This window comes from Pristiophorus japonicus, chromosome 1, assembly GCF_044704955.1.
Source record: "Pristiophorus japonicus isolate sPriJap1 chromosome 1, sPriJap1.hap1, whole genome shotgun sequence".
Taxonomy (NCBI): Eukaryota; Metazoa; Chordata; class Chondrichthyes; family Pristiophoridae; genus Pristiophorus; species Pristiophorus japonicus.
The window spans coordinates 337,939,514-338,958,579 of record NC_091977.1 but is presented as its reverse complement, the minus strand read 5'-3'; the positions used below and the strand labels follow the sequence as shown (position 1 = coordinate 338,958,579).

At 45.8% G+C, this 1,019,066-nt stretch overlaps 2 protein-coding genes, 1 long non-coding RNA gene and 1 other non-coding gene across 14 annotated transcripts in view; 3 read left to right on the top strand and 1 right to left on the bottom strand.

Annotated features, from left to right (window-relative positions):
- Positions 1 to 2,329, top strand: part of golga4 (golgin A4) — a 550,135-nt gene extending 547,806 nt beyond the window's left edge. For all 9 annotated transcript variants that reach the window (XM_070889514.1, XM_070889499.1, XM_070889470.1 and 6 more), the window contains one exon: positions 1,795 to 2,329. Coding sequence is in view for 1 of the 9 variants with exons in the window: in XM_070889452.1 (XP_070745553.1) it covers positions 1,795 to 1,809 (15 nt within the window). In the remaining 8 variants the exon portion in view is untranslated. The remainder of the gene's footprint in view (positions 1 to 1,794) is intronic.
- A 42,101-nt stretch (positions 2,330 to 44,430) lies between these two features.
- On the top strand, positions 44,431 to 544,408 carry itga9 (integrin, alpha 9). 2 transcript variants are annotated; one of them, XM_070889419.1, is made up of 29 exons: positions 44,431 to 44,868; positions 45,351 to 45,478; positions 57,402 to 57,508; positions 90,052 to 90,175; positions 102,888 to 102,955; positions 130,701 to 130,830; positions 133,857 to 133,942; positions 141,871 to 141,933; positions 149,986 to 150,123; positions 152,561 to 152,666; positions 159,090 to 159,184; positions 169,765 to 169,855; positions 191,600 to 191,645; positions 212,770 to 212,924; positions 229,510 to 229,667; positions 325,837 to 325,989; positions 355,056 to 355,132; positions 370,249 to 370,399; positions 393,988 to 394,074; positions 403,253 to 403,588; positions 407,723 to 407,802; positions 457,884 to 457,973; positions 466,283 to 466,391; positions 469,578 to 469,685; positions 499,788 to 499,913; positions 509,127 to 509,246; positions 510,037 to 510,138; positions 523,428 to 523,547; positions 539,569 to 544,408. In XM_070889419.1, the coding sequence occupies exons 1-29, from the start codon at positions 44,693 to 44,695 to the stop codon at positions 539,665 to 539,667; spliced, it is 3,429 nt and encodes a 1,142-aa protein (XP_070745520.1). In that variant the 5' UTR covers positions 44,431 to 44,692; the 3' UTR covers positions 539,668 to 544,408. The 2 variants fall into 2 exon arrangements, with proteins under 2 accessions (XP_070745520.1, XP_070745530.1); XM_070889429.1 differs by lacking the exon at positions 403,253 to 403,588.
- Positions 544,409 to 551,609: 7,201 nt separating this feature from the next.
- trnae-cuc (transfer RNA glutamic acid (anticodon CUC)) lies at positions 551,610 to 551,681 on the top strand. Its single transcript has one exon. It is a non-coding gene; the product is annotated as a tRNA-Glu (tRNA).
- A 231,031-nt stretch (positions 551,682 to 782,712) lies between these two features.
- On the bottom strand, positions 782,713 to 787,997 carry LOC139258279 (uncharacterized). Of its 2 annotated transcripts, none has more exons than XR_011592368.1 (3): positions 787,881 to 787,997; positions 783,281 to 783,396; positions 782,713 to 782,907 (listed from the first exon to the last, which is right to left on the bottom strand). It is a non-coding gene; the product is annotated as an uncharacterized lncRNA (long non-coding RNA). The 2 variants fall into 2 exon arrangements; XR_011592367.1 differs by lacking the exon at positions 787,881 to 787,997 and adding an exon at positions 783,483 to 783,519.
- Between the last annotated feature and the right edge of the window lie 231,069 nt (positions 787,998 to 1,019,066).

Genomic DNA, 1,019,066 nt, shown 5'->3' with positions numbered 1-1,019,066 from the left:
CCCCTCAACCCCTCCCCGTCAGCCCCCCCCCCTCATCCCTCCAGCCCCCCCCCTCATCCCCACCCCCCCCGCCTCCCCTCCTGACCCCCCCCTCTCCTCCCCCCTCTCCCCTCCCCCTCCCCTCCCCTCCTCCCTCCCCCCCCCTCCTCTCCTCCCTCCCCCTCCCCTCCTCTCCTCCTCCCCTCCTCTCCTCCTCCCCTCTCCTCCTCCCCTCTCCTCCCACCCTCCTCCTCCCTCCCCCCCTCCTCCTCCCTCCTCCCCTCCCCCCCTCCTTTCCTCCCTCCCCCCTCCCCCCTCCTCCTCCCCCCTCCTCCCTCCCTCCCTCCCTCCCTCCGCACTATATATCCTTCGAGGTGCAGAGCCCAGAACTCACCACTAAATGGGGTCTTAACCAGAGCTTTATGCAACTATAGCATAACTTCCACTCCTTGTATTCCAGCCCCCTTTAGATAAAGAAGTAATTCCATTACTTCTTGCAATTTAGTATACTGTATTCGCTGCTCACGATGTGGTAAATGCAGATTGGATGACGGCTTTGCGGAACACCTCCGTTCAGTCTGCATACGTGAGCCCAAGCTCCAGATGCCTGTCACTTTAATTCTATGCTCCACTCCCACTCTGAACCCTCAGCATTTTGCACTGTTCCAACGAAGCTCAACATAAGCTCGAGGAACAGTACCGCATCTTTCTATTGGGCTCTTTACAATTTCAGACCATAACCTCTGCCCCTATATTTTCAGACAGCAGCTGTTGATGTTTCTGCTATACCTATTTACACCTCTTCTCGACCCATCTTTTGTTTCTTTACTTGTCCCATTACCATCTCCTTTTGCTTTGCACAATCATACCTTTTGTCATTTAATCACTCCTACCTTCCACCCTATCACAGACTTTCCCTTTTACTCTTTCCTCCCCTTTCTCGGCCCCTGCACTTGCTTAAAATCTGTTAACTATTTCCAGTTCAGACAAAAGCTCATCGACCTGAAACATCAGTTCTGTTTGTCTCTCCACAGATGCTGCCTGACCTGCATATTTCTGGCATTTTCTGCTTTTATTTCAGATTTCCAGCATCTACAGTATTTGGCTTTTGTAACCATTTGCACTACTCTCTGTCTCCTACCTCCTAACCAGTTCTCTACCCATATCAATAGGTTATCTCCAATTCCATGCACTCTCATTTTTGTTAACAGTCTCACGTGGAACCTTATTGAATGCCTTCTTGACATACACCAGTAGGGAAATGTTGGCCAGAACGATCTTCATGAGACTACAAAATCCAATATATTTAATGACAAGTCATATATATCTCTGGCTGTGTTCTCTTAAATCTGGGATGTTAAGGTGGGAAGGGAAGTGCAATAAGCAGGAAATAGTCCAGCTAACTTTCCTCCTTGTTTAAGTGAAATAGATTATACAATGCAATGCTCTGCAATGAGATTAGAATTGATATTCATGTGTGGATTCTGCAAAAAAAAACTACACTGCTAAAATCTTTTGTGAGGGCACTTTTACTCTCTTTTAGGGCTAGCCACTCGAGTGATCAGAAAATTGTGCTTTTATTTATGGACTTTAAAATGTAATTGAGTTACTTGAAATCGCATTTTATATTGCAGAAACATGGGTGGTATATTCATGAATCTATGTCTTTTGTGGGTGACCAAAACTTTAATCATTAGAGACATGACTAAAGTGATTTGGTTGCATTGCTAAGTAAATGCATATTATGATCTGAGAATGTAACAGGAAAATATTTGCAATATACTTTACAAAATAATCCCTTGTTTCCTTTTCCAGACTTGGCTACACTAACTGGGAAGTCTCCAAGGGTGACACGGAGCTGTTCCATGATCATGCTGCTGGGATGTTATTTATCTGGTTGCGCGTGGGGAGAAGGGAAATGTGGTACTGTTATCAAGATGATGTTTCTATGGCCTTTTACTGTGATTTGTACAAAATCTAAAATTTTAAAAAGACACAAAAACATTATTCTGATGTTCAATCTAGCAGATTCTTGTTAAATGGCACTAGGATAAATTGTGCAATAAATTTCTAATGGGATATAAGCCGTTAATGGACACTGTTAATGTTTGACTGGAATGCTTCTTTCTGTACAGCTTGATTTTTTTTTGCTTGGTCATATCCTTGGAGCTTCAGCCTATAAAAAGATACTGAATCGCAGTACCTCGTTTGTTTACTATAGCTTTTGTACTTGTATTTTGGAAAGAGACACTACTGTAAATTGTAAATACATGATTCATATCTATGCTAAGCAGAAGGGTAACTTGTAACATTCACTTGGAGAAGTGAAATAAAGTTTTATTTACTGTAATGTCTTTGTTTTTTGTTAGCCCAACCACTTGTTTGTAAATGTTTCGAGAAATGCTTTTCTGAGATCGATTTACATGCTAACCATTTTAGAGTCCGTTCACTACCTCTGTCACAGCTGTGCTACATAAAACGGCTTCCATTTAATCACAATATTTTCTTTAGTTTTGCAGTGAGACATGTACCAAACTGAAGGCCTTTATTTCAAAGAACTGCCAGTGATCTCCACTGATCTATTTTAAGTCGTCACAACAGCCAACCATGAATTTTATAAATGGAAACTACTTGTGTCAATTTAATTTAATTTATTTTAAGTTAGTAGTCAATGGCATTGCTGATAGTGGCTGAGACAGGCCAAACAATAAATCTATGATAAAAATCTCCTTTGAGCTGATCCCATTTCACCACAGTAACCATGCTGAACGTGTGACGGAAACTGTAGTTATAGGCATAAACAAAGTTTCTATAGCATGTGTGCCAAAGTTATGGAGGCTGACCCAAGAAAATGTTTTGACTGAAAAACATGACAAAAGGCTAATTTCGCTAAATGGGGAACCCCTTTTACAGCACCACCTACAGGCACCACGGACAATCACGATTATAACAGGTGTGGATGCAACTGAAAGAAATAAAAGACTTGGATTTATGTAGCGCCTTGCACGACCACTGGACGTCTCAAAGCGCTTTACAGCCAATGAAGTACTTTAGGAGTGTAGTCACTGTTGTAATGTGGGAAATGCTGCAGCCAATTTTGCGCACAGCATGGAAATCTCTATAAGGACTGTTTACTGGTGACAGGGAATATCTTTTGGAATAATGTGCTAGTGGATGTTCTGTGGCATTGTGCACAGGGAGTTGAAGATAAGTGTAATCAAGTGAAGTTGGGTTAGAGGCAAGGGAATATTTGGTCAAGATTGTATGATGAAATTTAGGTTTTAAACTTATATATCTTTTATTTTTATATGACATTTAAAGTTCTTATGTAGGGGGGTGGTGGGCGGACTGTAATTACGGCATAAATTTCTATTATAAATATGGACATAGAAATTTACAGTGGAAAAATGTAACTTGATGGCTGTGATCCCAGAAGAGGCAGGCATTCTAGTCCAAATATTCCCCAGCCTCTCTCCCAACTTCACTTGAATACACGTATCCTTGACGTGGCGCAGGACCGTGCTGTCTTCACGGACTGAGAACCTCAGCCAATATCTGAGTTACTTTCCATCGATTATACAGATAAATGTAAACTTGCACTGCTTTGCAACATCAATAAAAAACAATCCTGGCAAGTGCTGTTACTTTCAAGTATGTTTTATCCTAATTTAACATTTTTCTAAAAGAAAATATATACTTTATGCTTGTTTGTAATTTAATCGTCCCAAAAACAAGGCAGTTTATCGATAATAATAGTGTACTATACAATTCTAAAGGGAGGTTTAATTTATATGGCAAAGCCTAATCATTTAAATACAGGCAAATGGCAAAATCACTGTCTTGAAGAAATCACTTACAGTAGTTCAACTTCTGATGTTTAGTATTTGAATTTTATAACCATGTCGAATTAATTGTAAATAGTGAGTAAAAACCACAGTTTCTGACTGAAATAATCAGCACTTCAGATGCTATAACTGTCAACTTTGAAATTAGCATTAATGTAAATGGAAAATGGTTATCGCTTTTTGGGCAATATAAGCAACTGCCCATTTTAAGCATGGGGATGACTATATACTAGTAGATATTCAGCTATTGTGTAATAGTCTTTTATACAATTATATAAAAAAGTTTTTCACAAACGTTTCGCTTTACTCCTTAGACTGCCGACCACAGCTGAGCTTGGAAACTGAAGCCGAGGCTTAGCTGCATTAACCCATAACCCCAGAGGACATTTTCTAGCTTGGAGGTTCCATGCAAACAGGCTAACCCCATTGACTTGTACAAAAAAAGACTCCGCAAACTTATGCTATTTTGACCAGATAACTAAAATATAGTCAAATTATAAGCTCTATAATGCTTTAAGGCAAAATAAAAATGTTAATGAGTTTGTCCAGCGAGTAACTGGATCGTAATAACCAGGAAGATCTCCCGTTTGATCCCTGGTCTATGCTAAGCTCGCTTATATCATCCTGGAAAACCTTCTCTAGCCTCTCCAAGGCCTTGACTTCCTTCCTAAAGTGTGGTGCCCAGAATTTGTATACAATACTCCAGCTGAGGCCTAACCAATGTTTTGTAAAGGTTTAATATGACTTCCTTGTTTTTGTATTCAATACCCCTATGTACAAACCCAAATATCCCATAGGCTACCTTAACTGCCTTATCAACTTGCCCTGCCACCTTCAAACAGCTACACACCGAAGCTAAACTTGGTGTGTGAAAGGCCTAAACTGACTCATGGAAAGAGAGTGAGACTACTTCCTCCATTGACTCTCACTCCGCTTTCTTCCAGTATCAGGTCAGGCCCTGACCCTAGATTCAGGCTGCATTTAGACTGTAACTGCAGCTCCAGTATGAAGCTAACTGCTTTGCATGACATTATAGTAAAATGTGAATCCCTGAAGACTGAATCTCTCTTTTAGTCCAATGGATTGTTATATTTAAGAAATATAATTTGGGCTGTAAATGTCATTCAAGCAAGCAATCACTGGTCAGATCAGATGGCAATGCAAAGTAGCCGCACTCTCTCAGAACTGATTGAGAAGGTTGACTCACCAAGCAGCTCTTCCCAAAGTTTCCATTCTGGACCTTTACAGAACTGCTTGTGCTGAAGTGCTTCAGTCGTTCAGTACATTGGACATATTTAGCTCTTGAAAGCCAGAGAAGTATTTGATGATGTTAGGAGAAAATTAATGAAAATGCAGTAGCAAGCTCACTTTAAGATAATTAAATCTCGTTTTTTTATCTACACAGCACAGTTCTCTGGTCATTTATTGAACAGAACCTTTAGCTAGCTTTAAAATGAATGAATTATTGGTCCCTTTCATTGACTTTTTTTTATATAGATTTAGCAGAAAGCTCCAGAAGGTATGTTTTAAGATGAGGTGATATTTAGCACACCATGGTACCACCACAACTTTGAAACAGCTATCATTGCAGAAGTCTATTTGTCATTTGTCATGAAGTTTCCTCTCAAATCAGCTTCAAGTCCTTGATGATTTAATCAAACCTCACACAAAGCTTCTTCGAAGATGTATTTCTTGTTTCCTATCAATCTTTACCTTTCTCTGCTCCATAACAGCCAGAAAGGAAACCATAAATGTGTATAAACAGAGAAGGCTATAGGGCAGGTACATATTTTAAGCTTTTTGGATACTGTCAGATAGAAATGCTCTGTATTTGTTATTATAAAAGATATTGTTCGCATGTAAGGAACATTTTACAATTTTGCACTGGTTTTTGGAGCTTCGTGAGCAAGCATGAGTTGGGAATCCAGACATACAGCTCACTGAGCTCTGCAGGATTTTCATTTTGAGATTTCACTCTTTCAGGTAATGGGGCCATGGATAAACCTTCTACTTTCAATGGCTCCATCCTTACTTTTTCTTTGTTAGCTTTACTATCTTCTCTGATTTTAAATCGGACTCCTCCCCAAGTCCTCAATTGCTAAACCTGCCTCTAAGATGCTCTGTTTCCGCTTTCATGCTGAAATCTTCTTTTCACCTCAATAACTCTTAACTCTCTAAAATGTCCAAGTACAACCAAGGCTTGGATTCTTCTCTCATATCTGAAGAGAATCTTCTAGCACCTCTTTTATGCTCCTGGGTAGGATACAAGAAGAAATATATTGTCTGATTGGTGATCTCTTTTTCAGCTCTATCCTCCAACCTCTATCACGTTGCTTTTGTCAACACATCACAGCCCTTTTGTCTCTTAATTTTCTCAAAGCAACCAGCATTAGTGCTCCTCTGAAGTTTCTTCTCTTAAATCCATACAATGTCCTTCCTATTCTCTGCATCGTCGCGGGTTGAAATCCACTTATTGCACCATCTTCTACTCTAACTCATTCTTCCCCTTGACTTCAGATTGTGCCATGTCTTCTCACTTACACTTTTTACCACGAGCATTGACTTTAATAAAAAAAATCTAACAACTGACCAAAATGGGCAGCACAAATGTATATCGATATTAATCATTTGAAAGGGCCCCTGATAAGTCATTAAACATGGAAATTCCATCTATAAATATATGTAAATGCAGAAAAAATAAGATACCTTTGACTGAGGTAGAAATAAAAGTACAGGTTTTGAGGCAGTCAGACATTTTCCAGACTATTGGCAAATTAACCCTGAATCTGTCAGCAGTCTGATGTCTGATTTGTTGGTGTTGAACCCATTTAATGCTGCCAATATGAAGACTACATTATGATTAAACATGGATGAAATATAGCTTATAACATTCTTTGTCATCCATGAAAAATGTGAGGTTAAATCCAAACCAAGGTTACGTAATTGAGGACTTACTTAATGTTTGCTGCCAGAGTGAATGCAATGAGGCTTTATTTTATTACTTTTATTAAATGTGGGCCTTAATCCATAACATAAATCTGTCTTTACTGAGCAGCCTGTGCCGTTAGAAGCATGGGATGATTATAATGGTTGACTTCACAAAGCATTTCTTTGAGGTTTCAATTGTGCATTCTGGCACTAGAATCCCAAAATGATTGGATTGCCTGATCAGAATTAATATTTAGACTGATTAAGAAAAATTAATTTAACATGCCCTTGGTAGATTTTTCAGTTTTAGCTGTTCATCAAAATCTCTTTTGTTTGTTATACATTCGTATGGAATTCTGTAAATAGTACCTGTGACCTGCAGACAGATTATTGCTTAACAATGGGTAAATCCTAAATCAGTATACTGTTGGTGCTGCAGCTTGAAAAAAAAGTAAATTAATGGGAACATGATTTCAACTTTATGAGCTAGATTTTATGCCCCTTCCTGCCAGTTTCACATTGCATCTGGGGTGATCACATCCCTCAACTTAACCCCCTCTTCCCAGTGGGATGTAAAATGCTTCCACCCATATTTGGGTGGCCGCACACAAATGAGATTCAAACTACGGTAATCTCTCCTCTAACCTATTTTCTGACACTTGCATAAGTAGAATGCTAGACCCAAGGACTGTCTGTAGGCTCAAGCATTCAACACAATCTAAACTGTTACTGCATTATTGAAGATAAAAAGTTAAACCGAGACCCTGTCTCCTATTCAGGTGGACATTTAAGATCATTAGTTGAAGAAAAGCAGGAGCTACTCCCAGTGTCTGATGAATAATCCTGTCTTAACCAAAACAAAAAAGTTGATTAGGTAGTTTATCATCACATTGCTGTTTGTGGTATCTTGCTGTGAGCAAAATTGTTTGGTTTGTCTTCACAACTGCACACACTGCACTCCCAGTTAATCCACCCTGCGGTAGAAAAAAGAAAGCCTTGCATTTATATAGTGCCTTTCATGACCTCAGGACGCCTCAAAGTGCTTTACAGCCAATGAAGTACTTTTGAAGTGTAATCACTGTTGTAATGTAGGAAATGCGGCAGCCAATTGCGCACAGCAAGCTCCCACAAACAACAATGTGATAATGACCAGAACATCTGATTTTGTTACATTGATTGAGGGATAAATATTGGCCTGGACACCAGGGATAACTCTCCTGCTTTTCTACGAAATAGTGCCATGGGATCTTTTCCGTCTATCTGAGAGAGCAGACAGGGCCTCAGTTTAACATTTCATCCAAAAGACAGCACCTCCGACTGAGCAGCACTCCCTCAGATGCACTGGGGTGTCAGCCTAGATTTTTGTGCTCAAGTCTCTGGAGTGGGACTTGGACCCACAACCTTCTGACTCAGAAGTAATGGAGCCACTGCTCATGGGCTTTATGAATTTACCTGCAAACTCATAAATCCTGAATTTCCTCAGACTTTCATCTACTGCACCTCTGTAACTTCACCCGAAGTGCAGCAGACACCCCGGTGTTTCTGATGCACTTTTAGCGAAGTTACGACAGTGCAGTGGCAGAAAGTTCAAGAGAATTTAGGGACAGAGGTTCATATGACAGGAGTGCATGTTGGGAATTTGGACATGGAGCTGAACATGCTCCATATGATTTGCTGTTCATTAAAATTAATGGATGGAAAAATGTGCGGAGCTCGGAGAATCCCGATATGCACTCTTACATAAAATTCTGTTACGGTATGTTAAAAAGTAAAGTTAAATATGGGAAGTACTTTGAGACATTTTTGAGAAATATGACAATGTGCTGTCTTTGTTTACTTCTTTCATGTACCTCTTAGCCAGTTAGAGAGTAACATGGAGAACACCATGGGAGCACATCATTTACCTGCAGTCTCAGCAGGGGGTGATGGTACATGGAGAATGAACATCAGAGAGGAGGAGAAAAACACACAACCAAGTAGCAGAACAGTATCTCTTGGAGCTGTACTGAGGAACGGTCTGGAAAACTGTAAGGAACCCTCAAATCTCCACCAAATGTGTCAAAGTGCTATATGTGAATGCCAGTCCAGTGAGGGGGAGGCATTTATTCCCAAAAAGCATGCTGTAAAAGTTTGTTAAATTATATTTTCTTTCAAAAAGCAGATGTTTCCGATATTACAGGTCTAAGAGCCAAACCCTGGTGAATGGCTATATCAATTCTTCAGACCTGAAAATTATCCAGCAGTTGCCCTTCTGGCCAGCTGCCATTGAGGAGAGCCTGGGTCAACATCCTTCCTTCCTAGCTGGTAACAATGGTGTTGAAATATGTAGGGTCTTCCACCTGGTATTGAGCCAGTAATGAGCTTGGTAGTGCTGGGATCAGAATCCAGGAATGGGAGAATACAAACCCTGTCTCCCTCCTCAATAGAACAGGAGGCAGCAATGGCATGGTCGTCAATGTAGCTTAAAAATAGGTCAGGGAGGGGACCTGAATAGGGCTGGAACAAAGAGTGTTCAACAGATCTTATAAAATACAGCCGTAACTAGGATCCATGTGGGTTCCCATACACCTTTTGTTAGGAGGAAGTTAAAGGAAATGTTCAATCGGAGAACAAATTCAGCCAGGCAGAGGAGGGTGATGGTGGATGTGGACAAGTTGGGCCGTTCTCCGAGGAAGAAGCTTTCCTGGTGAGGGAGATGTAGAGGGATTGTACGTCATAGAATCATAGGGCCCAAGCTTACCCCCAGGGTTAGAACGACGTACCTCCGCTTTTGAAACAGAAACGGCACCTATTATTTACCTTGGTATTCTCCCCTCCGTCCGGTCGATCTAAGCCCTTGGCGCAGTGCAGCAGAATGCGTGGAGGGCGGAACTAAGTCCCGGTGCTGAAAACCATGCCAGTACCTCTGCACATGCGCGCTAGAGTGTGCACGCATGTGCAGTAGCTCCTCGAAGCCCGAATCTGTGCAGGCTGCGTGGGAGGGGCCCGAAGAACGCCTCCCCTAGCCCTGGTCAAATGGGCTCACCGGGCATTGAAGATCAGGACGTGGGCTTCCCTCCTGTTCAACTCCCCCCCCCCCCCCCACCCCCCACCCTCCCGTTCAGCTCCCCCTCCTTCCACCCTCCTGTTCAGCCCTTACCCCTCATCCCCACTCCTCTCCCATCCCTCCCCCACTCCCTCCTCTCCCCCACGTCGTCATTGGGGCCCACCCGCCCGGCATCTCGCTGGGGGTGGGCCCCGCCTGAAGTGTCTTCGTCGTCGGCGGGGCCTGTTCAGCTTCCTCCCGCTCAGCCCTTCGCCCCTCCTCTCTCTCCCCCCACCCACCCTCTCCTCTCCCTTGCCCCCTTCCCCACCTCCCCTCCCCCTCCTCTCCCTGCTCCCTCCCTTCCCCCTCTCCTTCCCCTCCTCTCCACCCCCTCTCACTCCCTCCCCCCTCCCCCTCCTCTTCTCCCTCCTTCCCCCCTCCTCTCCCCTCTTCCTCCCTCCTCGTCTCCTTGCTCCCTCCCTCTCTCCTCACTCCCTCCTCCTCTCCCCCCCCACACTCCTCCCCTCTCCCCCTCCCCCCTCTTTCTCCCCCTCCCCTCCCTCCCCTCTCCTCCTCCCTCCCTCTCTCCCCCCTCCCCCTCCTCTCCCCCCCCTACCCCCTCTCTCCCTCTCCCTCCTCCACCCCTTCCCCCACCCCTCGCTCAGAAACACAGAGACAGAGACAGAGAGACACTGACAGAGACAGAGAGAGACATTGGGGGTAAGTGGGGGCATCCCAGCATGCTGTTGGAGGGCTCCCGGTGGTGCAGTAGGTGCGAAGAAACTTAATTTTTTATTTATTGATTAATTTTTTTTTTAAATGTTTTTTTTTGATTGATTTATTGATCATTTATTATTGATGATGGCTCTTTATTTGTAAAAGTGTAGTGTTTAATGTTTGTAAACTTCCCTCCCGACCCCCCCCCCCACATCTCTCGTTCCCTACGCCTGATTTATAAGTGTAGGCAAGGTTTTTCTGAGCGTACAAAAATCTACACTTACTCCATTCTAAGTTAATTTGGAGTAAGTTTTTGCTGCCTAAACTTGCAAAACAGGTGTAAGTGGCTGGACACGCCCCCTTTTGGGGAAAAAAAACCTGTTCTAAAATGAAACTATTCTAACTCACTAGAACTGGAGAAAACTGAATGCCGAGAATTGCAATTTCTAAGATGCTCCATTCTAAACTAGTTGCTCCAAAAAAATAGGAGCAACTCAGGCCGAAACTTGAGCCCATAGACTTTTATAGCATGGAAGGAGGCCATTTCGGCCCATGGTGTCCGCGCCGGCCGACCAAGAGCTATCAAACCTGACCCCACTTTCCAACTCTTTGTTCGTAGCCCTGTAGGTTACGGCACTTTGTGCACATCCCAAGTATTTTTTAAATGTGAGGGTTTCTGCCTCTACCACCCTTTCAGGCAGTGTTCCAGACCCCCACTACCCTCTGGGTGAAGAAATTTCCCTTCATAACTTCTCTAAACATCCCCCCAATTACTTTAAATCTATGTCCCTTGACATCCAGGGGGCTGTAGATTTGTTAGCCCCACACTTTTTTTCTCTGTACCCTCAGGATCTCCTCTTTGAATGCCTCCCACTGCTCTGACACTGATTTACCATCAAGTAGCCGTTTCCAGTCCACTTTAGCCAAATCCCATCTCAGCTCAGCAAAATTGGCTTTACCCCAATTGAAAATGTTTTTTCCTGGTCCACCTTTGTCCTTTTCCATAACTACCTTAAATCTTACTGAATTATGATGACTAGCACCAAAATGCTCTCCCGCCTGCCCCTCTTCATTCACCAAAACCAAGTCCAGAATCGCCCCCTCCCTTGTTGGGCTTGTTATATACTGGCTAAAGAAGTTCTCCTGAATGCATTTTAAGAATTCCGCACCCTCTGTACCATTCACACTGCTTTTTTCCCAGTTACTATTAGGGTAGTTGTCTATTGCAGCTCTAAGGTTTTTGCACTTAGAGCAATTTGCCCACATATTTGTTCTTCTATCTCCCTCTGGCTGTTTGGGGGTCTATAGTACACTCCCAGTATTCTGATCACCCTTTTTTTGTTCTTCAGTTCAACACATATGGCCTCATTTGATGACCCCTCTAACATATCATCCCTTCTCACAGCTGTAATTGTTTCTTTAAGTCCATAGTAAAAATTAGACAGTCATGGCCAGAAAATCAGAATTTGTTACAGTGGCAAAGGGCGTCAGAAGAGTCGAAGATGTAGGTTATTTTTGACACAGATTCTGCACCAGAAGCATTAACTTGGTCGCATTCTCCACAGCTGCTGCCTGACCTGCTGAGTGTATCCACCATGTTCTACTTTTGTTTCAGATTTCCAGCATCTTCAGGATTTTGCTTTTTGACCCTCTAGCTGGCTGCAGGAGGATCCATCAGGCATGTCCTCCGAGCCAATCTCTTCTGTTCTTAACAGCGCACTGTTAGACCTGTAGCATTAGAAATATCTGCTTTTGGTCATCAGTCACCATTCTGGTAAAATAAATAAGGTGACACTGATGCCTCTGATGGTGCCAAGACCTGCCCAAAGAGGTGACTGTGATACCAAATATAAATGCGTTCAATATGTAAACATCTTTTTTCCTTGCCATGCAATGGTGTAATTCTTCGGTGCTTACATTACAAAGGGTTTGCATATCCTATTCCTGATTCATTTCCACATAGATAAACACCATTAAGAATTAAGACAGTCTTGTTTCTGCAAAATGAAACATTTATTACGTTTAATGAAAACAGAGAATAAACCCTCTGCATTCCTGAGTGGTTTCATTATATTTTGATTTAAAGGTTAACATCACCCAAGTTCTTTGATGCATTTTGCATTGAGTTAGTACAGTAATGGACATTTCTCATTAATAACACATCTATCTCCAGTTTAACCAATATTGTTAACAGCATGTTTAAAGTTTTTGATGGGTGGGTAAAAGAACTTGAACATAGGAACAGGAGTACCATTATAAATTACTATATAATGGAAAGCACCCATGTTAATTTGTCACACTGTAATTACAGTCTACCATCAGTGGAGACACTGCAGCACCATCACTGGGAGGAGGGTGTCGGAACATCGGAACAGGAGCAGGCTATTCAGTCCCTCCAGCCTGTTCAGCCATTCAATTAGATCATGGCTATCTGTTTCTTAACTCAATTTACCCACCCTGGTTTCTGTAATTAATAAATACCCCTGCTGAACAAAAATCTATCAATCTCTAAATGTAAATTTTCAATTGACCGAACCCCAACAACTTTTTGGGGAGAGAGTTCCAGATTTCCACTGCCCTTTGTGTGAAGAAGTGCTTCCTGACATCACCCCTGAATGGCCTAGCTCTAACTTGATGGTAATTCCCCCTTGTTGTGGACTCACTCACCAGAGGAAATAATTTCTCTCTATCTATCCTATCAACTCCTTTAATCAACTTAAACATCTATCACCTTTAATCTTCTATATACAAGCCTAGTCTGCAGCCTGTCCTCATAATTTAACCCTTTGAGACCTAGTATCATTCTGGTGAATTTGTGCTGCCGCCACTCCCCCCCGCTCTTTCCCCCCACCCCCCACCCAAGGCCAATATATTCTTCCTGAGAAATTGCATTTATATATCGTTCACGATTTTAAGACATCTCAAAGCATTTCACTGCCAATAAATTACACTTTTTGGAATGTAATCAGTGTTATGATGTAGGGATACATGACAATTTGTGCACAGCAAGGCCCCTCAAATAATAGTGTGACATCTGAACAAAGAATCTATTTTTTAAGTGATGTTAGTAGATTAGTTAGGCTCCTGTCTTGACTGGCAATATTTACCCTATTGCAGAGAGGTTTAGTGGTCCAAGAACAGAAATAACTAACAGCTAGTCGGTAGGTACAAAAAAAAATAATCGACCAAGCCAGGCAATTCATGGGTGATGTCAGGAAGCACTTCTTCACATAAAGGGCAGTGGAAATCTGGAACTCTCTCCCCAAAAACCTGCTGAGGCTCGATCAATGGAAAATGTCAAAACAGATTGATAGATTTTTGCTAGGCAAGTGTTACAGAACCAAGGCAGGTGGGTGGTGTTAAGATACAGATAGCCATGATCTAATTGAATTGTGGAACAGGCTCCGGGGCTGCATAGCCTACTCCTGTCCTATTCCAACACCTTCCAAAGAGTCTTGCTTTTTAACAGTCTTAGAATAGTCCCAAGTCTGTTGTGCGCTTCTGCCATGCAGTCGCACCTGCCTGCTGGAATACTTTGTCTTCATCCTCCATCTCCTGAAGGATAAGGGGAATACCTATGTTATGGTCAGAGTGAAGATGCCTTTGTCAAATAAAGTGGCTTGAATTGTAGGGGTGTTGAAGTAGAAGAACAAGGTCTGAAATTGGAGCTCCATTGCAAACCAAACTAAGGAGAACAAATGAAAGATGCAATTCAAAAAACACTAAAAAGCAATGATGAAACAGAAAAAAACAATTACTCTGTACTCTCACCAGAAGTCAAGGGGTACACCTTTAAGACCACTTCTAGTAGCTGGGCAACACATTATAATTTGTTGGATAGTAATAAAATGTGAATGCATGGGATAATGAGGCTTGCATTTATATCTGAGATCCTTGATAAAATGCATCCTTTAGCTTCCCTAAGGAAGTGAGTGGCTATGCCTTACAGACCCCAGTTGGTTCTGAGTTAACTGATCCCAGGCAGGGTAAAAGGTAGGTGTACTGCAATTAGCTTCAGCATCTTTGGGTTAGGGAGGAGAAAATCAGATGTGATGTTCCCCAGTGTCAAAGAGCTTACTCACATGACAGGAAGCCACTTGGGCAACAACAACAACACTAACTTTCATTTATATGCTGCCTTTAACATATCACAATGCCCAAGGAACTTCATAGGATCGCAATCAGACAAAACTTGACATCAAATAGTCGAAACTGGAAGTAACAAAGGCATGGATAAGGGTTTCAGCAGCGAATGGGCTGAGGCAGGGGCAGAGACGGGCAATGTTATGGAGATGGAAGTAGGCGATCTTGTTAATGGGAGGGAATGTGGGGTTGGAAGCTTAACTTAGTATCAAATATGACACCGAGATTGTAAACAGTCTGGTTCAGCCCGAGACAGGTGCGAGGAAGGAAATTGGAATCAGTGGCTAAGGAACAGAATTTATGGTGGGGCCAAAGACAATAGCTTTGGTCTTCCCAATGAGGGACAAGCAACGTGACAGCATGGAGGCCATGAAGGGGGCCTTGGGGGACTCCCGAGGTAATGGAGCAGAAGTGGGAAGAGAAGCCATTGTAGGAGATTCTATGGATAGATAAGGATGGAACCAGGCGTGGGCAGTCCCACCCAGCTAGACAACGGAGGAGAGGCTTTGGAGGAGGATGGTGTGGTCAATCTTGTCAAAGGCTGCAGACAGGTCGAGAAGGATGAGAAGGGATAGTGAACAACGGTCACAGTTACATTGAATGTAATTTTTAACTTTGATTACGGTCGTTTCAGTGCTGTGGCAGGGGCGGAAACCTGATTGGAGAAGTTCAAACATGGAGTTGCAATAAAGATTTGAAAGGTGACAACACATACCTTGAGACATTATGGACCAAGATGATCATTATTTTATGTAGGGGTTTCTTTTATAATTCTACAATCGACCAACCTACTTAAGATTTAATGTTACTTCGTGTTTTTCATGTCTCATAATTCAAGAACTTTGGAGAGGAGAGCGAGTTGGAGATGGGGTGGTAGTTTGTAAAAATAGAAGGGTCAAGGGTGGATTTTTTGAGGAGGGCGATCATGACAGCAGATTTGAAAGGCACAGTACTAAAGGAAAAATAATATCAGCTGGCATGTGGAGCAGGAAGGGACATTGGGTGGTTAGCAGTTTAGTGGGAATAGGGTCAAGAGAGCAGAAGGTGAATCTCGTAGAGAAAGTGAGCTCTCAGAGGCAAAGTAACATAGTTATGGTGAGAATCGGTATCCCAAAAGTACTCAAGCACCTACTGTAGAGGAGGGAGATGCTTGATGGAGTGAAAATGACGGAAAGAAACATCTCATCTGAAAACCTGGAATGAGAAAACAAACCATACAAAGAGAACATAAGTTGGATATTAAAGGCAGTAATCACTGGAAAATTGAGAGCAACAAATACATACGTGAGGGAGAAACGAATAGAAGAATACATTGAAAGAGTGCGATGAAATAAAATTGAAGGAGGCTCATGTGGAGCTACCATTTTTATGCCAAAAATACAAGGAGAAACTGAATGACGAGAGTGGCTTTTAGTTAGGAGATCTTATGCAAATTATTTGTTGCTACCTATTAACCAGACAATGAGGTTGCTTCTGTTAATGGCCAGCCTGTGCAACAAAAATGAACCAAGAACACAAACTTGACCAATGCTGGGGTGTCCGAGATCTCTAAGGCATTTCCGGTAGTGTGAAGCTATTGAAAAGACCTCTCTATAGATATCCGGCCAGTCTGATCTCTGGTTGTTCTGAGCAACACTCACTTTGAATCTGTCTCAATTAAGTAGGAATAATGACCTCGTGATTAAAGCAGGACTATTGAAATAGTCTCCGTGAGATAAGAGGAACTTGTTCAAAGCTCAGCGTTCCGCATGGCGGCAGAAACGTTTCAGGGGTATTAGGTTTAAAAGCAGTATTATCATTCATGGTTATAAGCTGCTACATTTTAAAATTTAAATTATATTCAATAAAAACATTATTCTACATATAAAGGCTACATCCTGGCAGCAAGGAGCATCTGATTATATATTTTCAATAATTCTGGAATAATTTAAAGAAAAACTCTTTTTAAGGCATGATAATTCTGTTTGTTTTTAAAAGAATGTTCCTGGGCCTGTGTGGAGTAATAGCAGCAATAGCAAATTGTAATACAAAAATAAGACCCCCTTAAAGTAAAGGATATGAGGTGAGTCACTCCTGTAATCCCACATTGGAACAGTAAGTGGAGCTGATCACCTAACACATGAGCAGTAAAGTCCATGAGTGTGATTCAATCCAAAAGTTGTTTAAGTATGTTATAACATCGGGGCTATGTGATAGGCTGGATAAATAATGACTCTATTTAAGTTTCTGAATACTTCGAATCATACAACGCACAAGGAGGCCTTTCAGCCCATTGTGCCTGTGCCGGCTCTTTGAAAGAGCCATCCAGTTCGTCCCACTCTTTCCCCATTCGCCTGCAATGTTTCCTTTTCAAGTATATATTCAATTCCTTTTTGAAAGTTACTATTGAACAGGCTTCCAACACCCTTTCAGTTAATGCATTCCAGATCATAACCACTCGCTGCGTAAAAAACGTTTCTCCTAATCTCCCCTGGAAATTTGTTTCGATTAAGTAGGCAGGATTTTTTCCTCAAGTCACATTGGTGACTCGGGCGGGTGGTGTGGAACTTGGATGGGAACTGTCCCACCCATGTACGATGGCAGCAACCATCTTTGTCCCCAGCCCTGGTAGGCTCCGTGGCGCAGAGCAGAATCCTGCCAGGATTCAGTGGCGGGGCAAACAGGCAGTGGAAATTCCACCCTGCTGCACTTATAATGTAGATTGGACTGGAGTGTGTGGAGGGAGGACAAAATCTCACCTAGTTTATCAAGTCATCAGAAGGAGTACAACAGTGGCGGGTAGTGTTAATGCAGATTGTGACGTTGAGGGTTATAAGATACAGCACCTCGCTGAATAGGAGCACAGGTCTTGGAATTGAGCACACAGGGCAGCACGCCCAATGTACATGCTTGCGACTTTCCTGGGTTGAAATGGGGCTCACAAACTGTTATTTTTTCAGGGGTTTTGATAATATATATTTTAGAATATTTCAGTATTGATGCCCTTTCCAAAAATGTATTGGCTTTTCCTGGAGCCATCACAACAACGTTTTGTCATGTAGCACACCTCACAGCAATAATCCCATATTAACACATTATCACACTGACATTATCAGCCTGGTCCTGAGGCTACTTCCGTTAAAGTACTGACCAACTTCATTCAAAACAACATAATTCCAAGTTTTGCCCCCATGAGGTTGTGACATAAACTTGGAATTTAGGATAACTCTATCAACATCTGTAACATAGTTCCACTGAAAGAAAAAAAGAAATACTTGCATTTAAATAGCGCCTTTCACAACCTCAGGATCTCCCAAGGCCTTTTACAGCCTATTGAAGCATAGTCACATTTGTAATCTATGTAAGTGGTTTCTCTTAGGTGCTTTCAAAGTACCCCCACTTTACAATAGTTCTAACGCTGGGAATTATTACTGTACGGAACAGATGAACGAGTCACGGACAGATACTTTATTAAAGTTAAAACACACACCGGCACCCAGTAAAACCACATACACCCTGCTGTGCAAAACAAAAAAATGCAGTACAATACACAGTGTGGCCTGTCTAAACAGGTCCCTAATGTGAAGTACCCATGTCTAAAACACCTCCCCTGAAAACCCCTAAGACTTGGTTGGGACACACAACATCCTTTCACACTATGCGGTGGTCTTAAAGATCCGTGGGCTGGGATAAATGCTCATCAATTACCCCTCTGGCTTACTCGCTGTTGTTTCTTCTGGGTCGATACAAAACTGTGATATTCAAGTCCAGTCTCAAGATCAGCCTCCCAGTCGAAGTAGCAAGGCTCTCTTGGCTCGTAGATGGTGGTTTCTTCTCTCTGTTCCAGATGGCGTGCTCAGTCCTTGTGCGTTGCAAGCAGGCGTACAAGAGGGGAGAGAGAGAGAGATGGCTTCCAACTGTCTTCTCTTATACCTGCAAGACTGCTTAAAATCCAACTGTCCTTCCTGCCTGAAGCTGTCCAACTGAAAAGCAAAAATCAAGTCTTTGCCTGCCCCTTTATCAACTGGGCTGTCCCTCGATGGGTGGCTCCAATGAGTCTGTGGTCAATATAGCTTTCGTTTGTCTTTCGATGGCCTGAAACACTGGCCACCTTACTTTATGTCTCACTGATGGGTTCCCATTCCATGACAAAAGGTGCTCATCAACCATGATGTTACTGCATTCAGCCATTCTCATTCTCGCCCAGTTGATGTGTATTCAACTTAAACATGTTTGGACCTGCTCCAGGTCAGCTTTTCTGCTGTACAGTGAATACGTCCCAGCAAAGGTCAAAACATTTAAGTCCAAAATTCACACTGATGTTTTCGCCGAATCTTACATCGAGAAAACCCGCCAGCCAATTTACACACAGCAAGGTCCCATAAACAGCAATGAGATAATGACCAGATCATCTATTTTTAGTGAATGTTGGTTGAGGGATAAATATTGGCCAGGACACCAGGGAGATCTCCCCTGCCCTTCCTCGAATAGTGTTCGACTAGGGTTGTCAAATCTGGTTGGACATAGTCCTGGAAGTTTAATCATATAATCTCCTGCCATGGCCCCACATTCCTGCCATTGGTTGCCTTCTATCCACCCTCACTGTGCACTGCCTTCTTAAGTCAATTGGAAAGCGTACAGACTCTTCATCATCCGATTGGGTGATGCATGAAAGTCAGCCAAACACTAAAAAATCAAAGTGCAAGTTATTTAAAAGAAGAAAAATTGCAAAGTACAGAGGGACCTGGGGGTCCTGGTGCATGAAACACAAAAGGTTAGTATGCAGGTACAGCAAATTCCATTGGCCTTTATTGCAAAGGGGATGCAGTATAAAAGTAGAGAAGTCCTGCTACAGTTAAACAGGGTATTGGTGAGGCCACACCTGGAGTACAGCGTACAGTTTTGGTTTCGATATTTACAAAAGGATATACTTGCTTTGGAGGCAGTTCAGAGAAAGTTCACTAGGTTGATTCCGGAGGTGAGGGGTTTGACTTATGAGGAAAGGTTGAGTAGGTTGGGCCTCTACTCATTGGCATTCAGAAGAATGAGAGGTGATCTTATCAAAACGTATAAGATTATGAGTGGGCTTGACAAGGTGGATGCAGAGAGGATATTTCCGTGGATAGGGGAGACTAGATCTAGGGGGCATAATCTTCAAATAAGGGGCCGCCCATTTAAAACTGAGATGAGGAGGAATTTCTTCTCACAGAGGGTTGTAAATCTGTGGAATTCGCTCAGAGAGCTGTGGAAGCTGGGTCATTGAATAAATTTAAGACAGAAATAGACAGTTTCTTAACTGATAAGGGAATAAGGGGTTATGGGGAGCGGGCAGGGAAGTGGAGCTGAGTCCATGATCGGATCAGCCATGATCGTATTAAATGGTGGAGCAGGCTCAAGGGGCTGTAGGGCCTACTCCTGCTCCTATTTCTTATGTTCTTATGTTATCGTCATCCCCAATACTTTTATAATTAATAACTAAAAGTGTTCAAAGAAAGTGAAAAAAACACAATTATTTTAATGCCCTAATCTATGTCCCAGGTTTCTCGCATCAGGGCCTAGATTAATCTTTAATTCCTGGAGCCTCCAGGACAATCCTGGAGGGTCGGCATTCTTCATGGGTGGGTGGAAGCCTCATTTAGTACCTGCTCCTGCCAGAGCTGCTACAATGGGAATGTTGCAAGCTGCAGCATGTTCCCGAATATTTGTAAACTGTAAAGGTAACTTAAGACCATAAACATAAAGCAACTGTCATAGTCTGAGGCCATTTCCCACATCAGTCAACATGGACAACTTGAGTCCCCTCCCTCCCTCCCTTCACTATGTTCCAAACTCTGAAGGTCGATTTTCGTTTCCAGTATACATCAAACTCGCTCCATCCACCCTATGAGGTTGGTGGGAGACCCATTCACTTTTCACAGTCGGACCTCATCTGCATTGAATCGGCAAGCTGTCAACATTAATTACATTCCTGCTAGGGTGCTCGCCAATTAGGATGCTGGGATATCCAGAGAGGCAGCCAATCATCACGAGACTGCTGCAGTACCTTGAAGGAGAGGAGTGAAATGGAGCAACAGTTTTCAACAGCAGGAGAATCTACAATGAAATAATGGAAATCTCTTGGGCTCAAAGCACAAATTGACTTCCGCTACAAAATTGGAACAGGTGGACACATCCCTGTTTACACCTAAAAATGAGGCAGTACCAGATGAAAACTGGGCCTGTGGAGTTAGGATCGGGAATTTTGGGACCTGCGTCCACAAGATCAGAAGCTGATTACAGAGAAGGGAGGTCCTTTGGCCCATCTAAATTCATCCATACAGAAAAACTCATAAGTCTCCTCATTGCAAAATCCAATTACTTCTTACATACCTCCATGGTTTTCACCTCCACTACTGTATGTGGAAGTTTCTCACTCTCTGGCCAGAATCTTGCCAGCCCTGCAAGTATGGTTTTTTGAGCCCTACCCTTGTGTCTTAGCTGGTATGATTGGACAAGAATGAGGGTGAATGTGAGGTGTGGCTCGTGAGATGGGGATGTGATAATGTAGATAGAGAGGGATAGGTGCAAGGTAAGTTGGTGTGAGTAAGGATGTGCAGGAGTAGGGTAGGGAATACAGAGTGATGGGGATGTGATGAGTGGCACAACAGGATGAGGTTGAGTGTGGCTTTGCAGTAACATTTCGTGATCTACTGAGAACATTGCAAGTTTTGTGTCACTGCAGCCAGCTCCTCCTGATGACATCCCTGCTTGTGCCCTGCTGTGCAATGTGCAATCAGGCTGCATTGGTGTCCTGGGGAAGTCTCTATTATAATATTTGCTTATTTAAAAAAAATATATATATATAATGTGGGAAAGGTTTATGTGCCATATGTGCAGTTTTGGTTTCCATAATTATGAAAGGATATACTTGCTTTGGAGGCAGTTCAGAGAAGGTTCACTAGGTTGATTCCTGGGATGAGGGGGTTGACTTATGAGGAAAGGTTGAGTAGGTTGGGCCTCTACTCATTGGAATTCAAAAGAATGAGAGGTGATCTTATCGAAACGTATAAGATTATGAGGGGGCTTGACAAGGTGGATGCAGAAAGGATGTTTCCACTGATGGGGGAGACTAGAACTAGCGGGCATGATCTTAGAATAAGGAGTCGCCCATTTAAAACAAATGAGGAGAAATTTCTTCTCTCAGAGGGTTGTAAATCTTTGGAATTCACTGCCTCAGAGAGCTGTGGAAGCTGGGACATTGAATAAATTTAAGACAGAAATAGACAGTTTCTTAAACGATAAGGGGTTATGGGAAGCGGGCGGGGAAGTGGAGCTGAGTCCATGATCAGATCAGCCATGATTTTATTGAATGGCGGAGCAGGCTCGAGGTGCCGTATAGCCTACTCCTGTTCCTATTTCTTATGTTCTTATGTTTTGCGAAACTCTATTCAAGATCAGAAGCCTCCACTAAGGGCTAGGTGCATCGAAGAATTGGGTACAGAGGTCAACGTGCTGAACTTGTGGCATTCCCAAATTTTCAGTGAGTGGAATTGCAACTGATCCTGAAAAAAATTATGGGCTCTCAATTTAAAGTAATATTAAAGGTTTATCTTTTACATTCCATTAACTATTTTTATTCTCGGGATATTAGCATACATTTCTTTTTTGATTGAGATTTCTCCTGAATGTTCATACTGCACTTGAAATTGGCTGCCTCTTCTTCCCCTTCCAGCTACTTTAATACCTTAATAGGCTCTAAGTAACTTGGCTCAGTAAAATAGAATTTTTGTCATTGTTACACTAATCTTTGCAGGTGATGTCATTTACAGTGATATCTTTGTATAATAGTCTGCTATTTTAAGACCTCGTGTTGATAGTTTGTCTAGATTCTAATTTACAACATTTAAAAGTTTTTTTTACAGTTGATATATGACTAGCATTTAACTATAAAACCAAGACAAAGGTTCATACAACTTTTGTATTAACATCTGGATGTTCTGTTAATAAATGATGAGTGTTACATAAGAACATAAGAAATAGGAACAGGAGTTGACCATGCGTCCCCTTGAGCCTGCAATAATATCATGGTTGAATGTTATCAAGAACATATCAGGCAAAGTTACTGCATCATTTTATGGGCTGTATTTGCTCATACTGGGGAAATTGATCGGTACTCCCACTGATGTTTGTACTGCACATGAAGAGTTATCCCACAATTCAGTGCTTGCAGAGACCAAAGGTGGGGAAATCACCAGAATCATCTTTCTTATACTGCATGGAACTTAATGTTTATATTGTAATCATTGAGGAAGTACTTTAATGACCCCTACAAGTAATTATTCTCTTGCTGTAAGTCTTTTATGCTGCAGGGTATATTTTATGTATAGGCTGTTAGTGAAACGCCTCACTCGACGGATGCACAGAACAGAGAGCCGGGAATAGAACAGAGGAACAGGAGTAGGCCATGCAGCTCCTCGAGCCTGTTCCGCCATTCAATTAGATCATTACTGACCTGTCTCTTAACACCATCTATCCGTCTTATTTCCGTAACCCTTAATATCCTTGCCTAACAAACATCTAGCGATCACAGTTTTGAAATTTTGAATTGACCGAGCCGCAACAGTGTTTTGAAGTTCAGCATGCCTGATGTGTGATGCAACCAATCTTCCAGAGATTCGTTGTAATTTTACTCACTGGAAAATTAGGAGCAGCCGATTCTCTGATTCATGCTCCAGTTGATGGAAGCTTCAGACCAGGAGCCTCGCCTCGCAACATTTACCCACAAGTGGCACACGAACCTTTGCCTCATTACATGTCCTTAACACAATGGCAACGAAGTTCCTCCAGTGGGCAAATTGTATTTTCACACTTACCTTCCATAAAAAAAATCTACATTTTCTCTACGTGAACTAATGTTAGATTGTAAAAAAGTATTTACTTGGCTGGGGCGAGAGCTTATGCATTCCTTTATATAAATTAAATAGATTTTTAAGGCTTTCTGTTAAGTTAATTTACTAGGTCTGAGCTGGTGTTGTTTTCAACAAGTTCATTTGTTTGGGTTGTACAGGCCAAAGAAAAATCAAGAGTCCCAGCTGCAGAGTGTCCCTGCTACTGCTCCTCTCCCTCCCAAATCAGCTCCTCCTTTGCATCACTCAAAAACTGTCAGGGACGAGAGGCCCAGCTTCATCTGCTTCGGTGCCAACACTGAAAATATGTCCAGGGTCTTTAGGAACAGTGCCAAGTGGTGCGTTTTACTGAAAGTGCTGCAAAACTAGGAATTAAGATTTGGCGCTCCAAAAATACAGTTGGAAACCTTTTTTTCTATCTTAACAACACCTGACTAAAACAAACTCTTTAGGTTTTCACGGAAATAGACAAAAATCCACAGGTCACGAAAGCCTGCCTGAAGGTATGATTTGTGCACAAGGTTGCACCACAGATGTTATTGGGAAAATGTGGAAAACTGGAAGTAATTTTGTAGACTGACATTGTTCAGCAAGTAAGAGGAGGTGTTCTATGTTACCAGGTGCCTATTCCATTTAACAAAATGGTGGATGTGCACTGCATTAGAAAGAGGAAAGACCGGTTAGCATTTTGGATGGGACCCTTAATTAGAACTGACATGATCAAAGTTCAGGACCCCCTTTATACCTCTGATATTTCAAATCTCCATCACTGGCTTGTTCCTTTGTCGCTACGCAATTTAGCTTATTTTATAGATTGTTTACTGGACAAGTTTCAATAATTTGGGAATTTTGCAGATAGTAGGCATGATATGTTAAATACACACTTTAATGAATCATAGGGATTACAGGACAGAGGGAGGCCATTCAGCACATCACACCTGTGCCAGTATCAGTGCTTCGACTGGAGCTGCCTAATTTCATTCCCTGGGGGTAACTTTCACCTTATCTTGACCTTGAAGTGTTCACTGTGGCTCAGTGGTAGCACACCCATCTCTGAGTCAGAAGGTTGTGTGCTCACAATCCACTCCAAAGACTTAAGTACAAAATCTAGGTTGACACTCCAATGCAGTACTGAGGGTGTGCTACATTGTCAGAGGTGCCGTCTTTCAGATGTGATGTTAAACCAAGGCCCCGTCTGCCCTCTGAGGTGGGTGTAAGAGATCCCACAGCACTATTTTGAAGACGAGCAGGGGAGTTATCCCCGGTGTCCTAGCCAATATTTATTCCTCATCCAATATAACAAAACAGATTATCTGGTCATTATCTCATTGATATTTGTGGGACCTTACTGTGTACAGATTGTCTGCTGCGTTTCCTACATTACAACAGTGACTGCACTTCAAAAGTACTTAATTAGCTGCAAATCGCTTTGGGATATCCTCAGGTTGTGAAAGGCGCTATAGAAATGCAAGTCTTTTTCCATTCTTCACCACTTGGGTGGTAATCTGGCAGAACCTGCCAGATATTAATTTCCATATTTGTTTCCATGAAGCTGTTGAAATGACAGTTCAAAAATGATCTTAAGTTCTTCAAAAATGAACAAAGCTCCTGTTAGGTGGATATTTTACGGAAAAAAAACTAAACTGCTCCCAGCCTAATGGTTCAGGAAATAAAAAATGTTCTGGTGATGGATTTGTGGGGGTAAGGACTGCAAGGAGTGACCCATCAGGATAATTGAAACACCAATACTTGAGATAGCACAACAGTGTTGGAACATTTTTATTAACATTATTTGCATTCAAGTACCCTCACTAGCACAGCTTCTTCAACATGTAACTGATCTCCATAATGCTCCATTACCCAGTGCAACCCTGTGGAAACTAAAAGAACAAAATTCACATTAATATAGATTTGGGGGAGCTAGCCTCCTAAAGTTTACATTTTCCAAAACCAATTAAAAAATAATATACACAGAGCTGGCTGAGAAAGAACTTCCCTTGACTAAAGCAGGAAGACTTAGGGACACCCCTCCCTGACCATCAGGAAGGAACATGCATATATCTGACAGGAAGGCAGATGGATACTGCCCAACCAACAGGAAATTCAGCCAATTTAATGTTGCAGAAGTCAGCATCCTCCAAGAATGCCCTGCCACACAATCTGTTCCATTACACATGTATCAAGAGAGAATATATCTAAACCAGCAAGACGGTCAAACTGTCTCCATGATAATCATTCTGTCCCGCCTGGTTCTGAATCCAGAACAATCACCGGGCACAGCACTGCACAAAATGCATGCATGCTGCTACAGGTGGCCATTGCATTAGAGAAAGAACTTGCATTAATATAGTGCAGCGTAGTTACTGTTGTTATGTAGGTGAACACAGCAGCTAATTGGTGTTGGATGAAGAATAAACATTGGCCAGGATAACTCCCTGCTCTTGTTCAAATAGTACCATAGAATCTTTTAAATCCAATCAAACAGAGTCTTTGTTTAACATTTCATCTGAAAGAAGGCACCTCCGGTAATGCAACTGTTGTGTCCTTAGATGCTCTAATAATGACTCCACGAGGCAATGTGTTGTACTTGAACTGTAGTGACCTTAGTCATTTATTTGTTAACTCCAGAGTGAGGATCACACCTGGCGGCCTGCTTTTTATACTAGGCCAGGCACACCTGTACAGGTAACCTACAAGTCTCCCACTGCGGTGCCTTCTGGTGGCACACCTTGTGATAGTGCCAACAGTAGCTATGTAGGATACATGACATCACTCTCCCCTGAGCCTTTAGTGCAAATCGCCTCTGCATTGACTGTGCTCTGGGCTTAGCTCTATGTGGGCTCTATCTGGTTGACCCTTGGCAGGTCATTTCAATCTTGGGTGAGTGGATGGTGCAGTAGAGTGCTGGTGGTTGCTGTTTGTGTTTGTCCTTGACCACTCCATTCTCTGCCCCTCCCCCCCCCCCCACAAAGAGATTATGCCAAAGACTCATTGCATTCATATACATTCAAGTTCAGGAAAACAGGCTTGCATTACATTTGTGGTTCCATTGTGAGACAAGTACGTTAGACTGGTGAGATACATTATCGATGCGGTGACCGGTGCGTAAGGACAAACTAGTTCCAGATCTGCTGGGTTGTGTCCCTGCAGTCTGGTGGCGGCGCGGTGCCCAGTGCTGGCAGTGGGAACCCGATTGGCTCAAGTTGCCTGTTCTTGGGGCTGTTGTCGTGGTTCCTAGCGTCGGGCCGGTTCACAGATGCCTGTGACCTCCCTGTCCTTTCTTTGCACCCTGGGTTGCTGCTGCTCCCTGAGGGGCTGTCGCCTCGCAGTGCACAGGGAACTGCTGACTCGCTGGCCTGGGCTTTGTTTGGTTTGGGATCCTGGCTGGTCCCGGTCCCCTTTGGGGGAACTGTGGCAGGTGACCCTTCGTTTACGGGTATGGCCTTGGTGGCGATGGGATCTGGGGGCTGCACCTTAGCACAGTCTGCTCTTTCACGCTCGTTGCGGTTGGTGCTATCAGGTGCCTGAGAGGTGGAGCCGATCAGGGGCAGGGTATCGATACCAGTGCCGTTGCCCTCCTGAGATCGCTTGCTCTGCAGCTCATGTGTGTTGGCTGCTTGTGGCCACACTCCATGGTGCATGACCCTGGTCCTCAGATGCAGGCTACAGCATTGGGTAGCTCTCTGGACCTGTGTGCTCACGATGGATGTCTGCCCGCTGCATTGGCTGCGTGCAGTTGAAATCCTACATCGCACAACTTTTCATTACTTATGATGGACACCCTGTGGGTCCTCTCCCGATTGTGCGACTTTTTCTCGCTGGTTGCATGTGCACAATTCAGATCATCAATGACACATTTTACATAATCACGCAACTTTTCCTTGCTCATTGCATATACACAACTCTGATTATTACTTACACATTTTACATGATCAATTATACATTCTGTCTCTGACTTACAGTTACTATTACATTGCTTGAGTGTGTGGAACTGTCCCTTTAATTGTAGTGGGTTGCCGGCCTCCTTTAAGAGAGCCTTGCTTGCTTTACCCCAATCCGCTTCTCTGTTTGGTGCCACGTGTTGCTTCATCAGCGCTGCATCTCGTGGTCTGGCCACGGCCATCTTTTTCTTCAGCGCCTCATCTCGTGGTTTGGGCGCCATCTTTCTTCCATCCCCGATGTCGACTGCAGTGATCCTCTTCTCCCCGGGTTCTGCCACTGATGCTGGGAAGTCGCCTTTGGATCTGATTTTCTTCCTCCGGAGCCCTGCCACTGGAGCCTGGAAGGTGCGTTCGGGTTGTCTCAGCTGGATCATCTCCACGCAGCCGTGCTGAGCGGTCTGTGCCTCGGGCGCTGTGCTGGTCTGCTCTCTAGTGCTGGGTCCACCCTCAGGTGAGGGCTTGCTTTGCCTCTGAGCATGGGATGTCGATCGCTGGAGAGGTGAAGTCTTCTCACTTCCAATGAATCTTCTCCATCCACCTTCTGCCGAGCAGCGTTGGTCCATCACCTGCAACAATCCACAGAGGTAACTTGTGCAACACGCCATCATGGAGTACCTTTACATTCCAACGACTTAGATAAGTTCCTTGGTGTAGGTGCGCAGCTTTGCCTGAACCGGGATCACCTTGGGTCATTCAGCTTGATTGCCTCATAGCCTCTCAAAGACTTCTTGATTCATCACTGACTGGCTCGCTCCCGTGTCCACTTCCATGAAGCATGGAACACCATCTAGCTCAACTTCCATCTTCAGGGGGAAACACTCGGTGGTGCAGGTAAACATGCTATGTACCTCATCGTGGGGCTAGACTACCTTTCTGCCTATCGTTTCATAGTCCACGCTGGATTCATGGCCATCTGCAGACTCTTCATCGACATAGTCAGTCATATTTCTCTTACACATTCGCTGGAGGTAGCCCTTTGTGCTGCAGCCTTTGCATACATAGTCTTTAAAGCGGCACTGGTGAGCCCTGTGATTCCCTCCACAATGCCAGCATGGAGCTACCCGAGTAGACCCCCTCGGCGGACTCTGAGTTAAGGGACTCTTGGGCCTGTTCTCTCTTCCTTGAGAAGGTTCGTGCTCCACAGTCCAACCTCTAAATGGCACCACTCAGTGCTCAGTACTTCCTGGGTTTGAGTCCTGAGGATGAGTCATCTGCCTAGAGCCGCAGGTCAAGGTCATGAATGCCTGGCTCACAGAGATGGCCTTCTGCAGTGTGACTGTGGTATCCGCCGACAGTAGCTTATGAAGAAGGCCCTCATGGCCAATTCCAATGACAAAACTGTGCTGCAACGCCTCATTAAGGTGGTCTCCGAACTCGCGTGGTGCCGCCAGCCTCCTGAGGTCTGCGGCGTATTTCGCGATTTCCTAGTCTTCGGGCTTCGGTGAGTATAGAACCAGTGTCTGGCAGTGAGGATGCTCTCCTTGCTCATGGATCAGGGTTACGAGCTCCTTGTACATCTTGGTCGTTGTCTTCGCTGGTGCCAGCAAGACCCTGACAAGGCCATAAACGGTGGGCCCCCAACTGGTTAGCAAGATAGCTCTGCTCTTATCAGCCAGGTCGTTTGCTGTGAAAAAATGTTCGAGCCTCTCCACAAAGATGTCCCAATCATCACCACCGGTGAACTGCTGCAACGAACCAAGGGTAGCCATTTTCACGTGAAAGTTCGTAATCTCGTCACCAATAGTTGTGTCCTTAGATGCTCTAGTAATGACTCCACAAAGCAATGTGCTGTACTTGAACTGTAGTGACATTAGTCCTTTATTTGTTAACTCCAGAGTGAGAATTGTTATGTATGCAACCCTATGTAATCAGCATTCCACTGCCACCAGAGGGCATATCTGTTGGAGTCCCAAGGGATCCCAGCATCCCTTGGGAGCACTGTATATAAGCAGGCCTCCCATGCTGTACCAACACTCTGGAGTTAGAATAAAGAGACTATGGTCACACTTGCTCACGTCTATAGTACTCAATCACGTTACTTTATTCTGGACATAACAACTGGCGACGAGATAATGAACCATCACGTGAAAATGCAGAGAACTGTTGGTATCCTGGAGAAATTCTCAGAAGGGGACAACTGGGAGGCCTTCGTGGAGCGACTCGACCAATACTTCGTGGCCAATGAGCTGGAAGGGAGTTTGAACGCTGCCAAACGATGGGCAATCCTCCTCACCATCTGCGGGGCAACAACCTATGGCCTCATGAAGAATCTTCTTGCTCCAGTGAAACCAACAACCAAATCGTATGAAGAACTGGGTACGCTGGTCCGGGAGCACCTAAATCCGAAGGAGAGCAAGGTATTGATTTTACATATGTCAACGGTCTGAAGGCCAGGAAGTGGTGAGCTACGTTGCTGAACTAAGGCACCTTCGAGGACATTGCAAATTTGATGGATTCCTGGAACAAATGCCAAGAGACTTTTTTGTGCTTGGCATTGGCCATGAGGTTATCCTTCGCAAACTATTGACTGTTGAAACACCGAACCTGAGCAAAGCCATAACAATAGCCCAGGCATTTATGTACACCAGCGATAACACCAAACAAATTTTGCAGCATAAAGATGTCTCGGCAAGTACTGTACACAAAGTAACATCATTTTCAGACAGGAATGCATATGGCAGAATGTACACGTCTGCGCGACCTCAGATGACTCAGAGTCTGCCATCAAGCGTTACTGCGAGGCAGTTAACACCTTGTTGGCACTGCGGAGGTGATCATCGAGCCCATCAATGCCGCTTCAAACACTATGCGTGCAAAGGCTGTGGAACAATGGGACACCTCCAGCAAATGTGCAGATGAGCTGCAAAGCCTGCAAACCACCACGTTGCAGAGGAAGACCGATCCACGGCGGATCAAACTGAACTAGAGACTCAAACCGAGGAGGCAGAAGTGTACGGGGTACACACCTTCACCACGAAATGTCCACCGATCATGTTAAAAGTTGAACTGAACGGAATTCCAGTATCCATGGAATTGGACACGGGTGTGAGTCAGTCCATCATGAGCAAAAGGCTTTCGACAGGCTGTGGTGCAACAAGGCACACAGGCCCAAGCTGACCCCCATTCACACAAAGCTGAGAACTTACACTAAAGAGCTGATCCCTGTAATTGGCAGCGCAGCAGTAAAAGTCTCCTATGATGGCGCAGTGCATGAACTACCACGATGGATAGTACCAGGAGACGGCCCCACACTGTTCGGCAGAAGCTGGCTGGGAAAAATCCGCTGGAACTGGGACAACATCCAAGCGCTTTCGGCCATCGATAATGCCTCATGTGCCCAGGTTCTGAGCAAGTTCCCGTCATTGTTTGAGCCAGGCATTGGAAGTTTCTCTGGGGCGAAGGTGCAGATCCACTTGATTCTCGGTACACAACCCATCCACCACAAGGCACGGGCGGTGCCATACATGATGCGAGAGAAAGTGGAGATCACGCTAGACAGGCTGCAACGAGAGGGCATCATCATGCTGGTGGAGTTCAACGAGTGGGCCAGTCCGATTGTTCCAGTTCTCAAGGGCGATGGCACGGTCAGAATTTGCGGGGACTATAAAATAACGATTAACCGTTTTTCGCTGCAGGACCAGTACCCACAACCCAAGGCAGATGACCTATTTGCGACGCTGGCAGGAGGAAAGACGTTCACCAAGTTGGACCTGACCTCGGCCTACATGATGGAGGAGCTGGCGGAATCTTCGAAAGGCTTCACGTGCATCAACACGCACAAAGGTCTGTTCATCTACAATAGATGCCCGTTTGGGATTTAATCGGCTGCGGCTATTTTTCAAAGGAACATGGAGAGTCTGCTAAAGTCGGTTCCGCGCGCCATGGTTTTCCAGGACGACATACGGATCACAGGTCGGGACACCATCGAACACTTACAGAACCTGGAAGAGGTTCTAAGTCGGCTAGATCTCATGGGACTCAGGTTGAAACGCTCGAAGTGTGTTTTCCTGGCACCAGAGGTCGAGTTCTTAGGAAGAAGAATCGCGGCAGACGTCATCAGACCCACCGACGCCAAGACGGAGGCCATCAAGAACACGCCGAGACCACAGAACGTGATGGAGCTGCGGTCGTTCCTGGGACTCCTCAATTATTTTGGTAATTTCCTACCCGGGTTAAGCACCTTGCTAGAACCCCTACATGTGTTGCTACTCAAGGGAGATGACTGGGTGTGGGGGAAATCACAAGAGACTGCTTTTGAGAAAGCCCGAAATCTGTTATGTTCCAACAAACTGCTTGTCCTGTATAATCCTTGTAAACGTTTAGTGATAGCTTGCGATGTGTCTTCGTACGGGGTCGGGTGTGTGTTACAACAAGCAAACGAATCGGGGACATTGCAACTGATCGCTTATGAGTCCAGGAGCTTGTCCAAGGCCGAAAGGGCCTACAGCATGATTGAAAAAGAAGCTCTGGCATGCATTTACGGGATTAAAAAAATGCATCAATATCTGTTTGGTTTTAAGTTCAAGTTAGAAACTGACCATAAGCCGTTCATATTGCTATTCTCAGAGAGCAAAGGTATCAATACCAATGCCTCTGCTTGCATCCAAAGATGGGTGCTCACGCTGTCTGCATATAACTATGTAATTTGCCACAGACAAGGCACAGAGAACTGCACTGATGTTCTCAGTCGGCTATCATTGCCCACCACCGGGGTGGAAATGGCACAGCATGCAGACTTGTTCTTGGTGATGGATGCATTTGAAAACGAAAAGTCACCCGTTACGGCCCGCCAGATCAGGACCTGGAACAGCCAAGATCCTTTACTGTCCCTTGTAAAAAAACTGTGTCCTCCATGGGAGCTGGTCCAGTGTCCCAGCGGAGATGCATGAAGAGATCAAGCTGTTCCAGCAGTGTAAAGTCGAAATGTCCATACAGACGGACTGTCTTTTGTGGGGTAATCACGCGGTTTTTCCCAAGAAAGGCAGGTAAACGTTCATACGCGACCAACACAGTAGCCACCCAGGCATAGTAATGATGAAAGCTATAGCCAGATCCCATGTGTGGTGGCCCGGCATCGACTCAGATTTGGAGTCTTGCATGCGCCAGTGCAACACTTGCTCTCAACTGAGCAATGCACCCAGGGAGGCACCGCTAAGTTTGTGCCCATGACCCTCCAAACTGTGGTCTAGGATCCACGTTGACTTCATTGGCCCATTTCTAAGCAAAATGTTCTTGGTTATTGTGGATGCTTATTCAATATGGATTGAGTGTGTAATAATGTCTGTAAGCACATCCACTGCCACCATCGAAAACCTACGAGCCATGTTTGCCACGCACGGCCTGCCTGATGTCCTTGTCAGCGACAATGGGCCGTGCTTCACCAGCGCTGAATTCAAGGAATTCATGACCCGCAATGGGATCAAGCACGTCACATCTGCCCCGTTCAAGCCTGCATCCAAATCCCAGGCAGAACGGGCAGTCCAAACCATCAAGCAAAGCTTGAAACGCGTGTCGGAAAGCTCCCTGCAGACTCGACTGTCCGAAGCCCTGCTCAGCAACCGCACCAGATCCTACTCGTTCACCGGGGTTCCCCCAGCCGAGCTGATCATGAAAAGGGCGCTCAAAACAAGGCCCTCTCTCATCCACCCGATCTCCATGATCACGTCGAGGGCAGGTGGCATCAACAAAGCATGTACCATGATTGTGCAAATTTGTCACGTGATATTGAAGTCAATGACCCTGTATTTGTACTCAATTATGGACATAGTCCCAAATGGCTTGTTGGCACTGTCATAGCCAAAGAAGGGAGCAGGGTGTTTCAGGTCAAACTCGCAAATGGACTAACTTGCAGAAAGCATTTTGGACCAAACCAAACTGCGATTCACAAACAGCCACGAGCAACCTGAAGAGGACACAACCAACTTCGACCCTCCAACACACACACAAGTGGCATCCGACATCACGGTTGACCACGAAGCTGAACTCATCATCCTCAGCAGCCATCAAGACCAGCTGCGCAGCAGCCCAGTGAAGAACCAACCCACTCACTTGCACCTGCATTTGTACCGAGACAATCGACTAGGGAGCGAAAAGCCCCAGATCGTCTTACCCTGTAAATAAGGACTATTGACTTTAGGAGGTTGTGGTGTTATGTATGCAACCCTCTGTAACCAGCATTCCACCACCACCAGAGGGCATATTTGTTGGAGTCCCAAGGGATCCCAGCATCCTTTGGGAGCACTATATATAAGCAGGCCTCCCATGCTGTACCAACACTCTGGAGTTAGAATAAAGAGACTAAGGTCACACTTACTCACGTTTACAGTACTCAATCACATTACTTTATTCTGGACATAACAAGAATCACACCTGGTAGCCTACCTTTTATACTAGGCCAGGTACACCTGTACAGGTAACCTACAAGTCTCCTACTGCTGTGCCTTCTGGTGGCACACCTTGTGACAATACTAACAGTAGCCATGTCGGATACATGACAGCTACACTCCCTTAGTACTGCACTGAAGTGTCAGCATAGAGTGTGTGCTCATGTTTTTGACTGCGGCTTAAACCCACAAGCTTCTGATTCAGAGGAGAGAATGCTATCACTGAGCCAAGCTGACAGCTCTGTAAAGTAGAAAGCTATTTGATAGAATATTACAAATCAATCATAAATTAATCTGAATTAGACTGTTTCAGATTTTTTAAATCATCTGGAGTTGACCCCAACCAGATGCAAATGTATATGGTTCAAAATTGGCCCTTTTAACCACACAGCGATAGGCAAGCTGTACCTGTGTCATCTTAAATGCCTCCATACAAGAACACCAGCAGTATAACGCAGATACAAGAGTTCAAACAATCCCTGGAAGTTTGTTCTGTAGCCCTGTGCCTCCTAGGAACTGGATTCAGACTGCTCAAATTTACTGCGCTTCGGACTCTTAGGCCTAGGAATTCTGGGTTTAGCACTGGCCGTTAAGGCCCATTTTGAAGGAAAAATGGCGGCTGCCTCGCTTCCGGTGGTTCCGGCAATGACCGGCATTTTGGGCAGTTTGCAGTGCTGCCGATGCCTGCTCTTGCTGTAGATATTTCGATTAGGCAGATCGTAATGTCAGTGAATGTGCAATGCTCACTTGATTCCCAATCTGCCATTTTCATAATCAGCATTCCACTTACCACCCTCTCTTAATCATATCCATCTGGCCAATCATTCAGTAGCAGGAAGGAAACTCCAGCAGTGATATTTAAAGGGATCATCATTAAGACTTGCAGCTGACATGGTTTCTCAATTTGACTGGCTCTGTGTAACTTTCTGCAACTCTTGCAGCTTTCTAAACTTGTTTCAAGTTCCTGAGGTGACAGGGAGTTTCACTGCCGGTGGAGAACACCTTCATTCTCATTTAAAGGCTCCCGTTCACAACACTTGCTCACAGTCATGGGGGCTCTACAAGTTTACCATCTATCACTGCATCCGCGAGGTCACAGTGGCTCTCCACACCAGAAGAAGGGACTAAGTTGTCTTCTCTCTGAACAGAGAAAAGCAGGACGAGTGTGCATGTGGCTTTGCCAAGATAGCGGGCTTTCCCGTGGTGCAGGGCACCATCGACTGCACCCACATGGCTTTGCAGGCACCACATACGAATTCTGAGATATTCCGCAACCACAAAGGCTACCATTCACTTAATGTGCAGTTGGTGTGCAACCACGCCCAGTGTCTTCATAGGCGGTCCCTCAAACGAAGATGACTTGCTTCCAGATGAATTCACAGATGTTTCAATGAAGGACCCGATGTTCCAGTCCTGAACTCCAATTCAGGGGTTGGAAGATGCATGTGTGTGAATTTTTTTAACGTGTAGTGACCATTGCACACCAGCCACCACACGGGCTTGACAGAGCTAGGCCTTTATCCAGTAGCAAGGGTTAACCAGGACAACTGGAGACCTGCTCTACTGCATGGACCTAGTGTGCACACGTGTCACAGAGTGGGCAGGCCCGTGCTGCCCCTGAACCCTTGGCTCTTCTGGGCCCCGTAACCTCATTCACCGCACTTCCACCACGATCTCTCGCTGCTCCTCCGCCAGTGGATCATTATAGTGAATGCCTGCTATCCTGTCCATAGTCAAGATGCATTCCTCCTGTGTCAGTCCAGTTTGCCAGCAATCTTCCAGCCACCACGTCAAACCCAAGGGTGGCTGCTCGGAGACAAGGGCTATCTGTCTATGCTGGCTAATGACTCCCCTCCACAACCCTATCACTCGTGGTCAGCACTCATATAATGACAGCCATGCTGCCACCAAGAACATCATCGAGCAGATCTTTGGGCTGCTAAAGCAACGGCTATGCTGCCTTGACCACTTGGGAAGACCCCTCCAGTTCTTGAAAGCAGGTGTTCCGTTTCGCAGTGGTCTGCTGCATGCTTCACAACTTAACCATCTTGAGGACACAGCCCTTGCCACCAGGGATTGCTGGACCACCTAAGGAGGAAGAAGAGGATAAGCAAGAGGCAAAAAGCAGATCCCTCTTCTGGACAGGCTGTCCTTGAAGGCCTCAGCAGACTCTGATTCCAGTAAATGAAACCCCAGATCCCCATTGCTCCCCATATCCCTATCATACCATCCCTCTGTCACGAATCTTGTTGTGCGAGGCTCCTTGGGGAAGAGTGACCATAATATGGTAGAATTCTTTATTAAGATGGAGAATGACACAGTTAATTCAGAAACTAGGGCCCTGAACTTAAGGAAAGGGTATTTCGATGGTATGAGATGTGAATTGGTTAGAATAGAGTGGCGAATGATACTTAAAGGGTTGATGGTGGATAGGCAATGGCAAACATTTAAAGATCACATAGATGAACTCCAACAATTGTACATCCCTGTCTGGAGTAAAAATAAAACGGGGAAGGTGGCTCAACCGTGGCTCACAAGGGAAATTAGGGATAGTGTAAAATCCAAGGAAGAGGCATATAAATTGGCCAGAAAAAGCAGTAAATCTGAGGACTGGGAGACATTTAGAATTCAGCAGAGGAGGATAAAGCGTTTAATTAGGAGGGGGAAACTAGAGTATGAGAGGAAGCTTGCTGGAAACATAAAAACTGACTGCAAAAGCTTCTATAGATATATGAAGAGAAAAAGATTAGTGAAGACAAACGTAGGTCCCTTGCAGTCAGATTCAGGTGAATTTATAATGGAGAACAAAGAAATGGCAGACCAGTTGAACAAATACTTTGGTTCCGTCTTCACGAAAGAAAATACAAATAACGTTCTGGAAATACTAGGGGACCGAGGGTCTAGTGAGAAGGAGGAACTGAAGGAAATCCTTATTAGGTGGGAAATTGTGTTAGGGAAATTGATGGGATTGAAGGCCAATAAATCCCAGGGCCTGATAGTCTGCATCCCAGAGTACTTAAGGAAGTGGCCCCAGAAATAGTGGCTGCATTGGTGATCATTTTCCAACAATCTATTGCCTCTGGATCAGTTCCTATGGACTGGAGGGTAGCTAATGTAACACCACTTTTTAAAAAAGGAGGGAGAGAGAAAATGTGAAATTATAGACCAGTTAGCCTGACATCAGTAGTGGTGAAAATGTTGGAATCAATTATTAAAGATGATTAGCAGCGCATTTGGAAAGCAGTGACAGGATCGGTCCAAGTCAGCATGGATTTATGAAAGGGAAATCATGCTTGACAAATCTTCTAGAATTTTTTGAGGATGTAACTAGTAGAGTGGACAAGGGAGAACAAGTGGATGTGGTGTATTTGGACTTTCAAAAGGCTTTTGACAAGGTCCCACACAAGAGATTGGTGTGCAAAATTAAAGCACATGGTATTGGGGGTAATGTATTTGACATGGATAGAGAACTGTTTGGCAGATTCGGGATAAACGGGTCCTTTTCAGAATGGCAGGCAGTGACTAGTGGGGTGCCGCAGGGCTCAGTGCTGGGACCACAGCTATTTACAATATACATCAATGATTTAGATGAAGGAATTGAGAGTAATATCTCCAAGTTTGCAGATGACACTAAGCTGGGTAGGGGTGTGAGCTGTGAGGAGGATGTTAAGAGGCTGCAGGGTGACTTGGACAGGTTAGGTGAGTGGGCAAATGCATGGCAGATGCAGTATAATGTGGATAAATGTGAGGTTATCCACTTTGGTGGCAAAAACATGAAGACAGAATATTATCTGGATGGCGGCAGATTAGGAAAAGAGGAGGTGCAATGATTCTTGGGTGTCATGGTACATCAGTCATGAAAGTTGGCATGCAGGTGCAGCAAGCGGTGAAGAAGGCAAATGGCATGTTGGCCTTCATAGCTAGCTGGATTTGAGTATAGGAGCAGGGAGGTCTTGCTGCAGCTGTACAAGCTCTTGGTGAGGCCTCACCTGGAATATTGTGTTCAGTTTTGGTCTCCTAATCTGAGGAAGGACGTTCTTGCTATTGAGGGTGTGCAGCGAAGGTTCACCAGACTGATTCCCTGGATGGCAGGACTGACGTATGAGGAGAGACTGGATTGACTGGGCTTGTATTCACTGGAGTTTAGAAGAATGAGAGGGGATCTCATAGAAACATATAAAATTCTGACGGGACTGGTCAGGTTAGATGCAGGAAGAATGTTCCCGATTTTGGGGGAGTCCAGAACCAGGGGTTACAGTCTAAGGGTAAGGGGTAAGCCATTTAGGACCGAGATGAGGAGAAACTTCTTCACTCAGAGAGTTGTTAACCTGTGGAATTCTCTTCCGCAGAGAGCTGTTGATGCTAGTTCGTTAGATATATTCAAGAGGGAGTTGGAGATGGCCCTTACAGCTAAAGGGATGAAGGGGTTATGGAGAGAAAGCAGGAAAGGGGCACTGAGGTGAATGTTCAGCCATAATCTTATTGAATGGTGGTGCAGGCTCGAAGGACTGAATCCCCTACTCCTACCCCTATCTTCTTTGTTTCTATGTTTAAAACATCGCAGCATGGGCACAAATCTTTTATGAGAGCCACCACAAAACAAACTGTGATATATTCTTTATGATATCATAAACTCACACATACACAAGATGGCTTTATAGGAACTTGTCACATGAACTTGTCACATGATCCTTTTATTTTTTTTTAACCACACAAGTAGTTGCATTACCACAGTCGTCCACTAGGTGGAGCAGTAGTCCACTAGGGGGAGCTCTATATTACACTTCACCCTCCTTAATGAAGAAGTAATCATAACAAAATAATCATCATTGCATGGTTATACACAACCAAAGATATGGACTTATTTTGCCATATTTACAAATCAAATGTAACCACTGATTTTCTGTTTCAAAAAGGATACCTTCACTCTTGAACAGAACCTTCCAAACTTGTTATAAAACTTAGATTCATTCTAGGCTGATCCTGAGGAAAGATTTTCTTCAAGGGCAACCCTTGATCTACATTTTGACTCTCTACAACTTCAGGTTGTTTGTCTACCTGACTCGGGCTCAGACTTAATTTCTGACATTCTCTTGGACTTGTGTCAAGTATATCTGATGTAGGATTTGCGACTTGTATTCTACTTGTAAAAAGACTATCTGACTCATCAGAAATAATCGAATCATTCCAACTTTCAACTCCTTCCACATCTGTAGGTAAAATGTGATCAAGGTGAACAAACCAAAACTTTCCATGATCAAATATCTTGACCAAATATGTGGGAGGACCACATATCTTCACTACTCTCCCTGGTAATCACTTTAACCATTTATGGTGATGGTTCTTCACTCTAACCTTCTGATTCAATTTCACACTTCTCTCTCTTACTCTACCTCTATCATGATTATCTTTCTGTCTTAATTGTTTCTCTTCTGTGGACTGTGCCAAGTTCGGCTTTAACAATGAGAACCTGATTCGTGGCTGTTGTTTGAGAAAAAACTCTGCTGGTATTCTACCAGTAGTTGTATAAGGAGTATTACAATAAGTAATTAAAAATTTGCCAATTTGTGGTCCAACGACAACTGCCGTTTCCTTGGATTTGGATCTAACATTTGCTTGATGAAGGCAAGTTTTACAATTTGTACTGTGTGCTCTGCTACACCATTTGAAGCAGGGTGGTACAGTGGAACTTTGGTATGTTTCACATCATTTCTGTTCATGCACTGTACAAATGCTTCTGAACAAAATTGCAACCCATTATCAGACACAATTTCTTCTGTGAGGCCATATGAAAGAAAACAATTTTCGCAAATTGTTTAGTGTTTTACTTGTTGTTATTTTCTGCAGAAAATAACCTCTACCCACTTTGAATGGCTATCAATCACAATGAACCATTGTTGTCCTTCTAGCTCAGCAAAATCTACATGTAACCTTTGCCACACCCTGGGAGGCCATTTCCATGGCTGCAATGGTACTGATGGTGGTTTCTTGCTTACCAATTGACATGTTGTACACTGACTAATGATGTACTCTATTTCTTTATCGTGACCTGGCCACCATAAGTAACTGTGTGCAAAACTCTTGGTGGTCAAGCACATTCCCAGGTGCTGGTTATGAAGATATCCTAAGAATTTGGATCTGAACTTATTCGTAATAACTACTCTTGCACCCCACATGATACAATCTTTATCCACTGACAATTCATTCCTATGAACAAAGTACGGATGAATATCTTTCTCTGATACCTGGTTTGGCCAGCCATTTGTTATATAATCATATACCTTTGACATAACTGGGTCACGTTTGGTTGCTGTATCAACCTCTTCAGCTGTGATTGATAGTTCATTAATGTATGAAAAATAGATAATTTCTTCTACCACAGAGATAATGTTCTCAGCTCTTTTGAGTTCTTGCTCAACTTTCTCCATGAGTGTGTATGGTACAGGACATGGCTTGCAGTAAACTGGTCTAGCATCCTTCTGTACCCTGACACTTGCCTTGAAACCTTGGATTGGACTGCCTGTTTCACATAATACTTTCAGATACTGCTTGATGACATCATTCTTCGATGCAAATCTCGTTTCAACACGAAAAATCTCATTCCAATCCAGCTTCAGTGATCCCAACCAATTTGTACCTATTAAGACAGGCTTGTGCCTTGATACTACTAAGCGAGGCAAGCTCTGAAACTGATTGTTGTATTTCACTGGTACGGTGATACATCCTACAACAGGAATTTGCTCTCCTAAGTCGCCTTGCAGCTCTATTTTCGATTTCTCCATCGGAAAATTACTCAACTTGTCGAGATATAGCGATTCCGGTACTACCCTCATGGATGCACCAGTGTCGATCTCCATGGGTATCCTGGTTCCTGCAACATCTACTTGGATGACAATACTTCACGAGTCGCAGTTAGATACCCCTGTGCTCCTGATGACGTGCATCTCCAAATCCTCCTTGTCATGTTGCTTCTCTTCAATGCTATGTAGTATCTGACAATTTCTACTTATAGCATTGAAAATTGGTTTACTCTTCAGTCTTTGCAAGATGCCCAGTTTTCTTGCAGAAGAAACACTCTGCCTTTACATATGGACAGCTTTGAGCAATGTGTTGTCCCAGGCACAGATAGCATGACTTCAATGCACTGTTACTTTGGCTAGTTGCTGAGGCCTTGGGGCTCAACTGTCTTTTATTTTTAACCTGCAGGCAATTCACCTCAGTTGTCTGACAACTGGAAATGGAGCAACATTCTTGGGAGTATTGGTTAGCCATATCCATCAACAAAGCTGTCTGACAAACTGAATCAAAAGTCAACTTAGAGGTTGTCAACAACTTTCTTCTGATTGCTTCATTTTTCATCCCACAAACAAAGCAGTCACACAATGCTCAGTCCTGAAAGTTTCTGAAATGACAGAAAATGGATAGCTTTTTTAAAGCTACAATGTACTCATTGTTATGCTTGTCATGTAATTGATCTCGTATTCCAAAATTCTAACTTTCAGCAATTTCCAGGAGCTTCAGGATTGTCGTGCTGAATCTCCATCAGTGGCGTGCCCTTTGACTTGACGGGAACAAGCACATTTTTCAGGGTTTCATACACTTCGAGGCCTGCTTCAGTCAGGAAAATAGCCCGTTTTCTTTCTAACACCACCCGGTTACGGTTTACATCATCGTTAATTTCGATTACACTATTTGTGGTGAAAAACATTTCTAGCTGCTCCACATACGCACCGAAAGGCTATCAGTCATGAGAGATCTCACCCAAGCGCCCTATTATTCCCATAGATGCGGCCATCTGGACTCTTCAGTTTAGCGAAGTGTGTTTGTAATTTACCATGGATTTTTAGCTGTGTTGCAAAACAAATAACCTCTCAAAGTCTCTCTGTTATTTGGCTGGATGATCCACGTACAAAAATTTCAGCTAGGGAATTCAGAGATCCTAACCTTGTTTGCCAATGTGATATTTTCCTTATATCACAAACACACAGACTACAACATGACTCAACGTGCACTTGTCATGTGAACTTGTCACATGATCGTTTTATTGTATTTATATGAATAACTAACTGCATTACCACAGTAGTTCACGAGGGGAGCTCTATATTACATGAACAAAATTAATAATTTTTTCACAATCCAATCAACATTACAATATGTGCAATCCCTTAGTGCCTATCATTCGGGTGCCTTTTCCTACACTAGTGTACCTATGCAGTGTACCCCCATGAGGGAGACTACAAACCAAGATAACCTTGACCAGCTGTGGACCTAAAAGGCCCAGCTGTAGACTGCACCACCTTGGCATGTAAAATCATGGAGTAATTGAATGGTTAGAGCACAGAAGGAGGCCATTTGGCCCATCGAGCCCATGCCGACTCTCTGTAAGACCAATTTTGCTAGTCCCATTCCCCTGTCCTTTCCCCGTTGCCCTGCAATTTTTGTTGTTGAGGTATTTTTCCAATTCCTTTTTTGAAAGCCATGATTAAGTTTGCCTCCACCACCTTTTCAGGCAGTGCATTCCATATCCTAGCCACTGGCTGCGTAAAAAAGCTTTTCCTCATGTTGCCTTTGGTTCTTCTGCCAATTACCTTAAATCTATGTCCTCTGGTTCTCGATCCTTCCACCAATGGGAACAGTTTCTCTCTATCTACACTGCCTAGACCCATCATGATTTTGATGTGCAGCAGCAGTCTAAGCTGGTAAAGGAAATGGCGGAGTGGCAGTATTAGGAGTAGGAATGTTGTCATCCTGAGCAAGGACAGCAGGTTCCTGCTCCATAGACCCACTGCCACTCCCCCGGGGCAGCGCCTTAGTATTCCTAGCAATCTGTTGGAGGACAAATTGCGGCTGGCCTGCTGCGACAGCCTGCAAGCCCCTTTCGACACTTGTAAACCTAGCCATGATGGCAGCAGTCTGAGCTTGGGTGGCAGCAAGCTGAGACATTGGATTGCTGCAATGGAAGCTGTGACATCACCCATCAAACCCAGCATGATGGCTGGATCAACAAGTTCTCTTCCAGAGTTGTCCATCATTTCCATGCTGGAAACCCTGGGCTCCAAGCTCTGCGCAAAGCCCCGTGCAATGTTGGAGCCAGACGTGGCCATCACCTTCCTTCTGAAGGCCACACCATCGACGTCATCATCTGAGCCGTGTGCAATAGAACTCATGCAGGTACACGCCCTCTGGGGAGCTGGCCCCTGAGCTATCCTTTCCCCCTGGCCTTGCTGCAGCCACTCATGCCTGATGCCTCACCATGTGCTGATCCTGCCTCTATACTACCCTCGAAATTCCACACAGTGCCAGTTTGTGAGCTGGTACAGATACAGTGACAGCATGTCTTCTTCTTCATTTCCATTCTCCTCCACCACATGAGGGACAAGCTGGCCTGCCAGCAGTTCTTGGGTATCTGAAAGCAGAAAGGCACATTCGATGGGTTTTGGTTAGGGATGGGGAGATATCAAGATATCCATTTGCACACCAACAGCAACTTGTAATTGCCACAACCAAGGCCTTCATGCTCTCTCATTAGGTTGCTGAGCCATGTCTTTAGGCTGACTGACAATGCTGCAAAAATGCAACTCCCCTTTAAGTAGTGCAGCCTAGGTCAAACAGTACTGGCATTAGATTGCAAATAGTGCTGGCCCATGACAAGCCCAATTTTTGGCCTTATCCAATTTCTAGGCCTAAGTCACAAGATAGAAGAGACTGAGATCAATTTAGGCTGTATTTGAAACCGAGTCCCAGTGAGTATTATCCAAAACTCCTAAAGGTCAGTGATTCATCACGTGTGTTCTGTTTTTACATTCAGAGTGCTAATAGGTTACTTATTCAGAGATGAAAAAAACAATAGAAATGCTCGAAGATAAGCAAAAGAAACGGCTTCTCAATTGCACATTAAATAAATCTGATTCAGGAACAGCCAGCCCTCTCGCTCCTTGTGGGATTCACTCTTTCTCCAATATTTTTAATATTCTGTTTTAATTATTGTGAAAAGACATTCAAGGTTAATGTGAATAAAATTGGTAGCAACATGTTAACAGTAGTACACGTTTTAATCATTACCTTAAAGGAAAGTTTAGATATGAATGAATCTTCTCATGCAGTACTGAGGGAGTGCTGCATTGTTGGAAGTGCTGTCTTCAGTTGAGACATTGAACTGAAGCCCCATCTCTCTGTTTAGATGGATAGTAAAGATCCCATGATACTATTAGAAGAGCAGGTGAGTTCTCCTGGTGTCCTGGCCAACATTCCTCCCTCAACCGAAACCACTGAAAGCAGACGATCTCATGTGCTTTCTGTGGGATCTTGCTTATGCTGTTTATCTACGATGACAACAATGACTCTAATTGAAAAGCCATTCATTGGCCCTGAAGTGTTTTTGGACGAAATAACTGAAAGTTCTTTCTATTTCGTTGTGCTTTAAACAAATGACATCCAGCTTTTATGAAGTCTGGGTGGGAATCTTAGAGCGTGTGTATCTTCAACAACTGTTCAAAAAAAAATCATTTGTTGCAGTTTGAATCCGGATTGTGAAGGCAAGGGTTTAAATGCTCCAATGTCGTGTTAGCTGGGCTGGGGAAACAGAAAACTTCTCCGCAGTAGCCGGTGTGTGGCGTCTTTGCTCTCTGGTTGGAGTCTCCGCTTCTCAGTCCACTCCCAGCCAGTCAGTTGATCAGAGGGGAGCACCCCTGTTCCTCTCAGCAGCTCTCAGTGTGGGAGAGTTGATCACAGCTTCTGATCAGAGACCAGCCACACTGCCAACTAACCCAATTCTTTGGTTCACCTTCAGGATTTATTTTGTGTGGCGTCTGTTCGCTGTGGAGACCCCTGAAGGAACTTCTTTTTCTTGGATCTGGCGAAGCGGGGAATGGATGGGCTGCTTGGCGAGGATATGAAGTTGCTGAAACTCTGCGTGGCTTTAATCTGGTTTGCTTTGGCGCATTCGTACAACATTGACCTGGATCACCCAGTCGTGTTTCGGGGAACCAGCGGCACTTTCTTTGGATATTCCGTGCTGGAGCATTTCCACGACAACACACGGTGGTGAGTGGAACAAGAAGTGTCAGCGAGTTAGGAAACGCCGTTGCATTTTCTGCGCCTCAAGCCCTCGGTTGGGTAGCCCCCCCTCACTCTCTCACTCGGCGACAATGTTAATTGGAGGAAATTCCAGTCGGTGTAAATGTAATTCCCCTGCTTTTTAATAAATCTCTGTAGTCGAGATGTTTGTCTGATAATGCCATTCTGAAGATAAAACGGCTCGGGACGAGTGCGAGTATTGGATAAGGAGATAGACTAGGCTGGCTGCTCCATGTACCGAGCAATTTCACTCATTTCAACCCCCGGAATCGCTCAAACCTCAACACTTTAAGGTGTTTCCTCTAGTTCATTTAAGAAGTGTAAATTTACCCTGTTGACAGTAGCTAGCAGGGACTGCCGAACTCTTCGACCTGTGTTTTGCTATATTTGGATGTGCAGATGCTTGAGACAGATTTTCTCTCTGGTGTAATGTGCTGTAATTTCTGCAGGGTGCTGGTTGGGGCCCCCCAGGCTAACTCCACCTATAGCTCGTCTGTGCTATCCCCGGGAGCTGTGTATAAATGTCGAATTCACAGTAACCCTGAGAAGAGATGTACAGAGTTGGATCTGGGTCGAGGTTAGTCTCTTTTTACTTTAAAAAAAAAACTTGTTATCCTTCCTGAATTCTAACTGTGCAGAAGCTAACAGTGCAAGTGACGCAGTGTCTCTTCATTCAGACAGCTGGAGTGCACAAGGGATACTGCAACAATTTTGCTGCCTGTCAATATTGTTCGTGGACGGTTCTTGGTGTAAATCCGGATAAAGCTGCATGTATCTTTAATGCAACCACCCTGCTAATTACTTGTGGACCCATAGCCAACTATCTCCCCCTGTGTTTGGGGGTGCTTGGGGGATTAAATTTAACTTAAAATATTTTCAGGCAAGGGAAGGCACCCCCCCCCCCTCCCCCGAATTCTGGTCCATTTGTGATGGAGTTAATTGAATGGTAAGACCAATTCTCTAAGAATATACTATTGCTTGTATGGCTGTATCAGTCATTGCGGAAGATTCTGTTTGTATCTCCCAGCCTTTAGCACCTTTTATAAAATGTTTAAAAGCTGGTTATATATATATATATATATCTCACACACACTCATTCCAGAGCACTGTATTATCATTGGACAATCACACGGGATTGCTTCAAAAAAAGATATGACATTGAACAATCTCCTGAGATGATTTTGGATGCAGTGTTAGGGTCATGTAAAATCTACAGTTACAGGAGACCAGCAAACTTATAGAATTGAACACAAAGAATGCAGTAAATTAAAGGATGATGTTGAAGTATAAATTGATATGGGAGGGTGAGCTTAATACACAACCTCACACATAGGAGGCCTAATGATCCCATCATCAGCTCTGTAATTTTTAGTATCAAAGATTTTTTCAATTACATGTCAAAGGTTATTCCATGCAGAAATATAAGAGACAACAGATAATAAGTATGTTTGTTAATCACCCGCATTTCTAAAAGGACCTTGATAAATTAATATAATGAATGGCTAAAGTTTCTTATTTCAACCGTTAATGTAAAGGTTTGGTGCTGGATCCTAACACTCTCTTCAGGGCAGAGGGTGTAAAGCCAGACTCCACCATCAACACCTTTTACATGCGAGGCCCTAATTTATACTCAGTTGCGTGCACTTGGCTTAACCTCCTATGAAAGGGACATCATCACCTTTCAGGGTGTTTATGAGCAGGCTGAGTTCCTGGAACGGCTTGGACTATTGTATTGCAAGAACTCTGCCTTGGAGCTGGTAACTGGGGAAATACACCCTTTAACAGTTGTGATAGTTCCTGCAGAACAAGGCATCACTTATTGCCCATCCCTCGATGTCCTGAGGGCATTAAGAGTCAATCTGCTGTTGGGACTGCTGTTACATGTAGACCAGACCAGGTAGGGGTGACGGGTTCCCTTCCCTGAAGGACATCAGTGAACTACTTGGGTTTCAGTCGCTTTTATGGTCATTTTCTCTGGTGACAATCCACAAATTCCCAGATTTATTGTATTCAAATGATCAGTTTGCTATGGTGGAATATGAACTCCTGACTTCTGAGCTGTGAGTCCAGTACCATAACCACCAGGGTAAATTGCTCAAGACAGCTCTTTCATTCTGGCCCTAGTTTGGTACAGGAAATGGAGCAACCTGATGGCCCAATGTGTTAGATGACAGGATAACACTATTATATTTAAAATTGGGAATTTTCTCTGCACATTTTGTTTAGACTGTGTTTGTGACATTACAATCAGTAGTTGATTCTGTTTAGCACTAAGGTCACTCATTGAAAGCAATTCCCACCGATATCACTTCGCAGGGAATGACAAAAACTCCTTTGCACATTTGACAACCCCTTGGACAATCATATATTAGGGTTTTAGTTATCGTCCAAGTATCTGAAAACCTTGGTTGTCATACCTGATTACTTAGAATAGAGGATCTGTCTCCTGCTCCTTTGTGCTCTGAAGAGAGTTGTAGGTTTGCGAATCCCGATGGCCTTAAGTTAGCAGAAGCAAATCAATTTGTATATTGTGACCCCCAGCTGAGAGAAAACCTTCATCTTTGCAGATGTGGTGGCTGGGATTTGGTTAAAGAACTCCAGGACCAGAGTAACTTTATATGCAACATGCTGCCAGGATGCAGGTTCATTCCAGTGGTCCCCCATGCCACCAGTTTCACAGTTGCTGCCATTCTAGGGATGTCACCTGAGTCAGCTTGGCTCAGTTAGTAGCACTTTTATCTCTGCATCAGACGGACAAGGATTCAAGCCCCACTCCAGGACTTGAGCGTGTAATCTAGGCTGACACATCATTATAATAGTGAGTGAGTTAGAGGTTAAGCCTTTTGGGTCAGATGTTAAACTGCCTATTCAGGTGGATGCAAAAGATGCCATAGCACTCTTTGAAGAAGAATAGGAGAGCCCTCCTGGTGTCCTGGCCAACATTTATCCCTCAGTCAGCACCACAGAAACAGATTATCTGGTCATGTATCTCACTGCTCTTTGTGGGACCTTGCTGTCCACAAGTTGGCTGCTGCATTTGTCTACATTACAACAGTGATTACATTTCAAAAATATTTCCTTGGCTTTGAAGATCTTTGGGACACCCTGAGGATGTGATAGGTGCTGCAAGTGCTTCCTTGTAGTGGCTGGTAGAGCCGTATTACACAACACCTTAAAATGGAAGAACTTAAAATAAACACCTTGAAGAGCCAAATAAATGTAGTTAAAGTCGATTTATGATGGGGTTCAGCAATCAGGTTGTGCTAGACAGCTTAAGATTACAATAATTAGTTTTAAGTACAGACATAACACTCAGGGTCAATTCCACTTTTAAGTTGAGGCAAAGCTATAGGTTGGATTTTAATGAGCAGAAGTATGTGGATTTTGGAGTGACTGAGGGGGTTAAAACCGATAAAACTGACATCACGTCGGGAAACCGGCTCCAACCCGCTGATTTCCGCATTTCACTCAAGCGCATTAGGCTGCATGCGAGAAACGCTCATGGGAGAGGCAGGTTGCCACTTAACATATATTAATCACTCAATTAGAGCGATACTGACATGGGTTTTCAAATTTATCTTTGGGTCCACGGGTTTTCCGTACTTCCTCGAACTCGCCAATGAAAACCAGGCGAGATCACAGCGGCAATTGAGGGGGCTGAAGCCATATGAGGGGAATATGCCAATAAGTACTCTGTACTGATAGCCACTTTCTGACTTGCTTGTGGGAAAGGATTTGTTAACAGTACTTGTGATGAGAGGGTTCTACAACACTTTGGAGGTATCATCTACACTTGAAGTTTGAAGGTCTGATCTGCACTTTGGAGCTCTGATCTGTCAGATTAGCATGGATGCCGTTCCACTGCCTTATATTGGACGACAGATGACCAGCCCCAGCACCAGCTCCAGTAACAGCAGCCAACTGGTCACAGACCTGTAGCTCCACAGGAGAGAGGGGAGTAGCAGAGAGGTGCAGTTCGCAGGAGGATATACCTGGCACACGGTCTACAGGCAGAAGATAAGCTTCCTCGACATGTCGTAACACAAGTGTCTTAGGAGGCGCAGGGTGTCACGTCAGGTGGTGGCAGACAGTTGCAGCCTGCTGGAACAAGACCTGCTGCCAACTGGACCTGGTGGCCGTGCTTTACGAGTGGCTGTCAAAGTGACCACCGCGCTCAACTTTTTTGCCTTTTGATTCTTCCAGGGATCTGCCGGAGACACTTGCAGGATCTCTCAGATGGCGGCACACAAATGCGTAAGACAGGTGACTGATGGGTTTTCCAGGGCCGCCAATTATGTCAACTTTGCCAGCGATGATGCCAGTCAGAATGAGCGGGCGCTCGGGTTTGTGGCTCTGACTGGCTTCCCACAGGTGCATGGCGTCATCGACTGCACACACGTGGCATTTAAGGCACCCCCAAATCACCCAGGAGTGTTCATCAACCGCAAGGGCTTCCACTCCATCAATGTGCAGCTGGTGTGAAACCACAAAAAGATCTTTATGCATGTGTGTGCAAGGTTCCTGGCAGCTGCCAGGAAGTTTTTGTCCTACGGTAGTCCACCCTCCAGACGTCTTCGCAACTGGAAGGAGAGTTACCAGCTGGCTACTGGATACCCACTTAAAATGTGATTGATGACACCTGTCAGAAACCTGAGGAATGAGGCCCAAGAGCACTACAATAAATGCCATATGACCACTAGACGTGTAATTAAACAAGCCATCGGCATGCTGAAGATGTGCTTCAGGTGCCTGGACAGATCTGGAGGCATCCTTCAGTATGCACCAGCCAGGGTCTCCAGAATGGTCGTGGTGTGCTGCGCTGTGCACAACATTGCCCAGCGGCGAGGTTTGGACCTGCAGGAGGACCAATGCAGAGTGCAGGGCATCTTCAGAGGACTAGGAAGAGGAGCAAGACCAGGAGAAGGAGGAAGATGAGGAGATGGATGGTGATGAGGGTAATGCACCCCCAGTGGCATACATTGCTGACCAGGATGCCCTCATTATTGCGAAGCTTAATTGGGTTCCACCGGTGCACCTATCTAACAACCTCATGCAAAATACATTTTTGCCCTGTCCCCAACACAACACAACGTTTAACACAAAGCAGTCCACCAAACAACCCAGCATCCCTTTGACATTCCTTGTATTTGTCAACATCAATTCAGATCTTCCCCATTCATCATCATAGAACTGAAAAGGCCACTTGCCAACCAGTAACCAAGAGTGGGAAACATGGGAAATGGTGCAAAATAATTAATATTTATGGGCATCAAACATTACAAGTAACATTACAAAATGTGCAACATATCCTTGTGCAACTACAAATCTTTACTCTTCCTTTTCCTATTACTTCTACATGGTGCAACTCCTGTAGCTTCGGTAGAGGCAGGCTGCTCAGATCCCTGCTCTGACTGCTGGGTTGCTCTTGGTCGACATCCTCCGTGTTTTTGGAGCCTGTGAGGGCCCCCACCAAAGACTGCTCCATCTGCACCTGTGCAGGGGCTGACTTGGCCATTGGGACACGAGGCAGCATGTCCGGTACTGATAAGGCGGGGCGGGGGGCAGGGGGTGCGGTTGGCAACAATGTGTGCAAAGTTGAAGCATTTTGAGTGGAGTCCCCACTTCCATGTCCCCTTTAGCCATCATCCCTCTCATAGGCCAGCTGTAATTTAACTGCTACCACTGTGCTGGAGAAAACTTTGGTGCAGATCAGAGGGGGGCTGAAAGACCAAGGCGAGGGTATCATTCATCCGATTTAAGATGGCATCCAGACTGTCCAAGCCATTGGTGAATACCTGCATGCACTCATTCAATTGCCCATTTGATGCTCCATGCAGTTGGCCACTCTATCCATAGAAGGAGACATCATCGCAATGGCCTGCGACGGCATGGTTGAGACAGACTGCTCCAACCTCTCTGCAATCGAGCACTGTGCGCTTGGAACGCCTGACAGTCCATCGGACATTCTCTGCTGCTGCTCAATAAGTAGCCTCCTCATCAACGGCCCCCGAGGTACAGCATCTGCATTTAGCTGAGCAGAGCTTGGAGAGTCCGGCGCCGTCTGACATGGACTCTCCACTGCTGTCCCTGACTCCCCCATCTGCTCTTGCTCACGAGTGAAGCATATGAGCCACCATGTGAAAACCCAATTATCTCTCTAACTTGTCCCATGGAAGTGCGAGTATCTAAGCTGGTGCATGGTCTGCATAGGTCCTGTGACAGTGCACCCTCAGAGGGAGTGAGCTCATCTGAGGAGTCGACATCGACGGCGATGACCTGGACCACCTCTGCTGGGCGCATGATGGCCCTGTGGGAGATAAAAGACATGAATGAGTTAAGAATGTTTGAAGATACATGGACATATTTCACTCACTGTTGACTACAAATCAACATGACTGAGTGTTGTATGCCATGTGGCTGTCTGGTATTTAATTCTGTCACCAGGGGAGGTCCCCATCTCCGATGGCCAGGCATGCCGAGACTCCGCTGATCTCCAGCGCTGCTTCCTCTGCAGTTGTTAGTTGTGATATCTGTGACGGGCCCCCTCTGGTTCTCTGCCTCGTTCTCGTGTTCTGTGCTCTTTTCTGCAAGGGGGGAAAGAAGAGACCCATGAGTGGGAATAATGGGATGTGTTCACCCGATGGATGGAGAGCATTTATTGAGAGTGACTATGAAGGAGAGGCATGACATTGCACAATGATGAGGAGGAATATCAGTGGTGGATGGACAGATGGGGATGTGAGCAAGTGTATAGAGATAGCGGGATGGGTGTACCTGAAGGTAAATTGGTGGAGGAGTGATTTGCTGGAATAGGCTTGAGAAGGCTGAGTGAGGGGGTTGGGGTGATGCACACATCAGGATGTAGGTGAATGGGCCATTGTTCACACTTTCCCTGCCCTGCCTAAGTCATTGAACGGCTTCCTGCACTGGATTCAGGAGCGTAGCACTGCACCCCTGCTGCTGACCTCGTGCCACCTCCAACCATGCCTTCTTGGTGTTCCCAGCCGGCTTCTTCATCTTTTTCGAGGGAACCATATCTCCCTCCGGGTCCTCACAGGCCCCAGCAGCACATCCATGGAGGCAGCGGTGAAACAGGGCACAGCCTTTGCCCATCCACTTTCCATTGCAAGAAATGTTTCTCCTTCGCAACTCCAAGTGCATCAACTTGCATGCATGGAGTGTCCCTTTGAATATTGAAGTTGAGATAGTTTAATACGATCGTCAGCATGCCTGCTGATGCTAATTTGATGGGAACCTGGAAATTATATCATGAAGTAGCTGCATTTTAAATGTCACTGACAGATGTGTTGCACAAATTTCCGGGTTTCCCACACGCTATCCTGCCCAAGCCCTATGCTCCCAGCACGTCTGCGCATTAAAATCCAAGCCATTGATTCTATTACCTCAATTACTCTGATTTTAATTATTGGTGAATCAAGAGTAACTTTACCAATTATCTAAAATTAAAAATGTCACCCAGCCATTTACAATCCATGTAATGTCATTTTACTGGGAGTGATGGCAGCTGCAGGCTCAACCATGCTCCTAAATGTACTCATTCTGACACGGCTTTGCAATTCGATAAGACAGAGAGGCTAAACATTCAGTCTTGTAAAGAACTTGCATTTATATCACATCTTTTCACATTATGTCCCTAAGCGCTTCACAGCCAATGGTAGTCACTGTTGCTATGTAGGCAAACATGGCAGCCAATTTGCATACAGAAAATTCATAGTTCACATGCTTTGGTCCAGTAAGGAATGTTGTCCAGGACAGCAGGAGAACACCCTGCTCTATGAAAAGTCCCATGAGATCTTCTATAATCCACCTGAACAGGTAGACAAAACCTCGATTTAATATCTCATCTGAAAGATGGCATCTCTGACAATGCAGCACTCCTGCAGTACTGCATTGAAGTCTCTATTATGTGCTTGAACCCAGAATCTTCTGGTTTATAGGCAAGAGTGCAATACTTTTGACACATTTATTTTCTACTACTCGGAAGTAAACTACTTTCAGACATACCATGCTGTAGCCCATGCAACAATTGATCTTAACTGTCAGACAAACATGTTCACCTGCACCAGTTTTACAGACTGGTACAACCTGTGAAATTGTACCAGTCTCTGAATTGGAATTCTGTGTGAAAGCCATCCCTGACATTTAAATCTGGTTTCCAGAAGCCTGTAACAGTCTGGTAGATAGGCTAAATCCAGGCCTGTGAGTCTGCTACCGGTGCACCATTGCCCAAAATAAGTAAATATTTTAATCACTACAAACTACCTATCTCGGAGGATACAGTGGTGTATCATTATTTATTTTATGCTGCTACTGCACAGCAACTTAAAATAAATGTAAATGTTCGAAGGAGCAGTACAAGGCCACTCGTACCGATCTTTTTAAAAATTTGGATTCTGGGAGTCAGTACCTTACTTTTATGCTGTTAAATTGGTTTTGTGCACCGGTAGCAGACTCAGGCTTGGATTTAGCCTATCTACCAGACTGTTACAGACTGCTGGAAACCAGATTTAAATGTCAGGGATGGCTTTCACACAGAATTCTAATTCAGAGACTGGTACAATTTCACAGGTTGTACCAGTCTGTACAACTGGTACAGGTGAACATGTTTGTCTGACAGTTAGGATCAATTGTTGCATAGGCTACAGCATGGTATGTCTGAAAGTAGTTTACTTCGGAGTAGTAGAAAATAAATGTGTCAAAAGTAGTGCACTCTTGCCTATAAACCAGAAGATTGTGAGTTCAATGCAGTACTGCAGGAATGCTGCATTGTCAGAGATGCCATCTTTCAGATGAGACATTAAATTTATGTCCCCTAGTTTTGGATTCTCCCATAAGTGGAAACATCGCCTCTACTTCTACCTTATCAAACCCCTTCATAATTTTAAAGAGCTCTATTAGGTCATCCCTCAGCTTTCTCTTAGCCCCAGCCTGTTTCCTGATAGTTATAACCTCTCAATTCTGCTTTCCTTCTTGTAAATCTTTTTTGCACCTTCTCCAGTGCCTCTATATCCTTTTCCTAATACAGAAATCAGAACTGTGCCCAGTACTCTTAAGTTTGGTCAACCTAAGGTTCTATACAAGTTTAACATAACCTCTCTGCTATTCAATTCTATTCAACTAGAAATGAATCCTGGTGCTTTGTTTGCATTTTTTTCATAGCTTTGTTAATTTGCATTGCAACATTTAATGGTTTGTGAATCTGTACCCCTAGATCCCTTTGCATTTTTACCCCATTTTGACACTTATTTGCCAAGGAGTGTGTGGCTTCCCTATTCTTCCTACCAAAATGCACCACCTCACAATTATCTATCTTGAAATTCATTTGTCATTTACTTGCACATTCTTCTGTAAGGTTATTAATGTCTTCTTGTATTTTGTCGCAGTCCTCTTCAGTATTCACTATACCCCCCCATACTGATTGATCCACCTGCACTTGGCTAAGATAAAAGCTTGAGAGTTCAAGCCCTACTCCAGAACTTGAACACAAAATCTTGGCCGAAACTTCAGTGTAGTGCTGAGGGACTACATATTTGAAGATGCTGTCTATCAGATGAGACATTAAATCAATATCTGCCTTTTCAGGTAGACATAAACAATCCCGTGGCACTACTTGAAGAAGAGCAGGGGAGTTCTCCTGGTGTCCTGCCCAGCAATTATCCCTCTATCAACACCACTAAAGCAGATCAACTGGTCAATTATCTCATTGCTGCGCAAAGGTTGTCAACTCTGGTTGGACGTATTTCAGGAGGTTTCATCATATGACCTCCCTCTTCGCCCCCATACACCCACCATTAGATGTCTGGTATGCCCTTCCACTTCTTCGGCAGCACCTACCACCACCTCCCAAGTTCCCCTCCAAGTCACACACCATCCTGACTTGGAAATATATTGCCATTCCTTCATCGTTACTGGGTCAAAATTCTGGAACTCCCGAACAGCACTGTGGGAGTGCCGTCACCTCACGGACTGCAGCGGTTTAAGGCGGCGGCTCACCATCACCTTCTCAAAGACAATTAGGAATGGGCAATAAATGCTGGCTTTGCCAGCGAGGCCCAGTCCCACGATTGGGATAAGAAAAAATGCCCATACTACCCACAACAATTGGAAAGCGACCAGACTCTTCGTTACACGATTGGTAGAGCTTGACTGTCAGGGATAGCCTTTAATCACATCTCTAAAATATTAATAACTAATAAACATATATGTGTTCCAAGAAAATGAAAATACACAGAATATTTTTAATTCCCCTATGATTTTTCGTCTGAGTTGTTTTCACAGTGTCTGGGAAATTAATGTTTAATTTCTGGCAACTTCAGAACTATTCTGGAAGATTGGCAGCCCTATGCTATGCACACATTGGCTGCCATGTTTGCCTACATAATAATAGTGACAACACTTCAGAAGTAACTCATTGGCTCTGAGGTGCTTAAGGACATTTCGAAGATATGAAAGATACTATACAATACGCAAGGTACTATATCATACACAAATCTTTGTAGGTGGGGGTGACAGGACAAGTTGATTGGTCTGTTAAAAAGGCATATGAAATGGTGTTATAATTAAAGGCTAAGTGTACACAATCAAAGAAGCTATGATAACCCTTTATAAAGTACTGGTTAGGCCTCAGCTGGATTATTGTGCTCAATTCTGGAGACTGCACTTAAGAAAGATGTCAAGGCGTTGAAGCGGGGGGCAGAGGAGATTTACTAGAATGAAAGAAACACTTGCATTTATAGAGCGCCTTTCACGACCAGAAATCTCAAAGCGTTTTACAGCCAACGAAGTACTTTTTGAAGTGTAGTTACTGTTGTAATATGGGAAACACAGCAGCCAATTTGCGCACAGCAGGCTCCCACAAACAGCAATGTGATAATGACCAGATAATCTGTTTTGTTATGTTGATTGAGGGATAAATATTGGCCAGGACATCAGGGATAACTCCCCTGCCTTTCTTCGAAATAGTGCCATTGGCTCTTTTACGTCCACCTGAGAGAGTAGACGGGGCCTCGGTTTAATGTCTCATCCAAAAGATGGCACCTCCGACAGTGCAGCACTCCCTCAGCACTGCACTGGAGTGTCAGCCTAGATTTATGTGCTCAAATCCCCGGAGTGGGACTTGAACCCACAACTTTCTGACTCATAGGTGAGTGTGCTACCCACCGAGCCACGGATTAGAAACATCAATTACATGGATAGACTGGTGAAGCTGCGATTGTTCGTCTTAGAGCAGAGAATGTTAAGGGAAGATTTGGTAGAGGTGTCTTAAATCATGAACTGCTTTAATAGAGCAAATAAGGAGAAACTGTTTCCACTGGCAGAAGAGTACACAGATTTAGGATAATTGGCAAAAGAACCAGGGGTTGAGGAGAGACTAATTGCATAGCTATTCCAAAGAGCTGGCTCAGGCATGATGGGACTATGTACTGTGATTCTATATAAATGCATTCTTTCACATACTACAGCTCTGTAGAATTTTTAAATAGAAGCTACAAACACTGCTAAATATTCAATTCCTTTTGCCATAACACTATGAATTTGCTTTGCTTTAATTTTTTTCTCTCTTTGCTTCACTCAAGTTGTCTATTCCTTCCATCACCTCATTCTATTTGAAAAGTCCTCCCATGCTTCTGCTTTGTAAGCTGTTGGCTCGACAATGGCCCTGAGTTGATTTAAGTTCTGATATTCTTCATTATCATCATCATCATCATGATTCCCTCTGGGAATGAGCTAGTGCACATTGGTCCCTTAACAGCATAACTGAGATTGAGAACTTACTGTGCAGGGACAGGTGAAAATTCTTATTGTATTGTCATGAATTCCATATATATTCTGATACAGCCCACTCTGAGTACAAAGTTGCTTAATTTCAATTATCTAGTCATTTGTTTTCTTACCACTAATTCTCAACTTTTTTGTGTTGCTCAATTCAAATGATTGGAAAGTTCAATTTTTTTTAACACAAACACAACTTTAAATTATTGAGAGTAGATTGTAATTGCATCCATTGCCACCCAAAGAGTTGTGAACCTGTGGAATTCTCTGCCACAGAAAGTTGTTGAGGCCAGTTCGTTGGACATATTGAAAAGGGAGTTAGATGTGGCCCTTACAGCTAAAGGGAATTAGGGGGTACGGAGAGAAGGCAGGGGTGGGGTACTGAGGGAATGATCAGCCATGATCATATTGAATGGCGGTGCAGGCTCGAAGGGCCGAATGGCCTGCTCCTGCACCTATTTTCTATATTTCTACATTCATGTGTAGGACTAGAAATATTTATATAATTGTCGAAACGTCTCAAAGTCGCAATCTGTTCGGAATAAACTGGAATGTGTTATGGTTACTTCACTTTGAGTTTAAGAATTCTTTAGTGCTCAGGAGTTTTTGTCCAAGTGTCATTCATTTGCTTCAAAATTCTTCATTGACAGAAACTTGTCATCATTAGGACTAACATGGAGCGTAACAATTGTTCTTGGAATTCTCAGGTAATCAACGGGGAAAGACCTGTGGTAAAACCTGCAAAGAGAACAGGGACAACGAGTGGATGGGAGTGAGTCTGTCCCGACAGGAAGGAGGCAACGGCAGTGTTCTGGTGAGACAATGGCTTTTCTTCGCATGTGGCACGATTCAATGCCCTTCCTCTTTATATCTGTCTGATATACTATGGTCTCTGATGCAACATGATTTGTTGATCGCTCTTTCTCCATTGGAGACGTCATCGCTTTAAAACGCTCTTCAATAAGTAAGATATGGTGCCCCAAACTGCTCCGATACCAATCTGACTGTGCAATGGGGAGTAGCCAAACAGGAGAAAGGGGGTTATTAGATGGTGAAGACCTGCCCAGTTAACTAGACCTCCTAGCAATTCATTAAAGAGGCCAGTGGTAAAAGATTTGAGTACATGATGTCTACGTTTTTAAATGCAGAAGTGAGACCCGTGTGCACCGGAGTAAAGTGGGGAACTTAGATGGAACAGTTACAGGATGATTAAGGGCCAGTATGTCAGCCACAGGTGGATAAGGGCTCTGGTCTCTGAGTAAGCATATGGCCCCTTTAAGAACATTCCCTTTAAAGATAAATGCACCTGGAGTGTGCGGAGACTGTCTCCAGCCAGGTGAGCATAAAAGGGGAGATTCAGGGGAAGTAAAGGTTAAGAGGGGCTGGGAGTTGAAGAATTAAAGAATGTATTGTGTGAGTGTGCTTTGTGTTACGTACATTAAAAGATGTTTGGAACTTGGATTGCTCAAGGATTACTGTTGGTAAAAGAAAGAAGGCTCCAAGATGGTAGGACCCTGTAATAATATGTAAAAGAACAGTTCCTGGGACAGCTGATTTGGGATATATCCAGTGATATGACAACAATGCTAAGCTCCAGGTCAATAAAATTCAAACAGAACAAATTAACAAGTAGAAAATATAAGGGCAAAAAGGACAGTGTTGCCTAGGCTGCAAGGGTCAGATTGCCACATGTAGGCCCCCAAGCTGTAGTTTGGACACTCTTTGTCTAGTGTAATGGTCAGCGTTCATCCCTCAACCCACATCACTAAAACACATTCATTGCTCATTCATTTTGTTACTATTTGTAACATGGTTGCTCTGCTCAACAACATAAACCTCACTGTGACTGCGTGAAAACCAATTCTGATCTTCCTGTAAAGTGATTTAAAGTGCTGATCATTAAATCTTTAATTGAGAACATTATAACTTAGCTTACTATGTTATGTTTCTGGGTCATATTACAAGTCAAAACAGATTCTATGTTTTAATGTTATTTATGAGATTTTATGCCTTAATTGTAGCCATTTTAAGATTGGTTGAACTAAGCACAGTCTGGTGAAGTGCAATGTGTAAAATTACCTGTGACCCAATGTGGAAAAGAAAGAACGAACTTGCATTTATATCGTGCCTTTCACAAACTCAGGATGTCCCAAAGTGCTTTACAGCCAACAAAGTACTTTGAAGTATAATCACTATTGTAATGTATGAATCGAGGCAGCCAATTTGCACACCACAAGCTCCCACAAACAGCAATGAAATAACTGACCAGATCATCTGTTTTAGTGATATTGGTTCAGGGACTAAACACTTGCCAGGACACTGGGGAAAACTGCTCTTATTCAAATAATGCCATGGGATCTATCATGTCCACCTGAAAGGATAATCAGGGCCTTGGATTAACGTCTCATCTGAAAGATGGCACCTCCAACAGTGTAGCACTCCCTCAATGCTGTCCTGAAGGGCCAGCCTAAATTATGAAGCATTTACACTCAGTGTGAAGCTGCATGCAAGCATAAAAACCGTTCAATATTGAGTATTGGGATATTGATCAATGACATATTCTAATCAGGATAGTGCAGACATGAGCAGCACTAATTAAACACCACAGGTGCCCGTCAGCATTATTTTGTGTATATATTATGGAGTTCAATGTCCACTGTTTGAACAACATGCCTCTGTCTCATCGATTGACTTCTCAGTGAATTGCATTCTAAAGGGTTTTATGGATAGAACAACCTGACAGTTCAGATGTAACGGCTGGTTCTGTTTTTGACCTTGTTATAACAGACACTATGGCAATATGCAGCTGCCTAGTTAGAACACCTTTGCAATTCAAAGACAATAATCAGTAAGGATCAGATAGCCACTCCAATTCCAACAACTGTTTGTCTATAAAAACCTGCAAAGAAAGCTGCCCAAAGAAAATAAACTGTCTGGCTTATCTGTTAAACCTTTTCCTGAACTGGGTCAAAGGTTAAGCAACACCTCGATTTCAAAATTCTCATCCTTGTTTTCAAATCCCTCCATGGCCTTGCCCTTCCCTATCTCTCTAACCTCCTCCAGCTCCACAACCTCCCCGCGCCCACCCCCCGAGATGTCTGCGCTCCTCTAATTCTACCCACTTGAGCATCCCTGATTATAATCGCTCTATCATTGGAGGCCATGCCTTCTGTTGCCTAGGCCCCAAGCTCTGGAATTCCCTCCCTAAACCTCTTCGCCTCTCTACCTCTCTTTCCTCCTTCAAGAGGCTCCTTAAAACCTACCTCTTTGACCAACCTTTTGGGCACCATCCTTAATTTCTCCTAATGTGGCTCGCTGTCAAATTTTTTGTCTCATAATACTCCTGTGAAGTGCCTTGGGACATTTCACTACGTTAAAGGTGCTATATAAATACAAGTTGTTATTATTTAACTTTCAGACTAACTTCAAAAACTGGCTGTGATTGCCTGATTCTGTCAATAACTCTATTTTTGAATAAATCATTTTGGTAGTTTTGTCTGTTACAAAAGTGCCGAGGATGACTGATAATCATTTTCAGTGGTGACGTTGGTGTGTAGTGGAAATCTAGAGATGATAAGTCTATTGTTGGGTGCAAGATATTTGCATTACTTTCTGCACAGAGTCTTGTTTCAGTTAGTAGGAAGCATGGGTTTGCTTGTGAGAGGAGAATTTTGTATTGGGCAGCAGAAAAAATACCCAGCAAAGACCAAATCATAACATGCACCTTACTGTAATTTGAGTTGGAGTAATAGAATCAACAGTATGTCTATTCATTCATGGGATGTGGGCGTCACTGACAAGGCCAGCATCTATTGCCCATCCCTAATTGCCCTTGAGAAGGTGGGGGTGAGCCACCTCCTTGAACCGCTGAGTCCATGAAGTGAAGGTACTCCCACAGTGCTGTTGGGGAGTTCTAGGATTTTGACCCAGCGACGATGAAGGAATGACAATATATTTCCAAGTTAGGATGATGTGTGAGTTGCAGAGGGTCTTGCAGATGGTGGTGTTCCCGTGCACCTGCTGCCCTTGTCCTTCTAGGTGGTAGAGGTCATGGGTTTGGGAGGTGCAGTCGAAAAAGGCCTGGCGAGTTGCTGCAGTGCATCTTGTAGCTGGTACACACTGCAGCCATGGTATTGGAGGGAGTGAATGTTTAAGGTGGTGGATGGGGTGCCAATCAAGCAAGCTGCTTTGCCCTGGATGGTGCTGAGCTTCTTGAGTGTTGTTGGAGCTGCACTCATCCAGGCAAGTGGAGAATATTCCATCACTCTCCAGACCTGTGCTTTGTAGATGGTGGAAAGGTTTTGGGGAGTTGGGAGGTGAGACATTTGTCGCAGAATACCCAGCCTCTGACCTGCTCTTGTAGCCACAGTATTTATGTGATTGGTACATTTAAGTTTCTGAGCAATGGTGACCCCCAAGATGTTCATGGTGGTGTATTCGACGGTGGTAATCTTGCTGAATGTCAAGGGGAGGTGGCTAGACTCTCTTGTTGGCGATAGTCATTGCCTGGCTCTTGTATCGTGCAAATGTTACTTGCCACTTATCAGCCCAAGCCTGAATATCATCCAGGTCTTGCTGCATGTGAGCGCAGACTGCTTCATTATCTGAGGTGTTGCAAATGGAACTGAACACAGTGCAGTCATCAGCGAATATCCCCACTTCTGACCTTATGGGGGAAGGTCATTGATGAAGCAGCTGAAGATGGTTGGGCCGAGGACACTGCCCTGAGAAACTCCTGCAGTGATGTCCTGGGGCTGTGATGATTGACCTCCATCACCACAACCATCTTTCTTTGTGCTAGGTATGACTCCAGCCAGTGGAGCATTTTCCCCCTGATTGCCATTGACTTCCGTTTTACTAGGGCTCCTTGATGTCACACTCTGTCAAATGCTGCCTTGATGTCGATGGCAGTTACTCTCACCTCACTTCTGAAATTTAATTCTTTTGTTCATATTTGAACCAAGGCTGTAATGAGGTTTGGAGCCGAGTGGTCCTGGGAGAACCAAAACTGGGCATCGTCAAACAGGTTATTGGTGAGTAAGTGCCGCTTGATAGCACTGTCGACAACACCTTCCATCACTTTACTGATGATTAAGACTAGACTGATGGGGCAGTAATTGGCTGGATTGGATTTGTCCTGCTTTTTGTGGACAGGACATACCTGGGCAATTTTCCACTTTGTCAGGTAGATGTCAGTATTGTAGCTGTACTGGAACAGCTTGGCTAAAGGCGCGGCTAGTTCTGGAGCATATAAGTCTTCATCAATACAGCCGGGATGTTGTTGGGGCCCATAACCTTTGCTGTATCCAGTGCACTCAGCCACTTCTTGATATCACGTGGAGTGAATTGAATTGGCTGAAGACTGACTTCTCTGATGGTGGGGAGCTCAGGAGGAGGCTGAGATGGATCATCCACTTCTGGCCAAATATGGTTGCATTTGCTTCAGCCTTGTCTTTTGCACTCATGTGCCTGGTTCCGCCATCATTGAAGATGGGGATGTTCATGGATGTGTGCGGTCAGTACTGGGTCCGTACAGAATTGTATTCGCATTGTAATGATATGCACTGTTGTTTGTAATCTTGAATTCACTTTTTTGAATAAAGATTGGTTTGTTGATGTTTCTGCATGTTTTTTTACTGGTAACATGACAAACACAGATAAGCAGTGACAAGAAAACTAAACCATGTTCCCTGTACCGTAATTCATGAAATCTGTTGTAACTTCTACTTGCGGCTTCTTCAGTAACAGAAGAACATTAAAAACTCTTTTTAACACACCTTTTTATGGGTAGCAGAAGCAGTGTTATAGAGAGTATGGAGACTGTACGGCACACAGATGTGAGTAATACTCAAATAACTATTCGGAGAAGGTTTGCGGTAGTGTATGTCAAATACTAGTGCTTTCAATGGTTCATTTTATTGTACCCGAGACACTCGAGAATGAGGAGACTACTGTGTGCAATAAGCAGCAATGAGGAGGAGACGAGAACGGGCTTCTGTTTTTTTTAGGGTAAATTTTCTGACTCCACTAGGCGTTTCATTGAAAGGGATTGCGGACCAGGTACAGAGATCAGCATGCTGGAGGACTGATTCACCGTGGGCCAGCGACCCTATATTTTCTGTACATTCATTTACATTCAGTACAATATATTTTTGTAAAAATGTATTCTGTACATTCATGTAAAGTCAGGGACTGCAAACTCTTGGGTTGCTGAGTAGCACTCGCTCTGATCGCCACTTCTCACCAGGAGTGCCTTCAGATTGGCTGCGCTGTTGAATTTCTGGGAATGATTCTCCAATCGGCTGCCATCAAGCAAGACTCCAATCCCGGAGTGAATTCTCGATACCCTAACTCTTCTACTGTTATTTTAATACAGTCCCCACTGCTAATAGTTGGTGCTAACACGATTTTCCCGTTATACGTTTTCGACGGTTTATATACAGTCCAGTAACTACCTTGGAATGCTTGTCAGGATGAGTCGCGGATATCTAATCCTTTTTCCATTGATATTGCTACCTGCCCCGCTCTCTGTGTCATACTGTGAAATTCTTGATCTAGTCTTGCCATCATTCCTCTCGAGTACAAGTGTGGGAAATATTTAACCTTCTTTCATCTTGCTTCTTGGATGGTTTATATGATTTTGATCTCAGCCAAGGGAGCAAGCGAGCTTGATTGCTTCAATAAATCCCCTTCTTCATTATACGTTTTTTATTGAACACATGTTTCTGCCCGAAATAGTCAGCATGCTGTAAACATGTAATTGACTTTGTAATTGAAAATAATGTTAAGGGAAATTTGTTTGCGCTTTTTGCCCGATTTAAGCGTGGGCAATTTAAGTAGTACAGACTGAACTAAAAGAAGGATTGGTTAACGAGTGTGTTTACACTGTGCAGTGTGGTGAGCAGCTAAAGGGAAGTGTCAATATTTTGAGGTTTTATGGTTTTGTACACACTTCAAATAGTTTCCATAAGTCTGGTATAGAAAGTAACCTCTCAAACTGATTTATGTGGCATCCAGAAACTGGATGTTTGTTCTGTGATATAAATGTAGACGTATGTGTTGCTGAATCCATTAACAATGAGTTATGACTATTTTTGGTTGATCTTCCCTGGCATTGCACACAGGCAGTCTAAGTGTAGCCTTCAGGTGAAGTGGGGTCAGAGGGCGGGGGATAATTGGATTAGGGTGCACAGATGTAATGTAGTCTCTCTTTTAAAGCCATACATTCTATCCTTACTTTTATATTTCCATAGTAATTTTCTACATTTATTATGAAAGCTGCGAATCGAAACTTGTCGCGCTGTAATCACTCAAAGCTAATGGACAGGTAGAAGAAATAACTTTCAATGTTAATGGAACGTTGGCCTTTATCTCGAGGCGGCTGAAATACAAAGGGGAGGAAGTTATTTATGTTACAGTTATATCAAGCTCTGATTCGATCCCATCTGGAATACTGCATTGCATTTTGGGCACCTCACCTCATGAAGGATATATTGACCAAGATCTCTTCCAGGGATATTTCCCAGGGACACAATCTCTCAGCCGGGTACTGTCACCGGTAAAAGGGGACATATGGTCACCCGAACCTAGTCTATGCAACCTGACCTAATAATTTAAGCATTTTAGCGCAAATATCATTCTGACAAATATCAGTCTGGGATAGAAAGTAACCTCTCAGCGCAGAATTACCAGAATGATATTTGCTCCAGTGGCAGGACTCCGGAGGAAGAAAATCAGATCCAAAGGCGACTTCCCAGCATCGGTGGCAGAACCCGGGGAGTAGAGGATCACCACAGTCGACATCGGGGATGGAGAAAGATGGCGCCCAAATTTGGTGAGGCGCTGAAGACAAAGCTGGTCGCGGCCAGATCACGAGGTGCAGCGCTGATGGAGCAACATGTGGCACCAAACGGAGAAGAGGATTGGGGTAAAGATAGCAAGGCTCTCTTAAAGGAGGCCTGCAACCCACTACAATTAAAGGGACAGTTCCATGCACTCAAGCAATGTAATAGAAACTGTAAGTTAGAGAGAAAATGTGTAACTGACGATCAGAGTTGTGTACATGCAATAAGCAAGGAAAACTTGCACGATCATGTAAAATGTGTAATTGATGATCAGAATTGTGTGCATGCAACCAGCGAGGAAAAGTCACGCGATCGCGATCGGAACTACAGAGTATTCACAATAAGTAATGGAAAGTTGTGTATTACATTTGTGGTTCCGTTGTGAGACAAGTACGTTAGACTAGTGAGATATATTATCGATGCGGTGACCGGTGCGTAAGGACAAACTAGTTCCAGAACTGCTGGATGGTGTCCCTGCAGTCTGGTGGCGACATGGTGCCAAGTGCTGGCGGAGCTACAGAGTATCCACAACATGTAATGAAAAGTTGTGTGATGTAGGATTTCAACCGCACGCAGCCAATGCAGCGGGCAGACATCCATCGGGAGCACACAGGTCCAGCGAGCTACCCAATGCTGTAGCCTGCGTTCCTGGGACCAGAGTTATGCACCATGGAGTGTGGCCACATGCAGCCAATACACACGAGCTGCAGAGCAAGCGATCTCAGGAGGGCAACGGCACTGGTATCGATACCCTGCCCCTGATCGGCTCCACCTCTCAGACACTCGATGGTACCAACCACCATGAGCCTGAAAGAGCAAACTGTGCTAAGGTGCAGCCCCCAGACCCCATCGCCACCAAGGTCATACCCGGAAATGAAGGGTCACCCGCTACAGGATCCCAAACCAAACAACACCCAGGCTAGAGAGTCAGCAGTTCCCTGTGCACTGCTAGATGACAGCCCCTCAGGGAGCAGCAGCAACCCAGGGCGCAAAGAAAGGACAGGGAGGTCACCTGCCCGACGCTAGGAACCACGGCAACAGCCCCTAGAGCAGGCAACTTGAGCCAACCGGGTTCCCACTGCCAGCACTGGGCACCACGCCACCACCAGACTGCAGGGACACCATCCAGCAGTTCTGGAACTAGTTTGACTTACGCATCGGTCACCGCATCGATAATGTATCTCACCAGTCTAACGTACTTGTCTCACAACGGAACCACAAATGTAATACACACTTGTTTTTCTGACATGTGTTTCTGAACTTGAATGTATATGAATGCAATGAGCCTCCGGCATAATCTATATGTGGGGGTAGGGGGGTAGAATGGAGTGGTCAGACACACACACAAACAGCAACCACCAGCAATCTACTGCACCAACCATTAACGCAAAATTGAAACGACCTGCCAAGGGTCAACCAGATAGAGCCCACCTAGAGCTAAGCCCAGAGCACAATCAATGCAGAGGCAATTTGCACTAAAGGCTCAGGGGAGAGTGATGTCATGTATCCTACATAGCTACTGTTGGTACTATCACAAGGTGTGCCACCAGAGGGCACAGCAGTGGGAGACTTGTAGGTTACCTGTACAGGTGTGCCTGGCCTAGTATAAAAGGCAGGCCACCAGGTGTGATCCACACTCTGGAGTTAACTAATAAATGACTAAGGTCACTACAGTTCAAGTACAACACATTGCCTCGTGGAGTCATTATTAGAGCATCTAAGGACACAACAGTGTGGGTGAGTGTCAGGCAGTGAGGAGGGGGAGGAGCTGGGTCAGGACGTGCTCGGTGGCCTGGGATGGTGTGGGTGAATGTTGGGCAGTGAGGAGGGGGAGGAGCTGGGTCAGGGCGTGCTCGGTGGCCTGGGATGGTGTGGGTGAATGTTGGGCAGTGAGGAGGGGGAAGAGCTGGGTCAGGACGTGCTCGATGGCCTGGGATGGTGTGGGTGAATGTTGGGCTGTGAGGAGGGGGAGGAGCTGGGTCAGGACGTGCTCGGTGGCCTGGGATGGTGTGGGTGAGTGTCAGGCAGTGAGGAGGGGGAGGAGCTGGGTCAGGACGTGCTCGATGGCCTGGGATGGTGTGGGTGAATGTTGGGCTGTGAGGAGGGGGAGGAGCCAGTGAATGTGCCCGGCAGATGCTGTGAACAGCGGCCACATTATTCAGATGCAAAGTTCTGGTGTTGCTTTTCTGGTGCAGATTCAGTTTGCATCAAAATAACAATTTTTGCCTCGCTATGCTGCACATCCTACATTTTCTGTCCTGGCTACTTTGCTGTGCTACCACCTTGTGTGTCCCCGGATTGGATTTCGAAAATATGATCACCCTAGACTAGGCTTGTATTCCCTTGAGTATAGAAAACTATGGGCTGATCGAATTGAGGTGTTTAAGATGTTTAAAGGAGTTGATTGGATAGTTCGAGTGAAACTATTTCCTCTGGCAGCAAAGTCCGGAACAAGGGGCCACATCCTGAAAATTCGAGCTAGCCCATTCAGAGGAGTTGTCAGAAAGCACTTCTTCACACAAAGGGTCATGGAAATCTGGAACTCTCTCCCCCAAAAAGCTGTTGAGGCTCAGTCAATTGAAAATTTTAAAACAGAGAATGATAGATTTTTGTTGGCCAAGGATATTAAGGGTTTTAGAACCAAGACGGGCATGAGTTTCAAATCTAACACGATCACAGTAAACAAATGTTTAAAAAAAAATCCAACGAACACTTTCTTGAAGATATTGCCCCTTTAACATTATTTTGTGACCAACTCCAACTCCAGTGGGATTCTAGAATGAGGAGACATAGCAGATTGAAGGATGTAAAAAAAAAACTGGTGTACACCCATGCAAGAACCCATGCACCTTTTGAGCTCCGCTCATTGAATTCCTGGCCTTCCTGCCGTGTCACAATGTCAACCTGTTCTTCTGAGCATTTGCACGGGATTCCCGCAGGAAGGCAGCCAAGATCTTCTTTAAATACAGGTGCAGCATTGAGAATCTGGAGTTCCGGAATCCAGAATGTTCCGGACTCCGAACCGATCGGTGACACGGTCGTCCAGAATCCGGATCCGCCGATGCTGCCGACCTTGGGGCCCCACCACTGCCCGACCTCGGGCCTCACTCACCAACGCTGCCCTTACCTCTGGGCCTCCTCACCGGCCCGCCTGAACACCTCTTCCGCGACGGGGCCGGCCAGCCCAAAAAGCTCCTTGGCAGACCCCGCCCCCCCCCCAATTTCTGATGTTCCGAAATCTGGAAATATCCAAACCTGGACTCCGGTGTTTCTGGAGTTGTGACGTTAGAAAGATGATCGAAAACCCGGAATCCGGAACGGCCTTGGTCCCAAAGGTTCCAGATTCTCGACTCTGCACTTGTATGCAGATCGGGTCCTGATAATGTTATCGGGACATGACTGCAATATTGGCCTGAGGTCTGAGCGGGGGAACGTGGACCAGAAGAAGCCCAGCAGTTAAGTTTTTTAAAATGTAACTTTGTTTTCTTGTGGGCCAGGAGTGCTCCTCTGGGTCTCATAAGGAAGCCTTGGGCCTCCCTTGCAGTGGCACTCTGAGGCTCCCCCCTCCACCTGATTGTGTCCAGAGTCCAGAGGACTTACCAGGCTCCGACATCCCGCCGCCGAATTCCTACTCCTGCCCACTGGCCAGGCAGTGGATCTGGCCGGGTTTGAGAGGGTCAGTGAGAATATTTATGGTGATGAGGCCTCTATGTCCCTGGACTCCATGGATTCATCGCCTGCTTTGGGGCGTGCATTCATTAAAACCAATGCCTCCCGTTATTTAGTACAACTTTTTGTTTAGTTCAAATTCTTTGGGGCCGAAATGCAGGGTCCGGATAAGGCCCGTTACTACCGTTTTGCGGCGGCCATGCGGTGGAATTCAATGGCCGCTGATTTCTGGTCGAATGGCCGCTGCAAGCTAAATTAGGCAGGGTTTTTTTTCTGGCGTCCCCACTTCCACCCCATCGCTGCCAAGCGGCCGTAAGTGCGTGCACCGCCGTGACCCTCTACCTCCGTCCATATTCAGCCCGAACAATCAAATCCCCTCCGAACCGTGTCCCCAACCGCTATCTCTGTCTGTGTACACTTTCTATTCTGACTACGAGCCCTGGCTGTGTGGCGGCCATTAAAGGCAAGGGCACACTGCCGCGGCTGCCATTTCATTTCTTTTGCCAGCCGATTTCCACGTCGGGTGCACTATTGTGCCCCTGCGTTCAGCTGGGCTGCCAACAGGCAGCCTGGGCACCCCCTGGTGGTCCAGTGGCTGATCCTAAATTTTGGGCAATTTATCTCCCTTTGAAAGGAGGGGAGAGACGTGGTGACGCAGACGCACAATGATGTCACCACCTCTCCGCGCTGAGTGACAGCGGTGGAGAATCCGCCCCGCCCCCATTTCCACCCCTCACCAGTACTTACCTCCACCCCCCATTATGACCGGCTTCCGGTGCGCTCCGAAAAAAATGATAAACAGCTGAAAATCGATCGAGAGCCCGCCTCATCGGACCCGACGGTAAAAACTTTAAAAAAAGGAATGTGCTTTCTGGCGAGCATGAATTTTGGCCCCTTTGAGTTTATTTTTAATCTGCCTGTTTATTTATTACACGTTGTCTCTTCATTTATTTCATAGAAACTCTATACTTTTATACAGTACATGTTTTCTATGTAGACTCTTTCACAAGTCCATTTTTTTTAACCCGCTTCATTTAAAGGAACAGTAACAGTCCTGTGATGCTGTTCGGAGTCCTTTTTTTCATCTTTGCATAATCACAGAATTAATTGGCATAATTTTAATTGCCGGCACCTTTGTGTTGTGGGAATATCACAGCATCACGAAACATCAGAGTACCACTTGCAAATGGTGTCTTCATGATGTGCCGATGATAAAAATCTGCTGGGCTCTTTCCGCCATTGAATAGTGACCACTCCCCCTTTTAAGCAGTTGTTTGTGCACAACAACAACTTGTCTTTATATAGCACCTTTAACGTAGTAAAACGTCCCAAGGTGCTTCACCGGAGTATTACACAGAAATATAGAAACATAGAAAATAGGTGCAGGAGTAGGCCATTCGGCCCTTCGAGCCTGCACCACCATTCAATATGATCATGGCTGATCGTGCAACTTCAGTATCCCATTTCTGCTTTCTCTCCATACCCCTTGATCCCTTTAGCCGTAAGGGCCACATCTAACTTCCTTTTGAATATATCCAATGAACTGGCCTCAACAACTTTCTGTGGTAGAGAATTCCATAAGTTCACAATTCTCTGAGTGAAGAAGTTTCTCCTCATCTCAGTTCTAAATGGCTTACCCCTTATCCTTCGACTGTGACCCCTGGTTCTGGACTTCCCCAACATCGGGACCATTCTTCCTGCATCGAACCTGTCCAATCCTATCAGAATTTTATATGTTTCTATGAGATCGTCTCTCATTCTTATAAATTCCAGTGAATATAAGCCTAGTTGATCCAGTCTTTCTTCATGTGTCAGTCCTGCCATTCCGGGAATCAGTCTGGTGAACCTTTGCTGCACTCTCTCAATAGCAAGAATGTCCTTCCTCAGATTAGGAGACCAAAACTGAACACAATTGTCATGTATTCAACCAGCATTGTAACCCATGTATAATCTGACCTAAGTTGTACACCGTGAGAACACTGACCACTCGGTGGGAGACACTCCTAACCTGGACCTTCAGGTATAAAAGGGGAAGCTCCACCCACCTTCATCACTTGAGTGCTAAGGAATAAAGGACAGGTCACAGACTGACCTTCTCTCAAGCATGGGCCTCGTGTGCATTTATACTGTGTAGTAAGGACGTATCAATGGCGACAAGAAACTGGGATTTAAACCACGCGAGCATGGCCACTAGCAGAACAGACGAGAGGTACTGTGTTAAGGAATGGTTGGGACAGAGATTCAACATTGTTAAAGCAGCACATAGTTCTCCAGGCAGACAAGGGCAGTAAGGCATGCCCCAACATGTAGTCGAACCCAGAGGGGGAGTTCGACAGAGACAATGGCAAGCTGAACAGCGATTCACGCCATTGCAAGGGACAATGCGGCCAGTAATGGGGCCATCAACACCTGTTAATGGTGCACTCAAGGACAATAACAGGGGCAGTCAGGGACGATCGACTGGCAAGGGACCTTTTGTTTCAAACCACAACTCATGCTGGAGGCGTGGAGGCATACATTCAGCCGGAGTTTGCAGAGATGAGCAAAATACCTGCAGAAATTGCAGAAATGGACACTGGGGGAAATCGCTGGAAGCTGAAGTTCAGCGAGTTCATGTGGAGCACGTATACAGATCATACACCAGGACGCCACCGATAATGATGAAAGTGCTCCTCAATGGCATCCCAGTATCAATGGAGTTAGACACGGGTGCCAGCCAGTCCCTGATGGGTATCAAACAGTTCGAAAAGTTGTGGGCATCCAAGGCCAGGAGGCCAAAATTATCGCCGATTGACGCACAGCTACGGACTTACACAAAGCAGATCATTCCGGTGTTAGGCAGCGCCACGGTAGTCGTGACCCACAAAGATTCGGAGAACAGGTTGCCACTCTGGATTGTCCCAGGGGACGGTCCCGCACTACTGGGGAGGAGTTGGCTTGCTGTCATGAACTGGAAATGGGGCGATGTCAATGCAATTTCCTCTGTGGAGCGAGTATCATGCTCACAGGTCCTGGACAAATTTGACTCATTATTTCAACCCAGCATTGGCACTTTCATGGGGGCCAAGGTAGTGATTCACATAAACCCGGACGCCAGACCAGTACACCACAAGGCCAGAGCGGTGCCGTACGTGATGCGGGAAAAGATAGAAGGTGAATTGGATCGCCTGTTGAGGGAAGGCATCATCTCGCCAGTCGAATTCAGTGACTGGGCGAGCCCGATTGTACTGGTGCTCAAGGCGGATGGGTCGGTCAGGATATGTGGCGATTACAAGGCCACCATCAATCGGGTGTCACTCCAAGACCAGTACCCGCTACCGAGAGCGGAGGACCTCTTTGCGACGCTATCCGGTGGCAAACTTTTTTCAAAATTGGACCTGACCTCAGCTTACATGGCCCAGGAGCTGGCGAGTGAGTCGAAGAAGCTGACCACCATCACGACACACAAGGGGTTGTTTGAGTACAACAGATGTCCGTTCGGGATTCGCTTGGCCGCCGTGATTTTCCAACGAAATATGGAAAGCCTCCTCAAGTCGATTCCAGGGACGGTGGTTTTTCAGGACGACATCCTCATTACGGGTTACGATACTGAAGAACACCTCCACAACCTGGAGGAGGTGCTACGCAGACTGGACCGGGTAGGTCTGCGACTGAAAAAGGCGAAGTGCGTCTTCCTAGCTCCAGAGGTAGAATTCCTGGGGATGAGAGTAGCAGCAGACGGGATCAGCCCTACTGCATCCAAGACGGAAGCGATCCAGAGAGCACCCAGACCCCGTAAAACGACGGAGCTGCGTTCGTTCCTGGGCTCCTGAACTATTTTGGTAACTTTATTCCCAAATTGAGCACACTGCTAGAGCTGCTACACGTGCTCCTACGTAAAGGTCGTGAATGGGTCTGGGGGGACAGCCAGGAAAGGGCTTTTAATAGAGCACGCAATTTGTTATGTTCCAACAATCTGTTAACGCTATATGACCCATGTAAGAAACTTGTGTTAACGTGCGATGCGTCGTCCTATGGTGTCGGGTGTGTGTTGCAGCATGTCAATGCCAAGGGTCAGTTACAGCCGGTAGCTTATGCCTCCAGGAGTCTGTCCCAGGCAGAAAGGGGCTACGGGATGGTAGAAAAGGAGGCGCTCGCATGTGTATATGCGGTAAAGAAAATGCACCAGTACCTGTTTGGCAGGAAATTTGAGCTGGAGACAGATCACAAACCCCTAACGTCCCTTTTAGCCGACAACAAGGCCATAAATGCAAACGCATCGGCCCGCATACAGAGGTGGGCACTCACGTTAGCTGCCTATGACTACACAATTCGGCACAGACCGGGCACTGAAAACTGCGCCGATGCACTCAGCAGGCTCCCACTAGCCACCACTGAGGGGGCTACCAAGCATGGTGCTGAGATGGCCATGGCTGTTGAAGCTTTCGGAAGCGAAGGCTCACCCGTGACAGCCCGTCAGATTAAAGTCTGGACAAATAGAGACCCGCTATTGTCTCTAGTCAAGAAATGTGTCCTGAATGGGGACTGGGCAGCCACGTACAGGGCATGCCCTGAGAAATTTAAACCATTTCACAGGCACAAGGATGAACTCTCGATTCAGGCCGATTGCCTACTGTGGGGAAACCGCGTAGTCATGCCCCAGATGGGCAGAGAGGTGTTCATCAGAGAACTCCACAATGGGCACCCGGGCATTGTCACGATGAAGGCAATTGCCAGGTCACACGTTTGGTGGCCAGGGATAGACGCAGATCTGGAACTTTGTGTTCGCAGGTGCAACACGTGTGCCCAGCTGGGCCATGCGCCCAGGGAAGCCCCCCTTAGCCCCTGGCCATGGCCCGCCAAGCCTTGGTCACGCATCCATGTGGACTACGCAGGTCCTTTCATGGGGAAAATGTTTTTGGTTGTAGTAGATGCCTACTCCAAATGGATCGAGTGTGACATTTTAAATTCAAGCACATCCTCTGCCACGATAGAAAGTCTACGGGCAATGTTCGCCGCCCACGGTCTACCGGACATCTTGGTCAGCGACAATGGCCTGTGCTTCACAAGCACTGAATTCCAGGACTTCATGGTAGGCAATGGAATTAACCATGTCAGAACGGCACCGTTCAAGCCGGCCTCAAATGGCCAGGCAGAACGAGCAGTGCAGATAATCAAACAGGGGATGCTCAGATTCCAAGGGGGTTCCCTACAAACCCGCTTATCACGCCTCCTGTTGGCCTATAGATCCCGACCACACTCGCTCACAGGGGTTCCACCCGCAGAGCTACTAATGAAAAGGACGCTCAAAACCCGATTATCCCTTATACACCCCACCATGAAAGAAATTGACGAGAGCAGGCGCCAGTCACAATATCACTACCATGACAAGAATGCGAGGGCGCGATGTATTGATGTAAATGATCCTGTTTTTGTCCTCAACTACGCTGCAGGGCCCAAATGGCTCGCAGGCACTGTGGTTGCCAAAGAGGGAAATAGGATTCTGGTAGTTAAACTTACCAATGGACAAATCTGCTGCAAACATGTGGATCAAACAAAAAGGAGGTTCAGCAACCCCATAGAAGAAGCAGAGGAAGAACACGATATAGAGTTCACTCCACCACAGGTGACCGAACACCGGAAGAAAAGGGAGGAGAGCCCAGTCACTGTGGGCAGTCCGGACAGGCCTGAGGCACTGCAAACAGCAGACACTCAGGCCAGCGCCCAACAACCAGAGCCCCAACTCAGGCGCTCTACAAGGGAGCGTAAACCACCAGAGAGACTCAACCTGTGATCCCAATAAGACTTTGGGGGGGGAGGTGATGTCATGTATTCAACCAGCATTGTAACCCATGTATAATCTGACCTAAGTTGTGCACCGTGAGAACACTGACCACTCGGTGGGAGACACTCCTAACCTGGATCTTCAGGTATAAAAGGGGAAGCTCCACCCACCTTCATCACTTGAGTGCTAAGGAATAAAGGACAGGTCACAGACTGACCTTCTCTCAAGCATGGGCCTCGTGTGCATTTATACTGTAGTAAGGATGTATCAACAATACTCTAGGTGTGGTCTCACCAAGGCCCTGTACAACTGCAGTAAGACCTCCCTATTCCTCTACTCAAATCCCCTCACTATGTAGGCCAGCATGCCATTTGCCTTTTTTACTGCCTGCATGCCTACCTTCAATGACTGATGTACCATGACACCCAGGTCTCGTTGCCCCTCCCCTTTTACTAATCTGTCAACTTCTTGTTTTTGCCACCAAAGTGGATAAACTCACATTTATCTACATTATACTGCATCTGCCATGCATTTGGCCACTCACCTAACCTCTCCAAGTCACCCTGCAGCCTCTTAGCATCCTCCTCACAGCTCACACCGCCACCCAGCTTAGTGTCATCTGCAAACTTGGAGATGTTACTCTCAATTCCTTCATCTAAATCATTAATGTATATTGTAAATAGCTGGGGTTCTAGCACTGAGCCCTGCAGCATCCCACTAGTCACTGCCTGCCATTCTGAAAAGGACCCGGTTATTCCTACTCTTTGCTTCCTGTCTGCCAACCAGTTCTCTATCCACGTCAATACATAACCCCCAATACCATGTGCCTTAATTTTGCACACCAATCTCTTGTATGGGACCTTGTCAAAAGCCTTTTTGAAAGTCCAAATACACCACATCCACTGGTTCTCCCTTATCCACCCTACTAGTTACATCCTCAAAAAATTCTAGAAGATTTGTCAAGCATGATTTCCCTTTCATAAATCCATGCTGACTTGGACCGATCCTGTCACTGCTTTCCAAATGCGCTGCTATTACATCTTTAATAATTGATTCCAACATTTTCCCCACTATTGATGTCAGGCTAACCGGTCTATAATTCCCTGTTTTCTCTCTCCCTCCTTTTTTAAGGTATAAGACAAAAACATTTGAAACCGAGACACAAAAGGAGAAATTAAGGCAGATGAGGTAGGTTTTAAGGAGCGTTTTAAAGGAGGAAAGAGAAGTGGAGAGGTTTAGGCAGAGAATTCCAGAGCTTAGGGCCTGGGCAGCTGAAGGCACAGCCACCAATAGTGGAGCGATTAAAATCAGAGATGCTCAAGAAGACAGATTTAGAGGAACGCAGATTTCTTGGGGGTTATGTGGCTGCAACACAAGGCCACAATGCCCTCTATCACCATTTTTAGCTTGGTCCCTTCTATGTAGAGACGGTAAAATGTAACGTTTGTCGAATTCCGAACAATACTTGGGTTGCACTGGGATATCTGAAATTCTTCAAATTACATTTCGGTCAGATCCAGGTGATCGTGTGACCGAATAGCTTGCTGGTTTCTGTTGTTCTGGAAACAGATGGAAGCTGAGCAGCTGCTGCAGAAAAATATGCTGAAAATCTGCTCCTGGACAGGCGGGTGCGGATTAACAGACAGGCCTATGCGGCCTGCATCCAGGGGACCCAGCCACCCAACACTGGAAAACTGCATCCAACTGTTGGATTAAAATAACTTAGCATTTAAAAATACTGTCAGAAGGGGGAGAGACAGAGTTGGCAGATTCATTACAATCTAAATACTAACACATGCCGTTATAATTTACGTTTGTGCTTTGATGGATCGGAGGCGTGGGAGGAGACCCTCCAAGGTTGTCTTAAAGTCTCCAGGAAATAAGGATTAGTCTCCTGGACACTGCTGTGAGCAACCCAGGAGAAAACTCAAAGGGGCATTAGAAAAATTGTAGGTTTTTTTTTCATTTTCTTTTGTTCATTAGTTATAAAAATAATGAAGATGGGTGAAAATGGCTGTTCAACTGGGCGGGCCAGTTGGAAGCAAGAGGTCATATGATGAAATTTCCAAGTGGGAACCCTAAAAGGGGGTGGGGGGAAGCACAGAAGGCCCAAGGCCTAAGAATTCTTAATCCGGCCATGTGGACAGGGGATATGTGCATGAAATTTGCCAGACTGAGCTGTACATTCGGGGGAGCTCCTTTGACACGGAGTTTGGCTTCCAACCAATTGGTGTGTTTGGATGATTAAAGATATATTTAGGCAACTCACAGATTCCTTCCATCAATATCTTAGCCCAAATTATCTGTAAATTATAGGTTTTCATGAAATGAATGAGTGGTTCAAGTGAATGAATGCTGTCCATATATACAAGGGTCTTTTCAACTGAATTGGTGGCAACTTAAAATTGTTGTGTGACAGAAGACAAATGGAAATTCCACGACGACAAACATATCACAGCCAGAAATGTGGCACTAATTATTCTTTTGATGTTCCGAAGCGCAAAAAGTTGATGACTGGAGGTATTGTATATCACAGCGACCTGCTATACACTATGCATGGTTTATTTAAATTATTACCGTAAAATTGTAGCTGCTTGATTGATGATAGCCCAGTAATCTGTAGTGAAGGTTACTAATATCTAGGCTTCAAAAGAAATGACAGTGAACTAGAGAGGTAAGAGGTAAGATTAAGCTCCCGTTTCTCAGTGACCTTCTGCGTGCAGCCTTGTAAGTAGACACATGGGGATCTGAAGGCAGGAATCAGGTTTGGGGAGCGGGTCTCTTGTGCACAGCTTTCACCAGTGAATCGATCCTTTAATGTTCAGTTTTGTTTTGGTAAGGCCACCCATTAATTTAGTGCAGGAATAACATTTGCACAGAGTGTTTGCAAATAGGCTGGGCTGTCAACAGGTTGAAGGAAGCTCTGGGTTGGTGAGATCCTTTACAGTCGCTCAGTGACTTGTCAGACTGTGAACAGGTGGAAATGCATTTGTGTCAGAAGTTTTTCCAAACCCGCAGTTCAGTGTATATCTGAAGAAGTTTGATTGCTTTAAGCACTGCAAATCCCTTCACGAATTGTCAGCATTGTTTGTCAGGGATTATTTTTTACCCAGTGATTTGTGTGATACTGCAAGAGCACAGATCACCTTGGGGATATGAGCATCACCTAATATTTTTATTCTAACTTTAAAACCACATCAGTAGGATTTATCAATTTTAGGAAATTAGATTTCTGTTGCTCCTTTCTGTCCTCTTGTACATCATCCACAGCGCTGAACACTGAGTCACGAGGAATATAAGGATAAAGTCTTAGACGTATAAGAAACCAGGAATGAGAAAAGGACATTTTACTTACTTGCTTGTCCTGTCAATTAGATGGATGTTCAAGACTCGTCCAGTTGATTTTTCTTTTCCTGCAATAATTGGGTCTTCCTTGGTGATGCACCTACTTATCAAGATGGTGAGACGATTCCATATTCCTGCTCTGAATCCAGTTTATAGGAAATCCTGAGAGTGACTCAGTGGTAACACTCTCACCTCTGGGCCAGGGACTTGAGCATGGAATCTAGGCTGACTCTGCAGTGCAGTATTGAGGGAGTGCTGCACTGTTGGAGGTGCTGTCTTTTGGATGAGCTTAAAGAAAGGTAACTTCGATGGTATGAGACGTGAATAAGTGAGAATAGACTGGTGAATGATACTTAAAGAGTTGACGAAGAATAGGCAATGGCAGACATTTAAAGATCACATGGATGAACTTCAACAATTGTACATCCCTGTCTGGTATAAAAATAAAACGGGGAAGGTGGCTCAACCGTGGCTCACCTCTGGGTGTCATGGTACATCAGTCATTGAAAGTTGGCATGCAGGTACAGCTGGCGGTGAAGAAGGTTAATGGTATGTTGGCCTTCATAGCGAGAGGATTTCAGTGTGGGAGCAGGGAGATCTTACTGCAGTTGTACAGGGCCTTGATGAGGCCACACCTTGAATACTGTGTACAGTTTTGGTCTCCTAATCTGAGGAAGGACATTCTTGCTATTGAGGGAGTGCAGCGAAGGTTCCCCAGACTGATTCCCGGGATGGCAGGACTGACATATGAAGAAAGACTGGATCAACTAGGCTTATATTCACTGGAATTTAGAAGAATGAGAGAGGATCTCATAGAAACATATAAAATTCTGACGGGATTGGATAGGTTAGATGCAGGAAGAATGTTCCCGATGTTGGGGAAGTCCAGAACCAGGGGTCACAGTCGAAGGATAAGGGGTAAGCCATTTAGGACCGAGATGAGGAGGAACTTCTTCACTCAGAGAATTGTGAACCTGTGGAATTCTCTACCACAGAAAGTTGTTGAGGCCAGTTCGTTAGATATATTCAAAAGGGAGTTAGATGTGGCCCTTACGGCTAAAGGGATCAAGCGGTATGGAGAGAACGCAGGAATGGGGTATTGAAGTTGCATGATCAGCCATAATCATATTGAATGATGGTGCAGGCTCTGAGGGCCAAATGGCCTACTCCTGCACCAATTTTCTATGTTTCTATGTTAAACCGAGGCTCCGTCTGCCCCCTCATGTGGATGTAAAAGATCGCATGGCATTATTTCGAAAAAGAGAAGAGAAATTCTCCCCAGTGTTCTGGACAATATTTATCCCTTAACCAACACCTAAAGACAGATTATCTGATCATTGTCACATTGTTGTTTGTGGGAGCTTGCTGTGTGCAAATTGGCTGCCATGTTTCCTACATTGCAACAGTGTGTCTTGAGGTCATAAAGGCATTATATAAATACAAGTCATCTTTTTTGAATGTGAACTTGTCCTTTTGTTTGTCCTCTTTCTCCACGTGAGGAAACACCTTGGCTTCTCCACACAGCCTACCTCAGACCAGGACTTCACTGTGCGACTAACAAGAAGCCATATCATTGTCCAACATTAATGTTGATTTTCTACTGAATGAGAAGCTCTTTGCCCAGCTATAACCCAGTGAATTAGCAGATCCAAGTGCCATAGCTGAAGCTTGAAGTTGCTACTGCAGCCGTTTGAAGGAGTGTATTAACCGTTACACTGTCTTCATATACATAGTCAGCAAGCTGCCAGAAGATGGTAGTTGGTTTTGAGGTTTGTGCTGTTAATTGCCCGCTGACTGCTTTTCAATCACCGTGATGCTACTTTTAAATTTAGAAACGATGTGCTAAATTTAAAAGAAGGAAATCTGAAAATTCAAAAGGAACCTAAACGTGTTTATCAGGGGCCCATGTTCTTAATTCCGAGAAAGTTCTGGATTTGTCTTGTGGGTTTAAAAATGCATTTGGTTTAATACTCAAGTAGAACATTGGTTTTGGTTTGTTAGGCTTGTTTGTGGTTAATCGGAATGCTTTTACTTTGTGAGAAGCTGTTGGAAAATGCTGAAGTTCCACATTTGGGCTTTTTGTGTAAACCAGAGGAACCACAATTAAAGGGGCACTGTGTGCTTAAAGTATTTATTGTATCTTGTTTGGGAAGGGTGGGGAGCCATGCATCATTTTGTTGCAATGGAACTGCATGCTATGGCTGTTTACTCTTTTCATATCAGGAAAGGGTAAATGAGAGATAGTAAGCCATCAGCGAGGTGAGCGGATGGCATGATCGTGTAATATCAGCCATGTCAAGAGTGCTTTATTGAAAATAATTGACTGGCATCCCAAGATGTAATTTATTTACACACTTGATGTTTCCAGTTGTGGCAATTTGCAGTGATTTTTTTTAAAGTATGGAGTTTGATAGTTTATCACCACTGTGGGTGCCTGCTGTAATTGGAATGTCAACGCTTTGGTTTGTATTCCGCTGCCCATTGTTTACAATAGACGCCGCCCTAAGACAGGCAGCAGCAGTGGGTGGGTGGGGGAGGAGGGGGAGAGGAGAAAGAGCTAGAACACCAGGACAAAGCAGTAAGATTGAGAGAGAATGAGGAGAAAGACAAGGGAGCATTGAGGAAAAGTGAAAGAAGCTTTCTGTGGTTGGGAAAAAGGGACTTGGGACATGCGCACTAATGCAACAGTTCCACTTGTGCAACAATCTCTCAAACCTGAGGTAAATCACAGTTATTAAATGCACCGCTTGGATACAGCAGGCACCAAAGATATACATGTGCCACAGACCCTTGATGATCAGGGATTTCTCAACTTTTGATTGGTTGGTTTCAAAGTCTTGTCTTTGGCGGAAGATCTGTTGTGAATTGTTTTGGCCTTTGCATGCATCCTGGTCTAGTCTACATTGAACTTTTAATCAGAGTGAATGCAATACTCATCAATTTAAATCAATTTGTATTGTAAGAACCAAGCCAAGTTAGTCTTGTGTGCTTTCAGAATGCTTGGGTAATGCTCTCTCGCTCTGTTGCTCTCTCTTCCCTCCACCTCTCCCCATGTAATGTAATTGCTACCAAGCATATTTAGTATTTTGGTTTTGGGACGTTTTTCTACATTGACGACACTATGGCCTGAAATTTGCAGTTGTTATGACAGCGAAACTTAACAACTGTTTTGGCCTTGATAAATTAATTTTATATTTGTGGAATGTAAAATATTTCCATTATGATAAAAATTCCATTGATTTTAATATAATCAATATCTTTTTAAAGTTTGTTTGATATGTCGGCTTCTACCTTAATCCTTTGTGTATATCCCAATCTTTATTTTACTCTCTGTAAAATGATGAAAAAGTGAAGGAAAATTAGTGCATTTTACTTCCTGGTTTGCTGTCTGAGGGAATTTTTCAGTGTGATTTGCTGCTTAGCCAGCTTGATGAAAACACTGTTGCTGATTCAAATTAACGCCGGGAGAGGTGAAATCAATGCCACAGAGAACAAGCAGCTTTGTTTGAGATCAGCCGCGAGCGCTGTCACTTTGCCGCTAACCGCAAAACCCGGGACAATATAAATGGTGGTGGTTGTTGTTGTAGTTAAACTGGTAGCTGTAATGTGAGTAGTACTTGTAGTAATATTGTAGTTGTGGTATTGATAGTAATAATTGTAATCGTAACAGTAGTGATGATGTGTGTTATTGGAAAACATGTAAATTCAACACTGCCAGATGAATACTGCTGTGTTACTGCATTATCAAGATATCAGAACTTATCACCGCATGCAGAACTACGTTAGATATTTCAGATTCATTGAGTAAAATATGAAGAGAGCCTTTTTGATTTCTGATACTTTGCATTAATGACATGGGTAATTTTGTGAGACAAGACTCCAGGGGGCTGAAATTGCTCCCCTGACCGAAACAGGACGCACCTACAGATATAAATGAATTGGGGCCAATGGATTGGGGCGGAGAGTTGAGCGAAATTGAAGTCTCAAAATTTTTTTTCTCTGGGCGGCTGAGGGGCAGAAGTCGTTCGGGAGCGGGACGGAAGGTGGGCGGTCAGCGCGCCGACACTTGTGACACTGTTAAAGGGGAGGGCCGCTGCGAGCTCTGCACAAAGCTTGATTGGGCCCACTGGGCCACCAGGGAGGGTTTCGGCTGGGCCAGCAGCCCTGGACCCAAGAGAGATTGTCAGGCTGCCTGTTAGCGGCCAGGCCGAACCCATGGCCGCCATTGTCGGGCCGGGCGACTATTAAAATAAAATGGCGGCTGCGGCAGCACACCCTACTCTTTAAGGTTGGATGCGCCGCCCAGCCACTAGCAGCTTCCCGCCGGAGAAAGCTGTTGGGGGGCACTGAGCGGCTGTTGATCAGCTCCCGCAGGACAACTTCCCACGGGGCAATTTCCCATGAGGGGCGGAAAGGGGGTGGCTGCCGCTCGGTAAGGGGCGGCGCATGCCCGTCGGGGCGGTAACCCGAGCAGGGGTGGTAACGGCTCTTTTTTTTAAAAAAGGGGGCAATTTCGGCCCCCAGGTGTGGAGCCTCGCTGCATCGGCTCTTTTGGGGTCACTGTCCTATCTTCAACCCACGCTCCCGTCTCATGCAGCTTCATATTGGGAGCAGAGCCTTGCAAAATTGCCCCTATTTGTGAGCAATATGAACTGAATTTCTACAGAGAACTTGTCTGCACTGCACTTCTTAATATCAGTGTGGCCGAAAGGAGGAGATTGCCCCTAATTAAAGGTTGAACGTACAAACACTTTTGTAGCAGCGGGGATACCATTAAGCTGTCTTCCCTTAGTTTGCTATAAACAATTATTGAACAGGAAATAAGTTAATTATCTTTAAAACCCATTTCAATCATTTATTTGTAAGCAAATATGTAACCAGGAGAAAGCAGCACCATCCGAATAAAGCTCGATTGAAGGCCTTTGCTGCTCTTTTCAATAAACAAAATGGCAGGCAGGCTTTTGATCTCTTAATGCTATCTATGTGTAAGTTTTCATTATTTCATTTCACATTTCACTCTCCCTATTGGCAGCCATAATGTTCCTGTTCTCTGGAATTCTCTACACCGTTCCCTCCACCTACTTCCTTGTACCTTCCTGTTCCCCACTTTTTTTTGAGTTATTCAAAAACTCTGTTAAAGAACAGTGTGTACAGGAAACTGTTTGAAGATGGTAACTCAGGAATGAAATAATCTACTCAGCTGTTAGAGTTGCACTTGTGGTTTCTGACTCTTCCTGAGTTGGTATCTCAGTACATCATAACTATATTTAGCCATTTAGAATTTATCTTATTCCTAAGCGAAGCTGAGATGAGTGCAGTTATGCTCAGCCGTGTTCTCACTGTGTGAGCATTTTGACAACCCATGTGTGTGCGCGCTCTGTCTTTATTTGTCTCTCCATTGCTATCTCTCTATCTTCACAAAAGGGCTGCCTTTACTCTCTCAGCACCTCGCATTTAGGATAAGGAGATCTATTGAGCGATCACATGTCTGATGACAGGCCAGATTACTGGCAGCAAGCCCCAGTGGAATGAAAGGCAGATGATCAAAGTATGCAGGGATAGCAACCGGCTGCAGCTTTCCAGCTGGGAGTTGGAGCCATTTCCAGTGCTGGAGACAGTTCAAAAAGAGAGCCAAGAGGCTGATCCGCAGTGTCAGAGGTCTGAAGCATGAGAAATCCTGAAGGAACCTGGGCTATTTAGCCTCGAAACTAGGAGGTGACCTTGTAGAAATATAAGCTAGTAAATTATGTGAAAAAGGTAAATCTGGAATATTACTTTAAATGAAATTGTGAGAGTAGGACAAGGAAATACAGGTTAAGGCTGCTATAAGGCACATTTTACATAAGACCATAAGAAATAGGAGCAGGAGTAGGCCATACGGCCCCTCGAGCCTGCTCCGCCATTTAATACTATCATGGCTGATCCGATCATGGACTCAGGTCCACTTCCCTGCCCACTCTCCAGAACCCCTTATCCCCTTATTGTTCAAGAAACTGTCTATTTCTGTCTTAAATTTATTCAATGTCCCAGCTTCCACAGCTCTCTGAGGCAGCGAATTCCACAGATCCACAAACCTCTGAGAGAAGAAATTTCTCCTCATCTCAGTTTTAAATGGGCGGCCCCTTATTCTAAGATTATGCCCTCTAGTTCTAGTCTTCCTTATCAGCGGAAACATCCTCTCTGCATCCACCTTGTCAAGCCCCCTCATAATCTTATACGTTTCGATAAGATCACCTCTCATTCTTCTGAATTCCAATGAGTAGAGGCCCAACCTACTCAACCTTTCCTCATAAATCAACCCCCTCATCTCTGGAATCAACCGAGTGAACCTTCCCTCAACTCCCTCCAAAGCAAGTATATTCTTTCGTAACTATGGAAACCAAAACTGTACGCAGTATTCCAGGTGTGGCCTCACCAATACCCTGTACAACTGTAGCAAGACTTCCCTACTTTTTATACTCCATCCCCTTTGCAATAAAGGCCAAGATTCCATTGGCCTTCCTGATCACTTGCTGTACCTGCATACTAACCTTTTGTGTTTCATGCACAAGTACCCCCAGGTCCCACTGTACTGCAGCACTTTGCAATCTTTCTCTATTTAAATAATAACTTGCTCTTTGACTTTTATCTGCCAAAGTGCATGATCTCACACTTTCCAACATTATACTCCATCTGCCAAATTTTTGCCCACTCACTTAGCCTGTCTATGTCCTTTTGCAGATTTTGTGTGTCCTCCTCGCACATTGCTTTTCCTCCCATCTTTGTATCGTCTGCAAACTTGGCTGTGTTACACTCAGTCCCTTCCTCCAAGTCGTTAATATAGATTGTAAATAGTTGGGGTCCCAGCACTGATCCCTGTGGCACCCCACTGGTTACTGATTGCCAATCCAAGAATGAACCATTTATCCCTACTCTCTTTTCTGTTTGTTAGCCAATCCTCTATCCATGCTAATATATTACCCCCAACCCCGTGAACTTTTATCTTGTGCAGTAACCTTTTATGCGGCACCTTGTCAAATGCCTTTTGGAAGTCCAAATACACTACATCCACTGGTTCCCCTTTATCCACCCTGTTCGTTACATCCTCAAAGAATTCTAGCAAATTTGTCAAACATGACTTCCCCTTCATAAATCCATGCTGACTCTGCCTGACCGAATTTTGCTTTTCCAAATGTGCTGCTACTGCTTCTTTAATAATGTCTCCAACATCTTCCAACCACAGACGTTAGGCTAACTGGTCTATAATGTCTTGCTTTTTGTCTGCCTCCTTTTTTAAATAGGGGCGTTACATTTGCAGTTTTGTGGGACCTCTCCAGAAGCCAAGGAATTTTGGTAAATTACAATTTAGGATTGATATTATAGCTCCTCACACAACGTCCCAATTTATCTCAAATTACGCTGTGCCCATCAGAATTTAGAGTGCCCAAATTGGTGGTCTGGGTCATTTGCATGACCTAGGTGCACCCTTGGACCAGCACCACCCCTGGGCAAGGCCTTGCAGTGGAAAACAGAAGCAGGCATATAGGTGCCACTGCAGACATATGGGGTTACATAAGAACATAAGAAATAGGAGCTGGAGTAGGCTATAAGGCCCCTCGAGCCTGCTCCGCCATTCAATAAGATCATGGCTGATCTGATCATGGACTCAGCTCCACTTCCCTGCCCACTCCCCATAATCCTTCATTCCCCCCCCCCCCCCCTGCATTGCTCAAGAAACTGTCTATTTTAGTCTTAAATGTATTTAATGTCCCAGCTTCCACAGCTCTCTGAGGCAGCGAATTCTACAGATTCACACCCCTCTGAGAGAAGAAATTTCTCTTCATCTCAGTTCTAAATGGGTGGCCCCTTATTCTAAGATCATGTCCTCTAGTTCTAGTCTCCCCCGCCAGTGGAAACATCCTCTCTGCATCCACCTTGTCAAGCCCCCTCATAATTTTATATGTTGGACTGGCTGCTGTCCACGAGGTCTTCTGGTTATTGTTTGAGATCCGTGGAGAGCAGCAACAAAAGGCCTTCTCCAGCCTCCCTTAACTTGTCACCGAGCCCCTCAGACATCGGGCCCAATACCAGCTTCCTGAAAATGGGTCTCCTTCCATCGCTCTCTAAGGTAACTGAGACTGGAGAATGGGAATGTCCCATGGCTACCCTGACCCTGCACCTGTGGTATGTCTAGGTCCGCCTATCTGGGAAAGACCTGGAAATCCTCGAGCAATATAAAACCTGATGTAATGGATCCCTTTTCTTCTCTGGTGCCTGGGAACTGAGAGGAATGTTGGGGCCAAAGCCTAATCAACATGCGGAATTATGGGAATAGTAGCATAGTGGTATATTACTGGACTAATGATCCTGAGACACAAGTTCAAATCCCACCACAAAAAGCTGAGGAATTTAAATTCAGTTAATGAAATAAATCTGGAATAAAAAGCTAGTGTCAGTAATGTTGACCAATAAACTACTGGATTGTCGTAAAAACCCATCTGGTTCACTAATATCCTTTTATAGAAGGAAATCTGCCATCCTTACCCGGTCTGGCCTATATGTGACTCCAGACCCACAGCAAGGTGGTTGACTCTTAACTGTCCTCTGAAATGGCTTAGCAAGCTACTCAGTTGTAACAAAATGCGACAAGAAACAATATTCAGAATAAATTGCAGACTGCAGCAATTCAAGAAGGCGACTCACCGCCAACTCCTCAAGGGCAATCAGGGATGGGCAATAAATGCTGGCCTTTTCAGCGACGCCCACATCCCAGAAACGAATAAAAAAAAAAATGGACTTCTAATAGAGGGAAAAGCATTTCCTCGCCCATAATTATCTTGTGATCTGGTGACAGCCTTTCTGCAAGAGTATGGCCCTGAAATTCCGGTCGGTGGCTTCTTTCTGACGAACGCCTCCGACTGGAGAGTTTTTACGAAATTACCTGGTGGTCCCAGAAAGCGTGGGATTCCATTGGCGAGGCCTTCTCTTCCCGCGCTGCGAAGCACGCTCCTGTCCTCCAGGTTCCCACGCAGAAGGTGCAGTCACGTGTGACTGCTCAACCAATCAGGTACAGTATTCCACAGCTTTCTCATTAATAGCAATGAGAACTCCGCATCTACGAGTTCTCATTGCTATTAATGAGAAAATAAACAAACACACTAAACACCATAATAAAAAATAAAAAACACAACTCACAAAAATAAAATTAATTGAAATTGAAGTTAATAAATGGCTTAGAAAAAAATTTTATTTTGATTTTTTTTTAAGTTTTGTAATTAGGGTTAAAAGTAAACTTACCTCTGTGGACAAGGTTTTTAAACAAAATGTGTTTTTTAGAATTTAATTTAATATTTTTGTATGTTTTAAAACTCTTACGCCCGTAAAAGTAGGCTATGCGCCTGCTTTTATCAGGCGAAAGAGTTTTGAGGACATTTGCTCCAGCTTGACAGATCGGAAAAGCCGGTTTTCAGCGCATGCGCATTGTGCACAGAAAACTGGCTTTTGCAATGCCTTCCCGGGTCCATACACACCCCGTACGGACCTGGGGAGGCTGGGATTTCCAGGCCAATGTGTCATATTTCAGGTTGTTTGCTCAAACAATGCCATTGACAAGTATTCGCGATTCACAACATTTCTGGTGTGAGAGATTTTCTTTTATTTCATAGAATTATAGAATCTTGCTGCACAGAAGGAGACCATTTGGTCCATTGTGCCTCTGCTGGCTCTTTGAAAGAGCTATTCAATTAGTCCTATTATCCGATCTTTCCCCATATCCCTGTTTTAAAACAAATTCAAGTACTTGTCCAATTCTCTTTTGATTGCATTCAAATTGTGCCATCTCACTCAGTTGAATGGCAGGCCCTGTATTCATACCCATGTCAAAAAGGTTCAAGTGCTAATATGCTTTTATGTGTCAACAGTGTGGTGTGGAAGGATCTATACAGGACACTTGAACCCCACTTTGAAGAGATGCTTGATTTAGATCATTTTCTCGCTGTGTTGTAAATCATGCGTTACACTGTTGTGAAGAAATCTGCTTTCTGACATTGCATCTTATTTGCAGCTGGAGGCACTTTCCCCTCTTGTAATACTTTTATCAGGAAAATCATATCAGGCCAATAGACAGGAGGCAAATGGAAACAGGCTGAATGAAGTTGGATTCCTGATGCAATACTATTTTAAAAAGTCGCTATTAGGGCAAAATATCTCAAAACAATCATAGTGAATTACTTCTGAAGTACAATAATTGTTCTTATACAGGCACATGCACCAGTTGTTCTTTGCCAGCAACATCTCACAAACAGCAATAAGATAACTGACTAAAAATTCTGTTTTTTAGTGATGGTTGAGTATTAGGCAGGACCTCATCTTCAAATAGTACTACAGGATCTTTTCCATCCACCTGAAAGAGCAGATAGGACCAAATAATCTGTATTTTAGTGGTGTTTTTTGAGGTATAAGTGTTAGGCAGAACAGTGAGAACTCCCCTGCTCTTCAAATAGTACTACAGGATCTTTTACATCCACCTGAGAGGGCAGATGGGACCTTAGTTTAACATCTCATCCCAATGATAGCATTGCTGACAGTTCAATACCCGCTCAGTTGTGCACTTTTTTTATTTTCTTCATTCACGGAATGTGGGCGTCACTGGCTAGGCCAGCATTTATTGCCCATCCCTAATTGCCCTTAAGGTGGTGGTGAGCTGCCGCCTTGAATTGCTGCAGTCCTTGTAGTGAAGGTACTCCCACAGTGCTGTTGGGTTGATAGTTCCAGGATTTTGACCCCGCGACAATGAAGGACCGACAATATATTTCCATGACAGAATGATATGTAATGTGGAGGGGAACTTGCACTTGATGGTGTTCCAATGTTCTTCTAGGTGGTAGAGGTCACGGGTTTGGGAGGTGCTGCTGAAGAAGCCGTGGCGAGTTGCTGCAATGCATCTTGTCAATGGTACACACGACAGCCATGCTGCACCGCTGGTGGAGGGATTGAATGTTTAAGGTGGTGAATGGAGTGCCAATCCAGCAGGCTGCTTAGTCCTGGATGGTGTTGAGCTTCTTGAATGTTGTTGGAGCTGCACTCATCCAGGCAAGTGGAGGGTATTTCATCACACTCCTGACTTGTGCCTTGTAGATGGTGGAAAGGCTTTGGGGAGTCAGGAGGTGAGGCACTCATCACAGAATACCCAGCCTCTAACCTGCTCTTGTTGACACAGTATTTATGTGGCTGGTCCAGTTAAGTTTCTGGTCAATATTGACCCTTAGGATGTTGATGGTGTGGGATCTGGCGCTGCTAATGCTGTTGATGTCAAGAGGTTAGACTCTCTCTTGTTGTAGATGATCATTGCCCGGCATTTGTGTGGCTTGATTGTTACTTGCCACCCATCAGCCTAAGCCTGAATGTTGTCCAGGTCTTGCCGCTTCTGGACACGGACTGCTTCACTATCTAAGGAGTTGCAAACGGAACTGAACACTCTGCAATCATCAGTGAACACCCCCACTTCTGACTAATGATGGAGGGAGGGTCATTGATGAAGCAGCTGAAGATGGTTGGGCCTGGGACATTGCCCTGAGGAACTGGGGCTGAGATGACTGGCCTCAAACAACCACATCCATCTTCCTTTGTGCTCGGTATGACCAGCCAGGGGAGAGTTTTCTGCTTGATTCCATTGACTTTAATTTTACAAGGGCTCGGTCAAATGCTGCCTTGATGTCAAAGGCAGTCAATTCCCATTGTGATTGATTTTCAGTGGAAAATGTTGACATCAAAATTGTGACCAAAGCATGTGACAACAGGAAATGTAGTTTGTGGGCAGAGAATTTCACAGGGATTACACAAGATTTTTAATATAATATGCAATTTTTTGTTTTTAATTACTGATCATTTTATCTTTTTGCTAGCATTCATATTGATTTGCATTGTATAAGGCCTTGAACTTTTGGTTAAACAGAAAGCTGCCAGTACCAACAGAACTGGAGGTGACTGCTGACAGGAGTGTGGTTTGAGCAAACCTCAGGATAAGTGTAGCTGCATGTGTCGGAGATTTTCGGACAAAATTATAAATATTGGAACAGAAACACTTCATGCACAAAGATTGTTGATCTCTCTATCCTGTTTACATTCTACAGTTACCGACAGAGAGCTTCACTGGGAATTTCCACGGGAACACTCCTGATCTGCCAGCGTAAATCTCAGCAGATTATCGGCAGAAACCCCGGATAGATACGTAAACAGTGTTTCTGCCAATCCTCTGCCGAAATTACAGCTGCTGATCTGGAGAACATGCAAGGATGTTCTTGGTGTTTCAGTACGCGCTGGGAGCACATACTGGGAATCTGGGCATGAAAGTCAGCAAGTTGCATATGAATGCAAAATTCTGTGCTGGGAGCTCTAATTCGTAAAATCAATCCTATTTTTGCCCCTGAAACTATTAAATTGCTCGTGTCATTGCCCATGGACATTGATTTAAAAAAAAATATGGATAGCTATAAAAGACGGCAATGAAATGTGGAGAAGCTCTCAATTCATAGCACAGCGACACCTAGTGACTGGAGTGTCCAATACACTGTGACATTTGACATAGCAAAATTGAATGCAAAATGTTGACATAGCAAGTTACAATGGTAATTGTTGACAGTAAAGAGTGACCAGAAATTGTGACAACAGGTTTTTACACAGGAAGTGCGCATACGACGCAAGATTTTTATAACAATATATAGATGACAGTTATTTTTGAATGTCATTTTATTTTAGGCATGTGCACATCGTTGGAAGAATATACACTATGAGACAGAACACATCCTGCCCCATGGAGCCTGCTACATCATCCCACCTAATTTATCCCGAAAAACTAAAGAACTGCTCCCCTGCTACCAAGGTAATTATCGGTAAAGGAGAGACTAACTAATCTAGCCCTAGGGTTTAGAAAAATTGGCATGTTGTGCAGCAATTTCCACATATGCTTTGGCGGAGAGGCCTGGGAGCAGATATCTTGTCTGGCTTTTTAGCTGGGTGTGGGCTGTGGGGAGGGAATGGTGACCATTGGTTTTTAACTGGCCAATCCAGGTTTCAAAATATGGACAGTTAAGTTCCAGTGTTTTGGGTCTGTAAACTCCGTGTGCCTGTGTCTGAATGTACCTTTTCATATCTATGGGATTAAAACCAATTTGTCTCCGTGCATGCACTTGAGCAGTGTTTCACTCTAAAAGTTGAATTGTATTGCACTGAAAATTCCCCATAATCATAGCTGTTATAAGAGTGATATCCATATCTGTTGGTGTTTCTCAATTATCTTTTGCTATATTTAAAAAATGCTGGGTTGAGGCAGTCTAGGCACAGACATTTTGCGTGGAAGTTTCCCTTCAGTGACAAGCTAGAGCCCCCTGGATCTCAACGGACATACAGGGTAAGATAAAGAAAAAAAGGGATGCTTATGACCGATTCCGAGAACTCAATATGCAGAGACTCTAGAGGAGTATAAGAAGTGCAGGGGTGCAATTAAAAAAGAAATCAGGAAAGCAAAGAGAGAGCATGAAAGAATGTTGGCAAGTAAAATCAGGGGTTTTATAAATACATTAAGAGCAAGAATATAACTTGAGAAAGAGTGGGGCCTATTAGAGACCACAAAGGAAATGTCTGTGGAGGCAGAAGATGTGGAAATGATTCTTAATGAATAATTTACATCTGTTTTCACAAAAGAGAAGGGTGATGCAGACTTTGCAATGAGGGAGGAGGAGTGTGAAATATTAGATGAGATAAACATAGTGACAGAGGAAGTATTAAGGGGCTTGGCAACTTTAAAAGTGGATAAATCCCCAGGCCCGGATTAAATGTATCCCAGCTTGTTAAGGGAAGCAAAAGAGGAAATAGCAGGGGCTCTGACCATCATTTTCCAATCCTCTCTGGCTACAGATGTGGTGCCAGAGGACTGGAGGACTGCTAATGTTGTCCCTTTGTTTAAAAAGGGAGAAAGAGATAGACTGAGTAATTATTGGAAAAAATCCTGAGGGACAGGATAAATCTTCATTTGGAAAGACAGTCAAGGACAGTCAGCATGGATTTGTTAAGGGAAGATCGTGTCTTACTAACTTGATTGATTTTTTCGAGGATGTAACCAGGAGGATCGATGAGGGCAGTGTGTTTGATGTGTATATGAATTTTAGCAAAACTTTTGATAAGGCCCCACACGGCAAGCTGGTCACGAAAGTAAAAGCGCATGGGATCCAGAGTAAAGTGGTAAGTTTGATCCAAAATTGGCTCCAAGCAGGAAGCAAAGGGTAATGGTTGATGGGTGTTTTTGTGACTGGAAGGCTGTATCCAGTGGGGTTCCGTAGGGCTCAGCACTGGGTCCATTGCTTTTTGTGGTATGTATCAATGACTTGGACTTGAATGTTGGGGGTATGATTAAGACGTTTGCAGATGACACTAAAATAGGCTGTGTGGTTGATAATGAAGAAGAAAGCTGTGGACTGCAGGAAGATATCAATGTACTGGTCAGGTGGGCAGAACAGTGGCAAATGGAATTCAATCTGGATAAGTATGAGGTAATGCATTTGGAGATGTCTAACAAGGCAAGGGAATGCACATTAAATGGTATGACATGGAAAAGTGTAGAGGAACAAAGGGACCTTGGAGTGCAGGTCCACAGATCCCTGAAGATAGGCCAGGTAGATAAGGTGGTTAAGAAGGCATATGGAATACTTGCCTTTATTAGTCGAGGCACAGAATACAAGAGCAAGGAGATTATGCTTGAACTGTATCAAACACTAGTTAGGCCACAGCTGGAGTACTATGTGCAGTTCTAATCACCACATTACAGGAAAGATGTGATTGCACTAGAAAGGGTGAAGAGGAGATTTACAAGAATGTTGCCTGGACTGGAGAATATTGGCTATGAGGAAAGATTGGAGATGCTGGGTCTGTTTTCTTTGGAACAGAGGAGGCTGAGGGGAGACCTGATTGAGGTGTATAAAATTATGAGGGGCCTGGATAGAATGTGTAGGAAGGACCTGTCTCCCTTGGCAGAGGGGTAAACAACTAGGGGACATAGATTTAAAGTAATTGGGGGGCAGTTTAGAGGAGATATGAGGGGAAATTTCTTCACCTAGAGGGTAGTGGGGGTCTGGAACTCACTGCCTGAAAGGGTATAGAGGCAGAAACCCTCACCACATTTTAAAACTACTGGTTAGGTGAGTGGGAAAATGCATGGCAGATGCAGTATAATGTGGATAAGTGTGAGGTTATCCACTTTGGTGGCAAAAACAGGAAGGCAGATTATTATCTGAATGGTGACAGATTAGTAAAAGGGGAGGTGCAACGAGACCTGGGTGTCATGGTACATCAGTCATTGAAGGTAGGCATGCAGGTACAGCTGGCAGTAAAGAAGGCAAATGGCATGTTGGCCTTCATAGCTAGGGGATTTGAGTATAGGAGCAAGGAGGTCTTACTGCAGTTGTACAGGGCCTTAGCGAGACCACACCTTGAGTATTGTGTGCAGTTTTGGTCTCCTAATCTGAGGAAGGACATTCTTGCTATTGAGGGAGTGCAGCGAAGGTTCACCAGACTGATTCCCGGGATGGCAGGACTGACATATGAAGAAAGATTGGATCGACTAGGCTTATATTCACTGGAATTTAGAAGAATGAGAGGGGATCTCATAGAAACATATAACATTCTGACTGGATTGGACAGTTTAAATGCAGGATGAATGTTCCCAATGTTGGGGAAGTCCAGAACCAGGGGTCACAGTCTAGGGATAAGGGGTAAGACAAAAGGGATGATAAGAACATAAGAAATAGGAACAGGAGTAGGCCATATGGCCCCTCGAGCCTGCTCCGCCATTCAATAAGATCATGGCTGATCTGATCATGGGCTCAGCTCCGCTTCCCCACCCGCTCCCCATAACCCCTTATCCCCTTATTGCTCAAGAAACTGTCTATTTCTGTCTTAAATTTATTCAATGTCCCAGCTTCCACAGCTCTCCAAGGCAGCAAATTCCACAGATTCACAACCCTCTGAGAGAAGAAATTCCTCCTCATCTCTATTTTAAATGGGTGACCACTTATTCTAAGATCATGCCCTCTAGTTCTAGTCTCCCCCATCAGTGGAAATATCCTCTCTGCATCCACCTTGTCAAGCCCCCTCATAATCTTATACGTTTCGATAAGATCACCTCTCATTCTTCTGGCGCAACTTTCCTTTTCTTTCCTCCCCTCCCCCTTTCCCGGCCCCTGTACTTCCTTAAAACCTGTTACATCTCTAACATTTTCCAGTTCTAATGAAAAGTCACCGACCTGAAACGTTAACTTTGTTTTTTTCTCCACAGATGCCGCCTGACCTGCTGAGTATTTCCAGCATTTTCTGTTTTAATTTCCGATTTCCAGCATCCGCAGTATTTTGCTTTTGTATTAGTGACATTGAAGGCTTGGCAAGGAGGGAATTGCTGAGTCTGATGGCATGAGGGAACTGTTGGATTAAAGTAGTTATTGACATAACAGCTAAACTGTTTTCCCCTGACTTCCCAGGGTGACTGTCTGGGTGGTTTTGGACCCGACACTCTGGTTTTTGGGCTTGGTTGACTGACCGGTATGTTGATTGAAAACCAGACCGGAAAGGCTACCAGTATTAGAAATAAAATTATACCACAAGTGCATTCCCAGACTGGGAAGATTTGAATTGGTTTGTTCTGGTCAGCAATAATGACTTAATGATTGATGGCTGTCAAGCAGAGAGTACTCCAGGATTTTCTGACCAATGATAGGATGGGAATGCTGATTCTGTTCCAGATAGATTGTTTGCCGAAGTTTGAGTACAGGCAAAGGGAAATGAGAACTTTAATGCCCAATGGATTGAGATGTGCAGGAAATTGGACGCCATAGTTCTTATCCAGATCCTGCTTAAACTGGCCAGTTGTGGTGTTCCATTGGGGTTTTGTGTCCTATTAATCTGTTTCACTTGAATTAAGGGGTCGGCTCACTATGCATTCATACAGAATATTAATGAAACTGATTATGTCACCGGCCGAATCCTCTAATGTCGGGCCGGAAGTACCCTTGGGTATCGGCCCATTGAATGGGTATTTAAAAGTTAATTGGATTCACAAGCTTTTTTTTAGCATTTAAATAAATTTTTCCTTTTTTTAAGGTATTTGCAGAGATTTCCTCCCCCCCCCCCCCCCGCCAACATATTAAATAATTGATTGACATAATATCATTTTAAAGCAGGACAATATTGATCAGCATTTTCTCTTTGTTTACATGACATAATTATCAAAATGCATCTCGTCACTTTGCATGTCGGTAGTGAAAATGACACACAGCTTGTTTGACTAATTTTTCTTTGTTAAAGGAAGATGATCTTATTTTAAAACAAGAACTTCCTTTCTGCCTTCATTTTGTTTACATACTAATCAATCTTCTGCGACATTACATGTGGGGAGTCAGCACCAATTGGATTCCTCAGGGAGTTAGAGGGCAGTGGATAATAACCAGGGATTGCAGATGTAGTTCAGTCATGCATGCTGTCCTTATTTTTATATTTTCATTCTAAATTCCTATGTCCATATTTATAATGAAAACTGCCTATGTAAACTTGACACAGTGCCGTTATACCCTTCCATCAGTGATAGCACTACAGCGCCTCTATAGGTGGAAGATATCATTGCAGCATGATCCGTTCAGATAGACGTTTTCCATTATAAAAATGGACATGGAAATTTATAGTGGAAAAAGTTGACAAGAAATACATACAGATATTAAATGTTTAATACATATGTAGAATTACTTTCTATTTTGGACCCCTCTTCATAATACACCATTTTTCATGTATGAGTATGGGCCGATAGATGAGTTTTGCCAGGGTTACTACCTTTGTGGCCCAGTGATAGAGTACTGGGAGTTGATTTCCCATATTCCCTGCCAAGTAGTGGCTGGCCTCTGCTCAGTAGAAAATTTAACAATGGCCCAGAAATCCCGGCCTCCCTGGGTCCGTACGGAGTGGGTACGGACCCGGGAAGGCATCGGAAAAAATGGTTTTCAGCACACAATGCGCATCCTCTGCATCTCGGGAGTGAGGACATTCGCATGGGCAAGATTGCGGTTGTTACCCATATCTTGCCCAGCAAATGTCCTGAAACTCTTGTGCTTGATAAAAGCAGGTGCATAGCCTACTTTTATAGATGTAAGAGTTTTAAAACACACAAATATAATAAAATAAAATAAAAAAAACACATTTTATTGTTAAAAAACCCTGCCCACTATGTTTACTTTAAACCTTAATTTAAAAAAATATATTTTTTTTAAATTGGAAATATATTTTCCGAAGACATTTATTAACTTTAATTTCAATTAATTTTAATTATGTGAGGTGTGTTTTTTATTTTTTATTATGGTGTTTAGTGTGTTTGTTTTTTTGTCTCATAGCAATGAGAACTCGTAGATGCGGAGTTCTCATTGCTATTAATGAGAAAGCTGTGGAATACTGCACCTGATTGGGTGAGCAGTCACACGTGACTGCACTTTCTGCGTCCGAACCTGGAGGACGGCAGGGCGCTTCGCAGCGCGGGAAGAGAAGGCCTCCCCACTGGAATCCCATGCTCCTCCGGGACCACCAGGTAAATTCGTAAAAATTCTCCGGTCGGAGGCGTTCGTCCGAAAGAAGCCTCCGGCTGGAATTTCAGGGCCAATATGGGTAGACACTTAGCTGAAAGGAGACTCCTTTCTCAAACAAACTACTACTCCTCGATGGACATATAATGGGGATGACTTTGCGGTCGGGGGCCTGCGTAGAGATCCAAGTATCCCAGGAGCGCATGCGGTTCGCAAGCGCTTCGTAAGCGCTCCTAGGATCACATGGGCTTGCCCAACCAATCAAAGAAGGGAATCCTCATTCATACTTATGGGGATTCCATATATACAGAACTCCCATAATGGGGATTACATAATAAATACCTCTACACATCAAATTAATTAAAAAACCGTACATGTTTAAAATTAATTAAAATGGCATTGAATTAAATATTTAAAACAAATTAAATTTACATGTTTAACGGGGCTAAAAATAAATTTGCTTTATTGCACTGGGTTTTTAATGTATAAATGATTGATAAGACTTTTAATAAACCGAAAAATAAAATGTTAAGAATTCCACAGGCAAATAGCCCAACTCTCTGCCCGCGGAGGCCCTTCTCCTGGGGATACGTGCGATCTGTCAAGAGAATTCTTGACAGATTGCAAGTTCTGGGTTTTAGCACATGCGTGCACATGCCTAAACCCGGAACTTGCACGGCCCCTAGGGGCATGTATGTGCCCGTAGGGACCGCAAATTACGGCCCAACGTGTGTTATTTCCTTCAATCGTGTGCAAGAATATCTTTATGGCAGGCACCAAATAAAAGCACAATTCCATAAGTCAGCACCGATGACCTCAAACAGCCTAAATTGTCTGTACAATACCCTTCTCTTATTTATAAGTGAGAAAAGCAAGCGACTCCCCCACTGGCCTCCCTTTGCACCCTCCACCCCCTCCCACCGCACCCCAACCGTGTCAAATGAGGAGAAAAGGTTCGGCGGTGATGATTGCCAGCTCGACCACACTAACTGTTTAAGTTCCCATACAATGACTGATCACCTCAGTGAAGGCAGCTGCTGCCTCTGGAACCGGTACCCCAGTAGGATCAGTATTGCCTGCAGAGAAAGGGGGAAAGATTTACATTCGATTGTTGAGAATCAAACTGTATCACCATGTGATCCATAGTCTACTGAACAACTTAACAAGTAGCCAAATATAAGAATGAGAATCGAGTTAAGTTTCCCACAGAGTAAAATTAGGCCAGGGATTTCCAACTTCTGGCCTGGATGCCACATACGCAACCCACCTCCCCCAATCTCTGACCAGCAATCCTTGACGCCCAGGAAAATCCTATTTGCACTTCTATTTCCTATTCACTAATTTGTCCTGTTTGAATTTTGTGGGCCTGGAGATTTAGAAGAGCTGTTCTTCGTGCTGTTGCACCATTGGAGGACATATCCTAAATCAGAACACTAAAAACTGTTCACATCAGCAACTTGAAATGTATACGGACTGGATTTAAACTTAATGGGGCGAAATGGAGCCGGTAATTTTCTGGGGCCGGAACATTTATCGGCTGGCCAGGAAGTTATGCCTCCCAGCGCGGAATTCGACCCTTCCATCCCTCAACGGAGGTGACATGCTATCCGAGGCGCTCTCTGTCCATGGAAGGCTGCTCCAGAGCCCAGTGCCCCACTAGCATCGTCAGCACTACATGGATGCTCCGCATAGCGCTGATGTGGCACAATGCCGCCCCGACCTCCCCCTTCGTAATAACACGAGTCCTGTTATTATCAACTGCCAGCGGGTGTGCGCCCAATCTCTTTTATTCCCCTTTCAGATAGGTACAAGATCTGACTTCATGTATTGCCTGCATGACATCTGACAGTGGCTCCCTCTGGTGTCTGGTGACCACAAGCATAAATATATTACAATATCCCCCTTTTAAGATCTTAGTATCAGTCACTTTACAATACAAGACGATCTGGGACTTTCCGCTCACGAGTTGATCGTCTCAGTTCAGCATTTGTTCGAGGTGAACGTTCTAAGTCAGTTGTGACTGGAGCTTGAGTAACAGTTCTGGTGGGAGTGGGAATAACAACATCAGAGACTGAAGGTCCGGGTTCAGGAATGACAACAGAGGTCTCTGGTGAATGAACGATAGTTGGTGGGTCACTGACTGGATCTTCCTCAAATGGTTCCAATTGATCTGTGTGCCGCAGTTTTATCTGGTCAACATGTTTTCTGCATGTTTGGTCATGACAATGAACACTCTGTTACCCTCCAGTACCAGCGATCCATTTTGGACCTTGACCATAGTTCAGTATAAACACTGGATCATTGACAGAGATATCTCGTGACACAGCAGTACGATCATGATACAATTGCTGACTTTGACGTCTGTTTTCAACACGATCATTCAAATCAGGATGAAAAAGTGAAAGCTTGGTCTTGAGATTTCTCTTCATCAGTAGTTCAGCAGGGGAAACACCAGTAACAGTATGAGGTCTCGTCCTATAACTGAGCAATATACATGACAAATGAGTTTGAAGTGAACCCTGAGTTACACGTTTCATACTTTGATAGTTTGAACAGCACGCTCTGCTTGACCATTAGAAGCAGGTTTGATTGGAGCTGACCTCACCTATCTAATATCATTGAGTTTCATGAACTCCTGAAACTCAAAACTTGTGAAACAAGGTTCGTTGTCGCTCACAACAATGTCAGGTAAACCATGAGCAGCAAACATGACACTTAGGCTCTCAATAGTGGCTGTAGATGTACTGGATGACATAATAATACACTCTATCCACTTTGAATATGCATCTTTCCAAGGAATGGACTCGCAAAATCGATGTGGATCCTCGACTATGGTTTAGATGGCCATGACCAAAGACTCAACGGAGATTCTGCTGGTACTTTACTTAGCTGCATGCAAGTATTACACTGATGGACACATGATTCCAGATCAGAGTCAATTCCAGGCCACCATATATGAGACCTAGCAATGGCTTTCATCATATCAACACCGGGATGAGTGCTATATAGCTCACGTACAAATCTTTCTCTACCTTTCTTAGGCATGATGACACGATTACCCCACAGTAAACAATCTGACTGAATGGAAAGGTCATCCTTACGACGGGCGTAAGGTTTGGTCTCTTCACACATCTCCGTAGGTATATCAGACAATCACCACTGAGGATACAATGTTTCACAACCGACAAAATAGGGTCATGGCTGGTCCAGATCCTAACTTGTTGAGCAGTGACAGGAGTTTCATCACTCAAAAGCATCCATTGCCAACATTAGATCTGCAGGTTGAGGCGTTTTCACATCAGGTATGGGCAAAGGCAAACGACTCAGTACATCGGCACAATTCTCAGTACTGGGTCTATGACGAAAAGCCAGACAATGTCAACAGCCACCTCTGAATACGGGATGATGCATTGGTATTAATACCTTTGTTTTCAAAAAACAATTAAATGAGTGGCTTGTGATCCATTTTGAGTTCAAAACAGAGACCAAACAGGTACTGATGCATCTTTGTTACACCAGACACACTGGTCAAAGCTTCTTTGTCTACCATGCTGTAAGCTCTTTCCGTTTTTGATAAACTTCTCGAAACAGATTGTAATTTACCTGACTCATTGGCTTGTTGGAGTATACAACCAACTCCATATGATGAAGAATCACAGGCTAATACAAGATGCTTACACGGATCATAATGAACAAGCAACTTGTTTGAACAGAGCAGACTCTTAGCTTTCTCAAAGGTTCGATCTTGAGACATACCCCAGACCCAGTTGTTATCTTTTCTGAGTAGCAAATGCAGTGGCTCCAATAAAGTGCTCAATCTGGGTAAGAAATTACCAAAGTAGTTGAGTAACCCAAGGAACGAACGCAGCTCTGTCACATTCTGAGGCTTGGGTGCATTTTTGATGGCCTTGGTTTTTGAATCAGTAGGCCCGATTCCATCAGCAGAAATCTTCCTACCAAGGAATTCAACTTCAGGTGCCATGAAGGCACACGTCAAACATTTCAACCCGAGTCCCACTTTGTCCAGACGATGTAGAACTTCCTCAAGATTCTTCAGATGTTCAGCAGTGTCACGACCTGTGACCAGAATGTCATCTTGGAACATGACAGTTCTAGGAACGGACTTTAGTAGACTCTCCATATTCCTCTGGAATACGGCTGCAGCCGAACGAATTCCAAAAAGACACCTGTTGTAGACAAAAAATCAATTGTGTGTGTTGATGCAGGTCAGTTTCTTCAAATTATCGACGAGCTCCTGCGTCAGGTAGGTCGACGTCAGATCTAGCTTAGTGAAAGACTTTCCACCAGCTAGCATGGAGAATAGGTCATCAGCCTTCGGTAACGGGTACTGAACCTGGTTCGAGAATCGATTTAATCGTAACCTTGTAGTCTCTGCAAATCCTGACAGTGCCATCACTCTTCAACACAGGAACAATAGGGCTGGCCCACTCATTGAACTCGACAGGTGATATGACCCCTTCACATTGCAGTCTGTCAAGCTCAATCTCAATCTTCTTCCTCATCATATAAGGGACAGACTGAGCTTTGTGATAGACAGGCCTTGCATCAGAATCCAGGTGAATCTGCACCTTGGTTCCAGTAAAATTACCAATGCCAGGCTCAAATAAAGAAGGAAACTTCTTCAACACTTGAGCACAAGTAGTGTCATCCACCGGGGACAACGCTTTGACATCACTCCAGTTCAGCTTGATGTCCTCGAGCCAATTCCGACCGAACAGCATTGGACCATTACCTGGGACGATCCATAATGGTAGATTTTGGATCACACCATCATACGACACATTGACTACTGCACTGCCAATCACAGGTATGAGTTCCTTCGTATAAGTATGCCATCTGGCCTTGACTGGACTCAGCTTAGGCTTCACAACCTCAGTGTCCCACAGCTTGTCAAATGTCACTTGGCTCATGATTGACTGACTTGCACTGTGTCCAGCTCTATTGATACAGGCACGGTATTCATCTTCACATTAATAGTTATCGGCTGGCTCTTTGACGAGAACGAATACAAACTTTACACTTCCTCCTCAGGTTGTGTATCAAAGTCAGCACTGGACTGGTCATCATCAACAATATGATGAGCAGCAGCAGCACACTTGCTCAGTTGTGGGCACATTTTCTGGAGATGTCCCACTTTCGAAGTATTGTTTAAACCGACACTGATGAGGCCGATGATTGCCCCCACAACATCAACAGGGTGAACTCAGTTTTGTACTAGTTGTCGGGCTCTGAGCAGCTACAGGATTCATGTAAATAGTTGACTTGGCCCTGCCATGAGCAGCTTTGCCAGAAGATGACACAATCTTGTTTGCAGTACCTGACAAGCCTGCCGTGGAGCTCCGACCTTTGGATAATCTGCCTCAAGTTCTCATCAGTCGCCATGCATGCCTGGGCAATCGCGATGGCCTTTTTCAAATCCAGTTTCTTTTTGGCCATTAACTTCCGAAGAATCACATCATAGTTGATGCCCATCACGAAAAAGTCTCTCAACATGTCTTCCAGCGTGTTCCCGAACTTAACACGGCTCAGCAAGACGTCGTAGGTCAGTGGCTGAATCCTGACACGTCCTGGCCCTCAGCAGGGACATGCGTGTAGAAGCGATAGTGTGAGATGATGATCCCTTCCTTCGGCTTTAGATGGTCACACACCAAATCACACAATTCCTCATAAGACTTGGCAGTTGGACGTAAAGGCGAGAGAAGGTTCTTCATGATGCCGTAAACCTTCTGACCACAGACGGTGAGGAGAACTGCCCTGTAACAGACTACATCAGCTTCCCCCTCCATTTTGTTGGCAACAAAATATTGATCTAGGTGGTCAACAAAATCCGTCCAATCCTCGCCATCCACGAATTCGTGCAGAATTCCAATAAGTTCTTAGTTTACCTCGCTGCCAATGTAATAACACAAGAGTCCTGTTACTATCTACTGCGGTCGGGTGTGTACTCAATCGCTTTTATTCTCACTTCGGATAAGTACAAGATTCGACTTCCTGTTTTGTCTGCATGACATCCGACAGTGGCGCCCTCTGGTGTCTGGTGACCCCAAGCATAAATATATTACACCCTTCAATTAAAGAGGAGGGCTGCTTCACGCTCTACAGTCCCTTTGGCAGCCACCAGGAACACCCTCGACCAGGCCAAGAGCCCGGCACGCATAACGGAGTGCTGGGCTGCAGCATGGCGGCCCGGTTGAGGCGAAGAGTTGGTTGACAGAAAAATATGGTGGCACACGACGCAAACGGCCTCCCCGCGACCCGTGAAGCTGGTGGTGACATCAGCCAGCGCCATCCTCGCCCCCCCCACAGGGTGCAAAGGCATAGGCAAGGGGCGGTGAGGGTGATGACATCACCGCTGTGCATGCGCCAACCCGGGGTGAAAATCGGCGGGTGCAGCGCTAACGACACAACAGCTCCCCAAACCTCCAGGGCAATTTCCCCGGTGGTGCTATCGACCCCTTCCCCCGAACGACAACTTTGTTGCACCCCATTCGCGCCGCCGGAGGCATTAATGGGGCTATAAAAAGGGCAATTTCACCTTTAATGTGTAGGCCTGATGCTCTCCGTGGTATGTACTATATGACCCTTGAAGAAAAAGCTGGGACACTCCTGTGTTAAGTGCAAGTTACTTCCAAGTAAATTAGATTGCTTCCTGTTTCTATGAAACAGTGGTTTTCCCAGCCAAAATTCCAAAGGTTGATATTTTGTTCTGGTGTGTTTCACAACTGATGCGGGCGCACAATACTGCCGATTGCCATATTTCCCCGAACAAGAACTTGTGGGGGGTGGTGGGGGGGGGCAATGTGGTGTTGACATTTGCTGAATCTACCTGCATTTCACCTCAATGTGTGAGACCTCCGAGGTTTCGGAAGGCTGTGAGGTGCAGAACAGGAGTTTCGAAAATCAATGGCTCTAGTTTCCGCAAAGACTTTTAGTAACGGCGCGTGATTTTTGTTGTTGTTGCAGAGTATAAGAAGAAATATGGTGAGGAACATGGCTCATGCCAGGCTGGGATAGCAGGCCACTTCACCGAGGTAAGTAATCAGTCTTTCTGCCCTGCTGAGATCTGTGAAGTGAATTACCTTTATCGACTATTATATTAGGCTAGCTGTTACGTCTTCATAGCTCGGGCTTGGGGTTTAAGTGCAGTCCAGATTGATGGCATAAAACTCTTGTTAAATGTGAGGGCCACAAAATGAGTTTGGACACTTAGCCCAGGTTTGATGAGAAGGGCAAGACCACAGCACAAAACTCATGGATTGGTAGTGGCTGGTGTGAAAAATGGCAATGTCATTCTGGTGCAATAACTGGAGCTGCTTTGAGGTTGGGATTAAGGATTGGTGCAGAGCAGGAGAACTTTAAAACCTTGAAATTGCAGAATCTCACTCGATTGAGAGAGACAGATGGAGAATGAGGCACAGAGCTCATCATGCTTCATCCCCACTAACTGGAAAGTCGTGAGCAATGCAATTGCGGTGCCCTAACCTCTGCAACTCAATCTCAACTCTGCTCCAGTCGAGCGAGTGAAACGCTGCACCAGGAACGGAGTCTGGCAATTATACGACTTATATCTGGCCCATTCCTGACATTGGAATTGGAATGTTGAAAAGGTGACTATACCCCTATCTAGTTTCCAGTGCACTCTATTTCATCAACTTACTACACTTGCCCTAAATTTTTAAATGACTCTTACAGTTGGTCATGCAGCACTGTAATAAACACTTTCTGGGGTAATATAGCCTCTGATTTAGTGCACATTGCCTGGCTTGTACTAGAAATTTCCAGATTTGTGGAAAATTGTCAAGATCTTAAAATCTGTAGTACTTGTGCTGAACCAATCTGATGTGAGCCAGGATTTCACCCAGTGTGTCATTAAATGCTGAGTGACTCTCTCATCTGGTGTCGATAATACTGGTATTTGATTGAATTATGATTTGGAAATAAGAATGCTAAATTAACCTGTTTTTAATTACATAAATCTCCTGGCTAGAAACTTGGTTTTCATTAAATTAGCTTAAAATCCTGATTGTTGGGGAGAATTTCAAAATAGTACTGTGCTATATTGACAGCTTGATCAGAATCTTTTCACTAAATTTACAGCCAAATGCATGGAACAAAATCGACAGGAAAAGGACTTGAGCAAAACATGGTTCCTTGGGCTGCTCCCTCCATTTAAAAGACCTCCTCCTCATGGGGTTTTATTTGTGTTAACTATTTGGAGCACTGAAAGTCTTCTGGTGCTTTCAAAGTGCACACATGCTTTGCATAAAATAACAGCTGCAGAGAGTGACACTCTGGAACTTTCCGATAGTCTGAGAGATGTAAGGATTAAGAAGTTCTCAATTCTTGATACCTGTATTCTTACATTAAACCTATGTGTATTGCTGTAAAGTTTTATTTCTGTCAGTGCTGAATTCTTACAGGAGCTCTGTGATTTGTCTTTTGTTTCCTTACAAATGAGCTTTTCACCACATTCTCACTTACCATCTGGGACGTAATGGCCACACGACCACATACTTGCACACAAAACATCTGTATGGCAGAACCATCCCTTGTGCAGCAGCTCTTCAAGCCCCGGCAACTCCAACCTATACCTCAACTTACATTTTCTATGGATTCCTGATTAATAAAGGAGCTATTTTTTTTAAAGCCTCATCCAGTAAGACACTGGCCAATCAGACCTGCTTTTGTAATGTATTCAAATCAGATGTTCTGATGAATGATTATTATATAAACGAAGGGGCAAAGGGAACGTCTAGGGGAATCCTTTTTGTCCAAGGTATCTTCTCAATTTAAAGAAGACAATAGTAGCAGAACTCTGACTTTTTAGTGAAAAGGTCAGTTTAATTCCTGGCATGTTGTTATGTATATAATGACTCAAAAGTTGCTGTAAACTCACTTAGGTGTAAACCTGGTCCATTTTATTCGTGCCCAAAGTGACTACAAGACACGGTACCAGCACTTATATACCAGGGCCCGCGCACACGCGCGTACAGCCTGATGACCTCCGACAATGTCTAGTGACCCCAAGCATCAATACATGTCAACATCCCCCTTCAAGATCTTAGTATCAGTCTCTTTACAAATTAAGATGGTCCGGGGCTTTCCGCTCACGAGTTGATCGTCTCAGTTCAACTCCAGTTCTGGGCGAGCGTTCTGAATCAGTTATGACTGGAGGCTGAGTAGCTGATCTGATGGGAATGGTAATGACCATGTCAGAGATTGAAAGTCCAGGTTCGGTAATGACAACAAAGTCCTCTGATGAATGACCATTGGTTGGTTGGTCACTGACGGCATCTTCTTCAAGCGGTTCCAGTTCATCCGTGTGCTGCAGTTTCACTTGATCAACATGCTTCCTGCATGTTTGCCCATTCTTGAGCACGCCAATAAACACTCTGTTACCCTCCTTGGCTGTGACAGTACCGGCGATCCACTTTGGACCTTGACCATAGTTCAATACATAAACAGGATCATTGACAGAAATATCACGTGACACAGCAGCACGATCATGATACAATTGTTGACTTTGACGACTGTTTTCAACACCATCATTCAAATCGGGATGAAGAGAGAGCTTGGTCTTGAGACTTCTTTTCTTCAGTAGTTCAGCAGGGGAGACCCCGGTAAGCGTGTGAGGTCTTGTCCTGTTACTAAGCAATATGTGTGACAAACGAGTCTGCAGTGAATCCTGAGTTACACGTTTCATGCTCTGCTTGATCGTTTGAACAGCACGCTCTGCTTGACCAATAGGTTTGAATGGGGCTGACCTTACATGTTTAATACCATTGAGTTTCATGAACTCTTGAAACTCCAGACTTGTGAAGCAAGATCCGTTGTCGCTCACAGCAATGTCAGGCAAACTGTGAGTAGCAAACATGACCCAAAGGCTCTCAATGGTAGCTGTGGACGTACTGGATGACATAATAATACACTCTATCCACTTTGAATATGCATCCACAACAAAAAACATCTTCTCAGGAAAGGGCCCGCAAAATTGATGTGTATCCTTAGCCATGGTTTAGATGGCCACGACCAAATACTCAGTGGCGATTCCACTGGTACTTTACTTAGCTGCATGCAAGCATTGCACTGATGCACACACGATTCCAGATCAGAGTCAATTCCAGGCCACCAAACACGAGCCCTGGCAATGGCTGTCATCATGACAATGCCAGGATGAGTGCTATGTAGTTCACGTACAAATTTTTCTCTGCCTTTCTTGGGCATAACAACATGATTGCCCCACAGTAAACAATCTGACTGAATGGACAGTTCATCTTTGCGACAGTTGTAAGGTTTGGTCTCATCACACATCTCCATGGGTATTGCAGACCAATCACCACTGAGGACACAATGTTTCACAACTGATAAAATAGGGTCATGGCTAGAACGGATCCTAACTTGTTGAGAAGTGACAGGGGTACCTTCACTCTCAAAAGCTTCCTTTACTAACAGTAAATCTGCAGGTTGAGGCATCTTCATATCTGGTGTGGGTAAAGGCAGACGACTCAGTGCATCGGCACAATTCTCAGTACCTGGTCTGTGAAGAATAACATAATCATTGGCAGACAGAGTCAACGCCCACCTCTGAATGCGGGACGATGCATTGGTATTGACACCTTTGATTTCCGAAAACAATGAAATGAGTGGCTTATGATTCGTTTCAAATTCAAAGCAAAGACCAAACAGGTACTGATCATTTTTAAAATCCCATACACACAGGCCAAAGCTTCTTTTTCTACCATGCTGTAGGCTCTTTCCGCTTTTGACAAACTTCACGAAGCATACGCAACAGGTTGTAGTTTACCCGACTCATTTGCTTGTTGGAGTACACAGCCAACCCCATATGATGAAGCATCACAGGCCAATACAAGACGCTTACACGGATCATAGTGAACCAGCAAGTTGTTTGAACATAGCAGATTCTCGGCTTTCTCAAAGGCTCTATCTTGAGACAAACCCCAGATCCAGTTGTCACCTTTTTTTTGTAACCCATGCAGTGGCTCGAGTAAAGTGCTCAATCTGGGTAAGAAATTACCAAAGTAGTTGAGTAGCCCAAGGAACGAATACAGCTCTGTCCATTCTGAGGCCTGGGTGCATTTTTGATGGCATCAGGCCTACGGATTCGAAAACCAAGGTCATCAGCAGCAATCTTCCTCCCCAGGAATTCAACTTCAGATGCCATGAAGACACACTTTGAACGTTTCAGCCTGAGTCCCACTTTGTCCAGTTGATGTAGAACTTCCTCAAGTTGTTCAGATTTTCAGCCGTGTCGCGACCTGTGACCAGAATGTTATCAGTTCTAGGGACGGACTTCAGTAGACTTTCCATATTCCTCTGAAATATGGCTGCAGCCGAACGAATTCCAAAAGGACACCTGTTGTAGATGAAGAGTCCTTTATGGGCGTTGATGCAGGTAAGTTTCTTTGAAGTGTCGACAAGCTCCTGTGTCATATAGGCTGATGTCAGATCCAGTTTCGTGAACGACTTTCCATCAGCTAACATGGCGAACAGGTCATCAGCTGTCGGTAACGGATACCGATTCTGTTTTGAAAATTGGTTAATCATAACCTTGTAGTCTCCACAAATCCTGACAATGCCATCACTCTTCAACACAGGAAAAATAGGACTGGCCCACTCGTTAAATTCGACCGGTGATATGACCCCTTCATGTTGGAGTCTGTCAAGCTCCATTTCAACCTTCTCCCTCATTAGGATTCTACATTAGGATGGAGAATGAAACAGTTAATTCAGAGACCATGGTTCAGAACTTAAAGAAGGGTAACTTTGAAGGTATGAGGCGTGAATTGGCTAGGATAGATTGGCGAATGATACTTAAGGGGTTGACAGTGGATGGGCAATGGCAGACATTTAGAGACCGCATGGATGAACTACAACAATTGTACATCCCTGTCTGGCGAAAAAATAAAAAAGGGAAGGTGGCTCAACCGTGGCTATCAAGGGAAATCAGGGATAGTATTAAAGCCAAGGAAGTGGCATACAAATTGGCCAGAAATAGCAGTGAACCTGGGGACTGGGAGAAATGTAGAACTCAGCAGAGGAGGACAAAGGGTTTGATTAGGGCAGGGAAAATAGAGTACGAGAGGAAGCTTGCAGGGGAACATTAAAACGGACTGCAAAAACTTCTATAGATATGTAAAGAGAAAAAGGTTAGTAAAGACAAATGTAGGTCCCCTGCAGTCAGAATCAGGGGAAGTCATAACTGGGAACAAAGAAATGGCAGACCAATTGAACAAGTACTTTGGTTTGGTATTCACTAAGGAGGACACAAACAACCTTCCGGATATAAAAGGGGTCAGAGGGTCTAGTAAGAAGGATGAACTGAGGGAAATCCTTATTAGTTGGGAAATTGTGTTGGGGAAATTGATGGGATTGAAGGCTGATAAATCCCCAGGGCCTGATGGTCTGTATCCCAGAGTACTGAAGGAGGTGGCCTTGGAAATAGTGGATGCATTGACAGTCATTTTCCAACATTCCATAGACTCTGGATCAGTTCCTATGGAGTGGAGGGTAGCCAATGTAACCCCATTTTTTAAAAAAGGAGGGAGAGAGAAAACAGGTAATTATAGACTGGTCAGCCTGATGTCGGTAGTGAGGTAAATGATGGAATCAATTATTAAGGATTTCATAGCAGCGCATTTGGAAAGAGGTGACATGATAGGTCCAAGTCAGCATGGATTTGTGAAAGGGAAATCATGCTTGACAAATCTTCTGGAATTTTTTGAGGATATTTCCAGTAGAGCGGCCAAGGGGAAACCAGTTGATGTGGTGTATTTGGACTTTCAGAAGGCTTTCGACAAGGTCCCACACAAGAGATTAATGTACAAAGTTAAAGCACATGGGATTGAGGGTAGTGTGCTGACGTGGATTGAGAACTGGTTGACAGACAGGAAGCAAAGAGTAGGAGTAAATGGGTACTTTTCAGAATGACAGGCAGTGACTAGTGGGGTACCGCAAGGTTCTGTGCTGGGGCCCCAGCTGTTTACATTGTATATTAATGATTTAGACGAGGGGATTCAATGTAGTATCTCCAAATTTGCAGATGACACGAAGTTGGGTGGCAGTGTGAGCTGCGAGGAGGATGCTATGAGGCTGCAGAGTGACTTGGATAGGTTAGGTGAGTGGGCAAATGCATGGCAGATGAAGTATAATGTGGATAAATGTGAGGTTATCCACTTTAGTGGTAAAAACAGAGAGACAGACTATTATCTGAATGGTGACAGATTAGGAAAAGGGGAGGTTCAACGAGACCTGGGTGTCATGGTACATCAGTCATTGAAGGTTGGCATGCAGGTACAGCAGGCGGTTAAGAAATCAAATGGCATGTTGGCCTTCATAGCGAGGGGATTTGAGTACAAGGGCAGAGAGGTGTTACTACAGTTGTACAGGGCCTTGGTGAGGCCACATTTGGAGTATTGTGTACAGTTTTGGTCTTCTAACTTGAGGAAGGACATTCTTCCTATTGAGGGAGTGCAGCGAAGATTCACCAGACAGATTCCCAGGATGGCGGGACTGACATATCAAGAAAGACTGGATAAACTGGGCTTGTATTCACTGGAGTTCAGAAGAATGAGAGGGGATCTCATCGAAACGTTTAAAATTCTGACGGGTTTAGACAGGGTAGATGCAGGAAGAATGTTCCCAATGTTGGGGAAGTCCAGAACCAGGGGTCACAGTCTAAGGATAAGGGGTAAGCCATTTAGGACCGAGATGAGGAGAAACTTTTTCACCCAGAGAGTGGTGAACCTGTGGAATTCTCCACCACAGAAAGTTGTTGAGGCCAATTCACTAAATATATTCAAAAAGGAGTTAGATGTAGTCCTTACTACTAGGGGGATCAAGGGGTTTGGCGAGAAAGCATAAATGGGGTACTGAAGTTGCATGTTTAATGTATATTGTAAATAGCTGGGGTCCCAGCACTGAGCCCTGCGGCACCCCACTAGTCACTGCCTGACATTCTGAAAAGGACCCATTTATCCCGACTCTCTGCTTCCTGTCTGCCAACCAGTTTTCTATCCACATCAATACATTACCCCCAATACCATGTGCTTTAATTTTGCACACGAATCTCTTGTGTGGGACTTTGTCAAAAGCCTTTTGAAAGTCCAAATACAGCACATCCACTGGTTCTCCCTTATCCACTCTACTAGTTACATCCTCAAAAAATTCCAGAAGACTTGTCAAGCATGATTTCCCTTTTCATAAATCCATGCTAACTTGGACCGATCCTGTCACTGCTTTCCAAATGCGCTGCTATTTCATCCTTAATAATTGATTCCAACATTTTCCCCACTACTGATGTCAGGATAACCAGTCGATAATTCCCTGTTTTCTCTCCCTCCTTTTTTAAAAAGTGGTGTTACATTAGCTACTCTCCAGTCCATAGGAACTGATCCAGAGTGGAGAGACTGTTGGAAAATGACTGTCAATGCATCCACTATTTCTAAGGCCACTTCCTTAAGTACTCTGGGATGCAGACTATCAGGCTCGGGGGATTTATCGGCCTTCTATCCCATCAGTTTCCCTAACACAATTTCCCGCCTAATAAGGATTTCCTTCAGTTCCTCCTTCTCACTAGACCCTCGGTTTCCAAGTATTTCCAGAAGGTTATTTGTGTCTTCCTTCGTGAAGACCGAACCAAAGTATTTGTTCAACTGTGATATGTCCTTACTATACAGTATAAATGCACACGAGGCCCATACTTGAGAGAAGGTCACTCTGTGACCAGTTACCTTTATTACCAAGACCTCAAGTGATGAAGGTGGGTGGAGCTTCCCCTTTTATACCTGAAAGTCCAGGTTAGGAGTGTCTCTCACAAGTTCACCCTCTTGTGGTCAATGTTCTCTAGGTGTACAACTTAGGTCAGCTTATACATGGGTTACAATGACAGTTGAATACATGACATCACCTCCCCCCCCAAAGTCTTATTGGGATCACAAGTTAAGTTCCTCTGGTTGTTACGCTCCCTTGCAGAGTGCCTGAGTTGGGGCTCCGGTTGTTGGTCGCTGGCCTGAGTGTCTGCTTTTGCGGTGCCTCAGGCCTGTCCGGACTGCCCACAGTGACTGGGCTCTCCTCCACTTGGTTCCGGTGTTCGGTCACCTGTGGTGGAGTGGACTCTACATCGTGTTCTTCCTCTGCTTCTTCTATGGGGTTGCTGAACCTCCTTTTAGTTTGATCCATGAGTTTGCGGCAGATTTGTCCATTGGTAAGTTTAACTACCAATACCCTATTCCCGTCTTTGGCAATCACAGTGCCTGAAAGCCATTTGGGCCCTGCAGCGTAACTAAGGACAAAAACAGGGTAATTGACATCAATAAATCGCACCCTCGCATTCCTGTCATGGTAGTCACATTGTGACTGACGCCCGCTCTCAATAATTTCTTTCATAGTAGGGTGTATAAGGGATAACCTGGTTTTGAGCGTCCTTTTCATTAGCAGCTCTGCGGGTGGAACCCCTGTGAGTGAGTGTGGTCGGGATCTATTGGCCAACAGGAGGCGTGATAAGCGGCTTTGTAGGGAACCCCCTTGGATTCTGAGCATCCCCTGTTTGATTATCTGCACTGCTCGTTCTGCCTGGCCGTTTGAGGCCGGCTTGAACGGTGCCGTTCTGACATGGTTGATTCGATTGCCTGCCATGAAGTCCTGGAATTCAGTGCTTGTGAAGCACGGGCCATTGTCGCTGACCAAGACATCCGGTAGACCATGGGCGGTGAACATTGCCCGTAGACTTTCTACTGTGGCAGAGGATGTGCTTGAATTTAAAATGGCACACTCAATCCATTTGGAGTAGGCGTCTACTACAACCAAAAACATTTTTCCCATGAAAGGACCTGCGTAGTCCACATGGATGCGTGACCATGGCTTTGCGGGCCAGGACCAGGGGCTAAGGGGGGCTTCCCTGGGTGCGTTGCCCAGCTGAGCACACGTGTTGCACCTGCGAACACAAAGTTCCAGGTCTGCATCTATCGCTGGCCCCCAAACGTGTGACCTGGCAATTGCCTTCATCATGACAATGTCCAGGTGCTCATTGTGAAGTTCTCTGATAAACACCTCTCTGCCCATCTGGGGCATGACTATTCGGTTTCCCCACAGTAGGCAATCGACCTGAATCGAGAGTTCATCCTTGCGCTTATGAAATGGTTTAAATTCCTCAGGGCATGCCCCATACGTCCCCATTCAGGACACATTTCTGAACTAAAGACAGTAGCGGGTCTTTATTTGTCCAGACTTTAATCTGATGGGCTGTTTCAGGTGAGCCTTTGCTTTCGAAAGCTTCAACAGCCATGGCCATCTCAGCATCATGCTCAGTTGCCCCCTCAGTGGTGGCCAGTGGGAGCCTGCTGAGTGCATCAGCGCAGTTTTCAGTGCCCGGTCTATGTCGAATTGTGTAGTCATTGGCGGCTAACGTGAGTGCCCACCTCTGTATGCGGGCCGATGCATTCGCATTTATGGCCTTATTGTCGACCAAAAGCGACGTTAGGGGTTTGTGATCTGTCTCCAGCTCAAATTTCCTGCCAAACAGGTACTGGTGCATTTTTTTTACTGCATATACACATGCTAGCACTTCCTTTTCTACCATCCCGTAGCCCCTTTCTGCCTGGGACAGACTTCTGGAGGCATAAGCTACCGGCTGTAACTGACCATTGGCATTCACATACTGAAACACACACCCGACCCCATAGGACGACGTATCGCACGTTAAAACAAGTTTCTTACACGGGTCATATAACGTTAACAGTTTGTTGGAGCATAACAAATTGCGTGCTCTATCAAAAGCCCTTTCCTGGCTATCCCCCCAGACCCAATTGCGACTTTTGCGTAGGAGCACGTGTAGCGGCTCGAACAGCGTGCTCAATTTGGAAAGAAAGTTACCAAAACAGTTCAGGAGCCCCAGGAACGAACGCAGCTCCGTCGTGTTACAGGGTCTGGGTACTCTCTGGATCGCTTTCGTTTTGGACGTAGTGGGTCTGATCCTGTCTGCTGCTACCCTCCTCCCCAGGAATTCTACCTCTGGAGCTAAGAAAACGCACTTCAACTTTTTCAGTCACAGCCCTACCTGGTCCAGTCTGCGTAGCACCTCCTCCAGGTTGCGGAGGTGTTCTTCAGTATCGTGACCCATGATGAGGATGTCGTCTTGAAAAACCACCGTCCTTGGAATCGACTTGAGGAGGCGTTTCCATATTTCGCTGAAAGATCACGGCGGCCGAACGAATCCCGAACGAACATCTGTTATACTCAAACAACCCCTTGTGTGTCGTGATGGTGGTCAGCTTCTTCAACTCACTCACCAGTTTCTGGGTCATGTAAGCTGAGGTCAGGTCCAATTTTGAAAAAAGTTTGCCACCGGATAGCATCGCAAAGAGGTCCTCTGCTCTCGGTAGCGGGTACTGGTCGTGGAGTGATACACAATTGATGGTGGCCTTGTAATCGCCACATATCCAGACCGACCCATCCGCCTTGAGCACCAGCACGATCGGGCTCGCCCAGTCACTAAATTCGACTGGCGAGATGATGCCTTCCCTCAGTAGGCGGTCCAATTCGCATTCTATCTTTTCCTGCATCACGTATGGCACCGCTCTGACCTTGTGGTGTACTGGCCTGGCATCCAGGTTTATGTGAATCACTACCTTGGCCCCCATGAAAGTGCCGATGCCGGGTTGAAATAATGAGTCAAATTTTTCCAGGACCTGTGAGCATGATACTCGCTCCACAGAAGAAATTGCATTGACATCGCCCCATTTCCAGTTCATGACAGCAAGCCAACTCCTCCCCAGTAGTGTGGGACCATCCCTCGGGACAATCCAGAGTGGCAACCTGTTCTCCGATTCTTTGTGGGTCACGACTACCGTGGCGCTGCCTAGCACCGGAATGATCTCCTTTGTATATGTCCGTAGCTGTGCGTCAATCGGCAATAATTTTGGCCTCCTGGCCTTGGACACCCACAACCTTTCGAACTGTTTGATACTCATCAGGGACTGGCTGGCCTCTGTGTCTAGCTCCATTAATACTGGGATGCCATTGAGGAGCACTTTCATCATTATCGGTGGTGTTCTGGTATATGAACTGTATATGTGCTCCACATGAACTCACTGAACTTCAGCTTTCAGCGATTTCCCCCAGTATTCATTTGGCCTCGTAGGGCTTACATCGGGCCCGTCCTCCTCGAAAATCAACCTGGCTGCAGGCTTCCTGCACATACGTGCCAAGTGACTGCTGATGTTGCAGTTTCTGCAGGTATATTGCTGACACCTGCAAGCTCTGGCTGGGTGTTTGCCTCGACACCTCCAACATGAGCTGGAGGCCCCATTGTTGGAAACAAAAGGTCCATTACCAGTCGATCGTCTCTGACTGTCTCTGTATCTGTCCTTAAGCGCACCATTAACAGGTGTTGATGGCCCCATTACTGGCCGCATTGTCCATTGCGATGGCATGAATCGCCGTTCAGCTGGCCATTGTCTTTGTTGAATTCCCCCTTTGGGTTTGACTACATGCTGGGGCATGTCCGGTTGCCCTTGTCTGCCTAGAGAACTGTGTGCCGTGTTAACAATGTTGACTCTCTGGTCGTTTGCCGCATTTGAGCCAAGATTTTTGTCATACATCATTCTGGTCTCTTCCTCCCCTGAGATAAATGTCTGGGCTATCAGAGCCGCCGCTTCCAAGGTCAAGTCTTCGGTCTCAATCAGTTTCCTAGAAACCCCAGTGTGCCCGATGCCCTCAATAAAAAATCTTGCAGCATCTCCGCTCTGCATGCATCTGGGAACTTACATAGGCTCGTCAGTCGCTGGAGATCTGCCACGAAGTCAGGAACAATTTGCCCTTCTCGCCGCCGGTGCGTGTAAAACCGGTGTCTCACCATGTGCTTGCTGCTCGCTGGTTTAAGGTGTTCCCCGATCAACTTACTGAGCTCTTCGAACGTCTTGTCCGCCGGCTTCTCTGGCGCTAGAAGGTCCTTCATCAGGGAGTACATTCTGGATCCACAAACCGTCAAGAGATGAGCTCTGTGTTTGTCGGCCGAATCCTGTCCCAACCATTCCTTAGTGACAAAACTTTGCTGTAGTCTCTCAATAAAGTCATCCCAATCATCACCAACACAGTACCTCTCTTCTGTGCTGCTAGTGGCCATGCTCGCGTGGTTTAAATCCCAGTTTCTCGTCACCAATGATATGTCCTTCCTATACAGTATAAATGCAGACGAGGCCCATACTTGAGAGAAGGTCACTCTGTGACCAGTTACCTTTATTACCAAGACCTCAAGTGATGAAGGTGGGTGGAGCTTCCCCTTTTATACCTGAAAGTCCAGGTTAGGAGTGTCTCCCACAAGTTCACCCCCTTGTGGTCAATGTTCTCAAGTTGTACAACTTAGTTCAGCTTATATATGGGTTGCAATGATGGTTGAATACATGACAAACTGGCCTGCCATTTCTTTGTTCCCCATTATAAATTCACCTGAATCTGACTGCAAGGGACCTACGTTTGTCTTCATTAATCTTTTTCTCTTCACATATCTATAGAAGCTTTTGCAGTCAGTTTTAATGTTCCCAGCAAGCTTCCTCTGATCCTCTATTTTCCCCCTCCTAATTAAACCCTTTGTCCTCCTCTGCTGAATTCTAAATTTCTCCCTGTCCTCAGGTTTGCTGCTTTTTCTCGCCAATTTATATGCCTTTTCCTTGGATTTAACACTAGCCTTAATTTCCCTTGTTAGCCACGGTTGAGTCACCTTCACCATTTTATTTTTACTCAGCAGAGAGTCTGGATAAATGGGTCCTTTTCGGGTTGGAAATCGGTGGTTAGTGGTGTGCCACAAGGATCGGTGCTGGGACCACAACTGTTTACAATATACATAGATGACCTGGAAGAGGGGATAGAGTGTAGTGTAACAAAATTTGCAGATGACACTAAGATTAGTGGGAAAGCGGGTTGTGTAGAGGATACAGAGAGGCTGCAAAGAGATTTAGATAGGTTAAGCGAATGGGCTAAGGTTTGGCAGATGGAATACAATGTCGGAGAGTGTGAGGTCATCCACCTTGTGGAAAAAAAACAGTAAAAGGGAATATTATTTGAATGGGGAGAAATTACAACATGCTGCGGTGCAGAGGGACCTGGGGGTCCTTGTGCATGAATCCCAAAAAGTTAGTTTGCAGGTGCAGCAGGTAATCAGGAAGGCGAATGGAATGTTGGCCTTCATTGCGAGAGGGATGGAGTACAAAAGCAGGGAGGTCCTGCTGCAACTGTATAGGGTATTGGTAAGGCCGCACCTGGAGTACTGCATGCAGTTTTGGTCACCTTACTTAAGGAAGGATATACTGGCTTTGGAGGGGTACAGAGACGATTCACTAGGCTGATTCCGGCGATGAGCGGGTTACCTTATGATGATAGATTGAGTAGACTGGGTCTTTACTCGTTGGAGTTCAGAAGGATGAGGGGTGATCTTATAGAAACATTTAAAATAATGAAAGGGATAGACAAGATAGAGGCGGAGAGGTTGTTTCCACTGGTTGGGGAGACTAGAACTAGGGGGCACAGCCTCAAAATACGGGGGAGCCAATTTAAAACCGAGTTGAAAAGGAATTTCTTCTCCCAGAGGGTTGTGAATCTGTGGAATTCTCTGCCCAAGGAAACAGTTGAGGCTAGCTCATTGAATGTATTCAAGTCACAGAGAGATAGATTTTTAACCAATAAGGGAATTAAGAGTTACGGGGAGCGGGCGGGTAAGTGGAGCTGAGTCCAGATCAGCCATGATCTTATTGAATGGCGGAGCAAGCTCGAGGGGCTAGATGGCCTACTCCTGTTCCTAATTCTTATGTTCTTATGTACTCCAGACAGGAATGTACAATTGTTGAAGTTCATCCATGTGATCTTTAAATGTTTGCCATTGCCTATCCACCATCAACCCTTTAAGTATCAATTTCCAATCCATTCTAGCCAATTCATGTCTCATACCATCGAAGTTACCTTTCCTTAAGTTCAGGACCCTAGTCTCTGAATTAACTGTTGTCACTCTCCATCTTAATAAAGAATTCTACCATATTATGGTTACTCTTTCCCAAGGGGCCTCACACAACAAGATTGCTAATTAGTCCTTTCTCATTACACATCACCCAGTCTAGGATGGCCAGCCCTCTAGTTGGTTCCTCGACATATTGGTCAAGAAAACCATCCCTAATACACTTCAGGAAATCCATTTGGTTAGCCTAATCTACATGTCGATTAAAGTCGCCCATGATAACTGCTGTACCTCTATTGTACGCATCCCTAATTTCTTGTTTGATGCTGTCTCCAACCTCACTACTACTGTTTGGTGGTCTGTAAACAACTCCCACTAGCGTTTTCTGCCCTTTGGTATTCTGCAGCTCTACCCATACAGATTCCACATCAACCAAGCTATTGTCCTTCCTTACTATTGCGTTAATTTCCTCTTTAACCAGCAACGATACCCCACCTCCTTTCCCTTTCTGTCTATCTTTCCTGAATGTTGAATGTTGAATACCCCTGGATGTTGAGTTCCCAGCCTTGGTCACCCTGGAGCCATGTCTCCGTGATGCCAATTGTATCATATTCATTAATTGCTGCCTTTGCAGTTAATTCATCCACCTTATTATGAATACTCCTCGCAATGAGGCACAGAACCTTCAGGCTTGTCTTTTTCACATACTTTGCCCCTTTAGAATTTTGCTGTAATGTGGCCCTTTTTGATTTTTGTTTTGGGTTTCTCTGTCCTCCACTTTTACTTTTCTTCTTTCTATCTTTTGATTCTGTCCCCATTCTACTTCCCTCTGTCTCCCTGCATAGGTTTCCATCCCCCTGCCATTTAAGTTTAACCCCTCCCCAAGAATACTAGCAAACACTCCGCCGAGGAAATTTGTTCCGGTCCTGCCCAGGTGCAGACCATCCAGTTTGTACTGGTCCCACCTCCCCCCAGAACTGGTTCCAGTTCCCCAGGAATTTGAATCCTTCCCTTCTGCACCGCTCCTCAAGTCTGTTATCTGATCATTATCACATTGTTGTTTATGAGAGCTTGCTGTGTGCAAATTAGCTGCTGTTTTTCCTTTATTACAACACGAGTGCGATGTATCCAAGTTTGCAGACAATACAAAGCTAGGTGGGAGCGTAAGCTGTGGAGAGGACAAGGTCTGCAAAAAGATATAGATAGACTAAGTGAGTGGGCAAGAAGGTGGCAGATGGAGTATAATGTGGGGAAATGTGAGTTGATTCACATTGGTAGGTATAAGGAAAAGCAGAATATTTTTAAAATGGTGAGCAACTAATAAATGTTTTTGTTCAGAGGGATTTGGGTATACACGAAACACAGAAAGTTAACAAGTATTGCAATTCTCAATGCAAATGGCATTTTGGCCTTTATTGCAAGGGGGTTGGAGTACAAGTCTTGCTGCAATGGTACAGGGTTTAGTGAGACCACACCTGGAGTATTGTGTACAGTTTTGGGCTCCAAACCCAAGAAAGAATATACTTGCCTTAGAGGCGGTACAACAAAGATTGATTCCTGGGGTGAGAGGATTGTCCTGTGATGAAAAGATTGAGTAGAATGGGCCTATACTCTCTGCAGTTTAGAAGAAAAAGAGGTGATCCATTGAAACAAAAGTTTCTGAGAGGGGTTGATAGATGCTGTGAGGCTGTTACCCCTGGCTGGAGAGTCTTGAACTTGGAGGCATAGACTCAGGATAAGGAATCGGCTGTTTAGGACTGAGATGAGGAGCAATTTCTTTATTCGGGGGGTTGTGAATCTTTGGCATTCTCTACCCCAGAGGGCTCTGGATACACAGTCGTTGGGTATAGTCAAGGCAGAGAGCAATAGATTTTTGGACTCGAGGAGAATCAAGCGATTTTGGGGATCAGGCAGGAAAATGGAGTTGAGGTTGAAGATCATGATCTTATTGAATGGTGGAGCAGGTGCCAAGGGCCGTAGGCCTACTCCTGTTCCTTATGTTCTTATGGGCTCAAAATTGCCCAGGAGTTGTTCCATTTTTTTTTGGAGCAACTTGATTTTTTGAAGTATCTTAAAAATCCCCATTTTGCACATTCAATTTGCACCAGTGTAAGTGAGTTAGTTAGGATTTTTTTAGTCTTTTTTTCCAAAAGGGGGCATTACCAACCACCTACGCCCATTTTGGCCATTTAGGCCACTTTGGACAGCTAATAGTTGCTCCACGCTAACTTAGGCCAGTTCGCTGGGGTGGGCCCCGCCCGATGAGTTGGCGGTGGCGGTAGCCCGGCATCGGCTGCGTGCGGAGCTTCTTCGTCATCGTCTTCTCTCTCCCCCCCCCCAATCTTCTCTTTCCCCCCCCCCCCACAATCTTCTTCTCTTTCCCCCCCCCCCCCTTCTCCCTGGTGCAGCAGCAGGTGAGTAGAAATAATTTTTCATTTATTGAGTGATTTTTAATTTTTTTTAAATGTTTTATTTTTTAATTTATTTGGATTGATTTATTGGTTTATTTATTGATTTATTTATCATTTATTATTGATGATGGCTCTTTATTTGTAAAAGTGAAGTGTTTAATATTTGTAAACCCCCCTCCCCCCGCCCCTCCATCTTTTGTTACATACGCCTGATTTCCAAGTGTAGACAAGGTTTTTTTGAACATACAAAAAATCTTCACTTACTCCATTCTAAGTTAGTTTGGAGTAAGTTTTTGCTGCCTAAACTTGCAAAACAGGCATAAATGGTCGGACACGCCCCCTTTTGGAAAAAAAAATCTGTTCTAAAATGAAACTGTTCTAACTCACTAGAACTGGAGCAAACTAAAGGCCGAGAATTGCAATTTCTAAGATACTCCATTCTAAGCTAGTTGCTCCAAAAAAATAGGAGCAACTCAGGCTGAAACTTGACCCCTATGTAACTACACTTCAGAAGTACTTCATTGGCTGTAAAGCGCTTTGGCATAGGTGCTTTATCAATGTAAGACTTTTCTTTTTTCTCAACCTCACTGTAGCTTTTGACAGTCAATCACACCATCCTTTTCCACGGCCTCTCTTCCGTTATCGTGCTCAGTGGGATAGCCATCACTTGGTTTCGCTCTTACCTATCCGATTGTAGTTAGAGCATTTCCAGAAATGGCTTCCCTTCCTTCTCCTGCACCGTTGCTTCTGGAGTCCTTCAAGGAATGATCTATGGGCCCCTCTTCCTCGTCTACATGCAGCCCCTTGTCATCCGCAGAGATAGGGTCAGATTCCATATGTAGACTGATGATACTCAGCTGTACCTCTCCACCATTCCACTTCCTCATTGTTGTCAGACTGTTTGTCTGACACCCAATCTTGCATGAGCCACAGTTGCCTCCAGCTAAACATTGGGTCCTTGCCACAAGCCCCATACCCTTGCCACGGATTCCAGTTCCATTTCCGGCCACTGTCTCGGGTTGAAACAAACTGTTTCACCCTGGGCAGAGCTTCCAACCCTGTATTCTCTCCATCACAAAGACTGCCTACTTCCACCTTTGTAATATCACCTGCCTCTGCTCCCACCCCAGCTGATCCGCCACTGAAATCCTCGCCCTTGTCTTTGTCACCTCCAGCCTCAACAATTGCTGTGGTTTTCCGGCCAGCCTCACATCCTCCTCGTCTGTAAACTTCAGCTCATCCAAAACTCTGATGCCTGTAAACTAACCCACACCAAGTTCTGCTCATCCATTCTGCTCGCTGACCTACATTGACTTCCGGTGCCCCATCTTCTCAAATTTACAATTCTCATTCTGATGTTCAAATTCTTTGATTGTGCTGTCCCTCCCTCTCTTTGTATCCCCTCCATCAGCCCTGCAACCCCCTCTCCATTCGTCTGATGCTGGCCTCTTGTCTATCCCCTTTCCTTTAGCCCCACTATTGGCGGCCATGCCTTTAGCCACCTAGGCCCCACACTCTGGAATTCCCTTTCTAAAGCTCTCTGCTTCTCCACCTCCCTCTCTTCCTTTACGACACTCTTTAAAACCCACCAAGTTTTTGCTCCCCCTACTAATATCTCCTTCACTAAAGGCATCATAAAAATTTGACTGGTTTAAAAAAAGAATTGTTGGGGCATCAATCTGTTCGAGCATGAGTGTCAGTTCAGAACCAGCTGCTATCAGAAAATACTGCACACCCTGAACAATGAAACATCTGCTTCCTGTTTAAGTTTACATTGGAAGCTGCTCTTTGCTACGGCACTGTTCACCTGTAGCAGAAGTAACAATAAACCGGACCAATCTAACTGAGAAACCTCACACACCACGCGTGCTAGCATGCTCTAACACTTGTTAATGATTTGGAGCATGGCGTAAGGATTTATACAACTTTACAGAAAAGTCTGGTTGACAGGAAATCTGTTTACTGTATGATAGCAACAAAGGGCAAGGTACAATCATGGCTTGGTGATTTTCTTTCAAACTGCTGTTTTAAATTTATCTCTCGTTTTCCTCTCACTTTCCATTTATTTTTACTGTTGTTTTACGAGTTAGCTACATTCTTCCCACAACGCCCGGTGCTCCAGACTGCAAGTTCAGCCAGTCGACCCCACGCCCAGTTCCTTTTCAAGGCAGCTTCATCACTGGTTGCCAGCTGGAGTGTGAACCCACCTCAGTTAATTGCTTCCAATTTTTCCCGAGCTGCCCTGACACCCTGGCCAAGAGTGGGAGCTCACCACATTGGCCAACTGCGGCAAACGTTATGAATCAATGTACTGTACCACTGGATCACGTGAACTAAATATACTTAACACAGGCCAATGCATCCTCATGCAGCTATACTATATATTGAAGTTATATATTTAGAGCAAAGCACTTCAGCATAAAAGTGGTTGGGGTTCTGTTAAGAATGATTTTTTTAAATAAAATTCGAGTGGCTTTTTAACAGATGACTTTTAGCTCACAAACCTACTGCAGTGTCCATGGCAACAGTAACATAACAAACGCCCTAGTGGATCGCTGTTTATCTGAGGCAGTGCGTCAACTGCTTGGCAGAACTGGTGTGGGCTGTCTAGAAAGCTGCAAGGATTCCCCCCAACAACTGCATTGTGAATTTTGGCATTGGAGGTGAATTGCTCGGCTGAAGCAACAAAAATGTTGACTCCAAATGCAGAGCCATCTAGAGTATAAGCTGAGCAATGGCCTGTGCATCTGTTTAGTACATGGCAGCAGTCATTGTAGGAGCTGAAAAATAGTGAGTAAATTTGCCATCCTCTCGGATTGCCCTGGAGTGTCCAGGAATTAAAGATTAATCCAAAAGTAAAATACTGCCGGTGCTGGAAATCTGAAATAAAAACAGAAAATGCGTGAGTGTGGGGTGTTGGAGGCGGAAGGCCATGAGATGAAACCTCCAACAATGCCAGAGTTAGAAACCCTAGCAGTGACTGGAGCAGCGGGCTCTGAGATGAAGATGTTTGTTTGAAATAAAGCTTGACTTCTCCTTAATGACTTAAAGAAGCAAAGGAGTAAAACAAATAAACCTCCTGAATTTAAAACCAGCTTACCAGTGCTCTCTGCCTGCAGCTTCTGGAATGGACTCTTGGGAAGCAGATTCTGTAGTAAGATTTGGACAAGTTTCACAAGAAAAGCAGCTGGGAGGAAATCTATTTGCCATTAATGTGCTTTGAACACTATTATAGGTGTTAATGGAGACCACCGACAAAGCAGAGGCACAATATTAGATTGTATTCTATGTGAGAAAGGCTGGCTACAGAAAAATAACTGAAAGCTTCCAAGATTATCAACTGGTTCACTAATTTCCTTTGGGGAAACGAGCTTGTCACCCCATACTCAGTCTGGTTTACATGTGACTCTAGTTCTATATGTGGTTAACTCTTAATGCCCTCTTAAGTGGCTTAGCAAGCAACTCAGTTGCTACAAAGTTCAAGAATGAAGAACATCTCGGACATATATTGCAACTTTCAACAACAACAACTTACATTTATATAGTACCTTTAACATAGCAATAGTCTCAAGGCACTTCACAAGAGCATTATAAAACATAGAAACATAGAAAATAGGTGCAGGAATAGACCATTCAGCCCTTCGACACTGCACCACCATTCAATATGATCATAGTTGATCATGCAACTTTAGTGTCCCATTCCTGCTTTCTCTCCAGCTTGGTCAAAGAGAGATATTTTAAGGAGTGTCTTAAAGGAGGAAAGAGAAATGGAGAAGTTTAGGCAGAAAATTCCAGAGCTTAGAGATCTGGGTGTCTTCGTACATGAAACACAAAGTTAGTATGCAGCTACAGCAAGTAATTAGGAAGGCAAATGGAATGTTGGCCTTTATTGCAAGGGGGATGGAGCATAAACGTAGGGAAGTCCTGCTACAACTGTACAGGGCATTGGTGAAACCACACCTAGAGTACTGCGTACAGTTTTGGTCTCCTTACTTAAGGAGGGATATACTTACATTGGAGGCAGTTCCGAGAAGGTTCACTAGATTGATTCCTAGGATGAAGGGGTTGTCTTATGAGGAAAGGTTGAGCAAGTTGGGCTTGTACTCATTGGAATTTAGAAGAATGAGAGTTGATCTTATTGAAACGTATAAGATTCTGAGGGGGTTTGACAGGGTAGCTGTTGAGAGGATGTTTCCCCTCATGTGGGAATCTAAAACTAGGGCGCATCGTTTCAGAATAAAGGGTCGTCCATTTAGAACGGAGATGAGGAGGAATTTCTTCTCTCTCAGGGTCGTGAATATTAGGAATTCTCTACCCCAGAGAGCTGTGGAGGCTGGGTCATTGAATATATTCAAGGCCACGATAGACAGATTGTTGAACTATAGGGGAGTCAAGGTTTATGGGGAACACGCAGGAAAGTGGAGTTGAGGCCAAGATCAGATCAACCATGATTTTATTGAACAGCTCGAGGGGCCATGTGACCTACTCCTGCTCCTATTATGTTCTTATGTATTCTGGGCGGGGTGTTTGATGCCCATCACTATGGATGGATAGTTCCACCACAGACTCAGCTGGCTGCATCCTGGAGTACACAGCTTCCTGACTGGGCCTGTATCAGGTAGTGAGGGCAACAACATGAAGTAACTGATCGCACCCTTAGTACCCTACCTGTCACACACATCTGTTCATGCTAGCATTAGCAGAAGTGACCACTGCACAGTTTTCATTTTTGCAAAGTCTCATCTCCACCGTGAGGACATCCTTCATCGTGTAGTGTGTCATTACCACTACTACATGGAACAGACTAATCTAGCAGTCGAAAATTGGACATCCATGAAGCGCTGTTATACAGTTTTAATGCATAAAATGGCTACCATCAATCTGTAACCTCGTGGTTTAGCATATCCCTCAATTATCATCAAGCTGGGAGATTAACTTTACTTCAATGGAGATTATAGACGAACGGGCCAGGAGCTACCACAGAGGGCAACCTGGAAGATAACTACTAAAAATAGCAGACTAAGGACAGAGCTAAGCAGTCCTATAGCCAGAGGATCAGAGTAAAGCTCTGTCGCCCTACCACATCCACTGGTGCTGGTGACTCTAATAACTAACAGGAGAAGTTGGTTCCAGAACATCCCCATCTGCAACCATTGTGGAGCCCAGCACAAAGCCGAAGTATTTGCTCGCATCTTCAAGCAAAAATGCTAATTGGATGATCTTACTTGGCCTCCTCTTAAGGTCTCCACCATCATGGATGCTAATTTCCAGCCGAGTATGGCATCAAGGAGTTCAAAGCTGAGGTCAATAAGGGGTCAAAGGGAAAACGCTCAATGGCTGGAATCATACCTGACTCAAAGGAAGATGGTTGTGGTTGTCCTCAAGCAGGAATTCCTCAGGGCAATGTTCTAGACCCAACCATCTTCAGCTGCTTCGTTGATGATCTTCCCTCTGTCATAAGGTCAGGAGTGGGACTGTTTACTGACAATTCCACAATGTTCAGCTCCATTTACAATTCTCCAATAACAAAGCAGCCCATGCCAACCTACTGCATGATCTGGACAACATTCCGGCTTGGGCTGACAAGTTGCAGGTAACACTCACACCACAGAAGTACCAGGTATTAACCACCTTGAAGAAGAAAAGGCGCAAAAAATCCTTCCTGCCCTTCCATGGCATTACCATCGTCGATTTCCCCCTCTCCCCCTCCACCCCCCCTCCCTCCATCAACAGCTTGGAAATCACAACTGACCAGAACCAGAACTGGACCAGCCATTGTTGCTGCAAGAGCAGGGCAGAGGCTGGGTACTGTGTAATGAGTGGCTCATCTCCTGACCATCTCAAAGCTTCTCTACATCTACAAGGTTCAAGCCCAAAATATAATAGAATACTCACCACTCGCCTGCATGGGTGAGTTCCATTCTAATTTATAAATCTTCACCACTCAGGAAGACACTCTTTAAATGAACAGTTTCATGTCAGCTCAAGTTAAAGAGCATTTGCTTTCGAGTCGATTGCTGAGCACATTTTAAAGGGAAAACAGTCAATATGAAAATTTAGTGCAGACATCATTAACAATGATCTTAAAAAAAAACAAATGGCCAATTTATAAACTAATCACCAGTAGTCAGAGTTACTTGCCCCCATACTAAGAATATTTTCTCTGACAAAAGAAAATTAACACCCTCCAGGACAGGTCACTTTGCTTGATCAGTGTTTCCGTCACTGAACTTAATAACCACCTCTCCATCACTGGTGTACTGTGACTGTAGTATGAAAGTTGTACAGGATGCACTGCAGCAACCTGTTTCACTTCACTTCCCTGCAACCTTCAACACCGAGAAGGATATCACCACTGGTTCAGTATCCTGGAATTCCCTATCTAAAACCATTGTGGGAGTACCATCATCATAAGGACTGCAGTGATTCAAGGTGAATAACCACCTTCTCAAGGCAATACATATGACCCGCCACATCCTGAGAACAAATTTTTAAAAACCCTACGCTTTCATATAATGATGCATACTTGCAGGTTTACCTGACCCAGCAGGTTTAATGGGCCCAAGTTTCCCCAGGAGTTGCTCCATTTTTTTTGGAGCAACTAGATTTTTTTGGAGTAACTTAAAAATCGCAATTCTCCCCATTTAATTTGCTCCAGTGTAAGTGAGTTAGTTAGGTTTTTTTTTAGTTTCGTTTTTTTTCTCAAAAGGGGGCGTTACCAGCCACTTACGTCTGCTTTGGCCATTTAAGCAAGTTTAGCCAGCTAAAAGTTACTCCAAACTAACTTAGGCCAGCGTATGTGGCCACTTGTGTCCGTTCAGAAAAACCTTGCAGTGAATTAAGAAATCAGTGCAGGTAGCCAGAGATGGTGTGGGTGGGGGGGGGGGCGGGGAAGGGAAGTGAGAGGATTTTGCAAAGTACTGAACACTTTCACAACAATATTAAAGAAGCATAAAACCATCATCAATAATAAATGAAAAATAAATCAATTACTAGAAAATAAAAAGTCCTACCTCACCGACTGCAGCATGTACCGTGAAGCCCTTCGACCAGGGCTAGGAGTGGGAGGCTCGCAACAAGCAGCAGGAGAGTCCTCCGGGGCATGTCAATGGAACTGTTTGAAAGGTGCAAACATTGGACTCGAGCCGCGCCCCCCCGTGGCTCCTCCAGCTCCAGCTCCTGCTTCCCCGGCAAGCTTCCCTCAGCACATACCGCGCACACACTGAACTGGAGTCTAAGTGAGCGTGGGAAAACAGCGGCCAGCCTGTGTGGCAAGCCACTCGGCCCCGGATAGGGGCGGCGAACATTGGGTCATCCCTTCGGCCAGGGATAGGGGCGACGAGCTTCGGGATGCGCTGGGAGGGCGAGGAGCTACTGCGCATGCGCACAGCTGCTGGCACTGTTTTTGGCGCAGGGCTGTAGCTCCCCCCCCCCCCCCCCCCCCAACTGTGACTGCCACACTGCGCCAGACCCTAGGACGGTCCACGGAGTGAGGAGAATCAGCAGCTATGTTTTCGGCGCCGTTTTTGGAGTAGAAAGTCAGCGCACCACGGGTAAGTGCGCTGGAAAAAGGGGTTGGGGAAACTTGGGGCCATTGTCTGTGCCAATGTATCACCTCCTCAGTTCTACACTGAAGTGCCAGCCTAAATTATTTGGTCAAGACCTAGAGTGAAGCTTGAACTCATGATCTTCTGATTAAGAGGCACCAAAACTGCTACCATTGGGCCAAGCTGACATATATATGACAATGTACATGGGTTGTATATTTTTAATGTATATATTGAGGTGTCAAGGCAGATAGACACTCTGGAATTTAGCATCATAACACTGAAGACCAGGTGGAAATTTTGTAGAATTTTCCCTCAGGAGGTTAAATAGTTGGGGTAAAGTTTTTGACAGAGGGATGGAACATGGTTTGTGGAAGGAGGGCTTGCTGGCTAAAATGGTCTCCTTTTAGCATTCCATGCTTTCTTACGTTCTTTAAGGAGAGGAATCAAAATATAAGGGTGCAATAGGGGTCCAAAGGGGTCAAATTTCACTCCAGTACTCAAAGGCCATGTTGTATTTTATGGTAATATGTCACAGGTCTTTGTTTTTTGTCAAATATTTTAAGCCTAAAACCATACAGGATAAGTAAAAGATAAGAAAAACGAAGTTATGAAAGCAAAATTCCATTGCCTATCTGTCTTTACATCTCAATATGCAACTTATGTACCTCGTGACAGCCAATGGCAATACCAAGTGCCTCTTCGTCCAGTAATTTGAGATATTTAAACAACTATTCAAACAATTCAGTGCTGCTCAAAAAGGCCGACTGGAGATTAAGAAAAGATGGAAAGAAAAGAATCAAAAATTTTCAGGAGTAGAGTTTCCACTTTGGGTGCAATCAGGAAACTAGGCACAAATTGCACTGGTTTTCCAAAGTGAAGCTATGGTTCAAGTTTCTGCCCAAACTCATTTGCATAATCACAAACATAAAATCTTCCATGAATCAGCACACTCGGTCAGTGTAACAGAATGGAATTGTTTATATTTTCTTTTTGCATTAAAAAATATTCATTGATATATTTAAGAATGGTAACCTGGCACAGGTAAAGCTTTATTAATACAGCTGAAAATAGATCTGTCACAAAAAATAATCATTTTTACATAGAAACATAGAAACATAGAAAATAGGTGCAGGAGTAGGCCATTCAGCCCTTCGAGCCTGCACCACCATTCAATATGATCATGGCTAATCATGCAACTTCAGTACCCCATTGATGGGATTAAAGGCCGATAAATCCCCAGGGCCTGATGGACTGCATCCCAGAGTACTTAAGGAGGTGGCCTTGGAAATAGCGGATGCATTGACAGTCATTTTCCAACATTCTATTGACTCTGGATCAGTTCCTATCGAGTGGAGGGTAGCCAATGTAACCCCACTTTTTAAAAAAGGAGGGAGAGAGAAAACAAGGAATTATAGACCGGTCAGCCTGACCTCAGTAGTGGGTAAAATGATGGAATCAATTATTGAGGATGTCATAGCAGCGCATTTGGAAAGAGGTGACATGATAGGTCCAAGTCAGCATGGATTTGTGAAAGGGAAATCATGCTTGACAAATCTTCTGGAATTTTTTGAGGATGTTTCCAGTAGAGTGGACAAGGGAGAACCAGTTGATGTGGTATTTTTGGACTTTCAGAAGGCTTTCGACAAGGTCCCACACATGAGATTAATGTGCAAAGTTAAAGCACAGGGGATTGGGGGTAGTGTGCTGACATGGATTGAGAACTGGTTGTCAGGCAGGAAGCAAAGAGTAGGAATAAATGGGTACTTTTCAGAATGGCAGGCAGTGACTAGTGGGGTACCGCAAGGTTCTGTGCTGAGGCCCCAGCTGTTTACACTGTACATTAATGATTCAGACGAGGGGATTAAATGTAGTATCTCCAAATTTGTGGATGACACTAAGTTGGGTGGCAGTGTGAGCTGCGAGGAGGATGCTATGAGGCTGCAGAGTGACTTGGATAGGTTAGGTGAGTGGGCAAATGCATGGCAGATGAAGAATAATGTGGATAAGTGTGAGGTTATCCACTTTGGTGGTAAAAACAGAGAGACAGATTATTATCTGAATGGCGACAGATTAGGAAAAGGGGAGGTGCAACGAGACCTGGGTGTCATGGTACATCAGTCACTGAAGGTTGGCATGCAGGTACAGCAGGCGGTTAAGAAAGCAAATGGCATGTTGGCCTTCATAGCGAGGGGATTTGAGTACAGGGGCAGCGAGGTGTTGCTACAGTTGTACAGGGCATTGGTGAGGCCACACCTGAAGTATTGTGTACAGTTTTAGTCTCCTAACCTGAGGAAAGACATTCTTGCTATTGAGCGAGTGCAGCAAAAGTTCACCAGACTGATTCCCGCGATGGCGGGACTGACCTATCAAGAAAGACTGATCAACTGGGCTTGTATTCACTGGAGTTCAGAAGAATGAGAGGGGACCTCATAGAAACGTTTAAAATTCTGATGGGTTCAGACAGGTTGGATGCAGGAAGAATTTTCTCAATGTTAGGGAAGTCCAGAACCAGGGGTCACAGTCTAAGGATAAGGGGTAAGCCATTTAGGACCGAGATGAGGAGAAATTTCTTCACCCAGAGAGTGGTGAACCTGTGGAATTCTCTACCACAGAAAGTTGTTGAGGCCAATTCACTAAATATATTCAAAAAGGAGTTAGATGAAGTCCTTACTACTAGGGGGATCAAGGGGTATGGCGAGAAAGCAGGAATGGGGTACTGAAGTTGCATGTTCAGCCATGAACTCATTGAATGGCGGTGCATGCTAGAAGGGCTGAATGGCCTACTCCTGCACCTATTTTCTATGTCTATGTTTCCTGCTTTCTCTCCATACCCCTTAATCCCTTTAGCCGTAAGGGCCACATCTAACTCCCTTTTGAATATATCTAACAAACGCCTCAACAACTTTCTGTGGTAGAGAATTTCACAGATTCACAACTCCCTGAGTGAAGAAGTTTCTCCTCATCTCGGTTGTAAATGGCTTACCCCTTACCCTCAGACTGTGACCCCTGGTTCTGGAGTTCCCCAACATCGGGAACATTCTTCCTGCATCTAACCTGTCCAATCCCGTCAGAATTGTATATGTTTCTATGAGATCCCCTCTCATTCTTCTAAATTCCAGTGAATATAAGCCTAGTCGATCCAATCTTTCTTCATATGTCAGTCCTGCCAGCCCAGGAATTCGTCTGGTGAACCTTCGCTGTACTCCCTCAATAGCAAGAATGTCCTTCCTCAGATTAGATTAATCAATTACCTGATTTTAAATCACTGAACATGACTAGAAAATCTATAGTGAACCATTTACTAGTTTAATTGGTGTAAACTAGTCAGTTTCTCCATAAACTAAATATTTTTTAACATGTAAAAACTTTTGAAACGTGCCTACTTAATGCCTTTGCGCCCAAGAAAACCAGCTCAATTAGAGGACCCTCCTCAAACAGCCACACATGGGCGCAATCAGTGAAAATTCGCCATGCTCATTATTTCAATCTGGGGTGTTGCCAGTTTTGTGGGTGGGGCTGGTTTTGGGTGAAATGTATTTTTAAACCAGCATTAAAGATCGCGGGAACTTGATTTACCCTTAACACAATTTTTGTTTAAAATTCTGCAATATTTTGCACTGGTTTGGCTGATTTCAGCCAGATTGCGGAAACTCTAGGCCCCAGGCTTCGATCACAACAGTAACATTTCTTGCTGTTGTGCCAAAGATCCTTAATCCTGTACTGACAATAATACAGCATGTACAGTGGCTGCAAAATAAGTAATGTAGATTCCAAGATGAGTGAGTGTCAGTTGTATACAATACTGCACTGTTATCATTGCTTCAGTGGGCTTAATATCTGCCTTATTTTGTAGGACCTGGTTGTAATGGGGGCACCTGGGTCATACTACTGGACTGGCACAGTCAAAGTATACAGTCTGAAAGATGGCAAGTATTATCACTTTGAGGATTCAACTATTGGGACCAGCCACTACCGTTACCTTGGTAAGTAATGGCAACCTTCCAGCATCTTGTATTGCACAAGTATAAGATACTTGACTTCTCAATGATAACCCTGCAACATTTTGTGAAAGCTGATTTTGTCTCTATTCTCTTCAGGTGCATTTGCACCATAATTGCTGCAAAGCAGTTTTGGCTTTAGAGCAATGTTAAAACTGTGAAGTGTAAATCAGGTGTTAAAGGATGAATTAAATCCAAAGAGAAGTACAGTGAAAGTCAGGCCCTGACTCTGGATTCAGGCTGTATTTACAATGGCCAGTAATTTGCGGTCAGCTGCGGAGCAAAGGCATTAGCTAGCTGCTGGCCTAAAAGTAAGCTACCCACAAAGATCTCGCAATCTCTGTGGCGAGAAGTTTGGCTTTTTCGATGTTAAGTTGAGATCAGTGTAAATTAATGGGGATCCCCTAGTGCGAGCTGCTGTGATGTCAACAAACTGTCTAAGCAACTAATCGCAGTACAGAATTCTCACAACGAGGAAGTGAATAAGCTCCTTTTATTCTGACTTTTAAAAAATGTTACAGAGAGCAAAACAAAGATTGGGGCTCTCACATGGGTAAAAAATACTGCTGTTAGAATCCTGTAACACTTAATCCAAAAGGGACTAACTTTTGATGGGGTATTTAACAGTGAAATTACTGGGGAAAAGACAATGTTTTCATCAGGTTCACTGATTTCTGTGATTACACTGATTGTCGTCTATGGCGGAGTGTTAGGAGTGGGGCGTGGGGGGGGGGGGGCGGTGGGGAGGGGTGGGGTGGTGGGAGTGGGGCCATTGTCGGAGCAGTGAATGACTGACCGCAACTTCAGCGTGAGCAACATCCTGAAGTTGCGGGGGTAACAGCAGAGAACGTTCTGGCCCATTATTATTACAGTGTCGGTGTGAAGTAAAATTACTTTTTGCCAACATTACAGTTGTGTAAATGCAGCATTAGAGTCCGTGGGATATCAACAGCTTCTGGGTGCTGACTGTAAAATTGACAGTGGACTCTGCAAGCTGAGATATATATTGATTGATTAAGTAGAATGGGCGTACAGTGGGAGCACTCAACGACATTCTGGTGAAGTCCAGTGACTGTCAGTGTGAAATGTTGACACGGCCCCCAAAACTCACCATTGGTGTGAAACACTGACACATCCCTAAACACTGACCATTAGTCTTTGAGCGGTGCACTGGAAAGGTCTGACTAGCTTTCATTGTGGTGCTTGAACCAACAGCCTAACGACTCAGAAGTGGGAACGCTACCAACTGGACCAATGAGACACGTAGGCTAAGCAATGTGTTGGAAGCCCCTAGCCATTCCACATTGCAACTATGTTTATGGTCATGCTTTGTGTAAAACATATCCATGTTAGGAATTGACCACATTTCCTGAGGCCTGAGGTTATGGATAATAAATAGGCCACAGAGTAAACATCATGAATGAAATCAATTCCACCACAGACTTGTATCTGTCAGATGCTACTGAATCTGAAAGGAGAAACGGTAGATCGGCATCTATGAGCCATGACTCCTATTCATGCAACCGGCTGTACACTGGGAGGTAGATTTTTCATTTTGCGTCAGGGTAATAATCTGGCGGGTTGAACGCAATGAATATAAGGCGGTTTTGCATCTTAATTTCTCTGCAATGTCCTCAATAATTTAGAGATTTCAAAAAATAATTATAAAACAAATTATAGCGAGAGACGTTGTACCATTTGTTCTTCTCAAATTGAGAATATTGAGTTTTGATAGGTTGTTGTGAGATTTGCTTTATGGTTGGGAGTGGGGGTGCTGAATCCTTTTCAGCCCATTCTTTTATGAAATATCTTAAGTTTATAAGTGTATATTAGCTTATTCAGGGACCACAGGCTAGGAAATTTGCTCTTCTGCAGTCCAGCCATGAGAAGCATCAAACGATATTTTAAGTGGAGGAAGATCCGCTTCACATTTGCATACTGGGAGAGGATCCACTTCACACACACATTGATGGGATCCACTTCACACACACATTAGTGGGGAATCCACTTCACACACACATTGGAGGATCCACTTCACACACACATTGGTGGGGGATCCACTTCACACACACATTGGGGGATCCACTTCACACACTCATTAGTGGGGAATCCACTTCACACACACATTGGAGGATCCACTTCACACACACATTGGTGGGGGATCCACTTCACACACACATTGGGGGATCCACTTCACACACACATTGATGGGATCCACTTCACACACACATTGGGGATCCACTTCACACACACATTGGGAGGGGGGTCCACTTCACACACACATCGGGGGATCCACTTCACACACACATTAGGGGATCCACTTCATACACACATTGGGGGGTCCACTTCACACACACATTGGGGGATCCACTTCACACACACATTGGGGGGATCCACTTCGCACGCACATTGGGGGGATCCTCTTCGCACACACATTGGGGGATCCACTTCACACACACATTGGGAGTTGGATCCATTTCACACATACATCGGGAGGGGGGTCCACTTCACACAAACTGGGAGGGGGATCCACTTCACACACACTGAAAGGAGATCCACTTCACACACACATTGGGAGGGGATCCACTTCACATTTGCGCATTCACGATGTGACGCATTTTACAGTTGCACTCAGCATTCCTTCGTAGTCTCATATAAAATATCTATAGCAATATTTGTCACCAGCCTCACTATGTCACATAGGAAATTGATTAACTGGAGCACTTGTATTCAGTTAAAGTGCCAAAATCTTGTATTTTTCTAAAATGTATGGGAGAATAACCAAAATAAGATCACAGACTACTTTAATCCCATTTCCTTTTATGCAGTTAAGTATTTGCATTGGATTTCCTGAGAGTTGCTGTTCACACTGAAGAATGTAATTGCGAGGAGGTTGCTGAACCTATTTATTTACATTGAGTTAGGAGTAACGGAGGCCGTTGAAACAGGTCTTACTGCTAATTTGAACCAGCTGGACCACACGTTCCTTATGCTCTTCCTTTTCCATCTAGGATATGCAGTGGCTACAGGCCATTTCACACAACCCGGTTCTTTGGAGATTGTAGGAGGAGCTCCACAGGATGGAGGCATTGGAAAGGTACAGGTCTAAGGAAGTGTAACCAATTCAATAGTCCACTTTTGCCACAACCAACCACAAAGGCCTACATAACATGTCATGTAGAGCCGCACTTCCAAATTCATTCATTTTTCAAAAGCAGCTGGGAAATTGTGTAATAAAGGGAGCATTTTGCCGCTGTTTATTTGTATAATTTTGTTGGTGGTGTTAAGAGTTTTACTTGAACTAGTGGGCTCAGAACATCTGGACCCAATTCTTGAAAAGCAGCCACAATTAAAAGCTTTCTAGTTGTGTTCAGTTAATGTATATTATTACTGGCGTATGGTTCAGGTCAAAGGAGACTTCTTATTGTACAAAGCATTTGTTTCTACCCCAGCTCTGCTTAACCTAGCCATAATTCAAAGCCAGAAATTAGCTGGAACCCATTCCATTTCAAGAGATTGATAACAACACACTACTTGTTAATGGACTCTCCAGTCTTGATTTAGAAGACCAGTCGCATTCTGCTGCCCCTTCTGGGAAGATGTCTGAAATTAACTCACTGGCGTCAATAGGCCCAGCTGCATCAATCCCATCTCAAGTGCATGAAAGCTGAAAGAATCAGGTCAGCCCGTGTGGGTAAATGTCACAATGCATGCTCCAGGTGAAGAGGTTTGACCATCAGGAGCACATGCTGGGAATATACGCTTCCCATGATTTTCCATGCGTTAAAATTAATGGACAGGAGATCTGGATGGCTTGCGGTTTCATGATTTCCTTACGTGTGTTCCCAGTGGGCCAGGTTCCGCGCCTGAATTGTGCATTTCTAAACCTTACCGTTTAATCTGAACATCATCTCACTGCATTACTTACTATTCCCCTGCAAACTGAAGGCACAGAATACATAAGGATGCATTTTTGTTTTATTTCCTCTCATGTCACCTAGACATAAATTAAAGGCTAATTGTGCCAAGCTCCAAATTGGCTTGTTTTGTAGTGAAGAAATGTGGGCACTTGCCAGAGGTTGCACTGCTGCTGAGCCAAGCCTATCCTCATTGGAGGCCTGAATAGTTCCCTTGCCACATATTACCACTTTCTGTCCATCTGTTCCCCTAAAACAGAGGTTACCTACACAAAATGAGAGCTCTGACCTGCTGAAATTCAATTCCTAAAAGCAGGTTACTAGAACAAAGAGCAATTGAAAACTTCTAGGTTTTTTTCACTTAACATTGTTATTGTTTTGTTTTAGTTGTTGTGGAGAGTGCCATTTTTGTATTTTTGTATTTTTGTGCTACTTTCCAACAGTATTATAGCTTGCTGCTACAGTTCAGCTTGCAGCCAAACAAAGCGGTGAGGATGGAAATTCCTTTTGGCATTCTGATTATGGTGCACAATCTAGATGAGGAAGGCAAGTTCATGAGGGGACAAGAAATGCAGGTGCAACAATCCCAAATGAGTTATGTATGTACCCGTCCTTATCCTAGGAGCTGCATTTACTGGCTCAGGCAATCCAACCTAGGCTTGGCAGAGGAGATGTTTTTTCAACACCTCTGATTCACAAAGGGGGTTGTCACATTGCTATGCCATTTCTTGGAGGCCAACCTGAAGTCAACTTGTACCATAGGACAACTCTTCCTGCAGGAATGCATTAAACATTTATGTCACCGGATCCTTCCAAGGCACTACTGGTGACATATGTCAAATCGGTCAATTAGTTTTACAGAAATGCATCAAGCAAGTGACAGAAGCCTTGTGGAAAGGAGGCTTTAGTTTGACATGGCACAGGATGCTTCCCAGGGTTCCCAATAGTACAGGGAGGAGTAGATGGTACAGATGTACTGTACCAGCCGTTGAACCTGGTTGGCACGTCCTGATGGGCAAGGTGCATTGCTGTCCTTTGGGGTACGCTTAACTGCCAACAGGGCAACTGTACTCAATTTCACCTCATGCAGCAATATTTCTGCTTTGCCGGTCATCAAATAAGGCACTGCTTCATCAATTGCCTGTAGACCCACATTGGATCTTCTATTTTCCCCTCTACCTCCTCCTCAGTAAAGCCTGACACATGCTTTTTTTGTTTGAAGCTTTATATAAGCTGAAAATATACTTGCCCTTGTATGCAGCCACTTACCTTTAAGCGTGCTCATCCCGTTACATTTCTGCTGCTGATTACATTGTGCACACCCTCCATTAGGAAAACTACCGGTCCAAAGCTGTGCTGGGAGCTTCTGCTAATTGTTCAATTGGGCACAGTCCCTTCTGTGTTGTGGGCTGGTTTGGACCAGGCTGCCAGCCATTCCTGTCACAAATTTCTCCTGTCTCTTAAAATGGAGGCTTTAATAATCCTGCAAGGGCAGAAGGACAGTATGTTTCCACATTTAATGCATTTTGCACTGTAGTGGTGGGATGTGAGTTTATCCTCATAATGGGGTCAAGTTTCGGCCTGAGTTGCTCCTATTTTTTTGGAGCAACTGGTTTAAAATGGAGTATCTTAGAAATTGCAATTCTCGGCATTTAGTTTGCTCCAGTTCTAGTCAGTTAGAACAGTTTCACTTTGGAACAGATTTATTTTTTCAAAAGGGGGCGTGTCCGGCCACTTACGCCTGTTTTGAAAGTTTAGGCAGTAAAAACTTACTCCAAACTAACTTAGAATGGAGTAAGTTTAGATTTTTGTACGCTCAGAAAAACCTTGCCTACACTTTACAAATCAGGCGTAGGTTACAAATCAGGCGTAGGGAACGAGGGGAGGGTGGGGGCGGAAGGGAAGTAATTAAATTCTACAAGCATTCAACAGTCTTACTTATACAAATAAAGAGCCATCCTGACTAAAAAATTATAAACAAAGCAAAGACAAAATATTGAATATTCCTACCTGTGTGAAGCAGCAGCAGCCTTCGAGCTGTGGTGCTTCAGGCAGGCTTTCCTTCCATGTTGGAGACAGGGGCGGCATCAGTGACTCGACGGCAGCCGAAGACACAGCAAGCAGCTTTCGAGTTGCGAGGGAAGCTGAGGCCATTCGGCCACGGGATAGGGGCAGCGGCAGTGGCTGACGGCGGCCGAAGACACAGGAAGCAGCCTTCAAGCTGTGAGGGTAACTGAGGCCATTCGGCCAGGGGACAGGGAGAGGCAGCCAGATAGCCAGTTTGAAACTTAAATTTGTAATTGCAGAATGGGTGCTGCATTGTCAACACCACGGATCATGCAATGGTTCGCCAGCAATTCACTGCATAGGAGAGAATTGATTAGAGCTTACCGCACCAGGAACGTCATAGCCAGTAGGCTGATGGACAGGAGACCTTACCCACGTCGGCAATATCGAGCCAGGCGTTTGTACCTGGACATGAGCGAGGCTGATTGTGTCAAAAGGCTGCGTTTCCGCAGAGAAGTTGTCGCTGAGATCTGTGATACACTGAGAGCAGATTTGCAGCCCAGAAGCAGAATGCCAACTGCCTTGTCTGTTGAAGTGAAGGTAACTGCTGCACTTGCCTTCTATGCCTCGGGATCGTTTCAGGCTACAACTGGAGATGTGTGTGCCATCTCTCAACATGCCTGCGTTTACCAGGTCACGGCTGCACTGTATGTGCGGAGGAATGACTTCATCAATTTCCCAATGACCGCACAAGCGATCCATGTGAGGGCTGTGGGCTTCTTCAGGATTGCTGGCTTCTTAAAGGTACAGGGCTGCATTGATTGTACCCACATCGCCTCCACCTGTGGAGGATTCCGAACAGTACAGGAATAGAAAAGGTTTCCACTCCATCAATGTGCAGCTCGTGTGTGACGACAAGCAGCGCATCATGTCAGTCGATGCGAGATACCCTGGCAGCACTCATGATGCGTTAATCCTATGCAACAGCGTTATATCTGACATGTTTGAGCAGCAGCCAGAAGGGCAGAGCTGGCCTGACCACCTGGCTCATGACGCCCATACGCGTGATACGGACAGAAGCTGACCGTCAATACAACATGGCGCACATTGTGACGCGCAGCATCATTGAAAGGACTATTGGCATATTGAAACAGCGTTTCCGATGCCTGGACCATTCCGGAGGCCACTTGCAATACTCTCCTAAGATTGTCGGTCACTTCACTGTTGTGTGCTGCATGCTCCATAACTTAGCCATCATGAGGCAGCAGGAGCTGGTAGTGGAACCAGAAGACCCACATGATGGTCCAGTGCATGATGATAGTATTACGAAAGAGCAGGATGTGGATGATGACGACGACCAGGAAAGCATGCAAGTGCCTGATGCCGGAGCACGAGGTTGGAGGAGGGCCATTCATCATGCTCCTTTAATGATTGCTCGAGCCCTGTGTCAGCAGCTCATCCGTGAACGCTTCACTTACTGATGCCTGAGGGCTCTGTGACAACTGTTGCGCATGGACATGTTTATTCTTTGCAGTTGTTCCTATGTTGTGTTGTGTTAATGGAAGATGAATCAGTTTTAATGTAAAAATATTTTCTTGAAACGTTAACGTCACTGTAATAAAATATTTGTTGTATCAAACTTTACTTTTTAATATGACTCTTGAAGATCATTTAAAAACTTTAAGATCACTTATAAGCTTGTAAAGTTACAAAATTTACAAAACAATTTCAATTTGAAAAACGCTACTACAGCTACATCAAAAATAAGAACAAAAGCAGCAAAGAAAGGCTGCAACCATGTCTCATCCACATCTCAGTGAATGTTCACTTCTTCATGGGGGTGTCATTTGATTGACGGGGCTGTGTGCCCTTATTGCAGCAGCTATCTCCATGAGGGCCTGTCGCTTGCATGCCCTCCCTGACGACGTGTGCCATCGATTGCACTCCCTCGGACATTCCCTCCCTAGGTTCCCGTGTCATTACTGCTATTTCTCCCGTCAGGACCGTCAACTCTTCACCCACTGCACTGACGCTACCGATGAGTGATCGGGTAAGCTCATTGGTCTCCACACCCAATGCCACAACCTGAGCCGCATCTGTGGCATGCTGCATCTCAGGAGAGCGTGTCTCCAATCTCCTTCTCCTCTGCCTGGGTCTGCCTCGTGGCACCACTACACTGGGAGGCGCGGGGCTGGGACGGTGGGACGCTCAGTGTTCCAGATGACAGCACTCGAGTGCGAGCCATGGGCTGGGATGTGGGTGAATGGGTGTAAACTGCTCCATTATATCACCAGCACCACTGGGACCCGCAACGTCGGAATCAAAACCATGGAAGGTGGAACCAGAACCTATGCGAGTGGGAGGTGCAGGCTCGGATGGTGGGGCACTGGCTTGTAAACTGCTGGATTACACCAGAAACACCACTGGGACCCGCAACATCGGAATCAAAATCATGGAAGGTGGAACCAGTAACCTATGCAAGGGGTTGAAACTCTGATGCCCCTTGATGGGGGCTCATAAACATTAATTTGGAAGCTCTCCCCTGTAGACATTTCAGTCATCGCCGCCAGCATCCAGTCTAGATCGTCCGCATCTGGTTGTACTGGTTCTTGTTCTGTATCTTCAGGGTCCTCAGGGTTGGCAGCACCATCATCATCATCATCATGTTCTGCAAAATACATCAGAACAGTCAAATGTTTAACAGCAAGGGAGGGGGCAGGATGGATGGCATGAGTACTCTCACACATAGCAGGCCAGGCAGCAGGTTGATTTGAAGGGCCACGATGCATTTTCAGGACTTACCCTCTTCCTCGCGTGCGGGCCTAGCTTGTGCTGTACTGATTGCTTTTCTCCATGTACGACTCATCCTAGCAGCTACCCTTTGTTCCAAGGGTGTCAGTGGATGCAGATTGGGCATGCCTCCTCCTGTTCGAGTTGCTTCCCTTTTGTTGTGGGCCAATTTCTTCTGCAAAGAGTAAAATATAACTTTTTACAGAGCGTGTCTTTCTGCAGGGTGGGACATACATTACAATTACGATTACATTAAAAATGGAAAATATTACTTACACTAACTACTTGACCAAGGTCGTGCCATTTCTTTTTACACTGGCTTCCAGATCTCATGGTATGCACCACTGCGCAGTAATCTTCTGCAACTTGGTTCCAGCGTTTCTTCATTTCTTTTGGTGGCACTTTTATGCGACCTCTGTTGCTGGTATCCAGCTCCTGTCATCTCTGCTCAATGACGTTGACTAATATCTCCACTTCCTCATGCAAGAAATTCTTTGTTCTTGGTGGATGTTGTTCCATTGCTGTATTGAATTGACAGTCTTATTTTTCAAAACACACAGTGCTTAATTTGCATGCACCAATGCAGCACCTGTTCTGGAAGTTTAGCAGTGAAAAGCAGCACTCACTGATTTCAGCAGGTGACTTATTCAACAGTGCTGCTAAAAGCACTCCTTCAGACACAAAAAAAATCACCAAAATTTAATCCAAAGCCTTTCCAGGGTTTCAAGAGAAAAATCAGCACTTTTCTTTAAGTTCCTTTAAAAATGGCCGAGTGCCAATGTTTCTGGGCTATTGTACATGCGCACGCGCTCAAACGCGCACACGCAGGGCTGCCGGCACGACGTTGCCTCATTTAACTTAGCCCCGCCCCACTCCACTTGCAGAATCGGCGCGACTCTGTGGCTCCGCCCCCCCGTTGCTGTATGCACGCCGCACCGAGCTCCCAGGGACCAGCAAGGAGCCGGAGAATTAAGAGGTATTTTTCTGTCGTGCTTTTAGGAGCGAAAAATGGGCATCCAGGTCGGGGCTACGCCGTTCTAGGCCTGGCCCGAAACTTGACCCCAATATGTGGACAGTTTCCAGTTCCTGTTGTGTTATTAATGAGATGCATTAAATGGAGGTGGTGAAACCTCTTTGGAGAACGGAAGGCAAATCAAATTGCGATGCTCTCGTGTTGTCCTTCCCCTTCCTCGCTGCCCATATTAGAGACCAGCACAGGCAAACACCTGAGCACAGCTCACCTGCTCATCCTCATAGGTGAGGAAAAGTAAGAGACAAGCACACAAAAATAACGGCCCAGTTAACAAAATAGCAATTAATTATACTCTGTGAAAGATAAATATTGAAACACTACTTAAACCTTCATTATTTAATATTTGATAGTAAACATCTATATTTCTCCAAGCCCAGGGCTGTGAGCAGCTTAGTGTCTCTCTCAGTGGTTACTGTTAAGTTGCCCTTTGCCCTTCCAGGGTGGTTTACCAACAGGTTTCTCGTCAATGACAGGATGGCTATCATAGTCCTCCAATAGACATAGTAAATACTTAGACTCACCATTGATTTTCTTATTCAAAGATCACTGCCTTAAAGCCGTACAAACGGCATTAATTATGTGCCAGAGTCCATAGCATGCACAGTGCTAGTGTGTAATAGAGATTGATTATTAAACCATTTTTGGACTAGCTTTTGAAATATATTTGCTTAAATTATTTGGAAAGCATTTTCCCTTGGGCATACTGAGGCTTGATGCAATGACATTACTTTCCTCATTAGTATTTGATGTGTCATTACAAAAGTGCCATCAAGGACTGCTTCCCACTCCCATCCCTGAAAAGAAGTTTGCCAAGAACTTTTTTTATGAAGAAAGTGCCCTTTAAATCTACATGCCTCTGCTGTTTAAGACCAATCTCCCATTGTATACGATTGCACAAACCAACTCTATCGCCCACAATGCTATCTTTCAACATACTTACATAAGTCTAGATTTTCTATATTGAGCCCCCAGTGGGCAGGACTCTGTACTGGGAGTGCGACTATTAACAATTACCCCTACAATCATACATTATGGTGAAATTAAAGCCACATACATATCTAATCCATAAGTATTACCCACTCATTGAAGTGAATAAAGTATATTTTGTGTCAAAATGTATATTGAAGACTGTCAAGAAACAGTATACCTTTGAAGAATTATCATGCGATGACATTTAATAACGCAGTTGTTTATCTTTCAACTCAGGTGTAGCGTTTATAATCTGACCTGCCTAGTTAAGGTTGATGCAATCTAATGCCTTCTAATTTCCTTTTCTAGGTTTACATATTTAAGATTGACATAGACAAGCTCACAGCGATTTTCACAATTCCAGGAAAAGAGGTCAGTTCTGTAGACAATTGATGGTTCGTTAAGTTCCTGCCTCTTGCTGGGAACCAATTTATAGGCTCGGTACATTTTAAAGGCAACAGAAGATCTGGCTGTGTTTTAGTTGTGCAAATCGTCTCTAACTTTCTGGTGAGGCAAGGCTTACTTCTGTCTAAAAGAAGGAAAGGCTTGCAGTTTTGCAGAGACTTTCATGTCTGGAACATTTCGATGCACCTTGGAGCTGGTGTAGTTATGGTTTTGTCGACAAATATGGCAGCCAGTTTGTGGAATACAGCAGTGACTTGTCCTGTAGATATTTATTCAGGTGAATTATAAAGTTGAAGTCCTCTGTTGGTCTTTAGCTCCTCTGCCAACATATCCCTCCTCATCGCCATCTTTTTTTTCTCCAATGAAGACAGAGTCATCCTCTGGGATTCCACAATTGCTCCCTCGTCAAATGCCTGGGTAGACTTCCTGGTGAGATAAGGCTGACTTCCTATCCCAAAAGGGTTGTGGCCATGGATGAGATTCCTTCTCCATATTAGATCAACATCATGTGGATAATCTTTTTGGAACACTATATGGGAATAGGTCGATAAAGTGGAGTTGAGGTAGAAGATCAGCCATGATTTTATTGAATGGCAGAGCAGGCTTGAGGGGCCGTATGGCTTACTTCTGTTCCTATTTCTTATGTTCTTATAATTAATGTTGTCACGCAATACACCTACGTCAAACAGTTTGCTTCAGTTTTCAGTATGAGAGAGCCATGTGAAAAATGGAACATTTTTCTACCCAGACACTGAATCAGCATTCTCTGGTCCATTGTTTCACAGGCAAGGTCCAGAGTAAAGTTCATTTTACTTTAATCCAACAGCTTTCACTTCAACCTCAGAAATAAAACTCCTGTTGTAACAGTGTAAATTTCTTCCACTGACCATTTTTGTATTCTGTTAGTGTCAAGTTATGGGTCCTTTTGAGTTGTTTGACCAACATTACTGCAGAGACGGTTTAAAATGATTATCGTGAAGACCTTATCAAATGGCAGAGAGAAGACTTCCCTCCCAATTGCTCACTTTTGTTAATATTAAAGCACCAGAGTGAAGGACTAAGGCCTGTCGTGCAGGATGCCAGGGAGTTGAAAAGAAGAATTGGGTAAATCAGGAAGTGCTGATCAGATGACATCATGCATAGATTCTAAAAGCAGCACCATTGCTGATCTGTATCTTAATTTAATTTACCCACCATGGTTTCATATCCCTTAATAGCCTCATCCAACAAAAAGGTCCACAACAAAAATCAGTCATTCTCAGTTTTGAAATTTTCAATTGACCCTCAGCCTCAACAGCTTTTTGGTGGAGAGAGTTCCAGATTTCCACTACCCTTTTGTGAGAAGTAGTGATTCCTGGCATCATCCCTGAATGCCTAGCTCTAATTTTAAGGTTATGCCCCCTTATTCTGGATTCCCACCACCAGAGGAAATAGATTTTCGCTTTTTACCCTTTAATCATCTTAAACAACTCAATTAGATAATCCCTTAATCTTCAATACTCAAGGGTTGGGAACGAGAGGACACAGATTTAAGGTGAGTGGCAAAAGAACCAAAGGCGATAATGAAGAAAAAAATTTTTACGCAGTGAGTCATTAGGATCTGGAATGCATTGCCTGAAAAGGTGGTGGATGCAGACTCAATCATGACTTTCAAAAGGGAATTGAATAAGTACCTGAAGGAAAATTCTTTTCAGGGCTACGGGGAAAAGGCGGGGGAGTATGACTAGCTGAACTGCTCTTGCAGAGAGCCGGCACAGGCTCGACGGGCCAAATGGCCTGCTTCTGTGATGTAACCATTCTATGAGTCTATGAATACAAGCCTAGTTTATGCAACTAGCGGCTGTCTGTCCCACCTGTGACGGGGACTGTGGTTCACGTATTGGACTGTTCAGTCACCTGAGAACTCACTTTTGGAGTGGAAGCAGATCTTCCTCGATTCCGAGGGACTGCCTATGATGATGATGTTTGCTGAGTAAATATCATCAGGGAATAAGGGGTTATGGGGAGCGGGCAGGGAAGTGGACCTGGGTCCATGATCGGATCAGCCATGACTGAAATTCTATAGATTATGGAACAGTTCCTGCAGATTGGAGGGTGGCAAATGTAACCCCACTATTTAAAAAAAGAGGGAGAGAGAAAACAGGGAACTACAGACCGGTTAGCCTCACATCAGTAGTAGGGAAAATGCTAGAGTCTGTTATAAAGGATGTGATAACAGCAAACTTAGATAATATCAACGGGATTAGACAAAGTCAACATGGATTTATGAAAGGAAAATCATGTTTGACAAACCTACTGGAGTTTTTTGAGGATGTAACGGTTAGATAAGGGAGAACCAGTGGATGTAGTGTATTTAGATTTTCAGAAGGCCTTTGATAAAGTCCCACATAAGAGGTTGGTGTGCAAAATTAAACCACATAGGATTGGGGGTAATGTACTGGCATGGATTGAAAATTGGTTAACTGACAGGAAACAGAGTAGGAATAAACGGATCTTTTTCAGGGTGGCGGACAGTGACTATTGTGGTACCACAGGGATCAGTGCTTGGGCCCCAGCTATTCACAATTATTGTGTTCCTAACACAGATGAGACTGCACACAGGGAGGTTAAAGTAACAGTGACCTCAGTCTTTATTAAGACACTCCAGAGTGAGGAACAGGCCTTAGGGGCTGGCTTATATACAGTGCTCCCAAGGGATGCTGGGATCCCTTGGGACTTCAGGGGATGCGCTCCCTGGTGGCGGAACATGGGAGTGCATGCTTTACAGATACACAACAACAATATATATAAATGATTTGGATGACGGAACCAAATGTAATATTTCCAAGTTTGCTGATGACACAAAACTAAGTGGGATTGTGAGTTGTGAGGAGGATGCAAAGACGCTGCAATGCGATTTAGATAGGTTGAGTGAATGGGCAAACACATGGCAGATGCAGTATAACATGGATAAATGTGAAATTATCCACTTTGGTAGGAAAAACATAAAGACAAAGTATTATTTAAATGGTGATAGCTTGGGAAATGTTGATGTACCGAAGGACCTGGGTGTCCTTGTACACCAGTCATTGAAAGCAAACATGCAAGTGCAGCAAGCAGTCAGGAAGGCAAATGGTATGTTGGCCTTCATTGCAAGAGGATTTGAGTACAGGAGAAAGGATGTCTTACTACAGATATACAGAGCCTTGGTGAGACCATACCTGGAGTATTTTGTGCAGTTTTGGTCTCCTTACCTAAGAAAGGATATACTTGCCATAGAGGGAGTGCAGCGAAGGTTCACCAGATTGATTCCTGGGATGGCAGGACTGTTGTATGAGGAGAGATTGGGTCGACTAGGCCTGTATTCACTAGAGTTTAGAAGAATGAGAGGGGATCTCATTGAAACGTACAAAATTCTGACGGGGTTAGACAGACTGGATGCGGGGAGGATAGACTGGCTGGGAAGTCTAGAACAAGGGGTCACAGTCTCAGGATACGGGTAGGAAATTTAGGACCGAGATGTGGAGAAATGTTTTCACTCAGAGGGTGGTGAACCTGTGGAATTCTCTACCACAGAAGACTGTGGAGGCCAAGTCACTAAATATATTTAAGAGGGAGATAGATAGATTTCTAGACACGGAAGGTATCAAGGGGTATGGGGAGAAAGCGGGAATATGATGTTGAGATAGAAGATCAGCCATGATCATATTGAATGGCAGTGCAGGCTCGAAGGGCCGAATGACCTACTACTGCTTCTATTTTCTATGTTTTTATGTAACCTGTCCTCATAATTTAACCCTTTTAGCCAAGTTAAAAGTGTTAGAGATGAGAAAAGCCTATCAGATGACCAATCTCTTCTCATATCCTATTCAAAAGTGTGACTGAGATGCCAGAAGACTTTTCCCAAGTAGGGGAGTGGTACCTAAGGCTTAGAAAGGGCGGAGATTTTGTGCAGAGTTAAGAGCTTTTGAGGTGGACTAGGTTTGATCATAGTTCCAAAGGACAATATTTTTAACCCATTGTACCTCCCGGTCTTTCACTTAAGTTATCCATGTGTTTAATCTTCAATATACATTCTAATATACAACTGCCAGTAATTTTCAAAAGGTATTTTAATGCTGTTTACAGTCTTCATTGGCTTTATAATGAAGATTTTAAGAATTTTCACTCTTGAACTGCATTCCGACCCCACCACTAAAAACACCTATGTTTAGCTTAGCTTATATTGGGCAAAAATGGATAACCATTGTCTGTTTACATTAATGTCAAATTCAAAGTTGTTGGTTATAGCATTGTAAGTGCTCCGTTTATTTCGGCTGTGCTCACTCATTGATCTATATATCTTTTCTAAAATCAAATTCAAATTACTCCAGCAGTGTTTCACAAGCTAGTGAAAGAAAAATTTTAAATATTGATATGGTGGGGATATTACAGCAGTAATCCAGCAGTTGTCATTTTATTTACATCAGAGACAAAAATACATTTAATGCCTTTTCTTTTCAAACAACCATCTAAATAGAAACGTTGTTATGACAGAAATAGCAACATCTGCAAAGTCTTAAAACTGGTCAGAGAGTAAGGCAGATTGCTAACCCATTTAATTAATGACATAAAAGAACAACTGCATTGACATAGCTGAAGTTGCACTGTCTCTTGCTCTTTCAAGCACCAGCACAGAAATCAGCATTAGCATGGTATAGATAGCTAGAGGGATGGACTCTGGATGATTCACCAAGCACAAGTGAGCAGGAGTAGGTGCAGGTTGAACGGACACCAGGACATACTCATGGAGGGCAAGCTCACATCTTAGCCTGGCTGAAGAGGGCAGAGATGCAGATTTTAGGGGCTGTCTGTGCACCAACATTTGCTCTGTGAATTGGACTGCTTGGTGGGGAGCGTCTGCAGCATGTCGGTCAGCGTAAAGGAGACAACTACAAACTTGTCTGGGGCTCAGGCATATGGCGTTGAAACTCTGCAGTCAACCATGGTGCTACAGCTGGGCTCTCCTTGCAGGAATCTGTGGCACCAACTGTAGTATCTCTCAGGGATTCTCATATTAAAGCCAAGCAGTCTCTGCGCTCCACCATCTCCTCCACCTTGGGCAGGGAGACTGAATGGATAGAGGCTTTAGTTGCAGTCTGCTCTCCTGCAGATCAGTGAGAGTGCTGAGCTGCAGCTCTACAACAGGGGCAGTTGTGCAATGACTGCCTCCCAACCTGTAGCACCCATGGTTTGAGGGCGAGTTGAAGGATTATCAATAGTTATGCAGGCAGAGATGAAGATGGCATTGGGCTCTCAACTCCATAATTTGACCCTGATATGCTCTGGCCGCCTAGATCTAGATCTGTCTGAAAATTGGAACGGACAGACCTCCAGCCATAGTGGGTGGCTCACTTTCTTTTGCAATTTTGTTCCCACTGCTTTAGTTTTAGATGTAAATGGGTTAGTAATGAGCCCGCATATTACTAGTTAGAAGCACACTATTACATGGATGGATACACTGGATTTATAGTTGTTGACTCACTTCAGACATACACGGGCTTACAGCTGAATGAAGTCTTTGTGCCATACAGAACTTAATTAATCATATTTATATCCCTTGAATTTATCCATCATTTTCAACAAAACTCTCATGAATGTTTTTGAAGCATTGTTGCCACCAAAATAAGTTATTTTTCTTTGTAAACACTGATCTATTTGCAGGAAAAGTCCTTGGTTGTTACAAGTGATACAAGCACCACGTAATCTTTGTTCCTAGTTCCCCCTCGAGAGTCCGGATGAACACACTATACAATCATTGACTGTAACTGCGTCTAACAGTGAAAGACATTAACTGCATTGATGGCTGACCTCCCTGACAATCTCTCCCTTGCTGGCTAGAATCACTTCCTGCTACCCCAACGTTTACTATGATAATGGAGATAGATCTTTGGGAACAATGATGTCAGCTTGGGGTGGGAGAGGGGATGGAAGGACAGGACTGCGCCTAGTTTCCTTCATGAGATTTTGTCTGGCAGTAAGGTACACATTCGCAAACATTATTGAGCTGCACTTGACTGACAATCCCAGTTTTTGATCTGCGAGGTGACTTTTGAAGCAAACCCTTCCCAGGTCTTTTTCCTTATTATCGGGTGGGATCCCTTGTGTACTTCCAAAGATGCACTACATTGTTATCTTGCCAGAAAGGAAGTTGCTGCCTGCTTGAGCCTGTGCACCAACAACAGGTCAGGCACAGGTCACAGGGCACAGACATGGAAAATTTGACTGTGGTACAGTTGCATTAACTGTTTTTGCTTGCCTGGGTTTAAAACTCACTGCAGTTTTCCCCTGTGTATTGTGAAGCACCACTCCTTAAAGAGTGCTGAATATGTTAAAAAGTATAATGATCAGTCATCGCTAAGTAGTGTATGTTCCAACAGAGTGGAAAATACCAATCTATTGGTTGGACTCAAAGTACTTTATCAAGGGTTTTGTGTGCATAATTTGAGCAAACATTCAAACATGGTTGTGGTTTTGGAGGTTAATCATCTCAGCCCCAGGACATCACTGCAGGAGTTCCTCAGGGCAGTGTCCTAGGCCCAACTATCTTTAGTTGCTTCATCAATAACCTTCTCTCCATCATATGGTCAGAAAGGGGGATGTTCGCTGATGACTGCACAGTGTTCAATTCCATTCGCAACTCCTCAGATAGTGAAGCAATCCGTGCCCGCATGCAGCAAGACCTGGACGACATTCAGGCTTGGGGTAAGTGGCAAGTAACATTCATGCCAAACAAATGCCAGACAATGACTATCTCCAACCAGAGAGAGTCTAACCACTTCCCCTTGACATTCAATGGCATAACCATCGTCGAATCCCCCACCATCAACATCTTGGGGATCACTATCGAAAAAAATTAACTGAACCAGGCAAATAAATAATGTGCATAAATAACAAGAGCAGGTTAGAGGCTGGGTATTCTATGGTGAGTGACTCACCTCCTGACTCCCCAAAGCCTTTCCACCATCTACAAGGCACAAGTCAGGAGTGTGATGGAATACTCTCCACTTACCTGGATGAGTGCAGCTCTAACAACACTCAAGAAGCTCGTCACCATCCAGGACAAAGCAGCTCGCTGGATTGACACCCCATCCACCATCTTAAACATTCGCTCCTTCCACCACTGGTGTACTGTGACTGCAGTGTGTACCATCTATAAGATGCACTGCAGTAACTCCCTAAGGCTTCTTCGACAGCACCTCCTAAACCCAAAACCTCTACCACCTAGAAGGACAAGGGCAGCAGGTACATGGGAACACCATCACCTCCATGTTCCCCTCCAAGTTACACACCATCCAGACTTAGAAATATATCATCATTCCTTCATCGTTCCTGAGTCAAAATCCTGGAATTCCCTCCCTAATAGCACTGTGAGAGTACCTTCACCACGTGGACTGCAGCGGTTCAAGAAGGCGGCTCACCACCACCTTCTCAAGGGCAATTATTGATGAGCAATAAATGCTGGCCTTGCCAGTGATGCCCACATCCCATGAACAAATAACAAAAACATTCTATCCAATGACTGACACCTTCATAAATATGATAATGGCGCAGTATTTTAAACTAAAGGCATTATTTTCTGACTTCCTGCCGCTGTTAGGGAGCCTGAATCACCACCAGCACAGATCGGAAATTCAGGCGTGTGCCCCACACAATTTACTGACCATTCATTTTAAATGTTTGGAAAATCTTGCTCAATGCAAGTCCAATATATGTTTTCAATGGGAAAGGCTTCTCGCTCAGAACACTTTTAAATTGAAATTAAACAAAATATTACTGAGGTACGTGGGATAAAGCATATCGCCTGCTTCATTCAGCAACTGATTTTCATACAACCGAGCTTGTCATTTTCTTGTATTAAACCATTAAGCACAGAAATGCTCTCTAGGATTACAATATTATATTGAATTGTGAAGTCACTGCTCTTATACTGAAGCTTTTATTGAGTGGTGGAATAATTTACCCTAGATATATGTATGATTTTGACTCTCTTCATTCTAGATGGGCTCCTACTTTGGCTCGTCACTATGCGCAGTTGATTTGAACTCTGATGGTTACTCAGATCTTCTGGTTGGAGCCCCCATGTTCACGGAAATAAGAGATGAAGGCCAAGTAACTGTGTTCATCAACAGGGGCAATGTAAGTTCACAGAGATAAGAGATGAAGGCCAAGAAACCGGGTTCATCAGCGGGGCAATGGTTCACTTTTGCACTGCTTGAAGGCTTATTTTAATAGACTGAATGGGATAAACCCCTTGTGATCTGTGTAGAGTTAATAAAAGACTTGCTCAACAGGCAGTGTGGATTGGAGAATCTGGCATGGAGATTAATCATTGGAAAATTGACTACCATATCATACACATCTGCATCAGGCAACACTCCATATCTGGTTCAGAGCCCCGTGAATTGAATAGTTCTTTGGGCTTTTCTGAGATGGCAGGATCAAAATAACATGTCGTAATGTAATCAACACATTTATTTGGTGGCAAAATATTTTTTTTTAGCCCTTTGGATTAAAATGTCGGGCCTAGAAATTGGGCAACACTGGAAATCTACCAGCATTTTGGTACTGCCTGCTCATTATCATGGTGGCAATGATTTTCTAGTGCAACGCGCTTTTTGCAGCACTACTGTCAGAAGGAGACCAAAGGTCGCCTCTGCCTTCCACTCACATTGTAGGGGAACAGGGAGAAAGTTGCCGTACATGCCCCAAAAGTATTAGCTGCCACCCCATGTTTATGACATGAATGCAGATGAAAGAGATTTTATCACAGATCATCTTTAATCATTGCAATAGAGTTCACACATTGATTTACTGACATACAAACACTGTAGGCCTCCCGGAAAGCTGCCAGAGAATGCAACTCCACCCCCCCCGCCCATCCTCCGCCCCCGCCCCCCACATCCACCCACCACTGATGGGCACAAAATGAAAGTTTAACAGAAGAACCTTGGCAAAGGAGGCTTTTGAAGTTCCGCTGTCCATCCTCAAGTCCTGACAGACTCCTCATGGCCGTTAACATTGCTGAAAGACCTGCATACACACTGCGTCAATTAGCGTGGGCAGCAATGCGAGCGGAGAACTCCAAAGTGGATGAGCTGGTGTCAATTCGGCATTGCACGCTGATTGACGTCACGCTCCAACTCATTAAAATACTTTTGCTGATAGCAGGCAAAGGCAGCGCTGCTGTCCTGCCGAAAATGGCGGTCTCCATGGAACTTGCCACCAGCTGACAGAAGAGGCCATGCTTTTTCACCATTTCATGGCACTAACAGGTGGTGCAAACCATCCGAATTCTAGGCGTTGGAGTCTTGTGACATTTTGCCATTAGATCATTAACTCAAAAGTGATTTTGAACGTTCATATGGGTTATTGCAAAGGATTTGCTTTAGTTTTGTAAAATAAACTGAAGTTCATCCCATTGTCGCGCTTATGAACAGACAGTGAGGTTTAGTGAATTGGTCTGTGTTTGGTCTCCGCAGTGTGGAGAAGATCACATTATTAGCAGCAAGTACTAGTTTGGAAAAAATACAAGTAAATTGCTATCTCACATGGGGGTAAGGGGACAGGTGTTGCAATACAGGTGTTTCATTGCCTTCCCCTCTAGATTGCTCTCCAAATAATCATATAGAGTTTAAAAAGGTACTGATAAATATTCTTATTTGATAAAAGATCTAAAACAGAGCTGTTTTTTTCTGTTTGAGGACATTTGAACTTTATGCTATGCGTTCACTCCAATTATCCTTTTCTTCTTCCCATCTTCCCATCCTTCCTGCAAAGACTCTGCTATTGATTGCCAGTGCCCCATTTCCCACATCTCCCTAGTTGAGGGGTCAAGAACGAGGGCCCTGATACAAGAATGTAAGAGATTTAAGACAAATGTGATGGCATGGGAATGAGCAGCAGTAGTGGGGCTGACAGAAGAGTGAATGAAGATGTTGCAGAGGAAATAGACCCTTTGGAAAGCCTGGAGTGGATGGAAAGGCGTGCTTGGTACTTGGATCACTGGCTGGAATGGGGAAGATGATACGCCGGGTGTGGATGGAAGTGGGATGGAAAGTGAGGGCAAACACGATTGTGTCATCACTGTGAGAAGAGGGAGAAGGGTCAGAGTGAGGATTTGGGAAATGAGGCACTGGCGAACATCAAAGGTGCCTTTGCAGGAAGGATGGGAAGAAAATAAATATAATTGAATTAGGAAAGTTCCATTGCCATCTTCTTTACAAGTACATCATGCCGTTGCCTGACTTTACTGCAAAATGACTGCAAGCAGATGATTCCTTATTGACTGAACTAGAAGTAACATTTAGTTTGTTCATCTTGGCACAGTAAAGAAAAGGTTTCAAAGAAATGTTTCACAGAAATGGAACTATATCAGGATCAAACAAAGCTCCACAAGTAATGGGATGTTTTTAAGAACAATGATAAAATGCTCTTACCTTTTTCGTGAAATTCAGTCTGGAGTCTTCCAGAGCACAGAGCAGATGTTTCCTGAAGGGAGCAGAATGCCACCTGGTCTTGGACAAGCAGGTCAGAGAACACGTTTTTCTCACCACGCCTTATTTCCTGTTTATAGGCAGCACTGGAGGAACAGCCGCCTTTGAGGGGAGACGGCATGTACAATGCTCACTTTGGAGAGAGCATTGGATCTCTGGGCGACATTGATGATGATGGGTTTCCAGGTCAGTACTTCCTAATATGTTCATCAATCAAAATTAGTAAAGCTTATCAAAATATATTAATTTTCTTCCCATTTTGCCAAATTAAGTTTGCCAGCTCTTTGCCTATTCCCTTTATTCACCATCTTCATGGTGTTCCAATTTTAAAATATTAAACCACAATTCACTAGGCTGCAGGATTCACCACTGAGTTTATTCAGTACCAGTAATATCTTTTGTTTCAGGTGTGATTTTTGCATCAATATTTGACCATGTCAGTCTTTAATAAGTAAGATTCTGATTGGCTGGAGAACTAGTCTTTTAGAACTTTGTTAGCCAATTTAACAACAGTTGTAGAAGAAAGCTGCTCTCACTTACAAAAAGGGAGACAAAAGGCCTCAGTTCATAGAATCATGCAACATAGGAGGAGGCCATTCTGTCTATAGTGCCTGTGCCAGCTCTTTGAAAGAGCTATACAATTAGTCCCATTCTTTCTCGTGGCCTTGCAATTTTTTCCTTTTCAAGTATATATCCAAGAGAATGCCCTTCAGGGATCAATGACAAAATCTATTTGGTTGGAGTTGAGACACAATAAAGGAGTTATTACGTTACTTGTATTTTATAGGCCACCAAATAGTGGGATGGATATAGAGGAACGTATTTGCAAAGAAATGACTGAGAGGTTCATGAACCATAGAGTAGTGATCGTGGTAGACTTTAACTACCCAATATTGAATGGAGCAGTGATTGTGTTAAGGGGTAGAGAAGGGGAGGAATTTCTGAAGTGTGTTCAGGAGAATTTTCTTGATCGGTATGTTTCCTGCCCAACGAGGAAGGAGGCATTGCTTGATCTTTTCCTGGGGAATGAAGTGGGTCAAGTGGAGAATGTCACAGTTGGAGAACATCTCGGGAATATTGATCATAATATTGTAAGATTTGGATTAGTTATGGAGAAGGACAAGGAGAAATCTAGAACAAAATTACTGGCCACAATCTTCGAATCCTCCTTAGTTACGGGAGTGGTACCAAAGGATGGGGGATTGAAAATGTTATACCCTTGTTCAATAAATGGAAGAAGGATAAACCTGGCAATTACAGGTCAGTCAGTTTAACATCAGTGGTAGGGAAGTTTTTAAAAACAATAATCTGGGAGAAAATTAACAGCCATTTGGACAAGCATGGACTAATAAAGGAGAGCCAGCACGGATTTTTTGAGGACAAATTGTGTTTGACTAAATGGATTGAATTTTTTGATGAGGTAACAGAGAGGGTGGATGAGGGCAGTGCAGCTGATGTTGTGTATATGGACTTTCAAAAGACTTTGATAAAGCATCACATTCTAGGCTGGTTAGCATCAGGTCAATCTTACAAATTTGAGCCGCAGGCATGGTATTTCCCTGATCGGGAATAATTTTGGAAAATCCTTTGGGACTCGCTGATCCATGTGCCTGAATTTCTGTTTATATGAGTGAAGTTTCACACCGGGAACACAAATTTATAATAGTCTATCCTATAATATTATAAAGGCAAATTCAAAGGACTGAAGGATGAGCTAAATAAGAAGCAGGAAAGCTTTTTAATGCATTTATGTGTGTGGGTGACAGTGACAAGTTAGCAATATTTATTGCCCATCCCTCATTGGCCATGGGGCATTAAGAGTCAACCACATAGTGTGGGACTAAAGTCGCACATAGACCAGATCAGGTAGACTGGCAGGTCCCAGCTTTGAAGGACATTAGTAAGCAGTTTTGTTCTTACAACAATCTAATGGCTTTCATGGTCACTTTTCGGGTGCCAGCCTACACATTACCAGATGTATTGAATTTGAATTCATAACTCGCCATGGTGCAATTAGAATCCATGACCTCTGGATTGATAGTCCAATACCATAACCACTAGGCCCCAGTCCAGTACCATAAATGTTATGTATTTAACCCCTTGTAACCTGTGTAACACCTGACCACGGTATATAAGCAGGCCGCCCACGAGGTACCTGCACTCTGGAGTCTTATTGAAGGAGCTAAGGTCACACTTGCTCATTGTACACAGTACTCCGTTTCATCCTTTATTATGAGTGTACCAATTTGCAACGAGGTAATGAACAACTGTGCTAAAATGCAACGAGCAGTCAGTATCCTGGAGAAGTTCTCAGAAAGGGATGATTGGGAAGCCTCCGTGGAGAGACTCGACCAATACTTCGTGGCCAATGAGCTGGAAGGGGACGAGAATGCTACCAAACGAAGGGCGATCCTCCTAACTGTCTGTGGGGCCTCATGAAGAATCTCCTAGCTCCGGCAAAACCAAGAGAGAAACCCTATGAAGAATTGTGTAAGCTGGTCCAGGAGCACCTAAATCCTATGGAAAGCATTTTGATGGCAAGATATCGGTTCTACACGTGTCAACTATCGGAGGGTCAGGAAGTGGCGAGCTATATTGCCGAACTAAGGCGCCTCGCAGGACATTGTGAGTTTGAGGGAGTCCTAGAACAAATGCTTAGAGACCTTTTTGTACTGGGCATTGGCCATGAGACAATCCTTCGCAAACTGTTGACTGTAGAAATTCCGACTGTAAGTAAAACCATAACGATAGCCCAGGCATTTATGTCCTCCAGTGACAACACCAAACAAATTTCGCAGAGTAAAGAAGTCCCGGCCAGTACTGTGCATAAAGTAACGTCGGTTTCGAGCAGAAATATACATGGCAGAACATACATGCCGGCTGCTGCTGCCTGACCTCAGATGACCCAGAGTCCGCCATCAATCGTTAATGCGAGGCAGTTAACATTGACGTTGTGGAGGTGATCATCAGCCTCATTAATGCCGCTTCAAGCACTATGCGTGCAACGGTTGCAGAACAATGGGACAACTCCTGCGAATGTGCAGGCGAGCTGCAAACCCTGCAAACCCTGCAAACCACCACGTTGCAGAGGAAGGTCGATCCACTGTGGATCAGGCTGAATTGGAGGCTCGTACTGAAGAGGCAGAAGTGTACGGAGCACACACATTCACTATGAAATGTCCACCAATAATGTTGAAAGTTGAACTGAATGGTATTCCAGTATCTATGGAACTGGACATGGGTGCAAGTCAGTCCATAATGAGTAAAAAGGTCTTCGACAGGCTGTGGGGCAAAAAGAAGCTCAGCCCCATTCACACCAAACTAAGGACTTACAGCAAGGAACTAATCCCTGTAATTGGCAGTGCAGAAGTCAAAGTCTCCTATGACAGAGCAGTACACGAACTCCCACTGTGGATTGTGCCAGGAGATGGCCCCATGTTGTTTGGCAGAAGCTGGCTGTGAAAATCTGCTGGAACTGGGACAACATCCGAGCGCTTTCGTCCGTCGACGATGCCTCATATGCCCAGGTTCTGAGCAAGTTCCCATCGCTGCTCGAGCCAGGCATTGGAAACTTCTCGGGGGCGAGAGTGCAGATCCATTTGGTTCCCGGTATACGATCCATCCACCATAAGGCATGTGCGGTACCGTATATGATGCGTCAAAAAGTGGAAATTGAGCTGGACAGGCTGCAGCGAGAAGGCATAATCGCCCCGTGGAATTCAATGACTGGGCTAGTCCGATTGTCCCGGTACTTAAAGAGGACGGCACGGTTAGAATTTGTGGGGACTATAAAGTAACGATCAACTGTTTTTCGCTGCAGGACCAGTACCCGCTACCCAAGGCAGACGACCTATTTGCGACCCTGGCTGGAGAGAAGATGTTCACCAAGCTGGACCTGACCTCGGCCTACATGACGCAGGAGCTGAAGGGGTCCTCGAAAGGCCTCACCTGCATCAACGCGCACAAAGGTCTGTTCATCTATAACCGGTGCCCCTTTGGGATTCGCTAGGCCGCGGCTATCTTCCAGTGGAATATGGAGAGCCTGCTAAAGTCGGTTCCTCGCACCGAGGTTTTCCAGGACGACATACTGGTTACAGGTCGGGACACCATTGAGCACTTGAAGAATCTGGAAGAGGTTCTTAGTCGGATCGCATGGGGCTCAGGTTGAAACGCTCGGAAGTGTGTTTTCCTGGCGCGGGAGATCGAGTTCTTGGGAAGAAGAATCGCGGCAGACGGCATCAGACCCACCGACGCCAAGACGGAAGACATCAACAACGCACCGAAACCACAGAACGTGATGGAGCTACGATCGTTCCTGGGACTCATTAACTATTTCGGTAATTTCCTACCTGGGGTAAGCACCCTGCTAGAACCCCTACATGTGCTACTGCGCAAGGGAGACAACTGGGTATGGGAGAATTCACAAGAGGCTGCCTTTAAGAAAGCCAGAAATCTGTTGTGTTCTAACAAACTGCTTGTCCTGTATAACCCTTGTAAACGATTAGTGCTAACTTGCGATGCATCGTCATACGGGGTCAGGTGTGTGTTACAACAGGCTAACGAAGTGGGGATTTTGCAAACGGTCGCTTATGCGTCCAGGAGTTTGTCCAAGGCCGAAAGGGCCTACAGCATGGTTGAAAAAGAGGCTCTGGCATGCATTTACGGGGTAAAAAAAATGCACCAGTACTTATTTGGCCTCATGTTTGAGCTTGAAACTGACTACAAGCCACTCATATCGCTGTTCTCTGAGAGCAAAGAGATTGATACCAATGCCTCTGCCTGCATCCAAAGATGGGCACTCACGCTGTCAGCATACAACTATGTAATCCGCCACAGACTGGGCACAGGGAACTGCACAGATGCTCTGTCGGCTGCCATTCCCCTCCACTAGGGTGGAAATGGCATAGCCAGCGGACCTGCTCATGGTCATGGAGGCATTTGAGAAAGCAAAGTCCCCCGTTACGGCTCACCAGATCAGATCTGGACCAGCCAGGATCCTTTACTGTCCTTGGTAAAAAAACTGTGTCCTCTATGGGAGCAGGTCCGGTGTCCCAGCGGAGATGCAGGAGGCAATTAAGCCGTTCCACAGACGTAAAGACGAGTTGTTCCTGCAGGCGGACTGTCTGTTGTGGGGCAATCGCGTGGTCTTGCCCAAGAAAGGCAGAGATACATTCATATGTGAACTGCACAGTACCCACCCAGGCATTGTAATGATGAAAGCCATAGCCAGATCCCATGTGTGTTGGCCTGGATCGACTCAGATTTAGAGTCATGCGTGCGCCAGTGCAACACTTGCTCTCAGTTGAGTAATGCACCCAGAGAGGCACCGCTAAGTTTGTGGTCGTGGCCCTCCAAACCGTGGTCGAGGATTCACGTGGACTTTGTGGGCCTATTTCTAGGCAAAATGTTTTTGGTTGTCGTGGACACCTACTCAATATGGATTGAATGTGCAATAATGTCTGTAAGCACGTTCACGTCCACTATTGAAAGCCTATGAGCCATGTTTGCCAAGCACAGCTTAATTGATGTCCTAGTCAGCGAAAATGGGCCGTGCTTCACCAGTGCTGAATTCAAGAAATTCATGACCTGCAACAGGATCAAACACGTCACATCTTCCCCATTCAAATCCGCATCCAACAGCCAGGCAGAACGGGCAGGTCAGACAATCAAGCAAAGCTTGAAACTAATGTCGGAAGGGTCCCTGCAGACCCGGCTGTCCTGAGTGCTGCTCAGCTACCGCACCAGACCCCACTCACTCACTGGGGTTCCCCCAGTCAAGCTGCTCATGAAAAGGGTGCTAAAAACAAGGCTCTCTCTTGTCCACCCTGATCTCCATGACTACGTGGAGGGCAAGCGGCATCAACAAAGTGTGTACCATGACCGCGCAAATTTGTCACGCGATATTTGAGATCAATGATCCTGTGTTTGTGCTCAATTATGGACATGGTCCCAAATGGCTCGCTGGCACGGTCACAGCCAAAGAGGGGAGTAGGGTGTTCCAGGTCAAATTGGCCAATTGACAAATGTACAGAAAACATTTGGACCAAATCAAATTGCGATTCACCAACAGCTACGAACAACCCGAAGAAGACACCATCAACTTTGACCCTCCAACACACACACAAGTGGCAACTGACATCATGGCTGACCACGAAGCCAAACTCACCATCCCCAGCAGCCTGGCAAGGCCGGCTGCCCAACAGCCCAGTGAAGAACTGACCAACTCACCCACACCCGCATTTGTACCAAGACGATTGACAAGGGAGTGAAAAGCCCTAGTTCGTCTCACCTTGTAAATAAGTATATTGTTGACTTCACGGGGGAATGATGATATGTATTTAACCCCTTGTAACCTGGGTAACACCTGACCACCAGAGGGCCCACCTGTTGGAGTCCCAAGGGATCCCAGCATCCCTTGGGAGCACGGTATATAAGCAGGTCACCCACGAGGTACCTGCACTCTGGAGTCTTATTAAAGGAGCTAAGGTCACACTTGCTCATTGTACACAGTACTCAGTTTCATCTTTTATTATGGGTGTACCAATAACCACTAGGCTCTAGTTCAGTACCATAATCACCTGCTGTTACTGTAAAACATTTTCTTTTCAGATGTTGCGATTGGAGCGCCCAATGAAAATGATTATGGAGGAGCTGTCTACATTTACCACGGAGATGCCAATGGAATAGTCTCCAAATATTCAATGGTAACTGCTCATTGATTTCACTAACTATATCAGGGCTACATCCTTTTGCACTGAGTATGAAGTATATTATAGGTAGATTTTCCTCTCCTGTTCTGTCCTAGTTGGGGCAGATCTGAGGTGGCTCATCATCACCAGCCATCACTTCCCAAATTTCTGATGGCAGTGCCAGTGTCTGTCAATGTTCCACTCACTTTCTAGTGGAGAGGAAAGACCCTTGCTGTATGTTTTAGTAGGGAGTGCAAATGCCTGATTTGGTTTCATTTTGAAGGAAGATCAAACAGTATATTATGATTTAAACATCTGTGGATAAAGAATGTGATCAGTGAACACCACTAGCTACAGATTGTGATAAACCTTTGCATGTAATAGATACTATAAAATTCACTGTACAGGTTGTGTTTTCTTGACCCATGTGAACATTTTATACAAGGGTCCAATTGTGAATTGACAGCCAATGTTAAAGTACCGAGTGTGAGTTTTACACCACAGAGATTTTCAGGAATTTGCTGCTGTAGCTTTCAAGTAACTCACTACAAAACACATGAATTACAGTTGTATCCTGATCAATGCACAGATAGTGCACTGAGATTAAGATTTCTAAAACTTCGGAGCAAAACAGTCATCTGTAAATCTATTTAACTCTACTCCATTTATCACTGAGTTTCTCTAAATAGAAAACAACAGAAAATACTCAACAGATTTAAGACGAGTGCTAAGCTTTGAAAACACGTTATTGTTTTTGGGTGACATTTGACCGTGGATTGACTATTTAATGTGTCTAACAAGGACTCATCAACTCAATATTGTCACTAAGCTAGTGAGGGGTGTGATTAGGAGATATTGCTTTGCACAGAAGGCTATTGGAACAAGGAACAGTTTGAGGCAGAGACCATTGCATCCTTTAAGGGAGAGGTTGTGGTACTGGATCAATATATTTTGGAGCAGAGGAAGATAGAGGGCTATGAGAAGAGAGCAGGACAGTGATAGTATTTTTGGATTGCTCCAGCAAGGAGCCGGCATGGGCATGATGGGCCGAAAGGCCACCATCTATGCTATAAACCTCAGAATCTGGCTGGCTGCAGCTGGGAAATGGAGACAAAAAATGTTAATCGGGTCCTACCGTTAAATTCTGCAGGGTCTGAGACAATCCCGTTCTTCTGGGTTTCCTGATCGCAAAACAGACCCTTCCACTCCCTACCGTATTCAAATTAATATCGGGGCCATAGTCTGTGGAGGAATTATCGGGGTCATAGTCCGTGGAGGAAATATCGGGGCCATAGTCTGTGGAGGAAATATCGGGGCCATAGTCTGTGGAGGAATTATCGGGGTCATAGTCTGTGGAGGAAATATCGGGGCCATAGTCTGTGGGGGAATTATCGGGGTCATAGTCTGTGGAGGAATTATCGGGGTCATAGTCCGTGGAGGAAATATCGGGGCCATAGTCTGTGGAGGAAATATCGGGGCCATAGTCTGTGGAGGAATTATCGGGGTCATAGTCTGTGGAGGAAATATCGGGGCCATAGTCTGTGGGGGAATTATCGGGGTCATAGTCTGTGGAGGAAATATCGGGGCTATAGTCTGTGGAGGAATTATCAGGACCATAGTCCGTGGAGGAAATATCGGGGTCATAGTCTGTGGAGGAAATATCGGGGTCATAGTCTGTGGAGGAATTATCAGGACCATAGTCCGTGGAGGAAATATCGGGGTCATAGTCTGTGGAGGAAATATTAGGGTCATAGTCTGTGGAGGAAATATTGGGGTCATAGTCTGTGGAGGAAATATCGGGGTCATAGTTTGTGGAGGAATTATCGGGGTCATAGTCTGTGGAGGAATTATCGGGGTCATAGTCTGTGGAGGAATTATCAGGACCATAGTCCGTGGAGGAAATATCGGGGTCATAGTCCGTGAAGGAATTATCAGGACCATAGCCCGTGGAGGAAATATCGGGGCCTTAGTCTGTGGAGGAAATATCGGGGTCATAGTCTGTGGAGGAATTATTGGGGTCATAGTCTGTGGAGGAATTATCGGGGTCATAGTCTGTGGAGGAAATATCGGGGTCATAGTCTGTGGAGGAATTATTGGGGTCATAGTCCGTGGAGGAAATATCAGGACCATAGTCCGTGGAGGAAATATCGGGGTCATAGTCTGTGGAGGAATTATTGGGGTCATAGTCTGTGGAGGAAATATCAGGACCATAGTCCGTGGAGGAAATATCGGGGTCATAGTCTGTGGAGGAATTATCGGGGTCATAGTCTGTGGAGGAATTATCGGGGTCATAGTCTGTGGAGGAATTATCGGGGTCATAGTCTGTGGAGGAATTATCGGGGTCATAGTCTGTGGAGGAATTATCGGGGTCATAGTCTGTGGAGGAATTATCGGGGTCATAGTCTGTGGAGGAATTATCGGGGTCATAGTCCGTGGAGGAAATATCGGGGTCATAGTCTGTGGAGGAATTATCGGGGTCATAGTCTGTGGAGGAAATATCGGGGCCATAGTCTGTGGAGGAATTATTGGGGTCATAGTCTGTGGAGGAATTATCGGGGTCATAGTCTGTGGAGGAAATATCGGGGTCATAGTCTGTGGAGGAATTATCGGGGCCATAGTCTGTGGGGGAATTATCGGGGTCATAGTCTGTGGAGGAATTATCGGGGTCATAGTCTGTGGAGGAAATATCGGGGCCATAGTCTGTGGAGGAATTATTGGGGTCATAGTCTGTGGAGGAATTATCGGGGTCATAGTCTGTGGAGGAAATATCGGGGTCATAGTCTGTGGAGGAATTATCGGGGCCATAGTCTGTGGAGGAATTATCGGGGTCATAGTCTGTGGAGGAATTATCGGGGTCATAGTCTGTGGAGGAAATATCGGGGGCATAGTCTGTGGAGGAATTATCGGGGCCATAGTCTGTGGATGAAATATCGGGGGCATAGTCTGTGGGGGAATTATCGGGGCCATAGTCTGTGGAGGAAATATCGGGGCCATAGTCTGTGGAGGAAATATCGGGGCCATAGTCTGTGGAGGAAATATCGGGGCCATAGTCTGTGGAGGAAATATCGGGGTCATAGTCTGTGGAGGAAATATCGGGGCCATAGTCTGTGGAGGAAATATCGGGGGCATAGTCTGTGGAGGAAATATCGGGGGCATAGTCTGTGGAGGAAATTAAGTTGAAGAGCTAAGCATGTTTGACTTGTTCTGTGATTTCTTGTGTGATTTAAAAAAATTAGAATGCTGTAAAAGCAATTACAAAAGTACATAATGTCCTAGTGGTTCCTTTAGTTTAAATCATAAATCTTTAAGTTTAAGTGAACGCAATAGCTGGTAACTTGCAACGGGTGCTTTTAAATTCATTGCCTATTCCTTGCTCATAAACACTTGTAAGTGATCAAAACCATGTGTTTGTGGAAGCAATGGAGAGGCCAGCTACTGACATGAGGTCAGCTCTGTACAGCGTGTGCTTAAAGGATTGATGACCTACAAGGTGTGTGTGTGAGTGTACAACAACAGAAAAAACATGTTAGTATGTCAACAGGTACAGAATAATACAGAACGTTTATGGTCCTGGGGCACCCTAAACAAGGTGCTTGTTGGGATCCTGGATGAGATAAAAATAGTTAAATAGGAGGTACTAGACAGGCTGGTAGTACTTAAAGTAGATAAGTTACCTGGTCCGGATGGGATGCATCCTAGGTTACTGAGGAAAGCAAGGGTAGAAATTGCAGAGGCGCTGGTCACAATTTTCCAATCCTCCAATATAGTGGTGGTGCCAAAAGACTGGAAGATTGCAAATCTTACACCCTTGTTCAAAAAAAGGGGAGAAGGGTAAACTTGGATTTTACAGGCCCATCAGTTTAACGTCGGTGGTGGGGAAGCTTTTAGAAACAATAATCCGGGAGAAAATTAACAGCCACTTAGACAAGCATGGACTAATAAAGGAGAGTCAGCAGGGATTTGTTAAGGGCAAAACATGTTGGACTAACTTGATTAAGTTTTCTGATGAGGTAACAGAGAGGGTGGATGAGGGCAGGGCAGTTGATGATGTGTATATGGACTTTCAAAAGGCGTTTGATAAAGTACCAATACAAGCCAGGAAGTTACGCTAAATCTATGTAAACACTAGATCGGCCTCAGCTGGAGTATTGTATCCAATTTTGGGCACCACACTTTAGGAAGGACATGAAGGTTTTAGAGAGGGTACAGAAGAGATTCACTGGAATGGTTCCAGGGATGAAGGATCGGAAAAGACAATAATGGCCTGATAGGATGGTCGAAACAGATTCAGTAGTAGCTTTCAAAAGGGAATTGGATAAATACTTGAAGGAGAAAAAATTGCAGTGATCTGGGGATAGAGTCGGGGGGTGGGACTAACTGGATTGCTCTTCGAAAGAGCTGGTGCAGACTCGATGGGCAAATGGCCTCCTGTACTATTCTATGATTCTATGATTAGGCTCACATTTTGGTCTAAAGAGTGAGTTCTGATTGAACGTGACAGAGTCCAAAGAAGAGAATTTGTTCTGATTTTCTGAATAGAGCGACAGCATGCTGCGGGGGTGAATTTCACTTTTATTACTGGGTGAAAAATGGGTGATAGAGACTTAATCAGCCAGTTTTACACCTCGCCCACTTGATGTCAGTGACCAAGAAAATCGTTTGAGGTGTAAAACGGGTTGCTGTATCGCTATCACTCGCTTTTCGGCCAGCAATAAAAATGATACTTACCACCGGCCTTTACCAAAACTACCTCAACCTTGCTTCTTTCATTTCATCAATGACATTGAAAACAAATCCTGACTGCTGCTCAGGACGTGAGAGCTATGGCGAGGTTGACACGTCAATGAAGTCGGTACTGTTTTATGGCTTTCAGTACTGATGTAGTCCAGAGAGAAATGAAATGTCACTGCGGTCAAACAGACAACATTTCTGATTTGTACTGTGTGTGGAATTGTCTCCTTGACCAACTTAGAGCTCATAGTGACACAATGATGGCCAGTGCCCGTGCATCACTGGGCAATACTTAACATTATAGCACTTGGGACCATTGATGCCAGGAGGTGAGTTAGTAATGGAGCTGTTTTATGCCTTACTCTGAGGTGTGGTATCTGGAATCCCTGCCTGGGGTCACGTGGCGACTCAAATGTCAGCGGTTGGATTTTACGGTCCTTTGCGCTCCATTTATTGCCCCAGAACGGCGGCAATGTGGTGGTGAGGTCTGGGCGGTCAGCCTCCAGCGCCCCACAGGGGTTTTCGGGGCTGGTTTTACACGCCTGGAAGAGCTGCGCTGGTGTGCAACGCCCCTGATTGTGACACCGGCACGCTTTAGGACTCCCACCCGACCCGTACACCTCAAAGTGCGGCCCGCTGTGACCGTCTGGGAAATCGGGCAGTCCAACCTGTAAAGTCCTTACTCTACAGCATGAAACCACACGAGGCACATTCCATGGACAAGGCCACTCCATGACCTTAACTCTTTATTACAGCACTCCAGAAGTGATAACCCTGCGTGGGACCTGCCTTTATATACCTGAGTGATCAGGTAAGGAGTGTCTCCCACAAGTTCAGCCCTTGTGGTCAAGGTGTGCATCTGAGTTGAGTATATACAGTAATACAGTGGTGTTTCATTGTAGTTACAAACATGACATCACCTTCCCCCCCAAAGTCTTATTGGGATCATAGGTTTAGTCTTTCAAGTGGGGCTCTGGTTGTTGGACACTGATGTGAGTGTCTGTCACTTGTGGTGAATCCAGCCTGTCTGGGCTGACCTCAGGAACTGTGCATTCCTCTGATTGCTTTTGTTGCTCGTTCACTGATAGTAGTGTGAACTCCAGCTCATGGTCTTCTTCAGGTTCCTCCGTGTCATTGCTGAACCTTTTTTTTACTTGGTCCAGATGCTTACGGCATATCTGGCCATTGTTGAGTTTTACCACAATGACCCTATTCCCTTCTTTGTCAATTACGGTACCCTCGAGCCATTTGGGCCCCATGGCGCGATTGAGGATGAATACAGGATCATTTATTTCTATACATCTCCCCCTCGAATTATGGTACTCGTTTTGTGACTTACGCTTGCCCTCAACTATGTCGGTCAGGACTGGGTGGATGAGGGACAACCGAGTTTTGAGTGTCCGTTTCATGAGTAGTTCTGCAGGCAGGACCCCCGTGAGCGAGTGTGGGCGGGACCTATAGGCCAGCAGGAGGCGTGATAGGCGGCATTGTAGGGAGGGTCCTTGAATCCTGAGCAACCCTTGCTTAACGATTTGGACTGCACATTCTGCCTGGCCATTGGAGGCTGGCTTGAACTGCACAGTCCTGACGTGGTTGGTGCCATTGCCCGACATAAATTCCCGGAATTCATAGCTCGTGAAACACGGGCCATTATCACTAACCAGGATGTCCAGCAAGCCATGGAAGATCGCACGTAGGCTTTCCACGGTGGTAGATGACGTGCATGAATTCAGAATGATGCACTCGATCCATTTCGAGTATGCATCTACAACGATAAGGAACATCTTCCCCATGAACGGGCCCACGTAGTCAACGTGAATGCGTGACCATGGCTTGGTGGGCCAGGACCACATGGTGAGCGGGGCCTCCCTGGGGGCATTGCACAGCTGGGCACATGTCGTGCACCTGTGAACACAGTGTTCCAGGTCTGAGTCAATTCCGGGCCACCAAACGTGTGACCGGGCAATGGCCTTCATCATCATAATGCCTGGGTGCTCACTGTGGAGTTCCCTGATGAACACCTCCCTGCCCTTCTGGGGCATGACTATCCGGCTGCCCCATAGTAGGCAGTCAGCTTGGATGGAGAGCTCATCCATCGGTCTGTGGAATGGTCTGACCTCCTCAGGGCATGCTCCGTATGTGGGCACCCAATCACCAGTCAGGACACATTTCTTAATCAGGGATAGGAGGGGATCCCTGTTTGTCCAGATTTTGATCTGGCGGGCTGTGATAGGGGAGCCTGCACTGTTGAAGACATCGACAGCCATGACCATCTCAATGCTTTGCTCAGCTGCTCGGTGGTGGCCAGTGGGAGCCTGCTGAGCACATCAGCGCAATTTTCAGTGCCGGGCCGGTGCCAAATGGAGTAGTCATAGGCCGCTAGCGTGAGAGCCCATCGGTGTATGCGAGCTGATGCGTTGGCATTGACAGCCTTGCTGTCTGACAACAGGGATGTGAGTGGCTTATGGTCCGTCTCTAATTCAAACTTCCTACCAAAGAGGTACTGATGCATTTTCTTTACACCATAGACACATGCAAGCGTATCCTTCTCAACCATCCCATATCCCCGTTCTGCTCGAGAGAGAGCGACCTGGAGGCATAAGCCACAGGTTGTAGCTGACCCTCAACATTACCCTGCTGCAACACGCATCCAACCCCATAACCCCATAGGATGCATCACATGTCAGAACTAAACTTTTGCAAGGGTTGTACAGGGTCAACAGCTTGTTTGAACATAGTAGGTTTCGCGCCCGATCAAAAGTCCGTTCCTGACAGTCCCCCCAAAACCAATCGCAACCCTTACGCAGGAACACATGTAGCGGCTCCAACAACGTGCTCAAGTTTGGCAGAAAGTTCCCGAAATAGTTCAACAGTCCCAGGAATGAACGCAGCTCCGATGTGTTGCAGGGCCTGGGTGCTCGATGAATCGCCTCTGTTTTGGATTCGGTGGGCCGAATCCCATCTGCAGCAACCCTCCTGCCCAGAAACTCAACCTCGGGAGCTAAGAACATGCATTTAGACTTCTTGAGTCACAGGCCTACCCGGTCCAGTCGGCGTAGCACCTCCTCCAGGTTGTGGAGAAGTTCCTCGGTGTCTCGACCCGTGATGAGGATGTCATCCTGGAATACGATCATTCCAGGGATGGATTTAAGCAGGCTTTCCATATTGCGTTGAAAAATTGCGGCCGCTGATCGAATGCCAAACGGGCACCTGTTATATGCAAACAGTCCCTTGTGCGTGGTGATGGTGGTCAGCAGTTTAGATTCATCGGCCAGTTCCTGGGTCATATAGGCTGAAGTGAGGTCCAACTTGGTGAACAGCTTGCTGCTTGCCAGCGTGGCGAAGAGGTCCTCCGCTCTTGGGAGCGGGTATTGGTCTTGTAAGGACACCTGATTGATGGTGGCCTTGTAGTCGTCACAGATCCTGACAGAGCCATCCGCTTTAAGAACGGGGACGATGGGGATCACTCAGTCGCTGAATTCAACAGGCGAGATGATGCCCTCTCGCAATAGCCGGTCCAATTCGCTCTCGAATTTCTCCCGCATCACATACTGCACTGCTCTGGCTTTGTGGTGCACTGGCTTAGCGTCCGGGGTGATGTGTATCACTACTTTAGTGCCTTTGAAAGTCCCGACGCCCAGTTGGAAAAGTGACTCGAATTGTTATAGGACTTGTGAGCACGAACTTCGCTCCACCGAGGACATTGCATGAACATCCCCCCATTTCCAGTTCATCTCGGCTAACCAGCTCCTCCCCAACAGTGCGAGACCATTGCCCGGGACAATCCAGAGCGGCAGCCGGTTCACTAAGCCATCATGCGTGACAGCCAACATTGCACTGCCTAACACCGGATTGATTTCTTTGGTGTAAGTCTTTAATTGTGTCTCGATATGTTCTAATTTGGGTCTACTGGCTTTGAATGGCCATAGCTTCTCGAATTGTTGAACACCCATGAGTTACTGGCTGGCCCCCGTGTCCAGCTCCATGCGTACTGGGATACCGTTCAATAAAACCCTCATCATCATTGGTGGCGTTTTGGTGTATGAACTGTGAATATTCGCCGCATGGACCAACTGAATCTCGGCGTCCATCGATTTGCCCCAAAAGTCATCCTGTCTCACAGAACCCTCTTCTGGTCCATCTACCTCATATATCAGTCTGGTTGCAGGTTTTCTGCACATTCGAGCTAAATGGCCACTGAGGTTGCAGTTTCTGCAGACATACTGTTGGAATCTGGAAGATCTAGCTGAGTGTTTTCCCCCACACCTCCAGCACGAGTTAAAGTTTCCATTGTTGGGGACAAAAGGGCTGTGGCCAGGAATTCTGCGCCGACTGTCCCTCTGACTGCTCTTAAGTACCCTATTAGTAGTTGTCAATGGCCCCATCCCAGGCCGCATTGTCTACTGTGATGGCATGAATGTCCATTCAGCCTGCCATTGTCTCTGTTGAGGTCCTACTCTGGAGTCAATTACTGCCTGATGAATGTCGGGCTGCCCCTGCCTGCCCGTGGGGCTCTGAGTAGCATTGAGGACGTTGACTCCCTGATCCATCGCCGCATTGGAGGCAGAATTGCGCGCGTAAATCATTTTCATCTCTTCCTCCCCCGCCGTGAAAGTCTGAGCCAACAACACCGCTGCTTCCAAGCTCAAGTCCTTGGTCTCAATTAACTTGCGAAAAATTCCCGCATGACTGATACCCTCGATAAAGAAGTCCCTTAGCATCTCCCCCCTGCAGGCGTCTGTGAACTTACAGAGGCTGGCCAAGCGTCTGAGGTCCGTTACAAAGTCCGGTATGCTCTGTCCTTCACGACATCGGTGGGTGTAGAATCTGTGTCGAGCCATGTGTATGCTGCTCGCCAGCTTGAGGTGCTCCCCAATCAACTTGCTAAGCTCTTCAAAGGTTTTTTCCGACGGCTTTTCGGGTGCCAGTAAGTCCTTCATGAGCGCATAAGTCTTTGGTCCGCAGCTGGTCAGGAGATGAGCCTGTCGCTTGTCGGCCGCTGCATCCCCCAGCCAGTCTTTCGTGACAAAGCTTTGCTGAAGCCTCTCAACAAAATCGTTCCAGTCTTCCCCAACACAGTACCGTTCATCTGTGCTACCGGTGGCCATTCTCGTCGGTCGTGAATTCCCGTTTCTCGTCTCCAGTGTAAAGTCCTTACAGCATGAAACCACACGAGGCACATTCCAGGTACAAGGCCACTCCGTGACCTTAACTCTTTATTACAGCACTCAAGAAGTGATGACCCTGTGTGGGACCTCCCTTTATCTACCTGCGTGATCAGGTAAGGAGTGTCTCCCACAAGTTCACCCCCTGTGGTCAAGGTGTGCATCTAAGTTGAGTGTATACAGTAATACAGTGGTGTTACATTGTGGTTACAAACATGACACAACCTATACCGACTGCAGAGAGGTAAGTAATGCCGTCCTAAGGTAAGTGTGATTGTTTTTTCTTGAATTTTTTTTGCGATTTATGTTGTTGTGGCATAGGCTATGTATTGGGCATGTTTTTTTCAGGGTTTTTTTCTCCCCAGGTGTCTCTCGGAGTGCTACTGGGCCTGCTCCTTAGCTTGGGATTTTCCTATGCTAACACCCAAGAGAGGTGTACAACACCTCCCTTAATGCTGCGCCTCAGACTCAGGGCCCAACTGCCCAATTTTGATGACTGAGGTGCAAACTGTTCCCGGGCGCAAACTTTAGTGCCCTGCCACCATCAAAGCCGAAAATACAGATGCATAAATGATATTAGCTAATGTCTCGTCTGAAGCAAGAACTTTGTCCCCACCCCACAATCACATGCGCAGTCTCTTCAGAGTAAAGATTTATCTTTTTGTTTGTCTAATGCCTGTTGCACCTTCACTCCTCTAGAGGCTTTCCGGGCAGACGATCAATCCGCTGTTGCGCATGTTTGGCCAGTCTATATCGGGAGGACTGGACATGGATGGAAATGCTTATCCAGGTATGTGAGCTGAAAGCTATGTTCAAAAATGTTTGTTTTGTTGTGTCTTGTCTCCTGGCCAAAATCTTTGAAGGTTATACTGAGCTGTTTGGTTTCAGTATGTCAGCTTGCTTATCCTTTTGGCTTCATTTTCTGCAGTCGATTGGAACTTGGATGTAGTTTGTTTCCATTATAAGACATGTTTTATGTGCATTCTTTACTGCTGAAGCAGTTTGCAATATATTCTGCCTGTTTTGAGTACAAATGGATATTTAGTACTCTACAGTCGGTGTCGAGGAATAGCAAGGAAGAGAATCCTGGTTTATATTGCAATCTGGACCAGATCAGAATACCTCTCAACCCTTTCTCAACTCGATCATACATAGAAACATAGAAACATAGAAAATAGGTGCAGGAGCAGGCCATTCAGCCCTTCTAGCCTGCACCGCCATTCAATGAGTTCATGGCTGAACATGAAACTTCAGTACCCCCTTCCTGCTTTCTTGCCATAACCCTTGATCCCCCGAGTAGTAAGGACTTCATCTAACTCCCTTTTGAATATATTTAGTGAATTGGCCTCAACTACTTTCTGTGGTAGAGAATTCCACAGGTTCACCACTCTCTGGGTGAAGAAGTTTCTCCTCATCTCGGTCCTAAATGGCTTACCCCTTATCCTCAGACTGTGACCCCTGGTTCTGGACTTCCCCAACATTGGGAACATTCTTCCTGCATCTAACCTATCCAATCCCGTCAGAATTTTAAACGTTTCTATGAGGTCCCCTCTCATTCTTCTGAACTCCAGTGAAGACAAGCCCAGTTGATCCAGTCTTTCTTGATAGGTCAGTCCCGCCATCCCGGGAATCAGTCTGGTGAATCTTCGCTGCACTCCCTCAATAGCAAGAATGTCCTTCCTCAAGTTAGGAGACCAAAACTGTACACAATACTCCAGGTGTGGCCTCACCAAGGCCCTGTCCAACTGTAGCAACACCTCCCTGCCCCTGTATTCAAATCCCCTCACTATGAAGGCCAACATGCCATTTGCTTTCTTAACCGCCTGCTGTACCTGCATGCTAACCTTCAATGACTGATGTACCATGACACCCAGGTCTCGTTGCACCTTCCCTTTTCCTAATCTGTCACCATTCAGATAATAGTCTGTCTCTCTGTTTTTACCACCAAAGTGGATAACCTCACATTTATCCACATTATACTTCATCTGCCATACATTTGCCCACTCATCTAACCTATCCAAGTCACTCTGCAGCCTAATAGCATCCTCCTCGCAGCTCACACTGCCACCCAACTTAGTGTCATCCGCAAATTTGGAGATACTGCATTTAATCCCCTCGTCTAAATCATTAATGTACAATGTAAACAGCTGGGGCCCCAGCACAGAACCTTGCGGCACCCCACTAGTCACTGCCTGCCATTCTGAAAAGTACCCGTTTACTCCTACTCTTTGCTTCCTGTCTGACAACCAGTTCTCAATCCACGTCAGCACACTACCCCCAATCCCATGTGCTTTAACTTTGCACATTAATCTCTTGTGTGGGACCTTGTCGAAAGCCTTCTGAAAGTCCAAATATACCACATCAACTGGTTCTCCCTTGTCCACTTTACTGGAAACATCCTCAAAAAATTCCAGAAGATTTGTCAAGCATGATTTCCCTTTCACAAATCCATGCTGACTTGGACCTATCATGCCACCATTTTCCAGATGCACTGCTATGACATCCTTAATAATTGATTCCATCATTTTACCCACTACTGAGGTCAGGCTGACCGGTCTATAATTCCCTGTTTTCTCTCTCCCTCCTTTTTTAAAAAGTGGGGTTACATTGGCTACCCTCCACTCCATAGGAACTGATCCAGAGTCAATGGAATGTTGGAAAATGACTGTCAATGCATCCGCTATTTCCTTAAGTACTCTGGGATGCAGTCCATCAGGCCCTGGGGATTTATCGGCCTTCAATCCCATCAATTTCCCCAACACAATTTCCCGACTAATAAAGATTTCCCTCAGTTCCCCCTCCTTACTAGACCCTCTGACCCCTTTTATATCCGGAAGGTTGTTTGTATCCTCCTTAGTGAATACCGAACCAAAGTACTTGTTCAATTGGTCTGCCATTTCTTTGTTCCCCTTTATGACTTCCCCTGATTCTGACTGCAGGGGACCTACGTTTGTCTTTACTAACCTTTTTCTCTTTACATACCTATAGAAACTTTTGCAATCCACCTTAATGTTCCCTGCAAGCTTCTTCTCGTACTCCATTTTCCCTGCCCTAATCAAACCCTTTGTCCTCCTCTGCTGAGTTCTAAGTACCTTTTATTCTGAATCGCCATTCATAAATATTTGCTGTGTATTGCGCTGGAACAGGAGTGGGTCATCCAGCTCCTTGAGCCTGTTCTGGCATTCAGTTAGATATGGCTGATCTGTATCTTAATTCCATTTACTCATTTTTGTTCCGTAACCCTCAACACCCTTACCTAACAAAAAATCTATCAATCTCAGATACGACATTTTCAATTTTCTATCACTTGTTATTCGCCCGATGATAAAAGTGATACTTAGCCTCAACTTTTTTAAGAGGGGGAGAGTTCCAGATTTCCACAACCCTTTTTTTAAAGAAGTGCTTCCTGATGTCATTCCTGAGCTGCCTAGCTCTAACGTGCTGAATTCCCCCAGCAGAAGAAATAGTTTATCTTTATCTACTCCATCAAATCCTTTAATCATCTTAAACACATCAATTATTCTGGTACTCACTGTAGTGATATTCTAAAATGTTTGGACATAGTTGTAGATATGAATTACCACTTCTGGCACAGAGCTTTGCACAAAGGGAACACATATCTAAGCAATTCGACAGTGGAGATCGGAGTGTGCCCCATGTGATTTTCCGCCCTTAATTGTTGGAAAATGACCTGGGCTGTGCTGACCTCCATGGCCCTATTCCCAACATGCACTTCTGCCTGGATCGGGAGTGCGAATGCATAAAACTTACCTCATAGTATTCATGGTGTTCATAGTGAGCATTCTCATTGTACACGGAGGCTGTATCATTATTGTTGTGTATGGAGAAAGAGTCAGACTGAACACTGTGAGCTCAAAGTTAAGTGTGACCTTAGTCTTTTATTGCAGGTCTCCAGATTGTCTCTCCAACCTGTGAGGTCTCCTTAAATACCTGTGCTCCCAAGGGATTATGGGATCCATTGGGACTCCAGGGGAAGAGCCCTCTGGTGGCTGTACAGAGTAAATACAAATGTACATATATAATGACACTCCCCCCAAAGTCAATAGTGTAACTATTTACAATGTGAGTCAATCTGGGGCCCTTCTTGCCCTGGTTGAGCATCTCGGTGTGAAAGCTGGTGTTGTTGGATCATTTATTGGGCCCTCGCTGGGCTGCTGTGCAGCTGGCCTTGCTGGGCTGCCTGGTGTGTTGGGCCCTGCTGGGCTGCTGTGGATGATGGGTTCTGCTTCGTGGTCAACTGTGGTGCTGGTTGCCACTGGTGTGTATGTTGGGGGATCAAAAAAGGTAGGGTCCAAGGTGGGTTGCTCAGGATAGTCCATGAATCTGAGTTTGATTTGGTCCAAGTGTTTCTGGTGAATGAGTCCATTTGAAAATTTGACCTGAAACACCCTGCTCCCCTCTTTGACCACGACAGTGCCGGGAAGCCACTTTGGACCTTGTCCATAATTTAATACAAATGCAGGATCATTGATTTCAATCTCATGTGACACATTTGCGCTATCATGGTATGCACTTTGTTGAAGCTGCCTGCTCTTTACCTGTTCATGTAGATCAGGGTGAACTAACGAGAGCCTTGTCTTAATTGCTCTTTTCATGAGCAGTACAGCAGGTGGGATCCCAGTGAGTGAGTGGGGTCTTGTGTGGTAGCTAAGCAGGACTCGGGATAGGCAAGTCTGGAGTGAGCCTTCAGTTACCCTCTTCAAGCCTTGCTTGATGGTTTGCACTGCTCTCTCTGCCTGACCATTGGACACTGGTTTAAACGGGGCAGATGTGACATGTTTGATCCCATTATGGTCATGAATTCTTTGAACTCAGCACTGGTAAAACATGGCCCGTTGTCACTCACCAGGACATCGGGTAGGCTGTGTGTGGCAAACATGGCCCGCAGGCTTTCAGTAGTGGCAGCGGACGTGCTAACCGACATTATCTCACATTCAATCCACTTGGAGTACGTGTCTACAACCACAAGGAACATTTTACCCAAGAACGGGCCTGCATAGTCGACATGTACCCTGGACCACGGTTTAGAGGGCCGAGACCATAAACTTAGCGGCGCCTCCCTGAGTACATTGCTTAACTGCGAGCATGTATTACATCTGTGAACGCAGGACTCTAAGTCCGCATCGATACTGGGCCACCACACGTGGGATCTGGCTATCGCTTTCATCATTACGATGCCTGGGTGGGTATGTGGAGGTCATTGATGAAGGTGTCTCGACCCTTCTTGGGGACCACTACTCGATTGCTCCACAGAAGGCAGTCTGCCTATATAGACATTTCATCTTTGCGCCCCTAGAACGGCTTTATCTCTTCCTGCATTTCCACTGGGACACTGGACCAGCTCCCATGAAGCACACAGCTTTTGACTAGAGATAATAAGGGGTCCTGGCTTGTCCAGGTTTTGATCTGCCAGGAAGTGACGGGTGATTGCTCACTCTCAAATGCTTCCATAACCATGGCTAGATCTGCGGGCTACGCCATTTCCTCCCCCATGGTGGGCAATGGCAGCCTACTGAGAGCATCAGCGCAGTTATCTGTGCCTGGCCTGTGGCGGATGGCATAGTTGTATGCGGACAATGTGAGCGCCCATCTCTGGATGTGGGCCGATGCGTTGGTATTTATCCCTTTACTCTTGGAGAACAGGGATATAAGTAGCTTATGGTCAATTTCCAATTCGAATTTTAGCCCAAACAGGTATTGATGCATTTTTTTTACCCCATAGACACACGCTAACGCTTCTTTCTCAATCATGCTGTAGGCTCTCAGCCTTAGACAGATTCCTGGATGCAAAAGCAACCAGTTTCAGTTCCCTGAAATCAATAGCTTGTTGCAATACACACCGGACACCATATGACGACGCATCACATGCTAGTACCAAACGCTTACATGGATCACACAACACAAGCAATTTGTTTGAGCATAACAATTTTCTCGCTTTTACAAAGGCATTTCCTTGGCTTTTGCCCTAAACCCATTTGTCCCCTTTTTGTAATAAGACATGCAGTGGTTCTAACAGTGTGCTGAAACCTGATAAGAAGTTACCAAAGTAGTTCAGGAGTCCCAGAAACGACCGCAACTCTGTCACGTTCTGTGGCCTCAGTGCATTCTCGATTGCCTCCGTCTTCGCGTTGGTAGGCCTGATGCCGTCCGCCGCAATCCTCCTTCCCAGGAACTCCACTTCAGGTGCCAGGAAAATGCACTGCGAGCGTTTTAACCTGAGCCCCATGCGGTTGAGTTGACTAAGAACTTCCTCCAAGTTCTGCAGAAGCTCGACTGTGTTCTGACTTGTGACCAAGATGTCGTCCTGTAAGACCACGGTGTGCGGGACCGACTTCAGTAAGCTTTCCATGTTTCTCTGGAATATCGCCGCCGCCGATCGGATTCCAAACGGGCATCTGTTATAAACAAAAAGACCTTTGTGCGTATTGATGCAGGTGAGGCCCTTCGATGATTCCTCCACTTCCTGCGTCATGTAGGCTGAAGTCAGATCCAGCTTCGTGAACGCCTTTTCTCCCACCAGCGTTGCAAAGAGATCGTTGGTCTTACGTAGTGGGTATTGGTCCTGCAGGGATAAACGATTGATAGTTACTTTGTAATTGCCACAGATTCTGACGGTGCCGTCTCCCTTGAGGACGTGGACGATAGGACTGGCCCACTCGTTGAACTCAATCGGTGAAATGATGCCCTCTCTTTGCAGCCGGTCTAGCTCGATCTCTACCCTTTATGTACAGTACTGCTCTCGCCTTGTGATAGATGGGTCATGCCCCTGGAATTAGGTGGATCTGCACTTTTGCTCCTTGGAATTTCCCGATGCCTGGTTCGAACAGCGAAGGAAATTTGTTTAAGATCTGGGCACACGAAATGTCGTCAGTGGGCGTAATGCTCGGATGTCGTCCCAGTTCCAACGTATCTTTCCCAGCCAGTACCTGCCGAGCAGCGTGGGACCATCGCCCGGTACCACCCAGAGTGGTAGCTTGTGCATCGCTCCATCGTAGGGGACCTTTACAGTAGCACTGCCGATTACAGGAATCAGTTCTTTCGTGTAAGTTCTTAGTTTCGTGCGAACTAGAGTTAAGACTGGTCTTGAGGCCTTGTTGCACCATAACCTTTCGAAAGTCTTTTTGCCCATGGTGGAATGGCTTGCGCCCGTGTCCAGCTCCATTGACACCGGAACTCCATTTAGTTCAACATTCAGCATTATCGGGGGACAATTCATGGTGAATGTGTGCACCCCATGTACCTCTGTCTCCTCGATCTGTGGCTCTGATTCATTATGATCTTCCGTGGATCTGTCCTCCTCTGCAACTTGGTGGTTTAACAGGTTTTGCAGCTCGCCTGCACACTCGTTGGAGGTGTCCCATTGTTCCACAGCCCTTGTAAACATACTCTTTGAATCAGCATGAATGGAAACGATGATCATCCCCACAGCACCAACAAGATGTTAATGGCCTTGCATTCATCACCCTTGATGGTGAACTCTGAAACATCTGTGGACGTGTAGCTGCAGGTATGCGTGATCTGTACATTGCGATTTGAAAACAACATCACTTTGTTCACAGTACTTGTAGCAGCACTTGTGTGCTGAGAGATTTGCTTTGTGTTGTCACTGGTGGCAATGAACGCCTGGGCTATCGCTATGGCCTTACTCAAGGTTGGCGTCTCTACAGTCAAAAGTTTGTGAAGTATGTTTTCTTGGCCAATGCCAAGTACGAAAAAGTCTCTGAGCATGTGCTCCAAATGTTCTTCAAATTCGCAATGTCCTGCAAGACGTCTTAGCTCGGCGTCATAACTCACCACTTCCTGGCCTTCAGATCTTTTGTAGGTATAGAACCGGTACCTCGCCATCAGAACGCTTTCCTTCGGGTTCAAATGCTCCCGGACCAGTGTGCACAAATCGTTGTACGATTTCTCCGTGGGTTTCGCTGGAATGAGCAGATTCTTCATGAGGTCATACGTTGGTGCCCCACAGACGGTGAGGAGGATCGCCCTTCATTTGGCAGTGTTCTCTTCCCCATCTAGCTTGTTGGCCATGAAGTATTGGTTGAGTCGCTCCACAAAAGTTTCCCAATCATCTCCCTCCGAGAATTTCTCCAGACTGCCCACTGTTCTCTGCATCTTGGGTTCGCTATCTGTATCTCATCGCCAGTTGTTGTGTATGGAGAAAGAGTCAGACTGAACACTATGAGCTTAAAGTAAAGTGTGACCTTAGTCTTTTATTGCAGGTCTCCAGAGTGCCTCTCTAATCTGTGAAGCCTCCTTAAATACCTGTGCTCCCAAGCGATTATGGGATCCCTTGATACTCCAGGGGATGAGCCCTCTGGTGGCTGTACAGAGTAAATACAAGTGTACATATATAACAATTATCAGCAGTCCTTGTGTTTGAACAGAATTTAGAATACAATATGTCATATTTAATAAACTCTTGGCAGTAGAGGCACATTAGGCAGTTGTATTAAAAAATACTTTTTAACAGGAAATGGACAGAATAGTTGCATCAGGGCGATTCTGCGGGCAGTTTTCAGGAGAGCGCGTCAGGAGTCTATTCTGGGTTCCTTCTTGTGCGTGCTGTTCATAAATGATTCACACAATCAGCTGATGATATCAACCTGTATGGCTCGGTGACCAGCATAAAGGAGACATGCATTGGAGTCCCTGGCCCCCCCCCCTCCACATCACTTTTACAAAAACCATTCTGCCAGACTCCTGTCAGAATTATGGTGGGACTCCAGCAGAATAGCTAAGTAAATTTAGCCCTCTATATGGTGATATAGAGAGATATAGACAGCTACGATCAAATAGTACAAGGAATATGATTGTTCTTTTACTGCTAGGATCATGAAATTATCATGTGAGGAAAGAAACTGGTGAAGTTAAACAGCTGACTTGTAAACAGAGATAGTCATGGGGAGCTTTAGTTTGTGGACCTTCTTTTTATCCATAACTTTCCTTTAGGCAATTAAAAGTAGAGATGTAGTGGAGTACACATATTTGGAAGGGGAGAGTATGATTGAACATGTGAAATGAAGGATTGGAAAAGACCATCAGGCCCATCGAGATATGGTACAAAAATGTAAACCATTTACCCCTTAACTGTGCCATTTACTGGGAGAGGCACAAAAAGAACCTGAGGCCAATTTAGGAAATTCCCTTGGAAATTCCTCTCCATCCTCCGAAGGTCCAGGACACTTGACAGACCATTACTTATCATCATCCCAGCTAAGGTTGTTCTCCTTGGAGCAGAGAAGCCTAAGAGGAGATTTGATAGGGGTGTTTAAAATCATGAAGGGTTTAGATAGAGAAAATAAAGAGAAACTATTTCCACTGGCAGGACCGTCGATAACCAGAGGGCACAGATTTAAGGTGATTGGCAAACGAACCAGAGATGACATGAGGAAAAACCTGTTTACACAACGAGTGGTTAGGATTTGGAATGCACGGCCTGATATGGTGGTGGATACTGACTCAATAGTTACCATCAAAAGAGAATTGGATAAATACTTGAAGGACAAAAAATTGCAGGGATATGGGGAAAGAACGCGGGAGTGGAACCAATGTTCCCTTTAAGCTGTGTGGCCGTGCAGTGCTCTACAGCTCCCGGACAGCCGGCTCACTGGCTTTTAAATAGGAAAACCACACATGCACAGTATTTTGAATGGACTGCGCACCCCCTTATAGGGGCCATACACAACAGACAAAAATTAATGGGAACAGTGAGTGTGATTAACTGAATTGTGATTAACTGAATTGCTCTTCAAAAGAGCTGGCACAGATATGATGGGTCGAAAGTCCTCCGTCTGCGCTATACTATTCTATGATTCCGTAACTTCTGCACTGGAAATGTCCTCTTCACTCAGGAACTTGTCAAGTTCCTCTTTAGAAGACTGCAAGTTCTGGTAGCCTGTCCCAGAGGGTGATGACTCTCTGGCATCTAATCTGACTCTTTGTTTAAAGGTATTAAATGCAGTCCTCTCGTCTTACCAAGTTGATCCAGCTAAAAATAACCTTTTCAATTGGACTGAATCCAGTTTTTTCATCATTTGAAAAACCTCAATCACGTCCCTTGAATCCTGTTTTTTTTTTAAAGTAAACAGCCCTAACTCTCATACAAAAGCAAAATACTGCGGATGCTGGAATCTGAAATAAAAACAGAGAATGCTGGAAATCTCAGCGGGTCAGGCAGCATCTGTGGAGAGAAAAACAAAGTTAACGTTTCAGAACTGCCGAATGTTCGAAAAGAGCACATTCTTAAGCACTGAAAGGGGGAGGGGAAGAAAGAACAAAAGGGAAGGTCTGTGATAGGGTGGAAGGCAGGAGAGATTAGAGAGACCAAAGGGATGATGGCTGAATTGAAATGGTGATGATGGAAGTTAGAAAAAGGTTAATCTGGATAGAGTGTGAATGGTTTGGTAATGACCAGCTGACCACTGGCACAGCACCTTTTAATGTAGTAAAACGTCCCAAGGCACCTCACAGGAGTGTTGTCAAACAAAATTTGACATCGAGCCACATAAGGACAGATGACCAGAAGCTTGGTCAAACTGGTAGGTTTTAAGGAGCATCTTATAGGGGGAGAAAGAGGTTTAGGGAGGGAATTCTAGAGCTTTGGGCCTAGGCAGTTGAAGGCATGACCACCAAAGGTGGAGCAATTTTTAAAATAGTTCCTGGGATATTGGCATCACTGGCAAGGCCAGCATTTATTGCCCATCCCCCAAGAGAGAGGTGGAGTCGTTAGCTAGGGAAGGGAGTTTGTGATGGGGACCGGAGACAATGGCCTGAATTTTAATAGTTTGGCAGGTTGGGAGTGGGCGGGGTGCGGGGGGGAATCGTAAACTGTTGGGAAACCCTGGAGAACAGGTTTCCTGCAGACCTTGCCGAATTTAACGGCAGGACCTGATTTGCATTGGAAACCTGTTTTCCAACCACAGCCAGATGGATGCAGAGCCTGGCTGGCTGCGGGCGGGTAGGCCTGTGTCACTAGGCCGCAGAAAGGAGGGTTCAAGTGGGGGCCAGGTACTGGTCGGGGGTGCGGCCGGAGGGGCATGTTCGGGGGACCGGGTGAGCATGGTCGGGGGCTGGGGGGGTGGGGGGGTGGTGGTGGGCAGAAGATGATTGTGTGGAGGTTGGAGCAGCATGGGGCAAGGAAGCAAAGGCCATCGTGGGTGGGCTGGAGGAGCATTGCAGGGGAAGCAGAAGATAGCAGGGGGCCATAGGAGTATGGAGGGGGCAGGGTGGGGTGGGGGCAGGGGGCAAGGGGGGGGAGGCCGGGAAGGTAATTGGAGGCCTGTGAGGGGGAAATCGATGGCCTTGGGGGATCAGAAGCCTCGGGGTGGGGGTCTCTGATCACGGAGAGTGGGTCAGGTAGAGATGTTGGGGGAGGGGAATTGCCCCCTTCTTTAAGGCCCGTTACTGCCTCTAATGGAGTGGTAAGGCCTTTTCGCCCGGAGGCAGGTGGCGGGATTGCCTCCGGGTCAGGGGCGGTGAGAACGGGTTTCCGCTGCGCCCCGTGTTACTGTCCCTCCCGGCGCGCCAACCCCTTACCACCCCGCGGGGGAAATTGCCCCACGGGAGCACAGTTGCCTCCGGTCGGTGCTCTAAACAGCTTCACAAGGCAGGAAGCTGCCAGTGGCTGAGCGGTTGTGGCCGCCATTTTGTTTTAATTGTCGGCCCACTCCTGAGTCAGCCCGGCGATGGCAGCCGCTGATTTGGCCGGGCCGCCAACTGGCAGCTCGGCACCCCCTCTCAGGTGGTGGACCGCTGGCCCGGCCGCAGCCCTCTGGGGTGGCCCAGTGTGCTCCACGTCAGCCTCGCAGTGTCCCTCCCGTTTAAGAAAAAAGGAGGGACATTACGACATGTCAACGCGATGGTGATTTCGGTCTTCACAGTGGAAGACACAGAAACCATGCCAAAAATTGCTGGTCACGGGAATGTGGGAAGGGAGGATCTTGAGACAATCACTATCACTCGGGAGGTAGTGCTGGACAGGCTAATGGGACTCAAGGTAGACAAGTCCCCTGGTCCTGATGAAATGCATCCCAGGGTATTAAAAGAGATGGCAGAAGTTATAGCAGATGCATTCGTTATAATCTACCAAAATTCTCTGGACTCTGGGGAGGTACCAGCGGATTGGAAAGCAGCTAATGTAATGCCTCTGTTTAAAAAAGGGGGGCAGACAAAAGGCAGGTAACTATAGGCCGGTTAGTTTAACATCTGTAGTGGGGAAAATGCTTGAAACTATCATTAAGGAAGAAATAGCGGGACATCTAGATAGGAATAGTACAATCAAGCAGACGCAGCATGGATTCATGAAGGGGAAATCATGTTTAACTAATTTACTGGAATTCTTTGAGGATATAACGAGCATGGTGGATAGAGGTGTACCGATGGATGTGGTGTATTTAGATTTCCAAAAGGCATTCGATAAGGTGCCACACAAAAGGTTACTGCAGAAGATAGAGGTACACGGAGTCAGAGGAAATATATTAGCATGGATAGAGAATTGGCTGGCGAACAGAAAGCAGAGAGTTGGGATAAATGGGTCCTTTTCGGATTGGAAATCGGTGGTTAGTGGTGTGCCACAGGGATCGGTGCTGGGACCACAACTGTTTACAATATACATAGATGACCTGGAAGAGGGGACAGAGTGTAGAGTAACAAAATTTGCAGATGACACAAAGATTAGTGGGAAAGTGGGTTGTGTAGAGGACAGAGAGAGGCTGCAAAGAGATTTAGATAGGTTAAGTGAATGGGCTAAGGTTTGGCAGATAGAATACAATGTCGGAAAGTGTGAGGTCATCCACCTTGGGAAAAAAAACAGTAAAAGGGAATATTATTTGAATGGGGAGAAATTACAACATGCTGCGGTGCAGAGGGACCTGGGGGTCCTTGTGCATGAAACTCTTTTTGGAGTTCACCTGCAAAACATAAAACATTAAACGGTGCCACCCGACCTGGGTGACACTCCAGACATTTACAAGGCCCTTTTTTTCCCCCCCCTTTTTTTTTGTGTTTTTCTTTTTTTTCTTTTTTTTTTTGGGCACTAAAATCACAATTTTTCCCCAGTGCCCCCTATAAAAGGGAAGGGGACACTAAAAGCACCGGCAATTAAAACAAATTAACTTTAAAACGTAAAATCAAATTAAAATTTGGTTGCCGGGCGTGATGATGCACTCCAGTCCCTCCGGTGCCCACCTCTCACGGAAGGCCGCGAGCGTACCGGTGGACACCGCGTGCTCCATCTCCAAGGACACCCTGGACCGGATGTAAGAGCGGAAGAGAGGCAGGCAGTCAGGTTGAACGACCCCCTCGACCGCCCGCTGCCTGGACCGGCTGATGGCACCCTTGGCCGTGCCCAGGAGCAGTCCTACGAGGAGGCCTTCGGACCTACCCGCTCCCCTCCGCACAGGGTGCCCAAAGATCAGGAGAGTGGGACTGAAGTGCAGCCAGAATTTCAGGAGCAGCCCCTTCAAATAGTGGAACAGGGGCTGCAACCTTGTGCATTCAATAAAAACATGGAACACGGACTCCTCCAGACCGCAGAAATTGCAGGCGGCCTGGGAGTCCGTGAACCGGCTTAAAAATTTGTTGCACGGCACTGCTCCGTGCACCACCCTCCAGGCCAAGTCCCCGATGAATAGTGGGAGGACCCCTGCGTAGAGTGCCCTCCATCGGGGACCCCCGCCTCCTCCGGACGGCAAGATGGTACGCCATGGCGTGTCCGGACGGCCGGCGAGGATGGCAAAGTTGAGGGTGTGCAGGAGCAGCCCGTACAGGAAACCCCTCCGCGCGGAACTGAAAGGCACGGAGGGGATTTCCCCGAGGCGGCTCAAGTTGTGAGGCGTCCTTGTGCATGAATCCCAAAAAGTTAGTTTGCAGGTGCAGCAAGTAATCAGGAAGGCGAATGGAATGTTGGCCTTCATTGCAAGAGGGATGGAGTACAAAAGCAGGGAGGTCCTGCTGCAACTGTACAGGGTATTGGTGAGGCCGCACCTGGAGTACTGCGTGCAGTTTTGATCACGTTACTTAAGGAAGGATATACTGGCTTTGGAGAGGGTACAGAGATGATTCACTAGGCTGATTCCAGAGATGAGGGGGTTACCTTATGATGATAGATTGAGTAGACTGGGTCTTTACTCATTGGAGTTCAGAAGGATGAGGGGTGATCTTATAGAAACATTTAAAATAATGAAAGGGATAGATAAGATAGAGGCAGAGAGGTTGTTTCCACTGGTCGGGGAGACTAGAACTAGGGGGCACAGCCTCAAAATAAGGGGGAGCCTATTTAAAACCGAGTTGAGAAGGAATTTCTTCTCCCAGAGGGTTGTGAATCTGTGGAATTCTCTGCCCAAGGAAGCAGTTGAAGCTAGCTCATTGAATGTATTCAAGTCACAGATAGATAGATTTTTAACCAATAAGGGAATTAAGGGTTACGGGGAGCGGGCGGGTAAGTGGAGCTGAGTCCACGGCCAGATCAGCCATGATCTTGTTGAATGGCGGAGCAGGCTCGAGGGGCTAGATGGCCTACTCCTGTTCCCAATTCTTATGTTCTTATGTTCTTATGAACACCGCTCCGCTCCCTCGTAAACTTGTGCCAACAGCGCCCAAAGCGCTGGGAGGCGGTGTCAGAGTTAAAGAGCCCAATTTTCCGACTCTTCCCTCTGACTCTCGCCGGGTGATAAATTTCCGGTTAATTCAAAGTGCCCTCCCCAATTTCCTGCTGAGGGCAATTTCAGCCCCTTATATTCAGGAGGTAAGTTTAGATACTTACCTCCTGGATCCAGTAGTCCTCGCCTTCATTAGCTGGTTGGTTTCACGAGGCCTGCAAAACAGGACCAGCTGTTGCACTTAAATTTGAAATGCTGGTTAAATCTGAGGCATGCCTGCCTCATTATAAAATTGGAGCAGGTTGGCTGCCCGCCTCTCCCATCCTGCCTTCGTTAAAACCAGATGTGGGCAGGTTCTGGTCAGGATTCAGGTTTTTAAACACTTTACTTTCCCACCCAACCTCAACCCGCCTGTTTTTGTGGGTTAAAATTCCCCAGTTGCTTCTGTCTTCCCAATTTTTAGTTGGAGGAAATTTCTGCTGATCCTGTTGTACAGCCTCGTCCCTTCCTGCCCCTAGCCAACTGGGACAAATGTCCTCGAAGTTTCCCCCTGCCCCAGCCCTTTCTCTAGTTTCTCTCCTATATCCCCTCATGCCCTCTACAAGCTCATCTTGTCCATGAGACTCACCTACTACTTCCTCAATCCTATTCCTACTAAACTGCTGACCACCCAACTTCCCTTCCTGGCTCCTATGTTAACTGATATTGTTAACGGTTCTCTTTCCTCAGATGTTGTCCCCTTCTCCCTCAAATCTCCCGTCATCAGCTCTCTCCTGAATAAAACAACTCTTGATTCCGCCGACCTTGCAAACTACCACCCCATCTTCCTTTCTTCTCCAAAGTCTTTGAACGTGTTGTCACCTCCCAAATCTGTGCCCATCTTTCCTGGAACTCCATGTTTGAATCCCTCCAATCAGGTTTTTGCCCCTGCCAAAGTACCAAAATGACTCTTATCAAGGTCACAAATGACATCCTTTGTGACTGTGACAAAGGTAAACTATCCCTCCTCTTCCTTCTCGACCTGTCTGCAGCCCTTGACACGGTTGACCATTCCATCCTTCTCCATCGTTGTCCGGCTGAGTGGGACTGCATTCACCTGGTTCCGTTCTTATCTATCCAGTCGTAGCCAGAGAATCATCTGCAATGACTTCTCTTCCCACTTCCGACCATTATCTCTGGTTTCCCCAAAGGATCTATCCCTGGCCCCCTCCTATTTCTCATCTACATGTTGCTCATCTACATGTTTCACCTTGGCGACATCATCCGAAAACACGTCAGTTTCCACATGTACACTGATGATACCCAGCTCTACCTCACTGCCATCTCTCTTGACTCCTCCACTGTCTCTAAATTGTCAGACTGCTTGTCTAACATCCAGTACTGGATGAGCAGAAATTTCTTCCAACTAAATATAGGGAAGACCAAAGCCATTGTTTTCGGTCCACGTCACAAACTCCATTTCCTAGCCACTGACACCATCCCTCTCCCTGGCAACTGCCTGAGGCTGAACCAGACTGTTTGCAATCTTGATCATGGATTGAGCTTCCGACTGCATTTCTGTGCCATAACTAAGATTGTCTATTTCCACCTCTATAACATCGCCTGACTCCGCCCTGTCTCAGCTCATCTACTGCTGAATCCCTCATCCATGTCTTTGTTACGTCTACACTTGACTATTCTAATGCACGCCTGGCTGGCCTCCCACGTTCCACCCTCCGTAAACTTCATGTGATCCAAAACTCGGCTGCTTGTGTCCTAATTCACACCAGGCCCCATTCGCCCATCACCCCTGTGCTCACTGGCCTACATTGGCTCCCAGTTAAGCAGTGCCTTGATTTCAAAATATTCATCCTTTTCAAATCCCTCCATGGCCTCGCCCCTCCCTATCTCTGTAATTTCCTTCAGCCTCACAACTCTGAGATATCTGCGTTCACCAAATTCTGCCCTCTTGAGCATTCCGAATTTTAATTGCTCCAAGGTCCTAAGCTTTGGAATTCCCTCCCTAGACCTTTCCACCTCTCTACCTCCATTTCCTCCTTGAAAACTTACCTCTTTGACCTCATCTGCTTTAATATCTCCTTATGTGGCTCTGTGCCACATTTTGCTTGATAATGCTCCTGTGAAGTGCCTTAGGATGGTTCACTATGGTAAAGACGCTATATAAATGCAAGTAGTTTTTGTTGTTGGATGTCAGATAAGTAGTGTGACAAATCAGAGACATTGGAGGAGCTGAGAGAATTGGTGGTGAGGTAAAGCTGGGTGTCGTCATCGTAAATGTGGAGCCTGATGTGTTTTTGGATGATGTCACCGAGGGGCAGCATATAGATTAGAAATAGGAGTGGTCAAGGATAGATCTTTTGGGGACTCTGGAGGCAAATGTCGGGAGCAAGAAGAGAGCCACTGCAGGTGATTCTCCGGCTACGACTATATAAATAAGAATGGGACCAGATGAGGAGTCTCACCCAGCTGGATGACGGAGGAGAAGCATTGGAGGAGGATGGTGTGGTGAACCATGTCAAAGGCTGCAGACACGTCGAGCAGGATGAGGAGAGAGAGTTTACCACTGCCACAGTCACATAAGATGACATTTGTGGCTTTGTTAAGGGCCGCTTCAGTACTGTAGCAGGGGTAGAAGCCTGATTGGAGGGTTCAAACAATGAGTTGCAGGAATGATGGGCAGCGATTTAGGAGGCAACAACATGTTCAAGGATTTTGGAGACGAAAGGGAGTTTGGCGATTGGACCATAGTATGTTAATAGTCCTATAATCCCTTGCAATCTAATCTTTCCGAATAATGTTCCACATGGCACTTTGTCAAAGGCTTTTTAGGAAATCTAGGTATACAATATCAACAGATTTCATGCTGGGAATCCTTAAAAAAAAACACTGACCTCTAAGTGATCCGAAATCACGTCCTTACACTGTCAATCTGTCGGGCCAATAATTCACTTGGCCCGATTTATTTATCTTCTTAAATAATAGAATCCATTGGAACAGGTCCCGATCTCGATAAGTTATTGAATATATGAGGCACTGGCTCATATACAGCTTCCTCCATTTCCTTTAGCACTCTTGAATAAATGGAATCGGGTCCAGCAGCACGATCAGCTTTAAGTGACATCTTAGCGAGACAATCTCTGTCGTTACTTCTGTCAAAGCATCTCTAACTGAGCACCTATCCTGAACTGCAATCACCATAGTATCATCTTTGGAAGTGAAAGGCTATGCAAAGGTGGAATGATTGTTATACATTCCACATTTTTTTCTCATTTCTTAATACTATTGCCTGAATTTGGTAAAAACGTTTGCATTTTGTTTAACTTCTAAAGGCACAATTATGTTAATGTCTGGGTAACATTCGCCCATCACCCTTGCTGACCTACATTGGCTCCTAGTCAGCCAAACTTGAACTTCAAAAGTATTTTCATCATGTTCAGAGCCTTCCATGGCCTCGCCCCTCCCTACCTCTGTAACCTCCTCCAGCTCTACAGCCCTCCCATTCTCTGTAACTCCTCCAGCTCTACAGGCCTCCCTACCTCTGTAACCTCTTTCAGCTTTACAGACCTCCCTATCTCTGTAACCCCCTCCAGCTTTACAGACCTCCCTATCTCTGTAACCTCCTCCAGCCCTACAACCCTCCCCACCTCTGTAACCTCCTCCAGCCCTACAACCCTCCCTATCTCTGTAACCTCCTCCAGCCCTACAACCCTCCCTATCTCTAACCTCCTCCAGCCCTACAACCCTCCCTATCTCTGTAACCTCCTCCAGCCCTACAACCCTCCCTATCTCTGTAACCTCCTCCAGCCCTACAACCCTCCCTATCTCTGTAACCTCCTCCAGCCCTGCAACCCTCCCTATCTCTGTAACCTCCTCCAGCCCTGCAACTCTCCCTATCTCTGTAATCTCCTCCAGCCTTACAGCCCTCCCTATCTCTGTAACCTCCTCCAGCCCTACAATCCTCCCTATCCCTGTAACCTCCTCCAGCTCTACAGCGCTCCCTATCTCTGTAACCTCCTCCAGCTCTACTGCGCTCCCTATCTCTGTAACCTCCTCCAGCTCTACAACCCTTCCTTTGTAACCTCCTCCAACCTCTCAGAATTCTCCGTTCCTCCAACTCTGGCCCCTTGTGCATCCCCCATTTTCTTTACCCTACAATTGCTGGCCGTGCCTTCAGTTGTAGAGGGCCTAAGCTATGGAATTTGTTCCCTAAACCTCTCCGCCTCTCTACCACTGCTCCTTTAAGAAGCTCCTTAAATCCTGTCTTAATATTTCCTTATGTGGCTTGGTGTGAAATTTTGTCTGAAAATGCTCCTATAAAGTGCCTTATGACCTTTTACTGTGTTTACTGCGCTATGTAAATGCAAGTTGTTGTTGCTTTAATGTTGCACATGGATGGAATAGAAAGTGACAAAATGTCAGACTTTAACAAAGGATAACTCTGAAGCTAGCTTATTACTTTATTGAAAGAAGGAAATACCGATGAGATGATTGAAAAATAACATCGTGAAATCACGACCAGGGCAGTAACACACATGGGCACTGATGTCAAACAGAAATGTACAGCTAGAACAGTATGAAAGGCATAACATTAGATGGATACTTTTATGAGCGCACTCACTCATTTCTTGTGAATGAGTCATTACCAGCAGAATTAAAATTGCCTTTGCCTTTTTCTGCTGTGTCCAAAGGTGTTGGATTTTAGAAGTTGTGAGGATTAGTCCATTCGGTTGGTGGAAGGGGGTGGTGTAAAATCGATGACTACACTATATTGAGTGGGGTGGCGAATCGATGACTGCACTATATTGAGAGAGGAATCTGGGGGAAGAACAGCCTGGAGAAGCTAGGCAGTGGTGTTGTGTACGTAAATAAACAGACTAACTGAAACAGGAGTAATGTAACTTAACTGTCCTTTATAGAAACTCTGAAAATGGTGTCCAAAAACCAGCATGAACCAGCATGTTTACAGCAGTGTGTGAATAGCTCCTGCAGGGTCCTAATGCCGGTCTAGTGAGGGTTCATGTAACAAACAAATAGAGTAAGAACAAGTGGAAGTGGGTGATAATAAGAACCACAACCTCCAACTCAGCACAAACAGCCTTAGAGAAGAGACACTCCTCATAGATGAGGCATTCATAATGAGTGCGAGCGATATATTTCTTGATTTATTTAAATTGTTTACTTTTTAGTTTTGTTGGTTTTAAAAACATAGCAATATTTGATGGCTTTTTTTTAAACCATTTTTAAAATAAAAGTTCCAGTTTTCTCAAATGGCCTATCTGCCATGCTGCGTTTAGTCTATTTGTAGTGCATGTTTTATGCAAGTGCATAATTAACTTCTTGTGGTGAACTATCGTATATTTTACATACATATCCCCCCTCGCCTACTGATGAGCACAACCTGAAATATAAGAATCTCACAGGTTATAGCATATTAAGGACACTCTCTTGTTGCATGTTGCTGATTATTTTGGGCCCTTGCTTTCCAATTGGTATATTAGCTTTTTTGCTGTCATAGCTAAGAGTGTGCTTGTTGGTTGCTCGTAATACACACTCAACTGTCCAGCATTTTGTGTGTCATGAATGCTCTCACTTTTAGAGTTAATATTTTACTAATATGAGTATAGTACTCTCTTTGTATTTGAAGCTGGTTCCCCCTTCATTTTACAGCCGTACAGTCAGATGTACAAGCAATGTACAAGCATTTTGAGTAGACGTTTTGGTAAATCCTTGTGCATTAGACTGGTTTTGCGAATTGTACCTCTGTAATTAAAAGCCATCAAAACATGCATGTGAATGAAAATACTACGCATTTGTTACTCTAGTAGTATATGCACATAAATAACAAGCTTGGTTGGCCAGACTATATTGGCTCTTTGAAATCTCAGTCATACTAATCTGTATGGGGAAAGCCACGAACTACACGGGTTCTGAACTCATTCTAATTACCTTGTTTAATGAGGAAATGTTGAGAATAAGCTGTAAAGAATAAGTTGTATAGAATTCTGACAGGTTTAGACAGGTTAGATGCAGGAAGAATGTTCCCAATGTTGGGGAAGTCCAGAACCAGGGGTGACAGTCTAAGGATAAGGGGTAAGCCATTTAGGACCGAGATGAGGAGAAACTTCTTCACCCAGAGAGTGGTGAACCTGTGGAATTCTCTACCACAGAAAGTTGTTGAGGCCAATTCACTAAATATATTCAAAAAGGAGTTAGATGTAGTCCTTACTACTCGGGGGATCAAGGGGTATGGCGAGAAAGCAAGGATGGGGTACTGAAGTTGCATGTTCAGCCATGAACTCATTGAATGGCGGTGCAGGCTCGAAGGGCCGAATGGCCTACTCCTGCACCTATTTTCTATGTTTCTATGTTTCTATATTGAAGTACAATGAACATTGAGGTCAGACAGAAATAAATACCACAACATTATGCAACTTGATGGTCTAATTCTGCAATTATACACAATTGTAGAGGTAACAATTCCACTGCCCCCATTCCTGGCACATGCCTGGATTGCTGATTGGGAAACTGTGCACTCCCAGACTGTGATTTTGTATGCATTAACTTTAATGGCTGCAAAATCATGGGCTGATGGGTACAGTGTCTCAGGCTTGAGGTGTGTAGCTCACTTGATTTGTGCCCCAGCGTATGCCAGGAGAAGGTGAACCAAAACTTTTGGCTTTAAATCATTGGACCTCCTCGATTATATTGTAGCCTAAGAACGTACTCATTATTTGAGTCATTTGTTTGCCTAGGGAGGAAATATGATGAAGTCGCGCTTTCGGTGTCGAGCTTCCCGAAGCCCATCAGGTTGTGAGGCTCTGTCAGGGAGTGTGATACCCTTTATGTGTATACTTTATTATCACTCCCTTGTATAATGATCCACTGAATTTTCAGTGGTGTTTTGCTAAGACATTTACCATTTTTGCATCATTTACTCAGTCTGCCTGAAATGCTCAGTACTTCAACATTAGTATGTCTTTCACATTTGATCCCTTCCTCTCTTTCAGGCATCTCTGAATTGCACACAATTCCCTGATCAGGTGGATGTCATCATCACTAGCCACTAGTATGTAGACAAAAACAATGTGGATTGGCCTGGCCCTTGATTGTCATCTACCTCACCCATGAGTAATGCCCCGCTGCTCATCACCACCCACTTATGTCAGGATCAAACCAGGACACCTCTCTATGGAGAATCCTAGACACAAACTCCCATCTTACCATTGAACAATGCAGCGTGTTCGTGTATCAATATCATAGGAACACGAGTAGGCTTTTCAGACCCTCGAGCCTGTTCTGTCAATCAATTCGATCATGGCTGCTTTGTACCTCAATTCCATCTTTGCTCCCTATCCCTTGATACCCTAACCTAACAAAAATATATCAATCTTAGTCTTGAAAAGTTAAATTATCGCAGCATCCACAGCCTTTTGAGGAAGAGAGTTCCAGATTTCTATTGCCCTTTGTGTGAAAAAGTGCTTCCTGATTTCACTCATAAATGAGCTAGCTTATTCTGGATTCTTCCACCAGATAAAATAGCTTCTCTATATCTAGCCTATCAAAACCTTTTGTCATTTTAAAGACACCAGTTAGATCACCCGTCAATACAAGCCAGCATTTTGCAACCTGTCCTTATAATGTAATCCTTTACACACAGTATCATTCTGGTGAGTCTGCATTGTAACACTTCTAAAGCTAATATACATTGCCTGGGACCTGGTGTCCAAAACTGAACACAATAGTCCAGATGGAGTCTGATCAAGGTATCCTTTAAGAAAAATGCATAAAAAATTCTCCAAGTGTTTATAGTTCCATAGTGGTTCAGTGAAAAATACTGCGTAACTGGCAAAATGGAAAACATTTTCACGAGGTAAAACAATACTGGGTTGGTAAATTATCTCTTTTCCCTCCAGATGTAACCATTGGCGCCTTCATGTCCGACAGTGTGGTCCTACTGAGGTAAGAACTGTTTGTTTCTTACTGTTGTCTGATGTCTCTTTGAATCAGTATTGTATAGACATGTGTGCATAAACTCTGTCAGATTGGACTTTGGTTGTCAAGTTATGTTTTAAAATTAGCTTCTTACAAGAAGAAAAAACATTGAAAATGTTGAAAATCTGAAACAAAAATGGACAATGCTGGAAATATGCAGCAGGTCTATCAGCCTCCGTAAAGGAAAAAGACAATTTATTGTTTCAGGTGTAGACTCTTCATCAGAATAGTTCCCATGAAAGAGTACAGCCAAAACTTTCTTTTTTCCTTACAGACCTGCTGTGTATTTCAAGCATTTTCTCTCATTAGACACTTTCTTCTTGGTGGGATTTTCTGTGCATAAAATGCTGCATTTACCCCTATTCAAACAGTAACTGCACAATGTAGTTCATTGTATGTGCAACAGGATGTTTCTGAGAGACATGTGAAGGAGCCATAAAAGTATATGTTCTCTCCTATCTATCTACCTCTCTTTCTGAATCTCTGTCTTGTGTATGTGTGTCTCTCTTTCTGCCACTCTTTCTTTCTATCTGCCTGCGTCTATCTGTCTTTCTCGCTGATTCTCTGATGTCTCTCACTCTCTCTCTCTTTATTGCTGCCTGTCTCTCTCTCCCATTCTATATTTCTGGACCATACCAATGCAGCATGTGACCCTTACGCCTAAAGGGATCAAGGTGTATGGAGAGAAAGCGGGAATGGGGTACTGAAGTTGCATGATCAGCCATGATCATATTGAATGGTGATGCAGGCTCGAAGGGCTGAATGGCCTACTCCTGCACCTATTTTCTATGGGCCCAGGTTTGCCCCCAGGGTTAGAACGGCACATCTCCGTGTGGTGCGCCGACTTTTTAGAACAGAAACGGTGCCTATCATTTACCTTGGTATTCTCCCCTCGTCCGGTCGATGCAGGCCCTTGGTGCAGCGCAGCAGAATGCGTGGAGGGCGGAGCCAGGTCCCAGCGCCGGGACCTCTGCACTAGCGCGCATGAGCAGTAGCTCCTCACCCCCGAGGCTGGGTGGGAGGGGCCCGAAGCACGCCGCCCCTAGCCCTGGCCAAATGGGCTCACCGGGGCGGCGAAGATCGACTCGAAGGAGAAGCGAAATGGAATAAAAGAGAAAGAAAAGAAATGGAGAAGGGTCCCCTCTCCCTCCCCCTTCCGCCCCATCCCCCTCCCCTCCCTCCCTCCCTCCCCCCTCCCCCTCCCCCTCCCCCTCCCCTCCCCCTCCCCTCCCCCTCTCCCTCCTCCCCCTCCCCCTCCCCTACCCCCTACCCTTCCCCCTCCCCTCCCTCCCTCTCTCCTCTCCCTCCTCCTCTCCCTTCTCCTCTCCCTTCTCCTCTCCCCTCTCCCCCTCCTCTCCCCTCCCCCTCTCCCTCCTCCCCCTCCCCTTCCCCCTCCCTCTCCTCTCCCTTCTCCTCTCCCCCTCCTCTCACCTCCCCCCCTCCCCCTCCCCCTCCCCTTCTCCCTCCTCCTCTCCCTCATCCTCTCCCTTCTCCTCTCCCCCTCCTCTCCCCTCCCCTCTCCCCCCCTCCTTTCCCCTCCCCCCCTCCTTTTCCCTCCCCCCTCCTCTCCATCCCCCTCCCTCCCCCCTCCTCTCCATCCCCCTCACCTCTCCCTTCCTCTCCCCCTCCTCTCCCTTCCTCCCTCCCCCTCCCTTCACATCCTCGGTGGGGCCCACCTGCCCGGCATCTTGCTGGGGGCGGGCCTCGCCCGAAGTCTTCGGCCCGGCTTCCTCTCGTCGGCGGGACCCCTTCAGCCTCCCCCCCCCTCTCCTTTCCCCCCCCCCTCTCTCCTTGAACTATTTTTCTTTTTGTGTCAGCATTCTCCATAGAATGTAGAGTTATTATGACATAAAAAGAAATGGTTAATTTATAAGGAACAAGCATGAGCAGTTTTGTGAGTTTTCAAGAAAAGCCTATTGAAATTTCCATTCTGAATCCATCAAAATAGATGCAGTTGCCACATCCATGCAACTGTAGAACAGTACAGCTAAAACAGAAATCAATATCAGTTATTTATACTGAGGTCAGGAATCTTTGTGAATCCTCACCCTGATGTCCTTTTAGAAAACCCACATCTTTTTTTAATACAGCCTATCTAAATAAGGTTCATCCTTTGATGATTGTATCATTCAATGCTGATCCTGAAGGTAAGAGTGTATACTCTCCTTTGTGTAAAGTTAAATAAAAATTATTTAGGTGTACACCTTGGCTCAATTGATAGCAGTCCTGCTGAGCCAGAGAGTTGTGGGTTCAAGCCCTGTTCCAGGGCTTGAGCACATAATCCAGGCTGACACTAGTGTAGTACTGAGGGAGTTGGTACTGTCTTTCAGATGAGATGTTAAACCAAGGCCCTGTCTGCCCTCTCAGGTGGATATAAAATATCCCAAGTCACAATTGAAAGAAGAGCAAGAGAGTACACCTGGTGTGCTGACTAATGTTTATCTCTCAAACAGCATCACGAAAACAGGCCATTCACCTTACTGGTGTTTTAAGGACCTTATTGTGTGCAGATTAGCTGCTTTGTTTAAATTATGAAAAGGACTGCATTTCAAAAGGAATTAATTGGCTGGGGGTGCTGTGAGGACATAAAGGTTCATTATAAATGCAAATTCTTTCTTTTCTTTCATCGAAGATTTGTTATAAACCAATGAGGAGAATATACACTCAGGTCAAAATTGTAATTTTCAACAATTCATTAAGTCACTGTTGAGGGCAGCCAGGTCCCCAGTTTTTCCAGAAGTACATTGTGTGCCATTGTTACCCCAAAGGGATTTGTCCATTTGAATTTTGGGGCTATATTCAGGCTGCCTTTAGAAAACTAACCATGTTGCGATAGAATACTGTATGGGGACAGTCATTGGGTTGGGTGTAATATATTAGAATGGAGAGCGGATTGATTAAAGGACAGAAAACTGAGAGTAGAAATAAATGGGTCATTTTCAGGTGGACAGGCAGTTACTAGTGGGGTACCACAAGGATCAGTGCTTGGGCCTCAGCTATTTACAATCTATATAATGACTCAGATGAAGGGACTGAGTGTAATGTATCCAAATTTGTTGACGATACAAAGCCAGGTGGAAAAGTAAGCTGTGAGGAGGACACTAGGGCCGTGAAATTCGACACAACGCCGGCTGTTATGGCCGGTTTGAAGCAAGAAATGGCGGCTGTCTCGTTTCTGCCTACTTCCGGCGCGACGACTGCTGGTCGCGATCTTGCGGGCACCGGCACTATTCAGAGTAGGCAGATTGTGACATCAGTCAGGGTGTAATGCTGATTTGACACACGACCTCCCATTTTGGAATTCGCCATTCCAATCAAGGGCCTCTCCTAAACATGAACATGGGTTCAGCTGCACGAGGCCCCCACCTGTGCTATTTAAAGGGATACATCCAATTTGCAGGTAAGTTGATTTTTTTCTCTCGTACTGGCTCTTGTAGAGTTTATATTGACACTGGTTTGCTGGATTCATTTATAAACTTGTTGAAGTGAGTGCTGCTGGACATTAGGAAGGCATTGGTTCCAATTGAAAGACCTTTGAGTACACCACTTGCTCCCAGTCATGGGGGTTCTAGTTGCCATTACACAGGTTGATTGAAGGTTTAATAAATAGATTAAGAGTTGATTAAAAGTTGATTTAAAAAAAAAGTCTAAAATGTAAATCAAGTTTACATCAATCCTGGCCAAGAATGGGGAAACACTCATCAAGGACACCGAGGCTTTCAGGACCTGCTGGAAGGAGCACTTTGAAGATCTCCTCAATCGAGACTCTGCCTTTGAGTCAAGTGTTCTCAACTCCATCCCGCAGCATGCTACCCGCCATCACCTCAGTGAAACCCCAACGTTGCATGAAGTAGGCAAAGCCATAAAACAGCTCAAGAATAACAAGTCTACGGGTGCGGATGGAATTCTTGCTGAGGTGCTGAAGTATGGCGGAGAGGCGCTGTTGGCGCGGATACATGACCTCCTCTCTCTTATTTGGAGGGAGGAGAGCGTGTCGGGAGATCTCAGAGATGCAGTGATCGTGACCATCTTTAAAAAGGGGGCCAAATCCGACTGCGGCAACTACAGGGGAATCTCCCTGCTATCAGCCACTGAGAAGGTTGTCGCTACAGTTCTCTTCAACTGTCTTCTCCCTGTGGCCAAGGAGCTCCTCCCGGAATCACAGTGCGGATTTTGTCCCCCACAGGGCACAGCGGACATGATATTTTCAGCGTGACAGCTGCAGGAAAAATGCAGGGAGCAGCGCTAGCCCTTATACATGGCCTTTTTCGATCTTACAAAGGCCTTTGCCACTGTCAACCGTGAGGGCTTATGGAGCGTCCTCCTCCTTTTGGATGCCCCGAAAAGTTTGTCAACATCCTTCGCCTGCTTCACGATGACATGCAGGCCGTGATCCTTACCAGTGGATCCATTACGGACCCAATCCACGTCTGGGGTCAAACAGGGCTGTGTCATCGCCCCATCCCTCTTCTCAATCTACCTCGCTGCCATGCTCCACCTCACAGTCAACAAACTCCCTGCTGGAGTGGAACTAGACTACAGAACTAGTGGGAAGCTGTTTAACCTATGTCGCCTCCAGGCCAGGTCCAAGATCCGCCCAACCTCTGTCGTTGAGCTACAGTAAGCGGACGACGCCTGTGTCTGCGCACATTCTGAGGCTGAACTCCAGGATATAGTCGATGTATTCACTGAGGCATATGAAAGCATGGGTCTTATGCTTAACATCCATAAGACAAAGGTCCTCCATCATAAGAACATAAGAATTAGGAACAGGAGTAGGCCATCTAGCCCCTCGAGCCTGCTCCGCCATTCAACAAGATCATGGCTGATCTGGCCGTGGACTCAGCTCCACTTACCCGCCCGTTCCCCATAACCCTTAATTCCCTTATTGGTTAAAAATCTATCTATCTGTGATTTGAATACATTCAATGAGCTAGCCTCAACACTACCTGTCCTCGTCGCACAGCACTGCCCCCCAGTCATCAAGATTCACTGCGCGGCCCTCGACAACGTGGACCACTTCCCATACCTCGGGAGCCTCTTATCAACAAAGGCAGACATTGATGCGGAGATTCAACATTGCCTCCAGTGCAGCCTTCGGCCTCCTGAGAAAAAGAGTGTGCGAAGACCAGACCTCAAATCTACCACCAAGCTCATGGTCACGCCCTCCTATATGGATCAGAGGCATGGACGATGTACAGAAGACACCTCAAGCCGCTGGAGATATATCACCAATGATGTCTCCGCAAGATCCTGCAAATCCCCTGGGAGGACAGGCGCACCAACATCAGTGCCCTTGCCCAGGCTAATATCCCCAGCACTGAAGCACTCGATCAGCTTCGCTGGGCAGACCACATAGTTCACATGCCAGACACGAGACTCCCTAAGCAATTGCTCTATGTGGAACTCCTTCACGACAAATGAGCCAAAGGTGGGCAGCGGAAACGTTACAAGGACACCCTCAAAGCCTCCCTGGTAAAGTGCGACATCACCACTGACACCTGGGAGTCCCTGGCTGAAGACTGCCCTAGGTGGAGAAAGTGCATCCGGGAGGGCGTTGAGCTCTTCGAATCTCAACGCCACGAGCGTGAAGAGGTCAAGCGCAGGCAGCGGAAGGAGCGTGCGGCAAATCAGTCCCACCCCCCTTCCCCCGACGAATGTCTGTCCTACCTGTGACAGGGTCTGTGGCTCTCGCATTGGACTGTTCAGCCACCAAAGGACTCACTTTAGAAGTGGAAGCAAGTCTTCCTCGATTCCGAGGCACTGCCTATGATGAGTTGCCATCCCCCTCGTGCTACAGCATGACAGGGAGATGGAGTCGAGGCAGCAAAGAAGACACGCTGCTCACAGAGGGAGGAGGAGGAGGAGTGGGAGGAGGACGGCTCTCAGCAGGAGGCGATACCTGTGGTGTATGTAGCACACAAATCACTGACTCCACACGGTCTGGTGTAAATCTAACTGCTGTGACCTTCGTCCTTTATTGTTAAGCTCCAGAGTGCATCTCAGGTGTGGTGGTCAGCCTTATATAGCCCTTGTTGCAGGTACTACCAGGTTTCCCACCACAGCGTCCTCTGTGGTGTGGCATAGTGCTTACATTACATTTACGGTACTGGGACGATACACACATCATTACATAACATCACCTTCCCCCCCCCCACCACCAGGACGCAGGACAACGATACACACATCATTACAAAACATCACACTTGTCCAACGAAAGGCAAGTAGGCATAGACAGTGCGTTAGTATGGTACATATTATCTGGTACATTAACTAGTTATTGACTGGTAACGGATCCTTGATTTCCTTGTTAGCCGTTATCATTAATTGTACTTCATCCATTATTTTACACAAATACAGTGGCCATTCAGCATTAAAAAATTAATTATTATTATAAATTCGCCATCTCACATTAACATAGCTCATTTTGGACTCGCTCTGCCTTACAGAAGTCCTTTGTGGGGACCACCTCTTGGTAAGGCCCTTTTAAGACTCCCGGGTGCATTTCCTTTTTAAGGCGCCATCTTTGATGCAGGAGGATTCCACGAGGCTTCTCCTTGGGCGCCGCCATCTTTGATGCTCTGCTGCTCCGACACGATGCTGCCGCCATCTTCTTCTCCGCCGCTCTGGATGCCCTCCACCGTCGCAGCCTCCGCTCCCCTCTGCTGCCACCTGACTTGCCGCCTCTCCTGCGGCCGTCGTGGTCTCTCCAGCGGCCGCACTTGCCGCGTCCCCCGCGGCCTCCGACCTCCAGCTGCTGCCGCCGCCCGACGCTAACGGCTCCTCGGCGGGGCTCTTCCGAACCGCCGGCCATCCTGGATCTCTCGCACCCCACCGGCTCACTCCCCCCCCACTAGGCCCCTCTGTGCAGGGCTGCTTGCCTGTGGGGGCTGAGGCTGCAGGGTCTCTGTGTGAGGTCCAGGCCTGGGACTTGCCTGTGGGTGGATTGAGGCTGCAGCTCCAGCTCGGTCAGCGCTGCTCTCTGGGGACCCGGGGCACGGCAGCACCCCGGGGAGCAGCAGCCTGTGGAGTGATGAAGTCTTCCCAGCTCCCACGGACCGTCCCCATCCACCTCCGGCCGAGGAGTGTCGGCCCATCGCCTGCAACGACCCAGAGACGTAAAGCGTGCGTCTCGTCCCCGTGGGATACCTGCACCATCGCTCTGCCGAGAACAGGTATTAGTTCCCTGGTGTAGGTACGCAGCTTCGCCGTGACCGGGACCAGCTTGGGTCGTGCAGCTGGGTTAATCCACAGTTTATCAAAGGTTCTCCGATTCATCAACGACGGACCCGAGCCCGTGTCCACTTCCATACTCACTGGGACTCCGTTGATTTTTACTTCCCTTATCACTGGGGGCGAATCGTCGGTACACGTGTGCAGTCCAAACACCTCATCATCTTCTGCCTGCTCCTCGCTGGATGGTGGATCATCCCCCATCTCCTCAGCCACATGGTGAGTCTGATTTCTTTTACACATACGCTGAAGGTGGCCTTTCGTGTGGCAGGTATTGCATGTGTACTCCGCAAACCTGCACCGGTGAGCCCCATGGCTTCCTCCACAGCGCCAGCATGGTGCTACTTGATTGGCCCCCCTCAGCGGACTCTGAGTTCCAGGACCCCGAGGTCCATGCTCTCTGCCCTGGGCAGAGCCACGTTCTGCAGTTTTGTCCATGGTGGGCGCTATCCTGTGGACAGTGCCTGCCGGGTTCGAGACTGTGGATCATTTGCTTGGTGCTGCAAGTCGAGGTCATATATGCCCGGCTGATGGTGATGGCCTTTGTCAGAGTGACTGTGGGTTCCGCGGCCAGCAGCTTGTGAAGGAGGCCCTCGTGGCCAATCCCCATAACGAAAACGTCCCGCAAAGCCTCGTCAAGGTGTGCGCCAAAATCACACGGCGCCGTGAGTCTCCTGAGGTCCGCAGCATATTTGGTGACATCCTGGCCCTCGGGTCTGCAGTGATGGTAAAATTTGTATCTGGCCGTGAGGATGCTCTCCTTCGGTTTCAGCTGGTCACGAATGAGTTCAGTCAGCTCCTCGTATGACTTGTCCCTGGCGCTCCCAGGTGCCAGCAAATCCCTGACGAGACAGTAAACCTCATCTCCACAACTGGAGAGCAATATCGCCTTACGCTTCTCTCTCATTGCGAATGTGTTCTCCGTCAGGTCGTTTGCTGTGAAGTAGTACTCGAGCCTTTCCGTAAAGGCCTCCCAATCATTGCCCACGGTAAAATCCTTTAGCGAGCCCAGAGTAGCCATGGTTGCATGGAGTTCGTCCGCTTCCTCGTCGCCAATGTGGTGTATGTAGCACACAAATCACTGACTCCACACGGTCCGGTGTAAGTCTAACTGCTGTGACCCTCGTCCTTTATTGTTCAGCTCCAGAGTGCCTCCCAGGTGTGGTGGTCAGCCTTATATAGCCCTTGTTGCAGGTACTACCAGGTTTCCCACCACAGCGCCCTCTGTGGTGTGGCACAGTGCTTACATTACATTTATGGTACTGGGACGATACACACATCATTACATAACAGTATCCACCTAGGGTTTTCAGGGAGCACTTGGAATCATAGAATGGTTACAGCATGGAAGAAGGCCATTCGGCCTGTCGAGCCTGTGCCGGCTCTTGGCTAGTCCCATTGCCCTGTCCTTTCCCCGTAGCCCTGCAACATTTTTTCCTTAAGATACTTAGCCACTTTCCTTTTGAAAGATAAGATTGAGTCTGCCTCCACCACCTTTTCAGACTGCACTCCAGATCGTAACCACTCGCTGCGTAAAAATTATTTTTCTTGCGTCACTTTTGTTTCTTTTGCCAATCACCTTAAATCTGTGTCCTCTGGTTCTCGACCTTTCTGCCAATGGGAACAGTTTCTCTCTACTCTGTCCAGATCCCTCATAATTTTGAACACCTCTATCAAGTCTCCTCTCAATCTTCTCTGCTCTAGGGAGAACAATCCTAGCTTCTCCAGTCTATCCATGTAACTGAAGTCCCTCATCCCTGGAATCATTCTTGTAAACTTTTTCTGCACCTTCTCTGAAGCCTTCAAATCCTTCCTAAAGTGCAGTGCCCAGAATTCGACACAATACTCAGTTGAGGCCAAACCAGTGTTTTATACAGGCTCATCATAATTTCCACGCCACATAACAGAAGTCCCTCATCGTTGGTATCATTCTGGTAAATCTCCTCTGCACCCTCTCCAAGGCCTTTTAATTCTCATTTTATTTATGAGCCACATTCCAGACTATCCCATTGTTTCAGGTATTCAAAGGACAGGACAATATTTTTATAAAGATTATATATATATATTATTTCTGCCGACTTTCATTTATTTTAATTTAAGAAGTTCTTAATGATTATAAACAAGGCTCTTGATGAATCAGCAGATTTGGATAAGTCAAATTAAAAAGAATAGGAATAAAAAACTGCAAATGCTGGAAATCTGACAGAAAACAGAAAATGGTGGAAAGAGTCAGTCCATCAGCATTTGTGAAATAAAAAGCCAGGTTATTGACAGTATGAGATATGGTCCCTTCATGAGAACTGTCCTTTTAGTTTTCAATTCTCATGAAGGCTTCGCACCTCAACTGATAACTTGTGACCTGCTGGCATAGTTCTGCATTTTCTGTTTTTTTATCTCCAGTTTGGATAAGTGTTATTCCTCATGCTTAGGAAATGGGTCTCCTCTTCCCATTATTCTCTGGTGGAGGCTCTATTCAGCCAATGTGACTGTCTGTAGCCAATGTTCCCTTTAATTGAATTTTTGGGTGTCCAGCCCATTCAAAATACCGCGTCGGCGCGGATCTTCCTATTTAAAGACGGTGAGGCAGCTGCCCGGGAGCTGCCGAGTGCTGTGCGGCCACGCAGCTTAAAGGAAACATTGTCTGCAGCTACCCTGGACACCACTTGAGTGTTTAAGGTGCAACTACTTTAAAAGGACCTTCAACTTAAAGGCTAAGTGAAATCATTTTGGTTCAGTAGGTCAACTTCATTTCCTCCACTTCCTTCCCAGAGGATTTCCAGCAATAATCTAACCTGTTCAGGGGTATCCTGATCCCCCAGAGAAATAATTTTAATAGTTTGCAAATCTTTGAAAATGTACAATTTGATTTGGCAGTTGACCATGATTGAAGAATAATTTTTAGAGAGTCATTTCTTCTATATAAAATAACTGGAGAATACTCCATCTTGGAAGGACAAATCTATAATATTTATCATATGTTAAGAACTGAGAGGATCAAGTCTATCTAGATCCAGAGTTAAATTGATGTCCAAATATTGTGTCTGATTCCTTGGTCACTGAAATGGGTTTGCAGAGATTCTTTCTTCGATTCCTTTGCATTGTATCCATTAGGGAATCTTCCATCCTCATCTAAAGTGCGCCTTATCAGAACGATGAGTGGTCACATGCCATCTGTGCCCACAGGGCATCATGACAGTGCAGCATCTTGTGCATTTTTCACAGGGGGACCTCCAAATCCCCCTGGAAGAATTGCAAGAGAGGAGTGACCGGTGTGCCAGGCAGCAAGCCACACAGCAGTGCCAGCCTTGCTGCCTGGAGAGAGATGGCCCTGACACTCACTGCCTACATTCTCCATCTAAGGACAGCACAACACGCCGGAAGAATTTCAGTGCCTTGACCAATGCAGGCAAGATCATTTCCAAAGCACTGTGTGCCTTTTATAGAAACTGTTGTGTATGCATGCCTGTAACACTGTTATGCCACATTGAATGTATCCTTATAATGTACACACCTCACCGGTACACCAGAGGGTGATGCTGCTGGAGACCTAGGGGTTGCCTGCACACGGCAGGTAACCCGATATAAAAGGGAACTCACAGCATGTTGTCGTCACTCAGGAGCTGCAAATAAAGGACTACAAGTCTACACAGTTTAAGTATCATACCCTGCCTCATGGAGTCATTACTAAAAGTGCCTACATATGCTACAACTGGCGACGAGGATGGGATCATACAGGAACAATTAAAACCAAAAGAAAGCATCCTCACAGCCAGGCATAGGTTCTACACTTACCGGCGACCTGAGGGCCAAGAAATTGCTAAGTATGCTGCACACTTAAGAAGACTAGCTGCACCGTGTGATTTTGGCGACCACCTTAATGAAGCACTAAGGGACATATTTGACATCGGAATCGGCCACGAAGGCCTCCTACACAAATTGCTCTTGGCTGACATCACGGTCACCCTGCAGAAAGCAATTCAAGTGAGCCAGGCCTACATGGTTTCGGCCAGCGACTCCAGGCAAATACTGACCCAGGACTCTAAACCAGCGAGCGCAGTGCACCGCATGGATACTTCTCAAGGCAGAAATGTTGACCCGAGTCCCACAACCCTGAGTCCGCCACATGAGGCAAACCGGATGGCCCCGTGCTGGAGCTGTGGAGGAAACCACAGGGTCCACCAGTGCCGCTACAAAGACTATGCATGCAAAGGCTGCAAAGAGAAAGGGCACCTTCAGAGAATGTGCAGAAAAGGCTGTACTCACTGTGTCTCTGATGAGTTGGCTAATCACCAGGTCTCCGACACAGATGAAGATGCAGCTGCTCAAACCCTGGAAGAAGAGTATGGAATCTTTACCTGCTCCACCGGAAGTTCTCCGTGGATGATGGAAGTGGACATCGATGGGGTCCCAGTCTCCATGGAGATCGACACGGGGCGAGCCAGTCTGTGATGAGCCAAGAGACCTTTGAAAAAATTTGGATGAATCCTGCCACTCGACCAAAACTGTTTCCTGTCCAGGCAAAGCTTCTCACCTATACCAAAGGTAAAATCCAAATTGTTGGCAGTGTAGACGTCCAGGTCTCCCAGGGCGGCATGTTGAACAAACTCCCCCTGTGGATTGTAGCCGGTGAGCGTCCCACGCTGCTGGGCAGGAATTGGATGAACTGGGTCCACATCAGGCGTAGTGGCGCTATGGAAGAAAAGACCACCATAGCCTGCCTGCAGGAAGACCACAAAATGGCTGCAGCACCACAAGCAGCAGAACCTGTAATCAAAATGGCCTCCGCCATGCCACGAGTGAACATGGAGGAGCATCATGTGACATCGAGCGGCCAATCGGATTTGAAGGCTCCCTTAAAGGAGACCGGTAACCAAAAAAATTTAAAGGGGAAGTTTCAACTATTTGAGTACATGGACTTTAAAGCTAAAGATGCAATTAAAGGGTGCAAGTATGAAAATGTATTCAATGTAACCATGAATTGTGATGCTGGTTTAACTAATGCGACTAATGAGATGAATACAGGTGTCAGTAAGGTTAAGAACAAGTTTATTATGCTTAACAGTAATGCTAGAGATTGTGAAATGCCTAATGTAGCCATGTCTGTTGAAACCAGGACAGCCAAAGTGATGCAAATGCTAGAATATATAATGCATGCTCGATTATGTGTGATCAGAGCCAAAGTGTCATATATACCGGTAGGACACTGCCAAAGGACATTGGGTCCTACAGGGACCATGCTGATGCCAACGCAATACCCCTGTGGGAGACCCCCAGGTCCAGCAGGCTACCTGACCATGTAGCCTGGACCTTTCGAACGAATGTGATGCGCCTTGCAGGACACACACACAGGCAGTGGGAGCAGACCCACTACAGGGACAGTGGTCAATGGGCAGCCCAGCCACCACCAATGGCAACCTGCACCAGACCAGCCCTACAGCCCCTGGCCACCAGGGCCAACACCAGGAGCATGAGACCATTACTCTCTAGCTTCCCTGGCAAACCCTGGGATGACCTGACCCTCATCCCAATTGGTGGACAAGGAGCCCACCCAGTCTTGTGGCCCTGCCCACCACCCCACAACTACCCACATCACAGTGTATACACACCACCCACTGCTGCCGTGGCTACCTCCCCAAGGGATCCCACAACAGTGACACCCACTTGGTTTGTGTGTGAGGGAGGGGAAACGTACGAGGCCAGCCTCAAGCACAGGGGTCACACCTGGCAACCACACAACCCTCACCACAACCTCCCATAGCCCACCACTGATCACCTCCCCTGGGCATGACAACTTGGATATGAAAAATGCTCAGGGGGGAGTATTGTTGTGTATGCATGCCTGTTTACTGTGTGATGTCTGTAACACTGGCATGCCACATTGAATGTATCCTTATACTGTACACACCTCACCGGTACAGCAGAGGGTGCTGCTGCTGGAGACCTAGGGGTTGCCTGCACACGGCAGTTAACCCAGTATAAAAGTGAACTCACAGCTTGTTGTCATCGCTCAGGAGCTACAAATAAAGGACTGCAGGTCTACACAGTTTAAGTATCATACCCTGCCTCGTGGAGTCATTACTAAAGGTGCCTACATACACTAAAGAAACATCACCCTGACTACTCCCTGGCTGATGTTGCATGGATCCCCTATGGCATCATAAAAGGAACAAGTGCTTTTTAAAAAAAAAATCAGGGCAATGATCACTTTTAAAGTGACACAGAGCATTTCTGGAGTGGAGCGAGGTTGAAAATGTTTTGCAAAGAATGGCACATAGATTTTCAGAGGTATCCTTGGACAATCACACCCTTTGAAGAGCTCCTCTGAGAGGGCCTTGAGAGACCTCTGTTTACCCATAGACATGGTTTGAAGGGCCTCACCTCAACACCCTACTCTTACTTCTCCCTCTCCATGAGGTAGGCCCATGGAGAATGCCATACCTTTACCAGAGCTGTTCTGAGTATAAGGGAGGGCCGTAGTGGTGGGGATAAGGGCGGGTGGGGGTCGGGGGTGGTGTATTTGGACTTCCAGAAGGCATTTGACAAGGTGCCACATAAAAGTTCTCTGGGTTGGGGGTAATATATTAGTATGGATAGAGGATTGGCTAACTTATATTTTTATACAGAATGTTGGGCTAGGTTGAAACTATATAGCACTTTTGCGGGGGAAGGGAGATCGACTGCAAGTATCAATGTGCAAAGCTGAATCTGGTTTGAAAAATGTCGATGAAGCCAGAAATCAGCAAGCACAGTTTGGGGCCATTTCAAAACTCTGAGGGGCCGAAATTGCCCCCTACCCCAAATGGGTGCACTTACTGTTTTGTAATACATGGGGCAGATAATCCGGCGAAATTCAGCACTTTATTTTTTTTTCCGATCGGAGCGGCGCGGCGGAAATGAGGGTGGGTCGGAACGGCCATCGTTCGAAGTGATTAGAGCCATGCTTACCTGACACAACGTCCCCCCCCCCCCTTCAGTTAAAGGGGAGGCTGCTGCGAACTCTGCAGCCACTTTAGTGGCAAACACTGGGCCACCAGGGAGGGTTTCGGCCGGGCCAGCGGCCTAGCACCCGGGGACATAACTGTCGGCCCGACCTGGCAGTCGGCCAACAATAAAAAAAACATGGAGTCGCTGGCAGCACGACCTCCCCTTTAAGGGTGGACCCGCTGGTGAAAACTGTCAGTGGCTCCGACCGACGGTGACGCCGCTCCCGCAGGGCAATTCTATGCAGGGGTCAGAAAGGAGGTCGCTGTCGGTTGGTAAGGGGTCGACGGGAAAACAGGTGGTGCTCCTGGCCCGGGGGCAATTTAGCATGGGTCGGCCAATCTGTCTGCCATCGGTCAGTAAGGCCTCTCCGCTCAATTCCCGCTTCTTAGAGGCGGTAATGGAGCTTATGGAGGGGGGTAATTTTGGCCCCTGAAGCTCTTCATTTTCACCCAAATCAGATGGGAAGCAGCTGTGCCTGATTTCTGTCAGTGTAACTTGCCCAGAGAGCAGTAGTGGGGTAAAAGCAAGACTTTCCCAGGCACAGCGCTAGCAGATGAGTGTTGCTCCTCTGCCAATGAATCCCTCCTTCACTTTTATTGTAATAATTGGCTGTAAAGCGCTTTGGGACATTCTGAGGTCGTGAAAGGCACAATATAAATGCATTTTTCTTTTTAGTAATGGTGTAAGTGCTAAAGATAGGAAGGAAATTCAGGGTCAGTGTTGGATTTGCTTCATTTACTGTCTTCCAATTGATTCCTCAAATTACTTCATTAGGAGAGAACAAACTTGCATTTATATGGCACCTTTTACAGCCTACGAACATCTTAACATCCTAATGGATTAAAGTGCAGCCACTGTTATATAGACAAACACAGCTGACAGTTTGGATGCAGCAAGGTCTCATAAACAACAAATGAATGGATGGCCAGATAATTTATTTTTTGGTGATGTTCGTTGAGCCAGGATATCTGAAGAATCCCCTGCTCTTCTTCCTAACAGTGCCGTGGGATCTGTTACGTCCACCCAACACCTTATCCAAAAGACAGCTCCACCAACAATGCAGCACTCCCTTAGTATCAGTCTAGATTATGTACTCACGCCTTTAAGTGGGACTTGTACCTATGACCTTTGACTCAGTGGTGAGAGTACTACCACTGAGCGAAACTAAAACTTGTGGAAGCTAACTAGTAAGTAACCAGGACTAAAAGTTGTCAAATCAATAATATTAACTGGTTGATTTTGAGTTTATGAAACTGACCTGACATTAACATGCAGGTAAATGTAAAAAGCAAAGAAGCTAAATATGTAATGTTCTTGAAAATACACGCACACGTATAATCAGCCAGGTGTGATTGACACACAATCCTTTCTCCATCCCTGTCTCTTTTTGATAAAGCCACATTTTTTAAATTAAGCATTGGGAAAAAAGTTTATAATCATAAGAACCAGTTAAAGTGAACCAATACGTAATATAAATAAAACTCAAATCCTGGACAGTAGTTCAACAACGAGGGCTGCCAAGAATAATAGACAGGTTGCCAAGTGTTATTGATACATTGCTAAGATTCTCTAAAGCTTTAGCCCACTCTGTTAGTGCTGCTCTCCTTGTTCTTGTGATGCTGCTCCGCCAAGATCCACAGACATGGCATAACAGGCGTGGGTCTGTTGTAGGGAAGCTTCAAGGGTGCCAGCTATTCTCAAACTGAGAAACTGGTGCTAGAGCAGTAAACACGATGAAAGAAAGATAAACAGCCCAGTTCCGATCAGGAGTGTGTATTGCTGTTGGCAGGGAGAAAATCACATGTAAAAGTGTAAGCACACAACTTGCTGAAGGAAAGGACTGCCTGCTAATGACCCAGCAGATGACTGTTGCTGTTATTACTTCCTCTTTGTGGCTGTATAAATTCTGCCACCGAAACTTGCTCAGTTTGTTGGTGTTGACAGCCAATTTTGCTCCCTTTGCAAGTTGCTCATTCCTACTCAGCCATTGGGGGTGAGCGTGGGACAGATATCTGGGTGACCACTGCCTTTGCCACGCTATGATCAGGAGGTCTTAAGCAAGCAATCCATATGGTAACTGACACAACTAAATTTCAATTCCACAGGATAGGCATGTGTGAGAATCAAGTTCGCAATACTTGAGCAGCTAGGGAAAGCCTATAACCTTACATGTAGGCTTAGCTCAGTTGGTGGCGCACAAATAGGCCATTCGGCCCAACCAATCCATGTTCTTGCTCCTGAGTAAAAAGGTTGTGGGTTCAAACCCTACCCCCAGTGCAGTACTGAGGGCAGTGATACTTTATGAATGAGATGTTAAATTGAGGCCTATTGAAGTGGATGGAATAGACCTTTAGCACTATTTGAAGAGCAGGGAGTTTTCCAAGGGTCTTGGCCAACGTTCACCCCTTAATTACCACCGATAAAGACAGATCAGCTGGTCATTTATCTCAATTAGTGTACAGGAATTGTCAAGATTGCAGTTCAAAAATTGGATGTGAAATGCTTTGGAACGTTCTGAAGAGGTGATAAGATGCTATATAAATGTAAAATTCAATATCATTGATGACAGGAGAACCAAATTATTTAGCATCAGTACTTTTACAACATCCATCAATGTTAATTATAAAGTGAAGACTTCTAGGTGACTCAATGGGGCAAGATATTGGTACAGTAAAGCACTGTGCCCTAAGGCAGTAAATGGCCGTCTGTTCCCAAACTCCCCCAAAATATAAAAGCTCCTGATCATGACTAGGGGTCTGGGAAAGGTGCTTAGTTGAAGCCGAGCACTTTTCAACAAGAGTGGATTGAAACATTGAAGCAAATCGGCTCAGGCTGTTTTGGCAAAGGGATAGTAGTAGGTTGCCTGCTCTCTTGGCTGAAGCTGAAACCTAAAGAGGAGAATTAAAAATAACAAAAAAATGGCGAGCAGTAGAAATTTGAGAAATTACTGTTGTAGTATTTGACTGGAATTTTCTAACATACCTTAAGCATTATAAAAGCATTGAAACACACGAGAATTCTTTTTATGTTGATTTTTCATCTTTCTTGAAATCTTGCTCGAGTAAGTCAGCAAAAGAGAACCATGTTGCATTTCTTAGCATTGCTTCGAAACCCTTCCTTACAATAGATCCTTTTGAAGGGAAAGGGAACTGCTGACCATAAAAGTCTAGAAAAAAGATTAGTTCTCCCATAAAATCTGTAAAGTCCTTACTCTATAGTATGAAACCACACGAGGCACATTCTGGGGACAAGGTCACTCTGTGATCTTAACTCTTTATTCGCAGGACTCCAAAGATGATGACCCTGCGTGGGACCTCCCTTTTTATACCTGTGAGATCAGGTAAGGAGTGTCTCCCACAAGTTCACCCCTTGTGGTCAAGGTGTGCATCTAGGTTGAGTGTATACAGTAATACATTGGTGTTACATTGTGGTTACATACATGACATCACCTCCCCCCCCCCCCCCCAAAGTCTTATTGGGATTATAGGTTTAGTCTTTCAGGTGGTCTACACTCCCTCGTGGAGCGCTGCAGTTGGGGGTCTGGTTGTTGGACACTGACATGAGTGTCTGTCACCTGTGGTGATTCCGGCCTGTCCGGGCTGACCTCAGGGACTGTGCATTCTTCTCATTGCTTTTGTTGCTCGTTCACTGGCGGTGTTGTGAGCTCCATCTCATGGTCTTCTTCAGGTTCCTCCGTGTCGATGCTGAACCTTTTTTTTTACTTGGTCCAAATGCTTATGGCATATCTGACCATTGTTGTGTTTTACCACGATGACCCTATTCCCCCCTTTGGCAATTACAGTGCCCTCAAGCCATTTGGGCCCCATGGCATGATTGAGGATGAATACAGGATCATTTATTTCTATACATCTCTCCCTCGAATTACGGTCATGGTACTCGTTTTGTGACTTGCGCTTGCCCTCAACTATGTCGGTCAGGACTGGGTGAATGAGGGACAACCGAGTTTTGAGTGTTCGTTTCATTAGTAGCTCTGCGGGCGGGACCTCTGTGAGCGAGTGCGGTCAGGATCTATAGGCCAGCAGGAGACGCGATTGGCAGCATTGTAGGGAGGGTCCTTGAATCCTGAACATACCTTGCTTAATGATTTGGACCGCACGTTCCACCTGGCCATTGGAGGCTGGCTTGAACGACGCAGTCAAATGGTGTTTGATGCCATTGCCCGAAATAAACTCTCGGAATTCGTAGCTTGTGAAACATGGGCCATTATCACTAACCAGGATATCCGGCAAGCCATGGGTTGCAAAGATCGCACATAGGCTTTCCTAGGTGGTGGATGACGTGCATGAATTCACCATCTACCACAATAAGTAACATCTTACCCATGAATGGACCCGCATAGTCAACATGAATGCGTGACCATGGCCTGGTGGGCCAGGGCCACGGGCTGAACGGGGTCTCCCTGGGGGCATTACCCAGTTGGGCACACGTCGTGCACCTGCGAACACAGTATTCCGGGCCTGAATCAATTCCAGGCCACCAAACGTGTGACCAGGCAATAGCCTTCATCATCACAATGCCTGGGTACTCGCTGTGGAGTTCCCTGATGAATGCCTCCCTGCCCTTCTGGGGCATAACTACCCGGCTGCCCCATAGTAGGCAGTCGGCTTGGATGGAGAGCTCATCCATCCGTCTGTGGAACGGTCTGACCTCCTCAGGACATGCTCCATGTGCGGGCGCCCAATCCCCAGTCAGGACACATTTCTTAATCAGGGATACGAGAGGATCTCTGTCCAGATTTTGATCTGGCGGGCTGTGATGGGGGAGCCTGCGCTGTCACAGGCATTGACAGCCATGGCCATCTTGGTGTTTTGCTCCGCTGCCCCCTTAGTTGTGGCCAGTGGAAGCCTGCTGAGCCCGTCAGCGCAATTTTCAGTGCCGGGCCGGTGCCGGATGGAGTAGTCATAAGCAGCCAGTGTGAGAGCCCATCGCTGTATGCGAGCTGATGCGTTGGCATTGACAGCCTTGCTGTCTGACAACAGGGATGTTAATGGCTTGTGGTCCGTCTCTAATTCAAACTTCCTACCAAAGAGGTACTGATGCATTTTTTTTTACACCATAGACACATGCGAGCACTTCTTTCTCGACCATCCCATATCCCTGCTCTGCTTGAGAGAGCGACCTGGAGGCATAAGCCACAGGTTGTAGTTGACCCTCAGCATTGCCCTGCTGCAACACCTCTACCCAACCCCATAGGACGATGCATCACATGTCAGAACCAATTTTTTACAGGGGTCGTACAGGGTCAACAACTTGTTTGAACAAAGTAGGTTTTGCGCCCAATCAAAAGCCCGTTCCTGACAGTCCCCCAAAACCAATCGAACCCTTACGCAGGAGCACGTGTAGTGGCTCCAACAACGTGCTCAAGTTTGGCAGAAAGTTCCCGAAATAGTTCAACAGTCCCAGGACTGAACGCAACTCCGATGTGTTGCAGGGCCTGGGTGCTCATCGAATCGCCTCTGTTTTAGATTCAGTGGGCCGAATCCCATCTGCAGCAACCCTCCTGCCCAGAAACTCAACCTCAGGAGCTAAAAACACACATTTAGACTTCTTGAGTCGCAGGCCTACCCGGTCCAGTCGGCGTAGCACCTCCTCCAGGTTGTGGAGGTGTTCCTCGGTGTCTCGATCCGTGATGAGGATGTCGTCCTGGAATACGATCGTTCCAGGAATGGATTTAAGCAGGCTTTCCATGTTTCTTTGAAAAATCGCGGCCGCTGATTGAATGCCAAATGGGCACCTGTTATATACGAACAGTCCCTTGTGCATGGTGATGGTGGTCAGTAGTTTAGATTCGTCGGCCAGTTCCTGGGTCATATAGGCTGAAGTGAGGTCCAACTTGGTGAACAGCTTGCCGCCTGCCAGCGTGGCGAAGAGGTCCTCCGCCCTCGGGAGCAGGTATTGATTTTATCGGGATACCCGATTGACGGTGGCCTTGTAGTCGACACAGATCCTGACAGAGCCATCCACTTTTAGGACGGGAACAATGGGGCTCGCTCAATCGCTGAATTCAACGGGCGAGATGATGCCCTCTCTCAACAGCCGGTCCAATTTGCTCGCAATCTTTTCCCGCATCACACATAGCACCGTTCTGGCTTTGTGGTGCACTGGCCTGGCGTCCGAGGTGATGTGTATCACTACTTTAGTGCTTTTGAAAGTCCCGACGTCAGGTTGGAATAGTGAATCGAATTGTTGTAGGACTTGTGAGCACGAACTTCGCTCCACAGATGAAATTGCGTGAACATCCCCCCCCCATTTCCAGTTCATCTCGGCTAACCAGCTCCTCCCCAACAGTGCGGGACCATTGCCCGGGACAATCCAGTGCGGCAGCCGATTCACTAACCCATTGTGTGTGACAGCCAACGTTGCACTGCCTAGCACCGGAATGATTTCTTTAGTGTAAGTCCGTAATTGTGTCTCAATACGTGCTAATTTAGGTCTACTGGCTTTAAGTGGCCATAGCTTCTCAAATTGCTGAACGCCCATGAGTGACTGGCTGGCCCCAGTGTCCAGCTCCATGCGTACTGGGATACCGTTTAATAAAACCCTCATCATCACTGGTGGCGTTTTGGTGTATGAACTGCGAATATTGCATACATGACAAAATCTATTTCTGGAGGGTGGAAAAATGAAAGAGGTTTTCATCTATGGACATCCACTGGATACCCGAAAGGCACAGGGCACCCAAGAGAAAATGAGGGTAGTGCATTGGGGGTGGAACCCTGATCTATTGGGCCTCTGCACCTATTTAATTTTGCGGTGCATTGGGAAATGCTAATTACCCAAGGCACATGGAAGAGGGAAGTTGATTTATTGATCTAATGTTGAACGTGTTTTTCATATTTTTCCTCCTTTCCAGAGCTCGTCCAGTTATTACTGTGGAGATCACCATCCTTCTTCCGGGCTCTATTAACATCACAGCTCCGCAGTGCCACGATGGCATACAGCCAGTCAACTGTCTAAACGTCACAACTTGTTTCCGCTTTCATGGCAAGCAGGTCCCGGGTAAAATAGGTAACAGACTGATGATTACTTTCTCTGTGATGTTCATTTTCTTTTTGGTTCTCACAAACATTTTCCAGGTTGGCTACGCAGCTAGTTGATGGACTCATGGTGTTTTCTGGATGACTGACTTAAGATTGAACCACTCAGTATCACTTTTTCTCTAACCCATCTCCCAACACTTCCAGAACTGTGGGAATAAAATACTAAGCTGCTCTTTCCTGGCCACCCTGACAGGAGCAAATATCTGGTTTCGAATAACCATCACCTAGATGGTTAGAAGTTACAGTTCAATAAAAATTAAAACTGTTGAGCTGAATTTTACTAATTGTAAAGTTTAATTGAGTTAGAGAGTCCTCTTGGGTCTCTCCCTTTTAATGTTTAAATAATTTTTGAAAAAGTTGGACATACTTTCCAATTGGCAAATGTCAGGAATGAATGCTTAGCACTATTTTAAGGCTGATTAACTCCTTCATTTTAAATGGATTAATATCTTCCAAAAATAACACACAATAATATAGTATAAGTGCACTAAGTATTTGTACCTAAAGTTCACCGATCATAAAATATACTCCAGTGAATACTGATTATCCAATCAGAAGCACTGGCTGGGAGAAGTTTCTTAGCTTTATGGTGTGAAAAAACTGAATCAGAGTTGAAATAAGGATCTGATTTTCCGTTCTCCTACGAACGCCATCGTAAGCCTTGTAAAAGGCCCCGCAGGTTCCAGGTTTCCACATGCTCTGCGCATGCATGAAAACCCGGAACTTGCAATCTGTCAAGGAGGATGGATTTGGGTTTGGGTGCAGGTGGGCTTTTAAATCTGGCAAAACTGCGAGTATGTCAGGAAGCCGATTCCAACCGCCAATGTCTGTATTTAACTTGAGCACGTTCGGCTGATTGTGCACAACCCCCTCTGGAGAGGTGGTGTTAGAAATACGGCAGTTTAAGGCTATCTCTATTCACTTTAATAATCAGGATCGACTGTAAACCAATCTAGTGGATATATTGTGTTTAGTCAGAGTTTAAGACAGAATATAACACATTAGTTAAATAGGTTGAACCTCTCTTATTCGGGCCTCTCTTATCCGGCACCACCCCTCGTCCGGGACCAGTCCAGGCCGCTGGGTGGCGCATGCGCAGAACGCGACCGTCAAAGTCCTACTCACCAATATAATCTTTCTCCTCAATCGGCTGCCTCCTTCTCATCGCCCGGCTGGAACTCCTGCAGCCACGGTCCTTAGGCCAGCCACTACTCCCCACAGCGCTCCCTCCAGGGGGTCGGGTCGACTCTTCGCGGCCTACTGACTCTTCAGGGCCCGCTGGGGCCCGCCGACTCTTCTGGGCCCGCTGCCTCTTCGGGCCCCTTCGGCTCTTCGGGGCCCGCGAGCTCTTTGAGGCCTCCTGCACACTGATTGGCTGGCTGACTGATTGACTGACAGTCAGTCCATCCAATCAGCGCACACACATACTTATTCCAGCAATAGAACTTAAAGGCGCAGTCCACCCAAACACGTGACCACCCTTCATCCGGCAAAATCCCTCGTTCGGGACAGGCCAGGTCCCGAGGGTGCTGGATAAGGGAGGTTCAACCTGTATAGCAAAAACATACAACTGTAACAGATAGTTAACATCCATCCCGATCGGATAAACAGCTGGCGCACATGAGCAGTTCTCTGGCTTGTAGTCTCTCTTCCTTTTGTCCAGCGCCGCCTTTGGTAAAGAATGGGATCACTCTCGAAGAGTGTCCGACCAGCCCAACTTCTACCTTTCCTCTACCTAAACAGATCTCTAAGTGTTACTTTTCTTTTCTTTTAAGGGGTGGACCTGACCCTGGCTATAGGCGAGACCTTTTGATCTATCAAGGTTTCCCTAAAAACTTAATATCCAATGAGACTTCTAGTTCGTTGTCTCGATTCTTGTTTCAAGAACCTGCCTTAAAGCTGTCTTACGATTTTGGTCACATGTCACACTGTTTACACTAACCCAGGGTTTCTTCCTATAGAAATCTCTCTCCTCTCTCTCTTCCTGATCCTCTCTTTGATCCCATGAGGCCAAAGCAGAAAACTGTCACCTTAACCAGTCTTTAAGACCATAGCAAACTGCCTTTGTTTACATTAATTCCTACAACTTCCATTCATTATCTTCACCAGCAGTTTTGCTAAGGTAATTTCAAACTCTACCCTTCGCATTATACATAAAATACATAAACAAGATTCAAGTCTTAACTTAAAAACAACAGATCATCATCATCATCATAGGCAGTCCCTCGGAATCGAGGAAGACTTGCTTCCACTCTTAAAATGAGTCCTTAGGTGGCTGAACAGCCCAATACAAGAACCACAGTCTCTGACACAGGTGGGGCAGACAGTCATTGTGGGAAAGGGTGGTGGGACAGGTTTGCCACACACACTTACCACTGTTTGCGCTTGATTTCTGCATGGTCTCGGTGGTAAGACTCAAGGTGTTCAGCGCCCTCCCAGATGCACTTCCTCCACTTAGGGTGGTCTTTGGCCAGGGATTCCCAGGTGTCAATGGAGATGTTGCACTTTATCAGGGAAGCTTTGAGGGTATCCTTGTAACGTTTTCTCTGCCCACCTTCGGTTTGCTGTGAAGGAGTTCCGAGTAGAGTGCTTTCTTTCGGAGTCTCATGTCTGACATGCGAACAATGTGGCCTGCCCAGCGGAGCTGATCAAGTGTGGTCAGTCCTTCAATGCTGGGGATGTTGACCTGGTCGAGGACGATAATGTTGGTGTGTCTGTCCTCCCTGGGGATTTGTAGGATCTTGCGGAGACATCGTTGGTGGTATTTCTCCAGTGACTTGAGGTGTCTACTGTACATGGTCCATGTCTTTGAGCCATATAGGAGGGTGGGTATTACTACAGCCCTGTAGACCATGAGCTTGGTGACAGTTTTGAGGGCCTGGTCTTCAAACACTTTTTTTCCTCAGGCGGTTGTAGGCTGTACTGGCGCACTGGAGGCGGTGTTGAATCTTGTCATCAATGTCTGCTCTTGTTGATAAGAGGCTCCCGAGGTATGGGAAATGGTCCACCTTGCCCAGGGCCGTGACGTGGATCTTGATGACTAGGGGACAGTACTTTGCGGTGAGGACAGGCTGGTGGAGGACCTTTGTCTTTCGGATGTTTAGCTTAAGGCCCATGTTTTCGTAGGCTTCAGTAAATACGTCGACTATGTCCTGGAGTTCATCTGCGTACTGTAGCTCGACGACAGAGGTTAGGGTGGTCTTGGACCTGGCCTGGAGACGACGAAGGTTGAACAGGTTCCCACTGGTTATATAGTTTAGTTCCACTCTAGCGGGGAGCTTGTTGACTGTGAGGTGGATTGAGAAGAGAATTGGGGCGATGATGCAGCCCTGTTTGACCCCGGTCCGGACATGGATTGAGTCTGTAATGGATCCGTCAGTAAGGATCACGGCCTGCATGTCGCAGATTAGACATCCCTGATAATCGCTTAGCAACAGGGAGACTGTATATAGTACAAAGAGCTATACCCTCCATTTCTAAGCATTTCTTTGATTCGTATAGACATTCCGTCTTCAGTTCAACACAATGATTTAAACACAGCATTTGTATCAGTTTTATACATTCGTAACAGTTTTCTACATTTTTAGGCATCCCTGATTTCTAACAGTGGGTTGTCTATTAACATATGGTAATCACTCAGTTGGAGTGATACTTCAACACAGTTTAAAGATCGCACCCATGGGTTTCCCGGGCTTCCTAAACTTGCAAAAGAAAGCAAGGCGGGAACACAATGGCAATTGAGGAAGCCGATTAAAACTCATGGAAATACTGCAATAAATGCTCTGTACTCACAGCTGCTTTCTTACCTACCAGTGGGAAAGGGTCTGTTCACCGTACTTTTCTACACTTTGGAGGTTTTCTGAATCACAGCAGGACGGGTGGTGCCTTGGCTGCCTTCGATTGGACAAGCACCACCAGAATTGGGAGAGCTGCAGCTGGACAGCAGAGAGGGGAACAGCTCGCAGGGTGAGTTCCCTGGACATGTCGGAGCAGTAGTGCTTCACGAGGCTCGCGTTATTACATCAGGTGGTGGTAGACATCTGCAGACTCCAAGAAGTAGACCTGCTCCCTGCTGGACCTGTTGGCCACGGGTTACCAGTAGCTGTTAAAGTGACCACTGCCTTCAAATATTTTGCCTCTCGATTCTTCCAGGATCTCCCAGTTGGCGATCCAGGAATGCATAAGACGTGTGACTGATGGGATGTTTGCCAGGGCCGGAAATTATGTGAACTGCACCAGCAGTTGGAATGAGTGTGCTCACAGGTTTGCAGCTCTGGCTGGATTTCTACAGGTGCAGGGGGGTCATCGATTGCACACACATGGCAATCCGTGCACCCCCAGATCAACGAGGAGTATTCGTGAACTGCAAGGGCTTCCTCTCCATCAATGTGCAGCTGGTGTGCAATCACAAGACAATATTTCGGCAGGTGTGCACCAGATTCCCGGGGAGCAGCCATGATGCTTTCGGCTTACGGCAGTCCCAGCTCCCTGACCTCTTTGGATCTGCACGCACACTTAAGGGGTGGCTGCTAGGAGCAAGGCCTACGCACTTCAAACTTGACCGATGATACCCGTCTGAAACCCGACCAGTGAAGCGCTACAGTGAATGCCTTGCGACTGCCCGGTGTGTGAAGATGCGCTTCAGGTGCCGAGACAAATCTGGAGGTGCCTTTCAGGATGCACCAGCCAGGGTATCCAGAATGGTCGTGGTGCGCTGCGCTCTGCACAACATTGCACAGCAGCAAGGTTTGGACCTGCAGGAGGAACAAGGCGCAGAGCACAGATCATCTATGGACGATTCTGATGAGGAGGAGGAAGGTGTTGAAGGCAATGCAGCACCAGCTGCTCAAATTGCTGCCTGGGATGCCATGGATACCCTTATCAATGCAAGGTTCACTTAGGTTGCACAAGTGGACCGATGTCAGAACCACATGCCACAACCACTCTTCCCACCCCCCCAATGCCACTGACACAAAACAGTCCTTCAAACAACCAACTACCCTTTGCACATTCCCCAATTGGTCCCCATCAGTTCATGTCTTCCACTTCATCATCACGTAAGTTAGAAGGTGACTTACCACCCAGCAACCAAGAATGGACAAGACGGGAAAGTGGTGCAAACTAATAAAATTTATGTGATTCCAATAAAGAATGGAAACTTCACAACATAACATTTTCTCATACACCCTTGTGCAACTACAAAGCATTACTCTTCCTTTTCCTACCCCTGTGGCTTAACAGAGGTAGAGGCAGGCTGCTCACACCCCTGCACTGACTGCTGAGATGCACTTGGGCGATGACCACTGGGTTTTGGAGTCCAGGAGGGCCCCACCAAGGACTGCTCTACTGAACCTGTGCAGGGTCACACTCAGCCATCTGGATACGAGGCAACTTGGCAGGTACTGACTGAGGGGGTGGGTGGGGGCGTGGCAATGGCTAACAACTGGAAGCACTTGGAGTGGAGTCTCCACTTCCATGTCCCCTCTTGCCATCATCCCTCTCGCCATCAGCCCTCTCATGGGCCAGCCATACTTCATTGCTGCTACTCTGCTGGAGAACATTGGTGCTGATCAGTGTGGCACTGTAAGGCCAAGGCTAAGGTATCTGTCATACTATTTCAGGTGGAAAACATGTTGGCATCCAGAGTGTGTATGGCCGTGTTCAAGGCATACATAGACTCATTTCATTGCCGTGTTTGAAGTTCCACGGAATTGGCCACTCTATCCATGCAAGAAGACATTATGGCAATGGGTGCACTTGCAAGGTAAGTGGGTGTGAGGATTGGTGTGATAGAGTAGGCTTGACCAGACAGAGTGATGGGCGGGGGGTGATGCATACAGCAGTATGTAGGTGAATGTGCAACTGTACACACCTTTCCTGATCTGGTTAGGTCATTAGAGTGCTTTCAGCACTGAATCCAAGAACATGGCACAAAGCTCCTGCTGCTGACCTGGGCCACCTCAAGCCGTACCTCCTTTGTTGCTGCAGCAGATTTCTTCCATTGCTGAGAAAGAGTGTCTATCTCTGGCTCCTCACAGCCACCTGCAGTACATCAAGGGAGGTGTCATTAAACTGGGATGCAGCCTTTGAGCATCCTGAATCCATTATCACACTTTATTTTCTCTTGCTTCCAACTCCAAACTCCTCCAAATTCCATCTTTGGATCAGCCCTTTCAATACTGGAGTTGAGATCGCATCATGCAGGTCCTCATCATGCCTGCTGCCGCACAATCGACACTAAACCCAGTAGTAAAATGATAATGAGTTGGCTGTATTAAAATGCCACTGACAGACGCGCTGAACATATTCCCTTGTTCCCACTGCTCCCAGCACATCTCCGAATTAATATGGGGGCCATTGTTTCAGCAAACTATCTTGAGTATACTCAAGAAATTCACTGCCTTTGGGAATCTAGCTGTTCTGCGTCTCGCAGTCAACATGAAGATTAAAGTATCCCATTATAACCACACTGCTTTAGCAAATAGCTTCTCTGATCTCTGTACACATGCATCCCGCTACTTCATCACTGCTATCAGGAGTCTTTTTCTATTCCTTAATTCTACCCAGACAGTTTCTACTGTCTGCTCACTCTGTGATATCCCCTCTTTCTAATGTTGTATTAGTGTATTTTATCAATATTGTTACTCCTCTTCCTTTTCCAATTTCCTGGTTCTGTTTACAAACCGTACAACCTGGAATATTTATCTCCCTGTCCTCCCCAGCTTGTAGTCAGGTCTCAGTGATGGACACTACATCATACCCGTTAAATTGGATTTGCGCTTCTAATTCACTTGTTTTATTCCTTATGCTGTGTGCATTTTTGTGTAGAACTCTTATTTGGGCAACAGACTTTACCCTACAATTTTGCGCTGCTGCTGTTTTTCTCTCATTTTAACTTATCGCACTGCTTGTTTTACGTTTCTCATGTATTTTTATTTTGTTATTTCCTGATTTTTTGGGGGAACCTGAAATATACATGTATCTAATGTACTTGGGCCTAGAAATTGGTCTCCTTACCGCCTCCCATTATCGCCTCCGGGGTGGGCGATAACAACCGGGTGCGGTGATATCATCGACTCCCGCTATATTCGGCGAGAGATTTGTGGCGGCGGTACGGCGTTGCTGCCAAATCTCCCTTGCCAGGACATTGTGACGTCATCGCCGTGCACATCACCCCGATAGCGCCCTGGACCCGAACTTGCGTTCCGTCCCCTGCAGCATCGCCGGACGATGCAGGAGTTGTTCATCGGGAGGCCGGGAACTTCGGGGCTGTTGCTTAAAAGCGAGGTGGTTGAGGTAAGTGGGGAAAAAAATGTAAATCCTCTCTTTCAGGTTTTGTTGCTGGTTCCTGTCCCGCCCGCGATCGATTAACCCGGCATTCTGCTGCAGTGCATCGGGCTGATCGGGCCGGATCACGGCTGTCGTCGGGGTCCAGGTAAGTTTATTTATTTTGCAGAGCCTGCAGCGATGGCTCTTTCCTTTAATGGAGGGAAACAGCCTTTCAACGCGGCAGCACTGCACGGCCCAGTGTGCTGCACTGCACACCTACTGTTCCGCCTGCTGCCTCTTACGCTCCAGGAAGGAAGTGGAGTGTTTGATTTAGAGCTCCACTTCCTTCCTGGAGCGCTAATCCCAAATTTATTAAAGGTAGAAAAAGATTGGTGCCTGGCGCTAGTTATTTTTACTTTTAAAAGTGAGCGCCCCAAACGGGTTGCTGCTGAATTTCTCTCCCTGTGGACTTTCAAACGGCCTTTGCTGAGGTTCTGTACAGTAACCTCATGATTAAAGTCAGATCATCTGGAATCAGGGGACAAGTAGCAGAATGGTTGACAAACTGGCTACACAATAGTATAGAAAGTAAACTCGCTACAAAAATAAAAACAGATAGCAAGAGTTTCTATAGGTATATAAAAAGGAAAAGAGTGGCTCGAGTAAATGTTGATCTCTTAGAGGACAAGACCGGGGAATTAGTAATGGGGAACATGGAGATGGCTGAAACTCGGAACAAATATTTTGTATCAGTCTTTACGGTAAAGAACACTAACAATATTCCAAGAGTGGAGAGTCAAGGGACTATAGGGTAAGAGGAACTTAACACCATCACAATCACTAAGGAGGTGGTACTCAGTAAGATAATGGGACTGAAGGCCGATAAAGCCCCTGGACCTGATGGCTTGCATCCTGGGGTCTCAAGAGAAGTACCGGCAGGGATTGTGGATGCATTGGTTGTAATTTACCAAAATTCCCTGGATTCTGGGGAGGTCCCAGCAGATTGGAAAACTGCAAATGTAACGCCCTTATTTCAAAAAGGAGGCAGACAAAAAGCAGGAAACTATAGACCAGTTAGCCTAACATCTGTGGTTGGGAAAATGTTGGAGTCCACTATTAAAGAAGCAGTAGCAGGCCATTTGGAAAAGCAAAATTTGTTTAGGCAGAGTCAGCATGGATTTATGAAGGGGAAGTCATGTTTGACAAATTTGCTGGAATTCTTTGAGGATGTAATGAACAGCATGGATAAAGGGGAACCAGTGGATGTGGTGTATTTGACAAGGTGCACAAGATAAAAGTTCGCAGGGTTGGGGGTAATATATTAGCATGGATAGAGGATTGGCTAACGAACAGAAAACAGAGAGTTGGGATAAATGGTTCATTCTCGGGTTGGAAATCAGTAACCATTGGGGTGCCGCAGGGATCAGTGCTGGGAACCCAACTATTTACAATCTATATTAATGACTTGGAAGAAGGGACCGAGTGTAACATAGCCAAGTTTGCTGACGATACAAAGATGGGAGGAAAAGCAATATGTGAGGAGGACACAAAAAACCTGAAAAAGGACATAGGCTAAGTGAGTGGGCAAAAATTTGGCAGATGGAGTATAATGTTGGAAAGTCTGAGGTCATGCACTTTGGCAGAAAAAAAATCAAAGAGCAAGTTATTATTCAAATGGAGAAAGATTGCAAAGTGCTGCAGTACAGCGGGACCTGGAGGTACTTGTGCATGAAATACAAAAGTTTAGTATGCAAATACAGCAAGTGATCAGGAAGGCCAATGGAATCTTGGCCTTTATTGCAAAGAGGATGGAATATAAAAACAGGGAAGTCTTGCTACAGTTGTACAGGGTTTTGGTGAGGCCACACCTGGAATACAGCATGCAGTTTTGGTTTCCATATTTACGAAAGGATATGCTTGCTTTGGAGGTGGTTCAGAGAAGGTTCACGAGATTGATTCCGGAGATGAGGGGGTTGAGTTATAAGGAAAGGTTGAGTAGGTTGGGCCTCTACTCAGTGGAATTCAGAAGAATGAGAAATGATCTTATCAAAACGTATAAGATTATGAGGGGGCTTGACAGGGTGGATGCAAAGAGGATGTTTCCACTGATAGGAGAGACTCGAACTAGAGGGCATAATCTTAGAATAAGGGGCCTCCCATTTAGAACTGAGATGAGGAGAAATTTCTTCTCTCACAGGGTTGTGGACCTGTGGAATTCGCTGCCTCGGAGAGCTGTGGTAGCTGGGACATTGAATAAATTTAAGACAAAAATACAGTTTCTTAAACGTTAAGGGAATAAGGGGTTATGGGGAGCGAGCGGGGAAGTGGACCTGAGTCCATGATCGGATCAGCTATGCTTGTGTTGAATGGCAGAGCAGGCTCGAGGGGCCGTATGGCCTACTCCTGCTCCTAGTTCTTATGTTCTTATGTAAGCACTGGAGAAAGTGCCAAAAAGATTTACAAGGAAGATACCCGAAAGGAGAGGATATATCTATCAGAGAATTGGGGTTAAAGGTAGTTACTCAGACTCATAGAAGGTGGGAAGTGGTGTTTCACAGGGACCGATGTTGAAGCCACTGTTGTTCCATGATTTGGACTCAGGGATCAGAAGAACCATAGCAACATTTGTGGATGACATGAAATAGGGGGGTATAGTTAATACTGACGAAGGTTGAGACAAAATACAAAAAGACATTAACAAACTTGCAGCATGTGCATGTAAATGGCAAATGAATTTCAATATAGTTAAGTGTGAGGTGGTGCATTTTGGTAGGATGAATAAGGAGGCCACCTACACCTTAGAAAATAAGTCTAAATGGGGTAGAGGTGCAAAGGGATCTAGCAATACAGGTTCATAAACCATTAAAAGTAGCAATGCAGGTTAACAAAGCCATAAAAAGTGCAAACATAGCACTGGGGATCATTTCATAGAATAGAATCACACAACACAAAGGGCCCAAGTTTCCACATGATTTGCGCCTGATTTTTAGGAGCAACTGGTGGAGAACGGACTATCTTAGAAATCACAATTCTCCACATTTTTTTTTCTGCAGTTCTAGTCAGGTAGAACAGTTCTACTTTGGAACAGAATTTTTTCTTCAAAAGGGGGCGTGTCCGGCCACTGACGCCTGATTTGAAAGTTTCCACAGTGAAAACGTACTCCAAACTAAAGTAGAATGGAGCAAGTGAAGATTTTTGTAGAACTGAAAAAACCTGTTCTACACATTAAAAAATCAGGCGCAGTTTACAAATTAGGCGTCCAGAACGAGGTGGGGGGGAAGGGAAGTCATTAAATTCTATAATAAATCCTTATTTATACTTCTACAAATATTATACAAATAAATCCAACCTGAATAAACATTTATAAGCAAAGAAAAGATTAAATAAACCATCTTCCTACCTGTGTGAAAGTGCTTCAGGCACGGAGAATTCTGCAGTCAGCCTGAGGCGCCCGTTCTGCCCGCGGGGGGGGGGGGGGAGGGGAGAGGAGGCGCCCATTCTTTCCCGCAGGTGGGGGGAGGCGCCTGTTCTGCCCGCGGGGGGGGGGGGGAGGGGAGAGGAGGCGCCCGTTCTTTCCCGCGGGGGGGGGTAGGCGCCCGTTCTTCCCGTGGTGGGGGGTAGGAGGCGCTCGTTCTTTCCCGCGGGGGTGGGTAGGAGGCGCCCGTTCTTCCCGCGGGGGGGAGAGGAGGCGCCCGTTCTTCCCGCGGGGGGGGAGAGGAGGCGCCCGTTCTTCCCGCCGGGGGGGGGGGGAGGAGACAGTGAGAAGGCTGCAGTGAGATGTGCTGATGGCAATGTGCTTTTATTAAAAAAAATTTCAAAAATTAAACAGCTACAAAGAACTACAAAAATGGCCGAGTGCCAATGTTTTTTTCACACTGAGCATGCGCGAATGCTCCAACGCGCACGCGCAGCGTTGCCGGCAGGAAAAAAACTAATTTAAATAGTACCCGCCCCCTCCCACTTACAAAATCGGCGCGAGTGTAGGCTCCGCCCCCCTGGGCGCCACGCCAGGCAGACAAGGAGCTGCAGGGCGCTCCAGAATCGCGATTTAGTTTTTAGGCGCCGTTTTAGGCGCGAAAAACGGGCGCCCAGCTTGGAGGGGCGCCCGTTTTTTATCGTGTGGAAACTTGGGCCCAAAAGGAGGACATTTGGTCCATCATGGCTGTGCTGGATCTCTGAAAAAGCTACCAATTAGTCCCACTCCACTGCTTTTTCCCCATCACCTTGTATATTTTTCAGTAGAGATCCAATTCCCTTTTAAAAGTTTCTAGAGGAATAGAATTCAAAAGCAGGGAAGTTATGTTAAACCTCTATAGAACCTTGGTTAGACCACAGTTAGAGTACTGTGCATAGTTCTGGTCTTCATATTACAAAAAGTATATAGAAGCACGGGAAAATGTACAAAATAGATTTACAAGGGTGATACCAGAAAAGAGAGTATTCAACGATCAGTAAAGACTGAACAGGCTGGGGCTCTATGCTCTAGAAAAGAGAAGACTTAGAGGTGACGAGAGAGAAGTATTTACAATTTTGAAGGGGTTTGATAGGGTTTCCACTTGTGGGGGTGTCAGGCCCAAGAGGTTTATTCAATAACAAGTCTCAACTTCCCCCCTTCCACTGACACTCGCCCTCCTACTAATGTGTCTGGAACTAAGTAATGAGCTAAGTTTGAAACTATATTAATAAAATATTCTAACATCACCCTTAGGCTATTTTCACTTTTATTTTTATTTCTGCCTGAGCCCTCCCCATCCAGAATGGGTAACTGCAGCTGGTACAGCCACTGACACGACAGGCCAAATGGCCTCACTCTGTACTGGAATTTCTATGCACCTGATTTCTTTGAAGTAGGAGTAGGTGGATCATCAAACGCTGAGGCTTGGAAGTGTAGCAAAACTGATCCCAAATTGCTGTCTGCAAACAGACTTCAGAATACATGTGTGCCGTGACTGCTTTTTAGGAAAATTACATGAAAAAAACCCAGAAGCAAACCCTTGGTTTCCTTGCCACAGGAATTCAAACAGTGAGTGTGGCTACTTGAAATTACTAGCAAGAATGAAGAATCCTCTGTTAGAGGAAGAATAGAGCTTTATGCTGGCAGGAATGTGGGGGAGGGGTGATACACAGCCAGTGCTCCTGTGGGAGTCGAAGAACAGTCTAAAAAGGCCTTATCTACCCTTCCTCCAAGCCCCCTCCCCCCGCCCCCACCACTACTCTTCCCAATTTATAATAATTACCTTTATTTTAATATCCATTAAATTATACTTGTACACAAATTAGGAACATCTATTGTTCTGCTTCTGTCTGGAGAGGTGGCCTTTATCTTAATGTACGTACCTGCGTAGCTCTGTTAGTTCTGAATGTCCCTCATCTTATCAAAAACATGTTGCAGGATACAGCTGGAAAGTATAAAGGTAGCTGGAAGCAAAACTAAACACAATCCTGTTAAATTACAGGAATTCTGATTAAAACAAAAAACATGGAACATTGCAACCTTTGATTTTATGAAAACAGTGTCACGTTACCATTCTCCCTTGTGAGACACCATTGTGCTCATCTCAGAGCCATCAGTGGGAGGAAATTACATATACATTACAGCATGGAAACAGCCATTTAGCCTAATCATTTGGTGTTCATCTTCTACATGAGAATTAGTCCTAATCCCATGTGTCCCCCCTGTTCCCATATAGGAACATAGGAACAGGAGAAGGCCATTTAGCCCTGTTCCACCATTCAGTGAGAGCATGGCTGATCTGTGACATACCTCCATATATTCATCTTTGCCCCATATCTCCTAATAGCTATGGCTAACATGAAATCTATCAATCTCACGTTTAAAATTAACAATTGATCTCGTATCAACTGCTGTTTGTGGAAGAGTTTCAAACTTCTACCATCCTTTGCGAGTACGAATGTTTCCTAACTTCACTCCTGAAGGCGTGGCTGTAATGTTTAGGCTGTGTCCCCTAGTCCTAGATTCTCCAACCAGCGGAAATAGTTTCTATCCGAATATCTTGAAAGCTTCAATCAAATCACCCCTTAATCTTCTAAATTCCAGGGAATACAACCCTAGTTTGTGTAATCTCCCCATGTAATTTAACCCTTGGAGTTCAGGTATCATTCTGGTAAACTCCCTCCAAGGCCAATATATCCTTCCTAAGATTTTGTGCCCAGAACTGCTCACAGCACTCCAGGTGTGGTCTAACCAGGGCTTAGCATAGCTGTAGCATAACTAGTAACCCCTTGTATTCTAGTCCTCTAGATATAAAGACCAGCATTCCATTAGCCTTTTTAATTATTTTCTGTACCTGTCCATGACATTTTAATGATCTATGTACCTGGACCTTAAGTCCCTTTGGACCTCCACTGCTTCTAGCTTTTTACCATTTAAAAAGTACCTTGATCTATTCTTTATAGGTCCAAAATGGATGACCTCACACTTGCCTATATTGAAATCTATTTGCCATAGTTTTGCCCATTCACTTAATCTGTCAATAGCTCTTTGTAATTTTATGCTTCCATCTACACTGCTTACAATGCAACCTATCTTTGTGTCATTGGCAAACTTCGATATGTGGTTCTCTATCCTATCATTTAAGTCATTAATAAATACTGTGAGAAGTTGAGGGCCCAACACTAATCTTTGCCATACACGATTAGTCATACCTTGCCAATTAGAGTACCTGTCCATTATCCCTACTCTCGGTCTCCTGCCGCTCAGCCAATCTCCTAACCAGGTCAATAATTTGCCTTCAATTCCATGAGCTTGAACTATAGCTAACAGTCTCTTATGAGGTACTTTATCAAATGCCCTCTGGAAGTCCATATAAATAACATCCATAGATATTTCCCTGTCCACTATTTTAGTCACCTCTTCAAAAAAATTCAGTCAGGTTTGCCAGACATGACCTACCCTTTACATATCCATGCTGGCTCTCTCTGATCAGTGGAAAATTTTCAAGATGTTCTTGATATCTCTTTAACAACTTATCTAACCTATTCTTAAATGTACGGATGGCTTTTGCTTCAATCACTAATTCTGGTAGTGCATTCCACAGCCTCGCACAACTGAGCTTTAGTAAAATTACACACAATCTGTTTCTCAGCAGTATAGAAGTAAAGCTGCTTCATGTTGATACAGCACAAATCTGGATGGCAATCTCCATGAGGAGGCTTCACATATGATTACAATTGTCACACCAAGATAACCACCCAGATATAGGCAAGATATCCATCAGTGCTCTGTGAACAAACTCCGCCTTATCAGGTCTTTTCATAACAGTCCTAATGCAGCTTTCTGTAATGGCAAATAATATTTAAAAGGAAAGAAACATCTGAGAGAGTTTTTGTTCAAGGTATTCAATGAATATCTATTCCTGTTTTTACTGGGTGTTTGCATATGTGGCCAGTTTAGATCGGGGTTAATGTGCAAGACCTTTATGTTGGGAACCGTAGGCACAAGCAATCTTGTAAGGTAAAGGTACAAGCAGTTTTAAGCTCGCTCAATTAACTCTGGCAAGGCTGGAGAGTTTCAAGGAGAAACCGCTGGGAGGATTGATTCAATAGTAATAACCCGAGGAGGAAAAGGAAGCAGGTTTCGATAGATCTTAATGTTGAAAATGCATTGCTGCATTGGACAAAACAGGCACTGTCTCATGATGTGCTGATCAGTTAGTTGCCCACTGCTCGGGTACCAACATACCTTTTTGGTGCAGCCACTGGATAATGACATTATACGGTGTATTATTTTCACTCACTTCATGCCGCACTGATTTCTGACATTGATTCAGATGGCAGTATGTCTGCCCTGCAATTTGTTAAGAGAGTTAAACTGCTGAAGGCAGGCCCTGTCATTATGGCAGCTCAGGGAGCAGTTTCACCCACATGCCTGGAACCCGACCTGTAATCACCCAATCCAAGAAGACATTCCACTGGCAGGGTGCGCTCTGCATTCATTCCTGGTGCAGTAAGTTCTTCTAGAGTTAACAACTATTGGATTGGCTGGTCTGAAGTTGTGGCTTCTCTTAAAATAAATGAAGCTGCTCTGGGATACAGGTGACTCATTCCCTTTAGTGCTATTACCAGAGCTTCTCGGAACAATGGAAATCCAACAATCTTTGTGGTAGGAAATGCGACATTTTGTTTAAAAATGAATATTTTAATTTTTTTTTAACATAGATGTTGGGGGAATAATTTTGAACACAAAACAATCTCCGCCTAAATGTACTTCCCTTTAAGCAGTAATAGATGACTGCATACTTATGCTTGACCTCTGGGATGATGATCGCAATCTCCCTCTGTCGCTCTCCCTTTCTTCCAACTTCCCTCCCTTTCTCTCTCTCTCTCTCTCTCTTTGCCAGTTCATCCGTTTGCCTTTCTTTTTTGTCTCTCCTCTTGCTCCCTTTCTTTCACTCTCTCTGTCTTTTCCCACCTCTCTGTCAGTCTTTTGTCTATCCCTTTCTTTCCCTGTATCTCTGTCCATCTGTTTGTCTCTTTTTCTCGTGTCTCCCACCCAGTTCTTTCTTCAGCGACCACTAATGTGTCCTGCTAGATGCGTGGGAACTTTGAATCTGCACCAATATTTGATGACACTGGGTCTGAAACCCATGTGCTACCTAAATTCTGTCTCCAACATGCCCTTGCCCCTCATCCCAGCTTCATCCAGACCCCTGACCATGGATTGACCTTGGAAATAAAAGATGATGAGTGATATTTTCCACTATGTGTGGTGATTGAAGTTTTCAGGATATTAAAAGGAACTGAAAGGGTAGATACAGATAAACTATTTCTGCTGTTTGGAGAGTGTAGGACAAGGGGGCATTCATTACAACAGTGACTACACTTCAAAAATACTTCATTGGCTGTAAAGCGCTTTGCGATAACCGGTGGTCGTAGTTTAAAAATTAGAGTCAGGCCTTTCAGGAGGGGTCAGGTCACAGACCAGCCATGATCTCATTGAACGGCAAAACAGTCTCGAGGAGCTAAATGGCCTACTCCTGTTCCTAGAAAAAGATGTGATTGAAATACAAGCTGCTTCTGTGTGTTATCAGATGTATGTCAAAATATACTGCTAACATGGAATCTTCTGTGTGACTTATCTTAAACCGGTATTTTTACTAACCGGTGCTGATTCCATTGAGGCTAATGGTCAGTAAAATCTCATTACCTTTGAAGTGCCTCCATAACTAGATTGTCCTTGTTCAGTGTCCCTGAATGCGGGACAATTGCTCAGACACATGTGCTTTATTAACCTCACTGACTAATACTTCAATGCTTCATTGCAGAATTGATTTACAATCTGACAGCAGATACAGTGAAGAAAGAGAAAGGTCTGCAGGCCAGGGTTTACATCTATGCCAGTGAGCCAATGAGCCAGGTCATGGAGAAAATTGAGCTATCCTCCAGGAAGGAGAGTTGCAAGCACTACTTCGTTATTGTCAAGGTCAGTCCATTGCACTTCATTTTATCTCGCAGTGAGGTTACTTCTCTCTTTTGCAAATCTCTTGTCGGTTTATTTTTTTACTGGTGAAAATAAGGATCAAGTTTTGTGAAACACGATGTCAGAACATAAAAAGCTAGGCTGCTGGCTTTTAAATAGAAAAATTGTACATGCATGTCAACTGTGGCTCAGTGGGTAGCACCCCCATCTCTGAGTCACAAAATTGTGGGTTCAAGTGCCATTCCAGAGACTGGAGCACAAAAATCTAGGCTGACACTCCAGTGCAGTACTGAGAGAGTGCTGCACCATCGGAGGTGCAGTTTTTCAGATGAAATGTTAAACTGAGGTCTTGTCTGCCCTCTCAGGTGGACTTAAATATTCCATGGCACTATTTGAAGAGCAGGGGAGTCTTGACCAACATTTATTCTTCAACAACAGCACTAAAACATTATCTGGCCAGTTATCTCATTGCTGTTTGTGGGACTTTGTTGAACACAAATTGGGTGGCAAGTTTCCCTATATTGCAACGTGACTACACTTCAAATAGTATTTAACTGGCTGTGACACACTTTGGGATGTCCCAAGTTTCTGAAAGGTGCTATATAAATGCAAGAATCAGCTTGCCATTAACTTATTGATTAATGCAACCTATCTTACGCCAACTCTCTGCTGAATCAGGAAATTTGTATATTTCCTTTTTGAAGCCCGAAGACTAGTGTTCACTATCCATGGCGATAGTCTATCCCATAACTTAAACACTCCGAGCGTGAAGTTAAGTTTTTCTCAGTTCCTTTATCATCCAGTCATGTCCTAGAATTGCCTTTCCTACATTAAAACAGTGACTACAATTCAAAAGTACTTTATTGGTTGAAAAGCGCTTTGGGATGTCCTGAGATCTTGAAAGGCGTTATATAAATGCAAGTCTGTCTTTCTTTTTTTCTTGGTTCTATACAAAATACATAGTCATCTTTTTAAATTCCTTTTGTGGTTTTAAAACCTTGAACTATGTTCCACCTCCTTAGGTCTTTCCCCCAATGAGAACAGATCAAGCTCCTAAGTCTCTCTAGATCACTGTTGCTTTGAATAATTCCATTGCATCTGTATCAAGTCTGCCAACTATAGCTGAACACAGTGCCAGAAGTGAACAGTGGGTGGTCTCAGGAATTCTTTCCAGATTGTCATTTAACATCCTTGGATGTGTTTCCAGAGCCCGACATCCTTGTAAAGACTATTACTGATTTCCAGCATTGGTCACGTTTTAGTTTTGCCTACTGCTTATCTTTAATGTGTATATAAAATGATAATTAAATTGTAGCAGTAAACTCAATGAGAGATATTTGTTTGAACTTTGGCCAATGTGAATATTGTTGCACCTCACGTCTGTACCATTACTGAGAACAGTTGCAGACAGGCACACCTGAGTTGCTTTTGACCTAATGCCCATTCTTCCTGTAGTGTTGACACAACACTGATCGCACTGGTGAATCACTGTTACTGAGGAAGCAATGCGCATACAAAACACTGCAGGTACTTGGTGCTCAGTTATTTTATATTGTAGTCATGTCCCATAGTTCTCATTCCTAGTTCTTTCAAATATGTTGTCATTAGCCCCCTCCTCAAAGACTCGCCCTTGACCCTTCTGTCCTTGCAATCTACCACGCCATCTCCAAACTCTCCTCTCCAAAGTCCTTGAATTATTGACGTCTTCCAAATCCATGGCCATCTTTCCTGAAACTCTGTGTTTGAACACTTCAAATCAGGCCCCCCCCCGCCTGTCACAGCACTGAAATGGTCCTAATCAAAGTCACAAATGATATATGTGACTGAGACCATAGTGCACTATATCTCTCCTCAACCTTCTCGACCTATTTTCAGCCTTTGATACAGTTGAACACACCATCCACTCTTATCTATCCAGTTGTGGCCAGAGAATCTCTTGCAAAGGCTTCTCGGCCCACTCCTGCACCGTTGCCTCTAGAGAAAGAATCTCCGAAGCCATTGATTTTGGACCTCACCATGAACTTCATTCCCTCGCCATCGATTCCATCCTGCTTCCTGGCACTGTGTGGCTGAACAAGACTGATTGCAACCTTGCCATCCCCTTCGACTCTGAGCTGAGCTTCTAACCTCATATCCTCTCCATCACTAAGACTGCCTACTTCCATCTCTGTAATATCTGTCTCTGCACTGCCTTAGCTCATCTGCTGCTGAAACTCTCATTCTTGCTTTTGTTACCTCTAGACTCAACTATTTCAATGATATCCTGGCCAGCCTCCCATCTTCTCCTGTCTATAAACTTGAACTCATTCAAAGTTCTGCTGCCCATATCCTAACTCTGCAATTTCTGTTCATCCTGTGCTCTCTCCTGGTCCAACAATGCCTTGATTTTAAAATTTTCATCCTTGTGTTCAAATCTCGTCCCTCCTTATCTCTATAACCTCCTGTATCTCTCTCAGATCTCCGTGTTTTGTCAATTCTGGCTTATTGTGCACCCTCACTTCCTTCGCCTCACCATTGGTATCCATACCTTCAGCCGTCTGAGCCCTAATCTCTAGGATTCCCTCCCTAAACCTCTCCGCGTCTCCCACCTCTTCATCCTACTTTATGAAACTCTTCAAAATCTACCTTTTTGACCAAGCATTTAATCACCTGTTCAAATGTCTCAGTTGTTGTCTGATTATGCTTATGCAGCGTGTTGGGACACTTTCTTGCGATAAAGGTGCTATATAAGTGCAAGTTGCTGTTGTTGTACAAAATACACAACTTTCTTTGTGAGCTTTCTCTCACAGAAATTCTGTGCTTTCTCTCCACAGATGTTGCCCTACCTGCTGAGATTTCCAGCATTTTCTGTTTTATTCCATCCTTTTTTAATTCTTTTTAATCATATTCTGAAACTCTACTTGAGTTTTATATTGCATCTCACAATTGTGTGTGAGTTTTGTTAGAAATGAGTTATTGTTATGAAAGTGTGCAACCATACTGAATAGCACAGCCTTGTTTATATTCTCATCTGTTCTAAGCATGGTTTATGGGTTTCAACAATTTTTATTGATAGAAAGCACTTATATAGCACTTTTCAGAAATGTAGAGCATCCCAGAGTGCTTTACAGCCAGTGAAGTACTTTTTGAAGAGTAGCCACTGTTGTAATGCAGGGAAACATGACAGACAAATTGCCACAAACAGCAACAATAATTGGCCAGATATTTTGTTTCAGTGATTTTCGTTTAAGGATAATTGTTGGTCAGGACATTGGGTGAATTCCCCTGCTCTTTTTTGAATAGTACCATGGGATATTTATGTCTACCTGAGGGGGTGAATGGGGACTCGGCTTAACTACTCATGCAAAAAGGGAACCTCCGACAGTGCAGCATTCCCTCAGTACTGCATTGAAGTGTCATAGAAAATAGTTAACATAGAAAATAGATACAGGAGTAGGCCATTCGGCCCTTTGAGCCTGCAGCCGAGATATGTGCTCAAGTCTTTGGGCACTGGAAGGTACAACCTTCTGACTTCGAGGCAAGAACACTGCCTCTGAGCCAAGGCTGACACAATTCTTGGATTATTTTTAAGAAGCATTTGAACTCACTACTGTATGATCTGGTGAATAAATGCAGTTGATAATACCGTGTCCATGATACTTTGGTTAATATAATTATAAAGTGGTAACATTCCAGTCAAGGGGCCAGCTAGCAATGCTACTGCAGACAGCCCAACAGGCGGCCCTGATGAAACCAGCACTTGGCGGTGAATTCATTTTGCAAGCAATTTGGTTCAATTGGGGACTGGATTTAGACAGATGTTGGTGTGGTTTTAGTCTCAAAACTGCACTATAGGAGGGATTTTAGTTGCTTATCAATCTTTTCGCTCTTATTGGTCGGCAGGCTGAGTGCCAGCCAACACTGCCAATTGGTCATGTAAGTTCACTGATCTAAAGAGAGTAGTATGCCCAGTGCTACATCACTCCAGCTATTACATGTAGTGATAGTTTGTATGATGCGCACATGCCGCGCACACACACTGCGCACACACAACACGCACCACACACATGTACCACGCACCACACACATGCACCACACACCACACACATGCACCACGCACGCACCCACACACCTCACACACACACACGTACACACACGTACACACACACACACACAACCATGCTCGATGAGAGTATGGGTTGGACATAGAGCTATAACCCAGCAGTAACAATACTCCAGCATATATACCCTCCGAGCTCCGAGCATGGCTGCTGGCTGGGGATGCAGGATCCATGAATTTACCCCATGGAGTACCTTTATTTTGAATACTGAGCCAGCTCAAAAAAAAATCCTTTTTTGAAAAAAATCGAGTGAGTTTCAGTTTCAATAAATGGCGTGACAGGTCTGATAATTTAATGGGACAAATCGATATGAGTTCATTGGATAATAATCCATTTTCCTTTTGTAACTTTTACTCTTATATGGAGTCAGAAGGTCATGTATTCTGAATTGAGTCTACCTGACAATATAACAGAGTATACCAGTTTAATGATCCAATAACATGTCAACCTGGGTATGAAAGGTTGTCCAAGTTCTGAGCAATCAGACCTGCTACTGATACTACTTTTAAAGGGGTATCATTTGCGTGTTGATGTAAATGTTGCTGAAACTCATTATCACACTATTTGATTGCGACATCATTGTGATAATATGGACTTTTTGGGTCTGAAATTGCCCCATGCTGAAAACGCGGCGCACCTACCGTGTTTTGACTGTTTTTAGCCCATGTTTGTAGATGTGGCGGCCTTTGCACGAAATTTCGCTCTTTGGCTTTTTTTTTCGAGCGGCCTGAAATTGGTCATAATGGGGGCCGAAGTGCGGCGGTAAGCGGAAGTTTGGTAAGTAGAGAGGCGGAAGTGGGGGATGGGTGGAGTGTCTGCTGCTCATCAACGTAGCGCTGATGATATCGTCACACTGGCACATCACCACGTCTCTCCCCTTCACGTAAAGAGGAGAGCTGCTGCAAGCTTTGTGAATCTTTAAGTTAGGTCCACTGGGCAACAGGGAAGGTTTCGGCCAGACCAACGGCCTGACACCCAAGATGGGGTGCCAGGCTGCCTGTTGGCGGCCCGGCTGAACCCGGGGGCATAATTGTCGGCCCGACATGGCAGTTGGCCGACCAAAAAAAATAAGGTAGTGGCCGCGGCTGTAGGTCCTCCCCTTTAATGGCAGCCGTACCGCCATTTTACAAGCACTGAAAGCACAGTACACCAACAGAAAAAGCTTTCGGTGGCGCCGAGCGGTGGAAGCAAGATTTTTCAGCGCAGAATTTCACGGGGGGGCAACATCGGCGGTGTGCACTCTGATGATGCACTTAGGCCGGATCGGCAACAGTGGAGCGGTTGTGAGGAGAATGGGTCACCGCTGGGATACCGCAGGAGGGCAATTTTCAAAATGGCGGCCATTCGACAAAAAATCGGCAGACATTTCACTCCGCAGTGTGGCCGATGATTTCCGGCGGTAACAGGCCCTAAGTGAAGTGGCAATTTCGGCCCCTTTGGCTCTTTTCCACCTTAAGTGCAAAACAAAAATTGCCAAATACTTTTGATAAAGGCCACACTCTTTAAATACTTTGTCACTGAAACTGCTGGGGTGTAGACTGTCAACAAGGCATGCTTTAGAGACAGTGGTTTCTTGCGTCCCTCACTTGTGCCACCAGCTGTGATGACTCAACTGTTGTGGGTTACATCTGCTAAACCCCTAGCCACTCTGCTTTACTTATTTTTTTTAAACCAATTATCTTTCATTTATGAATATTCAAACAGAAGTCACCGGATCGGGTTCATGAATAGGAAACCTGTTTGCCTTTGTCTCTCCCCCTCCCAATCACAGTCACTGAGGCTAATTGCATTGCTCCCATCACTGATCCAGACCGCTCAGCTGAGACCAAAATGCTACCAGCACATTCACTGTGGCCGAGTTCACGGGCTGTATAATAAACCCCCTCCACCCCCAACCATATGTTGGGTGAGAGAGGATTGGCGGCAGGGGGGAGGGTGGTGTTAAATATGAGCAAAACAGAGAATGCAATACCAGCATGCTGTGTACGTGCCCGTTGGCATTTGTACAGCGATGGGTTTCGGGACGACCAATTCCATGGTGGGACACTTCATTAACATATTTAAATCTAGCTCCCACAGTGCATTGGGAGCCCGATTTAAATTTTACAGTTACGCCGTGGGTTTTCCAGGGGTTGGGAAACCCGGCGGTGAAAGGGGAGGTAGGAGCTGCCAGCTTCCCAAGTTAAGTGCCTATTCCAGCATCCTTGTGGATCAGGAAAAGCAGGAGTGCTCTCCGCACCCCCGCCCCCCGCCCCCCCCCGGACCATCAAGTAGCCTTTGGCCTCCACTCTGCCAGTTCTCTGGCACCACCTCCATATCTAAGGAGGATTGGAAGATTGTGGCCAGAGTCTCTGCAATTTCCACACTTACTTCCCTCAGTAACCTGTGATACATCCCATCTGGAACGGTGACTTTTCTACTTTGAAGACTTCCAACCTTTTAATTACCTCTAATTTGGTCTACATTGCATCTGATCAAATCCCCTGCCCGAAAGCTCCGATCATTCAGCTCATCCCCAGTCCCCCAATGGCATCTCTCCCTCCAGCTCCGAGCCCTGATCGTTGACCTTCTCCCCGGCACCCCGCGATGCCTTCACCACACCCCCCCCCCCCTCCTGCTAGCAAGCTCCAATCGCTGATCTCTCCATACGACGATCACTGTTTCAATTTGACAGATCCATTGTATCCCGGGAAATGGACATTCACTGGCGGAGAGTTGGGCTATTTGCCCAACTACTGCCCAGCAAATGCCTGTGAAACTCTTATGTCTGGTAAAAGCAGGCATAAGGCTTTCTTTAACCAGCGTAAGAATTTAAATAAATATTATAATTTTTTTTTTAGTTATTTAAATCTAAAAAACTGTAACATTAGTTAGAGTTTAGCTTTAGCCCCTGTAAAACATTTACATTTATTTTTCAAAAAATGTAATTTTTGTTTTAAATGTTTAATTTAATTGTATTTTAATTAATTTTGAACTTGTAATTTATTTTTATTTAACTGGTGTGTAAATGTGTTTTTTGGGGGATTCCTATTCATGCCCGAAGGGGAAGGACATTGAAACGCGCCAGTGCTATGCAGAGCAGCCGCGTAGCGCTGACCAACATGCCCCAGTAGCGTCCCGGAGTCTGCCCCAAAGGGAAGTGGAGCGCAACTTCCTGTGAGGGGCGATAAACGCAATTTTGCGGCCGGGGCAGAAATTCCGTGCTGGGGGAAGGAAGTCCCTTCCCGAGTCAATTACTGCCCCCAATTCTCCCTCAGTGTGTTGGGAGATAGGGAGCCTGTTGAGCTGATCAAGATTTAATAGGTGAGCTGGACGTAAATCAGGAACAGGATATTGGCGGTAGAGTTTTGGATGGTGTGTTTTGATAGAGTAAATAAGGAGAAACGGTTTCCACTGGCAAAAGGATTAGTAACGAGAGGACACATATAAGGCAATAGGTAAAGGAACCAGATGGAAGATGAGATTTTTTTTATGCAGAGCTGTTGTGATCTGGAATGAATGCCTGAAAGGATGATGCATACAGATTTAATAAGAACTTTCAAAAGGGATAAATCACAGAATCATGGAATAGTAGATCACTAAAAGAGGCCGTTCGGCCCACCATGCCCGTGCCGACTCTTTCGAAGAGCAATCCAGTTAGTCCCACCTCCCCTGCTCTTTCCCCAAATCCCTGCAACTTTTTTCTCCTTTTCCTTTTGAAGTCTACTATTGAATCCGTATCCACCACCATATCAGGCAGTGCATTCCAAATCCTAACCACTGGTTGCATAAAAAGGGTTTTCCTCATGTCGCCTCAGGATCTTTTTCCAATCACCTTAAATCTGGGCCCTCTGGCTATTGACCCTTTAACCATTGGAAACAGTTTATTTTTATTTCTATTTAAACCCTTCATGATTTTAAACTCTTCTTAACACCATGGCTGTTCCAGGAAACTGCTCCAGGAGGCAGATGGCAACATGACTGCCCACATGGTGAGGAGGAGCTTGCGAGTTTAGTGTGGAGAACACTGCAAAAATAGGGCCTTGAGTTGACAAAAGCATAGATGTGGATAGTGTAGAATACTATTATGTGTTGTTATATGTGGGATTCAATAATAAAAAGTAATATAAACAAAATAGCGAATGGTGTACTTTTTTTATGGGAGTAATTTCACATCCCATCCTGTCAATTCAGTGATATGAAAGATTAACTGGTCTCCAATGGATTGGATAGAGGGGAGCATGGGTTGGAGACACAACTACAATGCAGTTGGGCCAATTCTGTGACCTGTGCTTGCTTCTAGCTTGGCTCCCCACTGGGACTATGTGATTGGTGAATTCATCCTATAAAGTTCTGGCCAACCTTGTTTGCAGCAATTTGATTGGAAATTTGTTACATCATAATTTATAATGGACAATATACAGTGTTTGATTGTCTAATACTTTTATCCCTTTAAAGCAGAGCTCGGGACTTATATCAGTCTTGGTCCAGTGGAACAGGTACCACCACTGCTGCTAATTTAGATGGTTGTGGATGGGTTCAAACCTAATTTCAGGACTTGAGAGCACCTAACCTATGCTGATACTTTAGTGCCGCGCTGATTAAGTGCTGTCTTTTGGATGTGATATTAGAACAAGGTCCCATCTGACTGTTCCGGTAAATGTAAAAGATTCCATTGCAATATTCAAAGAATAGCAGGAGAGTTCTCCTTGTTGTCCTTTTGAGTACAAAATAAGAAAAAAAGTAATAAAATTATGACATCACAAGGATTGGTTCTTCCCGATTAATTGAATCACTGGACAGGGAATGAATCTTAAAGACAGCTAACAACTGATTTAATTTGCTTCAATTGCTGATTTTCTAATTTTAACTTAATTTATAATTATGGTATATATTATTTAATTTTGTTTAATTATAATTAATCTTTATTATACTGATTTTACTATTGTAGACACCTTATTGTATTATTTACAATCTAATTTGATTTGTTGAGACTTTTTTCACCTGTGTCTATCTGCGTGCACATTTTGGCTGCTGCTTCAGACTCGAGCCGTTAACCTCTTTTTACATTTCCTTCTTATGCTTTTTCTCTCTTTCCCTCAATGGTCAATATCTAACGTGTTGCAAAATTGTTGTGAAGTGCCTTGGGACATTTTACTACATTAAAGGCGCTATATAAAGAAAAATTATTATTATTATTGTCCTAGCCAATACTTATCCCTCAACCAACACCATCAAAACAGATTAGCTGGTTATTTATCTCATCTTGTTTATCTCATCTTGTGGGATCTTGCTGCCTACGAATTGGTTGCTGCATTTATCTTTCAAAACAACAGTGACTACACTTCAAAAGTAATCTATTGGCTGTAAAGCATATTTAGGATGTCCTGAAGATGTGACATTGCTATAATAATGTAAGATCTTTTAGTCTTTTATCAGTACCAGAAGTAAACAATTTACTGCAGTGTTTGAAAATGGGCTTGCAGACCCAGCTGGAACTGCAGGAAGTTTTGTCTGGGCTTGTGCTCTCAGCTGTTGTACATCGCTCTTCAGACTTGCCCATATTTTTGGCAAAGAAATCCTCACTTGGCTGTGTAAGGCAGTTCTAAACTTTGTTGACGAGTGCACAGAAAGCAAGGTTTGCTGAAGGGACAGTATGATGAGTTCTCTCATGGAATTGTCCACTGCCTCACAATGGATGCATTCACTTTTACAGGCTTCAATGATACTGCTACCAATTATAATGTCTCATACACACAAGATGTGCATTGTGCAATTTGGTAGGGCACTAATGAGCAGTACTTATTATCAGAACCCTGTTGGATTGTGAGCTGTACATTTTTGCACCTCAAGTGTTGCTGTTTCGATATCGCCTCTGGCATTGAAAATCTGGAGGTTTTATTGTTTTGGAAATCCTATTACAAAGAACACAAATATAAATCTTCTTTAAAGATGTTTCTCTAAAAATAATTATGAAAATACGTTTTATGAGCATTCTTTGTGCCAATTTATATTCAGTGAACTTTGCGTTCCAAAAAATGGCCTCCAGCTAGGTTTGGTAGGAGCATGTGGTAATTTTGAATCAGTTTCACTGACGACACTAAAAGTCCTTGGTCCATGGTTCCAGAAGGAGCCAATTATACTGTTTACTAGTGGTTTTGAGAGGAGAGTCCAGGGTTTGTATATTTTGTTTAGGAGAGTTCATGCATAAAATATTCTAGAGGGATTGAGAATATATAGTGGAATGTTGACAGATTATGGAAATAACCACCACACAACTTTCTAAAAAGCATATAAATATCTATTACTGTTTATTGCCTGGACTGAGCAGACCTAAATGCTCCCTCTTTCCCATAGGACTCTTCATCCAGCAGTCCTTAGATTTTATGTCAATGAGGTTCATACACAATGAATTTTCATTTGACCCGAGTACCTTCACGACATTCTGAAAGGCAAAAAACAAACAATGTGCTATGAGCACATTGAAGGCAAAGTCAGGAACAACATTTCTGGTTGTGCTTAAAAAAAATATTTCAAAGCTTAATGCTTGAGAAAATTGTATTGGATTGTGAGCTTTATTAACTCCCAGATTTTTGTTTTCTGTTATTTGGTAGTGATAGAGTAGCAATCTGGTGTCTTGTATTTAGGAGAAGCTAGACAAGCCAATAAAGGGTCTGATAATAAGTACTGCTCACTAGTGCATTCCCCAAGTTGTATGATAAAGAACAAAATAGATGCTGCAGCACGACAATTTTGCCTGATCAGTGGGCATTGGCATTCTTCCAGGTCTGAGCATAGATAAAGCCAACCTGAAACTGGTTATTTTGAAAATGATTCCTACACCAACTCACCACCAACTCACCAATCAAGGCAGAAATCCAGTTGGTGAGCAGAGTTACAATCCAACCAAAAATAAAACAATCCTAAACTCGGAGGAATAAGATCTCACCATGCTGGAGCTGCTCACCTCCTAAATGTAATGTGCACATGTACCTTCAATTTATTACCATAGTATTAAAATATTCCCCTTCTTAGAATCCAATAATACTGATAATATAAATAATACTGGGGTTGATTTTAACTGGAGATGCTTTCGGGGTGGGCTGTGGTGTGGGAGGGAAAACCCGTGGGGAGCTCAGCTCGGTGCTGGGGCTATTTTAACTCCCGGTCTTCATTTGGATAAAGTGGGACAGTCCGGCCCAAACCTGGTGCGAGTGGCGTCAGGGCTGGTGGGCGGCAAAATAAATTGTGTCAGGATTCAGAGGATGATGGGGATCGAAGGGAACGGCATAAAGTTAGTGCTGGGGAGGGTATTGGGCAGCCGATGCTGGCTGGCAGCTGGGGAGGGTATTGGGCAGCCGATGCTGGCTGGCAGCTGGGGAGGAGAAAGGACTCTCTGCGGGGCCTGAGGGGAGCTTTCCTGGTCCACAAGGATTCCACAGAAGTTTCATTTTTCGACTTGTGTTGGCCTCTTCTGGTCAATCCACTTCTCGTGCTGTGGAGTCAGCTGACCGTGTTGGGTTCGTGTGGGTCTCCTAAACACGGAAGTTAAAATGATGTTACAGAGCCGATGATGTTATCTGGTGTTACGAGGTGAGTTAAGATGGGACGGGGGACGGGAATGATTGGGAACGCTTCAGGCTGGCTGCGTTTAAATTTACTCGTGTGTTTCAGATCTGGGACTACGTTTGACCAACGTCGCAGGAAATCGACTTGTGTGGTAAATAGTAAAGTAAGAAGAGGAGTAGAATATTGGCATGATCTTTGATGTGACGGTGTGTGACGCTGATGTGTTGAGTTGCTACCAAACTCAATAAATGACTCTAGTTGGTGATATGCAGCCTGCATTCCAGCCTAAATGTTATTCATACAATGCCCTGTGCGCGTGAAATGGAAACACTAGTGCTGCCAATAACAACCTTTCCAATTGATTTCAGGAACCCTGCTACATTATTTGCCTGCAATTTAAGTAACGTAGCCTAAAGATTTGAAGCCACTAAATTTGGCATTTGTGGGCACACCTGCAGACCACCTGTGTATGGCACTCCGCTGCAGCCTAAATCAAAGCCTTGCAGTGTATGCTCAATAGGTCGTCTGTGATCCACACTACTTAAAGGAAGTGGAGCAACGTCTGTATAAACAGCAGCTATACTGAAAAACTCTTCATATTTGCACACCACCCATAATGTGCCAACACTGTTGGATTTCCCTGATGGCTCCAGAATATTTGAGGCTATATTTGGCCTCTACATTTGTCGTTCAAAGCTCTTGGTCTAATTGGATCATGTTTGCACTAACTAGCCCTTACCCTAATGGGGAATGCTTGTGCAATCAGGCAGTCAAAGGCAGCAGGAGACAGACAGACAGACTGAGACATTTTGCATGGAGAGTTATAATCGGTATGTACAGGTGAAGAAGAACACAGATAGAAAGAAGCACAAAGGCAAATAAAGTAATGGAAAATTTGAAAGAATTGTGAATTATTTAATAGACTGGATTTCTTTGAGCATGTAATTAATTAGAGGGAATGAACAATTCATTTGACATAACTTTGATTTCCAGAGGACATTTAATAAAGTTCTCCTTATGAGGTTTTCCAAAATTAAGGCAATTAGAAATTAAAATGAAAAATTTGCCAGCTGTATTCAAAAGAGATTTAACACCAGAAAGCAGAGGGTAATGATAAATGGAAAAGCCTCTGTCTGGGAGGCAGTGGTTAATGGAGTTCAGCATGGGCCTGGTCTGCATCTCCAGCTATTAAGAATAACGAGGAAGATATAAATAGTAATGCTATGATGACACCAAGCTTAGTGTCCAAATCATTGGAATAAGGGATACATTAAAGGGATCATTTTCTGACTTCATGCTCCCGAAGAGCTTGGCTCCCTGTGTGGAGCATTAAAGTGGAAAATTACCCTTTAAATGGACGAGCTAAGGAATGGCAGATGAATTGTAGGCCTGGAAATTCGTGGCCGCAATAAAAGCTGCCGGAGCCACCACAGCCGGGTGTTAACGGCTGCTGAAAATGGTGACGCTGGTAGGAATGAAAAATTGGTGCTGGGGACCAATTATCGCATGTCCAGCACTAAACTCAGTGTAAGGCTTAATATTAATAATAATGGGATATATTTTTAGAGCATCCTATTATAAGTTCAAGCAGCTCAATTTAACTCATGGTCAGACTATATTTGGAGTTTGCTTCCTCCACTCCTCTATGGTTAGAGAATCACCCTTGACTTTGGCCGACAGTACTTTTATATAACAAATCCTCCAGTGCTGTTCCTGACTGATTCACTCAGTGGTTGATTTATTGCAAAGACGAAGCACATGAGCTTCAGTTGTTGTGGGCACTCTTGCCTTGAGTCCGAAGGTTGTAGGTCAGAGCTCCACAGTGGGGGAGGTTTAACTTCATCATTTCGGTTGACACTCCAGTGTAAGAAAGAAAGAAAGACTTGCATGTATATAGCGCCTTTGACGACCACCGAACATCTCGAAGCGCTTTACAGCCAATGAAGTACTTTTGGCGTGCAGTCACTGTTGTAATGTGGGAAACGCGGCAGCCAATTTGCAGACAGCAGCCTCCCACAAACAGCAATGTGATAATAACCAGATAAGGAATGGCAGATGAATTGTAGGCCCTAAAATTCGTGGTCGCAGCATAAGCTGCCAGAGCCACCGTAGCCGGGTGTTTTTGTTTTTGGTATGTTGAATGAGGGATAAATATTGGCCAGGACACTGGGGATAACTCCCCTGCTCTTCTTCAAAATAGTGCCATGGGATCTATTACGTCCACCTGAGAGAGCAGACAACACCTCGGTTTAACGTCTCATGTTGCATTGTCAGAGTTTCTGTCTTTCAGATGAGATATTTTCCTCTTCTGATGGTTTAGTCAGATGTTTAACATCCCATGCCATTTTCAAAGTGAAAGGAGTTTTACAAGGGTTTTATAAGAACATAAGAACATAAGAAATAGGAGCAGGAGTAGGCCATACAGCCCCTTGAGCCTGCTCCGTCATTCAATAAGATCATGGCTGATCTGATCATGGACTCAATTCCACTTCCCCGCCTGCTCCCCATAACCCCTTATCCCCTTGTCATTTCAGAAATAGTCTATTTCTGTCTTAAATTTATTTAATGTCCCAGCTTCCACAGCTCTCTGAGGCAGCGAATTCCACAGATTTACAACCCTCTGAGAGAAAAAATTTCTCCTCATCTCTGTTTTAAATGGGCGGCTCCTTATTCTAAGATCATACCCTCTAGTTCTAGTCTCCCCCATCAGTGGAAACATCCTCTCTGCATCCACCTTGTCATGGCCCCTCATAATCTTATACGTGTCGATAAGATCACCTCTCATTCTTCTGAATTTCAATGAGTAGAGGCCCAACCTACTTAACCTTTCCTCATAAGTCAATCCCCTCGTCCCCGGAATCAACCTAGTGAACCTTCTCTGAACTGCCTCCAAAGCAAGTATATCCTTTCGTAAACATGGAAACCAAAACTGCACGCAGTGTTCCAGGTGTGGCCTCACCAAAACCTTGTATAGCTGTAGCAAGACTTCCCTGCTTTTATACTCCATCCCCTTTGCAATAAAGACCAAGATATCATTGGCCTTCCTGATCACTTGCTGTACCTGCATACTATCCTTTTGTATTTCATGCACAAGTTACCCCCAGGTCCCTCTGTACTGCAGCACTTTGCAATCTTTCTCCATTTAAATTATAACTTGCTCTTTGATTTTTTTCTGCCAAAGTGCATGACCTCACACTTTCCAACATTATACTCCATCTGCCAATTTTTTGCCCATTTACTTAGCCTGTCTATGTCCTTTTGCAGATTTTGTGTGTCCTCCTCACACATTGCATTTCCTCCCATCTTTGTATTGTCAGCAAACTTGGCTGTGTTACACTCAGTCCCTTCTTCCAAGTCGTTAATATAGATTGTAAATAGTTGGAGTCCCAGCACTGATCCCTTGCGACACCCCAGTAGTTACTGGTTGCCAACCAGAGAATGAATCATTTATCCCAACTCTATTGTCTGTTAGTTAGCCAATCCTCTATCCATGCTAATATATTACCCCCAACCCCGTGAACTTTTATCTTGTGCAGTAACTTTCATGTGGCACCTTGTCAACTGCCTTCTGGATGTCCAAATACACCACATCCACTGGTTCTCCTTTATCCACTCTGTTCATGACATCCTCAAAGAACTCCAGTAAATTTGTCAAACATGACTTCCCCTTCATAAATCCATGCTGACTCTGCCTGACCAAATTTTGCTGAGGGTTTTGGTCTTGCCATCATTATTAACCATCAACCAATACTACTAATTGAAAACAGATCAACTGATCATTTATCTTATGATTGGTTGTGGGATGTTGCTGTTGTAAAATGCATAGGAACGATCACCACTCTCCTAAAGTAATTAGATGTGAATGGTGCTATGATGCGCTTCAGTGTCATAAGATACTATTTAAATGAAGTTACTATTGTTACCCTACCTTTGAAAGGGCAAGGTCAATTGGAGAGGGTTCAGATAAGAAAGCCAGGGTGAGTTTGCAATTTTTGTCTCTTAAGTTATGAAGAGAGACTCTGAGTTGAACTGTTGCTTTAATCAGCGGGAAGATGGCCCTGGCCTCTAGCATGCTGGAGGTTTGGATAATGTCGATGCAATCATGCTATTTAACTTAGACAATGATCACAGGATATGGGGAAGTGAGTAATGAATAAACTCAAGCAAGGCTAGGGATCAGAAGACATTTTCCCTCAGGTAATGAGCATATGGAATAGGTTACCAGAGAAAGCAATTAATACTGTGCAGGTTTATTTATTAGATTGGTTCAGATGAAAAAGGAACTTCGGTCCATTTGATCTCAACCTTCCAAATACAGAATGCAGTATTTAGCTGTTTCATAAATGACTTCAGTGTCAATCATCTCCCCTGGCAACCTGCCTCAGCTGTCAATCAACATCTGTGTAAAGGAATACTTCCTGACGTCTGTCCTAAATCTGCTCTTTACCCCTTTGATCCTGTGCCCTCGCATGTCTGAAAGTACTGTTTGGAATTAATTCCTACTCCTGTTAAATATCTTTTATATCTATCTCTGTAAGGTTCCTGTTGATGCATCTCTTTTCAAGGGTGGCGAGCCTTCACTTATCAAATCTCATAGGTCTTCTAATATTGGCGAACAGTCTCGTTGCTCTCTTCTGCACTGCTTGAGGACTGGGTGGCCCCTGGTTTCTCAGTAACCTGAACTGTATGTAGGCCTCTGGGTGCAGCCTGACTGACCAGGACATTGTACAGCATAACCCCTGAGGATTTCAACTCAACTGATATAACACTCTAACCCAACACACTATTTCCTTTGTTTATCGGCAGCTCTCTTTGTATAGACAAGGTGAGCAATGAGTCAACTAACGTCTCTCCATCTCTTTCAACCTCCAGCATGGCAAGTTCTAACCCACCAGTGGAATTCTCGTTTTATTTCCAATGTACAGAGAAATACATAGAAGTTGCAACACAGAAATAGGCCTTTCGGTCGAACTAGCTCATGCTCGTGTTTACCCTCCACACAAGCAAATAGTCTACTTCTATGGGAGTGCGTGTAGCATTGTGTTTTGGCAGTGATGCCTCCACCCAACATCTGGCCTCGTACCTCATGCTGGATCCCTGGTTTTGTGACTTTGAAATATTGGCAAGAGGATGCCCCTGTAGCCTCTGACAGATTAGTAACAAACTATTTTCTGGCCTGGCACATTTGAGTTTTGGAATTTCTAAAGGTCACAGAACATCGAGTTAGAAGTAATCTATTCCTTTGCCTTATTGCCAACTCAATCAGAGTTGGAAGTAATTTTAAACCAAAGTGAAATGCTGGACTGAATTCATCAAGGCCAAGTTCCTGGCATGGTGCCTTGGCAATGATGGTGCAGATCAGAGAATTGGGTATGCAGATCAGTGGGACCTGATTCATGATGCTCCAGAATTTCTAGTGATTAAAAACTATCACCAAAAATCTAGGAACGTCACGTTGTCCAGGGCCGCGCCGTGGATCTTGATGACTGGAGGGCAGTGCTGTGTGGTGAGGACAGGCTGGTGGAGGACCTTTGTCTTATGGATGTTTAGCATATGGCCCATGCTTTCGTATGCCTCAGTAAATACGTCGACTCTGTCCTGGAGTTCAGCCTCTGTATGTGTGCAGGCGCAGGCGTCGTCCGCGAACTGTAGCTCGACTACCGTCGTCCGCGTACTGTAGCTCGACTACCGTCGTCCGCGTACTGTAGCTCGACTACCGTCGTCCGCGTACTGTAGCTCGACTACCGTCGTCCGCGTACTGTAGCTCGACGACAAAGGTTGGGGTGGTCTTGGACCTGGCCTGGAGACGAAGAAGGTTGAACAGGTTCCCACTGGTTCTGTAGTTTAGTTCCACTCCAGCGGGGAGCTTGTTGACTGTGAGGTGGAGCATGGCAGCGAGGAAGATCAGCTCCACTGGGCAGGCCACTTTGTTCGCATGCCAGACATGAGATTCCCAAAGCAAGCGCTCTACTCGGAACTCCTTCACGGCAAATGAGACAAAGGGGGGCAGAGGAAACGTTACAAGGACACCCTCAAAGCCTCCCTGATAAAGTGCAACATCCCCACTGACACCTGGCCAAAGACCGCCCTAAGTGGAGGAAGTACATCTGGGAGGGTGCTGAGCACCTCGAGTCTCATTGTCAAGGGCATGCAGAAATCAAGTGCAGGCAGCGGAAAGAGCGTGCGGCAAACCTGTCCCACCCACCCTTTCCCTCAACGACTATCTGTCCCACCTGTGACAGGGACTGTGGTTCTCGTATTGGACTGTTCAGCCACCTAAGGACTCATTTTAAGAGTGGAAGCAAGTCTTCCTCGATTCCGAGGGACTGCCTATGATGAAGATAATGCTGAGGAATGTCACCAATTAGGCTCTCTGAACTGTGCCCAATTCTTTGATCCGCAACCTGAGGTTTTGTGCCCGGAGCATAGCCTTGTCTAAACTTATCCCAAAGTTAATGTATGGAACTCACAATGGTAAATCCTGCTGATGTCATAAGCAGGTGACAACAAGTAATTGGCATCCATTTTGAAAATGAGCAAAATGGTCATGGATTTTCCAGATCTGACCTCCCGTCCCGACCTTGGTGTGACCTGGGCCAAGTTTCCTAGGTCGACATACATTAGTTATGCAGGGCACTTTCCTGGCAGGATCTCAGTCATCAAGAGCAAGCTTGCCACTGTGAGTCCTGCCGCTGCAATGGTAGTGTAGTGAAGAAGTCTTCAGTGGGTATGTTTTGGGGCATAACGGAGGGAGTGGAGGCAACTACTAGGCACCCTGCCTCCATCCTGCAACTTGGGGAACTTATTGCAGCTCCCAGGGAGTAGTCCCATCCATCTCCTGGTGGCCCCTGGGATTGATGGAGACAGTGGCAAAAACAAGGTAAATCAGGTGGCAACTTGGGCCCTGCCTCTCCGCCAGCATTTAACAGCAGCTAGAATGGACGGGGTGGCTAGTAGACCTCCTAGCAGTGGCAGGCGTAGGGAAATTAAGGTCTGAGCGGAGGTGAAGATAGGCTTTGCTGCCCCATTTTCCCATTGTTTCTGCCGTTATCCTGCCCTATTTGAGGTGGGATAGTGGAGGAAAATCAAGATCAGCTTTGCAATCTGAATTTCAAAATGTGGCAAGGTATTTTTCATGTTATTCTGCTCATGTAATTTATAGTTATTTCAGTTTGCAATTTTAAAAAAAGGATAGCGTAATTTATTTGCAATATTTTCATGATAAATATATTATAGATCACTAACATTTGTAGCAGAGCTTGTAATGACTGAGATGAAATATGAAAGGCCATGTTTGGTCTGCCATTGGATAAGGAAAAGTAAAATTAAAGAAAACGGTAAATTATTCATTTAAGAAGATTTAATTGCAAAAGTCTCCATAATTCTTACACAGAAATTTCAAGCTCCTTTCTTTCAACATGCAATCAAAATATCTCTCTGAAATACTACCGAGTCAGTAATTGTAGAGAGTTGTCCTATCTTCTGCTGTCAGTTTTATGTTTCCATTCATTTCGATGGGATGAACTCCAATTGAACTGAAGAAGTTTTTGAACCAAGCAGCTTAAATTCAAAGTGAATTAATGCTTCAATTTACTCAATAATAAATACATTTTGATGCCATCAAGGTTATAGCTCAGATGCAGTGCTTGAATGTTTGCCCTTGCTTTATTGGCACAGGTCGTGTACCCTGGACAGACACTGCTCTGCCATTCACATTATTCTAAATTCATGGTTCTGTCAAAACCAGATTTCTTTTATCTGTTCTGTACTTTTGATGGCCTGGAGATCCCAGGTACTGCTTTGCCAGTGTAAGAGCAAAACCCCCACCCACCCTTGCTCAAGACCGAAGAATCCATTCCAAATCCCAGAGTATATCTGGAGTAGGCTGTCAATACCTACAAGGGCATATCAGCATCCTGATCCACCCCTTCTAAAGCAGAGTAGTTCAAATGGCCTGAAGGAAAAAGGTCAATGGATAAGAAAATCGGGCACGGTATAAAACGAGCAACCAATTCACTGTGAGCCTATTTCGTGCTTCTGGTGAAGATCAATTCTACACCCGATGTTTCTTGTCTGTCAACTGACTTGCTATCCATGCTGCTACATTTCCTTACCCCTGAACTTTTCTGATGAGCCTCTTTTGAGACACCTTATCAAATGCCTTCTGAAAATCTGTGGGATTGAATTTCATGTGTCTGTTGAGGGTAAATACCCACAAGTATTTTGATTTTCAATTCATATTGACTAATAAGTTCTACCTGGCTCTGTAACCTCCTATTTAATCAAGTTGTATTTGGGGCTCAGAAGCTCCCTGTGAATTAAATGTTTAATCCCTGTTCAAGATGATAGGCAGCCACTTGATAGTGATATAACAGGAAATATTAAAGCTCAGTTATCCCCATTACAATCAAGTAAAATGCTATTTTTTTTTACAATTATATTTCAAATGTTTGACAAAGTTAAATTGCAACGACAGGCAGTGAGACGTGTTGAATATATCATTGGGAACTATGTGCTTATGGAGATATTGGGGCTGAAATTGCAGTCGGAAGCTTCCCGCGGGCAATTGCCTCCGACTCGAAATATTTCTATGAATTTACCTGGTGGTCCGGGGAGCGTGGGATTCCATTGGCGAGGCCTTCTCTTCCCGCGCTGTGAAGCGCGTTCCCGTCCTCCAGGTTCCCACGCAGAAGGTGCAGTCACATGTGACTGCTCAGCCAATCAGGTACAGTATTCCACAGCTTCCTCATTAATAGCAATGAGAACTCTGTATCTACGAGTTCTCATTGCTATCAATGAGAAAAAAAAACAAACACACCAAACACATATAATAAAAAAAACACACCTCACATAATTGAAATTAAAGTTAATAAATATCTTCGAGGAAAATTTTTTTTCGAGTCTTTAAAAAGTTTTTTTAATTATGGTTAAAAATAAATGTAACGTAATGTGCAGGGTTTTTTAAAATAATGTGCTTTTAAAATTTAATTTTATTATATTTTTGTATGGTGTAAACTCTTACACCTGTAAAAGTAGGCTATGTCCGTGCTTTTATCAGGCACAAGAATTTTGAGGATATTTGCTGGGCAAGATATGGGTAAATACCACAATCTTGCCCTTGCAAATGTCCTTGCACCCGATATGCGTTGGATCTGTCCGATTTTCAGCGCGTGCGCATTGTGCGCTGAAAACCGGCTTTTGTAATGACTTCCCAGGTCCGTAGACACTCAGTACGGACCCGGGAAAGCCGGGATTTCCAGGCCATTGATCATTATCCTCTGGTTTGCAGTCCATTTCTCACAGCATTCTCCAACTGCGGAAATGACTGCGGGAGAAGCTCGTTCATGTCAAATCCAGTATCCAACAGCAGGTATTTGAATCATTTTGAATGGGGCTATGGCTCGGGCATCAGGAAAGTATAAAGTCCTGACATTACATTGGAAAAATGATTGCAGGATGTGCTGAGAGAGGGAGTTTTGCACACTTGTTCATGTGTGGAGAAAGTTTTATGCCATGTTAATGCTGTCTTCACTTACCTGATGGTGCCAAAATGATTTGCTATTACTATAGGTTGAATGATCGTACAGCTGAACCTAGTTATATCACTTACCTTGTACAGTTTGATTCGGGGTACAGTATAAGAAAAAACTAACTTGCATTTATATAGTACCTTTTATGGTATCAGGACATCCCAAAGTGCTTCACAGCCAAATGAAGTCCAGTCACTGATGTAATACAGGGAGGGAGAGAGAAAGCAAGGAATTATAGACCGGTTAGCCTGACATCAGTAGTGGGGAAAATGCTGGAATCAATTATTAAAGATGAAATAGCAGCGCATTTGGAAAGCAGTGACAGGATTGGTCCAAGTCAGCATGGATTTATGAAAGGGAAATCATGCTTGACAAATCTTCTAGAATTTTTTGAAGATGAAACTAGTAGAGTGGACAAGGGAGAACCAGTGGATGTGGTGTATTTGGACTTTCGAAAGGCTTTTGACAAGGTCCCACACAAGAGATTAGTATGCAAAATTAAAGCACATGGTATTGGGGGTAATATATTGACGTGGATAGAGAACTGGTTGGCAGACAGGAAGCAGAGAGTCGGAATAAACGGGTCCTTTTCAGAATGGCAGGCATTGACCAGTGGGGTGCCGCAGGGTTCAGTGCTGGGACCCCTGCTATTTACAATATACATCAATGATTTAGATGAAGGAATTGAATGTAATATCTCTAAGTTTGCAGATGACACTAAGCTGGGTGGCGGTGTGAGCTGTGAGGAGGATGCTAAGAGGCTGCAGGGTGACTTGGACAGGTTAGGTGAGTGGGCAAATGCATGGCAGATGCAGTATAATGTGGATAAATGCGAGGTTATCCACTTTGGTGGCAAAAACAGGAAGACAGAATATTTTCTGAATGGTGACAGATTAGGAAAAGGGGAGGTGCAACGAGACCTGGGTGTCATGGTACATCAGTCATTGAAGTTTGGCATGCAGGTACAGCAGGCGGTAAAGGTGGCAAATGACATGTTGGCCTTCATAGCTAGGGGATTTGAGTATAGGAGCAGGGAGGTCTTACTGTAGTTGTATAGAGCCTTGGTGAGGCCACACCTGGAATATTGTGTTCAGTTTTGGTCTCTTAATCTGAGGAAGGACGTTCTTGCTATTGAGGGAGTGCAGCGAAGGTTCACTAGATTAATTCCCGGGATGGCAGAACTGATATATGAGGAGAGACTGGATCCACTGGAGTTTAGAAGAATGAGAGGAGATCTCATAGAAACATAGAAAATTCTGATGGGATTCGACAGGTTGGAGGCAGGAAGAATGTTCCCATTGCTGGGGAGTTCTAGAACCAGAAGTCACAGTCTAAGAATAAGGGGTAAGCCATTTAGGACTGAGATGAGGAGAAACTTCTTCACTCAGAGAGTGGTTAACCTGTGGAATTCTCTACCGCAGAAAGTTGTTGAGATCATACATTCAAAAGGGAGTTAGATATGGCCCTTATGGCCAAAGGGATCAAGGTGTATGGAGAGAAAGCAGGAAAGGGGTACTGAGGTTGAATGATCAGCCATGATCTTATTGAATGGCGGTACAGGCTTGTAGGGCCGAATGGCCTTCTGCACCTAATTTCTATGTTTCTATGAAATGTGGCCGTTACATCCCAAAGACGCTGGTGAATAATGCTGTGTTAAGTGTGTCAGAATGAGAGATTTTATCAATTTCTTGGAGCTCCAAACAGGGTCATCCACTTCCAATAAATAAATGTCGCTGATGAAATGGAGTTGAATTCTCTTAGTAAATGGTAAAGATAGCAGACAGGCTGCAGCTTGAGGAAATCACTTCAGTGCTTTAATCTGTGCGACTGGAAAGGACATTCCAAGCTTTACTAACAGGCTCAGCTACTCGTTAGGTCAGGCATTAATGTGTATATTGACTGCCTCCCAGTGTACAGTTTAGTACTCTTCAATAGCACATTGTGTTGTACCATAGATTTATTTATAGCTCTCTCTTTATTACATACCACCATCCCACATCCTTACTCTTCACATATAACTCTCAAAGACACAATTACACAGAGTCTGTTGTGGAAATTAAGCAGATTCAGTCTGATCAGACTCAGCTGCAAATCCTTTGATTTATGTCCAACTATTTTGCAGTTACTTTTAAAAGGTTTATGCCTCATGATACTACAAAATTTGGCATTTGCAATTAAAAATATTCACACAATATCTCAGTAGCCCCGTAAAGTAAGTGTTGGGGTGGTTACATTTAAGATGCTAATATTTACTTTAATTTCCTGTGAGCAAAGTATTCCCAGAGTGCAAGTCTGTAGGATTTGCCGCAGACAACGCCAACGTGAGACTTTCTCTTAGGATTTTGCCCTGCCCTCTAAGTATCTGTGCCACTTTACCGACCTCAGGGCCTTACCGACTCCCCAGGACAACACAGGAAACTATATCCAGCTGCTTTCGCCTCCGCAGATTGGGCCGCCGGGACTCCGGGGTCACTGTCGAGCCAAAGGGACTCTGTGGCAGGGGAGTACCCTACTACTGACTTACATTTTAGACTTTTAATCAACTTTTAATCAACTTTTAAACTTTTAATTAACCTGAGTAACTTTTTAAATAATTTGGGAAAACTTTGAAACTTTTAAACAACTTGGAGAATTTTTCCTTTGAAACCTCTGGAGAAACTCTTAAATAACTTTGGAAAACTTTGGAAGAAACCTTTAAAACACCCTCGGAACTCCAGCGGATAGCTGACCTTCCTAATGCCTGCCCACCTACCATCAAGGGCGCTACTCAGCGCTGAGCTTGTGGCCAACATCTCGCCGTAGGCAATTAGGCTCATACAGCAGTGCCTGGTCTCCAGTTGTCTTGGACCCGCTTGCCACTGGACCAAGACCTTGCTCAGCTAAGCCCGTGTGGTTGCCAGTGTGCAGTGGCCAACCCACGTTAAAAGAACTCACGCACAGGCATCTTCCACTTCGTTAACATGAAGTTTGGGACTTGGAACGTCAGGACCCTCATGGACAACTCCAAAGCGACAGGCCGGAACGCTGCACCGCTATAGTTGCCCGGGAACTTAGACGCTTTGACATCGACATCGCCACCCTAAGCAAGACCCGGCGGGCAGGGGAAGGCCAGCTCAAGGAACAAGGTGTAGGTTACACTTTCTTCTGAACATCGCCTTCACGGAGTTGGCTCCGCAATCAAAAACGAGCTGGTCGACCGCCTCAAAGACTCCCCCTGCGGGTTAACGAACATCTCATGACTCTTCGTCTCACCCTTTCCTGGAACCAATGCGCCACAGTCATCAGTGCATTTGCCCTAATACTTGATGCAACGGATGAGGCTAAAGAGGGTTTTTATTCCAACCTCGAGACATCACTGTTCCACGTCCCCACGGGCGACAAATTGATCCTCCTAGGTGACTTCAACGCCAGGGTCGACAAAGACACAGCCCTCTGGGGAGCGAGGGGGTAGGGAAAGCCAACTCCAGCGGTACCCTACTCCTGACAAAATGTCTAGAACATGAACTCCTCAGCCAGAGGGACAAATACAAGGCATCGTGGTAACACCCTCGCTCCAAACACTGGCACCTACCCTACTATGTCATCATCCGAGTCAGGGATCGCAAGGATGTGCGCATCACCCGCGCCATGACAGGAGCTGATGACTGCCTAATCCGATCCATCATCGACATTAACATAGCCCAAAGCAGAGGGGACAGCAGAAGCAGTGCCGCAAAAAAGTCAATGCTGGGGCACTTAAAGACCCAGCTAAGAGAGCACTATATAGCCAGTGCCTCACAGCTAACCTGGCGTGCCTTGATGACCCTGAGATGCTGAATGCCCACAGCGCTTGGTCTGCCCTCCAGGCCTCCATAACCAGTGCCTGTGAAGAGACACTTGGTCACTCAACCAGAAAACACCACAATTAGTTTGATGAAAATGATCAGGAGATCCAAGGACTAATAGATCGCAAGCGCAGAGCATTTCTGAGCCTCAAGCAACAACCCAACTCTGGAGCAGCAAAGCAACATTACAGATGGCTCAAGGTTGAGGTCCAACAAAAAAAACGGGACTTAAAGAACAGTGGTGGATGGAGAAAGCACAGGAGATACAATAACTGGCCGGCAGGCACACTATGCGGGGATACTTCATTGCAGTCAAGGCCCCTACGGTCCAAACTCCCAAGGCCCCACCCCACTGCTGGCCAAGAACGGGGAAATACTCATCAAGGACACTGAGGCTGTCAGGGCCTGCTGGAAGGAGCACTTCAAAGATCCCCTCAACCGAGACTCTACCTTTGACTTGAGTGTTCTCGACTCCATCCCGCAGCATGCGACCCGCCACCATCTCAGTGAAACCCCATCACTGCACGAGGTAGGCAAAGCCATAAAACAGCTCAAGAATAACAAGGCTACGGGAGCGGATGGAATCGCTGCAGAGGCGCTAAAGTATGGCGGAGAGGCGCTATTGGCGCGGATACAAGACCTCATCTCTCTCATTTGGAGGGGGGAGAGCGTGTCGGGAGATCTCAGAGATGCAGTGATCGTGACCATCTTTAAAAAAAAAAGGGGACAAGTCCGACTGCGGCAACTACAGAGGAATCTCCCTGCTTTCAGCCACTGGGAAAGTTGTCGCTCGAGTCCTCAACCGTCTTCTCCCTGTGGCCGAGGAACTCCTCCCAGAGTCACAGAGCGGATTTCGTCCCCTATGGGGCACAACGGACATGATCTTTGCAGCGCGATAGCTGCAGGAAAAATGAAGGGAGCAGCACCAGCCCTTATACATGGCCTTTTTCGACCTTACAAAGGCCTTTGACACGTTGAACCGCAAGGGTCTATGGAGCGTCCTCCTCCGTTTCGGATGCCCCCAAAAGTTTGTCAACATCCTTCGCCTGCTCCATGACATGCAGGCCATGATCCTTATCAACAGCTCCATTACAGACCCAATCCATGTCCGGACCGGGGACCAACAGGGTTGCGGCATCGCCCCAACCCTCTTCTCAATCTTCCTCGCTGCCATGCTCCACCTCACAATCAACGAGCTCTCCCTGGAGTGGAATTAAACTACAGAACTAGTGGAAAGCTGTTCAACCTACGCCGCCTCCAGGCCAGGTCCAAGATCAACCCAACGTCTGTCGTTGAGCTACAGTACGCGGACGATGCCTGTGTCTGCGCACATTCTGAGGCTGAACTTCAGGATATAGTCGATGTATTTACTGAGGCATATGAAAGCGTGGGCCTTACACTAAACATCCGTATGACAAAGGTCCTCCACCAGCATGTCCTCGTCGCACAGCACTGCCCCGCAGTCATCAAGATCCACGGCGCGGCCCTCGACAACGTGGACCATTTCCCATTCCTTGGGAGCCTCTTATCAACAAAAACAGACATTGATGACGAGATTCAACACCGTCTCCAGTGCGCCAGTGCAGCCTTCGGCCACCTGAGGAAAAGAGTGTTCGAAGACCAGGCCCTTAAATCTACCACCAAGCTCATGGTCTACAGGGCTGTAGTAATACCCCCCCTCCTGTATGGATCAGAGGAATGGATCATGTACAGAAGACACCTCAAGTCTCTGGAGATATATCACTAACAATGTCTCCGCAAAATCCTGCAAATCGCCTGGGAGGACAGGCACACCAACATCAGTGTCCTCGTCCAGGCTAATATCCCCAGCATTGAAGCACTGACCACACTCGATCAGTTTCGCTGGGCAGGCCACATAGTTCGCATGTCAGACACGAGATTCGCAAAGCAAGTGCTCTATGCGGAGCTCCTTCATGGCAAAGAGCCAAAGGTGGGCAGCGGAAACGTTACAAGGACACCCTGAAAGCCTCCCTGATAAAGTGCGACATCACCACTGACACCTGGAAGTCCCTGGCCAAAGACCGCCCTAAGTGGAGAAAGTGCATCCGGGAGGGCGTTGTGCACCTCAAGTCTCAACGCCGAGAGCGTGAAGAGGTCAGGCGCAGGCAGCGGAAGGAGCGTGCGGCAAACCAGTCCCACCCACCCCTTTCCCTCGGCAACTGTCTGTCCCACCTGTGACAGAGTCTGTGGCTCTCGTATTGGACTGCTCAGCCACCAAAGAATTCACTTCAGGAGTGGAAGCAAGTCTTCCTCGATTCAGAGGCACTGCCTATGATGATAATGATGATGACGATGATCTGTGCCACTTTACGCCCAATTCTGTAAGTGGAGCTGCTCTACTTGAACCAGTGTGCTGAAGTCCTAGTGCTCTGCAATCCAGTCAATTTACAATGAGCACCAATGGCAGTGGTAAAACAGTAGCTCATCCACAGTTTTTTACCAGGTGCAAGTGCTATTTACATTTTTCTGCTACAGACTATCCCTATTGACGGTGGAGGTCCATGATAACCAGAAATGTAAAGAAATGAATGGAAAGGACATCTGCCAGCCTTAAGCATCCAGTGCCGTGTCTCATTACATTTGTTGGTGGTGGTGGTATTCTGGCTCCACCCTCAGTGATTGGGCCAATTGGTCAATCTTGTGTCACTTTGTTTCTTTGGACTGCAGGATACATAATTTGCAGACAAATATAGCAGTGTGAATCTTGAAATCATCTGGTATATTGTGAAGATGGTAACATCCCTGAGACAGTCGGTGTGTGGATTAAATGATGAGTCTGTCAAATATTGGGAGGGATGCCAAGAAACAAAAGTACTCAATGTGATTGCAGAGACTGTTTCCTATAACCTGTAGCTTGATATTATTGTCCTCCTTCATGGTTATTGGCCAGCTGAAGCATTATTTCTGTCCTCGTTATCACATGGGTAATCTGGGTTATTGCTGCCTCAGGGTTCTCATTAAATTTCCTGCAGTGCCCTGGCCTCTTCGAGGGGACCTGCTGAGTTACTGGCAGGTGATGGAACAAATCATAACCATGCATTTTCTCTTCAGGGGAGGGGCAGCAAAATCAAGACTGAGCAAATGATACTCTAAGTGCATACTTGATCAGTGTTTAGCTTTTGGAGACAGGTGAAGTCCTCACATGTTTAGAAACCACTGTCAGATGCTTTTCCCAAGATACATGACTTTGATATTAGAAATAAAGGTTAAAAGCCACAAGTCAGTAGATAGTGATAAAGTAAGCTACATTTACGGAGATCTTCAATAAGGTTGTTCCTTTGTACTTTCACCCAATCAGTTCCGGATAGTTGATGTCTTTGCCCCTGTGAAGGTTGCTGCATCCTATAAACTTTAGCCTATCAAGCTCTGAAAGTTCAACACGCTGAAGAATGGGTCATAAATTAAATAGACAACAAATTTATTCTTATAGGACAGCTTCCAGTAGTAGAACAAGTGGTGCTCTGGTCATTTAGAAAGATACAGGAATGGCAAAACCCACTAAACCTTCTGCTACCAACTTAAAAATCAATCTGTGAAATGCCCTGCATGAACTTGATAACTCCCAATTCTTTATCAACAAATTAGGATAGTAATATCAGTCATTAAACTGTTGCGTCTGCATGAACTGGCAGTAATAACTTTCAACAAGCTTTGAATCAGTAAAAGTGCTGGTGACAAAACTCACATGCATTATTAAATCTTTAATTTCTTGGTTTGTGGTGAATAATAGAGCCAGAAAAGTTATTAGTAAACATCAACCTGTACATTTCGTGATAACAAAGTTTCTCAACACTAAGTGCAAGCAGTCATTGTTCGGTGATGGATTTATTTTTACATTGATTTTACTTGCAATGTCGGAAAATGTGTTAGTAGTTTTTCTTGTAAATAAAATAACAACTAAACTCGTCTCTGCAATCGCACGGAGTACTTTTGTCAAGTAACACGTAAACTTACCAATAAACCAGTTAATAGCAAATTTGCCTTTACACAAATGCTTAGTGAAAATATCTTGTATGGGAAGTTATGTTTATATTGGATCCTTTATTTATTTTTCATGTTTCTTTAGTTATTTCCTCCCCTCATTCTTTTGAGGTTCTTCTGGACAAGTGTCAGCTGTGTCTCAGTAGCAGCACTCTCGCCTCCGAATCAGAAGGTCGCGGGTTCTAACTTACAAGTTCTACGTCCAGAGACTTGAGAACGTAATGTTTGAGGTACTGTTTTCGGATGAGACATTAAAATTGAAGCCCCGTTTCAGGTGAAGTAAAAGATCCTATGGCACTATTTTTAAGAAGAGCAGGGGAGTTCTCCCCGGTGTCCTGGCCAATACTTAACCCTCAATCAACATCAATGAAATCAGATTATCTAGTTGTTATCGCATTGCTGTTTGTGGGACCTTGTTGGCTGCCATGTTTCCTACATTTCAATAGTGACTACACTTTAGAAGTACTTCATTGGCTGTAAAGCATTTTGAGATGTCCTGCGGTTGTGAAAGGCGCTATATAAATGCAAGGCTAAAAACTTGCAGTTGACCTTCTCCATGGCTTCTATCAATCTTCATATGATTGTTAGGAGTTGCATGAGAATGGCTTGTTAGCTTGTAAACTTCTGAGATTCTGAGGGAGCCAGAACGACGCCGGGGGGAGGAAGGCCCGAAAGTCGCCAGGGGGAGGAAGGCCCAAATGTCGCTGAAAGAAGGAAGGCCCGAACATGAGGGTGAAGAGAGAAGGTAGGGCCCAAACCTGTGGTTGGAGCTGGTCGGAGGCTCACTGGACGCTGTCGGGGATCGGGTGAAGCAGCTGAGTTGGCCACGTCCAGTGGGGAGCGAAAGGCTTGGTAGCAGGAAGGTCGATCTGGAAGGTGAGGAGCAGGCATGGTTGGCACAAGACTGGTTTGACGAGAATGACCAGGAGATCCAGGAGCTAATAAACCGCAAGCGCAGGGCATTTCTGAACTTAAAGTAGCAACCAATTCGGGAGCAACAGAGCAACTCTACAGGCAGCTGAAAGCCAAGGTCCAACAAAAAACCCACGATCTAAAGAATAGATGGTGGGTGGAGAAAGCACAGGAGATCCAGCAGCTGGCCGACAGCCATGATGTGCGAGGATTCTTCACCGCAGTTAAGTCCACCTACAGCCCAAGGCCCCACCCCACTGCTGGCCAAGAACAGGGAGACACTCATCAAGGACACCGAGGCAGTCAGGGCCCACTGGAAGAAGCACTTCGAAGATCTCCTTAACTGAGACTCTGCCTTTGACACGAGTGTCCTCAACTCCATCCCGCAGCATGCAACCCGCCACCATCTCAGCAAAACCCCATGGGGTTGTTCTCCATAGAGCAGAGAAAGTTAAGGCGATGCTCAAAACTACGGTGGGCTTTGATAGAGTAAATAAGAACAAACTGTTTCCACTGGCAGGAGGGTCAGTAGCCAGAGGACACAGATTTAATATAATTGGCAAAAGAAATGGGAGGGGGATGAGAAGTATTTTTTACGCAGTGAGTTATGATTTGGAAAGTTTGCAGGGCTATGCGGAGAGAATGGGGGAGTGGGACGAATTGGACCGCTCTTTCAAAGAGCCGGCACAAGCACCATGTGACGAATGGCTTCCTTCGATGCTGTAAGGTTCTGTGATTCGATGAAATGGATTAGGCCTCTGCTAAAGTATGAGCGAATAGAATTTCAGATGAACGAATTAGGTGCTGATACACGAGATTATTTTTTTTATCATTTTTTGAGGTTGTGGTTGTCGCTAGCCAGGCCCAACTTTAGGTGCCTTAAGAGGATGGTGATAGGTAGCCTTCTCGAACAGCTGCTGTCCACATGTTGAGGGTACTCCCACAATGCTGTGCTGCAGGTAATTCCAGGATTTTGACTCAGTGACAATGAAGGAATGGCGATACATGTCCAAGTCAAGATGGTGTGCACTATGGAGGGAAACTTGGAGGCGGTGCACCTCCATAGTCACGGATTTGGGAGACGCTGTTGAATGAGCCTTAGCAACTTGTTACAATGCATCTTTTAAGTAGTACAGACTGCAGCCAGTGGTGGAGGGAGTAGATGTTTGAGATGGCAGATGGGCTGTCGATCAAGTGGGCTGCTTTGTCGTGGATGGTGTTGAGCTTGTTGACTGTTGTTGCAGCTGTACCCATCTTTTAAGCCTGTGGGAGTAAAGCTAATTTGTAGCAGTCCATAGAAATCCCTTTGTAAAAGTGGATACAATAGACTCGGGGGGTAATTTTAACCTAACCCACCCGGGGAGAAACGGACAGGATTGGATAGACTGCTTGTTTTACATCCCATCTGAAAATGCAAAGTAAGATCGAGCATGGTGGGAGATCCAATCCCATCAGTTTCCTGCTGGGCAGGATAGGTTAAAATTTAAACCTGTTTCCTTGGTGCAACAGACTGTGAATTGAAAATAATTTTATAGCGCAGATTAATAATCTCATTACAGAGCTTTGCGTGTTGGAAAACAAACATGATATGAGGCATGGGGGTAGTGAACCTCACAGTATTTTCTGTCCTTTTATGGGTAGAAAATCGCCATTTCCCATTGACACATGGGAGTTCCTGGCCAAAGACCATCCTAAGTGGAGGAAGAGCATGCAGGAGGGCGCTGAGCACCTTGAGTCTCATCGCCGAGAGCATGCAGAAAGCAAGCGCAGGCAGCGGAAAGAGCGTGCGGCAAACCAGACTCCCCACGCACCCTTTCCTTCAATGACTGTCTGCCCCACCTGTGACAGAGATTGTAATTCCCATATTGGATTGTTCAGTTACCTAAGAACTCACTTTTAGAATGTAAGCAAGTCTTCCTCGATTTCGAGGGACTGCCTATGATGATGATGATGATAATGATGTACATTTGTAAAATTGGTCATGAAAATCATCTTGTTAAGGGTGTCCTGCTAACTCTATCCCAGCAGCAAAAAATGACAATTCTGTTTTATAATTTTTCCCTCAAACAAACCAAAAGCTGTCACACATGTTTTGCATAAATCCTTAAAATCTAATCCAGTCCCAGCCCTATCAGGATTAAGTAATGACGCAGATGGAAATACATTATCTGTTTCTTAGTAACACTCAATGAGACCTCCTCCCAACCTCCCAGGTTTTGTGGCTGTTAAACAAAACTGCTACTACTAAAGTAATAAGCATTTCCTGAGAAAAAGGACTGCCGACCCTTCCCAGGAAACAAGCCACTGATATTCTGTCCTTAAAAGGATATTGCGTGGTATCTGCCAGGTTACGCATCATCTTTAACAGATTACAGTTCAAACTGTCTGCTGGGAACTTCAGAGAGTTTGGCAATGTTGTCATGAACAGAGCACTAAGATACCAGACACTGCATTTGAAAGGAGGTTTAATGTGCCTTCAGTGTGCATGCCTTGCAAAAATCTCAGTTCCGTGATGTTTTGAACTGTATACTTCTGAAAGTATTTTGACACCCAGCCTGTATTATTTTTTAAACAATATTCCTCCACTTAGCTGCCTTTTTTTGTAGTGTTAGTTTCTCTTGCCATTCGAGTCTAACCTGTGCCAGTCCATTCTCTAACCTAGCCATTGGACCTTTGGCTATTGCTCCAGAACTGTCTTTTAGGAGGTGTGTAAGAACGAAATGCCCTCCCCCAAATCCCCATCAACCCCCAAGAGAAACGCCCTCCCTCCTTTTGGGTCTTTCCTCAAGAAATGCAGCTGAGACGAGCGAGTTACATTGTGGCGAAGTACAAGAGTACCATCACAGTGAGCGAACCTCTTGCCAGGTGCAATGATTCATTGAAATGAAACCAGAATATAAGAAAAAAAATCTGTGATTAGGAGAGAGTTTTGAAGTTTCACTTGGAGACAGTAACTGTCCTTCAGAGCTTCAGTGGGATAACAATTCCGAGTGTGTTACTCGTAGACACCTCTGATACAGTTTTGCTCTGCAATCACACAGGATGTCTCAGTCTGCAGGCATCTAGGAGTGAGTTTCGGGTTTTTTTCATGGGCAGAAAATATTATAAAACATCCAATGAATGAGGGGAAATGGAATATGGAGAAATGAGGGAGATTAAATGAGGCAATGCTGATTGAGAAGGAGTGAATTTGGCATTGGCTTCAGTGAAACCAAGGATTGTTGCAACAAGATGTGAGATCCAGCCTGCCTTACCACATCCCAGATAAAAAGTCACCTTTAGTGTGCACTTAAATGAAAGAGTTGGATGAGGAAAGTTCACTATTGCTATCAGATTGAGGTGTCAAATAATGTTTTACAATTATTGAATGTCATTTCAATTGTTATCTCCAATTCATTGAGTTTAGGCCTACAGCATCAAGAGGGAGTTACACGGATCTCAAACAATTGGAATTTTGCTTATCCTTACCCATAATCTCAGTTGAACCTTTGTCCTAACCCTTTTAAGAATGTATGCAGTTCCTCTAAAATATCACAGCTAAGAAAACTAGGACCACCAACAGGCTTGTTTTGATAAATTACATTTGAATTGTAAATAGTAACTTCTGGTTTTGCATGCCTGAATATTTTTGCCAGTGGTCTTTAGTCCCTAATCTCTGGTTTATTCTCTTCCTGCATTTCATTGCTCTATTAACTCAGAGGCTGTTTATACTGCTATAGTCATTTATGTATCAAGTTGAAATGGTTTCCTTTCTCTCTCGTTCCAGCTCTCAGAGAGGAGCCAAGTGTTGTTGGGCTCCTAAAATCAGGCATGAATTTCAGAAACTTAAAAAATATATATTGTTCTCTGAGAACTGTGTTGCCTTTCACCTCTCAAATCTGGATTCAGATCCAGCCCAGGCTGACTGATGAAAGTCTCCTCCATCTGCTGGCTGGAATTTGGGAAGTTCCTATTGGACATGAGCCTTCATCATAAAACAGTCCCTAATTTGTCATTGGTTGGCACTGTTACTCAGACAGGCTTTAGGATAATTACTGTAGGAAATGTAAAAGGTTCATTTTGATTGGGGCTGAGCCACATGGCTGGGACAGAATAGAGGGAGCTTTACTCTGTCTCGATCTGTACTATACCTGATTTGGGTGTGCTTGATGCTGGTACTAAGTCGTCATCATCCTTGAAATCGAGGAAGGCTTGCTCCCACTCTACAAGTGAGTTCTCAGGTGACTGATCAGTCCAATACGGGAATTACAGTCTCTGTCACAGGTGGGACAGACCGTCGTTGAGGGAAAGGGTGGGTGAGGAGTCTGATTTGCCGCACGCTCCTTCTGCTGCCTGTGCTTGTTTTCTGCATGCTCTTGGCGACGAGACTCGAGGTGCGCAGTGCCCTCCCGGATGCTCTTCCTCCACTTAGGGCGCTCTTTGGCCAGGGATTCCCAGGTGTCGGTGGGGATGTTGCACTTTATCAAGGAGGCTTTGAGGGTGTCCTTGAAACATTTCCTCTGTCCACCTGGGGATCGCTTGCTGTGTAGGAATTCCGAGTAGAGCGCTTACTTTGGGAGTCTTGAGTCTTGTGTACTAAGTATGCTTGATAAGATATTGGGTGCCTAAAATGCCATATGTTTCATTGCCCAGTGCTAACAAACTTCATCTTGATGATTGCAAAAAACTTGCTCTCCACTATTTTGAATCCCAGTGTTATAGTTTGTACTTCAAAAACACCATTTTCTGCCTCAAACGACCTGACATTCTTTAATCAAACTGCCCTGTGCAGTACAAATTCTGCATCTTTTGTTTTCTGTGTAACTGAGGCTTCACAACGATTCCTGATTGCAGTAACTTGTTTCCTGGGAATTGAGCTTGATTCCAACAAGAGCCTTGCCTCTCATAAAAAGAAAATGATCACATGCTAGACAAATTACATATAGGCTAAGCTAATTAATCAAATTTATTTACACTTGCAAAATTTACAGAAGCAAAATATAATGGGCAAATGCTACCAAGTATAAGGCCACATTGCCATACATACTGTATAAAGTTCACTAAAGTGTTAGTCTGCTTTGATGGCTACTGTCACCATGCAACCTTTCATGTACATTTCAAAAACCCTGGTGTAGAGATTTGTTGACACTGCATCCATCAGGCATCATATGGACGTCTAAGTGATTAATGTACCAGATGGCAAGTCATTCGGCATTGAACCTGCCATATTGGTAAAGGCTGAAGCATAGGCATCCATGCACGAAACAGGTGTGAGGCACTTTGAATATGCCAAAATGTGTTGTCTGTGCATTGTTGGTTTTGTGCCTGAAATTGGGCCATAAACAATTTTACTTTCAAAACGAATTAACTAACAGTTGCCTGACATGAGCTGTTGTTAATGTGCTTCACTGTTGGGCAAAGATGCTGCACAGAACAAAAACAGAATGGGAGCACTATATTCTGCAGTCCAGGCTTTTTGAAATGATGAGTACAAGATTACAGATGGTAAAATGTTGACTGGGATTGGCTTTGTGGTAATGGATGTAATATGAGCTTTTATGACAGTTCTGCTGTAGATAACCAGATAGTTTTTATATTGTATGTACATGGTGAATATTTGGATATAAATAATGGTTTTAGTAATGTTTAGTATTCAGTAGTAGCATTCCGAACACAAAGTTTCACTTGATGGCAGCATTAATTGGGCATGCTGATGTTTTCATTAGGATGTGGGTGAAGCTGGTAAGATCACATTTATTACCCATCGCTAGTTGCCCTGAGAAGGTAATGGTGGGCCTGCTCCTTGAACCCCTGCAGTGCTCGGTGGTGATGGTGCTCCCAGAATGGTGTTAGATAGGGTATTCTGTGATTTTGACTCAGCAATAATGAAGAACTTAGTGATACATGTCCAGTTCAGGATGGTATGTGATTTGGAGGGGAATTTATAGGTGATGGCATTTCCAATGACATTATCCTTATTAATGGTGGAGGTCACAGGAGTGGCAGTAAGTGTTGTGAGGTGGGTGAGTGTTGAGTCCAGTTGGCACCGATAAAGTGCATGGCTCTGTCCTGGTGGTGAGAGCTGTTACAACTACACCTGTCGAGGACAGGTATTGAGCATTCCTTCACACTCCTGATTTCCATGCTTACAACTTGGTGCAGCTAATGGGAATGTAACATTTACCCCGGAATACAATAGGTGGATGCTGTTTATGACTGGTTGAGACAAATTATAAAATTGAAACAGAGGCTTCTTTTGATTCAGATTCTGAGAGCCAGGCGTCCATGTGCCGGCTCTAGTCATTTCCTCCAACTCAGCTGCAGACTTGTAGATCCGTTCTCCCCTGGATAAGATTAACTTTCTTGGCCAATGTCAGGGAGCTGTTCTAATATTTGACTGCAACAGGAAGAATTACAAAGGATGCAAGTATTTATAGACTGAAGCACGTGTGCAATTTAGTTTCACACAGGGATCCAACCAGATCAGATTGTAAACTCTGGATATAACCATGACCTTGAGGTATCCCATTAAATCAGGAACAAAGTGACCTCATAGGTGTCTGTGATTCCCTTGTGGGTTCATAGGTTCAGATGGGCACAATAAGGATGAGAACAAGCTCCATTCAAAGTTATCTCAACCAAATGTTAGTAAAGAAAAAATATTGGAGAAACTGGAGAAACTAATGGGACTAAAACCCGATAAATCCCCTGGACCTGATGGCTTACATCCTAGAGTTTTGAAAGAGGTCGATGCATTGGTTTTGATCTTCCAGAATTCTCTAGATTCTAGAACAGTCCCAGTGGATTGAAAGGAAGCAAATGTAATCCTGCTATTCAAGAAAGGAAGGAGAGAGAAAATGGGGAATTACAGGCCAGTTAGCCGGACATCAGTTCCACGAAAAATGTTAGAATCTATTATTAGGGATGTGGTAACAGGACGCTTAGAAAATCATAATGCTGAGTCTCTGAATATATTCAAGGTTGTGATAGTTAGACTTTTGGACCCTAGGGGAATTAAAGGATATGGAGATCAGGCGGGAAAGTGGAGTTGAGGCCGATGATCAGCCATGATCTTATTGAATGGCGGAACAGGCTCGAAGTGTCATAGGGCCTACTCCTGTTCCTATTTCTTATGTTCTTATAATGTGATTAGACAGTCAACATGGTTTTTTGAAATTTATTAGAAATTTTTGAGGATATAACTAGCAGGGTAGATAAAGCGGAACCAGTAGATGGAGTATATTTGGATTTTCAAAATGCATTTGATAAGGTGCCAAATAAAAGGTTGTTATGCAAGATAAGGGATCATGGGGTTGGGCATAATATATTAGCATGGATAGAGGATAGGTTAATAGACAGAGAGTAGTAATGAACGGGTAATTTTCAGGTAAGCAGACTAGTGGGGTATCGTAAGGATCAAAGCTTGGGCTTCAGCTATTTACAATCTATATTAATGATTTCAATGAAGGGACCAAGTGTAATGTATTGAAGTTTGCTGACATTACAAGGCTAAGTGGGGAAAGTAAACCGTGAGGATACAAATAACCTGCAAAGCGATATGGAGAGTCTAACTGAGTGGGTAATAAGGTGGAAGATGGAGTATAATATGGGGAAATGTGAGATTATTCACTTTGGTAGGAAGAATAGCAAAACAGAATATTTTTTAAATGGTGAGAAGCTATTAAATGTTGGTGTTTAGAGAGATGTAGGTGTCCTCTTGCAGGAAACACAGAGTTAGCGTGCAGGTACAACAAACAATTAGGAAGGCAAATGGCATGTTGGCCTTTATTGCAAGGGGATTGGAGTACAAGAATAAGGAAGTCTTGCTACAATTGTACAGGGCTTTTGTGAGACTACAGTTGGAATACTATGCACAGTTTTGATCTCCTTACTTGCCTTAGAGGCGATGCAGTGAAGGTTCACTAGATTGATTCCTGGGATGAGAGGGTTGTCCTATGAGGAGAGATTGAGTAGATTGGACCTATACTCGCTGGAGTTTAGAAGAATGAGAGGTGATCTCATTGAAACATATAAGATTCTGAATGAGATTGACAGGGTAAATTGAGAGGTTGTTTCCCCTGGCTGGAGAGTCTGGAACTAGGGGGCACAGTCTCAGGATAATGGGTTGGCCATTTAAGACTGAGATGAGGAGGAATTTCTTCACTTAAAGGGTTGTGAATTTTTGAAATTCTTTACACCAGAGGGCTGTGGTTATGCTCAGAAGTTGATTATATTCAAGACTGAGCTCGATAGATTTTTGTACTCTAGGGGAATCAAGGGATATCGGGATCGGGTGGGAAAGTGGTGTTGAGGTCGAAGATCGGTCACGATCTTACTGAATGGCAGATCAGGCTTGAGGGGTCGTATGACCTACTGCTGCTGCTATTTCTTACATTCTTATTTTCATCTTCCCCAACCCTAGCAGTGCTCACCTGATTCTCTTTCAATTGATTACATTCAATCAGCCCCTTTATCTGGCTACCATCAAGCAGACTTCATTAATTGCGTACCCCTTCCTCATGCCAATTTTCCTGTCAAGAGGTTCTTGTCAAAACATAAAAGTTCAGGAAGATTAATTTCTTCTAACAACATCTGTGGCACTACAGGGGCTGATGTGGAGGGAGCCTTGTCAGTAGGCAACGCATCCAGGTAATTATAAGGCAGCGTACCCACAATTTCCCAAAATCTGCAGCTGGCGAGTGAGGTTCTGTGCTTTTAGTGCACATTCATAAGGCCTGCCTTTATAAGTTTATGCTTTCCTGGTTAGTATTAAGGACAAGTTTTGAGAAGCAAAGTTCCCAGCCCAGCGCCTCGCTGGACAGAGTGTGCATTGGCAATTGGGCGCAGAAGTTAGCCTGTCCGAATTATGCCATTCCCAATTTTCCTGGCATTGCTTTGACTGGCCCAGAAGTCTATTGCAAAACTTATCCATATATCTCACGAGCAAATGCACCTGTTCTATTAAAAAAGGAGTGGCGCGAACAGAGGCTGGAACTTGTGCAACAGAAACTAATAGAAAAGACTGTGGTATCTGCGTTCCAGTGACATTTCCATAGGTAAATAAAAGGTTAATTATTTTCTAACTGCTGAGAATTAACTGCGGCCCTTATTATCTACAGGCATCTGGACATGAACACCATTTTTTGCTTTGACTGGACACATTGATCAAAGATTAGTATTAAGCTAGTTAGGCCCATGAATGTTAAGGGATAAGTTTGGTCTTGGGATGGGGGAGTCTGGGTGGAGGGGTAGTGCAAAATGGATGATAGCGAAGTGGTACTGACTTCAATGGAAAATTGGGCAGTGTGCGGAACGGACTGCTGATTCACTGTTGGCCCATTTTGCACTATTGTCCAAGAACTATTTCACTCTCTTTGGTGTTTTTGAGGCAGTGCTGATTGGGAGGGCTGTCAGATGGACAGGGATATTAATAATCGGAACTGTACTGCAATGTTTGTAGATCAGATTATCCAACAGAACCTTTAGCACTTTGAAATAATGCGGCCAAAAGTAATTAATGGTGGATTGGGGGTGATGCGATTCAGAAAATATGGCTTCTGGTTCAATGGGCTTTACTTAATTCATACACATTGTAACACCAGATTTCCTGTGAAGTCATAGCTCTTTTATTAGCTATAAATATTTATTTTCTGTTCAAGGTCGGAAGCAAGAAAGGACCCTCTGCACTTGAAATACTGGCCCGGGTTTTTTGCTCTGTGCTTGTCTGCCCAGAATTTTCTTGTTCATTGAAAATGAAAACCATGAGCTGGTGAGTGTGCGAGCAGAAAACCCCGGCCAGCAGTTGTATAAAAAACACTAAATCAGCTCTCACTGTCGCACTTTACTTTTATCCTTGGAATGTGGGCGACACTGTAAAGCTGCATTTCTCGCCCATGCCCAATTGTCCTGTGAAGGTGGTCGTGAGCTTTCGGGAACCTCTGCAGTCCTTGTAGTGATAGTGCTGCAATGATATTGTTAGGTAAGGAATTCCATCCCAGTGACAGTGTAGGAATGGCGATACATGTCCGGGACAGGATTCTGTGCTGAGGTGATGATGTTTCCCTGATATTGCTGCTCTTGTCCTTCTTGGTGGTGGAGGTTGTGGGACTGGGGAGATGCTGTTGAAGTACTCTTGCTGTATTATTCAGATGACAGCATATGGAGCGGATGAAAGGGCTCTGAGTTGGAAACTTAAACTAAATCTTCTTGTAATTAAATATTAAAAGAATACTCAGTGCTTTAGTAAGTTTGCAAGCCACACAGTTGACAAGAAGCAGAATACCTTAAAGACTATAATTGTAATGAATTGCACTGCAGAAAAATATAAGGAAGTTCTGTTGTCAAAGTGTCATTAATTTGGCTCTGCTGTGAAATTTGGCAATGCTGCTGCCTGTGAATATAAGAGAACAAATGTCAAGGGCATTTTTGTCTAATCAATTTGATTTAGATGAATGCTTTTTGTGAATTGAATAGTTTGATTGGCAGGTTCATCCTCCTCCATTAGGCATGTATGAATAAAAATGCTAAACAAGGCCAGGGCTATAACATTACTTATAATTAACCTTGGAATTATAGTAATGTCACAAGAGAATCTAATCATAATGTGGGAGGGAAGAGAATGAAATTGACCGCCAACATCGGAATTAAAACCACAGTATAGGAGAGATATTAAAAAAGAAAGACTTGGATTTATAGAGCGCCTTTCATGATCACCGGACATCTCAAAGAGCTTCACAGCTAATTAAGTACTTTTGGAGTGTAGTCACGGTTATAATGTAGGAAACGCGGCAGCCAATTTGCGCACAAGCAAGCTCCCATAAAGAGCAAATTGATAATGACCAGATAATCTGTTTTAGTGATGTGGGTTGAGAGATAAATATTGGCCAGAATATGTTGATTGAGGGATAAATAAACACATAAGCAACTGGTTAACTTTGACTGGAAAGATACCTACAAAAGATTGACTCATCTTCATTGACATGAATATCTCCCACTTTTTACTGCAGTCAGCACTGTATTTCCAAATGTTTTACTGGCCTTGGTAGCACAGCTGGAGGTGTAGAGTATGGGCTGCACCAACCTCATGATATGTCCTCAGCCTACTGTCAGGTATGTTAGGGTAGAGCTTCCGCTTTGGGCACAAATTGCACTAGAAATTGGGCTGGTTTTCCAAAGTGAAGTTATGTTTCAAGTTTCTGATCAAACTCATTTGCATATTCACAAATGTAAAATCTTTCATGAACCAGTGCAATCAGTCAGCATAATAGAAGGTAAAAGTTTTTTTTTTCATTTGCATTATAAAATATACATTGATGTATTTAAAATTGGTAACCTGGTGGGGTTTTATTAATACAGCTGAAAATGGGTTTATCACATAAAATAAATATTTTTAATAAAAGTGTCTAGGTCACCACCTGTGAGTAATCTTATTTTAAATCACTGAAAATGAATTCAATAAAGATTCCATACTGAACCATTTATTGGTTTTATTGTGTACCCTAGTCAGTTTCTTAGTAAATTAAATATTTTTTACATCATAGAATAGTACAGCACAGACCCATTCGGCCCAGTGAGTCTGTGAAGAGCAATCTAATTACTCCCACTCCTCCGCTCTTTCCCCATATCCCTGAAACTTTTTCTCCTTCAAGTATTTATCCAATTCCCTTTTGCAGGCTACTATTTAATCTGTATCCACCACCTATCAGGTAGTGCATTCCAAATCCTAACCACTCATTGCATAAAAAAGTTTTTCCTTATGTCGCCTCTGGTTCTTTGTTAATCACCTTAAATCTGTGCTCTCTGGTTATCGACCCTTCAGCCATTGGAAACAGTTTTTCTTTATTTACTTTATCTAAGCCCCTCCTGATTTTAAACACCTCCATCAAATCTTCTCTTAGCCTTCTCTGCTCTAGGGACAATCCCAACTTCTCCACTCTATCCACATAACTGTAATCCCTCATCCCTGGAACCATTCCAGTAAATCTCTACTGTACCCTCTCCAAAACCTTAACATCCTTCCTAAAATGTGGTGCCCAGAATTGCACTTAAAATTACTCAATTCTTTATGCTGGTTTGGCCAATTTCAGGCGAATTGCATTGGAACTCTTCGCCAGAATAACATCACCATTTTTGGGGCACATTTGGGAATGACTTGCTCCCAACTTTGAGAATGGAATCCTGGAATCCGCTTCCTGAAAACTCTTGAGTGTCTATCTCATTTTAATTGAGTGGCTGAAGGGCCTACTGTTTTAAATAGTTTGTTGCCGCCTCCTGTCTGGGTACTTTGCTGTAACCAGCTCCTGACACTGGAGTTCACCGACACTAGTTTCAGAATGAGGAACTTTACCGAGGAGCAGCCAATTTTGGAACTTCTCTTCCTCCTTCTCAGTCCTATTCAACCTGTCCCCAACCAGGGTTGGCCTACAGACTGACCCTGAGTCTCCCACATGCCACCTTTACAAATATGTCCTTGCTTGCACCTGCAAAACAGCCATTTTGACCGACCTCCAGGGTTTCCACACGTCAGGTAGTTAAGGTCCACCATAATCAAGCCTCAAGCTTCATCCAAGCCAGAAGATCTCAGCCGGGAAGGAAAGGACAGGAAACTATTTGGAGCAGGAGGGAGCGAGCAGGAAAACAAACTGACTCCCATAGACCAAATAGCATTTATGTAAAAGATAATGTGGGAATCAGGGAGAAGTAAGTTTCTGTTATATTCCTTGAGTTAGCTTAATTATTTTACCTGTAAAAACAATAGCCCTGAAATTATATCATGGGATACTCACTTACTAACCCTTAACCCATTTACCTGAAATTATTCTGTGTCCACTATTACAGTGGAAGTATGAAATCTCTGCTTAAGTAACGGAGAGGATTTTCAGAGCAATGTGTTAATGTTCAAATGTTGCCATCCCAATGCAGATTATCAATTAAACCCTTAAACTGCTGCAATCTAAAAATTAATAACAGCCCTGTACCTACCAGTGATGCACCTTATCACATCTTCAGGATGTCCCAAAGCACGATCAGTGGATTATCTCTGAAGAGTAGTGGCTGTTGCTATGTGGGCAAATGCGGCAACCAACCGCTGTACAGCAAGGTCCCACACACAGCAAATGAGATGAGTGGCCAGTTAATTGTTTTGCTTATTTTGATTAAGGGAGCAATGTTGTCAGGACACTATTTGCTTATTGATGACAAATAGCTTATTGAGGACCTCTACTGTCCCTGACCTATGCTCTTGACCTCGGTTTCCAGTGCTACCAGGTTGCCGGTCTTGTGCGGGGCTGAGAGGGATGAAGGTTGCAGTGTCTGCTACAGTATGGTGCAAAACTTTTCAATATTATTTTCTGAATATCCTGCCTGTGATTAATTGCTCACTTTGAAAAAATTTATATTTTTTAATTTATTTTTTAAGTCCACGAGTAACCAGTGTTGCTAAGGCGCAAATAATAGGAAATAAGTCTCATCATGTATTCTCCTCATTTGCATCTGATTGAAATACACCAGCCATATTCAGGCAGTTATGTTGTATTTCTTAAAGCATGGAAGTAGCGTTGGTGGAATGGTTCCTTGCTCCTTGCCTGGTTTTCTTCTCTCACCCATCCTAGTTACACCCATTTATCCAGTGGAATCCAGTCCTCAGGAATTCTCCATGCTCGTTTCCAAATACTGTAGTTTAATGTCTCATCCAAAAGAGGCCAAAGCCAGCAATCCAACACTCCTTCGGTACTGCACTGAAACATAGAAAATAGATGCAGGAGCAGGCTATACGGCCCTTGGAGCTTGCACCACCATTCAATATGATCATGGCTGATTATCCAACTTCAGTACCCCACTCCTGCCTTCTCTCCATACCCCCTTGATCCCTTTAGCCGTAAGGGCCACATCTAACTCCCTTTTGAATATATCCAACGAACTGGACAACAACTTTCTGTGGTAGAGAATTCCATAGGTTCACCACTCTCTGGGTGAAAACATTTCTCCTCATCTCGGTCCTATATGGCTTACCCCTTATCCTTGGACTGTGACCCCTGGTTCTGGACTTCCCCAACATGGGGAACATTCTATGCTGAAGTGCCAGCATAGATTCTGTGCTGCAGTACATAGTGGGGTTTGCACCCACGACCTTCTGACTCAGAGAAGTATACTACCATTGAGCCAAGCTAACACTTGGCTTTTATAACCAGTCTGAGGTTCGGCTGGCAGCTAGTTCTACTGGAGGCAGTGAATCACACTCCTGCTATTTATTATGCTTTTGTTTGTGATTGTGGTTGGAAGTAACCACAAAGCACTTGATACTTTGTATCTGCAATAGTTTTGGCCATTTTTGTTTAGTTTGTGTTTTTTTTGCCTGGGACTTCTCAGGTTCTCATGAACTTTTGTGCCAATTGTTCATATTTTTTCCCCAGCACCATTTTCCCCACCAATTGGTTTCCCAATATGACCTCCATCCCACACCCACCCATCTGTCATCAGACTTCAAATGTACACTGATAATACGGCATTCCACTTTTCCATTATTTCTCTCCATCCCTGATGTCAGACGGCTTGTCTGACATCGAGTCCTAGATGAGTTTCACCAATTTCCAATTCAACATTGGTAGGCTGAAACGATCCTTTTTAGCCTCTACAAACTCCTTCCCTTACTATTGGCTCTGTTTCCTTCCTGGGCCACAATTGCAAGTTAAATGAGAATGTTTCCAATCTTGGTGTCCTGTTTGACCCTGAGCTGAGTTTTAAACCCTACATCTTATCCATCACCTAGACTGCTTACTTCTGCTTCTGTAACATTTTCTGCCTCTGCCCATACTTCAGCCCTTGCACTGCTGAAACCCTTATACATGTCTTCATCAACTCCAGACTCAAATAAGCTAATACTCTCTTTGTTGGCTTGTCGCTCTCCGTGGACTCCACTTTTCCAAAATTCTGCCGCACATTTTGTGTCCTGTAATATATCCTCCTCACTCATTTTTAATGTATTATATAAAAATGTAGTTGTTGGGAATATATAGTATGGTGTGTCAGTGAGCAACGTGGCCATCAGAATGACTTTAACTTTCTTTTCAGTAATTTGATTGGTTGTTTTGTGGTGATTGCTGTTTACTGATTGGTGCTTTTTTCCACCGATCTATTGAATAGAAGTTGTCTTTGATTGCTTCACATTTTGTTAGTAGGATATTTGGACCAATCAGCAGGGATAATTTAATGGATAGCTGTTGTTTAAGCCAATCATGATGATCCTAGGGGTACATACTGTACATACACACTTAATAAGAACATAAGATATAGGAGCAGGAGTAGGCCATATGACCCCTCGAGCCAGCTCCGCCATTCAATAAGATCATGGCTGATCTGATCATCGACTCAGCTCCACTTCCCCGCCCGCTCCCCATAACCCCTTATCCCCTTATCGTTTAAGAAACTGTCTATTTCTGTCTTAACTTTATTCAATGTCCCAGCTTCCACAGGTCTCTGAGGCAGTGAATTCCACAGATTTACAACCCTCAGTGAAGAAATTTCTCCTCATCTCTGTTTTAAATAGGCGGCCCCTTATTCTAAGATCATGCCCTCTAGTTCTAACCTCCCCCTCAAACTTCCTCTCTGCATCCACCTTGTCAAGCCCCCTCATAATCTTATACATTTCGATAAGACCGCCTCTCATTCTTCTGAATTCCAATGAGTAGAGGCCCAACCTACTCAACCTTTCCTCATAAGTCAATCACCTCATCCCCGGAATCAACCTAGTGAAGGGCCGAATGGCCTACTCCTGCACCTATTTTCTATGTTTCTCTGAACTGCCTCCAAAGCAAATATATCCTTTCGTAAGTATGGAAACCAAAACTGCACGCAGTATTCCAAGTGTGACCTCACCAAAACCTTGTATAGTTGTATCAAGACTTCCCTGCTTTTATACTTCATCGCCTTTGCAATAAAGGTCAAGATACCATTGGCCTTCCTGATCACTTGCTGTACCTGCATACTATCCTTTTGTGTTTCATACACAAGTTACTCCCAGGTCCCGCTGTACTGCGGCACTTTGCAATCTTTCTCCATATAAATAATAACTCGCTCTTTGATTTTTTTTTCTGCCAAAGTGCATGACCTCACACTTTCCAACATTATACTCCATCTGCCAAATTTTTGCCCACTCACTTAGCCTGTCTTTGTCCTTTTGCAGATTTTTTGTGTTCTCCTTACACATTGCTTTTCCTCCCATCTTTGTATCGTCAGAAAATTTGGCTACCTTACACTCAGTCCCTTCTTCCAAGTCGTTAAGATATAATGGCCTTTAATGCATGACATTCTACAGCGGTGTGCTAGATGCAATACTTTTAGATATAGCAGCCTAGAAATTTGTCCCGGGCAGTGGCGCAAAACGGGTGGTATCATTTTTCACCCCTGCCTGAGACGAATTTCTAGGCCAGGATATTTAGAGGGAACACTGGCACATCCGTCTCCCAGCCCTGAGTTCTTAATTTAGGAGTCGTTATCTTTTTTTTCAGAAATGCAACTTCAGATTGTTCTTCACATGCATCTCAACAGGGAATGATGTATGAGGAAAGATCGACTACCCATGATCTTTTCTCTCTTGAAAAGAGAAGACTGAGGGGATTTGGTAGAAATGTTTCAAACGATGAAAGATTTGGACGAATTAGGTCCAAGTAAACATTTCTGCCGTGTCGAGAATTTAAGGACAAGGGCTTGTAGTTAGAAATTAAGGTCAACAAAAGAAAATAGGAAATACAGGTAGAACATTTTAGTAAAAGGGTGGTAAGTTTGTGGAACAGATGGGTGGCGGAACAACAAAACGCAAGAAAGAACTAGGCAGCTTCTTGTCAAGAAATGAGATTCAGGGTTATTACAAAGGGAATACTGTGGGCAGGTGGGTTAGATTGTCTGCAGGTCTTCTGCCTGAAACTGCGACTGTGTAACAGCTGGTTTATGCTGTATTAGGATTAAATTAATTTTACCAGTTGTTCATTTCTTTCTCGCATAACTGTGACCACACATGTAGCGGCCATTGCTGCAGATTGGAAGCTGGACAGTGGTTACAATAAATAAACAAATACTCTCTGAGCCCTTTTTACCCTGTTTGTAGTCGCACCATTTCATGTTGGTATTCTATTTGGGTCAGGACAACCCGACTGCTGTTGCCAGAGGGTTTATACTGAGGACTGCACATGACTGAATTCGTCCACCAGGATGGTTTATTCTATCTCACTGTAGAGTATACCAACAATAGGGTATGCTTTCCAATCACGCACTCCCAGTGCTGAGCCTTGCCTACTTTGAGTGCACATTGGGAAATCACAGATGTTCAGCAATTAGCAATCCTTGCATCTCTCTATCATTCATTAGAAACATAGAAATCTACAGCGCAGGAGGAGGCCATTTCGACCCATCGTGTTCCCGCCGACCGACAAAAAGCCACACGGCCCTCGGTCAGCAGCCCTGAAGGTTACATATAAACCTATGAACAATGGCGGACAGGTAAAGAGCATCCGGCCCAACCAGTCCACCCCACACAACTGCGATACCCCATATACTGCACCATTTTACACTCCTGGGCGATCTCCTGGGAGAGGCAAAAAAACAAATAAAAACCCAGTGGCCGATGGGGAAAGAAATCTGGAAAAATTCCTCTCTGACCCATCCAGGCGATCGAAAGTAGTCCAGGAGACCACTCTGGCCACATTAGATTCCCTGAAGTACTTACCATCGTATCTGCACCAGCCAACAAGAGATTATCCAGTCTAATCCCACTTACCAGCTCTAAATCCGTAACCCTGCAGATTATGGCACTTTAAGGTCCCATTCAAGCACCTTTTAAATGTGGTGAGGGTTTCTGCCTCTACCACCTTTCCAGGCAGTGAGTTCCAGACCCCCACAACCTTCTACGTGAAGAAGCCTCCCCTCAAATCCCCTCTAAACCTTCCACCTAAAACCAATGCTCCCTCGTAATTGACCTCTCCACCAAGGGAAATAGGCCCTTTCTATCCACTCTATCCAGGCCCCTCAAAATTTTATACACCTCACTGAAGTCTCCCCTCAGCCTCCTCTGTTCCAATGAGAACAAACCCAGCCTATCCAATCTGTCCTCATAGCTAAGATTCTCCATTCCAGGCAGCATTCTTGTAAATCTCCTCTGCACCCTCTTCAGTGCAATCACGTCCTTCCTATAATACGGCAACCAAAACTGCAAGCAGTATTCCAGCTGTGGCCTAACCAGTGTATTATACAATTTAAGCATAACCTCCCTGCTCTTGTATTCTATGCCTCGGCCAATAAAGCCAAGCATTCCGTATGCCTTCTTAACCACCTTATCCACCTGGCCTGCTACTTTCAGGGATCTGTGGACAAGCACTCCAAGGTCCCTTTGTTCATCTACACTTCTAAGTGGCCTACCATTTAATGTGTACACCCTTTCCTTATTAGCCCTCCCCAAGTGCATTACCTCACACGTCTCTTAATTAAATTCCATTTGCCACTATTCTGCCCACCTGACCAGTAGATTGATATCCTCCTACAGCCCATGATTTTCCTCTTCATTATCAACCACACAGCCAATTTTAGTGTCATCTGCAAACTTTTTAATCATACCCCCTATGTTAAAATCTAGATTATTGATGAATACCACAAAAAGCAAGGGACCCAGTACTGAACCCTGCGGAACCCCACTGGAAACATCCTTCCAGTCACGGAAACATCCTTCCAGTCACAAAAACATCCATCAACCATTACCCTTTGCTTCCTAGCTCTAAGCCAATTTTGGATCCAACTTGCCACTTTCCATGGGCTTTTACCTGCATGACCAGTCTGCCATGTGTGACCTTATCAAAAGCTTTGTAAAAGTCCATATACACTACATCGTACGCACTACCCTCATCGACTCTCCTGGTTACCTCCTCGAAAAATTCAATCAGTTTAGTCAAACATGATCTTCCCTTAACAAATTCATGCTGACTGTCCCTAATTAATCCTTGCCTTTCTAAATGTAAATTGATCCTGTCCTTCAGGATTTTTTCCAATAATTAGTCAGCTTATCCCTTTCTCCCTTCTTAAACAAGGATACCACATTAGCAGTCCTCCAGTGCTCCGGCACCATGCCTGAATCCTAAGAGGACTGGAAAATTATGGTCAAGGCCTCTGCTATTTCCTCTTTTGCTTCACTCAACAGGCTGGGATGCATTTCATCCGGGCCTGGGGACTTATGCACTTTCAAAGCTGCTAAACAATACCTCCTCTCTCACTATGTTTATTTCATCCAGAATGTCACACTCCTCCTCAATAGCAGTATCTGCATTTCCCCCTTCCTTTGTGAAAACATTAAGAACCATACCCACATCTTCCGCCTCCACACGCAGATTACCCTCTTGTTTTCTAATAGGTCCTACCTTTTCTTTAATTATCCTCTTGCTCTTAATATATTTATAGAGCATCTTTGGGTTTTCCTTGATTTTACTTGCCAAGAATTTTTCATGCTCTTTCTTAGTATTCCTAATATCCTTTTTAATTTCATCTCTGAACTTTCTATATTTCACCAGAGATTCTACAGTATTTAGCCATCGATATATGACATAAACTTCCCTTTTTTTCTTTATCCTCCCCTGTAAGTCCCTAGATATCCAGGGGGCTCAAGACTTGTTATTCCCACCCTTTTTCTTTAAGGGCACATGTTTGACCTGAGCCCTCCGGATCTCCTCCTTGAATGCTGTTCCAACACTGATTTAAACACAAGTAGCTGTTTCCAGTTCACTGTGGCCAAATCACTTCCCAACTTAGCAAAGTTAGCTTTTCCCCAATTTGGGACTTTTATTCCTGGTCTATCCTTGTCCTTATCCATAATTACCTTGAATCTGACTGAATTATAGTCACTGGCACCCAAGTGTTCTCCCATTAATACCCCTTCAACCTGCCCAGCTTCATTCCCCAAAACTAAATCCAAAACCGCCCCCTCTCGTGTTGGGCTTGTTACATACTGACTAAAAAAGTTCTCTTGAATGCATTTTAGGAATTCCGCACCTTCTATACCCTTCACACTATATTTGTCCCAATCAATATTCATCATCATCATCATTATCATAGGCAGTCTCTCGATGCGAGGATGATGTGCTTCCATGCCAAAAAGGGATGAGTTCACAAGTGTTTCAATGAAGGACCTAATATTCCAGATCCCGAACTACATCATAAAGGGTGGAAGATGCCTGTGCTTGGATTTTTTTAATGTGTGGTGGCCGTTGAACAACAGCCATCACAAGGGCTTGACAGACCTAGGTCTAGGTCCAGTGGCAAGGATTACCCAAGACGAACTGGAGACCAGCTCTGCTGCACAAACCGAGCGCACACACATATCGCAGTGTGGGCTGGCTCGTGCTGCCCCTGGGCCCTCGTCTCTTCTGGGCCCCAGATTCACGCCTCTCCTGGACCCCAATCACTTCCCTCTACGGACTCTTGCCGCTCCTTTGCCCCTCCTGCTGTGCCTGCCCGCATTGCAATCAGTGACCTGGCTTCATAACCGTCGCCCTCCTGCAGCAGCAAGCGCTGCTCCCTGCAGTGGTATGCCGCTACACGCTGCTCCCTCCAATGGCTCTGGCCTGCTGATGGTCTTGCAGGCCGGGACTGCACTGATTTCCGGGCCGGGCCGGGCCGCTGCACGCTGCTCCCTCCAATGGCCCCGGCCTGTTGATGGTCTTGCAGGATTGTTGAAATCCCCTACTATTACTGCCCTATGGTTTTTGGACTTCACAGAAATTTGCCTACATATTTGCTCTTCTATCTTCCTCCCACTGTTTGGGGGTCTATAATACATGGCCAGCAGTGTGATCGCCCCATTTTTATTTTTCAGTTCGACCCATATGGCCTCATTTGATGATCCCTCTAACATATCATCCCTCCTCATAGCTGTAATACTTTCTTTAATCAATACCGCGACCCCCCTCCCTCCCCTTTTATTCCCCTCTCTGTACTGTCTAAAAATCCTGTAACCAGGAATATTGAGCTGCCAAACCTGCCCCTCTTTCAGCCATGTCTATGTAATGGCTATAATGTCATACTCCCAAGTGTCTACCTCTTAGCTCATCCGCCTTGTTCGCTATACTCCTTGCATTGAAGTATTTACCATTTAGCATAGGAAAACCTAATTGATCTCTACTTATGAGCCCTTGTGTCCTCTTTCTTACAGATTCATTTTCTATATTCTTGCTTTTCAATTTCAGCTTTATTTCCTTCATTCTCCTCATTCATTTGTCAGTCCATCATTGCTTTGACTGTAGTTGCAAAGGTCAGAGTTGTGGTGCATTTGGAGCTGTTACACTCTCAAGATTGTGTTTCTGTTGGGCGAGACTCTGCATCGGGAGCATGCATTCAGAAACTCTTCCCTAGCATGCTTAGATTAAACACTATTAAATAGCCCATTGTAAATTTCCAACCTCTGGAGATAGTTGTGATAGAGAGATGCGCAGATTGCGAATTGATTGCTCTGTAAATGAGTCAATCTCCGCACTACCATTTGGTGTGAAGGAAGCTTGTTATCTTTGCCTTTGTTGGGCTGGAGTTATTGCATGTGGATGAATTCTAGCTAAGTATTGGGTTGGCGGTAGGGGATCAAAGGATCAACCGTTTAGATGAATTTGATAGTGGGACAGATTTGATGTTGACATGGCAATGGATAAATGTGCAGGCCTGCATTCCTGGCATACTTCACAGAACCCCTGTGAATCAGTGGTAAACTCCAGAAAGAGCTCTGTGCAGCCATTGTTAAGTAACTGCTCACAAAATATATTTCAGCAGAACACCATGACATCATTTTGCCCTGGATTCTCAAACAATATATTTTAGTCAAGCAGGGAGGCACTTTCAAGGCAATATTCACAGTCCAGGCCACAGCGTAAAGCTTCATAAAGTTGTCAGCGTCGCTCAATTCAGTCAGTGTGACACTGGAACCTTTACACTTTGTGGTGGTTTGGAAGTCCCTTGGAATAGACCAGATATCACCCAACATTCCAAATGCCCACAAAAACACTGTTTGAAAAGGACAAGGTCAATCTTTGAATCTCATTCATCTCATCTAATGACATTACAAAAACAAATTAGCTTCAATGCCGAGGTCACACTCACCTTCGAAGTATACTACAGGAATTTTATGATCTCAAACTCAGTAATCTTCCTCTCAAATATAATTTATTAAAAAATACCATTTTGTAAATTCTGAATGATACTCAACATCTACAACAACAAGAACCTGTATTTATATAGCGCCTTTAACATAGTAAAATGCCCCAAGGCACTTCACAGGAGCGTTATCAAATAAAATGTGACTCTGAGCCACGTCATGAGATATAAGGACAGGTTGGTCAAAGAAGTAGTTTTTAAGGAGTGTCTTAAAGGAGGGGAGAGTTTCAATGAGAGTTGGAGAGTTTTAGGGAGGGAATTCTAGAGCTTAGGGCTCAGGCAACCAAAAGCGCGGCCGCCAATGGTGAAGCACTGAAAATCGGAGATGTGCAAAAGGCCAGAATTGGAGGAGTACAGAGATCTCCGAGGGTTGGTAGGGCTGGAGTTGGTTACAGAGGTAGGCAAGGGCAAGACCATGGAGCAATTTAAAAACAAGGATGAGAATTTTAAGTTGGAGGCATTGCCAATGTGGTCAGAGAGTACAGGGGTGATGGGTGAATGTACCTTGGTGCAAACTAGGATACGGGCAGCAGACTTTTGGATGAACTCAAGTTTGCACAGGGTGCAAGAAGGGAGGCCAGCCAGGAGAGTATTAGAATAGTCAAGTCTGGAGGTAACAAGGCATGGATGAAATTTTCGCCAGCAGATGAGCTGAGGCCACTACAAGACGGACAGTGTTACGGAGGTGGAGGTAGGCGCTCTTGGTGATGAAGAAGATTATGGGGTCAAAACCTCAGCCAAGGTCATGTAGGATGCTGAAGCTGTGAACAGTCTGGTTCAGCCTCAGATAGTGGCCAGGGAGAGTGATGGAGTCAGTGGCTGGGGAACAGAGATTGTGGCCGAGACCGAAGTGCTCAGTGGAATTAGATTATGTAGATTTAAAAGACTTAACCCTTAGGCTGTTGGAAGTTCAGTGGATTTTCATTCTCCCAGAGATGGCCATTTAAAAAAAGTTTTCAGTACCAAGCAATTCTCTCAAGATTTCCACTAATCATCTACCAAACAACAATAGAAGCTTGTATTTATATAGCACCTTTAACATAGTGAAATGTCCCAAGGTGCTTCACAGGAGTATCATGAGATAAAACATTTGACACTGAGCCGCATAAGTAGAAATTAGGGTAGGTGACCAAAAGTTAGTCAAAAAGGTAGGTTTTAAGGAGCGTCTTGCAGGATGAAAGAGAATTAGAGAGGCGGAAAGGTTTGGGGAGGGAGTTCCAGAGCTTGGGGCCTAGGCAACAGAAGACATGGCCACCAATTGTTGAGTGATTATAATCAGGGATGCTCGAGGGAAGAATTAGAGGAGCGCAGACATCTCGGGGGGTTGTGGGGTTGTGGGGTTGGAGGAGATTACAGAGATAGAGAGGGACGAGGCCATGGAGGGATTTGAAAATAAGGATGAGAATTTTGAAATCGAAGTGTTGCTTAACCGGGAGCCAATGCAGGTCAGCGAGCACACAGGGGTGATGGGTGAGCGGGACTTGGTGCGAGTTAGGACACGGGCAGCTGAGTTTTGGATGACCTCAAATTTACGTAGGGTAGAATGTGAGTCCAGCCAGGAGTGCATTTGAATAGTCAAGTCTAGAGTAACAAAGGCATGGATGAGAGCTTCAGCAGCAAATGAGCTGAGGCAAGGGCGAAGACGGGCGATGTTATGGAGGCGGAAATAAGCGATCTTAGTTATGCTATGGATATGTGGTCAAAACCTCATTTCAGGGTCAACTATGACACCAAGGTTGTGAACAATCTGGTTCAGCCTCAGACAGAAGTTGGGGAGAGGGATGGAGTCAGTGGCCATGGTTATGGCGAATGATCAGGAGATGCCCTGCAGATATTCAGCCCCCCCCCCCCCCCCCATGTGTCTGCACCTCTGATGCTTTATATTCATTCACTTTGTTAGGAATCTCACCATTTAGGGCATACTTTTTTCCCAAGATGTACTGTACTACATTTCTCTGTGTTGGAATGCATCTCCCCATTCCACTAACCTGTCTCTGGCCTCCTGCAATCTCCCTCCTGCTCCCTAATTTGGTAGCATGAGCAAACTTCAGTATGATTCTTCTCCTGCCTTTGTCCAAATCATTTACATAAATAGAAAATAAAAGAGATCCCAGCATAGATCCCTGGTATACATCACTATCCACATTGCTGAACCTAAAACAAATCCATGAATCCCTACTCTCTGCTCAGTCCCCTTTTCCTTTTTCTCTATCCAACAGCAACAGACACTTTTATAAGTGGCACCCCATTAAACGTCCTCTAGAAATGTATATATACATCAACTGAATTCTCTTTATCTAGGTGCTCTTGTAAGTTCCTCACAAACTTCAGTTAAATTAGTCAAATACCCATGCTCTCTGCGTTTGATTAGGCTTTACCTTTCTCAGTATTGACATTTTCAGCCCAAATTATGGACCCTATAGAATGGTTTTAATGAAGTTGCACTCCTAGCTTTCTGGAACATTAGGGATGCCATCAATTTAGGTGAGTGAAAATTTAAAAAGTCAAAGAATAAGGAGAAGGCAATAGAGCAGGGTAGCACTGGGGGAAATGAAAACCAGAGCATGCCAGCAAGGGACAGAATGTATAAACATAAAGGTGAATCAGAAAGAGGGGTCAAAGCGGGAAAAAATGGTAAAATAACAAATTTAAAAGCTCTTTATCTGAATGCACGTAGCATTCGTAACAAAATAGATGAGTTGATGGAACAAATAGACACAAATGGGTATGATCTGATACCCATTACAGAGACGTGGTTGCAAGGTGACCAGGACTGGGAACTAAATATTCAGGGGTATTTGACAATTCGGAAGGACAGACAGAAAGGAAAAGGAGGTGGGGTAGCACTGTTTATAAAGGATGAGATCAGTGCATTAGTGAGAAATGATATTGTCTCAGAAGATCAAGATGTTGAATCCGTTTGGGTGGAGATAAGGAATAATAAGGGGAAAACATCACTGGTGGGTGTAGTCTATAGGCCCCCTAACAGTAGCGACACTGTTGGACAGAATATAAATCAAGAAATAATGGAGGCTTGTTTAAAAAAAAGGAACGGCAATAATCATGAGCTTTTTTAACGTTCATATTGATTGGACAAAGTAAATTGGACAAAGTAAATTGGCCAAGGTAGCCTTGAGGAAAAGTTCATAGAGTGCATCTTCTAAAGATAAGAACATAAGAAATAAGAGCAGGAGTAGGCCATAAGGCCCCTCGAACCTGCTGCACCATTCAATAAGATCATGGCTGATCTGATCATGGACTCAGCTCCACGTCCCTGCCCGCTCCCCATAACCCCTTATACCTTTATCGGTTAAGAAACTGTCTATTTCTGTCTTAAATGTATTTAATGTCCCAGCTTCCACAGCTCTCTGAGGCAGCAAATTCCACAGATTCACAACCCTCTGAGAGAAGAAATTTCTCCTCCTCAGTTTTAAATGGGTGGCCCCTTATTCTAAGATCATGCCCTTTAGTTCAAGTCTCTCCTATCAATGGAAACATCCTCTCTGTGTCCACCTTGTCAAGCCCTCTCATAATCTTTAACATTTCTATAAGATCATCTCTCATTCTTCTGAATTCCAGTGAGTAGAGGCCCAACCTACTCAACCTTTCCTCATAAGCCAAACCACTCATCCACAGAATCATCCTAGTGAACCTTCTCTGAACTGCCTCCACAGCAAGTATATCCTTTCATAAATATGGAAACCAAAACTGCACGCAGTATTCCAGGTGTGGCCTCACCAGTACCCTCTAAGCTGTAACAAGACTTCCCTGCTTTTATACTCCATCCCCTTTGCAATAAAGGCCAAGATTCCACTGGCCTTCCTGATCACTTGCTGTACCTGCAAACTATCCTTATGTGTTTCATGCAAAAGTATCCTCAGGTCCCGCTGTACTGCAGCACTTTGGAATCTTTCTCCATTTTAAATAAAAACTTGCTCTCCGAATATTTCTGCCAAAGTGCATGACCTCACACTTTCCAACATTATACTCCATCTGCCAAATTCTTGCCCACTCACTTAGCCTTTCTATGTCCTCCTGCAGCCTCTTTATGTCCTCCTCACACATTACCCTTTGTCCCACCTTGTATCATCAGCAAACATGGCTACGTTACACTCAGTCCCCTCTTCCAAGTCGTTAATATAGATTGTAAATAATTGGGGTCCCAGCACTGATCCCTGAGGCACCCCACTAGTTACTGGTTGCCAACCAGAGAATGAACCATTTATCCAGACTCTCTCTTTTCTATTTGTCAGCCAATCTTCTATCCATGCTAATATATTACTCCCAACCCCGTGAACTTTTATCTTGTACCGTAACCTTTTGTGTGGCACCTTGTCAAATGCCTTCTGGAAATCCAAATGCACCACATCCACTGGTTTCCCTTTATCCACCCTGTTCGTGACATCCTCAAAGAATTCTAGCAAATTTGTCAAACATGACTTCCCATTCATAAATCCATGTTGACTGTGCCTGACCAAATTTTGCTTTTCTAAATGTCCTGATACTGCTTCTTTAATAATGGACTCTTAACATTTTCCCAACCACAAATGTTAGTCTAACTGGTCTATAGTTTCCTGCTTTTTGTCTGCCTCCTTTTTTGAATAGGGCGTTACATTTGCAGTTTTCCAATCTGCTGGGACCTCCCCAGAATGCAGGGAATTTTAATACAACCAATGCATCCACAATCCCTGCCGCTACTTCTCTTAAGACCCTAGGATTCAAGCCATCAGGTCCAGGGGATTTATCTGCCTTTTATCCCATTATCTTACTGAGTACTATCTCCTTAGTGTGTTCCTCCCCAGTGGCAGACATTTAAGGAGATATTTCATAACTTGCAACAAAAATATATTCCAATGAGAAGGAAAAACTGCAAGAGAAGGGATAACCATCCGTGGCTAACTAAGGAAATAAGAGATGGTATCAAATTGAAAACAAGGGCATACAATGTGGCCAAGACTAGTGGGAGGCCAGAGAATTGGGCACCTTTTGAAAGCCAGCAAAGAATGAATAAAACAATTATTGAGAGGGAAGATAGATTATGAAAGTAAACTTGCATGAAATATAAAAACAGATAGTAAGAGTTTCTACAGGTACATAAAAAGGAAAAGAGTGGCTAAAGTAAATGTTGGTCCCCTTGAGGATGAGACTGGAGAATTAATAATGGAGAACAGGGAACAGGCAGAGACGTTGAACAAATATTTTGTATTGGTCTTCACGGTAGAATACACTAAAAACATCCCAACAGTGGATAATCAAGGGGCTACAGCGGATAATCAAGGGGCTATAGGGCGGGAGAAATTTAACATAATCACTATCACTAATGAAGTAATACTCGGTAAAATAATGGGACTAAAGGCGTACAAGTCCCGTGGACCTGATGGCTTACATTCTTAAAAGAAGTGGCTGCAGAGATAGTTGATGCATTGGTTGTAATCTGCCAAAATTCCCTGGATTTGGGGCGTTTCCAGCAGATTGGAAAGCCGCAAATGTAATGCCCCTATATAAAAAAGGAGGCAGACAAAAAGCAGGAAACTATAGACCAGTTAGCCTAACATTTGTCGTTGGGAAAATGCTGGAGTGTATTATTAAAGAAGCAGAAGCAGGACATTTGGAAAAGCATAATTCAATCAAGCAGAGTCAGCATGGTTTTATGAAAGGAAATTCATGTTTGACAAATTTGCTGGATTTCTTTGAGGATTTAACGAGCAGGGTTGATAAGGGGGAATCAATGGATCTAGTGTATTTGGCGTTTCAGAAGGCATTTGATAAGGTACCACATAAAAGGTTACTGCAGAAGATAAAAGTTCATGGGGTTTTGGATGTAAAATATTAGCATGGATAGAGGATTGGCTAACGAACAGAAAACAGAGAGTCGGGATAAATGGGTCATTTTACGGTTGGCAAACAGTAACTAGTGGGGTGCCGCAGAGATCGGTGCTGGGGCCTTAACTATTTACAATCTATATTAGTGATTTGGATGAAGGGACCGAGTGTAATGTAGCCAAGTTTGCTGATGATACAAAGTTGGTTGGGAAGCAAGTTGTGAGGAGGACACAAAAAATCTGCAAAGGGATATAGACAGGCTAAGTGAATGGGTAAAAATTTAACAGATGGACTATAATGTGAGAAAACGTGAGGTTATCCACTTTGGCAGAACAAATAGAAAAGCAAATTATAATTTAAATGGTGAAAAATTGCAAAGTGTTGCAGTACAGAGGAACCTGGGGGTCCTTGTGCATGAAACACAAAAAGTTAGTATGCAGGTACAGCAAGTAATCAGGAAGGCAAATAGAATATTGGCCTTTATTGCAAGGGGGATAGAGTATAAAAGCAGAGAAGTCCTGCTACAACTGTACAGGGTATTGGTGAGGACACACCTGGAGTACTGCGTACAGTTTTGGTCTCCCTATTTAAGGAAGGATATACTTGCATTGGAGGCTGTTCAGAGAAGGTTCACTAGGATGATTCCGGAAAAGAGGGGGTTGATTATGAAGATAGGTTGAGTAGGTTGGGCCTATACTCATTGGAGTTGATCTTAGAATTCCACAGATTTACAACCCTCAGAGAAGAAATTCCTCCTCATCTCAGTTTTAAATGGACGGCCCCTTATTCTGAGACGATGTCCCCTAGTTTTAGCTTCCCATATGAGTGGAAATATTCTCTCTACGTCCACCTTGTCAAGCCCTCTCATTATCTTACACGTTTCGATAAGATCATCTCTCATCCTTCAGGTGGTCTACTCCTGCTCCTATTTCTTATAAGAAATAGGAACTGGAGTAGGCCATACGGCCCCTCGAGCCTGCTCTGCCATTCAATAAGACCATGGCTGATCTGATCATGGACTCAGCTCCACTTCCCTGCCCACTTCCCATAACCCCTTATCCCCTTATCGTTTAAGAAACTGTCTATTTCTGTCTTAAATTTATTCAATGTCCCAGCTTCCACAGCTCTCTGAGGCAGCGAATTCCACAGATTTACAACCCTCTGAGAGAAGAAATTTCTCCTCATCTCTGTTCTAAATGGGCGACCCCTTATTCTAAGATCATGCCCTCTAGTTCTAGTCTCTCCCATCAGTGGAAACATCCTCTCTGCATCCACCTTGTCAAGCCCCCTCATAATCTTATACGTTTTGATAAGATCGCTTCTCATTCTTCTGAACTCCAATGAGTAGAGGCCCAACCTACTCAACCTTTCCTCATAAGTCAACTCACTCATCCCCGGAATAAACCTAGTGAGCCTTCTCTGAACTGCCTCCAAAACAAGTATATCCTTTCGTAAATATGGAAACCAAAACTGCACGCAGTATTTCAGGTGTGGCTTCACCAAAACCTTGTATAGCTGTAGCAAGACTTCCCTGCTTTTATACTCCATACCCTTTGCAATAAAGACCAAGATACCATTGGCCTTCCTGATCACGTGTTGTACCTGCATACTATCCTTTTGTGTTTCATGCACAAGTACCCCCAGGTCCCGCTGTATTGTGGCACTTTGCAATCTTTCTCCATTTAAATAATAACTTTCTCTTTGATTTTTTTCTGCCAAAATGCATGACCTCACACTTTCCAACATTATACTCCATCTGCTAAATGTTGTGCTCACTCACTTAGCCTGTCCATGTCCTTTTACAGATTTTTTGTGTCCTCCTCACACATTGCTTTTCCTCCCATCTTTGTATCGTCAGCAATCTTATGTTCTTATTAAGTGTGCTACTGTCGTGCCCAACTCTTTGATTGACACTCCTGTTGAATGTGGCTCAACAGCAGGAACCTCACCTCATCAATTGTCCTATACTTACTAAGGCGAGCAATATATGTCAACTGAAATATGCAAAAGGTCTGAGAGGGGGAAATGCCGGGACTGATTGCATTCAACTGCTGCCCAGGCAGGGAGGCTCATTCACTAATAACATGTATTGGCAATTCATGGTTGTGCTCCCCACAGTTTTCCAAATGTTCATATCAGAACATCGTGGAGAGTGTGCCTGTGATTTCATGATCAGCCGCGGAACTAGAGTCCGTCTGGGTAGAGGTGAGGGGTTCTCATCTCTGAAGGACATTAGTGAACCGGTTGAGTTTTTGCAACAATCTGGCAACTTTCATAGTCGTTTTTCCAGCCTACAAATTACCAGATTTATTGAATTCCACTTCCCCACATGCTATGGTGGGATTTGAATTCATAGTTCAGGACTATACTGCAGGATAAAAAGTGCAATAGTAACATGTCAGACACACATTATTCATTCTGGCAATCTGAAGCATACAATGATACGTCTTCCCAGTCACCTTCTCCTTGTACTTTTTCCTTAAAATTCTTGTCTGAATTACACAGATAAAGGAATGCGGTAGACAGATGCTACTTACATCTTTTGATCACTTTTAGAGAACGCATGGATGAATTACAACAATTGTACATTCCTGTCTGGCGTAAAAATAAAAAAGGGAAGGTGGCTCAACCGTGGCTATCTAGGGAAATCAGGGATAGTATTAAAGCCAAGGAAGTGGCATACAAATTGGCCAGAAATAGCAGCGAACCTGGGGACTGGGAGAAATTTAGAACTCAGCAGAGGAGGACAAAGGGTTTGATTAGGGTAGGGAAAATGGAGTACGAGAAGAAGCTTGCAGGGAACATTAAGGTGGATTGCAAAAGTTTCTATAGGTATGTAAAGAGAAAGAGGTTAGTAAAAACAAACGTAGGTCCCCTGCAGTCAGAATCAGGGGAAGTCATAATGGGGAACAAAGAAATGGCAGACCAATTGAACAAGTACTTTGGTTCAGTATTCACTAAGGAGGACACAAACAACCTTCCGGATATAAAAGTGGTCAGAGGGTCTATTAAGGAGGAGGAACTGAGGGAAATCTTTATTAGTCGGGAAATTGTGTTGGGGAAATTGATGGGATTGAAGGCCGATAAATCCCCAGGGCCTGATGGACTGCATCCCAGAGTACTTAAGGAGGTGGCCTTGGAAATAGCGGATGCATTGACAGTCATTTTCCAACATTCCATTGACTCTGGATCAGTTCCTATCGAGTGGAGGGTAGCCAATGTAACCCCACTTTTTAAAAAAGGAGGGAGAGAGAAAGCAGGGAATTATAGACCGGTCAGCCTGACCTCAGTAGTGGGTAAAATGATGGAATCAATTATTAAGGATGTCATAGCAGCGCATTTGGAAAATGGTGACATGATAGGTCCAAGTCAGCATGGATTTGTAAAAGGGAGATCATGCTTGACAAATCTTCTGGAATTTTTTGAGGATGTTTCCAATAAAGTGGACAAAGGAGTACCAGTTGATGTGGTATATTTGGACTTTCAGAAGGCTTTCGACAAGGTCCCACACAGGAGATTAATGTGCAAAGTTAAAGCACATGGGATTGGGGGTAGTGTGCTGACGTGGATTGAGAACTGGTTGTCAGACAGGAAGCAAAGAGTAGGAGTAAATGGGTACTTTTCGGAATGGCGGGCAGTGACTAGTGGGGTACCGCAGGGTTCTGTGCTGGGGCCCCAGCTGTTTACATTGTACATTAATGATTTAGACGAGGGGATTAAATGTAGTATCTCCAAATTTGCGGATGACACTAAGTTGGGTGGCAGTGTGAGCTGCGAGGAGGATGCTATGAGGCTACAGAGTGACTTGGATAGGTTAGGTGAGTGGGCAAATGCGTGGCAGATGAAGTATAATGTGGATAAATGTGAGGTTATCCACTTTGGTGGTAAAAACAGAGAGACAGACTATTATCTGAATGGTGACAGATTAGGAAAAGGGAAGGTGCAACGAGACCTGGGTGTCATGGTACATCAGTCATTGAAGGTTGGCATGCAGGTACAGCAGGCGGTTAAGAAAGCAAATGGCATGTTGGCCTTCATAGCGAGGGGATTTGAGTACAGGGGCAGGGAGGTGTTGCTACAGTTGTACAGGGCCTTGGTGAGGCCACACCTGGAGTATTGTGTACAGTTTTGGTCTCCTAACTTGAGGAAGGACATACTTGCTGTTGAGGGAGTGCAGCGAAGATTCACCAGACTGATTCCCGGGATGGTGGGACTGACCTATCAAGAAAGACTGAATCAACTGGGCTTGTATTCACTGGAGTTCAGAAGAGTGAGAGTGGACCTCATAGAAACGTTTAAAATTCTGACGGGTTTGGACAGGTTGGATGCAGGAAGAATGTTCCCAATGTTGGGAAAGTCCAGAACCAGGGGTCACAGTCTAAGGATAAGGGGTAAGCCATTTAGGACCGAGATAAGGAGAAACTTCTTCACCCAGAGAGTGGTGAACCTGTGGAATTCTCTACCACAGGAAGTAGTTGAGGCCAATTCACTAAATATATTCAAAAGGGAGTTAGATGAAGTCCTTACTACTCGGGGGATCAAGGGGTATGGCGTGAAAGCAGGAAGTGGATACTGAAGTTTCATGTTCAGCCATGAACTCGTTGAATGGCGGTGCAGGCTAGAAGGGCTGAATGGCCTGCTCCTGCACCTATTTTCTATGTTTCTATGTTTCTATTTTCCCTCAGATCTATGTGGAATTTTTAGGGCCGATTTTACCTTTTGGAGGTGGTGGCAAATGGGTGTTAACTGATCAGCTGCTCATTATACTAACCTTTTCCATTGATTTGGTATGATCATGATCAGCCTACGTAAATTAGAGGTGATCCAAAACTCGGCTGCCTGTGTCCTAACTCACACCAAGTCCCATTCATCCATCACCCCTGTGCTCGCTGACCTACATTGGCTTCCGGTTAAGCAACGCCTCGATTTCAAAATTCTCATCCTTATTTTCAAATCCCTCCATGGCCTCGCCCCTCCCTATCTCTATAATTTCCTCCACCCCAACAAGCCCCCCCCGAGATGTCTGCACTCCTCTAATTCTTCGCTCTTGAGTATCCCTGATTATAACCACTCAACCATTGGTGGCCGTGCCTTCTGTTGCCTAGGCCCTAAGCTCTGGAATTCCCTGCCTAAAGCTCTCTACCTCTCTACCTCTCTTTCCTCCTTCCATACGCTCCTTAAAACATATCTCTTTGACCAAGCTTTTGGTCACCTGCATTAATTTCTACTTAAGTGGCTTGGTGTCAACTTTTTTAACACTCAATACTCCTGTGAAGCCCTGTGGGATGTTTCGCTAGTTAAAGACGCTATATAGATGCAAGTTGTTGTTGTTGTATGAGTAGCGAATCCGCAACAGCCAGTTTCTGCCACTGCTGAATGTGAAAATCCAAATTCTCTACAGTTCAGTTCTACAATTCTCTGTTCCACATTGTTTAATTGTGTCCAGTTAACTGCAGAAAATCACCAGTTGGTGACTTATTTTAGAGTTTTGAATTCTGAGCAGGCACACCGGGACAATTTATAAATCAAAAGCACATGTGCGTACTGTGAAAGATGTAATTTTTAAATGCAAGCAAGAACTCAGTACAGTGCACTCTCCCAGTCCTGTTTGCTGCAGGCAGTGAAATACGGCAGTATAACACTTGTCAGTTGAACAGTTTGTCCTTGTTCCAATTTTGGAACGGCCTTGTCCTCCTTTACAGTATCCAGTTCTTAAATGATCATCATTATCCCTTTCTCACCCAGGCGTATGAAAGCTTCCCATTAGTTCAGTGGAATTTTGGACCGATTGCTAATCCCATACAGTGTAAGACTAAAAGTCACTTTTATGCAACACGTATCTTGCCCCAGTTTTTTTTTTAGATTAGTTCTCTTCTGAAAGTGAAGACATGCTGGAGAACAGTTCCACATGCACTGGTGGCCTTTGATACCTTGGACCAATGGACCCCTGGATAATGGGTTCTGCTGCCTGTATTCTCTCCTATACTGCTCCCCCTTTGCTCATCACCCTCATCCTTTGACTTTCTGAAATTACCCCTCCTTTTGCAACAATTGGTGACAGAGCTTGCAACCAGGATGTCACTGCAGGAGTTCCTCGGTGTCCTAGGCCCAAACATCTTCAGCTGCATCATCAATGACTTTCCCTCCATCATAAGTTCAGAAGTGGGGATGTTCGCTGATGGTTGCATAATGTTCTGTTCCATTCACTTCTCCTCATATAATGAAGCAGTCATGCTCACATGCAGCAAGCCCTGAATGACATTCAGGCTTGGGCTGATAAGTGGCAAGTAACATTCGTGCCACACAAGTGCCAGGCAATGACTATCTCCAACAAGCGACATCCCTTTGACATTCAATGGCATTACCATCGTCAAATCCTCACTATCAACATCCTGGGAGTCACCATTGACCAGAAACTTAACTAGACCAGCCACATAAATACTGTGGCTAAAAGAGCAAGTCAGAGGCTGGGTATTCTGCGGCGAGTGTCTCCTATCCTGACTCCCCAAAGCCTTTCCATCATCTGCAAAGCACAAGTCAGGAGTGCGATCGAATATCTCTACTTGTCTGGATGAGTGCAGCTCCAAGAAGCTATACACCATACAGGACAAAGCAGCCCGCTTGTTTCGGGTAATATATTAGCATGGATAGAGGATTGGCTAACTAACAGAGAACAGAGAGTCGGGATAAATGGTTCATTCTCTGGTTGGCAACCAGTAACTAGTGGGGTGCCACAGGGATCAGTGCTGGGTCGCCAACTATTTACAATCTATATTAACGACTTGGAAGAAGGGACTGAGTGTAAGTTTGTTGACGATACAAAGATGTGAGGAAAAGCAATGTGTGAAGAGGTCACAAAAAATCTGCAAAAGGACATAGGCTAAGTGAGTGGGCACAAAATTTGGCAGATGGAGTATAATGTTGGAAGGTGTGAGGTTATGCATTTTGGCAGAAAAAAATCAAAGAGCAAGTTATTATTTAAATGGAGAAAGATTGCAAAGTGCTGCAGTACAGCGGGACCTGGGGGTACTTGTGCATGAAACATATAAAGATAGTATGCAGGTACAGCAAGTGATCAGGAAGGCCAATGGTATCTTGGTCTTTATTGCAAATGGGATGGAGTATAAAAGCAGCTAAATCTTGCTACAGCTATACAAGGTTTTGGTGAGGCCACACCTGGAATACTACGTGCAGTTTTGGTTTCCATATTTATGAAAGGATATACTTGCTTTGGAGACAGTTCAGAGAAACATAGAAACATAGAAAATAGGTGCAGGAGTAGGCAATTCGGCCCTTCGAATGGCCTAGGTTCACCAGGTTGATTCCAGGGATGAGTGGGTTGACTTATGAGGAAAGTTTGAGTAGGTTGGGCCTCTACTCATTGGAATTCAGAAGAATGAGAGGCGATCTAATCGAAATGTATAAGATTATGAGGGGGCTTGACAAGGTGGATGCAGAGAGGATGTTTCCACTGATGGGGGGAGACTAGAACTCGAGGGCATGATCTTAGAATAAGGGGTCGCCCATTTAGAACAGAGATGAGGAGAAACTTCTTCTCTCAGAGAGTTGTAAATCTGTGGAATTCACTGCCTCCGTGAGCTGTGGCAGCTGGGACATTGAATAAATGTATGACAGAAATAGACAGTTTCTTAAACACTAAGTGGATAAGGGGTTATGGGGAGTGGGCGGGGAAGTGGAACTGAGTCCATGATCAGATCAGCCATGATCTTATTGAATGGCGGAGCAGGCTTGAGGGGCTGTATGGCCTACTCCTGTTCCTATTTCTTATGTTCTTATACCTCGTTCAGACGTAACCTCACTGCGAGAGCAACTGTGAATGTCGAGCCTAACCTTATCGGCCTGTGGAGCCTGTCGTACTGCCAGCAATTAACATTTGTTTTCAAATTAAAGGCATTCCTTCATCTCAGGTTGACATCAGTCTGAAGGGAGCTCCATTCTACATGCAAGCTCTCTGCATGGAAACAAATAATTTAGACATGACTTAATCCATGCCTGAAGTCTGTGCAAATGCAAATTAAAATTTATGAAAAGAGGTCTGAATCGAACAGTAACCACACGAGAACCCCGATAGTGCACTTTCAACGAGATGTAATGAGCAGTAACTGTATAGGCAAGATAATCCATACAGTGTACTTCCAGCAAGGTTTGAATAAACAATAACTTGAATATCAGTTTGGATATAACTTAGTAGCATTCTCACCTCAGAAACTTATAGTTTCAAGCTCCACTCCAGAATTTAACAGGGCATCTAGGTTGATGCCTCAGTGAGGCACAAAGGGAGTGCTACACTGTTGGAGGTGCCATATTTTGGATGAGACGTTCCATCAAGGGCTTGTCAGTCTGTTGAGGTGGATGTAAAACACCACTTGGCACCATTTAAACAGCAGGAAATTCCCTAGATTTTCTTCCCTCCATTCATTTCTCAACCAACAGCAACTAAGAGAGAGTTTCTGGTTATTTATCTCATTGCTGTCTGTGGGACATTGCTGTGTGCTTATTAGCTACAGCTTTTGTCTACATCATAATAGTGATTTCAAAAGTAATTAATTTGCCATAATAATGGGGAACCAAGGGTCTAGTGAGAATGAGGAACTTAAAGAGATTAGTATTAATAAAGAAATAGCACTGGAGAAATTAATGGGACTAAAAGCTGACAAATCTCCGACCTGATAGACGGCACCATAGGGTTTTAAAAGAAGTGGCTACAGAGATAGTGGATGCATTGGTTTTGATGTTTCAGAATTCCCTAGATCCTAGAATGGTCCCCGTGGATTGGAATGCAGCAAATGTAACCCCGCTATTCAAGAAAGGAGGGAGAGCGAAAACAGGGAACTATAGGCAAGTTAACCTGACATCAGTAGTAAGGAAAATGCTAGAATCTGTTATTAGGGACGTGGTAACTGGACACTTAGAAAATCAAAATATGATTGGGCAGAGATAGCACGGATTTAAGAAAGGGAAATTGTGTATGTCAAATCTGTTGGAGTTTTTTGAGGTTGTAACAAGTAGGGTAGAAAAGGAGGAACCAGTGGATATAGGTATTTGGATTTTAAAAAAGTATTCGATGTGCCATACGAGAGGTTATTACATAAAATTAGGGCTCATGGTATTGGGGGTAATATATTAGCATGGATTGAGGATGGGTTAATGGACAGAAATAGAGAGTAGGAATAAATGGGGCATTTTTGGGTGGGCAGGCTGTAACTAACGGGGTACCGCACAGATCAGTGCTTGGGCCTCAGCTATTTGCCGTCTATCAGTGACTTAGATGAGGGGACCGAGTGTAATGTATCCAAGCTTGCTGACGCTACAAAGTTAGGTGGGAAAGAAAGCTGTGGACACAATGAAGATGCAAATGTATATAAACAGGTTAATTTAGTGGGCAAGAAGATGGCAAACGGAATATAATGTGGAGAAGTGTGAAGTTATCCAATTTGGTAGGAAAAATAGAAAAGTAGAATATTTTTTAAATGGTGAGAGATTGGGAAATGTTGGTGTTCAGAGGGACCTGGTGTCCTTGTATGCAAATCACAGAAAGTTAACGTGCAGGTACAGCAAGCAATTAGGAAAGCATTTGGTATGTTAGCCGTTATTACAAAGGGATTGAAGTATAAGAGTAAAGGGGGCCGAAATTGCCCCTTTCAATAAGAGCGTGGCCGCTGCTTTCAGGCACCATGGGTCGGGAAGCACTCAGCGCTTGGTTGACGTAGAGGGGCTGCCATTTTGAAAATTGCCCTTGTGGATTTTCCCGATAGAGAACATCTCTACTCTGCCCGTGTTGCCGCCACATCAACCCCTTACCGACCGGTGGCGACCCCGTTTCTGCCCCACGTGGGAAATTGCTCCATGGGAAATTGTCCCACGGGAGCGGATCGGTTGCCGGTCGGTGCCACTGACAGCTTTTCCCAGCAGGAACCTTCTTATGGCTGGGTGGCGCGTTCACGCTTAAAGGAGAGGTCGCACTGCTGGGCCGTCATTTTATTTTAATTGTCAGCCGACTGCCAGGTCGGCCTGATGATGGTGGCCATGGGTTCGGCCTCTTCGGTACCAGGCCACTGGTCCAGCCGAAACCCTCCTTAGTGGCCCAGTGTTTGCTACTAAAGTGGCTGCAGTTTGCAGTGGCTCTCGCCTTTAACTGAAGGGGAGGGACGTTGTGACGCGTCAGCACGATGTGGCACGCCCATGTCGCGCTGACATCATCAGCGACGCGCTGATTACTTGGAGCGATGGCCGCTCCGACCCGCCTGCACTTCCGCCCCTCTCCCAACACCAGCACCGCTCCGACCGGAAGCAAGCAACAAAGTGCTGAAAATCGCTGGATTTTCCGCCAATGACCGTGGCGGACGGAACAATTTAAAATCGGTAGGTGCACCCTGTTTCGGGTGGTGGGTAATTTTGGCCCCAAGTAGTCTTACTACAATTATATAGGACTTTGGTGAGACCACACCTGGAGTACTGTGTACAGTTTTGGTCTCCTTATCTAAGGAAGGATATACTTCCCTTACAGGGAGAGCACCGAAGGCTCACTAGACTGATTCCTGAGATGAGGGATTGTCCTATGAGGAAAGATTGACTAGACTAGGCCTATATTCCCTATGGTTTAGCAGAATGAGAGGTGATCTCATTGGAACATATAAAATTCTTACAGCCCTTGATAGGGTAGATGTTGAGAGGATATTTCCCCTGGCTGGGGAGTCTAGAACCACGGGTCACAGTTTCAGAATAAGTAGTTAGCCATTTACAACTGAGATGAGAAATTTCTTCATTCAAAGGGTTGCGAATCTTTGGAATTCTCTGCCCCAGAGAGCTGTGGATGCTCATTCGTTGAGCACATTGAAGATCGATAGAATTTTGGATACTAAGGGAATCAAGCGATATGGGGAATAGTGCGGGATCGTGGAATTGAGGTCGAAGATCAGCCATGATCTTATCGCATGGTGGAATAAGCTCGAGGGGCAGATTCTCCTGCTCCTATTTCTTTCTCATGTTCTTAAGAGAATGTGAAAGCCGTGAGATGAATACAAGTTCATTCTTGCATTTTTTCTTCCTTTTTTCGCTCGTTCTGTACAGATGTGCACCGCCAATAAATTCTGAATTCCTGCTAATCTGTTGTTACCTTTTCTTTCATAAATGGAGGTGTAAGAATCCCCACCCATTCAGTGTTTCCTCTTTCTGCAAGGAATAAAACTATATAAAGTGTGCAGTAATAAAATGGGAGCAATCCTTTGCACAGTGTATAATGTGGAAGATCTGTTCATGTTGTAACCTCCTGTTTTACAAGTGAATGTTTCTGCAAGTAAACAATCTGCAGCACTTGTGAGAAAACTCAATTTGTGAAGAAAGAATGAAGCAAACTCTCCTCTCCCTTGATTAAGCTTTTGAATTTTTCCATAAGTGAATTTCCATAAATTTCAAACTGATGGATGTTCTGACTCTCAAGCACTTATAATCAAGAGCTTTCACCAACACCTTATTTACATAATAGCCCATAATTTACTGACATTATGTGTTTAATCTTGATATAATATTTTTAGTCGTGGGTAGCATTGCTGGTTAAAGAGGAGATTAATGCAATAGTTAGAAAGGACATTAGTTTGGATGATGTGGAATCTATATGGGTAGAGCTGCAGAACACCAAAGGGCAAAAATCGTTAGTGGGAGTTGTGGACAGACCTCCAAACAGTAGTAGTGATGTTTGGGAGGGCATCAAACAGGAAATTGGGGTGCATGCAATAAAGGTGCAGCAGTTATCATGGGTGACTTTAATATACATATAGATTGGGCTAACCAAACTGGAAGCAATACGGTAGAGGAGGATTTCCTGGAGTGCATAAGGGATGGTTTTCTCGATCAATATGTGGAGGAATCAACTAGGGGGAGGCCATCTTAGACTGGGTGTTGTGTAATGAGAGAGGATTAATTAGCAATCTCGTTGTGCGAGGCCCCTTGCGGAAGAGTGACCATAATATGGTGGAATTCTACATTAGGATGGAGAATGAAACAGTTAATTCAGAGACCATGGTCCAGAACTTAAAGAAGGGTAACTTTGAAGGTATGAGGCGTGAATTGGCTAGGATAGATTGGCGAATGATACTTAGGGGGTTGACAGTGGATGGGCAATGGCAGACATTTAGAGACCGCATGAATGTGTGGTCACATGTGTAGCTCACACACAGCCTTGTGTTCTGTTGAGATCAGTCAACATCCATTAGGTTTATCTTGTGGTGCAATTGATACTGGGAGTGAGGTGATTTGCTGGTTCTTAGTTTATAGCTTTGTTTTAGTCAACTCCATGCAATGGTAAAATCTCTTAGATACTGCACTAGACAACACATTGCACAGAGAACATTTGTTCCTTGCCAAGACATAACTTGGGTATTCTTTACATTTACCCTGAAGTTTCTGAATATATTTCCAAATCTAACTGTGATTTGGAGTCATTTACCAGTTAGCATTTGATGTTGAACATAGGTTGAATAGCATTAATATAAATTGAACTTACTATGTAGACTCTGATAAAGCTTGACAATCCAAATTTTTGAATCTAATATTTTGATACTGTTTGAACAAAGATTTCAATCTCTTTTCTGGATTTAACATTTGAATAAATTAAACTTTGGCTGCATGACAGTAAAAATATTTTATTTGGGAGAATGGAAATTGGCCACCGTCTAATATGAGAGTCTAATTATTTGGTTTTGATTACTGTATTTAAAAGCCAAGTTGTCAAAGTATTTAGCACTGATTCTTTTCATGTGGTAATTGGTATTATCTCAGATTTCTGAATTTCAAAATGAATTTTAGAAAAATACTGCGGGGAGGCTGATAGTTTATTCTCCGTCTCAGTTCCATCCTGTTCAGCTCCTTCACAGGGTTCCTAAAATACTGTAGCAATAACATTAAAAAAAGAACTTTGTACAAATATACCATGTCTCTATAAAGCAGATTCAAAAATCTGCAATGAAAATCAGAACCTCAGAAGGTTACTTTCCAAATGAAAACGCTCCATACACAATCTAAAAGTCCAACTTTATTTTTGTGGCCTTTTTAGTTTTGGTGCACTATTCACACTGCAGTAAAAAGGAAGATTTTTTCTTTTGCCCATCACAAATTGGATTATCGGTAGAGTGATTTTGCATAGTTCTAAGTGACAGCGCAGGACCTGCGAAGAATGGAAATGTTGAGGGTAATTGAAACCTGTTGGAATCCGAATCTATTTTTGAACGATTAATCTTTACTTTGTGTAATTACAACCTTTGGTGCTCTTTTGTACTGGTCGAGCTGCATGTTTAACCGGTACAGTTTCATTCTGCCAAACCTTTGTAAATCATGGCCTTGGCTGGAGTATTGTGTCCATTCTGGGCACCACACTTTCAGAAGGATGACAAGGTCCTGGAGGGATGAGGGACTTCAATTATGCGGAGAGACCGGAGAAGTTGGAATTGTTCTCCTTCGAGCAGAGAAGGTTAAGGGGAGATTTAATTGAGGTGTTCAAAATGTTGATACAATAGATAGGGAGAAACAGTTTCCAATGGTGGTAGGGTTGGTAACCAGAGGACACATTTTTAAGAGAGTTGGTAAAAGAACCAGAGAATTATTTTTACTCAGCGAGTTGTTATGATCTGGAATGCACTGCCTGAAAGGATGGTGGAAGCACATTCAATAGTAACTTTCAAAAGGGTATTGGATATATCCTTGAAAAGGAAAGATTTTCAGGACTTTGGGGAAAGAGCAGGGGAGTGGGACTAAATGGATTGCTGTGCCAAAGAGGCAGCACAGGCACAGTGGGACGAATGGCCTCCTTCTGTATGATTCTATGATTTATCCTTGGGATGTGGGAAGATGCCACATTTATTGCCCATCCCTAGTTGCTCTGAGAAGGTAGTGATGGGCTTTATTCTTGAATCAAGTGATTGTTTTCACAATCAAGTGACTTGCTAGACCTCTCCAGGATGGAGGGCATTAAGAGTCAACCATGCAGTGTGGCACTGGAGTAAGATGTAGTCCACACCCTGTTGGGGTGGGAGGTTCCCTTCTCTCAGGACATGTGATCAATTTGCATCGCAGAAATATCTGTAAAGCCTTGAAGTCATTGTGTATGCAGATGTTACATGGTGTTTTGGGGCTGATTGTTATTAACCTTCGGGATTGGTCTTCCAATTCCGTTTCTGTGTGTCTTGACTCTGTGCGGAGCTCCCACCTTTAATACTGTTGCATCATTTTTTCCCTAGTGTGGCAGCAAATTAACCCATGTTTCCAGCGTTTGATTTTAAAGAGCAACAGTATTTGTAGCATGCTGGCTGTTGCACAAATCTACAAAGGTGCACTCCGCTACTGAAAATAATACACTATAAACAGATGGTATAAAATAATACAGTGAAAGACTCAAAATATCAGCAGTTGGATTTTCCTCCGAGTGGTAGTGTTCTAATGGTATGGGATATCCCGCTCTTCCCCCACCCACCCAGTCTTGCCCCTGGCCCCCTCTCACATACCTCCAACCCCGATTTATTATCCTGGGTTGGGATTCATTCTCCATGCACGGTGGCTCCCAATGAGATTCCCACCACAAAGAGGGAGCCAGCCAGTGCTACTGAGGAAACTTTGGTGATGCCCCTGCAGCAGCATAAGAGATGATGAGGGGCAGAAAGACCCCAAAGATTGAAGGAGCTACTGTCTTATAAATTATAGTACAGTCCGAGAGTAAGTGAGTGGAGCTTAAATTCGAAGGAGGCAAGGCCCTCTCACTCTCATTGCACTCTAAGTTTATTACTGTCACTACCCTGGGCTTACATCAGAGCATTTCTGGGAGCAGTGGTAATAGAGGCAGACAGGAGGGAAATAGGATGAGAGGCAGAGGCTGTGCCCTCTCCTCGTGACATTTACAAGTGGTAGGTTCCGACAGGATAGCAGAGCAAAATTCAGTCTCGGGAGTTATTCATTAATGCAAAGTTAACCTTAAGCTACTAAGATAAATGCTGTGACACAAAGTTAAATAGAAATGTAACTTTAATTTTACCATGATATAACCTTAATATGTCACTTGGTGATCAACCATGGCATTGTACACAGGAGACCGGAGTGCAGCTAAGTTGCGATAGTTAGTGTGAGCCCATTATAAGCTGGGAATGGGTGCCAGCTGAGTTAGTGGTGTCAATGGAACAGAGCACAGTGAAGGAAGAATGGAAACTGGCCATGGGAGGAACAGGGATTTAACTGCCGTGATGCAGCAAGCATCTAATTTCGAATTGGAAATCTGTGTAAGGGCAAAAAATATGTTCATCCAGTCAGAAAACTGGGATATGTCTTTAAACTCCCTGAATATTTTTTATCATTGGATTCACACACTGAAAAGATTTGTACCTCACGGTCACTGTGATCTCCCGTTTTGATCCGAGGAGATCACATGACTACTAGTGAGCGGGAACACAGAGTCCTGGTGCATTATTGCATCGTGACTGTTTGGGACAGCTTCCATGGACCAGCTGGCCCTGTCCCACTTTTCGTATATTCACATTTCCTATTTGTAAGCCCTGCCATCACCGCACAAAACTGCATTTGATGGAGCGGAGAGTGGCAGATTTTGGGTCTATTTTGAGTGCAGTAATCTCTTGCATGATGTGTGCATAGTGAAACTGGTGCTTGCTGGGAATATACTGCCCAGTTGAGTCTCTTCATTTAAGGTAAACCAAAGGTGCACAATGAAATTGAGAAAATGCAGAAGCACTTGAGCCCCAAGTTGCAGAGAGGGAGGACAGGTCTCGGCAGGGGAACTTCCTAGTTTCTCACATGTAACGGCTGATTATATAAGGTCTTTATATTTTCATTATGTTATAAATATGATTTATACTGTTATATATTTAGTTGGGACAAAAGTCAGGAATGCCAGTTGAAATCAGTTTGAAAAATCCACTGAATGGTGGTTGCTATTATTCAGATAGGTAACTTTAGAAAATCTATGAACGTTTGAATTGGTTGGTTTTATGCGGGCTCCTGGTTGGCAGCATTCCTAATCTATATTTCAACGCATCAGTATGGTTAGATTAACAGATAGTGGTTAGGTGGCCAAACAGGAAAATGTGACACTTGATTTTTTTCTTTGTGCTTTGAACAGATGTAATGTGCCATCCTACGCATTCACTGTGTGAGCTGCTGTGTGTAGGACTTTTATTTATTCTTCTTATCTTCCCCCAGATTTATAGGTTTAAAATCATCAACTTACTTTTTCTCTTCAGCCTCGCCCTGTCCATTAGAGAACCTTGGAAATAATTGGTCCGCCAATCAAATGGTAAAGAAGTGAAGTAAATATGGTTGCAAACTTTGGCCTTGAAATTGCAGTGGGCATGGTAACTGAGGAGTACGCTGCCAACCTCCGAAATAAATACACATTTTCCTGGTGCGAGGCCTTCTTCGAAAACTTGCGGTGTTTCGCTGTGGAGTTATGCACAGCGTAGTGGCCCACGGATCCCAGGGATGCACCGTGTACCTTCGATCATGTGGAGTGGTGCGCCAATCAGGAAACAGAAATCTCCGATGCCCGACATCAATCAAATTTTAAATTAAATCTTGTGAATATTGATTTGAATTGATAAGTTATTACTTCCACTGTAAATAATAATGAACACACAAGCTAAACTGGCAAGAAGTATGGACAACTAACCCCTTTATGCTGTGCAAACATGCTCCTGCGCCTGCTTGCACCAACCGTAACATTTTCCTGCGTAATTGCTGGGCAGTTGGTGGGCAATTAGCCCAACTCGGTGCCAGCAATGAGGATTTCACAGTCGCAGTGAATGATCTGTCAAGTTGGAACTTCACAAGCGCATGTGGAAATCCTGAACTTGTGGTCAATTTCAAAGGTTGTATGCAGCCTACTCTGAGAGTACGCCGTCATACCGACTGCAAATTCAGCCCCCATGTGTTTTTCCATGTCAAATGTGAAGGGGTGACTGATGGGTATATAAACTTGTTTGCAGCCTCCCTCCACACCCCAGGATAGCTCTTCTGAATTGAGAAACTTATTTGCCAGCATGCTAACAATTAAAGCAATGCAGTTTTGAAACCCACACAGAAGCCCAACACAGGCTCATTGCAGGCCACAGACAATGCTGTGCTGGCCATGGCTGATCCAGCGAGAGTGTTTCCAAAGGAAAATGCTGATGGCCACAACTTCCGTCTTGGAGTATTTGAGAGAATGAGAAGGTCAGTAGGGCTTTGGTCAAAATTAGTGTTTTACATGGAGACCTTTTTTATTCTCTAATAATTGCACCATTGGTCCATAATTTATAGCACTATAGGGAAATATTTGGCTGCAACACAGGCAAGTCAGCACCATCGGATCGCCGACTCCTGTGTTTATAATCGGACTGTTGGCACAAATTTCACATCCTCGGGATTTTTAGTTCAGTACTGAACAACTGGAGGAAGGATTGAAATACCATGGAGACTCAGGTAAAACATTGGAAGGCTGGGAAGTTTGCAATAAAGCTTTAATTCTGACAGAACCGTGACAACCTCAAACCTGTGGGAGGGTCATTATCCAGTTTTAAGCATTGTTATGTATCTAGCAAATGAAAATAAAGATAATTAAACTTGCCCTGCAGGTGCCCATGTCATCTTCCCCACCCACTATCACAATATGAACTCTCAGCCATCAATCTCTCCAAATCAGTCATTAGTATAATACCACAATCAAACGACAGGAAGTGTGCTTCTTTGTGGCATGACTGGTCCTGAGATTAAATGCCTTTTCTTTGTAATGGATATCCCACTACACCCTGCCTGAGAACTCGTCACACAGTAAAGGCAGATATTCTGAGTCCTGATTTTTGGAATCGAATGTTGCACCATTAAAGCTACCTGGTTACCAAAGTACACAGCACCTTTTACAATGGGCTGCTTCAGTTCAGTTCAAGGTCTGTTAATTTGAATAGACTAGCAGAATCTGCACAGTGAGATATATTGAAGGCTGAGCTAGTGACTAAGGGATTCCTGTTGTGAGCTATCCATCTTAAAATCCAGCAAATTATTTCTGATCGGTGACTAATCTTTCCTTTAAGGTGTGAAACACCCTCTGTCTCAGAAGGTTTGAGAAACCTCTTTCCAGTGGGAGAATTTAGAGCTTGCCTTATTCATTAAAAAAAATGATGCACCATACTGATCTAAGGTAAAGTAAATCCACCAACCCACCAACTCTCACCGTGCCCTCGACTTCTCCCACGCATTTTAAAGATTCTGCCTCCGGCCAGTCACTATTGGCTGAAACACTGGGTCAGGTGACTCAATTTCCCCAGAGTGCAGTGCGGCCTAAACTATCGATGAGGCCTTTTCTCTGTTGCAGTGCATTGTAGGAAGGCGGGGCCGCCATCGTTGCCTCCATTGAACCGGCTCCTGGAATTTATTCCTGAGCTCAGACCGGGTTCGAATGGGACGAGTAGCTCTCCCTGGGGGGGGGGTTTCTGTACATTTGTGTTTAAAATAAAACAAAGATTGAATTTTTCCAGTTTATCCAAAACTAAAGTTAAAATCCAATTCCTGCCAATCAGCGGACCAATGAATGTGGCTCTATTCAGAGACGAGTTTCCTGAACTGGGGACTCTGCTGGGGACATTGTTTCCCGCAGGCACAGTACTGTCCTGTGAAAACGAGGATGTATGGTCAGCCTAGTTTATGGCCCGTGCCGGAAAGCCCGTGTGCTCAGCCTCTGCTATCTCCAGCAGTGAAGAGAGCCAATGCTTTGTTTCCACTGCAGGGTTTCTCCTGGAGTAGGGTACTGTTTCTGGAAACAAACAGGTGCAATGTAAACACAGCAAATGTTTGGTCCTGTTCCAGTAGGGGTTAAGATGAAAAGGAAATAGGGATTGTTAGACTCTCCATCAGTTATTTCTTTAAATGGAGTTAACTATAGGAAAAGGCAGTTAAATGGCAGTAGATTTTGAACTTGCCACCTGGGCAAAAAACTGCCCCTCCCTTATTAAAATAATTGGAAATGAAAATGGTGAGGGTTCTATAATGGCCGGCCAATCTGCATCGTCAGTTTATGCTCAGGTGCAAGTTTAAAAACTTCGCCATGATGTCTGGGGCAGATCCCTCTCCAGGAACAGCGAGGGGTAGCCTGCTTTAAAGGTCCCACTTCCAAACTGCTGCATTGGTCCTCAGGCAGACACACTACCTCCGCTGTTATTGTGAAATTGGTTTCACATCATGATATTAACTTTTATATATTTCAACTGACCAGCTTGAAATAAATTAATGGCAGACATGACCAGTGAGATGGTCAGTATCGTCTGTCGCACTATTGTGCACAAATTTGGTAACATCACACAGAAGCATGACCATAGATGTTTACAGCACAGGTAGAGGCCATTTGGCCCCTCGTGTCTGTGCTGGGGCAACGCAAAACCAATTCCATGCTCCTACTCTTTACAGCCCTGTAGCTTCAAATGTTTATCAACTCTTCCCTTAAAAGAAGCAATGGTCTCTGCATCGATTACTCCATGCCCAAATAACTCTCTGTCTAAAGAAATGTCACCTTTCCTCATCCCATTAGTGAAAATTTTAAATTGATGGCTCCTCAGCAATGACTCCTCAACCAAGGGAATGTCTTTCCCTGTACACCCTGTCAAAACTCCACAACAATTTTCAAAATCTATTACATAAGCTATTCTGAGAGTTAATGCTTTAAGGCAGAGGAAGCAGAGGCCTTTCAGTGACATGGAGGGTGCAACACTTCCTCCAGTAGCTGTTAGCTAATGCCTCCTGTGTGTTATTGACTTGGCCAGGACGTCATGTAGTTGATTTGTCCAGGTGTTTCTGTGGAAATACAGATTGTTGTCACAGATTGATCATTAGCCATAAATCATCACTGGGAGTTTCCTGAGGCCTCAATGGTTTCCTTCCTTCCTATAGTTTGTAGATCAGCAGGGCATGGTTCCATTAAAACATTAGCCTCCTGCTTATAGAAAGTTGATTCATTGCACAGTTTATATTTGAAAATAGAAAAAATTATTCCACAGTATAAAAATGCTGCACTTCATGTTCTGAAAGTGCCTGTATATGGGGTGTTAGAGCTGTGAGTGCAATGATATATCATCATCCCAGCTCCATGGACACTGGCAAAGAAAATTAATTACCACGGCCATTAGTTTCATCAAGTCTAGACAGCAGGGACCAACAAATGGTGCAGCAGATCAACTCAATTCGATAAGACCATTGATCTGTGGCCTGGCCTGGCTCCACGAATGTCCTGTTCTCTTCTGCAGTTCAGCAGCACAGTGAAAACCTGGACTAATAATTTACCATAAAACTTAGTGAATATGTCACCCCCACATTTTATATGCAAGGAATCTTTGTACCGATATATGTCACTTCCATTTATTTGGATTATCGAGTAAATTACGCTGCTTCTGGTAAAAGTGTTGCTTGATGGGAGCGTGGAATGGAATATTGCGTCCAGAAGTCAGCAGCCTCAATTTGAAGGAGCTTACATTTTTTTGAGAATGGATCTACAGTGTGGTAACCCTTTCTCTAATCTCTGCCACCTCCGAGAACTGCTGTTGCTTGGAGTTTGGGATTGGAGGATTTTTACTCTCAAGCTCTTTTTCTCTCTTCCATACCTGACTAGACGTGATTTTTTTTTCTTCATGGAGAATAAGAGAAAGGAAGGAGTTTCTATGGAGTTGGTATTATTGTAGAGTTCATGAGCCTAGTGAAACAACTCTAGTAAAAATATGGGGTATAATTTTAACTGAGCTGTCACTATGATTATCACTATGAATATCGGTGTTACTAGTGTTATTACTACTATTATACTATTGCTATCTTTGGGCTCAAAATTGGGCATGATTTGCTCCAATTTTTTGAGGGTAAGTTGGTTTTTCTGGCATAAGTTAAAAAACTCCACTTTTCCCAATCAACCTGCTCCAGAGTAACTCAGTTAGGTAGGTTTTTTTTTAGTTGAGTTTTTTTTCCAAAAGGGGGCGTTCCCAGCCACTTACGTCAGTTTTGGCCATTTATGCCACTTTGGCCAGCTAAAACTTACTCCAAATCAACTTAGGTCAGCATATATGGCCAGCTCTGAAAAACATTGCGGGCAGTTACAAAATCGGCGCACATTGTACATCGGCGGACATTAGGCCTGGAATATGGGCGGGAAGGGAAACGGAGAGCAACTGGAACTAAACAACCAAGCACCAAACATTGCAAGGAAAAGCTCAAACAAATAAAATACTAATAGAAAGCCAGTAAATCCTACCTTAATCTTTAAAGTCAGCCCGGGAAGGCAGCGGGCCGGCCTGTGCGTGAGGCCATTCGGCCTGGAATAGGGGCGGCAAGATGTGCACCGGGAGTCCAGTCGGCCAGGTCTAGGGGCGGCTGCAAATGAACGGGGGGGTGCGGAAGCAGAGCGACCGAATGCGGCATCGGTGGGCGGGGGGGAGAGAGAGCGAGAGATGCTAGCCTCAATATCAATGGTAGCGGGGGGGCGGGCAAAGCAGAGCGACCAAATGCGGCATCGGTGGGGGGAGGGAGAGAGATTACCTTTAAAAATGGCCGAATGCCAAGTTTCGACGCTACTGAGCATGCACACACATCGGACCCGACACCAATGCACATGCGGAGAGCTGCCGGCAGAGTTTCTGGCACAGGGCCTTAGCTCCGCCCCCCCAATCGACTGGCCAGGCTGCGCCAAGCCACGGGACACGCAGCAGAGCGGCCAGGATGGGGCACATTTTTTTGGCGCCGTTTTCAACGCACAAAGTCGATGCATCTCAGGTGAGTGCGCCGAAAAAAGGGGTTGGGGAAAATTGAGCCCTTTTCCACTGTCATTATTTCTATCACTTTTGCTATAGTTATCACTATTGCTATCACTATCATGATTGCGATCATTATAAAAGATCACTGATTTTGTTACCAATGAAGGAAACGGTCGGGGGAGTTGGTGGTTTGTTCCTATGTGTAATTACATCTGTTAGTACGCAGTCATATTTTTGTAAACTAATGATGTGTGTCTTGAAAAATTATGACATTTTGCAATCACTTTTGTAAACACTTTTTCCCTAAATGGCAACAGTGCCCCTTTAAACTCAACTATTAAGATCATAGAAAAACAACAACAACAACTTGTATTTATATAGTACCTTTAACCGTAGTGAAATATCCCAAGGTGCTTCACAGAAGTATTGTGAGATAAACAATTTGACACTGAGCCACATAAGGAGAAATTAGGATAGGTGACCAAAAGCTTAGTCAAAGAGGTAGGTTTTAAGGAGCGTCTTGAAGGAGGAAAGAGAGGTGGAGAGGTTTAGACAGGGAGTTCGAGTTTAGAGCCGAGGCAACAGAAGGCACGGCCACAAATAGTTGAGCGATTATAATCAAGGATGCTCAAGTGGGCATAATTAGAGGCGAGCAGACATCTCGGGGGAGTGTGGGGCTGAAGGAGATTACAGAGAAAGGGAACAGTTTGGGATCAGTTAAGACAATTATGTTTGCCTAGATTGATGGATTTTTACCGCAATCAGAAGTGGATTTACACAGCCATTCTCACTAATGTATTAAGGTGAGGGTAAATGCTCAGAATGTACACTCCCATTGTGGAGTGTTACGCCTTGGGAATGCATATTAGTAGATTACAGGTGAACTTGCCATGATTTCCTGAGGTGTGCTTTCCTGAGGTGAGGCTCTGTCCTAGGAACTTACATTCAGACAATTTACCCTCTATGTAATATTTTATATGATGTAAGTACCACAAGAATCAACTGGCACTTTTAAGGGGCATTTGAACCGATTTTAATTTATGAATAATCCCCCTCCCCATTTTCTCCCACCCTCTCCTGACTGGTTGAAGTTGTTCTGCAGTGCTGCCAGCCCTTCAGCACCTCATCAGTTTGGCCATTCTTCTTGTCTGTGGGGAAGTCAGTGAACTATTGGCAGCTATTCAACTGTGGAGGTATCTCAGCCATCCCCTGTCGAGTCCTTCACTGACGTGCAGGCATGCACTCCTTCCACCTGACTCCATGGGACAGAGTTCAGAAACTTTGGATCATTTTCTTTTATCCTTCCTATGTTGGGGACATCAAGGATGATTGAGGGCGCCCATCAACACCCATTCTACCAACTCCTCACCGACCAGTTACTATTTTCCCTGGGGATGTGGGCAATGCCTGAGTGACTGTGTCATATTCCGCATCTCTAATTGCCCTGAGGTGATTGATGGTGGATTTTCTCTTTTGAATGCAGCTGTCCTTGTGATTATGTCATTCGGACCCAGATGTGATTTTTTTTTTTATTCAGGACGTCGCAATTTGTCCACAGTGCAGGACCTGCCAGTGAAATAGGGTCAGGGCCAAGGTAAATTTGAATTATTTGAAAGTTTTTTGATGGGCCTTCTCCAGCTTGATCGAGAATGCCTCTGGACAATGTCCCCCACCACCCTGTCACTGTTTATTTTATACTGTGGACTGTTCCCATGGGTCCCTGGTGATGGACTCCTGCCACCTGAAATCCTGTTGCTGCCCAGATAATGAGTTCCAGCAGGAATCCATCCTCCTACATGGTAATAAGGCCTGGCAGTTCAACTGTCCCTGGCTTCATGCCACAGGGTTCCAACCCCTGAGTTAATCTGATAATGATAAAAGATGCATTAGCAATAGCTAGTTAGGTATCACACCAACGTGCCAATTACTTGTGGATATAATTCAGTTGTAAAAGTGCATGAGAGCATTTTATTATATGGTTTAAGGCTGCTTTGTTGGAAAAGGAGTTAAACGCTCTTTTTTATCGTCATCAATTTGAGGGATGTCAGTGTCAGCATCAAGCACTCTCAGAGTAAAGCTCATTCAACTTTGCATAAAAATACAACTATTACATCTGCATTTGCTGGCCACTGTCTCTGTGAACATGCTTGGAAATATAATCAGCTACAGATAAATGCAATCCCAATCCAAGCATCATTCTAATCCAGTCCTGGAATTCTTACTCACCAAACCAATTACCCTTCACTGTGTAGAGCTGATCCAAACAGTTCGAAATTCTGACAGAACTATAAAATATTCCCTCTTAATGCTCAGTGCACCAAATATAGCCAGAGACCGAACCAGCTAAGTGTCTTGGATCTAGAGACTATAGGTAAAGAATAGGTTCTTGGCGAATGTTTCCTTTTGCTTGTGTTCAGCATCCATTGTTGACTAAATGATAAAATAGTCTGTGTTATCGGTGCTGCCAATTGTCTCTTTTATATCTTCAGTTTACAGAACTTCTGATCCAATCAGAAGAGTTCCTGGCAAAACAGTTAAATGTTTATCAAGATTCAGACATAATCAATACCACCTGCCTTTAATGTACTTACACATTTAAATTGGGTTTTAACTTTGCAGATGATAGGATACTCTGACTGTAACTACTGCAGCTGCAAGTCACTGTCTTTTAACGTGACCTATAAAAATTCAGGCAGAGTTGTAATTTATTCCTTGTAAGCTATAAAATGTACAATGTCTGGGGCATATTACTAGGGTCGTTAAGTAGAACATATTTCGCAGTTCTCTCTATGGGATAGAATTGGGACACCTTGGCCCGAACATTCTTTGGATATCGATCCCAGCACTTACACCAAGATTGAGCCTGATGGTGCCCAACAATGCTGACTCCATGGAATTTGCGGAGTCAGTGGGAGGGCATCTCGTTAGCATCGGTTGAATGGATGCAAGTACCAATTTGGCTGCATTTCTGCTTGCCCATGCCTGCCGGATATTCCAGCACCCACCCATAGCAAGGCTGTTCAAGCTCCTTGACCCAGCAATTGCCCTATCAGCCTCCTGAGCTAGGGTACAATCTGTGAACTTTTTACCTCCTTGGTCTTTCAGTCCACATGCCTGGTCTGAGTCCGACTGGTGGAACCCACACATGAGGGTAATTGTTAGGAAGGCACACTCCCAGGGTGGAGCAATGCCCACTGGGAGCGGGTGTTGTCAAATCGTGGGCACATTGTTGATGGTTTTCTAATGGATGGAAAATCACGGGGAGTGGACCTGCAGTTTCCCAATACATGCTCCAGTTGGAGAAGGCTCTAACCCGGGTGTGTGTGTTGGCTACACTTAACTTCCGATATATTGGAACATTGTTTTGTGAGGTTTCCCAATGCTATTCTTACAGGCAAGTGTGTCAGGGAAGGAAAGAATAGCTCTTGTGCTAAACATGGTTAAAATTAATTACTAAATGACGCCGAGGTGATTTGAACTTTTATTGAGACAATGAATACGGCAAAAAGCTGGCTCAGGAAGTCAGATAAACATTAAGAACAATAACTTGGGAACATGTATTAAACTTAGTAAGGAAACGAGAGCTCTCCAGAAGTATTTTTGTCTTTACAGGGGCTTGGGCAGTCTACTTCTGATGTACTGATGTTTCTCATTAGAGATAAATAGTTTGTAAAGAAGACCATGTTCCTAATGTTGACTTTCTGTCTACTAAGCATACTTTAGCAATAACTAGTGCCATATCATGCCATTGTGCCAATTACTTGTGTATATAATTCAGAGTAGGAATCGCAGGATAGCTCAGATGAATACATGGCTTGAGGAATGGTGCAAAAGGGAAGGATTCAAATTCCTGGGACATTGGAACCAGTTCTGGGGGAGGTGGGACCAGTACAAACCGGACGGTCTGCACCTGGGCAGGACTGGAACCAATGTCCTAGGGGGAGTGTTTGCTACTGCTGTTGGGGAGCAAATTAATATGGCAGGGGGATGGGAACCTATGCAGAGAGACAGAGGGAAATAAAATGGAGGCAGAAGCAAAAGATAGAAAGGAGAATAGTAAAAGTGGAGGGCAGAGAAACCCAAGGCAAAAAACAAAATGGGCCACATTACAGCAAAATTCTAAAAAGACAAGCCTGAAGGCTCTGTGCCTCAATGCGAGGTGTATTCGGAATAAGGTGGACGAATTAACTGCGCAAACAGCAGTCAATGGGTATGACGTAATTGGCATCACGGAGACATGGCTCCAGGGTGACCAAGGCTGGGAACTCAACATCCAGGGGTATTCAACATTTAGAAAGGATAGGCAGAGAGGAAAAGGAGGCGGGATGGCGTTGCTGGTTAAAGAGAAAATTAATGCAATAGTAAGGAGGGACATTAGCCTGGACGATGTAGAATCGGTATGGGTGGAGCTGCAGAATACCAAAGGGCAGAAAACGCTAGTGGTAGTTGTGTACAGACCACCAAACAGTAGTAGTGAGATTGGGGACAGCATCAAACAAGAAATAAGGAATGCGTGCAATAAAGGTACAGCAGTTATCATGGGCGACTTTAATCTACATATTGATTGGGCTAACCAAACTGGTAGCAATGCGGTGGAGGAGGATTTCCTGGAGTGTATTAGGGATGGTTTTCTAGACCAATATGTCGAGGAACCAACGAGAGAGCTGGCCATCCTAGACTGGGTGATGTGTAATGAGAAGGGACTAATTAGCAATCTTGTTGTGCAAGGCCCCTTGGGGAAGAGTGACCATAATATGGTAGAATTCTTTATTAAGATGGAGAGTGACACAGTTAATTCGGGTCCTGAACGTAAGGAAAGGTAACTTCGACGGTATGAGATGTGAATTAGCTAGAATAGACTGGCAAAGGATACTTAAAGGGTTGACGGTGGATAAGCAATGGCAAACATTTAAAGATCACATGGATGAACTTCAGCAATTGTACATCCCTGTCTGGAGTAAAAATAAAACAGGGAAGGTGGCTCAACCATGGCTAACAAGGGAAATTAAGGATAGTGTTAAAAGCAAGGAAGAGGCATATAAATAGGCTAGAAAAAGCAACACACCTGAGGACTGGGAGAAATTTAGAATTCAACAGAGGAGGACTAAGAGTTTAATTAAGAGGGGGAAAATAGAGTACGAGAGGAAGCTTGCAGGGAACATAAAAACTGACTGCAAAAATTTCTATAAATATGTGAAGAGAAAAAGATTAGTGAAGACAAACTTAGGTCCCTTGCAGTCGGATTCAGATGAATTTATAATGGGGAACAAAGAAATGGCAGACCAATTAAACAAATACTTCGGTTCTGTCTTCACGAAGGAAAACACAAATAACCTTCCGAATGTACCTGGGGACAGTGGGTCTAGTGAGAAGGAGGAACTGAAGGATATCCTTATTAGGCGGGAAATTGTGGGGATTGAAGGCTGATAAATCCCCGGGGCCTGATAGTCTGCATCCCAGAGTGCTTAAGGAAGTGGCCCTAGAAATAGTGGATGCATTGGTGATCATTTTCCAACAATCTGTCGACTCTGGATCAGTTCCTATGGACTGGAGGATAGATAATGTAACACCACTTTTTAAAAAAGGAGGGAGAGAGAAAACGGATAATTATTGACCGGTTAACCTGACATCAATAGTGGGGAAAATATTGGAATCAATCATTAAGGATGAAATAGCAGCAGTGACAAGATCGGTCCAAGTCAGCATGGATTTATGAAAGGGAAATCATGCTTGACCAATCTTCTGGAATTTTTTGAGGATGTAACTAGCAGAGTGGACAAGGGAGAACCAGTGGATGTGGTGTATTTGGACTTTCAAAAGGTCCCGCACAAGAGATTGGTGTGCAAAATCAAAGCGCATGGTCTTGGGGGTAATGTACTGTGGTGGATAGAGAACTGGTTGGCAGACAGGAAGCAGAGAGTCGGGATAAACGAGTCCTTTTCAGAATGGCAGGTAGTGACTAGCGGAGTGCCACGGGGATCAGTGCTGGGACCCCAGCTATTTACAATATACATTAACGATTTAGATGAAGGAATTGAGTGTAATATCTCCAAGTTTGCAGATGCCACTAAACTGGGTGGCAGTGTGAGCTGTGAGGAGGACGCTAAGAGGCTGCAGGGTGACTTGGACAAGTTAGGTGAGTGGGCAAATGCATGGCAGATGCAGTATAATGTGGATAAATGTGAGCTTATCCATTTTGGGGGCAAAAACACAAAGGCAGAATATTATCTGAATGGCGGCAGATTAGGAAAAGGGGAGGTGCAACGAGACCTGGGTGTCTTGGTTCATCAGTCATTGAAAGTTGGCATGCAGGTACAGCAGGCGGTGAAGAAAGCAAATGGTATGTTGGCCTTCATAGCTAGGGGACTTGAGTCTAGGAGCAGGGAGGTCTTACTGCAGTTGTACAGGGCCTTAGTGAGGCCTCACGTGGAATATTGTGTTCAGTTTTGGTCTCCTAATCTGAGGAAGGACGTTCTTGCTATTGAGGGAGTGCAGCGAAGGTTCACCAGACTGATTCCAGGGATGGGTGGACTGTCATGAGGAGAGACTGGATCGACTGGGCCTTTATTCACTGGAGTTTAAAAGGATGAGAGGGGATCTCATAGAAACGTATAAGATTTTGACGGGACTGGACAGGTTCGATGCCGGAAGAATGTTCCCAAATGTTGGGGAAATCCAGAACTAGGGGACATTGTCTTAGGATAAGAGGTAGGCCATTTAGGACTGAGATGAGGAGAAAGAGAGAGTTGTTAACCTGTGGAATCCCCTGCCGCAGAGAGTTGTTGATGCCAGTTCATTGGACATATTCAAGAGGGAGTTAGATATGGCCCTTACAGCTAAGGGGATCAAGGGGTATGGAGAGAAAGCAGGAAAGGGGTACTGAGGTGAATGATCAGCCATGATCTTATTGAATGACGGTGCAGGCTTGAAGGGCCAAATGGCCTACTCCTGCACCTATTTTCTATGTTTCTATGTTTTTATGTTTTCAATATTCAGAATGTACAAGAGGATTTTACTTGTATATGACTGTTTATGACGGTTCTGTTGGAAAAGGAGTGAAACGCTCTTTTTTATAGACATCAAGTTGATGGATTTTAATGCTGGGAATGGGAAACTTCCCATTTCAGGCACCCAGTATCAGCATCAGGCACTCTCAGAGTAACGCTCCTTTAACTTTGCCCTGTTCCAATAGCCTGAAGTTTGTAGGAGATACCCTGAATTGTATCACAGCATACAGAGACGCCTGGATAGGAGGCTCTTGCCACTCATACAGGTACATCAGGATGAACCTTAAGCAGAGGTAGCGAGCTTTCTATATTCCATTCAGCTCACCAGTTGGTGATGTAGTCACCCATCTCTGCTGTTTCTTCCACAGAGTGGTAAAACACATCAGCGGCTAAAGTGCAGAAGGGTCACACCTCACAAGGGGAAAGGGCATTAAACACATACCCCAAACACACTGAAACACTCAAGAAAATGTATTCACTTCTACCATATCTTACAGGCTTTGTTTCTATCACTGAGTAGTAATAAAAGTGACCGTTGTCTAAAAGGCAAACAAAATGGCTGTTGCCCATTATTGTCTGGAAGGACCATTTGCCATTGAACTTCAGGAAAGCAGTAACTTTCACAGCAATTGCTGGTGCTTTACAGGTGCCTGCCTGTTACGCACCACCAGTGGCAGTGAAAGTCATCGCTTCCCTGAATTTCAATCGCAAATGGTCTTTCCAGACAGCCATAAACATCAACAGCCATTCTAGGTCTTCATGGAGCACGTAACCTGGCTGAGTCACAAGATAGTGATGCCACTGACTGTGTTTGATATTGTGTCTATTACATTCTGTCTGTGCACTAATTCCAGCTTGTATTGAAGCAGATATGGGTAAAAGTATATATGTTCATGTCCTGGCACAGAGACTGATTGATGGGACAAGTGGGCGGGTTGATCAGTGTGCTTGATTTGTGGCTCTCACTAATTTCTGGCTATTATTTTTAATGACTGTGACATTGGGGTTGCTGCCCTACATGCTCAGTTGTCCAATCGGACCTCCTCCGAGGATCCACACTGAGAGCATTAGCTTGTAAACTTTATCCTACATCACTGGATCTACCAATTATAACGTAGATGTTAGATGCACTTTACCCATAGAAGCCTTAATTTTAGCTGGAATCAAACTAAATGACAAGGGAATGCAGACACGTAGGGATATGGTGACAGAGAAAGATTGGAATATAGAGAGATGGGGATGCAGGATATTGGGATTTGTAGACGAGAAATTCAGAGTCAAAACTTGATGAGGCTGAAATTCAGGGTCCGGATAGGCCCGTTACCGCCGTTTTACGGCGGCCATGCGGTGGAATCCAATGGCCGCCGATTTCTGGTCGAAATGCCACTGCAAACTGAATTAGGCAGCGTTTCTTTTCTGGTGGTCCCCACTCCCACCTCGCTGCTGCTGAGCAGCTGTAAGTGCGTCATCAGTGCGCGCACCGCCGTGACCCCCTACCTCCGTCCATATTCAGCCCGAAAAATCGAATGCCCGCTGAGCTCTGCCCCGACCGCTTTCTGTCGGTGTACCTTCTCTTCTCAATGCGAGCCCTGGCTGCGCGGTGGCCATTAAAGGCAAGGGCCCACTGCCGCGGCCGCCATTTTCTTTGCCGGCCGACTTCCATGGCGGCTGTACTATTGTGCCTCTGCATTCGGCTGGGCTGCCAACAGGCAGCCTGGTAACTCCTCTTGGGTGGCAGGCCACTGGCCCCACCGAAACCCTCCCTGGTGGCCCAGTGGCTGTACCTAAATATTCGCTGATTATCTCCCCTTTAAAGCAGGGGAGATACGTGGTGACACAGACGCACAATGACGTCACCACTCAGCAGCGGAGAATCCGTCCCGCCTCCACTCCCGCCCCTCACCAGCACTTACCGCCGCATTTCCGCCCCCATTATGACCGGCTTCCGGTCCGCTCCGGAAAAAAGGACAAACAGATGAAAGTCGATTGAAAGCCCGCCTCATCGGACCCGGCGGTAAAAACTTTAAAAAAATGGAATGTGTGCCAGCTTTCTGGCAGGCCTGAATTTCGGCCCTGATGTCTCCTGGTTGTTAATGCAATTTAGCACAATGCTTTATTATTTTGTTAAACAGTATGATTAGAGCCCAGTCCATCCTTAAAGTTAAATCGGTCTGTCATAGAAAGCTGCAGTTAATTAGGCATTGACATGAGATTTTGAACTTTACTCCCCTAATTTAATTAGTGTCAGATCTAGTGAGCTAATAACTTTTGATATAATTTAATTTAAAATAACTATGCAGAACTACCCATTGAATGAGTGAAGGTGACAGGAGCCATTAAAGGTGTCTATCTGATCATGAAGCTCTGGGGAGGGACTCCAGTGAAGCTGCAATCTGGTAAAACACTTTTTTTCACACTCATTTGGAATACAGCCTGTTCATCAGTTTAATTATCATTGCAACTCAACACATGGACAGGTTCTGGTGCAGAGATACAGGGAGATGGAAATACCGGAGTGTGGAGATAGAGGAATGAAGGATACTGGGATGAGATGTATAAGGATCCAAGGACGAGAGCTTAAGAGATAACAACACTTGTATTTATATAGCGCCTTTAATGTAGTAAAATGTCCCAAGCAACGCAAGCCTGGAGCAGCTGAGGGAGATTTATAAATAAGCTAATAAAAGGGTAAATATATAATAAGAGGATTTGGAACAGGTCTGAACTCTGTCCTCCCTCTCCCGATCCGGTGGCATCCTTCGGAGTTCCTTCGGCCAGCTCAGAGCTGGCCTCGGCGGTGGCCTCGTAGACCTCTCGGCGGCGGCTCCAAACTGCGGAGACAAAAGCAGCTGGAGGAGCAGCGGCAGAGCCACTGTCGGGCACGTGGTGCGGGTAATGGCGGCGGCCACTCTGATTTCTCCCACGACTCTTCGAGAAGCTAAAATGGAGCCGGGCCTCAGCGTCTCTCACTCGCTCCCCCCATTACACCTCCGATCTCCCACCACCTTTCCTGAAGACGCTGCTCAGTGCCGAGCTTATGGCTCACACCCCACCGCAGGCAACTAGGCCCATACAGTAGAGCCTGGTCTCCAGTCGTCTCAGACCACATTGCCACTGGACCAAGACCTTGTTCTGCTAAGCCCGTGTGGTAGCTGGTGTGCAACGGCCACCCCACGTTAAAAGAACTCGCGCACAGGCATCTTCCACCCTTCAAAATGAAGTTCGGGACCTGGAACGTCAGGACCCTCATAGACAACCCCAACAGTGAAAGACCGGAACGCCACACCGCCGTCGTTGCCCGGTAATTTAGATGCTTCGATCTTGACATCACCGCCCCAAGCGAGACCTGGCAAGCAGGGGAAGGCCAGCTCAAAGGCGGAGATTACACCTTCTGGAAAGGCAAACCAGAAGAAGAGTGCCGCCTCCATGGAGATGGTTTCGCCATCAAGAACGAGCTGGTCAATCACCTCAGAGACTCCCCCTGCGGGATTAGCGAACACCTCATGACTCTCCGGTTCACCCTATCCCGGAACCAGTGCACCACAGTTATCAGTGCATACGTCCCAACACACGACACAACAGATGAGGCCAAAGAGGCATTCTACTCCAGCCTCGAACAATCCCTGTCCCGCATCCCTACGGACAACAAACTGATCCTCCTTGGCAACTTCAACACCAGAATCGGTAAGGACACGGACCTCTGGGGAGGCGGGATCGCCAAAGAGGGAGTAGGGAAACCGAACTCCAGCGGTACCCTGCTCCTGACAAAATGCCTAGAACACGACCTTGTCATCACCAACACCTTGTTCCACCAGAGAGACAAGTACAAGGCATCGTGGTAACACCCTCGCTCCAAACACTAGCACCTGCTTGACTATAAGAGATTGCAAGTACGTGCGCATCACCCGTGTCATGACAGGAGCCGACGACTGCTGGACGAACCACCACCTAATCTGTTCCGTAATCAACATTAATATAGTCCCAAAGCGACGACGGCAACAGAAGCAATGCCGCAGAACAATCAACGCCGAGACACTCAACGACCCATCTAAGAGAGCCCTAGACAGCCAGCGCCTCACTGCCAACCTGGCGACTCTCGATGACCCTGAGACGGAGAGTGCCCACAGCGCTTGGTCTGCCTTCCAGGCCTCCATAACTAGTGCCTGCGAAGAGACGCTCAGTCACTCAACCAGGAAATACTAGGACTGGTTTGATGAGAATGACCAGGAGGTCCAGAAGCTAATAAACCGCAAGCGCATGGCATTTCTGAACTTAAAGAAGCAACCCAACTCAGGAGCAGCATAGCAGCTCTACAGACGGCTGAAGGCCGAGGTCCAACAAAAAACCTGCGACCTAAAGAATAGATGGTGGTGGAGAAAGCACAGGAGATTCAGCAGTTGGCCGACAGCCATGACATGTGAAGATTCTTCACCGCAGTCAAGTCCACCTACGGCCCAAGCACCCAAGGCCCCACCACACTGCTGGCCAAGAACGGGGAGACATTCATCAAGGACACTGAGGCAGTCAGGGCCCAATGGAAGGAGCACTTCGAAGATCTCCTCAACCGAGACTCTGCTTTTGAGTTGAGTACCCTCGACTCCATCCCGCAGCATGCTACCCAGCGTCATCTCAGCAAAACCCCAGCCCTGCATGAGATAGAAAAGTCCATCTGTCAGCTCAAGAACAACAAGGCATCAGGAGCAGATGGAATCCCCTCTGAGGCACTAAAGTATGGCGGAGAGGCACTATTGGCTCGAATGCATGACTCATCTCTCATCTGAAAGGAGGAGTGCATGCCTGGAGATCTCAGAGATGCCGTAATCGTGACCATCTTTAAAAAAGGGGACAAGTACGTCTGCGGCAACTACAGAGGAATCTCCCTGCTGTCGGCCACTGGGAAACTCATCATAAGAATCCTCCTCAACCGTCTTCTCCCTGTGGCTGAGGAGCTCCTCCCGAAGTCACAGTGCAGATTTCGTCCCCTACCGGGAAAAACGGACATGATCTTCACGGCGTAACAACTGCAAGAGAAATGCAGGGAACTGCACCAACCCTTGTACATGGCCTTCTTTGACCTCACATTGTTAACCGCGAGGGACTACGGAGCGTCCTCCTCCGTTGCGGCTCCCGCTAAAAGTTTGTCACCATTCTCCGCCTGCTCCACGACAACATGCAAGCTGTGATCCTGACCAACAGATCCACCACAGACCCAATCCACATCGGACTGGGGTCAAGCAGGATTGCGTCATCGCGCTAGCCCTCTTCTCGATCTTCCTTGCTGCAATGCTCCATCTCACGCTCAACAAGCTCCCTGCTGGAGTGGAACTAAACTGTAGAACCAGTGGGAACCTGTTCAACCTTCATCGCCTCCAGGCTAGATCCAAGACCGTCCCATCCTCTGTCATCGAACTACAGTACGCGGACCACGCTTGCGTCTGGGCACATTCAGAGGCTGAACTCCAAGCCATTATCAACATCTTCACCAAGGCGTATGAAAACATGGGCCTTACACTAAACATCCGTAAGACAAAAGTCCTCCACCAACTTGACCCTGCCACACAGCACTGCCCCCCGGTCATCAAAATCCATGGTGGGCCTTGGACAACGTGGACCACTTTCCATACCTGGGAGCCTACTATCAGCAAGGGCAGACATCGATGACAAGATTCAACACTGCCTCCAGTGCGCCAGCGCAGCCTTCGGCCGCTTGACGAAGAGAGTGTTCGAGGATCAGGCCCTCAAATCCGGCACCAAGCTCGTGGTCTACAGTTCTGTAGAGATACCCACCCTCCTGTATGGCTCAGAGACGTGGACCATATACAGTAGACACCTCAAATCGCTGGAGAAATACCACCAACGATGTCTCCGCAAGATCCTGCAAATCCTCTGGGAGGATAGACGCACCAACGTTAGCGTCCTCGACCAGGCCAACATCCCCAGCATTGGAGCACTGACCACACTTGACCAGCTCCGTAGGGCGTCCACATTGTCTGCATGCCATCCCAAAGCAAGCGCTCTACTCGGAACTCCTACACGGCAAGCGAGCCCCAGGTGGGCAGAGGAAACGTGTCAAGGACACCCTCAAAGCCTCTTTGATAAAGCGCAACATCCCCACTGACACCTGGGAATCCCTGGCCAAAGACCGCCCGAAGTGGAGGAAGAGCATCTGGGAGGGTGCTAAGCACCTCGAGTCTCGTCGTTGAGAGCATGCAGAAAACAAGCGCAGGCAGCGGACGGAGCGTGCGGCAAACCAGACTCCCCACCCACCCTTTCCTCCAACGACTGCCTGTCTCACCTGTGACAGAGACTGTAATTCCTGTATTGGACTGTACAATCACCTGAGAACTCAGATTTAGAATGGAAGCAAGTCTTTCTCGATTTTGAGGGACTGCCTATGATAATGATGATTAAAAATATCCCAAGGCGCTTCACAGGAGTGTTAGAAAACTAAATTTGATGCCAAGCCACATAAGGAGAAATTAGGACAGATGACCAAAAGATTGGTCAAAGTGTTAGGTTTTAGGAAGGACAGAGAGGTAGAGAGGCAGAGAGGTTTAGGGAGGGAATTCCAAAGTTAAGGGTCTTGACAGCTGAAGGCACGGCCACCAATGGTTGAGTGATTATAATCAGGGATGCACAAGAGGCCAGAATTTGAGGAGCGCGATATCTCGGGGGGTTATAAGGCTGGAGGAGATTAGAGACAGGGAGGGGTGAGGCCATGAAAGTATTTAAAAACAAGGATAAGAATTTTAAAATTGAGACGTTGCTTTACCAGGAGCCAATGTAGGTCAATGAGCACAGGGGTGATGGATGAACGGGACTTGGTGCAAATTAGGACATGAGCGGCCGGGTTTTGAATGACCTCAAGTAGGGTAGAACATGGGAGGTCAGCCAGGAGTGTTTTGGAGTAGTCAAGTCTAGAGGTAACAAATGCATGGATGAGGGAATCAGCAGCAGATGAGCTGAGGTGATGTTATGGAGGTGGAAATAGGCGGTGTTAGTGATGGCGTGGATATATGGTTGAAAGCTCATTTCAGGGTCAAATGTGACACCAAGGTTGCGAACAGTCTGCATCAGCCTCAGACAGATGCTGGGACGAAGGGATGGTTTAAGTCCCAAGTACAGTTCAGAGATTAAGCACATAATCCAGGCTGTGCTGAAGGAGTGCTGCACTGTCAGAGGTGTTGTCTTTTGGATGCGACGTTAAACCGACGGCATGTCTTCCCTCTCGGGTGGAAGCAAAAGACCCCGTGGCACTATTTCACAGAAAACAATATTTATTTTTCAACCAACATCAGTAAAACAGATTATCTGGGAGCTTGCTGTGTGCAAATTGACTGCAGCATTTCCTACATTTCAACAGTGACTACATTTCAAAAGTACTTCACTGGCTGTAAATGCTTTGGGATGATCTGAGGTTGTAAATGGCGCTATATCCCTGGTACAACACTGTATTAAACAATGACAACGCCATTGCCCGTTTCTAAAAGCTTTGTAACGTACTTTCCATGTGATTTCTTTTTTCAGTAGCTATACCTTGCAACAGTTTCATTCACTGTGCCAGAACTAACAAAAGAGCCCCCATTTAATGTATTGGAGGAGCAAAGCCACTATATTATGGGCCATGTCAGGTTGAACATGATTTATATTCCCGGTTAAAGGCACTCCCTTGCACTGAAGTGCACCAGACAACCTGAGGTTAAATGGAAATCCATTTACATGAGCCAACTGTGGCCTAATAGGAAGAGCAAGGCTATTTTGTTTGGTGGATGGCAGATTTGAACTCACTCCCCGTTGAGAAGGAGATAAATAGGTTGGTGGCCATGTTAGTTCACCATCAGAGTTTTGAGTATGGAGCTCACCAATGCCTATATTGATGGGAACTTTTTTGTGGATTTAAAACATTTAGAATAAATTAAACTCACCAAAAGGGTGGATTTTGTTTATTCATTACTCAATTTATCAATTGCTGCATGGAACACAAAAGCTCCGTGTGCTCTGTGGAACTTGACTAGTGTAAAATGTTGGCTGTAATGTAAAATTGATATCCTTAAGCTTTGCTTTTAGAGGGTTGGGGAGAAATTTTGCAGAACTTCATCCTCAAAGTGTTTACTCATCCCTCAGCAAACAGCTAAACGAGGTAGAACCAATGATCTGGCACACTATATTAGATCTGCATAAAAGAAGGGCCTATTCTTTATTTATTCCATGGTGCCTCTGTTCTGATGTATGTAACTGTGACAAAGGTGGGTGTGGGGTGGGAATACCTAATACTGATTATAAGCAGATAAGTTCTATACTGCAACACTCTGATAATGCGAAAAAATGGTGGGTCTGATTTACCTGTTCCTGCACCTGGTTGTATTGGATCACCTGGACATAAAGCATAGCAGGCAAGTGTCTGATCCTCCCCAGCTGGTCTTTCTCCACATGCTGCATTCCAGGTGGGTTTTTTACATCCAGGTGCAGGAAAAGAAAGAGTCGAACCAAACACTGGTGCCAAGGGTTTACTTCTGTCACTATTGATAAATACAGATGGACATTCAGTTTTGTCACTTTACAGTTTATTGTGATATGAATTGAAATACAGTGAGATGTTATTTAAAATAAATCTGAAGCATTTCCTGCACAGCATTTGGTAAAGTATTTGTCTTGCCTTTCTGCAGCTGAGGATTTTTGCTCAAGTTGTGAGCCTTCGGCCCTGTTCATATTGACATTTGTTTCACTGCATAATCAAGGATACACTGCTGATTTCTGATCTTTTAAATTCACTTCAGTGCAGCATTGCAGTGGGGAGGCCGAATGCTGAAGTTGTACACGCGTTGTTTGCAAAGTGACCATGCAGCTGGGTGACCGTCAAATCTGTACATTCTGCCTTGGCCATCTCGGTCTGTTGTTATCAAGCTTTCCGTTGACATAGCAGCAAAGGTAGCTGTTGTGGAGAACTCTGCTGCTGCCAAAGGAGCTTGTGCATGTGGTAGGGAAGGAAGAAGGGACAATGATGTACCAAAGTAAAGAGACAAAACCTTTTGTTCTCGCGCCACAGCATGCTGCCGTTTGGGCCGTGTGTTTTAATTGTTTAGAACTTCAGATCTGAGCTCTCCCCCTGTTGCTGTTTATTCACCTTCCTTGTGTCATCTTGCTGGTCACTAACCATCACATTTAGATACAGAGTAGGGCGCAGAGGTACGAAGAGGGATGAGCGTTTGTATTCTTGACCTCAGTGATGTAGAGAGGTCCTTTGGGAGTTTTCAATCCATTAAAGCTGTGGCTATCATCAGCTGGTGTAAACAGATCAATTGCATTGTTGAAGACCATCCAGCTGAAAAATACACAGGCAAGGTGGATGAAAGAGGGCTAAGTGCTGTTTAGTTACACAATAACAACATCTTCGTAGTTGTTGATCTGCAAGTTTTCACCAATTGTCTCAGACCTTGTCGGAGTTTCCTGTCATGCTTTGTTGCGCAGTTTCTTAAGACAACCATTTGCTTCTTTCTACAGCGGGAAGTGATGGACGTGATAACACCAATTGTTTTTGAAGTGACATACAACTTGGGCAAGCACATAATCGGTGGCAAGTCTGAAAAGGAGCTTCCAGCTTTAAAACCAATCCTGCGCTGGAGAAAGGGACATAAGCTGGCTCAGCGAAACCAGGTGAAACTTAGATCAGAATATTTAAGTACAACAAATGCTACAATTCATGTTCTTGCTTACACTTATTACTTTAATTTTCCTAAATGAAAAGCAAGTTCTAAGCAGTTCTAAGCACACACCATGGTCAGCAACAGGTAAATCCATCCACTGTACCCCTCTTGAGGGCAGCGATTGCTTGCCTATGTCTAAACCAAACCAAACCGACCCAAGTTCAGTGTTTGACTTCATTGCACAGACACTGGAATTTGATGGTTCTTTATCTGAAGCATCACTTTCAGACAGTGACATTCTGATATTAATAATTCACAGATATTATTTCAGGGGATGTTGTGTAAGAATAGAAAGCTGGCAAAGTATTTGATAGATCAAAGGGTTAGTGAAGATCTCATTATAATAACCAGTCACAAAGTGATCCTTTACAGTGCTATCAAATTGAAATTACTGTGCAATTGATTGAAAAATGTGCCAAACCGTTTAAGTACTGAAAATAATCTAAGGACAATTTGAATAATGGGCTAATTTCAGCAGTGATGGATAGATTGTGACTGAAGTGCAGAATTTTGTTGAGTAATTATCCTTTGATCTGATTGTGAAGGGGAAGTGCATTATGCTTCATTTCAATGCTCATGTGATTTTCTTACAGAATTTTCTGAAGTGATATTGGGTATGTTAAAAGTAATAACAAATGTTATCATGTTTGGTGGTTTAACTTAACATTTGAAGAGTGCAATGTATTTAGGATGAGAAAAGGCCATCAGACCCATATGCACTTGCCCCACTTTTTTTTTTGCTAGACTCATCCCAATGTACTTACCCTACCCCCTCTCCCCCACTTCTTGAAAGAGGCAAAAAAACTCAAACACCCGAAGGCAATTTAAGAATCTGCCACAAATTTCTCTCCCATCTCTCCCATCTCTCACAGGTAAGCCTCAGGATGCCCCAAACTCTCTGAGAAAACTAAGACCCACACATCCAACCTCACTCTTTAATTTCTTAGTTTACTGGGTGATCCCCTAGTTCTAGATGGCCCTGTCTATCTACTTGTGTGTTATAGATGCCCTTAATACCTTTGAAGTCTTGAATCAATTCACCTCCAAGTCTCCACCTCTCCAGCACATCCAAGTCCAAGGCTTGAAGCCTATCGCTATAATTCAATGCACGCAAGCTGGAGATCATGCTTGGTGCCCTTCCCTATACCATCTCAGAGCCTAAATGTCCTCTTGAGATACCATGCTATCCAAATCCAGCTGCTATCTATTCCCTTCTTACATAAGAACATAAGAAATAGGAGCAGGAGTAGACTATACGGCCCCTCGAGCCTGCCCCACCATTCAATAAGATCATGGCTGATCTGATCATGGAGCCAACTCCACTTCCCTGCCCGCTCCCCATAACTCCTTATTCCTTTATCGTTTAAGAAATGGTCTATTTCTGTCTTAAATTTATTCAATGTCCCAGCATCCACAGCTCTCTGAGGCAGCGAATTCCACAGATTTACAACCCTCTGAGAGAAGAAATTTCTCATCTCAGTTTTAAATGGGCAGACACATGGCAGATGAACTTTAATGCAGAGAAGTGTGAAGTGATACATTTTGGTAGGAACAATGAAGAGAGGCAATATAACTAAATGGTACAATTTTAAAGGGGGCACAGGAACAAGGAGACTTAAGGTTGTACGCACACAAATCTTTGAAGGTGACAGGACAAATTGAGAAGGCTGTTAAAAAAGCATATGGGATCCTTGGCTTTATTAATAGAGGCATAGAGTACAAAAGCAAGGATGCTAAGCTAAACTGGTTAGGCCTTAGCTGACCTCGGCTACAGAAGAGATTTGCTGGAATCGTATAAGAGATGAGGGACTTCAGTTATGTGGAGAGGCTGGAGAAGCTGGGCTTGTTCTCCTTCGAGTAGAGAAGGTAAAGGGGAGATTTGATAGAGGTGTTCAAAATCATGAGTGGTTTTGATAAAGTAAATAACGAGAAACTGTTTCCAGTGGCAGAAGGGTCGGTCAGAGGACACAGATTTAAGGTGATTGTCAAAAGAACAAGAGGTAACATGAGGAATTTTTTTAGGCGAGTTGTTGTGATCTGGAACGCACTGCCTAAAGGGTGGGGGAAGCAGATTTAATTTTCAAAAGAGAAATGGATAAATATTCTAAGGTGGATAAAAATTACAGGGCTATAGGGAAAGAGCAGGGGAGTGGGATTAATTGGTACAAGAAATAGGAGCAAGAGTAAGCAAGAGCCAGCAAAGCTATGATGGGCCAAATGGCTTCCTTTGTGCTGTATCATTTTCTGGCTTAAATTTTAATACTTTGGCGGGTTGGGAGTGGGGTGACTTGGAAGTGGTTGGGAAATCTAGAAGAATGAGTTTCCCGCTGGCCCTGGCGAATTTAACGACAGTGCCTGATTAGCATTGGAAAACTCTGTTTTCCACCTGTAGCCAGCAAGATTGAGAGGCTGGCTGGCTGCAGTGGGGAGGCCGATGATACTAGGCCGCAGAGTGGAGGGAGGGAAGGATCCCGTCGGGTGGGGGGGCGGGGGTGCTGGTTGGAAGACCATGGGGATCCAGAGGAGCATGAGGGTGGGGGAGTGGGGGGGTGGGGGGAGATCATCGGAGGGCCTGAGGAGTGGTGGGAGGTGGGGAGCTGGGAGGATGCTGGGTGATTGTCAGAGGGCCGGAGAAGCAAGGGGTAGGTGTGCTGGGAGATCATTGGAGTGGGGGGGGGAGGGACTGGGAATGGAAAAGTGAAGTGTTATTTTAGTGGCATCGATTGCTTACTCTGCTTGCAGTTAAAGGTTAAGATAATAGTGAGTTGTGACTAAGGCTGGCCAACACAGATCAGACGGGTATCCCCAAAGCAGGCATGAAAATCCTGGATACAACTAAAGACGTTTGTCCTCAGTAGCACTACCTGTTACTGCACCATCGTTTCCATCGAGGCTGGGCTTAGAGAGTTAATCAGCAGCAAGCACTCTAGTGTGGCAGAACCCTGATAGCAGGTAGTTGACATTCCTGACTGGGGGTCTGGGAGCAACACGAGGAGCTGGAGGAGGGTGGGGATGAGGGGTCTGGAGCACATGAGGGGGGGCCATAGGAGTACGGGGAGAGGGAGGCAGATGACATTAGGAAGTCGAATGAGTGGAGGGGGGAGGGGTGGGGGAGAGGGGGGAGGCCTCATGGGGTTATCGGGCGGGCGGGGGGGGGGGGCGTTGGGAAGGGGTATGAAGGACTCGCAGGTGGTCTCTGATTGCGGGAGTGTCAAGGCATTTACCTGCTCGATCCAGCAGTCCTTGCCTTCCATTAGCTGGCGGGCTTCACGAGGCCGGCAAAATCCAAGCAGCTGAAATTAAATTGGGAGCGGGTTGGCTGGCACCCGCTCCGCCCCCCCAACTCATCCTTCCCCCATCCCTCCTCTGTTAAAACCGAAAGTGGGAAGTTTGGAGGCGGGTTCTGGTCAGGAGTCAGATTCTTAACACTTTAACTCCCACATGACCCCAACCCACCCATTCTTTGGGTTAACCCCCCCCCCCCCGGCTAATGATTTGAACTTCCGATCCATCTCACCATGGGACTTAATTTTAGTACAGAATCCCTTTTTGAAAACCTGTATCAACTGATTTTTTGAAATCCAAATAGATAATGTCCACCATATCTCTCCGATACATTGTTCTAAAAGCTAGATCACACACATATTCTCATGCTGTGTTGAGTATCAAAAATCACACCCGAATATTCTAGATGATCGTTAGTAGCATTCCTAACTATGCTTTTTGTTAACTTCCTCGCCAGAGAGGTTAAATTCACTATTTCTATGGTTACCAGGTTGTAATTTTTATCCTTTTTAAAATAAGGACACCTCTTGCACCTTTCTCCAATTATCTTGCCCTTTATTGACAATATTGACCAGGCAATCAAGTATGATCTTTTCCATTTCTATCAGTACCTTAGGATAAATTAAATCTGTGTCTCATGCTTTTTTCACCTTGAACCCTTTAAATTTAGATTGCACCATATCCCTTGCAAGTAACCCATTTGAGCTTCAGTGTTATCTGCTACACAAGGGCCTGATTCAACTTTCAGAGAGCTAAAAACTGATACAAAGTACCTGTTTCAACTCTTCTGCCAGGCCCTTATCAGTTAGAATGCTGCATGAGTCACTGAAATGGTTCAATTTATTCTCTAACTGATCTTACTCCTGACAAAAGCAAAAAATGATTTACCATTGTTTTGATTGTTTTCTACCACCCTACTTTCCAAACTCAATTTTAGTTTTCTAATTGTTAGAAGTAACTGCTTTTTATACCTTCCCCTGTCTGAAAGATTATTACTCATTTTATACAGATTAAAATACCTCTTAATTGGGCTCAAGTTTCAGCTCGAGTTGCTCCTATTTTTTTGGAGCAACTAATTTAGTATGGAGTATCTTAGAAATTGTAATTCTCGGCCTTTGTTTTGCTCTAATTCTAGTTAGTTAGAATAGTTTCATTTTAGAAAATTTTTTTTTCAAAAGGGGGCGTTACCAGCCACTTACACACCTGTTTTGCAAGTTTAGGCAGCGAAAACTTACTCCAAACTAACTTAGAATGGAGTAAGTGTAGATTTTTGTACGTTCATAAAAACCTTGCCTACACTTATAAATCAGGCGTAGGGAACGAGAGATGGGGGGAAGGGAAATTAGGGGATTTTACAAAGCATTAAACACTTCACTTTTAACCATAAAGATGCATAGAAACCATCATAATTTTTAAATAACAATAAATTAACAAGTAATAAAAATTAAAAGTCCTACCTTGCCGACTGGAGCATGCACTGGAATTGGCGTATTTTGTACCTAGACGCTTATTAATTTAGGTGTTTATTAATTTAGGTGCTTCCAGGCTGCAAGATTCCACTTTTAGAATTCCAACCAGTCCGGAATAAAAGCAGGGCGTTTCTCCCCCAGTCGAGGCATGCTCCCCGCGGATGCGGTCTTGAAGTGTCATCTCCTTACTTTGCCGAAATCTGTGGTTGTCAGAGAATGTTCAAAGACATGGATCCTGAGTCCAGCTCAGAGTCGTCCGTGGCCTGAGTGCCCATCTTCTGAACAGAGCATAGCCTGACTCCGAACATGAGCTTGTGTAACTCCCAACCACAGCAAGTGAGTGGGCTCTCCCTCCAACTTAATTCCCATTGAATGATTTGTCAGTCGGTCTGTCAATGAAACCAATGATTTCCCTCCCAGACATCTCAGGCAGAAGTTGCTTTCTGGGCTCCCAGTTAATCGGATCATTCCAGCGATAATGAAACACTAGCACAAAGTTCAAATGTATGTACTTGAATATATGCTCTCCATAAATTGAAAATTTTGAGCTGATGTTATTTCTAGATAGAGCGTTAAAATGCTGGGTGTGTGTGTTTCTAGGAAGCCCGAGTCGGGATAACTCAGCACATCTTCAATGCCCGGGGAGCCCATTCGGCCAGGGCTAGGGACGACGTGCTTCGGGCCCCACCCACGCAGCGTCGCAGAGATTCCAGCTGCGAGGAACGCATGTGCAGAGGTCACGGCACTGTAGCACACACTTGCAGAGGTCCCGGCGCTGTTTTCAGCTCCGGGACCTGGCTCCGCCCCCCACCCCTTGTGCTGCGCTACGCCTCGGCCGAAGACGTCCTGAGGAGCTCAGACAATTAGAAATAACTTTTCGCCGCCTTGAGGTGCGCCATTTTTGCCCAGGAGTTGCTCCGTTATTTTGGAGCAACTTGATTTTTCTGGAGTACCTTAAAAATCCCCATTCTGCACATTTAATTTGCGCCAGTGTAAGTGAGTTAGTTATGATTTTTTTTAGTTTAGTTTTTTTTTCAGAAGGTGGCGTTACCAGCCACCTACGCCTGTTTTGGCCATTTAAGCCAGTTTGGACAGCTAATAGTTGCTCCAAACTAACTTAGGCCAGTGGATGTGGCCACTTGTGGCCGCACAGAAAATCCTTGCGGAGAGTTAAGAAATCAGCGCAGGTAGCCAGAGCTGGATGGATGGGACGGGGGGGAAGCACAGAGGACCTTGCAAAGCACTAAACACCTTCACAACAACATTCAAGAAGCATAAAACTATCAATAATAAATTTTTTAAAAATAAATAAAAAATAAAACTTAAGTCTGACCTTCATGTCAAAACACTCTGCCCCCCACCGCCCCCCTGCTCCCCCACATCAAAACAAAGCACAACCATCAATAAATAAAAAATAAAACTCCAGTCCTACCTGGCCAGGGAAGTCAGCGGCCAGGGCCGGGCCGGTGCGGGAGGCCACTCGACCGGGGATAGGGTCGGGAGAACACACCAACTCGAGAACGCACTGACAAACCCTTCGGCCAGGGCTAGGGGCGGGAGAAAGCACTGACACACTCTCTGAGGGACCTCTCCGAGGACTGGACTGTACTTCTCCGAGGTACTTCTCCGAGGGACTTCTCCAGGGACTTCTTCGAGGACATCTCTGAGGGACCTCCGGCTGGGGGCAGGAGCTACTGTGCACGCGTGAAACCTCCAGTGCGCATGCGTTGAGCTGCCGGCACTGTTTATCGTGCAGGACCCTAGCTCCGCCCCCTAATGGACAGACCATGCTGCGCCAAGCCATGGGAGAGGCCACAGAGCGGGGAGAATACGGAGCTACATTTTCGGCGCCGTTTTGGGAGCAGAAAGTCGGCGCACCTCAGGTAAGTGTGCCAAAAAAAACGGTGGGCTAAATTTGGGCCCATTGAGTGCAGTTTGGCGCATTGATTCTCCATGCAACCATGGCTTTCTTTCATCATAAACTCATTTCTCCCTCTTGGGGAAATATAAGTCCTCATAACCTTCAGAATTTTTATTTTCGAGGTATCCCATTTTCTTTGTGTGTTGCAATCATCCTCATTCATAGAAACATAGAAACATAGAAAATAGGTGCAGGAGTGGGTTATTCTAGCCTTCGAGCCTGCACCGCTATTCAATGAGTTCATGGCTGAACATGCAACTTCAGTACCCCATTCCTGCTTTCTCGCCATACCCCTTGATCACCCTAGTAGTAAGGACTACATCTAACTCCTCCTTGAATATATTTAGTGAATTGGCCTCAACAACTTTCTGTGGCAGAGAATTCCACAGGTTCACCACTCTCTGGGTGAAGAAGTTTCTCCTCATCTCGGTCCTAAATGGCTTACCCCTTATCCTTAGACTGTGACCCCTGGTTCTGGACTTCCCCAACATTGGGAACATTCCTCCTGCATCTACCCTGTCTAAACCCGTCAGAATTTTAAACGTTTCTATGAGATCCCCTCTCATTCTTCTGAACTCCAGTGAATACAAGCCTAGTTGATCCAGTCTTTCTTGATAGGTCAGTCCCACCATCCCGGGAATCAGTCTGGTGAATCTTCGCTGCACTCCCTCAATAGCAAGAATGTTCTTCCTCAAGTTAGGAGACCAAAACTGTACACAATACTCCAGGTGTGGCCTCACCAAGGCCCTGTACAACTGTAAGAACACCTCCCTGTCCCTGTACTCAAATCCCCTCGCTATGAAGGCCAACATGCCATTTGCTTTCTTAACCGCCTGCTGTACCTGTATGCCAACCTTCAATGGCTGATGTACCATGACACCCAGGTCTCGTTGCACCTCCCCTTTTCCTAATCTGTCACCATTCAGATAATAGTCTGTCTCTCTGTTTTTACCATCAAAGTGGATAACCTCACATTTATCCACATTATACTTCATCTGCCATGCATTTGCCCACACACAAGTCACTCTGCAGCCTCATAGCATCCTCCTCGCAGCTCACACTGCCACCCAACTTAGTGTCATCCGCAAATTTGGAGATACTACATTTAATCCCCTCGTCGAAATCATTAATGTACAATGTAAACAGCTGGGGCCCCAGCACAGAACCTTGCGGTACCCCACTAGTCACTGCCTGCCATTCTGAAAAGTACCCATTTACTCCTACTCTTTCCTTCCTGTCTGCCAACCAGTTCTCAATCACGTCAGCACATTACCCCCAATCCCATGTGCTTTAACTTTGCACATTAATCTCTTGTGTGGGACCTTGTCAAAAGCCTTCTGAAAGTCCAAATACACCACATCAACTGGTTCTCCCTTGTCCACTCTACTGGAAATATCCTCAAAAAATTCCAGAAGATTTGTCAAGCATGATTTCCCTTTCACAAATCCATGCTGACTTGGACCTATCATGTTACCTCTTTCCAAATGCGTTGCTATGACATCCTTAATAATTGATTCCATCATTTTACCCACTACCGATGTCAGGATGACCGGTCTATAATTCCCTGTTTTCTTTCTCCCTCCTTTTTTTAAAAGTGGGGTTACATTGGCTACCCTCCACTCCATAGGAACTGATCCAGAGTCTATGGAATGTTGGAAAATGACTGTCAATGCATCCGCTATTTCCAAGGCCACCTCCTTAAGTACTCTGGGATGCAGACCATCAGGCCCTGGGGATTTATCGGCCTTCAGTCCCATCAATTTCCCCAACACAATTTCCCAACTAATAAGGATTTCCCTCAGTTCCTACTTCTTACTAGACACTCTGAGCCCATTTATATCCGAAAGGTTGTTTGTGTCCTCCTTAGTGAATACCGAACCAAAGTACTTGTTCAATTGGTCTGCCATTTCTTTGTTCCCAGTTATGACTTCCCCTGATTCTGACTGCAGGGGACCTACGTTTGTCTTTACTAACCTTTTTCTCTTTACATATCTATAGAAGCTTTTGCAGTCCATTTTAATGTTCCCTGCAAGCTTCCTCTCATACTCTATTTTCCCTGCCCTAATCAAACCCTTTGTCCTCCTCTGCTGAGTTCTAAATTTCTCCCGGTCCCTGGGTTCGCTGCTATTTCTGGCCAATTTGTATGCCACTTCCTTGGCTTTAATACTATCCCTGATTTCCCTTGATAGCCACCTTCCCTTTTTTATTTTTACGCCAGACAGGGATGTACAATTGTTGTAGTTCATCCATGCGGTCTCTAAATGTCTGCCATTGCCCATCCACTATCAACCTCTTAAGCATCATACGCCAATCTATCCTAGCCAATTCACGCCTCATACCTTCAAAGTTACCCTCATTTAAGTTCTGGACCATGGTCTCTGAATTAACTGTTTCATTCTCCATCCTAATGTAGAATTCCACCATATTATGGTCATTCTTCCCCAAGGGGCCTCGCACAACGAGATTGCTAATTGATTCTCTCTCATTACACAACACGCAGTCTAAGATGGCCTCCCCCCTAGTTGGTTCCTCGACATATTGGTCTAAAAAACCATCTCTTATGCACTCCAGGAAATCCTCCTCCACCGTATTGTTTCCAGTTTGGTTAGCCCAATCTATATGCATATTAAAGTTACTCATGATAACTGCTGCATCTTTATTGCATGCACCCCTAATTTCCTGTTTGATGCCCTCCCTAACATCACTACTACTGTTTTGAGGTCTGTACACAACTCCCACTAGCGTGTTCTGCCCCTTGGTATACCGATTCCACATCATCCAAGCTAATGTCTTTCCTTACAATTGCCTTAATCTCCTCTTTAACCAGCAACGCCACCCCGCCTCCTTTTCCTTTCTGTCTATCCTTCCTAAATGTTGAGTATCCTTGGATGTTGAGTTCCCAACCTTGGTCACCCTAGAGCCATGTCTCCGTGATGCCAACCACATCGTATCCATTAACTGCTATCTGCACAGTTAATTCGTCCACCTTATTCCGAATACTTCTCGCATTGAGGCACAGAGCCTTCAGGCTTGCCTTTTTAACACACTTAGATCCTTTAGAATTTTGCTGCAAAGCGGCCCTTTTTGTTTTTTGCCTTGGGTTTCTCTGCCCTCCACTTTTACTCATCTCCTTTCTGTCTTTTGCTTCTGTCTCCAATTCGTAGTTACAAAACTTCTTTAAGCCAGAGGGTACATTATCAGTGAAATCTGTGTCTGCAAAGTCTGTTACAGGTAGAAATTGACATAGGCAATGGTGAAATATAAGCAGCATCATCAAATTATGGCTCGTGGACCCATTTCACAGCGCTGCTGTGAGAAATTGTTGAGTGGAGGACAGAAGCTTCCCCACAGTGCATAGGGGAGATTGGAAGAACATGTGTTGCTGGACTGTCTTTACAGCTGAATTAAGGATCGCCTTGGCTGATTTCTTTCAGCAGAACACACGGCAACTGCCTTGGCTGTAGTTTTCTGCCTGGACCAAAAAGGTTAGCGAAATGACAAAATAAAAAAAAATAGAGGTTTGCATAGCATCATCTCTCCATCCTGCACAGGTCTGTCTGTATCTCAAATGTGAGATACTCATTCAACAGGGGTGGCATTTAAGGCCCTGGTTATCCACAGGGGTTTCTTGGTCTCCCACTTTAATTTGAGCAGGAGACTAGAGGAGCCCCCAGAGATATTGGTGTAAATAACTATATTCAGCCATTTACATAATTTCCTTGCGGGTTATGGTGGTCTTCCACCGAAGATGCGGCAGAACCAGCAGAACTCTTGTGAAATTTCAGGGCCCATGTTCATCTTTGATGCCTGGAATGTGTCCATATTTGTGAAGGTTAAAATCCATCTTCATTTGCCTGCATTTTTACAGACCCTGGAGACTGTACCCTAGATATTGATTTGGTGAGCTATTTAAGGATTAACTGAGCGTTACAGAATATTTCTGGGAGAATTTATTCCCACTGGTTTGCACCCAATGGGTCAGAATTTACTCTCAAAATAATGGTGAGGCTAATGGCGCTAACCATTATTTATGTGCAAATCACGCAGCAACTTGAGGCGAGGGCAGATGCGTGGTTAAACACAAAATCTGGAAGTTGCTGTCCAAGATGCTCCGCTCCACCATTAGCTTCCTGAAAACAGCACCTTGCTGTCTGACTCATCATTCAAGTGCATTGCACTTGTGTGATAGATAAACTAAACTCACCACAGAAAGTTAGATTTATCTATTTTAGTCTAAATACCCTTTTTAATGGTGTGGTAAGTCTTAAGTACGTCCAAACAATTTCTCTGGCACTGAAAATGAACTTTTACAAGTGACGAGTCTCATTCCGTCAACTTTTAATTGAGACTTTTTTTAAAGTAATAATTTTTAAAACCTTTTCTTTCTGTCTTTTTTCTCTCACTCTCTCTTAATCCAATCTTTCTTACCCTCTCTTTATTTTGCTTTCAGTGCCTGCTTTGAAATTTAATTCACAATGCCAATTGATACTTCCTGGGTCATACTCTGCGCTGCTCATTAACTTTGCTTCAATCTGATTGGTTAAGGAGATACACAGTTGTTTGCCCTATTTGCGCAGATTACAGCAAATTGCTGCGCAAAAGCTCATGGAAATTAAACAGGCAAGGACATGTAAACAAAGTTTTTGCTGTAGCTCCAGTGAAATAACTTTGGAGAAGTGGGAGCAGCTCCAAAGAAATTTCCCAGCCAATCTTTTACAATTTGGCCTCTCAAAACCTGTATGGGAGCCCTCCCTTAACTTTTTCTGTTCAAGTGGAAAAATATATATTTTTAAAACCTTTTTCATAACTATAGTCTCTCATTCCTAGTATTATTCTAGTGAATCTTCACCCTTTCCATGCCTTACATTCCTCCCTCTAAGTTACGACTAAGCAAAAAGTTAGTTATCACCATTTGAATCTTCAGCCATCATACCAATGTATCGTGTCCAATAGATGTTCTCCCTAGGAGGAAGAAGTTGAATGTGAAGTGATGCTCATTGGCAGAGCAAAACTCAGAAGAGAATTAGGGGACTAAGGCTGCAACTAAAAATCTGACACCAACTGCGATGCGCAGATAGTGGCCTGTAATACTATGCGTTGACCCAAGTCTGATTGGCAGCCAAATGTAGTGACAATGGAGCGCTGCACCTGCATCTCCGACACACAGGTAGACAAAAACTGCGACACAGCCAAAGTTGCTGATGATACAAGGTAGGTGGGAAAGCAAGTTTTGAGGAGGATGCTATGAATCTGCTAAGTGAGTGGCCAAAAATTTGGCAGATGCAGTATAATTTGTGAAAATGTGAGGTTATCCACTTTGGTAGAAAAATAAAAAAGCAAATTATTATTTAATTGGAGAGCGATTACAAAATGCTGTGGTACAGAGGGATCTGGGGCTCCTTGTACATGAAATACTAAAAGTTAGCATGCAGGTACAGCAAGTACTTAGGAAGGCAAATGGAAGTTGGCCTTTATTGCAAGAGGGATGGAGTATAAAAGTAGGGAAATCCTTCTACAACTGTATTGGTGAGACCATACCTGGAGTACTGCATACAGTTTTGGTCTCTTTATATAAGGAGGAATATACTTGCATTGGAGGTAGTTCTGAGAGGTTCATGAGGTTGATTCCTGAGATGAAGGGGTTGTCTTATAAGGAAAGGTTGAGCAGGTTGGGCCTATGCTCATTGGAGTTTAGAAGAATGAGGTGTGATCCTATTGAAACGTATAAGGTTATGAGAGGGCTTGACAGGGTAGATGCAGAGAGGATGTTTCCCCTCAAGGGGGAATCTAGAATTTTGGGGCATAGTAGTTTCAGAATAAGGGGTCGCCCATTTAAAACGGAGATGAGAAGGAATTTATTCTCTGTGGGTCGTGAATCATTGGAATTCTCTGCCCCAGAGAGCTGTGGAGGCTGGGTCATTGAATATATTTCAGGTGGAGATGGACAGATTTTTGAATGATAAGGGAGTCGAGGGTTATGGGGAGCGGGCGGGGAAGTGGAGTCCAACATCAGATCAGCCACGACCTTATTGAATGTCAGAGCAGGCTCGAGGGACCAAATGGCCTACTCATGCTCCTACTTGCAATGTTCTTATGTTCTTATACGCTCCTGTGAAGCACCTTGGGACGTTTTACTATGTTAAGGGAGCGAGATAAAGGCAAGTTGTTGTTGAGATCTGCTATTCCCAGCAACAAGCCTTTAAGGCTCAAGAGTGTGGGGGTGTCTGCATTTTCTTAACATTACAACAATTCCATTCAAGGCCTTAAAATGTCTCTGAAAGCCCTGCAATCACGTGGGCATTTCTGAAATAGTGTGACACCTGATTTGAGTTACATAATACTACAGTATAACTCTGGTCTATTGAGAAATCATAATGGAGAGGATCTGACACCACTGACTTTATTGCATGAGGGTGTCAGGTTGGGATCACTTCACATCAGTGCCTCAGTGACAGTATAGTATAGTGACACCTTATTAGGAGGACTGCGCTCTGCTGGAAGGGAATGAAGTACAGACCCGGTTATTCACGTTTGACCACAGAGGCCAAATAAAATACTGATGCTTTAAACATTCTTGTTTAAATTCTTCTGTCTCAGCTATGACAGAATCTTGAACAAAAATTCTTTGCGTTAGGACAGTGTTGCTTGGACAGAGCTTTTAACAACATACAGATGTAATTTCCAGTTTCTGAAAGTGAACAGTGCATAGCTAACTCTGAAAGCTGCCCACCTAACATTTGAGAACTTAATCCAGTGCAGGGAATTGAAGATATCAGTTGATTTCTTTGATTGCTGTGTTATTCTAGAATTTGCTTAGCTATAGCTGAAGTATTTTCGGCATTGATCTTTTGTCCTTTTGTTTAAAAATGCAAATCAAAGAACTTTCAATTTTTAAAAGTCAATTAGTGCTTCCATATGTTCTCCAGATGCTCTTACACCCTTAGGATATTTGCATTTGAAACCTAGCATGACAGTGGAACTTTGTCCGGCATTGCGTCCATCACATGATTTCTGCGAGATATCGCACTTTACAAATGACAAGTGCAATCAATGTAAAGAGGAATCGGCTCCTATCAATAATTCAGAATCAACTTCAGATAGATGGGTTTTTTATTAGAAAAAGGTTCAAAATAGTTCTGAACACTTCTTGTGCTGGAGATAACCAACCAATGGCACCATTGCCTCCAACAAGGCATTCCAATTCACAACGCCATTACATTAATGGGAAAATGTGAAGTTTATTTATCTGGACTTGTTTCCTACCATCTTTCAATCAAAGATGACTCTTGATCCAAGCTGAGCCACCTTCCCCACAACTTCCCCTTTATTTCATTACTGGGACTGAAAGGCTCAATCCCTACAATGTTTAGGAGCCAATTTATTCAGAGTCATTCATTTCTTAAATTCCAGTTGGCCTGACTTTAGAAGCTTATCAAAACCAAAACCTTCTAAAATGGGTGGGTTTGTGTCTGGTGGGATGTTAAAATGTTAAAAATCTCAAACTTGCCTCAAACCCACCCACTTCTGGTTTTAATGAACGTGGGGCAGGGGGCAAGTTGTGTGCCTCAGATTTAATCTCCATTTAAAATTTAACCCGGCAGCTAAAGGAAGGCGAGGACTGCTGGATCTAGTAGGTAAATAAAAATATCTTTCCACTTACTTGCTGGTTCCAGCTTTCCCCTTCCCACCGCATCAGATACATCCCCCCAGAGTCACATTCTCCCCCCTCCCCTCTGGATGTTCCGGTCTTTCTTCCCCCATAGACTCTGATCTCCCCTCCAGCCTTCGATCATCCCCTCCCCATCCCTGTAACCCCAAGGCTGGAGGGGATTGTTTTACATTTACAGGCTATTCCTGTTGCGTATGAATAAAGAGTGTGACCAGATACTGTGAGCTCAAAGTAAAGTGTGACCTCAGTCTTTTATTGCAGGTCTCCAGAGTGCCTCTCCAGCCAGTGAGGCCTCGTTAAGTACTGGTGCTCCCAAGGGATTGTGGGATCCCTTGAGACTCCAGGAGATGAGCCCTCTGGTGGTTGCACAAGGTATTTACAGGTTTTCATATATAACAACACTCCCCTCCCCCCTTCCCCCCCACCCCCCACCACCAAAGTCAACTATTTACAAGGTGAGTCGATCTGGGGCCTTTCTTTCCCTGGTTGATCGTCTCGGAGCAACTGCTAGTTTTGGTGAATCGTTTGTTGGGCCCTCGCTGGGCTGCTGTGCAGCTGGCCTTGCTGGGCTGCCTGGTATGGTGAGTCCTGCTGGGCTGCTGCGGGTGATGGGTTCTGCTTTGTGGTCAACCACTGTGTCGGTTGCCACTGGTGTGTGTGTTGGGGGGTCAAAAAAGGTAGGGTCTAATGTTGGTTGCTCTGGATAGTCTGTGAATCTGAGTTTGGTTTGGTCCAAGTGTTTCCTGTAGATGAGTCCATTTGAAAGTTTGACCCGAAACACCCTACTCACCTCTTTGGCCACAAAAGTGCTGGGAAGCCACTTGGAACCTTGTCCACAGTTCAACACAAATACAGGATCATGAATTTCGATTTCGCGTGACACATTTGTTCTATCATGATATGTACTTTTTGAAGCCACCTGCTCTCTACCTGTTCATGTAGATCAGGGTGGACTAACGAGAGCCTTGTCTTAAGTGCCATTTTCATGAGCAGTTCAGCGGGCGGAATCCCAGTGAGCGAGTGGGGTCACGTGCGGTAACTAAGCAGGACTCGGGATAGGCGAGTCTGCAGTGAGCCTTCAGTTACCCTCTTCAAGCTCTGCTTGATTGTTTGCACTGCTCTCTCTGCCTGACCGTTGGATGCTGGTTTGAACGGGGCAGATGTAACATGTTTGATCCCATTGCGGGTCATGAACGCTTTGAACTCAGCACTGGTGAAACACGCCCTGTTGTCGCTCACAAGGACATCAGGCAGGCCGTGCGTGGCAAACATGGCCCGCAGGCTTTCAGTGGTGGCAGCGGATGTGCTTGCCGACATTATCTCACATTCAATCCATTTGGAGTATGCATCTATAACCACTAGGAACATTTTACCCAAGAATGGGCCTGCATAGTCGACATGGACCCTATAACCACGGTTTGGAGGGCCAAGATCATAAACTTAGTGGCGTCTCCCTGGGTGCATTGCCTAACTATGAACATGTGTTACATTTGTGCATGCAGGACTCTAAGTCCACATCGATATTGGGCCACCACACGTGGGATCTGGCTATCGCTTTCATCATTACAATGCCTGGGTGAGTACTGTGGAGATCATTGATGAAAGTGTCCCTGTCCTTTTTGGGTACCATTACCCGATATCCCACAGAAGACAGTATGCCTCTAGAGATATTTCATCTTTGCGCCGCTGGTACGGCTTTATCTCTTCGTGCATTTCTAATGGGACACTGGACCAGCTCCCATGAAGCACACAGTTTTTTACCAAGGACAGTATGGGGTCCTGGCTCGTCCAGGTTCTAATCTGTCGGGCGGTAACGGGTGACTGCTCACTCTCGAATTCTTCCATTACCATGACTAAATCTGTGGGTTGTGCCATTTCCACCCCTATGGTGGGCAATGGCAGCCTACTGAGAGCATCGGCACAGTTTTCTCTGTCTGGCCTGTGGCGGATGGTGTAGCTGTGTGCGGACAACGTGAGCGCCCATCTCTGGATGCGGGCCGATGCATTCGTATTTATCCCCTTACTTTCAGAAAAGAGGGATATAATTGGCTTATGGTCAGTTTCCAATTCAAATTTGAGCCCAAACAGATATTGATGCATTTTCTTTACCCCATAAACACACGCTAACGCTTCTTTTTCAGTCATGCTGTAGATCCTCTCGGCCTTAGACAGACTTCTGGATGCATAAGCAACCGGTTGCAATTTCCCAGATTCATTAACTTGTTGCAATACACACCCGACACCATATGACAACGCATCACATGCTAGTACCAAACTTGGATCATAGAACTCAAGCAGTTCGTTTGAGCATAAGTTTTCTAGCTTTTACAAAGGCATTTTCTTGGCTTTTACCCCATACCCATTCATCTCCTTTACGCAGTGCAATGGTTCTAACAGTGTGCTGAGACCCGGTAAGAAGTTACCAAAGTAGTTCAGGAGTTCTAGAAACGACCGCAGCTCCGTCACGCTCCGTGGCCTCGGTGCGTTCTCGATTGCCTCCGTCTTCGAATCGGTGGCCTGATGCCGTCCGCCGCGATTCTTCTCCCCAGGAACTCCACTTCAGGCGCCAAGAAAATGCACTTCGATCATTTTAACCTGAGCCCCACACGGTTGAGCCGATTGAGAACCTCCTCCAGGTTCTGCAGATGCTTGACTGTGTCCCGACCTGTAACCAAGATGTCGTTCTGAAAGACCACTATGCGCGGGACCGACTTCAGTAAGCTTTCCATGTTTCTCTGGAATATCGCCGTGGTTGATCAAATCCCAAACGGGCATCTGTTGTAAATGGAGAGACCTTTGTGCGTGTTGCCGCAGGTGAGGCCCTTCGATGATTCCTCCTGCTCCTGCGTCATGTAGGCGAGGTCAAGTCCAGCTTTGTGAACGTCTTTCCTCCCGCCAGTGTCGCAAATAGGTCGTCTGCCTTTGGTAGTGGGTATTGATCCTGCAGGGAGAAACGATTGACAGTTACTTCGTAATCACCACAGATTCTGATGGTGCCATCTCCCTTGAGGACTGGAACAATCGGACTGGCCCACTTACTGAACGCGATCGGTGAAAAGATGCCCTCTTGTTACAGCCGGTCTAGCTCAATCTCTCGATCTCTACCCTTTCTCTCATCATGTACGGTACTGCTCTCACCTTGTGATGGATGGGTCGCACCCCTGGAATTAGGTGGATCTGCACTTTTGTTCCTTGGAACTTCCCGATGCCTGGTTCGTACAGTGATGGGAACTTGTTTAAGACCTGGGCACACAAAGTGTCATCGAGAGCGCTCGGACATTGTCCCAATTCCAGCGTATCTTTCCCAGCCAGCTCCTGCCGAGCAGCATGGGACCATTGCCCGGTACCACCAAGAGTGGTAACTTGTGCACCGTTCCATCGTCGGAGACCTTTACAGTAGCACTGCCGATTACAGGAATAATTTCCTTTCTGTAAGTTCTCAGTTTAGTGCGAATGGGAGTCAGGACTGGCCTTGAGGCCTTGCTGCACCACAATTTATCGAAAGTCTTTTTGCTCATAATGGACTGGCTCATGCCCCGTGTCCAGCTCTATTGACACCGGCAGTCCATTTAATTCAACCTTCACCATTATCGGGGGACACTTTGTGGTAAATGTGTGCACCCCATATACCTCTGCCACTTCAGTCTGAGGCTCTGGTTCATCGTGATCTGCCGTGGATCTGTCCTCCTCTGCAACATGGTGGTTTGCAGGATTAGCAGGATTTACAGCTCACCTGCGCATACGTTGGAGATGTCCCATTGTTCCACAGCCCTTGCAAACGTATCCTTTGAAGCGGCATGAATGGAAATGATGATCACCCCCGCAGCGTCAACAAGGTGTTAATGGCCTAGCATTCATCACCCTTGATGGTGAACTCTGAGACATCTGCGGAAGTGCAGCTGCAGGCATGTGAGGCCTTCCTGTAGGTTGCGATTTGAAAACATTACTTCGTTCACAGTACTTGTAGCAGCACTCGTGTGCTGAGAGATTTGCTTGGTATTGTCACTGGTGGCAATGAACGCCTGGGCTATCGCTATGGCTTTACTCAAGGTTGGAGTCTCTACAGTCAAAAGTTTGTGAAGTATCACTCCATGGCCAATGCCAAGTACAAAGAATATGCTCCAAATGTCTTTTAAATTCGCAATGTCCTGCAAGGCGTCTTAGCTCAGTGACATAGCTCACCACTTCCTGGCCTTGTACGTGTAGAACTGGTACCTCGCCATCAGAACGCTTTCCTTCGGCTTCAGATGCTCCCGGACCAGTGTGCACAAATCATCATACGATTTCTCTGTGGGTTTCGCTGGAGCAAGCAGATTTTTCATGAAGCCATACGTTGGTGCCCTGCAAACAGTGAGGAGAATCGGCCTTCGTTTGGCAGTGTTCGCTTTTCCTTCCAGCTTGTTGGCCACGAAGTATTGGTCGAGTCGCTCCACGAAAGTTTCCCAATCATCTCCCTCCGAAAATTTCTCCAGGATGCCCACTGTTCTCTGCATCGTTGGGTTCGTCATCTGTATCTCGTCGGCAGTTGTTATGTATGAATAAAAGGTCTGACCAGATACTGTGAGCTCAAAGTAAAGTGTGACCTTAGTCTTTTATTGCAGGTCTCCAAAGTGCCTCTACAGCCTGTGAGGCCTCCATAAGTACCGGTGCTCCCAAGGGATTGTGGGATCCCTTGGGACTCCAGGGGATGAGCCCTCTGGTGGTTACACAAGGTATTTACAGGTTTACATATATACCAATTCCGATATTCCTTTTAGCTTTTATTCACAAAGTATTTGGCTAACAGTTACTCTATCAATTGGATAGTTCGTCTACCCACTATTATTTTTCAGTGTGGGATTATATTTCTCTACGGGAAGTTTTTTGACCAGTTAAATGTCAGTTGGCACCAATAGCAGTACTACATTTTTGAAAGGTTGGCTCCAATTGAGTTAGAGTTGTGGATGAGTGAAAGGTCACTTTCAATCCAGCTATTTGTTCTTTGTAAATAAACATAGGAATCTGCTGGCATGTTTTGGAATTCTAGAGTTTTAATGTGGAAATAACTTTACTCTGTATCTAACCTATGCTGTACCTGATCTAGGAGCATTTGATGGTACATTCTAGAGGGAGCATTACTCTGTATTTAACCTGAGCTGTACCTCACCCAGGAGCATTTGATGATACTGTGTGGAGGGAGCTATACTCAGTATATAATGTTGTTGTGCTATTCTTCTCCAGGCAAAATAGAATGATTAGCTTTGGTATTTACTTAGTATCAATCAAAAAACATAAAATCGTGTTGCAAGGTTATCCTGCAGAGTGTACAAAAGAACATAAGATCATAAGAAATAGGAGTAGATGTAGGCAATATGGCCCTTCGAGCCTGCTCCGCCATTTAATATGATCATGGCTGATCCGATCATGGATTCAGGTCCACTTCCCTGCCCGCTCCCCATAATCCCTTATTCCCGTATCAGTTAAGAAACCGTCTATCTCTGTCTTAAATTTATTCAATGACCCAGCTTCCACAGCTTGCTGAGACAACGAATTCCACAGATTTACAACCCTCTGAGAGAAGAAATTCCTCCTCATCTCAGTTTTAAATGGGTGGCCCCCTATTCTAAGATTATGCCCCCTATTTCTAGTCTCCACTATCAGTGGAAATATCTCTCTATCCACCTTGTCAAGCCCCCTCATAATCTTATACGTTTCAATAAGATTACCTCTCATTCTTCTGAATTCCAATGAGAGGCCCAACCTACTCAACCTTTCCTCATAAGTCATCCCTCTCATCTCCAGAGTCAACCTAATGAACCTCTATGAACTGCCTCCAATGCAAGTATATCCTTTCTTAAATATAGAAACCAATACTATATGCAGTATTCCAGGTGTGGCCTCGCCAATACTCTGCATAACTGTAGCAAGACTTCCCTGCTTTTATACTCCATCCCCTTTGCAATAAAGGTCAAGATTCCATTGGCCTTCCTGATCACTTGCTGTACCTGCATACAAACCTTTTGTGTTTCATGCACAAGTACCCCCAGGACCCGCTGTACTGCAGCACTTTGCAATCTTTCTTCATTTAAATAATAACTTGCTCTTTGATTTTTTTCTGCCAAACTTTCCATCATTATACTCCATCTGCCAAATTTTAGTCCACTCACTTAGCCTGTCCATGTCCTTTTGCAGGTTTTTGGTGTCCTCCTCACACACTGATTTTCCTCCCATCTTTGTATCGTCAGCAAACTTGGCTACGTAACACTCGGTCCCTTCATCCAAGTCGTTTATATAGATTGTAAATAGTTGGGGTCCCAGCACTGATCCCTATGGCACCCCACTAGTTACTGGTTGCCAACCAGAGAATGAACCATTTATCCTGACTCGTTGTTTTCTGTTAGTTAGCCAATCCTCTATCCATGCGAATATATTACCCCCAACCCCGTGAACTTTTATCTTGTGCAGTAACCTTTTATGTGGCACCTTGTCAAATCCCTTTTGGAAGTCCAAATACACCACATCCACTGGTTCCCCTTTATCCACCCTGTTCGTTACATCTTCAAAGAATTCCAGCAAATTTGTCAAACATGACTTTCCCTTCATAAATCCATGCTGACTCTGCCTGACTGTGTTATGCTTTTTCAAATGTCCTGCCACTGCTTCTTTAATAATGGACACCAACATTTTCCCAACCACAGATGTTAGGCTAACTGATCTATAGTTTCCTCTTTTTGTCTGCCTCCTTTTTAAAATAGAGGCGTTACATTTGCAGTTTTCCAATCTGCTGGGACCTCCCCAGAATCCAGGAAATGTTGGTAAATTACAACCAATGCATCCACTATCCCTGCCGGTACTTCTCTTAAGACCCTAGATGCAAGCCATCAGGTCCAGGGGACTTATCTGCCTTTAGTCCCATTATCTTACTGAGTACCACCTCCTTAGTGATTGTGATTGTGTTAAGTTCCTTCCTCCCCTATAGCCCCTTGACTATCCACTGTTGGGATACTTTTAGTATCCTCTACCATAAAGACTGAGACAAAATATTTGTTCAGAGTTTCTGCCATCTCCATGTTCCCCATCACTAATTCCGCGGTCTCGTCCTCTAAGGGACCAACATTTACTTTAGCCACCCTTTTCCTTTTTATATACCTGTAGAAACTCTTGCTATCTGTTTTTATATTTCGTGCTAGTTTACTTTCATAGTCTATCTTCCCTTTCTTAATCGTTTCTTTAGTCATTCTTTGCTGGCTTTTAAAAGCTTCCCAATCTTCTGTCCTCCCAATAATTTTGGCCACTTTGTATGCCCCTGTTTTTAATTGGATACTATCCTTTATTTCTTTAGTTAGCCACAGATGGCTATCTTTTCTTTTACACCCTTTCCTCCTCACTGGAATATATTTTTCTTGAGAGTTATGAAATATCTCCTTAAATGTACGCCACTGTTCATCAACCGTCCTACACTTTAATCTATTTTACCAGTCCACATTAGCCAACTCTGCCCTCATACCGTCATAGTCTCCCTTATTTAAGCTTAGTACGCTGTTTTGAGATCCAACTTTCTCACCTTCCATCTGAATTTGAAATTCAACCATGCTATGATCACTTATTGCAAGGGGATCCTTTACTAGGAGATTGTTTATTAATCCTGTCTCATTACACAGGACCAGATCCAAGATAGCGTGCTCCCTGGTTGGTTCCATTACATATTGCTCAAGGAACCCGTCCCTTATGCACTCTATGAACTGTTCCTCAAGGCTATCCTGACCAATTTGATTTGTCCAATCAATATGGAGGTTAAAATCACCCATGATTATAGCTGTTCCCTTTTTACAAGCCCCCACTATTTCCTGGTTTATGCTCCGACCAACAGAGTTGCTACTGTTAAGGGGCCTATAGATTATGCCCACCATTGATTTTTGCCCCTTATTATTTCTTATCTCCACTCAAACTGTTTCAACATCCTGTTCATTTGAGCCAATATCGTTTCTCACTATTGCAGTAATTCCAACCTTTATCAACAGAGCTACCCCACCTCCTTTTCCTTTCTGTCTGTCCTTCCAAATTGTCAAATATCCCTGAATATTTAATTCCCAGTCCTGGTCACCTTGCAACCACGTCTCTGTTATGTTTACCAGATCAGACCCATTTGTAACTATTTGTACCGACAGCTCATCTAATTTGTTATGAATGCTGCGTGCATTCAGATAAAGAGCTTTTAAATGTGTTTTCTTACCATTTTCTTCTGTTATGGCCCCAGTTTCTGATACACTCTTATGTTTATAGATTCTGTCCCTTACTGTCACGCTCTGATTTTCGTTTCCCCCAATGCTACCCTGCTCTATTGCCTTCACCTTGTTCTTTGAGCTTTTAGGTTTCTGCTCACCTGAACCATTCCCCCCTCCCCCTCCGCCACTAATTAATTTAAAGCTCTCTGCAGCCTTGGTTATTCGGTTCACTGCAGAGCACATTTACAATGGCAGCAATTGAGCTGAGTTTTCGGGAGAGATGTCCAAATATTCCTGCAATATGGTCATGATGCCTGTTTCAAATGATACTTATATATGCAGTTAGTTATGAATAGAATAAGCAAATTATTAACACCTGTGTAATGGACACTACAGGAAGTGATGCAATCAGATTTCCAAGGCCTCGGTCAATGTAAATTAAGTAAACATAGTTAATTAAGGATTTATTTCATTAGTATTTCGATAGAAAAATCGAAATACTGTGCAATTACTTTCAAATCGAAGACAGAAAGCTTTTGGGCAAGTTTTAGACACTTGCAGATGGGCAAAAATATCGTTTTGCCATTTTCTTGTAGCAGCAATACAAATATATACCAGTGGAGAATTAAGACTTACAATTATATGAGTTAAGCATCTGAATGAGTTAGAAATTATTCTTTGATGTCTGGGTGAAAAATTACGTAGAGAATGATAAAAAATGTAAGGGAACGAAGGGCTGCAAAGACAGATTTGGCTGTTTGGTGCGGCTGGTTTGGAGCCGGCTAGTTGGGTGCCGGCTGCTTTGGAGCCGGCTGGTTTGGAGCCGGCTGGTTGGGTGCCGGCTGGTTTGGAGCCGGCTGGTTTGGAGCCGGCTGGTTTGGAGCCGGCTGGTTGGGAGCCGGCTGGTTGGGACCTGGCTGGTTGGGAGCCGGCTGGTTAGGAGCCGGCTGGTTGGGAGCCGGCTGGTTGGGAGCCGGCTGGTTGGGACCTGGCTGGTTGGGAGCCGGCTGTTTGGGACCTGGCTGGTTGGGAGCCGGCTGGTTGGGTGCAGGCTAGTTGGGTGCCGTCTGGTTGGGAGCCGGCTGGTTGGTGCTGGCTGGTTGGGAGCCGGCTGGTTGGGACCTGGCTGGTTGGGACCTGGCTGGTTGGGACCTGGCTGGTTGGGACCTGGCTGGTGTGCTGCCAGCTGCTTGGGACCTGGCTGCTTGGGACCTGGCTGGTTGAGAGCAAGAAGTGGTTTCCAATTGCCAGCAACTTGCTTTATGACCAAACAACCAATATCAAGTCAAGGAGTGGAGCATTGTAGGCATTTGTTTGTGTTTTGAACATTACAGACTGGATTGTTTTTAAAATTAAATATACAATTTGGACACACATGTTTTGGAATCATATTAGAACCCCAGTATGTCTCAATGCTTTTTCATAGGAGGGTTAGGAGAGAAATCAAGAATAGGAGGAAAATAATGATCCAAGAGCCTGTCTGGTGATATTTGGGGCTTTAATGTGCTCCATCACTCAATGATGGGAGGCTGATTTGCAACTGTGATTTCCCACACACTGAATTTTCAAATCAAAATTGTGTTGTTGGGCACTGACAAGTCATGAGTCGAGGTCTGGCACTGACAGCTGATGAATGGAGGTCTGGCACTTTCTTAGGAGGTGAGGGAATTTCATGGAGAGTCCCCTGGCCCACTCTCAGCTGCACCCCAATAGTTAACTATGGGTAGGCGTTGTCAAATCTCTGTCTATCCTGTATGGCATAACAAGGCTTCAGACAAGAAAAAGTAGAAAAAAATAGTAACAACTTACAGCAAAAAATTGTTCTTTTTAAAACCACAAATTGGACTCAATTCAGATGTGTGAGAACTCCCACAATAGTTTATGGCAAGCATGGAGTTGTGGAAATTGTTATTCACCAATTACTGTAAATACACTTCAAGAAATAAACTAATGACGATGTTGGCTGACTAAATTTCTAGTATGCCTACTTGACTTTACTGCAGACTGGACAGAGCTAGCTGGCCCTGATCCACACCATAACTTGAACAGAAGTACGAAGTCACAGGGTGGGACTAGCTACGTAGAAATTGCAGACTACTTTTGGGAGGTAGGGACTGGCTGAGACAGTCAGACAGGCTCCTCAAACACCACCAGGTAAGTGCGGGCAGGAATTGCAAGAGACAACAGAGACGCCTTAAGTTCTGCGAACCCCAAATACAAAGTACTTTTCTCCCAAGTTGCTAACAAGAGGAGAGCAATCCTCAATTGCAGGAGACTTCCGGACAATCCATGATGGTTGGCAACCCTAACTAAGATACCAGGAAACTCCCCTGCTCTTCTCTAAGTAGCGCCATAAAATATCTTATGTCCACCTGCACAGACAGCTAAAGCCTCAGTTTAATGTTTCATCTAAATTAGAACTTGGCTGCTCAGGGATGATGTCAGGAAGCACTTTGTGACACAAAGAGTAGTGGAAATCTGGAATTCTCTCCACCATAAAGCTGTTGAGGCTAGGTCAATTGAAAATTTCTAAACAGAGATTGATAGATTTTTGTTCGGATATGGAACCAAAGCAGGTAGATGGAGTTACAAATGCCAACTGAATGACTTACTCATGTTCCTATGTTCACTTGTCAGTGCAGCACTCCCTAGATAATGTACTCAAGTCCTGGGATGGGATTTGAAACCACAATGCCTGACTCGAGTGCTACCAGCTGCTATGTGGCAGGCCAAAGTTAGAAGATGAAATAGCCAGAGGAAAGAAGAAGTACCAAAGGGGAGATCATGTGATGAAATCTTAGATATCTATGATATAATCAGCCTGATTATAATCACTGACTAACAGATTTGAGTACAGTGAACTGGACAGACATGTTGGAGCTCATGAGCACCAGAAATATTAGTGCATAAGACAGATAATGTGGATAAAGATGTTGATGAATTAATCTTCAAGGCAAGAATAATAATGAATTAGGAGTGCACATATATTTATGTGGGTCAAAGACTAGAGAGCTTTGGGCTTCAGAATGGTTGCATTATGTGGGATAATTAAAATATCACAGCGAGTGCTGCACATTATGTTGTGACCCATGGATTGAATTACATGTGATCAAATGAGGGAAGATCTTGCGGGTCTTACAAAGGGAATTCCAGCCAACATTCAAGCAGGAGTTGCGAGACTGCCAGTCACCATGGAACACAAATTGTCACCTCATAGGCAGACCACAGCACTTGTCTTTGGTGATCCCTTACTTGAATATTACAATGGAAGATTGCATCATTTAAATTTGGTTTGATTCCATTACATATTAGTTAAACTGGTAGTTTTCAACACTATGCAGAAAACAAACAAATAAACAGAAAAGATGGTGGAAAACTTGTCAAAACAAAATTCCAACCAAAATCCAATTTTCGACCTAATAGAAACCAAAGAACTTAACTGACATTTTGAAGATGGCTTTGGTTTATTCTCTTTGTTTAACTTACAGTTCTTATATTATCAGTGTTCGAAATAGGCATTAAATTATTTTTTGTAGTTACAATTTAATAGTAATGATGCACTTTTTTTTGAAAGCTGAAAAGCTCATTCCAGTCCTCAGTGAGTTAAGTCAGGGTCTGTCAACCTTGGCTCCTGATAAGGATCTTATGACGTTCATCGCAAGATGAAGGCGATTACTCCAGTATCCTTGTAAATGTCCCACAAGAAATCTTCCCATGCTATTTCCTCTGAATGTTGGATGACCCATTGTAGATGTGCTGTCTCATTGGGTTACTAAAGTTAAAAATCTTGAATTAGAGAAAAAAGAATCCATGTGAAAAAAGGCAATAAGGTTTGGCTCAATGGAACATGAACAAATAAAGTCTATATGAAAGAAGTCCCAGATGAGGTTTCTTCACTAACATGCTTGACATTTATTGGGTGTTTTGTGTTTTTACCCACTCTTTTGCTGACCAGCCACATTATGTCGAATTGAAGTGATTAATAAGTTATTTTGTGTGGCACATTTAGCCAGAATGTGAAACGTATTACTTTCTCTCTGAGAATGTTTTTGAAGCAGTTTGGAAATAACATTCTTTGCCTGAAGTAGTGTATGATCTCATTGTTGAGCTTTTCCACAGTTGGCTCCTTGCTTTTCCAGTCTTCTTCAGGGCAGGGCAAACTGTGGACTTTTCCACCGCTTCCTTCAGGATTGGCCCAGCCATCAGCTTTTCCATGGCTTCCTTTGGTGCTCACTAAGCCACGGATTTTTCGCAGCTTTCTTCAAGGCTGGCCCTTCCATTAAGCTTCCTGTAGCCTCATTCAGCTAGCTTTTTTGACGGTAGTTGCCAGGGTGTACTGCTCCACCTAATGGCCTCATCAAGAACTGGGAAAATCCATTGTGAATGAGAATAACTAACAGTGGACAATGACGGGCCTTGGAGTAAATAAGATGAGGTTTAAATGTATAATTTTAGAATACCTGATATGAAAGCTCCACCTTGTTCAGTCATGTCGGAGTTATGTTTCCATATGATCTGAAACAAGCAAAAATGCCAACTTCAACATTTTGCTAAGAGTGAACCAACATATTCAAATTGCATGGGCCATTTAGTTCTTTCATGCATAATTACGAGTGCTGGCAGTCCTTAACTGAAAGAAATGCTGATTTTAGGATTGTTTATTTTGCTCAGTAAGACAGCTGAGATACTGCAAAATTACTGGGAACATACTAGTTATGTGGATTATACTCCTCATCAAATGCCCTGTGGGATTATATTTAGTCTAAGAAATTAAATTTGTCCCATAGGTTATTACAGGCCTCCAACTCTGCAAGTACAGTCATTCTAAAGGAGCCTATTGAATGTTTGACTGCAATGTCTTGTATATTCTTAACTGCCAATTCCACTAGTCTGACATGTTATGTTAGATATTTAGCTTCTTCTGGAAGATTGAATAGGGTCATGACCAGGGAGCAGGGAAAAGTAGTCTGGGTGAGATTGCAACGAGGATGAGAGTGGATGGGAGGAAGAGGATGAGCGAATGAAGAGATTGGATTAGTGCTGAAGGAGGATGATTGGTTGATAGGCCAGTGGGTTTGAGGTTGTTGATTGCAGACGGCAAGCCTTTTTTTAAACAAAACACTTTTATATTTTTGCAACACTGAAATTTGAGACAGAATGAAAGAAAGAAAGACTTGCATTTATATGACATCTATTACGATCACTGGATGTCCCAAAGTGCTTTACAGCCAATGAAATACTTGTTGACATGTAGTCACTGTTGCAATGTAGGAAACGCCGCAGCCACTTCGTGCACAGCAAGCTCCCTCAAACAGCAAAATCTGTTTTAGTGATGTTGGCTGAGGGATAAATATTAGCCAGAACACCAGCGATTCGAAATAGTGCCATGGGATCTTTTACACCCACCTGAGAGAGCAGACAGGGCCTCAGTTTAACGTCTCATCCAAAAGACAGCACCTCTGACAGTGCAGCACTCCCTCAGTACTGCACTAGAATGTCAGCTTAGATTTTTCTGCTCAAGTCTCTGGACTCAGACTTGAACCCACAACCTTCTGACTCAGAGGCGAGAGTGCTGCCCACTGAGTCATAGCTGACACTCGCAGACAGAGGGGGAGGGGAAATTGGGGCACAGAGGTGCAAATTAGGACTGCCTCAAAAACACAAACCACAATGGGGCTGAAATTGCAGTCGGAGGCTTCCCACAGGCAATTGCCTCCAACCTGAAACATTTCTACGAATTTACCTGGTGGTCCGGGGGGAGCGTGAGATTCCATTGGCGAGGCCTTCTCTTCCCGCGCTGCGAAGTGTGCTCCCGTCCTCCAGGTTCCCACGCAGAAGGTGCAGTCACGTGTGACTGCTCAGCCAATCAGGTACAGTATTCCACAGCTTTCTCATTAATAGCAATGAGAACTCTGTATCTACGAGTTCTCATTGCTATCAATGAGGGGGGAAAAAAACACACTAAACACATATAATAAAAAATAAAAAGCACATCTCACATAATTAAAATTAATTGAAATTAAAGTTTAGGGAACATTTATTTTTCCGAGTCTAAAAAGTTTTTTAAATTATGGGTAAAAATAAATGTAACGTAGTGGGCAGGGTTTTTAAAAACAATGTGTTTTTAAAATTTAATTTATTGTATTTTTATATGTTTTTAAACTCTTACCCCTGTAAAAGTAAGCTATGCGCCTGCTTTTATCAGATGCAGAATTTTGAGGATATTTGCTGGGCAAGATATGGGTAAATACCACAATCATGCCCATGCAAATGTCCTCGGACCTGATATGCGGGAGATCTGTCAAGCTCCAGCTTGACAGATCGGAAAAGTCGGTTATACTCAATACGGACCCGGGGAGGCCGGGATTTCCAGCCCAATAAATTGATGCATTTCACCTTTCAGCACAACTCCTATACTGCTCTGAATATGTGGCCTGACTGACCCTTCATTTCTTCTTCATTTTACAGACTGTTTTTGAAAGAAACTGCTTATCAGATGACTGTGCCGCTGATCTGCAACTTCGTGGCAAGCTGCTGCTGTCCAGGTATGTGAAAGAGTGCAAATCATGTCTAAAGCTGCCATATGCCACAGTGAACAACAAGTCAGATGAACAATAACTGCCCAAAATAGCTTTTCATTTAATTGAGTTGTATGTTGTTTATTAGATCAGGCTTTGCCAAGACAGTTCTAGATCACAGTGGGTCAACCGTGATGTCTTTTGCCACTTGTGTGTGTGTTGGAGGGTCGAAGTTGGTGGTGTCCTCGTCGGGTTGCTCGTGGCTGTTTGTGAACCGCAATTTGGTTTGGAACAAATGCTTTCTGCACGTTAGTCCATTGGCCAATTTGACCTGAAACACCCTACTCCCTTCTTTGGCTATGACTGTGCCAGCAAGCCATTTGGGACCATGTCCATAGATGAGTACAAATACAGGGTCATTGACTTCAATATCACGTGACAAGTTTGCGCGATCGTGGTACATGCTTTGTTGATGCTGCCTGTCCTCGACATGATCATGGAGATCAAGGTGGACAAGAGAGAGCCTTGTTTTAAGTGCCCTTTTCATGAGCAGCTCGGCTGGAGGAACCCCGGTGAGCGAGTGGGGTCTGGTGCGGTAGCTGAGTAGGACTCGAGACAGTTGGGTCTGCAGGGAGCCTTCCAACACGCGTTTTAAGCTTTGCTTGATGGTTTGAACTGCCCGTTCTGCCTGGCCGTTGGATGCGGGCTTGAACAGGGCAGATGTGACGTGCTTGATCCCATTGCGGGTCATGAATTCCTTGAATTCAGCGCTGGTGAAACACCGGCCCATTGTCGCTGACAAAGACATCCGGCAGGCCGTGCGTGGCAAACATTGCTCGGGGGCTTTCGATGGTGGCGGTGGACGTTCTTACAGACATTATTACACATTCAATCATTTTGAATAAGCATCCACAACAACAAGAACATTTTGCCTAGAAATTGGCCCGCAAAGTCAACGTGGATCCTAGATCACGGTTTGGAGGGCCACGACCACAAACTTAGCAGTGCCTTTCTGGGTGTATTGCTCAGTTGAGAGCAAGTGTTGCATTGGTGCACGCATGTCTCTAAGTCTGAGTCGATGCAGGGCCACCACGCATGGGATCTGGCTATGGCTTTCATCATTACTATGCCTGGGTGGATACTGTGTAGGTCACGTATGAACATTTCCCTGCCTGTCTTGGGCAAAACCATGCGATTACCCCACAAAAGACAAGTCTGGCTGTATGGACATTTCGTCTTTGCGCCTCTAGAATGGCTTGATCTCTTCCTGCATCTCTGCTGGGATGCTGGACCAGCTCCAATGGAGGAGACAGTTTTTTTACCAGGGACAATAAAGGATCCTGGCTGGTCCAGGTCCTGATCTGGCGGGCCATAACAGGTGACATTTCATTTTCGAATGCATCCATCACCAAGAGCAAGTCTGCAGGCTGTGCCATTTCCACCCCGGTGGTGGGTAATGGTAGCCAACTGAGAGCATCAGCGCAGTTCTCTGTGCCTGGTCTGTGGCAGATTACATAGTTGTATGCCGACAGCGTGAACGCCCATTTTGGATGCGGGCAGAGGCATTGGTGTTAATCCCTTTGCTCTCTGAGAATAGCGATATGAGCGGCTTATGGTCAGTTTCTAGCTCAAACTTGAGACCAAACAGATACTGGTGCATTTTTTTCACCTCGTAAACGCATGCCAGAGCTTTTTTTTCAATCATGCTGTAGGCCCTTTCGACCTTGGACAAACTCCTGGACGCATAGGCGACCGGTTGCAATCTTCCCGATTCGTTAGCCTGTTTGACGTCGCTTTGCAAGCTAACACTAATCGTTTACATGGGCTTAACAGAACAAGCAGTTTGTTGGAACATAACAGATTTCTGGCTTTCTCAAAAGCAGCCTCTTGTGATTTCCCCCATACCCAGTCATCTCCCTTGCGCAGTAGCACATGCAGTGGTTCTAGCAAGGTGCTTAACCCGGATAGGAAATTACCGAAATAGTTGAGGAGTCCCAGGAACGACCGCAGCTCTGTCACGTTCTGTGGTCTCGGCGCGTTCTTGATGGCCTCCGTCTTGGTTGGTGGGTCTGATGACGTCTGCTGCAATTCTTCTTCCTAAGAACTCGACCTCTGGTGCCAGGAAAACACACTTCGAGCGTTTCAACCTGAGTCCCACACGATCTAGCCTATTTAGAACCTCTTCCAGATTCTTCAAGTGTTCGATGGTGTCCCGACCTGTGACCAGTATGTCGTCCTGGTAAACCACGGTGCGTGAAACCGACTTTAGCAGGCTCTCCATGTTCCGTTGGAAAACTGCTACGGCCGAACGAATCCCAAACAGGCATCTGTTATAGATGAACAGATCTTTGTGCGTGTTGATGCAGGTGAAGCCTTTCGAAGATTCCGCCAGCTCCTGCGTCATGTAGGTCAGGTCCAACTTGGTGAACGTCTTTCCTCCAGCCAGGGTCACAAATAGATCATCTACCTTGGGTAGCGGGTACTGGTCCTGTAGTGAAAAACGGTTAATCGTTACTTTATAGTCCCCACAAATTCTGACCGTGCCATTGTCTTTGAGAACTAGAACAATCGGATTGGCCCACTCGTTGAACTCCACTGGCGTGATGATGTCTTCTCACTGCAGCCTGTCCAGCTCAATTTCCACTCTCTCTTGCATCATATATGGTATCGCCCGTACCTTGTGGTGGATGGGTCGTGTACCGGGAACCAAGTGGATCTGCACCTTCGCCCCTGAGAAACTTGGCTCAAACAACGATGGGAATCTGCTCAGAACCTGGACAGATGAGGCGTCGTCGACAGACGAAAGCGGATTTTTCCCAGCCAGCTTCTGCCGAACAGTGTGGGGCCATCCCCTGGCACAATCCATAGTGGGAGTTCGTGCACCGCTCCATCATAGGAGACTTTTACTTCTGCGTTGCCAATAACAGGGATCAGCTCTTTGGTATAACTTCTTAGCTCGGTTTGAATGGGGCTAAGCTTGGGCCTGTGTGCCTTTTTGCTCCACAGCCTGTCGCAAGACCTTTTTGCTCATTACAGACTGACTCACACCCGTGTCCAGTTCTATGGATACTGGAATTCCGTTCAGTTCGACTTTTAGCATGATCGGTGGACATTTCGTGGTGAAGGTGTGTACCCCGTACACTTCTGCCTCCTCAGTTCGAGTCTCTAGTTCAGTCTGATCCACCATGGATCGATCTTCCTCTGCAACGTGGTGGTTTGCAGGGTTTGCAGCTCGTCTGCATATTCGCTGGAGGTGTCCCATTGTTCTACAGCCTTTGCACACATAGTGTTTGAAGCGGCATTGATGGGCTCGATGATCACCTCCACAGCGCCAACAAGGTGTTAACTGCCTCGCATTAACGTTTGATGGCGGACTCTGGGTCACCTGAGGTCGTGCAGGTGCCGGCGTGTATGTTCTGCCATATTCATTCCTGCTTGAAAACGACGTTACTTTGTGTACAGTATTAGCCGAAACCTCTTTATGCTGCGAAATTTGTTTGGTGTTATCGCTGGTGGACATAAATGCCTGGGCTATCGTTATGGCTTTGCTCAGATTCGGTGTTTCAACAGTCAATGGTTTGCGAAGGATAATCTCATGGCCAATGCCAAGCACAAAAATGTCTCTGAGCATTTGTTCAAGGAATCCATTGAATTCGCAATGTCCAGCAAGGCGCCTTAGTTCGGCGACATAACTAGCCACTTCCTGGCCTTCCGACCGTTGACACGTGTAGAACCGATACCTCGCCATCAAAACGCTTTCCTTCGGATTTAGGTGCTCCCAGACCAGCGTACACAATTCTTCATAGGATTTGGTTGTCAGTTTCACCGGAGCTAGAAGATTCTTCATGAGGCCATAGGTTGTTGCCCCACAGACAGTTAGGAGGATCACCCTTCGTTTGGCAGTGTTCTCATCCCCTTCCAGCTTGCTGGCTACGAAGTATTGGTCGAGTCGCTCCACGAAGGCCTCCCAATCATCCCCTTCTGAGAATTTCTCCAGGATACCAACAGGTCTTTGCATTTTCACGTGGTTGTTCGTGATCCCGTCGCCAAATGTTACACTCATAATAAAGTGATACAACTGCGTCCTGTATGCAATGAGTAAGTGTGATCTTAGCTCCTTTAATTAAACTCCAGAGTGTTGGTACAGCGTGGGAGGCCTGCTTATATACAGTGCTCCCAAGGGATGCTGGGATCCCTTGGGACTCCAACAGATAGGCCCTCTGGTGGTGATGTGATACAGGTGGCCAAGGGTTACATACATAACAGAACTGAACACTGTGCAATCATCAGCGAACATCCCCACTTCTGACCTGATGGAGGGAAGGTCATTGATGAAACAGCTGAAGAGGGTTGGGCCTCGGACACTGCCCTAAGGAACTCCTGCAGGGATGTCCTGGGACTGAGATGATTGGCCTCCAACAACCACAACCAGCTTCCTTTTTGCTAGGTTTGACTCCAGCCATTGGATAGTTTTCACCCTGATTCCCATTGACTTCAATTTTACTAGGGCTCCTCGGTTCCACACTTGTTCAAATGCTGCTTTGGTGTCACTCTCACCTCACCTCTGGAATTTATTTTTTATTCATGTTTGGACCAAGGTTGTAATGAGTTCTAGAGCCGAGTGGTCTTGGCGGAATCAAAACTGAGCAGTAGGTTATTGGTTAGTAAGTGCTGCTTGATAGCACTGTCGACAACACCTTGCATCACTTTGCTGATGGTTGAGAGTAGGCTGATAGAGTGGTAATTGGCTGGATTTTATTTGTTTTGCTTTTTGAGGACAGGACATAACTGGGCAATTTTCCACTTTGTTGGGTAAATGCCAGTGTTCACTCCTACTAATACTGTCATGGACAGATGCATCTGCGACAGTTAGGATGAGGTCAAGTAGCTTTTTCCCTCGGGTTGGTTCTCTCAGCACCCAGTCTGGCAGCTATGTCCTTCAGAATTGAGCCAGCTCGGTCAGTAGTGGTGCTTCCGAACCACTCTTGGTGATTGACATTGAAGTCCCCCACCCAGAGTACTGTGCCATTGCTACTCTCAGTGCTTCTTCCAAGTGGTGTTCAACATGGAGGAGTACTGATTCATCAGTTGTGGGAGGGCGGTAGGTGGTAATCAACAGGAGGTTTCCTTTCCGATGTTTGACTTCAGGTAATCTGGAGTCAATGTTGAAGACTCCCAAGGTCACTCCCTGCTGACTACATACCACTGTGCCACCATCTCTAGTTGTCTCTCCTGTCTGGGGATGGTGATGGAGGAGTCTGGGACATTGGCTGAAAGGTATGATTCTGTGTGTATGACTATGTCAGGCTGGACTAGTCTGTGGGACAGCTCTCCAAATTTTGGCACAAGTCCCCAGGTGTTAGTGAGGAGGACTTTGCAGGGTCGACTGGGCTGGGTGTGCCTTTGTTTTGTGCAAATCCGATGCCTAGGCCGATGCTGTGTGGTCTGTCCTTTTTTTATTAATGGGTAATTTTTTTTAGCCGTTTGATACAAGTTGGCTTACTCGGCAGTTTCAGAGGGCAGTTAAGAGTCAACCACATTGCTGTGGGTCTGGAGTTACAAATATGCCAGACCAGGTAAAGTTGGTAGGATTCCTTTCCTAAAGGAAATCATGGAACCAGTTGTGTTTTTACAATAATCCGATAAGTTCATGGTCACCAGTACTACTGATAGTAGCTTTTTATTCCAGATTTATTTAATTGAATTCAAATTCATAAACTGCCATGGTGCGATTTTAACTCACTTCTATGGATAATTAGTCCAAGCCTCTGGTACCTGGTTTCCAACTTCATGGGTGTAAAATTCAATTTTGGTGGTAGCAGAAAAGAGATGGTAATGGATAGTCCACGAACTATACACCGGCGATTTATGGTCACCATTACTGATCCACAACCACCCGATTTCTGCCACCAGCAAAAGTTCATATCATTCTTCATAAGTCTACAGTAGAACATAGTGAGCTCCATTCACAAGAGCCAACTGGTTCTGGGTATCATTAGTCCATCGAAATATTACCGATACCTGGAAAATCGCCCTCCCCACAATTATTTTATTTGATAAGTGTGATGGGTCTCAGATTGAATAGAATGACCCTGTCCCACTGTCATACCGGATGTGAATGTAACTGTTCCTGGTTATGTAAATGCTTGTTTCATTACCAATATGTAACTCACTTCATTATCATGGCAATTAAGAATATGTCACTCTCCATTAAGGACTTTCCTTTTGAACTGTAATTCAGTACTTGAAAGGTTAATAGCACTTATTTGAAGTCCATTATTAAGGAAGCAGTAGCAAGACATTTAGAAAAGCATAATTCAATCAAGCAGAGTCAGCATGATTTTATGAAAGGGAAATCATGTTTGACAAATTTGCTGGAGTTCTTTGAGAATGTAATGAGCAGGGTATGGGGGAACCAGTGGATGTGATGTATTTGGATTTCCAGAGGGCATTTGACAAGGTGCCACATAAAAGGTTACTGCACAAGATAAAAGTTCATGAGGTTGGGGGTAATATATTAGCATGGATAGATGATTGGCTAGCTAAAAGAACACAGAGACTTGGGATAACTGGGTAATTTTCAAGTTGGCAAACAGTAACTAGTTGGGTACCACAGGCTGGGCCTCAACTATTTACAATCTATATTAATGACTTGGATGAAGGGACTGAGTGTAAGTGAGTGGGCAAAAAATTGGCAGATGGAGTATAATGTGGAAAACTGTGAGGTTATCCACTTTAGCAGAAAAAATAGAAAAGCAACTTAAAAATTAAATGGAGAAAAATTGCAAAGTGCTGCAGTACAGAGAGTCCTTGTGCTTGAAACACAAAAAGTTAGTATGCAGGTAGAGCAAGTAATCAGGAAGGCAAATGGACTGCTGACCTTTATTGAAAGGGGGATAGATTATAAAAGCAGAGAGGTCCAGCTACAACTGTACAGGGTATTGGTAAGGCCACACCTGGAGTACTGCGTACAGTTTTGGTCTCCGTATTTAAGGAAAGATATACTTGCATTGGAGGCTGTTCAGAGAAGGTTCACTTGGTTGATTCCAGAGGTGAGGGGGTTGACTTACGAAGATAGGTTGAGTAGGTTGGGCCTATACACATTGGAGTTCAGAAGAATGAGAGGTGATCTTATAGATACATATAAGATAATGAAGGGGCTCGACAAGGTGGATGCAGAGAGGATATTTCCACTCGTAGGGGAAACTAAAACTAGGGGATATAGTTTCAGAATAAGGGGCCGCCCATTTAAAACTGAGATGAGGAGGAATTTCTTCTCAGAGGGTTGTAAATCTATGGAATTCTCTGCCTCAGAGAGCTTTGGAGGCTGGGTCATTGAATATATTTAAGGCAGAAATAGACAGATTTTTGAACGATAAGGGAATAAAGGGTTCTGGGGAGCAGGCAGGGAAGTGGAGCTGAGTTCATGGTCAGATCAGCCATGATCTTATTGAATGGCGGAGCAGGCTCGGGGGGTTAAATGACCTACTCCTGCTCCCATTTCTTATGTTCTTATTTGAAAAAAGTTACTGGGGCAGACAGAATGCTTAAAGGACTGAGACTCTACGGCTTATCTGTAATGTTTAGATAATATGGTTGTGTTTTTTTGCTTCTTTGCCCAACAGCCCTCGATTCTCCACCCGTTAAAGTGAATGGGGAGAAGATCAGAGGCTGGCGTATGCTGAAGCAGAAAACCCCATACTCTGATTAGTCAGTCTTGACTGTGCCAACAGAGGGGGGAAGTGCTGTTTAATTTTTTGGTGATTGCTATCTTCTTGCTGCTATTTTAAAATTGTGCCACGGGAAGTTTTTAGTCCTTTTAAACAAGGCCTCAGTTTACCATCTCACCAGAACATAGTATCTCTTACAGTGCAGCAATCCATTAGTAATATTGCCTGGAATTCCAAGCCTATGACATCCTGGAGTAGGGAATTGAACCTGAGCCCATCTGACTCAGTAGGAGGCATTTTACCAACCAAGCAAAGCACTTAACACGTGGAAAATCAGGTACCAAATCTCGGTCTGGTACTGCTTGATCTGCTTATGCCACCAGATGACATTTGACTATCCTATTACACTAGCGGGGTGAATTGCCTCAGGACTTCTCCCACTCTGCTGCTGTAAGTTCGTAGGAAATCCCATTTCCACGTGCACATAAGAACATAAGAAGCAAGAGTAGGCCATTTGGCCCCTCGAGCCTGCTCCGCCATTCAATAAGATCATGACTGATATGATCATGGACTCAGCTCCACTTACCTGCCCGCTCCCCATAACCCTTTAGTACCTTATCCCACAAAGCTGTGTCTATCTCCGCCTTAAATATATTAAATGACCCAGCCTCCACGGCTCTCTGGGGCAGAGAATTCCATAGATTTACAACCCTCTGAGAGAAGAAATTACTTATCATCTCAGTTTTAAATGGGCGGCCCCTTATTCTGAAACTATGTGGTTAAGAAGGCATATGGAATGCTTGCCTTTATTGGCCGAGGCATAGAATATGAGCAGGGAGGTTATGCTTAAATTGTATAATACTTTGGTTAGGCCACAGCTGGAGTACTGCGTGCAGTTCTGGTCGCCATATTATAGGAAGGACTTGATTGCACTAGAGAGGGTGCAGAAGAGAGTTACTAGGATGCTGCCTGGAATGGAGAATCTTAGTTATGAGGACAGATTAGATAGGCTGGGTTTGTTCTCATTGGAACAGAGGAGGTTGAGAGGAGACCTCATTGAGGTGTACAAAATATTAAGGGGCCTGAACATAGTGGATAGTAAGGACCTATTTCCATTGGTGGAGGAGTCTATTACGAGGGGGCATAGTTTTAAGGTGGGTTGTGGAAGTTTTAGAGTGGATTTGAGGGGGGGCTTCTTTACGCAGAGGGTTGTGGGGATCTGGAATTCGCTGCCTGGAAGAGTGGTGGATGCAGAAACCCTCACCATTTTTAAGAGATGGTTGGAAGGGCACTTAAAGTGCAATAACCTGCAGGGTTATGGACCTAGAGCTGGTAATTGGGATTAGATTGGATAACCTCTTGTTGGACGGTGCAGATACGATGGTAAGTACTGCAGGGAATCGAATACAGCCAGGGTGATCTCCTGGACTAGTTTCGATCGCCTGGATGGGTCAGAGAGGAATTTTCCCAGATTTTTTCTCCCTAACTTGGCCTGGGTTTTTATCTGGTTTTTGCCTCTCCCGGAAGATCACATGGCTCTGGTTAGGGTGGAGTGTAGAATGTTTCAGTTTAAGAGGTGTCGCAGTTGTGTGAGGCGGACTGGTTGGGCTGGGTGCGCTTTGCCTTTCTGTCATTGTTCATAGGTTTATATGTAACCCTTAGGGCTGCTGACCGAGGGCCGTGCGGCTCTTTGTTGGCTGGTGCGGGCATGATGGGCCGAAATGTCCTCCTTCTGCGCTGTAAATTTCTATGTTTCTATGTCCCCTAGTTTTAATTCCCCTTTGAGTGGAAATATCCTCTCTGCATCCAACTTGTCGAGCCCCCTCATTATCTTATATGTTTCGATAAGATCAACTCTCATTCTTCTGAACTCCAATGAGTATAGGTCCAACCTACTCAACCTATCTTCGTAAGTCAACCTCCCCATCTCCAGACTCAACCTCCTGAACCTTCTCTGAACAGCCTCCAATGCAAGGCATCTGCTGAAGTCACAGCGATGGAGGGGGCAAAATCGTGAGGTAATTTGCCCCATAGATTTTCTGATGCAGTTTTGCTGCTTCCATAGCAGCCATAGTTCTTGAGGAGGGCTCCGCCGAGACCGACGCATGCTGTTGGAGTAAATCCATTGTAATACCGGAGTAGAAAGAATGTTGCAGGATCATGATGTAAATTGGACCTGCTGCATGCACCTGCAGACTAGCACAAGCCTCTGATCAGTGGGCGATGACCAATGGGTTTGTATAACCTGTGTGAGACCAAGTTATGCTGAACACAATGGGAGCTCTGTAAAACTTGGAATGTCACTGCTGATGCCTGCGGTGCGTAAATGTCTGCTCGTGCACAGTGACGCTTAGAGTTTGGGAGGAACACAAATATACGGGCAGTAGACACCAGCTAGGGCAGTAACCAGTGTGTGTTCTCCCAGCCGCAGGTTAGGTATAAGAAGGACTTGAGCAACTTTCTCTTAAATTGAAGGTGAGGTAAATTCCTCCTCTTCCTAAATGCAGTGAAGAAAATTATAAAACAGGATTTCCTAAAACAAGGTTTCCAAAATAGTTATCGACATGAGGAATTCCACCGCTAAGATTTTTTTGAGAAATTATTAGGCTGGAAAATGTTCAATTGAACAATTGTACATGAAGTCCAATTTTCACTTCAAACCATTTCTTTATACTGAGCCTCTCATTTGAAACTGGATGTATATGTTTGTTTGTTTACGGCATATATAAAAGCTGTAACCTTCCTCTTCCTTCTAATGTCATAACTTCATGTGACACAATTCATGCATTGTAATCCCATGGTCATCTGTAGAGTGTGTTCGTCTAGAGACCTATCCCTCTGTTCGTATTGGCTCATCATTACATTATATGGTCTAAAGTGAAAGATTTCCTTTTGAGGTATTTGTGAAGGAGTATTTGTTGCATTTCCATTTGCGTATAATGCCTCCTACCCCATTAGTAACATGGCAGTAGGGGATATGTAATTGTTTATCATGACGATGAAGAATACTTCCCTGTTAGGTTTTGTTTTGAACTGAAATTCATCACTTGAGAGGTTAATACGATGCAGCACTTCCAGAAAAAAAATCAGGACAAACAGAATGTTTGAGAGACTGGGACACCACAGTTTGGATATGTGTTTGGATATTCCATTTGGACAGTACTTGGCACTTCAACCAGCTGGAGGAAATGCTGTTTAATTTTCTGTGGTTAAATCACATCTCGTGTCACAAAGCAATTTATAAAATGCTGACCCCCCCGCCCCCCCCACCAACTGTTCAGCTATTAAATTCTTCAGTCTTCATACTTTCCAGTTAGCTGTTCTGCCATTTTCCTTCAATAAAAGACATTGGGGGATAAATTCGGTAGCACCCCATTTGGGACGTTATCTTTTAAAAGTAGGAAACATTAGCGGCAGGCGTTAATCTTTTTCTACTTTAAAAAAATTTGGGGGTGGCGCTCCACAAAGGAAGTAGAGCGCTAAATCAAGCAATCCACTTCCTTCCTGGAGTGCAAGAGGCAGTAGGTGGGGTGGTAAGTTGAGCAGTGCTGCACACTGGGCTGTGCTGCAGGTTCTGCATAATCAAAGCTTAGCTTGTCCCCAACAACAGCCATGATCCGGCCCGATTAACCCCGTGCACTGAAGCAGAGTGCCGGGCTGGTCGATCGTGGGAAAAGAAGAGCGGTAACAAACCTGAAAGAGAGCAGGTACATTTTTTTGACCTACCTCGGCCACCTGGCCTTTAATCATCGCCCCCAAAAGTGCCCGGCCTCCCGATGGATGCTCCTGCAACTGCCCGTGTTTTCACCCGGCAATGTTGCAAGGGGTGGATCCCAAGTTCGGGTCCAAGGCGATGCGCACGGCGATGACGTCACGATCCCTGGGCGAAGGAGATCGGGGTGCAACGCCATACCCCTGCCGTAAACCTCCTGCCGAATATAGTGGGAGTCGATCTTCTCGTTGCGCCCGGTCGGTAAATCGTTAGCGCCCTGTTATCGCCCTCCCGAGGCGATAACAGGAGGTGCTAAGGAGGCCAATTTCTAGGCCATTCCGTCTCAGGGTTTGCATTAACACTAATTATTTGTGTTTTCTTTTTGTTGCCATTGTGGTTTTGATTTCAACATGAAATGTTTTCTTTGAATACCAATGTTTTTGCAGTGACATAACAAACCTCTATTTCATAGCAAGCATGGTTCAAATATTCTTTATAACCCAACAGAAAAACTGGCTGATTTATGTTGGCTTGTATTTTTTATTCAACTTTTTTGTAATTTTAGGCAATCTTCTGTCTATATGCTAAATGGTGACTTCTCATGCCACTTTTCACCAAATGTATACTGCTGCCACCCCATACCCTACTTTCTTTTAGAGCTGGGGATCGAGGGGAATTGGGGAAGGAGGACAGTGGCTGGGACTGCAGGCTGCTCCAAGGCCACTGTGGGTACAGATCTGTGGTTGGGTAATAGCACTTGCTTGTATGGGCAGGACTAATCCTGGTGTTTTTATCCTCCTGTACTGTGAGGGGCTCCATTTGAAGCTTTAGAATTACTGAAACTTGTCTACTGAGAGAAAGAAAGCAGGCTTTACATTTATATAGCGCCTTTCACGACCACTGGGTGTTTCAAGGCGCTTTACAGCCAATGAAGTACTTTTGCAGTGTTGTCACTGTTGTAATGTGGGAATTAATGAGAGAGATCAAGTTCAAGTCTAAGATTTGAATTCTCCTGTTGTTAATTGGAATCCTGTTCACTATGGACTGTCCAAGATACCAGGCCTCCCACATTCACCATTTTGTACTTGTGTATATTTATGATCACAATGATTAATTCAGTTTTGATATAATGACTCTGGCTGTAGTGAAGTATAAACAATTAAATCAGTGTGATACCATTTCCTGACTCTTGGGTGACATCCATTTTCCCATTTCCTGTTTCTCTTGCCACTTTGCTTGTTCTGAACACCAACCATTTTGTTCCTTTTGTAAAAGCTTCAGGATAAAGAAAGCTAACTGAAGCTGTTCTGGTAGTTTGCTGTGTCCGGTACTTCTCACCACTTTGGCCACATATATGTCACATTCATATGATATTTATGTTATCTTGAGTCTCATAGTAAAACTTTCCAACCTAACTTATTACAAATAATGTGGAGAATTATATTTATTCTGGAGTACATGTGTATTTATGAGGTGGTTATCTGAATTCAAATGACATCAGAAAGCATAAGAGTAAACCTTGTTCAGTTTAGGACCATCTTGAACATTAGACGACAGCTTTTAAATCCCTTCATGAAAGCATTTCCACTTTATGTGGGGCTCACACTGTGTTTAGTCAGCCTTGAAGCTGGTAGCCTGTTGGCATGGGCACAATTGACTATGCTCAGTGTCCAAAATATGTTCGTACACGATTAACAAAAATAGCGGTCATTTTACGAGTAAGTGCTCTTGGTGCACTCCTGACAGTAGAGCAGATCGAACAATCGGTCAGTTCACCCAATTTGCACTCCTCCCAATTTTTTGTTCATTAGATCCCTATTCCTACCACCACACTATCTGACTTCCCTCTTCAGTGGGGAGTGTGGGTAATGAAAGAGGTCTGCATGGCAGTCACTGGATAATGGGAGGGCCACAAATTGGGTGTGTGCCTGTGATTGTGCAGCAAGTTTCTGGACTAGGAATGGTAACTAATTAAACTGATCCCATGATGCATATTCAGAAATAATCTGCAGTACATTCTATGATCCATGTATACTATATATTGGAAAGATTTGGATAGAGCTGTATCTGTATTGGTATATTAGATATAAATTAGATATTGGTTTTAAATATTGTATAATCACATCTGCAGGTTAGGACATAAAAATCTTTCTGAGGGTATGACTTTATATCCTGTCAGTAGTATCCATTCAAATGAATGGAAAACTCTACTCTGATCTCCAGGAAATAACCTATTTCACATTTAATGGGCTATGAGCCTTTCCCTGACCATGATAAGTACTTTCTCTGGAAGCGGCCAGCTTCTGGCCTTGTACTTTACTATAAAATAAATTTTAAAAATGAGATTTAGAAAGCTAGCTGTAATTCACAATTAGAGGCACTGGCTGTGTTGGGCATTAGTCATAGATGGAAACAGTATAAAACTGCTCGGAAAACCTTCACCACATGGATCAGAATCACCGTCTCGAGGGCAATACGGGATGTGCAATAAATGCTGGCCTTGCCAGCAATGCCCACATCGCAGGAACGAACAAAAAAAACTTTAGCAAAGGCTCAGATGTTGCTAACTGGATATTGCTGAACGTTCAGCTTTCGCTACTCAAACTTAAATTATGGAGGTACTTGGGGCCCAAGTTTCCACATGATTTGCGCCTGATTTTTAGGAGCAACTGGTGGAGAACGGACTATCTTAGAAATCGCAATTCTCCACATTTTTTTTTCTGCAGTTCTAGTCAGGTAGAACAGTTCTACTTTGGAACAGAATTTTTTCTTCAAAAAGGGGCGTGTCCGGCCACTGACGCCTGATTTGAAAGTTTCCACAGTGAAAACATACTCCAAACTAAGTTAGAATGGAGCAAGTGAAGATTTTTGTAGAACTGAATAAACCTGTTCTACACAGTAAAAAATCAGGCGCAGATTACAAATTAGGCATCCAGAACGAGGTGGGAGGGGGGGGAAGGAAAGTCATTAAATTCTACAATAAATCCTTATTTATATTTCTACAAATATTATACAAATAAATCCAACCTGAATAAACATTTATAAGCAAAGAAAAGATTAAATAAACCATCTTCCTACCTGTGTGAAAGTGCTTCAGGCATGGAGAATGCTGCAGTCAGCCTGAGGTGCCCGTTCTTTCCCGGGCAGGGGGGGGGGGAGAGGAGGCGCCCGTTCTTCCCACGGGGGGGTGGGGGGGAGAGGAGGCGCCCGTTTTTTCCTGCGGGGGGTGGGAGGAGGCGCCCGTTCTTCCCGCGGGGAGGGGGGGAGGCGGGAAGGAGACAGTGAGAAGGCTGCAAGTGCTGATGTGCTGATGGCAATGTGCTTTTATTAAAAAAATGTTCAAAAATTAAACAGCTACAAAGAACTCCAAAAATGGCCGAGTGCCAATGTTTTTTTCACACTGAGCATGCGCGAACGCTCCAATGCGCACGCGCAGCGTTGCCGGCAGGAAAAAAACTAATTTAAATAGTACCCTCCCCCTCCCACTTACAAAATCGGCGCGAGTGTAGGCTCCGCCCCCCTGGGCGCCACGCCAGGCAGACAAGGAGCTGCATAACGCTCCAGAATCGCGCGGTTTTTTTTAGGCGCCGTTTTAGGCGCGAAAAACGGGCGCCCAGCTCGGAGGGACGCCTGTTTTTTATCGTGTGGAAACTTGGGCCCTTGATGTTTACTCTTTACCCCAACTACAGCAGGGCTACATGATGATCCTGAACAGTACAAAATGCTCATTTATTTCTATTTTCTGTTTATTTTCTTTCCAGCATTGATGAGCACAAGGCTTTCCTAGCATTGGGGGCAGTGAAGAACATCTCTGTGAATGTGACTATTCGAAATGCAGGAGATGATGCATACGACACCAACGTTTATTTTAACTTCTCTCAGGAGCTCTTCTTCATCAAAATGTGGCAGAAGGTTTGTAAACAGTAGATGCATCTTGAACTCATAAGGCTGGAAATCTTTGATCTGTCTTTTTGGAACTGAAACCCAGACTGTGCCTGACTTGTGAGTCTTTAAAACCCTGGCTGCTTTAGCAGGTTTTTGAAGCCGAGCTATTCATGGCAGAGTGTAATGGTATCTCCTGTGGCTCCAAGTTTATTTTGGTTGTAAAATACAAAGTCTGTCAAAGAAAGGATTCATAATAGCGGTTTGGTGATTCGTTTTCCTTGGTGTCTTCCTCTATTTCATCAAGTAGGAAGGGAAATTGCATCTGGCTGTTGAGTTTCAGCCTTATCTAATAAGGAAGCCTGTATCTCTGACTGGAATACAGTGATAAAATAAAAATGATTCCATTGAATTAGCAGTGATCTCACTGACTTGAACTATATAGTTCAGTCGTGCAGCTGTGTCAAATGTTTTGTCAGATCCCCTGATGTTGATGCCCTGATCCCATGTTCTTTTTGAATTTTTCAACTTCTAATCCCTGGCTTTGCTTTGTAGCAAGTTAATTTAGGACACATTTCCTCTAGTTCTGTAGTTATAGTTTTGGTTAAATGACCTGCTCACATCAATTATTATCCATGTCTCTCATTTAAAATAAAACCAAATGACAATCCCTCTAATAAAAGCAAGTTCAGGTCCCTGAGCCTCTTTTCATAAATTAGAGCCTTAATGATTGGAATAATCCAGGTTGTCGTTTATTGATCTTCCTCCATTGCATCGTTGCCACTTTGAGGAGCATGTACCCACAGTATTCTCTTTTGTTAGCGAGTTATGCAGGGTTACTTGCTAGTTGTTTTTGGTAACAGGAAAGACTGGAGTGTCTCAGGTCCTTCATCCATGAAGGGTGGCTTCTGAGAGTTGATCTTATAGACGCGTATCAATTGTAAGTGGTATGGAAAAGGTAAATCCCCAAAATTACTCTGAAATAAATTGCGAGTGTAGAACACGAGGACACAGTTATAGGGCTCAATTTTCCCCAGTTATCTGCACCGTTTTTTTGATGTAAATTAAAATATCCAAGTTTCCCCAAAGTTTGTGCGCCAGCGTAACTCAGTTAGTTACGATTTTTTTTAGGTTAGGATTTTTTAGGATTCATGGGGGCATAACCTGATGTCTGCGCCAGTTTTCATATTTATACAAGTTTGGTCAGGTTATATTTTTCCTAGGTCGGCGTATGTGACCACTTCCAAAAAGATTTCTGGGCATTTCAGAAAAAACAGCGGACATTAAAAAACCACGCAGAAAGACGGCATTGTTTTTATGCAAAGTTTTGGAGGGAGTCAAGAAGACATTAACTATGCATCATGAAGCTTAATTTTTCTCAAACTTACAATGGAGGAGATGGAAGTTTAATGCAATTCTTTAATTTTTGATTTGTTTCAAAGTGCCACACCACCACCGAATGTCTCCTCACTGGGCTCAAGGGCCGGAGCATCAGCCGGCAGAATCGCTCCCTCGCCTGCACACAGGGGCTCGGGGCTCAGCTTCAAAGGAAGCCTGGGATGGGTTGGGGCGGGTGGAAGCCGAACTGAAGGGATGAGAAGCCTTGCATTATGCAGCAGCTTCAAAAGAAGCCCGAGGGGGATAGGGTGTTTGCCTGCACCTGAGTGATGCAGACTGTGTGAGAAGGCTGTGTTTCCGCAAAGAAGGTGTAACCGAGACCTGTGAGTTATTAAAAGCAGCCCTGCAACCTAGAAGCATCCCGGAGGACTGCTTTGTCAGTTGAAGTGAAGGTTATAACTGCAATTGCATCTGGATCATTCCAGCCCACAACTGGGGATGTGTGTGCCATTTCTCAACGTGCAACACATATCTGCATTCGGCAGGTGACTGCTGCATTATATGTCCGGAGGAATGATGTCATAAAGTTCCCCATGACTCCCCAGGCAATGCGTGAAAGGGCTGTGGGCTTCTCCAGGATTGCTGGCTTCCCCAAGGTACAGGGCTGCATTGATTGTACCCACATCACCTTGTGAGCACCTTTGAAGGATTCCAAGATGTACAGGAGCAGAAAAGGCTTCCACTGCATGAATGTGCAGCTCGTGTGTGACGACATGCATTGCATCATGTCAGTTGATGCGAGATACCCTGAAAGCACAAATGATGCATTCATCCTACGTGAGAGCGCTATATCTGCCATGTTTCAGCAGCAACCAAAAGGTCAGAGCTGGCTGCTGGAAGACAAAGGGTGTGGTCTCGCCACTTGGCTCATGACGCCCCTAAAGTTTTCAGTTAAGATCACTTACAAGCTTTAAGATCACTTACAAATTTTTAAACTTGTAAATTTACATAACTTACAAAAAACTTTTCATTTGAGAACTGTTACAACAATAATAACGACAATACAGCAGCAAAGAAAGGCTGCACCCATCTCTCCTCCACCTTATTCTAAGACTGCCCGCTGCGCTTGGTCTTGTTGACTCCACCCCTGCCCACAGACGGTGGCGCAGCGTTTCTCGGATTGGTACCAAGTTTATTCTTTCGAGCATCTCGGGTAATGCGTACTTCCTAATGGGGTGTGTGGGAAGGCAGTAAAGTGGAGGGCCCAGCTTGGGCCTCTTCAGAGGCTGGTCTGGGGATTGGAGTGGGAGTGGCAGTTGATTCTGTCAATGGCCGCAGGGTCTGGGCGTGTTCCCTTATTGCAGTAACTAACTCTGACATTCCCTCCCTCGTGCCCTGACAGTGTCTCAACTACCTGCAACATTCCCTCCCTCATGTTCGCTGACAGTGTTTCCATTTCTCGTGAGAGTGTTATTACTTCTCCCGACAGTCCAGATACCTCATCACCCACCCCACTGATGGTGTCCAGGAGTGATCGCATAAGGTCAATGTTCTCCGCACTCATTGCCTTCATCTGAACCACATCTGTTAGATCCTGCACCGCATAAGAGCGCTTTCGAGCTCTCCTTCCCCTCCTCACCTTGGATGTGGCTCGTTGCATCCCATTGGAACCCATAGCCTCGGATGGTGGGGCCCTGGGTGTTCCTCGGTGCACCCCACTTGAATCCCCAGCCTCGGACTGTGGAAAACCATGGAATGTCCCAACACTCATACCACTCAGGAAAGGGCCTGGCACCTCAATGGGCGGCATCTGCACCTCCTCCAGAGTGAGTACAACAGTGGGGGCTTCATCCTCCCCCTCCCTATCACCCCTTTTGGTCTGGAAGATGGGATTGGAAGACGTTTTCATCTTCAGACTCGTCCTCATCTGAATCTTCTTCTGCATCAGCTTCAGCCTCGTCAGGGTTGGCCTCAAGTTCTGCAAAATATAACAGAACAGCCAAATGGTTAGCAACAGAGGAAGGGGCAGGGTGGCATGAGTAGGCTCACACAGTGCAGGCAGTAGGCTCATTTGAAGGACCACGATGAATGATAGCACATTGCATCAGCCAAAGCGTAGCTGACAAAGACATCCCCATGAACTGAAGCAGTATTTAACATTTATCAAAGCCAGACTGTGGAATTTGCAGGACTTACCCTCTCCCTTGAGGCCCAGCTTATACAGTGGTGGTTGCTTTTCTCCAGGCAGGACCCATCAAAGCAGCAACCCTGTCTTCCAAGGGTGTCAGTGGGTGCTGATTTGCCAGGCCTCCTCCTGTTCGAGTTCTTTCCCTTTTGTTATGTGCCACCTTCCTCTGCAAAGATGAAAATATAACTTTTTAGAGAGGGTGTCTTTCTGCTGGGTGGGACATAAACAGTTGGTCACATTTACAATTGCAATTCCAGTGAATAAATGAAAATATTACTTACACTAACTACTTGAACAAGATCCTGCCATTTCTTTTTGCACTGGCCTCCAGACCTCTGGGTGGACACAGTAATCTTCTGCAACTTGGTTCCAGCGTTTCTTTATTTCTTTTGGTGAAACTTTTATGTGACCTCTGCTGGTGTCCAGCTCATGCCATCTGTCCTCAATTACAGTAACTAGTACCTCCACTTCATCCTGAGAGAAATTCTTGGTCCTTGAGCCGCTTTGCATATTATATTGCAGCTCTGATTTTTCTACTGAGAATTAAAGTTCTCACACACAACTAGCTCTTTAAAATGGCCGAATGCAGACCGGGAGGTGTACTGGGCATGCATGCCCATGGTAATCATGTCAAAAACGTCATTTTCTTTTTCGTGCATGCACAGAAGGGGGGGGGGGGGGCATTGTTTTTTCGGAGCAGACATTAGTCTCCACACCCCGAAACTAAAGGACAGGCTGCGCTGTGCTAATTTCAAAAAATATAATGGGGAAACTTGCTAGTTATTTTTTTGGAGTAACTCTTGCAATACACCAAAAAACGGCATTGGGGAAAATTGAGCCATAATCTAGTAAATGGTAAATTTATCAGAATGTGTTTCTTCACATTAAGGGGGCTCGCAGGTAGAGTAGTAGAAGTTAAAATTTTGGAATCATTTAAGAACCAATTGGATGCTGCAGTGACGGGTTTTTGGGTCATTCTGGATGGATCAGCTGAGAAGGGCTGAAGGGCATTCCTCAACTGTAATTAGATGGCTTCTCAGGAGCTATGAATATCTTATTTTGCCATGGCTCCCTTGAAACAGCCATGAACAAGAGCAGAAATCAATATAAAAAAGCACATACAGCCACCAGAATTGTGGTACTGGACATCATCAGATTGATAAAACAAAGGTTCAGATGCCTGGATAGAATGCTGCTCGCCAAGGTCTCAAAGATCATAGAAGCCTCTTGTCGATTGCACAACACCACCACCCAAAGCGACAAGGATACTTGCCCATGATTTTGGGAAGGTCTCTACTTCCCGACACCCACACCTTCTATGACATCTGGTTCTAGAATTTGGAAGGAGGACTCCTTGTGCTCGCCAATTTACGCAAGTTCGGAGGACCCTGTACGGTCTGCTGTTCCTGCCTCCTGTTAAGTGCAACCTTTTTCTGTAGGCAGGTGCAAAACATACATACATTGGAATTTGGAAGAGCAGAAACAGTGACACCCAAGTGACAGCCTGCATGCCACCTTGCTGTGAGTTCATAAACACGCAGCATGCTTTTGTTGGCAGCACGCTTAGTGATCCTAATTTTATAAGATTTGTGTGTGACATTAGAAGTATATTTCTGAGCCAGCAACAAATTCTGCCATGCAGCAATACTGGCATTGATGGGCACATGTCGAAGAGCTCAAGGTTCCCTCAGTGCTTTGTATGATGCGTCAGTAAAGCTACAGCAATGTGAGACTGAACTTTTGTTAGCATTCAGCAGAAGACCATACATGAAAAGTGGGCAAAGTGTGGCTACTTTACCTTGGCAATCTTTCTGAGTCCCGGAGATTTATTTTTCAGTCAGCTGCCGCTCAGTAGGTAGCACTCTCACCTCTGAGTCAGAAGTTTGTAGGTTCAAGTCCTACTCCAGGGACTTGAACACAAAAATTTAGGCTGACACTCCAGTGCAGTGCTGAGAGAGCACTAAGCAGTTGGAGGTGATGTCTTTCAGATGAGATATTAAACTGAGGTCCCGTCTGCTCTCTCAAGTGGACCTAAAAATCCCATGGCACTATTTCAAAGAAAAACAGGGCAGTTACCCCCGGTGTCTTGGCCAATATTTATCCCTCAATCAACATCACAAAAAAAGAGACTGTCTGGTCATTATCACATTGCTGTTTGTGGGAGCTTGCTTGTGTGCAAATTGGCTGCCGCGTTTCCTACATTGCAACAGTGACTACATTCCAAAAGTACTTCATTGGCTGTAAAGTGCTTTAAGACGTCCGGTGGTCGTGAAAGATGCTATAGAAATCTAAGTCTTTCTTTTCTTTTAATTCCCATAACCAATGAACATGGGAGATAGCATGGCAGCCAAACTGGATGTGGCTGAGCGAGTCAATGCAATCTTTTTTTTTATTCGTTCATGGGATACGGGCGTCACTGGCAAGGCCAGCATTTATTGTCCATACCTAATTGCCCTTGAGAAGGTGGTGGTGAGCCATCTTCTTGAACCACTACAGTCTGTATTTTTTTAAATTTCAAAATATACTTTATTCATATAAAAATTTGCATAATACATTCGAAAGCAGTTCAGTACATTTGGATGCGGACAGCAATTCCATACAATACATTTGGGTGCTGACCACAGTTCCGTTCAATACATTACTTTATATTTCAAGGTACAATTCATACAATCCAGGATACATTGTGGTACGTTCATCAAGTTACATTACATGTGTCACCATACGGTACACAGTGAGGGTTGCAGTTACATTTCTTTCCAACACGCATTACACAACAGAACTTGCATTATACATGGCACTACATAGGTGTTTGCAGATCATGGTGCTCTATATATACAAAAGGTTTACCATTGCTACTGATTCCAGCCCCTGGGTTTACCGTTGCGGAAGGGGTTTAAACTGTGGCTCTTCCCCACCGTGCCTTTGCGGTGACTGCACCAATTTTTAGTGCGTCCCTCAGCACTTACTCCTGGATCTTGGATTGCGCCAGTCTGCAACACGCAGACGTGGACATCTCCTTGCTCTGGAAAATCAGCAAGTTTCGGCAAGACCAAAGTGCGTCTTTCACCGAGTTGATGGCCCTCCAGCAGCAGGTGATGTCTGTCTCGGTGTGTGTCCCTGGGAACGGCCCATAGAGCACGGAGTCCTGTGTTACGGAGCTGCTCGGGATGAACCTCGACAGCAACCACTGCATCTCTTTCCAAACCTGTCTTGCAAAGGCGCAATCCTGAAGGAGGTGGGTGACAGTCTCGTCCACCCCGCAGCCGACTCGGGGGCACCGTGCCGTGTTGCTGGGACGTCGGCTGTGCATGAACGCTTTTTGTGAAAAACTTTTCCACGAAGGACAGGTGGACAGGCATGGTCCAGCTGGTGGGGGCATTTCGTGGCAGCGTGGCCAGGCCCATCCTTTGCAACACCGGGGACAGGTAGAACCTCAGCACGTAGTGACACTTGGTGTTTGCGTACGGGGGCACAGCTTGATGCAGCCACACACAAAGGTGGCCATCAGGATGAGGGCCACGCTCGGAACATCCTTTCCTCCACTGTCCAGAAATTTGTACATTGTGTCTCTGCGGACACGTTCCATTTTGGACCTCCAGACAAAGTGGAAGACGGCCTGGGTAACTGCCGTGGCACAGGAGCGTGAGATGGGCTAGACCTGTGCCACATACAACAACACCGAGAGCACCTCACTCCTGATGACCAGGTTCTTTCCTGCCACGGAAAGGAAGCGCAGCTTCCACCATCCCAGTTTTTGCTTCACTTTGGCGATACGCTCTTCCCAGTTTTTGGCGCACGCCCCGTCCGCTCCGAACCATATTCCCAACACCTTCAGGTAATCTGGCTTAACAGTGAAGGGAATAAAGGCCCAGTTGCCAAAGAACATGGCCTCGCTTTTGCTGCGATTGACCTTCGCTCCCGAGGCCAGTTCAAACTGGTCGCAGATTGTGAGCAATCTGCGAACTGACTGCGGATCCGAGCAAAAGATGGCGACGTCGTCCATGTATAAGGGAGGTCTTGACTCGAGCGGCTCCGCTGCCTGGGATCGTCACCCCTCTAATGCCCGCATCCTTCCTGATGGACCAGGAAAAGGGCTCGATACAACACACAAACAAGACAGAGGAGAGAGGACAGCCTTGCCTGACTCCAGATCTGATCGGAAAGCTTTCAGTTTCCCACCCGTTAATTAGAACTGCGCGACTGATGTCTGTGTAGAGCAGTTGGATCCAATTGCGGATATCCTCCCCAAACCCCATTTTGGAGAGCACGTCCATCAGGTATGTGTGCGGTATCCTGTCAAAGGCCTTCTCCTGGTCTAAGCTGATTAAGCAGGTGTCCACCCTCCTGTCCCGCATGTAGGCGGTCGTATCCCTGAGTAGCGCGAGGCTATCAGAGATCTTCCTGCCCGGGACAGCGCAGGTCTGGTCCAGGTGAATCACCAGCTCAAGAGCATACTTGACCCTGTTGGCGATGACCTTTGACAGGATCTTGTAGTCCACATTGAGCAGCGAAATGGGCCGCCAGTTTTTGATTTCCTCCCTCTCCCCCTTCTGCTTGTAGATTAGGGTGATGATGCCTTTCCTCATCGATTCTGACATGCTGCCGTCCAGAAGCATACCCCCGTACACCCAGCAGGTCGGGGCCCATCCAGTCCCACAAAGCTGAATATAACTCAACCGGTAAGCCATCGCTTCCAGGGGCTTTTATTCGTCTCGAAGGATTGGACGGCCTTTGTCAGCTCGTCCAGAGTTAATGGGTGGTCCAGACTCTCCCGTTCGCTGTCGTCTAAGACCTCCGTGATAGACGACAGGAATGACTGGGAGGCCGCGCGGTCTGTGGGCTTGACGTCATACAGCCTAGCATAGAAGGATTTACTGATCCTCAGCATGTCAGGCTGCGAAGACGTCACAGAACCGTCTTCTTCCTTTAGGCTGGTGATCACAGAGCTCTCCCTGTGTACCTTTTGGAAGAAGAAACGCGAACATGTCTCATCCTGCTCGACGGAGCGGACTCTGGAGCGGAAAATGATTTTGGAGGACTCTGAGGCAAAGAGCGAGGCTTGCTGGCCCTTCACCTCTTCGAGTTCCTCCGCGACATTGACCCCCATCGACTGCAACAGGAGCAGGTTTTGCATGCTCTTCTGGAGTTGGGACAATCCCTCTCGCTTCCTGAACACCTTTGAGGATGAAGAACCTCTTGATGTTTGTCTTGATTGTTTCCCACCAGTGCATCGGGGAATCGCAGAGGGGTTTTACGGTTCTTCAACCTTTGTAATCCCTCTTGAGTTCCTCCACATTTTCCAGAGTCAACAGTTTCACGTTCAGCTTCCATATCCCTCTGCCAACTTTCTGGTTTTCCTGTGGGCGACAGTCGGCCAGTAGGAGGCAGTGGTCAGAGAAGAACACCGGCGTGACGTCGGTGGATCTGACCTTTAGCATGTGGGACACAAACAGGAAGTCTATTCTCGAACGGACGGACCCGTCTGGTCTTGACCAGGTGTATCTGCGCGGTGCTCCGTCTGCAGGGTTGCTGAAGACGTCGCACAGCTTGGCGTCTTTTACCGCGTCCATCAGGAGTCTGGACGTGGCGTCCAGCTTGCTGTCAGCTCTGCTGGATCGTCCAGTCGCATCAATGATGCAGTTGAAGTCACCGCCCAGAATGACCGGCCTGGACGTTGCCAGCAGCAGTGGGAGCTTCTGGAAGAGGGCCAGCATACACGTTAATTAACCTGAGAGGGGAGTTTTTGTACATTACATCTGCTACGAGGAGGCGGCCGCCTACCACCTCCTTAACTTCGGTGATGGTGAAGTGGCCTCCCCGCAGCAGAATGCCCAGGCCTGAGGACCGGCAATCGTTGCCTCCTGACCAATCAACACTTGATCTTAGCCAAAAGGCCGAGAGCCAGCAGGGAGTGCCTTTTGAGCAGCATCACTTCAAAGCACTCCACTGCAGTCTGTATAGTGAAGATACTCCTACGGTGCTGTTACGGAGGTAGTTCCAGGATTTTGACCTAGCGACGATGAAAGAATGGCGACATACTTCTAAGTCAGAATGGTGTGTAACTTGGATGGAAATTTGCAGGTAATGGTGTTCCCATGCATCTGCTGCCCTTGTCTCTTTAGGTGGTAGATGTCGCAAGTTTGGAAGGTGTTGCTGAAGAAGCCTTGGTGAGTTGCTGCAGTGCATCTTGTAGATGGTACACACTGCAGACATGATGCGCTGGCGGTGGAGGGAGTGAACGTTTAAGGTGATGGATGGGATGCCAATAAAGCAGGCTGCTTTGTCCTGAATAGTGTCAAGCTTCTTGAGTGTTGTTGGAGCTGAACTCATCCAGGCATGTGGAGAGTATTCCATCACACTCCTGACTAGTGCCTTGTAGATGGCGGAAAAGCTTTGAGGAGTCAGGAGGTGAGACACCCGCCACAATATACCCAGCATCTGATCGGTTCTTGTTGCCACCGTATTTATGTGGCTGGTCCTATTAAGTTTCTGGTCAATGGTGACCCCCAGGATGTTTATGGTGGGGAATTTTGGCAATGTTAATTCCGTTGAATGTCAAAAGGTGGTGGTTAGACTCTCGTTGGAGATAGTCATTGCCTGGCACTTGTGTGCCGTGAATGTTCCTTGCCACTTATCAGCCAAAGTCTGAATGTCATCCAGGTCTTGCTGCATGCGGGCATGGACTGTTTCATTATCTGAGGAGTTGCAGATGGAACTGAACACTGTGCAGTCATCAGCGAACATCCCCAATTCTGACCTTATGATGGAGTGAAGGTCATTGATGAAGCTGCTGAAGATGGTTGGGTCGAGGACACTGCCCTGAGAAACTCCTGCAGTGATGTCCTGGGGCTGGGATGATTGACCTCCAACCACCACAACCATCTTACTTTGTGCTAGATATGACTCCAGCCAGTGGAGAGATTTCCCCCTGATTCCCATTGACTTCAATTTTACTAAGGCTCCTTGATGCCACACTCTGTCAACTGCTGGCTTGATGTCAAGGGCAGTCACTCTCACCTCAGCTCTGGAACTCAGCTCTTTTGTCCCTGTTTGGACCAAGACTGCAGCGAGGTCTGGAGCTGAGTGGTCCTGGCAGAACCCTAGTGGAATCTTCTGTAGCCATCGGTAATAACAACTAGAAATATATTATCTGTACTCTGATAGTATTGCATCAAACATAGCAACCCTGCTTTGCAACACTTCCTGGAGTAAGACCTGTCGATCTACATTCTCAAAGGAGCATTCTTGCTCCTATCTATCCTTGCTTCCCCACTCAATTACTAGCAACATGACTTTTCATTTTGGAATTTGCAGCTATACTTTAATTCTGAGCAGCATCCCTTTACGAGCTGCTGATTCATTGGTTATCCTGCCCTACGGACCCAGCATGCTCCCTGCACATTAATTAATCTTAAGGTGCACAGTTTTACTGATGAGCAGGAAGTAGGATCTCTGCCTGTTGATCACTGAGGTTGGGGCTTAAACCAGTGATTTAGTTTACTGGGCCTTTGTTGACAAATGATGTGATTGCCCGAAAGAGGAGACTGCATTCCATGTGGATGTCACAGTTCATTTCCGACTGTCTGTTGGTATTGCATACAGAAGCTTACCAGATATAAACGGAATAGGACAGGGTTCAGAACAGTGGTTTAGCATTCAGCAGTGGCAGAATAACCAGTAACAATTGAGTTATGAGTACGACTGTAGTGGCAGGGGGTGAGCTTGTCACTTTGTCAGATTGACTCATTTGGTGGCACTCTCGTCTCTGAGCCAGCAGGTTGTTGGTTCAGGCTCTACTGGAGGACTTGAGTGTCAGCCTAGATTGCGTGTCCCAGTGCAATACTAAGAGAGCTGAGATGTTAAATCAAGGCTCTGTCTGCTTGCTCTGGTGGACATAAACAACCACACAGTACTGTTCAAGGAAGAGCAGGGTGTTCTCCTGGTATCCTGATCAACATTCCGTCTTCATCCAACATAACCAAAAAAAAACAGATTAAGTGGACTAAAAACAGAAAATGCTGGTCAAACTCTGCAGGTCAGGCAGCATCTGTGGAGAGAGAAACAGAGTTAACGTTTCCGATCGATGACCTTTTGTCAGATTAACTGAACATTCATCTCATTTGCTGTTTGTGGGATCTTGCTGTACAAAACTTGCTGACACACCAGTGACTGCACTTCAAAAGTAAATAATTGGATGTGAAACGCTTTGGGATGAACTGAGGATAACATCATGATGAATCTAACGTCTCGTGCAGTAAAGTAAGTTCCAGTGTGACATTGTTATGGTGACATTGCACACGTGATGATGTCATGAAGTGATGTCAGCAGAGGTGTTCCAAGAATGTATACATCACCCTTCTGTCAATGTAGTGCTTTTGGGAACTAGCATTAAATGTACTAGAAAATGGGTGTTCCTGACTGCCAGTCTAACAAAATCTTCATCTCACCATTAGTTTTGGAAGACCTGGACTGAGAGAGTTACAACATAAGATTGACATAAAATAAGCTTTTGATGAATATTGGTTTAAACCGTTGTCATTATTCTGTGCATAAATGCAGTATTTTGCTCCATTTTTACTACAAGTACTTTCAGAGACGTGCAGAGTCTACTTCACTGCCTGACTTGCAATCAGGGAAGAGCAGAGCTTTGCTCATTGACTGGTGGCATTTTTAATGTGACCAAAAAGTCATGAGAACAATCAGCAGGTTTCTAACATTAAGGGTGATCCAGCAAGCCACCTGGGTCTTCTCAAACTTTAATTTGCTCTGTACCAAACTGTCACCATAAAGGAAATGTTAGGAATGAGATTTATGATCAAAAGAAGCCTGATTGATCGCAAGCTATTTAAACATATTGGGCCCAAGTTTCCACAAGAAAAAAAACGGGCGCCCCTCCGAGCTGGGCGCCCGTTTTTCGCGCCTAAAACGGCGCCTAAAAAAATCCTCGGTAGTCTCCACCGACTTATAGGTCCTGTGGCACTCGGCGCAGCCGGCACGAGCTGTGGGGGGGGCGGAGCCAGGTCCCTGCGCTGAAAACAGTGCCGGGACCTCTGCACATGCGCGCTACAGTCGGCACGCAAGTGCAGTAGCTCCAGGCGCCGAACTGTGTGGGAGGGGCCCGAAGCACGCAGCCCCTAGCCCTGGCCCAATGGCCTCACTGGGGCTCCTCCCACGGCCAGCTCCTGCTCCCTGCCCGACCAGACCCGACACTCGCTCCCCCCCCCCCCCGCCCCGACCGAGACCCGACACCCGCTCCCCCCTCCCCCCCGACCCGAGACCCGCTCCCCCCCCCCGCCCCGACCTGACACCCGCTCTCCCCCCCCCCCCGCCCCGACCCGACACTCGAGACCCGCTCCCCCCCGCCCCGACAGAGACCCGAGACCCACTCTCCCCCTACCCCCCCCCCCGCCCCGACCCGAGGCCCGCTCCCCCCCCCCCGACCCGACACCCGCTCCCTCCCTCCCTCCCTCCCTCCCTCTCTCTCTCTCTATCTCTCTCTCCCTCCCTCCCCCCTCCCCTCTCTCTCTCTCCCTCCCTCCCTCCCTCCCCTCTCTCTCTCTCTCCCTCCCTCTCTCGCTCAGCGGCACGAACAGTTGCAGAATTCTCCCTGGCTGAAGCACTTTCACACAGGTAGGAAGATGGTTTATTTAATCTTTTCTTGGCTTATAAATGTTTATTCAGGTTGGATTTATTTGTATAATATTTGTAGAAGTATAAATAAGGATTTATTGTCAAATTTAATGAGTTCCCTTCCCCCCCACCTCATTCTGGGCGCCTAATTTGTAACCTGCGCCTGATTTTTTAATGTGTAGAACAGGTTTTTTCAGTTCTACAAAAATCTTCATTGGCGCCATTCTACTTTAGTTTGGAGTACATTTTCACTGTGGAAACTTTCAAATCAGGCGTCAGTGGCCGGACACGCCCCCTTTTGAAGAAAAAATTCTGTTCTAAACTAGAACTGTTCTACCTGACTAGAACTGCAGAAAAAAAAATGTGGAGAATTGCGATTTCTAAAATAGTCCGTTCTCCACCAGTTGCTCCTAAAAATCAGGCGCGAATCATGTGGAAACTTGGGCCCATAGAGTTGTGTTTGCTTTTAAGAGGGAGATAGATTAAAGTGGGTGACATTAAACCAATATGAATGAGTCTCAATACCATTTAATGGGATTTGATGGGTCTTGGCTTTGCATCAGATGCAGGTTACTTCAGCCTGCATGAAACTCAAGTAGTGGGAGACTGCCTCTTGTGGTTGGACTCACACCCCACACCAAATCCTGAACTCCGATTCTCGTGTGGCAGTGCAGTCGAAGTATCACTAAAGTGATGAGCAAAGCCCAGTGTATGTATTTAGACACTGCTTGAGACCCATGCTGGTGGGGCCAGGTGCTAAAGTGCAGGTCTCACGTAGCTGGCCAAAGGCCAAGGATAAAACCACCAGGACTTGCAAAGACTGGCTGCCAGCAAGGTTGATTTTAGCAGATTATTTTTGGCTGCCGGCTTTAGTGATGCTGGCGGTTTTACAGTTCGCCTCTGGATGGTTGCACATGATCTACTACTTCGGGAATCAGGCACTGCCATCGCAATGTAAAAGTGCTTTATAATTGGCTTATGATAGTAACATTTACCCGTTAAACATCAGGGACCTCCATGATGTTTCAGCGAATCTACTGCTGTAACTTTGGCGGAACCTTCCGAAAAATGGCACAAATGGCTTTTCACATTTCCACAAGTTATGGCGGAAGATCGAGAAAACCCTGTAGAAATTCTCAACCGATATCTTTATAATGCACAAGATAAAGTTGCACACTGTATGAATAGGGGCTGAATTAACCTCGGTGGAAATTCTGACTGAGACATTTAATTGGGAAATGCGGTTCTGTTTACCTGTGATTAATTCTCTTTGATTAAACATTACAATTATATAAACTATTTCAGGGTTAACTACCTGAACCTACTTTCTGTATATTCTCAGGTAGAATCGCTGCAAAGGTTTCCTGATATCTCACTGTAACGGCGCAAACCCCAGGGGAAATGGAGCAAGTGGCCTTTTATGCCATTTCTCCCAGGTTTCCGCCGATCCTCTGCTGAAGTTACGGCAGGAGATCAGAAGAACCCATAGAAATTCCAGGTGCCTATGCTTACTGCTCTTGTAACTAGGAGGGCAAAAGAAAAGAAGGAAAGAAAGAACTTGCATTGATACATTGGGGCTAAAATTCCCATCATAGGCTTCCTTCGGACGAATGTCTCTGACCCAAAATATTTTTGTGAAAGTACCTGGTAGTCCCGGGGATGCCTTCGATTCCAGTCGGAGGCCTTCATTCCATGTGTGGTGTACGGGGAGTGGACTTCCCCGTACGTACGAAAAAGCTTGGAGTCATATGGGCCTGGACCACCAATCACTTTTCAGTATTCTCATTGATAATAATGGAAACTCCGTTTCTCCGAGTTCTCATTACTGTCAATGAGAATAAAACCCCTAAAACAAGAAACACAACATAAAAAATAAATACTACACCTCACATATTTAAAATGAATTGAAATTAAAGTTAATTAAATATTTTACAAAAAATATTTTTTTTTACATTTTTTTTTATGTGTTTTAATAGGGTTTAAAATAAACTTACCTTAATGGACAGGGTTTTTAACGTAAAAATGTGTTTTTAAATTTAATTTTTATATGTTTTAAAATTCTTATGCTGGTAAAAGTAAGTTATGCACCTGCTTTTACCAGGCGTAAGAGATTGAAGGATATTCGCTGGGCATGAGTTGGGCAAATAGCTCAATCTCTCCCGCACGAATTCTTGACAGATCGGAAAAGTCGGTTTTCGGCATATCGTGCCCCGAAAACTGGCTTTTGCGAAGCCTCGCTGGGTCCGTGCGCACTCCGTACGCACTTGGTCAGGCTGGAATTTTAGCCTCAGTGTGTTTTGTAATCTTAGCACATCCAAAAGCTACTGAAGTATTTTTATGTCTATTCGCTGTTATGTAGGAAACACGGCTGCGAATTTGTGCACAGCAAGTTTCCACAAACAACAATTAGATAAATAATCTGTTTTTATAGATGTTGGTTGACGGACAAATATTGTTCAGTACACTAGAAGAACTCCCTTGTTCTTCTTCAAATAGCCCTATGAGATCGTTTACATCCACCTGTAAGAACCTCGGTTTAACATCTCATCCAAAAGATGGCACCTCTGACATGGCAGCACTTCCTCGGTATGGCCCTGAAGCATCAGCCTAGATTATGGACTGAAAGCTTTGGAGTGGGGATTGAACACATGACCTGACTCCGAGGCAAGAATGCTACTCCTGAGCTAAGGCTGACATGCCAAAAGGAAGATTAAAGCATTTAAACGTGCTTCATAGAAATTCATTAGGCTAAGCTTTGGATCTGTTATTGCTGATAGCAAGCCTTGTCAATCAGGCCAATCGGAAAATCACGGCCAGTGTGCAAGGCTCCGTCTCAGGGAAATCCGCTCTCACAGCAGAACATGAGGCTGTGCAGAGTAAGGCGACAGTCTGCTCAGAGAAGCATCCTCTTTTTATTTCAAGACCCTCTTCTGATATAAAATCCTGGAATAGACAGATTGGTTATCAATGTATAAATCTGTTCATTATGGTTTGTAAGTTGCTCACTATTCAGCATTACATGTGGCACTTTTGTCTCTAGGACTGTTTATCTGTGTGGAGGTTGAGCGGAAGTGAGATAGTATTAATAGTATTTGAATCGACTATGGAAAGAGACATTTCAGTGCCCGACAGATTACACCAGCTCGTTGCTCCTCTATAGGCAGCAATGGTCACAGCTTTCTGTTTTCAAACATTGGGGTAAGGCCCATTTGGAACAACTTCCAGTAACAGTAATCCAACTTTTAGAAAAACATTTGGAAAGAGCCAAGAAGAAATGTCTTCTAATGTTGCCTTATTTTTAGTCAAACTAATTTTATAAAACATGCCAAATTCCTTATGGATATTTAATTGACATTTTTTTTTAAAGCAATTGCAACATGGTTAACTTTCTACCATATAAGCAATGATGTTTCTTCCCAAAATACCCAAAGTGTTTTGTTTCAAGTAAAGCAAGAGGCCAGGGTTGGAGCAGTGACATTTCCTGTGTAAGAGCAGCCAGTAATACAAGTTTTTAAATGATTTAAAAAAAAAATCCAGCTGTTCCATATAATGTTTTGAGTTTAATCTTTACACATCATACGCTGAAAAAAGTTATCTTTAGGACTGGCCATTCATAGTCTTCTAGAAGGAAGTGCTGATAGCATAGGAGAAGGGAGGGGAGGCAGACAGCATTCACTACTGAGATCATGGAATATGCAAGAAAATGTACAGGCAGTGCCAAATACAGAGGTCATGTATTAAAGGATGTTGCAAGCTGAATTTAAATGGAATTGTGTTTACATGTGGTGAATACAGTATGGAAGAGACAGAATTTTAAAAGTTTTAGTCTTCGAGATATGATCTTATTGATCCTGGTTTGCTTTTATTTTCTGCTAGCCGAGTTACTACACTAAATTTTGTTGAGCCTTAACCGCTGAGAATAATGGTGCAAGATCCATTTTCTCGCCTAGCGATTATTTTTAACTTAAAAGTGAAAATTTTCACCAGCATTACGTACAAAACGTTAGTGGTTTTTCTGGGTGGGCAATCGGGCGTTGAGGGGCTCTCGGGACAGTCTAGCCCATGGACTTAGCACCAGGGAAAAATGTTTATTAAGGCTGCTGCATTGCTATAAAAACCCAATTGATTGATTAATGCCCTTCAGGCATTGGAACCTGCCACCATTACCTGCTCTGGCCTACACACAACTCCAGTCCCAACTATGCGGTTGACCTTTGATGTTCTCAGACCAATCAGGGATGGGCAAGAAATACCTCCCAACAACAAATAAAGAAAAGCCTTCCCATCTCAATTTCACTCGTCCTGCAGGAAAACAGCTGGTGACCAACTAAGTTTGGAAGCTTGCCAAATCATTTGAGTAGGCGAGCAGGACACCTGCAGAATAGAAGTAGGGTCCTTCTTTACATATGTAGATCGGGTCCGATGACGTCATTGGGACCTGATCTGCAATTGTAGTTGGAGGCCTCAGCAGTGGAGCAATGACAGCTTCCCCGGCAGGCCAGACCTGCCGGGAGATGGATCATGAGCCAGGTAAATTTTATAATTTTATTTTAGGTTTCCTTGTGGGTCAGGAAAAGCAGGAGTGCTCCTCTGGGCCTCATGAGAAAACCTTGGGCCTCCCTTGCCCTGGGCTCCGCACAACCCTCACCCCCAATCCGATCGCCGCTAGAGACCCCTCCCTCACACTGCCGCTGCCCCTTTAATAAATTCTGATAAGTGTCACCACCTCAGAGCAACTAGACACAGGCAGTCTGGAGTGGTTCAGTGAGACAACGGGGTGGAAAGTGAGCAATTGTGAATCGGCCGTCCATTTTAGTTGGCGTCAATGGAAAGGAAATCAGGAGGGGTGTATACTGAGCAGCCGATCCGCAAGCTCTCGTTCCCACTCCCGACGATTAGTTAAGTCAGCCCTCAAATTGCTGGAGCTGTACAGCGTGGATGCTCTGTGCTCCCACCGCGGTGTGAGTGCATTACTCTCCTGTGAAAAAAGTTACAACAGAAACCAGCTTGCTGGCTACTTTATCGAGCCAATGGTTACTCTAACTGGCTACAGGAAAACTGTGTTTCCTTTTGTTACACAATAGCAGTGCAGAGTATTTGTAAAACAGTCTTGCTTTGAGAATAAAAGCTTGTGCTGTTATGGTTAGTTCCACTTTAAATGCTGTTTAAAAATTCCCATGCAGAGGGGTCACATCAGCAGACAGCAGCTGGTCATTGTCATCAATCTATTTGTAAACTGTTTACATTTCAGACCAGTCAAATCCTTTCCAAACCATGTCCAAGGCATAGAAAGTTTTGGTTGAGTTTGCAAGTGGCAGTATCACTGCCTGCTAACCCTATAAAGTATACAGAACCAACTTGCATATACATAGCACCTTTCACATCCACGGGATGTAGCAAAGCAGTTCACAGTCACTGAATTCCTTTCTGAAGAGTGGTCACTGTTGTTATGGAGGCAAACACAGCAACCAATTTGTACAGAGCAAGGTCTCACAAACCACAGATGAGATGAACAACCAGTTAATCCGTTACTCCTGCTGTGGGTTGAGGCATAAATGTTGGTCAGGATAGCAAAAGACTCTCCTGTTCTTCTTTGAATAGTGTCATGGAATCTGTTACATCCACCTGAGCAGGGAAATCGGACCTCGACTTAACAGCTTGTCCAAGAGACAATGCAGTACTCTGCCAGTATTGCACTGAATTGTCTGTCTAGATTATCTGCTCGAGTCCTGGAGTGGGCCTTGAACCCACAACCTTCTGACTCGAGGTGAGATGCTCCCAACTAAATCAAGCTGACACTTATCAAGTCTTCTCTCTGCGTGAGGAAATAAGCTCATCGACCTGAAATGTTAACTCTGTTTCTCTCTCCACAGATGCTGCCTCACCTGCTGAGTGTTTCCAGCATTTTCTGTTTTTATTTTAATTTTACACATCACAGCCTATCTGCCCCATGTGATTCAGCTCTGTGATTGTTTGGCTTTTGATTTTAACTTGACTTGAACAGCTGTCTTGGTACCGCCACCAGGGAGCGCATTCCGTGAAGTCCCAAGGAATCCCAGCATCCCTTGGGAGCACTATATAAGCCGGCCCCTAAGGCCTTATCCTCACTCTGGAGTGTCTTAATAAAGACTGAGGTCACTGTTACTTCAACTTCCCTGTGTGCAGTCTCATCTGTGTTAGGGGCACAATAACTGGCGACGAGTATACAAATCCAACCCAAAGATGCAGCAAACTGTGGGCATCCTGGAGAAGTTCTCGGAGGGTGAGGACTAGGAAGCCTATGTCGAATGGCTAGATCAGTACTTTGTAGCCAACGAGCTGGATGGAGAAGGAAGCGCTGTAAAAAGGAGAGTGGTCCTCCTCACGGTCTGCGGGGCACTGACCGACAGCCTCATGAAGAATCTTCTGGCTCCGGTGAAACCCACAGATAAGTCGTATGAGGAGCTGTGTACACTGGTTCTGGAGCATCTTAACCCAAGGGAGAGCATGCTGATGGCGAGGTATCAGTTCCACACCTGCCAGCGATCTAAAGGTCAGGAAGTGGCGAGATACGTCGTCGAGCTAAGGTGACTTGCAAGACAATGTGAGTTTGATGGCTACCTGGAGCAGATGCTTGGAGACTTTTTTGTACTGGGCATTGGCCATGAGACCATCCTACGAAAACTTTTGACTGTAGAGACACTGACCCTTAGCAAGGCCATTGCGATAGCATAGGCGTTTATGTCCACCAGTGATAACACCAAACAAATCTCTCAGCACACATGTGCGAGCAATGTTCACAAATTAACTGGAACTGTGTTTGTGAGCAGAAATGTACAGGGCAGAAACCACGAGTCTGCAACTGCCAGCAGGCCTCAGGTAACCCAGATGACTCAGAGTCTGCAACAAAGGATGAATGCAAGGCAATTCATACTTGTTGGTGTTGTGGAGGCTTCCATTCAGCCTATTCATGCCGCTTCAAAGGGTATGTTTGCAAGAGCTGTGGATCAATGGTCCCAGAGGCACAACCCATTCACCACAAGGCGCGAGCGGTACCTCACATGATGAGGGAGAGAGTGGAAATCGAGCTGGACAAGCTGCAACGCAAGGGCATCATCTCCCCAGTGGAATTCAGCGAGTGGGCCAGCCCAATTGTTCCAGTACTCAAAAGTGATGGCACAGTCAGGATTTGTGGCGATTATAAAGTAACTATTAATCGTTTCTCGCTACAGGACCAATACCCGCTACCTAAGACAGACGACCTATTTGCGACACTGGCAGGAGGCAAGACGTTCACCAAGGTTGACATGACTTCGGCCTGCATGACGCAGGAGCTGGAGGAGTCTTCGAAGGACCTCACCTGCATCAACACACATAAGGAACTGTTCATCTACAACAGATGCCCATTTAGAATTCGGTTGGCTGCAACGATCTTCCAGAGAAACATGGAGTGCCTACTCAAGTCGGTACCACACACGGTGGTTTTTCAGGACGACATATTGGTCATGGGTCGGGACACCGTCGAGCACCTACAAAACCTGGAGGAGGTCCTCCAGCGACTGGATCACGTAGGGCTGCGGCTGAAGAGGTCGAAATGCACCTTCATGGCAACAGAAGTGGAGTTTTTGAGGAGAAAGATCGCGGTGGATGGCATTCGGCCCACAGACGCCAAAACAGAGGCTATCCGGAATGCACCCAGGCCACAGAACGTCATGGAGCTGCGGTCGTTCCTGGGACTCCTCAACTATTTTGGTAACTTCCTACCGTGGTTAAGCACCCTTTTAGAGCCCCTACATGTGTTATTGCGTAAAGGTGAGAACTGGGTATGGGGAAAAATCAAGCAATAGCTTTTGAGAAAGCCAGAAACATTTTATGCTCCAACAAGCTGCTTGTATTGTATAACCCGTGTAAAAGACTTGTGCTAGCATGTGATGCGTCGTCGTACAGAATCGGGTGTGTATTACAACAAGCTAACGTTGCGGGGAAATTGCAACCTGTTGCCTATGCCTCCAGGAGCTTATCTAAGGCCGAGAGGACATACATCATGATTGAGAAAGAGGCATTAGCGTGTGTGTTCAGGGTAAAGAAAATGCATCAGTATCTGTTTGGCCTCAAATTTGAGCTGGAAACCGATCACAAGCCCCTCATATCCCTGTTCGCTGAAAACAAGGGGATAAATACTAATGCCTCAGCCTACATACAAAGGTGGGCACTCACGCTATCAGTGTATAGCTATACCATCCGCCACAGGCCAGGCACCAAGAACTGTGCGGATGCGCTCAGTCGGCTACCATTGCCCACCACGGGGGTGGAAATGGCGTAGCCTGCAAACTTGTTGATGGGGGCGCAGCCCGCAGTCTTGTTGATGGTCATGGAAGCGTTTGAAAATGATAAATCACCTGTCACGACCTGCCAGATTATGACTTGGACCAGCCAAGATCCTCTGCTGTCCCTAGTAAAAAACTGTGTACTGCATGGGAGCTGGGCCAGCATCCCCGTTGAAATGCAAGAGCCAATCAAGCCGTTCCTGTGGCGAAAGGACGAGCTGTCCATTCAGGCAGACTGCCGGTTGTGGGGTAACCGCGTAGTGCTACCCAAAAAGGGCAGGGAGACGTTCATCTCGGATCTCCACAGCACACACCTGGGTATAGTAATGATGAAAGTGATAGCCAGATCCCACGTGGCCCGGTATCGACTCTGACTTAGAGTCCTGTGTACGGCAATGCTGCGTGTGTGCTCAGTTGAGCAACGCGCCCAGAGAGGCACCACTAAGTTTGTGGTCCTGGCCCTCCAGATCATGGTCGAGGATCCATGTCGACTATGCAGGCCCGTTTCTCGGTAAAATGTTCCTGGTGGTGGTGGATGCTTTTTCAAAATGGATTGAATGTGAAATAATGTCGGAAAGCACGGCCACCGCCACCATTGAAAGCCTGAGGGCCATGTTTGCCACCCACGGCCTGCCTGACATACTGGTCAGTGACAACGGGCCATGTTTCACCAGTGTGAATTTAAAGAATTCGTGACCTGCAATGGGATCAAACATATCACCTCGGCACCGTCTAAACCAGCCTCCAATGGGCAGGCAGAGCGGGCAGTACAAACAATCAAAGAGAGTCTTAAACGAGTCACAGAAGGCTCACTCCAAACCTGCCTGTCCCGAGTACTGCTCAGCTACCGCACGAGACCCCACTCACTCACAGCGGTGCCCCCGGCTGAGCTACTCATGAAAAGGACACTTAAAATCAGACTCTCGCAGGTTCACCCCAACCTGCATGATCAGGTAGAGAGCAGGCGGCAGCAACAAAATGTAAACGATGGTCGCGCCACTGTGTCACGGGAAATTGATCTGAATGACCCTGTGTATGTGCTAAACTATGGACATGGTCCCAAGTGGATCGCGGGCACGGTGATAGCTAAAGAAGGGAGTAGGGTGTTTGTAATTAAACTAGACAATGGACAAATTTGCAGAAAGCACCTGGACCAAACGAGGCTGTGGTTCACAGACTGCCCTGAACAACCCACAGCAGACACCACCTTTTTTGAGCCCACAACACACACCCATAGGATCAACGACACCATCCCGGACCAGGAAATTAAACCCATCACGCCCAACAGCCCAGCAAGGCCAGGCTCACCCAGCAGACCTGCAGGGCCAACAACATGCCAACCCAGCGAGGGCACAGCCAACACACCAGAACAGACATTTGTACCGAGGTGGTCCACCAGGGAAAGAAAGGCTCCCGACCGCCTCACCTTGTAAATCGTTTTCACTTTGACTTTGGAGAGGAGTGATGTGTATCTGTGAGGCATGCACTCCCATGTTCCGCCACCAGGGAGCGCATCCCCTGAAGTCCCAAGTGATCCCGGCATCCCCTGCGAGCACTGTATATAAGCCGATCCCTAAGGCCTGTTCTTCTGGAGTGTCTTAATAAAGACTGAGGTCACTGTTACTTTAACCTCCCTGTGTGTAGTCTCACCTGTGTTAGGAACATAATAGTAACTCCAGTGAAATTTCTGTCAGCATTAGCACCCAATCTGTTTACCAAAAATTGCACCCAGAGCTGAACCAAACAACCGTCTGATTGAACTGGGCTGGTTTGGATCTTTGTTCCCGATCTGCTCAATAACTAGGTGTAAAGCAGAGAGGAGTTCACTTTCTCAGTGATTTCAGCTCTACGGGAGTGTATGTATAAAAAATGTTCACTGATGAGATGGCAGGATTAACAGCTTTCCTGAGAACTGGACTGAAGTGTTCTTTAGAATGTTTTCACAAGCCTTAATGGCAAAGATTTATTTTTAAAGCTCGAATGTAATGAGTTCATATATTTCCTTATAGTCTTTTAATTACTGCTGAATTTATCCAGGATTAAAGTGATCTGCTGAAGAGAGAGAGCTGATATCCTGTTACTTTTATTGACTATTGTTCAGAACCAGTTTTCCAGTTGTGATTGGTAATTTCTCACCCTGTCCGTCATCATTTCAGGAAGAAAAAGGCACTTACTGTGAACTGATGGAGTCGGACTTCCTGAAATGCAGCGTGGGATTTCCTTTCATGAGATCGCAGTCCAAGGTAGAGTGCTGAATCCATTATGTTTACACCAGATGGTACAGTAACAGCCTGTTTTGATTAATGTCTCTGAAGCTTTGGCTGGTTAGTCATTGTCCTTGTGCATGGATTTCCTTTGCCTTTACAATGCTGACAGCACAGCTTCACTTACAATGGTTAACCCTGTGCTGGACTCCTTTTTAGTCTGTTCTTCTTGTGTTTGGCTGCCCCCAATTCCATTTGCCCTCTGGGACCCCCTTGGACATCATGACAGGAGCCACCAGTATCATGGGGCACTATTTTCACCATCATTGAGTGCTGTTTTTTTGGTGTCTGCTGATTTTTTTTGAGTAATCGTGAATTTGCAACTTTCCTCAAAGTTCGTATGCCAGCGGCGACTGTCAGTGCCAGATTTTTTGGCGCAGGTCTGGTTGAAAACTGGATTCCGCGCCGTTTTTGGCCCTTTTTGGCCATTTAAGCGATTTTCCCAACACAGATTTTTTTTTAAGGACGGCGCAGAGTGGCCTTAATACCGTTCAGAAAAACCCAACGTTAACTAAGAAAATCATCGCTCGGGTCTGTATCGGAGCTGTTTAGTCTTGTTCATAAAGAGAGTTTATGATGATTATGTTAAAGTACCTTCCTTTTTCATCTGTTTACGTTAAAAATTACTTGTTTCGGTGTTGGCCCCCCCGCTCCTGGTTCTACTGCAACCTCGGACCGAATGGTCCCCACTCCCCCCGCCCCCCCGCCCCCCTCCCCTCCTGCTCCCGGTACCACTGCAATCCTGGGCCGAATGGTTTCCCCCTGCCCTGCCCCCCCCCCCCCCCACCACTCCCGGTCCCACTGCAGTCTAGGGCCGAATGGTACCCCCCCCCTCCCGGTCCCACTGCAGTCTAGGGCCGAATGGTACCCCCCCCCGCCCCCCTCCCGGTCCCACTGCAGTCTAGGGCCGAATGGTTCCCCCTCGCCCCCTCCCCGCTCTCCCGGTCCCACTGCAGTCTAGGGCCGAATGGTTTCCCCCGCTCTCCCGGTACCACTGCAATCCTGGGCCGAATAGTTTCCCCCTGCCCCCCCACCGCCCCCCACCACTCCCGGTCCCACTGCAGTCTAGGGCCGAATGGTACCCCCCCCCCCCACTCTCCCGGTCCCACTGCAGTCTAGGGCCGAATGGCACCCCCCCACCCCCCACCACTCCCGGTCCCACTGCAATCTAGGGCCGAATGGTTCCCCCCGCTCTCCCGGTCCCACTGCAATCTCGGGCCGAATGGTTCCCCCCCGCTCTCCCGGTACCACTGCAATCCTGGGCCGAATAGTTTCCCCCTGCCCCCCCCCACCACCACTCCCGGTCCCACTGCAGTCTAGGGCCGAATGGTACCCCCCCCCCCCCCGCCTGCTCTCCCGGTCCCATTGCAGTCTAGGGCCGAATGGTTCCCCCCCCATCACCCCCGGTACCACTGAAATCTCGGGCCGAATGGTTCCCCCCGCTCTCCCGGTCCCACTGCAATCACGGGCCGAATGGTACCCCCCCCCATCACCCCCGGTACCACTGAAATCTCGGGCCGAATGGTTCCCCCCGCTCTCCTGGTCCCACTGCAATCTTGGGCCGAATGGTTCCCCCCCCCACCCTCCCCGCTCTCCCGGTCCCACTGCAGTCTAGAGCCGAATGATTTCCCCCCCCACCCCCCACTCCCGGTCCCATGCAATCTTGGGCCGAAAGGGCCCCGCTCCCGGTCCTGCTGCCACCCCGGGCCAAATGACACCACCCCCCACTCCCCTGCCACTGCAAGCCCTGGCCGTGGAGCTTCAATTCGCAGGTGGAGCTTCAGCCCTCAGTGTGCCTCTCATTACCCTGGCAACCTCGCTCAGTGTGCCTCTCGTTACCCAGGCAACCTCAGTTTTTGGCGCAGACTTGAAGCCCCACCCCTAGATTTAACTTCGGGTGCCACAGCGCCAAAAAGAAATTTAACTTTGCTGAAAGTTGCAACTTTTTTTCGCCGCAATCGGGCAGAAAAGAAATTGGTCATTAATCCTCATGGGCGTCAAAAATCGGCAAAGAGGAAAATTGAGCCTATGGTCTGTCTTTCCGCAGGAGGTATGCTTTGTTGGGAAAGAGAGGCCCATCAGCTTACTGTCTGCAGCTTTTGACACAGTTGACTATACTGTCCTCCTCCAACGCCTCTCCATCGTCCAGCTGGGTGGGACTGCACTCGCCTGCTTCCATTCTTATTTATCCATCTGTAGCCAGGGAATCACCTGCAATGGCTTCTATTTTCGCTCCTGCATTGTTACCTCTGGAGTCCCTCAAGAATCTATCCTTGGCCCCCCTCCTATTTCTCATCTACATGCTGCCCCTCAGTGACATCATCCGAACACACAGCATCAGTTTTCACATTTTATGCTGACGACAACCAGCTCTACCTCACCACCACCTCTCTTAACCCCTCCACTGTCTCTAAATTGTTAGACTGCTTGTCCGACATCCAGCACTGGATGAGCAGAAATTTCCTCCAATTAAATATTGGGACGACCGAAGACATTGAGCCCGAAATTCAGTACCGCCAGAAAGCAGAAGCTCCTCCCACCTTTTTGTGGTCATTAGCGCCAAAATTGTTTCGTGGCTGGGCCACCCCATATTCAGCTTCAAAAGTGAAAAAATGGGTTCCAGCACTAATGAACCCTTCCAAAGTGGATTTTTCAGCAGTGTGGCTGTCTTAATTTGAGCGTTATCACCGCTGAGAAATTCAGCATGTAGGTAAGGGTTTCTAATGAGCCAACTGGGGTTTACAGCAAGGCCCTGAGGGGGAAGGAGTTTGGAAGGATGGCTGGTGTAAGAGGTGCAAGGAGAGCCAACAGGTTAGAAACATAGAAACATAGAAAATAGGTGCAGGAGTAGGCCATTCAGCCCTTCTAGCTTGCACCGCCATTCAATGAGTTCATGGCTGAACATGCAACTTCAGTACCCCATTCCTGCTTTCTCACCATACCCCTTGATCCCCTTAGTAGTAAGGACTACATCTAACTCCTTTTTGAATATATTTAGTGAATTGGCCTCAACAACTTTCTGTGGTAGAGAATTCCACAGGTTCACCATTCTCTGGGTGAAGAAGTTCCTCCTCATCTCGGTCCTAAATGGCTTACCCCTTATCCTTAGACTGTGACCCCTGGTTCTGGACTTCCCCAACATTGGGAACATTCTTCCTGCATCTAACCTGTCTAACCCCGTCAGAATTTTAAACGTTTCTATGAGGTCCCCTCTCATTCTTCTGAACTCCAGTGAATACAAGCCCAGTTGATCCAGTCTTTCTTGATAGGTCAGTCCCACCATCCCGGGAATCAGTCTGGTGAATCTTCGCTGCACTCCCTCAATAGCAAGAATGTCCTTCCTCAAGTTAGGAGACCAAAACTGTACACAATACTCCAGGTGTGGCCTCACCAAGGCCCTGTACAACTGTAGCAACACCTCCCTGCCCCTGTACTCAAATCCCCTCGCTATGAAGGCCAACATGCCATTTGCTTTCTTAACCGCCTGCTGTACCTGCATGCCAACCTTCAATGACTGATGTACCATGACAGCCAGGTCTCGTTGAACCTCCCCTTTTCCTAATCTGTCACCATTCAGATATGGAGCTGGAGACACTGATGGACGGTGTGGAGGACAGGAGAAGAATACTGTTTCCTGACGTGGGGAGACCTGACAGACCGCCAGTACATAATGCATGGAGGGAGATTGCAGGGGAGGTGTCAGGCACCTCCTAATATGTGAGGTTGCACCCTCCCAGGAGAGTGCTGACCAATCTGCACCCGGCCCTTCTAGGCCCAGAGGTGTTCCAGGGCATCCTAGAAGGACAGCTGTAGGTTCCCGACAAAAACCACTGCAGCCTTTCCGGACCCATGATGCAGCCACAGGGATGACAGTTAGGCGTAGTGTTAGGGTAGTCATGCATTACAGGTGTTATAGTGAGATGCACAGGGGTAAAATATGATTAGAGTACTGGCCCTGAAATTCTGGTCGGAGGCTTCTTTTGGACGAACGCCTCCGACCGGAGAATTTTTATGTAAGTATCTGGTAGTCCCGAGGAACCTGCGTTTCCGGTGGCGAGGCCTTCTCTTCCCGCGCATCTACGAGTTCGCATTGCTATTAATGAGAGATAAAAAACAAACACACTAAACACCATAATAAAAAATTAAAAACACACCTCACATAATTAAAATTAATTGAAATTAAAGTTAATAAATGTCTTAGAAAAAAAAAATTCCGATTAAAAAAAAATGTTAATAATGATTTAAAATAAACTTACTGTAGTGGGCAGGGTTTTTAACAATAAAATGTGTTTTTGAAATTTTATTTTAATGTTTTTGTGTGTTTTACAACTCTTATGCCTGTAAAAGTAGGAAATACTGCAATCTTGCCCATGCAAATGTCCTCGCTCCCGAGATGCGGAGGATCTGAAAAGCCGGTTTTCAGCGCATGTGCAGTGTGTGCTGAAAACCGGCTTTTGCGATGCCTTCCCGGATCCAGAGACACTCGGAATGGATCTGGGGAGGCCGGGATTTCTAGGCCATTATAATATTCTTTATGTTCTGTTTTTGCACTAATTTGGATAATTTGATAAATCTTTATTTTTGGCACATATACCTGGCCAGGTATTTCATTTGGGAGTGGGCAATTCAGCGTTAAGGCACTCATTGCGATGGCCATTGAAAGTGGGACCTGAAGGGTCATGTGTGGGTGGGATTATCTGAAACGAGCAGCTGTGAGACGCAGCTGCACCTCCCTTCCAGGGTTACGATGGGGACGACGCCTCCTAGCTCTGGGGCGGCGGGGATCCTCCTCCTCCTCCTCTTCCTCTTCCTTAGGTGATACTGCTGGCTCGACCTGTCCCCTCATGATGGCCAGGTTGTGCAGCGTGTAGCAGACCACGACGATTATGGAGACCCGTTGAGAAGAGTACTGCAAGGTGCCATCTAGTGGTCCAGGCACTGGAACTTCTGCTTAAGGATTCCTATGCACTGCTCGATGATGCACCTGGTGGCACAATGAACATCATTGTATGCATGCTCTGGCGCTGTCCTGGGTTCCGCAGAGGAGTGAGCAGCCAAGTGGACAGGGGATATCCCTTGTCCCCAAGCAACCAACCTCAATCCTGATTTGGGCCGGTGAAGACGATGGGCACACTGGTCTGGCGCAGAATGAACGAATCATGGCTGCTGCCTGGGTACCTCACATCAACTGCCAGGATCAACGCTGGTGGTCACACACGAGCTGCGCATTCAGCGAGTGCAATCCCTTGCAGTGCACAAAGATCTCGGGGTAACGATGTGATGCCCTCAGCCCAACGTGTGTGCAGTCTATCGCACCCTGTACCCTCGGGAAGCTTGCTATTTGGGCAAATCCGGCCTGCTGCTCCACCTGCTTGTCCCTTGTTACGGGGAAGGAGATGTACTGGACCCTTTTCCTGTACACTGCATCTGCCAGATGCACCGATGTGCCGAGAATTGCGAGATGTTGCCAATGTCTGCAATGGCAGAGTGGAAAGACCCTGTGGCGTAAAAATTCATGGCGATGGTGACCTTGGTTTCCACAGTGAGGGCGGTCCTGAGCCTTGTTTCAGGCTGCAGATCATCTCGCAGGACAATGCAGGGCTCCCTGAATACTTCCGTCCAAAATTGGAGCCTTCGCAGGCATTGTTCCTCACTGAACTGGAGGAAGGAGAACTGAGGTCTGTAGATCCTTTGAGGGTATGGCCTCCTTCCCCCACATCTGTGTTGGCCACCTCCCCTGGCAGCTGCCTGCTGGCCATCTCCCTGGTCCTCCTCATTCTCAGGCTCCTCTGGAGGCTCTTGCTAGAAAGGCTCCTCTCCCAGTATTTGGAGTGGGTGGGGGGGTGGGGGTCAGCATCTCTCTCCCTCACCTCCTGATGCCATCTCCCTCCTGGCCACCCTCTCCAGTTGCAGGCCCTTCTCTCTCTTGTGCAACCTTAGCTGCTGCCTCCCTTGCCCGCTGCCTCGCTGCACAGTGCTGATGGCAACGCCTTCTCCTGCGTGCCGTCCTGCTTCTGACCAGGTGTACCAGGTGTCACCCTCCCAACACTCCTCCCATCCTCAGGGTGAAGCTGCCAAGCAGGTCTCTGCAGCCCACAATGAGGCCTACAGGCCTCCTCTAAACAGTCAGACCTGAAAGTTGTACAAAAGTCTGTGAAAACCTCTGAACAGCACTCGGCAGGTTTAATGGAGCCAAAATAATTACTAAAACTACTTACCTACCAAAGGGACCTGATCGCGGCAGAACTCCAGCGATGTCGCGTTCGTGCACCAACTCGCGGGGGCACTGCCTGCAGAAGTCCTCGGTTGTTGTTGCTGAATATCGTGAGCGTGGCCGCATTGCAGTGGCCCGCCCGCTGATGACTTCACCGTGCCACTAGCTCCTTTAGCGCAGCTTCACCCCGCCGATTCCGGCAGAAGTGTGCACCGCTCAAATCCCTCCCGAGCTAAATGTGGCTCGGGGAGGGAAAAACACCCGACCGTGTCGGCCGATTGATTTTTTTCAATCAGCTGCCGAAACCCTGCATTAGCGATCCCTTCAAGGACGGTGAATTTCGGCCCCATTGTCTTTGGTTCCCGCCACAAACTCCATTCCCTAGCCATCGACTTCATCCCCCTCTCTGGCAACTGTCTGAGGCTGAACCAGAGTGTCAGCAACCTTAGTGCCATATTTGACCCTGAGATGAGCTGCCAACCACATACCCGCAGCATAACTAAGACCGCCTATTTCCACCTCTGGAACATTGCCTGTCTCAGTCCCTGCCTCAGTTCATCTACTGCCTTGGGCTTGCCAAGGCCTTGAATTGCCTTGGGATGTTGTACTACATTGAAGGCGCTATATAAATACAAGTTGTTCATTTCTTCTATGCCTCTTTCCCCTTCCCTACCTGATACTCCTTTAGGAACGAAGACATTTGGTAGTCTGGCTTGCTTAAGATATGGGAGAAGCACACTCATTAAAACCGTATATAAGCATGGAATGAGTATAGGTGATTCGATCCATCAAACCCGCAGATTTACTCATCTTCTGAGGGAAAGCTCTGCAAAACATTTCTCTGATTCTCAAAACTTCACAATATATGTTTACACATTCCTGCTTTCCACTAATATTTTCCTGGACCCAGCAGCATTTGCCTTCTGTTAGGGTAGCTAACTCTGGATGTTGGTCAAGGGTAGGATTTGAATTCACATCTCAAACACAAGTATCCACTACTGTCTATGCTGTGACAATGATGCTTCTTGTGATGTATTTGCAGCCATACTCTGTACCATACATTGTACCATGTAATTACATGTAATAGCCAACAGATGGGGAAAGCCCAGGAGGCACACATTACTACACCTCGTGCTGCCTCCCTATATAAAGCAGGATCCCCCTGCAGTGCTCACTTTTGGAGTTTACATTAAACCGAAAGGTCACAAGGTGATCAGCTCCAGCATGGGCCATGTGTGATTTATTATAGTGATAAGCCTATGCTTCAACTGGCGATGAGAATAGGATACTAACACACAGCTATGGCCACCATTGACTACATCGAGCGATATTGCATCGGGGAAGACTGGGATGACTTCATTGACGGGCTGGATCAATGCTTTGTCGCGAAAGACTTAGAGGGAGCTGCGAATGGCAGCAAACGCAGGGCCGTCCTCCTCATGGTCTGTGGATCACGGACATACGCATTGATCAAGGACCTACTGGCCCCGACGAAACCCGCTGAGGAAAGTTACGAAGAACTGTGCGAGCTAGTTCGAAATCACCTAAAGCCGAAATGCAGTGCGCTCATGGCAGGGTACCGTTTCTACACCCACCGGCGAGGAGTAGGCCAGGACGTGGCAGCGTTCATCGCTGAGCTAAGGCGTCTTGCTGGGCCAAGCAAATTCGAGACAGTTCTTGAAGTAATTTCAAGAAACTTCTTTGTTTTGGGAATCGGGTACAAAGGGATTTTCTGCAAATTGCTAGCGGAGGAAGACTTGGACCTAGCCAAAGCCACTCTAATTGCTCAGGCATACATGGCCAGAAAGGAAGAAACAAAGCCATTCTACTCACAACTTCGGAAACACCCAGGGCCAAACACTATGAATAAGCTAAATTCGTCGGCAGAGAGGAGAAGTGCCCCCAGCTGGGCTAATGCAACCTCTGCTCGACCTGAGCTGACTCACTCACCACAACAATGGACTAATGCGAAGAGATCAGTACCTGTGAATGCAAGTCCATCAGCAAGCTGTTGGCACTGTAGAGGGGCTCATCATGCAAACCAGTGCAGGTTCAAACAATATGTCTGCAAGAGTTGCTCAATGATGGGGCACCTCCAATGAATGTGTAAACGTGCTACAACTCGATATGTAGCGGAGGATGGGAGGTCAAGCGTAGATCCTGAGGATCGCGCAGAGATGACCGAGGAGGATGACCATGGGGTGCACGTGCATGAAGTGCACATCTTTACCAACAAGAGTCCCCCGATAATGATGAACATTAAACTGAACGGCATACTAGTACCGATGGAACTGGACACGAGTGCGAGCCAATCGATCATGAGCCAGAAGGCCTTCGAGAAGTTATGGGCAAACAAGACGCACAGGCCCAGGCTGAGCCCGATCGACGCGAAGCTGCGCACCTACACTAAAGAGATTATCCCGGTCCTCGGAAGTGCAATGGTTCAGGTGCTGTATGATGGTTCTGTGCATAAATTACCACTATGGATTGTTCCCGGTAATGGGCCCATGCTGCTTGGCAGAAGCTGGCTACGGAATTTTAACTGTAAATGGGGCGATGTAAAAGCATTATTGTCGGTGGAGAAAGCCACGTTTGCGCAGGTCTTAGACAAGTTTCCGTCACTCTTCCAGCCTGGCATCGGCAGCTTCACAGGGGCCAAGGTGACAATTCACCTCAGCCCAGACGTGAGACCCGTTCACCACAAAGCCAGAGCGCTCCCTTACATGATGCGGGAGAAAGTAGAAGTCGAGCTAGATCGGCTTCAGCACAAAGGCATCATATCGCCAGTGGAATTTAATGACTGGGCCAGTCCCATTGTCCTCGTTCTTAAAAGTGATGGGACAATTAGAATTTGTGGAAATTATAAAGTAACCACAAACCGAGTATTGTTTTATTTATTTATTTATTTTTTTATTTTTTTTATTTAACCGAGTATTGTTACAGGACCAGTACCCACTAACCAAGGCGGAGGATTTGTTCGTGACCCTGTCGGGCAGAAAGCTGTTTTCGAAATTGGACCTCATCTTGGCGTACATGACCCAGGAGCTGGCGGAATCGTCCAAGAAGCTGACGTGCATAAACACACACAAGGGGCTGTTCATATACAACCGGTGCCCCTTCGGGATCCGTTCAGCAGCTGCGATCTTCCAACGAAACATGGAGAGCCTGCTGAAATCTGTCCCGGGAACGGTCGTTTTCCAAGACGACATCTTGATCACCGGACACGACACCGATGAACACCTCCATAACGTGGAAGAGGTGCTACGCCGACTAAATCGAGTAGGTCTAAGGGTGAAGCGGAGCAGCCTGTGGAACTGGTCATGGCCATGGAAGCCATGTAATTACATGTAATAGCCAACAGATGGGGAAAGCCCGTGAAGCACACATTACTGCACCTCGTGCTGCCTCCCTATATAAAGCAGGCTCCCCCTGCAGTGTTCACTTTTGGAGTTTACATTAAACCTAAAGGTCACAAGGTGATCAGCTCCAGCATGGGCCACGTGTGATTTGTTATAGAGATAAGCATATGCTTCACTTTTGAATCAATTTTTAAATGGTTTGGCCCAAGTTTGTGTGCTGTTGTTTAATACATTGGATCCAACTTACAATCAGAAGCCTCTATTTAATAACAATGGTGACTTATAATACAAGTCAGCCTTGCATTCAACAAAATGTAGCAATCTCGCATGGGAATGAAACGTCTAAATGACATTTGATTAATAAGGCTGCGTTGTTGATTATTACTTATTAAATAGTTAAATGCTACATTTGATTAATAAGGCTGCCCTCTAATATTACATATTTTGTTTTGCATTAAATTTCTCAAAAAAATTTAATCCAGATGAAATCTGGAAAAAAGAAACAAGTGATGTCACTTTTTCTGGGTGAAAATCAGGAGCAAAAAACAGTGCTACAAAAAACTCAGCAGAAAATCCTTTACCCCACTCAAAAACACTTTGGCCATGATTTTCACTGGGAAAGGGTTTCCGAATGTGAGGAGGAGTTATGGTTGGGAAACCCAGAAGTCTAGGTGACCCCCAACTCTGTATGTATGTGTGGCTTTTTAACAGATTTCCCGCTCTAGAAAGGCTGCAGCCCAGAAGCAGGCTGTTGGGAGTAGAGATTAGTGAGACAGAGGAAAGGCTGGTTTTAATGGTAGGGTTGCCATCAATAAAATATGATGAGGCAAGTGTTACAGGAAGTAAGTGTGACACTTGCAGAAAATGCATGCTATCCATAAGGCTTTGAATACATTCTATAGATATTGTTGAGCTTCTGTGACGTTGCATACACAGAGTGAAGCCCAAGTATGTTACTGAGGTGAAATGAGGTTAGAGAGCGCAGAGCAGAATTTGATCAGGGCATGCAAATATAATTCAGTCCCCATTTTACAGTAATACATTCTGTCATTAATTTTATATATTATACTTCATTATTATTTAATGCTAAATTGTACAACTTACATTAATTTGGGAAGCGGAAAAACTAGTTGATTGATGCATAGGAGTTTCTCTGTAGTTCAGGTTGAGCTGTTGACACAGAAATGAGATGTTGGAACACCGTTGCTGGTGGGAAGGTGTAACTACAACATAAGAAATTTACATAGGTAGTTTCCAGTGTGGACACAGGAATTTATAATAGAAGAGTTGACAGGAAGTGCACGCAGACAATCAATTTTTTAATAAATAGGTATAAAAAACACAAAGTATAGAATGAGATAAGGCCTTTCAGTCCATCAACTCAAATTTCTCCACAGAGCCAGCATGGACTTCGCTCTGCCCATTTAATCTCCCAATGGAGGCAAACGATGACAACCAAACCCCCCAAAGCATCATGCTATGTGAATCATAGAGCACATTTTTATCTGAATCCCACAAAACGTCAAGATATCCAAACAAGATTACGACACTCACTTACAGCTCTGACCAGTGCCATTCCACAGCAACAGCTGGAGCACCTTGTTCCACACGCTGTTTGACCATCTCGCTCTCTCTGACTTATAGGCTTCACTAACATTTTTAACCAGACACTGATCCATTCTTTTTCCAGCAGTTAACCAGTACATAATCACTTTTTTTGCTGACAGTCCATCTCACTTCTACAACCCTATAGGATTAAAAAAACCTTCTTGGGGTCAATTTGTGTAATTTAGTGCTCCCAGAGCTTTGCGTGATGGGAATGTACATCAAGAATTAATGGATGGAAAATTTCCTGGGTTGCAATTGAGGTGTGATAAACTCCATTCCCAAATTTCCTCAGTGAACTATTACTGAGCAAGGCTTTGCACCAGGAGTGCTAAATTGCAAAGTTTGTTCCCTCATCTCCATTGCGGTCTATCCAGTTGTTTCTTGCAAGTCAAATACAGGACCTACCTGCAGCTGCATTATTAATTCTTTCCAGGGCCCAAATCATGTCTCCTCTCAGCCTTCTGTTCTTCAATGAAACAACTTTATTTCTATGATGTTTCATAATCGGGAACCCTAAGTTGTTACTGAACTCACTCTAAAGTGTCCTTTTTAAGTAAGTTATTTATTTGCTGTTGGGATGTGGGCAGCACCGGCGAGTGAGTATTTATTGCCCATCCCTTGTTGCCCTGAGGATATTAAGAGTTAACCGCATAGTGTGGGATTGCAGTTAGATGTAGGCCAGACCAGGTAATGGTGGTAGATTCCTTTCCCTGAAAGATACTAGTGAACCAGTTGGGTTTGTATAACAGTCCAGCAGCTTCCATGGTCATTTTTTCTGGTGTCTGCCCACTAATTACCTGATTTTATTGAATTCAATTTTAGAACCTGTCATGGTGGGATTTGAACTCAGAAGCCTGTGGGTCGTTAGTCCAGTAATGTCGTCACTAGACTACTGTACTGAAGGTAGTTTACCCAAAACTGCACACAAAAGGGCAGATTTTATGGATATGGCTACTGGCTGGAAGCCTTGCCTGCCAGCTATGTATATCGGGAAGTCAGGTGGACACATATTTGTAAAAATCATCCCGAATATTCCACATCTAGCAATTTCTATATTAAAAACATATCCCTAATCACGTCAATGACGGTAATTGAGTTCCTTGTAGATCACATTCATAAAGGGTCAAAGGTTATGCAGCTGGTCCTATAATTAATGGAGCTGTGATTACATTTCTTCCTTGGAAGCAGCTGCTGCGAAGTGTGAAGCTACGAAGAGAGGAAAAGAAATGCAATTTTGTTTACAGTTTTAAAAAAGAAAGTGCTGAACTATTTTTGCCTGAGATCTGCTGAGGAGGAAGGGCCTAGCTCAATTAAAGGTTTGGCTGACTGCTACGTATTGTTTATGTGCTGTGTGAACTGATAGGCTGAGGTTTTCTTCTTCTCTGATGGTCGACGCACAATTTTTCGTCCATTAAAATCAACGGGTGGAAAATGGCGAGAGGAGAAGCAGAAAACCCAGCCTAAGTTTCGATTGTATCCCTGAAATCGAAAAACTCTGCTCCCAGCGGGGAGTTTCGCTCGACAGGAGAGAAAATTGGAGAATCAGCTGCAAGGGTCAGTGTATCAAATCATGATGCTCCTGACTTTTAATGGCCGGCAAATTGGGAGTGCAAAGAATTGGGCGGGCTGACTTCTGTACCACTTCTCCTATTTATGCTGCTGTGAATTCAAAATTACACATTTAGTATCCAAGAAAATAAATGTTTTCTGAATTGTGTGAAACTCGGAACTGTGGAGAAGCAAACAGATTTGGATGTCCCTGTACACAGATCAATAGGAAACTCAGTTACACTTATGGTGAAATGTGGGTGCTACTGTCTGTCCACGTGGTGGGCATAACAAACGCACACAATGTTAACGCATTATTTGGTCAACATTCTTTGATTTAATTTTTTATTTATTTAGAATGTTATTCCTGTTTGGCTTGGCACGTTTCAAATTATTTTATCCAACACGTTTTTGAAATAAAATTGCTGTGAAGTCACATTTCTTTTATTTCATGCAGAATTCTTTTATTAGTATTGCACTGATTTTAAAAAATCCTTTCTGTTTACTCTTGTGCTTTGAACTCACAGGCCTCCTTATAATTGAGCCACTACTATGAGATGTATCCCAGTGAAGGCATGGCACATGTTGTTTATACTTTCTGTTGATTTGGGGCCCAGGAATCCATTAGATTATATTAGATCAGATAAAGACACAGGTTGTTTGACAGAGCTGGCTTGGACCTAGGATAAAGGTTAACAATGACAGCTCATTAAAGTGCCTGGGGTAACTGGATAGTGGATGTATCTCAGTGCCTGTCTTGTGTTGCAATACATCAGCAGAGATGAGTGAGTGGAGCACTCGGCACCTCCAGTCATCTTAACACTCTGGAAGATCGATAAGATAGCTGCTGGTTTCATGGGTACATCTGATCATCTCCAAACCTTTTTTTACCCTGCAGTATGAATTCAGCATCATTTTTGACACGAGTCACCTGTCTGGGGAGCAGGAGAATTTGGAGTTCACAGCCACAACACAAAGGTAAGGCTCAGTGCGGAATGTAAAAATTACTGTGACCTGACTTTAATTCTTTTGTACCATCAGCATTTAAGATTGTATGGTTAAAATGATGTCGACTGAGCAACACAAAATATATGTTTTGTGTGAAATACTGTTAAATGTGAAAGTGGTTGTAATTCTATGGATAATAATGACAGTACACCCTGCCTTCATTACAAGGCATAGTTATTACATTATCTCTGCTATAAAGTTACAGTGCTTTCCCCTTGGCAGTATTCCCTGTTACATTCTGTTCAGCTGAATATTAATATATGGTCAGCCAAATAAGAAGGAATAAACAAACTATCAGAACGATGAATTCTGCTATACATATGCTGGGTGTTATGGCAACTTTGCAGCTTACTTCTTGATGAACTTGCAGAGTCATTAACACTTTTGTTGAAATGTGTGCAGCACACTTTCAGAATGATCTTTCAGTGTCGCACTAACACCAGCATGAAACTGAACATGTGAAATTGAACCTAAAAACAGATAACTCGGCATGATTGGCAGGCTGTGATTCAGAGGCTCAGTTTACAAGCCCGTTCACCAGATGAGGAGCATCATCTGCTGGGAAAACGTATTAGATATATGGGCATGCACTGCCCATGATTTTCTGACCATTGAAATTAAATGATCGGAAAATTGTGAGCACCCAAACTTCTGATATGCATTTCCAATTGGCAGGCTTACTGTCGGGAGCACAGGTTCAAAGATTACCTCAATAATTTCAGGGTTTAGCTGATGGCCAGAAAGGCTTTGTGCTTCATTAACTTATGTCATATGGATGTGGTGATTAGATTTCTGTTCTTCCAGGTATTCACTATCATTATCTAACACATACTTGCACTACTTAGGAGGATTAAAATAGCAACTTATTATAAAATCTCAGTAATATTTATTTCTCCACTCGACACTCATTATTTACACCTAAGTTTACACCTACCATTATTTGGCAGCTTACAGCTGACTAGTTTGTTGTATGTTACCTATCCCCTGTTCACCCAATCGGCCAAAGTCTGACATAAAGGGCTTAATTTTGGCCCTTGCCATTTTTCGGTGCACTCACCCGAGTTGCGCCGTTTTTCTCCGTTGCCAAGTGCAGCAAAAAAATCTCGCCCCCACTTTGGCCGCAGCCCGGCCTCTCCCCGGTCGTCGCGCAGCGTGGCCAGTCGAGTCGGGTGGAGCCAGCGTCCTGCGCTGAAAACAACAGTGCCGGGAAGTCTGCACATGTGCATTGGAGTCGGTTGCGATGTCCGCGCGTGTGCAGTAGCGCCGAAATTTGGCAATCGGCCCAGCCTCTCTCTCTCCCCACAGATACCGCGTTCACTCGCTCTCCTCCTGCCTCCCCCCCCCCCCCCATTCATTTGCAACCCAGCCTCTCTCCCACTCCCCGTGGAATTCAGATGCCACATTGAATCCCGATGCCGATCGCTCCCGCCCCTAGCCCAGGCCGAGTGGCCTCCCGGTGCACGTTGTCGTTCCGCCCCTAGCCCAGGCCGAGTGGCCTCCCGGTGCACGTTGTCGTTCCGCCCCTAGCCCAGGCCGAGTGGCCTCCCGGTGCACGTTGTCGTGCTGCCCCTAGCCCAGGCCGAGTGGCCTCCCGGTGCACGTTGTCGTGCTGCCCCTAGCCCAGGCCGAGTGGCCTCCCACACAGGCTGGCCTGCTGCCTTCCCGGGCCAAGTTTTAAGATGAAGGTAGGACTTACTTCAATTTTTTATTTGTTATTTAATTCTTAGAACTTTTTGTTTGCAAGGTTTGGTGGTTTGTAAGGCTTGGTGCTTTAGGTGCAGATCCTCTCCACTTCCCTTCCCACCCCTATCCCAGGCCGAATGTACCCACCTGCGCCGATTTCTTAACTCTTCGCAAGGGTTTTCTGAAGTGGCCACATACGCTGGCCTGAGTAGATTTGGAGTAACTATTAGCTGGCCAAAGTTTTTTAAAAGGGCAGAACTGGCGTTGGTGGCTGGTAACGCCCCTTTTTGAGAAAAGAAACAAAACTAAAAAAATCTAACTCAGTTACTCTGGTGCAAATTGATTGGGAAAAGTGGAGATTTTTAAGTTACGCCAAAAAAAACGGAGCAACTCCTGGCCAAAATTGAGCCTAATGTAACCACCTATAATCCCTACTCTCTGCTTTCTGATTTGCATCCAATTTGCTATCCATTCTGCCACTTGTTCCCTGACTCCATATGCTCTGAGTGAATGATTGATTATGCAAGATTGTTCTTGAATCTGAAAACCAATCTGTATCTGTCTAACTTTGAAAAGGAGGAAAGATCTGTAAGCTAATAAAGCTGAGGTGTGAACACTGCATGAACTTGATTTACATGAGGTGAATACACAAATTGGTGCTCTCAGAAGAGACCAGTGCTTAAAGCAAGCACCTCTGAGGAAAACACAGGTGTGTAGCCTGCGACTTTCTGTCTACTACTATTACTTTTGTAAGATGGGAAAAGCAGCTTAGAATGGGATGTCTAGTTTGGCTTTCCATTCAATGGCCTCCTGAGATGCCGAGTAGAGAAATTAGGGTCTTCCTGCAACTGATCTTAGTAGACTGGTTGATGTAATGTGTTCCATGGTCTTGGACTCATGGCCACAGTTGCACTTCAGGTCGTCCCTCATCTGTCAGTTGTGGAGCAGGAGGCCACATCGTCCATGCCCTGTGTGGATTCAGTCGAGCACTGTCCACTGTCTTCGAGGGTCAGCGATGAAATATTGGTTCTTCATGTTTCATGTGTCCCACAATTCCGTCTATCTGGATAGTGGGTCGATAACAGCTGCATAAATATTGGCTGCTGTTTCCCAGAATGGCCAGTGTTAGGTATTTATGCTTGGGGTCAGCAGACACCAGGGGGCACCATTGTCGGAGGTCATCAGGCTGTACGCGCGCGCGGTCACTGGTATATAAGCGCGGGTACCATGTCACACGGGTTACTTTGGGCGCGAATAAAGTTGGATCAGGTTTACACCTGAGGCAGTTTACAGTAACAAGTCTTTTGAGTCATTATACTCATTACATTTGGTGACGAGGTAACTTAAGAACCTTCGCGTGTACAATGGGCACTATTGGAATTCTGGAGAGATTCGCGGATGGCGAGGATTGGGCGGATTTTATCGACCGCCTGGATCAGTATTTTGTAGCCAACAAAATGGAGGGAAAGGCTGATGCAGTTCGGCGCAGGATGGTTTCCTCACCGTTTGTGGTCCAAAAATTTATGGCCTCATGAAGAATCTTCTCTCGTCTTTGTCCAACGGACAAAGAATACGGAGATTTGTGTGCTTTGGTACGTGACCATCTTAAGCCAAAAGAGGGGTTCATCATCTCACGTTATCACTTCTACACGCATGTTCGTGCTGAGGGCCAGAATGTGTCGGGATTCGTTGCCGACTTGCGACGTCTTGCTGAGCCGTTTAAGTTCGGGAACGTGTTGGAAGACATGCTGCGAGATTTCTTCGTGATAGGCATCAACCATGATGTGATTCTTCGGAAGTTATTGGCCGAAGAAAAGCTGGATTTGAGCAAGGCCATCGCGACTGCCCAGGCATGCATGACGACTGATGATAATTTGAGGCAGATATCATCAAAGAGTCGGAGCTCCACGGCAAGTACTGTAAACAAGGTTGTGTCGTCGTTTGGCAGAACTGCTTATGGCAGGGCCTACTCAACTGCTTACATGAAACCTGTAGCTGCTCAAAGTCCGCCAACTGGTACGAATCTGATTTTACCCTGTTGGCGTTGTGGGGCAATCATCAGCCTCATCAGTGGGGCATCTGCAGAGAATGTGCCCACAACTGAGCAAGCGTGCTGCCGCTCATCACATTGCTGATGATGACCAGTCCAGTGCTGGCCCGGATACACAACCCGAGAAGGAAGTGTATGGTCTGTGTTCATTCTTGGGAAGGAGCCAGCCGATAATCATTAATGTGAAGCTGAATGGCGTGCCTGTATCAATGGAGCTGGACATGGGTGCGAGTCAGTCAATAATGAGCCAAAGGACATTCGGCAAACTGTGGGACACTGAGACTGTGTAGCCTAAGCTGAGACCAGTCAATGCCAAGTTGCGTACTTACACTAAGGAACCCATACCAGTGAGTGGCAGTGCAGTAGTCAAGGTGTCATATGATGGTGTGGTTCATGATCTACCATTATTGATCGTCCCAGGTAATGGTCCAATGCTGTTCGGCAGGAATTGGCTCGAGAAAATCAAGTGGAATTGGAATGATATTAAAGCGTTGTCATCGGTGGATGACACTTCATGTGCTCAAGTGTTGAAGACGTTTCCTTCTTTGTTTGAACCGGGCGTTGGTAATTTTACTGAAGCCAAGGTGCAGATTCACCTGGATTCTGATGCAAGGCCTGTCTATCATAAAGCTCGGTCTGTTCCGTACATGATGAGGGAGAAGGTTGAAATTGAGCTTGACAGATTCCAACATGAAGGGGTCAAATCACCGGTCGAGTTTAACGAGTGGGCCAGTCCTATTGTTCCTGTGTTAAAGAGTGATGGCACTGTCAGGATTTGTGGAGACTACAAGATTACGATTAACCGATTTTCGAAACAGGATCAGTACCCATTACCGAAGGCTGATATCCTATTCGCCATGCTAGCTGGTGGAAAGTCGTTCACTAAACTGGATCTGATGTCGGCCTATATGACATAGGAGCTTGTCAACACTTCGAAGAAACTTACCTGCATCAACGCCCATAAAGGACTGTTTGTCTACAACAGGTGTCCTTTTGGAATTAATTTGGCTGCAGCCATATTTCAGAGGAATATGGAGAGTCTACTGAAGTCCGTTCCTAGAACTGTCATGTTTCCAGATGACATTCTGATCAAAGGTCGCGACACCATTGAACATCTGAACAATCTTGAAGAAGTCCTACATTGTCTGGACAAAGTGGGACTCAGCCTGAAACGTTCGAAGTGTGTCTTTATGGCATCTGAAGTTGAATTCCTGGGGAGGAAGTTTTCTGCTGATGGCATCAGGCCTACTGATTCGAAAATCAAGGCCTGAAAATCAAAAATGCACCCAGGCCTCAGAATGTGATGGAGCTACATTCATTCCTTGGGCTACTCAACTACTTTGGTAATTTCTTACCCAGATTGAGCACATTTTTAGAGCCACTGCACGTGCTACTCAGAAAAGGCGACAACTGGGTCTGGGGCGTGTCTCAAGATAGAGCCTTTGAGAAAGCTAAGAATCGGCACTGTTCAAACAAGTTGCTTGTTCATTATGATCCGTGTAAGGGTCTTGTATTGGCCTGTGATGCTTCATCATATGGGGATGGCTGTGTACTCCAACAAGCAAATGAGCCGGGTAAGCTACAACCTGTTGCGTATGCTTCGAGAAGTTTGTCAAAGGCGGAAAGAGCTTACAGCATGGTAGAAAAAGCAGCTTTGACCTGTGTGTATGGGGTCAAAAAGGTGCATCAGTACCTGTTCGGTCTTCGTTTTGAACTCAAAACGGATCACAAGCCATTCATTTCATTGTTTTCAGAAAACAAAGGTATTAATACCAATGCACCGTCCCATATCCAGAGGTGGATGTTGACATTGTCTGCCTATGATTATGTTACTCATCATAGACCTGGCACTGAGAATTGTGCCGATGCACTGAGCCGTCTGCCTTTGCCCACACCTGATATGAAGACGCCTCAACCTGCAGATCTACTGTTAGTAATGGATGCTTTTGAGAGTGAAGGAACTCCTGTCACTGCTCAACAAGTTAGGATCTGGACCAGCCATGACCCTATTTTATCGGTTGTGAAACGTTGTGTCCTCAGTGGTGATTGGTCAGCAATACCCATGGACATGTGTGATGAGACCAAACCTTACAACTGTCACAAAGATGAACTGTCCATTCAGTCAGATTGTTTACTGTGGGGTAAACGTGTTGTTATGCCTAAGAAAGGTAGAGAAAAATTTGTATGTGAACTACATAGCACTCATCCTGGTATTGTCATGATGAAAGCCATTGCTAGGGCTCATGTATGGTGGCCTGGAATTGACTCTGATCTGGAATCATGTGTACATCAATGCAATACTTGCATGCAGCTAAGTAAAGTACCAACGGAATCTCCGCTGAGTCTTTGGTCATGGTCATCTAAACCATGGTCGAGGATCCACATCGATATTGCAGGCCTTTTCCTGGGAAAGATGTTTTTTGTTGTGGTGGATGCATATTCTAAGTGGATAGAGTGTATTATATCATCCAGTAGGTCTACAGCTACTATTGAGAGCCTTCGTACCATGTTTGCTACTCATGGTTTGCCTGACATTGTTGTGAGCGACAACGGATCTTGCTTCACAAGTCTGGAGTTTCAAGAGTTCTTGAAACTCAATGGTATTAAACATGTGAGATTAGCCCCATTCAAACCTGCTTCTAATGGTCAAGCAGAGCGTGCTGTTTAAACGATCAAGCAGAGTATGAAACGTGTAACTCAGGGTGCACTGCAGACTCGCTTGTCCTGTATACTGCTCAGTTACAGGACCAGAGCTCATACGCTTACTGGGGTCTTCCCTGCTGAACTACTGATGAAGAGAAATCTCAAGACCAAGCTCTCTCTTGTTCATCCTGATTTGAATGAATGAAAACAGACATCAAAGTTAGCAAGGGTATCATGATCATGCTGCTGTGTCATGTGACATCTCTGTCAACGATCCGGTTTATGTACTGAACTATGGTCAAGGTCCAAAGTGGATCGCCAGTACTTTTACAGCCAAGGAGGGTAACAGAGTGATTATTGTCATGCTCAAGAATGGGCAAACATGCGGGAAACATGTTGGCCTTCATAGCTAGAGGATTTGAGTATAGGAGCAGGGAGGTCTTACTGCAGTTGTACAGAGCCTTGGTGAGGCCACACCTGGAATATTGTGTTCAGTTTTGGTCCCCTAATCTGAGGAAGGACATTCTTGCTATTGAGGGAGCACAGCGAAGGTTCACCAGATTGATTCCTGGGATGGTAGGACTGACATATAAGGAGAGACTGGATCAACTGGGCTTGTATCCACTGGAGTTTAGAAGAATGAGAGGGGATCTCATAGAAACATATAAAATTCTGACGGGATTGGACAGGTTATAGGCAGGAAGAATGTTCCTGTTGCTGGGGAGTTCCAGAACCAGGGGTCACAGTCTAAGAATAAGGGGTAAGCCATTTAGGACCAAGATGAGGAGAAACTTCTTCACTCAGAGAGTGGTTAACCTGTGGAATTCTCTACCGCAGAAAGTTGTTGAGGCCAGTTCGTTAGATATATTCAAAAGTGAGTTAGATATGGCCCTTACGGCCAAAGGGATCAAGGGGTATGGAGAGAAAGCAGGAAAGCGGTACTGAGGTTGAATGATCAACCATGATCTTATTTAATGGCGGTGCAGGCTCGAAGGGCCGAATGGCCTCCTCCTGCACCTAATTTCTATGTTTCCATGAGCAGATAAAACTGCGGCACACGGATGAACTGGAACCAATTGAGGAAGATGCAGTCAGTGACCAACCAACCAATGTTCATTCATCAGAGGACTTTGCTCTCATTATTGAAACTGGGCCTCCAGTCCCTGATGTGGTCATTACCACTCCCATCAGATCTGTTACTCAGCCTTCAGTCACAACTGACTCAGAATGCTCGCCTAGAACTGAAGTTGAACTGAGACGATCAACTCGTGAGCGGAAAGTCCCAGACCGTCTTAATTACTAAAAAAACTGATATTAAGATCTTGTAAGGGGATGTTGTTATGTATTTATGCTTGGGGTCACCAGACACCAGGGGGCGCCATTGTCGGAGGTCACTGGGCTGTACGCGCGCGTGCGCGGTCACTGGTATATAAACGCGAGTACCATGTCACGCGGGTTACTTTAGGCGCGAATAAAGTTGGATCAGGTTTACACCTGAGGCAGTTTACAGTAACAAGTCTTTTGAGTCATTATATTCATTACAGCCAGCACGATTTTAAGCACTTTCGTGGTGGATTTTTCAAATCTTCATGAATGGAAAGGTCGATGTTGCTCATGATTTTTTCCATCTCACGGAGTACAGTGGCATAGAAGCGGAAGTAAAGCAGGCTAATGTGGGACCGCACAGAGAGCCTTCAGTTGGAGGGAACCTGGGCATCCCTGACACCCTCCTTCAGGGTTAGTACCGTTAGTACTGAGGAAAATTGCGACAAAATAGAAGACGTTAACAAACTTGCAGAATGAGTGTGTAAATGGTAAATACATCTCAATATAAATAAGTGTGAGGTGTTGCATATTAGTAGGAGGAATACGGAGGCCAACTGCTTCTTTGGAAACGAAGAGTCTAAATGAGGTAGAGGCGCAAAGGGATCTAGGGGTACAGATTAACAAATCATTAAAAGTAACAATGCAGGTGAACATATCATAAAATGTGGAAACAAAGCACTGGAATACAAAAGCAGAGAAGTTATGTTAAACTTATTTAGAACCTTGGTGAGCCCACACTTAATGTACTGTGCACAGTTCTAGTCTCCATATTAGAAAAAAGATATAGTATTCCTGGAGAAAGTGCAAAAAGATTGAAGAGGATGGAGCTTTTTTCTTTAGAAAAGAGGCCGAGAGGTGACCTGACAGAGGTCTTTAAAATGATGAAGGGGTTTGATAGGGTAGATGTAGAGAGGATGTTCCACTTGTGGTGGAGTCCAAAACTAAGGGCCACAAGTACAAGTTAGTAAATAATAAATCCAATAAGGAATTCAGGAGAAACTTCTTTTCACCACATTTTTAAAATAATTAGTATAAAACCAATTACTAACCTTTTTCTTGAAGAGCTACTCGCCTACTGCCCAGCTCCGCTGATCCTCGTGGGCGTTTTTTTAAAACTTACCTACGGGTCACCGCTCAGCCAAATATCGCGTCAGAGCAATCTCAGGATGGTGCATGCCAGCGGTCTGCTCCCCAGCAGTACCTCAAAACCGCCGGCGTAACTCAGGTAAGGAAATTTTCGCTCACCTGATTACCACCCACAATGGTCAATACCGCCCAGAAACCGGGCGGTAAGCCATTGGAAATTCCAGCCCAGAGAGCTAACATGCAGGTACAGCAAGCAATTAAGAAGACAAATGGCATGAAGGCCTTTATTGAAAGGGGGTTTGAAAACAAGAGTAAGGAAATCTTGCTACAATTGCACAGGGTTTTGGTGAGGCCACACCTGGAGTACTGTGCACAGTTTTGGTCTCCTTATCTGAGGAAGGATATACTTGCCTTAGAGGCGGTGCAACAAAGGTTCACTAGATTAATTCCTGGGATAAGAGGGTTGACCTATGAGGAGAGATTGAGTAGAAAGAGCCTATATTCTCTGGAGTTTAGAAGAATGTGAGATGATTTCATTGAAACATATAAGATTCTGAGGAGGATTGACAAGATAGATGCTGAGAGATTGTTTCCCCTGGCTAGAGAGTCTAGAACTAGGGGATATAGTCTTAGCCTTTTAAGACTGAGATGAGAAGGAATTTCTTCATTCAGAGGGTTGTGAATCTTTAGAATTCTCTGCCCCAGAGAGCTGTGGCTGCTCAGTCTTTGAGTATATTCAAGGCTGAGATAGATAGACTTTTGGACTTTGGGGAATCAAGGGATATGGAGATCGGGTGGGAAAGTGGAGTTGAGGTCGAAGATCAGCCCTGATCTTATTAAATGGCGGAGCAGGCTCGAGGGGCAATATTGCCTACTCCTGCTCCTAATTATTATGTACTTCAGGTTCAATATTAACTAATTGATTAGGGCCATGGGATAAAAGATAGTAATTTGAATTAATAATTATTTTGATGGTGCTGCATATGATGTCAGATAGCTTTCACAATCACGGCCTAAGTACAATAGACCCATTACCAATACTGGAAACCGCAAACTCTGGCAGTCTTCTAAACTGTGTCCATATTTATCCAGTTTGATAATAGAAAACCACTGACTTATTATCTAGCCACCAGAAAATGATGTTTAGACTTTCCTCATAGAAAGTGAACTTTATTCTGTCTAAGAGCATTGGATAGGTGGAAACTGATTAATCTGCCCAGAAATTTAAATAAATTACAATCTTAAGATCAGTCCCATGGTATCTGATGTTATGTAATGTGTAATTCACGAGAGTGATTTTGTTTTGTGTTGGGTCAGTATTTGGTCAATTGTCGTGATTAAGGTGGACTGGATTGTTTGTTTTATTGATGTATAATGGCGACTGTACAGAGGGATTAGCAATTACTTTGTAATCACTGCAGGTTTTATTGAGTAGTAATAAAGTTAGTTAGCAGGAAATAACGGACCTGAAATCCCGGTTTCTTCTTCCTGCGGGCTTTCGACTAAAAATAGGAGAAAAGATGCTCACTTACCTTTTGGTCGAACGCTCACCAGAAATCCCGGACTCGAGGCCTCCTCTTCTTGCGCAACAGAGCACGTTCACGTTGGGACGTCCGTAAGAGTCACATGGGCCTGGACACCCAATCACGGGTAAGTATTTTCTGATTCATAGTAATAGGAGTTTCGTAAGTCCGAATTCGAAACTCCTATTACTATGAATGAGAAACACACCCAAACATTACGTTAAACAAAAACACCTCACATAAATACATTGTCGAAATTAAAGTTGAGAAATGTTTTTGAAAAAAAAAATTTGCCGATTTAAAAAAAATAATTAATTATGGTTTAAAATAAAATTACCTGAGTGGCAGGGTTTTTAAACATAAATATGTATTTTAAAATTTTATTTTAATATATTTTTGATATGTTTTAAAACTCTTACACTGGTAAAAGTAGGCTATGCGCCTGCTTTTGCCAGGCGCAAGAGTTTTAAGGACATTCGCAGGGCATGAGATGGGCAAATACCGCAATCTTGTGAATGTCCTTCTCCTTGAGATAGGTTCTGGCTTGACAGATCCAACGTGACATGCCGGAAAAGCCGGTTTTCGGCACATGCGCACTGTGCGTCGGAAACCGGCTTTTGCGATGCCTTTCCGAGTCCATACACACTCCGTACGGACCCGGGGAGGCTGGAATTTCAGGACCAATATATACTGTGTACATTAAGTGAAACCTAACCTTCGCAATTGGAATCAGGTCAGGTGTTAAAACCTGCAACCTAATGACAGTAGATGGCACCACCTGTGATTGGTCAGCATCGAATGCCGGGTGGCGGTTAACCTGGCCACATCCAGAAAGTGCCAATGACTTTGAGTGAATGAGCAGCTGGAGGAAAGTAGTGGGGTCCTTGTTGGAGGAAATGCTATCAAACAGCGAATGAGCTAATCCTTGAAGAAGCCAACGCCATCCACAACCTGCAACCCATGATGCCGAACAAGTGAATGAAAGAGCAACCATGGACAGTTTGAAAGACAACACCAGAGTTCAAGTCCATGCCTTATCAAAAAGTATGGAGCACCAACAACAGTCGACTGATGATGATGAATCCTTCTGATATTACGTCAGGCTATACGGGTCTACTGCTCTGGATCTGCTGATTAATATTTATCAACTCATGATTGTTCCCATATTATACTAGAACAATTTATGCTACACTGTTATTAAATAATTGGTAGGCCTCAGCTGGAGTATTGTGCCTAATTCTGGGCGTCACACTTTAGGAAGGATGTCAAGGCCTTGGAGAAGGTGCAGAGGAAATTTACGAGAGCTATACCAGGGATGAGGGACTACACTTATGTGGAGAGACCAGAGAAGCTGGGATTATTTTCCTGAGTGCAATGAAGGTTAAGGGAGGGATTTAATAGATGAACCCTTCAAAATTATGAGGGATTTTGATAGAGTAAATAAGGAGAAACTGTTTCCACTGGCAGGAAGGTCGGTAACCAGAGGACAAGATTTAAGATAGTTGGCAAAAGAACCCGAGGGGAGATGAGTTTTTTTTTAACGTAACGAGGTGTTATGATCTGGAATACGCTGAAAGATAAAGAAAGGGCCTGAGTTTGGTCAAACCTACGTTCTGCCCATGTACCATCGAAAGGACCGCTAAGATCCTGATGGTACTTTGGACGGAAGTTTGGTGAAAAAATGGGGAAAAAAATGCCCGACGGAAATAGTTGGGTGTTACACGCTGATTCTGGGCGGCAATTGCAATCCTTGGCAAAGTAACTCCGAAGCTCGAGTCGGGCCCAGGGAGAGGGGAATGCAAAAAGAAAACTTCAATAAATGAAAAACAAAACATGACAAATCCTTCAGAGGACCCTATCAAACAAAATCACTGCAAAAGAAATAAAGCAAACCACATCACTAACCTTTTCTTGCAGGTCTTCATACGTACCATTCAGGTAAGACCTGCTTCCACGCGGCGGTCCTTTCTCCTGCCGGAGCAGAGGACCGCTCGGACCAATCTCGGGCAGGAGGACTTTTTTCGGCGTTGTACGCGGGCGCATGCTAGCAGACGCTCCACAGCGGTCTTTTCACACCACCGGCGTGAGGGCCTCACCAAACTCGCACGGAGGGGAGAGCGCCGAAAAACAGTGAGACAGCCAAGAAAACTTGGCGGCAGCCGGCGGCAGGTTGACCAAATTCTGGCCCATGGACTTGCATTTATATGGCACCTTTCACGACCACCAGACATCTCAAAGCGCTTTATGCCCAATTAAGTACTTTTGGAGTGTAGTCACTGTTGTAATGACACTGCCTGAAAGGGTGGTCGAAACGGATTTAATTGTAAGCTTCAAAAGGGAATTAGATATATAGCCGGAGATGTCCTCTGCTCCGCCTTGAAAAGTGTCATGGAATGTTTTATGTTCATCTGAGAGGGCAGATAGGGCCTTGGTTTAACATTTCATCTGAAAGATGGCACCCTAACAGTACAGCACTCCCTCAGCAGTGTACTTAAGTGTCAGTCTAGATTATCTGCTCAAGTCCTGGAATGGGACTAGAAAGCACAATCTTAGTACTCTCACCCAGTGTAAAATCAATGAGCCAATTTCAGCACTTCATTTGTGTTATGTTTGTAATGTACTTATGAATGACTCCATGAGGCAATGTGTTGTACTCAAACTGTAGTGACCTTGGTCCTTTATTCCAAACTCCAGAGTGAGGCAGCCGCATGGTGGCTCCCCTTTTATGCAGCCCTTGCCACCAGGGCAGGAAACCCCGGTCTCCACCAGTTGCACCCTCTAGTGGTGCCAGCATGTATATACACAGTGTAAACCTTATTGTTAGTACATCAGGTAAACAAGTCTCCATCTTATGCAACTATACAGTGACTACACAGAGAGTATATATATAGTCTGCATATATAACATCACTCTTCCCCCAAGTCCTCTGTGCCAATTACCTTTGCACTATGTGCTCTGGCTTAGCTCTCCCTAGACTTAAGTGCCAATAGCCCTTGCACCTTGGCTGCGCTTTGGCTTGGCTCTCTCCCCGTTAACCCCCAAGTCCTTTTGTCACAACATTGAGTAGTGGTGACCAGTTTGGATGGTTCGATGATACAGTGGAAGTTCCAGAGGGTTCTGGGTGTGATCCATGGCTACATAGATCCATTCCCCCCCACTGCCCCCCCCCCCCACCCCCCCACCAATGAGATCATGCAGCTGGCCCGTTACATAAACATACAGGATCAGACACAGTGCAAGTACAAAGAAAGGAAGAGAAAAAAAATGTTTTTTTTTTTACAGTTTGTATCATGACACCTTCCTTCAGTGACTTACATTCGTTATGTTTTACGGTTGTGCGTCAGGATTGAGTAGATTGCTTAATTAGTTGAGTCATGGTCAGTACTGAGGTAGCAGTACAGGTATGCGAGGACGCTAGTTCCAGAGCAACCGGACGGGGTCCTAGTCGTCTGATGGCGGCGCTGCACCCCCTGCTTGGTTCGCTCACCTTGCCAGGACTCAGGGCCTTTGCCATTGCCTAGTGGTGGGCAGAGCAACAGATGTGTTTGGCCTCCCTGCCCTCCTTTGAGGGCTGCAGAATCTTCTGCCTGCTCTCTAACAGTGTTGGGAACCTGGCTGTTCCAGGTCCCATTTGGGGAACTCGTTGGTTCTGACCTTTTGCTCCCGGACATGGCCGAGGTAGAGACTGGGTCTGGGGGCTGCACCGTCTCCACCGGATGGTGGGCAACGGCGGCCGTCTGCGCGTATTGGCACCATTTCCGTTTCCAGGTCCATGGCGAATAGTGCCATCGGGTGCCTGCAGCGTGGGATAGACCTGGGGCAGGGTATCTGGATCAGTGCCTTCACCCTCCTGAGGTCGCTGGCCTATAACCTGTGGGGACACCTGGGGCAGGGCATCAGGATCAGCGCCTTTACCCTCCAGAATTCACTCGCTTGCTACTTTTGGGGACACTCTATTCCCGACATCTCGCAACATTTTGTTCTTTACATTCTTAATCAGTTCGTTACACTGATTGCCATCTCTAAGTTCAGTTGGTTGCAGGTCTCCTTTAAGAGAACCCTGCCACGCCACGCTGCACCTCGCTGCAGCAGGGACTCCACCTTGTCTCTGTCCTCGAGGTCGACTGCCTTGGTCCTTCTCTTCCACGATTCTGCCACAAAAGCTGGAAGAGTGCCTGTGAATTCGATCTTCCTCCCCAGGAGTCCTGCAACTGGAGCCGGGAAGGTACTTTTAGGTTGTTCCGGTTGGATCATTGCCACGCAGTCATGATGGACGGTCTGTGCCTCAGGTGCTGCACTGGTCTGTTCTCTGGTGCCTGGCCCAAGCGAAGGTGAGGTTTTGCTCTGCCTCTGAGCACGGGGCACATCGATGGCTGGAGTGAAGAAGTCTTCCCATTTCTACTGGATCTTCCCCATCCACCTTCTTCCGAGTAGCGTTGGACCATCACCTGCAACAATCCACAGAGATAACTTGTGCACCACACCATTATGGATTACACTTACATCCGCACTACCAAGGACTGGGATCAGCTCCTTGGTGTAGGTGCGCAACTTTTCCTGTACTGGAACCAGCTCGGGTCGATTTTTGTTCCATAGCCTCTCGAAGACATCCTGGCTCATCACTGACTGGCTCGCTCCCATGTCCACTTCCATGAAGACTGGAACACCGTTTATCTCGACTTCCATCTTCACTGTAGGACAATCGGCGGTGCATGTATACACTCCATACACTTCTTCTTGGGGCTGAACTGCCCCTCTGGCCAAATCATCATACTCCCTGCTGGATTCAAAGTAATTTACCGACTCCTCTGCTAGACGGCGAGTTGTATTTCTTTTACCCATACGTTGGAGGTGGCCCTTCGTGTTACAGGCTTTGCATACGTACTCAGCAAACCGACACTGGTGAGCCCTATGGTTTCCTCCACAACGCCAGCATGGTGCTACTCGATTAACACCCCCCGGCGGACTCTTGAGTTCTGGAACCCTGAGGTTTGTGCTCTCTGCCCTGGGCAGAGCCACATTCTACAGTCTTGCCTGTGAAAGGCACCATTCTGTGTACAGTACTTGCTGGGTTTGAGTCACAGGATGAATAATTTGCTTGGTGCTGCAGGTCGTAGTCATGAATCCCTGACTGATGCTGATGGCCTTCTGCAGGTTGACTGTGGTATCGGCAGATAATAGCTTGTGAAGGAGGCCCTCGTGGCCAATTCCTATAACAAAGGTGTCTCGCAATGCTTCGTTGAGGTGCGTGCCAAAATCACATGGTGCCGCAAGTCTCCTGAGGTCGGCTGCATATTGTGCAATCTCCTGGCCCTCAGGTCTGTGGTGAGTATAGAATCTGTGCCTGGCCATGAGGACAATCTCTTTTGGTTTAAGTTGGTCGCAAATTAGTTCAGTCAGCTCATCGTATGTCTTATCTTTGGCCTTCGTGGGTGCCAGCAAGTCCCTGACGAGGCGATAGACCTCGGGCCCACAACTGGTCAGCAGTATAGCCTTGCGCTTCTTCACCAATGTGTCTGTCTCCCCTGCCAGGTCGCTTTCCACGAAATATAGCTCGAGCCTTTCCATGAAGGCATCCCAATCATCACCCTCTGCAAAATCTTTTAGTGTGCCAAAGGTAGCCATAATATCGTGTGAAAATCCCATCCTCGTCGCCAGTTATTATGTTTGTACTGAATGACTCCACGAGGCAATGTGTTGCACTCAAACTGTAGTGATCTTGGTCCTTTATTCCAAACTCCAAAGTGAGGCATGGTGGCTCCCCTTTTATACAGCCCCTGCCACCAGGGCAGGACAGGAAACCCCAGTCTCCACCAGTTGCACCCTCTAGTAGTGCCAGCATGTATATACACAGTGTAAACCTTATTGCTAGTACATCAGGTAAACAAATCTCCATCTTATGCAACTATACAGTGACTACACAGAGCGTATATCTATAGTCTGCATATATAACAATTTGCACTAGCAATCTCATTTTAAAATCATAGGGGTCAAGTTTCGGGCCGCACCTAGAACGGTGCAGCCCTGCAAGCTACGCCTGATTTCCGCGCTCAAAACCACGCCAAATATTTACCTCGGTATTCTCCCCTCCCTCAGGTCGATCCCTCGGCGCAGCGCAGCACAAGCTGTGGGGGGCGGAGCCAGGTCCCGGTGCTGAAAACAGTGCCGGGATCTCTGCACATGGACGCTACAGTGTGTGCGCATGTGCAGTGGCTCCAGGCGCCCGAAACTGTGTGGGAGGGCCTGAAGCACGCTGCCCCTAGCCTTGGTCGACTGGGCTCACTGGGGCTGCGAAGGTAGGACTCGACCTATCTCCTCGAGCTCCTGCTCAGGCTCCGGCCCCGGCACCTCCCCCCCCCCCCCCCCCCGTTCAGCTCCCGCTCTCTCCGGCTCTCTCCCGCCGCCCCCCCCCCAGCTCAGCTCTCTCCCGCACACCACCCCCCGCCCCAGCTCTCAGTCCGGTTCCCAGTCCCGGCTCTCTCCCTCACACCACCCCCCACCCCAGCTCCCGCTCCCGGTCCGGCTCTCCCCCCCGCCCCCATCACCCCCGCCCCTCCAGCTCCCACTCCCGGTCCGGCTCTCCCGCAGGTCCCCCACCCCCCTGTTTAGCTCCCGCTCCGCTGTCTGCCGCGCCCCGCCCCGCCCCTGCTCCCGCTTCGCTCTGGCTCTCCCTGCACCACCCCACCCTTCAGATCCGGCCCGGTCCGCTCCCCCCCCCCACCCGCCACCCCCCACGTCATCGGCGGGGCCTGCCCGCCCGGCATCTTGCTGGGGGCGGGCCCCACCCGAAGTCTTCGGCCCAGCTTCTTCTGGTTGGCTGGGCCCGTTCAGCCTCCCCTCCCTCCCTCCCTCTCCTCTCCCCCCTTCCCTCCCTCTCCTTTCCCCCCTCCCCGCTCCTCCTGCACCCCCCCCTCCCCCCACCCCTCGCTATCAGAAACACGGAGACACTGACAGAGACAGAGAAAGAGACACTGAGGGGGCCCCGTCCCAGCATGCTGTTGGAGGGCTCCCAGTGCTGCAGTTGGTGAGTAGAAACTTAATTTTTTATTTAGTGATTTTTAATTTAAAAAAAAAATTTTTTTTTGATTGATTGGATGATTTATTGATTTATCTATCATTTATTATTAATGATGACTCTTTATTTGTAAAAGTGAGTGTTTCATGTTTGTAAACTTCCCTTCCCCCCCCCCCCCATCTCTCTTCCTTGCGCCTGATTTCTAAGTGTAGGCAAGGTTTTTCTGAGCGTACAAAAATCTACACTTACTCCATTCTAAGTTAGTTTGGAGTAAGTTTTCGCTGCCTAAACTTGCAAAACAGACGTAAGTGGCCGGACACACCCCCTTTTGAAAAAAAAAATCTGTTCTAAAATGAAACTTCTAACTCACTAGAACTGGAGCAAACTAAATGCCGAGAATTACAATTTCTAAGATACTCCATTCTAAACTAGTTGCTCCAAAAAAATAGGAGCAACTCAGGCCGAAACTTGACTCCATAGAATGGTTCATCATCATAAGCAGTCACTCGAAATCGAGGAAGACTTGCTTCCATTCTAAAAGTGAGTTTTCAGGTGACTGTACAGTCCAATACAGGAATTACAGTCTCTGTCACAGTGGGGCGGACAGTGGTTGAAGGGAAGGGTGAGTGGGGAGCCTGGTTTGCCGCACGCTCCTTCCACTGTCTGTGCTTGATTTTGCATGGTCTCGGTGACAAGACCTGAGGTGCTTAGTGCCCTGACGGATGCCCTTCCTCCATTTTGGATGGTCTTGGGCTAGGGATTCCCAGGTGTCGGTGGGGATGTTGCATTTTATCAAGGAGGCTTTGAGGGTGTCCTTGAAATGTTTCCTTTGCCCACCTGGGGCTTGCTTGCCGTGTAGGAGTTCCAAGTAGAGCCCTTGCTTAGGGAGGCTTGTGTTGGGCATGCAGACAATGTGGCCCGCCCAACGGTGCTGGTCGAGCGTGGTCAGTGCTTCGATGCTGGGAATGTTGGCCTGAGCGAGAACACTTGACGTTAGTGCGTCTATCCTCCCAGTGGATTTGCAGGATCTTACGGAGGTGGTATTTCTCCAGCGCTTTGAGATGTCTGCTGTACATAGTCCACATCTCTGAGCCAGATAGGAGGGCAGGTATCACTACTGCCCTGTACTCCATAAGCTTGGTGCCGGATTTGAGGGCCTGGTCTTCAAACACTCTCTTCCTCAGACGACGGAAGGCTGCACTGGCGCACTGGAGGCGGTGTTGGACCTCGTCATCAATGAGGTGACTCTAGAATGGTTACAGCACAGAAGGAGGCCATTTGGCCCGGTGAGTCACTACAAGAGCACTTTAGCTAGTCCCACTACCCCGTCCTTTCCCCATTGCCCTGCAAATTCCTTTCCTTCAGGTAGTTATCCAATTCCCTTTTGAAAGTCATGATTAAATCTGCCTCCACCACCCTTTCAGGCAGTGCATTCCAGATCCTAACCACTCGCTGAGCAAAAAGTTATTTCCTCCCGGTGCTTTTTTTGCTCACCAAGGCTGCCTGTCCCTTTAAGCTGCCGCGGGTGTCTGATGCCCAGCACGTGCGGAAATTCCACTTTAAAAATGTAAGTAATGTCAACCCCAGAGTGTTTGCTCGGCATCTGCGACAGATCACGTGTGCGGATCTCCTACTGAAACAATGGCGACATTACTGCCAGAGCAGGATGCCTTGGCGAGGGTGGGGTTGGAATCTCTGTTCACAGTGCAGTCGGCAACTCTGGTTGAATGTATTCCTGGAGGTTTCATCACGTGACCTCATGCCTGCAACTGCCCCGTCCTCACTCTCCTGCCATTGGTCGCCCAGCACATCCATCTTCACGGTGTACCGCCTTCCCACACCAATCAGAAAACGAAAAGACTCTCATTATCAATGGGATGACTCTTGACTGTCAGACAAACAGTCTTTATTACAGCATCGAAGCACTGACCACACTCGACCAGCTCCGTTGGGCGGGCCACATTGTCCGCATGCCGGACACAAGACTCTCAAAGCAAGCAACTCGGAACTCCTACATGGCAAGCGAGCCCCAGGTGGGCAGAGGAAACGTTTCAAGGACACCCTGAAAGCCTCCTTGATAAAGTGCAAGCTCCCCACGGACACCTGGGAGTCCCTGGCCAAAGACCACCCTAAGTGGTGGAAGCAGATCCGGGAGGGTGTCTCGTCGCCGAGAGCATGCAGAAATCAAGTGCAGGCAGCGGAAAGAGCGTGCGGCAAACCAGACTCCCCACCCACCCTTTCCCTCAACGACTGTCTGTCCCACCTGTGACAGAGACTGTAATTCTCGTATTGGACTGTTCAGTCACCTGAGAACTCACTTTTGGAATGGAAGCAAGTCTTCCTCGATTTCGAGGGAATGCCTATGATTCCCCATCTCCAATACCTTTATAACTAAAAAACAGAATTGTTCAAAGAAATGAAAAAAACACAATTTCTTTTGATGCTGCTATGATTTTTCGGCATGTCCTGGAGATCACTCTTCAATTCCTGGAGACTCCAGGCCAATCTTAATTTAAGTGATAAATATTTGGAATAATTTATCAAGGAAAATACTAGAGGAGGCTACATTGGGGTTGTTCAGAATAGAGGACATGATGGCAAAAAAGATTTAGTAGAGAAATGAGCTTCAGTGGATCAATTAGCGTATTTGCATCAGTGACTTTGCACATTCTTACGTCCCTCAGTATGCGAGCTGCCATATTATATTGAAGGGGTCAGGATTAGGCTAAATTTGGATATTTGTATTTCAACCTAAAATGTCCCAGTTCAGGTCATTTGGGGTCATTTCAGGCATTTAGTTCGGCCTGGCTGACCTTTCCCGTACATGTTAGAGTCAAGAGGTCACACCCTGCTGATTAAAAGCAGGATTGGAAACAATTTTCAGTTTCAGTTTAGGATTCCATAGATATTGAATAAACATATAAATATAGACATGGAGAAAAAATACCACCAGCTCACCAGCTAGTTACTGACGTTTCTGTTAGACGTCTTCAAGTATATATGTATTTGAAACAGATTTTGCAGCACTCAGTAATGTTAACAGAACATATTTAAAACGACAGAGAGTCGGGGGGGGGGGGGGGGGAAGTTCAAACTAGTGTCATCACCGAGGAAACTGGGTCAAAAATCAACTATAGTTAAAACTGACATTCTTGTGATAATAATTTGGGTTTATTCTAACACCCAATGGAAATAGGCTGAATGTTTCTATACATAGATTATGTCCTTACAATCTGAAACTGGTCTCTCTCACTTCCCTCATGCTGCGTTAGTGGAGCCCAGGGATTACGCAATTTAGCAGGAATACTTCAGCCTCAACCTCATGTTAGGGCTCACACGTCTAGTTCGAGGCATTCCTGGAGTGTTGAGCAGGTGACATTCTGACTACATGACATCTGATCACATGACATCTAATCATGTGACATCTGCAAATGTTACTGCATTTACATAACAAGAGTTGGGTGCCCTATAGTTGAGTGACTTTGCTCGTGGTTTCGTGCCAGCAACTGTTGGGCAAGAAGTTGTGAGAATCAGGCGGCCACTCCTGTGGAGGGGAAGAAGGGAATCCAAGGATAGGAACGAGGGGAACCAAAGGTGAGGGAGCAATTTACAGAGGAGAAGCCAGAGGTGGGAGGAATTTTGATTCCACCATTAACTAATAGTAACTTGGAGGATGAGACTGGGGAATTAATAATGGAGATCAGGGAAATGGCAGAGACATTGAACAAATATTTTGTATCATGGTAGAAGACACTTAAAAACTTCCCAATAGTGGATAATCAAAGGGCTATAGGTAAGGAGGAACGTAATACAATCACTGTCACTAACGAAGTAGTACTAAGCAAAATAATGGGACTAAAGGCGGACAAGTCCCCTGGACCTGATGGCTTACATCCTAGGGTCTTACGAGAAGTGGCTGCAGAAATAGTCGATGCATTGGTTGTAATCTACCAAAATTCCCTGGATTCTGGAGCGGTCCCAGCAGATTGGAAAACTGCAAATGTAACGTCCCTATTTTTTTTTTAAAAAGAGGCAGACAAAAAGCAGGAAACTATAGACCAGTTAGCCTAACATCTGTCCATGGGAAAATGCTGGAGTCCATTATTAAGGGCATTTGGAAAAGCATGATTTAATCAAGCCGAGTCAGCATGGTTTTATGAAAGGGAAATTATGTTTGACAAATTTGCTGGAGTTCTTTGAGGATGTAGCGAACAGGGTGGGATAAGGGGGCACCAGTGGATGTGGTGTATTTGGATTTGCAGAAGGCATTTGATAAGATGCCACATAAAAGGTTACTGCACAAGATAAAAGCTCACGGGGTTGGGGGTAATATATTAGCATGGATAGAGGATTGGCTAACTAACAGAAAACAGAGAGTTGGGATAAATGGGTCATTTTCCGCTTGGCAGTGACTAGTGGGGTGCCGCAGGGATCGGTGCTGGGTCCTGAACTATTTACAATCTATATTAATGACTTGGATGAAGGGACCGAGTGTAATGTAGCCAAGTTTGCTGATGTTACAAAGATGGGTGGGAAAGCAAATTGTGAGGAGGACACAAAACATCTGCAAAGGGAAATCGACCGGCTAAGTGAATGGGAAAAAATTTGGCAGATTGAGTATAATGTGGGAAAATGTGAGTATAATGTGGGAAAATGTGAGGTTATCCACTTTGGCAGAAATTATAGAAAAGCAAGTTATAATTCAAATGGACAAAAATTGCAAAGTGCTGCAGCACAGTGAGACCTGGGGTTCCTTGTGCATGAAACACAAAAGGTTAGTATGTAGGTACAACAATAATCAGGGAGGCAAATGGAATGTTGGCCTTTATCGCAAGGGATATAGAGTATAAAAGCAGAGAAGCCCTGCTACAAGTTTACAGGGTATTAGTAAGGCCACACCTGGAGTACTGCATGCAGTTTTGGTCTCCGTATTTAAGTAAGGATATACTTGCATTGGAGGCTGTTCAGAGAAGGTTCACTAGGTTGATTCCGGAGATGAGGGGGTTGAGTTACGAAGACAGGTTGAGTAGGTTGGGCCTATACTCATTAGAGTTCATAAAAATGAGAGGTGACCTGATTGAAACTTGTAAGATAATGAGGGGGCTCGACAAGGTGGATGCAGAGAGGATATTTCCACTCATAGGGGAAACTAAAACTAGGGGATATAGTCTTAGAGTAAGGGGCCGCCCATTTAAAACTGAGATGAGGAGGAATTTCTTCTCTGAGGGTTGTAAATCCATGGAATTCTCTGCCCCAGAGAGCTGTGGAGGCTGGGCCATTGAATATATTTAAGACGGAGATAGACAGATTTTTGAGTGATAAAGGAGTAAAGGGTTATGGGGAGCGGGCAGGGAAGTGGAGCTGAGTCCATGATCAGATTAGCCATGATCTTATTAAATGGCGGAGCAAGCTCGAGGGGCCAAATGGCCTACTCCTGCTCCTATTAAGTTCTAATGAAATTACACCAATAATGGATAGTAATACTGGTAACACTCCGATTCCCCTCATAACCAAAAGTAATTCAACCGATAGTCCATATTTAACTGGTAGTTAAAGGTATAATGCCCTGACATCCTACCTTTAACAGTAGTAATCTTATCACCCATTAAAATACAAGCAGAATCCCCCTGCAACGGCATAAGGTTTGGTCAGGCTCCCCGGTAAATGCCACTTTCAACGGACCCCATCTCTCTCTCGCCCTATCTCCTCAGACACTAGTTTGAACTCAGCTTCTGTACAAAGGTGACAACTCCAAACTGGGAGCCTCAGTCAGAACCGACCTGTACTTGAACATCACATGTCAAAACCTGCCCACCTAGAAACCTGAACCAATCTGAGAGATTGCACACAGGGCAGTGGCCTCGGTATTTGGGACACTTCTCACATATCACATCATCCTTAACTCAGCTCAGCACCAACATTTCTAAACCACTCCTGGGCTCGGACTCCATAAAGGAAAGTTTTGATAGAATGCTAGAAATTATAACACAGGAGGTGGTCATTACTGTAACTCCATTCCCCACAGATCCTTTTATAGTCCTTTTCAAACATTTATCCTATTTCCTTTTAAATTATGTTCTAATCTCTACTTCAATAGCTACTTGTAATGAAGCATTCCATGGTTTAATAGTCCTCAGTTCAAGTATCTTCCTTCTCCCTTCCTCCATTGTTCTTCCAGTGAGAATCCTTGGTCTCCATCCCCTTGTCCCCATTCAGCCACCAGTGGAAACAATCTTTCACTGTTTACCCACAGTAACGTCCCAGGTTGCACTCACCCCATTACTGGCAGCACTACTCTCTCCACTGCTCCCGGTGCTGCTCCCAGCTATGCAGAAAATGCTGGTCCCTACACCCACCCTCTTCCCCCACTCCCTTCCGTTTGAGACCTCAATCCCCCCTCTCTCCCCCTCTTCCCCCATTCCCCAGTCTTGTCTCTACGCTCTGCTCGAGCCTCAATCCCCCCATTCTCCAGTCTCGCTCTCTCCTCCATCTCCACTTTCTCCCTCTTCCCTCTGCTCCAGCCCCAATCCCCCTAACTCCCATTCTCTCTCTCTCCGCCTGAGACCCCAACCCCAACCCCAGTCTCCTCCCGATCCCTGAGCACTGGCTGATTGCGAATCCGGCACACAAGCGGGTCTTGGCTTTGTGTGGTGGTGGGGGTTGGTGACATCACTGAGCCAAAGGTTTCTGATGATGTCACGGAGCGGGGTGGGGAATGTAAAGCATGAAGATCTCCTGGGCTCCTAGCTGCTCTGCCCAGAAGATCCATGCCCTATACTGGGAGACTCCCAGGTAATCCGGGAGGGTTGGCACCCCTGGTTCACATAGGATTTGTGCTACATTGCCTGTTAAAATGGAAGGCTTTGTTCCTGAAGGTTAAGGGGCCGAAATTTACCCCCTCCGGAAACGGGTTGCACCTACCGTTTTTCTTGTGTTTTGGCTGCTGCGATGGATGTGGCGGCCTATCTTGCAAAATTCAACTCTGTCATTTTTTTTCGAGCAGGCGGAAGTCGGTCGTAAGGGGGGTGGGACGGACTCTCCGCCGCTGTCAGTCATCAACGCCGGGATAGAGACATCATCGCGCTGACGCGTCAATGCACCTCTCCCTTTCAGTTAAAGGGGAGGGCCGCTGCAAACTCTGCAGCTTTTTAAGTTTGGTCCACCAGGGAGGGTTTCGGCCGGGCCAGTGGCCTGGCACCCAAGAGGGGGTGCCAGGCTGCCTGTTGGCGGCCTGGCCAAAGCCGGGGGCATGATTATCGGGCCGAACTGGCATTCAGTCGACAAAAAAAATAAGATGGCGGCCGCGGCAGTGCGCCCTCTCTTTTAATGGAGGCCGCACCGCCATTTTACACACACTGCAAACACAGTGCACCAACATAAAAAACTGTTGGGGGCACCGAGCCGGGTGGGGGTGGATGGGGGGTGGGGGTGGATGGGGGGTGGGGTGGGGGGGGGGGTGCGGGTGGAAGGGGCGGGCGTTCTGTTCCCCAATCATTTTTTTTTATGCTTTCTCAGAATGTGGGCAACATTGGCAAGGCCTCACTTACTGCCCATCCTGTATCCTGTAAATGCACAGAACAATTTATTCTTATGAAGAATTCAAACAAAGGTTTTGAAAAAGTAATTCAAATACCGGGTACTGATTTTTTTTAATTGGAAATTTCTGCCTAAACTTAGTGCTTTGTAATGTGATCTGAACTGTTAATTACTGTTCCTAAACCTAAAGAATGAAAGAACATTTTATATAGCGCCTTTCATGTCTCCAGGATGTCCCAAGCTGCTTCGCGCCCAATGAAGTCGCTTTGAAGTGTAGTCACTGTTATTATGTCGATAAATGCGGCAGCCAGTAAGATCACACAAATAGCAAATTAAATAAGTGACCAGTTAACTGGTTTTATTGAGATTGCCTTAAGCATAGATACTAGGAGAACTCCCAGCTCATCTTTTAATATCCATTTAAGGAGACAGAATTGGTTTAATGTCTCATTTGAAAGATGACACCTCCTGTAGTGCAGCACTCACTCATATTGCATTGAAGTGTCTGCCTATATTATATGCTCAAATCCTGGAGTGGGGCTTGAACCCATGACCTTCTACAGAGGCAAGTATGTCAGCACTGCCGAGTTATGGTCAAGGATTTTTATTCCTGTGTATCCTGTATCTGCTTGACGAGCAGAGCTTGCATTCATTGTAATATCTGCCATAATAGTGCGTGAGTATGGTGCTGCTCTCTGACATTGATCCAGTAATACTGCAGCAGAGGTAGTACTGCTTCGTGCACTTTTTGTGAATCTCAAGGTATCAGGCCAATGGATCTAATCAGTAGGATAAAGAAGGATGCCACCTTAAAGCAAAGCATATAGAACTGGAAGGTGGAACAGACAATTAAAGCACATCTTTACTTTTCTGACTTTTAGAGTGTTATCAAAGATGGTAGTGTGATTGTGCCGTGCTTTGAAGCTCCATATTATGGCGCTACAGCATGCTGGGACTCTGGCTCCGTCTCCTACTCTGGTGAGCACCTGATCTCAGCTGTGCTGATGTATGGAGCTACTGTGTGGAGGGAGGCAAAACTTCTTCCCAGAATGTGAAGGGGAAATTTGAGAATGATCCCTTGGCTGCTCGTGGTCTCTCCAGTGGCCGCAGTGTGGGATCATGCTGCTCTTACAGTTTTAAATACCAGGTGATTTAGAAACATAGAAACATAGAAAATAGGTGCAGGAGTAGGCCATTCGGCCCTTCGAGCCTGCACCGCCATTCAATGAGTTCATGGCTGAACATGGAACTTCAGTACCCCATTCCTGCTTTCTCGCCATACCCCTTGATCCCCCTAGTAGTAAGGACTACATCTAACTCCTTTTTGAATATATTTAGTGAATTGGCCTCAACAACCTTCTGTGGTAGAGAATTCCACAGGTTCACCACTCTCTGGGTGAAGAAGTTTCTCCTCATCTCGGTCCTAAATGGCTTACCCCTTATCCTTAGACTGTGAGGGAGGCTGAGGGAGAACGGATGCCAGTAGTGGGAATCTCAAAAAATCATGACTATGTTATGACCATGAAAATGTGAAAGTGTGAGGTTATCCACTTTGGCAGAAAAAAATAGAAAAGCAAATTATAATTTAAATGGAGAAAAATTGCAAAGTGCTGCAGTACAGAGGGACCTGGGGGTCCTTATGCATGAAACACAAAAAGTGAGTATGCAGGTACAGCAAGTAATCAGGAAGGCAAATGGAATGTTGGCCTTTATTGCAAAGGGATAGAGTATTAAAGCAGAGAAGTCCTGCTACAACTGTACAGGGTATTGGTAAGGCCACACCTGGAGTACTGCATGCAATTTTGGTCTCTGTGTTTAAGTAAGGATATACTTGCATTGGAGGCTGTTCAGAGAAGGTTCACTAGGTTGATTCCAGAGATGAGGGGGTTGACTTAAGAAGATAGGTTTAGGTTGGGCCTATACTCATTGGAGTTCAAAAGAATGAGAAGTGACCTTATTGAAACTTGTAAGATAATGAGGGGGCTTGACAAGTTGGATGCAGAGAGGATATTTCCACTCATAGGGGAAACTAAAACTCGGGGATATAGTCTTAGAATAACGGGCCGCCCATTTAGAACTGAGATGAGGAGAAATTTCTTCTCTCAGAGGGTTGTAAATCTATGGAATTCTCTGCCTCAGAGAGCTGTGGAGGCTGGGTCATTGAATATATTTAAGGTGGAGATAGACAGATTTTTGAACGATAAGGGAATAAAGGGTTATGGGGAGCGGGCAGGGAAGTGGAGCTGAGTCCATGATCAAATCAGCCATGATCTTATTAAATGGTGGAGCAGGCTCGAGGGGCCAAATGGCCTACTCCTGCTCCTATTTCTTGTGTTCTTAATATTGATACAATAAACAGCCAGACGCTTCAGAAGAAGTCCAGTGGCTGTCTATGTATATATAGGGAGTGGGTAAGGTTCCTTTACTGTGGTTTTATTCACACAGCCAGTTTCACATAACCGCTCAACATATCCTTCGTGACCCCGCGCCCCCCCCTTTGGCACAGCTAAGCTGCAGATTGCATTGACACTCTGGCACCATTATATGGCATAGCTATCCTGAATGTAAAATTCCCGTTTACAGTGTCAGCTTAGCTCAGTGGGTAGCACTCTTATCTCTGACTCAGAAGGATGTGGGTCAAGCTGCTCGCCAAGGACTCAAGCATTGTATCCAGGCTGACACTTCAGTGCAGTATTGAGGGAGTGCTGGGTTGTCAGAGGCGCTGTCTTTTGGTTGAGACATCTGTCTGTTTGGGTGGGATGAAAATATCCCATGGCACTATTCGAAGAAGAGTGAAAGGTTGCCCTGGCCAACATTTAGCCCTCAATCAACATCATCAAAAGCAGATTACTTGCCGTGCTGTGCTGCCGTGCTGACTCTTCAGAAATAAATTTTTAACAGTGAAGTGTTTTGGGATATCCCGAGGAATATAAGAATTAGGAGTAGGAGTCGGCTATTTGGCCCCTCCAGCCTGCTCTGCCATTCAATAAGGTCATGGCTGGTCTACTACCTCAATGCCACCTTCCTGCTCTATCCCCATATCCCTTGATTCCCTTAATATTCAAAAATAAATTGATCTTTGTCTTGAATATACTCAATGACTGAGCGTCAGGGATAGAGAATTCGAAAAATTCACAGCCCTCTGAGTGAAGACATTTCTCCTCATCTCAGTCCTAAATGGCTGACCCCTTATTCTGAGACTGTGACTCCTGGTTCTAGACTCCCCAGCCAGAGGAAACATCCTCCCTGCATCTACCCTGTCAAACGCTGTAAGAATTTTGTATGCTTCAATGAGATCTCCTCTCATTCTTATAAACTAGAGAGTATAGGCCTAGTCTACTTAATCTCTCCTCATAGGACAATCCCCCCATCCCAGGAATCAGTCTGGTGAACCTTCGTTGTACTCCCTATATGGCAAGAGGACATGAAAGAAGCTATATAAATGCAAGTTCTTTCTTTACTGACTTCACTTGGCATGCTACAGTGGACAAAACATAGTTTTCATCTCCCATTGTCGACTCAGATTGTGAGTGCTGTTGTTAAGGGAATTGAATAAAAAACTAAACAACACGTCATGATACAAAAATCTTTCTCAAAACAATTCTCTTTAAAAATTCCTAGATTGATTTTCTGTTATGCTGTTTGAATGGGTCATAGAACTTCACACTGATGGGGCAAGAGGCCCTTCTTGTTCAAAGTACTCGACTATGATCTATGTAAATAAAGACACCTGGGGGGGTGAATTTCCTTGTGGGTTATCCCACTTGTCCATCGTAACTTTGATGAAGAGCAGAGTAAAATCCGGAAAAAACAATGCAAATGGAGATTATATCATTCTTCCAGGATTTCTACAGCTCTTCTGCCAAAGTTTCAGTGGACAAGCGGGAGAACTCCCTCGGGAAGTTGCCCCCTTTGATTCTAAGTATATTTCCTTTTAATAATGAATATTAGGTTTGCTCGAGCAGTGGATACCAGTTACTTCAGGCATCCCTCCTTCTATTAATGTGACTACTAAAGGGAGGGGACCCATCAGCATTCTGACATTTAAACATGAACCTTCCCTTTGGCATTGTCTGGGTGCTGATCCAGAGCCCAGGAAAACACACACTGACCAAATCTGCTCTGTACCCTGAACATAACGGCGATTCTGTGATCCTGCACTCCCAGCGAAGAAGTGTGCTTGCAAAGAATGTCGGTCAGAGATGAGGCTATAACGTTTAAAGTACAGCTTCCCAATGGTATCACCTTTATAAAGTACTCCCCATGACTTTCCTTCCTTAAAGGGTGTTGAGGCCATTTGTAGCGCCCCCTACTGCCAACCTGACTCAGATCATCTAACTTGGCACAGAGGAGAATTGAACCTGGAATCCTGATGGTATGTCTTAACCCACTAGAAGAGCCAGCCCCTGTTTGAATAACCAAGATGGCCGTCTAGCCCAAGAGCTTTGCCAATGTCACTCGTTAGTTGTATCTGTGTAACAACCATCGAGATGGTGTGAACGCGCCTGAACTAACTTGGGAGGAAATGGAGTGAGACACTCTCTTCCAAGGTGTCTCACTTTGCCTTGCCCCAGAATCAGGTCGGAGGACATGACTCTGGATTTATACCATGGGAAAACATTTTGCGCAACCCCATCGTCACTAGGTGGGGGGGCCTTACACAATGGTTGAGGATTACAAAATGACAGTTGTGTTGCTCGCAATGTTTTTTGTTGCAATCCTTTCAAAGCTCTGGAGGTAATGCCAGGTCCCACCTTGTTGACCCCAGTAACTTTAGCTTAGCACCAATGCTCCACTAGTAGTCACATTCCAGCTGTAATCAGCCACTGGGAGATGCACAAGAGCAGACCAGTTGATGGCTTTTGAGTTGCCTTTATTTGGTGCTTTCCCTGGTGGTTGAGTTTTGGGGCCGAAAATAGCCCCGCCGGGAGGCAATAAGGACCTTTCGCCCACGGGCAGGTGGTGGAAGTGACCTGCCCGGAATTGCCCCTGGGATGGCGGTGGCGAAAACCAGTTTGCGCTATGCCCCTTACTTTTTTCCCTGGGCAGCGGCGCACCCCTTATCGCCCCGTGCTGACCCCTTTACATCCCGCGGGAGCGAGGTTGGCATGGGGCGATGCCACTGATAGCTTTGCAGGCAAAGCTATACTGGTTGGGCGCCCCATTTGCCTTTAAAGGGGAGGGCCTTGCACCACAGTCGCCATCTTTGTTATTTGTTGGCCGACTTTGCAGTCGGCACGACAATGGCGGACGCTGGTTCGGCCGGGCTGCCTGTTGGTGGCTCGACTGAATCCCTCCCTGGTGGCCCAGTGAGTGCCACGGAAGTGGCTGCAGAGATCGCAGTGGCCCTCCCCTTTAAGAGAAGGGGAGGGATGTTGCAACGTATCAGTGCAGTGTTGACTCACAGCACCCCGCTCGTGCCCCGAGAGCGCTCGGATGATTTTTTTTAAGCTAAAGTGTCCAATTTCGGGGCTCTTGCATTCGCCTTCTGCTGGGCGAAAAACAATCACTTTGTTCAAATTAAGCGCTCCAAACTGAGCGCGGGGTTATTTCGCACCCTTAGAATTTACCACTTGGGGAACCAACCTCCAACTGTTGCTATGGTAACAACATGGAGTTGTAAGTGACAACACAATCTCACAATTAATCGTCATGGAAATTAATTCCGCAATTTGACTGCGTGTCACATCCACTCGAAGAACCATTGCACAGTTTTACTGTTGTACATTGTCCAGAGACATTCGATGTGGGGGATTAGAACTTTGTAAATCTTACCAGTTTTATCTTATATCCCTAGTCATAGCCCTGTTCAGACTGGAAGTTGCCTCCTCCAAGTAAGTAGATCTTATAGCTACAAGTATATCATCACCTCTTAGGTCATATTGCACTGTGTAATACGTGAAGAGATCAGCACACTTACATAGTTTGTTGAAATCAAAGTTTATATTTGGAAGATATTTGTAAAAAATATATATAAATCACAGTAAAGCTTTAGAACAAAGTGTTTACTCAGAATGGTTTACAAGATATAGTAACATGAAAAATGAACTGGGTGAATCATAACTCAAAGATTTTGGCCTGGATATCTTTCTACATTATGCCTTGTATGGAGTCTGGTTCACAAATAAATTGCATAATACGTTCAGATGCAGCATTCTTCTAGTTCCTGTGATAATCGTAATTGGAACCAGCTGCTTGTTGAGTTCGAGTGAGGATGGGGGGTGGATTTGGTTGTTTCGAGTCAGTCTCCTGAAAGACGTACGGTACTTATTAAATGCTCTTCTGTTCCCATCCGATAAAGGGACTATGACTTCATTGATTGAGGTCAAGACAGGGTTTTTGTTTATTTTTTTCTTCAACAATCAACATTGTAGCAAACTAACTCAAAAGAAATGCAACCAACACTTCGAAGTTTGATTAAAATCAGGACACTGTTTTAAAACTATCTTTCTAATATATGTGAAAACTATTAAATAAACCATTCAGTTCTTTTCAGAGTTGTGTATAGTGGCTTTGTCCGCCATGTCACCTCCTCCAGGAATTTTCACCAGCTTTTGGGCTGCTCAGCAACATTTGGTCTGCAGTCCTTGCCTGTTCCCATCAACTCTCCGATCGACTTCAGCAGCTGCTTGCCACCCGTGCCCATCCCCCACAGAGCTAAGCAGGAGAGAGGGGTTAGAGAAAGGGATGGGAGAGAGAGAGAAAGAGGAGAGAAAAAAAAATAAACAATAATTTTGCTCCAGAATTTCACATTTTATCTCCAGCAAAATATGGTGTGGTCACCCTGAGTGATTCGGGCGGCTGTAATAGACCTCAGGGCAGTATTCAAATATGAGCAGGGAGTTCTGCTGGGGTCCTGGGCAACATTCCTCCCTCAACCAACACCATCAAATAACAGATTCATTGGTCATTCATCCTCATTGCTGTTGTGGGATCTTGCTGTGCACAAATTTGCTGCTGTGATTTGTCTGACTACTAACAGTGACGACAATTGGAAATCAATTTGTGTGAAGTGATTTGCGATATGATAAAGGCTACATGTCTCAGCCTTGGCTCAATTGGCTGCCATATTTTCCCTACATTACAACAGGGACTACATTTCATTGGCTGTGATGTGCTTTGGGGTGAGGCGGCATATAAATACAAGTTCTTTGTCCAGAAACATACTTCCTAAACCCAAGTATTTACACTCAAACTGCTGTTCCATTGATCTTCCTAGTGTGGGCTTTGTGTAGTCAGTGGTCACATCAAAGTAAAGTGATGCGGAGTTTTTCAGAACCTTTTTTTTGCTGACTGCCGCTGGTCTTCCTGGATAAGTCCTCTGCTCCAGTGGCGGCAGCACACCTTGGTGGTGACATTGTGATATCACTCGGGGGCCGCTGACCACTCAGTCATTGGGGCCGAAATTCAGGGCCCAGATAAGGCCCGTTTCTGCAATTTTGCGGCGGCCATGCAGCTGAATTGAGTGACTGCCGTGTTGCAGTCCAACGGCCGCCCCGACCCAAATTCAGGTCGGGGATTTTTCGGCCTGTCCCCACTTCCGCCCTGCTGCTGCCGACTGCCGCAATCGCGTCATCAAAGCACGCACCGCTGCTATCCCGCACCTCCATTTTAATCTGCCCCAAATTTAGTTGAAGAAATCCACAAGCCGCTGGACGGTGCTCCCAACAGCTTTTTCTGTTGGTGCACCTTGTCTGCTCTCTCTCTCTGCCCTGGCGGTGCGGCGGCCATTAAAGGCGAGGGCCGAGTGCCGCGGCCGCCATCTTTTTTTTTTGCCGCCGACTTCCATGTCGGCTGGAGTATTGCTCCCTCAGGTTTGGCCGGGCCGCCAACAGGCAGCCTGGCACCCCCTCTTGGGTGCCAGGCTGTTGGCCCGGCCAAAATCATCCCTGGTGCCCAGTGGCCGAAGCTATAGAATCCCGATTCTCTCACTTTTAACGGAAGGGAGAGAGTGTGGTGACGCACAAGCGCTGTGACATCACCACCATTCAGCAGCGGAGACTCGATCCCGCCCCATCTTCCGCCCCTCAGCCTGACTTGCCGCCGCATTTCCGCCCCCACTGTGACTGACTTCCGGTCCAATGTTAAAAATTTTTCTAAGTGCTTAAAATGGATTGGACGGCGGCCTCATCATTCCCGGTGGAAAAATGAGGTAAAAAAATCATAGGTGCGCCAGCCTTTGGCGTGCCTGAATTTCGGCCCCGTGATGTCTTGACACAACATCCTGATGTCACTACACCATACACTGGGAAAAATGACAGGACCAGTCAGCATATACACAAAATGACAAGCCCCAGAAAGACCAGCAGCACCATTTAATGCTGGAGAATGGCTCAGTTGACTCACTCTCCTGAGACTTGGACTGCGATGCAGAAGCAGCTTCAGATCCAGCCCAATGTTTTATCAGCAGAAACCATGAATATTTTAGACATCAGGAAAACTGAGCCTCAATAAGGGGACATTTTACGATTTGCACACCTTTAAATGGCTCACAGGAGGCGAGAGCTGGATCTGAGGGAGAGGAGGCAATGCTCCCTGTCAAGGTTAATGCCTTTTAGTCAGAATCCCAAGCATTGGCTCTATTAAACGAAAGCAGGTCTTTGCGGTAAATCTAGTCTAAGCCCCTGGTTCCATGGGATCTGCGTGTTAGAAGCACAAGAACCCATAGCAAGCCACAAAAGCCCATTTGGCCTTGGTGCTTCAGAGCAGGATGCAGCGTACACTCTTTAATCTGTTCACTTTGTAATCCAATCCTTGGTCTATTGAGGTCAGCTATCAGTTGCTCAATTCATCATAGTTGCAATGTATTGGTTAGTCTAGCTTCCCTGGCTGTAGCAGTGCTCAAGTGTTGTCCTTTGATAATAATAAAGAATGCTCAAAGATGTCCCTATGGAGCTATCAACTGATTGCAGTTGCACTAAAGTACAAGAGTTCAAATATAAGTAGAATTTCTCGAATGAAAAATAACAGTGAGAAAATTGTATTGATTTAATAAGAGGAAATCTTAATAAGCTAAGATCAGTAGTTTTTGAAGTCTGGCTGACTGCTCACAAGAATTCAGAGTTTGATTCCATACATGGCAGAATTGCAAACAGTTATTAGCAAAACCAACAACTACCCACGGACCTGGTTAATAGTTTTAAGATGTAATTACATATTAGCACTTACAAACTCTCAGTCAGCAGACTTTTGAACATACTGACATTCTGACATTTCTGGGCCTGATACAAACCAGGTACATTCAGATTATTTACACTATTTCTCCAAAGCTATTTCCTGATGAACTCAATAGCCAAGTTCCATGCTTTTTGTGGAATCAGGCCCATGTCTCCTTGGGATAGAAGAGCCATCCCACAATAAACCTGGCACTGCCAAAAGGGGCCAAGTGTTTTTCCCTGGAGCTGGTCCAGTCCAGCTCACTGGAAAGAAACGATCTAATGGAACAATTCCAAAATTACCCTTTTCTTTATTAAATCAAATGTTACTTAATTATAATTTTTAAGTTATGCAAACAAAAAAGAAAATATTACAGTAGTCAAGTTAACATCATTCACTAAGTAGAAACAAGAGATTCAGGGGCTAAAATTGAGCCCCGCCCCAAACGGGGCTCACCTACCATTTGTAAAAGATTTTCTCCACCCCCAGTCCATGGGGCGAAGAATCCGGAGATATTCACCTCTTTGGGTTTTTTTTGGTCGGGGCAGATGTCGTGGCGGCTACAGGGTCGAAGTGCCCTTGCAGGGGGTCGGCTGCCCCGACCAATCATCAGCGCCATGCTGATGACATCAGTGTGATGTGGACGTGACGCGTCACACTGACGCTTCACAACATCCCTCCCCTTCAGTTAAAGGGGAGGGCCGCTGCGAGCTCTGCAAAGTTTTCAGTTAGGTCCACTGGGCCACCAAGGAAGGTTTCGGCCAGGCCAGTGGCCTGGCATCCAAGAGGAGCTGCCAGCCTGCCTGTTGGCAGCCCAGCCAAACCCTGACCTGGCAGTCAGCTGACAAAATAAAATAAGCAGCAGTGCGACCTCCCCTTTAAGGGCTGACATGCCGCTCAGCCACAGACAGCTCCCCGCTGGAGAAATTTGTCTGTGGCACTGACCGGCGGCAGCACCGCTCTCGCCGGGCAATTCCACATGGGGTAATTTCCCGCGGGGGTCGGAAAGGGGGTCGCTGCTGGTTGGTAAGAGGTTGACGCGTGCCCAATGCAACGGGAGAGCAGGCGGAGCAGAAACCCGTTCCTGCCGCTTCTGGCCCGGGGGCAATTCTGGTTAGGTCGGTCCATCCATCCACCCCGGTCGGTAAGGTCTCTCCGCTCCATTTCCACCTCTTAGAGGCGGTAATGGAGGGGAGCAATTTTAGCCCCTCAATCTTGATAAGAATCCAAAATAAGATTCACCTCTCAAATATTTGCCCTGCAATCTTGTTTCCAATAATTTTATGTGCTCTAACAACTTGCGCTCACTTGACAAAATTTAGTGGACCATTTTCAGCCAGCCTACCTTTTGTGACCATTTCCTGCATTACAACAGTGACTAAATTTCCAAAGTACTTCATTGGCTATAAAGCACTTTGGGACGTCATGAGGTTGTGAAAACATAGAAACATAGAAAATAGCTGCAGGAGTCGGCCATTTGGCCCTTCGAGCCCGCACCACCATTCAATAAGATCATGACTGATCTTTCACCTCAGTACCCCTTTCCTGCTTTCTCTCCATACCCCTTGATCCCTTTAGCTCTAACTCCCTCTTGAATATATCCAATGAACTGGCATCAACAACTCTCTGCGGTAAGGAATTCCACAGGTTAACCACTCTCTGAATGAAGAAATTTCTCCTCATCTCGGTCCTAAATGGCTTACCCCTTATCCTTCGACTGTGTCCCCTAGTTCTGGACTTCCCCACCATCGGGAACATTCTTCCTGCAACCTTATTCTTTCCAGTCCCGTCAGAATTTTATATGTTTCTCTGAGATCCCCTCTCATCCTTCTAAACTCCAGTGAATAAAGGCCCAGTCGATCCAGTCTCTCCTCATATGCCCGTCCAGCCATCCCGGGAATCAATCTGGTGAACCTTCGCTGCACTCCCTCAATAGCAAGAATGTCCTTCCTCAGATTAGGAGACCAAAACTGAACATAATCATCATAGGCAGTCCCTCGGAATCAAGGAGGACTTGCTTCCACTCCCAAAGTGAGTTCTTTGATGGCTGAACAGTCCGATACGAGAACCGCAGACCCTGTTACAGGTGGGAGAGACATTCGTCGGGGGAAGGGGTCGATGGGGCTGGTTTGCCGCGCGCTCCTTCCACTGCCTGTGCCTGGCCTCTTCATGCTCCTTGCGTCGAGACTCACAGAACTCAATGCCCTCCCGGATGGACTTTCTCCACCTCGGGCGGTCTGCGGCCAGGGTCTCCCAGGTATCAGTGGTGATGTCGTACTTTACCAGGGAGGTTTTGAGGGTGTCCTTATGACGTTTCCGCTGTCCTCCTTTGGCTCGTTTACCATGAAGGAGCTCCACATAAAGCATTTGCTTCGGGAGTCTCGCCTCTGTCATGCCTACTATGTGGCCTGCCCAGCGAAGCTGATCGAGTGTGGTCAGTGCTTCAATACTGGGGATGTTAGTCTGGTCGAGGACACTGATGTTGATGCGCCTGTCCTCCCAAGAGATTTGCAGAATCTTGCGGAGACATCGTTGGTGATATATCTCCTGCAACTTGAGGTGCCTTCTATCATCGTCCATACCTCAGACCCATACAGGAGGGCGGGTATTACTACAGCCATGTAGACCATGAGTTTGGTGGTAAATTTGAGGGCCTGGTCTTCAAACACTCTTTGCCGCAGGCAGCCAAAGGCTGCGCTGGCGCACTGGAGGCGATGCTGAATCTCCGTATCAATGTCTGCCTTTGTTGATGAGAGGCTCCCGAGGTATGGGAAATAGTCCACATTGTCCAGGGCCGCACCGTGGATCTTGATAATTGGAGGGCAGTGTTGTGCGGCAATGACAGGCTGGTGAAGGACCTTTGTCTTACGGATGTTAAGCGTAAGGCCCATGCTTTCATATGCCTCAGTGAATACATTGATTTTATCCTGGAGCTCAGCCTCTGAATGTGCACAGATGCAGGCATCGTCTGCATACTGCAGCTCAATGACAGAGGTTGGGTGATCTTGGGCCTGGCCTGGAGGCAGCGTAGGTTAAACAGCTCCCCACTGGTTCTGTAGTTTAATTCCACTCCAGCGGGGAGCTTGTTGATTGTGAGGTGGAGCATGGCAGCGAGGAAGATTGAGAAGAGGGTTGGAGCGATAACGCAGCCCTGTTTGACCCCGGTTCGGACGTGGATTGGGTCTGTAATGGATCCGTTGGTAAGGATCACGGCCTGCATGTCATCGTGAAGCGGGCGAAGGATGTTGACAAACTTTTGGGGGCATCCGAAACGGAGGATGACGCTCCATTGACCCTCACGGTTGACAGTGTCAAAGGCCTTTGTAAGATCGAAAAAGGCCATGTACAAGGGCTGGCACTGCTCCCTAAATTTTTCCTGCAACTGTCGCACTGCAAAGATCATATCTGTTGTGCCCCGTAGGGGACGAAATCTGCATTGTGATTCCAGGAGGAGCTCCTTGGCCACAGGGAGAAGACGATTGAGGATAACTCGAGCGACAACTTTCCCAGTGGCTGAAGTAGGGAGATTCCCCTGTAGTTGCCACAGACGGACTTGTCCCCCTTTTAAAAAATGGTCACAATCACTGCATCTCTGAGATCTCCCAGCATGCTCTCCTCCCTCCAGATGAGAGAGATGATGTCATGTATCCGCGCCAACAGCACCTCTCCGCCATATTTTAGCGCCTCAGCAGGGATTCTATCCACACACGTAGCCTTGTTATTCTTAAGCTGTTTTATAGCTTTACCAACCTCGTGTAACGTTGGAGTTTCACTGAGTTGGTGGCGGGTGGCATGCTGCGGGATGGAATCGAGAACATTTGAGTCAAAGACAGAGTCTCGATTGAGGAGATCTTCAAAGTGCTCCTTCCATCGGGCCCTGACATCCTCGGTGTCCTTGATCAGTGTTTCCCCATTCTTGGCCAGGAGTGGGGTGGGGCCTTGGGAGTTTGGACCGTAGGTGGCCTTGATTGCAGTAAAGAATCCTCGCATATTGTGGCTGTTGGCCAATTGTTGTATCTCCTGTGCTTTCTCCATCCACCACATGTTCTTTAGGTCCAAAGTTTTTTGTTGGACCTGAGCCTTGAGCCGTCTGTAATGTTGTTTTGCAGCTCCAGAGTTGGGCTGTTGCTTGAGGCTCAGAAATGCTTTGCGCTTGCGATCGATTAGTTTTTCGATCTCCTGATCATTTTCATCAAACCAGTCCTGATGTTTTCTGGTTGGATGACCAAGTGTCTCTTCACAGGCACTGGTTATAGAGGCCTGGAGTGCAGACCAAGCACTATGGGGATTCAGCATCTCAGGGTCATCAAGGCACGCCAGATTAGCTGTGAGGCACTGGCTGTATAGGGCTCCTTTAGCTGGGTCTCTAATTGCCCCGGAATTAACCTGCTTCTGCTGTCCCCTCTGCTTTGGGGCAATGTTAATGTTGATGATGGATCGGATTAGGCGGTGGTCCGTCCAGTAGTCGTCAGCTCCTGTCATAGCACGGGTGATGCGCATCCTTCTAAACTCCAGTGAATAAAGGCCCAGTCGATCCAGTCTCTCCTCATCTGTCAGTCCAGCCATCCCGGGAATCAGTCTGGTGAACCTTCTCTGCACTCCCTCAATAGCAAGAACGTCCTTCCTCAGATTAGAAGACCAAAACTGAGCAATATATAAATGCAATGCTTGCCCTTCAATTTGACAGGGCCAGTTTATAGTATTTGCCAGATTTCCTAATTTAGGCCGATATACATGGCCGATATCACTGACTGAACAGCTACTTCAGCAACACGAGCTGTCCTTGGCCAGACATCCCCTGCAGCTTCTCTTCTCACTGGTGCTCGTTAGGCATCTTATTGCATTGGAACTCCAATTCTCTGAGAAGTTTGGTTTGGGGATTATGAGTACTTATTCAGACAATGAATTGCATGTCAAAGATGCATCTCAGCTGCTTTTGGCACTTGCCCAAAACAAACCCTACCACAGTGGTTCGCCTCTCCATTATCTTTCACTGTTTGAATTGAATTCGAAAAAGTCAGTATATGGTCTGCACCACTGTATATATCGGCTACTTTATTGTACATGGGAAGCTGGGTGGGTGAGAAGGTCTACTCAAGCTGCAGTGCTGTTCCTCAAACAGTTTTGCCACTATTTTCCATGAGAATTAAAAAAACATTACAATGCATTTATCACAATAATGCCAGCTTTGATGTACCCAAAATATATTGCTAGGCTCTGTCTACCCAGAACACATTGCCATCCTTAATTAATCCAAAAAACATTTTGTTCCATGTTTACCTAGAACAAATGACCAACCCCTAGCCACACGTCATACACTGTGATCTTCTGTGTACATATAATGCATTGCCAGCCTGTGTATGTTCAGAACAAATTATCAAGCTCTGTCGACGAAAACACATTGCTATCCTCTGGGCACTTGCAAGACATGGCGCCCTCTGCAAACTCAAAACTTATTGCAATCTTCTGCATACCCAGAACATAGTGTTCTTTCATGTGCACTCAAAACACATTGTTACCCTGTATGCCCAAAACACTTTGTCACCCAGTGTGCCCAAAACATGGATGAATTACAACTATTGTATATCCCAGTCTGGAGTAAAAATAAAACAGGAAAGGTGGCTCAACCATGGCTAACAAGAGAAATTAGGGATAGTGTTAAATCCAAGGAAGAGGCATATAAATTGGCCAGAAAAAGCAGCAAACCTGAGGACTGGGAGAAATTTAGAATTCAGCAGAGGAGGACTAAGGGTTTAATTAGGAGGGGGAAAATAGAATATGAGAGGAAGCTTGCAGGGAACATAAAAACTGACTGCAAAACCTTCTATAGATATGTGAAGAGAAAAAGATTAGTGAAGACTAATGTAGGTCCCTTGCAGTCAGAATCAGGTGAATTCATAATGGGGAACAAGGAAATGGCAGACCAATTGAACAAATACTTTGGTTCTGTCTTCACTAAGGAAGACACGAATAACCTCCCGAAAATACTAGGGGACCGAGGTTTAGCGAGAAGGGAGAACTGAGGGAAATCCTTATTAGTCAGGAAATTGTGTTAGGGAAACTGATGGGACTGAAGGCCGATAAATCCCCAGGGCCTGATGAAATAGCAGTGCATTTGGAAAGCGGTGACAGGATCGGTCCAAGTCGGCATGGATTTATGAAAGGGAAATCATGCTTGACAAATCTTCTAGAATTTTTTGAGGATGTAATTAGTAGAGTTGACAAGGGAGAACCAGTGGATGTGGTGTATTTGGACTTTCAAAAGGCTTTTGACAAGGTCCCACATAAGAGATTGGTGTACAAGATCAAGGCACATGGTATTGCGGTAATGTACTATCGTGGATAGAGAATTGGTTGGCAGGTAGGAAGCAGAGAGTTGGGATAAATGGGTCCTTTTCGGAATGGGAGGCAGTGACGAGTGGAGTACTGCATGGGCTCAGTGCTGGGACCCCAGCTCTTCACAATATACATTAATGATTTGGATGAAGGAATTGAGTGTAATATCTCCAGGTTTGCAGATGACACTAAACTGGGTGGCGGTGTGAGCTGTGAGGAGGATGCTAAGAGGCTGCAGGGTGATTTGGACAGGTTAGTTGAGTGGGCAAATGCATGGCAGATGCATTATAATGTGGATAAATGTGAGGTTATCCACTTTGGTGGCAAAAACACGAAGGCAGAATATTATCTGAATGGCTGCAGATTAGGGAAAGGGAGGTGCAACGAGATCTGGGTGTCATAGTTCATCAGTCATTGAAAGTTGGCATGCAGGTACAGCAGGCGGTGAAGAAGGTAAATGGCATGTTGGCCTTCATAGCTAGGGGATTTGAGTATAGGAACAGGGAGGTCTTACTGTAATTGTACAGGGCCTTGGTGAGGCCTCACCTGGAATATTGTGTTCAGTTTTGGTCTCCTAATCTGAGGAAGGACATTCTTGCTATTGAGGGAGTGCAGCGAAGGTTCACCAGACTGATTCCCGGGATGGCTGGACGGGCATATGAGGAGAGACTGGATCAACTGGGCCTTTAAACACTGGAGTTTAGAAGGATGAGAGGGGATCTCATAGAAATGTATAAGATCCTGACGGGACGGGACAGGTTAGATGCGGGAAGAATGTTCCCGATGTTGGGGAAGTCCAGAACCAGGGGACATAGTCTTAGGATAAGGGGTAGGCCATTTAGGACTGAGATGAGGAGAAACTTCTTCACTCAGAGAGTTGTTAACCTGTGGAATTCTCTGCCGCAGAGAGTTGTTGATGCCAGTTCATTGGATATATTCAAGAGGGAGTTAGATGTGGCCCTTACGGCTAAAGGGACCAAGGGGTATGGAGAGAAAGTGGGAAAAGGGTACTGAGGGATTGATCAGCCATGATCATATTGAATGGTGGTGCAGGCTCGAAGGGCCGAATGGCCTACTCTTGCACTTATTTTCTATGTTTCTATGTTTCTATGATAGTTTGCATCCCAGAGTACTTAAGGAAGTGGCCCTAGAAATAGTAGATGCATTGGTTTTCATTTTCCAACATTTCTTGGACCCTGGATCAGTACCTATGGATTGGAGGGTAGCTAATGTAACCCTACTTTTTAAAAAAGGAGGGAGAGAGTAAACAGGGAATTATAGACCAGTTAGCCTGACATCGGTGGTGGGGAAAATGCTGGAATCAATTATTAAAGATGTAATAGCAGTGCATTTGGAAAGCAGTGACAGGATCGGTCCAAGTCAGCATGGATTTATGAAAGGGAAATCATGCTTGACAAATCTTCTGGAGATTTTTAAGGATGTAACTAGTAGAATGGATAAGGGAGAACCAGTGGATGTGGTGTATTTGGACTTTCAAAAGGCTTTTGACAAGGTCTCACACAAGAGATTAGTGTGCAAAATTAAGGCACATGGTATTGGGGGTAATGTATTGATGTGGATAGAGAACTGGTTGGCAGACAGGAAGCAAAGAGTGGGAATAAACTGGTCCTTTTCAGAATGGCAGGCAGTGACTAGTGGGGTGCCGCAAGGATCAGTGCTGGGACCCCAGCTATTTACAATATACATTAATGATTTAGACGAAGGAATTGAATGTAATATCTCCAAGTTTTCAGATGATACTAAGCTGGGTGGCAGTGTGAGCTGTGAGGAGGATGCTTAAGAGGCTGCAGGGTGATTTGGACAGGTTAGGTGAATGGGCAAATGCATGGCAGATGCAGTATAATATAGATAAATGTGAGGTTATACACTTTGGTGGCAAAAACAGGAAGGCAGATTATTATCTGAATGGTGACAGATTAGTAAAAGGGGAGGTGCAACGAGACCTGGGTGTCATGGTACATCAGTCACTGAAGGTAGGCATGCAGGTACAGCAGGCAGTAAAGAAAGAAAATGGCATGCTGGCCTTCATAGCGAGGGGATTTGAGTATAGGAGCAGGGAGATCTTACTGCCGTTGTACAGGGCCTTGGTGAGACCACACCTTGAGTATTGTGAGCAATTTTGGTCTCCAATCTGAGGAAGGACGTGCTTGCTATTGAGGGAGTTCAGCGACGGTTCACCAGACTAATTCCTGGGATGGCAGGACTGACATATGAAGAAAGACTGAATCGGCTAGGCTTATACTCACTGGAATTTAGAAGAATGAGAGGGGATCTCATAGAAACATATAAAATTATGACAGGACTGGACAGGACAGGTTAGATGCTGGAAGAATGTTCCCGATGTTGGGGAAGTCCAGAACCAGGGGTAACAGTCTAAGGGTAAGGGGTAAGCCATATAGAACTGAGATGAGGAGAAACGATTTCACCCAGAGAGTGGTGAACCTGTGGAATTCTCGACCGCAGAAAGTTGTTGAGTCCAATTCGTTGGATATACTCAAGAGGGAGTTAGATGTGGCCCTTACGGCTAAGGGGATGAGGGGTTTACGGAGAGCAGGTGGGAGTGCGGTACTGAAGTTGCATGATCAGCCATGATCATATTGAATGGTGGTGCAGGCTCGAAGGGCCGAATGGCCTGCTCCTGCACCTATTTTCTATGTTTCTAAACACTTTGTCACCCTGTGTGCCCAGAACACATTGTCATTCTGTGTGTTCAGTGGTTCTCTCTCAGGCCAACTTCACCAGCATCGAGGCATTGACCGCACTCGATCGGCTCCGATGGACGGGCCACATTGTCCACATTCCCGATACTAGATTCCTGAAACAAGCACTCTACTCCAAGCTACGTCATGGCAAGCAAGTCCCAGGAGGGCAGAGAAAACGCTTCAAGGACACCTTCAAAGCCTCCTTGAAAAAAAGTAACATCCCCACCGACTCTTGGGAATCCCTGGCCCAAGACCGCTCAAAGTGGAGGAGAAGCATCCGAGAAGGCGCCGAACACTTTGCGACTCTTTGCCGGAAGCACGCGGAAGCCAAGTACAAACAGCAGAAGGAGCGTAGGACAAATCAAGCACCCCAGCCACCCATCCCTCCAACCACCATCTGCCCCACCTGTGACAGAGACTGTAGATCCCGCATTGGTCTCATCAGTCACCTTAGAACTCATTTTAATGTGGAAGCAAGTCAGCCTTGACTCCAAAGGATTGCCTAAGAAGTAGAAGACGACGACTCAGAACACATTGTCATCTTCTGCTTATCTGAACGCATTGCCACTCTATGTTTACTCAGAACACAATGGGGGTAACATTCAACTTCACTGTGGGTGGTAAACTGGCAGTATTGGATCTGCCATCCATTACCCACCCTGCCCGATGTTCCTTTCCGTTGACTGCCAATCCGATACTGCCAATTTTCTGCCCCACCAAAGTTGAAAGTTATCATCTTTATTAACAGAGCACATGGTCACCCTGTATATATTCCAAACACATTGGGGGCAGTTGTTAACTGTGGTGTAAATCAGGCTGGCAGCAGGTGGGGCATCTGCTACACCTGCCCGATGGTACCCAAACTATTTTCATGGTCTGGCCTCAGTTGGAGGGACTTAATGAGCTCTAACAGGCAGCACGCCAATCAGGTTCAGTCTGGACCTGCACAGCCTCTGTCTGTCTGACGAGAAAGTGAGATATGTCTGACTGCTTCAGACTCGGATGTCTCTATACTGACTTCTCCAGGAAGGGAGAGAGAGACAAAGGCTGACCACTGACCCCCCCCCTCCTCAGCTCTGTATATCAAAAATGGACTCTTTGAGCCTTTTATCAAAGGTACCAGCATGAATGAGAAACCCCTCCCTGCAGTTGGTTCATACATCCTCCACAAGTTTTCACTTCTTTCCAATAAAACCTTCCAACCCATTACCTCTCCTTCTCTCCCTCATTTCATTATTCAGTTCCACTAAATAGCTTGCTTATCTTCCAGTTTCCAGTTCTAAGGAAGGGTCCGCACCTAAAAACTTAACCTGTGTTTTTTCTTTCTGAATACTGACTGACCTGCTGTATATTTATAGCATTTTCTGTTTTTATTTCAGATTTCCGGCAACTTTTTATTACTTAAAATGTCCTAACACGTGCGATTCCTAAACTAAAATTGAATGAAGTTTTGTTCCTGTTATCTTTAACTTTGGCTCTGATACGTGAAGTAGACACTCCTCATGCTTCCTACAGTGGGATGCATGTCTCTTGGGCAAAGCAGCACTTTCATTTTTGGTCCATTCACCTTGAACTTGAGGGGATTCGAGCCAACAGAGTGTTTCCAATCCATTCGTGACCTTTGAGGTTAACGTTCAGTTAACATTACATTTAAGTCTGGAATTTCCCAGCTGCCTTAAGTTTCCTTTCTAATCCAATGGGACATCATTACTTCTCTACAAAAATATCAAATAGTCGCAATATTCGAACATACTCTTCAGAAATGTTGAATGATGCAGCTGTTATGGTGTTATGGTTGTGATGTCTAACACTCAAACGTGAAGCAGTTTAAAAAGGTATAAGGGCCTTTTTTCAGAGTTTGTACCAACAGTGGTAACTCAGGAAATATCTCCCCTCATTGTAAACATAGAAACATAGAAAATAGGTGCAGGAGTAGGCCATTCGGCCCTTCGAGCCTGCACCACCATTCAATAAGATCATGGCTGATCATTCCCTCAGTACCCCTTTCCTGCTTTCCCTCCATACCCCTTGATCCCCTTAGTCGTAAGAACCATATCTAACTCCCTCTTTAATATATCCAATGAACTGGCATCAACAACTCTCTGCGGCAGGGAATTCTACAAGTTAACAACTCTCTGAGTGAAGAAGTTTCTCCTCATCTCAGTCCTAAATGGCCTACCCCTTATCCTAAGACTGTGTCCCCTGGTTCTGGACCTCCTCAGCATCGGGAACATTCTTCCCGCATCTAACCTGTCCAGTCCCGTCAGAATCTTATACATTTCTATGAGATCCCCTCTCATCCTTGTAAACTCCAGTGAATAAAGGCTCAGTTGATCCAGTCTCTCCTCATATGACAGTCCAGCCATCTCTGGAATTAGTCTGGTGAACCTTTGCTGCACTCCCTCAATAGCAAGAACGTCCTTCCTCAGATTAGGAGACCAAAACTGAACACAATATTCCAGGTGAGGCCTCACCAAGGCCCTGTTGTACCTGCATGCCAGCCTTCAATGACTGATGAAGCATGACACCCAGGTCTCATTGCACCTCCCCTTTTCCTAATCTGCCGTGATTCAGATAATATTTTGCCTTCGTGTTTTTGCCCCCAAAATAGATAACCTCACATTTATCCACATTATACTGCATCTGCCATGCATTTGCCCACTCACCTAACCTGCCCAAGTCACCCTGCAACCTCTTAGCTTCCCCCTCACAGCTCACACCGCCACCCAGTTTAGTGTCATCTGCAAACTTGGAGATATTACACTCAATTCCTTCATCCAAATCGTTAATGTATATTGTAAAGAGCTGGGGTCCCAGCACTGAGCCCTGCCTGCCATTCTGAATAGGATCCGTTTATCCCGATTCTCTGCTTCCTGTCTGCCAACCAGTTCTCTATCCACGTCAGTACATTACCCCAAATACCATCCACTTTGAATTTGCACACCAATCTCTTGTGCGGGACCTTGTCAAAAGACTTTTGAAAGTCTAAACACACCACATCCACTGGTTCTCCACTGTCCACTCTGCTAGTTACATCCTCAAAAAATTCCAGAAGATTGGTCAAGCATGATTTCCCTTTCATAAATCCATGCTGACTTGGACCGATCCTGTCACTGCTTTCCAAATGCGCTGCTATTTCATTCTTAATGATTGATTCCAGTATTTTCCCCACTACTGATATCAGGCTAACCGGTTTATAATTACCCGCTTTCTCTCTCCCTCCTTTTTTAAAAAGAGGTGTTACATTAGCTACCTTCCAGTCCATAGGAACTGATCCAGAGTCGATAGACTGTTGATCATCAATGCATCCACTATTTCTAGGGCCACTTCCTTAAGTACTCTGGGATGCAGACTATCAGGCCCCAGGGATTTATCAGCCTTCAATCCCATCAATTTCCCTAACACACTTTCCCGCCTAATAAGGATATCCCTCAGTTCCTCCTTCTCACCAGACCCACTGTCCCCTAGTACATTCGGAAGGTTATTTGTGTCTTCCTTCGTGAAGCCAGAACCGAAGGATTTGTTCAATTGGTCTGCCATTTCTTTGTTCCCCATTATAAATTCACCTGAATCCGACTGCAACGGACCTACATTTGTGTTCACTAATCTTTTTCACATATTTATGGAAGCTTTTGCAGTCAGTTTTTATGTTCCCTGCAAGCTTCCTCTCATACTCTATTTTCCCCCTCTTAATTAAACCCTCAGTACTCCTCTGTTGAATTCTAAATTTCTCCCAGTCCTCAGGTTTGTTACTTTTTCTAGCCAATTTATATGCCTCTTCCTTGGTTTTAACACTGTCCTTAATTTCTCTTGTTAGCCACGGTTGAGCCACCTTCCCCATTTTATTTTTACTCCAGACAAGGATGTACAATTGCTGAAGTTCATCCATGTGATCTTTAAATGTTTGCCATTGCCTATCCACCCTTTAAGTATCCTTTGCCAGTCTATTCTAGCCAATTCATGCGTCATACCATCGAAGTTACATAGAAACATAGAAACATAGAAAATAGGTGCAGGAGCAGGCCATTCAGCCCTTCTAGCCTGCACCGCCATTCAATGAGTTCATGGCTGAACATGAAACTTCAGTACCCCCTTCCTGCTTTCTCGCCATACCTCTTGATCCCCTGAGTAGTAAGGACTTCATCTAACTCCCTTTTGAATATATTTAGTGAATTGGCCTCAACGACTTTCTGTGGTAGAGAATTCCATAGGTTCACCACTCTCTGGGTGAAGAAGTTTCTCCTCATCTCGGTCCTAAATGGCTTACCCCTTATCCTTAGACTGTGACCCCTGGTTCTGGACTTCCCCAACATTGGGAACATTCTTCCTGCATCTAACCTGTCTAAACCCGTCAGAATTTTAAACGTTTCTATGAGGTCCCCTCTCATTCTTCTGAACTCCAGTGAATACAAGCCCAGTTGATCCAGTCTTTCTTGATAGGTCAGTCCCGCCATCCCGGGAATCAGTCTGGTGAATCTTCGCTGCACTCCCTCAATAGCAAGAATGTCCTTCCTCAAGTTAGGAGACCAAAACTGTCCACAATACTCCAGGTGTGGCCTCACCAAGGCCCTGTACAACTGTAGCAACACCTCCCTGCCCCTGTACTCAAATCCCCTCGCTATGAAGGCCAACATGCCAATTGCTTTCTTAACCGCCTGCTGTACCTGCATGCCAACCTTCAATGACTGATGTACCTTGACACCCAGGTCTCGTTGCACCTTCCCTTTTCCTAATCTGTCACCATTCAGATAATAGTCTGTCTCTCTGTTTTTACCACCAAAGTGGATAACCTCACATTTATCCACATTATACTTCATCTGCCATTCATTTGCCCACTCACCTAACCTATCCAAGTCACTCTGCAGCCTCATAGCATCCTCCTCGCAGCTCACACTGCCACCCTACCTTTCCTTAAGTTCAGGACCCTAGATTCTGAATTAACTGTGTAACTCTCCATCTTAAAAAAGAATTCTACCATATTATGATCACTCTTCCCCAAGTGGCCTTGCACAACAAGATTGCTAATTAGTCCCTTCTAATTACACATCACCCAGTCTAGGATGGCCAGCTCTCCAGTTGGTTCCTCGACATATTGGTCGAGAAAACCATCCCTAATACACTCCAGGAAATCTTCCTCCACCGCATTACTACCAGTTTGGTTAGCCCAATCAATATGTAGATTAAAGTCGCCTGTGATAACTGCTGTACCTTTATTGCACGCATCCCTTATTTCTTGTTTGATGCTGTCCACAACCTCACTACTACTGTTTGGTGGTCTGTACACAACTCCCACTCGAGTTTTCTGCCCTTTGGTATTCCGCAGCTCCACCCATACCGATTCCACAATCAGGCTAATGTCCCTCCTTACTATTGCATTAATTTCCTCTTTAACCAGCAACGCCACCCCGCCTCCTTTTTCTCTCTGCCTATCCTTCCTAAATGTTAAATACCCCTGGATCTTGAGTTCCCAGCCTTGGTCACCCAGGAGCCATGTCTCCGTGATGCCAGTTACATCATAACTGCTGTCTGCGCAGTTAATTCGTCCACCTTATTCTGAATACTCCTCGCATTGAGACATAGAGCCTTAAGGCTTGTTTTTTTCACACACTTTGCCCCTTTAGAATTTTGCTGTAATGTGGCCCTTTTTGTTTATTTGCCTTGGGTTTCTCTGCCCTCCACTTTTACTATTCTCCTTTCTATCTTTTGCTTCTGCCTCCATTTTATTTCCCTCTGTCTCCCTGCATAGGTTCCCATCCCCCTGCCATGTTAGTTTAACTCCTCCCCAACAGCACTAGCAAACACTCCCCCTAGGACATTGGTTCCGGTCCTGCCCAGGTGCAGACCGTCCAGTTTGTACTGGTCCCACCTCCCCCAGAACCGTTTCCAATGTCCCAGGAATTTGAATCCCTCCATTTTGCACCACTCCTCAAGCCACGTATTCATCTGAGCTATCCTGCAATTCCTATTCTGACTAGCACGTGGCACTGGAAGCAATCCTGAGATTACTACTTTTGAGGTCCTACTTTTTAATTTAGCTCCTAGCTCCCTAAATTCGTCTCGTAGGATCTCATCCCGTTTTTTACCTATATCGTTGGTACCTATGTGCACCACGACAACTGGCTGTTCACCCTGCCTTTTCAGAATGTCCTGCACCCATTCCGAGACATCCTTGACCCTTGCACCAGGGAGGCAACATACCATCCTGGAGTCTCGGTTGCAGCCGCAGAAACGCCTATCTATTCCCCTTACAATCGAATCCCCTATCACTATAGCTCTCCCACTCTTTTTCCTGCCCTCCTGTGCAGCAGAGTCACCCACGATGCCATGAACTGCTGCCCTCCCCTGATGAGTCATCCCCCTCAACAGTACCTAAAGCGGTGTATCTGTTTTGCAGGGGGATGACTGCAGGGGACCCCTGCACGACCTTCCTTCCACTGTTCTTCCTGTTGGTCACCCATTTACTATCTGACTGTGTACCCTTTACCTGTGGTGAGACCAACTCGCTAAATGTGCTATTCACGTCATTCTCAGCATCGTGGATGCTCCAGAGTGAATCCACCTGCAGCTCCAGTGTCGCAATGCGGTCCGTCAGGAGCTGGGGGCGGATATACTTCCCGCACACGTAGTCGTCAGGGACACCGGCAGCATCCCTGACTTCCCACATAGTGCAGGCGGAGCATAACACATGTCCGAGCTCTCCTGCCATGTCTTAACCCTTAGATTAACTTAAATTGGTAACAACAATGCTAAAGGTTACTTACTGATATAGAAAAGAAAAAGAAAAACTACTCACCAATCACTTACCCCCTTGGCTGTGACGTCACCTTTCGATTTCTTTAATTGTCATCAAACCACAGCATTTTATTTATTTTGATCCATATTGTTTCTGACAGGATAGTTTGAAATGTCTAACTTGTTTTTCTATTTATGTGGTTGATGCAGTCTTTAAGATAGTTTGTGTTTCTTTTCTGCAGTGGGAATGTGGAGCGCAATGAATCTCTACACGACAACACACTCATCCTCACAATGCCTCTGAAACATGAAGTGGACACGGCTATCACAGGGTAAATTCGTTCAATGTACTGGCAAGATTTGTAGTGAATTTTGCTTGAACACAGTTTGCCAATTGGGCGGCGACGGGGAAGTAGAGGCTGAGGTCAGAATATAAGAGGGAGTGGAGGGGGATCAGAGACCTGGAAGGGAAATTGGAGGCTGTGTTGGGTTGGGAGATCCGAGGCAGCTTAGCGGGGGTTTGAAGACTGTGTCCGGTCGGGATATAGGAGGTCGGGGGCTGGTGGGGGGCAGGGGAGGGTGCAGGCATAGGAGGAATGAGGAGGAGGAATCCTGCAGAAGGATTTGTATTCCTCTCCTTACATGGTGAGTGCTGTACTTCCAACCGGAATTGCGCATGCATTTTGCCCGCCATATTGGGGCTGAATTTATAGGCCTAAATACAGTTTAGCTGTTCAATATGTGGTCAGTAAAAGAGGAATAGAATGAAAGAAGGAGAGGATGAAAGTTATTGTAGTATACAACTCGGAAAATACCAGAGGGGGGATGTAATCGTAATGGGTTATAGAGTAATACGAGAGTAGGGAGAACTGAGTACTGGTTTATTGAGTAATAGGAATGGAGGGAGACCTGTTAATACTAGGCTATAAAGAAATAGGGGAGAAGGGATAACTGATCATACTGGGCTATAGAGTGACAGGAGACAGGGAGAACTGATCATATTGGGCTACAGAGTGATCGGAGAAGTGGAAAGATGTTTTGAGTTACAAAGTAATGAGAAAGGCAGATCTTCCGATAATACTCGATACAGGAAGGACTGGAAGGAGGCACCAGGGGAGTGTACTTTGTCGCCGTGTGGAGTTTCCAAAGGATATTGCAAGCCTTCTGTGTTGTCAGATGACTTCCTCTCTGGTGCTTTTTGTGCTGAGGAGAGCCCACTGCAGTGTCAGAGTTAATGATTTATTATTAATGGGTTCACTGACTCCTGAGTCATTCCTCCAGTATTGTTTAGAAGTTTACAGCTTTGATCTTTCTGCAGCTTTGTGGAAGAGAAACATCCCGTTGAGTTAATTAACCCTTTGGGTGCTGCAAGTCCTGTGCTGCTTTGAAGCTATGAGTCATAGATGGTTGTCTGTGTATGAGTGTACGGCTCATCACACTTAATGGGCTTGTATGGCAGGGCGGGACTTCCACTTGCCCTTTGACCCCACCAAAACCCTGACCTATTTTCCTGGCTTGTAGTTCATTGGCCATGCATGGCAGTTCTCCTGGTAAGATTCCTACTGCCAAGTGGAAGTCTGCCAAGGTTGAAGAGGAAACCAATGAGGAGGCTTCTGCAGCGCCACAAAAGGCGATGAAGGACCTTAAATGGGCACACGAACCCTGAAAATGGAGAGAGCTGCACCTTTGTAGGCCTCAGAGGCGACCGAGACTTACACAAATAGTGCATGGGGGCCACATTGGAGGGAGAGGAGGCTGATACTTGGGCATTGGTGTCACTGACTCCACCCACCACTAGTTGGCTGTGACTAGGGGCAGATGAAAGGGAAATGGGATGAGAAGCTGGGCCCTGCCTCCGCAATGGCACTTAAATGTGGTGGGAGGGGAATCAATGTGTGGCAGTGGTGCTGGTGAGGTTAGGGTGGTTCGGCTGCAGTAGCCCTATGAGTTAGAGAGTCGATATTCATGAGTCCAACAACATTAGTGCTTACCCTCTATTTACCCTGTGGACATTAATGGTTTAGAAAAGATGAAAAAGCATTGCAGGAGTAATTCCGTCATTTGGCATTCCCAGCAAGGAAGTTGTACTTGAAATGAGTAGACTTTGAAGACAGAGCTACAGCATTGAATCCCTGATCCGCCAACCTGCGCTCCTTGTGAGTGCAGGAGCACAGAATTAACCCTTGTCAATATCAATGTTTTTTTAAATGTTAAAATTTAAATTTACATTTTGCAATGAGACACATACTGGAGATTGCTGTGGGCGATTGACGGGAACCTCTACATGCACATTGCTTAGCAGTTGTTCTTGTAAAGCATTCTCTGCACTGTGTATGATAGTTATATTGACATGTGTGCACTGGCTCTTTTATTTGATGCTCAAATCCGTCTTGGGTGATGGCACGAAATGGGCGATAGCGAATCAGTGGGGAATTTTACAACCCTCCCCCCCCATAATACGTGGTGGACTGTGTTGTGTATGCAATAACTCAATAGACTGAATACTGTAAACTCCGAACAGGTACAAACCTGATTCTACTTTATTAGGGCCCAAATTGATTACATTACAAGATGACTAACCTTTTATACCTGGGCCGCGCACATGTCCGCACAGCCCAATGACCTCCGATGGTGGCGCCACCTGGTGGCTAGGAAACCCAAGCATACATACATGACAATATCCCCCTTTAAGATATTAGTAATGGTCTTTTTACAAATTGAGATGGTCCGGGGCTTTCTGCTCCCGAGTTGAACATCTCAGTTCAACTCCAGCCTTGGGCGAGCGTTCTGAGTCTGTTATGACTGGGGGCTGGGTAGCCGATCTGATGGGAGTGACAACGACCACGTCAGGAATTGAAAGTTCAGATTCATTGATGACAGTGGAGTCCTCTGATGACTGAGGGAAGGTTGGTTGATCACTGATTGTGTCTTCCTCAGACTGTTCCGGTTCATCTGTGTGCCGCAGCTTTATCTGATCGACATGTTTCCTGCATGTTTGCTCATTCTTGAGCTTAACGATAAACACTCTGTTACCCTCCTTGGCCGTAACAGTACCAGCGACCTATTTGGGACCTTGACCATAATTCAGTACATACGCAAGATCATTGATAGAAATGTCGCGTGACACAGTAGCGCGCTCATGATACCCTTGATGACTTTGACGTCTGTATTCGACACGATTACTTAAGTCAGGGTGGACAAGAGAGAGCCTGGTCTTGAGACCTCTCCATCAATAATTCAGCAGGGGAGACCCTGGTAAGCATATCAGGTCTTGTCCTGTAACTAAGCAATATGTGTGACAAGTGAGTTTGCAGTGAACCTTGAGTTACACGTTTCATACTCTGCTTGATGGTTTGGACTGTACATTCTGCTTGTCCATTTGATGCGGGTTTGAATGGTGCTGACCTCACATAAGAACATAAGAACATAAGAATTAGGAACAGGAGTAGGCCATCTAGCCCCTCGAGCCTGCTCCGCCATTCAATAAGATCATGGCTGATCTGGTCGTGGACTCAGCTCCACTTACCCGTCCTCTCCCCGTAACCCTTAATTCCCTTATTGGTTAAAAATCTATCTATCTTTGACTTGAAAACATTCAATGAGCCAACCTCAACTGCTTCCCTGGGCAGAGAATTCCACAGATTCACAACCGTCTGGGAGAAGAAATTCTTTCTCAACTCGGTTTTAAATTGGCTCCTCCGTATTTTGAGGCTGTGCCCCCTAGTTCTAGTCTCCCCCACCAATGGAAACAACCTCTCTGCCTCTATCTTGTCTATCCCTTTCATGATTTTAAATGTTTCTATAAGATCACCCCTCATCCTTCTGAACTCCAAGGAGTAAAGACCCAGTCTACTCAATCTATCATCATAAGGTAACCCCCTCATTTCTCGAATCAGCCTAGTGAATCGTCTCTGTACCCCTTCCAAAGCTAGTATATCCTTCCCTAAGTAAGGTGACCAAAACTGTACGCAGTACTCCAGGTGCGGCCTTACCAATACCTTATACAGTTGCAGCAACACCTCCCTGCTTTTGTACTCCATCCCTTTCGCAATGAAGGCCAACATTCCATTTGCCTTCCTGATTACCTGCTGCACCTGCAAACTAACCTTTTGGGATTCATGCACAAGGACCCCCAGGTCCCTCTGCACCGCAGCATGTTGTAATTTCTCCCCATCATGTTTGATACCATTGAGTTTCATGAACTTTTGAAACTCCATACTGGTGAAGCAAGATCCGTTGTCGCTTACAACGATGTCAGGCAGACCATGCGTAGTAAACATGACACGAGAGCTCTCAATGGTAGCTGTGGATGTGCTGGATGACATTATTGTCCACTCTATCCACTTGGAATAAGCATCCACCACAACTAAAAGGGGTATGGCGAGAAAGCAGGAATGGGGTACTAAAGTTGCATGTTCAGCCATGAACTCATCGAAGGGCCGAATGACTTACTCCTGCACCAATTTTCTATGTTTCTATGTTTCTATAAAACATCTTTCTCAGGAAGGGACCTGCAAAGCCGATGTGGATCCTGGACCATAGTTTAGATGGCCACGACCACAGACTCAGCAGCGATTCCGCTGGTACTTTACTTAGCTGCATGCACGTGCTGCACTGATGCACACATGATTCCAGATCAGAGTCAATTCCAGGCCACCATACATGAGAACTGGCAATGGCTTTCATCATGACAATACCGGGATGCGTGCTATGTAGATCATGCACAAATTTCTCTCTGCCTTTCTTGGGCGTAACAACACGATTACCCCACAGTATACAATCTGATTGAATGGATAGTTTGGCTTTGTTACGGATGTAAAGTTTGGTCTCTTCACACATTTGCTTGGGTATGACAGACCAATCACCACTAAGGATACAACGTTTCACAACTGATAATATCGGGTCCTGGCTGATCCAGGTCTTAACTTGTTGAGCCGTGACAGGGGTTCCTTCACTTTCAAAAGCATCCATGACTAACAGTAGGTCTGCCGGTTGTGGGCAACGGCAGACGGCTCAATGCATCGGCACAATTCTCAGTGCCAGGTCTATGGCGAATAACATAATCATAGGCAGATAATGTCAGCGCCCACCTCTGGATGCGGGACGATGCATTGGTATTGATAGCTTTGTTTTCCGAAAACAATGAAATGAGTGTCATGTGATCTGTTTCCAGTTCATTCCGAAGACCAAACAGGTACTAATGCATCTTTTTAACCCCATACATACAGGCTACTGCTTCTTTCTCTACCATGCTGTAGGTTCTTTCTGCCTTTGACAAACTTTTTGAAGCATATGCAACAGGTTGTAATTTGCCCGACTCATTAGCTTGTTGGAGCACGCAACCAACTCCATATAACAAAGCATCACAGGCCAATACTAGACGCTTACACAGATCATAATGTACCAGCAGCTTGTTAGAGCAAAGCAGAGTAGTAGATTTCTCAAAAGCTCTATCTTGAGACACACCCCAAAGCCAGTTGTCGCCTTTTCTTAGCAGCATGTGCAGTGGCTCTAATAAGGTGCTCAATCCAAGTAGGAAATTACCGAAGTAGTTGAGTAGACCAAGGAACGAATGCAGCTCTGTCACATTCTGAGACCATTTTTGATGGCCTTGGTTTTCGAATCCGTAGGCCTGATGCCGTCAGCAGCAATTTTCCTCCCCAAGAATTTGACTTCCGGTGCCATGAAGACGCACTTCGAACGTTTCAGTCTGAGTCCCACTTTGTCCAGACGATGTAGAATCTCTTCCAGGTTGTTCAGATGTTCAGCGGAGTCATGACCTGTGACCAGTATGTCATCTTGGAACACAACGGTTCTGGGGACTGACTTCAGTAGACTCTCCATGTTCCTCTGAAATATGGCTGCAGCCGAGCGAACTCCAAAAGGTCACCTGTTGTAGATAAACAGTCCTTTATGAGTGTTGCTGCACGTAAGTTTCTTCGACGTGTCAACAAGCTCCTGTGTCATGTAGGCTGACGTCAGATCCAGTTTTGTGAACAACTTCCCCCCAGCTAGCATTGCAAACAGGTCATCAGCCTTCGGTAATGGGTATTGAAAACACCCTCTTGGAAATGAAAATTAGGTGGTTTTTATAGTGGGCGATGATCTGCCCTGCCAGTTTACTGCCCAGGTGCTGAAAATAAAAATCACCCCCTCTGTCTCTAGCCTCCTGTGCTTCCCACCCTCTCTCTGTCCCCTCCCGCCCCCCCATCGGTGGCTGAACCGTCAGCACCTAGGCGCCGCTCTCTGGAACTCACCCTGATTCTCTCTCCCAAGACTTTAATCATCCCTTCGAAACACTCTCTCCTGGTTCAGTGTTTTGTTGCTCTCACTGCTACTATGCAAAGTATCTTGGAACATTTTGTAAATTATAGGTACTATGTGTTATATATGTAAACTTATATTTACTCTGTACAGCCACCAGAGGGCTCATCCACTGGAGTCCCAAGGGATCCCATAATCCTTTGGGAGCACAGGTATTTAAGGAGGTCTCACAGGTTGGAGAGACACTCTGGAGACCTACAATAAAAGACTAAGGTCTTACTTTACTTTGAGCTCACAGTGTTCAGTCTGACTCTTTCTCCATACATAACACTATGTAAATGTTGTGACAAAGAAACATAGAAAATAGGTGCAGGATTAGGCCATTCGGCCCTTCGAGCCTGCACCGCCATTCAATGAGTTCATGGCTGAACATGCAACTTCAGTACTCCATTCCTGCTTTCTCGCCATACCCCTTGATCCCCCTAGTAGTAAGGACTACATCTAACTCCTTTTTGAATATATTTAGTGAATTGGCCTCAACAACTTTCTGTGGTAGAGAATTCCACAGGTTCACCACTCTCTGGGTGAAGAAGTTTCTCCTCATCTCGGTCCTAAATGGCTTACCCCTTATCCTTAGACTGTGACCCCTGGTTCTGGACTTCCCCAACATCGGGAACATTCTTCCTGCATCTAACCTGTCTAAACCTATCAGAATTTTAAACGTTTCTATGAGATCCTCTCTCATTCTTCTGAACTCCAGTGAATACAAGCCCAGTTGATCCAATCTTTCTTGATAGATCAGTCCCGCCATCCTGGGAATCAGTCTGGTGAACCTTCGCTGCACTCCCTCAATTGCAAGAATGTCCTTCCTCAAGTTAGGAGACCAAAACTATACACAATACTCCAGGTGTTGCCTCACCAAGGCCCTGTACAACTGTAGTAACACCTCCCTACCCCTGTACTCAAATTCCCTCGCTATGAAGGCCAACATGCCATTTACTTTCTTAACCGCCTGCTGTACCTGCATGCCAACCTTCAATGACTGATGTACCATGACGCACACGTCTCATTGCACCTCCCCTTTTCCTAATCTGACACCATTCAGATATAGTCTGTCTCTCTGTTTTTACCACCAAAGTGGATAATCTCACATTTATCCACATTATACTTCATCTGCCATGCATTTTCCCACTCACCTAACCTATCCAAGTCACTCTGCAGCCTCATAGCATCCTCCTCGCAGCTCACACGGCCACCCAACTTAGTGTCATCCGCAAATTTGGAGATACTACATTTAATCCCCTTGTCTAAATCATTAATGTACAATGTAAACAGCTGGGGCCCCAGCACAGAACCTTGCGGTACCCCACTAGTCACTGCCTGCCATTCTGAAAAGTACCCATTTGCTTCCTGTCTGCCAACCAGTTCTCAATCCACGTCAGCACACTACCCCCAATCCCATGTGCTTTAACTTTTCACATTAATCTCTTGTGTGGGACCTTGTCGAAAGCCTTATGAAAGTCCAAATACACCACATCAACTGGTTCCCCCTTGTCCACTCTACTGGAAACATCCTCAAAAAATTCCAGAAGATTTGTCAAGCATGATTTCCCTTTCACAAATCCATGCTGACTTGGACCTATCATGTCACCTCTTTCCAAATGCGCTGCTATGACATCCTTAATAATTGATTCCATCATTTTACCCATTACTGATGTCAGGCTGACCGGTCTATAATTCCCTGTTTTCTCTCCCTCCTTTTTTAAAAAGTGGGGTTACATTGGCTACCCTCCACTCCATAGGAACTGATCCAGAGTCAATGGAATGTTGGAAAATGACTGTCAATGCATCCACTATTTCCAAGGCCACTTCCTTAAGTACCCTGGAATGCAGACCATCAGGCCCTGGGGATTTATCGGCCTTTAATCCCATCAATTTCCCCAACACAATTTCCTGACTAATAAGGATTTCCCTCAGTTCCTCCTTCTTACTAGACCCTCTGACCCCTTTTATATCCGTCTTAATTCACTACATATATAAAATATATATATTAAATATACACACTTTTACATTTGTTCTATCATCTACATAAATAAAGGTAAAAATGACAATCTGATATTATTTATTAATAAATTCTTTCAGTTAAACTGAAGTCCAAAACATTGCTTCTGAGAGAGTTGCAAATTTAAGTTTCAATTGTTTTGAGATCCAATCTAGCATTTATTCAGTTCTGCAGAAAGGTAAGAGTAATTCTCTCCGCCAGTAAAACAATTAAATGCTGATACTGTGTATATTCATGATGCTCAGCACTGCTGGGTTTCGGTGCTGCCTCTTCTCCCTGTCCATGCTGTTAACTCTTAATTTCTCTTTAAAATAGGTCGATTTCTCCAGCCTCCTTTATTTATGGTGATTCAGTGGATGCATCAAAGTTTATTCAACTCGAAGACATGGCCTGCCTCTTTCAACCTTTCAACTTGACATTTCAGGTGCCATTTTTGAGCCAGTATTCATTTGTTAGTAATTTGGTTAAAGGCGCCTGCCTCTCAGTTGTGCACTAGTTCCATCAAAATATCCTTTCAGTCTATGCAACCTTAACCAGTTACAAAAATTGTGTGGGGCACTGTGGCTTCCGTGCTTGAATTCTGGATATTTGGTCCCATTGCGCCAGGAGTGTGAATTTGTAAAATCTATCCTTACGGGGATGATCTCGTGCTTCCGATAGTGAGCTGCACTCACAGGCATCCCCAGCATCCCCTACTCATGTTAGAATATACCCAAGAAAACAAAGAGGAGAACAACATCTACTAACTGCTTTCACTAACTACAGCATCCTTCTGTGCTGTATACTTCTATGATTCTAACTTATAAGGTTTCGAAATAGCAGCTCTAAAACCATGACCTGTACACGCTTGCCACCTACTTAATGTGTACCATGTACTGGTCTGTAACAATCTGGATAATCTATTTATAGAACAGTTCCAGACTGTGAACCCAATATACTCAGTACACTGAGGACTAAGGGTAATATTATTTCAATTATAGCACACAATGTATAATGTATCTTTGATCCATAAACAAACACAGGGTTGTGTGGTCCTGACTTAGGTGCATTCGCTGCAGTTTGTTCTGATTGACTAACAAGGACTCAGTTTTCTCTGAGCCTTGCCAAGCCTTGAACATTCAGAGATTTCAGCATTATTTTAACTAAACTCAGTCCCTTTCTGTAGCCCTGGGATGGTGTAAATTCTTGGCAGGGGACATATTGCTTTATTCTACAAGCATTCCTTCCGACATAAACAGCCCCTTTGGGAAAATGCATTTCGTGCTTGAGAACATATCCCAACCGAACTCTCGCCTGCTCGGCCCCCGTGATAGCTTTTATTTCTCTCATTCTGATCATGCTCCTTCCCATAATGGGGAAGGTATGACAGCAGGGAAGGAGTCAGAGCCCCGCATCATCCTGGACCTGGAATTTGTACAAGTCTCTGTATCCCCGCAAATGACATGAACATTTTCCTGAGGTTTTACTTCGCACTGGTGCTATTTTTAAAATCTGCCATTGTAGAATACTTGAAGCCGCACGCTTGTGCGCTTAATTGTTTAATGGCAACAATATAAAGTTGTCAAGTTTTGCCTTGTGAACTGAGGCATATTCGAAGCTCAACACGTGAGCGGATGGCACCTATTTTCCTCTGTGTCTACTTTTAGTTTTGCTAAAGTGTTCAGGGTTCCACCCCACTGGATTCATGTGGCGTGAACAATTTATGAGGCCAAGTCAAGGGAGCATAACAAACCATTTTAAATGTGTTTGTCCTAACGAGACCATTAAAGGCCTTTCAATAACCAGCAGTTTAAAAGTTTATTTCGATGAACTTCCAGCCGGGATTTTCAGTTGACATTATGGGCCAGAAATCCCGGCCTCCTGGGTCCGTGCGGACCCATGTCTACGGACCCGGGAAGGCATCACAAAAGCCGGTTTTCAGTGCACAATGCGCATGCGCTGAAAACCGACTTTTCCGATCTGTCAAACTGGACAAATCTTCCATATCTCGGGAGCGAGGACATTTGCAGGGGCAAGATTGCGGTATTTACCCATATCTTGCCCAGCAAATGACCTCAAAACTCTTGCGCCTGATAAAAGCAGGAGCATAGTCTACTTTTACAGGCGTAAGAGTTTTAAAATACACAAAAACATTTTAAAATAAAATTATAAAAACACATTTTATTGTTAAAAACCCTCTCCACTATGGTAAGTTTATTTTAAACCATAATTAAAAAAACTTTTTAAAAAATCAGAAAAACATGTATTTTTAAATACATAAATAACTTTAATTTAAATTAATAAAAATATGTTGTATATTTTTTCTATTTTTTATTACTGGTTTTGTGTGTTTTGGGGGCTGTTTCTCATTCATAATAATGGAAACTCCAACTTACGGAGTTCTCACTATTATGAATGAGAATATACGTTACCTGATTGGCTGCCCAGAGCCATGTGACTCCAGCTCCAAGCGCTGCGATGCACAGTCAGAAGAGGCCTCAGGACCGGGAACCCGCGTGAGTGCCGCAGGATAAGGTAAGTGTGCATTTTAAAAAAATTTTTTACCCGATCGGCGGGAAGCAGCTGACCGGGATTTCTGAACCAATATTAAGAACACAAGAAATAGGAGCAGGAGTAGGCCATATGGCCCCTCGACTCTGCTCCACCATTCAATACAATCATGGCTGATCTGATCATGGACTCAGCTCCACTTCCCCACCCGCTCCCCATAATCCCTTACCCCTTATTGGTTAAGAAACTGTCTATCTGTGTCTTAAATTTATTCAACGTCCCAGCTTCCACAGCTCTCTGAGGCAGCGAATTCCACAGATTTACAACCCTCTGAGAGAAGAAGTTCCTCCTCATCTCAATTTTAAATGGGCAGCCCCTTATTCTAAGATTATGCCCCCTAGTTCTAGTCTCCCCTATCAGTGGAAACATCCTCTCTGCATCCACCTTGTCAAGCCCCCTCATAATCTTATACATTTATTAAAATGCTTCGGCTAATACTGGTCAGAAAGCTTAACCTGCCTTTGTCAGGACTCTTTCTAAAGTGGGACTAAGGTGGACATGTGCTACAACTTGTGACATGAGCAGCATTACTCAGCAACAAATCAATCAAATTGTGATTAAGTGTTTATTTAGCTTATCCATAATTAGAATTGAGGGGAAGTTGCCATTAAGTCTGACTTCGCCACTGCTTTACACTGTCTTTGTTCCTCTTTTAGAGTTTTCAACTTGTTGACTATATAGAGGGTAAACAATTACATCTTAAAACATAAACCATCTGTTTAAAGGCTATTCTGGGAGCCATGCAGAAGGATGTCACAGTGAGATAAATAAGGGCACATAATCATGCTGGTGCTCCCAGCAGTAAGCAATGTTTATGGGGCACATCTCCGGAAATTATGCCTGCACAGCATGTGATTTCCATTCATTAAGAAGGAGCTTGGGATTGCAGAATCATCCCATGTTCTTTTATAGAGTTCTGTATTAAAAAGAGAGCCATAAACGATGCATGTTGTGTCACTAGACCAGAGAGTGTTATAGTGAGGAGTGGAGCTATTGCTAATGCTTGAACCAAACAGGGTTAACAACAGCTTTTTTTTTTCTGTTTATTTTTGAATTAAAGGTTATAAACATGGGCCCAAGCAGTGCACCAGAACTTGCTGTGCAAATTATGATTCCTAGCAGGCTTTTTACGAATGGAGCTGACCTCTTTCTTGTCCAGGAGACCGTGGTAAGTACACAGGGCTGTCGATAATTACTGCAGTCTCCTGCTACCTTTGAGAAAATTGCTTGTATCAGTTTTGAAACTTGGTTGTTAGGTGTAGACAGTACCATGTCCTAAACTATGCAGTGATTGCAGAGAGTTAATGTCGCACTTTATAGATCACTTGGGTGAAGTTAATTTTTTCTACATATGCAGATTTCCTAGGCCTGAATTATGCTCAGTTTTCTTTCCTGCCCATTTGCGTTTGTAAGTGATTGGTGCTGAATACAATGAGGCATTACATCAGGACTAAGGATTCTTTGGCAATAATAGAATAAAGAACTAGTTAACGGACTATTTTGTGACTGTACTCTTTGACTCGATCCAATGTGATTTCTGAAAACTGTACAGCGTCCCTTTCACAATACTTGTATAAACAAGTGTGGAAAAGCTGTTTTGCCTGTTAAAATCTGCTGCTTCCAACAAGCCTTGTGCCATTCATGCTATTAATGGGGATACAATTTGTCTTCAATACTCCTAGCGCACAGCTTTGTGCACGGGGAACACATACTGGGAATTCAGGAACCTGCTTAGTACAGGGGACCACGATTGACTGGGTTGCGAGCAATGTTCCCTGTAATCATTTTTGAAGCAATAAAGGGGCCATGAGGGCCATTCAAAATACTGCACATGCGCGTTTTTTGCATTGAAAGACCGGCTGCTCGGCGTCCCTGGAGAATCGCGCGGCCACACAGCTTAGAAGGGAGATTGGTAGCGAGTCAGACATACGCCTGAATTCCCAGTCAGCACTGCTGGTATGTGAAGCTCTGTGCCAAGAGAAATAAAGACAGCAATTTACCGGACATTCTCTAACCACCTGACACTGGTGAATAACCAGAGCGAAAAGGTCCAGGACGGTAAAACTAAGCTAGTTCTCCCTATTGCCAAAGGTAATCGAGTAAAAGTTCAGAGCAAGCCTGATGAATTGTATTCCACAGATGATGCTTGCTCCTATGGTCCCAACAGGATGAGAGTCTAATTGAACTATGATGTTTTGTTCATCTCAATCTGTAGTTATCTTTAAAACCATTAATTGCATTCTTAATCAGATATATGTCCTGTTTTGAGGAGTTCTTTCACATAGCATTAGCTACTTTGATTGAAGTGTGTTACCTGTATCCAGTTTTCTGTGAAAAGAACTTCAGTGTCTTAGTTCGCCTTCCCAATCTTGTACTTGTGTCCTCTAGTTCTGAGCTCATGGCCCAGCTGAAGTAATTTGCTTGTATCCACATTATCCACCATGGCTTTCAGTATTTTGAAAAACTGGATCATAGCTCTTCTCAGTCTTTTGCCCAATGAACGCAATAAAGAATCTTTCACACTCTGCGACTACTACATTACTTTTGAATTGTAGTCGCTGTTGTTATGAAGGGAAATATGGCATCCAGTTAAAAACGAGCAGATTTCTGTCGGCTTCTTCTCCTAACTTAGAATTTTATATCCCAGATGCATGCTTGTTGCTGTTCTCTGAACTCTCTCCAATGCATCAATATAACTTTGATGGTAAGATGATCATTGCCTTATGTTTTATGATGTGCTTTGCGCTCTTTGATAGCTATCTCTCGCTACCTACCAAAGTGCTTTAATTAATGTGAAGTTTATTATTGTAAAGTTCTCAGTGGTGAATTTCAGCATGGATCCTCCTGCTCATCTGCAGCTGCAAACTCCCTGGAAAAATGGCGTAAACACTGATCACAGTATTTTACTGGGGTGTCTGTGGCTCTTTTGTCAAAGTTATGGTGGACGAGCGGAAGAATCTCGGCGGAGATTAAACCCCTGATCTTACTCTCTGGTTAAGGGAAGGTGGCTGACTCAATCATGCAAATTTGTATAAAATGAGTTGTGTGAAGTACACATCTAAAACCCTTTTCACAGTTGGTATATACAATCTAATCATGATCACAGCTCCTGGTCACATACCAAAACGGAGGCAGAGTGAAGGGAACTACAGTTAATGGTCAACCACTTGAGTTGTGCAAGGTCATTGTGGACATGCTCCTTAATTCCCTGTCAAACAAAATATTTATTATTTAATGACAGTTTCAGCTCTTGTTTCTAACATTAATGGTTTAATGGATACTTTCTTTATAAAGACATCAGAAAGACAATGATGAAGCGAAGAAATCAGCTTAATTTCGATGGCAAGTGAACTAATCAGTCATTCAGTCCCAAACATATCTACTTTCCTCTGATATGTACAATGTTTATTTATTCTACTCTTCCCTCGCCCTCACGTATTCCTTCTCCAACAAGACTGCAATCGGATAGGGCACAGATGTTCCCCAGTGGCTAACACCAGTGATATTGTTTAATACTTTTCTAATAGCAAGGAAGCTTTCTGTGCGTCAATAGCAGGTCGCTCCTACGTGGAAAAAATTAAATTTTTATTGTCTCTTGAGAATATTGAGTGGAACCATTGGTGTACATGCTGCATCAGTGTTTTGTGCCATTCCAAATAGTGCAGCAGCATTAGAGTATTTCAGCTCATTAACAGTAGTGCTGTACTTCAGTGTGTGCATTTTATTTGCTCAGGTTCTACATTGCTGGAATTAGTTACATGCCAGAAGATCACTGGACCTGCTTTACACATTTGACAGTCCTTTCCCTTTTTATAGATACTATATTATATTCCCAAATTATTCATTTTTAAATCTGTTTTATTTAGCGTGTTATCATTTAAGTAAAAGATAAGGGAACAAAAGTGGGTAGTGAGCTGTAACAATAGTAATGTATAGCAGGGTAAAGTCAAGCCCACTAGGCATACTTAATTCTTTCCTGCCCAAGTATTCCACAGCTCTTACATAGGAACAGGAGTACAGCACACAGCCCCTCGAACTTGTTCCGCCATTCAGTTAGATCATTGCTGATCTGTACCTCAACTACATTAACCACTTTTGTTCCATATCCCTTAATATCCTTACCTACTAAAAATCTGTTGATCACAGTTAAAAGCTTCAAGTGGCCCAGCATTTGGGGGAGAGAATTCCAGATTTATTTCCACTTCAACACAGTAATACCACCTTCAGCTACCTTGGACTTTGCAATAGAAAAAAACATTTTGCATTTATATAACACAAGGAAGATCTTATTGAGTAGCTAAGCCTGAGTGAGGGCTGGGTGGGCAGATTGAAGAGAAGAGATGGGATTGGCAGCCATGGTGAAGGAAGGTCACAGGACAGAGTAGAGGACATGGGAGGAGGAAGAGGCAGCAGAAGCAGCAGCGTGGATAGCCCCAATCTTTGAGATAAAAAAGTTCATAAGCACTTGGGATTGAAGGGGGGGATTGGAGCGTGGGTCAGAGAGACAGTCCAGGATGGTGCTGGAGTAGTAGGGGGTGTCACAGATAGATGGTGTCACAGATAGAAGTATTGCTTCAGATGGTCAACTCGGTCTGATGAAGGATACCCATGCTAGTTCTGTACCAGGTATCCTCCAATCTGCAACTTGAGGGTTTAGAGGTAGGAAATGTACTAGAAAACTGTAAGTGTGGGAGACTGTGAATTACTTATATGGTCAAAGGCAGTACCAAGGGAGTTGTTGAGCAGGTTGACAAAGGCAGCTATATCCTGACCAGTAAAGAGCCAGAGGAGAAAATATGGGAGTTTGAAAGTGTCCTTGTGAGGGAACCAGAGGGAAGATTGTTTTTCCCTGGGACAGGGGTTAAGGTGGGCAGGAAGATATAGATGGTGACGGAGATAAGAAAGTGTTTGTAGACAGCTTTGTCAGTGATTAAAACCTTGGAGGTGGCAAGGCTTCACGTGATGGCAAGGTCCAGGCATGGCTATGCATCCAAAAGTTGGTATCGTACTGGCCTAAGAAAGATTGCCTTTGCTACTTTTGAGATTATTCCACCCCAACTTAAAACAATTAAAAGGCAAGATGTGACCTTTAATACCATATTATATCATACATCATATCACCAAACACATCATAATGCCATGTACAGTCCCTGTAAGACACTTTATCAACTGAATTATAATGTACAGATTACTGTTTAAATGTTGAGCTGCCTGTTACTCAAAGTGGCCGCACGGTACAGCTGCACTTCGTTTGGGTGAGTCATGGCCTCATATTGAACCATAGAAATTACAGCACAGGAGGAGGCCCTGCAGACTATTGAGTAGAGTTGGTGCTTTCTGTCTAACCAGCACTATCTACGCTCTTCCCATTTCCCTGCCTTTCCCCCTACTATTTACTTTTATTCCCTTTCAAATACTCATTGTTATGGTAATTTGATAAGCCCTATCATTGAGAGAAAGAGAGAGACAGTACTTCTCTCAGGAGCAGGGAAGGCTGCACAAACTTGCCGGGCCTTCAAAAGCACTGGAAGCTGGTGACTGGGTTTAGCAGCACACCTGTGATCCAGGTATGCTCTTGATTAAATCAACTCTTAATTAAGCCAAACACAGAGCTCCTTTGCTTCAGTTTGTTTCTTGGCACTTACCAACAACTCTTTTAGGGAGTACAAACAAACATTAGATCAAGTGCCTCCCGATCTGGGGGACACTCCAGACACTTATACCTGCCCTCTTTTTTTGGGGGCACTTACCAACAGACAAGCCACTGAGCATCCAGCTGACATGAGCTCTGCACTTCATTAACCACTTAACTCGCGTTTTACTGAACAAAAGGAAGTTCCGTGCAATTAGCAGAGTAAAATCTGTAACAAGTGATTTAAGCGTTAAGTGCTTTCATGTTTTATTCTAAGTAGAAGAGGTGCAGTTGACATATCAACATTATTCTGCCACACAGGATGATAAGGACATGAATTCACTCCCACCATTCCCCATAAGACAAATTTCCAGTCTCAGCCAGCACATAAAGTTTTGATGCAGGTTGGATGCCAAATACTTTCCAGCTCGGAGAGAGAGAAGCAAACCACTGGCCCACTTCTGACGACCTCCTGGTGGCTGGCTGTAGAACAGCATTGAAAGAGAGCTGGGAACTCAGACAGGAGAGTGACACTGAGCGGGAGGGGACCCAAGGAGAGGAGAAAAATACATTTAACATGGAGTCTCAAACAAAGAAATCATTCTTATGGTGCAATTTGTGTTCTGTTTGACAGGCTAAAAGTAGAGCATGTCCTTTGGGTGCTCTCGGTTTGATGAGTTGATTCAGTCAGTTTCATTGAAAGGTTTTGTTTGCTGACTAATCAGGCAAGAGGTTTGCGTGAAAGAGAATTAAATGCAAACATGTTATTTACAGTTGGTTCCAATTAATCTACATAATTTTGCCATGAATAATTCTGTCTGGCACTAAAGTTACAAGATGATGGAAAAAAACTGATAAATAAAATATATCTGGATAAATAAACCAAACTTGGAGCTGTGACAGGGGTTGGCTGAGCCCAGCACTCCGTATTGTCTCCCAAGAGGCTCATTTCACAGTACAGCAAGAGAAGGTGAAGCACAATACAGGCACACACATCTGCCTGTCAGAGGGGCTGAAGTAGGCTCGCAGTGTGATAACCTACTCATTATTAATCAGTTGGCCTGTCGAGGATGTCTTGTAAATCTGTGCTGAGGAAGTCGCAGCAAACCATTGTAAGCTTGCCAGATGTTGGCTGTGAAGGCCAGTAACACTGGCCCCCATAGGGGTCTGCATGTCGGAAGCTGCACCTACAGGAAGCCATTCCATGGAACTCCCAGAGCGGTAAACTAGTATATTTATTGTGTAAAATGTTCAGATGGTGGTTGAGGCCTCCTGTACCAGTGACATTTTAAAGCTTGAGATATGAAAATACATTTAATTTAGTACTACAGAGAAAATTGTTCACCCCCTCCTTTTCTTCCATTTCCCTATCATCTCCTGTAGGGGTGACTCAGGCTCGGCTATGGTTCCATGTTTGTCAGCACCCTCTGGTAATTTTCTCAGTGGCCATTCTTTGTGTATGGGCCCCGAGCCCAATCCTATCCTCACCCAATATCCACACATGCAGCTTCCAATGAGGTGGGGGCAAATGATAAATGGAGGAAAAGAAACCCTGGCTGAATTTTATTCCCCTCCTTAGTGTTATGTATGTAACTATGTAATACTTGCCACCAGAGGGCGTGACTGTTGGAATCCTAATGGTCACTTGCACACACATGCAGGGCCAGTATAAAAGGTTGGCTGCCATGTTGTTTAGGCACTCTGGAGTAATAAAGAAGACTATGGTCATACTAAGTTTAGCTCACAGTACTCAGCCTCGTGGAGTTCTTCTATACATAACAACTGGTGACGAGTAACAGAATACAAGCCTTCACGCAACCATGGCTGCCGTTCGAATATTAGAGAGATTCATAGAGGGTGATGATTGGGAAGCCTTTGTCGAGCGTCTAGACCAGTACTTCATGGCCAACGAGCTGGAAGGAGTCACTAATGTGGTCAAGCACAGGGCGGTTCTCCTCACCGTCTGCGGGCCGAAAATATATGGCCTCATCAAGAATCTGCTCGCACCGACAAAACCAACAGAGAAGACATATGAAGAGTTGTGAACGCTGGTTCAGGACCACCTCAAGCCGAAGGAGAGTATCCTCATGGCCAGGTATCGTTTCTACACGCACCATCGCTCCGGGGGCCAGGACGTGGCGGATTATGTCGCCGACCTGAGACACCTCGCGGGACCTTGCGATTTTGGAGCTACATTGGGGAAAATGCCGCAGGACTTTTTCATGCTGGGCATCAGCCATGAAAAGCTGCTGGCTGCCGAAATCCTAGACCTATCGCCCAGGCTGCATGGCCACGGACGATAACACCAAACAGATATCTTCTCAACATCGAAGCTCACCGGCAAGTACTGTGCATAAAATGACGTCGCTGGCAGGCCGACCTGCATATGGCAGGGCCTATACGTCTGCAAGACCTGTGATGACTCAAAGTCCGCCATCGAGGGTGAATGTGAATCCATTGGCACCATGTTGGCGCTGCGGGGATAATCATCGGGCCCATCAATGTCGATTCAAGCACTATGTGTGCAAAGGCTGCGCAACAATGGGGCACCTCCAGCGAATGTGCAAACGTACTGCGGCACACCACGTAGCAGAGGATGATCGATCCGACGCGGATCACGCAGCACAGGCAACTCAACCCGAGGAAGAAGTGTATGGGGTACATACCTTCACCACCAAGAGCCCTCCTATAATGCTGAAAGTCAAATTAAACGGAGTTCCAGTATCCATGGAGTTGGACACGGGTGCGAGTCAGTCAATAGTGAGCCAGAAGGCTTTCGCGAAACTGTTGGGCAATAAGGCACAAAGGCCCAAACTGAGCCCGATTAATGCAAAGCTGCGTACCTACACCAAAGAGCTCATACCAGTCATTGGAAGTGTGACAGTGAAGGCATCGTATGATGGAACTGTGCATGACCTATCATTATGGATTGTTCCAGGCAATGGCCCAATGCTGTTCGGCAGAAGCTGGCTAGAAAAGATTAGATGGAATTGGAACGACATCAAAGCACTATCTTCAGTGGATGACGCCTCGTGTGCTCAAGTGCTGAGCAAGTCTCCCTCGCTATTCGAACCAGGCACCGGCAACTTCACAGGCACCAAGGTACAGATCCATCTGGGCCCCAATGCACGGCCTGTCCATCACAAGGCTCGGGCGGTTCCGTACATGATGAGGGAGAAAGTCGAGATCGAACTGGACAGACTCCAACGTGAAGGGATCATATCGCCAGTCGAGTTCAACGAGTGGGCCAGTCCAATTGTTCCGGTGTTGAAAAGCGATGGCACAGTCAGAATCTGCGGAGACTACAAGGTAACGATTAACCGAGTCTCACTACAGGACCAGTACCCGCTGCCCAAGGTGGATGACCTGTTCGCAACATTAGCGGGGGAAAGTCGTTCACCAAGTTGGACCTGACCTCCGCCTCCATGACACAGGAGCTGGCTGAATCTTCAAAAAGACTGACGTGCATCAACACACACAAAGGGCTATTTATATACCATAGGTGCCCTTTCGGGATTCGCTCGGCTGCAGCCATTTTCCAGCGAAACATGGAGAGTTTGCTGAAATCTATTCCGCGCACCGGTGTGTTTCAAGACAACATCCTGATCACCGGTCGTGACACCATCGAACACCTACACAACCTGGAAGAGGTTCTAAGTCGCCTAGACAGAGTGGGAGTCAGGCTGAAACGCTCCAAGTGTGTTTTCCTGGCGCCAGAAGTCAAATTTTGGGGGAGAAAGATTGTGGCAGACGGCATCAGACCCACGGACTCAAAGACAGAGACCATCAAGAATGCACCCAGACCACAGAATGTGACGGAGCTGCGTTCATTCCTGGGACTCTTCAACTATTTCGGTAACTTTCCACCTAGTTGAGCACGTTGTTAGAACCTTTGCACATGTTGCTACGTAAGGGTGACGATTGGGTTTGGGGCAAACCTCAAGACACAGCCTTTGAGAAGGCCAGGAACCTGCTATGTTCAAATAAGTTACTTGAACACTATGACCCATGTAAATGTTTGGTGCTAGCTTGTGACGCCTCATCGTACGGGGTCGACTGTGTGTTACAGCAAGCCAATGTATCGGGCAACCTCCAATCGGTTGCATACCCGTCTAGAAGTCTGTCCAAGGCTGAGAGAGCCTATAGTGTGGTCGAAAAAGAGGCATTAGCATGTGTATATGGGGTTAAGAAACTGCACCAATACCTATTTGGACTTCGGTTTGAGCTTGAAACTGGCCACAAGCCGCTCATTTCGCTGTTTTCAGAGAGCAATGCTTCGTCCCGTATCCAAAGATGGGCACGAACATTATCCGCTTATGACTATGTTATCCGCCATAGACCAGGCACTGAAAACTGTTCCGATGCTCTCAGCCGGCTACCATTACCCACCACCGGGGTTGAAATGGCGCAGCCCACAGACTTACGACTAGTCATGGATGCTTTTGAGAGCGAGGGGTCACCCGTCAGGGCTCACCAGATCAGGACCTGGACCAGCCAGGATCCTATGCTATCATTAGTAAAGAGTTGCGTCCTAATTGGGAACTGGTCAGCCGTTCCCAGGGAAATGCACGATGACATTAAGCCGTTTCAGCGACGCAAAGATGAAATGTCCATCCAGTCGGATTGTCTCTTATGGGGTAATCGCGTGGTTTTGCCAAAAAAAGGCAGGGAAACGTTTATACACGACCTACACAGTGCCCACCCAGGCATTGTCATGATGAAGGCAATTGCCAGGTTGCATGTTTGGTGGCTCGGCATTGACTCGGGCTTGGAGTCATGCGTGCATCAGTGCAACACTTGCTCGCAACTGAGCAATGCACCAAGGGAGGCTCCACTGCGTCTGTGGTGATGGCCCTCCAAACCGTGGTCCAGGATCCACGTAGATTTTGTCGGCCCCTTTCTGGGAAAGATGTTTTTGCTAGTAGTGGACACTTACTCCAAATGGATTGAATGCGTAATCATGTCATCCAGCACGTCCACAGCCACTATTGAAAGCCTCCGGGCCATTATCGCCACCCATGGCTTTCCCGACGTCCTTGCCGGCGACAATGGACCGTGTTTCACCAGGAATTCAACAAGTTTATGACCCGCAATGGCATAGAAACATAGAAACACAGAAAATAAGTGCAGGATTAGGCCATTCGGCCCTTCTAGCCTGCACCGCCATTCAATGAGTTCATGGCTGAACATGCGACTTCAGTACCCCATTCCTGCTTTCTTGCCATACCCCTTGATCCCCCTAGTAGTAAGGACTACATCTAATACCTTTGTGAATATATTTAGTGAATTGGCCTCAACAACTTTCTGTGGTAGAGAATTTCACAGGTTCACCACTCTCTGGGTGAAGAAGTTTCTCCTCATCTCGGTCCTAAATGGCTTACCCCTTATCCTTAGACTGTGACCCCTGGTTCTGGACTTCCCCAACATTGGAAACATTCTTCCTGCATCTAACCTGTCTAACCCCGTCAGAATTTTAAACGTTTCTATGAGATCCCCTCTCATTGTTCTGAACTCCAGTGAATACAAGCCCAGTTGATCCAGTCTTTCTTGATATGTCAGTCCCACCATCCCGGGAATCAGTCTGGTGAACCTTCGCTGCACTCCCTCAATAGCAAGAATGTCCTTCCTCAAGTTAGGAGACCAAAACTGTACACAATACTCCAGGTGTGGCCTCACCAAGGCCCTGTACAACTGTAGTAACACCTCCCAGCCCCTGTACTCAAATCCCCTCGCTATGAAGGCCAACATGCCATTTGCTTTCTTAACCGCCTGCTGTACCTGCATGCCAACCTTCAATGACTGATGTACCATGACACCCAGGTCTCGTTGCACCTCCCCTTTTCCTAATCTGTCACCATTCAGATAATAGTCTGTCTCTCTGTTTTTACCACCAAAGTGGATAACCTCACATTTATCCACATTATACTTCATCTGCCATGCATTTGCCCACTCACCTAACCTATCCAAGTCACTCTGCAGCCTCATAGCATCCTCCTCACAGCTCACACTGCCACCCAACTTAGTGTCATCCGCAAATTTGGAGATACTACATTTAATCCCCTCGTCGAAATCATTAATGTACAATGTAAACAGTTGGGGCCCCAGAACAGAACCTTGCGGTACCCCACTAGTCACTGCCTGCCATTCTGAAAGGTACCCATTTACTCCTACTCTTTGCTTCCTGTCTGCCAACCAGTTCTCAATCCACGTCAGCACACTACCCCCAATCCCATGTGCTTTAACTTTGCACATTAATCTCTTGTGTGGGACCTTGTCGAAAGCCTTCTGAAAGTCCAAATACACCAATCAACTGGTTCGCCCTTGTCCACTCGACTGGAAACATCCTCAAAAAATTCCAGAAGATTTGTCAAGCATGATTTCCCTTTCACAAATCCATGCTGACTTGGACCTATCATGTCACCTCTTTCCAAATGCGCTGTTATGACATCCTTAATAATTGATTCCATCATTTTACCCACTACCGATGTCAGGCTGACCCAGTCTATAATTCCCTGTTTTCTCTCTCCTTTTTTAAAAAGTGGGGTTACATTGGCTACCCTCCACTCCATAGGAACTGTTCCAGAGTCTATGGACTGTTGGAAAATGACTGTCAATGCATCCGCTATTTCCAAGGCCACCTCCTTAATACTCTGGGATGCAGTCCATCAGGCCCTGGGGATTTATCGGCCTTCAATCCCATCAATTTCCCCAACACAATTTCCCGACGAATAAGAATTTCCCTCAGTTCCTCTTTCTTACTAGACATAGAAACATAGAAACATAGAAAATAAGTGTAGGAGTAGGCCATTCGGCCCTTCGAGCCTGCACCGCCATTCAATGAGTTCATGGCTGAACATACAACTTCAGTACCCCATTCCTGCTTTCTCACCATACCCCTTGATCCCCTTAGTAGTAAGGACTACATCTAACTCTTTTTTGAATATATTTAGTGAATTGGCCTCAACAACTTTCTGTGGTAGAGAATTTCACAGGTTCATCACTCTCTGGGTGAAGAAGTTCCTCCTCATCTCGGTCTTAAATGGCTTACCCCTTATCCTTAGACTGGGACCCCTGGTTCTGGACTTCCACAATATTGGGAACATTCTTCCTGCATCTAACCTGTCTTAAACCCATCAGAATTTTAAACGTTTCTATGAGGTCCCCTCTCATTCTTCTGAACTCCAGTGAATACAAGCCCAGTTGATCCAGTCTTTCTTGATAGGTCAGTCCCGCCATAGAAACATAGAAACATAGAAAATAGGTGCAGGAGTAGGCCATTCGGCCCTTCTAGCCTGCACCGCCATTCAATGAGTTAATGGCTGAACATTCAACTTCAGTACCCCATTCCTGCTTTCTCGCCATACCCCTTGATCCCTCTAGTAGTAAGGACCTCATCTAACTCCTTTTTGAATATATTTATTGAATTGGCCTCAACAACTTTCTGTGGTAGAGAATTCCACAGGTTCACCACTCTCTGGGTGAAGAAGTTCCTCCGCATCTCGGTCCTAAATGGCTTACCCCTTATCCTTAGACTGTGACCTCTGGTTCTGGACTTCCCCAACATTGGGAACATTCTTCCTGCATCTAACCTGTCTAACCCCGTCAGAATTTTAAATGTTTCTATGAGGTCCCCTCTCATTCTTCTGAACTCCAGTGAATACAAGCCCAGTTGATCCAGTCTTTCTTGATAGGTCAGTCCCGCCATCCCGGGAATCAGTCTGGTGAACCTTCGCTGCACTCCCTCAATAGCAAGAATGTCCTTCCTCAGGTTAGGAGACCAAAACTGTACACAATACTCCACGTGTGGCCTCACCAATGCCCTGTACAACTGTAGCAACACCTCCCTGCCCCTGTACTCAAATCCCCTTGCTATGAAGGCCAACATGCCATTTGCTTTCTTAACCGCCTGCTGCACCTGCATGCCAACCTTCAATGACTGATGTACCATGACACCCAGGTCTCTTTGCACCTCCCCTTTTCCTAATCTGTCACCATTCAGATAATAGTCTGTCTCTCTGTTTTTACCACCAAAGTGGATAACCTCACATTTATCCACATTATACTTCATCTGCCATGCATTTGCCCACTCACCTAACCTATCCAAGTCACTCTGCAGCCTCACAGCATCCTCCTCGCAGCTCACACTGCCACCCAACTTAGTGTCATCCGCAAATTTGGAGATACTACATTTAATCCCCTCATCTAAATCATTAATGTACAGTGTAAACAGCTGGGGCCCCAGCACAGAACCTTGCGGTACCCCACTAGTCACTGCCTGCCATTCTGAAAAGTACCCATTTACTCATACTCTTTGCTTCCCCCCTGACCCCTTTTATATCCGGAAGGTTGCTTGTGTCCTCCTTAGTGAATACCGAACCAAAGTACTTGTTCAATTGGTCTGCCATTTCTTTGTTCCCCGTTATGACTTCCCCTGATTCTGACTGCAGAGGACCTACGTTTGTCTTTACTAACCTTTTGTCTTTCTAACCTTTTTCTCTTTACATATCTATAGATATCAAGCATGTCAGGTCTGCTCCGTTTAAGCCCGCGTCTAATGGTCAAGCGGAGCGGGCAGTCCAAACAATCAAACAGAGCATGAAACGCATGGCGGACAGCTCCCTGCAGACCCGCTTGTCTCACATTCTGCTCAGTTATTGGACGCGACCCCACTCACTCACCGGGGTTCCCCCAGCAGAATTGTTAATGAAGAGAGCCCTCAGAACCAGGCTCTCCCTAGTCCACCCGGATCTCAATGATCACGTGGAAACCTGGCGACACCGGCAGAACATGTACCACAATCGCACGGCTGTTTCACGTGACATTGATGTTAACGACCCTGTGTTTGTCCTGAATTACGGTCATCGTCCCAAGTGGGTTGCTGGCACTGTTTTGGCCAAGGAAGGAAATAGGGTGTTTATAATCAAACTGTTAAATGGCCAAATGTGTAGAAAGCATTTGGATCAGACCAAATTGCGATTTACTGACAACCAGGAACGACTTGAAGAGGACATCACCATCGACGATCCATCAACACATACCCAACCAGCAATCGACCTCGCTGTCAATCACGAGGATGAACCCAACGTTCCTGACAGTCCAGTCAGACCAGCCATGGTGCAGTGCAGCAATTGACCAGCCAACTCACACACGCCAGGGTTTGAACTTAGATGATCAACCAGGGAGCGAAGGACTAGGGATCGTCTAACTTGTAAATAACTTGTACCAAAGACTTGTGGGGGGGGGGGGCGGTGGCGCAGTGGCGCAGTGATGTTATGTATCTAACTATGTAATACTTGTTACCAGAGGGCACGACTGTTGGAGTCCTCATGGTCACCTGTACACACATGCAGGGCCAGTATAAAACGTTGGCTGCCATGTTGTTTAGGCACTCTGGAGTTGTAATAAAGAAGACTAAGGTCACACTAAGTTTAGCTCACAGTACTCAGCCTCGTAGAGTTCTTCTATACATAACACTTCGGACAATAGGTAACCATGGGTCTTGGTTGAGGTCATAACTTTGAGCAGAGAGCTGGGTTGAAACTGGAACATACCTTGTGTATCACAACATATACACTCCACCTCACGCGAAACCATGTGATCTCCTGGGAGAGGCGAAAAACCAGCAAAAATCCCAGGCCAACTTGGGGGGAAAAACATCTGGGAAATACCTTGTTTAAAGATGGGGACTACGTTAGCGTCCTTCCTGTCTATGGGAATGATTCCAGGATGCAGTGAGCTATTAAAATACAGCACATGTCCCATCTTCCTCGGGTGGATATCATCCGGCACGGAAGCTCTATTGTTAAGCTTTTAATGCTTTCTAAAACAATATGTTCATCTATGTTAATATTAATAGTTTTATTAGTAACATTATTAAATTCTAATAGTCAAGCATCATCTTCAAGAGTGAAGACCGATGCAAAGTACTCAATTAATATTTCCACCATACCCAGTGAGTCCCTTATAACCTTTCCTGCCCCATTTACAGACCAAAATGTATCCTATTTAAAATATCAATATGTATTTGTTTGATTTGTAAGCACAACAGGAATGGCAACTAAGATGGAATATTTTAAAATGAGATGAGGTTTGTTTCATTGGCCAGCAGTCAATCTTCATTAAGATCCATGTGATGTCATCCAATTGTGTTATTTGTGATATTTTCCTTGTGTCTCTGTGGCCAGAACTGAATGCAGCATTCAAGGTGTGACTGGACAGGAGCATTATACAGCTTCAGCGCAGCAGGCTCAGACTTATAAAGGGGTGATTTTCGGTGTGGGTGCCAGATCGGCACAATATTGGCAATGCGCTTGTGGTGCCCGCGACAGTCTCAGACTTATAAAGGGGCACCTTACGCAGCAGTTGGGTGGTCCTATTGACTTTGAGGTTCAAGCCCTATTAACATTTTGTTGGCGAGCTGTGGACACCAAATGGGCACCCCACTGCAGCTCGCTGGTTTCCCATGGCAGAACATTGGCCAGCTGTACTGTGCAGTCCAGTCCGCACTGTGACCCCGAGCCTCCGTTCACTTTAATTCGCCACTCTGACCTCTCTGTCCTTGGCCTCCTACACTGTTCCAATAAAGCTCAACGTAAATTCGAGGAACAGCACCTCATCTTTCGATTAGGTACTTTACAGTCTTCTGGATTCAACATTGAGTTCAACAATTTCAGACCATAACCTCTGTATTTAGGGTTAGGGTTAGGGTTTGTTCCCAGACTGCAGCTGTTGATGATTCTGCTATTCCCATGTACACCTCTTCTAGACCCATCTTTTGTTTCTTTACTAGTCCCATTACCATCTCCTTTTGCCTTGTACAATCTGTCATTTGTCATTTAATCTCTCCTGCCTTCCATCCTATCACAGACCTTCCCTTTTGCTCTTTCCTCCCATCCCCCTTTTCCCTGCCCCTACACTTGTTTAATGCCTGTTACATCTCTAACTTTTTCCAGTTCTGATAGGTCATCAACTGAAACATTAATTCTGTTTCTCTCTCCTGACCTGCTGAGTATTTCCGGCATTTTTTTTTTAAATTTCAGGTTTCCAGAATATTAGTTTTGCTTTAGCAGTCTTAATCTGTTGAATCTGGACAATTTGGATTAGCACCTTGGATTCAGCACCTAACCCAACTACCTCTTCTGTTACATAGATTTCATATCTGCTTATCAGATGATAATCAGCAGGTGCAAACAAATTCTCTCCCTGTACTGGGTGCTGGTTTCATTGAATTCTAGTTTTGCATTTTCTTTGCACAGAATGAATCGACGAGAATGGTTTCTGTAATTGGACCTTGTGCCCAATAATCAAAGCTTGTACGTGTTTTATTTTCTGACCTCACCCGAGGAATAAAGGATAAGCCAAAGTGAAAACACAAAATGCTGGAGGTAATGAAAACAGATCATTAGAGGTGCACCCAACTTGCAGTGATCTGTTTATTGGATTTAATTAAGTCATGCTACTTACCAAGCTCCACATATTGCACACAGACCAAGGTTTATAGGCTGAAATGGTAATATATTTATTTATAATATTAAATAGTAATATGAAGCATAAATGTTCAATAGGGTAAATCTTGAGGAACAGAGCCTCACTCACTGGGAACACAGATTGGAGATTCAGATGCTAGAGCTCAGTGCATCTGATTTGTGGCACTCCTGATTTTTAGGTCATTCAAATTATTAATCAGAAAATTGGAACGGCCAGAGGTCAGACACACTGATCTCTGCTTCTGATTTCCTAATCTGTACTCCAGATAAGTGAAACTCTCAGCAAGGCGCACATCTTGAAAAATCTACGTATAGGCTTGTGTATAAATGTACATATAAATTATTTACAAGTTTGCAATGGGTTAATTATCCTTGGCAATAATCATTTGAATATACTATACATTTTTTTTTTGGCTTTGATAGGTAAATACTGGTATGTCAAATTCAGTTGGTTTTCTCTTATAGAATCATACAGCACGGAAGGAGGCCATTTGGCCCATGGTGTTGGCTCTCTGAAAGAGCTACTAATTAGTTCCACTCCCCTGCTCTTTCCCCATTGCCCTGCAAATGTTTCCTTTTTAAGTATATATCTAGTTCCCTTTTGAAAGTTACTATTGAATCTGCTTCCACCACATTTTCAAGCAGTATATTCCAGCAGTGAACCTTTCAATTGTCACAAGCCGCCTTCTTCTGGCTCATATTAACTGCTATATATTTTTAGTAATTCGGGGAGCTCTGGCTTTGGATGTCCTTCCTTTCCCCCTGATAGGAATGTGTCCACTCTGTATCCAAACTATCATCTTTGACAGCCTTCCATTGTTCAATTACTGTTTTGACAATCAATTTTTGATTCCAATCCACCTGGACCAGATCCCTTTTCAACTCACTGAAGTTAGCCCCCCACCAGTTATATTTTGCACTTTACTGCTATTTGCCTCTGCCAGTCCTCCATGCACCTTATTTCGCCTTTCTAATGTTTTGATTCCCATCCCACTGCCAAATTAGTTTAAACCCTCCCTCATTGTATTAGTTAACCTTCTCATGAGGGCAATGGTTGCAGTCTGTTGAGGTGCAACATGTCCACCATGAACAGGTCCCTCCTTCCCCAGAATTGGTCCCAGTGCCCCAGGAATCTGAAGCGCTCCCTTCTGCTTCATTACTCTAGCGACACATTATCCTGTTTTATTCTACTATTCCTATACACACTAGCTGAGGGCACTGGGAGTATTCCAGAGATTACGGGGTCGAAATTGCTCTCAGCGAGAAATTGGGGAGGGCACTTCGAATTACCTGGCGAGACGGGCTGCTAAATCACCGGCAATTCAGCAATTAAAAGAGTAAAAAAAATAGTGGGGGTGGTAACCTGGGCGTTCACTGGGTGGGACACTCAGCGCCGTGCTCCGCACATCAGCGACTCGCTGGTGACATCAGCGCATCACTGATGTTAGCACGTCGCAGCGCCAGGCCGCCACACGCGATGTCCCTCCCCTTCTCTAAAAAGGGAGGGCCGCGGGGCTGTGGCATCCACTTCAGTGGCGCCCACTGAGCCACCAGGGAGAGTTTCGGCCAAACCAAAGGACACAAATAAGAGGGCGATCACCGCTGTGCCACCTTCCCATTAAGGGCGGCTGGGGCACCATAGCCACTATAGCTTTTCGCACTGAGAACCTCTTGGTGGCATTGCCCCACGCCAACCTCATGTCCTGTGGGGCAATTTCCCCCGTGGGCACAAAGGGGTCAGCGTAGGGCAATAAGGGGCCGGTGCTCACAGCGATGATGTCATCACTGTGGCGCAGCACAAACCCCTTTTCGCCGGGGGCAATTCTGGGGAGAGGCGCTCTAGCTGCCACGCCCGGGCGAAAACCCTTTAGCACCCCGTTAGCACCTTCCGGAGGCTAACGGACCTTTTTCAGAAGGGGAATTTCCCCCCCCACTACTACTTTTTGAGATCCTGCTTTTTAACATTCTGCCGAGCTCCTGAAACTCGTGACAACGGGACCTCAACCCTTTTTCTTCCTATGTCATTGGTTCCCACATGGACCACCGCTTATGGCTGTTCCCTTTCCCCTCTCAAAATGTTCGGCACCCTCTCAGAGTTGTCCTTTATCCTGGCACCAGGAGGGAACACGCCATGTGTGACTCACGTCGGCAGTTGCACAAACAAGAACAATCCCAGCTTCTTTAGTCTCTCCACATAACTGAATTCCCTCATCATCTGTATCAGCATAGTGCATCTTAAACTTCCACTCAAGTTGCAATATTTGTCTTGAATGCCAGTATTTTGGCAGAACTGTTATCCTGCTACAAGCTCCAGCTTTTTAACTTAGGAGGTGACCAAATCCCACTCTTCTGTCCAACTATAGTGTTATGTTCAGAATAACTCCACAAGACTGTATATTGTAAGCTCAAACTGTTGTGACCTTGGTCTCTTTAATGTAACTCCAGAGTGAGGAAGCAGCATGTTAGACTGCCTTTTATACCTGCTTGCCCAGAGTGTGCAGGTGACCCTTGGGTCTTCCACAGGTGCGCCCCTGGTGGCAAGTCTTACACATTGGTAGTGTTTACATACATAAAATCATTTCCCCCCCTAAAGTCTTAGATACAAGTTATTTACAAGTTGAGGCGATCCGGGGCTCTACGTTCCCGGGTTGACCGCCTGAGTTGAAGTCCTGGCATGGGTGAGTCGGTCGGATCATTGCTGCACTGCGGGGTGGCTGGTCTGATCAGACTGTCAGGCAAGGTGGGTTCATCCTCGTGATTGACCGCAAGGTTGATTTCTGGTTGGGTGTGTGTGGGTGGATCATTGATGGTAATGTCCTCTTCAAACTGTTCTTGATTGTCAGTGAATCACACTTTGGTCTGATCCAAGTGCTTTCTGCACGTTTGTCCATTCAAAAGTTTGACAACAAACACTCTATTCCCCTCCTTGGCTAACACAGTGCCAGAAACCCATTTGGAACCATGACTGTAATTAAGAACAAACACAGGATCATTAACCTCAATGTCATGCAATACAGCCGCGCGATCGTGGTACATGTTATGCCGGTGACGCCAGGTTTCTACATGATCATTGAGATCGGGGTGGACTAAGGAGACCCTGGTTTTGAATGCTCTCTTCATTAGCAATTCTGCAGGGGGAACCCCGGTAAACGATTGGGGTTGCGTGCGGTAGCTGAGCAGAATCCGAGATAACCAGGTGTACAGGGAACCGTCCGTCACGTGTTTCAAGCTCTGCTTGATGGTTTGGACTGCCTGTTCTGCTTGACCATTGGATGCGGGCTTAAACGGCGCAGACCTGATATGCTTGATGCCATTGCGGGTCATGAACTCGTTGAATTCCGAGCTGGTGAAACATGGTCCATTGTCACTAACAAGGACGTCGGGCAAACCATGGGTGACGAACATGGCCCGGAGGCTTTCAATGGTGGCAGTGGACGTACCTGATGACATTATTATACATTAAATTCATTTAGAGTAAGTGTCCACTGCTACTAGGAACATCTTTCCTAGAAAGGGGCCAGCGACATCTACGTGGACCCTGGACCACTGTTTGGCGGGCCATGACCACAGACTCAGTGGGGCCTCCCTTGGTACATTGCTCAACTGTGAGCAAGTGTTACATTGATGTACGCATGACTCCAATACCGAGTCAACGCCAGGCCACCAAACATGCGACCTGGCGATAGCATTCATCATGACTATGCCTGGGTGGGTACTGTGAAGGTCGTGTATAAACTTTTCCCTGCCTTTTTTTGGCAAAACTACACGATTCCCCCATAGGAGACAGTCCAGATGGATGAACATTTCATTCTTGCGTCGGTGGAACGGCTTAATTTCGTCTTGCATTTCCCCAGGAACAGCCGACCAGCTCCCATTGAGGACACAGCTTTTTACTACTGATAGCACCGGGTCCTGGCTAGTCCAGGTCCTGATCTGGCGAGCCGTGATGGGTTACCCCTTACTCTCAAAAGTATCCATTACAAGAAGCAAGTCTGCGGGTTACGCCATTTCCACCCTGGTGGTGGGCAATGGTAGCCGACTGAGGGCATCAGCACAGTTCTCAGTGCCTGGTCTGTGGCGGATTACATAGTCATACACAGATAACGTTAGTGCCCATCTTTGGATGCAGGACGAAGCATTGGTGTTAATACCTTTGCTTTCTGAGAACAGCGAAATGAGCGGCTTGTGGTCGGTTTCAAGCTCGAACCGGAGTCCAAATAGGTATTGGTGCATTTTCTTAACCCCGTATATGCATGCTAATGCTTCTTTCTCAACCATACTGTAGGCTCTTTCAGCCTTAAATAAGCTTCTGGACGCATATGCAACTGGTTGCAGTTTACCTGACATATTGGCTTGCTGTAACACACAACCGACCCCGTACGAAGATGCACACAAGCTAGTACTAAACGTTTACACGGGTCATACAATGCAAGTAACTTGTTAGAACATAGCAGGTTTCTGGCCTTATTAAAGTCATCACCCTTGTGTAGCAATAAATGCAAGGGTTCCAGCAAAGTGCTCAACCTGGATAGAACGTTACCAAAATAGTTGAGGAGTCCGAGGAACGAACGCAGCTCCGTCACATTCTGTGGTCTGGGTGCATTCTTGATGGCCTCCGTCTTGGAGTCCGTGGGTCTGATGCCGTCCACCGCAATCTTTCTCTCCAGAAATTCGACCTCTGGCATCAGGAAAACACACTGGGAGCGTTTCAGCCTGAGTCCCACTCCATCCAGTCGCTTTAGAACCTCTTCCAGGTTGTGCAAGTGTTCGGTGGTGTTGCGACCAGTGATCAGGATGTCGTCTTGAAACACCACAGTGCGCATAACCGATTTCAGCAGACTCTCCATGTTCCTCTGGAAGATGGCTGCAGCCAAGTGAATCCCAAAGGCATCTGTGGTATATGAACAGTCCTTTGTGTGTGTTGATGCATGTCAATTTTTTCAAAGGTTCAGCCAGCTCCTGTGTCATGTAAGCAGAGGTTAGATCCAGCTTGGTGAACGACTTCCCCCCTGCTCGCGTTGCAAACAGGTCATCCGCTTTGGGTAGTGGGTACTGGTCCTGTATCGAGACTCGGTTGATCGTAACCTTGTAGTTCCGCAGATTCTGACCGTTCCATCGCTTTTCAACACCGGAACAATTGGACTGGCCCACTCGTTGAACTTGACTAGCGATATGATCCCCTCTCGTTGAAGTCTGTCCAGCTCGATCTCGACTTTCTCTTGCATCATGTATGGAACCGCTCGGGCCTTGTGATGAACGGGTCGTGCATCAGGGACTAGATGGATCTGCACTTTGGCGCCTGTGAAGTTGTCGATACCTGGCTTGAATAACGATGGGAATTTTTTAACACTTGGGTGCATGAGGCATCATCCACCAAAGACAGTGCTTTGATGTCGTCCCAGTTCCATCGGATCTTTCCTAGCCAGCTTCTGCCGAACAGCGTTGGGCCATCGCCTGGTACAATCCATCGTGGTAAATCATGCACAGCTCCATCGTACGATACCTTCACTGCCGCACTGCCAATGATTGGTATGAGCTCTTTGGTGTAAGTGCGCAGCTTGGTGTGGATCGGGCTTAGTTTTGGCCTTTGTGCCTTGTTGCCCCATAGTTTCTCAAAAGCCTCCTGGCTCATAATTGTCTGACTCGCCCCTGTGTCCACATCCATGGAAACTGGAATGCTGTTTAATTTGACTTTTAACATTATCGGAGGGCTTTTGGTGGTGAAGGTGTACACTCCATACACTTCCTCTTCAGCCTTGGGTTGAGTTGCCTTTCTTATTCGTTTAGCGTGATCCACGCCGGATCGGTCATCTTCTGCCGACTCTGCCATGTGGTGAGTCGCAGCACGTTTGCACATTCGCTGAAGGTGCCCCATAGTTCCACAGCCCTTGCACACGTAGTGCTTGAATCAACATTGGTGGGCTCGATGATTATCCCCACAGCGCCAACATGGTGTTAACGGATTCGCATTCACGTCCCACGGCGGGCTCTGAGTCATCCTAGGTCAGGCCTCTGCAGGTGTGTTGGCCCTGCCATGTACAGTTCTGCCTGCTGAAGGCGTTATTTTATGCACGGTACTTGCTAGTGAGCTTTGATGCTGCAATGATATCTGTTTAGTGTTATCGTTCGTGGACATGAAAGCCTGGGCTATCGTGATGGCCTTGCTCAGATCTAGGATTCGACAATCAGCAGTTTGCGAAGAATGACCTCGTGGCCAATTCCAAGCACGAAAATGTCCCGCAACACTTCCCCTAAAAATCCAGCAAATACGCACGGTCCTGCAAGGTGTCTTAGGTCAGCGACATAGCTCGCCACGTCTTGGCCCTCGGAGCGATGCTGCGTATAAAAGCGATACCTGGCCATCAAGTTGCTCTCCTTTGGCTTGAGGTGTTCCCGAACCAGCATGCACAGCTCTTCATATGTCTTCTCCGTTGGTTTCGTTGGTGCTAGCAGATTTTTGATGAGGCCATATATCGTGGACCCACAAACGGTGAGGAGAATCGCCCTGCGCTTGACCGCGGTTTCTTCCTTTTCCAGCTCGTTGGCCACGAAGTACTGGTCAAGACGCTCAATGAAGGCATCCCAATCATCACCCTCAATAAATCTCTCAAGAATACCAACGGCAGCCATAACCTCATGTAAGTTTGTGATCTGTTACTCGTCACTAATTGTTATGTTCAGAATAACTCCACAGGACTGTATATTGTAAGCTCAAACTGTTGTGACCTTGGTCTCTTTAATGTAACCCCAGAGTGAGGAAACAGCATGGTGAACTGCCTTTTCTAACTGCTTGCCCAGGGTGTGCAGGTGACCCTTGGGTCTCCCACAGGTGCCCCCCTGGTGGCAAGTCTTACACATTGTTTAGATACATTGGTAATGTTTACATACATAACATATCGTTGTCAGACATTTTCACTATCCTTCAAACGTACCAAAAGTTGACAATTGGGAAACCATTGAAAGTACATATCAAAATATAGGCATGTTCTGTGCATGTTTTCTGTCCATTTGAATTAATAGTGAGAAAATCATGAACAGTACACGGCCAAATTTCTAATACATGTTTGCAGTGGATGAGGTTACCTGCCAGAAGCACAAACGTGGAAAATTATTCCTGCGTCTGAGACTGACAATTTATTCTGGCTCTGGCTGTTAGACTGCCACATGGTTATTGGAGAAAAATCATGGACTGCATTTACAGTCTTTTCCAAGGTTCACTCCTCACTAAGTGCACTGGTAACCTTAACCAACCCCCACCCCCTCCGCCTTCAATTCATGCAATGATGCATATGCCAACAGCTATTATCAATTTGCATACAAAATCTATACAAAGAAAAAACTGTTCTTCACATCAAATGTACCCTGCTGTTAATTACATATAGGAAACAGACCAATTTGATCTTTTGATCAAAATGCATAGTCTGTTTTTTAAGGTTGGTTACAATTCAACCTTGGTTACAATATCTTGGTGTTTGGCAGTTTTTTTGTTGAGGGAGAACACCTGAACACCTTACTCTTACTTGAGAAAGGGGAGGAGACCAGAGGGTACCAGGTAGGCAGCCCACACCTGGGAGGAACGCTTGACGACATCTAAATAAAGAACGCTTTTAAGAGACATCCTCCACCATCAGACTGTTATCGCGTGCTTTACCTTCCACGACTGAGGATCCATCAAGAAGTCCACCATTTGCACTCAATCCTATCAACTCCTTCCTCATAAAGAACACAATCAAAGAGACTAACAATTCCAGAACTACCCAATTATCTTAATCTTTATCTGTACCAAAAACAAACAATGAAAACAGGACACAACCAACAGCACAAATTTTAAACTTACCCTTGGTGGAGAAAGAAATAAAGACTTATCCTGTCCTGGCCAATATTTATCCCTCAATCAACATAACAAAAACAGATTATCTGGTCATTATCACATTGCTGTTATGGGAGCTTGCTGTGCGCAAATTGGTTGCCGTGTTTCCTACATTACAACAGTGACTACAGCCAATGAAGTACTTCTGAAGTGTAAAGTGCTTTGGGACATCTGGTGGTCATGAAAGACACAATTTAAATGCAAGTCTTTTTCTCCTTCACCAGGACCTCCAATGCCGCCTCTGAGAACCTGTGATCCCTTTCCTTCAGCCCCAGAGCTATCCTGATATGTACTGTCGTGTGTTAGCCAGCGCGCTCCAGGCCTACAGTGGAAGTGGGTGCATGGAGCTCCATGAAAATTGCTCCTAATCAGCGCTTGAGTGTTAAACGTGCAATTCTCCATTTTAGCATATTTAAATCATGGTAGTCCGCAATTAGCCCCAAAATTCTGGGGTAAAACCAGAATTTTAAAAGACGTCTTATTTGCACAGCACCCACTAACACCTGTTTTCACCCTATCCACAAAATCCCCCCATCCCCCGCCTTTTAAACAGCAGGAATCTGATCCCCATGAATTATTTAAAAGTAGATTGAAGGGGTGATGACTTGAGCCATTGGGCCTAGTGGGGAGTGCACCTTGGTAATTTGTGTGCACACAGCCCATGATTTTCCTCCAATAGACATGTGGTATTCTAATGCCCAGAGCCTAAATAAATTGTCAGTCCAGACGCTGGAATAATTTTCCAAATTTGCACTGTTGTCATCTGCTGCAAATGCGTATCGGAAATTTGGCCATGGATTGTTCATGATTTTCTGACCATTAATTCAAATGCACAGAAAATCATGGAGGGTTTCCCTACAATTTGTTATGTGCTTCAATTGGCTGTGGTTCCCCGCCGGTACCATGATGTCCAAAAATTACTCCTCCTGCCTCCAGCACCATTCCGTGTTAAAACTTCAGTACTGTACTAACGTCCATCACAGCACAACAGAGTAATTTTACCTGAAGTGTGTCTGTCTGCAGAGAAAGGCTGCCAATTCATTGAGCACTTAACTTGGTGCTGTGTGAGCATTGATCAACCCAAGCTGCTCCAGCTTTTCAAACACATGGTGAATGCTTCATTTCAGTGATGCATTAAAAAGCAATGAAAAAACATTGTGCTGATTATTCTCATCTTACGTGGAAAGTTGCATCAAAAAAATGTATCATCAGAGTTCTTTTTCTGATCTTTCTCCAAGGTATGATAACTTCATACTTTACATGTGGTGTCATGCCCATATTACAGGTTTGAGTTATAGTTTAAAATTTACTTCTTCATAAATAGTAAATCTGCAGCCAGCACTGTGTGGAACCTTTCAAGAGATCCTCCAATACATGCGGCTAAAAATTTGATTGCACAGTGCCCGTTGTTTGGGCGCTACGGGTGCCATTTTGGGTCGGAAATGGCGTCCGAGACACGTGCACACAACTATCTTGGATAGGGCGGTAGTGTCGGTGCTTGGAGCATGCACCAGAAGTATGTAGAGTAGGCAGATCGTAACGTCTGTTAGCGTGCAATGCTGATTTGGCACCATTGCTGCTGTTTTCATCCTCAACGCTGGAAATAATGCCCTGTGTTAACCTCGCACAGCTGAACATGCATTCAGCAGCTGCAAGGACCCCTCACCAGTGATATTTAAAGGGATCATCACCTACATACAGGTTTGTTGCTTATTAATTTTTACTGACTCTGTAAGTTTGTGGAATTGTTCGCAGCTGTTCAGAGTTGTTTAAAGTTAGTGAGGTAACAGTGAGTGGTGCTGCAAATGGAGTAAGCCTTGCTTCTGACTTCAAGGGTTCTGCTCAGACCACTTGCTCCCAGTCGTGCTCTAGTTGTCATCCCCCTTGGTCTACAGCATGGAAGGGAGCTGGAGCAGAAGCAGCAAAGAAGAGGAGGACAAGCTGCTCGCAGAGGGAGGAGGGGGAGATAGGCTTCTCAGCAGGAGGCCTTATGCACCTAGGGTTTTTCCAAAAGCAATTCTCGACCTCAGCCTGAGTCAGGGACAGTGTGTGAGGCAACTGCGCTTTATGAAGGAGGTGCTCACAGAACTCTGCCACCTCTTGCAACCAGACCTGCAGCCTCACACCACGGCAAGGACAGCACTGCCAGTGGCTCTGAAGGTGACCATGGCCCTGAAATTCTTTCCATCGTGATCCTGCAGGCCTGTAACATCTCCCAGTTTGCTGTCCACTGCTGCATAAGAAAGGTGACAGGTGCTCTTCTATGCTTTTATTGTCTCCTCTCTGACCAGAGAGAAGCAGGCGGAGCATGCACGTGGCTTTGCCACGATAGTGGGCTTCCCCATGGTGCAGGTGCCATCAAATGCACGTGCTTGGCTTTGTGGCAACTGCTTCTAAATGCTGAGATGTACCGCAACAGCAAAGTTTTCCAGTCGCTGAATGTGCAGTTAGTGTGTGACCATTTCCAGCATATCATGATGGTGAATACCTGATATCCTGGCAACAGTCATGATGCTTTCATTCTGCACCAGTCCACTGTTCCCTCAGTCCTTGAGCCACCATGATAAACCAGTGGGTGGGTACTGGGCGACAAGGACTATCCCTTGACTCCCTGCTAATTACTCTGCTCCGCAATCCAACCACACATTGTGGGATAGCATGTGGATAATGAGAGCCATGCTGCCACATGGAATCTGATAGAGAGAACATTGGCATCCTTAAACAACGCTTCCATCGCCTGGACCACTCTGGAGGAGCCCTGCAGCAATCACCAGAATGTGACTCAAGATTCATGGTGGTCTGCTGCATGCTCCACAACCTTGCCATCATAAGGGCACAGCCCTTGCCACCAGGCATATGACAACCAGTTGAGGAGGAGGAGGAAGTGGAAGGGAGGAGGAGGAAGTGAAAGAGAAGGAAGTGGAAGAAGAGGAAGTGGAAGGAAGGAAGCAATTCAGTCAGCACTTGTCTGTCCGGTATGTCCGTGTTAGACTCATCTGACAGCGGTACGAGCGAACAAAACTTCAATTCCCTTTTCCACAACAGTCCCACACCTTACCTTCCCACTGTTACTGACCATCACAGCATCCTCTTAGCTATGATGCTGAAATAAAATCCACCAAGAAGGAAACATTCCTATACACTTTGTCCATTATAACCTAACAAAGTCAACCAATCTCCCTTGTGCATTCGTTAGTCCCTGTCTTCAGTGTGCCTTTCCTTGTCCTAGTTTTCCTTCAAAGTGCTCCCCCCACTGGCTGCAGCATGGCTGGTGGAAGGCTGCTGACTTTCAGTGGGGGAGTGGCAGTGGTGAGAGTACGAACGCTGTTATTCTGAGAGCAGGTTTGTCCGCCGCTGAACCACTGCCACTCCTCTGGGGGCGGTGCCTTAACAATCCTAACCACCTGTTGGAGGACAGATTGCCGGAATATTATGGCACCTTGAAAGCCCCTTTCCACATGATGGCAGAAGTCTGAGCTTGCATGGCAGCAAGTCGAGCCTGCAGGAAAGTGGTCTGAGCTTCCACTGCAACACTCAAGACATAGGATGGTTTGTGCTTGTGCTGCAATGGAAGCTGAGACATCAGCCATTATGGTTGGGTCCATAAGTGCGCTAATGGATCTGCCCACCCCTTCCATGCTGGAAAGGATGGGCTCCAAGCTGTGCGCAAAGCCCAAATGTAAAGTTGGTGCTGGACTCCTCCATGTTCCTTGACATTGCAGTCAGGCTTTCTGACACGCCTGCCAATGCACCGAGCATTTAGTTGTGCATACCCATCAGTGTTGTTCTGTGGGCCGCCATTGAAGTCTTCATCTGAGTCCTCTGCAGAAGAACTCATGTGCGACCTTGCCCTCCGGTGAGCGAGCACCTGTACTACCCTTTCCCCCTGCCCTGGCTGGGTAGCCCACTCTTGCCCGATGACTCATCACATGCAAATCCTGCCTTTAATCTACCCTCTAAACTCTGAGCTGGTGGCTGCGAGTGCCAGATTGAGTGACGATATTTTTTCTTCATCCCTCTTTCTCTCCGTCTTCTTGTACAACCACTGGCTGGTCATCATGGGTAGAGCTCCTAGGTTAATGTATGTGATCTTAACAAGCTTCTTAAAGCAATATCACAGGGTGTAGAGTGACAAGATCTTAGTCTGTGGCCATTGTTCAGATAGAGTTTAATAGAAAAATAGGCCCATGGGGTTCACTCACTGGCATTAAAAATTAATCTTGTTAATTTCGCTGACATTTATTGTCCTGCTGGGAGCAGTAAATGTAACATTTAATTGCAGCAATATAATAATTAGACGATAAAAAGGATCCCAGTCAGCTGTACCAGCAGTGTTCGAGGCAGGTGCTTTTAAAGGCAAGAAAGACAGGGTCAGTTCCCAGGATGGTACAAAGCTATGTCTTATTGTTGTTCAGTAACAGCTGAGCACAAACAGTTGAAGGAAAAACATCATAGCCCCGATTTGAAATCCTTGCACTTGACGAGAAGGGGTTGGGCGGGGGTTTAAGATTGCAGACAGCGTCCAGCTAAGGACATTCGCACCACGCACCTGCCTGCCACTATCTTATCTCCCGGGTTTCGGGAAGCATCGGAGGCGATTGCCACAAGCAGACGAGGACTTTATAAATAATTTAAAGTTGGTGACCGATGACGTCATTCAGACCGCAATGCGATTTTAACCGTGTCATGCCAGTCATGTACAGTGCTAGAGCAGCCAGTGAAACCTGGAGGCAGACAGGATTGGGTCCAGAAGAGGACTAGACAAGTGCAATTTTAAATTTTTTTATGGTTTCCTTGTGGGCCAGGAGGAACAGGAGTGCCCTGGGCTTCCCTCCTCCTCGCTCGACTGCCAATGTCTCTGGCCCCCTACCCCCCACCCCTCTTTCTTATGGCGGGTCCATTCCTTCAGATCTCAGCGCCGGTCTCCTGCTATGTGAAATGCCACTCCTGCCCACTGGCCACTTAGCGATAGCCAGTTGGTTTGGCTTTGAGTCTATCCTTCAAGATGGTAAGGAGGGCCAGAAGTTAAAATGGCCTGTGCCTTATGCTGGTACTGTCATGGGCACTTACTGCCCACCCCGAGTCCTGCACACCACACTCGCAACAGTAGCTAAAATTGATTATTATATCTGTGTCGGTTAACCTGTTGAGCTGTGTAATTGGAGCTGGTTTCCAGCGATATTAGTGCCAATTTTAACCCTGCCTGCCTGATAGGCACTAGAGTGTGTGGTGCAAAGAGAGCAAAGGAAGAGGTGAGTGTGTTTGGATTATGAAAGAGAGGTGTTGCAATGTGCTCTTGAAATTATATGTTGAAGGATATGATGGAGGCTAGGGAATGTCTGAGAATGGTGGGGGAGGGGTGAAAGGAGTGTTGTCTTCTTTAGGTGCTGTTGAGACATGTGGAGAGATGAAGAGCTGTACTCGCCCTTGCTGCTCTTGTGACGTAATTAAACCTCTTCCTTGGGGTGATGATGTTGGTGCTGACCCTGTCAGTCACATTTGTCCAGGGCTGTTGAATTCTGTCTATGAGGATGCCCCTGTGGGTGATGGGGAACGATATTTCCCTCCTTGCCCTGCCCCCCTGCACCAGGACTTCCAGGTAGACATCAGAAAACCTGAGACAGCCCTCTGATTCATTACACCAGTACAATTGTGTGGATAGTTTGGAACGGCAATCTTTCTTCAGGAAATGCAATCTTGCTTTAAGAGGTGCATCACTGCTTTAATTCCTGACATAATTGGATGGGCAGCCTGTGAATCATATTGAAATGAGGCCCAGGAGTTAAAAGCACCCAGGCCTCTTGCTGGTGATGTCATGGAGGCTTATTATTCTCCCCTCCCTGCTCGCCCACGAACCACTTCCCCCACCCAATTCATGCTCCGAGTTAAAATCAGGGCTATTAAGACAGGCTCAGGGTGGCATATCAGCTTAAAAATAAGGCGCGATAGATTGAGGTCTATGTCATTTATATTAGTCTGTTTCTTTTAACAGTAATATAAATATTTCTGCGAATTGGCTGCCGTTTTAACCACAGTCAGTGTCAGGGTTTAACTTTCTAACACATGGGCTGTGGAAACACGAGAACCTCTTACTGCTGCTGATGACAAGCCAAAGATTCTGATTGATATCTTGACACCTTGTGAAGATGTCTGCATCAACTGTGCTGGTGTTTTATAGAGTTCAGAAGTGCAGTACTTAGCCAATTAATGGCTCTTCAGCTAACCAACTTGTGATTGAATATAGTCTAATGCTCACTGATCCTGTCTTTGTTCTTTGTTAAGGTTGGACACGATGGAGGTAACTGTACCTACCACCGGAACCTCCAACCCTGCTTCATTCCTCAGGACAAGGAGAACATCTTCCATACCATCTTTGCTTTCTTCACCAAGTCTGGCCGGAAAGTATTGGTAAGTTAGACCTTTCTGCATTCACTACTAAAGTGGAACATGGGCTGTCATTTAAGGGAATGCAGTGCAGGATAAGATAGAGTTTGCCAGTGAAGGTGAGATTGTAGAGGGATGGGCCACAATGCGAGTTATAAACTAGCGGGGAAATCGAGCTTGAGTTTCTACATGAATTGTCAGTTAGGTGGATGCACTGACAGATGGGCATGAGGTATTGGGGCATACATTGGGACATGTGCAATGTGACATGAACTATGATGGAGCATAAGATGGGAATGAAGTGTCAATTGTGAAACACAGCACAAGGTGGACATGGACAATGTTCTCGTTCAGCATCGCGGCTGCACAGCTGCCTGAAGTTCCCACACAGGCTGCTTGCTGGTTTCTCAATGGAAAAACCACACGTGGACGGAAGTTTGAGTGGGCTGTGCAGCCCCTTAAAGCTCCGCCCCCCAAAAAATGAGAGGGAGCATTGGACATGAGGTGTCAGAAGGACATAGTAACTTTTGATTTTCCTTTCCCCCTCCCTCCCTCCTCCGATTATACCCAACGTGAACTGACCATATCTGAATTTGATCGGTCAGGTAATCTTGAAAGTCCAGTTGCACTCTCAGTGCAGGCCTGCTCCAGATAGAACCTTGTAGCTAGAAAACAGGAGCCAGAAGGCCTCAAGGTCCCAAGGCCTAAAGATCTAAGGGAAGGCTGTAAGTCAAAGGTAGATCTTATCTTAAAGGGGCCGCGCACCCAAAAAAATAATTAAAGCGAACATTTTCCCGCTCTTTCCCCACAGGCCTGTAAATCTTTTTCTTCTTAAGTAGCGATCTAATTCCCTTTTGAAAGTTACTATTGAGACTGCTTCCATCACCCTTTCAGGCAGTGCATTCCAGATTATAACAATTTGCTGAGTAAAATAAAATCTCATTTGCCTTCTGGCTTTTTTACTGTTTATTTAAAATCTGTGTGCTCTGGTTCATTCATTCATTCATAGGTGGTCCCTTGAACAAAAATGACTTGCTTCCACAAGAGTCACAGATGTTTCACTGAAGGACCCGACGTTCCAGTCCTGAACTCCAATTGAGGGGGTGGAAGATGCCTGTGCGTGGATTTTTTTTTTTAACATGTGGTGACCGTTGCACATCAGCCACCACATGGGCTCGACAGAGCTAGGCCTTTATCCAGTGGCAAGGGTTGAACCAGGACCACGGGAGACCTGCTCTGTTGCATGGACCTAGTGCGCACACATATCGCAGTGTGGGCAGGCCCGTGCTGCTTCTGGACCCTCGGCTCTTCTGGGCCCCGTACCCTCATTCATCGCACCTTTGCCCACGATGTTCCAGGGCCCGGCACTCCAGCTCTATTTATAGCCTCGACCTGCGATGGTGTTCTCACACAGGTCGGGGCGGCCCACAATGATCCAGGGCCCGGCGCTCCAGCTCTATAGCCCCAACCAGCTGTGGTGTTCTCACACAGGTCGGGGCTGTCATGTATCCTACATGGCTACTGTTTGTACTATCACAAGATGTGCCACCAGAGGGCACAGCAGTGGGAGACTTGCAGGTTACCTGTACAGGTGTGCCTGGCGTAGAATAAAAGGCAGGCCACCAGGTGTGATCCTCACTCGAGTTATCAATAAAGGACTAAGGTCACTACAGTTCAAGTACAACACATTACCTCGTGGAGTCATTATCAGAGCATCCAAGGACATAACAATTGGCGATGAGATTACGGACTTTCATGCGAAAATGGCTACCCTTGGTATGTTACAGCAGTTGGCCGATGGTGATGATTGGGACGCCTTTGTGGAGCGGTGCGACCATTTCTTCACAGCAAACGACCTGGCAGGAGACAACGCGGCCACACTGACTGACAAGCTCAGAGCTATCCTGCCAACCAGTTATGGGTCCATCGTCTATGGCCTCATCAGGGACTTGCTGGCACCAATGAAGACAACGACCAAGACATACGAGGGGCTCGTAACACTGATCCATGATCAACTCAAGCCCAAGGAGAGCATCCTCACAGCCAGACACCGATTCTACACCCACCGACGGCCCGAAGGCCAGGAAATCGCGAAATACGCTGCAGACCTCAGGAGGCTGGCGGCACCGTGTGATTTCGGCGACCACCTCACCGAAGCGCTGCATGACATTTTTGTCATTGGAATTGGCCATGAGGGCCTTCTTCATAAGCTACTGTCGGCGGATATCACAGTCACACCGCAGAAGGCCATCTCTGTGAATCAGGCATTCATGACCTCAACCTGCAGCTCTAGGCAGATGACTCACCCTCAGGACTCAAACCCGGCAAGTACTGTGCACAGAGTGGTGCCTTTTAGAGGCTGGACTGTAGAACGTGAACCTTCTCAGGGAAGAGAGAACAGGCCCCCGAGTCCCTTAACTCAGTCCACCAAGGGGGGCTAATCGAGTAGCTCCATGCTGGCGTTGTGGAGGGAATCACAGGGCTCACCAGTGCCATTTTAAAGACTATGTGTGTGAAGGCTGCAGCACAAAGGGCCACCTCCAGCGAATGTGTAAGAGAAATATGACTCACTATGTCGATGAAGAGTCTGCAGATGCCATGAATCCAGCACGGATTATGAAATGATAGGCAGAGAGGCAGCTCAGCCCCACGATGAGGTATATAACATGTTTACCTGCACCACCGAATGTTCCCCGTTGGAAGTCGAGATCGATGGCGTTCCAGTCTTCATGGAAGTGGACACGGGGGCGAGCCAGTCAGTAATAAATCAAGAAATCTTTGAGAGGCTATGGGACAATCAAGCTGAACGACCCAAGTTGGTCCCAGTTCAGGCAAAGCTGCTCACCTATACTGATGAACTTATCCCCAGTCGTTGGTAGTGCGGATGTAAAGGTACTCCATGATGCCGTGGTGCACAAGTTACCCCTGTGGATTGTTGCAGGTGATGGACCAACGCTGCTTGGTAGAAGGTGGATGGAGGAGATCCATTGGAAGTGGGAAGACTTCACCCCTCCAGCGATCGATTTCCCCCACGCTCAGTTGGACAGGGCCTTGGTGAGACTACACCTTGAGTATTGTGTGCAGTTTTGGTCTCCTAATCTGAGGAAGCACATTCTTGCTATTGAGGGAGTGCAGCGAAGGTTCATCAGACTGATTCCCGGGATGGCAGGACTGACATATGAAGAAAGACTGGATCGACTAGGCTTATATTCACTGGAATTTCGAAGAATGAGAGGGGATCTCATAGAAACATATAAAATTCTGGCGGGATTGGACAGGTTAGATGCAGGAAGAATGTTCCCGATGTTGGGGAAGTCCAGAACCAGGGGTCACAGTCTAAGGATAAGGGGTAAGCCATTTAGGACCGAAATGAGGAGAAACTTCTTCACTCAGAGAACTGTGAACCTGTGGAATTCTCTACCACAGAAAGTTTTTTGAGGCCAGTTCGTTAGATATATTCAAAACGGAGTTAGATGTGACCCTTACGTCTAAAGGAATCAAGGGATATGGAGAAAAAGCAGGAATGGGGCACTGAAGTTGCATGATCATCCATGATCATATTGAATGGTAGTGCAGGCTCGAAGGGCCGAATGGCCTACTTCTGCACCTATTTTCTATGTTTCTGTATACAAATGGCTGGCCTTTTATACTTGGGCTGCAGACACGTGCATGCAGTCCAATTGCCTCCAACAGTGACGCCATCTAGTGGCTAGTGATCCCAAAAGTACATCCATGACAGTCTCAATGCTCTTTCTCAGATATTTCCTATTTCTGCGATACTCACGGCCATCTTCTATAATGCCCCGATATGAACGAATGCCGACTTGTTTCTGAACCTGAGCTTTTTGCCACAATTTGCTTTCTCGCGTTTGTTTCAGTCTCACTTTTTCTCCTTCCTGCATTGTAGGATTGCTGTAGACCTCTGTTGTAGTAGTGTGCTTGTTTGGCATGGTTCCTTTGTTGATGATGACGTTATGAGTAGTTCATTTGCGATTAGGATGCTTGTCTTTGTGCAGTGACCGAATGAGCGTTGTGCTGGCGAACTATCAAGGCCTTCGGTTGGTGTGTTTCGCCAGATGAGAAGGTTCATGTAGAAGTCACCACAGTCTTACTTTGTCGTCTTGATTAACCACTTTGCGAGCTTAACCATGTTCTCAACCTTTCCATTGCTTTGTGGATATTTTGGTGAGCTTGTTGCGTGATCGAATCCATATTCTGTGGCAATGTTTGTGAACTGTTGTGAGTTGAAGAGAGGTACATTGTCGGATTGAACCTTGTATGAGGTTTTTGATGATGACAGTGGCATCCTTCTTCCCATGCAGATTGTCTATCTCGCAATAGTCTGAATAGTAGTCCACTGTGCATAAGTGGTCTTTGCCATCGAATGTGAATATGTCACAACCAATCTTTTCCCACAGTCTCTGAGGGAGGTTGTGACTTATCAATGGTTCTTTTGGTTGGCTCGATTAATAGGTGTTTCATATTTCACAATTTGAAACATAGTCTTTTAAGTCACTGTTCAGTCCTGGCCAGTATACAGATTCTCTGGCACGTCGAAGAATGCACTCAATGCCAGTGTGAGCAGCATGAAATCGTTGACAAATGTCGGATCTCGGGGATTTTAATATGACACAGCGATAGCGTTTGAAGACTATGCCATCCTGTGTTGTGAGTTCGTCACGAACTTTGAAGTATACATGCATTTCAGGCGGGCATTCATGTGTCGTCTCTGGCCATCCCGTTGTGATTTGTTGTAAGACCAGTTGTAGTGTGGAATCGCTTGCAGTTGCACATTGTATGATAGTCAGTGTTTGTTTGGAGAGTGGGAGAAAGTCCACCAGGTAGATGCATTCCACTGCAATTTCTGTCGGTGATCTCGCTACGTTTTCGAGGTATGCGCGCGAAAGGGTGTCTGCTAGGTACATTTCTTTTCCTGCTTGATACTTTATTTCAACGTCATATTGGTTGAGCCGAATAAGCAGATTTTGTAGTCGCTTGTGTGCTGCAGATAACAGCTTGCATCGTATAGCAACCAAAGGCTTATGTCTGTCCATATCGTAAGCTTGCGACCGTATACATATTGATGGTTTTGTTCCATTCTGAAGACTTGAGCAAGCAGCTCCTTTTCGATTTGAGAATATCACGTTTCTGCTGGAATGAGCGCTCGGCTCGCGTATGCAATTGGTGTCCCTGTTGCAGAAGGACTAACCCAAGACCCTCGCTCGAAACATCTCCTTGACCTTCGGTTGCAAGTTTGTGATCAAAGTACCTAAGCACCGGAGAATCTGTCATGTGTTGTTTGATAGCTTCAAACACTTTGTCTTCTTCTTCAGTCCATTTCCAGACCATGTCTTTATGAGTAAGCCATCGCAGAGGCTCGCTGAGGTCTGAAAGATCTGGCAAGAATTTTGCGAGGTACTTTGTCATGCCAACAAATCGTTGTACACCTGCGACATCTCGCAGTTTCTGCATTTCGTTGATTCCGACCACTTTGCTTGGGTCGGCTTTGAGTCCATCACTAAATAGTATGTGTCCCATGTATTTCATTTGGGAGCTCTTGTATTCAAACTTATCGAAATTTAGTTTGATGTTTTGCTCTCTGCATCTCTGCATGAATTTGCGTAAGTTTACGTCATGATCATGATTGGCCTCTTTAAGTGTCTCACCCTGTCCAGTGATCGTGATATCATCTGCAATCTTATAGACCCCATCTAGACCCTTGAGATTCGAGTCTAGCTTCTGCTGGAAGATTTCTGGCACAGGACTGATGCCAAATGGCATTCTATTATATCGATATTGTCCCCATGGAGTCTGGAAGGTTGTGAGGTAGGAGGACTCTGTGTCTAGTTCACATTGCAAGAAACCCTCCTTGCAATCTGCATTAGAGAAGACCTTTACATTTGACATCTGTGGCAAGATGTCATCGATCACAGGAAGTGGATAGTGTCCACGTTTCAGGGCATCGTTCAGGTGTTGAGGGTCAATACATACTCGTATCTTTCCATTTGGTTTTTGTACAGTTACTAGACTGGATACCCAGTCCGTCGGTTCAACAACTTTTGTGATGATTTGTCGATTTTCCAAATGATCGAGTTCTTCTTTTAGCGTTTGTTTGATCACTATTGGCACCTGTCTGGGTGGCATTACAGCTGGTGTCGCTGATTCATTAAGTTCAAGGTGAACTGTCCCTGGCATGTGTCCAAGTCCCTTAAACACATCCGGATACATATTGTTGATATCAGTTTTTGACGCTAGCGAGATGTTTGCCTTGTTCGTAGTTTGCGATTCGCGTGGTTCATTTACCACTGCGATATGCTGATGCTTCAGCAGAGCAGGTCTCCAGTTGTCCTGGTTCAACCCTTGCCACTGGATAAAGGCCTAGTTCTGTCGAGCCCGTGTGGTGGCTGATATGCAATGGTCACCACATGTTAAAAAAATCCAAGCACAGGCATCTTCCACCTCCTCAATTGCAGTTCATGACTGGAAGATCGGGCCCTTCATTGAAATGTCTGTGAACTCTTGTGGAAGCAAGTCATCCTCATTCGAGGGACCGCCTATGATTCTGATGCTACACTTTTATCAATTGTAGCAGTGTGTGAACCAATCAGTGGTGCACTTTGGCCCTCAATGCTCTTTGTACTTTCCAGTGGCACATTAGAAGTCCCTACCACTGGAATGGTTGCATGGTTGTCATATAGTGACAGTATTGTCTTAGATTCTTTTATCTTTAAGCCTTTTGGTAAATATCTAAGAGGTAGCACTTTGCATGTGGCCCCACAATCTATTTGCATTTTTACCATTTGACCTTTAATGGAGAAGGTAGCCATATTGAAACGTATAAGATTATGAGGGGGTTTGACAAGGTAGATGCAGAGAGGATGTTTCCACTGATGGGGGAGACTAGAACTAGAGGGCATGATCTTAGAATAAGGGGCCGCCCATTTAAAACCGAGATGAGGAGAAATTTCTTCTCTCAGGGTTGTAAATCTGTGGAATTCGCTGCCTCAGAGAGCTGTGGAAGCTGGCACATTGAATAAATTTAAGACAGAAATAGGCAGTTTCTTAAACGATAAGGGGATAAGAGGTTATGAGGAGCGGGCGGGGAAATGGAGCTGAGTCCATGATCAGATCAGCCATGATCTTATTGAATGGCGGAGCAGGCTCGAGGGGCCGTATGGCCTACTCCTGTTCCTATTTCTTATGTTCTTAGTATCCGACCAAGATTATTTCTGTCAGGTTTGACCTTGATTGTGCGATCAACTTTACCAAGCATCTTTACAGTCATGACTTCAAAATCAGAATCATAACTCTCTTCATATAGTGCATGAACTTTTGGGTGCCCTTATATTTGACTGACAGCTTTGACATCTTCAGAGTCTATTTTAGTGAGCTTCATGGATTTCATTTGCGCAACTATGGCCACTGTAGCTTTACAGAGCATCACACATTTATCGAGTGTTAGGCTTGATTCTTGCAACAGCCTCTTACATAGAGTGTTTTCAGATATTCCACATACTATGCAGTCTCTGATGAAATCATCCCTCAAATTGCCAAAATTACATGACGATGTTAGCTCTCTCACTTTCACAAGATATCTGTCAGGCCGCTCGTCCCCTTGTACACAGTTGTTAAACTGGTACCGTTCATAGATGATGGTTTTACCTTTATAGTGTCCTTCCCAGAGCTTCAAAATAATCTCAATTTCCTGCTTGTCTTCCTCTGATTTGTAGGGAAGATTATTGTGGATATCTAGGGCATCGCTGCCAGTAGCAGTGATATAAGTTGCAACCCTAACTCTATCTGGTTGTTCCACAATATTCGTGATAACTTCTAGCTGCCCCACAGCTGTTTGTATTTTTTCCAGTTGGCTTTCAAATCGCCAGTCACCTGCAATGGAGATGGGAGAGGAATGTGCGCAGGAGTTGGCACCGTGGTGGTCATGAAAGCTCGCTACAGTTTAGGACTTTGAGTTTGTCACACACATGTATACAGTTCAAATACCCAGAGGACTAGAACAAGTCTAATAGTAAAATATTGTGGACATGTAATTGTAGAAATACTTTTTCAATCGAGGCTCTACAATAACTTATGCCACTTTAAGTTTACTTTATTAATGCTTCTAGATTATCCTTCATGATCCACGCGCGATGTGTCAGAAGCATGCTCTGCACTGCACTGCTTAACATCAATTTCGATTGGCTTGAAAAAGTCTTACAGTTCCAATATTTCGGTCGTCATTGCGTTTGATGAAAGATCGGATGTTTCCGCTTCTGACACCATGTATTTTTATAATCTCTTGAACACTCCTAGTTCAACATAACTCTATTTATTTGGGAGATCCTTCACCAGCCCTCTCAATACAGCTCGCTATATCTCCTCGCTAGAGGGCGCTATACAGTATATCGATACCCCCTAGCTAGAGGGCGCTATACATTATCTCGTTATATTCCCCATCTACTCTATCGAAACTCCTCTGTCAAATCTCTCCAGACCCTTCTCTGCTTTAAGTCGAACAATCCCAGCTTCTCTAATCTCTCCAGATAACTGAAACACCTCACCCTTGGTAGCGTTCTAGTAAATCTCCTCTGCATCCTCTCCAAGGCCTTGACATCCTTGCTAAAGTTTGGTGCCCAGAATTGGACACAATACTCCAGCTGAAGTCAAACCAGTGTTTTGTAAAGGTTTAGCTCCATGCTTGGGAGCTTTATGACATTGGAAGGGTGAATTCAAGGGAAGTAGTGCTTGCAAGGTAGCACATCACAGGAAATGTAGGGTTTCAGCCTGTGATTTTTTTTGGTCTATCTATTTTATCACAAAATGATGCATCTTGTATATAGTATTATGATACTTTACAGCTGTACTGTAACTTAACTCGTAGATATGATTTTGAAAATTGTTTAGTCTTCAGAAGGTTCAAGCCAAATGCTTATCTGTAAAATATAAGACCGATAACTGGAATCCTATGGCACACCTGCATTTGTGAACCTAATTTCATCTAAGCCCTGGAGTTGCCAGACTCTGCTCCTCACATGGAGTCTTGCTGACCTGTAGCGTGGATTGGAGAGTCAGGTGTGGAATTTTGATTTGCAGTGCCCTTGGTTTTCTTGCCGCAATGCTCCAAGCAAGTGGGCAAGGCTCTCGCATAGATTCTGGGCATTAATGTGTCGGCTAATTAGTTAAAACAAGTATCTAATTGAATAACCTAAGTTTGTTTTCTTGGCTTGCCAAATCTTTTAGGATTGTGATAGGCCTGGCCGACCCTGTTCGATCATCAATTGTAAACTAAACTCCATAGCAAAGGAAGAAAGCAGAAACATTGATGTACACTTGCTGCTCAATACTGAAATATTGAAAAAGGTGAGACAACTCACAGCATGCTAATGTTTTCCCCCCACATACGCTGATTAGGAAATCACTAACTCCTTTCAGAACCAAGATTTTTGATGTGGATTGTGCTTTATCTTTTATCTGTTTGAAAAAAACCCGAATAGTCCTGCACTGTCGTGTGCTGGTCAGACAGTGATGGGGAATACAGCATCTTTCCACTTCGGCAGTCACTGCCATTATCGAGCTCTCCTCATTACAACATTGGATTTGTGCTGAGTAAAGTTCCCTCTGTTCTGCTCCAACAATGAACCTTAACCCGACCCTCAGACATAAATCACAGATGTACCACTGCAACATTTCTATTTCCTACACCACTTGTTCTTATGGCCTCTTTGAGTCAGACTCTAAGTTTGTGCCAAGTTGTGCAAAATGATGTACTGATTTAGGGTAAAAATATGCTTCCACTGACACACTTGCTTCCAAATCCATATCACTTCAGACTTTTATGAAAACTTTCATCCTATCTGGCTGGGCTGGATTCAGAGTGAGGCCCTGAAGCCCAAGGATAGAGTGCTAACTAATGGTGCCACCCTGAAGGTACTACACTTTTCTGATTAATAGCAGGCCAACACATTTGAACGGGACCAGTGACCTTATCCACCAGTAATAAGCATGTTATGGAGCCTATGGCCATGATTTGCCACTTGCCTGGGCTTATACAGTGTCTGGAATACAGTTTGGTGCTAATATGCACACCAACCATGAGGGAAGAAGTTGTCATGATTATCACATTCTTAGCATTTCTCTTTGTGCTCTGCAGGACAGCGCCTCAGTTATCCAGTTTGTTACCAGGGCAAAAGGAATGGTAGCGTCAGACGCTAGGATAGTGGAGGTGGCAGGTGGACTTCCTGAAGATGCAACAGTGAGTATTACTTCACAATGCAAGCGTTACTTCACAATGCAAGCGTTACTTCACAATGCAAGTGTTATTTGGACTAGAGGTATGTCAACAAGACAAAAAAGAAACAAAACTCGACAGGAGTGAATTAAATTAGCACTGAGGCTGAAAATGATTGGGACTTCTAAAGGAAGGTGCAAATGACCCCAATTTCTCTCCCTTGGCCTATTAATATCAACAGTGGTTGATCCTAAGCTTTACAACAGTAGCACTAAATTTATGGTCCGCTTCATGCAATTAAGGTAATAAATACAGATTGTATTTCTATATAGGAGCGCTCAGTGACTTTCAGCAAGTCCTCTGTTGCTTGTTTATGTTGAGACACTATGTTAATAGGGTCCTTGTGGAAAAAATATTTGGCAAGGCACCTTTTGCATTTGTTTGCATACTGCAGTGAATTGACATCAAGCTTGATATCTTGTTATTTCATCACTTGCACAGGCATTATCACCATGATTAAAATGATGTCTGGTTCCTCTAACACCTTTCCCTTCCCAGGTAGAGGGAGGGTTGCTAAATATTTGACTTCATGAGTTCAGTTGCCCTTTTAAAAAAGAATCAGCTGAGCTGCAGGGGACTGAGAATGTTACATCTGTTATAACTGGCAGCAATCTGGGGGTGGGGGGGGGGAGAGGGGTTGGGTGGGAATGCAAACGATTTGTGGGGACTGAGGGAATAGTAAAAAGGAGACTGGTCCCCACAGCAGAATAACTTTAACCACAGATATGTGGAAATATGAAAAATATTTGCAGGATTTCCAAACCGCATATATGGTATGAAAACTAATGCTGAACTGACTCCAGATGCTTAAATGTCTCTTAGCTACCTATTTACAGACTTTAAAGCAAACTTTTACTACAATTGCTCAACATAAATAAGGACGTTGAGAAGCATTTTACAAGGGTGATTCCACAATCCCATAACCCCCACCCCAGCTGACGTCATACTAACAGGGAGCACAGGTCAGAAATAGAGCTACAGGAGGTGCTGTTGCATGGTGAGAGCGAGACATTGCAGATTGGCCCCTTATGAAATAGCTTTATTAATAGAGGCATTGGGGTGGATTTTCGGGTCTTCTGTGCTCCATTTTTCACCCCGGAGCGGCGGCAATGGCGGCGGTAAGGTCTTCTGGACGTGCGATCAGCCTCCAGTGCCACGCAGGGATCCTCGGGTCTGGTTTTGCGGCGGTGTGAAGCAGCACCACCTGGAAGAGCTGCGCCGGTGTGCAACGACCCTGGTTGCGAGACCGGCGCGAGTTTTGTCTCCAGCCTGACCTGTACACTCCCTGCAGTGAACGCCTGGGAAATCAGGTGGTCCAACGATATCGACGGCAGAGAGGTAAGTAATGGACTCCTTTGGTAAGTGTGATTGCTTTTTCTTTAAATTTTTTTGGTGATTTATATTGTGGTGGCATGGGCAATGTTTTGGGAATGTTTCTGTGGGGTTTTTTTTTTGTCTTTTTTTCTCCCCAGACGTCTGGTGCGTTCCCGGCTCGGCCCGGCCCGGCTCAGATGGAGCGATCCCAGCCTGGCTCGTTAGCTTGGGAGTTTCCCATGCAAGCGCCCAAGAGAGTTGTGCAACGCCTCCCTTAGCGCTGCGCCCCCTGATTCAGAGCCCAGCTGCCCAATTTTACTTACTGAGGCGCAAACTGTTCCAGGGCGTAAACATTACCGCCCCAAAATCATCAAAGCTGAAAATCCAGGCCGAGAGTTCAAAAGCAAGGAAATTATGTTAAACCTTTATAAAACACTGGTTGGGCCTCAGTTGGAGTATTGTGTTCATTCTGGGCATCGCACTTTAGGAAGGATGTCAAGGCCTTAGAGAGGGTACAGAGGAGATTTACTAGAATGGTAGCAGGAATTCACAATGTCAGTTATGTGGAGAGACTGAAGAAGCTGGGGTTGTTCTCCTTAGAGCAGAGGTTAAGAGGAGATTTGATAGAAATGTTCAAAATCATGAACGTCTTTGAAAGAGAAACTGTTTGTAGTGGCAGAAGGGTCAATAACCAGAGGACACAGATTTAAGGTGATTGGCAAAAAGAACCCGAGGCAACATGAAGGAACAGTTTTTACTCAGTGAGCTGTTGTGATCTGGACTGCACTGTCTGAAAGCAGATACAATAGTTAGTTTCAAAAGGGAATTGGATAAATACTTAAAGGGAAAAAAATTACAAGGCTATGGGGAAAGAGCAGGTGAGTGGGATTAATTGGATAGCTCTACCAAAGAGCCGGCACAGGCACAATGTGCCAAATTGATTCATTTTGTGCTGTGTCATTCTATGATTCCAGTTGTGCTTGTTTGTGTGCCTGTCCTTGGTTACAGTAGTCGAATAAAGACTTGTGCTGTGCATGTTGTTGGTCACAAGTAGTAGAGTTGGGATTAATGGTGTGACTGTCTTCAGTCACAGTAGTGGGAAGGATATTAGTGGCATACTTATTCTAAGTCACAGGAGTGGAGTGAAGCTTTAGGAGGTTTATTCTTGTACCAGGCCTCTCTGGGGCCTTGTTATGGCATAGGCAAGGTGATACCACCAAGCCAAGCCAACATTTAAGGAGCAGTCTGTGTTACCTAGCGGGAGAATATTCACACATTGGCAGTAATTTTAATCCGGAGGTGGATTGGGAGCAGGGGGGCTAGGAAACGGTCGGGAGAACGGGCTTCCCGCAGGCCCTGCTGAATTTAACGGAGGCTTTTGGGGGGGGGGGTGAATCGTAGGCCTCGTGGGGGTGGGAGGGACGAAATCGGAGGCCTCGGGAGCGTGTCTCCAGGTTGCTTGGAGGTGGGTTGTGATCAGGATTCAGTTTTTTAACACTTTAACCTCCTACTGCAACCCACCATTTTTGGGGGATTAATATTTACCCCCCTCATCTTTGCTGCACTGATGCCACATATAAACATTTTAGTTAGTGTGTTTCACAAATGAAGAAAATGGTTATTAAGATTGAGCAGCTGCCTCTGCTGCCACCCCTGCAACTTTCTCTAGCTTCTTTCCCATCTCCCCATCTGTCCTATCCAAGCTCAACTTGTCGATGTGTCCCATCTCCTGGCCACTTGACCCCATTCTCAGTAAACTGCTGACCACCCAACGTCCCCTCTTGGCTCCCAATGCTAGCTGACATTGTAAATGATTCCGTCTCCTCAAGTAATGTCCCTTTCCCTTTCAAAACTGCCATCATTATTCCCTCCTCAAAAACCTAAACTCTTTTGTCATTGCAAACCACTGCCCTTCTCCAAACTTCCTTTTCTCTATAAAGTCTTGAATGTGTTGTCACCTTCCATTTGTTTGAATCTTTCCAATCATGTATCTGCCTGCCACAGCACTAAAATGGCCCTAATCAAAGTCACATCATCCGAAAACATAGGGTCAGGTTCCACATGTACACTGACGACACCAAGCTCTACCTATTTCTCTTGTTCTCTCCATCCGCTTCTGCTGTTGTCAGACTGCTTCTCCAAGTACTGATGTGACTTAATTTCCTCCAGTTAAATATTGGGTAGGCTGAAACCATAGTGTTCACCCCTCAACAGAAACTCCATATTCTTGCCACAGATTCCATCTTCCTCCCCGGTCATTGTCTCTGGTTGAACCAGACCTTCACAACCTAGGTGTCCTTTTTGATCTTGGGTTGAGCTTCTGATCCTTTATCATTTCCATCAAAAAGACTGTCTGTTTCCAGCTCTATAACATCACATGCCTCTGACCCTGTCTCAATCCATCTTCTGCTGAAATGCTCGTCCATGCCTTTGTCACCTCCAGACTTGACTATTCCAATGCTCTCCTGTCTGGCCTCACATTTTCCACCCTCCATAAACTTCAGCGTATCCAAAACTTTGCTGCCCATATCCTATTTCACACCAAGTCCCATCCATCCAACAGTGCTCTTTGATCTATATTGGCTTCGAGTCCCCCATTACATCAAATTTAAAATTCCCAATCCTCATGTTCAAATCCCTTCATGGCTTTGCTGCTCACTATCTCTGTAAGCACCTCCAACCCTGCAGCCCTGCGACAACTTTATCTTCCTCCAACTCTGGTTTATTGTGCATCCCCCACTCCCTTTGCCCCACCATTGGCGGCCGTCCCTTAAACATTCGCTCGCTAATCTTCTCCCTCTCTCGTCCTCCCTCTCTTACTTTTAAGACCTTCCTTAAAATCCATCTCTTTGACCAAGCTTAAATCATACCTCCTAATAACTTTTTCTATGGGTGCCATCATTTTTGTTTGATTACAAGTGCAACTGTGAAGACTTGGCCTTGAATCCCCCTGGGTAATGGATTCAATATACACATATATACATATATGGAACACATTGGCAATCAGGTTATACACCGACAGCCACTTCAGGCATAAAACAGATCTGAACCAAATCAAACTACCGAATAATATTAGCAGGCCGATTTTAACCTTTCGTGGTGGCAAAAGATGGGTGTTAGTGGATCAGTGAGAAAATGAAAGGGATGGTGCACAACGGGCAGCCAGTTTTCTTCTGCCCATTTTCCATCACTATTGAAAGCTAAAATCAGCCCTAGTATCTCTGGCTAACATATTTCGGGAGTGATTATAAGGTAGTAATCAAATGGAGTGCTTTAGGCAAGGGTCATAATTTACTTCTCTTCACTCCAGTCATTTGATCTCATTTGATTACTGTTTTGGAATCACTCCGAACAGTCTACTATATCCTACTTCCTACTAACTCAGTCTTTTGGTGTTATGCTAAATTAATTTAGCAAGGACTGCAGAAAAAGTGCGCGAAAATGTGCTTTTCATGCTTTAACAATTTGATTACTCTCTCAATCCCTCTTCTACGCTGATTAAGTTGAGAGGTGGATTTGGTGTAAGAAGTCCGGTCTGTTTCAGAGCTGCTGGTTATACAATCCTTTTCTGGTAATTTTTGCTGAGCTAGCAAAGTTTGTCAGCAGCAAAGCTGGCGAGCACCAATCCCTTTGATGTTTTATATGTATCCGAATTAGCACATATGCTGGATCAGCATGCCGGCTAAAGGGCTCAGCTGCTGTTGTTCCATGTATTAATACACTAGTAAAATGCAGTACAGGTGTTGTGATCGTAGGAGGTTGCACCCTCCCTTCCTGAATGTTTTGTTGCAGGTCTAGTTTGAGCACAGTCACTCTTGCACTGACTACAATTTCTGCCCAATCCCAGTGCATTCACATTGTTCTCCCTGTAAGTATCGGCAGCTGGTCCAAGAAGGGGTTTAACAAGTTCCTGGTTGGGCAGTTCCCTCTATATCTCCAGCTATTAGCCTTCCCAAGACCAGCCTACTCTTCTTAAATGCTGTTCTTTATTATACGTTAAAAAATATGCAACATCTGAATAACTTAAAGCCACAGCTGGCCATCAGAAACACTATATACACAAGCTTAGTGCCTGCGTACAATCTTCATGTAAATATCTTTCCAAACGGCAGAAACTGCGAGGCAGTGAGGCTGCTACTGGACCCAGCCAGGTGCAGGATTGGAGCTGTGATGTTGTGGGATATCTCTGATATGGAAGCCTTGCACTATCTACCCTTTTCTATTTTTGTTCCATCCATCTGGATTGCTTTAATCCTGTTGGGAATAATTCCCTTTAAGACCATCACCTGGTCCCATTCCCCCATTTTCTCCTCTCTGCTCCCCTTGTCATTGACTCATACATTCCACAGTTAATACCACCTCTCCAGTACCTTGACCAAGTTGTCATTTTTCATGTGTGAGCCCAGATAGTGGGTGTCACACCAGAGACATCATAGCCAGTCCCAGTCATGTCCTCAGCACACATTCTCTTCAGCATGGGTCTCTCGATACTGTAGGTTCTTTCCCACTCTCTAGCTTAAGGATATTGTGGCTGATTGTAGCCACCTCTCCAACCGCCAACATTAGTCTTAGAGACATGTCTAGCTCAACAGTACTGTGAATCAAGCCTGGGTCACTCTGGTGTGTATACTTCACTTGTGAGAGGTGGGGCAATTACACAATTTGACGCTTCCAGTGGGGAGCTGTACTTGTAGGGAGTTTCCTGATTGCTGCTCCCTGCTGGAACCACCTTTGTAATGCGTATTTTATATTGGCCCGGATTTTGTGGTCAGTGGCGAAGTGATGGTGCTCGCCGCTGACCTCAAAGAACGTTGCCCACAAAGATATAGCGATCTCTGTGGCATCAGTTTCACCTCTTCCAGCGTTAATTAGAATCTGGTGCCAAGTCTAGGGTTCTGCAGCATCCAGAAACAGTGATGTCATCAAGCAGGCTAAGCAATCATTCACGTTGAAGAATTCCTACAGACAGCAAACCAGTAAGTAAAATGCACTGAGTTTCCTTTTGCAGAGAGTGAAATAAAGATCGGGACATACAATGGGATTAAGATTGAAGCTGAAATATCATTAAAAAACTTTTTTTTTTAATTATTAAAAATCATGGAACTTTTCTCATAATGGAAAAGTTTGACATTCCACAAATATAAAATTAGTTTTTCAGGGGAAGAACGGTTGTTCAGCAGTAATTGTGACTGAGTACGCCATTATAAATCCCAGTTACACCTCATTCAACAAGGCTTAACTTTTTTTAGGGGTTTTTAGAGTGATACTCCAATGTAAAAGTTTTCGTCAGTTCAGTGATTTCAATTGATTGCTGGCTTCCGGGAGTTGAACAGCAGCCCTGTGGAGGAGTAGGGAATGACTGACAGTAACTTCTGGATTTCTACATTTAACTGTGCATGTGCGTACTCTCGCAGTTGCTGTCAGATTCACAGAGTAATGACGGCAAACATTGACAGTTTTGCTATCACTACAACCTCAAATTCCGGGCCTCTATTTTTTTCATGGAATGTGGATGACTCTGGGAAGGCTGCATTAGATGCCCTGAAAAGGTGATAGTGGGCCTTCTACATGAACCACTGTAGACTTTATGGTGATGGTGCTACCACAAGGTGTTAGATAGGGAATTCCAGAATTTCACATGCCATGCTGCAAATTTTCAAATGTGTTGCAGAAGCATGAAGTAGGGGTCTGATAAACTGCTGGTTATGGTACTGTAATAGCAACCCAGCGATCATGAGTATAAAATCCCACTATAGCAAGTTGTGAAATTGAATTCAGTTAATTAAGTAATTTGTAGACTATTACCAGAAACAATTACCAGATCATTGTGAAAACCCAACTGATTTGCTAATGTCCTTCAGGGCTGACCTAGACATCATTTTATTCCCACACTGCGTGGCTGACTCTTAATAACTTTTGAAGTTGCCTAGCAAACCAGTCAGTGATAAGAGCAATCGCCGTTAAGAAAGTGGCCCACCATCAACTGCTCAAGGCAAGCCACCCACATCCTGAGAACAAATTTTAAAAAGTACTTTTTGAAGTGTAGCCACTGTTGTCATGCAGGGAAAAGTGGCAGCCAATGCACATAGGAAGATCCTACAAATATCCATGAGAGAATTGCCTACCTAATTTGTTTTAATAATGTTGATTGAGGGATAATTGATGGCCAGGACACCAGGAGAACTCCTCTGCTCTTCTTTGAATAGTGCCATGTTTTTTTTTACATTCACCTGAGGGAGTACAAGACCTCAGTTTAACATATGAAAGACAACATCTCCCTGTCAACCTAAATTATTTGCTCAAATCTGTGGAGTGCAGCATAAACCCACAACACTCTGACTCAGAGGCAAGAGTGCTACCACTGAGCTACGATGCCACGTAATTTAAATGAATGGCAATTAGATACAGGTCACAAGAACTATGCATCTCTTTATAAGCACAAAGTGCTGCCACTTAATAATGCATTTGTGAAGGACTCAAATCATGTTCCTTAACTCAATGCCTTGATTTAAAAATTCGCACCCTTGTGTTCAAATCCCTCCATAACCTTGCCCCTTCCTATCTCTGTAGCACCCTTCAACCCATAACCGTCCAAGATCTCTGCGCTCCTCCAATTCTGACCTCTTGCGCATCCCCAATTTTCATTGTTCCACCATTGACGGCTGTGCTTTAAGTTGCTTAGGCCTTAAGCTCTAGAATTCCCTCCCTAAACTTTTTCGCCTCTCTACCTTGCTCTCTTCCTTTAAGTTTCTCCTTAAAACTTACTTCTTTGACCAAGCTTTTGGTCACCTATCCTAATACTTCTTTATGTGGTTTGGTATCAAATTTTGTCTGATAACGCTCCTGTGAAGCGCCATGGGATGTTTTCACTATGTTAAAGGCGCTATATAAATACAAGTTGTTGTTGCCGTTAAGTTCAGCATAGGCAGGAAAAATGTGCGAGTGAACTTGACAGATCTACCACATGTCCTTTATTAGGAGTGTGTTCAGACATTGGGTTGAAAAATGTATGTTCAAATGGAATTACAATCTGTGTCATACTTGCTGGTCATAAATGTGACTCCCAACAGATCCCCAATGTTGAGAGCTCTGGAATAAGTAAGACGTGACCTTTGCATGTGCAAAAAACCTGCCCAAGTCCTGTGCAGAGGTTAGATGTCAGAGATCAACAGTTTCCAGCACATATCCGCTCACTGAGAAAGGAGCAGTCAAAATGGAATTTTAAAGTGTGTTGTTAAACAGCTTTAAATTAGTGGAAGTAATTGTATCTGTAAAGTTTCTGAGATAGCAGCGACTATTTTTAAGTCTGTCCAGCAATTTGCACCTCTATTTCGAAAGTTGATTTTTTTTTAGAGGAGAAGTCACTAAGGTATCTCCAGAGTTGAGAATATTTAGTTATGAGGGGAGACAAGAGAAATTGGGGCTCCTTTAATAGAACAAAGTTTGAAAGGAGCTGTGACAGAGAAGTTCAAAATTTCAAATTATAAAAGACTATTTCCATTGGTTGGTGAGTCGGTAACTAGAGGCTAAGGGGCTGAAATTGCCCACTGCCTGAAACTGGGCGCACCTACCTATTTTTAAGGGTCCTGCCCACCCCAACGCATGGAGCGGACAATCCGGAGAAATTCAGCTCTTTTAATTTTTCTTTGTATCGGAGCGGAAGTGGTGTCATCAGCGGGGCGGAAGTGCGGGTGGGTCGGAGTGGCCGTCGCTCCGATTCATCAGCGCGTTGCTGACGCGTCACAACTTCCTTCCCCTTCAGTTAAAGGGGAGGGCCGCTGCGAACAGTACAGCCACTTTATAGTCAGCCACTAAAACACTGGGCCACCAGGGAGGGTTTCGGCTGGGCCAGTGGCACGGTACCCAAGAGGTTGTGCCGGGCTGCCTGTTGGTGGCCCAGCCGAGCCCGTGAACACCATTGTCAGGCCGACCTGGCAGTTGACCGACAATTAAAATAAAATGGCAGCCGTGACAGTGCACCCTTCCCTTTAAGGGTGGACGCGTGCCCAGCCACAAGAAGGTTCCCACCGAGAAAAACTGTCGGGGGGCACTGACAGGAGGCGGCGCCGCTCTCGCGGGGCAATTTCCAAAAGGGGTTTGCGCCGGCTGGTAGGGGGTCGGCGCGTGCACGACGCGGCGGGAAAACAGATGGGGTGCTCCCGTACACTGCTTCAAAAATAAAGGAGGGCAATTTACAAATTGGCGGCCCCTCTGCGCCAACCGAGTGGTGATTCCTTACCAACACGTGGCCATCTCTTTGAGCAATTTCGGCCCCTATATGTTTAAGATCACTACCAAAGAATGAAGGGCAATGTTAGGAGAAATGTATTTATGCAGAGCACTGGTTAATTAAATTTCTTTAGGGGAGGAAACATGCTGTCTGGTCTTTTTGTGACTCCAGTCCCACACCAATGTGGTTGACACTTAACTGCCCACTAAAGTGGCCAAACAAGCTACTCAATCACGGCAATTACATAGGCTATACAGCACAGAATCAGGGCAATCAGGCAATAAATGCCAGACTTGCCAATGATGTCCACATCCTTAGAATAATTAAAGCATTTTGGGGCCGAAATTGCCCCCTTCTTTAAGGCTTGTTACCTCTAAGAGACGGTAACGGGGTGGTAAGGCCTTTCTGACCGGAAGCAGGCGGATGGTGCGACCCATGCAGTCGGTCCGACAATGGCGGCCACAGGTTCGGCCGGGCCGCCAACAGGAAGCCCGGCACCCTCTCTTGGGTGCCAGACTGCTGGCCTAGTGGCCCAGTGGGCGCCAAGAAGGCCTTGCTAAGCCTCGCAGCACCCCACCCCTTTAAGTGAAGGGGAGTGACATTGCTACGTGTCGGTGTGACGCGGCACGTTGAAATCATCAGCGTCGCGCTGAAGTGCTCAGTGCGGCGCTGATATCACCGCCCGCCTTCTGCCCTGCTCCCGACTCACTTCTGCCTCTCTGCCGCCCCCAAAACTGCCCCGATGATTTCTTAAAAGTAAAGAGGGTAATTTGCCTCTATTCCCGCCCCATCGATTCGGGCGGGAATTTAACAGATAATTTGAATTATCCGCCCCAAACGGGGCCGAGGGCAATTTCGCCCCCTTTGATTTGAAACATGGCTGTCCTACCAGAATCAGTGGTGGAAGTAGAATCCATAATAGGTTTTGAAAAGGGAAGTGGAAAAATAAAAGTTTAAAGAGGGCTGGGGAATGGGACAATATGGCTAACTTTTTCAGAGCTGGTATAGATAGATATGATGGGCCAAATGGCCTCCTCCTGTACTGTAAATGATTCTGTTCTGCAACTTACTATCAAAACGATGCTAACATGGCGCCTCTGGGAATTGTATTCCAGAGTGCCGCTATCACTGTATTCAAGGGATATTATTGATGTTTTAGGAAGTTTCCCTGAATTAGTGCCTGGACCAGCTTATGTGAAAACTCTGCCACTGCATTGGCTGTAGCAGTAAGTTGCCTCTGCAGCAGACAGTGGGCTAAATGACTGCTTTTGTCCTTCCCAATGCAGTACTAACACTGCCTAACGTGAGTTCTGGTACAGCCATGATGATTTTCTATTGGTTAAAATGAAACAATAGAAAACTGTGGGGGGACCACATGTTGGAATTCCGGCACATAAAGTTCTGCAACATTTTCATTAAGCTTCAAATTTAACAATCTGTGCCGCACTGACACCCAACCTAACCCCTGGCCGTAGACATATCTCAAATCCTGGGAGCGGGGCTCACTGGCGTGAGCAGGTGGACTATTGACCCCTGCAAGGAAGCATCTGCTGTACTTGCCCCGATCTGCCCGATTAAGGTGAAACAACCCACAACCTCTCCACCTGAGGCCCCCCACCCAAAGGAAAAACGGAACTTTTTGGAACCTTTGGCTGTAAAAGAAGCCACATGGCCTTCAGACAAGTTAATCAATCCCTTCCCCCTGGGATTGATTACCTTGGTCTAGATAAGGCTTCATACCTTTAAGATGGCCTCAAACCAACTTAAACCAACTCTCAACTGGCAGAATGCCATCATAATCAGACTCTGACCCAAATTCAGCCAGCCGGTACAGAAATCAGGCGTTGTGTTGTCTCCAGGCGCAAAATTTTAAAGTGAATGAATTTTCAGCTGCAAGTATGATCGTTTACATGAGTCATGTAGCTGAACCTTTTTACTAACCCAATCATTTGTTTTACAAGAGACCTAGGGCCCAAAATTCATCGACATATCACCCGCTTACCACCGAAAAATACAAGTTTCGTCAAAAAACAGGTACATACCGCCGACATACCGCTCAACGGAAGATTCATGAGTGACATAACGCCGAGTGGTTTGCACACCGCCTGGCCATGTAGAACCGCCCACATACCACCCAAAAGTGCAAGTTTCATGACACACCGCCGACATACCGCCGGACCTGCATACCGTCCTGCGGAAACATAGAAACATAGGAAATAGGAGCAGTAGTAGGTCATTCGGCCCTTCGAGTCTGCACTGCCATTCAATATGATCATGGCTGATCCTCTATCTCAACACCATATACCCCTTGATGCCTTTTGTTTCTAGAAATCTATCTATCTCCCTCTTAAATATATTCAGTGACTTGGCCTCCACAGCCTTCTGTGGTAGAGAATTCCACTGGTTTACCACCCTCTGAGTGAAAACATTTCTCCTCATCTCACTCCTAAATTTCCTACCCCATAGCCTGAGACTGTGACCCCTTGTTCTAGACTTCCCAGCCAGGGAAAACATCCTCCCCACATCCAGTCTATCCCACCCAGTCAGAATTTTATACGTTTCAATGAGATCCCCTCCCATTCTAAACTCTAGTGAATACAGGCCTAGTCGACCCAATCTCTCCACATACGACAGTCCTGCCATCCCAGGAATAAGTCTGGTGAACCTTCGCTGCACTCCCTCTATGGCAAGTATATCCTTTCTTAGGTAAGGAGACCATAACTGCACACAATACTCCTGGTGCGGTCTCACCAAGGCTCTGTATAACTGTAGTATGACATCCTTGCTCCTGTACTCAAATCCTCTTGCAGTGAAGGCCAACATACCATTTGCCTTCCTGACTGCTTGCTACATCTGCATGTTTGCTTTCAATGACTGGTGTACAAGGACATCCAGTTCCCTCTGTACATCGACACTTCCCAAGCCATCACCATTTAAATAATACTTTGTACTTATGTTTTTCCTACCAAAGTGGATAACTTCACATTTAACCACATTATACTGCACCTGCCATGTGTTTGCCCACTCACTCAACCTATCTAAATCGCCTTGCAGCGTCTTTGCATCCTCCTCACAACTCACAATCCCACCTAGTTTTGTGTCGTCAGCAAACTTGGAAATATTACATTTGGTTCCCTCATCCAAATCATTTCTATATATTTTGAATAGCTGTGGCCCAAGCACTGATCCCGGTTGTACCCCACTAGTCACTGCCCGCCACCCTGAAAAAGACCCGTTTATTCCTACTCACTGTTTCCTGCTGTTAACCAATTTTCAATCCATGCCAATACATTATCCTAATCCTATGTGCTTTAATTTTGCACACTAACCTCTTATGTGGGACTTTATCAAAGGCCTTCTGAAAATCCAAATACACTACATCCACTGGTTCTCCCTTATCTAATCTATTAGTTACATCCTCCGGGTACTGCTGAAAAATAGGAGGAACTTGCCTTTGATCAACTTCGGGCCCCTTATCATTATTACTATTAGAATGGGAAAATTAAAGGAAGAGAAATGATTTGAGCTCCTGAGAAAATCTGAGGAAGTGGCTTGTTGGGTGTCAGATGAGAAGTACTTTTCTGAAAGCCGCACTGTCAGAATGAAGTGTCCTGAGGAGCTATTGGCACCGTATGTAATGTCATCCTTAATGCTGGTCAGTTGGTGCCTCTGAACCCCCGTGTGTAACGCAGCTTTTCTTTTTGTCTAGGTGGTGTTTGAAGCTTTGCACAATCTGGAGCCTCGTGGTTACGTTGTGGGATGGATCATCGCCATCAGCCTTTTTGTGGGAATCCTCATTTTCCTGTTACTTGCTGTGTTGCTTTGGAAGGTAAACTGGCCTGTGATCTCTCAGAGCAGTCTTATATTTTCCCATGGCAGCAGAAATTTACCCTTGTTTTCCCTTCCGGTGCGATCAAACTATATGATGGATTATTCATTCAGTCGTTTAAATGCTTCCTACAATATTAACACACACAGGCTGATTCCACGACCTGCGCTCATAATGGGTAATAGCATGTGTGGGCAGTGAGGCTTGCGATTTCCAGAGATGCATTCCGTGCAAGTGTTGCTCCATCCCACGAGCACTAGATTATATAATTATTCCTGAATTTGCACAGAATTTTAAATGATGGGTTTGATTCTTGAATCAAGTGCTCCTCGTGCTTTGTTGCTGCAGCCCGACTTTCTATCCATTTATTTAAATGGATCCAAATGAATTACTAAGCTGTGGTGCAAGCAAAAGAAGAAATACATTTTCATTTTTACAGTGCTTGTCACATCCTCAGATCTTCCCAAAGTGCTTTACAATCAATGAATTGTTTTTTGCATTGTAGTCACTTTTACGTAGGAAAAAGACCAATTTGTGCAAAGACAGGTTCCACAGTCAGCAACTGAAATAAGTGACTAGTTAACCTACATTTGGTGGTGTTAGCTGAGGGATTAATGTTGGCCAGGACACTGGAATAATTCTCTGTTCTTCTAATCATGCCATGGGACCTTTTACATCCAAACAGCAGACAGTTGCTGCCTCACTTTAACATCCCCAAAGCTCCATGAGAGGAGAGCGAACCAGTAAATTGTTTTGGTTCTCGGGATTTGGGCGATGCTGGCAATGCCATATTTAATGTCCATCCCGAGTTAGCCTGAGAAGCTGGTGGTGGGCTTTCTCCTTGACCTGCTGCAGCCCTTGTGATGATGCTAGGTTGGGAATTCCCATATTTTGACCCAGAAACAGTGAAGCCTAACCCAAAATATGTCCAAGAGTGTGACTTGGAGGAGAACATAGAGGTGGTGGTGTACCCATGACATTACTGCTCTTGTTCTTCTCGGTGATAGACGTCGCAGGGCTGGGAGTTGCTGTTGAAGTAACCTTGGTGAGTTGTTGCTGTGCATCCTGTAGGTCGCGCATACTGCAGTTACAGTATGCCAGTGGTGGAGGAGGTGAGTATTGATTCCAGTGGTAGGAGCGCCAATGACACAGACTACTGTATCCTGGATGGTGTCGAACTTCTTGAGTGTTGTTATGATATGGCCAGTCCAGTTAATCTTCTGGTTAATGGTGACCCCCAAAATGTTAGTGCTGAGCCGTAATACCATTGAAGGTCACGGGAAGGTGGTTGGGCTGCTTCTTGTTGAAGCTGGCCACTGCCTGGCACTAAGGTTATCTGCGACTTGTCAGCCTAGCTTGGATGCTATCTGGGTCCTGGTGTAGACTGGCATGGGCTGCTTCATTATCGGAGTGATGAAAAGGGGCAGACCAGAGCATGGCGGCCGGTGTAGTAATTCCAAAAGCTAAAGAAGTACACGCGTGAGGACAGGTATATCATGAGTGAAACATAACTTCACAAGTTATATGTGAAATGGGTTGTGCATTAGAAATAGAGCTTGAGGAGGACAATAACACTAAACTTACAGTGCACATCACAGAATCTCAGCTACCACATACCTTATCGCAACTCCCACCTTCTTGCAATCTTATGTAAAACTCTGTGGGGATCTTTGATGCCTCTTGTGCATCATTGCACTATCCTCTTCGCTCAGGGTTTATATAAAACATATGAGAGTTGAAAATACTACACTACTGTTTAGAGTATAATTCATTTTGAGCTGAAACCTTTCATTCTTTACGTTATTGTGGCTTGGTTTCTTTGTTTCTGCCACTAACTGTACTTCCTAGAGTGTTTATAGGAGATGTACAAATATTTAAGGAGTTTGTGGAGTGGATTTAGAGAGCGGTGGCCATTTTAGTTTTGATCAGTTGTAATTTGTATAAGCTTCAAGTTGGCTTTCATAAATATCAAAACACAGAAGGTGCAAACTATACGATGCCTGAATTCATGCTCTTAAGTCATACATATCTTTACGCTTTCAAACTGGAGCTGCCAAATATCCCAGCTCTGTGTATCAGGCACACGCATATCAAAGCTAGAGGGTCTCCGTTTCCTTTTCCCCACCCAATACTGCATCAGTCAACAACAACAGCAACAACTTGCAATTCTATAGCACCTTTAACATAGAAAAGCATCCCAAGGTGCTTCACAGAAGTATAATCAGGCTAAAATGGACGCTGAGCCAAAGAAGGAGATATTACGAGAGATGACCAAAAATGTGGGTTTCAAGGAGGGTCTGAATGGAAGAGAAGAAGGTGGTGGAATTTAGGGAGGGAATTCCAGAATGTGAGACCTAGACAGCTCAAACCCTTCCTCCACTCCAGGGAAAATTACATTTGTGTCCAGCAAAACTGGCTTTGTGCCAAGCAACTTTCTTCTTCCCATTTAGAGCAGTAAGAAGGTAGTTGGTGGGACTTGGGTAAGGGTTAACTAGCCTAATTTAAAGGATGTGATCACTGCAAGTTTCCTTCGCTGTACAACTGCATCTTATGAAGCAGAAGATCGGTGCGCTGAAAATGTACACAGATAAGAAAGACTAATGCTAATACTTAACTGTGTGCAAATCATATGTTGTCTTCCTGGAAAACAGCGCAGCCTCAATGACAATACCAAGAAGTCATCAGTCCATCAGTCCCCCAATCTTTGACAAATGCCACTAAACACCTTGGTCACTCACACGCTGTATAAAATGCTCCCCGAACTTGCTTCCAAACCTCCACAGCCCCACACCCGGCTGTACATATACCTCTGTCCAGCTGTGACTGTCATATCTGATACGTAATAAAAAATAAAGAAAATTGCGAGGGCCTAGATTTTCTGATTCAGTCGGTGGCAGAGTAGGCAGCCCCTGAGCATTGTTGAGCAGGCTATTGGTGAGTAAGTGCCACTGGTATATCTTGTGGGGGGAGGGGCGGTGCCAGGCCCATTTTAACTTTTCTGGAATGTTCTTGTGGCATTCCCACTGCTGCTGGATAGTTTTCCTCAGGCATGTAGGAAGGAGATGGTGTTGGGTGCCTGCTGCAGTGTATAGCATAGTCAGTGGGCATCAGGGCTCTACAAAAAAGTCTTCAAAACTCCTACATTTGACCAATACAGCCATCGATTGTACTGTAGATATAAATAACTATACAGGGGAAAAACGCAGTATTTTTGCAAGTACAGGGGTAGAGTTTCTGCTTTAAGCACAATCAGCAATCTCGGCACAAATTGAAGCGTTCGCAACTATCTTCAGCCAGAAGTGCTGAGTGGATGATTCATCTTGACCTCCTTATGGAGTCCCCACCATCACAGAAGCCAGTCTTCAGCCAATTCCATTCACTCCATGTGATATCAAGAAACGGCTGAACATACTGGATACAGCCAAGACTATGGGCCCCGACATCATCCCGGCTGTAGTGCTGAAGATTTGTGCTCCAGACCTAGCCGTGCCTCTAGCCAAGCTGTTCCAATACAGCCATAACACTGGCATCTACCCAACAATGTGGAAAACTGCCCAGGTATGTTCTGTCCACAAAAAACAGGACAAAGCCAATCCGGCCAGATACCGTCCCATCAGTCTACTCACGACCATCAGCAAAGTGATGGAAGGTGCCATCAACAGTGCTACACACCAATAACCTACTCACTAATGCTCAGTTTGGGTTCTGTTAGGATCACTCTCGGCTCCAGACCTCATTACAACCTTGGTCCAAACATGGACAAAAGAGCTGAATTCCAGAGGTGAGGTGAGAGTCACTGCCCTTGACATCAAGGCAATATTTGAGTGTTGCACCAAGGAGCCCTAGTGAAATTGAAGTCAATGGGGATCAGAAGGAAAGGTCCCCACTGGCTCGAGTCATACCTAACACAAAGGGAGATGGTTGTGGTTGTTGTACGCTAAGCATCACAGCCCCAGGACTTCACTGCAAGACTTCCTCAGGGCAGTGTCTGAGGCCTAACCATCTTCAACTGCTTCATCAATTACCTTTCCTCCATCAAAAGTGGGGATGTTTGGTGATGATTGCAGTGTTCAGTTCCATTCGCAACTCCTCAGAAAATGAAGCAGTCCATACCCACATGCAGCAAGACCTGGACAACATCGAGGCTTGGGCTGATAAGTGGCAAGTCACATTCGCGCCACACAAGTGCTAGGGCCAGGCAATGACCATCTCCAACAAGCGAGAGTCTAACCACCGGCCATTGACATTCAATGGCATTACCATCATTGAATGATCCACCATTAACATCCTGGGGGTCACCATTGATCAGAAACTGGACCAGCCACATAAATAATGTGGCTACAAGAGCAGATTAGAGGCTGGGTAGTCCATGGCGAATGACTCAACCCCTGATTCCCCAAAGCCTTTCCACCATTTACAAGGCACAAGTCAGGAGTGTGATGAAATACTCTCCCCTTGTCTGGATGAGTGCAGCTCCACCAACACTCAAGAAGTTCAACACCATCCAGGACAAAGCAGTCTGCTTGATCGGCATCCCATCCACTACCTTAAACATTCACTCCCTCCACCACCACCGCACCAGGGCTGCAGTGTGTACCATCTACAAGCTGCACTGCAGCAACTCGCCAAGGCTTCTTCAACACACCTCACAAACCCCTGAGCTCTACCACCTAGAAAGACTAGGACAGCAGGCGCATGGGAACACCATCGCCAAGTACCCCTCCAAGTAACACACCATCCTGACTTCAAAATATATCACCGTTCCTTCACCCTCGCTGGGTCAAAATTCTGGAACTCCCTACCTAACAGCATTGTGGGAGTACCTTCACCACATCTTCTGCAGCGGTTCAAGAAGGCAGCTCACCACCACCTTCTCAAAAGCAATTAGGGATGGGTCATGAATGCTGGCCTTGCCAGCGATGCCTGCATCCCATGAATAGAAAGAAAAGCTTAATTTTAAGAGTTGCTTCAAAGGCCTGCAAATGGGCACAATGAGCGGAAACTCACCATGATTAATTTGATTTGGGAGCGGAGGCTTGGTCGCTTCCAGTAGATGTGTTTTAAACCAGCCTAAAAAATCACGGAAGCTCGATTTGTGCTGAACGTAATTTGTGCTGGCTTATAAAAACATTGCGCTGGAATTCCTCGACCTTTTTGCACGGATTGATAGATTTTGGGCAAAATGTCCCCCAGTGGAAGCTTCAGGACATTATGTTGCCTACAGTGAAATGTTTTCAATTAGTCTTACATAGCTCTTAGGACATATCCGAATCAGATGAAATTGGTCAGTATCAGCCACCATTGAAACTTCAATACCAGAGAGCAGAGTCAGGGTTCTGTCCATTGGGCTGATGAAGCAATACAACATATGTGTAAAATGATTTGATGTTTTTACTCTGCTGCTTGTGGTACTTGTAGTTTATAACATTTTTCTCCCTCGGGGGGAATGAATGCAAGATGTTTTTTTGTGTTTTGCTTGTTTCCTTTTTTTGTACAGAAATTGCCTGCACTCTGATGCAGGGTGGGGAGCTTGGAATCAACAGTTGCAGGGGCCGAAATTCAGTAGCACAAGAAAGCTGGTGCATCTATGATTTTTTTCCTTTGTACTTACTGTACGGATCTTTGATGCGGTCGGAAGAGCCATTTATCAGGACTTTGACATTTTTTCAAAGTCCCAGAGGAAATGTGTCATAATGGAGGTGGGCCATAGACTGAAAGGCAGGCTGAGGGGCTGAATATGGGTTGGACCGGGACTTCACCGCTGTCATCCAGTGGTGGAGTAGTGGTGACATCACAGTGCATGTGCGTCACCACGCTTTCTCCCCTCCGTTAAAGGGGAGAGATTCTGTCATTTTTTATCTTTGGTCACTGGGCCACCAGGGAGAGTTTCGGCCAGGCCAGCTGCCTGGCACCCAAGAGGGTGTGCCAGGCTGCCTGTTGGCAGCCCAGCCGAACCCAGGGACACTATTTTGTCAGCCGATCGGGAAGTCGGCCGGCAAAAATAAATACATGGTGGCCGCGGCAGTGGCCCTCTCCTTGAAGGGCTGCCACGCTGCCAGCCACACACAGTCTTCAGAAGGTGCACCGACAAAAAAAACCTGTTGGGGGCACCGCGCGGTGGGGGATCGATTGATGCCGCTGAATTTCGGGTGGAATATTTTTAATGTGAGGGAGAGCGGCGGTGTGCATTCTGATGACGCGCTTGCGGCGGTCATCAGAATCAGGCGGTATCGGGTCCAGGCGGAAAAATCCACGACCTGAATTTGGATCGGGTCGGCCAGTTGACCCCAAAGTGGCGGCCACAGGATTCCCACGTATGGCCGCCGCTAACAGACAGTAATGGGTCTTTCTGAGACCCTGAATTTTGTCCCGCAAACTCATCAGTTTTCCCTCTTTGATTTATTGATTGCACTTTTAATTTCAAGTGGTTTGTGTTGCTGTTCCCATGGCTAAGGAATGCTTTGCCATGCAACACTGAAACTACTACTCTCAGGTGATTAGCATCAATGTAGATCTCAACTGTTATACAGCGCTGTGTTTCTTTAGTTCTGTTAGCTGTGGCTTTGGTCCATGATTGTATCAATGGGAACATTTCCACTGTAATAGTTCAGTAATAGTCAACAAGTTTACTCTTGATGCTGCCAAAACTGTTGGCCTACAGCTGATGGGAAAATAAACTTCTTATTGCTTATCAGTTAAAATTCCAAAGAATGCAGCTGGAATGTTTGTACTGCTGGACAAAGGTAAATTTAAACCTGTCGATTAAATTTAAAGGGTCTTGGCTCTGTGCTTAATGATTCTCAGTGTTATTTAAGAAGTTATGTGTATGTGCAGCTTGCCGTAGATTGATTTTCCTGTTCTCCTTATATAGACAGTGATCTGAGCTTTGTTTAAAATAATTGACTGCATGGTAAGAATGTGCAGGTTTACGAGGGAGATTTGATACTAATCAAGGTCATTAATCCTTACAACACTAACATAAAAAGGCTCTTTCACGTTACAATGGAATAAGTTATGGAAAAGGACAAAGATGGATCAGGAATAAAAGTTCTCAATTGGTGAAAGGCCAATTCTACTAAGCTGAGATGTAATTTAGCAAAAGTGGACTGGATCAGCTACTTGAAGGTAGGTCAGTGTCAGAGCAGTGGGAGGCATTCAAGGAGGAGATAGTGAGGGTTCAGAGCAAATATGTTCCCACGAAGAAAAAGGGTGGGTCTCCCAAATCTAGAGCCCCTGGATGTCAAGGGACATACAGTATAGGATAAGGCAAAAAAGGGAAGCTTATGTCAGATACCAAGAGCTAAATACTGAAGAAAGCCTGGAGGAGTATAGAAAATGCAGGAGTGAAATGAAAAAAGAATTTAGGAAAGCAAAGAGAGAGCATGAAAAAATATTGGCAAGTAAAATCAAGGAAAATCCCAGGATGTTTTATAAGTACATAAAGAGCAAGATGATAACTAAGGAGAGTAGGACGTATTGGAGACCAAAAAGGAAGCTTGTGTGTGGAGGCGGAAGACGTGGGTATGGTTCTTATTGAATACTTTGCGTCTGTCTTCACAAAAGCGAAGGACGATGCAGACATTATAGTTAAGGAGGAGGAGTGTGAAATATTAGATGGGATAAACACAGTGAGCAAGGAAGTATTAAGGGATTTAGCATCTTTGAAAGTAAATAAATCTCCAGGCCCGAATGAAATGTATCCCAGGCTGTTAAGAGAAGCAAGGGAGGAAACAGCGGAAGCTCTGACTTTCATTTTCCAATCTTCCCTGGCTACAGGTGTACACTTCAGGATGACTCCTTCAGAAATAATCCAATTGCTGTGAACTCAGTTCAGTGTATCAACAGGCCACCTGGACAGGAATCCTGACTGAATTAATTCAAAACATCATCCAAACTTTAAACCAACCAGTGACAGACTGTCACTGAGGTTAGATCCTTTTCTTATTGAACAGAAGGGATTGCCTCGGGTAGACTGGATGAGTAACTACTCTTTATTTAACACTAAGAAATGTTTAAACCTAACATACTTAGGTTAACTTACAAATGTGGCGGCTCACCTGATGAGAGCACATATTGGGAAATTGCAGGGCACACTGGCCATCATTCCCCGTCCATTACGGAGCAGAGAATCATGGGGATTGCACCCGTGATTTCCCAATGGGAGCAATTTTATCAATCCGCACTGCCAGCGATCAGCCTCGATAATGCCAATTGAAAATTGTGGTCGGAAATAATAGTCACAAAATTGTGGGCAATTTGTACCCGAGTTTCTGATTTGTGCTGCCCACAGATGAGGGTCGATGCTGGGAGCAGTGATTCATACATGATGATGATGATGATGATTCATACAATACCCGCTCACCATGTACCACCAGTGCGTGAGAGTCTGTGCTGGAAGCAGAAATTGGTGTAATAACTGCTCACTATGTACCACCAGTGGGCGAGTCTGGAGGAGAGGAGAGGACTGGCCCATCAAAGAATCAATGTCTTCATCGGAGGAAAGGAGTGCTCCAACAAATAATCAATTCCTTCAAGAAAGGATTAGAGGGTAAAGCACTGGTAATAAGGAACAAAATACTAAATGTGTATTCTCGTAAGTTATTGCTTGATGAATAGATGTTGCTTTAAAACGAGGTTTAGCAGCTTGAGTCAGACACAGCCTCCATGACAGGATAGAGGTGATAAACAATTGCACAGCATGAGATGACTCACTCAGTCAAATCTCAGTCAGACCTACTGCTCTAGGTAGGCATGTTCAGCTACTAAATGCAGTATGGGTTCAGAAAACTAAGCCTCTATTCCCTGACAGATATCCTCAGCTTATGTAAAGATGACTGTCCTCAACAGAAACTCTATATAAACATATCAGACATCAGGTAAATATTAGAATGGGATGATATCTGATAACACTGAGGTTATACAATATTTGACATTGATTATTGCATCTGGCATTTCACACAGAGCTCTGGAAATGTCAAGGGCTGTCCATCAATATGGGAGGTCTTAATATACACTGAGACACATGCTGTCAACAGAGGGAAAACTTAGAGGGGGCAAAGTTCGGGAACGCCAGGTTTGGGGGCGGTAATCTTCGCGAGGCGCGACTTCCTGTGCCCAGTGCAGAGGTCCCGCCCCATGACCTAAATTGGGATCACCTCCCCTGACAGGAAGTGGAGCGCAATGTCGGGTGCTCCACATCCTGTCAGGGCCGGCTCAGGGTCACGACCCGGGCAAAAGACGGAGTGCTACACGGCCTCACTGCGTAGCGCTGACGCGATCCCAGGGCCCTTCCCTTCCGTTAAAGGAGAGAGCACACTGCGAGCTCTGCAGGGTTTTCAGGGGCCTACACTAGACTATCGGGGATGCAGGGTGCCGTGGCCGCAGCCTGGCACCGAAGCGGAGTGCCAGGCTGCACGGTCGCGGCACAGACCCCGCGAGAATCGACACGGCGCCGAACCGGTAAGTAGGAGGGCAGCGTAAAATAGCGTCACGCACCTCCCCTTTAAATTTCACCTGGCGAGCGGAGTGCGGCCCGGTTCGTGATCCATCAGAAACATAAGAAATAGGAGCAGGAGTAGGCCATTTGGCCCCTCGAGCCTGCTCCGCCATTCAATTAGATCATGGTTGATCTGATCCTGGCCTCAACTCCACTTCCCCGCCCGCTCCCCTTGACTCCCTTATTGTTCAAAAATCTGTCTCTCTCTGCCTTAAATACATTCAATGACCCAGCTTGTACAGCTCTCTGGAGTAGAGAATTCCAAAGATTCACGACCCTCTGAGAGAAGAAATTCTTCCTCATTTCCGTTTTAAATGGGCGACCCCTTATTATGAAACTATGCCCCCTAGTTGTAGATTCCCCCATGTGGGGAAATATCTTCTCTGCATCTACCCTCTCAAACCCCCTCAGAATCTTATACATTTCAGTAAGATCACCTCTCAGTCTTCTAAACTCCAATGAGTAAAGGTTCAACCTGCTCAACCTTTCTTCATAAGTCAACCCCTTCATCTCAGGAATCAGCCTCGTGAATCTTTTCTGAACTGCTTCCAATGCAAGTATATCCCTCCTTAAATAAGGAGACCAAAACTCTATGCAGTAGTCGAGGTGTGGTCTCACCAACGCCCTGTACAGTTGTAGCAGGACTTCCCTGCTTTTATACTCTATCCCCGTTGCAATAAAGGCCAACATTCCATTTGCCTTCCTAATTACTTGCTGTACCTGCATGCTAACTTTTTGTGTTTCATGTACAAGATCCCTCTGTACCACCGCATTTTGTGATCTCTCCCCATTTAAATAATAATTTTTTATTTTTTATTTTTCTTACCAAAGTGGGTAACCTCACATTTTCCCACTGACATTGCCTGCGGCAGCCTCATGGGATGCTGCCCAATTTCTGCCGCGGGGCGAAAACGGGTTGCCGCACACGGCGATGATGTCATTGGCTGAAGCGCAGTTGCTCAGGGCACTACCAGCAGGGACGCGACACTACTGTTTTCATGCCTCCGCTAACTCCCGCGCAATTTCGCGGAAGCCAGTAGCCCCTCCCCGCCCCCGGGTGAAAACATGGGAGGTGCACAGCAGGAGAATTTCGCCCCCATTGTTTCCACAATTCACAAAATAGTTAAAGAGCCCACCAGCTATAAGGGAGAGGTGTTGTCGGCATGCAAGGGAGTTTTGGACCATCCATGTCCAATCTGTACCTCGCGTGAGCACTCATATTGGTGACCCTGGAGCAAGCATGAAGAAATCAGAGAATCAGAGACGTTGTTGCTGATTTCTCTGCTATAAAAGTGAATGATTCACTAGGCATTCTTGTCCCCATCACATGGACATGGATCTCATGAATCAAGGCCTCCCAGAATTATCAAACTGGAAAAAACATAATTAGTCATTTAAAGGTTTCTCCATATTAAGATGCAGGGATAGTGTTGCTGCTTTAGGCGCAATTGCCGCTTCCAGCCCAAATAGCACCCAAAATCCACTCGTTTTGGAAAGAATATTTTTTCCATATGTTTCCACTCAAACTCATTTTCATATTGCTGAAAATCTGCCATGAACCAGCGCAATCGGGGAGCGTTTTCAAATGCAATTTTTCCTTTTTAATGGTGATTAATTCATCCTGGCACACAGCCAGTTTTGTGGGCAGAGCTTGCTTCCAGCCAAATATTTTTAAAACTAGCGCAAAAGATCTTGGAAGCACAAATTGCACTGAACGCAAATTGCGCTTAATATTCAGTGATCTTTTGCGCTGATTATGCCGATTTTGGCTGAATTGTGCCAAAGCAGAAACTTGAGGTTGCCGCCTCTGAGAAAATGAATTACAGTGGGACTGTATATGGCTAGTTTTTTTAAGATATTATAAAATAATATTTTTGTTTAATTGATACAAAGCAACATCAAGTATTGTGTAATAAGTTCGATCTGTGACATAATCTCTGGTCTTTTTAAATGACTTTGCAGCTTGCTGTGGAATGTAGAAGACGGTATGGGAATTCCAACTCCAACTAACTTGATTATAATTTGCAGGTCAAATTACTGGTGCACATGTTCATTGTGCACAATGTTAAAATGTAACTGTAGTGTATGGGGTGTTTCATTACAAAGCATTATACCACGTGAATGTGATTCGTTTATAAAGAAGTGAACACATTTATGAATTAATTTAACCCTTGCTGCGCAGATATTGCTTGTTCTGTTTGCCTATTTAACAACTGCAATTCAAAAGTAATAGATTGGATCTGGAGCGCTTTGGAGCCTTCGAAGGACATTTTTAAGTATTGGAGTACCTCTTAAAATATGCATTAACTTTGTTATTAGGATCTATAGAAATAAGTTATAATGTGCAAATTAGACTTGATATTTTAATCTGGAAATAAAGGTAGTTATGGAGTCACACAACATAGGAACAAAAGAATTGCTAGACGAGAAAAGACCAAGGTGCATTGAGTTCGCCTTCTACCATCCTGGTAGTCACTTGATACAACATTTCTGATTGAACGCTAATGTGAATTAACTTAAGAGACTGACTATGATTGTCACAACTAGAGTCCTTGGATTGTTAAAAGTTAATCATTTTAAATGCAACTAGAATTTCCAGGGTAGCAGTATTAAAAGGATGTTGTTGCTTTGATCGGAAGCTTTTGGCCAGGTTTGGCACTGGACCAACCAGTTACAGAAATGTCAACATGTGTACCAACTGCACGTGATGCTGGTTCTGCCATGGCTCAGATTCTTCTATCCTTTTGTACTGATTACAAACAGAGCCCCCATTGCTCCACAATTCCATTGCCTTGTAATTTGTCATCCAGCACGGGATTGTCCCACCACAGAGTCGGAAGCAGTCTGTATCCAGGTCTGAGCCGGTGTTTCTCCAGTTTCTACCCTGCTGGTGCTGCTGTTTCATGGTTTATTATTGACGTTTTAGAATCATAAAAATTTATGGCATAGAAGGAGACCATTTTCACTGCCTCTTCCACCCTTTCCTCCAACAAGTGCGAGGAGCTCATGAACTTCTTTGTCACTAAGATGGCGATCATCTGTTCAGTTGGCTCTGCTGCTTCTGCCTTTCCCATTCCCACTGAGCCAAACCTATTCCTGAACTATCACCTTTTTCTAATTTCTCTCCACTCTCCCCTCATGCCCTTTCCGAGCTCAACTTGCTCATGGAAACCTTCTGCTCTCTTGATCGTATTGCCACTAAACTGCTGACTACCCAACTTCCCTTCCTGGCCCTCATGCTAGCTGACATTGAAAGTGATTCCCTCTACTAATGTACTGTTCTCCTTCCTTTCAGAACTGCCTTCATCACACTACTCTTCAAAAAAATCACCCTCGAACCCTCTGTCCTTACAATCTACCAACCCATATCCTATTTTGAAAAGATTTAAATCTTTTTCATTTTAGAAGGCAGTGCCCCTTTAAGGGATCGACACTGCTTTCTAAAATGACATCATAGCTTTAAGAGAATGCTGCCTCACTCCAGGGACCCTACGGCCTTGCTACCTTGGGCTTCCTGCTGAGTCTACCACCCAAAACAGCGCGTTACACGATAGGTTTTGCACTGCGCTAATTTAAGTCAGCAGGCAATACCAAGATACTGGTGCTGCCTGCGCTCGTTTTGCGGGTGTCCATTAACTATGACCCATGGTGGCACCAGCCATTTCCTGGTCTAATCGAATTTCTAGGCCTTCATTTGTTTCAAATCTATAACAATAATTAAAATCTGAAGGAATGAGACACCACACTTATAAAAGTATGTTTTCAGTGCCAGAGAGGTTGTTTGGCAGTAATAAGACTTATCACACCATTAAACATTCACTTACACTTGAATGGACAAGGGCTAACTTTTCTGAAGTGTTAGTGGGTAAGTACTGCTAATTCACACCCTTGCATGTGTTTCAATGGTGAGTCTATCAACGAGATAGTACAGCTTGTGGAGGAGCAGGACAAATTGGACAGGAATTTTCTGATTTCCGACTTTTACTGCGCATATGCAGACGGCAGTGGTTACTGTCCAATGTACTCCATAATAATGGTGAGCGCTGATAGCCTCACTGTTACTCCTGTTGCAAAATCCGAGCCATTGTCTGCTCTAGTGTACTTACTGCTCTCTGTTTACCCTCCTCCTCATTAGGTACTGTAAGTTCATAGTTTGAGCGACATTCTCCAAACCTCCTATATTTAAAAGAATCTAATAGTTGCTGCTGTTACACTTTTGTCAAGACATATTTAGGCCACTCGGTAACATATTGCAAAATCCACATATGCTTGCCACAGAAACTGCAGTGCAAAATTCTAAAGACTGAAAAAACACAGAACAAATACTGTTTATAAGAAATTTGTAACTGATTGACTAGATAGTGACATGATTTCACTGCCTGTCCCATTCTTATTTTATAAAACTGTCTTTAAATAAAAACAGAAACTGCTGGAAATATACAATGCAAACCAGTCAGCAACTGAAATGAAAATTGACAGATCAATCCTTGAGTTGCAAAGTTTCATTAACAGAACATCAATCTATCTTTAGAGGACTTCTGTTCTGACCAACATTTATCTCTCAGCCAACACCTCCAAAATCAGGTTATCTGGTGACCTAGCAAATGGCTGTTTGAGACCTTGCTGTATGCAGTTTGGCTACAGTGCTTCCCCACACTACAACAATGACTATATTTTAAAAGTACTTCTTTGGCTATTAAGCCCTTTGGGATGTCTTGAGGATGTGCCACTTTGTTCTTTCTGTTTCAAATGCTGACTGCCCTGCTGTGTGTTTTCCAGCAATTCCTGTTGTTTATTTTAGATTTCCAGCTTTTATAGATTTTTTTCTGACACAAGGGCTATTTTTCTGAATTAAGTACAAAGTCAGAAAGTTACCCCAATAAACGATTTAAAGAAAGGAAAAGTTATCAGAAAACATCACGGAAGCTTGAAGTCTTTCAGCATCAAGAAGTAAGCTTCAATTCTCACAACTAATCAGTAAACAGTTAATGGTTTCTCCTTCCAACAATATCTGTGGCCCTGCACTTTGATTCATTTTATGGTTGTAATAATATTTATGGTAGAAAACATTTATGATCAAACAGGCATTTGCGGAAATAGCAAAAATTGTTTAGACCGTGAAAATTGTTGTGCTTCCAGACTTTTCTTTAAGTCGAGATCACATTTCCCCATATAAGTTGAGAGTGAGGCCAGATGTCGGAGAGGCTTAGCTGCTCAGGTCCGATTTCATTTGAATCTGCTCCTGGGCAAAGGGGCTCCGGAGGTTGTCTCCTGTCCTCTGTTCCCCATGGATGCCGCCAAAGATTTGAAGTTTTGCTAAAAAGATTAAAATAATGTAACATCAGACCCATAAAACAAAATGGTGGAAATGGAGACACTGCATGCATGTGAAAGGCTCCTCATGCTGCTTTTCAACATGACTACTGAAGGATCGCTGTTAATCAATGCCATATTGAGCTCTCAATGATCCTCAATGCACAAGTACAAAGCCCAGACTAAAAAAAATAAGGAAAATTGAACACTCGTAGTGGGGAGCTATTCTTGAATTGGAGAGTGGATCAGCAAATAGATTCTCTCACCTATGTACCTGTCGGTATAACTCCCTCCTGGGAACATGGGATCACTGAATTTACTCTGCTCAAATTTACCACCAAAATCACAACAAGAAAATGGGTGCCCAATGGCTGTGTGAGAGGCTTTTGTAGACGTAGATTTATTTCATTGACAATGATGGTCATTCATTTTTTCCTCAATTTATATTTTCCGGTGCTACTGACATTTTCCATTTTCAGTACTTTATGTCAGCATCAAGTATTTTCCCGAGGTCAGATATGGGATCAGCCAATTACAGTAAATCTCTCTGAGCTGCATTTCAACAAAATGCCTTAACTCTAAAAGTCCCTGCTACCCATTACTATCAAGTGAATGTTTCCATTTCATGTAACAGCCCTTGTTTTTACCTCTCTGAGTATTATTGCCAATTTTTACTGAATTGTCAGCAGTTTTATACTTTGGACATCATGGCTGCTGGGTTCTGAGTTGAAACTGCCCAAACACATATCATGTAGGACCATTCTAACTGTTAGATCCTACTGATCTGAATTAAATTTGAATTAATCGGACAGAAGAATATGCAAAAACACTGCATCACACAGTTCCTTTTACAAGCCTTTCAAGCTCAATGTTTCTGGCAACACATTCACTTGCTGATTCTGAGGGTTACCTCAATTTGTCTTGTGATAATTCCTTCTAGTGATGTCACCAGGGTTCGCTGGGGTGGGAGAGGAACATATGCCAACACCAATATACCGATCAACCTGCCCACTCAATGTGATTGGGCTAGTGCTGCTGAGTTACAACATAATCTCCAAGAATGGGTAACCACCAAAAAACAACAGAATGCGAGGGCGAAAGACCTTTATTGATTGCAATTAAATTTGTCACAACTAAACTGTTGTAAGTCATTCCAATACTGTGTATAATCATCTTGAGTACTTATCCATTCCACTTTGCTTTTTTGTCTAGATGGGCTTCTTTCGTCGAAGGTACAAAGAAATCATTGAAGCTGAGAAGAACAGGAAGGACAGTGAAGAAAGTTGGGACTGGGTTCAAAAAGACCAGTGAGCTGCTAGATAATTGGGTCATGTGACATGCATCAGACAGCCGATTGATCCTGCTCCTGAGTCTTCCATATGTGGAAGAGGGAATCTTTCTCCAGATTTTTCGGAGACCTGATAATTGTATATTCGTGTAATTCAACTGCTGGAAGCATTCCTGAGGCAGGCACTGCAGACAGAAGACCTGTTGTGTGGTGCTTAGACTTACTTTAAAACACATCAATGAACTTCAGAAAGCAAAGTGCTGTGGAGAACACAGACTCGAGATGGAGGAGAATGGGATTTACAACAATACGATCCTCAGGGGATTGAATTCTCTTTGTGTGTTCAGTAAAGAGAAACAAATATTTTTATAAGAGAAGAACATGTTTGTCCAAAATGTTTATTCCTTTATATTTTTTATCTAAATATAATTTACTCTTATCCAGTTCTATAACACACTCTCTGCACTGATGTCTTGCTCAGAGCCTGAGTGATGACAAGTTGATGAAGAAGCTATTTTATCTGAAGGTCTTTGCAGTAAGGTCAATCTTGATGATGAAAATACACGACCACATGCAGAGTTATCTAACCCTTTCAGTACTGTATATTCTTTGCACTTTGCAGCAAGCTATTTTCCATCATCTACTGTCTGAAACAATGATCTTGCAATGTTGTAAACTATACAAACAACATTTTCAGCCTGGTGGGAAGAGTGGGGTTACTATTCCTGGGTTAGGTCAGAGAAAATGGGCCAAGATTTCTGAACCAGGTCACTATCTAGCGACCCCCTGATGAAAGCGTACCATGTGTGGATGTTGGATGCGGACAGTATCATGCCTGGCTGTAATGCTCTCCAGCAGTTGAATAGCCTACTGACACTGAACTGTCAAGGCTTAGATAGGAATAATGACCATTTGCCTGAGTTGCCAGAGGACAAGCAGTGCCCATGGAAACGTATGCAGGCAAGGATAGGAGAAAATTGATGAGAAAAGGAGGGGAAAAAACCCATTCATGCAGGTATAACAGCAGCTTTCATTTCTAAAACACTCCTTACACACAAAAAGATGTTGCAGCTTCTTCGCTGAGTGAGGGGAGAAAGGAAGGAGAAAACAAAGAAGGAGCTAACGACTGGAGCTGAAAGCTCAGCCGAAAAGGAGGACTTGTAAAAGGCTTCTGAAAGCAGAGGGGGAAAGAGGAGGAGGCAAGGTGGAAGGGTTTAGGAGGGAGTTGAAGAGGGCAGGGCCCAAGTACTTGCCAGTAGCAAAGTTGAGGGGTAAAAATCATTTTCAAGCTGTGGAAAGTAATGGGGAAAGCATTTGCAGGTGATAACACAATCGAGAGGGGCACTCCTATGGATTATGCATTTTACATGACTTGTTATTGTCCATGAGCCCCTCCTTAATACAGCAGTTGAAAGTGATCTTTGGTTGGATTTACTAAATCTTGACCTTTCTGGTGACCTATTGGTATAAAAAGCTTCCTTGGGTCTGTGTGCGTACCGAAAACATGACACCAGTGAGAGCAGAACTCAAGCATTGTGACTTAAATGTGTGGAAGCTTACTGTGTTGCTATGTCACAAGCATATTACATAAGGTTCCGTTGCAAGTGATTTAGTGGGTTAATCATTGCCCTTTTTCACACTGTATTATGCAGGACTGTACTACAGATGAGGGTAATTTCAGTGTCTCACTTAAAGGGAGCTCAGGTCAGGACATATAATGTTAAAGGGACCTACCTGCGCTCTGCTCTCCAGTTGAATGAGGCTGCAACATCTCTGAATTTACTCTATAAAGTAATGAGACCAAAAAATATATCCAAACTTGTTAAGAGCTGAATACTCAGGGGAGTTCATTTCCCTGCAATATTTTAAAAAATTAAATTGATTAGGCTTGAAAGTTTCAACAGACATGGGTTGTGGGCCGCTCTGATTGTTCATTAGGTGCATCAGATTAGTTCTGGAATAAAATTGGTGATGATGGTTTGACTGAATTTAAAACTGCAGATGATAACAATAATGTATTTGCTTCATGGATTCTTTGCTTAAGAATTCATAGCAACACATTGCTATTAAGGACGAGTTGGTTTATTAACAAAGGTTTAACAATGGCACTACACATTACCAGTTCATCCACTAGGCTCACAACTGCATACCTCATTGTGGATGACCTAGACCCAACTGACTGGGGTTGTAATTGAGTCTTGTGAACATCACGTGACTGGCTAAGCCACTCATAATGCAACAGCTCCACAAACCTGTGAGCATATCTTGCAATAACATTTTTGCCTGTTCATGTGCCCCAGTAATATTACACAAACAATAAGGAGAGATGCACCTACAACAACAATGTGAGGGCTCAGCTGCAGTTACGCCATTTTCCCGAGGTACCACTAAGAGAAAGGAGACAGAGTCCATGAATGTATATTCAAATATTACTACTCACTGGTCTCCGATTGGTGCAGACATTTTTAATGATAGTAAAGAGCTGAAGACAGTGTGAAATTGAAAAGGGTTTTAGGAATACCACAGCTGAGGTGCAGCAATAGGTGACCAAGGTGACCTTTCTTAAGTGGAGTCAGAACTGATTCAATTTGCGTATTTGCAATGTTTTTTGCTTTTGCCGAGAGTTATGGGGAAAGGGAGGGTTGGTTAAATGAGAATGATATGGGTGAGCAGGTATGGGTCTGATGGCCTTTTCCTGTTCTGATTACGTAAATGGGAAATGTTGATGTTGATGTGGTTCACGAGATCATAGTACGCTGGTTAATGGAACCTTCAATCTGTGGTCTAAGTTGACCATTCTCAGCCCTGTCTTGAATGTGATATGAAAATACTGTTGTTTTTGTCCTGAAAAGTCAGTTTCTTTCTCTTTTATAGAATGTCACTAAGGGTCGAAGGTTCCTTAATGCTGCTAGATGATTGGCTAGAATAAGTGCTGCTTCTATAAAATGGAGTTGCTGCTGCCATTTTTATAATAATGAAATAAACTAGTTAATGCCTGCGCAAAAAATAGTGCACACTGGAAGTATGAGCTAATTCCATCATCCCATGCTCACAACAAGGACAGGTCAGAGAATCAGGAATAAGGTGTTGATGCCCTAATTGCCAAAGAGAGTGCGGGCTCACAGGATTAGTCCCGTACGACAAGCATATTATGAGAACTTCATCAAGTGGAAATTCTACCCTGTGGTTTTGGGGCTGAAGTTTGTGTCTTAATTATCAGTCAAGGGAGGGAGTTGGATTCCAAGCTTTATCTTGGATGGTGGGGCCAGTACTATTTGGGATATTGACTCACCCAGTACTATTTGGATTTTTAACATAAATAACTCATCTCCCACTTTAAAAGAGTGAAAAAAGTAATCTCATGATATCCTGAAGTGACTGTAAGTGATTCCAGTTATCTAATTGATTTTATTTTAGTATTTATAACCCATTAAATGCAAATGTTGGGGTTGCATCATTGTAAAGTGTAGCTTTGCTGCTTGTTTTTAAAATTATGACATAATTTGGGAGGTACCATTTTCCTGTTATTGTTGGCTCAGCATCCACCTAGAGCTCGATCCATGCTGTGCCAGCACAGGAGGCACAGTTAATTTTGATTGAGGGGGTTCGAAAATGATGGGGAAGATTTTCCACACTGGAGGTGTGCGAGTTTTCAATCCTGGGAGCACTGACATGAAAAATCTCCCCTTAGTTTCCTCACAGACTCTATCCTAGGTTCTGACTGCTGCCCAGTTGTTAGTTTAAATAAAATTATGTTTTTGCTATTTTGGCCTCATGTACTTTAGTATTGAGCCTTGGCTCAGTGGTAGAACTCTCGCCATTGAGTCAGATGGTTGTGGGCTCAAGTCCCACTCCAGTGACTTGAGCACATAAATCTAGGCTGACATTCTCGTACAATACTGAGGGAGTGCTGCACTTTTGGAGGTGCCGTCTTTCAGATGAGACATTAAACCGAGGCCCTGTCCTCTCAGGTGAGCACAAAAGATTCCATCGCACTATTTTTAAGAAGAGCAGGGAAGTTCTCCCTGGTAGCGTGGCCAATATTTATCCCTCAATCAACATCACTAAAACCGATTATCTGATCATTCTCACAATGCTGTTTGTAGGAACATGGATGTGCATAAATTGGTTGCTGCGTTTCCTGTATTACAACAGTGACTACATTTCAAAAGTGTTTTGTGACATCCTGAGATCCTAAAAGGCACTATGTAAATGCAAGTCTTTCTTCTTTAGCACCCACCACAAAAATACAAAATAAATGATCAGATTGTCAAAGTGATGCATGTTTCTGCAACCAACCACCTGCATGAGAAAATGGTAGCTGGGCCTCGCAGCTTGGTATAGATCTGAAATAACCTGACTCCAGTGACAATGGAGATCCAGTATTAATGATGGTCAACACCACTATCAAGTCTCACGTTAAGCCTTTGGGAAGAAGAATTAAAAGTAGTGCCAGCTTGGCTAAGACTGTGGCTATTTGCATACCTTTAGTAGATAATCTGCTCACCTGTTCAGGAAATAAAACCCAATTGCTACAGCAAACTCTGGAGATTTCTTGTTGGAGTCAATGAAGGCTCCCTCCTTCATGGTCATCATTATACAAGAGTCCACAGAAGACAATTTAGCTTCTCCTTTGTAAGAATGGATAAGAACATAGGAATTGCTAGATGGAAAAAGACCAAATGTCCATCCAGTTTGCCTTCTACCATCCTGTAGTCACATGATACAACATTATGGAGTTGTTAACTAATCGTGGCAATCAAACACTTGGGGGCAGAAATTTGGGTCATTTGCGCCTCCTGTTGGTGCCCCCAGAGGTGCTAACGTCGCATGCGACTGGGTGCAGCGTTGCTAACGACTTCTGCTAAATTTGGCGGGAGTTTAGCTGTACCGGCAATGCTGATGTCATCACTGTGCACAGCATCCTGGATCCCAAATTGGATATTTCCCCCTGAAGCTGCGCTGGGCGATGACAGCAACAGCTTCAGGGGATATTAGTGGGGAGAAAGTTAAAGGGGAGGTGGGCTGCTTTTTGTAAAAAAAGGCCAGTTTTCTTGTACACCCCATTGCCGCTTTGGACACGGGGTCCATGCCGCGAGGTCAGCCGGGCACTCTGCTTCAGTGCTGGGCTGATCGCGCGGCACCCCCATTCCCTGGTGGTCCAGGTAGGACCCTTTCATGAATGCAGAGTATGCAGCTTGGGACCTTCCCTTTAATTCAGGGAAGAGCCCCTCCTACGTGACAGTGCTACGTGGCCCAGTGCATTGAGGCATCCCGCTACTGCCCCAGAAAGCAAGTGCATGCTTGATTTAGCGCTCCACTTCCTTTCAGGGGCAGTAACCCCAATTTCTCATGAGTGGTGAGACTTCTGCACCTGGCGCAAAGTCTCACGCCTCGCGTGTGTTACTGTCCCCAAATGGGGTGGTACCAAATTTTTAGCCCTTAGTCTACAACAAACCCAGACGAGGTGAGGAAAACCTTTGGGAAGCATCGGTCCAAAGTCGCCTGTTCCTCCCAAGTATGCTGCACTTACCATATGTCATGAAACCTGATCATAATTTTATCCATAAAGTTATATTCTCACCTCTATATAAGTTCAGGTCACTTCTGTAGTATTATGGCAGAGATAAGAACATAAGAAAGAGGAGCAGGAGTTGGCCATATGGCCCCTCGAGCCTGCTCCGCCATTCAATGCCGGAATCGAGGTGCCCATCATGTCACACTTCTCCGGTGTGTTGTACATGGATCAAAACATTTGCATTATAATTTATGCAACATTGTCCTTGAACACAGCAGCCACTGATCTGCTGCTGATAGCTCCTACAGTCCAAGGGAACCAGGCTGAATGTAACACAATTTCTGTGTCCGGGTGTCCAAGCTTTTATCTTCATAACTGTGAACCATGGAGCCTTGGGGGTCATGTTTAAATCCATGTTTCCATTCATTTGCATATATCTTGCATTGCTGATACTAATAAGTGTTCTGATTTAGGATTGATCCACCAATGAGACAATCCACACAATTCAAACAGGACAAATAAGAACTATAAGTGCAATAGGATTGAGATGCTTGAGCTCTAAGGGCTGATTGCCAGGGCTCAGGGGGTCAGTGGTTGGACACCCTGACTCTCTGTATGCCATGTGATACAAGGGCATGATTTCAGTTTAATGAGAGGAACACTTCTGCATCAGCTGCTTGGCGAATCATTCCTTAGTTATTCTTTGTTCATTTATGTGGGATGAGTTTGTTTTGAAAAATGTTATTGCACACCACAAAGAAAGCTCTGTATAATATTCAATTATGGTATGTTAACTAGCAGTCCAGTTTGGTAAGATGTAATATTGTTGCATATTTCTTTAGGTAGTAATAAAACTCAGAATATATACATTTATAAAACATAACCTTTCCAGTCAAAGGACAAAGTGACCACCGGCCCCCTCCTAATAATGTTCCAGGCTAATATGTCACAATGAGATATCAGATATTCAAACAGCATTAATGCTGGTGATCAACACTGGCTACTTTGTACTTCCATCACTAACTAATTGGTTTCAAGTTGCTTTTTTTAAGGATCTAGTTTTGTGTCTTGTACTCATGCAGTTGAGTTTGTTGTCTGTAATATAAAGGATTCTCTTCCACCGAGAGGCTAAACATGGTTTCAGCAACATTTTCACACATTCCCAGAAAGAGTCCCTAAGCTAAAGTATATGGCCCATCCCCAGCAACAGCGTTCAGGCTCCGTCTGATTAACAACTAATAGGCTTCAGCCGAGCTGATAAAGTGATTTACATTTTTAAATTAATTTCATGCATCAAATCATCTTGACAGTGCTGCTGAGGTTACGTATAATGTGTGAAATAATGAAAATCTGAGTCCCCTTAAGCTTTAAAAAAGAAGACACCTGATTAACATGCTCCAGACAAGCAAAGTTACGTGTGAGTGTTCATTCCCATGGTCTTTCTGTAACTCAGAACATGAGTAAATACAGCGACCCTGTGCTCCCAGTGAGCAGCCAAACTCGAAGGCAGTGTGGGTCAGAGAAAGGGCTACTACTAGTGTAACCCCGACTGACCTGTGCTCCCTCCACATGCGGCTCCTCACTGGATAAGACAGAGTGGGGATGAAATTGGCCTTTGCCAGTCGTAGCTAATGGGCAGCTCGTTTGACATTGTGCCCGATTATCTTTTCCATTGCTCTCAATGAAAATGGGACGTGGTGTAGAACAGATAGCTCATTCACTGTGAACCTGCTTCATGCCACTGGCAAAACACAATGTCATTCCCTTTGTATTCTGGAGAGAAGCAAAACTGTTATTTCTTCACAGAAAACAATGAAAGCTTTTTATGGTTAATGAAGAAACATTTATTGGTTGCAGTTATTAATCACATTTTAATAACTTACAGCTGCCCCCTTCCCTCTAATAGATTATTTAGAGTGTATGATTTTTTTGTGTGGGCTGTGCAGTTTTGGGCATGGGAAATGCTAACTAAAGAAATCATTTGCGTAGTAATTGTTATTTATGAGTGTGATTACAGAGAATGTGGCCGTGTATGTGGCAAAGAAGAAGACAATTGATAGTCTCAGAGGACAAAGTCTTTAAACTACTGCCCTGTGGACATGAGCTCAGGGAAATAGTGCAACTTTATCATATGGCAGTGGTTAGTGAGCTGCATTTCACAATATGGCCCAAAGCATCTCTGCACAGGTTACTTCAAGGGATCGAGTTGAATCTGTAAAAAGGCATGCAAGTTTATGGATGGTCCGATTAGCAGATGCTGATTTAGGACTGGATTCTGATACTTGTAACATACCTTGAACATACTCTTTTTTTACTGTTCCTCGGTGGATTTGGGATAGATAATATTGTTTGGTTGGGTCTATTTCATCTTCAGCCATCTGCCTGCTTGGTTAAGTTAAGGGAAGAGTTTTCAGAATTTCTCTTCCTCTCTCCAGAAGGTGGTGACTCATGTAGGGTGCAGTTCCCTGGGGCTGGCAGGCTTCTGGCACTTACTTCTCCTGAGTGAGCATTTTCAATTTCTGTGCCAGGGAGGCTTTCAACCATGACCGATGGCCATGCAACTTCCAGCAAGCATCACTGGATTTAGGTGCAGGAACCTTGGCTGGTTTAGCTTCCCTCGCGAGCTTAGAATGTCTGCTGTCATCTCCTAACTGCCACCCAGGTAAGATCAGCTAGTTCAGCACAGACCGGAAATTGAAGCTGGAACTCTCTGGTCTGAATCACTTTGTACAACCCTGGATATTGGCTTTATCACTCGCCCATCAGGGGAGCTTTCACAATGTTTACATGTTGCTGGCCATGTTGAGCTACCATATAGTCACACACAGCACTGCATACAAATTGCCCGTCAAGTATTCCACATTTTATTTCTGATTAGAAAATACTACTACTGTTTGTTTATTATACTTGGGATTTGATTTTCTGTGTTGTTACATGTATAAAAGCAAGCTCATTCCAAAGTATATTTATAATTATTTCCATCAATTTTATAATAAAAATGGATCCACACTGTTACTCTGTTGGGTTTTCTACATTGTTGATACTCTCGGCTTGCTGTAGATTGCAACAGTCATTGGCTCTAAGGTTGTTTGGGAATGTTGTTGTTGGGTTCTATACCTTGCCCTGAGGGAGGGGGTTTGTGTGTATAAGATAGCAGATAAACAGGGATTGCATTCTGGGAAATTCACAGGGAGCGCACTTTATGATGTGCTTCGTACTGACATGATGGAATCACCTCCTATAATTTGTTGTATTATGACTGGAACACCTATTTCATGATGCTCTTCTTACCTGAGCCCTCTGAAATTACGAGACTTTCTGCTCCCATCACCGTGCCTCGCTGGGTGGGTGCACAGGCAGAAGAACTAGACGTGGGCGTAGACGTCCCCGATTCACGGTGCACCTGATTTTTCTGGCTATTCATTTCAATGACCAGAAAATAGAGTGTGTTGCGAATTGGAGAGCACTGCTCACACCGGCTCCACAGCCCATTGAGTGAGGCTCCGTGCTGGGAGCAGAGTCTCCCTGTTTCAGGGCTCTGATAACCAGCTTTTTAAGGGTAATTTCTACTAGTTCAAATCACATTATCGAGGTAGATCTAACCTCAATGACTTAATCACAGCTGGGTTAGATCGATAGCGATGAGACTCATCGCCGAGAGCATGCAGAAAACAAGCGCAGGCAGTGAAAAGAGCATGCGGCAAACCAGTCCCACTCACCCCTTCCCTCAACAACTATCTGCCCCACCTGTGACAGTCTTTGGCTCTCGTATTGGACTGTTCAGCTACCTAAGAACTCATTTTAAGAGTGGAAGCAGGTCCTCCTCAATTCCGAGGGACTGCCTATGATGATGATGATGATGATGAGATCGATATCAATTCTGATTGATTTTTGTCTCAATGAAAAATACGTAAATCATTGTAACATTTTTAATGTCCCCCGCCCCACTCCCTTCCAAATTTTCTCTTCTGACTTGCCAGTCCACAGATGTCAGCTGCCTTCTAGTAGCTCGCTCAATAGGCCATCATTCATATATCAGCTTGGAGAATGGGCGTCAGCTGCCTGTTTGACCATGGAGGGCATCGACTGCCAAGCCTAATCCAGTTCTCAGCTGGCGTGCACATATAGCATGTTCAGCTGGTGATATTAGGCAGGAGTGGTGATTCTAGTTAATTCTTTTTTTAATTTTTTTTATTTCAAAATATATACTTTATTCATATAAAAATTTGCACAATACATTGGAAAGCAGTTCAGTATATTTGGATGCGGTCAGCAATTCCATACAATACATTTGGATGCTGAAGGCAGTTCTGTTCAATTCATTTGCTTGCTTTACATTTCAGGGTACAATTTAGTACAATCCAGGATACATTGTAATACAGTCATCAAATTATGTTACATGTGGCACTATACAGTACACGGAACGGGTGAGGGCACAGTTACATTTCTTTACAACATACATTACTAAACAGTTGCAGAACTTGCATTATACATGGCACTACATAGGTGTTTGCAGGTCATGGTGCTCTATGTATACAAAAAGTTTACAAGTACAGCCCGAGGGGAGTTTTATACTGATTCCAGCCCCTGGGTTTACCGTTGCGGAAGGGCTTTAAACTGTGGCTCTTCCCCACCGTGCCTTTGTGGTGACTGCACCAATTTTTAGTGCGTCCCTCAGCACTTACTCCTGGATCTTGGATTGCGCCAGTCTGCAACACGCAGACGTGAACATCTCCTTGCTCTGGAAGACCAGCAAGTTTCGGCAAGACCAAAGTGCGTCTTTCACTGAGTTGATGGCCCTCCAGCAGCAGATGATGTCTGTCTCGGTGTGTGTCCCTGGGAACAGCCCGTAGAGCACAGAGTCCTGTATTACGGAGCTGCTTGGGATGAACCTCGACAGCAACCACTGCATCTCCTTCCAGACCTGCCGTGCAAAGGGGCAGTCCCAAAGGAGATGGATGACAGTCTCGTCTGCACCACAGCCAACTCGGGGTCAGAGTGCTGTGTCTCTGAAATCCCAGCTGTGCATGAAGGATCTGATGGGTAGGGCCCTCCTCACCGCCAACCAAGCTACGTCTTGGTGCTTGTGTGAAAGCTCTGGCGATGAGACATTCTGCCAAATGAGTTCGACAGTCTGCTCGGGGAACCGTCCGACAGGATCCATCATCGTTGCCTTTTCTAGAGCATCCAGGACCTTGCGTGCTGACCACTTTATGGCCTTGTGGTCAAAAGTGTTTTTCTTGAAAAACTTTTCCACGAAGGACAGGTGCTGAGGCATGATCCAACTACTCGGAGCATTCCGCGGCAGCCTGGCCAGACCCATCGTTCGCAACACTGGGGACAGATAGAATCTCTGCACATACTGACACTTGGCGTTTGCGTACGAAGGGTCTATGCACAGCTTGATGCAGCCGCACACAAAGGTGGCCATCAGGATGAGGGCCACGCTCGGGACATCCTTTCCCCTCTTGTCCAGAGATTTGTACATCGTATCTCTGCGGACACGGTCCATTTTTGATCTCCAGACGAAATGGAAGACGGCCCAGGTGACTACCATGGCACTGGAGTGGGGCATGGGACAGACCTGCGCCACGTACAACACCGAGAGCGCCTCACTCCTGATGACCAGGTTCTTTCCTGCAATGGAGAGTGAGCGCAGCTTCCACCATCCCAGTTTATGTTTCACTTTAGCGATACGCTCCTTCCAGTTTTTGACGCACGCCCCGTCCGCTCCGAACCATATTCCCAAAACCTTCAGGGAATCTGACTTCACGGTGAAGGGAATAAAGGATCGGTCGGACCAGCTTGCAATGAACATGGCCTCGCTTTTGCTGCGATTTACCTTCGCTCCCGAGGCCAGTTCAAACTGGTCGCAGATTGTGAGCAATCCGCGGACCGACTGCGGATCTGAGCAAAAGACGGCGACATCGTCCATGTACAGGGAGGGCTTGACCTGTGCGCCTCTGCTGCCTGGGATTGTCACCCCCCTAATGCTCGCATCCTTCCTGATGGACTCGGCAAAGGACTCGATACAGCACACAAACAAGACAGAGGAGAGAGGACAGCCTTGCCTGACTCCAGACCTGATCGGAAAGCTTTCAGTTTCCCACCCGTTGATTAGAACTGTGCTACTGATGTCTGTGTAGAGCAGTTGGATCCAATTGCGGATAGCCTCCCCAAACCCCATCTTGGAGAGCAGGTCCATCAGGTACATGTGCGATATCCTGTCAAAGACCTTCTCCTGGTCCAAGCTGATTAAACAGGTGTCCACCCTTTTGTTTTGCATGTAGGCAATCGTGTTGGTTCAATGATGTAATGGTGAGCACTTTGGACTTTGAATTCAACGATCCATGTTCAAATCTGGTCGGAATGAAATAGTTCCGTTGGGAGAACGTTAGACTGAACATCTAAAGGTTCCTGGTTCAATCCTGTTTTTTTTTGGCAGCTTCCTTGGTGGTCTAGTGGTTAGGATTTGGCGCTCTCACCGCCATGGCCAGGGTTTGATTCCCGGTCAGGGAACATTGTATTTTCGGTGGTTCAAATTGCAATGCTGTTTAGTGTCCCCCCAGTCAGGGGGCACTTGTATAATTTGCCTCTCTGTTCCCTAAAAAAAACCCCACAAAAATAAAACAAAAAAGGACACTTGAAAAGTATTTGCAGTGTCCCCTTCCTTTAATCAGGGGGCACTTGAGTTAATGTTTATTTTTGTTCTCAACAAAAGAGTTGTAGAGCTGTTGCAAAAAAAACCCCCCAAAAAACCCCAAAAAAACTCCCCAAAAAACCAAATAAAGGGCACTTGAAAAATGTTTGGAGTGTCCCCCCCTTTAATCAGAGGGCACTTGATTTAATTGGTTAATTTGATTACAACCAAAAGAGTTGTAAAGATGGTGAGGGGGCACTTGTGTTACTGTTTCAATTTTAAAAATAGTTGTAGAGTTGTTGACATTATTTGAAGGAGCTGCTCCGCGATTTTGGCTGCACTTCAGTCCCACACTCCTGATCTTTGGGCACCCTGTGCGGAGGGGAGCGGATAGGTCCGAGGGCCTCCTCGTAGGACTGCTACTGGGCACGGCCAAGGGTGCCATCAGCCGATCCAGGAAGCGGTCGGTCGAGGGGGTCATTCAACCCGACTGCCTGCCTCTCTTCTGCGCTTACATCCAGGCCAGGGTGTCCCTAGAGATGGAGCACGCGGTGTCCACCGGTACGCTCGCGGCCTTCCGCGAGAGGTGGGCGCCGGAGGGACTGGAGTGCATCATCAACCCCGGCAACCAAATTTTAATTTGATTTTATATGTTTTGAAGTCTAATTTGTTTTATTGTGCCGTGTTTTAGTGTCCCCTCCCTTTTAGCCAGGGGGCACATGTATAATTTGTGGTTTTAGTGCCCCCCAAAAAACACAAAAAAAACGCAAAAAAGGGCACTTGTAAACTGTTTGGAGTGTCTCCCCCCCTTTTTAATCAGGGGGCACTTGATTCAATGTTTATTTTGTCTTCAACTAAAAGAATTGTAGAGATGGTGAGGGGGCACTTGTGTTACTGTTTCAACGTTAAAAATAGTTGCAGAGCTGTTGACATTATTTGAAGGGGCTGTTCCTCGATTTTTGGCTGCACTTCAGTCCCATGCTCCTGATCTTTGAGCACCCTGTGTGGAGGGGAGCAGGCAGGTCGGAAGGCCTCCTCGTAGGACTGCTCCTGGGCATGGCCAAGGGTGCCATCATCCGGTCCAGGCAGCGGGCGGTCGAGGGAGTCATTCAGCCCGACTGCCTGCCTCTCTTTCGCGGTTACATCCGAGCCAGGGTGTCCTTGGAGATGGAGCACGCGGTGTCCACCGGTACGCTCGCGGCCTTCCGTGGGAGGTGGGCGCCGGAGGGACTGGAGTGCATCATCAACCCCGGCAACCAAAGTTTAATTTGTTTATTGTGACGGTTTTAGCCAGGGGGCACTTGTATAATTTGTGTTTTAGTGCCCTCAAAAAAAACAAGGGGGCACTTACAAAGTTTTTGGAGTGTCCCTCTCCCTTTAATCAGGGGGCACTTGATTACTGATCGCAACTTTAAAATAGTTGTAGGCAATCATATCCCTGAGTAGCGCGAGGCTAACAGAGATCTTCCTGCCGGGGACAGCGCAGGTCTGGTCTGGGTGGATCACCAGCTCCAGAGCAGACTTGACCCTGTTTGCGATGACCTTTGACAGGATCTTATAGTCCACATTGAGCAGCGAAATGGGCCACCAGTTTTTGATTTCCTTCCTCTCCCCCTTCTGCTTGTAGATGAGGGTGATGATGGCTTTCCTTATTGATTCTGACATGCTGCCGGCCAGAAGCATACCCCCGTACACTTCCAGGAGGTCTGGGCCTATCCAGTCCCACAGAGCTGAATACAACTCGACCGGTAAGCCGTCGCTTCCGGGAGTTTTACTCGTCGCGAGGGACCGGACGGCCTTTGTCATCTCGTCCAGAATTAGCGGGTGGTCCAGACTCTCCTGCTCGCTGTCATCTAAGACCTCTGAGATAGATGACAGGAAAGACAGGGAGGCCACACGGTCTGTGGGCTTGACATCGTACAGCCCGGCATAGAAGGATTTGCTGATCCTCAGCATGTCGGGCTGCGAAGATGTCACAGAACCATCTTCTTCCTTTAGGCTGCTGATCACAGAGCTCCCCCTGTGTACCTTTTGGAAGAAGAAACGCGAACACGTCTCATCCTGCTTGACGGAGCGGACTCTGGAGCGGAAAATGATTTTGGAGGACTCTGAGGCAGAGAGCGAGGCTTGCTGGCCCTTCACCTCTTCGAGTTCCTCCGCGACATTGACCCCTATCGACTGCAACAGGAGCAGGTTTTGCATACTCTTCTGGAGTTGGGACAATTCCCTCTCGCCTCCTGAACACCTTTGAGGATGAAGAACCTCTTGATGTTTGTCTTGATTATTTCCCACCAGTGCATCGGGGAATCACAGATGGGTTTTACGGTTCTCCAACTTTTGTAATCCCTCTTGAGTTCCTCTATGTTTTCCGGGGTCAACAGTTTCACGTTGAGCTTCCATATCCCCCTGCCAACTTTCTGATCTTACTGTGGGAGGCAGTCAGCCAGTAGGAGGCAGTGGTCAGAGAAGAACATCGGCGTGACGTTGGTGGATCTGACCTCGAGCATGTGGGACACAAATAGGAAGTCTATTCTGGAACGGATGGACCCGTCTGGTCTCGACCAGGTGTATCTGCGCGGTGCTCCATCTGCAGGGTTGCTGAAAACGTCACACAGCTTGGCGTCCAGTTTGCTGTCGGCTCTGCTGGATCGTCCAGCCGCATCTACGATGCAGTTCAAATCACCACCCAGAACGACCGGTCTGGATGTCGCCAGCAGCAGTGGGAGCTGCTGGAGGAGGGCCAGTCACTCGTTTCTGAGAGGCGAGGCATACACGTTAATTAGCCTTAGAGGAACATTTTTATACAATACATCTGCTACGAGGAGGCGGCCACCCACCACCTCCTTAACTTCGGTGATGGTGAAGTGGCCTCCCCGCAGCAGAATGCCCAGGCCGGGGGAACGGCAATCATTGCCTCCTGACCAGACGGATGGTCCGTGGGACCACCATTGCGACCAGTGCAGGTAACTGCTGAAGTGCGGCAGGTCGCACTCCTGCAAGAATAGCAGGTCTGCCTTGACCTTGGCGAGGTACCCCAAGGTGGAAATGTTATGTATTGTCCAGGTACATTAAATGTATAAGTACAATGGTGTGCCACAGAGGGCGCTGTGGTGGGAGACCTGCAAGACAGAGTACAAAAGGCTGCCCACCACACCTGAGAGGCACTCTGGAATTACACAATAAAGGATTAAGGTCACAGCAGTTACTACAGCACCAGACCGTGTGGAGTCAATGATTTGAGTGCTACATACATCACATTGGCGACAAGGACACGGACGAACTTCACACAACCATGGTCTGGGTTCGTTAAAGGATTTTACGGTGGGCAATGATTGGGAGGCCTTTACGGAAAGGCTTGAGTACTACTTCACAGCAAACGACTTGACGGCGGACACGAATGCAATGAGAGAGAAGCGTAAGACGATATTGCTCTCCAGTTGTGGCGATGAGGTTTACTGTCTCGTCAGGGATTTGCTGGCACCCGCGAGTGCCAGGGACAAGTCATATGAGGAGCTGATCACACTAATTCGTGACCAGTTGAAACCAAATGAGAGTATCCTCACGGCCAGACACAAATTCTACCATCACTGCAGACCTGACGGCCAGGATTTCTCCAAATATGCTGCGGACCTCAGGAGACTCGCGGCGCCGTGTGATTTTGGCGCACACCTTGACGAGGCGTTGCGGGACGTTTTTATTATGGGGATTGGCCATGAGGGCCTCCTTCACAAGCTGCTGGCCGCGGAACCCACAGTCACCCTGACAAAAGCCATCACCATCAGCCGGGCATATATGACCTCGACTTGCAGCACCAAGCAAATAATCCACACAGTCTCGAACCCAGCAGGCACTGTCCACAGGATAGCGCCCACCACAGACAAAACTGCAGAATGTGGCTCTGCCCAGGGCAGAGAGCACGGACCTCGGGGTCCTGTAATTCAGAGTCCACTGAGGGGGGCCAATCAAGCAGCACCATGCTGGCGCTGTGGAGGAAGCCATGGGGCTCACCGGTGCAGGTTTGCGGAGTATATGTGCAATACCTGCCACGTTAAAGGCCACCTTCAGCATATGTGTAAAAGAAATCTGACTCACCGCGTGGCTGAGGAGATGGGGGATGATCCACTGTTCAGCGAGGAGCAGGCAGAAGAAGATGAGGGGTTGGGACTGTATACGTGCACCGACGGTTCGCCCCCAGTGATAATGGAAGTAAAAATTAACGGAGTCCCGGTGAGTATGGAAATGGACCACGGGATCACGTCCATCGTTGATGAGTCGGAGAACTTTTGATAAACTGTGGGTCAACCCAGCTGCACAACCCAAGCTGGTCCCGGTCACGGCAAAGCCGCGTACCTACACCAAGGAACTAATACCTGTTCTTGGCAGGACGGATATGCAGGTATCTCACGAGGGCGAGACACACGGTTTACCTTTGTGGGTCATTGCAGGCGATGGGCCGACGCTTCTCGGCAGGAGGTGGATGGGGAAAGTCTGTGGGAGCTGGGAAGACTTCATCACTCCTTCACAGACTGCTGCTCCCCAGGTTCCCAAAGAGCAGCGCCGACCGAGCTGGAGCTGCAGCCTAAATCCGCACACAGGCGACAGCAGCCCAGAACTCCTGACCTCAAGCAATCCTGCAGCCTCAGCCTTCACAGACGAGCAGACCCTGGAAGAGCAGTTTTGCAGGTGTGGGACGATTGCTGGGAGGTGGGCCGGCGGGGCGCTGCGGGCGATGAGCGGGAGGTCCATCGATGCCCGACGGATTCGGGGATCCCACGCAGAGGAAAAGTCGGGCGGCGGTAGCGGCTGCGATGCTGGCAGCCATGGCGACCGCAGGAGAGGCGGCTACGGCAGCCGCAGGAGGGGCAGCAAGTGCGGAGACAGCGGTGGGAGCGGAGGATGCGGCGGTGGCTGGCGTGACTTGGGAGAACGCGAGCCAGAGCGGCGGTTGCGGCAGAAAGTACGGAGGCCGCTCTCACAGGGACTGTGACTGATCGAGTCCAGGGAGCCACTTCTGCCAGAGTCAAGATGGGTTGCTCTGGGCCGTTTTTCCCCTTTCTTTCTTCTTTGTTCCCTCTGTCCTTTCTTCGCCAGCGAGCTCAAGATGGTGGTGCGTCTCGTGGCAACAGAGCTCTGCAGACAAAGGCCAGCAGAGCAACTAAAATGGCGGCACCCAAGGGAAGCCTCGTGGGAACCACAAGATGGCGTCTTAAAAGGGAAATGCACCCGGGAGTCTTAAAAGGGCCTTACACCATTGGCGGTCCCCACAATGAAACTTTTGTAAGGCAAGAGCGAGTCTAAATGAGCTATGTGAATGTCGAATTATGACTTATGATGAGTTAATATTTTAATGCTGAATGGTTACTGTGTTTAAAATTATGGATATGAATTATGAAAAGAGTTAATACCACAAGGTACAAGTAAAAGGGATATGGATCCATGACTAATGACTAATGGGCTAATGCGATTTTCGATTTAGGTGATTCATGCAATGGTTCAGCCGCTGCAGATGAGCCACCAAAGTGACTGCTTTCTGAGAACAGAGGAAACGCACCAGTTGTGATACCCTGTCTCAGCCCAGCCCATTACCTCGGGCAAAAAAGGGGCAGTGTACCAGCACCGTACCTCATCCAGAGGAGCTGGGATTAAATAACTGTTCAGTGTACCTGCAACCTTTTAACATAACATCTGTATCACATATTATATGTACCATACAAATGTACCGTCTATGTATACCTGCTTTCTGTTGGAGGTTATGCTCGTGTACTTCATCACCAATGTAAGGACTGCAAACACCACATGCTGGCACCGGATCGCAAGCATAATCTCCACATGAGGGAGAAGAGGGAAGTGGATGGTCATGGACTCACACACACAAATCAACCAGGATGAACAAGGCCGAGGTCACCGGCAACGGCTTTTGGAACTGGGGGGGGGGAGTGAGATGTTATGTATTGTCCAGGTACATTAAATGTATAAGTACAATGGTGCGCCACAGAGGGCGTTGTGGTGGGAGACCTGAAAGTACCTTTGGCCCTGTGGCCTGTTCCCGTATACATAGGTTAACTTTAAACTTTTCGACTGCACCTTGGTTGAGATATGGGTTGTCCTCTGCCTTGGGGATGGTTCGACCAGGGGACGCCAGCAGTGTGGACGGGGGGGTCCTCCATGTCAACTGGGCTGCCCTCGTCTGGTGTTGGTTGTTCCTTGTGTGCATCCCCTGTGGTGTCGATGCTCACAATGTTCTGGAGCTGGGGTGCATCTGTCGCTTCGTCGCTCCTAGAGATCCGAAGCGGGGGTGCATTGGTGGCTTCGTCGCTCCCGGACATCCGGAGCGGGGGTGCATCGATTGCTTCTTCACTCCCGGAACTCCGGAGCTGGGGTTCATCGGTTGCTTCGTTGCCCCCGGAAATCCAGAGCAGGGGTGCATCGGTCACTTCACTGCTCCCGGGGTCCCGGAGCTGGACTGCGCTGGTCACATTGGCGTTTTGCCTCTTCTTCTGCTGGTGGTAGCGGGGGCTTTTGCCTCGCCCTTCATCATCGGATGAGCTGCAGCCACTGCTGTCTGTCGTGGATGGTAGCCATCTTTTGCCTCTCGTTTCTGCAGGAGGCCTCTTTTCCTTTGACTTGCGGGCCACCTTCTTCCTCTTGACGAGCTGCGATTCCTGTTTTCCTTCTGCTTCTGTTCCCTCCTCTTCCATGGGGGTGTCTCGGGGGGGCGTTTCACTGCTGGGTGCTAGTGTCTGGAGGCTTAGAAACATAGAAACATAGAAAATAGGTGCAGGAGTAGGACATTCGGCCCTTCGAGCCTGCACCACCATTCAATGAGTTCATGGCTGAACATGCAACTTCAGTACCCCATTCCTGCTTTCTCGCCATACCCCTTGATCCCCCTAGTAGTAAGGACTACATCTAACTCCTTTTTGAATATATTTAGTGAATTGTCCTCAACAACTTTCTGTGGTAGAGAATTCCACAGGTTCACCACTCTCTGGGTGAAGAAGTTTCTCCTCATCTCGGTCCTAAATGGCTTACCCCTTATCCTTAGACTGTGACCTCTGGTTCTGGACTTCCCCAACATTGGGAACATTCTTCCTACAGGTAACATGTCTAAACCCATCAGAATTTTAAACATTTCTATGAGATGCCCTCTCATTCTTCTGAACTCCAGTGGCAGACTTTCCTTCCTCCTCTCGGTCAGTGTCGACTAGGGCAGTGGTTTGTTCACACGGTGTCTTTGGCCTACATGATGCAGGAGCTGAAGGGCCTCGCCTGCATCAACACGCACAAGGGACTGTTCATCTACAACAGATGCCCGTTTGGAATTCGGTCGGCTGCAGCGCTCTTCCAGAGAAACGTGGAGAGACTACTCAAGTCAGTACCACGCACGGTAGTTTTTCAGGACGACATATTGGTCATGGGTCAGGACACCATCGAGCACCTACAAAACCTGGAGGAGGTCCTCCAGTGACTGGATCGCGTAGGGCTGCGGCTGAAGAGGTTGAAATGCGTCTTCATGGCAACAGAAGTGGAGTTTTTGGGGAGAAAGATCGCGGTGGACGGCATTCGGCCCACAGACGCCAAGACAGAGGCTATCAGGAATGCACCCAGGCCACAGAATGTCACGGAGCTGCGGTCGTTCCTGGGACTCCTCAACTATTTTGGTAACTTCCTACCGGGGTTAAGCACCCTCTTAGAGCCCCTACATGTGTTATTGCGTAAAGGTGAGAACTGTGTATGGGGAAAAAAACAAGTAATTGCTTTTGAGAAAGCCAGAAACAATTTATGCTCCAACAAGCTACTTGTATTGTATGACCTGTGTAAAAGACTTGTGCTAGCATGTGATGCGTCGTCGTACGGAGTCGGGTGTGTATTACAACAAGTTAACGTTGCGTGGAAGTTGCAACCTGTCGCCTATGCTTCCAGGAGCTTGTCTAAGGCCAAGAGGGCCTACAGCATGATTGAGAAAGAGGCATTAGTGTGTGTGTTCGAGGTAAAGAAAATGCATCAGTACCTGTTTGGCCTTAAATTTGAGCTGGAAACCGATCACAAGCCACTCATATCCCTGTTCGCTGAAAACAAGGGGATAAATATTAATGCCTCAGCCCGCATACAAAATGGGCACTCACGCTATCAGCGTATAACTATACCATCCGCCACAGGCCAGGCACCGAGAACTGTACGGATATTCTCAGTCGGCTACCATTGCCCACCATGAGGGTGGAAATGGTGCAGCCTGCAAACTTGTTGATAGTGGCGCAGCCCGCAGACTTGTTGATGGTCATGGAAGCATTTGAAAATGATAAATCACCTGTCATGGCCCACCAGATTAGGACTTGGACCAGCCAAGATCCTCTGCTGTTCCTAGTAAAAAACTGTGTACTGCATGGGAGCTGGGCCAGCATCCCCGTTGAAATGCAAGAGCGAATCAAGCCGTTCCAACAGCAAAAGGATGAGCTGTCCATTCAGACAGATTGCCTGTTGTGGGGTAACCGCGTAGTGCTACCCAAAAAGGGCAGAGAGACGTTCATCTCGGATCTCCACAGCACACACCCAGATATAGTAATGATGAAAGCAATAGCCAGGTCCCACGTATGGTGACGCGGTATCAACTCTGTACAGCAATGCAGCGTGTGTGCTCAGTTGAGCAACGTGCCCAGAGAGGCGCCACTAAGTTTGTGGTCCTGGCCCTCCAGACCATGGTCGAGGATCCATGTTGACTATGCGGGCCTGTTTCTCGGTAAAATGTTCCTGGTGGTGATGGATGCTTTTTCAAAATGGATTGAATGTGAAATAATGTCGGGAAGCACCGCCACCATTGACAGCCTGAGGGCCATGTTTGCCGCCCACAGCCTGCCTGACATACTGATCAGTGACAACGGGCCATGTTTCACCAGTACCAAATTTAAAGAATTCATGACTCGCAATGGAATCAAGCATGTCACCTCGGTCCCGTTTAAACCAGCCTCCAATGGGCAGGCAGAGCGGGCAGTACAAACAAACAAACAGAATCTCAAACGAGTCACAGAAGGCTCACTCCAAACCCACCTGTCCCGAGTACTGCTCAGCTACCGCACGAGACCCCACTCACTCACAGGGGTGCCCCTGCCTGAGCTACTCATGAAAAGGACACTTAAAACCAGACTCCCGCTGGTTCACCCCAACCTGCATGATCAGGTAGAGAGCAGGCGGCAGCAACAAAATGTAAACGATGGTCGCGCCACTGTGTCACGGGAAATTGATCTGAATGACCCTGTGTATGTGCTAAACTATGGACATGGTCCCAAGTGGATCGCGGGCACAGTGATAGCTAAAGAAGGGAGTAGGGTGTTTGTAGTAAAACTAGACAATGGACAAATTTGCAGAAAGCACCTGGACCAAACGAGGCTGCGGTTCACAGACTGCCCTGAACAACCCACAGCAGACACCACCTTTTTCGAGCCCACAACACACACACAAAGGATCAACGACACCATGCCGGACCAGGAAATCGATACCATCACGCCCAACAGCCCAGCAAGGCCAGGCTCACCCAGCAGCCCTGCAGGGCCAAGAACACGCCAGTCCAGCGAGTGTCTTAATAAAGACTGAGGTCACTGTTACTTTAACCTCCCTGTGTGCATTCTCATTTGTGTTAGGAACACAGCAGTCTGGCTGCTGCTTTTGGACAGCAACCAGAAGGTCGATCCAGCTGGTGGCCATCGCCACTGCTGCAGGCCTCTTCAGGCCTAGGAAAATGATATGAACCAGCAAGTATGGGTGGGATGAAGTTTGGTTAAATTTGAGGGTATTGACGGCTGAACTGATCGACTAGAAGACTATAATAGAACATGAAATAAAGCCGTCCATGGGTCGCTGGTTTGATTGGGGCTCGAAGGAGCATGAGTGTTGGTAATGCTTAATGTAGAGACCACTGCATCTTTTAAGGGAAAATTGGATAAATATTTGAAGTATGACTACAGGGAGTGAGCAGGGCAGTGGGATTAGTTTTGGGTTGGTCTAGTAAAGAGCTGACATAGCCATAATAGGATGAATGGCTGCCTTCTGTCTTGTAAAAATCTAAGGTTCTATAGTTCAGGGGAGAAATCAAAGAATTAAAGACATATACGAGACACAGAGGGGTGAAAATTACAGGAATTTAAAGATCCTGATTTCTGCAATTCTGTGGAGATTCTCACAATATCCTGCTGCAACTTTGGTGAATGATCAATGGAACCCCCAGTGAAATGGCGTAAATGGCTGTGAACAAATTTACAGTAGGTGACTGCGAGAACTCCCACGGAATTCCTAGGCTCCTAAGAACCTTCCCCCTTCTGCCTCTTGCATGTCGGTATTTTTTACGATCGATGGGTTATAAGTAGAACCATCAGAAAATCCAATGGTTGACATCAGTGCAGCATTTAAATGTAGTTTCCAAATGGCCACCATTATCTGGGTGAGCACTAACCCCACTTACAATGGAACATCTTCATGTACGTCGCTAGGACCATGGATGTGATGTCACACGTCACCCACGTCCCCTCCCCCCGACCATTTTCCTTGTCCAGCTGCCCCAAAACTGCCTAAAAATGGATGGTCAAAATGAGAACAATCCAATCTACATTTTTCATATTGTCCTGTTTCTTCTCTCTGTGTTTATATTCTGAGAGTTTCTGATTTAGTCCATTCTTTGATCTCAAATCTTGATTAAATTATCTTTATAAACATATATGTTGATTCTGTTTTGGCCATGTCTTGTTTTGGCAGATGTAAAGCAGCACAGACATAGCTCACCTTGTGGCCAGAGATACTAAATTATAAAACCACTTTCACCATCCCTAATTTGTTCAAAGGGACGTTTAAACCACATCAGTTGTGAACACCTTTGAAACCTTTCTACATAACTAAGCACTGTACCTTAAAAAGCACTGACACAGTTGCTGTTTAAAAAACAGCTGGCCTCTTGCTCATTTAGAGCCTGCAACTGCAATTTTCTTATCAAGGAGCTGCCTCAGTCAGCTGGTGCTCAAGAGAAAATCAAATTAAACCAAAACTTAATATCCAGAATTTAAAAATCCATTGGTAATATTCAATTAAAGAAGCTCCATAACTCTGGGTTATTAAAAAGTCTTCACTAAAAAAGAGAAAAAACTCTGCAAACCTGAAATAAAACCAATATGTTAACCTGACTTTTCTTTATAGTAGCTTAGTGGGCAAAATTCAATAGCCCCTGAAAACGGGCATGGGTTAATTGTGGTTCGTGCCTGTTGCTTCTGATACAGGCACCACGCCAACTTTGTGCTGCGTGCTAATTAATGTGATTGCAGCGTGCAGGCAACGCTAACCGCATTGCTGATTGGCCGCACACATCAGCAGGGGACCAAACTTGTACCTTGCTAGCAGTACTTAAAGCTAGCCTGCACTGCTTAAAGCTAGCCTACCTCTCTTAAAGGGAGTTACATTGTGGCTGGAGCAGGAGCTGGAAGTCATTCTGCAAATGATTCTGATCTGGGAAGCACTCAATAATCATTCAGCATGGGAGAGAGCAGGCTCCAAGATTACCAATGCTGCATGTTTGGAAAGGAGGAGGTGGAAAGGAGGAGAGATGTGTTGTATCCACAGGGGACCATGAAGCTCTCCAGACTGATGTTCAGAGGGCATTGGGAGCAGATAGCCATGGCGTTCAATGCAGGAGTTAAGCCCCGAGGACCTAGATGCAGTTCCGTAAGAAGTTGAATGACCGCACACGATAGGTCAAGATCAGTGAATGCATCTTTAAATACCATATCCTACCAACTGCACTACAATAGATCGGCAAAATGGAAAAGGAGCAGGGGTAGCCCTGATAATAAAGGATGGGATAAAGAATGTAGAGAGAAAGGAACTTAGCTTGGAAAATCAAGAAGTAAAATCAGTTTGGGTGGAGCTAAGAAACTGCAAGGGGCAGAAAACATTGGCGGGAGTTGTTTACAGGCCCCCAAACAGTAGTGGTACTGTAGGGCACAGGATAAACGAGGAAATTAGAAGTGCATGTAACAAGGGTAATACAGTAATCATGAAGGACTTTAATCTACATATAGACTGGGTAAATCAAATATGCAGTAATAGTGTAGAGGACAAATTCATCGAATGTATACAAGATGGTTTTCTACATCAGTATGTTTAGGAACCAACTAGGGAACAGGCTATTTTAGATCTAGTACTGTGCAATGAGAAAGGGTTAATTAACAACCTTGCAGTAAAGGGACCTTTAGGGAAGAGTGACCATAATATGATAGAATTTTATATTGAGTTTGAAAGTGATTTCGTTAAATCCGAAACTAAGGTCTTAAATCTAAACAAGGGAAACTACGTAGGTATGAGGGGCAAGTTGGCTAAGGTAGATTGGGAAACTATAATAAAAGGTATAATGGTAGAAAAGCATTTAAAGAATTAATACATAATTTAAAACAAACTTACATTTCTTTAAAGGACAAAAAACCCCACAGGAAAAGTGGTCCAACCATGGCTAACAAGAGAAGTTAAAAATAGTATTAGATCAAAGAAAGAGGCTTATAATGTTACCAAAAGGAGCAGAAAGCCTGAGTATTGGGAGGATTTTTGAATATAGCAAAGGAGGACCAAGAAATTGATAAAGAAAGGGAAAATGAGAGTAAACTAGCAAGATACATAAAAACAGATGGTAAAAGCTTCTATAGCTATGTAAAAGGGAAAAGATTAGCGAAAGTAAATGTGAGTCCTTTATAGTCTGAGACAGGAGAAATTATAATGGGGAATAAGGAAATGACAGAGAAAATAAACAAGTAGTTTGTGTCTGTCTTCATGGAAGAAGACACAAAAAATCTCCCAGAAATAGTGGAGAACCAAGGGTCTAGCGAGAATGAGGAACTGAGAGAAATTAGTATTCGTAAAAAAATAGTACTGGAGAAATTAATGGTACCGAAAGCCAATAAATCCCCCGGACTACATTCTAGGGTTTTGAAAGAGGTGGCTATAGAGATAGTGGATTCATTGGTTGTCATCTTCAAAAATTCCATAGATTCTAGAACGGTTCTGCAGATTGGAAGATAGTTAAGAAAGGAGGGAGAGAGAAAATGGGGAACTACAGACCAATTAGCCTGATATCAATCGTAGGGAAAATGCTGGAATTTATTATGAAGGATGTGGTAACAGGGCACTTAGAGAATACTAATCGGTTTGGGCAGAGTGAACATGGATTTATGAAATCACGTGTGACAAATCTGTTAGAGTTTTTTGAGGTTGTAACTAGTAGAATAGATAAGGGGGGAGCCAGTGGATGTGGTGTATTTGAATTTTCAGAAGGCATTTGATAAGGTGCCACATAAGAGACTATTAAACAAAATTAGGGCTCATAGATTGGGGGTAATATACTAGCATGGATTAAGGATTGGTTAACGGACCGAAAACAAAATAGGAAATAAACGGGTCATTTTTTGGGTTGGCAGGCTGTAACTAGTGGGTTATCGCAAGGATTGATGCTTGGGCCCCAGCTATTCACAATCTATATCAATGATTTAGGTGAGGGGACCAAATGTAACATATCCAAGTTTGCTGATGATACAAAGCTAGGTCGGAATGTAAGTTGTGAAGATGGTGCAAAGAGACTGCATCATCATCATAGGCAGTCCCTCGAAATCGAGGAGGACTTGCTTCCATTGTAAAAGTGAGTTCTCAGGTGACTGTAAAGTCCAATACGGGAATTACAGTTTCTGACACAGGTGGGACAGACAGTCATTGAAGGAAAGGGTGGGTGGGGAGTCTGGTTTGCCCCACGCTCCTTCCACTGCCTGCGCTTGCTTTCTGCTTGCTGTCGATGATGAGACTCGAGGTGCTTAGCGCCCTCCCAGATGCTCTTCCTCCACTTAGGGCAGTCTTTGGCCAGGGACTCCCAGGTGTCGGTGGGGATGTTGCACTTTATCAAGGAGGCTTTGAGGGTGTCCTTGAAACATTTCCTCTGCCCACCTGGGGATCGCCTGCTGTGTAGGAGTTCAGAGTAGAGTGCTTGCTTTGGGAGTCTTGTGTCGGGCATGCGGAAAATGTGGCCCGCCCATTGGAGCTGGTCGAGTGTGGTCAGTGCTTCGATGCTGGGGATGTTAGCCTGGTCGAGAACACTGATGTTGGTGTGTCTATCCTCCTAGGGGATTTGCAGGATCTTGTGGAGACATCGCTGGTGGTAATTCTCCAGCGATTTGAAGTATATGGTCCACATCTCTGAGCCATACAGGAGGGCGGGTATCACTGCAAGAGCATATAGACAGGCTAAGTGAATGGGTAAGAACATGGCAAATATAATATAATGTGGAGAAATGTGAAGTTATCTACTTTTAAAAATAGAAAAGCATAGTATTTTTTAAATGGTGAGAGATTAGGAAATGTTGGTGTTCAGAGGGACCTGGGTGTCCTTGTACATGAATCACTGAAAGTTAACATGAAGGTACAGCAAGCAATTAAGAAAGTAAATGGTAGTTGGCCTTTATTACAAGAGAATTTGAGTATAAGAGTAAAGACATCTTATTGCAATTATATAGGGCACTGTTGAGACCACGCCTGGAGTATTGTGTACAGTTTTGGTCTCCTTACCTAAGGAAGGATATACTTGCCATAGAGGGAGTTCAACGAAGGTTCACCAGACTGATTCCTGGGATGGGGGGATTGTCCTATTGTCCTATGAGGAGAGATTGAGTAGACTAGGCCTATGTTCTCTAGAGTTTAGAAGAATGAGAGGTGATCTCATTGAAACATACAAAATTCTTAGAGGGCTAGACAGGGTAGATGCAGGGAGGATGCTTCCTCTGGGGAGTCTAGAACCAAGGGTCACAGTCTCAGAATAAGGGGTCGGCCATTTAGGACAGAGATGAGGAGAAACTTCTTCACTGAGAGAGTGGTGAATCTTTGGAATTCTCTACCCCAAAGGGCTGTGGTGGATCAGTCTTTGAGTATATTCAAGACAGAGATCAATAGATTTTTGAATATTAAGGGAATCAAGGGATATGGGAATAGTACAGGAAAGTGGAGTTGAGGTAGAAGATCAGCCATGATCTTATTGAATGGCAGAGCAGGCTCGAGGGGCTGAATGGTCTATTCCTGCTCCTAATTCTTATGTTCTTATCTGTCAACAGAATTTTTGACAGATCGCAAGTGCCGGGTTTAGACGTATGCGGGGAACCCATGGGCGTGTGCGCACCTTGCATGTGCCTGTGGGGAGTGCAATTTCAGGCCCATTATATTTATACAGCAATGGAAAGCACTCAGTTTAATTGCAGGATGAGAAGCATGTTGCTTGCCTCAAATGTCTAATCAGTAGAAACTTAACAATCAAAATGACTAATTGCAAAAATAAAATCAATATTTTCATAAATTTCATAAACATTTTACTGTAAGTATTTTCCATTAATTAAAAAGGAACTAATGAATAACCAGGAACTACCATAAAAGCAGCCAACCGAATCCCAGAAGGTTTTCCCACAAGTCCTTTGAGAAGCCTTGTTAGGTTTCCACTTATCTGACTAAAACCACCCGAAAATAAAATTTATAATCTAATAAACACAACAAAAAATTAATAATATTCAAAAAAAAATCAGAACTATCTGTAAAGTTACCCATCCCATCTGGAACACATTCCTCTGCATTTCCTCGCCGATCTCAAGCTTGCCTTCTGCTCCCAGTGTTAACCTGGGCCTTCAATGGCAATCCTTTCTGGGGTGTGTGTGTCTCGCTTTTCAAGGCCTCCACAAGCTGTGATCTCCGTCTACCTCACTGCTGCTTATATACATTACTGTTCCTTGATAACCTGGTAAAGTTTTTTTTTCAAATCCTTGGCCCACGCCTCTCACCTTTCCACGGGATTTAATTACTTCCTGATTCTTTTGTTGGACGTTTTTTTTTGCAATTTTTTGGTTCATATTTAATATTTATTCCCAGCCAATCCAATGAGGGCCGCTGCCATTTTGCATTCAACATTTTGTAACTTATTCCAGTGTGATCAAAATTACGTTTGTTTTAGCTTACTTTGATTCAAGAAGAACTGAAAAATAGAACATATTGTAAATCAGTGCTAAAGATTACATGATGGTCAATGCTTAGTAAGATGCACAGAAAGAAATGACTTGTGGGGCCAAAATTGCCCCTTTTTATAAGTCCCGCCGAGTCTCCACGGAGGGGCGCCATTTTATAAATTGCCCTTCCTCAGTTTGTAGGGTACTGCTTCGCCCATTTTCCCGCAGTGGTGTGCATGTGCCGGCCCCTTACCGACCAGCGGTGACCCATTCCCGAAATTGCCCCTTTTGAAAATTGCCCAATGGGAGCGGTACCGCCACTGGTCGGTGCCCCCAACAGTTTTTGCTGTCGGTACACTCTCTGTGGTTTGGCGGCATGGCCCCCCTTAAAGGAGAGGTGGCGCTGCCGGCGACTCCATGTTTTTTTTTGTCAGCCGACTGCCAAGTCAGGCCGACAATTATGGCCGTAAGTTCGGCCGGGCCGCCAACAGCCTGCCTGATACCCCCTGGCCAAAACCCTCCTTGGTGGTCCAGTGTTTGCCACTAAAGTGGCTGCAGAACTGAAGGGGAGGGATGTTGTGACGTGCCAGCGCAATGAGGTCATCAGCATGGCGTTGATTACTTGTAGCGTCGGACACTCCGACCCGCCCCCACTTCTGCCCCGCTAGTGATGGCCACTCCGCCACCCCCCACAAAGGCAGCCCGCACCACACCACGGAGCCTCAAGATAGGCTGAACGATGAGTTGGCCAAAACAAGTGCATGGCAACAAGCGATCCTCTTCTTTAACTACCGCCTCGCGAGCGAATGTCGTCCCGGATCACGACCTGCGAAAGGAGTTGCCGCTCATGGCAATGACAATGGCACGGTGGCCTTTGCCGCCATTAGCCAGACACTGCGCTACCGTGTCAGCGCCTCTACCAACTCCTGCGCAATTTTGCGGGAGCCGGTAGCCCCCCCTCTCCCCCCACTTCCCGGGCAAAAACAAGTTTGCGCCCGGTTAGCGCCACGGGAGTCGCACAACAGGGGAATTTCGCCCCCAAAAAATCTATGTTTAACCAAATGGAAGTATGATGTTTTCCATCTGCGGTTCTCTCAAATTTATTTTATTGTTGCAGCCGTAAGTTACTTGTTCCAACTTTACAAAATGAAAATGAGAAGAAAAAATGATGACAAAATGTTCCAGTAAATTAGCTATAAATTCTATGTTAAAGGTGCTTAATGAATCAGACCCCAGCTCCCAGAACCAGCCATACTCCAGTACTTTGGGTCTGGAGTGCTCCTTGCCTCCAGATCCCTGAGTGATTAAACCTCCTCACCTGACCTCTGACCTCATAATTGCTGCCTCGTCAATGAGTGTCCTGGCCACTTCACCTACTTTGTTCCAAGACCGCGCCCTAGTTCTGCCAGATTGCAGCTTCCCTTACGCACAGACTCCATTTTTATTCCTCTCCCCAGAAGAATCCCCAAGCCTAACTCACCAGTACCATACCCCATTTATGAGTGGTCCCAAGGATAAGATTCCAGCAGCTCCCACATCTCTTCCAGACCCCCATAACCCCTGAGTAGGCAGGGCCGCCTCTCCAATACCTCAATGAACGTGTGGGCCTGTAACATGATGTTGACATGTTATTCAACCGTGAGGATCAGCAGGGATAGCTGAGTAGCAATTAAATATGAGTAAATGTCTTGGACTAATTTTCCCTTCCATATCCAGGGGACACCGAGATTAGGTCAACAACTCCACGCCCACTGTAGCTGATTTTGACTAAGTTACCACAGAGCAGGAATTAAGTCTGATGCCAAATACCTTAGTCTGCTCTTTCGTGACAAACATTATGCCTCAACCCACCCTCGCAACAGCTCTTAACTCTCTATGAAGTCCAAGTCCATCCGAGATTTGAATATTGCGCCTAAATCTGGGAAGGCACCTCGAACACCTTTCATCTGCCCTCAGCCAGAAGATAAGAAAATATTTGCCACTGTATTCATCAATCCCCCTCTCACCTCTAGCCTCCAACCTCTCTGTGTCTGGCACAACTTTTTCCATCTACCTCGATTTTACCAGTTCTGTTGTGGTCAGTGGTTCTCAGAACTTTCCTCTTGTCTACCTTCCCAGTAAATAATATATAAAGTTCAATGTATAGTGCAGGTTGAGCGTTCGAAATCCGGAGTTCCGAAATTCAGAATGTTCCGGAATCCGGACACCGGGCCGATCCGTGGCAGGGTCATCCGGAATCCGGAAAATGTTCCAGAATCCGGACCCGCCGCTGCCACCCCTCCGCTCCACAGCTGGACTCCCTCGCCTCGGGCCACTCCGACCTCTCCCCCGCCGACCTCGCCCCAGCCTCGGGCCGACCTCGCCCCCGCCTCGGGCCGACCTCGCCTCGGGCCGCTGCCTACCTCTCCCCAGCCGACCTCGCCCCAGCCTCGGACCTCTGCCTCGGGCCGACCTCGCCCCCGCCTCGGGCTGACGCCAACCTCTCTCCTGGTGACCTCGCCCCCGCCTTGGACCTCTGCTTCGTGCCGACCTCGCTCCCGATGCCGACCTCTCCCCCGCCAACCTTGCCCCCGCCTCGGGCCTCTGCCTTGGGCCGACCTCGTACCCCCCCTGCTCAGCTGCCCGACCCCCCCCTCCCCTCCCTCCCCTCCCTTACCTACCTACCTTGGCCCAGGCGTTTCCAGACTCGGACATTGGAAAGACGTTCCAAAGTCTGGAAATACTCAGAATCCGGAGCCACCACGGTCCCGAGGCTTCCGGATTTCCGGCATTGTACCTGTATGTACAATTTTTATATCAAGTATATTGTATTTTCTGTCTTTTAGATATGTTTTGCTGTGCCATTCTATTCAAATGAGAAGATTTCCGATTGACTAACTTTGATTATGTGACTCTACTTTTAATGATAACGCTGTATAGATCCTGAAATTTTGATTGTTTGGATCCCAAGATGATATATTAATATGTTAAGACATGGGATTTGTTTCAAGTCATTAAATTTATTAATGAAAGCCAGTGTTTAAAAAAAAAATTAAGCAATAGCTAAAATGTTGAAAAACATCAGCTGGTCAGTGCAGAGTGTATTCTACCCTACGCCACTTCCTTCCCTGTATTAATTGCTGACTCACATTCCATCTCATGTTGTATGACCTCACTCCTGACTGCACTATAAGTTACTGACCTGCATTTCACTGATTACCATTGGCACCATTGAGGCACTATGAAGGAGAAGGGTGATTGCTGGGGTCAAAATTAATATTTGGGAGAGCATGGTTACTGCTGAGGACTGGTAATGGCTAATTTACCCAAAAGTATTCAATACAGATATGATATCTTGGACACAATTGTCAAAAAATCAGGGCTCCCTAAACAATTCCATGTAGTTACTCTATCTCAGGAAACTAATTCCATCATAAAAGCCTTTTCTTGTTTGCTGTTACTATTTGGTCTTTTCGCCCATTCTCTCCTGAAGGTGCTGACCCTCCTCCGAATTTCGCATCACCCTGAGGATGGGGGGAGTGTTGGGAGGGCACCACCTGGTACACCTGGTCAGAAGCAGGGCACTACACAGGAGAAGGAGAACATCTGCCATGCATTTGCCCACTCACCTAACCTGTCCAAGTCACCCTGCAGCCTCTTGTCATCCTCCTCACAGCTCACACTGCCACCCAGCTTAGTGTCATCTGCAAACTTGGAGATATTACACTCAATTCCTTCGTCTAAATCACTAATGTATATTGTAAATAGCTGGGGTCCCAGCACTGAACCTTGCGGTACCCCACTAGTCACTGCCTGCCATTCTGAAAAGGACCCGTTTATTCCCACTCTTTGCTTCCTGTCTGCCAACCAGTCAATACATTACCCCCAATACCATGTGCCTTAACTTTGTACAATAATCTCTTGTGTGGGACCTTGTCAAAAGCCTTTTGAAAGTCTAAATGCACCGCATCCACTGGTTCTCCCTTGTCCTCTCGACTAGCTACATCCTCAAAAAACTCTAGAAGATTTGTTATTCATAAATCCATGCTGACTTGGACTGATCCTGTCACTGCTTTCCAAATGCGCTGCTATTACATCTTTAATAAGTGATTCCAGCATTTTCCTCACTACCGATGTCAGGCTAACCGGTCGATAATTCCCTGTTTTCTCTCTCCCTCCTTTTTTAAAAAGTGGGGTTACATTAGCTACCCTCCAATCCATAGGAACTGATTCAGAGTCCATGGAACTTTGGAAAATGACCACCAATGCATCTACTATTTCTAGGGCCACTTCCTTAAGTACTCTGAGATGCAGACTATCAGGCCCTGGGGATTTATCGGCCTTCAGTCCCTTCAATTTCCCTAACACCATTTCCTGACTAATAAGGATTACCCTCAGTTCCTCCTTCCCGCTAGACCCTCGGTCCCCTAGTATTTTCAGGAGGTTATTCGTGTCTTCCTTAGTGAAGACAGAACCAAAGTATTTGTTCAATTGGTCTGCCATTTCCTTGTTCCCCATTATGCATTCACCTGATTCTGACTGCAAGGGACCTACATTAGTCTTCACTAATCTTTTTCTCTTCACATATCTATAGAAGCTTTTGTGGCATGAAAGGCAGTGGTGAGGTCTCTTGTGCCCCGTCACGATCCTCCGATCGGGTTTCGCGGCAGAGGTGAGCAACACTGCCGGGAAGAGCTGCACCCGGTGTGCAACGCACCTGGTTGCAACACCGGCACGAGTTTGGGCTCCTGCCTGATCCGTCTGCCCGGAAGTGCACCCGCAATGACCGTCGATGAAATCAGAGCGGTCGAGCCATGGTGGTGGCAGAGAGGAAGGTCAAGTAAGTGCGAGTGTTGTTTTATTTAATTTTTTGCGCGATTTGTGTTGCAGTGGCGTGGGCAATGTTTTAGGAATATTTTTGTGGGTTTTGTATAGGTATCCCCGCCCCTAGGCCTCTCATGGAGCGCTCACGGCCCAGCTCTTTAGTTCGGGAGTTTCCCATCCTTGCACCGAGAGGTGTACAACGCCTCCCTTAGTGCTGTGCCCTCTGACGCAGGGCCCAGATGCACAAACTTAAATACTAAAACGCAAACTATTCCCGGCCGCTAACTTTCCCACCCCGCCGCCAGTATCACCCCGAAAACCGAAAAACAGAAAATCCAGCCCATGGACTTTCAAATGGCATTTGATATAAAGTACCACATAAAAGACTTATTCGGAATATAGAAGCACATGGGATTAAAGGGATGGTGGTAACTTGGATACGTAACTGGCTAAGAGATAGGAGGCAGAGAGTAGTGGTGAATGGACTTTTTTTCTGACTGGAGAGAAGTATTGAGCCAGGCCCCAGGGGTCAGTACTTTTTGTTTTTATATAAATAAGCTAGACTTGGGTATAGGGAGGACATTGACAGATTGGTAAAATATTCAGTGGGGCCCCCCAGGGGTCAGTATATTCAGTGGGCCCCCCAGGGGTCAGTATATTCAGTGGGCCCCCCAGGGGTCAGTATGGTTTGTTTATATATAAATGACCTACATCGGATATAGGGAGGACATTTGACAGATTGGTGAAACGGGAAGACACAAGATGGATGCAACATAATGCAGATAAGTGCGAAGTGATGCATTTTGGGAGAAAGAACTTGGAGAAACAAAATGGTACTATTTTGAGGGGGCGCAAGAGCAGATGGACCTGGGGGTGCATATTCATAAATATTTGAAGGTGACATGGAAAAGGCGATTAAGAAAGCATATGGGATACTTGGCTTTGTAAACAGGGGCATTGAATACAAAAGCTAAGAAGTCATGCTAAATCTTTATAAATCACTGGTTAGGCCTCAGCTGCAGTACTGTGGACAATTCTGGGCACCTCACTTCAGGAAGAACATCATGGACTTGGAGAGAATACAGAGGAAGTTTACCAGGATAATGCCAGGGATGAGAGACTTCAGTTATGTGGAGAGATTGGAGAAGCTAGGGTTGTTCTCCTTAAAGCAGAGAAGGTTAAGCAGAGACCTAATAGAGGCATTCAAAATTATGAAGGGTTTTGATAGTCAAGTAGGGAGAAACTATTTCCTCTGGGAAGGGACCGGTAAACAGTAGTCAGAGATTTAAAATAATTGGCAAAAGAACAAGAGGGGAAATGAGGAGAAATGTTTCCACACACACAGTTGTTATGATCTGGAACTCATTATCTGAAACATTGGTGGAATCAGTTTTCATAGCAACCTTTAAAAGGCAATTGGACATATGCTTGAAGAGGACTAATTTGCAGTGTTATTGGGAGAAACTGTACCATGGGACTAAATTGGATTCTCTTTCAAAAAGCCAGCAAAAGCACAATAAACCGAATGGCCTAATTCTGTCATATATGGTCCTATGATTCTATGGTTCGCTGGTTAGTCATTTTAGACTGCTTGTGGACTTTTTGTGGCTATGTTGGCTGCTCTAACTGAATTCAAAAATAGTATTTTTTGGAGTTACAGGACAATCTCTGTGCAGGGGCCTGTGCACAAGGTTGTGCTGCTCGGTCTGTCATTCATGCTGTAGAAGTAGGAAGAGCAGAAAGTCAGAGTGCAGAGACCAGCAGCTTCTGGGAGAACTTCTCCGAGCCGCCATCTTCACTTTACAGCATTTGCTGAGAGCTATGGTTCAAAATTGCCAAAGTGCACCTCCCATTAAGAAGTGCATGCTGCCTTTATGTGGCATTTCTGATGCTCATTTTCCCGCCTCCCCTCAATTGGAGAGCTGGCACTAAACAGCACGAGTAATGCTGCTAGCTAGCACATCACAATCAAATGAGGCACGGGCACAAATTTATTGAACGTGCGTTTTAGCCATTATGCCCATTTTGCATCCATTTTCGGCACAAGATTAATTTCTACTCCCCCCCGCCCCCTTACCCCCACCCACTTTAGAGCAGGGGCCACTGAACAGCAGTTAGAAAGAGGATATTTTTCCTCTTCCCTGAGGGCTCTTAGGCCAATTGTGTTGTCCGATGCGTGAGTCCCACACATTTCCAGTGGAAATTCAGAAAATGGAGCCTTCAGTTAATGGTACTTCATGCACAGAAGATTTGCACCATCAGTGACATTCTTGCACATTTTCATTGAATCATAGACTAATTCAACACAAAAGGAGGCATTGGGCCCATCGTGCCTGTGCTGGCTCTTTGAAAGAGCTATCCCATTATATTATATTCAAAAAGGAGTTAGGTGTAGTCCTTACTACTAGGGGGATCAAGGGGTATGGTGAGAAAGCAGGAATGGGGTACTGAAGTTGCATGTTCAGCCATGAACTCATTGAATGGCGGTGCAGGCTCGAAGGGCCGAATGGCCTACTCCTGCAACTATTTTCTATGTTTCTATGTTTCTATGTCCCATTCAACTTCCACTGCCCTTTCCCCATAGCTCTGCATACTTTTCCCCTTCAAAGATGCCATTTAAAGGCCAAGGTGAATATCTGCACCGGACTCCGCCCCAACCCCTCTTGCGCATGCGCAGACTCCTTGAACCCGAATCTGGAGGGAGACCTATAAAGGCCCAGCGGCATCGTCGAGAGGCAGTCAGAGGAGGAGGGAGTCGGGGAGAGTTGGCAGGAGACCTATAAAGGCCCAGTGGCAGCATCGACAGGCAGTGGGAGGAGGAGGAAGTCGGGGAGAGTCGTCAGGGGACTTATAAAGGCCCAGCGGCAGCGTCGAGAGGCAGTTGGAGGAGGATGGAGTCGGAAAGAGTCGTCGGGAGGCCAGCTGGTGCAGCTACAAGGGCAGAAGGTAAACAAAGAAGTAGAAAGAAATCGAAAGGTGACGTCACAGCCAAGGGGTAAGTGATTGGCTGGTGTTTGGTAAGTAGCATTTCTTTTTCTTTTCTTTATCAGTAAATAACCTTTCGCATTATTGTTGCCAAATTAAGTTAATCGAAGGGTTAAGTCATGGCAGGAGAGCTCAGACACGTGTTATGCTCCTCCTGTGCTATGTGTGAAATCAAGGACTCTTCCAGTGTCCCTGATGACTACATAAACGGGAAGTGCATCCGCCTGCAGCACCTGAAAGACCGCATTGCGGCACTGGAGCTGCGAGTGGATTTACTCTGGAGCATCCACGATGCTGAGGATGACGTGAATAGTACGTTTAATGAGTTGGTCTTACCACAGGTAAAGGTTACACAGCCAGATAGGGGATGGTGACCAACAGGAAGAGCAGTGGAAGGAAGGTAGTGCAGGGTTCCCCTGCGGTCATCCCCCTGCAAAACAGATACACCGCTTTGGGTACTGTTGAGGGGGATGACTCATCAGGGGAGAGCAGCAGCAGCCAAGTTCATGGCACTGTGGGTGGCTCTGCTGCACAGGAGGGCAGGAAAAAGAGTGGGAGAGCTATAGTGATAGGGGATTCAATTGCAAGGGGAATAGATAGACATTTCTGCATCCACAACCGAGACTCCTCCCTGATGCAAGTGTCAAGGATGTCTCGGAGTGGGTGCAGGACATTTTGAAGGGGAAGGGTAAACAGCCAGTTGTCGTGGTGCATATAGGTGCCAATGATATAGGTAAAAAACGGGATGAGGTCCTACAAGACAAATTTAGGGAGCTAGGAGCTAAATTAAAAAGTAGGACCTCAAAAGTAGTAATCTCAGGATTGCTACCAGTGCCATGTGCCAGTCAGAGTAGGAATCGCAGGATAGCTAAGATGAATACGTGGCTTGAGGAGTGGTGCAGAAGGGAGGGATTCAAATTCCTGGGACATTGGAAACGATTCTGGGGGAGATGGGACGGTCTACACCTGGGCAGGACTGGAACCAATGTCCTAGGGGGAGTGTTTGCTAGTGCTGTTGGGGAGGGGTTAAACTAATATGGCAGGGGGATGGGAACCTATGCACAGAGACAGAGGAAAGTAGAATGGGGGCAGAAGCAAAAGATAGAAAGAGGAAAAGTAAAAGTGGAGGGCAGAGAAACCCAAGGCAAAAAGCAAAAAGGGCCACATTACAGCAAAATTCTAAAGAGGCAAAGGGTATTAAAAAGACAAGCTTGAAGGCTCTATGCCTCAATGTGAGGAATATTTGGAATAAGGTGGACAAATTAACTACGCAGATAGCAGTTAATGGATATGATGTAATTGGCATCACGGAGACATGGCTCCAGGGTGACCAAGGCTGTGAACTCAACATCCAGGGGTATTCAACATTTAGGAAGGATAGACAGAAAGGAAAAGGAGATGGGGTGGCATTGCTGGTTAAATAGGAAATTAATGCAATAGTAAGGAAGGACCTTAGCTTGGATGATGTGGAATAGGTATGGGTGGAGCTATGGAATACCAAAGGGCAGAAAATGCAAGTGGGAGTTGTGTACAGGCCACCAAACAGTAGTAGTGAGGTTGGAGACAGCATCAAACAAGAAATTAGGGATGCGTGCAATAAAGGTACAGCAGTTATCATGGGCGACTTTAATCTACATATTGACTGGGCTAACCAAACTGGCAGCAATGCGGTGGAGGAGGATGTCTTGGAGTCTATTAGGGCTGATTTTCTAGAGCAATATGTCGAGGAGCCAACTAGACAGCTGGCCATCCTAGACTGGGTGATGTGTAATGAGAAAGGACTATTTAGCAATCTTGTTGTGCGAGGCCCCTTGGGGAAGAGTGACCATAATATTGTAGAATTCTTTATTATGATGGAGAGTGACACAGTTAATTCAGAGACTAGGGTCCTGAACTTAATGAAAGGTAACTTTGATGGTATGAGACGTGAATTGGCTAGAATAGACTGGCGAATGATACTTAAAGGGTTGACAGTGGATAGGCAATGGCAAACATTTAAAGATCATATGGATGAACTTCAACAATTGTACATCCCTGTCTGGAGTAAAAATAAAATGGGGAAGGTGACTCAACCGTGGCTAACAAATGAAAAATTAAGGCTAGTGTTAAATCCAAGGAAGAGGCATATAAATTGGCCAGAAAAAGCAGCAAACCTGAGGACTGGGAGAATTTTATAATACAGCAGAGGATGCCAAAGGGTTTAATTAGGAGGGGGAAAATAGAGTATGAGAGTGAGCTTGCTGGGCCATAAAAACTGACTGCAAAGCTTCTATAGATATGTGAAGAGAAAAGGATTAGTGAAGACAAACGTAGGTCCCTTGCAGTCAGATTCAGGTGAATTTATAATGAGGAACAAAGAAATGGCAGAACAGTTAAACAAATACTTTGGTTCTGTCTTCACGAAAGAAGACAGAAATAACCTTCTGGAAATACTAAGGGACCGAGGGTCTAGTGAGAAGGAGGAACTGAAGGAAATTCTTTTTAGGCGGGAAATTGAGTTAGGGAAATTGATGGGATTGAGGGCTGATAAATCCCCGGTGCCTGATAGTCTGCATCCCAGAGTACTTAAGGAAGTAGCCCTAGAAATATTGGATTAATTGATGATCATTTTCCAACAGTCTATCGACTCTGGATCGGTTCCTATGGACTGGAGGGTAGCAACTGTAACACCACTTTTTGAGAAGGGAGGGAGAGAGAAGGCGGGTAATTATAGACCAGTTAGCCTGACATCAGTAGTGGGGAAAATGTTGGAATCAATTATTAAAGATGAAATATCAGCACATTTGGAAAGCAGTGATGGGATTGTTCCAAGCCAGCATGGATTTATGAAAGGGAAATCCTGCTTGACAAATCTTCTAGAATCTTTTGTGGATGTAACTGATTGAGTGGACAAGGGAGAACCAGTGGATGTGGTGTATTTGGACTTTCAAAAGGCTTTTGACAAGGTCCCACACAAGAGATTGGTGTGCAAAATTAAAGCACCTGGTATTGGGGGTAATGTACTGACGTGGATAGAGAACTGGTTGGCAGACAGGAAGCAGAGAGTCGGGATAAACGGGTCCTTTTCAGAATGGCAGACAGTGACTAGTGGAGTGCCGCAGGGCTCAGGGCTGGGACCCCAACTATTTACAATATACATTAATGATTTGGATGAGGGAATTGAGAGTAATATCTCCAAGTTTGCAGATGACACTAAGCTGGGTGGCGGTGTAAGCTGTGAGGAGGACGCTAAAAGGCTGCAGGGTGACTTGGACAGATTAGCTGAGTGGGCAAACGAGAGGCAGATGCAGTATAATGTGGGTAAATGTGAGGTTATCCACTTTGGTGGCAAAAACACGAAGGTAGAATATTATCTCAATGGCGGCAGATTAGGAAAAGGGGAGGTACAACGAGACCTGGGTGTCATGGTACATCAGTCATTGAAAGTTGGCATGCAGGTACGGCAGACGGTGAAGAAGGCAAATGGTATGTTGGCCTTCATAGCTCGGGGATTTGAGTATAGGAGCAGGGAGATCTTACTGCAGTTGTACAGGGCCTTAGTGAGGCCTCACCTGGAATATTGTGTTCAATTTTTTTCTCATAATCTGAGGAAGGACGTTCTTGCTATTGAGGGAGTGCAACGAAGGTTCACCAGACTGATTCCTGGGATGGCAGGACTGACATATGAGGAGAGACTGGATCGACTGGGCCTGTATTCACTGGAGTTTAGAAGAATAAGAGGGGATCTCATAGAAACATATAAAATTCTGATGGGACTGGACAGGTTAGATGCAGGAAGAATGTTCCCGATGTTGGGTAAGTCCAGAACCAGGGGACATAGTCTAAGAATAAGGGGTAAGCCATTTAGGACTGAGATGAGAAGAAACTTCTTCACTCAGAGAGTTGTTAACCTGTGGAATTCCCTGCCGCAGAGAGTTGTTGATGCCAGTTCATTGGGTATATTCAAGAGGGAGTTAGATATGGCCCTTATGGCTAAAGGGATCAAGGGGTATGGAGAGAAAGCAGGAAATGGGTACTGAGGTGAATGATCAGCCATGATCTCATTGAATGGTGGTGCAGGCTCGATGGGCCGAATGGCCTACTCCTGCACCTATTGTCTGTGTTTCTCTGTTTCTATGGAACCGGGATCGGGTTGTTCTGACTGCGTTGACCAAACTGGGAGCTGTGCTGCTGATCTTCCGACCCTTCTGACCGTGTTGTTCCAACAGTGTTTATCCGTCCCATATGACCGTGTTAGGGGTCCCCTTTAAAGGCAGCATGCAACTCTTAATGGGGAGGTACACTTTGGCAGTTATACGCTGATTGAATTCACCATGTCGCTATATTTTTTCAACATGTCGTTGCCAGTTACTGCTACGGAATGGCGCTATGGGCACGAATTTCTAGCCCTAGGACTAGGGGGCATAGTCCAAAAGTTAGAGCCAGACCTTACAGGAGTGAAATTAGGAAACACTTTTATACACAAAGGGGCCGAAATTGGAGGACTTACCGTCTGCTGCTGCCGAGTTTTCTGGGCGGTCTCCCCTCCGAGCGAGTTTGGTGGAGGCCTCCCGCCGGAGGGAAGACCACTGGGGACCGCCCGCTGACGTCTGCTGGCGCGCAATGCATGTAAGTGTCCTCCCACCCGCCGAGCTGCCAGTTTGGTCCGGGCGGGAGTCAGCTGCAGCAGGGGAAAGGACCGCCACGTGGAGGTAGGTCTAACCGCAACGGTAAGTAAGAAGACCTGCAAAAAATGGTTAGTAAACTTCTTTTCTTTATTTTTTTTTGCAGTGATTCAGGTGGATGGGGTCCCCTGAAGGTTTTCGAGTATTTTGGGGTTTTTTTTTTGTTGAAATTTTAAATTTTATCTGCTTCCCCCCCTCCCAGGGCCCGACTCAATCCTCTGCGGTACTTTGCCGAGGATCGCATTTGCCACCGAGAATGGAAGTTCCTATCTGCTGCCATCCAGATTTGAGGCGTAAGTCTTTTTTTTGCCACCAGGTGGCCTTTCCAGTACTTTTTCAAGAAACTTCTGCTCAAAGTACCGTTAGGATCTCAGCAGTCCTTTGGGTGGCACTTGGGAGGAACTTAGCTTCCACCAAGTTCGGGGCCAAAGAGTGGTAAAGGTTTGAAACTCTCTTCCACAAATGGCAATTGAAGCGAGATCAATTGTTAAATTTAAATCTGAGATTGATAGCTTTTTGTTGACCAAAGGTATTAAGGGATATGGGCCAAAGGAGGATATATGGAGTTAGGTCGCAGATCAGCCATGATCTCATTGAATGGCGGAACAGGTTCGAGGGGCTGATGACCTACTCCTGTTCCTATGTTCCTAAATGTAGGATAATGTATTTGGGGAGGGCTATAATAAGGCAAGGGAATTGACAATAAATGGTAGGATACTGAGAAGAGGAACAAAGGGACCCTGGAGTGCACTTCTACAGATCCCTGAAAGTAGCAGGACAGGTAGATAAGATTGTTAAGAGGAGATACTTTCATTTATGGAACGAGATATAGAATATAAGAACAGGGAGGTTATGCTTGAACTGTATAAAACACTAGTTCAGCCACAGCTTAGAGTACTGCGTACATTTCTGGTCACTACATTACAGGAAAGATCTGGTTGCACTAGAGAGGGTACAGAGGAGATTTACAAGGATGTTGCCAGGACTGGAGAATTTTAGCTATGAGGAAAGATTGGATTGGGTTTGTTTTCTTTGGAACAGAGGAGGTTGAGGGGAGATTTGATTGAGTTGTATAAAATTATGAGGGGCCTAGATAGAGTGGATAGGAAGGACCTTATTCCCTTAGCAGAGGGGTCAGTAACCAGGGGGCATAGATTTAAAGTAGTTGGCAGAAGGATTATAGTGGAGTTGAGGAGAACTTTTTTCACCCTGAGTGTGAACTCACTGCCTGAAAGGGTGATAGAGGCAGAAACCCTCATTGCATTTAAAAAGTACTTGGAAGTGCGCTTGAAGTTCTGTAACCCACAAAGCTGCAGACCAAGAGCTGGATGGTGAGATTATGCTGGATAGCTCTTTGCTGGCCAGCACATACACAATGGGCCGAATGGGCTCCTTCTGTGCCATAAATTTCTATGATTTCTAAGATTAAAATGAGACAGAAAAAGGAGGCTTATGACAATTGTATGTTTCATAATGCAGTCGAGAACCAAGCTGAATATAGAAAGTACAGAGGAGATCTAAAAAAGGGAATAAAAGGCAAAGAGAGAATATGAGAATATATTAGCAGCTAACATAATAGGGAACCCAAAAGTCTTTTAAAAACATAGAAATAGTAATAGGTTAGTCAAAGGAAGGGTGGGTGACCAAAAAGGAGATCTTCTTGTGGAGGCAGAGGCCATGGCTGTGGTATTAAATGAATACTTTGCCTCTATCTTCAGTCGAGATGAAGATGCTGCCAAAATAACAGTAAAGGAGGAGGCAGTAGTGGTATTGAATTGGATGAAAATTGATAAAGATGAGGTACTGAAATGGTTTCTAGGTTACTGAGGAAAGTAAGGATGGAAATTGCGGAGGTTCATACCACAATCTTTCAATCCTCCTTGCATATAGGGGCGGTGGGACTGGAGGATTGCAAATGTTATACCCTTGTTTAAAAAAGAGGAGAGGGATAAACCCAGCAACTACAGGCTAATCAGTTTAACATTGTTGGTGGGGAAAGTTTCAGAGAAAATAATCTGGGACAAAATCAATTGCCATTTAGAAAAGAATGGGCTAATGAATGAAAGTCAGCATGGATTTGTTAAAGCAAATTGTATTTGACTAACTTGATTAATATCTTTGATGCAGTAACGGAGAGAGTTGATGAGGTTAGTGCAGATGATGCTATGTAGATGGACTTCCAAAGGTCGGTTGATAAAATACCACATGATAGACTTGTTAGCAAAAATAAAAGCCATGGGATTAAAGGGAGAGTGTTAGTATGGATACAAAATTGGTTAAGGGACAGATTGCAGAGAGTAGTGTTGAAAATGTGTTTTTCAGAATAAAGGGAAGTATACAGTGGTGTTCCTCAGAGGTCATATTATGCTCTTTTTGATATATGTTAATGACCTGTACTTGGGCATATAGGGTATAATATCAAAGTTTGCAGAGGATATGAAACTCAGAAATGTAGTAAACAATGAGGAGGATAGTAACAGACTTCAGGAGGACATAAACAGACTGGTGAAATGGGCAGACACATAAACAGAGCTAACCAATGTCACAATCAAAGGATCTGATCAAATCTCTGCAGTCCTGCCACATCCAGTTGTGAATGGTGGTGGACATAAATACTGTAGCAACAAGAGCAGGTCAGAGGCTGGGTATTCTGCAGTGGCTGTCTCATTGCCTGACTCCTCAAAGCCTTTCCACCGTCTCCAAGGCACAAGTCAGGAGTGTGGTGGAATACTCTCCACTTGCCTGGATGAGTGGAGCTCCAACAACACTCAAGGACAAAACAGCAAGCTTGATTGGCAGCCTATCCACCACCTTAAATATTCACTCCCTCCATGATCGCGCACCTTGCCTGCAGTATGTACCATCTATAAGATGCACTGCAGCAACTCACCAAGGCTTCTTCGGCAGCACCTTCTAAACCCGCGACCTCGACCACCTAGATGGACAAGGGCAGCAGGCACATGAGAGCACTATCACCTGCAGGTTTCCCTCCAAGTCACGCACCATTCTGACTTGGAAATATATCGCCGTTCCTTCATCGTCGCTCGGTCAAAATCCTGGAACTTCCTAACAGCACTGTGGGAATACCTTCATCACAAGGACTGCAGCGGTTCAAGAAGACGGCTGACCACCACCTTCTCAAACAATTAGGGATGGGCAATAAATGCTGGCCTTGCCAGCGATGCCCACCTCCCAGAACAAATTAAAAATACCATGTGACGGATGAAATTTAATGCAGAGAATTGTAAAGTAATACATTTTTGTAGGGAGACTGAGGATAGGAAATATAAAATAAATTATATATTTTTGAAGGGGTGCATGAACAGAGAGACCTAGGGTCTATGTACACAAATCCTTGAAGTTGGTAGGACAAGTTCAGAAGGCTGTTAGAAAACCATATGGGATCCTTGGCTTTATTACTAGAGGAATAGAGTGCAAAAGCAAGGAAGTTATGCTAAATTTTTATAAAGCACTGGTTATGCTGGAGTATTGGGCCCAAGTTTCCACAAGAAAAAAAACGGGCGCCCCTCCGAGCTGGGCGCCCGTTTTTTGCGCCTAAAACGGCGCCTAAAAAAATCCTCGGTATTCTCCACCGATTTACAGGTCCTGTGGCACTCGGCGCAGCCGGCACGAGCTGTGGGGGGGCGGAGCCAGGTCCCTGCGCTGAAAACAGTGCCGGGACCTCTGCACATGCGCGCTACAGTCGGCACGCAAGTGCAGTAGCTCCAGGCGCTGAACTGTGTGGGAGGGGCCCGAAGCACGCAGCCCCTAGCCCTGGCTGAATGGCCTCACTGGGGCTGCGTGAATGAGGCTCCTCCCACGGCCAGCTCCTGCTCCCTGCCCGACCAGACCCGACACTCGCTCCCCCCCCCCGCCCCGACCCGACACCCGAGACCCGCTCCTCCCCGCCCTGACCGAGACCCGAGACCCGCTCTCCCCCCTCCCTCCCCGCCCCAACACCCGCTCCCCGCCCCGACCCGAGGCCCGCTCCCCCCCCCCCAACCCGACACCCGCTCCTGTTCCCCGACGCCCCCCCCTCTCTTCCCTCCCCCCTCTCCCCTCCCCTCCCTCCCTCTCTCTCTCCCCTCCCTCTCTCTCTCTCTCCCCTCCCTCCCTCTCTCCCCTCCCTCCCTCTCTCCCTCTCTCTCTCTCTCTCTCTCTCTCTCCCCCCCTCCCTCCCTCCCTCTCTCTCTCCCCTCCCTCTCTCCTCTCTCCCTCTCCCTCTCCTCTCTCCCTCCCTCTCTCCCTCCCCTCTCTCCCTCCCTCTCTTGCTCAGCGGCACGAACAGCTGCAGAATTCTCCCTGGCTGAAGCACTTTCACACAGGTAGGAAGATGGTTTATTTAATCTTTTCCTGGCTTATAAATGTTTATTCAGGTTGGATTTATTTGTATAATATTTGTAGAAGTATAAATAAGGATTTATTGTCGAATTTAATGAGTTCCCTTCCCCCCCACCTCGTTCTGGACGCCTAATTTGTAACCTGCGCCTGATTTTTTAATGTGTAGAACAGGTTTTTTCAGTTCTCCAAAAATCTTCACTGGCGCCATTCTACTTTAGTTTGGAGTACATTTTCACTGTGGAAACTTTCAAATCAGACGTCAGTGGCCGGACACGCCCCCTTTTGAAGAAAAAATTCTGTTCTAAACTAGAACTGTTCTACCTGACTAGAACTGCAGAAAAAAAAATGTGGAGAGTTGCGATTTCTAAAATAGTCCGTTCTCCACCAGTTGCTCCTAAAAATCAGGCGCGAATCATGTGGAAACTTGGGCCCATTGTGTCTAATTCTGGGCACCACACTTTAGGAAGGACGTCAAGGCCTTAGAGAGGGTGCAGAAGAGATTTACTAAAATGTTACTAGTGATGAGGAACTTCAATTATGTGGAGAAGCTGGGGTTGTTCTCATTAGAGCAGAGAAGGTGAAGAGGCAATTTGATGGAGGTGTTCAAAATCATAAAGCGTTTTGATAGAGTACTTAAGGAAAAATAGTTTCCAGTGGCACAATGCATCACTTCACAATTCTCTGTGCTAAATTGCATTTTTTGTCGGAAAACTTTCAGTTGTCCTGAAATTCTGTCTGGTTTCAGTCTGGTGGGGTCCCGCCAAAAGGATTCCCTGCCTAATTCCCAGTGAGTTGGCAGAACTAGTTGTGCAGGCTGGAAAATCTACCATTAAGGGGGGAGAATCTTCCAAGCTACTGCAATTATGACTCTGGTTCCCAGCATCAAAGATAAACCTGGATGGCTGGCAGCATGATTTTGATATTTCACCTCATCAATATCAACTGCTTTTATAAGTGTACTGTATTTGCTCCATGGGTTCTTTGCTTAAAAATTCATAGCAACACATTGCTATTAAGAATGAGTTGGTTTATTAACGAAGTTTTACCAATCAAACTGCATACTATCAGTTCATCCACTAGGCTCACAACTGCATACCTCACTGTGTATGACCTAGACTCAACTGACTGGGGTTTTATTGAGTCTTGTGAACATCACATGACTGGCTAAGCCACTCACAATGCAACAGCTCTACAAACCTGTGAGCATACTCACAGGTGCATACATTACAATAAGAATATAACAATATGCAACTTAAAATAGTTGTAACAATATGCAGCATTTTTAATTTAGGTGCACACCATATTTTCCATCTCTGAGTCCAAAAAGTGCTGTAGGTTGAAGCCTTACTCCAGAGATTTGAGCACATAATCTAGGCTGACACTCCAGTGTGCGCTGTACTGTCAGAGGTGCCATTGTGTAGATGAATCATTAAACTGAGGCCCCATCTGCCTGTTCAGGTGCATGTAAAAGATCCCATGGCAATATTCGAAGAAGAGCAAGGGAGCTCTCCCGGCCTCCTGTCCAATAATTAGCACAACGTGAAAAAAAGATTAACTGGTCATTTTCTGTGAGTGGGATCTTGCTGAATGTGAACTGACAGCTGCGTTTGCCTACATAATGACAGTGGCCGCACTTCAAAAGTAATCCATTGGTTGTAAAGTGCTTTGAGATGTCCTGGAGGCACTCCATAAATACAAGTTCTTTTATTCTGCAGTTTCATTAATATTTTATTATTACATTTTGATGCAGTATTTTATTTCCCAATTTCTGAACTCTAATTGTTGACATGCAGAAGATTATAGGATTTATATGTAGGATTTCACAGCAGTCTGACGAGAATCAGAACTGTACTGGTGGCAAACCTGAGCTGCTAATCTTCATCACTTAAAGTTGTAATGTAATTGTCCACTTCTCTTAAAATGCAATACTCAGCCAATCCTGCCCTCTAGAGGTGAAATTAATTATATAGTAAATTTATCATGTCACAATGTTGAAGAATGGACAGCGGTGAACAGATTTCTACGTATTTACTCCTCTCTGTTTTTAAGTAATATCAGGAAATACGTTAAAAACCCAAAGGACATTTGCGTCCATTGCATTCATGCGTGATCAGCACCTTATGTGTAAATTCTGGTTCAATGTTTAAGGTGCTGCATTTCATTTGACCAGAACAAGGAGCAGGTATCTCAGGGTGTAGGTGTTAAAAAGGAGGCTTCTCTCCTTCAAGATGGACTAACTGATATAGTTAATCGACACCTCACCCTTCTTCCACTGTATAACAACCACGGAAGTGTACACACGAAATCCCAGGTTCAACCGGCTTTTACTACGAGCAATTGCAAGGGAATGTTCAGTTGTGGAACCTCCGAAATACAAGAGTCTTCAAGCATAATTTATACAGGTTTTGGAGAGGAGCTATCCTCCTCCAAAATCATCGATAGGTCTATTGTTATCAGCGAAGTTACATTAATTTGTCCACTCTTATCAGGTGGGCTCTGAGTGGTACATGCAACTGTCCATCTCTCATCATTGTTTTGTTCCATTTTGTCCTCTATCCCAGTCTATCCAACGCCTAGGGTGGTTTGTACTGGTTTCTTTATCTCTTCCTCAGTGACTTTTAAACAAGCTGCTGACTTTGGCTGTTTAAGTGTTACTAAGGTTAAGCTATAGTTTAATGCGTATAAGTGTGCTATACCTATATAAGCAAGTGTTACATACATAGGCAATTTATAAGTTCACTACCTCCAGCATAATTCTGACCCCCTATTTGCAACCTTACAATTTATCCCTTACATAGGGCAACTTGGGATGGGCAATAAATACGGCCTTGCCACGATGCTCACATTCCAAGAACAAATAAGAAATAATGTCCTCCGTGAGCATTTTTTCTATATTGGTAAACAAGTGAAAGTGAAATTTGTGTCACTTTATTATGGGCTGGATTTTCAGCTTTTTGCGATTTCTCCCGTTTTCGGGCGCAAATCGTGGCGAAATCAAAATTTTAGTGCTGGGTTGGCGTTAGCGCTAGAGCACGCAACTTCGGCCAAATGAAAGTTAACGATGGGCGTAAGCGCTAACTCCGGTGTTGCACAATAGAATTTGTGCGTTTTGCCGCGCTTCTGGTCTGCTGTCCGATCGCAAACGCTAATGCAGGGCGCAGCCACCGCACACATGCACAGTACACCCGGGGCTGAATCAGCCATTTTATCATTCGATTTTCATGATGGAGGAGGAGGACAGCAGGCAGTGTGCCAGAAGATTCACACAGGAGGCTAACGAAGCTCTTGTAAGGGCTGTGGAGAGGAGATGGCAGGAACTCCACAGGAGGGGTGGATCAAGACCCCTTTCAGTGATTTTTAACAGGATCTGGAGGGAAATAGCTGAGGAGGTCTCTGCCTCAGTAATAAGGACTGCAACACAGTGTCAAAAAAAGTTCAACGCTCTTTCGAGGGTTGTTAGAGTGAGTACAATTTTTTATTCATGCACTCCTTTATTACTTAAATTATAAATCTGAAACACTATTCATTCTCATGCTGTTGTTCTCTCTGAGCACTCTGTGGGTTGCCTCCTAAAATGCATGACACACAAGTAGGCTTAGTGTGGCACCCTATTTGCTATGAATGATCTTTACACATTATTAAGATTGTTTTCTGAGACCTCATAAGATGTTTCCACAATTCGATGTCCTCTTGATGAACCACGTGCAACTTCCAAGGTCATTAAACAGAGGACTGTATTACTTTCACAAGTGCTTTGGTGGCTATCTGTATGTGTGACACAAGAGCAGATGGACCCTCTGGTAACCATTCTCATTTAAATCTTTGCGGGCAAAGAAGTCACACAACCACCGCAAACAGGTGCAGACAGGCAGCGGTCCACCTCAGACCCTGCCACTTACAGACCTGGAGGAGCGAGTGGCAGGCCTCATCGACATCTCAGGTCGGGCAACTGTTACTGGTGGTGCTGACCTTCGCTTGCGTCCTGAGGGCAAGTCCTGCACACTCCCTGGGCTGGGTTGGGCCAATGTGAGGCGGTGTCTGTGGATTAGGGTGGGGCAATGTCAGGCAGTGTCTGTGGACTAGATATAATTGAGTAGCAGCAGTCCTTCAAATGAACCTGTGCTATGTGACCTTCCTCATGTCGCCCTGCCCCTCACGTCAGCCCAACATGTGGAGGAGGAGAAGGAATTTGAGGAAGAGGAGTTGACGGAGCAGCTGACTCTAGTGGGGGGGGGGGGGCGGCGGGGGGTCGGGAGGCGGTGGCAGATGCAGTCTGCACCTCTTTTACCACAGGCAAACGCCTCGTCCAACGATGAAGCTACATTCCCGGGTTTTGAGATCTCTGAGGCTCCTGGGACTAGTAGTGTGCATCAATGCAGTTCTGGGGTCGAATCCCTTACGCCATCTCTCCAGAGGATGAGTCAGCAAAGCCGGTCTACTGACAGACAAGCAAACGCGGAACTGGGCATGGTAGGACTGTCCAGGGAGAGCATCAGGCTCGCCCGTCAGCTCCTTGATATTCCCGTGAGCATTGACAGTCTGAAAGCGACCATAATGGATGTAAGGTCGCAGATTGTTGGTGCAAGCCACGAAACCTGCAAGGCCTTCGCTGCCCACATGAGACTGGTGGCCTCCACCAGTCACACTGGAGTCCCGGAAAGTGTGGCGAGCAGTCTTTCCGAATTCCCCAGTGTGACACCCAGACACACCCCCACACCACCTGAGACTGGCGACACCGATGAAGAGGCTCGCTACTCACAAGCCGGGCCTTCCACATCACGAGCTGGTCCAGTGTCTCCCCAGGAGGCGTCTCCAATGTCTCTCCCCCCAACACAGCAGCGCTCTGACAATGTTGCTGCATGCTATCGTAGTGCCACTTTGGGTACGAGGAGCAGGCGAGGGAGGGAGGTTAAGGGTAAGGGGGAGGGGGGGCGAAAAGCCGGTGGTAAAAGACCATGGGGCAGGGGTGTTGGTTATCATGTTGTTGTAGTAGTATAATCACAGTTTAATCACAAGTTATGTTATTTTATTAAAGTTTCAACATTTTCAAATTATGTTTACAAAGTTATCAAATTTTATATTGTTTGATAAATTCTTTTGTTCATCTTAACCATTCCTGTGAAGTGTCTCATTTGCAGAATAAGAGGGGGAATAGTCAACATGGTGGGATAGAGTGGCCAGGCAATGGTTCACTCTTCAAGCAAAGCTTTTAATTATGAGCTGCTGACGTAAGGCTTTTGCAGCAGTGAAATTTCTACGAGGCCTCCGCTGTGGATGTGGTGGGAGTGGTGGTGGTATGGGTTCCTCGCCAGGCTCCTCTTCTTTGTCCTCGTCCTCGTCCTCATCCTCCTCCTCCTCCTCCTCCTCCTCCCCCCTCTCCTGAGGTTCTCCTGCAATCCCTATTGGCAAATCCTACCCTTCATGATGGCTAAGTTGAGTAGCATGCAACACACCACAATGAACTCAGAGGGGAGTATTGCAGGCAGTCTCCAGAGTTGTCCAGGCATCGGAAGCACTGCTTGAGCACTCCAATTGTCTGTTCAACGATGTTACGTGTGGCTATATGGCTCTCATTATAGCTATGCTCGGCTTCTGCCTGAGGGGTCCAGTGGGGGGTCATCAACCAGGTGGCGAGGCCGTAACCTTTGTCCCCGAGCATCCAGCTCTGGCCTTGTGGTTGACATTGCAACAGGCCTGAGATACTGCTCTCATGTAAGATGAAAGCATCATGGATGCTCCTTGGATATTGGGCATTGACTGCCATGATGCGCTGCGTATGGGTGCAGACGATCTATATGTTCTTGGTGGAATTCCTTTTGGTTTCAGTAATCCTCTGAATGATGTAAAGGTGTTTGCAGGGCGATGTGCGTACAGTCAAACGTACCCTAAACCTTGGGGAAGCTGGCAAATCACCCAAAGCCTACAGACCTCTCACTTTGGACCTCCTTGGTCATTGGGAAGTTTATGTAGTCACCTGGCGAATGCAGCAATGTGTAATGTGCTGCGAGATGGAGCATATATCCCCCGCTGATCTTTGAAAGGAACCGGCTGCATAGAAGGCAAGTGCCGCAGTCACCTTCACCTTGACGGGCAGTGCAGTCCTGATGCCACTGGTAGGCTGTAGATCTGCCTCTACGAGCTGGCATATCTCTGTCAGCACTTCTTTTCGGAAGCAAAACTTTCTAATGCGCTGCGCCTCAGAGAGTTGCAGGTCTGAGTGATGTTCCCTGTAAAGTCGTTGGGGGGGATGGCCTTCTCCCCATATGACCGCAACTTCTTCGATTACGTTCAAAATGATCATCAATAAGCCTTTTTGCAGCTCGATACCATATAAATATATCAGCCAGAAATAATGGCTGACATAGTATAGCCCCCATCTTTTAAAATGTCCTTAAATGTCCTTTAAAACGAACTATTAACTCACATAAAACTTCACTATGAAAAACGCAGCCTTCTTCTCCCAATCCTTTTATGCTTTCAACTTCTGCTCCGTTTTCAAGATGGCGGCGTTCGCGCCGGGTGCGCCCTGGGTGCGACTGCTTTTTGATGGCGGCTTCCTGGGCGGACGGTAAATCGAGTGATAAGCTAGTAAGTTGCACGCCGATTGACGTCATCCAAATGGTGAAAACATTGGGCGGACGCTAAGTTTTAGTGCCGCCGTAAAACCCCCACTGAAAGTTCCGCTCGGGCACAAAATGTTGTGTGAATTAGCTGCAAATCCAGCCCTTTGTTTCCTTATTTCTTGATTAAATTCTATCCAAACTCTGGAGTAGTTACTGAGGAATATTGAATGAAGGGTGCCTTTGGGATCCTGCTGATGAGGCGGGGTTGGTTTTGGCTTCCTTCCTGTGGCCCTGCTCCATCAATGATTTGATTTGGGTGTGTTCTTTTGTCCATGCCTTGAAGGAGAAGGCACGCATCAGCTCTGATTTCCAGCTGCGTTTCTACTCTTGGCTCGTCTTCAACCTCAGTTAGGGGAACTAAAGTAGGCACATATGGCGCTGCTCTTCCATCAGGCACCGTGGTGTGATATTGTGGTTTTTTTCACAAATATTGCATTACTATGCCCATGTTAAAAAATCTAATTATGCTCTGGTTGCATGCTTACCAGTATTTTGTGAGTGTGTAGTGTTCATTGTGCTTGCACTGGTTTAGTTAAATAAATTGTAGGGTAAATTCAGAATTTCTAGCTTGGAGGGTGTTATGTCTTGAATAAAGAACCTGACCAGATACTGTAATCTCAAAGTAATGTGTGACCGTAGTCCTTTATTACAGGTCTCCAGAATGCCTCTCCAGCCTGTGAGGCCTCCTTATGTACAATAGTGTAACAATTTACAATGTGAGTCGATCTGGGGCCTTCCTTTCTCTGGTTGATCGTCTTGGTGCAAATGCTGGTTTTGGTGAGTCGTTTGCTGGCCTTGCCGGGCTGCTGGGTGTGGTGAGTCCTGCTGGGTTCTGCTTCGTGGTCAACCGTTGGGTCGGTTGCCACTTGTGTGTGTGTTGGAGGGTTGAAAAAGGTAGCGTCTATTGTGGGTTGTTCTGCAGAGTCCGTAAATCTGAGTTTGGTTTGGTCCAAGTGTTTCCTGCAGGTGAGTCCATTTGAGAGTTTGACCTGAAACACCCTACTCCACTCTTTGGCCATGACAGTGCCGGGAAGCCACTTGGGACCTTGTCCATAGTTTAACACAAATATAGTATCATTAATCTCGATTTTGCGTGACACATTTGCGCGATCATGATATTTATTCTGTTGAAGCCGCCTGCTCTCTACCTGTTCGTGTAGATCAGGGTGGACTAACGAGAGTCTTGTCTTAAGTGCCCTTTTCATGAGCAGTTCAGCGGGGGGGACCCCAGTGAGCGAGTGGGGTCTTGTTCGGTAACTAAGCAGGACTCGGGATAGACGAGTCTGCAGTGAGCCGTCAGTTACCCTCTTCAAGCTCTGCTTGATTGTTTGCACTGCTCGCTCTGCCTGACCATTGAACACTGGTTTGAACGGGGCAGATGTGACATGTTTGATCCCATTGTGGGTCATGAACTCCTTGAACTCGGCACTGGTAAAGCATGGCCCATTGTCACTCACAAGGACATCAGGCAGGCCGTGCGTGGCAAACATTGCCCGCAGGCTTTCAGTGGTGGCAGCGGACGTGCTTGCCGACATTATCTCACATTCAATCCATTTGGAGTACGCATCTACAACCACAAGGAACATTTTTACCAAGAATGGGCCTGCATAGTTGACATGGACCCTGGACCACGGTTTGGAGGGCCAGGACCATAAACCTAGTGGCGCCTTCCTGGGTGCATTGCTTAACTGTGAATATGTGTTACATTTGTGCATGCAGCACTCTAAGTCTGCATCGATACCGGGCCACCACACGTGGGATCTGGCTATAACTTTCATCATTACAATACCTGGGTGGGTGCTGTGGAGATCACTAATGAAAGTGTCCCTGCCCTTTTTTGGCACCACTACCCGATTACCCCTGAGGAGACAGTCTGCCTGTATGGACATTTCATCTTTGCGCCGCTGGTATGGCTTTATTTCTTCCTGCATTTCTAACGGGACACTAGACCAACTCTCGTGGAGCACACAGATTTTTACTAAGGACAGTAAGGGGTTCTGGCTCGTCCAGGTTCTAATCTGTTGGCCGATAACAGGTGATTGCTCACTCTCGAATGCTTCCATTACCATAACTAAATCTGCGGGCTGTGCCATCTCCACCCCTGTGGCAGCCTATTGAGAGCATCAGCACAGTTTTCTGTGGTGGATGGCGTAGTTGTATGCGGACAACGTGAGCACCCATCTCTGGATGCAGGCCGATGCATTCGTATTTATCCCCTTACTTTCAGAAAAGAGGGTTATATGGCTTATGGTCGGTGTACAATTCGAAGTTTTCTCAAAATTCAAAGATTCCCTCTCTGTGTGAAGAAACCCTAAGGAAGGATCATTTTGGATTTGCTTACGATGAACTTTGGTATTTTAAAAGATGCATGGGTCTGCAAAGGAAAAGGGCTGCAAAACCAGGGGACTACGAACATCTGAAAAAGCCAGTCTTTGGGTATTGGCGCTGTCTGGGATATTAGAACTAAACAAATTGTCTGGGGGACTGTGTAAACTCAAAAACTCTGCTCCCTAGGAGACAGTAACATTTCAACAATTGACCCAGAGATGGCCAGCTATCGCTCTAAGCATGAAACCCACCCAGCACATGCATAATGTTATTCATTTTTCCGGTCTGCATGGAAAACCCAGGCCTAGGCAGACAACGTAAACACCAAAACTAATTTTTACAATCGCAACTCGAATCCAACAGGAGTCAGAAACAGATGGTAGAAAGGTAAAAAGCAATAGTGGAAGGCCGAGTAAACAAAGACAAGAAACAAAAAGGGCCAACTATATCATAATTCTAAAAGGACAAAGGGTGTTAAAAAAACAAGTCTGAAGGCTTTGTGTCTTAATGCAAGGAGTATCCGTAATAAGGTGGGTGAATTAACTGTGCAAATAGATGTTAACAGATATGATGTGATTGGGATTACGGAGACGTGGCTCCAGAATGATCAGGGCTGGGAACTCAACATCCAAGGGTATTCAACATTCAGGAAGGACAGAATAAAAGGAAAAGGAGGTGGGGTAGCATTGCTGGTTAAAGAGGAGATTAATGCAATAGTTAGGAAGGACATTAGCTTGGATGATGTGGAATCTATATGGGTAGAGCTGCAGAACACCAAAGGGCAAAAAACATTAGTTGGAGTTGTGTACAGACCTCCAAATAGTAGTAGTGATGTTGGGGAGGGCATCAAACAGGAAATTAGGGGTGCATGCAATAAAGGTGCAGCAGTTATCATGGGTGACTTTAATATGCATATAGATTGGGCTAACCAAACTGGAAGCAATACGGTGGAGGAGGATTTCCTGGAGTACAAAAGGGATGGTTTTCTAGACCAATATGTCGAGGAGCCAACTAGGGGGGAGGCCATCTTAGACTGGGTGTTGTGTAATGAGAGAGGATTAATTAGCAATCTCATTGTGCGACACCCCTTGGGGAAGAGTGACCAGAATATGGTGGAATTCTACATTAGGATGGAGAATGAAACAGTTAATTCAGAGACCATGGTCCAGAACTTAAAGAAGGGTAACTTTGAAGGTATGAGGCGTGAATTGGCTAGGATTGATTGGCGAATGATACTTAAGGGGTTGACAGTGGATGGGCAATGGCAGACATTTAGAGACTGCATGGATGAACTACAACAATTGTACATTCCTGTCTGTCGTAAAAATAAAAAAGGGAAGGTGGCTCAACCGTGGCTATCAAGGGAAATCAGGGATAGTATTAAAGCTAAGGAAGTGGCATACAAATTGGCCAGAAATAGCAATGAACCCGGGGACTGGGAGAAATTTAGAACTCAGCAGAAGAGGACAAAGGGTTTGATTAGGGCAGGGAAAATAGAGTACAAGAGGAAGCTTGCAGGGAACATTAAAACAGACTGCAAAAGCTTCCATAGATATGTAAAGAGAAAAAAGTTAGGAAAGACAAACGTAGGTCCCCTGCAGTCAGAATCAGGGGAAGTCATAATGGGGAACAAAGAAATGGCAGACCAATTGAACAAGTACTTTGGTTCGGTATTCACTAAGGAGGACACAAACAACCGTCCGGATATAAAAGGGGTCAGAGGGTCTAGTAAGAAGGAGGAACTGAGGGAAATCCTTATTAGTCGGGAAATTGTGTTGGGGAAATTAATGGGAGGATGCTATGAGGCTGCAGAGCGACTTGGATAGGTTAGGTGAGTGGGCAAATGCATGGCAGATGAAGTATAATGTGGATAAATGTGAGGTTATCCACTTTGGTGGTAAAAACAGAGAGACAGACTATTATCTGAATGGTGACAGATTAGGAAAAGGGGAGGTGCACTGAGACCTGGGTGTCATGGTACATCAGTCATTGAAGGTTGGCATGCAGGTACAGCAGGCGGTTAAGAAAGCAAATGACATGTTGGCCTTCATAGCGAGGCATTTTGAGTACAGGGACAGGAAGGTGTTACTACAGTTGTACAGGGCCTTGGTGAGGCCACACCTGGAGTATTGTATACAGTTTTGGTCTCCTAACTTGAGGGAAGGACATTTTTGCTATTGAGGGAGTGCAACAAAGATTCACCAGAATGATTCCCAGGATGGCGGGACTGACATATCAAGAAAGATTGGATCAACTGGGCTTGTATTCACTGGAGTTCAGAAGAATGAGAGGGGATCTCATAGAAATGTTTAAAATTCTGACAGGTTTAGACAGGTTAGATGCAGGAAGAATGTTCCCAATGTTGGGGAAGTCCAGAACCAGGTGACACAGTCTAAGGATAAAGGGTAAGCCATTTAGGACCGAGATGAGGAGAAACTTCTTCACCCAGAGAGTGGTGAACCTGTGGAATTCTCTACCACAGAAAGTTGTTGAGGCCAATTCAGTAAATATATTCAAGAAGGAGTTAGATGTTGTCCTTACTACTAGGAGAATCAAGGGGTATGGTGAGAAAGCAGGAATGGGGTACTGAAGTTGCATGTTCAGCCATGAACTCATTGAAGGGCCGAATGGCCTATTCCTGCACCTATTTTCTATGTTTCTATGTTTCTATGACACATCCTAAACAAGTTATCATTAACGAGCCCGCCAAAATTTAACAAAGAATTATCAAGCCAGCTAAAACTAAGGCAAAGAATTGGGTTTGATTTGGCGTGCAGATTAGAAAGGCTCTCAAAGTATAATTGAGGCCCTGTTTTACGGGCTAATCAGTCTTCTGACCAACTAAGAATCTCCACTGCACTATCGGGCTCTTGAGCGACCACCGCTCCATCAACGTATTCGGCCTCGACGGCATTCCCGGGTTACACTGCTCTGCTACCGAAGAAGAAGGAAGAATATCACCAAGGCAGAGAAAAGCAGTTCCCAGTGACTTCGGACATCATCATCGCGGCCACAACTGACCACAGCCAACGTGGTAACATCGAACCACCGTGATCGACAAATTCTAAGAACGAAACTCCTCAAGAAGAAACCGAAGATTCGAAAGTTTCCACTCTACAATCTGTTGCTAGCTACCAACAGGTGAAACATTACCTAAAAGAACTTTGAAACCTACTGCTGACGGAAGAAAGTGGGTACTCACCCCATAAATCCAATACACGCCCTATCGCTTCAGTGGACACCACCCAACTAAAGACTACACAGTAAGACGTCTTCCACGACGTTCGGGGTACGGCAAGCAGAACCTACAGAGTCCAGCGAACCCCGAAACCGCGATCCACCGCTAACTGACAATAAAAGGATTGGTGAGCATAATCCCTGTTTGCCCTGGAGTTCAACCGAGTCAGAGTTAGGCATTGGGAGGTGGGAGGTGTATTATTTTCTGTAACCTCTTTTGTCGTGTAATAAAGTGTCCTTAGTCTAGAGATTGTAAGTTTTGACATTGTACTTTTCTTTCTTGAATAAAATCAAAGATTCTTGCACTAAAACCAGTTGTCTGCTGCACTTTGTCACATCCCCAAATAAATCCAAAGTCTAGAACCCAGGGAGTGGAAGTGATTTGAACTGCTCAGAAAGTCAGAAGTGAACCTGACCGCCCCCCACCCCCCCCAGACCACCCCCTACAGAATGGCAGGACTTTGGTACAAAGGATGTGATGCAGAGAATACTGTTTTGGAGGAAAAAACTAAGATGGAAGAAAGGATTTCCTCTTATGTGTATAAGAAAGTAAATATCACTAAGAAATGGGTGCTTGGTCTGTTGCGTGCTGAGCGTCCGGGAGACACTGCAGCCCAGTGGACTGCAAGCAACGAATTAAGGAATCAATAGAGAAAGCAATCTGGTTGATCTGCTTGTAGCGACAGGTCCAGCTCCTAGATAGAAGCATTGAGGCACTGCAGCCAGAACTGTGGGAATGTGCGGAAACATCACATGCAAGGGCTATGGCAGGAGAAAGGTTATGGGGAGAACTACGCCAGCTGAAACAAGGAAAGACAGCAACTAATGGAGAGGTACAGGAACAGCCAGGATTACTTTCAGTGTCAGGTCACTGAGGCTAAGAATAATGAACTGGTACTGTGGGAAGAGAATGCTCGCCTTACCCTTCAAGAAAAAGAGCAGGAGAAGCGGTTAAGAGACGTACAGGCAGCTTACAAAGTCGCCAGCACTGGTGGGTTTGAGTCAGGAGACCATGGTCCCTACCAGCAACAAATCAAAAGTTTAACCCTTGCTCTGTCCAAGGCCAAAGGCATGGTATGTCTAATAAGCCCGGGTGCGGCTCGGGTGGACCTGGAAGAGAAGGGGGAAACTGTTCAACCTCCACCTGTGGCGCCGTAGTTGATACCGGTTCGGCAGCAGGAGGGGCGAACGAGTTGTGAACAAGGATTGCGGACCACCAACACCTGAGGCGCTGAGTTTCAGCTCGGTTTGGCAGCAGGGAGAGGTGGGCGAGCCAGAGCCAGAAGGGCCAGAGCCGGGGCTGATGTGCCCGGTCCGGGAACAAAATTTTGGCCTCACCGGCGGTGGTGGGGGTCAGGGGCCCCTAGCATGTCATTTCGTAGTTCCCCACACTACCCAGCAGCTTAGGGCTATGATAAGTCACCTGGGTAAGCTCACTCAGAAGGGAGACCCCACGGTCCACTTTACGGAAGTGGAACAGGCAGAGTATATTAACGGATGCGATGATGCCGAGATAGCAAAGATGCTCCTCCTCTCACTGGATGGCAAGCTGTATCAGTCCCTCTCTGCCGAGAGCAAAAGGGGGCAGAGTACATATGCATTTTGGAAGCCATGAGTTGTAATGACGGGTGTCCCTTCTCCTGAGTGGAGAAGACAGTGCAGCTCACGGGAAACCCCCAAGGCTTTCGCATACAGACTGTGGCCTGTGTACCAGACCGCCTGCGGTGGGGCTCTCAACCGGGATCACCTGACCCGGGACGAGAGAGCCCGCTGGCTCCAAAGTCTGGTGGCAAACAGCTCACCATGGATCAAAGCAAAGGCCGAGGCCTGGTTTGACCCGAGAGATCCCCGTGCTCCCGAGGATCACCGGAATGGCAGAGGAACGGAAGAGCACCCACCCAAAGGAAAGGGCCACGAAATCAGCCCTAGTCAGGATAAGAAGGAATGGCACCAGGAAGGGGGCAACCCCTCCGATACAAAGCATAACTGCTTCGGGTGCGGGAAGAGTGGGCACTGAAGAAAGGATTGTCGGAATCCATGGAAGAGTAGTGCAGGGAAGAATTCTCCAGCCCCTGCCCAAAAGACCGAGATTGAAAAACCAGTCGCTCCCCACACGTTCAACACATTTGTGACTGCGCTCCGTACTGTACTAGATGGCCCTGGGAGGGTAGCCATCACCACTGGTACTGTAATCCCATCTGCCCCATCCCATCCTGGACAGTGACTAGAACAGGCGCAGCCTGTTCACCTGTGTTCCCTCGAGTACGATACATGGATGATGTCATGTATGTAACCTTCATGTAACTGTAACCTTCATGTAACAACGCTGCATACTATATAACCTAAGAAATGCATACCTTGACCACAGGGGGTGAATTTGTGGGAGACACTCCTCGCCTGCTCTTTCGGGTATAAAAGGGAAAGCTCCACCCACCTTCATCACTTCTTGGTCCGGTGATTAGAGGTCAGGTCACAGAGTGACTTTGTCTGCAGAATGTGCCTCATGTGAATTTATAGTAGTGTGTAAGGACACAACAGAGGAGACCGTGCGTTCAGATGGAGGTGGAGAAGGTGAAGGGGACTTATCTGCTGGTTACCGGTGCATCAAGCAACCTCGTTTATGTTTGGAGAGCCGCAGCGGATTCACGGCTTCATTTTATTTCTTCCTCTGAGCCCCTCAACTTAATCTGGCAGCGTAATGTTGGCCAGTGGTGATTGATTGTCCTGGGAACCAACAGGAAGAAAGCTCGGTGTCTGGTGAGCTCGGGGATCAGCATGTTCTGAAACCAATCGTGGTGCTAGAGCATTGGATCCTGAGTCGGCCTGTCCGAATTTTGCTTCCCTGGAGTTTCTATTTTGAGTCCGGGGTCGGAGGCCTATAAAAGGCCTAGCGGCAGCGAGAGGCGGCGGCAGTTTGTGAGGCGCGAGTCCGGGGTCGGAGGCCAGGGCCCAGCGTCGAGGAGGTGCGTGGAGAGGCGTACTTGTGCAGCTACAGGGAGAAGGCAAAAAAGAAGTAGAAAGAAACAGAAAGGTGATGTCACAGCCAAGAGGGTAAGTGATTGGCTGGTGATTGGTGAGTAGTTTTTCTTTCTTCTCTTCTATAACAGTGAATAAACTTTAGCATTTTTGTTGCCTATCTAAGGGTTAAGTCATGACAGGGCAGCTCGGTCGCGTGTTATGCTCCTCCTGTACCATGTGGGAACTCAGGGGCGACTCCAGTATTCCTGACAACTACGTGTGCAGGAAGCGTGTCCACCTCCAGCTCCTGACGGACCGCGTTGCGGAGTTGGAGCTGAGGGTGGATTCACTCTGGAGCATCCACGATGCTGAGAATGACGTGAGTAGCACGTGTAGCGAGTTGGTCTTACCACAGGTGAAGGGTCCATAGTCAGATAGGGAATGGAAGACCAGCAGGAAGAACAGTGCAAGGAAGGTAGTGCAGGGGTCCCCTGTGGTCATCCCCCTGCAAAACAGATACACTGCTTTGAGTACTGTTGAGGGGGATGACTCATCAGGGGAGGGCAGCAGCAGCCAAGTTCATGGCACCGTGGCTGGCTCTGTTGAACAGGAGGGGAGGAAAAAGAGTGGGAGAGCGATAGTGATAGGGGATTCATTTGTGGGAATTATCATGCTTGACAAATCTTCTGGAATTTTTTGAGGATGTTTCCAGTAAAGTGGACAAAGGAGAACCAGTTGATGTGGTATATTTGGACTTTCAGAAGGCTTTCGACAAGGTCCCACACAAGAGATTAATGTGCAAAGTTAAAGCACATGGGATTGGGGGTAGTGTGCTGACGTGGATTGAGAACTGGTTGTCAGACAGGAAGCAAAGAGTAGGAGTAAACGGGTACTTTTCAGAATGGCAGGCAGTGACTAGTGGAGTGCCGCAAGGTTCTGTGCTGGGGCCCCAGCTGTTTACATTGTACATTAATGGTTTAGACGAGGGGATTAAATGCAGTATCTCCAAATTTGCGGATGATACTAAGTTGGGTGGCAGTGTGAGCTGCGAGGAGGATGCTATGAGGCTGCAGAGTGACTTGGATAGGTTAGGTGAGTGGGCAAATGCATGGCAGATGAAGTATAATGTGGATAAATGTGAGGTTATCCATTTTGGTGGTAAAAACAGAGAGACAGACTATTATCTGAATGGTGACAGATTAGGAAAAGGGAAGGTGCAACGAGACCTGGGTGTCATGGTACATCAGTCATTGAAGGTGAGCATGCAGGTACAGCAGGCGGTTAAGAAAGCAAATGGCATGTTGGCCTTCATAGCGAGGGGATTTGAATACAGGGGCAGGGAGGTGTTGCTACAGTTGTACAGGGCCTTGGTGAGGCCACACCTGGAGTATTGTGTACAGTTTTGGTCTCCTAACTTGAGGAAGGACATTCTTGCTATTGAGAGAGTGCAGCGAAGGTTCACCAGACTGATTCCCGGGATGGCGGGACTGACATATCAAGAAAGATTGGATCAACTGGGCTTGTATTCACTGGAGTTCAGAAGAATGAGAGGGGACCTCATAGAAACGTTTAAAATTCTGACGGGTTTAGACAGGTTAGATGCAGAAAGAATGTTCCCAATGTTGGGGAAGTCCAGAACCAGGGGTCACAGTCTGAGGATAAGGGGTAAGCCATTTAGGACCGAGATGAGGAGAAACTTCTTCACCCAGAGAGTGGTGAACCTGTTGAATTCTCTACCACAGAAAGTAGTTGAGGCCAATTCACTAAATATATTCAAAAGGGAGTTAGATGAAGTCCTTACTACTCGGGGGATCAAGGGTTATGGCGAGAAAGCAGGAAGGGGGTACTGAAGTTTCATGTTCAGCCATCAACTCATTGAATGGCGGTGCAGGCTAGAAGGGCTGAATGGCCTGCTCCTGCACCTATTTTCTATGTTTCTATGTTTCTATGTTTCTATGTAAGGGGAATAGATAGGCGTTTCTGCGGCTGCAACCGAGACTCCAGCATGGTATGTTGCGGCCGCAGAAACGCCTATCTATTTCCCTTACAATTGAATCCCCTATCACTATCGCAAGGGTCAAGGATGTCTCTGAGCAGGTGCAGGACATTCTAAAAAAGGAGGGAGAACAGCCAATTGTCGTGGTGCACATTGGTACCAACGACATAGGTAAAAAAAGGGATGAGGTCCTACAAAACGAATTTAAGGAGCTAGGAGCTAAATTAAAAAGTAGGACCTCAAAAGTAGTAATCTCGGGATTGCTACCAGTGCCATGTGCTAGTCAGAGTAGGAATCGCAGGATAGCGCAGATGAATACATGGCTTGAGCAGTGGTGCAGCAGGGAGGGATTCAAATTCCTGGGGCATTGGAACCGGTTCTGGGGGAGGTGGGACCAGTACAAAGCGGACAGTCTGCACCTGGGCATGACCGGAACCAATGTCCTAGGGGGAGTTTTTGCTAGTGCTGTTGGGGAGGAGTTAAACTAATATGGCAGGGGGATGGGAATCAATGCAGGGAGACAGAGGGAAACAAAAAGGAGACAAAAGCAAAAGACAGAAAGGAGATGAGGAAAAGTGGAGGACAGAGAAACCCAAGACAAAAAACAAAAAGGGCCACTGTACAGCAAAATTCTAAAAGGACAAAGGGTGTTAAAAAAACAAGCCTTAATGCTTTGTGTCTTAATGCAAGGAGTATCCGTAATAAGGTGGATGAATTAACTGTGCAAATAGATGTTAACAAATATGATGTGATTGGGATTACGGCGACGTGGCTCCAGGATGATCAGGGCTGGGAACTCAACATCCAGGGGTATTCAACATTCAGGAAGGATAGAATAAAAGGAAAAGGAGGTGGGGTAGCATTGCTGGTTAAAGAAGAGATTAATACAATAGTTAGAATGGACATTAGCTTAGATGATGTGGAATCTATATGGGTAGAACTGCAGAACACCAAAGGGCAAAAAACGTTAGTGGGAGTTGTGTACAGACCTCCAAACAGTAGTAGTAATGTTGGGGAGGGCATCAAACAGGAAATTAGGGGTGCATGCATTAAGGGTGCAGCAGTTATAATGGGTGACTTTAATATGCACATAGATTGGGCTAACCAAACTGGAAGCAATACGGTGGAGGAGGATTTCCTGGAATGCATAAGGGAAGATTTTCTAGACCAATATGTCGAGGAACCAACTAGAGGGGAGGCCATCTTAGACTGGGTGTTGTGTAATGAGAGAGGATTAATTAGCAATACCGTTGTGTGAGGCCCCTTGGGGAAGAGTGACCATAATATGGTGGAATTCTGCATTAGGATGGAGAATGAAACAGTTAATTCAGAGACCATGGTCCAGAACTTAAAGAAAGGTAACTTTGAAGGTGTGAGGCGTGAATTAGCTAGGATTGATTGGCGAATGATACTTAAGGGGTTGACTGTGGATGGGCAATGACAGACATTTAGAGATCGGATGAATGAACTACAACAATTGTACATTCCTGTCTGGCGTAAAAATAAAAAAGGGAAGGTGGATCAACCGTGGCTATCAAGGAAAATCAGAGATAGTATTAAAGCCAAGGAAGTGGCATACAAATTGGCCAGAAATAGCAGTGAACCCGGAGACTGGGAGAAATTTTAATACCTCAGCAGAGGAGGACAAAGGGTTTGATTAGGGCAGGGAAAATGGAGTACGAGAAGAAGCTTGCAGGGAACATTAAGATGGATTGCAAAAGTTTCTATAGATATGTAAAGAGAAAAAGGTTAGTAAAGACAAACGTAGGTCCCCTGCAGTCAGAATCAGGGGAAGTCATAACGGGGAACAAAGAAATGGTGGACCAATTGAACAAGTACTTTGGTTCGGTATTCACTAAGGAGGACACTAACAACCTTCTGGATATAAGAGGGGTCAAAGGGTCTAGTAAGGAGGAGGAACCTAGGGAAATCCTTATTAGTCGGGAAATTGTGTTGGGGAAATTAATGGGATTGAAGGCCGATAAATCCCCAGGACCTGATGGACTGCATCCCAGAGTACTGAAGGAGGTGGCCTTGGAAATAACAGATGCATTGACAGTCATTTTCCAACATTCCATTGACTCTGGATCAGTTCCCATCGAGTGGAGGGTAGCCAATGTAACCCCACTTTTTAAAAAAGGAGGGAGAGAGAAAACAGGGAATTATAGACCGGTAAGCCTGACATCGGTAGGGGTAAGATGGTGGAATCAATTATTAAGGATGTCATAGCAGCGCATTTGGAAAGAGGTGACATGATAGGTCCAAGTCAACATGGATTTATGAAAGGGAAATCATGCTTGACAAATCTTCTAGAATTTTTTGAGGATGTTTCCAGTAGAGTGGACAAGGGAGAACCAGTTGATGTTTGGACTTTCAGAAGGCTTTCGACAAGGTCCCACACAAAAGACTAATGTGCAAAGTTAAAGCAAATGGGATTGGGGGTAGTGTGCTGACATGGATTGAGAACTGGTTGTCAGACAGGAAGCAAAGAGTAGGAGTAAATGGGTACTTTTCAGAATGGCAGTCCGTGACTAGTGGGTACCGCAATGTTCTGTGCTGGGGCCCCAGCTGTTTACACTGTACATTAATGATTTAGACGAGGGGATTAAATGTAGTATCTCCAAATTTGCAGATGACACTAAGTTGGGTGGCAGTGTGAGCTGCGAGGAGGATGCTATGAGGCTGCAGAGCGACTTGGATAGGTTAGGTGAGTGGGCAAATGCATGGCAGATGAAGTATAATGTGGATAAATGTGAGGTTATCCACTTTGGTGGTAAAAACAGAGAGACAGACTATTATCTGAATGGTGACAGATTAGGAAAAGGGGAGGTGCAACGAGACCTAGGTGTCATGGTACATCAGTCATTGAAGGTTGGCATGCAGGTACAGCAGGCGGTTAAGAAAGCAAATGGCATGTTGGCCTTCATAGCGAGGGGAATTGAGTACAGGGGCAGGGAGGTGTTGCTACAGTTGTACAGGGCCTTGGTGAGGCCACACCTGGAGTATTGTGTACAGTTTTGGTCTCCTAACCTGAGGAAGGACATTCTTGCTATTGAGCGAGTGCAGCGAAGGTTCACCAGACTGATTCCTGGGATGGCGGGACTGACCTATCAAGAAAGACTGTATCAACTGGGTTTGTATTCGCTGGAGTTCAGAAGAATGAGAGGGGACCACATAGAAACGTTTAAAATTCTGATGGGTTTAGACAGGTTCGATGCAGGAAGAATGTTCCCGATGTTGGGGAAGTCCAGAACCAGGGGTCACAGTCTAAGGATAAGGGGTAAGCCATTTAGGACCGAGATGAGGAGGAACCTCTTCACCCAGAGAGTGGTGAACCTGTGGAATTCTCTACCACAGAAAGTTGTTGAGGCCAATTCACTAAATATATTCAAAAAAGAGTTAGATGTAGTCCTTACTACTAAGGGGATCAAGGGGTATGGTGAGAAAGCAGGAATGGGGTACTGAAGTTGCATGTTCAGCCATGAACTCATTGAATGGTGGTGCAGGCTAGAAGGGCCGAATGACCTACTCCTGCACCTATTTTCTATGTTTCTATGTTTCTATGATAACCCCACCGCCTCACCTCTGTCTAATGGGGTCCCATACAGCTTAGTGGGTTTCACAGGCACCAAGCAGGCTGGCTCATTCTCCGTTCCGCTCTCTATTCATTTGGGAACACTCCACACCAAGTGGACTTGTGTCTTAATGAAGTGGGAGCAGGAAAGGAAGGTGATCCTGGGGGCCGATTTTATAATAGGCCACGGGATTCTAGTGGATTTAATGAACCACTGTCTTTGAGGGTTGTATGTATGGGACAGGAGAGTGAGGTGATGGTTATCTCAGGAAAACAGGGTAAAGAGACGGTGTGTACCATGAAGCCAAAGGAGGGTTACGACCTCGAATTGCTGGTCATTAACACTCCGATGGAATACCAAGTGTATGTGAGGGCAAACCTTGCAGCTTTCACCACTCACAAACACGACTGTGGAAGGGTAAACGGGGTTGAGGTTAGCATAGATGGGGACCCCATGACCTGACCACAAAAGCAGTACAATTTCCCCAGGGAGGCGGAGGCAGACATGGAAACAGCCTTGGGTTCTTTGGTTAAGCAGAGGGTATTGAGACCAATAGCCACCCATGTGAACTCTCCATTGTGGCCGGTTAAGAAACCGGACAACTCCTGGAGAGCCACAGTGGACTATCGAGTACTCAACCGTAACATCCCCGCCTGTGCACCCACGGCTGCTGCCGTCGCCGACCTTATTGGAAGTATTCCAGCCGCCGCGACCACCTTCACGATGCTGGATATTTCCAACGGGTTTTGGTCCATCCCTGTACGAAGAGAAGACCAGTACAAGTTTGCTTTTACCTTTAAAGGCCAGCAATACACTTGGAACTGTCTCCCCCAGGGCTTCCACAACAGCCCTAGCATTTTTCACCAATGTATGGCCAACTGTTTGAAGAGCTTTAGCAGACCCCAGCAGCTGGTACAGTATGTGGACGAGCTGCTCCTATTCACCGATGAGGGGGAGGAGCATGGCCCACTGCTGGCTGAGCTGCTGAAGCTGCTGAAGGAGGAAGGGTTTAAAGTTAATCCCAAGAAGGCACAGATCGGCCAGAAGGAAGTAAAATTCCTGGGACTGGTTGTGCGCGCTGGGGAAAGAGCCATTGACAAAGCTAGAAGGGAAGCAGTGCAGAAGTTACCCGCCCCCAGCACAGTAACAGGAGTAAGATCTTTTCTAGGGCTGACCGGGTACTGCAGAGATTTCATTGAGGATTATCCAGCCACAGCAGCTGCTCTGCTCCGACTCCTACACAAGGGAGTGGAGTGGGATTGGGACGAAGGTTGCAAGGCAGCATTTATCCAACACAAGAAAGACTTGCAGACCTGCAGGGGCTATTGATGGAGTAAAGAGTTTTTCCTGGAGGTAGCAGCCAGCGGGGACAGTCTGAGCGCAGTACTGCTCCAGGAGTGGCACGGCCGGCTGAGACCAGTGCTTTACTCCTCCAGGATACTCATTGTGGAGAAGGGGTACTTCAACTGTGAGAGGCACCTCCTAGCCACTCAGTGGGCAGTGAAAAGATCATTGATCTTCACAGGGGGGGTCCCCTATCACACTCCTTACCCATCACATCACACGCCCTGGATGGGAGAATCAAGGACGGGACAGTGAACAGTGCCTGCATTGCTCGCTGGACCCTACTCCTCTCCCAGATGGACCTAAGGGTAAAAGGTCTCTGCGAGCCAATATGATCTATCCAGGGACAGCCCACCAGTGTTCCGTAGAAGGGGTATGGGAAATTAACATAGGCTTTCGAGCCGGGTTACACCCCACAGGCCGAGACATCTATGTAGATGGTTCAAGCACTGTATCTGAGGGTGAACGACTCACAGGCTGCGGAGTTTATGACCCAGAGGCAGGCATTGTCCTGGCGATTAAACTCCCTCCCTCCCAGTACCATGAGTGCCCAGCATGCTGAACTGTCGACGGTGGTGTACGTGGTCACACACCCCGAGGAATTCCCTACCCCGTACACGATTTGCTCGGATAGTATGTTCGCATGCAATTCGTGTACGGAATACCTGGCTATCTGGTCCCGTCGCGGATACACATCTGCAGACGGGAGACCCCTGGCAATTAAGCCTTTACTGGAGAAGATCATGTCAGCCATAGGGGAGGAAGGGAAGGTCTATATACACAAAGTGAAGGCACATTCAACCACTGAAACCCGTAGCGAGGGAAACCAGCAAGGTGCTCGGGCAAGCTCTGGGACCCGTACAACCCAAGCCCCATTGCAGCGGTTAAGGGCGGGATTGGGACGACAGGGAGGGCAGAGGTAGCATTGAAAATGGTTCAGACCCAAGGCCCCGTCCTCAAAACTGTCCTGAACACGCTAGCTAAAGGGGAAAAGGTAGCCGGCCCGTACGGCACCACAGATACTGACATTAAAGAAGGCATGTTGTTCAGGGGGGAGCAATGGGTAGTACCGCAACAATACTGGAGAGAGTTCCTCCAGCTGGCACACAAGGGTCCAGGAGCAGGACACCCCAGACTTGAAACCACCTGGCAACGGGTGGAACAGGCAGGGTGGTGTCTGGGACTCAGGGAAGATGTCTGCGAGTTCTGCGCCAGCTGTCTGGTGTGTGCTGCCAACAACCCTGACCCCCAGAAAAGGAAGGTGTCTATGGGACATATCAGGAGGGTAGAGGCAACCTGGCAATCGATCCAGGTCGATTACATCGGGCCCCTACCCACTACCCAGGGAGGCTACAAGTACTGCCAATTGTTGATGGATGTGTTCACTAAGTGGGTGGAAACCTTCCCATGCCGTACAGCTACTGCATTGGGAACAGCTAGGATCCTGGTCAGGAAAGTGTTCTCCTGATGGGGACTAACCCAGCAAGTGGAGTCTGACCAAGGGAGTCACTTCACCGGGCAGGTGATGCAGGAAACCCTTAAGGTGCTCGGCATCGAGGGGAAAGGGCATGTCGCCCACAACCGGCAGTCATCCGGGCCTGTGGAGCGTTTAAACTGCACTATCAAAGAAAGGTTATGAAAAGAGATGGGGGACTCACCCAAGAAATGGGTGGAGGTCTTGGCACTGGTCCTCATGGGGATCATGGCCAGCCAGTCAAAGAGCATGGGGTACGCTCCATACGAGCTCATGACCGGCAAAGCCTTGCGTACCCCCACCCATGTGCTAGCCCCGGGGCTCACGGAAGGTCAGCTCTGGGAAGCGAGCCAGGACAGCTTTGTCAGGAATCTGAACACCTTAAACAGATTCACTGGCAGGCTGCTAGCAACATTGGAAAACAGCACTGGATCAACCGCAAACACCACGAATGGGAGATAGGGGATCAGGTTAAAGTACGGAACTACGCTCGAGTCGGGGCTTTTGAGGCACTGAACATGGGGCCATACCACATGGTCTATGCCGTAAAGATGCCCCGCTGTACCAAGTGTTTCCACATAAACCAGTGTAAACTGCTTCACCCTGGGATAGCTGCTAAGCGCAAGGAGCAGCCAGGAACAGTGAACTGTTCTAGGGACAGGGATCCTCAGCCAGCAGCCTCCGACTGTGGAAAGCCCACAGGGGACGTTGCAGAGTCACAGATTGTACCGATAGGGGCAGTAAACTGTATTACTGGAGGAGCTATCCCCCCAATCATTTGGGACTCGGACGCACCCCCAGTAGCCAGAGCCTTAAGGACTCCCCGCACACCACGGCCTAAGACACCATGGTCACCAACACCCCAGTTTCAGTGGTTCAGCCCCGGGAGGTTTGCCATCTGTAAAAGAATACCCAAGATCAGGGATCAGTCTATGGACAGAGACCCTCAGCCAGCAGCCTTCGGCGGTGAGGGACTTACGGGAGAGGTAATGGTGGACCAGCCACCAATTGAGAGTCTCCTGCCTGCAGCCTCTGGCTGCGCAGAACCCACAGAAAACAAAATGAACTCAGCAACTACACCTAAAGGGGCAGTGTGCTGTAGTATCGGAGGGGCCTTTCCCCCGATAATGTGGGACTCAGACATACCTCCGGTTAGAACACTTCGGGTCCTGCGGTACAGACCGCCTTACCGCCAGCCATTCAGGCAGCCCAGAGGCTGCAAAGAGAAGGAGAAGAACAAGGATTAACCTGGCCACCCGTCTCCGGGTGGCAGATGTATACAATGGTACAATATGAGTTTAAGAATGTTTCAAGTTTGTTTATCTTTAAGAGTTTTCGATTAAGTTAAGATTTTAGGAATTTCAGGTCACCACGACCTCAAGAAGAAACCATGTGTAAAGAAGTAGTGAGACGAATAAAAATCGGTTATGAAGGAGTTTTGGCCGGCAGCTGATGTTCAACTAGTGACATACACCTGGTAGTATTTGGGGTATGAAAGAACCCATCTTTGCAGCCAGTAGAGGAGGCACTACGAAGACGAAAAATTGCTATGCCATACTCTATTAAAATTCTGGACAAAGCTACAGTGCCGATTATGAAGCTAACTGACCAAGAGACAGAAGTTAAAACAGACATCAGTTCCAATGTAGAAACTGGGATGAAGACAGCTCAGTTTATTAAAGACTTTATTAAGTTTCCATGAAGAAATCATGGGCCTTTTATGAAATAAGCTTAAGTTGGAACTCAATCACCTTGCGTTAAGCCGGAGAGCTTTTCTCAGGGCTGGGCTATCTGTTTTATGTGTCCCTACAGGAAGAAGATCGACAAGAAAGGGGTCCTGCTCCTGCTCGCCATGATGGGGATGAGCATCGGTGACCGAGGAGACATGGAAGAATCCCTCATTTATGGGTGCTCGGGAGAGAGAGCACCGATCGTAACTGCAGGGGGTGGCACACCGGGTGTGGAAGACCTCGCCATTTATTTCCACAAAGGAAAGGTGGCCAGGGTGGCTGGGGTCTAACTCCACTCGATACTCCAGCTAGGCGAGGTTTGCCTACAGAGAAGCTTCCATCCCAAGCCCCAGGATGCGGATCGTTGCTGCGCGGGTCAGTGTTACGGAAGGAAAATGTGTGTGTTTGACTTGTAAAGGACAGATTCCCCTGGATAGATGGTGGTGGCTCAGGAAGCTGAGCAAGGACACGGGGGACCAGGGAACTGACTGGGAATGACTCGGTAACGATACTTACTGGACCATCACGGGAACACAGGGAGGAGGGAGTGTGTGTTGGAACAAGTGGTGGGAGTCTGAACAGGGGATTTACGTATGCATCAGGGAGGGTCTGTCCCGCAGGCATTTCGATCGCCTTCGCCAGGCAATGGCAAGATGTCGGGAAGGGGATGGGGTGGGATTCCAGCCTACACGTGTCCAGTCCCACATTCCCCATTCCTAGTCAACGCCACTGAACTTGTAGCATGCATTAAGAAACCCCTGCCCACGACCCTGACAGTACGGACAGTAATAGAGAGGTGTCCTACCACCACCAAGGGACCAGGGAATGGATTAGTATTGATACCGACCGAAAAGGTGTTATACCGGGGTACACTATGCAGTAGCTTCGGTTATTTTAAACCTTACCGAGGTGCACTTACCTGACTGGTGCCCGAAGGAAACAGAGCAGCTATACCAGGCCCTACTCAGAAAATTTTCAAGAAATTTTACGAGTTAGATTTCGGCAACGCAGACAAAGCAGATTTATACACCCGATACGCTGGGAACACTATGGGCACAGGAAGACAAAGAAGGGGAACCTGGAACGACATTTTTATTGCATATAATACAAGATCCTCTGTGATAAACAGTATGGACGATATAGAACTGCAAATGCAAATAAATGGACTAAAGAACCAACTACGAAAGATCCTAAAAGAGGAAAACACAGTGGTGGGCTCAGAGCTACACGAGGACCAGGCTATGACGGTCCATTTAAAAGAGATTGTTGCTGAGCTGGAAAGGCACGTACAAACAGTGAATGCACTCATACGGGAGGATAGGAATGCTTCAGACCAGGCTGCACAGAATGAGGTGTGTGTGCCGTACAGGGCATGGTTGTTGGGCGAGAGCTGCAACAACCTGGAGGATGTAAAACAAGGTTTAGTCCCCTCCTGGATCAGCAACAAGCACCTCGCAGCCCTCCACCTGTACAGTAATTCACTAAGCCCGTGTCAGCTCCGTCTAGCTCCGTGTCTGTCCCACTGGATTGCGGGCGTTCTAATCACACAATCATGGGGATAGTACTAAGGATGCCGGTCATGGGTGAGACAGCCCGACCCGCACCGGTATACAGGGTGGAGAACATTGGAGTCATTCAAGGAGGTGCACATGTTCGTTTCACAGTGGTCCCACCGTATGTCATAAAGTGGGAGCACGCTGTGACGGGTACTGACCTCTCCGGGTGCCGGAGCCGGGGTGCATACATAATACTGTGTCCCCAGCACTTGAACACCTATTCTATACCACAGTGCGGGTTTAAAGCTGCTGGCACACAGCCTATTAACTGTACCATGGAGGTAAATGCACAAGACCATGTTCATCCACAGGTAGTATACATAGGGGGTGGGACATATTGTATCACCACCAGTGCGCCCCTGGTGTCCGGTGAGTGACAGCAGTTTCTGTTTTAAACCCGAGGCAGAAGTTCAAGTGGCCCAGGAACGGATTGTCCCCATTCCTGAACCCTCCACTGTTCACCTCACTGTAAGTGAAAACATCACAAACCTGCAGGATTATGTTGCACATTTTGGCTACGAAATCTCCCCTCTACCCGAACATCTTACTTTTCTACTGGACGCTGTAGTAATCTCACAGAAACATTTCTATACTCTAGAACAGAAAACAATTGAGATAGGGAGGAAAATTCTGGAGATCACAATTCCACCTTGGTGGGACATTTTCAGAAACACAGAAGTCCCAGCTGCGGTTAGAATAGCGTCCCATGTTTTAGTTTTCTGTCAACTCGTGATTATTCTTTACTTGTGGTGTATCACTTGCCGAGTGGAGGAGAGGTCGTCAATCCCGGCACCAAAGGGTGCTGAACGCTCCCTAGCTAAACTTGGGGATCGTATTAGGAAAGGAAACACCATATTGTAATGTCTGTTTTTTTTTGTGATTTTACCTGCTGTAAAAACACAGAGGTCAAGTGTTGTAAAAGTTTTTACTTGTGTGTTTGACTGTGTATTTTATTTTCTGTAAAACCGGAGTAATGGAGGGTTGTCGGACCCCCTCTATGCTGTAATGTAATCGGAATGACTGTATTTGCCTGTAAACTGCATTACATTTCAAAAAGGGTATGTAGGTTTAAGCTTTAGTTAGGTAAATACATGGGAAGGTTGGCTCTCGGGAATCAAGAATTTTGCTCACTTGGCATAGCACTCTAACATGTAGAGTATCAAAGGGGAGGACTGTAAAACTCAAAGTTTTTTCAAAATTCAAAGATTCCCCCTCTGTGTGAAGAAACCCTAAGGAAGGGTCATTTTGGACTCGCTTACGCTGAACTTTGGGATTTTAAAAGGTGCATGGGTCTGCAAGGGAAAAGGGCTGCAAAACCAGGAGACAACTAACCTCTGAAAAAGCCAGTCTTTGGGTATTGGCGCTGTCTGGGATATTAGAGCTAAACAAATTGTCTGGGGGACTGTGTAAACTCAAAAACTCTGCTCGCTAGGAGACATTAGCATTTCAACAATTGACCCAGAGATAGCCAGCCATAGCTCTAAGCATGAAACCCATCCAGCACATGCATAATGTTGATCACTTTTCCGGCCTGCATAGAAAACCCAGGCCTAGGCAGACAACGTAAACACCGAAACTAATTTTTACAATCGCAACTCGAATCCAACAGATCGACACATCCTAAACAAGTTGTCGTTAACGAGCCCACCAAAATTTAACAAAGAATTATCAAGCCCGCTAAAACTAAGGCAAAGATTTGGGTTTGATTTAGTGCGCAGATTAGAAAGGCTCTCAAAGTATAATTGAGGCCCTGTTTTATGGACTAATCAGCCTTCTGAGCAACTAAGAACCTTCACTGCACTATCGGACTTTTGAGCGACGACCGCTCCATTATTGACTTCGGCCTCGATGGCATTCCTGGGTTACATTGCTCTGCTACCAAAGAAGAAGGAAGAACATCATCAAAAAGGCAGAGGAAAGCAGTTCCCAGTTACTTTGGTCATCACCAACTCATCGCAGCAACAACTGACCACAGCCAACGTGGTAACATCGAACCACCGCGATCGACGAATCCTAAGAAAGAAACTACTCGAGAAGAAACCGAAAATTCAAAAGTTTTCCACTCTACGATCTATTCCTGGCTTACAATGGGTGAAACATTACCTAAAGTAACACAAAGCCCTACTCCTACAAGAAGAAAGTGGGTACTCACCCCATAAATCCACCCGCGCCTTACCGCATCAGCGGACTCAACCTAACTGAAGACTATGCAGCAAGAAGTCTCCCACGATGTTCGGGGTACGGCAAGCAGAACCAGCGAATCCCGAAACCGCGAACCGCCGCTAAATGGCAATAGGAGGATTGGTGAGCATTATCCCTGTTGCCCTAGAGTTTAACCTAGTCAGATTTAGGCATTGGGAGGTGGGAGGTGTATTATTTTCTGTAACCCCTTTTGTATGTGTAATAAAGTGTTCCTTATTCGAGAGATTGTAAGTTTTTACATTGTACTTTCTTTCCTGAATAAAATCAAAGTATCTTGCACTAAAACCAGTTGTCTGCTGCACTTTGTCACATCCCCAAATAAATCCAAAGTCTAGAACCCAAGGAGTGGGAGCGATTTGAACTGCTCAGAAAGTCAGAAGTGAACCTGACCCCCAAGACCACCCCCTACATCGGTTTCCAATTCAAATTTGAGTCCAAACAGATATTGATGCATTTTCTTTACCCCATAAACACACGCTAACACTGCTTTTTCGATCATGCTGTAGGCCCTCTCAGCTTTTGACAGACTTCAGGATTCATAACCAACCGGTTGCAATTTCCCAGATTCATTAGCTTGTTGCAATACACACCCAACCCCGTATGATGACGCATCACATGCTGGTACCAAACACTTACATGGATCATACAACACAAGCAATTTGTTTGAGCGTAACAGCTTCCTAGCTTTCTCAAAGGCATTTTCTCGGCTTCTACCTCATACCCATTCATCTCCTTTACGCAGTAAGACGTGCAGTGGTTCTAACAGTGTGCTAAGACCTGGTAAGAAGTTACCAAAGTGGTTCAGGAGTCCTAGGAACGACCGCAGCTCCATCACGTTCTGTGGTCTCGGTGCGTTTTTGATTGCCTTCGTCTTCGAATCGGTGAGCCTGATGCCATCCGCCGCGATTCTTCTCCCCAGGAACTCCACTTCAGGCACCAGGAAAACGCACTTCGAGCATTTTAACCTGAGCCCCACGCGATTAATTCGACTACAAACCTCCTCCACGTTCTGCAGGTGCTCGACGGGGTCCCGACCTGTAACCAAGATGTCGTCCTGGAAGAGCATGGTGTGGGGGACCCGACTTCAGCAAGCTTTCCATGTTCCTCTGGAATATCACCGTGGTTGATCGAATCCTAAACGGGCATCTGTTGTAAATGAAGAGACCTTTGTGCGTGTTGATGCAGGTGAGGCCTTTCGATGATTCCTCCAGCTCCTGCGTCATGTAGACCGAGGTCAAGTCCAGCTTCATGAACGTTTTTCCTCCCACCAGCATCGCAAATAGGTCGTCTGCTTTTGGTAGTGGGTATTGATCCTGCAAGGAGAAGTGATTGATAGTTACTTTGTAATCACCACAGATTCTGACGGTGCCTCTTCCTTGAGGATTGGAACAATCGGACTGGCCCACTCGTTGAATTCGATCGGTGAAATGATGCCCTCTCGTTGCAACCAGTCCAGCTCGATCTCCACCCTCTCACCATGTACGGTACCTCTCTCGCCTTGTGATGGATGGATCGTGCCCCCGGAATCAGGTGGATCTGCATTTTTGCTCCTTGGAACTTCACGATGCCTGGTTCAAACAGCGAGGGGAACACGTTTAGGACCTGGGCACATGAAGTGTCGTCGACGGACGAGAGCACTTGGACGTCATCCCAGTTCCAGCGTATCTTTCCCAGCCAGCTCCTGCCATACAGCGTGGGGCCATCACCCGGTACCACCCAGAGTGGGAACTCGTGCACCACTCCATTGTAGAAGACCTTGCCGATTTCGGGAATCAGTTCCTTTGTGTAAGTTCTCAGTTTAGTACGAATGGGGGTCAGGACTGGCCTTGAGGCCTTGCTGCACCACAATTTATCGAAAGTGTTTTTTCTCATTATGGACTGGCTCACGCCCGTGTCCAGCTCCATTGACACCGGGAGTCCATTTGATTCAACCTTCAGCATTATCGGGGGACACTTTGTGGTAAATGTGTGCGCCCCATATACCTCTGCCTCCTCAGTCTGAGGCTGTGGTACATTGTGATCCACCATGGATCTGTCCTCTGCAACATGGTGGTTTGCAGGATTAGTAGGGTTTGCAGCTCGCCTGCACATACGTTGGAGGTCTCCCATTGTTCCACAGTCCTTGCAAACGTAACCTTTGAAGTGGCATGAATGGAAGCGATGATTACCTCCGCAGCGCCAACAAGGTGTTAATAGCTTTGCATTCACCACCCTTGATGGTGGACTCTGAGACATCTGCGGATGTACAGCTGCAGGCATGTGAGTCCTGCCCTGTATGTTACAATTCGAAAACAACATTACTTTGTTCACAGTGCTTGCAGCAGCACTCGTGTGCTGAGAGATTTGTTTGGTATTGTCACTGGTGGCGATGAACGCCTGGGCTATCACTATGGCTTTACTCAAGGGTGGGGTCTCTACAATCAAAAGTTTGCGAAGTATTACTACATGGCCAATGTGCTCCAAGTGTCCTTCAAATTCACAATGTCCTGCAAGGCGCCTTAGCTCGGTGACATAGCTCACCACTTCCTGGCCTTCAAACCTCTTGTACATGTAGAACCAATACTTCACCATCAGAACACTTTCCTTCGGGTTTAGGTGCTCCCGGACCAGTGTGCACAAATCATCATACGACTTCTCTGTGGGTTTCACTGGAGCCATGCTGAGGCCATGCGTTGGTGCCCTGCAAACGATGAGGAAGATCGCCCTTCATTTGGCAGCGTTAGCTTCTCCTTCCAGCTTGTTGGCCATGAAGTATTGGTCGAGTTGCTCCACGAAGGTTTCCCAATCACCTCCATCCGAAAATTTCTCCAGGAGGCCCACAGTTCTCTGCATTGCTACAGTGGGATTCATCATCTGTATCTCGTCGCCAGTTGTTATGTCTTGAATAAAGAATCTGACCAGATACTGTAAGCTCAAAGTAATGTACCTTTGTCCTTTATTACAGGTCTCCAGAGTGCCTCTCCAGCCTCTGAGGCCTCCTTATGTACAGGTGCTCCCAAGGCATTGTGGGATCCCTTGGGACTCCAGGGTATGAGCCCTCTGGTGGTCAAACAAGGTATTTATAGGTTTACATATGTGACAGAGGGAGTGAAGCTCATCGATGGAGCTGATTCTCTGACTCAGTGCTCCCTTGTATTGTGTCTCCCAGCTGGAAGCACTGATTTTATCCTTATTTTCCTTCTTGGCATTTTGATGGAAGTTTCATTACAGACTGTCAGCCATTCCATTGGGAAAGGTCTCCATTAACTTGTGTGATGTATACTCTGCACACGAAGAACCTACTTGGGACCTGGACCACCAGGGAGCAGAGTGCCGGGCTGAGCGATCCTGCACCGACCCCACGGCCAAAGCTCCACCTGTGTGGGAAGTGAAAGGAGAGGTTGTTGTCATCAGCAGTTGGACACTTCCCCTTTAAATTTTGCCCTGCTCGCTGTCACTGTCAGCTTCAGGGGGCGAAACCCAATTTAAGTGCCGGGGCGCTAACAGGGCGATGGCACGACAATGACGTCACGATCTGCAGGCACCGCGCTCACTCACAGTCAATTGCGCTCCATTAGCGCCCCCCCAGGGGACTCTAACTGGAGGCTCAAATGTACCCAATTTCTCCCCCTCTATTTAAGTGCACTCCATTTAATGCTGCTCTGTGTAGACCACCACAGTCTTAGAGTAAAAAAAGGCACATGAAAGACAGACATTAAGGGAATGCATAAGGGTGATTGTGGCTCAGATGGCAGCACTCTCGCCTGAGTCAGAAGGTTTTAGGTTCTAGTACCACTCTAGAAACTTGAGCACAAAAATCTAGGCTGACTTTCCAGTGCAGTACTGAGGGAGTGCTACACTGTCTTTTGGATGAGATGTAAAACCAAGTCTCTGTCTGCTTTCTCTGGTGGAAGTAAAAGATCCCATGGCACTACTTACTGCACAAGATAAAAGTTCACGGGGTTGGGGGTAATATATTAGCATGGATAGAGGATTGGCTAACTAACAGAAAACAGAGAGTCGGGATAAATGGTTCAGTCTCTGGTTGGCAATCAGTAACTAGTGGGGTGCCGCAGAGATCTGTGCTGGGACCCCAACTATTTACAATTTATATTAACGACTTTGAAGAAGGAACTGAGTGTAATGTAGCTAAGTTTGCTGACGATACAAAGATGGGAGGAAAAGCAATGTGTGAGGAGAACACAAAATATCTGCAAAAGGACATAGACAGGCTAAGTGAGTGGGCAAAAATTTGGAAATGGAGTATAATGTTGGAAAGTGTGAGGTCATGCACTTTGGCAGAAAAAAATCAAAGAGCAAGTTATTATTTAAATGGAGAAAGATTGCAAAGTGCCGCAGTACAGCGGGACCTGGGGGTTCTTGTGCATGAAACACAAAAGGATAGTATGCAGGTACAGCAAGTGATCAGGAAGGCCAATGGTATCTTGACCTTTATTGCAAAGGGGATGGAGGATAAAAGCAAGGAAGTCTTACTACAGGTATATAAGGTATTGGTGAGGCCACACCTGAAATACTGCGTGCAGTTTTGGTTTCCATATTTACGAAAGGATATACTTGATTTGGAGGCATTTTGAGAAAGTTCACTAGGTTGATTCCGGGGATGAGAGGGTTGACTTATGAGGAAAGGTTGAGTAGATTGGGCCTCTACTCATTGGAATTCAGAAGAATGAGAGGTAATCTTATTGAAATGTATAAGATTATGAGGGGGATGCAGAGAGGATGTTTCCACTGATGGGAGAGACTAGAACTAGAGGGCACAATCTTAGAATAAGGGGCCACCCATTTAAAACAGAGATGAGGAGAAATTTCTTCTCTCAGAGGGTTGTAAATCTGTGGAATTTGCTGCCTCAGAGAGCTGTGAAAGCTGGGACATTGAATAAATTTAAGACAGAAATAGACAGTTTCTTAAATGATAAGGGGATAAGGGGTTATGGGGAGCGGTCGGAGAAGTGGAGCTGAGTCCATGATCAGATCAGCCATGATATTGAATGGCGGAGCAGGCTCGAGGGACCGTATGGCCTACTCCTGTTCCTATTTCTTATGTTCTTATGTTTTTATGTTCTTACTTCGAAGAACATCAGAGGAATTGTCCCTGGTGTCCTGGCTGATATTTATCCCTCACTGAAACAGATTATCCGATCATTAATACATTACTGTTTGTGGGAGCTTTCTGTGCACTAATTGGCCATGTTGCCTACATTACAACAGTGACTACACTTCAAAAGTACTTCATTGGCTGTAATGCACTTTGACATGTTTTGACGGCATGAAAGACTGTATATAAATGTAAGTCTTTCTTTATTTCCTTCTTTATTAGTTGCTTTTTTCTTCTGATTTGAATTTAATAAATTTACAAATTATGTTTGGAATGTGTGTTTTGTGGTGGATCTCATTTCAGGTTTGTTCCCAGGAGGATGCTGTGATATTTCACGACAGAGTAATGGCAGGATGGGCACGTGGTGAGCAACGGGGATCTTTTTTATATTTGTTCCTGGGATGTGGGCATCCTGGGATGACGAACTGGGAGATGTTTGCTATATCACCTGCTCCAGATGGGAAGGATCTGGTGGTGAAAATTGTTGTATATGCAGACTATGGATGTACTCTCTGTGTAGTCACTGTGTGGTTGCATAAGATGGAGACTTGTTTACCTGATGTACTAACAATAAGGTTTACACTGTTTGTACACATGCTGGCACCACTAGAGGGTGCAACTGGTGGAGACAGGGGCAGGTGGCAGGGCCCAGTATAAAAGGCTGCACACCATGTTTGTGCCTCACTCTGGAGTTTGGAATAAAGGACCAAGGTCACTACAGTTTGAGTACAACACATTGCCTCATGGAATCATTCATAAGTACATCACAGACATAATAAAAATCTTGAGGGCCACTGTGAGCGCTGTCATTGTGCTGCTCTGATGCTGCAGATCTGATTGCAGGAGGTGGCAGAGTTCTGTGATCACTTCCTTGTTGCGGCGGAGCGTCCTAAGTGCAGGTAGGGCAAGTGCTCCTTGAACACCCTTGGTGGTTAAGGCCTCCTGCTGAGATCTCTACTGCCCCTTCTCCTCCCTCTGCAAGCATCTTGTCCTCTTTTTCACTGCTTCTGCTCCATCACCCTATCTTACTTGAGCATGAGGGGGAACTGCAAGTAGAGCCCCCATGACTGGGAGCAAGTGTTGTAAGCAGAACCCTTTAAATGAGAAGCAAGGCATTGTCCACTTTCAGCAACACTCCCTACCACCTCAGCAACTTTAAACAACTTTGGAAAGCTCCAAGCAGTTCCACAAACTTAGACAGGGCTAGTAGAACTGAAAAAGTAAGTCAGATGCAAGTTGTTGATGATCCCTTTAAATATCACTTCTGGGGTGTCCTTCCTGCTGCTGAACGTATGGTCAGCTGGGCATGATTAAGAGAGGACGTTAAATGGAGCAATGACGTCAAAAATGGGAGATCGTGCATCAAATCAGTGTTGAACCCTTACTGATGTCACGATCTGCCTCATCTAAATATCTGGAGTGAGCGCAGGCAACGGGATTGCTACCGACCTGTCGAAAATGACAGCCGTCACGCGACGTGATGGAAGCTTGGCGGCTGTCATTTTTTCATCAAAATTGGCATTAACAGCCGCCAATGGACTTCTGAATATGTGGTAAATAACACTGGATTGATGTGCTAATTTGCCAAATCCAAGTTTCCATTGAAAACAGCAAACACATGTTGCATTTGAAATTGCAGCTGTCTGAGTCCCATATTTAAATCAGCAATTTACAGACAAATTTTTGTTTATTTTTAATTTGGTTTCATTTCATCTCGTATTATAGTGAAGTTCACTATACCTTGATGTACACATGGTTTGCACTACAGGAACATTTTTAATGAACTTTTACACAGTTATTTCACTAAATAGTTTTCCTGATATCACTTCAATATCCAATATCTTCCTTTCTCCTCTGTGCTAATTTTTTGTTCTTATTTCAAACTGGTAGATCTCCTGTGACATTTCTCACAAGTAGTCCATTGCCTTGACTCCAGTTTCTGATGTTTATCGATCCTACTGCAGCATAAACGAGACAGCGGCTCACCAATCACTATAACACAATAAATTAACTGAAATAATGGCAACAATTTTCCTCTGTCCAATGCCTCATGTAACCTTAGTTCTGAAGTATTCGATAAAGGAAAGAGGAGTGGATACCTGTTCTACCAAGCCTCCACCCCTTTTGTGTTTGATATGCATTTTCTCGGGCAGCCCCCTGCTCAGCCCTCATCTGAAACCATGTTGTGTTAATGATGTGTGAATGGCATCAGTATGTCTCCCGTGTCATTTTGCTGAGTCTCCAGCTGGCCAAAGCCCAAATGGTAGAGAGCCCAGAGAAAGTGGGCCTTAGAGGTTGTGGGCAATCTTTTCAGATTGGTGGCTTTAAAAATGCACAGGAGCACATAACGAGAAATGGGGAACAGATTCGACGCGCTCTGCATGATTTCCATTAAAATTAGTTGATAGAATAGCATACAGAGCCTCTACACCTGGATTCCCAATATTTACTCCCATTACGCAAAGCTCTGCATCAGCACCACTAGTTTGTAGGATTTACCCAGAAGGTACAACTTGGATCTGGGAGTTATGAAAATATGTTGCTTTCAAATCACTGTATTTAATATATAGAACACCTATTTGCATAGATCCCACCGCTAATTTATTTTGACATTATAAACAATTTTGAAAGTGAAAGTTTTTATCTTGATGAGAACTGTTTGGAGATCATGACCAGCCTTTTGTCACCAGGTAATAGTTTCACTTTGCTCTCTGATATGGTTAAAAATACTCTTCAAAAGTACTAATGCCAGCATCCAAGAGCATGCTTAATTAGGACATCTAATGACATGGTTTTTTGTTTGCCCTTAAAGGGCGGCAGAATTTTTCTCTGTCTTAATGGCAATCTCACACTCCACTGAAATAAATTAATTAATTTAAGCACATTAGTCCTGGAGCTATATATAACTTCAGCTATTTGAACACAGTATGATATCATCGTCATTCGGTGTCAATCTATCCAAGAATGCAAACAACTGCTCTCAGTAGCTGGAAAACACTCGAGGGCTAGAATTTCCATTCTTCCCGCCGGATTACCATTTTTGCCAGAAATGCAAATTACTGCCTGTTACCGCCTGTTTGCTGCCCGTTTTAGTCTTGAATATCGCCAGCGGTAATTTCGGCCTACGATTACCACCAGCATTGCTGCATATTGCCCGCTCAAATTTCACACCCAAAAAGTGAAGAAAATTCCCCATCAACGCTAATTTCCCTAATTATGTCATTTTTACCACACAAGGTATAACCTGAGGATATGTACCGCCCATTTCTTAGGTACTTATCATGCCTTATCCCAGAGTTATGCCTCCATTTAGTTTTTTTTCTCTCTGTCGGGGAAAAGGCTGTGTAAAGTTACCAACAGGCTGCAATGTCTTTTTGAGTGATTTTCATTGATTTGATTTTGAGTGATTTCTGGAGTAGTTATTAAGGGATTTTGAATATATTGTGGATAATTGACTTTAATTCTCTTGTGGACATCCCTGAACATATTTGTGTGCTTTAAAATAAATGGGTCCTGTAGTTTCACTGCGAATATTGCTGACCCTTACCATGATTGTTGTTACTCCTAATTTTCCAGAAGTGAATGAGACACAGGACAAGAATGGTTTAGTTGAATACATTTTTTTAATAATTTGAATTTGAATTAAACTTTAACAATGTAATAAGAAGAAATAAATAAAATAATAACTAATTGTTCTGAGTGAAAATTTTACAAAACAAATATTATCAACAACAACCAACAACAACCACAACATCAACAATAACAGTAAAAACAACCCTAACCCTAACAGTAACCGCACCCCCCACCGCCACCCTCCGAGGATTCCCAATGCTTTTTCTCCCCAATCCCTCCCTGATCCTTTCCCTACCCCCCTCTTCCTCCCGCTATCAATACCCCTGGCCCTGCCCATGTCGGGACCAATATGTCATGCAGCAGAGCACCTCGAGTGTGACTGCTGAGGCGGCGGGGTGGGGGCGGGGGGGGCGCGATATGGCAGTGCTGTGTTTGGGGGTTTTGGAGGTGCTGAGGGCCTCTCTTCAAAGTCGGAAGAAACTAGTTCCTCCCGATGATCAGGTGCTGTCACCATTGGTGGAATGGCACCTTGGGGTGCAGTGCCATATCCCACGACCGTCGATTGCCGCATAGCATTGGCATTGATGGTCTGGGTCTTCTCCCTCATCGCCGCAATCAGCTCCACCATGTCCTCGGATTGATGGACTGCTGAAGCGGTGATGTTTGCCGGTAGGAGCTCTCGACTTCAGTAATGGCCTGGAGGAGCTCTCGACTTAAGTCGATGCTCATCCTGGACAGTACCACCATGTCAAGGTTCGCATTTGCCTGTCTCACAGCATTCCCACCTTGCCGGTGTGCGCCACTGCATGCCGCTTGATCCCACTTCCTCGGACCGTAATCCAGGAAAGTTGGATTCCGGCATGGAACCCGTGGCCGCAGGTACAATGGACCCTTCAAGTCCTGCCACCTCTCCCTCTTCCTCCACCACCACCGTCACAAAGTTTTCAGGAGTGTTCTCCTCCTCCTCAACCATCTCTTCCACCACTGTCTCTTCCTCCACCGTCTCTTCCATCCTCATTTCCTCCAATGACTCCTCTCTGGGAGGGGCAGGCGGCTCCACCTGTGCCAATGGTTGCCGACAGGGAAGGGGAGGGGATAGAGGTAGAATGAGAGCAATTCATTTTAGCATGGATAGAGGATTGGCTAACTAACAGAGAACAGAGAGTTGGGATAAATGGTTCATTCTCTGGTTGGCAACCAGTAACTAGTGGGGTGCCGCAGGGATCAGTACTGGGACCCCAACTATTTACAATCTACATTAATGACTTGGAAGAAGGGACTGAGTGTAACGTAGCCAAGTTTGCTGATGATACAAAGATGGGAGGAAAAGCAATGTGTGAGGAGGACACAAAAAATCTGCAAAAGGACATAGACTGGCTAAGTGAATGGGCAAAAATTTGTCAGATGGAGTATAATGTTGGAAAGTGTGAGGTCATGCACTTTGGCAGAAAGATTGCAAAGTGCCGCAGTACAGCGGGACCTGGGGGTACTTGTGCATGAAACACAAAAGGATAGTATGCAGGTACAGCAAGTGAACAGGAAAGCCATTGCAAAGGGGATGGAGTATAAAAGCAGGGAAGTCTTGCTACAGCTATACAAGGTATTGGTGAGGCCACACCTGGAATACTGCGTGCAGTTTTGGTTTCCATATTTACGAAAGGATATACTTGCTTTGGAGGCAGTTCAGAGAAGATTCACTAGGTTGATTCCAGGGATGAGGGTGTTGACTTATGAGGAAAGGTTGAGTAGGTTGGGCCTCTACTGATTGGAATTCAGAAGAATGAGAGGTGATCTTATCGAAATGTATAAGATTATGAGGGGGCTTGACAAGGTGGATGCAGAGAGGATGTTTCCACTGATGGGGGATACTAGAACTAGAGGGCATGATCTTAGAATAAGGGGCCACCCATTTAAAACAGAGATGAGGAGAAATTTCTTCTCTCAGAGGGTTGTAAATCTGTGGAATTTGCTGCCTCAGGGAGCTGTGAAAGCTGGGACATTGAACAAATTTAAGACAGAAATAGACAGTTTCTTAAACGATAAGGGGATAAGGGATTAAGGTGAGCGGGCGGGGAAGTGGAGCTGGGTCCATGATCAGATCAACTATGATCTTATTGAATGGCGGAGCAGGCTCGAGGGACCATATGGCCTATTCCTGTTCCTATTTTTTATGTTCTTATGTGGAGAACAAACATATATTACCGAGAATCATAACATGAAACTATCATAAGTAATGTAGACAGAATTTGCATGATATAACAAAACTTGTGTCCCAAACAGTATATTGCTTTCCAAGTTGCAAAGTTACAGCATCGCTTCCACCCCTACCAACCCCTCCACCCTTACCACCCCCTCCACCCCCAGCACCCCCTCAACTCCCTCTACCCCCACCACGCCCACCATCACCTTCACCCCCTCCATCCCCTCCACCTTCACCACCTCCATCACTCCCTCCACCCCCAGCACCCCCAGTACCCCCTCCACCTCCATCACCTCCATCACCCCCTCCACCCCCGAGCCCCAGCACCCCCAGTAACCCCTTCACCCCCTCCACATCCAGCACCTCCTCCACCCCCATCAACAACACCGCCCCCCCTTGCTACAGCTTCCTGTAGAGGGACTTCAGCGCACCCCTCATTTTCCTTTTTGACCCACACACGATGGGCTGAGGTGGAGGCTTGCAATGGACAACGTGGTGCCTCAGCATCCTCATCTCCAGAATAGAAAACAACAGACGAATGGTTATCAGCAGGGGAGGGGGCAGGGTGACATGAGTAAGGTCACATAGCACAGGCTTATTTGAAGGACCACCACTACTGCATTATGTGTCATCGAGAGACACTGCATCACATTGCCCAAACCCGAGTCCACAGACACTACATGTCATGACCCCAACCCAGTCCGGAGATTTTGCAGGACTTACCCTGAGTTCCGAACATGGGCTCCGCACCCACATGGCTAGTTGATCTCCCGTGGGTGCCACACGTTCCTCCAGGTTAGTCAAGAGAAGTGTATTGGGTGGACCACTGCCTGTCCATCGCTGCTCGCGCTGATTGTGTGACAGCTTTTTCTGCAAAAATGACAATAGCAATGGTTACCAGAGTGCCTTTCTGCTCTTGTGGCACACACAGATAGCCATCAAAGCACTTATACCATACTGTATGCATTTAATACCGTCCTCTGTTTAATGGTCCTGGAGGCTGCACGTTATTAATGTGTAAAGATCATTCATGGCAAATAAGGTGTAACACTAAGCCTACCTACAGCAGCATGTGTCAGATTTACAATTTAAGTAACCAAGGAGTGCATGAATAAAAGTATTACTTACTTTCATGACCCCACAAGGGTCATTCCACCTCTTCCTGCATTGTTGGTAGTCCCTGGGAATGTCATCCGCTGAGGACACTTTCTCAGCAACAGCGGTCAAAAATCCTTTTACAACATGTGGGGGTGGGGGGGTGGGGACGTTGGGGGGGGGTGGAGGTTTATCTCGACCCCTCCTGTTAAACTCCCCCTATCTACTCTCAATAGCTGTTATAAGTGCCTCATTTACATCACAAATACATGTTCTGGCCCAATGCCTGCTCTGATCAATATCATGCATCTTCTCCTGTGTCTGAAAAATTGATGATTGAGAGCTGGGTGTACAGTGCATGCATGGGTGCAGCTTGACAGCTGACCAGTATCGCAGGAAAAAAAAAAAATCGGAAAAAAATATTTGGTGAAAAAAGAATGTGCGCATGCGCAGAAGGTCCATTTTTTCCCCACAACTTTGAATTTGGTTCCAGGGCACAAATTTCATCGTGCAAAACCGGATTTTATTGCTACCGCTACCACCGGTCACCGTTTGGCAAATTCTGCAAACTTCCGTCATAGCGGTATTCCAGCGGTAAAAAAAAAATTAAATCTTCAAATACCACCGAAAAACCAGTCACAGCAGTATTTTCCGAACTTCTAGCCCAAATTGTTTGAAGTATGGTCTTTATCCATAACCTTCTGACTCAGAGACAAGACTGCTACCACTGAGCTAACGCTGACACCTACTTGAGTGGGTTAGTTGAGTTGGATAGGGATGGGAAACCAGGGAGCACAAGTATAAAATATGGAGACAGAGATGACTGGATGAAGTATTTTTGTCATTACCCTAAGTGACAGATTGCTTAAATGTGAATTAACAACAACAACTTGCATTTATATAGCATCCTTTCCATAGTAAAAAGTCCCAAGGCGCTTAAGTATGGATTCCTTGCAGTCCGACAAAAGGGAGGAGAGTATTTAAAATTTTAGAGGGTAAGTTGTGGGGACAACTGAGATTCATGACTTACTGTGGTCTGCTGGAGCCTGCCTCCTTGGCTTAAGGAGCTGGAGAGGAATTTCCCAGAATCATAGAATCATAGAAATTTACAGCACAGAAGGAGGCCATTTCGGCCCATCCTGTCCACGCTGGCCAACAAAGAGCTATCCAGCCTAATCCCACCTTCCAGCTCTTGGTCCGTAGCCCTGTAGGTTACGGCACTTCAAGCGCACTTCCAAGTACTTTTTAAATGTGGTGAGGGTTTCTGCCTCTACCACCCTATCAGGCAGAGAGTTCCATTCCCCCCACCACCCTCTGGGTGAAGAAAGTTATTCTCAAATCCCTTCTAAACCTCCTACCAATTACTTTAAACCTATGTCCCCTGGTTGTTGACCCCTCTGCTTAAGGAAATAGGTCCTTCCTATCCATTCTATCTAGGCACCTCATAATTTTATACACCTCAATAAGGTCTTCCCTCAGCCTCCTCTGTTCCAAAGAAAACAAACCCAGCCTATCCAATCTTTCCTCAGAGCTAAAATTCTCCAGTCCAGGCAACATCCTCATAAATCTCCTCTGTACCCTCTCTAGTGCAATCACATCTTTCCTGTACTGTGGTGACCAGAAGCAATACTCCAGCTGTGGCCTAACTAGTGTTTAATACAGTTCAGCATAACCTCCCTGCTCTTGTTTTCTATGCCTCGGCTAATAAAGGCAAGTATTCCGTATGCCTTCTTAACCATCTTATCTACCTGGCCTGCTACCTTCAGGGATTTGTGGACATGCACTCCGAGGTCCCTTTGTTCCTCTACACTGCTCAGTGTCCTACCATTTAATGTGTATTCCCTTGCCTTGTTAACCCTCCCCAAATGCAATACCTCACACTTCTCTGGATTGAATTCCATTTGCCACTGTTCTGCCCACCTGCTCAGTTCATTGATATGTCTACAGCTTTCATCTTCATTATCAACCACACAGCTGATTTTAGTATCATTTACAAACTTCTTAATCATACGCCCTACATTCAAGTCTAAATCATTGATATATTCCACAAAAAGCAAGGGACTTAGTACCGAGCCTGCGGAACCCCACTGGAAACAGCCTTCCAATCACAAAAACACCCATCGGCCACTACCCTTTGCTTCCTGACTCTGAGCCAATTTTGGATCCAACTTGCCACTTTGCCTTGGATCCCATGGGCTTTTTCATTCGTGACCAATCTGCCATGTGGGACCTTATCAAAAACCTTGCTAAAATCCATAGACACTACATCAAATGCCCTACCCTCATCGACCCTCCTTGTTATCTCCTCAAAAACTTCAATAAAGTTAGTCAGACACGATCTTCCCTTAACAAATCCATACTGACTGTCCTTGATTAATCCGTTTCTTTCTAAATGAAGATTTATCCTGTTCCTCAGAATTTTTTCAAATAATTTTCCCACCACCAAGATTAGGCTGACTGGCCTGCAATTACTGGGTCTATCTCTTTCTCCCTTTTTATACAAAGGTACCACCTTAGCAGTCCTCCAGTCCTCTGTCACCACACCTGTAGCCAGAGAGGCTTGGAAAATGATGGTCAGAGCCTCTGCTATTTCCTCTTTTGCTTCCCTTAACAAGCCTGGGATACATTTCATCTGGGCCTGGGGATTTATCCACTTTCAAAGCTGCTAAACCCCTTAATTGTTCCTCTCTAACTATGGTTAAACATAGAAACATTGAAACATAGAAAATAGGTGCAGGAGTAGGCCATTCTGCCCTTCGAGCCTGCACCATCATTCAATATGATCATGGCTGATCATGCAACTTCAGTACCCCATTCCTGCTTTCTCTCCATACCCCTTGATCCCTTTAGCCGTAAGGGCCACATCTAACTCCCTTTTGAATATATCTAACAAACTGGCTTCAACAACTTTCTGTGGTAGAGAATTCCACAGGTTCACAATTCTCGGAGTGAAGAAGTTTCTCCTCATCTCAGTCCTAAATGGCTTATCCCTTATCCTTAGACTGTGACCCTGGTTCAGGACTTCCTCAATATTGGGAACATTCTTTCTGCATCTAACCTGTCCAATCCCGTCAGAATTTTATATGTTTCTATGAGATCCCCTGTCATTCTTCTAAATTCCAGTGAATATAAGCCTAGTCGATCCAGTCTTTCTTCATATGTCAGTACCGCCATCCCGGGAATCAGTCTGGTGAATCTTCGCTGCACTCCCTCAACAGCAAGAATGTCCTTCCTCAGATTAGGAGACCAAAACTGTACACAATATTCAAGGTCTGGCCTCACCAATGCCCTGTACAACTGCAGTAAGACCTCCCTGCTCCTATACTCAAATCTTCTTGTTATGAAGGCCAACATGCCATTTGCCTTCTTCACTGCCTGCTGTACCTGCATGCCAACTTTCAATGACTGATGTACCATGACACCCAGGTCTTGTTGCACCTCCCCTTTTCCTAATCTTCCGCCATTCAGATAATATTTTGCCTTTTTGCCATCAAAGTGGATAACCTCACATTTATCCACATTATACTGCATCTGCCATGCATTTGCCCACTCACCTAACCTGTCCAAGTCACCCTGCAGCCTCTTAGCATCCTCCTCACAGCTCACACTGCCACCCAGCTTAGTATCATCTGCAAACTTGGAGATATTACATTCAATTCCTTTGTCTAAATCATTAATGTATATTGTAAATAGCTAGATTAAAGTCACCCATGATAACTGCTGTACCTTTATTGCATGCATCCCTAATTTCCTGTTTGATGCCATCCCCAGCCTCACTACTACTGTTTGGTGGTCTGTACACAACTCCCACTAACGTTTTCTGCCCTTTGGTGTTCCGCAGCTCTACCCATACAGATTCCACATCAACCAAGCTAATATTCTTCCTTACTATTGCGTTAATCTCCTCTTTAACCAGCAACGCTACCCCACCTCCATTTCCTTTCTGTCGATCCTGCCTGAATATTGAATACCCCTGGATGTTGAGTTCCCAGCCTTAGTCACCCTGGAGCCATGTCTCCGTAATCCCAATTACATCATATCCATTAACAGCTATCTGCGCAGTTAATTCATCCACCTTATTAAGAATGCTCCGCGCATTGAGACACAGAGCATTCAGGCTTATTTTTTTTAACACTCTTTGTCCTTTTAGAATTATGTTGTAATGTGGCTCTTTTTGATTTTTGCCTTTGATTTCTCTGCCCTCCACTTTTCCTTATCTCTGTTCTACCTTTTGCTTCTGCCCCCATTTTACTTCCCTTTGTCTCCCTGCATAGATTCCCATCCCCCTGCCATATTAGTTTAAACCCTCCCCAACAGCACTAGCAAACACTCCCCCTAGGACATCGGTTCCGGTCCTGCCCAGGTGCAGACCGTCTGGTTTGTACTGATCCCACCTCCCCCAGAACCGGCTCCAATGTCCCAGGAATTTGAATCCCTCCCTCTTGCACCATTCCTCAGGCCACGTATTCATCTTAACTATCCTGCTATTTCTACTCTGACTAGCACGTGGCACTGGTAGCAATCCTGAGATTACTACCTTTGAAGTCCTACTTTGTAACTTAACCCCAAGCTCCCTAAATTCAACTTGTAGAACCTCGTCCCATTTTTTTACCTATATCGTTGGAATCTATATGCACCACGACAACTGCATGTTCACCCTCCCCCTCCAGAATGATGCCCTTCATCTAATATTTCACACGCCTCCTCTCTGATTGCAATGTCTGCATCGCCCTTCTCTTTTGTGAAAACAGACGCAAAGTTTTCATTAAGAACCATACCCATGTCTTCCACCTCCATGTACAGTCTACCTGTATGGTCTCTAATTGTCCCTACTTTTTCTTTTGCTATTCTTTTGCTCTTAATGTATTTATAAAACATTTTTGGGTTTTCCTTGATCTTACTTGCCAAAATTTTTGGATACACTCTCTTTGCTTTCCTAATTTCCTTTTTAATTGCACCCTAAGTTTTCCTAAATTCGCCTCAAGTATTTTCCTCTGACTTTTTGCTTTCAGAAGAATAAAGTGTGGGTCAATGGTGCATGTGGTTGCACCATGTGTGGATTAGATGGGCTTGAAGAACCACATAGTTTTTCCCTGTTCTTTTTGTATATTTGTATTTAATTATTGACACAAGGGAAGTTGTCACCTCAATTTAAACAAATCAAAGGGATGAATAGCAGTCTCTAAATTCCTGCTAATTCTCCCAATGGGGAAAAGCACACAACGTATAACATTTATACTGTGTTACCCGAACCACTGAAATTTAATTTGTTTTCTTTCACGTCCTCTTTTTACTGTGTCTTTAATTGAGGAAAAAATATAATAGCTGTATATGAGATCAGTGTTACACAAAGGCTTAAATAAATTTAACAGTTTTTGACTTTCACATCCCATTTGCTGCAGGCTTATTTTGCACAGAGCTGCCAACTTGTATTGCTGCTGATTTTCCATGGTGTTGCGTTCTCTGTGTGTGGGATGGAAGAAGGTTGGGACAGGAGGGCACTGGAAATTCAAGGGCTAAAGGTACTCAGTACTGCATGTTAGCCTAATCAGAAACAGATTGTCTGAGTGGAGTGTAAATAGTTATTGAACCTTGTTTTAATCAGTCCCATGAGCCCTGGTTTTATTTTATTGGAAAAGATTCCAAGTCCTTGTGGTCTTCATCTCTCTTGGAGCCTGCGTAGTGTCATGACCAACTGGCTCCCCGCTCATTTGCTGTGCTCTCAAACACCAAAAGGTTTTGGCAAGAAAATATACAAGTTCCTCATATTTGAAAGGATTAAGTTATTGAGTTTTGCAAAAGAAGACATAGATATAAATTGTAGAAAAGAAAGGATTTTAAATGTGTTGACAGATGACAATAGTTGGATTCTGTGTTGAACTTTACTTCAAAAAAAGAGTTCTAAAGTTCATGACCTGACTTGCTTTTAAGTCATATGAAAAACAAACAAACTCATGCGGGGGCAGGCTGTTTTGAGGTTGGGAAACCCGTTCTTCTGTTTTTATCTGCAGGATGACTTTAAGGGGGCGAAATTGCCCTGCACCCCTATTGGGGGCGGTAACCTTCTGGGGCCGGGACTTTCAGTGCGGGGCGTTGAGGGGTCGCTGTGCACACCGAATATGTCATCGCTAATCACGTGGCGAACCAGGGCGCTAACCCCGGAGTGCATCTTTGCCGTGGCAGCGCGTCCGCAACCTTCCGTGCAATTTCCCAGGAGGCAGTAGCGACCCCCCCCCCCCTCCCCGTGGCGAAAAGTGTCTTGCCCCTGGAGGCGCTAACGGGGCTATAAAAAGGGGCAATTTCACCCACTAAATGTTTTTCTGCTGGTTTCCCGTCCACAGCCAGCCTGATTGACAGGCTGTCAGGCAGGGAAGCCTGCAGCACAAGGCCAAAACTGAGCGAGGCTGGGAGCAGGTATGTCTGGTGGGGGTGGGGGTGCAGGGGGGAATGTTAGAGATCATGGGTTTGGGGTGTATCGATCGCAGATGGGAAGGGAGTTCTGATCGCCAAGGGGGTCCCAATAACGGGGTTGTACAGATCACACGGGGTGGATCCCAATTGCGGAGGGGTGGAGTGGTTCTGGTTGAGGGTGGTTCTGATCATGGGGGGGGGGTCCGATGGTGATTTGAAGGGTCCGATCACAGGGGGTGGGGTGTGTGTCCAATGGTGGTTTGGGGGGTCTGATGACAGGGTGTCTGATGGTAGTCGGGCGGATCCGATTGTGGAGGGGGGATTAGCATTCAGATCGCGGGGGGTGGGGTTAGGTTTATAGGGTGGCTTGTTGGGCCTGGAGGAAGCACTCCTGTTCCTCCTGGCCCACAAGCAGTGCTGTACAGCCACTTACCTCATGGATTCAGCCCTTCTCACCTCCTTTCACCTGCCAGCTTTCCTGAAGCCTGGGAAACCCAGCCAACTTGACTTTAAAATGGCAAGCTGATTGGTCACCCTCCCCTTGTCCAACCTACGTTGAAACCGAAAGTGGTCGGGTTCAAGGTGGGTTGGGTTCCTTTTTCAGATTTTTTAAATTTTAATCTCTAACTCGACCAAAACCCACCCGTTTTTGGGAGTTAAGATTCAGCCCATGTTACTGCTATAGCCAGAGGGAAGACTCGCTTTGAGTTATTACAATGAATCATACTTATGCACACGGGAATATTCGCTACACTGCACATGGTCCTTACTACTAGGGGGATCAAAGGGTATGGCGAGAAAGCAGGAATGGGGTACTGAAGTTGCATGTTCAGCCATGAACTCATTGAATGGCGGTGCAGGCTCGAAGATCTGAATGGCCTACTCCTGCACCTATTTTCTATGTTTCTATGTTTCTAAGACTGCCGAGCCTGGAGTGATCGCCACATTTGCACCCAGGTCATCTGGGCACAAATCAATTGTGCGGTGTAAAAGATCATGAAAATTTGGGTGTAAATGAGTTTTGGGCTACAGTACACCCAAGTCTCCTCGATCTGTTACGTCTATCTATCAAACCCTTCATCCAAACGAATCTCCACCCACAAAACTGGTAACTCCCCTGACTTTCAATTTCTAGTATCCTCCAATTTTGCTTATTCAGTGAGGTCTCTCAACATTGCGACCAGATTTTCAGATGCAGCAGGAAACATGTTCACTTTTCTGGTCTTTAAATTGCCATTTTTTGAGCATTAAAAAAAAAAATCCTCGCTGTATTTTCTATTTCTTATAGTGAATGCTCATGCTATAAGCCACAATAAAAATTGAAAAGCTTCTCTGATTGCAGGTTCATAAACATCCTGTGCCTGATGTGCATAAATGATGGATAAATGAGCTAAACCTTACATTTTAAGACAAAAGAAGAAATATACAGGTGTGGGTTGGTCTTTTTTGTGGGGCCCTGATTGTTTACTGTGGTTTCTGCCAATTCGCACCCATTTTATAGTTTGGATGTGTTCTAATGAGATTGGTGGGATTCTTGGGTGCAACTTTGCATTGGCAAAATGGGCATAATATTGGGCACATTTTCGGATTGTGCCCAAGAAGGATACACCAGACCCGGCACTCTGACAGTTGTTATCTTTCTTCAGTTGACAAAATGATAGCTCTAGGATGAATATCAACACCAACCTATGGCTTTTTTGAAGCCTGTAAGTAAAAAACATTAATGAAGGCACTCAAAGACACAAAATACAATTTTAAAGACATGTTTAATCCTGTTATTGTGAAATATGTAGCTTTTTAATGTATTTTTATGTTACCTGCCCATTGCAGCTGAAAGAAGAAAAATGTGGGAAAGAAAAATATTTTGAAAAAATATTTTGAGCAGTTAGGTTTGGTCAATTTTATATTAGTACATTTTTTTCTCTGCTCAGCGTACAGGATTTTGATTTGTTGCTCTGTCATGAGTATGAAATGTGAATCTATCTGCAGGAAGAAGTTTGGATAGAAGAAAATGTTATGCCCAAAGTGTGACATCGGAAGTGTGAAGGACAAACAGGAATTGCACACAATTTTACCGTTTTTCAAAAAACAAAAATGGAGAACACAAAAGCAAAATACTGCGGATGCTGAAAATCTGAAATAAAAACAGGAAATGCTGGAAATACTCAGTGGGTCAAGCTGTGGAGAGAGAAACAAAGTTAACTTTTCAGGTCGATGACCTTTCGTCAGAACGGGAAAAAGTTAGAGATGTACAGGTTTTAAGCAAGTGCAGAGGCAGAGAAAGGGGGGAGGAAAGAACAAAAGGGAATGTCTGTGATAGGGTGCAAGGTAGAAGATGATGGTGCAAGGCAAAAAGGGATGGTATTGGGACAAGTAAAGAAACAAACAATAGCTCTAGAGGAGGTGTAAATGGCAATAGCAGAATCATTACCAATAGCTGCCGTCTCAAAAAAATGTTACCAGCTGAAGAACAACATGCAGCATGACTGAAAGAATCATATTAATGGACCATGGGATATTCTCTACAGTGCACATGCTCAGACTGCAGAATTCAGGGAATTGCAGGCATGGGATTAGTTAATAACTCCTTTCAGCTGACAGAGTAATAATTATGGCAAGAATATCAAACCCAAACCTGGGCTTTGGAGAGTAGCTGGGGCCTCCAAAAAATGTTAATAAAGTAATGCAAGGCACAAAAAAGAATTCTATAGGTTAGTTTAATCATGTTATTGTGAAATGCATGTTTTAAATATTAATTGGGCCAGAATTTATTGTCGTCAGTAAAGGAATGGCACTCGCTGTTTGTTAGATTTGCCCTTGCCCGTTTAATTTCCTTGAGATATTGCACTAGAAGATTCTGCAAGTGGGAGATCAAAATGACGCAGCGCCCACTACAGGGCATCTGGAATCTGGCATCTCCTTAACCAGTCAGATTGAAGAATCATTAATAAGCATGCAGAGTCTGAACCAGAACGTGTAAGTTTGAATCAGGTACAGAAAGAGAACTAAAGAGACAAAAATAAATATTGGGTTAAGAGAGAGAGAAAAAAAGACAGAAAGAAAAGGTTAATAAAAATCAATTAGCATTTACAAAATATTCCCCAACAACAATTAAAAGTTAAAGGAATAAGACTCCACATTTGTAATAGTTAATTTTCAGTGCCATAGAGGTGTTTGGCAGTAATTAAGACTTATAATGCAGTTAAAAAGTGTACTTAGCCTGAAATGGACAAGCCTATCTTTTTGTGGTGAGTTTGGTTTGTATCTACTATGCAGGTACAGGAACTTCACAGCATAGGGAAGCTAACAGTGGGATGCCATTTTTGGGAAGCTAATGGCAGAGTGGTGCAACTCTGAGAGCAACTTCTGGATTTGCGCTTTTAATCCCACATCTGCCCTTGCCTGAAGTTGCTGTGCGATTTGTGCATAAATGACAGTGAGCGGCATTAGCCTCACCATTATTTTGACAATAACTTCTGGGCCATTATGTAAGGCAGCTTATTTTTTAACTCTGGATATTTTAGTTTGTAAAATGGCAGACAAAAGATTTTTGTAGGAAATTGTTTAGCAATTTGATTGGTTCAGTTTCTTTCTTCATTTGGTAGATTTTCAATATTCTTTATAATTACTGAGTTCTGAAAGGACTTTTACAAAAGCAATTTGATTGATCCTCTTTGTGCTTTTTAATTGTCAGATATGTGTGATTTATTTCAGTCACTGAGTTTTGAGTTATCTCTAATTTACAAATATGAAATTTAACAAATCAGCTACAAGAAATTGACATATAATTAGTCTATGTTAATAGCTTTCATGGTTATTTGTCAGCAGCCAGCCCAAATTACCAGATTCAAAAGCAAAATACTGCGGATGCTGGAATCTGTTTCTCTCCACAGATGCTGGAAATTACCGGATTTATTGAGTTCAATTTCACATCTGGCAATGCTGAGAATTGGGGGCCGAAATTGCCCGAAATGAGTCGCAACTACTGCTCTTCAAGTGTTCCAAAGCATGGGGCAGCCAAACCAGAGAAATTCAGCACTTCGTGCTTTTTTTGGAGCAGGGCGGAAGTAGCCTCAGCATGGGGATGGGGCGGAGTGGCCGATGCTACAAGTCATCAGTGCCGTGCTGATGACATCATCGCATTGGCATGTCACAACGTCCCTCCCCTTCAGTTAAAGGCCAATTATAGAATTATAGGGCCCAATTTTGGCCATGACTTGCTCCAATTTTTTTGGAGTAAGTTGGTTTTTCTGGCGTAAGTTAAAAAACACCATTTTTTCCAATAAACTTGCTCCAGAGTAACTCAGTTAGGTACGATTTTTTTTTGTTGAGTTTTTTTTTCAAAAGGGGGCGTTCCCAGCCACTTACGCCAGTTTTGGTCATTTATGCTACTTTGGTCAGCGAAAACTTACTCCAAATCAACTTAGGTCAGCGTATGTGGCAAGCTCTGAAAAATATTGCGGGCAGTTAAGAATTCGGACTAGGTTAGTACATTTAAAGCAACAAGACTTACAAAGCACTAAACAAACCACAAAAAGTAATAAGCAATCAATCAATAACAAATAAAAAATAGAAGTCCTACCTTTATGCCAGAATCAAGTTTTTTTTTTAAAGTACCCCCCCCATCAAAACACTCTCCCCCCTGCCCCGCACCACTCTCCATCAAAACTCACACCCCTCCCAATCAAAACTCTCCTCACTAAACAAAGCACAACCATCAATAAATAAAAAATAAAACTCAAGTCCTACCTCGGTCCAGGAAGTCAGTGGGACGGCCGGCCGCTGCGGGAAACCACTCGGCCTGGGATAGGGGCTGTGAGCATCGGGTCCTGCTCACAGCCCGCAGGACACGCTGGGAGGCGAGGAGCATGCGCGCAGACTCCACTGCGTATGCGCGCAGCTGCCGGCAGTGTTTTCTGCGCTGGGCTGTTGCTCCGCCCCCCCACTTCACTATCTGTGCCACGCTGGGACACTGGAGACTCGGCAGAGTGGGCAGGATGGGGCCACTTTTTGTCGGCACCATTTCCAGCGCACAAAGTCGGCGCATTTAGGGTAAGTGCGCCGAAAAAAGGGGTTGTGGAAAATTGGGCCCATAGAAAGAGGCAATTTCGGCCCCTTGAACTCATAAACAAGTAGCTTAATCACTAAATTGCAATCCATATAAATTAGGATGGATGCTATATTGAGCCTGAAAATCCGACATCCCCGGGCCAGTACAAAGTTTCTACGGACCCGGGAAAGCATCGGAAAAGCTGATTTTCAGCTTATGCTGAAAATTTGCGATATATACGCATATCTTGCCCAGCAAATGTCCTTAAAAATCTTACGCCTGAAAAAGCAGGCACATAGTCTACTTTTACAGGTGCAAGTGTTTTAAAACACACAAAAACATATAAAAATAAAGTTATGAAAACATATGTTATTGTTAAAAACCCTCCCCACAATGGTAAGTTTCTTTTAAGGCATAATTTAAAAAACTTTTTTAAAAATCGGGGTAATATTTTTTTTTATAAGACATTAATAACTTTAATTTAAATGAATCTTAAATATGTAGTGTATATTTTCTATTTTTTTAATTAGTGTTTTGGGTGTTTGGGGGGGGGTTTCTCATTCATAGTAATAGGAGTTTCGGACTTACGAAACTCCTATTACTATGAATGAGAATATACTATACCTGATTGGCTGCTCAGAGCCATGTGACTCCAGCTCCAAGCCTGCGCATGTCCCGAGTGCATGCGCTGAGATGCGCAGCAAGAGGAGGCCTGTTCATCGGAAAGTCGAGCGGATGCAGCAACTTCAGGTGGGTGCGTATTTTTTCTCTAAAATCTAGTCGAACGTCCACGGGTAGGAGAAAGCGGAATTTCTGGGCTAATGTTACCTTTAAGGCCGAAATTCAGCCTCCAAAAAAGGCCACATACCGCCAGAAAGCGGCGGCCAGACGGCGGAGTTGAATGGCCGCCGATTTCCGGTCCAATGGCCGCCACGATTGAAATTCAACTCGGGGAATTTTCTGGCGGTCCCCACTTCCGCCACGCTGCTGAAGCGCAACATCAAATGATAAAGAGAGGGAAGATAGATTATGAAAGTAAACTAGCACGGAATATAAAAACAGATAGTAAGAGTTTCTACAGTTACATAAAAAGAAAAAGAGTGGCTAAAGTAACTGTTGGTCCTCTCGAAGATGAGACTGGGGAATTAATAATGGAGAACAGGGAAATGGCAGAGACGTTGAACAAATATTCTGTATCGGTCTTCACGGTAGAAGACACTAAAAACATCCCGATAGTGGATAATCAAGGGGCTATAGGTAGGGAGGAACTTAATACAATCACTATCACTAATGAAGTGGTACTAGGTAAAATAATGGGACTAAAGGCAGACAAGTCCCCTGGACCTGATGGCTTACATCCTAGGGTCATAAAAGAAGTGGCTGCAGAGATAGTGGATTCATTGGTTGTAATCTACCAAAATTCCCTGGATTCTGGGGCAGTCCCAGCGGATTGGAAAACTGCAAATGTCATGCCCCTATTTTAAAAAGGAGGCAGACAAAAAGCAGGAAACTATAGACCAGTTAGCCTGACATCGGTCATTGGGAAAATGCTGGAGTCCATTATTAAGGAAGTAGTAATGGGACATTTGGAAAAGCATAATTCAATCAAGCAGAGTCAGCGTGGTTTTATGAAAGGGAAATCATGTTTGACAAATTTGCTGGAATTCTTTCAGGATGTAACGAGCAAGGTGGATAAGGGGGAACCAGTTGATGTGGTGTATTGGGATTTCTAGAAGGCATGCAATAAGGTGCCACATAAAAGGTTATTGCACGGGGTTGGGGGTAATATATTAGCATGGATAGAGGATTGGTTAACGAACAGAAAACAGAGAGTCGGGATAAATGGGTCATTTTCCAGTTGGCAAACAGTGACTAGTGGGGTGCTGCAGGGATCAGTGCTGGTTCCTCAACTATTTACAATCTATATTAATGACTTGGATGAAGGGACCGAGTGTAATGTAGCCAAGTTTGCTGATGATACAAAGATGGGTGGGAAAGCAAATTGTGAGGAGGACACAGAAAATCTGCAAAGGGATATAGACAGGTTAAGTGAGTGGGCAAAAATTTGGCAGATGGAGTATAATGTGGGAAAATGTGAGTTTATCCACTTTGACAGAAAAAATAGAAAAGCAAATTATAATTTAAATGGAGAAAAATTGCAAAGTGTTGCAGTACAGAGAGACCTGGGGGTCTTTGTGCATGAAACACAAGAAGTTAGTATGCAGGTACAGCAAGTAATCAGGAAGGCAAATGGAATGTTGGCCTTTATTGCAAGGGGGATAGAGTATAAAAGCAGAGAAGTCCTGCTACAACTGTACAAGGTATTTGTGAGGCCACACCTAGAGTACTGTGTACAGTTTTGGTCTCCATATTTAAGGAAGGATATACTTGCATTGGAGGCTGTTCAGAGAAGGTTCACTAGGTTGATTCTGGAGATGAGGGGGTTAACTTACGAAGATAGGTTGAGTAGGTTGGGCCTATACACATTGGAGTTCAGAAGAATGAGAGGTGATCTTATCGAAACGTATAAAATAATGAGGGGACTCAACAAGGTGGATGCAGAACAGATATTTCCACTCATAGGGGAAATTAAAACTAGGGGACATAGTCTCAAAATAAGGGGCCACCCATTTAAAATTGAAATGAGGAGGAATTTCTTCTCTCAGAGGGATGGAAATCTGTGGAATTCTCTGGTGCAGAAAGCTGTGGAGGCTGGGTCATTCAATATATTTAAGGCAGAGATCGAGAGATTTTTGTGCGATAAGGGAATAAAGGGTTATGGGGAGCGGGCAGGGAAGTGGAGCTGAGTCCATGATCAGATCAGCCATGATCTTATTAAATGGCGGAGCAGGCTTGAGGGGCCAGGTGGCCTACTCCTGCTTCTATATCTTATGTTCTTATATTAGCTCTGCCCCTGACTGGGTGTGTAATATATGTATACCTGGGTTTGCCTACCACCAGGGGGAGCAACCGTCGGAGGTCATTGGGCCACTGACACACACGTGCAACCCTTGTATATAAAGAAAGCCTTCATGTTTAATCCTCACTTTGAGAGCTAATAAAGCAGAGTCAGGTTGCACCTGATTGAGTTCACAGTACTAAGCCTGTTGAGTTATTGCATATACAACATTTGGCGACGAGGCACATTACGAACTTTCCCACACAAAACAAAATGAGCACCATTGGAATCCTGGAGCAATTCGTGGAGGGAGAAGACAGGGAGGATTTTACAGATCGCCTCGACAAGTACTTCGTGGCCAACAAGATGGATGAAGACCCTGATGCATAGGCACAGGGTGGTTTTACTCACGGTTTGTGGTCCAAAAATCTATGGCCTTATAAAGAATCTGCTCTCACCTGCACATCCAACGGAAAAGACCTATGAGGAATTGTATGCTCTGATTCGGGACCATCTCAAACCTAAAGAAGGCATCATTATCTCAAGATAGCGCTTTTACAAGCATGTTCGTTCTGAGGGCCAGGACGTGGCGGAATTTGTTGCCGACCTGAGATGTCTCGCTGCGCTGAGTAAGTTTGGAACCGCGTTGGAAGACATGCTGCACGACATCTTTGTAATAGGCATAAACCGCGAGGTGATCCTGCGGAAGTTGCTGGCTGTAGAGATGCTGGATCTGAGCTGGGCCACCACGGTCGATAGTACAAAGCAGATATCCTCACAGAGTCGGAACTCCATGCCAAGTACTGTGCACCAGATTGTGTCATCGGTTGGCAGAGCTGCACCTGACAGGGTCTACCCGACTGTTTGCGAAACCTGTAGCTGCTCAAAGTCTGCCATTGGGCATGAATCCGAGTTCACCCTGTTCGCATTGTGGGGGTAATCATCGGCCTCATCAGTGCCGTTTCAGACAGTATATTTGTAGAGGCTGTGTGAAAATGGGGTATCTTCAGCGGTTGTGTCCGCAGCTCAGCAAGCGTGCTGCGACACACCACGTGAATAATGATGACCGATCCAGCAATGCAACCCGAGATACCCGAGCAGGAAGTGTATAGTGTACATTCGTTCCTGACAAAGAGCCAACCGATAATGATTGAAGTAAAATTGAAAGATGTGCCGGTCTCTATGGAATTAGACATGGGTGCACGTCAGTCAATTATGAGCCAGAGGTCTTTCTGTGGGACACCAAGGCCGTGAAACCCAAGCTGAGTCCAGTAAATGCAAAATTGCGAACCTACTCTAAAGAGCTCATACCAGTGATTGGTAGTGCAGCAGTCAAGGTGTCGTATGATGGAACGGTTCATGACCTATCGCTCTGGATCGTTCCAGGCAATGATCCAATGCTGTTCGGCAGGAGTTGGTTCAAAAAAATAAAGTGGAACTGGAATGATATTGAAGTTTTGTCATCGGTGGATGACACTTCATGTGCTCAAGTGCTGTGCAAATTTCCCTCACTGTTTGAACCGGGCATTGGCAACTTCACGGAAGCCAAGGTGTAGATCCACCTGGACTCGGATGCAAGACCCATCCATCACAAAGCCCGGGCGGTCCCGTACGTGATGAGGGAGAAGATTGAAATTGAATTGGACAGACTCCAACGTGAAGGGGTCATTTCACCGGTCGAATTTAATAAATGGGCTAGTTGCATTGTTCCTGTGCTGAAGAGTGATGGCACTGTCAGGATTTGTGGAGACTACAATGTTACAATCAACTGAGTTTCGAAACAGGATCAGTACCCGTTACCAAAGGCTGATGACCTGTTTGCAACGCTAGCCAGGGAAAGTCATTCATCAAATTGGATCTGAAGTCGGCCTATATGACACAGGAGCTTGTTGAATCATCGAATAAATTTACGTGCATCAATACGCATAAAGGGCTGTTCATTTACAACAGGTGTCCTTTCAGAATTCGCTCGGCTGCAGCCATATTTCAGAGAAACATGGAGAGTTTACTGAAGTCCGTCTCTAGAACCGTGGTGTTCCAAGACGACATTCTGGTCACAGGTCGTGACACTGCCGAACACCTGCACAACCTGGAAGGGGTTCTACATCGTCTGGACAAAGTGGGGCTCAGGCTGAAACATTTAAAGTGAGTCTTTATGGCACTGGAAGTCGAATTCCTGGGAAGGAAGATTGCTGCAGACGGCATCAGGTCTACGGACTCGAAAACAGAAGCCATCAAAAATGCGCCCAGACCCCAGAATGTGATGGAGCTGCGTTCGTTCCTTGGTTTTCTCAACTACTTCGGTAATTTCTTACCTAAATTGCGCACATTATTAGAGCCACCGCACATGCTGCTCAGAAAAGGCGACAACTGGGTTTGGGGTGTATCTCAAGACAGGGCCTTTGAGAAGGCTATAAATCTGCTTTGTTCCAAAAAATTGCTGGTACATTATGACCCGTGCAAGCATTTAGTATTGGCCTGTGACGCTTCATCACATGGGGCTGGTTGCGTTCTCCAACAATCCAATGAGTCGGGCAAACTACAGCCTGTTGCATACGCGTCGAGAAGCATGTCTAAAGCGGAAAGAGCCTGCGGCATGGTAGAGGAAGAAGCTTTAGCCTGCGTATATGGGGTTAAAAAGATGCACCAGTATATGTTTGGGTTTCGTTTCAAGCTTGAAACCGATCACAAGCCGCTTATATCATTGTTTTCAGAGCATAGAGGTATCGATACCAACACGTTGCCCCGCATCCATTGAGCTGTTTACAATTGCCCACGTAGGAGGTGAAAACACCACAGTCCGCAGACCTACTGTTGGTTATGGATGCCTTTGAGAGTGAAGGGCCGCCTGTCACTGCTCAACAAGTTAGGACCTGGACCAGCCAGGATCCGATCTTATCGGTTGTAAAATGTTGTGTCCTTAGTGGTGATTGGTTGGCCATTCCCAGGGAAGTGTGTGATGAGACCAAATGTTACAGCCATCGCAAAGACGAACTATCCATTCAATCTGATTGTTTGCTATGGGGTAATCGTGTTGTTATGCCCAAGAAAGGCAGGGAGAGATTTATACGGGATTTACACCATACCCATCCCGGTATTGTGATGATGAAGGCCATTGCCAGGTCTCATGTTTGGTGGCCTTGCATTGGCTCTGATTTGGAGTCATGTGTGCATCAGTGCAACACTTGCATGCAGTTAAGCAATGCACCAGTGGAATCTCCGCTAAGTCTGTGGTCGTGGCCATCCAAACCATGACTATGCGGGTCCTTTCCTGGGCAAAATGTTTTTGATGGTGGTGGATGTGTATTCCAAATGGACAGAATGTGTAATCATGTCATCCAGCACATCCACAGCCACCATTGAGAGCCTTCGTGCCATGTTCACCACTCATGGTCTGCCCGACATCGTTGTAAGAGACAACGGATCGTGCTTCACGAGTTTGGAGCTTCAAGAGTTTATGAGACTCAATGGTATCAAGCGCGTAAGGTCAGCACCATTCAAACCTGCGTCCAATAGTCAAGCGGTGTGGGCCATCCAATCCATCAAGCAGAGCTTGAAACGCGTAACTCACGGTTCTTTGCAGACTCGCTTGTCACGCATACTGCTTAGTTACAGGACGAGACCCCACACACTTACCGGGGTCCCCCCTGCTGAACTGTTGATGAAGAGAGGTCTCAAGACCAGGCTCTCGCTTGTCCACCCTGATCTTAACGATCATGTCGAAAACAGACATCAACATCAGCAGTGGTATCATGATCGCACTGCCGTGTCATGTGACATTTCTATTAATGATCCTGTGTATGTGCTAAATTATGGTCAAGGCCCACTGGCACTGTTACAACCAAGGAGGATAATGGGGTGCTTATTGTCAGGCTCACTAATGGGCAAACATGCAGGAGACACATTGATCAGACGAAATTGCAGCACAGACGAACCGGAACAGCTTGAAAAAGACACCAACAATGACCAACCGATTCATATTCAGCCATCAGAAGATCCTGCTGTTGTCAATGAATCTGGACCTTCAATCCCTGACATGGACACTGCCAATCCCATTAGATCGGCTACCCAGCCTCAGGTCATAAATGACTCAGAGAGCTCACCCAGATCTGGAATTGAACTGAGACGATCGACTAGGGAGCGGAAAGCCCTGCACTGTCTCAATTTTAAATAGGACTGATGTCAAGATCTTGGGGGGGGAATGATGTAATGTATGTATGCCTGGGTTTACCTGCCACCAGGGGGAGCGACCGTCGGAGGCCTTTGGGCCGCCGACACACATGTGCAGCCCTTGTTGTCATGTATGTAACCACAATGTAACACCACTGTATTACTGTATACACTCAACCTAGATGCACACCTTGACCACAAGGGGTGAACTTGTGGGAAACACTCCTTACCTGATCACACAGGTATAAAAAGGGAGGTCCCACACAGAGTCATCGTCTTTGGAGTCCTGTGAATAAAGAGTTAAGGTCACAGAGTGACCTTGTCCCCAGAATGTGCCTCGTGTGGTTTCATACTGTAGAGTAAGGACGTTACATTGGCGAGGAAAAACGGGAATTCACGACCCACGAGAATGGCCACCGGTAGCACAGAGGAATGGTACTGTGTTGGAAAAGACTGGGACGATTTTGTTGAGAGGCTTCAGCAAAGCTTCGTTACGAAAGAATGGCTGGGGGATGCAGCGGCCGACAAGCGAAGGGTTCATCTTTTGACCAGCTGCGGACCAAAGACTTACGTGCTTATGAAGGACTTACTAGCACCCGAAAAGCCGGTGGACAAAATCTTTGAAGAACTTAGCAAATTGATCGGGGAGCACCTCAAACCGGCGAGTAGCATACATATAGCCCGACACAGATCCTACACCCACCGACGTCGTGAAGGACCTCTGGCGTTTGACCAGCCTCTGTAAGTTCACAGATGCCTACAGGGGGGAGATGCTAAGGGACTTCTTTATCGAGGGCATCGCTCATGTGGGAATTTTCTGCAAATTAATTGAGACCAAGGATTTGACCTTGGAAGCGGCGGCGTTGATAGCTCAAACTTTCATGGCGGGGGAGGAAGAGACGAAAATAATATACACACGCAATTCTGTCTCTAACGCGGCGATGGATCAGGGAATCAACATCATCAATGCGACTCAGAGCCCTGCAGGCAGGCAGGGGCAGTCCAACACTCCCCAGGCAGCAATAGACCCCAGAGTAGGACTTCAACAGAGACAATGGCAGGCTGAACAGACTTTCACGCCATCACAGTGGACAATGCGACCCGGGATGGGGCCATTGACACCCACTAATAGGATACTTAAGAGCAGTCAAAGGGATAGTCAGCGTAGAATGCCTGGCCATAGTCCCTTTGTCCCCAACAATGGAAACTTTAACACATGCTGGAGGTGTGGGGAAAAACACTCAGCTAGATCTTGCAGATTTCAACAGATTGTCTGCAGGATCTGCAATCTCAGTGGCCACTGAGCTCGAATGTGCAGACCAGACTAATATATCAGGTGGATGGACCAGAAGAGGGTTCTTTGAGGCATGATGACTTTTGGGGTAAATCGATGGATGCCGAGGTTCAGCGGGTCCATGTGACCAATTTTCACAGTTCATACACCAAAACGCCACCAATGATGATCAGGGTTTTATTAAATGATATCCAGTACGCATGGAGTTGGACCCTGGGACCAGCCAGTCACTCATGGGCGTTCAGCAATTTGAGAAGCTATGGCCACTTAAAGCCAGTAGACCCAAATTAGCACATATTGAGATACAATTACGGACTTACACTAAAGAAATCATTCCGGTGCTAGGCAGTGCAATGATGGCTGTCACACACAATAGGTTAGTGAATTGGCTGCCGCTCTGGATTGTCCTGGGCAATGGTCCCGCACTGTTGGGGAGGAGCTGGTTAGCCGAGATGAACTGGAAATGGGGAGATGTTCATGCAATGCCATCTGTGGAGCGAAGATCGTGCTCACAAGTCGTACAACAATTTGATTCACTATTCCAACCTGGCATCGGGACTTTCAAAGGCACTAAAGTAGTGATACACATCACCCCAGACACCAGGCCAGTGCACCACAAAGCCAGAGCGGTGCCATATGTGATGCGGGAGAAAATCGAGAGCGAATTGGACCAGCTGTTGAGAGAGGGCATCATCTCGCCTGTTGAATTCAGCGACTGGGCAAGCCCCATCGTTCCCATCCTAAAAGCGGATGGCTCTGTCAGGATCTGTGGCGACTACAAGGCCACCATCAATCGGGTGTCCCTACAAGATCAATACCTGCTCCCGAGAGCGGAGGACCTCTTCGCCACGCTGGCAGGCGGCAAGCTGTTCACCAAGTTGGAGCTCACTTCAGCCTATATGACCCCAGGGACTGGCCGAGGAATCTAAACTACTGACCACCATCACCACGCACAAGGGACTGTTCGTTTATAACAGGTGCTCGTTTGGCATTCGATCAGCGGCCGCGATTTTTCAAAGAAACATGGAAAGCCTGCTCAAATCCATACCTGGAACAATCGTATTCCAGGACGACTTCCTCATCACGGGTCGAGACACCGAGGAACACCTCCACAACCTGGAGGAGGTGCTACGCCAAATGGACCAGGTAGGCCTGCGACTCAAGAAGTCTAAATGTGTGTTTTTAGCTCCTGAGGTTGAGTTTCTGGGCAGGAGGGTTGCTGCAGATGGGATTCGGCCTACTGAATCCAAAACAGAGGCGATTCGACGAGCACCCAGGCCCTGCAACACATCGGAGTTGCGTTCATTCCTGGGACTGTTGAACTTTTTCGGGAACTTTCTGCTGAACTTGAGCACGTTGTTGGAGCCGTTACATGTGCTCCTGCGTAAGGGTTGTGATTGGTTTTGGGGGGGCTGTCAGGAATGGGCTTTTGATCGGGCGCGAAACCTACTTTGTTCAAACAAGTTGTTGACCCTGTACGACCCCTGCAAAAAATGTGGTTCTGACATGTGATGCATCATCCTATGGGGTTGGGTGCGTGTTGCAGCAGGGCAATGCTGAGAGTCAACTGCAAGCTGTGGCTTATGCCTCCAGGTCGCTCTCTCAAGCAGAACGGGGATATGGGATGGTCGAAAAGGAAGCGCTTGCATGTGTCTATGGTGTAAAAAAAATGCATCAGTACCTCTTTGGTAGGAAGTTTGAATTAGAGACGGAACACAAGCCATTAACATCCCTGCTGTCAGACAGCAAGGCTGTCAATGCTAACGTATCAGCTCGCATACAGCGATGGGCTCTCACGCTGGCTGCTTATGACAACTCCATCCGGCACCGGCCCGGCACTGAAAATTGCGCTGACGCGCTCATCAGGCTTCCACTGGCCACCATTGAGGGGGCAACGGAGCAAAGCGCTGAGGTGGTTAAGCCTGTCGATGCCTTTGACAGCGCAGGCTCCCCGATCACAGCCCGCCAGATCAAAATCTGGACAAACAGAGATCTCCTCTTATCCCTGATTAAGAAATGTGTCCTGACTGGGGATTGGGCGCCCGAACATGAAGCATGTCCTGGGGAGGTCAGACCATTCCACAGACGGATGGATGAGCTCTCCATCCAAGCTGACTGCCTACTATGGGGCAGCCGGGTGGTTATGCCCCAGAAGGGCAGGGAGGCATTCATCAGGGAACTCCACAGTGAGAACCCAGGCATTGTGCTGATGAAGGCCATTGCCTGGTCACACGTTTGGTGGCCTGGAATTGATTCAGACCTGGAACACTGTTCGCAGGTGCACGACGTGTGCCCAGCTGGGCAATGCTCCCAGGGAGGCCCCGCTCAGCCCGTGGCCCTGGCCCACCAGGCCATGGTCACGCATTCATGTTGACTACGCGGGCCCGTTCATGAGAAAGATGTTCCTTATTGTGGTAGATGCGTACTCGAAATGGATCGAGTGCCTCATTCTGAATTCATGCATGTCATCCACCACCGTGGAAAGCCTACGTGCGATCTTTGCAACCCATGTCTTGCCAGACATCCTGGTTAGTGATAATGGCCCGTGTTTCACAAGCTACGAAATCCGAGAGTTTATGTCGGGCAATGGCATCAACCAATTCAGGACTGCGCCGTTCAAGCCGGCCTCCAATGGCCAGGCGGAACGTGTGGTCTAAATCATTAAGCAAGGTATGCTCAGGATTCAAGAACCCTCCCTACAATGCCGCCTATCGCGTGTCCTGCTGGCCTATAGATCCTGACCACACTTGCTCACGCAGAGCTACTAATGAAACGGACACTCAAAACTCAGTTATCCCTCATTCACCCAGTCCTGACCGACATAGTTGAGGGCAAGCGCAAGTCACAAAATGAGTACCATGACCGTAATTCGAGGGGGAGATGTATAGAAATAAATGATCCTGTATTCGTCCTCAATCACGCCATGGGGCCCAAATGGCTTGAGGGCACTATAATTGACAAAGAGGGGAATAGGGTCATCGTGGTAAAACTCAACAATGGTCAGATATGCCGTAAGCATCTGGACCAAGTAAAAAAAAAGATTCAGCATCGACACAGAGGAACCTGAAGAAGACCATGAGATGGAGCTCACAACACCACCAGTGAACGAGCAACAAAAGCAATGAGAAGAATGCATAGTCCCTGCGGTCAGCCCGGACAGGCTGGAATCACCACAGGTGACAGACACTCATGTCAGTGTCCAACAACCAGAGCCCCAACTGCGGCGCTCCACGAGGGAGCGTAGACCACCTGAAAGACTAAACCTATGATCCCAATAAGACTTTGGGGGGGGGGGGGGAGGAGGTGATGTCATGTATGTAACCACAATGTAACACCACTGTATTACTGTATACGCTCAACCTAGATGCACACCTTGACCACAAGGGGTAAACTTGTGGGAGACACTCCTTACCTGATCACACAGGTATAAAAAGGGAGGTCCCTCACAGGGTCATCGCCTTTGGAGTCCTGTGAATAAAGAGTTATGATCACAGAGTAACCTTGTCCCCAGAATGTGCCTCGTGTGGTTTCATACTGTAGAGTAAGGACTTTACACTTGTATATAAAGAAAGCCTCCATGTTTAATCCTCGCTTTGAGAGCTGATAAAGTAGAGTCAGGTCGCACCTGATTGAATTCATGGTACTAAGCCTATTGAGTTATTGCATACGCAACATTCCTACCGCACAGGGCTGGAGGCAATCAAAATGGAGTGGATAATAGTCATGGCAGAGTAACTCTGGGGCGGTATCAGAGATTTCAAGAGTCATCTCATTATAGATATTTGGTACAAGTCAGTCAGGCTATATCATCCTGCAGGCAGACAAAAAGGGCCCCAATTAAGCAATGACCAGAACAGCATTTAAATTCCAGCCTGGCCGTGAGCCAGCAGCAATACGTTTTCATGGCTTCACCATCTGCATACGGGCAACCTCGACTGGCTACAGACGGCCCTTTGCTATCATTAAGCTGATTCCCACTGAGCTGCTGCTTTGGCTGTGCTGCTGTCAACTCTCCTGCTCTGGTATGATGGACATTTACTGTACATTACAGTCTCAAAAGTGTGTGTGAGATGCCTTTCCGATTATAGCTAATCTTGCAGCTGAACAGTTTCACAATTTATCTATAATGAGAATTAGCTGTTTTTAGCAGATTGTTTCACTTTACTTTATGCTCCTCCTGCAAAATAGCTATTTACAACAACAACAACTGACATTTATATAGCACCTTTCACATAGCAAAATGATCCAAAGCACTTTATAGGAAATGCGGTGGACACTGAGCGGGAAGTTAAAGAGAAGCTGGGGAGGGGAACGTAGATGCAGTTAAAGTGGTAGGTTTTGATGGGGACTTTTGAAGGTGGAGAGAGATATCAAGACAAGCCACAAATCCCAAAATGCAGGGATGTGATGACAGGGCGATCAATCATGATGGTAGAGCAGGGAAGGAGGTGAATGAACAGTGAGCCAGAAAAGTAGATGGTGTGAACTGTAATATATGATTTAAAGAGGCCCAGGCACAGGGTCAAGCAAAGCCAGAGAGGGATTTATAAACTAGTGTAAGGATTTTGAAATCAATATGCTGGGGGTTGGGGAGCCAAACGTCAGCTTGGCCCAGTTCGTGGCACTCTTGTCTCCGAGTTCGGTCATAATTTAAACTCCACTACAGATTTGAACACATAATTTAGGCTGACACTTCAGTATTGTAGTGTAGAAGTTCTGCATTGTTGAAAGTGATGTATTTTTGATGAGACTAAACCCGTCTGCCCTCTCAGTTTGATGCAAAAATCCCATGGCACTACTTAAAGAAGAGCATGGAGTTCTCCCAGTCCTGACCAACACTTATCCCTCTACCAATGCTGCTAAAAAACAGATTAATTAGTCATTGAATGAACGTCAATGGAAATAAAAATCGGTAAAAGGGGCTGCTGATTTGCTAATACCTATTTTACACTATTACACGTCAAAATTGTCCCCAATGAATCCGATAAAGCCCAGGGGTTGATGGGGAAGAAACTACGGAATGTTGTGGGACTGGAAGTGATGGCGTATAGCTGGGCACTTTGACCATAAGAGGCAGTACCAAACAGGCACACATTCTTAATTTTGGAGATGAAGAATATCATAAACTTCTCACGCTGGTTGATAGGGGTGGAGAAATGAGGTTGGTCGATGAGATATGTGGTAGAGAAGAGAATTTTGGGATTGTCATTGCGTTCCAAGACAATCTTAAAGTGATAGGATATACTGGCTTCATAAAATTGAGGAGATATTGCGCTACTTCACCACCACCTCTCTCAACCCCTCCACTGCCTTGTATTTGTCACACTGCTTGTCTGTCATTCGGTGCTGGATGAGCAGAAATTTCCTCCAATTAAACATTGTGAAGACTGAAGACATTCAGGCCAAAATTGCCCCCCAACGGAAAAGTGGTGCACTCACCGGTTTTGCAGTATTTTTCTCCGCCCCAATCCATGGGGCAGAATCAAGGGACATTCAGCTGTTGGTTTATTTTCAGTTGGGGTGGTGTTGCTGTTGGCTGCAGGGCGGAAGTGCGCCTGCATTGGAGCGACCGTCGCTCCAAGTCTTCAGCGCCACACTGATGATGTCGACGCTTCGCTGACGTGTCACAACGTCTCTCTCCTTCAGTTAAAGGGGAGAGCCGCTGTGAGCTCTGCATGTAGTTTAGTTAGGCCTACTGGGCCATCAAGGAGATTTTCGGCCGGGCCACTGGCCCAGTACCCAAGAGGGGGTGCCTGGCTGCCTGTTGGCTGCCCAGCCGAACCCTTGGCCACCGTTGTCGGGCCTACCTCGGAGACGGCCGACAATTAAAATAAAATGGAGGCGCCAGCAGTGCGCCCTCCCCTTTAAGTACGGACGCGCCCTCCAGGCACACAAAGCTTCCCGCAGGGGGAAAGCTGTTGGGGGCACCGACTGGCAGTGGCGCCGCTCCCTCGGGGCAATTTCCCACAGGGCATTTGCCCGTTGGGCAATTTTCCGTGGGTGTCGGAAAGGGAGTTGCCACTGGTCAGAAGGAGATTGGTGCGTGCCCGACGGGTGGCAGCACGGGTGGCATGGAAACCCATTCCCGTTGCTCCCGGCCTGGGGGCAATTTAGGATGGGCAAGCCCACCCGTCTGCACCCAGTCGGTAAGGACTATCTGCTCTATTACCGCCTCTTAGAGGTAATGGGCCTTAAAGAGGGGGGCAATTTTGGCCCCATTGCCTTTGATCCCCGCCACGAACTCTGTTCCCTAGCCACCAACTCCATCCCCCTCTCTGGCTATTGTCTCAGCCTGAATCACACAGTTCACAACCTTGGCATCCTATTTGACTTTTTCTGACCTTCCGACCCCATATCCTCTTCATCACCAAGGCCGCATCCTTCTACATCTGTAATATCACCTGTCTGAGCTCCTGCCTCAGCTCATCTGCTGCTTAAGCTCTCAGCCATGCTTTTTTTTACTTCCAGACACCACTATTCCAAGGCTCTCCTGGCTGACTTCCCATCTTCCACCCTCTGTAAACTTGAACTCATCCCAAACTCTGCTGCCCGGATTCCGACTTGCACCAAGTCCTGTTCATCCCTCATCACTGTGCATGTTAAAAGAAAAAAAAAGAAAGGCTTGCATTTATATAGTGCTTTTCACCACCATCGGATGCCCCAAAGTGCTTTACAGCCAATTAAGTACTTTTTACATAGAAACATAGAAAATAGGTGCAGGAGTAGGCCATTCAGCCCTTCTAGCCTGCACCGCCATTCAATGAGTTCATGGCTGAACATGCAACTTCAGTACCCCATTCCTGCTTTCTCGCCATACCCCTTGATCCCCCTAGTAGTAAGGACTTCATCTAACTCCTTTTTGAATATATTTAGTGAATTGGCCTCAACTACTTTCTGTGGTAGAGAATTCCACAGGTTCACCACTCTCTGGGTGAAGAAGTTTCTCCTCATCTCGGTCCTAAATGGCTTACCCCTTATCCTTAGACTGTGACCCCTGGTTCTGGACTTCCCCAACATTGGGAACATTCTTCCTGCATCTAACCTGTCTAAACCCGTCAGAATTTTAAACGTTTCTATGAGGTCCCCTCTCATTCTTCTGAACTCCAGTGAATACAAGCCAGTGAAGTGTAGTCACTGTTGTAATGTAGGTGTAGGAGGGAGGGCTTTCATTTCCTGAACAATTGGGACTGCTTCTGGGGTAGGTGGGACCTGTACAAGTCGGACAGGTTACACCTCAACAGAGACGGGACCAATGTTCTCGCGGGTGGTTTTGATAGTACGGTTGGGAGGGCTTTAAACTAGCTTGGCAGGGGGATGGGAACCCAGGAGAGGGCTCTAAGCTAGTTAGAGTGGGTGAGAGCTCAGATGAACAGAACCCCAAGAAAGAATGCAAAAGGCAGGAGGCAACAAAGCAGAGTAGCACTGGGGTAAGTGTAAACCACAAGGTGATAGGAAGGGACAATATGTATGAATATAAAAGGGCTGCAGGAGGGGTCAAAACTAAAAATCATGGTTTAAAAACTAGTACTAAAACACTCTACCTAAATGCACACAGCATTCGAAACAAAGTAAATGAGTTGACGGCACAAATCATTACAAATGGGTATGATTTGGTGGCCATTACAGAAACGTGGTTGCAGGGTGGCCAAGACTGGGAATTAAACATACAGGGGTATCTGACAATACGGAAAGATAGACAAGAAGGGAAATGAGGTGGGGTAGCTCTGTTAATAAAGGATGATATCAGGGCAATTGTGAGAGACGATATTGGCTCTAATGAACAAAATGTTGAATCATTGTGGGTGGAGATTAGAGATAGTAAGGGGAAAAAGTCACTGGTGGGCGTAGTTTATAGGCCCCCAACTAATAACTTCACGGTGGGGCGGACAATAATCAAGGGAATAATGAAGGCATGTGAAAAAGGAACGGCAGTAATCATGGGGGATTTTAACTTACATATCGATTGGTCAAATCAAATCGCACGGGGTAGCCTGGAGGAGGAATTCATAGAATGCTTACGGGATTGTTTCTTAGAACAGTATGTTACAGAACCTACAAGGGAGCAAGCGATCTTAGATCTGTTCCTGTGTAATGAGACAGGAATAATAAACGATCTCCTTGTAAAAGATCCTCTCGGAATGAGTGATTACAGTATGGTTGAATTTGTAATACAGATTGAGGGTGAGGAAGTAGTATCTCAAATGAGCGTACTATGCTTAAACAAAGGGGACTACGTGGGATGAGGGCAGAGTTGGCTAATGTAGACTGGAAACACAGACTAAACCGTGGCACAATTGAGGAACAGTGGAGGACTTTTAAGGAGCTCTTTCATAGTGCTCAACAAAAATATATTCCAGTGAAAAAGAAGGGCGATAAGAGAAGGGATAACCAGCCGTGGATAACCAAGGAAATAAAGGAGAGTATCAAATTAAAAAACCAATGCGTATAAGGTGGCCAAGGTTAGTGGGAAACTAGAAGATTGGGAAAATTTTAAACGACAGCAAAGAATGACTAAGAAAGCAATAAAGAAAGGAAAGATAGATTACGAAAGTAAACTTGCGCAAAACATAAAAACAGATAGTAAAGGCTTTTACCGATATATAAAACGGAAAAGAGTGACTAAAGTAAATGTTGGTCCCTTAGAAGATGAGAAGGGGGATTTAATAATGGGAATTGTGGAAATGGCTGAGACCTTAAACAATTATTTTGCTTCGGTCTTCACAGTGGAAGACACAAAAACCATGCCAAAAATTGCTGGTCACGGGAATGTGGGAAGGGAGGACCTTGAGACAATCATTATCACTAGGGAGGTAGTACTGGACAGGCTAATGGGACTCAAGGTAGACAAGTCCCCTGGTCCTGATGAAATGCATCCCAGGGTATTAAAAGAGATGGCGGAAGTTATAGCAGATGCATTCGTTATAATCTACAAAAATTCTCTGGACTCTGGGGAGGTACCATCGGATTGGAAAGCAGCTAATGTAACGCCTCTATTTAAAAAAGGGGGCAGACAAAAGGCAGGTAACTATAGGCCGGTTAGTTTAACATCTGTAGTGGGGAAAATGCTTGAAGCTATCATTAAGGAAGAAATAGCGGGACATCTAGATAGGAACAGTGCAATCAAGCAGACGCAACATGGATTCATGAAGGGGAAATCATGTTTAACTAATTTACTGGAATTCTTTGAGGATATAACGAGCATGGTGAATAGAGGTGTACCGATGGATGTGGTGTATTTAGATTTCCAAAAGGCATTCGATAAGGTGCCACACAAAAGGTTACTGCAGAAGATAAAGGTACGCGGAGTCAGAGGAAATGTATTAGCATGGATAGAGAATTGGCTGGCGAACAGAAAGCAGAGAGTCGGGATAAATGGGTCCTTTTCCGGTTGGAAATCGGTGGTCAGTGGTGTGCCACAGGGATCGGTGCTGGGACCACAACTGTTTACAATATACATAGTTGACCTGGAAGAGGGGCCAGAGTGCAGTGTAACAAAATTTGCAGATGACACAAAGATTAGTGGGAAAGCGGGTTGTGTAGAGGACACAGAGAGGCTGCAAAGAGATTTAGATAGGTTAAGCGAATGGGCTAAGGTTTGGCAGATGGAATACAATGTCGGAAAATGTGAGGTCATCCACCTTGGAAAAAAAAACAGTAAAGGGGAATATTATTTGAATGGGGAGAAATTACAACATGCTGCGGTGCAGAGGGACCTGGGGGTCCTTGTGCATGAATCCCAAAAAGTTAGTTTGCAGGTGCAGCAGGTAATCAGGAAGGCGAATGGAATGTTGGCCTTCATTGCGAGAGGGATGGAGTACAAAAGCATGGAAGTCCTGCTGCAACTGTACAGGGTATTGGTGAGGCCGCACCTGGAGTACGGTGTGCAGTTTTGGTCACCTTACTTAAGGAAGGATATACTAGCTTTGGAGGGGGTACAGAGATGATTCACTAGGCTGATTCCGGAGATGAGGGGGTTACCTTATGATGATAGATTGAGTAGACTGGGCCTTTACTCGTTGGAATTCAGAAGGATGAGGGGTGATCTTATAGAAAAATTAAAAATAATGAAAGGGATAGACAAGATAGAGGCAGAGAGGTTGTTTCCACTGGTCGGGGAGACTAGAACTAGGGGGCACAGCCTCAAAATAAGGGGGAGCCAATTTAAAACTGAGTTGAGAAGGAATTTCTTCTCCCAGAGGGTTGTGAATCTGTGGAATTCTCTGCCCAAGGAAGCAGTTGAGGCTAGCTCATTGAATGTATTCAATCACAGATAGATAGATTTTTAACCAATAAGGGAATTAAGGGTTACGGGGAGCGGGCAAGTAAGTGGAGCTGAGTCCACGACCAGATCAGCCATGATCTTGTTGAATGGCGGAGCAGGCTCGAGGGGCTAGATGGCCTACTCCTGTTCCTAATTCTTATGTTCTTATTATGTTCTTACGGCTAAGGGGATCAAGAGCCATGGAGAGAAAGCAGGAAAGGGGTACTGAGGGAATGATCAGCCATGATCTTGTTGAATGGCGGTGCAGGCTCGAAGGGCCGAATGGCCTACTCCTGCACCTATTTTCTATGTTTCTATGTTTCAATGAAATGCGGAAGCCATTTGCACACCGCAAGCTCCCACAAACAGCAATATGTTAATGACCAGATCATCTGTTTTAGTGAGGGATAAATATTGGCCAGGATACCGAGGATAACTCCCCTGCTCTTCGAAATAGTGCCATGGGATCTTTTACGTCCGCCTGAGAGTAGACGTGGCCTCGGTTTAACGTTTCATCTGAAAGATGGCACCTCTGACAGTGCAGCACTCCCTTAGTACTGCACTGGAGTGTGAGCCTAGATTTTTGTTCTCAAGTCCCTGGAGTGGGATTTGAACCCACAACTTTCTGATCTACATTGGCACCCGGACTGGCAACACCTTGATTTTAAAATTCTCATCCTGATGTGCAAATCACTCCATGGCATCACCCCTCACTAGCTCTGTCATCTCTTCCAGCCCTACAACTCCCCGAGACCTCAGCATTCGTCCAATTCTGGCTGCTTGCATTTCCTCGATGTACATCGCTGCACCATTGGTGGCTGTGACTTAAGCTGCTGGGCCTCAAGCTCTGGAATTACCTTCCTAAAATTCTCTGCCCCACTATCTCTCTCTCCTGTTTCCCACATTGCAACAGTGACTACACTTTAAAAGTACTTCATTGGCTGTAAAGTACTTTGAGATGTCTGGTGACCTTGAAGGGCGCTATATAAATGAAAGTCTTTCTTTCTTTCTCCTCCTTTAAGTCGCTCCTTAAAACTTACCTCTTTGACTAACTTTTTGGTCACCCATCCTAATATCTCTTTATCATCTGTCCGAATGTCTGCTTCTGTGGCTCAGTGTCAAATTGTGATTGTCAACGCTCTTGTGAAGCTCTTGTTTGCTGCGTTAAAGGGGCTATATAAATGCAAGTTGTTGTTATGTGGCTTGGTGTCAAGTTTTGTCTGATAATGCTCCTGAGAAATATCGTGGAAAATTTTTACTACATTGAAGGCTCTATATGAATTCAAGTTTTTCATATAATCATAGAAATTTGCAGCACGGAAGGAGGCTATTTCAGCCCATCGTGTCCGCGCCGGCCCATCATGTTACTGTTGAGGTGGTTAAGCCATGTCTGGTAGAGGACAAACAGGCTAGTTATGAACCATGAACACACAGGCCAGCACACTTGGATTTGTCATAATAAAGGTATTGTCACAGGTTTTATGTATTTAACCCTTTGCAACTTGCATTACACCTGACCACCAGAGGACCCACCTGTTGGAGTCCAAAGAGATCCCAGCATCCCTTGGGAGCACATTATATAAGCAGGCCACCCACGAGGTACCTGCACTCTGGAACCGTAATAAAGGAGCTAAGGTCACACTTGCTCATTACACAAAGTACTCAGTCTTACCATTTATTATGAGTGTAACAATTGGCGATGAGGTAAAGAACAACCGCGCGAAAATGCAAAGAACAGTCGGCATCCTGGAAAAGTTCTCAGAAGGGGACGATTGGGAAGCCTTCGTGGAGAGACTCGACCAATACTTTGTGGCCAACGAGCTGGAAGGGGATGAGAATGCTACCAAACGAAGGGCGATCCTCCTAACTGTCTGTGGGGCAACAACCAATGCCCTCATGAAGAATCTCTTGGCCCCGGCAAAACCAACAGAGAAATCCTACGAAGAATTGTGTACGCTGGTCCGGGAGCACCTAAATCCTAAGGAAAGCGTTTTGATGGCGAGATATCGGTTCTACACATGTCAACGATCAGAGGGCCAGGAAGTGGTGAGCTACCTCGCCGAACTAAGGCGCCTCGCAGGACATTGTGAGTTTGAGGGAATCTTAGAACGAATGCTCAGAGACTTTTTTGTACTGGGCATCGGACATGAGACAATCCTTCGCAAACTGTTGACTGTAGAAACTCCGAATCTGAGTAAAGCCATAACGATAGCCCAGGCATTTATGTCCACCAGCGACAACACCAAGCAGATTTCGCAGAACAAAGACGTTTCGGCCAGTACTGTGCATAAAGTAACGTCAGTTTTGAGCAGAAATGTACATGGCAGAATGTACATGCCGGCTGCTGTGGCTCGACCTCAATTGACCCAGAGTCCGCCATCATCTGTTAATGCGGGGCAGTTAACACCCTGTTGGCACTGCGGAGGTGATCATTGGCCCCATTAATGCCGCTTTAAGCACTATGCGTGAAATGGTTGCAGAGCAATGGGACACCTCCATCCAATGTAGAGGTGAGCTGCAAACCCTGCAAACCACCACGTTGCAGAGGAAGATTGATCCACAGTATATCAGACTGAGTTGGAAACTCGTACGGAGGAGGCAGAAGTGTACAGGGAACACACGTTCACGACAAAATGCCCACCAATAATGTTGAAAGTTGAACTGAACGGCATTCCAGTATCTATGGAGCTGGACCCGGGGGCAAGTCAGTCCATAATGAGTAAAAATGCCTTCGAGGCTGTGGGGAAAGAAGGCACACAGGCCCAAGCTCAGCCCCATTCACACTAAACTAAGGACTTACACCAAGGAACTAATCCCTGTAATTGGCAGCGCAGAAGTCAAATAATAACTTCACGGTGGGGCGGACAATAATCAAGGGAATAATGGAGGCATGTGAAAAAGGAACGGCAGTAATCATGGGGGATTTTAACCTACATATTGATTGGTCAAATTAAATCGCACAGGGTAGCCTTGAGGAGGAATTCATAGAATGCATACGGGATTGTTTCTTAGAACAGTATGTTACAGAACCTAAAAGGGAGCAATATATCTTAGATCTGGTCCTGTGTAATGAGTCAGGAATAATAAATGATCTCCTAGTAAAAGATCCTCTCGGAATGAGTGATCACAGTATGGTTGAATTTGCAATACAGATTGAGGGTGAAGAAGTAGTGTCTCAAACGAGCGTACTATGCTTAAACAAAGGGGACTACAGTGGGATGAGGGCAAAGTTGGCTAAAGTAGACTGGGAACACAGACTAAACGGTGGCACAATTGAGGAACAGTGGAGGACTTTTAAGGAGCTCTTTCATAGTGCTCAACAAAAATATATTCCAGTGAAAAAGAAGGGCGATAAGAGAAGGGATAACCAGCCGTGGATAACCAAGGAGAGTACCAAATTAAAAGGAGAGTGGATAACCAAGAAATAAAGGAGAGTATCAGAGAAAATAGAAAATAGAAAATAGGTGCAGGAGTAGGCCATTCGGCCCTTTGAGCCTGCACCACCATTCAACAAGATCAAGGCTGATCACCCACCCCAGCACCTCCCCTGCACACCCCCCTGACCGCCCCAGCCGCAAGGACCACATCCAACTCCCACCCGAACACATCCAATTAACTGGCATCAACAACTCTCCGCTGCAGGGAACGCCACAGGCCAACAACTCCCTGAGTGAAAAAGTCTCTCCCAATCCCAGCCCCAAACAGCCCACCCCCCATCCCAAGAGCGTGCCCCCGCCCCCCCGGCTCCGGACCCACCCAACACCGGGAACATTCCCCCCGCACCCAACCCGCCCCGTCCCATCAGAATCCTTCCCAAATGCCGAACACCCCCGGATGTCGAGCCCCCAGCCCCTGCCAACCTGGAGCCACGCCCCCGCGACGCCAACCACACCACATCCACCAACCGCCATCTGCGCCGTCAACCCGTCCACCCCACTCTGAACACTCCCCGCACCGAGGCACAGAGCCCTCAGGCCCGCCCCTCCAACACACTTCGCTCCCCCCAGACCTTCGCTGCAATGTGGTCCCTCCTGTCCCCCGCCCTGGGTTTCTCCACCCCCCACCTCCACCACTCTCCCCTCCATCCCCCGCACCCATCTCCTCTCATCTTCCCTCTGCCTCCCCGCACAGACTCCCATCCTGCGGGCGGTAACCTTCTGGGGCAGGGAATTTTAGCCCCCAGCGTGGAAGTCCTGCTCCTGCTGCAGAATTGGCCTTACCACCCCTCAATGGAAGCGGAGTGCAATTTCCCACACTCCACTTCCTTTGGGGGCACTTACCGGGGCACGACTGGATCAAATTAAAAACCAATGCGTATAAGGTGGCCAAGGTTAGTGGGAAACTAGAAGATTGGGAAAATTTTAAACGACAGCAAAGAATGACTAAGAAAGCAATAAAGAAAGGAAAGATAGATTACGAAAGTAAACTTGCGCAAAACATAAAAACGGATAGTAAAAGCTTTTACCGATATATAAAACGGAAAAGAGCAACTAAAGTAAATGTTGGTCCCTTAGAAGATGAGAAGGGGGATTTAATAATGGGAATTGTGGAAATGGCTGCGACCTTAAACAATTATTTTGCTTCGGTCTTCACAGTGGAAGACACAAAAACCATGCCAAAAATTGCTGGTCACGGGAATGTGGGAAGGGAGGACCTTGAGACAATCACCATCACTAGGGAGGTAGTGCTGGACAGGCTAATGGGATTCAAGGTAGATAAGTCCCCTGGTCCTGTTGAAATACATCCCAGGGTATTAAAAGAGATGGCGGAAGTTATAGCAGATGCATTCGTTATAATCTACCAAAATTCTCTGGACTCTGGGGAGGTACCATCGGATTGGAAAGCAGCTAATGTAACGCCTCTGTTTAAAAAAGGGGGCAAACAAAAGGCAGGTAACTATAAGCCGGTTAGTTTAACATCTGTAGTGGGGAAAATGCTTGAAGCTATCACTAAGGAAGAAATAGCGGGACATCTAGATAAGAATAGTGCAATCAAGCAGACGCAATATGGATTCACAAAGGGGAAATCATGTTTAACTAATTTACTGGAATTCTTTGAGGATATAACGAGCATGGTGGATAGAGGTGTACCGATGGATGTGGTGTATTTAGATTTCCAAAAAGCATTCGATAAGGTGCCACACAAAAAGTTGCTGCAGAAGATAAAGGTACGCGGAGTCAGAGGAAATGTATTAGCATGGATAGAGAATTGGCTAACTAACAGAAAGCAGAGAGTCGGGATAAATGGATCCTTTTCAGGTTGGCAATCGGTGTTTAGTGGTGTGCCAGAGGGATCGGTGCTGGGACCACAACTGTTTACAATATACATAGATGACCTGGAAGAGGGGACAGAGTGTAGTGTAACAAAATTTGCAGATGACACAAAGATTAGTGGGAAAGCGGGTTGTGTAGAGGACACAGAAGAGAGGCTGCAAAGAGATTTAGATAGGTTGAGTGAATGGGCTAAGGTTTGGCAGATGGAATACAATGTCGGAAAATGTGAGGTCATCCATCTTGAAAAAAACAGTAAAAGGGAATATTATTTGAATGGGGAGAAATTACAACATGCTGCGGTGCAGAGGAACCTGGGGGTCCTTGTGCATGAATCCCAAAAAGTTAGTTTGCAGGTGCAGCAGGTAATCAGGAAGGCAAATGGAATGTTAGCCTTCATTGGAAGAGGGATGGAATACAAAAGCAGGGAGGTCCTGCTGCAACTGTACAGGGTATTGGTGAGGTCGCACCTGGAATACTGCGTGCAGTTTTGGTCACCCTACTTAAGGAAGGATATACTAGCTTTGGAGAGGGTACAGAGACGATTTACTAGGCTGATTCCGGAGATGAGGGGGTTACCTTATGATGATAGATTGAGTAGACTAGGTCTTTACTCGTTGGAGTTCAGAAGGATGAGGGGTGATTTTATAGCAACATTTAAAATAATGAAAGGGATAGACAAGATAGAGGCAGAGAGGTTGTTTCCACTGGTCGGGGAGACTAGAAATAGGGGGCACAGCCTCAAAATACGAGGGAGCCAATTTAAAGCTGAGTTGAGAAGGAATTTCTTCTCCCAGAGGGTTGTGAATCTGTGGAATTCTCTGCCCAAGGAAGCAGTTGAGGCTAGCTCATTGAATGTATTCAAATCACAGATAGATAGATTTTTAACCAATAAGGGAATTAAGGGTTATGGGGAGAGGGCGGGTAAGTGGAGCTGAGTCCACGGCCAGATCAGCCATGATCTTGTTGAATGGTGGAGCAGGCTCGAGGGGCTAGATGGCCTACTCCTGTTCCTAATTCTTGTGTTCTTATGTTCTTATGTTCTTAAAGTCTTCTATCATGGAGCAGTACATGAACTCCCGCTGTGGATTGTGTCAGGGGATGGCCCCATGTTGTTTGGCAGAAGCTGGCTGGGGAAAATCCGCTGGAACTGTGACGACATCCGAGCGCTGTCATCCGTCGATGACGCCTCATGTACCCAGGTTCTAAGCATATTCCCATCGCTATTCGAGCCAGGCATTGGAAGCTTCTTGGGGGTGAAAGTGCAGATCCATTTGATTCCCGGTACATGACCCATCTACCACAAGGCTCGGGCGGTACCGTACATGATGCGTGAAAAAGTGGAAATTGAGCTGGACAGGCTGCAACGTGAAGGCATCATCACGCCGGTGGAATTCAACGACTGAGCCAGTACGATTGTTCCGGTACTGAAGGAGGGCAGTACGGTTAGAATTTGTGCAGACTATAAAGTAACGATTAACCGTTTTTCGCTGCAGGACCAGTACCCGCTACCCAAGGCAGACGACCTATTTGCAACCCTGGCTGGAGGGAAAACGTTCACTAAGCTGGACCTGACCTCGGCCTATATGACGCAGGAGCTGGTGGAATCTTCGAAAGGCCTCAACACGCACAAAGGTCTGTTCATCTACAACCGGTGCACGTTCGGGATTCAGTCGGCTGCAGCGATCTTCCAGCGGAACATGGAGAGCCTGCTAAAGTCGGTTCCTTGCACAGTGGTCTACCAGGACGACATATTGGTTACAAATCGGGACACCTTGGAGCACTTGAAGAATCTGGAGGAGGTTATTAGTCGGTTGGATCGCGTGGGGCTCGGGTTCAAACGCTCGAAGTATGCTTTCTTGGTACAGGACGTTGAATTCTTCGGAAGGAGAATCGCAGCAGACGGCATCAGAGACGGCATCAGACCCACCGACGCCAAGACGGAGGCCATCAAAAACGCGCCGCTACCACAGAATGTGACGGAGCTGCAGTCATTCCTGGGACTCCTTAACTATTTCGGTAATTTCCTACCTGGGTTAAGCACCCTGCTAGAACCCCTATGTGACTGCTGCACAAGGGAGACGACTGGGTATGGGGGAATTCACAAGAGGCTGCCTTTAAGAAAGCCAGAAATTTATTGTGTTCTAACAAACTGCTTGTCCTATATAATCCATGTAAAAGATTAGTGTTAGCTTGCGATGCGTTGTCATAGGGGGTCGGGTGTGTGTTATAACAGGCTAATGATTCGGGGATTTTGCAACCGGTTGCGTATGCATCCAGGAGTTTGTCCAAGGCTGAAAGGGCCTACAGCATGGTTGAAAAAGAGGCTCTGGCATGCACTTACGGGGTTAAAAAAATGCACCAGTACTTATTTGGCCTCAAGTTCAAGCTTGAAACTGACCACAAGCCATTCATATCGCTGTTCTCTGAGAACAAAGGGATTAATACCAATGCCTCTGCCCATATCCAAAGATGGGCGCTCATGCTGTCGGCATACAACTATGTAATCCGCCACAGACCGAGCACAGAGAACTGTGCAGATGCTCTCAGTCGGCTACCATTGTCCACCACCGGGGTGGAAATGACACAGCCAGCGGACTTGCTCATGGTTATGGAGGCATTTGATAATGAGAAGTCCCCCGTACGGCCCGCCAGATCAGGACCTGGACCAGCCAGGATCCTTTACTGTCCTTGGTAAAAAAACTGTGTCCTCCATGGGAGCTGGTCCAGTGTCCCAGTGGAGATGCAGGAAGTGATTCAGCTGTTCCACAGATGCAAAGACGAGTTGTACCTGCAGGCAGACTGTCTTTTGTGCGTCAATTGTGTGGTCTAGCCCAAGAAATGCAGAGACACATTTATTTGCGAACTACACAACGCCCACCCAGGCATCGTAATGGTGAAATTCAAAGCCAGATCCCATGTGTGGTGGCCTGGCATCGACTCAGATTTAGAGTCATGCGTGTGCCAGTGCAACACTTGCTCTCAGTTGAGCAACGCATCCAGAGAGGCACCGCTAAGTTTGTGGTCGTGGCCATCCAAACCCTGGTCGAGGATCCATGTAGACTATGAGGGCCCATTCCGAGGCAAAATGTTTTTGGTTGTCATGGACGCTTACTCAAAATGGATTGAATGTACAATAATGTCTGTAAGCACATCCACAGCCACCATTGAAAGCCTACGAGCCATGTTTGCCATGCACGGCTTGCCTGATGTCCTAGTCAGCGACAATGGTCCGTGCTTCACAAGTGCTGAATTCAAGGAATTCATGACCTGTAATGGGATCAAACATGTCACATCTTCCCCGTGCAAGCCTGTATCCCAATGGCCAGGCAGAATGGGCAGTTCAGACCATCAAGCAAAGCTTGAAACGTGTGTCGGAAGGCTCCCTGCAGACCCAGTTGTCCCTAGTGCTACTCAGCTACCGCACCAGACCCCACTCACTTACCGGGATTCCCTCAGCCGAGCTGCTCATGAAAAGGGCGCTTAAAACAAGACTCTCTCTTGTCCACCCTGATCTCCATGATCACGTGGAGGGCAAGTGGCATCAAGAAAGTATGTACCATGACCGCGCAAATTTGTCACACAATATTGAGATCAATGATCCTGTGTTTGTGCTCAATTATGGACATGGTCCCAAAATGGCTCGCTGGCACGGTCACAGCCAAAGGGGGAGTAGGGTGTTTCAGGTCAAACTGACCAATGGACAAACGCACAGAAAACATTTGGACCCAATCAAATTGCGGTTCACCAACAGCTACAAACAACCCGAAGAGGACACCACCAACTTTGACCCTCCAACACACACACAAGTGGCAACTGACTTCATAGTTGACCGTGAAACCAAACTCATCATCCCCAGCATCCCGGCAAGGCCGGCTGCCCAATAGCCAGTGAAGAACTGACCAATCCATCCACACCAGCATTTGTACCGATTCGATCGACAAGGGAGCGCAAAGCCCCAGATCGTCTCACCTTGTAAATAAGTGTACTGTTGACTTCACGGCGGAGTGATGTTATGTATTTAACCCTTTGTAAGTTGCATTACACCTGACCACCAGAGGGCCCACCTGTTGGAGTCCCAAGGGATCCCAGCATTCCTTGGGAGCATAGTATATAAGCAGGCTACCCACGAGGTACCTGCACTCTGGAACCTTAATAAAGGAGCTAAGGTCACACTTGCTCATTACACACAGTACTCAGTCTCGCCATTTATTATGAGTGTAACAACAGGGAATTGTGAAGTTAGGAGATAACTTGTGAACTAGTGGGTTTGAAAGCATTGATGATGGCAGTTGTTGAACCGGTCAATGATGGAGCTGATATCATGGTGGGTGAAAACTAGAATAAAGGAAGTATGGAGTTAGAGATTGTGCTGGTGAGGCAGCTAAGAGGTAACTTTTCTACAGCTGGAGCATGAAGGTAGAAAGGCTGGAGGTGGACAAGAAGTGAAAAGAAATGGCCTTGCAAGTGATCATGATGTTGGAAATGGAAAGGCCTTGGGGCCTGAAAGAGGTGGCCACAGGTCGGTGCAGACTGACCGCCCAGTCGGCGCGGCCCATGTCAGGTTTTTGGGACGGAGCACAGTGTGTATTATGCATGTAATAACTCGATAGACTTAATACTGTAAACTCACTCAGGTACAAACCTGGCTCAACTTTATTCAGATCCAAAGTGCCCACATTACATGGTGGCTTGCTTTATATACCTGGCCCGCACACATGTGGCTAGTAACCCCAAGCATGACAACATCCCCCTTCAAGATCTTAGTATTAGTCTTTTTACAAGTTAAGATGGTCCGGGGCTTTCCGCTCATGAATTGATCATCTTAGTTCAACTCCAGTTCTGGGTGAACGTTCTGAGTCAGTTATGACTGGGGGCTGGGTAGCCGATCTGATGGGAGTGGCAATGACCATGTCAGAGATTGAAAGTCCAGATTTATTGATGATGATGGAGTCCTCTGATGAATGAATATAGGTTGGTTGGTCATTTGACCGTATCTTCCTCAACTTGTTCCAGTTCACCCGTGTGTCGCAGCTTTATCTGATCAACATGTTTCCTGCATGTTTGCCCATTCTTGAGCATGACAATAAACACTTTGTTACCTCTTGGTCATAACAGTACCGGTGACCCACTTGTGACCTTGACCATAATTTAGCACATACACAGGATCATTTACAGAGATGTCGCGTGACACAGCAGCACGATCATGATACCACTGCTGATTTTGACGTCTGTTTTCAACACGATTGTTCAAGTCAGGATGGACGAGAGAGAGTTTGGTTTTGAAACCTCTCTTCATCAATAATTCAGCAGGGGAGACATCGGTAAGTGTGTGGGGTCTTGTCCTGTAACTAAGCAATATGCATGACAAGGGAGTCTGCAGTGCACCCTGAGTTACACATTTCATACTTCGCTTGATTGGACAGCACGCTCTGCTTGACCATTAGAAGCATGTTTGAATGGTGCTGACCTCACATGTTTAATACCATTGAGTTTCATTGACTTTTGAAAGTCTAGACTTGTGAAGCAAGATTCGTTGTCGCTCACAATGTCAGGCAGACCATGAGTAGCAAACACGACACGAAGACTCTCAATGGTATCTGTGGATGTACTGGATGACATGATTATACATTCTATCCACTTGGAACATGCATCCACCACAACAAAAAACATTTTACCCAGGAAAGGAACCTGCAAAGTCGATGTGGATCCTTGACCATGGTTTGGATGGCCACTGTCATGTATGTAGACCATGTATACTAACTGTATAGTCACATAAGGTGTGCCACCAGAGGGCACTGCGGTGGGAGACCTGAGGGTCACTTGCATAGGTGTGCAGGGCCCAGTATAAAAGGCTGCCCACCATGCTTGTGCCTCACTCTGGAGTTACAATAAATGGGATTAAGGTCACAACAGCTCAAGTACAATACTAAACCTTGTGGAGTCATTCATAAGAGTATTAAAGACATAACAACTGGTGACGAGATTATGAACTTTCATGCAAAAATGACTAACGTTGGTGCATTAGAAAAGTTCTCAGAGGGTGAAGATTGGGAAGCCTTTACGGAGCGGCTCGACCAATATTTCGTAACAAACGACCCGGTAGGCGATGATCCGGCCACGCTGGCAGATAAATGCAGAGCTATCCTGTTGGCCAGTTGTGGGCCCGTGGTCTACGGCCTCATCAGGGACTTGCTTGAACCAGAGAAAACAACGACTAAGTCATACGAGGAGCTGAAAGTGCTAATTCGGGACCAACTCAAACCGAAGGAGAGCATCCTCACAGCCAGGCATCGATTTTATACACACCATTGCCCCAAGGGCCAGGAAATTGCGAAGTACGCTACCGACCTCAGGAGGCTGGCAGGACCATGTGAATTCGGCGCATCCCTCGCCGATACGTTGCGGGATGTCTTCGTAATTGGCATCGGTCATGAGGCCCTTCTTCACAGGCTACTGTCTGCCGAAACCACCGTCACTCTGCAGAAGCCCATCAGCATCAGCCATGCATTCATGACCTCAAGCTGCAGCTTCAAGCAGATGATGACTCACTTTCAGGACTCAAATCTGGCAAGTGCTCTAAATAGAATGGCGCCTTTCACTGGCAGAACTGCTGAACATGAATCTGCCCAGGGCAGAGCGTGCAGGCCCCCCCAGTCCTTTCATTCAGAGTCCGCCGAGGGGTGCAAACGTAAGTCGAGTAGTACCATGCTGGTGTTGCAGAGGTAATCACAGGTCTCATCAGAGTCGGTTCAGAGACTATGTGTACAAAGGCTGTAGCACAAAGGGCCACCTCCAGCGAATGTGCAAAAGAGCTGTGACTCACCATGTGGAAGAGGAGTCAGCAGATGGCTGTGAATCCAGCGCGGATTATGAAGAGATTTCTGGAGAGGCAGCTCAGTCCCAGGACGAAGTGTATGGAGTATTATACCTGCACCACAGATTGTCCTCCAGTGATAATGGAAGTCGAAATAAATGGCGTTCCAGTTTTCATGGAAGTGGACACGGGGGCGAGTCAGTTAGTAATGAGCCAGGAAGCCTTTGAGAGGCTATGGAACGATCAAGCTGGACGATCCAAGCTGGTCCCGGTTCAGGCAAAACTGCGCACCTACACCAAGGAACTGATATCAGTTGTTGGTAGTGCGGATGTAAGTGTATCCCATGATGGTGCGGTGCACAATTTACCATTGTGGATTGTTTCAGGTGATGGACCAATGCTACTTGGAAGAAGATGGATGGAGAAGATTCATTGGAACTGGGAAGACTTCATCCCCCCAGAGATCGATGCCCCCCGTGCTCAGAGGCAGAGCAAGTCCCCACCTTCAGTTGGACCAGGCACCGGAGAGCAGATTCGCGCAGCCCCTGAGGCACAGACCGCTCATCACGACTGCGTGGCGATGATCCGGCCAAGATGACCCGAACGCACCTTCCCGGTTTCAATAGCAGGACTCCTAGGGAGGAAGATTGGGTCTGAGGTCGCCTTCCCAGCTTCAGTGGCAGAATCTCTGGGAAAGAAGATCGCGGCAGGGACAGGGAAAAGATGGCGTCCAAACCATGAGCTGCAGCGCTAATGGAGCAACGACATGTGGTTCCATGCAAGGAAGGCGATTGGGGTAAAAGTAGTAAGGCCATTTTAAAAGAGGCCAGCAACCCGCCATTGTTGAATGAACTGCTTGAAATTGGTAACCAATGTAAAAGTCCAGCTGTACCGAGCAAAATGTTGTTGAGCGATGTCAGGTGCAAATTGCAATCAGCAAATGTAGCAGGCGATCACATAACGGTCATATTTAGGTCCAGCGGGTTACCCAATGCTGTAGCCTGTGTCCCCGGGACCAGAATGATGTATCATAAAGTGTCCCCACAGCTGACAGAAGTAGACAAGCCGCAGTGTAAACGATCCCCGGAGGGCAGAGGCACTGGTAGCGATACCCTGCCTCAGATCGGTTTACCATTGCAGGCCCGATGGCATGAACCGCCACGGGCCAGAAACAGTAAACTGCACCTAGTCGGCTACAGTCGCTCACCACCCGGGTGGAAAAGGCACAGCCCACAAACCTACTCACCATCACGGTGAGTGCCCAAGAGCGAAGGGTCACCCACAACGGCTCCTCCGAACAGGATCTGGACCAGCCAGGATCCCAAACTAGAGAGTGCTCACAATGGTGCCCTCAAGGAAAGTGAGTCAGTAGTCTCCTGCGAACTGCTAGACAAGACGAGGCAGCCCCACCGTCGCTTAGACGAAACGCTCACTCGCTCAGACCGCTTCCTAGAGAGCAGCAGCGACATTGTGCAAACGAAAAGGACAGGGAGGTCACAGATACATCAGCTGTCTTTGGGCCTGCCCGACACTAGGAGTTATGGCAAGAGCCCTGAGCTCCAGCAACTTGAGTAAAATGAGCTCACCTCGCCCACAGACCCACTAGCATGGGGCGCTGCACCACCACCAGATGATCCGGATCTCATCCGGCCGTGCTGGAATTAGACTGTCCTTGTGTACCTGTACTGATATACCTGTACTGATCATGTAAGTGTACCACACAAAAAGAAACACAACTGTAATCCACCCAACAAATGTACCAAGATGTAAATGTAAAACCCATGTGATGAACATGAATGCAACTTGCATGTAATGGGCCATTAGCATGATCTCTGTGTAGGGGGGAGAATGGAGCAGTCATGGACTCACAGCCAGAAACCACTGGGAACTCCACTGGCAACAAATCTCACGACCAACCCACCCAAGCTAGAAGCGACTCTCCAATGATCAACCAGGAAGAGCAAAGCCCAGGTCACCATCAATGTACGAGTCAATTTGCATTAAAGACTTGGGGGGAAGTGATGTCATGAATGTAGACCATGTGTACTAACTGTATAGTCACATAAGGTGTGCCACCAGAGGGCACTGCAGTGGGAGACCTGAGGGTCACCTGCATCGGTGTGCAGGGTCCAGTATAAAAGGCTGCCCACCATGCTTGTGCCTCACTCTGGAGTTACAATAAATGGGACTAAGGTCACAACAGCTCAAGTACAATACTAGACCTCGTGGAGTCATTCATAAGAGTATTAAAGACATAACAGCCATCACCACAGACTCAGTGGAGATTCCGCTGGTACTTTGCTTAGCTGTATGCAAGTGTTGCACTGATGCACACATGATTCCAGATCAGAGTCAATTCCAGGTCAGCAAACATGAGCCCTGACAATGGCTGTCATCATGACAATGCCAGGATGAGTGCTGTGTAGATCACGTACAAATTTCTCTTTGCCTTTCTTAGGCATAACAACACGATTACCCCACAGTAAACAATGTGATTGAATGGATAGTTCGTCTTTGCAATGGTTGTAAGGTTTGGTCTCATCACACATTTGCATAGGTACAGCAGACCAATCACCATTAAGGACACAACGTTTTACAACTGATAAAATCGGGTCCTCTTTGGTCCTGGTCTTAACGTTGAGCAGTGACAGGGGTTCCTTCATTCTCAAAAGCATCTATAACTAACAGTAGATCTGCCGGTTGTGGCGTCTCCAACTCCAGTGTGGGAAAAGGTAGATGGCTCAATGTATCGGCACAATTCTCAGTGCCAGATCTATGGTGAATGACATAATCATAGGCAGATAATGTCAGCACCCACCTCTGGATGCAGGACGATGCATTGGTATTGATACCTTTGTTTTCCGTAAACAATGAAATGAGTGGTTTGTGATCCGTTTCGAGTTCAAAACGAAGACCAAGCAGGTACTGATGCATCTTTTTAACCCCATACAAGCAGGCTAAAGCTTCATTTTCTACCATGCTACAGGTTCTTTCCGCCTTTGACAAACTCTTCGAAGCATAGGCAACAGGTTGTAGTTTACCCGACTCATTAGCTTGTTGGAGGACGCAGCCAACCCCATATGATGAAGCATCACAGGCCAATACTAGACGCTTACACGGATCATAAAGTACCAGCAACTTGTTAGAGCAAAGCAGATTTGTAGCTTTTTCGAAAGCTCTATTTTGAGACACACCCCAAACCTAGTTGTCACCTTTTCTGAGCAGCATGTACAGTGGCTCTAATAAAGTGCTCAATCTAGGTAAGAAATTACCTAAGTAGTTGAGTAGAACAAGGAACGAACGCAGCTCCGTCACATTCTGAGGCCTGGGTGCATTTTTGATGGCCTTGGTTTTCGAGTCCGTAGGCCTGATGCCATCAGCAGCAATCTTCCTCCCCAGAAATTCGACTTCCGGTGCCATGAAGACACACTTCGAATGTTTCAGCCTGAGTCCCACTTTGTCCAGACGATGTAGAACCTCTTCAAGGTTGTTCAGGTGTTCGGCAGTGTCACGACCTGTGACCAGAATGTAATCTTGAAACACGACGGTTCTCAGGACGGACTTCAGTAGACTCTCCATGTTCCTCTGAAATATGGCTGCAGGCGAGCGAATTCCAAAAGGACACCTGTTATTGATGAACAGTCCTTTATGAGTGTTGATGCACGTAAGTTTCTTCGATGTGTCGACGAGCTCCTGTGTCATATAAGCTGACGTTAGATCCAGTTTAGTGAATGACTTCCCACCGACTAGTGTTGCAAATAGGTCATCAGCCTTCCGTAATGGATACTGATCCTGTTTCGAAAATCGGTTGATCGTAACCTTGTAGTTTCCACAAATCCCGACAGTGCCATCACTCTTCAACACAGGAACAATGGGACTGGCCCATTTGTTAAATTTGAACGGTGATATGACCCCTTGGCGTCTGTCCAGCTCAATTTCGATCTTCTCCCTCATCATGTACGGCACAGCCCGAGCTTTGTGATATGCGGGTCTTGCACCCGAATCCAGGTGAGTCGCAGCACGCTTGCTCAGTTGTGGACACATTCGCTGAAGCTGCCCCACTTTCGAACAGCCTTCACAGATGTATTGTTTAAAACAACACTGATGATGCCGATGATTGCCCCCACAACGCCAACAGGGTGAAATCGGATTCGTACCCATTGGTGGACTTTGAGCAGCTACAGGTTTCGCATACGCAATCGAGTAGGCCCTGCCATAAGCAGCTCTGCCATACGATGACACAATCTTATTTACAGTACTTGCCGTGGAGCTCCGACTCTTTGATGATATCTGCCTTAAATTATCATCTGTCGTCATGCATGCCTGGGCAATTGCGATGGCCTTGCTCAAATCCAGCGTCTCTACAGCCAATAACTTTCGGAGGATCACCTCATGATTGATTCCTATTATGAAGAAATCTCGCAGCATGTCTCCCAATGCATTTTTGAATTTACATGGCCCAGCAAGACGTCTTAAGTTGGCAACGAATTCCAACACATCCTGGCCCTTAGAACGAACATGCGTGTAGAATCGATAGCGTGACATGATAATGCCTTCTTTTGGTTTGAGATGGTCATGTACCAGAGCACACAATTCGTCATAGTCCTTGTCCATTGGACGTGCAGGCAAGAGGAGATTCTTTATGAGGCTAGATTTTTGGAGCGCCAACAGTGAGGAAAACTGCCTTGCGCCTAACTGCATCAGTAGCTTCCTCCATTTTGTTGGCCATGAAGTACTGGTCCAGGCGATCGATAAAATCCGACCAGCCCTCGCCCTCCACGAATATCTCCAGAATTCCAATGGTGCTCATTTTGCATGTGAAGGTTTTTGAGTTACCTCGTCGCCAAATGTTATGTATAATAACTCGGCAGACTGAATACTATAAACTCACCTCAGTTGCAAAACTGGCTCAACTTTATTCGGGCCCAAAGTGCCCACATTACATGGTGGCTTGCTTTATATACCTGGCCCGCTCACACGTACATACAGCCCAATGACCTCCGACAGTGGCGCCCCTGGTGGCTAGTAACCCCAAGCATACATACATGACAGTGTGGGATGAAGACCGCCAGTGGGATTTAAAGGCATGGTGTGGCTCCCATCATTATTGTCAGCCAAATTTATTTTGACGGTTTCAAATATCAAAAGTTGGGTCATTGAGAACAGATATGTGCATTATTGGGCCAGCCTTTTCATAGTCAGCAAGAGAAAACGCTGCTTGAGGAGGTTGTGTTGTTGTGTTTGAACAAGTTTAAATAAATGGGTTCAGTGCTGGCAGCAGAACACCTCCTCCACATTGTGCGTGGCAGGGAGGCATGCAGAAGAAGGCAGTGCCGGCTACAATGGATAGGGAGGCAGCGGCCAAGGTACCCAGCTGACATGGGTCAGCAAGATGTAGGAGGCCATGGAGATGGCGTCAGACCACAAAACAGAGAGGTGCACCGGGAAGGAACTCAAGAAGGGCATGCCGTCAGGAGGAGGGTCAGTGACGCAGACCCCCAGCACCAGAGAGTGAGGGAGATGGAGAGGAGAAGGCAGGATCAATAGGAGCCACATATTTGCAAGAACCAGGCTGCAGAGGATAAGGACCAATATGAGCAGGAGGAATAAGGCAATGAGGAAGCTCTCAGAGGAAGATGCCTACACAGACGTGGTGGATGAAGACCCTATCGTTTCAGGGTCTTCCAACAACAGTTCTCCTACATGGACCTCACTGATGACCAGTGTCTCCTGAGATTGCGATTCTGCAAAGACGTGGTATCGGAGCTGTGCAATCTCTTGCTGCCAGGCCTGCAGCCTCAAACAAGGTTGAGGGCAGCTCTATCAGTGGCATCAAAGGTTACCATCGCCCTGAATTTCTATGCCACTGGATCTTTTCAAGCTGCAACAACAGACATCTCTAACATCTCACAATTTGCCGTACATTGCTCCATCTGTCAGGTGACAGATGCTCTTTATAAGAGGAGGAGGGACCACATATCTTTTCCAATGACCAGGGAGAAGCAGTTGGAGCGGCACACCGTATTCTTCGGGATTGCGGGCTTCGCCAGGGTTCAAAGCGCCACAGACTGCACCCACGTGCCATTGAGGGTGCCGCAGAACAATCCCCAGATGTTCTGTAACCGCAAGGGATTCATTCCCTCAATGTTCACAACTGCAAAATCATGGCATTGATGCTCGGTATCCTGGCAGCAGCCACGATGTTTTCACCCTGTGCCAGAGCAGTGTGCCAGGTGTGCTTACTGCCCCAAACCAAGATTGCGGCTGGCTCCTAGGAGACAAGGGATACCCACTGTGCACTTGGCTGCTGACTCCCCTTCACCACCCCAGGACTGCTGCGCAGCAATCGTACGATGACTCTCATTCCGCCACCAGGTGCATCACTGAGCAGACCATTGGAATCCTTAAACAGAGGTTTTGATGCCTGGATCGCTCAGGAGGAGTATTGCAGTACTCGCCTGAGTGGGTCTCCCGATTCATGGTCATCTACCGCATGTTTCACAACTTGGCAATCATGAGGGCACAACCATTGGAGGACGAGGATGCAGTAGCAGCTAAGGAGGAGAACCAGGAGGAGGAGGCGCAGGAGCAGCAAGCGCAGGAGGAGGAGCAGGAGGTGGCTCGGCGGCCACGCAGGAGGCAGTGTTTCTATGCGGACCCTGCAAGTTGAAGTCTGAGGCTGTCTCATTGCTGCTCGTTCCGCTGAGTTCATCCACTCTTTGACCTTGATCTTTGCATCTCCATGGGCAAACCAATGAGCCCTTTCACACACCATTCCCTGAAATGAGAGACCTGCACAGATGTTCAAAAGAAAAAAAAAGATTTATAACACAATAATGCTGCAAAAATATATGAACATTATCAATTCTCACCCTTGTGCAGTTCCTAAAAAAAAAACCCTACGCCTATCTATTCTACAACTACGCCACAGTGTCTCCCTGTGGCTGCATCATGGCTGTGAGAAGCCTGCTCTGTTTGAACTGTAGAAACTACAGATGTCCTTCTAGGTTGCCCTTGACCTTCTCTTGCCCTGGAAGGGCTGACTGCAGACTGGGCCGCATCAGCCTCTATGTCATCTGTCGGAATTGGCTATGGTGAAGCTATGGTTGGCAGCAATGGCGGAGTGGGAGAGCTTGGCTCAGGACTGCTGTGACCATGAGAGAGCACATCAGGATGCTGGTCCAATGAGCCTGTGCCATGCCTGCTGGAGCACAGTTGGGTGGGGTGCAGTAGTACCGGAAGATCCCCGATGGACTATGGTGGACCCAGCACCTATGGCAGCAGTCAGAGCTCGCGTGAGAGCAGACACAGTCTCGACGCCAGCAGACACGACAGCAGTAAGATGCTCCGTGGCCTGTTGCTGAGAGTACATGAGAGCATTCTGAGCATCTAAGCCAGCGGCCATCCTCTCCAATAAAGCACTGAAACGTTGTTTTCCCTTCCACCTGTGCTGTAATGGCAGCTGTCACATCGCCCACGACACACAGCATCATATCTGGATCCATACGGTCACTCTGGGAGTGCACCATCGCCTGCACACTGGCAATGATGGGCTCCATGGTGCGCGCAGAGCTGTCCACTAAGCAAGAGGCAGACTCCTCTATGCGCCTGACCACATGCGACAGGCTCTCGGGCACCCTTGCCATTGCCCCAACATCTGTGAATGCATGGCCTGCACCCTTTTTTCAAAGGCCGCCTCACCGATGGGCTCATCTGAGTCCTGTGCAGCAGAAGTCACGTGTGAACTTGCCCCCCCCGGAGAGATGCCACCCGAGGTTTCCTTTGCCCTTCACCATGCTGCAGCCCGCTGGGCCCCAGTGCATCACCCAGTGCAGACCCCTCTCCTAAATCTATCTGCAATGAACGCATACTCTGAGCTGGCGCGTGCAAGTGTTGGAAGCAGTGACGCGGTGCTCATAGCAGTGTACCCCTCTTCATCGGACATGCCGCCAATCTCTGCACTCGGCTCAAGGGTGTGGGTCTGACTCGGGCTCACACTTGGGGTATCATCTGCAAGCATAAATGGGGCAAGGGTTCTGTGAGGGTGAGGTAGCGCATGGCATCATTCAGCAAGCAACATGCACACAATCATCACCAACTGACTGGTAGGCGCTTGGACTTTCAGGGAGAGATGGCATTAAAGGAAGGCCTTCACTTACTGCCATCAAAAGACCACGTTAGTAAATTAAAGAGGACTTACTGTGATTGAAAGGCTGCATTAGAGGGAGCAGCGTGTGGCGGCTTGGCCCGGTCCAGAAATCGGCATGGTCCCGGCCTGCAAGACCATCAGCAGGCCGGGGCCATCTGAGGGAGCAACGTGCGGCAGCATACCAGCATACCACTGCAGGAGGGCGACGGCTGCGAAGTCAGGTCGCTGATTGCAGTGCGGGCAGGCACAGTAGGAGGGACCAAGGAGCAGCAAGTGTTTGTAGATGGAAGTGACCGGGGCCCAGGAGAGGCGTGAGTCTGGGGCCCAGAAGAGGCGAGGGCCCAGGAGCAGCATGGGCGAGCCCACACTGCAATATGTGTGCGCACGAGGTCCGTGCAACAGAGCTGGTCTCCAGTTGTCTTGGTTAATTCTTGCCACTGGACCAAGACCTAGCTCTGACAAGCCCGTGTGGTGGCTGATGTGCAACGGCCACCACACGTTAAAAATATCCACGCACAGGCATCTTCCACCCTTCAATATGTAGTTCGGGATCTGGAATATTAGGTCCTTCATTGAAACACCTGTGAACTCATTCTTTTTTGGCGTGGAAGCAAGTCATCCTCGCTTCGAGGGACTGCCTATGATGATGATCACTTACCGATGCTGCCTCCAGCAGGCTCCACTCTGCCAGCAGCCACAGGGATGGCAAAATGTAGGCCCATTAGCCGATGCACCCTCTCCTCGATGTCAGTGAGCTGCTGGATATCGGCCTCGACCCCACCAGTCCTCTGTGGCTCCAAATGATTATGTGACTCCTTGGGCTGCAAAGCAAATCATCATAGGCAATCCCTCGAAATCGAGGAGGACTTGCTTCTACTCTAAAAGTGAGTTCTCAGGTGACTGTACAGTCCAATACGGGAATTACAGTCTCTGTTACAGGTGGGACAGACAGTCGTTGAAGGAAATGGTGGGTGGAGAGTCTGGTTTGCCGCACACTCCTTCCGCTGCCTGCGCTTGTTTTCTGCATGCTCTCGGCGACGAGACTCGAGGTGCTCAGCGCCCTCCCGGATGCTCCTGCTCCACTTATTTACCATCAGAAGCACCAAAGACAAACTCCCAATGCTCAGGCCCTTGCTGCAAAATCTATCCTTTAAGAAGGACAGGGAGCACCTGCCTCACCATCACTCAATGGGAATCAGCTTAATTTCTCGAGTTAATCGGTCACAAAGAGCCCATTCCCTCATTTTCTTTTGGCAAAGTGTCGAATTTCGCTATAATGGCCGCCCCTTCGATTGGGACGGTAATCACGCAAAAGATTGGCGGGTGCGCCCCGTGTCAGGCAGAGGGCAATTTTGGCTCCCTTTTCTTATGGCAAGGCTAAGGAAGTGGCCATTGCTATGTGTGAAAGAGTTACTTTTATTTGCAAACAATGGCCACTTGACTATGGCAATAAGATGTATTCAAAAGTCACAGGGGCCGAAATTGCCCCTCGCCCCGATTAAGGGCAGTAACCTTCCAGGCTGGGACTTTTATCACATAGCCTGGAAGTCCCTCCCCCGATGTGGAATTGGGCATGTGCGTCCCACAAAGGAGGCGGAGCCCTGTCTCCGGTGCTCTGCGTCCTTGGAGGAGCGCTTGCAGGGTGGGAGCGCGGCGCTACGCAGATGCTCCGTAAAGCGCTGCCGCACTACAACACCCCTCCCCTTCAATTAAAGGGGAGGGCCGCTGTGCATTCTGCAGGCCCTTTGGTGGCCTCATTTCAAGCTGTTCATTTGAGATTCAGGTACCTTTTAATGAGACCAGGATTGGCATTGGATGTGCTCATTGCTTCAAACACACCAAGTGACATTGGACTAATTTGCTCACATTAAACCACAAGCCCGCCACGAGTCTTGAGTGTTGATATTCACCGCTGGCCACAAGTCACGCACTTCATAATAGCTTTTATTAAACTAGTGTGTGAGAAATAACTGATTACTTTTGAAATTAAATTGATCAGGAAGCAACTGGCAAGAACTTTAAATGACAAACACAACATTCTCTGACAGAATGTGGGCTCATTACGTTTGGAGCTGAGACCCCGAGTCATTGTAGAAAAATCACCTCAGCCACACCTTTGTAGACCCCCCTCCCCCATTCCTCATGCTCATTTTCTTTGAAATCTTTCAAAACCTCCAAGGCAAGGGAGGATTGCAGAATTACAGACATTGATGACGAACTGCTGAGTAAAGGACATATTACACTGGTTCCAGTGAGTGACCTTTCTTAGTGACCCGATTCTTGGGTTTGCTCTGCACATTCTATGAGACTAGGAATTTTCTGAGGCAGGTCACATCTCCCACCACTTCTGAGAGGACCCCCTGAAATGGACCAACCCGACTGCCCATGTGTAATGACAAGAAGTGAAAACAATTGCCTTTTTAGCCATTTATAGTGTCCATGTTAATAGAACGGGGAGTGAGAGAGAGAGTTTGATCGAGAACAGCTGTTGAGTTGAATGAAAAGAAGGCACATCCTGCCTGTGGAAGTGTTGCCTAAGAGCAATGTTAAACCTCCAGATTGTTGCATTAATAGCATCTGAGTGAGATCACCCTACCAAATATAACAATATAGCTTTACTTGGCATCTGCCTGGGAACAGAGTTAATTACAAACACATGATTTCATCTGAAAAAATTAAAGTTCAAATTATTATTCCACAAGAGCATTGCACTTTCACTGTGCATTAACCTGATGCAAGGGTTGCTTTAAACGCCCAATGATATTTTGTTTAGCTTCTTTCGAATTCTGGAAAATAGGAAGGAAACTGTTGAATAAATGTAATTAACATTAAAATGAGAATGTGCTGCATTTCGAGTGCTGAGTTCTTGCTTATAGAGGTAAGAGGCAATTTTCCAGGGTCTGAGCGCTGGATCTCCTGAGTACAGAGAATATTAGAAAAGTGAGCGCGTCGGTGCGCCAACTGTGAAGGAACCTGCTATATTGTCCTCTATTAATGTAAATGGAGGAAAATCAGACCGTTTCCTTCACAAACCTACGCTTTGACTCATCTGCTTTTCCGATATTCACTGTGCCCAGGTGATAAAATGCAGTTGGGAGCAGATTCAGGAGATCTCTCCTATAATATAATTTTTTTTAATCAGATGTCTTCAATACATGAAACAGCCAAGAGCTGCTTGCTCCAAAAGCTTGGTTTCACAGCTATGTTTACCATGGACCTAAAGACATTTCCAAAACAGAAGGAGACCATTTGGCCCATTGTGTTTGCGTCATCTCTTTACAAGAACAATCTAACACTAATCCCGCTGCCCGTGCTCTCCTCATACCTCTGTACCTTGCTCTGCTTCAAGTGATTATTTGATCTTGCCTTAAAAGAGGGACTGAAATTGCCCATTTGGGGGCGGTAACCTTCTGGGACTTTTACCACCCGGGCTGGAAGTCCCGCCCCTGGTGTGACATTGGGCTTTGCGCCCCTCAAATAAGGTGGAGTGCTGTCTCAGGTGCTCCACCTCGTTGGAGGAGCACTCCCGAGGCATCAGCGCTACAACGCCCTTCCCCTTCAGTTAAAGGGGAGGACCGCTGTGCTCTCTGCAGGCCCTTTGCCATCCGCCACACGGTCACCAGGGACACGCTCGACTGGGCCAGCAGTCCAGCACCAAAAGGGAATGCCGGGCTGCATGATGGCGGCCCAGTCGAGGCAAGGGCCACCATTGTCGGGCCGACCGAAGTAGGCAGCCAAGTAAAATGGCGGCCCAGAGCACACATGGCCTTCCCTTGAAGGGGTGCCCTGGGCGGATATTAATGCCCCCTATGATGCTGGCGTTGACATCGGCCCGCGCCGGCCTCGTGGCCCGTGGGGCAATTTCCCCCGCATGGCGCAAAATGGTCAGCGCGGGGTACAAAGGGGTCAGCGCGCCGGCGATAACATCATCGCCATGTGAGCGCCAGCCCAGGGCACTAACCGTGGGTTGCAGTGCCACCAGCAAATCGCCCCCAAAATCTCTGGCAATTTTGCTCGAGGCGCTACTGCTGCCGTCCCCGGGCGTAAAGGTCATTGTGCCCCGTTAGTGCCTCCCGAAGGTGCTAACAGGGTGCAGAAAAGGGTCAGTTTCGGCCCCGTAATGTTCTATACTCGCTGGAAGCATACTTGCTATAGTACATTCAATTACTGCAGCAGTAAAAAATGTTGCATTGTAATATGATTTCCACAAAGATGTTTTCACTTTTATCAACAAATGTCCAAGATTTTTTACTTTACTGAGTGCAGGCACGATGAGTGATGTCATCATATTATCATTTGCATTATTGACAAAGTGGGCCAGTTGAAAACCGGCCCACATTGCTCCTGACCATCCTATTCTCCTAATATAATTGCAAAAATGCTTTGTGTGACTTTGATATTCCTTGCAATTTCCTTTTCATATTCCCTATTTTGTAGCTCTTATTATCTGTTCTGTCACTTTTTGTTCTTTGTATCTCTCCCAGTTGCCAAAATTTGTTCTATTTTTTGTATTTTTGTATGCTTTTTCTTTTAGTTTTATGCTGTTTCTTACCTCTTTTGTTTGCATGGCTGTTTTTTTGGCAAGTAGAGCTGTTGCCACTTATGGGTATAAACTGGTTTTGTATCACATTAATTTATTTTTGAACATCTTCCACAGATCTTCTGTCAATTTAACCAGCAACAGATTTGCCCACTTCACTGTGGACATTCTCTGTCTCATCCCATTGAAGTTAACCTTACGTAAGTCTAGAACCTCAGTAACTGTTTCGCGTTTCTCCCTTTCAAACACAACGTTGGACTCGATCATATTATGATCGCTTTTAGAGAAATGTTCACGCACCGTTAGGTTGTTAACCATATCTGACCCATTGCTCATTATTACATTCTAATATGGCCTTGCCCCCTTGTTGGTTCTAGGACATACTGTTGCAGGAAACTATCCTGAACACACTCAAGAAATTTGTTACCTAACTGACATGAGCTGTTCTGCTTATCCCAACGATATGAAAGTTAAAATCCTCCATTAAAAGCACTCTGTCTTTGTAACATGCTTGTTTAAACTTTGCATTAATACATTCTGCCACTTCACCGCTGCTACCAGGGAGCCTATACCCAACTCCTGCAACAGTCTTAAATCCATTTCTATTTCTTAGTTCTACCCATAAAGAAGGCAGCACCAGAGAGGGGCGCAGCTGAGAGGGGCGAGGCGGAGAGGGGAGCAGCAGAAGAGTGTTATTCGCAGGAGCCACTACCTGCAACAAAGGCTGTGCAGGCAGAGGCTGAGTTTCCTTGCTATGTCTGAACACCAGTGTTTTAGGAGGCTCAGGTTGTCGTGTCGTATGCAGCCTGCAAGGTGAGCTGCTTCCTGCTGGACCTGATGACCATGCGTTACCACTGGCTGGCAAAGTCACCAACCCCCTCAACTTTTTAACCTCCAGATCTTTCCAAGGCTCTGTCAGAAACGTATCCAGGATCTCCCAGTCGTCAGCCCATAAATGCATAAGGCAGGTGTCTGATGGGTTATTTGCCAGTGCTAGCAATTATGTAAACTTCGCTTGCGATGGTGCCAGTCAGAATGAGCAGGTGCTCGGGTTTGAGTCTCTGGCTGGCTTCCCACAGGTGCAGGCCGTCATCGATTGTGCACCCACATATCAACGAGGAGTGTTCTTCAACCACAAGGGCTTCCACTCTATCAATGTGCAGCTGGTGTGCAACCACAAAAAGATATGTCTCCAGGTATGCGTAAGATTCCCACTGCTAAGATGCATTCGTCCTGCAGCAGTCCTAACATCTTTAAACCTGCACGCACATTTAAGGGGTGGCTGCTAGGAGACAAGGGATACCCACTTCAAACTTGGCTGATGACACCCATCAGAAACCCGACAAATGAAGCCTAACAGTGCTACAATGCATGCCATATGATCACCAGATGAGTGATCAAACAAGCAATCAGTATGCTGAAGATGTGCTTTAGGGACCTAGACAGAACTGGAAGCGCTCTTCAGTACACACCAGCTAGAGTGTCCAGAATGGTTGTGGTCTGCACAACATTGTGGATTAGTGAGGTTTGGACCTGCAGGAGGAACAAGGGGCAGAGCACAGAGTCTCTCCAGATGATTCTGAGAAGGAAGAGGAAGAAGATGGGGAGGAGAAAGCTGATGAGGGCAATGCACCACCAGCTGCATCATTGCTGCCCAGAATGCCAGGGATGCCCTTATTAATGCAAGGTTTACTGAGGTTGCACCAGTGGACTGATGTCAGAACCACATGCAACGACCACTCTTCGCACCCCCCATTGCCACTGACAAAAAGCAGTCCTTCAAACAACCAACAACCCATTGCACATCCCTCCCATTTGCCCGTCAATTCATGTCTTCCCATTCAACATCAAACAATTTAACAGGCGACTTGCCACCCAGCAACCAAGAATGCGCAAGACAGGAAAGTGAAGCAAAAGAATAAAATGTGCGTGCTTTAACTAAATAACAGAAACTTAACAACATGATATTTTCATATAACACATGTGCATACCCTTGTGTAAGTATAAAGATTTACTCTTCTTTTTCCTGCCGATGCTGCGTGATGCAATCCCTGTGGCTTAAGCAGAGGTAGAGGCAGGCTGCTCAGATCCCTGCTCTGATTGCTGAGATGCTCTTGGCCGACGACCTCTGGGTTTTGGAGCCGGCGAAACTTCTCCACCTGCATCTGTGCAGGGGCTGACTCGGCCATTGAGAGAGAGGCAGCATGTCAGGGGGCAACAGTGAATGAGAAGTGAAGGCGCTTTGAGTGGAATCCTCCCTTCCATGTCCTCTTTCATCATCATCCTTCGCTCAACTGCATTTCACTGTTACCACCCTGCTGGAATACACTTTGGTGCAGATCAGTGGGGCACTATAAGGCCAAGGCTAAGATATTTGCCATCTATTTATTTAAGGTGGCAGACATGTTATCCAGAGTCTGCACGGCCATGGTAAAGGCATGCATGGACTTATTTGATTGGAGCTTTTACTGCCCTACAACACCATCCCACTCGTGCTTGAGGCAGACTCATCCATTCTCTCTGCGATTGGGGTCAGTACATCATACATTCTGTGATGCTGCTCAATGATTATCCTTTTCATCGATAGCCCCCAGGTTACAGCATCTGTGTCCAACTGAACAGAGCTTGGAGAGGGCTGTGCCTCAGATGTGAACTCTCCACTGCTGTCCCTGACTTCACATCTGCTCTTGATCACTTGTGAAGTGTGAGTCGCTAAGTGAAAACCCAACTATCTGTCTAACAGGTCCTACCGAAATGTGAGTTTCTGAGCTGGTGCGTGGTCTGATTGAGTCTTGTGACGGTTCACCCTTGGAAGGATTCAACTCCTCAGAGGAATCGTCGCTTGCGACCTCCAGCTACTACACGCAAGAAGGCCCTGCCGGAGATAAAAGATATGAATGAGTACTGGCAAGGTAAGAATGTTGCAACTTATCATTATAAGACGACCATATTTAATTTGCTGTTGAAATCAAGTCAAAATAACTGAGTGTCGTATGATATGTGCGTCGCTGCTATTTAATTGTGTTGCCAGGTAGCTATGCAGTCCCCGTGTACGCATCTCCAATGGCCAAGGATGCCGAAACCCCACCTCCTCAGCATATGTGAGCTGGGAAATCATCTCTGGATCTCTCCCCCTCCCGAGTGTCCTGTGCTTTCCTCCAGTAATGGGGAAAGGACAGATATATGAGTGATTGTAATGGCGTGTGTTCACCCAATGGATCCACTGCATTTGGTAAGAGTGACTATCAGGGAGAGGCATGAAATTGCATAATGATGAGAGTGGGTGGGAGTAGTGGATTGATAGATGGGGATTTGAGGAAGAATGATAGGTAGGCATGCGAGGTAAGTGGGTGTGAGGAGTGATATAATCAAGTCGGCTTGTCAAGGCAGATTGAGAGGTTGGGGAAATGTGCACAACAGAATGTAGGTGAATGTGAATGTAGGTGAATGTCCTGATCTGGTTAGGTCATTAAAGCACTTCCTGCACTGAATCTGGGAATATGGCACAATGCTCCTGCTGTTGACCTCCTGAGCTGAGGCAGGGCAGAGACAGGCGGTATCGCGGAGGCGGAAGTAGATTGCCTTGGCAATAGAGAGGGTTCGGAAGCTCAGCTGAGGGTGAAATAAGACACTGATGTTGCGAATTGTTTGGTTCAGCCTCATGGAGGGGAATGGAATTGGTGGCTAGAGAATAGACCTGTGGCGGGGGGCCGAAAACAATGGCTTCGGTCTTCACAATATTCAATTGGAGGAAATTTCTGCTCATCCAGTACACGGACAAGCAGCGTGACAAATCAAAGGCTGTAGAAGGGTCGAGCGAGGTGGTGGTGAGGTAGATTGGGTCTGTGGTGGATCCGTTTGTCAGGATCACAGCTTACATGTTGTTGTGGAGCCGGCAGAGGATGGCGACAAACTTTTGGGGGGCAGCCGAAACGGAGGAGGACACTCCATAGTCCCTTGTGGTTAACAGTGTCAAAGGCCTTTATGAGGTCAAAGAAGGCCATGTACAAGAGTTGGTGCTGTTCCCTGCATTTCTCTTGCAGTTGTCGCGCCGTGAAGATCATGACCGTTGTACCCCTTAGTGGATGGAATCCGCACTGTGACTCTGGGAGGAGTTCTTCAGCCACAGGGAGAAGACGGTTGAAGAGGATTCTAGCGATGACTTTCCCAATGGCCGACAACAGGGAGATTCCTCTGTAGCTGCTGCAGTCGGACTTGTTCCCCCTTTTAAAGATGGTCACGATTACGGCATCTCTGAGATCTCCAGGCAAACTCTCCTCCTTCCAGATGAGAGAGATGAGGTCATGCATTCGCACTAATAGTGCCTCTCTGCCATATTTTAGTGCCTCAGTGGGGATTCCATCTGCTCCTGATGCCTTGTTCTTGAGCTGATGGATGGCCTTTGTTACCTCCTGCAGAGCTGGGGTTTTGCTGAGATGGTGGTGGGTAACATGTTGCGGGATGCAGTCGAGGACACTCGTGCATGCCCGACACAAGACTCCCAAAGCAAGCGCTCTACTTGGAACTTCTACATGGCAAGCGATCCCCAGGTGGGCAGAGGAAATGTTTCAAGGGCGCCCTCAAAACCTCCTTGATAAAGTGCAACATCCTCACCGACACCTGGGAATCCCTGGCCAAAGAATGCCCTAAGTGGAGGAAGAGCATCCGGGAGGGTGCTGAGCACCTTGAGTCTCGTCGCCGAGAGCATGCAGAAACCAAGCGCAGGCAGCGGAAGGAGCGTGCGGCCAACCAGACTCCCCACCCACCCTTTCCTTCAACAACTGTCTGTCCCACCTGTGACAGAGACTGTAATTCCCGTATTGGACTGTACAGTCACCTGAGAACTCACTTTTAGAGTGGAAACAAGTCTTCCTCGATTTTGAGCGACTGCCTATGATGATGATAATGATGATGATGGTGAGGTAGAACTGGGTGTCATCAGTGTACATGTGGAATTTAACATATTTTCAGATGATGTCACCAAAGGGCAGCATGTAGATGAGAAATAAGAGGGGGTCAAAGATAGATCTTTGGGGGACACCAGAGGTAATGTTGCAGGAATGGATAGCGAAGCCATTGCAGGATAGATATGAATTTACTGTTTTTTAATTTACAAATATTTAGGAGTTATGCTTGGCTGTAAAGAAAATGAACATTCAATACCTTTGCATATTTCAGTGTTTACTGTTTCAATGAAGGCACTAACCAAAAATGGGCTCCAGTTCAAGCCTCCAAACAATCTGATTGGCTCTAATGGGCTCCACTTCCACCTTACAACTGGTCTAATTGGTTCATCTGACAACTTAGAATTCAAGTGGGGGAAAGTGGATATTTCTTGTGAAACATTTGGTCTTCATCTTCAAATGTAGCGGGAATTGTCACCAACCACCCAATAAAATATCCTTTCTGTAAAGTTTAGTTTTCACCTGGCAGGCCTCAGGAGAAAGCAAATGGCTTTATTACAAGGAAAGCAAATAGATTACAGAGAATGGTAAACCTAACAGATCACAGAGAATACACAGTCATGCAGAGAGATCCACTTTACCATTTTAACAAGAAGACAAGAAGACAGTGCCACTTTAACAGTTATCAGATGAAAGGTTATGGGGACGAAATTGCCCCTTTTTATAGCCCCGTTAACGCCTCCGGGGTGCAAGACACTTTTTGCCCAGTGGAGGGGAGGACGCTACCGCCTCCCGGGAAATTGCCCGGGAGTTTGCGGAGGCAATGCCATGGCCGTGACACGCACCATGGCTAGTGTCCCGGGCTGGCACGCAACCGGTGATGACATCATCGCCGTGTAAGGCGACCCCTCACCGCCCCGTGACAACCCTTTAACCCCCCGCAGGGGAAATTGTCCCGTTGGTCAAGAGGCTGGCGCGAGCGGATGTCAACGTTAGCTTCGCGGGGCATTCCTTAAAGGTGAGGCTGCCAGTGCCACAGGCCGCCATCTCTCGGGTCGGCTCAACGATGGCGGCCCCATCGTGCAGCCTGGCACTCCATCTTGGGTGCTGGGCTGTAGGCCTGGTCGCACGCTGCCCTGGTGGTCTAGTGGAGGCCATCAGAGGCCTTGCAGAGTGAGCAGCAGCGCTCCCCTTTAATCGAAGGGGAAGGGCGTTGAAGCACATCAGCGCTATACGGAGCATCCGTGTAGCACCTCCTTCAGTGCCTCAGTAGCGCTTGGTTACTGCACCCAAAGGAAGTGGAGCGCGCGAGATTGCGCTCCGCTTCCTTTGAGTGGTGGTAAGGCCCCAGAAGTTTACCACCCCCAGTCGGGGCGCATAGCAATTTCGCCCCCTATGAATATTTGTTTCAGCATACAATGAAAAGAGAGGTCGAATAAGAGTTTGATTCATTACCTTAAAATTATTCCATGCTATCACATAGTAGGTCATTCTTCAACTACTTTGTTTTGGCTCGAGAGGTTACAACAATTAGCCTAGCACAAACAAATGACAAATGACTGTAGTATATTCCTTATGACATCACAACACACTCAGACTTCAAGATGGCTCCATTCCTTTTATTCTTGTTGTAAACAACAGACGCTGCATTACCACAGCAGTCCACTAGGTGGAGCTATATATATTACACTTCTCCCTCCTTAATAAAGAAGTAATTATACAAAAACAATCAGCATACATAACTTGCATGGTTATTCATAACAAACGATGTGGGCTAGAACGTCCATTTTTGTAGTTATCGCCCAAAAATGGGCGATATTTCCGGCGTGGGCGGTAAAAAGGGGTTTTCAGATCATCGGCTTTTCACCCATCTCAAACCACCTAGTCTCCACTTTTGAAAATGGGTGTTACCGCGAGCGATATAAAATGGGAGGTAGCGTTAAAGTTTTTTGACCTTCTGCCGTAAAGTGTGGCCGTCCTTAGCAATGGCATGGCAACGCTCGATTCCCGTGATTCAGGAGGTCAAGGGTCATCATGACATGCGCAAAAGAGGAGACAGAGAGAGACGGTGCTCAGAGGGACTGAAAGCGTGGCTGGGTGTGGTGTGGCTGCTTTGGGAGGAAGGAGGGAAAGTTTAGAGCTTCACAGCAAGTAGGCAAACACAAAGTAGGTGTTACCAGCCACATATTTGACCGAATTTGTCCTATAATGGAGAGAGAGGAGGAGGCAACACAGCACACTGTGGAAACTGACGCTGGAGAGAGCAGTGAGCTGGTAGAGGAGCACATTGGAGGACACAAAAGAGCCAGGAAGTTCTCGGACGAGGCAAATGCCTCCCTCCTGCAGGGGTGATTTGACACAGGGTGGGCATGGGAAGCCTTCCCCAAAGGCCACCAGTCCCCAGCGACATCACTGACATGGAGGAGCGTGTGCTCACACTCGTGGGGAAGCACCCCCGGACTGCTGCAGACACATCTGAAGACCTTGAAGTGATGCCATGTGAGTAAAGCTTACATCTTTGCGTTATGTAAAGTCTACAGATGCCACACCCACTCATATCCGATGATTTCTAAAATGGTCATAGAAATAATGATGGCCTAATGAAAATCATTGCAATGCACAATGTGTTGGTGGTCATGAAATGTGATGTCTGTGATGATTTTGCTAGTGGTGGTGCTTTTGTTGTGCATATGCTGTGTGTAGCGCTGGACTCACCTTGTCACCCTAGCACCTCCTTCTCCTCTAATAACCTCATTTGTGTTTTGCAGCTCAGCCAGCAGCGTTGCCCCAGGCAAGGCCACAGAGGCCAGAAGGTGGGGGCGCGGGGCAGGTGTCAGCGGACGATCCTATTACATCTGGTGCTAAGGAGCTCTGATACTCGCCCGTCAATCCGCTGGGTCTGTTCTCCATGGATGAGAGCACCGTATTCAAAGAACCTGCATTGCCACGCTCCAGAAGCCATTCCACCCCAAGGCCATCTAGTGGTGCTCCGGATATTCCCGCCTCCACTCTGGAGCTACCGGCCCCAAGCAACCTGCCACAGGGCACCCCATTTGTCCCCAGGATGGCGCCGACCCCACGGAGGCCTCGTGGACATGGCAGGTCTATTCCACGAGTGCGACATGATAACGGAGAGGTGGTACAGTTGTCCAGGAGGATTGTAGACATTGGTGACCAGCTCATTGAAGCATTGGGGGACATATCCCGACAGCTGGTCACCATGACTGAGTACATTCCGCGCCTGGCGAAGGCCCTGGATGTGATAGGCAGGAACACTGCTGCCACAGGCCTCCTGGTGTTCCCAGAGCGCGGCACTCCACCCCTAGGTTCCGCACCACCACTGCGAATGACAGATGAGAGCAAGGACCAAGATCCTGCTTCTGCATCAGAGAATGTTGCCCCCTTGGCATCCCCTGCTCCCGTACCCATGCAACCACCGCACCTGCCTTCATCCCCCCGCCCAATGAGGCACTGCCTGAGGAGCTCCTCGGCCAGGCACCGTGGAGCGAGGAGGGGAAGGGGTAGAGGTGGGGAGAAAAAGGGGAGGGAGGAAGGAAAGTGAGGTGCATGTGCGCAGGTGATGGCTGTGTTATATCTCCATATGGGTGTATGCAATTTGTTGCAATGTATGGGAGCTGGGGACCACGCTCCTGCTTTGCCTTTCTATTCTGTGTTGCTGGACATGTTGAACATGTGATTTATGTCAATGGTGGATAAAGTGGTGTGTGGGTGGGGATTGGGTGCTATTGGCTGTGCTCCTTATGATTTCAGACCAATGTTAGTATTAAATTTTTGTTATTGCACATAACCTTGTTGCGCATTGTCACAGATAGCTGGACCATTACACATTGGTGATTCCTTACCATGAAAGGGTTAAATACAAATTAACATCAATCAACGTAAACTTTAGCTGGCACCAAGGTGATGGGCACCATTGATGTCTGAGCTGCACACTCACAGCAGTGTGTCAGCGTTGTCACTCACATCATTGCTCTTTCAGGCAAATCATTCAGATATCAGCTCCTCACGTAAGAGTGGGATTTAACAAAGCCAAGCCACACTGCTGACATTCGTTCAGGTTAGTTCCACTTTTGATGGGCGGTTTTTTGGGCGAGCGATATTGTGGGCGCTATGTGTGCGAGGTGGTGAAAATGACTGTGGACGATCTCATGGCCGCTAGTTTCGGTAAATATGCAATTTTTTACAATAGAAAAAAAGTGGGTGGGCATTAATATTGAATCTCGGCGTTAAATCCGCGCAGAAAGTAACGCTGGGCGATATTATGGGCGTTGAATTCACCCATTCTGCTGATTCCGCCCCCAAAAAGTGGGCGGGTGGTAATATTTTTTCCCACCGTTAAGCACATGGGGAAAGTGACACTCGTCGATAAGTTTCCGAAAAATGTCCGCCAGTTTCCATTTTGTGCCAAAATGGGCGATAAATGGGCATTATATGTCATTTCAGCGGTAAAATGGGCATTACGTGGGCATTAAGCATGCAAAAAAAGTGGAGGTTCTAGCCCATGGACTTATTTTGCCATATTTATGAATCAAACTTAACCACTGGCTTTCTGTTTCGAAGAGGATACCTTCGCTCTCGAACAGAACCTTCCAAACATGGTGTCGACCTTAGACTCATTCTAGGCTGATCCTGAGGAAAGTTTTGATCTATATTTGAACTCTCTATAACTTCAGACTGTTTGTCTGCCTGACTCAGACTTAAACTCTGACTCTCTTGAACTTGTTCCTCGTACATTTGATGTAGGATATGCTACTGATACTGTCATCATCATCATCATAGGCAGTCCCTTGGAATCGAGGAAGACTTGTTTCCACTAAAAGTGAGTTCTCAGGTGGCTGAACAATGCAGGAATTACAGTCTCTGTCACAGGTGGTTCAGATAGTGGTTGAAGGAAAGGGTGGGTGGGGAGCCTGGTTTGCCGCACACTCTTTCCGCTGCCTGCGCTTGTTTTCTGCATGCTCTCAGTGATGAGACTCGAGGTGCTCAGCGCCCTCTCGGATGTTCTTCCTCCACTTTGGGCGGTCTTGGGCTAGGGATTCCAAGGTGTCAGTGGGGATGTTGCACTTTATCAAGGAGGTTTTGAGGGTGTCCTTGAAACGTTTCCTCTGCCCACAAGAAAATACTGGTAATGTACTTGTAATAAGACTATCTGATGAGTCAGAAATAATCGAATCATTCCAAGTTTCATCTGCTAGTGAGGAGACAGCATGTTTGTTCCCACATACTATCAGGAAATCACAGATTACAAAAGGCTCAAGAGTTGTGAAATGGTTTAAAGTTGTACATCATTTTTATTGACAGGAATATATTTTTGGAATCTCCTTCTGGGGAATAATTCAACAATCCACTTTGAGGTAGTAGCTGCCTGGGAAACTAGCTGGTAGTTAAAGCCACTTATCATACCATTGTATATTAGGTATGCAAACATGCAACTATTTCCTATTCATTTAAATGTAAACTATCTTACCTAATATCATAATAGAGCCTATTTAGGGCAAAAAATTCCTGTAGACATCATTACCTCAGCTAATTATAACCCTTGCACCCAGCCTGTGTTGTGTTTACAGTGGTGAATTCAAAACTGTTAATATTGGCCAAATATCAGCTGTAAGATCTACAGTCCTGAGGCAGCCATATGCCACATCCATCTCATGGGCTGCAGGAGACAAATGGCCCAGGTTTGGCGGTCAACGACAACGAATAGCGCCAGCTGTTCATTAAACTTACACTTGCCTCAATGTCCGTCCATTCCATTCCGGGGCCGTAGATTGTTCTCATCTGTCACAGGTTGTATGTCTACTATATCTATCTTAATCATGCATTGTATCTGATTATGCTTATAACTGTCGCTCTTTAATAAAACGCCTTCCAACTCCTCAGACCCGTTTGGGTGATCTGTGTGTGACCTGTGATCCAAATCTTACAGGGCGCTGCACCAAAATATTTTTCTAATCACAGCAAGTGTTCCACTGCCAAACCCCATAGAAAATTTGAGGCAGAACGTTGGACTCAGAACAGATCCTGAGTTGGTGAAGGTATTAGGCCGAAGCCAGCATTTGGTCCACCTCAGTGGTTTGAGCTTGACCAAGGTGTTAGGCTGAAACCAGCATGAGGCCCATCTTGAGGAAACTCTCCTCAGTCTGCCTGTTTCTCTCTCTCAGTTGCCTGTTTTTATACCATATTTCATTGGACCGTTGGATACTTGGATACACCAATCATTTTTTACCCAAGGGAGAAGGAACTTATGACATCGTTTTCTTCCTTATCTCAGTCTGAATGTCTTGTTGTCCTTTCAAGAGACAGCGGGACCGAAATTGCCCTCCGCCCGAAACAGGGTGCACCTACCAATCTTAAAGTGTTCCATCTGCCCCAATGCATGTGGCGGACAATCCGGTGATTTTCAGCACTTTGTCACTTGTATCCGGTCAGAGTGGTGTTGGTGTCGGGAGAGGGGCGAAAGGGCGGGCGGGTTGAGGCGGCCGTCGTCAGTGGGGCATAAGTGTGGGCGGGTCAGAATGGCTGTCGCTCAAAGTCATCAGCATTGCGCTGACACGTCACAACATCCCTCCCCTTCAGTTAAAGGGTAGAACCGCTGTGAATTCCGCAGCCACATTAGCGGCAAACACTGAGCCACCAGGGAGGGTTTCGGTTGGTCCAGCAGCCTGGCACCCAAGAGGCGGCCCGGTCGAACCCTTGGGCATAATTGTCGGCTCGACCTGGCAGTCGGCCCACAATAAAAAATAAGATGGAGTCGCTGGCAACGTGACCTCCCCTTTCCTCCCACTGGGGAAAGCTGTCAGTGGCACCGACCGGTGGCAGGAACACGGGTGAGGTGGAAACCCGTTCCTGCCGTTCCCGGCCCGGGAGCAATTTCGGTCGGGTCGGCCCATCCGTCTGCCCCCTGTCGGTAAGGCCTCTCGCTCCATTCCCGCGGCAGTGGAGCTTATGGAAGGGCCAATTTCGGCCCCAGCTTGTTTATCTTTAAGGCTCCTTGTTAAATCCCATACTAGCATAGCTAGACCTTGACAGCCTGTTTTTCTCTCTCTGACCTCTGCAACTCAGCTCCCTGTACAACTCTTATCCTGACATGATTGGAATTCTTCTGTGTCCTCAGCTTAAGCACACTACAGGGGATCTGGGACCTGTGTGATCAGAGCAACTTGTTAATCAATCAAGTTGAAGAATTCTTAATGAGGCTTGCATTGTCTGAACCAGAAAGTGTAAGTTAGAATAATTAATTCAATGTCAAATCATGTACAGAAGGCAAAATAAAGAGAGGGAAAGAAAGTTGGGATTAAGAGAGAGAGAGAATAAAGAGAAAGAAAAGTTTTTTAATAAAATATATTTTAAAATCTCCAACTGTAATGTATTGCTTCATGGGTTCTTTGCTTAAGAATTCATAGCAACACATTGCTATTAAGAACTAGTCGGTTTATTAACAAAGGTTTAACAATCACACTGCACATTAATAGTTCATCCACGAGGCTTACAACTGCAAATTCATCGTGGATGACTTAGACCCAACTGACTGGGGTTTTATTGAGTCTTGTGAACATCACATAACTGGCTAGGCCACTTACAATGCAACAGCTCTATAACTATTTTAAGTTGAACCGTAGATACAGAGCCCCCTGATTAAAGGGGGGCACTAATACCGACACATAAAACAAATTAAACTTTGGACAGTAACTTAAATCAAATTAAAATTTGGTTGCCGGGCGTGACGATGCACTCCAGTCCCTCTGGTGCCCACCTCTCGCAAAAGGCCGCGAGCATGCCGGTGGACACCGCGTGCTCCATCTCCAGGGACACCCTGGCTCGGAAGTAACCGCGGAAGAGAGGCAGGCAGTCGGGCTGAACAACCCCCTTGATCGCTCGCTACCTGGATCGGCTGATGGCCCCCTTGGCCGTGCCCAGGAGCAGTCCTACGAGGAGGCCCTCAGACCTACCTGCTCCCCTCCGCACAGGGTGCCCAAAGATCAGGAGTGTGGGACTGAAGTGCAACCAGAATTTGAGGAGCAGCCCTACACAGCTCTACAACTCTTTTGTTGCAAAACCAAAATAACGTTAAATCAAGTGTCCCCTTATTAAAGGGAGGAGGGTGGGGGGACACTCCAAACACTTTTCAGGTGCCCTATTTTTTTGGGTTTTTTTGGGGGGAGGGGGGTTTTGTGTTTTTTTGTGTTTTTTTTAGGGCACCGAGAGGCAAATTATACAAGTGCCCCTGACTCGGGGGACACTAAAACCGGCAATAAAAACAAATTAAACTTTAAAACATGTTAAATCAAATTAAAATTTGGTTGCCGGGGGTTATGATGCACTCCAGTCCCTCCAGTGCCCACCTCTCACGGAAGGCTGCGAGCATACTGGTGGACACCACGTGCTCCATCTCTAGGGACATCCTGGCTCGGCTGTAAGCACGGAAGAGAGGCAGGCAGTCGGGCTGAACGACCCCCTCGACCGCCCGCTGCCTGGACTGGCTGATGGCCCCCTTGGCCGTGTCCAGGAGCAGTCCTATGCGGAGGCCTTCAGACCTACCCGCTCCCCTCCGCACAGGGTGCCCATAGATCAGGAGCGTGGGACTGAAGTGCAACCTGAAATAACTGCCCACCAGCACCAGGTGTCTTTTACTTGTTTGTCCCAAATTTTCTGCAGCTGGGACAACATGCATTCAGGTTCCACCGAACTTTGAACTCAGATCGCTGGATTCCTAGTCCAGAGTGCTGACCATTATACCATGGAACCAACGATGCACAGCTCTACAAATCTGTGAGCATACTCACAGGTGCATACATTACACCAACAATAATTAAAATCTGAAAGAATGAGACTCCACATTTATAAAGGACAATTTTCAATGCCAGAGAGGTTGTTTAGCAGTAATTAAGAATTTCAATGTTATTAAGAAAGTACTCACCCTGGAATGGACAAGCCATAACTTTTTCTGACGAGTTTAGTGGGTATCTATCACATAAGTACTGCAACCAAACGCCGTTCGATGTATTTCAAAGCCGGGTCTCTTGGCAAGATTCTGGAGGAACAGGGCAACTCAGACAGCAACTTCCTGATTTCCGCATTTAACTGCACCTGTGTGGTCGCTGGAAGTTGCTGTCCGACTTACTCTTTAATAATGGTGCGTGTTAATAGGTTCGCCGTTATTTTTACTGCAACATCCGGGCCATACTGTTTATCCTTTAATCCAGGCTCTCTGTCCTGTTGTTGCTGATATAATTGCTCCAGGACACTGATTTCTTTTCAGTTATCATTACATTGGTTGAGCCACATCTCTTAGCAACTATGGAAGAAATGCACTGGCAATAGGAGAGTAGTGAGTAGTATTCTGGGAATGTGTCTGAGTGCCCAGCATGGTGCTGTGCGTTACCCAACTTCATAGCAAAGTAAGCCAAACTGTAAAGACATGGCTTCTGCATGGGTCACTATGAAAATACAGCCAGTACTGCATCCTTCAGTAAAACTGGTATTACAATGGTTTCCCCCTCCTCTCTCATATTTCTCTCTCTCTCTGTAGGGAACCAGTGTGAGTGGGGGAGCTCGGCTGCTCCAGTGTTGTCTGGAGGGGAGAGGTTGTTTTTCTCTTGTACTCTCTGCTTTGAGTGGTTGTATCTGCAGCCACACAAAGCCCCCTACAGGCCCATGACTGGGTTGAGCATCACTGGTTTTTAGTTCTTATTTTTATCAGCAGCTCATTGTGTTTTTTCGTGCTATTGTTATCAGAGTAAAGTTAAAATGCATCACACATCATCCTGTCGGAGCCACTCACTGCCCAGGCTGCTGTCAGGGAGTTTCACTGTTGCCCTGGAGATTAGCTGCCTCAGTAATTGTAGAGGAAGAAAAGATGTAAATTTAAGGAATTTTTTGCTTCCATCACAGAGTGCCTCCAGTCCGGAGAGCTTATTGGCAATTTGAGCTGGAGGTCAGTGGATCCCATGGGATTTTCAGCCGCAGTTGGAAAAGCAGAGTCTGCTGACCTTCACGTCCGAATTCATGATACATGCTCCCGATAGGTGAAGCTCCGTGCTGGGAGTATAAATTCATAAAATTGCCCTTATAATGTATGAACTGCCTTTTGTCATATTACGGAAAAGGAAATTAAGTTTAACTCAGCTATTTGTTAAAGTGCAATTCGTTCAGCTCTTAGGAAAAAGAAAAAATTATTCCTTCTGATACAAATGGAAAATTGTCAGGCAGAGAGGTTCAGTGCCAGGAAATTTTGCTATTTGTGTAGAGCAGTGACATTCTGGAACAGATTACTAAATCATGCAGCGGGAATGTATTCATTGCAGTGCTTCAGGAAGGAACTAAACCAGTTTCTGAGGGAAGAGGAAATTTCCAGTTAGAGAAAGTAAGAAAGGAGAGAACTTGCATTTATATACCTGTGAAAGTACCTTTCATGTCCCCAGATTGTCAAAAAATGCTTCATAGCCTCTGAATTACTTTTGAAGTGAGGTTATGTAGGCAAACACAGCAATGAGATGAATGACATGTTAAATTATTTTTCTGGTGGTGTTAGTTCTCTCCAGCCTCTCCATCTGGCTGGCTGCGGGTGGGAAACGAGGCTTTAGATGCAAATCAGGCCCTGCTGTTAAAGTCAGCAGGGGCTGTGGGAAGCCCGTTCTCTTGGAGACACCCCCCCCCATTGCTCTCTCCCCAACCCGCCTTCCCCATTAAAATCCAGCCCATTAACTCTGTTTCTCTCTCCACAGATACTGCCTGACCTTCTGAAAGTTCCAGCATTTTCTGTTTTTATTTCAGATTTCCAGAATCTGCAGTATTTTGCTTTTGTTTTAGTGTTAAATATCTCAGAATGACACCAATATTTTTGAGTTTAGAAAGGGAAAACTGCCATGATTTCAATCCTGATTACTATCCAGTGACCCCTTTACTGATGAATGCATGTATAGGGGTATTGGGTGAGGACATTGGTTATTGTGCGTCCATGATTGAATAGCCTGTCAACACTCATTGGCCCTGAAATTACAGCCTCCCCCTGTCTGTACGAAGTTTCTACAGACCCGAGAAGGCATTGGAAAAGCCGGTTTTCGGCGCGCAATGCGCATGCGCTGAAAACCGGCTTTTTTGATCTGTCAAGTTTCTGGCTTGACAGATCCTCCGCAGATCGGGAGCGAGGACATTTGTAAGTGCAAATTTCCAATATTTATGCATACAAATGTCCTCAAAAATCTTGCGCCTGAAAAAGCAAGTGTTTTAAAAAACACAAAAACATAAAAATATGTTTTCATAACTTTATTTTTATATCATTCAAAACCCTCCCCATAACGGTAAGTTTATTTTAAAAACCTTTTTTAAAAATCGGGAAAATATATATTTTTTAAGACATTAATAACTTTAATTTAAATGAATGTAGTGTATATTTTCTATTTTTTATTAGTGTTTTGGGTGTTTGGGGCTGTTTCTCAATCAATGTAATAGGAGCTGAGGACCTTTCGGAACTCCTATTACTATGATACTTTACCTGATTGGCTGCCCAGAGCCATGTGACTCCAGCTCCAGGCCTGTGCACGTCCCGATGTGCACGTGCTGTGACTGGCAATCAGCTCAGGTCACAGCATTGGAAAGTCGAACGTGGGCAGCAGCTTAAGGTAGGTGCGTATTTTTTCCTCTAAAATGCCAGCGGGAAGGCCAAAACGGAATTTCAGGGCCAATATCTAGACTCATACTTGAAGGCTGGTGTACTGGAAAGCCACACGCCCCTGGAGACATACCCAGCATGAGCTGGGTACAGTTGCATAGAATCTTTGCCAATATTCTAAATGTCCACCCCTCCACCACTGGTGTACTGTGGCAATAGTATCTACAGGATATATTGCAGTAACTCGCCAAGGCTTCTTCGGCAGTACCTCCTAAACCCACCACCTCCATCTCCACTGTTCCTCATCATTGTCGAGTCAAACTCCTGGCAATCCCTAGCTAACAGAATTGTGGGAGTACCTTCACCATATGGATTGCAGCGGTTCAAGAAGGCAGCTCACCACCACCTTCTCAATAGCAAAGGTTGGGGCAATAAATTCCAGCCTTGGCAGCAAAGCCCACATGCCAAGATCGAATTTGTTTTAAACTCAGGAGAGTGATGGCGAAAAGAGGGGTATACTATAAAAGGAAGTTGCCTGGGTTATCAACACTACATTTTACTCAGTAAGCTCAAACCAGAAAGCTATCAACACTACATCCTGTCAGGAAGCATCTTCTTTACAGTTTCATGAGAACAACTTTGAAGATTTTTCGCCTCGACTTTTGCAAAGGAGTAATACAGAAATAAAAACACTTTAATCACCACTGCAGTATATAATTTCACCAGGGACCACAGTGTTCAAGGTTAATTAGTATGTCAAAAGCACATTTGGGCAATTGGTTTAACTTGAAATGCATATCATTGTGTAAAGTGTGAGATTATTAGGGAGCTGGTGGGTAGGATGAAGGGGGAAGGAAGACGATTCTGTGTTGTTGAAGGGAGTTGCTGGGCAAAAGTTCAGATTAAGAAATAAATCTATAAACTGTGGCCCCTGTTCTTCCCTCCCCTTAATGAAAGTGCTAAGGCCGGCATTTAAATAGTTAAAGGTCACATAGCTCTTCCATATACATCTCGTATTCAATATATCCCTACTGAAAATAAAATATTGTTTTCTGTAACTCAATGGGTCCTGAAATTCCAGAACTCCAGGATGACAGAAAGGAACAGTTCCCCTGGAATTTGGGATAGAATCAGCTTGTGTCAGGATCCTGCTCTGTTTACTCCTCCCCTTAAATTCTAGGTTGGGGGTGGAGGGGATTGGGGTGGGGGGGTGGAGGGGGAGCATGGGTGGATCATCTGCTCATGTTGCCTGTCAACGGGATGTAATTGGATGAGTTCCTGGGCTTCTTTAAAGGGTCTAAATAAAACTCACGTCAGCTAAGGCCCCAGGAGTCCTCCAAGAAAAAGGTAATTAATCCAGGAGGGGATTGATTACCCTTAAAATGCCTGAAAAAAACTGACAAGCAGCATCTCTTCAGCTCAGGGCCCCAATGCTGGAGCAACTAAGTGCTGATCTGACATAAGTTAGCGGTATTGGCAGGTGCCTTTGACGTGCCGTTGCAGGTATGTTGGGTTAGCCCATATCATTTGAATGACCCCGTCCCCACCATTAGGGATGGCGTCTACAATTTCAGCAGCAGGCGTATGGGGATTCCGATTAATGTTGAAGCCATTATCAACAATTATTTCTGAAGTCTATCAAAAATCAAGCAAATTACATAAAGTTCAGATTCACACAGCAGCTCCCAGGGGGATCAGCTACCTTCCCTACTATACCGGTATGAACAATTCTGTTGGCAAACACATTCCTGTATCAGTGGATGCTTCTATAAGTTAAACCATCTCTGAAGCCTTCTGGGATAATCAGTGTAACTTTAATAATATTGATTTACACTATGGGGCAGAGTAACTGCTCCAAGCCAGCTTTCCATAGGGATTGTATTAAATTACTCTAATGAAGGAGTATCAGTACCAGCTATATTAAAAAAAAAATCAGTTGTTAAAGTCTAGGATTAACAATCATTTATTTTCTGTCTACTTCAATTGAAATAATGAATACTGATGTCATAATTCAGGGAACTGGGTAGGAGGAATTACTGGCCCAATAATATTGGCAGAGTTACTTTCAATAGCCCAGGGGCTACAGAGATAGCAACATAATTTATATAGGCATTATGCCCGGATTGCCGATTGCACCAAAGTGGAAATTTTACCCCATGAGTTTGTCAATATGATTGTCACCTGCTCAAGAGCCAAAAGAAACTTTGTATAAAAATATGCTCAACAATTTTATTGGTACAGTAACCAAAAGAATAGGAATTGGTGGGGCCAAAATTGCCCCTTCCGATAAGGCCTCTGGCTGACTGAAATCGGCGGCCACAGGGCGGCGTGGAATGGTTGCCCACTCTCTGCAGAGGGGCTGCCATTTTGGAAATTGCCTTTCGTGAGTTTTGGAGCAGTGCCCGGGACCGCTCCGTCCATTTTCCCGCCATGGCGTGCATATGCTGACCCCTTACCGACTGGCGGGGACCCCATTGCGAAATTGCCCCTTGGGATATTGCCCCTTTCCCGGTATTGCCCCATGGGAGTAGCCCTGCCACCGATCAGCTTTTGCTGTTGGTACACACTCTGTAGCATGGCGTCCCAGCCGTCCTTAAAGAGGAGGTTGCACTGCCGCAGCCAGGTCGGTCCGACAATTATGGCCGCGGGTTCGGCCTTGCCACCAACAGGCAGTCTGGCACCCCCTCTTGGGTGCCCCACCACTGGCCCGGCTGAAACCCTCCCTGGTGGCCCAGTTTTTGCCACTAAAGTGGCTGCAGAGTTCGCAGTGGGCCTCCCCTTTAACTGAAGGGGAGAGATGTTGTGGTGTTCCAGTGTGATGATTGACAGCCTCAGCTACTCCGCCTCGCCCCCACTTCCGCCCCCATGCTGAGGCCACTTCCAACTCACTCAAAAAAAATCCCTGAAGTGCTGAATTTCGACGGTTAGGTCGCTCCAATGCATGGGGCAGCCAGAACACACCGAAAACAGTAGGTGCGCCTCGGTTCCGGCAGTGGGCAATTTCGGCCCCGGTATCTTTACAACTGTGTGTGTGTGCATCTGTCTGTATGTGTGTTTGAGTGTACGCAAGTATGTGCGCATGTACTTTGTGTGTATGTGCACTAGATTAAGCATGTGTGCACGCATGTGCGCATATGTACACTTGCATGCATGATTGTGTGTGTAAGTGTGCATATGATTGTGCAAGTGTTTTTCTGTGCATACAGGAGTGCATCCTTTTATATATGTGTGTGTGTGCGCTTGGCTGTACTTTTGTGTATATAGGTGTATGTAAGTACACACAATGTGCATGCATGCGCGCATGTGTGTATAATTCCTCCTCACCAGCTCCCTCAATGATGTCACCAGTACTTGCTATGTAAACAAAAATATTTAAAATGAAATCGATAGCAATAGAAAGAAGAAAACAGAAGTTTAAAATGAATTATAAAACTTCAGCCCTATTTGATTTTACCCATTTGATTTTAAAAGGATTTTGGCAGTTAACTCTGTCTTCAATGACCCTTGGATGTCTCTAGTAAAGAGGTGAACATTTTGATTTAACATGATGTCATGGTGTGTCAGTTGCCTCCACACAGAATTGTTATGGGAGTTTCTTCTCAAGCAACTGGAGACAGTTTTAAGTACCACTGGATGTCACTGAAACTTGCTGCTCACAGTCAGGGTGAATTCTGGGTGGAGTGCCTCATCCATTCATAGAAATCATTGATATTTACGGCACAGAAAGTGGTCATTCGGCCCCTCTTGCCTATGCCGGCCGAAAAAGAGCTGTCCAGTCTAAACCCACTTTCCAGCTCTTGGTCCGTAGCCTTGTAGGTTACAACACTTCAAGTGCATATACAAGTACTTTTCAAACGTGGTGAGGTTTTCTGCCTTTACAACTCTTTCAGGCGCTGAGTTTCAGACCCCCCGTACCCAAGGGTGAAAAAAGTTCTCAACTCCCTTCTAATCCTTCTACGAATTACTTTAAATCTATCCTCCCTGGTTATTGACCTCTCTGCTAAAGGAAATAGGTCCTTCCTATCCACTCTATCTAGACCCCTCATAATTTTATACACTTCAATTAAATCTCCCCTCGTACTTCTCTGTTCCAAAGAAAACAACCACAATCTATCCAATCTTTCCTCATAGCTAAAATTCTCCAGTCCTGGCAACATCTTAGTAAATGTCCTGTATACTCTCTCTAGTGCCAAAACATCCTTCCTGTGATGTGGTGACCAGAACTGTACGCAGTATCCTAGCTGCGGCCTAACTAGTGTTTTATACAGTTCTAACATAACCTCCCTGCACTTATATTCTGTACCTTGGCTAATAAAGCAAAGTATCCCTTCTTAACCACGTTATCTACCTGTTCTGCTACCGTCAGGGATCTATGGATATGCACTCCAAGGTTCCTCTGTTCCTCCACACTTCTTTGTGTCCTACCATTTATTAGGCATTTTCTTGCCATGTTAGCCTTCCCCAAATGCATTGCCTCACATTGTGTATCACGTAGAGCTGGGCAGAAACTCTGCAGCTGATTTTCAAAATTTGTTCAGTGTGTGTATTACTGATGCAGAAAAGCATTGAAAATCAGTTGTGCAGTTTTAGTTTACAAACTGCAGTATTTTGGTTGCTGTATAAAGTGGTTGCACAGTTACAAGGCTTTGTGGTGGTTATCAGTGGGAGTTAGTGTTGTTATTTCAGGGGCATATATATGGCATTTCCTCCTTTCAAATCCACTGAGGCCTCACAGCCCTCACAGAGGCAACAAATCAGTTCCAACCCCTCATCAGAGATGTGTCAGCAGTACAACTGCCATGCAAAGGTTTGAACTAAGCCATGTACTGGGGGGGGCGGGGGGGAGAGGGGCTCTACCTTGGAGAGACTGTCCAGACCATGATAAATCTATCCTGACAGTGCTGAGTTCTGACTTTTGTACCTCGCTGTGGTAAATTCAAAAGTCTGTGCATTTCTCAAATATGATGTGCAGGGCACAGCTTCAGCATTCCACTGTATTAACATCTCATTTGCATCCTGATGGGTCACCAGCATTTGGTTGTCACAACAATAAAGCAAATTGCTTGCAAACTGCAGGGTTTTGACATGTAGCCGATATTTTGAGCGTCCTTGCACTGCTGTAAGCATGTCTCCTGCCAGCTGATCAGATTGACACATTATTGGCTGTTGTGACAATATATATTTGGGAGTTTAAAATAAAATGTAGTTCCTTATTTTTTTTATCTTGCATAGAGTTACAAAGAATATACAGCACAGGAACAGTCCATTCGGCCCAACCAGTCCATGCCGGCGTTTATGCTCCATTCCTTTCTCCAGCCTCAACCTCCCTGGAGGCAATTTTAACCATACCTGCCCAGTGGATCTCTGCTGGTTGCACAATTAAAATCACCCAGGTTGCTTACCTACCCTCGAGCTGCTGGGAGCAGACCGTTCCCAATTTTAACCTGCTCTACTGTGCAGGCAGCAAGGAAACCGGCCCAAAGCCAGCAGGGTCATTTATTACATATGCAGGTCGGGTCCCGCTGACATCACTTGGACACGGCTGCTTTTTTAACTCGACGGCCTGAATGGCAAAGGAAAGAAATGGATTACATTTAAATAGTGTCTTTCACAAACTCAGGATGTCCCAAAGCGCTTTGCAAGCAATGAAGTTACTTGAATTGTTGTCCCTGTTGTAGGAAATGTGGCACCCATTTTGTACACCGAAAGGTCCCACGAGCAGCATTGTGATTGTGACCAGATGGTGTTGTTTGTGGTGTTGTTTGAGGTATAAATATTGGTCAGGGCACCGGGGAAAACTCTCCTGCTCTTCTTCAAATAGTGCCACGGGATCTTTTATGTTCACCTGAGGGATTGGATTTGATTTAAAGTCTCATCCGAAAGATGGCACCTCTGACAGTGCAGCACAACCTCAGTGCTAGATTAGTGTGAGCCTAGGCTACGTGTTTGGGACTCTAGAGTGGGATTTGCACCCGCAACCTTCTGGGTCTGAGGTGAGTGTGTTATCACTAAGCCAAAGCTGACACTGCAGTGGCTCCCATGCCAGACGAACATAGCGGGGAAGAGGATCGGGCCAGAAGTGGTATAAACAGATACGTTATTTACTTTCCTTGTGGAGCCAGGAGGAACATGAATGCTTCTCCATGTCTGGCAACGAAAGCTTAGCACTCAGCTGCTGTGGACTTGCTCTTCCTTCCTGATTGCGAAAATCCCACTAAATGGCTCCGGTAGCCGATCCTGCAACCTGCCTGGTGTCATCAAGCTTTCTGCTGGCTTCACAACCGGAATGGTTTAAATGAGGCCTGCGCATTAAAATAGCCTGGGCCGCATGTTCGGAGCAGTAGGTAAATTTCTAATTCACCTTGTTACCCATCTGCCCAAGACACGCCCTGAGTTAGAATCTGGGTCCCCATGCCATAGACCATCTCTCATTGAAAGAGCAGACAGGTAACCTGCTTCAAAGCCCTGATTTTAACTCCGGGTGGATTCCTCACTCAGTCCTGAGTTAAAATTACAGTCGAGTCTCAATGATGTCTTTGGGCCGTAACATGCATATGTAAAGAAGGAATCTGTTGGCTCTGGGGGCATGTCCTTGCTGCCTGCTCAGGAGAGTAGATTAAAATTGCAGATGTTGGTAGTTTTCAGACAGGTAAAAGCCAGGACAATTTTAACTGCCCACCGGGCCAAACTTCCTCTAAGGAAGCCCCCTACCCTAGTCCTGACCTCACATCTTTCTCCAATTTCTCTCCAATCTCCTCTTATGAACGTTCCGAGTTCATCCTGTCCATGAGACCCTTGACCCTATTCCCACCAAACTGCTGACCACCCAAATTCCTTTTCTGGTTCCCATGTTAACTGACATTGTTAACGGTGCTCTCTCCTCAGGTACTGTCCCCCTTTCCTTCAAATCTGTCATCATCACCCCTCTCCTCAAAAAATCAACCCTTTACCCCACCCCCCCATCTTTGCAAACCACCGCCCCATCTCCAACCTCCCTTTCCTCTCCAATGTCCTTGAACGAGTTCTCACCTCCAAAATCCGTGCTCAGCTTTCCCACAATTCCATGTTTGAATCCCGCCAATCCGGTTTCCGCCCCTGCCACAGTACCAAAGCGGCTCTCATCAAAGTCACAAATAACATCCTTTGTGACTGTGACAAAGGCAAACTATCCCTCCTCATCCTTTTTGACCTGTCTGTAGCCTTTGACACGGCTACATCCTTCTCCAAAGCCTCTCCACTGTCATCCAGCTGGGTGGGACTGCACTTGCCTGGTTCCATTATTATCTATCTAATCGTGGCCAGAGAATCACCTTCAACGGCTTCTCTTCTCTCCTCTGCATCGTTAGCTCTGGTGTCCCCCAAGGATCTATCCTTGGCTCCCTCCTATTTCTCATCTACATGTTGCCCCTTGGCGATATCATCTGAACACACAGCGTCAGTTTCCACATGTACGCTGATGACAGCCAGCTCTACCTCACTACCACTTCTCTTGGCACCTCCTAGGTCTCTAAATTGTCAGACTGCTTGTCCAATATCCAGTTCTGGATGAGCAGAAATTTTCTTCAATTGAATATTGGGAAGACCAAAGCCATTGTTTTCGATCCCTGCCACAAACTCCGTTCCCTAGCCACTGACTCCATCTCTCTTCTCAACTCCTGTCTGAGGCTGAACCACACTGTTCGCAACCTTGGTGTCATATTTGACCCCGAAGTGAGCTTTTGACCACATATCCGCAGCATAACTAAGACCGCCTATTTCCACCTCCGTAACATCACCTGTTTCCGCCCTTGCTTTTTGGTCACCTGCGCTAATTTCTCCTTATGCGGCTCGGTGTCAAATTTTTTATCTCATAATACTTCTGTAAAGCGCCTTGGGACATTTCACTACATTAAAGGCACTATTTAAATACAAGTTGTTGTTGCTGCTAGGTTTCTGTTGAGCGAGTAGGGTTAAAATCACCCTAGATGTCTGCTGATGCAGCTCTGTGTTTAGACATCAGGTGGTGCAAGAGATAGCCTGGGTTTTCTCTCCTTCCTATTTCCCCTCCTTCCTGTAGGCAATCACCTGGCCTCCACTCTCTGCCATTTCCCAGGACAATATCACCATGTGGCCAATTCCAGCTGTAAATTAATATCTTACTACTCCCTGCCACAGTGTGCTTGAATCCCAGCAGAACGTTCATGCAGTGAAAAGCGAAACCCTGTTCTGAAGTACGTTGGATTATCACTCAGATGTTGAATTTTGTGCTGGAATCTATCCTCAACCAGCTGCTCTTGTGGAATCAGAACCAGTGTATATACAATTTGCTATATATGATGAATGAGAATCTCAGGAGGGTAGATACATCAGAAATAAGTACTTTGCCTTGGCTTGATACCTGAGGGGAAACAGAGACACAGTAACGTTTCCAAATATCTATCTATTCTATGAAAATTAACTGTCATAAAGCACAGCTAGTGCAACAAGGAGTCAATCCAGTAACTAGTTGTTTAACTCCCCCTGGAGGTCACAGCCAAAACACTATGTAACACGCAACAAGCAAGGCACTGGGGCAGATCTTTTATAGACTAGTTATAATGCACATGTTAAATCAATGCAAAGTAGTTATTAGTTTCACGTTGATGCCAAATATGTATCAGGTGTATTTACTAAGCTGGCAACATGTTGCATTTATACAAGAAGTACAAAACAGCCAAAGTAAAAGCAGAAAAAACCTGAAAATGCTGGGAATTGGGAATAGTAACAGAGAATGTTGGAAACATGCAGCATGAAACATGTTACCATTTTGGATATAATCATGTTCTGCAATAAAATTCAGCATAAAATAAGCTCATACCGACTGCCTTCACACCAGCTACGGTATAACTGCTACGGTATAAAGTGTAGTTTATAAAGATCTTAGATGGTCCAACTCTTTATATGGTTTGACTTCCTCTCAGCTCTTCGATCTCATCAAAGTTTCACGGCTGTCTGGAGATCAGTGTGTCAAAATATGTGACGCAGAAAGATATGTAGCCCATAATAAGAATTTTTGACTGATGGTTCCCCAGTCCAATGACAAAGCCACATCAGAAAAGAACCGTTGTGCCAAAGTGATACACAGATACAAGCAAACTGTTTGAATCCGATCCAACCATTGAGAAGCCCAGAAGCAGGATTTTGTGCTGGAGTTACTCCAGCGGAATGTGGCGTGAATTCTTCACAAGTCTTCCATCACTTTTGGAACTTTCCAGTGGAAGCCACTGTCCAAATATGGGCAGGCATATGGTAAAGATATGCAAGTAATGGCAATACTTTGTCTGACATAATTCCCGTCAATTGTGCCCCAGTGTTCGGAACGTTGGGCATCCATAGTGCCAAGGTTTGTTATGGCTGCAGGGCAGGGTTTAATTGTTAAGGGACTGACTTAACTAATATAATCAATCAGAGGGCAATTAATCACACGGTAAGGTAGCATTTAAACACAAAGAGGGAAAAAAAACTAAGGTAGGATTTCTGTGAGAGTTCTCCAGATTGGCAGAGGATTGGTGGAAATCTTTTTATTTTACTTTATTTATGGTGGGAGATCAGAAGAACCTCCAATGGAAACCCCATTATCTTCATTTGGGCCAACCCCAAAGGCACACTCATTGTTGTCAGGCACACTCATTGCGGGAGGTTGCTGAAGATTGTTAAATACATTTCCTGCCTGCTCATCGAAGGGGTCCCAGGGAGGTTTGGGAGACCCAATCTAAAAAATAGCCTGATCCCTCAAAGATTGGTCAGTATCAGGGCAGGTCATGGGTGAGTGGGGCTGGGGGAGAACTTTCACCCTGACCAGGATGCGACAGAATGCTGCCAACATGGAGAATTCCAGGAAAAAGAAATACAACTGAGAAAAGCAATGTCTTAATACTCCTGTATAACTGGGATAAAAAATCTTATAATACTTCTGTATAATTGGGATGAGTAATGGTGAAGTGCTGCATGATAAAAGCATCATAGCAGCTATTTGGGCAGTAGGCATTAACATATTAGATAAGATGATTGGCATTACACACTGGCTGGACATTGATAGACTGAAATTGTTTCCTTTAATGAAATTGAGAAAATGTTGTAGAGGCTTTGAAGGCCACATGTTTCATTGATTGTGCATTACACCTGTGGTAATGCTCCTAGTCTGCAGAATTAGCTGCTTGCTCTTTGTTTAGGATCTTCCATTAAGAAGATAATCAACTATGAGCCATGCCGGAAAGAGCAGCAGTGACCTTCATTGTACAATGGTAAACTGCTGTCTGACTAATATGAATTAAAGATATTTGAGGCTGCATAGAAAGATACACTGGCAAATAAATTAAAGGGTGTGGTCACTTTCACTGCTACAGATAATACTGCCATTCACAAACTTATTGTGGATGATTGCATTGACACCCTGACTTTGACTGAAATGTGACTCATGTTGGGCGCAAGGTCACATCTTGCTCCTAACTGAAGCTTCCTTGCTAGGCAATACTTTCCACCACCTGCCCCACACAAACCACCATAGACCTTATCAATACTTCATACATTGGTCTCTCTCCCTACTTCTCGGGAACCCTTCCCCTCTTTCAAGTACTTCATTTGGTTTCACCCCTCTCACCTCTTTTCAAATCCTCGTTATTTACCGCTCCAGCCCAAATTCCTTTCTGAGATTTCTTACTCCATCTCTGCACTGAGGGACTCATCGTCCTCGATTTTAATCTGCAGCTCAGCAGTCAGTGCCCTCTCTCCTCTGAATTCATTGCTATCCAGTCTTCCTTAAATCTCTCCCTCTATATTAATCTTCTACCCATTTTCATGGCCATCTCCCATTTATCTTTTCTCACTGTTTGATCCTGAGCTGAACATTTGACCCCACAATCTTTCCAGCATAAAGATGGGCTAATTATATCGATGTAAGATCACCCCGCTCCAATCCTTCTGCAGCACATTTGCTGCTGAAACTCTCATCCATGCCTTTGTCACTTCCAGAGTTGACTATTCGAATGCTCCCCCTGGACTCCCCTTTTTCACCCTCAATAAACTTCAGTTAATCCAAAACTTTGCTATGTATATCCTATCCTGGACCAAGTCTGGCTCACCCACCACCCCTGCCCTCACTGACCTACTGTAAGTGGTTTTGGCCTTGGTGGTTTTGAATCACCTCTCCTTACAACAGTTCTAGACACCGGAATTATAGTAGTGAACAGAATACTCAGTTATAGACAGATCTTTTGGTCTCAACCACCAGAATGCTTTTATTCAAGCTAAAGCACACACCTACTTCCAGTAAAACACACACTGGTGGCATAAAACAAACACAGTACAACACACAACACTGGCCCATCTGAACAGGCCCTTAACGTGATGTACCCACGACTTAAACACCCCTGCTCGGTTCAATAGTGCACCACCGAATCTGTCCAACAGACTGTGCGTACGCCTATGATCTGCAGAGAACCTCCCCACTAAACTCCTAAGGCTTGGTTGGGACACACAACACCCTTTCACACTATGCAGTGGTCTAAAGGTTGTGTGGGCTGGGATAATGCTCACCAGTTACTCCTTTTGCGTACTCGCTGCTTCTCTCAATGAGGCGTATCTTCTGGCTTCGTACCAATCTGTGGTTTCCATGTCCCTGTCTCAAAGTCAGCTTCCAGTCAAAATAGTAAGGCTTTCTTTGCTCGTAGATGATGGTTTCTTCTCTCCGTCCCAGATGGAGTGATCGGTCCTTGAAAGCGTTGAACGAACCAAGCAAACATAGAAGAGGGGAGAGAGATGGCAGCAAACTGCCTTCTCTTATTCCTGAAAAAATGCTTGCTGAATCCTCACACCAAAAACCAGTCCTTTGCCTGAGGCAGTCCAACTAAAGAGTAATGAATCACTTCTTCGGCCTGTGCCTTTATTACCGGGCTCTTCCTGGGGATAAAGGCTCCAACAAGTCTGGGTGGCCAAATAACTTCCTTTGTCCTGAGGTTCCCATGCTCCGGGGCTCTCAGTCATGTCAAAAGGGTCCTCCATCTGCTTTCAGCCATCCCAGACTATCACCGCCCACCTGATGTGTATTCCTGTGGAACATGCCTTGGCCTGTCCCAGGCATGCTATTGGCTCTTCTGAAATATGAAAAAGCAATGTCCAAAACTTAAAGTCCAAAATGCTTTTATCTGTGTCGATGTTTACGCCGATGCTGACACTACATTGGCTCCCAGTCCCCACAATGTATCAAATTTATAATTCTCACCCTCTTGTTTAAACCCCTTTATGACCACTTTGCTCCCTATCGCTGTAATCACCTTTAGCGCTACAAGCTCCTTAGAACTCTCCATTCTTCTGACTTCTCCCCCTTGTGGATCCCTTCCTACCTTCACTCCACCATTGGTGGTGCATCTCGCCATAGGCAAAAAGGCTCACACAGCTGTGCCTGGTCTCCAGTCGTCTTGGACCCCCTTGCCACTGGACCAAGACCTTGCTCAGCTAAGCCCGTGTGGCAGACGGTGTGCAATGGCCACCCCACATTAATAGGCATCTTCTACTCCTTCAACATGAAGTTCGGGACCTGGAACGTCAGGACCCTCATGGACAACTCCAATAGCGAAAGGCCGGAACGCCGCACCGCCATAGTTGCCCAGGAACTTAGATGCTTCGATGTCAACATTGCCACCCTAAGCGAGACCCGGTGGGCAGGAGAAGACCAGTTCAAGGAACAAGGTGGAGGTTACACCTTCTTTTGGAATGGGAAACCAGAGGAAGAATGCCGCCTCCACGGAGTCGGTTTTGCTATCAAAAACGAGCTGGTCAACCGCCTCATAGACTCCCCCTGTGGGATTAATGAACGTCTCATGATTCTCCGACTCACCCCATCTTGGAATCAATGCGCCACAGTCATCAGTGCGTACGCCCAACACTCGATGCGACAGATGAGCCCAAAGAGGGTTTTTACTCCAGGCTCGAACAATCCCTGTCCTGCGTCCCTACGATAACAAACTGATCCTCCTCGGTGACTTCAACTCCAGGGTTGGCCAGGACACAGGCCTCTGGGGAGGTGTGATCGGCAGAGAGGGGATAGGGTAAACCAATTCCAACGGTACCCTTCTCCTGACAAAATGCCTAGAGCATGGCTTTGTCATCACCAACACCTTGTTCTGTCAGAGAGACAAATACAAGGCATCGTGGCAACACCCTCGCTCCAAGCACTGGCGCCTGCTCGACTATGTCATCATCCGAGCCAGGGAACGCAAGGATGTGCGCATCACCCGTGCCATGACAGGAGCTGATGACTGCTGGACGGACCACTGCCTAATCCATTCCATCACCAACATCGATATAGCCCCAAAGCAGCGACGGCAGCAGAAGCAGTGCTGCAAAAAAGTCAATGCTGGGGCGCTCAAAGACCCAGCTAAGAGAGCCCTATACAGCCAGCGCCTCACTGCTAAACTGATGACCCTCGATGACCCCGAGACACAGAATGCCCACAGTGCTTGGTCTGCCCTCCAGGCCTTCATAACCAGTGCCTGCGAAGAGACGCTCAGTCACTCAACCAGGAAACACCAGGACTGGTTTGATGAGAATGACCAGGAGATCCAAGAGCTAATAGATCGCAAGCGCAGGGCATTTCTGAACCTAAAACAACAACCCAACTCGGGAGCAGCAAGGCTGCATTACAGACAGCTTAAGGTCGAGGTCCAACAAAAAACCTGCGACCTAAAGAACAGATGGTGGGTGGAGAAAGCACAGGAGATTCAGCAGCTGGCCGACAGCCATGATGTGCGAGGATTCTTCACCGCAGTCAAGGCTACCTACGGCCCAAACATCCAAGGCCCCACCCCGCTGCTGGCCAAGAATGGGGAGGCACTCATCAAGGACACCGAGGCAGTCAGGACCCGCTGGAAGGAGCACTTCGAAGATCTCCTTAACCGAGACTCTGCTTTTGACTCGATTGTCCTCGATTCCATCCCGCAGCATGCTACCCACCACCACCTCAGCAAAACCCTAGGTCTGCACAAGGTAGAAAAAAGCCATAAGTCAGCTTAAGAACAACAAGGCTACGGGAGCGGATGGAATCCCCGCTGAGGCACTGAAGTATGGTGGAGAGGCACTATTGGCTCGAATGCATGACCACATCTCTCTCATCTGGAAGGAGGAGAGCATGCTGGGAGATCTCAGAGGTGCAGTGATCGTGACCATCTTTAAAAAAGGGGACAAGTCCGACTGCGGCAACTACAGAGGAATCTCCCTGTTATCAACCACTGGGAAAGTCGTCGCTAGAATCCTCCTCAACCATCTTCTCCATGTGGCTGAGGAGCTCCTCCCGAAGTCACAGTGCGGACTTCGCCCTCTATGGGGTACAACGGACATGATTTTTAAAGCGCGACGGCTGCAAGAAAAATGCAGAAAACAGCATCAACCCTTGTACATGGCTTTCTTTGACCTTACAAAGGCTTTTGACAACCGCGAGGGTCTATGGAGCATCCTCCTCCGTTTCGGCTGCCCCCAAAAGTTCGTCACCAGCCTCTGCCTGCTCCATGACGACATGCAGGCCGTGATCCTTACCAATGGATCCATTATAGACCCAATCCACATCCAGACCAGGGTCAAACAGGGCTGCGTTATCGCGCCAACCCTCTTCTCAATCTTCCTCATTGCCATGCTCCACCTCACACTCAACAAGCTCCCCGCTGGAGTGGAACTAAACTACAAAACCAGTGGGAACCTGTTCAACCTTCATTGTCTCCAGGCCTGATCCAGGAACATTCCAAATTCTGTCATCAAGCTACAGTACGCAGAAGATGCCTGCGTCTGCGCACATACAGAGGCTGAACTTCAAGTCATAGTCAACATCTTCACTGAGAGCATGCAGGAAGCAAGCGCAGGCAGCGGAAAGAGCGTGCGGCAAACCAGTCCCACCCACCCTTTCCCTCAACGACTGTCTGTCCCACCTGTGACAGGGACTGTGGTTCTTGTATTGGACTGTTCAGTCACTTAAGAACTCATTTTTAGAGTGGAAGCAAGTCTTCCTCGATTCCGAGGCACTGCCTATGATGATGATGGTGGTCTTGTCTTCAGCCAGCTTGACCCCATGCTCTGGAATTCCATTCCTAATCCATTCGCTTCCTTTAAGACCCAACTTAAAATCAACCCCTTTATATCCTTTTCTAGGAATCAATTAAAAAAAAATCTTATTACAGATCTGTAATAAGTGCCTTGAGATATCATTCTACGTAAAATGTGCTACATAAATGTAAGTTGTTGTAGTTATCCCTAGACTCATCTGAGTTTTCACTTGGAGTTGTGAATATTTATGTTAATGAGCTTGGACCAGATTCGGACGGGTCTATGAGATTGGCTTTCAGCATTTTCAAAACTCACACAATTACCTGACCAACTTAGGAGTCCTTGCCCTGGGTTAAGGTGCCAAATCTGTTGCACGCACGGATTGGCAAAGTGCAGTTGTGGTGCCCATGGATTTCTGGTCCAGGTGCACAGCAGGTGTGATACCCCACATCAAGGGTTCAGAAATCTACTATTGTGTGTGTATTAGACGTGGACCATGTACAATAGACACCTCAAATCCCTGGAGAAATACCACCAACGATGTCTCCGCAGGACCTGCAAATCCACTGGGAGGACAGACGCACCAACATTAGTGTCCTCGATCAGGCCAACATTCCTAGCATCGAAGCACTGACCACACTCGACCAGCTCTGTTGGGCGGGCCACACTGTTCGCATGCCAGACACAAGACTCTCAAAGCAAGCGCCCTACTCAGAACTCCTACATGGCAAATGAGCCCCAAATGGACAAAGGAAACATTTCAAGGATACCCTCAAAGCCTCCTTGATAAAGTGCAACATCCCCACCGACACCTTGGAGTCCCTGGCCAAAGACCGCTCTAAGTGGAGGAAGAGCATCCGAGGGGGCGCTGAGCACCTCGAGTTTCGTCGCCGAGAGCATGCAGAAATCAAGCGCAGACAGCGGAAGGAGCGTGCGGCAAACCAGTCCCACCACCACTTCCTTCAACGACTGTCTGTCCCACCTGTGACACAGACTGTAATTCCCATATTGGACTGTTCAGTCACCTAAGAACTCACTTTTAGAGTGAAAGCGGGTCTTCCTCGATTTCGAGGGACTGCCCATGAATGAATGAATGATTGAATGATACCAACATTATTGAATTCTTTTAAAAAGTAACAGAACGCGTAGGCAAGGTTAATACAGTGTTTATAATATACTTAGCTTCTCAAAGGGCCTGCAATCAGATACCGCATAGTAAGATTCATGGCTAAGGTCAGACCATGTGGAATCAGTGGACAAGTAGCAGAATGGATTGCAAGCTGGTTACAAAACAGAAAACAGAATGTAGGGCCGTGAAATTTGGTTCTGTAGCGCCCAGTATTTCGGCGCTACGGGTGCCGTTTGTGCCTAAAATGGGGATCGTGCTGCACGTGCACACTTCTGGTCTCTTATACAGGTGCTGGGAATGTGCGTCGGAAGTATGCAGAGTTCACAGATCGTGATGTCAGTCAGAGTGCAACGCTGATTTGACTCCAGAGCTGCCATTTTCAACCTCATTGATCGAGCAGACCATTGGGGTCCTTAAGCAAGGTTTTCGCTGCCTGGATCACTGAGGAGGAGCCCAACAGTACTCACCAGAACGTGTCTCAAGATTCATCATGGTCTGCTGCATGCCGCACAACTCACTGTCTTGAGAGCGCTGTCCTTACCATCAGACAAACGGTCAAGAGCTGAAGAGGAGGAAGGGATGAGTCAACCAAGACAGCCTTTTTCTGGCCAGATTGCCCATGATGAACTGATCCAACTGCAGTACCAGTGAATGCAACCCCAGTTCCACATTCAGCCACAGTCCCAAAACTTCCCTCTGTTATGGACCATCAGTGTCCTCTTGGCTGCAATGCTACAATAAAAGCTACCACAAAATAAACATTCTAAACCAACTTTATGCATCAATCTGTTCAATATTACATAACATAGCCAACTAATCACCCTTGTGCATTCCCTTATTGTCTGTCTTCCATATGTCTTTGCCTATCCTAGTGCTCCTACGCAGTGCTACCCCAGTGGCAGCAGCATGACTGGTGGAACGCTGCTCACTTTCAATAGGGGAGACTCCAGATGGCCTTGCAGGGCAACCTCAAGCAGCTCTGGGCCGAGAAAGCCCGGCTGCAGACTGCACCAATTCGACATGAGTGGCAGCTGTCTGGTCTGGCTGGTTGACAGGCAGCAGAAAGGATACTGAAAGAGTGGCAGTGGTTGGAGCATGAATGCTGATATCCTGAGAGTGGCGAGCAGGTTCCTGCCCTACACAACCATTCCCCCGGGGGCAGCGCCTCAATAATCCGAGTAATCCCTTGGAGGACAGATTTCCGGATTGCTGTGACACCCTGCAACCTTTGAACACTGGTATCCGCAGCCATGATGGCAGAAGTCTGAGCCTGCGTGACTTCAGTCTGTGTTTCCACTGTAACATTCACATAAGAACATAAGAACATAAGAAATAGGAACAGGAGTAGGCCATATGGCCCCTCGAGCCTGCTCTGCTATTCAATAAGATCATGGCTGATCTGATCATGGACTCAGCTCCACTTCCCCGCCCGTTCCCCATAAACCCTTATCCCCTTATCGTTTAAGAAACTGTCTATTTCTGTCTTAAATTTATTCAATGTCCCAGCTTCCACAGCTCTCTGAGGCAGCGAATTCCACAGATTCACAACCCTCTGAGAGAAGAAATTTCTCCTCATCTCTGTTTTAAATGGGCAGCCCCTTATTCTAAAATCATGCCCTCTAGTTCTAGTCTCCCCCATGAAAGCATCTTCTCTGCATCCACCTTGTCAAGTTTGCATGCTGCCTGCATTGGAAGGAACGGGTGTGGGATAGTCGTGCATTGCGATACACATGCCCATTTCTGTGCCTCATCCAAGTTCTAGGCCTAGGGGTTAAATGTAGTTACTCAGACTGATGGAAAGTGGGAAGTGATGTTTCACAGGGACTGGTGCTAGGACCACTGTTCATCATTTATATAAATGATTCGGACTCGGGAATCAGAAGTATAAAACAAAATTTGCGGATTACACAAAATTGTGGGTATAGTTAATACTGAGGAAGTCTGTGATAAAATAAGACATTAGCAAACTTACCGCATGTGCGTGTAAATGGCCAATGAATTTCAATACAGACAAGTGCAAGATGGTACATTTTGGTAGGAAGAATAAGGAGGCTGCCCACTCCTTGGAAAATAAGATTCTAAATGGGGTAGAGGAGAAAAAGGATCTAGGGGTACAGATTCACAAATCACTAAAAATAGTAATGCAGTTTAACAAAGCCATAAACACTGCAAACAAAGCACTGGGGTTCATTTCTAGAGGGATAGAATTCAAAAGCAAAGAAGTTATGTTAAACATAGATAGAACCTTGCTTAGAGCACAGTTAGAGTACTGTGCACAGTTCTGGTCTCCATATTAGAAAAACAATATAAAGACACTGGAGAAGGTGCAAAAAAGATTTACAAGGATGATACCAGATCTGAGAGGTTATAACTATCTGGAAAGACTGAACAGCCTGGGGCTCTTTTATCTAGAGAAAAGAAGGTGCCCTGAAAGAGGATTTAAAAATTATGAAAGGGATTGATAGAGTAGACGTAGAGAAAATGTTTCCAATTGTGGGGAAATCCAAAACTACAGGTCATTACAGGAGAATGCAGGAGAAACTTCTTTACTGAGACAGTGGTCAGGCTACCACATGGAGTAATTGAGGTGAATAGCATAGATGTATTTAAGAGAAAACTAGATGAGGGAGAAATGAATAGGAGGATATGCTGATAAGGTGAGATGAAGTAAGGTGAGAGCAGGCTCGTGTGGAGCATAAACATCGGCATAGACCTGTAGGGCTGAGTGGCCTGTTTTTGTGCTTCAAATACTATGTAATATATGTATATATATATATTATATGTACATGTTTATAGATGTGTGTTTATACTCATATTTAAAATATATACCCATACATATATAAAATATATATAGATACATATACATACAGGAAACAAAGCGTAAAGTACGGCTCATCCTCAAGGCACTCGACTCCTGAGTAGTGGAGAAATCAGAAAGGAAGTCTCACTCCGTTGTCTGTCATGGCTGGTAACAAGGGGTAATGTCATCAGTATGCCTACCTACCCACTCTGTAGTAGGAAAGTTAACTCCTCATTGATAATTCTCTTGCACTTTCCTCCTCTCTCCAATAGATGGCGAGCCACTCTAACATTTCCAAATCCAGATCTCGAGTTATTTTGTAAAGAATAATTTTTACAAGAATAGTTGGCAAAGTAACTTAGCTAAACATGTAAGACGACTTCATAAATCAGAACATTAAGTGCAAACAGTCTTTATTTCTTGTGTTCTCATTGTTAAATACTGGACAATATAAACTTTACTCAGTTAAATACTGGACTAAAAAACTTTACTCATTGTTAAAGACTGGAATATATAAACAAAAGCACATAAGAAATAGGAACAGGAGTAGGCCATACGGCCCCTCGAGCCTGCTCCGCCATTCAATAAGATCATGGCTGATCTGATCATGGACTCAGCTCCACTTCCTCGCCCACTCCCCATAACCCTTTATCCCTTTATCATTTAAGAAACTGTCTATTTCTGTCTTAAATTTATTTAATGACCCAGCTTCCACAGCTCTCTGAGACAGCGACTTCCTCAGATTTACAACCCTCTGAGAGAAGAAATTTCTCCTCATCTTTGTTTTAAATGGGCAACCCCTTAAGATTATGCCCTCTAGTTCTAGTTTTTCCCATCAGTGGAAACGTCCTCTCTGCATCCACCTTGTCAAGCCCCCTCATAATCGTATACATTTCGATAAGATCACCTCTTATTCGTCTGAATTCCAATGAGTAGAGGCCCAACCTACTCAACCTTTCCTCATAAGTCAACCCTCATCTCCGGAATCAACCCAGTGAACTTTCTCTGAACTGCCTCCAAAGCAAGTATATCCTTTCGTAAATATGGAAACCAAAACTGCACGCAGTATTCCAGGTGTGGCCTCACCAGTATGTTGTATAGCTGTAGCAAGACTTCCTTGCTTTTATACTCCATCCCATTTGCAATAAAGGCCAAGATACCATTGGCCTTCCTGATCACTTGCTGTACCTGCATACTATGCTTTTGTGTTTCATGCAGAAATACCTCCAGTCCCGCTGTACTGCAGCACTTTGCAATCTTTCTCCATTTAAATAATAACTTGCTCTTTGATTTTTTTCTGCCAAAGTGCATGACCTCACATTTTCTAACATTATACTCCATCTGCCAAATTTTTGCCCACTCACTTAGCTTCTATGTCCCTTTTGCAGATTTTTTGTGTCCTCCTCACACATTGCTTTTCCTCCCATCTTTGTATCATCAGCAAACTTGGTTACGTTACACTCAGTCCTTTCCTGCAAGTCGTTTATATAGACTGTAAATAGTTGGGGTCCCAGCACTGATCCCTGCGGCACCCCACTAGTTACTGGTTGCCAACCAGAGAATGAACCATTTATCCTGACTCTCTGTTCTCTGTTAGTTAGCCAATCCTCTATCCATGCTAATATATTATCCCCAATCCCGTGAACTTTTATCTTGTGCAGTAACTTTTTATGTGGCACCTTGTCAAATGCCTTCTGGAAGTCTAAATACACCACATCCACAGGTTCCCCTTTATCCACCCTGTTCATTACATCCTCAAAGAACTCCAGAAAATTTGTCAAACATGACTTTCCCTTCATAAATCCATGCTGACTCTGTCTGACCGAATTTTGCTTTTCCAAATATCCTGCTACTGTTTCTTTAATAATGGACTCCAACATTTTCCCAACCACAGATGTTAGGCTAACTGGTCTATAGTTTCCTGCTTTTTGTCTGCCTTCTTTTTTAAATAGGTGCGTTACATTTGCAGTTTTCCAATCTGCTGGGACTTCCCCAGAATCCAGGGAATTTTGGTAAATTTCAATCACTGCATCACAATCCCTGCCGCTACTTCTCTTAACATAGAAACATAGAAAATAGGTGCAGGAGTAGGCCATTTGGCCCTTTGAGCCTGCACCACCATTCAATAAGATCATGGTTGATCATTCCCTCAGTACCCCTTTCCTGCTTTCTCTCCATACCCCTTGATCCCTTTAGCCGTAAGGGCCATATCTAACTCCCCCTTGAATATATCCAATGAACTGGAATCAACAACTCTCTGCGGCAGGAAATTCCACAGGTTAATGACTCTCTGAGTGAAGAAGTTTCTGCTCATCTCAGTCCTAAATGGCCTACCCCTTATCCTAAGACTGTGTCCCCTGGTTCTGGACTTCCCCATCATCGGGAACATTCTTCCCTCATCTAACCTGTCCAGTCCCGTCAGAATCTTATCAGTTTCTATGAGATCCCCTCTCATTCTTCTAAACTCCAATGTGTAAAGGCTCAGTTGATCCAGTCTCTCCTCATATGTCAGTCCCACCATCCCGGGAATCAGTCTAGGATGCAAGCCATCAGGTCCAGGGGATATATTTGCCTTTAGTCCCATTGTCTTACTACTACCTCCTTAGTGATTGTGATTGTATCATTGTTTACTCATTGTGAAATACTGAACTATATAGACTTTCCTCATTGTTAAATACTGGACTATATAAACTTTACTCATTGTTAAATACTGGCATATAAAAGCGTGAAACTCAAAACCTCCAACGTTGCTGCCCGAGATGCTAATTGATGAACATTGTTGAGGATGACTGAACTGAAGCTAACTTAATCATGTTTTTCTCAGGATAGAGCACAGATAGGCCAACCTAGGCTAGGATCAGGGCCTTGAGCTGATAACTGTTGTTGCAATGTGGTAGGGGAAGGTTCTCACATCTCACGAACACCGAGAATGGAACAAGCTCTGGAGCCTTGTGTGAGATGAGAAGCTAAAGCAGAAGGCCAATCTGCCTCTATATGGCTTCATGTGTGCCAGCCATGGCTCAGTAGGTAGCACTCTCACCTCCGCATCAGAAGGTTTGGGTTCATAGTCCCACTCCAGAGACTTGAGCACAAAAATCTAGGCTGACAGTGCAGTATTGAGGGCGTGCTGCACTGTCGGAGGTATCATTTTTCAGATGAGACGTTAAACCAAGGCCCCTCGGGTGAACTTAAAAGTTTCTTTCTACACATGAAACAATGTTACTGCAAATCCAATGAAGAGAGGAGTAATTATATTTATATTTTTGGTTTATTTCCATCCATAGCTGCCACATGGCTGGGTTAGTGAGAGGTGGATGGAGCCACTGCAGTACCTGGGCACAGGCCCAGGTGTGCAGAGCTGTGAAGATCATAAGTCTGGGTGGTGGCTTTAGCCCCAGTAGCAAACTTATGATAAAGATCTCAGGGCTCTTGGCTCAGGGCTGGGCCGTACAACCTAGATACAGTGTGACCTGAAGAAATATGGGCATGCACCCTATGATCTCCCATCCATTAATGGTGATTTACAATACCATTGGCAGATAAGATGGTCCCCTGCCCAAATACTAAAGTCAACTTTTTATCTGTAAAGCAGCGACATCAGAATTTGGAGCTCCAGCTGATCTTCCAATTCTGATGCTGAGTGCACATCACCTTAAAGCAACCTCTCCCGTTCTATAGCAGTAGTTCCCTCTGCTCTTACTACCTCAGCTTGATGCCTCAGCCTGCTGCACTCCCTCTTGTTCCAGCTTTAGGCCTCATTTCGTTTGCTCTTTTCGACTTTGGTGATGCCCTGCAGTTCAGGTCTCAGCCCCTCACCTTGTTTTGTCAATAAAAGAAATGCTTACTTATTAGTGTGAGTCTGACACTTTAAGGTAAATGTCACAAATACACACTCCTAGCATGTGTCATGTATCCTACATGGTTACTGCTTGGACTATTACAAGGTATGCCACCAGGGGGCACCTCAGTGGGAGACTTGTAGGTTACCTGTACAGGTGTGCCAGGCCTAGTATAAAAGACAGGCCACCAGGTGTGATCCTCAGTCTGGAGTTTTCAATAAAGAACTAACGTCACTACAGTTCAAGTACAACACGTTGCCTCGTGGAATCATTATCAGAGCATCTAAAAACATAACAATTGGCGACGAGATTAAGGACCTTCACGTGAAAATGGCTACCCTTGGTACGTTGCAGCAGTTTGTCGATGGTGATGATTGGGACGCCTTTGTGGAGTGGCTCAACCATTTCTTTCACAGCAAATGACCTGAAAGGCGACAATCCAGCCACACTGGCTGATAAGCGCAGAGCTATCCTGCTAACGAGTTGTTGGCCCATCGTCTATGGCCTCATCAGGGACTTGTTGGCACCAGCGAAGACAACGACCAAGACGTACGAGGAGCTTGTAACGCTGAATCAAGAACATTCAAGCCCAAAGAGAGCATCCTCACAGCCAGACACTGGTTTTACACCCACCGACGGCCCGAAGGCCAGGAAATCGCGAAATATGCTGCAGACCTCAGGAGGCTGGCGGCGCTGTGTGATTTTGGCAACCACCTCACCGAAGTGCTGCGGGACATTTTTGTCATTGGAATTGGCCACGTAAGTTACTGTCTGCAGATACCACAGTCACACTGCAGAAGGCCATCTCTGTGAGCCAGGCATTCATGACCTCGATCTGTGGTTCTAGGCAGATGACTCATCCTCAGGACTCAAACCCAGCAAGTATTGTGCACAAAGTGGCACCTTTTAGAGGCTGGACTGTAGAACGTGAACCTTCTTCGGGAAGAGAGAACAGGCCCCCGAGTCCCTTAACTCAGAGTCCGCCGAGGGAGGCTAACCGAGTAGCTCCATGCTGGCATTGTGGAGGGGATCACAGGGTTCACCTGTGCCGCTTTAAAGACAATGTGTGTAAAGGCTGCAGCACAAAGGGCCACCTCCAGCGAATATGTTAAAGAAATATGACTCACTGTGTTGATGAAGAGTCTGCAGATGGCCATGAATCTAGTGCGGATTATGAAACGATAGTCAGAGAGGCAGCTCAGCCCCACGATGAGGTATATAGCATGTTTACCTGCACCACCGAGCGTTCCACGTTGAGGATGGAAGTCGAGATAAATGGCGTTCCTGTCATGTATCTCACACTACTGTATATAACCATATCTTACCATGCTATACATGACTGTAACTAGATATGACCTGTAACCACAAGCATACTTTACCACCAGGGATGCACTTGCAGGAGACACTGCATACCTGTTCCACACAGGTATATAAAGGCAGGTCTCAGACAAGTGTGGCACTCGAGAGCTGTGAAATAAAGGCGCAGGTCCAGAGTGACCTTGACTTCAGCATATGCCTCGTGTAAGTCTGTACTGCAGGGTCAGGACTTTACCCTGGCGACGAGTTACGGGATCACAGAATCCACAGAATGGCTACCAACGGCTCAGATGAGAAATACAATGCTGGAGACAATTTGGAGGACTTTATAGAAAGGCTCCAGCAAATCTTCGTAACCAAAGACTGGTTGAGCGACCGATAAGGCAGATAAGAGAAGAGCCCATCTCTTGACCAGCTGTGGCTCGAAAACATACACCTCAATGAAAGACCTGCTGGCACCCGAGAAACCAGTAAGCAAGTCATTTGAGGAGTTGAGCACAATGGTGAGAGACCACCTGAAGCCAGTGAGCAGCCTACACATGGCCAGACACAGGTTCTACAACTACAGACGCTGTGTGGGCCGGAGCATACCCGACTTTGTGGCGGAACTTCGGAGGCTGGCTAGTTTATGTGAGTTCTCCGATGAACTAAGGAAAGAAGTACTGAGAGACTTTTTTTATTGAAGGAATAGGCCACACAGGCAAATTCTGAAAGCTTATAGAGACCAAGAACTTGACCCTAGAGGCAGCAGCACTGGTCGCACAGACATTCTTAGCACCTCATCAATCCACAATGCGAGCAATCAACTACAGACTGAGAGAAGCTCAAGAAAGATCAGCCAGACACAGCTCATCTTTCGGAAACAATGGAAGTGGTCTGTGCTGGAGATGTGGGGGAAGGCACTCAACAAGGGAGTGTCGATTTCAGCGTGCTGTTTGCAGAAACTGCAACTATACAGGACATTTGGCTCGCATGTGCAGAAAAACAGCAGCTCGGCTGGTATACGAATCGGAAGGGTCGGAAAGCGGACCAGAAGATGGTGGGGACAGTGCCCGGGACACCGAGGTACAGCGGGTCAACACGATCAATGTCCACTGTTCTTACAACAAGATGCCTCAAATAATGATGAGGGTCCTACTCAACGGGATACCCGTCAGCATGAAACTAGACACGGGAGCTAGTCAATCTCTCATGAGTGTCCAACAATTTGAACAGCTGTGGCCGCACAAAAGCAACAGACCAAAACTCACAAGGATCGACACCAAACTAAGGACCTATACCAAAGAAATCATCCCAGTCCTTGGCAGCGCCATGCTCTCAGTCACACACAAAGTGACGGTGAACCGACTTCCTCTGTGGATTGTCCCCGGAGATCTCCCAGCACTGTTGGGGAGAAGCTGGCTGGCAAAACTAAATTGGAAATGGGATGATGTTCACGCCATGTCGTCAAAGGAACGGACCTCCTGCTCAACAGTTCGAAGTCGTTTTGAACATCTCTTTCAGCCAGGTGTGGGCACCTTCAAAGGGGCTAAAGTTAAAATCTACATCACACAGGATGCCAGACCGGTCCATCACAAGGCTAGAGCTGTGCCTTATGTGATGAAGGTAAAGATTGACCACGAACTGGACCGGCTTCTGCAGGAAGGCATTATCTCACCCGTGGAATTTAGCGACTGGGCAAGTCCCATCGTCCCCGTCATGAAGCCTGATGGATCCGTACGAATCTGTGGGGATTACAAGTCTACCATAAACAGAGTCACCCGACAGGACCAATACCCGCTGCCCAGAGTGGAGGACCTATTTGCCACGTTGGCTGGAGGAAAACTTTTCTCGAAACTAGATCTCACATCTGTGTATATAACGCAAGAACTGACCGAAGAGTCTAAGCTACTCACCACCATCAACACACATCGAGGCCTTTTTATGTACAATCGATGCCCATTCGGCATCAGGTCAGCAGCTGCTATATTCCAGCACAACATGGAGAGTCTGCTCAAGTCCATCCCGGGGACGGTTGTGTTTCAAGATAGCATACTCATCACGGGCAGGGACACCAACTCCCATCTCCGCAATTTGGAGGAAGTACTAAGTCGATTGGATCGAGTAGGCCTAAGAGTTAAGAAATCCAAATGTCTGTTTCTTGCGCCCGAGGTTGAATTTCTGGGCGGAAGGATTGCCGCTGATAGAATCCGCCCAACAGAATCCAAAACCGAAGCAATTCGTCTGGCACCCAGGCCCCGAAATGTCTCGGAACTGCACTCCTTTCTCGGGCTACTCAAATACTTTGGGAACTTTATGCAGAACTTGAGCACGCTGTTGGAGCCTCTCCACGTGCTACTCAGAAAGGGGTGCAATTGGTTTTGGGGGGACGCCCAAGAACGCGCCTTCAATAAGGCACGCAACCTTCTATGTTCCAACAGTGTTTTAGCCTTTTTTGACCCAGGTAAAAAGCTAGTTCTTACTTGTGATGCATCAGCGTATGGGGTCGGGTGCGTTTTACAGCATGTCAATGATGCAGGTAAATTACAACCCATTGCTTATGCCTCCAGGTCACTTTCGCGAGCGGAGCGCGGGTACGGTATGGTTGAGAAGGAGGCGCTCGCGTGCGTGTACGGTGTCAAAAAGATGCACCAATACCTTTTCGGGGCCATGTTCACATTAGAAACCGACCACAAACCCCTCACGTCCCTACTATCCGAGTGCAAGGCAATAAACGGCGACGCCTCGATGCGCATTCAGCGGTGGGCACTCATGCTAGCGTCTTACGACTACACAATAAGGCACAGACCAGGCACAGACAACTGTGCCGATGCGCTTAGCAGGCTACCCCTGGAGACCACGGAAAGGTCCGACGAACAGGACTGTGAGATGGTCATGGCAATCAATGCCTTTGAATTCACAGGTTCACCCATGACGGCTCGCCAAATCAGAGCCTGGACGACCAGTGGCCCCACGTTATCCTTAGTCAAAAGATGTGTTTTAACTGGTGACTGGGCAGAGGCTCATGATGCCTGCCCCGAGGAGATCAAACCTTTCCATAGGCGCATGCATGAACTTTCACGACAGGCAGACTGCCTGATGTGGGGCAGCCGAGTAGTTATGCCCTTGCGAGGCAGAGAGGCAGTTGTCCGGGAGCTCCACCGCGAGCACCTGGGGATCGTCCTTACGAAGGCCATAGCCAGATCCCACGTCTGGTGGCCTGGCATTGATGCGGACTTGGAGCTCTGCATCCGGCGGTGCACCATTTGTGCCCAACTCAGTAATGCCCCCAGGGAGGCCCCCCTAAGCCCCTGGCCCTGGCCCACCAAACCATGGTCACAGGTGCATGTAGACTATGCAGGCCCATTCATGGGCAAAATGTTCCTCGTAGTCGTCGATGCATTTTCAAAGTGGATCGAGTGCACCATTTTAAACTGGAGCACCTCCTCCACCACTGTGGAGAGCCTAAGAACCATGTTTGCAACGCACGGAATTCCTGACATATTGGTCAGTGATAATGGTCCATGCTTCACCAGCGCAGAATTTCAAGATTTTATAGTTGACCATGGCATAAATCACGCTAAGACGGCACCGTTCAAGCCGGCCTCCAATGGCCAGGTGGAGTGAGCAGGGCAAATCGTTAAACAAGCTAAAAATCCAAGGTCCCACGCTGCAGAGCCGCCTGTCGCGACTGCTGCTGGCATACAGATCTCGTCCGCATTCGCTGACTGGGGTTCCCCCCGCGCAACTATTGATGAAACGGACCTTAAAGACTAGGCTCTCGTTAATCTTCCCAGACAAGCATGAAATTGTTGAGACAAAACGCCGGAAGCTAACTGAGTACCATGACCGAAATTCGAGGGGGAGGTGGAATGAGATAGGGACAAAGTGTTTGTGCTAAACTATGGCCGGAGTCCCAAATGGCTTGCAGGGACAGTAACAGGCAAGGAAGGAAACAGGCTACTGGTTGTACAAATGGACAATGGCCAAACCTGCCGGAGGTATGTAGACCAAGTAAAAAGTAGATTCACCAACAACACTGCAGAACCAGAGGCAGACTACAATGTGGAACTCACACCACATCTGGTGGACAGACAGAGGGAACAACCTGAGGAAAGGGCAGTCTCAACAGACAGCCCAGGCGAGATACCAGCAATCACACTGAAAGGAAAACAGGCACCAAGGCAAACAACTGAACCACAACTAAGACGCTCCACGCAAGAGCATAGACCACCTGAAAGACTGAATCTATAAAGACAATAAGACCTTGGGGGAGGGTGATGTCATGTATTTCACACTACTGTATATAACTGTATCTTACCATGCTATACATGACTGTAACTAGATATGACCTGTAACCACAAGCATACTTTATCACCAGGGGTGCACTTGCAGGAGACACTGCATACCTGTTCCACACAGGTATATAAAGGCAGGTCTCAGACAAGTGTGGCACTCGAGAGGTGTGAAATAAAGGTGCAGGTCCAGAGTGACCTTGACTTCAGCATATGCCTCGTGTATGTCTGTACTACAGGGTCAGGACTTTACAGTTCCAGTCTTCATGGAAGTGGACACGGGGGCGAGCCACTCAGCAATGAATCAAAAAGCCTTTGAGAGGCTATGAGTCAATCAAGCTGAACAATCCAAGTTGGTCCCGGTTCAGGCAAAGCTGTGCTCCTACACCAATGAACTTATCCCAGTCATTGGTAGTGCGAATGTAAAGGTACTCCAGGATGGCGCAGTGCACAGGTTACCTCTGTGGATTGTTGCAGATGATGGACCAACGCTACTCGGAAAAAGGTGGATGTAGAAGATCCATTGGAGTTGGGAAGATTTCATCCCTCCAGCGATCAACGCCCTCCACGCGCAGAAGCAAAGCAAACCCTCACCTGAGGGTGGACCGAGCACCAGAGAGCAGACCAGCACAGCACCCGAGACACAGACTGCTCAGCACGACTGCGTGGAGATGATCCAGCTCAGACGATCCGAGCACACCTTCCAGGCTCCAGTGGCAGGACACCGGTGGAAGAAAATCGAATCCAAAGGTGACTTCCCAGCATCGGTGGCAGAACCCGGGGAGAAGAAGATTGCTGCAGTCAACATCGTGGATGGAGGAAAGATGGCGCCCAAACCATGAGATGATGCGCTGAAGAAAAAGATGGCAGCGGCCAGACCACGAAGTGCAGCGCTGATGGAGCAACACGCGGCATCAAACGAAGAAGAGAATTGGGGTAAAGATAGCAAGGCTCTCTTAAAGGAGGCCTGCAACTCACCACACTTAAAGGGACAGTTCCACACTCTCAATCAATGTAAGAGCAACTGTGAGTTAGATGTAAAATGTGCAATTGATGATCAGAGTTGTGTACATGCAATAAGCAAAGAAAAGTCTCAATATAATTGCAACTGTGAGTTGTTAAAGTCTCAAAAGTCTCAATATAATTGCAACTGTGAGTTAGATGTAAAATGTGTAATTGATGATCAGAGGTGTGTATATGCAATAAGCAAAGAAAAGTCGTGTGATCGCGATCGGAGCTACAGGTTATTTACTATGAGTAATGAAAAGTTGTGCGATGTAGGATTTCAACGGCATACAGTCAATGCAGTTGGCAGACACCCATCGGGAGCACACAGGTCTAGCGAGCTAGCCAATATAGTAGCTTGTTTCCCTGGGACCAGAGTTATGCACCATGGAGTGTGGCCATAAGCAGCCAATACATACAAGTCGTAGAGCAAGCGATCTCAGGAGGGCAACGGCACCGGGTATTGATACCTTGCCCCCGATCGGCTCCACCTCTCAGGCACCCGATGGCACCAACCGTCATGAGCCTGAAAGAGAAAACCGTGCTAAGGAGCAGCCCCCAGACCCTATCACCACCAAGGCTACACCTGGGAATGAAGGGTCACTCGCAACGGTTCTCCCAAATGGGACCAGGACCAGCCAGGATCCCAAACCAAATAATACCCAGGCCAGCGAGTCAGCAGTTCCCTGTGCACTGCCAGACGACTGCTCCTCAGGGAGCAGCAGCGACCCGGGGCGCAAGGAAAGGACAGGGAGGTCACAGGCATCTGTGAACCTGCCCGACGCTAGGAACCACGGCAAAGGCCCTGAGAGCAGGCAACCACTGGGATCTGCACTGCCACCAGTAGACTACCTGGACATCATCCAGCAGTTCTGGTACTAGGTTGTCCTCACACACCAGTACTGATTCCAAGTACATATCAAGTATGTACCTCACCAGTCAAATGTACTTGCCTCACAAACTATACCACAAATGTAATGATGTAAATGCAATTTTTTTTTTCTGGACGTGAATGTAAATGAATGTGATGAGCCTCCCGCATAATCTATATGTGGGGTGGGGGGGAGAGAATGGAGTGGTCATGGACGCACAAACAGAAACCACCAGCACCTCCACTGCCAACGAAACACCACCTACTCACCCAAGATGGAAACGACCGTCCAAGGGTCAACCAGATAGAGCTAAGCCCAGAGCACAGTCAATGCATGAAAGGCTTGGGGGAGAGTGATGTCATGTATCCTACATGGTTACTGCTTGGACTATTACAAGGTGTGCCACCAGGGAGCACCTCAGTGGGAGACTTGTAGGTTACCTGTACAGGTGTGCCAGGCCTAGAATAAAAGGCATGCCACCAGGTGTGATCCTCATTCTGGAGTTATCAATAAATGACTAAGGTCACTACGGTTTAAGTACAACACATTGCCTCGTGGAGTCATTATCAGAGCATCTAAAGACATAACAGCATTGAGCCTCACTGGCTTGGGCTGCCCTTTGAAGAATTATGGGCATGTACCCTATGATTGCTCATCCATTAATGATCAGAAAGCATTGGGAAGTCTCCACTTGTTATACTTCTTCCTTTAATTTGTTCATGACACAATGGTAGATGTGTATAAGGCCTACCAGCCAGGTTAAGCTGATATCAGGCCTACACATACCCAGCTGTGCTCTCGAGTTTGGAGTGAAGCAGAGTTGGGAATTTGCTTCAGGTTAGTTATTCCAACACCTTGTGCTGTACTAGACTCATACCTACTATCTGCAAGTTTAAGCATATAGTGCTGGGTTTTCTTTTAAAAGTGGGATTGAGGTAGGGGGTGGGGCTTCAATTATGCCGTCTGACTCCGCCAAATCTGACCCATTTTAACGTACATGGTGGGCCAGATGGGATTCCCACTGCCTCTCAAAGGAGGGACGCCTAGGTTTGTTACAGATGAGATACTACTGCAGTGTCTGGAGAAGCAGGATGAATGTTAAATGGGCAGGAGAGGTCTGAAGTGGCTGCAGCTTTTGTAAACCTAGTCCGAGACAGATGGCCAGATTGGGGGGAGAGAAGGCCTCTTTTAGGTCCTCTTCCTTCATCGGAAGAAATTGAGTCCTTTACCGCCTCAGCCCTGTCTCTACCGCCAGCTTCCACTTGGAAGAGAGTGGTGGTAACAGGGACGGACAGGAGGAAAATAGAAGAGAAGGTCAGCGGGAGATAGCTCAAAGTTGGGGCAGAGAAGGGATCGTTTAATGTCTCAGCTGAGAAATGGCACCTCTGAGAGTGCAACATTCTCTCTTTTAAGTCCCTGGAGTGGGACTTGAACCCACAACCTTCTAACTCAGAGGTGAATGTTACCAACTGAGCCAAGGTTGACACTTGAGGAAGCCTGAATGAGGAGGAGAAAGCAGGGATGTCAAGTCAAAGACCAGAAACTTGTTATTCAGAGGATCCATTGGAGACCTCTTTCAGCTCCTGAGCCCAGGGATTGAGACTCAGGCCTCAGTACAGTTTCACTAATGAGTGATATGACTGGTGCTCCAGATACCTTAGGCTCCAAAATACAACAGTCTCATACACAATTTGAACATGGTGAGGGAATTGTTTCAAAAAGCCTTAATGCACAATGTCATTGCTGCCCAGTGATCTGTGCCCAACAATAGAGCAATTGTAGGAGTTGGAATGGATGATGGAGCTGTCTCTATGGGCGATGCCACTTCCTTTGCACATAAATGCATGCAGATAGCCTGCAAGCCATCACAGCAGTCGCAGGGACATCCCATGATCTAGGACAAGGAATTACTGGATCACCTCCATTCTGAAAGGCAAGCACTGATGGCCAGCAGCCAACCAACACCACTCCTCCTCCCACTGGGAAATCACTGAGATGGAGCACTAGGTCAGGGAGTAGAAAACCACACACCCCTTGCACTTTCACAAAGGAGAAGCACAAGAGTAAGACAAATTAGCATACATGCACCTCACAGCATTATGGAAAAATAAATAGCTTTATTTTATTTAACTGTGACTTTAGAGTTCACTTAGGATTCGGGAATAAGAGAAATACAGGAATGGATTAGCTACCATGGTGGTCAATGTCGGATAGAATATGGGTAGTCTGGTCCACTTTATTCGGCAAATATCATTGAATCATACAGTACAGAAGGAGGCCATTCAGCCCATTGTGCCTGTGACGGTTCTCTGAAAGAGCTACCAATTAGTCCCACTTCTCTGCTCTTTCTTTATAGCCCTGCTACTGTTTCCTTTTTAAGTAGAGATCCAATTCCCTTTTGAAAGTTAGTATTGGATGTGCTTCCACTACTCTTTTATGCAATGCATTCCAGATTATAATAAATCGCTGAGTAAAAAAAACACTCATCTCCCCCCTGGCTTTTTTGCCAATTACCTAAATCTGTGTCCTCTGGTTACTGACCCTCCTGCCAATGGAAACAGTTTCTCCCTATCTACGCTATCAAAACCTTTCATAATTTTGAAAACCTCTATTAAATCTCTCCTCAACCGTCTCTGCTTCAAGGAGAACAATACCAGCTTCTCCAGTCTCTCCGCACAACTGAAGTATTTCTTCCCTAGTGCCATTCTAGTAAATCATCTCTGCACCCTCTCCAAGGCCTTGACATCATTCCTAAAGTGTGAAGCCCAGAATTGGACACAATACTCCAGCTGAGTTCTAACAAGTGATTTATAAAGGTTTAGCATAACTTCATTGCTTTTGTATTTTATGCCTCTACATATAATTTAAGGATTCTGTATGTTTTTTTAACAGCATTATCAACTTGCCTAGCTACTTGCACCCCCTGGTCTCTCTGTTCCTGCACCCCCTTTAAAATTGTACCATTTAGTTTATAGCCAGGCCTGGTGAGGATATCCTTAGTCCCCAAGGATCGGATCATCCAGTCTTTCTGTTCTTTCAAATACTGGTGTCAACACTGAGTGCCATAAACTAGAATAGTTACAGCAAAGTAGGGGGCCATTCGGCCCATCGATCCCGTGCTGTCTCAATGTTGCACTGAAGGAGTTGTGGCAGTTATCAGAGTGACAGGCATTGACATGGATAACGTTGTGTCTATGGCCAAACATCAGGTGCACGGTAATGTAGTGAAACCACTTTCTGTTAATGCAGGTTTGGAAATTTTGCCGTTCATGTGCCACTGATAATGCCCTGCATTTTGGAGAAACCTGCAACTTGGGAAAAATGCAGTGCTCCCTCATGGTACTGGCTGCTTTCCATGAAGAAAGTAATGAAAAAGTTAAGGCATCCATCATTTGCCTTATGAATCGGAGCTCTGATGCTTGCAAAATTTGGCATATATGCCCTACAATTGCTTGGAAAGATCCAATAGCACAGAAGTTTAAGGTGTGACCACTTTGACAGCTACTGGCAGAGCTGTCCTTCTCCTGGAACTTGTCTGAACTTCTGATTCAAACAGATGTCATAAATCTGTTGATTGCCAAAGCATTGATGCAAGACCGCCTTGAATATGTGCACCTTGGTCTGTAGACAAGGATGGCTAGATTATAAGAACATAAGTACATAAGAAATAGGAGCAGGAGTAGGCCATTTGGCCCCTCTACCCTGCTCCACCATTTAATAAGATCATGGCTGATCCGATCTTAGGCTCAGCTCCACTTCCCTGCTCACTCCCTAGAGCCCTTCACTCCCTAATCATTCAAAAATCTGTCCATCTTCCCTTAAATACATTCAATGACCCAGCCTCCACATCTTTCTAGGGCAGAGAATTCCATAGATTTACAACCCTCTGAAAGAAGAAATTCCTCCCCTGCTCAGTTTTAAAAGGGTGGCCCCTTATTCTGAGACTATGTCCCCTAGTTTTAGTTTATCCTGTGAGTGGAAACATCCTCCCTGCATCCACCTTGCCGAGCCCCCTCATTATCTTATCTGTTTCGATAAGATCACCTCTCATTCTTCTGAACTCCAATGAGTATAGGCCCAACCTACACTACCTATCTTCATATGTCAACCCCTCATCTCCTGAATTAACCTAGTGAAACTTCTCTGAACTGCCGCCATTGCAGGTATATTCTTCCTCAAATACGGAGACCAAAACTGTATGCTGTACTCTAGGTGTGGCCTCACCAATGCCCTGTGCACTTGTAGCATTTGCCTTCCTGATCACTTGCGGTACCTGCAAACTAACATTTATGTGTTTCATGCACAAGAACGCCCAGGTCCCTCTGTACTTCAGCACTTTGCAATTTTTCTCCATTTAAATTATAATTTGCTTTTCTATTTTTTCTGCCAAAATGGATAACCTCACATTTTCCCACATTATACTCCATCTGCCAAATGTTTGCCCACTCACTTAGTCTCTGTGTATCCCTTTGTAGATTTTTTGTGTCCTCCTCACAATTTGCTTTTCCACCCATCTTTATATCATCAACAAACTTGGCTACATTACACTCTGTCCCTTCATCCAAGTCATTAATATAGATTGTAAATGGTTGAGGGCCCAGCACCGATCCCTGCGGCACCTCACTGGTTACTGTTTGCCAACCGGAAAATGACCCATTTATCCCGACTCTCTGTTTTCTGTTAGTTAGCCAATCCTCTATCCCCAACCCTGTGAATTTATCTTGTGCAGTAACCTTTTATGTGGCGCCTTATCGAATGCCTTCTGGAAATCGAAATACACCACATCCACTGGTTCCCCCTTATCCACCCTGTTCGTTACATGCTCAAAGAACTCCAACAAATTTGTCAAACATAATTTCCCTTTCATAAATCCATGCTGACTCTGCTTGATTGAATGATGCTTTTCCAAATGCTACTGCCTCTTTAATAATGGACTCCAGCATTTTCCCAATGACAGATGTTAGGCTAACTGGTCTATAGTTTCCTAGTTTCTGTCTGCCTCCTTTTTTAAATAGGAGCATTACATTTGCAGTTTTCCAATCCATCGGGACCGCCCCAGAATCCAGGGAATTTTGGTACATTCCAACCAATGCATCCACTATCTCTGCAGCCACTTCTTTTAAGACCCTAGGATGTAAGCCATCAGGTCCAGGGAACTTGTCCGCCTTTAGTCCCATTATTTTACCGAGTACTACTTCTTTAGTGATAGTGATTGTATTAAGTTCTTTCCTCCCTATAGCCCCTTAATTATCCGCTATTGGGATGTTCCCCATTATTAATTCCCTAGTCTCATCCTCTAGGGGACCAACATTTACTTTAGCCACTATTTTCCTTTTAATGTACCTGTAGAAACTCTTACTATCTATTTTTATATTACATGCTAGTTTACTTTCATAATCTATCTTCCTTCTCTTTATTTTTTTTTAGTCTTTTTTTTGCTGGCTTTTAAAAGTTTCCCAATCCTCTGGCCTCCCACTAGTGTTGGCCTTATTTTTGCCCTTGTTTTCAATTCCTCCTCATCTCAGTTCTAAATGGGCAACCCCTTATTCTGAAACTTTGCCCCCTAGTTCTAGATTCCCCCATGAGGGGAAACATCCTCTCTGCATCTACTCGCAGAATCTTATATGTTTCAATAAGATCACCTCTCTTTCTTCTAAACTCCAATGAGTATAGTCCCAACCTGCTCAACCTTTCTTCGTAAGTCAACCGCTTCATCTCAGTATATCTCTCCTTAAATAAGGAGACCAAAACTGTACCCATTACTCTAGAGGTGGCCTCACCAATACCCTGTACAGTTGTAGCAGGACTTCTCTGCTTTTATACTCCATCCCCTTTGAAATAAAGGCCAACATTCCATTTGCCTTTCTGATTACTTGCTGTACCTGCATACTAACTTTTTGTGTTTCATGCACAATGACCCCCAGGTCCCTTTGTACTGCAGCATTTTGTAATTTCTTTCCATTTCAATAATAATTTGCTTTTTTACTTTTCCTGCCAAAGTGGATAACCTCACACTTTCCCACATTGTACTCCATCTGCCAAATGTTTGCCTACTCACTCAACCTCTTTATATCCCTTTGCAGATTTTTTGTGTCCTCCTCACAACTTGCTTTCCCACTCATCTTTGTATCATCAGCAAACTTGGCTACATTACACTCGGTCCCTTCATCCAAGTCATTAATATAAATTCTAAATAGTTGAGGTTCCAGCACCGATTCCTGTGGCACCCCACTAGTTACCGTTCGCCAACTGTAAAATGACCCATTATCCCAACTCACTGTTTTCTGTTAGTTAGTCAATCCGCTATCCATGCTAATATATTACCCCAACCCCTTTTATCTTGTGCAGTAACCTTTTATGTGGCACCTTATCGAATGCCTTCTGGAAATCCAAATACACCACATCAACTGGTTCCCCCTTATTCACCCTGTTATATAGGATTACATAGGATTACGTAGGATGTACGACACGGAAAAAGGCCATTCGGCCCAATCAGTCCATGTCGGTATTTATGCTCCACTTGAGCCTCCTCCTGTCTTTTCTCATCTAAATCTATCAGTATACCCCTCTATTCCCTTCTCCCTCATATGCTTGTCTAGCCTCCCCTTAAATGCATCGATACTGTTTGCTTCAACCACCCCGTGGTAGCGAGATTTACATTCTCACCACTCTCTGGGTAAAGAAGTTTCTTCTGAATTCCCTATTAAATTTCTTGGTGACTACCTTATATTGATGGCCTCTAGTTATGCTCTTCCCCACAAGTGAAAACATTCTCTCTGTATCCACTCTATCAAAACCTTTCATAATTTTAAAGACATCTATTAGGTCACCCTTCAGCTTTTTTTTTCCAAGAGAAAAGAGGCCCAGCCTGGTAATCCTTTCCTGATATGAATACACTCGCATTTCTGGTATCATCCTTGTAAATCTTCTCTGCACCCTCTCCCGTGCCTCTATATCCCTTTTATAATATGGTGACCAGAACTGTACGCGGTACTCTAAGTGTGGTCTAACCAAGGTTTGATACAGGTTTAGCATAACTTCCCTATTTTTCAATTCTATACCTCAAGAAATAAACCCTTTTTGCTTGGTTTGCTTTTTTTATGGCCTTGCTAACCCGTGTCACAACTTTTATTGATTTGTGTATTTGTACTCCAAGATCCCTTTGTTCCTCTACCCCACTTAAACTCACACCCTCCAAGTAATAAGTGATCTACCAAAATGCAACACCTTACCTGTGTTGAACTTCATTTGCCAATTATATGCACATTCTGCAAGTTTATTAATATCCTCCTGTAATTTGTTGCAGTCCTCCTCAGTATTGACTATTCCCCACCCCAATTTGGTGTCATCTGCAAATTTAGAAATTGTGTTTTTGATTCAAAAGTCTAAATCACTAATATAAATTGTGAACAACAGTGGTCCCAGCACTGACCCTTAGGGAACACCACTACCCACCTTCTGCCACTGTGAATATCTACCCTTTACCCCTACTCTCTGCTTTTTGTCTTGAAGCCAGCTATCTATCCATTCTGCTACTTGTCCCCTGACTCCACATTCTGTGACCTTGCTCATCAGTCTATTATGGGGTACCTTATCGAAGGCCTTTTGAAAATCTAGAAAAATTACATCTACTGCATTACCATTGTCTACTCGCTCTGTTACCTCTTGAAAAAATTCAATAAGGTCGGTTAAGCAAGACTTTACCTTTTGAAATCCATGCTGACTATTCGTTATTGAATTTTTGGTTTCTAGATGTTCCTCTATTTTCTCCTTTAGTCGGGATTCCATTATTTTTCCTACCACCGATGTTAAGCTGACTGGTCTATAATTCCCTGGGCATGTTATTTCCCCCTTCTTAGATATAGGTACAGGTACTACCTTAGCTATCCACCAGTCTTCTGGCACTATATGTTTTTCTAACAAATTATTAAATATGTGTATTAATGCCACTGCTATATCTTCCCTAGTTTCTTTTAAAACACATGGCTACAATCCATCTGGACATGGGGTTTTATCCTCTTTGAGTTTGATTAGTTTATTTAATATATCCCTTTTTTATTTTAAATGTACTTATCTCATTACTAATCTCATCATCCAATATCATGTCCACTTGCTCTATCTCCCTGTTAAATACTGAAGCAAAGTAATTATTTAATATTTATGCTATCTCTCTATCATTAAATGTGGTATTATCCTGTCTATCCCTTAATGGCCTTATTCCCATCCCAACCTTCCTTTTTTATTGATGTGCCTGTAAAATATTTTACTATTTTATTTTATGTTCCTTGATAATTTAATTTCATAGTTCCTAGTTATGGCAGGTGTGGCTAGACTGCTTCAAGTTTATATGCACCTTCCTCTCATGCCCCATTAGACAGGTTTTTGAGCGATAAGGGAATAAAGGTTTATGGGGAGCGGGCAGGGAAGTGGAGCTGTAAGATACACCTATTTTTCTTGGAACAAGGCACCGAAAGAGGCCACAAACAAACTGTTTTAAAATAAAAACTGTTGGACTACCTGGGAGGGAACAAGGCGCCAGCCTGAGGCAAGTGGTGACTCATCACGCATTAAAAGCAATCTCTGTGATCAAGGACGAAACTTGGTAATGCATACAGACAAAGACATTGATATTCCAGAGACTACAAGTCTGCAAGAAAAGCAAGACTACAAAGGACCCTACGAAATGCACATTTTTGGATAACAGAGCTATCTTTTGCACTGTCGACTCCGTGTGTAAATTAGTAGCCATTCAAACTTATCACCACAGCCAGTTAAACAAATCACCACATCAATCCAGATGCATTAATCAGACCCCGGCCCAGCAGGAAACTTATTCATACTATGGATATAAATATACGAACACAGAAACATAAGCAGGTAGGGAAGGGAAGGAACAGAAGCAGGAGGAAGAACGAAGGAAGAAGAACCAACAGGTCATAGAATCAACGACCACAAGCCTACAATAGCTACAGCCAGGGCTGGTGATTGTATGTCTTAAGTCAATTTCTCTCAGAAGTCTAGTCCTGTAGTTTTAGTCGTTTTTTGTTGCGAAATAAAACTGACACAGGTTTCGCATAAATTTTGTGCCACGTGGTGTCCTTTCCCACTATAAGTTCCGAGGTCTAAGAATCAGAGTAGAACGAAAAACAAACACCCTACAAGCTGAGTCCATGATCATCATAGGCAGTCCCTCGGAATCAAGGAAGACTTGTTTCCCCTTCTAAAAATGAGTTCTTAGGTGACTGAACAGTCCAATACGAGAACCACAGTCTCTGGCACAGGTGGGACAAACAGTCGTTGAGGGAAAGGGTGGGTGGGACTGGTTTGCCTTCCGCTCCTTCCGCTGTCTGCGCTTGATTTCTGCATGCTCTTGACGACGATATTCGAGGAGCTCAGCGCCCTCCCGGATGCACTTCCTCCACTTAGGGCGGTCTTTGGCCAGGGACTCCCAGGTGTTGGTGGGGCTGTTGCACTTTATCAAGAAGGCTTTGAGGGTGTCCTTGAAACGTTTCCTCTGCCCACCTTTATCTCATTTGCCGTGAAGGAGTTCCGAGTAGAGCGCTTATTAAATTGTTTTATTAAGTGGCGGAGCAGGCTCGAGGGGCCAGGTGGCCTACTGCTGCTCCTATTTCTTATGTTCTTATTGGATTCTCCTCTTCATTCTCCAAAACAAACTGATACGTCCTTACCACACAGTATAAATGCACACGAGGCCCATGCTTGAGAGAAGGTCAGTCTGTGACCTGTCCTTTATTCCTTAGCAAAGTGATGAAGGTGGGTGGAGCTTCCCCTTTTATACCTGAAGGTCCAGGTTAGGAGTGTCTCCCACCTAGTGGTCAGTGTTCTCACGGTGTACAACTTAGGTCAGTTTATACATGGGTTACAATACTGGTTGAATACATGACATCATCTCCCCCCCCCAAAGTCTTATTGGGATCACAGGTTGAGTCTCTCTGGTGGTTTACGCTCCCTTGTAGAGCGCCTGAGTTGGGGCTCTGGTTGTTGGGCGCTGGCCTGAGTGTCTGCTGTTTGCAGTGCCTCAGGCCTGTCCGGACTGCCCACAGTGACTGGGATCTCCTCCCTTTGGTTCCGGTGTTCGGTCACCTGTGGTGGAGTGAACTCTATATCGTGTTCTTCCTCTGCTTCTTCTATGGGGTTGCTGAACCTCCTTTTTGTTTGATCCACATGTTTGCGGCAGATTTGTCCATTGGTAAGTTTAACTACCAGAATCCTATTTCCCTCTTTAGCAACCACAGTGCCTGCAAGCAATTTGGGCCCTGCAGCGTAGTTGAGGACAAAAACAGGATCATTTACATCAATACATCATGCCCTCGCATTCCTGTCATGGTAGTGATATTGTGACTGGCGCCTGCTCTCGACAATTTCTTTCATGGTGGGGTGTATAAGGGATAATCGGGTTTTGAGCGTCCTTTTCATTAGTAGCTCTGCGGGTGGAACCCCTGTGAGCGAGTGTGGTCGGGATCTATAGGTCAACAGGAGGCGTGATAAGCGGGTTTGTAGGGAACCCCCTTGGAATCTGAACATCCCCTGTTTGACTATCTGCACTGCTCGTTCTGCCTGGTCGTTTGAGGCCGGCTTGAACGGTGCCGTTCTAACATGGTTAATTCCATTGCCTGCCATGAAGTCCTGGAATTCAGTGCTTGTGAAGCACGGGCCATTGTCGCTGACCAAGATGTCCGGTAGATCGTGGGCAGCGAACATTGCCCGTAGACTTTCTACCGTGGCAGAGGATGTGCTTGAATTTAAAATGTCACACTCGGTCCATTTGGAGTAGGCATCTACTACAACCAAAAACATTTTCCCCATGAAAGGACCTGCATAGTCCACATGGATGCGTGACCAAGGCTTGGCGGGCCATGGCCAGGGGCTAAGGGGGACTTCCCTGGGCGCATGGCCCAGCTGGGCACACGTGTTGCACCTGCGAACACAAAGTTCCAGATCTGCGTCTATCCCTGGCCACCAAACGTGTGACCTGGCAATTGCCTTCATCGTGACAATGCCCGGGTGCCCATTGTGGAGTTCTCTGATGAACACCTGTCTGCCCATCTGGGGCATGACTACGCAGTTTCCCCACAGTAGGCAATCGGCCTGAATCGAGAGTTCATCCTTGCGCCTGTGAAATGGTTTAAATTTCTCAGGGCATGCCCTGTATGTGGCTGCCCAGTCCCCATTCAGGACACATTTCTTGACTAGAGACAATAGCGGGTCTCTATTTGTCCAGACTTTAATGTGACGGGCTGTCACGGGTGAGCCTTCGCTTCCGAAAGCTTCAACAGCCATGACCGTCTCAGCACCATGCTTGGTAGCCCCCTCAGTGGTGGCTAGTGGGAGCCTGCTGAGTGCATCGGCGCAGTTTTCGGTGCCCGGTCTGTGCCGAATTGTGTCGTCATAGGCAGCTAACGTGAGTGCCCATCTCTGTATGTGGGCCGATGCGTTTGCATTTATGGCCTTGTTGTCGGCCAAAAGGGACGTTAGGGGTTTGTGATCTGTCTCCAGCTCAAATTTCCTGCCAAACAGGTACTGGTGTATTTTCTTTACCGCATATACACATGCGAGCGCCTCCTTTTCTACCATCCCGTAGCCCCTTTCTGCCTGTGACAGACTCCTGCAGGCATAAGCTACCAGCTGTAACTGACCCTTGGCATTGACATGCTGCAACACACACCCGACACCATAGGACGACGCATCGCACGTTAACACAAGTTTCTTACATGGGTCATATAGCGTTAACAGATTGTTGGAACATAACAAATTGCGTGCTCTATTAAAAGCCCTTTCCTGGCTGTCCCCCCAGACCCATTCGCGACCTTTGCGTAGGATCATGTTTAGCGGCTCTAGCAGCATACTCAATTTGGGAAGAAAGTTACCAAAATAGTTCAGGAGCCCAGGAACGAACGCAGCTCCGTCATGTTACGGGGTCTGGGTGCTCTCTGGATTGCTTTCGTCTTGGATGCAGTAGGGCTAATCCCGTCTGCTGCTACCCTCATCCCCAGAAATTCTACCTCTGGAGCTAGGAAGACGCACTTCGCCTTTTTCAGTCGCAGACCTACCCGGTCCAGTCTGCGTAGCACCTCCTCCAGGTTGTGGAGGTGTTCTTCAGTATCATAACCCGTAATGAGGATGTCGTCCTGAAAAACCACCGTCCCTGGAATCGACTTGAGGAGGCTTTCCATATTTCGTTGGAAGATCGCGGCGGCCGAGCGAATCCCGAACGGACATCTGTTGTACTCAAACAACCCCTTGTGTGTCGTGATGGTGGTCAGCTTCTTCGACTCACTCGCCAGCTCCTGGGTCATGTAAGCTGAGGTCAGGCCCAATTTTGAAAAAAGTTTGCCACCGGATAGCGTCGCAAAGAGGTCCTCCACTCTCGGGAGCAGGTACTGGTCTTGGAGTGACACCCGATTGATGGTGGCCTTGTAATCGCCACATATCCTGACCGACCCATCCGCCTTGAGCACCGGCACAATCGGGCTCGCCCAGTCACTGAATTCGACTGGCGAGATGATGCCTTCCCTCAACAGGCGGTCCAATTCGCCTTCTATCTTTTCCCGCATCACGTACGGCACTGCTCTGGCCTTGTGGTGTACTGGTCTGGCGTCCGGGTTTATGTGAATCATTACCTTGGCCCCCATGAAAGTGCCAATGCCGGGTTGAAATAATGAGTCAAATTTGCCCAGGACCTGTGAGCATGATACTCGCTCCACAGAGGAAATTGCATTGACATCGCCCCATTTCCAGTTCATGACAGCAAGCCAACTCCTCCCCAGTAGTGCGGGACCGTCCCCTGGGACAATCCAGAGTGGCAACTTGTTCTCTGAATCTTTGTGGGTCACGACTACCGTGGCGCTGCCTAACACCGGAATGATCTTTGTGTAAGTCCGTAGCTGTGCGTCAATCGGCGATAATTTTGGCCTCCTGCCCTTGGATGCCCACAACTTTTTGAACTGTTTGATACCCATCAGGGACTGGCTGGCACCCGTGTCTAACTCCATTGATACTGGGATGCCATTGAGGAGCACTTTCATCATTATCGGTGGCGTCCTGGTGTATGAACTGTATACGTGCTCCACATGAACTCGCTGAACTTCAGCTTCCAGCGATTTCCCCCAGTGTCCATTTCTGCAATTTCTGCAGGTATTTTGCTCATCTCTGCAAACTCCAGCTGAATGTATGCCTCCATGCCTCCAGCATGAGTTGCGGTTTGAAACAAAAGGTCCCTTGCCAGTCGATCGTCCCTGACTGCCCCTGTTATTGTCCTTGAGTGCACCATTAACAGGTGTTGATGGCCCCATTACTGACTGGAGAACTGTGTGCTGCTTTAACAATGTTGAATCTCTGTCCCAACCATTCCTTAACACAGTACCTCTCGTCTGTTCTGCTAGTGGCCATGCTCGCGTGGTTTAAATCCCAGTTTCTTGTCGCCATTGATACGTCCTTACTACACAGTATAAATGCACACGAGGCCCATGCTTGAGAGAAGGTCAGTCTGTGACCTGTCCTTTATTCCTTAGCACTCAAGTGATGAAGGTGGGTGGAGCTTCCCCTTTTATACCTGAAGGTCCAGGTTAGGAGTGTCTCCCACCTAATGGCCAGTGTTTTCACGGTGTACAACTTAGGTCAGTTTGTACATGGGTTACAATGCTGGTTGAATACATGACACAAACAAATGCAGATATGCAGCGGATGCCCCTCTTCTGAATTATAATTGTTGTGAGTTAACTTGCAGTTGGAAACAAGCCACAGATTTTAAAGTGAGCCACAAATAAATCAAACTAAAGCACAAATGAAACCAGCAGCAAAATGATTCAAAACATTTAAAAACTGGAATAAATAAGTACTGCAGCAAAACAAGGTTCCTGACAGATAATTGCTTTGCAATGTAATATCTCTCTCTTTCTTTGTCAGGCTGAAGTTTTCCTGAATTCCTTCATTCTATCAGCACTGCTCTGAAAATCAGCCCAGTAATCTCAGGCAAATCACGTGAAATCATTGACTCCCGCCCATTATTTTCAGACCATTATGACAGCCATAGCTGCTAATGATCCCACCTCCACTCGAATCCAATGCATAGATTTGTGGGATATATCGTACTTAGCCTGACAACCCTCTAAGATATCTGTGCTCCTCCAATTCTGGCCTCTTGAGCATTGCAGATTTTAATCGCTCCACCATTAGTGGCCGTGCCTTCAGCTGCCAAAGCCGTAAGTTCTGCAATTCCCTCCCTGAACCTTTCCTCTTCTCTAGCACTCTTTCCTCCTTTAAGATACTCCGTAAAACCTATCTCCATCTGCCCTATTATCTTATGTGGCTCAGTGTCAAATTTTGTTTGAGAACGCTCCTGTGAAGTGCCTTAGGGCGTTTTACTATGTTAAAGGCACTATATAAATACAAGTTGTTGTTATCCAGCTTATTTGCATGCCCATTTCCAAACTTATTTAAACCATTATTGCCTGATAGCGGATGACAGCTGCATAATCGCAGATGGAGAGATGTGACAAGGATGAAAATTGACACATTTAGCTGATAGTGGCACAAAAATTTCTTACATTTTAACCTTTATGACCCAATTATCAACTGGGGGTTTAAATCAGATCACTGAAGGCACTTCTAGCTCCAGCAGTTTGTTTTTCTTGGCTACTTTTGAAGCATATTCAATCACTCAATCACTGCCTTCTGCCACACCGAATTTCCGTCACCTTTTCCTGCATGAGAAATGGAAGTGTGTCAGTGAGTGTGGTGCAATGTGTTTGTGTGATGTGGCTGTCATGATTGAAAATAGTGTGTTCAAGCTGTGAGATGTGGGTGTGAGGCTTGCATTCGTGGTAAGTGTGTGTGGGTGAGGTGAAACTATGTGAGGTGTGAGTTGAGTTTGGTAGATTGTTGGTAGGTGAATGATGGGGGTGTGATGCATTGATCAGTTTGTGAGGCTTGTGGTACAGATGGTGGGACATGGCATTTTGAAGATGAATTCATTGATCTTGACTACTCGTGTGAAGTCATTAAACTTCTTTCTGTACTAATTCCAGGTCCTCACGGCTATACTGCTGGCATTTACCACAGTGGCTATCTGCTCCCATTGCAGCCTGGTTTGTTGCCTGGAGTGTCTCCTGAAAGAGGATCTCTCTCCTGGAGTCGACCTCCTGGAACAAGGCCTCCAGTGCTGCGTCCAAGAACGTAGATGCATGCTCTCTCCCCTGTTGTGCCATCATTACAACTTTCCTCTCCAATGTCCTCCCAGCAAGTTCAATTACCTTTTGCTGGCAGAAGGCATCTCCCTTTAAGAGGTGCAGACTTCCTTTAAGTAGTGCAGGCTAGCTTTAATTGGAGCTAGCCATGCAAGAACATGTGCCCCCAGCTGAGCATTCAGCAGCGCATTCAGTACTAGGCGAATGCTACTATTATGTTAATTAGCAGGCAGCATGAATTTTACGTGCTGCCTGCAGTCTTCCGGACAGATCGGGTTGCTATTGTATTGCAATCTCCACGCCCCTTTTCATCGGAATACCAAATTTCTAGGCGCGAGGAATTTGACTCAGCAACGATGCAGGAATGTCAATTTATTTCCAAGTCAGGATGGTGTGTGACTTGGAACAGAATTAGAGGTGATGATGTTCCCATGAACCTGCTGCCCTTGTCACTCTAGATGGGAGAGGTTGTGGGTTTGGGAGGTGCTGCCGAAGAAATCTTTGCGAGTTGCTGTAGTGGATCTTGTAGATAGCACACATTGCACCCACGAGTGGTGGAGGTAGTGGATGCTTAAGGTCGTGGATGAAGTGCCAATCAAGTGGAATGTTTTGCCCTGGATGGTGTCAAGCGTCCTGTGTTGCTGCAACTGTACCCATCCAGGTACATGGAAAGTATTACATCAGATGCCTGTCTTGTGCCTTGTAGGTGGTGGAACGGATTTTATGAGTCAGAATGTAAGACTCTCACTACAGAATACCCAGCCTCTGACCTGCTTTAGGCATTTATGTGGCTAGTCCAATTCAGTTTCTAGTCAATGGTGACCCCCAGGATGTTGATAGTGGGAACTCAGCAATGGGAATAGCATTGAATGTCAAGGGGAGGTGGATAGCTTCTGTCTTGTTGAAGATGATCACTTGTGTGGTGCACATGTCACTTGCCACCTATTCGCCCAAGTCTGGATGTTGCCCTGGTCTTGCTGCAGGCCTGCTTAATTAGCTGAGGAGTTGCAAATTGACCTGAACACTGTGCAAACATCAGCAAACTGCCCCACTTCTGACCTTATGATGAAGCGAAGGTCATTGATGAAACCGCTGAAGATAGTTGGGCTTAGGACACTGCCCTGAGGAACTCCTGTGGTGTCCTCGGGTTGAGATGAAAGACCTCTAAAAAACACAACCCTCTTCCTTTGTGCCAGGAATGCCTCCAGCCTTTGGAGAGTTTCCCCTTGATTTCCCATTGATTTCAGTTTTACAAGGGCTCTTCGTTGCCAAACTCAGTCAAATTCTACCTTGATGTCAAGGGCAGTCACTTTCATGTCACCTCTGTATTTCCGCTCTTGTGTCCATGTTTGGACCAAGGTTGTAATGAGATCTGTAGCTGAGTGGTCCTGGCAGGACCCAAAATAAATATCAGTGAACAGATAAGTAAGTGCTGCTTGATGGCAGGAATCAGCAACAGTGCTATCATATTGTTGATGATTGGCTCCATGGGCAGCGTGGAGGCCCCAACCTGCGAGGGAACATCAGCGGCAGGTTGGGGTCATAATAGGAGCAGCGAGCGGCGGCCATGGGCAGCGTGGAGGTATGCCACTTCAAGGTACAGCGCGAACTGGTGCAGGAGGGCGACGGTTGTGAAGAGTGACATCATCAAGATCCAGGTCGGTGATTGGAGCATGGGCAGATACAGCAGGCGTGGCAAGAGACTGTAGAGAGATGTGATTGGGGCACAGGGGAGGTGCGAGTTCGAGGCCAGGGGCCCAGGGGCAGCATGGACCAGTCCACATTGCGGTACGTGTGCGCACTACGTCCGCACAGCAGAGCTGGTCTCCAGTTGTCTTGGGTAATCCTTGCAACTGGACCAAGACCTAGCTCTGTCAAGCCCATGTGGTGGCTGGTGTGCAACGGCCACCCCACGTTAAAAAAATTCACGCACAGGCATCTTCCACCCTTCAGGATGTAGTTCGGATCCTTCATTGAAACACCTGTGAACGTTTACTTTTTTTGGTGTGGAAGCAAGTCATCCTCGTTTCGAGGGACTGCCTATGATGATGATGATGATGATTGGGAGCAGGCTGATAGGGTGCTAATGGGTTGGATTGTATGTGTCTTGCAACTTATGGACAGGATATACCTGCTCAATTTCGCACGTTGTCAGGTAGATGCCCTTATATATCATGCATTGCAGCAAAGGCAGCATCCCACTTATCTGCAGTGACAGAATAAATGTTGCATGGAGCTGAAATCTCTGAAATCTGTCTGACATGGGTATTGCATTCAGTGCCTCCCTCATCATTGACTTGGTTGAGGCAGACCAGTGAGACTGGAAAAGGTCTGCCAAAGATGTTAGGTAGTAGAGAAGATGTACAGTCCAGTCCTGCTGCCGCATCACCCTTTAGATCAAGTGTTCCAGGCTAGGAGGCGAGTGTTTAGCAGAGAGGCTTTGACAGAGTTGTGCAATGTCCTAAAGGAAGACCTCCCAGACACAATCTAACTTTGGTGACTGTGAAGATGAGCAGAAACGTCAATTTTTATGCATCCATCAGGCTGGCACTGGTCGGTCTGTTTGCTGTCCACAGATGCATGAAGGAAGTAACAGATGCATTATTAGTTGGGCCTTCATCATATTCCAAAACATAAAATGCTGGAAATTCTCAATAGGAGAGGTAGCATTTAGTAAAAGAAAGTGTTGTGTACGCATAAATAACTGACAAACTGAGCCAGGAGAAAAGTAACTTAAACCATGTGCTTTATACAACAGCCCAAAATGGAGTCTCAAACTGGCATGAACCAGAATGAATACAGCAACTGTGAAAGTTCCTGCAGGGTCCTAATGCCCGTCCAGTGAGCTGTAACAAATAAATAGAATCTGAACACAACATATTTCCCCCCTTTTTAAAACCACAGTCCTTGAGATAGCCAGGTCGTGTTCTGATATGCTGAGACCGGCATGGAGCTTGTGGTGTTTGCTCTTGGTTTTGGTTGGGTAACAGAACGGTGCCTCTGTTCCATCCTGCTTGTCTCTACGCGCTAGGTTTGGCTGGGGGTTTGAGAGTCCAGTAGCCAGCGAAGGTTCCTCCCAATCATGAGCTCAGCAGGTGTCTTCCCCGTTAGTGAGTGCTTTGTCGAACGGTATGTGTGGAGAATAGTATGAACCGCTTCGTCGAATGTTTGGCCTGCTGTGAGGTTGGCTTTCAAACCCTCTTTGATGACGTGGTTAAATCGCTCAACATTTCCGTTGCTTTGAGGATTGTATTGAGCAGCAAGGCAATGTTCGATAGCATGACGAGTGAGGAAACCCGCAAACTGGTTGGACACAAACTGTGGTCCATTGTCAGTGATTATGACCTCTGGGAGGCCCCACCTCATGAACATACGCTGCAGAATAGTGACGATTGTTGATGAGCTCACTGAACTTGGAACAATTTCTGGCCATTTGGAATGCAGGTCATGTACTACAACATGGAAACGCTGGTGTTGTGGAGCTGCTTCAACTGGACCGAAGATATCCAACTGAAATTGTTGCCCTGGTCTTTGTGGCCATGGAATGTGCTTCATTGGTGCTGGTTGGATGTTTGTGGCTTTTTCGCTCAGACTGCATGCTTCGCAGTGTGAGACAAATTCCTCGATGCCTGCGTCAATCCCAGGCCACCATACTGAATCACAACATCTCTGCTTCATGTGGACAATGCCAGGGTGTCCATCGTGTTCCAATGAGAGAACATACTGTTGAAGCTACTTGAGAATTACTGCTCTATCACCACGAGCTAGGCAGGCATCGTTCCAAATGTAAAATTCATCGGGAAGTGCGTGGAATGTTTTCAGTTCTTCTGGAATTTGCTTCGGCCAATCAGTCTGGAGGAAGTGACACACGTGCTGGAGCGTAGCATCATTCTGTGATTCGGTTTTGAGTTCGTCGCAGGAGACAAGGTTTCTGATGGACTGAGTGATGATCGACATGACATATGTGTCGTCATCTGTGAACAAGTCAGCACCAGAGTCCGAAGCAGGTGTCGAGTGGCTGAGCATGTCAGTTACATGGTTGCAACTACTAGCAATGTATTGCACATCAAACTTATACTGATGAAGGCAATCTGACCATCGGCTGATTTGTAGTGGTCTGCGCCCAGATTATCATCATCATAGGCAGTCCCTCAGAATTGAGAAAGACTTGCTTCCACTCTTAGAATGAGTCCTTAGGTGGCTGAATAGTCCAATACAAGAGCCACATTCCCTGCCACAGGTGGGATAGACAGTCATTGAGGGTAAGGGAGGGTGGGACAACTTTGCCGCACGTTCTTTTCGCTGCCTGCGCTTGTTTTCTGCATGCACTCGGCGATGAGTCCTCCCAGGTGCACTTCCTCCAGTTAGGGTGGTCTTTGGCCAGGGACTCCCAGATGTTGGCCGGGATATTGCACTTTATCAGGAAGGCTTTGAGGGTATCCTCGTAAAGTTTGCTCTGTCCACCTTTGCCTCGTTTGCCATGAAGGAGTTCCGAATAGAACGCTTGCTTTGGGAATCTCGTGTCTGGCATGCGGACAATGTGGCCTGCCCAGCGGAGCTGATCAAGTGTGGTCAGTGTTTCAATGCTGGGGATGTTGGCCTGGTCGAGGACACTAATGTTGGTGCATCTGTCCTCCCAGGGGATTTGTAGGATCTTGCGGAGACATCGTTGGTGGTATTTCTCCAGCGACTTGAGGTGTCTACTGTACATGGTCCATGTCTCTGAGCCATACAGGAGGGCGGGTATTACTACAGCCCTGTAGACCATGAGCTTGGTGGCAGTTTTGAGGGCCTGGTCTTCGAACACTCTTTTCCTCAGGCGGTCGGAGGCTGCGCTGGCGCATTGGAGGCGATGTTGAATCTTGTCATCAATGTCTGCTTTTGTTGATAAGAGACTCCCGAGGTATGGGAAATGGTCCACATTGTCCAGGGCTGCGCCGTGGATCTTGATGACTGGGAGGCAGTACTGTGCTGCAAGGACAGGCTGGTGGAGGACCTTTGTCTTACGGATGTTTAGCATAAGACCCATGCTTTCGTACGCCTCAGTAAATACGTCGACTATGTACTGGAGTTCAGCCTCTGTATCTGCGCAGACGCAGCCACGTCCGTGTACTGAAGCTCGACAACAGAGGTTGGGGTGGTCTTGGACCTGGCCTGGAGACGACGAAGGTTGAACAGCTTCCCACTGGTTCTGTAGTTTAGTTCCATTCCAGTGGGGAGCTTGTTGACTGTGAGGTGGAGCATGGCAGTGAGAAAGATTGAGAAGAGGGCTGGGGCGATGACACAGCCCTGTTTGACTCCGGTCCGGATGTGGATTGGGTCTGTAGTGGATCCGTTGGTCAGGATCACGGCCTGCATGTCGTCGTGGAGCAGGCGGAGGATGTTGACAAACTTTTGGGGGCATCCAAAACAGAGGAGGTTGACAGTGTTAAAGGCCTTTGTAAGGTCAAAGAAGGCCATGTATAAGGGCTGATGCTGCTCCCTGCATTTTTACTGCAGCTGTCACGCTGCAAAGATCATGTGCGTTGTGCCCAGATAAAGTTGTAGTGAGTAGCGTAGTTAGCACTTGGTGATCTATACGGAGGGTAAATTTCCGCCATATAGGTAGATGTGCCAGTTTTGAAATGCGTAGATGCAAGTGAGTGATTTGCATTCCCCTGTAAAGTATTTACGTTCTGCAGACAAGAGTGTGCGAGAGGCGAAGATGACTGGGCGCTCCAGGCCGTCAATCCATCGCTCGAGCACAGCACCCATGGCGGTGCCTGATGCATCCGTGGTGGCATTCAGATCAAAGTGCACGAGGATAGGAGTAGATGTGATTTTCTCCTTAAGCGTGGTGAATGCCTGAGCCTGGGAATCTGTCCATTCCCAAGGGATGTCCTTGCGCAGCAACTTGTGAAGTGGTTCGACAACGTGCGCGTACTGCGGGATGAATTTCAGATAGAAGTTGCAAGTGCCGAGGAGTGATGAAAGTTCTTTGACATTGGTAACCTCCTACATTCGCTGGATCATGTCAATGTGACTCTGTAGCCCAGAAAGTTTATTTCTCCAACAGAAAATGTACAGTTATTGGCATTAAGTGTAGTGTTATGTGTAGCAAGTCTAGCCATAACTACGTGAAGTCGCTGGTCGTGTTCTTCCATTGTCCCTCCATGGATGACGATATCGTCAAGCAGATTGAGGGCTCCCTCTATGCCTGCTAGCATAGTAGTGACAATCTTCTGAAATGCACTTGGTGCAGAAGATAATACGTAGAGCATGCATCGATACTGATACAGACCATCATGCGTCGTGAATGCCGCGAGCAGTTTGCTGTCCTCCGCTAGGAGTATTTGCAGGTAACTGCGGCGCATGTCGAGTTTTGTAAAAATTAATGAGCCGTGGAATTCTGAAGACAGTTTGTCGATGGTAGGAAGAGGGTACTTGTCACGGATGATGGCCTTGTTGACCTCTTTCAGATCAATGCATAGATGGATCTCCCCATTTTTACACCAAGCAATGACTAAGTTCGAGATCCAGCGTGAGGCGTCGATGCTCTCAATGACTCCCTGAGATTCAAGTTGCGTTAATTCTGCGGATGCTTGGTCACGAACCGTGAATGGGAGTCGGCGAAGTCGCTGCGTAACTGATTTGACGGAAGGGTCAATGCAGGGGCGATGGCAGAATTTTGTTGTCACTCCAAACACTGTGAAGATTGAGGGATACTGCTTGTCAAAGTCCACCGTGTACACAGGTGTGCCCGTTGGGTCGTAAACTTTGAACCCAAGTTTGTCAAAAAGGTCTACACCCAAGAGGCTTCGTCCCTTCGCGACATGAAAGGAAAAGTTCTCCAATGTTATGTCCTTGTAGTATATTGAGACGGATATGAACCCAAGTACCTCAATTTTGGAGTCCGAGTACGCAGTACGAGTAGAATGGAAGTTGCGGGCTGCAGTTGACAGTGCGTGAAGTGGGTTTTGTACACAGCCTCGCTCAATATAGAGACTTTGGCTCCAAGGTCAATGAGGAGGCAGATGGGCGTGCAGTCAATGTTTACCTCACAGTCCTTGAATTTGCCAGAACCGATGTGCAAAATGTCACTTACGGTGTAAACCATACTGGGTTTATCACTATCGGGGTTGTCCACATGTTGAATATGCTGCAATGAGCGACAGACAGTAGCAAAATGGTTCAATTTACCATATGCAGAGCATTTCTTCCCACATGCAGGGCAATTAGAACTCTTTGCTGAGTGTGAGTTGTCCTCACAATTAAAGCAGTGGAAGTTAGGCCCGCGATCCATAGTGGGTGGCTTATTACTAGCCCAGGGTCTCTGCTGCGATTTCCACTTTGGACGAATGCCTTGCACATGGGCTGTAGCTGCAACGTGCTGCACAGGGGGAGCAGGGGATCTGATCGTTTTTGAATCGGAAAGCGCTGATTAGATTTGGATGGTCAAATTAGTTGCTTTGTCTAATGTCAATTTATCATCTTCCATTTGCAAGCGTTCCCGAATGCAGGGGATCGTTGTTTTCTCAATAATTTGACCCTGGATCATTTCCGCTGTAAGTGCTCCAAAGTTACATGTAGCGGCCAGTTCAGTTAATGGAATGATGTACTGTTCGATTGGTTCACCATTCCCTTGCCCCCTTTTACGAAATTTGTATCTCTCCATCACGATACTTTTCTTTGGCCCAAAATAGCTCTCTAGGGTGCTTATGGTTTTATCGTAGGACTCTGTGTCTTCGATTTGACCAAAGATGCATTGGCCTTCGGTGCCGAGGCAGTGGATAAGTATTGCACGGCGAGCTGGTGTTACGTTGTCGCATCTAACCCACTCGCCGTGATGTATGTAGAAAAGCTTTTTATCCATCTTGGCCATGGAATTGGAGGGTCCCCGAGTGTGGAGAGGAAAGATGTGGAGGGTAGGGAGGTTAATTTGAGTCATCCTCATCGCCAAATTATGTTGTGTATGCATAAATAACTGATACATTGAACCAGGAGAAAAGTAACTTAAACTGTGTGCTTTATACAACAACCCAAAATGGAGTCTCAAACCAGCATGAACCAGAATGAATACAGCAACTGTGAATAGCTCCCACAGGGTCCTAATGCCCATCCAGTGAGCTATAACAAATAATTAGAGTATGAACACAACAGAAAGCAGACAGATTGATATTTTGTTTCTGGATCCTTTGCCATAACTGGAAGATATTACAGATGAACGGTATTTTTAAAAGCAACGGAACAAAGGGCTGGATTTTAGGCTTTTCTGTTTTTGGGGCGAAAACGGAGGTGGGGCGGGAAAGTTACTGGCCGGGAATAGTTTGCGCTTTGGTAAGGAAGTTTCGGCATCTGGGCCCTGCATCAGGGGGCGCAGCGCTAAGGGAGGTGTTGTACACTTTTCGTGGCACAAGGATGGGAAACTCACGAACTAAAGTGCCTAGTCGGGGAGACTAGAACTAGTGGACACAGCCTCAAAATACGGGGGGGAGCCAATTTAAAACCGGGTTGAGAAGGAATTTCTTCTCCCAAAGGGTTGTGAATCTGTGGAATTCTCTGCCCAAGGAAGCAGTTGAGGCTAGCTCATTGAATGTATTCAAATCACAGATAGATAGATTTTTAACCAATAAGGGAATTAAGGGTTATGGGGAGCGGGCGGGTAAGTGGAGCTGAGTCCACGGCCAGATCAGCCATGATCTTTTTGAATGGCGGAGCAGGCTCGAGGGGCTAAATGGCCTACTCCTGTTCCTAATTCTTATGTTCTTATGTTCTTATGTGCTCCAAGAGAGGCCAGGGGGTGGGGGTTAACCTTTAAAAACTTTGTGCCCATGCTACCACAAAACAAATCACTAAAAAAATTAAAAGAACAAATACTCGCACTTACCTTCGGAGAACTTTATCTTCCTGTGCACCGCCGACTATGCTGGACCGCACTGATTTCCCAGACGGTCATTGCCGGCGCACCTCCGGGCGGTTGGATCGGGGAAAAGTCCAAACTACTGCCGGTGTTGCAACCAGAGGCGTTGCACACCCGGCACAGCTCTTCCCAGTGGTGCTGCTCAGTGCCGCTGCAAAACCGAACCGGAGGATCGCGACCAGGAGTGGGAGACCTCAACACTGTCTTTCACGCCGCTCCGGGGCGAAACCCGGAGGGCAAAGGACTGGAAAATCCAGACCAAAGGGAGGCAGGGGGAAAACACACACACACAGGAGAGTAGTTTTGCTGCGTGTTTTTCTCCCCATTCGCTTTATCTGTTCCTTTTTCAATGTAACATTCTCCAGTACGAATGTAAAGCTTTCACCTGTAACTTTTGGGGGCATTTTAACCCTCCAAGGACGGGTGGGTTGGGGGCCAGCAGGAAGGTAAAAATCTTGAAATTCTCAAACTCCACCCAAGCCCACCTCAGCTTTTAATGGAGCTGGGCTGGGTTGTGTGGGGTGGGGTTGGGGCGTGCGGATGACCAATTGATTTCAGGAGGCGAGTTGGTCTGAAATCTTTTAAGCAGGTTGCGTGCCTCCATTGTAACAACATTTTTATTTTAATGCATGGAGGTAAAAGGAGGTGAGAAGGGCTGAATCCTTGAGGTAAGTGTCTTTATTGCACATGCTTGTGGGCCAGGAGGAGCAGGAGTTTCTCCCCAGGCCTATCACAGTTTTCTTCCATGCGATCGAACCCATGTGATTGGCCGAGAACCCCGCAATGTCGAATTCACCCCACAAATGACCGAATCCCCTCATGATCTCCGAATTCCCCCGCTATGTCCGAATCACACCCGCTATGTCCAAATTCTCCCCCAATGTCCGAATCATCCCCACTATGTCTGAATTCCCCCCACTATGTCCAAATTCCCCCACTATGTCCGAATCATTCCCACTATGTCTGAATTCCCACCACTATGTCCGAATCATTCCCAGTATGTCTGAATTACCCCACTATGTCCAAATTCCCCCACTATGTCCGAATCATTCCCACTATGCCTGAATTCCCCCCACTATGTCTGAATCATTCCCACTATGTCTGAATTCCCCCACTATGTCTGAATCATTCCCAGTATGTCTGAATTCCCCCCACAATGTCCGAATTCCTCCCACTATGTCCGAATCATCCCCACTATGTCTGTATTCCCCCACACGATATCTGAATTCCTCCCCAAGTTGTCCAAATCCCCTCTGCTATATCAGATTCACCCCCCACTTTGTCCGAAGTCCCCAAACCCCTTCCCGTGTTGTCCATATCCCATGCGCGATGTAAGACTGAACCGACATCTGCTCCCTGGCTGCTTTCCTGCCTAATAGACAGCCGCCACGTCAATCTGGCTGGCTGCCGGTGGGAAATCTATTGAAGATTTTTTTAAAGACATTCTGTCATTAAATTCTCTATCAAAATCCTTCCTAATTTTGAACACATCTATTAAATATCCTCTTAACCTTCTCTGCTCTAAGGAGAACTACCCCAGTTTCTCTAGTCTCTCCAGATAACTGAAGTATTTCATCCCTGGTACCATTCTAGTAAATCTCCTCTGCACCCTCTCTAAGGCCTTGACATCCTTCCTAAAGTGTGGTGCCCAGAATTAGACACAATACTCCAGCTGAGATCTAACCTGTAACTGATAAAGGTTGAGCACAACTTCCTTGCTTTTGTACTCTATTCCTCTATTTATAATTTTAAGGATTCTGTATGTTTTTTTGAACAGCATTATCAACTTGCCTAGCCACTTTCAAACATTTATGTAGGTGCACCCCCCGGTCTCTCTGTTCCTGCACCCTTGTTAAAATTGTAACATTTAGTGAATAGCCAGGGCTGGAGAGGGTATCCTTAGTCCCCAAGGATCGGATCATCCAGTCTTTCTGTTCCTTCAGATATAGTTGGCATGACAGAGTGCCATAAACTGAGTGAGTTGTGGCAATTGTCAGGGTGGCAGGCATTGACCTCGACACCATTGTGCCTATAGTCAAACATTAGCTGCATGTTAGCGGAGTGAAACCACTTTCTGTTCATGCAGGATTGGGAATTTTGACCGCTCGTAAATTTGGCACAATGTGCGGGAACTCACACTTCGGGTTTCTCATCTGAAAATCCTCCCCCACACTCTCTTCCTGGCTCTGCATAAATATTGAGGCCATTAACTCATCTGCTCTCTCCACAGATGGTACCTGACTTGCTGACTGTTTCCAGCAATGTCTTGCTTTTGTTTCTGATTTCCCTCATCTGCAGTTTTTACTTTTGTTTATCTTCATCACATTCACAATTGAGCAGCAGCAGCTGCATTAAAAAGGCTGTACAATTCTACTGACCTGCTAACTTTCTTAAAATATAACAGGCGTTTGATTATGTCCATGTGGCCATTTGGGCACCTGTCCATAATACTGCAGCCTACATCATCCAAAAGTGTTTTTACTCTATCAATCTGCAGCTGGTTTGTGGCCACCAGCACTGAATCATGCAGGTCATTGCTTGACTCCTTAGCAACTCCCATGATGCTTTCATTTTACGCCAATTGACTGTGTCATCCTTATTCAAAAGGGCTGAAAGAATAGAAAAATGGCTCTGGGAGATCAAAGCTACCCTCTGCAACCATGGCTAATGGCACCTTGCACCAACCATGTTCACAAGGAAAGAGCAGTTACAGGACCCGTGCTACCTCCAGGCTGATTGTAGAAATGTTTCAGAAGCCTTTATAAGACAAGGGACATATTGCAGTACAGCCTCTTGCTGCTGAATAACAAGAATCATTATCATTTGATGAATACTGCAGCAGCATTTACTCACCAATAACCTGCTCACCGATATACTCAGTTTTGGTTCCACCAGGACCACTCGGCTCCAGACTTCATTACTGCCCTGGTCCAAAAATGGACAAAAGAGCTGAATTCCAGAGCTGGGGTGAGAGTGACGGTCCTTGACATCAAGGCAGCATTTGATCGAATGTGACATCAAGGAGTCCTTGTAAAACTGAAGTCAATGGGAATCAGGGGTAAAACTCTCCACTGGCTGGAGTCATACCCAGCACAAAGGAAGATGGTTGTGGTGTTTGGAGGTCAATCATCCCAACCCCAGGACATTGTTGCAGGAGTGCTTCAGGGCAGTTTCCTCGGCCCAACCATCTTCAGCTGCTTCTTCAATGACATTCCCTCCATTATAAGGTCAGAAGTGGGGATATTCGCTGATTATTGCACAGTGCTCAGTGGCATTTGCAACTCCTCAGATAATGAATAATGAAGCAGTCCGTGCCTGCCTGCAGCGAGACCGGGACAACATTCAGCCTTGGGCTGATACATGACAAGTAACATTCACACCACACATTGCCAGGCAATGACCATCTCCAGCAAGAGAAAGTCTAACCACCGCCCCTTGACATTCAGCAGCATTACCATCGCCGAATCCCCTACCATCAACCTACTGGGGGTCACCATTGACCAGAAACTTAACTGCACCAGCCACATAAATACTGTGGCTACAAGAGGAAGTCAGAGGGTAGGTATTCTGTGGTGAGTGACTGGCCACCTGATTCCCCAAAGCCTTTCCACCATTTACAAAGCACAAGTCAGGAGTGTGATGGAATGCTCTCCACTTGCATGGATGAGTGCAGCTCCAACAACACTCAAGGAGCTCAACACCATCCAGGACAAAGCGGCTCACTTGATTGGTAACCCATCCACCACCTTAAACATTCACACCCTCCACCACCGGCACACCATAGATGCAGCAACTCACCAAGGTTTTGGCATGCACCCCCCCCAAACCCGTGACCTTTATCATCTAGAAGGACATTAGCAGCAGGTGCATGGGAACACCACCACCTCTAAGTTCCCCTCCAAGTCACACAGCATCCTGATTTGGAAATATATCACCATTCCTTCATCATCGCTAGGTCAAATTCTGGAACTCCCTCTGTAACAGCACTGTGGGAGTACCTTCACCACACGGACTGTAGCAGTTCATGGAGGTGCCTCACTACCACCTTCTCAAGGGCAATTATGGATGGGCAATAAATGCTGGCCTTGCCAGTGACGCCCACATCCTGTGAATGAATAAACAAAAAATTGTCGGCAAAAAGGCCTTACTATGTATAATATGGGCCTATCACTCCTAAATGTCTTCCTTACAGTAGTAAATGTGCTGACTGGGTGCAGTGTTTCATCTACAGGCTGCTGGGAACCTTGAGGCATATGCTGCTATGAGCTTGTGTCAGAGTCAGTCCTTGTGAGTGGCTGGTTCTGCTCACTTTTTGCACATCTTCTGTTATTTGCACAGGGAGGCTTGATGCCCTGAATGTGGCATCAGCTTCACAGGCAGCTGTGCTCCTTCTCCTACTCTTACAAATTAGTTTGAAGTCATTATCTGGATCTATTTTTGGCTACAGTTTACTTATGTTTACTTACATGTTTACCATGAGATCACCTCTTAGGCATCTCCTTTAAAAGCTGGAAAGCCCAACTATTTCCATTTTTTCTCATATTTGAAATTAAACATCAGTCTTCTATCAGTTGTCAGTTCTTGGGTGTCTCCCCTGTATCTCAGTGACCAGACCTGAAAACAAGGTGTAGTCTGACCAGTTCACTATGCAGTTTAAGCATGACTTCCTCCGGCTTTAATGCTATTGCCCGGCTCTATAGTTCAGTATTCTATTGGCATTGTTGGTTGCTGCTCTGTATTGGTTGGATAGATGAAGGCCGATTTTAATTTTCAGCGGTAACGGGAAACTAGCAGTAATGGATCGGTTGCCCGTTACACACCCTGCCTGATTTTCCTTTACATTGGTCTATTTTAATAAAATAATTCTATTATTTTACATGAGATTGAAGTAAGACTAACAGGATTTTAGTTGTTTGGATGTAACCTGTATTATGCTTTCTAACAATTCTGGGCTGTTACTTAAATAATAAGGCATATCAATGCTGACATGATATGCAACCCTGCCATAAAATAATGCATCCTGGGGATTACCTGTGCTACTTACTTTCATTCTATGGCAATCAACTATGCCACAGCCACTTGAACGAAAAGCAAGAAGGAGCATTGGCTTTTTCAGCCTAGAATTTCCAGTGGGCATTACCTGAATGCTGGTGCTAACCCAGTTATTTTGAATGGGTTAATGCTGGCACGAAAGCTGTGCACACAAAGCTGGGAGAATCTGCTGAATGGAGTGGCTTGCTAAACATAGTGGTGACAGGAATTTAGAGAGAGTGTGAATTCGGTGCAGAGCGGGAAGAAGGTGCTAAGGGCTGGATTTAGGCGTTTTTGCATTTCAGGGCGCTATTTGCGGTGGGGTGCAAAAGTTAGCGTTAGAAACTAGTTTGCGCCCTCGTCGGCAAAAAAGTGATCTGGAGGAGCGTTGGCGTTAAGTCAGGAGTTGCACGACTGACTTTGTGCGCCCGGGCCGAAACCTTCGGCAGTGTAGGAGGCAGCCATTTTGCGCATGCGCATTGAATAATTTTTTTCTTCTTGGTTTCGCAAACGCAAATGCAGGGTGCACCAGCTTCCTGCGCGTATGCACATTTAAACTGTTCCACTTCAGCCACTTCTGCTGAGATGGAGCAGCAGGAAGGAAGGCAGAGTGCTAGGTGCTTCAGCCAGGAGGTTAGTGAAGCGTTGGTAAGCACAGTGGAGAGGAAGTGGGCCTCACTCCATCCTGCTGGGGGAGCCTGACAACTCCTTCCTAACGTTAAATGCATATGGGGGGGACATAGCACAGGAGGTGTCTGCTGCAGACACTGTGCCCAGGACTGGCACACAGTGCCGTAAAAAGTTCAGTGGCCTTACGAGGGCGAGTACAATTTGTGTCTATGTATGCCTCCATGACTTCTATCATTAACCTCACACACTATGTGAAGTTTGTCATGCATCTGGTCCCTCTCAACACTCTGTGGGTGGCTTTCACAATGCATAACAATGATGAAGGCTTCCTTCGGCACCCAATGGCTTTTAACGATCTATGCACATTATTTGTATCATTAACATCATCCCTCACAATACACTCCAACTGCTCCTGTCATTTTCTGAAAGATTACTTACAGCCCCCATGTTGGATACCTCTAACCTGCGACTACATACTGATGAAGCACATGCAAGATCCAAACTGATTGAATGGAGGCCACTCGAACATTCACACAGTGTCACCTATTCTACTGTGGTATGCATATGTGGCACAACAGCAGAGAAACTCTTTTTGAACCCTTCCTATTTTTCTCTTTGCAGTCGAAGCACTCCCATAATCAAAGGGAGCAGCTGCGGACAGGTGGGGGTCCGCCTCAAAACACTCCCGCTGACTGATGTGGGGGAAAGTGTGTCTGCCCTCATTGCCGCAGGTGATGCTTAGCCCCCTTCGGGTAGTGAGGATATGTAAATGGATGGCACGACTCAAGACATTGCATTGAGAGATATTATGGAGTTGCGGCAGCCCTTCAAATGAACTTTGCAATATCACCTTCTTCATGTCACCCTGCCCCCTCCCCTGCTGCTAACCACTCCTCTGTTGTTTTCTACTTCCAGATGACCAACCAGAGGCACAGCATCCCTTGGGGGAGGCCTCCACATCAGGCCATGCTGCAGACAACGAGGCACTGGAGGACACAGCTCCGGTGGAGCATCACAGCCCACCAGTTGCCCCATCAGGGCTAAGTTTACCTGGGGACAATGCTGTCTTCCTGGGTTTGAGGATTCAGAGGCTCCTGGCCCCAGTGACGTACAGCAACGCAGTGCCGGGGTGGAATCTCGCAGGCCAGCTCTCCGGAGGGCAAGTCGGCAAAGTCGATCTGCTCAACGACACACAGACATTGAACTGGACTTGGTGGAAATGTCCAGGGGAACTACAGTGATGCACCGTGAGCTTATGGATGTATGGGGACAGATCCTAGCGAGCATTGACAAGCTCAATGTGACTGTTGCGGAGACAGCATCGCAGATTGCAGTTGCGAGTCAGGAGTCCAGCAAGGCTATCATTGCCCACACACAGAGGCTGGTGACGTCTGGAAGCGACAGTGGAGTTCTAGAGTGTGTGGCGTGTGCCCTTGATCATGCCGCAGACTCAGGCGCATCACAGGCACAAGGTTTCCTTCAGCTTAAGCAAGTGATGCAGTCCATGTCTGCTTCCATACTCTCTGCATTCCCCACTGTCCCACGAGGAAGTGACGGTGCCAAAGTAGGCCAGCAAGTTGTGCGTAGACATCGTGTTCCGGTTGCTAAAGCCCAGCCCCGTCAGAGAGTCAGTGGCTCCAGGGAAATGGGAGGTGGTCTCATTCCTCAGCCTGACAGCATTCTGGCTCTCACCACTCCCTCACCAACTATGCACCATATACGGTTGACACCCCAGCCATCTGTGACTGGTAATGCCGAGGAAGAGACGCCCCAGTTCAAAGCCAGGCCTTCCAGACCAGAAGTTGGTCCTGTGCGTCCTCAGGTGCTGCCTGCATTGTCTGCCCCCACATCCCCCCCCAACACAGCAGCCTTCTAGCAGCCTTGCTGTATGCCCTGAGGGCACATTGAGAAGGAACAGCAGGTAGGGGATTGAAGGGAAGGGTTGGGAAAAGTCCCGCCAAGACTCATTAAGGGCTAGCAAAATTTAATTGGCAGGAATGTCTGTACCATTGTCCACATTGTACATAGTTGTGTTCAATGGTGTTGCTGCATGAACCAGTGTACTGTAACTTTACATTTTGTTTACTGCATGAAGCAGTCTTGTGTTCTTTCACATTTTGTTCACTACATGAAGGAGTGTTGTGTTACTTTACATGTTGTTGACTGTAGGGAGCAGATTTACATTAATTTACATGTTGTTGACTGCAGGGATCAGTTCTGTGTTCATAAGTCTTTAACCATTGTATAATTTTGGGTTTGGGGGTGGGGTGGAATTGAAATTGATAAAAGTTGTTGTTTGACCTTTGACATTGCTGTCTTGTGCCTCATTTGCAGAATCAGGTGTATAATAGCCAACATGGTGGCATAGAGTTGGGAGGCAATGTTCCTACCTCCCCTTCCCCATTCAAGCAGACCGGTCAATGATGAGCTGCCGACGTAAGCCCTGGCTCCTCATGATGGCTAAGTTGCGAAGCATACAACACATGACAATGAACTCGGAGACCTGCTGAGGGGAGTATTGAAGGCTGCCTCCAGAGTGGTCCAGGCATCGGAAGTGCTGCTTCAGCACACAAATTGTCTGTTCAATGATGTTGCGGGTGGCTGCATGGCTGTCATTATAGTGCTGCTCGATTTCTGTGGTGGGCTTCCAATGGGTCATGAGCCAGGTGGCCAGGCCGTATCCTTTGTCCCTGATCAGCCAGCTCTGATCTTGTCGTTGTCGTTGAAACATTCATGAGACACTGCTCTCACGCAAGATGAAAGCATCATGTGTGCTCCCTGGATAGCAGGCATTGACTGTGAGGATGCACTGAATGTGGTTGCAGACCAGCTGAACGTTTAGGGAGGGGTATCCCTTTCGGTTTTGGAAGACTTCTGCATTCTGTGTTGGTGCTCGCAAGGCGACATTTGTAAAGTTAATGGCACCTTGAACCTTGGGGAAGCCTAAAAATCCTCCAAACCCTAGAGCCCTCTCATTCTGGTTGTCCCTGCTCATTGGGAACTTTATGAAGTCCATTCTGCGTGCATACAGTGCCCTTGTCACATGGCGAATGGAGCAATGTGTAGCATGCTGCGAGATGTTACATATGTCCCCTACTGCTGCCTGGAAGGAGACGGAGGTATAGAAGGCCATAGCAACTGTAACTTTCACCTCAATGAGCAGCACAGTCCTGTTGCCACTGGTAAGCTGTAGGATGGCTGTAGGAGCTGGCATATCTCTGTCAGCACTTATTTTTTGAAGCGCAGCCTTCGAACGCATTGCGCATCAGAAATGTGGAGGTATGAGCGATCTCTCTGTAAACCCATGGGGTGGTAAGGCCACCTTCCCAAACATCTGCGGCCGCTTCGATTCCGTTGCCTACCATGGACAAGAACCCTTCTTTGAGTTTGAAGCTGCCTGCCAATAGGAACCAGCATGATTTGCTGGCGAACTAGCATTGCCCCATTGAAATCTCTTACTGACCTTGAAAACAAATCTCATACGGACCTTGAAAACAAAGGGTTAAGTGACATAAAAGTGCCGCTTAAAATTGTAGCGTTCTGTGCGCAATCGTGGCAGTCACTAACAACTGCAATATAAGATTCTCCAGCCTCCCTTAAAATATGCCATTAATTGCGCCTGCTGCACTTTGGGACTGCCTGGTTTTTTCGGTTTGTTCCTGGGGCAGTCACTAAATCAGGCGTTAGGTACGAAAGTTCCACCTGAGGCTCGAGCGCAGCCTTGAACAATGATTTACGTCTTCCTGATGGTCAAAAAGGAGGGCGGGAAAGTAAGTTTTTGCGATGCCTCAAACCATTGGCGAAACTTCCGGACAGGTGCTAAATCCTGGATGCCCAAAATCACCATTTACCGTCCCGATAGTGCGAGAAACGAGGCGCAAATTGATGGAAAATCCAGCCCTTGCAAGTGCTTTAAACCAAGAAGCAACAGCAAGTAAGTAAATATATAAATCAGAATAATTAATTAGATCTAACGGGATAGAAATAAAATCAACAAAGTAGAGGATTCTAACATTAAAGGGATCCGAATTGCATTGAATAAATATTTGATGTACATAATTACATGAATAATAATTAGAGGTAATTGGTGAATAAATTAAACTAAAAACATATATATAACATAAGTAGATGGTCAGGCTGGATTTTCGGTTGCTTAACGCCTCCGGAGGCACAATCCAGTCGTGCCTGGCTGCTGACGATCAGTCCAATCATGAGGTATTCCTGGTGCAATGCCCACGCTTCCTTTCCGGTTGGAAAATTATGTGCGGCCACCTCACACTTTCCCACGTTATACTCCTCTATCTTCCAAATTTTTGCCAACTTCCCTAGCCTGTCTATATCCCTTTGCAGAGTTGCTGTTTCTTCCTCACAACTTGCTTTCCCATCCATCTTTGCATAATCTGCAAACTTGCCTACATTACATTCGCTCCCTTCATCCAAATCATTAATATAGATTGTAAATAGTTGAGCTTCCAACTGAGCTTCAGAGAAACATATTTGTAAAACTTTCATGGGGGCATTGCTTGTTTGCCAAGGTCGCATTCTACATGCTCGAGCAAGGCGCCGTGAACAAAGAAGGGCTGTTGGCCATGTTGGCAGCTGAAGGAGGAGAGCCCCTAGACATCGGGGCAGGAGGTCTGAACCCCCATGACATTACCGGCAGCAATGTTCATACCTGGACCTCTCCGAGGAGCAGTGTGTCAGAAGGCTATGCTTCCGAAAGGAGACTATTACAGAGATATGTCATCTCCTGCAAGAAGACCAGCAGCCTCACATTGGCACCAGGACTGCGCTGTCCGTCACGGTGGCACTCACCTTCTGTGCCTCTGGCTCCTTCCGGGCTGCGTCAGGGGAAATATGCTGCATCCGCGACGTCACACAGGCTCACTACACCCATTGAATGGACTTCATTACCTTCCTGATGATCAGGGAGAAACAGCATGAGTGCGCATGTGGGTTTGCCAGGATAGTGGGCTTCCCGAAGATGCAAGGAGCAATTGACTTCACGCACGTGGCCTTGCAAGCACCATTCCAGAATGCAGAGGTCTTCAGAAACAGAAAGGGATACCACTCCCTAAATGTGCAGCTGGTGTGCGACCACAAGCAGCGCATCCTGGCAGACAATGCTCACTATCCTGGAAGCGCACATGATGCCTTTATCCTGTGGGAGAGCACTGTTCCTCGACTGTTTCAGCCACCACAGCAAGACCGAGGCTGGCTGCTCGGGGACAAGGGATATTGCCTGGCCAGCTGGCTTATGACCCCCGTCACCCCCTGCAACCCCACCAAAGAGCTGGAGGAACGCTACAATGAGAGCCATGCCGCCACCCGCAACATCATAGAGCAGACTATAGGAGTACTGAAGCAGCAATTCCAAAGCCTGAACCACTCTGGAGGCAGACTTCAATACTCCCCTCAACAGGTCTCACTATTCATTGTGGTGTGCTGCATGCTGCATAACTTGGCCATCATGAGAGCCCAGGCCTTGCCAGTGGGGATCGAAGGCCCACCTCAAGAGGACAAGCAGGAGGAGGAAGAGGAGCCTGATGACACCTGGAATGTCCAGCAAAATGGCAAAGACCAGCAGCAACCAGGGAGGAGACAACATGCTGAAGTTGTTAGCGGCAAGGCTATTCGGCAGCGGCTCATAATGGATCACTTCACTTAAATGGAGTGTGCTGAGGGATGCAGCTAACAATGAGTGCGTACTGGGGCAAGATAATGTCACCTCTCCATTACAAGTCAACAGTCATACACCAGAGGCTGCAGGAAACATTCAAAGTAATATTTTATTGCAAAGAAATCCATCCAAAATTCCAGACAACCCCACCCCCAGAAACAATACAAAATGGAGCACCCACACCTTCAAATCAGACAACATATGTGTCTTATGCACCATTATTTAAATTTCACCCATGGGAAGACCTTCAATTAATGTATTTTACATAGACAGTTGCCACTTCTCTGCCTCACCCCCCTCCTTTGCCTACTGTTCCTCCTCAATGGTTCCCCAGTGGCTGCAGCAAGGCTGCTTGAGGACTGCTGTGTCTCTGATGAATGCAGGTCAGATGGCCTAGGAGGAGAGCCCCAAGACATCGGGGCAGGAGGCCTGAACCCCCATGACATTACCGGCAGCTGTGGGCATGGACTGCTGACTGCCACGCCACAGGATGGGTGGCAACAGTGTGGGATAGCTGGGGTGCAGGCCGTGTTGGGTGCAACGGCGATTGGCACTGGCGGGAGCCGGAATGCTGTCATCGTGAGCAACGACAGCATCTTCCATCCAGTTCCAGCGGCACAACAGCCACTCCTCCGGGGCAGCGCCAGTGCATCAGGAGCAATATGTGCTCCCACAGATCGCCGACCTGCTGTGGCACCGTCTCGTCCCCGTCCGACTGTGGGGAACACAGAGAGGATAGCGGCAGACAAAGCTTGCATGGCATCACTCTGAGATTGAAGGAATGCTGGGAGCGCATGAAACGCTGCAGTCTGAGAGTGGATGCCAGCAACCAGTGTGTGTATGACATCACAATGACCTTGCGTGGCTTCAGCCTGTGACGTCATGGCTACTGCCATGTCAATGATGGCACGCGCTTATGACCTCTGAGACCCCACTGTTGCTTGCTGAGGCCAATTGCCGGTCTAGAGAGGCAACGATGGTCTCAGTGGACTACTGAGAGGCATGGGCTATGGTGGAGGTAGCTTCCATCACACTCACACCAAGTGCAGCCATGCTCTGCAGCACAGTCCCCAATGCACCCATCTCAGGGTGCATCTGCGATGGCTCCATGTTCAGAGCCTCTCAATCGAGGTCCTCATCTGACCGACTGTTACCAGGACTCAGGGACAGACTTACCCTCCGGAGAGCTGGCCCCGAGCTTCCCCTTGCACTGCGTGTTGCTGCAGGCCACTGGGTCCAGGAGCATCAGGATCTGGGAAGCCCCGGAAGCTGATGGTGCCCTCCCCCGAGCAGCTGTCCCCACTCGGGGGCACTGGTGTCGAATCCCAGTCCGTGGTGAGAGACGTCCCGACATCCTCCTCATCCTCCACTCGTGTGAGGACGCTGGCTGACAGGCAGGCGCTGGCACATTTTGTTCATCATCTGCAAGCAAAAAGCAACACATGTGTGGGTAGCAGGTGGCAGAAGGGCAGAAGAAGGGGGCATTGTTATTTTTCAGATACATGTTGTGAGGCATGTGGGATGAAGGGTGAGGAGTGTCGCCAGAAACGGACATCTCATTGACAAACCGTCAGTGTCTGTCTGTCCGACCACCACTGCTCCGATTGCTGGGCACATGAGGACATTCACTCGCTCCTCTATGGCAGTGAGGTCCTGGAGGTCTGGCTCCCCTCCTCCTGTCTGCTGCTGTTCTCACCTGTTGTGGGTGAGCTTGGCCTGCAATGAGCAAAACAAGAAGTTGTCAGCGGATGTGCAGCTACTGATGTGCAACATCTGTCTGTAGTAAGTGAGTCGCTACTGATGTCGCGAAGTGTGAGTGTCTGCATCTCAGCCTGCGTGGCAGCTCACAGTGGATGTGTAAAAGGTGGAGTCTGGCAACAAAGAGATATGAGTAAGTAAGTGAATTTATAATGGGGAACAAAGAAATGGCAGGCCAGTTAAACAAATACTTTGGTTCTGTCTTCACAAAGGAAGACACAAATAACCTTTCGGAAATACTAGGGGACCGAGGGTCTAATGAGAAGGAGGAACTGAAGGATATCCTTATTAGGCGGGAAATTGTGTTAGGGAAATTGATGGATTGAAGGCCGATAAATCCCCGGGGTCTGATAGTCTGCATCCCAGAGTAGTTAAGGAAGTGGCCCTAGAAATAGTGGATGCATTGGTGATCATTTTCCAACAGTCTAGCGACTCTGGATCAGTTCCTCTGGACTGGAGGGTAGCTAATGTAACACCATTGTTTAAAAAAGGAGGGAGAGAGAAAACGGGTAATTATAGACCGGTTAGCCTGACATCAGTAGTGGGGAAAATGTTGGAATCAATTATTAAAGATGAAATAGCAGCGCATTTGGAAAGCAATGACAGGATTGGTCCAAGTCAGCATGGATTTATGAAAGGGAAATCATGCTTGACAAATCTTCTGGAATTTTTTGAGGATGTGACTAGTAGAGTGGACAAGGGAGAACCAGTGGATGTGGTGTATTTGGACTTTCAAAAGGCTTTTGATACGGTCCCACACAAGAGATTGGCGTGCAAAATCAAAGCACATGGTATTGGGGGTAATGTACTGATGTGGATAGAGAACTGGTTGGCAGACAGGAAGCAGAGAGTCTGGATAAATGGGTCCTTTTCAGAATGGCAGACAGTGACTAGTGGAGTGCCGCAGGGCTCAGTGCTGGGACCCCAGCTCTTTACAACATACATTAATGATTTAGATGAAGAAATTGAGTGTAATATCTCCAAGTTTGCAGATGACACTAAACTGGGTGGCGGTGTGAGCTGTGAGGAGGACGCTAAAAGGCTGCAGGGTTACTTGGACAGATTAGGTGAGTGGGCAAATGCATGGCAGATGTAGTATAATGTGGATAAATGTGAGGACAAAAACACGAAGGCAGAATATTATCTGAATGGCGGCAGATTAGGAAAGGGGGAGGTGCAACGAGATCTGGATGTCATGGTTCATCAGTCATTGAAAGTTGGCATGCAGGTACAGCAGGTGGTGAAGAAGACAAATGATATGTTGGCCTTCATAGCTAGGGGATTTGCGTATAGGAGCAGGGAGGTCTTACTGCAGTTATACAGGGCCTTGGTGAGGCCTCACCTGGAATATTGTGTTCAGTTTTGGTCTCCTAATCTGAGGAAGGACGTTCTTGCTATTGAGGGAATGCAGCGGAGGTTCACCAGACTGATTCCTGGAATGGCGGTACTGACATATGAGGAGAGACTGGATCAACTGGGCCTTTATAGACTGGAGCTTAGAAGGATGAGAGGGGATCTCATAGAAACTTACAAGATTCTGACGGGACTGGACAAGTTAGATGCGGGAAGAATGTTCCCGATGTTGGGGAAGTCCAGAACCAGGGGACACAGTCTTAGGATAAGGGGTAGGCCATTTAGGACTGAGATGAGGAGAAACTTCTTCACTCAGAGAGTTGTTAACCTGTAGAATTCCCTACCGCAGAGAGTTATTGATGCCAGTTCATTGGATATATTCAAGAGGGAGTTAGATATGGCCTTATGGCTAAAGGGATCAAGGGGTATGGAGAGAAAGCAGGAAAGGGGTACTGAGGGAATGATCAGCCATGATCTTATTGAATGGTGGTGCAGGCTCGAAGGGCTGAATGGCCTACTCCTGCACCTATTTTCTATGTTTCTATGTTTCTATGTAAGATGCTGAAGGCCTGTGACCGCATATGGAGACTTAAAAGGTCTTGTTGGTTTCCTCAGGCTGAGTCGGGAGCTAGAAGGTGAGAGATACATGGATTGGTGGGGCATGGCTGGGGAGGCTATGGAGAGCTTTGAGGGTGTGTACAGCAACAAGGAGCATGGCCTGACACACATAGAGAAGGTGTGGGAAGTATCAAGCAGTGAGGCGCACATGAAGGCGTTGCACGGATAATGTAATGGATACTCATCCTGACGAATCAATCAGGTCATTGAATTTTTTCTGACATTGGGTGTCCATCCTGGGCACCATGGCGCGGGCAGAGATGTGCTGTGCCACTCCTGCCACAGCCTCCTGAAGAATCTGGGGGATAGCCTCCATCCCCCTCCAGGCAGCAGGTCACCTTGCCGCCATTTCACAGCCTCCAGGACGCTTCAAGGGCCACGGCCGAGAAATATTGCACTCGTTGCCTCGGCATCCATCCTCCCGGACTCAGGTGAGTGAGAGTCTTGAAGTGCACATGCTCATAGTTGAGTTGCCGCACCTTTAAGACTCAGCTGTTCCCGGGGTCTGACTGAGAGATCCGCGCATGCGTAATGGGTCCACAGAATTTACCGACCAAACTTTCATTATGCCCCCCCCCCCCAGCTCTGGTGTGCAAAGAATGATTTAGCCTCCCTATCAGCTCTTCGACCAATTCTGATGAATTTCTGGACGGAGGGCACAAACTTTTTCAAGGCGCTAAAATTCCCGCTAAGCTTGGATTACCGCCCCAAATGAGGCGCGACCGAATTTCCACCCAATTGACTCTTAAGTAAAATGATGGGACAACTGAGGCCCGTATTCAGGAAAGAATTGAAAGGAAAAAAAAACAGGAGGGTGGCAGCATTGGTCAAAGAAGCTATTGCAGTACTGGAGGGAGATGATGTATGTGAAGGAACAAAGGTAGAATCTAGTTGTTTCGAATTAAGGAACAAAAGAGGAGCTATTATGCTACCGGGTGTATACTATAGACAACCAGAAAATGGGTAGGAGAGAGAGGAGCAAATTTGCAGGCAAATTACCGAAAGAAACGAGAACTACAAAATTGTGATAATGGGGTACTTCAATTATCCTAATATGGACTGGGATAGTAACCGTGTAAAGGGCAAAGGGGGGGGGGAGGATTCATGAAATGTGTACAAGAGAACTTCCTTGATAAGTGAAGGAAGCAGTGCCGAATCTAGTTCTAGGTAATGAAGTGGGGCAAGTTGAATATTTTTCAGTGGGGGAGCATTTGGGGAAAAGTGATCATAATATCATCAGGTTTAGAATAGTTATGAAAAAGGATAAGGACCAATCTAGCATAAAAATACTTAAATAAAGGAGGGCTAACTTCAGTGAATTGTAAAGGGGTGTGAACCAGGTGAATTTAAATCAAAAATGAGTCGGTGAAACAGTAGTTGAACAATAAGATGCCTTCAAAGAGGAGATTGTTCAGGACAGAGTAGATATATTCACATGAGAGGGAAATGAAAGGCACCCACAGCTACAGTCCCCTGAATGACTAAATATATAGAGAATAAAATGTGACAGAAAAAGGAAACCTTCAAAGAGGAGATGGTTCAAGTGCAGAGTAGATACATTCACACAAGGGAAATTAAGGCATCCAAAGCTAGAGTTCACTGGATGACTAAATATATAGAGAATAAAATGAGACAGAAAAAGGAGGCTTATGACAAATATAAGTTACATGATACAGTAGAGAATCAAGCTGAATATAAAAAGTACAAAAGAGATTTAAAAAGGGAATAAGAGGGACAAAGAGAGAATATGAGAATAGATTAGTGGCTATGATAAAAGGAAATGGGATGGGAAACATTTTTCCTCAAATGCTCCCCCATTGAAACATGCTCCACTTGCCCCAATTCATTCCCTAGAACTAGATTCAACACTGCTTCCTTCCAAGTTGGGCTGGAAATACACTGATCAAGAAAGTTCTCGTGTACACATTTCAGGAATTCCTCCCCCTCTTTTTGCCAATGTCAGAAATTGATGTGCTCAACATGACACCAAGCAAATGTGGGAAATACTTCAAATGGCCTCCATTTGCTCAACTAGAAATGCAAGGCACAGAGGATGCCTATGTGTTGCTGGGTGTTGCTATGCACCTGGGATTTTGGATTTTAAATTTAACAGGGCTATTGTAAAATGAAACAGTTTTTGAATGTGTTAAAATAAGAACTGGAACATTAATGCTGCAGTAAAATACCATGACAACTTTCTACTGCCTTCCTCCCATACTTCAGACAAGCACCCCAGTTGTGCCACAAGTGGTTTGGGTGCACATCTGAACTATACAAATCCCCTCAATGCGGAAAAGTCGGCCAGATGCAGATCGATAGGGCCACCATCAATCTCAGACTAGCATCCAAAATCCTTGCAAAAGGATTTCAGTGGCTTAAGTCTTTTCAACATGTCCCAGTGAAAATGGGCAAAAGAGAATGTTGCATAGAGTTACATAAAGCCAGGAAATTATTCTAAACCTGTATAAAACACTAGTTTGGCCACAGCTGGAATATTGTTTCCAAATTCTGGGCACCACACTTTTGGAAGGACGTGAAGGCTTTGGTGAGGGTACAGAAGAGACTTACTAGAATGGATCCAGGGATGAGAAATTACAGTTATATGAATAGACTGGAAAAGTTGGGGTTGTTCTCCTTCAATCAGATAAGGCTAAGAGGAGATTTGATAGAGATGTTTACAATCATGAAGGATTTAGATAAAGTAAATTAAGAGAAACTGTTTCCAATGGATCAAGGGTCGATAACCAAAGGGCACAGATTTAAGGTGATTGGCAAAAGAAGCAGAGGCGAAAATCTTTTTACACGAGTGGCTAGCATTTGGAAAGCACTGCATAATAGGGTGCTGGATATAGATTCAACAGTAGCCTTCAAAAGGGAATTGAATAAACACTTGTCGGAGAAAAATTAGAAGGGATATAGGGAAAGAGCAGGGAAGTGGAACTTAATAGATTGCTCTTCGAAAGAGCCGGCACCAAACTTGATGGGCCGAATCGCCTCCTTCTGTGTTGTACGATTCTATGATTCTATGGACAGATACCTCACTATATGAGTAGCAATAGTATAAGCAGCAAAATATTTCATCCTTTCAGTCTTAGAGTGTCAAAGCTTTGGTGTAGTGGAGTGGACAACAGGTAAAATCTATTTTACAGGCTGAGATATTGATATCCTGATTGACAGCTGCTTATACAACTCATCAAACCTTCCCGTTTGAGGGTGGCTAACAAATCTGTACCAGGAAGGCACGGCGCAGCAGAATGGCACTGGTGTTTAGCAGCCACCAGCATTAAGTGAACCATTGCAGCAAGAAAGATGGATGCAAAATATAATCATTGGCCATTGAATCTAGTAAGTTCTACTGCTGCAGCTTACTATTCCACATATTTGCAATCAGGAACCTGCCAGCTGCTTTGTCTGTTTAGTTGTGCGTCATAAATACAATCTGTTCACTTCAGTCGACTTTAGGTAAAATTATGCTTTATTTTCAACACAGTAAAAGAATGACAGAATGCAAGATATATTGCAAGTGACATAATCCTATTTAGTGAATGAGTGCCTATATTTTTATAGTGTAATGTGTTTTTCGAGAGTGTCTTAATGTGCTCTTTATGGGCTCAATTTTCCCCAAAGCCGTTTTATGGCGTACTTGTTACGCCCGTTTTTTGGCGGGCCCAACTACGGCAAAAACAAATCATCTAACTTTCCCCGTTTGAATTGGTCATTTTGGCACTGCCTAACGTGTCCTTTAACTTTGCGGGGGGCGGGGGGTGTTGTGTATGCATGCCTGTTTACTGTGTGATGTCTGTAACACTGTTATGCCACACTGAATGTACCTTTACACTGTACACACCTTACCTGTACATCAAAGGGTGCTGCTGTTGGAGACCTAAGGGTTACCTGCACACGGCAGGTAACCCAATATAAAAAGGAACTCATAGCTTGTTGTCCTCACTCAGGAGCTGCAAATAAAGGACTACAGGTCTACACAGTTTAAGTATCATACCCTGCCTCGTGGAGTCATTACTAAAGGTGCCTACATACACTACAACTGGTGACGGGAATACGAGTTCACGAACCATATGCTCAGCATGTCGAATCTCAGCATCTTTCAGCAATTTACCGCAGGGGAAGATTGGGACGCTTTTGTAGAAAGATTGGAACACTTAAGGAGACTGGCTGCACCGTGCGACTTTGGCGACCACCTAAATGAAGCAATAAGGGACTCTAAACCGACGAGAGCAGTGCATCGCATTGATACTTCTAAGGGCAGAAACGCTGCCCCGAGTCCCGCAACCCTGAGTCCGCCACATGGGGCAAACCGGCTAGCCCCGTGCTGACGCTGTGGAGGAAACCACAAGGACCACCAGTGCTGCTACAAAGACTATGCATGCAAAGAGAAAGGGCACCTTCAAAGGATGTGCAGAAAAAGCTTTACTCACCGCGTCTCTGATGAGGTGGCTGATCACCAGGGCTCCGACACAGATGAAGGCGAAGTTGCTCAACCTCTGGAAGAAGAGTATGGAACTCATACCTGCTCCACTGAAAGTTCTCCATGGACGATGAAAGTAGACATCGATGGGGTCCCAGTTTCTATGGAGAGCGACACAGGGGCGAGCCAGTGTGAGCTAAATGACCTTTGAACAAATTTGGATGAATCCTGCCACTCGACCAAAATTGTCTCCTGTCCAGGCAAAGCTGCTCACCTATACCAAAAGTAAACTCCAAATCATTGGCAGCGTAGATGTTCAGGTCTCCCAGGGCGGCGTGTTGAACAAACTCCTCCTGTGGATTGTAGCCGGCGATGGTCCCACGCTGCTGCGCAGGAATTGGATGAACCGGGTCCACATCAGGCAAAGTGGCGCTGTGGGAGAAAAGACCACCACAGCCCACCTGCAGGAAATGGCTGCAGCACCACGAGGAGAAAAACTTGTAATCAAAATGGTCGCCGCCATGCCACGAGTGAGCAGGGAGGAGCATCACGTGATACTGAACGGCCAATTGGATTTGAAAGCTCCCTTAAAGGAGACCGGTAACCAAAGAAATTTAATGGGAAGTTTCAACTATTTGAGTACACGGACTTTAAAGATGCGATTAAAGGGTGCAAGTATGAAAATGTATGCAATGTAACAATGAATTGTGATGCTGGTTTAACTAACGTGACTAATGAGATGAATTCAGGTGTCAGTAAGGTTAAGAACAAGTTTATTATGCTTGACAATAATGATAGAGAATGTGAAATGCCTAATGTAACCATGTCTGTTGAAACCAGGACACCCAAAAGTGATGCAAATGCTAGAATGTATAATGCAGGCTCAACTATGTGTGATCAGAGCCAAGGTGTCATGTATACCAGTAGGACACTGCCAAAGGACATTGGGTCCTATAGGGACCATGCTGATGCCAATGGAATCCCACTGTGGGAGACCCCCCAGGACTAGCAGGCTACCTGACCCTCTCCTCTCCCCGTTTCTCTCCTCTCTGCTGCTGCTGTCCGGGCCGTGGAACTGCATCTGCTGTACTGATTCTCTTACCCCCTACGCCAATTTTGTTAACTGCCCAGAAGGTTTTTCCAGAGTGGTCACATACGCTGTCCTAAGTAAAATTGGAGTAAATTGGAGCTGGCCAAATTTGCTTAACTGGGCAGATTTGGCGCGGGTGATAGGTTACGCCCCCAATGAGGTAAAAAAATCGTAGCCTAAAAAAAATCCTACCTAAGTGAATTATGCTAGCACAGAAACTTTGGGGAAACTTGGAGATTTTAATTTCCTCAAAAAAAAATGGTGCAGGCCAAAAAAACGCCACCGACAATTGGGGAAAATTGAGCCCATATGTCTTGTGAACTTCTGAGTACTGCTTATTCTACTTAGTCTACTATTAAGTGTACCCCTAACTCATGTGGTAACAGTGCTCAAACATATGTGACAGCAACATTATTACAGGAGGGTTCTTTCATTCATTAACAGAAACAAAATTCACATTGTGTCAAAACTTCAGAAGTAAATTGATTGTCCTGCAATCTTGATTTGTTACTTTTGACAGCACCTTAGTTAAACTGTAATTCATGAGAAAAGCAAATAATAAGCAATAGAAGATGACATAGGTGCTAGCATTGGCTCAGTGGTCACACTGCAACCTGAATCAGAAAATGGAGTTCATGCCCCACTCGTGACTCGAGTACAGAGTCTAAGCTGCCACACCAGTTGGTAGAGGGAGTTCTGCACTGTCGAAGGTGTAGTAATGCGGATGAGATGTTAAAACATGACTCTATCTGCCCTCTCCGATGGATGTAAAAGATCTTATAGCACTATTTGAAGAAGATTAAGGGAATTATCCCGATGTTCTGGCCAATATTTATCCCTCAACCAACATCACTAAAATTAGATTATCTGATCATTCATCTCACTGTTGTTTCTGGGACCTTGCTGAGTGCAAATGGGCTGTCACATTTCCCGATAAATTTATATATCTATATCATATATAAATAAATATGTAAATAAGAGTTCTTACTTTTTTTCTATACCTTCAATTAAAATTGCAGTGGCCCTGTTTTATTTCTGTTGCCACATATATAGGTGGCAACCGAATAGACAAACTTGTAAAAGGATATAGGGCCCGAATCTAAATTCCACCCAAGTACCATCCAAAGGACCGTAAGATCCTGATGGTACTTTGGACAGAAGTTTCATGAAAAGATCTGGGAAAGACCGCCTGGCGGTAAAAATGGAACTTATACGCCGAATCTGGGTGGCAGCGGGCGGTGGCTCCCATTCTCGGCGGCAAATGCAATCCTCGGCCAAGTACCGCCGAGGACTGAGTCAGGCCCAGGAAGGGGGGAAATGCTAAAATAAAAAATTTCCAAAACATTAAAAAAATACACTAGAAATCCCCATCTACCTAAATCCCTGCAAAAAAATAAAGAAAAGAAGTGGATTAGCCTTTTTTTGCAGGTCTTCATCCTTACCGTTGAGGTCAGACCTGCCTCCATGCACGGTCTTTTCCCCTGCTGGAGCAGAGGGCCGCCCGGACCAAATTGGCAATGCAGCGGGCAGGAGGACTCTTCTGGGCGTTGCACGCTGGTGCACGCCGGCGGACGGCAGTGGACGGTACCCAGTGGTCTTCTCTCCCCGCCGGCGGGAAGACTTCACCAAACCCGTTCGGAAGGGAGACTGCCCAGAAACCAGGGAGACGGTAAGTCCACCAATTTTGGGCCCTATGTTTCTCATACATTGGTTTGGAAGGCACTAAAATATTCAGACAAACAATTTGATCCAGTACTTTGATACTGCAGTTAATGGAAATCTGAAATAAAAATAGAAAATACTGGAAACATTTGGCATGTAGGCAGCATCTGTGGAGAGAACAGACAAGTTAATGTTTTGAATGTGTAATCTCCGAGTCAGAACTGAAAGATATTACAGATAAACAGCATTTGCAAAAGGAACAGACAAGGAGAAGGAGGAGGGGAAAAACACAAACTTACAGGAAAATACATAGTATGGTCTGTAAATTGACTAAATGGAAGACAGGATATGGTCAAATGATAGAGCAACTAGGGATGGGCAATAATATAGCCTTGCCAGGGTTGCCCATATACTGTTTAAAAAAAAATCTCAGTTATAGGAGCTCCAACCACATGATGACTTGCCATTACTTTGCTGTCGGCCAAGAAAGCCGATTAGGCCGGGAAATGGCCTGCGCCATTGCGGACCGAAATTAATGGCAGCCCGGAAAAAGAGCTCAGGCAGCATCGGTATTTTGGTGGTGCCTGCTGATTTAAATTAGTGCAGCACAAAATCTGCAGTGTAACATGTTGTTTAGGGCGGTAGTCTCAGGAGGAGACCCAAGGTGGTGAAGCCATTGCATCCCTGGAGCGAGGCAGCATTTTCTTAAAGTTAGTCCGTCATTTTAAAAAGCAGTTTCCAGCCATTAAATGAAAAAAAAACATCATTTAAAAATAGGTAGTCTTTAGCCCTTAGAGTTCAACAGCCTTCTGAAAAAAACATTAAAAATAATTTCAAAATGGGAATCTTCAGTTCCTAAAGCTGAACTATGAATGTAAAAAAATGGAAAAAGTGCATTAGCACTAACACAAATGGTTCAGCAAGCCAGGAAAAGGGCACCCAAGACTCGCAAGCAGCAGTCCAGCTGCTGGTTCAACACTTCAAGAGAGGTCCTCTAACCACACGGGGCCAGGAGGCCCTCCAGAAAGAAGGATGTGGGACCAGATCACCGAGGCCATCACTACCAGCAGTATCGCCCCCATGACCTGGCTTCAGTGCCCAAAGAAGATTCATGATCTCAGACAAGTGGTCAAGGTCAGTGAATGCATTTTCAAAAGCCGTCTCCTACCAACTGCACCACTAGCTTCACACACGCCTCATTGCACAACTACCCCCACCACCTCTGCACTCACCTACCAACAATCTGCACCAAACACGAGGCACACCTCAAATTCCTAGCTTCATTCACTTCACCCCCTTGGATGAGACGGTGCTGACCATTCTTTGCAGCAGTATGGCTGATCCCTAGGCAGCACGGCGTTGAAAGGATACAAGATGCCAGCATGCTCATACATTATCCTCCTTCTCACATCCCACTTCCCCCTCATCCCACAATATCCTCTGATTTACAAGGTGCGCATGGTGCAAGCCCTCCCCTTGTGCCTTCCTTATTTCAGACACTCAAGAAATCCAGCCTGCCCAGCCAGTGGGTGACCAAGAAGAGGGAAAGGAGAGTGAAGAAGAAGAAGAATCATAGAATCATAGAATTATGGAATGGTAACAGCACAAAAGAAGGCATTCGGCCCATCGAGGAATTTCTTCTCCCAGAGGGTTGTGAATCTGTGGAATTCTCTGCCCAAGGAAGCAGTTGAGGCTAGCTCATTGAATGTATTCAAGTCACAGATAGATAGATTTTTAACCAATAAGGGAATTAAGGGTTACGGGGAGAGGGCGGGTAAGTGGAGCTGAGTCCACGGCCAGATCAGCCATGATCTTATTGAATGGCGGAGCAGGCTCGAGGGGCTAGATGGCCTACTCCTGTTCCCAATTCTTATGTTCTTATGTTCTTATGAGCTCATGCCGGCTCTCTGCAAGAGCACGTCAGCTAGGCCCATTCCCCCGCCCATTCCCCATAGCCCTGCAATTTCTTTCCTTCAGGTACTTAGCCAACATCCTTTTCAAAGCTGTGATTGAGTCTGCCTCCACCATCATCATCATCATCATCATTGGCGGTCCCTCGAACGAGGATGACTTGTCAGCACAAGAGTTCACAAACCAGGATGACTGGAGATCTGCTCTGCTACACGGACCTTGTGTGCACACATATCGCAGTGTGGGCAGGCCCTGTTGCCTCTGGGCCCTCGGTTCTTCTGGGCCCCATACCCTCATTCGCCGCACTTTCGGCCACTATGTTCCAGGGCCTGGCGCTCCAGCTCTATTTATAGCCCCAACCTGCGGTGGTGTTCTCACACAGGTCAGGGTGGCCCACAATGTATAGGGTAATGGTGAGGCCATGCCTAGAGTACTGCGTACAGTTTTGGTCTCCTTATTTAAGAAGGAATATACGTGCATTGCTGGCAGTTTAGAGAAGGTTTACTCTGTTGATTCCTGAGATGAAGGGGTTGACTTATGAAGAAAGGTTGAGCAGATTGGGCCTGTACTCATTGGAGTTCAGAAGAATGAGAGGTGGTCTTATTGAGACATATAAGATAATGAGGGGGCTCTACAAGTTGGATGCAGAGAGGATGTTTCCACTCATGGGGGAATCTAGAATAAGGGGTCACCCATTTTAAACTGAGATGAGGAGGAATTCCGGCACCCTTATAGGCAGTGCATTACAGATCCTGTCCACTTGCTGCCTAAAAAGGTTTGTCCTCATGTTGCCTTTGGTTCTTTTGCCAATCACCTTGAACCTTTGTCCTCTGGTTCTTGACCTTTTGCCAATGGGAACAGTTTATTTCTCTTTACTCTGTCTAGACCCCTCATGATTTTGAATAGCTCTATCAAATCTCCTCTCAACCTTCTCTGCTCTAAGGAGCTTCTCCAGTCTATCCACGTAACTTAAGTCCATCATCTCTGGAATCATTCTCATAAATCTTTTCTGCACCCTCTCTAACATCTTCACATCCTGCCCAGAATGGGACACAATACTCCAGTTGAGGCCAAACCAATGCTTTATAAGGTTCATCATAACTTCCTTGCTTTTGTACTCTATGCCTCTAGTTATGAAACCCAGTATCCCATATGAATTTTTAATTGCTTTCTCAACCTGCCCTGCCATCTTCAATAATTTGTGAAAATATACCCCCAGGTCTTTCTGTTCATAAGAACATAAGAAATAGGAGCAGGAGTAGGCCATTTGGCCCCTCGAGCCTGCTCAACCATTCAATACGTTCATGGCTGATCTGAACCTGGGCTCAACTCCATTTCCCCGCCCGCTCCCCATAACCCTTGACTCCTTTGTCATTCAACATTCAATTCTGTCTATCTCCACCTTAAATATATTCAAAGACCCAGCCTCTACAGCTCTCTGGGGTAGAGAACGCCAAAGATTCACGACCCTCTGAGAGAAGAAATTCCTCCTCATTTCTGTTTTAAATGGACGACCCCTTATTCTGGAACTATGCCCCCTAGTTCTAGATTCCCCCATGAGGGGAAACGTCCTCTCTGCATCTACCCTGTCAAGCCCCCTCAGAATTTTATATGTTTCAATAAGATCACCTCTCATTCTTCTAAACTCCAATGAGTATAGGCCCAACCTGCTCAACCTTTCTTCATATGACAACCTCTTCATCTCAGGAATCAACCTCGTGAACCTTCTCTGAACTGCCTCCAATGCAAATATATCCTTCCTTAAATAAGGAGACCAAAACTGTATGCAGTACTCCAGGTGTGACCTTACCAACGCCTTGTACAGTTGGAGCAGGACTTCCCTACTTTTATACTCTATCCCCCTTGCAATAAAGGCCAACATTCCATTTGCCTTCCTGATTACTTGCTGTACCTGCATACTAACGTTTTGTGTTTCATGTACAAGAACCTCCAGATCCCTCTGTACTACAGCATTTTGTAATCGCTCTCCATTTAAATAATAATTTGCTTTTTTATTTTTCCTGTCAAAGTAGATAACTTCACATTTTCCCACATTATACTCCATCTGCCTAATTTTTGCCCACTCACTTAGCCTGTCTATATCTCTTTGTAGATCCTTTGCGTCCTCTTCCAAATTTGCTTCCCCACTTATCTTTGTATCATCAGCAAATTTGGCTACCTTGCTCTTGGTCTCTTCATCCAAGTCATTAATATAGATTGTAAATAGTTGAGGCCCCATGCACCCCCTTTAGGATTGTACACTTTTGTTTATATTGCCTCTCCTCGTTCTTCCTACCAAAATGTATCATTTCGCACTTTTCTGCATTAAATTTCATTTGCCACGTGTCCGCCTATTTCACCAGACTGTCAACGTCTTCTTGAATCCTATCACTATCCTCCTCACTGTTCACTATACTTCCAAATTTTGTGTCATCTGCAAATTTTGAAATTGTGCACTGTACTCCCAAGTCCAAGTCATTAATATATATCAAGAAAAGCAGTGGTCCTATTCCCGACCTCTGGTGCTCTCTGGCATGGCTATTATATCCACATGTCAAATCAATTGATGTTCAGCTGAATTCTACTATGGGAATTATTACCAATATGCTTTTAGCGACACCGAAACCTTGGCTGTCCGTGTTTGCAAACATCGTAACACCACACCTATGCTGCAGCTGTGCAGTCTCCAAAGAATACAATCGTTACCCTAGCTAAGACATGAAGATCCAGGTCGACTTGAATAACCAACCGCCAACCCGTCTCAAATCTAGAAGGCCATTTTGGACCATCGCCCAAGCCCTTAAGTGATCTCCCTCAGCCTTGATGACCGATGGCAATTGTGACTGATGGAGAACTGTGACATATGAAATGAATTCCTTATAGAGGATCCCACAGTACAACCTGAAGGATCAAACCTTCCTTGCAAACAGTGGACAACCAACTGCCTCAGAACTAGTCATGGTAGATGCTGCCACCTTCTCCATAGGTGGAAGATTAAAGCATCCCCATCGTGTGACTATTGAGCTCCTAATCAGACCCTGGAATACATCATTGTGCACTGCCCTCAGAGGAAATTTGCAGACAGCCTACAAGATATCCACCAAAGAGCTTTGTCATGGATATCCAACTTAGATATTGTCATTTGATTTGCTTTGCTACAACCGTACGAAAGAAGAGGACTAGAAGAAGAAGAAGAAATACCGTCACTCGATTTGACATTCCCAGCCACCAGCTCCTCGAGGTCGTCCAGTACGGCCATCTGCAGTGTACCCCACTAAAAGTCAGCAGCCTTCCCCAAGCAATGCTGCAACCACTGGGGTAGCACTGTGTGACATCACTAGGATAGGCAAAGGCACACACAAGACAGTCACTGAGGGAAAGCACAAGGGTGATTAGTTGATTTCTTGATGTCATATTGGATACATATATGGATACAGTTAGATTGGAAAGTTTGCTTTGTGGTGGCTTTTATTTCAGCATTGTGGCCAAGAGGATGCTGCGATGGTCAGTAACAGAGGGAAGGTAAGGTGTGGGACAAATATTGAAAGGGGAATTAGGGTGGTGGACACTGGGACCGCAGGTGGATGATTCCATCCAGAAAGTGGCTGTCTGTGTTGAACCCTTCATTTTGCTTCCGGGGGCAGAATATCAATTTAAATATTATAATGACATCGGAAGACTCTTTGTTCCGCTCCATTTTGTTTTTAACTGCATGTGGACGGTTTGAACACAATTCGTGAAACCCGGAAGCTCCAGTAAGGCGGGGACTGCTGGATCCAGTAGGTAAGTGCCTTTATACCTACCTCCTAGATCCAGGGTCCCTGCCTAACCCACCCCCATGATCAGAGATACTCTCACGAGGCCTCTGATCACCTCACTAGGCCATCTCCCCCTTTCACTGCCGCTCCCAACGATAATGCTGAGGTTGGCCATGATCCACCCTCCGGTGGATGGCCACGATCTTCTATCCCGGCCCCCATCTCTTTAAGAGCCCCCCCGATCATCTTAACAGTATGGTCCGATCCCCAATCACTGGCCAACCCCCCTCCCGATTCTTTCCCTAGCATTGATCCCCGGTCCTCTCTCCCCCCAGATCCCCGGCCCTGATCCCTCGTTCTCTCTTCCCCCCAGCCCTCTGAATCATTACCCAGCCCCGATCCCCGCTCTCTTCTCTCCTCCCAATCCTCCCATTCCTGCCCCCAATCCCTTCTCCTCTCACCCTGCCCCCCAGCCCGATCCATTCCTGGCCTCGATCCCCGATTCTCTCTTTCCCCCCCACCCCAACCCTGATCCATTGCCCGGCCCCAATTCCTGCTCCTTTCTCCCCCCCTCCCCCCCAATCCTTTTAATGGCCTGGCCCTCATGCGAAAGCCCCCTCCCATTCTTCTCCGTGCAGCCACATGCCTACCTGCCCGTAGCCAGGTAGCCTCTCAACCTAGCTTGCTGTGGGCGGAAAACCGAGGCCTCACATGCAAGTCAGGCCCTGCTGTTAAAGTTGGCAAGGCCTTCAGCAAACCTGACCTCCCGGATTTCCCGACTGCATCAGAGCCACCGCCGCCCCCCCCCCCCTCCCCCACAACCGCCTTCCTCCAGAAAATTCTGGCCACAGTGTTTAAAACCATATTGTGTAGTTACATATGCATCCAACAGAGGGAGCAGAGTCTTGAAGGTTGTGCTGTTTTCATTGGGTTGGCAATTGGTTGCTGAAAAAAAACACACAGGCACATTGATCTGATAAAAGCAGGAATTTCTCGTCCGTTTCATTCAAAACCAGCTCCATGCACACAGCGTTGACTGGACTGGGAGATGAAGTAGCCTACAAGGTCAGAGTTTTCTAACTCAGGAGGTTGGAGAATCCAAAAAAACACAAAAATAACCATTCCAAATATCAGAAAGGACCTCAATAATGTTAAGCAATTGATATGTTTAAAATTGAGCCGCAGTAAAGGGATATGAAGAATAGACAAGGGTGGACATGTATCACTGAAGATAACTATTGGCTCCAGAAAGGTACATAATGTTGTCGGTGGGAAGAACTGATGAGACCTTTTAAATTTTATCATGCCATTTAGTAGATAATACCAATCACAGCTAACGTGATGTAGCTGCCAATGACACACTGTATTTCAGAGTGTTTGGTCATTCAGCATTAGCTCCATGAAGCAGGCTTTAAAGAGGCACCATTGCATGAAAAAGTTGTCTGTTCACAAAAGTTGGAATATGTCTCCCGTATGCAACATTCTGATGTAAAAATTATGCACGGCCTTTCTGATTCTTCTTCTTTTCCAGATGTGTTGGTTCAAACACTTCTTTTCATGAAGATGTGCACTTAAAAAAAAACCATGAAAGGACACATCCATGAAAGAGCCAGGAGTCATGCATTCAACCCTCTCTCATTCCACACTTTAAGACAGCCCGATACAGTGAATACTCTCAAGGTTCAGAGCTCTGACAATTCTTGGATAGCATGCAATCTGTTTTACAGTGACTCACACTAATCCAGTTGACTGGGTACAGTTTGTTGAGCAGGTTGTCTCTGTTGTCAATCTGGTAACTACACTGGTCTGAAGCCAGGCACCTTCCTTCATGCAGCTCAAGGATGATGCCAGTCAGGCCTTCTCCTTGGAGTCTTCTGACAGCCTGGCAGGATTCTTGGGGCAGACTTGAGAGCTATTGTGGTTGATGTGTTGCTTCTCGCAGAGGCTGTCCCTATGGATCATTTGTGTCATGATTTTTCCTTTCAGCAAGTTTGAGAGCCTGAGAATAATTATAATTACCAGTGAAGCAAACGTGTGTTTATTTTATTTGTACTAGGTAAAATCATCAATATAATGTGTTGCTTTTTTATTAAAGTCTTTCTAAATAATATGTTTCAATGCTTCTCCATCCAGTGCCTTTTTAGATGGTGCTGGAAATCTAATTATGAATGTGAATTAAAATTAAAAATGAGGATTCTAAGCTGTGGGACAGCCATATGTGCTCCATTTTATGTTTCTGAGGTATTTTGACATACCTTAAATGCCTCTGAGTTCTCATTCCTTTACTGTAAGTATGTAGACGATGTCTTGCTTTGTTTCAGGTAATTCATTAAAATAAATTAAAGCAAAAATGGGCAGATTGCCATTTCTCCTGTTATAATGCTAGAGGTAATTTTATGAGGCTGTGCTTCTGGCATGGAGCCTTGCCAGATGGGAGCAGGGGCCAGAGAATTGGTTTGGCTGTGTTAGAGTCCTATCTCTGATCCCTACTTCCACCTAGCAAGAGCAAAGCCTTGCAAAATTGTCCCTCCAGTGCAAATGTTGTAGATCGTTTTTAAATGTCACGCATTACCTTTAAATCCAAATATTATTCACCGATTACATTGTAGAGCATGTGAGATTTGTGCCTGACAGTGCTGCTGAACCATACTTCAAATGTAATTCACATTAGACATCCTCAGCACCAAAAAAAATGCAGAAAATGGTAGCTTGCCTTATTTTAGTCAGGTTCATCCCTAGTCCAATATTTAATTGGCACTTTTGTTATAGTGCAGAGATCCATTATGGCTGTGTTTAATTCAGTTTGGAAAATATGAATCTGTGGTGATTAGTCCAGAAGTACAATGGTCAGGCAGCAGATAAGGAGTTATGGACATTTTCTAGTCAAATGACAGGCAGTTTAACACTGAGCAAAGCGCACATGCAATATTCTAGTCACTAATTACAAAATAATCTGTGAATGGTAATTTTTATATTACTTTTAGTAAACTAGCATTTCATTAACAACAATTAATTCTACTGATATTACACTTGCATTTGTGGCATCAACATTCGAACTGAATGTGTTAAAGAAACTCATCATGCTTTTGATGTAATTGGAGTACCAAAGTAGATGAGGTTAGTTTTAAGTGTTCTACAAATTCCTTGAATTGCACTGTAACTTTGACAATTACTATCCACATAATTATTTCTTTGTACTAACCAGAAGCCTCAAATCCCTGCTGAATTTTCATCAGAGGGAATCTGAATACCTAAAATTAACCAATTGTGGAGAAGTGCTATCAAAATGCTTACCAGAAATTACTGGACCAGTAATAGAAGATTTAGACCGTCAACAAAATGCAGCACAATTTTATTTTACCCAATTACCTGATACTGTAACAAGCATATAAAGGTAGGCACAGTCACAATCTGGTACTCTTGCTGTGTGCTTTGATGAATGCCAAGAATCGAATTCTGCATATCTGAAACATGCCGTCTGTACATCTCCCCAGAAGCTCAGCCTGCTCCTCCTCTAAACACTCTGCATGTTCTCTCTTACTGGGAGCTGGAGCAAGCTTCTTCCTCATCTTCCCCTCGAAATCACTGGAGAGATATGAGTTTGTTTCTGCTTGCTCACACCTCTCTCTATCTGGCAGGAGAAACATGTGAACAAATAGAAGCAAGATCAGGAACCAAAGAAGCAGATATTAGGTCGATAACGATACTGCAACAATATGCTCTAGTATATTTGGTCACTGAATATATCTTTAATTTTCTTTCCCCTAGACACTGACAACAATATAGGGCCTTAAAATTACCTAGTGTGAAAATGAATGTGCAAGCATTGAATGCACCCATGTGAAACTGCTTTGTCTGCTAATTTAACAGGCCAGTTACCTATTTAAAATAAAACTGCCTATTAAAATAGTAGAGAAAGCAACATGTTAAGCAGTTGTATGCCAATATTCACAGACCGTAGTTTCTAGGCCATATTTAGACTACCTGATTAATTAGTCATTTACCTCATTGCTTCTTGTGGGATCTTGCTGTGCAGAAAATAATTGCCGCATTTGTCCACAAAACAACAGTGACTCCACTGGTGATACATGTGAAGCACTTTGGGGTGTATTGAAGAGACCTGTTAAAGAGATCAATGAATTCAAGTCTCTTGTATTCTATTCAATTCAAATTCATCAGCTTGATGATATCCTAAATTTTTCTCACCCATTTACAAGAAAAGTAATACAAAAGCGAAATACTGCGGATGGTGGAAATCTGAAATAAAAGCAGAAAATGCTGGAAAAACTCAATAGGTCAGGCAACATCTGTGGAGAGAGAAAAAGAGTGAATGTTTCAGGTCGATAGTCCGGTTCATATTGCATCTGCTGTACCAGTACTGCAAGATTAAACCAATACTACTTGAACTACAAACATCAGGGAACCAATGTGAGAGGCTTGTGAGGCCAGGCAAATGTTGAGACATTTTACATGAGAATGTATGTAGTTTTTTAAAAAGATAATGTAAATGTTGAAGATGGCAGCATCCCCCATCCACCTAGATCAAGGGCAATTACATTTTCCGGAGATGAGCTAACCTGCCCTGTAGCAACGGGAAAGTTTGGATAAGCTGTCCCTTTCATAAACAGCCCCAGTTCATGTTCCAGTGAAATCAATGGAGCATAAAATCGATTGAGGTGTAAAACGAGCATGTGGCCTGAACCCACTCTATTCCTGCTGGGCGGGTTAGGTTAAAATTAGGGCTAAGGTTTTTGAGCAGACAGGAGCAGAGTGCGCTGTTAATGTGTCTATGAAGAAATGAAATGGGTGCATTCATCCTTAGCTCCCTCAGCATCTGAGCTATTGGGAAAAGTGTTCAGTAAAATGCACTTTTAAAAGAAAGTAGACATTTAAAATTAAAATCCTTTGTGGGTATAGCATCTTTTCCCCTCTTTTGCTACTCAGAGGCCTTTATATTCATTAAAAAGACAATAAATTATTGAAGTTACTTAGTGAATGAAGCATGGTTAGGGGAACAAGCTCAAGAGTATGAAGGCAGCAATTTATAGCCCTTGAATTTCCTGTGGATAAGTAGAATGGTGCTCACTGTGAGACTACACATTTCAAACTGATGACACACTTTGTTAAAACATGGAGGAAGGTTATTAAAGTGAGGAAAAAGCACAAAGAGAAGCTAACATTCAGTTATTTCATGAGAGAGTGGAGACAAGGAGTGGTGCATTGTGCAAGCTGCATTGAAAAGAGCATCTGGCTCCCAAGGAGTGTTTTCACTGAAGTTCAGAATTTTACTACAGTTGACTTAAGATAAATGCATGCCTGAGCCAAGGGTGGAATTCCAATGTACAAAATCACTTCCCTTTCACACCCATCCTCTAGGTAGATAACCATCTGCCCTGCCCGTATCGAGATTTATATGTGACTGAGCTGTCTTAATTATTTAGCTGCATTAAATATAAAGATCACAGCTTGAATTTTGTTCTGTTATGTTGGCAAATTTATGAATGCTCCTGTAGCTTTTTTTAAATCTATCTTTTCTATTTATATAGCTAAATACAAAAGGATGAAATAAAAATTAATATTCGTTGCAATAACAGAAAAACCCTGTCATGAATAAACTTCTGCTAGATTTGAATTTGTTCCTCCCCTCACAAATACTGGAATAATCAGTCCTCTATAGCCAAGTGATATTGAAGAATAAACAACTATTTGCCTATATCTATCTGTCTGTCTCTCTATCTATCTATCTATCTATCTATCTATCTATCTATCTATCTATCTATCTATCTATCTATCTATCTATCTATCTATCTATCTATCTATCTATCTATCTATCTATCTATCTATCTATCTATCTACCTACCTACCTACCTACCTACCTATCTATCTATCTATCTACCTATCTATCAAACAACGTACATATTTATCTATCTTCAGTAAATACACAGGAGGATTGTATCACGGTGAATGGATTATGCCCCATAGATGTGGTATATTATTTCGACACAACATTTTGTTTATTATAATTTAATTTAGTAAAATATTCATATAGAATAATTTATTTTGTTCATTCTATGCATTCTATAGCATTATCTGTCCTTTTATAGCAAGTTATAGCTTTTGAATGCATTTTGGATAAGTAAAATGGTACTCGCTGTGGGCCTAACTGTTAACTGGGCCGAGGTACAATTATTATCAATTGGTTATTTTTTTTCCCAAATGTCCATCAATTTCTCAGTGTATAACGGGCATCCAGCGGCCCTTCATTGACTGCTGGTGTCTGACAATGAGGATCTGGTGATCTCAGCACATCATGAGAGACTGGCTGGAGTGCCAATAAATTACAAAAATTGTGAGACTTTGCTTTATCCGGTAAGGTCAGTCTCTCACAAGCAAACGCTTGGCATACATGAAGAGTGTGGGTACAGGAGTGTTGCACACTAGTCACAATATCAGCCCCATATTGTTCATAACCAGACATCACACTTTGTCACTTTAATTAAATAGCAATCAAACTCTGCAACCTGAAGTCACGTTTACTTAACAACAATTTGAATTTGTGTCCTTAAACGGACTGTGCTCCACCTTAGCAGCAGATAATATATGGTATAACATTCCTGTTTTTATCACCTGATTTGCCATGAGCAATGCCACAGATTATCTCCTCACAAAGTACGTGTATACATACGGTATACGGATATATTTGTATTCTGTGAAATGTGACATAGCCGACTGCAGCTACAGAGCACATACAGCACACAGTGAAATGGTCTTACTGAGAATGCTCTACAAGAATTAATGGCAATGGCATCTCTGTGACACAGTAGAATTTTACAAACTGGATTGTGGCACTGCTTTCCAACACTTGGCAGAATGTTGCGACTGCAAATAATTTATTTGAATTCACCATTTTTGAAATAATGAAAGTTACTCCTTTAACATATTTATAACACTGCAGAGTCTTGGTAGTTTTAATTTACATCAATTTACCGAATTAAGTATTAAATGAGCTAATGTATAATTATTGTAAATTGCTTGTTTCTTTTTTCATTTGCATTCCACAGAAATTCTAATCCAAATGTAATCCTTATCCAAGCTTAACATTTCTTGGCAAACCATATAGACATGTTTATGTGGATTCAAGTTATTTGGGGGATGGGGAACAAACAAGATCCCAGTTGTAAATAAGTAAATACAGCCAAAATGAATTCCCTTGCTGTGCCCTGGCTGTCACTGGTAAGATCTTGGCTGTTATAAAGTTTATATGGTAAATGAGATATACTGGGAAAGTGCTCACTGAGGGATTCATTGGCCTCGCACCTACTCTGTGCAGTAACACTGAAAGATGCCAAAAGAGAAAAGAGAGAATGTGGGAGAAAATGAATTGGAACAGGAAGTATATTCCAGTAAAGGGTTGGGTTTAGCGTGGGGGGGTGGGAGGGTGGGGGCGGCAGTAGCTGTGGGGAGAGAGGCAATATCTATTGAAGAAAGGGTGGCTAGATACCGACTGTGCTGCAATCTTACACTGACAGTCACTGTGAAGTTGACAGAAAATCATACATCATATTTCCTTGTCGACAGTGTCACTCATTTGTGACTGAATACCATCTGAGTCCTCAAGTCCTCGTTCAGTCACACAGCTGCTCAATGTAAAACCAAGATATTTTACTGATCCTTAATGCTGCTTTTCTTTTAAAAGTTATGATAATTTTGCAAGATTTGACATAAAATGCATTGAGAAATTGCATGCTGTGCTGCACAAGGTCATCACTTAATGGGGCTAGACTGGAAAATCCGAGCTTAGTCCTTGTATTTGAATCTGCAGTACGCTGCTTTATTCTCGAGCTTTCAGACAGAAACATTGCAGAAGGAAGTATTTGATGTACAAAACAGATCTCTATTTAAGTTTTGCATTGCTGGCTCACAGCTGAATTTTCCTTGTCGCAGGGCGGGATGTTGGCATTGCGTTGCTTGTCATTGCATACACAGATTCCCTTTGGCACTCTCAAAAGTTTATATGCTGCACACTGAAGCCAAAGCTTAGTTATTCTCATGCATCAAAGGCCTTTTTTATTGTTAAAACCAAGAACCCTTGAGAACCTGCAACAGTTACACAGATTCAAAGGCAACATTCATCGTTAGACTCACAGGAGAACAAAAGGACTGAAAGATATTTCTGGCTTGTAAAAGCTTAGGAAAATAAAAAGATTTTACTTGTTACCGTGTTTATGAAGTTGCAGTTACATGGGTGGACAAAAGTGATTTTAAACAGCGTAGGGCATGACTAATGGCACAAGCATGTTAAAATCATTGGGAAAATGTCCTTGGAAGACAAATGAATTTTCAGCAGAATAATTAACTTAATTAACAAATTCACATGCATATTCATCAGGCTATTGAAGTCTTTCCAGCTCAGCTTGATGAACATTGGTGTAATAACCATCTCATTTACATTTCACAATCTACTGCAATTTCTGACAAAAAAACCACAGAATTTTGCTCTACTTTTTAACACAAAAATAAAATAAAGATTAAAAGTGAAACTCAATACTTTAGATTTCTGTCACTCCGCCTATCATTCTCAAAGTAGGTTAGGGGCTAACTTACGTTTTCTTCTGATATGCACGCCTCTGCTTTCCATCTTTCATTCTCTAGGGTAATCCTTGGCACCAGTTCTGACTTTAAATCTCATGGGCTGCCAGACTGCATCATGTAAAAATTGCCATTTTCCTCTGTCTCTGCAGGGCAATCTTTAAAGGCAGTAAGGTGTGACGCTGCAGACTGGCAGCTTGGCAGCACAGCCTCCGGATACCAGCACTCAGGAAACTAAAGATGCAAGCTGCCTGGGATGGGAAGTCAATGGAGGAGATTTTAAAACAGGCTTATTGAAAATTTTATTTTTTCACAAAGCGTCAAATGCAGAAGTTCAGACCACATTACTCCACAAGGTTGTACTGATTTGAGACCCACATATATATACTAAGCTTTGCTTTCACTGAGTTCTCAGAGGCTGAGGCCCCATTTTGCAAGGCATTGGCTGATCTGTTAAAATACTTTCTTCTGTAATTTGTCTGCAAGTATTTAAATTGTGTGCAGCATTTCAGCAAATTACCACTTGCAGATAAGTTACTGAATCCAGCATTTGTAGTCTGTCTTCAGACCATTGAAACCTGTCTTTCCAATTCATGCCAAATGGGAACATACGGCAGCTGCAAGTATTAACCCCCAACCTCTGCAACATCTCTATAAATATGCTAGCAACCTTAAAGCCCCTGGCAGGCCTAATTCACAGCTACTTCACGTTATCTACTCCCTATTGTTTCCTCTCCACTATGAATTCTCCATCATAGACTTCGGATCACAGATTCTCAATTACGGTTACCCCATGATGGATTCTGTACCTCAGATGCCCCTTCACCGCTTCTCCATCACAGATTCTCATTTCTGCTTCACCATCACATATTCTCCATCACATATTCACCATCATATATTCTCCATCACATGTTTTCCATCACATGTTCTCCATCACTTATTGTCCATCATAGATTCACCATCATTGATTCAACCTTCACAAATTCAACATCACAGATTCCCCATCACAGATACTTACAAACATACGACAATGACGGACAGGTAATGTCCATCGAGCCTGTCCCACACAATTACGATACCTTATGTATCACAATATATACATCCACCCCACCCGAGACCATATGATCTCCTGAGAGAGCCAAAAAAACAGAAAGAAAAACAGGTGAATTTGGAGGAAAAAATATGGGACTTCTTCTCCAACCCATCTAAGCGATTGAAATTAATCCAGGAGATTATCTGGCCCTGAATTCCCTGCAGTTCCTACCTTCTGTAAGAGATGATCTCCGCCCCAGCCAGAAACAAGCTTGAAGGAATTCAGCGAGTTGTGTCCACCGCACGAAACGACAGCTTGTTCCAGAGGTCTACTATTCTCTGGGAAAAGAACTACCTCCTGACATCTAACCTAGATCTAACCTTAAACAATTTAAATTTGTGACCCCTGGTCCTGCTTAATCTATTTAATTGAAATAAATTGTCAGCTGGAACACAATCTATTCCTTTCATTATCTTATAAATATCAATCAGATCCCCTCTAAGTCTACACTTCTCAAAGGTATATTGTCCCAACTCTTGTAGCCTGACTTGATAACTAAGATGCTTTAGATTGCAAATTAGTCTAGTGGCCCTCCTCTGCATCCTTTCCAAAGCCCAATATCATTCACCATGTGTGGAGACCAAAATTAGACACAGTATTCCAAGTATGGCCTGACTATGGTCTTGAACCCAATCTCTCAACACATTAAGATCTGCCTGAAGCAGACGAGCATCATCTACAGTTCTAACACTTGCACAGATCTTGATATCGTCTGCAAATTTGCAGATTGTGTCCCCAACACTTACATCCAGATCATTGATAAAAATAGTAAAGAGAATAAAAATAGTAAAGATTCTCCATCACAGATTTTCCATCAGAGATACAACATCAAAGTTTCATTCACAATTCCTCCAGATATTGTAATTGAAAATCAGGAAAGAGTAGGCTTGCCAAATAGTTAGTATGTAACGTTCTTCATAGTAGACAATGAGGATAAATGCCAGAGATACGAGGAAAACTGAAACTAAATCAAGGGAAGGAACTTATTAGATTTAATGTAAGTAAATAAAAGGTAATGGAGAAAAAAATGAGACGAAAGGTAGATAAATCTTCAGGACCTGATAGTTTCCACACCATGGGCTAGACTTTCCATTTTTGTACAGATCGCCCAAAAATGGCCATTATTTCCAGCGTTGGTGGTAAATATGGGTTTTGAGATCAGCGAATTATTGCCCATTTTCAAAACCCCAACTTTCCATTTTATAAAATGGATGTTACCGTGAGCGATCTGAAATGGGCGTTAGCATTAAATTTTTTGACCTTCTGCCGAAAAGTGTTGTCGTCCATAGCAACAGCATGGCAACGGTCGTTTCAGGAGGTCAGGGGTCATCATTACATGCACAGAAGAGGAGAGCGAGAGAGAGAGAGGGAGTAGAGAGGAACTGAAAGCGTGTGTGGGTGTGTTGTGTGCCTGTTTGGCTGTTTTGGGAGGTAGGAGGGAGATTTACCAGCAGCAAAAAGACTGTTGTTCCCGCCGAGTTTTTGTCAAAAAAATATATTTAAAATGCAAGGGATGAAGGAAGCGACACAGCACATTGTGGAGACTGAGGACGCTGGCAAAAGCAATGAGGTGGGAGAGGAACAATTGGGAGGACGCAAGCGAGTAAGGAGATTTTCCGATGAGGCAAATGCCTCCCTCCTGCAGGAGGTGGAGTCTTGCTGGGGACAATTGACCCAGGGTGGGCGTAGGAAGCCCACCCCAAAGATCTATCAGTGGATATGGGCCGACATAGCCGAGGTGGTCTCATCGGCAATTAACAAGGTGCGTGAGGGCAACCAGTGCCGCAAGCGCTGGAACAACCTTGTCGGATCCACCAGAGTAAGTATTACATTTATTTACATTTACTTATATATTTATATAATGTGATTTGTAAGTGTAATGATTGATTAAAATCAGATGTGATGTCTTGCACTTATACTGGGAATGTTTTACTCAAAGCGTGCGTTTACAGTGTACGTCTTTAGGTAAAGAATGATAATTATCATAATAATCATGATTACATCTGTCGGTTATGTGTTGTATCAGTCTCTGTGACAGTACCTAACAATGATCTCATTCAATGATCTCATGCCATGTCGTGCTGTTGTTAGCTTTTACAGAAGAAGCTTTCGAAGAATAAGGCCGAGCAGAGGCGAATGGGTGGTGGGTCACCAGTCATCATTGAGCTCACCGACATCGAGGAGCAGGTGCTGGTACTAGTTGGGAGCCACTCCCGGTCAGCCACGCATGCAGCTGCAGAACCTGAGTAAAGTATACATCATTGCATGCTGTAAAGTCAATAGATGCCACACCCACTCATATCCGACCATGATAGGTGATTGTTAAAAGTGATTGATAAAACTAAATAATGATGGCCTCATGAGAATCATTGCAGTGCAGAATTTGGTGATGGTCATGAAATGTGATGTCTGTGATGATTTTGATAGCAGTGGTGCCTTTGTCATGCATATGCTGTTTGTAGCATTGGAATCACCCTGTGACCCTAGCACCCCCTTTTCCTCTAATAACTTAATTTATGTTTTGTAGCTCAGCCAGCAGCGCAGCCCCATGCAACACCACCGAGCCCAGATGCTGGAGGTGCGGGGCTGGAGTCGCCGGGCGATTGTGCATCTGGTGCTGAGGAGCCTGGATTCTCACCTGTGGAGCTGCTGGGTGCCTTCTCCACAAATGACAGTGCAGACTTCGAGGAGCCTGCATCATCAAGCTTCATAATGCAGTCGACACCCATGACATCTAGTGCTCCTGCAGCCATTCCCTCCTCCACCGTGGTGGTAACGGGCCCAAGCATCTTGCCACAGGGCATCCGAGGTGTCTCCAGGACGGCGCCAATCACGCGGAGGTTGGTTTGACGCAGCAGGTCTGCTCCACGAGCGGTAGATCTGAGCGGGGACATGGTACACTTGTCCAGGAGGAGTGTTAGCATAGGTCAGCAGATCCTATAGACAATAGGGGGCATATCCCACCAGCTGGCCAGCATGTCCGCTATCATGTACGAGTACATGCCGCGGATGGCGGAGGTCCTGGAGATGATAGCCAGGAACACTGGTGGCAGAGGACTCCCAGTGGTCCTGGAGCATGGCACTGGACCCCAAAGTGCCACACCCCCATTGCCAACGACACATGAGAGCCAGGAGGAAGATCTTGCTTCTGGCTCAGAGCATGTTCCCACCTCGGGACCGTCCTCTCCCGTATCCATCCAAGCAGCGGTTCTGCCGTTATCCCCCCCCCAAAGAAGCAGCGCCTGAGGAGCTCCTAGGCCAGGCGGATTGGAGTCAGGAGGGGAAGGGATAGAGGTGAGGAGGAGAAAGGAAAGTGAGGTGCATGGCCGCAGGTGTTGTCTTGGTCACAGTATTTTAATGTTATTGCTGCTATTTTGTTGGGAGGTTTGGAGGAAGGAGGGAGGGGGGCACCTTGTTTTTTTGCATTTGTGTTCTATGTTTATGAAGTGTTGTTGGAAATGTTAAACATTTATTGAATGATATAAATTTTATAAACTTGTTGTGGGGTGGGGGTGGGGTGGTGTTTTTTTTAGTTATAATTATGATTTTATACAAATGTTCTCATTAAATGTTTTTTATTTAACATAACCTTGTTGCACATTGTCTCAGATAGCTGCACCATTACACACTGGTGATTCCTTAACATGAAAGGGGATAATTCAATGTCACTTGAATCAACTTAAACTTTAACTGTCACCAAGGTACTGCACACCATTTATGTATGAGCTGCAGACACAGAAGTGTTGTAGCTTTGTAAATACGACCAACGTTATTTCAAGCAAAGTGCTCATTTATGAGCTGCTGACATAAGAGTCTTGCAGCTATGTAGCCACCATGAGCCCTTTCCTGTGGTCTGGAGGGGGGCAGGGGCATGGTTTCATCGTCAGCCTGATTATCTGGCCGGAGATCAGCGTCCAACTCCTCGTCCTCCTCTTCCTCTCTCTCCTGAGGTGGACCGGCAGTCCCTTCTAGCAATTCTTGTCCCCTCCTGATAGCCAGCATGCAGCACACCACCACGAATTGAGCTATTTGCTCAGGATGGTATTGTAACTTGCCTCCTGAGTGCTCCAGGCATCTAAAGCGCTGCTTAAGCACTCCAATCGTATTCTCGACGGCATTGCGTGTGGCTCTGTGGCTCTCATTGTATCGCTTCTCGGCTTCTGTCTGGGTGTTACACAGCGGGGTCATCAGCCAGGTAGCGAGGCCATATCCTTTGTCACCAAGCATCCAGCATTGACCTTGTGGCTGACTGGTAAACATATCAGATACAGCGCTCATGCAGGATGTGAGCATCATCGATGCTGCCCGGAAATTTTGCATTTACTGCCATAATAATTAGCTGGTGGTCGACAACAAGTTGGACATTCAGGGAGTGGAATCCCTTTTGGTTCTGAAAACCTCTGCATCCTGAAAAATGCCCACATGGCGATGTGCATACAGTCTATTGCTTCCTGCACCTTGGAGGAGTTTGCAATTCTGGAGAATCCTAGAGCCCTCTCAGTCTGTGCCTCCCAGGTCATGGGGGAGCTGATAAAGTCCATCCTGCATGTGTAAAGGGCTTCAGTGACCTGTCGAATGCAGCAATGTGTGGCATGCTGAGATATAGCGCAAATATCAGCAGCTGAGGCCTGAAAGGAACCCGAGGCGTAGAAGGCAAGTGCTGCAGTGACCTTGACCTCAATGGACAGTGCAGTCTTGATGGTGCTGGCAGGCTGCACATCTCCCCTGATGAGCTGGCATATCTCACTGATAAGCTCTTTCCGGAAGCGCAGTCTCCTAAGGCATGTGTTATCGGACAAGTTCGGATAAGACCGCTTCTCCATGTTAAGTGCGTAGGGTGTAAGGTCTCATCCTCATCAGCAGTCTGCGACCTCTTTGATTGAGCACATAATGCTGTTTAAACATAGAAACATAGAAACATTAAGAATAGGTGCAGGAGTAGGCCATTCGGCCCTTCGAGCCTGCACCGCCATTCAATGAGTTCATGGCTGAACATGCAACTTCAGTACCCCATTCCTGCTTTCTCGCCATACCCCTTGATCCCCCTAGTAGTAAGGACTACATCTAACTCCTTTTTGAATATATTTAGTGAATTGGCCTCAACAACTTTCTGTGGTAGAGAATTCCACAGGTTCACCACTCTCTGGGTGAAAAAGTTTCTCCTCAGCTCGGTCCTAAATGGCTTACCCCTTATCCTTAGACATATTGAATATATCTTCTGCCATCTCTAGTCTGCAGCATGTGCGTAGTCATCAAAACAGGCTGAGAAATTACAGGTCCCATTACAATCCCAATCAATATTATGCCTATTATAACAATAAACTTACCTACTAAAACACCTAAAATAATTTCAAATCGTCCACAGTATGAGAAAATGTTTGTTCAGATGTTCAAATCACCTTAAAAGACCTCTAGACTACATCCAAACTCCCCAGAAGTTGAAGCAGCCTTTTATATGAACAGACCTCTGATTTACAAAATGGCATCCATACCGCTGGGTTTAGTTCAGGTGAGAGCAACTTTTTCTCAGCGGGTTTTTTGGTGAGCGATACTTTCGGCGATATGTGGGCGAGGTGCCGAAAGTAACGCTCGACAATATTATGGCCGTTAGTTTCGCCCATGCTGATCTTTAATGCAAAAAAAAGTGGCCGACAGTATTATTATTTCTTGGCGTTAACTACATGCCGAAAGTAACGCTCGGCGATATGGGCATAATTTTCGCCCATTCTGATCTTTACTCTGAAAAAAAGTGGGCAGGCGGTATTATTAGTTCTTGGCGTTGCCGGAAGTAACGCTGGGCGATAAGTAAGCGATACATGGGCGTTAGTTTCCATTTTGTTGCTAAATGGGCGATATCTGGGCATTATACCGCATTTCAGTGTTATAATGGACTTTAAATGGGCGATATTGATGCAAAACAAGTGGAAAGTCTAGCCCCATGCTATTAAAAGAAATAGGTGAGGAAATTGCAGATACTTTTGTAATGATCTTCCAAAACTCTCTTAATTCAGGAATTGTCCCCTTGGATTGGAAAATTGACAATGTCACTCCGTTATTTAAGAAGGGTATGAGAGATTAACTAGGGAATTATAGGCCTATTAGTCTAACGTCTGTTGTTGGGAAGTTACTAGAATCTGTTTAGTGTCAGAGTGACTGAGCACTTGAACAGATATGAACTAATCAGAGAGAGCCAGGAAGGGTTTGTAAAGTCGTGTCTAATGAACCTTGTTAATTTTTTTGAGGAGGTAACTAAAATGGTAGATAAGGAAGTTTCTATTGATGTTATTTATATCAACATCCATAATACATTGGATGAAGTTCAACATAAGAATATGTTAAGCATGGAATTGGAGGAAACCGCTTGACAAGGGTAGAGAATTGGCTAGGAAGTAGGAGACAGAGAGTAGGGATAATGGGTATGCACTCAAATTGGCAGGATGTGATTAGTGGTGTCCCCAAGGGGTTTGTACTGGGACCTCAGCTTTTCCCTATATTTATAAATGATTTTGATGAAGGAATAGAGAGTCATATATCCAAGTTTGTGGATGCTACAAATTAGTGTAGATGGAAGCAGAAAGTTGCAAAGGGTCATTGATAGATGAGGTGAGTGAGCAAAACTGTGGCAGAAGGAGTTCAATGTGGGGAAGTGGAGGTCATTCAATTTGGACCGAAGAAAGATAGATCAGAGTATTTTCTAAATCGTGAGAAGCTAGGAACTGTGGAGAAGCAATAAGGTTTTAGGGGTCCAATACAGTAATCATTAAAAGCTAGCAAACAGGTAAAAAAATAATTTAAATGGCTACTGGAATGGGGCACTGGCACCAGTACTGGGACAGGAAGGAGCTATACTGATGGGATGGGCTGCAACTGAACTAGAATGGGACCCGTGTCCTAGCAGAAAGGGTAAATAGGGAGGTAGCAAAGGCTTTATACTAATAAGATGGGAAGGAGGGATCTACAAGAAATGAAACCAGTCTAAATATAAACGAATCAGGAAAGCAGAGCATAGGATAAACTAAACTGAGGGAGGACAATGATGGCCAGGGAATAAATAGAGTTATAAAACAGGAGTGTAAAAAGATGGTTAAAATTAAAGTGAGAGGAACTGCTATTAAAATGAGTTAAGCTGTCTGTACAGTAATGCACACAGTGTCCGTAATAAAACAGGGAAACTGGAGGCAATAATAAATTGCAAGGAACCAGATATAGCAGGGATTACTGAGACATGGCTGCAGAAAAATCAGGGCTGGGAATTAAATATTGCAGTGTATAACATATTTAGAAAAGATAGAGAAGGGAAAAGCAGAGGTGGAGTAGCTGTATTTATTCGAGATATTGGACTCAATTTTCCCCAGTGCCGTTTTTTGGCATATTATCGGTGTTACGCCCATTTTTCTTGGCCCCAACAACTCCAAAAAAAGTAACCAGTTTCCCTGTTCTATTTTTTGAAATTGATGCCGCATAGCCTGTCCTGTAACCTTGTGGGGGAGGGGGGCGGGGGGGGGGGGGTGTGGGAGGGTGTCTGCCGAAAAAACAATGCCGCCCCTTCTGCGCATGCACAAAAAAAAATGACGTTTTGACGTGATTCCTATGCATGCCCAGTACAGCTCCCGGTCTGCGTTCGGCCATTTTTAAAGAGCCAGTTGTGTGTGAGAACTTTAATTCTCATTGGAAAAATCGGAGCTGCAATACAAGATGCACTGCGGTGCAAGGACCAAGAATTTCTTACACGATGGAGTGGAGGCTCTAGTTACTGTAATTGAGGCCAGATGGCACGAGCTGGACACCAGCAGAGGTCACATAAAAGTTCCACCAAAAGAAATGAAGAAACGCTGGAACCAAGTTGCAGAAGATTACTGTGCAATGGTGACCACCCCGAGGTCTGGAGGCCAGTGCAAAAAGACATGGCAGGATCTTGGTCAAGTAGTTAGTTAAGTAATATTTTCATTTATTCAATGGAATTGCAATTGTAAATGTGATCAGCTGTCTATGTCCCACCCAGCAGAAAGACACCCTCTCTAAAAAGTTATATTTTCATCTTTGCAGAGGAAGGAAAAGAACTCGAACAGGAGGAGGTCCGGCAAATCAGCACCCACTGACACACTTGGAAGAGAGGGTCGCTGCTTTGATGGGTCCTGCCTGGAGAAAAACAACCACCACTGCACAAGCTGGGCTTCGAGGGAGAGGGTAAGTCCTACAAATTCCACAGTCTGGCTTTGCTAAATGTTAAGTACTGCGCGGGCTAGCCATGCTTCGGTTCATGGGGATGTCTCCATCAGCTACGCTTCGGTTGATGCAATGTGCTATCATTCTTCGTGGTCCTTCAAATCAGCCTGCTACCTGCGCTGTGTGAGCCTACTCATGCCACCCACCCTGCCCCCTCCTCTGCTGCTAACCATTTGTGTGTTCTGTTATATTTTGCAGAACTTGAGACCAACCCTAACGAGGCTGAAGCCGATGCAGAAGAAGATTCAGACGCGGATGAGACTGACGTGGAGAACATCGTCCAATCCCACCTTCCAGACCAAGAGCATGGGGTTGAGGGTGAGGGGCAGGAGGAGGGGATGGATGAAGACCCCACTGTTGTACTCACTCTGGAGGAGATGCAGGTGCCGCCCATTGAGGTGCCAGGTCCTTTCCTGAGTGCTATGACTGTTGGGACATTCCATGGTTTCTCACAGTCCAATGCTGGGGATTCCAGTGGGGTGCAGTGAGGCACACCCAGGGCCCCACCATCCCAGGCTGTGGGTCCCAGTGGGATGCAGCAAGGCACACCGAGGGTGAGGAGGGGATGTAGAGCTTGACAGCACTCTCCTGAGGTGCAGGATCTAACAGATGTGGTTCAGATGATGGCAATGAGTGTGGAGAACATTGACCTTACCCGATCAATCCTGGACACCATCAGTGGGGTGGGTGATGAGGTATCGGGGCTGTCGGGAGAAATTCTCACGAGAAATGGGAAAACTATCCGAAAACATGAGGGAGGGAATGTCTTAGTCAGCGGAAACAATGTAGGTGCACATGAGGGAGGGAATGTCGCAGGTAGCTGATGCGCTGTCAGTGAACATGAGGGAGGGAATGTTTTAGATATTTCAAACACTGTCAGTGAACATGAGGGAGGGAATGTTGCAGATAGTTGACACACTGTTGCTCAACATGAGGGAGGGAATGTCGCAGGTAGCTGAGACACTGTCAGCGAACATGAGGGAGGGAATGTTGCAGGTAGTTGACACACTGTCGGGGCACATGAGGGAGGGAATGTCAGAGTTAGCTGCTGCAATAAGGGAACACGCCCATTGACAGAATCAACTGCCACTTCCACTCCAATCCCCAGACCAGTCTCTAAAGAGGCCCAAGCCGGGCCCCCCACATTATCGCCTGCCCCCCCACCCCCCAACCCCCACTCCCCGCATCAAGAAGTGTGCATTATCCGAGATGTTTGAAAGAATAAGCTTGGTACCAACCCGAGAAACGCTGCGCCACCGTCTGTGGGCAGGGGTGGAGTCACCAAGACCAAGCGCAGCGGGCGGTCTTAGATATAAGGTGGAGGAGAGATGGGTGCAGTGTTTCTTTGCTGCTGCTGTTGTTGTTATTGTTGTTATTATTGTTGTTACTGTTGTAACTGTTCTCAAATTAAAAGTTTTTTGTAAGTTATGTAAAGTTTCGAAGTTTATAAGTTATCTTAAGATTTGTAAGTGATCTTAACTGAAAACTTTAAAGTTTGATACAAGAATATTTTTATTGAAGTTAAGTACAAACAAATGTTTGTTAAACTTTTGAATAAAATATATTTTACATTATAACTGAATCATTTACATTATTTGTTCCATTATTAACAAAACTTTTTGAAGTAAAGAAGAATCATTTCCATCATTTGTTCCATTAACATAACACAACATTACGGAACAGGTCCAAACAGTAAACATGGTCCATTTGCAATAGTTGCCGCTGAGCCTTCAGGCAGCAAAACGTTCACGGATGAGCTGCTGGTGCAAGGCTTGAGCAATCGTTAAAGGGCTATGACAGCCTGCCCTGCTCCGCCATCGTGCTCGGGTTCAGGTAGTTGCATGGCTTCCTCGTCCTCGTCCTCGTCCTCGTCCTCGTCCTCCTCCTCATCTGCATCTTCTCATCATCATCAGCCACTCTCATCTCAGGTGGGTCTTCCATTATGAGCTGCTGCTGCCTCATGATGGCTAAATTATGCAACATTCAGCACACAACAGTGAACTGACTGACAATCTCACAGGAGTATTGCAAGTATCCTCCGGAAAGATCCAGGCATTGGAAACATTGTTTCAAGACACCAATGATCCTCTCTATTATGCTGCACGTCGCAATGTGCGACATGTTGTATTCCTGGTCAGCTTCCGTCCGGGTTACGCATAGGGGTGTCATGAGCCAGGTGGCAAGGCCGTACCCTTTGTCTCCCAGTAGCCAGCTCTGCCCTTCTGGCTGCTGCTGAAACATGGCAGATATAGCGTTCTCGTGTAAAATGAACGCGTTATGGGTGATACCAGGGTATCTTGCATCAACTGACATGATGCGATACATGTCATCACAAACGAGCTGCACATTAACGGAGTGGAAGCTTTTTCTGTTCCTGTACATCTCGGAATCTTCCAAGGGTGTTCGCAAGGCAATGTGGATACAATCAATGCAGCCCGGTACCTTTGGGAAGCCAGCAACCCTGGAGAAGCTCACATCCCTTTCACGCATTGCCTGGGCGGTTTTGGGGAACTTTATGCAATCATTCCTTCGGCCATATAGTGCAGCAGTCACCTGCCGAATGCAGATATGTGTTGCATGTTGAGAAATGGTGCACACATCCCCAGTTGTTGCCTGGAACGCATCCAAATGCATAGAATGAAAGTGCAGCTGTAACCTTCACTTCAACTGACAAAGCAGTCCTCCTGACACTTCTAGGTTGCATGTCTGCTTTTACTAACTCACAGATGTCAGTTGCAACTTCTTTGCGGAAATGCAGCCTTCTCATACTGTCTGCATCACTTAGGTGCATGTATGAACGCTTGTTTCGATATATCTGATGTGGGTAAGGCCTCCTGCCCATCATTCTACGTTCTCTGAGGTTCCTCATGCAATTGCGTCAAATCAATTTTCTCCTCTGCAGCACCATCATGCAGAAGGCTTGCACGGGGTACAGCATTGTCAGTATTGCCCCCATGATTAAATTGTACCTTTCCAAGAAGTTCTAAACAGCGGGCAGGACAAGGTTTATTGTTCTCTCTCCCCAAGGTTGTTGCTCTGGTGTAGAGTTGCATAATTCATGGGAGAACCCCCCCCCCCCTCAGTGTTTGGACTCATTGGAAAGGAAATTTAATTTGGAATTATCTACCAGAACGTTTGAGATCCTAAAGTGCACATGGAAGAAACTACGAACTTTAATCGAATTTGGGATTTTACAAGGCAGATTGGGTCTGTGTGGGCAGGGCTAAGAACTAAAGGAACTATCCTTCAAAGAAGCCAGTTTGAGTATTGAAGCTGTCTGGGGTATTGAAGCTAAAGCAAATTGTCTGGAGAATTGTGGATAGACTCGAAAACCCTTCTCCCCAGGAGACATTAACATAGCAACAATTAACCCAGAGATAGTTAACCATCATCCTGACCTGGAAAACCATTTCAGCACATACATAATAACAATGGCACATCCAACCCACATGGAAAACCCAAACACAGACAGACATTGCAAATACCAAAGCTAATATTTCCATCAAGAAAACAGATTTAAAAGATCGACACATCCGAGACAAGTTAACATTTAATGGGCCTGCCAAAATATGACAAAGAAATATCAAGCCCGCCAAAATTAAACAAAGACACAGGGCTGATTTGGCGTGAAGATTAGAACAGCTGCAAAGGTATAACTGGGCCCTGCTTTAACAAAGGGTGTGCAATGCTATGGTATGCTATGCTATGCATCCAGAGGGAGAAAGGAGAGAGACCACCACAGCAGTTTTAACAAGCCTCTTCAGCCTCGACGTCCTGCAACGGAAAAGGAAGGAAGAACATCACCATCGCGGCAGCAACCGACCACAGCCAACGTGGTACCACCAAAAACACCACGATTGACCAACTTCGAAACAAAACTCCACAAGGAAGAAACTGAAAATCGAAAGTTTCCACTCTACAACCTAGGCCTGACTACGAACAGGTGAAAACATTACCTAAAGAGACTTTGAACCTATTTCTAACAAAAGAAAGTGGGTACTTATCCCATTAATCCAAAATGCATCTTACCGCATCAGCGGACACCACCCAACTGAAGATTGTGCAGTAAGAAGTCTTCTACGACATTCTGGGTACAGCAAGCATAACCCACAGAATCCAGCGAACCCCGAAATCGCGAACCACCGCCAACTACTAGTAAAGGATTGGTGAGCATAATCCCTGTTTTGCCCTGGAGTTTAACCTAGTCAGTGTTAGGCATTGGGAGGTGTGAGGTGTATTATTCACTGTAACCCCTTTGAATGTGTGATGTATTGTTCTTTACTTGCAAGATTATAAGTTTGACATTGTATTTTCTTGCCTTTAATAAAATCGAAGTTCTTTTGCACCAAACCAGTTGTCCCTTGCACTTTATCACAACCCCCAAATAAATCCAGAGTTTAGAATCCAGGGAGTGGGAGTGATTCAAACCGCTCAGAAGGTCAGAGGTGAACCTGACCCCACACACCACCCCCTACAATGGTATGGACCACATCCAGGTCGGTGCAGGCACAATGATCGGGAATCCCCTCCCCCCTCCCCCCAGGCTTTATTTGATGCATAGTGAAATCTTCTCATGCCTTCTGTTCGCCTTCCACAGCCCCCCATCCCCCAACCCCCCCCCCCATGCCCCGGGCTTCTTTTGAAGCTGAGCCTCGAGTCCCTGTGTCCAGGCGAGTGACCGATTCTGCCGGGCGACGCTCCGACCCTCGAACCCGGTTTGGAGACATTCGATGGTGGCGTATTAGTATAAAAAAAATGAAAACTTAAATAATTCCATTAAACTTCCATTTCCTTCATTTTAAGTTTTAAACATTTAAGCTTGATTATGGATATTTACGTGTTCTTGACTCCCTCCAAAACTTCACATAAAAACAATGGTGTCTTTCTGCGTTGAATTTTTAATGTGCACTTGTTTTTCTTAAGTGCCCAGAAGGTTTTTCGGGAGTGGTCAGTACGCCATCCTAGGATAAATTTCAATTGGCCAAACTTTCATAATTGTGAAAAACTGGCGCCCACATCAGGTATGACACAAAAAAAAAAACAACCTAAAAAATCATAACTAACTGAGTTACGCTGGCGCACAAAGATTGGGGAAACTTGGATTTTAAAAATTTAGACCAAAAAAAGCAGCGGCGCCAAAAAAATAGCACAAATCACTGGGGAAAATTGAGCCCAATATAATAGTAGTAGAAAAAAATGATGCAGCTAGCAGTAAGACAGAAATAGAATCCATATGGATAGAGATAAAAGATAATAAAAAATCCATCACACTAATAGGCATAGTCTACAGACCACCTAATCGTGGGCTCAATTTTCCCCAGTGATTTGCGCCTTTTTGTTGGAGTAGGCTGCTTTTTTTGGCGTATTGAGTCAAATTTTTGGTGTATTTATTTTTTTCAAACTTTCCCCCTGCGATCTGCGCCGGGATAACTGACTTAGTTACGATTTTTCTAGGCCAATTTCTTTTACGTCATGGGGGCGTTCCCTCATGTCTGCGCTGGTTTTTTCAATTGTTCGCAGTTTGGCCAACATTTTTTTCTGTTACGTTGACGTATCTGGCCACTCATGAAAAACCTTCTGGTGAGTTAAGAAAACTAGCGCACATTCACAAATCTGCGTTGAAAGACGCCATTGTTTTTAAATCGAAGATTTTGGAGGGAGTCAAGAACACTCAAAATCAATAATAATGTTCAACTTTTTTTAAAATCTGTCAACGTAGAAGTGTAAATTTGTTGGATTTCACAAGTTTTCTCATTTTTTTACTCATTCACATGCCACCAGCGAACGTCTTGAAGAAGGCCTGGAGGGTTGTAGGTTTGGCCGGCAGAATCCGCCTCGCGTCCGGACACAGTGGCTGGGGGTTTGGCTACAAAACAAGCCATGGAGGGGGGGGGAGGGGGAAGAGAGGAGAGGAGGGAGAGATAGCCGATCTTACGGCTTGTAGCCCAGAGAGGGAGAGAGAGAGCTAATCTTAAGGCTTGTAGCCCGGGGAGGGGGAGGGGGGGAGAGAGAGAGAGATGATCTTGTGGCTTGTAGCCCGGTGAGGGAGAAAGAGAGCCGATCTTATGGCTTGTAGCCTGGGGAGGGACAGAGAGAGAGAGACGATCTTACGGCTTGTAGCCCGGGGAGGGAGAGAGAGAGCTGATCTTATGGCTTGTAGCCCGGGGAGGGGGAGGGAGAGAGAGGTCACAAGACTCAAGGGGGTGGGGGTTGTGGGTGAGAGAGGAGACCCTGAGGGCTCAGCGACAACTATTCCACATGGACATGTTTACTGTTTGGAGCTGTTCCCTAATGTTGTGTTGTGTTAATGAAACCTAGTTCAGTTTTAATGTAAAATATATTTTATTCAAAAGTTTACATTAACTTAACTTTAATAAAATTATTCTTGGATCAAACTTCACTTTAAGATCATTCTTTAAAATCATTTAAAAACTTTAAGATCACTTATAAACTTGTAAATTTACATAACTCACAAAAAACTTAATTTGAGAACAGTTACAACAGTAACAATAATAATAACAACAATAACAACAACAGCAGCAAAGAAAGGCTGCACCTATCTCTCCTCCCCCTTAGTCTAAGACCGCCTGCTGCGCTTGTCTTGGACTGTCCACCACCCCTGCCTGCAGGCGATGGCGCAGTGTTTCTGGGCTTGGTACCAAGCTTATTCCTCCTAACATCTTGGGTACTGTGCACCTCTTGAGGGTGGGGGGTGGGGGAGGCTTCAGCGTCAGGCGGCAAGTTGGAGGTCCCGGCTTTGGGCTTTTCAGAGACTGGTGTGGGGATTGCAGTGGGAGTGGCAGTTGATTCTGTCAATGGGTGCGGGGTCTGGGCATGTTCCCTTATTGCAGCAGCTAACTCCAACATGCCGTCCCTCATACACCCTGACAATGTCTCAGTATTCCCTCCCTCATGACCAGTGACGTGGTTTGTCCCACCTCTGACATTCCCTTCCTCATGGCCAGTGACATGGTTTGCACTACCTCTGACATTCCCTCCTTCATGGTCAATATTCCCTTTCTGATGGTTCCGGATATCGTTCCCATTTCTCGTGAGAGTGTTGTTACTTCTCCCGACAGTCCCGCTACCTCATCACTCACCCCACAGATGGTGTCCAGGATTGATCCTGTAAGGTCAATGTTCTCCACATTCATTGCCATCATCTGAACCACATCTGTTAGATCCTGCACCTCAGGAGATGCTGTCGAGCTCTCCTTCCCCTCCTCATCCTGGGTGTGGCTCGCTGCATCCCACTGGAACCCGCAGCCTCAGACGGTGGGGCCCTGGGTGTGCCTCGCTGCAGCACACCACTGGGACCCACAACCTTGGAAGTTGGGAAACAATGGAATGTCCCACCAACACTCAAACAACTAGTCACGGAAGGGGCTGGCACCTCCTCCATATTCAGTACAACAGTGGGAGCTTCATCCAGCTCCAAGTCCTCCCCCTCCCCCCCCCCCCCATGTTCTTGGTCTGGAGGGTGGGATTGGAAGATGTTCTCCTCTTCAGGCTCATCCTCGTCTGAATCTTTTTCTGCATTGTCAGGGTTGGCCTCAAGTTCCGCAAAATGTTACAGAACAGTCAAATGGTTAGCAGCAGAGAAGGGAGCAGGATGGGTGGCATGAGTAGGCTCACACATCACAGGCCAGGCAGCGGGTTGATTTGAAGGGCCACGATGAATTTGCAGGACTTACCCTCTCCCTCGAGTGTGGGCCCAGCTTGAGCAATACTGATTGCTTTTTTCCAGGTAGAACCCATCAAAGCAGTGACCCTCTCTTCCAAGGGTGCCAGTGGATGCAGATTTGCCGGGCCTCCTCCTGTTCGAGTTCTTTCCCTTTTGTTGTGTGCCACTTTCCTCTGCAAAGATGAAAATGCAACTTTTTAGAGAGGGTGTCTTTCTGCTGGGTGGGACATATACAGCTGGTCACATTTACAATTGCAATTGCATTGAATAAATGAAAATATTATTTGCACTAACTACTTGACCAAGGTCCTGCCATTTCTTTTTACACTGGCTTTCAGTGGTGTTCACCACTGTGCAGTAATCTTACGCAACTTGGTTCCAGCGTTTCTTCATTTCTTTTGGTGGAACTTTTATGAGACCTCTGCTGATGTCCAGCTCCTGCCATCTGTTCTCAATCACAGTAACTAGTGCCTCCACTTCTTTCAGTAAGAAATTATTGGCCCTTTCTCCGCGTTGCATCTTGTATTGCTCCAGCTATAATTTTTCCAATGCTCTCACAGCACTCCTTCTCACATACACGCACAACTGGCTCTTTAAAAATGTCCGATTGCCAAATCCGAACTGTACTGAGCATGTGCATTCATTGGAACGACGTCAAAAATGTAACTTTTTCTCCCGCACATGCGCAGAAGGAACGGCATTGTATTTTGGTGCAGATAGTAGGCTCCATACCCCAAGGCGGCTGGACATGCTGCGTGGCACCAAATTCGAATTATAGATTGGGGAAACTTTGGCAAAATATTTCTGCCGCATTTCTGGCCTAGAAAACCTGGCGTAACTCTGGCAATACGCCAGAAAGTGGGCTTGGGGAAAATTGAGCCCAAGGATAGTAATAGTGTAAGGGGAAGAGAGGGGGAAGAATTTCTAAAGTGTGTTCAGGAGAACTTTTTTGATCAGTACGTTTCTAGCCCAAAGAGAAAGGAGGCATTGCGGGATCTGGTTCTGGGGAATGAGGTGGGTCAAATGGAGCAAGTGTCAGTAGGAGAACATTTAGGAAACAGCGATCATAGTACCATAAGGTTAGATTAGTTATGGAAAAGGACAGAGAGCAATATAGAGTAAAAATACTTAATTGGAGGAAGGCTAATTTCAGTAGGTTGAGAATTGATCTTGCCCAGGTAAATTAGAATTAATGATTGGCAGGAAAAACTATGGTGGAACAATGGGCTGCCTCTAAAAAGAAAATGGTGCGGGTATAGTCGAGGTACATTCCCACGAGGGGGAAAGGTGGGGCAACAAAAGTCGGAACTCCACAGATGGCGATAGAGATAGAGAGTAAGATGAAGCAGAAAAAGAGGGCGTATGACAGGTGACAAGTTGAGACTACCGCCGTGATTTTGCCTACCGAGGCAGGCTAGGTGTGGCCGAGGTATGTGGTGGACTGAAACCCCGCTCCCGGTTCCATAGTGCTCTGTTGAAGTGATTTTGCCCTGATTTGGTTTATTAAGCACGCCCTGCGAGATTCTTGGCCAATTAAAATAGAAGCGGGTCTCGTGATGTCATTTAATGATGCATCATCAGCTGCTTTCCTTAAAGGGACCATGTCCACATTGATTTTGACAGTTGTGCAATAAGTTTTCTGCAGCATTGAAGTGCTGCAAATACTGACAAGCATTGCACAAAGGTGCATGGCTGCACCCAGGCTCTCCCATATGCTTCTGGAGGGAGTCAGAGAACGCAGCAAGGTTCGCTTCCCTTTCAATGAGTGGAAGAGACTTCCCCAGGATACCAATGCAACGTGGTTGCACATTGCACAGGAGGGCACAAGCAGGGATGTCGTCAGGAGGACCTGACTGCTGTGGCGCAAACCTTTCAATGATCTCAGTAAATCACAAAACGTTACTGCAAAGCCACACTCAACCTGCTGTGCCACTCATCACATCCCCATCACTCTGCCTTCCCTACTCTACCCCTGCACATCCTTACTCACATCAACTTACCTTGCACCTCCACCCATCCCTCTCTCTCTCTCTATCTAAATTATTTCATCCCCATCTTACTAGCCACCCCTCACACTCATACTCATCCTTGTCCAATCATACCAACTAACAACACACAAGGCTGGGCACTTGGGTCTTTTACCAAATGTTCATGTCAAGTTTCTGCTAAAGTGTTGTCAATCATTGAAATCTCTATTTTCAACATTTTGCCTTCTTGGACAGATTTGTGTGCACCTTTGCAAGTGGCTTAGTGAGTTGTAGAGAATGGTGAGACACAACGGTAACCCCTGCAATGGTAATGGAAGTGAAAGGAATGGCTTGGGCATTGTGGGAATGCTTTATGGTGTTGGTGAGGGTGGTACCAACCTGGTGTATCATGTGGCTGCCAGGGTGGACAGCATCAAGTGAAGTAAATCTGGCCATTGTGAGGCCATCATTAGTCTCCTGGGCAGCAATGTGGTCAGGTGCTGATGCCCTGTGTCCTGTGCAGCATCAGGTGATTGCGGAGGAGGTTGGTGCTGTTATTGGTGTTGCTGGTGTGCCTGGTGATGTTGGTGTTGGGCCTGAGAGTGGTGGGATTCTAAGGACCAAGATGAGATTTTTTCAAGAGCACTGATGGTGATGGAATAAATGGCAGATGAAGTTGAGATGACAGAAGCGAACTGTCAATGATTAGATAGGTTGTTCCAAGGAGGTGACAGTGGATAAGAGTATACTCCAAACATTTCCAACCTTCTTTAAAACTGAAAAGTGTATTCACATCCTGAAGGCTCCAGCTTCTAACATTGGCAAGTGAACAGCTGTGAAGTGGTAGCTTTTATACCACTTTTGCAGCTGTCACTAGTTCAAAGCAATGGAGAGTCACTGAAAACCCAACCTACTTACCTGATATGATCCCCGAGCAACCTCTAGAAAAAGATGGAAAAATGATTAGTAGCTGGTAAAATGCTGCTTAAGTAACTTTAAACACTCTCTTAAGTTTTTCAATTGGCTGACCTGCTGCTTAGTGCTAGGTCCGCAAAGCACAGGCAGAGATGGCACTTGGGAAACTTACAAGGAGGTGGGTTCAGAGCAGGGTACCGCTCCACAGTCAATCTTTTAGATTTTGACAGCGGACCCGCCTCCAAACTCACCCTCTGAGCGCCGGCAAAATCCAAGCCTACAAGTGAGAACCTGGCTTAATATAGAAGGTTCAGAGGGTAAATGAAAAAGGAAATAAGAGTGGCAAGAGAGAGTACAAGAATAGATTGACAGCTAACATAAAAGGGACTACAAAAGAGTTCTATATACATATAAATGGGTTGTAAGAGGAGGTGTGGGGCCGATTAGGGACAAAAAAGGAGACCTACGCATGGAGGCAGAGGGCATGGCTGAGGTACATAGAAACATAGAAACATAGAAAATAGGTGCAGGCGTAGGCCATTCGGCCCTTTGAGCCTGCACCACCATTCAATAAGATCATGGCTGATCAGTCCTTCAGTACCTCTTTCCTGCTTTCTCTCCATACCCCTTGATCCCCTTAACTGTAAGAGCCATATCTAACTCTCTCTTGAATATATCCAGTGAACTGGCAGCAACAACTCTCTGCGGCAGGGAATTCCACAGATTAACAACTCTCTGAGTGAAGAAGTTTCTCCTCATCTCAGTCCTAAATGGCCTACCCCTTATCCAAAGACTATGTCCCCTGGTTCTGGACTTCCCCAACATCGGGAGCATTCTTCCCGCATCTAATCTGTCCAATCCCGTCAGAATCTTATATGTTTCTATGAGATCCCCTCTCATCCTTTTAAACTCCAGTGAATAAAGGCCCAGTTGATCCAGTCTCTCCTCATATGACAGCCCAGCCATCCCTGGAATCAGTCTGGTGAACCTTTGCTGCACTCCCTCAATAGCAAGAACGTCCTTCCTCAGACTAGGAGACCAAAACTCAACACAATATTCCAGGTGAGGCCTCACTAAGGCCCTGTACAACTGCAGTAAGACCTCCCTGCTTCTATATTCAAATCCCCTAGCTATGAAGGCCAACATACCATTTGCCTTCTTCACCGCCTGCTGTACCTGCATATGAAATTAATACTTCACATCTGCCAAAGTCATAGTGAAAGAGGAGGTAGTGGAGATACTGGATTGGATAAAAATTGATAAAGAGGAGGTACTAGAAAGGCTGGCTGCACTTAAAGTAGATAAGTCTCCAGGACCGGATGGGATCCATCCAAGGATGCTGAAGAAGTATAGGTGGAAATTGCAGAGGTACTGACCATAATCTTCCAATTCTCCATAGATATAGGGGTGGTGCCAGAGGACTGGAGAATTGCAAATGTTACACCCTTATTCAAAAAAAGGTGCAAGGATAATCCCAGCAACATCAGGCCAGTCAAATTAATCTCGGTAGTGGGGAAGCTTTAGAAATGATAATCCAGGGCAAAATTAACTTCACTTGGACAAGTTTGAATTAATTAAGGAAAGCCAGCATGGATTTGTTGAAGGCAAAACATGTTTAACTAACTTGATTGAGTTTTTTGATGAGGTCACAGAGACGGTTGATGAGGGCAATGCGGTTGATGTGGTGTACATGGACTTCCAAAAGGCGTTTGATAATGTGCCACATAATAGGCTTGCCAGCAAAGTTGAAGCCCATGGAATAAAAGGGACGGTGGCAGCATGGATATGAAATTGGCTAAGTGACAGGAAACAGAGAGTAGTGGTGAACGGTTGTTTTTCAGACTCGAGGAAATTACGCAGTTCCCCAGGGGTCGGACTAGGACCACAGCTTTTCTTGATATCTATCAGTGACTTGGATTTTGGTGTACAGGGAAAATTTCAAAATTTGCAGATAGCACAAAACTTGGAAGTATAGTGAATAGTGAAGAGGATAGTGATAGACTTCAAGAGGACATAGACAGGCTGTCGGAATGGGTGGACATGTGGAAGATGAAATTAAACACAGAAAAGTGCGAAGTGATACATTTTGGTAGGAAGAACAAGGAGAGGCAATATAAAATAAAGGGTACAATTCCAAAGGGGGTGCATGAACAGAGAGACCTGGGGGTATGTGTGCACAAATTGTTGAAGGTGGCAGGGCAGGTTGAGAAAGCAGTTAAAAATGCATTTATGATTCATAAATAGAGGCATAGAGTACAAAAGCAAGGAAGTTATGATGAACCTTTATAAAACACTGGTTTGGCCTTAACTAGAGTATTGTGTCCAATTCTGGGTACGACACTTTAGGAAGGATGTGAAGGCCTTAGAGAGGGGGCAGAAAAGATTTACAAGGATTGCTCCAGGGATGAGGGACTTCAGTTACATGGATAGACTGGAGAAACGGGAGTTGTTCTCCTTACAGCAGAGAAGGTTGATTGATAGAGGTGTTCAAAATCATGAGGAGTCTAGAGAGAAACTGTTCCCATTGGCGGAAGGGTCAAGAACCAGAGGACACAGATTTAAGGTGATTTGCAGAAGAATCAAAGGCGGCATGAGGGAAATCTTTTTCATTCAGCAAGTAGTTAGGATCTGGAATGCGCTGACTGAGAGGGAGTTGGAGGCAATTCTCTACCACAGGAAGTTGTTGAGGCCAATTCACTAAATATATTCAAAAATGAGTTAGACGGAGTCCTTACTACTAGGGGGATCAAGGGGTATGGCGAGAAAGCAGGAATGGGGTACTGAAGTTGCATGTTCAGCCATGAACTCATTGAATGGCGATGCAGGCTCGAAGGGCCGAATGGCCTACTCCTGCACCTATTTTCTATGTTTCTATGTTTCTAATTTCAATCATGGCTTTCAAAAGGGAATTGGTTAAGTACCTGAAGGGAAAAAAAATTGCAGGGCTACGGGATAAGGGCAGGGGAGTGGGACCAGCTGAAGTGCTTTTGCAGAGAGGCGGCACAAGCTCGACAGGCCGAGTGGCCTCCTTCTGTGCTGTAACCATTCTACAATCCTATGATTCTAAAAGTAGAGGTACATCAAGGCAGTCGTCACCATAACATAATACGCTTTAAGATCATAATTAAGAAGGACATAAATATGATGATGACCAGGGTAATACATTGGAGAAAAGCAGATTTTGAGGGGCCTAGAATAGAAAATAAAATGGACACCATTATTGGCAAACAATGATGTGGAACAGCAATGGGAGACATTTAAAGTGGTATTTAACAGAGTCCAGGATAAATATATTCTGCTAAAAACAAGAACAAGCTAAACACTATTGAGACACCTTGGGTGAATAAAGCCATAAGGGGAAAATTAAGGGTAACTGAAGAGGCATACACTAAGTAAATGGACATCAGGGGAGAGTATGAAATGGGAGAATATGAAAAGATTAGGAGAGAAGTCCAAAAAACAATTAGAATGGCAAAGACGAACTGTAAAATTAAATAATCAAGGAACAGAAAGCAAAATAGTAAATTATTCTACAGCCACATAAATAAAAAATGGAAAGTCTGGATGGGAATAAGGCTACTAAGGAATGGACAGGATAAAATCACAAGCAGAAAAAGCAAAATTGTAGAAATATTAAATAATTCATTTGCTTCGACATTTACCAAGGAGACAGATCAGGTGCACATGACATCGGAAGCTGAGATTAGAAATGATATAAGCACATTTAAAAATAAAAAATGGTTGGACCGCTCTGATTTCCCAGGCGGTCATTGCGAGGCACGGTTCCAGGCGTGCGGGTCGGGTTTGTGTCAAAACTCGGATGGTGTCACAACGAGAGGTGTTGCACACCCGGCACAGCTCTTCCTGGCGATGCTGCTCAGCGCTGCCGCAAAACTGGATCCAAGGATCGCGACCGGATGCAGGAGTCCTTACTGTCACATTTCACACTGCTCCGGGACAAAACCCGGAGCGCAAACAAAATCCAGCCCATTAACATTTTGAAAAGTTAGCGCTAGGCGCAAACAAATTTTCTAAATTGGGCTTTAGTCCCCCAGGAAGGAAGGGGCGGTAAATGAGGTGCAAATGACCTCAGTGAGGCACTGTAGGAGCACTAACAGCAGAGCATTACCCAATTTCAGGTGATTTCTATTCAGCAATCATCCTTCAATCCTTCACACTGGCTCATTCCAGCTCTTAAAGGGGAGGTTGTGTCAAGCTGCACCTGCTCATTTTCACCAGTGCTGCATTTGAGGGAGAGCTGAGAGCAAGTGGAAGAAGTTTCTGGGATGGCTGCTGCAAATCCAGCAGAAGGGAGAGGGCACGGCGTTTTAATGACATGGCATTGGAGGCATTGGTATGGGCAGTTGAGAGAAGGAGGGATGCGCAATTCCCCGTAACTGGAAGGAGGACATCACCACATGTCTTCAGGGCCATGTGGAGGGAAGTGGCAGAGAAGGTGTCGGCCAGCACTGTAGCGGTACAACGATTCACACAATGCCGGAAGACGTTCAACGACCTCAGTCGGGTGGTGAAGGTGAGTACATTCTTCCACACCTCCTACATACCAGCCTCTGAACCTCTGTCTGTGCACACGACACAAACCACCACTCCCCCACCAAACATGTGCAGCTACTCACACCTTGCCTGCATTCACAGTTATTCAACCATGGCAGGCATATCTCCCACATACATAGCTGGACTCATACTCGCACAATTTCCTTTATTTTGCAGGCTAAGATTGCACATAACCGGAGGGAGAAACAGAGGACTGGTGGTGGTGAGCCTGAACTCCAGCAGCTGTCTGACCCGAAGGAGCGAGTGCTGCGGCTCATTGACCCACAGGTGGTCGGCGCCATGGTCATCCTTGACGTCGACCCCGCTAGGGGTAATAACGGTATCTTCATCCCCACTCCTTTTCTCATCACACCAGAAGGCTTTATCACTTTCCTGTTCCTGATACTGTCTGCCTTCCTTGCTCCATTCCTGCCCCCTGCCTTCACCTTAACGCGTGTCTTGTGCCATTTATGTTTCAGATAATCAGCAAGCAGATGAGCAGCCTGTACCTAAGCTCCCCATGATACTGATGAGGGAGAAGAGGAGGAAGAGGAGGAGGAGGAGGAGGAGGAGGGGGGGGGAGGAGGAGGAGGACCCAAGCACTGCGTCATTGCATTTCTCACCTGCAGGCACCAACTCAGAGACTGGCACTAGGCGGTCTTTAGAGGTTAGCTTAGTAGAGGGATCTGCACTGTGTGATGCACCAGGGCCTAACAGGCTGCTGCAAGGTCAAGGGGAAAGGGTAGCTTGGGAAACACTTCCCCGGAGGGCGTGTTCATGCATGAATTCCGCTGTACAGGACTCAAATGAGGACCTCGATGGGGAGGTGTTCACAAGAAGGGTGATGGCCATGCACTCCGACAGGATAGGTGGAATGGCAAGGGTGCCCGGGAGCCTGTCCGCTATGGTAAGGAGTGTGGAGGGGTCCACCTCCAACATTGCACAGAACTCTGTGCACACCATGGAGCCCATCATTTCCAGTCTGCAGACAATGGTGGACACCCAGGGAGACCATGTGGATCCAGACCTCATGACAAGTGTCCTGGGTGATGTGGCAGCTTCCATTGCAGCGCAGGTGGAAGCAACGCAACATCTTAGTGCTGCAATGCAGACAATGGTTGTTGGCATGGAAGCTCAGAATGCTCTTAAGCACGCAATGTCTTAGTAAGAACATAAGAACATAAGAAATAGGAGCAGAAGTAGACACTATGGCCCCTCGAGCCTGCTCAAAGGATCAATTGCAAGCTGTTTGTGCACAGCTGCGACAGAAAAAGCTTGAACTTGAAAAGCTGGAAGCGGAAGTTAAAGATCTTAAAGGTGAAATTAAAGAATGGAAAAAATCATTAGGTCAAGAGACAGTAATAGGAAAAGGAAAATGTATTGATCAATTCCCAGGGTACCCATGTTTGGATAAATTAAAAGCGCAAACCTGAAGACACGACCGAGGAATAGATACGGTTTCTGAATCCTCCGACAATACAGTGTCGGAGGATGAAGAATTAGGGGTGCGCTTTGCCCCGTTTTAAAAAAAGACGAGTTGTAGTCAAATCAGAAGAGACTGCGGATGAGGGCGGAACCAAAAAAACAAAGAGAAGGGTGTATGCAGAATACTTAGTTCATGATCCGGCAGACCCAGAGAAAATTGATAAATGGTCCAAGGAATTGCCCAATCCAAAGAAAGGGGGAGTAAAAACGTGGAACCAATTGGACCGCTTAAGAAATATATATCAACTTCATCCTTGGGACGGAGTGCAAATTTTGACCATAATGGTGCCAAAAACACAGGGAAGAAAATTGCACGACAAGGTAGATGAAGCTTTGGGGCAGAATGAGCAAGAATTAGACGCAGGATGGGAGGCGATTAAACACTGGCTGCAAGCCTTCAGTCCAGCTAAGACAGACTGGGGAAAAATTGCAGCCTGCCAACAGAAAGGAACAGAGGAGGTCCTGGAGTATGACGAGCGGTTTAGATGCACATGGCTAGAACATTCGGGTATGAATAATATGGATGAGGAAATGGATGAACAAGCGTTTGGACCCCTGAAAGCAGCTTTCGTGGCAGGTCTAAAGCCAGAACTGTCCAAAATGCTTAAGGTAGTGTTACCGGACTGGGAAGGTAGAGGAACTACCTTTGCAGCATTGGTGGATCGATATAACCAATTAGATCGGGATATGGGAGTTAAAGTCCGAGCTGTACAGACTATGGGATGGAAATCCCAGGATTCCGATAAACAGTCATTAGGAAAATTACCCGGAAAATGTCATTATTGTGGGAAAGAAGGTCACTGGGCCAAGACGTGCAGGGCAAAACAGAAAGGTCATGGCTGGGGAAGAGGACGGAGTAAGGGATACAATTCAGCCAACAAGCCAGGCTTGTCACAAGATAACGACCTCATAGAAGCATTTAAGCGACTGACAATACAACAACAGAAGGAGTTACTTGGGATAGCAAAAAACGATTAGAGCCCACCCTGGCCCCCCTCCTCGCACTAATACAACAAAGGGGAGATGGGCTATATATAACTGTGAGGGTGGGCGATAAGGATGTGGACTGTCTTTTAGACACAGGGGCAGAATTAACATGCTTACCCCTACAATATGGAGACTTTTTGCCGTTGGATGGTAGGGCACGTACAGCCTATGGAGTTGGAGGCCATAAAATGGAAATTAAAAGGACAACACCGATACTTATAGGGCTGGGTCCACATGAACTAACCGCGCCGGTCTGGATAGGCCCAGTAGATCAACCCCTTTTGGGAATGGATGTTCTAATCCAAGTAGATTCATCGTTGCATTTTGAGGATGGTCAGGTGACATGGTCAATTAGAACTTTGAAGAAAGAAGAAGTGAAGGAACATCATGGCCCCAGGCACTACCAATAGTGCTATGTAGCATTAGGGCAACCCTGAACAGAACTGCAGGTCTAAGCCCATTTGAAATTATAACAGGAAGACCCATGTCGCTGCCAGGAACTATCGATTTACGGAAAGCTGATGTTCACTTCATGAGTGACATTTTGTTATCATACTGTCAGAACTTAACCAATGCTATTAGTTCTGTTTCCCGACAGGTATCGGCAGCTTGGGGTAATCCACCCGAAGGAGGACACAACATCATCCCAGGAGTCTGGGTGTATGTGAAAAAGTTGCATAAAGAACCTTTGGGTGCCAAGTGGGAGGGACCTTATCAAGTGTTATTGACCACCCAGGCAGCTGTTAAAGTCCAATGAAAGAAAGCCTGGATCCACGCTTTACACATTAAACGAGCATCTGTAACTGAAGCTGAAATCTAATAAGGACAATTACTTTTTGCGAAAATGTATAAATTTACTGTATTATTGATTGTAGGTATTATAGGCATAGGCCTACTTCTTACTAGCCGACCCTCTGCACCAAAGGGAAATAGTAGGGTAGCAAGGGAATTACATGTAAATACCTTTTTATATATGTCATACATTTATGCCAAACAAGGTAACATTTCCAGTTGTTGGGTGTGTGCGCATATTCCTATTCACTCAAAGGGAGGGATTCCCTTGAGGCCAGTTCCCTTGAATATCTCGGAAATGGCTGAGTGGATAATTAATCAAAATAAAACAGGCAATGCGTTTCAGGATACGGAAAACTGGGCACGTAAATGGAAGTCAGCAGGTTACAATTTGACTACCTTTGAAGGGGGATACCAACCGTGCTACGATAATTCCAAACGGCCCCCATTTTTTGTTATCACTAATACAACGGGAATAGGAAGACCGGGGGAATCGGTCTGTCTGATTAGAAACATCAAAGGAGGCCAAAATATGGGGTATAGTAACTGCTCCCGGAATTATAATATAATCAAGCCATGGAACCGTCCAAACTGGGCCAATGTGGGAATTTTTAACGTAACGGGGATTCTGAATAAAACAGATGGAAAAGCCTGGACAGACCCCGGAGTGTTGCTGACAAAGAAACAGCTAACATTCATTGCATATAATGGCACCTATTGGGTGTGTGGCCACAAGGTCTACCCTTGGCTGCCCCAGAATTGGATGGGATCCTGCTATTTAGCCTACATTGTGCCTTATATGTATCATATAAAGTCACTGTCGGAACATTTACACCGTCCTAAGAGAGCTATCACAGAAACAGAGAGGTTCTTTGCTATTCTGATCCCTGGGTATGGGACCGGCAAACTGGCAAGGGAATCCATTAACATGGCATCCGTTGTGGTACGGGTAGCCAATGATACCTCAGAGGCCCTAGTTAAAATCAATGCAGAAATGGTAGCAATCCGCACAGTAGCCCTACAGAATAGACTGGCCCTTGATTACATCCTGGCTGAAAAGGGAGGTACTTGCACCCTACTCGGAACTGAGTGTTGCACATATATCCCAGATAGCTCCAAAGAAATTACCCACTTAACGGAGCATATCCAAAAGGAGGTAGAAAAACTTAAGCAACCCCCATCATTCACTTTGTGGAGTGGAGCCACTGAATGGCTAGGTTCAATAGGAACTTCATTGGTGGAAGGTTTAATTCTATTTGTTGTAATTGTTTTACTTTTATATTGTTTGTTTATGTTGCTTAAATGTTGTTGCGACCAGGCGGCTGTAGCTGCTGTCCCACAGGTGAGACACCTTGCAGGTCCCAGCAGACCGTCTGTACGTGGCACAGGAGTATGTTATGCTTAAGGAAAGGTTGTTTACTAGTTGAATTAAGATATTGATTTGGATTAAATGGAATAAGGTTAATTAACCTACTAAAACCAGACTTCCATTGTGGCCACGATGGAACTCGGGTTGGTGTAAATTTGTGTGGAAGCTACTAGTCCGGACATGTGGCGAAACACATCAACAAATTTTAGAAGGAAACTCTATTAACATGTATGAAATTATTTTGTAGAATGTTTAACCAGTGATACCTGATGTGTTATGATTCAGTTTGTGAAAGAATCAAAGGGGGGATTGATAGAGTATTCAAACAGGCTCATTTAGACAGACTGTGAAAATTCACAGACCCCCAAGTCAAGGCTGCTACATGCAGTTCGGCATGTTGCATTTACTCATCAATCAACTTGACATTTTCGGACCTTGGGTAGCGAGCCAATTAAAACGTTAAAAGAATATTGACTGAGCCAATAAGGTCAAAGAAGGTGAGTTCTTTTCTGTAAATTGAACCCGGTATAAAATACAACCATTTTGACCATGTGTCTCAGTAAGACAAAGAAACTGGCAATCAGCCAGCAGCTTGTTGCTCTCTGCCAAGATTAAAAAGTGAAAACTACCATTGGAGTTCGTATTTCATTGGAAATTAAGAGATCTAACACCGATCTCCATGGGCTAGACTTTCCCTAAAACCCCTCACTGCCTGATTGCCACCCAGAAACACCGCTAATGTTCTGCAACTAACGCTGGCGGAAATTTCCATAATAAAGATAAAAAATATCGCCTGGCAAGAAAATGGATCTTGCACCAATATTCTCGGCGGTTTCTCAGCAGTTAAAGGTGAAACTAGGTGAAAAGGGCGATCCTTATCGGAATGGATGGTAAGTACTTAAAATTTAGTCCGAGGCTGCAGTTGGGCCTAGCGAGGGGGAAAATTTAAAAAATATTTTTTCACTTAAAACAAAAAATAAAAAGTTATACAACATTCTCAAGACACTTTTTAAAATAATCGGCATTTTAGAATTTTAAACATAATTATAAAAATCCTTTAACTTACCTTTCTTTGCAGGATACTCACCTACCGCCCTGTTTCCGGCAGCTTTTCGTGGGCGGTTTCCTCGGCGGTGCGTATGGGTCCCCGTTGAGGCAAAACTTAGATCCTGCCGGTTTTCTCGGTGGTGCACGCAGAAGCACGTGGGTGGTTTGCTCCCCAGTGGTATTTTCAAAATGTGGGTGTAACTCTTTAAAAGAATAAAGAGGAAACTTTCGCCGGGCGGTTTTTCATCAAAAAACAGCTGTACCACCAAGAAAACTGCCGAAAATGAAGGCAAAAGTCGAGCCCCACATCCCTTGATTCCCCTGGACTCCAAAAATCTATCTATCTCAGCTTTGAATATATTCAGAGACCCAACATCCACAGGTCTCTGGGGCAGGGAATTCCAAAGATTCATAACCCTCTGAGTGAAGAAATTCCTCCTCATCTCTGTCTTAAATGGCTGACCACTTACCCTGAGACTGTGTCCCCTAGTTCTAGACACTCCAGCCAAGGGAAACAACCTCTCAGCATCTATCCTGTCATGCAGTCAATAGTTGGTGGCATCCAGTCTCAGACAGCTCTCATGCAGTCTCAGCTGGAGGCCACGCGTGCTCTGACTGCTGCCATCGCCACTGAGTCCACCACAATCCACCAGGGATCTCACGGTGTTGCAGCAGGCCACCAGTCTGTGCTCCAGCAGATTGGTGGGGATGCCCCAGGAGATTGGGTCAGTGGAGTAGGAACCTGCTATCTTCTCTCAGGATGACAGCATTCCTGAGCCCACCACTACCACTCCGCAATTGCAATTGTTGCTGCCTATCATGCAGCCAGCCCAGACTGCCGCTGCCCAGCCTGAGGTGATGCAGTCTACAGCCGGGCCTTCCAGGCCCAGAACTGGTCGAAGGCATCCTGCAAGGCCATCTGTAGTCACTGGCCCTGACACACAGCAGCCTTCCACCAGCCCTGCTGCAGCTATAGGGTGCACACTGCAAAGGAGCGCTGGAATAGGTAAACTGAGTCTTAAGAGGGGATATAAGGTATTGCACAGGATGATTCCTAAATATAATGGTTGTTTATGGTAGTTTACAGGTGGCTCAGCTGCACAGGGGGGAAGGAAGAAGAATGGAAGAGCATTAGTGGTAGGGGATTCAATAGTCAGGGGAGCGGACAGGCGCTTCTGCGGCCGCAGACGTGACTCCAGGACGGTATGTTGCCTCCCTGGTGCCAGGGTCAAGGATGTCACCGAGCGGCTGCAGGGCATTCTGGGGGGAGAGTGTGAACAGCCAGAGGTCGTGGTCCATATCAATACCAATGACATAGGTAGAAAGAGGGATGAGGTCCTGCAGGCAGAGTTTAGGGAGCTAGATTAAAAAGCAGGACCTCAAAGGTAGTAATCTCTGGATTACTCCCAGTGCCACGAGCTAGTGAGTACAGAAATATAAGGATAGAGCAGATGAATGCGAGGCTGGAGAGATGGTGCAGGAGGGAGGGCTTTAGATTCCTGAGATATTTGGAGCACTTCTGGGGAGGTGGGACCTGTACAAGATGGACGGGTTGCACCTCAACAGAGCCTGCATCAATATCCTCATGGCAGGGGGTTGCTAGTGCTGCTGGGAAACGTTTAAACTAGCTTGAGCCATACAGAAGGGCGGGTATCACGACAGCCCTGTAGACCAGATTTGAGGGTCTGATCTTCGAACACACTCTTCCTCAGGTGGTTGAACCTCATCATCAATATCTGCCCTTGCTGATAATAGGCTCTCAAGGCATGGAAAGTGGTCCACGTTGTCCAAGGCCGCACCGTGGATCTTGATGAATGGGGGGCAGTGCTGTGTGGCAAGGTCAGGTTGGTGGAGGACCTTTGTCTTATGGGTGTTTAGTGTAAGTCCCATGCTTTGGTACGTCTCGGTGAAGATGTTGATGATGATTTGGAGTACAGCTTCTGAATGTGCGCGGACGCGAGCATCATCCGCATACTGCAGCTCGACGACAGAGGATGGGACGTAGGTCCTACTGACACCTGGGAGCCCCTGGCCAAAGACCACCCTAAGTGGAGGAAGAGCATCCAGGAGGGCGCTGAGCACCTCGAATCTCGTCCCGAGAGCATGTATTAAACAAGCGCAGGCAGCGAAAGGAGTGTGCGGAAAACCAGACTCCCCACCCACCCTTTCCTCCAACGACTGTCTGTCCCACCTGCAACAGAGACTGTAATTCCCATTTTGGCCTGTTCAGTCACCTGAGAACTCACTTTTGGAGTAGAAGCAAGTCTTCCTCGATTTTGAGGGACTGCCTATGAAACTAGCTCGGCAGGGGGATGGGAACCTGAGAATAGATTCAGTAGGGAGGGGAGTAAAGCTGGAATTGGAAAGCAAAAATGTAGAAAGTGAATTTGAAAGACAGAGGAAACAAGGACTAGAAAGTAGGCAACAAGGAGGACTGGCAATATTAAATGGTATATACTCCAATGCAAGGTGTATAGCAAATAAGGCAGATGAGCTGAGAGCACAGCTAGACACTTGAGAGTATGATATTATAGCTATTACTGAGACATGGCTAAAAGAGGGGCAGGTATGGCAGCTCAACATTCCTATTTACAGGATTTTCAGACGTGATCGAGAGGGGAGTAAAAAGGGAGGGAGAACCGCAGTATTGATTAAAGAAACTATTACAGTTGTGAGGAGGGATGATATGTTAGAGGGATCATCAAACAAGACCACATGGGTTGAACTGAAAAACAAAAAAGGGGCGATCACACTGCTGGGCATGTACTATAGACCCCCAAACAGTGAAAGGGAGATAGAAGAGCAAATATGTAGGCAAATTTCAGAGAAATGCAAAAACTATAGGGCAGTAATAGTGGGGGCTTTCAACTATCCTAATATTAACTGGGATAACATTAGTGTGAAGGGTATAGAGGGAACGGAATTACTAAAATGCATTCAAGAGTACTTTTTAGCCAGCATGTAGCAAGCCCAACATGGGAGGGAGCGGTTCTGGATTTATATTTCGGGAATGAAGCTGGGAAGGTGGAAGGGGTATCAGTGGGAGAGCATTTAAGTGCTAGTGATCATAATTCAGTTAGATTTAGGGTAGTTATGGAAAAGGATAAAGTTAGACCAGAAATAAAAGTTCTAAATTGAGGAAAAGCCAACTTTGCTAAGCTGAGAGGTGATTTAGCCATAGTGGACTGGAAACAGCTACTTGATGGTAAATCAGTGTCAGAGCAGTGGGAGGCATTCAAGGAGGAGATTTGCAGGATTCAGGCCAAATATGTTCCCTTAAAGAAAAATGGGTGGGGCTAACAAATCTAGAGCCCCCTGGATGTCTAGGGCCATACAGGGTAGGATAAAGAAAAAAAGGGAGGCTTATGACAGATACCGAGGGCTAAATGCTGCAGAATCTCTCGGAGTATAGAAAGTCCAGGGGTGAGATCAAAAGGGATATTAGGAAAGCAAAGACAGAGCATGAAAAATTCTTGGCAAGTAAAATCAAGGAAAACCCAAAGATGTTTTATAAATATATTAAGAGCAAGAGGATAACTAAAGAAAGGGTAGGGCCTATTAGAGACCATGAGGGTAATCTATATGTGGAGGTGGAAGATGTGGATATGGTTCTTAATGAATACTTTGCGTCTGTTTTCACAAAAGAAAGGGGTGATGGAGACATTGTATTGAGGAGGAGGAGGAGTGTGAAATATTAGATGAAATAAACATAGTGCAAAAGGAGGCATTAAGGTGTTTAGCAGCTTTGAAAGTGGATAAGTTCCCAGGCTGGGATGAAATGTATCCCAGGCTGTTAAACGAAGCAAAAGAGGAAATAGCAGAGGCTTTGACCATCATTTTCCAATCCTTTCTGGCTTCAGGTGTGGTGCCAGAGGACTGGAGGACTGTTAATGTGGTACCTTTGTTTAAGAAGGGAGAAAGGGATAGACCGAGTAATTACAGGCCAGTCAGCCTAACCTCAGTTGTGGGAAAATTATTGGAAAAAATCCTGAAGGTTAGGATAAATCTACATTTAGAAAGACACGGATTAATCAAGGACAGTCAGAACGGATTTGTTAAGGGAAGGTCATGTCTGATTAAATTGATTGAATTTTTTGAGGAGGTAACCAGGAGGGTCGATGAGGGCAGTGCATATGATATAGTGTATATGGATTTAAAAAAAGCTTTCGATAAGGTCCCACATGGCAGACTGGTCACGAAAGTAAAAGCCGATGGGATCCAGGGCAAAATGGCAAGCTGGATCCAAAATTGGCTCAGAGATAGGAAGGAAAGGGTAATGGTTGATGGGTGTTTTTGTGACTGAAAGGATGTTTCCAGTGGGGTTCCACAGGGCTCAGTACTAGGTCCTTTGCTTTTTGTGGTATACATCAATGATCTAGACTTGAATATATGGGGTATGATTAAGAAGTTTGCAGATGATACAAAAATAGGCTGTGTGGTTGATAATGAAGAAGAAAGCTGCAGACTGCAGGAAGATATCAATCCACTGGTCAGGTGGGTAGAACAGTGGTAATTGGAATTTAATCCAGAGTAGTGTGAGGTAATGCATTTGGGGAGGGCTAACAAGGAAAGAGAATACACATTAAATGGTAGAACATTGAGAACTGTCAAGGAACAAAGGGACCTGGCAGTGCATGTCCACAGATCCCTGAAGGTAGCAGGACAGGTGGATAAGGTTGTTAAGAAGGCATACAGAATGCTTGCCTTTATTAGCCGAAGCATAGAATATAAGAGCAGGTGGGTTAAGCTTGAACTGTATAAAACACTGGTTAGGCCACAGCTGGAGTACTGTGTGCAGTTCTGGTCATCGCATTACAGGGAGGGCGTGATTGCACTAGAGAGGGTACAGAGGAGATTTACGAGGATGTTGCCGGGAGTGGAGAATCTTAGTTATGGGGACAGATTGGATAGGCTGGGTTTGTTTTCCTTGGAACAGAAGAGCTGAGGGGAGACCTCATTGAGGTGTATTAAATTATGAGGGACCAAGATATAGTGGATAGAAAGGCTTATTTCCCTTAGCAGAGGGGTCAACAACCAGGGACATGAATTTAAAGTAATTGGTAGAAAGTTTAGAGGGAATTTTAGGGGAAGTTTCTTCATGCAGAGGGTTGTGTGGGTCTGGAGCGCCAGAGGAGCTGGCATGACGCCTATCCTGGGCCGACGTCCGGCACTGGGCTCTGACTCCGTTAGGTGTGTCGAGGAGGCTCAAGCACTTGGGGCGATCTCTTCCGAACTGACCCCCGTCCGGATGGAATTCCTCATCGGCGTCAAGCCCCGAAACCTCCCTTGGGAGCCAGCGCCTCACAACTTGAGCCTCCTCCGGGAAATCCCCTCTGTGCCTTTCAGTTCGGCGTGGAGGGGATTCCTGTACAGGCTGTTCTTGCACACTCTCCACGTTGCCATCCTAGTCTGCCGTCCGCACATGCAGTGGCACACCATTTTGCCATCCAGAGGAGGAGGGGGCCCCAATGGAGTGCACTCTACGCGGGAGTCTGCCCACTATTTATTGGGGACTTGGCCTGGGTGGTGCACGGAGCAGTCCCGTACAATAAGTTTTTAAGACGGTTCACGGACTCCCAGGCCGCCTGCAATTTCTGCGGTCTGGAGGAGTCCGTGTTCCATACTTATGTTATATGTGTGAGGTTGCAGTCCCTCTTCCATTATTTGAAGGGGATGCTCCTCAAATTCTGGTTGCACTTCAGTCCCTGCTCCTGATTTTTGGGCACCTTGTGCGGAGGGGAGCATGCAGGTCGGAAGGTCTCCTCGTGGGACTGCTCCTGGGCATGGCCAAGGTGGCCATCAACCGGTCCAGGCAGCGGGTGGTTGAGTGGGTCATTCAGCCCGACTCCTGCCTCTCTTCCGCGGTTACATCCGAGCCAAGGTGTCCCTGGTGATGTGCACTGATACGCTCGCGGCATTCTGCGAGAGGTGGGCACCGGAGGAACTGGAGTGCATCATTAACCCCAGCAACCAAATTTTAATTTGATTTGTTTTATGTCCAAAGTTTAATTTGTTTAATTTGTCGGTTTTAGTGCCCCTTTAATAAGGGGGCATTTAATTGACATTTGTTTTTACAGGTGCAACAAAATAGTTTTGGGGGTCTGGAACTCACTGCCTGAAAGGGTGGTAGTGGCAGAAACCCTCACCACATTTAAAAAGTACTTTGATGTGCACTTAAAGTGCCATGACCTGCAGGGTTATGGACCGAGAGCTAGAAAGTGGGATTAGGCTGGATAGCCTCTTGTTGGCCGGCGCAGACACGATGGGCCGAAATGGCCTCCTTCCATGCTTAAACTACAATGATTCTATGATTCTATGAATGTTGCATATTTGGTACTGTCTCTCATTTCAGATTTGGGGCTGTGGTATGGAAGGGGAAATTGATGTGCTGAGCAAACGGGAAGTGAGCTGGAATTCACTGGAACTGAAGTTTGATGAGACAGTCTTGGACCGCCCTTGTAAAATCGTGATTGAGTGGTTATCTCCTACGTTGCTGCTCCTGCTCCTCCTTGTTCTGCTCCTCATCCTCCTACTGCTCTACCTCATCCTCCTCCTCCTCCTTATCCTCCTCCTGAGGTGGTGGGGCTATGCCTGGTAGCAAAGGCTGCGCCCTCATGATGGCCAAGTTGTGCAGCATGCAGCAGATGACGACGGAAAGGGACACCCACTCAGCCAAGTATCGGAGGACTCCTCCCGAGTGGTCAAGGCAGCGGAACTGTTGCTTGAGCACTCCGATGGTCTGCTCAATGACGTTTCTGGTGACAACATAGCTCTCATTATAAGAGTGCTGAGCAGGACTAGTGGGGTTGCGGAAGGCAGTCATGAGCCAGGTGGAGAGCGGATAGCCCTTGTCTCCAAGCAGCCAGCCGCGAGCATCATGTGGTGGCTGGAAGAGAACTGACGCAGGATGAAGGCATCGTGGCTGCTGCTAGGATAGCGGGCATTGACGGTGAGGATTCGGTGTGTGTGGTCGCACACTAACTGCACATTAAGTGAGTAGTAGCCTTTGTGGTTACGGAAGATCTTTGAATTGTTATGCAGTGCCCGCAAAGCGATGTGGGTGCAGTCAATGGCACCCTGCACCATGGGGAAGCCCGCTATCCATGCAGTTTCTCTCAGGTCAAGGGGAAGGAAATATATTCCCTTCTTCTTCTGTATAGAGCATCTGTGATTTTGTGGATGCAGCAATGGGTGGCAAACTGGGAGATGTTGGAGATGTCTCCTCTTGCACCATGGAAGGTTCCGCTGGCATAGGAAGTGAGCACGTTGGTGACCATGACTGTCACTGAGAGAGCCGTTCTCACCCTGGTCTGAGGCTCGAGGTCTGGTTGTAGGAGGTGGAAGAGCTCTGTGACTATGTCCTTGCTGAAGCGCAGCCTTTGAACAGACTCTTCGTCAGTGAGATTGATGTGGGAGAACTGCTGTCGGAATACCCTGGGAGGGTAAGGTCTCCTATTGACAGCCCGGTTAGGCCGCCTCCCTCTTGCGAGATTTTGCTGTCTTTCTCTGTGCATAAGTTGCCTCTGACAGTGACGTTGGAGCGCGAGGTCCAGTGCCAGCACAGCCCACATGAAACTATATAAATGTTGCACTTTCAAATCTGGCATCAATGAAAGTCACGAATGTTGAACAGCCAGAACACTCATTCAACTGGAAATCGCTGAAAACTGTCAAAAAGCCTATGTGGAAGTAAGCACGAACCGTTATCGTCTGACTGAAAATTTTCCCGAAGAAGGCTTCTTTAAATAGCGCTCCTCGAACTGACTGCTGACTGAAACACAACAGCTGAAGCTGTTGTCAGCACCAGGCGGAAACAGAGGGGGTGAGAGTGAATTTAGCTTCCGGTACGATAGCGAGGCTCTGCACATGGCGATGATGTCATCATCACCGGGTGCAGCCGAGCTGAATGCCATGTGTTAGCTCTGCCACAATATCTCTGCCCAATTTAGCGGGAGGCGCTCTCCAGGCAAAAACACGGGAGCACTAATGGGAGGTGTAAACTATCCCAATTTCGCCCCCTCCGAGTGGCAGAAGGTGGAAAGATGAATCCCACTAGGAGAAGTGCTGGGACAAATGTTGTTCACAATTTATATTAATAGAAACATAGAAACATAGAAACATAGAAATTTAGAGCGCAGAAGGAGGCCATTTTGGGCTAGCGTGTCCACGCCGGCTGAAAAGAGCCGCACGGCCTTTGGTCAGCAGCCCTAAAGGTTACATATAAACCTATGAACAATGACGGAAAGGCAAAGAGGACCCAGCCCAACCAATCCGTCTTACACAACTGTGACACCCCTTATACTGAAACATTCTACACTCCAGCTCAACCGGAGCCAAGTGATCTCCTGGGAGAGGCAAAAACCAGATAAAAACCCAATTTAGGGAGAAAATAATCTGGAAAAATTCCTCTCCGATCCATCCAGGCGATCAACACTGGTCCAGGAGATCACCCTGGCCGTCTTCTATTCCCTGCAGTACTTACCATTATATCTGCGTCCTTCAACCAAAGGTCATCCAGTCTAATCCCAATTACCAACTCTAGGGCCGTAACCCTGCAGGTTATTGCATTTTAAGTGCCCATCCAACCATCTCTTAAAAGTGGTGAGGGTTTCTGCATCTACCACTCTTTCAGGCAGCGAGTTCCAGGTCCCAAAACCCTCTGCGTAAAGAAGAACCCCTCAAATCCCCTCTAAACCTTCCACCACCCACCTTAAAACTTTGCCCCCTCGTAATAGACCCCTCCACCAATGGAAATAGACCCTTACTATCCACAATGTCCAGGCCCCTCAATATTTTGTACACCACAATGAGGTTTCCTCTCAACCTCCTCTGTTCCAGTGAGAACAAACCCAACCTATCCAATCTGTCCTCATAACTAAGATTCTCCATTCCAGGCAGCATTCTAGTAAATCTCCACTGCACCCTCTCTAGTGCAATCACGTCCTTCCTATAATATGGTGACCAGAACTGCACGCAGTACTCTAGCTGTGGCCTAACCAAAGTATTATACAATTTAAGCATAGCCTCCCTGCTCATATTCTATGCCTTGTCGACCTGGCCTGCTACTTTCAGGGATCTGTGGATAAGCACTCCAAGGTCCCTTTGTTCATCTACACTATTAAGTGGCCTACGCTTAATGTATATACCCTTTCCTTATTAGCCCTCCCAAAGTGCATCACCTCACACTTCTCTGAATTAAATTCCATTTGCCACTACTCTGCCCACCTGACCAGTAGATTGATATCCTCCTGCAGCCCATGATTTTCCTCTTCATTATCAACCACACAGCCAATTTTAGTGTTGTCTGCAAACTTCTTAATCATACTCCCTATATTCAAATCTAAATCGTTGATATATACCAAAGAGCAAGGGACCCAGCTCTGAGCCCTGCGGAACCCCACTGGAAACATCCTTCCAGTCGCAAAAATATTCATCAATCATTACCCGTTGCTTTCTAATTCCAAGCCAATTTTGGATCCAACTTGCCACTTTGCCCTGGATCCCATGCCCTTTAACCTTCATGATCAGTCTACCATGTGGCATCATATCAAAAGCCTTGCTAAAGTCCATATATACTACATCGTACGCACTACCTTCATCGACCCTCTTGGTTACCTCCTCAAAAAATTAAATCAGGTTAATCAAACACGATCTTCCTTTAACAAATTCGTGCTGACTGTCCCTAATTAATCCTTGCCTTTCCAAATGCAGATTTATCTTGTCTTTCAGGATTTTTTCCAATAATTTTTCCACCACTGAGTTTAGGCTGACAGGTCTGTAATTACTCGGCCTATCCCTTTCCTCCTTCTTAAACAAGGGTACTACATTAGCAGTCCTCCAATCCTCCGGCACCATGCCTAGATCCAAAGAGGACTGGAAAATGATGGTCACAGCCTCTGCTATTTCCTCTTTTATTTCGCTCAACAGCCTGGGATGCATTTCATCCGGGCCTAGGGACTTATCTACTTTCAAAGCTGCCAAACCCCTTAATACTTCCTCTCTCATTATATTTGTTTCATCCAGAATATCACACTCCTCCTCGATAGCAGTATCTGCATTACCCCTTTCCTTTGTGAAAACAGATGCAAAGTATTCGTTAAAAACCCTACCAACATCTCCCGCCTCCACACATAGATTACCCTCATGGTCTCTAACAGGCTCTACCCTTTCTTTAGTTACCCTCTTACTCTTAATATATTTATAGAACATCTTAGGGTTTTCCTTAATTTAACTGGCCAAGACTCTCTCGTGCTCTCTCTTAGCATTCCTAATATCCTTTTTAATTTTGCCTCTTAACTTTCTATATTCCTCTAAAGATTTTAAAGTATTTAGCCATTGGTATATAATAAGCATCCCTTTTTTTCTTAATCCTCCCCTGTAAGTTCCTAGACATCCAGGGGGCTCTAGAATTATTTTTCTCAGCCTTTGTCTTTAAGGGCTCATGTTTGGCCTGAGCATTCCGGATCTCCTGCTTGAATGCCTCCCACACTTCTGACACTGATTTAGCCACAATTAGCTGTTTCCAGTCCAGCATGGCCAAATCACTCCTTAACTTAGCAAAATTAGCTTTTCCCCAATTCGGAACTTTTATTCCAGGCCTATTCTTGTCCTTATCTATAACCAACTTGAATCTGACTGAATTATGGCCACTGGCACCCAAGTGCTCTCCCACTAATACCCCTTCAACCTGCCCAACTTCATTCCCCAAAACTAAATCCAAGACCGTCCCCTCTCCTGTTGTGCTTGTTACATACTGACTAAAAAAGTTCTTTTGAATGCATTTCAAGAATTCCGCACCCTCCATACGCTTCACACTAAATTTGTCCCATTTAATATTTGGATAGTTAAAATCCCCTACTATTACTACCCTATGGTTTTTGGACTTCACAGTAATTTTCTTACATATTTACTCCTTTATCTCCCTCCCACTGTTTGGGGGTTTATAATACACTCCCAGCAGTGTGATCGCCCCTTTTTTATTGTTCAATTCAACCCATATGGCCTCATTTGATGATCCCTCTAACATATGATCCCTCCCCACCGCTGTAATAGTTTCTTTAATCAGTACCCCTTCTCTGAACTGCCTTCAATGCAGTATATCGCTCCTTAAATAAGGAGACCCAGAACTGTATGCAGTACTCTAGGTGTGGTCTCATCAACACCCTGTACAGTTGTAATTTTAACATTTGCGGATGACACCAAATTGGGGGTTGGGGAAGTGGGTCGATAGTCAATACTGAGGAGGACTGCAGCAAATTACAAGAGGACATTAATAAGCTTGCAGAATGGGCATATAATTATCAAATGAATTTCAACAGAGATAAATGAAATGTATTCCATTTTGGTAAGAAAAATAAGGAAGTCACATATTATTTGGAAAATAAGAACCTAAATGTGGTTGACGAGCGAAGGGATCTCGGAGTACAAAGACGCAAATCACTAAAAGTAGCGACGTAGGCTGATAAGTTCATTACAAAAGCAAAACAAGTCCTAGGGTTTATTTCTAGAGGGATAGAATTGAAAAGTAGAAAAATTAAGCTAAACTTGTTGCAAACCTTGGTTAGACCACACTTGGCGTACTGTGTGCAATTCTAGTCGCCATATTATAAAAAGGATATCATCATCGTAGGTTGTCCCTTGGAGTCGAGGATGACTTGCTTCCACATTAAAAACGAGTTCTCAGGCGACTGAAGAGTCAAATGCAGGAATTAAAGTCTCTCTCACAGGTGGAGCAAACGGTGGTTGAAGGAACGGTTGGGGGGCGTGGGTTGCCGGGTGCTCCTTCCGTTGTTGATGCTTGGCTTCAACTTGCTCTCGGCGAAGAGACTCGAGGTGTTCAGCACCAACACTATGACATATCAAGAAAGACTGGATCAGCTGGGCTTGTATTCACTGGAGTTCAGAAGAATGAGAGGGGATCTCATAGAAACGTTTAAAATTCTGACGGGGTTAGACAGGTTAGATGCAGGAAGAGTGTTCCCAATGTTGGGGAAGTCCAGAACCAGGGGTCACAGTCTAAGGATAAGGGGGAAGCCATTTAGGACCGAGATGAGAAGAAACTTCTTCACCCAGAGAGTGGTGAACCTGTGGAATTCTCTACCACAGAAAGCTGTTGAGGCCAATTCACTAAATATATTCAAAAAGGAGTTAGATGTAGTCCTTACTACTCGGGGGATCAATGGGTATGGCGAGAAAGCAGGAAGTTGCATGTTCAGCCATGAACTCATTGAATGGCGGTGCAGGCTCGAAGGGCCGAATGGCCTACTCCTGCACCTATTTTCTATGTTTCTATGTTTCTATGTTTCACGAATGCTTTTCTTCTACTATGGGCGGTCTTGGGCCAGGGATTCCCAGGTGTCAGTGGGGATGCTATATTCTTTCATGGAGACTTTGAGGGTGTCTTGAAGCAATTCCTCTGCCCACCTGGGGCTCGCTTACCATATCAGAGCTCCGAGAAGGGTGCTTGTTTTGGGAGTCTCGTGTCAGGTATGCGGATGATGTGGCCCATCCAGCAGAGCTAATCGAGCGCGGTCAATGATTCGATGTTGGGGATATTGGCCTGAGCGAGTACACTGACGTTGGTGCACCAATCCTGCCAATGAATTTGCAGGATCATGTGGAGGCAGCGTTGGTGGTACTTCTCCAGTGTTTAGAGGCACTCCAGGATATAGAGGCACTGGAGAGGGTGCAAAAAGGTTTACAAGGATGATACAGAAATGTGAGGTTATATCTATCAGGAAAGGATGAACAGGCTGGGTCTCTTTTATTTTGAAAAGAGAAGGCTGAGGGGTGACTTAATAGAAGTCTTTAAAATTATGAGAGATTTTGATAGAGTAGACACAGAGAAAGTGTTTCCACTTGTGGGGAAGAGCAAAACTAGAGACCAGCAATATAAGAGAGTCAGCAGGAACGCAAATAGGGAATTCAGACAGAACTTAAAGTTAGATGAGGAAAGACGGGAGGAGGTTAGAATGGAGCATAAACACCGGCAGGTACAAGTCACCACATCGGACTATGATATAGAGGCAATAATGAGACCTAGCTCAAAGAAGGGGAGGAGTAGGACCATTAATATTCCTGGTTACAATGCATTATACGAACCTAGGAACATAGGGACAGGAGTAAGCCATTTAACCTCTCGAGCCTGTTCTGCCATTCAATGAAATCATGGCTGATCTGTGACCTGACTCCATAAATGTGTTTTTGGCCCATATTCCTTAATACCTTTGGTTAGCAAAAAATTAATCTTAGATTGATATTAACAATTGATCTATAATCAATTGTCATTTGCAAAAGAGAGTTTCAAACTTCTACCACCCTTTGTGTGTAGAAGTGTTTCTTAATTTCACTCCTGAAAGGTCTGGCTCTAATTTTTAGACTATGCCCCCTAGCCCTAGATTCCCCAACCAGAGGAAATAGTTTTTCTCTATCTACCCTATCAATTCTCCTTAATATCTTGAAAATTTCAAACAAATCACCCCTTAACCTTCTAAATTCCAGGGAATACAACCCTAATTTGTGTAATCTCTCCTCGTAATTTAATCTCTGGAGTCTGGGTATCATTCTGGTAAACCTACACTGCACTCCCTCCAAGGCCAATATATTCTTTCTAAGGAATGATGCCCAGAACTGCTCACAGTACTCCAGGTGTGGTCTAACCAGCGCTTTGTATAACTATAGCATAACTTCTACCTGCTTGTATTCTAGTCCACTAGATACATTTTCTGTAAATTGATCTGTACCTGTTCATGACATTTTAATGATCTATGTACCTAGACCCCCAAGTCTCTTTAGGCCTACACTTTTTCTAGCTTTTCACCATTTAGAAAGTACCCTGTTCTATTCTTTTTAGATCCAAAGTGGATGACCTCACATTTATTTACATTGAAATCCATTTGCCACAGTTTTGCCCATTCACTTAATCTATCAATACCTCTTTGCAATTTTATGCTTTCTATCCCATCATCCAAGTCTTTAATAAATACAGTGAATAGTTGAGGCCACAACACAGATGCCTGTGGGACACCACTAGTCACATCCTGCCAATTAGAGTACCTGCCCATTATCCCTATTGCCTGTCTCCTGCCGCTCAGCCAATTTCCTAACAAGGTCAATAATTTGCCTTCAATTCCATGAGCTTCGACCTTAGTTAACAGTCTCTTATGAAGGACTTTATCAAGTGCCTTCTGGAAGTCCATATTAAAAACATCCATAGACATTTCCCTGTCCATTACTTTAGTCACTTCTTCAAAAAATTAAATCAGGTTTTCCAGGCATTAGCTATTTTTTGCCAATCTATGCTGGCTTTCTCTGTTCAGTTGAAAATTTTTGAGGTGTTCAGTCACCCTATCCTTAATTATAGACTCCAGTAATTTACAGACAGCAGATGTTAGGCTAACTGGTCTATAATTCCTTGGTTTTCCTCTCTCACTATTCTTAAATAGCAGATTGATATGTGCAATTTTCTAATCTGAAGGGATGGTTCCTGAATCGAGAGAACTTTGTAAGATTACAGTTGGGGCATCTGCAATGTGCTCACCTACTTCCTTTAAAACCCTGAGATGGAAACCATCTGGTCCTGGGGATTTGTTACTCTTCAGTCCCATTATTTTCTTCATTATTGTTATTTTGCTTAAGTTCATTTTATTGATTGCCTGTCCCTGATTCAATATTAGTTTCCTTGGGATTTTCGACATTCATCCTCTATTGTAAATACCGATACAAAGTAATTATTCAACATGTCTGCCATTTCCTTATTATCATTGACAATAGGGAAGGAAAAAAGGAAGGGGTGGCAGTATTGATTGAATAAACTATTATAGCATTGGAGAGGGTTAATTTAGTTGAGGGGCTAAGGACAGTATCTATTTAGTTAGAATTGAGGAACAATTGAGGAACTCTTACACTACTGAGTGTATACTATAGGCCACCAAATAGTGGGAAGGAGATAGAGGAGCAAATTTTCAAGCAAATTACAGAAAGGTGGAAGAACTACAGAGTAGTGATAATGGGGGAATACAATTATCCTAATATAGACTGGATAATAACAGTGTAAAGGGCAAAGAGGTCTGTCAGCTTCACGTCAGTGGTGGGGAAATATTTAGAGACAATAATCTGGGACAAAATTAATTGACATTAGGAAAAGTATGGGCTAATAAGTCAGCATGGATTTGTTAAAGGCAAATTGTGTTTGACTAAATTGATCAAGTTGTTTGATAAAATAACAGAGAGGGTTGGTGAGGGTAGTATGTTGTGTATATGGACTTTCAATAAGCGTATGACAAAGTACCACGTAATAGACATTAATGACCTGGGCTTGGTTATAGAGAGCAGAATTTAAAAGGTTGCAGATGATATGAATCTCAGAAATGTAGTAAACAATGAGGAGGTAGTAACAGATTTCTGGAGGACAGAGACAGACTGTTAAAATGGGCAGACACATGGCGGATGAAATTTAACATAGAAAAGTGTGAAGTGATATGTTTTAGTAGGAAGAATGAGGTGAGACAGTATGAACAAAATGGTACAATATTAAAGGGGGCGCAGGGACAGGGGGTTTTTATACTCAAATATTTGAAAGTGGCAGGACAAATTGAGAAGGCTGTCAAAAAGCTTATACGGAATCCTTGGCTTTCTTAATAGAGGAATGGAGTACAAAAGGAAGGTTAAACCTTTATAAAACTCTGATTAGGTCTCAGCTAGAGTATTGTCTTCAATTCTGGGCACAACATTTGGGAAGGATGCCAAGGCCTTAAAGAAGGTGCAGGAGATTTACTGGAATGGTGCCAGGAATGAGGGATTTCAGTTATATGGAGTGGCTGGAGAAACCGTGGTTGTTACCCTTTAGAGCAGAGAAGGTTAAGAAGCGATTTGACAGAGGAGTTCAAAATCATGAATGTTGTTGATAGAGTAAATAAGGAGAAACTTTTTCCAATGGCAGGCGGGTTGGTAACCAGAGGACACAGATTTAAGGTGATTAGCAAAAGAACCAGAAGCGATATGAGGAAAACATTTTTTACACAGCGAGTTGTGGTGATCTGGAATGCACTCACTGAAAAGGTGGTGGAAGCAGATTCAATAAGAACCTTCAAAAGAGAATTGGATAAATACTTGAAGCGAAAAAATGTACAGGGCTATGGGGAAAGAGCAGGGGAGTTGGATTAATTGAATAGCTCTATCAAAGAGCTGGAACAGGTACGATGGGCCAAATGGCCTTCTTTTTTGCTGTATCATTCTGATTCTATGGCCGCAAAATTTGGCTACTTAGCGCAAGTGTCGATTTGGTTCCAAAACGGCGTCCACAGCGTGTGTGCACATTTCTGATGTGCACTGAGCTGGACACCATCTTGGGTAGGGTATTAGCGTGGGTGCAGCGAGCATGCACCAGATGTATGAGGAGTTGTTGTATTGTGACGTTAATCAGTGTAAAACACAGCTGAACACACCATCACCAGGAGGAAATACCCCCATCAGCGCAATTTAAAGAGATCAACTACTTACAGGTTAGATGCTGATTGATTTCTACTGCCTCTTGCTGCATTTGTAAAAGTGTTTCTTGGTTTCTAGGGCTATTTAAAGTTGCTAAAGCCTACAGGGAGTAGCATGGCAGGTGCTGAAGGACTTTTTCCTGACTTCAAGGATTCTGCACCGACCACTTGCTTCCAGACATGGGTGCAGGAGTAGGCATTCCCCTTGGTCTTCAGCAGGACAGGGAGAATGAGCAGAGGTGACACAGAGCAGGACAAGCTGCTGGCAGAGGGAGGAGAAGGGCTCTCAGCAGGAGACATTATCCACCCAGGATGCTCAGGGAGGAATACCGCTACCTGAACCTCAGTTGAGGAACAGTGTGTCAGATGTCTGCGCTTCACCAAGGACATCCTCACTGAAATCTACCACTGAAAGATCCCAGAGGAACCCTGGTTCCAAATGTTTCAAGGTTGGCCAATATTGGGGACAATGATTTAACTTTATTCAGCACAAGCAAAAATTAATACATTACAGTTTTCAAGTAGTAGTTTACAGACCAGAATTGAGACTTATATTACCCCATTAAACTCTGGGTAGAAGCATGACTGTGAGTAGGCTGCACACTGTGTTTTTTTTCTCTCGTCTCTTGTCGATCTCTCGGGTGTCTCCTTGATTCTTCCTGAAATCTTCTACCCTTCCTATTTTATTTCATTCTTGGCATGTGGACATCGCTGGAAAAGCCAGCATTTATTGTCCATTCCTAATTGCCCTTGAAAAGGCAGTGGTGAGCAGCTTTCTTGAATCGCTGCAGTCCCTGTGGTGAAGGTACTCCCACAGTGCTGTTAGAGAGGGAGTTCCGGTATTTTGACCCAGCGAAGATGAAGGAAAAGTGATATATTTCCAAGTCAGCTTGGTGTATAACTTGGAGGGGAAGTTGCAGCTGGTGGTGTTCTCTTGCGTCTGCTGCTCTTGCCCTTCTAGATGGTAGATGGCGTGCATTTGAGAGGTACTGTCGAAGAAGTCTTAGCGGGTTGCAGCAGTGCATCTTGTAGATGGTACACACTGCAGCCACGGTGCACTGGTGGTGGAGTGAATGAATCTTTAAGGTGGGTGGATGGGGTGCCAATGAAGTGGACTGCTTTGTCCTGGATAGTGTCGAGCTTCTTGTGAGATTTTGGAGCAACACTCATCGAGGCAAGTGGAGAGTATTCCATCACACACCTGACTTGTGCCTTGTAGATGGTGGAAAGATTTTGGGGAGTCAAGAGGTGAAACATTCATTGCAGAATACCCAGCCTCTAACCTGCTCTTGTAGCCACAGTATTTATGTGGCTAGTCCAATTAAGTTTCTGATCAATGGTGACCCCGAAGATGTTGGTGGTGGGAGATTTGGCGATGGTTAAGCCATTGAATATCAAGGAGCGGTGGTTAGACTCTCACTTACTGGAGATATTCATTGCCTGGCACTTGTATGGAGCAAATGTTACTTGCCATTTATCAGCTCAAGCTTGAATGTTGTCCAGGACTTGCTGCATGCGAGCACAGACTGCTTCATTATCTGAGGAGTTGCGATTGGAACTGAGCATTGTGCAATGTGGCTGGTTGAGTGGTGAGTAGTTTACTTTTTCTTTAACTTTTTCTTGTTCTTAGCAGTAAGAAACCTTGTCATTGTTGCCAAATTAAGTAATTTAAGGGTTAAGAAATGGCAGGAGAGCTCAGACCCATGTCATGCTCCTCCTGTGCTATGTAGGAAGACAGGGACGCTTCCAGTGTCTCTGACGATTACATGTGCAGGAAGTGCATCCTGCTGCAGCTCCTGACAGACCACATTGCGGCACTGGAGCTGCGCATGGACTCACTCGGGAGCATCCGCGATGCTGAGGATGTCGTGAATAGCACATTTAGTGAGTTGGTCACACCGCAGGCAAAGGTTACACAGGCAGATAAGGAATGGGTGACCATCAGTGATATGTCCTTACTATACAGTATAAATGCACACGAGGCCCATACTTGAGAGAAGGTCACTCTGTAACCAGTTACCTTTATTACCAAGACCTCAAGTGATGAAGGTGGGTGGAGCTTCCCCTTTTATACCTGAAAGTCCAGGTTAGGAGTGTCTCCCACAAGTTCACCCCTTGTGGTCAATGTTCTCAAGGTGTACAACTTAGGTCAGCTTATATATGGGTTACAATGATAGTTGAATACAGGACATCACATCCCCCCAAAGTCTTATTGGGATCACACGTTAAGTTTCTCTGGTGGTTTACGCTCACTTGTAGAGTGCCTGAGTTGGGGCTCCGGTTGTTGGGCACTGGCCTGAGTGTCTGCTGTTTGCGGTGCCTCAGGCCTGTCCGGACTGCCCACAGTGACTGGGCTCTCCTCCACTTGGTTTCGGTGTTCGGTCACCTGTGGTGGATTAAACTCTACGTCGTGTTCTTCCTCTGCTGCTTCTATGGGGTTGCTGAACCTCCTTTTTGTTTGATCCACGTGTTTGCGGCAGATTTGTCCATTTGTAAGTTTAACTACCAAAACCCTATTCCCCTCTTTGGCAATCACAGTGCCTGCAAGCCATTTGGGCCCTGCATTGTAATTAAGGACAAAAACAGGGTCATTGACATCAATACATCACGCCCTCGCATTCCTGTCATGGTAGTCACATTGTGACTGACGCCTGCTCTCAACAATTTCTTTCATAGTAGGGTGTATAAGGAATAACCTGGTTTTGAGCATCCTTTTCATTAGCAGCTCTGCGGGTGGAACCCCTGTGAGCGAGTGTGGTCGGGATCTATTGGCCAACAGGAGGCGTGATAAGCGGCTTTGTAGGGAACCCCCTTGGATTCTGAGCATCCCCTGTTTGATTATCTGCACTGCTCATTCCGCCTAGCCGTTTGAGGCTGGCTTGAATGGTGCCATTCTGACATGGTTGATTCTATTGCCTGCCATGAAGTCCTGGAATTCAGTGCTTGTGAAGCACGGGCCATTGTCGCTGACCAAGACATCCGGTAGACCATGGGCGTTGAACATTGCCCGTAGACTTTCTACCATGGCAGAGGATGTGCTTGAATTTAAAATGGCACACTCAATCCATTTGGAGTAGGTGTCGACTACAACCAAAAACATTTTTCCCATGAAAGGACCTGCGTAGTCCACATGGATGCGTGACCATGGCTTGGCAGGCCAGGACCAGAGGCTAAGGGGGGGCTTCCCTGGGTGCGTTGCCCAGCTGAGCACACGTGTTGCACCTGCGAACACAAAGTTCCAGGTCTGCATCTATCCCTGGCCACCAAACGTGTGACCTGGCAATTGCCTTCATCATGACAATGCCCGGGTGCTCATTGTGAAGTTCTCTGATAAACACCTCTCTGCCCATCTGGTTTCCCCACAGTAGGCAATCGGCCTGAATCGAGAGTTCAGCCTTGCGCCTATGAAACTGTTTAAATTCCTCAGGGCATGCCCCGTACGTGGCTGCCCAGTCTCCATTCAGGACACATTTCTTAACTAAAGACAGTAGCGGGTCTTTATTTGTCCAGACTTTAATCTGACAGGCTGTCACAGGTGAGCCTTCGCTTTCAAAGCTTCAACAGTCATGACCATCTCAGCATCATGCTCAGTTGCCCCGTCAGTGGTGGCTAGTGGGAATCTGCTGAGTGCACCGGCGCAGTTTTCAGTGCCCGGTCTGTGCCGAATTGTGTAGTCATAGGCGGCTAATGTGAGTGCCCACCTCTGTATGCGGGCCGATGCATTCGCATTTATGGCCTTGTTGTTGGCCAAAAGGGATGTTAGGGGTTTGTGATCTGTCTCCAGCTCAAATTTCCTGCCGAACAGGTACTGGTGCAGTTTGTTACTGCATATACACATGCTAGCGCTTCCTTTTCCACCATCCCGTAGCCCCTTTCTGCCTGGGACAGACTTCTGGAGACATAAGCTACCGGCTGTAACTGACCATTGGCATTCACATGCTGCAACACACACCCGACCCCATAGGATGATGCATCGCACGTTGAAACAAGTTTCTTACACAGGTCATATAACGTTAACAGTTTGTTGGAGCATAACAAATTGCGTGCTCTATCAAAAGCCCTTTCCTGGCTGTCCCCCCAGACCCAATCGCGACCTTTGCGTAGGAGTACGTGTAGCGGCTCAAACAGCGTGCTCAATTTAGGAAGAAAGTTGCCAAAATACTTCAGGAGCCCCAGGAACGAACGCAGCTCCATCGTGTTACGGGGTCTGGATGCTCTCTGGATCGCTTCCATTTTGGTCTGATCCCGTCTGCTGCTACCCTCCTCCCCAGGAATTCTACCTCTGGAGCTAAGAAGACGCACTTTGCCTTTTTCAGTCGCAGCCCTACCCGGTCCAGTCTGCGTTGCACCTCCTGCAGGTTGTGGAGGTGTTCTTCAGTATCACGACCCATAATGAGGGTGTTGTCTTGAAAAACCACCGTCCTTGGAATCGACTTGAGGAAGCTTTCCATATTTCGCAGAAAGATCGCGGCGGCCGAACGAATCCCGAACGGACATCTGTTATACTCAGACAACCCCTTGTGTGTCGTGATGGTGGTCAGCTTCTTCAACTCACTTGCCAGCTCCTGGGTCATGTAAGTGAAGGTCAGGTCCAATTTTGAAAAAAGTTTGCCACCGGATAGTGTCGCAAAGAGGTCCTCCGCTCTCGGTAGCGGGTACTGGTCTTGGAGTGACATCCAATTGATGGTGGCCTTGTAATCGTCACATATCCTGACCAACCCATCCGCCTTGAGCACCGGCATGATCTGGCTTGCTCAGTCACTGAATTTGATGAGCGAGATGATGCCTTCCCTTAGCAGGCGGTCTAATTCGCATTCTATCTTTTCCTGCATCGCGTATGGCACTGCTCTGGCATTGTGGTGTATTGGCCTGGCGTCCGGGTTTATGTGAGTCACTACCTTGGCCCCCATGAAAGTGCTGATGCCGGGTTGAAATAATGAGTCAAATTGTCCAGGACCTGTGAGCAAGATACTCACTCCACAGAAGAAATTGCATTGACATCGCCCCATTTCCAGTTCATGACAGCAAGCCAATTCCTCCCCAGTAGTGCGGGACCGTCCCCTGGGACAATCCAGAGTGGCAACCTTTTCTTCGAATTTTTTATGGGTCATGACTACCATGGCGCTGCCTCGCACCGGAATGATCTCCTTTGTATATGTCCGTAGCTGTGCGTCAATCGGCAATAATTTTGGCCTCCTGGCGTTGGACACTCACAGCCTTTTGAACTGTTTGATTCACATCAGGGACTGGCTGGCCCCCGTGTCTAACTCCATTAATACTGGGATGCCATTGAGGAGCACTTTCATCATTATCGGTGGCATCCTGGTATATGAACTGCATATGTGCTCCACATGAACTCGCTGAACTTCAGCTTCCAGCGATTTCCCCCAGTATTCATTTGGCCTCGTAGGGCTTACATCGGGCCCGTCCTCCTCGTACATCAACCTGGCTGCAGGCTTCCTGCACATACGTGGTAAGTGGCCGCTGACGTTGCAGTTTCTGCAGGTATATTGCTGATACCTGCAAGCTCTGGCTGGGTGTTTGCCTCCACACCTCCAGCATGAGCTGGAGGCCCCATTGTTGGAAACAAAAGGTCCATTACCAGTCGATCGTCTCTTACTGTCTCTGTAACTGTCCTTAAGTGCACCATTAACAGGTGTTGATGGCCCCATTACTGGCCGCATTGTCCATTGCAATGGCATGAATCGCCGTTCAGCTAGCCATCGTCTCTGTTGAATTCTCCCTTTGGGTTCGACTACATGCTGGGGCATGTCCGATTGCCCTTGTGTGCCTAGAGAACTGTGTGCCACGTTAACAATGTTGACTCCCTGGTCGTTTGCTGCATTTGAGCCAAGATTTTTGTCATACATCATTCTGGTCTCTTCCTCCCCTGAGATAAATGTCTGGGCTATCAGAGCCGCCGCTTCCAAGGTCAAGTCTTTGGTCTCAATCAGTTTCCTGAAAACCCCAGCGTGCCCGATGCCCTTAATAAAAAATTCTCGCAGCATCTCTGCTCTGCATGCATCTGTGAACTTACATAGGCTCGCCAGTTGCCGGAGATCTGCCACGAAGTCTGGAATGCTTTGCCCTTCTCGCTGCCGGTGTGTGTAAAACCAGTGTCTCGCCATGTGCATGCTGCTCGCTGGTTTAAGGTGATCCCCGATCAACTTACTGAGCTCTTCGAACGTCTTGTCTGCCGGCTTCTCTGGCGTTAGAATGTACTTCATCAGGGAGTACATTCTGGATCCACAAACCTGTGTTTGTCGGCCAAATCCTGTCCCAACCATTCCTTAGTGACAAAACTTTGCTGTAGTCTCTCAATAAAGTCGTCCCAATCATCACCAACACAGTACTTCTCTTCAGTGATGCTAGTGGCCATGCTCGCGTGGTTTAAATCCCAGTTTCTCGTCACCAATGATATGTCCTTACTGTACAGTATAAATGCACACGAGGCCCATACTTGAAAGAAGGTCACTCTGTGACCAATTACCTTTATTACCAAGATCTCAAGTGATGAAGGTGGGTGGAGCTTCCCCTTTTATACCTGAAAGTCCAGGTTAGGAGTGTCTCCCACAAGTTCACCCCTTGTGGTCAATGTTCTCAAGGTGTACAACTTAGATCAGCTTATATATGGGTTACAATGATAGTTGAATACATGACAAATCAGGAAGAGCAGTGGAAGAAAGGTATTGCAGGGGTCCCCTGCAGTCACCTCCCTCCAAAACAGATACAGCGTTTTGTGTACTTTTAGGGGAGATGACTCATCAGGGGAAGGCAGCAGCAACCAAGTTCATGGCACCATGGGTGGCTCTACTGCACAGGAGGGCAGGAAAAAGAGTGGGAGAGCTATAGTGATAGGGAATTCTATTTTAAGGGGAATAGATAGGCGTTTCTGCAGCCGCAATCGAGACTCCAGGATGGCATGTTGCCTCCCTGGTGCAAAGGTCAAGCATGTCTCAGAGCGGCTGCAAAGCATTCTGGAGGGGGAGGGCGAACAGCCAGCTGTCGTGGTGCATATAGATATCAATGATATAGGTAAAAAACGGGATGAGATCCTACAAGCTGAGTTTAGGGAGCTAGGAGTTAAATTAAAGAGTAGGACCTCAAAGGTAGTAATCTCAGGATTGCTACCAGTGCCACATGCTAGTCAGAGTAGGAATGGCAGGATAGCTAATATGAATATGTGCCTTGAGGAGTGGTGCAGCCGACAGGGATTCAAATTCCTGGGACATTGGAACCGGTTCTGGGGGAGGTGGGACCAGTACAAACCAGACAGTCTGCATCTGGGCAGGACTGGAACCAATGTCCTGGGGGGAGTGTTTGCTAGTGCTGTAGGGGAGAGGTTAAACTAATATGGCAGGGGGATGGGAACCTATGCAGGGAGACAGAGGGAAGTAAAATGGGGGCAGAAGCAAAAGATGGAAAGAAAGGTAAAAGTGAAGGACAGAGAAACCCAAGGCAAAAATCAACAAGGGCCACATTACAACAAAATTCTAATGGGACAAAGTGTGTTAAAAAGACAAGCCTGAAGGCTCTGTGCCTCAATGCAAGGAGTATTCGTAATAAGGTGGATGAATTAACTGTGCAGGCAGCTATTAACGAATATGATATAATTGGGATTACGGAGACTTGGCTCCAGGGTGACCAAGGCTGGGAACTCAACATCCAGGGGTATACAACATTTAGGAAGGATAGACAGCAAGGAAAAGGAGGTGGGGTAGCATTGGTGGTTAAAGAGGAAATTCATGCAATAGTAAGGAAGGACATTAGCTTGGATGATGTGGAATCTGTATGGGTAGTGCTGCGGAATACCAAAGGGCAGAAAACGTTAGTGGGAGTTGTGTTCAGACCACCAAACAGTAGTAGTGAGATTTCCTGGAGTGCATTAGGGATGGTTTTCCAGACCAATATATCGAGGAACCAACTAGAGGGTTGGTCATCCTAGACTGGGTGATGTGTAATGAGAAAGGACTAATTAGCGATCTTGTTGTGCGAGGTTCCTTGGGGAAGAGTGACCATAATATGGTAGAATTCTTTATTAAGATGGAGAATGACGCAGTTAATTCAGCGACTAGGGTCCTGAACTTAAGGAAAGGTAACTTCGATGGTATGAGAAGTGAATTGGCTAAAATAGACTAGCGAATGATACTTAAAGGGTTGATGGTGGATAGGCAATGGCAAACATTTAAAGATCACATGGATGAACTTCAACAATTGTACATCCCTGTCTGGAATAAAAATAAAACGGGAAAAGGTAGCTCAACCATGGCTACCAAGGGAAATTAGGGATAGTGTTAAATCCAAGGAAGAGGCATATAAATTGGCCAGAAAAAGCAGAAAACCTGAGGACTGGGAGAAATTTAGAATTCAGCAGAGGAGGACAAAGGGTTTAATTAGGAGGGAGAAAATAGAGCATGAGAGAAAGCTTGCTGGGAACATAATAACTGACTGCAAAAGGTTCTATAGATATGTGAAGAGAAAAAGATTAGTGAAGACAAACATAGGTCCCTTGTAGTCAGAATTAGGTGAATTTATAATGGGGAACAAAGAAATGGCAGACCAATTGAACAAATACTTTTGTTCTGTCTTCAGAAAGGAGGAAACATATAACGTTTCGGAAATACTAGGGGCCGGAGGGTCTAGTGAGAAGGAGGAACTGAAGGAAATCCTTATTAGTCAGGAAATTGTGTTAGGGAAATTGATGGGATTGAAGGCCGATAAATCCCCAGAGTCTGATAGTCTGCACCCCAGAGTACTTAAGGAAGTGGCCCTAGAAATAGTGGATGCATTGGTGATCATTTTCCAACAATCTATGGACTCTGGAGCAGTTCCTATGGACTGGAGGGTAGCTAATGTAACATCACTTTTTAAAAAAGGAGGGGGAGAGAAAAAAGGAGGGTAATTATCGACCAGTTAGCCTGACATCAATAGTGGGGAAAATGTTGGAATCAATTATTAAAGATGAAATAGCAGCACATTTGGAAAGCAGTGACAGGATCGGTCTAAGTCAGCATGGAATTATGAAAGGGAAATCATGTGTGACAAATCTTCTAGAATTTTTTGAGGATGTAACTAGTAGAGTGGACAAGGGAGAACCAGTGGATGTGGTGTATTTGGATTTTCAAATGGCTTTTGACAAGGTCCCACACAAGAGACTGGCATGCAAAATTAAAGCACATGATATTGGGGGTAATGTATTGACGTGGATAGAGAACTTGTTGGAAGACAGGAAGCAGAGAGTAGGGACAAACAGGTCCTTCTCAGAATGGCAGGCAGTGACTAGTGGAGTGCCGCAGGGCTCAGTGCTGAAACCGCAGCTATTTACAATATACATCAATGATTTAGATGAAGGAATTTAATGTAATATCTCCAAGTTTGCAGATGACACTAAGATGGGTGGTGGTGTGAGCTGTGAGGAGGATGCTGAAAGACTGCAGGGTGACTTGAACAGGTTAGATGAGTGGGCAAATGCATGGCAGATGAAGTATAATGTGGATAAATGTGAAGTTATCCACTTTGGTGGCAAAAAAAATGAAGGCAGAATATTATCTGAATGGCGGCAGATTAGGAAAAGGCGAGGTGCAACGAGACCTGGGTGTCATGGTACATCAGTCATTGAAAGTTGGCATGCAGGTACAGCAGGCGGTGAAGAAGGCAAATGGCATGTTGGCCTTCATAGCTAGGAGATTTGAGTATCGGAGTAGGGAGGTCTTAATGCAGTTGTACAGGGCCTTGGTGAGGCCTCACCTGGAATATTGTGTTCAGTTTTGGTCTCCTTATCTGAGGAAGGACATTCTTGCTATTGAGGGAGTGCAGCGAAGGTTCATCAGACTGATTCCCGGGATGGCAGGACTGACATATGAGGAGAGACTGGATCGACTGGGCCTGTATTCACTGGAGTTTAGAAGAATGAGAGGGGATCTCATCGAAACATATAAAATTCTGACGGGTCTAGACAGGTGAGATGCAGGAAGAATGTTCCTGATGTTGGGGAAGTCCAGAACCAGGGGTCACAGTCAAAGGATAAGGGGTAAGCCATTTAGTACCGAGATGAGGAAAAACTTCTTCACTCAGAGAATTATGAACCTGTGGAATTCTCTACCACAGAGAGTTGTTGATACCAGTTCATTAGATATATTCAAGAGGGAGTTAGATATGGCCCTCACGGCTCAAGGGATCAAGGGGTATGGAGAGAAAGCAGGAAAGGGGTACTGAGGTGAATGATCAGCCATGATCTTATTGAATGGTGATGCAGGGTCGAAAGGCCGAATGGCCTACTCCTGCACCTATTTTCTATGTTTCTATGTTTTCTATGTTTCTATCATCAGTGAACAGCCCCATTTCTGATGGAAGGAAGGTCATTGATGAAGCAGTTGGGCATAAGACAATGCTCTGATCTTCTACTCTTTTTGAAATCTTCTACACTTTGTGGCTGTTGAAACCCCCTTCTTATACCGTTACTCTCATTCAAAACCTATGGGGCTGGAAATTTGGTCGCTCCTATGTTGCGGTGTTAATCCAGGCTGAGCGGTGAATTTTGCACTGGGACATGGTTTATGTCTCCAGCCTCAAAATTCACCAGCTGGGCCCCGAGTGTGGAGCGGAACGCTAAGGGAGACATTCCACACCTCTTTTAGGTGCTAGGCCGGCTGAGCAACTCAATATCCCGAGCTAAACAGCTGGCCTCGGAGGGCCCTAAGAGAGGCTTCCCTGGAAAAAAAAATCTGAAAAACCCACCAGAAACATTCCCAATACTTTACTGACGCCACATCCACATTAATCACAAAAAAAAATAATCACATTTACCTCAGATGGACATTCCTTCTCTCACTGTGGCCGATACAGCTCGCACCGGCAGTTTTCACAGACGGTTCCACTAGGGGACGCTACGGATCGGGCGCAAACCAAATATCGTGCCGGTGTCACAATCAGGGATGTCGCACACTGGCTCGCCTCACCCAGGTGGTACTGCTCCGCGCCCCCGCAAAGCCGGCATCAAATGTCCCAGTGGGGTGCTGGAAGTTGGCTGACTGCCCGGAAATGCTTTCGAACAGCCATTATCGTCCATCCGGGTGAAAAGAGAGATGGCAACAAGCCGAAGATCCACCCAAAAAGACTTACTGAACCAATCATTGGTTTACACCCAAAACCCAATCATAAAGATGCCACCTCCACTGCACTTTGGCTTACGCAAGTTCTGATCTTATGAATTCCTGACCTCATCTGTTTTTCACCATCAAGACTCATATCTGGGGTAGTTATTGTTATGCTCATAATAAATTGTCAGACTGAGTTCTGTGTGTAATGAGCAAGTGTGACCTTAGCTCCTTTAATAAGACTCCAGAGTGCAGGTACCTCGTGGGTAACCTGCTTATATACTGTGCTCCAAAGGGATGCCGGGATCCCTTGGGACTCCAACAGGTAGGCCCTCTGGTGGACAGGTGTGATGCAGGTTAGAAGAGGTTAAATACATAACAGTTATGGCAACTGTAATGTCTGTAGCTCCAAACTGTGGACTCCTGTGGCACTGCAGCCAGGGACCAGGTCACCTGACTGGTGACTTCTAGAAGATCCTGCCATCTTAAGTCTGTGTGTGCCATGAGCTCCCTGAAAATATCACAATTGCGGTGAAGATGGGATTAAACAGATAAAACAAAGCTGCAATTTTTGTTGGTGGATGATTCAGAGAGATTTTGAGAGCTTCTCTGTTTTGATTAACAGCTACAAATCCAAGGTAAATTACAAGCACACTTGTTTGAACTGCCAGAGTCCAGATGGCCGTGCCTATGGGGGTAATAGGGCATGTGGGGTAATTTAAACACAACTGTGAAAGTTTCAGAGCATATATGGAGCGCTAGAAATCTTTTTCATTGCAAATAATATAATCGATGTCCCCAATGATGAAAACCATAACTGGGTGGTGTTGGAATGATAAAGGTCTATTTTCTTAACTGAAGCAGGGCCCGAGGTGTATGAAACCTTGAAAAATGTGCTTGTGCCTGACAAGCCAAAGGACACAACTCTGAAGCAGATTCAGCACTACAGCCCCGTGCCCTTGTAAATTGCTGAAAGTTATCATTTCGGAATACGAGTTCAGTTAACGAAGAAAATATCAGTGAGTACATTGTAGCATTAGAAAAGCTATCTATTCACTGTAATTTCAGAAACTTTCAGGACCGAGCATTGCGTGACCGTTTTGTTTGTGGGATGAAAAATGATGCGATCAGAAGAAAGTTATTGACAACACCTAACTTGACTTTAGATTTAGCGTGTCAGACAGCTATGTTAATGAGCATGGCCGATCAATATTCCCGAGAATTTCATCCTTTTTTCAGTCGTCAGACAATCGAGGTGAATCGTCTGCAGGTTAAAAGTAAAAGACAGTTGGGGCCCAAAGCTCAGAAACTGAAAATGGTAACAGAACATTTAAGTCCTGCTATTGGTGCCTGAGACAACACATTGCTCAAAGTTGTCCATATGTGAAGGCAGAGTGTTTCTTCTGCAGGAAAACTGGGCATCATGTAAAGGCATGCCGACTGAAGGGTAAACCAGCTTTCAAAGCTATGAATAGAAATCCCCAGATAGTACATAGCATGGAAGAAAAACAACAGGACGAGGAGATGTTAGAGCTAAACATCATCAGGAGCACGAGGTTAACTAACAGCGATTTGAAAAGTATCATAATCCACATAGGTGTTACAGGAATCAAGATACCCATGGAAATCGACACTGGTGCATCCGTGAGTGTAGTATTGGAGTCACTATACCTTGACAAGTTGTGTGATTTCCCATTGAAGAAATCCAATATAGAGCTGCGAGGCTACTCGGGAGAGAACATTCCTGTGGTAGGTCGTATCATCGTACCGGTGAAATACAAGGATCAATTTCAGAGCTTGCCTCTAATAGTAGTGGCAGGAGACAAGCCTGCCTTACTTGGAAGAAATTGATTGAGATCACTGAAGCTGGATTGGAGTGAGATTTTTTGTATTGAAACGAGATTTGCATCAAAGGATGATGTCATCAAGAATTATTCGAAGGTGTACTGCGAAACAAGCAATCCGATCCAAGGCTTCAAGGCGAGTTGCAGAGTACAGAAGGACGTGAGATCGGTTTACTGCAAGCCATGTTCCATACCATATACACTCAAGGAGAAAATTGAGCAAGAACTCAAAAGACTAGAGACTGAGAATATTATTTCTAAGATAGATCGATGTAATTGGGCTGCACTCATTGTTGTTGTATCTAAGTTCGATGGTAAGGTAAGATTGTGTGGTGATTATAAAGTAACCGTAAACCAGGTTCTAGAGGATATTGTCCCCAATACATTGCCAAATGTAGAAGATTTGTTCATACCACTGACAGGTGGTCAGATCTACTCAAAGTTGGATCTTACGAATGCCTACTTACAGCTTGAACTAGCTGAAAAGTCCAAGTCATGCTTGACTATAAATACTCATCTAGGCCTATATCAATTTAATAGGCTACCATATGGAGTGTCTTCTGCCCCTGCCATATTCCAAGGGGTGATGAACCAGATTTTGCAAGGGGTAGTATGTTATTTAGATGACATACTAATTGCAGCACCAAATAGGCAAATTCATAATAACATATTGAATGAAGTCCTCAAATGGCTAGAGAAACACAGAGTACGAGTGTCTGCTCGCAAGTGTGTTATTTCAAAACTCAATGGAGTACTTAGGGTACAGAGTAGACAAAGGTGGTTTATATCCAACCAAGGGAAAGCTGGATGCAATCAGAAATGCACTCACTCCCAAGAATGTCACTGAACTTCGATCATTTTTGGGTCTTTTGAACTATTATGGGAAGTTCCTACTAAATTTGGCTACAGTATTACATCCACTGAATGAACTATTGAAAAAACAGGTCCATTGGAAGTGGGGTCAGAAGAATGCGATACAGAAGTCAAGGAGTGTAAAAGCAAATTGGTAGAAAGCACCATGTTAGTTCACTATGACGTATCTAAGGAGACCAAGCCAGCAGGTGAAGCTTCGCTTTATGCAGTTGGGGCAGTGATCTCTGATATATTACATAGTGGGGAGGAGAGACCAATTGCTTTTGCTTCACGCACTCTCAGTGCCAGTGAGCATAATTATGTGCAAATCGAAAGTGAAGCTTTGGCATTAATTTTTGGGCTCAAGAAGTTCCACAAATACTTGTATGGTCATAAGTTTACCATCGTTTAGGACCATAAGCCCCTGACAGCAATCCTCCATTCAAAGTCCCCAGTCCCAACATTAGCTGCAGCCTGAATGCAGAGATGGGCTTTGATTTTGTCAGCATATACATATGATATTGAATACAGACGATCAGCTGATCACAGTCATGCTGATGTTATGTCTAGATTGCCTTCCCCATCACAAGTTACACCCGATGGGGAAGAAGTGTTCTATTTTTCATACATTGATGAACTGCCAGTCACAGCTGAAGATATTGGTAGAGCAATCAAACGTGACCCAGTGATGTCAAAGGTGTATGATTATATTGCAAACGGAGAGCCAAACTGGGTAATAGGCAAAGATATTACCTCTAGCACCATTCTTCATTCATAGGAATGAATTATCAGTTGATAAAGATTGTATCATGTGGGGTGCAAGAGTGATTATACTCACTCAATAAATTCAGGTCCAAATTATTAATGAGATCTCCATGACCAGCACCTGGGAATGTGTTTGACCAAGAGTTTTGCATGCAGTTACTTATGATGGCCATGTCTTGATAAAGATATAGAGTACATTGTGAGTCAGTGTACGACATGTCAATCGGTAAGCAAGCAACCGCCATCAGTACCATTACAGCCATGGAAATGGCTTCCCAGGGTGTGGCAAAGGCTACATATCGATTTTGCTGAGTTAGAAGGACAACAATTGTTCATTGCGATTGATAGCCATTCGAAGTGGATCGAGGTGTTTCCAATGTGCAAAATAACAAGTAAAACATTAGACATTTTACGAAGTTCGTTTTCTTCATTTGGCCTCACAGAAGAAATTGGTTCTGATAATGGACCACAATTTTGTTCAGAAGAATTTCACAATTCACGAGCAAAAATGGTGTGAAACATACCAAGGTTCCACCGTACCACCCTGCTTCAAATGGTGCAGCAGAGCGCACTGTACAAATTGTAAAACGTGCCCTCATCAAACAGATGTTGCATCCAAATCCAAAGAAACGACAGTTGTCATTGGACCATAAATTGGCTGATTTCCTAATTACATATCGTAATACTCCTCATACAACTACTGGGAGAACACCAGCAGAGTTGTTTCTCAAACGACAGCCACAAATCAGATTCTCGTTGTTAAAATCAAACTTGGCACAATCTGTAGAAGAGGCACAATTAAGACAGAAAGAGAATCATGATAGAGGTAGAATAAAAGAGAGAAGTGTGAAATTAAACCAGAAGTTGAGAGTGAAGAACAGTCACCATAAATGGTTAAAGTAGTTACTAGGAAGAGTGGTGAAGATATGTGGTCCTCGCACATATTTAGTCAAGATGTTTGATCATGGACAGGTTAGGTTTGTTCACATTGATCATATTTTACCTACAGACGTGGAAGTAGTTGAAGGTGGGAATGATTCAATTATTTCTGACTCATCAGATAGTTTTGATACACCAGTAGCAAATCCTACATCCAATTTACTGGAAACAAATCCAACAAAATGTCAGAGTTTAAGTCTGAGTCCGAATCAGGCAGACAAACAGTCTGACGTTAGAGACAGTTCAAATGGAAATCAAGGGTATCCCTTAGAAACATAGAAACATAGAAATTTACAGCGCAGAAGGAGACCATTTTGGCTCATCGTGTCCGTGCCGGCCGACAAAGAGCCACACGGCCCTTGGTCAGCAGCCCTAAAGGTTACATATAAACCTATGAAAAATAATGGAAAGGCAAACAACACCCAGCCCATCCATCCGTCTCACACAACTGCAACACCCCTTATACTGAAAACATCTACCCTCCACCCCAACCAGAGCCATGTGGTTGGGATGGAGTGTCCTGGGAGAGGCAAAAACCAGATTAAAACCCAGACCAATTTAGGAAGAAAAAAATCTGGGAAAATTCCTCTCCGACCCATCCAGGCGATCGAAACTAGTCCAGGAGATCCCCTGGCTGTATTCTATTCCCTGCAGTACTTACCAATATATCTGCGCCATCCAACAAAAGGTCATCCAGTCTAATCCCAATTACCAGTTCGAGGTCCATAACCCTGCAGGTTATTGCACTTCAAGTGCCCTTCCAACCATCTCTTAAAAGTGGTGAGGGTTTCTGCATCCATCACTCTTCCAGGCAGCAAGTTCCAGATCCACGCAACCCTCTGCGTAAAGAAGCACCCCCTCAAATCCCTTTTAAACCTTCCACCAACCACCTTAAAACAATGCTCCCTCGTAATAGACCCTTCCACCAATGGCAATAGATCCTTACTATCCACTATGTCTAAGCCACTTAATATTTTGTACACCTCAATGAGGTCTCCTCTCGACCTCCTCTGTTCCAATGAGAACAAACCCAGCTTATCCAATCTGTCTCCATTCCAGGCAGCATCCTAGTAAATCTCCTCTGCACCTTCTCTAGTGCAATCACATCCTTCCTATAATATGATGACCAGAACTGCACGCAGTACTCTAGCTGTGGCCTAACCAAAGTATTATACAATTTAAGCATAACCTCTCTGCTCTTATATTCAATGCCTCGGCCAATAAAGGCAAGCATTCCGTATGCCTTCTTAACCACCTTATCCACTTGGCCTGCTATTTTCAGGGATCTGTGGACAAGCACTCCAAGGTCCCTTTGTTCATCTACACTATTAAGTGGCCTACCGCTTAATGTGTATACCCATTCCTTATTAGTCCTCCCAAAGTGCATCACCTCACACTCGCTGAATTAAATTCCATTTGCCACTGTCCTGCCCACCTGACCAGTGGATTGATATCCTCCTGCAACCCATGACTTTCCTCTTCATTATCAACCACACAGCCAATTTTAGTTTTGTCTGCAAACTTCTTAATTATACTCCCTATATTCAAATCTAAATCATTGATATATACCACAAAAAGCAAGGGACCCAATACTGAGCCCTGCAGAACCCCACTGGAAGCATCCTTCCAGTCACAAAAACATCCATCAATCATTACCCGTTGCTTCCTACCTCCGAGCCAATTTTGGATCCAACTTGCCACTTTGCCCTGGATCCCATGGGCTTTAACCTTCATGACCAGTTTACCATGTGGGACCTTATCAAAAGCCTTACTAAAGTCCATATATACTACATCATACGCACTACCCTCATCAACCGTGTTGGTTCCCTCCTCAAAAAATTCAAACATGTTAGTCAAACATGATCTTCCCTTAACAAATCTGTGCTGACTGTCCCTAATTAAACCTTGCAGATTTATCCTGTCTTTCAGGATTTTTTCCCACCACTGAGGTTAGGCTGACAGGCCTGTAATTACTTGGCCTATCCCTTTTTCCCTTCTTAAACAAGGGTACTACATTAGCAGTCCTTCAATCCTCCGGCACCATGCCCATATCCAAAGGGCACTGAAAAATGATGGTCAAGGCCTCTGCTATTTCCTCTTTTACTTCGCTCAACAGCCTGGATGCATTTCATCCGGGCCTGGGGACTTATCTACTTTCAAAGCTGCTAAACCCCTTAATACTTCCTCTCTCACTATATTTATTTCATCCAGAATATCACACTCCTCCTCTATAACAGTATCTGCATTATCTCTTTCCTTTGTGAAAACAGATGCAAAGTATTCATTTAGAACCCTACCAACCTCCACACAAAGATTACCCTCATGGTCTCTAATAGGCCCTCCCCTTTCTTTAGTTACCCTCTTACTCTTAATATATTTATAAAACATCTTGGGGTTTTTCTTAATTTTACTGGCCAAGAATTTCTCGTGCTCTCTCTTAGCATTCCTAATATTCTTTTTAATTTTGCCTCTTAACTTTCTATATTCCTCTAAAGATTCTAAACTACTTAGCCGTTGATATATGACATAAGCGCCCCTTTTTTTCTTAATCCTTCCCTGTAAATCCCTAGACATCCAGAGGTCTCTAAAATTATTTTTCCCAGCCTTATTCTTTAAGGACACATGTTTGACCTGAGCATTCCGGATCTCCTCCTTGAAAGCCTCCCACTGTTCCGACACTGATTTATCCACAAGTAGCTGTTTCCAATCCGCTATGGCCAAATCATTCCTTAATTTAGCAAAATTAGCTTTTCCCCAATTCGGAACTTTTATTCCAGGCCTATTCTTGTCCTTATCTATAACCAACTTGAATCTGACTGAATTATGGTCACTGGCACCTAAGTGCTCCCCCACTAATACCCCTTCAACCTGCCCAGCTTCATTCCCCAAAACTAAATCCAAGACTGCCCCCTCTCGTGTTGGGCGTACTACATACTGATTAAAAAAATTCTCTTGAATGCATCTCAAGAAATCCGCACTCTCTATACTTTTCACACTAAATTTGTCCCAATCAATATTTGGATAGTTAAAATCCTCTACTATTACTACCCTATGGTTTTCAAACTTCACAGCAATTTGCCTACATATTTGCTCCTCTATCTCCCTCCCACTGTTTGGGGGTCTATAATACATGCCCAGCAGTGTGATCATCCCTTTTTTATTTTTCAATTCAACCCATATGGCCTCATTTGATGATCCCTCTAACATATCATCCCTCCTCACCGCTGTAATAGTTTATTTAATTAGTACCGCAACCCCGCCCCATTTTTACCCTGCCCTCTATCTTGTCTAAAAATCCTGTAGCCAGGAATATTGATCTGCCAAACCTGCCCCTCTTTCAGCCATGTTTCTATAATGGCTATAATGTCATACTCCCAAGTGTCTACCTGTGCTCTTAGCTCATCCGCCTTATTCGCTACACTCCTTGCATTAAACGCTATACTCCTTGCATTAAAACTTGGAGGAAAACTTTCCTCAGGATCAGCCTCGAATGAGTTTAAATTCAACACCATGTTTGGAAGGTTGTGTTCGAGAGCGAAGGTAGCCTCTTCGAAACAGAAAACACGTGGTTAAGCTTGATTTGTAAATATGGCAAAATAAGTTCATATTCTTTGGTATATATAACCGTGCAAGTTATGTATGATGATTGTTTGTTATAATTACTTCTTCATTAAGGAGGGAGAAGTGTAATGTCTGTAGCTCCACACTGTGGACTCCTATGTCACTGCAACCAGTGCTGTTTATAATAAAGGGACCAGATCACCTGACTGGTGACTTCTGAAAGATTCTGCCATCTTAAGGCTGTGTGTGCTGTGAGTTCCCTGAAATGTTACAGCAACTCAAACAGAACATGTCTCCAGTGTAGAGATGTGGGTCTTTGCTGTTCACTACACAAGGTCTCTGTTTTTAATTCACTACAGACATCATAACATTCCAAAAGAGTGGCAGCTACACCTGACGTTGCTTCCCAGGCTAACTGACTGTATGTCTCATCCTTATTTTTGGGTAATATCCAACTTTCGCCCACAGCCTCCCTATTCGACCATAGCAATCCTTTTTCTCACCCCAGGCTGTTTGGTTACAGCTTACTCACAGACTTTTAATTATAAGCAAAAGGGTTACATGTCATATATAATTCAGGTTATCATTACATACCATTGATGACTGCAGACTTCTACATTTCTCTTACACATGATTATAAATCCATTACTAATGATTATATCACTAAAGCTAGAAATCAAGTATTCTAAAAACCAGCTAATCCATGATAATCTTACTCCATCTGCTGCAGCCACAACTGCAACCTCAGAGAAGGGCGAGGACCATATTGTCAGTGGCTGTGAAGGTCTCGCTGGCCACGAACGTTTAAGTGTCGGGCCCCTTCCAGGCTGCAGCAGGAAATATTTGCAACATCTCCCAGTTTGGTGTGCAGCATAAGGGATGTAACTGAGGCTCTGTATTCCAAGAGAGCTAAATACATTTCATTCTTTCTGGCCAAAGCGATATGCCTGTAGTGGTATCCTGCACCATGGGAAAACCTGCAATCTTCATGAAACCACGTGCTCACTCTGCCTGGCGGAGCGAGCACGTGGCTTCATGAAGATTGCAGGCTTCCCCATGGTGTAGGATACCATTACAGGCATGTCGCTTTGTGAGCGCCGCTTGTAAACTCTGAAATGTACCGTAACTGATTCCACTTCCTCAAAAAACAGCTGGTGTACAACCATACTAAGCGAATCATGCAGGTGAATGCCCGGTATTTTGGCAGCAGTCATGATGCCTTAAGAACGTAAGAATTAAGAGCAGAAGTAGACCATTTGGTCCTTCAAGCCTGCTCCGCCATTTAGTAAGATCGTGGCTGATTTTCTACCTCAACTCCACTTTCCCACACTATCCCCATATCCATGATTCCCTTAATATCCAAAAATCTATCGATCTCTGTCTTAAATGTACTCAACGACTGAGCATCCACAGCCCTCTGAAGTAGAGAATTCTAAAGATTCACAACTCTCCGAGTGAAGAAATTTTTCCTCATCTCTGTCCGAAATGGCCAACCCTTTATTCTGAAACTGTGACCCCTAGTTCAAGTCTCCCCATCCAGGAGAAACATATAGTCTGTCAAGTCCTGTAAGAATTTTATATGTTTCAATGAGATCACCTCTCATTCTTCTAAATTCTAGGGAATATAGGCCTAGTCTCCTTAATCTCTCCTCATAGGACAATCCCCCCATCCCAGGAATCAGTCTGGTGAACCTATGTTGCACTCCGTCTATGGCAAATATATCCTTCCTTAGGTAAGGAGAGCAAAACTGTACACAGTACTCCAGGTTTGGTCCCACCAAGCCCTATTGCAGTAAGATTTATTTACTCATACTCCAATTCTTTTTTAATAAATAGATTATTTGTTTTCTGAATTGCTTGCAATACCTGCATTAATCACGTTTAATGATTTGTGTACACGGATACCCAGGGTCATCTGATTTCCCGATCTCTCACCATTTAAAAAAAATTCTGCTTTTCTATTTTTCCCAGCAAAGTGGATAACTTCACGTTTCTCCACATTATATTCCATCTGCCATGTTCTCGCCCACTCACTCAACCTATCTGCATCCATTTGCAGCCTCTTTGCATCCTGCTCACACTTACTTTCCCACCTAGCTTTGTATCATCAGCAAACTTGGATACGTTACACTCGGTCCCCTCATCTAAATCATTGATATATATTGTAAATAGCTAAGGCACAAGCACCAATCCTTGCGGCACCCACCTAGTTACAGCCTTCCGATCTGAAACTGACCTGTTTATTCCTACTCTCTGTTTTCTGTCCGTTAACCAATCCTCAATCCATGCTGGTATATCAACCCCCTATTCTATGTTAGTCTGCTGTGCCATCGGCATTTGAGCCACCATGTTAAACTAGAGGGTGGCTACTGGACGACAAGGGCTATCCGTTAATATGGCTCATTATCCAGTGTGCAACCCATGCAAACATGGACAGCATGCATTCAACAAAAGCCATGCTGTCACTCTGCATGCAGCCATGGCTCAACAGGAAAAAGAGAGGATAAGGAGATTCTCTGATGCAGGACTGGAGGCCTTGGTCCTGGGGGTGTACAGAAAACAATAGGCCCTATACCCGCAGGGGTACAGGAGGTCTTCCAGGCAGAATGCCACAAGGCAGTGGGAGGAGATAGCAGAAGCCATCAGTGTCACGTATGCTATCCTCAGGCCCTGGGTCCAGTGCCTCAAGAAATTTAATGACCTCACACGAGTGGTCAAGGTGAGTGAATGCATCTTCAAATGCCATATCCCACTAACTACATCACTAACCTCACTTACTGCTTAATGCACCACACCCCCATCAATCACCTGCCAACAATCTCTAGCAATCACAACTCCTACCTCACAATCATCGCTTCATCACACCCTCACACACTTACCACTGCAAGCCTCACAAGCACATCTCGCACCTTGCACACACTGCCAGCTATTCAATCATGACAGACACATCGCCCAAACACATTGCAGCGCACTCATTGACACTCTTCCCTTTCTCTTGCAGGCCAAGGTGGCACATAACAGATGTGATCAGCAACAGACAGGTGGAGGGGAAGGACAACTTTAGAACCTCACTGTGCTGGAGGAGACGGTGCTGGAGATAATTGGAGGGGCCATCACTGAGGCCATGGCGAGCGGCAAGGTTGATACTATTGCTGGTGACGATATGGTCACACCGAATCCTTTTTCTCACATTCCACTTCCTCCTCATCGGACAATCTCTTCTCACAAGCTTCTGATCATGTAAGTATGCCCCTCACCACAAACCCGACCCTTGTACCTTTCTCTTTTCAGATACCCAAGAACTGTCAGCAGACCAGCCTGTCCCTGATGTAGTAGAGAAGATTGAAGGGGAAGAAGAGCCACCGTCATCCGATCTGACACTCCCAGGCACCAGCTCAAAAAATGGCACTGGGCACACTTTAGAGGGTAGTATGGAGGCGGGATCTGCACATGGTGAGTCACCAGGCATGAGTAGGCTGCAGCCAGTCCAGGTGGAAGGGGCGAGTTCACGCATGACTTCTGCTGCACAGGACTCAAATGATGACTTCAATAGGGCAGCCTTCAGAAGAAGAGTAATAAACACAGTATTGCTTGGTGCAATAGCAGGCCTGCCAGAGAGCCTCGTCTAAGTGTCATGGCTCCAACATTGCATGGAAATTTGCGCAGAGCTTGGTGCCTATGATTTCCAAATGGACCCAACCATGATGCGGGACGTGATGGGCGATGTCGCAGCTTCCATTGCAACACACGCGGAAGTGACCCAACATCTGAGTGCTGCAGTGAAAGCTCAGACTGCTCTCATGCAGGCTCAGCTTGCTGCCACGCAGTCTCAGACTGATGCTATCAAAGCTGGGTTTGCGAGTGTGGAAAGGGGCTTGCAGGGTCACACAGCAGTCCAGCAATCTGTGCTGCAGCAGATGGCTAGGAAAGCTGAAGTGGTGCCCCAGGGGAGTGGCCGTGGCTCTGTGGAGCAAGTATCTGCTGTCCTCTCTCAGGATAGCAGTATTCCTACTCCTCTGCCTCTCAGCCAGTGCCCTTGATGCTGCATGTCAGCCAGCCAGCCCAGACTGGTGCCACTCATGCCGAAGTGGTGCAGTCTACTTATGGGCCTTCTAAGTACACAGCTACTCGAGGTCGTCCTGAAAGGCCATCTGCATTCTCCCCCACAGAAAGTCAACAGCCTTCCACCAGCCATGCTGCAGCCACTGGGTTAGCACTGCTTAGAAACACCAGAGTTGGCAAAGGAACACAAAATACAGACACTAAGTGACTGCACAAGGGTGATTAGTTCACTTTGTTCTGCAATTTTCGATTGATTAATTTATAAATGATGTTTGGAATGTTTGTTTTGTGGTGGCTCTCATTTCAGCTTTGTGCCCAGGATGATGCTCTAATGTTCCGTGACAGAGGGATGGTAAGGTGGGGAAGTGGTTTCTGTGCTGCTCTTCCGAAGGAAATCTTATATATAGAAAGCAACTGGCCAGAGTAGGATACTGTAGCAAACAGAAAATGCTGGCAATCTCAGCAGGTCAGGCAGCAGGGTTGATGACCTGAAACGTTAACTCTGCTGCTTCTCCAACAGATGCGGCCTGATCTGCTGAGATTTCCAGCATTTTCTGTTTTTATTTTTTTATTCCAGATTCCAGTCTCTGCAGTATTTTGCTTTTGCATTAGGATATTGGAGACCTGTGGTGAATGAGTGTTTCGGATTTTTGTTTTAAATCATGGAGACATTTAGCAGAATTTTCTCCAGCAGGGTTACAGACTTCGAGCTGGAAAGTGGGATTAGGCTGGATAGCCTCTTGTTGGCCGGCACGGACACGATGGGCCAAAATGACCTCCTTCCCTGCTGTAAACTTCTATAATTCTATGATGACGCAACCCTGCTTGACCCTGGTCCGGACGTGGATTGGGTCTGTGGTGGATCTGTTGTTCAGGATCACGGCTTGCGTGACACCGTGGAGCAGGCGGAGGATGGTGACAAACTTTTGGGGGCAGCCGAAATGGAAGAGAACGCTCCATAGTCCCTTGTGGTCGACAGTGTCAAAGGCCTTTGTGAGGTCAAAAAAGGCCATGTACAAGGGTTGGTGCTGTTCCCTGCATTTCTCTTGTAGTTGTCACAAGGTGAAGATCATGGCAATTGTACCCCTTAGTGGATGGAATCTGCATTATGACTCTGCTATTGTGCTTCTGCTATTCAAGATGGCAGATGGGATGGAGCTCTCTTGGGAGCTCTCCCCGAACAAACCTCCCCCTGGCCATCTGCTATCATCCTTCACTCTTCTCTTCCTCAAATTTCCTCCCCCACCTATTCCCATACACACACTGTTTAAGCCCCCCTGGTCCTATTAGTGAGTGCATTTCCCACCCCTAAAGTATATCCCTTAGCCCTAAAACCCATGCTGAAAGGGCAGCTACCTGGGCCCACTGCCCATCCCCCAATCAAGACTTACCTTCCAGATCGACCTCCCTGCTGCCAACACCTCCCAACTGGACCTTCGCTTTGGGAGGAAGTCACCACTGAGGTGAATGCCAGGAGCTTTTCTCCCAGATTGCCATAAAGAATTCAATGATTTGGCTAGGTTCGTCAAGGTAAAAAGACTATTCAAATGCCTTCTCACCACTCACAGCCAGATTAATTGAAACAATTACATTAATCCTCTCCCCCAACAGCATGCACTCTGTTCAGCACAGTACACGTCACAATGGTCTTTACCTCATCCTTACACATTCAGCATTTTGCAAGCTTCACACCCGCAACTCACTTCTCATACACACAAAGGCAGATATTAAACCATGGCAGCTTCATTTCCCAATCACCTTGCAAAACTCTCACTATCACACTTCCCTCTTTGTTGCAGGAGTAGGTGGCACCCAACATCAGGCAGCAAGATGCCAGCAGTGGGGACCAGCACAATGGTACATCCTGCCCCCCATTGATGAAACCATGCTGGCAGTGATGGGAAGGAGCAGAGTGGAGGCCGAGGACACTGGTGAAGCTGGGGGACATGTTGAGCAGGGTTTCTTTATGCTTAAGTCTCTTTGTCTTTTCTGACTTCTCCCTCACCCCACACACTCTGCATGACAAGTTTTGCTACAGACAACTCAGATATAGATATTGTTGGGCCAAGCCACTGAGGAAGTGTAATGGGCTAACATCGAGAAACGTCTGGAGCATGGAGCAGTCTGTCAGAACGCTTGCACACAATGTTGTGGAGTTTGGATGAATCCACCTCCAACCTGGCGCAAGACCATGTTGAAGCGCTTGATGATGAATCCCACAGATTCCATCGCAGCACAAACTGCTGCCACGGAAGCTCAGATGGCTGCCACCATGGCTTTGCGTGACACTGTTGAAAGGTGCTTCAAGGGTGTCACATCACTCCAGCAGTCTATTCTCCAACAGAGCACTCGGAGTGCTGAGGCACTGCCTCAGGATAGTGGTCTTTGTTCCATGGGGGAGGAATCTTCTGTTCTCTTCAGGGTGACAGCATTTCTGGTCCCCAGCTAGCCACTCCACCTGTGCCCTTGTTGGTGTCACTTAGCCAGCCGGACCAAACTGCTGCAACCCACGCCAAGATGGTGCGGTCAACCATCCAAGCTGTAGACACTGGGGAAACACTTTGTAGGACCACAAGAGTAGGAAAAGAAACACACAAGACAGACACTAAGGGCTAGACTTTGCACTTAGATCGGTAGTGCCCAAAAAATGGGTGATGATCCAGCCTTAGCGATGTTTCAGCCTTCATGATCGCTGGAACATCGTCCATTTTTGGGATTGCGATGTTAGTTAAGGTAAAACATGAATGCAACTGTTGTACAACAATGGCCAGGCCAGACCAGGCAAGGATAAAACGTAACTCAACACAAATGCAACTGTTGTCTAACCGTAACTGTAACTGTGACTGTCCCCAATGTAAGTTCATGCAAAGCGTTAACTTATTAGCTGCCGGCGCAACAGCTTTGCAGCCGTGTAACTCCCAAGGGGTTTCTCCAGTCTTCTGGGAGGAGGGGTGGGACCATGGATTCATCGCCAGACTGATTGTCCTCCCCAAGGTCCTCACCAGCCTCCTCCTCCTCCTCATCTGCCTCTTCCACCTCCACTCCTTCCTGAGGTGGACCGGCAGCCCCAACTGGCAATTGTTGTCCTCTCCTTATAGCTAAGTTATGCAACATGCAGCACACCACAATAAACTCAGCGACCTGGTCAGGGTGGTACGGTAGGCTGTCTCCAGAGTAGTCCAGGCATCTGAAGTGCTGCTTCAGCACTCCAATTGTCTTTTGGACGATATTGCGTGTAGCTATGTGGCTTTCGCTGTAATGCTTCTCGGCTTCTGTCAGGGGATTACTCAGGGCAGTCATGAGCCAGCTGGCAAGGCCATATCCTTTATCCCCCAGCATCCAACCATGACCTTCTGGCTGACTGTCAAACAGGTCTGAGATAGTGCACTCATGCAGGATGTGCGCATCATGGATGCTGCCTGGAAATTTAGCATTAACTGCCATGATTATTTGGTTGTGGTCGACAACGAGCTGCACAATCAGGGAGTGGAAACCCTTTTGGTTTTTAAACACCTCCGCATCCTGCAAAGGTGCTTTCAGGGCGATGTGCATATAGTCTATTGCTCCCTGCACCTTGGGGAAGTTTGCTATTCTCAAGAAACCCAAAGCCCTCCCGGTCTGTGCCTCCCTGGTCATAGGGAAGTTTATAAAGTCCATCCTGCGAGCGTAAAGGGCTTTAGTCACCTGTCGAATGGAGCAGTGTGTGGCGTGCTGAGAAATACCACAGATGTCACCAGCTAAAGCCTGAAAGGAACCAGATGCATAGAAAGATAATGCTGCAGTAACCTTTACCTCAATGGGCAGTGTGGTCCTGATGGTGCTGGTAGGCTGTAGATTCCCCCTTGATAAGCTGGCATATCTCATTGATGACCTCCTTGCGGAAGCGCAGCCTCCTAAGGCACGCATTATCAGACAAGTTGAGGTAAGATTGCTTTTCCCTGTAAGTTTGTCGGCTGTACATTCTCCTCATCCACCTCGGCATTAGTCTGCCACCTCTTCGATTGGCCCCTTCACTAAACCCTTCACTTAACTCAACTTCAGATATCAGCATGTGAGCATTTACAAATAATGGTAGAGAAACTACAGACCCCATCACTATCACCATTATCACTATCACTGTTGTTATAAATGCCCTTTGTACTAAAAAATATATAAATTATAAATATACATATAAATATAAATATAAGTATAAATATAAATGTGAGTGGATCTATCAGTAAAAGGCCCTTAAATAACTCACAAATTATAAGCCCCTTGTTTAAGCACCCTCCTCACTTCCTCCGACGTTCAAAATGGCGTCCCCAGTGCTGAGTTCTGTGAGGAAGGCCAGGTAAAAGCAGCTTTTCTCCAGCGATGTCCAGGGCTCTTTTCGGCGAGCGATCAGTCAGGCGATGTGTGGGCGATGTGCCGAAATTTGTGCTGGCCGATATGTGGGCGATCACCTCAGCGATCACCTCGGCGATGTGACACGAAAGTTGGGCCGGCAATTTTCCCGTGATGTTCCGACCCAACGTTCCACTTTTTACAAATTGGCGATAGCCTGCCTTTTTGGGCGATAGATGGGCACTAGCCCAGCGATCTGAAGTGGGAAGTCTAGTCCTTTAAGGTTATGCATAATGGTGATTAGTCATATTTTCTGTTAATGATAACATTCTTTGGATTTGAATTAGGTATTGGAATTTATGTTTGTACTGAAATGAGGGACAGACCAATAAGTGTGGAGTGAAATAAAAACAGAGAATGCTGGACATCTCAGTGGGTCAGGCAGCATCTGTGGAGAAAAAAACAGAGTTAACGTTTCGCGTTGATGACCCGTCGTAGGAACTGCCGAATGTTCGAATAGAGCACATTTTTAATCACTGAAAGGGGGAGGGGAAGAAAGAACAAAAGGGAAGGTCTGTGATAGGGTGGAAGGCAGGAGAGATTAAAGAGACAAAAGGGATGATGGGCCGACTTGAAATGGTAATGATAGAGGTTAGAAAAAGGTTAATCTGGATCGGGTGTGAATGGCGTAGTAATAACCAGCTGCCATTAAAGACAAAGAGAAAAATAAAGAGAAGAAAAAACAAGATGGGAGGGGTGGGGGGAGGTGTGGGGAAGAAAAGGGAGTCATAGATGGCCAGAGATTAAACTCTGAAATGGTTGAACTCGATGATGAGTCCAGAAGGCAGTAAATGACCTAAACAAAAGCTGAGGTGCTGTTCCTCGAGCTTGCATTGAGCTTCATTGGAGCAGTGGAGGAGTCCAAGGACAGAGATATCAGAGTGGGAGTGAAATGGAGAAATTAAAGTGACAGACGACCGGAAGCTCAGGATCACACTTACGGACTGAACAGAGGTGTTCAGCAAAGCAGTCACCCAATCTACGCTTGGTCTCCCCAATGTAGAGGAGACCACATCGTGAGCAGCAAATACAGTATACAAAGTTGATAGTACAAGTAAATCGCTGTTTCACCTGGAAGGTGTATTTGGGGGATGAATAGTGGGAAGGGAGGAGGTAAAAGGGCAGGTGTTGCATCTCCTGTTCTTGCACGGGAAGGTGCTGTGGGAAGGGGAGGGGGTGCTGGGGGTGACTGCGGAATGGACCAGGGTGTCGCGGAGGGAGCGGTCCCTTCGGAACGCTGAGAGGGGAGAACAAGGCAATGTGATGGTGGTTGTAAGCTGACCGAATGATTGTGTGACTGTTGGTGACTGGGCAATGGGAGATCTGACTAAGTTAAAGTGGTCCTCGATGAGCTTGTTTCTGACAGATCGGGCAGATAGGGCCTCTCTTGAGCCCTGTCCTCCTGCTCTTTTATCCTCCTCCTCCTTCTCTTCTTGCTCCTCTTCTGAACTTGGTGGTTTGCAGGTGGTGGTAACGGCTGATGTCTCATGATGGCAAAGTTGTGAAGCATGCAGTAGATGACCACAAATCTGGATACCCACTCATGGCTGTACAGCAGGGCTCCGCTGGAAGGGTCCAGGCAGCAGAAGTGCTGTTTGGGCACGGCAACTGTTTGCTCGATGATGCTCCTTGTGGCAGCATGGCTCTCATCGTAGTCCAGCTGTGTGCGGGTTCCGAACTGGAGACTTGAGTCATATGCAAAGGGGATAACCCTTGTCCCTGAATAGCCAGCCTATAACTTGGAGGTCTGGTGCAGAATGAAAGAGTCATGACTGCTGCCGGGATAGTAGGCGCAGACCTACATGATGGGCTGCCTGTGTTCGCAAACCAGTTCTACTTTGAGGGAGTGGATTCCCTTGCGATTGATAAATATTCGAGAATGTTGATTTGGAGCACGCAAGCCAATGTGCATACAGTCAATGGCACCTTGCACTCTGGGCATGTCTGCCATGTGGGAAAAACTTCATGCTCTCTCATCCTGCTTTGCTCTGTCAATATGGAAGGAGTTGCAAGGTTTTGTCATGGTGCAGAGAGCTTCAGTGACCTCCCTCATATATCAGTTTACTGTGAACTGGGAGATGTTGCTGATATGACCTATTGCAGCCGGAAAAGAGCCGTTACATAAAGTTGAGAGCATCAGTGACTTTAACAGCCACTGTCCATGCCCGTGAGACTGCAACAGGTGACGTAGCTCGGTAACAACATCCTTGGCAAAGTGAAGGTGCCTCATACATTGCTCGTCAGTGAAGCTGAGGTTGAAGTAGTTCCTGAAGTCCCTCTGTGGATATGGTCACATATTGAGTGTCCTCCTCCTTCTCTTCCTCCTCCCTCTTCTTAGAATTATAGGATCATACAGCACCAGAAAGCGACCATTCGGCCCATTGAGCCCGTGTCGTTCTTTGAACGAGCCATCCAATTAATCCCTACTTTTTCACTATAGTCCTGCAAATTTTTCCTTTTATTTTCCAAATATATCCACTTCCCTTTTGAAAGTTACTATTGAAGCTTCTTCCACCGTCCTTTCAGGCAGTGCATTCCAGATCACAGCAACGCGTTGAGTAAAGACATTTCTCCTCATCTCTCTCATGACTGTTTTGCCAATGATCTGAAATCTGTGTCCTCTGGTTACCGACCCTCCTGCCAGTTTATCATTAACTACTCTATACAAACTCCTCATAATTTTAAACATCTCTATTAAATTTCCTCTTAACCTAAGGAGAACAATCCCAGCTTCTCAAGTCTTTCCATAGAACTGAATCCCCTCATACCTGCTACCAATCTGGCAAATTGCTTCTGCACCCTCTCCAAGGCCTTGACATCCTTCCTAAAGTGTGGTGCCTAGAATTAGACATAATACTCTAGCTGAAACCTAACCAATGATTTATAAAGCTTTATCATCACTTCCTTGCTTCTATTTATAAAGCCAAGGATCCCATATGCCTTTTTAACAGCCTTCTTAACTTGTCTTGTCACCTTCAGAGACTTGTGTATGTACATCCCCAGGTATCTCTATTTCTGTACCCCCTTTAAAATTGTACCATTTAATCTTTATTGCCTCTCCTCATTTTACCTTCCAAAATGCAGCGCTTCACACTTCTCCTCATTACATTTCACCTGCCATGTGTCTGCTCATTTCACCAGTCTGTCTATGTCCTCCCAAAGCCTGTTACTATCCCCCTCACTGCTTACTGCATTTCAGAATTTTGTGTCATCCGCAAACTTTGAAATTATGCTCTCTATACCCAAGTCCACGTCATTAATATATATCAAAAAGAGCATTGGTCCTAATAGTGACCCCTGGGGGATGCCACAGTACACATCCCTCCAGACTGAAAAACAACCGTTCACAACTAGTCTCTGCTTTCTGTCTCTGCTAATTTTGTATCCATGCTGCCATTGCCTAAGGCACCTTATCCTGCTCTGTGGTGTCTTCCTGGGTGCAAGAACTCACTTTTAGAGTGGAAGCAAATCTTCCTCGATTTTGAGGGACAGCCTATGATGATGATGATGCATACCCAGAGGCAGCTCTACCACGCCACCCATGTTTGTAGGCAGACTATCTGTGAGGTTAACAGCATGAGCAGTGCAAAGGCAGCCAAACCTCTCTCTATCTAGAGAAAGTGAAGTTTGAAGTGTGGTACAACACAGCCATAATGCCGTAGAAGTGAAAAAGTTGCCAGAACTAATAAACCAGCAACTAAGCTTTAAGTACTGTATGATGTCTTTTAATATTACTGACAAGTGGGCCTTCATACTAGTTAGTGTCCCATTGTGCTGAATGAGGTCAGCACGTGGCAACTAACCTGCTGGGATGGTCGGAAATGGTGAGTGCGCCCTGCATGCAGCAGATAATCTTCATTGAAATAAATTATTTCTCACTTTAAATAGTGCCGGCGAGTTGCCTTACCTCGTGTTCTACTTCCTGTACCAAAATGGCAGGCAGAGCACTTCTGACCGCACGACACATCAATCCTGCCATTTTGGATCATTAGGTGGCGGCATAGTGCCTGAAAGATGTGCGTTACATGGCCCACTTTCTAGGTCATGGATTTTTCTCATTCACTGCTTCTCTTACTGTACAATGCCACCATTCAGCTCATGCTCCACAAAGTCAGGGGGCACGACAGTGTCACAGTGACCTGATGTACACTATTCAACCCTCCAACAAAGTGACAGAACCTTCTATGAATATGAATATGACTAAAGAAATTGCATAGAAATTATAGTTTTAATTAATATCAAAAGTGCCGTGTACAAGCAGAATCAGATTTTGCTCTAGAGATTGAAGCTGTATTAATTTGACTTGTGTAGCTGATCATTATGACTCAACTGGGATTTTGTTAGATGTTTTACATTCCCAGACACTGTCCCAACACAAAGGTATTTGGAATTACATAGAGAGGATACAGGGTCAAGGGTTTATGAATGAGGACTTCAGGCTGCAGGACTTAGAAGTACCCCCTCTCTATGCAAGTCCCAAGGTCATATCAGGGTTCATTGCCTGTTGTGTTTGCTCTTTATGCAGTGTAACTAATTCTTACTCATTTTGGTCATTATCAAAATTAGTGTGGATGTTACTGAAATGTTCGACCAGGCCTGTGGTCTAAGCTTGTGTGATGTGGAAGTGAAGCACTGAATTAGTAAAGGCTGTGATCCTTTTTTCTATTAAATTGTAGTTCACAAATGCGATCACTACTTTTGGTTCATTAGGACATTGCATCAAACACAATTTACACTGGCCAGGTAATCATTTTAAAATACTTCTAGCAGATTCCCATGAGAGGCATAAACTACTGGTCGTAAACCCTCAAATGCAGATAACATAAAGGACAATACGCAGTTAGCAGTAAAATCTGTTATTTCACAAGTGAGGAAGCCTGTATAACAAGCCCCGCAGCTGTGTGTTATCCACCTCATACTCACTAGAGAAATCAAAGGCAGATTGCACTCCCTGGATCTATGTCATTCTCCTCATTATACTAGTGTGACATGACAGTTTTTACAATTCAGGTCAAACCCTTACAGTCATTTATATGGACAACCGAGTGTCAGTGTTAGATGACAGGCGAACAGTTGGATTATGGTGTGGTACAAGTCTGAAGAAAGTCTTTAACATATCCAATTGATACTTGAAAATCGTCAATGAACTAAGGGCAACTTGGAGCTCCCAGTGAGGTATATAAGTCTACAATTTTGGTGGGTGCAGTGAATACTTTCACAAATGCATTCACAATGTCACCCCACACAGAGATCATGGCATTCTTACCCCATTATTTGCTAGCTAATAATATTGATAATTGACCTTTGATTCTCCCGTACAATGGAAAAATGTTGGTGCTTACCTGTGGGGAGAAATGTTATCCCAAAATATTGGAATGCATTATTCTTTTTGTGTGATACTGACCCTTATATTAAGTCCAAGACAAGTTCAAAGCTGGTGGGGGGAAAAGGCGTGTGTGATATCGGGTGCGAAAGCCAGAAGAGATCTCGGTGCATCGGAAGGTGCAATTTCACTGGGGCCACCTCATTATAATATTCTTTCCGGGTTCAGCATCTGGTGTGGTGCAGACCTGCAAGTTGCGATCTCACCTCGAGCATTTGAAGGGCCAATCCAAGGATGGAATCTGGAGGAATTAGGAATTGCAGCAAACTGAAGGAGGATTGTTGTAATTCAAGGCTGCACCAAAATTCAATGACGCATCACTTGATGCACTGCTGGGTGCAGTGAAGAGAAGGAGAGAGATAATTTTCCCCAGCAACGGGAGGAAGATACCTGCAGCTGCAACAAAGGCTTGTCTGGAGATGACTGCGGTCAGCTGCAGGAGAATTGTGCCACGCTCCCGGATTCAGTGCAGGAAACACTTTAAAGATGTAAAAAGGTCAGGAATGGTGAGTACAGTTGCACATTCACCTACATTCCATTGTGCACATCACACCCCCTCCCCTCTCCATTTACCTTGTCAAGCCTACTCCGTAACATCACTCCTCACACCCACTTACCTTGCAAGCGCATCCATCCCTCTCTGTCTATGCACTTCCTCACATCTCCATCTATCCATCCACCACTGACACTCACCCAATGTCGCAAAATGTTCAACGTCGCATCGCAGTCATCAGAGTGAGTACCTTTCACATTTATGTATGCCTGTTTTCCTTCCAACATGAATGTCAGAAACTATGTGAAATCTTTGATGGATCTGCCCCTTCTCAAAGTGGTGTGGGTTGCACAATGCATCAGAAAGTTGAAGTCGTACTTCTCCAGCCATTGCCTCTTAATTAAGGATACACATACCCTCTTGTTCCCTAATCATTGAGAGCCTTCCTCACAATACACTCCCACTGCTGATATGGGTTTCATAAAGATCACCTGCAGCCCCTGTGCTACGTCCCGCTCACCTCCTCCCAATCGCTCACAAAGCTCATGCAACATCCACACAGATTGAAGTGAAGACAATTGCACATCCACACAGTGGCAACTATTGAATTATGGTCGGCATATATGGCACAACAGGAGGTGTTAATTTCCTGAACCCTTCCTATGTTTCTCACTGCAGGCTAAGCTCTCACACAACAGTCATGAGCAGCACCAGACAGGCGGGGGTCCGCTACAGCTCCTCGATTTAACGGATGCGGAGGAGCAGATGTCGGCCCTCTTGGGAGCACTAGCTCGGACAGTTGCCGAGGGCGATGCTGAGCCCCCTTCAGGTAGTGAGGCTATATCAATGAATCGGATGACTGATGCCATCCTCTTTGCATTTGCCACTGTCCAAAGGGGAAGGGATGATGCCGAAGCAGGCCATCAAGTTGTGGAGACACATTGAGCTCCGGATGTTGAGGCCCAGCCCCATCGCAGTGTCAGTGGCTCCCAGGAAATGGAAGGTGCTGTTCTTCTTCAGGATGAAAGCATTCCGATTCCACCACTGACTCTCCAACCATGCACCCTAAGTGGTCCACACCTGATCTACCAGAGACTGCTTACGCTGATGATGAAGTGCAGCAGTCCGTAGTCGGGCCTTCCAAGCCCAGAGCGGGTCCAGGGCGTCGTCTGTACTGTCTGCCCTCCAAACACAGCAGCCCTCTAGCAGCCTTGCTGTAGGCATTGAGGCCTCACTGAGGAGGAGCAGCAGGGGTGGGAGGGTGGTAAAGGGTAGGGGTATAAAAGCAAGGGCAAGTCCCAATAATGGGTCGCACAACGAGATACAAATGCATTCAAATATAATGTGTGCACCTGTAGATACTTCATTTGTACCAATTTAATTTAAGCTGAGTAAGTTGCAGCAGGATGCTGTTTATTGTATAGTTTTATTTTGATGGCTTCAAGTGTCATTTGCTTTTGGTGTTTTATATGAAGTGTTCAAATTGTTTGTTCATTGAATTGTTGCGTTTATTGGAGGGCTTCGTCTTTGATACTTTTGTCCATTTCTTCACCCAGAGAGTGGTGAACCTGTGGAATTCTCTACCACAGAAAGTTGTTGAGGCCAATTCACTAAATATATTCAAAAAGGAGTTAGATGAGGTCCTTACTACTAGGGGGATCAAGGGGTATGACGAGAAAGCAGGAATGGGGTACTGAAGTTGAATGTTCAGCCATGAACTCATTGAATGGCGGTGCAGGCTAGAAGGGCCGAATGGCCTACTCCTGCACCTATTTTCTATGTTTCTATGTTTCTATTAAATTATAACTTTAAGCCTTTGCCATTGTTGTCTTCTGTATCATTGCGTAGATGTGCCTTCATGGCGGCACATAGTGTGGCCAGTATTAGATGCATTCCTCAGCTTCTGCCATTCAATGAGTCGGCGACATGCGGTTCTTGCTCCAGCAGCATCTCCACGTTGCTTGCCCTGTGGATGGTGTGGCTATCCCATGGGAGCCTCGCCAGGCTTGTCTTCATCGTCCTCCTCCTCCTGAGGTGGCCTGAAATCTCCACTGGCAATGCCTGACCCCTGATGAGTGCTAAATTGTGCAGCATGCAGCACAGCACAATGTCCTCGGAGACATGTTGAGGGGGATATTGAAGGCTGCCTCCAGAGCAGACAAGGCATAGGTCTGCCTGTAGTAGGTGGCATATCTCTGTTAGCACTTCCTTTCGGAAGCACAGCCTTCTCACACACTGCTCCTCAGAGAGCAGGAAGTATGAGCGTTGGTGCCTGTAAACCCATGGGGGGTAAGCCCTACTCCCCAGACATCTTCGGCCTCTCCTTATCCATGGCCCGACATGGCCAAGAGCCCTTCTTCTAGCTTGATGATGCCTGGCAATGTCAACCAGCATGATATGCTTGCGAGCTAGTAATGCCCCATTAAATTCTTTCTCTAACATTGCTAAGAGACTGTAATGGCAGATCAAAGTAACGTTTGGAAGTCTGACAATCACACAGCATTCTATTCACAATCGTTGCAGTTAATTTGAGCTGCGATGTAGGATCCTATTTAAAACACCGCCAATACCACCTGCCGCACCCTGGGAACACCTGTTTTTTCAGACGTTTCCTGGGGCGGACGTTAAATGAGGTGTAAGGGCTGAATTTTTCATCCAGGGCGTGAGCGCAGTGTTGCACAACGATTGACATCATAAGAACATAAGAACATAAGAAATTCGAGCAGGAGTAATTCGGCCCCTCGAGCCTGCTTTGCCATTACAATAAGATTATGATCTTGGCCTCAACTACACTTCCCTGCCCGTTCCCCCATAACCCTTAACTCTCTTATCATTCAAAAATCTGTCTATCGCCACCTTAAATATATTCAAAGACCCAGCCGTCACAGCTTTCTGAGGTAGAGAATTCCAAAAGTTTTGCCCACTCACTTAGCCTATTTTTGTATCATCAGAAATTTTGCTTACATTATACTCAGTCCCTTCATCCAAGTAATTAATATAGATTTTAAATATAGATTGAGGCCCCAGCACTGATCCCTGTTGCACCTAGTTACTGTTTGCCAATGAAAATGGCCCATTTATCCTGACTCTCTGTTATCTGTTAGTTAGCCAAACCTCTATCCATGCTAATATATTACCCACAACCCTATGAGCTTTTATCTTGTGCAGTAACATTTTATGTGGTACCTTACTGAAATCCAAATACAGTGGTTCCCCTTTATCCACCCCATTCGTTACACCCTCAAAGAACTCTAGCAAATTTGTCAAACATGATTTCCCTTTCATAAAACCATGCTGACTCTGCTTGACTGTATTATGATTTTCTAAATTTCCTGCTACTACTTACTTAAAAATTGACTCCAGCATTTTCCCAATGAGAGACATTTGCGGTTTTCCAGTCCACTGGGACCTCTCCAGAATACGGGAAATTTTGCTAGACAACCAATGCATCTATTATCTCTGTAGCCACTTATTTTAAGACCCAAGGATGCAGGTCACCAGGTCCAGCGGATCTGTCCTCCACCTTTAGTCCTATTAGTTTGCCTAGTACTTTTTATCTAGTGATCGTGATTGTTTAAGTTCCCACTCCCTTAAGCCCCTTGATTATCTAATATTGGGATGCTTTTAGTGTCTTCTACCTGAAGACCAATACAAAAGATTTGTTGAAAGTCTCTGCCATTTCCCTGTTTCCAGTTATTAATTCCTCAGTCTCATCCTCTAAGGGACCAACATTTACTTTAACTACTCTCTTCCTTCATATATCTGTAGAAGCTCTTACTGTCTGTTTTTTATATTTCTTGCTAGTTTACTCTCATAATCTATTTTCTCTCTCTATTTTTTTTTAGTTGTCCTTTGCTGATTTCTAAAAAATTCCCAATCCTCTGGCCTACCACTAATCTTAGCATACATTGTGTGCCTTTGTTTTCAATTTGATACTATCCTTTACTTCCACGGATGGTACATCCGTCTCTTAGAGTTTTTCTTTCTCACTGGAATATATCTTTGCTGAAAGTTATGAAATATCACCTTAAATGTCTGCCACTGTTTATCTACTGTCTTACCAATTTGTTTAAGAAGTTTCTAAGAGTTGTTAAAAAGTCTAAGGTGTATTTTAGAAGTTTAAAAGTATTTCCAAATTGTTTAAAAAGATTTAGAGTTGACTAAGAGTTGATAAAAATTCGCAATTTTTAAAAAAAGTTTCAAAAGGTTGTTAAAAAGTCAAAGATGTCGAAAGTCTGAGTAAAAGAGTGTTTGAAGATGAGGCTCTCAAATCTACCACCAAGCTCATGGTCTACAGGGCTGTAGTAATACCCGCCCTCCTGTATGGAACTGAGGCATGGACGATGTATAGAAGGCACCTCAAGTCGCTGGAGATATATCACCAACGATGTCTCGGCTAGATCCTGCAAATTCCCTGGGAGGACTGGCGCACCAACATCAGTATCCTCGTCCAGGCTAACATCCCCACTATTGAAGCACTGATTACACTTGATCAGCTTCACTGGGCAGGCCACATAGTTCGCATGCCAGATACGAGACGCCCAAAGCAAATACTTTATGTGGAGCTCCTTCATGGTAAATGAGCCAAAGGTAGGCAGAGGAAGCGTTCGAAGGATACCCTCAAAACCTCCCTGGTAAAGTGCGACATCATCACTGACACCTGGGAGACTCTGGCCGAAGATCGCCCGAGGTGGAGAAAGTGCATCCGGGAGGGCGTTGAGTTCTTTGAGTCTCAATGCAAAGAGCATGAAGAGGTCAGGCACAGACAGCGGAACAAATGCGCAGCAAACAAGCCCCACCCACCCCTTCCCTCGATGAATGTCTGTGCCACCTGTGACAGAGTCAGTGGCTCGCGTATTGGACTGTTCAGCCACCAGAGAACTCACTTTGGGAGTGGAAGCAAGTCTTCTTCGATTTTGAGGGACTGCCTATGATGATGATGATGATGATGATGACTGTCTTACCCTTTAATCTGCTTTCCCAGTCCACTTGAGCCAACTCTACCTTCATACCTATGTAATTGCCTTAATTTAAGTTCAGAACACTAGTTTGAGACCCAGATTTCTTACCCTCAAACCGAATTTGCAATTCTAACATGCTATGATCACTATTCCCTAGAGGATCCTTTACTATATGATCATTAATTAATCCCATCTCATTACACCTTACCAGACCAAAAAAAGCTTGCTCCCTGGTTGCTTCCACAACAGATTGTTCTAAGAAACCATCCTGAATACACTTTATGAACTCTTCCTCCAGGCTACTTTTGCTAATTTGATTTGTCCAATCTAGATGAAGATTAATCGTATGATCGAAGTGAAACTGGAGGGCGGGGTGATAATTTTCGCATCACTGCAAAACAGGAGCCTAATTTACCGGCCGGGCGCTAACACCTGAACACCCGGCATAATGCCCAGAAACACCATTTACTACCCCTCAGGGGTGCAAACAGAAGTGCAAAAGAGCTGAAAATTCAGCCCAAAGGTTTTGTAGTTCAATAAGGATATAAAAAAGAAAAGAAAGATTTGCATTTATATAGCTCCTTTCGTGACCTCAGGACATCGTGAAGCATGTTAGAGCCAATGAAGTACTTTTAAAATGTAGTCACTGTTGTAATGTAGGAAACGTGGAAGCCAATTTGCACACAGCAAGCTCCCACAAACTGTAATGTGACAATGACCAGATAATCTGTTTTTTAGGGATGTTGACTGAGGGATAAATATTGGCCAGGACACCGGGGAGATATCTTGTACTCTTCTTTGAAATATTTCCTTGGGATCTTTTACATCTCACCCAAAAGACAGCACATCCGACAGTGCAGCACTCCATGAGTCCATTTGGACCACTACTGTTTCTAGTTTTTCACCATTCAGAAAATACTCAACTCTTTTTTAGGTCCAACCTCATATTCGCCGACATTGAAATCCATTTGCCACAATTTTGCCGATTCACTTAATCTATCAATATCTCTTTGTAATTTTATGTTTCCATCTACATGGCTTAAAATGTCACCTTAATTTTGTGTCATCGGCAAACTTGGATATGTAGTTTTCTATCCCATCATATAAGTAGCTAATAAATATGGTGAATAGTTCAGACCCCAACACAGTTCCTTCTGGAACACCACTAGTCACATCCTGCCAATTAGAGTTCCTGCCCAATATCCCCACTCTCAGTCTCTTGCCGCTGTGTCAATTTCCGAACCAGATCAATAATTTGCTTCCAATTCCATTAACTGGCTCTTATGAGGGACTTTACCAAATGCCTTTGGGAAGCCCGAGGGGTCAAAATTGATCAAAGGCAAGTTACATCCATTTACCGTCGAAAAGACTGCTAAGATCCTGATGGTACTTTGGCAGAAGTTTGATTCAAAAAAGGAGGAAAAAAGCTCCCGGCGACAATAATAGGCGTTATGCCCCGACTCTGGGCAGTAGAGGGCGGTAGGAGGGATTCTGGGCAACAAATGGAATCCTGGAGAAAGTTACGCCGAAGCTGGGAAAAAAAATGCTCAAAAAGTAAAAACAAAAAAATCACAAAACCTTCAGAGGACCCTTCAACACAAAATCGCTGCAAAAGAAGTAAAAAAAAATCTCACTTACCTTTTCTTGCAGGTGTTCATACCTTCCGTTCAGGGTAAGACCTGCTCCCAGGTCTTTTCTCCTGCAGGAGTGGAGGACCGCTCGGATGAATCTCGGGTGGTAGTGGACGGGAGGAGTTTTTCAGCACTGCATGTCAACAGATGTTTCCCAGCGGTCCTTCCAAACCACCGGCGTGAGGGTCTCATCAATCTCATCACGGAGGGGAGAGCGCTGAAAAATGGGGAAACCGCCGAGAAAACACGGCGGCAGCCGACGGTGGGACCATCAATTTCGGCCCCCATATAACTAACATCCATATATGTTTCCCTGTCCACTAATTTAGTCACATGTACAAAAAAAAATCTGGTTTGTCAGGCATGACCTTTTCGTTACAAATCCATACTGGCTTTCTGATCAGCTGAAAACGACAATATGTTCAGTCATTCTTGTTATGTATGCAACCCTATGTAACCTTCACACTACCGCCACCAGAGGGCATATCTGTTGGAGTCCCAAGTGATCCCAGCATCCCTTGGGAGCACTGTATATAAGCAGGCCTCCTATGCTGTACCAGCACTCTGGAGTTAGAATAAAAGAGACTAAGGTCACACTTACTCACGTCTACAGTACTCAGTTACATTGCTTTATTCAAGACATAACAACTGGCGAGATAACGAACCATCACGCGAAAATGCAGAGAACTGTTGGCATCCTGGAGAAAATTCTCAGAAGGGGACGATTGGGAGGCCTTCATGGAGCGACTCGACCAATACTTTGTGGCCAACGAGCTGGAAGGGAGTGTGAATGCTGCCAAACAAAGGGCGATCCTCCTCACCGTCTGCGGGGCAACAACCTATGGCCTCATGAAGAATCTTCTTGCTCCGGTGAAGTCAACAACAAAATCATATGAAGAACTGTGTACGCTGGTCCAGGAGCACCTAAATCCGAAGGACAGCGCTCTGATGGCAAGGTATCGATTTTACACATGTCAACAGTCTGAAGGCCAGGAAGTGGCCAGCTACGTCGCCGAACTAAGGCACCTTGCAGGACATTGCGAATTCGATGGATTCCTGGAGCAAATGCTAAGAGACTTTTTTGTGCTTGGCATTGGCCATGAGGTTATCCTTCGCAAACTATTGACTGTTGAAACACCGAACCTGAGCAAAGCCATAACAATAGGGTGCAGGACATTCTGAAAAGGGAGGGTGAACAGCCAGTTGTCGTGGTGCATATAGGTATCAACGATATAGGTAAAAAACGGGATGAGGTCCTACGAGACGAATTTAAAGAGCTAGGAGTTAAATTAAAAAGTAGAACCTCAAAAGTAGTAATCTCAGGATTGCTACCAGTGCCACATGCTAGTCAGAGTAGGAATCGCAGGATAGCTCAGATGAATACGTGGCTTGAGCAGTGGTGCAGAAGGGAGGGATTCAAATTCCTGGGGCATTGGAACCGGTTCTGGGGGAGGTGGGACCAGTACAAACCGGACAGTCTGCACCTGGGCAGGACCGGAACCAATGTCCTAGGGGGAGTGTTTGCTAGTGCTGTTGGGGAAGAGTTAAACTAATATGGCAGGGGGATGGGAACCTATGCAGGGAGACAGAGGGAAATAAAATGGAGGCAGAAGCAAAAGATTGAAAGGAGAATAGTAAAAGTGGAGGGCAGAGAAACCCAAGCCAAAAAAAAAGGGCCACATTACAGCAAAATTCTAAAGGGGCAAAGTGTGTTAAAAAGACAAGCCTGAAGGCTCTGTGCCTCAATGCGAGGAGTATTCGGAATAAGGTGGACAAATTAAATGCGCAGATAGCAGTTAACGGGTATGATGTAAATGGCATCACGGAGACATGGCTCCAGGGTGACCAAGGCTAGGAACTCAACAGCCAACGGTATTCAGCATTTAGGAAGGATAGACAGAAAGGAAAAGGAGGTTGAGTGGCATTGCTGGTTAAAGAGGAAATTAATGCAAGAGTAAGGAGGGACATTAGCTTGGATGAGGTGGAGTCGGTATGGGTGGAGCTGTGGAATTCCAAAGGACAGAAAACGCTAGTGGGAGTTGTGTACAGACCAACAAACAGTAGTAGTGAGGTTGGGGACAGCATCAAGCAAGAAATTAGGGATGTGTGCAATAAAGATACAGCAGTTATCATGGGCGACTTTAATCTACATATTGATTGGGCTAACCAAACTGGTAGTAATGCGGTGGAGGAGGAATTCCTGGAGTGTATTAGGGATAGTTTTCCAGACCAATATATCGAGGAACCAACTAGGGAGCTGGCCATCCTAGACTGGGTGATGTGTAATGAGAAGTGACTAATTAGCAATCTTGTTGTGCGAGGCCCCCTTGGGGAAGAGTGACCATAATATGGTAGAATTCTTTGTTAAGCTGGAGAATGACACAGTTCATTCGGAAACTAGGGTCCTGAACTTAAGGAAAGGTAACTTCGATGGTATGAGGCCTGAATTGGCTCGAATAGACTGGCAAAGTATACTTAAAGGGTTGATGGTGGATAAGCAATGGCAAACATTTAAAGATCACATGGATGAACTTCAGCAATTGTACATCCCTGTCTGGAGTAAAAATAAAATGGGGAAGGTGGCTCAACCATGGCTAACAAGGGAAATTAAGGATAGTGTTAAAGCTAAGGAAGAGGCATATAATTTGACTAGAAAAAGCAATAAACCTGAGGACTGAGAGAAATTTAGAATTCACCAGAGGAAGACTAAGGGTTTAATTAAGAGGGGGAGAATAGAGTATGAGAGGAAGCTTGCAGGGAACATAAAAACTGACTGCAAAAGCTTCTATAGATATGTGAAGAGAAAAAGATTAGTGAAGACAAACATAGGTCCTTTGCAGTCGGATTCAGTTGAATTTATAATGGGGAACAAAGAAATGGCAGACCAATTGAACAAATACTTTGGTTCTGTCTTCACGAATGAAGACACAAATAACCTTCCGATTGTACTAGGGGACAGTAGGTCTAGTGAGAAGGAGGAACTGAAGGATATCCTTATTAGGCGGGAAATTGTGTTAGGGAAATTGATGGGATTGAAGGCCGATAAATCCCCGGGGCCTGATAGTCTGCATCCCAGAATAGTTAAGGAAGTGGCCCTAGAAATAGTGGATGCATTGGTGATCATTTTCCAACAATCTATTGACTCTGGATCAATTCCTACGGACTGGATGGTAGCTAATGTAACACCACTTTTTAAAAAAGGAGGGAGAGAGAAAACAGGTAATTATAGACTGGTTAGCCAGACATCAGTAGTGGGGAAAATGTTGGAATCAATCCATTAAGGATGAAATAGCAGCGCATTTGGAAAGCAGTGACCGGATCGGACCAAGTCAGCATGGATTTATGAAAGGGAAATCATGCTTGACGAATCTTCTGGAATTTTTTGAGGATGTAACTAGCAGAGTGGACAAGGGAGAACCAGTGGATGTGGTGTATTTGGACTTTCAAAAGGCTTTTGACAAGGTCCCGTACAAGAGACTGGTGTGCAAAATCAAAGCGCATGGTATTGGGGTAATGTACTGAAGTGGATAGAGAACTGATTGGCAGACAGGAAGCAGAGAGTTGGGATAAATGGGTCCTTTTCAGAATGGCAGGCAGTGACTAGTGGAGTGCTGCAGGGTTCAGTGTTGGGACACCAGCTCTTTACAATATACATTAACAATTTAGATGAAGGAATTGAATGTAATATCTCCAAGTTTGTGGATGACACTAAACTGGGTGGCAGTGTGAACTGTGAGGAGGATGCTAAGAGGCTGCAGTGTGACCTGGACAAATTAGGTGAGTGGGCAAATGCATGGCAGATGTAGTATAATGTGGATAAATGTGAGGTTATCCATTTTGGGGGCAAAAACACGAAGGCAGCATATTATCTGATGGTGGCAGATTAGGAAAAAGGGAGGTGCAATGAAACCTGGGTGTCATGGTTCATCAGTCACTGAAAGTGGGCATGCAGGTACAGCAGGCGGTGAAGAAGGCAAATGGTATGTTGGCCTTCATAGCTAGGGGATTCGAGTATAGGAGCAGGGAGATCTTACTGCATTGTACAGGGCCTTAGTGAGGCCTCACCTGGAATATTGTGTTCAGTTTTGGTCTCCTAAGCTGAGGAAGGATGTTCTTGCTATTGAGGGAGTGCAGCGAAGATTCACCAGATTGATTCCAGGGATGGCTGGACTATCATATGAGAAGAGATTGGATCAACTGGGCCTTTATTCACTGGAGTTTAGAAGGATGAGAGGGGATCTAATAGAAACATATAAGATTCTGACGGGACTGGATAGGTTAGATGCAGGATGAATGTTCCCGATGTTGGGGAAGTCCAGAACCAGTGGACATAGTCTTAGGATAAGGGGTAGGCCACTTAGGATTGAGATGAGGAGAAACTTCTTGACTCAGAGAGTTGTTAACCTATGGAATTCCCTGCTGAAGAGAGTTGTTGATGCCAGTTCATTGGACATATTCAAGAGGGAGTTAGATATGGACCTTACAGCTAAGGAGATCAAGGGGTACGGAGAGAAAGCAGGAAAGGGGTACTGAGGGAATGATCAGCCATGATCTTATTGAACAGCAGTGCAGGCTCGAAGGGCCGAATGGCCTACTCCTGCACCTATTTTCTATGTTTCTATGTTTCTATGATAGCCCAGACATTTATGTCCACCAGTGATAACACCAAACAAATTTCACAGCATAAAGACGTTTTGACAAGTACTGCACACAAAGTAACATCGTTTTCAGGCTGGAATGCATATGGCAGAACGTAAATGCCTGCAGTTGCACGACCTCAAATGACCCAGAGTCTGCCATCAAGCATTAATGCGAGGCAATTGAAACCTTGTTGGCGCTGCGGAGGTGATCATCGAGCCCATCAATGCCGTTTCAAACATTATGCGTGCAAGGGCTATGGAACAATGGGACAACTCTAGCGAATGTGCAGATGAGCTGCAAAGCCGGCAAACCACCACGTTGCAGAGGAAGGCCGATCCATGGCGGATCAAACTGAACTAGAGACTCAAACCAAGGAGGCAGAAGTTACAGGGTACACACCTTCACCTCGAAATGTCCACCGATCATGTTAAAAGTTGACGAACAGAATTCCAGTATCCATGGAATTGGACACAGGTGTGAGTCAGTCCATCATGAGCAAAAAGATCTTCGAGAGGCTGTGGTGCATCCAGGCACACAGGCCCAAGCTGAGCCCTATTCATACCAAGCTGAGAACTTGCACTAAAGAGCTGATCCCTGTAACTGGCAGTGCAGCAGTAAAAGTCTCCTATGTTGGAGCAGTGCATGAACTACCACTATGGATTGTACCAGGAGATGGCCCCACACTGTTCGGCAGAAGCTGGCTGGGAAAAGTGCGCTGGAACTGGGACGACATCCGAGCGCTTTTGTCCGTCGACGACGACTTGCGTGCCCAGGTTCTGAGCAAGTTCCAGTCGTTGTTTGAGCCAGGCATCGGAAGTTTCTCGGGGGCGAAGGTGCAGATCCACTTGATTCCCGGTACACAACCCATCCACCACAAGGCACGGACGGTGCCATATATGATGCGAGAGAAAGTGGAGATTGAGCTAGACAGGCTGCAACGAGAGGGCATCATCTTGCCGGTGGAGTTCAACGAGTGGCCTAGTTCGATTGTTCCGGTCCTCAAGGGCAATGGCATGATCAGAATTTGTGGGGACTATAAAGTTCCGATTAACTGTTTTTCGCTGCAGGACCAGTACCCGCTACCCAAGGCAGACGCCCTATTTGCAACGCTGGCAGGAGGGAAGACATTCACCAAGTTGGACCTGACCTCGGCCTACATGATGCAGGAGCTGGCCTCACTTGCATTAACACACACAAAGGTCTGTTCATCTACAATAGCCGCGGCTATTTTTCAAAGGAACATGGAGAGTCTGCTAAAGTCGTTCTGTACACCGTGGTTTTCCAGGACGACATATTGATCACAAGTCGGGACACCATCGAACACTTGCAGAACCTGGAAGAGGTTCTAAGTCGGCTAGATCATGTGGGACTCAGGCTGAAATGCTCGAAGTGTGTTTTCCTGGCACCAGAGGTCGAGTTCTTAGGGAGAAGAATCGTGGCAGACGGCATCAGACCCACCGACGCCAAGACGGAGGCCATCAAGAACGCGCCGAGACCACAAAACGTGATGGAGCTGCCGTCATTCCTGGGACTCCTCAATTATTTTGGTAATTTCCTACCCGGGTTAAGCACCTTGCTAGAACCTCTACACGTGTTGCTATGCAAGGGAGATGACTGGGTATGGGGGAAATCACAAGAGACAGCTTTTGAGAATGCCCAAAATTGTTATGTTCCAACAAACTGCTTGTCCTGTATAATCCTTGTAAACGTTTAGTGATAGCTTGCGATGCGTCTTCGTACGGGGTTGGGTGTTACAACAAGCAAACGAATCGGGAACATTGCAACCGGTCGCTTATGAGTCCAGGAGTTTGTTCAAGACTGAAAGGGCCTACAGCATGATTGAAAAAGAAGCTCTGGCATGCATTTACGGGGTGAAAAAAGTGCATCAGCATCTGTTTGGGCTTAAGTTCGAGTTAGAAACTGACCAGAAGCCGCTCATATTGCTATTCTCAGAGAGCAAATGCATCAATACCAATGGCTCTGCTCGCATCCAAAGATGGGCTCTCATACTGTCAGCATATAACTATGTAATTCGCCACAGGCCAGGCACAGAGAACTGCACTGATGCTCTCAGTCGGCTGCCATTGCCCACCACCGGGGTGGAAATGGCACAGCCTGCAGACTTGCTCTTGGTGATGGATGCATTTGAAAACGAAAAGTCACCCGTTACGGCCCGCCAGATCAGGACCTGGACCAGCCAGGATCCTTTACTGTCCCTTGTAAAAAAACTGTGTCCTCCATGGGAGCTGGTCTAGCATCCCAGTGGAGATGCATGAAGAGATCAAGCCATTCCAGCAGACTGTCTTTTGTGGGGTAATCGCGTGGTTTTGCCTAAGAAAGGCAGGGAAACGTTTATATGTGACCTACACAGTACCCACCTAGGCATAGTAATGATGAAAGCTATAACCAGATCCCATGTGTGGTGGCCCAGCATCAACTCAGATTTGGAGTCTTGCGGGCGCCAATGCAACACTTGCTCTCAACTGAGCAATGCACCCAGGGAGGCACTGCCTAGTTTGTGGTAATGGCCCTCCAAACTGTGGTCCAGGATCCACATTGACTTCGCTGGCCCGTTTCTAGGCAAAATGTTTTTGCTTGTTGTGGATGCTTATTCAAATGGATTGAGTGTGTAATAATATCGGTAAGCACGTCCACTGCCGCCATCGAAAACCTACGAGCCATGTTTGCCACACACGGCCTGCCCGATGTCCTTGTCAGCGACAATGGGCCGTGCTTCATCAGCGCTGAATTCAAGGAATTCATGGCCCGCAATGGGATCAAGCATGTCACATCTGCCCCGTTCAAGCCTGCATCCAACGGCCAGGCAGAACGGGCAGTCCAAACCATCAGGCAAAGCTTGAAATGCGTGTCGGAAGGCTCCCTGCAGACTCGCCTGTCCCGAGTCCTGCTCGGCTACCACACATGATCCCACTCGCTCACCAGGTTCCCCCAGCTGAGCTGCTCATGAAAAGGGCTCATGAAAAAAACAAGGCTCTCTCTAGTCCACCCCGATCTCCATGATCATGTCGAGGGCAGGCGGCATCAACAAAGCATGTACCATGATCGCGTAAATTTGTCACGCGATATTCAAGTCAATGACCCTGTATTTGTACTCAACTATGGACATGGTCTCAAATGGCTTGCTGGCACTGTCTTAGCCAAAGAAGGGAGTAGGGTGTTTCAGGTCAATCTCGCAAATGGACTAACTTGCAGAAAGCATTTGGACCAAACTAAACTGCGATTCACAGACAGCCACGAGGAACCTGAAGAGGACACCACCAACTTCGAACCCCCGACACAAACACAAGTGGCAACTGATATCACGGTTGACCACAAAGCTGAACTCATCATCCCCAGCAGCCCAGCAAGGCCAGCGAAGGCCCAACCAACTCATCTGCACCTGCATTTGTACCGAGATGATTGACTAGGGAGCGGAAAGCCTCAGATTGTCTTACCCTGTAAATAAGTGTACTATTGACTTTGGGAGGGAGTGATGTTATTTATGCAACCCTATGTAACCAGCATTCTACCGCCACCAGTGGGCGTATCTGTTGGCCTCCCAAGGGATCCCAGCATTCCTTGGGAGCACTCTATATAAGCAGGCCTCCCATGCCGTACCAGCACTCTGGAGTTAGAATAAAAGAGACTAAGGTCACCCTTACTCACGTCTACAGTACTCAGTTATATTGCTTTATTCAAGACATAACAATTCTATCCTTAATTATAGAACCTCATAATTTGTCGACAACAAATGTTAGGCTAACTGATTTGTAATTCCCTGGTTTCCCTCTCTCACCTTTCTCAAATAGCAGAGTGACATGTGCAATTTTCCAATCAAAAGGAATGGTTCCTGAATTGCGAGAACATTGGAAGATTGTAGTTAGGGCATCTGCAATGTTCTCAGCTACTTCCTTGAAAATCCTGGTCCTGGAGATTTGTCACTCTTTAGTGTCATTATTTTCTTCATTACTATTAGTTTGGATACGTTAATTTTGGTGCATCCCCGTTCCTGATTCAATATTAATTTCCTTGGGATGCCCAGTATGCTATCCTCTTCCTCCACTGTACATATTGACGCAAAGTAATTATTCAGCATGTCCGCAATTTCCTTATTATCATTGACAATATCACTGATATTCGTTTTTAAGGGGCTCACATTGTTCCAGACCACCCTCGTTTTCCTAATTGTAAAAACAATTGATTTCGATATCCCTTGCAAGATTGTTTCATACTCCCTTTTTGTAGCTATTACTATCTGTTTTGTCACTTTTTTTATTGTTTGTATCTCTCCCAGTTTCCAGGATCTGTGCCTGATTTTGCATTTTTGTATCTTTTTTTTAGTTTTATGTTGTTCCTTACTTTTTAGTCATCCATGACTGTTTCTTTTGGCAAGTAGAGCTGTTGCTCCTTAGGGGCATAAACTAGTTCCGTATCACATTAAATTATTTTCTGAACATCGCTCACTGATCTTCTGTTGTTTTATCCGTTAACAGATACCATCTCTGTCTCATTGCATTAAAGTCAGCCTTACCTAAATCTAGAATCTCAGTAGCTGTTTCATGTTTCTTCCTTTCAATCGCCATGCTGGCCTTGATCATATTATGATCGCTATGAGATAAATGTACACACACTGCATATCTGTTAACTAAATCTGGCTCATTACTCATTACTAAATATAATATGACCTGCCCATTTGTTGGTTCTATGACATATTGTTGCAGAAAACTATTATGAAGACACTCAAGAAATTCATTACCTTTCTGTCATGAGCTAGTCTGCTTATCCCAATCTATATGGAAGTTAAAATCCACCATTAAAATCACTCTGGCTTTGCTACATGCTTGTCTAATCTCTGCATTTATACATTCTACCACTTCACAGCTGCTACCAGGGGGCCTAGTCACAACTCCCACTAAGTCGTAAATCCTTTTTTATGTCTTAATTCTACCCATAAAGTTTCCACTGCCTACTTACCTCTCATTATATCCTCTCTTATCGTTTCATCCTTAATCACTAAGGCTACTCCTTGCCCTCTACCATTTTACCTATCTTTCCTGTAGACCTTATAACCTGGTATATTTAGTTCCTATTCCTGACCATCTTGCAGCCATGTCTTAGTAATGGCCATCATGTCAAACCCTTCAAGTTGAATTTGAACCTGCAATTCATTCAAAATGTTCTTATACTCTGTGCATTTGTATGAAGAACGCTTATTTGGGCCACATGCCCTAACCTGTCCTTCAGCTCTAATGTTTTACTCACACATTTATTATTTAATTTTTCCTAGTTTAATAACTTTACATCTTTAAATTTTCCCTTTACTTGTAGTGCCTAAAGCACAATTTCTAACTATTATTCTATTTTCTTCCCTTTTCTTTTGTTTTAGAACTATTATTTATATTACTATTTATAGATGAAGACATGGGAATTTGTGAAGTTTAAGAGGGACCAAATGATGTTTCCCTTTGTGTTTATGTAAGTTATTTACTATTTTTCCTCCCCCCCCCTTTGATGGTTATCCTTCACTATACTCCATCCTGACTGAGGAGGCAGGCAGGTAAGCAACCTAACCACAGACTTCTGTCAATATGAGACATTGGGGTGACTTTTTCTGTGCCCTTTACCAAGTGCATTCCCCATGATGGCATAGCTGAGTTTAAGAGATCACATTGTTTCATCCGAACAGGTGCATTGCAAGACCCAGAGCTGTGAGTAAAAGGGGCACTTCTATCCCAAGACATGCAAAAATCACAACAGTCTGTTAATTGCTTTCTACCACTTGTCATTCACACCTACTTTTTTGTTTTACCTAACAACAAAAAATCATTACGAGCTTGCTAAAGTTCAATCCTAAAATAGATGTGTTTCCAGCATTTTCTATTTTTATTTCAGATTTCTAGCATCCATAGTATTTTGCTTTTGTTTTAGTGTTTAATTCACTCCCACTTCTCTTCCAGGAATGCCCACCTTGAAGAAGTTCTGCTCTTCTTTCTGGCGGGATTTCCGCTTGTCTCTTTTACATTGCTCACCTTCATTGCTATCTGTTTCCCTTCTCGTTTTAAGAACATAAGAACACAAGAAATAGGAACAGGAGTACGCCATAGGTTTTTGATCAGGCATTTACCAAAACTCGCTTTCTCAGCCACATATCTTTCCTCAGCAACTGTCTCAGACTCTGACTTATACCACATGGATTCCAACTTAAATTCCATCCTTCATATTTCAGATCTACCCATGATTACAGACATTGTCATTAAACCTGCTGACAAGGAAGGCACTGTTGTTTAGCAAACAGACCTCTACCTTGCAGAGACTGAATGGCAACTCTCCAATATCTTCTCCTATCTCCCCCTGGACCATAATCCCACCACCGAACTTCAAATCATCGTTTCACAGACCGCCACTGACCTAATTCCTCTGGTGATCCTTCCCCCACGGCTTCCAACGTCTCCTTTTCACTATGGAGTGATGGAAGTCCAGTCCCTCTTCAGCTCCATTCTCCAACAGGATGTCCTGTGGGCCATCTGCTCCTTCCTTGAAAGGAGGCCCAACCTGTCCCGATCCACCACCACCCTCCTCCTCCTGACTGAACATGTTCTTACACTGAACTACTTCTTTAAATCCATTCACTTCCTCCAAATAAAAAGAGTTGCTATGGGAACCCAGCAGATTGGAAAACTGCAAATGTAATGCTCCTATTCAAAAAAGAAGGCAGACAAAAAGCAGGAAACTATAGACCAGTTAGCCTAACATCTGTGGTTGGGAACATGTTGGAATCCATTATTAAAGAAGCAGTAGCAGGACATTTGGAAAAGCAAAATTTGGTCAGGATGGATTTATGAAGGGGAAGTCATGTTTGACAAATTTGCTGGAATTCTTTGAGGATGTAACGAACAGGGTGGATAAAAGGGAACCAGTGGATGTAGTGTATTTGGACTTCCAGAAGGCATTTGACAAGGTGCCACATAAAAGGTTACTGCACAAGATCAAAGTTTAAGGGGTTGGGGATAATATATTAGCATGGATAGAAGATTGGCTGACAAACAGAAAACAGAGAGTCGAGAGAAATGGTTCATTCTCTGGTTGGCAATCAGTAATGAGTGGGGTGCCACAGGGATCAGTGCTGGGACCCCAACTATTTACAATCTATATTAACGACTTGCAAGAGGGGACTAAGTGTAACGTAGCCACGTTTGCTGATGATACAAAGATGGGAGGAAGGGCAATGTGTGAGGAGGATATAAAGAGGCTGCAGGAGGATATAGACAGGCTAAGTGAGTGGGCAAGAATTTGGCAGATGGAGTATAATGTTGGAAAGTGTGAGGTCATGCACTTTGGTAGAAAAAAATCAAAGAGCATGTTGTTATTTAAATGGAGAACGATTGCAAAGTGCTGCAGTACAGCGGGACCTGAGGCTACTTGTGCATGAAGTGCAAAAAGTTTAGTATGCAGTACAGCAAGTGATCAGAAAGGCCAATGGAATCTTGGCCTTTATTGCAAAGGGGATGGAGTATAAAAGCAGGGAAGTCTTGTCACAGCTGTATAGGGTATTGGTGAGGCCACACCTGGAATACTGCGTTCAGTTTTGGTTTCCATATTTACGAAAGATATACTTGCTTTGGAGGCAGTTCAGAGAAGGTTCACTGCGTTGATCCTGGGGATGAGGGGGTTGACTTATGAGGAAAGGTTGAGTAGGTTGGGCCTCTACTCATTGGAATTCAGAAGAATGAGAGGTAATCTTATAGACACGTATAAGATTATGAGGGGGCTTGACAAGGTGGATGCAGAGAGGATGTTTCCACTGGTGGAGGAGACTAGAACTAGAGGGCATGATCTTAGAATAAGGGGCCACCCATTTAGAACTGAGATGAAGAGAAATTTCTTCTCTCAGAAGGTTGTGACTCTATGGAATTCGCTGCCTCAGAGAGCTATGGAAGCTGGGACATTAAATAAATTTAAGACCGAAACAGACAGTTCCTTGAGAGATGGGGGATGAGGGGTTATTGTGAGCAGGCGGGGAAATGGAGCTGAGTCCATGATCAGATCAGCCATGATCTTATTGAATGGTGGAGTAGGCTCGAGGGGCCTTATGGCCTACTTCTGTTCCTATTTCTTATGTTCTTATGTTCTTATGGGTCCTAGTTATGCCTGTCTTTTCATGGGATATGTGGAGCACACTTGGTTTCAGTCCTACTCAGGCCCCCTCCCTCACCTCTTTTTCTGATACATTGATGACTGTATCGGTCCTGCTTCCTGCTCTCACCCTGAATTGGAAAATGTCATCAACTTTGCTACCAATTTCCACCCCTCCTTTGCATTTCATTGGTGCATGTCCAACTTTTCCTTTCCCTTCCTCAATTTCTCTATCTCCATTGCTGTGGATAGGCTGGCCACCAATATCTACTACAAGCCTACTGACTCCCTTACAGCTACCTTGATTACACTACCTCCAAGCCCGCTTCCTGTAAGGACTCTATTCCATTTTCCTAGTTGCTCCGTCTCCATCGCATCTGCTCTGATGATGCCACCTTCCACACAGGTGCTTCTGATCTGTCTTCCTTTTTATTCAACCAAGGATTCCCTTCCACTGTGGTTGACATCACCCGCGATCGTGTCCGGCTTATTTCCTGCACTTCTTGTCCCGTTGTCCTCACCTTCAATGGATCATCCTCTGCCTTTTCTACCACCTCCAGCACAATGCAACGGCAACTTCACCTTATCTTTCAACATTCCAAAGGGACCATTCACTCTGTGACACTCTGGTCCACCCTTACATCACTCCCAACACCCTTTCCCCTTCCCACGATACCTTCTCGTGCAAGCGCGGGAAATGGAACATCACTGCACTTTCACGTCCCTTCCTACCATAAAGGACCCCAAATGCTCCCTCCAGGTGAAACATTGAAACATAGACATAGAAAATAGGTACAGGAGTAGGCCATTCGGCCCTTCTAGCCTGCACCGCCATTCAATGAGTTCATGGCTGAACATGCAACTTCAGTACCCCATTCCTGCTTTCTCACCATACCCCTTGATTCCCCTAGTAGTAAGGACTTCATCTAACTCCTTTTTGAATATATTTAGTGAATTGGCCTCAACAACTTTCTGTGGTGGAGAATTCCACAGGTTCACCACTCTCTGGGTGAAGAAATTCCTCCTCATCTCAGTCCTAAATGGCTTCCCCCTTATCCTTAGACTGTGTCCCCTGGTTCTGGACTTCCCCAACATTGGGAACATTCTTCCTGCATCTAACCTGTCTAACCCCGTCAGAATTTTAAACGTTTCTATGAGGTCCCCTCTCATTCTTCTGAACTCCAGTGAATACAAGCCCAGTTGATCCAGTCTTTCTTGATAGGTCAGTCCCGCCATCCCGGGAATCAGTCTGGTGAACCTTCGCTGCACTCCCTCAATAGCAAGAATGTCCTTCCTCAGGTTAGGAGACCAAAACTGTACACAATACTCCAGGTGTGGCCTCACCAAGGCCCTGTACAATTGTAGCAACACCTCCCTGCCCTTGTACTCAAATCCCCTCGCTATGAAGGCCAACATGACATTTGCTTTCTTAACCGCCTGCTGTACCTGCATGCCAACCTTCAATGACTGATGTACCATGACACCCAGGTCTCGTTGCACCTCTCCTTTTCCTAATCTGTCACCATTCAGATAATAGTCTGTCTCTCTGTTTTTACCACCAAAGTGGATAACCTCACATTTATCCACATTATACTTCATCTGCCATGCATTTGCCCACTCACCTAACCTATCCAAGTCGCTCTGCAGCCTCATAGAATCCTCCTTGCAGCTCACACTGCCACCCAACTTAATGTCAGCCGCAAATTTGGAGATACTACATTTAATCCCCTCGTCTAAATCATTAATGTACAGTGTAAACAGCTGGGGCCCCAGCACAGAACCTTGCGGTACCCCACTAGTCACTGCCTGCCATTCTGAAAAGTCCCCATTTACTCCTACTCTTTGCTTCCTGTCTGACAACCAGTTCTCAATCCATGTCAGCACACTACCCCCAATCCCATGTGCTTTAACTTTGCACATTAATCTCTTGTGTGGGACCTTGTCGAAAGCCTTCTGAAAGTCCAAATATACCACATCGACTGGTTCTCCCTTGTCCACTCTACTGGAAACAGTGATTTACTTATCTTTCAACTTAGTATACTGTATTCGCTGGTCACAATGTGATCTCCTCTACATTAGGCAGACCAAACGCAGATTGGGTGATCGCTTTACTAAACACCTCCGTTCAGTCTGCAAGCGTGACCCCAAGCTTCCGGTCGTTTGTCACTTTAATTCTGCACCCTACTTCCCACTCCCAACACTCTGTCCTCGGCCTCCGACACTGTTCCAATGCAAACTCAAGTAACAACACTTCAACTTTCGATATAGTCGTCCGGACTCCACATTGAGTCTAACAACTTCAGATCATAACTACCACTCACATTTTATTGGACTGCAGGTGCTAGTTCTGCTGTTACCATTTACACCTCCTCTGGACCCATCTTTTGTTTCTTTATTATTCCATGAACATCCCCTTTTGTCTTAAACCATCATTCCTTTTATCATTTAATCACTCCTGCCATCCACCCAATCACAGACATCCTTGAATTCTTTCATTCACCTCACACTTTTTCCCTGGCTTTACACTTCCTTATAAACTGTTACATCTCTAACTTCGAATTCTGATGAAAGGTTGTGCTGAATTTTTGTCTCATTTGTGCCTCGGTTAGTGCCCCGGCAGGGCGCTAAATGCTGCTTTGGGGCGTTATGCCGGGTGTCCAGGATTTAGCACCCGGCCAGAAGATTTGGTTTTTGGTTTGCATCGGCGCAAAGACTTAACACCCAGCCCTTCATTTTCCATGTGATTATGATGTCAATCGTTTTGCAAGGCTGCGCTACCACCCCAGATGGAACTTTCGGCCCTAACGCCTCATTTAACGCTCGCCCCAGGAAACGCCTAAAAAAACCAGGCGGTTCCAGGGTGCAACAGGCACTATTGGCAGCATATTTAAACGGAAGCTGGAGGATCTTATATCGTAGTGGTCAGTGACTGCTACCGTTGCGCGCAGAACGCTGCGTGTGGCTGCGAGTTGCAAATGGCACTTTTATGTGCCCTGACACTTTGCTTACAAGGTCAGTGAGAGATTTCAATGGGGGCAATACTAGTTCGCCAGCAAATCATGCTGGTTGCTATTGGCAGGCAGCTTCAAGCTGGAAGAAGGGTTCTTGGCCATGTTTGGCCACGGATTCGTAGAGGTTGCAGACGTAAGGGGAGGATGCCTTACATGTTTACAGGGAACATCTCTCATACCTCCAGCTCTCTGAGGTGCAGTGCATTAGAAGGCTGCATTTCCAAAAAGAAGTGCTGACAAAGTTATGCCAGCTCATACAGGCAGACCTGCAGCTTACCAACACCAACAGGACTGTGTTGCCCGTCCAGGTTAATGTGACAGTGGCAATGGCCTTCTATGCCGCCGCCTCCTTCCAGGCAGCAGCAGGGGACATATGTAGCATCTCGTAGCACGCTGCACATTGCTGCATTCGCCATATGCAGAATGAACTTCATAAAGTTCCCAATGAGCAGGGACAGCCAGAATACGAGGGTTTTAGGATTTGGAAGAATTGCAGGTTTCCCCAAGGTTCAAAGGTGCCATTGACTGTACACACGTCGCCTTGCAAGCATCATTACACAATGCAGAGATCTTCAGAAACTGAAAGGGATACCACTCCCTAAACGTACAGCTAGTCTGTGACCCCATGCAGTGCATCCTCACAGTGAATGCCTGCTATCAGGGAGCACACATGATGCTTTCATCTTGCTTGAGAGAGAATGTTTCAGCGACAAAGACAGGGCCAGAGCTGGCTGATTGGGGAAAAAGGATACGGCCTGGCCACCTGGCTCATGATTCCCCCTCCGGAACCCTGCCACAGAAGCTGAGCAGCACTACAATGACAGCCATGCAGCCACCCACAATATCATCAAACAGACAATTGGCGTGTTCAAGTAGCACTTCCGATGCCTGGACTGCTCTGGAGGCAGTCTTCAATACTCCCCACAACAGGTCTCCGAATTCATTGTGATGTGCTGCATACTACACAATATAGCCATCATGAGGGGCCAGGCATTGCCAGTGGGGATTGCAGGACCACCTCAGCAGGAGGAGGACGAGGAAGAAGAGCCTGGTGAGGAACCCATTGCGGCGCCACCACAACTGTCATGTATCTCACACTACTCTATATAACTGTATCTTACCATGCTATACATGACTGTAACTAGAGATGACCTGTAACCACAAGCATACCTTACCACCAGGGGTGCACTTGCAGGAGACACTGCACACCTGTCTCACACAGGTATATAAAGGCAGGTCTCAGGCAAGTGAGCCATTCCAGAGCGGTGAAATAAAGGTGCAGGTCCTGAGTGACCTTGACTTCAAGGTGTGCCTCGTATAAGTCTACTGCAGGGTCAGGACTTTGCAGTGGCGACGAGTTACGGGAATGGCTACCAATGGCTCAGATGAGAAATACAATGCTGGAGATAATTGGGAGGACTTTATAGAAAGGTTCCAGCAAAGCTTTGTAACCAAAGACTGGTTGGGCGACGATAAGGCAGACAAGAGAAGAGCCCATCTCTTGACCAGCTGTGGCTCGAAAACATACGCCTTAATGAAGGACTTGCTGGCACCCGAGAAACCAGCAAGCAAGTCGTTTGAAGAGTTGAGCACACTGGTGAGAGACCACCTGAAGCCAGCGAGCAGCCTAAACATGGCCAGACACAGGTTCTACAACTACAGACGCTGTGTGGGCCAGAGCATACCCGACTTTGTGGCGGAACTTCGGAGGCTGGCTAGTTTATGTGAGTTCTCCGATGAACTAAGGAGAGAAGTACTGAGAGACTTTTTTATTGAAGGAATAGGCCACGCAGTCATATTCCGAAAGCTCATAGAGACCAAGAGCTTGACCCTGGAAGCAGCAGCACTGGTCACACAGATATTCTTGGCAGAAGAAGAAGAAATGAGGTTGATCTATACTGCGGGTACGACAACTAACGAAACATCGGAACAAGGGGTTCACAGCGTGAAACAAGCTGCTACCCCCACACACAGACAAAGGCAGGAGAGCAGGCCCTCAACAGCAGGCAGTGGTACCAGAAGCCATCAAGAGCCACAGGAACGGCCGTTCACACCTCATCAACCCACAATGCGAACAATCAACTACAAACTGAGAGAAGCTCAAGAGAGATCAGCCAGACGCAGCTCATCCTTCGGAAACAATGGAAGCTGTCTGTGCTGGAGATGTGGGGGAAGGCACTCATCAAAAGGATTTCAGCATGCTGTTTGCAGAAACTGCAACTATACAGGGCATCTGGCCCGCATGTTAAGAATAACAGCAGCTCGGCTGGTATACAAATCGGAAGGGTCGGAAAGTGGACCAGAAGACGGTGGGGACAATGCCCGGGACACCGAGGTACAGCGGGTCAACATGATCATTGTCCATTGTTCTGACAACAAGATGCCTCCAATAATGATGAGGGTCCTACTCAATGGGACACCCGTCAACATGGAACTGGACACGGGAGCGAGTCAATCTCTCATGAGCGCCCAACAATTTGAACAGCTGTGGCCGCACAAAAGCAACAGACCAAAACTCACAAGGGTCGACACCAAACTAAGGACCAAATAAATCGTCCCAGTCCTTGGCAACGCCATACTCTCAGTCACACACAAAGGGACGGTGAACCGACTTCCCCTGTGGATTGTCCCCGGAGATCTCCCAGCACTGTTGGGGAAAAGCTGGCTGGCAAAACTAAATTGGAAATGGGATGATGTTCACACCATGTCGTCAGAGGAATGGACCTCCTGCTCAACAGTTCTAAGTCGATTTGGACATCTCTTTCAGCCAGGTGTGGGCACCTTCAAAGGGGCTAAAGTTAAAATCTACATCACACAGGATGCTAGACCGGTCCATCACAAGGCCAGAGCTGTACCCTATCTGATGAGCGAAAGGATTGAACACGAACTGGACAGGCTTCTGCGGGAAGGCATTATCTCACCTGTGGAATTTAGCGACTGGGCAAGTCCCATCGTCCCCGTCATGAAGCCTGATGGATCCATACGAATTTGTGGGGATTACAAGTCTACCATAAGCAGAGTCTCTCTACAGGACCAATACCCACTGCCCAGAGTGGAGGACCTATTTGCCACATTGGCTGGAGGAAAACTTTTCTTGAAACTAGATCTCACAGTGGTGTATATGACGCAAGAACTGACCGAAGAGTCTAAGCTACTCACCACCATCAACACACATTGAGGCCTTTTCATGTACAATCGATGCCCATTCGGCATCAGGTCAGCAGCTGCTATATTCCAGCGCAACATGGAGAGTCTGCTCAATCCATCCCGGGGACGGTTGTGTTTCAAGACGACATACTTATCACGGGCAGGGACACCGACTCCCATCTCCGCAATTTGGAGGAAGTACTAAAGCGATTTGATTGGGTAGGCCTAAGAGTTAAGAAATCCAAGTGTCTGTTTCTCACGCCCGAGGTTGAATTTTTGGGCAGAAGGATTGCCGTTGATGGAATCCGCCCAACAGAATCCAAAACTGAAGCAATTCGTCTGGCACCCAGGCCCCGGAATGTCTCGGAACTGCGTGCCTTTCTCGGGCTACTCAATTACTTTGGGAACTTTATGCAGAACTTGAGCACGCTGCTGGAGCCTCTCCACGTGCTACTCAGTAAGGGGTGCGATTGGTTTTGGGGGGACGCCCAAGAACGCGCCTTCAATAAGGCACGCAACCTTTTATGTTCCAACAGTATTTTGACTTGTTTTGACCCAGGTAAAAAGCTAGTTCTTACATGTGATGCGTCAGCGTACCGGGTCGGGTGTGTTTTACAGCATGTCAATGGTGCGGGTAAATTACAATCCATTGCTTATGCCTCCAGGCCACTTTCGCGAGCGGAGCGCGGGTACGGTATGGTGGAGAAGTAGGCGCTCGCGTGCGTGTACGGTGTCAAAAAGATGCACCAATACCTTTTCGGGGCCAAGTTCGCGTTAGAAACTGACCACAAACCCCTCATGTTCCTGCTATCCGAGAGCAAGGCAATAAACGCCGATGCCTCGGCGCGCATTCAGCGGTGGGCACTCATGCTGGTGTCCTACGACTGCACAATAAGGCACAGACCAGGCACAGACAACTGTGCCGACGCGCTTAGCAGGCTATCCCTGGCGACCACGGAAGGGTCCGACGAACAGGACTGTGAGATGGTCATGGCAATCAATGCCTTTGAGTCCACAGGTTCGCCCATGACAGCTCGCCAAATCAAAGTCTGGACGACCAGCGACCCCACATTATCCTTAGTCAAAAGATGTGTTTTAACTGGTGACTGGGCAGAGGCTCGCGATGCCTGCCCCGAGGAGATCAAACCTTTCAATAGGCGCATGCATGAGCTGTCACTACAAGCAGACTGCCTGATGTGGGGCAGCCGAGTAGTCATGCCTTTGCGAGGCAGAGAGGTGTTTGTCCGGGAGCTCCACCGCGAGCACCTGGGGATCGTTCTCATGAAGGCCATAGCCAGATCCCATGTCTGGTGGTCTGGCATTGATGCGGACTTGGAGCTCTGTGTCCAACGGTGCACCATTTGAGCCCAACTCAGCAATGCCCCCAGGGAGGCCCCCTGAGCCCCTAGTCCTGGCCCACCAAACCGTGGTCGAGGCTGCATGTAGACTATGTGGGCCCATTCATGGGCAAAATATTCCTCGTAGTCGTCGATGCATTTTCAAAGTGGATCGAATGCACTATTTTAAACTTGAGCACCACATCCACCACTGTGAAGAGCCTTAGAACCATGTTTGCAACGCACAAAATTCCTGATATATTGGTCAGTGATAATGGTCCGTGCTTCACCAGCACAGAATTCCAAGATTTTATAGTTGACCACGGCATAAATCACATTAAGACGGCACCGTTCAAGCCGGCCTCCAATGGCCAGGTGGAGCGGGCAGTGCAAATCATTAAATAAGGCATGCTTAAAATCCAAGGTCCCACGCTGCAGAGCCACCTGTCGCGACTGCTGCTGGCATACAGATCTCATCCGCATTCGTTGACTGGGGTTCCCCCCGCGCAACTATTGATGAAACGGACCTTAAAGACTAGGCTCTTGTTAATCCTCCCAGACATGCATGAAATTGTTGAGGCAAAGCACCGGAAGCTAACTGAGTACCATGACCGAAATTCGAGGGGGTGATGGAATGAGATAGGGGACAAAGTGTTTGTGCTAAACTATGGCAGGGGTCCCAAATGGCTTGCAGGGACAGTAACAGGCAAGGAAGGAAACAGGCTACTGGTTGTACAAATGGACAATGGCCAAACCTGCCGGAGGCATGTAGACTAAGTAAAAAGTAGATTCACCAACAACACTGCAGAACCAGAGGCAGACTACAACGTGGAACTCACACCACACCTGGTGGACAGACGGAGGGAACAACCTGAGGAAAGGGCAGTCTCAACAGACAGCCCAGGCGATATACCAGCAATCATACTGAACGAAACAGACAGCCCAGGTGATATACCAGCAATCACACCGAAAGAAAAACAGGCACCAAGGCAAACAACTGAACCACAACCAAGACGCTCCACGCAAGAGCGTAGACCACCTGAGAGACTGAATCTATAAAGACAATAAGACCTTGGGGGAGGGTGATGCCATGTATCTCACACCACTGTATATAACTGTATCTTACCATGCTATACATGACTGTAACTAGATATGACCTGTAACCACAAGCATACCTTACCAGGGGTGCACTTGCAGGAGACATTGCACACCTGTCCCACACAGGTATATAAAGGCAGGTCTCAGGCAGGTGAGGCATTGCAGAGCTGTGAAATAAAGGTGCCAGTCCTGAGTGACCTTGACTTCAAGATGTGCCTCGTGTAAGTCTGTACTGCAGGGTCAGGACTTTACAACAATGACAGGGGAGGCAGCGTGGAGATGCAGCCATCGCAAGAGCCTTACATCGCCAGTTCATCATTGACTGGTTTGCTTGAATGGAGAAAATGGGGTTGCAGCTTTGACTCACGACTCTGTGCCACCATGACGGCTCATCTACACGGAATTCTGCAATGAGACATAAGCCACCAATGGCAAAGGTCAAAGAAACATTTTTGCACACATCAATAACAAACAATGTCCCCCCCAACAACCCAAAATGATAGAATGATTAAACCAAAACTAACTGAACAGAAAACTGCTTCCTGAAATAAGTCAATGCAAAATAAGCCATTTCTTTACATACAATTATTTACAATTTGAACAATTCTACATAAATGCATGAGCTCAACATTGTGCCAGCCCTTAATGGCTCTTAGGAACACTTTCTCCTGGCCCGTCCCTTCTCATCAGCCCCCTCCCACGCCTGCTGCTCCTCCTCAATGAGGTCTCAGTGACTACAGCAGGAGGCAGACAAAAAGCAGGAAACTATAGACCAGTTAGCCTAACATATGTCATTGGGAAAATGCTGGAGTTCATTATTAAGGAAGCAGAAGTGAGATATTTGGAAAAGCATGATTCATTCAAGCAGAGTCAGCATGGTTTTATGAAAGGGAAATCATGTTTGACAAATTTGCTGGAGTTCTTTGAGAATGTAACAAGCAGGGTGGATAAGGGGAAACCAGTGGATGTGGTGTGTTTGGATTTCCAGAAGGCATTTGATAAGGTGTCACATAAGATGTTACTGCATAAGATAAAATCTCATAGGATTGGGGGTAATATATTAGCATGGATAGAGGACTGGCTAACTGACAGAAAACAGAGAGTCAGGATAAATGGGTCATTTTCCGGTTGGCAAACAGTGACTAGTGGGGTGCCGCAGGGATAGGTGTAGGTCCTCAACTATTTACAATCTATATTAATGACTTGGATGAAGGGACTGAGTGTAATATAACCAAGTTTGCTGATGATACAAAAATTGGTGGGAAAGCAAATTGTGAGGAGGACACAAAAAACCTACAAAGGGATATTGTTAAGTATTAATGCTTGGGGGTCACCAGAGACCAGAAGGTGCCGCGGTCGGAGGTCATTGGGCTGTACGCATGCGGTATGTGTGCTTGGTCACCTGTATATAAGCTGGCATGTCTTTGTCACACAGGCACTCTTGGGCTGGAATAAAGATGGATCAGGTTGCACCTGAGTGAGTTTACAGTAACCAGACTCTTGGGTCATTACAATTGGGGATGAGGTAATTTAAGAACCTTTGCATGCACAATGGGCACTGTTGGAATCCTGGAGAGATTCGTGGAGGGTGAGGATTGGGCAGATTTTGTCGACCGCCTGGATCAGTATTTTGTGGCCAACGGCATGGAGGCAGAGGCCTACGCAGTTAAGCGCAGGGCACTTCCCCTCACCGTTTGTGGTCCGAAAATTTACGGCCTCACGAAGAATTTTCTCTCACCTGTACATCCGGCAGAAAAAGGGTACGAGGAATTGTGTACGTTGGTGGGTAACCATCTGAAGCCAAAAGAGGGGATCATCATATCACGCTACAGTTTCTATACACATGTTTGTGCTGAGGGCCAGGATGTGTCGGGATTTGTCGCCAACCTGCGACGTCTTGCTGAGCCGTGTAAGTTCGGGAACATGCTGGAAGACATGCAGCATGATGTCTTCGTGATAGGCATCAGCAATGATGCGATCCTCAGGAAGCTGTTGGCGGCAGAGATGCTGGATTTGAAAAAGTCCATCACGACTGCCCATGCATGACGATGGTCGATAATTTGAGACCGATATCATCGACGAGTCGGAGATCCACCGCAAGTACTGTAAACAAGATGGCGTCGTTTTCGGGCAGAGCTGCTTACGCGAAACCTGCTGCTGCTCAGAGCCCGCCAACTGGTTCGAACCAGATTTCACCCTGTTGGTGTTGTGGGGGCAATCATCGGCCTCATCACTGTCAGTTTAGACAATATTCATGCAATGGATGTTCGAAAGTGGGGCATCTTCACAGGATGTGTCCACAACGGAGCAAGCCTGGTGCAGCTCACCATGTGGTTGATGAGGACCGGATCAGTGATGGCCCGGATATGCAACTCGAGGAGGAAGTGAATGGATTGTATTCATTCTTGAGCAAGAGCCAGCCGATAGTCGTTAATGTGAAGCTGAATGGCGTGCCTGTATCTATGGAGCTGGACACGGGTGCGAGCCAGTCGATAATGAGCAAAAGGATATTCGACAAGCTGTGGGACACTAAGGCTGTGAAACCGAAGTTGAGTCCAGTCAATGCCAGGTTGCGTACTTACACTAAGGAATTCATACCGATGCTCGGCAGTGCAGCAATCGAGGTGTCATATAATGGTGTGGTTCACAAGCTACCATTATGGATCGTCCCAGGTAATGGTCCAACACTGTTCGGCAGGAATTGTCTCAAGAAAATCAAGCTGAACTGGAATGATGTCAAGATGTTGTCCTCGTGGATGATACTTCGTGTGCTCAAGTATTGAAAAAGTTTCCTTCCTGGTTTGAACCGGGCATTGGTAATTTTACGGGAGCCAAGGTGCAGATTCACCTGGACTCCAATGCAAGGCCTGTCTATCACAAAGCTCGGTCTGTTCCATATATGCTGAGGGAGAAGGCTGAATTTGAGCTTGACAGACTCAAGCGTGAAGGGATCATATCACCGGTCGAGTTTAACGAGTGGGCTAGTCCCATTGTTCCTGTGTTGAAGAGTGATGGCATTGTCAGGATTTGTGGAGACTACAAGGTTACAATTAACTGATTTTCGAAACAGGATCAATATCCCTTACTGAGGTCTGATGACCTGTTCGCTATGCTATCTGGTGGAAAGTCGTTCACGAAACTGGATCTGACATTAGCCGATATGACCCAGGACTTGTCGACACTTCAAAGAAACTCACCTGCATCAACACCCATAAAGGACTGTTCATCTACAACAGGTGTCCTTTTGGGATTCGTTCGGCTGCAGCCATATTTCAGAGGAATATGGAGAGTTTACTGAAGTCCGTTCCTAGAACTGTCGTGTTTCAAGATGACATTCTGGTCACAGGTCGCGACACTGCTGAACATCTGAACAATCTTGAAGAAGTCCTACAGCATCTGGACAAAGTGGGACTCAGGCTGAAATGCTCGAATGGCAGCTGAAGTCGAATTCCTCGAGAGGAAGATTGCTGCTGATGGCATCAGGCCCACTGATTCGAAAACCGAGGCCATCAAAAATGCACCCAGGCCTCAGAATGTGATGGAGCTGTGTTTGTTCCTTGGGCTACTCAACTACTTTGATCATTTCTTACCCAGATTGAGCACTTTACTATACTCGAGCCACTGCATGTGTTACTAAGAAAAGGCGACAACTGGATCTGGGGTTTGTCTCAAGATAGAGCCTTTGAGAAAGCCGAGAATCTGCTATGCTCAAACAAGCTGCTGGTTCACTATAATCCATGTGAGCATCTTGTATTGGCCTGTGATGCTTCATCATATGGGGTTGGATGCATATTCCAACAAGGAAATGAATCGGGCAAGCTACAACCTGTTGCGTATGCTTCGAGAAGCCTGTCTAAAGCGGAAAGAGCTTACAGTATGGTAGAAAAAGAAGCATTGACCTGTGTGTATGGGGTAAAAAAAAATACACCAGTACCTGGTTGGTCTTCGTTTTGAACTAGAAATGGATCACAAGCCACTCATTTCATTGTTTGCGGAAAACAAAGGTATTAATATCAATGCATCGTCCCTCATTCAAAGATGGGCGCTGACATTGTCTGCATATGATTACATCATCCATCATAGACCTGGTACTGAGAATTGTGCCGATGCACTGAGTCGTCTGCTCTTACCCACAACTGAGATGGAGACACCTCAACCTACAGATTTACTGTTAGTAATGGATGCTTTTAAGAGTGAAAGAACCCCTGTCACTGCTCAACAAGCTAGGATCTGGATCAGCCATGACCCTATTTTATCGGTTGTGAAACGGTGTGTACTCAGTGGTGATTGGTCTGCCATACCTATGGAGATGTGTGAGGAGACCAAACCTTACAACCATCGCAAGGATGAGCTGTCCATTCAGTCAGACTGTTTATGTGGGGTAATCGTGTAATCATGCCTAAGAAAGGTAGAGAAAAATTTGTACATGAACTTCATAACATTCATCCTGGTATTGTCGTGATGAAGTCCATTGCTAGGTCTCATGTATGGTGGCCTGGAATTGACCCTGATCTGGAATCATGTGTACATCAGTGCAATACTTGCATGCAGCTAAGTAAAGTACCAGCGGAATCTCCGCTGAGTCTTTGGTTGTGGCCATTCAAACCATGGTCAAGGATCCACATAGATTTTGCGGGCCCGTTCCGAGGAAAGATGTTTTTTGTCATAGTAGATACATATTCTAAGTGGATAGAGTGTGTTATTATGTCATCCAGCACGTCTACAGCTACCATTGAGAGCCTTCGTATCATGTTTGCTACTCATGGTTTGCCTGACATTGTTGTGAGCGACAACGGATCTTGCTTCACAAGTCTTGAATTCCAAGAGTTCATGAAACTCAATGGCATCAAACATGTGAGATCAGCTCCATTCAAGCCTGCTTCTAATGGTCAAGCAGAGCATGCCGTTCAAACAATCAAGCAAAGTATGAAACATGTAACTCAGGGCTCACTGCCGAGATGGTTGACATGTATATTGTTCAGTTACAGGTCAAGACCTCATACACTTACTGGGGTTCCTCCTGCTGAACTACTGATGAAGAGAAATCTCAAGACCAGGCTTTCGCTTCTCATCCTGATTTGAATGATCATGTTGAAAACAGATGTCAAGGTCAGCAATGGTGTCATGATCATGTTGCCGTGTCACATGACATCTCGGCCAACGATCCAATTTATGTACTGAACTATGGTCAAGGTCCAAAGTGGATCGCCGGCACTGTTACAGCCAAGGAGGGTAACTGTTTATTGTCGTGCTCAAGAATGGGAAACATGCAGGAAACACCTTGACCCAGGTAAAACTGTGGCACACGGATGAACTGGAACCGAGTGAGGAAGATGCAGTCAGTGACCAACCAACCATTGTTCATTCATCAGAGGCTCTGCTGACATTACTGACTCTGAACCTTCAGTCTCTGATGTGGTCATGACTACTTCCATCAGATCGCCTACTCAGCCCTCAGTCTCAACGGACTCAGAATGCTCGCTCAGTTTAAACTGAAATGATCAACTCGTGAGAGGAAAGCCCCAGATCATCTCAATTTGTAAAAGGACTGTTGTTAAGATTTTAAAAGGGAGATGTTGTTATGTATTAAAGCTTGGGGGGTCACCAGACACCAGAGCATGCCGCGGTTGGAGGTCATCAGGCTGTACGCATGTGGCATGTGTGCTTGGTCACCTGTATATAAGCTGGGCGGCTTTGTCATTCTGGCACGCATGGGCTGGACTAAAGATGGATCAGATAGCACCTGAGTGAGTTTATACTAACCAAACTCTTGAGTCATTACAGATATGGACAGGCTAAGTGAATGGGCAAAAATTTGGCAGATGGAGTATAATGTAGGAAAATGTGAGGTTATCCATTTTGGCAGAAATGATAGAAAAGCAAATTATAATTTAAATGGAGAAACATTGCAAAGTACTGTAATACAGAGAGACCTGGGGGTCCTTGTGCATGAAACACAAAAAGTGAATATGCAGGTACAGCAAGTAATCAGGAAGGCAAATGGAATGTTGGCCTTTATTGCAAGGGAGATCGAGTATAAAATTAGAGAAGTCCTGCTACAACTGTACAGGGTATTGGTGAGGCCACACCTGGAGTAATGCGTACAGTTTTGGTCTACGTATTTAAAGAGGGATATACTTACATTGGAAACTGTTCAGAGAAGGTTCACTAGGTTGGTTGGAGATGAGGGGATTGACTTATGATGATAGATTGAGTAGGTTGGGTCCATACACATTGGAGTTCAGAAGAATGAGAGGTGATCTTATTGAAACTTATAAGATAATGAGGGGGCTCGACAAGGTGGATGCAGAGAGGATATTTCCACTCATAAGGGAAACTAAAACTAGGGGACATAGTCTCAGAATAAGGGGCTGCCCATTTAAAACTGAGATGAGGAGAAATTTTTTCTCTCAGAGGGTTGTAAATCTAAGGAATTCTCTGCCTCAAATAGCTGTGGAGGCTGGGTCATTGAATATATTTAAGGCGGAGATAGTCAGATTTTTGAGCGATAAGTGACTAAAGGGTTATGGGGAGCAGGCAGGGATGTGGAGCTGAGTCCATGATCAGATCAGCCATGATCTTATTAAATGGCGGAGCAGGCTCAAGGGGACAAATGGCCTACTCCGGCTCTTATTTCTTAAGTTCTTATGCTCTTATGTAATGCTGCTACAGGGCTGTTCTGTTGGGGAGGGGCAGAGAATGCAGACAGCGTCTGAAGACACCCTGGACCAGCTCTGAGCCTGGAAGGCCTACCTACAGATATCATCGACAGAAGTAGTCACTGGTGGCTGAAGTGTTGACCGTGTATGGCGCATGGTTGGCGAGTCAGTGGTGGGAGCCGGAATGCTGTTCACCTGAGGAAGGACAGCACCTTCCATTTCCTGAGAGCCACTGACTCTCCGATGGGGCTGGGCCTCATCATTTGGAGCACAATGTGTCTCCACAACTTGCTGGTCTGCTTCGGCACCGTCCCTTCCCCGTTGGACAGTGGGGAACGCAGAGAGGATGGCAATAGTCATCGACACGCATCACATCACCAAACTGAAGGGTAGTTTGTGCCTGCGATGTGCCCGAGACTGCGACGTGATTAAGGGCACGCGCCACACAACTCTGTTCGAGGCCACCAGCCTCTGTGTGTGGGCAATGATGGCCTCGCTGGACTCCTGAGTTGCATTGACAATCCGTGATGCTGCCTCCGCAACAATCGCAGAAAGCTTGTCGATGCTCTCTAGGATCCGTTCCAATGCAACCATAAGCTCACGGTGCATTCCTGTGTTTTCCCTGGACAATTCCAGCAAGTCCAGTTCCATGTCTGCCTGTCATTGAGCAGACCGACTTTGCTAACTCACCCTCCGGAGAGCTGACCTGCGAGATTGCCCTATCGCACTGCATTGCTGTAGGCGACTGGGGCCAGGAGCCTCCGAAGACTCAAACCACTCAAAAGACTCATTGCCGTCAGTTGAGGATAGTTGAGACGGGGCAACTGGTGGGCTCTGCAGCTCAGTTATGTTGGTTGTGTCCACGGTGTCATGTATCCAGACATGTTTACTGCTTGTGCTATTACATATGATGTGTCACCAGAGGACGCTAATATGGGAAACTTGTACACCAGCTGTATGGTCACTAAGGTGTGCCACCAGAGGGCACTGCAGTGGGAGACTTGTAGGTTACCTGTACAGGTGTGCTAGGCCTAATGTAAAAGGCAGGCCACCATTTGTGAAAATCACTCTGGAGTTATATTAAACGGACTAAGGTCACTACAGTTCAAGTGCAATATGTTGCCTCGTGGAGTCATTATCAGAACATCTAAAGACATAACAATTGGCGACGAGGTTACGGACTTTCACGTGAAAATGGCTAACCTTGGTACGTTGCAGCAGTTCGCCGATGGTGATGATTGGGACACCTTTGCGGAGAGGCTCGACCATTTCTTCACAGCAAACGACCAGGCAGGCGATAGTCCGGCCACACTGGCTGATAAGCGCAGAGCTATCCTGCTCACCAGTTGTGGGCCCACCGTCTATGGCCTCGTCAGAGACTTGCTGGCACTAGCGAAGACAACGACCAAGATGTACAAGGAGCTTGTAATGCTGATCCAAGAACAACTCAAGCCCAAAGAGAGCATCCTCACAGCCAGACACTGGTTTTACACCCACCAACGGCCCGAAGGCCAGGAAATCGCGAAATATGCTGCAGACCTCAGGAAGCTGGCGGCACCGTGTGATTTCAGCGAATACCTCACCGAAGTGCTGCGGGATATCTTTGTCATCGGAATCGGCCACGAAGGCCTTCTTCACAGGCTACTATCTGCGGATACCACAGTCATACTGCAAAAGGCCATTACCATTAGCCAGGCATTCGTGGCCTCGACCTGTGGCTCGAGGCGATGACTCATCCTCAGGACTCAAACCCGGCAAGTACTGTACACAGACTGGCGCCTTTTAGAGGCTGGACTGTAGAACGTGAATCTCCTCAGGGGAGAGAGAACAGGCCCCCGAGTCCCTTAACTCATAGTCCGCCAAGGGGGGCTAATCGGTTAGCATTATGCTGGCGTTGCGGAGGGAATCACAGGGCGCATCAGTGCTGTTTTAAGGACTATGTGTGTAAAGACTGCAGCACAAAGGGCCACCTCCAACGAATGTGTAAAAGAAATATGATTCACTGTGTTGATGAAGAGTCTGCAGATGGCCATGAATCCAGCGCGGATTATGAAGAGGTGATCAGAAAGACAGCTCAGCTCCACAGTGAGGTGTATAGTATGTCTACCTGCACTACAGAATGTTCCCCGTTGAGGATGGAAGTCGAGATAAACAGCATTCCAGTCTTCATGGAAGTGGACATGGGGGCGAGCCAGTCAGTAATGAAACAAGAAGCCTTTGAGAGGCAAGGGGACAATCAAACTGAACGACCCAAGTTGGTCCCGGTTCAGGCAAAGCTGCTCACCTACACCAATGAACTTATCCCAGTCGTTGGTAGTGCGAATGTAAAGGTACTCCATGATGGCGCGGTGCACAAGTTCCCACTGTGGCTTGTTGCAGGTGATGGACCAACGCTACTCGGAAGAAGGTGGATGGAGAAGGTCCATTGGAGCTGGGAAGATTTCATCCCTCCAGCGATCACGTCCCCTGCACTCAGAGGCAAAGCAAGCCCCAACCTGAGGTTGAATCCAGCACCAGAGAACAGACCAGCACAGAAACAGAGGCACAGACTGCTCAGCACGACTGCGTGGAGATGATCCAGCTGAGACGACCCGAAAGCACCTTCCAGGCTCCAGTGGCAGGACTCCGGAGGAAGAAAATCGGATCCAAAGATGACTTCCCAGCTTCGGTGGCAGAACCTGGGGAGAAGAGGATCACCGCAGTCGACATCGTGGATGGAAAAGATGGTGCCCAAACCACGTGATGATGCGCTGAAGAAAAAGATGGCGGTGGCCAGACCACGAGGTGCAGCGTTGAAGGAGCAACACGTGGTACCAAGCGAAGAAGATGGTTAGGGTAAAGATAGCAAGGCTCTCTTAAAGGAGGCCTGCAGCCCACCACACTTAAAGGGACAATTCCACATTCTCAATCAATGTAATAGCAACTGTGAGTTAAATGTAAAGCTTGTAATTGATGATCAGAGTTTTATACACGTAATAAGCAAAGAAAAGTCGTGTGATTGTGATTGGAACTCAGTTTATCTACAATGAGTAATGAAACATTGTGCGATGTAGGATTTCAACTGTATTCAGATAATGTAGCGGGCAAACACCCATCGGGAGCACACAGGTCCAACGGGCTACCTAATGCTGTAGCCTGTGTCCCTGGGACCAGAGTGATGCACCACGGAGTGTGGCCACAAGCAGCTAATATGGACAAGCTGCAGAGCAAGCGATCTCAGGAGGGCAACGGCACAGCTATCGATACCCTACCCCTGATTGGCTCCACCTCTCAGGCACCCGATGGCACCAACCGCCATGAGCCTGAAAGAGCAAACTGCACTAAAGCACAGCCCCCAGACCCTATCGCCACAAAGGCTACACCTGGGAACGAAGGGTCACCCGCAACGGTTCTCCCAAAAGGGATCGGGACCAGCCAGGATCCCAAACCAAATAAGGCCCAGGCAAGTGAGTCAGCAGTTCCCTGTGCACTGCTGGATGACTGCTCCTCAGGGAGCAGCAGCGACCCGAGGCGCAGGGAAAGGACAGGGAGGTCACAGGCATCTGTGAACCTGCCCGATGCTAGGAGCAACTGCAAAGACCCCGAGAGCAGGCAACTTGAGCCAACTGGGTTCCCACTGCCAGCACTGGGCACCGACCACCACCAGACTACCTGGACACCATCCAGCAGTTCTGGCACTAGCTTTCCTCATGCACCGGTGCTGACACCAGTACTGATTCCAAGTATGTATCAAGAATATATCTCACCAGTCAAATGTACTTGCCTCACAACTGTACCACAAATGTAATGATGTAAATGCAATTTTTTTTTTTGGACTTGAATGTATAGGAATGTAATGAGCCACCGGCATAATCTATATGTGGGGGGGGGAGAGAATGGAGTGGTCATGGACTCACAAACAGAAACCACCAGCACCTCTGCTGTCAACAAAACACCACCTACTCACCCAAGATGGAAACAATCCTCCAAGGGTCAACCAGATAGAGCTAAGCCCAGAGCACAGTCAATGTATGAAGGCGATTTACACTAAGGACTTGGGGGAGAGTGATGTCATGTATCCAGACATGGTTACTGCTTGTACTATTACATATGATGTGCCACCAGAGGGCACTACTATGGGAAACTTGTACACCAGCTGTATGGTCACTAAGGTGTGCCACCAGAGGGCACTGCAGTGGGAGACTTGTAGGTTACCTGTACAGGTGTGCCAGGCCTAGTATAAAAGGCGTCCACCATGTGTGATCCTCACTCTGGAGTTATATTAAATGGACTAAGGTCACTACAGTTCAAGTGCAATATGTTGCCTCGTGGAGTCATTATCAGAACATCTAAAGACATAACACACGGCCATGGCCTGAGGTTGATGCTTCCCGGGAAGGCTGGCGCGATTGGGGCTGATCTTCTGCAAGCACAAAAAACACATACATGTGGTTAGCAGCAGGAGAGGGGGCAGGGTGACATGAAGAAGGTGGCATTGTACATGTTCATTTGAAGGGCCACCATCACTTCATTATACATCTCAATGCAATCTCTTCAGTCGCCCTATCCATTTACACACCCTCACTACCCAAAGGAGGCTCAGCATCGCCCACAGCAACTGCCTGACTTCTACTCCAATAAGGGTGCCACCCATTCCTTGACATCGTTCAGAAGGATGTAAATTAGTGAGTTCATGTGCATCGATCGTTAGAAGGCAATGGGTGCAGAAGTAAGCCTTCATCTTTCTTATGCATTGTGAAACTCACCCTACAGACAGCAAGACTTTTGAAAGGAACATTTATGCATGAAAGAATTCACATAGTATGTGAGATTCATGTTAAAAGGAAATGAGGCATACATTAATGTGAATGGTACTCACCCTTACTATCTTAGTAAGGTCATTGAACTTTTTTCGACATTGTGTCGAGTTCTGGGCACAGTGTCTGCAGCAGAGACCTCCTGTGCTATATCCTCCACAGTCTCTTAAATACAGGTGGAAGTGGTCTGGCTCCCCCAGCAAGATGGAGTGACGACCACTTCCTCTCAACTGCGTTGCTTAAGGCCTCACTCGCTTCATTACAGAATCACCTGACATGTTGCCTTCCCTCCTGCTCCTCCATCTCTGCAGAAGTGGCTGAAGTGGGATGGTTTATATACGCATGCACGCAGAAAGCTGCCACGACCTGCATTAGCGCTAGCGACCGGGAAAAATAAAAACATTTTCACTGCGCATCCGCAAAATGGCCGTCCCCTTTAACGCTGCAAGTTTCAGCTCGGGCGCACAAAGTCAGTTGTGCAACTCCTGACTTAATGCCAATGCTCCTCAAACTTACATTTTTGCTGAAACTTGCAATCGAAGGCGCAAACTATTTTCAGATGCTAACTTTAACACCCCGCCATGATTAACGCCCCAAAATACAAAAAGCCCAAAATCCAGCCCAATAGCTCTGTTACTCTCTCTACAGGTGCTTCCTGACCTGCTGAGTGTTTCCAGCATTTTATGTTTATATTCCAAAAGCTATTTGCATCGCTGCCTCTCTATCTTCCTTCATAAAACTTGTTAAAACCTATCGCTATTACTTTTAAGTCCTCCTGCTCATTGTCCTCCTCTCTTCTAAAGCACTCTCTGTGAGTGCAAATGGAAACAAAAAATTATATTTTAAAAAATTTCATCACAGGATGTTGCATTTATTGCCCGTCCCTAATTGTCCTTGAGAAGGTGGTGGTGAGCTGCCTTCTTGAACCGCTGCAGTCCGTGTGGCTAAGGTACTCCCTTAGTGCTGTTAGGGAGGGAGTTCCAGGATTTTGACCCAGCGACGATGAAGGAACACCGATATATTTCGAAGTCAGGATGGTGTGTGACTTGGAGGGGAACTTGCAGGTGGTGGTGTTCCCATGCACCCGTTGCGCTTGTCCTTCCAGGTGGTAGAGGTAATCGTTCATCGACCAATAAGATCATGCTTGAAAGTAGAATTGAATCCACATGGAATGAGTCAGAACTGGAGGCAGGTGCTGAGAATAGAAATCTGAGCGTGAAAATGGGTTTTGCCAAAGATACAATTAAAAACAAGAGAAAGGACGAATTATGTTGCATTTATAAAGCACTGCTTAATGCAAGGTATTTGAAAGCACTTCACAGCTAATATATTTTGTAGAGGCATTACACACACACAAACCAATTTTTGCACAGGTCCCACAAACAGTAATGATATAAATGCCCAATTAATCTTGTTTTGACCAGGACATTGGGAGACCTCGCGATTGTTCTTTGAAAAGGTAACATGAGTGCCTAGAAATTTGATTAAGCTCGAAATCGGTGGTGCCACCGCAGACCGATATTTTGGTGTTGCCTGCTGATTTACACAAGCAGAACACAGAATCTCTTGTGCAACGCGATCCTTCTGGTGCTAACCTCAGCAGGAGGCCGAAGGTTGAGTCTAAAGGATTTGTGTGGCTTTCTCAGGCAGTCACCTATTAACAGTGGATGTGCGGTTTGGGATAATTTGGTGATGGTTCCTGGGTTTTTCTGGGTCAGGAAGTATCAAGTCTGCCGATGGCCCTTGTAGGATTGGAGGATTGTCCATTGCGGCGAGCTCCAAAATCGCTGAGCCTGCGTCAATTCGGTGTTGTACACCGATTGATGTCACGTTTCTGGTAATTAAAATACTTGTGAGTGCAGGCACCTCATCATCATCATAGGCAGTCACTCGAAATGAGGATGACTTGCTTCCACGCCAAAAAAGGATGAGTTAACAGGTGTTTCAATAGAAACATAGAAACATAGAAATTTACAGTGCAGAAGGAGGCCGTTTCGGCCCATCGTGTCCACGCCGGCCGATAAAGAACCGCACGGCCTTTGGTCAGCAGCCCTAAAGGTTACATATAAACCTATGAACAATGACAGAAAGGCAAAGAGCACCCAGCCCAACCAGTCCGTCTCACACAACTGCGACATCCCTTATACTGAAACATTCTACACTCCACCCCAACCGGAGCCATGTGATCTCCTGGAAGAAGCAAAAACCAGATAAAAACCCAAGCCAATTTAGGGAGAAAAATCTGGGAAAATTCCTCTCCGACCCATCCAGATGATCGAAACTAGTCCAGGAGATCACCCTGGCCATATTCTATTCCCTGCAGTACTTACCATTATATCTGCGCCGTCCAATAAAATGTCATCCAGTCTAATCCCAATTACCAGCTCTAGGTCCGTAACCCTGCAGGTTACGGCACTTAAAGTGTCCATCCATCTCTTAAAAGTAATGAGGTTTTCTGCATCGACCTCTCTTCCAGGCAGTGAATTCCAGATCCCCACAACCCTCTGCATAAAGAAGCCCCCCTCAAATCCCCTTTAAACCTTCCACCAATCACCTTAAAACTATGCCCCTTTGTAATAGACCTCTCCACCAATGGAAATAGGCCCTTACTATCCACTATGACCAGGCCCCTCAATATTTTGTGCAACTCAATGAGGTCTTCTCTCAACCTCCTCTGTTCCAATGAGAATAAACCCAGCCGATCCAATCTGTCCTCATATCTAAGATTCTCCATTCCAGGCAGTATCCTAATAAATCTCCTCTGCACCCTCTCTAGTGCAATCACGTCATTCCTATAATATGGCGACCAGAACTGCACGCAGTACTCTAGCTCTGGCCTAACCAAAGTATTATACAATTTAAGCATAACCTCCCTGCTCATATTCTGTGCCTCGGCCAATAAAGGCAAGCATTCCGTATGCCGCCTTAACCACCTTATCCACCTGGCCTGCTATTTTCAGGGATCTGTGGACAAGCACTCCAAGGTCCCTTTGTTCATCTACACTATTAAGTGACCTACCGCTTAATGTGTATACCCTTTCCTTATTAGCCCTCCCAAAGTGCATCACCTCACACTTCTCTGAATTAAATTCCATTTGCCACTGCTCTGCCCACCTGACCAGTAGATTGATATCCACCTGCAGCCCATGACTTTCCTCTTCATTATCAACCACACAGCCAATTTTAGTGTCGTCTGCAAACTTCTTAATTATACTCCGTATATTCAAATCTAAATCATTGTTATATACCACAAAAAGCAAGGGACCCAGTACTGAGCCCTGCGGAACCCCACTGGAAACATCCTTCCAGTCACAAAAACATCCATCAATCATTACCCGTTGCTTCCTACCTCCAAGCCAATTTTGGATCCAACTCGACACTTTGCCATGTATCCCACGATCTTTAACCTTCATGACCAGATTACCATGTGAGACCTTATCAAAAGCCTTGCTAAAGTCCATATATACTACATCGTACGCACTACCCTCATCGACCCTCTTGGTTACCTCCTCAAAAAGTTCAATCAGTTGAGTCAAACATGATCTTCCCTTAACAAATCCGTGCTGACTGTCCTTAATTCATTCTTGCCTTTCCAAATGTAGATTTATCCTGTCTTTCAGGATTTTTTCCAATAATTTTCCCACCACTGAGGTGAGGCTGACTTGCCTGTAATTACTCGGCCTATCCCTTTCTCCCTTCTTAAACAAGGGTACTACATTAGCAGTCCTCCAATCCTCCAGCACCATGCTCAGATCCAAAGGGGACTGAAAAATGATGGTCAAGGCCTCTGCTATTTCCTCTTTTACTTCGCTCAACATCCTGGGATGCATTTCATCCACGCCTGGGGACTTATCTACTTTCAAAGCTGCTAAACCCCTTAATACTTCCTCTCTCACTATATTTATTTCATCCAGAATATCACACTCCTCCTTGATAGCAGTATCTGCATTACCCCTTGCCTTTGTGAAAACAGATGCAAAGTATTCGTTAAGAACCCGACCAACATCTTCCGCCTCCACACAAAGATTACCCTCATGGTCTCCAATAGGCCCTACCCTTTCTTTAGTTACCCTCTTACTCTTAATATATTTATAGAACATCTTCGAGTTTTCCTTAATTTAACTTACCAAGAATCTCTCGTGCTCTCTCTTAGCATTCCTAATATCCTTTTTAATTTTGCCTCTTAACTTTCTATATTCCTCCAAAGATTCTAAAGTATTTAGCCGTTGGTATATGACATAAGCGTCCCTTTTTTTCTTCATCCTCCCCTGTAAGTCCCTAGACATCCAGGGTGCTCTAGATTTATTTTTCCCAGCTTTTTTCTTTAAGGGCACATGTATTCGTTAAGAACCCTACCAACATCTTCCGTCTCCACACACGGGGCCCAAGTTTCCACATGATTCGCGCCTGATTTTTAGGAGCAACTGGTGGAGAACGGACTATTTTAGAAATCGCAATTCACCACATTTTTTTTTCTGCAGTTCTAGTCAGGTAGAACAGTTCTAGTTTAGAACAGAATTTTTTCTTCAAAAGGGGCGTGTCCGGCCACTGACGCCTGATTTGAAAGTTTCCACAGTGAAAATGCACTCCAAACTAAAGTAGAATGGAGCCAGTGAAGATTTTTGTAGAACTGAAAAAACCTGTTCTACACATTAAAAAATCAGGCGCAGGTTACAAATTAGGCGTCCAGAACGAGGTGGGGGGGGGGGAGGGGGGGGGGATGGGAACTCATTAAATTCGACAATAAATCCTTATTTATACTTCTACAAATATTATACAAATAAATCCAACCTGAATAAACATTTATGAGCCAAGAAAAGATTAAATAAACCATCTTCCTACCTGTGTGAAAGTGCTTCAGCCAGGGAGAATTCTGCAGCCGTTCGTGCCGCTGAGCGGGAGGGGGAGAGAGAGAGAGAGAGAGAGAGGGAGGGAGAGAGAGAGAGAGGGGGGGGGAGGGAGGGAGGGGAGGGAGGGAGAGAGAGAGAGAGGGGGGAGGGAGGGAGAGAGAGAGAGAGGGGGGGAGGGAGGGAGAGAGAGCGAGAGGGGAGGGGGGAGGGGGAGAGAGAGGGGAGGGGGGAGGGGGAGAGAGAGAGAGAGAGGGAGAGAGGGGGGAGGGAGAAAGGGGGGAGGGAGGGAGAGAGAGGGGGAGGGAGGGAGAGGGGGAGGGAGGGAGAGGGAGAGAGAGGGATGGACAGAGAGGGAGGGAGAGGGAGAGAGAGGGAGGGAGAGAGAGGGGGAGGGGGGGAGGGAGGGAGAGGGGGAGGGGGGGAGGGAGAGAGAGGGGGAGGGGGGGAAGGGAGAGAGAGGGGGGGGCGTCGGGTCGGGGAACAGGAGCGCGGGTTGGGTCAGTCGGGGGGGGGGGAGCGGGTGTCGGGTCGGGTCAGGGCGGGGGGAGCGGGTGTCGGGTCTCGGGTCGGGGGGAGTGGGTGTCTGGTCGGAGTGGGGGGGAGCGGGTGTCGGGTCTCGGGTCGAGGCTGGGGGGGGGGAGCGGGTCTCGGGTCGGGGGGGGGAGCGGGTGTCGGGTCGGGTCTGGTCGGAGGGGGGGGGGGGGAGCGAGTGTCGGGTCTGGTCGGGCGGGGAGCAGGAGCTGGCCGTTGTAGGAACCTCATTTACGCAGCCCCAGTGAGGCCATTGGGCCAGGACTAGGGGCTGCGTGCTTCGGGCCCCTCCCACACAGTTCGGCGCCTGGAGCTACTGCACTTGCGTGCCGACTGTAGCGCACATGTGCAGAGGTCCCGGCACTGTTTTCAGCGCCTGGACATGGCTCCGCCCCCCACAGCTCGTGCTGGCTGCGCCGAGGGCCAGAGGACCTGTAAGTAGGTGGAGAATACCGAGGATTTTTTTAGGCGCCGTTTTAGGCGCGAAAAACGGGCGCCCAGCTCAGAGGGGCGCCCGTTTTTTTCTTGTGGAAACTTGGGCCCATGGTCTCTAATAGGCCCTACCCTTTCTTTAGTTCCCCTCTTACTCTTAATATATTTATGAAGGACCTAATATTCCAGGTCCTGAACTACATATTGAAGGATGGAAGTTGCCTGTGCATGGATTTTTTTAACGTGTGGTGGCCGTTGCACACCAGCCACCACACAGGTTTGACAGAGCTAGGTCTTGTTCCATTGGCAAGGATTAACCAAGACGACTGGAGACCAGCTCTGCTGCACAGACCTAGTGCGCACACATATTGCAGTGTGGGCTGGCCCGTGCTGCCCCTGGACCCACGCCTCTTCTGGCCCCGAACCCGCACCTCTCCTGGGCCCCGATCACACATCCCTCTACAATCTCTCGCTGCTCCTTTGCCCTGACCTCGCCGCTCCTGCTGTAGCTGCCCACATTCCAATCACCGACCTGGACCTTGATGATGCCTTCTCTGCTCTCGTCGTCCTCCTGCACCAGCTTGCGCTGTACCTTGCAGTGGTATGCCACCATGTTGCCCATGGCTGCTGCTCGCCACTCCTTTTATGGCTCCAACCTGCCGCTGATGGCCTCTCGCAGGTCGCGGCTGCCATGTTGCCCATGGCTGCTGCTCGCCACTCCTTTTATGGCTCCAACCTGCCGCTGATGGCCTCTCGCAGGTCGCGGCTGCCATGTTGCCCATGGCCACCGCTGGCCGCTCCTTTTATGACCCTGACCTGCTGCTGATGGTCTCTCGAGCATGGCAGCCCTGACCTGCGCAAGACCATCAGCGCAGGCACCTGCAGCGCTGTCGACATGCCCAATATGACGGCTGCCACGGTCCGCGCCAGAAGTGGGCAGAAACGAAGTGGCCACCATCTTTTCTCAAAACTGGTCTTAATTGCCGCCGTTGAAGGTTCGAATTTCTAGGCTGGGATTTTTTATATTCACTGGAACAGGCAAATGGGGCAGGCAATAAATTGAGCTTGGTAGGACCTGTTTGTTGGGTGGTATGAGTGCTCTCAGGGTTCGCAAATTGTGTCTGCAGCCCATACACATTTCTAACATGAAGCGAGCCAGATGCCATCTTGGTAAAGGGGTTAGCGTACTCTTGACATCCACCAGAAGTATGCAAAGCAGGCAGATCATGATGTCAATCAGCATGCAACGCTGCCATTTTAGTTCATTGCTGGTTTATTTCTTCTGGCTATAGCTAGAATTTGACATGTTTTTGTTGCTTTCCATAGTTGTTTCAAGTTTCAAAAGTTGACAGGAAGTGGCGTGGCAGGTGCTGAAGTACTTTGTGCTGACTTCGAGGCCTCTGCACAAACCTGTTGTTCCCAGACATGGCTGCACTAGTAGGCCTTCCTCTTGGAATAGAGCAAGACTGGGAGAATGAACAGAGGCCACACAGAGCAGGACAAGCTGCTGGAAGAGGGTCGAGGAGAATGGCTCTCAGCAGAGGCCAAATTCGCCCAAGGTGTTCAGGGAGCAATTCCACTAACTGAACATTGGCGAGATGCCTATGCTTCACTAAGGATATCATCACTGAAATCTGCCAACTGGTGCTGACACAACTCCAACCTCAGAGCAGGGCAAGGACTGCATTGCCAGTGGCTGTGAAGGTAACCATGGCTATGAACTTTTATGCGCCTGGCTCCTTCAAGGCTGGTGCTGGAGATATTTGTAACATCTTGCAGTTTGCAGTCCACTGTTGCATAAGGGAGGTCACTAAGGCTCTCTGTTCAATGAGAAATATCTTCATTTTATTCTGTCGTCTGACCCATTGAATTCCTCTTCATGATGTCAATGAGTGTGCAATGCTCACTTCATGCACGATCTGCCATTTTTGCCGTCACCGCTCCACTTACTGCCCTCCTTTAACCACGACCAGCTGACCAAGTGTTCAGCAGCAGGAAGGAGCCTCCAGCAGTGATAATTAAAGGGATCATCATCAACAACTTGCAGCTGACATGGTTTCTCAGTTTGACTGGCTCTGTGTAACTTTCTGCAACTTTTGTAGGTTTCTAAACTTGTTTCAAGTTCCTGAGGTGACAGGGAGTGTTGCTGTAAGTGGAGAACACCTTCATTCTCATTTAAAGGCTTCTGCTCATACCTATTGCTCACAGTCATGGGAGCTTTACTTGTTGTCGGCCTCGTGCTGCAGTATCTTCGGGACGGGTGCGGAGGCAGCGAAGAAGAGGAAAAGATGAGCCTAGCGGTTGAAGGAGGGCCAGCAGGATTCTCAATACACACCTTGGGTCTTCTGAGAGCACTTCTCCTACCTCCACTTAAGCCAGGAGCAGTGTATTAGTAGGCTCCGCTTCACCAAGGAGGTGGTCACAGAACTCTGCCACCTCCTGCAACCAGACCTGCAGCCTCAGAGCAGAGCGACAACAGCTCTCTCAGTGACCCTCAAAGTCACCATGGCCTTCAATTTCTTTGCTCGTGGATCCTTCCAGTCTGCAGCAAGAGACATAGCTAACATTTCCCAATTTGCTGCCCATCACTGCATTCAGGAGGTCACAGATCCTCTCTTCTCCAGGAGAAGGAGTAGGCCCCTGAATTTCTAGGCCATAATTTCTGAACAGAGAGAAGCAGGACGAGCGCGCATGTGGCTTTGGCAGGATAGCAGACTTCGCCATGATGCAGGGCACCATAATGTGCATCCATGTGGCTTTGCGGGCACCACATACCAATCCTGAGATGTTCCTTAACCAGAAAAGCTACCGATCACTTAATGTGCAATTGTTGTACAACCGCGCCTATCACATCATGGTGGCAAATGACCGTTATCCTGGCAGCAGTCATGATGCCTTCATCCTGCATCAGTCTGGTGTGCCAGCAATCTTCCAGCCACCACATCAAAGCTGAGGGTGGCTGCTAGGAGACAAGGACCATCCACTCTGCACCTAGCTGATGACTTCCCTCCACAACCCCACCACTTGTGCCCAGCATTCTTATAATGAGAACCATGTTACCACCAGAATATCATCAAGCAGACAATCAGGCTACTGAGGCACGGTTCCACTGCCTTGACTGCTTGGGAGGAGCACTCTAGTAGTCACGGGAGCAGGTGACCCATTTCATCATGGTCTGCTGCATGCTCCACAACTTAGCCATCATGAAAGCACAGCCTTTGCCATCAGGGATTGTGGGACCACCTCAGGAAGTGGAAGATGGAGAGAAGGAGGAGGAGCAGGAGAAGCAGGAGGAATAGGATGATGACGAGGATGAGATTGAGGATGTGGATGTGGAGGTAGGGAGGAGGAAGCCTCAAATCCATGTTCCAGATGGGGTGTCCATGAATGCCTCATCTGACTTCAATTCCAGTGAATGAAACCCCAGATCTCCATTGTTCACCATCATCATCATAGGCAGTCCCTCGACTGAACAGTCCAATACGCGAATTACAGTCTCTGTCAGAGTTGGGACAGACAGTCATTGAAGGAAGGGTGGGTGGGGAGTCTGGTTCGCCGCACGCTCCATCCGCTGTCTGCGCTTGTTTTCTGCTGCTCTCGACGACGAGACTCGAGGTGCTCAGCGCCCTCCCGGATGCTCTTCCTCCACTTAGGGTGGTCTTTGGCCAGGGACTCTCAGGTGTCGGTGGGGATGTTGCACTTTATCAAGGAGGCTTTGAGGGTGTCCTTGAAATGTTTCCTCTATCTACCTGTGGCTCACTTGCCGTGTAGGAATTCCAAGTAGAGCACTTACTTTGGGAGTTTCGTGTCGGGCATGCGAACAATGCGGCACGCCCAATGGAGTTGGTCGAGTGTGGTCAGTGCGTTGTTGCTGAGGATGTTGGCCTGATCGAGAACACTGACATTGCTGCGTCTGTCCTCCCAGGGGATTTGCAGGATCTTGCGGAGACATCATTGGTGGTATTTCTCCAGCAATTTGAGGTGTCTACTGTATATGGTCCATGTCTCTGAGCCATATAGGGGGCCGGGTATCACCACAATCCTGTAGCCCATAAGCTTGGTGCCAGATTTGAGAGCCTGATCCTCAAACACTCTCTTCCTCAGGTGGCCGAAGGCTGCACTGGCACACTGGAGGCGGTGTTGAACCTCGTCGTCGATGTCTGCCCTTGCTGATAATAGGCTCCCGAGGTATGGAAAGTGGCCCATGTTGTCCTGGGCCACACCGTGGATCTTGATGACGGGGGAGGGGGCAGTGCTGTGTGGCAGGGTCAGGTTGGTGGAAGACCTTTGTCTTATGGATGTTTAGTGTGAGGCCTATGCTTTCGTACGCCTCGGTGAAAATGTTGACGATGACTTGGAGTTCAGCCTCTGAATGTGCGCAGACGTAAGCAGCATCCATGTACCGTAGTTCGACGACAGAGGATGGGATGGTCTTGGATCTGGCCTGGAGGCGACAAAGGTTGAACAGGTTCCCACTGGTTCTATCATTTACTTCCACTCCAGCGGGGAGCTTGTTGAGTGTGAGGTGGAGCATTGCAGTGAGGAAGATCGAGAAGAGGGTTGGCGCGATGATGCAGCCCTGCTTGACCCCGGTCCGGACGTTGATTGGGTCTGTGGTGGATCCATTGGTCAGGATCACGGCTTGCATGTCATCGTGGAGCAGGCGAAACGGAGGCGGATGCTCCACAGTCCCTCGAGGTTAACAGTGTCAAAGGACTTTGTAAGGCCATTGCTCACCACATTCCCAGCAACCACATACCCCATCCTACCATCCCTCTGACATGGAAAATCACAGTGTCCTCCTGGTCACAAAGCTGTAATGAGAGCCACAACAAAAAACACATTCCAAACAAAAATCCTAAATTCATCAGAAGCTAATCAACATTACAAGATGAAATAAGCACCCTTATGCAATTCCTTTGTGTCTGTCTTTCGTGTGCCTTTTCCTACTCTAGTGCTCTGACGCAGTGCTCCCCCAGTGGCTGCAGCAAGACTGGTGGAAGGCTGCTGACATTCAGTGGGTGAGACTGCAGATTGCCTTGCAGGACAACCTCAACCAGCTCTGAACCTAGAAGGCCCGGCTGTCGACTGCACCACCTCGGCATGGGCAGCAGCAGTCTGGGCTGGCTGGCTGATAGACAGCGACAATGGCAGTGATAGAATAGCAGTAGTGGGAGTAGGCATGCTGTTATCCTGAGAGAGTACAGCAGGTTCTTGCACCACATACCCACTGCCTCTCTCCCGGGGCAGCGCTTCAGCATTCCTACCAATCTGTTGGAGGACACATGCAGCATCATGGCTGGGTCGACAAGATCTCTCCTGGATTTGTCCATCATTTCCATCCTGGAAATCATAGGCTCCAAACTCTGCGCAAAGCCCCGTCCAATGCTGGAGCTGAATTCCTCCATGCTCCTTGATATTGATCATGGGCTCTCTGGCTGGCTTGCCATTGCACCAAGCATTACAGTGTGCATGCTCATCACCCTTCTTCTGAAGGTCGAGTTCATAAACTGATTTCTGAGCAGAACTCGTGCACAAACTCGTCCTCCGGGGAGCTGGCCCTCGAGCAATGTTTTTCTCCCTGGCCTTGCTGCAGCTCACTCATGCCTGGTGCCTCACCATGTGCAGATCCCGTCTCTACACTACACTTTAAATTCCACGCAGTGCCAGTTTCTGAACTTGTGTGCAAGTGTCAGATGCAGTGATGGTATCTCTTCTTCTTCTCCCGCATCACTCTCCTTCACAACATCAGGGACAGGCTGTGCTGATGGAACTTCTTGGATATCTGAAAGCAGAAAGGCACAAGGATCGGGTAGTGGTGAGGGGATAGGGAAAAGCAAGATATCCATGCATACACCATCAGCAGCTTCTAAGTTAGAAGAGATTGTGGGATGAGGGGAAGTGGGATGTGAGAAGGATTAGGAATGACCATACTGTCATTATCAGCAAGGGCTTCAACTTCTCCCATTGCCATGGCCTCGGTCACTGTGCCCTGCAACAATATCGCGCATGGTGTGCTCCTGAAGTTATGTAGAGCAGCTTGGCCGCCTCCCATCTGCTGCTGCTCCCTCCTGTTCTATGCTACCTTTGCCTGCAAGAGAAAGGGAAGTGTGTCAGTGAGTGTAGTGCAATGTGTCTGGGTGATGTGCCTGGTAGAGTTGAATAGCTGTCAGTGTGTGCAAGGTATGAGATGTGGGTGTGACTATTGCAGCAGTGGTAAGTGTGCGAGGGTGAAGTGAAGTCATGATTGCGAGGTATGAGTGGTGATAGGTAGAGTTTGTTGGTAGGTGAGTGATGAGGGTGTGGTGCATTGAGCAGTATGTGAGACTTGTGTTGCAGATGGTGGGATATGGCATTTGCTGAAGCCTTCATTCACTTTGACCTGCTGTGTGAGGTCATGAAACTTTTTTCCCGAGCTGGATCCACGCCCTTGAGACCATACTGGTGGCTGTGAGGGAATTAGCTATCTCCTACCAGAGCCTTCTGCAAGTGGCCTTGAATGGCTGCCCACCACCCTGCGGGAACAGGACAGCCTGTCTTCTTTGAACGGCCATGACCAAGGTTTCCAGTGTAGCATCCAAGAATCTTCATGCTCGCTCCCTTGGTTGCTGCGCCAGGTCTTCAGGCTGATGGACAATGAGGTGCTGCTGCAACAAAGCACCTCCCCTTTAAGTAGTGCAGAGAGCCTAGGCCAAACTTTACTTGCCATTAGACTGCACCAGATATTGGCCCTCCCATTCAGCGCTAAGCCAATCAGCAACGCATTTAGCGCTAGGATCAGCGTTGCAATCATTGCATGAAGTTTGCATTCTGCCTGGACCACTTTCAATGGCCACCGGCAAATAGCACTGGCCGAATCCAATTTCTAGGTCATGGAGATTCAATTGAGAAAAAAGTAGGCTTATGACAACTGTAAGCTTCATAATATAGTAGAAATCAAGCTGATTCTAAAAAGAACATAGATTTAAAAATGGAAAGAAGAGAGGCAAAAAGAGAGCATGGAAATAAATTATTGGCTAGCATAAAAAGGATCTCAAATATCTTTTATGAACACATAAATAGTAAAAGGGTATTCAAAGTAAGGGTGGGGCCGATTAAGGCCATAAAGGAGATCTTGTGGAGGCAGAAGGAATGTCTGAGGTACTAAGTGAATACTTTGCATCTGTCTGCACTCGAGAAGAGGATGTTTCCAATGTAGCAGTGAAGGAAGAGGCAGTAGTGATTTTGGATGGGGTAAAAATAGATAAAGAGCTGCACTTAAATGATTGACAGTCTTCAGTAAAAACTTTACCGGGTCTGGATGGGATGCATCCTAGTTTACTGAGGAAGTAAAGGTGGAAATTGCAGAGGCTCTGGCCATAATCTACCTAACCTCCTTTGATATGAGGGTGTTGCCAGAGGACTGGAGGATTACAAATGTTACACTCCTGTTTAAAAAAGGGGAGAGGGATAAACCCGACAACTACAGGCCAGTCAGTCCAACGTCAGTGGTGGGGAAACTTTTAGAGACAATAATCCGGAACTAAATTAATTGGTATTTAGAAAAGTATGGGCTAACAAATGAAAGTCAGCATGGATTTGTTAAAGGCAAATCATGTTTGACTAGCTCGATTGCGGTCTTTGATGAAGTAATGGAGAGGGTTGATGAGGGTAGTGTGGTTGATGTTGCGAATATGGACTTTCAATATTCATTTGATCAAAAAACAACACATAATAGACAACCTTGCCTCTGAGTCAGAAGGTTGTGGCTTCAAGTCCCACTCCAGAGACTTGAGCACAAAAAAATCTAGGCTGACATTTCACTGCATGACTGAGGGAGTGCCGCATGCAAATTTTTGAATGAGACGTTAAACTGAAGCCCCGTCTGCCCTCTCGGGTAGACGTAAAAGATCCTGTGGCACTATTTCTAAGATAAACAGGGGATTATCCCCAGTTTCCTAACCAATATTTATCCTTCAATTAACATCACTAAAACAGATTATCTGGCCATTATCACATTGCATCTTTTTGGAGCTTGATGTATGCAAAACTGGCTGCTGCGTTTCCTACATTATAACAGTGACTGCACTTCAAAAAGTACTTCAGTGTCTGTAAAGTGCTTTAGGACATCCGGTGTTCATGAAAGGCATTATATAAATGCAAGTCTTTCTTTCTTTAGACTTGTTGGCCAAATTAAAGCTATTGGGATAAAAGGAACTGTGACAGCCTGGATCCGAAATTGGCCGAGGGACAGAAAGCAGAGATTAATGGTGAACGTTTGTTTTTCAGACTGAAGGGAAGTATAAAGTGGTTTCCTCCCGGGGTTTGCATTTGAGAAATATTAATGACTTGGACTTGGGTATGTAGGGCATAATTTCAAAGTTTTCAGATGATACTCTGAAATATAGTAAACAGTGAGGAGCATAATAACAGGCTCCAGGAGGACATAGACAGACTGGTGAAATAGGCGGGCACATGGCAGATGAAATTCAATGCAAAGAAGTGTGAAGTGATACATTTTGCTAGGAAGAATGAGGAGAGGCAATATGACTAAATGGTACAATTTTAAAGGTGGTGCAGGAACAGAGAGACCTGGGGGAGTGTGTACACAAATCTTCGAAGGTGGCAGGACAAGTTGAGAAGGCTGTAAAAATGAATATGGGATCCTTTGCTTTATTAATAGAGGAATAGCAAGGAAGCTAAGCTAAACCCTTATAAAACACTGGCTATGGCCTCAGCTGCAGTATTGTGTTCCATTTTGGGCATCACACTTTAGGAAGGATGTCAAGGCCTTGCAGAGGATACAGAAGAGATTTACTAGAATAGTACCAGGGATAAGGGACTTCAGTTATGTGGAGAGAATGGGGTTGATCTCTTTAAAGCAAAGAAGATTCAGAGGAGATTTGATAGAGGTGTTCAAAGTCATGAACGGTTTTCATAGAGTAAATAAGGAGAAACTGTTTCCAATGGCAGAAGGGTCGGTAACCAGAGGACACAGATTTAAGATGATTGGCAAAAGAACCCGAGGCGACATGAGGAAGCATTTTTTACGCTGCGAGTTGTTATGATCTGGAATGCACTGCCTGAAAGGGTGGTGGAAGTAGATTCGATAATAACTTTCAAAGGAGAATTTGATAAATACTTGAAGGGAAAAAATAATTAAAGGGCTATGGGGAAAGAGAAGATTAGTGGGATTAACTGGATAGCTCTACCAAAGAACCGGCACAGGCGCGATGGGCCAAATGGCCTCCTTCTGTGCTGAATCATTCTATGATTCGATGATCAAAACACGTAAATGGAAATCACAACCAAGGGACGAGAGAACTTCTGTAATATGGCTGGCAGTGCAGGAAGAGGAGGGCCAGTGGTAGAGCCGGGTACTGTTGATATACTTGGAGAAGCTGAGCCCATGTTCCTTGGGGGAGCATGTACGTGATAAAAACAAAGTCATCAAGAAGTTTTTATTTTAATCAGTTGTTACACCAGCAATACTTCATGAGGTAAATGTTTGTGCATTATGGTGTTCAGGTCCACAGCTTAAACAAAATCAGGTTTTCCACTGTCTGTTTTATTAACTCAGTTTTCCAGTTTCTACTTCCATATGCACTGTAAAAGACAAGCTTTTGACTAATGGAAATGTTCAATAACTGAAATTATGAAATGCAATAATATCTTGTCATTAATGTATCACATTCGTGTTCAAGCTTTTGCAAAGAATTATCGAAATTAGAGCAAAGGAAAATCATATTTGACTGTGCTTTTACATTCTTCTTCAAATACTCACTAATTTTGTTTCAAACTATCATTTATGTCTCAATGGGAACTTGTGATAAAGCATTCCATGTTGTATTGTCCCCTTCCCCACAGTGTGAAAAAATTCTTCTGAGGGTTTCTAGTGCAGTACTCGGGAGTGCTGCACTGTTAGAGGTACATCTCTCAGATGAGACGTTAAATTGTGGCTCCATCTGGCTATTCAGTTGGATGTAAAAGATCCGATAGAACTATTAGAAAAAAGCTGGGAAATCTGCCCCGTCTCCTGGCACAACTCTCCCTCAACCAACATAATCAGAACAGTTTAACCAGTCATACTTCTCATTGCTATTTGTGAGGCCTTGGTATGTTAAAATTGGATGCCACATTTGCTCACATAACAACAGTCAGTACACTTTAAAAGTAATTTATTAGCTGTGAAGTACTTTGGGGTATCCAAAGAATGTGAATGGCGATAGATAAATGTAATTTCTTTCTGTTTAGTTTCTGTTACTGATTCACCAACCATGATCTTTCACTGTTTTAACATCCAAAACCTTTTGTAATTTTGAAAACCTATATAGGTGTCAGCTGTGGCTCAGATAAGAAAGACTTGCATTGATATAGTGCCTTCCATGACCTCAGGACGTCCCAAAGCACTTTACAACCAATGAAGTTCAGTCACTGTTGTAATGTAGGAAATGCGGCAGTGAATATTGTCAATTCATTTATTTAATTATGGTAGGGGAGGCACAGGTGAACAGGAATGGGTTGACCAGTTACAAAGTAATGGAGTAGTTGGTTCCACAATTAGTCTCAAACTAAAGGGCCGAAATTTGCTTGATAACGCCGCCCATTAACACCGGCGATAGGCGGTTAATTGGCGGCAAAGGCCTACTGTCGGCATAGAGCGGAGTCCACGCATCTGTAGAAATTGAGTTGGATGTTGGTGGAGGTGCCAGGAGGTAACGCTGTGCCCGCTAATGTCACCCACATGGTGATGTCAGCGAGCATGCAAACCCCGCCGTTGGCGCCACTGCCGCAATATTTGGTTTGTCCGACGGCCTAATGGGAAGGCATCTGTACAGCCTGCAAAAAGTGTTGTTAAAGCGGGGATCCTGGGGTGGCATCATCCAAAGAGCAAGGTAAGTTTTTCTCTTTATTTATTTCAGCATTTATTTATTATTTGCAGCAGTGGGGAAGTGTAGGTGTGGGTTGGAGAAGTTTTTTTTCCCCCTCTGATTTTTCAGCTCGCATACCGACAGCCTCCCATTGGGAAATTGAATAGGCCTCCTGAGCTGTTGTCCCGTTGGCACCCGAGTATGAGTGTGCAATGCCACTTTTAGCACTGCTCTCTCACCTTTGGGTGTAAATACTGAATTTGGCACTCTGAGTCGACACCTAGGTTTGAGTCGACCGGAGCCAATGTCCTAGGGGGAGTGTTTGCTAGTGCTGTTGGGCAGGGGTTAAACTAATATGGCAGGGGGATGGGAACCTATGCAGGGAGACAGAGGGAAGTAAAATGGGGGCAGAAGCAAAAGATAGAAATAAGAAAAGTAAAATTGGAGGGCAGAGAAACCCAAGGCAAAAATCAAAAAGGGCCACATTACAGCAAAAGTCTAAAGGGGCAAAGTGTGTTAAAAAGACAAGCCTGAAAGCTCTGTGCTTCAATGCGAGGAATATTCATAATAAGGTGGACGAATTAACTGCACAGGCAGCAATTAATGAATAAGATATAATTGGCATCACAGAGACATGGCCCCAGGGAGACCAAGGCTGAGAACTCAACATCCAGGGGTATTCAACATTCAGGAAGGATAGACAGAAAGGAAAAGGAGGTGGGGTAGCGTTGCTGGTTAAAGTGGAAATTAATGCAATAGTAAGGAAGGACATTCGCTTGGATGATGTGGAATCTGTATGGGTGGAGCTGTGGAATACCAAAGGGCAGAAAATGCTAGTGGGAGTTGTGTACAGACCACCAAACAGTGGTAGTGAGGTTGGGGACAGCATCAAACAAGAAATTAGGGATGCGTGCTATAAAGGTACAGCAGTTATCATAAGCGACTTTAATCTACATATAGATTGGGCTAACTAAACTGGTAGCAATACAGTAGAGGAGGATTTCTTGGAGTGTATTAGGGATGGTTTTCTAGACCTATATGTCGAGGAACCAACTGGAGGGCTGGCCATCCTAGACTGGGTGATGTGTAATGAGAAAGCATTAATTAGGAATCTTGTTGTGCGAGACCCCTTGGGGAAGAGAGACCATAATATGGTAGAATTCTTTATTAAGATGGAGAGTGACACAGTTAATTCAGAGACTAGGGTCCTGAAATTAAGGAAAGGTAACTTTGATGGTATGAGATGTGAATTGGCTAGAATAGACTGGCAAAGGATACTTAAAGGATTGACAGTGGATAGGCAATGGCAAACATTTAAAGATCACTTGGATGAACTTCAACAATTGTACATCCCTGTCTGGAGTAAAAATAAAATAGGGGAAGTGGCTCAACTGTGGCTAACAAGGGAAATTAAGGATAGTGTTAAATCCACGGAAGAGGCATATAAATTGGCCAGAAAAAGCAGTAAACCCGAGGACTGGGAGAAATTTAAAATTCAGCAGAGGACGGACAAAGGGTTTAATTAGGGGGTGGATGGGAATAGAGTATGAGATGAAGCTTGCCGGGAACATATAAAAAACTGACTGCAAAAGCTTCTATAGATATGTGAAGAGAAAAAGATTACTGAAGACAAACGTAGGTTCCTTGCAGTCAGATTCAGGTGAATTTATAATGGGGAACAAAGAAATGGCCGATCAGTTGAACAAATACTTTGGTTCTGTCTTCATGAAGGAAGACACAAATAACCTTCCCGAAATACTAGGGGACCGAGGGTCTAGTGAGAAAGAGGAACTGAAGGAAATGGTTATTAGGCGGGAAATTGTGTTAGGGAAATTGATGGGAATGAAAGCTGATAAATCCCCGGGGCCTGATAGTCTGCTTCCCAGAGTACTTAATAAAGTGGCCCTAGAAATAGTGATACATTGGTGATCATTTTCCAACATTCTATCGACTCGGGATCAGTTCCTGTGGACTGGAGGGTAGCTAATGTAACATCACTTTTTAAAAAAGGAGGGAGAGAGAAAACAGGTAATTATAGACTGGTTAGCCTGACATCAGTAGTGGGGAAAATGTTGGAATCAATGATTAAAGATGAAATAGCAGCGCATTTGGAAAGCAGTGACAGGATCGGTCCAAGTCAGCATGGATTTATGAAAGGGAAATCATGCTTGACAAATCTTCTGGAATTTTTTGAGGATAACTAGTAGAGTGGTCATGGGAGAACCAGTGGATGTGGTGTAATTGGACTTTCAAAAGGCTTTTGACAAGGTCCCACACAAGAGATTGGTGTGCAAGATTAAAGCACATGGTATTGGGGGTAATGTACTGACGTGGATAGAGAACTGGTTGGCAGACAGTAAGCAGAGAGTCGGGATAAACGGGTCCTTTTCAGAATGGCAGGCAGTGACTAGTGGGGTGCCGCAGGGCTCAATGCTGGGACCCCAGCTATTTACAATATACATTAATGATTTAGATGAAGGAATTGAGTGTAATATCTCCAAGTTTGCAGATGACACTAAGCTGGGTGGCAGTATGAGCTATGAGGAGGACACTAAGAGGCTGCAGGGTGACTTGGACAGGTTAGCTGAATGGGCAAATGCATGGCAGATGCAGTATAATGTCAATAAATGTGAAGTTATCCACTTTGGGGACAAAAACACAAAGGCAGAATATTATCTGAATGGCGGCAGATTAGGAAAAGGGGAGGTGCAACGAGCCCTGGTTGTCATGGTACATCAGTCATTGAAGGTTGGCATGCAGGTATAGCAGGCGGTGCAGAAGGCAAATGGTATGTTGGCCTTCATAGCTAGGGGATTTGACTATTGGAGCAGGGAGGTCTTACTGTAGTTGTACAGGGCCTTGGTGAGGCCTCACCTGGAATATTGTGTTCAGTTTTGGTCTCCTAATGTGAGGAAGGATGTTCTTGCAATTGAGGGAATGCAGCGAAGGTTCACCAGACTGATTCCCAGGATGGCACGACTGACATATGAGGAGAGACTGGATCGACTGGGCCTGTATTCACTGGAGTTTAGAAGGATGAGAGGGGATCTCATAGAAACATATAAAATTCTGGCGGGACTGGACAGGTTAGATGCAGGAAGAATGTTCCCAATGTTGGGGAAGTCCAGAACCAGAGGATACAGTCTAAGGATAAGGGGTAAGCCATTTAGGACTGAGATGAGGAGAAACTTCTTCACTCAGAGAGTTGTTAACCTATGGAATTCCCTACTGCAGAGATGCCAATTCATTGGATATATTCAAGACGGAGTTAGATATGGCTAAAGGGATCAAGTGGTATGGAGAGAAAGCAGGAAAGGGGTACTGAGGTGATTGATCAGCCTTGATCTTATTGAATGGTGGTGCAGGCTCGAAGGGCCGAATGGCCTACTCCTGCACCTATTTTTTATATTTCTATATTTCTAACACCTGGCACTAAAATTAGCATTCAAGTGGTGACACCGCCTTAAAAACGGCCATAACCAATTTCGACACCTAAATGTTTCATTTTTTCATTCTGTTTGCTCGTCAGCATCTCCTTGATGACGTGACTGAGAATGGGAACTTACCATATGAAAAACTCATAGATGCAAACAGAATGATACCGGGCTAAAGGGTTACTATGGGCTCAATTTTCCCCAATATTTTTGCTGTTTTTTTTGAAGCAGGCTGCTTTTTCTGGCCTAACTTAAAAATCCCGAATTTCCCCCAATCAATTTGCACCAGCATAACTCATTTAGATACGATTTTTTTAGGTAAGTTTTTTTTTCCTCAAAAGCAGATGTAACCAGCCACCTACGCCAATTCTGGCCATTTAGGGAACTTTGGCCAGATGAGAGTTATTCCATTTCTACTTAGGCCAGCGTATGTGGCTTCTCGAGAAAACCTTTATGGAGAGTTAAAGAAATCGGCGCAGGTAAGTAAATCGGAGGCCATTTGGCCTGGCTCGGGACGGGAAGCGGAGTGGAGATGGACTGGCACTCACTTGGGACCGGAGAGGCTCGGCGGGAAAGGGAGCAAACTGACCGGCACTCACTCAGGGGCCACAGCGGACCAGGAAGGTACTCACCACAGCGGACAGGAAGGCAACTCACTCAGGGACCAGAGAGGGTCGCAGACAGCCGATCTGAAGGCTTGGTGCCCAAGGAGGAGGGAGGGAGAGAGAGGTCACTACTGCACATGCGCGGCTTTTTCAGCGACGTCAAGAACGTCAGTTTTTTTCCCCGCGCATGTGCAGAAGGCCTGGCTCCTTTTTCCAGTGCCGACCACAGCCTCCACCCCATGAAGTGACTGGCCATGCTGAGCGGCTCCAGATTCCAGCACAAACATCGGGGAAACTTCGGACGAGTTTTTCTTGTGCATTTTTTGGCCTAAATAAACAGCGCAACTCTGGCAATATGCCAGAAAACGGACTTGGGGAAAATTGAGCCCATTATGAGGAAAGGTTGCAGGCAGCAAAGACTTTTCTTGTATTTCCTTGAATATTGAAGAATAAGGGCTGATCTATTTGAGGTGTTTAAGAAATTAAAGAATTTAAAACGCTAGAGCGGGGCCGACTTTCATCAATGTCCCGCCCGCAGTCACCGAGGTTCCGCCGGAAATGGCCGTTTTCTGGGCGATTCCTTTGGAACCGCCCATCTCCCGTCAAAGTTTCTGATGTGCACTCCAACACTGTGAGGAGACGCTCCATCCTTTGATCGTGCTGCTGGGTGAATGTGGTGATGCTGGTAGCTATCCCAGCCATGGTCTGCTGCACCTCACGACCTACATACACGCCGGTGGTTGATAGCTGGACCATCTGGCTCATTAGTGTAAGCTGTCCTGCATCCGCAGGTGGTTGCTGGATGCTGCTGGGCGCTGGGGCCTTACTTCGCTTTGTGCCACGGGCTCTGTGCTTGCTTGAGCTTGTTTGAGTGGAGTCTGTTGGGAACCCCAGGAAATCTGATCCTGATGCCGAGATTCTGCGGACACTTGGCTGACTTGGCAGGGGGCTCATGTCAGTCACATCCAGATGCTCCAGGTGAAGGGGCACAAATATGATCCCTTCTCCTTCCTCTCTCTCCTCTTCTTCCTGGCCCTGGGTGGCAGAGGTGGGAGTGGTGGACATGGGTGATGTGGGCTGGGGGTGCAGGAAGGATCCGGTGTCCTCAGGTGTGGAGAACGTCGGGGTGGGAGATGCTGGGATGTGACGGCATCTGTGAAGACTAGAAGTCGATGGTTTCTCCAGATCCACGGTGTCTGAATCAGCATCTGTAAGTAGAGGACAAAATTTCAATCTGTAATGGGGATGGGAAGGGGGGGCGCGGGGGAGTGGTGGTGAAAGTGAGATGTGAGCCATTCCATCTCACATTATGCCAGCAAGCAGTTCCATCCCTACATGTCCACACCAATAATAGAAACATAGAAACATGGAAAATAGGTGCAGGGGTAGGCCATTCGGCCCTTCGAGCCTGCACCACCATTCAATAAGATCATGGCTGATCATCCCCTCAGAACCAATTTCTTGCTTTCTCTCCATACCCCTTGATCCTTTAGCCGTAAGGGCCATATCTAATTCCCTTTTGAATATATCCAATGAACTGGCATCAACAACTCTCTGCGGTAGAGAATGCCACAGGTTAACAACTCTCTGAGTGAAGAAGTTTCTCCTCATCTCGGTCCTAAATGGCTTACCCCTTATCCTTAGACTATGTCCCCTGGTTCTGGACTTCCCCAACATTGGGAACATTCTTCCTGCATCTAGCTTGTCCAGTCCCGTCAGTACTTTATATATTTCTATGAGATCCCCTCTCATTCTTCTAAACTCCAGTGAATACAGGCCCAGTCAATCCAGTCTCTCCTCATATGTCAGTCGTGCCATCCCGGGAATCAGTCTGGTGAACCTTCGCTGCACTCCCTCAATAGCAAGAATGTCCTTCCTCAGATTAGGAGACGAAAACTGAACAGAATATTCCAGTTGAGGCCTCACCAAGGCCCTATACAACTGCAGTAAGACCTCCCTGCTCCAATACTCAAATCCCTGCGCTATGAAGGCCAACATACCATTTGCCTTCTTCACCGACTGCTGTACCTGCATGCCAAATTTCAATGACTGATGTACCATGACACCCAGGTCTCGTTGCACCTCTCCTTTTCCTAATCTGCCGCCATTCAGATAATGTTCTGCCTTCGTGTTTTTGCCACCAAAGTGGATAACCTCACATTTATCCACATTATACTGCATCTGCCATGCATTTGTCCACTCACCTAACCTGTCCAAGTCACCCTGCAGTCTCCTAGCATCCTTCTCGCAGCTTACACTGCCATCTAGCTAAGTGTCATCTGCAAACTTGGAGATATTACACTCAATTCCTTCATCTAAATCATTGATGTATATTATAAATAGCTGGGGTCCCTGCACTGAGCCCTGCGGCACCCCACTAGTCACTGCCTGCCATTCTGAAAAGGACCCGTTTATCCCGACTCTCTGCTTCCTGTCTGCCAACCAGTTCTCTATCCACGTCAGTACATTACCCCAATACCATGTGCTTTGATTTTGCACACCAATCTCTTGTGTGGGACCTTGTCAAAAGCCTTTTGAAAGTCCAAATACACCACATCTACTGGATCTCCCCTGTCCACTCTACTAATTACATCCTCAAAAAATTCTAGAAGATTTGTCAAGCATGATTTCCCCTTCATAAATCCATGTTGATTTGGACCAATTCTGTCACTGCTTTCCAAATGTGCTGCTATTTCATCTTTAATAATTGATTCCAACATTTTCTCCACTACTGATGTCAGGACAAAGTGGGCAACAAAGTGTGCGTGTGTCCAGAAGTGCCTTAACATTGCATGTACTTTCATTACATGACCATCGCTGACACCAGAGATGAGTGTAGCCTTACCCTGCGGTAGCGCCAGATCTGCAGAAACATTTGTGGTTGGAATGAGACGATGCCCCACCAATGTCAACGCATGCTGCTCCAGCCTGGTCAATTCCATCACATCTTGTGGGCTCCCTCCGGTCACACTCAGGCTTGTCTGTTTGGCTGCTTGTTTACTCTGCACAAAGAAATGTTGCAGCCTTTACCCCCTTTGCTCATGCCCCCCTCACATACTCCCACTCACACACATCGCGCGCACAACCTTTTTGGCCTTGGACAGGAGGGGACGAATAAATTTGTGCTCACTTTAGCTGCCGCCACCAAATCGTTCCACCGTTTGCAGCATTGGTCTCCATCCCACTCCACGTTATTCATTGCACTGACTATCTGACCTATGGCCATCCAAAGATGTCGGTATTGGGCTGGTGGAGGCTTGCCACGTCCATCCTGGGTGAGTTTGCTGTACCTGCGCTCCACCTCTGTCACTAGCTCCTCCAACTCCTGCTCATTGAACCACGGAGCTCTCGGCCTGGTTCTGCCAGTCTTCATTGACGCTTTCTGCCCACTCAGCCTCTCTAATGAGAGGAGTGGCTGCTCAAGAGTGTGGGTATACATTTGTCACACTGCCCCCTCTGCAACTCAGACTGGCCCCTCTCCAATGCCACCTCTGCTCTGTAACCTCCAACTCTCTCCTTCCTCCCTCTCTCCTCTCTCCTTCCTCTCTCCTCTCTCCTTCCTCTCTCTCTCCTCTATATTCTCTCTCTTTCCTCTCCTCTCTCTCCTCTTTCTCTCTCCTCTCCTCTCTCCTCTCTCTCTCTTTCCTCTCCTCTCTCATTCCTCTCTCTCCTCTCTCTCTCTTTCCTCTCCTCTCTCATTCCTCCTCTCTCTCTCTTTCCTCTCCTCTCTCCTTCCTCTCTCTCTCCTCTCCCCTTCCTCTCTCTCTCCTCTCTCCTCTCTCCTCTCTCTCTTTCCTCTCCTCTCTCCTCTCTCTCTCTTTCCTCTCCTCTCCCCTTCCTCTCTCTCCTCTCTCTCTCTCCTCTCTTCTCCCCTTCCTCTCTCTCATCTCCTTTCCCCTTCCTCTCTCTCTCCTCTCTCTCTCTCTCTCTCCTCTCTCCTTCCTCTCTCTCTCCTCTCCTTTCCCCTTCCTCTCTCTCCTCTCTCTCCTCTCCCCTTCCTCTCTCTCTCCTCTCCTTTCCCCTTCCTCTCTCTCTCCTCTCTCTCTCTTTCCTCTCCTCTCTTCTTCCTCTCCTTTCCCCTTCCTCTCTCTCTCCTCTCTTCTCTCTCTCTCCTCTCCTCTCCCCTTCCTCTCTCTCTCCTCTCCTCTCCCCTTCCTCTCTCTCTCCTCTCTCCTCTCTCTCTCTCTCCTCTCCTCTCCCCTTCCTCTCTCTCTCCTCTCTCCTCTCTCTCTCTTTCCTCTCCTCTCTTCTTCCTCTCTCTCTCCTCTCCTCTCCCCTTCCTCTCTCTCTCCTCTCCTCTCCCCTTCCTCTCTCTCTCCTCTCTCCTTTCTCTCTCTTTCCTCTCCTCTCTTCTTCCTCTCTCTCTCCTCTCCTTTCCCCTTCCTCTCTCTCTCCTCTCTCCTCTCTCCTCTCCCTTTCCTCTCTCTCTCCTCTCCTCTCCCCTTCCTCTCTCTCTCCTCTCTCCTCTCTCTCTTTCCTCTCCTCTCTTCTTCCTCTCTCTCTTTCCTCTCCTTTTCCCTTCCTCTCTTTCTCCTCTCTCCTTTCTCTCTCTCTCTCCTCTCCTCTCCCCTTCCTCTCTCTCTCCTCTCTCCTTTCTCTCTCTTTCCTCTCCTCTCTTCTTCCTCTCTCTCTCCTCTCCTTTCCCCTTCCTCTCTCTCTCCTCTCTCCTCTCTCCTCTCCCTTTCCTCTCTCTCTCCTCTCCTCTCCCCTTCCTCTCTCTCTCCTCTCTCCTCTCTCTCTTTCCTCTCCTCTCTTCTTCCTCTCTCTCTTTCCTCTCCTTTTCCCTTCCTCTCTTTCTCCTCTCTCCTTTCTCTCTCTCTCTCCTCTTCTCTCCCCTTCCTCTCTCTCTCTCCTCTCTTCTCCCCTTCCTCTCTCTCTCCTCTCTTGCTCTCCTCTCTTCTCTGTATCCTCTCTTTTCTGTGTCCTCTGCTCTCTTCTCTTCTCTGTCTCCTGTCTTCTGTCACTCTCTCCTCTCCTCTCCTCTCCTCTCTTCTCCTCTCCTCTCCCCTTGCAGGTGAAATAGAGTGGTGTCCTTTTATGGCCCTGAGCACTTAGTTAATTAGTGTGCAAGAGCCACAAAAGGACTACAACAGGCTACATAGGACTACAATTTAAAAAAACATCTAAATCCCACGCATGACCAGCGGAGGCCCTCTGAAAAAACCCGAGTGGAGAGGCCGTCACCTGAAGTATTCTTAAGATGCTTGCTGCCGAGTCCGCTACCGCTCCCTCCCGCTGCCGCCCACACAACGGCGACCAAAGTGGCTCCCAATGGGACCTGGTGCCAGCCGGCGCCAAAAATGGACCTCCCACCAGCTGGCCGCTGAAAAATGGGCGGCCACCAAAGTCAGCCCCAGAGAAATGATTTACTCTGGTGTGGTAGTCCAGAACATAACCTTAAAAGTAGAGCTAAACCATTCAGGTGATGTCAGGAAGCATTCTTCACACAAAGGTTAGTGCAAATCTAGAACTCTCTCCCTATAAACGTTGCTGAGGCTAGGTCAATTGAAAATGTAAAAACTGAGATTGATAGACTTTGGCAGAACAGGTTCGAGGAGTTGAATGGCCTAACCCTGTTCCTATGTCAACCATCCCATGCCATAGAGCATTGGAGATTTAATGAGGTGCACAGCTCCAAAAAGCCTGATCTTGCCAGTTATACATATATTTGAAAGTGTCTGTAAATTGGTACTGCAGTTGCAGAGGTAGCAACAGCAGCTGCTGCTTTGTGACTTATTATATGTGGTAACTGAGTTAATGCACTTTTCTTTGTGTTAGGACACATTAAGAGGGCAAGGATGTATATAAAGAACTGAGAATATGCACTGCTATCCTTGGAAAAGATAATAAGTAAGAGGGATAGTGAACCAATGAGATGCACAGACACCAGTTATAATCTAGACTGGCAGTAGTCCAGTGTGTTTCGATTACCAAAGCCGTGGTGCCTGTTCAATGCGTGAGTCATCCTTTTCTTAGTCTACATGTGCAGCAGAATGTGAAACCAATATTTGTCTTCTTCAACACCTTCGACTACCAACCATGGATCCCTATTCACAAAGCTATAGACAAACTGCGAAAATAGATTTTTCTGGACACATTCCTTAAAATAGTAGGACCCCCTCCACAGAAATGCTGCATAATTCCCTTTGTGGAAGCCTCGATTTGAACAGATTAGCACGAGATTTGCAAAAAAAAGAACACTGTGTATAATTACAGAAATAAAATACACACATATAGAGAATTATGGATTAATTAAAATGTAATGATATATATTTTCTTGTCTAAATTACAGAGGGTTCTCTGCAACGTGACTTGGAATTACATTGCACCTGGGTCTTGCTTTTTGAAGTATTAAAATCAGTGCATAGTATTGCTCCCAATATTGCATTCTGAGCCTCCCTGCATTGTTTTTGAAAGTTGTACATCGAAACAAAGTCACATATTCACAGAGGATTTTGATTACCTCAATCCATTATAGACACAGCCAGTGATCTCACTGGTAACCATCTGTCATCTATTTCATTTGCATCATCAACACCTGCCCTGTTTATATACTGCCTTCTTTTTCACAGAATTTACATCAATTTAATAAAATACAAAAATGTTATTGTTAAAATGAATCAATTTATTGTCCCCTGAATGTCTCAATAGAATTTGCATTGCTTATAATTAAATATGGCCCATAATGATCTGTTCATGGCAAAATGACTTAATTCGTGTGTCAGTAATTAGTTATTATATATTACACTGCTGCTCAAGCCATGTATTGCTGATGTAGATAAAATAGCTTTGGGAGTCCCTGGTCATTAATCAGTGTTTTATTACAGTCCTCAAATTAACCCTTGGAATACCAAAATTTATTGCAATTCACAGTTATATCTTTCTGTTTTCTAGCCCACCTTCATGTTCTTTTCTAAACATTTGATTTCATGGAGTTTCCTTCACTGCAGAGGCTGGATGAGTGAGCAGTCACTCTTTTCATTACTTTTATTTCCTTTCCTCCATGTTGAAATTATTTTCTCTCTTCCTAGATTATCCTTAGCCGTGCACCATTTCCTAATAAAGAGGGCTGCCAGGTGACCTTCTCTGAGGCCAATCCACGACTGCGTAACAGTTCACTAAGAAATCGGTAAGACGTATCCAGGATTTATCATTCATTTGACCCCTCTTCGCTGTGAAACAGGAGCTTATTTCTCATGGCACCTTTCCAAGCCCATATCATCATCATAGGCAGTCCCTTGAAATCGAGGACGACTTGCTTCCACTCTAAAAGTGAGTTCTTCAGTGACTGAACAGTCTAATACGGGAATTACAGTCTCTGTCACTCGTTGAAAGAAAGGGTGGATGGGGAGTTTGGTTTTCTGCAAGCTCCTTCCGCTGCCTGCGCTTGTTTTCCGCATGCTCTCGGTGACGAGACTCGAGGTGCTTAGCGCCCTCCCGGATGCACTTCCTCCATTTAGGGTGGTCTTTCGCCAGGGACTCCCAGGTGTCAGTGGGGATGTTGCATTTTATCAAGGAGGCTTTGAGGGTGTCCTTGAAACATTTCCTCTGCCCACCTTAGGCTTGCTTGCTATGTAGGAGTTCCGAATAGAGTGCTTGCTTTAGGAGTCCTGTGTCAGGCATGTGAACAATATGGCCCGTCCAACGGAGCTGGTCGAGTGTGGTCAGTGGTTCAATGATGGGGATGTTGGTCTGAATTCAACAGAGGAGGACAAAGGGTTTAATTAGGAGGGGGAAAATAGAGTACGAGAGGAATTTTGCCGAGAACATAAAAACTGACTGCAAAAGCTTCTATAGCTATGTGAAGAGAAAAAGATTAGTGAAGGCAAACGTAGGTCCCTTGCAGTCGGACTCAGGTGAATTAATAATGGGGAACAAAGAAATGACAGAACAATTGAACAAATACTTTGGTCTGTCTTCACAAAGGAAGACACAAATGACCTTCCGGATGTTCTAGGGGATCGAGGGTCTAGTGAGAAGGAGGAACTGAAGGATATCCTTATTAGGCGGGAAATTCTGTTGGGGAAATTGATGGGATTGAAGGCCGATAAATTGTTGGGGCCTGATTGTCTGCATCCCAGAGTACTTAAGGAGGTGGCCCTAGAAATAGTGGATGCATTGGTGATCATTTTCCAACAGTCTATCGACTCTGGAGGGTAGCAAATGTAACACCACTTTTTAAAAAAGGAGGGAGAGAGAAAACAGGTAATTATAGACCAGTTAGCCTGACATCAGTAGTGAGGAAAATGTTGGAATCAATTATTAAGGACGAAATAGCAGCGCATTTGGAAAACAGTGACAGGATCGATCCAAGTCAGCATGGATTCGTGAAAGGGAAATCATGCTTGACGAATCTTCTGGAATTTTTTGAGGATGTAACTAGTAGAATGAATAAGGGAGAACCAGTGGATGTGGTATATTTGGACTTTCAAAAGGTCTTTGACAAGGTCCCACATAAGAGATTGGTGTACAAAATCAAAGCACATGGTATTGGGGGTAATGTACTGGCGTGGATAGAGAATTGGTTGGCAGACAGAAAGCAGAGAGTTGGGATAACCAGGTCCTTTTCGGAATGGGAGGCAGTGACTAGTGGAGTGCCGCAGGGCTCAGTGCTGGGACTCCAGCTCTTTACATTATACATTAATGATTTGGATGAAGGAATTGAGTATAATATCTCCAAGTTTGCAGATGACACTAAACTGGGTGGTGGTGTGAGCTGTGAGGAGGATGCTAAGAGGCTGCAGGGTGATTTGGACAGGTTAGGTGATTGGGCAAATGCATGGCAGGTGCAGTATAATGTGGATAAATGTGAGGTTATCCACTTTGGTGGTAAAAACACAAAGACAGAATATTATCTGAATGGTGGCAGATTAGGAAAAGGGGAGGTGCGATGAGAGGGGATCTCATAGAAACATATAAGATTCAGACAGGACAGGACAGTTTAGATGCGGGAAGAATGTTCCTGATATTGGGGAAGTCCAGAACCAGGGGACACAGTCTTAGGATAAGAGGTAGGCCATTTAGGACTGAGATGAGGAGAAGCTTCTTCACTCAGAGAGTTGTCACCCTGTGGAATTCCCTGCCGCAGAGAGTCGTTGATGCCAGTGCATTGGATATATTCAAGAGGGAGTTAGATATGGCCCTTACGGCTAAAGGGATCAAGGGGTATGGAGAGAAAGCGGGAAAGGAGTACTGAGGTGAATGATCAGCCATGATCAAATTGAATGGTGGTGCAGGCTCGAAGGGCCGAATGGCCTACTCCTGCACCTATTTTTTATGTTTCTATGTTTCTATGATTGAGGACGCTAATGTTGGTCCGTCTGCCCTCCCAGGGGATTTGTAGGATCTTGCGGAGACATCATTGGTGGTATATCTCCAGCGATTTGAGATGTCTACTGTATATGGTCCATGTCTCTGAGCCACACAGGAGGGCAGGGATCATTACAGCATAAGCTTGGTGCCAGATGTGAGGGCCTGATCTTCGAACACCCTCTTCCTCAGACGGCCGAAGGCTGCGCTGACTCACTGGAGGCAGTGTTGAACCTCGTTGTCAATGTCTGCCCTTGCTGATAATAGGCTCCCAGGTATGGCAAGAGCAACAATTGAAAACCTATTTCGGGAATTATAGTCATAAATATGCACTCTTGCAATCTGAGGCCCAGTGTACTGAAGCACCATTGTGCCTTGCAACCACCCTTCCACAATTTTAGTAACACTGTACCTCCCCATACAGCCCCCAGGAGAAGTTCTCTCTAACATAGAGCAGCACCTTCATCAGGTCTCCTCCTCTGACACGTGGCAAAGTATTCCATCTCATACTTGATTTAAACTTGTCACCCATTGTCTTTGAACGCTATGTTTCATTGTCAGATTATCTTGAAAACCAGCATTGCACAGGATTGTGAACAACACAGCAAAGAACACTGAGGGATTCATGGTTGAGTAAAATCTCCAATTGCCTTGATGGCCATCACTAGTTCATAGACATTCTAGCAACAGACATACTGTTGACACAGAAAAGAAAAATTGAAGACAAGTTTCTGAATTCATATTTTATCCTGAGTCATCTTTTAACAGCCGTACTGCATATATTCACAGTCATCCAAAGGTGTTGAGGAATCTGTAGGAGGCATTTTAAAACAACCTATCAAGGTTTGTAGTAAGGCTTGTAGGTGTGGTGAGCTAATAATGTCAGAACATATTAGTTACTGTTGCCAAGACGAGATTTTTAATAAGCCCTTCTACATTATCAGGAATTATTTACATTTGGACTAATTTCTCGCGTTCCAACATATAAAGAAAGAAAGACTCGCAGTTATATAGTGCCTTTCAAAACCTCAGGACACCTTTACAGTAACACCTTTACAAGCGCTTTACAGTAAATTAAGTAATTTTTAAAGTGTAGTCACTGTTGTAATATAGGAAACAACTGCAGTCAATTTGCACACAGGAAGGTCCCACAAATAGCAATGTGATAATGACCAGATGACTTGGAGTTTAGCCTCTGTATGTGCGCAGACGCAGGCATCATCCACGTACTGTAGCTTGACGACAGAGATTGGGATGGTCTTGGACCTGGCCTGGAGACAATGAAGGTTGAACAGGTTCCCACTGGTTCTGCAGTTTAGTTCCACTCCAGCGGGGAGCTTGTTGAGTGTGAGATGGAGCATGGCAGCGAGGAAGATTGAGAAGAGGATTGGCGTGATGATGCAGACCTGCTTGACCCCGGTCCGGACGTGGATTAGGTCTGTAATTAATCGGTTGGTAAGGATCATGGCCTGCATGTTGTCGAGGAGCAGGCGGGAGGGTGATGAACTTTCCGGGGCAGCCGAAACAGAGGAGGATGCCCCATAGACCCTCGCGATTGACAGTGTCAAAGGCCTTTGTAAGATCAAAGAAGGCCATATACAAGGGTCCAAGTCATAGTCAACATATTCACTGAGGCGTACGAAAGCATGGGCCTTACACTTAACATCCGTAAGACAAAGGTCCTCTACCAATCTGTCCCCACAGCACAGCACTGCCCCCCAGTCATCAAAAACCACGGCACGGCCCTGGACAACGTGGACCATTTCCCATACCTCGGGAGCCTCTTATCAACAAGGGCAGATATTGACAACGAGATTCAACACTGTCTCGAGTGCGCCTGTACAGTCTTCGGCCGCCTAAGGAAAAGAAGGTTCGAAAACCAGGCCCTCAAATCTGCCACCAAGCTCATGGTCTACAGGGCTGAAGTAATACCCGCCCTCCTATATGGCTCGGAGACATGGACCATGTACAATAGACACCTCAAGTCACTGGAGAAATACCACCAACGATCCTGCAAATCACCTGGGAGGACAGATGCACTAATGTTAGCGTTCCCGACCAGGCTAACATCCCCAGCATTGAAGCACTGACCACACTCGATCAGCTCCGCTGGACAGGCCACATAGTTCGCATGCCTGACATGAGACTCCCAAAGCAAGCGCTCTACTCGGAACTCCTTCACGGCAAACAAGCCAAAGGTGGGCAGAGGAAACGTTTCAAGGACACCCTCAAAGCTTCCCTGATAAAGTGCAACATCCCCACTGACTCCTAGGAGTCCCTGGCCAAAGACCGCCCTAAGCAGAGGAAGTTCATCCGGGAGGGCGCTGAGCACCTTGAGTCTCATCGCCGAGAGCATGCAGAAATCAAGTGCAGGCAGCGGAAAGAGCGTGCAGCAAACCTGTCCCACCCACCCTTTTACACAATGACTGTCTGCCCCACCTGTGTCAGAGACTGTGGTTCTTGTATTGGACTGTTCAGCCACCTAAGAACTCATTTTTAGAGTGGAAGCAAGTTTTCCTCGTTTCCGAGGGACTGCCTATGATGATGAGGATGATGAATGACCAGATAAACTGTTCTTTTTTAGGTGTTGGTTGTGGGATAAATATTGGCCAGGACATTGGGAAGAACTCCCCTGCTCTTCTTTGAAATAGTACCATGGGATCTTTTACATCTAGCTGAGAGAATAACTGGGGCCTCGGTGTAATATCCAAAGACTTGTGTGCATGAAAAGATCAGAATTTATATTGATCAAGCATTTTCAGCACATAGCAAGTTCATCTCTTGGATTGATGTAGCAATTTCACCACATTGGCTCAGATTTTATGTTAAGCATAATGGTGAAGCTATCAGCATTATTATGGAATAAATTGGACAACAACGTCCGCTGTCCGCACATCTGCAGTTAAATTCAGAAATCCGGAAGATTCAGTCCAATATGCCCTGTTCCCCCACAAGCTTCACTACACTGGTATCTCACCTAGAGACTCAGCATTAAAATTCATGAATGGCGTGAACTTACTGTACTTACCCACTAGAAACCCACTAAACATGGCCAGAAAAAGTTAAGGTTTTTGCATTCAGGTGTAAGTGATAAATCTTAATTACTGCCAAACAACCTCTCTGGCACTGAAAATTAAATTTTACCAGGGTGGAATCTCATTCTTTCAGATTTCAATTATTGTTGGAGATTTAAAAAAAATAAAAAATTTAAATAATATTTAAAACCTTTTTCTTTCTGTGTTTTATCACTCTCTCCCGGTCCCATTTTTCTTTCCCTCACTTTAGTTTGCTTTCCGTACATGATTTTATATTGAATTCAATATTTTAATTTATACTTCCTGGTTTAGACTCTGTAGGAGTGATTTTAATCCCCAAAAAGAGCGGGATGGAGTCGGGTGAGATGTAAAGATTTAAAAAATCTTAAACCCGACCCCAACCTGCCTCTAACACCTCTGGCAAGAGAGACTGAAATGTATTCACTTCTCTTTGCATACAGATCCTCAGTGACCTCCCATACGCAACAGTGCATGGCAAACTGGGAGATGTGAGAAATATCGTCTGCTCCAGCCTGCTCCATAAAATTCATGCCCATGCTCACCTTCACAGCAAATGGAAAGGCTGTCCTCACCCTTCTCTGAATTTGCAGTTCAGGCTGCAACAGGTGGAAGATTTCACTGAGCACCTCCTGAATGAAGCAGAGACGTCACATGCACTGTTCCTTGTTGTGTTTGAGATAGGAGAATTGCTTCCTGAAGACCCTAGGTGGATATAGCCTCCTGCTGAGAGCCCTTCTCACCCTCCTCCCTCTTCAAGCAGCTTGTCCTCCTCTGTGTTGCCTCCGCTCCTCCTGTCAAGCTGCAGGCCAAGGGGGATACAAATTCCGGCACCCATTTCTGGGAACAACTGGTCTGGGCAGACGCCTTGAAGTAACCTGCTATACCAATCCATGGACACTTCAGTAACTTCACATCAGATAACAAACCACCAAATTCTTCTACAAACTCACCAAGAGCCAGTAGAAATCAATCAGCAACCACCATGAATTAGTTGATGATCCCTTTAAATAGCATTGGTGAGGGGTTCTTCCTGCTGCTGAATGCATGTCCAGCTGTGCAAGGTTAAGAGAGAGCATTAGTTGAAGCATTGATGTTGAAAATGGCTGTGCGCTCGTCAAACGTTGCACACTGATTGACGTCACAATCTGCGTAATCTCCATACTTCCGCGCAGGCTCCCAGAGTCCGCGCTAACGATCTACCCAAAATGGCATCTGGTGCTACCCGCACCAGAAGTTTTCACAGTTCTGCGGACGCTATTTTGGACCTGAATCATCACCCATAGCGCTGAAATACCGGGCACTATGGACCCAAATTTAACGACCACACTGTTGCTTTACCTGCTCACACGTGTCATAGATTCCCTGTAGAGAGTGCCGTGCTGGAATTGATCTCTAGGAACCATGGTCTAGAAATTGGGGAATACTGGAAACTTGCTGGCAACATTGGCGGCCAAGGATAATGGCCAGCGGCTGAGAAAACGCAGGCAGTACCGGCATTTTGCGACTGCCTGCTCATTATCATGGTGGTGGTGATTTTCCAGTGCAACGCGCTCCTTGCAGCACTAATCCCAGAAGGAGGCCAAAGGTCGCCTCTATCTCCCACTTGCAGTGTAGGGGAACGGGGAAGAAAGGAGCAACCTGACCCGTAGCCTTACATGCTCGAAAGATATTAGCTGCCTCTTGATGTTTATCGATTTTTTATTTCTTTATGACATCAATGCAGTTAAAAGAGATCTTATCAGAGATCATCTTCAATCGTTGCAATAGAGTTCACCCATTGATTGATTGGTAAAACATATGCTCGAGGCCCATTGTATAATTCATAAAGGCTCAATAATTACATGAAATTATTCTTAAATAATACACATCCTGGAATGTATAATGCTGGCTCATTACATATATTTCTCTATATAATAAATGAGTAACTGAAATATCTATATTCCCTGTTGAGTTGCAAAGACTGAGAGGTGCATGACTGCAAATGTAGCTCCCATCAGTGAATCCTGTGGTGTCCTCTCATTTATTAAAGGGTTTATGAAAAATACTTGTATAAATATCCAATCTGGGAACAGGTCCAGTAGAGTCTCATTATGAAGTTTAGTTAATCTCTGTGCCGAACGTGGCCCATTGATTATCTAGGCCTATCCATCTGAAATCCAACTGTGAGTCTTGTCATATACTACAGTCTGAATCCACCTCCACAGGTCACCAATGTATTGCGATCATGTTTGGTTTTCAGTTTAGGCAGGTGAAATTGTACTACTGACCTGTATCAATAAATGGAATTACATTTAATGACCAAGAGCTGCATCAACAGAAGTGGATATGAATTTAATTGCGAATGTTATGTTTTTTGTGGACTTTGAACAACAACTACTGTTTAGGTTCAGTTGTTGAGTCGTGTATTTATAGGAAATGGGTGTGTTTTTTTGAGGGGTGAAATTATTTACCGACCCACAAACACTGTAGGCCTTCCAGAAAGCTGCCGGAAAATGTAACCCCTCCCCTCCCCCCTCCACTGATGGGCAAAAAATGAAAGTTTAAAAGAAGAACCTTAGCAAAGAAGACATTTGAAGTTCCACTGTGCATCCTCATAAGACCTGCCATACTCATCATGGCCGTTAATACCGCTGAAAGACCTTTTAACGGCAGCATTCACTGGCATGATTTAGAACGGGCAATGCGATGAGTTGGTGTCAACTTGGCGTTGCACACCGATTGACGTCACACCCCAACCCATTAAAATACTCTCGCCAATAGAAGGCAATGGCAGTGCTGCTGACCTGCCAAAACTGATGGCCACCATAGGACTCGCCTGCTGGCTGGCTACTGTTTTTTTGCCATTTCATGGCAAGTAGCACAAACCATCTGAACTTTCGTAAGTTGCCGCTCAAAAAAGCAACTGTAAGCATAATGAACGGCGAGCACTGTTCCTTCGCCATTATGATTTCAAATGCAATAGGTCGCCTTTAAAGGAACAAAGTGGTTGCGTAGGAACAGAAATGCACAGAATCGGAAAAGGCAATTGGGGTTCAGCTGGCTGATCCCAGGATGAATTAACATGCATTCTTTATTAGGGAGAAAGCCATACAAGTTGTGCTTTATATCAGAGGTTGTGATAGGTCAGAGTACCTTTCATTGTTTGATCATTTAAAAAATCAGCCACTCTTGAGCACTGATAATTTTTGAGCTCACCAGCCCCAATCTTGTCGAATAACCTCAAAAGATAATATTGTGTGGCTTGACTATCATTAGCTATTGTTGTCTCATTTAGATTGATCTAACAATTCAGTAATTTCTATATACATAGGTGAGATATTATGACTGTTATCAGTCTTAGTTACAGACTTAATGGCACACGTACAACACAACAGATGGGCAGGGACATTGGAATTGTGAGATTTCAGGCCTCACTTTATCTCTGTAAGCACAACATTCAACTACACATATATCCTTTATTTTAATTCTCTGTATGTTGTATATAGAAATAGGGAAATGGAAACATCATCAAAAGCAGAGTGCTTTGGTTCACATCATTGTTCGCTCGATACGGATAAAATACACCTAAGCAATTCTGGTGCATGACACTGTTATCATCATTAAACTCACAGCATTTAAAGACGTCCATGATGAATCGACATAAATGAACTCTGCATTTTTTCGGGAACTTACGTCAGCAATATTGATGGAACACCTTTTGATCCAGTGGGCAAAATGGTGGTTTCAAATTGAATCTATGGGAGAGAGCTGTAATATGATGATGGGAAGGGGCTGGGAAGAGAAATGTCCAGTAATAAAGGCATTGCTAAGATGAGGCATCATCAGAAGTGCTAATGCAGAAGCTCGGGGAAGTGTAGAAGAGGAGGATCAAGTCCAAACCATTGTGCAATAAATCCATGAGCTGCACATGAAGCTAGTTGAAGGAAACCAGTGGTTTAACAACTTGTTGAGATTGAAGACATGATAGATTAACATGTTGGACTGCTGGTGGTGGTAGACAAAGTCATTCAATTGGGAGAGCAGTTGGTAGGTGGGGCATTGTTGAAACATGTAGTTGAGCTAGTGTGGCTAAATAAGTTGCGACGTTGATGGTGAAGGAGCAACTAATCAGGACAGGCGGCACAACCAGTTGGGAGTGTTGTTCAAGTGGAAGCTCCTTGAAGGAGTGTTGTTGGTGGGGTGTTAATGGTGGAATAGGTGGTTAGGAAGTTGGATATGGAGTAACCAGTTGTGTAGGAGTGGAATACCCAGCAGTGATGCTGGCAGGGCTGCTGGGGGAAGGAGAGGTCTAGTTGTGTGTCGAGTTTAGAGGGCACAGTCAGGAGGCTTGTTTGACAACTGCAAGTCAGGTGAGCTGTTAGTTTGGTATTTTATGAATAGGGACTGATCAGGGCTCATGCAAACAGGGAATCTGTGAGCTTTAGTTATTCTGACCCAGATTGACTGAAGCGCACAGAGGCAAGCTATAGCCATCAGTTCCTGGGCATCGGAGAGGCTTGGTGCACACAGTACTGGATTCTCAACTTGTATACTAGGCATTGAGACTGGAGTAAAAATATAACAGAATCCAACAGCTTACATTGATATATGCCTTTCACTACCTCAGCACCTCCCAAAGGGTTTTACAGCCTAGGAAGTATTTTTGAAGTGACATTGTTGTTTTAATGCAGGAATAAAATGAAGTCAGAGTAAAATACTGTTAATTCACACCCCATAGTGAAACAAAAGAAAAACTGATCACCATGGAAACCTGCGCAACCTGGCTGTTCACAGGTCAAAGTAAAAAAAAGAATTGTTAATTCACACCCCCTGGTGGAAACAAAAGGAAGATTGATCATTTTAGAAATTGCATTGTGACTACAGAAATTGCTAAAAGAATGTCCCTTTCACTGACCTTCTTGGTGGTAAAAGTCCTATTTTGCGCGCACACACCTGACTGCTGGCAACATGCAGCGTAGCAAGAGCATGACCCGAATCAATGTGCAACTTCCAACTGCACACTCCACTCCGAACCTCGCACAACTGAACACAATATTAAATGGAATGAAGGACTCCCCACCAATGTTATTTAAAGGGATCATGAACTATTTAAAGGTAAGTTGCTAGTTTGTTTCTTCTGGCTGCTGGTACAATTGTACGTGGTTTTGGAGTTTTCCTATGTTTGCTAAAGATTCAATAGTCTATAACGAGTAGTCCGGCTGGTGCTGAAGTACTATTTGTTCATTTAAAAGCTTGTGCTGAAACAAGTTGCTTCCAGACATGGATAGCAAGGTAGGGCTTCCTCTGGGATTTGAGGATGACTGGAAGAATGAAGAGAGGCCACACAAGACGCTAGAAGAGGGAGAAAGAGGAGGGGGAGAAGGGCACATAGCAGGAGGCCATATCTGCTGAGGTTCTTTAGGGAGCATTGCCTGTGGCTGTCAAGATGACCATGACTCTACACTTTTATGTCTGGCTCCTTCCAGGATTCTGCTGGAGATATAAACAACTCCTCACAGTTTGCAGTGCATTGCTGCATAAGGGACATTACTGAGGCTCTCTGTGCACAGAGAGACAGTTTAGTCCTGTCCAGTCTTGCCAGAGACAAGTAGGTGGAGGGAGCACAAGGGTTTGCATGGACTGCAGGCTTCGCCATGGTGCAGGGTGCCATTGACTGCAGCCACATTGTCTTGCATGTGTCTCATATGAACCCGGCCATTTTCATGACCTAAAAGGGATTTCACTCACTCAATGTGAAGCTCGTGTACGACAACAGACAGCACATCATGCAGGTGAGGCCCATTATCCTTATAGTAGTTATGAGTCCTCTGTGCCACCTGCATTTGACCCACCACCAAGAATTATCCATATAACATGGCTCATGATTCCGGTGCAGAACCCATGCACAAGTGCACAGCAGGCCTACAATGAGAGCCACGTTGCCACACGAAAACTATAGAGCACACTATCGGCGTCCTCAAGCAACGCTTCCACTGCCTAGACCTGTGAAGGAGCTTTGCAGCAATGTCCCCTTTAAACTGTGCGGCTGCGCATCTCTCTGCTGGTCCCACACAGCCCTGGACTGGCTTTTCCAATATTAGCTTTGTGCATCGCAAAACTGTGAATGGGCCATGCAGTCCCTTAAAGGGACTGTGCGCCCAAAAATAAATTAGGGGAAACATTGCTCTGCAGTACTTAGTAGATTTGTAGTAGCACACTGCATGCTGCACAACCTTGCCATTATGTGGGAAAAGCCTTGCCACCACTCATCAGGCAAGAAACTGAGGAGCAGGAGCATGAGGAAGAGGAAGAGGATGAGCAGGAAGTGGAGGAGGAGAAGATGGAGGAAGTGCAACAGGAAGTGAAGGAACATGAAGAAGAAGGGAGGATACAACATAAACGGCCCCATTCTGCTTGGGCTCTATGTGATCAAATAATTCATGAGCAATACCAGTAACCACACCTCCCCTTTAAGAGGTGCAGGCAGACTTTAAGTAGCATTAGCCACTTACGATATTGGGCCCCCTGCTGATGCATGCAGCCAATGAATAGTGCTGGCCGCACGCAGCAATCATTTAATAGAACAGGAAGCACGAATTTAACGTGCTGCCTGCATCGCAATGAACAAGCATTCATTATCATAGGCAATCACTCGAATGAGGATGACTTGCTTCCACATGAGTTCACAGATGTTCCAGTCCTGAACTCCAATTGAAGGGTGGAAGATGCCTGTGCGTGGATATAGGTTATTCATGTACCGCGATCCTCATGCTTGTTTTCGGAGATTATCCAATTTTCCCCCCAGAGAATTATATAGCACAGATGGAGGCCATTTATCCTATCGTCCCTGGGCCAGCTCTCTGAAAGAGCTACCAATTAGACTGACTCCCCTGCTCTTTTCAGATAGCCCTTCAAATGTTTCCTTTTTATGTATGTATCGAATTCCCTTTTGAAATTACTGTTGAATCTGCTTCCACCATCCTTTCAGGCAGTGCATTGCAGACCACAACAACTTGCTGAGTAAAAAATATTCTCTTCATCTCTCCCCTGGCTTTTTTGCCAATTATCTTAAATCTGTGTCATCTTGTTATCGACCCTCCTGCCAGTGGAAACAGTGTTTCCTTATCTACGCTATCAAAGCCCCGCATAATTTTGAACTTCTCTATTAAATCTCTCCTTAACTTTTTTGCTTTAAGGAGCACAATCCCAGCTTCTCTCATCTCTCCACATAACTGAACTCCTTCATAGCTGGTACCATTGTGGTAAATCTCCTCTGCAACCTCGCCAAGGCCTTGACATCATTCTAAAGTGTGGTGCTCAGAATTAGACATGATACTCTGGCTGAGGTCTAACCGGTGATTTATAAATGTTTAGCAGTATAATGTTGAACTCCATAGTTAAAGCAGTAAAATATGTCGAAGAAATGAGCAAACAACCTACATTTATATATTGTCCTTCATGATCTCACGATGTCTGAGATATGAGGAAAGATTGGAGTACCTTATGTTCGGAGGCCTAATAGCCTGAGGGTGCGGGGGCATGACCGATTCTACAGCCCGTAGGCTTTCTGGCTCTTAAATGTTTAACTCACTCCACTGTCGTCCATGAATTGGATGGCAGGAGCATGGCCGCATCTTTTCTACGTAGTGTTGGAAGTACAGGAAGTACATCAATTGATGCATGCTCATGTCATTGTAAAATGTCAACTCATATTTAGATGCAAAAGTGCTGGAAGTGCCAAGGCAAATGGGGAACTGGTGGCAGACTGGCAAGACTCAAGCAGAAAACCCTGTCCAGAATGTACATCAATCACTATGAAGGAAGTCATCTCCTCACACCTGGATGGCATTATCATGATGAAAATGAACTCTTCTGACTGTTGTCTCTCCTCAGACAGAAAAGGTTTGGCAGGCATTTTTGTGCAGGCACTGTCCATTCAAACGATTACCTGTTTCAATAGCTTATCAGTTACTGTTGGTGATACTAGCAACTGCAAAATCATGGTCAACATGCCTGCGCTATCCCGACATGCACACGCCGAGAGCACTGGATTGTCGAATCAGCCCAAATAGAAAGCAGACTCAGAATAAACCAATATCACTTTAGACTTTCAACATATGTCTGCTTTTTATTATTTTTAATTGGACAGCAAGTTTATGAATAAATTATTATCCCAGCAATGGGCTCGACAGCCTCCTCCTTCATGGCAGTTCCATCTTTAGCCGTCTTTAAGTACCATCAGGAAATCAATCCTGATAACATTTGAAAAATAAAGGCTGGCACGTCTGTGATCATTCCTTGTTATGTTTTAAGCCATTTCCACAGAGTCATTAATAATATCAGTCCCACAATCAAATTCACAAAGACAAAAAAAGTAGATGTGCTCCTCCCTTTCCTTGATGTACTGACAAAGGGAATGCCAGATGGTTCAATTCAAACATCAATATACCATAAACCAACAAACACACACCAATCTATGAAATATAATTCCATTGCATCTATTGCAGTCTTATTGAATAAGCCTGTCACATCTGTTCAATTAAAAATATTAAGAGATGAATAAAATGTTATTTACTTCCCTAGGGATTCATATTATTTTGTAAAAGGTGTACACAGAACATTAGCAACTTTGCTTAATAAACCACCAGTTTCTGGTACATTAATCTCTGAACTCAAAGACTGAAATTAAAGGGGGAATTCGAATTCCCGAGGAGTTGGCTGGTGGAAAGCCCAGGCAGACGGCACAGGAGGTGTGGTGGGAGACCCGCTCCATTTTAATGACCGGGCCACATTTAAAACGAGCTGATAATGTGCCCTCTCCAAACAGGCATCCGATGGCAGCTTGCTGGCTTTGAGCTGATGCTCAGCAGGCTGTTAAACTGGCTTTGGGGTCCTATCCAATTTGCATAAATTCACGAGGCTTCCATCAGGTGGGTACCTCAGCTTCCTGGCTCCAATACACAGGGCGTCAATGGAACGGTAGGTGTACTGCTTAAATATTAACTCCCATAATGGGAGTCCCGTTCCATCCAGTTTCTGCCAGGTGGAGGAAATTAAAATTCCCTCTTAAATCAACGCGGCACACTTAGTTTCGCACTTACTGAAAATAATGAACTACAGAATAGAAATAACATAAAATGCCAAACTGAAAATGTAAGTTTTGAGCAGATTAACAAATTAAGCTTCAATCTCAGCCACTCAAACATTAAACAAAGTTCCCAGTTATAAGGTTTCTAAATCTCTGGCATTAAATTGATAGTAAGACCGATTCTTTTAAAACAATTTGGAATAGCTTATTAAACACACACACATGCACATCTATCAGAGAAACAGCTATCCTATGGATCTACTTAGTTACAACAGATGCAATGATGTTACAATAATGTTTTATAAAAAGGTATACCACTTCCCTTTGGCAAAGCATCCGGCCTGCTTCTTTGTCTGTGGAGGAAGGTCCTGCTTTTGCCGTGTGCTTAAGAAAAGAGAGAAGAAGAGACCCAGCAATCTTTGGCTTGTCTTATTATATCTCTTAAAGCCAGTGTTTCTCAGAAAGCCTCAGGATTGGCTCTTGGTTCCAGGGCCATTCCTGATTGGCTTCTCCTCATACATGTGTCTGTCTGGAGGGCCGGTGCCATTCCTTGATTAAGTTAATGGCTTTCCAATTAGCACCTTTTCTAGTTTGGTGAGTTTCAAACCCATGCTGACGTGAACTTGGGGAAGTCATCCATTTTGTTTCTTTCAACACTGCAGACTTTCCAAATAATCTACACTTTTAACATTTATATATATACAGAATCAATTTTATCATTACTAAACAGTTTTATTCTTACAGACTCCCCACCTTGAAGGGGAAATATCCTTATCGACTCCTCATATGGTTTATCTCCTCAGTGTTCACATATCATAAATATTGGGAGGGTTCTGATAGCTCTGCTGTTTATGTTTTGTGAGGTGGATGACCGCTGTATTATAGGTTTTAAACTTAGAGAGAGTGAAAAGTGGATGGCTGTCTCAGTGGCCACCTTGTAAGCCACATGTAGGGGATTTACTATAATACAATTACATCTCCAGTGGAGACCCTCTCCTTCTTGTATCTTCAGTGCGCCGTCGCTTCTCGGAGCATATTAATGATGTTCGTAAGTCATGCTGCAGCTCCCGCTTCTCCATCTTCCCTCGGCCTCGGTTGTGGCCAGTGACGTCCCAACAATCATAAGGATCTGTATCATGGTCTGTGGGAAACAAGATCAGTGCAGTATTTACTCTTTGGCAGTTTTTAACAGATTAGTGTGAAACCATTTCTTGTACTTCACGCCCTTTTCTCACGGTAACTGAATCAAATAAACTGCGGGGTTCAATCGGTCTATAAGCGTATGTGGTCCCCACCACCTGGGCTCAAAGGCAGCTTCTTCTTCCCATAATTTGGAATCATTCCAGAGTCTTCCACCTGATATTCAAAGAGACGTACTTTCTTGTCAAAGTACCTTTTAATTTGTCTTTTTGACTTCCCCAATTTGGTGGCCACAAATTGATTCATCTGATCGGTGTGATCTACCACTTGTTCCAGCCACTTGGAACGACATGTTTTCATTGTCAAGGGACTCATCCCTGTTAGTGTTAGCTGTCCTGGCGTTCTCCTGAGTCTTCCCGTCATGGCCTGATATGGGGAGACCCCTGTTGTTTTATGAGGTGTGGACCTCATTGCCATTAAGCACATTGGCAGCATGTTAGCCCATTGAGTGGGGTGGTCCACACACAATTTTTAAAATATTAACGTGAGGTGGGGGCACACTTTGAAGCAAGGCTCAGTTAGTGCATGCGGGAAGATTGTGCTGCAGGCACGGTAGGCATCGTGCCACGTATTGGTTGATTGTTTCCCTCATGGAAGGTCACCAAGCTGCGGCTGCTAACTTATAGAAGGTTACCAGGGCCGAATAGTGCCCTGCTGTGGGGTGGGAGTGAAAGAGGGAGAGAGTTCCTGACCCACCTCTGGTGGAACACACACCACCGGGCAGGCGTTTGGCTTTCTTTTGAACATCAGCAACTGTCCATCTAAGTCAGGGGCAGGGCTAGTATGGTATTGGGAGCCCAGGCTGTCAGTTGAGGAAGGGGTCTGCCTTCCTCAGGCTAGGCGCTTACAACAGCATATGGCCAATATTGCTGCTGCAGGGATCTGTTGGGGAGGCCTAGCTAACAGCATTGCAGGGCTCAACAACTATATCCTCTATCTCCCCATCAATCGCAGCATCTTTCTTTGGCTGCTCTGTCTGCTCTGGAATTTCCATCACTATGTGGACCCCCTTTTCTATGGGCTGCTACCTTTCCTATAAAGCAGGGCTGGGATCGCTGTTTAAGGTATGACCAGAGCAGGCGTAACCAGGGCCCACGGACCAGGGATTTACCGTCTATTGTACAATAGTCATTTTTGTGGTATAGGGGCAAGGAGAGCATGGTGTTTATAGCATAGGCACTATCCGACCAAATATTCACGGGTCTATCTGAGGTTTCCTTCACAGCGATTAGAAGTGCGGCAATATCTGCATATTGTGAAGACTGTCTGTTGCATCTTCGCTGGATGGTTCTTTCTGGCAATAGCACAGCATACCCGGTAGTCGCTTTAGTATCTCCACCCTTTGAGAGTTGGAGGAACGATCCCTCTGGAGAGTCTCAATAGACAGGCTAAGTGAGTGAGCAAAAATTAGGCAGATAGAGTATAATGTTGGAAAGTGTATGGCCATGCACTTTGGCAGAAAAAAATCAAAGAGCAAGTTATTATTTAACTGGAGAAAGATTGCAAAGTGCTGCAGTAAGCAGGACCTGGGGGTACTCGTGCATGAAACACAAAAGGTTAGTATGCAGGTACAGCAAGTGATCAGGAAGGCCAATGGAATCTTGGCCTTTATTGCAAAGGGGATGGAGTATAAAAGCAGGGAAGTCTTGCTACAGTTGTACAGGGTATTGGTGAGGCCACACCTGGAATACTGCGTGTAGTTTTGGTTTCCATATTTACGAAAGGATATACTTGCTTTGGAGGCAGTTCAGAGAAAGTTCACAAGGTTGATTCCAGAGATGAAGGGGTTGACTTATGAGGAAAGGTTGAGTAGGTTGGGCCTCTACTCATTGGAATTCAGAAGAATGAGAGGTGATCTTATCGAAACGTATAAGATTATGAGGGGGCTTGACAAGGTGGATGCAGAGAAGATGTTTCCACTGACGGGGGAGACTAGAATTAGAGGGCATGATCTTAGAACAAGGAGCCGCCCATTTAAAACAGAAATGAGGAGAAATTTCTTCTCTCAGAGGGTTATGGATCTGTGGAATTCGCTGCCTCAGAGAGCTGTGGAAGCTGGGACAATAAATAAATTTAAGACAGAAATAGACAGTTTCTTAAACAATAAGGGAGAGCAGGCAGGGAAGCGGACCTGAGTCCATGATCGTATTAAATGGCAGAGCAGGCTCGAGAAGCCGTATGGCCTTCTCCTGTACCTATTTCTTATGTTCTTAATTAAATGGACACTCCTAGAAAGGTGACCCATTCTTTTACTAATTGAGCCTTACGGTGATTCACCTTTAGTCCCGCCTGAGCCAACAATGTCAAAAGTTTGTGCAAAAGGAACAGATGCTCCTCCATGCTGTTGGTTGCCAGCAGTAGGTCGTCTGCGTACTGCAGCAAGCAGGTAGGGTGGGAAAAGCCTTGTAAAATTGCAGCCATTCTTTTATGAAAAATCGCCAGGGCATTGTGAAACCCCTGAGGCAAATATGTCCAGGTGTAGCTGTGGTCCTCAAGTGTGAATGTGAATTTGTCCTGCTCTTCCCTTTTAACAGGGATACTCCAGAATCCATTGGCGTTGTCGAGGGTCGAGAAGTACTTGTAACCAGCAGGAATTTGAGATAATATGGTGGGAGTTTCTCTTACTACCAGTGAGTAGGCTGGTGTTACAGCTACCCCACGTTAAAATAATTCATGCACAGGTATCTTCCACACTTTAAGATGAAGTTTGGGACCTGGAACATTAGGACCCTCATGGACAACCCCAACAGCAACAGACCAGAACGCCGCACTGCCATCGTTGCCCGGGAACTTTGGCGCTTCAACATTAACATCGCTGCTCTAAGTGAGACCCATTGTTGTCAGGGAGACGCTTGGAGCAGCTGAGGGAGATTTATAAATAAGCTAATAAGAGGGTAAATATATAATAAGAGGATTTGGAACAGGTCTGAACTCTGTCCTCCCTCTCCCGATCCGGTGATGTCCTTCGGAGTCCCTTCGGCCAGCTCAGAGCCGGCCTTGGTGGTGACCTCGTAGACCTCTCGGCCCAAACTGCGGAGACAAAAGCAGCTGGAGCAGCAGCGGCAGAGCCACTGTCGGGCACGTGGTGCGGGTAATGGCGGCGGCCACTCTGATTTCTCCCACAACTCTTCGAGAAGCTAAAATGGAGCAGGGCCTCAGCGTCTCTCACCCGCTCCCCTCATTACACCTCAGATTTCCCACCACCTCTCCTGAAGACGCTGCTCAGTGCCGAGCTTACGGCTCACACCCCATCTCAGGCAACTAGGCTCATACAGTAGAGCCTGGTCTCCAGTCGTCTCAGACCACATTTCCACTGGACCAAGACCTTGTTCAGCTAAGATCGTGTGGTAGCTGGTGTGCAACGGCCACCCCACGTTAAAAGAACCCACGCACAGGCATCTTCCACCCTTCAAAATGAAGTTCGGGATCGGGAACGTCAGGACCCTCATAGACAACCCCAACAGCGACAGGCCGGAACGCCGCACCGCCATAGTTGCCCAGGAACTTAGACACTTTGATGTTGACATCGCCACCCTAAGCGAGACCTGGTGAGCAGGGGAAGGCCAGCTCAAAGAACAAGGTGGAGGTTACACCTTCTTCTGGAAAGGCAAACCAGAGAAAGAACACCGCCTCCATGGAGTTGGTTTCGCCCTCAAGGACGAGCTGGTTGACCGCCTCAGAGACTCCCTCTGCGGGATTAGCGAACGCCTTATGACTGTCCGGTTCACCCTATCCCAGAACCAGTGCATCACAGTTATCAGTGCATACGCCCCAACACTCGACGCAACAGATGAGGCCAAAGAGGCATTCTACTCCAGCCTCGAACAATCCCTGTCCCGCGTCCCTACGGACGACAAACTGATTGTCATCGGCGACTTCAACGCCAGAGTCGGTAAGGACACGGACCTCTGGGGAGGCAGGATTGGCAGAGAAGGGGTAGGGAAAAACAACTCCAGCAGTACTCTGCTCCTGACAAAATGCCTAGAATACGACCTTGTCCTCACCAACACCTTATTCTGTGAGAGGGACAAGTACAAGGCATCGTGACAACACCCTCGTTCCAAACAGTGACACCTGCTCAACTACGAGGGATCGCAAGGACGTGCGTATCACCTGTGCCATGACAGGAGCTGACGACTGCTGGACGAACCACCGCCTAATCCGTTCCGTCATCAACATTAATATAATCCAAAAGTGATGATGGCAACAGAAGCAATGTCGCAGAACAATCAAAGCCGGGACACTCAAAGACCCAGCTAAGAGAGCCCTATACAGCCAGCGCCTCACTGCCAACCTGGCGACCCTTGATGACCCCGAGACGCAGAATGCCCACAGCGCTTGGTCTGCCCTCCAGGCCACCATAGCCAGTGCCTGCGAAGAGACGCTCAGTCACTCAACCAGGAAACACCAAGACTGGTTTGATGACAATGACCAGGAGCTCCAGAAGCTAATAAACCGCAAGCGCAGGGCATTTCTGAACTTAAAGCCACAACCCAACTTGGGAGCAGCAAAGCAACTCTACAAACGGCTGAAGGCCGAGGTCCAACAAAAAACCCGTGGTAAAAACAGAGAGACAGACTATTATCTGAATGGTGACAGATTAGGAAAAGGGGAGGTGCAAAGAGACCTGGGTGTCATGGTACATCAGTCATTGAAGGTTGGCATGCAGGTGCAGCAGGCGGTTAAGAAAGCAAATGGCATGTTGGCCTTCATAGCAAGGGGATTTGAGTACAGGGGCAGGGAGGTGTTGCTACAGTTGTACAGGGCATTGGTGAGGCCACACCTGGAGTATTGTGTACAGTTTTGGTCTCCTAACCTGAGGAAGGACATTCTTGCTATTGAGGGAGTGCAGCGAAGGTTCACCAGACTGATTCCCGGGATGGCGGGACTGACCTATCAAGAAAGACTGGATCAACTGGGCTTGTATTCACTGGAGTTCAGAAGAATGAGAGGGGACCTCATAGAAACATTTAAAATTCTGACGGGGTTAGACAGGTTAGATGCAGGAAGAATGTTCCCAATGTTGGGGAAGTCCAGAACCAGAGGTCACAGTCTAAGGATAAGGGGTAAGCCATTTAGGACCGAGATGCGGAGGAACGTCTTCACCCAGAGAGTGGTGAACCTGTGGAATTCTCTACCACAGAAAGTTGTTGAGGCCAATTCACTAAATATATTCAAAAAGGAGTTAGATGAGGTCCTTACTACTAGGGGGATCAAGGGGTATGGCGAGAAAGCAGGAATGGGGTACTGAAGTTGAATGTTCAGCCATGAACTCATTGAATGGCGGTGCAGGCTAGAAGGGCCGAATGGCCTACTCCTGCACCTATTTTCTATGTTTCTATGTTTCTATGTAAAGAACAGTTGGGTGGAGAAAGCACAGGGGATTCAGCAGCTGGCTGACAACCATGACGTGCGAGGATTCTTCGGAGTCAAGTTTACCTACAGCCCAATACCCAAAGCTCCACGTCACTGCTGGCCAAAAAAGGGGAGAACCTCATCAAGGACACCGAGGCAGTCAGGACCCGCTGGAAGGGGCACTTCGAAGAACTTCTTAATCGAGATTCTGCCTTTGACACGAGTGTCCTCGACTCCATCCCGCAGCATGCTACCCGCCACCATCTCAGCAAAACCTAAGCCTTGCACAAGTTAGAAAAGGCCATTCATCAGCTCAAGAACAACAAGGCAGCGGGAGTAGATGGAATCCCCGCTGAGGCACTAAAGTATGGTGGAGAGGCACTATTGGTTCGAATGCATGACCTCATCTCTCTCATCTGGAAGTAGGAGAGCATGCTGGGAGATCTCAGAGATGCCGTAATTGTGACCATCTTTAAAAAAGGGGACAAGTCCGACTGCGGCAACCAAAGAGGAATCTCCCTGGTGTCGGCCACTGGGAAAGTCATCACTAGAATCCTCCTCAACCGTCTTCTCCCTGTGGCTGAGGAGCTCCTCCCGGAGTCACAGTGCAGATTTCGTCCATCACGGGGTACAACGGACATGATCTTCAAGAGAAATGCAGGGAACAGCATCAACCCTTGTACATGGCCTTCTTTGACCTCACAAAGGTCTTTGACATTATTAACCGCGATGGACTATGGAGCGTCCTTCTCTGTTTCGACTGCCCCCAAAAGTTTGTCACCATCCTCCGCCTGCTCAACGACGACATGCAAGCCATGATCCTGACCAATGGATCCATCACAGACCCAATCCAAGCCCGGACCGGGGTCAAGCAGGATTGCGTCATCGCGCCAACCCTCTTCTCAATCTTCCTCACTGCAATGCTCCATCTCACGCTTAACAAGCTCCCCGCTGGAGTGAAACTAAACTATAGAACCAGTGGGAACCTGTTCAACCTTCGTCGTCTCCAGGCTAGATCCAAGACCGTTCCATCCTCTGTCGTCGAACAACAGTACATGGACGACGCCTGCGTCTGCGCACATTCAGAGGCTGAACTCCACGCCATCATCAACATCTTCACTGAGGCGTACAAAAGCATGGGCCTTACACTAAACATCTGTAAGACAAAGGTCCACCACCAACCTGACCCTGCCACACAGCACTAATCGCGGTCATCAAAATCCACGACGCAGCCTTGGACAATGTGGACAACTTTCCATACCTCGGGAGCCTACTAGCAGCAAGGGCAGATATCGACGACAAGGTCCAACACCGCCTCCAGTGCGCCAGCGCAGCCTTCGGTTGCCTGAGGAAGAGAGTGTTCGAGGATCAGGCCCTTAAATCTGGCACCAAGCTTATGGTCTACAGGGCTGTAGTGATTCCTGCCCTCCTGTATGGCTCAGAGACATGGACCATATACAGCAGACACCTCAAATCGCCGGAGAAATACCACCAACGATGTCTCCTCAAGATCCTGCAAATCCCCTGGGAGGATAGACGCACCAACATAGGTGTTCTCGATCAGGCCAACATCCCCAGCATCGAAGTACTGACCACACTCGACCAGCTCCGTTGGGCGGGCCACATTGTCCGCATGCCCGACACAAGATTCCCAAAGCAAGCACTCTACTCGGAACTCCTGCATGGCAAGTGAGCCCCAGATGGACAACGGAAACATTTCAAGGACACCCTCAAAGCCTCCTTGATAACGTGAAATATCCCCACTGACACCTGGGAATCACTGGTCAAAGACCATCCTAAGTTGAGGAAGAGCATCCGGGAGGGCGCTGAGTACTTCGAGTCTTGTTGCCGAGAGCATGCAGAAAGCAAGCGCAGGCAGCGGAAGGAGTGTGCGGCAAACCAGGCTCCCCAACCACTCTTTCTTTCAACTGTCTGTCCCACTTGTGACAGAGACTGTAATTCCTGTATTGGACTGTACAGTCACCTGAGAACTCACTTTTAGAGTGGAAGTAAGTCTTCCTCGATTTTGAGGGACTGCCGATGATGATATGATAAGCGATACTTGACGGGCAGGGGAAGGCCATCTCAAAGAACAATGTGGTGGCTATACCTTCTTCTGGAAAGACAAACCAGAAGCAGAACGCCGCCTCTATCAGGTTGTCTTTGCTGTAAAAAATGCAACTAGTGGGCCATCTCAGAGACTCCCCCTGCGGGATAAACGAACACCTCATGAATTCTTCGGCTCACCCACGCCCGGAACCAGTGCGCTATGGTCTTGAGCGCATACGCCCCTACACTGGAAGCTACAGACGAGACCAAAGAGGAATTCTGCTCCAGCCTCGAATAATCCCTGTCCCAAGTCCCAACGAGCTGATCCTCCTTGGCAACTTCAACACCAGAGTCGGAAAGGACACTGACCTCTGTGGAGGTGTGATCAGCAGAGAAGAGGTAGGGAAATCCAACTCCAATGGCACCCTCCTTCTGATAAAATGCTTAGAACACGGCCTCGTCATAACCAATAGCCTGTTCCGTCAGAAAGACAAATATAAAGCTTTATGGCAACACCCTCGCTCCAAGTACTGGCATCTGCTAGACTGCGTCATCGTTCGAGCAAGGGACTGCAAAGACGTGCGCATCACCCGCGGCATGACAGGAGCTGATGACTGCTGGACAGACCACTGCCTAATTCGCTCTGTCATGGCCATCAACATTCCCCCAAATCATATGCAGTCCCTCGGAATCGAGGAAGACTTGCTTTTCCTCTCGATTCCGAGGGACTGCCTATGATTTGGGGCAATGTTGATGGTCATGACAGAAAACAGCGATGGCAACAGAAACAATGCCGCAGGAAAATCAAAGCCGGTGCATTCAACGATCCTGCTAAGAAAGCCCTATTGAGCCAATGCCTCACTACCAACCTGATGATTCCCAGTGACCCAGAGATGCAGAGTGTCCACAGCACTTGGTCAACCCTCAAGGCTTCCATAATCAGCAGCTGTGAAGAAACGCTAGGTCACTCAACCAGGAAACACCAAGACTGGTTGCCGAGAATGACCAGGAGATCCAAGAGCTAATATGCCGCAAGTGCAAGGTATTCTTGGACTTGAAGCAGCAAAATAACTCGAGGGCAAGAAAGCAGTTCCACAGGCATCTGAAGGCTGAGGTCCAACTGAAAACTCGTGACCTAAAGAACAGATAGTGGGTGGAGAAAGCTCAAGAAATCCAGCATCTAGCCATCAACCAAGATGTGCGAGAATTCATCAGCGCAATCAAGACAACCTACGGCCCAAGCACCCAAGGTCCTACCTCACTATTGGCCAAGAACAGAGAGGTGCTCATCAAGGTCAGAAAGGCAGTCAGTGCCCGCTGGAAGGAGCACTTCGACGATCTCCTCAACCGAGACTCTGCCTTCAAATTGAGTGTCCTCGACTCCATCCCACAGCATGCTACGCACCACCATCTCAGCACAACCCCAGCACGGCATGAGGTTGAAAAGGCCATCCGACAACTGAAGGACAATAAGTCATCAGGAGCAGATGGAATTCCCACCAAAGCACTAAAACACGGTGGAGAAGCACTACTGGTGTGGATCCATGACCTCATCTCTTTTATTAATGGGCCCCAACTCGTGACTACCAGTGCGCCAGATATGGGCCGTGAGTCAATATGGTTACTGGTGATGTGACCATGCGCATTACATCGTAAAGAAGTGACTACTACTGCTACGGTTGGTCCTCGTGTCTCCAAAGTATCCCATCCTACACCACTCTCCTGGGGATTATACTGACTGCCTTCCTCTTCCCAATCTATCTCCCCCTTGTCCCCTTCTGTTGTCTCTGTTATGGCTCCACGTGTTACTGCGGGTACCAGGGCCTGCTGCTCCCCAACTTACTTTTTAGCCTCGCTATTTCTAGTTGGCATCGGGAGTGCTCTGCCTCCCTATATGGCTTCTTAATTACTTCCCTTAATGCTCCCCTAGTATCTTCTATCTCTTGCCGGAACCCCAAGTTTTCCAATTTATATTTTTTAACTCTAATTTATTTTCATTTGTTTCAATGACAGCTGCTGTGGCATTTAAATTTGAGAGACTTTGTTGTTGTCACAATGAAGCTGCCTGTTCGGCCCCTCTTTCTAATTGCCTAATACTGTGGTTTAATCGATCAATTTCTTGTCTCAAACGTTGTATATCTCCCTCCTTTAACTACCAAATAAGTTGAAGGCATTCTTCCTTTTGTTCTTTTATATTTTGAATCACTTTTTTGTTTAGTCGAACTTCTTTGACTTGCGATTCTTTTAAATCTTGTATCTCTTTTGCCCTTTGGTCTTTTAAATCTTGTATCACTTCCCTTAAATTTTGTGCCTCTTTTGCATCCTGCCCCATTTATTCCTCAGCTCTCTGAGTGCAGTAATGTGCGCAGAATGCCAAGAGACCATTTGCCTGTTTTGGCCTTAGCTCTCCTTGATTTACTTTCTCCTCGATAAATGACACGAGCTCCCCAAAGGACGCATGTTGGCCCTTACAGAAGTACGGTGCCTGTAACTCTTATATGTCCTTTATTGATACCTTTTTGTATACTTTCTCCTCCTAGACTACCTGTATCTTTTGCTGTTTTTTTGTACATGACCGATCCCTTCATTCTGTGTCTTTTGAATCAAACTACCGGTGGGTTCCCACTTAAACAGTTCCAACTATCGAGACGACAATCCTTAAGATGCAACTTCTCCTGATCCGTTTAAAAGTTTATAGTTCAAACTTCGCAACACAGGTTAGAATCGCAACTCTCGAGGTTTCCAATTGTACAAAAGAATGATCAAAAGCTGTCTCACCAGATCCCAGACAAGCCCCCAATTTTGTAAGATTTCTAAATCTCTGGCATTAAATTGACAGCAAGACCAATTCTTTTAAAACAATTTGGAATAGTTTATTAAACACACACACGCACATCTATCAGAGAAACAGCTATCCTACGGATCTACTTAGTTACAACAGATACAATGATGTTACAATAATGATTTATAAAAAGGTATCTGGCAAAGCACCCGGCCTGCTTTTTTGTCTATAGAGGAAGGTCCTGTTTTTGCCGTGTGCTTAAGAAAAGAGAGAATAGACCCAGCAATCTTTGGTTTGTCTTATTATATCTAAGGCCAGTGTTTCTCAGAAAGCCTCAGGATTGGGTCTTGGTTCCAGGGCCATTCCTGATTGGTTTCTCCTCATACATGTGTCTGTCTGGAGGGCCGGTGATTAAGTTAGTGGCTTTCCAATAAACATATTTTCTAGTTTGGTGAGTTTCAAACCGATGCTGACGTGAACATGGAGAAGTCATTCATTTTGTTTCTTTCAACACTGCAGCCTTTCCAGATAATCTACACTTTTAACATTTATATATATTCAGAATCAATTTTATCATTACTGAACACTTTTATTCTTACACAGTTCTGATAAAGGGTTATTGACCTGAAATGTTAACTCTCTTTCTCTCTTCACAGATGCTGCCTGACCTATGAGTATTTCCATTATTTTCTGTTTTTATTGAACAAAGTTTCCTCTATATACCTTATAATTAATCTCTGCTAATGAAACCATCAATTTTGAAAGGAGTGATTCCTGAGAATGCAATATCATTAGTGGGAACAACAAAAGACAGCCAATCATGGCATAACCATAATAATCATTTAACACTTCTCAAGTGGCTAACAAGCCATTTAAGTGGTGTAAATGTTAACTAGTTGAACCAAGTTGGTTTTGGGTTAAAGTACCACACCAGAGACTTGAGCACAAAAATCTAGGCTGACACTCCAGGGCAGTGCTGAGGGAGTGCTGCACTGTCAGAGGTGCCATCTTTTAAACCAAGGCCCCGTCTGCTCTCTCGTGTGGATGTAAAAGGCTCCAGCTCACTGGAGCGTGAGGTCGCACACGAGTTCTGCTGCAGAGGACTCAGATGAGGACTGTAATGGGTCAGGATGCAGAATAAGTCTGATGGATGTACACAATCAAATGCTTGGTGCATTGGGAAGCTTGCCAGAAGGCCTGCACTCAATGTCAAGGAGCATGGAGGAGTCCGGCACCGACTTTGCACAGGACTTTGCACAGGGCTTGGAGCCCATCCTTTCCAGCATGGAAAGAGTGGCCATCTCCATCAACACAATTGTGGAACCAACCATGATGCAGCATCTGATGGCCGATGTCTCAGCTCCCATTGCAGCACAAACAGCAGCCACCTACTGTCTGAGTGCTGCATTGGAAGCTCAGACTGCAGCCATCATGGATACCAATGTTCAAAGGTACTTCCTGGATGTTACAGCATTTCAGCAAGTTGCTCTCTAACTGATTACTAGGACTGCTGAAGCACCTCCCCGGAGAGTGGCTGTGGCTCAGTGGAGCAAGAATTTGCTGTCCTCTCTCAGGATGATAGCATTCCTGCTCGCAGCCCAGCCATTCTGCCATTGTCCTTTCTGTTGTCTGTCAGCCAGCCAGACAGACTGCTGCTGTCCATGCCGAGATGGTGCAGTCTGAAGCCGGGACTTCTAGGCCCAGAGTTCCTCGAGGTTATCCTGCAAGGCCATCTGCAGTCTCTCCCCTAAAAGTCAGCAGCCTTCCAGCAGCCATGCTGCAGCCACTGGGTTGGCACCTCATAAGAGCACTGGGACAGGCAAAAGCACAGAGAAGAGGAACTGAGGGAATGCCCAAGGGTGATTACATTATTTTTATATGCAATGTGGCATGATTTTAATTTATAATTTGGATTGGAATGTGTATTTTGTGTGGACTCTTTATTTTGCATTGTGGGCAAGAGGACGATATGATGATCAATGCCAGAGGAAAGTTAAGGAGCGTGGAAATGTTGCTGAATGGGAAGTTGGGGTTGAGTTTTCTGGAATCGCTCATTACTTATTTGTTCATGTACAGCTTGGGCAGAAAGGGGCGGTCTAGGTTGCAGCCTACCTTGCTCTTCCTCCAATTCGGGCTCTTCCTCTTCCATCTTCCATCTTGGCCCAACCATCTTCAGCTGCTTCATCAATGACCTTCCCTCCATCATAAGGTCAGAAGTGGGGATGTTCGCTGATGATTGCACAGTGTTCAGTTCCATTCACAACTCCTCAGATAATGAAGCAGTCCTTGCTCACATGCAGCAAGACCTGGACAACATTCAGGCTTGGGCTGGTAAATAGCAAATAACATTTGCTCCACACAAGTGCCAGACAATGACTATCACAAGCAAGAGAGAATCTAACCACTGCTCCTTGACATTCAACAGCATTACCATCACCGAATCGGCCACCATCAATATCCAGGGGGTCACCATCAACCAGAAACTTAACTTGACCAGCCACATAAATACTGTGACTACAAGAACAGGTCTGAGGCTGGTATTCTGCAGCAAGTGTCTCACCTCCTGACTCCCCAAAGCCCTTCCACCATCTACACATCACAAGTCAGTAGTGTGATGGAATACTCTCCACTTGCCTGGATGAGTGCAGCTCCAACAACACTCAAAAAGCTTGACACCATCCAAGGCAAAGCAGCCCACTTGACTACCACCCCATTCACCACCTTCAACATTCAGTCCCTCCACCACTGGCGCATCGTGGCTACAGTGTGTACTATCTACAAGATGCATTGCAGCAACTCATCAAGGCTTCGTCGGCTGCACCTCACAAACCCGTGACCTCGACCACCTCATCATAGGTGGTCCCTCAAACGAGGATGACTTGCTTCTACAAGAGTTCATAGATGTTTCAATGAAGGACCCGATGTTCCAGTCCTGAACTCCAATTGAGGTGGTGGAAGGTGCCTGTGCGTGGATTTTTTTAACGTATGGTGATTGTTGCACATCAGACACCACACGGGCTTGACAGAGCTAGGCCTTTATCTAGTGGCAAGGGTTGAACCAGGACGACTGGAGACCTGCTCTGCTGCATGGACCTAGTGTGCACACATATCGCAGTGTGGGCAGGCCCGTGCTCCCCCTGGGCCCTCGGCTCTTCTGTGCCCCGTACCCTCATTTGCCACACCTTCGCCCACGATGTTCCAGGGCCCGGTGCCCCAACTCTATTTATAGCCCCAACCAGCTGTGGTGTTCTCACACAGGTCGAGACGGCCCATGATGTTCTACCACCTAGAAGGGAAAGGCTAGCAGGTGAATGGGAACATTATCCACTGCAAGTTCCCCTCCAAGTTATACTGGAACTCCCACCCTAACAGCACTGTGGTGATTGTTGCACATCAGCCACCACACGGGCTTGACAGAGCTAGGCCTTTATCTAGTGGCAAGGGTTGAACCAGGACGACTGGAGACCTGTTCTGCACGGACCTAGTGTGCACACATATCGCAGTGTGGGCAGGCCCGTGCTGCCCCTGGCTCACCACCACCATCTCATGGGCAATTAGGAATAAATAATAAATGCAGGCCTTGTCAGCGACGCCCACATCCCATGAATAAATAAAAAAGAATACTGCCTCCTCCTCCTCATACTCCTGCTACTCAGCTTCTCGCCTAATTTAAAAAAAAATTGTTCTGGGATGTGAGTGTCGCTGGCAAGGCCAGCATTTATTGGCCATCCCTAATTGCCCTTGAGAAGGCGGTGGTGAGCTGCCTTCTTGAACCGCTGCAGTCCATGTGACGAAGGTACTCCCACAGTGATGTTAAGGATGGATTTCCAGGAGTTTGACTCAGCGTGGTAGCAAGAGCTGTTCCTTCATGATTGCAAGGTTGTGCAGCATGCAGCATACCATGAAAAATCTAGAGATCCACTCAGCCGAATACTGCAGGGTTCCTCTAGAGCTGTTCGGACAATGGACTCGTTGCTTCAGGACTCAGATTTCTTGTGGCAGCATGGCTCTCATTATATGCCTGCTGTGCACGTGTTTGTAGGTTGCAGAAAGAAGTCAAGAGCTCTGTGATCAGCGGAGAGCCCTTGTCACCCAGTAGCCACCCTTGGCATTCCCGCGGTGGCTGAAGTACAGCTGGTGCTGAGGACTACCGCTGAATGAACGCATTGTGACTGCTGCCAGGATATCGGGCATTGACCTGTATAATTCGTTGCTTATGGTCACACACCAGCTATATAGTGAGGGAATGCAATCCCTTTCAGTTCCGATGCATGGCACAGTTGATATATGGCACACGCAAAGCAATGTACATGCAGTCAATGGCTCCCTGCACTATGGGGAAGCATGCAATCTGTTCTCTTCTTCACTTCTCTTCCCTCCTTTAAGATGTTACTTAAAACTTACCTCTTCGACCAAGCTTTTTGTCATCTGCCCTAATATCTCGTTAGAAAAACAAAATAATTTTTAAAATGGTGAGAAACTATTAAATGTTGGTGATCAGAGAGATTTAGGTGTCCTTGTGGTGTTTGCAGGCACTCTAGTAATGACTCCATGAGGTAAGGCATTGCACTTGAACTGTTGTGACCTTAGTCCATTTATTGCAGCTCCTGAATGAGGTTACAATAAGGTGAGCTCCCTTTTATACCTGGTTACCTGCAGTGTACAGGTGACCCCCAAGGTCTCCACCAGTTGCACCCTCTGGTGGTACAGATACATTCAGTGGTCTTATGTAACTGTACATTGAGTGCACAGGGTATATACATACACAGCATCACTCCTCCCTAAGTCTTGTGCCACTGGCCTTTGCAATAGGTGCTCTGGCCCTCGACTTAAGTGCCCAAAGCCCTTGCACCTTGTCTGTGCATGGGAATGGCTCTCTCCCTGTGGACCCCCAAGTCCTTATTGCTACAACATTGGGAAATGGCCAGCAGTGGACGGTTGGAGGTTGAAGTGGGGGTTTGAGTGGGTTCTGGGTGTGATCCATGTGTCCATGGCTACATACCCCCATTCCCCCCCACCCCCCATACATAGACCATGTGTGTGGCTCGAGAGTTGCATTTACATACATGTACAAAAAAAAAAGGATTGATTACATGACTGTTTGGGTTTAGCAGTGGTGGAACAAGTACATTTTACAGGTAAGGTACATACGTGGTATTACAGTCTTGCCCCTGGGGTGTCGATGCAGGTGGGTGAGGACACTAGTTCCAGAGTCACTGGACTGTCTCCAGTTTGTCTGATGGCGGCGCTGTGCCCCCTGCCAGCTGGGTGGGCTCGGGTCGCTCCCTTGGCTGGGTCTCAGGGCCTTTGCCGTTGCCTAGTGGTGGGCAGAGCCACAGGAATGTGTGTCCTCCCTTTCCTCCTTTGAGGGCTGCAGGGTCTCCCTGCTGCCCTTCAGCGGTAGTGGGAGCCTGGTCAGCCCAGGTCCTCTTGGGAGGGCTGGAGGTTGCTGGCCTCTTGTTCCCTGTGCTGGTCCTGGTGGCCAGAGGGGTAGGGCCGATCTGGGGCAGGGTGCCAGTAGCAGTGCCTGTGCCATCCGCTGATCGCTGGCCCTGCAGTGGGTAAGCTCCCACTGTGTGTGTGACCACACTCCCTGGGGTATCACCTTGGTCCCGGAGGTGCAGGCTACATGATTGGGTAGCCCGCTGGACCTGCGGGATTCAAACGCGGGATTGCCTTTGGTTTTGTCGGCGAGCATCTTGAACCCGACATCACACATTATTTCAGCATTTACATTGGCTACAATCGCTTTCAGGTATGAGTTCACATTTGTCAATTACATCTTTACGCTCAATTACATATTTTCCCTGCATATTACCAGCATCGCTGTACAATGTTACATTTAGATACTTGTGTTCATCAATTACACCTTTTCCGCGTATCCTACCCGCATCGCTGTTCAACAGTACAGTTAAATACTTGCATTTGTTAATTACATGTCTCACATTAGTATCACCGGCATCTCTGTACACAAAGTGGAGCTGTCACTTTAATTGTTCTGGGTTGTCAGTCTCCCTTAAGAGGGCCTTGCAATCTTTACCCCAATCCAGTTCGCTGCTCGGCATCTCGCCATCTTGATTTCAGGCACTTCACCTCATGGTGCGGGCGCCATCTTTTCACTCTCCTCGAGGTAGGCTGCGGTGATCCTTCTCTCCCCAGGGTCTGCCACTGAAACTGGGGAAATACCTTCTGCGTCGATCTTCTTCCTTCTGAGTCTTGCCATGGCCCGGAATGTGCTCTGTCCGTTCGGGTTGGATCATCTCGCCGTTGGCTAGTGTGGTCTGTGTTGTCGAGCTGGATGGTAGGATCTTCAGGTGCTGCGATGGATCCAAATTTGGGGCCGCCTAGGATGTCGATCGCCGGGACCTAGAAGCTTTCCCAGCTCCAACAGATTTGGATTTGCTTCATCCATCTTCTTCCTAGCAGTGTTGGACCATCACCAGCAACGATCGACAAAGGTAACTTGTGCATCGCGCCGCCATAGGACACCTGGACATCCACGCTGGGATAATGTCGTTTGTGTAGGTGAGCAGCTTCGCCTGGATTGTTAGCATTTTAGGTTGTTCGATAGCGTTGTCCCAGAGTTTGTTGAAGGCCGCCTGGTTCATCAGCGATAGCCTCGCCCCTGTGTCGACCTCCATCGAGACTGGAACACCGTTGATTTCAATTTCTATCTTCAATCGGGAACTCTCGGTGGAGCAGGTTTACACTCAGTACACCTCTTCCTGGGACTGAGCTGCCTCCTGGACTCTCTCTTCGTCTTCATCAGCGCTGGAGCCCAGGTGATCGGCCAACTCTTCAGCGACTCGGTGAGTAAAATTTATTTTACACATTCGCTGTAGATGGTCTTTAGTGTTACAGCCCTTGCAAGTATAGTCTCTGTATCTGCATTGGTGGGCTCTGTGATTTCCTCCACAGTGCCAGCATGGGGCTGGCCGGTTGGCCCCCTGCGGCGGACTCAGTGTTGCAGGGCTCGGGGTCACAGTCTTGCCTCTGAAAGGTGCCATTCGGTTCAGTGTCCTTGCCGTGTTGGAGTCCTGGGGTTGAGTCATTACCCTTCTGGAATTGCAGGCCGAGGTCATGAACGCTTGGCTCACGTTAATTGCTTTCTGCAGGGTGACAGTGGTGTCTGCAGAAAGCAGCCTGTGGACGAGGCTTTTGTGGCCGATTCCGATAACAAAGATGTCCCTCAGTGCATCGGTGAGGTGGTCGCCAAAATCACATGTTGCAGCCAATCGGCTCAGGTCTGCAGCGTATTTCGCGATTTTTTGGCCTTCAGGCCGCCGGTGTGTGTAGAACCGGTGTCTGGCTGTTAGGGTGCTCTCTTTTGGCTTAAGCTGTTTGTGTATCAGGGTTACGAGCTCTGCGAACATTTTCGTTGTCGCCTTCTCTGAGGCTAGCAAGTCCCTGACAAGGCCATGAATGGTGGGCCCACAACTGCTGAGCAGGGTGGCTCTGCGCTTATCAGCCAGCGAGGTCGGTGTGTTTCCAGCCAGGTCGTTCACGGTGATGTAGTGGTCTAGCCTTTCCACAAAGGCCTCCCAATCTTCTCCATTAGCGAATGATTGAAAGTTGCTAAGGTTAGTCATTTTTCGCGTGGAATTTGTATTCTCATTGCCAATTGTGGTGTTTGCAGGCACTCTGGTAATGACTCCACGAGGTAAGGTATTGCACTTGAACTGTTGTGACCTTAGTCCATTTATTGCAGCTCCTGAATGAGGTTACAGTAAGGTGGGCTCCCTTTTGTACCTGGTTACCTGCGGTGTACAGGTGACCTCTAGGTCTCCACCTGGTGCACCCTCTGGTGGTACAGGCATATTTTATACAGTGTAAAGATACACTCATTGGTCTTATGTAACTGTACAGTGAGTGTACAGGGTATATACATACACAACCGATCTCATATAGGAATCACAAGAAGTTAATGTGCAGGTACAGCAAGCAAGTAGAAGACGAGTGTCATGTTATCCGTTAAGAGGGTGCAGAATGGATTTACTAGATTGATACCAGGTTGAGGGGTTTCAGTTATCTGGAGAGACTGGAAAAGCTAGGATTGTTCTTATTAGAACATAGAAGATGAAGGGGAGATTTAATGGAGGTGTTAAAATTATGAGGGGTTTTGATAGGGAGAAACTGTTTACACTGGCAGGAGAGTTGGTAACTAGACTTAAAATAATTGGCACAAAAAAGCCAGGGGGAAGCGGAGGAGAATTTCTCTATTTAGAAAGGAAAAACATTGCTGGGCTATGGGGAAAGAGCAGGGAAGTGGGAATAATTAATAGCTCTTGAGAAATCCAGTACAGGCGAAATGGGCTAAATGGCCTCCTTCGGTATGATTCTAAGGACTAGAAATTAGATTAGGCCTGAAAACGGGCGGTATCACGGGCCAGCGCTATTTGTCTGCGCCCATTCAAAGTGACCCTGGCAGCATGCAAAATTCACGCTGCCTGCTCATTTTAATGATTGCAGCGCTGTTGATTGCCTTCGAGCTCAACGAGGGGGCCAATATCATGTGCAATCTAATGACCAGTAATGTTTGGCCTAGAGTCTCTGCACTATTTAAAGTGTGGGGGGAGGCGGTGGCTTTGCTGCAGCAGCACCTCATTGTCAGTCTGGATGAAGACATGGCGCAGCAACCAAGGGAGCGAGCAGAAGGTTCTCGGGTGCTGCACTGGAAACCTTGGTCGTGGCTGTACAACGAAAGCAGGCTGTCCAGTTCCTGCAGGGTGGCAGGAGGCCATCCAAGGCCACTTGCAGAAGGCTCTGGGAGGAGATAGCTAACTCCGTCACAGCCACCAGTGTGGTCCCAAGGACCTGGAGTCAATGCTTGAAAAAGTTTAATGACCTCAAACGACAGGTCAAGGTGAGCGAAGGCTTCAGCAAATGCCTTATCCCACCATCTGTACCACAAGCCTCACACACTGCTCAATGCACCACACCCCCATCACTCACCGACCAACAAACTCTATCTATCTCCACTCATACCTCACAATTATGGATTCACTTCACCCACACACACTTACCATTATTGCAACAGTCACACCCACATCTCACACCTTGCGCACACTGACAGCTATTCAACTATTCAACATCATCCAAACACATTGCACACGCTCACTGTCACACTTCCCTTTCTCTTGCAGGCAATGATGGCACAGAACAGGGGGCAGCAGCGGCAGCTAGGAGGTGCACAAGCTGCTATACAAAACCTCACCGACTTGGAAGAATCTGTACTTGATATAAGTGGAGGGGCAGTGACAGAGTCCATGGCAGTGGAGAAGTTGAAGCTGTTGTTCATAATGACAGTATGGTCATACCTAATCCTTTTTCTCACATCCTACTTCCCCCTCATCCCACAATTTCTTCTCACTTACAAGCAGCTGATGGTGTATGCATGGATATCTTGCTTCACCCTCCCACCACCCCCTCCCCTCACCACAACCCAACCCTTGTGCCTTTCTGCTTTTAGGTACCCAAGAACTGCCAGCAGGACAATCTAACCCTGAACTTGTGAAGGAGAGTGATGGAGGTGAAGAAGTAGATACACCATCACTGCATCTGACATTCACAGGCACCAGCTCAGAAAATGGCAGTGTGTTGAATGTAGAGGGTAGTACAGAGGCGGGATCTGCACATGGTGAGGCATCAGGCACGAGTGGGCTGCAGCAAGGCCAGGGGGAGAGGGTAGCTCAGGGCGCCAGCTCCCCGGAGGGCAAGTTCGTATGCAAGTTCTGCTGTACATGACTTAGATGGGGTGGCCTTCAGAATAAGGGTGAATGGCATGCGCACCGAAATGTTAGATGCAATGGGAAACCTGCCAGAGAGCCTCTTGTCAGTGTCAAGGAGCATGGAGGAGTCCGGCTCCAATATTAGACGGCGCAGTTCTTGGAGCGCATTGTTTCCAGGCTGGAAATGATGGACAGCTCCAGGAGAGACCTTGTGGATCCTGGCTATGATGCCACATGTGATGGGTGATGTCGCGGCTTCCATTGCAGCACAGACTGAAGTGACCTAACATCTCATTGCTGCAGTGCAAGCTCAAACTGATGCCAGCATCGCTGGCTTTATGAGTCCCGAAAGGGGCTTGAAGGGTGTCACAGCAGGCCAGCAATTTGTCCTCCAACAGACTGCTAGGAATGCTGAGGCGCCACCCCGGGGAAGCGGAATAAGAACTTGCTGTCCTCTCTCATGATGACAACAATCCTACTTCCACCATGGCCACTCCACCAGTGCCCTTGCTGCTGTCTATCAGCCAGCCAGCCCAGACTGCTGCCGCCCATGCCGAGGTGGTACAGTCTTCTAGGTCCACAGTTGGTTCAGGTCTTTGTAGTCTTCCCCCACTGAAAGTCAGCAGGTTTCCACCAGCCATGCTTTAGCCACTGGGTAGGAGCACTAGATTAGGTAAAAGACACATGAATGACAAGCACAATGGGAATAGACAAGTGTGATTAATTGATATTGTAATTTTGAGATAAATTTATGATTTTTGTTTGGAATGTGTTTTGTGGTGGCTCTCATTTCAGCTTTGTGCCCAGGAGGATGCTGTGATATTCTGTGACAGAGGGATAGTATGATGGGGAAGTGGTGAGCAATGGGGATCTAGGGTTTCATTCACTGGAATCTGTCCAATGAGGCGTACACAGACTGCCCGTCTGGAACAGAGATTTGCTGGCTGCCTCCCACCCTCCCTCCTCTTCCTCATCCTTTTCCTCTTCCTCCTCCTCCTCTCTCTCCTCCCTGAGGTGGCCCTACAATCCATAGTGGCAAATGCTGCACTCTCATGATGGCCAAGTTGTAAAGCACGGAGCAGACCACCACGAAATGGGACAACCGCTCTAGCGCTTGCTGGAGAGCTCCTCCCAAGTTGGTCAAGGCAGTGGAACTATTGCCTGAGCAACCCGATGGTCTGCACGATGATGTTCCTGATGGCAGCATGGCTGTCATTATATGAGTGCTGGGCTCAAGTGGTGGAGTTGCAGAGGGAAGGTGCAGAGTGGATAACCCTTGTCTCCGAATAGCCACCCTCGGATTTGACGTGGTGACTGGAAGATTGCTGGCACATTGGACTGGAATAGGATGGAGGCATCATGACTGCTGCTAGCAGGCATTCACCATCATGATGTGCTTGGCATGGTCACAATGGAACTGCGCATTACATGAGTGATAGCCTTTGTGGTTACGGAACATCTCAGGATTGGTATACAGTGCCCGCATATCCATGTGTATGTGGTCCATGTGATGCCCTGCATCTTCTGTTCAGAGAGAAGGCAATGTAATCCCTTCTCCTGGAGTAGAAAGACTTTGTGACCCGTTAGTTGAAGCAATGGATGGCAAACTGGGAGATGTTAGGTATGTCTCCTGCTGTAGACTGGAAGGATCTGCTGGCGAAGAAATTGAGGGCCACTGTAACCTTGAGGGCCACTGGGATAGCCATCATCACCCTACTCTGCGGCTGCAGGTCTGGTTGCAGGAGGTTATAATGTTCTGTGACCACCTTCTTGGTGAAGCGGAACCTCCTAATACACTGCTGCTGGCTTAAGTGAAAGTAAGCGACGTGCTCTCGGAACAACCGAGGTGGGTAAGGCCTTCTGTTGGGAGTCTTCCTGGCCATCCTCCACCTGCCTCTGCGTGCATCTTCTCTTCTTCCTCGCTGCCTTCACTCCCTTACCCGAAGATACTCGGGCATGAGGGGGACCAGTAGAGCCCCTATGATTGTGAGCAAGTGTTGTGAGCAAAAGCCTTTAAATGAGAACAAAGGCATTCTCCACTTGCACAAACATTCCCTGTCACTTCAGGAACTTCAAACATGTTTAGAAAGCTGCAAGAGTTACAGAAAATTGCACCGAGCCAGTTCACCTGAGAAACCATCTCAGTTGAAAGTTGTTGTTAATGATCCCTTTAAGTAGCACTGCTGGAGACTTCTTCGTACTACTGAATGCTTGGTCAGCTGGTTGTGATGAAGGGAGGGGGCTTAGTGCAGCAGCAGATCGTGTGTCAAGTGAGCGTCGCAGACTCATTAATGACGTGATTTGCCTCAGTTCCATTTCCGGAGGACCCGCCAAAAGCGGGTGGAAGTGAGTCGGCTGCCATTTCTTCTCCAAAACGGGCTTTAATGTTCGGCACTAGACCCCCGAATTTCTAGGCCTATGTCTCTTACAACAAAAATAATAAGATGTTTTATTCCTGTCCCACTTAGTAATGAGCCTGGAGAATGTTTTGCCAATGCTCTGATGCAGCAAAATAAAATACCAATATGAGCAAGTTTGAAATCTAGGGCTAGATTTTCCATTTTTTTGCATGCATTATGCCCACTTAACATCCATTTTAATGCTGAAATGAGGTATAACGCCCAGATAGCGCCCATTGAGCCACAAAATGGAAACTGATGCCCATTTTTCGGACGCTTATCGCCGAGGGTTACTTTCGTCATATATGTAATTACATCATAATTCTAAAAGGACAAAGGGTGTTAAAAAAACAAGCCTGAAGGCTTTGTGTCTTAATGCAAGGAGTATCTGTAATAAAGTGGATGAATTAACTGTGCAAATAGATGTTAACAGATATAATGTGATTGGCATTACAAAGACGTGGCTCCAGGATGATCAGGGCTGGGAACTCAACATCCAAGGGTTTTCAACATTCAGGAAGGATAGAATAAAAGGAAAAGGAGGTGGGGTAGCATTGCTGGTTAAAGAGGAGATTAATGCAATAGTTAGGAAGGACATTGGATGACGTGGAATCTATATGGGTAGAGCTGCAGAACACCAAAGGGCAAAAAACATTGGTGGGAGTTTTGTACAGACCTCCAAACAGTAGTAGTGATGTTGGGGAAGGCATCAAACAGGAAATTAGGGGTGCATGCAATAAAGGTGCAGCAGTTATCATGGGTGACTTTAATATGCATATAGATTGGGTTAACCAAATTGGAAGCAATACGGTGGAGGACGATTTCCTGGAGTGCATAAGGGATGGTTTTCTAGACCAATATGTCGAGGAACCAACTAGCGGGGAGGCCATCTTAGACTGGGTGTTGTGTAATGAGAGAGGATTAGTTAGCAATCTCATTGTGCGAGGCTCCTTGGGGAAGAGTGACCATAATATGGTGCAATTGTACATTAGGATGGAGAATGAAACAGTTAATTCAGAGACCATGGTCCAGAACTTAAAGAAGGGTAACTTTGAAGGCATGAGGCGTAAATTGGCTGGGATAGATTGGCGAATGATACTTAAGGGGTTGACAGTGGATGGGCAATGGCAGACATTTAGAGACCGCATGGATGAACTACAATAATTGTACATCCCTGTCTGGCATAAAAATAAAAAAGGGAAGGTGGCTCAACCGTGGCTATCAAGGGAAATCAGGGATAGTATTAAAGTCAAGGAAGTGGCATACAAATTGGCCAGAAATAGCAGCGAACCCGGGGACTGGGAGAAATTTAGAAATCAGCAGAGGAGGACAAAGGGTTTGATTAGGGCAGGGGAAATAGAGTACGAGAGGAAGCTTGCAGGGAACATTAAGACGGACTGCAAAAGCTTCTATGGATATATAAAGAGAAAAAGGTTAGTAAAGACAAACGTAGGTCCCCTGCAGTCAGAATCAGGGGAAGTCATAACGGGGAACAAAGAAATGGCAGACCAATTAAACAAGTACCTTGGTTCGGTATTCACTAAGGGGGACACAAACAACCTTCCGGATATAAAAGGGGTCAGAGGATTTAGTAAGAAGGAAGAACTGAGGGAAATCCTTATTAGTCGGGAAATTGTGTTGGGGAAATTGATGGGATTGAATCCTCAGGGCCTGATGGACTGCATCCCAGAGTACTTAAGGAGGTGGCCTTGGAAATAGCAGATGCATTGACAGTCATTTTCCAACATTCCATAGAGTCTGGATCAGTTCCTATGGAGTGGAGGGTAGCCAATGTAACCCCACTTTTTAAAAAAGGAGGGAGAGAGAAAACAGGGAATTATAGATCGGTCAGCCTGACATCGGTAGTGGGTAAAATGATGGAATCAATTATGAAGGATGTCATAGCAGCGCATTTGGAAAGAGGTGACATGATAGGTCCAAGTCAGCATGGATTTGTGAAAGGGAAATCATGCTTGACAAATCTTCTGGAATTTTTTGAGGATGTTTCCAGTAGAGTGGACAGAGGAGAACCAGTTAATGTGGTGTACTTGGATTTTCAGAAGGCCTTCGACAAGGTCGCACACAAGAGATTAATGTGCAAAGTTAAAGCACATGGGATTGGGGGTAGTGTGCTGATGTGGATTGAGAATTGGTTGGCAGACAGGAAGCAAAGAGTCGGAATAAATGGGTACTTCTCAAAATGGCAGGCAGTGACTAGTGGGGTACCGCAAGGTTCTGTGCTGGGGCCCCAGCTGTTTACATTGTACATTAATGATTTAGACGAGGGGATTAAATATAGTATCTCCAAATTTGCAGATGACACTAAGTTGGGTGGCAGTGTGAGCTGCGAGGAGGATGCTATGAGGCTGCAGAGTGACTTGGATAGGTTAGGTGAGTGGGAAAATGCATGGCAGATGAAGTATAATGTGGATAAATGTGAAGTTATCCACTTTGGTGGTAAAAACAGAGAGACAGACTATTATCTGAATGGTGACAGATTAGGAAAAGGGGAGGTGCAACGAGACCTGGGTGTCATGGTGCATCAGTCATTGAAGGTTGGCATGCAGGTACAGCAGGCGGTTAAGAAAGCATATGGCATGTTGGCCTTCATAACAAGGGGATTTGAGTACAGGGGCAGGGAGGTGTTACTACAGTTGTACAGGGCCTTGGTGAGGCCACACCTGGAGTATTGTGTACAGTTTTTGTCTCCTAACTTGAGGAAGGACATTCTTGCTATTGAGGGAGTGCAGCCAAGGATCACCAGACTGATTCCCGGGATGGCGGGACTGACATATCAAGAAAGACTGGATCAACTGGGCTTGTATTCACTGGAGTTCAGAAGAATGAGAGGGGATCTCATAGAAATGTTTAAAATTCTGACGGGTTTAGACAGGTTAGATGCAGGAAGAATGTTCCCAATGTTGGGGAAGTCCAGAACCAGGGGTCACAGTCTAAGGATAAGGGGTAAGCCATTTAGGACCGAGATGAGAAGAAACTTCTTTACCCAGAGAGTGGTGAACCTGTGGAATTCTCTACCATAGTAAGTTGTTGAGGCTAATTCACTAAATATATTCAAAAAGGAGTTAGATGTAATCCTTACTACTCGGGGATCAAGGGGCATGGCGAGAAAGCAGGAATGGGGTACTGAAGTTGCATGATCAGCCATGATCTTATTGAATGGCGGTGCAGGCTCAAAGGGTCGAATGGCCTACTCCTACACCTATTTTCTATGTTTCTATGTTTCTATGTAACGCCGGGAAAAAATAATACCGCCTGCCCACTTTTTTGGGGCGGAATCATCAGAATGGGTGAAACCAAAGCCATAATATCGCCCAGCGTTACCTTCGGCACGTAATTAACACTGAGATTCAATAATACCGATTGCCCACTTTGTTTTGTCGTAAAGATGAAATTTGCCGAAACTAGCGCCCAGTATATCGCCCAGCGTCATTTTCAGCACCTCGCACATATCTCGGCCACAATATCACTCGCCGAAAATACCGCTCTGAAAAAGTTGAACTGTTCTGAACTAATCACAGCGGTGTGGACGCCATTTTTCAAATCACAGGTTGTTTCATTGAAAAGGCTGCTTCAACTTCGGGGGAGTTTGTATTGACTCTGGAGTTCTTCTCAGGTGAAGTGATCATCTGAACAGACATCTTTTCATACTGTGGATGATTGGGTTTTACTGTAGGTGTCTTTTGGTGTGGAAATTTATTGCTTGTGAACAATTGGCATTGTACCTTGATTGGAACGGGGTCTAGACATTTCTCAGCCTGCAGCAATTAATACGCAGATGCTGCAGAGTGCAAATGGCACAACGTCTAATCCACAGAATTACGTGCCCAATCTAAGACGTGCAGGACTGATACAACCTGCACTTAGAGGGAGAAGCGGTCTTTCCTTGACTTATCTGAGAACACCTGCCTTCGGAGACTGTGCTTCCACAAAGTGGTTATCAGTGAAATATGCCAGCTCATCAGGCCAGATCTGCAGCCTGCCAGCACCTTCAGGACATCACTATCCGTCGAGGTCAAGGTCACCGCGGCACTGTCATTCTACGCGTCCGGTTCCTTTCGGGCCTCCGCGTCGACATTTCCCCTCTGTCTCAGCATGCCACAGTAGGCCCTGTATGCGTGTAGGATGGACTTTATCAGCTTCCCTATGACCACGAAGGCCCAGACTGACAGGGCTGGAGCATTCTATCGCATTGCTAAGTTCCCCAAGGTGCAGGGAGCAATACAGTGTACTCACCACCATGCGGGCACCTTCTCAGGACCCAGAGCTTTTTCGAAACAGAAAAGGATTTCACTCCCTGAAGGTCCAACTAGTTGTCGACCACAACCAGATAATTGTGGCAGTGAATGCCAAATATCCGGGCAGCTTCGATGAGGCTCACATCCTGCATGAGAGCGCTGTCTCTGACATGTTTAAGAATCAGCCACCAGGACAATGTTGGATGCTTGGTGACAAATGATATGGCCTAGCCACCTGGTTGATGACCCCCCTGCGTGACACCCACACCAAGGCCGAGAAGCGATACGAAAGCTACAGAGCCACATGCAATGTGGTCCAGAAAACAATTACTGTGCTTAAGCAGCGCTTTAGATGCCTGGAGCACTCAGGAGGGGAGCTACAATACAACCCTGAGCAAGTAGCTAAATTCGTGGTCGTGTGCTCCATGCTGCACAACCTGGCTATCAGGAGGGGACAAGAATTGCCAGAAGGGATTTATGGTCCACCTCAGGAGAGAGAGGAAGAGGAGGACAAGGGGCTAGACAATCAGGCTGACTATGCAACCATGCCACTCCCCCCTTCAGACCGCAGGAAAGGGCCCGTGGTGGCTACATAGCTGCAAGACTCTTACGTCAGCAGCTCATAAATGAACGATTTGCCTGAAAGAACGTCGCTGTTATTGACAAAGCTGACACACTGCTGTGTGTGTGCAACTCAGTCATCAATGGTGAGCATCACCTTGGTACCAGTTAAGGTTTAAGTTGATTCAAGTTTGGTGTAATTATACCCTTTCATAGTAAGGAATCACCAGTGTGTAACGGTCCAGCTATCTGAGGCAATGCGCAACAAGGTTATGTTGGATAAAAAACATTTAATACGACCATTGGTCTGAAATCATAAGTATCACTGGCAAAAACACCCCACCTCCACCCCACTTTTTCGAACATTGACATCAATCAAATGGTCAACATGTCCAGCAACACAGAACACAAATGCAAAGCAGGAGTGTGGACCCCTCCCCCAATACATTACAACAGATTGCATACACCCAGATGGAGATATAACATAGCCATCACCTGCAGACATGCACCTCACTTTCCTTCCCCCCTCCCCTTCTTCTCCCCACCTCTACCCCTTCCCCTCCTCGCTCCACCACGCCTGGCCGAGGAGCTCCTCAGGCAGTGCCTCATTGTGGGGGATGAAGGCAGAGGCTGTGGTTGCACGGATATGGGAGCGGGGCTACTGAGGTGAGAATATTCTTGGATCCAGAAGTAGGATCTTGCTCCTGCCTTTCATCTGTCATTCGCAGTGGTGGTGCGGAACCTAGGGGTGGAGTGCCGTGCACCGGGACCACTGGGAGGCCTGTGTCAGCAGTGTTCCTGGCTATCACCTCCAAGACCTCCGCCATCCACGGAACGTACTCAGTCATGGTGCCGGAGATGGTGGCCAGCTGTTGGGATATGCCCCCCAATGCATGTAGGATTTGTTCACCTATGTCTACAGTCCTCCTGGACAATTCTACCATCTCTCCACTCCATCTGGTACTCGTGGAGCAGACCTGTCTCATCCACGAAACCTCTGCAGGGTCGGCGCATCCTGGGGACACCTGGGGTGTCCTGTGGTAAGCTGTTTGGGCCCGGTACCTCCAGAGTGGAGGTGGGAATGGCCGGAGGAGCACTAGATGGCCTTGGGGTGGAATGCCTTCTGGGGCCTGGCGATGCAGGCTCCTCAAAGTTGGTGCTCTCATCCGTAGAGAACAGACCCAGCTGATTGACAGGTAAGAACCGCAGCTCCTCAGCAGCAGAAGTAGGATTGTCTGCCGATTCAGGCACCCACCCCCACCTTCTGGCCTCTGTGGTCTTGCCTTGGGATGCACTGCTGGCTGAGCTGCAAAACACCAATGAGATTATTAGAGGAGAAGGGGGTGCTAGGGTCACAAGGTGAGTCCAGCGCTACACACAGCATATGCACGACAAAAGCACCACCGCTATCAAAATCATCACAGACATCACATTTCATGACCATCAACACATTCTGCATTGCAATGATTCTCATGAGGCCAGCATTATTTATAGGACACTTTTAGAAATTATCTATCATATTTTATTGTTTGGATATGAGTGGGTGTGGCATCTATTGACTTTACATCATGCAATGCTGTATACTTTACTCACGTGGCATCACTTCAGGGTCTGCAGCCGCTTGCGTGGCCGTCCAAGGGTTGCCCGCCAACTGGTGCCAGCACCCGCTCCTCAATGTGTGTGATGTCGCTGATTACTGGTGGCCCCCCACCAGTTCGCCTCTGCTCGGACCTATTCCTCGATAGCTTCTTCTGTAAAAGATAACAGGACGACATGGCATGAGATAATTGCATGATATCATTGCTAGGCACTGTCACAGAGACTGATACAACACATAACCGACAGATGTAATCATGATTATTATGATAATTATCATTCTTTACCTAAAGACATACACCGTGACCACAAGCTTTGAGTACAATAGTCCCGGTAAAAGTGAAAGACCTCACATCTGATGATAGTCACTCATGACTCTTACAAATCAAATTATATAAATACATAAGTACATGTAAATAAATGTAACCACATAATCTTGCTGATCTGACAAGGTCGTTCCATCGCTTGCGGCATTGGTTGCCCTCACGCACCTCGTTGGTCGCCGACGAGACCACCTCTGCTATCTCAGTCCATATCCTCTGGTAGGGCTTTAGGGTGAGTTTCCCACGCCCTCCCTGTGTCAAATCACCCCAGCGTACCTGGACCTCCTGCATGAGGGAGGCATTAGCCTTGTTGGAGAACCTCCTCGCTCTTTTGCGTTCTTCAATGTGCTCCTCTCCCAGCTTACTGCTCTCGCCAGCGTCAGTCTCCACAGCATGCTGTGTCACCTCCTCCACTGCCTCCTTTATAGGCACCAAATTCGGGAAAATATCTGGCTGGTAACAGCTAAGTTTTTTTGCACAATTTGCTATAAAGCTCGAAACTCTCCCTCCTTCCTCCCAAAGCAGCCACACCACACCCACTCACGCCTTCACTCCCTCTCAGCTCCCTCTCTCTCGGTCTCCTCTTATGCCATGTCATGTCATGATGACCCTTGACTTCCTGAATCGCGGGAATCGAGCGTTGCAATGCCGTTGCTAAGGATGGCGACACTTTACGGCAGAAGGTCAGAGAAATTTAATGCTGACACCCATTTTAGATCGCTCGCGGTAACACCGAATTTCAAAAATGGAGACTAGGGGCTTTGAGAATGGGCGACAAGCCGGCGATCTGAAAACCCATTTTTACCACCCACGCCAGAAATAATGCCCATTTTTGGGCGATCTGCACCAAAGTGTAAAATCTAGCCCCTAATCCTGGGCTGGTAACCGGACCAAAACCATTTGGGTTTCGGCCATTCAACTCACTACTGGAGGTCTGTCCTTTACAATTTTTGGGCTGACCTCAATTTAAGCTGCTAGAGACCCTGCTTGAAACAGGCAGGATCCAATTGTGAAAATGCAAAACTGGGGTCACTTAAGACCCAGTATTCATTTTCCTCTCTACCCACATTGTTACCAGCAGTTTCTCTACTTGCATACATAACATGAGCAGTACAAGTTAGAAGGTGACTTTTTTCAATGACATTTGAAGAGATAATCATCTGCTCTCAGCTAAAATGCTGCTACTGTGACTGTGCTGAAGTGATTGTCAAGGCTGTACAATGTTCTGAAATCCTAAAGGGCTTCAGACAAAACATATTGGGGAGAAATTCTAAAGAATAAATAGTTGATTCAGGTCCCCGATCTTTTCTCCAATACAAAGAAGATGAGCTCTGTTATGTACGTAAACACTGTAACTGTGTAAGTCTTGCCACCAGAGGGTGCAACTGTTGGAGGCCCAAGGGTCACCTGCACACCTCGTGCAAGGGAGTATGAAAGGTTGTCTGCCATACTGCTTAGGCACTCTAGAGTTGTATTAAAGGAACTAAGGTCGCATCAGTTTTAGCTCACAGTACTCAGTCTTGTGGAGTTCTTCCATACTTAACAATTGGCGACGAGTAACAAATTACGAACTTTCACGTGGTCATGGCTGCCATTGATATTTTAGAGAGATTTGTAGAGGGTGATGATTGGGACGCCTTCGTTGAGCGTCTCGACCAGTACTTCGTGGCCAATGAGCTGGATGGGGACGATACAGCGATCAAGTGCAGGGCGATTCTCCTCACCGTGTGTGGGTCCACAATATACGGCCTCATCAAGAATTTGCTAGCACCGGAGAAACCAGCTTAGAAAACATATACAGAGTTGTGTACGCTGGTTCGGAACCACCTCAAGCTGAAGGAGAGCGTCTTAATGACCAGGTATCGCTTCTACACGCACCGCCGCTCCGAGGGGCAGGACGTGGCAAGTTATGTCGCCGACCTGAGACGCCTTGCGGGAACTTGTGAATTTGCTGGATTTTTGGGGTAAATGCTGCGGGACTTTTTTGTGCTTGGCATCGGCCACGAGGTCATTATTCGCAAGCTGCTGTCTGCCGAATCCCTAGACCTGAGCAAGGCCATCACGATAGCCCAGGCATCCATATCCACAAGCGATAATACTGGACAGATATCTTCCCAGCATCGAAGCTCACCGGCAAGTACTGTGCATAAAATAACGTCGCTAGCAGGCAGAACTGCATATGGCAGGGTCTACACACCTGCAGCTGCAAGACCTAGAATGACGCAGAGTCTGCTATCAGGCGTGAATGCAAATCCATTAGCACCATGTTGGCGTTGCGGGGGTAATATTGAGCCCATCAATGTCGATTCAAGCACTATGTGTGCAAAGGCTGCGAAATGATGGGGCATCTCCAGCGAGTGTGCAAGAGTGCTGCGACTCACCACATGGCGGAATCGGCAGAGGATGATCGAGCTGGCCTGGATCCCGCAGACCAAACAAGAGAAGCAACTCAACCCGAGGAAGAAGTGTATGGGGTACACACCTTCACCACCAAGAACCTTCCTATTATGCTGAAAGTCAAACTTAACGGTATTCCGGTATCAATGGAGTTGGACACGGGGGCGAGTCAGTCAATCATGAGCCAGTAGGCTTTTGAGAAACTGTGGGGCAACAAGGCGCAAAGGCCCAAACTGAGCCCGATTCAGACAAAGCTGCGCACCTACACCAAAGAGCTCATACCAGTCATTGGCAGTGTGGCAGTTAAGGTATCGTACGATGGAGCTGTGCATGATTTATCACTGTGGATTGTACCAGGCGATGGCCCAACGCTATTTGGCAGAAGCTGGCTGGGAAAGATTTGATAGAACTGGGACGACATCAAAGCACTATCTTCAGTGGATGATGCATCGTGTGCCCAAGTGCTGAGCAAGTTTCCGTAACTATTTGAACCAGGCATCGGCAACTTCACAGGCACCAAGGTGCCGATCCATCTAGTCCCCGATGCAAGGCCAGTTCATCACAAGGCTCGAGCGGTTCCATATATGATGAGGGAGAAAGTCGAGATCGAAATGGACAGACTTCAACAAGAGGGAATCATATCGCCAGATGAGTTCACCAAGTGGGCCAGTCTGATTGTTCCGGTGTTGAAAAGCGATGGCACGGTCAGAATCTGCGGAGACGACAAGGTAACGATCAACAGAATCTCATTACAGGACAAGTACCCGCTACCCAAGGTGGATGATCTGTTCGCAACGTTAGCAGGGGGGAAGTCATTCACCAAGTTGGACCTAACCTCCGCCTACATGACACAGGAGCTGGCTGAATCTTCGAAAAGATTGACGTGCATCAACACGCATAAAGCACTGTTTATATACCACTGGTGCACTTTTGGGATTCACTCGGCTACTGCCATCTTCCAGGGGAACATGGAGAGTCTGCTGAAATCGGTTCTGCGCACCGTTGCGTTTCAAGACGACATCCTGATCATTGGTCGTGACACCACCGAAAACCTGCACAAACTGGAAGAGGTTCTAAGTCGACCAGACAGAGTGTGGGACTCAGGCTGAAATGTTCCAAGTGTGTTTTCCTGGCGCCAGAGGTCGAATTTTTGGGGAGAAAGATTGCGGCAGATGGTATCAGACCCATGGACTCAAAGACAGAGGCCATCAAGAATGCACCCAGACCACAGAATGTGATGGAGCTGCGTTCGTTCCTGGGACTCCTCAACTATTTTGATAACTTTCTACCCGGGTTAAGCACTTTGCTGGAACCATTGCACATGTTGCTACGTAAGGGTGACGACTGGGTTTGGGGTAAATCTCAAGAGACAGCCTTTGAGAAGGCCAGAAACCTACTTTGTTCTAATAAGTTACTTGTACTGTATGACCGTGTAAACGATTAGTGCTAGCTTGTGATACATCTTCGTACGGGGTCGGCTGTGTGTTACAGCAAACCAATGTATCGGGCAAACTTCAACCGGTTGCATATGCATCTAGAAGTCTGTCTAAGGCTGAAAGAGCCTACAGTATGGTCGAGAAAGAGGCGTTAGCATGTGTATATGGGGTTAAGAAAATGCACCAATACCTATTTGGACTTCGGTTTGAGTTTGAAACCGACCACAAGCCGCTCATTTCGCTGTTTTCAGAGAGCAAAGGTATAAACACCAATGCTTCGTCCCGCATCCAAAGATGGGCACTAACATTGTCTGCCTATGACTATGTTATCTGCCACAGACCAGGCACAGAGAACTGTGCTGATGCCCTCAGTCGGTTACCATTGCCCACTACCGGGGTGGGAATGGCGCAGCCCGCCAACTTGCTTCTGGTCATGGATGCTTTTGAGAGTGAGGGGTCACCAGTCACTGCTCGCCAGATCAGGGCCTGGACCAGCCAGGATCCTGTGCTATCACTTGTAAAAGGTTACGTCTTCAATGGGAGCTGGTTGGCTGTTCCCTGGAAATGTAAGATGAAATTAAGCCTGTCATTGTAATCCATGTATAAACTGACCTAAGTTGTACACCGTGAGAACACTGACCACTAGGTGGTGAACTTGAGGGAGACACTCCTAATCTGGACTTTCAGGTATAAAAGGGGAAGCTCCACCCAAATTCTACACTTCAGTGCTGGCTAATAAAGGACGGGTCACAGAGTGACCTTCTCTCCAGTATGGGCCTCGTGTGCATTTGTACTCTATAGTAAGGACATATTATTGGCGACGAGAAACTGGGATTTAAACCACGCGAGCATGGCCACTAGCAGCACAGACGAGAGGTACTGTGTTGGTGATGATTGGGACGATATTATTGAGAGACTACAGCAAAGTATCATCACTAAGGAATGGCTGGGACAGGATTCGGCTGACAAATGCAGGGCTCATCTCCTGATGGTTTGTGGATCCAGGACGTACTCCCTGATGAAGGACCTTCTAGCTCCAGAGATGCCAATAGGCAAGACTTTGAAGAGCTCAGTAAGTTGATCGGGGAACACATTAAACCAGCGAGCAGCATGCACATGGCGAGACACCGGTTTTACACGCACCGACGGCGAGAAGGGCAAAGCGTTCCTGACTTCGTGGCAGACCTCCGGCGACTGGCGAGCCTATGTAAGTTCCCAGATGCATTCAGATCGGAGATGCTGCGAGACTTTTTTATTGAGGGCATCGGGCATGCTGGGGTTTTCAGGAAACTGATTGAGACCAAAGACTTGACCTTGGAAATGGCGGCTTTGATGGCCCAGACATTTATCTCAGGGGAGGAAGAGACCAGAATGATGTTTGACAAAAATCTTGGTTTAAATGCAGCAAATGGACAGGGAGTCAACATTGTTAACGCGGCACACAGTTCTCCAGGCAGACAGGGGCAATCGGACATACCCGAGCATGTAGTCGAACCCAAAGGGGGAATTCAACAGAGACAATGGCTAGCTGAACGGCGATTCATGCCATCGCAAGGGACAATGCGGCCAGTAATGGGGCCATCAACACCTGTCAATGGTGCGTTTAAGGACAGTTACAGAGATGATCAGAGACGATCGACTGGTAATGGACCTTTTGTTTCCAACAACGCTCATGTTGGAGGTGTGAGGCAAACACACAGCCAGAGCTTGCAGGTATCAGCAATATACCTGCAGAAATTGCAACGTCAGCGGTCACTTGGCACGTATGTGCAGGAAGCCTGCAGCCAGGTTGATGTACGAGGAGGACGGGCCCGATGTAAGCCCTACGAGGCCAAATGGACACTGGGGGAAATCGCTGGAAGCTGAAGTTCAGCGAGTTCATGTGGAGCACACATACAGTTCATATACCAGGACGCCATCAATAATGATGAAATCGCTCCTCAATGGCATCCCAGTATCAATGGAGCTCGACACGGGGGCCAGCCAGTCCCTGATGAGTATCAAACAGTTCGGCAAGTTGTGGCCGTCCAAGGCCAGGAGGCTAAAATTATTGCCGATTGAAGCACAGCTACGGACATATACAAAGTAGATAATTCCGGTGCTAGGCAGCGCCACGGTAGTCGTGACACACAAAGATTCGGAGAACAGGTTGCCACTCTGGATTGTCACGGGGGACAGTCCCGTACTACTGGGAAGGAGTTGGCTTGCTGTCATGAATTGAAAATGGGGCGATGTCAATGCAATTTCTTCTGTGGAGTGAATATCATGCTCACAGGTCCTGGACAAATTTGGCTCACTATTTCAGCCCGGCATTGCCACTTTCATGGGGACCAAGGTAGTGATTCACATAAACCCGGACACCAGGCCAGTAGACCAGCGTCTTCCTCAGGCCAGGCCAGAGCGGTGCTGTACGTCATGCGGGAAAAGGCGAATTGGACCGCCTGCTGAGGGAATGCAGCACCTCGCCAGTCGAATTCAGTGACTGGGCGAGTCCGATTGTTCCGGTGCTCAAGGCGGATGGGTCAGTCAGGATGTGTGGTGATTACAAGGCCACTATCAATCGGGTGTCACTCCAAGACCAGTACCCGCTACCGAGAGTGGAGGACCTCTTTGCGACGCTATCCGGTGGCAAACGTTTTTCAAAATTGGACCTGACCTCAGCTTACATGACCCAGGAGCTAGCAAGTGAGTCGAAGAAGCTGACCACCATCACGACACACAAGGGGTTGTTTGAGTGCAACAGATGTCCATTCAGGATACGCTCGGCCGCCATGATCTTTCAACGAAACATGGAAAGTCTCCTCAAGTCGATTCCAAGGACGGTGGTTTTTCAGGACGACATCCTCATCATGGGTTGCGATATTGAAGAACACCTCCACAACCTGGAGGAGGTGCTACGCAGACTGGACCGGGTAGGTCTGCGACTGAAAAAGGTGAAGTGCGTCTTCCTAGCTCCAGAGGTAGAATTCCTGGGGATGAGGGTAGCAGCAGACGGGATCAGACCTACTGCGTCCAAAACAGAATCGATCCAGAGAGCACCCAGACCCCGTAACACAACGGAGCTGCATTCGTTCCTGGGGCTCCTGAACTATTTTGTTAACTTTCTTCCCAAATTGAGCACGCTGTTAGAGCCGCTACACGTGCTCCTACGCAAAGGTCGCGAATGGGTCTGGGGGGAAAGCCAGGAAAGGGCTTTTGACAGAGCACGCAATATGTTATGCTCCAACAATCTGTTAACGCTATATGACCCATGTAAGAAACTTGTTTTAATGTGCGATGCGTCGTCCTGTGGTATCGGGTGTGTGTTGTAGCATGTTCATGCCAATGGTCAGTTACAGCCGGTAGCTTATGCCTCCAGAAGTCTGTCCCAAGCAGAAAGGGGCTACAGGATGGTAGAAAAGGAAGCGCTTGCATGTGTATATGCAGTAAAAAAATGCACCAGTACCTGTTTGGCAGGAAATTTGAGCTGGAGACAGATCACAAATCCCTATCGTCCCTTTTGGCCGACAACAAGGCCATAAATGCAAATGCGTCGGCCCGCATACAGAGGTGGGCACTCACGTTAGCCGCCTATGACTACACAATTCGGCACAGACCGGGCACTGAAAACTGCACCGATGCACTCAGCAGGCTCCCACTAGCCACCACTGAGGGGACAACTCAGCATGCTGCTGAGATGGTCATGGCTGTTGAAGCTTTTGAAAGCAAAGGCTCGTCAGATCAAAGTCTGGACAAATAGAGACCCGCTACTGTCTTTAGTCAAGAAATGTGTCCTGAATGGGGACTGGACAGCCATGTACAGGGCAGGCCCTGAGGAATTTAAACCATTTCACAGGCACAAGGATGAACTCTTGATTCAGGCCGATTGCCTACGATGGGGAAACCGAGTAGTCATGCCCCAGATGGGCAGAGAGGCGTTCATCCGAGAACTCCACAATGAGCACCCGGGCATGATGAAGGCAATTGCCAGGTCACACGTTTGCTGGCCAGGGATAGATGCAGACCTGGAACTTTGTGTTCGCAAGTACAACACGTGTGCCCAGCTGGGCAATGCGCCTAGGGAAGCCCCCTTTAGCCCCTGGTCCTGGCCCGCCAAGCCATGGTCACGCATCTATGTGGACTATGCAGGTCCTTTCATGGGAAAAATGTTTTTGGTTGTAGTAGATGCCTACTCCAAATGGATCGAGTGTGACATTCTCAATTCAAGCACATCCTCTACCACGGTAGAAAGTCTACAGGCAATGTTCGCCGCCCACAGTCTGCCGGATGTCTTGGTCAGCGACAATGGCCCGTGCTTCACAAGCATTGAATTCCAGGACATCATGGCAAGAAATGGTATCAACCATGTCAGAACGGCACCATTCAAGCCGGCCTCAAATGGCCAGGCGGAACGAGCAGTGCAGACAATCAAACAGGGGATGCTCAGAATCCAAGGGGGTTCCCTCCAAAGACGCTTATCACGCCTCCTGTTGGCCAATAGATTCTGACCACACTCGCTCACAGGGGTTCCACTCACAGAGCTGCTAATGAAAAGGACGCTCAAAACCAGGTTATCCCTTATCCACCCCACCATAAAAGAAATTGTTGAGAGCAGGTGCCGGTCACAATGTGACTACCTTGACGGGAATGCGAGGGTGCGATGTATTGATGTCAATGACCCTGTCTTTGTCCTCAACTATGCTGCAGGGCCCAAATGGCTTGCAGGCACTGTGATTGCCAAAGAGGGGAATAGGATTCTGGTAGTTAAACTTACCAATGGACAAATCTGCCGCAAACACGTGGATCAAACAAAAAGGAGGTTCAGCAACCCCATAGAAGAAGCAGAGGAAGAACACGATGTAGAGTTCACTCCACCACAGGTGACCGACCACCGGAACCAAATGGAGGAGAGCCCAGTCACTGTGGGCAGTCTGGACATGCCTGAGGCACCGCAAACAGCAGACACTCAGGCCAGTGCCCAACAACCGGAGCCCCAACTCAGGCGCTCTACAAGGGAGCGTAAACCACCAGAGAGACTCAACCTGTGATCCCAATAAAACCTTGGGAGGGGGGGGGAGGTGATGTCATGTATTCTACTATCATTGTAATCCATGTATAAACTGACCTAAGTTGTACACCGTGAGAACACTGACCACTAGGTGGTGAACTTGTGGGAGGCACTCCTAACCTGGACTTTCAGGTATAAAAGGGGACGCTCCAACCAAATTCTACACTTCAGTGCTGGCTAATAAAGGACTAGTCACAGAGTGGCCTTCTCTCTAGTATGGTCCTTGTGTGCATTTGTACTCTATAGTAAGGACATATTACACAGAACTCTCTCCAATATTTTAGTTTCCTTTTGAAGTAAGTGATGAAAAACCTACACACAATAGGCAAAAGCTTCCTCTTTCTGTTATATATGATGTTACCATAAAGTCCATTTTAAGCAATTTGCTAGGTACAGTAAATGTCTTCAGAAGACTTGAGTGTAGTTTGAGCAAAAGAACAGGTTGGCTGTTGGTTGGCTGCTTCTCCATTCTGGGTATCTGAAGTTGTAGAAGCAGCTTTTTAAGGACTAAGAATGTGCTTGAAGATTCCAGCGTCTGGATTTCTGCTGATAAATAAGTACACTAGTAGGTAGAAATGATTGAGAACTATGATAAATTCCAGGGTTGGAATGAATATGGACTCCTCGACTCATTGCACCTGGCTAAGGTATATATGATACTGCTTGCTCCAGAAAATCTAAGCATGGACTAATAAAAGGGAGATTAGTGATGTAGGGATTAACATGTTTATTAACAGCTGCTCAATCCTGGTAGAGAATTACAGTAGAAAACTAAGGCAGCGATTTACCCTATCTCGGCAGGTCCATTCCGGCCTGAGACATGACTCTCCCCTAATTGGGCTTGTTAAGCCCGTTCAGCAAGTTTCCCTGCCAATTAAAGGAAGTAAGTCGAATGACATCATTTGTTGATGCATTATTAGCTGATTTCCTTAAAGGGACCATGTGTAAATTTATTTTGACATTTGTGCTGTCAGTGTTCTACAGCATTGAGGTGCTGAAAACACTGACAAACACTGCACAAAGGTACACTGCTGCACCCAGCTTCTCCCATGACTCCTTCAAGATGCTTATGGAGGGAGTCATAGCATGCAGGGAGTTTCTCTTCCCTTCCAATTGGCGGAAGAGACCTCTCCAGGAATCCAATACAGCCTGGTTGCACATTGCGCAGGAGGGCACAAGCAGGGATGTCGTCAGGAGGAGCTGGCTGCAGTGCACAAACCTTTTAATGATCTCAGTAGATCACAAAACGTTACTGCAAAGTCACACTCAACCTCATCCTGCTGTGCCACTCAGCATATCCCCATCACTTTGCAGTCCCTACCCTATTCCTGCACATTCTTACTCACACCAATTTAATTTACACCTCCACCCATCCCTCTCTATTTACATTATCACATCCCCATCTCACTAGCCACCCCTCACACTCACCCTCATCCTAGTCCAATCATACCAACTAAAAGGTCTTAGCAGCGAGGTCAACAACCAGGCAGCATAGATTTAAAGTAATTTGTAGGTGGTTTAGAGGGGATTCGAGGAGAAATATTTTCACCAAGAGGGTGGTGGGGGTCTGGAACTCGCTGCCTGAAAGGGTTGTAGAGGCAGAAACCCTCACCACATTTAAAAAGTACCTGGGTATGCACTTGAAGTGCCGTAACCTACAAGGCTATGGACCAAGAGCTGGAAAGTGGGATTAGGCCGGATAGCTCTTTGTCGGCTGGCGCAGACACTATGGGTTAAAATGGCCTCCTTCCATGCTGTAAATTTCTATGATTCTATGATTCTATGATTCTATGATAAGGTACCCCATAATTGGTTGATGAAAAAAGTCGGAAAATGCAGTCAGGGAACAAGAAACAGAATGGATAGCTAGCTGGCTTCAAGACAGAAAGCAGAGAGTGGGGGTAAAAGGTAGCTATTCACAGTGGTGTTTCACAAGGATCAGTGCTGGGACCATTTTTGTTCACAATTTATATTAACGATTTAGATTTTGGAATCAAACACACAATTTCTAAATTTGCGGATGACACCGAATTGTGGGGAGTCAACACTGAGGAGTACTGCAACAAATTACAGAAGGAGATTAATAAACTTGCAGAATGGGCATATAATTGAAGTTCAACACAAATAACACATTACCTGGAAGGTGTGAGTCTAGGTGGGGTAGAGGAACAAAGGAATCTCGGAGTACAAATACACAAATCATTAAATGTTGTGACACAGGTTAGCCAGGCCATAAAAAAAGCAAACCAAGCACTAGGATTTATTTCTAGAGGTATAGAATTGAAAAGTAGGCAAGTTATGCTAAGCCTGTATTGAACCTTGGTTAGACCACATTTAAGAGTACTGCATACAGTTCTGGTGGCTATATTATAAAAAGGATATAGATGCACTGGAGTGGATGCAGAGAAGACTAGCAAGGATGAAACCAGAAATGTGAGGTTGTACATATCAGGAAAGGATGATCAGGCTTAGTCTCTTTTCTCTTGAAAAAAGAAGGCTGAGGGGTGACCTAATGGAGGTCTTTAATAATATGAAAGGTTTGAGAGAGTGGATACAGAGAAAATGTTTCTACTTGTGGGGAAGAGCATAATATAAGATTGTCACCAAGAAATCCAGTAGAGAATTCAGAGGAAACTTCTTCACCCAAAGAATGGTGAGAATGTGGAACTCACTACCACTGGGAATGGTTGAAGCGAATAGTATAGATGTATTTAAGGGGATGCCAGTCAAGCATATGAGGGAGAAGGGAATAGAGGGTTATGCTGATAGATTTAGATGAGGAACGACAGGAGCAGACTCAAGTGGAGCATAAACGCAGGCATGGATTGGTTGGGCCAAATGGCCTGTTTCTGTGCTGTATATCCTATATAATCCTATGTAATCCTATGTAAAAACACACAAGGGTAAGCACTTGTGTGCTTTAGCCAATGTTCAAGCAAAGTTTCTGTTAATTTGCTGTCAAACATTGGAATCTTTATTTTTAATACTTTGCATTCTTGGACAGATTTGTGTGCACCTTTGGCTTAGTTATTGCAATGAATGGTGAGGCATAATGGTACCCCTCGCAATGTTGATGAGTGTGAAAGAAATTACTTGGGCATTGTAGGGATGCTTTATGTTGTTGGCGTAGGATGGTGTCAACCTGGCGCACCATGTGGGAGTCAGGGTGTGCAATGTCAAGTGATGTAAATGTGGCCATGGTGAGGCCATCCCTGTACTCCCGGGCAGCAACATGGTCGGATGCTGTTCTGTGCAGCATCAGGTGATGGCAGTGAAAGTTGGTGTTGTGGGTGGTGCTGTTGGTCTGCCTGGTGATGCTGGTGTTGGGCATGATCGTGGTCAGATTCTGAGGAACAAGATGAGAGAGTATAATGTGCCCCCATACTGATGGAATAGATGGCAGGTGAAGTAGAGATGACAGAAGCGATCAGCCAATGGTGGGAGAGGTAATGAGGTCAGAATGGATGGAGATTGTATAAAGACTTGCAGCATTCTGAATCTGTAGTGGAAATACAGTTTAGAGAAGCTAGTGGTTAAGGGAACATTTCTCAATTAGCTTGGAGCTTTGACTCGACATCTGAAGTTGTCAACTCATCAGCTGATTCAATGTCAACTAGCCTCCTGCCTTAGCTTCACAGACAAGATCTAGGGACAACAGGGAACCAGTGGGCAACCTGTCAAATTCAAAAATGTTGAGAAAAAAAGCATTGTTAAATGACTGTAAACAAGCCACTAATGATTTGATTTGCTGGTCGGGTCTGCTCAGTGCTGGCAGACCCAACATCGGGAAATGCACGTGTGTGCATTTCACAGCTAACCCACCACCAATTCTGTCTGCTGAGCACTGGAAAAATCGTGGCCCCTGAGTCAGAATGTTTTGGGTTCAAGCCCCACTCCAGGCTTGAGTGCATAATCTAGACTGACACTTCAGTGCAGTACTAAGGGAGTGCTGCACTGTCAGAGATGCTGTTTATTGGATGAGACATTGTACTGAAACCAGGCAGATGGCACTATTTGATGAAGAGCGGGGAAGTTCTCCAAATGTCTTGTCATCATTTATTAGGCACATCAGAACAACATAGGAATATGAGTAGGCCATTCAGCCCCTTGCACCTGCTCCGCCATTCAATGAGATCATGGTTGACCTGCTCCCTCCTCAGCACGGACTACAAAATCTTCGCCAGGGCGATGTCTGCTCGCCTTGGTGCCGTGCTGGACCACATGATCCACCCCGACCAGTCCTACACGGTCCCGGGCCGGACAATCCACGATAACATCCATCTGGTCCGGGACCTCATCCATTGTTCCCAGGAGGCTGGTCTGTCGGTCGCCTTCCTATCCCTCGACCAAGGGATCACAACTATCTGCTCGGAACTCTGCGCACTTTCGGGTTCGGGACGCATTTCGTCGCCCGGATCCGACTTTTGTACGCCGCCGCGGAGTGTCTGATTAAGGCTAACGGGTCCTTGACGGCGCCCCTTCGCTTTAGGAGAGGGGTGCGCCAGGGATGCCCCATGTCCGGCCAGTTATACGCCGTTTGCGTGGAGCCTTTCCTGCGCCTCTTGCGGACGAGGTTGACGGGACTGGCTCTGCAAGGGCCGGGTGTGGAGGTCGTCCTCTCGGCTTACGCCGATGACGTGCTCCTCGCGGTAGAGGATCCCGCTGATCTGCGGAGGATGCGTGAGTGCCAGGAGATTTACTCGGCCGCGTCCTCCACCAGGATCAACTGGGAGAAATGTTCCGGACTCCTGGTGGGTCAGTGGCGGGTGGACTCCCTGCCGGGGGAGCTCAGGCCTTTTGCCTGGAGCACGACCCATCTCCTCTATCTGGGAGTCTACCTTAGCCCCGATGAGGGAGCCTGGCCGGCGAACTGGCAGGAGCTGGAGGCCAAGGTCGCCGCTCGCCTAGGGCGCTGGACAGGACTGCTCCGAGTGCTGTCCTACAGGGGTCGAGCGCTAGTCATAAACCAGCTGGTGGCCGCAATGCTGTGGTACCGGCTGGTCACTTTGACCCCTCCCCCTGCGTTTGTCGCCAAGATACAGAAGAAGCTGGTGGACTTCTTCTGGAACAACAGGAAGCACTGGGTCTCTGCTGCGGTCTTGAGTCTCCCGCTTGAGGAGGGCGGTCAGTCGTTGGTGTGCGTCAGCGCCCAGCTCGCGACTTTCCGTCTTCAGACCCTGCAGAGATACCTTTAAGTCGAGCCCCCTCCTAGGTGGTGCGCTCTGGCGAGGTATTTCTTCCGCCAGCAGCGCGACCTCAATTATGACACGCAGCTCCTGTTTGTGAACTTGGGGGGTGCCAGGACCGCCCTCCGGGAGCTGCCTGTCTTTTACAGGGAACTCATCAGGGTCTGGAACAAAGTCTCCACCAAGCGCAGCTCTCCGCCGGCTGGAGTGGCGGCCGTCCTGCAGGAACCGCTGCTCGGGAATCCGTACCTCCACGGCCGAGGTTTTATGTGGCGGTCGGAAGAGAGGGCTGTGGCTGGTGAGGTGACCAGGGTCAGGGACCTGCTCGATGGCGGAGGAGCGGGCTGGATGGCGCCAGACACGCTGGCGCGGCGCCTAAATTCTGCCAACGTCCGCCACGCGGCCGATGCCATCGAGTCGCTAAAAACAGCTCTGGGCCCTGACTCCGTTAGGTGCATCGAGGAGGCTCAAGCACGTGGGGAGATCCCGTCCGAACTGACCCCCGTCCGGACGGAATTCCTCATCGGCGCCAAACCCCGGAACCTCCCTCGGGGGCCGGCGCCTCACAACTTGAGCCGCCTCGGGGAAATCCCCTCCGTGCCTTTCAGTTCCGCGCGGAGGGGTTTCCTGTACGGGCTGCTCCTGCACACCCTCAACTTTGCCATCCTCGCCGGCCGTCCGGACACGCCATGGCGTACCATCTTGCCGTCCGGAGGAGGCGGGGGTCCCCGATGGAGGGCACTCTACGCAGGGGTCCTCTCACTATTCATCGGGGACTTGGCCTGGAGGGTGGTGCACGGAGCAGTGCCGTGCAACAAATTTTTAAGCCGGTTCACGGACTCCCAGGCCGCCTGCAATTTCTGCGGTCTGGAAGAGTCCGTGTTCCATGTTTTTATGGAATGCACAAGGTTGCAGCCCCTGTTTTATTATTTGAAGGGGCTGCTCCTGAAATTCTGGCTGCACTTCAGTCCCACTCTCCTGATCTTTGGGCACCCTGTGCGGAGGGGAGCGGGTAGGCCCGAAGGCCTCCTCGTAGGACTGCTCCTGGGCACGGCCAAGGGTGCCATCAGCCGGTCCAGGCAGCGGGCGGTCGAGGGGATCGTTCAACCTGACTGCCTGCCTCTCTTCCGCTCTTACATCCGGTCCAGGGTGTCCTTGGAGATGGAGCACGCGGTGTCCACCGGTACGCTCGCGGCCTTCCGCGAGAGGTGGGCACCGGAGGGACTGGAGTGCATCATCACGCCCGGCAACCAAATTTTAATTTGATTTTACGTTTTAAAGTTTAATTTGTTTTAATTGCCGGTGCTTTTAGTGTCCCTCTCCCCTTTTATAGGGGGCACTGGAAAAAATTTGATTTTAGCGCCTCAAAAAAAAAGGAAAAAAAAAAGGGGCCTTGAAAATGTCTGCTGTGTCACCCAGGTGGGTGGCACGGTTTAATGTTTATGTTTATTTTCAGGTAAACTCAAAAGAGTTTCATGCACAAGGACCAATTGTGGAGCAGTGGAGGCGTGTCCTGCACAGTAGGAGCTGAGCTGCAGAGAGGAGAGCAGCTATCAACTTTTGCTCCTGCCTGGAGAGCCCTGAGACCAGCCCAGGAAGAGAAGGAAGGAAGGGGCTTCACCTTCAACTTTCACCCAGAGGGAGAGGAGGAAGCAGAAAACATTTCATGGTTGATCTGTATTTTAACTCCACCCATCTGCGTTGGCTCCATATCCCTTTATACACTGGTCTAGTAAAATTCTCTTAATCTCAGATTTGAAATTATTAATTGAGTAAGAATCAAGTATTTTTTTTAATCAATTCACGGGATGTGACCATCGCTGGCAAGGCCAGCATTTATTGCCAATCCCTAATTGCCCTTGAGAAGGTGGTGGTGAGCTGTCTCCATGAACTGCTACGTGTGGTGAAGGTACTCCCACAGGGCTGTTAGGGAGGGAGTTCTAGGATTTTGATCCAGTATCTATGAAGGAACAGTGATATATTTCCTAGTCAGGATGGTGTGTAACTTGGAGGGAAACTTGCAGGTGGTGGTGTTTCCAAGCCCCTGCTGCCCTTGTCCTTCTAGGTGATAGAGATCGTGGGTTTGTGAGGTGCTATCAAAGAAGCCTTCGCAAGTTGCTGCAGTGCATCTTGTAGATGGTACACACTGCAGCCATGGTGCCCGATGGTGGAGGGAGTGAATGTTTAAGGTGATGAATGGGATGTCAATCATGTGTGGGCTGCTTTTCCTAGACGGTGTTGAGCTTCTTCAGTGTTGTTGGAGCTGTACTCATCCAGGCAAGTGGAGAGTATTCCATCACTCTCCTGACTTGTGACTTGTAGATGGTGGAAAGGCTTTGGGGAGTCAGGAGGTGAAACACTTGCCACAGAATACCTAGCCTCTGACCTGCTCTTGTAGCTTATGTGGCTGGTCCAGTTAAGATTCTGTGGAGAAGTGTTTCCTAACATCCCTCCAGAATGGCGTGGCTATGATTTTAAAGTTATTCCCCTTGTCCTAAATTCCCCCACCAGTGGAAAATGTTTCTCTCTACCCTATTAATTCTTTACAAAATCCTAAAATCCTCAATTAAATCACCCCTTAACCATTAACCAACACCGTCAAAAACAGATTGACTGGTCACTCACCTCATTGCTGTTTTTGAAATATTGCTGTATGCCATTGATAGCTATATTTGCCTACAAAGCAGGGACTGCACTGCAAATTAAATTATTGTCTTCAATGTGATTTTGAATGTCCTGAGAATACTTCTTTATAAATACAAGTTCTCCCTTTCTGTCTGTAAAATCTGTTTCCTACATTACAATGCTAAAAGTAATGGCTCTAAAGCAGATTGGGATGTCCTGAGATTCTGACAGTTGTTATATAAATGCAAGTCTTCCTTTGTTTCTTAAAAGGCCAGATCATATTTATCCTTTGCAACTTCGCCTTCAACCACTGTTACACCAGCAACACTTCTTGTAAACTGTATGCCACACCGTCCAATAATCAAGTGGTGCCATATATCACATACGTTGGAATATGAAGGTTCTAGCTCCCCTGGTGAACTCAAACAATAAGACAAGATTGTGTGCATTGCATAATATTACAGTGCAGATATATATGTGAGGCTGCTGGATTGCACCACAACTAGAAAGCTATTTTTTTTTAAAGAAACAAAATTATTCATCATTGACTATTATGAAATGCAAACTGAGGTGAAGGGAATTCATTTCAAGATTGAAGTCAGTAAAACCAGGATAGTTGGCCGAACGTTAATAAGAACATAAGAATTAGAAGCAGTAGTAGGCCATACGGCCCTTCGAGCTTGCTTTGCCATTCAATAATATCACGGCTGATCTTCGACTGCAACGCCACTTCCTTGCCCAATCTCCATAGCCTTTGATTCTCCTCGAGTTTAAAAATCTCAGCCTTGAATATATTCAATGGCTTAGCATCCACAGCCCTTTGGGGTAGAGAATTCCAAAGATTTACAACAACATCAACAACTTGTATTTATATAACACCTTTAACGTAGTGAAATGTCCCAAGGCACTTCACTGGAGTATTATGAGAAAAAAATTTGACACCGAGCCGCATAAGTAGAAATTAGTGCAGGTGACCAAAAGCTTGCTCTTGAAGGAGGAAAGAGAAGTAGAGAGGTGGAGAGGTTTAGGCATGGAGTTCCAGAGCTTAGGGTCCAGGCAACAGAGGCATGGCCACCAATGGTTGGGTGATTATAATCAGGGATGCTCAAGAGGGCAGAATTAAAGGATCGCAGACATCTCGGGGAGTTGTGGGGCTGGAGGAGATTACAGAGATAGGGAGGGGCAAGGCCATGGGGAGATTTGAAAATAAGGACGGGAATTTTGAAATCAAGATGTTGCTTAACCAAAAGTCAATGTAGGGCAGTGAACACAGGGATGATGGGTGAGCGGGACCTGTTGCGAGTTACGACACAGGCAACTCTCTGAGTGAAGAAATTTCTCCTCATCTCAGTCTTAAATGACTGACTCCTTATTTTGAGACTCTGTACTCTAGTTCTGGACTATGCAGCATCTCAGCATCTACCCTGTCAATCCCCCTCAGAATCTTACATGTTTCAATTAGATCATCGCTCATTCTTCTAAACTCCAGAGAATTTAGGCCCAATCTACTCAATCTCTCCTCATAGGACAACCCTTTCATCCGCGGGATCAATCTAGTGAATCTTTGTTGCACCGCCTCTAAGGCATGTATGTCCTTTCTCAGGTAAGGAGACCAAAACTGTGCATAACATCCCAGGTGTGGTCTTACCAAAACCCTGTACAATTGTAGTAAGACTTCCTTATTCTTGTATTCCAACCCCCCCTTGCAATAAAGGCCAACATGCTATTGGCCTTCCCAATTGCTTGCTGTACCTGCATGCTAAATTTCTATGTTTCCTGTATGAGGACACCTAAAAATTCTCTCTAAACACCAGCATTTAATAGTTTCTCATGATTTAAAAAAATTTCTGTTGTTCTACTCTTTCTACCAAAGTGAATAACCTCACATTTCCCCACATTATACTCCATCTGCCACCTTATTGTCCACTCAAGTAACCTGTCTATATCCCTTTGCAGGCTCTTTGTGTCCTCCTCACAGCTTACTTTCTCACCTAGCTTTGTATCGTCAGCACACTTGGATATATTATACTCGGTCCCTTCATCAAATCATTAATATAGATTATAAATAGCTGAGGCCCCAGCACTGATCCTTACGGCACCCCACTAGTTACAGCCTGCCAACCTGAAAATGACCCGTTTATCGCTGCTCTCTGTTTTCTGTCCGTTAACCAAATCTTTATCTTTGCTAATATATCATATCTAACCCCATGAGCCGTTACCTTAAACCAAAGAAAACCTCTAATTTTCAAAGATGAGGAGCCACTGTTGCATAACACACAGTCTTCCTGACATGGTATTGGAATCACTTAAAGAAAGAAAATACATTAGTTTGTTCAGCAGAGCAGTGAGGCAAGGCCATCTGTCAACCTTAACCTACAAGCATTATAAATAGAGATATGGGTATAATCACAGGATCAAATTACATGGAGACACATATGTCATTGATATCAAAACAAAAACTTGGCATTATGTGCTCATTAATAATTCTGTTGAAGAGTCCAATAGTAAAAGGTAACTAGTGAATATGTCACACCTAACAGTGAGATCGGATAAATATCTCTACAAAGGAGATGGACAACCTTACAAATGAAGACACTTTCTTCCCCACTCCCTCCCCCAGTGTATATTTCATTTATACCTCGGGGTGAATTTCCACAGCGGATCTCCCACTCGTCTACTGTAACTTTGGGGTAAGAGCTACAGAAACCGTGGGAAAATGCTAATAAATAGCGTTTATGCCATTTTCCCAGGCGTTCCATAGCTATTCCAATGAAGTTACGTGGACAAGCCGGAGAACATCCACAGAAACCAATTTTATCGCCCCGATTTTAACCTAACCCATCCAGCGAGAAATTTCAGGTCTTTATGCTTATGACATCTCAGGCTGGATTTTCGTTTTTCTGCTGCCTTAGTTAGCGCCCCAGAGAAGCGGCAATGACAGCGGCAATGGTTTCCGGGGGCGCAGCCAACTTGCAGCGGCCCACTGGGAAATTAGTTGTCGGTTTTGTGGGGGCGCTGAGCAGCACTGCCCGGGAGCATCGAGCCGGTGAGGGACGCCACCGGTTTCGACTGCACTTCGATTTTGAATTAGTGCCCCGTAACGTGCCCTAGTGGGGGTTTCCAGGCGGTGAGAGCTGTCCCGGTGATGGTGAGTGAGTAAGTAATGAATGAAGTAAGTGCGATTGTTTTATTTATTTATATTTTTGATATTTATCCTAATGGGGTGGTCAAGGTATTGTGAATATTTTTTGTGTGTTTTGGCCCAATTTTGTTTTCTTCAAGAAAACCTCTCTAAGGGCTGGCTCTTTAGCTCTGGAGTTTCATTTGGTCAGCCGGCCTAGTATCCTAAAAAGAGGTGTGCAATGCCTCCCTTTCCGCTCCGCTCCACATTCAGGGCCCAGCTGATTCATTTTGAGGCTGAGGACGCAAATAATTTTCTGGCGCAAACTTTACCGTCCCGCCGCCATTACTGCCTCGAAATGACCAGAACCGAAAAGCCAGGCCATAGGGTGTAATTATAATGTAACCGGCTAGGCGGGGAAGGCCAGAATTGAGTGGGAAGCCTGAAATGTCAATGGAGCATAAAATCGATTGGGGTGTAAATCGGATAGTCAATAATAAAGACCTGAAAGCTATTTCCCACAATACGCAACCATTATACATTTAGGGCTGGATTTTCGGTCTACTGCCGCCCCTGTTAGCGCCTGGAGGGGAGGCAATGGTGGCGGTAAGCACTTCTGGGTGTGCGGCCAGCTTTCAGCGTCCCGCTGGGACATTCGGTGCTGGTTTCGAGGGGACGTGGAGCATTATCTCCCGGAAGTGGCGAGCCGGTCTGCAGGGCACCTGGTTACGACACCGGCTCAATATTTGGATCACGCCCGGCCCTTAGCGCCCTGTAGAGCGCCCTGGTGGGGACACCTCTGGAAGCTGGCATTCCAAGCTGTAGCGACCGCAGTGAGGTAAGTAATGTCGGCCTCAGGTAAGTGTGATTGTTTTTTGGGGTTTTTTTTTTGCTGATTTATGTTGTGGTGATGTGAGTTATTTATTGGGAATGTATTTGGTAGTTTTTTTCAGGTATTTTTTACCGCTCCCATTTTATCATGGTGGTGTCCCGCTCCCCGGCAACCCCCCACCACTCTGTTGCTGTCGATCCGTGTGAAGTGCGTCATCACAGTGTGCACCGCCGATCTCCCCCCTCCCCCCCCCCCGCTCGACGGCGAAATTCCATCCGACGGTGCCAAAACCTGTTTGTTCCCGGTGGTCCAGTGAGGCTGTGGCCTTTTGCAATGGCAGTGCGGCTTCCCTTAAAGGGGAGGATGCACTGGCACTGCCACCATGTTTTTTTTTTTTGTCGTCCGACTTCCATGTAAGGCCGGCTATTATGCCCCCGGGTTTGGCCGCTGGCCCAGCCGAAACCCTCCCTGGTGGCCCAGTGGACCGAAGTTTTAAAATCATGGAGGCTCTCCCCTTTAAGTGAAGGGGAGAGCCCTGGTGATGTGGCACCGTGATGACGTCATCGCGGCGGCCGCTCCATACCGCCTGCAACTTCCGCCCCTCTAGTGTTGCCACTGCCATAACCACCCCCATTAAGAGCAACTTCCGGATCTGAATTTAAAAAAAACAACAAAGAGCAGAATGCCGCTCAAGGGGCAACCTTGATGTAAAAACCATTGAAACGGGCTGCGTGTGTCCCATTTCATGCAGGGGGCAATTTCAGCTCTCGGAGTTTTACCCGGTATCTTGGCCAATATTTATACCTCAACCAACATCACTAAAAACAGATTATCTGGTCATCATCACATTGCTGTTTGTGTGACATAGAAACATAAAAAATAGGTGCAGGAGTAGGCCATTTGGCCCTTCGAGCCTGCACCACCATTCAGTAAGATCATGGCTGATCATTCCCTCAGTACCCCTTTCCTGCTTTCTCTCCATACCCCTTGATCCCTTTAGCCATAAGGGCCATATCTAACTCCCTCTTGAATATATCTAATGAATTGGCTTCAACAACTCTCTGTGGTAGGGAATTCCACAGGTTAACAACTCTCTGAGTGAAGAAGTTTCTCCTCATCTCAGTCCTGAATGGCTTACCCCTTATCCTAAGACTATGTCCCCTGGTTCTGGACTTCCCCAACATCAGGAACATTCTTCCTGCATCTCACCTGTCCAGTCCCGTCAGAATTTTATATGTTTCTATGAGATCCTCTCTCATCCTTCTAAACTCCAGTGTATAAAGGCCCAGTTGATCCAGTCTTTCCTCATATGTCAGTCCCACCATCCCGGGAATCAGTCTGGTGAACCTTCGCTGCACTCCCTCAATAGCAAGAATGTCCTTCCTCAGATTAGGAGACCAAAACTGAACACAATATTCCAGGTGAGGCCTCAACAAGGCCCTGTACAACTGCAGTAAGACCTCCCTGCTCCTATACTCAAATCCCCTAGCTATGAAGGCCAACATATCATTTGCCTTCTTCACCGCCTGCTGTACATGCATGCCAACTTTCAATGACTGATGAACCATGACACCCAGGTCTCGTTGCACCTCCCTCTTTCCTAATCTACCACCATTCAGATAATATTCTGCCTTCGTGTTTTTGCCCCCAAAGTGGATAAACTCACATTTGAGACCTTGTGGTACTCAAATTGGTTGCCACATTTCTCACTTTTGAACAGGCGTTTCATATTGGCACAGCACCCACAACACCTGCTGTCACCCTTTCACCAAAGTAACCCCTTTTCTCTCTATCTACCCTATCAAATCCTTTAATCATCTGAAACCCCTCAATCTTCTATATTCAGGCCTCATCTATGCAATTTAAACCTTTTACCCCCGGTATCATTCTGGGGAGCCTGCATTGTACCTTTTGCATTGGGGAGATTTCACAGATCGTCTTGACCAGTATTTCCTGGCAAACGACCTAAACAAAGACGAGGATGCAGAGAAGCGCAGGGCAGTTCTTCTCACAGTCTGTGGCCCCACGATCTATGCACTCATCAAGAATCTGCTCTCACCCACTCTTCCTACAGAAAAGGATTACAAAGAACTGTGTGCTCTAGTTCGGGAACACCTTAAACCCACGGAAGGAATCCTCATCTCCAGATATCGCTTCTATACGCATGTTCGTCCAGAAGGCCAGGACATAGTGGCATTTGTTGCCGACCTGAGATGTCTTGCAGGGCCTTGAAAATTTGGGCCTGCGTTGGAAGACATGCTGTGTGACTTTTTTGTGATCGGGGTCAACCATGAGGCGATCTTAAGTAAGCTGCTGGCTGCGGAGGCGCCGGACCTCAGAAAGGTCATCACCATCGCCCAGGTTTGCATATCCACACAGAAAAGCATGAAGCAGATATCGCGACAAAACAGGAACTCCACGGCAGGTACTGTGTACAAAATTGTATCGACGGCTGACAGAGCTGCACATGGCAGGGCCAACTCGACTGCATCTGCAAGATCGGGAGCCGCTCAAAGTTCGCTATCGAGGGCCTACTCGACTGCATCTGCAAGATCGGGAGCCGCTCAAAGTTCGCTATCGAGGGCCTACTCGACTGAGTATGCGAGAACGGGAGCCGCTCAAAGTTCGCCATCGAGGGCCTACTCGACTGAGTATGCGAGAACGGGAGCCGCTCAAAGTTCGCCATCGAGGGCCTACTCGACTGAGTATGCGAGAACGGGAGCCGCTCAAAACCCACCATCGGGTGCAGATCCGAGCTCAACATGTTGGCGTTGTGGGGACAATCAGTATGTATGCAGAGGGTGTGTGAAGATGGGGTATCTTCAGCGGACGTGTCCATAGCAGAGCAAGCGAGCTGCGACACATCACGTAGATGATGATCAATTCAGCATGGAACTGGCGTTGCAGCCAGAGGCAATTGAGAGCTCCAAGGTGGAAGTTTATAGTGTACGTGCATTCCTAACAAAGAGCCAACCGATAATGATGGAGGCAAAATTAAACGGTATCCATGGAATTAGACACGGGTGCGAGTCAATCGATAATGCGCCAGAGGACTTTCGAAAAGTTGGGGAGACCAAGGCAGAGAGAACCAAGCTGAGTCCGATAAATGCAAAGTTGCATACCTACACCAAAGAGCTCATACCAGCAATTGGTAGTGTAGCAGTAAGAGTGTCGTACGAGGGAGCGGTTCATGATATAGCATTATGGATTATCCCGGGTATTGGCCCATCGTTATTCGGCAGGAGTTGGCTCGAGAAAATAAAATGGAAATGGTATAATATCAAAGCTTTGTCATCAGCGGATGATAATTTGGGTGCTCAAGTGCTGAGCAAATTTCCCTCACTGTTTGAACCGGGAATTGGTAGCTTCAAGGGAGCCAAGGTGCAGATTCACCTAGGCCCAGATACAAGGCCCATCCATCACAAAGCCAGGACGGTCCCGCACATGATGAGAGAAAAGGTCGAGCTCGAATTGGACAGGCTACAACACGAGGGGGTCATCTAACCGATCTAATTTAATGAATGGACCAGTCCCATTGTTCCAGCGTTAAAGAGCGATGGCACGATCAGGATTTGTGGAGACTACAAGGTCACGATCAACCGAGTTTCGAAACAAGATCAGTACCCGCTACCGAAAGCTGATGACCTGTTTACAATGCTAGCCGGGGGAAAATCGTTCACCAAATTCGATCTAACGTCAGCCTACATGACACAGGAACTGGTTGAATCATCAAGGAAACTTACGTGCATCAACACGCACAAAGGACTGTTTATTTACAACAGGTGCTCTTTTGGCATTCGTTCGGCGGCAGCCATATTTCAGAGAAACATGGAAATCCGTCCCCAGGACCATGATATTCCAAGCCGACATCCTAGTCACAGGTCGTGGCACTGCTGAGCACCTGCACAATCTGGACGAGGTTCTGCATCGTCTGGACAAAGTGGGACTCAGGCTGAAACATTCAAAGTGCGTTTTCATGGCACCAGAGGTCGAATTCCTTGGACGAAAGATTGTTGCAGACGGAATCAGGCCTACAGACGCGAAAACAGAGGCCATCAAAAATGCGCCCAGGCTCCAGAATGTGACGGAGCTGCGTTCGTTCCTGGGTCTTCTCAACTACTTTGGTAACTTCTTACCCAAATTGAGCAAAGTATTAGAGCTTTTGCACAAGCTGCTCAGGAAAGGGTGTGGGGTGTGGGGTGAACTTCAAGACTGAGCCTTTGAGAAGGCTAGAAATCTGTTGTGTTCCCACAAGCTACTGGTACTGTATGATCCATGCAAGCGTCTAGTTTTGACCTCTGATGCGTCGTCCTATGGGGTCAGCTGTGTACTCCAGCAATCCAATGAGTCAGGCAAACTACAACCAATTGCATCCACGTCTCAAAGCCTGTCCAAGGCGGAACGAGCCTACGGCATGGTAGAGAAAGAGGCTTGAGCATGTGTTTATGGGGTAAAAAAAATGCACCAGTACCTGTTTGGGCTTCGCTTCGAGCTGGAAACCAATCATAAGCCGCTTATATCATTATTCTTGGAACATAAAGGTATCAATACCAACGCATCATTCCGCATCCAGAGCTGGGTGCTGACGTTATCTGCCTATGATTATGTCATTCACCTTAGACCAGGCACCGACAACTGCGCTGATGCATTGAGCCGGTTATCGTTGCCCACATCGGAGGTGGAAACGCTAATGCCCACAGAGCTACTGATGGTTGTCATGTATGTAACCTCTATGTAACACCACTGCAATACTGTATATACTTAAGCAATGCACACCTTGACCACAGGGGGTGAACTTGTGGGAGACACTCCTTACCTGGTCATCCAGGTACATAAAGGGAGGTCCCACGCAGGGTCATCACTTCTTGGTCCTGTGAATAAAGGTTCAGGTCATAGAGTGACCTTGTCCATAGAATGTGCCTCATGTGGGTTTTGTGCCATTGAGTAAGGACATTACATTGGCGACGAGAAACGGGAATTAATGACCCACGAGAATGGCCACCGGTAGCACAGAGGAACGGTACTGTGTTGGTGAGGACTGGGACGATTTCATTGAGAGGCTCCAGCAAAGCTTTGTCACGAAAGAATGGCTGGGAGATGCAGCGGCCGACAAGCGAAGGGCACATTTGCTGACCAGCTGCGGACCTAAGACTTACGCGCTCATGAAGGACCTACTAGTAGCCGAAAAGCCGGCGGACAAAACCTTTGAAGAGCTCAGCAAACTAATCGGTGAGCACCTCAAACCGGCGAGCAACATACACATGGCCCGACACTGATTCTATACCTACCGACGTCATGAAAGACAGAGCATAGCAGACTTCGTTGCGGACCTCCAGCGTTTGGCCAGCCTCTGTAAGTTCATAGACGCCTGCAGGGGGGAGATGTTAAAGGACTTCTTTATTGAGGGCATCGGTCATGCGGGGATTTTCCGAAAGTTAATTGAGACCAAGGACTTGACTTTGGAAGCGGTGGCGTTGATGGCTCAGACTTTCATGGTGGGGGAGGAGGAAACCAAAATAAAATACGCGCGCAATTCTGCCTCCAACGTGGCGGGGGATCAGGGAGTCAATATCATAAATGCGACTCAGAGCCCCGCAGGCAGGCAAGGGCAGTTTGACACACCCCAGGCAGCAATAGACCCCAGAGTAGGTTTTCAACAGAGACAATGGCAGGCTGAACGGACATTTACGCCATCACAGTGGACAATGCGGTCCGGGATGGGGCCATTGACACCCACTAACAGGGTATTTAACAGCAGTCAAAGGGACAATCAGCGAGGAATGCCGGGTCATAGCTCCTTTGTTCACAACAATGGGAATCCCAGCTCATGCTGGAGGTGTGAGGGCAAATACTCTGCCAGGACTTGCAGGTTTCAACAATGTGTCTGTAGAAATGCAACCTCAGTGGCCGTTTAGCTCGAATGTGCAGGAAGCCTGTAACCAGGCTAATTTATGAGGTGGCTGGACCAGAAGAGGGGTCTGTGAGGCAGGATGACTCTTGGGGCAAATCAATGGACGCTGAAGTTCAGCGGGTTCATGTGGCAAACATTCACAGCTCATACACCAAAACGCCACCAATGATGATGAAGGTTTTATTAAACGGCATCCCTGTACGCATGGAGCTGGACACGGGGGCTAGCCAGTCACTCATGAGCGTTCAACAATTCGAAAAGCTATGACCACTCAAATCCAGTAGACCTAAACTAGAATGCATTAAGACACAACTACGGACGTATAGCAAAGAAATCATTCCAGTACTAGGCAGTGCAATGTTGGCAGTCACACACAATGGATCAGTGAACCGGCTGCCGCTCTGGATTGGCCCGGGCAATGATCACACACTGTTGGGGAGGAGCTGGTTAGCTGAGATGAACTGGAAGTAGGGGATGTGCACGCAATGTCATCTATGGAGCGAAGTTCATGCTCAAAAGTCCTACAACAATTTGAGTCACTATTCCAACCTGGCGTTGGGACATTCAAAGGTACCAAAGTAGTGATACGTATCACCCTGGACGCCAGACCAGTGCACCACAAAGCCAGAGCTGTGCCGTATGTGATGCGGGAGAAAATAGAGAGTGAATTGGACCATTTGCTGACAGAAGGCATCATCTCGCCCGTTGAATTCAGCGACTGGGTGAGCCCCATCGTTCCCGTCCTGAAAGCGGATGGTTCTGTCAGGATCTGTGGTGACTACAAGGCCACTATCAATCGGGTGTCACTATAAGATCAATACCCGCTCTCGAGAACGGAGGATCTTTTCGCCACGCTGGCAGGCGGCAAGCTGTTCACCAATTTAGATCTCACTTCAGCCTACATGTCCCAAGAAGTGGCCGACGAATCTAAACTACTGACCACCATCACTACACACAAGGGTCTATTCGTTTACAACAGGTGCCCATTTGGCATTCGATCAGCGGCCGCGATTTTTCAAAGAAACATGGAAAGCCTGCTCAAATCCATTCCTGGAACAATCGTATTTCAGGACGACATCCTCATCACGGGTTGAGACACCGAGGAACTTCTCCATAACCTGGAGGAGGTGCTACGCCGACTGGACCGGGTAGGCCTGTGACTCAAGAAGTCTAAATGTGTGCTTTTGGTCCCGAGGTTGAGTTCCAGGGCAGGAGGGTTGCTGCAGACGGGATTCAGCCCACCGAATCCAAAACAGAGGCAATTCGACGAGCGCCCAGGCCCTGCAACACATCGGAGTTGCGTTCAATTCTGGGACTCTTGAACTATTTCGGGAACTTTCTGCTGAACTTAAGCACATTTACATGCTTCACGTGCTCCTGCGTAAGGGTTGTGATTGGTTTTGAGGGGGCTATCAAGTACGGGCTTTCAATCGGGCGCGGAACCTACTTTGTTCAAATAAGTTATTGACCCTGTACGACCCCTGTAAGAAACTGGTTCTGACATGTGATGCATCGTCCTATGGGGTTGGGTGCGTGTTGCAGCAGAGTAATGCTGAGGGCCAACTACAACCTGTGGCTTATGCCTCCAGGTCGCTCTCTCAAGCAGAACTGGGATATGGGATGGTTGAGAAGGAGGCACTCGCATATGTCTATGGTGTAAAAAAAATGCATCAGTACCTTTTTGTCAGGAGGTTCGAATTAGAAACGACCACAAGCCGTTAACATCCCTGTTGTCAGACAGCAAGGCTGCCAATGCCAACGCGTCAGCTCGCATACAGCGATGGGCTCTCACACTGGCTGCTTATGAGTACGCCATCCGGCACCGGCCAGGCACTGAAAATTGCGCTGACGTGCTCAGCAGGCTTCCACTGGCCACCACTGAGGGGGCAGCGGAGCAAAGCGCCGAGATGGTCATGGCCGTTGATGCCTTTGACAGCGCAGGCTCCCCCATCACAGCCCGCCAGATCAAAATCTGGACCAACAGAGATCCCCTCCTATCTCTGATTAAGAAATGTGTCCTGACTGGGGATTGGGCACCCACACATGGAGCATGTCCTGAGGAGGTCAGACCGTTGCACAGGCGGATGGATGAGCTCTCCATCCAAGCTGACTGCCCACTATGGGGCAGCCGGGTAGTCATGCCCCAGAGAGGCAGGGAGGCATTCATCAGGGAACTCCACAGTGAGCATCCTGGCATCGTTCTGATGAAGGCCATTGCCCGGTCACATGTTTGGTGGCCGGGAATTGATTCAGACCTGGAACACTGTGTTCGCAGGTGCACGACATGTGCCCAGCTGGGTAATGCCCCCAAGGGAGGCCCCGCTCAGCCCGTGGCCCTGGCCCACCAGGGCATGGTCACGTATTCATGTAGACTACGCGGGCCCATTCATGGGAAAAATGTTTCTCATTGTGGTAGATGCGTACTCGAAATGGATCGAGTGCATCATTTTGAATTTGTGCACGACATCCACCACTGTGGAGAGTCTACGTGCGGTCTTTGCAACCCATGGCTTGCTGGACATCCTTGTTAGCGATAATGGCCCATGTTTCACGAGCTACGAATTCTGGGAGTTCATGTCGGGCAATGGCATCAACCATGTCAGGACAGCACCGTTCAAGCCAGCCTCCAATGGCCAGGCGGAACGTGCGGTCCAAATCATTAAACAAGGCATGCTCAGGATTCAAGGACCCTCCCTTCAATGCCGCCTATCGCGCCTCCTGCTGGCCTATAGGTCCCTACTGCACTCACTCACTGGGGGTCCCGCCCGCTGAGCTACTTATGAAACGAATACTCAAAACTCGGTTGTCCCTCATTCACCTAGTCCTGACCGACATAGTTGAGGGCAAGTGCCAGTCCCAAAACGAGTACCATGACCAAAATTCAAGGGGGAGATGTATAGAAATAAATGACCCCGTATTTGTCCTCAATCACATCATAGGGCCCAAATGGCTTGAGGGTACTGTAATAGACAAAGAGGGGAACAGGGTCATCGTGGTTAAACTTCAAAATGGGCAGATATGCCGTAAGCATCTGGACCAAGTAAAAAAAAGGTTCAGCATGGACACTGAGGAACCCGAGGAAGATCATGAGATGGTGCTCACACCACCGCCAGTGAACGAGCAACAAGAACATTCAGCAGCATGCACAGTTCTGGTGGTCAGCCCGGACAGGCTGGAATCACCACAGGTGACAGACACTCACGCCAAGGCTCAATAACCAGAGCCCCAACTGCGGCGTTCCACGAGGGAGCGTAGATCACCTGAAAGACTTAACCCATGATCCCAATAAGACTTTTGGGGGGGGCGGGGGGTGGGGAGTTGATGTCATGTATGTAACCTCTATGTAACACCACTGCAAAACTGTATATACTTAAGCAATATACAGGGGGTGAACTCGTGGGAGACACTCCTTACCTGGCCATCCAGGTATATAATGGGAGGTCCCACGCAGGGTCATCACTTCTTGGTGCTGTGAATAAAGGTTCAGGTCATAGAGTGACCTTGTCCATAGAATGTGCCTCGTGTGGGTTTTGTGACATTGAGTAAGGACATTACTATGGTCATGGATGCCTTTGAGAGTGAAGGATCGTCTTCTGCTCAACAAGTCAGGATCCAACCCTATCGGTTCTGTTCTTAACGGGGACTGGTCAACCATCCCCAAAGAAATGGGTGATGAAACCAAACCGAACAGCCATCGCAAAGGTGAGCTTTCCATCCAGTCTGACTGTTTATTGTGGGGTAATTGTGTTGTAATGCCCAAGAAAGGCAGGGTGAGATTTGTACAGGAGTTACATAGTACGCATGCCGGTATTGTCATGATGAAGGCCATCACCAGGTCCCATGATGGGTGGCCTGCATTGACTCGTACTTAGAGTCATGTGTGCAGCAGTGCAGCACTTACATGCAGTTAAGCAATACCCCAAAGGAAGCTCGGCTCAGTCTGTGGTCATGGCCATCCAAACTGTGGTCTAGAATCCACATCGACTTTGCGGGCCCCTTCCTCGGTAAAATGTTTTTTGTGGTGGTGGATGCATACTCCAAATGGATAGAATGTGTGATCATGTCATCCAGCACTTCCACTGCCACCATTGAGAACCTGAGAGCCATGTTTGCCACACATGTCTGCCAGACATCGTTGTCAGCGACAACGGACCGTGTTTCACGAGCCTGGAGTTTCAAGAGTTCATGAAACGCAACGGCATAAAACACATGAGGTCAGCCCCGTTCAGACCCGCATCCAATGGTCAAGCGGAGTGGGCAGTTCAAACCATCAAGCAGAGCCTGAAAGGTTCTTTGCAGACATGCCTGTCACGCATACTGCTCAGTTACAGGACAAGGCCACACATGCTCACTGGGGTCCCCCCTACGGAACTATTGATGGAGAGGCCTCAAAACCAGGCTCTCTCTAGTCCATCCTGATCTTAACGATCATGTCGAAACCCGACGTCAACGCCAGCATGGTATCACGACCGCGCCGCAGTGTCACGCGACATATTTGTAAATGACCCAGTGTATGTACTTAACCATGGTCATACTTAACATATGGTTACGCTCAAGAATGGGCAGATGTGTAGGAAACACATTGATCAAATCAAGCTAAGACACACTGACGAACCAGAACAGTTGGTAGAAGACACCGCGAGCTTAGACGACCAACCAACGCACATCCAGCCATCAGAAGAACCCACTGTGGTCAACACCCAGCCCCAAGTCGTGAGAGACTCGGAAATCACTGGGATTGTATTGAGACGGTCAACCAGAGAACGAAGGGCTCCGGACCGTCTGAACTTGTAATATGGACTTGTGCCAAGAACTGGGGGGGGGAAATTATGTAATGTATTTACATAAGGTCTGCCCACCACCAGGGGGCACTACCATTGGAGGTCCTAGGGTCATAGGTACACTCGTGCTGGGCCCGATATATAACCTGAACTTCACCTTTGTATCTTCACTTCTGGAAGCCATTAAAGACTGACCAGGTTACACCTAGTCACTGGCTCACAGTACGGAGTTCATTGTATCATTTCATACACCACAGCTGTTTGTGGGATCATGTCGTGCACACATTAGCTGCCGTGTCTCCTACATTACAACAGTGACTATATTTCAAAAGCATTTAATTGGAACCCATGCCACAACCACAGGAGAGGTATTGTGGAGATTTCGCCGCTGCAAAAGTCTTACGCCAGCAGCTCATAATTGAACACTTTGCTTGAAGAGTGAACGGCACAGTTGACCATTGCCTGGCCACTCTATCCCACCATGTTGACTATTCCCCCTCTTATTCTTCAAATGAGACATTACACAGGAATGGTTAAGGTGAACAAAAGAATTTATTAAACATTGTAACATTTGAAACATTGTAATGTAACCTTCATTGTGAAACTTTAATAAAATAACATAAAATAATTAGCTGCATCCAGCAGTGTGATCATTCAACAACATTATCAACAACATAATCCAGAGCATCATAACAGTGTCCAGCATCAACAACATAATGCAACAACCCCTGCCTCACTATTTGTTACCAGCGGCTTTTGTCCCACTTCCCCTTATCCTCCTTCCTTGCTTGCTGCTCCTAACCAAAGTGGCAGCAAGATGGTGTGCAGTAATGTTGCCAGAGTGCTGCTGTGTTGGGGGGAGAGACAATGGAGATGGCGTCTGGGGATGCACTGGGCCAGCTGGTGGTGTGGAAGGCCCGGCTTCTGACTGGCTAGCCTCTTCATCGGTGTCGCCAGTCACAGGTGGTCTTGGTTTGGGTATGACAGTGGAGAATGCAGAGAATATGGCGGGAGAGTTTATGGACTGCATCATCTGCCCAAGCTGAAGCTGAGCTTGTGCCTGTGATGCGCCATATTCCGCCAGGGTTCGCTCCACACTCTCCAGGACTCCACTGTCACTGTTGGAGGCCACCGGCTTCGTGTGGGCATTGATGGCCTCACAGGTATCACGGCTCGCACTGACATTCTATGACCCTATCTCCATAATGGTCGCTTTGAGACTGTCGATGCTCGCGGGAATCCTACCCAAGACATCAAGGAAATGTTGGCTGATCTGGGCTGAATGGCCTACTCCTGTTCGTATGTTCCTAACCTATTTGATATAAATTCAGGCTAGCTGTCTTTAATTTATGAAACTTATTTTGTTGAAACTATACCAATTTAATTTAAAATCATGAAACCACTGAACACCATTGTCTGTGTATATATATTTTTCTGATTTCCCTGGCCTCACACCCACACTTTCCTCTTTCATAAGTAGTCTTCTCTGTTTAAACAGAAGCTCCAATGAATTGGCCCCTTGCCGCCTTACTCAGTTGTGAGGGCAGGCAAGATGTAAATGGACCTATCCATGGCTTTGGAGGTAATGCCAACAGGTAGCGGATCTGGCATGGGGTAAGCTTCAGGTGCTGTAATTATAAAAAGAAAAAATTGTGAATGTTGTATTTAAACTGTTCTTTTTGATTTCCGCTTCTAACCACAAAACGCCCTGAGCAATTATACATGTCACAGTATCCTGACTGTGCCATAAAGAAGGAGTTCTTGTCAAAACTAGGATTTGTGCCAGACTGACACAAATCAGAAATGGTAATTGGGATATAGTCCTGAAATGGTGTCACTCTTTAGAGTGGGATCACCTGCACCCAGCTCTCTGAGGAGGGAATTTCAAATAGTCTTAGCTCCTTAAACCTACTAATTAAAATGAGAAATCCCCAAGCTTCCATGAATCATCCTCCAAAAAGATTATTAGGAATTTAATGGGGAAAATCTCATCCCAGACCATCTGTGACCTGAGGCACTGTGAGCCTTTCTGAAATGGGAAAGAAAGGGGTCTTTGCATCACATGTACATAGATGGTGTAAAAATGTAAGTAATCCACGTCGCCTGTCCCTTTAGCACATGACATGAATGTAGTTTAAACACAAATGTGCACTGCACAACAAAGGAAGCATTGGAAATGGTTTTACTTCTGACAGCTTGCAAAGGCAATGGAGGCTTTCTGACTAAGTTTACAAATCGTGTAATTCAGTAAGTTACCGTAATGTTTTGTAATGGCACCCCACAGTAATCCAGGTGACAATAAACTTGTGCCTTTATATTTTTATAATGTACCATAAATTATTCAGATTGATGACATAACTACAAGATTTATAATGCAAACTTTTCACTGTACTCTGTTTAAATGCCACACTTCAGGTTCGTCAATGGTGAAATCTTTATGATGTCAATGTTATCTTGCATTTTATGTTCCATGGAGATCTAAAGAACCATATTTTTGATGATTGATTTATATCATAAATGTTTGGGGATAAGGGTCACATTACCACGGATGTCATCAATATGTGATTTTTATAAGAACTCGTGCATCTCCTGTGGCATTGCTCATGACTTATCTGATGGCTTCATTTTATATTACCTGGAGTATGTAATGCCCAATGTATTGTTTTGCCATAAGGCAATAGCTGTGTTTCATCTGGCTTGTCCTGTTTTAACTAAAATGTTTCATTGCGGGAATTATTGAGGTCAACTAACGATCATTGGGGAAAGAAGTTTGCAAGTTTGCAGGTGCTTGTAAATTTTGGCTACAGGTCAGATGAAACCAGTATGAGACAACTACATTTCTGTTTTTTTGCACTTGCAATACTTTGAAGCGTGATAGCCATATATAGTAACATAGAAACATATGGCTCAAGTTTTGGCCTGAGTTGCTCCTATTTTTTTGGAGCAACTAGTTTAGAATGGAGCATCTTAGAAATTGCAATTCTCGGCATTTAGTTTGCTCCAGTTCGAGTGAGTTAGAACAGTTTCATTTTAGAACAGATTTTTTTCCCAAAGGGGGCGTGTCCAGTCACTTACACCTGTTTTGCAAGTTTAGGCAGCGAAAACTTAATCCAAACTTACTTAGAATGGAGTAAATGCAGATTTTTGTATGCTCAGAAAAACCTTGCCTACACTTGGAAATCAGGCGTATGTAACAAAAGATGGAGGGGCGGGGGGAGGGGGGTTTACAAACATTAAACACTTCACTTTTACAAATAAAGAGCCATCATCAATAATAAATGATAAATAAATCAATAAATCAACCAATAAATCAATCAAAAACATTTAAAATAATAATTTAAAAAAAATCAATCAATAAATAAAAAATTAAGTTTCTATTCATCTACTGCAGCACCGGGAGCCCTCCAACAGCGTGCTGGGATGGGACCTCCCCCCCCCCCCCAGTGTCTCTCTGTCTCTGTCAGTGTCTCTCTCTCTGTCTCTGTCAGTGTTTCTCTGTGTTTCTGACAGTGAGGGGTTGGGGAGGAGAGAGGGGGGGAGAGAGAAGGGGGGAAAAGAGAGAGGGTGGAGAGAGAGGGGGGTGAGAGAGGAGAGCAGGGGGGGAGGGAGGGAGAAGGAGGGAGGGGGAGGGGAGAGGAGAGGAGGAAGGAGGGGGAGAGGAGGGGGAGAGGAGAGAGGAGGGGGAGAGAGGAGGGGGGAGGGAGGGGGGAGGGGAGAGAGGAGGAGGGGGAAGAGAGGAGGGGAGGAGAGAGAGGAAGGTGGAGAGAGGAGGGGGAGAGAACGGGAGGGGGGGAGAGAACGGGAGGGAGGGGAGGCTGAATGGGGGGGGGAGAGGCTGTACGGGGGGTTGGGGAGGAGACTGTGCGGGGGGGTGGGGGGCGGGGAGGAGGCTGAATTGGGGGGGGAGGCTGAACGGGAGGGGGGGGTGAGCTGAAATGGAGGGAGGGAGGGGGAGGGGGAGCTGAACCGAGGGAAGCCCAAGTCCTGATCTTCAATGCCCAGTGAGCCCATTTGGCCAGGGCTAGGGGTGGCGTTCTTCGGGCCCCTCCCACGCAGCCTGCACAGATTCGGGTTGCAAGGAGCTACTGCACATGCGCACACACTCTAGTGTGCATGTGCAGAGGTGCCGGGGCCTGACTCTGCCCTCCACGCATTCTGTTGCGCTGCTCCAAGGGCTTGGATCGACCGGATGGAGGGGAGAATACCAAGGTAAAGAATAGGCGCCGTTTCTGTTCTAAAAAGTTGGCGCACCACAGGGAGGTGTGCCGTACTAACCCTGGGGGCAAACTTGGGCCCTTAGAAATTTATAGCGCAGAAGGAGGCCATTTCGGCCTATCGTGTCCACGCCGGCTGACAAAGAGCCGCACGGCCCTTGGTCCGCAGCCCTAAAGGTTACATATAAACCTATGAACAATGACGGAAAGGCAAAGAGCACCCAGTCGGGCTCACACAACTGTGACACCCCTTATACTGAAACATTCTACACTCCACCTCAAACTGAGCCATGTGATCTCCTGGGAGAGGCAAAGACCAGATAAAAACCCAGGCCAATTTTGGGAGAAAAAATCTGGGAAAATTCCTCTCCGACCCATCCAGGCGATCGAAACTACTCCAGGAGATCACCCTGGCCGTATTCAATACCCTGCAGCACTTACCATTATATCTGCACCGTCCAACAAAAGGTCATCCAGTCTAATCCCAATTACCAGCTCTCGGTCCGTAACCCTGCAGGTTATGGCACTTTAAGTGCCCATCCAACCATCTCTTAAAAGTGGTGAGGGTGTCTGCATCCACCACTCTTCCATGCAGCGAGTTTCAGATCCCCACAACCCTCTGCGTAAAGAAGAACCCCTCAAGTCCCCTCTAAACCTTCCACCAACCATCTTAAAACTATGCCCCCTCATAATAGACCCTTCCACCAATGGAAATAGGCCCTTACTATCCACAATGTCCAGGCCCCTCAATATTTTGTACACCTCAATGAGGTCTCCTCTCAACCTCCTCTGTTCCAATGAGAACAAACCCAGCCTATCCAATCTGTCCTCATAACTAAGATTATCCATTCCAGGCAGCATCCTAATAAATCTCCTCTGCACCCTCTCTAGTGCAATCACATCCTTCCTATAATATGGCGACCAGAACTACACGCAGTACTCCAGATGTGGCCTAACCGAAGTATTAAACAATGTAAGCATAACCTCTCTGTTCTTATATTCTATGCCTCACCCAATAAAGGCAAGCATTCCATATGCCTTCTTAACCACCTTATCTACCTGGCCTGCTACTTTCAGGGATCTGTGGACAAGCACTCCAAGGTCCCTTTGTTCATCTCCACTATTAAGTGACCTACCGATTAATGTGTATACCCTTTCCTTATTCGCCCTCCCAAAGTGCATCACCTCACACTTCTCTGAATTAAATTCCATTTGCCACTGCTCTGCCCACCTGATCAGTAGATTGATATCCTCCTGCAGCCCATGACTTTCCTCTTCATTATCAACCACACAGCCAATTTTAATGTTGTCTACAAACTTCTTAATCATACTCCCTATATTCAAATCTAAATCGTTGACATATACCACAAAAAACAAGGGACCCAGTAGTGAGTCCTGTGGAACCCCACTGGAAACATCCTTCCAATCACAAAAATATCCATCAATCAATACCCTTTGCTTCCTACCTCTATGCCAATTATGGATCCAACTTGCCACTTTGCCATGGATCCCATGGGCTTTAACCTTCATGACCAGTCTACCATGTGGGATTTTATCAAAAGCCTTGCTAAAGTCCATATATAATACATCGGACGCACTACTCTCATCAACCCTCTTGGTTACCTCCTCAAAAAATTCAATCAGGTTAGTCAAACACGATCTTCCCTTAACAAATCCATGCTGACTGTCCTTAATTAATCCTAGCCTTTCCAAATATAGATTTATCCTGTCATTCAGGATTTTTTCCAATAATTTTCCCACCACTGATGTTAGGCTGACAGGCCTATAATTACTCGGCCTATCCCTTTCTCCTTTCTTAAACAAGGGTACGACATTAGTAGTCCTCCAATCCTCCGGCACCATGCCCAGATCCAAGGAGGACTAGAAAATTAATTCCTAGTCGTGTATACATATATATGTAGGATTAGGATTAGGTATAATCTCACGCAATTAAGGTTTTTGCTTATTTTTACTTATACATGGCTTGTGGATTTGTACTGTAACTAGAAATAATGAAATGGTTAATGTTGTTCATCCCCAGGATGCTTTAGGGCTTAATATGTCAGGGTACAATTTAGCTGACTGCTGTTCTGCTGAACTTCTGGTGGACTTCTGCTGAAAGTGAAGGATGTGGGTTTCAGGATGTGTGATTCATGCCTGTTGACTTCTTTTTGTCAATAAAATAGGTCCAAGAAAATGAAAGGAAGTGGGACAATAACCCAAGATGATAAACAAGTTGGCATCTTGTGTTCTTATGTTCTTATTGTTATGTATGAATAAAGAGTCTGACTGGATACTGTCAGCTCAATGTAAAGTGTGACCATCGTCTTTTATTGCAGGTCTCCAGAGTGCCTCCTTAAGTACCTGTGCTCCCAGGGGATTGTGGGATCCCCTTGGGACTCCATGGGATGAGTCCTCTGGTGGCTGTACAAGGTATGTACAAGTTTACATATATAACAACATTCCTCCCCAAAGTCAACATTGTAACTATTTACAAGATGAGTCGATCTGGGGCCTTTCTTTCCCTGGTTGATCGTCTCGGTACAAATGCTGGTTTTGGTGAATCGTTTGTTGGGCCCTCGCTGGGCTGCTGTGCAGCTGGCCTTGCTGGGCTGCCTGGTGTGGTGAGTCCTGCTGGGCTGCTGCAGGTGATGGGTTCTGCTTCATGGCTAACCATGGTATCGGTTGCCACTGGTGTGTATGTTGGGGGGTCAAAGAAGGTAGGGTCCAAAGTGGGTAGCTCAGGATAGTCCGTGAAGCTTGTTTGATTTACTCCAAGTGTTTCCGGTGAATGAGTCCATTCGAAAGTTTGACCCGAAACACCCTGCTCCTCTCTTTGGCCACAATGGTGCCAGGAAGCCACTTGGGACCTTGTCCATAATTCAATACAAATACAGGATCATTGATTTCAATTTCGCGTGACACATTTGCGCTGTCATGGTATGTACTTTGTTGAAGCCGCCTGCTCTTTACCTGTTCATGCAGATCAGGGTGAACAGCCTTGTCTTAAGTGTTCTTTTCATGAGCAGTTCAGCAGGTGGGATATCAGTGAGTGAGTCGGATCTCGTGCGGTAGCTAAGCAGGACTCGGGATAGGCGAGTCTGCAGTGAACCTTCAGTTACCCTCTTCAAACCCTGCTTGATGGTTTACACTGCTCTCTCTGCCTGACCATTGGATGCTGGTTTTAATGGGGCAGATGTAATATGTTTAATCCCATTATGGGTCATGAACTCTTTGAACTTGACATTGGTAAAACATGGCCCGTTGTCGCTCACAAGGACATCAGGTAGTCCGTGTGTGGCAATCATGGCCCGCAAGCCTTCAGTGGTAGCAGCGGACGTGCTTGCCAACATTATCTCACATTCAATCTTTTTGGAGTACGCATCTACAACCACAAGGAACATTTTACCCAAAAACTGGCCTGAATAGCCGACATGGACCCTGGACCATGCTTTGGATGGACAAGACCATAAACTTAGTGACGCCTCACTGGGTGCATTTCTTAACTGCGAGCATGTATTACATCTGTGCACGCAGGACTCTAAGTCGCATCGATACCGGGCCACCACACGTGGGATCTGGCTATCGGTTTCATTATTACGATGCCTGGGTGGGTACTGTGGAGGTCACTGATGAAGGTATCTCTGCCCTTCTTGGGGATCACTACCCAATTGCCCCACAGAAGGCAGTCTGCCTGTATAGACATTTCATCTTTGTGCCGCTGGTACGGCTTTATCTCTTCCTGCATTTCCACTGGGACACTGGACCAGCTCCCGTGAAGCACACAATCTTTTACTCGAGACAGTAAGGGGTCCTGGCTCATCCAGGTTCCAATCTGTCGGGCTGTGACGTTTGATTGCTCACTCTCGA

Bases quoted from the DNA above. Each gene is read 5' to 3' on its own strand.
- itga9 (XM_070889419.1), top strand. From the start codon at position 44,693: ATGGATGGGCTGCTTGGCGAGGATATGAAGTTGCTGAAACTCTGCGTG. The intron at 133,943-141,870 runs GTACAGGTCTAA...TTCCTTTTCTAG, and splicing joins AGGATGGAGGCATTGGAAAG to GTTTACATATTTAAGATTGA. The intron at 159,185-169,764 runs GTAACTGCTCAT...TCACTCCTCTAG, and splicing joins TAGTCTCCAAATATTCAATG to AGGCTTTCCGGGCAGACGAT.